A 1,076,216-nucleotide genomic window follows, 5' to 3' on the forward strand; every position below is an offset into this window, starting at 1 on the left:
TTCTCACTAACTCAGAGTCACCCGGAAAGCCTCAGCTGAAGTCTCCATGCCTGGGAGCCCTGGGAAGATCCTGGGCTGAACCAGGCCCTGGAGTCTGCAAATCCAAGTTCAGAATGGAAGACATAACCAAAGCATGACTTCCCTGCTGCCTTCACCTGGGGACAATCAGAAGATGAGGGGGGTGTGAAGTTTAAGTTTTAAAACAAGATACAAGAGGTGTGCTCCATGGTTTAGAAGACGGCCAGTATAAGGGTGAAGACACACGACTTCTCAGCTGCCCCATTTAAACAAAGAAGGAATGACCAACCCAGTCCAACTTTCTAAGAAGGGACTTACTCCAGCTGTGACTTTGTCCCTTAACTTCTAATGTGGCTTCCTTTTCCTTCAACCCCACCTCTGCTCTCCCAGCTCTGACACCCTGCAACTCCAGACCAGCTGAGTTATCATCTGAAAAAGGACCAAATTATCCAGATTCCACTGGATCATCCAAGCATTACTGCTGGAGATGTGAGAGAATATCTCTTCCAACATTTTTATTTTATGGATAAGGGAAAAAAAGGCCAAAGGTCTCAAGTCACATGCCCGGAGTCACTGAACTGAGACATGAACCCATGTATTATGACCCCTAGCATGTCACTCCATTCTACACCAACATGCTAACTCTCAAAGGGGGTCAGCCCCTCTCCCAGGCCACCACCTCAACCTTTGTTCCTCTTCCACAAACATCTCAAAATGTAGAAAAGCCACAGTGTTAACTTGCCTGGAACAGACAGGGATGAAAGATATGAGAATCACTTCAGTGAACTAGCTGGTCACCTTTGAATGGAGTAATCAGTGGCCACAAATATTTTCTCAGAAGAACAGGATAATCCAGAGCTTGCTGTACTTTGCAGAGTATACTTGGGCCCCAGGGTCATAATCAGGGTGTCCACAGCTGGACTGTAAGGATGGGCAGGGTAAGGTCCAGAAACTAGGTTGGAGGATGAGGACTGGAGTCCAGAATCTGCAAAGATAAACTACTATGCCTAGTGGCGGTAGGGTGACAAGAAAAATGCTGCCCAGAGAGCCTGCTGAGTAAGAGGAAAACATGGCATCACAATGAAATGGAGTTTATGAGATATATTCCTATGCCAAGCAGAAAGCCTGGTCTTCTTATGGTAACCCCTGGGCCATCTGGTCTACTTCCCTAAAGCGGGGTACCGACCTCTCTCTTCTTCCCAAACATTCGCCAGGAAGTTGATTTTCAAAAGAGAATCTTGACGTCCATCTCCTTTTAACTAGCTGTGTTTAATCCACACCAGCTCTCCTTCTTATAGTTTAACTAGCAGTACCTCCTCTCTTACCTTCTCCCAACATTTATTCCACCACGACATCCAGGGCTTTAGAACACAATAGAATCAGATGGATGTCCGTTCAAACCCCAATTTGGCTACTAGCTGGCTGTGTGACATGTGCAATGACTTTATCTTTCAGAGCCTCAGCTGTAAAATGGAGATAATCAATAATAGCTATCTCATTGCCGTGTGAGGAGAACCTATATCAAGTGCTTACTTAGCCCAGTGCCCGGCATATCATAAGTATTCAATAAACAGTGGCTGTCTTTGTTATTGTTGCTATCATCACTGAAGCCAGCTACAGTTCCACGTGTGGAATTAAGTCTCAGAGGGCGGAAACAGGCCATCCAAGGTCGCACAAGGGAGTTAGGGAGGGATCCCAGATTTCCTAACCCCGGAAGCCTTTGCCAACCATCAGCTCCTACACAAATGTCATCGCCTAATGACCTAGAAATCTGGGTCTCTGATCATATCCAAGGACCACAGCTGATGATTTAATAGGTACTCACTGTGTGCTAGATACTGGGCCGGCTATATGAAAGTTTTAAGTCATCTCCTTGTTTGTAGCAGGCAAAAACACAATTACAAAACAAAAGTCTGGAGTCACTGCTTATGTTGCCCAGTGGTGACAATATTTCTTGTCCACGGTTGTTTTAAGATGGGAGATGAAAGTAAGACCAATGCCCTGGCTGCCTTCTTTCTGGTTTTAGAAAGCCTTTTTCAACTGGGAATGGGGGGGGGGGGGTCCTAGGGACTGGAGACTAAGTGGGGTCTGGCCAAGGACAGCTGTGGAAAAGAAGATGGGAGCTGGCAGTGGCCTAAAAATGGGTCCCCATCATTGCTCCAAAGAACAGCAGTTATTTTCTGCAAGGTGGACCTCTTGCTGTACTAGACCTGTCCCTACACTGACTGTGCAAACAATGAAACCAGGGTGCCCCAGGAAGCACATTTTATCTTGAAGCATGAATCACCCCTTGGAAGTCCAGAAAAGAACCCTTTCTTTGTGGTCCTTCAATCTCCTTCTTGGCCAGCATCCCTAGTTCCTCAGGGGTGTCAAGGCCTTAGGAAAACTCTGAGTGAGTGACCTTTTTGATGGAAACAGACCATTCCAGAAGCTCATGTGACAGGAGTGCCTCTTAAAAACTGAAAGGAAACAATGAATGAATGAACCAGCCAGAAGGCCTTGGTCATTCAAGTCCAACTGCGAAGGCAGCTAGAAATGGCTAATCCAGTATGTCCTAATGCAGGGCTTCTGAAGAGGAAAAGAATGGCAGAGAGAGCCCTCTCCAATCATGCCCTTGATCTGTGAGATCTCCTTACGGTAACTTAGGATTTGACAATGCAATTGCAGGTCATGCCTTTTTTTTTAACTGCCATGCTTCTAGAGGGTGGAGCAGCAGAAAGGCACCATCTGAGGACCCAGGTCCTGCCCACGTCAACTGTTGGCCATAATTCCAAGGATGCTGTCCCTTGTACAATACCAGCCACACTGGGAGCCAAAAACCCTGAGAGGATATCAAACTCCCTGTTGAGGAGTCAGCAGAGTAAAGGACAACGGGGAGCTGGATGTTCAGAAAGAGGAACTGGCAATGACTTTAGTTACCCCTCAAATTGCCAGATTGGATTGTGACCGGCCCCAAAGGTGTGAGCACCAACATTGGCAGAGGGTGGAAAGTTCCCTTTCAGAACCATCCTCTGAGGGAGCAGTGGGCCAGTATCATTCTGTGACCCCACTACATTTATAAGGGAACTGATGTTAAAATGAACATGGAGGACAGACTTAGGGCAGAGGAGGGCAGGAGTCCACACCTGCAGGGAGGATGTGAGCAAAGGAAAGGGAGAAGGCGCTCCTTTTCACCTGGGAATGTGATAGATTCCTTATCCAGCCTCAGTTCTATCTATGGATGTCAGCTGCAGGGGTGAAAACCATGTCCCTCTCCTTGACTCACAGCAGCATGGCACGTCCCACAGCTCAAAGCCTCAGGTAAACGTACATTTGAAATTAAATCCATGGGTACCCTATCTATCAGTGCATCTTTATCACACAATGAAAAAGTGTAACCAGTGTGTCTCCTCCGGTACTGAAGTCTAAGCAGTCTTAAATCCTAGGAAAGGAAAACTTCCTCTGCACAGACATTCAGGCATCCCACAGCCAGTGTGTTAATCCTCAGTGTGACTGTTTCCTTCAGTGGAAACCACAGTCAAAAATGCCACCTCCTAGCCCTTCCCCCAAATCAGCTTACGCTTTACTTTTTAAATACAAAGTCTCTGATTTCTGAGAGGTGGGGATGGAGTGGAAGCCAAAGACCAGGCCAGCAAGGCTGAGTTTCTTCCTGCTCAGACGATCAGACTCCCTTCTTACACTCCCTCCTTAGCCAGGTGTTGCCACAAAGGATAGCTCAGAGTTTGCCAAGTCAGAAATTACCCACATCTTAAAAGGAATGTTCCTGGAATAAAAAAAAAAAAACAATAAAACCCACACTGCCTTGTCTGTAAATCCGGGGTAGGGGAGGAGGGCAGAGGAAAGTAAAGAGATACAAGTTTGAAAGCAGCCAGGCTATGCCAGGGTTAGATCTCCCTTCCCTCAAGGACAGCCAGATCTGATGGTGCTGATGATAAAGTCGTGCGGCTTCACTTTACTGCCCCTACCCAGGTCTCAGCCTGTAACATCAGCATCCCCAGCACCATCAGAGACCCTGCTCAGAGCTCAGAGGGTGACTGCCACTGACATCCAGGCTGTGACACTGCCTACCAGGAAACATCCTACTAGGAAGGAGCTGTAAGGCATCTGGAGAGCAAAGGCAGACAGAAAACACCTGCTGCCAGTACGCTGTCCCAAGTGCCCTTCTGATTAAAAACTACACTTTTAAAACCAACACTGAGCTTCCCTGATGACAAATGCTGAAATGTAGCCCTTTCCTGCAAAAAGACACCTTTCCCTTTAGAAACGATACGTGAATCTGATACGAGGAAAATAAACACAGTATAAGGCTGCCTAACTCATTTAACATCTTTCATTCAAGAACCTGAGGCACTTAAGTCACTTTATAAATGTAAAAATTCATGCCTCATCACTTTAAAAGAGGGAGTCAGAGGGAGTATCATGTTCCCATCTTAGGAACAGTCAACCGAAAAGCCCCTCTCTCACCAGTGGAGGTGGGGCGGTCAGACCTTCATACCATTATCCTCAGCTCTGAACAGCTTGGGATAAACCCAAAGGAGGACTGAGCCATAATCAGCCCTGTCTATTTAAAGGGGAAAGGGCCCTAGAAGTGGGACTGGTGGTGCTCTCTAGCCTAGCGCCTGCATCCGACTTCGGCCACAAGTTCCAGAACCATATAGATTTATAGCTCAGGAGACTTCATTTTCTCCCACTATCCCTTACTGGTCCTGGAACCTCCCTCCCTCCTGTAACTTTAAGTAGCCAAAGTCAACACTAAATTAGCTTGTCATTTCCCTCCAAGGACCAGATAAAAAAAGTTGATTCTGCCTCTACTATCTGCCCAGTTACCACTCATTTCTGACCCCAGATATAAAGCCCTGGGGAGGAGGCCAAGCCTCATCTCAGCCCACCCCTCCATGCCTTGAGGGCAAGGTGTCCTGGCAGGCCCACCTCTGACCTAACTACTCATATCATTAATTCATTCACAGGAACAGACAGGAGTCACCCAGCAGTCCAGCCCCCACCGCCACCCAGTGCCTTCTGTCTCCACAGGCAAGCAGCTGTAGCTCTGCCTTGCAACCAGGGGGAACCCCTACTCTCAAAGGGCTGTCCTTTCTAAGAGGAAGAAAGGCAATGGGCAGTCCTGCCACAGGATGGAAATCAGTGGTCACATGCAAGCTGGCTCAGAGCTGGAGGCACCTTGTTCCTGGAGACATAAGGTCGGGGAGTGGGTACCTGGAAACTGGCGCCTTTTGTTTTCTAGAGAGAAAGAAACTGTATCCTGCTCCCCCCTCCGCCTGCCCAAGGAAGGCCATTCAACCCTAGCCTTGACCCCTCTTCCTGGTTAGAGCAAAGAGAAAAACCCGGGCCTCCTGATGACCCAAGTCTGAAGGCCAGAGTAACAGCTCATTTGTTACTGGCTGCTGAGAACGCAGGAGAATTGGTGAGTAGAGCCCCCAAGGTTACACTAGCACAGCTCCCCGGGGTCCTGCTCTCTTCCTCCTAGGAGGGCTTGAAGTGGCATCAGAACAGCCTGCCACCCTAAGCTCTGTACCTGAGGCAACCAAACAAACATACCCCCAAGGAGACTGTGGAGACAGAGGGAGACATAGTCCAGAAAAGGAAAGGAAGGGGATCAGTTTCTGACTGGGCACAGAAAGAGAGAAAGGAAGATACCTGGGAAAGAGGCCAGTATCTCCCTGCCCTTGCGGTAATGGTCCCCATCCCAGCCCCGCATCTGTCACAGTGCACGGGAGAAAAGGGTGGGCAGATGGAAAGCTAGCAGCCAGGGGGTTGGGCTGGGCCCCAGGGCACGGATCTGGGGAGGAGAGGACGCCTAGGTGTGCAGTCCACCATCACCTAGTTTTTCCATGCACCCTGGAGAGAGGGTTCGTCTGGCACGGTTCCCTCCCCTTCAGAAAAGTCCTCAGCCTCAAACTCAGGAGGATCCGTGGTTCCCACTTCCAAGCTCTGGCTCTCTAGCTTCCACCCAGACTGACGCCCCCTCCACCCTCCCGAGGCGGCTTCGGGGATGCTCTCCGCCCGCCCGGAGGAAGAGGGGGTGTCAACCTTCCGCTGCCGGAGATCCGCGGCTGGCCCCTTCCCCTCACATCTCCCCGATACCCTTTTGTTTCAGGCGGGGAAAGTTGCCAACCTGCACCCCTTTCCCAACACGCCCCCCTGTGCGCCCATCCCCCGCAGGGAATCCAAGCCCGAGAGCACCATCTAATCTGCGGCTCGCTCTCTAGCCGAGGCAGCCGCTTTGAAACCGAAAGCAAAGAGGAAGCGGGATCCGGCTGCGCCCCTAGCCCGGCTGCCGGGTAGCCGGATCTTCCCCATCACCGCACCGTCGCCCGCGCCCCCCGCACTCGGCGCTGCCCGCCCCGCGCGGCCACCTTCCCCGGCGGCGGAAAGGCCTCCCTGCGGACATCGGGGGCACCTACCGGTGCGGGGCCGCGGCCGCGAGCAGGGGCAAGGCAGGGCCGGCAGCCTGCCGGGCGCAGGTGCGGCCAGGAGCGCGGTCTCCCCGGCTCGCTCCCGCTCCTCCTCCCGCGCCGGGACTCGGGGCGCTCTCCTGCGCCGCCTGCTCCCCGCCCCCACGCCCGGCGCTCGGGCTCCCCCCGCGCCGAGTTGCGGGCCGTGCCTCCCCCACGCCGCCGGCCCTCCCGCGCCGCACCTAGTCCCGCATTGTGTGTCGGCGCCCGCCGCGGCGGCGCGGGGGTCCGGGGGCTGCGGCCGCCGCTGCCCGGGCCGAACGGAGCCCCCGGCGGCGGCGGCGGCGGCGGCACTCACCCATAGTATGGATGCGCTGCAAACTGCACATGCTCGCGTCTGACAGGCGCCCTGCCTCCGGCCCCACTTAACTCCTTGCTCGCCCGCTCGCACGCAGGGCCGCTGCCCCGCCGACCCCCACGTCTCCCGCCGCCGGGGGTCGGCCGCGCCCGGGGCGCCTGGAAGCGCGCCTTCGGCTGGGGCCTCGGCGCAGGTGGCTGCAGTGCAGAGCTCCTCGGTCCTCCTGGCCCCCGCCACCTCTCCTGCGTTTGAGGGGTCTGCAGAAACCCGGAGGAGAGGACTGGCCAGGATCCCTCACCTCCCAGCTCGTAGGACTTGAGGGGACTGCTTGTACAGCACCCAATGTGGGTACTCTGTAGGTCCCAGCTACCCAAGGGCCATAGTCCACACGGTGTTGCAGACCCACTATGTGCCAGCATTGGGTTCCGTGCTGTCTGTTCATTGAAACGGGCCTGCAAGATCGTTTTCATTATCCCCATTTTCAAGATGGAAAAACTGAGTGAGGCCTATGGAAGTTAAGGAATCTGCCTAAGGCCAAGCCTGAACCTTCAAGGTGCACAATTTGGTTTATACCACAAAGATTAAACAGAAGATGTTCTTTCTGAAGTCAATGTAGATTCTACTATTGGAAAGTGGAAAAGAACAGATGTCATCTAGAAAGCCTGGAGACTCTGGTATGAGGAACTGTGGAAAATCGGTGACAGACAGAGGGCTCTGACTTGAAACAGGCCCCTCAGGCGGGTCCCAGGTCCTGCAGAAAGGCTGAACCGGGAGTAGGAATGTATTCCAACCCTTATTCCCACGCCAAGCCTGGGTCCCAGCACTGGACACTGCAGCCAAGAGGAAAGGACAGTTTTACAAATTTAAAACGCCTCCTGAGGGTGTCTTTTTGTAAATAATCCGTCCAGAGGGGGCGCCCTTTTCTAACTCGCACACCCACTCTGTGTGTCTAGGCCTGACCTGAGAGGTCTGATGGCTGATTACCTCCAACCTTCTCCCTCTTTTTATAAACACGCCAGTGACAGAGAGCTATCAGAGGTCTAAGGCAGCACAGAGTCTTCTAAGAAAAGGAACCTGAGGTTCATCCAGCTGGTCTTGCCTCACTCTGGGTGAGAAATTGAACTGCTATCCTACTGTCTGAACCTAATCTGATCCTAAGTCTTCCCCTAATTGCCTGATAGAGTCATGCATTTTCCATCAACTTACTGGCCAGGATTTTCAAAGATCAGCAGAGGGATGGGCAATGTGGACAGCGAGTTCTAGGTCCATCGCATGCACATGCGTTCTTGGGCTGGCTGATAGTTTTTTCCACAAGGAGGGCACTGGGGTTTGATAAGGGCAGAAGCAGTTATGTGGGATTTCTCAAACCAGTATAGAAAGTACACAGCCATGTGGTGCCAATGGCAAGAGCTCTTGGCTTCCCTGAGTTAATTTCTTCCTCTATGATGGAGATAATATCGCCTCCTTCATAAGTATATTGTGATGACCCAATAACATAATGCATGTAGAGTCCTCAGTACAGTAGCCTTCAATAACAGGTAAGTGTTTTCTCCTGGGGGTAAATCAGGGATGAGGGAGAAGCAGGGCTACAGTGAAGCATGTGGGCCATCCTAGAACACTGTCGGAGACGAAGGAAACAGCTTCCTCTCAGGAACACCTTGGCAAAAGAGGCATCAGTAAGTCTGGCAGTAAAACCCACCTGCTGAAGAAAAGACCTCCCTGGCACCCCCTTGCCTCAGAGGCCCAGTTCTCCTGCTGGGGCTCTCAGTCTGTGCCTGGCAGCTGATTCCGCTCCCTTCCGGCTCTGGGAGGCAGCATTGCACAGAGGAAAGCATAATGGGCTATTAAGGCAGGAGATCTGAATTTGGGATGACTTATAGTGTGCTATACCACAATATTTTTAGGGCCCATGAAAATGTTTGAGTTTCCTTTAAAATCAGAGGCAAAAAAAATGAACTTTGAGGTCAAAGAAAATGTATACACGTATAATTTTAGTATAGAAGCCATAGTATATAGAAGCCAAGATGCCAGTTACAGAATCCAAAAGAAGGAAGAGTTAGGAACTAAGGCACAAGACGTGGCATCAGCCAATATCTACTTTATCCAGCTCTCTCATGGACTTCTCTCCATCATCTGGGTCTTCCTCATTCTAAATTAAGAATCATTTCTTCCCAACAAAAATTTATATAATGCGTTACAATTGCTTTCTCTTTGGGTAAGGGAGCTATTTTTAATCCTCATTTTATAAATGAGAAAGTCAAAGCTCAGAGAGATTTGTGGTTTGGTCAAGGTTATATTGCTAGTGAAGGCAGAATGCAGTTCAAACTCAGGTCTTTTGGCACCCCATCCAAGGTCCTTTCCATCTGCACCTAGATTTCAAATAAGACCAGGTGTGTACAGGGCAACGCTGTCTGCTGCAGAAGCATACCTAAAAATGGTTTCTGTAGCAACGAGTGGGTCCCTGGCTTTTTACCCAAAGAATACTGAGACATGCATACAGTGTTGGGGGATGGGTGGCCCTGGGTGAAGGTAGGCACAGTGATAGCACAGTGATCGTGGTTCTAGTGATTCAAGTACAGATTCAAGGTGAAGAGCTCTGGGACAAACCAAACCCCACTGCACTAACACACACCAAAGATGCCAGCCCTGCCTTTGACTTCTTGTCTTATCAAAGCAACCATGATCTGAGTTCAGACTCCACATCCTAGCCAGAAGGCAGTGTATTTAAATTCCCTGAGCCTATTTCCTCATCTGCAAGGTGCAAATGGCAGTAATAGTCAACCTCCTGGCTGTTGTAAGCATAAATAAGATGATGCATAGAGGTACTTAGTATAGTGCCAGGCACATATACAGAGTTTGAGGTCCCTGTCACCATAGGGATTTAATATTCGTTCTTTTCACATCTCTCTTCTATCACCAGGTGGGGGGAAAAGAGAGTCTTTTAAGTGTCTTTGTAGTCTCTAAAGTGCCTGAAATGTGTTAGGTTCTTAACCATATTTTCTGAGAGACAGGAACTTTTCTGCCCTTCAACAAAGTAAACCACCCATAAAGCAGTAGCTCTTGTCCACCATAAGTAATTTTCTCAATGACTTTCAAGGGGAACCAGAAAGACTTCCTTATAATCGGTAGAGAGGATCGGTTCCCTGGGGGCTGCCCTCTGACCACAAGTCAGGAGAGATGTTGCTCAAGAGGGTGATTTCGGTGGAGGGACTGGGCCAGCAGCCAGAGCAGGAAGGACCTGAGAGGGAGCTGGAGCATGGAAGTTGGAAGCCAACAAAGAATTATGTACAGTCTGTCACAGATGCTGGGATAAGAAAGAGAGAAGTGAGGTGAGGGGCAGAGGAAGCATTGAAGTCAAAGGCAATCTTGAGTTTGGAATTACTTGGACCAGCTTTAGAGGAAAATAAGACAGGTGAGAAAGAACTGGGGGAACCCCCATGGAACCAGTCCTCCCTGACAAGTATACAGAAATCCCTCTGTTCCCTTTGAAAGTCAGCATGAAAGCTACTTATGGTGGACAAGATCTACCACTTTATGGATGGTGTGCTTAGTAGGAGGGCAGAAAAGTTCTTGTCTTCCAGAAAATACAAACGTGGTATTGGCTGTAAGAAAGGAGATCAAGGTTATCTGCTGGAGTTTGAAAATGGGGAGTCTCTCTGTACCATCCTTTTCTGGAAATAGGAAGAAAAGAGGCATAAAGAGTTTAAGGACTATGAACCTGCATCATTTAGGATTCTTTGGCTGCAAGCAACAGAAACCAACTTTACTATCTTAAGTGTAAAAGGACAGTATTGACAGGGTATGATCAGGTGGCTCACGGATTTGGAGGGGATGCTGGCAAAACAGACTTGAAAAGGCTGGGACCAGGATGGCTTTGGGAGACCAGGAAATGGGAAGTAACTGAGAGTCTCCTTAGGGTTCTGCTGCCAGAACAATGGGACTTAATCTTATCACTTCTGCTCAAGTGTAAGAGTCAAATTTGCCTAAATTGATTATGCATCCACCTCTTGGCCAGGGAAGAGCCAGCAGGATACCCTGATGTAAACTCCACAACTGAGAAGAAAGCAGTGACAGAGAAATCAAAATGCTGTTACCCAAAGGAAGAGAAAGGCTCCTAGGTGGCCCCTGAAAAGTGAGTGTCCATGGCACCAGGGAGGCAAGCAGCACAGAGAATGAACACCTGACTCAGAGCCCCCTAAGGTTCTTGGCTATAAGAGGAGGTGAAAGGAGAATCACAGAAGCTTCCAGAAAGTAGCAGGAAGCTCTGAAAAGTACCGGGACAGGAAGGCATAGATTGCTGTATAAAAATCACTGCTAGTGCTGGGGTGGGCATAGAACTGGAGACAGGCTAACTTTTTAGGGACTTCGCACTGCTATGAGCTGTGCTCAGGAATGGGTGAGCTGTGCTCAGGAAAGGGTGATCTGTGATAAGGGAAGCAGGTGCAAAAGGTTACTGAGGATGCCCTCGACTGTTTATGAAGTGCCTCGGAGGGGTAGAAAGGGGTACCAGCAGAGAGAGAAGAGGCATCAGGCCCCAGGGAAATGGTCAAGTTGACTGCAGGTTTATCAGAAGCTTTGCTATCCATACGTACCTTCACAGAGCTCTCAAAATAATATATGTTCCTACTTTGGGGATATTTAAGAGTCATGTCCTCTCTCCTTTTTTTAGTCATCAGAAGAAAACGCAGTGGGTAAGAACTATGCAGTATTCATGAACACCTTGAGCATGAAAATGAGGAACTCACCATTCTGTGATAATGTGAATTCATCCATAAAGCATTAAGACATTAATGTGTGTGCACGAAGACAGCCTGGAAAATGAGATGCATGCAGGTTCATGAGACTAGCAGTAAATTAAGGGGCAGTGGGGAGGTCAAGGCTAAAAGAAGTCAAAGTGAAAATTTGAACAGACATTGAAACTACACAGGTTCATAGTTGTACATGTGAGTTTAACCGTGAAAGCTGTAAATTTGGGGTTGTGGAGGGGATAGAATTGATTATAAAACTTGGGAATCATGAGGAGAACCATCCCCATCCCCAGCTGCTCTCATTTCCGACTCAGCAGTCAGCCCAGGTGCTGGGCAAATTTGAAAGAATTTCTGCCCTGGAGATTAGAAACCAAACTCCAAGCTGGTCACCTCCCCTCTGTGCCTCCCTTTGCCAGGATACAAGGAGCTTAGTCGTTTGAGGAGGGACAAAGGAGTATTGTTAAGGTGAGCCTGGGTATGAGAAGGCTTTGCAACTAAAAGCTTTTATGCTGCTATCTAAGTAAGCCATTGCCTGGGGGGACACTGTGTGCCTGTCCCAAGTTCATATATTGGTTCAAAGAGAAATTTCAGCCAGACACGGTGATTGCAGAAGGATATCTTGGGACTTGGCAACATTAATTGGTTAAGAATTTTGATCATAACATCTCATCCAAGACCCAATTGCTGGCCCCACTAGGTCCTGGGATGGGTTAGAGTGGGAAAAATCTATCTCTTTGTAGATCTGAGTCAAAAGGTTTCTCCCGTAGGAGCTGGCTGAGAGGCAGCACAGCTTAGGGGTGGGAGTGGGCTTGGGTTGGGTAGGGTGAGTGTCCAGATTGTATCACCAAGGATCGGCTAAAATCTGTTTCAGTTCTTTACCCTTTGTCCTGGCTCTTCTAGGAGAACTCTGCCCCCTTCAGGAAAAGCTGCATAAGTCTGAGAGGTCAGTGATCTCAGGGACCCCATCTTGTCTGGGGATTTAGTTTAGTTGAAGTGTCCTAGAAGTCTCAGGTGCTAGCTAATTAATGTTAAGTATTTAAATGTCTTCTCTCCCCTACTACTGTGCTGTTGTGAGGACTGGACTCCTGACTTCAAGGAAGTTATTATTCAATTCAACAATCATTAATGTACCATCCACTGTGCTAAGGATTAGGGTCATGGAGGTAACAAGATTGTGACCTACACATGTGGGTATGGGAACAATACCCAACAGTCTCTGACAAAGGATTACCCCTGCTCCTCATGACTGCAGTTTTGTACCTCCCGTGCCGTGGAAGGTCTGTGATTATTTGTGTTCTCAGATGGAGCAGTTACCATGCTAGGCTTTATCTCGACCACACTTGATTTTTAAAGTAAACTCTCAGGCACTGGCTCAAAATTGACTAGTATTTGCAAATTGACACACTCCTTCCTGTCAAAAGGCTCTTTGCCCCTCTTTCCTGCCCACGGCTTAGGTCAAGGTTTGCTTTCTCTTATGCCCTTCAACAAGATGCAGACTTAGGAATCCATCTTTGGTGGATTCTTTCATATCTGTGAGCAGTAATGCCAGGTATAGAGGGGTGACCTCCCCAGGGAAGGTAGCAGAGGGGTCTAGGAACAGGGAAGGAAGAAGAGTGGGGTTCCCGATGACACAAAGGAAGACCACAGAGAGGATGAGTGCATTGTCCTGGGACTGCAAGTCTGTTCAGAGTGCACAGGCTGAGAAGGGGCCTGGTTGCTCTGGGGCCTCATCTTGACCTGTTAAGTGCCCTTATGGGCATTTGTATGATGGGAGATTAACACTACATCATATCCTGGAGCTTTTACTATTTAAATCCAAATTCATGTTGTAGGAAGACACTGGGTCCATTGGGTCCCACCCCGTGTCCCAACTGCTACTGTTCACTAGGCTGAATGAAGCTGGCTGTTGGCCCCAAACTCTCGAATGTCAAAGGAAGGGCCACGAGGGTCTCTGGTGCTACAGTCAAGATGTGTGGATGAATGTGGGTGGGTGTAGAGGAGTGAGAAGGGGTAGAGGGAAGGAAGGGGGAGGAGGTGGAGGGGCTCCAAACTTTCTCCTTGAAATCACCCACCAAGCTGCTCCCGCCCAGAACTTCACAAACTCAAGCCTCTGGACTATACCGAACTAGCATCACATTTCTTCTTTCCTCAACTAGAGACCATGGCTGAATATGTCATTTCCCTTGCAGGATGTAAAATGGGCTTGGATTAGAACTAGACCCAACTTAACTCTGTCCCCAGACTTGTGTCTGCTCCTTCAAGACCTGGACAGCTACCAGACCACAAGGACACAGTATATAATAGGAATCCAGTAATGCCGTTGTGGTCTGAGCTCAGTTGCTCTGAAGAGGTAACAGGATCCAGGAAATATCCAAAGAATGTGAGTCCCCTCTGATCTCAGCATTGGTCCCCAGCTCCCCACTTGCTATATCCCTGCCCACGATCTTCACCAATTGGAGGCAGTGAGATGGCATTAAACTTGAAGGATGGGAGGTCATGAGGGCAAATTCTGCCTCTTTGGCAGATTGTGGCTTTATTGAGTTAGTTGTTGACTTCCCCACATCTCAGCTTTCTACTTTACTGATGAGATCAATATTTTAAAAACATTTTAATAGCTTTATTAGAAAAATGATTCATACTCCTTTTAAAACATTCACATAATATAGAAAAGAACAAAGCAGAAACTAAAACATTATACCAAATTTCTACAGCCAAAGATATCACCATTTATGTATAGGGAAAAGAATCTACCTATATTTATATACATAGATATATATAGTTATGTAGTTGCACATAAAGTAAACCCTGTTATACATACTTTTCTAGAAATTGTTTCATTTGACATTAAGTAATGAATATCTTTCCATGTCAATAAAAATAACTCTTCACCATAAATTTAATAGCTGCATAGTACTTTATTTTCTAGATGAATCATAATAATTTATATTCCAGGTCCCAATTGATGGGCATTTAGGTTGTATCTTTTTAAAATTTGTTATTACTGCTGCTGGAAATGTTGGGGGCCATACAGTCACTTCAACCATCCTACTCCTAATGAGAAAAATACTGAATGATGTAGCTCAAGGAAAGGCACGAGAATCATGAAAGCCTGTCAGTGAGAACAGCAATTTGGAGTGGAGGAAAAGGTCCTAGGAAATTTTTAGTGATCCTCACCTCTGTAAATGGTTTCCAATCTTAGATACATTACTACATAGTGTACATAATGTATATTACTCTTCTACTGGCTTGAGTGGCAAGTATACTTAGGGAAATTTCTCATTCTGAATAGTCAGAATGAATATTTTGCTTCCCAAAAGAACCATGAGTGTCTTTGTTCAAGGGATCCTGGGTCCACAGAAGCACAACGCCCTGGGCCCTGCAGGGAAATTCCTGCTTTCAGGGTCAGGCCATTCCTGAAGCCATCTGAATGTTTCCCCAGTGGCCAGTGGGGCAACACGTATCTTGAAGGAGCAGCAGTCACGTATCACCCCCACAGCAATGCCTGTTTGTTTCCCATCCTAGGAATAGGTGCGTTCTGCTCCATCGCTGACCTCCCCTCACATACAAGACCTGTCTGTTGGTTCTACCTGATTCCTTTGGGTGGACCCCACTCTGTAAGAGGGAAAGGGCTAGCGCTCCCTCTTCCTGACCTGGACCGGGAAACTCAGAACCTGGAAATGTGGATACTCCTTTCTGGAAAGGTGCACTGTCCATACAACCTCTCTGAAAACTCCAGAGCTCGCTTCTGCATGAGGAGAGCTCCCAGAACATGGGTTCCCTCAGCGCTCTGAGCGCAGCAGTCTGGTTCCAGCTCCGTGTCCCATCAGTTTCTCTGATGATTCTTAATCCTCGACCTGGACTTTGTGCAGAAGGGACTCTTCCTTGCCCTGCTCTGATGGCACGGCTGGGTGAGAGGTGCCTGGGGTAAGTGCCAAGGTGATGGTCTGTGCACTGCTGGAGCCAAGCATTCACAGCTGGGTGGGGGAGAATGTTCTTTCCATCTTTCCTTACTTCACCTAGTCTTTTAACTCTCCACTAAATTCTCCAATTCCCTTCCCTGAAACTATGTAGAGTTGAATAGGGACAAAAGACACAGAGTTTAAAGTCTCCACTTTAGGCAGAGCTTAAAGCCTCATTAATTACCACTTTTCAAAATGACCAAAGCCTGTAGTGGTCAGATCAGAAGAAAACGGATCAGGTCTGAGGTGCAGCTGGGAGTAGGAATGGGGGGCACCGGACCCTTTAGGAAGACATGCCATGCCCACCACCAGATGGCGCTGAGAGAAAGCCTGCGACGCCCTAGCAGGTCCTGGGTCATGCACAGGACTTTGAGAGGGAAGGCAGGCTTTGTCATCTGGACTAATCCTCCTTCACAGAAGGGAGCTGGCAACAGGAGCTCCCAGTAGGATATAGGTCCTGACACTCGTAAAAACCCGAACCTGAGCATGACGACCAGAAGCATAAGGAGGCAAAGTTCTGACTGATCAAAGGAGGCCTACTGATTTCATTCTAAACCACCGGGGGTTGAAGAAAGAGCTGCAATGGCTGTCTTCTCATTCCTTCAGGTATTTCACGCCTTCCCTTCTCTGTGAATTCTGGGGCGCTTGTGGGCCCACTCTTACAGCAGCCACACCCTGGAAGGCGGCCTGCAGGGGAATGCGGTATCCTTGAAGCAGAGGGTACTCCCAGCCCTTTGTGTGGGTCCCCACCCACCCAGTCCCTAGGCCCCTTCCGGGCAGAAGAAGCATCTGCTCAGAGGGGAAGCCAAGGGGCTCCTCAGACTGCTGGAGCAACTGCCACCTGCTTGGAGCTGGTCCCCTGTCTAGCTCCCCCTGCCCCTTGATGTGAGCAGCCATTTTTTTCACCTGTGATGGAAGCTGATGGAGACATAAGACAGCTGGTTTCAAACCATGATGTTGCAAGTTCTCAAATGATCTAGAATCCCAGTGAGATGACTGGGTTTACCAGGTTCTCATTCCCTGAGCTCCGTCAGCTCCCAACTCAGCTTCCCTTCCTCCATCCCTGCCATCTCCTCTCCCGCCGGCTCTCTCTTGCTTAGGGAGCCCACAGCTGCACTGGACAGATCATTTTGCATTGACATATGTTGTCATTACATCAGTTCTACCCCGTGTTCCCCTCTGGGGCTATTGTGGAGTGTTGGCATATGATGCATCACAAACCAGTCAATACCAGGCACCCAACGGGTCCTAAGAAGCAGGAAAATACAGACCCCTGAGCCTGCCACTCCCAATGCCCAGGGCCTGAATGCATATTTTTAATAAGCACCCCCAGGATTTTGTGATGTGAGGCTAGATGGGGAATCACTGCCTACCTTCTCATTGGAATCCTTCTCCTCCAGGCCCTCCTTTTATCTATTCCTCTTAATAGTTAGTTTCCAGGTCCCTAGTCTTTGCACGTCTTCCTAGTCCTTTATCCCTTTATACCTTCAAGTTCCCTTAACAACACTTACTAGGTGCCCATCATATACCTTTATCTCCACCTTTGCAAGCACCCTCAAAGATAAGCATTCTGATCTCTGTTTTCCAAATGCAGAGCCCCTCCCCTCCCCGGCTTTCTCTGGCTCTGGAGCCCACAGCTGCACTGGACACATCATTTGTGGGGATACAGGTGGTAACTGCATCAGTTCTTCCCCATGTTCCCCACAGGGAAGAGGCTGGGTTCGACGGTAGGTATGTCTGGTTCTGAAGCCTGTGCCCTGAGTTCATCCGTCACACTTGCCACATTTTGTTTCCTCGCACAGTGCCTGTAAAATAGGAAGTGCTCCATAAATATTTGTTGGTGAGTAGCTGAGTGAATAAATGAAAGAAAGATCCATGCTCAAGGTTAGAACATCCCCCACCTCACTGCCCTTCCAGTCCCACCTGGATGATGACTGAGCCTCTGTGACTCCCACCCATGAGATTCAGCAGCAGAAATAGCCTCCTGACTTCTCTGTAACAAAAGAGCTACCAAGCTCTGCCCTGGCTCCTGAGGCAGAAGGCTGCCCCCACCCCCCCACCCCGGACTGGCCCCAGGGCTCCTGGAATCTGAGGCCCCTCCCCCTTCTCCTCCCTGCTCTCCTTCCCCTTTACCCTCCTTCCAACAGCAACTGAGAACCAGACCCTGAAGGCAGAAGAAGGGCTGCTTTGATTTGGGAGGGTTTCATGAAGCAGGAGGGATCTCTTTGGAGCCCAGACCCCCACTCAGGGAAAACAAGTTAGGTTGGGAAGTGAGGTCTCCAGAAGGCCCAGGCCATAGGTAAGATGAACCCTCAAACATTTCACCAGTTCTCCTAGAGTTATTGCCGTCTCTCAAGCCAGCTTGCTAAATGATTGCAATCTTGCAACAAAGAGAACTCCTTGGGAGCAGAAACCACGTCTGGACCCAGCAGAGAAGATGCTGAGGGAGGGACACGGGAGAGTGTATGGTAAACATTAGACCTCCAACAAGTACTTGTTCAAAGAATGAATAATAAAAGGTCCCATTTATACAGCTCTTGTTAAGTGCCAGATACCATACTATCTCATTTAACCCTCTCACCAAGCCTAGGATGCAAGAATTATTATCACCATTTTACAAACGAGGTGTTAACTCAGCAGGCTTAAGCAATCACCCCAAGGTTACATCAGCACATATATGGTAAAGCTGAGACTTGAACTGCGGGGTCTGTTCAGTTCTGAGGTCCCAATTCTTTCCCACAGTGCTGCCCAGAGAACCAGGCACACAGCAGGATGCTGTTATATTGGCTCTGGAGGTTATTTATTTATTTATCTATTAATTTATCTTTTTTTTTTTGGAGAGAGGAGGAGGTAATTAGGTTTATCTATTTACATATACATTTTTTTTTAATTGAAGTATAGTCAGTTCACAATGTTGTGTCAATTTCTGGGGTACAGCACGTTTCAGCCGTACATGAATATACATATATTTGTTTTCATATTCTTTTTCGCCGTAAGCTACTCCAAGATGTCAAATATAGTTCTCTGTGCTATACAGTATAAACTTGTTTATCTATTTAATATATACCAGTCTGTATCTGTAAATCTCAAACTCCCAGTTTATCCCTTCCCACTCCCTTCCCTCCTGGTAACCATAAGTTTGTTTTGTCTGTGAGTCTGTTTCTGTTTTATACATAAGTTCAATTGTCTTTTTTTTTTTTTTTAGATTCCACATATGAGTGATATCATATGGTATTTTTCTTTCTCTTTCTGGCTTACTTCACTTAGAATGACATTCTCCAGGGCCATCCATGTTGCTGCAAATGGCATTATTTTATTTTATTTTTTATGGCTGAGTAGTATATACTGCAACTTCTTTATCCAGTCATCTGTTGATGGACATTTAGGTTGTTTCCATGTCTTGGCTATTGTAAATAGTGCTGCTATGAACATTGGGGAACAGGTGTCTTTTTGAATTAATGATCCCTCTGGATATATGCCCAGGAGTGGGATTGCTGGATCATATGGTAAGTCTATTTTTAGTTCTTTGATGAATCTCCATACTGTTTTCCACAATGGCTGCACCAAACTGCATTCCCACCAACATATATATATTTTTTAATGGTGGCACTGGGGATTGAACCCAGGACCTCGTGCACGCACTCCACCACTGAGCTATACCTTCCCCCCTTGGAGGAATTTAGTTCTTAACTATTTCAGTCTAAACTGAGTGGTGTGTGTATTTAAACTGATTTTCCTCTCACCCCTAGAGTGGTTAGTTAGCATCTGAAGTACTCTAATCAGGGATCTGCACTCTGGAGAGTGGTTACATAAACACTTCAAACGCCATCAAAATCTACGCTAGTGGGCTGAATGTGCTTGAGAGATGCCAGAAATCATCTTTCACTGGTGCAGTAAGTGGTTTTCAAAATATGGAGTTGGCTAGAAAGATGATGTGGGCCCTCACATGAATGACAGGTAAGAACCAGACCAGGCCAACTCCCTGGCTCCCCTGAAGCAGGCTGTGGGATTTTGGTGCCTGCTTGTAACTGTTGTATACTTGGCAGATTTTGGTGCCTGCTTGTAACTGTTGTATACTTGGCAGATTTTGTCCCCTCTCCTATTACCTCCTGTAGGTAGGGTATGAAAAACTTGGCTGTTTTTCATACCCTACCTACAGGAGGTAATAGGAGAGGGGACAAAAGGCCACTCATCTCCAGTGGCTACAAATATAGGAACTTGACAAGCACCAAAGGGACAAATTGGTTCAGACCTGTTCACAACAGGTGCCCATCCGTCCTCTCAGAAGATTAAAAGGAGGCCCTCAGCTTCCGTGGCCCAATTGACCCTTCAAAACTGAGCATGTGTTGGCTTCCTCCCCTTCTCTCTGTTGTCAAGCCATTTGCAATAATAAGCTAACATAAACAGAAACGAGCTTTAGGTGTGGTGGGCACCATTTCCCTATGGCTCCTTAGAGAGGTCTGGAGCCCCGGTGCCTTTCCCCTAGACCCAACCTCCCTCCCTTCCCCGTACAGCTCTGGCCCAAGATGGCACCCAGCATGGCATTTTTTCTTTACCTCAGTTTTACAAAGTTCCCCTTCTGCCGGAGTGATTCCCTCATAATCCTGCCTTTCCCCCCAACTCTCCAGGGTAAAGGATAGCTGTGCTGAGGAAATAATTTCCCCACTTTACAGCAGGACGAACTGAGGCAGGAAGCAAGAAGATGGTTTAACCAAGATTACAGGTGTGCAGCTAATGGAGTCCCTGGAACAACTTGAAAGTCAGCTACCATAAATGAGTGAATGAATGAAAGGAAAGGAGGAGGGAAGAAGAGAGGAACATTGGTGTCAACTGATGTTAGCATCTGGATTTGGCAGTGGCCACAGTTTGATTCTGTCTCAGTTCCACAGAGGGCTACATGGAAAGGGCTTTAAGACAGAAAGATCGTGGGAAGAAGATAACATCTCAGACATCACAACCCTTAATCCCAGGGTTAAGTTTGGGGAAGGCCAGCCTGGAGGTCCACAGGAATTCATCCTTGGGGTAGGGCAGCGTGGGGAGCTGTGGTTGAGGGTACCAATGAGGAGCCAGGCTTCACTGGAGCCAGAACAGCTGCCTCTGATGATTGGGGACCAATGGAGGAGGTGGAGGAGACACCAGAAACCCAACCAGAGTTGGGGGAAGGCAGGCAGGACCTTTCTGGGCTGCCAGCATAGGGTGGCTAGAGCCAGGCAGAGGAGGCAACTTCAGCAAAGAAGGCTGGTGGGAGAATCCCTAGCATTAGATGGGAAACTGCTCTGCCTGTGAGCATCCCTGCCGGCTTGTGTATTAATTACCTGTAGCCCCCAAAGAATGCCAGGGTCTAGGGCTGTGGGAGTCACTTTCTCCCTGGAGCGGAAGAGGGGACAGGCTCATTCTCCTCCAGGCATCCATTCACTCTGCTGAGTACTAAGTAGGTACTAATAATAATAAATAGAAGAGCAATAAAAGTGAACGATAAAAAGCATTATTGGGACAATTGGGGAAACTGGAATATGGCGTGTATAGTAGATGATAGTATTGTGTTGATACTAAATTTCCTAAGTGTGTTGATATTAGGAAAACATGCTTGTTCTTAGGAGGAATATGCTGAACTGTTCAGGGGTAAAAGGTCATGACGTTACAACTAACTCTTAAATGAAAAAAATATATCTATATACGCATATACATAGAGAGAAAGAGAGAGAAGAGAAAGTAAATACAGCAATAAGTTAACAATTGGTAAATCTAGGAGAAGAGTTTACAGGTGCTTAATGTACTGTTTTTTGCAACTTCTATAGGTTTGACATTTTCAAAATAAAAAGTTGGGGGGCAGGGAATTTGAGGGAAGAAGAATAGTTGTCACTTATTGAACAATGATCGGATCCCCAAATTTATGTAACCCTATTATCTGATTTAATTCTCAAACCAACTCCAGAGGGAGACATTCTGATTCCCATATTAAAGATAAGGAAACTGAGTCCCAGAGAGGCTAAGGAACTCATCTGGGTTTACAGAGCTGGATTGAAACAGAGCCCAAAGCAAGGGGGAGGTCACGCAGAGGAGTGCAGTTGGGAGACCATAGGCTAACACTTTGTTGAGCCTTTCTGTGTGTCGGCAGTACTTTAAAATCATCCATGCATTTAACTCATTTCATCCTCCCTTTCTAAAAGCTTTCTACTTTGTGATAAATCATTTCATCGACACCAGTGGGAGGGAAAAAGGGGCACTGGAACCCACTGACAGAAGTGTGGGTTGGTGAGTCTCCTTTGAGGGCAATTTGGCAGCATCTATTGAAATTTAAAATTCACATTGTATTTACACCCAGCAATTTCACTTTTAAGTACTAGACCTTAAAGACAGTCATATATATGGACCAAGAAGTATGTCCAGAAATATTCATTGCAGCAAGGTAAGTAATAGCCAAGGAAGGATTGGAAACATCCTAAATATTCGTCATTAGGAACACTAGGGAACCATTGTAAAAAGTAAGGCAAATGAACAAACAGAACAAAACAGAAACAGAGCTATAGATACAGAGAACAAACAGGTGGTTGCCAGAGGGGAGGAGGGCGGGGGAGGAAAGAAATAGGTGAAGGAGATTAAAAGGTACAAACTTCCAGTTGCAAAACAAATGAGTCACAGGTATGAAATGTACAGCTTGGAGCATATAGTCAATAACTAGTAGTATCTTTTTATGGTGGCGTAGCATAACTAGACTTTTACTGTAGTGATCATTTTGAAATGTGTAGAAATATCGAATCACTGTGTTGTATACTAGGAACTAACATAGTGTTGTAGTTCAGTTATACTTCAAAGACAAACTCATAGAAAAAGAGATCAGATTTGTGGTTATCAGAGGCGGGGGATGGAGGGGACTGGATGAAGGCAGTCAATAGCTACAAACTTCTAGTTATATGAGAAATAAGTACTAGGGATTTACTGCACAACATGATAAATATAATGAACACTGCTGTATGTTATATATCAAAGTTAAGAGAGTAAATCCTGAGTTCTCATCACAAAGAAAAAAATTTTTTCCATTTCTTTAATTTTGTATCTATATGAGAGGAGCTAAATCTTTTGTGGTAATCATTTCATGATGTATGTAAGTCAAATCATTATGTTGCACACCTTAAACTTATACGGTACTATATATCAATTAAATCTCCATAAAACTTGGGCGGGGTAAGTAAGGCATTTCTAAGTATGATGATGTGTCACACTTAGAGTCAACAAATGGCAAAGTCAGGACAAAAAAGTAAGGGATGCTTCCTTAGTGTTGAAATACATATGTACTTATGAATACATGAATACTTACATGTGCATAAAATATCTTGAAGGAATACACACAAAAACTTACCACAGCAGTTGTGTTTGGGGAGGAGTGATCTGGGGGACAAGAAGAGGGGCAGAGACTTAGTTTATTGTTCGCCCTTCTGTATTATTTGAAATTTATACTACATGCATGATTACCTATTCAAAGTGAGTGAATGCATGCATGCATGCATGCATGCAGGAATGGATGAATGAAGGAATCTCCCTTACAAATGCCACAGGCTTCCTTAGGCAACACTTCTGGTGTTGAAGGGGATACCAGAGGCCAGTGTCCCACAGTCTGGGGCTGATCTATCCCGATCGTTAGGAGCTATGAATCCATTTGTAAGTTCAGCCCCTGAAGTCCCGTTGACGCAGTTGAACTTTCACCCTTGGCCTCCTGAACTACCTATTCCAGCTTTTCATAGTCTGGGTTCTCAAAATTGTGCGTGAGAATTACCTGGGGAGCTTATTAGCTGGGCAACTTCACCTGCAGAGAATCAGATTCAAAACTGGGGTGCAGCCAGGGGCTCTTTCACCACCGCCTGGAGTGAGACTTCTAAAGCTCCTTTGGAGAAATGGACCCTGGTGACGTCTGCCTCTCTGTTCAGGCCTACACCGAGAGCCTGCAGGATTGGGGAAGAAAGCTCTGTTTTGAAACGCTGATCCTTCCCTGCAATATTCTCCAGACTCACCTTTACCCCATATCCAGCAAACCAAAAATTAAGTGCTCCAGTCCCCTCTGGGAGTAGGAGTGTCCTGGTGAGCTGACGGACAGTAAGGGTGCCCCGCGAGCTGCCCGCAGGCGGTGTCCTGTTTGCCTTTCTGGCTCCTAGGCAGGCTCCTTTACAATAAGTAATGCATGCATACATACATATATACAGGCATGCATAATACATACATACATACATACGCAAGCAAGTTACCCTCTAGGCTGCGGTGAGGTGTTTTGTTTTTGCTTTTTTTTTTTTTTTTTCCAAATTATAAATTAGAACTTTGGTCTGCCAGTGGACAAGACTCTGAAATAAGAACTGCTCTAAATATCCGGCGTGACGGTTCCTGCACGACAAAATGCTGGACTCCCCTCTGGAGGGGTAGGGTCTGGTCTTGCGCCCCATCCTACGAGGGTCCCAAGCTGGCAGGGAGCTGAGCAGATCCCGGGGCGCCCTGGCCGCCCCTGGCTGCAGCCGATTCGGCCTCCGCAGAGAGCTCGGGGCCGGAGCCCGGGAGAGGCCCCCCCCCCCCGACCCACGGGACCCTGCCGCCCCAGGGACGAGCCGAGCGATGTGGAGAGGTGGGAGGCTGGAGCCTGCTGAGGTCATTTCCTGTGCCTCTCCGCGAGCCGCCCCGGGAGCCGAGCCCCGCGCTCTGCCTTTAAGGAGCGGGCGGGGAGCCGGCAGAGAGGGGGCGCGGCGGAGCGTTGAATGGGGCGCGGCGGAGTCGGCTCGGCTTTGTGCGGCCAGCCCGCGGGCACCCCTCCCGGCCCAGCCGCTCCTGCCCCGCCCACCCCGACCCCTGCTGCCGGGGACCGGAGACCCGGCGGCCGCTTCGGACTCGGGCGAGATCGACGCAAGGTCAGCGGCGGACGCGCACGGGGGCCGCCCGTGTGCCCGGTGCGCGGCGGGGACTCCCGCGAGCTGGCTGGAGGTGAGCGGCCCCCGGCGCCCCGCGGGCAGGGACGGGTGGGGTGGAGGGGGTGCGCAGGCGGGGGTGGGTGTTTGGTGGGGTGGAGAGGATCGGCTGCCTCTGGCCAGAGGGCGATTCCGGAGCAGGTGCCTCCCTACCTGCAAACGAACTCCAGCGGCTGGGAGCGCCGGGAGCCGCGGGTCGGGCTCTGGGGACCCGCGCCGCGAGGCGAGGAGTAGCCTTCCTAGGGAGGATCCGGAATTTGGGACCGGCTCGATCCAGTTGCTCCCGGGAAGGGCCCTCGGAGCGAACTTGCAAGCTTTCCACTGCGTTGCCTGAGCTCTCGCTCGTTCTCCCACCTCCCGCTCCCGTCCCCCCTTGGGTTATCCCTTCTGTGATTTCTGGGTGGCTCTCTTAGGGGTCCTTATGGATTAAGCTTAACTCCTACAGGCAGGTCAGTCAAACAGAAAAGAAAACCAGTTGGGCGCCGAATGACACCAAGAGCTTTGTGTCCTAGGAGCCTTAGAGAGGAATCGGTCACCGGGGCGCAGGCGGCCTTAATAGAGGTGGCAGAGGCAATGAAGTCCCTCATCTGGGAGTAGAATCCGCTCTCTGTTGGATTTGTCCCTGCCAGGGGATGTCTCTTCTATAAACTTTTACTATGAATACACCTCATAAAACTTCCGGACGGAGCCTTAGTTCCAGCTAAAACCTCTGCGTAAAAGATTGCTTGAGTAACAATTTCAATGGAAAAGTCGTTTGTTCCTTCATTAAACTTTTTGGACGGTCTTCTATGCCGCGGACACTGTGTATATGGTAACATCACTTGACATTTTATAGAACATCACTTCCAGCGTTTTGCCCCCATTCTGTGACGGACGAAACTAGGACTGAGAGAAATTGTGATTTGCCCAAGGTCATATAGCTGAAAAGTGGAAGAGGCAAGACTCAAAACAGAAGCCCCCTAAATTCCAAATGTGGGGTGTGATCCACTGTCCACCCACCACCTTCCTTCCCATGAGCTGCTGAGGGAGCCTGCTCAGAGCTGGGCTATGGTGGCTTACACACTGTGGTCCCAAACTCACTGAAACTAACACCGGAGCTGAGAAAATGTGGCTCCCTCTCTGCCCTCTCCAGAAGTCACCAGCTATAGAAGAGGGATTGTACCTCCCACTTTGCTCCTGGGAGGAGCACTCTTTACTATTCCCCTCCCTCTATGAGGTTGTGTTTCTGCGTGTGGAACTCTGCTCCTTGTGGGTTGAAGAGTGCTTTCTACGCACTGATGCTAAGATGCCAGGTTCCCACATGTGACTTCACAGCGGGGTGGCTGCTGAGCCACTGTCCTGCATACTCTGGCCGACCCAGCTGAACCATCTCTCCCTTCTTCAAAAACAAATTCAAAACAGACCTCTGTGACAGGCAAACAGGCACTTGTTGCTGGCTGGAGTGTGAATTAGCCTCAGGGGAGGGCAATTTGGACTATTTGGCCATTTAAAAATCTATATGATCTAGCCCTACAATTCAATTTCTGGGACTTTAGCCTTCAGATAAACTCTGATGTGCATGAAATGATAGCTATTCATTGCAACATTATTTATTTTAGCAAAAGGTTTCAGACAATCCAAAAGTCTGTCAATATGGGCTCAGATGAAATCATGTAATAGCCGCACAATAGAATACATTAAAGCTATTAAAAAGCATGGAGGGAAAATGGGGCAGGTATATATATACATGTATATTTATAACATGTATATATACACATATATATCTGTGTGTATATATACATATATATCTGTGTGTATATATATATACATATATCGATATAAGAAACTCTGAGTTATACTAAGTAGAGCATGCATAGTTGCTACCATTTGTGTGTGATGTATATATGAACACTTGTATGTGCACTGAGCATCTCTGAGAGACACACATCCCTGTAACAGTGGTTGCCTTTGGGGAGAACTATTGTTGGAGTACAGTGTGGGAAGAAGCCTTGCTTTGCACCATATACTCCTTTGTTCAGTATTCAAAAATAAAGAGATAAAATAAGTTTTAAAAATCCCCTGACCTCCTCTGTGAGGTGGATCTGATGGTGAGCGTATCTGTGGGCCACATTTCCTTGTATGCCCAGAACACTGTGGGTTTGCCTTTTGTTTGTTGATAGTAACTGTCATTTATTGAGTGCTTACCGTGTGCCAGGCTTTTATAATATTTCCTTTAATTCTCAAAAAAATCCAACATAGCATGGTCTATGAAATGCCATTTTTGAAGGTCAAAAAAATGGTTAAATGTTGACAGTTTCTTATGGTTCAACCCAAGATTATTGCTCTCCTTTTCAAGTATTACTGCCTTCAATTTCAAAATGGAACCGAGGCTCAGAGAAGTTAAGCAAACGGTTGATGATCACAGGACTAATTAGTGCTTGAGCCAGTGTTCAAAACCAGGCCTGTCTGGCACCAGGATTCTGGATCTTAAGTATACGCTCTGCTGTTTCTCTTTATTGGTTTTGTCTCAAGGGATGCTATTCCTGGTTGTCTCAGCTCCTTCTGGTATTTAGATCCTGGAAGGCTGGAACACGCTCACCTTTTCCTGTCCTCCCCAGCGTGGTGAAATGTGATGCTTACTCAGCCCTCAAAAGAGGTAAAATGCATGCTGTCAGCTTAATCAGGTGACAGTGTGAGATCAGAGGAAGCTGTGCCCCCTGTGTCCCCTCCCCCACCCCCCCGGACTCCATCTTCAGAAAGGAGGCACAGAGCTCTTCCTTGTCTACAGTTGGGCAAGTGGTCAGCCTAGTCGAGCAGAGCACTTTCAGAAGATGGTGGTAGCCTATGATCCGCAAGTGGAAATCACAAAAGGTGCTCATATTCAGGGAGTGAGCCATAGTGAAATGCCATAGGAGAGCCTGGTGGAAATCGTACCCGGAACAAAGTCCCTGTTACCTTCTGATGCCTCCTGTAGCGACCTCAGACCTCTTTCTTTTAGGCACTTGGATTGATTGGCCCCCTCTGCAGGAAAGTTCCAGGATATTCAGAGTGGAGACCTGAGCCTCACAAGCCACAGCCTTGCACTTAACAGAAGTTGGTTGAATTAAATTTAATCTCAGCATTTTGTCGATTTCTAGTCCAATCCCTAAACTTGCCAGAACTATCCCAGGTCAAGTTTGTGTTTTCTCTGAGACAGGAAGTCACCTAATGCCTGCCTGTGCCTTCTTTTCACCACCATCCTACCTACAGCCCTTGCCTCTGAAGCGTATCTTTACTGGCCCTTGTGGCCACGTCAGTCCAGGATGCTGGAGGGCTCAGGGAGTTCCAAAGCAGGTGCCAAGGCCAAGCCAGTCATTTGACTCTTTGTTGCCAAGCAGTTTAGCATGCCAGGCACTAGTGGACATCAAGAGAACTGGCTATGAAGGAAAAAAAAAAAAGAAAAGAGAGAACTGGCTATGAGCTGGTAATCATTGTAGCCAGTGGAGGGCACATGGGGATTTATTGTACTGTTCTCCCTACTAATGTGTGTTTGAAGCTTTCCAGATGAAAAATGAAACCAACAATTGAGCTGGAGTGTGTCCCCAGCTCACATCCTTTTTATCATTTCCCCATCCAACACTACACATCAATGCTGTATCTGTGTTAGGCTAGCCTGGTAGCACCACCATTACTGAAGCATCTAATGGAAAGAGGACAGTTTTAGATGTTGGCAGATCAGGGATCTTGGCCCAGGTCTGACCTCCTTGGTTCTGTTTCTCTAATCAAGTCACAGATGGGACGAGCTTTCTTGTCTGGTCATTGTGAATTATATCACTTGTCCTCAATCTCAGGGATAGTGAGAGGGTAACAAGAGAAATAACACCTGTCAAAGCCATGCTTTGAAAAGTTAAGAACCATTCTGCAAGTTCATTTCTGCTCATTCTTCTACATCTTTATGCGAGGTACAAGTACAAGGTGACTTAGCAGCTGAGGTTCAACCTGCTGGTATCTTCCCTTAATATCCCGTGTCTTACAGCTGCAGCTTCGACCACGTACTTCTGTCAGAAGAGCCTCTGGGCCTTGGCTTGGCAGCAGGCAACTTGCTCCACAGCCCATTTAGAGACATTTTAGCTCCCCTTGCATGCCGATACAAGCCTAGCAGCAGTGCCAGCTCCCTTGCCAGCATCCCCAGGGCAGGGAAAGGATTAAGCAGGGAGATTGATGGGTTCAAAACCGTGATGTCTTGAAGATGCTGGACTTGGGAGAGCACTCCCTGCAGACTAGTATAACCCCAGGTATCACAGCTAGGCAGAGACCAATGACATGCTTTCATTTCCAAAGTCCCTGGAGATTTTGATAATTCGGGTTTCCATTCTCCCCATGGAATCTGAGCCATGGCTTTGACAATCGATACAAGGGAATTAAAATTCACCAAGCTTTTTTAAGGACACAAAAGAATTACGTTTCCCCTACCCTTTGGTTTTACTTGGGTGCTTTTACTGTTCAGTCTTAGCCCTGGGCTAGGTCGCACAACGCAGGTCCTAGCTTTGGATCTGCAAGGAAAGTAAAATCCCCGTAAAGGACAAAGAAAACCAAACATGAAGCCTCTGGGTCCTCTCTGGAGGCCCCACAAGGTTCTGTTTTGTCTTTCCAGCTGTGATCTCAACTCAGAGAAGGTCATGTTTTGTTTTTGTCTTTTGTCTTCCTGCTCGTTCCAGTTGGTCCCAGTCTTTTGAGGTGGGGATTGCTGGGAGGTCACAATGTCAGATTGTTTGAGATGACAGTTCCGGGAGGGAGAGCAGGGCTGAGGTCATGTGCCCAGTGTTCTGAGCAGCCCAGAACCGAAAGACTCCGTCACCAGGCCCATCAGTGGTTTAATTGTTGGGCCTTTCCCTACAGGTCTACTGACCCTGTCTTTTAAACAAAAAGTCAGGACACGTGATAAATGTCTGTACTTATGAAGAGGGTAGAGTGTCAGAATATTTGAGACCACAGTGCCTTGGGAAATCTGGGATATAGGTTCACCTTAGTGCCAAGGATCCTGAGAGATCCTTTACACTATTTCTCTCATTCTTAGCGGTCTGCCTTACTCGCTGTGAAATCATGATTCTTTGCGGTTTTTGGGTAGGTAAGGAATACAGTGACTAGGGACAGGCACCTTGAAATGAGAACCCCAGCCCTACTACTTTCTAGCTACAGAACTCTGTTCCTAGGTATCCTCACCTGAGGGTGTGGACTAGCGCCCACCCCGTTGTCTCATGGGTTGTCATGAAAATTAAAGAAGCCACGTGTGCCTGGCGTATAATAAGGACCCAGTAAGTAATAGCTATTTGTGGTGTATAATGGGAGAAAGAGACTATAAAAGTCAGTGTGGGGTGGGAAGCAGTGTTGGTGGTTAACCCATCAAGGACAGGCTCACTGATGCCCCAGGGTTATAGTTACTGACATATGGGAGGTGGCTGGGTTTTCTGAGGCCATGTGTCTCCTGAAGAAGGGAAAGGAGATTTTTTTTTAATGACAAATTTTTATTATGGGAAATTCCAGCCATATATTTAAGTAGAGAGACCAGTATACCCATCACCTAGCTTCAGAAATTATCAATATTTTGACAAATTTTATGTATCTCCCTCCACCTGATTTCTCACCTCCTACCATGAAGTGTTTTAAAGCAAACTCCAGATACATATGAACTGTAAGCCATATGTATCTCTAACAGAAGATATTAACAATATTGTCAACCTAGAAAATTAATAATCATTCCTTAAAATCACCTGATACTAGGGTGACAATGTGTCATGGTTTGGGGCAGACCATGTTGTTGCCAATGATTATTAAGAGCACCCTAGAAGGGGGATTTTTAAAAGTCCTGCTGATGGGTGTGTCTTCCAGCCCTTCTCTGCTCCGTGCCTCCTCTGTGCCTATATCTCCCCTCACATGCACATTCGTACAACCTTCTTCATTTTCTCATCCCCCACCCAGGTTTTTTTTTTTTTCCTAAAATATGTTCAGGAGACACCTGGGTAAATCCCCCTGGCTGGGGATATGTTAGGTGTCTACTTGATTTGTACTGAATTTGTGTCAAGTGTTTTCGAAAAAAGACTTGTGGTTTTCTCCAGAGGCTACAGCAAAATATCTACCAGTTTTCTGGTTTGCATTTTATAACCTAAAAGAAAAGAGTGAGAATCTGTCCCAAAACAGGGTGATTTGATGAAAACAATTGACAAAATCCCAACTAAATAGAAAATCATCCAGGAAATTCAAGACATTACATTTTTGTTCCATTTTTTTCCCCCATCTAAAATCTGTATAGTTGTGAAGAATCAGTATTTAACTAGGAACCAGGGTTCTGCCTCCTGTGATCTCGGATGAATCTGTTACCCACATTAAGCCTTCCCTAAACACACCCCCACCCCCACCCCCAGCATAGTCCACTCCATTTCCCTGCTTCCATTTATCTGGATATTGATTAGCAATTGTAACTACATTGTAATTTTGCATTTAGATCTTCCTTGAAAAACTCAAAGACAAGGGGACCTCTCTTATTTCCCTCTGTATCTCCAGTGCCTGGAATAGTGTCTGGCACATGAATGTTTGCTGAATGAATAAATATTTGTTAAATGGATAACTGAATGAAAAAACAAATGAGCCCTATTTTTCACTTCTGTAACAGTGAAACTAGGTTATTCTTGTGATTTCTGCAGTTTTGTGATTGGCTGAGGTTGCTCAGCTAATTTACGATGGAACGGGACACACTGAGCTAAGAAAGCCGGCCCTGGGACGGTGGGAGAGTGAGGCTCACTTACCTTCCCCCGCCCTGTTTCCTCTGTGCTCCTTTGGTCTCCTCCTTCTTTCCCCACAGAACACCTCCTTACCCACTTTCTTATCTTTCCCCACCCTGTGTGCTGGTTTTCAGGGCTCCCTGGAATATCCAGAAGTTGATTCCATCATGGCAGAACTCAAGGTGGAGACCCGGGCCAGCGTGGATTGGCAGAAGCGCTGCCTGGCCCTGGAAACCCAGCTTTTCCGATTCCGCCTGCAGGCCAGCAAGATAAGGGAGCTGCTGGCTGACAAGGTGGGTCCTGGGAGCAGGTTGCGCCTAACCTCCCTGATTCTGTCAGAGAGGGAGAGTTGGGGAAGGCGAGCTTTCTTTTTCTTTTTTTTTTTTTTGAGAAGTTTGATTGATTGATTAACTATATTTAACATATAACACTGTGTCATTCAAGATGTACAACATATTAATTCGATACATTTGTATACTGTAATATGATTGCCATTGTAGCCAGAACTAGTACATCTATTATATTATTTAATTATCTTTTTAGTGGTTGGAATAATTAAGCTCTAGTCTCTAAGCAAGTTTGATGATTATAATACAATATTGTTGTCTATATTCAGTATACTGTGCATTAGATCTCTAAGGCTTATTTACTACCTGTTGCAGGAAGGTGAACTTTTAATAAGATGTTTTCTGCACAGGCAAAATGAAACCCAAGGTAGTTTGGTTTTTTGAAGATCAAAATCAAAGCAGTTTACTAATCTGTCATCTTGCATTCTTTCCTGCTTTGCTTCTCCTATGACACACCAAAGAAATGATACTAATCTTCTTGGTCCTGCATCATTTCTGGAGTCATGTGTGGCTACAGTGTGGGCTCTGTTATTCCCTTAACATTTCTTCCTCAGTGCGGGGAAGGAAGGTGTTTTAGGAAAGAAGAATAGAAATCCCCATCCTACTGCTCACCCTCTTTTAAGGGTACTAGCCATGGAAGGCAGCCTGGTTTCCTGGTGACCCACCAGATCCACCTGTTTCTGCCACTAGCCATGTGACCCTGGGCAAGTCTAAGGCAGGGACACAAGTGTCTACCTTTCAGAATTATTTTGAGAACTGTTTTGTATCACATATGTAGAGGTTCTGGCATAAAATAAGTCTTAAATTGGAACAATCTTTACAGGTTTCTGTGGGCTGGTCTGGGAAACTGACCATCATTCATGTTTCCATTTGGAGATACATTCTAAACTGTTTTCTGAGGCATATTAGAGCACAACCCATCTAAAGAGTGGCCACCTGCACTAAAACTATATATCTTAAATGAATCAACCATTCTCTCTATAGTTTTTTTTTTAAACAGTATCCATCTGCTAGCAAAGCCTTCTTTCCTAGTACAAAAGTAAAAGTCAGTCCCCTTCTCTCCAAGTAAGGCCAAAGTCTTGATGAGTCAAGCCCGCATAAATAACCTGTTTTGTTGACAACGCCACAGCCTGGAGTCCAGGGAGACAAGTCATTGGTGTCACCTCTGCCTTTCCACTGCTGAAGGAAGAGGCCTTGGACTGGCTTGGACTGGAACTCGTGAACCCTGGGTCTTTTGGTGCTGCTGTCTCCTAGTTCAGGCTTTGCAGAACAGAGACCAGCAGTCTTCCTATGGGTGTGGTTCAGGTACTGTTAGCAGAAAGGGTCAAATTCACCTGTCTCGGGGAAAGGGAAGCAAGCCTTAAATAGTTGTTCTCAAAGTGTGGTCCCGGGACCCCCTCTACCAGAAAGCTGGAATGCTTGTTAAGCATGTATGTTCCTGGGCCCCACCCTAGTCTTCCTGCTCCAAGTCTCATGCTGCTAAGAATCTGTATGTTTAGGAAGTGCCCGGACCTTGGTTTTGTGCATTATCAAGTTTGAGAACCTTGTCTTGGATATGGCATTAGAGGAGTGCAAGGGAAGGGAGGGGTAAGTAGGGGTTGACTCAGCCAGCTGGTCTAAAGCACATCTCAGAGGCAAGAGACTTCTGTTTCTAGTAATAACCTAAAAATGACCTCTATGAGATACCTAGAAATACTAGATTAAATATTTTAAATATCTTTCTAAGTACAGAGCTAGGTACTAAAAAAATAAGAGGAATCCTCAGGGGTAAAGTGAAGAGGAAACACCAGAGTAGTACCCAACTCCGGCAGCTGAGTTGGGACGGGTGAGTGCCTGGCTTCCCTTTAGTAATGAAAGTTTTGAGGTTGAGTTTTAATATCTGTGGAGACAGAGATGAGGTCTGGCCGATTGGAGGCTGGAGCTGAAACGAAAACTTCCATGTGAAGTCAGGACTATCAAAGGGCTTTGCACTAAATAGAAAGGTGGACGAGAGAAAGAAAGTCATCCACCAGCACAGGTAGCTGACAGAACTGCTTCTCATACTTAGCTCAGGCTCTGGGCAGAAAAAAGAAAAATAAAGAAAATGAAAAGTGTTCCCTGATGATGTTATTGGCTTAGCATTAGAACTTATACTACCTGTGTGGATGAGGAACTCTAAGTTCTGGGCTGGTGATACCCCTGGGAGACCTTGTAGAAGCAGATGCAGAACCTCTTTGGAGGAATAAGACCTTGACCCTGATCACACAGGATCCCCACAGCAGAAAAAAATTCTTAGTGAAGATGAATACATGCTCCAAAAATGACTAAAGACTACACACTTGAGAGAGCAATCCACAGTGAGTGAGAGTCCACATATACAACAAACAACTGGACTCAAATCACCACCCCCCCGTCGAGAACTTCTAATAATAGAACTGTGGGCAAGACAGTATAAAATCAGTGAGTTCAAAACTACTGAAGATGTAATAGAGTTATTGAAACTATGAGACAAGAACAAGACACCATCCAAAAAGATCAGAAAAAGAATCGAATGGAACTGCTAGAAGTGAAAACTGTTTGCATTGAAATTAAATGTTCAGTGGATAGATTAAACATCAGGCTAGGCGCCACGGGAGACGGACTTCATGAACGGAAGGAGAGACCTGAGGACGTCACCCAGAACGCAGGGCTGAGAGGTGAAGACATAGGCCGAGACGTGGATGTCAGAATGACAGGATCCTTCCTGAGATTCCAAAAGTGGAGAGAGTGAAGGAGAGACATTACTTGAAGAGATAATGGCGTCAACGTTTCCAAGCTTGATGAGAGACTTGAAGCCTCAGCTTCAGGAAGCAAGATGAGACTAAGCAGTAGGCGTGGTTAAAAATCCATTCCTTCTCATGTAACGTCCCAGACATACGCAGTCTAGCTCTGTGGGGAGGTCTGCTGCACGTTTGAAGGTGGTTCAGCCTCATGTCTGCATTCCAACCCCTTCTCTTTGAGTGCATGACCCAAAGGTTGCCTTCATTCCTTCTACTCATATCCCATTGGCCAGAACTTATTCACCTGGTTGTACCTAGCTGAAGGGAAGATTGGAAAGTGTAGTCTTTGTTCTGGATTACCATGTACTCTGTTAAAAGTCAGAGGTTCTACTTATATGAGAGAGAAGGGGAGAACAGAAATGGGGAACAAATAGCAGTCTTTAAGTCTAGATTTTAAGTTTAGAATAATAGTAATAACAAATAGAAATAGAGTATATAACTTTCAAAGCAGGAGAGCAGCTATTGGAAATGAGATAAAGTCTATTAGATCCAGGCAAGGAAGAGAAAAAAGAACATAGAAAACAAAGTACAAAATGCAATGGTAGAGGGGGGAGAGTGTAGGTCAGTGGTAGAGCTGGTGCTTAGCATGAATGAGGTCCTGGGTTCAATCCCCAGTATCTCCATCTAAACAAACAAACAAACCTAATTACTGTCCCCCTAAAAACAAAACCCCAAAATGCAATGGTAGAAATAAATCCAAATATATTGATCATAAAAAGACATAGACAAGAAGGTCTGTTATAGCACTGATGTGTGAAAAATTGGAAATATTCTAAATGTCTGTCAGCAGGGGGGATGGATAACCATGTTGAGTGTATTTGTACAATGGAGTACTACATTGCAGTTAAAAATGAGTCAAGGGGGGAAGGTATAGCTCAAGTGGTTGAGTGTGTGCTTAGCATGCACAAGGTCCTAGGTTCAGTCCCCAGTACTTCCGTTAAAAAAATTAATTAAAAAATAAGGTCAATAAATCTCAAAACCCAACATTGAACAACAACAATCAGAAGGATGTCTATACGTAGAACAATAGAGTTTATATAAAGTTTTGAAATCTTCACAAAGCAGTACTCTGTTGTTCAGGAGTATGTACAAATGAGGTAAACACGTAACACAGTCAAATGTAGGGTAAATACAACGGGAAGGGGAAGAGTAACATTGGGGAGAAGTACACTGGAGGCTTCAACTGTCTGTAGTGGTCCATTTCTTAAAAACATCAGAAGCGAATATGATAAAAATTAAGATTTGACAAAGATGAATGATGGATACATGTTTTTAAAAAATTATTCTCTGCATGTTTCTGTTGGCTTGAAATATTCCATAATAAAAAATGTTTTGAAATGCTGCCCTCTCCTATTCCCTAGGGGCCTTAAACACCTTGTAAGTAAGACACCCTCTCTCCCCATAGCCCCTTGGGTCTGGGCAGGTTGAACTTTTATAAATTTAGCTCCTTCTCTTCCAGGCTTTCTTTGTCACCATCAAAGTAACCAGAATGCCCTCCCATAAAAACGCTGGGGACTCAGGGTGTGACTTGGGTAAAGAAAGGAGAAGCATGCAGACACAGGGCAGAAGAGAGTGCGGGTGTGGGAGGAGGAGAGGGAGGAGAAAGAAATCTTGACCGGGAATCATGAGCCAGGAGACTTAGGTAAGAAAGAGGCTGGGACATTAGCCCGACACCGGACCTCTTGGCAGGAAAGCTTAAGGCTATAAACACCATGTTGCTCAATGTCGAGGCTGTGTCTGTCACCTGCTGTCATGCTCAAACCAATAGGCCAGGTTCAGTCATTCATTAGCGATTTTCCCCTAATACATCCAGGTAAGTTTCACAGGAAGAGATGACAGGTTTCTCAGGAGAGCTCCCGCTGGGGCTGGCCCCTGGTCCCCGTCTGTGTCTCTCCTCCCAGAACTTAATTGTTAGTCATCATCAGTCCCACCTGCACCCAGGTGAGCCAAGTCAGCTGGGACCCTCTGGCCAGCCCCCTCACTCATGTGCCCCCTCCACTTTCTGCACAGCTCCCCCACCCACCTGCCTGTGGAGATTGCAGTGCCTGGGCGACTGATGGCCACTCACTCGCTGCTGGCGGTCATGCAGGGAGAGCAAGCCACGCCTGGGTGTTTCCCAGGGGACAGGCCGTGCCTGGGATCAGATACCGTCCACTGGCTGCTAAGGCTTGGAAGCACGCCCTCCTCCTTCCCCACCATACGGCCTGCTCATACCTGACTCCCTCTTGCAAAATTGCTGTTTGAGACAGGAAATAATCTGTGCTATAAAGCAAATTAAAAAAAAAAGAAGTCAAGGCTGCCAGGTACTCACTCACCTAAGGGTGAGAGAGAAGAGGAAGGGCAAGGATAGGAGGCATCCTAGGCCTTGTTCCTGCCGGCACACCTCTCATGGCCTGGTGTGCCATTGCCGGGGCCACCCATTCAGAAGCCAAGCGAGCTGTGGGGTCACTTTCCATCCAGCACAGGAGTCGAGGGAATGGCTTAGGTCTTGGAGTTCCCAACTTGCTCTGTTCCTGGGAGCCGTTTCCCCAGCTCTCTTCTTGGTGTGCTGAAGAAGTCACAGGGGTGGTCAGATCAAGCTAAAACTTGATGCTGTTCTAAGAGCTGGACAGTAAAAGTCCCTTGGACTTTGTTCATTCTTGCTGAGCTTGTGCCTCAGTTATCCCATCAGAAGAGTGGGGATATGCTATCTGTCCTCAAAAGAGCCTCGTAGGAATTATCATGATGAATAATACATGGCATCAATATTAGAACTAAAACAAGCTTAATTTTTTTTACTTATTTGCTGCTTATCTGCTTCCAAAAGGGAGTTGAGTGGATTTATTAAAAAGAAGACGTTATATAATAAAGCACCCCTCAGTTTTGAGCTTGAGTATTTTTAACTGAGGCAGCTCTCCTCAAGCCTGTTCTGGGACTGCGTGCACTTCTTTTCTAGAATCCTGTATTAGTTTCTCCAACCGAGGTTTTAAAACACCATAACTCAGTTTTATATTTATATACCAAGAATTTGTAGTTCAGAACTTTTTTTTTTTTTTGAGGGTATAAATGGCTCAGTTCAGTTCCCTTAAACATTGAAACAATGACTGGTGCTCCTCCCGGCTCAGACCATGGATTATATACAGAGGCGGCGATTCAGTTTCGGCACCCGCTTCACAACGTGTGGACGGAACACAAGGCCCAGGAAAACATATCCTCAAATGCCTCAGAATTTGTGAAAAGGCCAGGTGGTATGAAAGGCGAGTACGAGGGCTGTCAGGTCTAGTTGGAAATAAAGTCTGCATAAAGCCAGCACAGAAACGGCCTTAGCAGACAGATCTGATTTGCTTTGGGAGCAGATGGCTTCTAGAACTTTTATTCACTGTATACGAGTGTGTGCGTACATATGTGTGGGTAGAGAAATTTTTTTATTGTTCTCCGAACTCTCATTTTAATTTTTTTATTAAAAGAAAATTTGTGGGCAGGGGAGATAATTAGGTTGTTTGTTTATTTAAAAGGTGGTACTGGGGATTGAACCCAGGATCTCATTCATGCTAAGCACGTGCCCTACCACTGAGCTGTACCCTCCCCACCCCAAATCCTCATTTTTAATAAGGCCAAGTATAGTATTTATCGCTAGAGCTCTGTACTCCTATAAAGCTCTTCAAGAAGAGGCCAGTGCCTATGGGGGCTTGGCCCTGGGATGCTTACATCCCCAAAGGAGTCAGTTAGCTTTGCTTTGCATTCTGCAGCCAGTCCAGTGTTTTTCAGAGTGTGGTCTGTGGACCACCTGTGTGAGGGTTACCTGGGATTTTCTTTTCAAGCACATTCCTAGGTTCATGCCTCAGACTAGCTAAATAAAAACCTCTCTGGGTCAGGCCCAGGAAACTGCCTGTTACAGGCTCTAGGTGGATCCTTATGACCCAGAAGGTATGAAACCTACTGCCATGAACTTCTGCCGTGGCCATGTCCCAGGGCCACATTCACCTGTCCTAGGGGAAACCTTGAGCCCTGAGAGCCTCAGAGAGGGTTGTGGGCTGGTGGGGAGTCGTGGACCCACAGACAAGACTTGGAGTCCTTTCTTTCCTTTCTTTTCTGCACTGAAGACATTAGGGCAGCCCCATAGTCATGTATTTTACATATTTGTGAATAAGCATATGATTTCAATTGAACTGATACTAAAAAAAAAAAGTTAAACATCATTGTCTTTGATTAAAACAGAATTAGAACCATTTAATAGATTGGGTTACAATCTCAAATGCTTGCAGGCAACTAAACTTAAATACATGAGGCAGGAGGGTTCTGGGGAGGAGTCAAGGGAACAGGCTACAGTTAGAAAAGAAACCAGGTATTGCCACGAGAATATGTAACCCTAACGTGTCCAGATCTCCTGAGTTGTCAGGAGAAGCTGAAAGTCACAAATTAAATGTGGAATCTGTGGAGTCAGATGTGAGGGGCATGGTGGCTAAAGGTATAATAAACTGGAGCCAGTCCTCTGAGTTTGAATCCTGGCTCTGCCTCCTACCTGTGTGACCTTAGGCAAGTTACCTAATCCTTCTGCGTCAGTTTCCTTATCTATACAACAGGGATGATATTAGGACCTGCCTCCTAGCACTGGGATAAAGAGTAAATGAGTTAATACATGTAAAGTGCTTTCACCAGTGCCAGACACACAGCAAGTGGCCTTGTTTAGTTATATCTGTGTCTGCCAAACACCCACAACATGGGTAAGTCTTACGTGATGCCCTGTAGGCTAGTAGTTGGCAACCTCTGGCTTAAAGCTGTTCTTTCTGTGGCTGGATCATAAGTAGGATGACCATATAATTTATCATCTAAACTGGGACACTTTGGAAAGAGAAAGGAAGGCTCCATTACTAATTATTCTGGATGACAGATGAACACCAGACTGTCCCAGACCAACTGGTCTCCCTGGTCCTGCGTGTCATCTTTGTATATGAAAATCCAGCAAGTAGCTTATATCTGTGAACTCTTTAAGTGCCAAGTTGTGCACATGAACTTGATGTGAGGCATCTCGTTTGAGCTTCACAACAACCCTAGGAGGTGGACACATTACTTTTTTTTTTTTTTTTTACCAGTGAAGAAATTGAGGCACAGAGAGTTTAAGGAATTTATCTAAAGCCACAATGTGGTGGAGCCAACTGGATTTCAGAGCCTTGGCACGTATCTATACCATTCTCTCCCATGGGTGCCAAAGCAGTAGTAAGAATGTTGAACCTCTTGTGGAGAAAAGGGAACCCTCCTACACTGTTGGTGGGAATGTAAATTGGTGCAGCCATTATGGAAAAAAATATGGAAATTCCTTAAAAAACTGAAAATAGACCTGCCCTGTGATCCAGCAATCCCACTCCTGGGCATATATCCAGAGGAAACTCTAATCCAAGAAGATACATGCACCTTACTGTTCACAGCAGCACTATTTACAATAGCCAAGACATGGAAGCAACCTAAATGTTCATTGACAGATGATTGGATAAAGAAGTTGTGATATATAGATATATATACACACACATACATATACATACAATGGAATACTACTCAGTCATAAAATAGAATAAAACAATGCCATTTGCAGCAATGTGGATGGGCCTGGAGATTGTCATACTAAGTGAAGTAAGTCAGAAAGAGCAAGAAAAATGCCATGTGATATCACTTATAGTGGAATCTATAAAAAGGACACAAATGAACTTATTTACAAAATAGTAACAGACTCACAGACATAGAAAACAAACTTATAGTTGCCTGCAGCGGAAGGGGGTTGTGCAGAGGGATAAATTGGGAGTTCAGGATTTGCAGATACTAACTTCTATATATAAAATAAATAAACAACAAGGTCCTACTGTATAGCACTGGGAACTGTATTCAATATCTTGTAATAGTCTATAATGAAAAAGAATATGAAAAGGGATATATATGTATAACTGAATCACCATGCTGTACACTAGAGATTAACACAACATTGTAAACCATTTCAATTCAATTAAAAAAAAGAATGTTGAACCCTTTTCGGAGGGACATCTGAGACCCAGCCTGGTGTGGTTCTGGGCTCAGACCACTGCTCAGCCCACAGGACTGTGCCGGGAGTGCAGGAGGGTGCCCTCTGGCTCCTGCTGCCTTGGGGCTGTATTTCACAGCCTCGCCAAGTGTAACAGGGAGCTGTGGAAACGGGGATTAGCTACCAGTTTGGCGCCAAGTGTATTTCATCAGGTCGCTGCAGCCCGTTCTAGGCTGGCTTATGAGTCTCATGTGCGAGTCGCGGCTGGTGAAAGTGGATCCCGCATAAAAGTCAGCCGCCCAGACCTCACACCTCCTTGGCTGGTGTGTCACCCAGACTAAAAGAACAGCTGAGGACATGGTCCTAGGGAACCCTCTGAGAGTAGGAACAGAACCGAAATAGGGGCGGAGGGCCGCCTGTAGCCTCAGCTTTTCAGAGTTCCAGATGTGGCCCCTTTTTCTGAGTGTATGGAACAATCCGCCACCACGAGACCCCTATCATGTGCTGATGCTGGGGTTAAAAGAAGAGCTGGAAAACTCCAAGAATGCCATTCTGATGTAGACACACCTGAGAGTGTCCCAGTGGCAATGGAGAAAATGTACTTCCATATAAATGGAGGGAAACATGATGTTAAAGATACTCTCTTCAAACAAGGACAGCGGGACGTTGGTAATTGTTGGAGCACAGTGATGGATACATGGATGGTCCTTATACTCTTCTCTATTAAAAAACTTCCAGATGTTCCAAATGGTTTCAATGCTCACAAATCTGTTTTAGAAAAAAGAGAATCCTCTAGCATAAAGATGAATACAGAACACTTTGAGTCTGGAGTGTCCTTGCCCGGAAGATAAGAATGGCTGGGGGGTCAGCAGCAGTGAGGTCCACGTGGCAGTCGGGCCAAGGCTGGGAGGGGACACTAGGGTCTGAGGGGTGCCATCCTTTCTCTCTGCTTTGGTGATAGCATACCTTAAAGGATGTCTAATATTAAAGTCTTGAGGGGGAAAATGCTCATCATATTGTCAATAAAATTCTGGCTGTGACTGGTGTCATTAACAACTGTTGACCCAAACGGAAATGCCCAGGTGGGACGTAGGACTCAAATACATTCTCTTCTTCCCTCTTTCCTGGTTTCTCTGTCTGTAAGGTCGTGAATACGAGTGATCATTTCCTATGGAAATTTGATGTCTTCTGAGCTACAGAGTAGATGTTAGATCTAAATGAAGGTTACTCTGGGAAACTTGTCAAGAATCCAAAGCCTTCCCATTCAGTATTTCAGTATATTCTTAAAAATTAAATGCTCCCAATAATTGTATTCGTTAGAGGTGTCCCTGATGTGGGCAGAAACTCCAACTCTGGCTAGCTTAAGCAGACGGGGAATTGACCAGGAGGATCCTGGGACAGCTCACAAAATTGAAGGACCGACCTAACAATCAAGACTTGGTCAAGTTTGGGCACGTTCTCCAATGCCACCCCCTGGCTCTCATCTCTGGTCTCTTGATCCCACATTTCAGGTTCCTGGCGAGAGAGAACCTGACTGGCTCCTAGGGAGAGAGAGTCGGTTCTGGTGCTGAAAAGGGAAGGGTTATATAGTATTAACCTAGTCACTGGAGGCCACCGTGATGTGTCACCCACCCCCCTCCTACCAAGTAGAATTTTTCTGAGTGTGCTAGGAAGCCACCCCTATAACTAGAATGTTGGTTTCTTCTATGCTGTTATCTCCCCTGTAGCTACAGAGGCCCAAGGGCTTTGATTTTGGAAAGGCCATCTGGCTCTAATGGATGCCTGAGTCTGGCCAGAACCAACCTACTCTCTCAGGCTTCAGTCAAGAGGTTGCGTCCTGATTATTAAACCCCAGGGAGGAAGGAAAGAAGAGAGGGAGGCATCCTTGGTCTGAGCACAGGAATGCCTGTCAAAGATGGTCCTGTCCATTGGGGCATTTTTATCCCATGAGTTATGAATCTTGAGTTTTATTTGGGATCCTTGGTCCTTTCAAAGGGAATGTGTACTTGGGCGGGGTGAGGGGGGAGGTAGAGCTCACTGGTAGAGCACATTCCTAGCATGCATGAGGTCTTGAGTTCAACTCCCAGTACCTTCATTAAAAAATAAATAAGTAACACCTCATTCCTCCCCACCCCCCAAAATACAGTGCTGTATGTCAGTTGTATCTCAATTGGAAAAAAACATTGTATCTCAAAAGGAAATTGTATCTCAGAAGGAAAAAAACATTAACAAAAAATTTTTTTTAATTTAAAAATCCAAAGGGAATGTGTACTGAAAACATCTGTCTCTCCCCAACCCCAAGGGGAAAAATGGATGAGGGTGAGGGATGGCGGCCCTGAGAACAGAGGTGCCCCAGGCTATCAAACATGAACTACTTCTGGTAACTCGCCTTTTACTGCCCAGCACCAGGCTGGCGGCTCCTCTTACATCCTTTAATCAAGGAGGGAGAGTGGAATTTCAAGTGAGAAGGTGAGAGATTGGGAAAGAGAGAAGGAATTAATTGCTCAGTTCACTGGGAAATATCAAGCCAGGGTCCAGGCCGAAGCAGCAGGTTGAGTAGCTGGAGAAAAGGCCAAATCTGCAGAGATGAGGAGGGCGAGGGCTGGACTAGAGCCAGGCCGTCCAGCCTCACAGAGGACAAGGCTGGGAGAGGATGCCTTTGATGGGTGTTTGCTGCGTACCTGTTGCCCTGGGGCAGGGCAGGGCAGGGGAAGGAAGCAGTTGCCTCGACTAGGCCACAGCCGCTAGCGTTTGGTAGGAGAGTGGGATGTATGACCCTGCTCAGCCTCCGCAGGGTCTTTGTGTGACGATGACTTGTGGTTTGGGCAGCGCACTCTGAGTCCTGACCAGGGGGAGTCCTGAAACCCAGCCCGCACTCTAGTTGCCAACTCCACTCCACAAGCGAAGCTGCAGCGATGCCGTCAGGGCCGGGCTCGTGAGCTGCTCCTTAGGCTGCAGCTTAGATCAGGTCCCTGATGAGCCTCCGTGTGTAAGAGCGTTGGTCCCTTTGCTTGGGCCAGTTAGTGTGAGATTCCAGAATTGTCGCGTTCCTCGGACCTCTACTGGTGGCAAGATAGAATTTTCTAAAAATGTGTCTTGAGCCTCTATTTCTTTAAGATTAAAGAAATTAAATAAGGTGATACCTGTGAATGCCATTTGCAATCAGAGGCATCCTTGACAGAACAGGGACAGAAGTATTTGTCCCCAACCAGAGAGTTACTCTGGGGTGGGAAGAAACATCCTCTTCCTGATGATGTGATGGAGGCTCCTGTGGGAGCGTGTTCCACGCCAGGCACATGGCGAGTGGTGGCAGGACCCTGCCTGCAGCCCAGTGCTGCGAGGAGAGAGGCCTCGGGAGAGAAACTTGAGGGCAAGACTGAGGGCGAGGATGGCTCAGGCAGAATGACACGGTCCTGCTACCCCTCCCCGTGTGCCCGCCTCACTCAGCAGAGCTGACAGCAGCTCTAGGCTCCTCACCTGCCTCATAAATTCAGGGCAAGGGAGCCAAGGGTTACCATGAACATCTGTACCCTGACATCCTTGAGCCACTTGAGATGAGCAGTGTAAGTCTGTGTGCAGTGTACACGGTTTGCTCGCATTGCCTTGATGCCATGTTCAGAGTAGGGAGACTGCACCTATATTTCCACTTCCTCTCTGGTTGAGCAGATGCAAGAGCTGGAGCAGAGGCTGCTGGAGGCAGAGCAGAGAGCAGAGAACGCAGAGACCCAGGTAACCGGGGGAGGGGAGGGGGTTGGTGGAACTGTGCAGGGGAAATGACTGTTGGCCTTTCCTGCCCCTTCCTGTGGATGCGTTGCACTGATAAGCTCTTTAGATGGATGAGGAAAACCAGCAGTCATATGTAAGACCTTCTAAGCAAAGGAAAATGCCTGGGGCTTTCTATGGGCATGAAGGAATCTTCGGGTAAGGGTCAGTGCAGGGAGCAGGTGAGTGGGTTAGTCCAAATAGGCTGGGTTATGCTGAGGTAACTGGTTAAGTCTGACATGTCAGCAGTTTATCACATTTAGTTCTCATTCACGGTACCTCTCCATTGAGGGTTAGCCAGGGAGTCTGCTTCACATGGTGATTCAGGGATCCAGGCTAATGGAGCTCCCCATCTTCCAGCTGGACCAGCTGGAACACGCAGCCTCCTTGGTTGCCATGGCAGGGGAAGAGAGCTGGGTGCTTGTGCGCCAGCTCTTAAATACTTCGGCCCAGAAATGATGTGTCATTCCACTCAGGCCCATTGGCTGCAGAGAATTCCATGGCCATCTAACTACAAGAGGGCTGGGAAGTTCCAGGAAGTTCATGGACATTCAGTGAGTAGCACATGTCTCTGCCACAGTGAGGTAGAAGCATTTCCTCTCCAGGGCTGTTGGTCCTGCCCAGCTTGTCCCTCCTGGGGCCCCCAGAGTTAGACGGCCTGGCTGTTCCTTCCTTGTCAATTCCTTCTTTGCCCAGATGAGGCTTAATAAATGGTCACTGAATTGGATGCAATTGCCTTGGGTAAGGGCTCTGCCTGGGAGTCAGGGTTGGGGCATCAGGAAGCATCCCATCGCATCCCATGTTAGTGGCCATTTCAAACACTGCACCCCAACTCTATAAGACGATTGGTACTTTTCAGGTGGGTGTGATGGAGGAGAAGGTGAAATTGTCCAACCTGAGGCATGTGGACTCAGCAGGCAGCCTACACCAGAAGTACCAAGAGTTGCTGAAAGCCATGAAGGGCAAAGATGAGCTCATTGGCCGGCTGGAGGCGCAGCTGGAGAAGCAGGTAAGGGCTAACATGGCAGCAGAGTGCCAGTGCCCGCCGCAGCACCTGCGCCAGCTGCCCACAGCTCCTTGAGCAGAGCCCCTCTGCGTGAGCCCTGCAGTGCTGCGGGCTCACTCCCTCGCGAGACTGTTCTTTCACGTGGAGATGTAATTACTGGAAGGTATGTTAGGAGCCTGACAGGGGATGTAGTAGGAAATAGACCTTGGAGGCTGACCAATCTAGGTTGAATCCCACCTTTAGCACCTGCTGCTCTCTGTTCGTGAGTAAATTACTTAAGTTGTTGATTCTCATTTTACACATCTATAAAATAGGAGTTGTAGTATGTCATAGGGCTTATGGGAGAATGAACTCAGGGAATCTGTGTACAGTAGCAAACACGAGTCAGTGGTAAGGAGAGATTTTCCTTCCCCACCCTGGCCTTGTGCCCTACCAGCTTATGGGACATGACACTTGCCAGTAGTATCAGAGGAGCACAGAGCTGGACTGTTGGCCTTGGCCAACGTGTTGGCCAAAGTTTGTCAGTGAACCTGAGTCAGCAGAGACCAAAGTTGCCGCCTCCTCTGAAAAGCACATGGGAGCCCAGGAGACGCCACAGCCCAGCATTCCAGCTGCGGTCAGCACCTTTGCCCTGGAGAGGACATCTGGAATACCCCCTACCAGTGCCCTGTGCCCAGCTTCCCCTTCACAATCTCATTAACTTCGTCCTAATGCTGTCCCTTCCTTCTGCCATTGGTCTTACCTACCCAGCTTTTCCCTAATGCCAGAGCTCCATCGTTTCCAGCAAACAACCTCAAGGCATGGCCAGACGACTTTCAATTTTCCATGTGTGCACCCTCTGTGCAGGTCCAAGCTAACCCTGCTAGTACCTTCCCACTATCACGGGCATGTTCATAATCATTCATCAGCATTCACTGAGCATTTTCTTTGTGGGACATGTCCTACAATGTGTGGGGGCACCATGTGTTCCTGAAAAATCGTAGGGAAATAGAATGTTGACACATGGACTCTCTTGTCAATTTCCCATTGATTTTATTTTTTAATTTATTTTTAAAATTTTATTTTATTTTTAAATTATTTTGGGGGGGAGGTAATTAGGTTTATTTATTTATTTTATCATTATTATTTTTAATGGAGGTATTGGGGAACCCATGACCTCATGCATGCTAAGCACCCACTCTACCACTGAGCTATAGCCTCCCCTGCTGATTTTAGATACCTGCCTTCCCTTTAGAGTGGCTCATTGTTAGAAGTGGCAGCATCTGGGGATTGGTAGGCAAAATGATTCCTGCTAAATCTTAGGTCAGGAAAAAGAAACCATTTTACAATAAAAATAGGTCCAGAACAGAAGAGAAAGAATGCTGTTCTGCAAGTCAGTAGACCTGGTTTTAGTCCAAGCTGCGCCACTGACTGATGAAGGCAAGTCGTTTCACCCTCTGGGCCTCAGCTTCCAGAGCCACATAAAGGTTAGGGTATCAGACTAGGTCAGGGGTTGGCAAACTTTCAATAAAGATCCAGGTAGTAAATATTTTTGGCTTTGCAGGCCACATGATCTCTGTTGCAATCACCAAAGTCTGCCGCAGTCACCTAAGCAGCTCTAGACAATACAGAAATGAATGGTCATGGCTGTTCCTGGAGGGGCCAGATGCAAGGCTAGATTTGGCCTGTGGCCCATTTGCAAACACTTAGATAACCTCTGAAATACTGAGAGTCCAGCATTTTCATATTCTCATCTCACCTCCACAGACTCCCTTGTTTGAAGCTTACCTCCGTGGAGGCAGTTTTCCCTAGAAGTGCAACCAAAGTCATTACTGCTGGGCTCTGGACCACTCAGAATACAGCGTTTGTCTCCATGCTTTTTAGAGGAGGGAGCCAGTATTCGGTCTAGAACTGGCTGATTACCTGTGCCTCGGGTACTGTGCTGTGTACTTTCTCTCAAGTTGTCCTCAAGATGGCCCAGAAGGGAGCGATATCATCGCCCATTTTAGAGATGACATACGAGCCCAGAGGGTTGTGTGGCCTGCCCAGTGTCCCCAAAGCATGTAAGCCTTCAGAGGCAGAGTCAATCCCCAAAGCCTGTATTTTGTTCTTTCCTAGGCTACTGTTCTTTACATACAAACCTCACTTTTCAGTCATTTTACAGCGGTCCCTTGGTATCTGCAGGGAATTGGTTCCACAACGCCCCGCAGCGACCAAGATCCACGGATGCTCAAGTCCCTTATGTAAAAAGGCAGAGTACAGCTGGCCCTCCACATCCATGAAATTTGGCCTGTAGTTGGTTGAATCCGCAGTTGCCAATCCCACCAATAAGGAAGGCCGACTGTACTCCGCTCTTATATAAGGGACTTGAGCGTCTGCGGATTTGGTATTCAGGGGGCATCCTGGAACCAAGCTCCATGGATTATATAAAATAGCAACTTTTATCCTCCATCCCCAATTCTTCATTTCCACTCCTCACCGTTAATCACGTTCATTGTGACCGTTTCTTGTGTATCAGAGCACAGCGTTCCATTTTCATTTTGTTTATTTAGCCAAGCCCTTATTTGTGGACACTTAGGTTATTTCCAGTTTTGAGTTTTTTTGTTTTTGTTGCTTTATCAAATAATTATGGAACTAATGATTCCTAAGCAGTAGGTTTGTTACATCAACAGAATGGATGCCTTAAGTGTTGACAGATACTATCAAGTTGTTCTTCCAAAAGGCTTTGCCAGTTTGTACAAGGGGAGCTGTTTTCCAACATTTTTGACAATTTGGGATAATAACAAACTTTTAAATTGTGTTAGTCTGGTAGAAGAAGATGACGTCTCACCTTTATCTGCATTCTTATAATTAAGACTGCACAGCTTTTCATGGGTTTCTTTCCCCTTCTTCTGTTGTTCATTTCCTGTCCATAGCCTTTCAAATTACCACCTTTATATTTAAGTCATTTGTGTTGCAGATCATCCTCCAATGGGTCTTTTCATTTTGTTTAAGGGAATCTCTTTTTTATTTTGGTCATATAGTAATTTATAGAGATGAGGTAGTCTTTTCCAGAGTGGCTTTTGGGGATTTGTATTATGCTTAGGAAGGCCTTTCCCACATTTTATTTTCTATTTTATTTATTTTTCCCCCCTTCCTCTTTTTTCCCCTTATCTTTGTTATTTATTTATTATGGTCACTTTGAGTTTAGCTTGTTTATTTTTTTTCTTTAGTGGAGGTACTGGGGATTGAACCCAGGACCTCTTGCATGTTAAGTATGCACTCTACCACTGACCTGTTTCCCTCCCACCAAGAATATTTTTCAAATTCATAAATGAATTTATTTTTTTCTATTGGCCCACCCCCATCCCATCCCTTGATATTTCTTCTCAGGGCCTCCCACCTCCAATTATCACTAAACCAGTGATTGCCGTGACTAACTGAAGGCCCTTCTGTCTTGCAGAAACAGATGAGAGCTGAAGAAGCAAAAGTTGTTCAAGAAAAAGCTGCAAAGATCAAGGAATGGGTGACACTGAAGTTAGCAGAGGTGAGTTGAAAGCTCGTCTTGGGAAACCCAGAGGAACCTGGGTGGGGTTGCTCCGTCCCCCTGAGTTTTTCCGCCTCCATCTGTTTGTGGCCCTTGCCTGGCATTCATTTTGTTCACCATTTGTCCCTCATTCAGCTTGAAGGCTTCACTTTTCTCTTACTGTTGTCGTGGTTGGGTTTCCCCAGAGTTCCTGATTGGCTTTGTGTTTGAGAAGAAGGAATGAGTCTCACTTCTGAGAGTCCCATCCGTTCCCATGTGAGGAGCACACACGGCCCTTCCCATCCACTCTCTCCACTTTCCCCTCTGTCCTCTCCATTCTTTTAAACTTTTCTTTGGTGGTAAGTTTATGTGGTAAAACACACATAAACTTACCATTTGAGCTGGTTTTGAAGTGTACAATTCAGTGGCGTTAAGTACATTCACAGTGTTGTGCACGCATCACCACTACTTCCAAAACTTTTCATCACCCCGCACAGAAGCTCCATGCCTATCAGACGCTAACTCCCCGCCGTCTCGCCCTGCGGCCTCTGATAACCTCTGTTCCGCTTTCCACCTCCATCCGTCCATCTTCGTAGTTCATTACTTGCTACAGCTTTTCTTTATTTAGGAAATTTAGTAGGTGCTACAGCGCTACTAGTGAAAAACCAAAGAACAACCTCTTTGTAAACAAAAGAAAAGGGAATTAAAGTTTGGAAAAGGGCGAATACTCATCCAGGCTCCCTCTGTCCTGACACAAGTGGCTTGAACCTGCCCGGGGTGGCGGCTCCTTTTGCCTCCTGTCTCTTCTGTGAACACACATCTCAGGTCGACCTGCTAGATGACAAGTCCTTGAGGACAGAGCTGATGCCTGGTTAACCTCCATCTTCCACAGTCTTGACCTCTTGCTAAAAGGAGCTCAGTGAAAGTGGGCTGGATTTCATTCAGAAAGAATTCAGCCACCCTGAGGCTGGATCCCATGGATAGTATGTTGAGCAAAAGAAGCCAGACATAGAAGTACGTCCTGCATAATTTCACTTATATAAAGTTCTAACGGGCACAACTACACCAACGTGTGTAGGGATGGAGACTTAGACAGTAAAACCCAGAAAGCAACGAAGTGAGTCTCACAGCCTCAGAATAGTGGCTGCCTTAGTGGGGAGGGAGGATTGTGTGGTTGGGAAGGGACAAGTCCGGGTAGTCTGGAGTGCTGGTAAATTCCTTTTTCTTAACTTGGGTGGTGGTCACATGAGTATTCATTTCAGAATCATTTGTTAAGCTGTTCACTGGTGTGGCATGCAGTTTTCTGTGTATGTGTTATAGTTCACCACATTTTAAAAAGGTTGAAAATACCTAGAAAAGAAAGCACAGAGGCTGCCATATGGAATTCTATCCCAACAGAAACCAGTTAGCACAGAGGGAAGGAGGAGGGCAGGGCTCCCGGGAGAGTCAGCAGTGGACTGAGGGGCACCACAGGTTCTTTTTTGAAGATTTGATCTTTACGAAACATTTTACTCTTGTTTTGAATTATATGTCTGAACCTGTAGGTGGAGTAGTCTAAATCTTCATTTTTCTTTTTGCCTAGCTTGAGATGGAGAATCAGCACCTGAAAAGCTGCAATCAGCACCTGGTGGAGCAGGTGGGAGCCCTTCAAGATGCTCTACAAGGTAAGCGGGCCAGCGTGTGCATGTGTTTGAGGTGGGGTGTGTATGTATGTGTGTTTGTAGTGGGGTGTGTGTGTGGTGGGGAGTGGAGATGAGTTGAGGGAGCTCTTAATATGCCTATTTTTCCCCAACCACAGCTCTTCAGATGGCACCTTCAGGGAAGCTGCTGGTAGCCCCCCAGGGACCTGCAGAGCAGGCTTCTGTCCCTTCAGGGCTAGGAGCCCAGCCAGTGGGACAGGACAGTGATCTTCAGGCCCAGGGTGCCCTGAAGGCAGCTATCCCTGCACCTTCTCCAGGTACTCTGCAGAGCAAGGACTCTGTTCCTAAAGCAGGAAGCCCCTTGGAGGATTCTAGTTCCAGCATGGTCCACCCTGGAGAAATATCAGAGGCCAAGACCCTTCCACCTCCTCTGGGAAGACAGGGCTCTCCTGGCCAGCTGTGCCTGAAGTCTCGCACCCCCAGGAATGGTTTGGCTTCCTGGGGTGAGGGCCTGGTCACTGCTCAGGGAGGGACGCTCCCTGCAACAAAGACCTCTGCCAGGGAAGGTGGCCCTGGCTGCAGCCTGACCCTGCCGAAGGTGCGGGCTCCCAGCAACCCCCGGGACAGCATCCAGCTGGCCAAGCGGCACCACAGCCAGCCCCAGGTGGGCCCTGGGCACTTCAACCACGTGGTGAGCATTGAGATTGGGACTCTCTCAGCCCTTCACCCTTCTACCCTTCCCGGAGTGGTGGCCCAAGCTGAGCTCCGGGAGGAACCAGAGAAGATGGAGATGGAGGAGCAACCCCCAGCAGGGAAGAAGGAGGCCTCCAGAGCTGAGCTAGAGGAAGTGGATTTGGAGAACAAACCGCCCACACCCCCCCTGCACCGGTTTCCATCCTGGGTAAGAGGCCCCCTGGGGACTGGGTAGAGGGGCAGATCTGATGACATGAATGCTGTTTGCTGAGCACAGACACACACTGAGCATGGGACAAGGGTGTCACCTTTAGGCCCCTCTGGGAGCAGGTACCCCTGAGCCTGCCTAGACCACCCCACCTGCAGGGGGCCGAGCCAGGATTTGCGATGATTGGACAGTGGCTGGCTGCCATCTCCTGAGCAGGTGCACATTGCAGGCCACATGTCACACTGGATGCTTGGCGCATGTTTTCTCATTTAATTTTCGTGACTCTCCAAGGAGGTGCAGTGTGGTGGCTAAGAGCACAGGTCCCAGGATCAAACCAGGAGGGCTGAATCACTGTGTGAGCTGGGGCAAGCTGCTAAACCTCTGTGCCTCGATTTCCCTCTCTGTAAAATGGGGGTAATAGTATCTGCTTTATAGGGCTGTCGTGAGATTTAAATGTGTTCATGTGTATTTGATGAGTACTTGTTGTAGTGGGTCCCAGTAAGTGGAGAGGTGGAGAGGCTGTTGGAAACGGGGCAAGGGCCAGGGCGGGTTGGAACACCATCAGAACCGTCCCTCCTCTTACTCATTGTGGTCTTGTAAATGCAGATAATCTGGAATTTGAAAGCAGAAATGGGCAGTGTGGGAGCATTCAGCAAGGGGTGTGGCAGGAGGGCTCAGTTCCATGTGGTCCCTGAGACACAATCACTCTGTCACCTTAAGGAACTACACTGACCAGCAACCCAACCTTTCCTCTCAGGTGGGACCAGCTGGGCAGTAACCATGAGGGAAAAATCAAGACTGAGAATTGGGAGGACCTTTCTCAGTCTGAGGGAGTCAGATGGACTTATTTGCCGATGTAGAGTTCCTTTTTCTTTTGATCCTCAAAATAGCCTTGTGACTTAGGCATCAGATAACCTTTTGTAAAACCTAAATCCTTCATTTCCTCTGTAAAGTTGGAGGCCTGTCCTTGGTTGAATTCCACAACCACTATTGGCAGGAATCATCTTTTTTATGCCTAATTTTACTACTTGGACCCAATGTATCTGCCCTATGTAAGCACAACATTCCCTGCCGCACCGCAGTGCCTCCCCCAGGACACCCCTCCTCACTGCCCCCATCTCTTTCCTTCCCACACCTCCAGTTATCTCCAGCCTCATGCCCGCCCTCACCAGCCCCTCCCTTTCTCCTTCAGGTGTCCCAGTGCTGCTGCTTGGCTCTGGGGTGACCCCATTATGTTCTCCCTCCCTTCCAGATGCAGCCCAGCTGCCTCCCCGAGCCAGGCTGGCCTTCCCCAGCCCTTGTGACTCACCTGTACGGGCCTTTGTTGTCCCTTTGCCTTGAGTGGAAAGGAGATATGGAGAAGGCTAGGCGGGGCCTCTAGGTTGTTTGGAAGTGATCGAAACCCTTAGAAAAGCTCCCAGGGCCTCTGGACCTAATTCAGACCCAGGGCCCCCCGAGGGGTGGGGGAAGGGTTGGGTGTTCCCATCGATGTGAGTTCTACAGTGGACTCACAGGTCTGGGTGAGCTAGGGCTTTGAGGTTGGCCGTGAAGCCTAACCATGCGTGATATGACGTTATTACTACAGGGGAAAACATGTGTCCTAGCTTCCAAACAACTGGCTTACAAAAGGGCACACCCTTGCCATGGGGCTCTGAGTTCCTCATTACCAACACCCCAACTTCTAGGGCTGTAAGGTGGGTAAGAGAGAAACAGTTCACTGACCTGAACTTCCTTGCCCCAAGGGAAGGGCTGCAGCCAGAGAGGGAATGAATATCGTCTGCTGGGCCCTGACTGTACTCCAGGTGTTAGATGTTTATGTTAATAATTTCATTTGATTGGCACAACGGCCTGAAAGGTGAATATTATTAACCCCATTTTAAAGCCGAAAGAAATGAGGCCCAGAAATGATGTAACTTACCCAGATCCCTCCCACCCCCACGAGTCACTAGTCGAGCCTGGATGTGGACCCAGGTCTGCCCGCCTCCAAAACTATGTCTTTTCCTCCATGCCGGCAGAGGCAGGGGTGGGCACGGGGGTGGGCTCTGACCCCAGGACCTCGCGTTCCAGGAGAGCCGGATCTACGCTGTGGCCAAGTCAGGCATGCGGCTGTCGGAGGTGTCCGCCAGAAGTAACGCTGCCTGCTGCGGTGAGTCCCGAGTGAGCTGCCCGTGGTCGGCAGGGTGGGCGTGCGGGGAGGAGACTGCGAGCAACGCTCAGGGCCAGGGTCACCTGGCAGCCGGGTGCTCCCCCGCAGCAGGTGAGGTTCAGTTACCTTGGAGAGAAAAGGAAGCTTCGCACGTTCTGCTCATCACGGGCTGGGTGGGAGTGGGCGTGAACAGTGTTGTAGCCAATCACAGAGCTAGAAGGGACTTTAGAGGCGGGGCCCTCCAGCCGGCCGCCCACCCATGGGGCTTCCCTTCTGCAGTGGGTAGGCTGTGGGTGGGAGGAGCCCCCAGTGCCTTGATTTAGATGAACTCCCGAAGGAGCCGCATCTCCACCTGAGTGGGGCTCCTGAGTCATGGGTCACAGTTTTCCACGGTGATGCAAGCGCCCCATAGTCACATGACTTGTAACTCACCTCGTAAGAGTGAGACTGAAGAAGGCCTTGGCCTCGGTCCAGTGATCTGTCACCTGGTCTGTCCCCAGAGTGCTGTTCCAGGGAATGCTATCTGCACGGAGGGCCCTCCTCCTCGCTCTGCTCAGGTCTCTGCCTCCCCCGCAGCCCTTACTGAGTTATGCCACCCGAGTGAATCTTCTTCCTCTTCCCTGCCCCCTCCAGCTTCAAGCCCTCCTGCCCTTGCACCCCCTGGGCCCTTCTCTGGCCTTGTCTACAAGAACGTCACCGTACCTGTCTACACAGCCCTGAAGGGGGTAAGAAGCTGCTGTCCTAGGAATGGGTGTCCTCTTTGGAAAGGCCTCCTGTCTCATCAGGCAGTGGCTGGAGTGGGGCTCTAGCGTCAGGCTTCTGTGCACACGTGGCTCTGGGCAGGGAGCTCTCAGCCCCCATATGTCACTTCATTTTGTTTATCTTCATTAGATTTTTCAAAAAATCTTATTTTAAAATTTTTTTCTTCTAGTTTTATTTAGATGTAATCGACATACAGCACTGTTAAGGTATACAGCTTAAAGGTTTACTTACATGCATCATGATATGTTTCCCACAGTAAGTTTAGTGAGTATCCACCATCTCATATAGTTACAAACCTAAATAGGAAAAAGCTCTTTTCCTTGTGATGAGAACTCTTAGGATTTACTCTTTTAACAACTTTCAGCAGTGTTTAATTATATTAGTCATGTTGTACAGTACCTCCCTAGTGCTTATTTCTCATATAACTAGAAGTGTGTACCTTCTGACCATCTTCATCCAATTCCCTCTCCTCCCCTACTCCAGTAGCCACAAATCTGATCTATTTTTCTATGAGTCTGTCTCTTTGTTTTTGAAGTATAAATGACCTACAACACTATGTTAGTTCCTGGTATACAACATAGTGGTTTGATATTTTTATTAGGTTTTTATGAGAAAAATTCTACATTTACAAAAATTTGATTCAGTATGATTGCGGGCAAATAAAGTTAAAGGTTAAACCAATGCCTCCTCCATCTCTCCTCCCCATCTTTTCACATGTCTATCCCAGAGGCCAGGGGGTGCTCCTTCCAGAATTTTTTTGTATGTGTTCAAATGTATAATCCCATATATGTTCCCAAAACATCTCTGCATGTTTTTAAACAAAAATCAGATATAATTGTAACATGATGTCTTCATATATTTTTTTGTCTGCTTTTGTTACTGGTTTTTGAGATCATAACTTCAATATCGAAGTATTTTTGAGTAATGCTTTGTAAAACTTTTTATGGAAGGGTAAAAAGCTGAAAATGAAATTTCCTCTCATATTGCTTTTCCCTAGTCCCTTAACCCCACAGGCAACTGGTTTGTCGTCATTAATGGTTTGGTGTTTATTCTATTAATCCTTCTGATGCATTTACAAATGCATTTACAAATTTTGTCCCTGTCTCTGTCTGCCTCTTACACACACACGTACACACACGCAAAGAGGATGTTATACATGTCAGTCTACCTTTTGCTTGTTCACCCAACCGTGTGTCAGGTTCTCGTGCCCCACCTCCACACACAGCTCTGTCTCCCCTTTTAAGGCTGAACAGTACTCCTTGGTATAGATGTCCCTTGACTACCTTGATCTGTTCTCCACTAATTGACATTGTAGGTCATGTCTCTATTTTTCTCTAAACTCAGTGTTTTGATAAAGGTCATCATGCAAATATATCTCTGTGGACTTATATATACATATTTCTGTAGGACAGAGTTCTAGAGGTGGAATTTATGAGATGATATGCACGTTTTAAATTTTGACCAGTAATGCCAAATTGCCTTCTAAAAAGGCTTTATTACACTACAGAGTACCCGTTTCCCCACAATTTCACAATTGAGATAACAGTTCTCGTTAAATGCTTGCCAATCCACGAGATCTCTCGTTTCATCATCCCCACCCACTTATAAACCTCCTGCCTCACACTTGGACTGTGGTATGATTTTCTGGCCCCCTAGTGGCAGGGAGCAAGGGTCCCAGTGGCCAAGTGTTCAGCCTGGATGGTGCAGCTCCTTTGGGGAAGAGGATGGTTTGTGGGGGAGGTGGGGACACAGGAGTAAGGTTGTCAGGTCAGGAAGGGACAGTTGTCTTTCGGGTGCCCCGGCCAGGTGATGGCATCTGCATGCTCCAGCCAGCCTGTGTTGGCCACGCCCTGGGCACTTGGAGTACAGGACAAGGGCAGATGGGACAGGGCTTGTTTTGCAGCCTGAGCTGCAGTGGGGGAGGGGGCCTGTCTTGCAGAGAGCCACGCAGATCAGCGCGGTGCCCTTTGTGGATGAGTCCTCTGGGTCGGACGATGACTGCTGCTCCCAAGCGAGCTTCCGAACTTCAGTCACCTGCTCTGAGTCTAGGAAGACCAGCGGAATGGGCAGCCCCCGGGCCATCAAGAGAGGTATGGAGAAGGGGGAAGGGAGGGTTGCAGGGTGACAAGGGGCCCCTCGCCTCCTCCCATGGGCAGTTGTATTGGGGGTCCCTACTTGATCTCTGCCCAAGACCCTCAGCTCCAGACTCAGGGGTCCTCGGCAGGTGAGGAAGGCGCTGCAGCTCCCCGGCTTTGATTCCTCCTCCCTCGGCCAGGTGTCTCCATGTCCTCACTGAGCTCCGAGGGTGACTACGCCATCCCCCCAGACGCCTGCTCCCTGGACAGCGACTACTCGGAACCCGAGCACAAACTACAGCGCACCTCGTCCTACTCCACTGATGGGCTGGGCCTGGGTGGGGTGAGCTGGGAACACGGCCCCAACCCTAATGGGGACCGAAGCAGGGCTGGGTGGGAACTGACCTCCAACAGAAGACACAGGCAGCTGTGTGAGATGCGGGGTCCCCAGGACTGGTGGAAGGAGGGAGGGGGATCTGGGGGCCACCACTGATGTGAGGCCATGGGGAGTGGGCTAGGGGTGTGCAGTCAGGGAGCCAGGCGTGCACAGACCCCGTCGGGGAGGAAGGGGTGGGGGCTGGTGCGTGCCTCGTCAACCTGGGAATGGCCAGTTATAGAGCCTGCTTCAGTCCACGGGGCCCAGGAGGAGTTTACACATTTTACCTCCTTTTAGCTCCACGCAAACCCTGGGATGCTGAGAGCTAGTGATACATTTATAGAGTTCTTGGCGTGCCAGGCACCATGCTCATGGTTTTGCATGCTCTATCCTCACAATCCTCTCAGGCTTGTTACCCCATCTCATGGATGAGAAGCCTGAAGCTCAGAGGTGTGCTGTTATGCGCCAAAGCCAGCAGTAAATCTAGGTGGCTCATTCCCCAGCCCTCGCTCCACACCACCGTGCTGCCCCATCTTCATCTCCCCCTCCATGAACCCTCCACCCCAGCCAGGCTGACATGCCTCGGGCTCCCCAAACCTCTCTGTCCCTTCCCTGCTGCCTGGTATGGCCTTCTTCCTCCTCTGGGCTCATCTTTGAAGGCCTGATTTCCTTCCAAGGCCAGTTCAGATCCAGCTCTTGCCTGAAGCCGTCCCTGGCCAGCCTCTCGTCATGCAGCCCCTGATCTGCCACCTTCCCACGGTCAGGTGCTGTCTTCCACAGCCAGAAGAACCACCCATGCTTTATGAGTCCCCTCTGCACCCTTCGCAGGGCACAGTGCCTTGAAAATACACATTATGCTGTACACCAGAAATTGACACATTGTAAACTGACTATTCTTCAATTTAAGAAGAATGCAAAAAAAAAAAAACACCACACATTATGCTACTCAGTTGTTAATGACAAACCAGTGACTCAGCTGGACCATTTTTACCTGTGTGATGTCCAGAAATCCCAATGCTTTTCCCTTTCTGCCCACGCCAGTCCTCTCCTGCACCCTTCTACTCTGCAGGAGTCACTGGAGAAGTCGGGCTACCTGCTGAAAATGGGAAGCCGGGTGAAGACATGGAAGAGGCGCTGGTTTGTCCTGAGACAGGGACAGATTATGTACTACAAGTCGCCGGTGAGACCCTCCTTCCCCAGGGCAGTGTTCAGAAGGACCCCACCCCAGACCCAGTACTGCATGAGAGGAACTGGAAGCAGGGCAGAGGGCAAAGGTCTGGCAGGTGGGGAGAGGAAGGCAGGCCGGGCACCTGAGGCTTTGAACCACACGTGGGACCGTGGGGCTGGTCACTGGTTCTCACAATGAAGTCAGGCATGAGCAGTCACAGCACCTCTAGATGAGCTGGCTCAGTGATTCCATTTCCCTTCAGAAGCCGAGTTCTCATGCCGGGACTGGTAAATGGACTGTTCCCAGGCTGCCCTCACACTGCCTGGATTTTCTAACAGGCGAGCCCGTTACCCCTTCCACCTCTTTCCTACGCTGTTTGGAATTAGGGAGCCTTGGATATTAGGATGTAGTTTGACAGGACCTCCGTGGGGAATCCATGTTCATGTTTTAACAAAGGCAAAAAGGCCCGTCTCCTGTGCAACTCCAGCTGATTGTTAGGGGCTGGCTTGAACACCATGTTGAGGACTCTGGGCTGTACCACTCGATGAGTAGGCATGCTCTGATTGATCAGTCATGCGGCAGTGGCACTAGAAAGGGCGATAGGGATGTATATGCCACCTGTCTGCCACACTGGGTGTAAAGGATACAGAAGAAAGAATTTTAGGGCTTTGTAGCTCAGTAATAAACTAGTGGCTCCTTACCCAATTTTTAAAGGTTTAATCTATACTTTTTGAAGCCTGGGTCAGAAGGACCCACGTCTCTAATCATTGCACTATTCAGTTAGAACCAGGATCCAGAACAGGTTACCACTCTACCACAGCCCGAGAAAGCTTGGGAATCACTTTGGTCTTTGTCTGTGACCTGGAGTAATATCTGAGGGGAGATGTGCTCTAGGAAGGTCCCAACCTTCTTCCTCCCCATTCCCCTCTTTACAGAGTGACGTCATCCGGAAACCTCAAGGTCAAGTGGAACTGAACTCGCGTTGCCAAATTGTTCGAGGGGAAGGTGCACAGACATTCCAGGTGCACATGCTCCTAGCAGCTGGCGTTTTAGATAGAAGAGGTGCTGGGCTTGGATGTGGCTACAACAGGAACAAAGATGGGGCAAAATGAGCATGTATGAAAGACAGTACATTGACATTGACGTGTGATCCTGATTTGTGAGTATGAGGAAGGAAGGTAGAGGAGGCAGAATGTGAGAGATGGAGTGAAGGTAGGAGAGACAGGGAGAAGAAGATGAGGAGGAAAAGGAGGGAGGGAGTACTGGGGTGGGACGAAGGAAGGCCAGGTGGGCCAGAGATCTGTGCCACCTCAGAGCCAGGCCCCTGTTACTCCATCCTCCTGTCTCCCTGCCCCCGGCCCCCAACCCCTCACTTCTCCACAGCTCATCTCCGAGAAGAAAACCTATTACCTGACGGCTGATTCCCCCAGCCTGCTGGAAGAGTGGATCCGAGTCCTGCAGAGCCTGCTGAAGGTCCAGGCCATTGGGCCTCCAGCCCTGCCCCAGGCTGGCACCAAGCCCACCGTGAAGGGCTGGCTGACTAAGGTATGGGTGGGGTTGGGGGGAGGAATGTGGCCCTCCTGAGAGTCAGGGGAGCTGGGGGGGTGGGGGGTGGGGGTGGGGTCCCCCCGACACACAGCTCCTTTCTCCAGGAAGTTCCTCACACTGATTAGCAGTGGTCTGAACCACACATGGTGATGGTACATGATTCTCTGAAAAAATAGGGGTCAGGGTTGTTAGAACAACAGCTGTTCTCAAGACAGAGGAGGGAAAGGAATGTCTTGGACCCACTTTGAGGTCATTAGGAGCTGCCCCCCACCCCGCACCTTGTACCCAGCACGCCTCAGAATGAATAGTGGGGAGCTGTGACCTCAGCAAGGTAGGTCTATCGTATCTCAGGCTGCCCTAAAGACATTTAATTAGGGTTCTTCTGGTCGCGAGGAGCAGAGAAGCACTTGTTAACCTCAAGAAGAGGGAAGTTAATGAGGACGTGCGTTAACTAGGCCAGAACGCCGTCAGGAGCGATGTGTGAGCCAGCTCAGTGCCCACAGGCTCTCCCTCTGCCTCTCCTTCCCTGTTCAGTCCGTGTTCACGTCCATCTCCTCTGCCCATGTGCAGTTTTCTTACACTTCATGATTGCACTTGCCCAAGGGCTTTAGCCGGTCATGGTCCTTCCCTCCCAACTCCAGCCTCTGATGACTGGCAAGTTCTTCTTGTGATCATATTCCTGGGACAGGATGTCTGGTTGGCCTGGTCAATCTTTTAATGGCAGGTCACAGAAGGATGGCTGGGTTATCACGTAGTACATACCATGGGCCCTAGCTGTGAAAAGGCTGGTTCCATTAGGAGGGAGTCTGGGTGGCATCTGAGTTTGACCTGGTGTTGACCTAAGGATCTGAGATGGACCAGGGGTTTTGAAATCTGCTTCCTTGTGTCTTCTCTTTGCCAGTCCTGGATTTACTTCTGAGGTCACCTGGTTCTAATAATGCTGGTTTGTTTCTGTCTTAACAGGTCAAGCATGGCCACTCCAAGCTGGTCTGGTGTGCTCTTGTTGGGAGAACCTTCTACTACTATCGAAGCCATGAGGACAAGGTACTTCCTGGCCTCCTGACAGCTTCCCCCAGACCAGATTCCTGTGGTTCCATGTCCTGGTGGAAGGCCTCAGCTTTACCCTCTACCCAACCCAGCCCCACAGCAAGTACAAAGCCTGCTGGCTGGACCCTTCTAGAGTGTGTGACCAGTGTGCACAGCCCACAGATTCTGCGTCCATGGTCTCTTTATTCTTCTCCAAGCCCACCTCAGCCAGGGAGCTGTAGTCTCCCCGGCGCCATCCTGTCATCTGTCCACACCCATGATTCCTAGCCCTACAGGGCCCGAGGGTTCAGAGAGAGGAGACTCCTCCGTCCCCCACTGGCCCTCCCATTCACAGAAGGCTCACATCCACAGCGACCCCTGGGCCATCTGCCTGTGCGGGACGCATGCATAGAGGAAGTAGATCGATCCTGTGACTCGGACGAGGACTATGAGGCTGGAGGAACCAGGCAGCTGCTGTCTTCCCACTGCACCCTGGTGATCCACCCACCGGAGCACAGCCCCACCTACCTCCTTATTGGCACCAAGCATGAAAAGGTAAGAGGGGGCTGGGCCTCCACGGCCAAACTTGGACCTGTGGTTCTCATCTTCTTTCTCTCCTGAGCTTCCCCAGATTCAACTTTATTTCCCTCCTGGACATTTTGGCAACTAGTATTTCCTGACTGGGAATATTCTTTGTATTGAATTCATTCCCAATGAACAGCATCTCTTCATTGGGGCCATGAGATGGAAGGAACCACAAGCTTAGGAACTTGGGTTCATGTTCACCAGATCCTGAGTCTTTCCTCTTAGAGACCAGTGGCCCTTGTGTCAACCAAACCAGCTGAACCTCATGCTGGGCTTGGCCCCTTCAAGGAAGCTCCCTTGGAGCTCCTGCCTCTATTCTTCCCCAGCCCAGTCCCATCAGATGACTTTCCATCCTCTTCCAGGATACATGGCTTTACCACCTCACAGTGGCTGCAGGTGGCAGCAGTGCCAAGGTGGGCACTGCCTATGAGCAGCTCATTGGAAAGCTGATGGATGGTGAGGGAGACCCAGGTAAGGCAAGGGTGGCCAGCACCGCTGGGGTGGAGGCTGGTGGCTGGGAAATTGTTGGTCAACAACCCAAAGAAAGCACTACTGTACCCTGAGGCTGCTTTAAAACCGTCTAAGCCGGAGAAGGGCATACCTGTCACAAGCTGCAGGACCCCAGTTTCTGGTGGGATACTAGGGAGACCACTCTGAATCTGGGGGAGTCATCTGGGGAGCAGACTTTCCAGTGACCTGGGTCAATGTTTTACTTCGTTCACTGCAACTCTGTTGGCTGGGCAGAGGGTTGAGGAAAGGTGGCTGGTTAATCTATAGTTAGAGTTTGTTAATAAATGAAGCCTAAACTGGGATCAGGCTAATCTCAGCCTGAGGCATTCTGGGGTCTTTATTTCACTACCGATTCTCAGGACCCTGAGGATGTAAGGGCACCCACCACACACACTGCTTTACTGCTGCTCTGAGGCTTGTTAGTTCCCGGCTGATATACGCTTCTCCATCCAGACCTGATACTGCAGGGACGGAGCCTCCCCTGCACGTGCATGCTTGCACTCACATGTCCACACCTTGCACACTCACCCCTACTGCAGCCCCACGAGCAAAGCAGTAGCTGCCTTGTGTAAGCCATGCTTGTGAGAGTGCTGAACACAGTGCACAACTGCACGCCCCACACTCTATGGGTATACACCCAGCATGGCCCATGTGTCCAGACAGTTGAACCCCCCAACCCCAATCTCCATCTTCCCCACGGATCAAAGTGGGGGTGGGAGTGGGAGTGGGAGGTGAGTCCCCGCCTCGGTGGTAACCGCTGCTGCTGTCTGGTGCTGTGCTCTGGGCAGACTCCCCGCTCTGGAGGCACCCCATGCTGTGCTACAGCAAAGACGGGCTGTACACCTCCCTCACCACCCTGCCCTCCGAGGCCCTGCAGACAGAGGCGCTCAAGCTCTTCAAGGTAAAATGGGAGCAGAGCCCAGGATTGGTGGCGGCACCCTCCCCCTGTGCCCAGGCTCTGCCTGGAGCAGCTCTGCCCATCATGGTGGCCCTGGGGTGAAGGAGACCCATGCAGTTAGGGGGTAGCTCACAGGGGGATCTGAAGAGGAAGGGAAAGACGGTCCCATGGGGTCCCTGCCATGTCCTTTGTGGCGGGGAAGCCAGACACTCTACGACTCCATTCATGGGCCCTTGGGAAGCGCCAGTGAGACAAGGAGCTCCCCTCTTCCTGTTCACTATAGGACCTGAGAGATTCTGACCTATTTTAGAGTGTTCTTTGTTCCCCTCTGAATATTCCATCTCTTAAAAAAAAAGAACATCTTGCTTATGTAATGGAAACAGTCAAAGGAGGAAAGATCCCATCCTGAGTAGCCCTCCCAGTGAGCACAGGTGCTCTCTCTCCAGCAGTAACCGTGCTCCCTCCTAGGAGGGGCTGTCTGCAGCAAACTGGGGCCTCCTTCAGCCCTGGGGGACGGCCCAGTCTGTGCCCTGTCCCAGGGGTCAGTAATCAAGGGACTGTCGGTCCACCTGTGCCCCCGACATTTCCCTGCCAGTGCTGCCAGCTCTTTGTCAATGTGCCCGTGGAAGCCGCCTCAGTGGACTACCACGTGTCCTTGGCGCAGACAGCGCTGCAGGTCTGCCTGGTTCACCCTGAGCTGCAGAGCGAGATCTACTGCCAACTCATGAAGCAGACCAGCTGCCGCCCGCCTCAGAAGTGCTCCCTCGTGCAGGTGGGCATCCCTGGGGTGGAACAGCCGACAGGAGCCGTTGGCAAGGGCTGCCCAGGAGGTGGGAAAGGTGGAAGGAGGTGACCGGGCAGGCATCCTCTGAGCCTGGCAGTCAGCGGGCAGCCTCGGTGCTCAAAGCTGCCTCGGTACCGCTGCCCTCTCCGGGCCCCTTCTGGATGTCTGTGTACAGTCAGGTTGCGTGATTGCTGTTCTGGACAAAGCCTGACTGAGCTGGCCATCCTGGTGCTCACAGAAGGTTGGGGGCTGTGGTTTGGAGAGGGTGCTGACAGCTCTGAGCTCAGGACTGTGATGGCAGCAGCACTGGAGACTCAGCCCTCACTCACCCGACACTTCCTGTTCCCCCGGCAGTGCTGGCAGCTCCTGGCTCTGTGCGCCCCACTGTTCCTGCCTCAGCACCACTTCCTCTGGTACGTCAAACAGCAGCTCCAACGCCATGCAGATCCCAGGTGAGTGAGCCAGTTTCCTCTGCCACTCTAGCACTACTGGCTGGCATGATGGAGAGGGCCGCAGGGGACACCAGGATGGATCAGATCACCCCCGCCCTCTGAGATCTGCACAGTGGTCATGGAGACTTCACCCGTTACTGTGGATACAGATGGGCACGTGGAGATCCGGGCATGCCTGGGCTCCTCTGCACACCAATCCACATACACATGGATGCTTTGTGGTGCTCTCATGAGAAGCTGCAGTGCCCCCAAATCATCCCCAGATTTTCATCCTCTGTTGCCATGTTCTCTGGTTTCTGGAGAAAATATCCGAGCCAGCAACCCGCAGCAAATAGACCCCGAATGACAAATCCATACCCTAGACCAGTCTTCGGGGCTCTTACCACAGCCGGTCCAGCTGCAGGTTTGGTCGTGCAGGTAGCATCTGGGTAGGGAGCCAGGGTGTCGAAGTGGCAAGGAAGAGTAGATTCCTTGTGTTCCCTTCTGCCTTCGCCTGTCTTTTCAGAAATGAAACCGGCCAGTACGCCACGTACTGCCAGCGGGCGGTGGAGCGGACGCTGCAGACTGGGGAGCGGGAGGCCAGGCCGTCGCGCATGGAGGTGGTGTCCATCCTGCTGCGCAATCCCTTCCACCACTCCTTGCCCTTCAGCATCCCCGTGCACTTCGCCAACGGGACCTACCAGGTGAGGAGGCTGCCATGCTCCCTGTCCTGCGTCTTCTCACATCACCTTCCCAGAGGAGAACACCTTTGGGCCAGTGGGTGTTCAGCTTCCTTATGCCAACCAGCCAAAGGACGGGCCTGGGTTTTGGAGGAGCGTGGAGGTAGAAAGGAGCTTGATTCACAAAAGTGCTTCACTATTTGGGGCCTGGGAAGTGGATCTTTTGACCCCACTGCATGAACAGGGACGCTGAGACACTGACCAAGAAAGTGGCATGAGAAAGGGCTTCCAAAGGCGTGCCAGTAAAGGAGGAACAGAGCTTATGTCTGACTCCAGCTTGACAACGGGCAGGCTCCTCCCTTAAGCACTCACCCTCGGCACATGGAAACCAGCTTTCTTTGGCCTTTGTGTTCGCCCTTGCTCCTTTCAGCTCTGCCTTTCCACCTCCCAGACACAGATCCCTCCATTAGCCCCATGAGCCCCTCCCAGGAAGCTCCCTCTCCCGGCAGGTGGTGGGTTTTGATGGCTCCTCTACAGTTGACGAGTTCCTCCAGCGGCTGAACCAGGAGATGGGCATGAGGAAGTCATCCCACTCTGGCTTTGCCCTCTTCACGGATGACCCTTCTGGCAGGGACCTGGAACACTGCCTGCAGGGGAGTGTCAAGGTGATGTCCCCCTCCTGAGCGCCCTGGGCTTTGAGATTCTGTGGGGAAAGAGCCCATCTTCTGGGGGCCTTCCTCAGCCTGTTTGGGGCCGAGCACAAGGTATGCCCCGAGGCCAGCATTTCTGTGCCATCCTAAAATGAGCCCGTGCGGGCAGAGGAAAGCTGTTTGTGCCCGTGTCTCTGGAGAGCACATTTCCATATCCCTCCCTCCCTGGAGAGGCTGTGCAGCTTCCAGGGGAAAAACTGCTTCTCAGCTCAGTGTAGGAAGGGCCAGGAGGCACTTCTCAGCAGCAGCCCCACCCGAGCAGAGCTGGTGCCAGTTACATACACGCACTCGCAGATGGACAGCTGTGTGCCTACACCCCCTGGATGTCATGCTGTACGCTGGCACCTCACTCTTACCCCGTCTGCCAGGGCCTGTGCTGTGCTTACAGGTTCAACCATATTTTAAAGAGGTAGATCCTTATATGACCTCCGTAAGTAAAGGCCCTTGAGTGGGATTTGAGCCCTGTGTTGCAGTAGGGTCTGGGGTGAGAGCCTTGGGGCACTTGGGGTGTCTGGGAATGTGCTGTAGCACTTGGTGGGTGAGTGTTTTAGCTCCAGTGCCCGCTCTCTTTATGTTAACAGGACAAAGGCTTCTATAGTCTTGTACCATTGCCTGGAAAAACTATGCCCCGTACCTTGTTTGTAAAGGTCTGGGCGTCTGTCAGGCTTTGTCTCACAGTAGGTCTCTGGGTGTATTTGTTAAAGAGGAGAAAGGCAGTCAGTGGAATGGAAGTGGAGCAGGTGATAAGAGGCGAGGGTTTTGACTGGGGCCTGCCTAGCCTCTGGGAGGCCTCCTCAGATGTTAAGGCAATGTGGGGATTGTTCCATGGTTTGCTGCTCATCCCATGCCCGGGGCTACACCTCTGTCTGTGAGGAAGTCGCAGGCTCCTTGGGTCCTGGGAACACGAGGCCCCAGGCCAGCCTGCTGATGGAGGACCATCACTCACCTCTGCCCCCCTGCTCTGCCCGAGTCCAGCCCTGATTGGACCTTGTTCCCCTCATCAGGGGCTTTTCTGACATTCCTCTTTTGCCTCTTCAAGATCTGCGATGCCATCTCCAAGTGGGAACAAGCCCTGAAGGAGCTGCACAGCGGAAAGTCTGAGGGTGGCACACGTGTCGTGAAGCTGATGTACAAGAACAGGTCCTGAGCGCTGCCCAAGGAGGGACCACGCATGAGGGCTGTCACTGGCCCCCACCTGGGGGCCTGTCCTGCACAGGCAGGGGGCGCGCAGATATAACACTGCCTGGTGGTCATTAGCTGGGGGCCCAGGCTGGCTCTGCTGGTCTCTGTGAGACCCTGGGCGGCTCAGGTTCTCAGTCCCTATACCGTGTCTGCACACTCACACATGCGTGCACCACACACACACACACATGACACACACAACCTGCCTCCAGAAAAGACAAACCTCTGGGGGTGGCTGCATGTGTTACATTAGGAGAGTGAGATTTTGTCTGAGCACTAGATATTTAAGGCTAAAGAATAAATCGTTCCTATACCAATTCCAGGAAATACAGAAGGAGACATCTTGATTTTATATCAGTTGAATAAGAGAAGTCCATCTCAGATATGTCTCCAGGCAAATAATTTCCATTAGTCTCTTGGAATCTTAACTCATCCAGCTCCCTAATAAGCTCTGACTCCAAGTGCCAGAGTTCCCTCACCAAAGCCAGTAAGTCTAATGGTAAATTCAGAATTAACCACACGCTGCTGTTGCTACGAGATCTGATGGCCCTGCATATGCTCTGTGTCATGCTTGGTTAAGTTTTTCTGGAGGCAATGGAAACTAGGCTCACAAGTTGTATAAAGAATGGTCTCTTTCTTTGAAAATCAAGATAAACAGGTGCCAGGACAGCCTCCTCCGTTTGGGATCCCGGCTGAGTCCTGGCTTCTCCCTCTCCTCCCTGTAGGCTGTACTTCCGGAGTCAAGTCAAAGGGGAGACAGAGCGGGAGCGGCTGCTGCTCGCCTCCCAGACTAGTGGAGAGATAGTGGCAGGGAGGTTTCCTGTCAACAAGGAGCTGGCTCTGGAGATGGCCGCCCTGATGGCCCAGGTAAGGCTCTGTTCAGGAGTCAGGAGGCTCAGGAGACTTGGGCTCGCGGGTGGAATGCGCCACGTAGCTGGAAACGGGAGAGTCTGCAGACCCCGAGGTGCCAGAGAGGGTGGCCCTGCTGCCTGTTTACCTGGCAGAGCACCTCCCTGCAGAGGCAGGCGCCGTGCAGACTCTGGACGTGGAATCCAGAGGCCTGGGTTTGAATGCTAGCCACCTTCCCGCTGTGAGATCTTGGCCAAGTCACTGTACTGGTCTCTGCTTCAGTTTCCTTTTTCATATACTGAAAACAAAAATACCTCCCTGCCTGCCCCTACAGAGTTGTACAAAGTACGATTCTTAGATGACGTATGTCACATAATATTTGTGGTAAAACATGTCCTTACAGCTGTCAAGCATTGTATGTGAGCTAGGAAAGGGAACCCACATTCAGACTTTGACCCTTCTTCCTGTTACCTTTAGGAGTCTGTCTTGCCAGAGGTATCTGGGATTCCTTCATGGTTCCCATGAGAAAGAGTCTGGATCTACATGCTGGAGAGGAAAGGGAAATAAGAGTTGATCTTTAATATAATAGGCATTTATTGAATACTCTATAGAGGGCCCTGTGTTAAACATTTTATATGTATTACCCTATGTAGTTCTCAGCCCCACTTAATAGATTAAGAAGTTGAAGCTCACAGAGTTTGACTTGATCAGGCATACAGAGCTGGTAAATGGCAGAGCCGGGATTTGAGCCAGGTGTCTGACTCCAAAGGCCACATTTGGAACACTCTGCTATCCTGTAGGATCTGTAACATCTTCAATCCTGTATCCCACATTTTTGGACTGGAAGCCAGAATTTCTATATTGTTTTCCCTTGTCTGCCACAAATTAACTGTGTCTTTGGATAAGGCACTTAACCTTAGCTGCAAAACAAAAGTTGATCTGGATAGTCTCCAATATTCTCCGGCCCTAAGGTTGTTTCTCTAGTGTCTGTGAAACTTGAGTTAAAGCATCTGTCTGTTCACAAGACATGTTTTCCCATCCATTCATACCTCACCAAGAAAGGAATGAAATAATGGTTTGTTTCACCTCTCAGCAGCCCCCCACCCCATCCACATCCAGGTTCCTGACTTGTCCCCTGTGTGCTTCCACCGCAGGTAGAGTACGGGGACTTGGAGAGGCCCACACCGCCGGGCTCTGGGGGCACACCCCCCACCAAGGCTCAACATCACCTTCAGCAGGTCCTAGACAGGTTCTACCCAAGGCGCTACAGACATGCGGGCCCCCCTGAACAGCTGAGGTAAGCTGCGAGGTCTTGTGGGGAGGCACGGGCTGCAGATCCGGGGAAACCTCGGAGCCGTGGTGGAAACATGGCACCACTTCTCTCCATCCATCCGAACCAGGCACCTGGCCGATCAGCTGACCACAAAGTGGGCAGCCCTGCAAGGCTGCTCCTCTCCTGAGTGCGTCCGCATCTACCTGACAGTGGCCCGGAAATGGCCCTTCTTTGGTGCTAAGCTCTTTGCTGCTCAGGTGAGTGTAGGTGGTTTCCAGCAGGAGTGGTTACCACACCCTCAGGAACCCCCAAACTTTCTCCTGGATTTGGTGAAGTTTGAGCCAGTTGTCAGCAGTGCCGGCCTGCACACTAGCAACCACCAGGGGTCGCTATCTCTCCACCCATTTCTTGCCTACTCCAGATTTCTATGCTCCGGAGCAGCTGTGATTCATTGCTTTTGGGCCAGCATTATTTCTGGATGACCCCCAACTTTCCTTTATTGACTTCTTTCCCAATCCTACCCATGAAAAAAAAAAGATAGGATCAACTAATTCACATACAGGGTTCAGACTTGATATGTATCCCTCTTAAGAATGCTTTTATTTTAAAAGACGTTTGAACGATAGAACAACATGAAACCTAAATACATCTCTACTGACCTAGCACAGCCACAGGGGAATCTAACTCCTCAGGCAACTGTTAATTTCTCCTGCGTGAAAGCCAAGTGGCCAATAGTAATTTCAGTTGGAACTTTTCTTCACCGGGTATCTGGTGTGCATGAACTCTATATAATCACGGAGAGGACCCTGTCCTCAAAGCTGGAGCATGACCGAGTTCACTGAGGGCACAGATGAGACAACAGACATTCACTCATTCATTCAACAAAGAACTGTCGAGCGCCTGCTATGTCTCAGGCAACGTGCTGGTTGTCTGAGGTTACAAGAGGTGAGCAAATCAGACATGACCTTTGCCTCCATGGAACTTCCCTTCCAGTGGGGGAGATACATATTAATCAATTAATCACACATTCTCTCTCTAAATAGATACATATATTTTACAAGCTGTCACAAGTGCCATGAAAGAAAAGTACAGGGGTGTTATACAAGCATATAACACAGGGACACACTTGGTCTGGGAGGTTGGGAAAAGCCCCTGAAGAAAATGATGTGTCCACCTCTGTCCCCAGCCTTTTGGGTAGGTAGGAGAGATGTAGCTGTGAAAATTAGTCATTCTAGGAATTGTCCACCAAATAGTCACCTTTCTCCCTACTAGCCCTTGAGATTGCATTGTCTTCCTAACTTTTTCACAGTCCCTAGGAAACTGGTTGAAGCAAGATGCGCTTCAGCAGGAGAGCCTGTGGGTGGAATGCTGTCAGTTTCTGAGAGCCAGGAGAAAACAGCCTGTTCTCATTGCCCAGGACAGAGCAGCCAGGACCGGCCTTTGTTCTGCAGCAGGAACAAAGTGTACTGTGTTCTGTACTGTGGCAGGATGGGCTACAGGTACTGCAAGAAAGTGATACTCTCCCTCCTGGGGGTAGTTAGAAGGTGGCCAGAGCCCCAAGCCAGCTGCTGCCTGCCACGAGCAGCCTGTGTACTCTGGCATGCTATACAAATGCCATCTTCTGTGTTTTCCAAAAAGAGAAAAAAGTTAGAAATCACTGCCTAGCAGATCGCTGGATGTGCCTTCTTCCTCAGAAAGCTCTAGTGGTCAGAGTTCCTAGCTGTGGCTACGTCTGATCAGATTTTCCTGTTTCCCCAGCCTGCACAGCTATCTTCCAAGGAGAACGGTCTGGTGTGGATTGCTGTGAATGAGGATGGTGTCAGCATCCTGGACCACAACACTATGGTACAGAAGGATGAGGGCTTGCTCCCTGACCCCTCCTTCTCCTGAACAGTATCTTTTCTTCTCCTGTCTGGACTCAAAAGGCCTGAGCTATGTAACCATGGTCCCCTATCCCCACCCTCTGCTCCAGCGCTGCCGTCCTCTAGACCAGACACACCTTGTACACATTCAAGATGTAGATCTGCAAAGTGTGACCACTTCAGAGTCCTCACTTCGTGGTCTCAAAGAGACCAGAGATGTTGGCTCCTAGCTCAGGAGGCAGGTGGAAAGTTTCCCCAGAACTAACTGCCTCTTTTCCTGCAGCAAGTGCACATCACTTATCCCTACTCTTCGGTGATGACCTTTGGTGGCTGCCGGGATGACTTCATGCTTGTGATTAGATCCACTCTGGACCAGAGCTCTGGAAAAGGACACACTGAGAAGCTGATCTTCCGGATGGCTGCTCCCAAGGTGGGTCTGAGAGCTGCTAAAACATTCTGCTCTGATGGGGTATGATGAGGTGGGCTTGGAGCTTAGACAGGAAACTAGGGCTCTGACAGTGCTCTAGAAAGGCCCTGCCCCAAATGAAACTTTTGGCCTTGTCTATCGCTAGTACTCCAGAGGGCTCCGGTGGGTGGCAGCTCAGCCAGCACTGCTGAGCTGGCCGGTGGAGGGGCTGGCTGGGGAGGGGACGCGCTCTGGTCCGGCTCCTCCCACACCATTCCTGTTGTCTTCTTCCGTTCGGCCAGCTGCAGCACCACGCAGGCTTGAGCCGGGCGCCCACTTGCTCCTTCTTCTTTGCAGCCGGTCCAGGGCCAGGGCAGCTTCCTCTTCAGGGTGCTCTCACCTTACCTTGGGTGCTGCTGTCCCAACACCAGTCACAGAATGGGACAGTCTGCACATGCCCCTCCTTCCCTGTGGTCTTGAAGATGGTCCAAAGACCTGTTTTGCCTTCAGGGCCTTGTTCCTACTCAGCACAGGAAGAGTTGACTGGCAAAGATAACAATTCCAGAGACTCTGAAACTGAAGTTCTCATGTATAGTTTTTGACTTCATTCTAAGTAACTGGAAACCCTGTTGTTTTAATCCTAAAGTTGGAGTTTGGCAAACCTCCCCCTTCTTTCAATACCATCTGTGCCAAGGGAGCAGGTGTACAGATCCCTTCTTCCGGGGAGGCCCCCTGGCTTGGAGACGATCAGATTGGAATGTTGGTCCTCCTGTTCTCAGGAGGTCCTGTGCATCTCAGGACCTCCAGATGCCCATTTGACTAGGTGTTCAAACCTCACAGTAATGATCCCCTTAGGACGTTCTCTCCTGGGTGGGTATTTTAAGAGATGAGCTAAAGCCCAAGAAGGTTGTATACCCAGCGCAACAGCTCGTGAGTGAGAAAGCTAGGATTCAAGCCAGGGCCAGTTCAGTTCCTTTCTCTGTTGTCACTTAGATTGCAGATGTGACCTTTATCATGGCCAGCTACATGAACCACTGCTCCACAGCGGTGAACGCACCCACCCACCCGCCTGCTGCCTGCCAGCCATGGGAACTGGACCGACGACAGTTCTTCACTTCTGCTCCATGTGCTGCCAAGGGGCCAACGTTGCTGTGAATATTTCTCCTACCCCCTTCCTCACCACCACCTAGTGCCTCTGAGATGAGAGAGATGTATCCGGGGGTACGATACTACTGTGATGGGTCTAACCCGCCCCAGTTTGCCCTGTGAAATGTGTGTTTCAGTGTCCACGAAGCCTTTACTGTCTCGGTGCCTTACAGTGCTTCAGGGCTAACCTTTAATGATCCAGACCACTCTTTTTTTCACAAGAATACTGAGCTCTGGATGCCGCCTGATTCTCCACACAGACAGGGACGGCCCACTGTTACTGGTTACTGAGGGCATCAGTGCTGTAAGTCAGCGTTTTCTGCACTGATCCTCTCAGGGAGACTAATTTTTTTATATTGTATATGGCACTTATGTGGGGATTTATACTTGAAGTTTTCCCAACATCCCCGAACAGGAGAGAACTAAAATTTCCAATTCACCTGAACTCTGACAAAAGCCAAGAACTCACTAAAACTGGACTTCCTTTCCCACATGGGAAAGCTGCTTTCGGTAGGGCTGGAGGAAAAGCAGTAGACTTCCTTTGCCCATCCCCTGCTGCACATGAGCAGGCATCGGCGGCGCCCTCTGTGGGCAGCACTTGTCTTTGCAGGACAAGGCGCCGTCTCGGCTGAGACTAAGCTGTTCTCCTCACACTGGACTGTTACTCCAACTGAGTATAAGGGCAGGGGGTAGGTCCAACCTGACCCCTGTCTCATTTTAATGACTGAACAGGGCTCAGTGAAGGCTGTGCTTACTACTGTGGGACAAGGTGGTTGTCACTTGCTTCCTTTTCTTTAAAGACCAAGCAAATGCACTCTGCTTTTTGCTGCTCCGTGAGGCCACCAAAGATGAGTCAGAAACAGAAGACCCCTCCTGTGGGTCTGGATTTGCTCCTCAAGACTTCTGGCAAACTTGCACTGGGAATTATTTTGAGGGCCGAGCACACATGTGATTTCTGTCCTAGCTTAAGAGCATCAGGTGGAAGAAATGGAAACTTTTACCTTTTGCCTTCCTGATGATACCAATATCCTCCAAAACCAAATAAGACCTTCTGTTGAGGGCAGAGATGATCTTTGTCTCCACTCCCCTCAACAGGAAAAAAAAAAAAAAAGACGAAAGAGTTCATTCATACTCTGATTTTTACAACACTGGAGAAACTGAGTTTTTATTTCATAGCTCTAAGGCAGTCTTACCATTTGTCAAGAAAGTGCTGAGCCAACTGTATGGGTTTGGCAGGAGCATTCAGGCACCAAGCCTTTAACCCCAACAAAGTGTGTGTATGTTGCACACTGCAAAAACTGTGAGGCTGGAATTAGTTTTTCTGAACACCTCAGCTGCTGTAAGCTTCCCCTCTCTCGCCCTTTAAACTGACAAGCATGATTTTTTAAAAAAAAAGCACATCAGAGTGTCTCCCTCTTCTAAATGAACTTGACTTTGCCAGGCTGGCAATTTTACAGCTGTCTCCCGTTTCTGTTCCTGCCTTTCTCTCAGGATTTGGGATGTAGCTGAGACATTTCTACCTCGAACAAGTCACACGTCACATGTCCCACAGGCTCCAGAATAAACCCTCTAGGGCTGGTGTAAAAGGCAGAAATTACAGCTTTGGCTTTATAATATCTTGAGTGTCTCTAAGGCAAATAAGGATTTATCACCTACCTGGGAGTTTAAAAAAAAAAAGACCCCAAAGAAAATGTAAGCAAGAACAGAGCTATGTTTGTATTGAATTTGGGGGTCAAGCTATTTCCTGCACCCTGTCTTCTTCCCAACCCTCCAGGAATCCTTCCTTAGTTTATTAACTTTACACAGAAGAAACTGCCTTATAAGCAAAGGCTTCTATACTATGCATGTTTATTCCTCTGTAATGTATCTGGAAACCAAAGTCAAATTTCTGTCTGGCCTTTCATCTCATCCCTCTTGGCAAAAGAAGTTTCTGAAGCCGTAGACAATGCTGAGTTAACAAGAGTATTTATTAATGTGCTTGACACCCATGACTGAAATGCCACGATCATGTCTGTCCATAAAAAGCAGCTGTCTGAACCAAGAAATTATTGTGTATGTTTTAGAAGGAGATCTGTTTATTAAGAGAATCATCATAAGTTAACCCTTTACAGAACACAGGAGCAAGGTGGACAGAGACTACTCTTTTGTAAGACATTTCTTCCTACTAACCAGTACCTGAAGGGCTTGCTTTTTTCCCTTAACTTTTACACAGGGGTACTGTGCAGTTGGAAATTATCTTTCTCACGAGATCTGATGTCAGTTTCCCATTCTTGCTCCACAAATTTCAACAAAAAGTAAACCTGAATGTGCTTAGGGATTTCACACGGTGCTCTTTGTCAACATTACTTCTGACGTACTGTTTCAAGGTCTCTCCTCAGTTGGCAAAGTAAACAAAACCCTACAAGGGGAACATTAAGTACACGTAAATACTTTGCTCAACATCACACAGTAAGTTAGGTTTCCAGTCACCTGCTCCATGACTCGGAGATCCACTGCATCCATACTGGTTCCTCGGACTGTGTGCACGTGATGGGTTAGAACACAGAAAACAAACCAGCCACGTGGCTTCGCAGTCACCTCCCCTGGAAGACAACACTGGTCTTCTGAGTGCTGGGACTCACAGGCTTGTGGAGGGTGCTTTCTGGTGTGCCAGGATCTCCTGGCAGCTCTTGTACACTTCAATCAAGCAGTCCAGCCGGGGCTTGGCACTCTGAATTCCAAAGAGGAGAAGTGCAGAGTCAAGGTGAACGTAAGACAGTGCTTAGTGGTGCTGCACCCATGTGCAGCCTCAACTCCCACCCACATCCGGGGGTCTCAATGGCACCGCTGTGGGCTCAGGGAGGCAGAAGTTCAGGCCTCGTAGCATCATGCTGGGAGGAGTCTCTCACCAGGCCCACAGCCTGGCTGTGAACTGGGGGAAGCAGGAGCTCAAAAGACAGTTTTTAATCTGTCTAAGTTTCACGACCTCCACCTAAGAGCAGGCAAGAGGAATAAGTATCTAGATTCTACTTGACTAGCAGAGGAGATAGACAGTTAAAAACAAGAGAAAATCCTGATAGGTAATACAAGGAAATATGAGAAGTCTCTGTCATTTAAAAAGATACAGAAATATAATAACTCTAAACTCCTTTACCTACATACTGAGCTAAAAACTAGCCAAACCCACTGTTAGCCAAGACTATAGAAAAGCAAGTACAAATTCCCAGAAGTATGGTAAAGTTGCCCAATCTCTGGAGCCGAATCTCAAAAACTGTTAAAATCTATGAAACTATCCATAAGCTTTAATAAAATAATTTTAAACTAGAATGTAAAAGAATTTTAGCTTAGCTGCCTTAAATCCTTTGTGAAAAAGGGTAGTGAGGCAGAGTTAACTGCATAAATACTTTATATGCCTATAAAATAATTTATTATGATCTTGTTTGTATAAGTGGTTTTTTTTTTTGTAAGAGCAAAACAAAAAATAACCTGGACATAATTTTAAAAGCTAGCAAGAGTGGCTAAATAAGCTGATACTCGACATGATGACATAATTATTTAAAATAATAAGTATAATGGCCTTTGCAGATGCATGAAAATATGCAAATTTAAAAAGCAAGACACAAAATAGTGCGTAACAGTATGTGCAAATCAATAACATCTATGTAAAGTCCCACATTGGTAGACTGACAGAATCTAAGTCAATGAATGATGGTGTATAGGTAGTAGTTGCCATATGTTTATTTTTCTTCCTAAAATTTGCATAAATTCATAATATTTCTGAAAGCCTTATTTGCCTCAGAAGGGAACTTCTGAAATAACTAAACTCTCACTAAAAATAGCCCTCAAGAATCCTCAAATACTCCTGACAACAGAAGTTTTATTCCCACTGGACATAAGGAGCAGTGGATGTGCAGAGAGGAGGGGAAAGGTGGAGGTTTTCTTTGGGGAAGGAATTTAAGAAAAGTATTCTGTGCTCACCTGGAAGAGAGGCACTACTTGGGATATTCCATGTGGTTCCACTGGATCCTTCAATAAAATGCAGAGGTAGTAAATCACCTTCTGCTGTGAGAAAGTAAACCAAATAGAGATCTAAGTGAAATTCAGTTTCCTTTTTCTTCAAGGGAAGGAAGGCTCAAAACTTTTTCATAAATGAGATAACACTTGATAGTTTTGAAATGAGGGAGAGGTATATTCTCATTCTTTAATTGAAAAAAAGACAAAATGACAACCCTATCCATGAAAAACTGCTGTCTCTTTAAAAATAAAAGACCTATGTTTTTAATGCAACTTTCACTTTTTATGGTTTATAGACATGCCAGCCAAAAAGAAAACACTGTAAGTACTAGAACAGAGAGTCCTTAAGTTTAATTCTGTGGCATCAGTTACTTTAGGTATTAAGACTCAATTTAGATCCAGGCATACCCCATGCCCTACCTTTACTACTTAAACACTTACCATATAAATAGCCTCATTAATGACAACATCCTTCACCTTGCCCATCTCAATGAAAGTGGTGCTTTCTTTGCCTGACGCATAGGATGAGGTCATCTGGATGCCAAGGGAATCAATGATTAACAGAGTCTCCTGATCAATCTTCACAAAATGGAGGTAACCAAGCAGGCCTAAGAGGGTGATGAAGATGGCAGCAGAGAGGACCATGCTGTTCTGAAGAGAGAGCCAGATACAGGCAGTAAGATTACCAAGTGGTCCTCCACATATATCTCTGCCGTTTAATAAGTCAACTCTAGGCTTTCTTCCAAAGCCTTCATTCGGCTGTGAGTTGAACAGATGGGAGGAACATACATGGAGGAAGAGGAAACTACTTTTATTTGGGCTCTGCAGTGCTAAGAAAGTGAGTGATGAAATACATCCAGACAACAAATGGATAGGTCTAGGGAGGAGAACCTCCATCAGCAAAATCTCCACCATCACACCATTCTTAGATTTTCCCTTCCAAAATGGCAACTTAAGGACTCAGACCTTTTCTCAGACTCCATCAATAAAATATATAGCAAAGTCACAGACTGAATAGTAAGAAAATGCTTAGCACAGTGAGGCAGATAACACTCAACAGCCACTCCTCCTTCCTTATAGAAGTTGGAGTGGATCATGACTGGTTCCCACTCCTGCCAATGACTGGTTTAGAAATGGACACATGACACAACTCTAGCCAATGAGATGTGAGGGAAGGCCTTCTAGAGGGGTTTCTGGAAAACGAAGTTCATCTCAGAAAGAGATCTTAGGAAGAGAAGATCCCTTCATGCTGAGGTTTTGATGCGGAACTACTAAGGCCTCCGCCAAGCCATGTGGAGAGCTAGGCTGAGGACAAGTACAGTCCACCAAGGATGGAAGAGCAGAAAGATGAAAAAGCCAAAATCAACCGAGCCTCTTACACACTCTAGAGCTCTCCTTCATCCTCACTCCTTGTTTTGTTAAATAATAGAGATCTTTCCATTTAGGGCTCTTTTAGTTGTTTTGGGTTGTGAATGACTGATGTGTTAAGGCTGACTAGCTGAAATGACTAACTCATCAGTTAAGGGCCCCCAAATGGTATTTATTTGTTTGATTCAAGTTTACAACCTTTTAATGTTTCTAAAGCTGAAATGTGTTTTTCTATTGAGGTATGTTTCTTTCATTTTCTGGCATGTTTTCTCTTTTTTTTCCCCCCAAAAGCTATTATTTAGAAGGATGGCACACACAAAACAAATCATTGATGACCTAGAATCAAAAGAAATTCAGTAATTTTTGACTGTTATTCCTTGAGGGCATGAAGTGTTCTATTAATCTCTGTTATTGACAAGACATCCTCTTTGGCCTAACTTTAGTCAAAGTCTTCTAAGCGCTGGACCTTGCTGTCCATCTTCATTGGGCCTGCATTGTCCAACAAGCTGTAGCAAGGATCTTTGCTACAAGTTTAGAGAGGACCCTCACCCTTTAATCTGATCATCCTGGAGTACCTTCAGCAAGAAATCTGTCAAATCAGCTTACCCAGAATCCCTCTTTACTCCTGATGTTTCCTTTTAGTAATTTTCCATCCACTGACTGCACCCTACCCACACAAACACACACCAATTTCTGGCTTTAAATTCCCACTGGTCCCTGCTGTATTCAGAACTGAGCCTAATTCGATACTGAGGTTTCTCTTCTCCCACTGCAAAAGTTTCTGAACAAAATCTGTTCTTACCACCCTACTGACCAGCTCTGGTTTTCCTTGAAAGTACCTTTCTACTTCTTTCTACATAACACATAGTTAAGTGTTAGATCAGGGGTCTGCAAACTATTTGGATCTGTGATCCATTTCTGTCTGATCCACCTTGAGTTAAGAATGGTTTTTACATTTTTTAAAGGGTTGGGGTTTTTTTAAAAATATATTTTTATTGAAGTATAGTCAGTTTACAATGTTGTATCAATTTCTTTAAAGGGTTGTTAAAGAGAAAAAAGAAGGAAAAAGAAACAGAAGAATATGAGGCAGAGAACTGTAAAGCCTAAAATATTTACTATTTGGCCTTTCAAAGAAAAAGTTTCCTGACCTCTGTGCTAGGTAATTGTTGATTAACAAATGGAGGATGGAGGATGGAGAAATCTATGCACTGGGTCTCTGATGATTCAGAAATATCTACTTTTGAGTTAATTAAATGTCTAGTATCTAGTACAGTGTCTTGTACATAGTGTGAACTGAATAAGCATTATGGAAGAGTGGAGAGAGCTAAAACTCAGTACTGGCCCTTACAGATTTATTAGAGGCAAGATTAATAGACATAAAATATTTTTGGAGAACACTATGATACCGACCAGAATTGACTAAGAAAGCATTAAAAGAGATAGAGAAAGCAAGAGATAGATTAAAGCACACAGGAATATCGCATGAAGACTTAAAAGGAAGCAGGATTTAATTGGTGCAGAGGAGGTGGTGGTTATTACGAGATATATTTAGCTGTGAAAAGGAAGGGGGGAAGAACATTCCAGGTTGGAATAAGGAAGGGAAAAAAACCCCTAGAATTCTAATAGAACTGTGAATTCAAAAACTGGCAGGAAAGAAGGGATGAAGAACAATATATACTTAGGGGATTTAACCCATATCAGCTTTTTAGTAAAGTAATCCCCACCCAAAACTTCATTACCTGCATTTTTTACGCTTCATTTTTCTTTCTGAAATTCTAATAATTCAATATTCACTTGGGTAGAAGTTAAGCCACACGTTTTAATGAATTCCTTCATCAGATTTCTTCTTATCCTGGCTGAGATCCATTACTCTGATTAATAGTTTTGAATAGGAAGAAAGATAAGAAATTTGGTGGGGGGGTGGTTTAGTTCAGTGCATGCTCAAGGCCCTGGGTTCAATCCCCAGCACCTTCATTAAGTAAATAAATAAACCTAATTAACCCCCCCCCCCAAAAGAAGTTTTGGTACACAGAGCCCTTAAAAAGTGTTGCAGTGGAGTTTAAAGGAAGACGAGGTCTCTGAGCCCTGGGCATTTGATAGGGGAAGTGGGATATACCAGGATAAGACAGAGAAGTACAAAAGGGAGCTGGCATAGAAACAGACTCCTATTTAAAAACTGTGCCTCAGCAAGCCCTCCCCAAGAAGACGTTATAGTATAGTAGTGAAAAAGAAATGGTTTCAGAGTCAAACAGCCCTGGATTTGAAGCCCAGGTATGCCACTTACAGGCTTCATCACTATGCATAAGTTATTACTCTTTCTGAGTCTTGGTTTCCCTCTAAGGCTGAAATGAGGCATTCAGTAAAGCAGCTGGCACTCAGTGGGCATTTAATAACGGATATATATTCCCTCCTCCTCAAATGACTACATGGCCAGAGTTCAGGCTAATATTGAAATTCAGCTGTATTATATATTACATCTTTTTTGGTGGAGTGGGAAGGACTGTCCTGGCAAGTTAACCAATTCAACTGACTTATGAACAAACTTTTAGACACAATTTGGTACAATTAGGGCCGTCTTTATTTTGCATATACTTATACTAAATTACCACGCTGTGAAATATGCTCTGATGGCAAAAAAGCTAATGGATGCAGTATTGGGAACAATACCCAAATTATAGAAGTAAATAGCCCTGCTGTACTTAGCTCTGCCCAGATCACTCCTGGAATAATGTATTCAATTCAGGGCACTGCATATGAAACTAAATTCATCCTGAAAAGGGCAATTAGGATGATTCCTTATATTTGAGGGCTGTCACAAAGCTACTGCATGTGACTCTCACAATATTGCAAAGTTGGCATGGCAGACACAAATTCCATTTTAGAGATGTGAAAACTGAGGCTCAGAAAATAGGAATGCGCCTGGAAACAGCACAAAAACCACCCATCTCCAAAATTTCACAATTCTTTAGAAAACACTTAAAGTCGGGGAAGGGACTGTGAGAAGGCGGGGGTTAGCCTGTCTTGAAAAAGATTAGGAAGAACTATCACATTTGCGTGTGTGAACTGTGGAGGCAAAGAGTTTCTAGAAGGCTGTATAAGGTGCTGTTAGCAGTGACTCCTCCGAGGAGTGGGAGTGATGGATGAGGACGGCCCACTTAGTTCTCTGGACTCTTGGAACTGAACTACATGAGTATGTACCACACGGAGCACATGGAAGTTAAAGTTTTAGGCTGTCGTACAAGGACTAGATACGTGCTGGATGGAACCACGGAGCAGAGCAGCGATCTATGAGAGGGATAAAATACAGGAGCACAAACTTCACTAAACGTAAGGAAAAGAGCTGTCTAGAAGCGGCACGACGCCCCCAGAACCAGCGAGTTTCCGCCCTCCAAGCCCTAGGATTGTAGGCAAGTCTGGCGAGAGGTCTGGGTTCGACGCTAAGACCCTAATGACCCTTCTAAACCCGAGCCCCCGACCCCGACCGAGGGAAGGGGCGGACTGGCCTTACCTCGCAGAGGGTGAAGAGTCCGTAGGCCGCCAGCCACACGGTGCAGGTGACAGCGGTGAGCGAGCGCAGGGAGATCCGAGGGCAGCTGAGGCAGAACTCCCGGCAGGACGGGGAGTAGTAGCGGCGCTGCAGGGCCAGGCGGCCGCCGCAGATATCCGAGAAGCTCTGCTCGTCCTCCATGGCTGGCTCCCCTCAACCCGGCCGCGCCGCGCCGCTCTAGCGCGCCCCCCTGCGTCCTCTCGCCGGCTCTGGACCCACTTCCCGAGAGCAGGGATGGCCACGCCCCTCCCCGCGCCGCGCGCAGCCGCAGTTCCGCGCCGACAACCGGGCCCGGGTTCTAGGGTTACCTGCTGCAGAGTGGTAGAGGGCCAACGTTTCAGCGGACAGATTAAAACCGCAATTAAGTACGTTCTCTCGACAAACTGACTTCTATTTCTAAACCAAAGTACGCCCCAAGGGGACAGTCTGCAGGTATTTATTCCACTCATTCATTCATTCCGGTGCCAGGTAGTTTTAGGTGCTGAGGGCACAGAGGTGAACGATACTGACAACGTCCCTGCCTTCAAGTAGTTTCCTTCCTTTTAAGAGAAAGAATATGGAATAATTTCAGAGTGCTGTTGGCAATAATATGACCTGCAGGGGTGGCTTGGTGACTTTCAATAGGGTAGTCAGGAAAGTCTGTCTGAGGAAAGACCCTGGAGCTGCAAGGAAAAGGAGCCAGACTGGTCTGGGGGAGTTCTGGAGGAGGAACTTGCTGGAAGCAGGACCAGGAAAGACAAAGCCCCCGAGGCTGGAACACGGTTGGTTTATTGGAGGGATCAAAAGGTCGGAGACACACGGAGAAATGTAGTTGGAGGTTGGGGAGGTAGGTAGGGGTCCGATCCAGGAGGGTCTTGTAGGGCCTGGTAAGGAGTTTGGATTTCACTGCCTAAGACTTCTCTCTCCCAAACCACTGCGTGGAGCATTGTGTAGGCAGGCAAGTCCTGGCTGGGAGGTTAGCAAGAGGAGAAGATGCAGAAGGTATGGATAATAAAATTGCTAAATTCCTGAGTAATGGTGGCCTGTGGGTTCCCTTTTTTTACTTGAGATGTGACTCAAGAGTGCCTGTGTGGCCCCGTTAAAAGAGTTATGGTGCCTTAGCTCCGAGGCAGCATCATGTATTGAAGAATTAATCCTTTTGTGTATAAAGATAAATGGCATAAAAGTCTCAACAGCTTTGTCTCCTAATGAAAGTCAGTTTCAGTTCCTCCATCTTCAAACAGGATTTTATTTACCTTTTTCTCCCCCAAAGGGTTTTCATCAAGCATTGTTTTGTTTTTCCGATTTTGTTTCTGTGCCCTGAATCTTACCAAGCAATACACACCTCTTTTCTTGTGACTATCATGTGATGTCTTCTATAATTATAAAAGTGATGTTTGCTTATTGTGGAAAATTTGAAAAATACAGAAAAAAAATTTTAAACCATCCATATTTCAACCATTTAGAGATAAACATGGTTGATAGTTCTGATTATGAATGTAGGCTACAAACCAATTAGTATTGGCAATACTTGTGATTATTGTCACCGATAGAAACCACAGATATTTTCACTTCACAGTAATTCTTATCTCAAAATGTCATTTCCATTCATCACTACTTCAAAATTGCAGTAATTATTAGACCAACTACTAGATGTTGTTATTTAATGTGTCAACAGGGACACATATTACCATAAGACATTTAAAAATTATTCTGGTAACTATATTTTAATTCAGTTGGTTTTCTTTGAAATCCTGTTTTTTTATTCATTTTAAAACATCATGATAAGGAGTCCATTAGGTTTAACCAGACTTACAGAGGGTCCGTGGCACACAAAAAAAGTTAAGAACCTATGCAGGCTCAGAAGTTTCACAACTATAGAGTCATAGATAGAAAAAAGACACCTAAATGTACTTAATTTTTTGAATAGTAAATTATTAGGGATAAATAGTGTGGTGATATAATTCCAAAATCTTTATAACCACTTGGCTCTGTCAGATCACAGCATCATCTTAAATCTCTTATGCAGTTTGGGACCTCAGTAGAAATTGAAATCTATGTATTTGCTGTTTACTTAGATGCCACCTGGGATATGAAGTGACAAGTTCTCATGATTGTGACTGTGTAAAAACAGCAAGGAGTGATTTTTTTAGCTCTCAATGTTGGATTTCAAAGTATTCACAAGCCTCAAAAGTTCAGTAGAACACATAAGCAAGGAAGGGCAGGCTGATGAAAAGAACTTAGACTTAGCACTTGGCAAGTTTCTCTGAGGAGGTTTAATATCTTTTCTGCAAGGTCACTAAAGGGGGTGCCACAGCTAATTCCGTAGTGAATTCAGTTGTGGAGAAGCAGAGAGGAGGCATGAGAAACTCATGTACTCTGTATTTGTCAAGGCAGACTAACTGCTATTAAAATAAAATGTCAGTGGCATAATACAATAAAGGTTTATTTATTGTCTGTCTACAGTTTCACTTAGGTGCTCCTGGTCAGATGACCTGTGATTTCTGACAAGTGGTGATTCAGAGACCCAGGCTCCTTCCATCTAGTGGCTTCACGATCCACTGGGGTCTTCTCAGGGTCCCCTCCATTGGAATCTCTGTATCTCTCCAACAAATGAGGGGTACGAATGGAGAATCATGCATGGGGGGTTTTTATGGCCAAGACTTCAACACACATACCATTGGTCAGAACTATTAAACATGGCTATCATGCCCAGTGGGGAAAGAAAAATGATTTGGTGAACAATTGGCCAGTCTTTGCTACACTTTCCAAAGGGTTCTGGCAACAAGAACCAGGCAATGTATTTGAGAGAATTGAGCATTGTGGTGGCAGTATACAGGATTAATCCGACGTACTTTTGATAAAATGGGTAGTATTTCAACTATTGAAGTTCTTCTTGGAAACTGAGCATCCATGAATATGAATAGTAAGAAAAAAATCTAGCCAAAGAATTCAGTTAACTTTTTATCTATATGGCCCATGCTGGATTCTTAAAAATCTTCTATAGAGCCTTCGTTTAGTATTTGCTTACACTTATGGATTGAGTAGCTTTTCTAAGAATACTGTCTTATACTGAAGTTTTTATTCTATTTACTTTTTTATGATGCAGCATTAATGATTGTTGCTAGTGTATTAACCAAGAGGAGGCCTCCTTCTATTTAGGACCACTTACCCATAGTGGAGAAAAGCTAGAGGCTCATATAAGTGAAAAGAAATTCCAGTAGGGTTTCTAAAAGAGAAATATTGCCAATTATACCTCAGTTTTTAAAAAGCCGGCAAAAAGAATTCTAAAAACTTGTTGTAGTTTCATGAAATGAATCAGTAAAATAGCTTACTTTGCATAAAAATGATAGATATAACACACTTCATCTTTTCTTGTTTAGAATTCCATTTTGACCTATCTACATAGTGTGAGTGTACCCCTTTGTACGACTTTTTAATGGTTGCTCTACATATTACATTATACGTGAAACTGTTTTAGATAAAACTCAGTCTTCTGTGTTTCTCCTTTACTCTCACACTGCTGCCACACTCACAACACTTCAGGCACCAAATGTTGGGGGTGGGGCAGGGTCCCACATCAAGAGCAATAATTCTCTGTGACACCAGCTCAGAGTCCTACAATTTAACTCAGTTCTGACACTGCCTGGAAATAGCGTTAGATCCCACAAGTTAAGGGTTCGGTCCCATGAGACTGCTCCCCACTTGACTACAAATTAGAGGTTCCCATGACCTCCTCTCCCTTGTATTCAGTTATTTGCTAGAACAGCACACAGAACTCAGGGAAACATTTATGTGTACCGGTTTATTATATAATAAAGGATATGATAAAAGATATAGTGAACAGCCAGATGAAGAGATATAGAGGGTGAGGTATGGGATGGTCCTGAGTGCAGGAGCTTCTGTCCCCGTGGAGTTGGGGTACATCACCCTTCCAGTATGTGGAGGCTTCACCAGTCTGGATGCTCTCCAAACCCTATACTTTTAGACTGTTTTTGGAGGCTTCATCATGTAGGCATGACCAATCATTACATCCATTTCCAGCCACTCTTCCCACTCTGAAGAATGGGATGGGGGTAGGGGCTGAAAATCCCAAGCTCCTAATTATGGTTTGGTCTTTGTGGTGACCAGCGCTCATCCAGGAGTCACCTTATTAGCATAAAAGACACTGCTGTCCCCTAGGAAATCCCAAAGGGTTTTAGAAGCTGTGTGCCGGGAACCAGGGGCAGAGACCAACATATGTGTATTTTCTATTACCTCACAACCACTTATCATAGGCTACTGGTATTGGCATTTTACCAGTTCAAGTGAAGTGGAGAAAGCTTACCTCCCTTTACTCTTCCTCATTTATAATTGTCTTAATATTTCCTCTACATTCATTGAGACCCACATCAGATGGCAGCATCATTTTCACTTGAACCATCAAACACAATTGAGAAAACTTAAGAGGAGAAAGTCTATTGTGTTTACTCCTATTTTCGCTCTTTCCATTGTTCTTTCTTCCCTCTTGATGTTCCAAGATTCTTTTAGTGTTTTCTTTTTGCTCAGAAAACTTCCTTTACCCATTCCTTTATGGTACGTCTCTTGGTGACATTCTCCTAGTTTTCCTTCATTCGAAAAATGTCTTGATATCCCCTTCATTCCTGGAAGATATTTTCCCTGGATATAGAATTCTGGGTTGACAGTTTTCTGTCAGCACTTGGAAAATATTGTGCCACTTCCTTCTGGCCTCCATGGTTTCTGATGGGAAATCTGCCATTTGAGTTATTTGTCCCCTTTAGGTAAGGTGTTGTTTCTTCACCACTGCTTTCAAGGTTTTTCCTTTGTCTTTAGTTTCCAGAAGTTTGATTATGATATATCTTAGCATGAATTTCTTTGGGTTAATTCTGTTTTGGGTTTGCTCACCTTCTCGAATCTGTAAGCTTGTGTCTTGCCAAATTTGGGAAATTTTCAGCCATTATTTCTTCACTTTTTTTTTTTTTTAACCTCTCCTTCTGATCAAATGACACGATTGTTAGATTTTTGTTGTTGTTGTTATAGTCCCTCTAAAGCTCTGTTCATTTTTTTTTTCCAGTCTTTTCTCTCTCTGTTGGTCAGATTGGGTGATTTCTATTCTATCTTCCAGTTCACTGATTATTTCCTGTGTCTTCTCCATTTTGCTATTAAGCCCATACATTGAGATTTTAATTTTAGTTATTATATTTTTTAGTTCTAAAATTTCCATTTAGTTCTTCTTGATATTTTCTATTCTTTTTTTTTTTTTGATATTTTCTATTCTTTACTGAGACCCAATTTTTTCATTTGTTTGAAATGTGTTTGTAATTGCTTGTTGAAACATTTTTATGTAGCTGCTTAAAATCCTTGTCAAATAATCCTAACTATGTCATCTTGGTATTGGCATCTGTTGATTGTCTATTTTCATGCAAGCTGAGATTTTTCTGATGAAAAATTTTTTTATTGAAACCTGAGCACTTTTAATATTATGAGATTTTTGGATCTTATTTAAATCTTCTATTCTAGCAGACCTCCTGACATTGCTCCAGCAGAGGAAGAAGGGCACTACCACATTACTAGGAAGAGGCAGAAGTCCAAGTTCCCCACTTGGCCTCTATTGACACCTGGTGGGAGGTGTTCCTTGTAGCTTGTGGGTGGCCATGAAAGGCTGCCCACATGTTCTCCACTGACACCACAGGATGTCACTAGGGGAAGCTATTACCACTCAACAGGGATAAAGTCCCCTCCTTACTCAGCCTTCTCTAACATCACCCCGGCATCAGGGTGGAGCTCCTCTTTACAGGTGGACGTCTATGTTCCCCTTTGTGTTGGCCTTTGTGACAGGGGTGATGTGGCTGCAGTTTTTTCTGTAGTGTTTAGCTGGGGTAAAGTAGTTATCATCTAAAAGTTTTTGTATTCTTAGGCTGCTCTTGACTTTGTCTTTTGGCTAGAGAGAGCAGGTTTCTGTAGGGTGTTTCCCCAATTGCTATCTTCTCCAGCACACAGTCTGTGATATAGGAGGCAAAAAGAAAACCCAGGGAATGCATCACTGTGTCCTTCCAGGGTCCCTGACCCAGGCAGCCTCCTTCTCTCCACCTTTCAGAGTCTTCTTTTGTTGGTTTTATATAAAATGTCCAAGGATTTTAGCTGTTCTTAGTGGGAAGGATGGAGAATGGTATGTGTCTACCTCATCTTTCAGAAGCAGAATTTTCCTTATCTGTCCATTTAGAACAGTGTTTTATTGAGGTGTTATCATCCATGCAGTAAAATGCAGTCTATGCCTTACCTTTTTTTTATTCTTATTTTTTATTGAAGTGTAGTCAATTTACAGTTTTAGTTTCAGGTGTATATGCCTAACCTTTTCATACTCTTAGTGATGTCTTTTGATGAACAGAGTCTAATTTTAATGAAGTCTAATTTATCAGTTTTTTATGGTTAATGCTGTTTTATGTTCTACTTAAGAAACTATGCCTGGCTTAAGTTCATGAAAATATTCCATTACTTTTTTTCCTTAGAAGCTCTATTGTTTTACCTTTCATACTTAGGCCTATGATCCATTTTGAATTACTTTTTGCTTCATATGTGGTAAGGGTCAAGGCTCTTTTTTTTTTTCTCTCCTGAAGCATTTGTTGAAAAGACCATCCTTTCCCCACGGATTGCAATGGTGCCTTTGTTGTAAATCAAGTGACTACATTTGCATTGGTCTGTTTGTAGACTATTATGTTCTGTTGTTCTTGTTTGTCTTTCCTTGTGCCAACATCAACCTGTCTCCTTACCTTACAGTAGGTTTTGGTTTCTCATAGTGTTAAGTCTTCCAACTTTCTTCTTTTACATCAAGACTATGTTAGCTATTCTGAATTCGTTTATTTTCACCAAAAGTTCCTCTTGGATTGCACTGAATCTATCAATCAATTTAGGGAGAATTGACTTCTTTTTTTAATTGAGGTAAAGTTGATTTACAATATATGTTTTGGGGTACAACATAGTGATTCATAATTTTTAAAGATTATATTCCATTTATAGTTTATTATAGAGTATTGGCTATATTCCCCATGCTGTGCAATATATCCTTGTAGCTTATTTATTTTAGACATCTTAATTATGTTGTCTTCCTACCCATGAACCTGGTATAGCTCTCCATTTATTTAGGTCTTCTCTGAGCAATTTTTTGCAGTTGTCTTGTACATCATTAGCCTTATTTCTAGGTTTTTGATGTTTTTTGATACTTTTATAAATAATATATATATATCTTTAACATTGTATTACCTGTCCATTTTTTTTTTAATGGAGGTAGTGGAAATTGAAGCCAGGACCTCATGCATGCTAAGCATACACTCTACCACTAAGCTATTACCCTCTCCCCACCTATCCTTTTAATAAGGTATGTTTATTATTTTCCCAACATCAAATTGAAATTTTATCAAAGAAAATACGTCCATAATCGTGTCACCTAAACAAATCTTCATTTCCCAAGCATTTGCATCCTTTTGTTTTAATGTTTTTGTTGTTGAAAAGTTGATATAATACAGAAAATTTGTAAACGAGAGAAGAAAATTACACAAATTGTAAAGATTTTGCAGTTTTACATATTATTTTCCCATCACTGTCTTGCAAAGCACTTTTAAAAATTACTGTAGTGATAGTATACATACCATTTTGTATTGTTGAAGTATAAACTGAGGCATTTAAAAAATTTTAAGAGTTTATTTGAGGAAAAAAATCAGCTCCCAAATAGGGCAGCACCAAACCAGAAGTGGGTAGGAGCCCAGTCCAGGAGCTAGGGGAAAGACTTTTATAGAGAAAAGGTGGAAGCAAAGTGAGGAAATCCTTTGACTGGGTATAGTTTAAGGTTGCAGTATTTGGAAAGCCTGGTTGGCCATTTGTGATTGGTTGTCCTTAGGCTTAGATTTCCTAACCTTGAGGGCATTTATAGGTTTTTGTCTGCTTATGTAGGCAGCTAAGTTATAGGAATTACCTCAGCATAATGGCCTCCCTGCCTGATTACTTTAACAGTAATTAAAAAATAATGTTTTGACAAACATTTTCCATATTTCTGTAGATTTTATAAATATATTGAAAATAGCTACATAGTGTTCCAGCCTGTTAATCTACCATAATTTACTTCATATTACCCTGTTGTTTTCCTACCCAGCAAAAAAGTAAGAATGACAGTGCAAAAACACAACTGGAGAAGAAAGGAAAAATAGACACACAGAAATAGAAGGAACCTACAGAAACAGATATAGCATATAGAAAACCAAAGTTTTTTTCTTGGAGTCATAACCCCATCTTGTGGCATTTTAGGATAGTAAAGCTTAATGTTTTCAATTTAAATCAAAGAACATACCTGGCTTTTATGTGGAAGGTTTCTCTCCCCTTGTAACATCAAGATACTTGATATCCTTGTACACTGAAGGTTTTTAAATGGAAAACCAAACGTGGGAAAGTTTAGTTAAACCATGGATCTAGTTTGACAGACACAGGTTTGAGAGACAGGTTCAGTTAGACCATTACATTTTCAGCTTAATTTCAAGTGATCAGTAGCAATGGCTTCTTTAAGTGATTTCAATCAAGTCACAACTGTGTAGCCTAGGAAATAAGTTGCCTTTATGTGAAAATGATTCTGAAGATTTAAAAGGAAAAGTGAAAGAACCTTGGTTAAAGAAAGCCTTACTAGTTAAAGTGTGGTGGGTAGACCAGCAGTACGGGGTGTCACCTAGGCGCTTGTTAGAAATGCAGATTTGTGAGTCTCCCTGCAGACCTGCAGGCTCAGAATCTGAGTCTAACAAGATCCCAGGTGATTTGCTTGCACATTAAAACTTGAGAAGCATTGAGAGAGAGAACAATATTGGATCCTATACCTTGACTACATACTAGAACCACGTAGGGAGCTTTTACAACTCTGTTGCCTGGGTCCATCCCTGATAAATAATGGGCAGTAGGGGAAGGAAGATGTGGAATTTTTTCCCCAGCGTTTTAAAAAAAGCTCCCTCGGTCATTTTCAATAGCTGCCAGGGTTGAAAACTGTCGGGAAAAAGTATTTTCCTCTACCATTTTAGGTTCAAATAATTGGGGCTTACGAGTTAACTGACGATAGAGTAACAGGAGAAAAGGGAGTTGCTCAGTAATGAGTAACTCTCTGAATAGCCAGAGTAAAGCTACACACCAACCTAACAAGAGGGGAGAGGGTTAAGGCTTCATACTTCAAAGTATAGAAAGTTCTACTGGGCTTTTTGACACTAATAGGCTGCCGGTTCCCTTTTTTTTTTTTTTTTTTTTTAATTTTTAAAAATTTTTATTTATTTATTTTTTTAAACTTTTTTTATTGAGTTATACTCATTTTACAATGTTGTGTCAAATTCCAGTGTAGAGCACAATTTTTCAGTTGTACATGAACATATATATATATTCATTGTCACATTTTTTTCCACTGTGAGCTACCACAAGATCTTGTATATATTTCCCTGTGCTGTACAGTATAATCTTGTTTATCTATTACACATTTTGAAATCTCAGTCTGTCCCTTCCCACCCCCTGCCCCCTTGGCAACCAGAAGTTTGTATTCTAAGTCTATGAGTCTGTTTCTGTTTTTTGTTTGTTTGTTTTGTTTTGTTTTGTTTTGTTTTGTTTTGTTTTGTTTTAGATTCCACATATGAACGATCTCATATGGTATTTTTCTTTCTCTTTCTGGTTTAGTTCACTTAGAATGACATTCTCCAGGAACATCCATGTTGTTGCAAATGGCTTTATATTGTCGGGTTTTATGGCTGAATAGTATTCCATTGTATAAATATACCACATCTTCTTTATCCAGTCATCTGTTGATGGACATTTAGGCTGTTTCCATGTCTTGGCTATTGTAAATAGTGCTACTGTGAACATTGGGGTGCAGTTGTCATTTTGAAGTAGGGTTCCTTCTCCCTAAAGTGGGTCTCTTGTATGCAGCATATTGAAGGTTCTTGCTTTATTATCCAGTCTGCCACTCTGCATCTTTTGACTGGAGCATTTAGTGCATTAAATTTACAGTAATTAATTATAGATGTGTGTTTATTGCCATTTTGAACTTATTTTTGCAGTTGATTTGGTATTTCCTCTTTGTTCCTTTCTTCTTCCTTTTGTGGTTTGGTAATTTTCTTTCATATTATCTTGGATTTTTATTTAGTTTTTGTGACTCACTTGTAAGATTTTGGCTTGTGGTTACCCTTTTTTGTAAGTCTATTACCCCATTACTATAATTGTTTGTATTAAACAGATAGTAATATAATCTCAAACCCATCCTATGGAGAACACAAACTTAAAAAAAAGAAAAAAACCCCTCTATATTTCCTTGCTTCCCTCTCCCACTCTTAATGATTTAGATGTCTTCTTTCACAATTTTGTGTTTATTCTATTTGTAATTCATGATAGTTATCACCTTTCCAGTTATGAGTTTCTCATTTTTGTAGCATCCTGCTTCTTTTCTGTTTAGAGTAGACCTGTCAATGTTTCTTTTAGCACGGGTTTAGTGTTGCTAAAGTCTTTTAGTTTTTGCTTGCCTGTGAAATTCTTTGTCTCTCCTTCTATTCTAAAGGATAGCCTTGCTGGATAGAGTATCCTAGGCTGCATCTTTTTTTCATTCAGGTCTTTGAATATATCCTGCCACTCCCTTCTGGCCTGTAGTGTTTGTGTAGAGGAATCAGCTGAGAGCCTTATGGGGGTTCCCTTGTCACTCACTCTTTGTTTTTCTCTTGCTGCCTTTAGGATCATTTCTTTATCCTTGACTCTGGCCATCTTCATTATATGTCTTGGTGTGGGTCTGTTTGGGTTCTTCCTGTTTGGGACCCTCTGAGCTTCCTGTACTTGGATATCTGATTCCTTTAGGTTTGGGAAGTTTTCAGTCATGATTTCTTCAAATACCTTTTCAATCCCCTTTGTTCTTTCTTCCCCTTCTGGAACCCCTATTATGTGTAGATTGGCCCACTTTATATTATCCCATAGGTCCCTTATATTGTTTTCATTGTTTTTTATTTGTTTTTCTCTCAGCTGTTCTGTTTGGGTGCTTTCTGTTGTCCTGTCTTCTAGGTCACTTGTATACCTGCTTTGTACAGCCTTTAGATCAGCTCTTATCTCAGCAAATGAGTTTACCAATTCTACCTGGCTCTTCTTTATAGCTTCAATTTCATTTTTGACATATTTTATATCTCTAAACACTACCTCTTTTAGTTCCTTCAGTACTTCGATCACTCCTTTTTTGAAATCTTGATCTAGTAGGCTATCGATGTCTATTTCATTGATTGTTCTTTCAGGGGATTTCTCTTACTCTTAATTGGGAGTGGTTCCTCTGCTTCTTTATATTGCTCATATCTCTCTGGCACTGTGGCTTAAGGAGTATCAGTTATCTATTTTGGTCCTTAAGGAGTTTATTTATTTATCTATCTAAATAAAACTTTAGATATGCAGGAATAAAACTTAAAAAAAAGAGAATTTTAAAAGAATGGAGAAAAAAAGGTTTGAAAATAGTGTATAATCAATAATAGAAGAGCAAGTTGAAGCAGAATAGCAACTGAGTTGAGACGTCTTTTAAAAACCTTTAAAAGAGGAAAAAACAGAAAACAATAATTGAAACCTGTGTATAATCAATAACAGGAGATTGAAACCAAGAGAAATAAAAATGAAATGAGGTGGATTTTTAAAAATAATAAAAATAAAAATATTTTTTAAAAAGTTTAAAGGGATTAAAACTGGAGACATATATAATTGTTTAAAAAGTAAAAATTTTAAAGGTAATAGAAAATAGAACAGATTTTTAAAAATGATACAACAATAGAGAATTTTAAAAGAAAGGAGAAAAAAGGTTTGAAAACTGTATAATCAATAATAGAAGAGCAATTTGAAGCAGAATAGCAATCAAGTTGAGACATCTTTTAAAAACCTTAAAAAAAGGAGAAAATATCAAAAAACAATATTTGAAACCTGTGTATAATCAATAACAGATCAAAACCAAGAGAATTAAAAATGAAATGAGGTGGATTTTTTCAAAATAATAATAATAAAAAGATTTTAAAGGAAAAATTTAAAGGGATTAAAACTGTAGACATATACAATTGTTTAAAAAGTAAAAATTTAAAAGGTAACAGAAAATAGAACAGATATAAAAAAGATTTAAAAAAAAAAAAAAGTGTTCTCCTGAAGACTCTGCCCTCTTAACGATTTTATCGAGAAGTCTTTGTCTTTGCTCTGTTTCGTGAACTCAGCTTGCTGTTTTCCAGAGGCCCTCCGTTGGCACCCTCCGTTGGCGCCCTTGTCTGTGCTGCTCCCAGTGCCTGTCAGCAAGCAGATCGCGCCCCCTCCCAACGCTGCAGTCAGGTGCTGCTCTTCTTCATGATGGGCAGGCATGTCACTCCCCATCCCGATGCCGCAGTCAGATGCTGCATTGGGGCAAAGTAGGCGGGCGGATCGCACCCCCTCCCAGCACCGTGGTCAGGTGCTGCGTTCCTGCCAGGAAGGCTGGTGGCCACCTGCCCTCTCCGGGCGCCGGTTGCTCCACTGCTCTGTGCAGCTACCTGCTCCACCTCGGGTTGGCGCTCCGAAGGCGGGCTCAGAGAAGATCGGGAAACAGCCCTGCCCCAGCTCTTTGCTTGTCTTGGTGGTTCGAGTTCTCTGAGGTACCAGGGCAGAAAGATCCTATCTGCCTCAGGCTGTAAACAAATCTCAGTCCTGCCCAGGAGGTTGCAGAGCCACCAGGTGCGGATTCAGGTCTCGGCCCTGACCCCGCCCAGGCACTGTGCACAGGATATGGCCGCCGCGGCTGCGCCCCACCTCTCTTCTAGGGAGAAGTGCCAGTAATGGCGCCGGGGGTCTGAGGAGACAAAGGCTACGGCGCCCCTCCCCCCAGGGCACACCAGCCGTGTTGCTTTGCTTTTTTTCCGTAATTTATGGGGGGCCCAGGTTGTTCGGCTCCGTATCCCCTCCCAGCCATGGCGCAGCCCCCTGCAGTCCCCCGGGGGCTGCCTCAGTGCAGCCGCCCAAGTCCTCCGCCCGGCTCGGGCCCCCTGCCCCGGCCCCAGCTGCCGGCTCACGTCTCGGGCTGGGTGTTGCAGGGACCCCTTGTGCCGGTTTAACTTAGTTCTGTCGGTCAAGGGCTGCTCCGTACAGATCTGAGCCTCGGAGGCTCCGCTCCGTCCCGGTGGCCTCTCCGTTGGAGAGGGGGAGGTTCAGCAAACGATCGCCAGTCCTCCTTTGCTGCTCCCTCCCCGCGGGACCGGTCCTGCACTGTTTTGGTTTTTCTTCTTTCTTTTTTCCTTTTCTCCTACCAGATTCGTGGCGTCTTTGTCTTTTGAAGAGGGTGATGTTCTGTTGGAGTTCAGCAGGTGCTCTGGTTGGCTGAGTGGGTCCATGGATGTGAGTTTCGGTGTATTTGTGGGAGAGGGTGAGCTACCAGCTTCCTTCTACTCCGCCATCTTGGTCACCTCCCCCTGGTTCCCTTTTTCATCTTAAAGGTCAGTTATTTCCCAATCAGGAAACTCCCTCAATGGTGAGGGGGTAAGTCAATGGCTGCTGTATTTTGAGGAGACTGTGCTTAAATTTTTTTTTAATGTTCCTTTTACAGCTGCTGATCAGATCTTTTTAGTTTAAAGTAATTTTCATACTGCTTTGGTGGGCCATTCATCCCTTTGGAACTCTAGTACCACCATTCTGTTCTCTGTATTACATATATTACTCTAGTACCACCATTCTCCTCCTTACCCAGGCTTAAAATCTCTCCTGTTTCCCTCCCTAATGTGTAGCTAAGTACCATCTATTCTGGCTGTGCAGGACTTTTGTAACTTTTGTACTTCCTGGAATAGAACCCCCACCTGATGTCCTCTGCTTGCCTCTTATCTGTAGAAAACTTTAGTCTCCTAAGGCTTCCCCAAATTACAAAGAGTACATTTAATCAGAGGAGTGAGAAAATACAGAAAGAAAGGAAAACAGTTAAGCAAGACAAAATAATAGTAGTTTATCCATTAAACAAATTCAGGGACATTATTTCCTCCTCAAGTGCTAAAGATAATATTCTGAGCCATATCCTTTAAGCTGTTTTGCAGATACCGAAACCCCCACCAGGTAGAAGTTAACTGTATGCTGCCCACAAGTATGTGGACCCCAGACTGGCTGGAATCAAGAAGGTTGATGAAGTCGACTCCCAGTTACCTCACCACCAGCCAATCAGAAGAACATCCATGAGCCCATCACACACCCCACAACCCTCCTTCTTCACCTTGTCTTTAAAAACCTTTCCCTGAAAGCTTTGGGGAGTTCAGTTCCAGTCTTTTAAGCACTAGCTACTTGGACTCCTTGCTTGGCACCCTACAGTAAACGCTGCACTTTCCTTCACCACAACCTGGTGTCAGTAGATTGGCTTTACTCTGCACGGGCGAGTGAACCCAAGTTTGATTCAGTAACGTTTTTAACATGTCCCTCATATCCTTGACTGCACTAGTTAACGAAGTTCTCCCCCATACATACACTCTACCACATGACCTTATTATATTTATCGCGCATATTTTATTTATCACACGTGTCAGTACCTACAGTTCTCTCCGGGAGAGCTCGGCCTCTGTTTACCACTGTCTTCCCAGATCCTAGAACAACTGTCTTACAAATAGTGGGCACTCAAATATTTAACTCTCTCCCTGCACTTCCATCACTCAAATTCTTGATGCCCCTTAGCTGAAATCACTCTTTTCACCATTCCCCAAACAACCTAGATTCCTCCTGGAAAATCCTTAAGGCTCAGCTTGAATGCCAATTCCATGAAATCTTCCCTGTCCCATATAAAAGCAATAATTCCATCCTCAGAACTTTCATAGCTTAAAGAGATATGACTTCTTTTAAAAGTCACATATGCCATTTGATTCCTGTTCATTCAATACACATTTATTGAACATCCCTCATGTATCAGGCACTGTGTTAAAAGATAGTAAGACACCATTCAGGCTCTTAAAGGAGTTTCTCTCCAGGAGAAAGAGATAATCCTTTAAATAGGCAATTATAAATCAGAGGATTAAGTGAACCATGGGAGGGATAATTAACACCCTAGATCTGACTTGGTTTTGGATTCTGCTTTTGATCAATTACTTTGTGACCTTAAGCACAGATGACTTAGCTTTACCAAGTCTTGGTTACCATATCTTAAATAAAGATAATAACAATGTCTACCTCACTGCCTTGTGATGAGAATTTAAATAACACTTGTGAGTGTTGAGCAGATATCTAGTATATAGTAATCATTCAATAGTATTAGTAAGTACTATTATGTGTAACTCAGCTTTGCAGGGTCTGGAAAAGTTTCCCTGAAGAAGGGTCTTCCAAATAGAAACCTGAAGAATGAGAAGAAATTAAGTAAGATAAGGGAGGAAGGGAGAAAGAAGAAAGTCCCAAGTAGAAAGCACAGGAAGGTGCAAAGGGCTTGAAGCTTGTTTTCAGTTTGGAACCTGAACAAAGAACAAAGTGTTCTGGTGTCCTTTGCAGCCTCAGCCTCTGCTGGCACTAAAACAGATTTCACATCTAAATTTCATTTGGCCCTTGATGGCCACCATTGGTCTGCTTTCACTTCTCCATTAATCACTGATCAAGGCCCACTATAAAAACCCCTCTGTGTTGTGGTGGTGGGTGAGGGGAGTGATGAGTCAGTGAGAGGTTTAGGCACCTGCCTTCACACAAGGCTGCTGCTTGGGCAGGCATTGAAACCAGTCACTTACTCTTACAGCCCTTTCTCTATTCCCCCCACTCCAGCCTTTTTGCTGAACCCAGGAATCCCCATTGCATGGTAAACAGACTCTGTTTTATCCTCCATAGAACTCATCTTTTGTTTCCTTACCTTAACCGTATCCTAGGGTTATGATGTTAATTCTCCCAGCCCCAGGATGGAAAAGCACGAAAGGGATCACATTTTCCCAACTCCCTAATGAAAATTCAGAACCATTAACCCTCTATGTTTGTGTTAAAAATCCTTCCTCTGAAGTTCGAGCTCTTTAATGCTGCCCCTGAGACCTGGCCCCACTTACCAATCTGACCCAAGTCGTCATGCCCCTCTTGCTGTGCACTTTTGGGCTCCACGGGCATTCTTGCTTTTCAGGTTTCAACTTAGGGCTTTGATCTTGCTGTTCATGTGAGCCTGGAAGCCTCTTCTCCCAGGACTTGTTACAGCAGCTCCTTATCATTCAGGTCTTTGGCTCAAATGTCAGTTTGGGGAGGCCTCTCTCTGAAATAGCACGTTGTGTCCCAATACCCTGCATTCTTTTCTCTATAGCATTTACTAAAGTCTGAAATTATTTATCTGCTTGACTGTTTTCCCCGCTAGAATATAAGCACTGGGAGTGATGAAATATTATCTGTCTTCATCTTTATTAACAGCACATAGAACAATGCTTTGCACATTAAATATTGACAATAAATGAATGAATAAATTTTCTAAATGAAAGAGAGGATCTAAACTTTAGAGTCTAAAGGTGTGATTAGTGAGCTCAGCCCTTTCGTACGTAAAAGCAGAAATCCCAAAAGAAATCTTTGGGAATCTCCCTTTACCATGTCAGAGCCATAGACCAAGGACCATGAGTAAGGGCTTCAAAAGAATCTGGAAGGTTTGTTAATTATTTACCAAGCACTGTACTCAGGAAAGGATCAAACGATGTCAGGAAGAGTCACGGTTCCTGCCTTTAAGAACTTGCAGTTTAGTTTTTTCTGAGTTCCCTTGGATTTGCAGTAAACAGTGGTGAGCTGGAACCTGCTTTTAGCCACCTACAAGACCCTATTGTTAAATTCAGGAATTTTGCAAGCCAGTTGTTAAACATAGCCATCATTAAAAATCAAATTATTTAAACTTACAAGTAAATTATATTAAAAACAAAGATAATACACACTCAAAACTTTATGCCTAGTTTACTGTATCTTACTATTTTTTATGCTCTTGAGGTTATTTTTGTTGATTGTATATGTATGGTAGAAATATTATATAATGAGCACCTTTTCCAAGTTCCATATTCAGTGACATCACAATGGTAGCTTGAAATAGTAGCATAGGAGAGTGTTTACCTATGGGAATTGCCCAACACTGTAATCAGGTCTTACCTCCTCACTACCCCCTACCCCCAACACACACTCCCAGCTACCTATCAAGGGACAGAGTGCCTATTGGCAGCCACTAAATTAAAGAGGTAGTCTCTCTAGGTATGGGCCTGAGGAAGGGTTCTAGAACTATGCTGTAACAGAGTACTACAAATTTTAAAATAAATTTCTAAAACTTAACTCATGCTTTTATGTAACTTTAGAATATTATCTTTAATAACTTATTTTGAAAATAAAAGCAGATCAGTTCTTTCAACTTTGGGTTAAAATGAATTATAAACTATTTCAGACATATAAAAGTAGTAATTTAATTTTTTAAAGTATAACAGTAATGTAACAATCTACTGTGCACTCTCCCGGTGTGCAGTGATGGAACTGGTAATTTACCTCTGAGTGAACTATAGGTGATGGAAAACCAGTTGAAAGTGACATGCAGGATTTATGTAGTACTTTCAATCTGTTGACTCACAGTAGGTGCTCAAGAGACAAGAGGTCTTTGTGTAGTCGGGGAAAGCCTGAGGGAATCTGTGTCAGTGTCAACTGCAGAATAATAAGGACAAAAAAATTGGATGTGTTGATGAGCAAGAAAAAAGTACCAAGATAATTCCAAAGATCTGACCAAGCGTGACAGTATCAGTGACTATGAATCCCCGGCCACACCCCCCACTGCTTTCTACAGCCCCTATCCCTGGAGAGCTAGTTAAAGCCTAAACTGCTGGTGCCCTATCCCTAGTTACTGAGCCAATAAGGTTGGGGATTGGGCCTAATAATTTGCGTTTCTGACAAGCATGCAAATACTGAGCTGCTGGTTTGGGACCACACTTTCCAAACCACTGCTTTACAACAATACCCTGCTTATTTTGCTAATGCTTGAAAGACATCTCTTTGCTAAACCAGCAGTGGGAGACAGGTATAATATTTATCTTCTAAAAATAAACTGCCTTGTAATACTAAAACTCCTTGGAGACTTATGAAATATTTCGGAGAGCAGCATGAAAGTTGGTGTCAGATAAAACATTCTCAGATGTTTATATAAAATTTTATTTTTGATAGGACTAACGTCCAGATTCCTGCAAGCTATTCCTTCAAGACACTAGTTATGGTTAAGAACTTGGAATCAGGAATCACATAGCTCCCCCAGTTCCAAGCTATGTGACTTTAGAAAGGTAAATTATCTTCTCTGATCTTACTTCTGCGTCTTTAAAATAGTCCCTACTTTAAGGAATTGTTAGAACGCTAAAAGTTATTAGAACTTTAGTTGGTTGTTATTATTAAAATATCATTATTATTAAAACTTTTAGTAGTTACTTTCAGTTCTTTAATCTCCCTGAAATTTAGAAATAGTCCAGATACGTTGCTGTTTGATTTCTAATAAGCAGTGCTCCCGTTATTCAGAAAGAATTGAAAACGTCTAGAAGGTAATTTTTAAGTCCTAACCTTTCCATCCAAAATACTTAAAATAGGTGGGTTATTATTAACTTGCCTGGGTCAGAGAGCTCGAATCTGTATTTGATCTCCTAGCCTTTGACGCCCAAAGGTGGGATAAGTACGTTTCCTGGACGTTGACCTCTGCGATGAAACCGAGCCGATGGACTGGGCAGCTTGGTGTGGGCAGGGGACTCACATGGGGTCGGGCCAGACTAAGCCCAGCCCAACCCAGCCCTTCGGTAGAACTGGCGTCTGCCAGGCGTGCATTTGTGTGAACAGAACCGCGATCCGCCAGGCTGTGTGTCGGTTCGCGAGTTCCGAGTTCGAGTATTTTACGGGGGCTGGCCGCTTCCCGGACTTCCTTCACAGGACACACCTGCCTGTGACCGCACCCTTATTGGCCAGGTCCCGATCTTGGTCTTGTGGCGTCAGCGGCAGGGGCTTGTCCCTGGCCGGAGAGCCGGGCCCAGATCCGAGTGACATCAGCCAGGGAGCGCAGGGCCCACGAAGGGCGGTGGGCGGGGCCTGCGGGAAGGTGTGCTGGGGGCTGGTTGGGGGCGAGGCGGCGGGCCTGGGCGGGGCCAGGCAGCGGTGACGTCACGGGGCGGCGCGGCGCGGCTCGCTCGCGGGTAGGTAAGCGCGGCCAGCGGCCCCGCTCACTTAAGGCAGCGAGTCCCGCACAGCAGCTGCTTGCTCGGGTACGTGCCGCGCTGCCCATCATGTCCCTGAGGAGCAGCCTCTCGCGTCTCCTCCGGGCGCAAGTGCATTCCGTGCCGAGGAAGTCCGTCCATTCTGTGGCTGTCATTGGAGCCCCATTCTCACAGGGACAGGTGAGAACTGGGACCTGGCATCTTGGGGCAGGATTCCCGCCCCCCCCAGAACCTAGAGAAACCGGGGCTAGTGGGAACGACAGGGAGGCGAGGAGAGGATGGGGAGAAACCGAGAGGGGACGTGGTGGCTGATTCCCGCGATTGGGCACTGGGAGAGCACCGGGATTTTCCCCGGTAGAAGACGGGGAAGGAGGGAGGGGATGGAGGGCACCCTGTTTGCAGTGCGGGCAGGGGCCAGCGGGATGGCAGGTTTCTTCGGCCTCCCCCGGAGAAGCGAGAAAGTGGTGGGTTCCGCTTGGGGTGATGGAGGAAAGGAAAGGAGGGAGAGGATTTCATGGAGAGGCTGCAGGAGGAGAAACCGGCCAGAATCCCCGGTGGAAAATAAGGGAGAAGAAGTTAAAGAAAGCGGCCGAGGATTTAAGGCTTCAGGGTCCATTCTCAGAAGGGGCATTAACTGGAACGGAAATTGGCGCTTGCCTCTCTGGCGGCGGGAAGACGGGAGGAGCTGTTTTGTTCTCTCCTCAATGAAAGAAACCTGCAGTCGTGGAGAGCTCATTGGTGGCGAAGTCCCGGGCTCTGGCCCTGGCCAGAGGCACATAACATCCAACAACCAGATCCTGACCTGGTTCAGCCGCTTTCCCTGTCTTGGCCTCTGCTTTCCCTTCCCACAACGAGGGGCTTGGAAGGTTGGTTCGATTCCAGTGATTGCTGTTTTCTCCTCCTTCCCTGCAAGTGTTTGAGATGACCAGACCTCAGGTGAAAATAATAAAAGGGTTTTCAGAGGGATCTGTTAGGAACTAAGTATAGGATTGCAGATTTCTGTATTTTTGTGAACTGAAGTGGTCTTAATTTTCTATTTTCCCTCACATCTAACTGTGTATACATTACAGAAAAGAAAAGGAGTGGAATATGGTCCTGCTGCTATAAGAGAAGCGGGCTTGATGAAAAGGCTTTCCAATTTGGGTAAGTGACTGGATTTTAGATGTCTGAGGGCTGGTAACAGATCATTTCAGAGTCTTACTCTCTTATATCCAGGGACTGACTGCACAGTGTCTGCTGTGTACTCTCTCATCCTCTTTTAGATTCTACCTGCAGCTTAAGATCTATTGAGGAGTCTTCAGGCTAAGTCTGCTTGCAATAAAGAGAGTGTGTAGAAGGCAAGGAAGTGGAGTGAGGCAGGGCCTGGAACAAGCTGCAGAAGGGTATGCTGGCTCCAGCTCTGACTGCACTCAACCTTTCCCCAAAATTCTAGCTTTCCTAACCCAGTCATGAGGTGCTTATGATTCATCTGTCTAACCAGTTTCCTCTCTTTAAATCATTCATTTCCTCCCTTTATTACTGTAAGCAGCACCTTAGATCTGTGTTTTTTCAAACTTCCCTGATAATGAAAATCACTTGGGTTACTTGTGAAAAATACAGATTCTTCATGGAAGAATCTGGTTTATTGGCTCTGAGGTGGAACTCATACACGTGCGTTTTCACAAGCACCCCCAGGTAATTAAAAGTAAAGTTTCAGTCTTGTAATCAGGATAGCAGTCTAAACTGACAGAACCAGACATAAATCTGACCCAAAGATAGATGCCACTTGTGTAGTAATGGAAAACCCTTCTTTTAGTAACGGGGCACCAAATTCCAATACCTTTTATGGAAGGAAGGTTCTTCGTTACATCTAACCCAAATGTTTCTGGCTACTGTTCAAGGCTATTTCCTCAATTAGGGCCATTCACATATCTTTTCTGGAGCTATAAAGTGCAAAAGGCATGGCAGTAGGGAGCTATAGGTCCTGGAGATAATAGTACAGAATCTAGGTGAACTACGAATCCCTTCCCCATGCTTGCTTTGAAACCTTCTCTGCTAATCATTGAGTCCATTGAGTCCCTGTGGTGAGTCATCACCTCTAAAACACAGAGGAATAATGATGTCACCTTGAGTTGAGGTGTCCTTCATACACCTCTGGCTACATATGTATGTAGTGTCTTGGTTTTAATAGAGACCCTATTGAAGAAGGAACTATAATTAATCACTTTAGTAATTGCCCAAGTTCACCACTAAAGATGAGAGATACATTAAGACTTAATGTGTCATGAGCTACCTAATAGGAAGGGTGTTTTCCCTCTTATAAATGAAGAGTACTGTTCCTTTAAATCAGCTGAACACAATGTCTTTTTCAATAGTGTAATTTTACACTGATGGAAGCAATTTCTGGTAATCACTTCTTTAACTTCTGGATAAACCTGCAGCCCTCTTGATGAATTGAGCCTGGCATTGCTCAAATTGCCTGCTCGCTGCTTGATTCTGCCTTCAGAGACTCCTGACAGGAATCAGTTGCAGCCTCTTACACAGCTGAGGCTGCTGAATGAGGGGGAGGGGCACATTGTAGCCGCTTCTCTTACTCATGCCTTGTAGACCTCCTTTCCCGAAGCAGCTCCTGGTATTTTTCCACTCCAGCCTGGAGAAGCCGTTCTCCCTAAACGTCACCTCTCAAATACTTCCCCTGTAAACCCTCAACCTAAAGTGATGGTGAAGCTTCTGTTTATTTGGTCTCCCCTTTAATTCTTCTCAAATGTTTTTAGTTTTACAATTTATATCCTTAACCCTGTGGCTGATTGGTAGCCCAGTATCACCAGCAGTCTGAAATAGAACCTCATTGCATATTAATAAGATCGTGACACTCAGCAGATTTCTGGCATGTGGTTTTGGCTCATCTCCAGGAATATGTTGGAGAAAAGTACCAAGAGAAGTTTTAATTGCTGTGTTCTGAAACAGTACCAAAATAACTTAAGTCCTTCAAGCACCATCACATAAGCAGCATGGGTCAAATTTCAAGGGAGAGAAGACCCATGGAAAGGTAACTTGTCATAAATCCTTTTGTTCCTCTCCTTCTGCTCTGATGTCACTGGCTGCTGGTGTTGCCATGGCATCAAACTTCCTGTTTTCTTGAATGAATATGTTTGACTTTTTCTGGGTTTGTTTTCCTCTTTCCCTGGGCTTATTAAGGACACTCAATGGTTCCTCTCTCAGGTAATTATTTATTTTAGTGTATTAAGAGACCCTGAGACATTCTAACTGAAGTAAGCCAGAAAGAGAAAGAAAAATACCATATGATATCACTCATATGTGGAATCTAAAAAAAACTCAGACTCACAGAAACTCAGACTCACAGACATAGTAAACGGTCTTATGGTTACTGGAGGAAAGGGGATGGGAAGGGATAAATTCGGGAGCTTGAGACTTGCAAATATTAGCCACTATATAAAAAATATATATAAAAAACATTTCTTCTGTCTAGCACAGGGAACTATATTCAATATTTTGTAATAACCTTTAATGAAAAAAATATGAAAACGAATATATGTATGTATATGCATGACTGGGACATTGTGCTGTACACCAGAAATTGACACATTGTAACTGACTGTTCTTCAATTAAAAAAAAAAAAAAAAAGAGCCTGAGAGAAATGAAGACATAATTGCTCTGGCAAGGCTCAGATGCAGGGGCTCTGCTCCTGATTCTGGTTAGCTCTTGCAGCCATGGTAATTTGTTTGCCCTCTTTCCTTCAGAAGTAGGATGAGTGTTCTGTAAGATAGCTGTAAACTGAGACCAACAGTTTGAGGTGTCTGTCACTGTAGTTTCGGTAACTTGACCCAGCTGTGGTACTGAAGCAGTGACAGCCACTGGAACACCAGGCCAAGGATCCTGGGGTTCAGGAAGCCATTTGGGAGCTATTCTGGTTCCCCTCAACTAGGCTAGGGACACTTACTCTTCCTGTTCATTTGGCACCCCATCAGATAGCAGAGCAGGAATCTCTTTGGTTGAGACCCAATAATCTAGCTGGCTTCAGCAAGAACTCGTAGAGGGCCTGAGGTAGTGTAAGGCTCTGAGGTACGAGAGCTGTTCATTAGGAGCAGATTGGCAGGTGAGTTCAGGGGTCTGTGGTTGGTTGAGAGTGCTAGCCATCACACATTTAGTTGTGTGATAGTGATGCTTCAGCCTGGCTTCCATCCTACCATTCCACTGAAACTGCCTTGAGCAAGCTCACTGACTTGTCAGCCTTTATTTTGCTGGCCTCTCTGCTGCACAACTGACCGCCTTATTCCTGAAATACTCTGTTAGCTGAGACTCAACTCTCTAATGAGCCTCCTCTCCACTGACTGGTCCTTCCTGGACTCCTCTGTGGGATCCTCCTTTTTCCCACCCCTCAAATGTTGACATGTCCCCAGTGTTCCTCCAACTTTGTTCTAAGTAGCCTCCTCTCACTCTCACAGATGGCTCAGACTCAACAGGTTCAAAACAAAATTCATTTTCTTCTTCAAATCTGCTAGTCCTGCTGTCTTCCCACTGTCTGTTTCACACTATCACTCGTTATCTGGTTACTCAAGTCAAACTCTGAGACCATCACAGTTCTTATCTCTTTTCTTTTGTCCCTTACATCTGTTGATCACAAGTCTTGTTGATTTTTTTTTTCCCCTCCTAAATGATTGGAGTCCTTTCCCGTAATGGTACTGCTCTAGTTCTGACCTTCTCGCACATGGCTCTGACTTTCCAGTGGTGCCTCTTGTCCCATTGGCCTGCTTGGTTCCTGTTCTTGACTGCCACCAGAGTGATCATTTTAAGACTGTGTTTCTCCTTTGCTTCGTCTTTCCATGGCTTTTTGCCTGCATCCATGCTTCTCAGTCTTGTCATTCATATATCATCTATGCTAAGTTGTCATATTATTTTGGTGTTCTTTAAATTGGCTTTAAAACTTTATACTTTTAAAACCTACCTGTTCCTATAGTAAACAGTGAAATCTCAGGCTTGTGCTAGATGCATTTTTCTGATACACTTTTAGTTTAAGGTTTACACTTTGGTATTTGACTTACAACCACTAGTGGTATGTGTTCCATACTTAACAACCGGTAAGATAAGCACTGTATAACTTGACCCTCATCTACCTCCACCCACATTCCACCTTGCTTTTGTTGCAGTTGGGGTTGTGGGCACTTGACCTAGGCTCCACTCAAAGAAACACCCATCCTAAACCTTGTCTTGAAATCCCGGAAGGAGGGGCAGTGGTCCCAGCAGTAGCTTCTGCCCAGTGTCAGTGGGGTGACCCGTGAAGCTGCAGTGTGTCCTTTCCCTTGTAGTGGAGGTGCCAGCAGCAAGAGTATCTTCACTGGGCCATCCTGCAGTGGGGTTTGGGGGGCCGTTATTCCTGGCCACGTGGCCTTTAAACCAAATTTTGGTCCCCTAAAAACGATTCTGGGAGTTACCCAAATTGGAAAAATAGCTTTTCTACTGAAATTAGCCAGAACGGTTTCTGTTGCTTGCAGCTTAAAGATCCTGACTAATAAATCAGTTTACAAATTCCAGTGAGAAACAAATTACTGTGTGGACTGGAATAGGCAAAGCCTCTCTCTGCCCGGGCCCTGATAATGAGTTCTTGTTCTTTTGTTTGCTTTCCCCCCCAATACTTGACACAGCCTTCTTGTAGTTAATATGACTCATTAGGTTACACTTTCTCTGGCCTTTATTTCATAGTTCCTTTGGGTTTTAGCAATTCCTTGTTCTCTTGGTGCTCTAACTTTTGAACCATCATATTCTTTAGTACAACTTCTGAAATAGCAGCCTAAAGTTTTAATTAAAGGCATCTTCAAGTTCTAGGCATACCTGACTATAGTAAACAGACCTACCTTAATGTGTTACTGTGACTTATTTCATTTTCAATGTTCTATATCTTGAACATGGTAGCGGTTACAGAACTTTGTATATTTGCCAAAACTCACTGAATTTAAAATGTCAATTAATACAAAGTATGCATCAAAGCTGTTTAAATATCATTTTTAGGTTTATTTTTCTTAGCAGCTTTAGTCACTAAAAACTGTAACAAGTTCATTTATTACCTTGTATATTCAAAAAATGTGAGCACTACTAGGTTTTAGGTACTAGGGATACAATAGTGAACAAGCCAGAAATACCTGTTGTCATGGGACTTTCTAATGAGGGGTGGTTGGAAACAGACATGAGTAAAACATAACAATATGACAGATGCAATAAATGCTATAAAATAAATGAAAGCAAGGATGAGGGTAGGATAAGCACTGTAGATGTAGGTAGGGAGGCCTTACTGAGAAGAGGTCATGTAAGCAGACCTTTGAGAGGTAAGCAAAGACACCACGTGCATATCTGGGAGACAAGCATTTCAGGCAGAGGGTAAGTGCAGTAAATAAAGTTGCCAAGACCCTGAGATGAAAAGGCCTGGAATGTTCAGGGAACAAAAAGCTGTTACTGAGGTCTCACCAGTGGTTGTCATGGGGGAAGGGGAGGGCCTTGCTATACTCATCTCCAGGTTTTCAAATAAAGCCAGAAATCAGGGTTCCTTTCGGAGATTTGTTTTTAAGAAAAAGGTGATATATCCAAAAAATGGAATATTATTGAGCTATAAAAAGGAATGAATTGCTAATTCATGCTACAATGTGGAAGAACTTTGAAAGCATTATACTGAGTGAAAGAAGGCAGATATACAAAAGGCCACATATTATATGACTCCATTTATATGAAATGTCCAGCATAGGCAAATCCAAGGAGAAAGCAGAGTAGTGATTCCCAGGGACTGGGTGGGGAGAGGGAATGGGGAGTGACCACTAATGGGTATTGGTTTTTGTTTGGAGCGTGATAAAGCTCTTCTGGAATTAGTGATTTGCTAATGTCTTGACAAAAGCATACATCACTGACAAACTTGAATATCGGCAAGTCTATTATAGATAACTGGGATTTGGCAAATTTCAATATAACCATATCTTTCCTGTTTAGAAAAAGGCAGCAAAGAATTTAACTCACATCTTATGTAATAAAAGTTGCTTGATACCTAACATCTACTATGGTCTAGGCACTGTGCTAGGCTCTTGCTATTATATGATTCTTAACCATAAAAGCAAATAATGACACCTATTATGATAACACAAAAAAATTAACAAATGTTGGTGAAGATATGGAGAAATCGGAACCCTTGTGCACTGTTGGTAGGAATGTAAAATCATCCAGGTACTGTGGAAAACAGTATGGCATTTCCTGAAAAAGTTAAAAATAGAGTTAACATACGATCTAGAAATTCTACTCCAGGCATATGTCCAAAAGAATTGAAAGTACTATTATGAAGAGATACTTGTACACCCATATCATTGCACACATAGCATTATCCACAATAGCCAAAAGGTGGAAGCAACCCAAGTGTCCGTTGATGGATGAATGGATAAACAAAATGTGGTACCTACATACAATGGAATAATAGCCTTAAAAAGGAAGGAAGTTCTGATATATGCTGTTTACATGGGGGAACCTTGAGAACATTGTGTTAAGTGATATAAACCAGTCACAAAAAGACATATTGTATGATTCCACTTATAAAGTATGCCAGAGTCGTCAAATTTAGAGACAGAGTGGTGGTTCACAGACTGGGGAAAGAGGGAGAGAGGTACAGTTTAATGGGTACAAAATTTCAGTTTTGCAAGATGGAAAGAGTTCTGGAGATGGATGAATGGTAACAGTTACACAACATTGTGAATGTACTTAATACCACTTAAAAATGGCTAAGATGGTTATTGTCATCTGTATTTTACCACAATTTAAAATTTAAAAAGGAAAAAATTTTAAATAGGTTAGAATATGTGTTGAACAAGGAAGGTCACTTGAGGTGGTAGCTTCTCTGTGCTACAGAGAGGGACACCATAATGCTGCATGCTTGAAAAAAATTTTTCAATGTGTCACTTAGCACACTGTTCTATAAATAAAAGTTGAGGATGGAAAAAGTATGGCCTGAAGGTCACACAGTCAGCAGTAGAAGTCGTTGAGAAGCTTATTTCTTGCCATATACAACCTAGCCCCTCAGCTGGTGCAATCCGCAGCCTTCTCCCCTCTTAACGTGGCTGAAGAAACTGAGTAGCACCGTCATAAATGTATGGTCTCCAACTTCTGAAAGTCCTCTGTTCCTCGTGTTTCTGCTCACATTTTCCAAGACAGCTATTTAAAGTCTGTACCCTTAATCCTCCAGGCTCTGTTCTTCCAACACAGATATGAACTCTTAACATACAGCTCTTCTCCCCTACCCCCCAGTTAGTTGTACGGACAGAGATGCTATAGCCTCTCCTGAGAGGATGAGGTATCTGGTCCTCCCTGTGGGAGGTGAGTATGCTTGCACATGATAAGAGCCCAAAATAACAGTGGTTTAAGAAAAATAATTCATTTCAATCTCCAGGAAATAGTCTAGAGAGAAGTCCACAGCTGGTTTGGAGGCTTCGTTCCTTGAAGTTCAGAACTAGATTCTCACCTTGCTGCACTACCAGCAAGGCCTCCATCTAATGGTCCCAGATGGCTGTGGCCTCATTTCTGGCATCAGGATGTAAGAATGAACCAAGAACCGGGCAAAGGGAGAACTTGTGCTTTCCCTTAAGGAAGGTTCCCAAGAAGTTGCTGCAGGACACCACTGCTTATCCTCTTGGCCGCAGTGGGTCACATGGCCACAGCCAGTTAGAAGGGAAGATGGTGAATTTAGTCTCTTTTCTCAGGGGCCATGTTCCGGTAAGTGACCCTCAGCCTCACCATCTCCCTGTGCTCTAGATCCCATCCCCTCCTGCCTTCTGAGTGCCCTTGCTCTGGCACTTATTCCTTCTCTCCCCTTGATTCTCAGTTTCTCTCTACTACCGTGTCCCTTGGATAGTTACCCCCACCTCCTATCCCCTTCTGCCGTATGTAGCCGTAGCTCTCATCTGGTTATTTTGTTAGCCACCATCTCGGCCTCCCCACTGCCTTTCACACTTCGGCTTGCTATAATCTGGGGTCCTGGGCCATCACTGCATCACTGTTGCTGAGCTCTCTGACCTACTTGCTAACACGGTGGCCCCTGCAACTTTTACATTTGACCCTATTAACCATTTCATCCTTATTGAAACTGACACTGTGCTCTTCTGGTTTTAGGTTCCTTTGCTAGATCTTCTGCTTCCTACCCCTTACGTGTTGGTATTCATCAGGGTTCTGCCCTCAATCCTCTTGCTTTATGCTACCTCCGTTGGCAGTCTGTCCATTTCCTGTCACCTGTATGCTGATGCATCCAGAGATTTACCTCCAACACTTTTATATGTCTTCAAAATACAAGAATGCTTTAGAACTTAACTACAATACCATTATCACACCTAAAATAAGTTAATATCAAATACCTAGTATTGGGGAAATATAATTTAAAAAATATTCTCCAAACCAAGAACCTATCCACAAAGGTGGTAGAAAAAGAAAACAGTTTATAGAATAAGCATTAAATCTGGCAATTTACTAAAAGATCCCAAAGATAAACCTTATTCGTTTCTGTAGCCAAGCAGGTGCAACTCATTCCATGTTTTCAAGATTAATGATAACTAGTTCTCCTTTGACAACACTTTTTATCACATGTAACTCACCCTAACTTTATCATGGAAGTTGGAGTGACCACCTGTTAGTTGATTGGCTTTGTCTGGGGGAGCAAATTAACTTCTCATATCTTAATGCAGGAGGTCACTTTTGTTTTGTTTTTTTCAAATTGGAGCAAAGGCCCACCAACCATGCCCCGAAGTTAGCCTCCTAGTCTGCCAGGAGGGCTGGGAGGTGGGAGCCCTAGATGTTTGCATTTCAAAAAGATGGTTCCCAGGTCTTCAAGGAAACATTCTTGGGTTGTGAGGCTTATTTAGTCACTGTAAAGATCACCTACAATTGGGCGGGGGGTGTAGCTCAAGTGGTAGAGCACATGCTTAGCACGCACGAGGTTCTGGGTTCAACCCCTGGCATCTCCTCCAAAAATAAATAAGTAGGTTTAATTACCTCCCCCCACCCGAAAAGAAAAAAAGATTAATTTTTTTAATTACCTACATTTGAAAAGGACAGAGAAAGACATTCTGAAATGATAGGGGAGGCGGGTGAAGTCATTACCCTTCTTTTCAACAAGGATAATTAAGTCAATTTTCAAGTTGTCTCCGTCCTTACACCAGTTAAGTTCACATTGTCCAGTTGGCTTAAACTTTTTGTGTTTATTTTTCAGTTTGAGTTCTGATCCAAGTAAGGTCAGTATTAATTGATATCTCCTCAGTCCTTTATAGGCCCCTCCTCTGTTTTTTTCCTTCTTCCTTGCAGTTGGTCTGTGGAAGGAACTAGGTCACTTGTCTGCAGAATCTCAGCTTGGGTTTTGCAGATCGCATCCCTATGGCATCCTGTGCCACGACCTTCTGTCCTCTCTATTTCCTGTCAACTGGTTATCGGATAGATCCTTGGTGTCATACAGGTTCAATTTTTTTTTTTCTGGTAATACTGCTTCATAGGTAGTGGTGTACACTTCACTGGGAGTGGTGTTATCAGCCATTGAATATTGCCTAGAACTGAGCCATTAACTTGTTTCCATGTATTATCAACCGGATAGTCTCTAACACCCCAGTGCCAACGTATACAAAACTGAACTTACCGTCATCTCCACTCTCTTCCCCTGTGGTCTTTCTCATCTCTGGTGATAGTAGAGCCAGAAAGCCGGAGGGCAAACCCTTTCTCTCTTCTCTACAGCCCCTCTAAGGATTGCTGGAATCTCTTCCATTCTCTCCTGCTGCCTTGTCTTCACAGCCCCCAGGAGCTGCTCTTCTGCAGGCCAGGACCATTTCCCACAAGCCACCTGATCACTAGATCTACCGTGCAGATCTGACTCGTCACTTCCCTACTGCATTTAGGATCTGGCCCAGCGCCGCCTCCTGCCTCATCTCTCTGCAGTCCTCCCGGGTGAACCCTGGGCTCAGGGGGACTGTGCGCTGTTCCGCAGGGCCCGAGGTATCATGTCTCTTCTGCTCAGTAAGCCTTTCCCCTGTCTCCTTTGATTCCTGACTAAAACCTTCAAGATTCAGATATTGACTCTTCTGAGAGGTCCTCCTGGCTCATCCTGGGTCTGAGTCAGCACCTTCCTCGGTTCCTGTCACACTGTGTGCACAGCTGCACCACAGAAGTTCGCACCAGGCTGTGCTTTCCCCATCTGTCTTCTCACTGGGCTGGGAGCTCCTTGAAGGCTGCAGCCAGGCACACAGTCAGCTTCTGTTGAAGGAAAAAAGGAGACAGAGCATCCTAACTTTCTCCTGGAACTTCATTCACATCGTGACCTCTGGGATTCTCCCAGGTCACTATTTCCTTTCTCTCAAAATGGTTTGCTCCTCAGAAGCCACCTGGTTTCCCAGATTTTAAAAATATATGCTTAGTATGCATGAGGCCCTGAGATCAATCCCCGGTACCTCCATTAAAGGAAAAAAACGGATAAAAATGGATAAAATATATGACTCAATGAGTAGCTGTCATATATCAAATAGTTTAACTCATATAAGGTGTTTGGGTACCAGGTGAATTTAGTTGAGCTAAATGTTGGCAAGTGATGACGGCCAGTCTGATGATGCCTGCTTCAAGTAAGGCTGACCTCTAGTTGCTTTAGACAGAAGTGGCGTGATTTCTTCAATACCCAAAATGGCACCATTCAGAGGCCTAGAGCCTAAGGGATTACTGTGGTTGGTTTAAATAATTTAATCCTTGAATACATTTACGTGTCCCTCTCTATTAATGACCAAGCTCTCTTGGTAGTGTGGGTGTGTTTGTACAGCAGGTGTGATAATGGTAAGATCTGAAAAGAAAAACAGCATCTTCCTGGCTCCCTCCTCCACCCTTAGAGACCAGAACCACCGAACAGAAAGAGAAGTAGAAAATTCCTTCCTGTGTGACCTGAAAATTGAGTCACAGCAGGGTGTGGCATTGTGGTGAGGGCTTTCAGAGACCTGGGTGTTCCAAGTGACATTAGCCAGGCCTTTATGCTCTTATAGGGAAGGTAGAAAATTCAAGCTGTGTGAGAATGTTGGACTCTTTAGGAGCCATTTCGGTGGGAAATTAGTGGGCTTGTGTTTGTTTGCTACTTCTTACCAAAAACTCATTCTTATCAAAATGACAGTCATATTACAAAGAGGTTTTGGGAAGTCTTAGATTGATTACAACATCCGTTTTGAGGAAAAGGGTAGGGTGGGGAGAAAAACCACAAAGACGCCTCATCTAGTTGCACTAATGATGTAACCCTTGGTACGTGTAGGCTTTTCCTTGTTATCTCATTTTAATCCTCATTAACTGCATGAGGTGGGACAAACTTGGAGTCTGAATTTGGCTGGACTCTTGACTCCTCTTGGAAGTTGGGGACCAAAGGACAGGGATTGTTTCCTTTGCGTCTGTTGTGGCAAGTTGACCCACCATGACCACTCATCTGCAGTGCACTCTGCTTTCAGCCCAGAATAGTAGGGAATGTGGTCCACCTGTTTGTTGAGGTTCCTTGGGAGGCTCACCAGGATGCTAGCTCAGGTCTGGGGCAGGGAGCTGCACATCAGGACTGTTCATTGGCAGAGCTGTAGTCACTAGTCTGTTGTGTCTGTCTCCCTTTAAATCCTTTCTGGAACAAGGTGGAGCATCAAGAATTTTAAAAAGAAAAAAACCACGTTTTGAAGAGCGATATTTTATCCTGCAGGATTGTCACTGTCTGTTCCTGTGGTTAGGTATTGGAGTAGCTGAAGTTTTGTCAGCATGTTAACAGCAGATGTTTTTTCTAAAGTTTAACCATCCTGTTCTGAATAAATGAGAGAAAATGGTTATGTTGCAGTGACTTACAAAGCCAGAGGAACGCTCCTCTTATCTCCGCCCCTGCCTGGGCTGGAACCAGGCTGCCAAGTGCCATCAGCCGACAGTCTGCCGGAGAAAGCCTGAGCTGGCTCACCGTGATCTAGAGGTGCTTGGAGGGTTGACATGAGTTGGGGTCACAGGGGCATCCCTTACTAAGCCTGTCTTTAGCAGGTGATACACTGCCTTCCTTCAGCCAGAAGGACACATTTAGCTGGTTACCAATTAGCAGGAAACAAATCAATGGTGTATATCAATGGTGTTGCAAGTCATCTCAATTATATGTCTTGAGCCAAACTTTTGAGCTTGTTTTGTATTTGTATTTTTTTTAACTCAGGGATCACATTTATGCAAAGGCATCTATTAACACCATGTCTGTACCAGTTGTTCTTGAGGTTAACTCTGGTATATGTTAGATAGACATGTCTGAAATGACTGGCCTGGATGCCTGGGGTCACTGTCCGTCCTCAAACCCCCAGTGCCACACTCCCTGCCCCTGTCTTTCTTAGCTGTGGTCTTCACTGCCTTTGAGAACACCTCCGGGTGAACAGGAGAACAGGGTGGGGAGGAAGGAGATGTTGAGAGCACTGGTTGGAGCAGTCTTCTGAGGGACTCCGAAGTAGTGAACTAGAACAAATAGTGTTATTTGCGTGATAGGATTTCTTTCCCTAAAGCATCAAACTTATTTTGGAGGATGGGTCTAAGGAAGCAAAGAGCTTATCCTCAGATACCCCCAGGACACGTGGTTCTTGAGGTCGTACAGCCTCTGGGAGTTAAGTGCACTAAATAGAATTCAGACCCCTGCATTTTATTGGTGGTAGCCAAATGAGTTTACCTTGTAAGTCTCTTCAAAGGTTATTACCCAAATCACATTTGGGGGTAAGAGAAATTCTGCTTACTTCAAGTGATCTGAATTAACTCTAGCTTTCTTTTCCTGGTTTAGACTTCCAGTAACATTGCCACTTTGTTTTCAGTATGCTGGTCTTCCAGGTACGACTTTGAGGTTCTAAGAATTAGCAGGTGCATTCCTTTAAAATACCGAGAATTCCCTTTAGGGCAAAATCTGCCATGTCCAATATTTGAGCCTATAACTTTAAGAACCATCAGTATTAGCACCAGATGAGATCTGTCTTTGTTTTTCTGCAGGTTTCCCTGTGTTATTCCCAGTAAGTCATAAACATTCCGTCCTCTTCAGGAACAGTTTGAAAAGAATTGTATGCTAATAGACCCCTAGCTTTTCTCCAAGTCTAATATTCTGCCAGTGGGCTACCTGTGGCTTGGCAGATTCACCCATGTGCCAGCTCACTTCAGAACCCACCTGTCTTGACTTGCTGGGAGCCTTGGGAGCAGCTGGAGCTGCCTGTAAGTAGAACAGCAAGGGGGAAAAGTCAAAAAACGCCTGCCCACTCATATCATTCTTATGTGAGGCTCTAACCAAAGGAGAGTTCAGGCTTGCTCTCAACAGTTGGAGCGATTTAACTTTGCTGAATTTCTTCTGAAGTATGTGGGTAACGATACCAGCAGAGGAAGTGAGGATTAGCAGCTACCACTAAAAACGCATCTAGCACAGTTCCTTTTCCTTCTTTCCTGTCACTGGCACCTTTTCGGGGATTCACTGGTGATGAGGGCCCTGAAATAGAAGTGCTGTCCACAGACATTGCTAAGGTCAGATAGGGCTGTTTTGATTTCTTCCGGTTGCATCATTCTGTTGATGCACTTGTGTTCTCATTCCACTCCGATGGAACCTGAGAGCTTTATCAAGGCCAAAGGTAACTTCCAGGCCTAAAAGATCAGAGTAGTCGTCAGTGTATTTTTATTACCAGCACCAGGGAGAGAAACAATGAGGCTGTGCCAGTATAAACAGAGCTTGACTCTTCCCCCACTGCAAGTGAAAAACGAGAGCCCTTTCAAGTTGATTCCAGATCTATTTGTCATGGACGCTTCCTTGAAGTTTCAGGTTCATTTCGTCCTACAATGCTTTCTAAGAGAAGAAAGAGCAGCAATGAAACATTATGCCTCATCTGATCTAGACTTGCAGATGAGTTGACTTGAGCACAAAAAGCTTGAGAAAGGGACAGCTCCCTCAAGCATGACAGACAGATATTTGATATTACAATGTTTACTCTTTTCGCTGTTATTTCAAAATTCTTTAAAAATTAGTGAGACCCTTTCTTGGGTCTTCTAGACTAGAAGAATTTGCCATACATGGCACTCGGATAAAGTAATAGCTTCATTATTACTCAGTTCATCCTGCTCTTACAGAAGGTCAACCTGCCATCAGCCTCCCTACTTCTCAAGAACTGGCCTGAGTCACAATTCATGTTCTGTACAACCTCATGTCTCATTGCTCCAGTATGCAGACATCTCATTTCTATTAAATAGTTCAACTGTTTCCAAACAAGGCATGTGCATTCCTTCTTTCAGGCCCTTATTTTCTTTTTAGAAACCAATCTTGGGCTCTACTCCGTGAGTCCCTGGGTGCTACAATGCTATCAGTATGGTAGGCATTAGAAGAGAAAGCTGCTAAGAGGCTACATGAGGACGGCGTGGTAAATTTGCCCATTCAGCTCTGTGATGAACTGGAACAGTCTGGTTTATCAAAAGATAGGATCAGCAACATAAGTGTTTGTATTTTGAGTTCTTAATCACTTAAAGGTTATGGCAGTAGAATTTAAAAGTACTCACTGTGACACAGGTTTAACTGTCTGCCGAAGTCCATTCTCATCCTCTTCTGGGTGGAAGGTAGACCTGCGTTTGCTGGCCAGTGCCACGTGAGCAGGGATAATGTGCCACTTGTAGGCCAGGGCCTCTAAATGTAGAGGTGTGCCTTCAATACTTTCTCCCTCTCCTGCGGCCTTGAACCTGGGGAGACTTAACCTTAGCCACACGAGATGGCAAAGCCCAAGGTGTGGCAGAGCCACGAGCCAGGAGCCTGGTCTCTGAATCATATGAACGAAAGCGCTCTGCTGACCTAGAACACAGGGGCATTAAATGAACAAGAAACCAATCTATTGTGTTGAAGCCATTGTTCTGGGGAGGGCTCATTACAGCAGTTTACGCTAACAACCTTATTTTAAAGAATATTATACATTATGTTTATGCATAAAGGTCTGCAAGGACAGAGTAGTCAAGCCTGGGGACTAAGATAGGGGACTTTCACCATTAGACACTTCCTTACCAATTTTACAAAAAAACCTGTATGCCAATAAGGAGAGAACAACAACAAAAATAGCACAACTGTGCTGGTAAAAACTTTACCTGATGTGAGGTGTGTAGGGGTCATTCCTTGGCTACTCTGAGCCTCACTGAATTTCCTTTCGCTCCTTTGGCACTCATTGTCTCCGGTCCTTACCTGGAATTTATTCTGGAAATTAAAGAGCAGTGTTGGGAGTCACATAGAGTGGGCCACTCGGGGAGGACCTCTCGAGGTATTAATCTCTTCAGGGCGTCTGGTCCTCAACTTTGTGGACCCAGGAACTGAAGTTTTGATGTGTGCAGAGCTTATCAGGCCTTCAGACCCAGAGATCATGCTAACCAAATGCCCCTGTGTAATTAGGGTGAGCTGCAGTCCTTCAGCATCCACTGTGTCAGGAAGCCCTCTTGCTGCTATGAGAGCACCTGGGAAACTAGGTGAATAACCAGAAGGCTGACTGGTGGGCAAGGAATCAGAGCAAATGTAGTTAGATATTCTAGGAGAACCCACCATCCAGGCTGTGAATTAACCTGGTGATACACTCCACAGAGTTAACAAGGTCTTTGCAGTTGTAGAAGTGCACCTTCTGGGCAGGATGATCTGTCCGCCAGAGCATGTCAACACCTCTGGTTTCTCTGTGGGCCGCGCCCTAGGGTTGGCCCCGTGCGGGTGCTTCCACTGAGGCTGCGGAGCGCTCTGTGGCTGGTCACTTTGTCAGCGCGTCCAGTGGTTGGTCTAGGTGCTCACTGCGGGGGGTGAACTTGCGGATGGTCCACTGCTGCTTCTGCTCCATTTCTGCCGTCTTGTCGGTTCCTTGGAGAGGACTCATCACTTCTTAAAAGGGTCAGAATCAAGACGGAATCTTTGATATAAAAACTACATGGTCAACAGTACACACTCTGGGGCAGGTGGCCTGGATTTGGATGCTGATTTTGGCACTTAGCAACTGTGTGACCTTCCTTCAGTTCCCTCTATAGAACGGATTCTTCAGTTGCCTGGGACAGGATTGTTTTGAGTCTTAGGTAAGAATTTATGTCGAGCAGTTAGAACTGGGTCTGGGATCTTGTAAGTAATAACTGTTAAAGCATCCTGAAAGTAAAAAATATTTAGGTCCTCAGGTTGGCCTTTTATTTTACTTTTTTAGAAGTTCATAATATGAAAACTTCTATGCATGTTTCTTTGTCCTACATTAACAGAAATCCTGTCGGTTTCTTTAGGTATTTTACTTTCTCTTTATAATCTGGGGATATCTGGGGTCTAATTGCTACCAATTTTGTTGATTGTTAGGTCAAGTTAGTGAACATTTCTGGGCTTAACTTTCCAAAACCCAGCTGCTTTATCTGTAAAATGGTGTTCCTGACAGGATCTACCCCACGGGATTGCTGGGAGGACTAAGATAATCCTACCCCAGTCATGTGATGTTTTGAGTTACAATAATAAAATAAGTATGATGTGTACTTTGCCAGTTGTTATGTGTGATCCAGGTCAGTAAGAGTTGGAATAACATACACAATTAATCTTGTCACCTTTCATTTGTTTCCAGGCTGCCACCTTAAAGACTTCGGAGATTTGAGTTTTACTCCAGTTCCCAAAGATGATCTCTACAACAATCTGATAGTGAATCCTCGCTCAGTGGGCCTTGCCAACCAGGAACTAGCTGAGGTGGTCAGCAGAGCGGTGTCAGGTGGCTACAGCTGCGTCACAGTGGGAGGGGACCACAGGTAAGCTGGGAGCCGGGGGTGGTGGAGGGGCTGGATTGCATGGTGCTTCAGGCTAATCAGTGAGCTTCTTTGTCTCAGTTTTCTCATCTTGAGTAAAATACCCTTCAGAATTTTTAGGGTATGATGTGCATACTATTTTAATGTCTAAGATCACGAGCCACTGGAGGCGTGTGTGGTTTCCTTTGTAGGACACATCACGTAGTGTGAGGACAAGTTCAGACGTAGACTAAGCAAAGTTTAGACAGTGTGTGTCATGCTTATTTCTTGGAAAACTTTCTTAACTGTTTCATGACTTCATATTTGGGAGAATTAGAAAGATCAGTCAACAGGCTGAATATAGGCTTTTTATTTTTTAAGTATTTCTGCTAATAGGTTTCTTAGCAAATTCCCCACTAGGCATGTGAATACATTCTCTACCTCCACAGCATGGCCCCTAGGTGACTAATAACGTAGATTCTGCCTCTCAGGGAATCAGCATGTAGTTGACCGAGCACTGTGCTGATGTGTTCTCTGGTGGTGCTGAGGATTATGGGAAGCTTGTGATTGATTAGGACTAGATGAAATAAATACACATGGAATGAAAAAAAATGGAATTCTATCTCTTAGAGAAGGAAGAGATCAGTCTGGGCTAGAACAGTCAGATTTCATAGGGGAGTGTGATTTGAGCTACGGAATGAAGTTTTTTGGTAGAAAGAAAAAATGGCATTGAAGTACTAGGAGTATCGAGCACTTCATACATATTCCCAGTTAATCCTCTCAAAATAATGCCATGAGAAGATACAACTTTATCTAATTTACTGCTGGGAACACTGAGGAACTAGAGGCTAGATAATTTACCCAAGCTCTAAGGCCAGGAAGTAGCAGACTTGGGATTCAAGTCCATTGTGACCTCTATGGGCAATTAAATTTTCTTGAGATCTAATCTAGCAACATTCCCTGAATTGCTCAGAGAGCTTTTCAGATCACTTAACTGGAAAGGCAGGTAGATTTCCTCATGAGGAATAAAATTTTAGGCAGAATAAGAAAGTGTCAAGGTTCTCTACTGAAACTGGTTAAACAACCCAAGGGTCTTTTGCCTCTTGGCTCAGTTCTCTCTCTCAGTTCATTTATTGTGTCTTCTGGTCGGCTTACTATTTGGTTTGTCTTTTGTCTGCAGCCGTCTAGATCACACCTCTATTACTGCTCCCTGTTTCCTGTCCAGTGCTAAAACCTAGGCTATCTGGAAGATTCTAAAAAGGAAGGGATGGGAATAGTTATTGAATATTCTAAGGAAGTGTCATTTTTAGGTCACTTAGCTCCTTTGAATAGTACAGCATACACTATTGCTTTAATCATCAAACCAACTCTGACTTAACAGAGCCAAGATTATTATAGCCCTATCTTATAGAAAGGGAAACTGAAGACTAGAGAAATTTTCTTATTTCCTACTGTCCAATTTCACAGTTTCTCCTAGAAAAAACCCCAGTATTCCGACTTAATCCAGTGCTTTCAGCACTAGACTGTGCTATCCCTTAAAGGTCCTATGCGGGACACGGCGCACTGAATGCTCTTAGGTTGTACTGACCAGGAAGATCACTGTAGTTGGTTCCTAAGATGCTTACACTGCATTTCCCATCAATGTCAAACTCTTTGGTTCCTGGGAAGCTTGGGCAGCTTTCCAACCATGATTTCATCTGCTATATTCCTACAGCCGACAAAGGACAGTTAACTAATGTAAGCGGCGACCAAGGACAAGGAAAGCAAAACAAACCTTAGTGATACATGAATGCTAATGTATACAAGATAACACACAAATAAACTTCCATCTTATTCAGTGATCTAATGAGATCTTTAACTGGGTTGCCCTGTCTAATGTCTTTAAAAACTCGACTTCTTGTTTTAGGAAGTATCACATATCTTTCTAAAAAGGTTTAATCCTCATTTTTTCCTTAATAAGTTAGTATAACTGATTCTTTGAAAGTAATGATGAGATCTCCCTGATGTCTCATGAGGTATTAGGTAGTATTTGTGAGTTGCTACATATAGGTCATATCCTCTAACAGGATTTCATTTGTTGAACTAATATTTTAGGTTCTTTTCTGGGCCAAGGCTAATGGACCAAATTAAAGGGATTTGGGGGCAGCAATGACACCTATCACACTGCAGGGATAACCAGTCATCAGCTTTGAATCTTTAGAGCCTTCCATTTCTCCCTCTTTCTCAAGGTTCATCTTTGGGAACAACAGCCCAAGGGACTCTGTCTCACCCAAATCCATGCTCAGTGTGGGGCCCTGACTTTGCCCCGAGGACAAAGTGTGAGCCATGTTGGTTGAGGATATTTGTTATTGGTGATGTTTACAAAGTGGAGTGCCTTTAAGATGACTGTATTTGTTCTTTGCAGCTTGGCAATTGGTACCATTAGTGGCCACGCCCGGCACTGCCCAGACCTTTGTGTAATCTGGGTTGATGCCCACGCTGACATCAATACACCCCTCACCACGTCATCTGGAAATCTCCATGGACAGCCAGTTTCATTTCTCCTCAGAGAACTACAGGACAAGGTCAGTGGGCTGAAATGAAGAGAAAGCTGAACAGCTTACAGGTGTTGTCCAGGAGCTTTGACGGTCTAGTTCAGTAAGATTTCTGTGAAGGATGGGTTTACGGTGGTGGTAGAAATGCTTACCACTCCTTCATTTGTTCATTAAACATTATTTTGGACCAGGCAATCTAGGTGCTGGGGCTATGAAGATGAGTAGGACATGGCCCCTGTCTTCTGGGGGGCTCATAATCTCATAATAAAGGAATGTGTTAGTAGGTAAGTAACTCTAGTGGCTGATATACCCATAGCCCCAAGACTTCTTGGTTAGAAGCTCCTAGGACTCACTCTCAGAAATGCTGGTCTAGAAGACAAGCAAAAGTGTGATTACCTCCAGGTGGTATTTTCCCAAGCTGTTCAGAAGACATGGGAGACCATGTTAGGCATAGACTAGAATCTGTATATCCCTCCCCTCAGTGAAGGACCAAGTTAAACCAAGACAGTATGAAGGTTATTCATTAGGCAGAATACATGTTTTGGCTGTCAGCAACTTGAGGTTGCAACTGGGTTATGTTTCAAGAACCAATCTAAACAGTTCAGTAATGTGCAAAGAGGTGGAAATGGGCTAATCAGTACTCCTGCTATTTAGGTAAGTTAATAAGAAGCCAAGACCACCTTAAGAGAAGGTATTTTTTTTTATTCTTCTTGGGAAAGCTATCTGTGTTCTTCAATTGCCCTTCTGAATCATTCCCACTTCTGTTAGTTCTTTTTCCCAGATGAAGTGTGTCTTGTGTGGAGGAGAATGTAAACTGCATACACTGGGAAGCACATAGTGATTATCTTGGTGGGATCAAGAATCTCTGATGAATCCTGTTCATTCCTCTCTTCATAGGTACCACAACTCCCAGGATTTTCCTGGATCAAACCTTGTATCTCTTCCCCAAGTATTGTATATATTGGGCTAAGAGACGTGGACCCTCCTGAACAGTAAGTTGACACATCAGAGTTCAGCTCTGGGCCTGTCCTGGCCACTTATGTTCCATTTGGTAGGTTGTTTTGTCTCGTTAACTTGTTGTAGGTCACTATAAAGACAACCTGCCCTCCCTCCCCCAACACACACACACTTGATTAAAAATGTTCTTTAAACTAAGACTTCTTTCCTTTATATCTCACCAGTTTTATTTTAAAGAATTATGATATTCAGTATTTTTCCATGAGAGACATAGATCGACTTGGTATACAGAAGGTCATGGAACAGACGTTCGATCTGCTGATTGGCAAGTAAGTAACTATAATGGATGTCAACTTCTAGATCCCAAAAGGAATAGGGTAGACTCCCAATGGGCTGTACACTTGAGCCTGTCTCTTGAGGATAATGGCTTTTCTTTTAAAATAAAAGCAAAATATGTACATATAAAAATAATTCAGAAAGGGAGACTATGAAACATAGGTTGTATTTTTCTTCTGGGGTTAGGAGAGAAACTCTCTCTCATGAATTTCTCTTTTGCTTCATTTTTAATGCTTACTTCTTGAGATGAGAAGCGTTCATTGTTCCAACTGTCCTCTTCTTCCCAGTCTCACTATTGCTTCATCTGAAAGTTTTATATTAAGCAAATCTTGGTGGTGTGGAAAGACGGCAGATGAATACTAATCAAATGCTAGTTAAGAACATTTCCCAGTGCTGAGTCTTCATTTCTGGGTGACTGATTTCCACCTGGTAGTATGCCATGCCGTAAGCTGTTAAGAAGTTGAAATACTTTAGATATAGGTGTGTGTTGTATGTTAGCTTCAGCTACTGGGCACGGGAGTGAAACTGAAGTTATTAGAAATGGGAGGTGGTCAGATTGCAGACATAAAATCAGAGTTAAGTTCAGCTGCTGTTTTACTGAGAGAATAACAGCAATGTAACCTAGATCAGTCCAGCTTAAACTAGAATCTGTCAGAACTCAGTGTCATGCGGAAGTGAAGAATTTCCTCTATTGCCAGTTCCTAATGTAAGAGGCTCTAATGCCCAGAGTAAGTCAGAAATAAACAGAAGTTGGAGTTTGTCTGAGGCACATAGAACAAAGGACAAAATTATGAAGTGGTGTGTAGGAAACCAATATACTCAGTAACTTTAGAATAGGAAATCCGTTGTATTAAAGTAGGATTAACAGCAACAAAATCAAAGAGTTGCAACTGTAGGAAGGATGAATGTCCAAGCACAACCCAAATGACTGTTCTCTTATTCTCCTTTCAAGAAGACAAAGGCCAATCCACCTGAGTTTTGATATTGACGCATTTGACCCTACACTGGCTCCAGCCACAGGAACCCCTGTTGTAGGGGGACTGACCTATCGAGAAGGCATGTATGTTACTGAGGAAATACACAATACAGGTAAGCAGTGATCAACCTGTTAACTACGTAAGTAAATACACTGAAGCCTCTTGGCTGCCAGGGGATCTAATCTACTATTACATGTCATTGCACACATTGTTTTTTTTTGTTTAAACTTCTATAGCTAAAAGTCATGTGGTCAGGCTAATGCGGGATAGTTATCTAGAGGCATGTTTGGACCTGGCTAATGACAACATATGCTAAGGCAACACTGAATAAAATTGTTTATGTCTACTTAAACACTTAATGTTATAATAAACACCAAACTGATGTGGTTCTTCACATCTGAATTATCTAAAAATAGGTTAAGATTAAAAGGCAAGGCCAAATAGCTGTGATTTTTACCCTGACGCTGGGAGTTGGGAATGTCGAGTTAAGGCTTCTCTTGAAGATATTTCAAAGCTGGACAGTATCTTGGGTCCTCTGATATAAGTCTTACATACTAGAGCTTGTTTGACAGGGCCTGTAATATGGGGATACTGGAATGCATGGCTGACAGGAAGATTAGTAAGCTGAATGCTAGATCAAGAGTAACTACAAGAGGTTACTGTCCCAAACTCATCCTTGTTTGCAAACAGTCTGTCAGAAAACTTCTGGTCTTAAGGCTAATTTAAATGACCTTTCATTGCAAAATTTAAACAATTGTCACATGATACTTCAATACCATCTCATGAAATTGGGGTCTAAAAGGTACAGACACCCAGACTGAAAGATCCAGGACCATAGGAAACCCTTGACTAGGATAGATATGGAAATTGAGAAATGGTCTCCTTGGCTCCGGAGCCTACTAGAACTTTAGGCACTACAGAAAGGGAAAGAATGCTTGTTTGTCAGCTCTGAGAGGGGCAAAAGTCTCATTCTCAGACCTACAATCTTAGATGTTGTCGATTGTCCTTGGCCAGTGAACCTGGAAGTTCAATTCTCCATTCTGGTTCCCAGTGACACCACTTAGAGCAGGGGTGAGTAACCTCTAGCACTAGACGAGGCAGTGGTCACACCTTGCCCCTCCCTCTCTGGCTGCACTGTTACTATGTTCCAAAAGGCTGACTGTCCTGACACTCAACTAAATGCAGTGGTTTGCTTAAATTAAAGGTGGCAATAATCTGGAAACATGGGTAATACATATTTTTAATAGCACAAACCCTCTTGGTTTACCTCTGGGTTATGCAGAAGGTCCAGGTTTAGTCAGTGGAAATCAAGATACACAAATTATCAGACACAGATGCGTGAGCAGGAACTGGTGGAAATGCTACAGTAACGTGCCTGCTCATAGTGGCTGTGCACAGTGCTCTGAACTATGCATTGCTAGTAAGGGACGGCACACTGACCGATGTAACAGCACTGAACATAACATGTACTATAGTGTAATATCTATAAACCATTAGGTATATTCACCCATGTTTCCAGGCTTTATGGCCACCCTAAATAGTCTCAGATACTTGTATTCTCCAACCCTAGTTTGTTCAGATGACTCTTGAAGAGGTAGATGAACTTCACCCAGAATAACCAACTAAAAGGTTAAATACCCCAGAAGTAGGGGGTGTGTGTATGTATGCGTTGGGGCGGGAGGGAAGGGAGTGGAAGGAAGGTCTGGACAGGTTCTTTTCTGGTCTGATCTTCCCTTCTCAACCCCCTTGGCACAAGTTCTGAAACCCTCACAGAAGGTAACAAGTTCAAATTAAAGTATGACTGAGTCTTCCCATGACCAAGTGCAAGATACTAAGTCAGTCTGCTGAGCCCTAAAAATTGTGTCAGACATGGAACCTGCCCCCAGAGCTCAGGCTTGTAAGGGTGAGAGTAAGATATGCAGTAATAACTACTTCAGGGCATGTGGGGCCTTAAGAGGTACAGATACAGCACCAGAGTTCCAAAGTGGTAACAGAGCTCTGGCTAATGAGAAACGGGAGGTCTCTTCACACAACCACAGGCAGGCGTCTGGGAGGTTCCTAGAAATACTGGAAATGATGCATCTTCCCAGAAAATACGTTGGAAACTCCTAGTACCAAACCACTCCAGCTCTTTTCTTGACCTATCCAGAAAGCCTGTCAGCTAAGCCTGCTGCTATGTTCATTGAACAGAGAGAATTTATTTTATTACCTTAAAGGTTTCTTTCAATCGTATTCTGGTATATCAGTGTTTTCAACTTAAATTCATGCCCAAGAGGATGATATATAAGGGCTTCCTGAGAGTGGATAATTTGATAGAGGAAAATGACTTGTTTTTACCTTGGCTTGTTCTGCTCAGATGGGACAACCCTCACTGCAAGTGGCAGCCAGGAAGTTTTGTGAGGTTTTGTCATATTTTGTTCTTTCAGGGTTGCTCTCAGCACTGGATCTTGTTGAAGTCAATCCTCGGTTGGCCGCTTCAGAGGAAGAGGCCAAGGCTACAGCTGGCCTGGCAGTGGATGTGATTGCTTCAAGTTTTGGTCAGACAAGGGAGGGAGGGCACGTTGTCTATGACCAACTTCCGACTCCCAGTTCACCAGATGAATCAGAAAGTGAAGAACGTGTAAGAATTTAGGAAATACTGTGTCCTGACAATGTCACGATGGGCATTTCAGAGTTGTGAGGCATTTGAGGTGACAGATACTAAATGGTGGTCTGTCTGGGTCAATACTGCCTTAATGAGAACATTTGCGCATTCTCACAATTGTAAAGTTTCCTTCCCCTTCATTTTGGTGACCAATACTACTACTGTAAATGTATTTGGTTTTTTGAAGTTCACAAGGTATTAATATGTTGGATCACTATGTAAATTTACAGAAGTCATAAACAGCATTTATTACCTTGGTATATCATACGGTCTTATTGCTGTTCCTTCACATTTAAGTGGTTTTCCACCTTCCCTCCCTCCTCCCATAGTCTGGCTACACAGTGCATTCTTGAACCGTTAGCTCACAGCAGTAATATGATTTTTCCACATCTCTAACACCATTCACAGAGTCAAAGTTCTGGTCCACAAACCTCTCTCTGTAGGAGGTTCAATGCCTGCGAAAGAATTTGTAGTAGACCAGGCCTCCCAGGATGGCTAGCTCCAGTAAGATAATGATGGAAAGTAGCAGCTTGTTGGTTGTCACTCTGCAAAGAGAAGCAAAGCGGATGTAGTCAGAAGTCTGGGTGACCTTATTTCTTTCCATTCTTAATACTCAGGGGTTTGACCTGGGGCCAAGGCCCGATACTGTGAGGCAGACTGAATTTCTGTTCACACAGACACTCAGCACTTATTTATAAGATTCTTTAGCTGGGAACACCATCTACCTCACAGAAATGTTAGGCCAGGACAACAGATACCAAAGCATAAAACTTTTTAACTCTAAAATGTCTTCAAATAATATTTACTATTTCACTTTAAAAATGGCTTTTCTAGGAGGGACTAGTTAGAAAAATATTAAATATAAATGTGGAAAAGTATACCATTTCTGAAATCAGGTTGAATCATATACTTCAATATAGCAGAAATACATCACTGACCCTAAAGAGCTGCGTTAATCACACACTACAGCTGTGAGCACATACTAGGATGAGGGTTTGCAGCAGACTCTCCCCCAGTGTCCGAGTGGAGCTCAGGGTGGGTTCTAGGTTGGGATAAGTAACTAGAAGCTGGGAAGTGCCTTTCAACCTCTTGTGAACGTCTTAGCCTTTCTTTCTTCCTACTCTTTCTTCCTCTATCAACCCAAATGGGTATCTCTATAAAGGTAGTAAATTTTACTACCTTTTGTTAACACAAAGAATCCCATGTCTGGATCTCATGTTCATTCTAAATTGAACGTTTCCCTCTGTTGCACAAGGAATTTACCACTGTTTAGGAAAATCTCACACTCTTGCTGGTTCCATGGCTCAGTTTTAGTTTTGTTTCAGGCATACTACCCACCCACTTACCCCAAATTCAGCCTCAGTGGCAATACTTCCTCCTTATCCCCCTGGTTTTGTTGTCAGCACTTACCTCAAGAGTTTCTTTTTTTTTTAAGTCAACTTCTTGCTAACAAGACAGAATAAGAGGTTTGACCCCCATGAAGGGCAAAGCAGAGTCAAAAATAAGTACTAAGCAGTAGCAGTGAAATTTTATAATCATGTTTTTACAAACTTATTTCAAGGAATATGAAGCTCTAGTCCCATGTGCTGTCTTCTCTGAGAAATGTCAGCTGGGATTAGAAGTACTTCCAGTGAACAAATTTTCCACTACTCCAACTCAGCAGTACAATAGTTTTAACAAAGGATTTTGTTCTGGGATATTTAACTATACAATATTTATTTCTTCCATTTTATTAAGACCTTTGCAAGTCACTATCTAATGCTTTGACATTCTTGGGTGAAAGACATGAGAATTAAAAAATTAATTTTGTGACTTTATTTTTAAAACTTACTTTCTGGACATTGAACGGAGAATCTTTCGACTTTTGCTCAAGTTTTCACTTGTGTTTACCAGCTGAGAAGAGAAAACAGCGATTATTTCCCGCTTCTTTCAAAAGTACACACTGCAGAATTTGAACATTCCTAAATTGACAGTGGACATTCAGTGGTATTTGTTGAAAAACTCCCAGAAATCAAACCAGTTTAAATGACAACCTCTGACCATAAGTAGAAGAAACTGGAAAGGACAAGACACTTTACTACCTGTCAGGTTGAACAGGAATTATTATATCCCAAGGTTGCTGTTGGGGAGCTCCTGGGACTGAGCTAATCCTTCACCTTGGCTACTCAAAACAAAGTCTTCAAATGCACCTTGCTGGTAAATGAAGTAACTCTGAGCAACTTAGGATTCAGATTTCATCAGCCAAACTCCAGAAGAGCCTCGAATTAATGTTTGCTTTTGTAGGCTGCTGGATTATCACTTTTGGGATCTGGTTCTTTGTCCTTTTTTTCTTTACCCCTTTAAGAGACACTTTCATTTAATTATGAAAAGAATGAAAAAATTTTAAGCCTTTTTCATTCCCTTTTGGTCACCTGTTACTAATCTAGATAGCTGGAGGATATTTCAGTAGGTGCCACCTGTCCTGTCATCTGTTCCCATCTTCCAGTGGCCTTGGTAAGTTAATCGCTCAACTCATTCCTTGGCTTTTAAATGCAGCTAGTCCACCTGGTATGTTAAAAAGTACAAAACCACACAACCTGTAAGCAAGTTGCCTTCTCCACAGCTTACCCTGAATTCAGTACTTTACTGTGAATATTCTCTCAGGAGGGAAGAGCATCATTCTGACTTATTTCAATAACGGAGAATTACAGCTATTAAGCAGTATGAGAAAATGATCCCAAATCCCCATACTGAGCTAAGTCTTGCCCACAGTACCTGTTCTTCAATTTGGATTTGCCTCATGCTCTTAAGAATACAGCATTCCATTGGCAAGTTGCACTATTTTTAAAATTCCTTTGCAGATGTACTGAAAGGAAGAAAGGAGTTGTTTTTCAGAGCGTCTTAGGGTGATGATAGATTAGAGGCCCCAGTATAGTCACCATCTGGCTTAAGTATTTTCTCACAACGATCCAGCTTACCTTTAGGTAACAGTAAAAGAGTCAAGTCCAGGATTGAACCTCTATAAATTGTCAGTGGTACTATTTTATATCATGTGGAAAATAGCCTTGGCTCCAAATGACAGGAAAACTAGGCTCTTTTTAAGTAGATGATGCTTTCATAAGAACAGAATACTCTACTAAGATGTATGAGAAATAAAAATCTGATTCATAATACAGGACCTAAGTAAGACTGCAGCCATTCCATCCTATTGACAATCTTCAATAAAAGCAGAAATTGGGTCTCTGTAGTCTCCCTGGCTCACCGCAAAATGATCTCCAAATCTTAAGGGTAAAATTACTTCCAAGGGAGGGCGATCTTTCAGACAAGCCAACTAAAAACTGAGAGAAGCATAAGAACCTAAAAGGTCCTACCCCGAATTCAGAACTGCTGCAGCCTCTGGCAGTAGCAAGGCATCAGAGTGTAATAGGCTCACCTACTTTCCCCACTCTCGCCCCTTTCTGCTCAGACTTACTCTACTCTTGGTACGTTCCAACTGGTCACGTTGCTCCCCCAGCTCTTCTATGATATCTGAGCCAATCTGGTCAGTCTCTGTGGCAAGCCGATGAGAACGCTCAATACTCTGGGTGGCCCGGTTCAGACTTTCAGTGCCTTGCAGAAGCAATGCCCTTTGAGATTGTAGCCGATTCTGACAGGAGTATGGAAGGGAAATGTTAGACTTCTTCCATTATAAATGAATTTATAAGAAAGGATATAGTGTGCAATAATTTTCATTACTTTTAAGACAACCAAAGATGCTAACGAATGAGACTAAATGAGAACCTGGGATTCAATTCAGGATCACAATACCCCCCACTCTACTGCTTATTACACTTAAGTGAGGCAAGAAAGGAGGATTAAACACATCAGAGCATTTCCCCCCTGATAAATCTGAACTGGTTCATGTGACTTTTGGACTAGCAACTTCTGAAAGGCAATGGCCCAGATCTGGGATGCAGGAGCTACCTAAAGAAGCATTCAGCTTATAACTTTGATAGTACAAACCAAATAAACTCTACAGCCCTAGAAATAATTACTGAAAATTCCCACTGATTGGTACTGAGGATCGAGGGACTGTGAATAAGCTACTTGTTTTCAGCACATATAGGAGTCATTCATATTTTTATTCTTTAATTTTATTTTAAATGGAGGTTCTGGGGATTGAACCCAGGACCTCATGCATGCTAAGCATGCACTCTACCACTGAGCTACACCCACTCCCCAGAAATCATTTAGAAGTGTGAGACACTATCACATTCTGGAAAAAACTTAAGTGTCTACAGTCTTGGTAAGCCCCAGAAGAATTTGACCTCAGGCCAAACACAGAAAACAAAGACTCTATCGTCATTACACTGGTGATTTACTCTCAGGAAAGGAAGTATCTTGGGCCAAGTAAGCTGCCCTAATTTCCCAAGCACCCTATTTCTAAATCCTCACCAAAGATTTACTCCACCTATTATCCTAAGCACAGAAGGCATGAGGACAGAAGTAGCCTTCATCAGGCCAGAAATAACCACTGACAGAAATGAGTGCAGCTCTAAGTTCTCATCTATTCAAAACACACATGCACACACACACTCAAGAAGAGGCCGGCTCACAAGGCCTATTACTGAGCAGGTGACTATTAGCACTAGACACCACCATCAAGCAGCCAAAAGCAGCTTGTTCTCACGTCAGAAGTAACAAGACTTTTCACCTCATATATGGCATATGGACAAGTGGATGAAGAAACCACTAGATGACGCTGAAATAAATCCCAGCTACGTGGGCTTAAGAGCAGAAAAAAAGCTTTTTTAAAAATAAAAGATGGGGATTTTCAAATGATTAGGTTTAAGGAAGAGCAAGAAAAGACACTAAGGTCACATAAATCAACCCCAAATTTGGAACAATAATTCTATTGAAGGTGGTGTGTATATCTAAATTGTTTTTATAATTTCTGAAACCAATAATTTTAAAGCAAAATTATTTTTTGGAATTATCTCCCCCCTTTTTGTTTTCGGGTTCTTCTGGGAGGGAACAAACGGACAAAGTCACTTTATACCTCTTATCTCACTTTAACAAGCTCCACTTGCCTGCCTTTTCTCACTCTCACAGTGAATTTTGAAAATTTCACATCATTCACAAATACTCTAGTTTTGACATCAGCAGTGTCAGGCCAGTATCATTTGAGTATCTCTTAAACTCAAAGTATCATTTGAGTATCTCAAACTCTACTCAGGATGCATCATGAAATAAGATTTGTTTAAAATTGAACCACTAGCCTTTTTACATCGGTGCAGTCTGCACTTGTGGGCCCCCTTCCACTTCTCTCCCACGCTGCCGGCCAGGCCATTTCTACTTTGTGCTGTGGAATATAACCCCAAATGCAACATGCGAAATTTAGTCTTTATCAAGTTTTCTTCCTTTAACTATCTAGCTTCTCTAGACAGTCTGAGAACATAGACTTTCTATTCAGTTAGTCTGATTTTATAAATCGGAATACTTGAGGCTGGAGAGGCAGCCTGGCTCATTTTCCATCACAACAAAGTAAGGTGTTAGCCTCATTCTGAGAAGGATCCTGCCTTCCATACTGTATCTGGGCTACTGGGCCATCTCGATATAAACGTAAAGGAAAGCATGGGTTAACTTTCTAACAATAGTTTGATAAATAAAACCTAACTGAACTTTGGGGGCATGTGTGAGAAAGAAATTGGATCAATGGGTCAGACTACAGAGTCCCAGATGTAATATGAATAGGTGACACTTGTATAACACCACTGCACACCAAGCACTGTTTTATATATAAATGATACACAGAAATCTAAATAAGCTTATGGTTTGGAAAGATCTGTACTAAATACAGAAGAAGAGGGCATCCAAGGGAAGAAGGAGAATTGGATGCAGGAAAAAGGATAAAGTGGGAAAAACAGCTGAAGCTTACCATATGCTCATTCTCTACAGCGTATGTACCATATTTCATGTCTCCACGGCCTCCAGGTGTGGCTGTCAAAGGTGTACTTCTCACTTCCCGATGGAGTTTGGCAAGGTCCTTTCGGTAGGTTCGAAGCTTAGACATCATAGGGTTACGAAAAGATAGGGGTGCATAACGTAGTTCTTCTTCCATCTCTGCCAGCTAGGAAGGCAGAAAGTAGTGAGTAGATGGCCTGGTTCTATTCGTTCATATGAGTATATGCCTAGTTTGGACTAATCAAACCACAGACAACCCCAAATACTCAACCATATGGTCCAGAAGGGCAAGGACCACATGTGACATGTTCACCTTATTACTCTGAGTGCCTGGCACAGCACCTAGCAAGCACAGAACAGGCATTCAAAAAGTATGTGATGAATGAGTAAGAAAACTAACAAGTACCTTATAGCTTATTAAACATCTTTACATGCATTTTCTCGTTTAATCCTCACAACAGATCAATAAGGTTGGACATACTTCTGTTTCATATTAAGACTTGAAGAAACCTGCTCAAGATTACACAATAAGAGAAGTCAGATTCAAAATCTTCAAATTCTCTTTTCAGTACACCATGTTCTTAGCCTGTTATGGCTCAAGTGCTAAGGTGAAGCACTTTGAGATCTACTATACTAAAATGACAGGGGTCTGCCATCAAGGTTCTTCCCTTCCTCCTCCTCTTTCTGAAAATGAATTGTTTGTCTCCATGTCAGGATAACCAGGGGTCCAGATCACTTTAGTAAAATGTAATACCTAGACATGTTCACAAGAGGCCATAAATTATTTTCAGGCTTGGTTAATTTTTCTAAGTTCAGAGAAACAAAGTAAGCACCAAATAAATAAACTGGTATTAGCTAAAAGATATTTTAAATGCTACCAAGATGTTGACGAAAAAAGACGACTGGCTCTTGTAACAGGTATTATGGAGATGCCCACTATAACTGGTATCATGGGTATGCCCAGCTGCACACAGGTATTAGAAAAGTTTCTGGTACTCCCATTATGGAGAGAGTTTCCACAGTCTGGTGGGCTGATCCTTCTTAAAAATAGATGCAGAATAGAGAAAAAGATGCAGATAAGCCTAACTTCTCAGAACGTCATGGGGACAGGGAAGTTGGTCTTCAATAAGCAAGAAAGAGGTTCTCTGGCTTGAAAATAATTTTTCAGTCTATTCTAGGGTACCAAAAACTGTGGGCAACTATTCATTCACCAGGGACCTGGATTTTACCTCCAGACTCCTGAAAGGGTTTGCTGAAGCTATATAGCATAATGATATGGAGACAAAGGACCATTACTTCTAAAAGGTGAGAGCAAACTTTTTTTTTAAAAAAGAAAAGCCACAGATTAGGAGAGAAGAAGTTGTTATACTGCTCATCAACCTGAACTTCTGACAAGCTTTGGGTCCTTACTGGGAACACAGCCTGTCCATGCAGTCCTTGCCCAAGGTATCAAATCCAGCCACTGCACTGTCTTTTGAAACAGAAGGGAATGTGACAAGAACCATCTCTGAGCTCCATTTTCTGTGACAGTTAAGTTTAACAAGGGAGAATAACTGATCTTAATGGCCAGCTTTTAAAATGAGATTTTAAAAGATCACCCAAGTAAAGGTTTGAGAATGTCCTTACTACATCAGCAATGTATTATCAAAGACTCAAGAGCGCCTTCAAGCTTTACCCAATTGTGTCTGTCAAACCCCCTCAACACTCATCCCAATCAACTGGCCTCATGTAGTAAGAAATAATCAGAACCAAGATCAATAGACAGGAGCAGTTAATCTGTGATCAGGTCTATAAGTTTTACTTCTGGAAAAGACCAACAACCAGGAAGAAGAAATAAGGACTTGCTCCTTTTTCTCACCGTTTCATTTGCTTCCTGTTGCTTTTCATCAAAATCTCTGATCAACTTCTTCTTCTCTTCTGGAAAAGGCAGACAAGTTTTAAATGCTCAGTCCTGCTTCCATACATTTGTAGAGACCATACCCTCTGCTTAGAATAAACTCCCCATACCTTTCCTGGGGGCATTACTACAGTACTTAATCACCCCTAAAAGGCATTTAGAAACTTAGGGGAACTAGTTATCACAGCGACTCGGGGGAGGAGAGAGGAACGTATTACCATCAGCATTTAAGGCCCAGGGAACAAGAATATCCATGCTTGGGACAGTCCTGCATAACGATGATCTGGCCCCAGAGGCAAAAGCATCCCTACTAGGAAACACTACAGTTAATCACTGTCCATCTTTTTTCACCCATCCTAACTGAGGGACCAGACACTTTCATGATGATGTTTAACAATATTGGTTCTCTGAAATCCTTGTCCCTACTTTCACTCCCACTGTAAATCACTTCTCTATATTAACCCTTATCTTCCGCTTTTCTGTAAAATTCAAAACCCGCCTACTTTGCTTGCTGGAGAGCCTACATGCTATACAGCACGTTTCGTGGCCATACCCACTGGAAGTGGTATGGGAATTGATGTAAATACCACTGACTCACACAGGGAAAAAGTCACTCCTCGTTCAGTCCCTGCATCATGTCATTTTAGTGTTAGTATGTCTTTACTCCCCAAAACTTACTAATCTCTCCCTTTAACATAAACAGAACAGCCTTCAGCTTCAAAGAAATAACATCTAACTAAAACAGCATTGTTTTGCCTTCACTGTATTTTTTCTGATCATTTCGATAGGCTCTCTAAATTTTCCATTTAAGGTAGTGATTTTAAATTTCCTTTTTAGAAAACTTTATGTACTAAGTACTATTACTTAACTATTTTATTTATATCGACATTCCATGTAAAAAAGTAAATATATTTTACATGGAATGTCGATATAAATAAAATAGTTAAGTAATAACAGTGATTGGACACAGCAAAAATGATGAAGGGAGTACCAGCATGCTGCCACCGGGTAAACATCTATGTGGGGAGACGTGGTGAGTAAAGGGGCTTAGGTTCTGGTCCTAGCTTTGGGCCTGGCTCAACATGTAAGCCTAGATAATTCTCTTCATCTCTTTGGGACCTGGCCTCCTTCCTTAGCTATAAAATGAGGAGGTAGGTCATACCCTCATAACAAGCAAAAATCAGCCCTGTTTATGAGGCCTTTTAAAATGTATACATTCAAATGAATGTTCTCCTTGAAAATCTATACATAATCTACTTATTAACACAAAGTTACCATTGCTTACAATATTTTTTGAACTCATCTTTTGTAACTATCTTCACAATCTGGGGATAGTCTTTTTTTAATTGTGGTAAAATATATATAACATAAAATCTACCATTTTGACCACTTTTAAGTACCCAGTTAAGTGGCATTAAGTACATTCAATGTTGTGCAACCATCACCTCATCCATCTTCAGAAACGTTTCATCATCCCAAGCTGAAACTCTGTACCCATTAAACTAACTCCCCATTTCCACTCCCCTCAGACCCTGGTCACCACCATTCTACTTTCTGGGTCTATGAATGTGACTACTCTAGGTGCCTCATAACAGAGGAATCATACAATATTTGTCCTTTTGTGTTTGGCTCATTTCACTTAGCATTATGTCATCAAGGTTCATCCATGTTGTAGTTATGTATAACGACATGGTCTTTTAAAGCTATCTACTTTTCACTCAGTTTGACTTCTAAATATAAGCCAGCACTTCCATCAACTGAAGAAAGAGCAATCATTTCCAATGCCAAGAAGACAGCTGAGTTGGGGTTATGAAGGGATGGCATATGGGTACTCAATATGCTGTCCTAAGATTTTCTTGGATAATGTTGTTTACCCTGATTTTTATTTCACACTTTGACTTTCAAACGCAATCTCATGTGAAATGTAACATCACCATAATGCTTTATATGGATTTACATTTGTTAATTACAACAGCATCTAGCAAGTCAGCTGTCTGCTGCTTCTTAACTGGTTATGGATCATTTTGGTTGTACACATTCTACATTCTCAACCTGAGATCAAGCTCCCTCTGAAAAGAGAAATCTACTTTTCAGTCCCATAGCTTCTAGAACTCTAAACCCAGTAGAGTGCTCCTTAGGCGTTGCTATTGCCTACAAGAGAAAATGACAACGTGCCCTTTATTATGCCACGTTCATTGTTATGTGACATTCCTTAATAGACACTTCAAGTGAACTATTTCTCACTACACACTGCTCACAAAACCTAGGGTTTGTTTTATATATATATATGAAAGTTCAGCCATGGCAAATAGTCTGCATCTTGACCATCCATAATATAGCTGGAATAAGCGCCAGAGCAGCTGTTACTACCCTTGAGTGGGCAGTGTTTTCAGCCACCAGCAGTGAAATAATATCTGCAATCAAGAGTGGCTACTTCCATGGAGAGGTATCATATTATTTTGTAATAAGCATTCACAAAAGTGCTGAGTGTCATCACTCCTCAAAACAGGCATAGCTCCAAACTCAAGCACACTCACTTCTGATCCAAGCCAGACAGTATGAAGTATCTGACACAAGTGCATTCCCTTCCTAGGTTTTTCTATATTTCTGTTAGTCATAAAGTCTCCTCCTTTATTCTTTCTTTGTTGAAGGATATGAAAATCTGCATTCTTAAGAGGCTAATTCTAGAAAGATTCCAAAAAAGTGGCTACATAAATAAGAGTAGGGGGAAAGAGGGAGCCCACAGAATCTTAATCCTTTCACTAACTTCCCTGCACGACTCTCATTCTCAGTCTTCTTAGAATACTCCACTCTCTACCTGATTTCTTAAGACATACATTCTTCTAGGAATGCTCTGTAGCTTATATACTTTTAAAGGTTCAAAAGAGACTGACCCCTACCCAGCTGAGAGGTATCAGGAGCTGCTTCTGTATGCTTTTGACTCAGAATTGTGAAACCAATGAATGTTAGAGCTGAGATGGACCTAAGAGATCATCTTGTGTAACCTCATTTATAGTTGAGGAAACTAGAGCCTGGAGAAACTGCCTTACCCAAGGTCATAGGAGGAGTAGATGTGGAGCAACACTAGTTCAAGAATGCAAGTCTCCTGAATCCCAATCCAGTGTGTCTGTACATTATAGCATTGAGGGGCATTTTTGTGCTCCCAAGGTATACAGGTAAAATCTGTTCAGACTTCTTAATTTTTTAGGGAGTTAGAACAAAACAGCAGAACTGGTATTAGGTAGAATGGAGACCAGAAACAAGAGCTACTCCAAACAACACTATCCCCAACCCCACAGCCTCTCCAAATCATTCACATGCGACTCGCTTAGAGGCCGACTGGGATAGTGGGTGGATGGCAGCACAATGTCCCGGACATGGAATAAAATGGAAGCAGCTAGCTCTAAAAGAGCTAGAAGAAGCCTACCTTCATATTCAACCAAGGTGGTAGCCTCTCTTTCTTATAGGTGGTTTGGATTACCAGCCCAAGAATGAACTAACCTTGGCCCATTAGAACTGTGGGAAAAACCTGTTTCACCAGGATCTTTAAAATACGTGGTTAATGCTTTTGGCGCCCCACTGTGGCAATTCTAGGACATACACCCCCTTTGCAGACCACATTAGTTGACCTAATCTCACACCACATAGGAAGTAAAAGTATCAGATTCCTCTAAACCCGTTTCCTCAAATATAAATAAGAAATATAACAGTAGTGACCTTGTAAGGTTGTCTGAAAGAGTTAAAAGAGATAACACACATAACAAGCACTTAGCAAATGCCAGGCATATTAAGGGTTCAATAAATAGTAACTACCACTGTTTTTAAAAGTAAATCCTTAGGTAGGAAGAACTAAGCAAAAACAAAATTCACCAAAAAATATGGAGAGTGTTAGAAAAATAAAAATTCTGCAGTCAGTGAGTAATTGTGTCTATCAGCCTACTGCATATGGTCCTCCATAGTGATTATTTTTTCTGGTTTCAAAATAATGGGATCTCATGTATAGACATTGAAATTTAACAGAATTAAAATGAAGAATTTTCAATAATCTTACAATGCTCATTGAGACAAGTGGAGAGATGCCTTTGGTACTACAAAACTAAAACCAGAAACCATGACTACAGATACTTGCTGTATTAACTGGATAAGAATTCAGAGCATTCTGAGGTTTTGGAGAGACCTTTTCAGATGCTGCAAAACTAAGACTACAAATCATGGCTGTAGGTGCTTAATGTAATATTAAATGGATTAATAATTATTACATATGCTAATGGATTGTCACTGCCATATAAACTTCCTAAACTAGGACACACTGTATCTGTTATCATATCTTTTGTTTTAATAGGTATATATATTGATTTTAAAAATGATGAAAATGTGGAAAACCCAGTAGATAGACATACAATCACACTCAGTTTCAATACCCAATCATATATTATTATTTTCTTCCCAACAATTCACAGTATTTATACAAGCATTCAACAAATACCTTTGGAGCACCAAATAAATAAGACAGACAAATGTAGAGCTTATGACAGAAGAGGAGGGAACACTTCCAAAATCTTTTATGAAGCCAGTACTATGCTGATACCAAAACCAGAAAAGAATATCACGAGAAGAAAATTACAGGCCAATATCCCTGATGAACATAGATGCAAAAATTCTCAACAAAATATTACCTAACTGAATGACATTTTCCATAGATACAGAACAAACAACCCAAAAATAGGTACAGAACCACAAAAGACCCTAATTTCAATTTCAATTTGCCAATGAAAAAGAAGAACAAAGCTGGAGGCATGATGCTTTCTGATTTTGAACTACAGTTGACCCTTGAAAAACACAGGTGTGAACTGGGTGGGTCCACTGATACACAGATATTTTTCAATAGTAAATACTATAGTAATAGTACTACATGACCTGCAGTTGGCTGAATACGCAAATACTAAGGAACCTTGGAGAGGAGGGCAAACAAGTTACACACGGATTTTCTGCTGTGCAGAGGGTCAGCGCCCCTAATCCCCATGTAGTTCAAGGGTCAACTGTACATTACAAAGCTATAGTAATGAAAACAGTATGGTACTGGCACAAAAACAGACACAAAGCTCAAGGGAATGGAAAAGACACCCCAGAAATAAATCCACACAAATATGGTCAATTAATTTACAACAAAGACGCCAAGCCTATACAACGGGGAAATGTATTAAGAAAACCCAGTCTTTCCCCCTCTTATGTCTTTCTCTCCTGCAGATGGAAAAACCCAGTCCTTCCTCCTGTGAGTTTCCTTTCTGCGTGAACCCCACACTACTGGGATTTTATGGAGGCTTCCTCACATAAGCATGGTCAGTAATTAACTCCTTTTCCAGCTCCTCTTCCCCTCCAGAGAAGCAGGGAGCAGGGCTGAAATTCTAAGCCCTACTCTAATTATGGGTTGGTCTTTCTGGTGACCAGCCCCCGTGGAGCCACCCAGGAGTCCACCCAGAGTAGCCTCCTTCAACAAAAGATGCTCCCAGTGCTCTTTTCACTTAGGAAATTACAAGGGTTTTAGGAGCTCTGTGCCAGGCAACAAGGGCAGAAATATGCATATATATATTTTTTTCCAGTCATCTCATAGGAAAGGACAGTCTCTTCAATAAATGATAATTGGGAAAAATTTGACAGGCACATGCAAAAGAATGAAACTGGAGGACTATCTTTATATGGCACACAAAAATTAACTTAGAGAATCAGAGACTTGAATGTAAGACCTGAAACCATAAAACTCCTAGGGAAAAATTGGAGGAAAACTCTCTGACATAGGTCTTGGCAATGATTTTTTCATTTGACCCCAGAAGTAAAGGCAACAAAAGCAAAAATAAACAATTGGGAGTACATCAAACTAAAATGCTTCTGGGTAGCAAAGGAAACCATCAACAAAATGAAAACCTACTGAGGGAGGGTACAGCTCAAGTGGTAGAGTGAATGCTTATCACACACAACGTCCTGGGTTCAGTCCCCAGTACCTCCTCCAAAAATAAATAAACCTAACTACCTCCCCCCCAAATACAATAATTAAATAATACAATAATAAATAAAAAATATTAAAAAAAATATTAAAAAAACACGAAACCTACTGAATGGGAGAAAATATTTGTAAATCATATATCTGATAATAACTCACTAAACTGAACAGCAAAAAAACCAAACAATTCAATTAAAAAATGAGCAGAGCCTCTGACTAGATATTCTTCCAAAGAAGCCATACACAAATGGCCAATGGGTACCTGAAAAGGAGCTCAACAGGACTAATCATCAGGGAAACACATGTCAAAACCACAATGAGATATCACCCCACTCCTATTAGAATGGCTATTATCAAAAAGACAAGAAATAACAAGTGTTGGTGAGGATGTGAAGAAAATAAAGAACATGTCTAGCTCAGTGGCCTTCAAACTTGACATGTATCAGAAATCCCAGAGAGGGCTGTTAAAACAGACTGTTAAAATCGTTACTGATTCAGTAAGTCCTGGGTTGGGACCCGAGAAGATGCATTTCTAACGTGTTCCCAGATGATAATGATGCTGCTGGTTCAGAGACTGTACTTTGAAAATCACTGTTTCAGTGAAAGGAATAATACACTATAAATATCATAAATATATAAATTGTCTAGTATGTTAGAAGATAAGTGCACCAGGAAAAAAGAGAAAGTAGAGCAAGGAAAAGGTAGTTATATACACAGCTAGTATTCTTATGTCTTATTTACATAAAATATTCAATTTCTCACATAACCGTGCAAACAGCTAATCACTCTTACTACTGTCAGGTGTATTCTAAGGGCTTTACATATATTAACTCATTTAACCCTCACAAAACTCCTATGAAGTGAATACAATGATTGATGCCCATTTTGCAGGGGAAACCAATTAGGTTAAAGTAAGTTGTCCAAGGTCACAAGGCTATTAAGAGATGATCTAGGATATGAACCCAGGCAGCCTGGCTCTAGAATCCTCACTGTTAAGTATTACACTATACTGCCCCTCAATTCACTTATCTTCTTTATAAATGTTATTATTAATGTTAGGAGAAGAAATATCTGTCAAGCTAGAATGGACATACACTATGTTCTCTATTCTATAAGCACCTTTGATGTTCTCATCCAAAAACCAAACAAGCCTGCTTCTACTCTTGTTATTTCTTATTTAAATTCATCATTCACTCAATTGACCAAGTGAGAAAATGCAAACATCGTTCAATATTTCTCCCTTCTCATGTCCCAATCAGTTAATTTCTGTCTCAGAATCACCTTTTGGATTTGGGATTCTCTGGATTCCCATGTTATGTCAATGACTGTCACAAAGGTTCCTAACTTGGTCCCCAGTGTCCAGTTTCTTGTGCCTCTCTTTCATCCTCTACTCAGCCATCAGCACTCTCCTTCTAAAATAAAATCTGACTGTATTAGTTAGCTATTTAAAATCCTTTGGATTCTCCACATCAAATCTAGATTTCTTAATGTGACACTGAGGTCCCTTAACGGTCAAGCTGTGTCTTACATTCCTCATCTACTACTACTCTCCACATGTATCTTAAGCTCCAGTCATGGCTGGATTTGATTTTTTCTTCCTTTGTTGCCTCTTCCCATTTCCCCTCTGTCTGGCACACTCCCATTCAGCCCTTTATATTCAGTTCGAAGTTCTCTTTTCTGCAAGGTTTCCCTCTCACTTCCCCATACCCATATTAGCCTTTTTTTTTTTTTTTTTATAGTTTCAAGACTATCTTAGGACTCATCAAATACTTTGTTGTAAATCTGCTCCCATTTAAGGCAAGAACTCTTGGAATTCCTCAGGGCCCAGAACACTGGCTGATACATAATTCTCAATAAATGTTTACTGAAAATGATTGAATTCAATTACAGAGCATAAACTAAATGCAAGGGATGTGTTATGTACATTATTCAGTGCTTAATAATTCATGACGGAAAATGTAAAGCGCTGGAAAGCCTATGAAGCAGTCTTATAAAAAAAAATGGATTCAGAGATGACACCCAGTGTGTTTGCATAATTAAATTCAATTTATTCAACAAATATTTATTGAGTAGTGTGAACAAGCAGTGAATAAGGAGACTGAAAGTTGTTGAAATTCTTATTACCTAGGAGTACGTGCATATTGTACTTACTTGCCTATCGAACAACTGTTCACAGCAACTTGCGTTAGGGTATTTGCAAGTGGGCAGAAATTCACGCCTTTCTGCCTGTCCTCTCTGCAGGAATTAGAAGGTTAGGTAGATGACAAAGGTGAATATAACTAACTCAGTTTTCTTTTTTTCAAAAGGGAATCTCCATTCACGTTATTTAGCCTTACAGAAATGGACACTGCAAAATTTAACTCAGCACAAGGCTGAAATGAAAAAACGGTCTATTTTTCAACCATGTAAATCAGATCCCATCACCTCCTGTTCAATATCCTTTAGATGCAAGCCATCGCATTTAAAGAAAGATGCAAATCTTTCACCACAGTCTACAAGGTCCCGCGTGATTTGACCCTTCCTACCTCTTTAAAGCCTCATCTACTACCACAATCTCCTTTACACATTCCACCCCAAACACACTGGCCTTTTTACTCTTCCTAGAACACATCAAGCTCATTTCTGCTTAATAGCACCTCTGCAGTGCTATTCCATCCTCCTGACACTCATTTCTCTCAGATTTTGGCACAGTTTACTCCCTTTCTCCTGCTCAAATGCCACCTCCTCAAAGAGGCCTTTCACAATCACCCAATTTAAAATTACAGCCCCCTCATTCCTTTGCCCTGGTTTATTTTGCTGTATTGCCCTTAACACCACCTCTTAATATTTATATATTATCATCGACCCATTAGAACAGAAATTTTTGACTCTTCACTACAATTTGCAATATTACTAGCATCTAGGACAGTGCCTGGCACAGAGCAGGCTCTCCCAATAAATGTATGTTAAACAAAGGTACGAATTTCATTCTCACCAGAGTCATTCAATTCATATTACTTTGGGTAACTCACAAACACTCAAGCTCTGACACTTAAGTAAAAACAATACAGCAAAGCCTAGTCTTATCTGCCTTGCCATCAAGATCTATTTGTCTTAAGGCAAAGAACTATGGCAGGTCTTCCTATACGGATATAACCGGAAAACTCTAGCTCCTTCAAGCAAAACTTGCAGCAATCTTAATTTTGAAATCGGGGGGAGGGGGGCAGGAATCAGTCTAAGCAGAAAGTTCATAAGAGGACACTTAAAAGATCACAATCTCCATTTTAAAGACCAACCCATCCCCCCCCCCAAAACTGGTTATTTACCAACCCCAAAAGTTACGATTCCTTTGAGTTCTTAACCCTTTTTGTGCTACAGATTCTTTGCCAGTCTGGTGAAAACTATGCACTTCTTTTGAGAATAATACTTTTAAACGTATAAAGCAAAACAGAGAGCTGTAAAAGAAACCAATTCTCCTGAAATACAGAATCTCGGATTGAAGGTCTCCTATGCTTTCCTGCCATAATGAAAATGAGATGAGAAATATCTGAAGGCTATAGGAGGATCGAAAGGGAGATGACACTACGAGGTGCATCCCTGAACACCTAAGCGGCAGCCGGAGACGCAGGGCGCCAGGACCCAGGCAGCCCTAGGGGCGTGTCTGAGAATGAGAAGCGGAAAGAAGAGGGCAAGGGTCTGCGGAGAGGGTGGGGGCTCTTCCTCCCAGAGCTAGCGGGGCCTGGATCCCCTAGTCTTAGCCCGCCCCCGCCTCACCTGTCCCTGCCATCCCCAGGAGCCGCTCCGGCACCCCTCGGAGGTCTTCATGGAGGCCGCGGAAGATCTCATGCAGTTTCTCGAAATGCTCAGAGGAGGCGGCGGAGTTGGCCATGGCGCAGGCCGCTCTCAAGCAGCGGCCGCCGAGACTCTGGTCCCGGGGCCGGCTCCTACTCCGCTGTCAGCCGCCCAGTGCTGCAGGCATCACAGCGACCGCCGCCTCCGCCGCCCTGGACGAGGCGCTTCCGGGCCGCGGCGGGGTCCTTTGGAGCCGGACCGCCCACCCCCTGCATGCCGTCATTGACGGCGCGCCGGGCGCCAAGCCTGACGGAAAGTTGGGCGAGCTGTGCTGCCCCGGCGACTCCCTAGGGGGCGGCGGCGCACCGGGGCGAACGGCTGTCTCGAAACCCCGGAAATACCCAATCCGGGATTGGGGAGAGCGCCACAGCGGAAGGGAGTGTGGGGACCCGCGGACCGGGCGGCCCGGCCGCCTCTCTCCCGGGCCCGCCTTCCGGCGAGAGCGGACGCTGCAGTGCATGCTGGGGGCTGTAGTCCGGCGCGGAAGACGTTCCGACTCGGAAGTCACGCATTACTGGTGGCAGCGGTTCGGCTGTCGCTGCGGCCGCTGGCTTGACACTGACGCGCGGTCGTTTGAAATTAGTAGGCGCCAGGTAGTCATCATTACTGTCATCGCACTGTTTGGCCACCCTGACTTCCTCAGTTCACGTTCTGGCTGTTAGTTTTCATTCCTTGAAAGATACCCAGGCCAGGTTCCTGCCTGCGCTCGAGCACTTTTACTGGGTAATCAAGTGGCCAGCTCTCATGCTTTCAGGAGTGGTCCCGGGCAGTGTGACCCCCGACATACGCAGTCAGCCTCTAGCGGCCCGGCTCGCCTAGTGCATTTATTCACTCAACAGGTATCTGTCAATTTAAGCGTAGTCACTGTGCAGGGATCTGGGCAGGATTTGGTGATTTGTATCTCCTGGACTCTTAAATTTATTAGGCTGAGCTCACTGACCAATGATTCAACAAACTTCTGTTGAGTTCCTAATATTCATTGAGCATAGAGAGACAGCAAAGTCTGCGGTTGTTAGTTGCAGTGTACTGTGATAAGTCCCATAGCGTGTTATAGAAAGCGTAGGTACAAAAAGGAGAGGTAACATATAGAAAACAAACTAATGGTTGCCCGGGGCGCGAGGGGGAAGAGGGTGTGGGGAGGGATAAATTGGGAGTTTGGGATTTGTAGACACTAACTACTATATATGAAATAGATAAACAACAAGGTCCTACTGTATAGCACAGGGAACTGTATTCAGCACCTTGTAATGGCCTATAGTGAAAAAGAACATGAAAAGGAATGAATTACTATGTTGTACACCAGGAATTAACACAACATTGTAAATCGACTATACTTCAATTTAAAAAAAAAAGAATCAAATCAATATAAAAATAAACAGTGGAATATGTTGTGTAAAAGAAAAAAAAAGATGAGAGGTAACAAATAGGCTGGGATGGAAAAAGTGATCTTTGAACAGCATCATAGAAGATTAGTAGAAAATGGGTGGATTAATAATCAAATTATCACACAATTGAAGCTAATGGCATTTGAATTGAAACTGTACCACGGCTAGACTAGACTCTGGAACAAATTATCCTCAGAATGAGAAATGGTTGGGTAACCATAATAACGGGAAGTATTTTCTTCTTTTGACTCTAATATAAGCTTTCATTTAATTGTTTTCTTCTGTTGACGCAAATTAAATTTGTTTAATTCTTAAAGTTTGTATTCTGGTAAATAAAAACATAATCAATAATCAATTTTTATTTGTCATTGACAATTCAGTATAAATTAAGTAAAATATTAATTCAGTTCTACACTAGTATCAAAAGTTTTCCAATTTTTTCATAAAATGACCATGTCTGTATAGTTTACTTGTCCAAACAAGTTCAACAAAAAGATTATTTACAAATATAAGACTGTGGTCCTACAACTCTTGAAACTCCCACCAAAGTGAACATATAATTGTCAGTCTAGGAAAATCACAAACTCTATCAGAAAAATACTCTCCAAACAAGTGATGAACATTGCCAATTCCTGACTTCCTTTGGCAGTATTACCTTTGATAAAAGTTCTCCAAATAAAATGTAGATTTCTAGCCAATACAGTAGACATTTTAATCTTGTCAAGATAATGTAAGGTAATGCCCTGAAAGATTTTTAAATTGACTAATTACCAGTACCAGTCCTTAAGAAATTTTGCTGAGTAAAGAATTGGGGTTTTGTTCTTCCTGACAGGTTGATTTGTGCTTGTTCAGATAGTGCCTTACCAATCTTGTCTGAACTCAGGTGCTCACCCTTAATTCTTCTATTGCTGAATTTTACCATCTTTAGCTTTTTTTTCTTAAGTTTTTAAATCCTTAACTAGTCCCTTCATTGCCATTGCCTGAATTATCTTCTAGGATTCTTCTCTTTTTTGGACTTCTTCCCTGCTACCCATATGCTTCGTGATGGGTAGTAATCAGCATATACAGAGTTCACTTCCCTCTGCGGTTCCACCTATTTGTATAAAAGACTGAATGACACTGGTTTGCTTTGTCTCTGATCAGTTTCCTGCACTAGGGTCCAGTTTAATACTGTTCCTTTGTGGCTATTTTCAATACTCACAACTGCATAAATACACAAGAACACATACAAAGATATACTCAGGGACAATCACCAAATAGCCTTTCCCTTCTCCTGTTTTTCTAAGAGAAACTAAGGCACAAAAAGGAGGCCTCCATGGGTCTGGGGTCAGTAACTGAAGTCAGGTGGCCTATCTTCTTAAACTGTTTTTCACTACCCTCTTGCTGGTTTGAGAAATAGCAGGAAAATGAATGTCGGCTTAAGTTTGATTTTTATTTCTGGTTCCTCCCATTTTCTGCCATCCCCTAAACTCCACCAACTTCTTAGAAAAGGAGGCTCTTCTATGGTCTAGGCATGAGAAAATGTCTTAACAGCAGTGGCTTTAGGTTGTCAGAGATAAAGCCATGCCACAATCCAGATTCAGTTAAGAGTTTCCTGGAAGAATCCAGATATTGGTGCCATAAGACTTTTCTTAAGAGATGAAGGACAACCCTGCTCTTGAGCCAAGCCACTGTGACTCCTGGAGTTTATCTCAGGCTGCAGTATGGCCCCCTTGAAAGTTGTTTGGTTGGGAGGAACTACATTGTGGACAAAGAGGATAGAAATTAATCCAAATTGCCATAAATCAACCCTGCCATAGCTTCGGTTCTACTAGGTAGTAGGTTTCAGGAAGAAAATAGGAGCCTGGAGGTCATATGGGGGTCTTACTCATCCTATATTATCTCTAGTAACTCTGGCAGTAACAGGAGCAAAATAAATCTGGACAAATGCAAGGCATTTAGATGAATCTGGCAGTGTACGCTGGGCTTTTATCAGACATCAAGCAGGCAAGTTTGGAAGATTTGTTTTCTTTGTGCTCAAGGTTTTGACCATCCAGAAGGAGAATCATTTTAGCAGGGAATACTGAGTAGTCTGCTGCAAGCTTCTCTTGAGTCCAACTGCCATCATCTGTCAATCCATAGGGATGCCTAGCAGGTCACAGCTGACATCCCACAGCCGCCTTGCTACTGTCTCATTACGAGCCTGGGCAGAGACCCATGCCACATGGCAGTCACTGGAAGGGAAAAAGAGAGGCTTAAAGCACAGCGTTAGGAATGGAGTCTGCTCTCTGCCTGCCGATAAAGAACACAACATAAATACAACCCAGGGATGACATGTGTTCTGGGCACTTCACAGGACCAGTGTTTGTCCTATCTCATCATTCTCCAATCTTTACCCCAGGGGAAAATGTAATTACCATTTTAGAGCTCACTAGACCATCTCTGAGCAGGATGATTTGTTTGAGATATAATGTATATCATTTAGTCTTATTTATAGTCCCCTTTGCATGTATATATTTAACTGTAATATCAGTGCCTGTCTGACACCTGTCTATGTCCATCTTGTTTAAATATGTCTCTAAGGTCCACTCTATAGGACCTTGTACACTGTCGTGTAGTTGGGATACTGCTGTTTACACTGGTCATAGATGTTTGGAATGATTTAAAAAATATGTCTTATTTCTGGTCTACCTGCAGTTATAACTGTCTTTAAATTCAAAAAAGAAGTAAAGCCAGCTTCATAACCAACAGAAGAAGGAAAAGATGATAGCAGAAAAGAAATGGTAAAAACAAGGTACCACATGTTTTATATACCTTGTCTTCATTGTTGTAATTCCAATTATTTTAAGTTCCCATTAAATGCAGGAGGGCTATCCCAACTCTTTACCACCCAGAAAAGTTTCTCAAGGATAATTCTTTTACTCATTTTTTGGTAGTCTCTGCATCTAGTACACAGCAGGTGTTCAATGAAGGTTTTTTTTGTTTGTTTTTTTAATGATTGAGTAAAGGGATCACAATCTTTGAAGTCACATGAGAAGCAATTTTTATAACTAGACTAGTTCTAGAAAACTGCTTCATGGACCATCTAAACAAATTCTGAAGGTAAAAGGGAGAGTTGACAAGTCTGAAATAACCACATGAAGCAAACTCCTCACACTATGTCCATTATATCAGTGCTACTCAAACTGTGGGCCGTGGACCAGCAGCAGGAGCATCCTCTGGGAACTTGTTAGAAATGCCAATTCTCAGTCCTCACCCCAGACCTGATGAATCAAAATCTTTGGGGTTGAGGCCCAGGAATCCGTTTTCAATCAGTTCCCTAGATGGTTCTTAAACACATACAAGTTTGAAAAAAAAAAAAAACCTCAAAGATACCTTTGCATTTAATAAATAAGCCTTATAAATGTAGTACTTCTGTTTAAGGGAACTCACCAACACAGCCAGCACAACCTGCCATTTCTGAGTGAAGAGACCATCACTGAGGACCAAGGAGCTCTGTCTGACCCTCTGGAAATGACTTGGCTTCAGTAAGCCTTTGCAGCATCCACTGTGTTATGCCTTAAATTCTTCATAAGTTTATGGTCAACAGCAAATGACACAGAGGACATGAAAGTGCCTTTTAAGCTAACAAATGCTATAAAAATTATTCAAATACAAAATTCAAATACTACATACAACAAGAGCTACTTCAGTGTGCTTATGGCATCAGCACAGTCGTGATGCGGACATTTCCAGTGGGCTCTTGGTAAGTACTAGTCAGTATAGGTGAAAGATTGACCAATTTCAAAACTTACCACAAAGCTACAGTCATCAAATTAGTATTATATTGGCATAAGGATAGACACATATGAATGGAATAGAATGAAAAGTGCAGAAGTAAACCCTCGTATTTACGGTCAACTGATTTTTGATAAGACCACTACTATGGACTGATTCATGTCCCCTCAAATCCATATGTTGAAGCTCTAACCCCCACATGACTCTGTTTGGAGATAGGGCCTTTGAGGAGGTATTTAAAGTTAAAAGAGGTCATAAGGGTGGGGCCTTAATCCAATAGGACTAGTGTCCTTACTAAGAGGAAGAGATGCCAGGACTATATGCACACAGAGGAAAGGCCATGTGAGGACACAGCAAGAAGGCAGCCAGCTACAAGACAGGAAGAGAGGCCTCACCAGAAACCAACCCAGCCAGCACCTTGATCTTGAACTACCAGCCTCCAGAACTGTGAGGAAATAAATTTCTGTTGTTTAAGCCATCTAGTTTGTGGTATTCTGTTATGGTAGCCCAAGGTGGACTAATACAGCTGTTAAGACAATTCAGATAAGAAAAGAATCATCTTTTCAACAAAGGTTCTGGGACAATTGGATTTCCACATGCAAGAGAATGAAGCTGGAACCCTACCTCATACCATATACAAAAATTGACCAAAATGGATCATACATCTAAACTAAACGTTAAAACTATAAAACTGTTAAAAGAAAGCAGTAATAAATCTTTGTGACCTTGGGTTAGGCAATAGTTTCTAGGATATGACACCAAAAGCACAAGTGATGAAAGAAAAAATAAAAGTAGACTTCCTTAAAATTAAAAATTTCTGTGCATGAAGAAAGTGAAAAAACAAACCAACAGAATGGGAGAAAATATTTGCAAATCATATATCTGATAAGGAACTTGTATCTAGGTTATATAAAGAACTGTTACAACTAAACAATAAAAAGATGGAAATCCAATTTAAAAATAGGCAAAGGATTTGAATAGACATTGCTCCAACAAAGATACCTCCAGTGGACAATAAGCACATGAAAACATACTCAACATCCTTAGCAGGAAAATGCAAATGAGAACCACAGTGACATACTACTTTATCCTTACTCAGATAGCTAGTATCAAAAGGACAGACAGACAATAACAAGTGTTAACAAAGATGTGGAAAAATTGGAAGCCTCATATACTGCTTGTGGCAATGTAAAATGGTGCAGCCACTTTGGAAAACAATCTGGTAATTCCTCAACAGCTAAAATGGAGTTAATATATGACCCATGTTCCAGTGAAATTCCACTTCTGGGTATATACCCTAGAGAAATGTTCATACAAACTTTGTACATGAATGTTCACAGCAGCATTATTCAAATAACCAAAAAGTGGAAACAATCCAAATGCCCATCAACTGACAAATGGATAAAGAAACATGATATAACCATAAAACGAGATATTTGGCAATAAAAAGGAATGAAGTATTGATATATACTTTGGCATGGATGAACCTTTAACACATTATGCTAAGTGAAATAATACAGTCACAAAAGGCCATATATTATCTAATTCCACTTACATAGGCAAATCCATAAAGACAAAAAGTAGATCAGTAGTTTGGGGCAGAAAAGCACCATCAGTGCAAAGGTCCTATGGCTTCAATAAAGACAGACTTTTATGCTCATGTCTTGACAGTGGCCTAGGTGGTTGCTGTTGGATCTTCAAAATGCCTAAAATTAAGAATCCATGGCACTGGAAAGGCTTTTCAAAAGTCAACTTAACAATTATGGATTTGAGGTTGACTTTATTTAAATCACTAAGACAAAACCAAGAAAAAGTGTTATTTCTTTTCTTAAAATTTCCAGGGAAAAAGAATTCAGTCACTCTTGGAAAATCATCCCAGTGTACTAAACTAAATAATCTATCTTCTTGCACTCAGACCCACATTTCCAACTATCTACTACACAGTTCTACTCATATTTCTTATGAATAACACACTCAACATGTACAAGAGCCACGTTTACTAGATAGTGGGCAATTGTCATTCTTTGGTTGAACGTCCATTCCACATTCTTTTGGCAATAGCTACCTGATTTCTTTCTATGGAATTGCCTATTTCTCTTGGCTAAAGCTTGAAGAGCCTGTTAATCAAGTGCCTGCCTGTCCTCCAGTAGCCAAGGGAGTGGGGGTGAGGGGATAGAGGTGGGAATCAGGCAGAAAGGAGATCCAGTTGTCTCCTGCCTGGACAGTGGATGGTGAGGAACAAAACAGACTGAAGGTAGTTGACGTTCACTCTAGCTGCAGTGTTTTGGCCCGCTGACTGGCCATTCTGACTGTTCTAAACCTGGCTCTTCAGTCTTCCCTTTGGACCTAGGAGTACCCTCATATTTCAATAAATTCTTCTCTTAAGTTAGCCAGAGTCCATTTCCACTGCTTTAGAATCAAAGAACCCTAAGTTATACACATTATTTATCCACACCTGCTGTCTCAGTTAATGTCACCATCAGTCTCCTAATAAGTCAGGCTTGAACCCAGGTCACCAAATCTTCCTTTATTCCCTCACTCAGTTGGGCATCAAGTGGTAAAAATTCTGCCTTTTCAGGGCCTTTCTCACTTAAAACATTCTCTTCATTCCAACTGTCATTACCCTAAATCAGAAGCTCATTATCTCTCATTTGGGGTACTTATTCATTCATCTAACAAAGTCACCAAGGATGTTTTTCTAAAGCACAGACCAGATCGTGTCTCTCTCTGCTGAAACAACTCTGGGGCTCCTCTCTAAGTCTAGCATTATAGGCCTTTCACGATCTGACTGTCTACCTTTCATTTCAATCTTAATTTATTAATAGCCCTTCCTCTAAAATTTTGGGTTATTTCTATAATATCTTGAAGATGGAGGTAAAACATGTTAAAATTTTGATCTTATGTGATATCTAAGATTTTCTTCAAAAAAATATGGGAAGGGGTGGTGGATGAGGATGGGGCAGGACTGGCCATGGATTTAATGGTTATTGAGGCTGATTATGGGTATATGGGGATTCAACATGTTATTTTGTCTACTCCTGTGTACATTCAAACTCCCTACAATAAAAAGTTTAAAAAGTCTTCACTTACTCGAGAATGAGGTCCATTGATACTATTTTAGTCCTGAAGGCAACAGAGAAATACAGATTCAAATTCTTTTTAACGTGAAAAATAGAACTAGGAGTCCAAAAAGGAACAAAGAAAGCTAGACTGACATAAAATGTAGGAAGAAAAGGAACAGCCACAAAGCAGAATCATCTGTATAAGACAGCATAAATAAAATCAAACCTAGCAGTTACCCCCAAAAATGTGAATGGTCAAATTTCCCTATTAAAAGATAAAACTCCTAGAATCCAGAGACAAAAGCTATGTTGGACAATGTATTTTTTTTAAAGGGTATGGTACACCAGACAAATCCATATTATTTCCTGTGAGCAATAAAATTCCATCTTCAAAAACAGATATACTCATACCTGAAGTGGTTTCCATTTAGAATCTCAAGACCTTCCGTTAAGGCACAGTAGAGGCTGGTCTGGGCTCCTTGCTGAGGGGTCTTGAAGAAGAAGGAGAAAAGCAGCCAAAAAAATCTCATGACGGATGAGTGCCGAACCAAGTCAGAGTTGACTGTGCCAGGGTGTACAGAGTACGCTGTAACGCCAGAGCCTGGTGTAGGGGTGTCATACAGAGGGGAAGACAGGATTGATGTTGTCAAATGGCCAAAGAGAGCAGAGGACATGAATAAACATTTGCCCCACGTGGACTCCCTTCCCACAATGCTATCACAAGCACTCCTCACAGAAATTTATACCTCCATATCACAGATTAAGATTAAGGCTCAGAGAGGTTATTAACTGTTAGGAAGCAGCAGAGCCAGGACTTGACCACTTGGAAGCACTTGACATTGTTGACCACTAACTTCCTAAGACTGACTTTTCATTGGCTTCCATGATCATACCTCTTCTAGTTTTTATAACCTTTCTGGATGCTTCCTCCAGTTTCCTGGACCAGTTTAACATCTTCTACTCAAACTTTAAATGTTGGAGTTCTCATGGCTCACTAAACTCACTCTATAACTTTATAGCACTCACATTTTTTACCTATGGTCTAAACTGCTAATTTTAACTCTTGACTGACTATAAAAGGCAGTATAAAGTGGTGGTTAAGGGTATGGACTTTGCAGCAGAGTGCCCAGTTTCAAATTCCAGCTTTACGACTCAGAAGATATGTGACCTTGGGCAAGTTCTTGATGCTGTGACTCAATTTCCTCAGCTGTAAAATGGAAAATGTGATTCAATTTCCTCATCTCTCATAATACCTGCACCTCACAGAGTTGTTCTGAGAATTAAATGAGTTCATATGTAAAAGAGTTTAGAATAGTGCCTGGTGCATGGTAAATGCTAAATGACACTTATGCATATGCTATTTCAGGTCCCTAATTCTCTTAGAAATCTTGGGGTCAGAAAATTTTCCAAGTTGTTTTGATTTCACAAAGGCAATACAATACATACACAGACAGTACATAGATATATGTATCTTCCTACATTTTCTAGGGCAGTCTGATTTTCTTTGTTCCTTTTTGGACTCCTAGTTCTATTTTTTTCACATTTAAAATAGTGTCCATTATCTGTTCTCCCTAGTACAGGTGAGGTCTTGCTGCCAAATGGGTTTTGGTGTAAAGCTTATGAAAAAATCTGAACTTTCAGGCCTTTGTAGAGTTCACAACTGCAGATAGAGGACTGTGGACCTGTGTTACTTTCTACTTGACATCTACTCTAGATGACCCAGAGTAATGCAGACTCAGAGGTCCAAAACTGACTTCATGTATTTAAGGCCAAGCCTGATTCTTGCAGTGTTCCCTGCCCTTTCAACCACGCAGGCACAAGGGACCAGTTCTTAAGGATTTCCCACATCACCATGCGCCTCCAATCAATAAGCCCTGAATATCTCTCAGGAGTGTCCACTACCCTCCACCTCCACCATCCTACTCCAAGCTAGCCTCACTTCCTGCCTCAACCACAGAAATCACCTGCTGTATCTACCCTTGCCCTCATTTTTATTTTGGGGGTTTGTTTGTTTGGGGGGAAGGTAATTAGGTTTACTTATTTATTTATTTTTAGAGGAGGTACTGGGGATTGAACCCAGGACCTTGTGTATGTTAGGCATGCGTTCTACACTTGAGCTATACCCTCCCTCACTGCCCTTGTTTTTAAGAAGGTTTCATTTGAAAGATTTCCCATTGCTCTTAGAATAACCACTAAAATCCTTATCGTGGCCTCTCTGGATTTCACCTCTACCTAGCTTACCAGTCTCAGCTCAGACTGCTTTTCCTCTCGTTTTCTACATTCTAACTATGATGGCTTTACTTCTCAGACTGAGCCCAGACCTTCATGAATTCTCTTCTGCCTGGAATGTTCCTCAGCCCCTTCAGCTGCCTCACTGCACTCACACTGTAACCCATTTAATTTCTAATCATCCTGCAAGGGCTCAGTTTGCAACTCACTCCCCCAGAAAAGTCTTCCCTGATCCCTCAGACTGAAAAAGGTTTCCCCCACCACCCCCGCCAATCCATTATAGGTCCTTGTAATTCCATTTTAGAGCATTTATCACAATTATAATTAAACAATAACAACGAAAAGGAAGCTATTTAGATGTTGTTAAGGAAATGAATAAATAAACTAAGGCACATCTATACTATGAAACACAATGCAGGAACAAAAAGAATGGGATAAATCTCTATGTACTACATGGAAAGATCTCTAAGATATTGTGTTGGATTTTAAGTTCCTGATGTATGATACATACATATGTAAACACACAAGAAAATGACTGAAAAGGTGCACATCATGCACATCAAGTTGCTGACAGTGGTTTCTTAAGAGGAGAAAAGTAGAAGGGGAGAGAGAGAGAGTAAGTAAGGTTTGTTTTTTTTCACCTTTAACTCTTTATATTTCTACATTATTTGAACTTTTACAATGAGAATTTGTATAAATACCTGTTAATCATCTCTCCCCTCCGTTGGACATGAACCACTCCACCCCCAATGCCCTAATTCAGTGTACAGAATAGCATGGGCACTGAATACATGGCTGTTGAGTGGTTGAATGGATGACTCTTCCATCATGCCCAGGTTTCTTCCATTGTACCACAGCTATTTCCCTCCTAATCCTCACTCCTATCGGGTTTCCTTCCTCATGTATCCTCTGCTTTTATCTGATCCTCACAGCTGGGCCCATCTCTCCACCTCCGGGCCACCCTAGCTCCCTGACCAACCCTTTGGATAGTTTTCAACATGAAGTTACCCTGATCCATCCCAAGCTGATAAATAAAGGATGTTATGCCCTGGGCAGACTCTCCTCTCCATCTCACAGCTGTCCACATGGTTTGATGATCCTATTCCAACACTAGGGCTCCTGTGTCTGATTCCTTTAGCCTGAATTCTGCCTGCCTCAACTCCTAAGTAACTCTAACTGGCCACCTTGGATTTCCTTTCTCCTTATTGGAAATCCAGAGTAAACCATGCTAAGGACCTCTGTGTATTTGTGACTGGAGACTCCCCTCCTCAAGCTTACATTTTCCTCTTATTTGACACTCTGTTGTTAGAGAGACACTCCCCCCACCCCACAGTCCCAGCACCTATTTTATCCTAATGGTTGTAGCCAGTTTTGGTCCCTCCCTTCTATCTAGTTTCACTACAAGTCAAAATCCTTGACTTGCTCATGAGGCCTGAATTGATCATGACAATAACAACCTGTGAAGCAGTCCCATTTTCCCTGTTAGGAAATAAGTCTTGAAAAGTTAAGCAACTTGCTGCAGATCATAAAGCTAGCAAGTGCCAAAGCCAAGCCTTCAGACTCAAAGTCAGGACTTCCCATCTCCTGCCAGCCACCTCCAGTAGTCAGCTGTGGGCTGCTTACTAAAACTATACCCAGGTGGAGCCATGGAAGCAGGTCCTGTCCGGGAGATCGGCTCCAGAAAACAGTTCCTATTCCCGTGGCTTTTAGCTATTTCCCATTGACTCATGTCTCCACATTCATTTCTTCAAAGCCTACCTTTTAGTCTCCGGGCCAGTTCCTTGGTAAAGAGAATATTGGCTAACTTGCTGTGACAGTACGCCAGACCTGCATTGTAGAATTTCTCACCCTGCAGGTTATGGAAGTGGATCCTTCCCAGGTGATGTGCTAAGGAAGACACATTCACTACCCTTGATGGGGCTGATTCCTTCAGCTTCTCTAGCAGCAGATGGGTCAGGAGGAAGTGACCTATGAGAAAAACTAGAATTAACAGAGTTCAAGGCCAATGGGGAGTTGAAGGGAGTAGCAGTGAGCAGGGCTCAGATATAGGAGACAGAGAATTCAAGAATAAGACTTTTTGCCTCATTAATTATCAACTATAGAACAAGTTCAGTGAGGGTTTAGGGAAATGGAAACAGCCAAAGACATGAGACATCCTTCTATGAGGTTGGTCTGGATTATGTGAACATGACTATGAAGTCCTGTCTTATTCCAACTTTGATCAGTATCACTCTTTAAGAGTGGATAGCCTCTACTTGATGCTGCCCACAAGGATCACTATAAAGAAAGCAACCAAGTCCACAGTCCAATTAGGTTGTTCAAAAATATACTAATGTAAATTGAATCTGAAGCACAGATTAAAATGTGGGAGGAAACTTGAGCAAGGCTCAAGTTTAGTCCTGAGCTTTCAGGCAGGACCATACTATTTATTATACACTTATGGTCTATTATGGCCCAAAGGTCCAATCACACCACCAAGAAGGCTCATTATGACCCCTAAGTTTTCCAAGGAGAACTTCAGGTTCCCTCTAACTTTGCAGTGGGACTAGATTTCTTACCTAAATGGTTGACTCCCATGTGCATCTCAAAGCCATCTGCTGTCTTGGAGTAGGGACACATCATCACTCCTGCATTGTTGATCAAAATGTGGAGATGCTTTTCCTCTGCAGGGAAGAGGAGATGGAATGTGAAAGTGACCAGCCACAGCTGTTACATCTTAGAAATCGACCCCACACCCAGGCTTTGAAAACGGGCTGCATATTTGCAGTCTTTCCTCCATTTTCCAAGCTACTTACTGTTTTTGGCAAGGGTTCTGTGCAACTCTCCCAACAGAAAGACTTCCCAAGCTGAATGGAAAATTCCAAAGCAAGAGAATAAAGGATGTTCTGTATGCCCCGCTGCCACTACAATTCAGGCCCCTAAAGAAATAAAGGTTTCGCCTCTTTGATGCATCTGCCAACTCTCTCTCATGGTTTATTTCCTCATGTGGTCTGTAATTTCTGACTAAAAGTGTGTATCAGTGGAAGCTGTTTTCCTTGGGAGGCCTAGATCCCTGGGCTATGAGGGAATATGCCTACAGCGTGCTCTTGGATTTGCTTTTGATGTGATACTACAGGTTTTTGTGTTAATTTCTCAGCTCAAGATTCTTGCGCTATTCAGTGGTGTGAATGAATTTCCTTCCATAGATGATGCCAGCTTGAAGCTCTAATGTCTTGCAGATGACTCTTTATCCACTTCCTGAAGAGATGATAAACTTCTTTGTCATGTCCCTGAGCTGATGGCTTGGGTTTTTTCTTTTTTTTTAAGCCCCTGTACCATGGACCAGATGGCTTTTTGTGAGTCTCAACTTTATGTGGAACCTCAGATATAGCAACCTAGCTCTCAACAGCCTGAGGCCTCATCACCTATCCCTGTGTGGGTATTTGGACTCCAGATTTTAAAGCCCATATTGAGTTCTGGTACAACTGTGAGACTTTTGGCTTTAGTTCTTATGCCCTGCTATGACTTTTTGAATTCTCTTTTTGTTTCCACCTCTTGAGGATTTCCCTTTGTTACTGATGAGTTCAGCTATGAATCAGAAGTTTTGGGTTATATTTTGTCTAGCATTTCTGTGTGTCAGAGAAATCTTTTCATTTTGGCTAAGACTGCCAAACATAGTCTCCAGTTCTACACTTACCTGCTAGGAAGCCCTCAGCAAAGGTTCGAATAGATTTCGTATCAGCCAAGTCCAGTTTCCGCGCCAATACCTCCTGGTTCCCTGTCATGGTCTGGATCTCTCTGGCCACCAATTCCCCCTTTTGCACATCCCGACAAGCTAAATATACACGGGCTCCTGTCAAACAATGTATAAAAGAGACAAGCTGTCAGCTCTGCTTTTGAGTGAGCATCATAGACCAACTACAGCTGTTAAGTATTATTTTCTACTGTTTTCTTAAAGAAAGGAGTTTTACTCCCACTTCACGACAGAGGTATCTGATACACAAATCAGGAAAAATAAATAAATCAATAATATTCATTAAGTGCCCATGATATGTAGACCACTGTACTAGTATCAGACCGGCAAATCAGTGTGGCCCCTGAAATGTTCTTGAATTCCAAGACTGGGAGGAAATAATTAGAATGGTCATCACTGTGAGGGGTAAAGGCAGTAGCAGGAGGGAATTAGAAGCTGATGAACTTGCCTCTTTTAGCCAGCTCTTTGGCTGTCTCCTTCCCGATGCCTGTGTTGGCTCCAGTGACCACAGCTACCTTCCCAGGAAGCTGGACGGTTGATGTACACACCCCGCTGGACAGCATTTTCCTGCAGACACAGAAGAGCTCATCAGTTCTTCATTCTCCTTCACTCTCAGCCAGAGGTTCCTGCAACACTCCCATGTCTGTAGATCTCAAGGCTGAGGGTTGCTTTGGTTCCCTCTACTGCTGTACTTTTATAGATTTAGGTTGAAGGAAAGAAAACAAACATTTTCTGTTCTTGCTTAAAGTTTTCTTGTTCAAACTTTTCTGCTCTTGCTTGAGGGCAGAAGGGAGTCTATTATAAGGGCAAACCTTAGAGCTGCTCCCTGCAGTACAAAAACTGGATGAATATTTGTTTAGCCAGGCTCCTGGCCTTGGGTTGAGCTCCTCCTTAGGCTTAGGAAGTCATAGGACTCAGTCTAGAAAAAGACAGAACTGGTCCACTTATGTTAATCTGTCCATAACTGGCACTTTAAGACCTTGATAAAATAGCTAACCCAACACAAAAAGTTAAAATTACGAAAGTTTGTCAATCTGGGGCAAAACAAACAGGAAAAAACCACAAACAGTTACATACATACATGCAGTTAAAAATAAGACAAAGAAGAGATATAAATAAATATAAAGGGGAGCTGAGATCCAAGTCCTGGTTAACTAATTTGAATCTTCCCTAAGCACTATCTATTCTGTTTCTCCAAAGGAATGAATGCACAAACAAGGGTCAGTAGGATTTAGATTGTTCTTTTCTCTACAAATCTTGGGACTCAATTTAAAAGAATCAGTTGAGGGGGGAGGGATAAATTAGGAGCTTGGTATTAACAGATATACATTATTATATATAAAATACACAACAAGGATCTACTATATAGCACAGGGAGCTATATTCAATTTCTTGTAATAGCATAATGGAAAAGAATCTAAATATATATATATATGTATATGTATAACAGAATCACTTTGCTGTACACCTGAAACTAACATTGTAAATCAACTACACTTCAATAAAAAATAAAATTGAAAAAAAAACAAAAGAATCAGTTGACAAGGAGATGAATTTTTAAAGAACATTTAAGCCATTTTCATTGAATTTGGAATTGCAAAGTACACACTTCGAGCCACCAAAGTTCCTGCTTATAACAAACAGACCAGTAAGAAAGCAAACTGACTCAAGGTGCTCACGAACCATATTCCTTCTCAGAACAAGCCTCCCTGCTCAATTTCCCACATCTGTTCAGCTTTAGGTCCAGAAGCTACAACATATCAAGACCTCTACCCAGCTCCTCCTTCTTAACCAGCAGGAAGGAAAGAGACAATCCATTACTAAAGTCCACCTCTGGTCTAGCTCCCATGAACTAGCTAGGTGGTTGGGAATATGACCCTTGGAGAATAACCTTCCTTAGAAAAATCTCTTTGAGGTATGAGCTCTATTTTCAGTTCAGGTTCAGCTTCTCACTGTGATTCTATATGAATAAGAGGATCTTGTGGCAGAAAGAGATAAAAAGCAGCGTTTTCATCCCAATATGGGCACCCACATGTGCCTAGAGGTGGGAGCACTGGGTGTTCACGGGGGAGGAAAAAAACAACTGGACGAGGAGCACGAGGCAAGTGGGGAGGAAAGAAGAGGTGAATATGGTAACAAACGGCAGTGTGATTTAGCGGGCCTTGCAGGTACAATCCGACAGTGATAGCGTCCTCCTACTCCGCCTCCATCACCACCCAGGGAAGGAGTGTGTCTCTTCAGTCACTGGTCCACCGTCACTACTGGTGACTTACTCAGAACCAATCAGCAATCTGCCTCTTGTGCAGCTCACTGCGGATTCTCTGGGGCGCTCAGCGAGCCATTGGCTGATGTGTCACATGGTCAAGAGACCACGACCCTCATTCTCTCCACCCCGCCCCCAACCCCGAAGGCAGGATTCGGAGCCCCGGATAGCCCTACTACGAAGGCAGGATACAGCTCCAGATGAAACCTTTTCGTTTCTCTGCTTTACAACGTCTGCCCAGCGAAAGAGCAAATCTAACAGCAACAAGGGGGCGAGCTGAAGATATCACAATTCACATCGAGGGGAAGTTTCAAAAGGCAAAAAGTCAAGTCGCTCCATTGTACTTCAGAGGTTCGACGGAAGAAGCTAGATAGGTCTAGTTCAAGGCTTGGGAGCTAAGAGTAAAACGATCTTGAGGGCCACATCCCATTTTAGGATCTGAAGCCTCCAGAGATAAAAACTTGTGTTTGAAGTAGCCTTGCCCTCGGGGTCCCTGGAGCCAGAAAGGAGGGCTGCTTAGACGAAAAAAAGGGGCCAGGAGAAACAAAGCAAGGTGCTCCAGACTGCAGCCCCTTCGCACAGCCTGGGGTCTTCTGGTCTCGCCCTCCCCGCACCCAGGACAGCGAGTCCTCTTCCGACCAACCGAACTCCCCTACTTGGAGCCCCATAGTGGGGTTTCCTTCTTCCTTCTTTTGAAGAACAGGGCTTCGATAAAGATTAATGTCCCCCCCCGAAGACTTCTCAAGAGATGGCAATACATTTGCACAGACCTGATTTGGGGTGCAGCGATGTACAGGAGAAAGGGAAGGAAGAGCAGGAGCAGGACCCCAATCATCTTGCAATGAGGCAGGTGAGGCTCGAGCTGAGCGAGATGCCCCAGCGGTGCTCGCGGACTAGCTTCTCTTCCAAGACACGCCCCAGTAAAGTACGACAGCGCGGGGAGTAGAGCCTTCTGGGAAATGTAGTCTAAAGCTGGGCATGGGCTAACAGGCAGTGAGCGTGCTCTTCCTGGATGCGGAGAGAAGTTGAATCTCGCACCAGATACGCAACAAATCCTCAACCAGCTAGGATCGAGGGCCTTTGGGATCATCCGACCAGCTCTCTCACAGCCCTTCTGGCCACCGTGAAATCTCCCAAGTCCTTTCTCTCCCGGTGCCCAAGTCCAGACCCTGGTTCAGTTTTCCCCAATCATGATTAGGCGGTTACCGCATAGTTTCTCCTGGAGGTCAAATATTGGCGTCAGAGAAATATTCTACGGCTGATTACCCAGGAGAGGAGCGGTTGGAGTCTGACAGTTGGAGGGGAGGGGGGAATCCTTCCTCTTTAGGAATTCCTTCCCCCAAAGGAACGGAAGCAATTGGTCCCTGAGGACATTATCAGGAGAGTCACTTCATTCTATCTATTTTGAATTATAATGATAACTAGCATAATTCTTAGTGTTTGAGTGTTAACTGATAATAGAATATAGTTTTCTTGATGACTTGGGTTAGTTATATTAACTCCCAGGGTAGCAATGAATTTCTCAGATTAGCACAGTTCGTTTTGCCTACTCATTAAAGTATTTAATCCTGTCTTGAATTAAGGCCATGGAAATTCTCTGGGAACAAGCAGATTCCCTGGTCAGTCACCCCTTCCAGCTCTGCCATCTGAGACCTATATCTGGTTTCCAGGGGGTGCGGGTGGGGAATATTTTAACAAAATATCTATCTGTGATTCCTGACTGCACACAGTAATGTGTTCTGTTCTTCTGGATATTCATTTCCATTTGAATGAAAGACACAGATCTCAATCTCAATTTGAACCAATATATTTTATAGCAATTGGAAAGGAGGGGATTTCATTCACACAATACAAATTTCTACTGATTAAACATTAGATTATCTAATCATCGGATTTTGTCACATGCTTATTATTGAGTTACTTGATACTTGAGTAGAGTTTTACACCTGTATTAAAAGCCATTCACAGGTTTTGTTCCTTATTCATTCACTTATTTTTTGGACAAATGTTTATGGTATTCCTATAACTTACTAGGCACTGTGCTGAGGTCCAGCAAGGAGCCAGGCAGAAATTACCTCTGCCATCTCAGAGTTTATGGCCTGTTGGGGACCACCTTAAACAACTGATCACTGTGAATTGGCTCTGATGGGCTGGACTGTCTGCTGTGGACAGTTTTCTTCTTCCTGCTGCTTAGTGAACACCCTCCTGTAGGAGATGTAGGCAAACATCTCTTCCAGTTTGGGGTAATTGATGACACATGACTGGGCGTGAGAGCTCTCCCTGTAGGCCAATCCTGACTCCAGTTTTACCTGAGGTTTCTTTAGTTAATTCCACAAACCTGATAACTGAAGACGGGTGAGAAGATGAGTCACTTAGAGAGGCTGTTACAGAAAGTAGAAGGGAGAGCCTTGAGGAGCACTCACATTATGGGACAGGTAGGGGCAGGTAAGCCTGAAAATGGACTGTGAAGAGAGGACAGAGAGGTTGGAGATGTATTAGACTAGGTCCAAGCAGGTTAGAGAAACCACACAGTAATTTGAACAGGGAAATTTTAATATGAAAAATTATTAACCGTAACAGGGGATTGGAATAATGAAGAACTGGCTAGTATAGGGGTGATTAAACTATTCCTGTAAAGAAAAATAAATATTTTAGGCTTTGGGAGCCCTATGGTCTCTGTTGCAATTACTCAACACTGCTGTTGTAGCATGAAAGGAGCCATAGACAGTATGTAAATGAACAAGCATGGCTGTGTTCCAATAAAACTTTTTTTACACAAGCAGGCAGTGGGCTAGATTTGGCCTGTGGGTCATGGTTTTCCAACATGCGGGCTATTAAGAAGTAAAGAAATCTAAAGAGGATAAAATAAAAATATAATAGATACAATTTAAATTTTAGTAGCAGATATAATGTAAATAATACAACACACTGTGATATATAATAGCCACTACTTGGGGCTGAGGCAGAGCTCCAGGAAGAGATCTCTTCCACTCCCAGATTGAGGCCCAGACCCTCTGGAGAGGGACAGGTATAGCACACTGAATGGCAGAGAAGTTGCTATGGTGCTGCACCAGTGGAATTCACTGGAAATCCATGGTGCCATGGAAAGCTGTCCACAGGAAGGTGTCTCACTGGAGGCACTCTGCTAGAAGACTGCTGGGAGAATGCTAATGGAGCTGGGCACTGGAGAAGCTGTATGGACCACAGGAGCCTGGCACTGCAGAAGCCAAGCATGCTGCAGAAGCCTGCAGAGCCAGCGCACCAGAACCAGGACAAACCCCCTTTCTCCTGCAGTGTCTCTCCGGTACTATCTATTGACAAAGCTTAACATCGTGCCAGAAGCCAAAGAAGAAAATATTTAGAGTCTATTTCCACCTTCATTGATCAGGCAAAAAGGATGAATTGGAGCTGAGAGTCAATAAATTGATAACTGGCACCAGAAGAAACCCAAAGAATGTGGTATAATCAATGCATAATAAAGGCATTTAAAGAAGTAGTTTCAACACCAAAAGTATCAAACATAGAAGAACAAATTGATAAGTTAGACTTCATCAAAATTAAAAACGTCTGTTCTTTGAAAAATAAATACTGAGAAAGACTGGGAGAAAATATTTGCAAATCACATGTCTGTTAAAGGATTTGTAGTCAGAATATATATTTTAAAACTTGTCAAACTCAAGATTAAGAAAACAACTCAATTTTTTAAATGATCAAGTGATTTAACAGATACTTCAACAAAGAAGATATGCAGATGGCAAATGAATACTTTTTTTTAATGTTCAGTATCATTAGTCCCTAGGGAAATACAAATTAAAACCACAATAAAATGCCACTATATACTTATTATAATGGCTAAAATAAAAAAGGCTGACCATCTCAAGTATTGATGAGAACGTAGAGCAACTGGAAGTCTCATACACTGCTTTTAAGAATGTAAGTACCTTGGAAAGCAGTTTGGCAATTTCTCAAAAAGTTAAATATATGTTAAACATATATCTATCATATGACTCTCAAGTAATTTCCCAAGAGAAATAGAAGTTTATTTATACAAAGACTTGTATGTGAATGATCATGGAAGCTTTCTGTGCTACAATAAAAAATAGGTAACAACCCAAGTGTCCATTAACAACTGAATGGATAAATAAATTGCAATATAGCCACACAATGAATATTACTCAGCAGTAAGAAGGAATAGACTTCTAATGCACTCAACAGCCTGAATGAATCTTTAAGTAATGATGTTGAGTAAAAGAAACCAGACTAAAATGATTCCATTTATATAAAAATCTTAGAAAATGCAAACTGTAGATTACAGATAGTGATGATAGAAAGCAGACCAGTGGCTTCCTGGGGGTAGGAGTGTGTGGAGAGGGATGGGGGGGTTTGCCATGGGGAATAAGGAAACTTTGGAGGGTTATGGACATGTTCGTTGCCTTGACGGTGCTAGTAGATTGTGATGAGTGTATACTAATGGCAAAACTCATCAAACTGTATACTCTTAACATGTGCAGATTATTTCATATCAATTATACCTCAATAAAGCTGTGAAAAATAGAAGTAGGTGCTGATCAAGTGTGCCATGCTACTGAGAGGTCAGGCAATATAAGAACTGAGACGTGTCCACTAGATTCAGCATCATCAGTCATTGGCGACATTGTGGAGAACAGCTTCAGGGAAGTGGTGGACAGATGCCTGACTGGAGGAGGCTGCAGGGTGAGTGGAAAGTAAGAAAGTGTAGCTGACTTTTTCAAGCTGGGAATAGAAGACAGTTCAATGTCAGGGATAGTAGGAAAATGTTTAAAGAGCACAGAGGAAACAGTTGAAGATAAAGGGGAGATAAGAGATAAATGACAGAGTAAGGTCCCTGAGAAAGCAGGAGAGGATGGACTAGAGAGAAACTCATTTTAGGAGGAAAGGAAGATATGATGAACACGAATTCAAACAGACTTCTAAATTTGCTAGCAGAATATTGGAGAATATTCCTTCTGATGACCCCTATTTGTGTGCATGTGTGTGTGTATGTGTGTGTGCTTTATGAGGTCAGGATATATGCTAATGTTGATGCAAGAAATTTAAGAGAGCTAGTGAAGGTTTGAAATAATCATTGTGGAAATTAGGTTGGTGGAAATTAGGGAGATAAAAAAAGATTGACAATTTTATTGGAGGCCCTGGGTGATGTTGGTGGCTATGTATTTAAAATGGGATCAATATGCAAGGCGATGTGATTTTTCTCTAGCACCTCTCATCAGCCAGCTGCACAAAGAGGACAAGATGCAAGAGTTCATCCAGAGTTGGGGTTTTTCAGGCTCTTATGGCAGAAAGACAAGGGGTCATGAGGCTGAGGATATTGGTAAGAGAATGACTGAAGTGATGAGTATGAAATCTCAGTTGATAAAAAAGGAAGTGATGACAGCAGGGGCTTATAGTGGTCTGGATATTCTCCTGGGGTTCAAAAACTGCTGTGTTGGGATTCATGTCACAAGAGAGCTAGATAAATAGGAGATGCTGTGGGAGGATGGGCGGTCCAAAATGTAGGACTTTAGAGGTGGATGTTCCCAAGTGCTGAAAGACAGGGACAGGGATGAGGCGGAGGAGAGGATTTCTGGTTATGAAGAGGTCAAGGGCATTAGGGTCCAGGGAGTTGCTGGCTCACCTATGAAGATAATGAAGTCACCGGGATGATGGCAATGCTGGGATGAGAAGGCTGAGAACCAGGTCCCAAAGTCATCTGTGAAAGGAGAGACATGGGAGGGAAGTAAATCCAGGACAGGAACAGAGAGGAGCAGCCTCATGACTTGAGTTTTTAAGGAGCAGGTGTTTCATGTCAGGTAGGAGTGAAGGTCTGGAAGCAGGAGTGGGATATGGAGAGGACAGGGAAACCCTCCCCATGGAAGCTGAGGCATGTGGGGTGCAGGAGAATAAGCAGCCTCCACTTCAGACATTGCAGGCCAAGAGGTGTCCTCAGGACAAAGCTGGTTTTCAGTTGAGGCCAGGAAGTGAAGGTGACATTAGGGATACAAAGGCTGAAGCTGTAGGGCTGTTCATTATTCATGTAAAGGAAATTCCAATAAGAAGTTTGGGAGGGAGTGGATTGTAGGCTTGGGTCAGGGAGAAGACGAGTGGGTTTATGTTTGGGAATGGTCACACACTAATCCTGTGTGCAGTGGGCTATGTTTGTTCTTTCAACAGCCAAGAAAACTGTCAGTGTTGATACACTGTGATAAGGGCTATTGTATAAACACACAGGGCATTTGAGAGTACTGAAATGGAGCACCCCTAGGGGAGGCAAACAAAACTCCACATGATGAAGAAAAGGGATAGTCAAGAGGCCAGGAGGAGGGGCAATTGAACCTTGTTAGCCAGTAGATGGGTTGGAGGGGTGATCAAAGCATACCAGGCATGGGTTTGAAGGCACATGGTATGCACATGGTGCTCATAGTGTTCTAGTGGATGCATCTAGATTGAAGGCTGGGTATGGGTGAGGGATGGTAGGTAAGATCAGACAAAGCAACATTCAGATCATGAAGGGCATTGTGTGCCAAGCTAGAGTTAGAACTTCATTCCTGAAATCAAGCCAGTGAAAGGTTTTAGGTGGAGTGAGATAATTGGATTTATGCCCAGCTGCTGTCTTCCAAAGTAAATTATAATGCTCAATAAACCAATTTCTCCTGCTCCAGACCTATATTTCCAGCTACCTGCCAGATCTCTCCTTTGCATGTCCTCATCTTTTTCCATGTGTGCCTTGAACTTGGTGAGTGACACCATCCTTCTTTATGCCTATACCCAATCTCATGGGTACTGTTAGAGAAAACTGTGCTTCTGGGTGGGTTGGTACCAGCACAAATGAATGGTTAACAACAAAGTTGTCTAATTAACATGCACACTCATTAATTTGCTCCATTAACGTGCTCAATCAGTGTTTGGAGATGAATGAAGCTTCACATGACCCAGTCAACATGCTGGGTTCAGGACAGAACTGATCTAGGACATATCATTTTCTTTATCTCTTCCAAGCTTTCATTTAAAAGTTAAATCCACAGATAGGAGATTTCATTAGTAGGGCTATCTATTCCTTTCTATTGCTTAAGGGAATTATTTTGCAAGTAGAGGCTTAGCAACAGTTCTTGAAGACAGTTCTCTGAAGTGATTGAGTTTTCTATGGTTATATAGCAATCCACCCACACACAGGGATTAAATAGCATTTGTTTTTATAATGTTCATGTTTTGTGGGTTCTGAAGGAATTCAGGCAAGGTTCAGGTAGGTGATTCTTGCCCTCGATGTGGAGTTGACAGGGATTACTCCGTGGCGTAATTCCGATGATGTCCTGGTTGGTATGGAGGGACCAAGAAGGCTTCCCCTCACAGGTCTTGAATCTCAAGAGGGATAGCCAGACGCTAAACTCAGCTGGACCACTATCCCTCTCCATATAGTTTCAGGGCCTCTCCATGGTCTTTTCAGCATGCTTGTTTAACTTCTTCCACAATGACAGGACTCAAGGAGTGACATTTAAGAGATAGAAAGTCTCTTAATGTCTGGGCCTGGAAACTGGCCCAGTGTCACTTCTGTGTAGTCAGTTGGCCAAAGAGGTCACATAGCAGTCACACAGAGCCCGCAGGGATTCAAAGGGAGGAGACGGAGCACATAGACCTACCTCTCCATAGTCAAGAGACCGAGAGAATGTATGCCATCTTTCAACTGCCACAACTGTGCTTTTGCTAGGAACCTAGGAGGGTATTTTACAGGTGAAATTATTCTTTGGGTATTTCTATGAAATTACTGAACTTGTTATCATTCAAAATATGTGCTCACATTGGGCATTGTTTTTAAAATGTTTAATGTCAATTAATTAATTTTTCGTTGAGATATAATAGACATACTACAAAATTCATCCTTTTAAAGTATACAGTTCAATGGCTTTTATTATATTCACAAGGCTGTACAATCATTACCACTATCTAATTTCATAACATTTTCATCACCTGCAAAAGAAACTTCATACCCTTTGCCACTCCCTCCCTATCTCCCCTCTCTCCCCAGCTACCGCCAATCACTAATCTATTTTCTCTCTCTATGGATCTGCCTTTAGAGATTTCATAAAAATGGAATCGTACAACATATGGCCTTTTGTGTCTGGCTTCTTCACTTAGCATAATGTTTTAAAGATTCATCCACATTATCATACATATTAGTGTTTTATTTCTTTTTATGTCTGAGTAATATTTTATTGTATGGATATATCATATTTTTTTATCCATTCATCAGCTGATGCACAATTTGGGTTGTTTCCACTTTTTGGCCATTATGATTGATGCTGCCATAAACATTTGTGTACAAGTCTCTGTGTAGATATATGTTTTCATTTATTTTGGAGATGTACCTAGGAATGAAATTGCTAGATCATATGTTAATACTATGTTTAACCTTTTGAGGAACTACCAGACTGTTTTCCAAAGACGCTATTGTACATTCCTATCAGCAGTGTAAGCTGCCAATTTCTCTGCATCCTTGCCAAAACTTGTTATCATCTTTTATTTTAGTCATCCAAGTAGGTATGAAATGGTATCTCTTTGAGGTTTTGATTTGCGTTTCTCTGATGACTAATGATGCTCAGTGTCTTCCCATGTGCTTATTGGCCGTTTTATTTTGGGGAACATTTCCTTGGAGAAATGTCTACTCTGACCCTTTGCCCATTTTTAATGGGGTTAATTATCTCTGTATTGTTGAATTAAGCCAGGATTTTGAACCCAGGAATTCTGCCCCACAGCCTGTGGGCTTAAATCTCATGCTCTCCTGCCTCTTGCTATGCATCATGTTTACAAAGTGGTACAAATTTTGTTTTATTACTATTTACTCTGGGTAAGAAGTAGGATGAAAAGACATTTAAAAGCTGGAAAACATAGTTTCTCTTAGAGGTGATAATTTTCTTGGCTTGGGACAATATGTTTATAACACCTTTAGAATGGGGACAGGTGCCCAAAGGAGACAGTTTAATAAAGGAATAACTAAACTGCCTCGCATGACAAGATAAAGGAATTTAGGGGTTTTGGTGACCAGTCAAAAAGGATCAAAAATAAAGCTCCCTAAAGAAGAGAGTTAATAAGTCATCATGTTGTAATAAAATCTTACAGTTTTGTTAATTATGCCTCAAGAAAACAAGGAAGAAGGAAATGATGGAAGGGGGTGATATTATATTTATATTGTTCTCTATATTCTTTGGTTTACCCCAAATTGAACATAGTTAAGCATTTTTAAGTAGTGTGGAAGGCACTTATTTTCTGTATCTGTTCTCATCCAGGTGTTCAGTGGCCATGACTCTCACTGATGGCTGGGGCACTCAAGTGGGCAGAGGCTCTGGACAGCTGTGCCCGTTCCTCCTTGAGGAACTCATCACAGAGCAGGTCTAAGGCCTGAGCTGTTGGGTCCTCTTTTATTCAAAAGAAAAAAAAATCCCTGAGATTTAATTGCAAAGACCCCTTAGCTTCTTTTCTACATCACATCTCATTTCAGTCTCCAGTGGCCAGGGTATTCATTTTCTAATTATCCTCTACAGGGATGACTCACAATTCACTTCTATTAGAACCAAATCTTTGCAGTACTCACAAAGCAGCAAAGAATTAAACTAAAATATTGTAAAATTTCATAACCAGAGCGAGATTTGCTGTAAATTCAACCATAGTCACCGCTACTTATTGCACTGCTGCTTCATGTAAACCTTGGTTCTAGGTGCTAGACACCTAAAAATGCAGGCTGAGGTCTGTCCCTGAGTTGCAGAGACAAGAATTTGCCTAATAAAGCTACAGTCCAAACTATTATGGCTGCCTTAAGGGAGAGGGAAACACAGTGTATGCGAGCAAGAGCAGGGGATAAAGATTAGGGCAGGTGAAAGCTTCAGGGAAAAGACGGTATTTAAGTTGGACCTTAAAGGCAATCAAGAATTTTTTCTGCTGAAGAAAATTTCCTTGATCAGAAGGTTAAAAAAAAAAGAGTAATATGGCAAAGTATTCCAACTTTTCATTCTGAAATGTTATGTTTCTTGATTCTCCATGACAAGAGGTGTGTTTCCCACATTATAACGTGAAAAAATGTGAACATTCATAAAAGTTGAAGAATTTTATAGGAAACAACCATGTCCATCACCTAGATTATACATTAGCATTTTACTATACTTGTTTTATCACAAAAATAAAACGGGTACAATAAAATGCCTTCTGTCTATCCATCATCCACCTTATTTTATTGATGCATTTCAAAGTAAATTGTAGATATGAATACATTTCCCCTTTAAAAACTTCAGATGTATATAATCAGCTAGAGTTCAATATTTGTCTACAGGTGTTTTCTTTTGATATAAGTTTTGCATATAGTGAAATGTACAAATCTTAAGTGTGTATATACTGAGTTTTGACAAATGCACTCACAGAACCCAAACCCTCTCAAGATGTAGAAGAATATTCTCATCACCCCAGAAAGTTAAGCAGACAGAATTAAGCTGGCAAAAGGCAAAAGGGTTAGGACATGGACTGCATCCCTAAGCCTTGAAAAGGTACTAATAACTGACTGGGGGCAGTAGGCAGGTTAGCTTAGTTAAACTCCGGCTGAATCAAAGGCGTGGAATACAAAGCAAAACATTACTGTGCTCTAATCCTTTGCAATAATACACACACTGAAGTTCTATCATCCTGGACGGCAGTGGTTCTTAAATGGGGTAGTTTTGGCCCCCAGTGGACGGTTGGCAATGTCTGGAGATGTTTTGGTTGTCACAGGGGGAAGACAGAGGCCAGGGGTGCTGCTAAGCATCCTCCAACGTACAGGACCACCCCTTACAAGAATTATCTAGCTCCCAATGTTAATAGTACCTGCTGTAGATAGGGCCACTGACTGATAGGGGGAAAAATCAATAGATGTCACATACTTGAGGAAAGATAAAGGTTTATTTCACCTTTTCAAGAAAAAGGAATAATCACTATTATTGGGTAAAACAAATATAAAAAATATGCTTCCATTTTGGTGAAGTCTGGGGTGGGGACATGGGAAGAGGCAGCAGGTTCCTCTTGTCTGGAAGTAGAAGTATCTATGTGGTGCTGCATAAGCCCTTTTAGGGAGGTTGGGGGCAGTTTGTGGTAGGAAGACCAGATCTTGTCTGCCTAGCTTCCAGAATCTGTGATTTTAAGACTCAGTGAAGGGAGGGAGCAAAGAGAGATTTATAGTTCTTCCCCCTACTCGAAGAGGCTCCTTTTAAGAGTAACCAGGGCAAGGATAACCAGGTGGCCAGTGCAGTATGACCCAATTTGAATTCGGACCAAAGGTCAAATCATGGAGCAGCTTTCCAGCTTCGTATCACATGATCTCTTCATAGCACACCCTCCAAGGATGGTATTACCTTCTGACCTGTGATTTACCAGCGTCAGGAAGAGAGCCCTTCTCAATGGTGTTGCAGGTGATAAATGCTTCCTCACAGATGAATTTCAGGTCTGTTCCCTCACTGGTTCCCCTAATGTTTTTATCTCTTTCTCTCTATCACATATAAGATTGAAGTCTCTAAAAAGCAGTTATCAGATTGGTCCGTGGTCCTTTTGGTGTCAACTGCAATGATGAAGCAGGTCAAGATGATTGTTTTGCTTATACTGCAACACGCATTTAAGAATGTCTCAATACCAGTTTGAGAAGTAGCTTTGTTTAGTAATACTGCAATGGTTAATTTAACAAAAACAATTTAATAAAAATAAAAGTTTTTTCAAAGTGATCTGGGTCATTTTGCTCAAAACTTTAATTTAATTTTAGTAAGCCATAGATTATAAGTTCATAAGATACAAAAGGGTACATTCAGTGAAACGCCTTCTATTCCTGTCCCCTTGTCCTGCGAGAAGCAACCACTGTTGTCCATTTCTTATTATCTTTTCTGAGATAGTCTATACGTATCAAACAAATATATGGGCATATATTCCTTCCATTTTTAAAACAAATGGTAGCATATTATAAACACTGCTCTGCTCCTTGCTTTTTCACCTAATATTTTCAAAGATTGTTCCAGATCCCTATGTTAAAAAAAAGTATTCTTTATTACAGCTGTATAGTGTCCACTGTATGGCTGCACTACTGATGGACATTTAGAAAGTTTCCAGACTTTAGCTATTACACATAGTACTGCAGTGACAACCTTAGAAAAACCAGGAAGTGGAATGTGTAGGTCAAAGGGGATGGGGTTTGTGTAATTCGATGTTATTACGCTTCTCTCTGGAGACTGTGACAGCCAGCTCTCCCACTAGCAGGACATCATTGCTTCTTCACACTCTCGCCAGTGGACTATGTTATAATCTTTTTGATCTTTGCCAATTTGATAAATGAAAGTGGTTCCCAGTATAATTTTAATTTCTCTCTCTTATTATGAGTGATGTTGAAGAACCACTTGTATTTTCTTTTCCGTAAACTGTTACTTCCATGGGGTTGTTTATTCTTTTTCTTAGTGACTTGTAAGAGTTCTTTATATACTAAATAAATTTAACTCTTGTCTGTAATACATGTGTTTCCCTATCTTATTCGAAAGGTTTTAATGCTCTAAAATCATTTAAAAATTTGTCCAATAGTTTTTCTTAAAACTTTAGTGGTTTCACTTTTTGTATTTATATCTTTGATCTATTTGAAATTTTGGATCCAGTTTACTTTTTTCCAACTGGATACCTAGGTATTATAATGCTTTATTAAAGAATCCAGCTCCCCTCTGTCCCCCCACTGATTTGAAATGGTGGTCTTTTAAAAATCGTATCTGAATTTCCATATGTATTTGGGTCTTTCTTGGCTTTCCATTCTGTTCTATTGATTTGTCTGATTATTCACCTGCCTGTACCACATTATTTAAATTATTATAGCTTTGTAATGTACTTTAACATTTGGTAGCTGTTAATCGATGACCTGATGGTGGTCTTTGGATTATATTTAACATATATTTTGAGCAAACTATTTGTGTGTTTCCATAATACTAGATACCTTATATTCTTTCTAATATCTTCTCTATGCTGCTCCAGAGCACTGCATGCTGTTCTTTAGGGCTCTCTGCCTCCCAGACAAACTGAAGCTAAATTGAGTATCATCTCCTCAAGTGCTCGGGATCTTGAAATTTGATTCAGTTGCAATGGGGAGCCTACAAGACTTTTGTACAAAGGTACTCAGATTTGAGGTTATTAAATGTACTTTCTCTCATGTGATATGGCATTGTATCTGTTTCACTGGCTGACCTCAGCCCTGATTACATGGGGTATGGAGGACTCTAAGAAAACATCACCAGATCTTGTTTTCACATGCAATCTATGAGGTGTTGCAGACCCAGTGTCACAGGGTATTGGGAAAAAGGATTCCATCTGTCAGCAAGACCATGTTGGCCCAGCAGACATCAACTTTTAGGAGGCAGGCACTGGGGAGCATCAGCAGCAAGATCTCAGGGGCTTCTGGACTTTGTAGTCTCTGCAGCTGACATTGCTGCAGTGAACTGGAGCCCTAGCAGAAGAAGCAAGAGAGATGGGAGAGGCAACCTGGGAGTCAAGGCAGATTTCCCCTGAGAATCACCTACTACTCCTTGTTCTTTTTGTCAGGTTCTTCTGATTTGCAATGGGCAGGAATGACACCAGAAGTGCTCAGTAAGTGCATTTTAAATGGATGGATGAGTCAACGAAGGAGGGAGTGTGCACCTACCTGCCACAGGAATCTTCTTTCATCACTCGAGTCTTCTTTGAGGCTCTCAGATCTGGGGCGTGACTCTCAGGGTCCTGTCCAGGAGAAGAATGCTCAGTGAGCAGAAGCTGTGGACCTACATATCCTCCTCCCATCCCCTCACACACCTCCAGAGGGCTCTGGGAGTTTCTGCTAGGTTTGTTTCTTGTGTTTTTCCTCATCTTTAATAGCATTCAACAAAAACATCACTGTCATTCATTACCTCTCCTTTTTCTACACCAAACCTTTGAGTAAAGCAAGTGGGAAACAAGGGAGACAGGAATCAGTACAGCTAATCATAACAGTCAACTCTTAATACAGTGCCTACTATGTGCTAGTGTCTGTCTCACATTTTTAACCTATTTAATTAAGTTAATACTTAAAAAGGTAGGTGTATTTTTTTTCATGCTCACTGTGTGAGGGAATTGAGTAACAGAGAGGTTTAGTGACTTGCTCAAGGCCACAGAGCTTGCAAATAGATCAGCTGGGATTTGAACCAGGAACCCACTCTAGAGCCCATGCACTGAAACACTCTACCTTCTCTTTGGCACGTACCTGGGTGTATTAACTTTCTTGAAACAGAACACAAAACACAGTCAAGTGCACAAATCAAATGAATTTTCACAAAGTGAGCACACCTGTGTTAACAGCTCCCACCTCAAAGAACAGAACACTACTAGCCCCTCAGGAGATCCCAACACACCTCACCCCAGTCTCTACCCCTTCCTAACCAAGGGAAACCACTCTCCTGACTTCTCTTACTATTCTTCTGGGGGTTTCTTCCTTGTCTTTCTATTTTAACCACACTTGTATTTCAAATATCATGGGGTCTGTTGCTAAAGTTAAAAATATTCTATTTTGCAGGAGTGGAGGTGGGAGCAGTTAAGAGAACACATTTCCTTGATGAGAGAAAATAAGTGAGGGTGGGAAAGTTAGGGGGCAGTTCTCCATTTTGCCTCTTTCTCTGGCAGTAAGTGTGAGGTTCTGCTCTTTCCTGTGTCCTCCACCCCCAGGACTACATCTCCCAGCAGGCTGTGCTCTGACAGCTCTCGGATTTAAATAGGATTCTGGGCTACGCTTAGAGCCAGGCTGTTGCTGAGCACCCAGGAGAGAGAGAAGCAGCGAGAAACAGCCAAGAGTTGGAGCCAGACCAAGAGAACCCTGAGCAAGAGTTGGAGTCGAAGTTGCTTTTGCTAAAGGAGCAGCAACTAAAGAAGTTAAAATGATGCTGCTTATCTTGGGACTGCTCACCTCCTTCCTTTCTTTCCTGTATTTGACAGCTCCAACCATCAGGTTTGTCTTAATTCAGTAACTCATTCAATAGTTTACAAAGCCTTGGATTGGGAGCCACGGAGCTTGTAAGTAGATGAGTTCTCAGCTGCTGAAAGAAGAGAAAGGGATGGAGGACAAGGGAGAGAAAGTCAGGGCAGAACAGGGAGGAAGGAGGTCGTTATGTATACCTTGGCGGAAAATGAGAAGGAAGCACCTGGGGCTGGGAGAGGAGGGGCTGGTTTGAAGTCTGATGCTAGTAGAAGGCTGAGCGGATGGCTTTATTAAGTAGCTTGACAGACAACTTAGGTGGGAGTTCTTGCTCTTTCACTCTATTCCCTTGGGTTCCTCTGAAGATCTCCCTTTCTTCTCTGTCCCTAGTCAAGGTGGCCCTGCTGCATTATCACAGGTGGTCATTGCCGAGGGACTCATTGTTAAGTACCAGGTATTTAGGGAAGGAAACAAACCCTCTTCCCTTTGAGACCACCCTCCACTAACTTTTTGGGATGGCTCGTTTGCTGTGGCATTTCTGGAGATGTCAAAGAAATGTGTGTTCTGAGTAGAGAATTTTTAAATTGCTGGTGATAAAGAAGGTTAAATGGACATATTAGGGACAGAGTGTTGTGTAGGTCCTGTCATAGATACCTGGGTACAAATTCCAGTTTTTCACCATTAGCAAGTGACTTGAACTTCTTTGAGCCTCAGCTTTCTCCTCTGTAACGTGGGGAAAATAACAGAATGGTTGAGAAAATTAAAATAAATTCCCTGTAGAAAGCACCTAGCCTAGTGCTTGGCAGTTTGATGATGCTCAGGTACTGCTGGTTTTGCCCACCACCCTCGTCCCATCCTGGTTTTGGCAACTTGTCAAGTCAACTCTGTAAAAGGATGCACTCTGCACAGGGGTCTGAACAAGGGAGGTTTTCTCTCTGTGCGCTGGTGGCTAGAATGAAATCTCTAGCAGGATGGCAGAAAGCTTCTGGCTCTCTGAAACTGGAGAGGCAGCCCAAGAGCCATAGCTGTGAGGGACCCCTGGATAGACGCTGTTCATCAGTGGCTCACCATTGATGCTCATTGAAGAGCTAGAGCTCAGGACCACTGATTCCAGTGATGCTCATCCCCTTCATGTTTTTAGTGCAGAGGAAGAAGCTGACCTCAGGGAACCTCTAGAGGTAACAGCGGTATCTTTGTTATCTAACAAGGAAGGTCTCCATTAGCCCTGGCTCAAGAGCACTTATTCTGTTTGCCCAGATGATCATTTATAGCTTCCGGGCACATGACTTTCCCACCTGAGCTGATAAGTAGGAGACTGCCTTGCCCACTGGGAAGACGTTGTCCCCTGAAGATTAGCTTCTTTAGGCTTCTTGACGGCATTGGAAAGAAATCCCTCTTTGAGGCTGGGTGGATTTTATGTATCTCAGTCCGGGACTGGAAAGGATGGCGCATAAATGTTTTGTTTCCCTTGCATATAGGAAGTTCTTTGCTGGCGGGGTTTGCAGAACAAACGTGCAGCTTCCTGGGAAGGTGGTGGTGATCACTGGCGCCAACACGGGCATCGGCAAGGAGACGGCCAGAGAGCTCGCTCGCAGAGGCAAGTCCTTCACTTCCATGTCCACAGGGCAGCACCTCCTGCCTTTCTCACTGGGAGCCTCTACCCCCATTTCCTCGTGTTTCCTCCTGGGCTTGGAGACTCTGGTCAGGAACTCAGAGAACCTGGGATTCAAGTCCAGCTGTGATACCACTTTAGTCTGTGGCCTTAAACAAAACTTCCTTCCGTCTTGCTCCTTCCCTATTATATAAAGTAAGGATAACAATGATGTCTGGATACAATATTGGTCAGTTCAGTTATTCTAAAAGGAGATACTAAGGCACATTAAATATCAGGGTGTAAAAAACCAGGGTTCCCAGGCTGGGGTTAAGCTGAGAGCAAAGAGAATCCTGAAGTGGCAATACAGCCACTCACTGCTTCAGGGATGGCTGGGGAATGCTCTGTCCACCAGCCCTGAGCCCACTTCCTAGACTCTCCTTCAGCCTAGGATCTGAACACGTTGCTCTCTGTTTTGGCCCCAGGAGCCCGAGTATACATTGCCTGCCGAGATGTTCTGAAGGGGGAGTCTGCTGCCAGTGAAATCCGAGCCGATACAAAGAACTCCCAGGTGCTGGTGCGGAAACTGGACCTATCTGATACCAAATCCATCCGAGCCTTTGCTGAGGGCTTTCTGGCAGGTAAGACCCTGGTGGGTAGCCAGGAAGGCAGGAAGCTGGGTGTGGGAGTGGCTGCTCCAGCCTGGCCCATCTCTGACCCAGGCATCAGTACCATCTTGGATCTCACAGAACAGGTTCTGCCACCTGAACCAGCAGGGCAGGGAACTGGTACAGGGATGGCGGGTGGACAGGCTGGGCAGGATCCTTATCATCTTTTTTGCTGCAGCAGTGGGAATGCTGGAGGCATCGGCTGTCTAGGCTTACTCCTTGGCATCAAGGTGTGGACCTGATGCCACATTCTTCTTACAGCCGAGAGTCCACCTTCTGTGGCCACAGGCACCAGAGGAGGTTGTGCTGCTGCCAAAGTTCTTCTGCCTCTTAGAAAATGACCATCTTCTACCAAGGACTATGAAATCCATGGGGGGCAGGGACCACGTCTACCTGGCTTTACCACTGTATGCCCAGTGCCCAGCCTGTCTGAGTCAGTACTGAGTCCACATTTTTTGAATGAATGAATGAATGAATGAATGGTGTCCAAGAAGATATCAGCAACCCAATGACAGTGGTTACTGAACATCACTGAGATAGGGCCAAAGGCAAGGAACAAATACTCAGGACAAAGACAAGCAACTAGCAGACTCCTTGCTGACCACAGGGTCTCCTTGGTTGTGCTCTTTAGAGGAAAAGCAGCTCCACATTCTGATCAACAATGCAGGAGTGATGATGTGTCCATATTCCAAGACAGCTGATGGCTTTGAAACCCACCTGGGAGTCAACCACCTGGGTAAGTTATCTTTGAGTGACTGAAAAGTGAGGCATACACACACCATCATGTTCTCTGTAGGGTGGTGACCCTGTACCACTGCTGAGAATCTCCACCAGTCCTCACGGAGACCAAGATTCCAATGGAGATATTAATGTTGGGTTCACGATCCATCTCCTAATCAAGAAAAAAAGAGAGGTCCTCCTACTCATACCATTAAGAACTCCCCAAACTTGGGAGATATCAGCCAGAAAGAAGAATGTCATCCTTGATTGGGACCGTGGTAGTGTAAGGCCTGCCAAGCAGGGCCGGTGTGGGGGGTGCAGGAGTCTGCGTTTGGCTGGAGGCGGTCACATCTGTAACTGAAGGCCAAGTAAGTCAAGGGTTGGTCCATGGAGGAGGCAGACCTTGAGGATTTGAGGTATGAGAGAGGCTGGGGTTCAGAGTTCAAGGTGATGGCTCTAGTGAGTAGGTCATGGAGTACGTTCTCCAATCTGAGGCAAATGTTATTTTCCCTGACTGTTCCATCCTTCCTTGTGTACATGCCTACAGTTGTGTGATCATGGCCAGAGGGGGATGTCGGAAGCCAGCAGTTGCTCCCAGCTGGGGTAAGGGCAGAGGTACACATAAGTACAGAGTAAGTCTATATTGCCTTACCTGCATTCTAGCTCTGGTCCTTGCCCTGAGGATTCCATTCACTCAAACCGACTGACCATTAGCACTACATTACTCATGGCATCAAAATGCTCACATCCAGAAGATGATGAGCTAATGCTGAAGTCCTGTCTTCAGCTCCCATCCCCTGAACACGAGCTGCCATTCCACTCTCCAGTCTCCCCTGCTGGCTCTCCTCACAGGCCACTTCCTTCTCACTCACTTGCTCCTGGAGCAGCTGAAGAAGTCCGCTCCTGCACGAGTGGTCAACTTGTCATCAGTGGTCCACCACGCTGGCAAGATTCGCTTCCACGACCTCCAGGGTGAGAAGTACTACAACCGGGGTTTTGCTTACTGCCACAGCAAGCTGGCCAATGTGCTCTTTACTCGTGAGCTGGCCAAGAGACTCCAAGGTAAGTCTGGAGAAAGGGCCAAGGGTGAGACAGCAAAAGCAGGGCCTGCAGTCCAGATCAAAGGTTCACAAAAACTTCTGAAGTCAGGATGTCAAACATGCACATTCCAGCAATGGCTCTGTGCACTAAGGAAAATGAGGTCATAAATGAAATAAAAACAGGGTTTTTGCCTTGCCCTTGGGAAGCTTAAAATGGAACAGGAATCTATAAACCTCATGTTTTGTCGCATCTTATATCTACATCTCATCTGATTTTTTACAACCGTCTCTTGCAACAAGCAGAGTAGATATTGTTTTTACTATTTTATGGGTCCCAACTGAGGTCCAAAGAAGTGGCCAGCCCAAGATTATACAACAAGTGAAAGAGTGAGGACTAGAATGTGGGTGCTTTGGTTTAATTCAAGGTGCTTCCCTCTGTATGCCATTTGCTGAGGTTTACACGGTGAGCTGAGCTACAGAGCTGCTGCTCACTGCCTGGAGTCAGGGAGCTGGGGCTGGATTTCAGACACGTAGGGCTGAGCTCTGGCTCTACCATGTAGTAGCCGTGTGTGTACACCAACGTGTCCCTTTACCCTCCCTTGACTTCATCCCCTCCGCTGTAAGATGAGGTGAGGCCACTCTTAATCCTAATGCTTCTGTGCTCCCCTGGAGTTTTCACTGAGCTGCTGGCTTTGACATCTGTGAATCTGGAGGACAATTTGTGAATAAGCCAGAGTTTGGAAAAATGGCATTTACTAGCAGAATACAGAAAGAGGTAGGTGCTATTATTATCCCCTTCCCTACAAAGGAAGAAATAGGCATAGATATATTAAGAAATTTGCCCAAGCAAGACACATTAATTCTTAGCTGAGCCAGGATTCAAATCCAGACAGCCTAACTCAGAAGTCCACGCTCTTTACTCTAAATCAGGGTTCAGACCTTGGTGCTGCAACCTGCTGGGTTGCAGACTTCGACAATTTACTTAACCTGTATGTGCTTAGAAATGTTTCCTCAGCTGTAAACGGGCTTCTTACTTTACCTACCTCATGAACCTCTTTGAGAGTCAAATAAGATAACACATAAAGCATGTAGCACAGCTCTTTCACATAATAAGTACTGAAAACAGTGGAGGCAGCAGGGTATCCTGGGGGCATGTTAACCCGCATCATTTCCATCAACACCCCTCAATCTACACCTCATAACATGTGCTTGTCCAGCAAATGCAGTTCAAAACAAGACCCTAGCCGCCTACCTTCTAACCAGATGGTTACCCTCAAACACCTCCAACAGAAATTCCAAAGAAACCATTTAAGCCACAGAGTAAAGGTGACATTGAAATAGAATAGAAGGACCTTCAACCACGCATTCCTTGTGGAGCACAGGAGGCTGAGAAGGGGATACCTCTTTCCGGAAGAGATCAGTGCATTACCAGTGAGATTCCACGTGGCTAGAAGTGGCACCTTCTGAACACCGGCGATCCATAACCCGAGTCCCTTCTTCCCCCTTGTGCATTTTGCTGCAGGAGGTGAGCGGTTTCCCCGGGCTCGGAGCGTGTCTCTGGTCTAACTGTGCCCTCTCCGCCCTAGGCACTGGGGTCACCACCTATGCGGTGCACCCGGGCGTCGTCCGCTCCGAGCTGGTCCGCCACTCCTTCCTGCTGTGTCTGCTCTGGCAGCTCTTCTCCCCGTTCCTTAAGTCGGCGCGGGAGGGGGCCCAGACCAGCCTGCACTGCGCCCTGGCTGAGGGCCTGGAGCCCCTGAGCGGCAAGTACTTCAGGTGCGTGCAGGCGGCGTGCTGCCCCCGCCACCCGCGTGCGCGTGCGTGGCGAGGGCAGGCATCCCGGGGCTCTGCTGCCCCCAGTGGCCGAGCTTGTGCCTGATGGTGGAATTCGGGGGCAGGTTGGGCCTGTAAACCAAATGTTGTTACTTTTCTAATGAAACTTACAGTTGAAACACGGCAAGAGTTGGTTTTATGGTTCTCTTTTAAGCCCGTAAGCTACATTTCCGAGTAAGCTTTGTAGCTTTCTGAGAGCTGTTAGAGAAGACTGTCCCCGTTGGTTGGCCCTGGAAAGAACATTAGCCGGCCTCTGGAGCCTTCTTCTGTTCCTTGAAGCTTTTGGCTGACGTCCTTCATGTATTCTTTAATACCACTTAGCACAAAGCTTTGGGGCAAAATCTCCTCTCCCCAAGTGTGAACTCTGTCTCTCAGGGCTGCCAAGATTGGAATACAAAAATAGACATTTCAGTGTTGCGATTTATCACAAACTTAATGGCCAGTTTGGGAAGAAAGGGAAGCCCTAGGATTAAATCTTCCCCTTCCACGACTTGATCCAGCCCAGTCTGCTCTTCTGTCCCACTTTGTTCAAGGCTGTTCATTGGTACACCCTTTATTAAGCAAAGCATTGGAAATAACCTCAGCGTCCAGCAATAGGGGAATGGATAAATGATAATAGCTAATGTTGCTTGAGCTCTTACAAAGTGTTTGGGGTGTGAAGGAGGATTTTAACCTCTAGATATTTATAATTGAAAGATCAGTTTTAAAGATCATATATTTATTTATTACTTGTACAGTTAAAATGTACTTTTTTAACAAGAGAAGGCTATCCTCCCCAAACTAGGTACAGTATGATGTCAGTTTTGTATAAAAGAAATAGAGAAAGACTTCATCTCTCTCTCTCTCTATACACACACACACACACACACACACACACACACACACACACAAAGCAAAAAAAAAAATGTGTAAGGAAAAGCAATTAAATAATAGGCTTTTCTTCTTTATCAGTACTGCATTTTCCAAATGCTGTACAGGACTTTTATAATTAGAAAAAATTTTCTACTTAAAGAAAAACACTGTCAGCCCTGTATTCTGCCCCCTTCTCCTCATCTGTCCAATCTCAAGCCCCCAGCTCCCCCTAAAAACAAAACAGGGGTGCTTAGTCAAGGGTTCATAGGGCATAAGTGGGTCTGTGGATGGAATTCAAGGGGGTCTGTGAACTTGAATGGGAAGATAACTTCTTTAATTTCACTAACTCCGTCTGAAATTTGGCATATTCTTCGATTATGAATGTAGGCAGTGAAACGCAGGGGTAGTAGTGATGCCTGTGACTTTGTCGTCAATAAAACTATAATTTCATGTCACATTGCAGTTGTTGCAGATACAGCAGAATGTCACTCCCGCTCGCCAGTACCCTGAAATTTGGTGATGATCAGATCCAGTGCTAGTTCTTGTTATAAAACATGTTAATAAAGAAAGCTGTGTCTTACTATACCACATGTTTGTTTTTTTTTAATATTTTAAAACTGGATTTCAATTTCTTCTCATCCAATGTATTTTATCCATTTAGAACTAGATTCTGAGGAAGAGGCCATAAACTTTTCCAGACTGTCCTTTTTGACTTCTGCATGCTCACCCTCTTTCCCTGCCCTCCAGTGACTGCAGGAGGACTTGTATGTCCCCCAAGGCCAGAAACAACAAAACGTCTGAGCGCTTGTGGACTGTCAGCTGTGAGCTTCTGGGAATCCAGTGGGAGTAGAGCTGGTGAAGGAGCCGCAGCTGCGTCAAGCACAGTCCACGCCACAGGGAAAGCAGCCCGAGGAGAGGGCCCGCCGCGAAGGACTGACCTCCTGGCTGGCTGCTGTTGCGAATCCTGCCCTGCTCTGATTCTCCTGACCCTTCTGGAAACCTTCACACACCCAGCCCTCTTGTGAGACTGACTCATGGCATGAGATGTTCACACCAACAAGGCCTTCTCCAATACTTGCAGAGTCAGCCACCCTTTCGGGACAGAGGACTGGGCAGATGCCAGGCTGGGTACAGGGATGGCAGAATAACCTGGGAAATTGGGTCCATTTCCTCATCAATACCAGAAACGCCAGCCAGCATGCTAGGCTGAGGTGACCGGAGCATTGATGTTCCAGGGACTGTAGACTCCAACTCTTGACTGATCTCTTTCCTCTTTGAAATATTAGTCTGGAATCTGGACCAACTCAGGAAAATCTTGGCTTCACCTTGGCCAACTTTGCTTCCTTCCTCTGAGCATCCTGGAGCCACTGCGTGAAGCTGGACCTTCCTGTTTTCTTTTTCCAGTACGTTTCTAAAAATTAAAAAAAAATTTTTCAGCATTTCTGGGATATAATTGACATATAACATTGTATGAGTTTAGACCTTCCCCTTTTCAATCATGCAGATGTTTTCTTCTTCTAAAGTGTTCCCTCATTTTAATTTTTAGAAAAAATAAAGACTGCACATTCATTTTATTGCCTTATGGATTTTTTCAGGGTGGCACAGGAGAAATGAAACAAAGTTTAGTGAGAAGTATCTCACCCTGCCCACCTACGCATAACCTTCTTATAACATCTGGATGCAAAAGAAGATGGTTCAGCTGGGTATTTTCTCAAGTTTCTCCCAGCTTTCACATTTTATTATCTAAGAAGTGATAGGAGTGATTTACGTTACACAGGTGCTGAGCTTCACTACAGATTAAAGCTAGAGGCAGTAGAGGACTTCGCTTAATTTGATACACAGATGCAGGAAAACTAAGCTCTGATAAACCCTCTACCTAAATCACAGCTCTTCTCTCTTTTGACCTCCCTGGTCTCCTCTGCTTCTTGCCTTAAGTGCTGAAGGTCACCAAGAAGAGGCACAGAAGAGTGCCAAATCCTTTAGCCAATTGACCCAAAAAGTCATCTCATTGCTTCCAGTTCAAAAGCTTCCACAGAGCATATGGTGACAAAACCGCTCTTTCCTTCCATCATAGACTTAAAACAAAACTTTTTACTATGACAATTTTCAAATAGAAGAAAGTCAGACAAATAGTATCACGAATCCCCATGTACCTACCAGCTTCAACAGTGTTAACATTTTGTCCATCTTGTTTCACTATTTCCCTCATGACATTTTTTTAGGGGGAGGGTTGGGTAGGATATTTTAAAGCACACTCCACACATCACATTCACCCATATATACTTTAATGTGAGTATCTAAGAACCGTTGTTTTTTACAAAACCACAATATCATGATCACTCCTAGCAACATTAATAATTCCTGAATATCATCTAATACTTGGAATTTAAGTTCCCCGGTTGTCTCACAAGTGTCTTTTTACTGTTGGTTTGCTCCAATCTGGGAAAGAGAAATTGTCCTTCTGAAAAGAGGAAGTTTTCTCTCCAGAAGCCACAGCAAGCCTGCTTGTGCCTCCTCAGCCTGGGCTCCCTCCTGAACCAATCTCTAGGACTAGGGAATGAACTATGTTAATTGGCTTAAGCTAATCGCTGCCCAATCCTGGACCTGGGGTCCATCCCGCCTACCCCACTCCGTGGGGAAGAGCAGTAGTTTACATAAAGCCCTTGCATTAATTAAGATTAACTATCTTCACAAGAACCCTCTGGGGTAGGTCCTATTGTCATCTTCACATTTTACTGAGGAGACACAGAGAAGTTAAACAGCTTGCCGAAGTTCACACAGCTGTTAAGTGCTAGACTGGGCCCAGGAGTCTGATTCCAGAGCCTGCCCTCCTAACCAGTGAAGGAAGCAACACATTCCCTCAAGGGAAAATCCAGGAACATGAATGGGCAAAGGAGCAGGGCAGAGAATGCTGGGAAAGTAACTAACACACGTTCATTACTGGGACCTACAGTCTGTGCCTCATGCGTCCAGTGGAAAAAGCCTGGAGAAGCATGACGTGAAAAAGGAGCAGAGAGAGAGAAACAACAAGAAGAGGCCACGCGAGGGTGGGAGACAGGGCTGGTGCAGAGCACACAGGGCATTGATGACCCTGGGTGACTCCTCTGGGCTGGAGGAACAAACATAAATCAAAACCTAGGAGCCTGGGATGTGGATGGCAGGCCGGCGCAGGCTGCCTCTGAGCAGCAAGGAGAGTGAGCCGACCATGTGCAGGTGCGAGGGTGAGGATCCACACCTGTGTGCTAATAGACGCAAAAAGCAGTGTCAACATCGAGGCAGTTGGGGTGGGCTTGGGGCCGGGCCCTTGTGCAATGTCAGATGGGGCTGGTTGTCCGGAGAAGCAGCAAAGCCACGTCGGGGCTGCAAGGAGTTGGCTTCAGCTGGCACATACAGGCAACACACTGATATTGGCCTTGGAGGCGTAGGGTTCTTGAGTAAACCCTCTCTCAAGGCTGAGTGCCTCCACTTCCACCCTTATAAATATAGCCATTTTTATGAAATTGGAATCTTGACTCTATAGAACACTTTTTTTCCCCCAGAGAACAGAATGCTAATACATTCAAAAGATTGTCCTTTAAAAATGTGGGAAAAAATAGATGGAATCCTTATACTGTAATTGTTTGGAATCCTCTGGGCTATTACATTTCATACATTTCTCATGTTTGCCAGACTACTTGCTAGTGTGATTGGTTTAATGAAGGTCATCTGAGTTTGACTTGTGTCAAATATCTGAAATCTGAAATTTGGAAACCTCTTTGTATGTTCTCTAAGATACTCAGAAAACTTGGGGCCAATTGCTGGGGGTAGCGGCCAGGGGCAGAGAGCCTCAATCTGGAGTGCAGAGGCTGGGGAATAGCAGGGGAGCAGTGCTAGGACTCAGGCTGAGACAGAAGCTTGACTGTAGGGTCCTCAGGGTCTGTGAATGCTAGAAGAAGCCCAGCTGAGATGAGGAAGCAGGTGAAAGCAATCTGAGTGGGACTCTGGTACCCAAGAGGAGAGGACTTCCCTCCCTGCCAGCCTAATGACCTTAGGAACTTGGTGAGCTGATGGCTGACCTTAAGGTCATGGTGTTTGGTAGAGAAATCTTTCTGCTTGGGCTTTAGGGTGGAGTCTGGGGGAAAGGACATTCCCTGCATTATCACGTAAACTTGGTCCCTGGAAAACACAGACACTGCCCCGATTCTACTTCCCTAATCATAACTTCCATAGTGTAGATCCCTTTCCTTCCTGAAGAACAGCTTTCCTTGAAGTGTGCATCCTTTTCTACCATCCTCGGCAAGTGGTGCAGCTCAGTCAGCTCAAAGTGGTACAGGCTAGTGGGGGGTTGCTTCTAACCACAATCCTACACTGCTTCTCTTTTAGAGAAGTCTGTGAAATATTTGGCCAGGGAAAATATTTGAAATCGGAAGTTTTTTCTCCTCTCAAATTGTTGGATGCATTTAAAAATTTTTTTATTTTATTTAAGTATAGTCAGTTACAATGTGTCAAGTTCTGGTGTACAGCATGATGTCCTGGTCGTGCATATCCATACATATATTCATTTTCATATTCTTTTTCATTAAATGTTATTACAAGATATTGAATATAGCTCCCTGTGCTGTACAGGAGAAATTCATTTTTTTAAAATCAATTTTTATATATGGTGGTTAACCTTTGCAAATGTTGGATGCATTTTTACCTAATGGTAGTGATGCCAACTATGGGAGAGATAAGAAGCAAAGAATGGAAAAAAAAAAAGAGGTGTGGGTATTGATTTCACATGTTGTTGGTATTTTCAGACTATTAAGCAGTAGCTGTTTTCCTTGTTCAGATTCCAGACTCCATCACTGCTCGTGACCTTCAGGTGTTTCCACGAGACTTAGCCTCCTTCAGCATTCACTGCTATTTTGGAATCATCTCGTGCTCAGGCTTCATCCTGTCTCTGTGTTGCTTCATGCCAATACCAAAAATGATGTCTCATCTGCTCAGCCCAGGCAAAGAACAAGTACCAGCCCCGGCCTCTTGTCATGTTTCCGGGAGAGACTTGCCCCGCGTTAACCACCACATAAGGGAAAGGCCTTGGCTCAGCGAAAACAATGCTGGGAATTCCCTGGCTGAGTCACCATTCCACCTTCCTATCTCTGCTCCTTAGATGCTCCCATGACCACAGAGGCCATTTCTCCTCCAGTCTGCTTGTGCTATGGATATGGCTTTCTGCTTGGCCGAGTGCCCCTGAGGATACAGGACACAAAATTGTGGATGGGAAGGGCGCAGGAATGAGAGTCACCCCAGATTTCTCTGCTCCTAGATGCTTCTCTAGCTGCCCTGGGTCACTGCCTTTACTATTTCTGGTTTCTGTTACAGTCTGAGACCCTGAGCTAGTCCAGCCCAGGTGAGGAAAATCTTTCCCTTTGGCTTGACTGAGACTGGCTTCCATTTCTTAAAAATAAAACTTGTCTGGGAAACTAAAGGAAATTAAAGAGACATATGAAAGTCAAGAAGCAAACAGTTTGCAGAGCACAGGTTACCTAAGTGAAGACCGGCTGCCACAGATTACCTTGGCTGGCACCTGGTCCTTGTCCCACTCATTTCTGTACTCTGTGTCACCATGCCTCCGAGCCCTGGACTATCATCTACTTTGTGTCTATGGCCTCTTTTAGTTACAAGATAAGACACCCACTTTGAGCACTCTTAGGCCAAAAAAAAAAAAAAAAAGGAATATTTTGCTCATAAATTCAAGGAAGGGTGGAAGCAAAAGTGGGAAAAGGCAGGGGATATATCTCAGAAATAACTGGAATGCAGGCATCAAGAATCACCATGCTCCTCTCCCTATAGTACGTACCTTTCTCTGGATGTGGGCTTCACTTCAGAGTAAGTGGCAAGACGCTTGGCTGTTGAAAACTCTCAAATGTCACACCTTGTGGTTTCCACCATTGAAGAGGCACCACCGCAATTTTTAATAGTTAAAGATCTCAGGTTTGGCTTGGGTCAGATGCTCACTAGGAAGCATTCAGCTATGGTAAGGAGGGAAGGGTCACACAAGAGTGTGACAGCTGCAGAGGTGACATTTCAAATTAATGAGAAAAACATGGACTGTTCAATAAGTGGTGTTGAACAAACAGCTATCCAAGTGAAAACACAGAGTTAGAGTCCCTATCTCACACCATTCATAGAAACAAGTACTAGATGGATTGAAAAAAAAAAAAAAAGGAAACATACTGGAAGAAAATATAGGAGAATGTCTTTAAGACCTTCGAAGAGTGAAGGCCTTTTTGAGATAAGAAAAGCAAAAATCATTTGGGAAAAGAGGGATACATCTGAAAAACACACGAAAAATTAAGTGATATTGATGAACAGACTTGTAACTGAGGTCAGGTATCTTGTGGAGTAGACTTTGAGATGGACACTTGCAAGAAGTTTGTTGGGAGTACCTACGGGGGAGTGATGGAAGTCAGACTGGGCAAAGGGCGAAGTGGAGCAGTGGTGCAGTCACAACAAGGGCTTAGATGATCCTGACCCCACAGGGAGCTTTGCAGCTGAGTTGTCCTGAATTGAGGAAAGAGGTCTAACCTTATCCCCCACAGTGACTGGTCATTGGATGTGGGCAACCTCCAGGAATCAAGTATGACCTGCTTAGGTTGAGGTGGCTCTTTTTAGTGAGGGCAACTTCTAGAGAGAGACTCAGCTGAGAGCTGTCAGCTACCTGCACTCCCAGCATCTGGGGGAATGGGTGCTTTGTGTCTGAAGTGGGGAATCTGGTTGGCATACCACAGCATCTGCTGCACTGATTTAGGTAAATCAGAGAAAGGAGTAGTACTTTTATAAAGAATTTTTACTTCTCAGTAAGAACAAGACATAGTACCCAACAGAGTACTCTTCAAAAGGTATAAACAAGAAGTTCTCAGAAGAAATAAAAATGGTCAACACACTTTACTATAAATCAAAATAAGATGCCACGATGTCATTCTTCAACGATCAGATTGTCAAAAATTAGAGAGCTCAGCAAATTTTGGCAAAAAGTCTAGAAAATAGATATTTTTATACACTGCTGGTGTGAATGGAAGAAACGGTGAAGCCAATGGTGAAGTGATCTGCTTCTTAGTATCTGCCTTAAAATCAGTATAGGTGCTTAAGGAGGCATTGTTCATACTAGCAAAAAATTGGAAACAACCTAAAAGTCCATTAACTGGGGAAAACTAATAATCTTTGGTATAATGATACAATGCAGTAGTATGCTTGCATCTGGGGTAATTACTCCAAAAATCATTATATTAAGAAAACAACTGCACACACACACACACATATAGTTGGATAAATTGATGAGCTGCAGAATGATGAATGTGTGCAGGTGATAAGATTTATATTTAAGAATTACACACATATAACATGATATCATATATTTTCTATGGGTACATACATAAGTATATAAAAGCACAGAAACAGATCCAAAACTATATACAATGAACACCCAAGAGAGGTTGCCCTGGGGAAGAATTGATGGGAAATAATATTTTAGTTAAAAAAAAGAATATTTTCATATTTTACTTGGAAATTAAAAATTTTATTCTATTATTGGGCAAATTTTAAAAGTCTGGGTGATTCTAACATGCCGCTGGGGCTGTGAACCCAAGGCAATCATGGTGATCACATTGCCCTTGCAAGTGACTGGCTGTGGAAAAACCATGCGCCTCAATCATGGGCCATAGGGTATGGGAGGAGTCTCTCTGGTCGCTTCTGGGAGAGGCTGCCTCACTGACCAAAAAGTGAGTTACAGGAAGAAAGTTTCTGTCTTCTTCTGTTGGACATTGTCATGGCTGAATGGGACACCTGAATCTACCACCATTATCTTGAGTCATGAGTGGAGCTGAACTGGCCCCAAGACCAAGCTCACATGCAGAAGATGGTAGAGGGAAAGACAGAAACAACCTGGGTCACTGATGATAAAGCAGCGAGTCACTGAATTAGACTGGAGCTGCCCTCCCTTGAGACTTCTTGTGATGCAATAAATTGTCATTGTTGAAGTCTATGTCCTGACACAATACTATTATGTTGAACCATATAAAGTTGCTGATATTCTACCATTTTTAACCTACTTTTTTTTGGTACACCATCACTACTGATCTAAGGCAGATGTCTTCCTGACCTGTTTTCATCACCTTCAATTTCCTTATCTGTAAAGTGAAAATTTGACACCTGTTTCATTATATTTTTCTCCACCCTAAAGGTCTGTCATCTTTCATTAATTTCAGTATTCACAGGGATAACTGATCTGATATCCTCACAGTCATCATAGTTCTAGTATACTTCCACAGGTGTGCATCCAAATCTTAATCTATATGTACAATCTGTTTTTCCTATGTACAGATATCTCTTAGCCAAAACAATCGGCTGAGAATATCATAGAACATGAAGAACAACTTGTTCTGATAGGAGGAGTAGATGAACTGCCGTCACAACAATGTTAAATTTTAGTGGTTTAATGCAAAAAAAGTTTATTTCTTGCTCATGTCATTGTCCAACACAGGGAGGAGAGTGAGAGGGTGGCTCTGCTCCACATGGCTTTTATCTCAATAAAGTCATTCATTATGTTGTTACAGTCACCGAGTATTTGGTGTTTTAGTGGCACTCATTATTTAACAAAAGGATTAAAAAACATACAACATGTAATTATATTCAGAGCATATACAATTTAAATATATTTTCATAAAAATGTGTATTAAAGAAATAAAAAATTAATTTTCAATATCAGGTTAATTGTCTTCTAAAATATTTAAATTATTAATCAAAATTAAAAGGCAAAATACATTCTAGCTATGAATATCAATATTTTAAATCAAAATTATTTAAATATAGCTAAGTTTTAAAGTTTTTGAACATTTAATTCTGTGAATTAAAAAAAAATAAAACTATTCACTACTGTAATGTTCAATGTTTATTTAGGTGCCAGTGTAAACAATGGATATTATTCTTCATGCATGTATCCCTCTACACCTACATGTCTATCAGTTTAAAAGTGGTATGAATTCAAAATGCTGGAGAGGGTGTGGAGAAAAGGGAACCCTCCTACACTGTTGGTGGGAATGTAGTTTGGTGCAGCCATTATAGAAAACAGTATGGAGATTCCTCAAATAAACTTACAATCCAGCCATCCCACTCCTGGGCTTATATCTGGAGGGAACTCTAATTTAAAAAGATACATGCACCCCAATGTTCATAGCAGCACTATTTACAATAGCAAAGACATGGAAACAATGTAAATGTCCAGTAACAGATGACTAGATAAAGAAGTTGTGGTATATATTTATATGACAGAATACTACTCAGTCATAAAAAAGAATAAAATAATGCCACTTGCTGCAACATGGATGGACCTGGAGATTGTCATTCTAAGTGAAGTAAGCCAGAAAGAGAAAGAAAAATACCATATATATCACTTTCATATGGAATCTAAAAAAAAAAAAGGACACCAATGATCTTACTTACAAAACGGAAACAGACTCACAGATATAGAAAACAAACTTATGGTTATCGGGGGGAAAGGAGGTGGGAAGGGATAAATTGAGAGTTTGAGGTTTGCAGATACTACTATCTATAAAATAGATAAACAAAAAGTTTTACTGTATAGCACAGGGAACTATATTCAATCTCTTACAGTAACCTACAGTGAAAAAGAATATGAAAACGAATATATGCATGTTTATGTATGACTGAAACATTATGCTGTACACCAGAAATTGACACATTATAAACTGACTATACTTCAATAAAAAGTGTCATAAATTGATTTTTAGCCTCCATTATACAAGTGTGGCAAATACACATATTGGAATATGAAGAGAGACAAGAAAATAGACACTCAGCACTATTGAAAACAATACCCATTTTACTGCAAATATCCATTACAATCTCACTGAGAAAGAATTTGACAAGTTAAGTCTTTTCTCCTCTCCACTTGCTTCCCCTCTTCAAATTCTCCCTATGCTCAGAAGCAGCACCACAGTCTACATACCTTCAGAGCATTTGAATGCAGTCAAGATGTGTTTCCCTGGGGCTTAAACAGTGTTAGTCATGGGAGCCAATGTCTGGGGTATCGGGTTGTGTTATGTCAGAATCGAACGCCAAAGCATAAGTAACAGAGATGTCCACATATTCTTAAGTAAATTTACTCATTTCTTGTGCATTTTTGTGAAATGTAGGGCTTTTCAAAGTGCATGACCAAGGGAAGGAGCCCTTCTTGCTTGGGTCTAAGAGCATTATGGTTCGTGTAGTCCTGACACGGACCCTGGGGTGCCAGCCCTGGGAATTCCCAGAAAAGAGACCCCTTTCTCATGTCTGGGCCCCTGACTACCACGGCGGTTTCACGTCGATCTGGCATGAAAGAAAGATAAGAGTGTTTACTGAGCACAGCGGAGTTTTGCCTCATTAAGTATCTGAGACAGCAAGTATCTCCAGTAGCAACGTGGTACTGTAGGAAGACCAACTGAGCAGTGTGATGGTTGTGGGTATAGATGGGTTACCCAAAGCACCGGTATTTGAAAGTGTGCCGCGTGTCCACTCAGACTCAGTTCCCTGATCTCCTCAACACTGACCTTTTCCTCCACCCCTCTTCATCCCCTGTTCCCATGACAAGGATCTCACCTGGGCGCTGTGTCATGCCATGAATTTGCTGCTCCTCAGGTATCTTAACTTCCAACTTCCCACTCCAACCACAACCTTCTGCTCCTCCAGCTTTCTCCTGTGCCAGTTACCTGTCCCATTATCACCCCGTCTAGCAAATGCCAAGTGTGGAGGAGTCCAGCGCTCTGATCTCTATGTGTCAAGAGTGCTGCTGCAGAAAATCACTCAACCTGGCAGGCTGGAGCCACTAAGCCACTGGTTATCAGCGCCAGCTGGGCTCTCAATGCTGCCTGATCACCTGATCTCTCACAGTCAAGGACGGATCCAGGGAAGCTTATACAATTTGTGGGATCATCTGTCAGAAAAGAATACAAAATTATAGACTCGAAGTTAGGTACAAAAATGGATGTTGATTTACAATGAGAAACTCCCCCCAACCAAAACCACGGGTAATTAGAGCTACGGGAATTTAAGGTCTTCTGAGATCTCTTTAGGCAATTTACTAGCAATGCTTGCCTAAAAATGCCTTCCAGGTTTGTGGGCGAAATAGGATGGGATTTGGGACATGCTAATATTTTTAGGGGCAGGTTAGCCATCTAGGTGAATTCCAGAAAGCAATCAAGAAGTGGATCTAATGTGGACAAAAGTTAAGGGGGACAAATTTGGTTTAGAACTCAGCCAATCAAGATGATTGCTGAAGCCGTGGGATCGTATGGGAGAGTGCAAGAGTGTCAAGAGGGGATAATTAAGACCTTGAAGAATTCAGCCCTTTGGTGGAATGAGGAGGAAATATAGCCAGAGCAGCAGATGAATTTTTAGAAAGGGCACTTGCAATGGGCTTGAAGAAGGGGTTCTGAAAACAGCAGACTGGAGGGTGGGTGTAGCGGAAGGGTTCCAAATAGAAATAACAACATGAAGAAGTAAGAGCAGGAAAACACTCCACCAAAGAAGCAGTTCAGTAACCAGATGTTGAATGTATCTGTTGAACCAGATGTTGAATAAATCTGCTGTAGAAGACCTGGGGATTTCAAAGATGGGTTAGTCAACATTATTACTGTAGAAGAGAAGATGAGGCCCAAAGCAGGCCATTTCCCTCCGGGTTACTGTGACTATTGATATTTGGTTGCTTGAGTATGGAGGGTATGACAGCATTTGATCTCTTTTGCTTGAGCTCCAGCCAAAGGCATCTAGTAAATTCGGAGTGTCTCAGGTTTCTGAAAGTCAGTGTCCTCTATCCTAGATTTAGGTTGGGTGTTCCAGTTTTCCTTGTTGTGACACATCTTTGCGCCAGATCTCAAACAGGTGGTTTTCAGGTTGACTTTCATCACTATTCTTTGTTTCGCTTTTGAAATATTATTTTCCTAAATGAGAAATGATAAGATCATGTTTCTGGGGAAAGGAGGTAATGGCAGCAAGGCTACTGCCCAAGGCTCAGGCATCATACTGCAAACACTCGCTCTAGGAGGGTGGTGAGAAAACAACTTATGCCAAGTTTGAGTTCGACTTTCCCCAAAGACCCTACACCTGGTTTCAGAGAGTCACAATTTGGTTGATATTAAAAAAAAATATGTAGAATTTAAAAAATAACAGCTTTTAAAACAATTTTTGAGTTCCTTTTTCATTCTCAGACCGGCAAAGATCTACAGTTTGGTAACTGTTGAGGCAACGGTGTGGGAAAGCAAGCACTGTCCTACACTGCTGTTGGGAGTTAATTGCTATGAACTCTTCGGAAGGCAATGGGCAATATTTACCCAAAGCAGGTATCTTCTGACCCAGGCTGTTCTAGACAAGATCATTCCTTGCCGCAGTCAGTAGTGGTAAAGATGGCAACAACCTAAAATACCCATCAACAGAGACAGGTTAGATGATTACTGCAGATCTTCACCATGGAATCCTTTAGTCATTACTGCTTGCTTATACATAAAATCGCTCTGGAACTGTATACTAGAAACTGGTCACACTGGTGGCCTCTGGGAGAGGACTGGGTTGAGGGGATGGGGATGGGAGGGACGTTTTGCTTACCTTCTCTATCCGATGAACGTACAGCCTATTTCCACCTACCACTCTGAATGAAGCTGAGAAGTTTTCTGGTGGTAGAGTATACTAATAGTTTTTAATACATAGGAAACTTGAGATAAATCCTAACCAAAGAGTCATGAGTGATGACAGGAATCTTTTAGAGAAGTTGAAGGCCACCTGATCTTTCCCACCCATCTTTCCTCCCCACACAGGACACAGGGCCTAAAGGAAGGGAAGGATAAGAACAGGGCAGCACAAAGGTCATGAAGCCAGCAACTTGTAGGACAGACACTTTATTGTGGCTTGCTTATAGTAAAACATCCAACCCTTCAACATGTACATTAGTTTTCTTGTTTTTCGCTGGAGACCACAGCCTGATGCTCAAAGGCCTTTAGCCTCATCTTATGTCAGTCTAGTCAATGGCTGCCTATTTTTATAGTTCAACTAGTCAGAGGAAAGAGTTAGGAAAATCCGGGCTTAGCATCCCAAATTAAGGGCTGTGAGATTTGTAACCCATTCATATAAAGTGCTTATATTCAGTGCAAAAAGGGCAGACTCAGATGCCAGGGAATGGAGTTTCCTGGGAGACAGATGCATTCTCGGGTTCAGAGAAGGAAAAGCTACTAGTCAAACTTCCCCAGAAAGGGGTCAAGTATTTTCTTTGCAGTCTCTCCCCTCTCTAACAGGACCAAAACTTTGAATCAGACAGATGCTCAGATAGCTGTTTATTTTACTAAAAACTCGGTTCAGAGGGAAATCCACAGGGTTTCTAAGCACCAGAGATACTGACTTTGGCTCCCAGCTCCAGTTTCTCTCGGCAGCAGATGTGAGATCTACAGGCTGAGCTCCGGCTGGTGGGAGGCTCACAGCTGCGGGGCCTTCCTTACGCTCCTCATTTGCAAATCTGAGTCACGGAGTACGGCAGACCTTTCCTAAAATGCTGTCCAATCTCGGTGGGAAGACAGGCCAGTACATATTAAATAAAGGAACACTCCACCGAGCTTCGCACCAACCGGACGTCGCCTATCTCACCATCCCCTCGTTTCCACTTGTCCGCAGGCCCAGCTTCAAAGTGAACCCTTGACTCCCTCTACTAAGACAAAGAAGCACACTGCCTGCTCCATGGCTCTGGGTCCTGCAGATCCATCCTGCCGTCCTGAAGAGACTGAAGGGGAGGAGGAGCGAAGAGGAAGTGATTCCTAACCAATTTAAGGGGCGCAAATAGGGCTGTAACTCAAATAGGCAAAGTCTAGTCATGCAGTCCCAAGATCTTGGCTACTGTTTTTCTCTCCCATTCTCAAAGAGAAAGCTACATTCTCTAACTTTGCAGCAGGAATATTCAAAACAGCCAGTTCTGTGCTTGCAAACCAGCCTCCTGCAATCCTGTTTGGAGAAGTTCACCTTTCTCTCCCTGTGGTAAATGTGATGGTGCCCCTCCTGCCAGTGTGCGGGGCTCCACACCCCATCACGTGCTCAGGCGGCATGGCTTTCAGACACCAGCACCTGAGGACCCTTCTGTTCAGACCACCCTCCAAAGACTCACGGTGACTCTTGTGCTTATGAGAGGAGAGACGCTTCAAAGAGTTTTGTTCCACAGGAAACACCTGCCCCAAAGCCACCTCTGAAGTTTGGGAAGGGGAAGAAGGGAAAAGAGCCAATACTTTTGATGCTGCTCTGTAATTCTCCGTAAAACTCTTCCAGTCACAAGGAGCTACGGGGACGTCTCTACACGGAGGGGACTGTGTACAAACAGGATGAACCCGGGGTTAAGAACCAAAAACGCAGGGAAGGTTTTCAGATGGGCAGAAGTCTAAAGTAAAGTGCCTCTTTTCAGTGGGGGAGAGTTTCATTTGTTCAGAAACGGCTGGGCGTAAACACAAGTGCACGGGAGCGTGCACACACACACACTCACTCTGAGGTAGAAAGAACGGGCCATCTCCAAACACACAGGTCCCACAAGTTTACAGAAACATGGCACTTGCGTGAAAGGTCCTGTCCTTGCTCAAGATGGCAAGTCGGCCCTTTCCAACCTGGGGTGGAGCCAGGAAGTCCCGTCCCACAGGAGGAAAGAGCTGGAAGCATCCCCATCACTCCCATCCCACGGTTCTCAGGCCCCGCGGCCCAGGATCACTTCCTGGAGCTTGAGCTGTGGGCACCCCGGTTATGGCTTGTCAGAAGCCACTGGGAGCAGATGTCTTGCACGACTGCATCCCCACTGCTCTTGGCCGCCTGCTGCACCTGCTGGACGAGGACCGCGGCCCGTGAGTGTTCCTGCTTCACGGCAATCAGGTAGGCAGAACGCAGTTTGCAACATGTCAGGTAGGCCTGAACCTGGGAATTGGGGAGGAGAGCAGGAAGGAAACCATCACTGATGAATCACCAACGGGCACAGGAGTCGTGTCAGAGAGCTTGGGCAGACGAGATACCGCTCCTCGCCTACCAACCAACAACTGGGGTCTTGCCTTTTATTATGTTACAGCAACTCTAAATATTCTGGATGCTAAACTATTACATTGTGTTACTTTATAATGCAAAAAGTTTTACAAATAAGCTAAGGATTTCAAAAAAGGCAGGCAGAGTCTGGCCTCTCTCCACTCTCTCCAAGACCCTCACCACTCTCCCAGGCTGTTCAGTTTCCTCTTGGCCTCACTGCCCACAAACCGTGGTTTTATAGTTATTTGGGTGATTATTTCATTGACTAGACTTTATGCTCCATGAGGGCAGGAATAGTGCCTGCTTTTCTACACCTTGTATTCCTTGTGCCGAGCACAGGGCCTGGCACGTAGGTGCTCAGTAAATACACATGCCATGGATGAATGAATGAATGAATGAGCCATCACAACTGCCCCCTCAACAAAGGCCAATGGAGCCCTTTCCTTTTATTTTTCTGTTTTCAACCTGCTGAATTAAACATCTTTCAACAGGAAATTTGGGGAAGAAAATGCATACACACAATTTGAAAAGGTCTAACCCCAGGTTGATTCGACTTGCTGTTTGGATCAGAGGCAGCTCAGTTTTCTACATTCTGGACACCCTCCATCTCACGAATGCCCAGCTTGGTGGAGACGAGATGCCTGCCCACTCTGAGAACCTCATTCAGTGAGCCAACCTGAAGATGCAAGGGAGGGTCCGCTAGGGCTCGGAGAGCGCACCTCCGCAGAGAGTGGAGCATCAAGAGCAGGCTAGCATGTGTGTGTCGCGGGGATGGAGAAACGGGAAGGTAAAGGCTCATGTAGTCAGTATTCTCATGCTTCCTCCCTGTTCTCTCCCCTCTAAGCCCTGATCTGGGTCCCAGCTCCACAGCTGGACAACAAAGAGTCTGAGATACAGGTTGAACGGAACTGTCATGGGGCGTGAGGGATGAAGGTGAAAAGGCAAGTCACTGCTGTTCAGGATCACATGTGGAGACAATTCCACTCACCTTGTTGTCATCGTTGTGTATCGCCTGGATCAGGCCCTCCAGCTCCTGCGCAGAACAGAGACACAGCAGTTGTGAGAGGGAGGGGTCCCCAGAGTGGGAGCCGGGGCCCACTCCAGTCTCAGCCAGAGCCATTCTGTCCCTGGGTGGGCATGCCTGCCAGACCCTTCTTTACAAACTCAACTCCTGCTCTAAGAGCAAGAGAGGAAACCTAAGGATAACATGAAGCCTGGGAATCTAAGGAGAAAATTGCAAATGAGAGGCCTGTCCTTGCCTTCGTGAATGGATGTGGTTCTGTTCACCCCCCCAGAAAACCCAGGGGGGACAATTTTGTAGCAACATGCTTCAAAGGCCACCTGCAGGCCCACATGGACCTCTTCTACAATCACAGGGAGAAACTCAACTCCGTTGGTCCATAGACACCTCCAGGTGCCAACATTAGACAGCAGGAGGTTGAGGCACAGCTTCTGGATACAGAGGTTATCACCAGGAATTTTCTTTCCAGGGAAGAGCTGATTAGAATGAGGCCATTATTACAGAGGGGTCGGAAAGACGAGGCATCTTGTAGTGTTTCAGGCACATTATGGGGAATAGAAAAATAAAGAGGGAGATGTGAAGACACTGAAATAGATGTAGGCGCCAAGAGGTCTGGGAGTGAGCGCACCTGGGGTGGAATTCTCTTGAACGCTTCCAAGCAGTTGAGGAGGATGGCGTCCCCGTCGCTTTTGGCCGCCATGCCTGACTCACTGACACACTTGAGCAGCTGTCGGATCTCACTGTACTTCTCCCTCTCCACCAACTGCCGGGCGGCTCTGCAGTAGGTCAGGGCAGCATCCAGCTGGAAGTCCTAGAACAGAACGTGGGACGATGGGAGTAGGGAGGCAGGGCCATCAGCAGTGGGAAGGACTGACTGAGGTCACAATAGGAAACATACATAAGAAAAGGAAAAACAAGCTACATGTTCCTCCTTTGGAGTTAGGCAGACATTTAGGAAGTAACCAGAAGAATCGTAACTTTGCTATCTGAACTGGTACATCTCACTTGCTGCCCTGTCACTTTCTGAAAACATTCCAATCAAATTCCCCAGACCAGTTCATCGTCTCTCTAATGAGTCACCTTTCTCTTGGAAAACAGATGTTGGGGGCTGGTATTTGCGGCCCTGGACACTTGGTGCTCTGGTAAGAGGTGCCTTAGTGCTCAGAAACAGACCAATTCACCAAAAGACTGATTTGCCGGAAACTACCAGATAAACACTTCAATCCTGGTCTAGGACAATCACTGCCTTGGGGTCTGGGAGGAGCTGTTGCTCTGTCTGCCGAATGATGGGCCTCAGGGTGTCTGCGTGTCACTGTGTGGTGTGGGGCTGTCTGGAGAGACTCTGCTTCTCGTGGTTTCAGTGCCCTGCTCAGTGTCACAGCTGTGCTGTGTCCTCTTATCACAAGCAACAGAAAATGTACTCCTTGAGCCGGCTCAGGGGGGATGGAGGACGGAAGGGCAGCCCCTCCTGCCGAACAGGCAATGCACCCCCAGCACCCTGCCACCTCCTCCAGCCACGCTCCCAGCAAGGATGAGCAGAGATCCTGCAGGGGAAGAGCTGTGGGGAACCATCCTGGAGGTTTCAGATATTTATTTGATAGCTTTTGATGAATTTGTTATTGGTGCTTGGCTTTGGCAAAGGGGCCTACAGTCTTGAACTTGACCCAGTTCTGTAATAGCCAGCTCATTGAGTTCCTCCTTGATGTATGTATAAATCTGCTTTTCTTGGGATAAAAGTTTTCTGAAGCATAATCTCTCACAGAATTGTGGTCACGTGTGGATTGCCCTCCGTATAATCTCAAGTAATCTCGAGTAATCCAAGTCATACCTGCAGAACACGGAATGCAATACCAAAACCATCTTCTACATTCTTCCCTCCCAGCATGACCTGAAAAAGAGAGGGAAACACATTTAAAGAAGCAGTCATTACTGGAGCAGCCCCTCAATTAGGAGTGAGGCCCTCATTTACTCATTTATTCAACAAATATTTGCTGAGGCTCTACTGAGTGCAGGCACGAGGGATACAAGAGCAATCAAAACGGACTCCATCTCCAGCCTTCCGTGGCTCGCGTCCCACTGGGGAGGCAGCCAGCAAACAAACCAATGAAACAGTAACAGGACGATAACAATTGTGACAGGCATTTCAAGAGGGAGGAGCAGTTGGCTGGAGGTCTGAAATGCCCGTGCATACCTTGCAGGCAACATCCATTTTCATGTGGTTATTTCCAAAAAGGGTTGGGAGAGGCAAGGAGGTGATCTGAGAGGTCCCAGCACTTTCACAGCGATGTAAGAACCTGGTCACTTCCATCTGCAGCTGAAGCGTATTCATGTGCCTACGGTGACAGGAGACACATGGTCTAGCCTCATGAGGGGCTTCAGAGCTGGGTGACAGAGAAATCTTACAAAGATGGCAACAGAAAAGGCAAAAGGAAGGATGTGGAGGGGAAGGAGACACCCCCAAATACCCTCAGAGCAGTTATAACAAGACAAAAACAGGTGGTCTAGTACCCTGCATGGACTCCCAGGAGTTACGGCACTCTGTGGAACCAGAAAAGACCCAGTCCCTGAATCCATAAGTATTTACGGAGACCTGTGTGCTGCTAACAACAGCAGTAGAGAGAGATGTGAACCCTGCCCTCCGGAGTTCAGAGCCCAGAGGAGAGGTGAATAACGAACATTTAAAGTATCTGGTGATCGGGACTATGAAGGAATAGATGGTACAGTGGAGCATTTACTTCAAATGCTGTGTTCTCAGCAGAGGAACTGGCAGGCATAAAGGCCGAGGGGAGGGAAGGACTTGGGGTGCTGAGGAGCCCTGGGAGGCCCGTGTGACTGATGCTCCAGAAGGAAGAAGAGAGCAGTGTGAGGCAAGATGGAGATGCAGGCAGGGGCCAGACCATGCACGGCCTCTTTTGCCAATTGTAACGGTTTGGGGTTTAGTCTGATTGTCACATGTGATCCCAATCCCTGCCCCTCCCCCACTCTCTTCTCCTACAAGCCCCTCTGCAGGCTTGTACCAGACACCATCACCCAGGAATGACTCCTGGTAGGGGTGTGTGTGTGTGTGTGTGAGGCTGTTTTCTTGAGGGCTCAGGGATGGGCAGGGGCAGCTTCATCACCAGCAGACACTTGGGTCCAGCCCTCCTGCCCCACCTAAGTGTTCCCTGCATCCTGAGCTACCTTGACACATCGGCTGCAGTCATCTTCTTTCGGAAGAAGGTGGTTTTCTTCCTTCCAGTGCGGCGGGAGGTTTCTTGGAGGTAGACCTTCAGGTGGTCCTTGGCCTTAAGCAGCCATGAGAGCTTCTCTCCCAGCTCCGTGTACGTCTTGGCGTTGTGACTGAAGAACCGAATACAGGTCATGGCGGCCCGGACTTGGTCCTGGAAGAGGAAAGTGAACGTCTGGGTCAAAGGAGATCAGGGGTACTGGAGGGTGTAGGTGTGAGAATTCTGACCTGATCCTGCCCGTGAAGCCTGGCTGCCAGCACCCCTTCCCATCAGCGGCTGTGCTGCTGCTCTGAACCCCTCACCCTGAGGCCCAAGAGATCCTCAAGTGAACTGACTGGCTCGGGCCCTTGGGTAGGACATTATTCCACCACAGAAGAGATCTTTAAAAAGGTGACTTGTAATTCTCCATTCAACTTGGCTTCGCTCTTACTTTGGCATTGACTAATTCAGCTTCTCTGTGACTTAGTACTGGCCACTCTCAGACAGACTGGGAGAAACATGTTCCCTCTCCCTTCACGCATCTTCCCTAAAAACACTCACTTCTCCGTCATTCCTTATGAATTCTGCATTCACGCCCATGTTTATCTTGAAACTACAGTATCTCTTTTTAACCTTACATTCCTTGAATTCTGAAAAATGTCATTATTGACAAGATTAAAGTTGCCCTTTTAGGATGTTATTTAAGAATGCAAGAGAGTAACATGGATCTGCTCCAGTATTAGTCAAAGAGTAAGGCTGGGGGCCAAATGAAAGTCCGTTCCCTGGTCCTGCGCAGTCTCCCCGCATGGCGGGGCAGCAGCGACAGAGGCAGAAGGCAGGATGGGGCAGCTGTTACCTTCATGAACTGCTGCAGCTCATAGAGAATGTGGTAGTAGTTCTTCTTCTGTAGATGTTGGCAGGCAGCAATCAAGTACTTTCCCCAGCTTTCTAAGGTTGGATCAATGGATTCTAGCAAGTTTTCTAAAACGTGGAGCTTCCCACTTTTATAGCTTGGCTGGAAAATGCCTTCTATGAAGACTTCTGGGGGACTCTCCTGGAGCAGGGCAGAAAAAAAAGTCACAAGTCTTAAGCCTGGTTCTGGCATGGTCAGGGACCCATTCTGTGTTTCCCTCCTCTCACATCCCTTCAGCATCCTTCTGTGGCAGTGCTGCTTAACCTTCTGTGTGTCACAGATTAGACCCCTTTGAGAATCCCACTCTGGTGCCTGCTCCACTTCTCTCCCTCCCTGACAGAAGGGAAGCTCCTGGACAGAGTTATTTACGTGACCTGTCTCCAATCTCTCCTATGATTGTCTTTGTAAAAAAATATTTCTATTTTTTTGTTTTGTGGTAATTAGGTTTGTTTGTTTATTTATTTATTTATTATTTTTTAAATGGAGGTACTGGGGATTGAACCCAGGACCTTGTGCATGGTAGGCACATGCTCTACCACTGAGCTATACTGTCCCTCCTTGTGACTGTCTCTTGAACCTACTCTCATCTAGCTTTTGCACCTACCACTCCAGTGAAATGACCTCTACGTTGTTAAATCTAAAATTCTTAGTCCTTGTTTTCCACCTGCTCTATCAATAGCTTTTGATACAGCTGATGGTCTCCTCCTTGAAAAAAATTTTTTATTTGGCTCCCAGGACATCACCCCGACTAGGCTTGCTTTCTTCTCTGGCTACTCCTTCTCAGTCTCCTTTGCTGATTCCTCCTACTCTCCCCAGGGCTTAGGAGGAAACTGCTCTCTTTTCTTTACTCACACTTTTGATTTCGTAAGTCTCATAGCCATAAATCTATCTATTCGTTGATTATGTCTAAATCCCTATTTCCAGTCTGTTCATTCCTTCTGAATTGTATACCTAACTTATATTCAGCTGCTGATGCAGAAAGTCCTCTTAGGGATCTCGCAAAAAATCTAAAACTGCTGATGACTGTTTCTTCCAAATCTGCTCCTTCTGCAGTCTTCTCTTTCTTGGATGGCAATTTTGTTCTTCTATTTGTTCAGGGCAAAAACTATAGCCGTCATTCCCTCACAGCCCGACAGAAAAGTCATTAGCAAATTTTACTGACTCCACCTCAGAATACATACAGAATCTGTATGTAGCTGACTACCTCTCACCACCTCCATGTACCACCCTGGCCCAAGTCATTACACCACTTGCCTGGATGACTGCAATGGCCTCCTCCCTGGTCCACCACCCTCCACACCTGCCTCTTTTTTGTCTAACACCAACCAATCAACCTGAGTGATTCCATTAAAATGTTAAGTCAGATCATGTTACTTCTCTGCTCAGAATCATCGCATGGTTTTGCTTCTCACTCAGCACAAAGCCCAAGTCCTTATAATGTCTACAAGGCCCTTTATGATCTGGTCCCTGCTAGCTTTCTGACCTTACCTGCTACCACCCTTTCCCCAGCTCACTCTGTTCAAGCCAACTTGGCCTCTGTCCTTGCTACTCACCCAGCCTGGACTGTGCTTCCTCCACAATCCGCACGGTTCACTCCCCACCTACTCTATGTCTTTACTCAGATGTCATCTCTCCTGAGCATCCTGTCAAATTCCACAGTCCGCCCCTTCCCTCTCCCCCTGCTTTATTCTTCTTATTACTCATCACCTACACTACATATTTTACTTATCTTGTTTATTGCCTCTCTCCCTGCTATAACATGCTTTATAAAAGCAGATATTTTTGCCTGTTTTTTGTCCCCACTGTTTTGTATCTCTAGTGCCCAGAACAGTCCTTGACTATTTTAACAACTATTTCTTGATGACAAATAAATGATAAACATCATGGACTAACTCCTTAGGAAAGTGCACACACATACTAATTCCCTCACTTCTGAAGTTCATCTGTGGTTCAGGAACCAAGTCTTAAACCCCCATTCCAAAGTCATAGAAAAGAAAATCATCTGGCCACGAGTACGAGTAAGTGACGGGGAGTGAAGGATGGCTACAAACTCATGGTACTGTAACCATGCCGGCCTTGCAGCCCTGGGCACAAGCTCTGCAGAAGTGGAGAGGATCTGGGCTTTGAGAACGTCCACAGTGGGTGAGGGCTTCTTTCCCAATTCTGGCTTTTCCTAAAAACCCAGACCTAGGAGGGTGGGGAAGAGCTCAGTGGTAGACAACATGCTTAGCATGTGTGAGGTCCTGGATTCAATTCCCAGCACCTCCATAGAAAAAAAAAAAAAAAAAAGAAAAACTACAAAACCCCCCAGATCTAAAAGTTGTAGGACATACTTTAAGAAGCAGGGGCACAACATTGTAAAATGGCTATTACTCAATAAAAAAAATGTTAAAAAAAAAGAAGCAGGGGGATTAGCTGCATTGAAAAGGCAGAATTTCTCAGAAAAGCAACACCTTAAAAACTTCCACTTCATCAATTCATCTAGCCCCTCATTCATTCATTCACAACTGGCACTAGGCCAGGTGCCTGAAGACACCAGGTAAGGTAAATACAGGCCTTCGCAGTCCAGATGGGAAGACACAATTATAAACAAATAGTTGCAATCCACTGGCACAAATGCAATAACAGAGCTACGTTCTAAGTACAGTGGTGGTATATAGGAAGAGGTGAATGCTCAACAGAGAGGGTCTGGAAGGATAAACAGGAGTTTTTCCAAGAAAACAAGGAGGGGCAGGGCATTCTAAGTAGTGAGAACAGCAATGCAGACTCATGGAGGTAAGAAAGTACATGGTACAATCAGGAAATTTAAGTAATTTGGTAAATCTAGAAATACAGAGCACAGACAGGATTCGTGGTGAAAATAAACTGGAGAAATAAGGGGGCCCGGTCCTGCTGGGTCCTGCATTCGTGGTAAGGAATTTGGACTTCATCTTGTGGCCACGGGGATCCACTGAAGGCCTTTTAGAGAGAGGAAGAACATGGACTGTAACATCAATAACACGTGCGAGGTTTCAGAAAGCTCGCTCTGGGGCACTGTGGTAGGTAAGGGGCGAAAGAGCAGGGACTAGGGCAAGAAGCACCACACCTTCCACGCTCCAGGCATTCAGGCGTAGTTTTCACAACGTTTTCTTCTCTGCTGTTCCCCGCCTGCTTGAGCAGTAAGATATTTCAGTTCAAGGGTAGTTGCGATTACAGGAGATAAAAAGAAGGCTTCTTTCCTAGCTCTGACTGATGGAAAGCAGAGGCAATGCCGTCGTCAGCTTATACCCAGATAAGGAAGTAAGCAGCTTAACTCTCCCAGCTGGTCATCAGTTAGAAAAAACAGAACTGGGTGAGGTAAAGCAGCTTTACCCTAAAACTCATTTGGAAACTGAGGAAGAGGAAAGAGGTTAGCAATTAAACACCAAATAATAAAACTTTTACAGTATTCTTGAGACCTGGCTAACAGTTAAGACTCAGTAGCTAAGGCAGTAGTAAAAACATTTCCCTTTCACTGTCCTGTAGGGGTATAGTTACCAGGACTCTGTGTACTGCTAACACAACTTGGAGAAATCCTAGAAGATACGTCTATCTGGAAACTATCATTGGCACCCATTTTGGATGAGGACAGCAGACTGAAATTAAAGTATCCTTTGAGCTCCTTTAGTTTTACATGAGATTTGGTACGAATCGGTCAATTCCTCAGAAAGTTTTCATGGGACATTCAGATAAAAAAGGGAAGACCAGGGGGGTGGGGGACATAGCTCAGTGGTAGAGCGCATGCTTGGTGTGTACAAGGTCCTGAGTTCAATCCCAAGTGCCTCCACTAAGGGGAAAAATTTAAATAAATTAATTAATTAAAAAAAAAAAAGAAAAAAAGAAGACCAGGAAAAAAAAAAGGGCAGGCAGAAGGGTCATGGTGAAACAGAGTCCTGACTGCTTAAGAATGGCTCCAAAGAAACACTGCACTTCAGTGGGGCCTTTGTCTCCTGTGGGAGTGGGCAGAGGATGTCGGAGGGGAAAAGGGAGAGCACACCCTCCTTCAATGAGATACTGGGGACCCAAATATGGGATCAGTGCCATGGGTGCTTCCTGGCCCTTGTGGATGAGCAGCTGGGTCAGCAGTGGGATGTGGTCCCAGGGCAGGAGGAGGTGGGTGGAAACAGAGAGGTTGAGTCATTTGCCTAAGGTCACACCACGTGTACCAAGCATCTCATTCTAGAAACCACATGCTCAGCAATTATGGGCTCTGCTATACGTTTTGGGAGAAGGGCTGAAATCTGTCACTGCCAGTCAGGAGGGCAATCTGGGATCCAGGTTAAGACTTTTGCCCACTCATCGAATCATGATTTGTGCAGACAGAATGTTCCATTTTGACCTGACTCTGCCGGGGATGATCTCTTAGGGCGAACTGGGTGGGCCAAGCCGGGCGGGCCGAGCGGGCAGTGTGTCCCACCTTGTGGCGGAGGTGCAGCAGGGCTTCCCGCAGGCAGCTGTGCCTCACGTAGAAGCTGGCGATGGCCAGGTTGGTGCTGTAGTTATGCAGGTAGAAGAGGCATTCTTGGTAGTAGGTGTTGTTCATGAGCTTCCCTTCAGGAATCACCTCCAGGGAGAGGCTCTGGGTCCGAAGGGTGGCTTCTAGCTCTTTCAAGGTGGCAAAGTAATCATCGTCTTGCTGCCCAGAGAGGAGAGAGTGAGCGGGAACAATGGAACGCAGGGAGTTCTCAGCAGCCTCTGAAAATATTGCTTTCAGAGAATACTTAACAATGTGGAAAAATGCTCACTATACAGCTTTAAGGGTAGAAAACAGGCAAGATATAAAATTCTATATATTATAAACCATTTAACATCAATTTAATTCAAAAACAAAACAGAAAATTCACCAAAACCTAAATCTGCTTAAAGCTGGGTATGGGATTATATGTGGTTTTCATTGCTTTAAAACAGTTTTTTTTTTCTTTAAATTTGACTCTTTATTACTTACTTAACCACATATAACAGAAAGAACAAAATCCAAACCAGACAGCCCTGAGCCAGGACTGCCATTATCAGCTGAACAGAAGCTGATCCTTTCCCCAGCCTGTTACTGCTCTTGGGCTCCCCTGCTGAGCTGACCCTCTGCCCTCTGTGCTCTTACCACGGAGACGAGTGGCCTCGCTGTGGACTCCAGGTACTCGACCACATCCTGTACTAGTCTTGAGCCATGACTCAGCTGATTGAGGTCAAAAGGCGGCTTTAGACAGCGATTGAACTTCTCCCGTGCTGCAGTGAGGTTCCCAGCTTTGAGGCAGGCCATGCCCCAAGCGTGCCACGCCCCAGTGGTATCAAGGCCAGTCTTTGTGGAGACCTGGGGGGAAAAACTGCTCATTTTAGGGAGAGGTACCTATATCTAAGCTTGAGGGTCTGAGGGACCCATTCCATCCCCTTGCTGCCAGTCATCTCCCTCCCCGACCACTCCACCTGCCATTACTCTGTAGTCATGCCCCAGATACTCCCCATGGCCAAGGACAACTGAGGTGGCAATACCTCTCTGCAAGGCTAGGCAAAGGTAACTTATTACAGTGGGGTAGATGCCAGCTTTGTCTTTGCCTTACCTCAACGCCCAGTTGGTAGTACTCAGCTTCCAACAGCTGGTTCCTTAGCCTGGTTACTGCAGCCGGTTGCAAGATCTGATCCAGAGATGGCACGTGGCGATAGGCAGCAGCCACTAAAATATTTAGCACATCTACCTTGCTGATGTAGCTACAGGGAGGAAAAGTGCAAGGCAATGAGGCTCCGCAGGGTCTCACAAAGAACAGTTGCTGTCTAAAGGTTTTCTGTTTCATTTCCAATGTGAAATGTGATGATGTGAATTGAGAGGTACATGGGAGAAAAGGCTCTGGAGTCAGACTCTCTGGATCTCAAATCCATCACTTAGCAGCTCTATGACCCTGGGCGAGTTAATTAACCTTTCTCGGTCTCAATTTACTCATCTGTAAAATGGATATAATAATGGGTAGTTTTAAGGATAAAATGAAATAACCCAAGTTAGGGCTTAGGGTGGCATCTGGAGCTTTGCAGGCACTCCTCTGTCAGATATCAACACATGGAGTAGGGACGCTTGGGACGCTCAGGTTTTCTATTTGAGGCAAGGCCTTTACATTGAATGTTGGAAGCTCACAAGTTATTCACTGCCTTTTGTTTCTTTCGAACCCTGCTTGCTTAGGAGAGCAAGGCTGTATCAATGGCCTCACTCCTGGCCAGTACAAAGGTCACATTACCACCATTCCCTGGAGGTGCTGCGGGGCAGGGGCCTCCTGGCTCTTCACTGGGATTCTAGTGTCCTGGACTTGACATCCTCTTCCAGGGTTAAGGATGGACTCTTGTTACTAGGACGCCACCTTGATCTTACTCCTGACACCTGATGATGGCAAAAACCTTATAATGACAGAGCCCAGAGAGCTGGATCATTCTGTTTAGTGCTGCCTGAAACAGACCTATGCTCAAGGTTCTTGAATCTTGTATCATAATTCTAGCAAAAATCCCTGTGGATCCTGACTTGTCCGCCGATTTCCTTGGAAAGGGATTCAGTATCTCAGTGATTCTCAATCTAGCAGGGATGGGGCAGGGGAGACTACAGTGTGTGAAAATGAAAGCAAATTTGCTATCATGATGTGTCGTACATTTGTAATAGGTGGTGAACTTTGTTTTTAAACATTTATTTATTTATTTAAATGACTATCAGAAGGAAGCATAGGTTAAAAACAGTAGAAAAATACTCTGGAAACCAGGAGTTTTAAACACATGAGATGACTCCACCACCATCAGCAACCGGGCACAAGGGCAGTGATTCCCTAGAGCAGGTATATGGAATCCAGGGTGGAGGAGAAAGAATGTAATTTGAAATCACTGCTGTAAACTGTCAGAGAAGCCACTGGCACTGGGGTGTGTGAGAATCCTACTGAAGTTAGGACTTCCTTAATTTCTGCTCCTTTAGCCTAAAGTGAATATTTCCTCCATCTGTATTAGATTTTGAAGGAAGTATAGGACTTGATGTTAAACTTGCTCCCCCCTCCCCCATCTGAGAATCTTTTTCTCTTAATATGATTTTCTCTCATTTACATTCCTGGTATTTGAGAAATATTTAGATAGATTTTTATTTTTGCCTCAAATTCTACCTTTTTCTATACAGAATTCTATTCTCTCTCTTCTCCATTTTTGGTAAATTAGTAGAGTTTTGGTTCTTTCCATGGTTACTTAAAAATTTTTACTTATGTACCTATTTATTCATTTATCAACTTGAAAAATGATGTAGAATCAGTTGCCTCTTGACACAAAAGAGTGACATTAATTTCTTTGTATTTCCTTCTTCTACTTTCTGCCCCACTTCCTTCTGCCCTTCTCAACCTTCTGTTTTTTTTTTTTCTCTCCTTTTTCAGTTTTATTAGGTAGAATTATTACAGTCTGGCTGCACATACACATTATATGGCATTTAAATATATATATATATACACAAACACAGTATATTGCACGCTTTTTAGTTTACATATATGTACTACTTATTGTTTCTAAGAACAGATTAGAGCTTTAGCTCTCTAAACTTACATAGTTACCAAAGCAATAAAGCCAACTACAAAGTAAGTATGAACAGAATGTGGGAATCCAATCATAAAGGACAGTCAAATGTGCTTACACATATTTAAGAAATCAATCATCTGAGTTATAAATAATAAGTAGTTCATTCAACCTTCTGTTTTTTTAAATGTTTATTGAGTACATGTTATGTTCTAGATGCTGTGTAGTACTTTATATACACATATAAAGTATTTAATATATATATAAAAGTATTATTTTTTAATGGAGGTACTGGGGATTGAACCCAGAACCTCAGTGTGCTAAGCATGCACTCTACCACTGACCTATATCCACATCCACCCCTGGTTTTTGTTAATAAGAATAATTTAACTATCATCTTTGGAGTACACAGGCTCAGTTCTTAGCCCTTTCAATGAATACTCTGATTTTATCCTCATAACAGCCTACAAGATAAGTAGTATTATCCTCCCCATTTTCTAAAGGAGGAAACTCAGGCCCAGAGTGGTTAACAGACTTGTGCAAGGTGACAGAGCTAGGAAGTGGCAAGGCTGAGGTTCATGGCACTCTCTGCTCTCTGGCAAGTTTGTAGGCAAGTACTCTGAGCAGGTGTCTGAAGCACTGCTACTTCAAAGAAAACCAGGCTCTCTGCTCCCAATCTGGCTAAGATGGAGAGCCAGGAACACACAACATGAGCCACACGTCTGTCTGGGTGGGTAAGCCAGGAACTGGGAGTTCTCACCGTCAGGTTAATGAACGGAGGCAGAGCAGGTTGTGCAGGCCCCTGGGGCCTAATCCTCCTTTTTCCACAGATACTTCTACTTTATGACTCAGATTTCTCCCTGGGACACAGGGACAGACTAGTCCCCAGTGTGGTCTGTACATCTGTTATCCATAACTCCCTGAGGCCACAGTCTGAATCTGCTCAAGCCTAGGGCAGAGTTTTGGTCAAGGCTAAGCATTGGACATTCGGGGAGGACACGTTTTCTTTAAAAGCCAGAAAGTTCCACTGAGACTAAAGGTGCTCTCCTAAATTGATTTTAATTACAAATTAACAGAAGTCTTTCTTTCTGGCTAGGTATAGTTAGAGAACCTGCCTTGACGATCCATGCAGGGAAAGAGAAGGACACAGGCTGTCAAAGTAGGGTGAGGAAGACCGCTGTGATCTGGTAGCAGCATTTCATCAACATCAAATGGAGATGGAAGCTAGTTTAGCATGTCTTGTCATAGAGGTTGGGGAGGTGAAAACTCACAATGTGGTCAGAAAAAGAAGCTGGATAGAAATGACCATCTCCACTTACCTGTCACAAAGAGCCAGGTCCTGGCTCCGGCCGGCCTTGACGAACATCATCTTGGCGCTGAAGAGCAGCTGCTTCATGATGTCTGTGAGCAGCCCAGCATCCACCTCTGGGTTTGTGAGCCCCTGGGACAGCCTGCAGCAGTGCTCGATCAGCTGGTGGCCACAGGCAGTGCTGTCCTGGTGCAGGCTGAGGATGGCGATGCACAAGGAAGCGCTGGGGGCCTGGCCGAGGTGGAAGAGGAGAGAAACACGCCATGAGTTCCGGGACCAAAGTGGTCTCCAAATGCAGCTGGGTGGCGGGAATGCTTCTTCCTATTTCTCCAAGATTAAAAAACCCTGGAGGAAGGAGCTAGAAATTGTATAGCAAACCAGAAGTGGAACTAAACACATTTTGGATGTTCTAAGTAGCACTGCCAAAACTCTGGCTGCTAGGTTTTGTCACCTTAATAGGAAGAAGACAGCTGTGTTCATGTGTTACTTACTTTTTGGGAATGTCTGTAGTGCCCCTCTTTTTCTAGTCTATGGTCCCACCAGCATAGGTGCTCCTTAATTCTGGCTTGGATGACAGTCACCTTGCTTGTCTGGCTACCTGGAGGTCTCTGCTTCAAGCCACTGGACACAGTGCTGCTAAATTGATATTCCTAAAGCACACTCTAAAACCTTCCATGGTCCCTGATGCCTACCAAGTACATATATCTTACTGTAGAGTTTAAGGCTCTCTACATAAACAGCCCATTTCAACCCTACCTTTACTCTCTATTAACACCCTATGTGTCCTCCAAATGAAACCGCTTCTAATACCCCAATCATTTTTGACCCTGTGCCTTTGCTTGGATGTTTTAGTTTTGTATCCTTGTCCCTCCCGCTCCTGACTCCCCTCATAACATCCAAACTTCTGCTTGTCAAACTCCTACCACACTTTCAAGGCTCATCTTAAATGCTACCTCTTCCACAAAGCCTTTCCTGATTTCCTCTTGTGCATTTCTCAGGCTTCCTCGCGTTCTCTTTCAACTGATTTCCTTGTCTTATAGCTCCCACGTTACCACACTGTAAGCAAGTGAAGGCCAGGCTGTGTTCGCCCAACTCTGCATTTCCTGCTGCACTACTAGGCATCATAAAGAAACTCAAATGACCATCAAATTTTATTGCTGTTACCTGCTCATAGTAGAATTCACTCCGCACCAGCTCATTTTCCTCCTCATTCAGATCCAAGATCCATTCCACCTCCGCTGCCTTGGGGACTCTTACCACGGCTGAGAATGGAGGGCTCTCGCTCCTGGAGCTGTCCGGTGCTGAGAAGAGAAATGCCGTTCCTGTGTCACTCGTGGGCCGGCAGCCCAGTCTGGGCCAGCCCAGTGAGCTGACGTGAGCTGCAGGCAGACCCTTGCCTGCTGTCTCAGGGCTCTTTCTCTCTTCTTGGTCCTCTTTATTTCCTTTAGGAGGCGGTATTAGGTACCTCAAACCTTCTTCCCCAGCCACAGACCTGGCATGAGTGTTACACTGCTTGTCATACAGTCTTCTTGCTTCACATGAGAAACTCTGCAAGGTACACACTTCCCAAATGGAGGGCCGAGCTATTGGTTCCCCGAAAAACTAACCTGCCCAAAGTATTAATAGCGATTACCCAGGGGAAGGAGGGAGCATGGGGGGACAGGATGACGGTGAAGGGGAACCTATGGGAAAAAAAGAGAAATAAGCTACTAAACGTTAAGGACCAAACTCTTTGGTTGCTGGCCTTCTTGATGCTGGAAGGTCAAGGGCCAGTATGATAGGCTAATATGATGATAAACTTTAAGAGAAACAGCCTGACAGAAATGCCAAGAATTTTCTCTGGCTAACGTGTTAGACTGAGTTGCCATTGAGGGTGTCGGCTGCAGCTGATATGCTGAAGGAAGAGCCAACTTGGGCATTTAAACAAGGAGTCACAGGGAACGTGATTCAGCCTTACCTTCTGGTTGTTCTGGATTCCCCTCTGGCACACTGGAAACAGAGAAAGAAAATGAAAATGCCTGAATCCCTTCTCCTCTTTGTCTTGAGCTTGGCTATACAGCATTGACATTTACTCTGTTACCTGAGTGAGGTATCAGGGAATCATCCCAAACTCTTTTCTCTCCCTCACCTGTCCCAGCCAATCACCTACCATTTCTTGTCCATTCCATGTCTAAAATACCTCTTTAAATGTTCCCATCCCTCTCTTCATCCCTGCCACAAAGAGTGCACTCATCATTTAATGCCAGAGCCTTTGCAATAGTTTTGCAATTGGTCTCCTGGATTCCAAACTATTCTTTAGTTTGTAGCTAGAGCAAGCTTCCAAAAATGCAAATCTGGTCATGTTATGCTTCTGCTTAAAATTCTCTGGTGAAAATATTCTACATTTGCAGTTCAGCAGACAAAGTCCGTTACAGTCTGGCAGTCTCCTGAGACCATCTCCTGCCACCCATAAAAGTGACCTCTGCTCACCCCATAAAAGTCCTCCCCACACTGTCACAGGCTCTGATCAAGTTCAGTTGGTGTCATCAACCACTGAGTCCTGATATCACAAGACAGAGCCCAAGTCTGTCAAGCACCTGCCTGAGGAGACTTCTGGTCAACACCAGCCCATGCTGCCAAAGAGCAAACGCCAAGCCTTTGTGCCATTCCCTAGGTCCTCCCGGCTCAGCTGCCAGCTCTGAGTCCAGAACCTTAGCCCATCACCTACCTACTACACTTCTTCAAATGACCCACATTTTCTCCTTCCCCTACCTTTGCAGTTGTTACTTCCACTTCTGGGCATGCTCTGTTTTGGCTTCTTTTCCTACTAAATTCTCATCCTTTAAGGCTCAGATCAAGTGCCACACCTCTAAGAAACCCTCCTGACCATCAGGCTAAGCTGGGTGTGTCTCCACCACTGCACTCACAGAAGGGCTCTGTGGTCTATTTTTTGGCTGTGTCTCCACTAAAATGTGCGCTCCTTGAGGGCAAAGTGATTACTGCTGAGTATTGAATGAAAGAATCCTCACTGATGCTAACTACTCATATCAAATCTCAGCAGTATGCTACATGGGTAATCTCCCTGTCCCCAACTCGGGGGGAGGCAGTGTATGCCAGGGTCACAGAAATGACAGTGTAAGCATGGCACACCTCCCTTCCTATGAGGTGGTCATTGTGGTAAATAAGGGTAAAAAATGTTCACATTAAAACAAACACAAAAATGCTACTGGGCAGAATGTAAAACCTATGTAAGTGTGTTAGTAAAACATGAGGAGTTCAAAGTAGTTTTGCTGTGGGATAGCTGCTTTGGATCCTATTCCCAGATGCTCTAGGAGTTTTAGTGTCACCCTCCTTTGCTGCTGAAGTAGTAGAAAAAAAATTGAGCGATGCTGGGCTGGCAAGCATGGTCTTGATCTGTCTTGCCAGAGGTGTGAGCAGTTGCTGAAATTGGTTACCAGGTGAACTGTGTGTAGGAATGTGTGTGGACTCTTCTAATTGTGGACATAACAAACCAGGATGATGATGAACTAGATTAGGGCTGATGCATGTACGGCCCAAACATTCAGTAGGTGAACGTGTCCTTGAGTCCAGCTGAGACCAAATGAAGCAAGAGTGGCTGGAAAACAGGTGAGGTTGTTGGCAAACTGAGATCAGTGGCCTCCGTTAGGGGACAGGCCAAAGAACTGAGTGTCCTGATCTCAGAGAGAACATCACGTAAGAGCGCTGACCTCTGCTTCTACACATCTACTTCCTCTCTTAGAGGTTTCTCTGACCAGGGCCAAACGTTACGCTGTAGAGTTAATGGCATCTCGGTGTGAATGGGAAATGAGAACTTTCTGTAACTGCTCAGATTTGAGACGCTCTCCACACTGAGACCCCTAGGAGTGTGAGGACCTGGGGTGGGTGCAGCGATCCACTGCAGTGGCAGCCCTGCTGCAGGACACTCACTCTTTGTTGAAGTAACTATAGCACTGGTCACACACACGAGTAGGGTTCTCTCTGCAGCCTTCCACCACCATTTTCTCCGTGGAGCAGGAGCTGCACACTAGCCGGCCACAGCGGCGACAGTGATGACGCCTGTTAAACTGAGGAGTGTCACCGGGAAGAGAGGGAAGAGGCAGGAAGAGAAGGTGAGACTGCAGGAACTGAGAGCATCCATCCATCCATTTATCCCTGGTATTAGCCACCTGCGACTTACTAGGAATACCAGGTGCTTGGGCTTCTACTGAGAAAGGACACACCAGTTCTTGCCTTCAAGAAGCTGACAGTTCAAGACCCTCAGCTGGGCAAAGATGCCCAAGTCACAGATAGTTTTGCAAGAGCTCCTGACAAGTTCTACCTGTCTGTGGAGGCAACGTGTGAAGACACAGCAAAAAGTAGTGGGGAAAAAGTGACTTTCTCAGCCAATGTGGATCACATTTCTACATGGTATTGATGATGATGAAAAGGTATCCTTTTTAAAGATGCTTTTGCAAATATTGCCTTACTTCATTATAAGAGGTTGATAGACATACGTTTTTATAGATGAAAAAACAGACACAGAGAAATTACGTTATCACCACTTTCATCAGCGCTGAGCTAATGTGCCAGTCACGTACTGTGTCAAGTGTGGTAACACTTCTTATTGTCCTTAGTCCTTATAGCTCCATGAGCCAAAAAATGTATCATCCCAACTTTACAAGTGAGCATCTGAGACTGAAAATGTTAACAGTCACACTGCTAGTAAGAGGCAGAACTGGGATCAGAACTGAGGTCCTCTGTCCCCAGCACGTAAAACCATTACCAGGTCACCTGTCTTATTGTGAAAGACACAGGAGCCAGAAACAAGATGTCCTGACATCTGGTGATTCCTCCTGCAATACCATTCTGCCTCTTTTCATTTATTTCATGAGAATGGCAGAGCTTTTAGAATTTAAGGCTACTTGAGGGTATCTACCATCTGTCTGAATTCAAAAAATACACTGTGGTCAGATCAAAGATAAACACGAAGCCTTAGATTTAGCAGTTCTTCTGAACATACCCATGTCTTCTTGGAAAGAGGAGGTGACGAGAAACTCAGGCTCTTGAACTAGAGCGTTCCTTTAATTTCTCCCGCAGGTAAAGGTGGAGACAGATGCTGCTTACCATGGTGAAGCGCTCCCTGCAGCAGACCATGCAGATGCTCTCACTCTCATCTGGTACCCACTGGTGTCTGGCAGGGGGTGTCGCTGGGGGTACAAACTCCAGGAGCGGCTGACTCTGTGGGAAGCTCCTCTCCCTTGGACTGGGGGAATGTACAATGGAGACACCTGGGAGTCAGAGCCAGAAGTCAGAGTAAAAGGTGATCAGTCGCCTGGCTAGTAAATGAAGAAGGAATTAGAGAATTAGAATTGCATCATTTTACAAACCGCTACAGATATGATAGATCCAGTTAGTGATCATCAATGGCTGACTGCAAACAGAGACAACTGGACACTGCATGTCTCCTGATAGAAGGCACACAACCGCCTACCAAATATACTTCCCCCAAAATACTAAGTGTGAATCAAATCAAGCTTCTAGATCTATCTACCAGTGTACCAGTGTACTGGAAATACAGGAGACGGAGACCCAGATTGCCACAGGCTGGCAGTCAGCAAAATCCAGTATGTGGGAAGCACTACATGACAAATGACCCAGTTTCCTCTACAAATGAAAGAGAGGTAGGGGGGTAAAAAAAGGCAGAGGAACCTATTAATTAAAAGAGATTTAAGAGATAGTTTAGCCAAATGCAATGAATAGACATTATTTAGATCTTGAGTCTAGAAAGATCAATTCTGAAAAAAACAATCTTTGAGACAAATGGGAAATTTGAAATTTGAATCCAATATTGATTGGCTAGTTGATAATAATAAGGAATCATTAGTTTGGTTTTAGGTATGAGAATGATGCCACAGTTTTGTTGTATAAACGTCCTTACCTTTTAGAGATATATACTGACATATTTATAAAGAAAATGATATGATATCTAGGCTTTGCTTCAAAATAATCCCATAGGAGGCCAGGGACATAGATGCAACAAAAACAGTCATCGTGAGATGATAACTATTGCAGCTGGGTAACAGGTTTGTGAGACTTCATCGTACTATTCTCTCTACTTTTGTGTATTGGAAAATTTCTACAATAAATAGCTAACTCCCCCCCCCAAAAAAAGTACATCAAAGCTGCTCAGGCTGCCTTATGCAGATGCATGAAGCTGCTCATATACCTGTAAGTCTGAGCCCTTCTGTCACGTCTACTGCTTACCGTGATGCGTGGCCAATTCTCAAAGCATGTCCAGGAAAAACCACAGTCTTTGCTGCATGGTATTGAAGGAGATTTCCTGCCACCTAGCACAACAATACTGGCAGGTGGTGGAAAAAGGGAACTGAAAAACATAGTGCAGCGCCCGGAACAGAAGCTACTGACCTCTCCCCAGAAGCCTGCTGGCAAGACAAACACTTGTTGAGCTACTTCTGAGTGAAGGCCCAGGGGCAAAGGAAAGGAGACTGCGGGACAAGAGGGGTAGTAAAAGGGGTGACCAAGACATGGCTGCAGCCTTCAAGGCACCTTGCATCCTGCGTGGGTGACAGATATAACTAACTGCAGGACAGGGGCAGAATGAGCAGGAGGACTAAAGAAGTCAGTCTTCCCTATTAGCGGATCTCATATTTGCGAATTTGCCTACTCACTAAAAATTATTTGAAACTTCAAAATCAGGATTTGCAGTGCTTTTGGGGCCATGTGAAGAGTGGTGAATAAGCTGAGTTGCCCAACATGCAGGTTCTCTTCTGGGGTTGATCAAGGTGATGTTCTGCTTTCCTACATCAGCTCTCATACAGAGATGACCCGAGGATGGAGATGGCAGGGCACAGTGCAGTGTAGTGCAGGAAGCTCTGGCTCTGGGACCAGCTGGGCAGGGTTTGAAGTCCAAACACTCATTAGGCAATCATTAATAGTGGCCTCAGGCAAGTCCCTGTAATGCTCTGAATCGCATCTTCTCTTTTGTGAGATCAAGAAAACAGAATGTGCTAGGATGAACTATTTTCAATTTGACATTACAATCTATGTGAAATGTGTATGTGTGTATTATATACATATGTCCACATACATATACACACATACACATGCACATTTTCCCTAGGAGCAATGGTTTGGTATCTGCTAATTCCATGTTTGTGGAGACTTCAGGGATATACTACTGCAAATAACAAGAATCGACTGTATGTTGAATTTTACGGTTATACAAAGCTGGAACGAGCCAGGAAAAACAACTAGTAGGAGTAGTAGGACTGGAAACGAAGAAAGAGGCAAAAGAATCAGAAAATCAGAATAAGGCAAGATTGAACTAAAAACAGCTAACTCTCAGAACCTGTTCTTACCAGGAGAAGCAGCAGAAGAGAACTCGGCTGATGGTGATCTAGACAAGGTCTCGAGGTCTGAAGCCTGACTGACAGCTTCCTGGAGGTGAGTCACAGAATCTGTAGAGAGGAAAAATGTTGACAAAATATCACTCTACCATAAGCATCCTTACTTGTTGTGATAGGCACTTAGTTTCAAAGCCCCACTGGTTTCGCTGACCGTCATCCCATGATTGTACTACATACGAAAAGAATGGCAGAGGTACTTCAAGACAATAGCAAACATGATTCTTAAATGTCTCAAAAAACAAACTATGTTAGGCATACAAAATAAACCAAGTAGACACTAGGATTTCACAAAATAAATCTAAAGATGCCCATTAGGAAGTGTAAGACATTTAAACGATGGTCCTTGAGGGTAGGGAGTAAGGAAAAAAAGCAGCCCACATTGTTTTCATTTTCTTCATTCTAGAAGAGGTTGAGTCAGCTTCCACACTAGTGACATCTGATGTGACCCTGGGAGTAGCGCATACCCTCAACACAAAAAATGACGGCATTTAAGAGCCCTATTGCACCAAAGCTAGACAGAGACCACTCCAGGCATGCTTTGCTTCCTGAACGTATATGTTATTATGCATGTGGTAGTTATCTGCCACCTTTTCATTCTGGTTAGCCTGACACTTCCTGGGAGATCAAGATCTCTCCTATATAATAAACAGCTATCTCTCCTCAAGTGTATTCCTTTCAATCGCCATCAACTCAAAATAGTAAAAGAGTAGAAATTAAAGCAAAGAATGTAGCACAGTATTTCTTTCTCCACGTGGAACCCCCATTGAGGACGCTGGCAGTTACCTGATCGTTTCTCCCTCAGAGGGTATGGGAAGTCCAGGGCTTTCCCCGCGTATCTGGAAAGCAGCGAGTCCACCTCGTCCATGGTGAAGCCAATCTCCTGCCCGGCCAGCAGCTGGTGCAGGGTCTGCACCGCCACCGTGGCCCAATCCACTTTCATGTTCATGAGCAGCTGCTCCAGCATGAGCAGGGGGTTAGAGGACAAGTGGGAGTAGCTGACCCGGTGATGCTCAGGCAGGGTCAGCAGAACCTGCGTGTGTGGAAGAGCCACAGAGTGGAGAAAACAGTACGTGAATTTCAGAAGAAAGCCAAGATTCTTACTGGGAAGGGGCAAGGGTAGCAGGGACCAAATGGCACTTGGCCAAGTACTGCAGCTGGCTAGGAGTTTTTTAGGAAGCAAGGCTGGACTCCTATCTAAATCCTCCAGGCTATAATCAAGACGAGGGGCCTGCAAACTTTTTCTTTAAAGGATCAGATAGTAAATATTTTAGGCTTTATACGACATAAGGTCTTTATGGCAACCAGTCAGCTCATAAATTAATGTACATGCTTGTGTTCCAATGAAGCTTGATTTATAAAAGCAGGCAGAGGACTGGATTTGGCCCACAGATGGTGGTCTCTTGACTCCTGGCCTACACTGCAGGCATACTTTTCCCAACACTGTCTTCTCCTCCTTACCTTGGACCCCATGTACAGTGCCTGTATTTCACGGTGTCGGTCAGCGGTCAGTTCTCCATAGAAGTGGGTGGTGAGGTAGTTGGCCAAGAAGTGAGAAGTGGCCAAGCTAGGGTGCTGGTCGAGGGATTGCTCTGTGACCTCAAGGCACATGGTGGGGTCAGGAATTCTTTGCAGCAGCTGTTGCAGGAGGAGGGCAGAGGAGAAGGGTGAGGCCTGGAGAAGAACTCTTAGTCCAGCCTTGTTTTGTTTGAATCTTTAGGTTTATTCATCTTAGACTAACTTCTCTGCACTCATTTTTTCCACCACACCTACAGCTTCACTAATGATGGCTTTGATAGGACCAGAGTTTAGCAGAATTGAACTCAGCTGCCCACCTGGGACCTAATGCAGGGCTAGGCACCCTCTGATCAAGATGACTGGAACCGGCTCCTGAAGGCCACGGAGGGGCAGACCTGAGATTGAATGCTCTGCATGGCATCCAGCATGAACAGAGCCATCTGATTGGACTAACCTTCTCGTCCCTCCCCAAAAGAAAAATGGGAAGAGTTGGAGGCTTACTTGCAGAGCCTTTTCATGATCTCCTCTTTCTAGAAGGTGGAGAAGATGCCTTTGATGTAGGTTGACTAAATGGTCTCTTGGAATGGGGTACAGGCAGCCCCACTCCTCACACAGCTCATACTCCTGGAAGTAAACACATACACCTTCAGTCCCTTTAAATTGATGACCTTGTCTCTTACCCAGCTCTTGCTTGATTTTTCTCAGCAGTCTTGAATCTGCTAAAGCCCCAGGAAAGTTTGGTAAGTGCTGATGGAAACTGCACTGTGGGATTAAAGTGGGCTCATATACTCAAAGGATCAGAGTGGCAAGGTAAGTTACGACAGCGATCCAAGTAGGCTGACTGTGAATGGTGTCCTTTTCCACTTAGCTCTACTATAAAAAAGAAATAGATGACGTACAGCTACTGACACTTGGTGACAGCCCTGGGAAGATCCTAAGGAAGCAGGGAAGACTGAGAAGACTGTCCAGCGGAGACAGTGCCTACTCAGCTCTGACGGTTGCCATGTGAATGTGCAGGCCCAGTGGTGCCAGACTTAAAAAAATTCCAAAAAAAATTTTTAAATAAAAAATTTCCCTATTTTAACAATGTTGGTGATGAACTCAATATGAAAAACTAAAAATTCTGCAAACCAGTACTGTTTGGGCCAAACAAACATGTTGGGGTTGTATTCCATTGATATCACCCATTATTACTCCCCTCCACCCTCAATTTGTGAATTTTTGGATTAAAATTTCTGAAAGGGGAATTCCCAGAGCTTTGTTCAAGTATTTAATATGGTGGCCTCTGGAATGCCCTTCCCACAACTCTTTCTGGGGCCAACTTCTTCAGGATGCTTCCTTGCTTCTTGGGCCATATTAGGTGCCCTGCCTGTGCTCCCATCACAGCCTGGGCTTACTTCTGTCACTCGGTGTATCGAAATCACCTAGGTCTGTGTCTCACGTTGACCCTCTTCCCAAAATATGAGTTGCACGAGGGCAAGGAGTAAGCTTAATTATCTTTGTTTCACCCCTGTCTAGCACAGTGGTAAATAACAGACAGTCAAGAAAAGTTTCCTGGATGAATGAACACCTGAATAAATACATCTATATTCTGAACTGTGGTCTAGCAGCATCTTAAAGGGTAAATAAAATTCTACTTAGCATTCAAATGTCTAATATATACATGAAAAGATAGTCAAGGTCCTTAATAATCATGGAAAACGTAAACTAAAACAAGAATGAGATACCATCTTATTGGCAAAAAGTAGAAGTGGGGCAATGCCAAAGTCGGTAAGACGATGGAGCAACGGGAACTGGGGGCGGGAGAAGACCCGGGCCAACGGGTCTGAAGAGCAACGTGGTAACTCTTAGTAAAGGTGCGGCTGCTTGTGCCTGATGACACAGCAGTCCCACTGCTGGGTACACATTCTGTACCCAATGCGAGCAGTGTAGAAAATCTCACGCAGGAAAACAAGGGTGATAATGCAGAAGCATCAGCCATACTATTCTCTATGCTCCTCTGTATGTTGGTACAGTTCACACACACACAAAAGGAAAAAAGGAATGTTATGTAATTATTAAAAAAAATGTGAACATTGATACATAGAAAGGGGTCTACATAACCAGCTAAGGAGTTGCAACTCTGAAAAGTAAGGGGAATACTACCCAGGAAAATGGTACCTTTGCTTCTAGAATCATGTTCATGACAGTTGATGGGTCCTCAACACAAGAGTTCCTCAGGGTCTGCCAGCCACACCACACTGGGGTAGCCTGCAAACCTAGAATCTAAGGAAAAACAGGAAAAACTGTCAAACCACGTTGGAGCCTCTCCCTCCAGGAGCAAGTCACTGGGGTTTCCGGGGATGGGCCATGGCCAGGTCTCTGTCTCAAAGTCAGGGTGTCAGAACTTGTCAGGAGAGAGGAGGAATTAGAGCAAATGGGGCAAAGATTGTCTGGAGAGGTGAGTGAACCTATCCGGAAAGTATAATCCGGGAGCAAAGGCTGAGTGGGGAGGCCAGGATTGCAGCCTTTCACTTGGAGGACAATTATCAGAGGCTTTGGAGCTTTGCAGCTTGTTCATTCTTCCAGGGTCACTGGTCCCTTGCTCCTCCATCTCAAAATTCTACGCAGGTTATTCTCCTGGCCTGAATGCTCTGTGGGATCACCTTTCATGCAGCATTTTAGCTCTGCATGAAAACTGCTGAGAAAGAGTGGGAAAAAAATCTTTTTCATCTGCCTTTTCTACTTACTCTACCTGGGCCCTAAACTCTGTTTGGTTCCAAGTACACATGGAAAAATCAGCAAACATTTGATACTTGTTATATAGCTGTATCAACTAAATCTGCCTCCCTGAGCCTCTTGGTCTTGAATATAACACATATCCCACAAGAATCTTTCACTTTTAAAAATGTCAATTTCAGGCATCCTTTCAAAACTGGTCTTGAAATTTAGCTGAGACTTAAAACTATCTTTAAAAAAGACATAATAGAGATTAAACTCTATAAAAACTCTTGAACAAGAACAAGAAGCCATAATTTACATAAAACATACATGAAGCTCAAATACACAGGGATACCTTGGCGATATTGTCGGTTCAATTCCAGACCGCCACAATAAAGTGAATATCACAGTAAAGTGAGTAACACGAATTTTTTGGTTTCCCAGGGCAGATAAAATTATGTCTACAGTACACTGTAGTCTATTAATTGTGCAATAGCATTATGTCTAAGAAAAGTACACGCCTTAATTAAATACTTTATTGCTAAAAAATGATAACCATCACCTGAGCCTTCATCCAGTCATAGTATTTTTGCAATAGCAACGACAAAGTTCACTGATCACAGATCACCGTAACAAATATAATAATAATGGAAAAGTTTGAAATACTGTGAGAATTACTAAAATGTGGCACAGAGACATGGAATAAGTGCTGTCAGAAAAGTGGTGCCAAGAGACTTCTTCGATGCAGGGTTGCCACAAACCGTCATTTGTAAAAATTGTAGTATCTGCGAGTGTAATAAAGCAAAGTGCAGTAAAAGAAGGTCTGCCTGTAGATATGAAGAAGGCTTCGTGGACTGTAAAGCATCACTCCAGTGTTGAACTTGTTATTATTTTTATCTCTGTTTGACATGTATATATTTAAAATTATAGAAGTAAATAAAATAGGAACCAGATGGAAAGCCTCCTTGCTATTCACCTAACAATAGAAGCCAGATATAGAGAAAAAGCCAGTCCCAAATTTTCTGTTTCTTAAAACCCACCATCACAAGAAGATAGGCTGGAGTTGGTAATAGGGTGAGAATATTTCCTTTCTCTTGGTGCCAGAGCCCGTACCTTCTGATATACCCGCAGCTCCGCTAGCTTTCTCTGCAGCTCACACTTCAGACCATCTTGGACCACTGTGTCTGAAATGCAGTAGGCCAGGATCTCCAGGCATGACTCCAGGGGCCACCTGTCCACAAACTGCAGTGTTAGCCGACTTCTCAGAGATGCATCCTTCACAGCAAACAGGTACTGCCAACCTTCTTTGTCTACAAGACAAAAAGATGCTCAGAGGCAGCAAGCTGGATCCTGGAGCTCAAGAGTCCAGGTTACTTCTTAAGAGATGGGCTTTGTTGAGGTTCACAAAACAGGAGCTTGAAGGATCCTGAAGATCCATATGACCCAATTAGTTAATTAGTTTTTACACTTGGAACAACTGTCTGACAAGGAGAAATGCTCTACCCTTGTGGTTCTCTTTATGCAAATGTAATCATAGTCACGGGACTTTCTGAGGAGAGAGACGGAGAAAGGAGAGGAAGAAAGGGGGAAGAAAAGAAGGCAAGAATGAAAGGAGCAAAGGTGCAAGAACAGATGGGGCTCTCCATGTTCGGCATGCTGCTCATACAGCTCCATTTCAGACTCAACCTGTCAGCAGAACTTTTACCTTTCCCTGCAACCTCCACCCTGTGCCACACGTAACGACTTGAAGTTACTTCAGGTAAACTAGCTTCCCTCCCTCACCATTGCCTGTCATTATGACTTAGTAGGTCTCTCTTTCCCACACCCACTTCACAGAGCGGAAAACAGACTCCAAGCCATTAAGACCGCACAGCCAGTCAGCGGATTTCTCCACTTTCTAAGGAGGGATTTTTTTTTCCTTTCCACAGGGTAGCCAGGGCCCCAGGCCAGAAGCCATTCCCCACAGCCTGGCAGGTTCCTGCTCCCCCTGGTGGTGGACTGTAGGTCACTGCTCTCAAATCCAGTTACACATCAGACTCCCAGGGAGCCTTTAAAGCTGCCACATGCACTTATGGTCAATTAATCTATGACAAAGGAGGCAAGAATATACAGTGGAGAAAAGACAGCCTCTTCAAGGAGTGGTGCTGGGAAAATAGGATAGTTACAGGTAAAAGAATGAAATTAGAACATTCTCTGACACCATATACAAAAATAAACTCAAAATGGATTTAAGACCTAAATATAAGACCAGATACTGTAAAACTCCTAGAGGAGAACAGAGGTAGGACATTCTTTGACAGAAATGGCAGCAATATCTTTTTGGACCCGTCTCCCAGAGTAATGGAAACAAAAGCAAAAATAAACAAATGGAAGCTAATTAAACTTAAAAGCTTTTGCACATCAAAGGAAACCATAAACAAAATAAGAAGACAACCTACGGAATAGGGGAAAATATTTGCAAACAATGCGACTGACAAGGGATTAATTTCCAGAATACACAGACAGTTCACACAGTTCAATATAAAAAAAACTCAAACAACCCAATCAAAAAATGGGCAGAAGACCTGAAAAGACACTTCTCCAAAGACATACAGATGGCCAACAGGTACATGAAAAGATGCTCAACATCACTAATTATTAGAAAAATGAAAATAAAATTATGTTAAGGTACCACCTCACATTAGTCAAAATGGCCATCATTAAAAAGTTTACAGTAACAAATGCTGGAGAGGGTGTGGAGTAAAGGGAACTCTCCTACATTGTTGGTGGGAAAATAAATTGGTGCAGCCACTATGGAGAACAGTACAGATACTCCTTAAAAAAACTAAAACTAAAAATAGAGTTGCCATATGTCCAATAATCCCATTTCTGGGCATATATATGGAAAAGGCAAAAACTCTAATTTGAAAAGATACATGCACCCCAGTGTTCATAACAGTATTGTTTACAGTAGCAGAGACATGGAAGCAACCTAAATGTCCACTGACAGATGAATGGAAAAAGATGTGGTATATAGGTATATACACGTATTCACACAATGGAATATTACTCAGCCATAAAAAGAATGAAACAATGCCATTTGCAGTGTAACATGGATGGGTCTAGAGATTGTCATACTAAGTGAAGTAAGCCAGACAGAGGAAGAAAAATACCACATGATATCCACTTATATGTGGACTTTAAAAAAAATGATACAAACGAACTTATTTACAAAACAAACAGTCACGACATAGAAAACAAATGGTTACCAAAAAGGAAAGGGAGAGGAGGGATGAAATTGGAATTTGGGATTAACAGATACATGTTACTATATATAGAACAGATAAACAACAAGGACCTATTATAATAGCACAGGGAACTATATCCAATATCTTGTAATAACCTATAATGGAAAAGAATCTGAAAAAGAATATATATACGTATAACTGAATCACTATGCTGTACACCTGAAACATTGTAAATCAACTATACTTCAATGAAAAAATTAGAATTATTGCCAAACAGGCCCAGAATGTTTTAATGAATAAAGTTTTGCTGGACTACAGCCACGCGCCCTTGTGCATGTCTTGTCTACGGCTGCCTCTCCTGCTGTAACGGCAGAGCTGGGTAGTTGCAATCGAACTTGTATGGCTTACAAAGCCCTTTCCACAAAAAGATTGCTGACTCCTGTTTTAAAGCAAACACTTGCCTGAACCCTATGGCAGACTTCTGGAGGTCGGGCTCAGATATTTGCAGCTCATAGAATCTTTCAGCGATTCTGACAGTGTTGAGAATACTGGTTACAAGTGCCTGTCCTAAAGTTAGACGGACCTGAGTTCTAAGCTCTGCTTCAGCGCTGACTGTCCCAGGCAGTTTCCTACCTCTGAGCCCCTCTCCTCTCAGTATCATGAGATCATGCTGGCACCTTTCTCTAGGGTCACTGTGAGGATCAGAGGCGATGGTCTACTCAGTGAATGTGCAGTATTACTACCACTAGAGGAGGGAGGCATAGCTTTCTGCTCACCACACGCTGCAGCACAGCTCAGGACGGCATCCTGTACGCTGCTCAAGTCATCCATGTCTCGCCCGTACACTTCAGTGAGCCGAAGGGCCCGGGGCCAATCTCTGGCCATCAGGGCTTCCTTGAAGGCCCCAGTGAGCACATCCAGGGCAGCAGGAGAATGCAGGCCCAGGAGGACAGTAGACAGACTGGCTTGGCCACAGAGACTCGCTGCCAGACTCTGTCCCTGCTCAGAGGACCCTCGTAGGGGCTCCCAGGCAGCCAGGAGGGAGGCCTCAAGCATAGGGAATTGCTCCAGGAGGCGCTCACACTCCCGGGCTACCTGCTCTGCCGTCAGAGGTACCTCTCTGCGGCCACGAAGCTCCTTCCATGACAAGCTGGGCTTGCTGACTTTTGACCCCTGGGAGGCCCCCAGACAGGCCACAGTAGCTAGCAGCTTTGAGCGGGACTTAAGGAAGGCCAAGGCAGAGGAGGTGAGGGCAGAGGGTGATGAATCCTTTGGGGACGAGTGGGGCTTCTTCTCCAATGTGGGATTCTCAGTTGGCTTTGGCGTGCTCAGTGTAGAAAGTGGGAGGTCCTCCAGGCGGTGGGAGGTGTGCAGCTGGGCCAGGGTACCCAGGTGGGTCAGAAGGGAGGTTGTCTGCTGGCTTTGCCGGGAAGAGCAGAGGGCAAGGGGCTCGCAGCAGCAGTTGACAATGACCTGTGGCACACTCAAGCTGAGACCGTCCTGGGCCAGAAGGGCTGCAAGCCTGGAGGGAGAGAAGCAGAGGGCATGTAAGGCCTGAGTGCATGGGCACCATCACTAATCTAAGGATTTCTTTATGTTTACACGTGTGAATGTAAATGTAGGCTCTTTAACTGTCCCTCCTACCCTCTCCCTTTTTAATGCAAAAGGTAGCCTATTAGACCCACTGCTCTGCCTCTTGCTGTTTTACTTAATAACATATCTGGGAGATCTGTCCATATTCTTCTACAGGGAGGCCCCTCATGCTTTTCTACAGCTACATAGTGTTCCATTATGTTGGTGACCCAGAATTTACCCAGTCTCTATTAGTAGACAATGGCTATTATATATAAAGCTGTAATTAAATGACTTGGTACATACATCATTTTTCATATGTATAATAAAGCTACAGGATAAATTCCCCAATGTGGATCGTTAAGTCAAAAATGTGGATTGTCATTTTAGTGGATGTGGACAAATTGCCTTCCCAAGGGGCTATACCAATTTATATCCCACCAGCAATCTATGAGAATGCTTGTTTTCCTACAGTCAAGCCAACTAGCGTGTTATCAAATTTTCAGATTTTCGCCTATTCATAAATGAAGTCACTACCTAATTTTGTATTTGCAATATAAATGTTAGAAATGGAGAGAGGTAAAGAAACGAGGCACACTGAATCATAATATAGCTTGTATTAAAGTAAATGCAAATTAAGGGGAAAGTATGGAAGGAATCCTCACTCTCTTTACTGAAATCAACCACCAGCCTCACTGAGCCCATGGATTCCTTGATGAAACAATTAGGAAGGTCCACATCCGACTCCCATGGGGTGGCTCCTACCTGTCTGGGGGAACCTGTCGCTCAAGCAGGAGGTGTGACACCAGCTGGGAAGAGCTCTGTTGCAGGAGAACAAAGGGGTTTCCTACTTTGGCCTCCACGTGTTCTGCAAAGGTAAAGAAAGTGACCTTTGTACCACCGACTGCAACATTCAAACTGCAACTGTTTCCCACAATCAACACAAAAGGACAGTGTCAAAATTGACATGGACAGCCCTTCTGCTGGTATTTTCTAGGTAAGGGGTGTTCTTGACATGGTGCTGACCACAAGTTTTTCTACACTGCTCTGAAGACTTCATCCAACCACAGACAAACTTCAGTGGGCAGGTCTAACCACACACAGCTCATCCTGCTCCCTTCAGCATGACTGAAGGGTGGGCAACACTCGCTCTGTGGACTCAGGTAAGAATCCAGCACTAGTACCAGAGACTTAATTCCTCCATCAGGTCCTCATATCCACAATGACTGAAGGTCTGAGAGAGGCATTTTTGAGTCATTAATGCCATCAAAATGTGCTGAGTACTCCCATATGCTGTACAACTGTACTAGGAGCCAGGTAGACAGATGAATAAAACGCAGACTTGAATAAGAGAAGACCTTATAAATCTAGTGTCCTTGGCTACTGCTGGACTCAGAACCTCTTAATTGAGTGACTTTCTCCTCCCTGTCCTAACACTTGTGGGCTAGTCATGATTCTATTTCCTCTCTCCAGCTACTTACCAGGCTCAGAGCTCAAGCTCCGAAGGAGAACAGCAGCCAGGGCGCTGCAGTACCTGGAGAAGGCACCCAGGTAGTCAGTCTGCCTGCTGCCTGCTGGGTTCTGCCTGCTCAGGTTCTTCCGGAGGAGCTGAGTCTGGATATTCACGGGGTGGGCCTCTGCCTCCAGGGCCTTCTGGGCCGCCTGCTCCACCAGGGAGGACAGTGGAGTACTCCTGGGCTCTGGGAGGAGTTATGAAAGGAGAAGGGATGTAGGCTTGAGTCTGTGCATCTGGCTTTGGGTCAGTTTCCAACACAATGTGTGAACTGGGCCTGTGTGCACCCCCTGGGGCATCCTACAGCCTGCGTGCTCCACTTACAAGGCAGCTATGAAGTCCTAAGTTGGGTGCCTGTACAAGTGACTCTCAACCAGGAAGAGCTTCGAGTCTGGAGAAATCACGGCGGAGAGTTGCGTTTTCACACCAGTGTCTCTGGGGTGGGATGGCTTTATGAAGCCCATAGCAATCTTTTAGGGAAGGGTTGAGCAATGTTTACTGAGTAACTTCTGGGTATATCTCTCATTAGGAATGAGAAAAATGTGCCAGCTAATGGAGTGCTAAGCACCCCTTCACTTAGGAGGTGGGCAAACAGGTGGAATTAGTTGGCTAACGACAGGGCTGGTAGGGCACACTTCTGGAGTCCTAAGCCTCTGCTACAAAGTGTTCCTTCACTCTCTGCTGTTTTCTGTCCCCAGCTCCGCTGTCATCTGCTCCTGCGCAGCAGGGCCTGTACCTGGCAGCTCCAGTGCTTCTCTCAGAGACTGAAGGATCTGCTCCAGCTGCTGGGAGAGCGTGGTGTGGCTGGCAACACAGTCCTCAGAGAGGCTGGGCCAGCACGTCTGAAGCAGCTCAGCAATGCTGCTCCGTGGGGAACCTCCTCCTTTCTCCTCTGCACTCTCTGTGGAAAGCAAATGAGAGACAGACAGTCTGATGCTGACCTAATGTTCCGAGTCCAGGAGATTAAAAAAGAAAAAAGGAAATAAAGCAACTCACCTGATTTAATTTGTCCGGCTGACATAAGTGGGTAATTGAGAATCTTACTGATCTGCTGAAGAACCACCGGGAAACCTCGAATGCCATCAGCGTTGAGGAAACCGTGGTCAAGCCGGCGACCTGGAAATGATGAATCAGAGAAAATGCAGAAAAAAATGAGGTACTTGCAGCGATTGACACTTCGTCCTGTATTTACTTGTGAAGTTTTATCTTCTCCAATGTTAAGGAGAAAATACATGCTGTGCCATTCTGGGTGACAACCAGCACACCTGGCTTATTCCACGCCCAAGGGTCCAGGGCTACCTGTGACAAGATGCCTCAGCTGCCCAGCGCAGCAGACCCGGAAGCTCTGGCATTCCTAGAGAATCGCTGTCCCAAGCCCCTCAGGCACCTCTTGTGGATTTGCCTTGGTATTTCCCTCCACCGAGAACTTGAGCTGGGATCCTGTCTTCTCTAATTGTTTTAGGTGGTATCTTGACACCTTGACTAAACTAGCAACAAACTTTATGGACAGAGATTACTCTTTATATCTCTCCTGCACCCCTATATACTTGGGATAATCTGGAAACAGTAGGTACTAAATTAATTCCTGATTGGCATGAAACCAATCAGCTTGAATACTATTACCAGCTTGAATAATATCTCCATTCATTTTAGAATACAAGTATTAGACGAGGGGATGGGAAATTGTTCAATAAAAACAAAGCTGTGCATGCCACAGTACACTTTCTTAGAAGGACTGTGTGAACATTAAAGGGATTTTATGTCAACAGCTCAGAAGTGACCTGGAAGGGTGTACAGAACAGAGGTAACACAACAGGCCTGAGACTGCTGTCCTCAGAAAGGCCTGTTTGCAAGTTCAGTTCTTGATTGGCATCTTCAGAAGCTGACTGGTAAATGGTTTTCTACACTGATACAGGATAAAACCTTAAGTGATGAGAGTGACTCATTGTGCCTAAACTGTTTGTACAATGTGGCTTATGATGAACACCTGCCTTCCTTCTGAGAGTCTGGAGTTTTGGTACCTGCTAGGCAGAGGGTGCCTCTGTCGCCAGCCCCTCAATAAAAAACCTCAGGCACTGGGTTGCTGATAAGCTTCCAGGAGACCACACTTCACACTTGTTTGTTCTCACAACTCATTGCTGGAGGAGTTAAGCATGTCCTGTGTGACTCCACTGGGAGCGGACTCTTGGAAGCTTGTGCCTGGTTTCCTTCAGACTTTAGCCCACGAGCCTGTTCCCTTTGCTTATTTTGCTTTGTATCCTTTTACTGAAATAAACTGTAGCCATGAGTATGACTATGCTGAGGACTGTGGGCTCTCTCAACCAATCACTGAACTAGGGGGTGGCTATTGATACCATACCTGGTCACCATTCCTCCCTCCACATTACTCAGAGAGAACATTTGTCCCTCACTGGTCAGTCCTTCCAGGGTTTGGTGTGTGCATTAAGGATGGGTGGGGAGCAGAACTTTGCCTAATTCTTTCTTCGCATTCCTCTACCTTCGTTCCTCCAAGAATTCCATATACACACTGTGGGACATTATTAACCTCAAGGTACAATCCTCCTTCCAACTGTGATCCACTGAATTTTCCCTTACACCTACTTTACAAACTGGAGACTCAGGTTTGAGGTTAAGTGGGATTCACTCTGGAGGAGGCATGCAGTTTAACAGCACAAATTCCATCTTCACTATTTTTGAATGTATATTTCTTCCTTGAATTTATATATACAAACCAGAAAAGAATTTCCCCCAAATGATTGCAGAATTCTATGTCTATTAAGAAGGCGAGAGTCTCGATAAACTATCTTTAAGTCACCAGACTGGACATGAGGAAATGAACCAATAGTCCTTTCTCCCTGTCCCTCTTTCCCCAATAATTACTTTCTGCTTGCACCATTACCAAGCATCTCGGAACCCCATCTCCCCGTTTGAGAATTATGGGATAAAGCGAAAAAAATCACACTCACCCCGACTCTCAAGGCTGCTGTTCAGTCGCCGTTCAGCTGTTTCTAAGAGCTGCTTGCCGGTTTTCCAGAGCTGGCACTGAGAGCAAGCTAGGTCAAACGCAGCCATGGCAGGGGGACTGAGGTCTTCCAGAACCTCTCTCAGGGGAGTGGTGGGCTCCATTGGGCTACTGCTTATCCAAAAGTCCTCCTGGAGTATGGGGATGGGGTCTCCAGAGGTGCTGAGCAGTTTGTCGGTCACATCAGAGATGGAGTAAAATACCATCCCTGGACACCCAGCAGTGGAGTAAAAAGTATGAGGTTAAAACAATTCTCACTACCACTTTTATTTTGAAAAGTAACTATTTAATAAATGTCTGAGGTCCTTCTGCACAGGATACCTTCTATGCATATCAGTACCATCACTACAGCCAACGCGTATGGCATCAAGACAACGGCAAGGAAAGGAAGACCAAGAGAAACTCAAAATGGTCAAGAGGAATGAGGGCTTCTCTAAATGGGATCTAAAAGCAGGTTGAGAAAGAGCGAGGCAGATCTGCACGTGCTAATCAGAAAAGATTTCTAAAATACATTGCTAAAAAAGCAAGGCAGAAAACAGAGGACTTGTAAGAGCCCATTTACATTGCAAACAAAAAGGATATGCATATATTCTTTAGAACTGGTATAGAAAATCTCTGGGAGCATGTAGAGGAAGCAACATGTGATGGTAACTTGATATACAGAGCCTAGACCAGCAAGAGATGTGAAAATGTGGGACCAAGATTCCACTTTCAAGAAATAATGAAAGGATGAACCCTTTCTGCAGGGCAGCCAAGGCTGAGAATTGAGACCTGTGACTTCCAGGCCACAGGAGTTAGATATAACTTCTTTACTTTACAGAAAAGTAAAAAAATATCCTTTTCCCTGAATAAGAAAAACTCCTAATCATTTCCCAAAGCCCAAGATAACGGCCCCCAAAACACATGGTGGAAACTGCATTCACACTCTTCAGTTTAAGTCACATAGGATAAGCTTAATGGAGTAGCTTGAGTGGCAGTTCAGTGACCACTGTGCTCAGCGAAGTTGGACACAGTTAGAAAATGACTCAATTGTGTCAGGACTGCTGTTCCTCAAGGCAAGTGTCCTGCTCTGGGTTTCTGCTCACCTTCATGATGAGTCTATCTATGATTTGGGCGGTTCGTCCCCTGATGCCCTCCCCCAGCTGCCTCACCCCCTACGGTGGCAACAGGGGAGCCAGACCTGCGGCTGCAGCGCTGCCAATGGCCTGCAGCGTTGAACGGCCACTGCCTGTCCTTCGGATGGTGCTGCCGCCCCCGTCCGAGTTCTGGTTTTCAATTTTGTGTTCTACTTGGGCCAGTTCCTGGATGACCTCCTGGTAGCGCTCCATGAACGTCAGCTCCCCTGCGCTGGGTGAGGACTTCAGGTTGAACATGAACACCACCTGTGACAGGAGAGAAAAAGGGGCTTGCTCAGCTGGGTAGCGTCTAGAGATGAGATCCTTGCCAGTAGTCAGACTATGGCCCTGAGACATCTGCTTTGTAGGGTCAAAAGAGCACTGGATGTTAGAAGAATAGATCAAATGTAGAAATAACTCATGAAAGTCAGCAAGAAAGCCACTGAAGCCCCAGCAGAAAATAGGCAAAAGATGTGGACAATTTCAAAGAGAAAACACGTATGAATAGTACAGACATGAAAAATGCTTTTCTTTACCAGTAATCCAGGGAATTTAATGTTTATACCACTTCGCATCTATCACAATGACAAAGTGTTAAAAGAAACCCTCAGTGGGTGGTGGTAGAAGGAAATGTCACAATCTTTTTTGAAAAGCAATTTGGCAATCTATAGAGCTTTAAAAACTTTTATATTCTTTGATGGAGATTTTTATGAAAAACTGTCTTAAGGAGATAATTCAGAAGTCTTAATGCCTAACGGTGATAATCTTGGCACTATTTATTACAACTATTACAAGGCTGAAAATAATATAAATGTTGAGTAATGGGAATAGTCAAATGCAGCTACCTAATCAGACTATTGTAAGGTCACTAAAAGCAGATACAAGGTAAATGCTTACATTATAATGTAAAAAAGGCACTGGAGTTTTAGATTCAAAATGATCTTGGCTCTATATGAAAGTCACATATAGCTTGGAAAAATATTGGCAAAAAATATACTTTAATATTGGTTGTTCTGGACAATAAGGTTAAAAGAAATTTTATTTTCTGGTTAATATTTTCTGGCATTTTCTTATACTAAGCAAAACTTGTTCTGTAACCAGGTTTAAAAAAATAAAGCTTTTATTAAAAGAAAGAAAGAAAAGCTCAAAGCCCCAGGAAAGGAAGAGGAACTGAGGACATTTATGGGTCACAATTGACTCCTTGGTTTGGGTGTAAGAAAGGCTGGTGAGGGTCCTATCCTCCCCATGAAGGACTGAATTATCATTATCATTAAAGTACAGGATCTAAAATGATCAGAGGAAGTTAAGCAAAAGTTATTCTATCTCCAGATATCCCCATGATTTATTCCTCAACATGAAAGAAAAATTCTCACCTACATGTTAAGGGACCAGCACAAGAGTCATAAATATATCCAGAGAGTTTTAATAATGAGTGTTGTAGGCTTTTATGCTATTAAATTTTAGCAATAGTAGAGGATTCCTACATTTCTTACAGCTCACACATAATCCTCTTAACATACCAGGAGGCAGAACAAGCAGGTATTACAATTAAGTCCAATTTTCAAATAAGGGTATCAAAGCTCAGAGGGAGTAAGTCCTTCTGATTTCTACTCCCTGCACTTTCCCCTGCACAACATGAACATTCCAGTTTGCTAGCCCCATATACTTCCTGTACATTGAACTGGCATTCTATTTATCATTAAAAATTATCTGCATAGTGATTTTCAACTATATGAAATCACGTATGTGCTCAGAGGATTACAAGGAAAGAAACAAAAATATTGCAATGTTCTGACTGTGGCTGAATATTTTCTTTTATCTTGCTAAAACATTGTTTGTATTAAGAAAACAAACAAATGATCCAACAGCTGAAATCTCCTCCTGGTTGGGTCCTGAAATCCACAGCGCTCAAGATGGCGCTCGATACACAGAAACTCCCTCCTGCTCCTCCTGCTGATGTAGCCCCTCAAGTGCTGCTGAGCGGCTCTGCCTGCACGTGCACCTGGCTTTACCCGAGGCCCAGCGGGTCGCAGGCAGCTGGGGGCTGACTCAGCGTTCTTTACTATGACAGGGTACAGCCTAGCTCCTAACACCTACTGCACAAGTGTTTGTGGGCTCACCTGATGGGCTTCTGCAAAGTTCCCCTGGAGGATGCAGGACGCCAGCAGTGACTCGGGTGGGGAGAACATCATGGGGATGAGGGAACTTTGAGGCTGGGGCTGCAACCGGCCATCCAGCTCATTCCTCCCAGACACAGTGCCCAGACTTCCCTCTGTTGGGACACAAGAATGGGGGGCCAAGGAAGTGACAGAAATTGAGGGAAAATGATCTGTCACCTCTCGTCAAACACCTATCTTCTCAAAGTCCTTCTAGAACTAAAAGGTCTGTAAATGGATCTTGATTTTTCCTCAAATGAAGGAGATACCTATGCTATCACCTTTTTCTTTTTTTTTTCTTTTAATTTAATCATAGTTGATTTGTACTACTGTGTTAGTTTAAGGTGTACAGCAAAGTGATTTGGGTACATATACACATATATGTGTGTTCTTTTCTCAATTCTTTTCCATTATAGGTTATCACAAGATACTGAATATAGTTTCCTGTTCTACACAGTAAATCCTTATTGTTCATCTGTTTTATACATAATAGTGTGTGTCTGTTAATATGGTATCATCTCTGAATACAAGACTTACGTACCAATTACTTTCCTTGGGTATTGACCTCTGTTTCTCTCTACTGATGGGTAACTCAGCTGATAGTGAAATAGCCCTTTCCCCTTTCCTTGCTGAAATCTGTCTATCTTCAGAACCAACCTTCTTGAACACAAGCATGAGCTGCTCAGTCCAGGCTTTTACGCCATGGTGTATGGCAACTCTGTGCCAGGGCAAAGCTGCTGGAAGTTGGCAAGTGGTTGGGAACCCCATACCTGAAGTACTTGTGCTCAGCTCACTGCTTGTACTTTCCAAGGATGGGTTGGAACCTCTGTCCCGGCCATCTAGAGTAGTATTAGGAAGAGGAGAGAAAATCAATCATTATTGCCTTACAGTGTAGAAAGTGGGAAGTTGTCTTGAAAGCTGAGATCTGGGTAGAGTGAGAGGATAATGGGTAGCTTCTATACCAGCTGCTCCTTCTACAGTAAAACACAAGCTCCTACAGACCAAAGTAAAGGGCTGGCTTAATATGGCCCCAGTGCTCAGTTTGGTAGTAGCTTATACCAGTGTTTTCCAATCTCTGGGGTCTCAGAGCCCTGGGAACTTTCAAGTTACTTCTAGGGGTTAGCAACCCCCATCTGCTCACTAAGCACTGTCAATATTCTGGGGGAAAAAAAAAAAAAAGGCACAACTCTTATGACCATGAAGCGGTAAGGTGCAAAAGAGGGTCACAAAATTTTCTTACACAGAGAATGTTGACCTTATACTTAAAAAAGCAGAGAGCCAAAGCATAAGGCCAGACTTGCCAAAGACCATGATACTGAAAGCCCTGGAGAAAAAGCTGCTTCTTATCAACACCTGCTTTCCTGAAGTGCTAAGGCTTTCAAAGGGAATTCACAACGCCTTGACTGATGATTTAAGGGTGATATCAGCCCATGTAAGGGAGCCTCCCTGGCTCACTGCTGGGGAAGGAACAGACCAGTGCAGGAAAGAGAAGGTGGATTGAGCATTCTGGGCTGGATGAGTCAAATGGATGCAAACTATGCCTTTTGACTCAAACCAATTAACTGAGCAGCCTAAGGGCCTCGGCCTTCAAGTTTTCCAGGTTTCTCTTACGGTATCCTCACCCCCAGCCAGTATGCTCTCTGTTATCATCGTCCCTTAGATAAAGCCTACTCATTCTTCTGAGCTTGGTTCAGGAGTCAACTCTTTCATGAAACCTGTGCCCTCCTTTGCAGGCTAAGCTGATCTTCCCTTCTAAGAGATTTCTTCTGCCTTCAGGCAGTGCCTTCGTGCAGTTTAAGCTTTCCATGTATACTGTCTATGCAGGTAAATTATAAATTCTCCGAAGGCAAAGTCCTGGTTTATGTCTCATTCACCTCCCTTAAGAGTTAGCACACAGGAAACTCTTACGAATTCCCCGTTAATTACCTAAAAACCAGCACCAAAAATAGCAATGGAAGTGTGATTATCTAAAAGTTTAATACCCCGGTATAATGCTCCTGTGTTAAACTCCTTAAAGAAAACTCATAATCAAAGTCAAAAGACAAAGAGAGCAAAACCCGTAGCACATAATGACAGAATATTTTCCTTAAGGTATAAAGAGCTTCTTACAGATCAACAAGAAAGATGAACTCAATAGAAAACACAGAACTTAGACCAGAAAATATAAATGGCTAATAACTATGTGAAAAAACATTCAATCTCAAACTAAAAATCAGTATTAAAACAATGATGTCCCATTACTGTAATAATCATATTGGCAAAGATTAAACAAAATCTGATACTATGCATTTTTGATGAATGTCGTGCCAACAGGCATTCATCTACACATGGTGGGAATGTAAACTGGTCCACCTTTCTTGGGGGCAATTTGGTAATATCCGTATTCTATACCCACACAATTTGACCTTCTATTCTACTGCTAGGGACTTATCCTATAGATACACTCACAGAAGTATGCACAGACCTATGTACAAGGTTGTTTACTGCAGCACTGTTTATAACAGCAAAAAACTGGAAACAATTAGAATGCCCACAAAAACATATGACAGTGGAATGCTAAGCAGCCTTTAAAATAAGTGAAGTGAGTTCTCAATATATAGTATGATACATTTATATATATAAAGGGATATAAGTGAAAAAAGAAAGTTGCAGTTCTCTATGCAGTATGATGAATCTGTATACCTAAAATGATACACACACTTGTACTGCATGGAGAACTTCTGGAAGAAAACCCTCAGCAAGGGTTACCTTAGGTGTGTGGGACTAGGATAATCTTAGATCACTTTTGTTCGTACGCTATCTTAAAAAATTGCTTTAAGTTACTTTAAGATCTTTAAGATACTTTATCTTTAGTAATTGCTTTATTGCTTTATATTGAAGAATATTAGACAAGTGGCAATATACCACTTGACAGGTGCATGGGAAGGAGGCATGGGGAGAGCTCTTCAGATCACCTGTCCGGCTCCTTCTTGTCCGACGACCCCGGCGGAGACTGGGGTGCCGTGTGGCAATGTGCCAGTATCTTCGGGAGGGCTGCTCCTCTGCAACAGCAAACCCAATGGGTCATATGGAGAGTGATCAATTTTTTTTTTAATTGAAGTATACTTGCTGTACAATAGAGTGAGTCACAATTTTTAAAGGTCATACTCCATTTACAGTTATTGTAACATACTGGCTATATTCCCTGTGTTGTACAGTATACCCCTGTAGCTTATTTTACACCTAATAGTTTGTACTTCTTACTCCCCTACCCCTACCCTACATTGCTCCTCCCCTCTTCTGAGAGTGATGGGTTTTGACTTGACCCACCTCCTGGGTAACAGGTAGGGGAAGATCCGGACTGGCTGGTGAGACAAGGAGCCATAACCTAGAGTTCTGACCCGGGTTGCTATGGTGATACACCCTGAGTTACTGTGACTCCCATGCACTCCTAGCTCTCTCCCACATTCCTGAGATTTTTCTCCCTCCTCCGTTTCTGTTATCTCCTCTTACCTGAGCCCTGATTGCTGGTCACCACCTTGTACCTCCACTGGGCCTCAGAGAGAACCTTGGAGAACTGGTGCAGGCGGCTCTGCAGTCCGTCTCTGCTGCCCGAGCCGCTCTGGCCTTCAAGCAGCTTTGGCTTGTCAGGAGGCCCGTGGCTGCTGAGCTCATCCAGCTGCTCCTGGAGAAGCCTGAGGAAGGCCCCTATTGCAAACTCGTCAGCCAGGAACCCGCTGATACCGCTAGTAAAGTGCTGAAGGTCCAAAAAGCTGTGCCCATGAGGCCCTGGGGAACCGTCTTTTAGCTCTGCCTTCACACAGCTGGGGATCGTGCAGTCCAGGCTCCTTGGGGCCCCCAGGGGTCCCAGTTCTGACTTCGTCTCAGGCTGTGCTATGTGCTGAGGGCTCTCAGATGGGGACCTCAAACCCACTGGGCCCTTCCCCTCAACGTCATCCTCCTCAGCATAGTCCTCGGGTAGGTGAGGCTCTGGGTGAAGATCGGCAGCGGTGATGAGGAGCAATGAGAAGATGTTTTCTAGAAGTTCCAGGCGCAGAGAGTCAGGAATACTACACAGATACTGTTGACATCTGGCCAGGTATGTTGAGAAGAGATTGGAAGCACCTGAAGAAGCATGCATAAGAGAAGAGGCCAGAGATAGAAAGGAGAAAAGGCAAACATTACAAATAGTACTTGCAGGACTCAAGCATTCTCCCAACTTTAACTCATTTCTTTCTTTGTGATGACTCGGGGAACTGTGGTTAGTCAGAAGAATAAGGAACTACTGACCAATGTCTTTTCATGATTTGTGGAAAGATTTTGCAAACTTGCTAAAAGTATAGCTCACTGAACACTCATTATTTTGCTTCCACTTTTTCAATTTTACATGATTCCTCGTCTCTGAGAAGCACTTCCTATTTCAGTTCCTAGAATGAAGGCAGCAAGGGGACTCCTTACTTCTCAATCTTCCTTTCACTCGTTGTTACACTACAGGTGATCACAGGCTACTTAAGCTGCTTAAGAAATACTCCCTGGCCAAAAGTGACCATGCTCAGAGGTTAAGGTCTATCCCAAAGCTGCAAGGGAGGGATAGCTGACCACTAGTCACAGAATGTAAGTTAAGGAGTTATAAGTTATTAAGAAAAATGAGAAAGAGTAAGATAAAAGGTTCTTTCACACTACAGGCTATGACCAATGACACTGACTTAGACGGCTGCATTTGGAAAAATAATCAGGAGTGTGCTCCTACTGGAAAGGTAAGTATTGCTTCTCAAAACTTATTTCAGTTTACACATCACTTATACACACATACACACAGACTATACACCTAGGTGCAGACTAGCGTGACGTGAAATACCATTTACTGTGGATTGTAGTTTTAAAAAAAGCATTTGGAAAACACTGTATGAGGTGACAAGACTCTGTTAGAACTTACGCAAATCACTTGCTTTCTCATGTCCTTTTGATTCATGGAGGCTGATAAATGGATGAAATTATTCCTGGGCCTAATAAAATCAAGGCCACCGCCCCAATCGTGGTGGAAAAGGGCTCCCACACAAAGAACCTACTGGGACAGGTGTTCCCAACTTATGCCCAGAAAGGGGTGGGTGGTGGTGCTGTACCTGGGGAGGAGCGAGAATCACCCCCTGGCTCTGAAGCCGAGGCCACATCCTCAGAGGGACCGTCTCTGCATTCCCGGCACTGAGAATGCTGGTGTGAGTTCACACAGAGGGCATAGATGGCATACTTCATGGCACAGAAGCTCCGGTAGAGTGTCAGGTTCTGACACTGGCTCAGGTGCGCAGGGACCAGGGCATCAGCTGAATCTGAATTGTAGAGAGAAAACAGCAGAACTTCAGACTCGGTTCTTTCAGGTAGGGGATGCACGTGTGGCTGAAGCAAAGAGATGTTGTGCTGCTAGTCCCCTAAGTGTACTCACTCTCCCTCCTTCCTGTCAGTGTGATTGCCTCCCTTCCAGGCCTTTTCCTCTAGTCCACAGCAACTTTCAGTCATGTGGTTTCCTGTTCTCCACCAACCTCCCTTCTGTATGTCCGTTCAACCTAGGCCTCATGGCTATTTAACGAGTCTTTCCCTTCCATTTCTTAAAATACTTGTTTTCCCCTTTTTAAAAAATTAAAACTTAAAGTAATGCTTAGTTCACTTTTTAAATGTCACGTTATCCAAGAGGCAGGCTTAAAATGTGTTTAGACTGAGAAATGAGAGCAAAGGCAACAAAATTGTTTTTAATTGACATTTTAAAGAAACCCCTAAAGCAGACATCATGGGAAAAAACAGACTCCTTGTACTTGCCTAATAATTTGTAATTTTTCATTAAAAAATTTTCTTTTGAACTTTAGGAGGGAGGGTACCATAATCTTTACAGAAATTCCAAGCATCTTGATCTAGCCCTAATTATTTCCATAACAAAAGTACAACCTGTTCAAAGAGAAAACATTAAATGTAATAAAGCAAAAAGAAGGAAAAAAATATCACCCATAATCCTAACAGCTAAACACAACCACTGCTACATTCTGGTTTAACCCTTTTTTAATAGTTCTGTGTATGTGTGTATGTGTTTGAGTGTCACAACATTTTACATACTATTTAATTTTCCCACTTCTTAAAAATCCTTTACAGCGTAAGCATTTGATTATGTTCCTCTATAAACTAAATCTCTCTGGCTGCATATAGTTCTACTGAATGAATCCCTTGCCTCTGTGTATTCCGCAAGGGTAGGACATTGGAGTAGCTAGGATGCTTTGCTACTATGATGTTGCAACAAGCCTCTTTAAGCATAGGCTTCCTAGAGAACACTTCTAAGAAGCTTGGCCTCACCAAGGTCAGGGTAATAAGAAGAATACGGTCAATACTGTTCTATGGCCTTGACCTCTACATGGCATTACAGCCCAGGGCCAGGACTTACAAGCACCCTGAGAGGGAGTGGCTCCTTACATTTTTGCCCCAGATGCCTCTCTTGCCTCACCCTAGTCCCAAGCCCAATTATCACTCCTCTTTTGCCTTTTCCAAGTTCAAGATCCAAGTGTGTCCTGGTGGGTCACCAGGGTTAGATTTCAAATAGTTCTTTGGAAGCCTTCTGTTTTTGTATGTAGAAAGCAGAGTTCCAGTTCTTTGAGGAAATCTGCTAAACAAGTTGCTGAGCTTTCCAGAAAAAAATACAGACTGTAGTAACAGTAGTTTTACAATTAGTCTTCTTAAAAAGCAAATCAAAGCAATATCTAGGCTGAAAAACAACTACTGTCATGCGAGAATGTCGGTTTCTCTCAAAGGTAAGGTCCCTGGCCTGTATGGTAGGTTGTGACTAAACTATGGTATGATTTTTGAGAGCAAAAAGAAAGAGCTTGCTAATGGGCACTTGAATCTTAAGCAAAGATCTAAGGTTAAAACACCCCTTTGCTGCTTTTTCAGACAATTCTTTCTTCTAAAAGAAAAACTCTAAAAAAACTCTGAAAAAAAATCTTCTAAAAGACTCTTTATCTGTTCAACAGAGTTGGAAGAAGATATGGGGGTGAAGGAAGGCACAAAATGTGCTGTGAGAAAGCTTATGAAGTATGGAGAGAGTCAGCAAGAATTTGCACGAATACCGCCAATAACAATGCTGTGAACTCAGAGGGCAGTTCCCAGTTCTGTTGCAGTGGAATGAGGGATGCCAGCGGTTCCTGAGATGGTTTCATGAGGATAAAGGTACCTATGGGATTGTTCTCACAGGAATCCCCATGCCTCACCAAGACAGGGGAGGATGTCCCTGCATCCCATTATCTGACTGGGCCAAACAGCACTAATTTAGAGGAGACCTGTTGGACCACCCATCTTAATAGATGCTGGCAATCACATCTAGATAAATCTGGTGCTGAAAGAAACATGTGCAAGATTGTCCTAAGAGGGAGCCTTGCCCAGGTCACCCCATGACCAACTCACCATGCTTTTTCTGGTCCTTGGCTGGCACCTTCTGTAGGAGCTCAAGAACAACTTCCTCCCTGAGGGCTGGAAGGTTTGTAAGGTGATGGAGAGAGTAGAGCACTGAGTGGCTGTCTCCACCATGTAAATGACACAAGAGATCTCTCTTTGGTATGGGGTTGCTGAAAGGGAAAGTTGGGAGGATGGAAAGGGAGGCAGTTTATAGAATTGCTTTGAGAAAGTCCAATATCCGTTCCCTCTTATTCTTTCTCTCTGGCCTATAATACCAGGGGTTTCACTCCCCCAAGCACTAAATTTTAGTTGGTCTGTGACAGAGGATAGCATTTATTTACCCTGCAGGAAGGACATCCATCAGGCCAGCTCTACTTGTCTAGAAAGGAGCCAGAAAGGGCCTCTGTGCTCAGGAAGGACTAGGAAGGGCCCACAGATTAAGGTTCCTAATTTCTGTACTCTGCCTCGCTGAGAGCTCACATGAGCTTTTCTGGCCTTCCTTTGATTCAGCGCCCCTTACTACCTTCCCCTCTGCCTTCAGGAAGTGCTGGTGAGGTGGGTGAAGACCAAAACAGAAACCCAGATATAGAAAAGATCCAACACTAAGTTATGAAGGAGACACAGGACCTCACACACAGTTCAAGAGGCAGTGATTGAACAAAACTGTGATCCAGGATGACATGTGGCTAAGAATGTGGACCACATTCACTAGCTGTGTGACTTTGGGCATGTTATTTAACACCCGTGGCCTGCAGTTGCCCCACCTTGAAAATGAGGATAACAATGGTATCTACTTCATAGGATTATTGTTATGCTTAAGTGAAATCACATACATGCATGGTGTATACTAAGTACTCAGGAAATGTGAGCTTTCATTCTTTTTATCACTGTTCTCTAGTTATGATCTAACAGTTGGAACAATAATTAGCTGCTGATCAACACTGTCAGCCCAAAATATTTATGGAGATATCTTGAAAAGGCCACACGTGCAGAGCATGGGGTCAAGTGTGCCCAATGGTGAGAAGGGGGCTGGCTGCACAGGGCCATACCTGCTCTGTTGTACACACCACTCCAGGACCTCCAGGTGAGCCCACAGCCCATCACAGGCATCCCTGAGGAGCTTATCACAGCCTTGGTCCTGTGTTGATATGGGAGAAGAAAGAGAGGCTGACTCAGGCACGTGGGCTCAGAGACCATGACCGACTTCAGGACCCTGCATCCTGCCTCAGCCCAAAGCCCCACTGCACTCACTTCCGGGGCAGCTTGGGCTGCAGAGTGAGAGTTACCTGAGTTCTGTGGAGTGTCTGGAGCAGCCTCTGGGCTGATGCTAGGCTCTGGCAGTGTGTCCAGCCCAGAAGCACAAGCAGTCGACTGAGAGGCCTGAATTCTCTATCCAGCAGGCAGCCAAGACTTGGGAAGTCTTCCTCCTTCAACAGCGTGAGCGCCGTCACCTGTAAGCCAAAGGAGGCTGCTATAGGCAGCTGTGGGGACTTGCTGCTCATCAGGGTAAGAAGCTTTTCAATATAGAAGGGCGATTTCTGACAATGATAGAAGTGATGAGTTGAATAAAAAATGTTCATGAAAACCCTGGACTGAAGCTCCCTGAAGGCAGGGACTGACTTCTGTTGCAACCCCAGATCCTAGCACAGTATACTGCACACAGAATGAGGTTAATAAATATCTCCTGAATTAAACTGAAGCTCAGATGCAATCTGAGCATAATTAAACTCCTCCATCAGCTAGGCAACATATTGCTGCCACTGTCTTTTCTTTCTCACACCCTCCAGAAAGCTTCCACATATCCGACATTTTAGTGCCTACCAAAGGACCCCGGCAGTTCTAATCATGAATGATAGGTTCTCGGAGCCTTCTGGAACTGTGAGATGGACAGAAACCAGATGACTCACCACTAATCCAACTGCTTTGTGCTGGATAAATGAGTGGAAGAGAAAGGATGAAGGAAGAAGCCTGGAGAGAATCCCCGGGTGATGGGAGAATCATTAAGTGTGACGTACCAGGATCTGCTCGAGGAAGTGCTTGCTGTTGCTCAGGCAATAGAAATAGGCCAATTTCCAAGCCTGGGCTGGGTCAGGGTTGGAGAACAGGGCTAGCATTGCCCGCTCAGGATCTGGATGATCTGGTGAGACTGAAAATCAAAGCAGACAGCGTGACTGGGGCACTGGAGCTCTTCCTTCCTAAGCTAAAGCCCATTTGAAAAACCAATTGAAGTGAGAGTTCACCCTTTCAAAAAGTTAAACCAGGTTTCCTACACTTCTATCTTAAAGACTCTTTACTTCTCTCGGTAGCTTCTGAAAAGCTCTTTCCTGCTATTACTACTACTTCATTTCTTCCCCCATCACTTCATCTTAGACTACGAAATCTGTGCTTTTACAAAAGAACATCTTGCCTATTTTTGCTTAGCTCCTTCTGTTAGATTTCCTGATCACCAAGGAAGGCAGCAGGCTGGAGGAACTTCAGAGGGGTCGGGCAGAGTGGAATTACCAACACATAAGGAGAGGCAGTGAGGGGAACACACCTTTTCCCGAGGCTGTGGCTCTAGGTGGCTTTTCTGTGGCCTTCTCCACATAGACATGGCCATACAGGGACACCAGGCCCCGCCCGGCCTCATGCAGCAGGCAGCCGAGCAGCCACTCCTCCTGCAGGGGACTCCCCTCTGTCCTGCAGGCCTCTAGCAGCTCCTCACACAGGACACGCAGCTCAACCCCGAGTGGCTCTGCAGGGCAATGCAGAGTCCGCAGGGCTCCATAGATGGCATCGACCACCCCTGGGGGCCCAGCGGCAGGGCCCCGCAAAGCTTGCAGTGCCTTTCGAATGAGGTCCACCAGCACCTTTTGCAGAGGCCCACCACTGAGTCCAGTGCCATTGTCCTCCCTAAGCAGGAGCTCCAGCAAGGCGTGCGCCGGCTGGGGAGCCCGCCTCAGGAGGTCCCAGAGCAAAGAGACAGCTTCTGAGCTGAGACAAGGGGCCCAGCTCTCCCGCCTCCGATTTCCATCAAGCACAGGGTCTATGGTGTCTTGTGCTAAGATCACATACAGCTCCTAAACAGAGGATGAAGAGAACATGCCCAGAATGTTATCACTTCTATACCATGATGTTTTCCTCTTTTCAATACACACACACACAGGTATTAATAGTAGGAGTAGCAAACACTTCCATAGTAGTTTTTTAAATGTGCCAAGTCCTTTACACAGAAAAATTAATCCTTACAACCTCAGGAAGAGGATGCTACTATTATCTTCATTTTGCGGGCAACCTCAAATCAGGAAGCTGAGGCAAAGAGAGACTTGCCCAAGGCCTCCATGCTCAAGCTAGTCACTTCCACCCCTACTGCCTCTGAAATGTCCACTGTCAATCTAAATTAGGGACTGCAAACTCACAGACTAGGTAACAAATGGGTATATGAGATCTCAAAGCATATACATTAAATTAAATAAAAGAACATCACACACCAGATGAAACCATGCTTTCAGGTACAGGCCATTCTTTATCCTTCTGTGAAAACTTCACCAGTACCTGCAACCCACATAACTCTTCCTCTTCATTGGGCTTTCGATGTTCTTAAAATTAGTACCAGGTGGTTTAGTATATAATTGTGTCATGTGTATATTTCCTTCCTCCCCAACTAGACTGCAGGCTCTTAAAGATAACACCTCTGTAGCCTATAATTTGGTAGGCTATTTCCCACACTTCAGCACCATTCCTGTTCGGTGCTCAGGGATCCTTCTTCATGAACTGCCTCCATGATGGTCACAGGACCATGAGTCCTTGACCTAATACAAGTGAAAGTCCCTACCTCTAAGAATTCTATAATCAGATAAGTTTTCCCTAACTCTAAATAACTCTACCTAGCCTGGTCTTGCCTGAGAACAGAGTACAGCCAACATCCTGGGGACCTGTCTCTGCTGGATCGCTGAAAGTTGAGCTTGTTGAGCGACTAGAACCCTGGTCAGACAGATCCAAGGCATCTCTCACCTTGAGGATGTCCTCTGGAATGTCACCTGGGAGGTCTTCTGATAATAAAAGAAACTCAAGCTTTCTCCGGAAAACAGTTGGGAGTAACTTCTAGAAGAATCACAAGAAGGGAGCATAGAGATTAGGCATCTGCTTTAGCTAACATTGATAAATAAATACTTTTTTCCAGTTAGTCTTATTTCTGCTGTTTTCTCTAAGATAAAGTACTTTTTGATCATTAAATTCCTGGCTATGTTTTCAGACATTTATCTTTATAAACAATAACAGCTAAACTGAACACATACCCCCTCTTAAACACTAGCACTTAAATCCCACATTGATTAGCCTTAAACTCCAAAGCTTGCTCATTCATGTGAAGTTTTTCTCTAACTTGAAGTCTTTCTCTAAGAATCTCCCGTGCAGTGTCCAAGACACCCAGTAATGGGTAAGCGGGGATGGAATGGCCCACACGATCCTCTTTGGGCCTAAACCCGTTTCAGGGATTCATTATCAGTTGGAAAAATAAAAGTAAAAGGGAAGAGATCTAAAGTTTATGAAACACTTGTTCTGTGCCAGGTACTAAGAGCCATATTTTCATGTGTTTTTAAAAACCTCACTTACTAAATCAAACAAACCTACAGCATCAAGATACCTTTAAAAATAATGTTCAGTAAAGATAAAATGGTTAGGAAGTATTTCCCAATCATTTCAAGCATGGAAAGGAAAAAGTGACCCTGATGTCTGTTAATGAGACATGCCGTCAGAGATAACTGATATATAAAGGAAGTGAAAGCTTCTGACTCTTCCTGTACTGGCTTGGTTCATAATAACTTCCCTTTACCTGGTCCTTAAAAGTAAAATGACAGTCTCCCTTTCTCCAGACACAAATACAAGTAAGATGAAAGTCTGAGACTAATTCTGACAAACACTGCTTTAAATTAGAAACACCAGTAAATCATGCAGCTGGTTAGTTTCCTGAAGATGCATTTTATTGACAAGCCTCCTAACTCAAGGCAAGAAGCACCTGCAGGATTGTGTATATGTGAGTAGAAGTTTAGAACGCAAGATCACATTTACTTTATTCGTGTGCCATTCATCACAGCAGAGACTAACGTGATACAGTATGTCCGTGGCCCCAAATCCTTCTTACCACACCCTTCCCTAATGCACCTATGCCATCTGAACGCTTGTATAATGCTCATGATTGGAAAGTGATGGAGAAAATTCATTCTGACAAGTTGAAGGTGAGTGCTTCTATTGAGAATGAAGGGGAAGGAACAGATAAGGCCAGACTGCAAGCTCTTAAAAAGATTTTAGGACTTTCATTAAAATCCTAAAGACTGACCAGCTAGTATTTTTTTTTTTTTTACTGGTGAAATTACGTTATGCATATACAGGGTCATAAACAACCAATATTTCTAAAACAGGTAAGAATTTGCTCAATGTTTCTGAGCACAGATCTCCTTACTATAACAGCAATGCATATTCAACACAGAAAAATCAGAATATACAAACAGGCAAATGAAAAGAGCCCCCCACCCCATCTTTCCATTGGAGAACTACTATTACTATAGTGTTATAAGGGTATTCAGACCATTTTCTATACATGCATCTATATATGCATTGCATGCAAACCACACATTCTGTTTTCTGAACTGTTTTTTTTCCATACAGCAGAATATGAGCATCCCCTTACATCACTGAAAATTCATTTACCACTGATTTTTAATAGTGGCATGGTATTTTACAAATATATTAATCAGTCCAGTATTGTGGCCATGGCAATTATTTCTAACTTTTCCTCTATTAGAAGCAGCATGGGTAAAATGACTATAACTCAACAAAAAATGTTAAAAAAAAAAAAAAAAGCAGCAGCAGCAGCAGCAGCAGCAGCATGGCACTGAACATCTCTGCAGCTAAATCTCTGCACACATGTTTACACCTGTAGAGATAAATCACTACAAGATAAAAAGGCAGAAGGCAGAAAATGGATGAAGAAAAGGGAAAATGGAATCACTGTTTTCAATGAATAATTAAAAAGGTGTTTTTGGCAGCAGGTGGGAGACTGGAAAAGGAGTAGCAGCAAGTCCCTCGAAGATGAAGGTCAGTCCAGGATAATTACTGGCCTTGTAGAACTACTTCAAGAATGCATGTGAAGTCTTTGTCCTCATATAAAATTTTAAAATTCTCTGAGGTCCTTGTATAAAGTGTCCACCATTCCCACAACTGTTTAAATAACTGAGGTAGTGGAGCTTCAAGGACCAAATGGTCTTCAACGCTGGGAAAAAACAACTCAGTCTGTGAAAAGGAGTCAGGGAAGTGAAATCCACCGCCTGATCTGGTTGAGTAACTGGAAAATAAGCAACCACCAATCAGCCATGAAATAACAAATACGCTCTTCTGAGGCAAAAGTTCAACTGGTTTGACAAATTTCATGTTTGTACTAAAAAGATCTTTAGTCAGTACCTAACTCTAAGACATTTTTCCTTTTCTCTGAAAATACTATCGGATATTTTGGCTGAAGATTTCTCTTCCAGATTTGAACCTATAGCCAGCTCTTAATCGCCTTGGGTTGTTTATTTTTCAATTTTGCTTCCCTTTCTTCCCTCTCCTGCAGATCTCATTTGCTTTGCTGCACCATTACCAAAAGCCTGGATAAGAGGTGCATTTAGATTAGTAACTTCTGTTACTTTTTGACAACTATGTGAATAGGGGTAAATGTTAGGCAAGACCAGAACTAAAGACAAAATTCATTCTGATGACTGAGAGGAGTGAAGAAGAAACTTAGGCTAAATTACAGACATTTACAAAATAGAATTTATGGTTCCTTACTTTTTAAAGTCCATGTAGGTTAATGTTGAGGTGGAAAAGTAGTGGACTGAGGATAGAAGTTAGAAGACGTTGGTTCCAGATCCATTTCTGCCAACTAACTTTATGGTTAACTAACTTGGGCCAGTCATCGCTCTTCTGAGTCAGAGGTTCCTCACTTAACTCTTTAAGTCTGAAGTTTAATATAAAATTGCTTCATTGAAATTTCCTTAATGGGCATCAATTTCTGATAATTGATACATACTTCTAAAACAGTTTGAATGCCAATTTTTCTTAAAAAAAAAAATCCAAACCCAATCATTTCCTTAAAAGTTTCTTTCACGATTAATTCGCTCACTTTGTTTTCATATTTGGTAACTTTTAGTTCAATTCACATGAGTTATTAAATTATTAATGAGATTTAAATCTATAAGATTTCATTGCACTGGACTACTTAAAATAAGATTTTTGAATGAACTACCAACTTTCAGCTCAGCCCATTCTCCATTACTTGAGTATATGAGGATTAAACTTTACTCACTATCTTGTCATTTTCATTGAGTTCTGCAAAGTTCTGTTCAGGCACAAGACTCACAGTGGTATTTATCAAAATGGTATCACCTCAAATGGTATTACATGCCAATGTAGGTTAGTGAATTAATAACTGAATTTAGGTAAGGAGACAGTGATAAACATTTAAGCCATTCTCACTGCCAATACTGAGAGAGGAGTATGACAAACCTCAAAATACAGGAAGTAACAGAAGGGAAATTTCATAATTCCTTCCAAAGTCTTTTCAATCCTGGCCTCAAGAGGAAATCTGAAATATAAAACTATTTACCTTTTCCAGGGCCAACCATTTTTCCAGTACAAGAAGCCAGACCCAGGCTAATCTTGGAGGGTTGATGTCCTGTCCACATCTGAAAAATGTAAAAAGAAAAAATTTCTAAACAAAGGGTTTGTTTCTATTGACCTTTTTCTCTTTTGTAATCCAAGATTTAGATTTCACTGCTCAGTCTGTTTTAAACCTGAATAGGGAAGACATAGCCCTAATGAGAAATTTTTGAATGTATATGACAGATCAATAAACTAGAACCAGAACAGAACTAGTAGCTTTCACTTAAAAAAAAAAAAAAAAGGAAAAAAAGGTCTCAATTCTACCTCCATCTCCCTATTTAGTCTTTACTATTTTTAAACAAAATTATATCATCCAGAAAACTATAAAAGCAAAGCTATCTAAAGTATATTTTTGAAAACAGAAACTGAATCAAGTAGTCTTAAAGAAAACAAGGAACTTCATAAAAATTTATTTTTAACTCTATGCTAAAAACAGGGTAACAGGATTAATAGCCTTTCTATGAAGTTAGTAATTTAGACAGTAACTGTCTGGAACCCAAACTTAAGGGATAAAAAGAAAGGAAGAAAAGAAATCACCTAAATCTACATTTTATATGCGCAAATACAGTACTTAAATAGTATAACATAACTTTCAGAGTAAAGAAAAGTGACTTAACGGTTAACTCCTGTACCACTAATTGTTAATAGCACTGCCAGGAAGAACTTCATTCAAAATTTAGATAGAGAACATTGGTTGCCAGGGGACAAGGAGGGATCAAAGTACAAAGAGGTATTCCCAGGGAGTGAGGGAATTCTTTCGTGGTGATGAAAGTGTTCTGTATCTCGATTATAATGGTAGTTATATGAACCTAAAAATGGATAAAGTTGCATAGAACTACACTCATGAAAAATGAATGCAGATTAAAAAAATGGTGAAACTTGAATAATATCTGTAGTAACAGTAACGTATCAACATCAATTTCCCGGTTTGATATTGCACTATAGCTATTTAAGATGTCACAACTAGGGGAAGCTGAGGAAAGGGTACTCTTTGTATTACTTTTGCACTTCTTATGAGTCTATGACTATTTCAAAATAAAAAGCTTTAAGTGATTTCACTTCCAGTCCTTTGTTAAAGCTACAACAATAGCTTCAATATGACAAGCAAGAAGGGAGCAGGGTTTGCTCTTTTGGAAGCAAAGAAAATGCTTTTCAATGTAGTTACAGCATTTACTTTAATGATAATAAACAAGAAATGGTGGTTTTGGGTATAATTTGCTGGCCAAGTTTAAATGCAGTTCCAGGTGATAATTCCCAGCCAAGCTGATGAAGTAATAAACAGTCATATATTATGGAGGTAAAATTTCAGAACATGTGTAATACACTCTGCCTTTGTTAATTCTTCAGAGAGTAGTTGAATGAGGCACATGGACAAGAGCTCAAATACCGAACCTTTTATTTCCCGCCCTGTTACTGCCTGGCGGGAAGAGAGATCCCTTACCTCAGCTGATTTGGACATATGACCAGCGCCTGAAGTATATTTTCCACCTTCATTGGGATATCCCCTTCTGCCTCGTGTAGCTGAGGTACACATGCCTGTGCCAGCTCCCATTCTCCTCTCCGCAGGCACTCACAGAAAAATCCAAAAAGCTGTTTCTGGGAAGCAGTTTCCTCGTTTCCAAATGGGTGACGCATTTTCCCAGCACAGAGTGCAGGGAGATAGAAAGAGATGAATTACGCAAAACACATTGTCAGTCTTCTCATCCGTGGAGTACCTACTAGAAAGAACACACACCCGAAAGGGAAGAAAAGGAAGAAACTATATTTAGACAAACCAGCCACTACTAGCCGCACTGGGAAAGGCGGGGCTTACTTTTCTAATTATCGTGGTAAATTTGATTTGACATGTTACTATCTCTTTTTGAGAAGTTCCAACTTTCCCCAAGGGTGGATCCCATCTCTCTATGCGCGTCCAGTATTTAATTAATATTAATCGTCATAGCCTACGGCGCAGACCCAAAACTCCACTTCCGTATTTCCTCCAGAACTTTACGACCAGTCGGCTTCAAATCCCCAGGTGGTCGCCTCCTTAAGGATAAGAAGTCATCAGGAACCTCCCTAGTTTGAGCCCTTTTTTAAGGCAAAGGGTTGAAGATCAGGAGAGGAATCTGTGTCAGAACTGGAGGGCGGTGGGGATTGGGGCGCCAGGACGCTCCCCACAGGGGTCGTGGAGAACGCCCCCGCCTTCTCTGGGGCTCCTTACGCTTACCTGCTCCCGGCCCCCAAAGCAATACAGCTTCCAGCGCAGCCATGTTTGAGCCGAGTCAGGTGACAAAACCCGTCTGGGAGGCTGCGGGGGAAGGGGGGCGGGGGCGGGGCAGGGAGGAGGGGGCGGGGATGACGATTGACTGAAACTACTCTCATTGGTCAATGGCGGGAAGATGGAAATAAAGCGCCATATCTGGGACACGTGACGCCATCCTTTTAGATCAGAGGAAGCTACGAAACTCGGAAAGAGGTTTTAGCTACCTGGCTTAGGATCATCCCTCACAGTTTTGACATCTCCTCTGCTCGCTACCTTCCGTTCTGAACCAAGTGGCAGGAATAGCTGTGTACTTTGACTTTTTTTCCTTCCATTCTCTTTTCTCTCTAGTTTGAAGTCAGCGTTTATTAAGCGCCAACCAGTGACAGTGCTTTGCCACGCCCAGGGGATGCCCAGAGCAAGAAGACCTGGGTCCTCCTCCATTATCATTCCTTCCATTTGTACTCATAATCCCGGAACCCTAAATCCTGAGTTCCCATTTTCTTGTGCTTAACTCAATTCATTTATTTGCTCATTTACTCGACAGCCGTTAATCGAACTATGTTCTAGGTTGGTCCTACTTTAGAAGCTGAATAAAGATGCATCTCTGCCCTCTAGGAGCTCATAGTCTAGTGAGGGGTGCAGGTCAATAATTAGGATGCAGTGAGCTGAATTATAAGATATAGGTATGAACAGGGAGATGAGAGCAAAGAATGAGCACAAAATTTTCTCAAATATAATAATAAGAAACCAAGTCTTAAGGCAACGGTTTACCGGGTTTCCTCATCACGGTTGCTTCTGCACTGAATCTTCTATTTGGTTCCTTCAATTTCTTCTTCAATTGTAGACGCTCATGTTTCCCCATTGTGTGTTTTTGGTTTGAGTAATTTCACTCAGCATTTCCCAAACGATTTCGCCAAGGTTTTTTCTGGCTTCATAGTCTCCTTGCTATTGTTCCTCCCTTGGATTTTGAGAATCATTATATTGAGAAATTGGGACTCAGACTTTATTAGATTGTGAACTACAATTCCCAGGAAGCAGCGGAGCCGACCTGGGCCTGTGTCTACTTTTGATTGGACATTTCGCCGGGGTGACGACTTAACCAGCGCTTCGGTTGTTGCTTTGCGTCGCTTCCCGCGGGGAACTGTTTGAAGGGTAGGGGAAACTTTGAAAGTTGGAAGCTGCAGACCCGGTACAGGAAAGTTTCATGTGGGGGGCTGTTTGGGGAAGTGGGGTGCGCTTATTTTTCCTGCTCCCTTTTTGGGCCCGGGGTGTTGATATCGGGGGAGCGGAGAGTCATTCTTGGGTGCAGAGCACGCCCCCTTAGGTCCGTAGGGATGACTTGAGCCCCGCCGCGGATCTGAGGGCGTCTGGCCTTTTGTGGGGGATGTGCTTGGAAGCTGCACCTTGTTGGGAGAAGTCCTTTTTAGGGGATTCTGGGGTTGATGTTTTTGTCTTCTGATGTCCACCCACCTTCCCACTTGCAGGCAGTTTGAGGTCTAGGCAGGGGAACCCGCCGTTAAGGGAAGTTTAGGGTCTGCTCCTTTTCAGGTGGTGTTGAAGAAGAGGCATGTTAACAGTATGGAATATGGAGTCAGATCCCTGAATAAGAATGCGGAGCCCCACCCTGTGCTAGCTCTTGAGCTTTACTCAAGTTTTTCAACTCAGTGCCTCAGTATTAATCTGTAAAACGGAGCAAAACATCCAAAAGCTCTTAGAACAGTGGCGTGATAAGGGCTCAAGGAGTATTAGCTATTATTGTTAAATCACAGTTTTCATTGACCATCTAACATGAGGATTTTTCTTTTCTTGGTGAGGAGACGATTCAGTTTCCAGGGTTGAGTATCTTCCCTCACCCTCTCGTTAACATGCGCGTGCACACACACACATGCAAAGCAGGAATTTACTGTTTCCCAGAAGAAACAAAGGAGCAAGCCATAACGATATGTTAATAAGATTATGGAACAGATGTGTATGCAGTGTGATGAGAACATTGGTGAGGAAGAGACTAAATTATGGGAAGTCTTTGGAGGAAAGTCAGGGAGGCAGGTTGGCACCTGTGTAAACTACCAGTGTTATGGCTGGAGAGCAGGTCATGCGAGGCAGCAAATGATGTTTTGCTGAATGAATTGATAGTAATTTTTAACCTTGAATTCTGTGTGCCAGGCAACATCCACATCCTTTAACCTTCATTGCATTCCTATGAAGTAGATATTTGAGGTACACTTGTTTTTCAGATGCAGAAACCAAGACACTGGGAGGCAGGTGACTTTGCCAGAAAGGCCAGGATCTGGGCCTTGCAATCTGATACATGAATGAGAGGGAAGTGAGGGACCAGTTTATGAAGAGTCTTTAGTCCATCATAGGAAGTGTGGAATTTATCTTGTGGTCTCATGGTCCAAAGGGCAGTTTTAAAGGCTGAGAGTGACAGGATTGGAGCACATTTTTAGGAAGCTCCCTCTGACAGGATTGTGACTTGTGGGTCAGTTTGGTGCTTCTTCCTCTCTGCTTCCATAGCACTTTAGATTCTAGCGACAATTCTTACTGCATGACTGTAATTATTTCTGTGTGAATCTCTTCATCTTTTACTGTGAGTTCCCAAAGGAGAGGAAATATACTTAAATGATTCGGTACCCCAGACCTCAGCAGAATGTGTGCTTAAGAAGCATCTGCAGAAGGAACAAATGAATGGATTGGGGGTGGGGGTGTGGAGCAGGGAGTGACCGGAATCTGTATATAATAGTCTAGGCAAGTGATGGGAGCGGCTCTAATAAGGCAGAGACAGCAGAGTTGGTCGTTGTTAAAGTCCAGGTAGTTTGGGGTTTACAATTTTCCTTTCTGATTGGATTTTTCAGTTTAAGTGATGTCTTTGCACAGAGCTGCCTGATTGGTAAAGACACTAGGTAATGATATGTCAGATGTCACTTTGTAACATTTCTGTTTGGGAAACAGAAATCAATACTGGCAAATTCCCTTTGAGAGAAATGAGAGGGATGCATTTTGTGTTTGTGGGAGAGGTGTGTGTGCATGCGTGAGAGAGAGAGAGGGAGTGTTCACCTGATCAGAGAATATAGATGTTAAGTAGACATTTGGGCTATGGTACTGGAAATAAATACATTCTCAGTATACATTTTTTTCCCCAAAATGTTACTCTTTTTCTGATAATTGTATTGTTTTATCCCTTGGAACAGTGAAGAGTTCCTGTTTCTATTGTATATTTGCCATCTGAATGAGACACACAGCTTCTCCTTTGCATGCATTATTGTGGGAATCACAGTGATTCTAACTCTCTGCTGGCAAATATTTCGAGTGTCATTTAGCCCTTGTAGATTTCAACAAGAGTGAAGTTTAATTGCATGTAGAAATGTGAGCAGATAGTACAATAAAAAAACAATTTCAATTTGTAAATAACACCTGAAATAATAAAATCTCTTTTGATTCAGAAGGTGTCTGACTAATAGAAAAATGAGAGTTTAAATATGATTATGGACTTGTAGTAGGGTGTAATGGTTAAGAGGATTGGCCTCAGAGTCAGACTTCTGGGTCCAGATTCTAGATCTTTTTCTGGTAACAATGGAATAGCTAACCTTTCCAGGCTTTACTTTTTGCATATGTAAAAATGGAATCAGTAATCAACTCTCCTTATAAGGCTATTGAGAAGCTTGAATGTGATAATTTGTGTAAAGTTTTAGAACAGTGCCTGGTATATAGTAGGTGGTCAATAAATTTATTATTGTTATAGTGCAATGAAGGTAAAGACTTTCTGAGAGTGCTGTTTGGTAATATGCCCTGAAGGTTAATTACATATCCAAATAAAGTTTATAAATGCATTGAAAATCTTAAGATGCTATACAAATGTGAAACGGTGTTATTATATCCATGTAATAAGTATTAAAGAATTATGTGAAGTGCACATTCTTATATTGTCTTCTTTCTGTGTGTGCATGTTTGACAAACAGTTGTCTCTCCTATTTAAAATATTTAGAAAGAGTCTACGGCCTTCCTTTGTTTTTGTCAGTAATATTTTAAATACTATACATCTCATTTTGTATATAGAGATGCTTGGAGAATTTTTTATTTTGTGGAGTGTTCTGGATACTCCATCTACTATTGCTTATGCTATTTTCTGATGTTTTTTCAAGGTTCTTTTTCTTACTGCATCTGAAGGTATGGGTAGCAAGAAACTGAGACGAGTGGGTTTATCACAAGAGCTGTGTGATCGTCTGAACAGACATCAGATTGTTACCTGTCAGGTAAAATTTATTTAATTTTTCTCAGTGAGAAATTTTAAGTACAAAATAATCTTAAGGATACCTTAATAACTCTTAATTTCACCTGGAATATGAAAATTTGGTTTACCAAAAAAAAAAAAAAAAGATGAATGATGGTGCTTTTAATTTTAAATAACAAGCCACTTAGGTTGTATTTCCAAATGTGATTTCATTTATCCAGATTAAAGACTGTTGCATTTTGGGTGGGGGGAGGGTGGGGAGAATGCTCAAGGCAGAAGGTGAAGTGCACCTGTGCCACTTATTTGAGATTCTAGAGAGGTTTTTATTTGAGATTCTAGAGAAGTTTTGTCCCCTTAAAATAAATTTTGTAGATACACGAGAACTATAACTCAAAGAAGGAGACAATGTTCAATATGACAATTTCTCTTGAAAGCAAGAATAATTAATAGGATTATTTTTCTATCAATGGATTTAAGAGAAATGTATAAAGCAGGTGTTGCATTTTTAAGCACAAGAGTGAAATAAAATCCCTCTTAAGAGGTTAAATAAGATTTAAGGTTTTATGTTAGGATTCAATCCTTACTTAGACCTTCAGAGCATACTGCAGTTTTGTTTTTAAAAATTGCTTTGTGTGCTGATGGTATCTTTGCTTCCTCTGTTATACATTTAATAATCCTTATGTTCACACTTTGAAATACTCTTAAAAGTATGAAATTTAACATTTCATTCATAGCCAGTTTTATTCTCTCTCAGTTGTTTCATACTTCCTCTGAATGGTCTCATAGCTTTGGAAGAAACTTGTTTCAAAAGAAACTCATTTCAGCCTGATCCATTCTGGGCATCTGCTTGTGTCCAAACTCTTTTAGGCACAAGTACAATGCACATATACACCTGGGTTGGATTCTGCTAGGTGATGTTGCTTGGTGTGTCCTTTGGTATATGCTAACTAAGTTAGGTAATTAGAAGATGAGATTATCTCATCATATCTTTTAGTTAAGGCACATTTGGGGGAAAATACTATAAGAAACATATAATCTTTGATCTGCAATAAATTATGCTATTATTTACATATGGACAATGTTGACTGAAAGTTTCCTTTTAATTCCAGGATCTTTGTTGCACATATATGTTTAAAATATTCTCTTTATATCTTTTAGGACTTTCTATGTCTTTCTCCAATGGAGCTTATGAAGATGACTGGCCTTAGTTATCAAGGTGTCCAGGAACTTTTGTGTGTGGTGAGCAGGGCCTGTGCCCCACGGATGCAAACGGTATACATATTTTTGAAGTTATGGTTTGATTATAATTTTTATTTTGAAATGATTCCTTATCTCATTTAAAATATTTTGGGGGATTAGGCAAAAGCAAAGATAGAGATGAGCACCTTCAAAATATCAACTCTACATGGTCCTGCTGTATAGCACAGGGAACTATATTCAATACCTTGTGATGCCTATGGTGGAAAAGAATATGAAAAGGAATATATGTATATGTATAAATGAATCACTGTGCTGTACCCCAGAAATGAACACAACATTGTTAATCAACTGTACTTCAATAAAAAGAAATTTGACTCTTCATACCATGGAGTTCGTCCTCTAATGAGAATACATTTAAGAAATTTATGTAGTTGATAAGCTGATGAGAGACAGTCTGAACTACAGGAATAGGGAGGCAACAGGACGTTTTTTTTCTCTGTAGCTGGTAGTAATACTTCAAAAGGTCATCTTTCTCTTTTGTTTGTTTTGTCTCAGTAGGATTTGTGGATCTCATGGTTAAAGAATAATGTAGTCAATTTTAGAATGCCCCTGTCTCTGCAACACTCACTTTTAGTGTCATCGCTTACTCTACATCATAAAGCACACATATTGGACTTGTATTTGCTTATTGAGTGCATGAATAATACTTGAAAACTCATCCTCCCTCTTGAGAAAAGTTAAAGTCTTCTGTAACAAGCCCTCTTCAACTTGTACTATTATTTCATACTTTCCGTCTCACGACTTTAGCTTTTCAAAATGTAGGTTTAGTGCGTGGCAGAAAAATCTTGTTTTCCCAGAGTTGCCTAAAAGTCTATTTGGTGCCTTGCAAATTCATTTATTTAATGTGGATTGCAAATTACTTCCTTTACTACCTTATATTGAAATTGGTAACCACTGAGCATTAAAGTAGGGTCCAAATCTATGAAGTAGAAAGTAAGGAATATTAGTGTCATTTGAAACTCTGAAAACAATGAACAGATTAAGTATTTTCTTTTGTTCATATTTAGCTTGTGATCTAAGGAAAATACCTTAAAGGCAGAAGAGTCAGAAGTAGAATTGGAGTTAGAGACTGGCAGTAGTCTCAGGTTTGTCATTGATCTGGCAGCTTTGAACAGCTCACTTTGTTTTGTGGGAGAAGTTAGAGACTGAAAATAGTATGCAGTGATTCTGTGATGAGATTCAAGTTAACCCGTCTCTATTTTGAAGGTTGTAAGGCACCAAGAGAACCTTTTAATTTGATATCTGTCATTCTATTTGGTCAATGTCTATGGCATATTCCTAGCTAGATAATTAAGTAGGAGATCATGGGCAGGCAATTCAACTCTCATCTCCAATTCCATCACTATTTTCCGCTGTGATATCAAAGCCATTCCAAATGCCAATTCAAGGGGCCATCTTTCTCCTTTGTTGTACTCTTGTAGCATCCTTTAGGTTTGCGTCCTACCTTAAATACTGGCTTAACTTAGTTTATTCCTTCACAAAGATTTTTTTGTTAATTTACTTATTCAATTATTTGTTCCTTAACCAATATTTGAGTGCCAGCCATGTATCTGTCAGATATCTGGGGATATTGTAGTGAAGATGATTGATAAATTTCCTGCCCTCAAGTAGCTTATAGTCTAGTGGGAAAAGTCAGACATTAAACAAATAATTGTATAAATGATAAATTGATTGTAGTAACGAAAAGTCCTATGAAAGAAAAGTACAAAGAGCTTAGAAACTGAGTAACAGGGGACATTACTTAGTTTAGGGGTCACGAAGGACTCCCTCAAGGAAGTGATACTTCAGCTAAAACCTGAAGGATGAACAGGAGAGAGGCAGGCAAAGGAGTTGGGGAGGAGTTCCCAAAGCAGGGTGGAGTCTGTAAGCAGTAGGGCTGGGAAGTGCAAAGGCCCTGGGAAGGGCAGGAGAATGGGGCTTATGTGGTAAGAAAGTCAAGCCAGTGTGAATGAACACAGCAGCAAGGAAGAGAGCGGCAAGAGATGAAGTCAGAGAAGCAAGAAGCGGTCAGATCACTGGGGCCTGCAGACCACATTAAGGGTTTTGGACTTTATTCTGAGAACAATAAAAGGACGTAATCTCGTGTGTGTGTTTTTAAAACTCAGTCTTTCAACATAGACAAGTGATTGAAAAGGAGCAGGGAGATATATATGAAGAATAGCTAAGTGTCTGTGGCTGTATTCCAGACAGAAAGTGACGGTGACATAGACTACTAGTGTGGTATTGATGCAGATGGTATGATGTCAGTTATTATGAGAGTCTCTTAGGAGGTAGAATGAGTGGAACATGGTGATTATTTGCCTGTGGGTGGTGATGAGGTACAGGAAAGCGTCAGACATGATTCCTTGAGTTTGCTTTGAGAAGCTGGGTGGTACCATTTGCAGTGATAAGGACTGTCAGAAGAGAGCGGATCAGATTTGAGGGAGGCAGATCATGGATTCAGTTTACTGCTTGTTGAATTTTAGGTGCTTGTGAAATACTGAGTGGAGATGTGAAGTAGGCAGTTAAATATATGGACCTAGAGCTTGAAGGAGAGTTCTGCACTAGAAGTGTGCACTGGGGAGTCACGGGTGTAAATATGATAGTCAAAGACATGAAAATGGATGAGAGATTGCCTAGGAAGTATGTAGAGTAAGAATGTAAGTGTGCGCAAGACCAAGTCCCGAGTGCAGCTGACATTTAATGATCAGGTTAGACAGTGATGAGTCTTGAGAAGCGGCCACCAAAGTAGAAGGAAAACTGGTGGCATGGCGTGTCAGTATCAGTGTTCCTATGTCTCGTCTATGTATACACTATTATTTCTGAAACCTTGTTACATTCATTTTATTATGTTTTTGAGTCACCAAATCTATTATTCTAGTAATTACACATACAGACTTACAGTTGCAAAGGAAGTACTTTAATGTTAACAAATTGGGCTGCCTGTACCCCCCCCCCCCACCTATGTTGCCTAATAGATTGTAGACAGTTTTTAGGTATTTCTAAATCAGATGCAAAGCACACACCTTTTACCGTAGCCTTTCTAGTTATTTTACGTGCCTGGATGTAGCCTTTAATAAAATCTGTGGTAATCCATGGTTTACCTGATTTTAGAATTCAGTAGGTAAGATTAGATAAGAGTGGGTACACTTATGGCTCATAAATATTAATGTGCTGGTTTTCCTACATCCTCACAGAGGCAGAAGAGCCTTGGATTTGAGACCTAGATTTATTGAATTGTAAACCTTAAGTTTATTTATTTTTATATATTAACAGAGGTACTGGGGATTGAACCCAGGACCTTGTGCATGCTAAGCACACGCTCTACCACTAAGTTATATACCCACTTAAATTGTAAATTTTAAGTGGGTAGAAACTGTGTCTGTTTGGTTTACTATTCCCTTCCTGGAGCTTATCATAGTGTATGGCATGCAGGAAGCACGGAATTAATATTTATTGAATGGGAATGAATGAGTGAATGAATGAATGATTACAGTTCTGTGGCTTGACCTCCGTTTATTTGGGCAACTTAATAAAACAGTAACGATTTTTAATATTAGAGAGTGCCGAGAGGCAAGTGTTCTTACACACTGCTGGTAGGTATGCAGGCACGCTAGCCACAACTGCAAAGACCCTTTTTCCAAATAAGGTAATGCTGACAGGTTCCTAGGATTTGATGTGGATATCCTCTGGGGGGACATTTCTTAGTCTACCCCACCTACCTTCAAGCTATTCTTCACAAACTAACCTCGGTTTGAAATGGTGCCTTGATCCTATCACTCCTTGTTGCTCTCTTTATAAATTCCACACTTCAACAAGACTTTTCCTGATTTGGCCCCTACTTGTATCTCCAGCCTCATCGCTTGCTACACCATGACCACACTCCACCTTTCACCCATTCTAAGTAAACCCTTTGTGTTTTTGTAGTTTTCGTTAGTTTCCATTTCCTTTCTTTCTTGCTTCTTGACCTTTCTTCATACTTTCTTGTCTCTTTGGCAGGAACATGCACATTTCTTTTGCCCAACAGCCATTTCAGGTTTTAGCTTAGATATCCAGATTTTGCATGAAGCCTTCCTTGGATCACAAAATCCAGATCAGGTATACTGTGTCTATGTCTCCACTTTCTCTATTACGATATCTCTTATTTAATTGTATTGTAATTGCCCAGTTTCCAGTCCTAATTTCATAGTTCCTAGTTGACTGTAAATACTGGGAGGGCAGGGCCTCTATTACATCATATCCCCCAAATCTAGCACAGTCCTTGGCACACAGTAAATATTTGTTGAACAATGTTTCCTCTAAATAATAGAGGGAAAAAGGTGGATTGGGGTTCCAGCTGCTAAAATTTAACTTTGCAGTTGGTTTATGTTTATGAATAAATATGGAAGTTGAAAATAACTTAATCTCGTTGCAATGTAGTTTCATCAGTTGTAACAAATATCCCACCCTGATTGGGGAATGTTGACAATGGGGGAAGGTGGTGCACATTCAGGGGCAGGAGGTATATGGGAAATCTGTACATTTTGTTCAGTTTTGCTGTAAACATAAAACTGCTCAAAAAATAATAAAGCCTATTAAGGAAAAAAAAAAAGAACTTAATCTTTTTCTTATTCAGGCTTATGAGATGAAGACACAGAGGTCTGCTGCTCCCTCGCCGGCATTCTTATCTACAACCCTTTCTGCTTTGGATGCAGCCCTGCATGGTGGTGTGGCTTGTGGCTCCCTCACGGAGGTAAAGGAGAAAATTTCCAGACTTCTTCCATTGACCTATAACCTTCAGAGCCATGGGAAGAGTTTAATTTAAAAACATAAAGTATTTCATGAATATTCATCTAGATTAAATTACAAGTACCTCAAGGGTGTGATTCTCCACTCAGTCCCTAGTATAATGTTTTTTTTTTTTTGAGTGAATGAACACATAAGAATGGAACTTCCTTCTGCCTCCAAAGGACCTCATCCCACCCCTAGGCTATATTCTGAGGCCTAGATTTTTACCTGCTCTCCTAGCATCCCAGGCCAGGCCGTCTGCCACAGTGAGGCACACACCAGTACTAGAACAGTACATCAAAAGGAAGATGTTCCAAAAATTCCTTACTGACTCACTGAAGTCTACCTGGGTTACTGTTTCTTTGAGTTGGAAGCTGTTGAATATTATGAAATAATATAAAACAACTTGGGGGAATTAGAAAAGGATCACTGTTAGTGTATTAGGAAGGAAAAATTTGAATTTTATTAACATGTTGGGCAAATTATAGTATTAAACTGAATTGAGATATTTTTACTTTCTGTAATAGATGAAATTTGGTTCTAGGAAGTAATAGGTTGTTGTATTAGTCACATATTGCTGCATAACAAATTACTCAAAACTAAGTGGCTTAAACAACAATGGATATTGGTTCCTGTTTTTTGGGGAGTGGCTCAGCTCAGAGATATTGATGAGGGATGTAAGGGGGCAGGTTGGTGCTGGTTGTTGCAGGAGGTCACAGTTCCTCCCCAGAGGCCGTCCACAGCTGCTTGAGGCTCCTCATGGCACAATGACGTCCCCAGGGTTAGGGATCCAAAAAGCACAATGGGAATGGTGAGTCCTTTGATGATTTAGCTTTGAAAGTTACACACTGTTATTTCTGCTACTTCCTCTTCATTAGAAGTGAGTCATTAAGTTCAACTCAAAGGGAAATTAGACTTTGCCTTTTGAAAGAAGTGTCAAGAATTTGGGGATATTTCAAAGCCACACCAGTTCTTTTCCTTAAAAACTGCATTGGTGTACTTACTGTCCTGATATATTAACTCGATAGACTATGTTTACCAATATACTCCTGAGAGAATTCTTGCCTGAGAGTTCTAGGGAGTGCAGATACTTTAAACAAATGTTTAACAAGAGTAGACACTTACTTTCTGATAGGCATAAATTTAACTGTAGATATTTTTCCTTGAAAATAGGGAACCTGTTTTAGGGACTATCTATATTTTATTTCTTGTCTTCCAAGAAAGATTTAAAAATGTGTGTGTGCTATGCCTAGTAGATGCCTACTAGATACTAGGTAAATGAATGAATGAATACATTAATCTTAAAAAGAAATTAGAACCTGCTGTTGCAGAGCACTGCCACCAGGTGGTGACAGAATTCTATCTTACGTAATCTTTTTGCAATCCAGTTGGATCTTTGCTGTAATAAGTTTATTTAAAAAAAAAAAAGGTTAAATCAGTAGTGATCCACAGTTATAAACTTAATATATTTAAATAGCAAAAAATTGAACTTCAGGAAGATTAACTGACAGCAACTCTTTTTTTATTTTTTATGTTTTAGAATAGTTTTTAATGCTTTTTCACCTAGCTTTTATCAATCCTTTCTGAATCCAAGAGGTAGTTACAGGCCATTAGATGTTTTGTTGTGATCTACTTGGCTGACTTGTAATATAAGTACCCTGATTGCTTATTAGTGGCAAGTTCTCTACTCTCTGTTTTAGCTGCAGGTAGCTCTGCAGCCTTTTTGGGATTTTTCAGCGGGGTACCAGGAATAATTCTGTTTACCTTTTATTAAAAAACAAGAATTTAATATATATTTTATGTATATAAAATTAAATGTATCTTGCATGTGTAAGTTACGAACACTGTGTGTCTGTGAGCCATGTAAGGACCAGGACAACAGATCATGGGCACAGATACCTCTTGCTCCATACCCTCTTGCCTTGGTATTATTTGACTTCTTAATTTCCACCCATCTTTGTGATCTTAGTTTTTATTTTTGTGATTATTAATGAGCCTGAATCTCTTTTCATAAATCATTTGGCTATTTAAAAATAATTTTATTAAGGTATGACTTAAGTGCTACAAAATTCAACCATGGTAACTTATAATTCAACTATATTAGTAAATTAGGACTAGGCCCGGAGATGACTTGAGGGAGTAAGAATAAATCTGGAAACTTTCTGCTGTCACTTTTATAGCTGCTCTTTCCTGACTCTAACTGTAAAACACCCTAATTTATTTATCATCAGTTTTGATTTATGTGAACTGCATTGAATCTGTGTGTGTTCAGTTACAGCACCAAGATTAAAAGTAGAATTAGAGAAGTGCTGCTCATGCCAGAAGCAGAAGCAGCAGAGCAGAAATCAAAGAGAAACCAACTCTGCTGAATCATTCATGGAAGTGAGCTCCAGGGCTTTGTCTCATTCCCAGAGAGCGTCAGGTTCCTTACTTATGGAATATATAAGCAGACAGTTCTACATCTGTTATAACTGAGTATTGGTAGTTTAAACTTTAAATGTTTATGTTAGGCGGAGATCAGACCGTGTAATGGTAGTCTTCTCATATGAGATAATATAGATCAGGTCAGTGTATCGCAATCCTTTTTTTCATTATTACCCCCTAAAGAGCTTTGTAGACTTCCCCCCCTAATAACCACTCCTGCCACCGTGAGATTTTTAATACCACAGATATAGTATCTTTCTGTTTATATCCTGTAGATGTATCTGTGCTTTATATGGGAAAAGAGTAGAATCGCTCTTCCTCGATCAAAACCAAGTTTTACCCTTGGGGTCAGTGTCACCCCTGCTGAGGATACATGGTAAAGATGCTGATGTGATTAGGTAAAATTAAAGCTGTATTTAAAGGGATCATTAAAAAAGGTATTTTCTTATTGTAATCCAGAGGTTACAAGACTAGAGAACTGGTCCAAACTCATGTCAACGAAAAGAGATGTAACATCTGCGTATCTTGGTTGAAGAGTGCCTCTGGAAGGGTAAACCTGTGAAGCACTGCCAACTCTTTACAGTGTTTAAGAGTAATGATTATCCCCAGATCCATGCTGTAAATAATAAGAAACAGTGTAGTACATGTCTACATTATTTGTGTTTCCTGAGCCACTTCTATGCTTTGTTCATGATTTAAGGAGACCAGGTGTTCTCCTTGAGTGGGGCAGTTTTGCTTTGGAAGTGACTATCCTACTGTCCCAAAAAGGTAGAGGCAGGATGCCAGAATCCTATTTTGGCTTCCTCATTTTTCCTCAGAACAGTTAAATATTTCAGTTCTGCTTCTTTCTAGTTGGCAGGATGGATTGTGGTCTAAAGATCACAGGAGATACTAAGTCAGGGCTTGTAAACTCAAATGTCCACAAAGGTCTTGGCATTATAGAAATGCATAACCAGTGACGTGTAAGACATAAATGCTTTATCAGTCAGTTCTGGCTGCTTACTCTGCTTACAACAGCAGCAAACATTAATTTTTCTTGCTCACGGGTCTGCAGGTCAGCCAGGGTGGCTCTCATCCCCTTCAAGCTGCAGTCAGTTCAGGTCTGCTCCATGTGTAGCAACACCAGTAGGAAAACTAGGGAGAGATTTCTAATTGGGGTTCCTTGAACGTAGTCCATTGACATGATTTGTTTATCCTGCCCAGTGTTTTGAAAGGCAAGATAACCAGACCTCTGTCCTAACATACGAGTTTAGCATATGCAGCGGTTTGAATCATTGTTCCTAATTCGCCTTCTAACTTACTTCCTGATTTAGAAATGAACATCTTTCTCCATAAAGATTTCATAGAGTTTTTTATACGCCATATGTTCTATGATTGTTAAATGAATGATTATATCCCTTGACACTTCGATTTTTTCTTTTTCTTAATGTGAAGCTTGGGGTACTTGTCATTTCCATGTCCTCTTGCTTTTTTCTGTTCTGTTCCCCTCCCTTTTTCCCCCCTCCCTTCCCATTTACTTCAAAAAACAGCAGTTGTCAGTATGGAGTAAGAGGCAGTGGGGCAGAGAATCCAAGGTATGAAACCTTCCACGTGTTGATGTCAAGTTACTTAGAATCAAGGTTTCCTTCACAAAGCAGAGTTACCTGGCCTTTCTGAGACTGTTTGCTCTTTGTTTGTTTTAATATTCAGAGAGTTATTTTTTTTAAAAAATTCTATAGGTCTGAAGCCCTAATCGTATTGCTACATAATTGTAGAGCACATGGAGATAGGTAGGTGGATGCTGGGGGAAGGGGGTCATTACAAAGATGATATGAAGCTTCCACATGCTCTTTTCTCAGATCAGAAGCAAGCAGTCCTTAAATTTTCTCTGCACAGTTTGGCTTGGCAGCTTGCCCCGTCCTGTTGCCTCCATCTTGAACATGGGGAAGAGTTACTTGATAAGATAACAGGTCCAGGTTTCACATTCATCTCAACCATTGAATCTCTTTTAAGATTAAAATGACTAGACTTCGTTTTTACTTTAGTACAATTAGATTTTCTTTTCTTGGTAATACTTTTCTCTCCTTTTTAAACCAATTATTAATACTTGCTTCCCTGTTGATATCCTAGTGATCTTCACTGTTGATTGTTTTCTTTCTGTTCCTTTAGCTTTCTCAGACAGGATTGCTGAAACGCAGGCTCTAACTATATGAAGCTAATTGTGTTAACTGGTATCTTCTGTGTGTAAATGCTGTATTCACTCTAAGTTTCCAAGAAGCAAATCACTTAGACTGTTCTGGTTTGGCGTGTACTCTCGTTTCTAACCACCATTGGAGCTGAACCTGGGAACTGAACACAACTTGAAATTTTGTGGTTTGGCTGCTAGAATTCAGAGCTAAACTATCTGAAGCTAAAAATTATTAATGTTGAAATGTTTTAACCCACTAAGTAAACCTGAAAAAATAATGAAATTTAACTCCAGCCAGCCCCCCAGAATTGCATATAGCTTATTTTTTCTTGAGGCTAGAAAGAGACAAAAAAATGTGAAGAGGCTCTGAGCTTGCTAAAGCATTAGAAATCAGTAGTTTAAAGAAAATGTTAATATCCAAATTCTAATGCAAAGTAAAGCAAGCATACAGAAAGCAAATGAACCCAGAAATTTTGCTTTTTACGTGATGTTCTGCTTTTCTCAAGCCTATGGTGAATCAGTACATAAAAATAATGGAGGTAAAATGCCAGTTACACTTTTTAACTTCAGATTTTTTTCATGTTTTCTTTGAAGATGCAATAGTAAGATAATACCTTACATTTTCATGGTATTTGATACTTTACTGAATATTTTCATAGATAACACACAATAAAAATTTAAAATAAAATAAAATAAATATATAATACATTTTTTTTTTTTTAAATTGAGGGCTTGTTTCACTTTTCCCCTAAAAATCACAAAGCATTTCATGGGTTTAAGCTCATTAAATCTTAGAACATATCTAAAAGCTGGCATGTAGTTAGCATGTAGAGAAAGGCAGTCCTCTGTTCCTCAAGTTAGCACTATGAAGAGTCATCATTTCTCATATTCAGGATCCACTTTCAACTTTCATTGATAGAAGTTTCCTTTGCTCTGATATCTGGTAATTAATTTGATCTGTGTTGCCTTTGATAGTGATAAAAGGTCCATGAAAAGTGTTTTGGCCTCTTCAAAACTACCAGTCTCCAAAGGAGAGTATGTAAGACAGCCCATGAGGTTGTGGGAAGAAGACATTAGAAGTTTTCTTGGTATTTCAATCTAAAACATGAAATAAACCTTAATTGATATTTAATACATGGATTGACACTGGCATCCCCAGTTGGTCTGTGTGTTAGACTGTCATGTGTCAGGTGTAGTCCACCTGGAAAGGATACAGAAGGTCAACAGAGGCACCTTTACTTTCAACATATTGGGATGAATTGTAGTTCTACGTGTACCAGGTAAGGTGGATTCATGGATATAACTAAATCAAATCTCACAAAATGGACAGATGGCATAAAAAGATTTCTGCCAAGAAATTGTATTTTGAAGGTAGTACTAATAATGTGAGCAGAGGTGAGCCACATGCATATAAAAGTCAGAGCTGATGATTCTCCTATGACTAATGAAGTAAAAATCAGTGACATTCTGATCTTATCTGAAGATGTCCAAAGAATTTGAAATTATAAAGAAGATAGTCTGATAGAAGTTTTCTTTGCTCTGATACCTGGTGATTAATTTGATCCATGTAGTCTTTGATAATGATAAAAGATCCATGAAAAGTGTTTTGGGCAGTTTGATATCTTTTTTAGAATTTCAAATTTTTTGGATGTCTTCACAGATGAGATTAAAATGTCATGATACATGAAATTATTTCCATTATTGTTAACAATGAAACTTTCTCTGTTATTTTGTCCCTTGAAATACTGGCTGATGGTAGTAAGAAGCCAACGTAATTAAGAAACACACATCACAGAAAGATAAGCTTCCACAAGTTTTTCAGTGACTTTTAAAGTCATGTAATACATATTCAAATAACGAGAAAAATTTCACTAAAATTAATGGTAGGTATTTAAAAGCCTCTTTTGGGTCTTCTTAACAGCAAAAGACCAAATGCAATACATTGCTAATAACAGGGGTACCCTTGTTCTTGTTTCAGTAAAACAGATGAAATAAGACATAGGAAACAACATAACAACAATATAAATGGATTCTTTTATGAGTAAATACTTTCAGATAGAAATTACTGCAGATGGTTTGAAGCATCAAGGATTAAAACAAGTTATTCATTGTGGAGGGATGCTGTAGAACTAAAGTACGGAAGTGTCCAGCATGGCCTAGGTTATAGAATTAGTTAGTTTCTGTTTCAGTATTGAAATACATGAGCTAAATTATTTTTGGGCCACAAAAGTAAAGGTGTATTAAGGAAGATATGTTGGATATGGATATGTATCTATCATATATCTTATTATTATTTTCTCTTTAAGTAAATAGGTAAAAGATTTAGACTCATGGCTCATCCCTTCTTATTTCTTCCTATTTCCTGATATATCTAGACAATTTCTTCAGCTCTGTAGAGTGTCTCAGTCTTAGCTCAAATTTTTTTTATCTCTACTCAAGATTTTCTTCTCTCCTTCTTTCCTTCTCCCTATTGTAAAAAATTGTACATTAGTGTTATTCTCACAGAGGGTATAGCGTTTTGGTGGTTAAAATTTGGATGCTGCAGGCAGTATGACAAATAGCATGTTAAAAGGGGATATTTTTAACATTTTCAAATTAATTTTTGTTAACTACTTTGTGTCGGACTCAAATATGCATGTGATTAATTTCCTATTCTTTTCCATCAATACCTTCTTGATTTTAAATTTTGTAATCTCAAAATAGCTTTCTAGCAAGTAAAATTTCAAAATATACACTTCAAAGTATGAATCACCTAGATTCAGCAATTGCTGAATTATGTTTCATTTGCTTTGTTTCTCTTCTACAGACATATACACTTTTTTTGCTGAACCATTTGAAATTAAATTGTATATATCAATAACTTTTATTCCTACTTTTTTTTTTCATTGTGTCAATTTCTGGTGTACAGCATAATGTTTCAGTCATACATGTACATACATATATTCATTTTCATATTCTTTTTCATTATAGGTTAGTACAAGATATTGAATATAGTTCCCTGTGTTATGCAGTCCAGAAACTTGTTATTTAATCTACCTCATATATAGTTGTTAGCATCTGCAAATCTCACACTCTCAATTTATCTCTTCCCACTCCCTTCCCCTGTAGTAATTTTTTTTTTTTGGTTCCACATATAAGTGATATCATATAGTATTTTTCTTTTTCTTTCTGGCTTAATTCGCTTAGAATGATGATTTCCAAGTCCATCCATGTTGCAGAAAATGGCATTATTTTATTCTTTTTAATGGCTGAGGAGTATTCCATTATATAAATAAATCACAGCTTCTTTATCCAATCATCTATCGATGGACATTTAGGTTGTTTCCATATCTTTGCTATTGTAAATCGTGCTGCTATGAACATTGGGGTGCATGTATCTTTTCAAATTAGAGTTCCTTCCAGATATATGCCCAGGAGTGGGATTGCTGGATCATATGGCAAGTCTACTTTTAGTTTTTTGAGGAATCTCCATACTGTTTTACATAATGGCTGCACCAAACTACATTCCCACCAACAGTGTAAGCGGGTTCCTTTTTCTCCATGTGCTCTCCAGCATTTATTTACTTGTGGACTTTTTAATAATGGCCATTTCTGACTGGTGTGAGGTGATACCTCACTGCAGTTTTGATTTGTATTTCTCTGATAATTAGTGATAGTGAGCATTGTTTTCATGTGCCTATTGGCTATTTGTATATCTTCACTAGAGAATTGCTTATTTAGACCTTCTGCCCATTTTTTGATTGGGTTTTTTTTTTGTTGTTGTTGTTGTTATTAAGTTGTATGAGCTATTTGTATATTCTGGAAACTAATCCCTTGTCAGTCACATCATTTGCAAATATTTTCTCCCATTCGATAGGTTGCTGTTTTATTTTGCTTATAGTTTCCTTTGCTGTGCAAAAGCTTATACGTTTAATTAGGCCCCATTTGTTTATTTTTGCTTTTATTTCTATTGCCTGGGTAGACTGCCCTAGGAGAACATTGCTAAGATTTATGTCAGATAATGTTTTGCCTATGTTTTCTTCTAGGAAGTTTATTGTGTCTTGTCTTATGTTTAAGTCTTTAAGCCATTTGAGTTTATTTTTGTGTATGGTGTGAAGGTGTGTTCTAACTTCATTGATTTACATGCAGGTGTCCAGCTTTCCCAGCACTACTTGCTGAAGAGACTGTCTTTTATCCATTGTATATTCTTTCCTTCTTTCTGGAAGATTAATTGACCATAAGTGTGTGGGTTTATTTCTGCATGCTCTCTATTCTGTTCCACTGATACATATGTCAGTTTTTGTGCCAATACCACACTGTTTTGATTACTGTAACTCTGTAGTATTGTCTGAAGTCTGGGAGGGTTATTCCTCCAGCTTCATTCTTTTTCCTCAGTATTGTTTTGGCAATTCTGGGTCTTTTGTGATTCCACATAAATTTTAGGATTATTTGTTAATACTTTACCTTAAGAATAAAGATCAAAGTACCTTTTAATGGACTAGTACAAATTTGTCTTGAAAGGCCAATTCATAACAAATGCCAAACCAAGTGTTAAACCATCTTAAATATTTTCAGAATCTTTCTATAAATGTCTTAATGAGGAGAGGGTATAGAACTGTAAGTTGTAAATGTATAAATGAATCCTCCAGCCTTTCTCAATCAAAATTTTTCATCTGAACTACAGAACACAGAGGGTGATTTGAGGGACTGTTCTCGATTCTCCCAAGAATGACACATAACTAGTACCAATCCAGGTGCATAGGGGAGAAGTTAATTTATTGCACACAATGAATGTATTAGAATGTTCTCTAGGAACCCTGGTTAGTTGGACTGTGTATGTGGCAAGTTCTTAAAAAGGATTTTGCTTTGACTAAATTATGATGTTTATACAAACAACAGTATATTTTTTTAGATTACAGGCCCACCAGGTTGTGGAAAAACTCAGTTCTGTATAATGATGAGCATTTTGGCAACATTACCTACCAACATGGGAGGATTAGAAGGAGCTGTTGTGTACATTGACACAGAGTCAGCATTCAGTGCTGAAAGGTAGGTGATTTTATTATTTTCCATTATAATGCTTTGTTTTGTAACTTATATACAGCATATAACATTTACAAACGGGTTAATATTTACCTTTCTTTTTGAGGACACAGAATGCTAGATACTGTTTTGAAGGAATTTAAAAAAAAATTGATAGTTTCTTTTTGTCTTTTGTATCCCTTCTTATTGATTTAAGTGGGGTTGGGGGATAAGCTGTGTTTTGCAGAATGTCAAGAAGAAACAAGTTCAAGAAGCAGGGAGTAATGTAGGTAGAAAATGGGGAAGAAGGGAAATTAATAAAAAAGACAAAAGGTGAGCTGCTTTGTGAGTACTTTCTAGTTGGAAATAAAATATTAGTGAATGGAAAAACTACCATTTTCAAAACATTTTTTGATTGAGAAGTATTTTGCTTTAATCTTTGAAATAATGTGGCATTAAATGCAAGAAACACACTGATAGTAAGTATATGCATGCTTGGAAAGAAAAGATTTCCTTAGTTTGGCAAGGACCTTTAACATTCTGTGAGAGAGGCATTCAGTCGTTTGTGTAATTCTGTACACCTGAGGATGTCTCGTCTGCTCTTCCTCTGCTGTAATTGACATTTGTAAGCAAGGATGCTTTATACATCTGGAGACTGATTCAACTCTGTTTTCTTAGCCAAAGTGTCGTATAGGGAGAGTCCTTGGAGTCTTTCTCTAATTATGCAGCAATGAATCTTCCTTATTTCTCTCTAAGAGTACAAAAAAGGTCAAAGTGTATTACCTGACCAGATAAATTCCAAATGGCTTGTTTTGTCTAGAGGTTATTTGTTTTGTTCTACATCTCTTGATTATATTCTTTCTAAGTATATGTCGCTGGATTGTCAGCTTTTTGAGTTTGTGTTTTATCTTTGTATCTTCAAAGCCAGATCCAATGACTGACACATACTAACTATTCAGACAATGATAAATGAAGGAATTGACAGGTGTTACTCCTCAGATCATGAAATCCAGATACCATTTCCTACTGAAAGGAATGAGGGTTCCATGGAGAAATGGCTGACTGTAGCTCTGGAGCAAGAAATTTTTAAGTTGAGTCTAAAACATCTTAGCAGATAGCAAGAAAGCTATCAAAGACTCCTTAATGGAGTGACAGAAGGATTCAGGGTCAACCTGAAGAGCTCCCACCGGCCAAAAGTGAAACAAATTGAGCACGAATAGAATAACAATGGAATGAAATATGTTTAAATCCACATGTCTATAAAACTAGGGAATGAAAAGTAACAAATTGATCACCATTGGAGAACTCTGCAGAAGCAACTTATTATTTTGAAAATGAGTTAAAAAAATGAAGCATTTATTCTCCTCTTTCTATATGAATAATATAACTAAGTAACAAATAGATCTTTTTTTATAGAAATATTCCAATAATAAATGAAGAAGGAATGATAGAATATCACCATATTATAAACTTTAATAATCTAATGAATCTAGCCACTGAATTTTGTGATAAAATAAAAAATATGTATTTTGTCATCATCATGGTTCCCAGCAAAAGAATTTCTAAAAGCTTTGGAATTTCCTCAGTAGTAAAACTGAGAAGAGTATTACTTGTTGTTCATAATTAGCCATACCTCAGTTTATGCTAATGAGATGGCTCTTGGTAGGCCCCTAGATAGCATCAGTTGGGGGCTGGTTGCTAGAGGAACCATTCATGTGATTATTAGTGTGGACTTTCAGCCTCACTTCTGCAACCTCTGAGGAGGGAAGAGGGACTAGAAATGGCTCAATTACATTTCCATTTAGTCAGTCTCCACAAAAACCTCTAACTGATAGGGTGTGGAGAGCTTCCGGGTTGGCGAACACACTGAGTTGCTGGGAGGGTGGTGCTCCCAATTTATAGCTGGTTGGTCTGAAATAACAGAGGCCTGGGACTTGCAATTTGTTTGAAGTGAGGGCGGTCTTGTTGGTCTGAGCCTTTAACCTGGGGGGTCTCAGTTAATTCCTGGTAGGTAGTGTCAGAATTGAATTCACTTGTGGGACACCCAGTTGGTGTCTACAGGGAATTGGAGAATGTCTCAGTGTGGAAAACCTACACATTTGGTGTCAGAAGTGTTAAAAATAAAAACAGTTCGTAAATAGAAAAGGCTTCTAGCATCACAAAAAGATCATCAGTCATTGTGGTATTTCCTGATGGAAGAATAATCCAACCTGAAAGTGGTCAAGACTTCAGATCCAACAACCAGTTGACAACGTATACAGAGAAGAGAAGGAAAAGTGAAACTACACAGACGAATGCAATCAGAAAACCCGAACTGTGGGAAACGACAGAACAAACAACAGTCAATTTTTAGGATAAAAAAAGTTAGAGGAGGATGCTTTGGATTAAAAGAGAGTTAAAAGATGTATTGCTCTCGTCACATGGTACACCTTAGACTTACACAATGTTATATGTCAATTATATCTCAATAAAGCTGAGAAAAAAGACATTGATTAATTGCAGTGTGATAAACTTATTTACATGTTAAATAAATAGTAAAAAAAAAAAAAAAGAGGAGAAGCATAAACATGTGAGAGCACTGGAAATCTGAACAATGAATATATTTGATACTAAAGCTGGAAAAGACACTGGAAATTTGAACACAGATATATCTGATGCTAAAGCTGGTAAAGATACTGGTTTACTCAGGTTGTCCAAGTGAAAGATACTCTTTAATATGCCAATGACTAGCTTTCAACTGATAAGCCAAGAAGATATTAAATAGATAATAAATAGCTAATGTATAAATAGCTCTCACAAAGGTCCTGAGGAATTTGCTTGAAGAATTGAAAGATTAAGGTTATTGTGATAACAGCAGTTTAGTTCACTGTAATTAGATTCTTGCTTTTTTTGTGCCACATACAAAACTGAGTTTAGTGTATCTTCTCAAACTATTGCATTATTTCATTCTTAACAGCATTACAGTTCAGAGTAGGTTAAAAACTGTGTCAGTGAATTAGGTAAAATCCAGTAGCAGGTGACTAATCTACATTTTCCAGATTAATTTGTGGACATTTTTGTTTGTTTTTCTTTGTCTTTGCATATAGCCTAATTGTCTACTTTTTGCATCCTTCACATTTACTTATTCTCCTTCATTATTTTTTCCTGCCTATGTGCATATTACTTAGTACTTGCATCATAGGCAGCCTGGAAAATGGAGTGGTAAAATTTTAGTTCCTTTTGTTGGAATTATGTTGCATAATTATAAGGAACTCTTATGAAGAAGGTCATTTGAAGATAGGAGTGCAAATTTATATTGTTTTTACTTTTCTAGTCTGTTTTCCTCAAAGCTTGGAAAATGTGGTCATCTGATGCTAGGGTCAGATGGAGTCAAAAGTACCTGTGCTCTTTGGTTTAGATGCCAGACTCCGTGTTCTTATCTTGCCTTCTGGAGTTTGTCATGGCGAGTCACAGAGTGGAGCTGGCTCTGTACTGCCTGGTCACATTTCATTTGTACTGTTCCAAGACTTCATGATCTCTATTTGGAGTTATTGGGGAAGGTTGGTCAATCAGCTAGGAAAGCTTTCTCCTGCAAGCAACTGAAGACCCAGAGAACAGTGGCTTAAATAGCTAGAGGTTTATTTTTGACCCTGTAACAAGAAGACCTGAGTAGGTGGTTGCTGGTACTGGTCCTGTCTCTCAGTGATGATGGAGACCTAGGGCTGGTACATTTTAGGTATTATATCCATTCTGTGCTCAAGTTAATGTGAAGAGAAAGAGCAAATTATATCTTTTTTTTTCACAGTAGCTGCCTCCTCCTCTGTGCCAATTTTCTTTTCATGCTCTGAAAGCCTTCTACAGGTTTCTCACTTGGTCACTCTACATGCAAGAGAGGATGGAAAAGTGAGGGGAAAAGATTGTTGTAACAAGCATGATGGGGCTAACAGTACTGCCTGAGTAAAACTGTGGTTCCCATAGCAAGGAAGAAGTGGGAGTGGATATTGGTAGGTAATTAAGAACGTCTGATACAAGTGGAATAGTTTCTGGACTTAGAGAAGAGATAAAGTAGGAAATATGGGACTCAGAAAGGAGTGTGTTTCAGCTCTCTGTATGTGTCTCCACGTAGCATTGTGTCCATTTTGTGCTTACAAGCAAGCTGTCTGAAAAGCACAAATGAGAAAGTGAATTGAAGGATTAATGAGGGAAGAGTAAAGGATTCAGATTAGAGAATTTAGGGTAAGTGATAAAAAGTGGAAAATAATTTGTCAATATATTGCTAGTTTTCTCTTTAAAAAGAAGGATATGCTTGTACATACCTTGAGAATATGGAGATAGATTAGTGACGTGTCTATGGAAATATTTTGGCAGCCATGAAAATTCCAGTATACATGAATAAATACTATAATATCCCTATTGGAGATAATTAGAGAAACATGAAACTGGAGGATAAGAATAAAAAAGGAAGGTAATATATAAATACTAACAGAGGTTTTCAAAATAAAACTTTGGGAGAAATAAAATGGATAAAGGAAAATAAAGTGAGTCTTAGAACTTCAAGTGTGTGAGGAAGAGTGGGGGATCTGGGGAAGCAGGAGATGTGACCCAGGACCCTGGAAGGTGGGGACTCAGGGAGGTGGGATATAGAATTGGAATTCAGGAGGTAGAAGTGGACATTCCTGAGTTGTCATGAAATCAGAAGAACTTTGAAAACTGGGAAGAAAAATGTAGTCCAACAGGGGAGGGAGACATTAACCAAATAATCACAAAAGTATAAAATTGTAACTATTAATAACCAAGTATACAAAGGAAGGAGATATGCTGTATTGGTTCCATGTGGAAGCAATAGCCAAGCTTAGATCTGAAGGAAGTTTTGTGCTTGGTATGCATGTCGCTTTGGAGAGTGCCAAGTACCCCACAGCCAGCACCCTCTAATTCCTACTCAACTTCCTGGAGTGTCACTCTTTCTGAACCAGTGTACCAGAGAGCCTGTAGCAGTAGTGGCCAGCATGCCTTTGGCTGATTTCGAAGGCAGTACCAGTCTGGTCTTATGACCATGTGCATACTTGCTAGCTGGTACATACCCAGGATCTTTGACCCAGGGGTAAACAATAAGAGAGATACATTCCCTTTTGCCATTTTTGAGATGGTTTCTTGAGTCTGAGTGGATTTCCCTTAGTTCAGTTCCAGCTGCCTTATCATTTGAGAATGAGGTGAATTAGTGGTGAGGGAGATTCTGAGGAGTTTCTAGGATAGAAAATGGAAATTAGTCATAAGTATTTATTATTACTCAAACAAAAATGTGGAATATTCTTGGAATCTGTAAGGGACTAATAAATTCATGTTATTTAGTAATACCACAGTGCTGAGCAAGTACGCATTGCATTAATGAACAGCCGAGTATTACAAGAAGCTCTGAGAAACCATGAACTTGTATTTCAGCACATTTATGATGCTGTATTTCAACTAGAATTTTGGACAACTTTTTTTTTTTTTACATTAAGCATATGTTTTATTTCAAGTTGGCATGTAGTCACTAATGTGAAGCTTTTAACTTTCCTTTTATGCAAGAACTGTGAAGTAATGGGGGAACTAATAACAAAAACCTTGATCTGAGTGCAGTCTTTTCCGCTTCAATGGATGGTAATTCCATTCTTCCAGATACTGTCCAGTTAGTCAAGAAATCCTTTTGACCCCCTGGAACTATATCTTGAGTATAGTTCCTTCTAATCACTTGAGCTGTTCTCTGGGTCAAGGCAGCATCTCTTATCTGGGCTACTGCACTGGCTGATCTTGCTGTCACCCTTCTCCCTCCATAGCCTCTTCTCCATTTGGTAGCTAGAGTGATTCTTGAAAAAAAAGAAGGAAGTCAGATCATATTAGTCCTGATCGTAGGTTTCCCATTTTACTAAATAAAATCTAAACAAAATACCCCAGACCTAAAGTTCTTGTGTGATCTTAGCCTCTGGCTAGCCCCTTGACCTTAATTCCTTTTATTCTGCCTCTTGATTCCTGCATTCCAGCTACTACAGTGGCCTTCTTGTTGCTCCTCAGACGCACCAGGCCTCTTCCCACGTTTGGGCTTTTGCACTTGCTGTAATTCTCTCTTCCTGTGTACTATTTCACTGGATAGCCACCTGGTTCATTTTCTCATCTCCCTTCAACCTTTGCTCAAATGTCACCTTATTAAAGAGGCTTTCCCAGAGCACCCTCCATAAAATAGCACTTATTTCTGTCCATTGCAGTCTGCTCCCTAATCCTAATTCACTTTTCTTTAAAGCACTTGTTATCTGACATACGATATATATTTATTTGTTCGTCTTTCTCAGTAGAATGTAAGTTCCACGAAGGAAGGATTTTTTGTTTTGTTATTGTGCATTGCCGTATCCTTAGCACCTAGAGTGGTGCCTGGCATGTAGTCCTCGCATATGGGTCCTTAAATATTTGTTGAATGAGTGGATCTTAAATGCATCTTTTTAAAGGAATACTTTTATATAAGAAAGATGTCCACTAGATGGCATTGATATCAAATTTTATATAACTAATGTCTGGGAGCAAAAGATGGGATCTTTTCTTTTGCTTTTTCTAACCAAAAAAGATCTTTGTGTTGAAAACTGTCACAAGAAATTGCTCAGATTAATGTGAGGCATATAGAATAGTACATTTATATTTCGTTTTTGACTTCTATATTTTAAGATATCTTTTCTAAAATAAAAAAAAAATTCAGAGAAACTTAGAAAATGACCACACATTGGTATGTAAATAACCATTTGATACAGGTATCTAGCATGGTGACTGTAAGTAAGGTTAGTTCCTGTCCAAACATTGACCACCTTCCTTCTGAGGGGCCTTAATGGAATGAGAGAGCAGTAATACGTTCCAGAGCCTTTCACCACTCAAGCTACCAGTTGAAATCCAGCCTAGGGTTGGAGGCAGAAAATTATTGTCTGTCAGCTGTTCAGTTGTTGTTGCCAATGAGTTAGGTACTCTCAGTCTGGTTCCAGATCAGCGGGGTATCTTCCATGTTTCTGGGAGATGGTGCCATACCTATCCTATTAAAAAATCAGTGGGTTCCAAGTGTCAGAGCTTTCTTGCTGATTTCTCCGACTAGAGTTAAACTCAGCAAATAGTTGCCCTAATTAAGAAATTTGCACATTTTCCACAAACTCTCAAGATTTGCCTGCTCTGCCTTTGCCAGTGTCATCTCATTTCTTCTTGCTGTCATCATTTACCTCATTTCCTCCTTTCTTTAGTCCCTGTGCCTCTCAAGTACTTCCCCTCAATGGCCATGCGATCCATTTTGTTCTCACTCTTTACACAACCATTGGTACTGCTCCTTCCTCCTAATGTAATTTTTTTCCTCTTTCTGTTCAACCTAATGTTGCTTTTTCTTTTCAGATTGTTCAAAATATACTTTTTAAAAGGAATGTTATTAACTAGTTTTATTTCTCTCTTTTCCTGTTTTAGATTTTTCTCTTTCATTTCTGATTATAGCATATGTGAGGAACTTATTTCTTTAACAGACTCAGCCTCTTTTTGGAACTCACTAATGATTTAGAAGTAAAACCGCTATTCTTAAATATTTTTGTGTTGTTAAATAGAATACACAATATAGAGTGGCTTTAGCATTTACAGCCCTTCCTTCCAGTCACCCTTGGATAGTTAACTGCCGGGCTGATAAAGTATCACTTAAAATGATGCTACACTCAGGGATTTACATTGTTAACCAGAAATATTTGAAATTCCTAGTACTGCTCCATGTCTTGTACTGTTAGTGATGGTAGTTGCCTGTTTGAACTTGGCCGTCTCTAGTGCTCAACCTACCCCATGTGTTAGATCTAGTTTTGAGGTCAGAATTCAGTGTTTAGAAAATAACTTTTTGTTTACTAAGGAAATATTGGATAGCATCTGTTCGTTTAGAAAACAGTTTCCTGTTTACTGAGGAACTATTGGATAGCATTTATTTTGTATGTATTAAGTTTTAATTGTGAAAGCACATTTTTCTGGTCTCTGAGTCATGGACACTTACTGATATCTGATTATTAGAGTGATAATATTCTGTGTTTGTTCAAATATATATATTTCATTTGTGAAAGTGAAGAGTTTTTTATTTCTAAACATGTCTTATAGTCAGATTGTCATTTATTAAAAAACATACATTTTTATGTTAAACCTCAGAGACATTGCTTGCTTAGTATTAGATGAGCTCTAAAAGCCCTTGCTGGGCTCAGGCTCTGACTGTTCATCTCTCTTTGTGCTTATAAAGGAGGGCTTACATTGCAAAATTGTATATTAAGCCATTTTGCTTAAACCTGCTCTATTGATAAAGCTTTTCTCCTGGTGTTGCTTATGGCTTATGAGTTTCTTAACTAAAATTCATTAGAAGATCAGAAATGTGGCCTTAAATTTTGACTGTTTTTGCTTGTGCTATTTTTTCCCCCCACAGACTGGTTGAAATAGCAGAATCTCGTTTTCCCAGATACTTTAATAATGAAGAAAAATTACTTTTGACAAGCAGTAAAGTTCATCTTTATCGGGAACTCACTTGTGATGAAGTTCTACAAAGGTATGCCATTTTAGATTTTGGTATTTTAGTAATGCTTTGGAGTTTTTTTTTTTTTTTTCCTTCATGTTTTTAGCTTCTGAGTGAAAAAAGTTCCTACCTATTAGGATTATGAGAAATAATTATTTCAGTGTTCCTCTTTATTGACTACAGCCTATTGGTTGAAGTATTTCTTTAAAAATGAAAAAAAATGACTATAATGTTTTAGATTTAATTAATTAAGTGGTATATTAATTATCTATTGTCCCATTAACAAATTACCCCAAAGTTTAGCAGCTTAAAACAGCAAATATCCATTATCTCACATAGCTTTTGAGGGTTAGGTATCTGGGAATGGCTTAGCTGGGTATTTCTGGCTCAAGGTTGCTCAAAAGCTTGCAGTTAAGCTGTTGGCCAGGGCTGTCATCTCAAGGTCACTTGAGGCTGGAGAATCTTGGAGAATTCCAGGATCACTCATGTAGTTGCTGGAAGGCCTCCCTTCTTTCCTGGATGTTAGCCAGAGACCTCTATTTCTCACCAAGTAGGCCTCTCTGTAGGGCTGCTGACAACATGGTATCTTGCCCCACGCAGAGTGAGTGCTCTGAGAGAGAGTGAGACAGAGCCCAAGGTGGAAGCTGCAGTCTTTTACAGCCTATTCTCAGAAATGATGTCATTTTGTCACAAGCTGTTGGTCTACAGACCAACCCTGGTACAACATGGGAAGAGACTCCACAAGGGTGTAAACGCCAGGAGGTGGGAGTAAATGGGGGCCATTTTGGCTACCACAAGTAGTTTTGCTCTAATATTGGAGCTTTATCAGTATCATAGGAGAACCAAGAAATAAAATTAAATGAAAACATTTTTGGTCTATTTCCAAAAGAGTGCAATATGTATAGGAGAGTTGAAAATAAGTTACGTTTATTGAATACTTGCAATCTTTACTGTAACTTAGGAAAGAACAATTTGTTGTTTTTAAGCTGGTTAACATTTGCAGTGCCCCTCCCCCCCTTTTATTATGCCTTAAATTTATCTACTATTTTATAAATTCTGCTTTTACAGGATTCAATCCTTGGAAGAAGAAATTATTTCAAAAGGAGTTAAACTTGTGATTATTGATTCTGTTGCTTCTGTGGTAAGAAAAGAGTTTGATACACAACTTCAGGGCAACTTGAGAGAAAGGAACAAGTTTTTGGCAAGAGAAGCAGCCTCTTTGAAGTATTTGGCTGAGGAATTTTCAATCCCAGTAAGTTTTTCTTTCTCTCTTTTTTCCTTAAACTTTCTTTTTTTCCCCCTTTTTATATTAAGTTCACTGGCTTATAATATCAAGTAATTAGAAGGAAATGTAAAAGAAAGGAAGGAAGGAAATGTAAAACATGATTTTTTAAGGTAGTATACAGTCTAATTGCTATAGCAAATATCACCGTCTTCTGAAATTTGTTCATCTGTTGAGATTATTTTATCTTTTTCACAATTTAAACTTGGAACAGATTTAAGTATTGTTTTTAAAAGTTCCAGTTCCTATAGTCACTCCTTTTCTTCTCTCTCATTGTTTACTCTTCGTGTATGTTTTTGTATTTTTGTCACATTGGGATAAGTATTACGTGTTAAAACTCCATGAAATTGCCTATGTCTGTTTCTATACATTTTTTTAAAATGGCAGTGGTTGTCAGTTTTATAAGTATTTGAGGTTTAGATATTGTTACTGTGTTCAGTGATTTGTACGCTGTAGGATTTGATTTGCTTCAGATAGTCAGAGGTTGACTATTTGGGTGTGTTTGGAAGGACAGTAATGAAAGTAAGTAAGGAAACCTTGAAAAATTACTGTTGGCATGACTCTCAGTAGTGGGGATTGTGGTCAGGAAATCTGAAGGTGAGGTACATTGCAAAGGTTTATGGTGGGTAAGCTACAAGACATAAGTGAGTGTCTTACATCCCCATTAGCAGTGTGTGGGAGAGTGCAGCTTGTTCTGAAGCCTCACCAACGTTTAGTATTGTCAGACTTTTCAATTTTAGCCATGTAGTCATCTCAATAGAAGACAGGAAAATTCCTTAAACTGAGATAAAATTTAGTGATTTTATAATTTTTAGACTTGTTTGGAAAATGAAAATCTTGGATCTTTGTAGCACTAGTGTAAACTGACATATGGCCTTTTTGATTTATAATCCTAATCAAGAAATCGAGGGAGAAAATGTGGTTTTCAAAAAATTCTATATATTTTTATGGCTTTTCAGTTTGTATTTTGGATCACATGATACAATTCCTGGTGAAATCAAGTGCTGTAGTTTATCTTGGATGATGCTTATCTTTTAAATTTTATTATATTTGCTTAAAAGGACAAATTCAAATCCATGTTTTCCCTGATCAAGGAGAATAAGGGAATTTTAAAATACTTTATAGAGTTACTTGCTTGAGTGGAAAATTTAAGAATGTATGTTTATTTTATTAACTCATACTGTTGCTGGACTTAATTTTGTGTAAAATATGAAAATTCACTTTTTAAAAGTTGTATTTGTTTGTCTTTCAGTAGTAATTATAGTCTAATGCATTTCAGTTTTTTCTGAGGTGATTATTTTCCTGAGTGAGAAAGGGGCTCTGCCTTTCCGTGTTTGTTTTTGTTTTTTTTTTTTTTTGGTGGGGGGGACGAGGTAATTAGGTTTTTTATTTATTTATTTTTAATGGAGGCACCGGGAATTGAACCCAGTACCTTGTGCCTTCTAGGCACACACTCTACTAATAAGCTATACCTCCCCCACTTCCTTGTTTTTAATAGAGCCCTCTGAAAGAATAGGTACTTAGTACCCCGTGTCCTTCTGTCTTTGCCTTTGTTTTTCTATTCAGAGGTAAATCAAAATATAATATGTACTTATGTAATACAGATAGTATCAGTTTTTCTGACAAGTCAGTATTGGTTTTAGAAGGCTTTGGAAAAATACTGCCTTAGGAAGTGTCAGAATTTTCCTGGCCTAATTACCTCATTTAAATGGCAAATCATAACCTTTTAAACTTTTATACTATACTTTGAGTAGGTGGCTTCATATGGAACTAAATGTCAAATAAAAGTATGTTGTTTTCTGGTTCATGATGCCTTTCAAATTAGCAAACCTTATGCCTCCTTGTACTTACTCAAACATGCCAACAAACATTCCTGCCTCAAGAAGTCCTCAGCCTGAATATTCCTTCTCTACATCCATATGATTTATTCTCTCCTGTAATCATCTTACTAGTGAGGACTTCCCTGACCATAGAAGTGTCCCTGCCTCCCCATCTCTCTTATTATGCTCTATGTTCCTCCATCATAGTTTTCACCTTCTGGCATTATATGTTTATTGTTTGTGTGTCCCTGCCACCCATGGTGTGGTTACGGGAACTGTGTCTACTTTGTTCATGGCTTTTTTCTCAGTACCGGGAATAGTAACTAACACACAGTAGGCAGTAAATATTTTTGAATATATGAATTTAGATTCAGCTTCTCTTCTTGGACTTGAATTAATCTTACATATATTTATACTGAACTTAAATTTTATTATTTGCTTTTAACTCTATTTTGATCCTATGTTTAATATTGTTTACTATTTCTAATTGTAGTAAAATATAACTTTAGATGGCAGAATCTTCTCATATAGGAGCTGTACTCAGTTTACACTGACATCTTATAGGAAGAAAAAGAATTCTTAAGATTCTTAAATTTGGAAAAGGCTTTAGAGATGTAGATAGTGTCAGAGAGCCAGGAATTAGAAGAGATTTATCCCAGTTTAGTAAAACCATGATAAGTGAATGTCTGATGGCCTCTGAAGACAAGGCAGAAAGCCAAGCATTCCAGCCTGTTTTTTTGGCTGTGGATCTGAGATGGTGGATAGAACCAGGATGCCTGCATACCAGGATGAACTCTAGATATCTTTCCATTCAAATGAGAGTAAAGAGTAAAACCACCATGGGTAGTGGGTTGAGTACTTCATTGAATTTAAACATTTCTCTACAGTGAACTTTCAATGCTTTTAAAATGTGGGGGGGGGGGAAGCTTAACATATAATTTGTATTTAATTTTGATTGTCACATTGTGTATATGTTTATGTATGGTATGTACAGTTGTCCCTCAGTGTCTGCAAGGGTTTGCTTCCAGGACCCCTGTAGGTACCAAAATCTGCGATGCTTAAGTCCATTATGTAAAATGACAGTTCTCCTTATCCGTGAATTTTACATCGAGGTATTGAACTAACTGAAGATTATTGATCTGTGGTTGGTTGAATCTGCAGACGCTAAACCTGTGGATGTGGAGGACGATTGTACGTATGTTTGTATGCAAGCATGCCTACGTACATGGAGATTTCAACTTCCTCTCTCAGTAATTGATAGAATTAATAGAAAGTCAGAAGGCTTGAATAACATAATCAGTCAACTTGATCTAATGGATATTTACAAAACATTCCACTCAAATGCCTGCAGAAAACATACTCCTTTCAGGAACACATGAGATAGTCACCAAGATAGACCGAACTTTGAACCATAAAATAAATCTCAAAATATTTAAAATATTAAAATAGTACAAAGTATGTTTTTTTACCACAAGGGAATTAAACTAGAAATTGGTAACAGAAACATGTCTGAAAAATCCACAGATACTGGAAATTAAACAAAAACACTTCTAAATAACCTGTGTGTCAAGGAATAAATCACAAGAGAACTTAGAAAGTATCTTGAAGTAAATAAAAGGATAAGAGAGCAGTCTGCTTGTAAAGCAGTGTTTTATTAAACTAGCTTAAGGCATCGAGCCCTTTTAAATGCAAGTAATATTCTCATGAACCGCTGCTGCTGACTTCAGACTTATTATAATATCACAGCAACATATAGAATTATGAAACTAGCTAATAACTTCATATTAAATCATAGGAAACTATAAAGGTGGGTTGTATTTACAGCAATCACAGTACTAGTCATATTAATTATTCTAATGTTATAGAAGATAATTTTCTAAATTAAATTATTGCTTACAATATAAACAAACTATGGCACAGCTTGTTTTGAAATATATATATATGTGTATGTATATCTATATATCTATATGTATATGTCTCCTGTAGTTCATATGATGACTCAACTTTCCCACCTCTTTTTTTCTGTCTGAACTACTACAAAGCCTTCTGTTTGGGAAGGGTGACATCATTTGGCCCTCACCTGGGCATGAATGCCTTTATGTTTGAATTCTGCCATTGCTCTTTTCTCATTCGTGTCTGACAATTAAAGTGGTACTACTTGGCATCACTTGATTGAAAACACGCATTAACATCTTGTGGCAGCTCTCAGTTATAAAATGCCTATCCTGATATTTTGAGGTCATCATTGAAATGGAAATATAAAATTAAAAAATTCTCGGAGATAATTTATAGACCTTTGAATATGTTCACAGATTGTCGTTTGAGAAACACAGGTTTACGAGTTTTGTAGAATCTTTTTTCCTGAATTTTATGGGGGAAGTTTAAGGGACACTATTACTGGGATGTAAGATGCAAAACCTTTGTCTTTTTAAAGTACGTCCCTGCTAGTTTTGGAAGAAACAGTAGGCTCTGAAACTGTTTATAGATAATCAATGAGAACAACATAAAAGAAGAATTTAAATATTGCCTGTATAAAATAAATTGTGGTTATGGTTATTTATGTTGCCTGTTTATCATTGCCATCTAATACCGTACAGAACAGATATTATGCATATTGTTAATTATGTATCAGATTAAAATAATAGGATTTTCTTGCCAAAAAAGACCTTAAAGTTCATTTAGATTAGCCCCTTCATTTTATAGATGACACTAAGGCCGAAAGGTGACCTGAATTGTTCTCCTGTATTTAGCATAGAAGACAGGTAGTGGGTAGAATGCAAGATCTTTTCGAAGCCAGTTGTGAGATTTTTTTTTTTCTATAGTAGAATTAGTTTTTTTCTTAGATCTGCAGAATGATGGTGGACTGTAAACATCTTAAGAACAGAATTATGTCTTCTGTTTTTCTGATTTCCAGGGCTTAGTCCTATGGATGAGTAATATTTAGGAAGTAACAGCTAATAAATGACAATTATTGAATCATAATGTTGTACATCTGAAACTGACGTAATGTTTTATGTTCTAGCTCAGTTTTTTTAAAAAAGCATATATGAAACCCTGAAATAACAGATAGTTATATATTAACTTCGACATCTGCAAAGAACTGAAAGTTAACGTTTTCTCTCTTGAGCTGAATAAGGACAGTAATTTGTTAAATGATGGTAAATAATAGGTATGGCTTAGTGGCACATTTAATGCCTAAGTAAGAGGGACCTCATTTTGAGTGTTGTGAAGGGATATGAAAAGTTTAAAAAATTACAGTTAAGGCCTATAAAAATATACTTACAATACATGTCATATTAACATCCATTTAAACATTTTTCTTTGTCTTTTCAAACAGTTTGAATTTTTATGCTAACTGGTGAAATTCTTGTTTTCATATTGATTTTTGTAGTATGCCATGTTAGCTGTATTCTTTTTGTTTGCTTTGTTTTCTATCTTAGAGCTTTAAAAGCTATTTTTAAAAAAAGGAGGGTAAAAATACATTACTTAGATAAAAAGACTAACTTCCAAGATGCTTCTTTGAAAATGCTTCAAATGTATTTTGAACAGGCCAATACAAATACAAAAAAAAATGCACAAAATGCCAAGATCTAAATTTTTACTGTTTCACAGAATTCAAGTTAATTTCAGTTGTTGGCATTATGAGTACCATTGAAGTTTGTCTTTCCCCTCTATCTTCTTTTACCTTCATCTCTTGATATTGTGCAAATATTTTCTAGTGTGAGGGAACTAGTACCAGTTACCAGTATTTAGAAAAGTGGTATATCAAGAAAAATTTGAATATACTATTTAAACATTCTAAGAAGGAAAAGTCTTATTTTCATTGAGGGTTGTTAAAATCCAGATTATTTTACTGAGATGTGATTATGACCAATTTTTCTGTTGTTGCCATCAGTGTTGTCGATTGTGTATTTTTTGAGAATATGCATTGTTCTAATGTATTGCATAATGTGTGATTTCTTTTGAAATATTAATGCTCATAAAATGTTTAAAGGTATTTAGAAAAATGAACTAAAGTGTGTATTCCCAATTTTCATATTTTTAGGACATAAGATTTTAAAATCATTAACAAGTGGAAACTGTTTTTGTTTTAAGCAAGGCAAATATTGTAAGGTTAAACTTTTTATTATTATTTGACAAAAACATAAAATATTTTTATCTCAGTTTAATGGTAGATTTCATATGGGCCGGGAGTTCTTTTCCTTTTAGCTGTCCCATCATACAAAGTGGGTTTAGTCTTGTGGGAATATAACTTACCTTAGATACTAATAAATATTGAAAATGAAAAATATAGGAAACGAAGCCAATATATTTAAAGCAATTAAGGTTTTGTTAATTACAAATTAACTGGAATACTATGTTTATGGAATACTATGTTTATGACCTGTGAGAGGGAGGAAAAGGCATGTATGTTCCCAATTTTGACGTTTATTATTATCGTAAACATAAAAATTCAGGACTTGTATTTCTGTGAAAGTCTAATGAAGTTTCTCTGATTATGAAATAGGAATCCTAGACTCAAGATATATGTAAATAGGCCATCAAAACTCTAGAGCTATATTTTGCTGTTGTGTAATGTTGTATGATTGTCCAGAAATGATATAATTTTTGGTTTACTTTGATTATTTTCCTATTAATTACTGAAAACAAACACTATGGGAATTCTGTTAACACTTTTTCTTCTTTTTCATAAGTGCCTTTTGTTTGCCTACTCACATTTGAAGTCAGATTATTCTTAAAGCTACCCTGTATTCATTCAGGTAGCTGAAACAGTCTGGACTGAACCTTTATTCACCAGTCAGTGATAACAATTCTAGAAAAATTATAACTTTTCCTTTGTGTAGCTCTTTATCATTTATAAAACCTGTTTTTATTGTTGACCAGAACAAAAAGCTACAAGCAATTTCAGATTAATGAGTAGGTGATTGGCTAAATTAGTGGTGGTATGTCCATATAACAGAAGACTGTGCCATTGTTAAAATGAATGAGATAACCCAGAAATGCATTCCCAGATTGTGTAGGAAAGGATTAACTCAGCTGGTGTGGGTTGCTCAAAGTCCGCACATTCCCAAAAAAGGTCTCTCTTCAGGACTGCTGGTTCCTGGGAGATGAACCCTGACTGAGCCTTTGGAACATTCTGCTTAGTAAGAGTGTTTTTGTATGCCTGGTGCCTTGGACCACACAATACCAGTTGGATCAGATAGTTTATGTGAACAGTGTGATTTATGGTGAGCACCTATTTTGCTCTAGGGACTGGAATCTGAATAGGCCCTGCATGTCTTGAGTCTGACGCCCAATAAAAACTGGACACCAGAGCTTGGACAAGCTTTCCTGGCTGACATCACTTCATATGTATTGTCACACGTCATTGCTGGGAGAATTAAACGTATCCATATATCTCCGCTGTGGGATGGCACCTGGAAGCTCCTTCCTGGTTTTTCCTGAGCTTTGCTCATGCTCCTTCTCTCTTTGTTTATTTCAGTCTGTATCCTTTTGCTGTGATTAAGCCATAACTGTGAGTGTAACAGCTTTTCTGAGCCCTGTGAGTCCTTTCAGTGAATCATTGAGCCAAAAAGTGGTCTTAGGGACCCCTGACAAACAGCGGCATCAATAGATATCTGTAGGAATTTCTGTGGCAGTTTCATTTGTAACTGCTCAAAACTGGCAAAATTTAGTTACTAGTATTGCATCAATCTTAATTTATTGGTTTTGATCATTGTACTATGGTTAAGCATATAGGAACTCTCTGTACTCTTTTCACAACTGTTTGGTGATTCTAACATTACTTCAAAATAAAAAGTTAAAGGAGAGTGGGTTGCGGTGCTTTTATATGCATAAATTGGTTCTGGAAGCTCATAAGGAAACTCCGTTGATTGCTTCTAGAGAAGGAAGGTAGGGACTAGAAGGAGACTTACTTTTGGTGCACTGGTTCTCATCCATTTATTCATATGGTCCTATAGGTATTACTTAATATCTCTTCAATTTAAACACTGCTGTTCATCTTTTAGCAAATCTAGCTGGCTCCATTTCCAATATATATTTAGTACCTGATTAATTTCCATCATTTTCAGAACTCTCACCCTGGTTCTGGGTGGTTAAGAGTACTGGCTTTGGAGTTAGATGTTGGTTTGAATCATAGCCTCACTGTTTGCTAATTTTATAAGCTTGAGTAAGTTATTCATCTTAGTTCCAACTCTTAGTCTCCCATTTGAAAAATGGGGATAATAATATCTGACTCATGGAGTGTGAGGATTAAGTGAGATAATGTCTGTAATGTCCTTTGCACGATGTTTGACACATTCAGTAAAAGGTAGCTATTAATTATTAATTTTAGTAGTTACCTCACTCCAGATGCTTGGTATATTTTCTCTCTTACCTCCTAATATTTTTTTCCAGGAGGCTGCAATGCCTCAAAAGGAAAAATCATGTCTTTCTCACTGCTGTGTCCTCTTCCAGCTGCTTTGTTGATGGATGCAGTTACTGCCTGATCCTCCTATACCTGGCTCATTCACTTATTTTTGGCTCTCAGACTCTCCTCTTGTTTTCCTTTCTTAACTCCACCCTCAGCAATTGTGTACAGCTCTTTGCTAGGCACTATGAGATCATAACAATAAATAAAACATAGTCTTTGCCCTAAGGGCTTCTATAAATTAGTTAATTGTAGGAGACAAATAGCTTTCTGTGGTATAATGGAAAATGAAACAAGTACCTTGTCTACAATTCTTTTTCTGTTTTAACAGATACATAAATAGCTTGGTGCCCCCTTCTCTACCCTTTACTTGGGGCTATAGATTACACAGAGAGAAATAAAGGGAGGTAGCAGAGATCTCATAGGCTGTAGCCAAATTCTGTCGTGTCTAACCTTGACCTTCACTGTCCATTCTTATTCACAAAGAGAGTGCTCTTTGGGAGACAGATAGTGGTTTAACTGATGAAGAATAAGCATAATTCCAAAGTTGTGTTGCTAAGAAAAAGTTAGGAATGAAAGTAAGTTGCAGCTCTTAGTCTTTAGTGTTATTTTACGTATATTACACAGTGCCTTGATATGTTTATGGAATTTCCAGTTGAAGATCTTAAGGTTGTGGCTGAGTGGCAAACTTCAATTCTTGAGAACAGGGAGGCGGAGAAATGAAGTGTTTTATCTGAGGCTGCTCAAGAAGTATTTGTCTAACTGAATGCCATCACTTGCTACTTCTCTCCGGGATTATTATTGCAGTGTTTTAATTGGTCTGCTCTCTTTTCTGTAAGGGTACATAGCATAGCTACATAATTTTCCCAAAGTATATCTTGGATCACATCCTCTACTCAGAAGCATTGCATGGCATCATAGTTTTTATAGGATAAATCTATTGGACTGTTATCACTATGAGGGCAGATAACTTACCTGTTTTGTTCACACCTGTATTCTTTGCATTTTGGATAGTGCATTGCACAGAATAGTTGCTCCAGTTAGTATTTGTTGAATGATTAAGTCTGTATTCCTGATATGATATTCAAAGTTCCCTTCCATCTAGTTCCATCCTACTCCACTTGCCTTTTCTTTTCTCTTCAGTGCAGGCTGCTAGTCCACTCTGTCACTCTGTTTAGTCTAGCTGTGGATGTCCTTCTCTTTCATCTCCCTTCCTAAAGTTTACTCTTTTTTCATGTCTGAGCTCACAGGTTTTCTCTCTTCCCTGAGATTTTTGTACCGCTTGATTTTAGCTCCAGTTGATTCTACCTTCCTCTGTAGTACACACAGGTTTTTAGCTCCAATCAATTCTATCTTCTTTTGTAGTACACGTGGTCTTAACTTCTTAAGTAGAACTTTAATCATTTATTACTTTGCAGTGTCATTTACATTTTTATATGTCCGTGTCTGTGCTCCTTAGTTATATTAGAAAACGCCCAGAAAACAGAGCTATCTTCTATGTATCTGCCATAGCTGCCTATATTGAATAGTGCCCTATATTGAGTAGGTGTCCAATATATATTTCTAGAGTGACTGTATCACTTTTTTTGGTCATGCAATATATGAAATGTATTTAAGTGCATACTTCAATTCTTACAATACTTAAAGAGGAAACATTCTAACATTCATTACAAAAAGTGAAAAGATCAAACTTCTAAGCTTTTGCACAGCAAAGGAAACCATAAACAAAATGAAAAGACAACCTACAGACTCTGAGAAAATATTTGCAAACAACGAGACCCACAAGGGCTTAGTTTCCAAAATATACAAACAGCTCATACAACTCAATAACAAAAAAACAAACAACCCAATCAAAAATAGGCAGAAGACCTAAATAAACATTTCTTCAAAGAAGACATACAGATGGCCCATAAACACATGAAAAGATACTCAGCATCGCTAATTATTAGAGAAATGCAAATCAAAACTACAATGAGGTATCAACTTACACCAGTCAGAATGACCAGCAGTATAAAGCCCACAAATGATAAATGCTGGAGAGGGTGTAGAGTAAAGGGAACCCTCCTACGCTGTTGGTGGGAATGTAGTTTGGTGCATCCATTATGGAAAACAATATGGAGATTCCTCAAGAAACTAAAAATAGACTTACTGTATGATTTAGCAATCCCACTCCTGGGCATATATCCAGAGGGAACTCTAATTTGAAAAGATACAAACCCCCCAATGTTCATGGCAGCACTATTTATAATAGCCAAGACATGGAAGCAACCTAAATGTCCATTAACAGATGACTGGATAAAGAAGTTGTGAGATATATATATATATATATACATGTACACGCACACAGAAGGGAATACTACTCAGCCATAAAAAAGAATGAAGTAATGCCAGTTTGCAGCAACATGGAAACCTAGAGATTATCGTACTAAGTGAAGTAACTCAGAGAAAAATAAATACCATATGATAAAACTTATGTATGGAATCTAAAATGTGACATAAATGAACATATTTACAAAACAGAAATATAGTCATAGACATAGAAAACAAATTATGGTTACCAAAGAAGAAAGGAGGTTGGGATTAGCAGATACAAGCTATTATATATAAAACAGATAAACAACAAGGTCTTACTGTATAGCACAGGGAAGTATATTCAATATCCTGTAATAAACTATAATGGAAAAGAATATGTATATATATGTATAACTGGACCATTTGGCTGTACTCCAGAAGCTGATACAACATTGTAAATTGACTATACTTCAATTTAAAAAAAAAAAGATCAATTTGTGGTTACCTGAGGTAGAGGGTAGGGGATGGGGGATTTGGGGGAAGACAGTGAAAAGTACAAACTTTCAGTTAAAAGATAGATAAGTATTAGGAATGTAATGAACAACATGATTAAGATAATTAATACCGCTGTATGTTATACATGAAAGTTGTGAAGAAAGTACATTCTAAGAGTTCTTATCACAAGAAAAACATTTTCCTGTTTCTTTAATTTAGTGTCTGTAAGATGATAGATGTTCACTAAGTTTATCATGATAATCATTTCATGATATATGCAAGTCAGATCATTATGCTGTACAGCTTAAACTTACACAGTGCTCTGTGTCAATTATATCTCAATAAAACTGGAAAAAAAAAGAAGATTCTTGAGAGCTAAACTGTGGTGTCTCTCCCCCATCCCTTTCCTTCTTTGAAACTAATTTGCTGATAGAAAGCTCTGTACCTTTAATTTAATATAATGCATGAACTTCTGTGAGACATCATCAATCAAGATTTTATACAAAGAGCTGTGATTGTCAAGGTGGGAATTTAACATGAGTGCTCTGTATATACTATTACTATAATGCCTTGTTTAGAAATTTGGATGATATTCTATTTTATGATTTTTAACTTATGAGAGAAAATCATTGTAGAGAAATTGGATCCTGTGTTGACAGCTCACTAATTAAATTTAAATAAACAGTATGAAATACAATCTTTGCTGTATGAGAGGTTGGTCAAAGGATACTGTCTTGTGTTTTTCAAGGATAAAAATTATTTCTTTGGCTCATATTGTTGTATGTCCTTTGTCTTTTTGAATGTGTACATTGAGTTAATATACTTACCTTCAAAGTACATATATGTTGATATGTTGTCAGTATTTTAATTTTATACTTTTAAAACCTTTGTCTTTAAAAATTAAAAATAAAATTTTTTGAGCTTAATTCCTTGAGGAGCTCAATTCCTTGACATTTTAAATCTTTTTGGACGCTTCTGGTTTTATGTCTGTTTTTCATCAGTTTATTACATCAGTGACTTTATTTCTCAGATAATTTATAATTTTAGTAGAGTTTGAAGTCCAGGCAAAATTTTAGTTTTAAAACAGAAAACAATTTTAATTATTGCTATTTTCCTTTATTAAGTATAAGAATTAAAGTAGGCATTTAATTAACTTTATAAGAGTTAAGAAAATTTTCTAAACATTTAAGAGTATGTAAACATACAACAGCTGTAGTTTAAAGGTTTTATCTGCCTTCTATTAGAAATAGAAGATATTAAAAGTTAGGTATTTCTTATTTGAACAATTTTTCCTTCCCTATTTTTTGCCTTCTGTTTTTCTATGATATTGAACAATTTCAATTTTACATTTTCCTATTTGTTTTGATTTTTACTATTAATTCAGTTTCTGCTGGGAAATGTCTTATTAAAAGTAAAACATTAAATCAAATATAGCTCTTTAATTCTAAGAGTATTTTGTTTGTTACCGGAGAGAAAAATGTGTGGGGGTAGAAAGAGAACAAAAGCTCTTGTTCTTACCAACAATGGTTTGAAAAATTAAGCCTCTTTTAAAATTGAATTTTGATCGTGTGTTTGGGTTTTAAAGTCCCTTTTAAGATCAAGCACCTTATACAGTATCTCAGAGTTTGTGTTAAATGGTATACTGGCAAAAGTAAGTAGTTGTTGAAATTGTTCTAGTTTGTTTAAATCATCTTGAAAGGCTGTTTATTATAAATAACTGCACCCATTGAGTACTTATTTTTGTTCTAGGTTATTCTAGTGAGTACATTTCAAACATTATTTAATACTTTAAATAATTTTATGAGAAAACTTTATATTATTCCTGTTTTATAGTTAAGTAATTGAGGCTTACAAGGGTTAAATAACTTCCCCAGAATCACATGGCTGGTAAGGGGAAGGGGTAGGACTTGGACTCAGACTGATTGGCAGATGTACTTATTCATGGTGGAGCACTGCTTCATAATGTAGTAGTTAAGTTTATTCTGCTCCTTTGCTTTTTATTATAATACTAATGCTGTTCAATACTCAGAATTCTTTCTTCCAAGCCGTTTTCAATGGGGAGTCTCACACTTTGCTTAATGCTTTGATTGTTGTTTAGAAGTGTAACTGTAGAGATGCTTCTGTTAGTTGTATTACTATTTCAAGTAAGAGAAATACCTGAATACTTGCAGCTTTGAATGCTTTTTCACCGACATATAAATCAAACATGTATATTGAGAATAAATAATGCCTTTATCTGTTAGTGAATGTGCTAAAGACTTGTTGGGTTTCTCTATTCTCAAGCTGGAATTGACCAACTCATAGCTTAAGTCCTATGATGATTATGCTATCTTAGGAAAATAATTCCTAAACACTTGTACTCCTCTCGTGGAGAACATCAGAAGTACAGACAGCCTCCTAAGATTTTGCGTTGAGGTTTAATGAAGACTTAATATGTGCTGTGACTGGATGGGAGACATTTTAGTTTCATGGCATTGCCAGATGTGTCCAGTAAATTTGGCTGTTCATGAATTTAATTAAAAGTTCCCAGGAACTTACAACTTAAGGTAGTTTTTATAAGCATCATGACTCAAAAGATCTTTAGTGTATATATTTGAGGGAGGGACAGTTTTGACTTGAACTGGAATAGAGTGATGTTTGTTGTTACAGGAACCAAGATGCAGTATTTTAAAGAAATACTGAAAATGTTAACAATGTGAAAAGGTCTTTTTTAATGCTCCGAGCTTAAAATTCCTGAAGTTGATTTCATTTCTTAGACTATGTTGTAATGAATCTGTTTTGTTTTCCTCTGGGATTTTTAGCTTATCTTACTGTTGTTCAGTAACATGGGATTGGCCTGTTCTACAGCCTTAGAAACGACAGCTCTCTGTTCAATAGTAGACTTCTCCTTTCACTTTTCTCCTCCATTCTTTGGGAATCATACTTGGAAGGGTTAACATTTTATAGGAACAGCATGATGCAGTAGAAAGTACCCTAGAATTTCCAGTCAGAAAATATGACTTTAAGTACCAAATGTATTTCAACTAGCTCTGTGATCGTGGACCAGTCATTTCTCCTTCCTGAGCCTCAGTATCCTTATCTGTAGAAAGGGCATAAAAGTTTCTGCCTCATAAGGATTAGTATTATTATTACTGATAATAGTAGTAGTATTACTAGTACTAATTATAACTAGTAGATGAGTGATAGTAAATATATATTGCTAAATTACTAACCTTTATAGAGGTTTTTACAGTTAACAAAGCACTTTCATATACAATAATTTATAGGAAAAAATACAGATGTGTATATATGTATGAAAGGACTTTGTAAATTCTGAAACACTGTGGGTGTTAGCTGATATTTTCATAATCAGCTGAAGTGGCTATTTTCAACTTTAGTTATTTGAATGGTGAATTCAGGGTTTTCTAAATTCTGATAATACATTTCTGCTTAGCTAAAATAAGAGTTTTAGAACGTTTTCTGACTAGTGTTAAGATTTATTTTTAAGTTACATTGTAATGACATCTGATGTCTATATTATTGTCTGTATTATTGACAGAAACAGAAATAGCGGCTCAGTAAAAATCGTGAGTAGTCAGGAGTACTTGGGGGCTATTGTCATTTCCGGGAGCTACAGTAAGGTTCTTATTTCACTAAGAGTAAGCTTATCATTAATTGATAAGTCAGTGTGATTATTTAAAAATAAATATTTAGCACTTTATGTTTACAAAGTACCCTGCAATGGTTAATTAGCCTACATCAGTGTGGCTGGGCTGATCCTATTGGTCAGCTGTGTGGAGGGTTTCCAGACACCATTGTGATGACTCATTCTGGCTCTGGGGTCAGTTGCTATTTGTCTGTGTACTGCAGGGCACCATCAGAGCTTATTAATTTGTTCAGTTGCACCAGCATTTTCCTACAGAAATTGTTCTGAAAAAAACTCCAGAAAAAAATTATAAAACCTTTTCTGTGCATTTGTTTCAGAACCTCACAGTTTCTAAGGACTAGAAGTTCTTTCTAAAGTGCAATCTAAATATTTGTCTTCAGTTAAATAGCCAATGTTTTTAAGGTAACCACCATTTAAGGCATTTTGTAATGAAATAGTCTTTGCCTTCAAGACTCATATTCTACTAGTAGATGTAGGACGTATTTTAAGGAAAGATCAACATGATACAAGGTAGTAGGTAGTAAGTATTTAGTAAGTGGTTGTGGCAGGTACTGTTAGTTGCTTACCCTGTGCCCATTTCTGTCTTGCCATTGTTAATAGAACCCTCATTGTCTTTCGGTGGCAGTGTACTCACCTTAGCTAAGTTCATGGCAGTCATATTCCCTGATTTCCCAGCTGGAGGTGCAGCTGAAGGTGGCCATGTGTCCTAGTTCTGGCTAATCATATCCGCTTTAGTTCTTTATTGCTGCTTAATAAATTATTCCAAAATGTACTGACTTAAAACAACAAATATCATTTGTTATGTCTCCTGTGGGTCAGGAAGTCAGATAAAGCCAATGGGGACCACTTGTCTCTGCTCCATGATGGAGCAGAGGCTGCAGCTAGAAGACTCAAAGACTGGGGGCTGAAATTGTATGAAGGCTCCTTCGTGCTGTTTGGCACTTAATGCTTATGTATGCTGGGGGCCCAGCTGGAACATTCACATGTGGTCTCAATGTGGTTACTGGGTTCTGAGAGCTTCTGGGGAGAGAAAGAGAGAGAGATCCCCAGATGGAAACTGTATTCTTTTTATGACCGTGCCTTAAAACTCACATGGCATCACTTCTGCTGTACTCTGCTGGTCAAAACTATTACAAGTCCCCTCCCAGATTCCAAGAGAGAGACTATGACTTGTTGGTTGGAGAAGTCTCTGTCACATTGTAAAAAGAATATGTGGGCTGGGATATGTTGGTGTGGCCATCTTTGGAAAATACAGTTTGCCACAACATTTAAGCTAAGGCTTATTAGTAGAGAAGAGGAAGCTTCTAAGAAAGTGTTTACTTTCCAGATAAAAGGGAGGTGATATTTCTGGCATGGTCCTTTGTTGCTTATCTCTTCTTCCTGCCTTGAAGGAGTGGCAACCATCTTGTGCTTACAATGTGATAAGCCAATATGAGAAGGATGTACATCATTGGATGTTAGCCCTGGTCTATCTGCTTTTGGACTTCTGATATGAGGCAAATAAACACCTATTTGCTTGAATTACTATAGAGAGATTTTTAGCTTTTTATAGCCAGTCATAATCCCCAAATCTCATGGCTGTCAACATTGAGCATGCATAGAAATCACCTGGAAGGATTGTTAGGGCTGACAAAGGGAGAGAGAACTTGGGCTAGATAGGTAAGATTTGGAGAGTTAGGACTGGGGAAGAAATTCAAGTATTACAAATGCAATGAGCAAACACATTAAAGCAGAAAATGTAAGAAAAATGGTTTTTGACTTCTGTAAGTTAATTAGCTTACTTGGAGCAGAAGTTTGTATTGAGGATGTGAAATTAGGTTAAAGAAGAAGTAATAACCCAGATGAAGGATGCTCGGAGGCCAGAGAGAGATGCTTCTTTTTCATTTTGTAGATAGATTCTCAGAGCTCATTCATCTTACAACTGAAGGCTTGTACTCTTTGATCAACGTTTGCTCATTTCCCCCATCCCAGCCGCTGCTAACCACCATTCTTCTCTGTTTCTCTGAGTTTGACCTTTATTTTTCCTTTTTTTAAGATTTCACATATAAGTGAGATCATACCATATTTGTCTTTCTCTGTTTGACTTACTTCACTTAGCATGAACCTCCAGATTCATCTATGTTATCACAAATGGCAAAATTTCCTTCTTTCTTATGACTGAATAGTATTTATTCATCAGGGTGACACTTAGGTTGTTTCTATATCTTAGCTTTTGTGAATAATAATGCCCTTAAATATTTTCCCTGCAAAAAAAATTTTTTTTCCATTTCCCTAGATTGGTGTAGTACCAGATTTATGTGGTGGCTTGAGTTAGATAGCAATTAGAATTCAAGTTAAATAGCATTGACACATGTCTGAAGATTGCCTTGTATAATAATTTATATTGTACATTGTAGGTCTGATTTTGAAATAATAATTCTTCCTTTATAATGTAAGTGCAGAATAAAAGATAGGATCCTTTATACAGTAGTGAGCCCAACCTGTAAAATGATCACATTCCTTTAGCATTAATAGTTTTAAAAAAGGTCTCATCTGTTTTTCTTAGGAGCAACTGTTGTGCAAGCTTTGAGCCCACAGAGTTGACTCCAGCTTTTGCGTTCTGTTTACCAGCAAAGAGTGTTTCTTCCAGAGAGAATTACATTTCCTGAGTCTGGAAGTTCTGTGAGATAGAGCAACACTGAGAATCAGATCACACAGCCCACAGTTTTGATATTGCATTCAGGGGCCTCTGCTACCGTTTTTGTGATCCTGATTTTTGTTTAAACTAAGTAGTAGATGTTTGGCATTTGTGACATATGAGGCTAAGTCTTTTTTAGATAGTTTTCTCCACAAGTTGTTGCTATGTATTATTAGAGGGAAATGTGTTTTCTTTTTAGCAGCTTTATTGAGGTATAAGTTACATAGCATATAATTTACCCTAGGAGGAAGTCTTGCTTCCATGGAAAGATTGATAGATTCAAGACCAAAGCCCACATTTTTTTTTTTATCCATTTATATATCCCACATGAATTTATTTCCACTTTACTGCTAGGCTACTATATATTCTGTTGCCATTATTATTCTTATGCTATAATTTAATACATTCTAAGGTAATAAACTTCTTTGTCACTTTAGATTGACAAGTATTTTGAAATAACTTTTATACTTATACTCTAATATAAATTCTAATAGATGAAGGAGCTTAGAAAGCCATCTTACAAAATGCTGTGAAGATTTTAAAGATGTCGCAATGTGATAAAATTTCTAAAAGCTGGAAAAGTTGATGCAATGGATTCAGAACCCAATGATAGCAATGGTGGGATGATGGAGGAAAATATTTATTTATATTAAATGTTGTTTAAGCATCTGTTCCTCTTCCTTCCTTCCTAATGGGCCCATGATTTTTTTTTAAGATCCCTCTACTTCTATGTAACCAGTAAGCATCAGGAAAATTGATTCCACCCTCAGTTTGGGGGTGGACCTCATTGGTCCAAGGGTTACCCAAGGCCCTTTGCCGCTTGGTGGTTTAGGGATGACCACATGACCTAATCCTGGCAAACAGGATACAAGGAAAGGTTTTTAAGTTTTTGAGACTGTTCTTCCTTGCTCTTACAAGAGATCCATGGGAAGTCATTCTGTATCTTCTGTGGGACATGACCAAGGAAGCATGTAGCCCTGATTACTATTATTAACCGTACTGTACCAGAAGATGGAGCCAACCTTAGGATGCAGCTGACATTTTGGATGGCACTGCAGAGAGGAAAGCTATGGGTTCTTGATGATGTTACTGAACAGTCTTATCTTTGGGTTTCCAAGTATGTTAATCTATGTATTTCTTTCTTTTCTTTTTTTAAAGTATAGTTGATTTACAGTGTTGTGTTAGTTTCTGGTAATCTATGTGTTTCTTTATGGTTTAAGTCTCTGGTATGGAAATTACGGTCCAGGGACCAGCAGCATCAGCATCACCTGTGAGTTTGTTGGAAATGAAGAATTTCAGACCCTACCCTACTCCTGCTGAATCAGAATCTCCATTTTAATAAGCTCTCCAGATGATTCATATGCACGTAAAAGCTGGAGAAGTGTTATTTTAAGCCAGTCTGAATTGAGTTTTTATTTACTTACAAATGAAAGCATCCTACTGTGACATCCTAGTGTTTTTCTTGATGGGGTTACAACCTCCTCCAAGCATGCCTTATAGAAATAATTGGGGCGGGGGTGGGTGGGTAGGGCACTATTTCTCACTGTATTAGAAGCAGCATTTATTTGCTCATGAATTTACAAAATTCTCATCACACTTGGACTGATGTATGGCTTTTTGGGGGTTGTTTTTTATAGTTATTTTTAGGTGAAACCTAAAACTATATCGTCCTTACTACTTGTGGTCAAAAAGACCCTAATGTTATTTTTGGCAAGTCAGGAGATGTGAGCTTAGCTGTGCTGGCTGAAAGGCAGCTTTGAGAGTTGCATTTTACCTCCCTTAGGATTACCCCTTCCCATTCTCCCCTCAGTCCCACTCCTATTTCAGCTGGTTAGAGTTCTGTGCTGCACTTTTATTCCAGAACCATTAACCCATTGATCTCTGGGGAGTGACTCTTGCCAACTGCTGCCTTTTAGACCAGATGTGTGTTTCAGTTACATGAATAGAGAAAATAATTTTGTTCCCCTGCTGTAAATTGTAAATTATCTGTGTATATAAGGGTTAAAGATAACATGAGTAAATTAAATTCACTAGAAAATTCGGGAATTTTATTTGAGAACTTTTTTTCTTCCACTTTTTATGCAAAATTAGATTCAGCATTTCAAAAAAGCAAGACAGATTATAAAATTATGCTACTTCTTTGTCCATTTTTCTAGAGGCCTTAATGAGCCTGTGGCAGGATAAATTGGATGATTCAATTCACAAATTAGATGATCATTTCTATAATTAATTGAGAATGAATGGTATCTTGTATGTTTTACAGTGAGAATTACCAGAGGTCTGTATGCACTCAGAAAGGTCTTAGCTCTAAAAGGAGTATCTTTAATGGAAATACCACTATGCCGATTGATTTTGTTATTGTTATTTGCTGAGTTTTTAGTATGTGTTAGGCATTATGTTACTTATGATGAAAATTTATCTGTGATCCTTATGGTTATCCTAAAAGGTAGATCATTTTATCCCCATTTTGGACACAATAAAATTGAGGCTAGAGAGATTACGTAACACTCCTAAGATTGTATAGTTACAGCCAGGACTGGTGCTCCCAAGCTCATTCAGGCCCTCACGGAGTTTAATTTCTACTGAATGGGAGACTGACATGTAAATAGCACACTGTAATACACTGAGAGATGAGGTAAGATTTTAAAATGAAGTAAAATTTAAAACTAGAGATACAAGTAACATTTAATGAGTGCGTAGAGGAAGAGGGGATTAATTCTAATCAGGAAGATCAGAAAAAAATAATTCATCTTCCTTCTTGTTTCCCTAATTTCTTAATAGGCTCCTCCTGACTTCTCACATTCTCTTAATTATCATCACCATTTTTTTCAATAATCAAGACTTAAAACCTTTGACGTTTTGATTTTCTTCATATTTTAGTTAAGTTCTTAATAAAGTTTCTTGCTATTTCCTACTGTTCACTTGCACTGCTATAATCCTAGTTTTATCTATTACTATATCATCTAGGCCAGTAGTTATCAACCTTAAGTGCACCTAAGATTCATCTAGTGGTGCTTGTACAAAGAGTTTTGATTCACTAATGTGAGGTCACAGGGGATTCTGATGCACATCGAAGTTGAGAACTACTTACCTAGGGCAGTGGTCCTCAAAATTTGGTTAAGGGCACCCCCGAGTTGGGTGAGTGCCTGGGAATCTTTCAGGAGTGTGCAAAGTCATAAATGTTTCCTAGTCCTACTAAAATGTTATTTGCCTTTTTCACGGTCTTAACTAAAGATGAAAAAAACAAGGACAAGTAAACTTGTGCTTTACTCAAATTAAGGCAGTGGTGCCAAAATGTATTAGTAATCATTGCATTCTTCACTGCAACATACTTGTGGAAAAAATTCTAGTTTTGCTTAAGAATGTCCTTAATGAATTAGTGAAAATTATTCATTTCCTTAAATCTTGCCCCTTGAGTACATGTTTTCTTATTACTCTATTTGACAGTGTAGTAAATACTTAGCAGTCACTTGTGCATTCTCATATACGATGGTTGTCTCGAGGAGCGGCACTTTTGCAGTTGTTGGAGTTGAGAGAGAAACCAGTTCTTTTCGTGGAACACCATTTTAAAAAAATGACTGGTAGACAAACTGGTTTTTCAAGATTTTGATATTTGGTGGAAGATTTCCAAAAAATGAACAAACAGAATTCTGTCCTTGCTATTATTAAGCAAAAATCAAAATGTGGAAAACTTCCCAATACTTGAAGACTTTTCTAATGAGATTGACGGTGTTTGAAATGTGTTGACATTGGGAAGATAACCAACATTTTCCGCATGACCAATGCTTGGTGTGATAAAATCATTCAAAGTGCAAGGTGAACAATGGATTCTAATGTACTGGAGTGCAAAAAGTTCATTGATATAGTTCAATAGCAGCTATTCTTTAAAAGTATCAACTGTCCTCTTCTTTGCATCTTTGCTGGCATTTGTTATTTGTGTTCTTTTTGATGACAGCCATTCTGACAGGTGTGAGGTGATAGCACATCGAGGTTTTGATTTGCCTTTAGAAAATGACCTCTTGTTGAGTTTTGGTGTACTATTCAGGAAGAATATCTATAGTTATCTGAAAAAGCTATTGACACACTTCTCCTTTTTCCAACTACATGTCTGTGTGAGGTCAGATTACCTTCAGATACTTCAACCAAAACTACATTATAACAGCTTGTAGAAGCAGATGTGAGAATCTAGCCCCCTTTGATTGTGATTTACAGACATAAAACAGTGCCACTCTTCACAAATTTTTTTGGAAAATACAGTTATTATTCATAAAAAATGTTGAAGTTAAAATCCAATGAGTTTATTATTATCTTAAAATAAATGAGTAGATAATACTTAAGCACTTAATTAGTTTTAATCCTAATATGGTAAATATCAACATGTAAAAAAGCTTTTTTGGGAAACTTTGGGAAAGCTTTTATTGGGAACCTCAATACTTTTTTCCATTTTTTAATTGTTTATTTTATTTATTTTTATTTACTTTTTTTTTTAATGGAAGTACTGAGGGTTAAACCCAGAACCTTATGCATGCTATCTAAGCTCTACCACTGAGCTATACCCACCACCACCCACCTCAATAATTTTTAAGAGTGTAAAGGGGTCTGTAGTGGGTTGAACCCCAAAAGATATATATATTCAAGTCATAATACCTGATCCTTTATTTGAAGACAGAATCTTGGCAGATGTATTTAAGTTAAAATGAGGTCATAGTGGATTAGCGTGAGCCCTGAATCCAATTCACTGGCATCTTTATAAGAGAAGGAAGAAGGATATTTGAATATAGAGCCACAGAGGAGATACGTAGGGAAGAGTTCCATGTGAAGACAGAGGCAGAGATTGGAGTGCTACAGCTACAAGCCAAGGATACCAAGGATTGCCTAGAACCACCAGAAGCTAGGAAGACGTAAGGAACGATTCTTCTTTAGAACCTTCAAAGGGAGTGTGGCCCTGCCAATACCTTGATTTCAGACTTCTAGCCTCCAGAATTGTAAGAAAATACATTTCTGTTGTGTTAAGTTACCCCATTCGTGGTACTTCGTTACGATAGCCTAGAAAACTAATGCAGGGCCTTGAAACCAAAAAGTTTGAGAATCCCTAACCTAGCCTACCCATCCCTCTTTCTTCCAGATTTTGTCCTGTCAGAATATGCAACTCACGACTGCCAGATTACTCATCCTAAAACAATTTTTATGCTTTTCTTATTGAAAAAATATTTTTCACTTTCTTATTAAGTGATTCTTCTAGATTATCAAATAAAGTTCAATCTTTAAATTTGTGTTCAAAGCCACCTGTAATCTGGCCCTAACAAACTTTTCCAAATGTGTGTCTCACATTTTCCTAAGATACCATACCCTTTGGAATATTTGTTTGAGTGTGCATTCAGTTACGCACACATTTATTTATTCAGCAGAAGAAAATACCTGTTCTCACTGAGTTTTTATTCTAATAGTATATTGTCTAATATGGTAAGCACCAGCCACAGGTGGGCTATTCATTTTGCGTTAAATAGACTTAAATAAAACTAAACATTCAGTTCTTAGTCTCAGTGGCTGCATTTCAAGTGTTCAGTAGCCACATGTGACTAGTGGCTACTGTGTGGGACAGCATAGTTACAGAACATGTCACACTGTGGAAAGTGTTTTTAGATAGTGCTATTCTTATAAATAGTCTCCTCTATTCACCTTGCCCCCAGATCACCTTGCCTTCTGCTTCCTCTTCAGCACTCCTGATATGCCCTTCCCTGCACTGGCTCTCCCCACCACACACCCCACCCCTTCCCTCCAACTCCCTGGCATACTTTCTTTCCTATTACTTATCAAAATCAACTTTTGGTTCTGACTCAAATACTTCTTTTAAAATTACTTGAGCTGGATATGATCCCTTATTTCTATTTCTGTAACACTAATTTTACTCTGTGATATATTTGTCCTGACCTGTATTTGTCACCTGGCATGTAGGATGGAGAGTTATGGTATCTCTCCTACCAAGCTCACTGAGGGTAGGAACCTTGTCTAGTGGCCTGGGGCACACTGATCATCATATTGTAAGTAGAAGAAAAGAAAGAAAGAAGAAAAAAACCAGACAGAGAAAGCAAGTGTTCAGTGAATATATTAACTTTAAGATCTTTATTTATACTAAAAAAAATCCTCTCAGGTACCTCTGTAAGGTGGTTAGAATGCCTTAGGAATAAGAATTATACTTCTGTAGTGTTTGTTTTTTCCTTTGTTTTATTTTTTGTTTTTATTTTTTGTCTCCTGTTTCAGAACCAATCCTATTGCCTGGTAGGTCTGTCTTGTATGTCTCATAGGCTCTTTAAATTCTTTGTGTCTAAAACTGAACTTCAAATGCATGAGTGACTCCTAAAGCCCAAAGTTAAGAAAATTTGAGTCTCAGATAAACTCCAAAAGAACCTACACAATTGATTGAAACAGATTTGATACATAGGAATCATACATATCATAGTGATAAAAAGAAATATCCAGCATCTCAGTGGGAACCATTGAAGAAACTAGGGCACTAATTCCTTAGTCTGAAAATTGGTAATTGAAAGGAAAGAATTCAGCATTTACCCTGTCTTCTGTTTTAACTGTACTTCAGGGACGTCAAGTCATCCTTCACAGAAGAATCCCAGCTAATAAATATGGGGAAAAAATGACAGAAATAGAAGATCATCATTTTGCAACCCCTAGAAAAAAATTATTGAGTTAAGCAATAATCATTGAGATGAGTTTTGAATGAAAGTTAATTATGTGTGTTTTGTTTCTTTACCTAAATATGCATGATGCTACTTTACCTAAATATGCACCTAAATAGTAGAATGTGCTTCAGTTTGAGTTTTCTCGTGGTTAGATATAGGATATGATCTTTTTGACAAGAGTACTGCAGAAGGAATGTATGTTCTCTTCAGGGTATCATACCAGGATATGCATGATTTTGATTTGTCTCATTAATGTTAATGTTAACTTTAATCACTTTGTTCAGGAAGTATCTGCCAGGTATTCTACTGTAAAGTTACTATTTTCCCCTTTGGAATTAAAGTGTCTTATAAGGAGATATTTTGAGACTGTAAATATTCTATTACTTCTCAGACTTTCACCATTTTAGCATCCATTAATTCTTCTTTCCTGAATGCGTTATTACTCTGCTGGTTGTCATATGGTGATTTTCTAATACTGTCATTTTATCTACACTGATTAACTGATTTTCTACTGTAAGGAAGAGGTTTTCTTTTTGTCCATTTATTTATTTATTTTTATAAGCGTGAACTCATGGATTTTTAAATTAGGTGGTCTGTAAACCATTATTATCATTTATTTCGATTCTGAAATTATCCCAAATTTGGGGACCCCATTCAATGTCCTTTTGATGAATCCTCATCATTCGTTGAGTACTTTCTTTCTAACATTAAATGATGTTTCATTTTTTATCTTGTACCTTCCCAGTGTTAGGTGTAGAATCAGTTCTTGTTCCTTTTAGTAGAAAATAGTATTTAGAAACCAAAATCTAGGCACTTGGCATGCTCTTTGATTCTGGGTCTTTTAAGCACATAGAACTAGGGGGCTGTATTCTGTTTCATGGTCTGTCTATTCATGTGCTGACACTCACATATTTACGGAGATTTTACTTTATGTTTATGTTATATATATTTATAGCGATTTTACTTTATGTTCTAATGATTGGTAGGTCTAATTCCCTGTCATAGCTTTTCTTTTTTAGGGTTTTCCTAGCTATTTTTATATGTTCATTTTTCCATATGAATTTTAATATCAAGTAGTCTAGCTCCCCAAAAAAGGTTATTAGTATTTTTATCAGGATTGCATTAGATGTATAAGTTAATTCAAGAACTTACAATTTTATGATACTGAGTCATCCTATACAAGAACTCCAGATAACTTTTCATTTGTTCAGGTCTATTTTTGTATCTTTCAAGTATCTTAAAATTCCCCACATACAAGTGTTGCTCGTTTCTTGTTAATTTATCCCTAGTATTTTATCTTATTTATTGCTTTATTAAGTAGAATTTCCTCTTCCTTTAACTGTTTAGTATGCTTGTATATGAAGGCTTTTTCTATATTTTAATTTTATATCTTGATATTAAATCTTTGATTCTCTAGGGTTTTCCATGTACCCTATTATATCACCTGAAAATAGAGGTGATTTTATTTTTTTCCCCAGTTTATAAGCCTCTTGACATTTAATTGGCTAATACTTTCAGTTTAGTGTTGAATAGTAGTGGAGTTAGTGGGTATCCTTGCCTTGCAAATTTGATCTTATTGGGTACATCCCTAGTGTTTCTTTATTAAATAAGATGCTGGCTTTAGGTCTAAGGTATATATTATTTTATCAAGTCAATGAATGATGCTTTAATTTTGATATAGTAAAACAAGCAGAATTTCTCCCTTAGTGCTGAGAAGATCTTGGCATCTAAGTAGAGGGAGGGAATGGTGTTGAAATGGACAGAGGTAGGAAGCAAATGAGAAAGGAAAAGTCTTTGGAATGGTCAGTAAAACTGCTCAACAGGAAGGAGGATGCTGTTTTTAATGCTACTGCATTTCACTGTGAACTTTAAGACTGAATGTCTGTTTGCAGAATATAGTAGTAGAAGTAATTCTAGAAATATTGTATCTACTCTGCTTCTACTATCTTCCTGGACTTTGCCAGCAGCATGAGTGAGTAAAATAGTTACTTACATGGTTTTAACTCTGAAAATTGATCTTTGTCTCATTTCTGAACTTCCAGTTTTTCCGGAAATCAAGTACTATTTGCAGTGCTTCCTACAGCAGCTGTAAATGTTTGTTGAACGCCTTATATTACGATTATTGGTAAATGCCTCGTATTAGACACACAAACTAGTCTGGGAGTAGTCTACTTCACGTAAGATTTAATCCGGAGGGCTCCAGTGATTTCACCACGACTCAGTCTTCTTTCTCTTGATCTTTCTGTTCTATGTTCTTCAGTGTTACCCTCATCCTCAGGGTCTACTTTTGGCAAAACAGCTTTAAATCTATGTTGTCTCTTCTTTGTAGTTCCTGTACAAATCCCGGGGTTCCTACTGACCAGACTAACCCCAACATATGCCCACTGTGGCTGGGGGTTTGTTTCTCCTGCTGGACCTGAATTGAATACTCCACCCCTACTGCAGGGGATTCAGCCTCCCCCAAAACACATAGTCTGAGAGTCTGGAGGGGTAGTTTTCCAAAAGGTGGGGCATACTTACCAGAAGGGGGGAGTAGATGCCAGTCAGTCCAAAACAGCAACTGTTTGCTGCAATGCCTGAGTAAGCTTTGCTGGATGGACATGAGTTGAATAGTGAATGAAAAAATTATGATACTTTGGAGAAAGGAAAGTGCCTGAATGAATTCTTTGGGAATAGACTCCTTACTGCTTGCTTTCTCCTCTACTTTGGCAAGAGCTTACTATTTTTTTTCCAGAACTGGTTCCTCTAGCGTTATTGGCTTCTACCATCCTTACTGCAGGGAAATGACATCAGGTAAGTAGCAAATGTGAAAATAAGCATAAGGGTTCTGTTTTCCTGCAGCTTTAGTCCTGCCTCCCAGACCTACTGCCAAAGACACATAAAAGGCCTCATCCCAACTTTCCTCTTGACTTCAGGGGGTGAAATGTGTCATTCTTACATAACACAGAGAATATTTATCCATTTCCATACTTGTACCACACTATTGATTCTCTTTGTTAGTTTGTCTAAAATTACAACATGTATGTCTCTCTCCTTACTTTCTAAGCCTGCTCACACAGAAAAATAATATTTCCTTTTGGAGCCTGAAGCTTTTTTTCCTCCCGAGCTCTTATTTAAAGAGAATATGCAATTTAGACATTTGAATAGGACTAGAGGAAGTAGCCAAAAACTTTTCAATAGTCCAGTTAAAATACATAATAGCTTGTGTTTAAAGTAAATCTTTGGAGGAGGGATTGGAAAATCCTGGTTGAAGTCATACCACATGTACCTCAAAGGCATGCCTTGCTAATAAGGAAGAGTGGGAGAGAGCAGTATACATCCTACCAGGGGCTCGGAGAGTCTTACTTACTTGTTTTTCCTGGCAACCTTGTTCCCATCTAGGTAGTTGAAGGGCTCAAAGAAATTTCCAGTCTTACTTAATCTGCTCACTTTTGTGTGGAGTTAAATGCCATCACTTCTAAAGCCTCACACATTTGCATAAACACTTTCCCTCAGAATTTATACAAAGGAATATATTTTTTCCTTTGTTAGAAATATAAGAAAAAACCCATAAAACGTGGAAGTCTATGGAGAATCCACTTCAATTTAATCATAGATATGGATGAGGGAAAGTCTAACTTAAACATGTGGACTTTGGCACAAGGCCAACATGGTTTTTAACCAGGTTTTTCATGTTTTGGATGTGGGTCCTTAGACAAGTTAATCTCTGCAGGCCTCACTTCTCTTATATGTAGAAGTTATTCGTCGATTCATTCATTCATTCAACACATTTATTATTAATCCCTCTTCTATGTGTTGGGGATGCATCAGTAAACGAAACAGTGAGGTTCTCTTCCTTTGTGCAGCTTACATTCTAGTGGGAGGAGAAGCAATAAAGAGAAACTGTGTGTTAAAAATAGTAATTGTTGTAAGAAGAGAGAAAGTAGAACAGGGTCTTGGAGAAATGGATTAAGGAAGAGAGCAGGTGCAGAATTAGGGTAGCCAGGGTTGGCATCATTGAGAAGCTGATGTTTGAGCAAAGCTTTAAATGAGATTTCAAAAGGCTCACTCTGGTTGCTGTCTTGAGGACAGATTCTAGGAGGTTAAAGAAAAATGGAGAGAGAATTGTTAGGAGGCTTTCATAGTAACCTAGGTGAGAGATGATGGTGACTTAAAGAAGCAGTGCTAGAGATGGTGAGGAACGGTTGAATTCTGTATATATTTTTGAGGTTCAGCCAATAGGATTTTCTGATGGTTTAGATATGTGTGTGGAAGAAAAAGAGGAGCATAGGGTTTGACCTTAAGAACTGCATAGATAGAATTGTTATTAACTGACAAGAGGAAGACAATTTTAGCAGTGAGATCAGGAGTTCAGTTCCACATACATTGAGTTTGAGATGTCTGTTTGGCATCCACATAGGGATAAGGACATCTACCTCTGGGTTGGTTGTGATGATTGGATAATGGTGGATATAAATCACTTAGCACAGTACCCGGCATAATTATCTCTGTGAGATCAGAGAATATATTGGTACATAAAACAAGAATAAGAAGTTGCAAAAGGGAGATTCAGGGGAAAATAGCTTGTAGAATATAACAGCAGAACTTTTAACAATAATAGATTGGAAGGCTGAGGAAATCTTCTAGAAAATAAGAGTCAAAGAGATGTAAAAATATTAGAAAAATATTAAAAAACTTAGAGATCTATCTCGGAGGCCTACCTCCTTTCAGAGAGACAGACCAAAGAAAATAAAGGGAGGAAATTATCAGTGAAACAATACAAGAAAAATTTCCAAAACTGAGGGACATGAGTTTCTAAATGGAAAGTGCTTACTTAGCACTAGGAATGGGAGGAAAAAGATGTTACCAGGACTGAGAGAGACGTTACTCCGAGCTCCAGAGAGAAAAAACAAGGCACAAAGAAAGGAATAGAAATTTGCAGAATGTCAGACTTTTCAAAAGTAACACAAGAAGCAAGTAGACAATGGAACAATGCCTTCAAAGTTCTGAGGGAAAACGATCACAAACAATAGATTTCTATGTCCAGCCAGACAGTAAGTCAATTATGAGGATAAAATAAAAATATTTTCTAATGTGAAAGGTCTCAAAAAATTTATCTCCTATACATACTTCCTTAGGAAATTATCGAAGGATCAGAAAGAGAGGTAAGACATGAAAGAGAAAAGAAGACATGAAATCCAGGAAAACGGGATATAATGCTAGAGAGAGAGAAAGGAAATTCCTAGAATGATGGTGAAAGAAAGTCCAGGATGCCAGCTGAGTAGCAGGTCTAGTGATGACCAGTTCAGATTGTGGCAGGAGGATGTAAGATCCAGGAAAGTTGTCTCTAAGAAGATTGAACTGGTATATGTTGCGTTTGACCATTCTGAAAGAGTTTCATGGTTCTTTCAGAGAGTTAGGGAATAAATTTCCCACCCTAAAGGAGTTTATACTGTAGTGTGGGGCACACACAAGTAAGTGGGCTATTACAGTATTCTGTGAAGGTTTGGAAAGCTTCATACTCTGTTCTGAGACCACCCATAGTTGGAATGGAAGTTTAGAAATCTAGTATTTAGCTCCTTGAGCATCTGTAATTGAACTGTCAAACCAACAGCGTGGGGCTGACTGTTGGTTTAGCCAAAGAATAATTCCTACCACACTCTAGAAAAGAAAACTTTTTCTTTTTCTCTTTTTCAGGGGATGGGCAGGGAAAAACCGTTGTTTAGTATCAGCTGAAAGAATTTAAAGTATATGTATATATATTTACAAGCATTTATCTGTTTTTATTTTAGTGTATATGGCACTGTATGTTTATAAGAACATCTTATTTTTAAAATGACTGTGGAATAGTGCAAGGGGAAAAAAACTTTCAGTTGTTAACTTTAGGTATAGAAAGCAACTGAATTTTCTATATAATAATTTATTTTTTCCTTCCGAGATGACCTGTGCCCCATTGACTTATGCCAATAAAGTAATCTTCTCCCAATATAATAATGAATTTTTGTATGTATGGGATTTTTTACTAAAATATGATTTTGTAGGTGGAGGGTATGGCTCAAGTGATAGAGCGCATGCTTAGCATGCATGAGGTCCTGGGTTCAATCCCCAGTACCTCCTCTAAAAATAAATAAACCTAATTATCTCCCTCCCCCCCTCCCCCCCCCAAAAAAAACTTAAAAAAAGTAATTTTGTAGTTAGTAGTTGATTAAAAGCAAATTCAAATTTTACTGTTCAAAAAATTCTGCCTAATTAGTTATAAACCTATTTGATCTAAACTTTACATTTTTTTCTTTTGTACACTTTGGCTGTAATATAAAATGTAGCAGTTTTGTGTCACATCAGTATTTCTCATGTAAATATGCAATATGTCTCATCTAATTTCTCACTTCTCAGTTAGCATATGTACAAATAAATGGAGTGAGTATATAAAAAAACTGCAAGGGGAGAAAAAGATCATCTAAATGAAGATGATCACTTTAAAGTTTTAACAGTATATAAGATTTTATGGTAGTTAAGTTCCTATAATATATGGCCATCCAGAAGTCTGGGAACATTAGTTAATCCACTGACCAAATGTTGATAGGACACCTGCCATCTGTCAGGCTCTGTGCCAGGTCCTGGAAATATAGGACAAGTTAGGACATTATTCCTGCCCTTTAATAATTGTTATTCCTACAGAAAAAGTTTGACACACAACTTTCCTCTGTGTGTGTGTGTGTGGATAAATGTTTATTTTGTTGTTATTAAAACAGTAGAGGCCAGCATAAAACTTTAGGAAGTTCCCAGTGCAGGCTAGAGCTGTGACTCAGGCTCCTTGTGGTCCAACTCAGAGATACTGTGTTCCTTTTCCCTTTTCAAGATCTAGGTCCTCTCTGTTGGCAGCAGAATATGGGAATGGGGGAATTAGTTTTCAGAGTGGTTCCTTGGAGGGCAGTGTCCTAAATCGTCTAGTTCTTCTAGATACCAGCATTCTCCACCAGTGTGTGATCTTAGTATAGATGATTATTTCTTTAAGGTAATGTCCAACTTCATCCAGACCCCTTGTATCAGCTAGGACCCCCCACAGGGAAGTGAAACCATAGCTTCCCCCTACTGGTTCTTTCTTCACAGGGTGAGTGTATCCCTGGGCATCCTCTTTTCCTCTTCTTTTACTTCATGCTTCTGCACCTACAGCCATTGGAGCCAGTAATGCCCCAGTCCTTTTCTTAACAGGCAAGCTATATATTATACAGCTTTTTTGAGGGGGTGGGGTTGGGCTTTGGGCATGGACTACTGGTAGCTAGTCCTCTTCTTTTAAAAATCTTCAGACTGTTGGCTACATATATCTCTCTGTTCAGGTGCTTGTAGGTTCTGCAGCTCAGCAAACAGCCCACTTGTGACCAAACAGCCAGTCTCTCCTTCTTGCAGACATCTTCACCTCCCAGTCTGAATAGCCAGTTCTGTTGCAGTGCCACTTAGTTGATGATGCAGGACCCCACCCAATGAGGCCAGCATTCCAGGCTCTCCCTTGCCTTGCCTTAGTTCTGCCTTTGGGAAGGTTGGTTGAATACACCAGCCGGTTTTGTTACTTCTTGGCAAATCTTGGGGTAGATATCTAGATATAACTTTCAGTGCTTTCCCTGATTTGGGCATTTACTGCCTCTTGCTCTCGGCTGTGTCACTGATTCAGGGAGAATAGGACAAATGCCACTTAACATCTTGTTGGATTATGATCAGGTAAGTTTAGGAATCATTATTGCGGGTAAAGGAAGATATAATCAGATTTTTATTTGTGGTGTTTTAAGTGTAAATTAAATAAAAGATCTCAAAGGAATTATACCTTTATTAATTCTTCTAGAATTGAAGTAACGATTTGTCTGCTTTAGGGTGAGAAATGAAGTCAATATATGTATGACTATGAATCTTTGTATTTTCAACATCAGTAACTTCTGACAGCTTAATTGTAGATATAAAGTCTTGAGTTCAGTGTATCTGGTGCTGCCAGAAGACCAGTCTGGCTCAACAAAGGAACTGGAATTCATTTATGTTTCTTAGTTAACTTTGGGTTTTCCAGCTTCATTTTGAGTACCTTTTGGATAAAGGGAGCTTAGACCACTAGGTGGTGCTTCATAATTGGAAAATGCACAAGTGCCCTCTTGCTACCACTCGGATCAATCTAGCAAAGTGGCGGCCAGTGAGAACAGCTGCTGGAAGTCCTAGGACATAGGTTTAAAGTAAGACAGAAAGGACGAAAGGAAGAGATAACAATAAAATGGGAGTAAAGAAGTAGGAGGGCAACAAGAGAGAAAAGGAGAAAGTAAACAGGAAGTGAAGGAGAAAGTAAACAATAGTGAGGGCGATTGTCAGATGCCGTCAGTCGTTACCTCAGGAAAGTGGGTCTCATGCTGTTTGTTGCTGGTTTATTTCTTTGGTTGTTCGTTTATTTGATATGTGTTTAATAAGATAAGAGTCAGGGAATCTAGCTGAGGATTCCACGATGGACAATATGTTCTCCCTGCCTCTGAGAGTGCATAGGTAAAGGGGGCTTAAAATATCTGAACTTAAAATCTTCGCTCTTTTTTTTTTTTTTTGTAGAGGATGTTAAATAATAGAAAAAAGAATAAGTTTTAATTTTAATTTAGTTTGTTTCATATCCTCTATTTCATTCCCCTCCCAGAGAAACCTTTTCTGAAATTTCAAAAATAGCATTCTTATTAACATATTTGAAAATTAGCTCCCCAAGGGCTGATTTTTCAGGAATCCAGAGCACTCAGTTCATTGTTTGGCTCTCAATGTGTTAAATGAATGATAGGATCAGGTAGAGACTCAGCAAGCCATCTCCTGATTAGAGTCTGTAGCCATCCTGACTCTGCAGAATTCAGGCTTCTGACGTTTTGAACGCTTTCCTGACAGCACCACACTCCCTCATCAGCTCTAGCACGCTGCTGCCATTGCCTGTTTACAAGGCATTCTGTGTCTCTCCAGAACAGTGAATTCTTTTATGGTAGAGTCAGTGTCGAATTTAATTCATGTATGTAACCCCAGTGTTTGGCAGGTGTGAGTGCTCAATAAATTTTGGCTGAAAGGATGAATAAATCTTATTAGTTATAGTGTACTTGGTATAAGATAGGTTCCTATAGGGAATCTTTTCTGAAAGAGTAAATTTTTGGATATACCAGAAAGACCTTCCTCTAACACTTTTCACATCCATGAGAGAGTCTGTAGACAATGACTTTGAAGTATAAGATAGAATACACTTTCAGATATAACCAGATGATAGCTGAGGCATAAGACAGAGACGGATTTGTAATGCCAGTTCTGTAAACGCAGCTCTTAAATTTTAATATTGGATTCTGTTGCTTCACCTTGAATACATAGCCCAGCTGTAAATTTCTGATTTTTATTTCTAAAATAATAGGGACTGATGACACCTACTATTAAGTACTTTATGCTTTATGGTCTACTGAAGACTTCAGTTCATAAAGATGCGCGTTGAAACTAAAAGTCAAGGTTGAGCAGAGGAATAAACGATGGGAAGATGGATTTCACTGCAGGTGAATTCACTATCCCAGAAGTTAGTGTCAGTGGATCAACATCTATTGAATGCCAGAACTTTTGTATTCAAGAATACATATCACAAAATAGACATGTCATTATGGATCTTAAAATGCTTGCTGTTTTATAAAGAACACATTACAAAAAGCCTTCAAATAACAGAAATGTTTTTAAACAGCTTTGTTGAGATACAATTCACATAACATGCAATTCACCCTTTTAAAGTAGATAATTGTGTGTTTTTTTTTTTAGCATAGTCACAGACTTGTGTAACTGTCAGCACTATCTAATTCCAAAACATTTTCATCACCCCCAAATGAAACCCCATACCTAGTAATAGTCACTCTCCATTTCCACCTCTCCAAGTCCCTCGCAACTGCGTTGTTTTCTGTCTCTATGAATTTGCCTATGCTGGAAATTTCATAAAAATGGAGTCATGTAATATATGGTCTTTGTGACTGGCTTCTTTTCTTTATAATATTTTCAAAGTTTATCCACGTTGTAGCATGTTTTCAATACTTCATTCCTTTTCATAGCCAAATAATATGCCAGTGTATGGATAGACCTCATTTTGTTTATCCATTCATCAGTTGATGGACATTTGGTTTGTTTCCAGTTTTTGAATATTAAAAATAATGCGGTTATGAGAATTCATGTGTAAGTTTTTGTGTGTACATATGTTTTCTTTTCTCTTGGTTATATACCTAGGAGTAGAATTGCAGGGCGATATGGTAACTCTGTGTTTAACATTTATGGAGCCAAACTATTTTTCGAAGTATCTTTACCGTGCTGCAGTCTCATCAGCAGTCAACGAGGGTTCTGGTTTCTCTGTGTCCTTGTCAACCTTTATCTTTAAAAATTTTTTTTATTTATAGCCACCCTAGAAGTGGGTTTGAAGTGGTATCTCATTTTAGTTTTGATTTGCATTTCCCTGATGGCTAAAAGAAACTGAGAATCTTTTCATGTGCTCATTAACCATTTGTATATCTTTTTTTGAGAAATGTCTACTGAAATCCTTTGCATGTTTTAAATTGACTTGTTTGTCTTTTTAGTATTGACTTAAAAATTCATTATATATTCTGGATATAAATCCATTATCAGATACTTGATTTTCAAATATTTTCTTCCATTATGTCTTTTTACGTTCTTGTTTCTTTGAAGCATACGTTTATATACATATAAATGTAATATTTACAAGATGATGAGATAAGATGGTTTAGATTTATTGCAGTGTGTGTTGTGTGTGCTTCGTTGTATTGGGGAGGTTACCATGAAGGGGATGAACAGGATGTTAATAGTTGTCTTTTATTGATACTTAAGGCTGTTCCCTAAATCAGTATGAAATGCAATTGTAGGAAGCCAAAGAAGAGCTAAACCACTGAGAGTGAAACATAGTGTCCTCTAGCATATAACATACCTTACTCCTACTGTCCTTGTGTCATCTTGGTTAAAACTAGTAGAGAAATGCTAGAGGTTGGGATAGTGAGAAAAGAATAGTTGTTTCCCTCTTTTGTGGTTCAGGCAATGTTTGCTTTTAGAGATATAGCTAAAAAGAAAAACCAACAAAAACAATCAAGTGCCGGTTGGTTCCAGCAGAGATGACAGTAATTCTGTTTTAGTCAAATCACTATCAGAGAAATGTCCTCAATATATCAGCATCAGAGTGCTCCAAGCTGTTGTCTTTCTTTAACTTTTGGTAGAGTGAGAGTTACCTTTTGGCTACAGAACTCCTACTTAGTTGGTGCATGGGAGGTGAGCGGAGAATGGAGTGTCTATCATGCTTCTCTACTAGTAATTGGGCAGGTGGACTGCTCTAATGAACATGGAGTGACACTGAGATGGTTGTGATCACTTGCCCATCTTTTTGGCAGTCTCTCCCAGTGGTCCATTCAAGAGCATTCTTGGTCCCCTTACCAAACCTTCAGCTTGATATCACAGTGCAGTGGTAACAGTAAAGACATTTTTAAATTTGACTGAGATAAATTAAGAAATGGTCATGTGTGGCAAATGATAGACACAGATGAGTGATTTTTTTTTTTTTGTATTAAGTGTTTGAAATAGAATACTGTGAGCCTTCTGAAGATGATGTTCACCATCCCAACATTTTTTGCTGGAATGACCTGTCAAAATCATTGTGGATTCTTGACCAAGACTTCTTCGCTATATTTTATGAAAAGGATTGGGTTTTGTAAAGTAGCCTGGCACATGCTACAGTGCTTTGTAATTTTTAAAAATTTTCATTTTTTACAGTATGAGAACTAATTCCAGACTATAGATAACACTTATTTATGTGAATAGTTCCCCAAACTTTTCTTCCTGAAGTGTAACTCTTAAATCTTTTGGAATAACAGTGCAATTGTTTCTTTAGAAAGATCCTTTAGATTGGTATCTTATGAGCTTAAGTTTTCCTGGCACATTCTCTCTTGACTCCTCTCCACACCCAGAAAAATATTTTGGATCTTCTTAATCTTAATCTTGTGATTTGTTCAGAATGAAGATATGAATCAGTGTTCTAAGATAGTGTTCTAACACTAATACTTTTAGGGGAGGTCGCACAGTATGATTTTGAATCCGAAATGGCATTAACTGTCACTTTTGCTCTTCCAGTCTGATGGGCAAGTGTGTAATCAAGCAAATTGCATAATGGTAACATAGTTGAAGGTGTAGGCTTATCCTTTAGAACACAGACCCCAAGACATTTGTGTTCTGTACTTAACCTTTAAGGTGGTTATGAAACTCTGCTGTCAGTAGCAGGATCTTCTCCATCAATTTGTGTATAGTCTGCTTTGTAGATGACGGTATCCTTGAGTAGAAAACAGTTGATGCCTTTACGTCTTTTTGGCACCTCTGGGTAAGTGTAGGTCAAATACTATTTAATTAAACTTTCGTGTGTGATAATGTGCTCCTCCAGACTGAGCCAGCACTCTGTGACTTAGAGGAAATAGTCTCATTTGACAATTTCAATACCACTTAAGATTTTACCTAGTGTGTGGTGAGATGATGGAGTGACTAGTCTGTTGATTTGAAGTTTAAGGAGATAATTGATACACTTGGTCCTGGGTTCCTGGGGATAGGATATCTGTTATGGAAGAAAGGTAATGATCAAAGGAGCAATATTTATGGTTGTTGACCGGCTCTGACTGTGAAACATTTAAGGCATTTGGGCTCTAATTTAAAAGATTAGTAGAAAAATAATTATTTAACACATTCTGTGCCTATCACTTTGCTAGGTACTGGGAAGTCAGAGATAAAATTCCTAATCTTGAGGTACTTAAATTTGAGGGAAGATAGACATACAGGCAGATAGTTTTTTTTTTTTTTTTTAATACATCGAGGTAAGGACTTTACTCTTTTTTTTTTCTCCCCAGTGTGGAAGTATACACAAATACACTTGAACATTCCACTTGGGTAAAAACTATTTTTACAAAAGGCAGGAATAAAATAAATGTTCTGAATTGTGAACATGATGACCACTGGGAGGGAGGCAGAAAGATGGGGATTGGGAAGGGCCCATATATAACTTCATGGCGATTGGGAATATTCTAATTCATAAATTGGGTGATGGGTTCATAGGTATATATTTTATCATTATGTTTCATAACTTCTGTAGTATGCATATTCTTTTATATCTATTAAATGTTACATCACTTTAAAAAATCAAGATATTTCAGTAAACATTTTCCAATCCTAATTTATTAAAAGCTTTTATTTAAGCTAAATTGTGGGAGGAAAACTGGACTCAGTTAGGCAAACTATTTCTCTGTCTACAATCTATTCATCTATCCATCTATTTTTTACTTTAATTTTTTGAAATACAGTAACAGTAATGTAGAATTCTTTTCGCATGACCTGAATGCCCTGTTTTCCTACCCCCTAAGGTGCCATGTACTCTGTCTAGAACCCAGTTTATGGGTCAAAAGGATTCTGTCTGGACTGGCCAGCCAGACATTTAAGTATTCATTACCTCTGTGTGTGTGTGTGTGTGTGTGTGTGTGTGTGTGTGTGTGTGTATGTGTTTAATGATGTTTGTTCATGGCTTAGCTAGGGATTTTGAAATATTTGTAGGATTTTCCTGTTTGCTGGGTGGCTTTAGAATTGAGAGCCATCAGTAGAAAAAAAACAAAGAAAAATAGTATTTCTTCTTTCATCTATGTCCCACATTATACAAGTGTTCACTGAAAACAGCACCAATTTTCTGGGAAAGGTCATGACTGAGACTTTTCTCACCCTTTACCCTTACTCTCCAATTCATGTTTTCTTCTTACAACTTGGTCATGTGCTTGCCCAAGTCTGACTTATGAACCGTGTAGAATATTTGTGCAGTTTTGTTTTTTAAGCCCTACACTGTGCACATGATGCAGTATTTAATTTGGAATGGGCTCTGAGTTTAGTCACACGTGCTTTTTGTGGTGTTTATCTTGGAATCCACAAGTAGGAGGGAAGTATTTTTGCATTTTATACATCTGGACATTGTTCATGGTCCTCTGGTGACTTGGGAATTCTGTGTGGGGCAAAATCCAAAGAACAGTATTAAAAATAACATGGAGTTATAATGACATCTGAGTAAAACCCCTTGAGACTACCCTTCTGATCCCAGCAGAGTTTGATTTTGATGGTGAGCTTTTTCGGTTGTGTGCTTCACTGTTGGCCAGAGTATTTTGCTGGAATTATGGTTACATGACACTCCTGCATGTAGGCAAATAGGCTGCTGGACTTCCTGAAAGTCTATGGCAGATCTTGCTTTCCTGGGGGAAGGTTTTGTCTCGATTGTACGTGGGGTAAGATGGGCGAAGTAAACTCTGCTAACTGCTACTGAGCCTCTGCCACTCTGTTGCTCCAAAAGCATCTTAAGATGATGACCTGTAAAGGTCTTTCCATTCATTCCCTTGATCCTGCCTCATTCCATCCAGTTTAGAGCTAAAGGTTGGTTCTGAGAACACCTCACGGGCTGTGTCAGGACTGAGGGAGAGGGCCATCTTTCCCCTGGTTACATATGAGAAGTTGTTGATTTAGACAGGACTGGATGTGGTATGGTGCAGCCCCTCCTCCTTTTGGCTGGGGTTCTGCTAGAATGGAAAAAGTGAGAAGGGATGTATGGAAGCCTTGCTGCTCTTTGAGTGAGTTTGCATATGGACAGTATTGCTTTTTGGCTCCAATCTAGTTTTCTTTCATTCCCTTGTCTCATCTTTTATGCAGCTGCAGAGAGCAGACTGGGAAAGCAGAGTGAAAGCTTCAGACAGATTTGCACTTGAATAAAAGAAAGAGTGATTTCTCTTGGTCAGAGTACAGACCGGTTTGAGGAGAAAGCTGTTTGCCTTTTCACTTTCTGAGTAAGGACTGTTTGCTTTTTTCTCTTCAAATGGAATAAAGAGGGGAAAAAGCTAATAAAGTAGTTGGACCTGCTAGTTATAATTCATATGGAATTTTCAGTTGTGCTTAATAAAATTTCTCATATGATTATAAAAGAAGTAAATAATTGGTGGGAAAACGTCAAAATTCTGTTGAGGTTTTAGAATCAGTTGAATATGAAACGATTTGAGTGCTTGGATAAGACAACTCAAGCAGGAGCTGTTTCTCTTTGCTGGTTTCTTTGGCCTTTCCTTTGGGAACTTTTTCCCCTTTACTTTCGTAATGCATTTTGCAACTTTCAGTTAAAAAATATCCATCAAAGGTTAAACTTTTAGCAAATAAACACATCCTTGTCCTGTGATGGGAATCACAACATAGCAGAGAAAGGCTTAACTTCAGCTGGAGAGAGGTTAATAGTAGGAACCCCAAGGGTTGATACCAAGATCATGCTTGTTTAATGTTTTAATGATTCCAAAAGGAAATGGTGAAATCTGCTGATGACACCAGATTGTTTTTGCTGATCCAAACAAGGATTTCTGGGAAGCTTCTTCAGAGTGTTTGGAAGAGTGGGAGAATTGGGCAATGTGGTAGCAGTCACACCAAACTTGAAGTGAAGGTTTATGTGAAGTGACAGGAGTAATGAAAATATACTGAAGTTATAAATGCTGCCAGGTCCTCCAAGAGGAAGACTGTGCAGTCCCTATAAAGGACTTGGCTTTGATTCCTCTCATGAAAGGAAGATTTAGGGCAAAGAACACTTTTATATATAGAAAATGAAAACTACTATGGTAATAGTTGTAATTATAAAGTGTAGTGATTTAAAGTTCTGGTGTCTGTGTTTCTTTCTTTACTAATGCCAGCAGTTAGTATAACCAAATACATGCTTTTCCCTCAAAACGGTTAGGGAAGATTATATACTCATTTTATGCATGCTCCTTTTTGGGGGAAATAGCTCCTGGTACATTGTTTTGATTGTTTTCTGTGATGGTAGGTCTTCATTTTTTAGATTGTTTTTGATTTTCGATCTAGCCAACAGTCATTTAGAACCAAGTATGATGAATGAGTGATCAAACTAGATAAATTTTAAATATAAATTCACTATAAAGTAGGGAAACTAATTTTCTTTTATTGCTTCAAAATTTTCTGGAGAAAAGTATCTGTGTAATAGTAGTAGTAGAATACAGGTTTTTTTTTTTTTTTTTTTCCATCTTTAGATGAGCTGCTTGGGTTTTTTTTCCCCACAGCTTTATTGAAGTATATTTGACAAATAAAATTGTATATATTTAAGGTGTACAGTGTGATGATTTGATATACATATACTTTGTGAAATGATTATCACAATCAAGTTAATTAACACGCTCATTATTTCACATAGTTACTATTTTTTTTGTATTGAGAACATAAAATTTACTCTCTTAGTGAATTTCAAGTATATAGTACAGTGTCATTAACTATAGTCATCATGCTGTACATTAAATTCCCAGAAGTCATTCATCTTATAAGTGAAATTTGTACCCTTTGACCAGCATCTCCCCGTTTCCCCAACCCAGCCCCAGCTAACCACTGTTCTACCCTCTGTTTCTGTGAGTTAGATTTTTTGATTCCACATATGAGTGAGATCATAGTGTCATTCTCTGTCTAGTGTATGTCACTTAGCATCATGCCTTCCAGGTTCATCCATGTTGTTGCAAATGGCAGGATTTCCTTTCGAGTAAGTTCTTACTTATTTCAGAAATGTCACTCATTTAGATATGTAAGTTATAAAGGGTTGTTAAAAAACTTGTTTTGTTACATTATAGATATACCACGTTTATAAGTGACCTTCTCTTTTAAGAATTGTGAGAGCTCCATGTCCCCAAGTGTGCTCTTAGGGAGGAATCAGGAGGTGGTGTAGTAACTGGAGATTCACTTGATGCATTGATATTTTCTCACTAAAACCTCCATCTATATGATGAAAAAGACTCTTTTGATTAATAAATAAGATAGTCACTGTCACAGGAGCTGTGGGCTGGCTCTCTTTATCCATCCATCCATCCATCCATCCATCCACTTCAGAATGACGAAGACTCACAGCCCCTTACCTTGAGATCCCCCCCGCCCCCAGCATGGTGGTACATCCATGTGAAACAAACAGCAGTTAGTTGCACTAGTGTCAGTGGAGTAAGTCAGTGGTTTTCAAACTTTGTCTGTGGAAACTTTATTTTGATGAAGTGAGGGCAGAATGACAATGGTACTGAATTTTTGTCTTCTCTTTTCTTCCTCGATGAGAATCCCTGAAGTAGCTTTTGAAAACCACTGGTACAGAGAATACGTTATCTGGAAGGTCAGAAAAGAGTTTGTGTTCAGAAGCAGCAAGGGAGGCTTATACCTCAATCTTTCCTTATTCTTCTGAGATTATTAAAACAAAATCAAGAATTTCCATTTCCCAGTCCTATGCTTCGCTATCTTGAAAGTCAATATAAACACAAAATCCCTCCACATGTTTAAATTTATGGCAGAGTTTTGCCCTTATAGTTCTCTGTACTTAAACTCTTAAAATAAGAGAAAAGTCAGAAGAACTTCTAATCTAAGAGTAGATGGATAGCTTAAGAATAAAATGTGTCTTAAAGCTCCATGGTTCTAAATGCTGGGCCCCAGATTGTCTGTGTCAGAGTCACTGGCCGAAACATATTAAGAACAAAGCTTTCAAATTCCAGCTGAGACATACTGAATCAGAATCTCTGGAGTAGGGCCCAGGTATTTTAACAAGTTCTTCTTTGTGTAAAAATAATACCTCCAAAAATATAGATGTATATATACACAGAAAAGCCTAAGGATAGAATGATGTTAGAATGTATTGTAATAAAGCATGACATAGAGTTTGTCCTGTGGAGTTCTGTAAATAGAGATAATACTAATGACACCTTTCTCAAAGGGTTACTGTGAAGATTACATGAGACATTGAATGAAAACCACTTAAAACACTATTTGGCATACAGGAAGCCCTCAGTTAAAATTTGCTATATTATTAGTTGTCCCTCTAATACTTAAGAGTAATTATTTTTTGTCCTTATTGTGATCTTGTAATGAATTCAGGCCTACTTGAGAAGTAAGTGAATAGAAAGCAGGAAAAATGCTCAAATACGAGTGTGTGTGTGTGTGTGTGTGTGTGTGTGTAGGTAGGTAAGATACGCATTTGCTCCTAAGTATATTGTATAAAAATATATAATGGAGAAAAAGCATATCCTCTTTAACTTCTTTGGAATAGGATTTTAAAGTAACAGATTCTTAATTTACTACATTTTGCATTTCCGCAGCACTCTGTGATAAAATGAACAAAAGTGATGTGATCTTAGCAGACACAGTAGATGGCGCTTTAGACTTAGTTTTTAAAGAAACCAGCATTAGAGGGAAAAAGAAAACTGAAGTACATTTTAATGGGCTTTTGAAAATTTTTCACCACCAAGACGATTTCATCTTAGAGTACATGTCTCTAAGAAATAAGGATTTTTTAAAAAACAAAGCTGGATAATAATTTTAGTAGAAATAAATCTCCCAGTTGCTATGTTTGTGCCAGACCTGTCACTTGGAAAATGTTAGTTGTATTTTAAGCCACAAATATATAAGGAAGTTATTTTCTTTCAAAACATTGCTTTATTTATGAGTTTTCCCCTTTCTTTGTCTCTGTGTTTAATATGTCTGTTCCTAGGGTGTTTTTTTGGGGGGGGCCCTTTGTTACTATTATTTATTTATTTTATAAAAAGTCATACAATTAATCTGAATCACATCAGTTTATAATGTAGTTATATAAAAAAAATTCAGCCATATTCATTCTATTGGGCCTCAAAATGTAAGTCTCCATTAAAGGATAATTATAATACTTTTGTTACTACCATGCTGTGCTTTATGTACTTAATCTTATTTAATCTTAACAATACTCTATGAGGATTGTTATTCCCCCTTTTTAAGTAAATAAACTGTCTCAGAGATGTTTAGTAACTTGCCAGCCTCACATGCTTCCTGGTTGAACTAGTAGCTGCTTCAGGAGTTTCATCAATGCACTGATGTTGTATTTTTTAGGCAGCTACTATGTGTCAGGCATGCTAAGCACTGGACATCATATAGCGACCAAAAGTGACTGGGGTTCTGCCTTTAAGAACCTTACAGATTGTTAGATGTTTGATAGCATCTCTTTGAAATCTACAAGTTTGGGAGTATTTCATGGAGATGCAAAGATGTATTTCAGAGTCACTGTGCTTAATAAGATAGATCAGGGAGCCCTTTCACCAAAGAGAAAGAATCATGCCTAGTTTGAAGGTATTGCTGTATTAAAATATTTATTTAGGTGTACTCCTTGTAGCCAAGGGAAGAGCAAGACCTCCCTTCCCTCTCCACCTCTTGACAGTTAAATCATAAAATCAACAATGAAAACAACATAAGCTAAACTGTCTTCCCGATAAGGATCAGGAAGAGTAAGGAAAATATGAATATACTAGAATGTCAGAATTTTCCATTGGCTAAATGGTATTAAAATGTCTAAAAGCAAGAAATTGTCAGTGGGAGTCTGAGAGAATAATGTGGTTTGTGCACAGTAAGACCACAATAACTTCTACATGGCTTCACATGTGCCATTTGGTAAAACTGTTTGGTGTACAACCAGGCTAGGGTTACCCTAAATTGTCAAGTACTCCTTTCATCTTGGAGCATTTAACATTTTTCTTTTAATTGATTTTTTTTAAAAAAAGTTTCAGTCTATTAATTTTCACATATGGCCTCAAGCTCCTATGTTAGGGAAAGGTATGTAATTGATGAGGAAACACAGAGCAAGAGTTTTGAATTGAGGTGCATACCGGGCTTCAGTAAGTGTATAGAACTCCTGAAATTGTATAAGATTTTATGTGTATGTACTTAGGAACACTACTCTTGGAAGAAACTCCATAGCCTTCACAAGATAATTAAAGAGTTCTTAAAAAGTTAAGGATTGTTGTAATTAGGAATTTACCTAAAGGGGTCTGCTAAATTCACTCCAGCTCAGGGTCATGAAAAGAGAGGCTGTCTTCCCAGATAGCATCTTGGAGAAGGAGGGGCTGTTTTGTTCCTTTTAGGGATCACAGTTTTAGATTCTGAGTGAATTTGGGATTTGAAGGGACGTGTTTAACAGTGGAGTTTTAGGACTCTCATCTCTCAGTAGGGCATCCTGATTTCAATTGAGGGATACCTTTTAGGGAATTTGAATATACTTCTTTCCAATATAATCTTTCAGTCCAATGAATGGTTGTTTTTAGAAAATGAAATACAGAGTAGGAAAGGGAAAAAATTGTTAAATTTTCTTGGTTGAATAAGTAGCTAAATAAATTAATTCTTAAATCTTAAATTTTATCATAGATTAAAGGAGTTCCTTTAGACCAGACTGAAGTCTCTGGTATCAGTTGTGTGGTAATACTAATTGACTTTTTTTTTTGACACAGGTTTAAGGGGGGAGGAGATGTGTATATTTCTTCTCTTTTCGCTCTTACCTGTCTTGTCCTAACCCTTGTGTATACTCTGCTGAAGAGCAGGTAACTTAACTTACATTTATATATTTCTGATTAAACTGTTATTTATGGTTCTGGATTGAAGAATCAAAAAGTAAAATTGAATTTCTTAAGTTGATATATTTTAAGTCCTTTATTTTGATCTAATTATTTTTTGATCAAACAGTGATCTCTTAATAATAGCAGAGTCACACATAATAATAGTAGCTACCAAATAGGATGTGGTAAGGATTAGACTAAATAATAAATGCAGGATTTAGCATAGTTTCTGGAACTTAATCAATGCGTAATAAGTATTAGTTATTCAATGCTTAATAAGTATTAGTTATTGCTGTCTTCATCTCATCATTATTAGTGACATATATATTGTATATCCCCATGACTGAATCTGCAGAATAAAATCACCCCAAGACATAAAGGGATGGGAAGTTTAAGTTAATTAGCCTCTTATTTAGGGGAACAGATATTCTAGGGGTTCAAAGAGTGCTTCCTGCAAGGCATGTTTATGTTTTATTCATGGATTGATGGCAATATGGTAGCTCTTTTGATGTGAGAAATATAAAATATAATGTCAAATCAATTATAAGCTTCATGAGGGCAGGGACGGTGTTTTATTTGCCTGTACCCTTAACTCTCATGTTAGGGTCCAGCCCATGGTTGGTGTTGCATTAATTGTCTTCATGTGTCTGTGTTTTCTTTGTTTTGCTTTGAGTTACCAAAAATATTTACTGTTTCCATATTCAGAATTTCTTACCAGTCACATCAGTAATGTGACTTTTAGAATTATTGGTTAAACTATAGATCTTTTTTGGAATGAGGATGTTTTGTTTGAAGCAAATTACTTGGGAGAGAAGACTTAATTCAACTTAAGGACATTCAGGCTTAAGACTTTTTGATAGAAAAGCAAATATTTGGTCCTAATAAACAAAAAACTTTATCTTCATTTGTGTATGTATCAGATCATCACTGATGTTTAACACTTCAGGTACCTTATGTGTTGGTGGAGATACAATAATGGGTGAATCTACTGCCTAAAAAGCAGTGTCTTCAATAAGATACTTAAGAAACACTCTTTATTCTCCTATTTTAGACAACTTGACACAGCTCAGCAAACATTTGTAACTACAGGAAACATGATATTTCTCAGAAATGAATACTGATCATAAATAAGTATGGCTACTGTGACAAAATTAGGTAAATAGTTCTATCTGTTAACTCTATCTTTTGGAATTATATTTAAATTAAGTAGTAAATTGGACGTATAGGTTTGTATTCCTATTGCATACTGAAGTCCAGCTATATATGGGCCCAGAGTAATATGTTACTGTTTATAAGAACATTGTAGATATGACCCTTTTGAAAAACAGACTCTCATGAGGCTTTGTCGGTTCTGGAATCATATAGGGGACATTTTACTTCTTTGGTCATGGGAGTGTTGTCTCTCTACTTCCTATAAATAGATGATAAGCTCTGGATGCTTTCTGGGACAGAGTAGAAATGGTACATATCTCTTGTAATAGGAATTGGGGTCTGGGGATAAATGATGCTCAACATGCAGTGTTTTATAGTATTTTTGTTTTGGTAGCAAATTTGCTTACAGTATTATATAATTGGTAGCCTGTGGTTTGGTATCCATTGAAATATACTATTACTCATTTGATCTGGAGTTGGGTGAGGTTTGTAATAACAATATCAGCTGGTGGCCAGAAGGCTTTTGGTCTTTTTCTTTCTTCTATGGTAGTGTGCTATTGTTAAGTGAAATTTTTATTGACCGTTTTTAGAAGAAAAGAAATCGAACAATTATTTACTATCAAAATAAGGCAACTACCTTTAGCTCTTAATGTAGCATCAATTTTTTTCCTAAAGCTTGTTGTCCTCTTGGTTTAAAAGGTTTAGACAAAGAGGAGTAAGTGGTCAAAAGTTTTGAAATTGGAAAGTTGGAGCCTGTTTTCCCGTGATCAAATGATCACGAGAATCATGAAAGAGTGGGCCTCTTTATCAATAGGTTCAGTGAGAGTTCAACATTATCTGAATTTAGAAAATTAAATTATATTTTAACCACAGTAGCATGTTTTTTAACTTATGTAAGTCATAATTGACTTTATACCATTCTGTTGTTTTGTGAGGTGATCTCTTGTGGCTGCAAAGTTGTTTATAGTTAACCCTAAAGATACCTCATGTTCATAAGGGCACCTCCTCTAGCTTAGTGTTTATTTGCAAAATAAACCACATTTTCCCCCTGTCTTATTAAAATGCTGGAACCATTTTCTAGGCATCTGGAAACATTTCTGCCCCTCATGTTCTTTTGAGCAAATAACCCCATGTGATTTACAAATGTTGGTAAAAGCAATAGATATTTCCAAATGCTGTTAGAATGGTCAAACTAACATACAGGTATTTAAAAAAAGTTCTTCACTGGGATAAATGAAGGCCAGAATGAATAAAGTATTAGTCACTCTTTCCAGTGTTTTAATTCCAGAATGTCTTTCTTTCTTAGAATTACTTTAAATTTTGTTGCTACTTTAATTTTTATTGATACTGTAATAACAGTATTATCACAGAAGATTCAACAGTGTCCTCAACAGATCAAATATTGCCCAAACCGAACGTAGAAAATTCTCCCTGGCTTCATTTGTAGAGAAAATCATAACTGGAAATTTTAAAAAGTTGTCCAAACTTTTGAAAGTATCATTTTAAAATAGCATTGTCAAAACAAAATACATAACAGTGTGAGATTTTAAACATATAAAATCTGTGCATGGAAGAATGAATGAAGTGTTTCTGTGATATTAATGAATGATCAGACATATGGGGAAAAGTAATATTAAACTTTGTCCCACATTCTGACTGTACATGAACAGAGCCAGAGCGCTCATAAAAAATAGTAACATATCACTGCAAGAAGATGTGGTCTAAACTTGTTCTGGAATGACATCTTGAGGTTTAGCCCTGGTGAAAAACATTTTCTGAGGAAGGGCAGATGTATAGCTGCTGTCTTCAAGGAAAAAGAAAAAGTGACATCACAACCTTATATTAAACTTAATGAGATGAAGTAAAGATGTTCTCTGAAAAATTGGTAAGAAGGAAGAGGAGGAGGTGAGGAGGTGGAAGAAGGAAAGAAGTTTTTCAAGAAATTGAAATAGTTGAAGATATTAGGGTGTCCAGGACTGTCGGGAACACTGCGTATAATGAGATTTTTGGCAGACTGCAACTTCAGAGTTCTTTGAGGATTCTAAAAGCAAAAATTGTTTTTTCAACACAGAAGTATTTCTAAATCAGATATTCTTTGGCATCTTAAACTGAGCATCTGTAATTTCCTTAGTTGTTTTGTGAGATTTCATTAATTCAATACATATTCTAGACCCATCTACTATAGGATACTATGTTTCTATGTTCATTAGCGTTATTGGCCTATAGTTAGAAAGAACAAGATGGTTAAGATATTGTTTCTGTCTCAGAGAACTTCTTTTAAAAGAGAGAACATAGATATACAAAAATCTATAGAACCAAGCAGAATGAGCCAGCCGAGAGGGCTCTGTAGACAAGATAGATTCCACCCTTTTGTCAAGATGGATGCTTCATGAAGGAGGACATGTGGGCTAGATGTTGTTGTATGTGTAGAATTTGGAAGTTCAAGATGGGACTGGGGTAAGAGTTAGGCTTTTGGCAAAGAAAGAAGCATGAGCAAAGATGGAGCAGAGGTGAAGATGTGGGACATATTTAGGAACAAGTTGTAGCTGAGGTGGGGTGAAACATAGATTGTATGGAAGAGAGTGGTGGGAGATAAAATGGGAAGTAAAGCTTGGAGTCAGGGTATGGAAGGTTTTCAAAGTGAACTGAAGAATTTTGGACTTTATTTTCTAGACAGTGGGGAGCCCATGAAAACTTTTTAGCAGCTACAGGATAGGAGCTAATAGCTGTGTTTTAGGATAATTAACTGGAAGGGTACAGTGAAAGAGGGAAAAAGTAGAACTAAGAATTGAAATTAAGAGGCCATCACAGAGGCTCAGATGAAAAATAATAAAGGGAAAGAAAGACACATTTGGTAGGTAGAATCAGCAGAACTGAGCCATGATTGTGTGTGGAAAGTAAAGGGAAAGAATTGAAGGAAGATTCCCGCCTGGGTAACTTGGGTAGTGGTGTTGCCATTAAAGAGGAATATTAGGTGGAGGAGCTGGTTTGCATAATAAAGACGATGAGTTAAGAGACTGACTGAGGAGAAAAAAAGATCAGTTAAATGCTTGAAATGCTTCTGTGCTAGGGGCACAGAAGAAAGGTAAAGAAAAGAAAGAAACAGGACGAGAAGATTGAAGGCAAGGCCTTAAGAAATACTTACCTTTTCGGGTTTGAACAGAAGAAGTTCGTAAGAGGCGTTAAAGAGGGTAGGGAGAAATCAGGACGCTGTGCTATTTAAAGACCCCTCTAGTGCTGTGTGATCCTGATTTACTGCAGTCACTGCAGTTTTACTGCCCCTGTGGTCCCTACTGTACTTCCCCAAAGACTTTTCACTGTGCAATAAGTGGCTTTTCTGCCAAAGAAGAACCTACAGAATTTCTGAGAAATCAGTTACAGTAGCCCTCTAACTCAACTTGATTCCATTGTTCTTTTTATTTAAACATCACAGGAGCTGTTGTGACTGATAATCAACAGGGTGGTACAAGGAATCAGAGGCTTACATTCTCAGTGCCAAGATTGTATACCTTTTCTGAGCTCACCTGATAAGTGAGACTCTATGTGCTTAATTCCCCACTTGGGATGGACTCAGTGTGAGTCTGTTGTTTCCTTTCCTTTCCTGTATCTTATGAGTGAGAGAAATGATGGTAGGTATTTTGCAGGTGTAGATGCTGGTTCTCATGTTTGTTCTCTAGATCAGCATGTAACTTGGGAACCAAAAGTGAAGGAATTTTAATGAGAGTTTAGTCAGTAGTGTCATATACTCTACAGAAGAGGAGCTAGATGAGGATTAAGACAATACCACTAGGTTTAGTGGTTTTGAGGTCACTGATGACCTTCGGGAAGATAGTTTTAATACAATGATATGGGTGGAAGAGTTCAGGAAGTTAAAGAATTAGTACATCATAAAGAATGAACTTAACTGTTGAAAACTACTCTTTCAGGAGATGAATTGAAATAAAGAGATAGGAACACTAGGATGAAAGAAAGGCTTTTTTCTTGTCTTTTTTTTTTTTTTTTTTTTTGAATGGGAAAATGATTATTTGTAGGCAGAGGTAAGGGGGTCTTTGGAGAAGGAGAGAGAGAAGGTACTGGAGAGTAGAGGGTTCATTACTGACTAACAGGTCTTGGAGGAGTCTGGAAAGGAGATCAAGAGAGAGTATGGGTTGAGGAATTGACATTGGGAGGGAATATTTTGAGATCAGAAGAGAAAGGACAAAAGATGATGAAGGTAGGGGAACTCCTGATTGAGAGGACAGATGCTGAGGGAAGATATGCGATGGGACCGCAGACATATTAAAGACAGTAAGGCCATTTGCCAGGAGATAGGAGAAAAGATGTAGAGTTGTTGCCGTGAAAAATAGTTAAAATGAGATAAGTTATTGAGTTTCAGTGAGGGCACAATTGAGGACAGATAGTCCATCTTATTTCTTGCCTTTCTTTGGTAAGATTTGTGGGGTTTTTTTGTTTTTTATTTTTGCTTAAAAGGACATAAGAAAGTTCCATGAAAGTCTACACTCAGAAATGTGAAGAATTTTGTTGTCGGCTAATTCACACGGATACACATAACTTGGATCCAGAAATATGGATGATGATGTACTGTTACTGCTTATGGCTGGATCACAAAAAAGGAATATACACTTAGGACTTGATGGTTCTTTCAAGTGTTATAAGAAAACATTTTCTTCAGGGACTTGCTCTAGGAATGTAGCTTGGGATTTTGCCAAGTATATCTTTTCTGTCACTCAGTGGCATAGTTTTGGAAGACACAGTGTCTGACTCCTCTTCTTTCTGATTTCTTCTGTTTCATGTGAGAGAGATTTCTCTAGGTTTGGAAATACATTAAATCAAGAAATAGCCTAATGTGTAAAAGATGTTAGACTCAATCCAAGAAGATTTTTAATTTTCAGAATTTGTGATGACAAAAATTGAAATATTTACATATAGGTATTGCTGATAGTTCAGAAAAGTGAGACATTAAATTCTATGTGGCTTACATTAATTGTGTTTAATGAACTTGACAAACATCTGTAGAACAAAGCAGAATTGAACCATCAGAGAAGACTCTGTGGATAAGCAGACCTCATTCTTTTTTGTCAAAGTGAATGCTTCCTGAAGGAGGGGCACATGAGCCAGACAATGTAGTACGTGTAGAATTTGGACAGATGAAGGTGGGATTGAGGTAAGAGGCTTTTGGCAAAGAAAATATCGTGAGCAAAGACAGAACAGAGGTGGAGATGTAGGACATATTAAGGAACTTTCTTTCCTTAGTTTTTTTCCTGAAAGTAAAGACTTTAGGTAGCTGCTCGTGGAGGACACTCAGTCCACATAACGTAACATCTTTCTTTGTCTTGTTTTAGTTTAATGGTGGTTGTCTGTTTATTTTTTATTTAAAAAAATTTTTTTTAGAATTACTTGCAATTCTTAAGCTGGAAAGAAAATAAAAGAAACATCAAATTCTTTACATTTTAGCAGTTGCTGTCTCCATTCATTTCAACTGAACAGTGTTTTAAATAAGATGATGACGAACAAGATAAAATTCCTTCCCTCAAAACATGCACACTCTTGTAAGAGAAATTTCATCTCAGAAATTTTAATTACTTGAGCAAACTGTGCTTTAATATTCAATATACTAATACTATAAGCAAGTCATGCATATTTATATTCCCGTTGTGATTCTAGAGCTACATTGCCCAATATATTCACCACTAGCCACATGTGGCTATTAAAGTGAATGAAAATTAAATAAAATTAAAAATTCAGTGACATAGTTACATTTCAAGTGCTTAGCAGCCACATGTGACTAGTGACTATTATACTAGACAGTGCAGATATTGCACTGTTCTAGAAAGCTCTGTTGGGCAGTGCTGCTCTAGAAATATATAGAGCATACTTCAATTGTTTTCATCAAGTGATTGGTTTAGTCATTCATCTCTGCAATAAACCTTCATGAAATACCTACCATGTTCTAGGTGTTGTGCTAGAGGTAGGTGATAAAGAAAGGTCCTAGTTCCTGCCCATGGGGGCTTTTCAGTCTTGTGGAGGATAGAGGTAAGTGAAGAGGTGAATAAAATAGGATGTGATAAGTGCTACTATGGGAGGAGAAATCCAAGAGGCTGTGAATATATGTAAAGAAAAGTACAGAAGCAAAACTCAAGGTTTACCTCTGGGGAAAGGTCAGTAGATCTTGGCTTGGTTAAGTTGGAGAGAGTGAGTGAGAGGATGATCTTAGCAGAATAAAGCTCCTGGATGTAAAAGAACATGGCACATAGGAGGGACTGAAATCTGTTCACTGTGGCTGGAGCCCACATAATTTTTAAGGTTTCTTAATTCAGTCTTTCTTTTTATGATATATTTAAACTATTTAAAAAACAGGCTCCTTTTTTTTTTTTTTTTTGAAAAGGGAAAAGGGTCCCTGGTTTCTCCCACTGTTTGGGAAGCTTCTTATATCTAGTCTATATCTATAGACCCTACAGTTAGAGGAGGACAAGAAAAGGTGAAAAGAAATTAGAGAAAAGAAGGAACAAAGAGATGAAGATGATCAGAACAAGTTTCAGAGAAATAGAACAGGGAATATTTGATGAGGAATGACAGTACCATTTATAACATTCAGGTTCCCTGCCTCAAATCAAAAGTTCAGGTCAATCATTTCAAAAGTTCTTGTCCCCAGATGGTTAACTTGGTATCATGAAATGTATTCATGTGAGAATATTTTTAATAAGGTATCTAAAAATTGAATTTCCATTCTGATTGACTTCATTAGAAATCATAGTGGAGTTTTCTATACTCTTATTTTCATGAGTCTGTGCACTTATAGTGTATGCAACCTGGAAAGAATTTAAATGCTATTATTTTGTTTTTATAGGGCAACAAATAGTCACCATAAGATCAAAACATAAGCTTACACAAGGAGTCTGAGATGGAGTAGGATCAGGACACAAAAGAATTGTATCTTTACTCAACTCTCACCAATCCCAGAGATTATTCTATGTATTATACAAAATACATTTCACGTAATAAATCTCTCACATTTTGTAAATATTTAGCTGTTGTTGATTTATTTCTGCCCTACTGGCAGCCATCATGTCTCTGTTCTACATTGTGAAAGTCTATTTATGTGTCTGTGTCGACATCATCTACCCTAGCGTGGAGGCTTCTGGAAGACAGGGATCATGTCTATTTATTTTGCATAATGCTTAGCATAAGAGCTCTGTATGTGAAGCTTTATTTCTATTTGATGATGATGATTTTCCTTATGTATTTCTTTCCTTTCCTGTCCTCAGATGGGCCAAATCTGAGTAATTAATCCAGTAGGAGACAGAGGTAGAATTAACTGTTGAATGCCTAGTCAGGCTGGGCAGCAGAATGTCTTACACAGCTGTATGAGGTCTTGTGCCACCACAAAGAGGTGCCCTCTTGTAAAGAGATGAAAAGTACAGAGAAGCCACCCACGGTGGTTTTCACGAAGGAAAAATTTGGTGTCTAGTTTTACCACCAAGTGCTTGTTAAATAAATGTGGTATGAAGTCAAGACTGAATACAGGAAACAGAATTCAGATAAAAGCTGCAGTGAAAAAATAATTCCTCTTTATTTTCATCCCTATTCTTATTTGGGACAGGCTTCTGGAATAGAGTTGGAGAGTTGAATGTAAGTTTGATGAAACGTTGCTGGAGCCAGTTGAATAACATCTCAGTACTTCCTGAAGATCCTCCAACTCCTATTTTAGTCAAAACAAATTTTACTAGTGTATCTTCCTTCAAATTGTCCACCTTTTTTTTTTTTAAACTTGCATTGCTAAATGATAAAACTGGGCATCAAAAGGCATTAATTATGTGGGCACAATTATTTAGTTTAGTTTTGTTAGAATGTTCCAGACAGTAAAAAGAAACTACCTAGACTCTTAAGGTAGCTTTTAAGTATTTCCTTGAAAACCTTTCCATTCCCCATACTTTGCCTTTTCTGCCTTTTCCCTGGCTTTATCATGATTTTTTCTTTTATATTTCAAGGAAGCTTTTAGGGTTACTTGCTACATCTTTTATTGTAGTCAGTTTTTCATGTAACATCTTGTTGGTGTTGTTGTTAACCTTTTATAAGTGACATTTCTTGTATTATTTGATTTCTAGATTCTTTACTTTTATGTTTTATTCTATAGTCTGTTGAAGTTTATATGTGTAAAATAGGAATCAATTGCCGATGTTATTCATCTTGTAAGTTAGATTATGATTTTTAGACTTTCAGAATGTGTCTGTTTAATTCCCCTGGGTTCCTTTGGTCAATATGTCCTTTTGAAATTTATGTTAGCATTAAAAAATAAAGATAGGCCAGGCATAAACATGCTTATATATCTGTAAGTGTTATTAGATAATTAATGATTCATTTATTAAACAGTCAAGTTATCATGCTGTATCTTCTTTCTAGTATATGTATTTTTTTGACAACTAAAACTTTGCTTTATCAACTGTATGTTTGTCTGTTCCTACCAAGAGTAACTTTCTTTGCAAAATCACTTTAAAAACTTTATAGAAATATATAAATATAAAATTAATATTCTGTATGAAGTATATAAATATTCTGTTCATTTACTGAGCAGATGAAGAATCAAGTTCAAAGAAGTTAAATGGCTTATTAAAAGTCACACAGCTTGGTAGGAGCTGAGACTAAAATTCAGAAATGGTTTGCTCCCACTTCACTTGATCTTCCTAAAAAAAACCTCAAACCTTTTATGATTGATTTCTAAAAATAGCATTTGTTTTATTGTTTGTTTTTCTTCCTTTGTGATGGGGAGGTAATTAGGTCTATTTACTTTAAAAAAATTTTATCTTTAGAGAAGGCACTGGGGCTTGAACCCAGGACCTTGTGCATGCTAAGCATACACTCTGCTACTTGAGCTATATCCTCCCTAACATTTGTTTTCTTAATCATCAGTGAAGGTTCTTGTTTTCTTCAGCTCAACATTTCAGAAGAGCCTATAGTTAGGCTTTTGTTCCAGGGCCCTGTCCCAAGATTTTAGGAATTTAAAAGCATCAGAGTGAGTATCGGTATATCAGTATACTCACACAATATCTAAGAGGAAGTACATTTAAGAGAAATATATTTTCAAGAACACTGGATGGAGCCTGGACGTATTAATCAACAATTTGCCAAACTCTGAAAGGAATTTCCTTCTTTAGATGCAGTTTGATGGAGAAATTATCTGAGTTCTATACTTGCTTACCCTCTGAAACAGAACAAGATCGGTCAGGAAGAAAGAAGGAGAAGTTTTGGCTCACATGTGCTGTGTATCTCTATCTGAGACACAGATCACACGTGCTGGTAACCAGAATGCCGACACAGATTACTTCCCTATTTTTCAAAGACTACAACTGCATGAAGCTAGAGGAAGAATATTCTTCTTGGGAAGTTGTACATTTTGGATCGTTGACATAAAGATGTCTAGTCCTTAGCTGAATACTTCAATTCTCTTAAAACTTATAGCTATTTAAGTTATAGTTGTGTAAGCTGTATATATACATGTGTCTATCAATATCTGTATACAAGTAGTAGATATGTTCATTGTGAAAAAAATTTAGGAAATACAGATAGCCAAAAAGGAAAAAAATCACTGACTATATCAGAAAGCTATTAAAATTTTGGTCTATAGCCTTTTGGGCTTTCATAGTACATGTATATATACACATACACATAGAATCACACATAATATACATATACAAATAATAAATAAACTTTACAGATGCCCTCATATTGATGAAAATGAGATTTTAGAACTAAAGAAACTAATTGAGGACTAGAACAACACCCTTAAAAAACTAATAAGTGATGTAGAACCAGTAAGAAATAGAATAGAGATGTCTGAAAATTGAATGGTTTGGAGCAAAAGCTTGAAACAATCACAGTAAAAACAGGGGTAAAAGAATAATGCAAATTTGTTAACAATGAAAGATATGACCCAAAGATGAGTCAAGGAAAAGATTACTGGTGTCTGTGAGGAAGAGGACCCGACAAACGGAACTTAAAAAAGTATTTAGAGAATTGAGACAGTAAAACTTCACTGAAATGAAAAACTGAAACTGCAGATCAAAAAAATACATTGCACTGAAATTGGTAGAGAAGAATCAGTATCTACTCATATCCTGGTTGTTCCTAAAGAACGTCTTCTTCAGGCATTCACAGGAAAGTGAGTCATCTGCCAGGGAGGAAATCAGACCCCCCTCAGACTTCTCCAGAGTGAAGTGCAGCGCTAGAGGGGCAATGTCAGCAAGGCTCAGATACAACAAAATACGACCAAGAACACTGTATCTAGCCAAGTTGCTGAAGAGTAAAAGCGACAGGCATATAATCCTCCAATGTGAAAGAGTCCAGAGAATACAGCATCTGTCAGATCTTTCTGGAAAACCCGCTTTAAAATTTAGCCAACCGAGAGCCGAATCAAAATAAAAACTGGTTTTGAATATTTAATACATTTATAAATAAAGCTAAGATTTAGGAATTGTAGAAACTGTGGTGGCAGAACAGAATATAAACATTATACATCATGGTAAAATAAAACAAAAATGGGGAGGTAGGTGGAAGGAAATGGAAATTATTAATCTTTTATCTTTTATAGCAATAGTTCAGTCAATATAGTCTAAAATTTAAAATAGTTTTAAAGTAATACTAATTTCCTAGTAATACTAATAACTAATAATACTATGGTTTTTATAATTTTTCTTACACTTGGAATTTTTACAATTAAGGTTTTTTGAGTGAAGAAGCATTTATCTAAGTTTTAAAATTTTTTTCAGTTTCATTTTAGCTTCTGTTACTTGCAAGTAAAATTAAAGCTGATATATTTTTATTTTTCAAAGTGAGTATACTCTTATCCCAGGAATTATAAATTTATTTTTGTTCACCCATCTATCCATCCACATATGTGAATAGTTGTCTGGAGTGATAATCATTGAATTTTAATACTGCGTATTTCTCAGTGGTGAGATTTTTGGATCATTTGTTGCATTTTTCATTGTGTATTTGTATTATTTGAATACTGATAGTGAGAATGTTTTAGTGAAAAGTGATACAGTGAATTTATTACCCTGAAAAATGGATTTGTACCTATACACAGTTTTTCAAATACCCAGTTTAATATCCTCATTAAAAAGAAATTTATCAGGACCCTTTTTTTCTTGCCATATTTAACAGCTCACAGTATTTTATGGATGTGTTACATTTCTTCTTCTAATCCCAATCTCAGTTTTTTCATCTGTAAAGACAGAGTTGGATTAGGTTAGTAGTTTGCAATCTTTTAAACTGTAGAAACTTTCCAATAAATAAAACAATTTATAACTCTTGGAACATACTTTCAAAGCTGTACAGACTAAGTAATTTCTGAGGTTTATAGCATTTTACCACAAAAATTAGTTTTTTTCTTAGTTTTTTTTTTTTTTTGAGTGACTGCTTTTCTTGTGTTAAAAAAAGAAAAATCAAGTAGTAGCCATGATCTTAAGAATCAAAATTTTAAAGTGAAAGGGAGGGGCCTTTAAAAGCCATCTCATCTGTTCCCTTAACTTTTAGATATAAGGAAACCAAATTTAAGTTGCTTAACTAACATTACATAGCCCACTGAAGTGTATGAGACTTAAGCCAGATTTTCTGACTTCCTATGCTGTTCTTTTCCCTACAGTACATGTGAATACATATATATATATATTAAATACATATATATATATATGTATTTAAATGATGGGCAGGAAAGATACAATTTTATCTTAACCTATTTCACATGTGGGGTAACTTGTAAATGTCAGGAAATATACTTAATTTATAGTGTATTTATTTTCTTCCTCTTGAAAAAAGATGAGTAGTGCAGGCATTTGTTGAACTCTTAAGTTCCAGGAGTTAGAAAGGAAAGTGAGTGGGATTTTGGTGAGGAAGAAAGCATTTACTTGTCAAAGATTTGGAATTTACTGTGGTTACTGAGATTAAAATAAAACTAAAACTTGACTTGGCAGGGGATGAAAAACAAAGCAGCTCCAAAGTGTGTGCACATCATGGAGAAGATGCCATTTTCCCTTCAGGCTTCCAAGGGGGGAGGGAATATTGTTTCTTTGTGTTGCTGGAGCTGATTTATTTAGTTATGATTTCAACATGCCTACAAGGCAAACCCCACAAAACATTGCACAACATTAACCAGAACAAATGGTGTTTTTTTTTCTATATCCCCCCTTAAGATTTTCCAAATAAAACAGCAGTGTTTTTTTGTTTTTTGTTTTTTGTTTTAAATTGTTTAAATGGCTCTGATTATGTTTGACTATTGGGTGTGGCAGGTTTTAGAATCTTAAGTGGTAGTACAGGTTCCTGAACAAGAAAGAGAATTAAGGTGATGTGACTTGATTATTGGAATGTGTAGAATGTAGAGTCGTGAGAGGTATTATGGTCTGCCGCAGGCTGCTCTAAGTAATAGACAGAATTCTTGTTAAAAGCCCTATTATTATTGGAAATTTATTTTGGAAATGGCTAAAGAAGAGATTTGACAGAAAAGTAAAACAAACCACCTTGTCTCATATTTCCTTTCCACACAGGGACTTTGAAGAGATATCTTAAATACTGTCAGGTCTCAATTATCCTGGGATAGGTTAGCATTATCTCCATGCTCACAAACTTGGATTAAACGCACATGGCATTGCACTAGGTGCAGCACAGAGACAATTAGCAAACGAGATCCGTATCCTTTTGGAGCTTACTAAGGGTTGATATCCTAGCATGTAGTTCATTTTTCCACACACGCTCTATAAACACCCCTCCCTTCCTGTATTCTCTGTCTTCTTTAATGTCTCCCCATCCTCTCAGCTGCAAACCTCACATCCATCTTGAGTCCTTATGTTCTCTTAGGCTTCACAACCAATCTGTCAACAAGTCCTGCCTCTTCTCTCTCCAGAATTGCTTTGGAATATGTTTGTTTCCTTTTTCTCCATTCTCATGGCCATTGCCCTGTTTAGGCCCTTTTCATCTTTCATTTCAGCCCTTAGAAGACCTGCTTATCTACTTTCAGGCTTTCCATTTTCCAGTTCATCCTCCATACTGCTGTCAAACCTCCTTCTTTAAAGACAGATCTAATCATACCATTCTTTGCCTTAAAAACCTTTGATGGGCCCCCATTATGTTCAAGGGATAAAGCCCAAACTTCTTAGATTGTCATGCAAGGGTTTCATAGTCTGGCACCAATCTACTTACTCTCGGCTCATTTTCTGCTACATTTCCCCCAACCCCTACCCCCACTCTCTGTTGCCAAACATACATATACATTTACTCTTGTCCCACCAGCTTCCTCGTGGTTTCCAGAGCTTGCCATCTCCTTGTACTTTTGATCATACTGTTCCTTGCTCCATACACACAAAACACCAAGATTTTACAAAGAGTACTCTTGACGCAATCAGACAAAAGAAGCATGAGTGCAGAACTGGACAATAGAGGCAAGCATTAAAGCAGAGTTCAGGTCGGTAGCTCCAGAATACTTGCTCCTGAGGCCAGCCAGGAGGAAGGGCTTGATTTGAGGAGGTACTGGAGCACAGCAGTGATGGAACTGGTTTGTAACAGTATTAATGAATGCCTCCTTCCCATTAACACAGCCTCGAGCCAGCTCTTATTTTTACAGCTGGAGGATAGAGGAAAAGACCTATAGTAGATTCCTGGTATAGTAGTTAACTTCAATAATTAAGAGGAAACCCATTATCCTCATCTACGTATTACTTCTGCCTTATCTCACTTTACAAGAGAGTAAAGAATGGATAGGAAACCATGGGACTGAAAGCCTTCACACTGATGAATTGTTAAGAGCCAACAATATAGTGACAGAGATGGTGGGTTTAAGGAGTGAATGGAATGAAGGAAAATAGCAGCTCTTTCCTTAGAGTTCATGAGGAAGCAGAGGCCTTTCTCATGCTTGTGCCTAGGCATCCTTCTACCTGACTTTTGCATATTTCTGATTAACTTTTGTGGTTTTTTTGTACACCTCTGATCTTTTTTAAAGATTATTTTTTATTAAGTAATTAAAATGTTAATATATTCAAAACATTCAGAGTATCTGTGAAGGCTACTTTGACTTCCCCTCATGACCATCTTCCCTAACTCTGGTCGCCTCCCTCCCCATCAACACTAGAAAATGATGGCCATTTTCAGTTTGGTATCTGTCCTTCAAACCAAACCCTTTTCTCTACATTGACACAGAGATAGATGTATGGGGTAGATAAGTAGGCTAATGAAAGACATATGGTGCTGTGTGTGTGTGTGTACGTGTGTGTGTGCATGTGCACGTGGGCTTGCTTTCCCCACAAAAACAGTATCATACGTATTACCTCACATGGGGCAAACTTGCTTTTTAGATTCCACAATGTATCTTGGAGATCTTTTCATAGTACATAATAGATGATTTAACCACATTTTTTCAGCTTCTACCACATAGTGTCATTGTTAGGGCTAGCTGAAATTTTCCTCTTGGTAATCTCATATGGACAATTAGAACGTAAAAAAGAAAAAAAATTATAGCAAGCAAATGTAGATTCTGATGCCAGTTAAACAAGGAGAAGTTTGCAGTTGTTGGCTAGGGGAAGGAATGTTTTCTTTAAAAATTACGCTGTCTTAGAAACACTGCTGGACCCAGTTCAAAGGATAACACCGACATTAACACCCTCTTCTCTCTCCCTTCTCGCTACCCAGCTCCTCCAGCTATTGGCATTAAATGTAACCCAGGCTCTTTGTGGTATGTATACATCTGATTTTCCCTTCTCCATATGCTGAAATCCTCCTTCCTCAATTGCTTCTGTTTAGCACTTAATTTAAATTCCCAAATTAATCTAAGAAGCAAATTTGAAATCTGTACATTGAAGGGGTTTGATGATTTTTTTAGGTCTTTTATAGCTCTAGGATTCTTTTAAGTTACAGACAACTTTATTTCAGAGAATGTATTCTGATAAAATAGAACATTTCTGTGTTTGATTTAGGTTGTAGTTAACTGTGAATATAAATATTTTAGTAATAGTAAAATAGATAAAACTTGTACTATTTATTTGTCACTCTGCCTTGAAGAATATTTATAATGATTACTTAATGTTCAAAGTAAACCACTCAAATACTTAACTGTCAAGTATTATTATTACCACCAAATTGTAGACTTAACTAGATTGGATTATTAATATCTATTTTTTTCTCTATATAAAGTTAAGAAATGTAGGACTAAGTCAAGTCAAAATGAATGAGAGATTCTGGGAAAGTATTTGTCAAATGTTTGCACTTACTATATGCTTTTGAGTGTTTAAAGATTTAGAGATACCACTATATACCAGGAGCAAAAGCTGTAAAAGATCTAAAAAATCACCAAGCCCCTTCTAACCGGGCGCAAAGGGTTAGGAGTCAGGAATGCGAATCTACCCTAGCCCATCACAGATTCACCTCGTGATTGCAGGTCACTTCTTGCTCTTAAAATTTCCTCTGTGGAACATGTAGTGGGTGATTTCTGACTCTTAACTTACCCAGGGATGTTTTTTGAAATAGTAAAGAGAACCATTGCCAGTTATTTCGTGCTCCTCAGTAAAGATTTTACATAAATTAATGGCAGCACTAGGGTGGTTATTGCATTATTTAAGAACGTTCTTGTGGGGAGGGTATAGCTCAGTGGTAGTGTTGCGGAAAAATGTGTTACAGCTCAGTTGTGACAGCAACCTGGATCCGGGCGACAGACCAAGCAGCAGAGAGTTGGAGAACTCAGGTTTATTATGCCAGCAGGACCAGAGGAGTTAACACTCCAAGCTCTGGACCCCGTCTGTAGGTTTACACCGGCTTTTGTAAGCTGCCAGTTTACACTTTGCAACATCATATGTAAATGAGGTATAAGGAAAGTTGACAAATTAAGAACAAGCTTTGCAGAAATGGACCAATCAGGAGGGAGAGAAATAACCAATCAGGAGTGAGGGAAGTGGACCAATCAGAGTGAGCTCCATGCAAATGAAGTACTACAAATGGACCAATCAGAAGTTAGGGAAATGAACCAATCAGGAGTTAGGGAAATAAACAATCAGGAGTGATGGAAATAACCAATCAGAAGTGAGCTCAGGAATCCAATAGAATTTTAGGGGTAAGTAAGCCCTTTCAGAGGCAAAAAATGAGATAGAGCTTCTGGGCCAGGAACCAGATGGTGCTGGCAGGAGAGTACTGGCCCTGCCTGTCTTTTTATGGGGCTTCCTGCCTCAGTAGAGTGTGTGCTTAGCATGCACCAGGTCCTGTGTTCAATCTCCAGTATCTCCATTAAAAAGTAAATAAATAAATAAACTTAATTACCCCCGCAAAAAACAAATAAAAAGAACGTTCTTGAAAGTGAGAGAAGTACTCAGAATTGGTCACCTAAAGTTTTTGTCATTTCTTTTAGACTGATGAAAAGTTTTCTATGTTAGCTATAGCAATGCTGAAAACTAATATAAGAATAAAGCTTTGTAACATTGCACATGCTGATCTTGATGTAACTTTCCAACTAATGTTCTCAGTCATTTGCTGCCTTTTACAAAAGTTAGTGACCCAACTTTCAGTTTTTTTCTGTTTGTATTTTTATACTTTTTGAAATATTCTCCATGAGTTCTGTCATTTAGATAACCTTAGAATATAAAGTCATATGTAAAATTTGCCACTTTACTTGAATTCTGATCCTTTCTATGGAGTTATTGTGTAGTTTTTTCTAAAGTCCACTTTTTACCTTCTTGTGATTGGTTGTTTTCAAGAAACTCTTAATCTCCTTGAAAAATACCTGTTTTTTGGTGGATGCAAAACACCAATAAACTTTCTCTTTAAAGAAAAAAAAAAACAATTGTAGACAAAAGTAGATATTTACTTGAGGAAAGAGTTTTAAAAAATGTGTTCTTTTCTCATTGTACTTCTTTCCAAATTGATATAACACTAGGAGGGGTGAAAATTCTTTCAAAGCTTAGCATTCAACCAGTGAACAAAAGCGACACTTGATTGCATGAAGTCCAGAGTGTTTGCTGTGTATTTTCTGCATCTGGAGACTATTCTGTTCTGATGTTAAAAATTAAGATTACAAATTTTAAAGTATATATTTCACAATCAAAGTGTTTATAAACACATACGAAACTTGTTCTACATGTAACCTATGCTGAAATGGTCATGTTTATAGCTCAGTTAGGTAAACTACTCTGGAATGCTTCAGACCAGTCTCAGCTGAAGCAAGGCATTCTGAACTAATATTGTAAGGAAGGGTCTGTTTCCTTATTCAGCACTTTAACATGAATTTAAAAAGATGGCTGGTTAGTTCCAAACTTAAGTTTGCTGTACTTTTGCCAGTAGAACGTGTTTTCTTTCTGTCTGTAGATTTAGTAGAGCTGGTCTTGGAATATGGCTTTGCAGATTGAAAAAAAAAGTTTACTTTTTTGATTCTTCTTGAACTTTAGAATTCAAACCAGTCAAGTAACCAAGAAGGGCAGTTAGGATACTGATGATCTGCTTTGTGTCTCTGGTGTTTTTCCTTTCTTTGCCTACAAACTTAAACTGAATCGCAGTTTCGTAGTTTAAAAATAAATTGCTATTGAACTAAAGGCAGTTTAATAGCATTATAGAAAACTTGAAAAATGGAGAGAAGGAAATGAAGTGTAAATGCATTGCAAGTGCTCAAGGCCTGGCAGGTTCACCTGGGATGCAGGCAAACTGAAGAACACTCTCAGAGCTGTAGGTATCCCTGACATGCCTTTATCACGGAGGAGTACACAGGAGATAATGGCGGCAGTGGCGAAAAATCCCGTCCGCCTTATATATCAAGGCAAATGAAGCCAGCATCTAGCCAGCTGTTACCTAGGAGCTAATCAGTGCGCTTGCGTAGTGCAAATCATGCTTACATAACACTGCATGGGGACTGCGCATGCGGGATAACATAGCTGAGCCATCGGGCACCGGATGCCTGGCGGGGGAGCCTGAGTGACTCCATTTTCCCTACAGCAATAGATAGGATTTGAGGTGAGTCTTAAAGAATACATAGCTCTTGATATATTCCAGACTGTACCTTGGACATTTTTTTTTTTTTACATCTGTGTGACTGTTGTATATGTTGTATGACTGTGTTGATCATCCTGCCTTGCTGGAAAGGGTTGGATATTTATTCTCTAACTACTGTATGATCTTAACATGCACTTGGATGAGTCACATCGCTCTGTCTTGCCTTAATTTCTCCGTCTGTAAAATGATAATAGCTATATAACTTGTTTTTTTTATTCAGCGGAGGCAAACATTTTAGGGTTGTAGAAATGACTTTCATGGTGAGCGAATTTAAGATAGAAGATAGCATTGCCTCATTAGCACATTCTTCTACATTTAAGAATGGAACCACTTTTTTTTTTTTTTTGGCATGAAAGTAAAGATCAGGCTCCCAAGATAGTTTGAGTGCCTTATGCATGTTCTAGCTGGCAATAGTCTTAACTGTTTTGTATTCAGCATCTGGTTTATACATGAGACCCCTATAATTAGAAGTAGTACTTGTCCGCCTTGTCTTTCGGGAAGATTGATAGTGTACCTCAGGTGGTGTCAGATAACAGGCAGAAGACTGAATGGCTGACTCTCTTAATTTAGAAAAAGTGTGTATCCCTGATACTAATATTGTTAAAATATGATTTAAAAAAATCGTTTTCCCTCTTCATGTGAGATGATAGATCACTTTACTGTCTGAACAACCTAAGAAGCTTAAGCGTCTTGGGTGTGGTTTTAGAGTCTTAGGAGAGCTGGGAAGAACCTAAGCTTTAGAGGGGATAGGCTTGCGGTGTGTTCTGGAGTGTTATGCAAGGAAGAATTATTAGGCCAGGTGCTTTTCATGTCTGTATCTGCCAGAGAAAAAAAATTGCAGAGGCAAGAGTTTGTCTCAGTAAAAGTTTTCGTATGTTCTCTTCTCAGGTCAAAATGGCTTTTTAATACACGCAGGAGTTCAAATACTTCATGGGTAATCAATCTCAAAAAAGGGCAAGTTTGTTTTCTGATTGGTTATCAAATTGATACACACTTCTATTGCTATGTTCTACTTAAACCATAATATCAGAGAAACTTTGTTAAACAGGATTTTCTGAAATGAGACCTGTTAATTACATAAGACCTCTTGGTTTTATATGGAGCTGTTATCATGGCATGAATTGAGAGTTGATTGTGCAACCTACCCATTTGGAAAATTCTTCACCTCAAATTTTGCTTCAAATCCATGACTTCTAATGAAAAGGGCATGATGAGAGGGAACACTACATTTCTAAGCCTAACTCTTTTCCTTAAAAATCTTTCAGTGATCAAATTGCCTCGAATGAGTGGATCCCAACAAGTGTTTGGGACTGGTTAGTTTCAAGACATTTTATCTAAACATTCTTTTAGGGACAGGTCTATGCTGGCTACACCCATAGAAATCAAAATTATCAACATAGTGATGACAATGTAATTAGCCACATCTATCAGCAGTGTGTAATCAGCCATATGTGAGGCTGCTGAAAGGTCCTCTGGTAAAAATTCTGGCTCTACCCTGGACTCTTATTTTGGACTGAACTCTGTAAGTGGCCTTGAATCTAACCTGGAATCTACTTTGTACGTCAAGGTAAATAGTGTGCAAAGGTAGGAAACTAGATAAAAACAAAACTCACTTTACAGCTAGAATAAATTTTGATGGAATGAGAAATTGGCAGTAAGATGTGTTAGTGAATAGGACCCTCAAAGAAAGCTGAAATGAATGCCTGTTGCATTCAGATTAAAAAAAAAAAAAACTTTGAACTGTTAAAGTAGATTTTATGTAAATTGTTCATGTTAAATATTTGCATTATATATTCCTATTCCTTTGTACTTACCATTTGATGAAGTTTTCAAACTGTGGTTTGCTGGAGGGGGAATAAAGCCCAAACCCAAACCGCATTGGACAAATTGAATTACAAACCTGGTGTGGTCCTTTAACTCAATTACATCTAATTTGTGTTATTTTAGTCATCCTGGGTGGCAGCTGTTCTGCGTGATTGCCCACAAACATTTTCAGTGTAAGAATTTGTCCTGATTATAACTCCTTAAGATTGGTAGTAGCGTATTTGTATTTTAAGGGGCAACGTTATAGATTAATTTTGTGTTATCAGGACCATTTTAAAATTTAAAAATTTAGTTGGTTTGTTCTTTAAGTTGACTTAAAAAGTAAGGATCTAATGTTTATTTTAAATGTTAAAATTTTCATTTCTTATTTTTTTGCTTCTACTTACATTTCTTCTAAAAATAGCCTCTTAATTACTTCATTTAGGCAATTATCAATTTGAATTGGGAGCTATATGGAGTTTTAGGTATATACCTAAATAAATATTTTGGCATTCTAAACCAACATTTGGAATGATCTACGAAGAGAGACAGGAAAGAATATGGATTTAGGATTGTTCAGTATAATTGAGATGGAGGTTTCAGTTAGAATTGAGTTAGGATTGAGTCTAAAGTACAGTTGAATTTGCAGAAATGAAGAATTCGTAAATTCTTCAGAATTTAAAGAAATTGAAACCTAAGTGACTCATGCAAAAACTGACACAAGAACCACATATATGAATGGTGTCTAACAATTGATACTAACTTGTCCTTCACTCATCTTTCTGTTTTTAGTGATTGTATTTTATTTTCTGGGGATTCATCTTAGCAAAATACTCAGCTTAAGTTACTGAGTATTACTAACTTGGATTGGAAAAGGGCACTTAAATGTCTTTTTAATATTAGGGGTGAAATCTGCAGAATACATAGATGCAGAGGAGAACATGCATGATAGAAGGACCTTGACTCATTTTCTAGGGTGGACAAATGGGACAGTGCTAAGTAGGGAATTACAGTGAAGAGACACTATCCCAACAGAGACAGAAATGGAAGAAAAATCTTAATTCCTCAAAAATGATATATGAGTATGTTTGGAAAGGCACTGTCTTTCTACTACATTTAGTAACTGCTATAGATTAGGTATTATTCTAGGTACAAGGCTTCAAAGATCCATAAGCTACTTTAGAGGTATTTACATGTAGAAGAGATGGCAAACATGTAAATAACAGTTTATAGCACCAAGTGGTAGGTAATGAGATAGAGGTTTGAATAAATTCAAAGCTTCTTATTTTGTTATGGGGAAAGTATAGGGCTGAAGTTTGGATGTTAGATCAAAATGGAAGTGTATTTAAAAATATACTATAAATTGGCTTTATTCCTTTGATAACTATGTAAGTTTAAAAAGCTAAAGCTCCAATTTGTTCTTAGAAACGATAATCAGTACATATATGTAAACAAAAAAAATGTGCAGTAAACTGTATATATGTATTTACATGCAATATAATGTGTATGGGCAGTTGAACTATAATAATTCTACCTAATAAAACTGAAAAAGGAAAAAAAATCCTACTATATGTGAGACGTATACCTTTCACTAGCTATTTAAGCAGTTACTAGCTGACCCATACACTGGAAATATAAATTAAGTTTGTGGTGTCTGTCAGCTGCCTGCACTACTTCCCTGTCATTCTCTTCTTAAGGAGGACAGTAACAATTTGATCACCATTTATTTCAATCATTTTCTTGTAGATTACCTCATTTTAATTAGTTGTGAGCTATAAGAAATTCCATAACATTTAAGAAAATCTTTCATCATCTGTATTTTTTTACTTCTGACCCTCTCTACCTATCTACGGCTTGAAATTCCCTGCTCTCGGTTTTCAAATGGCAGTATGTTCTTTTGATTTCCCTCCTGCCTTTCTAACCTGACTTGAGGTCCCCTTTGCTGGCTTCACTTCTAGATGAGTTATCTATTACTATAACAAATTACTCTAAAATTTAGTGGCTTAAAGCAACGAATGTTCCTTTATCTCACTGTTCCTGTGAGCCAGTAATACCATATCTGTCTTACTTACATGCACATGATAAACATTCAGACATTCAGCAAATATTGTTGAATGCTTCAAAAGTGGATACTATCATTCTATTTGAAGTTCTCATTGCGTCGTACCTAAATGACTCTACCAACTTCTTTGCTGGCTTCCAGTCTTTACCCACATGTTGCTGTTAAATTGCCCATTCTAAAGAAATTCACACTGTTGCTTCTCTGATCAGTAACCAGTTGTGATTCTCATTGGACTGACTTTAAATTTATATTGGTGTTCTTGGCATTCACAGCATTCCATATACCAGCTCACTCTATTTGTTCAACTGTGTTTCTTACCCAACACCTACTTTAGTTAAGCTGGTTATTTTTACCTTACATCAACCCCCAACCCCAATCCCTAATGCTATGTTCAATTTTACTTTTTTCTTGCCTTCATTACTTCATTACTGACCTTCTCCCCACCTGTAATGCTTACTCTCCTTTTTTTTTTTTCTTCAAATCTTGATTCTCTCTCTCAAATCTAATTATGTTCCTTTCACCTTTTCCATAAAATCACTCAGGACTTTTCTGGCCCACTGTATTTTTAATCTTTGAAATTCTATTAATTAATGCTCAATTCCAAACAGTGCATTTCTTTAACTTTAGTTTATTTAATTTCCCTTCCCAGCTAGAATTTCAATTACCTGAGAGCAAAATTCTTTCACTTCTTGTATCTCTATTGTACTGCATCTGTAATTATATGTTGGTTGACTAAGAATTGGAAAACTTGACTCACCTGTAAAAAATTCTCTTTGCAATGCTGCTGAATGAATTTTAACTTCCAGAGCCATAATTGAAGATGAAGTGGGACTTTGGGTCAATTTGGAACTGCATTTCATCATTTTCCTGAAGAAGCATTGCTATATGAGTGATTAATTTAAAAAAATGTTCTCTCTGGCCAACAATCAAAACTGGCTTTTAGTCTTAAACTATCAGTTGCCTGGAACAGAACAGGTATTAAGTAGAAGCAGTTCAAGGTCTCTTATCCCAAGCCTGCTTCAGCTATGGGCTGGCTGAGCCCTTTGGCATAGATAAGTCGAACAAGGAATTTACTTTTATCTTCTCTCTCTTGAAACTTCATGGATTTGATTCACAAAGAAAGGGTAACGTCAGCAGCTTCTCATTCACCTAGAAAAGTTAAATTTTGATAATAATTTAAATCAAAATATAAGAACATATATGGCCTGAAAATATTGTTGGGGCTACTTGTGTTCCATAATATTTGTTATAGTTTTGCACCAGTCCTGGAGAATGAGGCCTGAGAGCTGTTTAGTAGCTTTAAGTTCAGTTCTGTGCTTTTGCTAAGGTAGAATTCTATTCACATTGTGACTTTCTACCAATATTCCCTGGTATCCTCATATTTTTTAATCTCCCTCTTCCTCTACCTTTCTATTTCTCTTCATTACTTCCCCCCAAAGCCACAGGTTGGATATTTGGTCATGGTTCGAATATCAGAGGAACATTAAAATTTTCATTATGGCCATTTCAATTTCTTTTTAGGTTTATATTTTAGGATTATTTATAATACCCAGTTTGACTTAGGTTATTATTTGCATATTTTCGGTTTCCCTGTGTCTAAATGACTAGTGTTTATACAAAACCTTTTTTCCCTTGTGATTTGTTCATGTAGGTGTTTCAGCTAAGATTCCTGTCTTTAGCACTGGAATATTTGAATTAGAGAAATTAAGGAAGTTGAAAAGGTCAAAGCTCTTGATTTTTGCCCTTTATCCTTTTAGCCAATGACTTGGATATGTTTCCTGGAGAAGATAAAGAATATCAGTTGTGAATATATCTGGTTACTGCCCAGATCACCTCAACTCCAGAGACACCCTGCCTCTACATTCCTTCCTCTAGTTTTCCTGCACCTCTCAGGACCTCTTCATAAATGCCAACCCAGTAATAATAGCTCTATTACATCTTTTAGTTTGCTTCTTTTCTCATCCTGTAGTCCTTCTCTGCCTAGTGCACAACCTCCAGCTATGCTTAAAGGTAAAAGAGACAAGGAAGTAGGAGGAGAGAGTAAGGGAGGGGCAGAGACACACATGAAAAGTGTCAGGAAGAAATATGAATCTAGTCCTCAGAGGACTCACTGCCTTCTATAACTGTTGCCCTTCTCTGCCTTGTTCCTGCTGCCACTACTTTAATATTTCTAAAAGGAGTTTAAAACAAAAATTAAACAAATTTGTTTGAAGTTCAGTTCTCAATACTCAAATAAAAGTGCTTTTTTGAAAATCACCAGTGATGTCCTTAAATCTCATGGTTTTTGCTTAGTCTCTATCTTCCTTGATTACTCTGCTGCATTTTATACAAATTTGAACATTCCCTTCTTGCAGAAAGGAGAAGACTTACTGAATACAACCTTTGCCACATGAAACCTTGTCTAATCAGCCTCATTTGAAAGTGCACATTTCATTTGATGGCATTTGCAAATTATCCACCTCCCCCTGCCCCGGAACTGGCAATATGAAAATGTTTCCATATGCTAAAAGCTAGTCTACTCATTTTGCTGAAGGAGGAAAAAAGAAAAATGTACTTTACTGACTTGCTGTCTTATAAACATGAAGCTACAGTGTGGGCACATTTGGCGATGGCAGTCTCCCAGAGTTCACTGTCAACAACTCTGCACCCCTGAGACCTCACTACTGTTCAAGATGAGTGTGGAGTTGTTTTTGCTCCACAAAACAAAAGTAAATTGTTAAAAAAAGGCAATTGTGATTTATATATGGTTCTAAAATATTTAAATACAGTTAAATATAATATTAGACTCTGATTTCTAGTAGATTTAGACAATTTAAATAATTGAATACTTTTGCTTTCAGACTCTGTGAATCTCAAGGCATTTATTTCAATAGCCACTACTATGGTCTGGGTCTCCAAAACCACATGCGTGGATTATAGCAGTAGTCTGCTCTCTGCACTCCCTAATGTTAGTCACTCTCCCTTTTAACCTATCCTACCTGGTGCTATAGGATAATCTTTCTTCAATAGCTTTATGCCTTTTCCTGTCAACTGATCTCATTTATATTAATCTTACCAATGTTTTTCCCAAAACCTGATTTATAATTTCCTATGGAATCTTCCTAACAATCCCATCTGCCCTGTTTTTTCCGTAATACTTTTCAGTCAAACTCCTGCACTACTATATTTAGTTGACTTATTGAACTTTTTTTTCTTTTTTCAATTGTGTGTTCTTTCGTTCCCAAGTGGGTATCAGTGTGATAGAAATACTGTCTTCTAGTTCTTTTGACTGGATTCTAATATACTTCTGAGTAAATAATGGATATTTTGTGTGTGTATATATATATGACATAATATATATAGGTATTCTGTTACTCCAGGTTTTCGGAAATAGTTAGAAATAGTTAGAAATAGTGGCTCTTTGTTTAAATTGCATAAGTTATCAAGTAGAAGAGCAGAATGATGGTATCTGCACAATGCTTAATGTATATTAGAGACTGCAAAATAAATCCTACTAAAGTCTGTACTTTATCTTCTTTAAAGATTTATTGCTTGGCTTTCAGAATTGATAGTTTTATCTCTTAAATAAAGAAATAGGTTGGGGTTCTTGTGGTTATGAGTAGAAATTCTGTTATTTCATTTTTATCACTATAGTATCTTATACCCCCAAAATATTTTAAAGAACAACTTTGAAAAAGGAGATAAACTTAGAGGACTAACACTACCTGATTTCAAGACTTAGAAACCAAGAACAATTAAGACAATGTGTTATTGGCATAAAGATAGAGAAATAAAGCAATGGAACAGATCTGCACACAATTGAACAACTGAGTTTTGACAGAAGTGTAAAGGTAATTAACTGGAGAAAGGCCAATCTTTTAAAAAGATGGTGCTAAAACATTTGAATATCATATTAAAAAATGATTCATATCATACCATGTAAAGTATTAACTCAAAGTGGATCATTGACTTAACATGTAAAACTTAATACATATAAACAGAGAGAGAAAACATAGAGAGAAATCTAAGGGAAAACCCAGTGAGAAAACCTTTTTAGGCAAAGGTTTCTTATACACAATTCTGAAAGCACAGTCCATTAAAGAACAAATTGATAAATTGGGCTTCATCAAAATAAAAAAATTCTGCTCTTCAGAAGAGAGTGAAAGACAGCCATAGATCAGGAGATAATATTTTCAGGACGTGTATATGAAAAAGGACATATACTTAGAAAATATAAAGAACTCTCAAAACTCAATAATAAGAAAACAAATAGCCTTACCAAAAATAAATAAATAAATAAATAAATAAATAAATAAATAAATAAATAAATAAATGGAAATGATGAGAGGCCGCAGGCTAAGAGAAAAAAAAAATGAAAGAAAGAAAGAAAGAAAGGAAAGAAAGAAAGAAAGAAAGAAAGAAAGCAAACAACCTGACAAAAAATGAGACAAAAGATTTGAACAGATATTTTACCAAAGAAGATATATGGATGACAAATAACATGAAAAGAAGCTCAACATCACTGATTATTAGAGAAACAAAAATTAAAACAACCTATTGGTATGGCTAAAATTTAAAAGATTGACCATACCCAGTGTTGGTGAAGATGTGGAGGAACTAGCACTCACATGCCCTGCTGGTGGGAACATAATACCGTAAAACCACTTTGAAAAACAGCTTGGCACTTTCTTTTTCTTTTTTCCAGCTTTATTGAGATATAATTGACATCTAACATTGTGTAAATTTAAGGTGTACATGTTGATTTGATACATTTATATATTGTGAAATTGTTACCACCATAACATCAGCTAACACCTCCAGCCTGTCACATAATTACCAATTCTTTTTTTGTGGTGAGAACATTTAATATCTACTCTCAGCAACTTTCAAATATATAACACAGTATAATTAGCTGTAATCACCATGCTGTACATTAGATCTTGTTAACCTTGTAACTGGAAGTTTGTACCTTTGACCACTGTCTCCTCATTTCCCCCACCCCTCAGCCCCTGGTAACTGCCACTCCACTCTCTGGCAGTTTCTTAAATGTTAAACACACACCAACCATTTAATCCATTCATTCTACTTATCTTTTTATCCAAGAGAATTAAAAGCATATTTTGCATACAAAGACTTGTACATGAATATCATAGCAAATAGCCCCAAACTGGAAATCACCCAAATGTCCATCAACAAGTGAATAGTTAAAAAAAAAACAACAACAAACTGTAATATATCTATACAAGGGAATATTACTCAGCAATAAAAAGAAATTAATTATTGCACATGCAACATGTATAGCTCTCAAAATAATTATGCTGAATGAAAGAAGCCAGAACTACCCTCTCTCCTCAAAAGCAAATGTATATACTGTATTATTTCACTTGTTTAAAATTCTGTCCTGATACAACATAGACACTAAATAAATATTCAGTGAATGAACAGCAACAACAAAAATTCTGGAAAATGAAAACTAATCTATGTTGACAGCAGGTCACTGGCTGCCTAGGAATGAGGGGCAGGGGGACAGGAAGGATTACAGAGAGGAATAAGGAAACTTTTGTGGGTTGTAGGCATTTTCATGATCATAATTGTAGTAATGGTTTTGCAGGGTGTGTGTATGATTCAAAGTTTATCAAATTGTACCCTTTAATATTTTATAGGTCAATAAAATTATACCTCAGTGTAAAAAAGGAAAAATATTGTAAAGAGGTATTAAATGTGCAGTTTAGCAGCAAAAGCAACATCATGTAACATCATTTATAGCATACTATAAATAATATATAAACAAATATAATGTACATATTTAAAAACATAAATATAACACATATACATGATTGAAGAGACTCACATGTCACTTTATAGAGGTGCTAGAATGTTATCAAAGAAGACCATTTTATAAAGGAAATTACACCCTGGTCATTCAGTACTCTGAATCTTTCATTCTGCATAGAAGTTCTGTACAGCTGCAATGATAACAATTAAAAAAGAGACACCAAGCTTTATTTTTTAATTCTGGTGAGCCATCTCAATTTTTATTTAAATGTCAATATTTCCTTCTTTCACTTTCTTGGTAAAGTCTTATATTTTGCTACTGCTTCTCAGTGTGTTCTCTTAAACCAACTTACTACTAAGATAGGGAATGGATTCAGAGAGACCATGGAGAACTATTATATGGTATTGGTTAAGCAACTAATTTATAAAATAATTTAGAGAGGGAAATTATTGCATTTTATCACAAGTGAGAAATGAGAACCAAACAACATATTGGTTAAAATAAGAGTCTGAATCAAGCAGAGTGTTAAGATTCTGTTTTTATTTCATATATTAGGCTTAATTTTTCAATTATGAAAGTGAGATCAGATCTCATTGGTGTTTTTATTTAAAAAAATAAAAAAGGAACTCTATGTGGGTCACCTTGTACCAACATCAGTCTGAGTAAAATAATGAGTTTCTGCTAAGGTTCCGTGACACTTGGCAGCTCTGCTCTAATGTGTAACAAAGTACAAGGTATACACAGATTTATTAGTATTTTCTTACTGTAAACTATCACCAGATTACAAAGGAGTAGACACTAGGGATGGGTGATTTTTACTTTCTGTATATAATGTTGTTTAAGAGACACAAACTTGATTTTAAATCTCTGCAATGATTTGTCTAAGATAAGCCTCCAGAGCTATTAGTGCTTAGTTTTTTTTTTTTTTTTAAGTTTTCATTTATAGTAATAAGTATATAATATCAACTATTTGATTTTTTAACATTTTGGAGGAAAGAGTGTGACCGACTAACAATTTGGATTTGAAATAACAATAGCAGAATAAGTGGCCTGTGCTGAAAATTGTTAGGTGTATCTTGATGGAAAATCACCTTGATGGATGGAAAACAACTTAGGTCTACAGTTACATAGAGCTAGGCAGAGCTAGGTTTTTTATTAAGGATTTAGTTTGGTTCTTAGAAGGTATGGCTAAGTCCTGATGACTAGTTTAATGATGACTTATGTATCTTCCTGAATTAATTCTGCAAAACATTTCCAGGTATTAATTATTATAAAAATTATTGGTTTCAAGATACCTTCTTATTCTAAACACAAGTTTTTCTTTACCTGTGTGTTTTGTTCCTCCTTGATTTTATATTCAACACCTTCCACAATCCATCAAGTTCCCTTTTAACCCTTTGTGTCACTGCTCCTCTGTACGAATTGCCGAAGTTTCTATGATTTCTTTGCCTTTTGTCTGTCTTTGTTCAGCCTGGACCCTCTGCTTTTCTCTCCTGTTTAGTATTTACCCCTTTATGCCCTACAGTGCTTCAGATGCCACGTAACTCAAACCTTTTCTAACATTCTAGCCATATGTGCTATATACGCCTCTTTTGTGCTTAGTGTTGTCTGTGCTGTCACCAAGGTAGGGGTAGGTACAAAGGGTGCCCAGGATGCTGCTCCACTGTGGTGCAGGAAGGAAATATTACAACTTTACAAATATTTTTTATCTCATTCTGGTTAATCTTTTGTGTGTATTTGTTTTATAATGTACATGATAAACTGGTATCCAGGTAGAAAACATAAAATAATTAAAATACATATATTGAGGGAGTGCATGCCAAAAATGTTTCACTGTTGGAGTACAGACCAAAAAGTTAAGGGACCACTGATCTATACTAGTAATCGTGTATCTCGAATTGTTAGGTTTTTCTTCATTTGTAAAATTAGGTCTAGGATTGAATTAGATAATTTCTAAGGTGTTTTTGCCTTAAATGTTCATTGAGTTAAAAAATTTATTTTGAAAAAGTTTCAAGCATACAGAAACGTTACAAGCATGGTATAATGAACTCCCATTTACAAAGTTTTATCCACTGTTACCATCATGCTACATTTCCTCTTACTCTTTTAAATACATATATACATACATATCATTATACTTTTGTTCGGAACCATTTGCTAGCAAATTGCAGAGGTTGTGACCATTCACCCTAGATACTTTAGCATGTGTCTGTTAAGAACAAAGACACTCAATAACACAATCATAGTATGTTGATCAAATTCAATACTGGATTATTACCTAGTATGTAGTCCAAATTCAGATTTTTTGGTATTATCCTAGTGTCACCTTTATAAGCTGTTTTCCCTCCAATCCAAGGATTTTTTTGTTATGTCTCTTTCATTTTCTTTACTAGAGCAGTCCTTTAGCTTTTCTTTGTCTTTCATGACACTGACATTTTAAAAATTTTATAGACTCAAATTTTACAGACTGTCTCATTTGGCTTTGCATTGTTTCACTGTACCTTTTTTCTTTGTTGTAGTTTAGTTCTTTCTGTGTGTGTACACTTGTGCTATGTGCTTATGTGTGAGTCTTTTTTTTCCAAACTAGATTGTAAGTTTCTTGTAGACCACAATGATTCATCCTGTTGATATTTATTCCTCACACTTCCAAGCACATATAATACTTTGTCTATAATAAAAGTTAAAAATATTCATAAGCCAGAAGTTCTTATATATTCTGTAGGTTAAAAGGATGCTTTAAAACATACAAAGAAGGATATATCAGATTAATTAACTCTCAGTAATTAAAGATGTCAGAGAATGCCATGGTAACAATAGAGGCACTGTGTTTTATTTTATTGAGTCTTGAAGGAAATTGGCTGCTACAAAGTGTAATATAATATGGGGCATGCTCAGAACACTGTGAATCCTGTATTAATTGATGTATTTCTTTTAATCATTCCTCTGAGGAAACCTTTTGCAATAATTTTTGACCTCTTTTCCATATACAGAGTTTCAAACTAACATTTGCATCTGATCTGGTATTTCAGTGGGCAATGAGATTAGGATGAAAGGTCTTAGACATAAAAAAAGTATTTCACAAGATTGGAAATATATAAGATTGTCGGGAAAAGATGTTTTATTATACTTTCATTATCAACTAAGCTAAGTTATAAGAAAGTGACTCATCCAAAGTTTTAAGGGCAAGCCCAAGTGGAAAGTTTTCCACTTTGAAGTCAGGATCTGAAAAGATGCATTGTAGCCTTTGAGGCTCTGATTTCCCTAACACCCATCAATTATTTTGTAAAGGTCCATAGTAAGCTTGAATTTCTTATTTAGGATTTTTAAACCTGTAGGCTTTTCACGAAGTCTTAGAACATTGTCTTCTCTTATTTTGATGAGTAGCATTTAATACACTGATTTTCTTAGTATTGACTTTTATAACTATCGTCCAGGGCCATTATTATTTCATTTGATTGTTTATCTCTGAAGGCCTATTCTAACTCTACATTTATCTGAACTTACTACATAACTCCTCATTACTCAGCACATACTTTAGTGAAGATATTCTTAGGAGTAACGGCTGACATTCTCCATATTGTGGTTTGTCTGTGTGTATGTGCCTGTGGATAACTCGGCAATCACTTCCTCGGTGAAATAACAGTCAGTGTGGTTCAGCCAAAGTTTAGAGGAATGACATGACTGAAGTGGGAGTTTTTGTATAATGCCAAGTGACACTATCCTTGGTTCTTTCTTATTGATTTGCTCAGGTAGTAGTAGGTGGTGTTTCATTGCCTTGAAAGGTATTAAAAATACAACGATTCAAAGCAAACAAAGAAAACCCAACAACAACCAACGAAGAGGAAATACCAGGTAATTCAGATGCTCTAGTTTCTTGTCAGTGTGAAGCCAAGAACCTTTCCTGTAACTGAAAAATGTATGCTTAGATCAGAATCTGATTTAGAGAGTGAAAAACAACATCTTATCTATTTTTTCCAGGATCAAGTTTAATAGAAAACTGGTGATGCACTAATCTTTTCATAGACATGATTTAGGAATATTTTGTATGTTTGTCAACTTTTTAAAAATAGAACTTTTTGAGGCTTATTTCTACTGCAGCAGGAAGAGACACTGTTATTCACTGAATTGTATGAATTAAAGGCCTGATCAAGGAACAGGCCATTGAAAATGATGGCCCCTGCAGGATTAAAAGTGCTTTGATCTTCTGCTTTGACATGATGAGTTTATCTTTAATTATATGTGATGACATTTGATTACTGTACACTTAGACCATTATAATGTGGTTTGTAAAATGTAGTTTGTACTATATAATAACTTAAGCACCCGTTTCTCTGTAGTTATGAGTTTGCAGAGATGTGTTTTAGTTTTGTTTAAGTGAAAACTATCGGATTTCTGAATTAGTAGACACTTAAAATGTAAAGTATTTGGCTGCCAGGCAGTGTCTTTCCTGTGCAGTGAGGATTATCAGTGTGCTTTATTGGACCCAGTGTCTTATTTTATAGAGGTAACAGAATTATGTATGGTTATTATTTCTCGATCTATCCACTAACTGGCTGCTTGACTTTTAGGCAAATCATGTAAGTTCTCTGGATCTTTGAAAAAGGAAAGCTTAGCCTGGTTGATAGCCCAGGTTTTAGCTCTGAAATTTTGTAATTCTACTATTGTAGTGATGTCCATGATAAACATAATGAAGAATAAAATAGAAATTCCTGACACATTTTCTAAAATAAAGATGTTTATGAAATATTGCAAGAGTTAGTGATTTTTGACCTTGCATTTTGATGTGGAAATGAGATACTTACAGGAAAAAAACCCAAAACAACCCCCCTCCCCCCCCAACACACAAGGACTTTTTCATTTTACTGAGAAGGGGCAGTGAATTGGTGGGCAACCCCACTATAAGGCCACAATTGTCCAGAGAACTTTCATTTGGAATTTCCTGTGTTATGCCATCACCTTAGCCTTGCGGGTATGAGGTCTTTCTTTGAAATTGCCTGCTTTGTCTTCTTGCATTGACATGCTGAGCCCTGGATTATTCCCAATTTAGACAGTTATATGCCCTGCCTAGGAAATGTCCTTAAGAATTTGAACTGGATTCTAACTCTCCAGAGGAAATTATAAAATGATTCTTTCTTTTCAAGTGATAGCCAGGTATCGTGATTTGATTCTTAACACTATTTAATCAGTTTTGCCAGTGTTCCTACTGGAACAGTCAGGCAACAACCAAAAGTGAAATGAATAAACAAACAAAATCTTTCAAGTCCAGTGGCTATTTATATAACATAATTAGGAAGTGTAATATTACATCTGTTTTTATCCTGAATTTTGTTTATCTTTGTCATATGACCAGTTCTTTACTTGCTTAAAAGATGTTTTCTATTTTAAGAAACTTTTCCTTAACTATGATTAGGACCCTCTAGAAACATGCATAGTGATAGGTGCATAGTAGAAATTCAATAAATATTTAAGTGAATTTCAATTTCAGAAACATTTTCCAAACATAAACATGAAATATTTAAAAGACTGAATTAATACTTGAAGTTACGAAGCTTTAAAAAATATGCTTCAGTAATCTTTGTAGGACAAATGAATTGTATTTTTTCTTCATTTTAAATTGACTGTAAGATTCATTATTTTGAGTTCTGATTTGTCACAGTTTATTGGGTATGATTATTTACTGCCTAAGAACTAACCATTGATACTGTGACTTGAGTTTTCTACTAAAGAATCATAGTATGTTTGATCTGTAAGTACCAGGAATTTTTTAAGCTAAAGTCTATGAATACGTACAATTTGTAGTAAGTAGGTGACAGAGTGAAAAGCAAAATCAGAAAGGTGTAATTGTACAGCTGCATCTCATGCTACTTTCTGCTTTGCTCACAGACTTGCTGTGTTAAGATTTTAGCATCCGTTTCTTTTTAGAGAGTGTGAAAAGGTGAAGTCTTAATATAAACCATTTCAAGATAGTTAACTCTATACCATATACTTAGATAGGTCAAAGCAGTAGATAAGGATTGCTCCTCTTTATTGGTATAAAGAGCATGGGAAAGGCAGTTGGGAACTGGAGCTGAGTGGGCACTTTTTCTGGAAACCCCATTGTTGGTGTCTTTTTTCACCGCCATCTGCAGCTTGGTCAAGATCCCTTGAGATGGAGCTTTAGGCAGAAGGATGAGGGGGGAAAGAGATAGGACAGATCACTGAGACTAAGGAAACACCTCTGTAGGTGCTCTACCTTTCTCATTGCCTCCAGCTAGTGAATCTGACATGAATCCTCAGTAAAATTCCAGGTTAGATGATTTAGCAGGTCAATATTCCGAAGGAAAAGTGTTGATCGCTAAGGAGCCAGCCCAGGTTTTTGAAAAAATGTTAGATCAACCTAATTTCATTCTTCTTTAGAAGGTTGTTAGATTGGCAATCACACAATACAAGTGTCTGAATTTTGTGCAGCTTTTTGGCATGGTCCATCATGATATCCTGATGGGCAAGATGGTTGAGAATGCTATGATATGATAATACACTTATGTTGATATGTAACTGGTTGAACAGTTATCTGAAGGAGTGTTAACATGAAAGGAAGACTCTGGAATACTACAGAATCTGTCTTTAGCTTCAAACAAAGAGTTAAGAGAAAGTATAGCTGGTATACTGATCAAATCTGTAGATAACAGACAACTGGGGAAGGATGGCTACAATTATTAGGTGATAGGGGTCAAAAAGGTCTAAACATACTGGGATGGTGGGCTTAACCAAGAAAGTAAAACTTACTGACAACAAATTTATAATGTAATATGAAATACTGTGTATTACTGAAGGGGGAGAAATGGCTTAGATGCAAGGGTAGAAAACAAAGATTTGACATCCTTAAGTTAACTGAAAACTCCATATGAAAAACTGTAGTATGTTCCCTAACAAAAAATACAGTATGATCTTAGGCTACATTAATAGAATGTCTAGGATAGGGTTGGTGACCATCCTGCTTTATTCTTAGTGCATCAGACTTTTCTTTTTTAAAGAGTATCACACTGTAAGAGTGACAAGATTCAAGCACACCCAGGAGAAAGTGACTAAAATAAAAAGAGGATTTTTTTATACAAGCCATCTAAGGGACAAAAGGATGTTGGCCTATAAGGGGTCATAATAGCCATCTCCTAATCTTTGATAGGCAATCCTATAGAAGAGAGGTTAGAATGAGACTGTGAGGCTCTACAACATAAAACGACAACCAGTGGTTACATATTGTATGGAGGTAGACTTTGGCTCCATGTCAAGAAGTTTTCTGGTCCTTAGAGGTGTCCAAAAGAACGGCGTTGGCTGCACTGGGAACTGAGCAGTGAATTTTCCAGGGTGCTGCCTAATTATTTCCTGGGCCTTTGGTAACAGAATAAATTTATTCATCAGATAGGGAATAAAACTAGTTGATTTCTAAGATACAGCCTGACTTTTATTGTTGGTGTGTTCCCTATCTGTTTATAACCAGTCTTACTTCCTGTCATTTGGCTAAGAAGCAGAGAATGTCTTAGACCATATATTGAGAAGCAGGAATCATCTGTATATGTTATTATCAAAACATGCCTGTTGCTTTTGCAAGGAGCTTTATTCTTGTCTACTCACTCCTAAAATATCTTTCTGAAATTGAAAGGACTTAACATAAAAGTTTAGAAGGGAAAATAATGTTTCCAATAAACATTATTTGTGTATTTAATGCATTTTTATTAGCACCAAGACCAAGATGATCTATGGCAGCTATTAGAAGACAGCATATGAAATGAATACACGCAGACACATCAGAATAACTAAGTTCATTGGCTTCTTTACTCACTTGTTATTTTACTCATTCATTCACTTATAAATATTTTTTGAGTACCTGGTAAGTGCTGGGCACTCTGCTAGGTGATAGGAAGTTGATATATGCTAGTCTCTCCCAACAAAAATCTGTTAATAGGCTCCGTTTCTTATAACTTGCCAAGAAACACTTTTATTTAAAGTAATAAACAAGTATCACTTTTTATTTTTTGATGATATAAACTACAAAGAAAAGTATAAAAGAAACCCTGGAAAATCCTGAGTTTAACTCTTTATGTTAACTTTTTAATGTATTCATGCAAAAATCACAACTTTGTGTGTATCATCAGTATTAACGTTGCTTTGAAACTGCATTCTCAGATGGAACTTGGTTTTTTAGAGTTTTCTTCATTTAATATCAGCATTTTAAACATTTTCTTCTTTTACCTCTTTGGACTGTTAATATCCATGTTGTTCTTTGAAGGGGAAAAATTAAATATTGTATAAGGGGTTAAAAATACATACTAGCTACTATTTTTGGAGGGAAAAAGCCTTTCTTGCTCTCTTGACTAAGTGTTTTTAAATAGTTTTAATTTCAATGTGCATTATTGCTAAGTAGGCAAGAATGATCTTGAAAAAAGAAAGCTTTTGAAATGTTAAGCCAGCAAAGGCATTGCCTGCAGGGTAAGTTAATAGTTGAACATATTCACTGGTTACGCTGCCAAGTTTTATCTTTAATTTATTTTAATATAAGATGGTTACTCTCTGTCTTTCATCTTAAAAATATACCTATTAATATTAGCTTATAAATCATTATCACACCCAGGTAGGGTAGATTAGTAGTGTCTAGTTTTATGATTAGAAATATAAAATGAGAAGCAAGTCCTCTATGTGACTATAGCCAAGCAGTGTTTAAGGCAGAGAGGGGTCCCTACTGGTTGATCCTCAAGTTATCTATGCATGTCTAAGACTGCTGCTACTGCCGTGTTGTCTTTCTCTGAAGTTTTCCAGGATTCTTTGGTGAAATATTAGCTCCCATCCCCAACTTATGGTCTTCCTTAACATTTGCCATAATCATCTCAAGATTACGAAGAAATAGAAAAGATATTTGTACATTCATATTCATAGCATAGCAGCATTGTTTGCAATAGTCAAAAGATGGAATCAATCCAAATGTCCATCAGTGGATGAATGGGTAAACAAAATAATGTATACATGCAATGGAACATTATTCAGCCTTAAAAAGGAAGAAAATTCTGACACATACTACAATATGGTTGAGCCTTGGGGACACTATGCTGAGTGTAATAAGCCAGATGTAAAGACAAATAGTATATGATTCCACTTATCTCAGGTGTCTAGAGTAGTCAAACTCATAATAGAGACAGAAAGTAGAATGGTGGTTGCCAAGGGTTGGGGGAGGTGGAAATGGAAAGTTCTTTAATGGATACAAAGTTTCAGTTTTACAAGATGACAAAGTTCTAGAGATTGGTTATACAACAATGTGAATATACCTAATACTGCTAAACTGTATACTTGGTTATGATGATAAAATTTTTTATAATATATACTTTACCACAATTTTAAGAAGAACTTTCAAAAATACTTCAAAAGGCTAGTTAAATAGAAGTGTTCCCTTTACAATAAAAAAAAAAAAGGTTGCAAAAAAATGGGAAAACAAAAATAAAAAATGGCCTCCACCAAAACAGACCAATTACTAGAGTAAGAGTTTCTGTCTTTGCTCTTGAGGATTTGGACTGTAAGACAAACTCACTAAAGGACATAACTAAGTCATCTACTCTGCATGTCCATGACTGAACGTAGCATCTTCTTGTCACAAATTTGTTCTTGCTGCCTCTTTCCCAAGTTAAACATATGAATGTCAACTCACACTTCTTTTTTCCCCTTTGTCCTCCAAATACTACTGATGGCTAAATCTTGCTAATTATATATTCTTCACCTTTCTCTTATCTGCCTTCTCTACATCACTGATACAATTAATTTATTCATTCAAGGAATACTTTGTTAGCAGTATTCTGTGCCAGACTCTGCTCTACTTGATTGAGATATATCAATGAACAACAGCAACAAAATCCCTGCCTTCATGAAGCTTGAAGGGAAGACAGACAATAAAAGTAGATCTGAGAGTTAAATACATTGTATATTATTTTAGAAGGTGTTGATACCAAAAAAAAAAAAAAAGTAGGGTAGGATACAGGTTTGGGAGTGTGGGGGTGTGGAAGAGTTGTAACTTAAAAATTGGTGGTCTGTATAGACCTCATTGTGAAGATGAAATTTGATCAAAAACCTGAAGGCGATAAGGGAATGCCATATCTGGGGAAAAGCTTTCTGGGTAGAGGGAATAAGCTGTTGCAAAGGCTGTAAGATGAGAGCATGCCTGGTGAGTTCAAGGAGCACCAAAGAAGGCAGTACATCTGGAGTACATCTGGAGTATGAGAATAAGGGAAGAGCCATAAATGAGATTATAGATCTATCAGGGGTCAGCTTGTGTAGGACCTTTGTGGGGCATTGGATAGATGGATGCGTTGAGCAGAGGAGAGGCACCTGATTTATATTTTAAAAGAGTCACTTTTGTTGCTGGGCTGAGAATGGATTGTGTGAGCAAGGGTTGAAACAGAGAGACCAGTTAGGAGGCTGCTGGAATATTTCAATCAAGAAATGAAGGGAGCTTGGACAGAGTGCTTAGTGGTAGTGGAAGTGGTGAGATGAAGTTGGATTCTGGATATTTAGAAGATAGAGCCAACAGGAGTTTCTAATAGATTAGATATTGAGTATAACAGAAAGAGTCAAGATAAATCTAAGTTTTTATTGTTTGTTTGTTTTGTCCTAAGTAACTGTGTTTCCCATCAGTGGAAATGGGAAGGCTCTGGGTGGAACAGGTTTAGAAGGGAACAGTAGGGCTTGAGTTGTTGTACTTCTTAACTTTGAGATGTCTATTTGACATCCAAGTGCAGGTATTGAGCAGACAGTCAGATATGTGAGTTCAGAATTCCAGTGGAAATAAATTTGAGAGTCAGATGCAAATATGTAGTATTAAAAACCAGAGACTATATGAAATCCCTAAAAGAATGAGTAGATAGGAAAAAGGGACAAGAACCAAGCACAGTGCACAGTGCACTTAAACACTAAGAAATTTAGCTTGGGGTGAGGTGGGGGAAGAAAAGGAATTGACAAAGGAGACTGAGAAGTGAGCAGTGAGAGAAGGGAGAAATCAAGTGTGGTGTCCTGGAAGGCAAAGTGAAGGAAGCATATCAGGGGGAGAAAGTGATTGATCATTGCCTTAGTTTGGGTTTTCTTAGTCATTTCCAAAGTTATATAGTATCCTCTGTATGTATATGTTGTACAGTATCCTTGTCTCCAGTCCTGTTACCAACTGTTTCCACATACCCTATCCTTTTCCTACTATCTCTGCTATCAAAGTGCTCTTTAAAACAAACAGAACTACAAAAACACGAAAACACGAAGAAGATGCCATTCTGCAATTAAAAATTTATCAGTTACTCCTGGTTGTCTCTGAAATCCACACTCCTTTTCATGACACAGATTTTTATGATGTAGCATCTCTATTTCTGTAGTCTCATCTCTACTCCCTTCCTGTCTTTTGTTTCGTCCTTACTGAATTATTTACTGACTCTCACACTATCTCATGCCTCTTCTCTTTCTGGACTACATTGTGTTTTCCTGCCTTCATCCCCAGATTCACTTATCAAAAATCTATACAGCTTTCAAATCTCAAGTCTGGCATCACCTTTGGGTGAAGGCTTTTCAGTAGCACTTATCTCCAAGCAGAAATGACCATTTCCTTCCTTGCCCCTAATAGCTAGTACATACTTTCTCAAAAACTCTTACTATATGTTATTTCATATATGTAAACATATTTGTTTCTCTTTCTCCCTCATAAGCTTCTTGAGGGCAAATATTTCTAGTTCATCTGTATATCCCCAGACTCTAGAATAACGTGTGATACATAGTAGTACCAAAGAGGTGCTTGTTAAAAGGTGACTTTTTGCTTTAAACAGTCTTTGAAGGAATTAAAGAGATAAAGAAAAAAGTCTTTTCTATTTACCTTAACATTAAATACTAATATTTAAATTTAATTTATTTTATACATTTATTAAATTAATTTATAAATAATATTTAATATTTTATAAAGATGGTTTAATATTTATTAGTAAATAGTAAGTATTAAAACTAAATATTAATAATAAGTGCCACATACTTACTACTTCTAGTATTCTTTGTTCCTTTGTGTAGATCCAGGTTTTCATCTGACATTTAACTTCATCCTAAAGACTATTCTTTAACATTTCTTATACTGCAGATATGCTTGCAATAAATTCTCTCTGGAAAAAAAAAATCTTTACCTTTATTTTTAAAGGATATTTTTACTAGATGTAGATTTCTAAGTTGACGATATTTTGTGTTTTTTTCTTCTAGCACTGGAGTTGTCATTCCACTGTGTTCTGGCTTGCATTGTTTCTGATGAGAATTCAGTGAAATTCTTACATTTGTTCTGTGTAATGTGTGTAATTTTCTACTGCTTAAAATTTTTTTCTGTTTATAACTTTTCGCATTTTGATAATGATGTGCTTTTGTGTGGTTTTCTTATCTTGCTTGTCATTTGTTGAGTTGCTTTTATCTATTTTTTTTTAAATCAAATATGGTAACTTTTTGGCCATTGTTTTTTCAAATACTGTTCTGCCCCCCTCACTCCATCCATTGTACTTTAATTACATATATGTTGATATTGTTCCACTGATAGTGAGCCTTTGTTAATTTTATCTTTTTTTCTCTTTATGCCTCAGTTTGAATAATTTCTATTGTGCTTCAAGGTCAGTGATCTTTTCTTGTGTCTAATCTGTGATTAATTCTACCCACTGAAATTTTCACTTCAGATATTGTGTTTTTCATTTTTAGCAGCTCTGATTACTTTTGTTTTTTTCTTTGTTTTTGCTTATTTGTGTACCTTTCATTTCTCTCTGTCTCTTTTTTTGTTTGTTTGTTTTGGCGGGCAAAGGTAGTTAGGTTCTTTTATTTATCTTTATTTTAATGGAGGTTGGAGGTACTGGGGATTGAACCCAGTACCCTGTGCATGCTAAGCATGCGCTCTACCACTGAGCTATACCCTCCCCTTCTCTCCCTATTTTTAATGTTTTCCTTTACATCCACAAAATAAATAATTTAGTTCTTTTACAGTCTTTATCCGGTATCTCTGTATCTTTGTCATTTACATAGCTGTTTTATTTACTAATTTTTCTTTTGTTTATGGGTCCCATTTTCTTCTTTGCATGTCTGATAATTTTTAATCAGATGCTGGATATCATGCATATCATACATATTATGTTGTTAAATGTTAAATGCAGAATTTTATTGTCTTCCTATAAAGAGTACTAGGCGTAATTATAGCAAGCTGTTTGAGGTAATCGTGGATCAGTTCTTTTGAACTGCCTAGGATTGTCTTTCCTCAAGGGCAGTGGTCTTCAGAATCTGATACCTGGACCAACAGCATCAGTGCCATGTGGGAACTTGTTAGAAATGTGAAGTCTAGACCTCTGCTCCAGAATCACTAAGTCAAAAACTGCAGGAGTGATGCTTAGTAGTCTTTGTTTTAACAGACCCTCCAAGTAGTTCTGATGCACTCTAACTTTTCAGAACTACTACTCTAGAGTTAGTTTAGCCTTGCAACTAGGGTGTGACCCTTCTGGAGGCTCTGTGTAATGCTTTAGATATTCATCGAGGTCTCTCCTTTAGCTGGGCAAAATATCTCACAGCCTTGTATGAATTCTGGATATGGTTTAGATTACTAGTCATTCAACTTGGCTTGGCTTTGTGACATACACTCTATGCATGTGCAGCTTAGTTTTCATCCACAGTCTCAAGAGAAGACCCCTTGATTTCTTGAGCTCTTCTCTGCAAAGCTGACTCCTCTTCAGTACTCTGTCCTGCAGATTCCATCCCTTTCCTCCTCTTTAAATGCTGAACTCTCTTCACCCCCAATGCAACAAGACATCTGTACTCTGTTTGGGTTACCATTCCCTGTGTTGCATTCCAGAAAATGCTTCCAGACAGACATCCGGGGTAATTTAGAGGCTTACCTTGTTCCTTCCCTTTGCTTAGGGATCACGGTTCTCTACTGAGTTTTGTCCAAGGTGTAACAATAATTCTTTTGTATATTTTGTCCAGTTTTCTCGTTGCTTATAATAGAAGGACAACTCTGGTCCTACTTAGTGTTATGGCTGGAAGCCAGGTACTTATTTTTTATGGTCAGGAGGTTACATGAGAGCAAATTATATGAGGAAAGTGAACATTGTATTAATTTCTTCATATTTTTTTTTCTAGCATTACTAGAGTGCTGTATGTACTACGTTTTGGATACTGTGCCAGGACAGGAGGATTCAAACCTAAGAAGGATAGGGCCTCTACCTTCCAAGCTCTCATAACCTGTGAGAGTGGACTTACATGTAAATGACTCATTATAAGTCAGCCTATGATAAAGGCTATAATGGAGGCAGCATGAAATTGTACAAAGACCATGGACTTTGAAATCAGATAAGTTCATTTAAATCTCAACTCCGTGACTCGTTATTGTAGTGTGTAACCTCTCATAGCCTTAGTGTCCCTTTCTGCAGAATGGATATCATAGCACTTTGTAGGACTGTTGGGAAGATTAAGATGAAATTCTTTCATAGAGCACTTGGCATGTAGTAGAGGCTCACTAAGTGGTAGTTTCTTTCTCTGTAGAATAAATGTAGGATGCAAGAACAGAAATTATTACTGTAGAATTTGTGAGGGAGGAAATGGCATTTAAATTGTGCCTGGAAAGTCAAGTAGGATTTTGATATATGTTAAATGTCTTCCAAGAACTGAGTGAGCAAGGACTCAAAGGTGTAAAAGGTGGGGAAGCTTGCAGATATGCTTATGAAAGTTAGCATAGTCCAGAGCCTTAAGAAAAACAGTTTGGATCTTGGGGAAAAAAAAAAAAAATCCTAGTAATAGGAAAGTAAAAACAAGGAAAAAAGAACAAACAGAAAACCTAACCCGTAGTGAAAGTATACTTCCTTAGACCATTTCTATTTACTGCCATGACTAATAAATTTGGGAAGGCCTGTGGAAAATTCCTGTGGACTGATATTTTCCTAACCACTACTCAAAACTACTTTAAGTTGATATTCTAAGCTGATCATTTTATTAATATTAAGCTCCAGCTAATGCCCCCAAGTTTCCAAGTTTGCTGAATTGTTTTTCTCTGTTATCTGTTTCCTTGGGTTACTTCCATTTTTTTCTTTCTCATCCTGCAAAATTGCTTCTTGAGGTTTTCTAAGTGATTGATAATGTGAAAGTACTAAAAAGATCTTTCTTAGATTGTTTCTGTGTTCACATTTATTAGAAATACTGAAAGGCTTTGTAAACTGTATACATAATATTCTTTCTACATTTCTACTGGTGGGGGATTATAAACATAAACTCAAGTTTAAAGAGGATTTTAAACTTTATTTCATTGAGGTTAAGATTTGTCCTAATGAGGTTTTTGTTTGTTCTAAATTAAATTATTTTTATACTTTCTGTTAAGAATCAGATGGCTTCCCAGACTGAGTTTGCTTCATTTCTCCACTGGGTAACTTTTATCTGACCTTTATGTATTTATTCTAATATTGTTTGGTTTGGTTTCTGAAGTTCTGGAATGTTTTAGAAACAAGGCTTATGGAGAAGAGCTGTTATCCCTGAAAATGATAAGATTGGAAACAGGAAAAACAAAAATCAAATACTGCCCTTGAAATCTTGATTTCCATTTTTAAAAAGTCCTTGCCTCTGTCTCTGATACCAGTCATTTGGAAATCTGTCCCTCTCTTTCTCTGTGATGTGTTCTCACAAAAAAATTGTCTTGTATTTGTACTAGGATTACACTGAGTTCTTAACTTAAATGAAAATAATTGACATATTTATAATAGTAAGTTTTCTCACTCATGAAAATATTTTTTTCTCTATTTATTCAGGCCTTCTTCGATAATATAGAGTTTTATCTCCAAAAGCCTTATATATCCTTTATTAGATTTATTCTAATAGAAGTTTTTAATGGTTTTTTAAAAATGGCAGTTATGCACAGTCAAATTGGTTGTTGCCTCAGAAAATTGATTTTACATACCGATTTTAAATCCAGCAAACTTAGCTTTAGTTTTTTATTATAATGGTTTGTAGATTTTCTTGGATTTTCCAAGGAGAGAATCATATCCTATGCAATGGCAATTTTTCTTTAACTTTCCAAATCTCATACTTCTTTATTCTTGAATAGAAATGGGGACAGTGGGACCTTGTTTTGTTCCAGATTTAAAGATACTTCTAAGTATCATTTTTCGTGTTAGAAAATTTCTTTTTGTTGCTGAATTGGTAGACATTTTTAAAAGTAGTGAAGCGATATAGAATTTTACAATTTTTTTTCTGTGTCTACTGAGATAAATCACGTGAATTTTCTCTTTTATTTTATTAATATAGTAAAATATGTTAATAGAGTTTCTAGTTTTAAACCATTCTTACATTCCCAAACTCTATTTTATTATATTAAAATAATGTATTGCTAAGTTTCTTTTGTTAATATTTTGTTAAGGAATACCCTGGGATTTTTCTTTCTAGTATTATACCCACCTTCTAGATCATAGAGTAAGCTTGGTAGCTTTTCCTCATTTTCTGTTATCTGTAAAAAATTATATAGCATAGAATTTGTTTCTTCCATGAAGGTATAGTAGAACTTATTTACATAAGGTGTGGGTACATCCTTTGTACCTGGTGGAGTCTTTTAGGTGGGAGGTTTGTTTTGTTTTATAGATTTTAAAGAATTAGAGTATAACATACATATGGAAAAGTACATAAATCATAAATGTGTATAGCTCAGTGAATTTTTGCAAACTGAACAAATGCATGTAACCAGAATCCTGATTAAGAAACTAAAGATACCATCACCCCAGAAATCCTCATTGTGTGCTCTTTCAACCATTGCCCCCCAGGAGTAACCACTACCCCAATTTCTAAACATAGATTAGGATTCTTTTGTTTGGTTGGTTTTTGAACTGTATGTAAAATTGGATCGTACAAGATGAATTCTTTTGTATATGGCTTCTTTTACTCAACAGTGTATTTGTGAGATTCATCATGTTGTCTTATATAATTTTAGTTTATTTATTCTGTTTCCTGTGTAGTATTCTACTTTGTGATTATTCATGCAATAGAATGCACTACATTTGTTTATCTATTTTACTACCAATGGATTTTTAAGTACTTTACAATTTTTGCCTAATATGAATAGGGCTGTCAGGGATGTTTTTATACATGTCTCTTGGTGAACATATTTACATGTTCTCTTTAACCTAGAAGTTAAATTATTGGATCATAGGGTTTGCATTTGTTTAGCTTTAGTGGTGGTGTGCAACAATTAAGTTGCTGAACTAACTTACATTCTTACTAACAGTGTTTGAATTCTGATTGCTCCACATTCTTGTTAGGGCTTGATATTTAATTAGTTTATTTTAGCCATTCTAGTGGGTGTGTTGAGTATCATAGTATTCTTTTAGTTTTCCTTTTCTTGATGATTAAGTACACTAAGCACCTTCTTTATTTAAAAATTAAAAAAAAATTTTTTTAAGTTGGATAAGCACCTTCTTTATATGCATATTGACCATTTGTATGGCCTCTTTGAAGTGCCTATTTAAGTTTTTGTCCATTTGGATTGTCTGCCTTTTTTCTTACTGATTTGTAGTTCTTTATATATTGTAGATACCAATCCTTTGTTGGATTTCTGCGCTGTAAATAGCTTCTCTTATGGGTAGTTTTTAAATTAGTTTTAAAATTTTCTAATAGTTATTCAAGTTTTCTATTTCCTTTTGAAATTCTCTTAATAACTTTTCTAGCAAGTTGTTGATTTATCTGTTTTTAAATTTACTGATATAAAGTTGTTTCATTTATTCTAGAAAATTATTAGGTGTTATCTTTTTGAAGTATAGTCAGTTACAATGTCTCAATTTCTGGTTTACAGCATAATGTTTCAGTCATACATATACATACATATATTCTTTTTCATTATGGGTTACTCTAAGATATTGAATATAGTTCCCTGTGCTATACAGAAGAAATTTGTTTTTTTAATCTGTTTTATATATAGTAGTTAATATTAGCAATTCTTGAACTTCCAATTTATCCCTTCCCCCCTTCTTTCCACCTGGTAACCATAGGTTTGTTTACTATGTCTGTGAGTCTGTTTCTGTTTTGTAGATAAGTTCATTAGTGTCTTCTTTTTTCATTATCTTTGTAAGTATTGCATATACAAGCATATGTGAGTATGTGTGTGTGTTTTTAACGTAACTGGTAGCATGCTTTAAATACTTTATGTACCTTGTTTTCTTAACAATATTTCTTGGAAATCTGCTTTTAAATATATAGAGAGCTCCTAATTTTTGAAAATAGCTTCATAATATTTAATAATATTATACAATAATTTATTTACCCAGGTTCTTATTGATGGGCATTTGAATTATTTTTAGTCTTTTGCTGTAACAAGCACAGCTGCAATGATGATTAGTTCATAAAGTGGGATTTCTGGTCTCATAAACTCTTGGGCTGATACAGTATTAACTTTTATATTTATTGTTCTGTTTTTAACTTTAATATCTTTGACAATTGAGATATAATTCACAATAATATAGTACAATACAACTCACCACTTTAAAGGGTTTAATTCAGTGGACTTTTTAAAGTATATTCACAGAGTTGTGCAACCATTACCACTATCTAATTCCAGGACATTTTCATCATCCCAAAAATAAACGTTGTAGCCATTAGCCATCTCCTGCCTTCTCCCAGCCCCGGCAGCCACTAATCTACTTTCTGTCTCTGTGTTTGCCTACTCTGGACATTTCATATAAATGGAATCATACATAATGTGGTCTTTTGTGTCTGTCTTCTTTTACTTAGTATAATGTTTCAGTGTTTCAAAGGCTTATCTATATGTAGCATGTATTGGTACTTCATTCCATTTATGGCCAAATGACATTGTATGGATATACCATTTTTAAATTTATGGACATTTTGGCTTGTTTCTATTTATTGGCTATTATGAATAATGTTCCTTTGAATATTTGTGTGCAGGTTTTTCTATAGACATATGCTTTCAATTCTCTTGAGTCTATTATACTTGGGAGTGGAATTTCTGGGTTATTTAGTAAGTCTATATTTAACTATTTGAGGAACTATCAAACTCTTATCAACTGTACCATTTAACATTCCCACCACAATGTATGTTCCAATTTCCCCACATCTTTGTCAACACTTATTATTTTCCTTTTTTAAAAAAAAATTATAACTGCTCTTTTAATGAATTAGAAGTGATATCTCATGGTTTTGATTTGCATTTTCCAGTGACTAATGATATTGAACATCTTTTTGTTGCTTATTGGCTATTTGTGTATCTTCCTTGGAGAAAGGTCTATTCAGATTCTTTGCCCATTTTTAATTGAGTAATTTGTCTTTTTATTGTTGAGTTGAAAGATATTCTGGATACTAGACCTCTATCAGGTATATGATTTGCCATTATTTTCTCCCATTCTGTGGATTTTCACTTTTTAGATATTGTCCTTTGAAGCAAACATTTAAAATTTTTTTAATGAATTCTACTTTATTTTTTTCTTCTGTTGTTTGTGTTTTTGGTATCATATTTACGAATCCACTGCCAAAGCTGAGGTCACAAAGATTTACTCTGTATTTATTACTGTAGCTTTTACATTTAGGTCTTTGATCCATTTTGAGATAGTTTTTGTATATGGTATCAGGTAAGGGTCCAATTTTATTCTTTTGCATGTGGAAATACAATCTCAGAATTATTTGTTGAAAAGACTATTTTTTCCTAATTAAATGGTCTTGGCATTCTTGTTGAAAATCAGTTGACCATAGATCTATGTGTTTACTTCTGGACTCTTAAATACATTCCTTTGATCGATAATCCTGTTCTTATATCAGCATCACTCTGTCTATATGTATCATCCCCCTGTAAAGAATGCCCCCAAAGGAAAAATACCCTATTAGAAGTAACAAGTGAGTTCTCTAAGGCTGTATGCTACAAGATCAATATACCCAGATCAGTTGTGTTTCTATACACTAGCAATGAAATGTGAAAATGGAATTAAGAAAATAATTCCACTTATAATAGAAAGAAAAAGAATAAAATACTTAGGAATAAATTTAACCAAGGAAGTCAGCTCTCCCGTCTATGGGTTTCACTTCTGTGGGTTCAACCAACCACAGATCAGATTTTCCATTTGCAGGTTTCTGGTAGCAGGGATTCCTCCTGCAACCAATCTCCCATTAGTACTGAGGGACAGGGATGGCTGTATTGTTGTGCTCTGATTTCCAATTTTAACCCCTTGCATTTGGAGATTTCCCTGTATTCATCTGAAATTCATCTATTTTTTTAAAAACAAAGTTCTCTGTGTATCTTATCTAATATTCTTATATATTTGGAGAGAAGAGAGAGTAACTGTGTATCTGTGTAAGTGGTTGGAGAGTTCTAGGTTAGATCTTTCCCTCATATTGCTGGAATTTTATCAGTAGATTTTCTAGGTGTAGATAGTTTTTGGTAGTTCCAACTCAATTTTAAGAGAAAGATATTAAGGACTTTTCAAGCATAAATTAAATGGAGCATATTAATAACAAAGTGATGATAAATGACTACATGAAAAATTTTAACATATACACAGTAGAAAAACTTTAAAGGATAACAACAAAGAGGTAGAAATATTTGTAACATATATGTTGATAAAGGGCAAATATATCTCTATATAAAGTGTTCTTTAATATGAGTGAGAGAAAAAATGTTAGCCCCTAATAGAAAATGGCCAAATAATATTTTTTAAAAAAGAATTCACAGAAGGAATACAATTGGCTAATAGAAAAAAAAAAAATAGCTTCATTGATGAAATACATGCAAATTAGAATAGTGACATGTTACCTTTTTTGCCTTGCATATTTTCAAAAATTACATGTTTTGTGGGCAGGTATGGAATGGAAATGCTCAGATAACTCAGTAGCAAAAGTGTAAATTGGCATTACCTTGTGGAGGACGTTTGACAACACATAAACTCTGGTATAATATATCTGTATAATTTAAACCAGTAGTTTTACTGCTTGGAATTTATCCTAAGAAAATAATCATTTTTAATATAGAAGAAATACAATGATGTTCATCCCAGCATCATGTTTAGTGGCATGAATTTGGAATCAACAATAGAGAAATATTTAATTACACACAGTAAACTATTTTAACATCATTAAAATTAATATTTTTAAATGTAGGCAAATTGCTCTTCATGTAATGTGAATGCTAAGTGAAAAAGGGCAGTATACCAGGCTATGTAAAAAGTGTGATAATGGTTCCATAAAAAATAACAATCATGCCCACAACAACTGTTAAACAAGTACATGCATATACATATAGAAAAATAAAAACTTCTTTATATTAGAAATAAATACCCCCATCTTATCGACAGCAATTATCTTTGGGTGGTATTTGCTTGTTTATATAGTTCTGAATTTTCCAGATTTTTCAAGAATAAATATGTATTGCTTTTTAATTAGGAGAAAAGTACAATAATTATGAATAAGATGTTTTCACACAGATTAAGCAGATTATTATGGTGTGGTGGGAATTTTATCCATATGGCCCTGGGATTTTCTTCTTTCAGTTTATGAGCTGAAGTGCTGACAGTTGTGAACTGGTTTGCTAAGTGATAAGAAGCAGCCTTGAAATTTGAAGTATTCTAAATCTTAAGGATTTACAATGAAGAAAATACTTGGGCAAATAGTGTCAATAAGCCTGATATGTATTGTTGACTTGTCACCAGTTCAGTTAACATCTGTGTGATGATAACGTTATTCCTTCCCCATTTGTTACAGTCTCCCGTCCCACCCTTCACCCAGCCCATGCAAGTAGTTCTGTGTTGCAGTAATAAGCACTAGGCCCATTTGAGTAGTTCTCTCTCACTCTAGCCCCCTTCCAAAACCTATCACGTTCACTTTAACTGTTATATTTATTGCTGCGAATTTGTTAATGGGATTTCCCTAAATAAGGACAACCATCCTCCTGGTTTTAGGATCATGGTCTCTTTAATTATAATGGAGTTGTCATATTATGTCTCAAGTGGAAATCTGAGTTAATTCAACCTTATTTTGCATCTCCTGTGTGCCACTGTACTAATATTAGGCATATAGTAAGGAATGGACTGTATGTAATCTCTGCCATTCTGTAGTTTCCAGTGGAGACTTTATAGTATAGAGGGGAGAGAATGGTGGAGTAATTTAAAAAATGAGCTACTTTATGGGCTTGAATGCCTGGTTTATAATTTAGCAGCTTGTTATTTAACCTCTCAGTATCCTGACCTCTAAAGTAGAAATAAAAGTACTTTCTTTTATCACTCTATATTTCCTTATACTTTCCCCTTTTCTTCATTGAACTTTTCACTTCTAAGACATTATGGTTTTTGTTCATTTAGTCACAATAATGTAAAATCCTGGAGGACAATCGCTTTGTCTGGTTCACTAACATCTTTCTAGTATCTAGTATAGGATCTACTGCATAATAGCTCTCAGTACATTGCTGTTCCTTCTCCTGGGAGCATTCTTCCTACATATCTGCACACAGCTCAACTTCATGCTTTATTTAGTTCCCTGGTCAAGTATCACCACAATGGGGAGGCCGGAGGCCTTGCTAGACAACCTCTTCTACGAAATAGCATCCTCCATTATACTCTAGTTTATCCTGCTTTATTTTTCACCATAACACTTAACACTACTGATGTTATGTGTCTATCTATTTTCTTGCTTGTTGTCTATATTTTCCACTAGAATATAAGATCTCTGAATGCGAGGACTTTGTTCACTTCTTTATCCTCAGTTTCTTACCAGGCACATTAGGCTCTCAAATGTTTGCTGAATGAATAAATGAATAAAACTGTTGAATATATGGATGAATAGGTAAAGGAATAGTACTTACTTTATAGGGTTGCTATGAAAATGAAATGAAAAGATTGACATGTTGCACTTCCATGATGACTGACACAAGTAGATGCTTAATAAATGTTAGCCATAATATAGTGTTGCTCAGAATTTCTAATTCTTAAGAACAAATTTGCAAAATTAGTTTTTGTTTTTTTGGGGTTTTTTGGTTTGTTTTTACTATTTTATAGGAGAGAAAATTGAGGTCAAGATATGTTCAAGGTGTAGTAAGTTCTGGTTAGTAAGGGCTAGTTCTGGGATTCAAACTTTAACCTGTCTTGTTCTTCAACTGTGGCGTGTTTTACTTTGCTGTGTTGCTTTCAAAAAAAAATTAAAGTAGGCTCATGGGGAAGGTAACATTTGAACTGGCTTTGAAAGATGAATGAGAATTTGCTTGGCATACAGTGAGGGAAGGGCATTCTAAGCAGAGGGAACACCGAGAGCAATGACAGAAACTGTGGTTATGCAGGTGCACTTGTGGGAACTAGCTCCCTACTCTGAAAAGCAGCAGCAGAACTTTTATAATTGAGATGGTATGGGCACTCTGGCTGCCAGCCTTGTCATTGGATTTTACAAATCTTAATGGATAACTCTCTGGCACACAAGCAGTAGACCTGAGTTGTCCAGAATGGTAGCCAGTGGACATCTGTGGCCATTTCAATTTAGATTGAGATTAAAATAAAAAATTAGTTCTTCAGATGCACTAGCTGAATTACAAATGCTCAACAGCCACAGGTGGCCAGTGGACTATTATATTGCATAGTAACGATATGGAACATATCCATTGCAGAAAGTTCTGTTGTACAGCACTGTTATAGACAGTTAACACATGGTTAGGTAGAGGACACCATCAGAACATTTACGTAGAAGAGTAGAATAGTGAATAAAAAAGAGCCTAAAGTTTCCCAAACTACAGATCTTTTTAAAAACAGAGTGGGGAGCAGTGAATGGAAATTCTAATCTAATCAAGCTCTAAAAGGCCAGTTAGGCTTTTGTTTTTCTTTATAGATGAAAACTTCAATGTATTTGGCTTGGATAGAGATACAAAGTCAAAAGCTTCAAGAGTTCTGGGACATTACTCCATGGATGTAGATTAAAAATCATCGAATGTGCTTCCCTACGCCGCCTCGTTACCCTGGCATGCCAAAACAAATGGAGTCAGAACCTTGGAATAGCCAGTCCCTGATTTAGACTCTGAACTGTTTAGACTGATTACTCATTAGGTAAAGAATTGACTTTACTTAATATGGATCTATAATCATCTTCATATTTACAGAAGTTTATATTCCTGGCTCTTGTCACTTCACAAAAACTTCACATAAATCCTCAAAATAACCCCATTGGTTTGGCTCTGGTTCTTCAGATGGAGAAACAAGCGTGCAGGTGAACTTGTCCAATATCATATAACCAGGAGATGGTAGAGCCAGTAGGCAATCTCACATTTTCTGACTCATTCTCTCACATTTTCTGTTCCTCAAACCACCTTTACAATAGGGATACATCTCTTTAACCTGGGTAAAAAGAAAAGTAAAAGTCTTATGACCAAAATGAGAAGAGCTCAGATGAAAGGTAGGATGAGAGTGCTTAAAAAAGTGACTGTTTTGGGAGCAACAGGTTGATCCTCAGAATCAGTGGAAGCCACCAAAGTCCTTTCCGTTAGAGTAGTGAGCGAGTTGCTTGATGAGAACAGTCTGATAACACTTGGTAATTCACTTGACTTGCTCTACTGAGGAGCGGCTGAGTGAGACAGCATGTTTGATGCTGGGAGTCTACTGAAGTATTACAGGTGAAAGATGACCTGTGCTTGGACTTTGTAGAAAGAGATTTAAGGGGGGTGAATTTAGATACATTAAAAAAAAGTTTATTTTATTGAGTTATAGTCAGTTTACAATGTTGTGTCAATTTCCAGTGTAGAGCACAATTTTTCAGTTATATGAACACACATATGTTCACTGTCACATTCTTTTTCACCGTGAGCTACCACAAGATCTTGTATGTATTTCCCTGTGCTACACAGTATAATCTTGTTTATCTATTCTTTATATACCTGTCAGTATCTACAAATTTCGAACTCCCAGTCTGTCCCTTTAGATACATTTTGAAGAAAGAATACACATCATTTGGCATAAGGATCATTAGTCTAACTAGTTACTGAGGCTTAAAATGTTGATCTTCCCAATTCTACCCAGGATTGATTGTGTCATCCATCTTCTGGACTATGATAACATGTTGTTTACACCTATTTTATAATATTCATTACGATCAAACTTCATGTTCATGATTTTCAAGTACCTTGAACAAAGTAGGGTCTCCATAAATGTTTGCTGAGCTGAAACTAATCATCTTTGACCATTCTTTCTTATTCTCATACTTAATAAATTACCAATTTGTGACCATTTTCAAGCTTCCTCTAGTCTGTCTGTTTCTATACCCACTTCTTCTTTCTCTGCCACCATTCTCATTTAGGCACCAGATATTTATTTTGTGGTCAATTGAATCGTTTCTTAATTTTGTTTTGTTTTTTCTTCCAGTCCTTTAATCCTCTAATCCAACCTACATATGACATCTAGATTACCCTTCTTCATATATTGCTATTACAATTTCACTCTTTTTTCAGTGGCTTGTCATGATCTCTGAATTAAGTACACATCTGTAACTTGATATTCAAATCTTTTTGTATCTAATTGGAACCTAGCTTTCCACAGTGCTAAGGAAAGTTTTAAAGGAAGTGAGTTAGTTCTCCAGAATTGCTTGTTGATGTGTTTAGATGGCTTTGAGATTCAAAATAGTTTAAAGACATAAAGCAACATAAGACATGACTTGAAAACAATACAAATCAATATATAACCAACTGCTCTACCATGTGATTAGTCCACAGATGCTATAGAAGTTCAGAGCAAAAGATCGTTGAAACCTTGGGTCATCAGACATATAACTTCATTGGAGAAGCTGAGAGTTGTTTGGGATCCTGTATCATTTATTCATTTTATTTATTCAAACCAGATTTCTGCCTGTTTTTCTAACAAATATATAAGGTTTTAGAGTAATAGGCTCTGTTTTGTCAATATAAAAATATTTCCTCTGTCAGAAGAATTCAGATGCTTATGAATAGATGCTTGTGCTTAAATGTCATTATTTTAATTGTTACTGGATCCCTTCCCAGAACTTTGGAAAAAAATATATATATATACCCCCGTATACCTGAGCTGTTTCTTCTGATCAGCTTCTACTATAGACAATTGGTTTGAAATCATGTTGGAATAATTTGAGGAAAAGTAGTATTTGGCCAATATAGCATTTGAGTATCATAAAATTTAGGTTTCAGATAGGGTATGGCATTGTTTAAGCTCAACTTATGATATATAGAATTAGTCAATTATGTAGTAATATAGACTCAAAAGTACTATTTTAATGGATGATAAGTTTTTCTGCATGGTTAGCTGCTCTATTTTGTTTTTACTTAGGGTCTTAATACAAGGAAATTTGTATTTCTTTGTATTTTGAATGAAAGAAATGTAAAACGTCATCCACATTAGTAGAAATACCAGATGCCTTGAAATAATACTTCTAATTTTTTAGAGATTTTCAAAACTGGAGGGTGTAAATTGGCTAGCTGTACCTTTTTGGTGACTGGGTTGGTTACTTTTCTTGATGACTGTGTTAACTAATTAATTCAGCAAGATAACTTGTTTCTATTACCATGACGTGGACACCACCTTACCTACTAGTGTTTAACTCGTATCTGTTCTTAGTCTTTAAAACGGCTATAAGCCTATACTTATTATTTTTTATTTACTTAAACTTTATTTACTTTTGCATTCCTAAGCAAAATGAATAAAAATTTTTATACATATGATTTCATTTCCTTACTCCACTACTCATTCCAGTTTCTAAGGGCCTTCTGGTTTACAGGCTCTTAAAAATCTTTCTCTTTCCAATTTGAGTTTAAATAATTAGCTTCTTCCTAATTTGGAACCTCAACTTGAAAACTAGTATGTTTGATTTGGCATTAGATTGGGCATCTTATTTTAGATGAGACTATATAACTTTGGTTTTAGGTGCTCATTGAAGTGTTTGTCAAGCAGCATCTTTGTAGCTTTGAAGAAACTGGAAAATAGCTTTTCTACTAAGATTATGATTCTCCTTGACAGTCATTTTCACTGCAGTTAGGTCCTGGCTGTACCAATTCCAGTTTAAACAACTGGACTCTGAACCTGTTTTTGTTCTGAATAAGAAGTTTATTTATATGTTCGGGAGTACAGAGGCACAACCTGTTAACAGCTGTAAATTTGGTTGATTAAGCTGTGTGTGGACAAATTTACTAGGAGGAACTGTTCCCTAAAAATTCCAGTTCGCTTACATATGAACATAGTCTGGCTGTTTCTCACTAGTTTCCATCATTTCCTGCCAAGAATAATAAACATTTTCTTGCAAGGGATCAACACTAAAGGTTAGAAGTGTTCAGTGTTTTATCAATCACACTGGGCTGTCGTGAATCTCAGTAAACAAACACAGAGATATCTGTGTAGATGCCTAGGGAAGCAGTTGGACCCTAGAGAGATCATTTCTGTCAGACTGTCTTCCAGACCTTTTAAATGTAGGTGAGTATCAATTATGAGTAGACATTTATTGTAATGGAAATTATGGATGTTTGGGTCTACATTTTCACTTACCAACAGTTCAGGGAAGCTTGTGGTTTTAGTGGATAATAATAGGCTGGGGCCAGAAACAGTGTTTTCTTAATTTAGTGTAACTGTAGATACGATTATAAGTATTACAATAAAAATGAGTTTATTAATTTAAACTTATAGTATTCAGCATTTCCCTGTTGTGGCCTGTTGGGCAAACTATGGCCTGGGGGCCAGACTGTAGAATGTTTTTGTGGTAAGTGCAAGCTAAGAATGGTTTTACATTTTTAAAAGTCTGTAACAAACAAATAAAGAAGAATATGCATCAAAGACTACATATAGCCTTCAAAGACTAAAATTTTCATTATCTGGCCGTTTAAGAAAAAGTTGGCCAACTCCTGCTAATACAGATTAGCAATAGTCATGATGATGGTCCAGTACAAGGATCCAGTAAGTAAATGCCATCTGAATCAACGAAGCAAGATGAAAATATGGAAAATATGTTTTTCAGAGTTTTAGTTTTAGGGTATTTTATTTCTGATTTGCACATGATATATAAAAGAGATAATACCAGTATTCTTATGGGGCTATTACGAGCATTGAATCATGGCTCCTTGCAGTACCTTACACATGGGAGATAACTGTTAGCTGTTGCTGTTGTTATCATAATGTGTTGGATAACTGACAGTTGTTTCTTTGTTTTATGAGTCTCCCTTCTATTTTATCTGTGCTCTGTTTGCTTTGTGTTTAATTTTGTAAGCCACTTTAAAATCTTTTTGAATTTAGTGAAATGCAAATCTTAAGTGCAGCAGTTTTATTGTTCCTATTCCTATGGCTATGTAACAAATTACCCCCAAATTCAATGGCAAAGAATGATCAGTTATTATGCCCCCAGATTCTGTGGATCAGGAGTTTGGACAAGCCACAGCAGGGATGGCTTCTCTCTGTTCCACAATGTCTGAAGCTGGAAAACTCAAAGGCTGGGAACTGGAATCATCTGAAGGCTCATTCATTATGGCAGTTGTTGCTGGCTATTGGCTGAGAAGACTCCCTTCCTTTCCACATGGGTCTCTCCTTGTGATCTCTCCAAATAGATTGTTTGAGCTTCCTTATGTGGGCTATCTGGGTTTGCTGGAGCATGCATTCCAAAAAGAGAGAGCCAGGCTGAAGCTGCATCCTTTCTCTGACATATCCTTGGAAATCACATAACATCATTTCTTTCCTACTCTGTTGGTCAGAATAGTCACAAGTCTACCATGTTCAAGGGGAGAAGAAAAAAACACCGTTTGATGGGGAGTGGCGAGGTTCTGGAAAAGCACTGAGACTTGCAGTGTAGCTGAGGACATTTTTTGGAAATATAGTTTACTATAATTATATAATTTTTATTTATATATAGTTTTATTTATTAAACACATATGATTTAATCAATATTCTAGGTACTATTCTAAGTACTTTACAAATATTAATTCATTTAATCCGTAACAGACTTATTTTTACAGATGAAGAAACTGAATCAGAATATTGGATTAACTGGAATACAACTTTCTCTTGATGGATAATGAAGTTACTGTGATTTGTTTAACTTGCATATTATGTATTTATTTAAACATTAAAAATATTTCAAATGCATATTTCTATTTCTTGTATTAGAATGGATTTAAGAGAAGCACAGTTTCTAATAAGTAATTCCTTAAATGAGTGCAGTGGTCAAACCTCCAAGATTCCATCCTTACATATTCTTAGAGCTGGGGCATGGTAAATAAGTTGGGATTTCTTCATGAAGCAGTTTATAAATGAATCAATAAGTTATGAATAATAGTCTGTTTGACAACAATTTTGGACTAACTTACCAAACCTGATTGACAGATTGATTCTGTGTCCTTTGGTGAAAATAAATACAGTATCTTGTTCTAGGTGTGGAAATCTTACCCAGTTGGTATCTTTTCCTTCATTGGTATTGAAGTCACAACTTTTTGTTGGTAAGGTCAGGGGTCTTTCAGCCTCTATTAGCATGCAGTTGTTTTATCAGGAACAAAGATCTCCCCCTCCCTTTTTCTTCTTTTTTTCATTAACAGTATGAATGTATATTGGACACATTTCAGGCCCTGAGAGTGAGTTAATTAATAAATTAATTAATTAATCAAGCATTCATTCATTTATTTTTAACATCTGTTGATTCTGCTTTGGAGATTTAGTAGTTTCTGACCATGTTGTTTATAGCTTTTCAATTTTCTCTGTCCGTCAGAATTCAGTAGTGCTATTTTAAGGATGGGCCAAAGTGACTTTCACTCTGGTACATTTGTGATACAGTTATGCTATATCTCCTGGTCTCTGTATGTATAAATGTATATATGTGTATATGTGTATATGTGTGTGTGTGTGTGTGTGTGTGTGTATATATCAAGTATAAAGTATGCAGATAAGAAAAGGGTACCCTTGTTAGATTATCAAAGCTCAAATGAAATCTTTTTTTGAATATTTAAATACTTTTCTTTCTAATTGGAAAATTTGAGGTGTCCTTTTAAAAGAGATATTTGATTGAGAGTAGAAATTTGCATAATCAAAACTTGCCAAATCTCACTTTGTTTTTTTTTTTAAATTTAGAGATCCAAGAGAGCAGTACTACTCTGAATGTGAATGAACTGAGTACATTGATTGGAATGCATAATTTAGAAGCATGCTTTTTTCTTCTTTTTAACTTGGAAATAGTGTAAGAACGAATGCAAAAAGAAGGAGCCAGTGGATTCAGTCCTGTCCTGTCCTGCTGCTCACTCACTCATTTGTTTGAGAGGTGGAATGGTGAAGTGCCAAAGAGCAGGGGCTTTAGAGTTAGACTGACTGCGTTTACATTCCAGCTCTACTCCCATCTGTGTGATCTCGTTCTAGTTACCTAAACATTTTGTGACTCACTTTCATTGTGCAATGGCTGAATTCTCTCATTGGTAAAAACAGCATCTATCTCATAGTGTTGTCCAAATTAGATGATTTAATATATGTAAAGTGCTTAGGACAGTGCTTAGTGCATTGTAAGCTCATAAATGCAAGCTCTTTTTCATTAATCCATCCTGCCACTCACTCAGTCACTCATTAAAGAAACAACATATATTGAACACCTACTGTGATGGGGATACAAAGATAAAGGTCTGCTCTGGAGTTATGAGTAGCATAGTGGGGCAGAGGTGTATAATAGTCTTTATAACATAGGATGAGGGCAGTGACATGTTGCAAAGCAGATATATGTAAGTGCTGTGAAACAAAGAGGATGGAATTTCTGATAGCCTTAAACAATCATTTTACTTTTCCATGACACTATTTATTTATCTGAAAATGTTCTTTTTTGTGGATGTTTTAAAAGTTTTCAGGGCAAAACCTCTCCTTTCTTTGCATCCCTGTATTGTTTTATCTTACGGTATTTATCATTTTTTTTATCTTGTTAAATCATTATTTGTTCATATCTTATCTTCTTTGCTTGAAGACTTTAAATTTCTGTATCACTGACAGCCACTCAACACAGTTCAAAAATACTTGATAAACATTTACCAAAGTGGCTCAAGTAGTAAAACTGATTAAAGTGCTTAGATGTCAGTCTCTGCTTCCATCTTTCTGAAGGCTTTTTAAAGGCATGTCGAGGTAGAAAAATACACAGTTTGAGGGTGAAATGAACAGGGTACACGTACGCCTCACCATCTGAATAATCAGGCTAATTCTCTAGATTTTCTGTGGAGGTAAAAAGCCTCATTTGTATCATTTTGCAATTTCCATGGTATGAATACTTTCCCTGTGGTCAAATTCATGCTCCTGGTATGACATCACTGAATGCTGAGTTGGGAAGGGATATGTAGTAGAATACTGTTACATAGTAGTATTCCTGCCATATACATACAGTAGATGTAAATAACTGAGCAAAGATAGGAGTAAAATCTAGTAACACAATTAACAAATGATGAATTTGAGTATTATTTTTATTTTAATAAAATTTAATCATATTTAATTTTTAATGATGTCTGTCTTTAACACCTGGCTTAGAATATCCCTGAAAATTTAACAATGAGAACTGGTGAACGTGTACAAGCTGACTCGACCACATCTCTTTACCCAGGTCCTGCTGTTTACTGATTGTATGACTTCACCGCTAGAAGCTATGCTAAGGGTATTATCTGTGAATCAGAAAAAGCACAAAGATGTTCATCATAGCATTATGAATATAACAAAAAGCAGCCTAATTGTTTAAAGTGAATTGTGGTTAAGTAAATTTATTGGAATGTTTCCTGAAATTAAAAGTGATTCTTTGAAGATTTTATAACAACATGGGAAAATGCTATATGTTTAAGTGAAAAAGAAAAGAAAGATGCTAAATATCTAATTTATATAGAATGATCAAAAATTTTTATAAATATAAAACATGCTAATGAGAAGGAAGTGTTAGTGGTGAGGACATGGCTGTGTTCTTTTCTGTATCCTTTTCTTCATTTTACAAATTTCCAGTAGTGAGTGTATTTTGTACTTACTATGAAAACATCGTATCATTTCTGTCACAAAACCAAATTCTAAATAACACCTCTAATTTTTGTCAGATTAAAAGGCACTATCAAGATAGATATTTTCTGTTTTAGAAATTGAATATTTTCTTCTAAAAACCAATAAAATATACAAATTGAATTTCCTTTTTATAGATCAATACTGGATTTGTTTTTTCCCCAGAGACTTTAAGTATAGGCTATCACAGATTTCCATGGAAGATTTTGAATTTTTGTAAAAGTATCCTACATTAAACATTTTAACTCCAGAATTACCTACTTTAAATAACTGCTTAGTAGTTAAGTAGCTATCACTTTAAAAAAAACTGAAGATATATTGTTCCAAAATTGATGCTGGGTCCTGTGTGTCCCACATTCCTGCCTAACTTAGACATTGTTAAAATTTTATTTGATCATTTATAGCTCTTCTTTTGTGAAAGAAGTTTTCAGACCTTTTCAAATTATCTTTAAAATATAAGCAGATAATCTAATTTCACACTATTTTCTGGAATAGTTTTAACTCTTTTTCCCTGTCCCTTTTTAGTTAATAACTGGTTAGCTTTAGTAGACAATTTAGAAAAGCTAAGCTTTTGTGTAATTTTTCCCCCTAAAGATTAAGATGTGATGAAACAAATCACCTGTGGCATACCTTGTAGTAGGAAAATGCTTTTTGGGTGACTTTTTAAAAGTACTAATTTAAACATCAAAGCAAGTTCTATTAAGGTCTACCTTTGTTCCAAGGTTGTAATGTCTCTTGCCACTTTATTTACTTGGTTTGGATGCGTTTCAACAAGGATTTGGTTTAATGTAATTCTCTATATATTTATGAGGGAAGAATTGAAGCATTTCATTATTTCTTGAACCCAGTGATCTCTCCCTCCTAGGAACTTCTAGTACTTATTATTTCTGTGTTTTTGTCATGTGCTTTTTGAATTACTCAGCTTTTTGTTTGTCTGGATTGCCTTTCTAAAATACCATAAACTCCTTGATGTAGAGATGTGTGGGCCATGGGGTATGATAAGCAGTGAACCTTTGAGTAAGTACATCTAAGTTTTCCGCTTAGCAGCTATGAGACCTGGGGTAATTATTCTTTGGGCCTCAAGCCTCGTATCTCCAAAGTGAATATAATAATCTTTAGCTTGTGTGGTTACTAAGAGGATTAAAGGTAAAGTATGTAATGTTCCTGGCATATAGTAGGCATTCAACAAATGATTATTTTTTAAGTATCCAGTAGTAATTGAGTGAATGACTGTGTATTAGTCTACTTCAGCTGCTGTAACAAAATAGCACAGACTTGGTGCTTAAACAGCAGAAATTTATTTTCTCACAGTTCTGGAGGCTCAAAAATCTGAGATCAAGGTGCCAGCCAATTCAGTTCCTTTTCCTGGCTAGCATTCAGTTCCATTTCCTTGGAGGAGAGCAGGAGAGAGAGAGGGATACGAAGTAAGCTCTGTGGTGTCTCTTACATGGCACTAATTCCATCTTGAAGGCCTCGCCTTCATGACCTCATCTAACATAATTACTTCTCACAGGCCAATCACATAGGGGTCCAGGATTAAGGCTTCAGCATATAAATTTTACAGGGACACGGTTAAATCCATAGCAGACTTTTTCAGGGAAATTTTGATTACTGAAACAGTCATTAAGCACATACAAAATTTTAATCATAGTCAAAACAAAGTTCAGAGAAGTTGACAACAAGATTGTAAAGGAGCTAAGGGGGAAAAGAGATGGGAGCAAAATCTACAAAGTATTGGTTCAATGCAGAAAATACTTTCAGAAAGCTGGCATGGTTGACAATGGCAGATTCTATACAAAATTCTAGCGGGAGGGAAGTTGAGAATCGGTCATCTTTGTGTTTGGTCATCTTTATTATTTATCAGTTTCTATTGGTATTCTTTTTATGGCCATTGACGACAAAGGCATGGGACTGAGTATAAGACATGTAGAAGGAAAGTGATTTAGAAGGCAATTGTATCATTTAAGATTAGGCTGACTGCATATAACAAAAAAAGAGATGTCTATCTTATTGCTCCCTCGTCCCTAGCGTGCCTCCTCATGGTCCAAGAGGGCTGCTAGAGTTTCAGCCATGGAGTCAGTATTACAGCTAGCAAGGAGAGAATGTGCCCCTTCCCTGCAAAGGCACTTCTAGGAAGGTGCACATAGCACTTCCTCTTTGGCTGAAATTTAGTTTCATGGTCGTAGCTGCAAGAGCAGTGACAGGAAATACTGTCTTTTGGTTGGGCATCAATGTATCCAGCTAAGGACTGGGATTCTTATTATTAGGAAGAAGCGGAAAATGGGCCACGGGGGGCAATTAGCTTTCTGTGCAGCAGTTATTTTTATTTTCAATTGCTGTAATATTTAATAGGTAATTGATAATACATTGACATTTTTCAGAAAATAATTATTTTTCAATTATAAAAATATGTATTTCTAAAAAATACATAGAAAATTTGAGTTGTTTGAGATCACTCACGGAATATATTTTAGTGACTAGTCCAGACCTAAAGAAGGCAGTGAGCATGGCCTCTAATCCTGTTTTTCTTTTCTTTTTCAATGTGTGAACTATCAGTGTCTTTTAAAAAAAGTCATTAAGAATTACTTTTAAAAAGTACACTAGAAATGCAGTTCCTTTTAGAGAACAACCAGAAAATACGGAGGACTGAAAAGTAGAAAATAATAGCCACTTACTAACATTTTTGGTCTACACTCGTTCAGGCTTTTTCTGTGTTCATATAAAAAAATTCATTGTTTTCATGTAATGGTTACAGAATTTAAGTTTGAGAAGATGAAAAAGTTTGGGAGATGAATGGAAATGATGATTGCACAACAATGTGAATGTATTTAATGTCACTGAACTGTACACTTGAAAATGATTGAAATGGTAAGTTTTATGTTATGCGTATTTTACCACAATTTTAAAAAACATTGATTGTTTGCAAAAATGAGATCATACTCAATATCTTATTTTATAACCTACTTTTTATATTCAACAATGAAAAGAGAACACCTTGCCACATAAGTAAATATGTTTTTGCACTGTGATTTTTGTGGCTGAATATTTATTTTATCCTTTGGATATACCACCTTTTATTGAGGGCCGTGTTAAAGCAAATAAAAAGGAGTGTTAGCCCTTTCGTTTTTAAGTGGATTCACAGAGAGCTTTGTGATGCATGGCAGAGGACCTGGGGAAATAACCAGATGGTGGAAACTGAAACCCCCCCTGGGTCCTTAAACTGTGTCTGCCTTGTTCAAATGACTCTCTAAATAAACTACTTTACTGTTCTGATGTCAACATGGCAGCTTTGCTTTTTTTTTTTTTTCCAAGTATAATTTTTTTTTTATTTGTCTAAAAGGATGTTTATTCCAGACTAGTGGTTCTCTTGGATTTCTGCCCTACTATGTTAATGTCATATTAGAGGAATCAGGGCAAAAGAGAAGCATAGACGGAGAATATCACACCCTGAGAACTGGTTCCTTCACACAAGGATCGGATGCCAGTGGTGGCAGGCATGTCTGAAATTTCAGCATTGGTAAGCCACCCGGAGGAAGGTTTTCTCCTGACTTGAGGTCTGGCTCTCCCTTGAAATGCTGTTTTTCCTACAGCTCTTCTGAGAGAATGCTTGTCATTTTCCCACACCTTCACTGTCATGGGGTCATTGTCTTCCCGAGTCCCCCCCCCCCCCCTTCAGACCACCATTTCTTCACCTGCTGTAAAATACTCTGCTTCTTTGAGGATGCTTTTGCTACTTAGCTAAACCAGCTGTACTGTCAGTGTCCCCCACCCCCTTCCTTCACTCCCTGTCTTCGTGCACCTCCATTTCCCCCACTCTTCTTCCAGTACCTTTGTCTTTTCATCTTTTTTAAACTGCATCTTTGGTACCCTTTTCTTCCTCTCTTCTGAAATTCAGATATTTTCCTCTCTGGCCATAATTTCCTTATTTTTCCAGCTTATAGACCAAATCTTCAGCCTGATGGGGACTTGCAGTTATATGAGACTAATTCTTCACTCTCCTTTCTCTTCACTTTAGATTCCATGGACCATAACTCTAACTTACCTCTTGTCAACTTACTGAACTCTTTGCCCCCATTATCAGTCATATCTACTTGATAAATTCCCAACTGTGAGTGACTCTGAGCTTTTTCTGCATTTGCTCCTGAGCTGCTGAGTTCAGTTCAGAAAAATGCAGTGAGGCAGATTAATGTCGCCATAAATACATGGCCCTCACCTCATCTGTCCTCTCAGCGTTACCTAGCAATCTTGTTTCATTCCCTCAGTAACTCTGTCCTCCATTCTCCACGACAGTGTTTCTCCTGGGGCTCCTCCTGATCTCAGCTTGTATCCACAGCCTCACACAAAACTTCCCCTGAGCACCTCGTATAAAGTTGTTCTCCCCACACTCCCTCCGTCCTGTCACCCTGCTTACTTTCCTCCGTTAGAGTATCACGATGTGAAATGACCTTGTTTACTTGTTTATTTTATGTGTTCTCCCACATAAACAATGATCATGTGAACAGGAAGGTTATTTATTTATTTTTTTTACTACTATGACCCAACCCCAGTGCCTAGAATAGTACCCAGCGCATTATGGGTGCTCAAAAAAAAATTTGTTCAGTGAAAGAATAACAACTTCAGTTATTTTCTACTTCTTTCAAACATCTTACTCATTGACTCCTGTCTGGATACTCAGCCAATAACTACTTCCAAGTCAATAGGAAAGATAGAAATCTTCAGATGGATACTCCTTCCTCATCTGCCATCAAAAGTGTAAACCTTCTCACATGGTTATTTGTCCTCTGGCCCTTCTGTTATGAAAAATGGTTTCCCTCATTTCCTAAAGGCTGGATCCCCTCCTTTTCCACCTCAGAGGGGTCTTGATTTTTCTCTAATCCTGTCTGTCTCCCAGATTCTGTGTAGAGTATGATGATTATGAACGTAGGCTTTGTAATCAGACATGGATTCAAATTTGAGGTCTGTTGCTGTGAAATCTTGTGCAAATTATATATCGCAGCCTTAGTTTTCTCATTTGTTAGTTGGGGATAATACTTATGTCCTAGGGTGGTTGTGAAGATTAAAAAAGATAGTATCTTTAAAGTGCTAAGCTTTATAGTTGGTACTAAGTAAGCTCTCAGAAGAAAGGTCTTTGTATCATTATTATCTCCCCTTCTACTCGCTCCTAAATTTATTGAGTTCACCTTTAAAAATTATTCTATTTCAGCTACATATTTAGCATTCTATTTTCTCTTCCCCAACACACTTCTCCAGTTTTTACCTTCTACTCATTTTGGAACCCACTTCAGTCTGTCTTCACAAACATTTCAAATTTTATTCCCAGTCCTAATCCTAAACTCACTACTTTCCCACCCATCCCTCTCCAAGCCCGTTCTGCCTCCAGTAACTTGATCTCCCAGTGGTTTAAGTCAGAAACCTGGGAGGTAGTCTTTTCCCCTACTTCTTCCTTCCCTGCATTTCATCACCAAGCAGAATTCTGATAATCACACCTCCTAAATATTTCCTAAAGTTTTCTGCACCTCTCTTTCTTTAGATGCCGCCATTTCAGAGCAAAGAGCTATCATCTCTCCTGTGCCACACTTGCTTCATACTCCACACTGCAGATAGTGAGATCTTCTAAAAAGTGCAAAGCTGACAGCATCATTCCCCTTCCTAAACATTCCAGTGATTTCTTACTATCTTAAGGGCAGAGCCCTTCTCGATCATGTCCTGCTTACCTCTTCAGTTTTACCTTGCATCATTGTTCCCCTTGCCCATGCCCTGGCTCTATTGAATTTAATTTTTTTACACTTTGTTCAGCTCTTTCTTGCCTCTGAGCTTTCGCATTCTGTTCCACTGACTGTTTCATCATCCCTCTTTCCTCTTGTTCCCAACCTAAATTTTACTTCCTCAAATGGGCCTTCCCGCAGGGTTGCTGCCCCTGTGGTCAGTTCCGTAATTACCCCATCATCGCAGTGTTTGTTACATGTGATAGTTCCTTGTCTCCTCTCCAGACCCCAGAAGGCAGGAGCCACATCCTGTGGGTTGGTCAGTGTATTCCCTAGTATAGAGCCTGGCCTACAGTAGATGCTCAACAAAATTGTCTTAAATGTTGTTGTTAAATGATTAAGCGAGGAGAAAAACCATCTTATGTCACAACATTTGTTAGGGCTAGAGCTACATATGGTCTTCCTGTATTTAGCTTTAGTGACTATATCTTTAAACATAAGTAAATATGAAAAATAATAAGACTGCTTTTCAACACATGCTCTTATTTTTTCTGTCTTCACACATTTCCCTTATTTTAAAATCTTTTCATGTTTGTTTTTATGCTGCACTACAAACACCAATTTTTTCCCCCATTTGGATGCTTCTGAGTGTAAATGCCACTTAACATCAGCACGTCTGCCAACTTGCATTCAGTCTTCCAGCTATATTTGGATGACATGTCCATGGACAATTTTGTGAAGTTTTTCAATGAAAAGTTGAGTTTAAATCATGCGGTGCATTCTGAAAAATAGCGGCATCCACCGAACTGCCTTGTTTTCCAGCAAGCTGAACAGAAAGCGTCAGGAGAGAGGAGGGCTGTGGCCTAGGCTCTTTGGGCCCCTTCACAGCCCCTCCGGCAGCTTGTTGCACACTTGGAGACTGTGGAGGGGAAAGCTGGTGATGGATTAATGATCCTCTCCTTCCTGGTCCACAGTGGGTCTAAGTAGGCTCTGAGCTGAATCATCCCTGGCAGGGAAAAATGAATGCTCTGGAAAGACCTGGGTGAATAGAGCCTGCTAGCTAAGAATGCATTTTCCTCAGGGTTATTTAGGAGAACTTCATTATGGAAGGTAGTTGATACTGACTGTGTTGTTGTTGGTCCTAAGGAAGAAGTCTTTTTTTTTAACCTGAGATACAAACGGATCACTATACATTAGTGTTCCTTGCCTTGCTGATATGACCACCAACTGTTTGACTCTTTGATAATGCAGTTTGGGGAGCTTTTGTTCATTTTTCAGTGCATGTTAGATCAAAAATGTAATTAGAAAAATTTTACAAGGAAATATTCCTAATCTTGCAATTATTGGGCCTTTCATAGCATTGGAAGATAGGATTTGTCAGAACTCTCTCCTGACCCAGAACAGATTAGACTTGTTTTTAGATCAGTAAGGATTATTTGTTTATAGTTTATTTATATAACCCCATCTGATACAAAAGTATCATTAACTAAAGTCAGTTTAACAGATGTCCCCTGTGCATACTTTCAGGCAGACCTAGATACCACTCTTAAGAAAAAAAGGTAAATCTGTTGCTTTAAGATCCCTCAGAGGAAGGTTAGGCTAGTTAATTATAAAAAAGTCCTTTAGGAAGAAAGAGCAGGCTGTTCCAATTTTTTTTTTTAAATCTGCTCTGGCAGTTTGTCTATACCCAGAATACCTGGAGGGCTCCTCTGAAGAGTCTGGGATTCCTAATGTTGCAAGTTAGGCAAATTCACCCCATGCGTCTTGGATTTCAAGCAGAAGCGAAGAGAGGATATGACGAAAGGAATTAAATCGGGCCTCCAACGTTAAACATAGCCGAAATTCACACTGGGGATAGGTCTGCTTCCTGGTTGCAATATGATCTCTGATTTTTTTTGGACTCTGATAATTTAATTTACCCAGTCTTTTTCCTTTATATAAACTGTGAAGAATTTATATTCATGGATTTCATCATTTTATCTCTTATTTCTGGGGTCTTTTTTTCCCCCTCTTTTTCCCTTATCTTTAAAAAAATAACTTGTGTTTGTCTTTTAGGAAGGTTGGCAGGATGTCTGGTTTTCAAGTGCTCAAAAAATGAGCTGTTTTTATTTTGTGCACATGCTCAGATACTCTCTGAAAATATCAAGTAATACAGGGAAAATTAATGCACGTCTTTAAAAAGTGAAGAATTACTTTCTCACAAATTAACAGATTCTGAGTTATATGCTTGGGTAGGATACAAAAATTAAAAAATACAACATTAATCTCCTCTTGTTGAGTACTAGTATGCAAGAAAGACTCACCTCATTACTACTCCAACACTCCGGAAGGTGGGTTCTGGCTGCCATTTATAAAGTTAACTCCATTTCTATGGGAAAAATAAATCCAGAGTTAGATATGGAAGAGCAGTCAGAACAGTTTTCCCCCTCTCATCACTTGCTTTTGCTTGATTGTAGTAGGAAGTTGGGGAAGCAGAACTGCTACTGATTTTCTAGACATTGAGAGGGCCATGCCTTCCTCTGGGAGAGCAGAGGATGCTCTACTACCCTTTGAAGCAATTTGGACTTGGGCTTAAATCCCTATTCTGTAGTTTTCTTGCTATTTAGTCTTCAGGAAACCACATTTTCTGATGCTCAGAGAGATTAAATGAGCTTAATACTGAGAGTGAGTAAAAATATGACATTTTATGTTTATGATCTGATTCACCTGGTCGAGTTGTGCCTCCTCTTTCAGAGCACAAAAAGGTAGGCACAGTCTCCAAAGTCTGTCACTATTATTGCCCTCTTGTTACTGACCATGATACCAATTTATTACTGTCATAGACTAAGATTTATAACAAAACATAACACCACATTCAGATATCCTTGTAATACAAACAAAATAACAGAATTAGTTACCGCTAGAAGTTAAAAGTTATCTACCACTTTTTCCTAGATGCTCATAATGATTAAAGGTTGGTTATATGGTAGATTTCAAACCCTAAGAACAAACACAGATTATGTCAAGATGTAGAATTTTTGCTAAGATTATTTATATACTTAGTCTCTTCTTTTTTACTCTGTGATATAATGTGATTTCATTTCACATTATAAATCTCCAAATGCTGCTCTCTTGTTATATAATGTTAGTAAGTATCTGGCATTTGAAATGTGTGGCTATTGTGAATTGAACTTCTGGGGGAAAAAAAGTAAACTGTTGCCATCACTATATGACCAATAGTTAAAACATAGAAATTATGTGCGTGGAGATGTTAGAAGATTCAATTGAAACCATTGTGCCCCAGTACCTTCATAACTTAAATGCAAATACTGGCGTATATCCAGAAAGTGAGGTTCAATTAAGTGCAATTGTTTCAAAATCTTACAAAATCATTTTCCTACCAAGAAATCTTGGTAGCCATATTGCTGACTTCTCATGAGAGAGGCAGATAGGACTAAAATGAGACCTGAAATCTTTTTTTTCCACTAACTTTCTAATTCCTCATTTTTTTAATGTCAGGAGGAGCCAGGCCTAGAAATCAAGCACCCTGATTTTCCCTCTGGTTTTCCAATCATAAGTTTAATTATTCTAGCTGTCTCTTACCTGTTCAGATACTATAATTTGTGGTGATGGCATACATGGTTGTAACAAAAGTGGAAATTGGGTGTGATCTAGCTGGTAGCTTATGGGCTTAGTTTCAAAGACCATTTTTACCTGGAAAATAAATAAGAAGAGTTAGGCATTTTCTGGTGATCGGTGGTTTATCTGTCCCCTGTGTTGCACCTTGACTTAGCAGTGGTCTCTCAGGAACCCCCAAAACTTTTCCTGCCTATGTCAGAATTCATCTTTTTCCTGAAGAGAGCAAAGCTTCTATGGGCGTTATTTATTATATATAGTCTCACAGTATTCTAGGGAGCTAAGTAGAGTTTGCGTGGCTCTGTCTTTACTTTTAAAGTCAAGCAAGGAACAGATAGATCTCTTCACTAAGGTTATAAAATGAGGCTGTGGTAAAGGCAGAAAAAGACTCCTTAGTCAGAAACATCTCCTAATTCTGGCCCTTATGCCTAAGATGCAATAGATTGTTTGGCATTTCTCTAAACAGGCCTTTGACACTTAGAGCGTGTGGAAAGTATGTGCTTCCGTCAAAGAGTTTTGCTGTTTAGTTATTCTTTGCCTGTTAAAGTAATGACTAGAGGACTGAAGGAAATAGAAGGGACATCCAAAACTTATTTCAGCCTCTGCTTTTAGTTCATGGGAGCTTTGAACAGAGAATGCTTTTATTTCCCTGGGATTACTTTTCTGTCTTTATACTCAACTGAGAAAGAATTTTTCTTCAGGGCACTGCTGATATTGAGAAATTTGAAGGACATTATTACTGTTATTTTTATTAAAGCTTTATGTGTGAAAATTAGACTTTTGAAATAATGTATATTCCAATCCTAGACCACACTGAAAGAGAAGATTTGGGGAGTTAACTGCAAAATTCTACATTTTAAGATGTAGGTTTAGTGCCTTTTTTCCCTTTTTTCTTTTTTACCTGAAAGTCATTGCAAAACTGGATTATATTTAAACATTACCCTACTCAGCAATTTATATTACTATACATTAAAGTTTTAAAAAATGAAATTGTATGCTTTATAATATTCTGTTAAAATAATTTTTCAACTATGTTTTTGTTTGAATATTTATCACTCAATGGTTATTAAATTTATTATTTTAATTGTTTTACTCCTCACACTTTTTTTTTTTAAGTATCCATAATGCTTATTTGGAATTTTTAACATAAGACAGGAATTGTTTTTCTTCTTTCCCCTTCTTTAAGGGCTGCTTCGCAAATTAACCTGCATGCTTAAACCTGCATTATAATTCAGAAGGAACAGTGGAATCTGCTGCATTCAGTCTTTTTTGTAAAGCCAGGCTAGCACCACTGTCCTCCTGATCTCTTAAACATTGCAATTTTTGTAAACTCTTCCATGTGCCTCCAGCATCTCCAATTTGTGAACGAGTCTCACTATATTTATCCCTATTGTGTACGTCCACATGTTTGTTTTGCAGTGTAATAACACTTGACAGTTATAAATTTTTCCATATGCTCCATCTTGCAGAGATAAACAGTGTGCTGTACATTTCCCTCAGCTTTGAAGATTTACTTTTGAAATAAACAATTCCATAGGATATTATAGTCGGTTTTGGAAAGTCATTTACACAAGCACACTCTCTGTGAAAGGGAAGGTAGTCCATTCACCCTTTTAATGTGAAAACTCACCCCTTTAATGTGAAACTGGTTAATTGAACTTTTCTAAGGGATTGAGAGCTACTTAACTGCTTTTAGTTTTTCAGAGATTTACCAGGCAGTGCAGACCTATTTTTGAGAGTCTTTAAAAGTGCTAGTTAACATCATAAATGACAATTTTGTGGAATAAGTTCTCTCATTCTCTCAATGGTTTACTTTGGCTAGAGGGATTAGTGAAATAATTTTGGATTCCCTTATAATTTTCCCTTTTATCTTTTACAAATTGAAAAGTTGGTATTGGCATGCAATGATGGCATCTAAAGCATTTATATCTTGGTGGCTTTTTTGTCTATAGAAAGACTCATTAAGCAGCTATTTCTTTTATTTTTGGTTCCTGTAGGAAATCGTCTTTCTGACTAGTTTTATATGTGAAAATTGATGCAAAATCTTTATTCTTAGCTTGATTTTTTTTTTTTTACTGAAACAAATGTCTTTTGCTTACATTTCTTTCCCCCAAGATGCAGAGCTGCTTTTATTAGTTGATTCCTAAAAGCTCTGGTGTATAAATGTTTCATATGTTTTCTATTGTTAACTACAAACTTGACTACATAAAAAAATACAAATTGCCATATTGCAATTTTAATTTATTTTTGTTGTTGTTGTCTCTTTAACACACGAAATTTATCATCTTTCTCCAAGAGATTATTAATTTAGAAAATTGAAAAGTAATATGTAAATCTGGTGGTATTAGCAACAATGTATGTGGTGTGGTTCGAGGCCAGTGATGTGCTGGAGCCAGCCCCTACTAGTTCTTGAGAACCAGTTATTAAATTTTCAGAAACTTTCTGAGCTGGTTATCTTTAAAAATAACTATATAAACTTACAATTAAAATACGTTATATTAAAAACAAAACAAGACTCAAAACTCATCACTTCGTAATTTTACTACATTTTACTATTACTAATGCTCTTGAAGTTATTTGTGCCTATTTTATCTGAATTGGAAATACAATGTAATGGTGTATATACTGAGCATCTCTTCCATTTGTGTTCACTGACGTCACGTTGGTAAATCAGTCACAGTAGAAGTATGGACACCGTGGAAACCGGCAAACACAACACATCAGGACTTGATTTATTGTTTTGTTAATTGTCTAGGCTTAAGAAAGTGGTAGAGAAAAATGTTAGTAATATAGATCAAACTTGAAAGTATGTCATGTCCATATTCACTATATTATGAATAGCACTAAAAAACTTGAGAAAATATTTTTCCAGTACTTGAAACTATTTCTGATTCAGCAAAGTGGCTCACGTCATGGACAAATGAAATGAGTGAAGTTCTGACGTATGTCTGTGTTCACTTTCCTTTTCCTCATTAACGTGAACAAAACCATCACCAACTAAGCAGAATTGTAAGAATGATATGCTGCTCCAGGTGTACCAGACATCAGGTGCTAAGAACACCAGGAAGCCTTTTATAGTTCACTTTTGCAAACCGTGCTACTCAAGCATGCTGCCTTTTTCCCAACTCATATATGACTTTAGACTTCCTCTCTGCTCTAAAGGTTATTGTTAAAGGGTATGACAAATTCCTTTGTAAAGTATTCAGTCACTCACATCCGTCCCTTTGACCACAGATTACTTTAGAATGGTGTTATAAAACATTTGTGGGAAAAGACAAACATCATCATACTGGTTTATGAAATCATAGCTTTCCTTCCTTGGAGGCATAATTCTGTTTAGCCCACTGCTGGAAGGTAGATTAATTTACATATCTGAGGGGAAACTGGCTTTATTCAACGTGAGTTGTTTCCCTAAGCCTTGTGGATAGTTTGATGACCCACGTTAGTATGTGCAGTTTACACAAGTAAGTGTGGGTACGAATAAAATTCAGTTAAAGTTTGTTTTCTAAGCCTTGAGTGACCAGAAGGCTTTGAAATACATTCACACCTCTGTTATACACCTGCTCCTTATGAGGGGTTAATCTGATGAAGCCCCTGCCTTCAGAAATAATAACCCCATGTTAATTGACGTTCCTCAAATTTTAGTCAGTTGAGTATCACCGTCATTTTTGTCATACCCAGGTACCTCTTATACTTTTATTTACTTATTAACTTTTAAAATTGACTTTTTCCTTTTAACATAGATTTATCTTAAATGATAATGCCCATGAAATCTTGAGTTAAGGTAATAGTTTTTTTTTTCCTAGTACCTGTTAAAATATTGCTCAACAATTATAATTTTTAAAAGTTTGTCCTTGTACCACCAATGGTATGTGTATCACACTTTGGGAAAAGATGTACCTGTGATGGCACTAGGCCAAATAGTTTTGTTTATTCTCATGTCAACTTTATGAGGTAGACATTGCTATCTCTATTTAGTAAGTGAGGAAACTGAGGAATTAGAGATGTTAACTAACCTTGTCCAGGGTCATGAATTGAGCCAAAATTGACCTCACAACCATACTAACCCTTGCTCCTCACTGTACGACTTGTCGACCAGCAGTATCAGCATCACCTGGGAGCTTACTGTAACTGCAAAACCTCTGGCCTCCCTCCAGACCTAGTTAATCAGAATCTGAGGTTTAACAAGATTCCCAGGTGAGTCTCATGGACAGGAAGGTTTGCGAGACTGTGATCCAGCCTCCAGTGCTGTCTGCCTCCCGTAAGAAGACGGATGCCTTGCTCACTGATTTGGCTGATCTCCTTTTCTCTCTGCAGTGTTATTTCCTTCATGCCCTGCTGCTCTGAGATACAACTATTTTTAAGAAACTTGGTGTTGATGGCCAGGTAGAAGATAATATTCTCAATCATTTTGGTTATTTTTCTCTCCTAAAGTCATCTTTTGTTTGCTTTCTTTTTACCTTAATTGAAGTATCAACGCTAAGTTGAGACGTCTACATTTTTAACTCTTTTCTCTCCTCGTTTCCTTCCATCACCCACAGATCAAGTCCTTGCCCTTTGGAATGGCCAGTCATCCTTTTTCTACCGACCTCAGACTTACCTAGATAGGCCCTGAGAACTGTCTGCACAGCTGCAACTGGTGTTCCATTCTTCGTGGATGGTTTTAATAGTATGTGTAGCATCCTGACTCTTGACTTCTTTCCTTCTGCCTCCAGCTTTCTGCCACTCACCGATTTTATTGCTTACTTTTCTTTTCACCGAGGGGTGCCTACCTCCACACCCACGAGGCTGTTTCTGTTCTGCCATGCGCCCCACTCTTGCTGTTGCTGTCACAGTTGAAAGTTTAATACAAGCAGCAGCCTCACGAGACCCAATAAGGACAATCTTGTGGAAGTGGTCAAATTGTTGGGAATTTGATGGTTGTTAGCTCTGGGGATGTCAGGAATGACTGTGACTGATGAGCATAACTGGCTATAAATTTTGAAGTATTCCAGTGCATCATCAGCATTTCATCAGCATATTGTCTTTGTGGGTTTTTTCCATAGAATTTCCCTGTGAAGCCTATGCCTGAAGGAGTCTGCTGGGTTTCCAGACACCGCACCCAGTTTGTACAGTTATAGGTCCTCTGTCTCGGTGTTTCTGTAATTGTTTATTCAGTCTCCAAGATAACTAGTTATTTGAGATGAGTAGAATTTGGATCTATTCATGAGATCAGACCTTGCCTTCTTGCTCACTGGTGGCCAGATACAGGTCATAATAGTATTTCATTTTCTTAACTTTGAATAGTGTTAAAAGGGAGTTGACTCATTTGAATTATAAGAGGTACTGTAAGAAAACCATATTATTCATTACATAATATAAGAGAGAAACAAAGAGAAATAGTTGTTTCTTACCATAGTAATTTCAGACTCTGAAAGATTTGTTTATCAGCCAATTGTAGACACACCTGTCCCAACCCAGATTTTTTTTTTTAATGGTTTTCAGCTTTGCCATCATTTAGAATTGAGGGTTTTTTTTTTTCTCCTTTCTGCCACATTTTTTGGGTACACACCCTTCCTCCCTCCCCTTTGTCATTCTCTTTTTTCCTTGAGAAAAAGAGAGTCCCTCTTCTAGTGTAGAGTAAACATTTCTTTGTGAAGTGTGACTTATTTATGCTTCAGGGGTTGTCAGTGTATACACAATAGGGAAGGTGATGGAGGCTCCCAGACACGCCAAGTCAGCACTTTGTGCGTGTTAAGGCCTAAGAACCCTTTAAGCAAGCTGAAAAAAATTTAACAAGTCAGAACATTTTACAATTTCCATATTTATCAAACATGTCAGGGGATGGGATCACAAAGCCTTTCAGGGATTAACTGCCTCTAGGCCTTGAACTGTTTTATGAAGATGGAGGAAGCCAAGTTCTCAACACCCATGATTTGCTCTAATAACCACAAGAGTCAGAATGTAGGTGATCCCTCCTGAATGAAAGTAATCCTGAGGCTAAAATGCTCCTTGAATGGAAAAAAAAAAAAAATCCTCTCTCAACAGATGAACTGTGTGTGAATCTATCTGACAGAGCTTTGGAGTTTGAAGTTTATTTACCTAGAGCTTCAGTTTTATTAATTCTCTGGTTGGTGGTTCTTGACCTTTGACCCCTAAGAGCTTAGAGTATGAAGCCTAAGTAGATGTTCAGAAACATGCAGACATTCCCAAAGAGGGATGGCCATTGGCTTTTGGGGGCTTGGCATAGCATCCTAGAGTTATTATTTGTTTTCAAACGTTTGGAGTTTGGCAGATCCTAAGATGTATTTTGCCAAGCACTTTCCTTTGAATTTTGGTAGAGGGATATCTTGAGTGGAATTTAATTGCTTTATTGGTGATTCATTTGCATTATACTCATCAGAATGCTGCTTTGGAAAAAATATTTGATGACTGATAAATATTAGGAAATTTACAGTTTTTTGGTACCAGTTTTTTCTTAGATGAGGATAGAAATGGAATTCAAGCCCCAAATATTTTCAATAAGATTTGGAACTTGGAATCTTTAAGTAGTAGTTTCCAAATTTGTCTATCACTTTTTCCACAAAAGCAAACCAGACTATGCCTCCCTGGCTTGACCAGCAGATCTTTGGAAAGGTTGCAGAGCTAACGTGCAACCTGGGGCCAACTCTTAATTTGAAAATTAATGTTTAAAAAAAAAGATTTTCAACAATTCAGTAGAGAGAACAAGCCTCTTTGGGAGAAGTAAGCTGGAATTAACACAACAGCAACCCAGGGAGACTAAGCATAGGGAAGGTTTTTGGTTCTAAAGCCAAATTACCAGGAATGACAAAACCCCCGAGAGGACTAAAGTTATATAAGGTGCCATGAGGTAGCTTTTCCATTACAGTTTGTAGAAAAGCTTGTAAAAGAAGGAAGCATGCTGAGACTTACAAATGAGGACTAAGCCATAAACTTTTTTAAGAACAGGGAAAGGACATGGCTAAATATGGCACTGAACTTCTTATTGCCCATCAGGTTGCAGCAAAGCGTAATGATAAAAGCAAGTTTCTTATTGTCTGTTGCCAGCTTCCTATCTCTTGTAATTGGCCCAGAAACAGCAGTGCCAGCAAGTTGAATGACTGACTACTCATTGTCTCCAATGCAGTGGAGACAGTGCAGAACAACAATGCAAATAATCATCTACCAGGAGAGGCAGAAGGCATTTTAAACAAATTGAACGTGGATGTCTTCCTGTTCCAATTATTTTGAAACCAACTGGTAGGAAATATTGGGAAATTCTAGTTATGAATTCTGCCAACTGGTGTTAGGAGAAGACAGGATGATATAGACTCTCTTATTTGTTTCAAATGGTGGGTACAGGAGGCAATGGACATGCCATTGAACTAGCGTTGATAGATTTCTTCTCTCCCTTAATCCTGCTTGAAATGCCAAAGAAGCAAGAAGATGTCTTGTATCCTTGATTTATCCTGGCACTGGTTTACCTGGTGAGATTATTAGGTGGTCTGTAGAGAACCACACTGATGTAGGTCTACAGTTTTTTATTTGGGCTGACTTTAAATAATTCTAAGTGTTCTTTTCGGTATAAGTAAAAATTCATGGTTTTCTTCTTAAACTTTGGTCCCGACGACCTTAAAGAAGTTAATTTGGTACAGACAACCTTGTCTTTTTTCTTATATGATAGAACTGAATCAAGGAATCAGTAACCTGAACATTTTGTTAGCTGACAGGGCTGCTACTCAGTCCCTTGGCCAGGCAGACACTTCCCTCATAAATGTTGGGACTTATCAGAGTGCCCAGAGACCACCCTGGCGCTTGCTCCAGAATGCCTATCCAATTAAGCACCCCTGTTCTTCTGCCAACACCCAAGCCTCTCCATCTTTCCTTCTCAGAGTCACTCCTTGCCTTTTCCTTCACTTTCTCCATTACAAACAACTCAGCATTTCCCAGATCCAAGTCATCTATAGGTCCTGGGGCCCAAGGTCTCCTTGGAATTGCTATTAAGACTTCGAGATTATATAGCAAGAATTTCCAAATAATCCTTTAGAGTATCTCTTGGGTTTGCCCCTGTGTACCTATCATTGTAGCCAAGATAATACTCCAGACCTTCATGACTGCAACAGCTTCCGAATCAGCCCTTTCGCTTCTTCCCTCACTAGTTACCCTCTTACATACCATCTCCAGATTTGTCTTTATAGAATATTTCTCTCCTGTCATTCTTCTGCTCAAGAATGCCTTGAGCATCAAGCCTAAATTTCTCAGCTTGTCCTTCAAGGCCCTCTGTGATCTGGCCATCCCCTACGGTGCACTTTTATTTCCCATTTCCATATGAAACTTCTTTGCGGTTCACAGGTGTGCATGTTAGCCTGTATCCCCTTGATTGTATTTCTTCCCATAGGTCTAGAAAATCCTTACTACATTTAGGAATTTATCCAAATCTTATCCTGAAGTTCTATTTGTTTTATTAAGTGTTTGCTAATTCAGTTTACCTAAGTGTTCCCGTTCTCTGTACTTCCCTGTAGGCAGTATCATACAGATGAAATCATGTCATTATGGAAGTTATTTTTCTCTGACTAGATTATATAAACTTCTTCTTCAGTAAAATCATAATAAAAACTGAATGCTGTTTTCTTTTCTTGATTATCATGGTAAAGCACGTACCCTTCAAAAACTTACTCCTTTTTGTTTTTTTTGTCTTTTCTTCTCCAGCTTTGTCCTCATCACCTCTCCTTGATAATCAAAATCATTGGACTGTTAATCTCCTCTCCCTTCCATTAAATTTCTCTTTATTCTTTTGAAAGCCTCATCAATACACTAGCATACTCTAGTGTGTATTATGTTTTAGTCTATAGTGAAAAGAGCTTATTTTTTCTTACATAATATTATGTAAAACATTTTTGAGCCCTACATAAAAAGAACCTGAAATCCAATCACCATAAGAAGTCTACCGTGAACATTTTGGTGACTATCTTTTCAGGCACTTCTGTTCATACGCACATTGACCCAAGTGCCATGCTGCTCTTCATGAGTACTTTTCAAAATGCATATTTTTTTGGAGAAGGAAGTTTATCTTTTCCCCCTCTTCTTACCTTCTCTTTAGGCATCTGTGTTAACAAGCTGTATGTCTAAGCATTCATCAAACTCACCTAATCCTATACAGATACATTATGTATAATGATGTATATATGGAGGGAATATAATGGTATATGTGGAGGAGTGCTTTTGCCAAAATGGGATCATATTATATATAGTTGTTGGTATTTTGCTTTTTTCCTTTAACTATACATTAAGAAAATCCTTCCAGGAGAATTGCTTTATGTCCAACTCTAGAAGAAATATTAACAAGGAATTTGAATTAATAAGGGAAAAATCTGATTAGATGGCTAGATACTAAAAATGTATATCTCAATATCTTTTCTCTATACCATTAAATAACTAGCTAAAAAAAAAAAAAGAAAAAGTAACTGTTCTATTCATAGCAGTATCAAAAATCTTTAAAATTCTCAAGGATAAACTGAAAGGGAAAGTTACCAGATTCTTGGAATCCTGGTTTTCTTTAAAAATGGGTAAAATAATCTTAATGTTTAATGGAAAAACTGTTTGAAAAGAACCAATAAGTTTGTGAAAAAGATGAACTACTTTAAAAATTTTAAGTATAAATGTATTTTAAACATCTTTCTATGCTAAGTTCTTAAACATGACTTTTAATGGCTGCATAGTATATCAACATATGAATGTGCTATCATTTTTTACCTAGTCTAATTTAAATTTAGGTTATTTCTCTGTTTTGAATTTTTTTTAACTATTGCTATTATAAATATGTCATAAGGAGCATCCTTATGGATAAATTCTTGTGCACAACCCTGGTTGTTTCTATGAAATAAAAACCTAGATGTAAAATCGCTAGATGAATTTTTACATTTTTAATGCCTTTGCCACAGGGGTGCCCATTATTGTGCTATTAACAGTAGATTTTGCTAATCTAATTCCCAATGGAATCTTTATTTACTAGAGAAACTGAACATTTTTTCCCCACATTTGACATTTATATTTGACAAGTATATTTTTCTTTCTTGATAACTGTTTTTAGGAGAACTGTAAAGGGATCAACCCACTAGCTTTCAAAGCTAGGAAGAAAACTTAATTGAGGTTTAAGGCATTTTGAGATGTAAATGGTACACAAATTATACTCATACTACAGACGACAACTTTGTTGAACATGACAGAAAGATCTGGTTTTTCTGCATCTCACTCTGTTTCAGCCTCGATGGCATTTAGGATGTTAATATCTTGAGGAAATAAATGATAAGTGCACTGTGACATCTGGGGAATTCTGTACCAGCAGCCTCTTAAATTTTCTTCTTAGGTCCACCTTGGGTAACATCATCAAGGTGTATTTCTTCAGCTTCTGCTGTTAATTAATTAACAATAATAGTAATTAATATTTCATATATCCAGCATTTACTGTGTGCCAAGCACTGTGCAGTGTACCTGAGGTGGAATTTAAATATTTTGTTTCTTTTTACTGATGGGGAAGTTTATACCATTAGGAGGTATTAACTAACTTGCCATCAAATGAGAGGACAGAACCCTGCAGTTGGCCTCATTACCACTATGATCACTCCCCCCATTCAGCCTTTTCTGTCCTTACTCCTAACTCTGCTTCGTCGCTCTTAGTCATTTCGAGATTCCTTTACTATTTTTTCCTCTTGGTGTTTTCCTTTTATCTGTCTCACTTTCCTGCCTCTCTATCATATGTACATCAAACTGTGCCTTTTTCTACTTTTTTTTTTCCTGTGTCTTATCACGCAGTCGTTTCGCAGGTAGCCATATTTACTTTAACTTAACTGTAAGGTTGATCTTCGTCCGTAGAAAAAGAGAGTAGACCTACTGCCCATTCAGTTGGAAAGAATGTTTATTTACCTTGTTGTTTAATTGAGCTGTGGGTGCTTCCATTTAAATATTGATTGGTTTTCTAACTAACAGTCCTTTCAGAGTTGAGAAGCCGGAGTTCTTTTGTTTTAGACCTTTAGAATGTAGTTTTGGTGGGGGCGGTGGGGGGGGGCAGGAAGGGTTACTTTCCCTTGAATGGTTCTGAAAGGCTGAGTTACATTTGAAAAAATGGGCTCTTGAAATGTGTTCTGGAACTGTAGGAGTGTAGATCAACTTACTGAGGAATGCCTAGGTGAATCTTTGAATGAATAACTTGTCCATCTGTCTCTGCTTTGTTCTTTGGAATGAAAGAATATATGAATCAGGCTGACCTACCTTTTTGAGATACCTCTTATACCCTATCTCTGACTTCTATGTTTTTGGGTCACCAGAATGTTTGCATAGGACCTGACATGAAGTAAGTGTTCAGTAAGTATGAATTACCTGGGTAGATAATGGAATGAATGAGTTAATTAATTATGGAGACTGAGAATGAGGAGATAGAATGGTTGTTGTAGAAGTGGTTGCTTCCCTCCAGGTAAGACTCATTTGATTCTGGGCTGTACCATCAGTAGTCCTTGGATACCGAAGTCAGACCTTTCTGATCGAGAGGGAAGAACCTTTTGAATAAAGAATAATTTTATTCCTAATTTCCCATGGGTACCTGAATCTATTATCTTGAGTAATTCTAATTAGGGTCCCTAGACCCCTCCGATTGTTTAAAATCCTTAGTTTTCTCCAAGAGTTAACTCCATATGGTATGGGGAAGTACCATAGTATAGTCATGCTGAGATCAGGCTGATGCATGTGTGCTGTGGGTAGTATCAGTAGTTAGGCTGGTAGATTGTTCACATGCACATATATCAAAGACAGGAAAAATGTTTTTGTAGAATAGAAACTATTGTTCCCCCTTTCGGTGGTCCATACGTCTGTGTGTGGGACATATTTGTAATCATGGGAGAAGGGTGTAGAAATTTGATTTGTAATGAGATTCTAAGCTCTATTCCTTCTCTCTAACTTCAGCATTTTATAACTTGAGTGAGATTCATCTGTTGAGCAAATATTAATTGGATACCAGCACTGTGCCAGGTTCTAGGCATTAAGTTGACAACAGTGAATAGGACTTTTTATTTTGACGTATCACAGTAAAATCAGAAAAATATTGCAAAGAATTCTAGTATAGTACCCTTCACTTGAATTCTCCAGATGTTAATGTTTACCACAGTTGCTTTACACACACATAAGCACACGTGCACACACTCACCTTTATTTTTCTAAACTGTTTTGGAACTGAAGACATGTCCCTTTATCCTTAAATGTGTCCATGTGTGCTTCCTAAATACAAGGACAGTCTCTTATATAACCATGATATAAGTATATAAAAATCAGGAAATAAACACTGATATACTACTATTATCTAGTCTATAGATCTTATTCAGATTCTTCCAGTTGTTTCAATAATAGACTTTATGGCAAATAAAAATTCCTGATCATGTGTTGCATTCAAAGAAGGCATTGGTCTAGATGATCTCTAATGTCCTTTTCATCTTGAGTATATAAAAAAAAATCTGAACCTGTGATTTGAAGACATGAGCATATTTTAAACCTCTTTTTTAAAAGATTAAGATGTAACATATATAACATTGTATTAGTTTTATTTGTTTGGGTTTTTTGGGAGGGGGATTAGGTTTGTTTGTTTGTTTGTTTGTGGAGGTGTTGGAGATTGAACCCAGGAGCTCATGCATGCTAAGCAGGCACTCTACCACTGAGCTATACCTTCCCCCCACATTGTGTTATTTTTAGGTGTGCAATGTAATGGTTTGATAATACGTATACATTGCAATATGATTACCACAGGAAGTTTAGTTAAAATCCATCACCACACATAGTTACTCTTTTTTTTTTTCTTGTAAGGAGAAACATGAGGTATAATTGACATATATAATATTAGTTTCAGGGGTATAGAGTAATGATTTGATATTTGTATATAGTGTGAAATGGTAACCATAATAAGTCTAGTTAACATCCATCAACAGACATAGTGACACAATTTTTCTCTTGTGATGAAAATTTTTAAGATTTATTCTCTTAGCAACTTTAAAATATACAGTATAATATTGTTAACTGTGGTCACCATGCTGTATATTATATCCCCAGGACTTATTCATCTTATAACTGGAAATTTGTGCTTTTTGACCACCTTCACCCATTTTGCTCATTCCCCAACCACCTGCCTTGTGCAGTCACCAGTCTGTTCTCTGTATCTATGAGTTCCATGTTTTTTGTTTTTAGATTTCACAAATAAGTAATATGATACAGTATATGTCTTTTTTTGTTTGACTTATTTTACTTAGTATAATAATTACCTCAAAGTCATCCATGTTGTTGCAAATGGAAGGATTTCCTTTTTTATGGCCGAATAATATTCTGTTATATATATGTGTGTGTGTGTATCTCTATCTACCTATTACTTTTTTTTAATCTGTTTATGAATTGGTGGACAGTCTCAACTATGTAAACAATTCTGCAATGAACATGGGGGTGCAGCTGTTTCTTTGAGATAGTGATTTCATTTCCTTAAGATAAATACCCAGAAATAGAATTGCTGAATCTTATGGTGGTTCTACTTTAATTTTTTGGAGAACCTCCATACTACTACCAGCAGTGCATGAGGGTACCCTTTCTCCACATTCTTGTCAACCCTTATTATTTCTTTTCTTTTCTTTCTTTTTTTTTTTTTTTATAATAGTGGCTATTCTGACAGGTGTGAGGTTTTATCTCATTGTGGTTTTGATTTGCATTTCCGTGATGATTAATGATGTTGAAGAGCTTTTCATGTATATAGTGGCTGTTTATGTATCTTTTTCAGATCCTCTGCCTATTTTTAATCGGATTTTTTCAAATTAAGTTAACTTTTTATATAAAATTATATATTTATATTTTCTGGATGTTAGCCCCTTGGCAAATAAAGGATTTGCCAACATTTTCTCTCATTCAGTAGGTTGCCTTTTCATTTCATTGGTGGTTTATTTTGCTGTACGAAATTAGTTTGATGTAGTCCCACTTGTTTATTTTTGCTTTTGTTTCGTTTCCTTTTGGTGTCAAATCCAAAAAATTATTACCACGATATTAAGAAGCTTACCCCCTATGTTTTCTTCTAGGAGTTTTATGGTTTCAGGTCTTATTTTCAAGTCTCTAATCCATCTTGAGTTAATTTTTGTGTATTACTTTAGATAGTGGTCCAGTGGTCCAGGTTCATTCTTTTGCATGTGACTATCTAGTTTTCCTAGTACCATTTATTGAAGAGACTGTCCTTTCCCCATTGTATATTCTTGGCTCCATTGTTGTAAATTAATTGACCATATATGCATGGGTTACTTCTGGGCTCTCTATTCTGTTCTGTTGATCTGTGTTTCTGTTTTTATGACAATACCATACTGTTTTGATTACTATAGCTTTGTAATATAGTATGAAATCAGGAAGCATGATGCCTCCAGCTTTGTTGTTTTTTCTAAAGATTGCTTTGGCTATTTGGGTCTTCTATAGTTCCATACAAATTTTAGGATTGTTTCTTCTATTTTTTTGAGTGCCATTGCAATTTTGGTAGGGATTGCATTGAATCTGTAGTTTGCTTTGGGTAGTATGGACATTTTAACAATTTTAATTCTAATAATCCATGAGTATAGACTATCTTTCCATTTATTTATTTTGTTTGTGTCATCTTCAGTTTCTTTCTTCAGTGTCTTACAGTTTTCTGTGTACAGATCTCTCACCTCTTTGGTTAAATTTATTCATAGGTGATGCAGTTGTAAATGGGAGTGTTTGTCTTAATTTCTTCCATCTAATAGTTCATTATAAGTGTATAGAAATGCAGCTGATTTTTATATATTGATTTTTGTATCCTGCAACTTTTCTGAGTTTGTTGATAGTTCTAACAGTTTTTTGGTGGAGTCTTTGGGGTTTTCTATATATAATATCATGTCATCTGCAGATAGAGGCAGTTTTATTTTTTCCTTTTCAATTTGGATATATTTTATTTCTTTTTCTTGCCCGATTGCTCTGACCAGGATTTCCAGTACTATGTTGAATAAAAGTGGCAAGAGTGGGCATCCTTGTCTTGTTTCTGATTTTAGAGGAAAAGCTTTCAGTTTTAGTATAATGTTAGCTGTAGGCTTGTCATATATGGTCTTTATTATGTTGAGGTACCTTCCCTCTGTACCCACTTTCTAGAAAGTTTTTACCATGACTGGATGTTAAATTTTGTGGAAACCTTTTTTTGCATCTATTGTGATGATCTTATGATTTGTATCCTTAATTTTGTTATTGTGGTGTATCACATTGATTTGTGGATGTTGAACCAACCATCCTTGAATCCCTGGAAGAACTTCCACTTGATCATGGTATGTGACTAGTGTATTGTTGATTTCAGTTTGCTAATATTTTGTTGAGGATTTTTGTGGGTAGTTCATTAGGAATATTGGCCTGCAATTTTCTTTCTTTTTTTTTCTAATGGAGGTATTAGGGATTGAACCCAGGACCTTGTGCATGCTAAGCATGTGCTCTATCACAAATAGCTCAATTTCCCTCCCTGATCTGCAATTTTCTTTTCTTTTAGTGTCCTTGTTTGCTCTTGGTATCAGGGTAATGTTGGCCATGTAAAATGTTTTGAAAGTGTTCACTTCTTAATAAATCCCTTGAGGGATGAGTTATTATTGATTTCCTTATGTATTCATATATGGTATGATTATTCAAGAATTCTGATATATGTGCTGATGTGCAGATAAATAGTATTAGTTTATATTCTTTACTACCTATATTAAGAGAGAAATTCTTTATTATCAAAGACAAAAATTCTCTTTTAAAAATGATTCAGAAAAGAGGTTAAAATAACAAATTTGATAGCCTAGAAGAAATGAATAAATTCCTAGAAACATAACCTACCATGAATCATGAAGAAATAGAAAATCTGAGCAGACCAATTACTAGTAAGAAGACTGAATCTGCAATCAAAAACTTCCCAACAAACAAAAGTCCAGGACCAGATGGCTTCACTACCTCATGGAATCCTTCCATGTGAGATGGAGAGCAATCATGTGATAACAGCATCCAAAGATATTCAATAAGCTATGCTTGATGTATTTTTAAATATTCAACAAGATTTCTATAAGATTATCATCTTATATCTTTATAGAATATAAGATTATCATCTTATCTTTATAAAAATATAGACAAAAATATCACACAGACACACTTTCTGGATATTTATATCTATTAGAATTGGGTTACAGTATTATCATTTGCCAGTAGATGCCACTATCTGATGTGATATCCTCTTAACAACAGGATAGTCTATCCTTACATTCCAGGTCTCAAGTACTCTTAAAGTAGTTCCTTCCACTATCTATTTTTTAAAAATTGAAAGTCTATAAATCAAGTTTGTTGAAAATGAAGTTCATTTCAGTTGTCTTGAAAATTTTAACATTACAAAAGCTTGCTTTCTTCTGCTTTCTTTTCTCCTTTCTTACAAGATATGGTCCCTGCCCTCAGTATTTGTAATCACTCTGCCCAGTAGACTGTTTATTATTTAGTAGGTCATCTTGCTTAGGTTTCACTTTGGGAGGATTAACCTACCGACTATGTTGAAAGGCCCCACATAAACTCAAAAAAGTTTCAAGTTGAATGTTAAAATACTTGCTTTTTCTAGATATCCACACATGTAATATTTGTGTAGGACCATCTTAAAAGAGTATCATAAGCTCAGACTCCAAAAACACAAGCAAAACTCCCAATCTCTTCACATCAAGCAAACAAAAAGTTATGAATTGTATATCTTACATTGCTAGAAATGTATCATATTAAAATGTGTGTGTGTTTTTGTATATACATGAGGAGCAAGATTATGGATGTTTTAAGTGTCTTGTGAGCTACTCAGTACCCTAGGTATGTCACGTATATAACATAACATCCACATGATATGTGGATATTATGTGAAGAATTATGCATACTAATTATTTCTAATCTTTATATTCATTGTTTTAAGAGTGTGTGTTTATTTCAGTTGAATGACTAAGAATATTGTATTGTTTCCTCTCTGTGTTTAAGCAGCATTTAGGTTTGCAGTGTTTGAAGGGTATGGTTTACATTCAGCTCTTATTCTTTCTACTAGTAGAACAGTTTATCAACATAAAATGACAAAGTAAAAATAGTGACATATGTGTTAGATTCTGAGCCTTAGCCTTTTTTTCCTTCCTAAATAAAGATGATGAAGGTTTTCTAGGTGGAATGTCATATTAAAACATTATAAAGATAATTAGTAGCTGACTTAGCAAATTGTTTGGATGTTTCCAAAAGATCAACTTTAGCTATGATGCAAGAGATACTTGATTTCCACTTGAATAGGCCACTGGTTTTATCAAGGCCCTATATTTAACTATAACTTGGTCTGTTGAAAATCCTGGGTTTATTTTAAATGGCTCTCCTAATTTTCATGGTTCAAAGGAGTTAAACTACACCTTGTTCTTTGGGAATCTGTTGTGGTCTTAGAACTTAGTTGACTTTGCCATGGATAATTCTTAGAGACTATTTTTTTCTAAATACTAATTTTCTCTTTTAGAGTCTAGTGTGCATTTTAATAAGTTGTTTCACATTGCTCATGTATTGTTAACTTTCCACTCTGCCAGTACGATTTCAGGAAAGGAGCACTTAAGAGCATATGTTCAATTAAAGCTTCTGCAGGTAAATTATTACTTTCCCTACTTTTTAAGTTTTGTGTGGCCTTGGCAAATTATGCCTAAATTTTAGTCAAAATATACTTAGAAACTTATGGTCCCATTGATTTTTTAAAAAGTAATATTTGTGGCTATTTTTAAAAATGTGTGTCAATCCCACAGAGATCTTAAGGTTTACTTGACAGCAGTGTTTATCATTTAGTTCTGCCTGAACTCTGATATGTTCAAGAAAGCGGAGGATACCACAGTAGTATTTTCCTTTCCATTATTAGTTGTAGCACAGAAATTACTAGCAGTGTAAGTAAATACTTTAGAATTAGACTGAGCCTGCCTACCTCAATGAAATCTAAATCTTTTAGTTGATTTTTAGTTTGTCACTGATGCACCCAGTGTTATATGAATATTTAGTCAAATTGCATTAAAAATATAAATGGCAAACAGACAAAAGTTTTTTTTAGTGTGTATGTTTTTTCTCACTGTCCATGACATTAGGCTACATCTATACCATCTATTTTAAAGTGAATTTTATTCATCCCTTTCTGTTTCCAAAAAGATTTCAGGTGTGTTTCTCTTTCCCCTCCTCCTCTCCTCCACCCCCCCGCCCCGACCCTCCCCACACGCCTGGAAATCTAAGGATCATATCTTTTCTCCCTTTCTCCCCCGTTCTTTTACACCTGGCTAAAATTATATTCTGTATGCATGAAAGTGATACTTGTAAATTACCTGTTGGTTATAAGGTAATTTACAAATTTCCTGAAGGTCAGATAGGAAAACCCAGTGGGGTCCTTCTGTGATAAGGAAAAATTAGAATAGTAGAGTTACGGCATCAGGTGACTCAGCCTGAGTGTTCTCACTCAGTCATTCTGTAAACCTGTACCTTTTTTTTCTCCACATTATTACTTTTCTGCTTCATGCCTGATTTTCCTATTTGCAAAATGAGAATGAAAACATTGCTTCCCATTTACTTCATAGAGAATTTAAGGAATGGGCTTGTGTTCCTTCCCCAGATGGATCAACTTAATCTTATTTGTGTATTTTCTGTTGATACTTCTATTCCATAATGTCCAGTTGTATATATTTTTTCCATTCTTTTATTTACATTCTTTTCTTTCTCTGGGATTTTTCAAAATCAAAGCATGTTAGTCACATTTCATAATGCACTTAGTACTCAGGGTATTTTTTAGATATGGGCAAATGTTTGAATAGCTGCGTTTGTTTTGGAGTGTCTGTCAAAACCCAGGCCCCAGACTACTGAAGGGTATTACAAGCGAGGTGTCCCCAGTCTGAAGTGCTGGTCAGTTTCAAGGTGACTGTTTTAGCTTTTTGTGAGAGCCCCTCTCTTGTCTACTCAGATGCCTTCTTTTCTTTTAACCTAGATGATCATTTTGTAAAACAGTAACATGGTTGAGGGTTGAGTTTGATGTTCTCTTCAAGAGTATTAACGGTAAAAATTTAATTTCTCATCTGAAGAGCAGATATTTTACTACAGTCCTTAACACACATGTGCTTGGTCTGCTTGAGAAAAAGAAAAATAGTTTAGTAGTCAATATCTGGTGTCACTTTCACTTACAGACACACTATTTTAACAGTTGAATTTTAACCTAATTATAATTTTTAAAAAAGAGGGCATTGAAACTTAGACACAAACTATTAACTGATGGAATTTCACTGAAGGTTAGAGCCAGAGTGATGCCTAATCATTTATAAGGCTACACAAAAATCCTGGCCCTGATATGCGTTATGAAGTCCAATGTGAGCAAATACCTATTTGAGGACCCCAAATTTTTAGCACTAACATGACCCAGAAAAAATGATCTTGTCCTGGTAGATTTTGAAGTCAAGAGTTAACAATTGTAAGTCTTTATCACTTAACTATGGCTCTTACAGATTTTTAAACATTTTGTCCTGTAAAGAGATGCCTAAAGGATGTCCTTATTTAGTACTATTTGAGTACAGAAGAGTGTCTTCCACAGATCATAGGTTTTGGGTGGCATAATTGATACTGATTTTCTTTTTCTTCTGTTAGAAGATGCCAAAGATTCAAATGCTCCTTGAGCCTGCTCCTAGAATGTGTGGGCAGGATTATGACCCCAACTCCATAAAGCATCCTCTACTTTCGTTTAGCTGTGGGCCTGGAACTGTGTCCAGGTCACACAGGCACATCATGAAATGATACAGGTGTTTTTTAGAAGAAAAGGAGCTAGGGCAGAATTCTATTTACTTATTTATTTTTGACAGTTAAATTTGACCAGCTGTGTCAAAATTGGTTTCTCTATTTATGTGTGTTTCCTAAGGATAGATAAATTAGGCAAAAACATCTCGTTTCTCCCCTTTTTCATAACTAAGAAAAAGAACTTTTATCAGTAATCACTAATTAAAATTTAATGATGCCTCTTTTTATTGCAAGTACTATATTGATCTGAAGAGAAAGTTACTGAGGAAAAAGCTACCCATAGAGGTTTTCTTTTTTTTTTTTTAACTTTATTACTGTTTTGTTTGGAGCTCTTACCAGTGCCATGTTAATGGAATGATGAGATACACATACTGACCTCCACATGAACAGAATTTATTGTTTTAGAGAGTGATAAGTAATTATTTTTTCCCCTGATGAGCAATTCTGCGTTGTGTTGACAAATAAGATTCTTTTAAAAAAATTTCAGTTTTGTTTATTTTCAAATAGGAAATACATTCACCTTGTTCAAAACTCCAGAGGTACACAGCAGTATATAGCAAGAAGCCATTTGCCCATTCTTTTCCCCAAACCACCACGCTAGCCTCCCTGAAACACAGGTCCTGTTACTAGTTTCCTTGATTTCTTTCCATAAATGTTTTATGCATACAGTAGATATGTGTATGTGTGTATATATGTTTATATATAACAAAATAATTTTTCTTTTCACATAAATGCTTACTACTATTCCACATCTTGCTTATTTTCACTTAACAACATATCTTGAAAATCATTTCATGTTGGTTCATAAAAAGCTTTCTTGTTCATGTGGTCTCATGGTATCTATTGTATGGATGAATCGTAGTTTTTTTTTTTTTTTTTTTTTTTAATACCTAAGCCCCTACTAGTGGACATTTAGGTTGTTGCCAATCTTTTATTTTCATTAATAATTATTAATGTTGCTTTCTGCTCGTTTTTCATTCTCGAATTCCTTTCCTGCTTTGTCAGGGCCTAGATATTAGCACCAAGAGATATTAGCACCAAGAACTGAGAGCTGTTGATTCCATTCTGACACCTTGGGTGTTTGTGTATAAATATCCGGGTACATGTGCACAGTGCTAAACTATCTAGATGTAGTGTCTTTCCCCGGGGTACTCACCTAATGTAAATCCTATTGATTGGAATCATTATGCTGTACAATTTCTGGGTCACAGCTCCTATTGGCAAACTAGAAAGTTCCAGTTACTAATCTGTGATTTCCATTGCTATGACATACTCCATGTTCCAGTTAGAGGGGACAGTCTTTAGTTGATGAGACTCAAATAGTGTTAACGAAAGCTGCATCACTGATGAGATAGGATTAGGAAAATGGGAACCATCTAAGCTCTTAGAGTACAGAAAATCAGAGTAGTTTTACTGTTTGATTTCAAGGTCTCTGTATATTATTTCAGCCTACATCAGATAGTTCTGTTGATATTTTGGACTGGATAATTCCTTGTTGTGTGGGCCTATTCTGTACATTGTAGAATGTTTAGCAGCATCTCTGGCTTCAACTAGCAAATCCCCTGACCCCCTGCCCCAGAGGGCAAAGTTGTCCCTGAGAATCACTACTATAGACATACATGTTGATTCTACACAGCAGGTTTAAAAGTGAATCCCAGACAGTATTCAACAGTCTGGTGCACTGCCCCAGTATTTGTGGTCTGGAGCAGCAAGCAACACAAAGACACAATTTGGGGGCAGTATACATATTTTTCCTAAGAACACCACCCAGTTTTGGGGGAGATTTTCAAGAAACATTAAAGCAAGCTCTTGGGTTCTGAATTGGTTGGTCAATTGAATTGATTCATTAACTCAACAAAAAAATATTGAGCCCCTGCTATATGCCACTCTCAGTGTTGGTGACGTGTGTTGATGTGTGGATGTTGTGGCCATATGTAATGAAGTAGTGGGTAGTAAGCCTGCAGGCAGACCACTTAAGAAGCTACTGGGTATAATATAGGTGGAAAGTGATGTGTTTGCCTGGATTTGGATTGTGACAATGGGATGATGAGAAGAGATTTTTTAAAATTTGCTTTCTTTTTTATTGAAGTATAGTCAGTTTACAATGTTGTGTCAATCTCTGATGTACAGCATAATGTTTCAGTCATACATATACATACATATATTTGTTTTCATATTCTTTTTCATTATAGGTTACTATAAGGTATTGAATATAGTTCCCTGTGCTATAGAGTATAAACTTGCTTATCTATTTTGTATATATAGTAGTTAGTATCTGCAAATCTCAAACTCCCAGTTTATCCCTTCCCACCTTGTTTACCCTCTGGTAACCATAATTTTTGTTTTCTATGTCTCTGAGTCTGTTTCTGTTTTATAAATAAGTTAATTTGTGTCTTTTAAAAAACATTTTGCATGTAAGCAATATTATATGGTATTTTAATTTCTTTTTCAGGCTTACTTCACTTAGTGTGACAATCTCCAGGTCCATCCATATTACTACAAATGGCATTATTTTATTCTTTTTTATGGCTGAGTAGTATTCCATTGTGTGTGTGTGTGTGTGTGTGTGTGTGTGTGTGTGTGTGTGTGTATTACATTGAGAAAAGATTTTATACAGAGATATTTAGGGGGGAATAACATTAGGATTTGGTGATTCTTTGGAGAAAGGGAGGAGTCAAGAATAATTCCCAGGTTTCTGGCTATGTTAAAAGGGTGAAGAGTGGTGACTTCATTAAAAAGAGGAATAGAGGATAAGCTTTAGGGGGACCAGATGTTGGTTTTAGCTTTTGACACTTTCAGTTGAAAGTGCCTTTGAGACATCCAAGAGGATGAGCTAGACAATGAACTTGAGAATTGTTTTGTTCCTTGTTGTATCCTCCATTCTTTGGATGGCGTCTACATTTCTAGGGATGGAGGCAGGTTTAGTATAGATGTATAGATCTGATATTCTTCAGAGAATAACTGATGTGATTAAAATCAAGGAAGCAGATGAAATTGTCCAAGGAGACAGCCTATAGTGAGAAGCAACATTCTGGGAGGTGTGTTTGCTCAAGGAACTGAAGAGGAGGGGCTGGAGAAGTACGAGAAAAATCAGGAGTGTATGGTTTATGGAGGCCAAGGGATGAGAACACTTCCCAAAAAAGGGAGTGTTTAATAGTTTTGAATTCAACTGAGAGGTCAAGTAAGATGAAGACTGAGAATACCATTGGGTTTTACAACTGCAAAGCATTAGTGACTTTTTGAGAAACCTGGTAGACTGGTGGTTGCAAGAGTTGAATAAATTTGGTTAAAGAGAAAGTGGGAGTAAGTAGGTGGAATCAGCAGATACAGGTCATACTTTGATATATTTTGGCTGTAAAGAAGAGAGAGACTGCAGATAGTATATGAAAGGAGGTGAGGATGGGGGAGGGCATGTAAGCTTAAGCATATTTAAATGCTAATAGGAAGGAGACAGTGGAGACAGAGGTTGATAAAGGAGAGGAAAAAATGGAGATGGGAGCAACTTGCGATGGAATGGGTCCAGACCTCAGGGAGAAGGGCTAATCTTAGATAGGGATATGCTTCAAAGTGGAGGGATGTTGGTAGTGATCAAGAAAGTTCATATTCTGCTGGGATTAGCTTCCAGTCGAGGGGACCTTTCCAGGCTCAAAGTGACAGAGGCATTAAGAGACTCCTGGCCAAGTCCATGCCATTTCTAAATTCCCTAGGGTACCTTAATCCCCAGAGGTTCCAATCATTTAATAACTCTTTGCTTTGGGTAACAGGCATGTTCTAGAACTGGACTCTGAACCTATGGTTTACATTAGGGCTTGGTGTCCAATCCTAGTCTAAGTAATCAGAGTAGCAGGGTATTCTGAGTACTTCTGAAGACTTATCTAGGTGTTGAAGTACAGCCTGGAGATCACCTGCAACTAGTCTACCTTAATTAGCAAATACGTCATTCTTGTTATGACTCTTCATTATTGCTGTTGTATATGATGGACTGTTGACTGTAGGAAACTCTGGGTTATTGTAGTATTAAGCTTAAAAAAATGATGCTGTTCAAATGTGAAAGGGTTTATTATAGCTCTCTTTCTCCTGTGGTTTAATAGAAAGAGGGTAGGCTTTGGATCTAGGAAAAATTGGGTTCAAATCTTGATTCCATCATTGACTAAACTTACGTGGCCTTGAGAAAGTTATTTGCTCTGTAGTATCTTTAAGAAAGTAATACCTGGTAATGTCTAACTTGCATCAAGGTTAATTAGAGGACATGCATATATACCAGCACATTGTTTATATTAAATAAATAGGAGCTGATATTATTTTTAATTATTTAAAAATTATTTACTATTACAGTACCCTTAGCAAGCACACTCTGAATTTATTGTTAGAATTCCAAATCAAAATCAAGAATCTTATTTTTCCATGGGTTTAAGAGAGATAAATAATGATGTCCTTGGTCTAAGCTTTGGTGGGACAGAGATTAAAGAAGTAATCCTGAGCCAACTGAAAATATCTTTGACTGGCCTGTGTGACATCATAGTAAATAAAGAGAAAAGACGTAAAATTCTAGATTTTACAAGTATATGGAAGTAAATCAAATTTTTATTGGCTCCCTGTTATTTTTATTAATGTATCTATTAGATTTTTAAAAAACATTTAGTCCCTTCAACCCCTCTTTTCCTCTGTTTAGTAACTCCCTTCCCTTTCTTTTTCCTCTTCTTCTTTTCCTCAGATTATTGGGAACTTTCTCATGTTGCAGCATCTGCTGCTATCAGTCATGCCAGGAAAGCTTCCTGTGCATCGGAAATGCTGTGAGATGTTTCCATGCAAGAGCGATGGCGATGGTGGGTCGGGGGGTGGGGGGAGGTGGAGGAAGGAAAGGAGAGAAATGGTGTCTAGGGTCATTGTGCTGGTGTGTATTCCTCCTTGAGAGAAGCCTCAGATACCTCTGGCTCTGGCTCAGTTGCTCTATGGGCGTAACTGAAGAAGGGGGGTGTGGAGGGGGAGAAGGCAATTAAAACCTTGAACACTGTAAAGGCTCTTCTAATTAAGTGGTGAGGATGGAAAAATAAAATTCTTTCTTAGGCTTTATTTCTGTTCTCCCTTGAGAAAGGGATCAGAGTTCATGTCCCTTAGAAAAGATGAAGTTCAAAATAACAACTCTGGAAACAAAAAGGTTTTATGCGTTTTTCAGATAAAGCCATCTTTATTTGATTTCCCTGGGCCCCCTCACCTGTGTCCTCCTCCCCTCCCTCACCGTCACTCCAGACTGAAGCACCCAATTCTCTGGAGTATTAAAGGAGACAGTTCAAGTATCTAACTGCTCCATTTCCTTTGTTCAGGTTGCTTTTGGTCCTTGGTGGGAAATGCTCTGAAAACTGAACCAGCCACGGAACACAAAAGCCGACCGGTGTTGTCCCTCCCGGTAACGCACTGTGTCATTTGTTCCCATTCCTGTTCATGACTCATTAGTCCCTCAGTACAGAAAAGGTTGCTCCTTGGGATAAAAGGAATGGTCCCAGCTCGGAGTCCTTTTTCGCCTTTTCCTGTGTTTTATTTGGGTGCACTCACAGTGCCCCCCTTCATTAGTGACCTGGCGAGGGGCTGGCACAGTGCTGACACTAGCTTTTGCTGGTTCCCTGGGGTGTATCGGAGATCTCAGAACTCAATACCCTACTATAAAAATAAAATACTGTGCTTCAAATGACCTTTGGATGGAACAAAGCCATACGCCCCAATCTGTCTGGGCCTCTCAAGTTGCCACCCTTGCCAAGAGCCTGTCTTGCATTTTGCACAAGCCCTCCCACCTGCCCTTCTCCAGCTTTCCCTGCTTCCTCTGAATGTGCTTCTTCAGATAGCCTCTGTATCAGGTAAATGTTGACATGTGTGTGAAAATATAGGCTTTGGGCAAAGACCTTTTGTATTTAAACCATAGTTCAGGATAGTAGTTTCCTGTGAGTGCTGTAGGCAGCAGATATTTGAGGGCTTTTATGCACCAAGTGGTATCATTTCAGATTTATATTGCAAGTTGGGGAAAGTATGTGGAAACTTAGAGATGCCACAGAAAACTGAGTTCCATGTTTGTAATTCAGATTGTTTTTCCTCATTTTCCAGGGTGACCAAATTATTGCTTTATTTAAATCCCAGTCACTTGGAGAATGTTCTGTGATTCCAGAGCCACATGTGCACGTAAACTTTGTAAGAAAGTGCGACACTAACATGAACAGTGTCCATCAAACCTTTCTTTAAAGTACTTGGAGTACTCAGAGCTTGTGACTTGTTAAACTTCCAGCATTTCTATGCTATAATTCTTGGAAACTAATTACTGTACTTATTTTAAGGCAGAGTGGGAAAATAAAAATAGGAAGCTTTTGTTATTAAATGACTAGTATCACCTTGGAAAACTCAACTTTCTTATCCTTTGATTGTTATCACATCATCACTGCAATAACAGGGTAAGATTTACAGTTCTAATAAATTGTTCTAAATTCTTTAAATCTCAAAGTGCACTGTTCTTCCATTTAGACTGTGTGAGATATTTAGAGCCTTTGAGTGTAGAGAGTATTCAGTAATTTAAGAAAAATTCCTTTTGAGTCTGTAAGAAAATAATATACATTTGCAAAAGTGAGACGCTATTTTTGTTTTGTACTTCAGGCTTGCAGACATGCTCTATAGAAAAAAAGTGTATAACAGACTCTTGGTTTAAAATTTTTTATAGAAATAAGAGGTACATATTTTCATAGTCTGGATCTACACAATTTTATACTGCATAAAAAAGAAATGGAGTGTCTCTTTGTTCCTTCTGCCACTCACAGTGGTGTAGGAACATCTTTGGACTCTCCAGGGTATGCACTTAGGAGCAGGATTGCAGGGTCATCGGGAACACACATCCTGAACATTACTAAGTGCTGCCAGATTGCTTCCCGGAAAGGCTACACCAGTCTGTATCCATCCCACTAACAGGAGATGAATGCTCCTGCTTCCCCACATCCTTGCCAAGATTGGCTGTTTAGACTTTCTCATTTTTCCAAACTGATGGGTGTACAAAGTGATATTTCATTTTAATTTGCATTTCTCTGATTACTAATGAAGTTGAGCCTTTTTTCATATACTAGTTAGTTATTTGGCTTTTTACTACCATGACTTGATTTAAGGTTTCATGTTGTTGTAGACCTTAATTTTGAGTTTGTCAAATATATAAAAAATTATATATATTTTAACTTTATAGTTTATGCTTTTAGGATCCAGGACTGCAGGGTTATTTTCTGACACTTTTTTTTTCCTGTTAGCCACATTTACTTTTAAGCTTTAATTCATCTAGAGGTCACTTTTGGATATAGCAGCATTGTTTGAGGTAACAGATTCATACTTTGGAATAGAACACAACAGTTTGGTATGAACTAAAGGGCGTCAATAGAACACAACAGTTTGGTATGAACTAAAGGGCGTCATGGATGAAGTTTGAAGAGAGAATTTAGTGAAAAACAAAGGCAGGCTGTGGATACATAGTACATTACCACTTAGGAAAAGTTTTAAACATGTATGTACACAAGACAACATGTTTTATTTTTCAAATAAACAATCCATATCCAAAGACAGACACCAGACGATTAAATGTTTGCTTATTTAGGAGTAGGAGAGAATGGGGATTGGAGATAAAGGGGAGAAAAACAGTAAGTTAAAATAGACCAGGAGAGGGGCCTTGCATAGGCTGATAGTAATAGTATATTCTGGACTGAGAAGTGTGATTAACCTGGTGGTTTGGGGATAGGGTGAATGTAATTTAGGAGAGGTGACCAGAAAATAGATTAGATGACCAGCCAATAAAAGGTTAATTGAAGGAAAATAAAAAGAAAATATTTTAAGTGTTATGATTCATAAGTAAGATCCCTGTAAGGAAGAAAAATGTTCCTAAATAACTGTATTATCTGGGCGTGGGTTTTTTTTTTCCTTTTTTTTTTTTTTTTGGCTTTCAAAGCTTGTGTGGAAGAAACAAGAATTTCTCTTTTTCCCCCCCTTAGGTGAAGATATCTGTAAGAAAGAAAGCAGATGTTTTCGTTTCAAGTGCATGTGTACACCTGCCATAAGACAAAATGAGTAGTTACTATTGAGAACAGGCTCTGGTTATTTTTTATGTTGCTTGTTAAATTAAAATTTTAGGTTGTATAGGTTTATAATTAAGTCATTTATCATAAGTGTTCTTTTGGCTGCATCTTAAATTTGATGATATACAGAAGTGATACATAGATGGTTACTTAGAAATTAGATGAATGAGTTATTTTATTGGCCTTTATTTAATGTATAGATTCTTCCTATTTATAACAAGCATGGGACACTGACTATATGCAACCGAAGGAAGTAAAAATGCTGTCTGTTTAGCACTGTTTTCTCATTTTTTTCAACCCACTAACACTCTTGAGGAATATGCTACATTCCCATTAAAAGAAGTAGTCTCTTTTGGCCCATCCTCAAGTGTGTTACAGTATAAAGAAGTCTTCCTTTGCCAGATATGGATTCCATATTTCCCTCCCCTCAATGTCATGTATACTATTTTTTTTGCTATATTAATTCTGTTGATACTCTGCCCCACGCCCCCTCATTTATTTTATGCCCACATACTCAACACTGTACTAGCACTTTATTTTTTTTACCTCATTTATACCTCATTACAACCTGCATATTATAGATAAAGGAAACAGATAGAGAAAGACTGATTTTTCTAGGGTCATATAGCAATAAGTAACAGAACTAGAATTTGAAGCCAAGTGTAACTTCAAAGCTCATCTTTTTTCTGCCTGACTGCATTGTTACTTTTCGTGGGCCATTTTCTACAAAATCTGTATTTGTATAGAGTGTGATATCTTCATTAGGCTCCTTCATTTTGAAAGAGAACTTTAATCCTACCCTCTGCTCCCACTGTTGCTAAAAGAAGTGGACATCACTCTTCTAAGCTGCATCAGTGAACATCTGCATTCAGGTTCCTTTTAGAGATTAGAACTTGGAACTCTCTGCTGTCCTGTTGCTCAAAAATCTGCTTGAAGAAGATTGGTGTTAAATCACTGGCCTTCAGTGATGGATGTTGCAGCAAACAGCTGGATGAAATTGTCTGTTCTGTCAGTGATAGAGTTTTTGAGGAGGTCACTGAGTACACCACACCCCATCATCTTTAAGAGGACCTGGAGATGAAATTCCTCTCAGATCTCAGGATCAGGAAACACTGATTCATTTTCTAAAAAAACCTCTCAGGGCATTATGAATCTTACATTTGATTTTATTTTCTTTATGTTGGTGAGAGCCAAAATTTCAGGCCATTTCTAATAGCTGTGGAGGAATAAGCAATATTTGTGTGGTAATCTTACTCCCAGCATTGTTATGCTGTGTTCTTCTTTGATCTTGTGTTTCTTATTTTTTTGTATTGAATGTGTTTTCATAAATTGCCACAAACCATTTCACTGGTACGGAACATGAATGTACAAATATTGTGTGTGAGGTTTAAATCCCCTTTCTGCTGGGAATGTCATGTGTACATGTTCATCCTTCTCATTTGTTTCCTCCATTCTTTCATCTCCTTCTTATTTTCCATTGTTTATTACGGATTTCTTCCTTGACTCTAAAAGATGAGCAGAATTTCGGTGGTGCTTTTTATTGTTGAGTGTCAGCATAAAGATTTATTTTCTAGAAAAATTAACCTTATAATTTGTATTTCTTTAACTTCATGTTTTTAGTAAAGGTATACATTTATATGAAAAGAAAGAAATTTAATGAATTTGATTGTTTTCATCTGAGGATAAGAGTAGGGAAATTTGGAGTCTCAGAGAAGTGCCATTATAGAAGGTTTCAAGAGTTTATTATATAGAAGAGAATGATTTTTTCAGCTTGTTCTCATGAGGGCCAGAAAGTCCCGGTCTGCTGCCTACTGGACATCTCTGGATGTTGAACCTCTACTTCAGATTGTCTGAAACTTCACAAATAATCTCCCTCCCCAATAAAGTTGCCTCCACCATTTCTCCCTCCCACTCCCCCTCTCTATTTCCTAATTTGGTGACTGGCACTACTCTGTACCTAGTCACCCAAATCATACACATGGCAGTCATATTAGAGTCCTAATCAGTCACCCAGTTCTTTGTGTTTACCTGCTTCAGAGATTTTAAGCTGGCCCGTTTCCAGTCCTGTTGCTTTTTACCTCTTCCAGTGCCTTGCATGTAGCCTTGCGTAAGAAGTCACTTCAGATTTTTGGTTCAGGAAATGAAAAATGGATGAATGAATGCAGGAGTGAATTGTCTTCATTTCATTGCTTCTGTCTGGACTATGGCAGGAGCCTATCTTCTTGCCTCTATCCTGACTGCTATTGGCATCATGTTCCTAAAATGCACGTCAGATCCTGTCACTCTTCTGCTTGAAGCCGTCAGTGACTCCTTCCAGCTCCCAGGATTAGGTTTAGTTTAGTATCCAGGCCCGTCATGCTAAGTCCCCTGCATCTTTCTTGTCTTACCTCCTGCCATTTCTCTCTGCTGACCTTGTAGTTTCATCATCTTGGCTGCATGTTCCATCTCCTCCCGCATGCAGTTCATTCTACAGAACGGGACTGGCCCTGCCAATCTGAGTTGTATGCCTTTTCTCATTGCCCTCGTACTCCTCTGTGCACAACACATGGCACATCCCATATTAAACTGTTACCATGACTTCCTTATCTAGGAACCTTTTCTTAACCATTGTCTTTAGTCCTAGACAGTGTCCAGCATTTAGTGAACAACCAGTAATTGTTTATTGACTGACTAAATACAGAATATAATAAGTCTATAATCCATAATCCAGTCTAACCATTTATTTAACAGTTATTTATTGAGTACTTACTACATGTCAGATATTGTTGGAGAGGCTGGGGATACTGCAGTGAACAGTTCCTGCACAGACTGTTACACAGTAAGCAAACAGATACACAGTGTTGGGTAGGGTTAAGTGTTATAAGGAAAATGAAGAGGGAAAAGGAGATGCTAGAGCTCATGGTCAAGCAAGGCATGTCTAGAGAGGAAACCTTTGAGCAGAGACCTGAATGAATGAGAGAGGAGCCATGTGGCCCTGGTGGAGAAGGGGTGGGGTGGGAAGGGGTGGTTCTAGGCAGAGAGAATAACATTCTTTAGCCCCTGTTATATAGCAGGCCCTGTCCTAGGGGCTCTGGGGACAGCAATGAGCAACACTGTTAAACATTAGCATTGTTTATTGTTTAACTGCGCAGTCTGTTCTTTTTCAATATTATATGTCATACCTTCCTTTAATTGCTTGATTCTCTGAAATTCAAAAAATCCCACCATGGGAAAGTCCCTTTGTTCTCCCTAATTGCTTGTCACTTCCTACTCTTTTCTCCAGGAGGAGAACCCATAGTTCTGTATTATTTAGGAGCTCCTAACACAGTAGGATACTGATCCGGGGACAGATCCCCAGCTGAGCCATATTTAATCATGTTGTTCAGGGACATGTGAAATAAAGTGTCTTCGGTTTTTATGTCTTTGAATTGACATGAGTTGTGGGTGTATGTAAAATTTCCTTACCTTAACTAGATATAGATATGTTTCCTTTTCCCAGGCCCCCAACCTAGCCCACAACCCTGGTTAAAACTTCAGACCCTTTTGCATCACTAAGACAAGAAATCACAATTAAAAAAAATTGTAGTATAGTTGATTTATAATATCATGTTAGTTTCAAGTTTGTAACATAGTGATTCAATACTTTTCTAGATTATACTCCATTTAAAGTTATTACCAAATACTGGCTGTATTCCCTGTGCTGTACAATGTATCCTTGTTGCTTATTTATTTTATACACAGTAGTCAGTGTTTCTTAATCCACTACCTTATCCCACCACTCCTCCTTCCCTCTCCTTACTGGTAACCACTAGTTTGTTCTCTATATCTAAGAAATCACAACTTTGGAATCTATTCCTTGCTGTGTCACCTGCTTACTGAGTAAGCTAAGTCCGTTCTGTGGCAATTTCCCATTTGTAAACAGGGTACCCTTCCAGTTAAGTTGTAAAAAGTCTCTGTTGAAATAAGCCCCCATGCTCTTGAAGAATAGGGGCTGCAGAAACAGAGTCCAAAGAGAAAAAAAAAAAAAGAAAGAACATTCCTAAGGAAACTGTGTAAATTTGCAAATTCGTTGTCCCCTGGTGGCAGCTGACAGGTGGAGTGACAACCCAACCAAATAACACTAGGGCCATTGTGATAGGAGGGAACTTAATATTGTTATTGTTCCGCTTAGATGAAATTTGTGTGAGGCCACGCCAGCTCTTGTATTGAGAACACCCAATCGAGCGGAAGACTTTTTGGTTTCTGCATTTAGAGCTGCCCAGCAACTGAGGAAAACCGATTAAATCTGGAAGGTGGCAGCTCACTCGGCAGGCTTCTCCAGGCACCCTTGAGAAGAATCAAAGATAAATAAATACCATGTTTTATGAGAGGAGTATGGGGTGAGAGGGAGTGCCTGGACAGGAGCTAAAATTTCAAAGGATGAGGGAAGTTCTCGCTGACTTTCTTCCTCATCACCCTCCTGTCTTATGATAACCTCGTGCATGCTCGGATTAGAGCCGGCCCTTGTAAACATGTGTGAGTTTGATAGGAAAGAAAGGAGACAGAGGTGCATTTCCAACGACCTCAACTGTAGAGGGAAACGATCAAATACAGATTGCTTTGTTTAAAAAAAAGGCTTTTAAAGCTATTTTATAAATCATATTGGATGCTAATTTGCCTGTGGAATGTGTAAAAACTCTGGCTGGTTACACAGAGGTTTAATTTTGAGGGTCTGTAATTTTTTTCAGCAAAAATTTGTGGGCTTTCAGGATGGCCCCTGTTCCAAGTTCAGTAAACCACCTGGAGGTCGGGTGGGACTGAGTTCCTCTAGTGACTGGGTTTGAACCCTGTCCCTCGTCCCTCCATTGTGCCTTACTTATTTTTTTTAATCTTAATAAATACTTTTTACTTGAGTTTGACCTACTTCAGAGGCTCTATGGACATTTAACTGACTAAAAATAATTCATTACTTTCATGGATTTATAGAGCCTTGGAGATCACTTGGCCCACCCTTGCCATTTTGTAAAAAGGAGACGGAAGCCCAAAGAAGTCAAGTTTCTTGCTTGGGGACAATCAGCTCGTGAACAGATATGCAGAGACTCCACCCAGATCCGGGCCCCAAAGCTCTTTTTCTCCCCTATGTTGATGCATGTCTTTTGAGCTACTTATGGTTTATTATTACATACAGTGGAGAGAACTGTAGCAGTTCATTGATTTATAAAGAATAATTAATGAAAGAATTAAATGAATTCTGGTATAATTCAAAGCCTTATAATTCAATCTCTTTTTTCCATTAAACCTTTTATGAGAGCATCTAGGAAATAAATGACCACACTGTGTTTCATTGTGTTGTGTTTTTCTTCCTGCTGTGGAGAATACGGTAATTAAAAAAATAAAATGAAATAGCACGAAGTTAGGCAACCAACAGGTGAAGAACAAAAACCAAAGTTATTAATTACATTATTAAGTGCCAGTAAATGAGATTCAAAACTGTTACTCCTGTGAGTATAGTTCAGATTGCTGTGATTTTTGTTTCAATATTCTGTGTCTGTCTCCCCAGTGTACAGTACTTTCTCATTCTTTTTCCCAGTGTGCAAAGTTAATTTAATATGTTAGTTCAAATAGAGGAAGGAAAGCTTTTCAAGTTTTCCTTGGAGGATAGACTGAAAAGGAATGGTCCTTGCCCTGACTAGATTACAGGAGAAAAAATTTATTTTATTATTATTATTATTATTATTATTATTATTATTATTATTATTATTATTATTATTATTATTATTTGCTGATACCTGGGATGGAAGAAGAAAATGTATTATTGACTACTTCTGACAGACCACTTCAGACAGGGAGCAAAAAATTTTTAAAAATTAATTTAAAAAAGGCATTAGCATCAATAATTCCTTAAAAGAAAGATGCTTTATGGATGAAAAATATAGTTAATTGTTTCTGTAAAAATGCAGGGAATTTTGCAGGCTTAGTATATTTCATTCCCAATTAGAAGCGACAGTTGGCATTTGTCAGTATTAGTTGTGGCTTGCCTGTCCTATTCTCCTTCTGTCTTTGTTTTGGGGAATAGAACTCACCCAGTGACAGTTTTCAGAAGGGCTGAGGTAACCTCCTTCAATGTGACAATAGTACCGTTTATGTTGGAGACGAATCCCAGAAACGCAAGGTAACAACACACACAGAGTGAGAGAGCATATCCAGGAGATTTTCATTTGGCATTTTTACTGCTAACAATCTACAGAAGTTTTAGTATTTAGTGCCAGGTCAGGCTTAAGGGGCAGTTTCTATTTCTGTATGATTTTGAAAGGCATAAAGAATCAGCAAAAAGATTATATAATAGATAATAGAGCTTGGAGATCCTGGCTTCTCTAGAAACTTGCAAAGATATGAGGGACGGCAAACAGCTGCTTCTGTTTTGTTCTTGTTGATGTTTTAATTATAAGAACTCAAAAAGCACAGTTTATATTTTGATTCTTGGAGCAAGGCCTTTGTTTGCAGAAATCTCAGAAATCTGTGCCCCTCCAAAAACCTATAAATACTTTTGTGACCGATTGAAAAAGCAAGGAAACTGAGAAACAAAGCACTTAGAAGGTAGGCCCAGGGTCACGTGGTGTGAGCAGAATTCTGTGTCTTAAAACTCGGTTATCTAATCTGCCCACTCTATTGCATAGTCTACTAGCAGTCACTCAGTGAAGTGCTTTTCAACACTGCAGAGTCTTGCTATAAACACAGTGGCTTTGGAGCAGGGTTATCTCTAGACTGTTGACATCCTGTCTCTGCTCACATACCAATTGGGTGAATATTGGCCCACATGATTCTTCTAAGTGGATTACAAGGAATCCATGATAGATTTCATTCACTTCTGATGAAACCAAGAACTTGGCCTCTTGAGCTTCTTAACGAGATATCGTTATTTATTTATTACTCAGGGTACAGGTAGGGGCTTGTTAGCTCTCTGAATTCTTAGGCGTTCAACCGAGAAAGTCAAATCCATCATTTTACTGTGCTTGTGCAGGAGTTAGCTGAATTCAGGAGGTTTACGCTTTAGTTTTACTTGTTTACTTAGGACTACTGACGTGAATAGGGCTGTTGAGTCTGCCTGGGAGGCGTAACTGTTGTTAAATGAAATCCCCCTGATGGAGTGGAAGGTTGAAACAGTGGGAGAGACTGTGTGTGTACCTCCTTCACTTTAAACTTTAGGAATTTTTTCTTCCTCATGCGAGAAGGATGTTCTAGTAGGAAATAGTAGTAACTTTAAAATTATGCAAGGAGCAAAATACCAGAGCTTCCAAGTGCTAAGAGTTAGGAATAACTAACTTGGGCAAGTTACCTAATTAACTGAGTGTCAGTTTCCTGAACTCTAAAATAAGGAGACTGGTAAACGCTCTTCAAAGTTGCTTCAAGCTCCTAGGTTCTCTAATTACTGTGTTAGAGTCTCACACTGATAATAAAAAAAAATTAGATATGTGCATAATTTTATTTTGTAATAAAGAAGATGGTTTATATTTGTCAATACTAGACTTAAAATTTCTTTTTTGTATGTATGACTGGTTATACTTAGCTGATGCATGGAAAATTTCAGGTTGTTAATAAGAAACAGTTAACAGTGGTTTCTTTTGGGGAGTAGAACTATGGATTTGTGGGTAAGAGAGGAAGAATTTTACATTCATTTTATGCTTTTGTTTGCTTTTTTTTTTTTTTACTATTAAAAACTGGTTTTATTGTTTTTAAAAGGACAAAAGGAAGACTTGCAAATCATTAAAGAATGCATACCAGGATAACAATATCTGGAATTTAGTTTCAGACTCCAAATATATTATTTAACCTTCAAGTATTATTTGAAATTATAAGTAAATTTTTTGCTTTTATTATAGTTAGAAAAGTCATTTAAATCCTATGTAACAGTGAGAGCAGCTACTCTTGTTTGATACAATAAGCAGCCTTTTAAAAGTACAGAAGCAAGGTTTAGCAATATTAATGACAGGATTATATGGCTTCTATTTATTTGGTCCTCTGAAGGTCTTATTATTTCTTTACCCTATCTGTAACAGTTTCTAGAATCATCTTCCCTTGATTTCCAGCTATGGGAGTGAAATAGAGGTGGGGAAAAAATTGATTTTAAAGCCAATTAGTTAGTAATCATGAGTTTAGAGTGTGTCACAGTCTTACTGCCATGTCTTAAATGCAAAACAGTAGCTCTCTCTTAATCCTTTTAGAAGATAAAACTACAGGAAATGAAAAAGCAGTCTGTTGAAACATTAGAAGGCGTTTTTAGAGGCTGCATATGGCAACTGGACTTGAATTTTGATTTGAGCATTGATTTTTGTCCTTTTCTCCTATTTTTCCAGATGCTTCTATGAAGTTTTGAAAAACCATAAGAACCCAGAAACTAGATGTGTCTAGCCTGGCATATTTGTGGGGTTCTTTTTCTTTATGTCTTTTCTACTTTTTTCTTTTTGAAAAAAATGTACTTTATAGAAAATGAGAACCAAAGAATATTCCATTCTACTTTTAAAAATTGGAGTACCTTCTTAACACTATTAATATATTTATATTATTAAAATCAGTATAATGTAGACATGGTAGGTTTTTTATTTTCCATTGTTCTGTCAAACCTTGAACATTTCCCACTATCTGGATCAATGTTTTCTAGCCTGACCCAGATTCAACAATAGCAAGTACAGTAGTTCCTTTGTATCCAAGGGGGATTGGTTCCAGGACCCCTACAGATATCGAAATCCAAAGATGCGCCAGTCTCATATATAGAATGGCATAGTATTTGCATATAACCTATGCATATCTTCCCATATACTTTAAATAATTTCTAGATTACTTGTAATACTTAATACAATGTGAATGCTATTATATACTTACAAATACAGTGTATATACTATGTGAATAGTTGCCAGCACTTGGCAAATTCAAGTTTTGCTTTTTGGAACTTTCTGGATTTTCTTTCGAATAATTTTGATCCCCAGTTGAATCCAAGGATACAGAACTTTGGATGCAAAACCCGCTGATGGTGAGGGCTAACTGTTAAGCATAAGTTGATTTAAAGATGAACTGCCACATTGGAGTTGTTTACTTTTGTTCTTACCAGATTTGCATTGCTTCTGGCTAAATTTATTTGTATTTTCACTTCATTCAGGTTATGGTACCCTTATAATTTGGTTTGCTTAGTATTTCATTGGCGCATTAAGTTACTTTTGCTAATGTTGATAACTTCATGGTAATGATGATGATGATAATAACTACTGCTGCTATGTATTAAGCCCTTATTTTTGCTAGGTATTACATTAGACATTTTGTTAATTCATTTAGCAAATATTTTGAGTGCTTTCTGTGCCTCAAGGCTTTGATCTTTAGAGGCTAATGATATAATAGTGAATAAGACCAAAAAAAAGCTCCTAAGAAGCTAATGTTTCATATATTATTTTTAATCTACATAAAACTGTACAAGGTAGATAGATATTGCCTTAATTTTATAAATGAGAAAGCTGAGGCTAGAGAAAGAAAACAAAATTTCCAGCATTCTATATCCTATAAGCGACCAAGTTTTAGTTTGAACCTGCCTTATTTGATTCCAGTCTGCATTCTGCTGCGTTACTGCCTCATGATAATCAGTACTATTTCCTTCTTTATTAAAGATGTTTTATAAACATCCAGCATTGGTCTGAACATGCTTGATTATGGATATAATTGTTCCTTTTGAACCTTGGTGCTTCAAGAAAGCTAGAAGATACACTCAAACCTAATACTTTAAGCATCAAAATAACACAATACGTAGGAATAAAATTAACCAAAAAAGTTGCAAGATTTTTTTACACTGAAAACTGTAAAACATTGCTGAAAGAAATTAAAGAAGCCTAAATAATGGAAAGAGATCTCATGTTTATGGATCAGAAGACTCAATATTGTTAAGGTGGAAATATTCTCCAAATTGATCTGCAGATTCAGTACAGTCCCTGTCAAAACCCTAGCTGATCCTAAAATTCATTTTGACTCAGACTATCCAAAACAATTTTAAAAAGAAGAACAAAGTTTGGAGGACTCAACTTCTCAACTTCAGAACTTACTGCAAAGCTACAGTAATCCAGATAATGTAGTGCCAGCATAGGATAGAAACATAGATGAATGGATTAGAACTGAGAGTCCAGAAAATAGATTAGTGAGTGCCAGGGTCTAGATGGAAGGAAAAATGGGGAGCGACTACTAATGAGTTTCATTTGGGGATAATGAGAATATTTTAGATTAGATATTGATGATGGTTACATAGCTCTGTGAGTATGTTAAAAAACGCTGACTTGTAAGAGAGTGAGTTTTATAGTATGTGAGTTATTTCTCAATAAAACTTTATTTAATCTTTATTTTTATCTGTCTTTCGCCTTTACTTTATACCAGCTTGCCTTATTACATATGGGCAAAGACTGATACAGACAATATGATGTCATTTTTGTTTATACTTCCTTCTTGATCCCCTTTTAAAAAACCTTAATGTTATATTAATTTTCAAACCAAGAGTGGCATATTGTTGTAATTACATCACTTGGAAACATGTTTATTTTCAAGGGTATGGATTTGATTTAGAAAGTGCTCTTTTCCTGTATTCTCTCTTACTCATGGCACTTGATGGCCACACACTTGAATTGCTCCCTGGCCAGAGCACAGGAGTCTTGGGGGGTCAGTGTAGAAACGATTCATGGTTTGATAAAATGCAGGCAGGTGGAATATGACTTTTATAACGTGGCTGTGAGCCCAGCTTATGGTATGAATTTGTCCATGTCTCTTCCTTTTGTAAACATGGAATTGAAGTAGGTTTTATTTCTTGAGTGTTCTGGCATGGTGCTAGTGAGAAGTGTGTGTCCTACCCAGAGCATTCTATAACAGGAAGCAAAGTTTTCTGAGAGAAGTAAGGAGCTTGATAGAAAGAGAAGATGAGAATCTTTGCTGGGGGTGAGGCAGGGGATGTAGTTACTTTCCATTGACATTCCCAGTGCATTTCCCCAGGGTGTGTCTGGGGATCCTCTGCTGTAGTTACTAGACAATATTTCCTCTTATGCAGGGTGATTGGATAAAGAAACCAGTTATTTGGGGCCTGGAGTGTAGACAGCAAGGAGCCATGGTTCTGACTGTGGTGTCTGGCCCAGGCATACTTGTTCTGGTGACGGTAATAGAAGCTGGACGGGAAAGAGTGGGCGGCAGTACTTGATAACATAAGGCACTGGCATCACCAGTTGCATTTCTGGTCTTCCCTTTTAGGATAGATTGTTTTAACCTCTTGTCAAATTGAATGCTGAGTAACCCTGTAGCCATTGCCTGCCTGCCAAGTCATTGGTGTACATGGAGATAATTCTGTACGGCAGCTTCCATTTCCAGCCACATTTGAATTGTTAATTTTAATCAACTCTTTCATGCATTGGTCCTACTCATCAGAAACTTTCTCTCTTTGCTTTTTAGTATTTTTTTTGCCCAATTCAACTTCCAAATTTAGCTCCCTTAATCCCCAACTAAGCTTATAGTTGTTGCTTTCAGCAGTCCTTTGAACAGTTGGCATATTTTTAAAAATTTTTTATTTTTTATTCTTCAAAGCAGTTTTGAACCTAGATTAATAAGTGATCCATCTTACTAAAACTAGAATAAATTATTCAACTTTTAAAGGTGGCAGGAGTGGGTTCCTTTAAATAATGGCTATTTGTTAACCTGAATTTCTTTAAAAAAAATGGTTTCATGCTAGAAACACATTTTAATTATCATACAATCTTGAAGTTAAGTGAACTCTTGAGATATCTTGAGATATTCATCACTCTCTTCTTCCTAAACATCCTTTAACTAAATAAAAGCATTCTAAGAAATTAACAATCTTAAATTTAAAAACCTCTTAAAAGAGATAGCTCATTTCACAGTTTACTAGTTTTCACAATCAGGGAAATTGTGCTTTAAAAATTTTTTTAATTGATTTCCTCAAGTAAGGTTAATACAGTTTTTTCATTTATTTTTCCCTGTTATCATAGCAAGTAGATTTTGAATACATTCACCCTCAATCTGAAATAAGTCATTCTTCTCTCCTTTACATGAAATATTTCTCCCTCAAATAGGGAAAATACAATGTTGTGTTAGTTTCAGGTGTACAGCAAAGTGATTCAGTTGTGTGTGTATGTGTGTGTGTGTATTCTTTTTCAGATCCTTTTCCATTATAGGTTATTATAAGATATCAAATATAGTTCTCTGTGCTATACAGTAGATCCTAGTTATTTATCTATTTTATATATAGTAGTGTGTAAATGTTAATCCCAGACTCCCAACTTATCCACCCCCCTCCACCCCTGCTTTCCCCCTTGGTAACCATAATTTGTCTTCTATGTCTGTGAGTCTATTTCTGTTTTGTAAATAAGTTCATTTGTATCACTTTTATTTTAGATTCTATATATAAATGACATCATATCTTTCTCTTTCTCTCAAAGGACCAAACTGCATTTTCTTTCTTATCTCTGCCTCAAGTTGTTCCTTACTTTGAATGGGAGGGAAGGAGGAGGGAGCAAAGCAGCATTACTTATTTTAATTTCTTTTTTTTTAGGGCTTGGGTTGCCAAAGTCTTGTTGGTCAGTTTAGGTTTTCATAAGCAAATGTAGGGATAATAATTATTACCATTTATTGAACACAAGAATTATGCCAAGCACTTTAAGTAATCTCTACAGCTCTGTTATATGTGCATCTCTTTATAAGTTAATGACTCTAAAGCATTTAGAATAGTGCCTGAAATAGAGCAAGAGCTCAATAAATGTTAATACCCATTTTGAAGATAAGAGAAGTGTCTTAGAGGAGCATTGGTAGAATTTGAAGCTATTAAACTCTAAAGCTCATAGTCTAAACTACCGTGCACTGTTGTGTCTCTATCCTTCAAGAGCTAAGCATCCTTTACAAAATCTTTCCTAATATTCTCTTGTACATACATTTTAAGATCATACTTGTTTTTTAATTCTGTATTCTGACTTGTTCCAGTTTGTGAATTCTAAGTTCTTTTTTGCCCCCCTGCACTTACCCCTAGGGAAGTTCATTCTTCAAATTATCAGGATCTGGACCAAATTTATTTAGTGAGAATGTTGAATTTTCCTTACAAGATTTTAAAAGGACAAGTAAGATAATTATATGAAAGGATCTGTTTAGGTTCTTTTGCATGGTAGGGGGTGGACCAAATAACCTTTGGATCACTTCCACTTGTCTAATTCACCATTTCGGCAGGACAGCAACATTTCAGGCCAAAGTTCAACGTTTTTTTTTTATTATTAAATTCTTTTATCGTCGCCAGGAAACTAGAGAAAATGAATTCTTCACAGTATGCTTGTGCATGCAACTTGAAACGGTTTGCACACTAAATGAAATTAAATGAAAGACAGCTGTTTGGGAAAGAGCTGTCAGAAACTGATTGGTTTCTATTAGAGGAGAACAGAGGCTTGGAATAAGTTTTCAGAAACAGGATATCAGTGGTTTAAAAAGCAAGCAAATTTGCATACACAAAAGCTCTCACGTGGTCGTGCTGTTGCATGTCTTTTCAGTTCATCCATCGTAAATTATTGTTTGCTCTTAGTGAGTAGGTGTCTGCTTTCAAGGCTTCTTTTCACATCTCAAATGTACTGGAGGTTTTTCTTTTGAGAAGTAAATGCAGCACACCCCCACGACAATGCCATTCTAAGTACTTTGGTTTTGGTTAAACTGCAAACCCAATAATGTTCACCAAACCACTTCCTTTACCCAGTACCTCACTGTTCCTGCCAAAATGCAAAAGGGGAAGGACCATGTTGGGCAGGTTGCCAGAGGTGCCACCAGGGTCTCCTGAAATGGCTGCTGGCAAGAAAGGAGCAATTACATCCCGTAACAGACTCAAAGCAGATGGTCACCCGTGGTGATAAGCATTATGATGTTACTAAGCCTTTGATTTATGATCTTACTTTGTACTTTCCAGGCATTCACGTTATATTACCTGTGTGATGCTCCTCCTTGCCCCGCAAGACCTCATTGCTCATTGTTTGGGTCTGTGTTCCCAAATCTTACCCTAAAACCCCGCTACTGCTGAAAAGTTTCACTCTGCTGTCTTCCAACCCTCCTGCTAGTTGGCAGCTCCTAGTAGGATCTCTGCTGGGCCCTCCAGCAACAGATACAGTGCTTTTTCATGGAACTACGTTTAAAGGAATTTTTTTTAAGCGTCTGGGGTTTTACTGTTGAAGCATAAGCTATCCAGAGCATACTCACAGGGGAAGTTGAGTTTGCACTCAAAGGGAGGAGTCCCAGCATAACGTTGCACTCCTACATCCTTAGTCTCTGGGGCCTCTGCTAACACTGAACTTCTGTGTTTTTGACTCTTTTTCACAGTGGCCCTCCATAACTTATGGCGGTCCCATCTCTGCTGCCTTCCTTTGAGATCTTGCTTGCTTTCCCCTCAGCACCTTACTTATTTTTTATGATTCAGAATACATATCCACAGTCTCTCCCTTGGCTGAGGTTAAGGAATCACATGATTCATAGAATGCACATCTACCACTCTCCCTCTACATCTACCTGCCTTACCACGGTGTGGATCCTATTACCGCTCCGGGAGTATCTGAACCCAGGTCTCCGGGAGACTAGCAAACGGTACCATATCTGGTCTCGCCAGCCAAGCACATGGCCACATTTTCAAACTGAGTCACAAGGACATCCTGGGGATCCCATAGTTTTCCATTTATAAAGCCATATTTGGAAATAAGAACAAAAGATTAAAATGCCAGTAATCACTACTTTATTTATATATTGTAATTGAAGTATAGTTGATATACAAGTTACAGGTGTACAATACAGTGATTCACAGTTTTTAAAGGTTACGCTTGATTTATAGTTGTTACAAAATATTGGCTGTATTTCCTGTGTTTTACAATATGTCATTGTAGCTTATTTTATATATAATAGTTTGTACCTCTTAATCTCCTACCCCTATACTGCCCTTCCCCACTTCCCTCTCCTCACTGGTAACCACTAATTTGTTTTCTATGTCTGTGAGTCTATTTATTTTTTGTTGTATTCACTAGTTTGTCATATTTTTTAGATTCCATATGTAAGTGATATCTTACAGTATGTCTCTCTCTGACTTATTTCACTTAGCGTAATGCCTTCCAAGTCCATCCTTGTTGTTGCAAATGGCAAAACTTCATTCTTTTTTATGGCTGAGTAGTATTCTATTGTGTGTATATATTCTCTCTCTCTGTATATACACATGTATATATTATGTGTGTATATATATATGTATATATACCACATCTCCTTTATCCAGTCATCTGCTCATGGACACTTAGGTTGTTCCGTATCTTGGCAATTGTATATAACGCTGCTATGAACATTAGGGTGCATATATCTTTTCAAATTAGTGGGTTTTATTTCTTTCTTATATGTACCCAGGAGTGGAATTGCTGGGTCATATGGTATTTCTATTTTTAGTTTTCTGAGAAACCTCCATACTGTCTTCCATGGTGGTTGCAGAATTTACATTTTTACCAACAGTGTATGAGGGTTCCTTTTTCTCCCCATCCTTGCCAACATTGGTTATTTGTGTTCTTCTTTGATGATAGCCATTCTGACAGACGGTAGCCACTACTTTAGACTCAGCATTTTCTCTGACTGGGAGAACAGTGCTAGCAAAATTAGTACTTCTTGATTATTTTTCCCATTTCTCTGATATAAGTCCAGTGATCACAACTCCCACACTCAGTATAACTTCGACAAAGTAAAGTTCAAAGGCACTAGCAAAATTCCCCATCTTTGCAAAGACATTTCCTGAATCAGACGTCATTACTGAAGGTAAGCCATGGGCTTACCAGTGAATTTGTTGGTGAGAATATTTGCTTCTTAGTTCTAGAACTGCTTCTGTTAACTCCTCTGAATGCTTTCTTCTTTTTCTCTTGGTTAAGCTCCAGAGTAGATACGAAAAATATTCCTCTTTTTGAACAGGAAGGTCTTGAGCACTTACTCTGTGCATGCTCAGAGGGACAGTATTTGGAAATTAGAATATTCTCCCTCTTACTTTCTCTGTCACATAAAGAATTAAATCATCAGACTTGCCCCATTGTTACCTAGTTAGGGGAGATTTAACTATTTGAATGACTTACTATATGTATTCTGCTCCTGTGTCCTTTCTCATTCATTCAGAAAACATTTATTGAGCACCTGCTGTGTGCTCAGCACTGTGCTAGGACTGATGTCAGGAAAAATTGGTGAACCATGTCTCCTGCCCTTGAGAGTTTATAGTCTAGTGATCTGTGAAAAAGTTGTTTTTCTGAGGTTGATATGGTGATTCCTTGCTGTTAACGACATTTATGTCACTAATAGTTCTTCATTTAACCAACATAATGTTTATTCCCCTCCACAAGATACGATCAGCCCTTTTGTCTACCTGATCTCAGATGAGATGACAAAGTGTGCATAGGGATACATGATGACACAGCCACAAACATAATTCTTTATTATGCAGATAGTCTTTCTGAATTCTTGGCAAATTTTAATTTGTAATGTTGTGAGTCTTAGCTGTAGTAATTTAGATTTAATCATCACATGATCAAGCTGGAGTGATTGCTTCTAGTGCAGCCATAGGAATCAAAGCTGACAGCTGGGCTGCAGCTGTGTCTCAGCCAGTTCTGTTGAGCTGTATTCAGAGGGAAAAGTGGTGGCGGCTCCCCAGCTCCAGGAGGTGGTCTTCTTCAGTCATCCAAGGCAATCCCTGCCAGATGTTTTTGAAGCCAGTGCAATTAACACTCAGGAAGTGAGACTTCAGGAAAAGATAGTACGAATATAGTGCAGGTTTAGTGGGAATGTCATCATCATTTTCTTCCTTCCAGATTTAACCAACTCAGGACATAAAGAATACTCACCGTATATAATTAGGCAGTATTTTTCCTAAATTACAAAGATGTGCTTTTAAGGTTGGTTGTCTTAAAGTCCTCTAAACTCTCATATGATTTTGACCTATGAAGTCAATTTTTGCCTGAAAGTTATAGATTCTGTTAGGTAGAGTAGCATACTTATGTTTAAAAGATATTCAGTTGGCTTACTGATTTTGTTAGTTCTCACTAGAATTTGCATTAGTTACTTTTAGCTTTCTTGGAGGCAAGCCATTATTTGTAACTTAGATTAATCAGTATTGTAAATGAGACTATAATGAAAGCTGGAATAAAGTATTTGCAGTGCATAACAAGTGAGTGGTTTAGTATCTATAATATATTCAGAACTCTATAAATCAATTAAAGAAAACTCACAAGAAAAATAGGAGTGTTGAACAAGTACCTCGTAGATGAAGAACTACAATTTGCTAATGACGTCAACAGTACTTTAAAAAATGCAAATTTTAGTACTTTCTACAGGAAGACTCCTAATGCATTACACTGTCAACAGAAAGGTGTGATACTCAGCAAGACTGGTACTAATTAGGAAAGATTTCTTCAACTGGGCATCAGGCATCATTAGAGGTTCCCTCGGGAATGAATTTGCTCTTGAACAGATATGAGCAACTTTTTGTTGGAGGCTTTCTCACATATAACATATTCATAGGGCTCCCTGCAGCACTGAGTCTCTGTTATTATTAGATCTGATTGCTGTGAGAAGGTGTGATCACTTTCAAAAAACATTTTCTCTCAGGTGTGGCTGCTCCGATGCATATTAGAACAGACACCTGGCCATCAGGGTAACTGGGTGGGGAGCCCTTAACACAGTCACTGCAAGGATAGGCTTTATTTTAAGGATGAGCTTCCTGAGGTTTCTTTACCTTTGACCTGTTAGTGAAGGCTTCCTCACAGTTAGTTCATACACAAGTTTTTTGCCTGTATGGGATTAAATGGTGCAGTTGAAGTTGTGATTTCCTAGCAAAAGGTTTCCCACAGATGCTCCATGCATGAGGTTTCCCTGCAGTGTGAATCTTCTGATGAGCAGTTGACTCTGACCTCTGTCTGTAGACCTGCCAACATTCAGTACGTAGTTTCTCTCCAGTAAGAATTTTCTGGTATGAAAGAAGTCTTAATCTTTTGGTGAGAGCTTTTCCACAATCAGTATATATATATGTGTATATATACATATAGTTTTTCTTCTATGTGATCTCACTGATGACCCAGGAGTTACCACATCCACGCTTATTTTACTATTTTATTGTAAATGTTTGTGATCATTGTCCATGACAGCCGTCCAGTCCTGAGTCATGGCGAACCTTTCAGCCTCACGGAACCATATGCATTTTACCAAATCGGATTTTTTTGTTTTATATCTGAACTTAATAAAGTGAAGTTGAACTATCCTCTGTTACATAATAGAAATTGTTCCGTCTTACAATATTGGAAGACCTTTGTTTTATTCTGACCCATTTGTACAGATTGCATACTGATTTGCCATAACACTAAGCCTTCTGTTGTTCAGTCTGAGTGTAATACAACTGAATGACAGTACTTTTTAATCTACCTACTTAGTATGATAGTCACTCTTTCAGTGAAAGCTTTTGAGGGATATTCATAGCTTTTGTCATTAAATTTCGGCACTTACATATGATGACTTCTGTGTTATATTTCATAATATATCAATGTGTTAAAATTGTTGCATCAAGAGTATTTTCTTCATCTTGTTACTCTCATTGTGATGAGCTTCTTTTTAAAAATATGGGCTAAATATTAACTTGTGTTTCATTGTCACAGGTTTAATGTACAAGTAGAAATATTGGTATTTCCCTAACACTTCCATAAAGTCATTTTTACTGGGCATCAACTGATTTGTCAGAATTAATTATTATTAATTACGTATTTTTGTCAGTACTATTACTGAGTCTTATTTCATAGATACTGTGTAGAATATTTCATGTACTATCTCATTTAATCATCTGAGTAATTTTTAGTATGATACTGTGTTTTCAAATGAGTAATCATTTCAGACTGGGTAAGTAGGACACAAGTAGTGGTGATTGAAGGAATTCATTGAGAAGATGTGTAAAACTAGGGCAACAGAGGCTAAATGACTTCAGTCTTGTTCAGATAATAAAATTTTCTTTTAATCTTCATAGGATTCTGCCCTTTGAATAGTGAGAAATTATGGTCTTCTGTTTAAACAGGATGTGAGAGTCTTGAGATTATGTTGTGACGTTTTAATTTTTACTATCTAACTCTGTAAATCATTGTATTTCTCTTATAATCCCCAATTGGAAGTGTTGAATGCATGTGCTTAACTATTACTAAGGTGCATTTTGTACATTCATAGGTTTAGAGCATCTGTGACTACCGATTGGTTTTTGGTTAGTTGTGTTTGTTTCTGGTTCTGCATCCTATTGAATTGCATTTTGCTTATATAAAGAAATGTCTATAAAGCCACAGGCAAGTGGAGGTGGAATTTCTTCCTTGGGGAAATCTGGGGTGTAGAGTTATAAGCAAATATCAAGGTTCAAAGCAGGCAATATAATGAGCACATTCAAGGAATTAGTAAGTATTTATGTTAACACTTCATGTTTTCAAAATGTTTTACAGTCATATTCATTAATTTACTTAAGTCCCCTGGAAGGTAACAATGTTATTACATCTGTTTTATAAGCAAGATGGGCAAAATATAGACAAATTAAGTGGCAAAAAGGAAGAGAAATTAGGACATTGATTCTAAGGCTTGGGCCTGTATCCTATACCATGTTACTTCATTAGGGAAATAAAGAAATAAACTGCTTCTGTTTTATTATACAGACTTGGGCATAGTGCCTATTTGGATCATTTATGTATGTATATAATTTTATATATTTTATTTTTTGGTTATGTGGCTCAGAGTTCTTCCAACACAAATTCTAATGAATCAAAATCTGTGCTTATTAAATCATGGATAAGATCCTCAGTTATAAATTTATAAATTCTTCATAGAATGATGCATATATCATGACCAACAGATTGGTGAGTATGTCCAGGGGAGGCTCAGTGTTGACCTAGAATACAGTGTGAGGCCAACAGAGGTATGACCAGGGGAGTTGACCTTGCTGACCACACACTGCCTGTACATCTCTCTCTCTCTCTTTCTCTGTATTTCTCTGTGTATTTTCCTTTCCCCTCCAAAGACTAGCAGATTTCTACTAAAGAGCAATAAATTTTCTCATAACCTCAAAAAGGTAAAATGAGAAGAACTTCCATAAACAAAAGAGATTTAAAAAAATCACTCAGACTCTTGCATTAGAAAGCAGGAGACATGATAAATTATTGCATTCAATTAACTTTTCTTTCACTTCCTAAGTGCACAGAAACTGCTTTAACACCCTGAGGTATGACTGTAAGGTAATGAAGAGTGATTTTTTAGAATAAATATACCATAAGGCATACTGTTTAAATGAATGCTATTCTTCAGTGTAGCCACTCTTTACATTAATCCAACAATGCTGTCATTGCAAAAAACGACATTTTTAGAACTATTTTTAGAACTCGTCCTTTTGAATTGCCATTAGAAGCCATTTATGAGCTGTAAAAGAAAAGTCTCATATTTTCTTAAAGTCACACCATGTTTTTTTAATCAACCCCTCCTCTACAAAGAAATTTATTACCCAGATAGATTACTGACCTTTTCACCAGCCTTTGTTCTGCACTAATTTTTCTCTTCTTTCTTGTTTTCAAAATCAGTTCTATACTGTAATAAAATAAAGATTTGCCATCAGTAAGGATATTTATTTTTTAACTTTTTATTTTGAAATAATTTAAACCTATAAAGTTATAAAAATAGAACAGAGGGTTCCCATTCTCCTTCAGCTGGCTTTCCCTATTGTTAACATCTAACTCAAGCATAGTACGGTTATCAAAATCAGGGGATTTACATTGATAATATACTGTTTGCTAATCTACAGACACTGTTTACATTTCTGCAGTTTTCCTCACTAATACACTTTTTCTGCTTAAAGATACAATCCAGGATCCCACACTACATTTAGTTGTCATGTCTCCTTAGTCTCTTGTAACCTGTGACAGTTCCCAACTGGTCTATTTAAAAGAAAGTACTTCCCCCCAAAAGAAGAAAGAGCCGTAGACTCTGGATATTCAGATTTTGAAAATCTCTTGTCACTGTCTTATCAATTCTTTCTTTCATTTATTTGATTTGTTGCAACCTCCCCTGTGTAAAATTTGTGCTAATTTTAGCACAATCATAGAAGAGTAAGACATGCTTGGGTGCAAAGGAGCTCACAGTGCATGAAAGCAACAGACCTGTGCATTATTACCGTGGTGCCAGGTGCAGATCGAGTTTGGTGGATTTTTTCATGATGCTCAGAGTCTCTTGCATTCTTGCCTTTTCATTTCCTCTGCTGTCACCTTAGTTCAGACTCTCACTACCTCATGCCTTATCTATTGCAATCGTTTTCTAACTGGTCTCTTTAACTATAATTCCTTTTTCCCTTCCAGTCATCTAAAATACCTCTTATATGTATCATCACTCTGTTCAGTAACTCTTTGTTTAATTTCTTAATAATTTCCTGATTTCTTAACTTGGCAGCTCTAATGTTTCTGTTCATCACTGGACCTACTGTCATAGCTTCCTTTTCGGTTTCCCTTATCTGCTCTTGTACCCTCATATTGCACAGAGTCATCTTTTCAAAATACAAATCTGACCACATCATGCTTCTGTAACCCTTTCAGTGGCTTCTCATTGTTCTTAGGATACCACCCAAAATCTTTAACAAGACCTATTAGTCCTTGTATGATCTGATCATATTATTGCCTCATGGGGTTTTTGGAAGGATTAGGTAGTTAGAACTTATAAAGTGCTTAGAAATGTAGTAAGGAGTGGAGTAAGCAGTCAATAAAAATACAAATTGTTATTTAATTAAGAATGGTGAATTTTATAGAATGCCTTTCATCATATATAGACATGGTAATATAATTTTTCTCTTTTAATGTTCTAATATGGTAAATTATATTAATAGATTCCCTAATAGTGAACTATCCTTGTATTTCTAGTGTGAACTCCATTTGGTCATAGTGATTGTTCTTTCAAGGTACTGCTGGCTGGATTCTTTTTGCTAATATTTTATTTAGAATTTTGTACCCATATGACTAAGATTTGTCTGTAATACTCTTTTTATGCTATTCCTCATTCTCCAGTCCTTTTGTTAGATATTTTGTTTCCATTTTATAGTACTTTCTGCTACTGTAATTGTCCAGTTACTCATTTGATGTCTTTTTCCTGCTAAAATATAAATACTCTGAAGGCAAGAACCAAGTCTGTTTTGATCACCACTGTATCCCTAGCACCCAGTACAATTCTGAGAGCACAGTAGATGCTCAACAAATATATATTTATTGAATAAATGAGTGAATTAATTAGTAATGACACAAGGGAATAAATACTTTTTTTGTGGTGCTACAGTTGAATTTAGCTTCTTCTAGAATAATAAGGGGCTATGTCAATACTGTACAAGTGCTTTAAAGTTAACCAATTCCAAGCAGGAAAATTTTAAACAAATAGTGGTTCTTTTCTCTGTTTCCTCTGGTCTCATAAATATTTGAGATTTAATACAGAATCAGAATAATTGTAAAAGAGAAGTTATTGTATAGTTTGTTACCTGTCATACTTCCAGTTAGGCTGTAATTCTTATTTAAATAAGAAACACTGTATTTATGAAGGAAAATGGAGCCAGGGCTAAAAATATCACCCTTTGTCATATGTTCTCAAGACTGACCATTTAGAACTTCTTTAGCTTTTGTTTTTCCTAACACTTAACTTTTCAAGGGAAAAATTGACTGTTACGGAATAACCCACCACTAGCAAACTTCATATTGAAGAGGGAGAACCTGATTGGCTCACGTCTGTTTTTGTGTTGGTTAGAGGGCACTGACTGACCTGTGGATTGTGGATCCTTAGGTCAAGATAGTACCTTTCATCCACTTGACTGGTACATGTGGGTAGTCATGTGGTATAAACCATGTCTGCTGCCCCTCAACTAATAACATCTCTTAGAAGCATGTGGGTAGGCAGGTGCCATAGTACGTGTCCACTACAACTTCTTAAAGTTTCATGAATACTCTAGCTTTCAGTGTCTTTACTGTTTTTTCTCCCCCCACATCATTTGTTAGTTTAATTCCAGGTACTTTTGTGGTTTTGTTGCTGTTACAAATGGTATTTTTCAGATGCTTAGTACTTGTGTATTTGCAATTGATTTTTGATATACTGATGTCATGTCCAGCAACCCACATATGTTCTTTTTTAAAAAATAGACTTTTTTTAAGAGCAATTGAGCAGAAAATATAGAGTTCACACATACCCCTCCCCACCCACACATATATACTCCCCTACCCTCAACATCCTTCATCAGTGTGGCATATTTGGTACAATCGATGAAACAACATGAACACATTATTATCAACCAAAGTCTATAGTTTACATTAGGGCTCATTCTTGATATTGTACATTCTATGGGCTTTGACAAATGCATAATGACATGCAGCCACCACTATAATATCATATAGAGTAATTTCATTGCCCTAAAAATCCCTTGTGCTCCATCTGTTCATCCCTCCTTTGCTTCCTCTCCCCAAACCCCTAGAAACTACAATCTTTTTATTGTTTCTGTGCTGTGCCTTTTCCAGAATGTCATTTAGTTGGAATCGTACAGTGTGTAGCCTTTTCAGACTGGCTCTTTCATTTAGTAATATGTCTTTTAAGTTTCTTCCATGTCTTCCATGGCTTGATAGCCCTTTTTTTTCACTGCACATACGTTTTTTAATTTACATACATGTACTGTTCATTGTTTCTAAGAACATTTAGAGCTTTAGCTTTTTAAACTTACATAGTTATCAAAGGAATAAAGCCAATCACAAAATAAAAATTAATTCAAAATATACATACACCTTGCTATTAACAGCAACGCTACTTTTAAAATAAGGCTAATAAAGCACGGTTGCAAAGCTAATAGAATGATTAGACATAATATATGTAAAATACCTGGCGTGCAATTGTACTTAGTAAGTTATAGCTAGGGTTATTTATCTATGAGATAGCAATAAAAAGTCTAATTTGAAACACACAAAAGAAATCTATAACTTCCATGGGGGTAAAGAGATAATTTCCTGAACTCAGAGACACTAACTTTATTATAACCCACTTTCCAATCAGTTTTTACATTATACCACTTTTAAATAAATGGTTTTAGAGAATTCTACTTCTAGCAATATGATAGGAAATTAACACATTACACCTAAAAACTCCAGTTAAGATATAAATCTATCTTTTTAAAGTATAGTTCAGCTGGTGATAAAAAGAAATAACTGTAGGCCAGAAATGACTGGGAAAAAAATCATTTTTCAGAAGGGAAAAACTCGGGAGGATTTTCTCCTGAGAGCAATTACCAATTCTTAGTGAACTAGAGCCTAGGTTCCAATGACCACGTGACTCACTCAGAGTTGGGGGCATAGAAAACAAAGCTGGAGCTCAAGCAGGGTAGAAGGTTAAATGGGGGACCCTCTCTTAGACCTGAGTCTCCCTAAGTTAGGTAATACTCTCAGTGGGTAGACTAGAAAAATCTCAACCTGAAGCAGGAGACCTACCCTTCTCAGCCATGGCTCTGGATGGTTCAAGAAAAAGCAGATGAGGGGAGATTTCCCATTCATTCATTCATTCATTTATTTATTCATCCTTCATTCAACAAATATTTGAGTGCCTATTCTGTCCAGGCACCATTCTAGACACTAGGCAACAAAGATCTCTGCCCTTGTGAGGATTTCTAACTAAAATCTGGCTAATGTGGGTTTAGGGCTAGAAATTTGAACTGTTTATATGGCCTGGAAACTTGCAGATTAAAATTGATCTGAAGAAGTACTGGTTTGATTTTGTCCCTGGACTGGCAGTCTTCACAAGCATCTGGGATGTGAATGCTTATTACATTCTAGGCACTTTTCTAAGTACTTTATGAGTTCTAATATATAATTCTTACAAAGACCCTATGAGGCAATAATATTATCTTTAAAAGCACAAAGAGTTTGAGTAACTTACTCAAGGTCACATAGTTTATATGTAGAAGAATTTAATTTCAGAATTTGTGCTTTTAACTGCTATGCTATGTTGTCTTTCATGGAAAGATAGTTTTTTTCATGTATGTACGTATATATCTCATTTGAGAGGTCAATATCTTGCTTAATAGGGACATACTAAAGGCATTTCCATAAAGGTATTAAGACAATGAATACTTCTATCCCATCACTTAATATTATTGTAGAGATACTAGCCAAAGTAGTCTTACAAGGAAAACAAATTAGAAGTAAAAAAAAAAATTAGGAAGGAGGAGTATTAACCATACTTTCTAGCTAATATGATTGTGTGTCTGGAAAACACAAGTGACAACTAAAAAGCTTACAAAAATAAGAATGCGTCATGACATATTATGAGAAAGAAGAATATTGAGGTGAAACTAGTCCAGGTTTTTAATAAAAAATATTGAACTATAAAGACTGTGGTGCTGATAAAAATGGAAAAGCCTGGGACATTTTCAAAAAGTAAGTGTGGGATAAATATACATATGTGGAAATTACACATATGATAGAGTTGGCATTGTATATCAAAAAGGAAAAGGTGGAATATTCCCAAAATGCTAACTTTCTGTAAAGAAATAAAGTTAGATCCTTACCTTATGCCTTACCTCAAAATAAATCCCTAGTTAAACACAATTTAAATGTAAAAGATAAAATGAGAAAAATATTAGAAGAAAACATTGGAAATCATCGAAGATACCTCTGCATGAGAAAATCTTTTCCAGGTGTAATACAGAACCCAGGAGCCCTGAAAAAAATGATATATTTACATACTTAAAAATAAAATTTATATGTAAACTGAAACAATTCTACCTAATAAAACTGAAAAAATGGAAAAAAATGAGCAGAAGTTTTGAAAATACACTTCACAAGAGAAGATATTTAGATAGCAAATAAGCACATTAAAACATGCACAACATTATTAGTTAATAGGGAAATAGAAATTAAACCCATGATGAGCTACCACTATATACCTCTTGGATTGTCAAAAAACTCAACAATGCTAAGTGCTGGCTAGAATGTAGAGCAAATGGAACTCTCACAGGTTGCCTGTGGAAATGCAAGATGGTACAGCCACTCTGGAAAAGTAAGTATTTAGCAGTTTCCTGTAAAATAAAGCATACCCAATCATGCATCATGATCGAGCCATTCCACTCCTTGATATTGATCTGCACATATATCCACATAAAGACTTCTATATAAATGTCAATAACAGCTTTATTTGTTATAGCCCGGAGCTGGAAAGAACCCAAATATCCATCAACAGGATAATGGATAAACAAATTGTGGTATATCCATACAATGGACTACTACTCAGGCAATAAGATACTATTGATTCATACAACATGAATCTCAAAAGAATTATGCCCAGTGAAAAAAGTCTGATTAAATGGTTCCTAATGTACATTTCCATTTATATAAAATTCTAGAAAATGCAAACTAACCTATTAAGACTGAAATCAGATCATTAGTTGCCTGAGGATAGTTGTGTGGGAAATATGGATGACAGGGAGGGATTACAATGGGGCACAAAGAATATTTGGGGGATGATAAATATGTTCATTATCTTTATGGTGATAGTTTCATGTGTGTGTAGCTATGTCAAAATTTGTCAACTTGTAATGTCAGTCATCTGCAGTGTATTGTATATCAACTATTCTGTTATAAAGCTGTTAAAAATAAAAACATAAAAAATAAACTTTATGCATTAAAAAGAATCTATCACATGCAAAATCAAATAATCAATGGAAACCTGGAGAAAATAAATATCACAGACCAAGACTATTTTCTTTATTGAATAAAGAGCATCTATAAATAAGTACAAAAACAGTAACTTACTATCTGGTAGAAAAATGGATAAAGGACAAACACAGAGAAGTAAACACAAGTGATCTTTAAAGTTTAAAAAAGTGTCCAACTTTACTCATAAAGATTAAGTTAAATAACATCAGCTTGTTGAAGATAAAGAAGTTTGATCAAAACTGGACTGTCAAAGGTTTGAGAAAGCAGTCGGTCTCATACTTCTGGTGGAATGAAAAATTGATACAATTTCTGTTAAGGGCAATCTATAAACAACTTAAATTGATGTATCTTTTGACTAAGCAATTCCACTCTTAGGGATTTTCCTACACTTGTACTTTCATTTGAGCAAAATGACTGACCTAAGCATAGTTATTCCATTTGTAATTCCAGAGGATGGGAAACAAATGTCCAGCAGTAGGCGACTGATGAAATATATTATGGTACACCATGGAATATACTTACTATGCAACTTTTTGAAAGAATGAGGAAGTTCTACAGTGGTAAGGGAATAAAATTCAAGATACATTATTAAGAAAGCAAAGTGAGAACAGTACCTCTAATATGCTACCATCTGTATAAATTACACACATGCATAGCTTATCTTTTTAAGGTTGTTACTAGGGAAGGAATTAATGCTTGGGAAACAGAGAAAAGAGAGAGATGTTCTTTTCACTGCAGATCCCTTTATATTTTGTATCATGTTTAGGCTTTGCGTGTTCCATAAAAATAAAATTAACCACATGTCAGGAAATTAATCTTTTTAAAAGTGAGGTACCAATTCATGGTTGCATTTCAGACTGTTGTTGAAAAGACCTGTATGCCCAGGAAACTGCATGGAATTTCATTTGTCTGTCTTAGAAGGCTAGAAGCTTGGTTGGCCCTGCTCTGATTTGACTCTTATGTTTCTGTAGGAGCTAAGTGTTCCAACGTGATGCATTAGCTTCCTGGGCTCTGTGATTAGTGGTCTGAAGGTCAGAGACCTATAATGTGCTATCTAAATCATCTGGCAAGTAGATGTTTCAGGGGTGGAACTCTTTCCCCATTTTTTAAAAAGAGATTTAATTTTGTGTTGGGAGCACATTGTGTGAGAAGCACATATGAAGATTGGAGCCATCATTTTGGAACTGTCCTTAAACAGAAGGAGGGAATGTAAACCCATAATCACATCCAACAGTGCAGATCCAGCCTTATTTTTCCATTCCTACAAGGGAGCTGCTGGGTAACCCTGAGTAAGCAGTTTTATCCAATTTGACCTCAAGCCTTTGTATTCCTAATGCAGGAGCAATCATATTGGTGTCTTTCTTATTCAGAAGGTGGCAGATTAATGAGGCTTTGGGTAGTTTCAAGCATCTAGCTAGACACAAAGAACTTTTCTCTACAAGGTAGTGTGATTTTGCTCTTAGATATTTTATTACGACATCTCTGTTCTTTGAGGCCATGTAAGAGTTTTTCCTAAGGTAAATCAGTGAACTTAGCACCTTGATGTCACTGAGTTTGCAGACTGTTTCTGTCCATTTTGAATAATGAATTGGCCTCACAGGTTAATAATAAAAAGAAGACGGATTTTCTTATTCTCATTTTAACGATGAGGTAAAGATACAGTTGAAAGAGATTATATAACTCTCTCAAGCTCTCATGAGAAACATGTGACAAAAGCTAAATTTTCCCACATAATGTCATATTGGATGAGAAATGTGTCCTAATTTAAAATATTACATCAGTGAGTCATAAGCTTTATGGAGCACTCACTCCTGCCAGCGGTAACATTACTGAGCACTATACTAGGCACGTGGCTAAGAGGTCTGAAAATTGGATGGGGCTCTAGCAGCCATTTGTACAGCATTCAAAACAAAATTAATTTAGAGTCAGGGGAGTGGAACTGCAGAATTTAAGGGAGTGAAAAATGAATTGTCTGTGAGTTCACTTTTTAGAAAAAAAAATCCTCTCGTTTTCTTTAGTTGACGTTCTTCTCAGGTGCCAGAGACCAGTCATGGCTGCCAGGTGGCTGGGCTTTGCTGGCTCATCGCGGGGCTGCGGCAGTGCTTGTTTCCAGGGGAGCTGGGAGGAAGGATGCAGTGGAAAAAGCACACGCAGTCATCTGTGAGTAGCTGCCTGTGTACTTCACAGTGCCCCGCGTTCCACAAAATGTGAACTTCGTCTGATAACTCTTGGAACTGGGGCTTCATGAATACAAATCACAGGGCCTGCAAGCTGAGCTTAAATACGAGCCGTGGCAGAGCATGCTGGTTAACATGTACACACCCAGGTTTGCAAGGATGATCTGTGCCGTTTGACTTTGGTCAGTTTGATGGCCAAGAGGGTTGGATATGCGTGGGGAAAGAAAAGGGCCTCATTTCTGGAACTGTGGTAACCATTTAGATATTTAAGAGATGTAGTTTTTAAAGATAAACCCCTTTTTTGGGTGATCAGTTGATCTTAACTATCATGTAATGTGCCATGATATTTGATGGTAGGCTTTGTTCTGAGAACTGGAGTTCCATCGAAGCCCATTCTCATGGTGCCATTTAGAAGTGCATTAAATATAATAAGGTGTCAGGGTCCCGCAGGATCACATAAAAACAGAGTTTATAAAGGAGTTACTGAAATAATACCTGTGAAGTTGAAGCAAGACATCCCCTTACCTGATCTTCAAAATGACTATCAGCATTTATGTTGGTGGGAGCTCTAATTCAACCTGGTGTTTTCCCATGGTTTCTCTGGTACTTGATCTGACACGAATAACTTGGCTGCTATAACTGTCATGAAATTGAGATTGAATTATATACATCTGTGTCTTACCACCATGCAGTTTCTTTGGGCTAATAATGTTTTTTCTTTTTTCACATAGTAACAACAAAAAAATCATTGTTTTTATTAGTTTTTAAATATTCCTAATTAGCTCTTAGTTTGTATGGTCTAATTTCCTAATTGCTTCCACTACCTTGGTTCTATCATTGTGCATATCGTTTTTCTGGGGGAGCCATTTAGTTCTTGTGTGTGCCAAAAACATCTCGGACCCAAGGTGCAAAATTACTTTGCTTCTTTATGAATCATTCTGTTTTTGAGTCTTCTGGTCCTAAGTCACTGCCAGCAAAGATTAGAAGCAGCAGTCAGTATTACTGTACTCCTTTGAACAACTCTGTAAAGCTGCATCTACCTCCCCACCCTCGAATGGGTTTTGCATTGTGACACCTCTGATCAGTATGAGGTTGCTGCTGAGCTGGAGAAGAGGCTGTGCATGGACCCCCTTGACAGCAGAGGAGCCTTTTACTTCCTTCGAGCCTGAACTGCACTGTCTGTTCTGTACTCAGAAGCGAACAGCTTGTTTTCCAATCAAATTGGATTCTTCTGCAATTTGACCTTTTTTTGGAAATTAGGTACACTTTCCAACGTATATGTTTTGAGGCCCTTGGGTATTTGAACCATTTCCTAGTCTACTTTCCCAGACATAAAAGATACCATGTGTGAAATATGTGGAATGAGAATGTCAAGGTGTTTGGGTGGATTCTTTCTACAGAAAATAAATTTGCTTATTGCAGTTTCTCTGTAAAGACTTTAAAGTAAGTAAGGGAAAATCTAAAAGCACATCTTCAGAACTAAAACCATTCATGTCTCCTGGTATAAATAGAACCTTTTAGAGTATAAGCCCATGAACCACCACAAATACCACCTCCTTTATGAAGCCTTCTTCAATGCCCTCCTGAAAAGAAAGCCATCTTCCATGTTTCCTTTTCCAAAGCACTTTCCACTTCCAAAAGAGTGCTTATCTTTTATCTTGATTTGCTTCTAATTGAATTTTTTCATTTCTCTCCCCATCCATCATTGAAATCAGGGTAAAGATTTTGTCTTACTCATTTTCGTATTCCTCCAACCGCAACACGCAGACTCTTGAATGTAGCCATAAATGAAGCACCCGCCCCAACCCTTCTGATTTCTTCCTCTAAGAAGGTCTGCTCACTCCCTCCTTTCTGCCAAGATTATTGCTCTTAAAGCACTAGTCACGCACTATTCCAATGACTTGTCTGTGTAGCTGTTTTTTCTACTAGATTGCATACTCCATGGGGGCATGACTATGCCCTCCGTCTGTATTTGTTTCCCCAGGGCCTAGCATAGTGCTGGGAGGCAGAGAGTACTCTTACATTTCTACTGAGTGAATGTTGCACTGATTCAGTGAACAGTGGCCTTGAGCTATATGCATGAGAAAGAGAGGGGCACATTTTCCAAAGTTAGCTGTACTGCATAATAATAAGGCATTAATAACAATTGCACATTACAGTATATATACATGCTTCAGTACTTTTATCCCCGGAGAATTGTAAATACCCAAGATGTATTCTGCTTATGTTCATATCATCATGACAAGGATACATTGCTTTCAATTCATACTTTAAAACCCAGAAATGATTATCTATCATCTCATAGAAAGTTAACTAGAATAGATTGTTTTGGTCTGATCTATAACCAGATTTAGTCTTGCATTTTTTGAGTTTTCATTGTATCTGTCGATGGAATTGCCTGTTGATTACCTCTCTCAAGGATGTACACTCCCTCAGTGCGCTGATCATGCTTCTTATCCCCAGGTTCCCAGCAGAGCCTGGAAGGGATGGTGGATCATCAATAAATATCCATTAAATTTTATGTAAAATGAATATGACCCAATTAGAAATCTCTATACAAATTCTTTATCTTAATTTTCAAGTGAAGATTCTTTTGATTACTTGGGAAGCATAAGTGGACCAAATGGCTTTTAAATTAAATGTTGAAACTTTGCAGAGATGGTGGTATTTGGGTCTAAAGCTAAAATTTGGGTCTGGTGTTGATTGTTTCTGGATTCTTCCTTTAGAAGATTCAGCTTCATTCCTTTAGAAACTTAATCCTATTTGTTTCCCTGTTACTGTCTTAGGTTCTCACCCAGAGAAATAGACTTTCAGAAAAGGTAATGTGAGAAATCAATTAGACCACCAGAGTATAGTTTCTTAGCAATCATATTTTCTGTACTTTTCAGATTGTATCTAACAAAAGTGCAGGTTTCATGAATAAAGGTCTTATAAATCCTGCTCTGTGTCTCTCTTCTCATGTGAAATGAACTTGATATTAAATATACAACTCTTAATAAGTTATTCCCTCATTCTTAAAGTGGCATGGAGTAATTATAATTTAAACTCTCAACTTGATTTTGGTAACCCTCTAATTTTAAAAGTTAACACACTGTTGAAATTAATTTTTCCTTCCTCCCAAAGATAACTTCCTAGGGACGGAAAGGCATCTGGTCTTTCCCACTTCTTGTGAGGTATTATGTAAACGCAACCACTTGCAGTATCACTTTCTGCTTTGTATCTTTTATCATCAAGGGCACTGGACTTGCTTCTGGAGGCATGCACTGTGAATGACAAAGCCACACAATGGTTTAGCTGCAGCAGGCCTTAGAGATCATCCATTTGGAACTCTTCTTTTTACAGATGAGGAAACAAAGGCTCTGGGATGTTAAGTGACTTGCTTAAGATTACACAGCTAGTCCGTGGTAGAGCCTAAGCTGAATCCTGAGTCTTTTGACAGCACGTCCGAGGCACTTTGTACTGTGCCTTATGGGTTTTCCTTATCTAGTGAGGCAAGATGCTCATTTCCATGCCCTCATTGTTGAAACTGACTATCAGAGTTGTGTGAGTTGAAAGCTTTGGGTGGCTAAAATGTAAAACACACATTCAAGATGTAAAGATTTAAATACACTACATTATTCTTTAACTAGAGAGCTAGACACTAGGTACAATGTAGATGCCACAGGGAAACAACTATGAGGTGCCTCTCAGTTAATGAGGAAAGTGAGGTTTTTGCTTAGAGAGTTAAACAAGAAATCAGTATCCACAGGGTCACAGTGGATATTTACAAAGGAGTCTTAAACAGTATGATGCCAAAGGAAAAAAGATGACTCTAAAACTAAACAGCATGTATTAACATTCCAAAGAAAGAGTGTATCAGTCAGAAAAAGTGTTGGCCTACTATTCAGGCATAGGCAAGGTCGAATCACCAGGTAAAGTTTGCCTGCGCCTTCAGCATTGTGTACTTCAGCGGTTCTCAAACTGTAGTGTGTTCAGAATTAGCTGAAGGGCTTGTTGAAATAGATTGTTGGGCCCTACCCTGAAAATTCTTATGGCCCCAGAATTTGCATTTCTAACAAATTCCCAGATGATACTTATGCTACTTGGGGAACTCCATTTTGAAAATCACTGGTCTGTAGGTGTATTTGTTTTCTACTGCTGTGTAACAAATTACTAAACTGTAACAAACCAGGCACCTTAAAACAACACCTATCTATTAGTTCACAGTCCTGTAGGTCAGAAATCTGGGACAGCATTGGTGAGTTCTCTATTCAGGCTGAACTCAAGGTGTTGGCTAACAACATTTTCATCTGGAGTTCAGGGTCTTTTTTCCAAGCTCATTCCTGTTATTGGCAGAAATCATTCCCTGAAGTTCTGCTTTCTTGTTCTCAACTCTAGCCAGAGTTGAGGATTGCTCTCACCTCCTAGTGCTCACTCTCAGATCCAAGATGATGCCTTCAAGGGAGAAAGTTTGCTAGGCTGCTGACTCAAATGTTCCTGGTCTACATAGTAACTGAATTTCTCTCAGGAGATTAATACATCAGTATCCTAATTATATCTGTCAGTTCCTGTGAAGTTATTTAATGTGAATCTCCTCTTAGTATAAGGTCCTATTTTTGCTGTGTTTAATAGATTGGGCTTTGAGACTGATTAGCTGAAATTCAGATCTTGGATGAAAATAAACTCACCAAAATGAAAACCAGTGTTGGGGAGCAGACTTGGCAGCCAGCCTACTTTCCTAGGCATCATTGCTCTCTATTGCTTTACAGTGGTACTTATTCTTAAAACTTTTTATTAAGTAGTGTATCCTAGATTAAAGCCATGGTTAAAATTAAAGTGGAAAAGTCCTCAGAAATTCAGACAAAATTTCCACTGATTTTTCTTTAGCCAGTGTCTCTAATATCTCTTTGTGTGGGAATTGATTCTTGTACTAGAGCCTTGAGATCTCAGAGCAATACAAAATTTCTGAACTGAAGTGCGATGCTGAAAATAAAATTATAAAAGGTGAAACAGTGGCAACTTCAGTTCACTTCCCCTCCCCTGGAAATTCCTGTAAACATCCAGGAAGAGTACATGGCAGTAGCAAATAGTTGAGAGTTAACAAATAAGACTTTGGATCTACTGATTTTTAATGCCTGTTATATATGCCTGATGGTATGTGTGTGTGTGTTTTACTTCTATTTTCCTAGTTTTGTTTCTTCATCCCTTATGAAAAGGGATATCAGTGGCCCAGTGGTCCTTTAAGACAGATTTAGTTAGCTGCTTTTTAAAATACAACTCAAATATCCAAGTATGTCTTTACTGAATCCTTTAGTAAAGACTGATAATCAGGATTATTCTTAGCTCATTCCTGTGTTAAATCAGGATAGTCTCACACTGACAGAGAAGAAGACTCAGTCTCTATTTAAGTTTTTTCCTAAAGTCAGTGACAACCATGTCAGAGCATTGGTGATGGTAAACCTTTGCAGACTGAACTGAAATGAACCACATAAACCCAACAAGCTGAGATGTTACTTAAAATTTAAAAAGTAGTTATATAATTCAGGACAGGAAATTTTTATTTTATAGAAGTTAGTATGAAAAAGACGTAAAATTCTAGTTGCCCTTAAACTCAAAGTCTGCCATTCATCTCATATGCTTGTGACATGGACTCTGTAGCTACATTTACATAAGCATGTGGATCAAAGATGGACATATTACTCCTATCTCTGCTCCGGTCAGGCCATGTCTTGTTTGACTGTTTGGAAGTACTTTGACAAATGAGTTTACTTAGTTAGGAAGGAATCATTCAGATAAGAGACTGGAAATCAAGTTACCCAAGGTAGTATGTTCAACAAACTGGAATTACTTGGTCTGGAAAAGAGAACTTTTGGGGTATGTTTAAGTTAGGATTCTTTGTTTGTATAAACTAAGTAGTTACCTTAAACCATAACATACTTCATTGGAAGAATATTAAGTTTATAGACTTTAAGAGAAAGTGGAGAAATCAGGCTTAGAAGAAATGGGGGCCACAGCAGAGGTCTCAGTGAACCTGGTGGTCGTATTCTTCAAGGCTTCGTTGCCAGAGAGACCATGCTCCACTTTCAACATTTTTGACAAGATTCAGGCTAAAGAGTCTAGCTTAGGCGTGTGCTCACTCTTTGGCTAAAGGAAGGCGGGGTGCTTTGACTCACAGTCCCTCCAGGGTACATTCAGTAGGGGAGAGGTGATTTCCTATAAAACTTGGGGTGCTGTTACTGAAATAATAAGAGAAACATATGCTGTTCAGTCAAACAGCAGCAGATGTCCACAACAGGTTCTGTGACCGTGACCTCTGAATATTTGGAAAAGAGATGAGACTTGGTACAGATCTAGGGCAATGGTTGGAATTTTAAGGGGGGCTTACTATGTTTCAACTTGAGGAAGAACATTCTAACAGCTAGAGGTGTTAACAGGCTGCATTGAGAGGTTACAGACCTCTCATTTTTATTAGGATTCTCTTGGTTGCGTGTGGCAGAAATTTGACTTGTACTGGCTTGGTAAAAAGCGAAAATTATTAGAAAAATTCTAGGAATATCTCATGTGAACAAGGGAAGGATTCACTAGCCAAACTGTGGGAAGGGCAGACATCCCACTGGGTCTCAGAAATAGCTAGAACCAAGGACTCAAACGCAGCTGGCCCTGTTTCTGTTTCTCCCATCTCTGCTTTCTCTGTGAGTATTGGCTTCATTTTCTTTCTCTGCAGACTCTCTCACATGTACATTGTGTGAAACATGGTTTCTAAGAGGGCTTGAGTTTCACATCTTACAACACTGCAGAGAAACTCTGTTTTTCTAGCATATTTAGTGAGAAAAATCTTGCATAAAGGATCTGGTCCAGCTTGGGCAGATGTCCAACTGGGCAAATCAGCTAAGGTTAAGGGGCAGGGCACTCAGTTTGGTTCTGGTACTTTTCTCTGGATTGAACTGGGGTATGGGAGAAGCTTGGCTCTTGGTAGAACCATAGTTGAGTAAAGCAATTCACAGAAGAAAAAGGGATGCTTTTGTCAAAAGGGAATGTGGTGGGCAGATAAAACAGCAAGTGTCCATTGCTCTGTCATTGTCTGTTTCAAACAAAAGTTGGATCAGTCAGAGATATTATATAAAGGATTCTTATGTTAGTGGAAATTTGAACTGGGAGACCCCTAAGTTCTTTCCAACATAGAGATGCAAAGATTCCAGCTGCCTTCTAAATAAGGCAGATACATATTAGTTTGGGGTTGTATCTGAAATTTTGTTTTTCTGTGTATTTCAACCCAAGGGTTATTCTGGTTGGAAACCAGGAAGTATTTACCCAACTATTTTTTTGAGTTTGAGAGTGGAAGAAAAAACTTTATTATTCAAAGATGGATGTCCAGTGGAGAAGTCATGTATACATTAAAAAAAAAAAACTTAGGGACTTCAAATCACATACACATAAATTACCTTCAAAGGGATAGAACACTCTTGAATCTGAATGATTTAAGATGATTTTTTAAAAACTTTTTATTTTGAAATAATTAGAGATTCACAGGAAGGTGCAAAGAAATGTCCAGGGAAGTCTCTTGTGTCCTTCACCCAGCCTTCCCTACTATTAACAATCCAAAATGTTAACAGTATCAAAACCAGGAGACTTGCATTGGTACAATCCATAATAGAACTTAGTTTTCACCACTTATGTATGTACTTGTGTGTGTGTATATGTGTGTATATAATTCTGCAGTTATATCACATGTGTAGCTTTGTGTAACTACAGCCACCATCAAAATACTTAGCTGTACCTTTACCATAAAGCTCTCTGTAGGCACACCCACACCATCCCCCATTCCCTAACCTCTGGCAACCACTAATCTGTTCTCCACATGAATAATTGTTATTTCAGAAGTGTTAGATAAATGGAATCATGCTGTATGTGTCCTTTTGAGGTTGACTTTTTCCACTCAGCATGATTTTGTTAAGGTTCATCCAAGTTGTTGCGTGGATGTACAATTCATTCCTTTTTATTGCTGAGTATTATTCTGTGGTATGGATGTGCCATAGTTTGTCTAACTATTCACCCTTTTAAAGATATTTGGATAGTTTCCAGTTTGGGGCTAATATGAATAAAGCCACTGGGAACATTCCTGTATGTTTCCAAATGAAATTAAGTTTGCATTTCTCTAGGATATGTGGCTAAGAGTGTAATCCCACGTTGTATAATAAATCTATTTTTAGCTTTAAAAGGTGCCGTCAAACTATTTCCAGTGGCTATTCCATTTTGCATTCCCACTGGCAGTGTGTGAATCTCCTAGTTTCTTCATGTCCTCCTCAGCAGTTAGTCTTATCACAGATGTTTATTTTAGCCATTTTGATAGGTAGGTAGTGAGTTTTCCTTGTGGTTTTGATTTACATTTTTCTGATGGCTAATGATACTGAACATCTTCTCACATGCATACTTGCCATCTGCGTGTCTTCTTTGCTGGAATGTCTGTGCATATCTTTTTGCTCATTTTCTAACTGAATTGTTTGTTTTTTAAATATTGAATTCTGAGAGTTATCTTCAGAGTCTAGAGACAAGTTCTTTATTGAATATGTGGTTTACAGATATTGTCTCCCAGGCTGTAAATTGTTTTTTCATCCTCTTGACATGGTCTTTTGCAGAGCACAAGTTTTACATTTTGATGAAGATGGCTAATTCTATTTTAAGTAATGAGTGAATAGATTTTGCATATTTGTGATTGACTGACAGAATTTTAAATTATCAAATTACCTGCTTCACCTTCTCCTTTTTCAACTGAGACATGGTTAAATTTAAAATGAATAAAATCATTTAGTTTACAGTGTTCAAATGTGGAATGCCTGTGTTTGACTCTATCCTAACGCCTATTTTTTTTTAGTGATATCTTAATTAATGAAGAAAAAGAAAATTCAGCTCTTTTAAGAAGGTAGTTTCATTTTGAGTTTCAGCAAGATTTTATTACAGACTGGAAAGAATCTACTTGTACTACTGACTTTGTGAATAAAGACACCTCACATTACTAACAGTTTCCTCTCCACACAATCCCCAACACAGCAGTCAGTGCAGCCATATTCCATGTTGCTTTGTGTATACACATTTGGCCTTTTCCTTTTCCTTTGGGCCGTCTATTTGTTCATTCTGAAATACTGCCACACCTACCAGTGTGTCAGGATGGTGCTAGGTTCAGGGTTATAACGGGCAGCAGGATAGACAGGTGCTGCCCTTGTGGTGCTTACATTTCGTTCTTTTTTTTAATTATTATTATAGCCTTGCATTGCTTGACAATGTTTCATTGATTCAGTTAAACATCCTTATTTCCCATTTCTTGTTACAGAATCTTTCTCACTCATCCAAAGTACAGTGTGTCCAAATCTCAGTGAATGGTTTTAATGCTTTGGGAGTGGCTGCATTCCGTTAAAATGAAAACCAAGCCAAGCAAGTAATAGTTACAAGCATACACATGAAAATATGTTATGAGGAGGATAATCCTCATATTTAGTTACTTTCTTGCCAATTGAGGAAAATTTTGGCAGAGCCTTAAGTTACCTTAAGAGTGATTGAGGATTCTAAATATGAGCTCTCATAGGCTCCCATCCACCGTATTCTATAAAACGAAGCCCAGCCATCTGAATGAACCAGTTAATCAAATACCGTTTGTATAGGCCATGGTTCTAAAAATCTTGGTCTTGTATCATTTATAATAACTGTGATTCCATATTTATTTTATTGTACAAATGAGATACATTTCCTGTCTGTAAACTGGCTGTAAACTACAAATACTCCTCTTTGTAGTCTGGCTTAAATGTAACTTTGCCTAAACATAGAGGAAATTCCAAAATGAGTTCTAAAATGTGTTAGTTAAAAATCAAAATTAGTTAAGAAACATACTGAGTTGAAAATTTAATTCTGAGTTAAAGTCTTTGTTACCTAATATTCTTTAATATTTTGTTTGTTGTGAGCAGGTTCACATATGACAGATTGCAGGTAGACCAGCTGTATTTTAAAATTTTATTGTAACAAACACATACTGTTTACTCTATACTGGGCATGGTTTATGTTCATTACAAATGTTAACTTTTATTTAAATTAAGTTAGCGATTAAGTTCTCAAGCCTATAAGATAGATGATATTATTAGCCTCATTTTATAGATGATGAGACTGAGGCACAGGGCTAATATTATGCTTAAAAGTCCCCAAATCATACAGTGAATAAGCAGCAGAGATAGGACTGAAAACCAGTCCATCTGGCTCTGGAGGCTGTCCTCTTAATTTTTTCCTTCCATTTTTATTGAGATATAAAAGACATACAGCACTGTATACTTTTTTTGGAGGGGGGTAATTAGGGTTTATATATTTATTTGCTTATTTTAATGGCGGTGCTAGGGATTGAACCCAGGACCTGATGCTCACTAGGCACACACTCTACCACTGAGCTGTACCCCGCCCCCAGAGGCTGTGTTCTTAACCATTGCAGAATGGTCCCATACTGTGCTTAATCAGGTATTTTTCCATATAATACAATAAAAGCATTGAACCGAGATGTTTGAGAAAACAGTATGGAAAAGGAAATAATATATAAAAGTTTTGGGTAGAAGGAAAGCTGGACCTAGAATCAGAAGATGTGGGTTCTGACATTACCAGTGCAGGTTGGGCAACTTTGAGAAAGACTACTTACTATGTTAGTTTCCTATTGCTACGGTATCAAATTACCACAAACCTAGTGGCATAAAACAACACAAATTTATTCTCTTACAATTCTGGAGGTGAGAAGTTTCAGGTCAAGATGCTGGCAGGGCTGCATTCCTTCTGGAAGCTTCAGGAGAGAATCCATTTCTTTGCCTTTTCCAGTTTCTGGACACCACCTGCATTCCTTTGCTCCTGGCCTCTTTTTCCATTTTCAGAGTGCATTACTCCAATATGTGGTTCCGTTGTTAAATCTTTTTGTGTCTTTTACCCTCTTGCCTCCTTCTAATAAGTTCCTTTGTAACTACATTGGGTCCACTCAAATAATTCAAGATACTTTTCTCAAAATCCTTAATTTAAACACATAACTCAAAATCCCTTTTGCCATGGAGAGTGACATATTCATAGGTTCTGGGTATTAGGGCATGAATATGTCTGCAGGACCATTATTCTGTTTACCACAGTTATTTTATTTCTATGGACCTCAGTTTTTTCAGTTGTAAATGAAGGGACTGAATCAGGTGATCTTTGAGAATCCTTCCAGTTTTGAGAACTATGAAATTTCTAATCCTATACTTGAATTCTTACTGCATTCATCAAAAGGAGATCTTTCACTATTGAAACCTTTTTTGCAGACGCAAAACATCTTTTCATACTGCATTTTAAACTTAACTTTCTCAGATGAAACAGTGATAGGGTAAATAGAAATTAATAACAGGGAGAAAAAAACTAGGATGCTCATATTGGGGAGAGACGATATTCTTTAGGATTGTTCTAGCCAAACTTTGGGATCGACATCAAAGTGGAGAGTCCTTGTATAGATTTGTAGCAGTACATTGACTGATTAGAACTTTTTTATTAGAAAGTAATATAAAAATATAAATGAAACTCTATTATTAGGTTGCATTTGGCTATAAGTTACAAAACTTCAACATCAGATGATTTAACAAAAGGAAATTTATCATCTTGTTATCGCATATAATGGGGTGACAGAGTTGGTGACAATTCAACAGCTCAGTGATTTCACTAAGAACTCATATTCCATCCATTACTCTACTCTTCCATCTTTAGTGGATAGGCTCTGCTCTTAGCCTGGCCCCCCTCATGTTCACAAGATGGCTGCGGTATTTCCAACACATTCTAAACCAGCATTATCCAAAGACAGCAGAGAGACCTCTTGTACAACTTTTTTAGGAGTAAGGAAACCTTCCCCAAAAGCCACTTGACAGACTTCCTCATGTGTTTCATTGACAAGAATTCTATTACATGCCCATTTTAAAAATCAGTTTCAGGCAGAGAGGGAGATTGCCATGTTTGACTAGATTTCACACTGTCCAGTGGAACTTTCTGCAGTGATGGAAATCTTCTATATTTGTGGTATCCAGTATAGTAGTCACCAACCACACATGGCAGTTATTGAGCACTTAAAATATGGCTAGTGCAACTGAGGAACTGAATTTTAAAAATTAGTTTAAATTTAACCACATATTGCTAGGGGATACGATATTGGACCACATGGGACTTGATCAGTCATTTGGGATGGAATGGATATTGGGTAGTCAACTGCCATGTTTAATAAACAACTGTATCTTTAAATAAAATACTGAACAAGTGGTGCATTTGCTTTTAGATTTTCAGTCTAATTACTGTCCACCAGGGAGGCTCTTTTGGAGACACACAAACCAAATAAATAAAACCAGTGCAGGCACTTGCCAGGGCTAACAGTGGCGGCATCTCCTAGGTGAAGAGGTTAGCTGGGGGAGCGTGATATGCCGGCATGTGGCGTGGTGCGACTAATAATGGAAGTTGGGTTGGGTTATGGTTGGCTAGGAACTGTGCTGGTGAGAGACAGGCTGCTATTCTCCATTAGGAAGCTGGGGTTTTTGATTTTGTTTTGGTTTTTGGCTTTTGTTTTTTGTTTTCGTAGTTTTGTATTAATATATAATGCCTGCTTGCTTTGAAGGTTGTACAGCCAGGGAAATACATAGATGGCATCTAGGAGGATCCATCCATTCAGTAATTCTTTATAAATCACTTGCTATGTTCCAGGTATTACTCTAACTACTGAAAAAATATTAAACAGGACTAAGACTAGCAAATCAGTTCCTGCCATCATGGAACTTAGTTGTTACAAAACAAGTAAGTAATCTATTTCAAACTGTAGTAAGTGTTAAGAAGGAAAAATAAAAAGCTATATAATAGGTAGAATGAATGTAGTTAAGTCTTAACAAATTCCTAGATCTTGACTTTGTCAGCAGCTTAGGAGTTTTAAGTTTTTCCTCTGGGAAAAGGCCATTTGATTTATAGGTTTATTTAGTTTCACAGCAAACAAATAAACAAAAAAGGTCTCTGGATTAGCTATTTACCAAAAGAAAGAAAAATTAAATTAGTTCCCCAGAAGGCAGTTTATTTCTCTGCCGTTTTAAAATTAAGGTTTTCCTGAGACATTATGATTAGCCTTGCATGGCCCGATGAAGTTTATTTCTAGCTTGATCATGTTCTTCAATATCCTTTGCTTTATCTGGAGAACTTTGGCTATCTTATGTAAACTTCTGGGCTTCAGCATTCTCAATGATAAAATGGGATTATTATTATTAATAATAGTTAATCTCATGGGTTCTGGAAAGATTGGCTATTATCTGAATAATTATGAAATGTTTTATAAAGTTGTAGGCCAAAGGAAACAAGCATTTTTCATTAAAATTGAGCAAGTCATTTAACCTCTCTGGGTCTTAGATTTTCCAGTGTTGAAACAAAGTAGTTATAATATTGTCAAAATGTTAGGAAACAGGTCCTGTCTTTGGGTGCTGGTAGAAATGGGAATTGATATAACCTTTTTGGAGAGCCAATTTGCAGAGAAATTTCAGGTTCTTTAAAATGTACACATCTTTTTGCCCCATGAAACACAGTTCCAACAAGTGTTCAAAGTTGTGTGTTTATGACTTTATCATAGTATTGTTTATAATGGCAAAAGCATAGTAAATGAATGTTGAACAATTGGAATTTTGTTCAATTACGGTGCATTCCATGTGAATTCTATGCAGCTACTAATGATGCTGATAGTATTAATAGGTATTAGCAGAATTGGAAGGAAGTTCACAGTGTACTAGCATTTGTGATAATCTGCCTCTTCACTTTGGCCTGCTGCAATCAGGGTTAGTAATTATGATCACTTAAAAAAAATCTAGCAATAATGGCAGGTAGTTATTGAGCACTCCAATATCCTGGGTACCTTGCTAAGCTCTGTTCATATGTTATGTCATTGAAGTTTCATATTCAATCTACAATTTGGAACCTAATTTTGTAGATGAAGAAACCAAGGCTAAGAGGAATAAAGTAATGTGTCCAAGGCCTTAAATTCGGAAGTGACAAAGTCAGAATTTGTAACCTAGTCATTTAACTCCAGAGCCTGCGTTCTGAAACCATGGGCTAGATTGCCTCTCTGTAAACTACCCCTAGGTCCTAGATGGGGTAGCTATCACAGGTATATTGTGGAAACTCCTTCACATCTTTTCCTATAACTGCACCCTTATTGGAGAGTACTCTGGCCCAGGTATGTGGCAGAGGAAGGAGTGGTCCACTCTTTAATACAGGGGTCGGCAAACTAAGGCCAGTGGGCCAGTGCAGCCGGTTGCCTGTTTTTGTAAATCACGTGTTATTGCAACCCAGCCACACTTACTCATTTAGGAATTGTCTATGGCTCTTTTTGCACTACAGGGGAAGAAATGAGTGTTTCAGTAGAGACCACATGGCCATTTGTATTATCTTGTTCTTTGCAGAAGGACGTTTGCCGTCCCCTGCCTTAATGCATTAGACATCTGGAAGGATTTGCCCTATTACAGTGACTATTTTTCTTTCCTTAAAGAAGGTACCTTAAAAGACAAAACAGAGCAGTTTTCGGGTTACTGTCCTGCACAGGCCACAGGCATATAGGCAGTCACTGCAGGGTTTTCTGAGGAGGTGAACAAGGGCAGTCTATTTCAGGACAACTGAAGGCCCTCTGTGCACGGCTGACTGGCATTCTCTAACTGGGACTTCTTCATTGCTTTGAAACTCTGCCTGTTGCTGCTCCTCCGAGATGGAATGTGTATTCACAAATGAGGCACTCCATTAGTCATGGTGCATTTCCTGGGCCCTGGAGACAGGGCATGACATCACCAGGGGCCAATGAGAAAGGATCCTCTGTCGCACAAGCCCTGGAACCTCTTTAGAGGACTGTGTAGAGCAGTGTTCTGTTCCTAGCCCTCAGGGTGTGATTTGAGACTGCCTTCCTCATCCAGCCTTATTCTGGGCACAAACGTCTAGCTTCCAGATCCGAGAGGCCAGGACAAGTTTGAAAATCTGCAGAGCTAGAGGCAGATTCCCATTTAGTATGTTTTTCCAGGGCTCGGGTTTTTAGTCCCACAGTTTTCCACTCTTAATGACGTTGTTACTTCATGTGGTGAAGGGTGGGTGGTGAAGGACGCAGTCTGCGTTAGATAAAAGACACTTGGCAGCTGGAATTGCTGGGTAAGTATAGGTTGGTACCACAACAAAATCAGAAACATATTTTGCCGTTTTGTTACATTGCTTTTGTGTGTAGTTTAACATAATAAAACAACATCTTTTAACAGCAAAGGCTCCTAGCAGAATTAGTGTGGCTTAGAATAGGCCAATTACCAAAGGAACTTTACTGAGGGGATTAGTAACTCATTAGATCTTTTATCTTCAAGAAGAAAAGGAACTTTTGTTTTCAATCCTCTTTTCTTAGAATTTAAGTATTTTAGATATACCCTCCCCTCTACCAGCTCCCCCTTCCTAATTTATATATTTATTTATTTATGGAAAATAATTTATGGAATTTAGTCTCAAGGATAACTGTTAATTCTGTGTATCGGAAAGTTTATTGAAAAACTTGTTTTCTAACTGGTAGTAAATAGCTCAATCTCTTGCTAACAAGCCATAGTTGTAATATTTCCCCTTTAAAAATTATTCAAGGAAACTGAGAGTCAAGACCCAATGTGAAAATACATAGACTGTTATAGTTTAATTCAGGAATTGAATCCAAAACTTGTGTTTTCCAATCTTCATAGGCAATCTATGGTTGAAGGAGAAAGAGTCCTTTAGTATTTTTTCATGCTTGAATCCTTTTTGATGAAGTCTAAGAGAGATTATGAGACACAGCTGTTTTTGTCAGTATATTATCTGTGGCTGCTGTAAACTGCAAATGATGCCACCCCACTGTTAGAGGGAAAGAAAATCCTTCTTGTTTCTTAAAAAATGGAGATGATGACTTTTTTTGTTAATTATAGAGGCTTTTTATTTTTAAAAAATCACTTGAAAGCATATGAATTTGATCCTATTTCCTAAGAACAAATATACCAGTAATTAAAGGAATTCCCTCTAGAACTGGGCAATATACTGTATAAGAGGCACTTTTTAGCACTTCAGAGATCCTCCCTCAAAGATCTTTGTGCAGTTTAAGGCATTAATTATTAAATTTCAAAACATTTCTGGTATTTTTAAATAATACATACATACACACACACACACATACATATATATATTTAGCCTTTATAGATGAGAAAACTGAGTTATAGAAAGGTTGAATCTTCTACCTTGTGTCTTTCATAGAAGCAGACATTGAATGCATAAATCATTCTTATCAAAGTCCTCAAGAGGACATTCTTCTATGTCTTTCCATGAAGTTGTTCTTGTTTTCCTTTGATAGCTTCAAGCTTTGCCTCATTGACAACAACACTTGTTTTTCACAGCCCTTTGACTGGGACAGAAGAGCAGGGGAGCCTGGGCAGAGAACTGGAGTAGGCCCGGGGAGGGCCAGGTGCCACTGGGGTAAAAGGTGTGGGGCTGGGGCTCCTGCTGCCTGGCTCTTGGCAGAGGACTGAATTCTCCTCCACCCCATCCCCCAGTTTCTCACACCTGAACTAATATTTTGCCACCTCTCTGAGGGTTGTCATGAACACTGATGAGTTTAATGTTGAAAAAATGTGTCTAGCCTTTTGGAAAAAAAGGTCTGTCTTATATAAGCACACAATTAGTATTGGCCGCCATACCAGTCACAAGTTTCTTGAGTGGGCAGGAGGCACCCTCGGATTAGGTTAACCAGATCCTCATTTTGGTGAAGACAGACTCTGGAATGAGGTCTGCTGCTGCCTTGAGAGCACACATCTGGTTTGAAATGTTGAAAGCCAGGTGATCCTTAAAGCAGCTACACAGTCATGTCTCTTCACTGCTTCTGTTTTCTGCTAGTTTGGGGAGCAGTGGATGCCTCCCTCAGGATCCCTCCCAGAGTGTTGGCTTGCCGTGCTGATCATCTCAGTAAGCCCTAAAGTTTTTCCTGCAGAGGAAAACTCTCGAAAGGCTAGTTCAGAATATGATAGTGAGAGGTCATGGCAGATAGTTGAATTGGTTTGTGAAAAGTTCAGAATGAGTCATGTCACTCCTAAAGGCACTGGCATCAATTTATTACACCAAACCAAACACTGAAGGAAGAAAGCCTTTAGTCTCATTAAGGAACCCAGACAAAAATCCCACTTAATCCATCTTGCTTTTCCTTTTCCTCTAACTCAGCTGGTATGCAGGTGTAGGGCAGCTTGGCAGAAGCTTTGAACATTTGGAAAAGGGAGTCATTACTGAAAGTCACTGACACACACTTCCCTTGGAATGCTGCTGATGTCATGGAAAAATGGGACCTTAGCAATAACCCCTAACAACCAGAGCTACAGTAAACAGTAAATGTTACCTCCACCAAGGCATTGGTTTTTAAAGAGTTTTAACAGGCTAGGGCTTGCCAGCCACAACTCATAAAAATGTTCTTATAATTTTACCCTACTCTCTAAAAGCGCTGGATGACTGCGGAGGTTTCTCTGCCACTTGGATATGCAAAGCCAAATTCACGTCAGTTTCAAGGTTCACTATTCAGAATTTACAACACTTCTTTTCCAGTCCTCTTTGTACCCCCTGCCACGCTCACAGGGGCAGGCCTGGTAGATTTCATACTTTTTCAAAGAAGTCTCTTGTCTTACTGACTTGCCTCCATTTCTGTGATGGGATGAATCTATGTGCTAGGTTTTGCCTGGTGTTTCATTAGCCTAGCAGTTAACCCAACCTGGTGAATTCATAGTCCTTCAATTTGAAACAGTTGGGCAAAGTGGCATCCTACAGTTCAAAATCTGACCTAGGTGCAGAGCCAGAGGACAAGCTGCACGTGCTGTCCCACAGAGCTGTCAAGAATGGTGGCCGTCATCAGTTGTTGTCAACTTAAGAAAGGAAAAGATGGCTCAGAGACCAAGAGATCAGGGGGAATATTTCCCCGTGGTTGGCTTTCTTTTAGGAGAAGAGGTTGGAGGAATATTACTGTGTAAACCAAACTCAGCATGGCTTCTTTTAGACCTGTCCACACGGTGGGAAGAAACGGGATGCTAGCATTGCTTGTCCAAGAATTGTCAAGGGAACCATATAACTTGTCATCCAAACTGGATGCTTTTGAGAGTGAAGGGGCTCTACTAATAACTTCTCTGGGAAAATAGGAGTAAACCTGGACTGTCCCAAGCAAAGCAGGCACAGGGTCACCTTCATTGCTGTGCCAGGGCCCACGCAGCCCAAGCCCTTTGAGAAGGCAGTCTTCATAATGCCAGAGAGAGTGGACTTATTCATGCAGCCTGAGTTGTCTCAGTTACAGGAAAACAAGTTCACTCCTAGAATTAGTGGACTTGATAAGAACTCTGTTATTAAATTAAAACCTCAAGTAAAATAAGCTTGAATTCATAGTCTTAATTTACCCAGTTTTGAATGTTACTTTTATTGGTATAGACCAGTGATTCTTGCAGCTGTGGTCTGAGATCCCTGAGGGTCCCCAGCGATCCTTTCAGGGGGTCTATGAGGTTGAACTATTTTCATCATAATATTAAGGCATTATTTGCCTTTTTCATCCTCATTTTTTCATAGATGTACAGTGGACTTTTCTAGAGGACCTGTGATGTACGATATTGTAATGAAGAGCCAGATAAATAAGGACCTATTAAGCCAAACATTAAAGAGATTTGCAAGACAGTAAAATAATGCCACTCTTCTCACTAAACTTTTTCATTTTAGAAAATAGTTATTTTAATAAAAATATTTATGTTAAGAGGTTATGGGTTTATTAGTGTTACTTTTAAATGAATGAACAAATGCTTTAAAAATTCATCACCTTAAATTTCTAATGTGGTGAACATATCCCTCATAAATAAAAGCTCTAAGAGTCCTTAATAGTTTTTAAGCATATGAATAGGTCCCAGGACCAAAAGGTTTGAGAACCCTTTTTGTAGACCTTTCTCTCTTCTGAAGGAACATGTTGGTAAATTGAGATGATAAATTCTCTGCGAGAGAGACCAGCTTTATTCATTATCACATTTACTACAGCACCTAGCAAAATGCCTTGCACACAGTGCTCTATATAAATATGCATAGACGAAGCTCTTGTGACAACTCTGAAATTTACCATGTTCTCTCATGTTTGGGTTTTACATTAACAGTATTGTTTGATTTGTTTTAAGCCTTGGTCTTTTGATATTTAGTGTGTTCTAAGACTCTTTGTTAAATAATCATATTTTGACATAATAATAATGTCATTTTTTTCCTTTAAAAGTTTTATATCATAGATCAAATTCTCATATCAAACAAGTATAGTAGATTTAAAAAAACATAAAAAATAATAGAAAATGACTTACTAATTTTATTTTTTAACCAGGCTAATTCTTGTCTTTCATCTCAAGTGTCACTGTCTTCAGTTGGCCTTCCTGTACCTTCCCTGGCTAGTACCCCTCCCATGTGCTTCCTACGTATCCTTTATCACTGGAAGTACTCCTCTGGGTCATTCCATTCACATTTTGGTTTCCCCCAGTTAACTTTGAAGGCCTTTACATCAGAAGTACTGTCTTTAATCTCCTTATTCCCAGAATTGAATAGTACTTGGTAAGGGTATTAGAATATCTGTTAAATGAAAAGATACAGAAGGAAGGAGAAATTAGCTTAATTTAACTAGTTAGTGAAGCCTCTACCACCCCTAACCCCCCAAATTAATAGAGGGCATTTATTGCATCTTTAAAATATCACACATAGGTCTTAGAAATTATCTAGCATCTTGATTCCGTAACTGGACAACTTTTAGATCTTACTTATCAGGCTGCTGAACAATTCCTTTCTCAAAGACATAGGTATCATCCAGAATTTTCCTGATATTCTTCTTTTTAACTATCATGATTTGCTAAGTCAAAGCAGCTGAATTTGAGGCAAGTTTCGTGTTATTTCCTTCAGGAATTAAGTCATCTTTCTGGGCTTACGATACCCTGTGGGTGTTTTTTTCACTGAGAAAATTTTGGAATTCAACAAGAGACCTGTTCTCCCGAATAAGGATGCTGATGGGGAGGTGAGCAGACACAGACTTCATCTTGTAAGGGTCTCCCAGTGTGAGGCCCTTGTCGTGTTCTGTATATGACCACAGACAGTGCCAGCCGTTGCCAGCCCATTCTGTTTCCCCACCAGTGGTCAACACAGAGCCGCTTCTTTTTCTTACCAAGGAAACTGGGATCCACATTGATGGAGCTGAAGTCTCTCTGTAGGGTTCCTCTGGGGTTGTTCACGATAACTGTGCATCCCTTCAGGGTGATGTCCACGTATTCTGGAATGCGGACAGTCTGATGGTTGAGAATGGCCTTCATTCTCACAGTAGATGCAGCAAAGAGAGGTGAACTATTTTTTGTTTTTGTTTTTTAATGTCATGCTATAACATGGTTTCCATAGTACTGAAAAAAATATTTTTAGCAGAAGAAATCACAATTTGAGAAAAGAAGATAGATTAACTTTGTTGTGACCTTACGTGTAAACTGAAATACAGTCTGCGCTGCATATCCACAATGTGGAACCCATGGATACGGAAGGCTGACTGCACTGGGCCATGTTATGTGAGGGCCTTGAGCATCTGAAGATTTTGGTGTCTGTGTGGGAGGTCCTGGAACCAGTCCCCTGTGGATGCCAAGGGGTCTTATTTCTACTCGCAAACTCCTTTTCAGAATCTTTTAAGCCTTTAAAGGTTAGTTACCTGTTTCTGAGAATGTGATTTTTCTCAATATCATAAATTATTTCTATTGGCAAAAAAGGAAAAATCATGAAATTTTTATAATACAGATTAAATTTTTTATCATAAGTAGCATTGCATTCTTATTCATAGTTTTAAAATTTAGTTTCAAGTGAAGACATTCTGAGTTTTAAATTTTTTCTTTGAGTTAGAAATACTATTTTTTTAAAAATATCTGCTTTGATAGGGAGGGGCGAGATAGGTAAAGGGGATTAGAGGTACAAACTATTAGGTATAAAATAAATAAGATACGAAGACATAATGTACATACAGCATAGGGAATATAACCAATATTTTATAATGACTTTTTATGGAGTACAGTCTATAGAAATATTGAATCACCATGTTGTATAGCTGAAACTAGTATAATATTGTAAATCAACTATACTTCAATAATTTTTTAAAAAACTGCTTAATTTAATTTAAAAAAATTCTCCAAGGCCTGAAATTAACCTGCTACTTTGTAAATCAACATGGCAGGGTAAACTGAGTCCACAGTGTATTTGAGTAGCAGCATTTTCCTCATGATTTAATAATAGTGACAATTGTATATGATATGTGAAAGTCCAAAGTTTACAAAGCTAGTTTTTAGTGACATGCATTCTACTTGGTTTTATTTTGATCTTTTCTCTGAGGGCCATTAGTTATTGAAGTCTCCAGGTTTCTTTCTGTTGAGATGTAACATTCTGGATAATTACTTAACAAACTTATGTGTGAATTTTATCAGAAAACAGAAAGAAAATGTATTGCAATTCTTATCAAGTCCTCATTTTAAAAGGGCATGGTCGGGGGAGATGAGTATTTTGTCTGAGATCGAGGACTAAAGGAACACTGATTTTTGTGGACAGGGCACTGGCCAGTTGGGGATGGGAGAGCTGGATTTTGTCCTGACTTTACAACTTTCTAAATACTAGTGTGATGTCAGCAAATCACCCTACTTCTCTTAGCTACTATTCATGTCCCCATGTGTAAAATGAGGCTGGATTTGATGGTTTCAAAGGCCCCTTGCAGATCATCTAATTCTATAGTTTGTCTTGGACTCTATCAGGATTTCACGTTCTCGAAGCCTTTAGTTGACAAATAAGGTGTGGGAGGAAGAGACACAGTCTTGAATAACCAAAATGAACGGTTTCGTCCACACATACGTGCTAATCCCCAAAGAAGAAGAAAATGCGAATGAGCCAGGGGCCGAACGTGAAAATGGTGGCAGTGAGGAGAACATAGAAACAGCCGGCTGAAAGCTTCATGTCCTGGCCTGCCTGCCCTGAGAAAGGCGGAGACGGCCAAAGCTTCCAGGCAGTCGAGGCCAGAACCCCGGCTGGCGCTCATCCCCACCCCCTGTACCACACACACAAGCCACACAAGAAAATTGTCTCTCTCCCTTCATATTTGTGCATTTTGGCTACACTGCTCTTTATGCCAAGTCCTCACCTAATCCGCTTCCTTCCCGCTGTCACTGTATTCTGCCCGTTGCTTTCTGGGGCTTTGGAAGGCAGCTGCAGTCTTCAGCAGAGGCCTGGGGCAGTGGCCTGGGCGGTGTGGACTCTATCGGAACCAACAGTCACTTTTACCCGGTTCATAGGCAGTTTGAACAGTGTTCCCACTCCCCTTCCTTGGCAGATGTCAGAACTGATGGCTTTAATTTTTACCCCTCTTCTCTCCTCTTTGGGGAGTTTTCCCCTCTGCATTCCTCAGCCTTTTTGTCTGCGAATATCCTGTGGAAGATTTGCCTTGTCTTAGGTTCTTCTGCCAGGCTGCTCATCTTCTTCTTTTTTCCCCCAACATAAAACATATTTATCTATTGAGAGAGCTTAAGATGGATAACCAGAGCTTACAAGCCTAGAAATTTGACCCCTCCTCATCTCAGACAGAAGATCCCAAACCTTTGTCTCCCAAGGCCTGGAGCGCTCTTGGCCGCCTGCTGTCCATCCAGCCCCAGCTGTTGGAGAGCTAGTTTTGGTGTCCTTTCACCTCTGGCCTGTGACGTGTTCTCACGGAACCTGTCTGCATACATCTAGTCTCAGCTCTCAGTGATGGCAGCTGAGCAGAGAGACACTTGGTTCTCATCAGCTTAGAAAACTGAACAGGAATCAGGAAATTCAACTGAAGAATCTTGGCTGAATATAAGAAGCTATGTATTATGAAGGTTTTAAATCATTCCACTATTCACAGACTGACATGGCTAGCCTGGATATTGAAAGTAAACCAAAACGAAAACCCCACACAGTCATTGTCTTTTGTTGATAAACAGAGCTTTTTGGGGGCACGTTGGGTGCTTCTTGGCCACTCTTTCTGGAAACTCCATTGACTGTCTTGCTCTCTACCTGGCAGCACCAACCCATACTTCTGTGTCTTTAAGAGGGGCCCCGTCCTGGGCATATATCCAGAAGGAACCCTACTTCAAAAAGACACCTGCACCCCAATGTTCATAGCAGCACTATTTACAATAGCCAAGACATGGAAACAGCCTAAATGTTCATCAACAGATGACTGGATAAAGATGTGGTATATTTATACAATGGAATACTATTCAGCCATAAAAAATGACAACACAATGCCATTTGCAGCAACATGGATGTCCCTGGAGAATGCCATTCTAAGTGAAGTAAGCCAGAAAGAGAAAGGAAAATACCATATGAGATCGCTCATATGTGTAATCTAAAAAAAAAGAACATAAATACAAAACAGAAACAGACTCATAGACATAGAATACAAACTTGTGGTTGCCAAGGGGGAGGGGTGTGGGAAGGGACAGACTGGGAGTTCAAAATTTGTAGATACTGACAGGCATATGCAGGATAATAAACAAGATTATACTGTATAGCACAGGGAAATATATACAAGATCTTGTGGTAGCTCACAGCGAAAAAAAATGTGACAATGAATATATGTATGTTCATGTGTAACTGAAAAATCATGCTCTATACTGGAATTTGACACAACATTCTAAAATGACTATAACTCAATAAAAAATGTTAAAAAAAAAAAGAGAAGCCCCACATAGTTTTCAGAGCTTTGTGGAAAAAAATAAAACTAAAAGTGTGCCTGTATTTGGGTTTGCCTGATGGTTTCTCACGTCTGTATGTATTTTGTATTTTATTTCAAAGAATTTAAATATTAGTTGACGTTAAGTTCAAATAGGAGGGTCTATCTGATAAAATTCTTTGGTGATAGTGTCTTGTTTAACTTCATAGGTTCTATATGAAGTTTTTAAAATTCCTGTTGGGAATATAATACTACAAAACCATTTTTCTTTCGTTTCTGCCTGTTTTTGTCAATCCTGAACTTCCTTAGCTATTTAATTTCTAATGCTCAGTTAACCCTTCTTTCACTCATCCTTTCTGCCTAGGTCACATTTTTTGTGTTGTCTATAATTCATAGAATCATAGTTTGATAAAGCATTAGTGCTGGAAGGGCCCTTAGACGTTAACTACCCACACTTCATTCTATAGATGAGAAAAATCCTACAAAAGGAACAGAATTAGGCCAACATCACATACCTGCCAGAGCCTAGAATCACAAGTGTTTTTCCACTATATTACTCCAGATTCCATGTGTCAGGAATTTTCCAAAGCACTAGGCTAGTAATAACTACTTCAGCAGACAGGGAGTGCATCCTACTAGAAAGGGCAGAGATTTTGGAGCCAGATTTGGGTTTGAATATCTCATTCTGCCGTGTACTGGCAAGGTAAATTGGGCAAGCAACTAAACTTTTAGAGACTCTTATTTCTTCCTCTGTAATATGGGAATAATAATAATACATTAGGGTTATTGTGATATTGTATAATCTGTATAGTGTGCCTGTTATACACATTGTGTTCAACAAATTATTATTATAAAGATCTACAGATCATAGGAAAATGTTACATCATATGTATAAATAATAATTTTAAGTAGTTATCTATAATTGGCTATTGTGAGCCTTCTTATTCAATAGTATTCTCCTAAATTTAGCATTAAAGTATGAATGGACTGAGTTGTCTGGAAATGAATTCCTGAAAGTTATTTATACCATGACAGTGAATCATGTATTTCCCTTTTCTTTATGACTTTCATCTGTACTTAGCTGCAGTGTATCTTGTCTAAAAATTTTTATACAAATTGAACTAACCCTAGGGAGACATCTGCAGTGTCCTTGAGTTTGCCCTCTGGTTTTAATTTAGTAAACACTAGGATATAAATCTGAAATATAATCTATATAAAATATTATATTCATATTTTTGAGAAGCTTGAGATATTTAGTGTTGTTCTGAAACATTCAACTGTGTAATGAACAACTTCAGTGTGAAATTATATGTACCTGTTCAGAGTATAGGGTGAAGTTATCTTATGTTCAGCGTAGAGTGGCCCAAGATGATTCTGTTAAAAGGAAGTAGGACCGCATTGTTGAACCCAGCAGTGTGGGAGGAGGAATGAGTTAGGAAACAAAAGCTAAGATTGAATTAGCAAAGTCCGGAAGCAACAAAAGAAAGTTTGGAAGCTTCAGAAGAGGTGATTCAGGGGAATTTTAGTTGAGGGCCTCTCAGACTGCATACATGTCGTTGGCTGACTGGAATGCACTTAAGCTTGAAGTGGATGGAAGGACCTTGAGAAACTAGATGGAAAGAATTTCGTGTCTCTAAAGAGAGGGCTTGGGAGAAAGAGTTTGTCTTAGATTTTAGACAGAAGTTAAGTGCAACTAGAAAGAGGCATTATATTGCTTTCCTCCTTATGGAACCCTTAATTGCAAAGGCACTTTCAAGTTCATATAATTTGGTCCGTAACTATGGTTAGCTATGTAAAGCTGTAAACACTTGTCTTGATCACTTTTTCAGTAGGGGAAAGTGAGAGTGTAGCAGTGATGGAGAATGGAATGTATGTCCATTCCATTAAGAATGTTATATATTCGATTAAGAGCCTTAAGCCAGCAGTTTCTTGAAGATAAAAGTAGGCATGATTTTGGAGGAATATTCAACAATCAAATATGACCAGGAAGTAGAAGGTGCTATTTTGCCATATTTTGGGTTAGTCCAGATGGGATCAAACCAGAGGAATTTGGCAAGCATTTGGACTCACCACTTGAACCACACTGAAATAGTTGTGGTAGCAAAAGAATTTCTCCAGGAGTCTTATTTCACTTGAGGCATAACAGCCAGATTCCTGGCCCTTGAGTGGAGAGTGCCAAAGTTGATAAATTTTAAAATAATCAACTGAAGTCTATAAACTCAGGAGAAATACTTCAATTAGATGATACAGGGACTATATCATTTTCATAATTTTCATAAGAGGACATATTGAGAGTATATGTGTCCCGTATTCTACTGATTAGAATTGACTCTTCTCTAATAACAGGTCCTTCTGTTGAGTTTAATATATTGCAGTTTAATAAATGAAAAAATTATAAATGAATTGAACTTTAAGAACTTGTGTTTGGCTTCTTCTGTATTCTTCTTGAAATTCTGACATATTAACCGTGCCATTTTTTAAAGCTTTCTGGCGAGAATTCCTCATGACCTAAAATTTACCTTCCTGTTTAGTCATTCTAGGAGCCTTTTTATACTCCAGCAAAGTTAACTATACTTGCCACTTCACTTCATCATCATCAGTATCACTTATCCCTTGTAATCTGACATCTGTCCCTGTACTGTCCAATTGTATCCCCTTCAAGTGCCCAGTCCACTGACTTACATACATTAGGTTTTCATTAAATATTTTTTATTTAATGATGAATGAGGAGATAGTTCTTTATATTTTAAACAACTGACTATTATGGAAAATACAACACAACAGAAAGGAATTACTGTGACTAAAGAGTCAAACATAAGACCAAAAATGGGAGTTTAACATTTTTAATAGCTTTGCTGAGTCATAATTGACATCTATAAATAGCATGTAATTAGTACAATTTGATATGTTTTAAGATATACCACAATCAGTATAATGAACGTATCCATCATCCCCAAAAGCTTCCATATGGCTGTTATAATCTCTCTCTCCCATCCTTCCCCACCTTACCCTCTTGAAGCAAACCACTGATCTGTTTTTGTCACTACAAATTAGTTCGCATTTTCTAGAGTCTTATATAAATAGTATACAGTATAAACTTTTTTTGGCCTTTTTCACTCAGCTTATTTATTTTGAGATTCATTTATGATATATCGTTGTTCCATTTTATTGTTAAGTATGTGTGTGTGTGTGTATATATATATTCCATTGTATGCATATATACAGTTTGCTTATTAAGTCACCCCTTGATGGACATTTTAGGTTCTTTCCAGTTCGTGGATATTATAAATAAAGCTACTGTAAACATTTGACTACAAATCATTGAGTAGAGGTATGCTTTCTTTTCTAATGGATAAATCTCTGGGAACAGAATGGCTAGGTCATGGGATAGTGTATGTTTACAGCTTTGTAAGAAGCTGACAAACTGTGTTCCAAAGTGGCTGTACCATTTTGCATTTCCACAAGCAATGAAATAGAGTTCCTATTGCCCCACATCCCTGCTATCTTCTACAAGTTTTGAGTTTTGTATCTTATATTTAGTTCTATTATCCATTTTGAGTTAATTTTTGTGAAGAGTGTAAGGCTAGTGTCTAGATTCTTTTTTTTGAATGTGGGTGTCCAGTTATTCCAGCATCATTTGTTGAAAAGATGATCCTTTTACACTGAATTGCCTTTGCTCCTTTGTCAGAATTCAATTAGCTGTATTTATGTGAGCCAGTTAACTGTATTTGTGTGATTATTTAGGAGCTCTCTTTTCTTTTCCATTGATCTAGTTACCTAATCTTCCACTGATACCACACTTTCTAGATTACTGTATTTTTATAGTGAGTTTTGAAGTCAGGTAGTTTCAGTCCTCCAACTTTGTTTTTCTTCATTATTGTGTTGGCTGCTGTGGGTCTTTTGCCTTTCCATATAAACTTTGAAATCAGTTTGTCCATGTATATAAAGTAACTTGTTCAGATTTGATTGGGATTGCACTGAATCTATAATTTGAGTTGGGAAGAATCCGCATTTTGAGAATGTTGTATTTTCCTCCCCATGGACTATCTCTCTGTGTATTTAGATCTTCTTTGATTTTTTTCATCAGAATTTTACAGTTTCCTCATATAGATCTTATATATACTTTGTTAGGTTTATACCTAAGTTATCTCCCTTTTTTTAGTGCCAGTATAAATGATGCTTTATTTCTAATTTCAAATTCCAGTTGTTCATTGTTGGTATGTAAGGAAGCAGTTGGCTTTTGTACGTTAATCTTGTACCCTGTCTTCTTTTGGATTAAGTCTTTTTTATCATTGCATTTTATAGCCTTATTAGCTAGTTGTCTTATTAGCTATTTGTCTTATTAGCTATAACTTTTTATTTAGTTGGGTTTTTTTGGTTGCTTTAGAATTTATTGTATACACCTTTAACTTATCACAGTCTGTCTAATTGATATGATGCCACTTCACATATAGTGTAAGAATGATACAGTAGCCTTATAGTAGTTGTCGTACATTTTACTTATTCATGTTATATGTAAGTTATAAATCACACAATAAAGTTTTGTTTAAGCAGTTAATTGTCTTTAAAAATATCTAAATAACAAAATACCTTATACGTTGACCCAGTAGGTATTATTTTCATCATTCTGTATTCTTTTATATAGATTCAGATTTCCATCTGATGTTATTTTCCTCTTGCCTGAAGGAGTTGCTTTATTATTTCTTGTAGGTCAGCTGGTGATGAAGTTTTTCAGCTTTGTGTGTCTAAAGAGATCTTTATTTTACCTCTGTTTTTGGAAGATAGTTTTGCTGGGAATAGAATTCTAAGTTGACAGTTTTTTGAAGTTGTTGCACCACTGTATTTTTACTTTCATTGTTTCCAACTAGAAATTGCACTTATCTCTGTTTCTCTGTATTTAACATGTCTTTTTTCTCTTGTACTTTTTAAGTTTTTCTGTTTTCATTGATTTTGAGCAATTTAATAATGATGTATCTTCATGTAACTTTCTTCATGTTTTATATGCTTGGGGTTTGTTGAGCTTTTTGTAGAGTTGTAGTTTTCATCAAATTTGGGGAAATCTTGGCCATTGATTTTTTTCAAAAAAATTTTTTTTTCTCTTTTTACCTCTCCTTTTTGGGGCTTCTATTGCATATGTAGTAAGTCACCTGGAGTTGTCCCATAGCTCATTGATGCTCTTTTCATTTTTGTTGATTTTTTTTTTACTGTGCTTCATTTGGATTGTTTCTATTGTTATAGCTTCAAGTTCACTAATTGTTATTGTCTATTTCTAATTACTGATTTCTACTGTTGTATCTTCAAGTTCTTCAGTGTGTAATCTACCGTTAATCCTATCCAGTGTATTTGTCATGTCATACATTGTAGTTTTTATCTCTAAAAGCTTGATTTTGGGTCCTTTTGTTATCTTTATTTAACTTTTCAAACATAAGGAATATAGTTAATAGTAACTATTTTAATGTCCTTGTATACTCTAGCAACTATGCTCTGTTCTAGCAACTGAGTCCATTTCAATGGTTGATTTTTCTCCTTTTTATGGGTTTTACTTTCCTACTTCTTCGTATGTTTGGTTATATTTGATTAAATGCCAGACATTGTGAATTCTACCTTCTTGGGTGCTATATATTTTTGTATTCCTATAAATATTGAACTTTGTTTTGGGACGCAGTTTAATTACTTGGAAACAGTTTGAGCCTTTTGTATCTTGCTTTCAAAGTTTTTTCCAGCAGGACCGGAACCATTTGGTTTAAGACTAATTGTTCTCCACTACCAAGGCAAGATCCTTTTGCATACTCTATTTAGTGCTCTATGATTTATGAAATTTCCAGTCTGGTTTTTGGAAATAGCATTACTCCTGGCTCTGTGTGGGTACCAGACACTCTTTTCTCTACTCCTATCAAATCTTTCTTTCTCCAGCCTCAGCAGTTTCTTTAAATGCATGTACTAAGCAGTACTCTGCTAAATATTTGAGGGGGGTTTTCCCCAAATTCTCTTGTGAACTCTAGCTGCCTTGTTCTTCCCAGGTCCTCAGCCCTACCTCCTCAACTTGAGTCATCTGCTGCACTCCATCTGGGTTCCCTCTCCCTGCATCACAGTCTAGAAATCATTTCAAGGCAATAAGGTTAGGTAGTCATAGAGCTCTTTTCATTTTTCCATCTCTAAGGGATCATTGTCTTTCACTGCATGATTTCCAGTGTCTTAGGGGAAAAAAGTTGTTTCATATATGTTTTGTTTTAAAATTTTTTTTGGTTGTTTTAGGTGGTAGAGTAAATCTGGTCCCTGTTACTTGATCTTGATCAGAAGCAAAAAAGCTTTAAGTTTTTGATGGGAGTTACAGAAATGACCAATAGCAAGACATGTAATCTCTAACTGAAACATTCATGATGTTTCCTTATAAATCAAGAATTTGGAAAGAGAATTAATCTCAGAATTACCATTATCTATTTTTTCTCCAACTCACATCCACCACAAACATTTACATAACAAAATTCCTTGTATGGTCGACCACATCAATGGTTAGATTATTGAATTTGTTGAGGAAAGACATACATAAGCCACTAGAGTTATAAGTTTCATAGAACATATTATGTAAAAAAGGAAATGATACCAAGTGAATTGGGTTAGTATCATAGTACAGTATTATTTTAATTTCTTTTTATCAGTATGTAGCTGTGAGATTTTCTTGTCTGCTTGCTTGTTTTGTTACTTGTGCTTCACTGGGAAGCCAAGTGATTTTTGGCAAGAAAAGAAGCAGAAAAAAAAAATACCAAAATGCTAGAGAAATGTAGGTTATCTGCTTTCTGTTCTTACAGCCCCTATAATGTCAGCCAAGTCAATAAATGTTTGCAAAAGTCCAACTAGAATGTGATAAGATAGTTGCTGCAAGTGCTTTTTCCTTTTATAGATTGAAAAGTAGGAAAATTCATGGATAAACAGTAGTAATTAGAATTCAATTGTGAATCTAGGGTGCAATTTGGAAATGTGAGTTTCAGATTGACTAGGCCCTTAGAGCAGAGAGACCTTTCTAAGACTAGAAACATTCAAAGACTTAAGAGTTCACAAAGACTTGGAGTTCATCTGCCCAGTTTGTGTGGCTAATTGGCACTTAGAGTTTCTTCATTAAGGGCTAGTGAAGTAAGAACTAGATAATATCTTGCAAGATTTTTTTCTTTCTTTCTTACACTTCTTAAAAGGGGGGCTTGGACTCTTCAATTGGAATAGAACAATTAAACAGACTTTAAACTGAAGCCCTGACATGCTGGCTGCTTGCCTGCTCTGTTGGGGCAGCTCTGGTTCCAGGGAGAGAGAATGCTTTTTTTGTTTATTTGTTTGTTTCCAGACAATTTCCTGCGTCATCACATTTTTTTGTGAGCCAAGTGTTTGAGGTTGGTGATGCTGATAGAGCTCTTGGAGAATAGAAGGAGTTCATCTCTACAGAGAAAGGCTTTTGTATTTCATATTTTAAAATTGCAGAATATTTTTCTATTACATTGTTATTGTTAGTTTTTTATGACTCTTTGTGAGGGAAGTCTGGTCTCCCCTTTCTCTAATTATCAGATTTTTAGGTGGATTCCTCTTCTAAGTCAAGAAAGCACTTTAGAAAAACTATTTCTCTGGGCATTTATGAAACTCACAACAGCACATTTGTTCCACTTGGGTCTTAGTTTGGCAAGTTGTGCATATAATATTCCCAGAAGGCTTAGGGGTTTTTTTAATTATAAATTCTATGTTTATTCATATTTAATTTCCCTATAATGGGAGTCATTGCATACTAAGTGACATTTTCTCATGAAGTATTTGGAAAAATATAAAATGTTTGAACTATAAATAATTATGATGATTTTCATTTATTTACAGATTTCTTTTTATTAATGATGTACCCAAGGCTATTCTTGATAGTTTGAAAACAGAAACTTTGTTATATATTTTTTTACTGGTAAGATTTGGAATTCTTTTACATAAGGGTATAAACTCTTACTCAGAATTGAGTCCTAAGTCTGGTTCCATAGCATCTCTGATTCAAAGAGGGTGTTGCAGTTTATAAAAGACTTACTTGCTTTTGAAAGTAGATGTGGTGATTTGGGGTAAATGGGGTTAGAGGGGGAGGCATTAGGTACACAAATATTTAACCAGCATCTGATATGTGCTAGGTACTGGGCTAGACATCTGTATGTTATCCTTGTATAAACTGCCATTTCTGAATTTCAGAAAACTACCTCACTGATTAGGTGGGATTTAGAGAAAAACTAGAAAATTTTCTTATTGTTACTTTTTAAACTTATACCTATGAAAGACCATGATTAAGAACTTAATATGAATTTAATTTGAGTGTGTCTTTTTCTCTGCTCCGGATTTAAACTATTTTTCCATAAGCTAATTAATAGAGAGATCGTTAACATTTTTAAAGCATGTTATAGTAAAGGGGTGGCATTATGAAAAATGGGGACACTACATAGAGGTAATGGTATAACATGTATGGAATTAGGTATTTTAAGAATTTAAGAACTAAAAATACTCTTAGAAATCACTTGGACCATGTATGTCATCTGACAGATGAGAAAACTGCTATCCTCAAGCATATCAGCCTTGTGCAACAGTGCTAGTTACTGCGGATATAAGAGGGAAACCTAGGTGGCTCAACTGCCAGTGTCAGCGAGTCCGACCTTGTTCTGCTCACTGCACAACAGGCTAATAAATCAGGAGATGGGGTGTTAGGGCAAGGAATAACAACTTTATTCTGAAAGTCAGCAGACCAAGAAGATGGGAGATTAATGTCCTAGAGAGCCATCTTTCCCAAGTCAGAACTTAGGCTCCTTTTATACTAAAAAGGGAAGGGGGTGTGGTTTGGTTGTTGCAAATGTCTTGGTGTCAGAATCCTCTGTTCTTGCAGCTGTTCAGGTGGGTCAGGTCATGCATGATGTTCCTATAAACCTCCAATGAGACCAATGTTATTCTCTGTTCTGCAACTTTTAAAATCTTTATTTGAATGGGAAAGTGTTAGACCCTTAATGGTCAGAGCCTTGAGAATAGGCTCTCTTCTATATTTCAGGTTATAGGCAACATTGTTTTACAAAAGGTGCAGAACCAGCATGACTAAGCACAGGAAACAGAGCACAGGGTTAGAGCCAAAGAAACAGATCTAATATGGAGTCAGATTTGCTCTTCCCTGCTACACCAGTTCACTATCCTTTCTATTATTTCCTAATTCTGTTTTCTGCTTTATATTAGAAGCAGCCTTCCACATGAGCTCTACATCCTGAATAAAAATAATAACAGCAATAGCAAATTATTATGTTAAAAATATAATTTAAACTTATCACTTGGTTGGTTTATATTTGGCTTGTAAAAAAGCCTTAGGGAGCCATGTGTTGGGTAGATCATGGCCTCTACTATTACTTTCAAATTTGTAGAGAAATAATTGAAGAAGAATCCCCTTCTCATATAAACTTTTAAACTATTCAACTGAATGATTAAGTAGTTGTGATCTATGCTGTGATGGTCCTAGAAGACATTGCTTAGACCATAACCAGCTCTTCTTGAGACCGTAGACAGAGAGCCTCTGCCCTGATGTATCCCGTGAGATGAATAATAGGCAACATTTAAGGAAACCTAGCTCATGGCAGACTATGCTCAACACACCCTTCCCACAGCATTTTTCTTTTTTCCTTTCCCCACGCCCCATCCCAACCTGCTGTGACCAAACTCAATGAACAGGAACCTTTGTATGAATCGGAAGGAAAGTGTCTTAAATATATGAAGTTATAATGACTTGGTAAGTGCTATAAAAATACTCTGTAACTGAGTTGGAAGTTGCATCATCCATGCCTGTGGCACTGTGGACTGGGCCTAAATGGTATAATGCTCTAGTGTAATACTGAAGTAATGTTTGCATCTGCCAAGTAAATATGTTAGATTTCAAACCTATGAAGTGGCAAGCTGTAATTGTTCAGTTCCAGTGAACCATAGGGTATTTAATTTCCTTCCTTCTTGCTATCATCTTTAGGCAGGCTGTGCCAACTAAATAAGGATTGTGCTCTTGTGTGAATCTACAAGGTGAACTTTAAAGTCACTCAATATATTTGAATGCCTACATATTATATAGCACTGATCTTTTACATGTACAAACTCCTTATGAAATAAAAATCCATTTTATTTAGAGAAAACTGTTATTTTCATCTACATAAATTGTGGTAATGATAGAAGTGGCACAACATAATGATAGAACATGGGGAGTCAGAAAATATAGATTTATTTTTGTTCCTACTGTTGATTCTTCATTTGACCTGGCTTGAATCATTTCCTTTTTCCTTAGTTGCTGTATCTGCTGAAGGTGAATAATAATACTTTCATTTGCCATACAGAGGTGCTGGGAAAATGAAAGATAAATTCTTCCAAAACACTTGGAGCTGCTTAAAAAAAGATTTATTTGAATAAAAGTTGATTCCATTTTCTACCTTTTTATTTCTTATGTTCAAAGACTATATTAAATGTTAGAAGAGCCTCAAATTGGTTATTTTTCATAACTTCATTTGTGGATAAGGAGGTGAGTTTAATTGCCTGCATTTTATAAACAAGGAAACTAAAGTCCCAAAAGATTTGATTATTTTGGGGCTAAAAATGAATAGTCCTTTATGAGAATTGGGGGAAATTAGTGAGAGTATAGCCAATAACATTGGCCATGAGTTGATAATTATTGAAGCTGTTAATGGGTGTGTGGGGGACCATTATACTATTCTGTACACCTTGTCTCTGTTTGAAATTTTGCATGATAAAAAGTTTTAAAATATTGACTTAAAAAATAATAGCCCTTGTTTTTATTTGTAAAGTCCTTTAAAAGGCTACTGAGTCCCTTTATCTCTTAGGCACGGAGACTTCATTTCTTAGGGCTCAACAAGAAACTGGAAAAAAAATTTGCGTGAGTGGACCAGAGCACAGACATTTTAGTTTTTCATATCTGTTTTCTATATTTTATTTCCAGTGCTTTCTGAGTCACTTGCTACTTTTATTACTTTTAACTTATTATTTCTAAAGAATTAGTAGTTTACTTTTTTCTCTTACTCCTGTTTCAGATACTTGACACCTTCTCTTTGTCATTGTTGTTTTTAGATTTTCATTTTCCTATTTCTGGAAATTGTTGGGAATTATGAGCAGTCATTTATTAACTCAATTAGTTTATGCTTCAGTGGACTTGTCAGTGGGTGGCCATGTGAATTATTTCAGCTTTTAGAGACACAGATCAACCATGCTACCCTATACGTGCAGTGGAAAGCTGCCAACCTCCCCTGTAAGATTATAGGATCTTATAATCGAATGGCATTTGAAACATTTGAGGGCACTCATATTAAACAAACAAAAATCACCCTCAACCTGGGTTATTCTCACTGGTAGACTTGAATGGTTAAAGCTTGTCATTTCATAAGCTCCTAGATTACACAAATGCTGAACTGGAAATACAACATACTTGATATTTGTTTGTTTTTAGACATCAAAGGAAATTAAATTTAGAATGTAATCATAGAACTTTAGAGGAAAGAAAGATCTTAATAATCACTTGGTATAACCCTTTTGGTTTATGTGTGAAAAAACTAAAGATCAGAAAGGCCAAGTGATTTGTTCAGTTACATAACTTAGTACTGGCAGAGCTGGAACTTAAACTCGAGTTCCTTAGTTTTCAACTCAGAGTTCTTAACTTGATTGCCTCTCAAGAGCATTTAGGTCCTTGATGTTTTTTTGTGAACACTAGAAATGTCTCTGCTTCTTACAGCTTAGAAATGCTATTATTTTGGAATACCAAGCTGAGCCATATTGGAGCCTGAGGCAAAAGGAAAAATCAGTGATATTGACCCCGCCTTTACTTAAAATTCTGATATTTTCTTCGTCATGATTTTTGGCATTAATTTTGATTTTTTTAAAATTGTACATTAAAATATTACCTTGATTACTGAGTTTTTGGCAGCCCCTAATTTTGCATCTGAGATACATACTTCATTCAGTTCACTCTAGTCCCAGCCTTGCTATTTTGATTTAATCCACTAATTCTGTAATTCCCTTCTTTAAGCCTTCTGGCAGTTAAAAAAAAAAGAAAAAATCAAGCTATGGGGCCTTTATACTCAAAGCAAACCCTTACTTTTGGCCACCTAAAACTGATGGCAACAAAGAAAACAAACCAGAATTTGTATGTGCTATTCATTGACTTCATAGTAGGTAACTTGAAGCATAGGTATACATTTTTGGCTCCATGAATTTAAGCTCTCTTAGAAAATCTACCAGTTTATTGAAAAGGGCTCAAAGCCAAGTCATGAGTTCTGCTGTCTGATCCTTCACTGTATTGTGTTTTGAGGTCTTACATAATTGTGTTTGTTTTGATTTTTATAAATTGAGAACTAGGGGAAGGAAGCTCTTCATAGGTTTATTGTGTTCATTATTTTACTTGGTCTTTTCAACAATTGTTTGAGATAGGTACTTTATAGGTTAGGACTCTTTTGGTTCCAAGTGATAAAACCCAACTCAACCCTGACTTAAGTTACAATAAAAGGGAATTCATTAGCTAACATAACTGAAAAATCTAAGGAGTAGGTCTGACCTCAGGTATTACACACCATTGCTTCAGAGCTTGGTCTCTACATTTCTTGAATCTGTTTTCCACTGGGTTGGCTTTTCCCACACAGATGCCCCAGGCTTATGGTCCTGCTGGCTTAGCAACTTCAGCAGAAAGGGAATTAATCTTTCTGGATTTCTCCTGCAAAAAGCCTCAGAATTGAGTGTAATTGGCCCATCATGGGTCACATGCCCATCTTTGAACCACTAATTAAGGCCTGGGGGATACAGTTATTTCATTGGCTAAGTCTGCTTCACGAGCTCGACCCTGGAGCAGGGTATAGACTGAGAGGGGTAAGTTGTTCCCCTTAACGGAAGAGAGGATTTCTTAACCCCTTTCCCCCCAAAAGGGATGCTGGAGGGTGAAGACAGGTCTTTAGGAGGGTATTGTTATTCCCATTTCATTAAAGAGGAAGTTGAGGCTTAATTAAGTTAATTATCACAAGGCTACACATCTAACGAGTGATCGAGTCTTCATTTTGATCCTAACCTGCCTACCTCTAAAGCCCACCCTCCTTTCTTCACTATGCTCCTCCTAAATGAAACTGTGATAGTTGCCATTCCTTTATAGCAGTCATTTTCAGCTAGGGTGATTTTGCCTCCAGGGGAAATTTGGCAGTATCTGGAGGTGTTTTTCAGTTATCAGAACTGTGCAGGGAGGTTGAAGGGGTACTACTGGGTAGAAACCAGGGGTGCTGCTTAACATCCTGCAGTGCACAGGACAGCCCCTCACAAAAGAATGACCCAGCCTAAAATGCTGTCATTGCTAAAGTTAAGAAACCCTGCTTTATAGGTTCCAATTCCAGGCTATTACTGTTAACAAAAAAATTTGAAAGAAATGTAATACAGAGCAAGATTGAAAGAATTCAAGCATCTAAGTACAATTAAGTAACCTTTCAGTTCAGGGAAATTTTGTTTTATTTTCATAACAGCCAATATGAGAATACTGAATTCTCTTGTTTAGTAGATAAATTGAAATAATACATACATTCATTTAAAAAATGTTTTATATAGACTTTAGCTAACTTCCCAGGCATAATTTTTTTTTATTCCAATGCCATATAAAATTTCTTCATATATAAATCTAGAGATATTTTAAACCAAAAACTGAATGCTTTTATTTAAATTTTTTTCCCACAGTATGTGTCTCCATTTATTTAGTCTTTGATTTCTTTCATCAGTTTTGGGTAGTTTCCAGCATATAAGTGCTGTACGTGTTTTGTTTGATTTATACCTGTTTCATTTATTTTGGTGATTACATATAGTATTGTATTTTTTTCTAGTTTTATTGAGGTATAATTGACAAATAAAATTGTATGCATTTAAAATTTACCATATACTGATTTGATATATGTATACATTGTGAAAGGGTTACCATAATTAAATTAACACATCCATCACCTCGCATAGTTAACCTTTTCTGTGTGCGTGCTGAGAAAGCTAAAAATCTATTCTCAGTAAATTTTAAGTGTACAGTACATTATTGATAACTCTAGTCACTGCATCGTACATTAGATTCCCAGAGCTTAATTCAGCTTGTAAGTGAAAGTTTGTACCCTTTGACCGACACCTCCCCACTTTCTCCACCTGCCCTCACTACAGGCATCACTATTCGACCCTCTGCTTCTCTGAGTTTGACTTTTTTTTTTAATTCCACATATTGGTGAGATCATACAGTACTGATTTTTTTCTGCCTGGCTTATTTCACTTAGCATAATGTCCTCCAGTTTCATCCATGTTGTCGCAAATGGCAGGAATTTCTTCGTTTTTTTTTTTATGGCTAAATGTGTGTGTGTATATTTTCTTTATTCTCAACCTTCAGGTTGTTTCTGTATCTTGGCTATTGTAAATAATGCTGCTGTAACATGGGAGTACAGATATCTCTTCCAGAAACTGATTTTGTTTCCTTCAGATATATATTTAGAAGTGGGATTGCTGGGTTATATAGAGGTCTATTTTTAATTTCAGTGTCCCTGTGTTCATGCTAGTATATAGAAATACATTGATTTTTGTAAGTTTATCTTGTATCCTCTGACCTTGCTGAACTCACTTATTAGTTCTAAGAGGGTTTGGTGGGTTTTGGGTATATTTCTCAGGATTTTTTTTCAATTGAAGTATAGTTGATATACAATATTGTGGGAATTTCAGGTGTACAGTATAGTGATTTAACATGTAAATACATTATGAAGTGATCGATACGATAAGTCTAGTAACCATCTGTCCCCATACAAAGTTTTTATAGTATTATTAATGATATTCCTATGCTGTATATTACACCCCTGTGACTTATTTATTTTGTAACTAGAAGTTTGTCCCTCTTAATTCCCATCACTTATTTCACCCATCTCCCTGCCCCCTCCCCTCTGGCAGCCACTCATTTGTTCTCTGTACCTGTGAGTCTGTTTTTGTTTTTTGTTTACTTGTTTGTTTTGTTTCTTAGATTCCACATATAAGTGAGATCATATTTCCACATATAAGTGATCTGACTTATTTCATTTAGCATAATACCCTCTAGATTCATCCATGTTGTTGCAATGGCAAGATTTCATTCTTTTTGATGGCTGAGTAATATTCTGTTGTGTAGATGTGTGTATATGTGTATACACCACATCTTCTTTCCATTCATCTATAAAGGGACATTTAGGTTGCTTCCATGAATACTGAGTGCTTTTAAAACAAATATGTATGTTTATCTCGGAAGCTGTTTAAACATTTCAAATAGAACATTCCATACCAGAGGAAATAATTTTTTTTTAAACTTCAGCCAAAGCATTTTTGAAACTTCAGCCAAAGCATTTTTGAAAATCTGATGATAATAGGAGATATAATATAAAATGTACAGAATTTTTTTCTCTAATCACGTGCTTTGTGAAAGAGTAATGAAGGCACATGAGGGCATTTAATATATTATAGCTGCTAGTTACAGCATTTGACACTTGAGAGAAATCAACCTTCTTGTTTAATGATATGAAAATTGTTTAAGCCGTCCACCTCCTTAAAGATTGCAAGTGGTTTCTGGATTATGCAAACCCGGATAATCGTGGGAAAGCTGAGCTTCTCTAGTCACACCACAGATGGTATTCCAGTAGAATGATGGAATGATTAGAGGGATACTGCAGATGGCATTGACATGAGAAATCTTTCACAATCCAGCAAATCAAATTTATTATTGGAGTTGGAAGATTTGGGACTTAGCATTTTCTAATTTTGCCAGATTTACACACATAATTTTTCAGTATTAAGTTCCAGATCCGTCATTATTCTGCACGCATGATATTACAAATCCGTTTCTCTTTCTCTGGTTCTTTTCAACTTCACTGGACCCAAACCAAATCAACAATATTTCCTCTGATTTCAACCAAATAATATCTACTTGCCTTGATCTCTCACTTGGAAGACCCTCCTCCTATCTCTCTTAATCACTTGACGTTCCTTCAGCTCATGCCTGTCATCCTCACTGGCTTGGCTTCATTCTTGCCCTGACCATACTACCTAATATGGGAAACACTCGTTGCTTTTTCTGTTTCTTCTATTTTTCTTTGGTTTCACTTCCCTCCCCTGTATTATATTTCCTCCATGCATATTACTCCTACCTCCTTCTGTTTCCCAAGCTTTATTTATTGGTTCCATATCCTTAGACTTCCCCATTTCTTAGCTCATGTCCTCACCTACTGGGGTGTCTGATGTCTACCCACCTTGCATATTTTCATAAGGTATGTGTGTACAGGCAGGCCATCTATTTATTTTTAGCAAAATCCAATTGCAGTTTCCTTGAAAATAAGACAGCTGCTGATCTTCAAACCACCCAAGGTCTTCGTCTCTAGAATGCAAGTTCCTTTTGTCATGTTAGAAGGAGTAATAATATATGTCTACAGAAAATTTTGAGAAAATACCTTGATAAATGATGCTGGGTAAAGTGTTATAATTTATTATTAATATAGTCCTACTATTTTCCTTGAGAAGTATTCTTGGAAATTTGGAATTTCTTCTCTCTCAGTTTACAAGCATTACAATGACAAGTGCTGTTAGAAGTTTACTCCCCCCCACAGGTTTGTCATATAGGTTGGTATTCTCTGCTATGTAGAGGAGAGAGAGATGAGATGTCACGTGACTCAACAAGTCACCTGACTTGTTTAGACTTTCACAGCATGCTAATTGCAGAGCCCTTGAGTTTCCTGTCTTTTAGCTCTCATGACATAAATATAAAATGATTTATTTTGCATAGCTTGTTTATATGAATGTCTTAGAGCATTTCCTTTCCTTTCATAAAATTGTGAAAACTCTTACCTGGTAAAGAAATTGTTAGGATAGAAAAGAAATGAACTATGCACAATGTAGCTGAATGTGATTACTGCCTTTTCAACTGATTAGTAATAAAGGATGTTGGTTCCTAGGTTCTCCTTTTGAATTGTGAAAACTATACTCACTTTGTTCTACATTAGTGATGTTCCTTGAAGTCCTTTGAGAAAAGCAAGACAAAACAGAAAACTTAAAGTACAAAGTGTTATTATTGATTAACTTAAAATGGCCCTTGTTTGTTTGCAAAGCTCCCGTGTTGCTGGGGCAGGTGCTCCCATTAGTGAGCATTGTGTAGTGTGGTGGGAACCAGCCAGGTCTCCGTAATTTCTTTTGAATCTCTAGAACTATTTTTCTGTTTGATTGAAGTGGGGAAACAACTTGTAGAACTGCTTTTGGTGCTGCCATGAATGTGTTTGGGAAGAAAGGGTACATTCCGATGGTTTGTTAGGGGGATGTTAGCTGTTCAGGAAAAATAACCCTTACCAAAGTTAATGGCTCCCACTAGCATTTTCAGTAACATGTACCAGATGTGGGTAGTTAATTATTCTCAGATCTGATAAGTACCTGCCAGCCAAGGCTAATTTTATTTTCAGTAAACAGTGGCCAAAGGTCCTAGCTGTTCATTTGATAGGATAGGGCCTGTTTGCACTTATCTATTAATAAAAGCACAACACTCCTTTAGTTTTCCTTTCCCAGGGCCAGATAAAACATTTCAGACACTCAACGTATTTGTCTTAGTAAATCAGACAAAGTAAACAAATCTGGTGGATTAACTTGGTAAACAGAGAGTGGTTAAGTGTTACCTTTGGAGTTTAGCTCAATGCCATATAAATAGCATTAATCGCATGGTATTTTCAATAACCTTTATAGAGCAAGACAGAAGTGTTTTTTTTTCTTTCTTTCAACCATTAGGGATAGAGTGTGTTCCTTAAGTACTTTCAGATGTCCTTCTGTAGGGAGATTTGAAAACCACTTTAGAATGAAATTTATTCTTTTGTCCCATTAGTAACGCATTGGGAACCTTGCACCAGTTAACACTGTGTATGAACCTCTGTGGTTCATCTCAGCAAGAAAGTAAGACTGCACAGTGGCATGCAGGCCCTGCCAGAGAGATAACGACCATCTAGAGGTTATTGATTTGGATGGAGCAGTGAGAAAGGGGTCAGCTTTTATGGTGGAGAGATGGGTAGATAGGTGGAAATTCAGGCTTTATTCATCCAGATTTTTTTCTCTTGGGCAGAGTTTTATTAGGGTCAGAAGTGCTATTTATTTTGTGATGTAGATACTTGTCTTGTGAGAACTGGCATGAAACAGACCAGTTATTTCACACTAGCCAACAAAGCTATTATATTAAAGTAATTTCCAGTCACACCAGACCCGGACTGGATTTGTACTGGTGACCTGCTGGTGTAGGGCTCCAGTTCTCGTGCCAGCTCTCAGTATCATCTTGTCTCCCTCATTAAACTTTCTTTTTGAGTAATGAACAAAACCAACTCTCTTTACCAAGATATACTATCTTTTGTATTGGCCTTATACTTGAGGTTGCAAGTACTTTATAAAATTCTTTTTAGTTTTGCATGCTATGTAATAATCTACTTAATTTGGTAACATGGTATATAAAAGAAACAGCTGAAAGGCTTTAGAGAAGATTCCCTACTCATACCTCCATCCCCAGCCCTCCAATAATCTCTGAATTAAATATCTTATTCTATAAAACAATGGCCTGGCAAGTGCCATGAATGTAGTGCCAGCTACCCAATGGTAACATCCTACAGGTGACTGATGTTGACGATAGAGTAGAAGAGAGAGGGAAAGCCAGGAGTTGGGTGATCTGTATTGTTTCCAGCTTCACTTTATTGACCTACTCGGAGACCCCAGGCACATTGTTTCTACTCTTTATATTTTAGTTTCTCCAGCTGTACCATGAAGATAAAAGTCCTGGTCCATTTGCCTACCTGACAGCCATGTTGTTAAAACTAATGAGAGAAAGTATAAAGTTTTTATAGTCTGAATGACAAAAGGTTCTATGACCAATGGGTAGAAAATAGTATTACTTATACAGTTCAGAAGAGTATGCCTTTGGAGTAAGCTTTTTTTGTATTATATTTTTTGGCCTTGAATTTAACAATCATTTGCCATATTTAATGGTTTTTCTTTTCTAATTAGACCCAGAGTATAACAAATCCATGGCATGACTTTCAGAAGGAGTTATTTTGTTATCTGTACTAACTCTTCAATCAAATAATATGTTTTTAGCTATAAATCAAGTTGCGTCTTAAAAGTGTTTTTGATTTTAAATACGCTGAGAATATTTATCTGGTAGTATTGGCCAAGTAAAGTAGTAGCAGAGAGTGTTAGAAAAGTTTATGCCCCTTCTTTCCATCCCCCTTACTGTCTCAGACTCCTGCTCTTCTGTCACTGGATGACTGTCGTCTTCCTGCCACAAGAGTTACCCAGTTGCATCTACTCTCACACAATTTCCAGATTAACTTCCCCAAAATCCAAGTCATGAAGTGTTATTTTCTCACTTAAAAAAAAAAAAATTGGTAGTGCCTTCTTGTGCCCCTATAAGATAAGATTTAAGCTCCTTGTAATGATGATTGAGGTCTTAATGATCTTTACCTTGTTTCTGGTTTTGAATCCTCTTGTGACTGTGCTTCAGCCACACTGAAAGTTTGTGGGTTCCTCAAAATACATGTTGTTGAATACTCTACACTCTCTCCATCCACTTCTTTGACTGGCAAACACCTGTTGATTTTTTAAACCCCAATTCTAACGTAAAGTCTCTTGTGACTCAAATGGAATTGATGATTTCTCTCTTGCTTTTATCCCATCATACTCTGTGCATAGTTCTTACATATTCCCTGTGAACTCTATGGCACTTATTTTGTATATGCCTTTTTCTTCCTACTTGATTACTGAAGAGATTATATCTTGTCCAATTTTGTATTTTCATGTCTAGCTCAGTGGTTGGCACAGAGGGTAGGACCTGATAGATGGATGGATGGATGGATGGACAGTTGAATGTACTAATTGATGGATGGATGAAGTAAAGTCCTATGACCATATCTCCATACTCAAATTCTACTCCCTTTTCAATATGTCATTGAAATGGCCTTAAAAATTACACAGATTCATATTTGACAGGTAGACTCAGTCTTTATTGGTATGATTGAAGGATCAAGAAAAATGCTCCTATAACCCCTATACCTACCCAGAGATTTCATAGACAGTCCGAAATTTCACCTTGAAGACTCATTTGTCAGTGTTCTGATAGTCCACCTACACTGTCTACCCTCTTTAGAACTTTATATGTAGTTACAAAGTCCTCTCATAAGCATTGTCTTGCTTACTTTTGAAAACAACCTTATGAGATAGATTTTTATCATATATACTTTAGAGGTGAATAAATGTAACTTCAAAGCAACTCACTGATCTGCCTAAAGGCATTCCATTATCATGGTGGGGCTAGGGCTGAGCCTAGGTTCCCCTGACTCTAGCATCCTCTTTTCCTCAGCCCCTTGCCTTAGAAGGAGACACAAACTTATTAGCTATTAAATACATTAGTGTATATGGTGTATATTAATCAAACAGACTTACCAAATATACCACATTTATATTTCTTAATTCACTACTGTATCTTTGGTAAACTACATTTTAACTTTAATAAAAGGTACATAGAAGTTTCCGTCATCATTATGTTGATGATCATCCAGATCTTTTCAAAGTATAAGATGCTGAATATTAAAAATCATATCCTTAATATGCTCAGAAGTGTTCTTTAAGAATCTTTAATATAATTGTTTCATTGGGAAACGCTATTTTTATGACATAGGTAACACTGGTGGGATTATGATTTGTTCCTTGTCTTTCATGTTGGAGGCTTTCTTTTAAAAGTCTGATGTTCTTTGCCAGTCCTTTCATATTGAAGAGTAAAAGGTGCATGCCAAGGTGCACACACACACACACACACACACACACACACACACACACACACACACAAACATCGCTGCTCTAGGTGTATGGGCAGTTTTGTTGATTGGTGCCTTCATTAGAAGGTTTTTGGCACCGATCCCACTGTTTAGTGGGTGGGCTTCCAGATGTCTGCTACTGTATGTCTTTTCTCTACAGCTCATCTTTTTGCCCACTGAGGAATATTCTAATTTTATTTTTGAAGGTTAAACAGCTAGTTTCCAGAGTTAGGGAACTGAAGGAAGGAAAGAGGCTAGAAGTAGAGATGTTGTCTCTCCCAGGATGTAGACTCTTACTTAATCTTCCATTTCAGTTCAATTCAATTACCTCCTGCAGCCCCACCCTCTGTCTTTGTATCCAGAACCACTTTACATCCATTTGTCCAGGGAATAGACCTCTGAAGTTTGGGTAAGGTATCACAGCTGAGCTGATAAAGCATGGGGAAGATCTGAACACAAGAAGATCAGGAAACCTTTTTGCAAGAGGAATAATACAAGCAAAGACATGAATTTGGAGGAAAAAATAGAGTGAATGGGAAATAGCCAATATTCACTTCACCTAGAGTGAAGATCTGTATTGGAGGAGAAATAAAAGTAGGAGCAGAGACTGGAGCTTCAAAGACTAAGAAGCTAGACTTCCTTCTGGGGTGTTATAGAGCCAGACTGTGCATACTCATTCATTAATTTATTAATAAGGTTCTGGAGTGCATGGCAGATGACAAGCAGGGGCTTAAAAATGAGTTAGACTGGGCTGCTGCTCTGTGACTTTGACACAATTCACTATTTTTCAGTTGAGGTGCCAACATGGGAAGACTTCATATTTCATCTGTATTTCATGTGGAGTTCATAGCCCCTAAGAAGGTTACCATGCTTGAGAGACTTGATGTTGTCTTCTGTGATCTGCGCCTCTTCGACAATGAAGCCATTTTATTAGAATGTGAGAGCCTGGAAATGTCTTTCATCATCTTGGCAGTGAATGGTATTAGTTACAGCACAGGTTTCACTCCTTGAGGTGGGCCACCTAGTCATGGGACCAGAGACACTCAGATGGCAAGAGGCTTGAAGGAACACTATCACGGAATTAACTTTAATATTTAATAGAAATGGACTTCTAGGATTATATACCATCTAACCAGGATCAAAACAGAGAACAAAGCTTTTGTGTATTGCCTAGCGTGGTGCAAAGGCCTTTTATGCTTTTGATGATGATCAGGGTGAAAATTTAGAAGTAGTTTTTGCCCACAAATGTATGCTGTGGTAAAGTAGTTTTCTTCCTTAGCAATCTAGGAAGAACATTATTTTTATAGACCTCAGCTACAGAGTTTCTCCTTCAGTCTGTTCGCCTGAGCCTTAAAAATATGGCATGATTACCCAAGCACTCTGGAATTTAGATTAAACAGCATTCAATTTGAAAATCTAATCGTATCATCTAAATATCATTAAGTTATAATAGGCTGATTGATAGGGACCAATGCTGTTTTTGCCTGGTGCTGCATGCCTTTCACTCAGCCAGCCTTTTCCAAATAAGATGTTGATAAAGGCGACTATAAATCTTAATAGCTGGAGACAGTTTAAAAGCAGTTCACTGGGTAAAGGTCACACCCACTTAAGTGACCTATTTTGTATACTTTTCAAAAATAGGTTAATTAACTTAATAGAAATAATAGGACTCGCGTATTGATGTGCAATTACTACTAAAACAAGTTTTTTTTTCTTTCCAAGTGAATGTGATGTTCGTGAAGTTGAGGGCATAATAGCCATGACAAGAAGCAGGCTTAGCAAGGCAGGTCATGTTCAGTGAGTTCATTTCGGACTTGCCCTTTGAAACCCGCTTTTATTCCAGTCCCTGGACACAGGCATACCTCCACCGGAGCATTTCATTCCTGGCACTCTCCTGTTTCAGTTTTCAGGAGGGATTATTCTAGCTGTAGTTACTTTCCTAATCACCTAATCACAGCGGTGCATGTAGCCCCTGTTCCCTGAAGATTCCAGCTTGCATCAGATGCTCAATGAATTTTGGTCTCTGGTTTTTTTCATCTGAGGCTGTTTTCTTCATTCTTCTAACAGATGGTTCATTTGGTACCCTGGGAGAAGCACGGTTTCAGAGGAGGCAGCAGTGAAGGGACGGGAGGGAAGTGTCCAGGCCAGTGTCATATTTTGGACAAGTTATATTATCCTAAAATAGCCTGCTTTCATTTCATTTTTAGTGCCCAATTACAATTTTCTGGTCCCAGAGCATTTTACCCTACTCTTAAACCTCTTGTTCATGGTTATAACCTTTTTATTGTATTATCAGTCACTAACTTTACATAATTTGATTTTTTTCCTTTCATCTATTCCTCAAAATATACCTTATTAATATAAGTCAAGTACATGGATGTTTATTATATTATTCTTCAGAACTTTTAAATATGTTTAAAATAGCATCTTACGTTTTAAGAAGTTATTCCCCTCTCTCAGTGTGGTATCTTGTATCGCAAACAGCTCTCTGTGTGGATACTGCTGAATCTTCATGGCTTGAGTTCCCTTGTGGCCCAGGTGGCCTGAGGGGTCATTAGTGATACACATTCACAGGAGGGCAGGTTCTTGCAAGTTAGTCATAATGGATGCATTTTGAACTGATGGGCACATTTTGAACTGGAGACCTAAGGGGACTCCTAGTTCACCTTATAGCAATGCCATTTCTCCACTTGTTTACCCTGCCCTGCCAGGGCAGCCTTTCTCAATGGAAACAAGTCTTGTTTGTATGAAAACAGCAGACAGTATTGTCTGGGAAGTCTTACCTGTGGTAGAAAGAACGTTTTAACCATCTCCCCGCCTTAGGTTCTTCATTAGGAAAATGCCTTTCTTACAAAAGGTTGCAATGATCATGAAGTTCAGATTTCTTGGTTAGAGCAAAGGCAGGTGAGAGAACTCTCTGATTTTATGCTGAGCAATGGAATGGTTCACTCTCCAGGGCAGGATGGAACCCACCCTCTTGAATACGCCATATTCCTCTATTTTCTACGTTAATGTTAGTGGTTTTCCCTCCCAACCGTTCTCTCTAGAGTTTAGCAGCATCCATTTCTTGAAAGCAAAGACCTCATTTCCTATTTCTTTCATATCCTCTAATTTGCCTAGTACAGGGTCCAATTCAGAGCAGGCATTCATTAAAAACATTTTAGTTAATTAGCTACAAAACGTCTGGCTTGAGTTTAGGAGAGAATGAGAGAGATTGGGCAGCAGAAGTACTGGCACACAGGAGAATTGAAATCAAGAGGGTATCTTTTTTGTTACTATTTTCTTTATAGTGAAAGTACTATGTATACCTTGTATGTATAAAATTTGGGAACACAAAAATGTTTTAAAAATCACCCATTTGCTTCTGGGTATATGCCTAAGATAATTGAAAATAAGTTGTACACAAATGTTCATAGCATCATTATTTGTAATATCCAGGAAGTAGAAACACCTTAAATATCCACCAGTGGTCAAATGAGTAAACAAAATGTGGCATGTCCATACAATGGAATAGTACCTGATGATAAAAAGGAATGAAGTACTGATACATGTTACATCAAGGAACCTTGGAAATACTATGCTAAGTGAAAGAAGCCATTCACCAAAGACCACACATTAATGTGATTCCATCTATATGAAATGTCCAGAACAGGGTAATCTATAGAGATAGAAATTAGGTTAGTGGTTGTTTAGGGTGGGCTTATAGGTAATAACTAAATGGTTCAGGATCCCTTTCTGAAGTGATAAAAATATTCTAAAATTGATTGTAATAATGGTTGCACAACTATGTGAATATATTAAAAACCATTGAAATTTTTTTCAGTGGGTAAATTGTATAGTGTGTGAATTGTATCTCAATAAAGCTACTATAAAAAATTAATCATCTAAAACCCCACCTTGAAATGTCTACTGTTAATAACATTTTTGTTATATTTCCTTCATCTTATTTTATATAAATTAAAATTTTTACATAGTTTACCTTATATTTTACATACAGTTTTATATAGTATTTTTCACTTACCATTTTGTCATGAACGTTTTCTCATCTTACTAAAAATTTTTTTGTAAATTTCTAATGGCCGCATAGTAATTTCTCTCACAATTGTAGCAATTTCCATAACCATTCTTCTAGATGTTGTACATTTAGGTTGTGTCCATTTTTCACAATTATAAACAGCAAGTTGCATTTTGGAAAGACTATGAAAAAACTTATTCTCATTTGTGGGCATAAAAGGTTTAACTAAAAGAAAAAAAAATGGGCAGAGAATAATACCTTCATTGAGTTTTAGACCAAGGCTTCCCAGAATAAGAGCTTTGTGTCTTGGTTTGAGCCTTTGGGTGGAATAGAGTGGATGTTGTTCATCAGGAGTCATTAAAAGAGGAAGCCTCTCCTGCCCAGGGAGAGTTTTAGGTCAGCAGACAGATTAGCTTCTCCTCCACAACCCAGCAAGTAGCAGGTCTCTTGCTTTTCCGTGTGAGCAGGTGGACAGGTTCTCAGCCTGAGTTGTTGTCTTTATATAACAGGTTCTCTTTTTCTTCAGAAGGTTCTACCTCATTTGATCCTTCATCATTTTCTCTTATTAGTAGCTCTGGAGCCTGGAAGTATGAAAGGGAAATAAGATATTTCTACAGTAGAATCTTCTCTGGAGAAAAAGATTAAAGTTTTCTTTCACTAGAAAGTTTTATGTCATTATTTTCTAAAGAAAAAAATTAAATGCAGTGTTTTAGGCAGTGGTTGCCTTTCATCTTACTCACCTTATTTCATATTCTTATTTTAGGCCAATGGAAATATTGAAAACTTTAACACCTCTGTATCATGGCCCCATTTAAATTTATGCATCCACCAGTAGTTTTAACATACTTTTTTCCATTACATTCTGTTTGGTGTGCATTTGAACAACACCTCCCCTAATTTCAGTTTGTTCTTTTCCTTCTCCCTTAAATCAGCCAGTTCTCATTTAGAAGGGGTAAGGAATTCCTTTGTCAGTTGTTGAGAGGAGGATGTGGATCCTGTATGTTCTTCTGTCATTACATTCTTAACCTATTACATGTCTGTTTGTCCTTTCCTTACTGACTTGACCTCTGATCACATTGCAAAGTACAAACATATTACTTAAGGAAAGGAGAGCCAGGCGCTAATGGGCTTGTCCCTTCATTAGCCAGGGTCCAGTTCATAATTTCTGTTTTCTAACGTGGGAGAATAAGAAGCTTAGCCAGATTAAGAGACTTGTGTAAGTCACAGAGCAGGAAGCTGAGAACAAGATCGAGAGCTTTTGCCAAACTCTTCCATAAGAATTCATAAACTTATGGGAGCTCATTCATACAATATTTAAGAGATTGTGTAGATAAGAGAAATAATTGAATCTCATGTATCCAGGTTGAACTGATCTCTCAAATTTTAAGTGAAGAAAGATCCTTAAAGGAAGAATTTAAGAGAATTAAGATGATGTGACCTGAACCATGGTTCCTTTCTCATTCAATTATTTCCTTTTAACCACTGATGGCTTTTTGTGCTTGGCTGGGTATGTTTCCAGCTAGTCAAGCCTATGCTATGAAAAAGAAATAAGACACTTAATCCTGTGAATGATTAACCTGCATTGGCCTCCCTCCCCAGTAGCTTGCCCTTCCTGTATTGTAGTCTGTTTACTCATTTCTGAGCCAGATCGCCAAGGTCTCTTATTACTAAGTGTGGGGACATCTGGATCACAGGGAGTTGGGCCTTTGTTTTATTCTGAAGGTGATGTGACTGATTTTACAGCTCTCGGCATTTGCATTTTTCAAAGGCATTTTTAAGTTTATTGCTTGTGAAAACCCAGTTATAGTAAAAAATCATATTAAAAAAAAATTTGAGGAAGTTGCAGTCAGGGAAGTTTTGGCTTGCCGGAAGTTCCACAACAGATCAGTGGCATAATTCAAATGGGTGTACTCTCTTGTATACTTAGTTCAGCGTCTAACTCACTGAGGCATATTTTTGTTTCTTATTTATAAAGCCAAGTAGGGCTGGCTTGAGTCATTTATAGTTAGTGAATTTCTGTGTTTGATCTGTTGCCACTGAAGCCCAGGTCAGACTAAAGATAGAGTTATAGCCTCTGCATTCTTTGTGAAGAGCTGATTGCTGTCTTGCCATACTGTGTGGGAGAACACTGGTCTCTGAACTGAGACGGGCTCCTCCAAGACAGCAGCCAGGAGGTGCGGTGATACCTGGAGGATAACTTCTGGGCTGTAGGTTTTCCTTATGTGAACAGGGAGACCTAATCGGGATCTCTGAGGTGACAAGAACACAGTGATTACTCATTGACTTAGCTTCTGAAGTTTAGGCACCTTCTGTGGGGTAAGAGTCACATGGAGTATGAGCAATTTTGTGTAAAGATCTCCAGAACTTGGTCCAGGGGCTTAGACTGTCTCAGTTCCTTAGTAGAGGGAACTTAAGAGGAGAAATGACTTTCACAGCATCATACCCAAGAGCAGTAGCAGAATATGGGGTAATGTCCATGTTTCCTGGCTTCTTTCCTTGGGCTGTAACCACTAGACTGCATAGATAAATATTTACTCAAGGAAGAATGCATACCACTGAAAGAGTGAAGTCTTAAGATGGGTAAAATACACAAAATACCCCTGCATAGGTCATTATATTGACATCTGTGGCCACATATTGGTCCATGGAGGGGAAAGTCCTAGCCACTGAAACCTCAACCACTAGAAACCTACTCTGCAGGGCGTCTTTGTAATTACGGCACTGACTAGCCCACGACGGGTTATTCCATCTTGATGTTTCCAGTTTAGCACTGACTACATCTGTGATTAGCAGCTTCCTATTAAATCCTGCTCCTCCCCTTATCTTCCTAATGACCCTTCCAGGGTTTGCTGTCTGTTATTACTCTGCATGTTCACACTGTGGTGGGGGTGCTGGTAGGTTCTACTTTCTGGTAGATTTTTGAGTCCAGGATAGTTAGGAAATAAAGAACAATGGTGGGAAAGAGAAAAACATCATTTTGACTAAGACAAGGATATAACCTTGATGGGCCTCAGTGGCCCCAGGCTAAGATTAGAGCAACTTGGATTTAGTGTTTTTAGCCCTTTAATGAAAGTGTTTAAAAATAAGGCCGATGAGAGAAGACAGGCTATGCTGGAAATATGGAACAATGCTGGAGTAAAGCCAAGAACATGTAGGGAGACTCCATCCAGTGGGGCCAAGATGAGGGGCATTGGGTTGGATCAAGACTAGTGACTAAACTGCTCTTTTCCCTGATACACACATGACTGACTCCCTGACCCCCTCCAAGGCTTTACTTAAATTCTCCTTCTTAATGAGACCTACAGATCTATTCTGACCCATCTATTTAAACTTGCAGTGAATAGAATGAGTTAATTAAACCTCATGTTGATTAATCCTGCATTACACAAGAAAATTTAATGCTATAGATGGTGAGCTCAGTGGTATTATAATCCACATCGTAGTTTTTAGTGGAATGCTCCTTGCAAGTACTGGTTTCAGTTAGTGTAAATATTAATAGTATCTGCCCATGAGAAAGGAACAGAATGTCTTCTTTCTCCAGCCATTCTTTGAAATCTGATTTGATCAGGATTTTCCTGATGGATTAAACTAAAAATGAAATAATGCAATAGATTGGTTTAGTTGAAATATCTGATCTTTCTATACACTAACATACTACATTTCGTCATTTCACTTGTTGCTTCCTCATGGCTTTTTTTTTTTTTTTACCCTCTTCAAGGGAAGCTTACAACTTCACACTCTTTTTTTCATTCTTTTACTGTCAGTAGTGAGGGAAGGAGTTCAAGATGCTTTTGCTGAACTTGAAGATAGTTTATAATAAAAGTAAAGCATACTAAACAGGCACAGTATTTGAGTTTTCATCAGTCATGCAGGGTAATTTCAGTATTAAATGTGTCAGACTGATTATTTCCACTTTATTCATGGGAAGCATAGCTTATAAAGACTTGGTAGGTGTACTTGTCCATGGCCCTCCCACCCATGTTTGGGATGAGCTCATCATACCTCACAAACATAGCTGAGGGGAGACAGTCTGTACTTGGAAAATAACTAAGAAACACCTATTTTGGGTTGTATAGGATGAGCTATTACTGACTCACTCTGTGATGCTTTTCTGTCTAAATCAGTACGGGACCATAATATTAAGTGTGCCAGTGCCTCATCTGTCGGACCAGGGTTCTATTGTGGTTCCCATACCAAATTCAAGTTCTGGAATTTATGGTGTCTGTTTAAATTCCAGGTGGCTGAGATAAGTTCTCAGTTAACATTTACACATTGGATCATCATCTAGTAGATTCATGGTATTAGTAGAAAATGTGTGGGTCAGTCTGACCTGGATTCAAATCTTTCTACCACTTCTTGTTGTATAAATTCTGTTGAGTGAACCTCTTTGTGCCTCTACTTCCTCATCTGAAAATCTGACGGTTCAAAGACAATGGCGTGATTTCTCGACTACATGTTCATTTCTTAGAATAGTTGCAAGGAATTTGCAATGTTTGTCATTGAGGTGTTGCCTGTTTTTCTTCCCCTTGCTCTTCTATCACGGTAACTGATACAGCAGCTGGCTTAGTGCAGCCATCAGAAAATCAGTTGGCTGACTCCTCCTGCTGAGCTGGGACTCCATCTGGGGGCCGTGTTCTATTAGCTAAGTTCTCAGAGTGTATGCTGGCCTCTCTAATCCTTAAAACATCTTTAGGAGATAAGGAGGAGACGGATTTTGTGTCTTAGCTATATGCATCTTGGGAAACACACCAACTCACACCTATCTGCTTTTCTGGGGCTTTGCATGAAGGATGGAAAGTGAGACATGAGAGGTTAAGTCACTCAACCAAGAGCCACAACAATAAATAGTGGAAATGGAATTCAAACACAGGTTCAACTAGTTCCAAAATCTTAAATCAAATGCTATTCTCAAAGAGTTAGCTCTCAAATCCTTTGTCATTTCTAAAAATAAGGTAATACAATCTAGTGCTGAAATAGTGAATCAGGAAATTCAGATTTCACTTCTCACCTTCACCACTGACTTTACCTCAGGCAACTCAATCATCCTTGGATGATTTCTCCATGAGGATAGTGAGAATTGTGATGCCTGTCACTCAGGGGTGGAATAAGCATTGAAAACTAAAACAAAACAGCGTTAGAAAAGACTTTTGGCCTCCAGAGAGGATGAACATTGCTTGAATTTACAGTGCTATTAATTCATATTGAAGACTTCTGAACACATTTATTTTAAATACGAAAAGGTAAACTTTGGACCATGAATATCCAGATTCTGAGAATCAAATGGTAACCAATTTGAAATAGTTACAACAGTGCCAAAAGAGGGCAGGATAACAGAACAGTATCACCCAGGTAACTTCCAGAGAAGGCTGCTGGATTGTTTCAATTAGCTGCATGAGTATGTACCTCACAGGCCCAGAGCATATTAATCAACTGCACTATGCCAAGGCTGAGCTCTATGTTTTACTGGAGATCTGTTCTAAATCACTTTGTTCATAAGGTTGTCGTCAAGCTGGCTATCTTCAATTGAGGCACGTCACAAAGCGAGCAAAGGAGCTTTTCCCCCAAGGTCTAACTTCCAAAATGAGCTAAGAAAGATAATATTGAGGATTTTGTTTTGATTTTGTTTTTTTTTAATTGAAGTATAATCTTTACAACGAATGTTGTGTCAGTTTCTGGTGTACAGCGTAATGTGTCAGTCATAAATATACATACATATATTCCTTTTCATATTCTTTTTCATTATAGGTTACTACAAGATATTAAATATAGTTCCCTGTGCTATATAGTAGAAACTTTTTATCTATTTTATGTATAGTAGTTAGTACCCACAAATCTTAAACTGCCAACTTATTCCTTCCCACCCCCTTTCCCCTCTGGTAACCATAAGTTTATTTTCTGTGTCTGTGAGTCTGTTTCTGTTGTGTAAATAAGTTCATTTGAACCATTTTTTTTAGATTCCACATATGAGTGATCTCATATGGTATTTTTCTTTCTCATTCTGTCTTACTTCACTTAGAATGATGATCTCCAGGTCTATCCATGTTGCTACAAATTGCATTATTTTATTGTTTTTTTATGGCTGAGTAGTATTCCATTGTATAAATATACCACAACTTTTTTATCCAGTCATCTGTCGATGGACATTTAAGCTGTTTTCATGTCTTGGCCATTGTAATTAGTGCTGCTATGAACATTGGGGTGCATGTATCTTTGAATTAAGATTTCCTCTGGATATATGCTCAGGAGTGAGATTGCTGGATCATAATATTGAGGATTAAGACTTGCTTATGTAAAAGGTTCTTCTTTCAGATACTGGAATGCCACTGAGTGTACCTTGCCACCTCAACTTTCAAGGGCAAACAGCACATTATTCTGTACACAAACATACTCAGTGATGTTTCTCCTGAAAACTTTTAAAAGTGCAGTCATTTTCTGGGTGCCAGAAAGGCACTCAGCCCACCAGCAACTGCCTTTGTTTTTGTGTATGTGTGTGTGTTTGTGTGTGTGTGTGAGTGTGTACATAAAGATACCTAGGTTCTTGTCTTTATAGAATGATCTTACATTTTTAGAATGATCTTGTTTTTCAGAATGATTCTTGCTGCTGGCCAGTACCAGAGTAATCTAATTACGTATGCTTTACTGATTCTCATCCACCAAAATCCATTTTTTCAAGTTTAACTAGGTTTCCTCAATAGACTTTTCCTTAAAAACATGCAGTCAGTCATATGTGGTTATCTTTTCTCTGACCAAGATAGAGCTGAAGTCCGTTCATAAGGAGAAAATACATAAAATCATTTTAATTTTGGCATTATCATTGACGTTTCTCCAAGCAACTCTAAGTTTATTTGAGAGAGAAGAGAAAGAGAGAGTAAGGGGTGGTGGTGCCGGGGGTAGGATAGGGGATGAAGTAAGAGAAAGAAGAAATGGAAATAAAAAGCAATTAAGCTTAAAAAAAGAAAATCAGCTGAAACTCCTAGCAACACATATAAATAAGTTTGCTTTGAGAAAACCTTTCAAGGGTTAAAAGAATTTAACTCTCCAGCCAAGAGGTTCAAATCCTCTGACCTTCGACTAACCTTTCACCTGGTCCTATTATTCCTTGAGTCACTGTTGAGATGACCAGATGTCCAGGTGCTGAGTATACTTTAAAGAAAGTTACCTTGCTAGAAAACATTATCCTACTCAGGTATCTTAAACAGCTCGGGGCACATGACCTTGGCATTACCTGAAAGGAGGCAGCTTGTCCAGGTAGGTAGAACACCAGGTCAACTCAGCACTGCTTTCATTCATAATGCCCTTTTCTGACGCTGAGCTGGGGACCGAGCTGCCTTCTTCATTTTGCAGTAATCAGGATCTTCTCCTTCCTTTCTCACCCTCTGTCCCTGTCCTGAGGCTGTTTTGACAACAGCGAGTATAAACCGGAAACCCGTATCTCTTTGCAAAGCAAAGACTTAGAATTAATTAATTGATAAGTAGCTTTTTTAAGTATTTAACCTTTGGACTCATTTATCAAAATTCTAAATAAAATTCTTTCCTGGTGACCCAATTAATTGCAATGTGCTTTCTGAAGCTGTAGGAGAGATGGTTATTATTTTACATGCTTTACTGTTGGTTTAGTTGTATGCCACGTTCCGTCTTGCAGCGTGCTTTGTGGACTTCCTCCTTTCTGCCATCTTCCCCAGCCCTGCCTCTGCTTTCTGTCTCATGAATGAAGAAATAAGGTTAGTGCTTGGCTGTAACCACATGAGGAGCTAGCACTGGAGATTGGATTAAGACTTCGATCATCCAATTAGGCTACACACAACTTACTTAATCACATTCCTTTGCAAATCCTTCTTTGTTAAAAGTTTGAAGATCAGGCCTTTTGATTTTCTCTTATTCCTTTAAGTCAACAAAGGAATTTTTAAGCTGCGTCTAGAGGGTTGTGACTGCCCGTAACTGGCATATTGGAAATTGGCGAACGTAGGTTCAAGAGAGAAGGGAGTTCTCAGTACAGCACCATTAAAACTCCCTCCATACGAACCATTTCATTGCCCCTGTTTTGTGTGGCTGGCGACTGATGTTGTTTGGGTTGTAAAAAAAATCATCTTGCCCCACTTTTTAAGGCAGACTCAAGAAGACAGGATTCTTTGAGGTCAGAACTGGAGCAAAGCATTTGGTTTTGTTGAAGGAGCTGAAATAGAAACACTGAGTGAGATGCGTAGATAAAAACGTTGCTCTGGTCTGAATCAGAGCTAATGCCAAGTGTTTGGGTGCCGAAGTATTGTGGGAGTGTGTTTCTCTATTGGCGTTTTGACATGGACCTGCCTGCAGAGTACACTAAAACCCCTACTTCCTTCATTAATATTTTTCCTTTGAAGATAAAGGGGCTGCTTCCAGTAGGTGCTGGCATTCCTTTTACCGTTAAATTACTGTTTATTGCTACATGATTTCCTTGCTGCACTAGAATGTGGTAGATATTCTTCATATGTAATCCTTGGATTACAGGCTTTGTTTTTAGGATGAGGCTCTGTTACCTTTCTTCTTTCTTGGCGAGAATCTCTTCAGGGACTAGACACATTTCATCCAGCAAATTAAAAATAAATATTTAAATTCACTTTTTTTCCTTTACCTAAAAAGTTCAAAGCACTTACAGCTGTTATTACCCTCAGTACAATCCTCTGAGGTGATTGTACTTATTTTGTTTCTGACCTACAGATAGGAAATCAAAGTGTAGAATAGTAAAGGCATAATATCATGTGACTTGTCCTTACTAGGGTCTCACTAAATGGTTGGAGCTTATTGAATGGTAGGTTTCTTTCTGATGTTACTCTAGAGTGATGCTCACAACTTTTCTATGTTATGGTACACATAGAAATTGATACTCTGTACTCTCTGGTACATAGGACATTATTTTCAGAAGACATCTCTAGTAATAACTAATTTAGAGAGGTCTACACCTTGAAAAATGTTATGCTACATTGTTACTGTATGTACTGGGAGTAATACTGCCAAGGAACTCCTGTGTTAGAGTGCTAGCCTGTGCCATGGATAAACAGTGCATCCTTCACACCATGGGAGTGTTATGCTAACATCACGCTGGAGATACCAATGATACTTATAAGGAGCCACAAAAACTAGGACTCTAGCCAGTTCAGGTCTTACATCAAGACAACTGGCTCTTGTGCAAATGGTGAGAAGTGTGTATGTGTGTTTGTTGGAGGTGGGTCGTGCGCCACACTTCACCCTTTATTCCTGCCTGGCATTCTGTGACTAGAGCTGGGCCTCTGGCACCAACAGTTTTTCAGTCCTGAAGAACGTGTATAGAGCTGTGCATTGCCTGGCTCAAATAGTCATCCTAACAGCCAGGGGAAGACGTTTCATCACCTGTCAAGTTAAAATACTCCAGCTTTGGGTAAATTTTGAACCATAGCCTACATTTTTAGAGCATTTAGTTTGATGGAGGACAGAGTGTTTTGAGAGCGCTCCATCTCATTCATCTTTATTTTGCCCTTGTGTAATATTTTGCCCAAACTTGTTTATCCTACAGCATGCTTACAAACACCTCCATTTGCCTTGCTAGTTGTGCTTTGGTGGTGGGAGGTCATCCTGCCCACTGACAGATGAGGTGGTACTGTTAGAGAGGCCCAGTTAGAGGAATTTTTTTTTTTTAAGAATGTACTCAACCTTGGTAATGGAAGTATATCGTCATGATCATCATCATGCTTTACAACATTTCAGGCACTATTTCAAGATTATATATTTGATCTTTACAATAATTCTGTGAGAAGGCTACCATCATTATCCTCATTTTACAAAAAAGGAAACTGAACAGACATAGAAAACGAACTATGGTTACCAAAGGGGAAAGGAATGAGGGGAGGGATATATTAGGAGTTTGAGATTAACAGATACACACTACTATATATAAAATAAATAAGCAACAAGGACCTACTCTATAGTCCAGGGAACTGTATTCAATATCTTGTAATAACCTAGAATGGAAAAGAATCTGAAAAAGTATGTATGTATGTGTGTAACGGAAACACTTTGCTGTACGCCTGAAACTAACCCAACATTGTAAATCAATTATACTTCAATTTTTTAAAAAAGATAAAAAAGTAACAGCAACAACAAAAAATCCCAAACAGGCAAAAAGGAAACTGCGGCAGAGGGAGGCTAAGTAACTTTTCCAAGGTTATACAGGTCATGAATTGCAGAGCCAGAATGCGAAAGTGGAATGTTTAGCTCCAAAGCCCATGGCCTTATGCTCTGCTGCTTCCTTAAGTAGCTGGAGGTGGGGAGAGACATCTGAGGGAGCAGATGCATAGAATAATACAGTAATCATAGGGGCTGGGTGAGCCCTTATGCTGACTTATACTTCAAGACGTACAGAAAAGAGGTGAGGAAATGTGGAAAGACAGAAAGGATTTTCCTGGTGAGAGCAGTCATACTGGCCACCATGGTGAGGTTGGCTCCTGTCTGGTGGCTGCAGCAAGACTTCCTCTCTGTATGGGTTGGGAGCAGTAAGATGTGGAGCATCACCTCCATGAGGCCGGGGAGGAAAGGGAGGCAAACCGTGGAGGCATGGGGTGTTCTGTATTTAGGTGAGCACACAGCCTAATGTGAAAACTCCCTCATTAGTTACGTCAACATTTGGCTGTTCTTTGAAAGGCTTCTGGGAGAGGTATGAGAAGGATTTTGAGGGTGGGTTTTGGTCTTGACCCTATGCCACAGCAAACAAAATGAAACTCTCCTTGAGCTAAAGGTAATCAAGATGAAAGCGTGTTTACATAGATGAGCAGTGGGATTTCTCCAGCGACTCTGCAAGGTAATCCCAGGGTTCAGCGCTCCGTGAATACCATGCCGTGTTCCTAAGCTGGTAAATTACCGGGAGCTTTTATGAGAATGGATTGTGGGAAGCATCTAGATGAAATTCAGCCTGTTTCACCTCGAGTCCAGGGCCCACTAATGCACTCCAGGTGTGCAGGCTGCCCAGGCCTTCTGCCTTGGAAGCCTCAAAGAAGAACTTTCATCCCCAAAGGGAAGCTTTGAAGAATACCAAGGGCCTTTCTATCTATCCTTGTTTTTTGTATTCTTTCTGCCCACATTTGGTAATTGGAGATATTTGTGGTGTTAAAGCCAGACTTGTTCCTTCTCAGCCTGCTCCTCCAACAGTGAAATTTTAAGCCTGTGGCTTCGATTGTGCACAACAGTGATTTCTCTGCAGTGTCCCTCAGATGTAAAAGGAGAACGGCTGAAATACTAGAAAGGGGAATATAGGGAATCGCCAAACAACAATTTTCCACGTCTATAGATCCTTTCATCTGAGGGCAAAAGAAACTGGAAAGGGTGCCTCCAAAAGGCTTGGCGGGGGGCCCCACAATTTAAAACTCTGGTTATGGGCTAAGGAACTAAAGATCAAAGGGCTGTGTCCTCAGAATTACACAGTGAGTCACTGGAAAAACTCTGAGTAAAAGTCAGGCATCCTGTTCTCCAATCTTATATGGCTAATAAGTACAATTGGCTTTCAACAGTACCTTTATTTATTTATTTTTCTTTTAGATCCAGTATTATCCTAAAGAATATAATTAGATGTGCATTATAGATTAAGAATTTCAAGCCCTAGAGCAGAATGAGGTATTCTGCTGTGATGATACAGTGGTGGAAGTGAAAAGAGACTTGAGAAGCTGGCATGTCTATTGTGTGGTCCCTGTGCTCCCATGGGGTATCAACCTCCCTTACAAACCACTGCCATTATTCAGGCCATCTTGTGGCTTCCATTTAGAAGTTCTCCTTTAACAGAGATTGTTCCAAAGCTAAAATTAACAGCTAGGAAGTATACTGGGTAAGTCTGTGATTTACTTTTTCCAATTTTGACTGCTGTAAGCATTTTAGTCTGTTGCCCACTAGTTCAGATCAGCCTCTTGGTTTTTAACTGTATCTCCAAAATGTAGTGCTTTAACATATTATAGCAAATGGTTTTGAAGATTTGAGGGCAGCAGGGTTTGCTTGAAGAGGGAATGTGTAAGTTCTATAAATGTTTTAATATCCCATTTAATTTGGATGCTTTTTCATATGTCCTCTTGATATATGCCAGTTTCTGATGATAGATGATCTGACTTGAAGGTCAAGTGACTTGAAGTGCAGGTGCTTAACGTGTGTGTGAATGCACGTGTGCGCACATGAGTAATGCGCGTTGTAAGAAACATCCACTGCAGAGAGAATTCTAAGTATCTTCCCCAAGCATATTCTAAGAGGTCACCTCAGGGAAAATTTTGAGATCTCCACCTCTTTGTTTCTTAGAGATTTAAGGAGCACTGATTCTCTGACTGCAACTAGATTGGTGAGACATGGGGCAGTCACCTTTGGGGCCATCCAAGAAGTGCGTTAGGGTCAGGGAGACTTTTGCAAATCTCTTGGGATGTGTGCAAATATAAAAGTAGCAAGGATATGGTGAAAAGAACATGAGCTTTGCAGTCAGACAGATTAGGGCTTAATGCTGGCCCCACCACTTCCTAGAGGTATAACTTGAGGTTGATTACTTAATTGCTATGATCCTCAGTTTCTTCTTTTGTAAAAATGAGATAGTAATAACTACACACAGATTTGTTGTGAGGATTAACTAAGAATATATATGTGAAAGCTTCTAGGATATAGTACGCTTTCAATTAACTCTCCCTGCGTCTGAGCCATCTTCTCACGCTATCCTCACATGGCCAGCAGGAAGAGAAGAAGGCTCTCTTGTGTCTCTTCTTATAAGGACTCTAATCCCATCATGTGGGCTCTACCCTCATGACCCAGTTACCTTCCAAAGGCCCCATCTCCAAATACCATCACATTGGGAATTAGAGTTTCAATAAACATATAATTGAGAACACCTTCCCTCCCTTCCTTTTGCATATCTGATTTGGAAAATTGATATGCTCTAATTTATTTTAATTATATTTTTCCCACCATAAACTACTATCAAAGTCTTTTCAAAACTTGAGTGGATATTTGGATTTTGTTGGATCTTTTCATGATTTGCTTATAACACATGTACAATTACACATCTGTCATTTGATTCTTTTAACCTATGTGAAATTCAGAGTAAGAATTCACTGATGGAAAGTAATTCAGCATGCTGTTGGCATTTGCCTATCAAAGCCTGGTCAGCAGTTAATGGCCCTAGATTGAGGAAGACAGGCTGATCCATGACTGTCAGAGTCTGGCCTTGCCCACATGGCCTGATTGATTTGTCACCTGTCAGGGAGCTGACTTAACTAGTTTTATGACACTCGTTGTTGGAATACATAAACCCCCAAATCTCGGTGACTTAATAAAATTTATTTCTTGCTGACATCAAATTTAATTAGATGTTCTTGATTAGTGGGAGGCTCCTCTCCAAGCAGAAATTCCTTCCAGTTTCATAGCTCAACCATTTTCAACAGATGACTTCCAAGGTCACTCTGGAAGAAGAAAGAGCATGAAGGATTGCAAATGGAAGGTTTTTAGGGGCCAAGCCTGGAAGTGTCTCAGATCATTCCCATCCACGTTACATTAGCTAGGACTTACATGGCCATACTGAAGTATAAGGACAACTAGAATATGTGATGTAGCTATGTGTCCAGGAAGAAGAGGAAGCAGATTTTGTGATCAACCAGTGAGCTCTAACAAATGTATTTGTTGGTTCAGCCTTGTATTTCTTTCCTTGATTGACCCTTGTTCCAACTTATGACATCAGTTTGTGACTTTGGTTCTAGTTTGGTTAACACCTTATTTAAGGGGAATTTTGACTTACTTAACTTGCCCTCATCTGATAACCTTTTGACTCAGATTCTTGACCCTGCCCTCTGGCCATTTTTCATTCAGAGAAGATTAGAATTGTTTCAGAGTTAAAGAGAATTTTAGAAATCTTTGAATCCAACAATTGCTTTTATACTAGAGTTGCTTATTTCCAAAAAACCATGGGCAAGTTTGCTTAGTACATGGGAACAAAATATGAACATACCAGAATCTGTGTTTTTGAAAGCTTTCTTCTTTATAATGCTTCCCATTTTGAAAGAGGAACAGGTCAGTTGGCAGGAAGGAACTTCCTGATGGGATGGAAATTGTTCATGGGTCTTAGCCCTAGCTTCAACTCTCATTAGCCATGTGAACATTTTCTCATTTTTAAATGTGCGTAATAGGATACAGAGAAGAAATATTGGAAACCTGTACAACCAAGTAGTAATAATGTTATGTCTGGTGGTAAGACTATGAATGAGTCTTTGGTTTGATTCTGATTTTTTTTTTAATTTTTATTTTTTCTCCAAATTTTATGTACTGGGAATGCATTGCTTTTCTATTTACTGCCCCTTTCAAGTTCAATATCTCTTCGCATGTAAAAATCAAGAAGAAAAAAAAAAAAAGGAGATAATTTCCAGCTCCAACTATCTCACAGAGTAACGAGAATCACATGAAACAGTGCATAAGAATGCGCTTTGAAAAATAAAGAGTAACTATGTAATCAGGTATTGCTGGCAGATTATTGCCAGGTTAGACTTAGCCTTAAAACTAGAAACTCTTGAATTATTTTTGTTGTAATATGTTGAAGTAAAAGTTCAATATAATTAAATATTATTTTGGCTTTATTTTCATTATTATACTATTAAAATGTATTGTTTGTTACCTAAAAAAAAAAAAAAAAAAAATTCAGGGTTTCTGTGCAGGGGGAGTAGAATGCATGCTGACATCTTGAATCTCTCCAGTTCACCAGTTCAGTTGATTGCTCCCCCAAGAGGAGGAAATTCCATGGGCACAGAATGAGTATTTGTTTCTCCCAGAGACAGAAACTAAAGATTGTCTGATGCTCGTACTGGCTGACAGTAAATTAATCAGTATTAAAACCATCATTTAAAAATCTACAGGGAAAAAATGATCTTAGCAAGGCGTTACACCATGTTCTTGAGTAAAGTAGGGAGGAGACAAGAAGTCCGACAGATGAGGCTCGCCTGCTAATCTGAAAACCCTGCTTTGATGTGTTATGTTGACCACTTAGAAACGTGGCCAACCTGCTTGTTAGTGGTGGCTCTCACATGGAAGGGCTTAGTTCGCTTAAGCTGCTTCCCTCCGCCCTTGTGATGATAGGCCACCACTGAAAGATTTTATTCAAATCAAATTGATCCTTCATGGGTTTTTCTGTTTGTAAAAGTAATACATACCCACCAAATTCAGACCTTTAAGAAATGTTATGGAGAAAAAGTCTCCCATTATCTTAAACTTAACTGCTGTTAGCAGATTTGTATATAGTCCTTCACATTTTTTCAATCCATATATGAATGTATTTACTATGGATTTTCTGAACAAAAATGTGTATCTGTGTTACATACTGTTTTGCACATTTTTCTTGTATTAATCTTGGACATATTTCATAGGAGGATTTTTGATACAAGTTTCCTTACTTTTCTCATATTCCTTCAGAGCCCCTTAGACCCTAAGTTGGATGGTAAATACCTTACAGAGGGAAGAGGAAGAGAGCTGGAGGGTGATTTAAAAAAAAACAAACAAACCTTTTTTACAGCAAGAGCTTTTCAGGTTTGGCCATGGCTCTGCATTCATATCGGCTAACCTACTACTTGTGATTGTTGTACTGGTAGTGTGAATCATGAATTAATGACTTCAGAAGAGCAGTTTTTCCCCTATCCTGGCATTCCTTCCAGCAATGGGCTTGTGAAAATTATTTGGATTTAGGGGTGATGTTGATCTGCCCTGGAAAGGCAGAATGAGCTTTCCACCTAGAAATAGATCTGATCCAGCCATGCTAATATTTAAAAACATCTCTCAACTTCTCCTCTAGGCTAGAATCCAAATTCGTTAGCTTGATATGTCATGTTTTCTTGGCCCACCTCTCCAGCCTCAGCTCCTAATACCCCATTCCCTGTACATGTGCTTCAGACACTGCATTTCTTGTCATCTCTTACCTTGGTGTTTTTGCATTGACTTACCCTCTGCTAGGATGAGTTTTGCTAGCTTCTTTGCTTGGTCAAGCTTGTGTGTTCTTTATGTCTTTGGTGAGGCTCTGCTAGACCGCCTAGTCAGAGTAAGGAACTCCTCCACTCTTCTCTGCTTCTGGTTCTGATGCTGGAGTATAATTTACGTTACCTGTCTTAATCCTTTCTTGTAAGTTTTTGTTTGTTTGTTTGTTTTGCATGGTATAATTTACTTACAATAAAGTGCACAAATCTTAAGTATACAGTTGATGAATTGGTCATGTCTGAATTCATACCTGAACTGTGAGCCTTCAGAATTTAGGAACTGTAGTTTATTCATTCTTGTATCTCCAGAGATAGTGAGTGCTTGAGTGAATGAGTGACAGCTGTAATTTCCTCAGTCCATCTAGTGTTGATCTCTTTATGAGAAGGGGACCTTAAAGGGATTTTTTTTTTTAGATAAGACTGAGAAACCAAGTGTATTTGTTTACTTCCCTGTCACTAGCCTCAAAAGTTAAGAGATACAACCTAAAACAGTATTGATTTCCTCAGTGGGGATTATGGATCCATGAACAAAAACAAATTTAATCCATTTATGTCCCCATTTGATAAAATTTTACTAGAAGCTATAACTCTTTAAGACTGGAGGTATTAGCAGAGAGATGTGGTTAGGATCAAACTGCCTTTCCCTTATTATTTATCTTGTAGTAAAAAGCAACAAACCCTTCCCTTAAATTCCTAAATCTAGGTTTAGATTGCTTAAGAAATGGAATGATGTTTAATTTCAAAATTATTTCTCTCGTTAAGAGTTGCTGACATATTAAAGGAGGTGGTATTTATACATTTTTTTTTTAAGCTGAGTGAGTGTCACCAAACTTGCTGAGAGTAATTTGATATAACAAAAGGGTTTAGCAGTCTTCCTTGAAAAATGATCCTGAAATCAGTTCCTTTAATTTACATTAGGCTCTCCAAGGAAATAAACACACTTCTCTATTTAAAATGAGGCTGGCCCAGGTACCTTTTCTGTGCTAGAAAAATCCAGGCTAAAATAATATTTTGCACTGATTCAGATTATAAACTCTTCTTTGGAAAGTATATTTAGAAACAGGCAAATAATAGCACCCATTGGGCATGTTTTTCAATTAGCCTTACTGAGCAAGCTGACTTTCTCCCTTCTCAGCTTGTCTTGACTTTATTATACAATTACCCTTCTTCCATTAATTAACTGAGTAATCAGTCAGCTCATTCATTCACATATTCAGGCATTGTTGAAGCTTATTTTATATACAGAGTACTCTATACTCTGGGGACATAAAAATGACAAGTTCAGATTAAAACTTTATTTATCTCAACTCGCTATTTTTAAAAAAATTAGTTTTTACTTCCTGTGGTTAATTGTCTCAACTTAACGAGAATCCATTTAGGATCTGTTCTGTGCTCAGGAATGTTTAAGATCAGAATCCATAATCTCGTTGGGAGCTAGCAATTTATCCCATTAATTTAAATAATGTCTAATGAATTGTAAGTTTTTTGTGTGGTTAATGTTATAAATTTCATTAGTAATAATGAAATGAAAGATTCAAGCAAACTCTTCTTTCCTGGGAAATATGTATCTTCTTAGTTCTCACTATTGTTCAAATAATTTTAGTTAATGCTATATTACTGCAGGCCTTTTAAAATATATAAAAAGAATGTATCTGTATTAGATAAATGTTATTGTTCATTTTTAGAGGGATTGAATGGTTCGTTGGCAGAGCTGGGAGTAGAAATCTGATTGCTTAAATCTGAAATTGCATTAAGATGTGAACTAGTGATAAACAGACAAAAATTAATCATATGTGCCTTGATTATAGTTTTCTAGAGGTCACAGATCTGCTTTATGGAAACTTGAGTTTCCGTGTAATGGGGTTTGAAATCATATGGTGATCAGGCCACGTAATAGGACAACCCAATAAAAAGTAATTCGAGGTCCTTTGATAAGAAACTGTCTAAAAAGTAAGCAATATGATTACTTACAACTGAAATGAGAAAAGTGAGGCTCTCCTTTAGTTTTCATCTGTTATGGACAGGAGGGAAATAGTTCTTAAATCAGGTCCTGAAACCTGTCTAACTGAGACTGGGGGGACACTGGCAGCTTCTCAGTGCATATTTTCTAGGAAAAAAGATAATGGAAGACTCTTTCTTCTTGTCTTCTTTAGTCTCTCTTTTAAGAGCCCAGGTCTTACTCAGGCACAGATTCTCGTACTCAGAGAAAACTCAGATTGCTTTGGTCTTAACCTATAAATCCAGAGGTAAAGCCTTTTTCTGTTCTGCTTGAGAGTTCTGCCCTCAGTAAAGGGTGGAGAAAGAGCTCATGTCATTAATCACTCAAGAATTGTTTACCACGTTAATCTGGAGGGCACTTGCCCATGGCAGGCAGTAAAGTTACCTTGGTTGTTTAAGAATAACCTGAGTGGTTCATTCAGACTGTTCACAAATGTTTGGACATTATTCAAGGGCTGTCCGAGACTGACCAATTACCTTTATTTTTCACTGCTCTTCTCAGATTCACCCTTACACCATCCAATCACATTGAGAGGAGCAAGGGTTCCTGAAATTGCAACATTACTGACTTTGCAGCCATGTGATATAGCTTTTCAGACACTGAGTTAAATTTCAACCCAGACATCTCTCTTCAATTCAGGTCACCTACAGGCCAGACAAAACCAAGGTCATGTGTTGAACCAATATAAGGAGTCTTGTTGGTTGCAATAACTATAATGTTATTCACTGTTGGAAATACTATACTCTGGTTAGTCATAAGTTGCAGCTGTTATGTCCTTTTATTTATGAGCCCTTCATCAAGAGGACACAGCAAGGGCCGCTGTCTGAAAGGAGCCTTTCATGAGGTCTTCCTCTGGATGCTCCTTCCTCTTTCATTGTGAGAAGAGGAGGAGTTCATGTTGACTTGCAAAAGCTATTGACTATTGTATGTTGGCCTATTTTGCTATTCCTATTACAACCTTTGTGTTTCAGCTAATGCCCCACAGAAACACTAAGCCAGTCCTCTCTCCAGACAATTCATTTGGTCCCAAACTTGATGAGTTCTTAAATGTCAACCGCCAAGTTGTATGTTGCCTCTCTGAAAACAGATTTTGCTACCCAGAATTCAGGTTGTCTGTTTTAACCATATATTTCCACTGACAGTAGTGTAAACAGTTAGAGCAGATCTCTCTGGGTACTTCTTTTTTACTGCCCCCCAACTTCCTGATGGATAAGACCTTAAAAGTCAGCATCTCTCTCTCTCTCTCTCTTTAGCTTTTGTGTCCTACCTTATTTTATGAGAATTCATCTTGTGAGTTACTTTTGTTAAAAGAGGGGGTCATATCCAGGAATTCGGAGAGGATTATTTTACGAATAAATTTTAGAGTAGATTATTTATGTGAATGGATTTTTTAAATCTAAGAATTTACTAATATGTTTACTAATTTACTAATAGGTTATGTTTTCAGATTTGTTGATTTGTCAGCTGCATCCTAAACTAGATATGGAATACCAAAGTGGGTGCAGCTGCTTTTGTCTTTGAGGCACTCAACATGTTTCCAAACTTTGAAGTCATTTATTTTTTACTGAGAGCTTTTTTGTAGATATCATTCACATGAACCTTTATTCTTCACTTAGTGATCCCTGGTGAACCCCCTGCTCCAACCGCATTGGTTTCATGTGGTTCCTTGAGTACAGCATGTACTTACATACCTGTATGGCTTGGATTATGATGTTACTGCAGACAGGTGTTCTCTTATCTTCTATACTTGACATCCTTCAAGGCAAGGCTCCCGTACTCCTTCCATCATTCAATTCTGTCCCCTGCTATTTTCCACTTGGACTTAAATGCTGCTTGTTGCATTACTTTATGTGACCTGTTACTAAAGCACTTATTTCATTCGACTTTGTGCTTTCTTCTTCTCCAAGAGGCAGGCTTATTGAAGACTAGGACTACATCTTCAAGCCGAGTCCATATGATTGGCTTGGCACAAAGTTGTGTGCATCTCCTGTTTTCCTTATCCATGTATGGAAACAATGATATTTCAATTGCTCAGAACTACAGTGAGGAAGGGCTACAAGAGTAAAACACTTGATCAAGTTCAAAATTCCCTTTAAAGTAGTATTGTTCTTAGGATGAATGCCCCAAGTTTTCAGTGACAGAAAACTGGAGAGCACTGGCTTAGTGTTTCTGTTGGTCATCGTGTGATATAACAGATTTGCATGTTTCTAAGATACCTAAAAATCAAGATGGATAGTTGACTAGAGCAAAAAGTGATACCTGCCTCTGGTCTGTTCTGCCCAAGTCAGGTTGTGGCAGGGGTGCTGGGGATGCTCTTTTCTGACCAATCATGTTTGTTTTCTGCCTCCTTCAAGTTTCTTAACCCTGGGCTTCCTCTCTGCTTGTATCCACCTTTTCCGTGCTCTTTTTGTATGGGATGGCATGTTAGCCGTAAGAGATAATAGGGATCATATTCATTGCCCCAACAATAGTCTGTCTTGTGTGATCACACACACTGGATGGATTACTCCAGGGACTCAAGAGGAAACAGGGTGGGACATTAAAACAAACAAACAAGCGAAGAGGGCTGTCTGGGACCAAAGGAACAGTTACTGGATTTGTTTAAAGAATTAAGCTTGTGAGTTACACTTTCCCCCTTTACAGCACAGATACAAATCTTTACTTGAGGGACATTTCAACATCACAGCTGCAAGTCTAACTTACAATGGAAAATGTTTTTCATTTTGGAAAGAGGCAGTTGCTGTTTGGTAATGGAAGACTAGGACGGTTGGAGATAAAACTCGCGTGCAAGACCAGCACCGCCTGCTGAAGGGAGCAGAGCCTAGTTCGACAACCTCTGAAGCAAGAGATCTCCGTTTTAATCTTACTGGTAGTCCAGTCAAGAAATACTAAGTGTCTTCATGTTCAGTACTGCCAAGTGTCGTGGACAGTACAGTAAAAGTAAAAGATGTCGTGTCCGCACCTGAGGGAGAGGACATATCATAGGCAGCTCATACGCACCGAGGGTAACAAATTATGATGTTAGGCAGGGTGTCGTCAAAGTGCCACATGGCTGTCTACAAACCAGAAAGCAAGGAAGGGGTTACTGTGGCTTCTGCTGCTAGGTGGCTTTAGATTTCTTGGATATTCTCCATGACTCATTTCTTTTCTTTTTTAAATAAGTTTCTGGGTTAAAACATTTGTTTTTAAGTTGGGGGAGGTAATTAAGTTTATTTATTTATTTAAATTTTTTTTTAAATGAAGTTACTGGGGATTGAACCCAGGACCTCTTGCATGCTAAGCATGCACTCTACCACTGAGCGGTACCCTTCCCTCCATGACTCATTTGTTTTCTTTTAAACTGAGGCTTGTACCTGCCCTCTCCCAAGCATGTGGGAATAATCTAAGTAATGCTGAGACTGTGAATTTAGACCTTTGGGTCTCCTGCACGTCTGTAAGCAGAATGAAGAGATAACGGCAGTGAGGTAGAAGAGGACTTTTGATAATTTGTTAGTACCCTGCAGTAAAAGGAGTAAGAGTGCTTTCCTAGTATGATTACAGGTAAAGAGATTTTTCTTTCAGTTTTATAGAATGTGACTTTTTAGAAATAATTGGAAGTTTATTAGAAAAATCTATACCAAGTTGATTTGCTCTTCCTCGGCTTTAAGAAACACAGGACATTTCATTTTCCCATAAGACTTTTTTTTTGTTTTTATTTTCCTCCTTTCATGAACTCAGCACGTAATTACTGAGCATGTACTACTTGGCAGGAATACAGAGTTGAAGAAGACACGGGCCCATCTCTAACAAATTTGTAAAGAGCCTGAAGAAAGCAAGGGTGGGTGGGGCAAGGGGAGTTTTTACTGTTTTGAGTAGTTAGGATAGATTTTTTTCCTACAGTTAAGTTTAAAGAAATGACAAATGTTAGCCAGGTTTACTGTGCCATCTTCATTTCCTCGTTTGTTCACTTAATCATTCATTCATTTTTTCAAGTTAATAGGTATTAGGAACCTCAGTCATTCTTGACACCTACCTTGCCCTCGAAATACAGTCACCAAGCCCTTTTGATGTCTGTCTCCAGCATATGTATTGAATCTGTCCACTTTTCAACATACTTCCCCTCTTGACAACTCTGTTCACCTCCTAACTGGTCTCCCAGTTTCTGCTCTTAATTCCCTCTTATTAGAGGCTGTCCAACTATTTTGACTGTGATGCACAATAAAAAATACATTCCTGACGCCCCCAGTACACATACGTGTACGTACTGTGTTTCTGTAAGTAACTCTGAAACAAAAGAGTCATAAAATAATACTTACCTTTTACTCTGTATGTTTAAAAATTCTATTTTTTTTGTCTTTTTTCCCCACTGGGGATGATCAACTAAATTCATTCCATGATCCACTAATGGGTTGAAATACACTATTCTAATCCTTTTCAACACAGCAGCCAACGTGATGGCTTTGTACCATTTCCCTGCTGAAAATCTTTCATTGGCTTCCAGTTGCACTTAGGATTATATCTGGAAATAACAATGTGGTCTGCGAGGTTCTGCATGGTCCTACCTCTGCTTCCCCTCACCCTGTCCCATCTCTCAGCACCTTTCCATGTGTTCTTCTCTCTCCCTGGAGGTCTTCCTTCCCCTAGTCTTTACCTGGCCACCTCCTCTTCTCTTTCGTACTCACTCCCTTAAGAAAGTTAGATTTCCCCCTGTAATCCCTCGTCTTGCTCTTCACTTTTTGTTCGTTGTATCTGTTACAGTTCTACATTTGTATGACTTTTTGTTTGATATTGATGGCTCACTCCAGATTATACATTCTGTGCAGCTAAGACCAGGCCTGTTTTGTTTACTGCTCTATCCAGGGCGCCTAGTACAGTCCCCAGCAGCGTTAGCAAGTATTTTTGAGCGCCTTCTTGGTTCAAGCTCTGTGCTTGGCCCCAAATGCAAAGGTGAATAAGTCATAGACCCTACTCTCAAGGGTGTGGCTTTTTTGGCATGTGGTGTGTCTGAAGACAACCTATCTGGAAAGCAGAATAGGAGAAAAACATATTAGAAAGGGTATTAGACTGCTAGAATTCCCCCCAAGAATGGTTTCTTTAGTTTAGACTCTAACTGGAGCATGGTGTTCCTTATTTACTCATAATACAAACTCGAGAAACTATAGTGGCATTGTGGAATGACTGTGAATAAGCTTCCCACTGATATATAGAAGAATTTAAGCAAATGATAAGTGCCTTTTCTTTTTAATGTTATTTACGTCTCATTATGTAGTTCTCAGGCTCAGAATGTTAAAGTTTGAAAGACTCTAACAAGGCGTTGGGACCAGTCTCCCACTGAATGCTGGAATCCTCAAAGATAACATCCCTGACAGGTGCTCATTAGATTTTGAGCCCTTTCAGCGATGGAGAAGTAATTCATGCACAAAACAGCCTATTCCATTTTGGAATAGTTTGAATTATTAGGAAATGCTTTATTACACTGGGTTATTTTTCTGTCCATTTGTCTGCCCTTTGGCGTCATGGAGGTAGGTTTGCTCTTTCTTCCACAGAGCGATCCTCCAGCTATTTGCAGATAACCCACCTGCCCACAATGTTCTTTTTGCCCCAACTTGAAAAATTTTGGTTTCTCTAGTTATTCCTCATGTGACATGATTTCCATACCCTTTTTCTTCCTGTAACACCCTTGACATGTTCCAGGTTATTCTGTGCGTGCTTTAAAGCTCGGCACCCAGGATGGAGGCAGCACTGCAGCCGTGTCTGGACCAGAGCAGCACGGGGGGGGAGGCTATTTTATGTTTCTTATTCTGAACCCTGTGCTTCTGCTAATCTGGCCTTAGATTGTACTGGATTCTTCAGCAGCCGAGTCACACTGTTGGCTCACATAATGTTCACAGTCAACTAAAACCCCTGGATCTTTTTCCACATGAACTCCTTTTCAGCCTGGTCACTCTCCCATCCTGAATTTAGGCCTGTAATAGTTTTCTTTCTTGTATCAGTGTAATAGAGTTTTACATTTATTCCCATTCAGTCTTATCTTATTAACTTCAGACCAACATTCTCTCCAGTCACTTGTGGAGTCTGCAGGCTTGGCAAAAGGGGGATAAAAAAAAAGACTGCAACTCCAGTGAATACCACAAACAGTTATTTGCTTTAAGTTTAGGAAATGAAAAGTTATGCTGGTTTTAAGTTTCTCAATTTGCCTCCCTTCTCCATTCCACCCCTTCCCCCAACTCCCTTCAGTGTTTTGGTCTGAGGCCCAGTGCAGGATGTCTGCAATTAGACTCTCCTTGGAGGGGGGGCCTGCTCTCATCCTTTACACACCACCATTCAGTACTAGCTGGGGTCTGTCTGAGCTAAACCAAGGGAACATCTTCTAGCTTTGCTGAGAAAACCTCTGCTGCCTAGTGACATGAAACATGCCACCTACTTACCCTGTAGCATTGGGGGGCAGAGCTGGCCCATTGTCTCCCAGAGGAAATGGAAAGTAACGTCTTTCCCCCGTACACCCCACCCCCAATCTCTTTTGTCCCCACAGTCCAGCTCTGGAAAATATCTGAAGGCCACAGAAGTGGGAGTACCCTTTGATGTTTATATTGGCTGGCTCCTTTTCCTTTTTCTTTCTTTCTTTTTTTTTTTTTTTAATAATCAGAGTAGTAGAAAATGTGGAGAATTAACCGCATGACAGCAGCAGAGGAATTCATTAGAAAAACTGAGATGAATTCTGCTCAGATTTCAGACTCTCAGGCAGGAACTACAAAGGAATAATCGTCTTCTAGTTGTTTTTAATCATTTCTTTTGTGGCACTTTCCTTGTCCATGAAACCAATCTCAGTGTCTGGCATGAGGGAGCCTGAGAACCCAGGTCGTCGGAATGGAGGCTTTGATTTGGGGATTACTACAGCGATATTAACTACTTCCTTCTAACCGCCCTTTGGCAAGATTGAACTTGTCCATCTTGGAGAGGGCCATGGACGATGCTATGTCATTGCTTTTATTTCAAGCGTTATCCATTAAAATTTTGCTCTAAAATTGTAAATAATGTGCATAAAACTTCACTACAGCATATTCTTAAGTTGACAAAAAAATGCTGAGAAACATAATTTTGCAAGTGTGATTTCTAACTTAATCCTTAGAGGCCCTTCCTTTTACGAGCCTCAGAGGCAGTTCTGGTGATGACTTTGCCTATGACTTAGTTAATTTATGCTTAAAATTTTACCTGAAGGAACTTGGTAAAATAAAACAATGACTTTCTCTATAAATGTATAAAGACAGCAACTGGATTTCCAGAAGCTGTGGCACTAGGTATTAGTCTCAGGACTTTACTCCAAAGTAGTCCTGGCTGCTTTGCTTAAATACTCGATCTTCACTGCTATTCTGTTTACTCGGGAATCTGTTTTTAAAATGTAATCATATCAGGAAGTTTCATATTGAAACCATTTAAGAGAAAAAATCTTTTCTCAAGCACTTTCATATACTTCAAGAAGTTCCTATTAACATATAATGTATTGATCTTATAAATATAAGTCATTTGCATTTATTAATTAAAGCAGGTTCTATAAAGCCTCCTCTTAGTTAGCACAGTTCTAATAAAGCAGATCTACTTGAAAGCAATGAAAAGGACAGCTCTTGAATCTTGGTGATAGTTTTGGAAAGAGAATTCATTAACCTGAAGCACTCATGCATATAATTAGTTTATAAGCCATTTGGTTTTAACTTTAAGCTAACCCAGTCAGCATGTGCTTTCACCAGACATTTGGAACCTAAAAGGACAGGTTTAGGATCACAGAAAATTTCCCAGGGAACTCTCTTTTCAGGGCTCATCTTAGGGCACAAAGTCAGATTCAGAGACTCAGAACCAGACCATTGGCAAGTCAGTTACCTTTTCACGTCCCGTTTCTCCTACCTGCCAAGTGGAGATGCAGGTACTTGTCACCTGCTTGTCAATGATAGAACATACATCCCATTTTTCTGTGTTGGTGGTTAGCAGAAATGGGTGATAACTGTGGCCTGCGGTATTTACAGGGAAGGCCTTATGGAAGACGGGACACTTGAGCAAGGCCTGGAAGAATAAACATGATGTTAGTCATTCTAAGACCATTTTTCGAGGACTTCTGGTACACGGACATTTAAGATATGTTGCAGGCTCCTCGTTTGGATTGGCACAGAGGAGGCATGGAGGCAGCATGAGAAAGGGAGTGAAAGCATAAGAGTGAAAAACCTCATAGTGTGTTTTGTATTCATTAAGCAGTGGAAGATATGATTCAATTAAGGTTTTTAAAAAAACCAGTCATTTGTCCTAAGGAAATCATTAAGAAATGGGTACAAATATGTATGTGTAAATATTTTTTTGTGCTATTTATAAGAATGAAAAATTAGGGGGAAAAAACCCCTCAAAGAACCGATTAAGTTTAGACTGGAATGCTATTATTGCTATTTTTATACAACATGATATTAAAAATCATGTTGTATAAAAATATTTATTCAAATAGGGAAATATAATACAAGGAGGAGTGGAAAATGTAGGTTATAAAATAGAATGTGCAGTATGCTCCCAATTTTGCAGTGTTTATTATGTTGGGAAAAAATCAGAGGATATTCAGCAAACTGTTAGCTGTAGTTATATGTATGTTCTGAGACTATGAATTATTTTGACCTCTTTCTTTGGGTTCTTTGATGTTTCCAACTTTCTTCTACTATCAAACTGCAATTAAATTTTTCTCTAAGTCAGGCTAAGAATTTCAGCACTTATTGGTTGATTGATTTATTCATTTATTTTAGGCAATATAGAGTCTATTGTGAAAATTTGAGCAGATGAGTGACAGAATAAAAATAATATCGTTGGGAGACAGATATGATAAATATGTGTAAGATGTTTCAGAGTGAGAGAGCCTAGGGTTGGGGTGATGAGTCTGCAGATTGCAGGGATACCTGATTGTAAAATGGTAGATGTTTGCAATGAGATGGTCGTTGTAGGAATTCAAAAGACGGGAGAGATTGTGAAATGTGAAGGGTGAATAGGCAATATCTGGTGAAATGGCTCTGAGAGGTGGGGGAGGGAAGAACCTCCAGGGCAAATGGAGTATTTCAAGCTTGCTTGGGAGAATAAAGTTGATACTAGACAGAGACCGCTGTCTCAGAAGTGGAGATAAATGGTTTCAATCCAGGTTGGTTGGTTGGGTTGTTTGGTTTATGTGTTTTGCTTTTTTGCTTTTTATTTGGAAGTGCAGAAAAGTTGCCAAATAAAAATGGTACACTCAAATTCCTTTACCCAGATTTAGCTATTGCTAATATTTTACCACATTTGTTTTATAATTTATTCTACTTATCTATCAATTGTCTAACTGTGTACATATACATAATATTTTTGTGACTTCTGTGAGGGTCAGTTACATTCATCTTGATCCTTTACCCCTAAATACTTGAAGTGTGTATTTCAAAGAAAGTGGATATTCTTCTACATGACCGTTGCAGAGAGTTACCAACTTTAGTAAATTTGGTTACTTTTACCTACACAACCATTGGTATTCCAGTTTTGTCCGTTAACCTGGTAATATCATGGTGTCCATCATAGCATTTTTTTTCCCTCTAGCACGGGATCCAGTCTAGGTTTAGGTGTTGCAATCAGTTGTCATTCCTCTTAAATCTTCTTTAATCTGGAACTGGAACATATTCATAGCCTGTCTTTATCTTTTATGGCTGACATTTTTGCAGAATAGGTCTATCTGTCTTCCCCTCCCCCTTCCCCCACCCAACCCATACTTTTTAAAAAAATTTGTCTGATGTTTCCTCATGATTAGATTCAGCTTATGCCTTGTCAGCCAGTTGATGTTTTATTCTCTCAGGTTATCATATCTGGAGACACATAATGTCCATCTGCCCCTCATTGGTGATATAAATTTTGATCACAGGTCAAGATATTATTAAATTTTCCTCTATTAAGGAACTATTTTCTCCTTGTAGCACTAAGCACTTAGTGGGAAAAAAATATCTTGCTCCTCATTGTTCACCCAGATTTAGTATCCATTGGTGATTCCTACATAATCCAAGCTTTGTAAGATAGTTGCAAAATCATGATTTTCCAACTCTAGCATTCCTTTCACATTTACAGTCATCACTAGACATTTTCCTATGAGCAAGAGCGCTCTCTCTTCTCCTCATCTGTTTATCCATCCATCCATTTCCTCATCTATCTATCCATCCATCCATTCATTCATCCATTCATCTATCCATCCCTCCATCCATCCCTTACCAATTGTATTTATGGATTTGGGTTTTTTTTTTTTTTTTGGTGGTTAATACCATACTGAATTACTTTGGTGCTCAGAGTGTCCCAGACTTAGCTAATCTTTTCTTGTGTCATATTCCCAACATTCCTTTCCTTTCCTTTCCTTTCCTTTCCTTTCCTTTCCTTTCCTTTCCTTTCCTTTCCTTTCCTTTCCTTTCCTTTCCTTTCTTCTCCTGTTTTTTTTTTTTTAAACATTTACTCTCTTACTTTTTGGCATAATAAATTTTCTTAGGCTCATTTTGTACCTATCCTTTCCTAGTCCTCAAATTACCCATAACTCAAGGAATTCCCAGTTCTTTTTTAGTGGAAATGGCATTAGGGACCAAATTCTTGGAATAGATGTGCTCATTGCTATTAGAGTCTCTTTGCTTCATGGCCCTTTCAGTGGACAGAGCTGAGAAATACATACATGTACACACACCACCTCCAACACACACACACACACACACACACACACATATACATACATATACATATTTAGAAATTGTGAATTCACCTTGATGCTTCCAATTTTAGTCTATTCTCACAGGGTTCTTTCTTTCTTGATGCAACTTTATATGGCTTCCAGTTTGAAATAACGAGAAGGCACAATGGTAAAGACATCCAGCATGCGGTGTTGGAGACAGAACATTGAAACTCACTTGAAGGGTCAAGTTTAGTGTTTAAGGTTAGGATATTGTCCACACAGAGTAAGGCATGTGTAGAGCTTGCCAAATCCAAAGGTGAAACTGTGAGAGAAAGATAGTAAAAGGAGCAGAGAATGGCCACTGAATTTTGAGATCTATGAAGAAGTTATAGTAGGAGAAGGAGCCGAATTAGAATAGCTCAGGGAAGGAGATGGCGAAAATGAAATCAAAAAGAGGGCAGAGAAGCTGATACTATGTAGAGCCATGGTGATCAAGATGGAAAGATTTTCAGTGGTCAGATACTTCGAAGTGGCCAGAGAAAACTGAAGACTGAGACTGGACCTTTGGATCTGACATTTGATTACCAAAGATTTTAAAAACTGGAGCTCGCTTGAGATTCTTTGAGAATATGACTTTAAAGTAGCAGCATAGCTTGTGCTAATTAATATTTGACTAATATTTGGGGGCCCTTTACTTTTAGTTTTTCTCAACCATTTAGATATGTTCACCAAATATTATTTTGTTTCTAATTACATGCTAAGCAAGTATGTTCTGTGTATAAAGTGACCAAATCTAAGAGGCATTGTAGACAGGCTATTTTTAGGGAACTCATGTTTTTCTTTAAAAGCTCAGTTAGCATTTGGAATTGATATACAGTATAATATTTAAAAGAAAAACAACATATTTCCTCATCCCTCAAGAGGTTTCTTAAAATAGCATGTAATCTTACCTACAGTGAGAAAAGTCTCAAATTTTATAAATTGGGTTGAATCTTAACTCAGATTACCTGACCAGGACAGCCCCCAAGAAAAACAAGGTGTGGTAAAGTTTATAGTAATGGTAATTAAGGAATTTGTGTTGTGCATGCTGGGCCTCCCTCACCAAAGGCAGTGACCCAGCCTGTGGCTGCTGGCACCATTTCTACTGCTGAGACATGTTGTCTTTTTAGAGAGAAGTCCAAACCAAATCTTTGCCCGCTTTGAAAGCCAAAATATTCTTCTCATTCCTTTCAGCCACAGAAAGGGCTGAGCTTTTGCTTATGGGATCCATGTCTTTGTGACCCGTTGATGCACCAACCTGTTTTCTTCTGCAGCATATAAGCAATAAGGGGGTTAACTTTAGTTGTTTTTCTTCACAGAGTCATAGAGTGTTAGAAGTGCTAGAAGCCAGGAGGGGTCTTTGAGGTCAACTGCTTTAAGCCTCTCACTTTCCAGATGAAAACACTAAGGCTCAGAGAGGTGAAGTAATGTGTCCGTGGCCCCACAGCTGGAAAGCAGTAGAGGTTGAACTCAGGCCCATTGACCTTCCACCCAGGCCTGCAGCTGTACCATACGTCATAGCATCTCTATTCAACATCAAAACCTCTTTGGGGTTATTCATTATTCTCTAGGTTTTGTGTGTCAAGTCTGTGTGATGCCAGGCTGTCCTGTAATAGAGTTGTACTGTGCTCGGCAGCAGATTGGCAGGGAGCAGCCACAAGCAAACCTTGCGGGCAGTCTGAAAGTCAACTCTTTTCTGAGTTGAATGGCATCTGTGGAGATCTTCGCTAGACTTGCCTTGGGGCGGAGTTCTTTTCTGTTGAGTGGTTGAAGATACTCTCTAGGTTGTAGCACTCTGTGGAAGCCCTTTCCTCATTTGTGATGGCTGATCCAGTCGGGGGACTCTGGTGGGAGCAGGAGGATTTTCTTATCCTTCATGTTACAAGACTCAAAAGACATTAGATTCAAAAAAGTATCTTTCTTCTTTCTTCCAATAGAGAACAATTCTGCTCTCGTATGCTGATGTCTAACACTTTGTTTCCACTTTATTTGATTTCGGTCAACAAGTGTTTACAGAGCACTGTGTGGGCCAGGCAGCGCGCTAGGCCCCGTGAGGTGAACAAGGGCGTTTGAGAACTGCTCCTCATCCTTCCTAAGTTCAGGGCAGGGAAGCAGCAGCCGTTGCTGACCATCTCTGCTGTGGCCTTTAATGGGTGACCTCTCTGGTTCCCAAGGCTCTGAATACTCCCTCAGGGCGAGTTGTCCCTCCCACTAAGATTCCCTTCAAAAAGATGAGGTTTTCTAAGAGAATTTTAACATTTTCTGTGTTTTATTCATTTCCTTTTTCTTCATTTGAAAGAGCCAAAGTGAGGGCAGGGAGAAAGGAGATTATTTAGTTCTGAAAAATATAAAAGTCCCCTTTAAATCTACTTTTGAGAAAATGGTTGAAAAATATTCAGTATTCCCGGGGACTGACTGCCCTTGGGATCCCCATGCCTCAACTACCATCATGTTAGAAGATGTGTGTTTAGGCTTCAAAGAAAGGAATTGTCCCAGGAACTTTTAGCATTGACTCTTTCACTGTAACCTTGGCTTTCTTCCTCCTGCTAATCTTTTTAAATGGGTATTGCAGGAAGCCCTTGCCAGGCTGTCCTACACCTGCAGGGAAGGCAGCACACGATCTTTCTCCTTACTTGGCACTGAAATTTCATCAGACTGTGTTAATCTGAGTGAAACACACTCGAGGAATATCTGGAGAGAAGTTCTATAGTTAGGAACGTTGAGACCAGGTAACAGAGGAACCACAGTTTTTATATGCTATGCCTGAAGCAAATCAAAGTGATCAGTATTTGTGTCACAGTATCAGATACACCAGGGCCCAGTAGATAGGACTACCTGAAAAACATCCTTGTCCACGTGAGTTTTATTTTAAAGATGCTATGAGTGATAACTCAACATAGTGTACGTAGACAAGAATCACTGCAGAAACGGGGCTTGCTTGTTTGGATGACTAGGCCTGGGGCAAACTAAGGGTAGTGGAGTGATCACTGTGTGTGTCTTGGTCGCCTTTGGTGAGGTCTGAGTGGACTGTGGTATCAGAGAGAAAAAATCCATGGGGGTTGGATATAGCTCTGTGGTAGAGTGCATGCTTAGCATGCACAAGGTCCTGGGTTCAATCCTCCTCCATACACACACAAAAAGAATAATAAAATAAAATAAGTAAGTAAGAATAATAATAAAATAAATAAATAAATAAAATTATTAAAAAAAAACCAAACCCAAAACCCTGAACTTAAAGCAATGTTCTTACCTATATAACAAAACAGAGAATAATCTCCACCTCTCAGAATTTGTGTGAAGGTTGAATGAGAAAATATTTGGGAAAGTGCTTTGTAATCTCTGTAGCACTCTGCAGAAGCAGGGAGGTGTGCTTGTCATCATTATCACAATGACGTGGAGTGAGTTATTCCCCAGATACTGGCGATAGGATCGTCAGAAAAAAGTAGGTAGGTCACCTGACCCAACAGGATTTCTGTATGTATTACACAAACTACCAGTTTGAGTCACAGAGTGAAATGAAAGGCAATGAGAAGTGTGTTTCATTTAAAATGTTACTGCATTTTCACATTCCCTTCTCTACCAGCAAACTCATTTCGTTTGTTTCCAGTCACTTTCACTTTCAAGTTCTCGAGGCTCGGTTGAGAGTCAGTGATGTTCCCACACTTAAAAATTTGCAGTCTTCCTCGATCTTCTCTCTGAAAAGTCTGTTTATCTGACTAATGCACTGTGGTCAGAAAGAGAGCATTGCTCATGGTGCATTTCCTAGGTAGGAATGTTTAAAATCAACAAGTGACCTAGCCCAGAACATTCTCTATGACCCTTCCTCCTACCCTCCCCACCCAATGCCTAGAGACTCTGATTTGTTTGCTTATCTGGCTACTCCCATTTTCAGTTCAGGGGCCAGACTGCCTGTGCACAGGACTCTTTCCATGTACTGTGGTTTGGAGCCCCTATTAGTGTGTGGCTACCTGCTTTCTTCTATAAGTGAGAGTGTTATAACGAGGCAGTGAACCCTTCCATGGCAGACTCTTGAGGAGCCACAGTGTTCTGGCTCAATCTTAGGAATCAGAGTCTAGAAGATATGCATAGTATGTGTCTTTCTGTTGTCTTTCAGCATCCTTCTCATAAACCCTAGAAAATATTTAGCCCAGAAGAGAAGCCAAGCAAGTAGTGTTATGCTTTGTTTAGTATCAAAGCTGGTGTGAGGCTTCTGAGCGTCTAAGAGGAAGCAGAATGAGATGTGTCTTTTGGAGCCCAAGAGCTAGAATCAAGGCCATGAACAGAAGCTATACAGAGACAGATTTTAACTTAATAATATGAAGCTTGTTCTAACAGAGCTGTCCAAAGATGGAGTGAATTGCCTCAAAAGTCTGTGAGTGTCCATTGCTGGAGGTATTCAAGAGTCAATTACACAACCAGTGAAGGTAAACTGTAGAGAAGATTTATATTACTTGGACTAGGTAACTTTTATTTTATTTTTAAACTGTGTTGGGGTTTTTAACCATGAAAGTAACACACGCATTTTAGAACAAATAAAATAACACAGAGTTATAGAAAGGCTAAGTTAATAATCCTTTTTCTTTCTCTTCTCTCTGATCACATTGCCCGTCCTCTCTCCCCTTTCCCCAGGGAAACCAGTGATTGGAGAAGAGAGAAAAAAGAACATTTCAAATCCTATTTCTGGTAGATATATGTTTAAGAGATTTAAAAAAGAAAATGAGAAAGATAGTAGAAGAGCACCTAGCTGTCTTAAGTGAGTCAAAGGTCTTAGGCCAGAGCTAATTATATTATAGAACATAGATTGGATGTGGGGGTTGCTCAAGAACTTGGTTGGGATGTAAATTTATATATATATATACATATGTACATATGTATATATATATGTATATATAATATAAAATATGTATATAGCTATCAAAGAATGGATCAGCACATAGTTATAGAAAGTCACCTAAAGAGAGTGATGACCCCCGGGCCAAAGACTGGCATAAACATAAGTAAAGCATAGATGTGTCAGAAACGGAGCTAGTTGACATCAGAAACACCCAAAGTGAACCCTGGTTGTGCCTGTGCCCACAGTAACTGTCCAGAGGAGCGAGAATGTGGCAGGCTTCAAAGTTTCAGTTCCCCTGGCAGGAGTCTTCCTCTGTGGGAAATTCAGTTCTTCATTCAAGTCCTATAACAAACTCCTCTTCCTGATACCTTGTGATTACAGTTTGCCTTTATAGGTAGAACTGTCTGAAGGGGAAACTGCTCGGGGCAGAATGTCATCAGTATCTAGTCTGTGTGATAGATACTACTGTAAATCCGTCAGTTGGCATTGTGGTTTGTTTATTGTGAACTTGGTTAGGGTGAGGCACCAGGTTTAAGCCTAGAATGCTCTGGGAGACTGACAATGTCACGTTTCTGGGCCTGCAAGGCTGGAACTGGACCTCAGCTGTATAGTTTATATAGGGTGACACTTAGTACAAAGGAGGATAATATGCACTTGGATAGAAGTTTGGTCTCTAGAATCTAATTGACCTGTGTCTGAAAACTAGATCAGCTGTAACTGTGTGAACTAAATCTGTCTCCTTCTCTGTAAAAAGGGAGGCAGATAATCATAATCCCAACCTAAAGGGTTGTTTTGAGGATCAAATTAGATAATCTACGTAAAATGCTTGACTCAGAGCCTCACATATCTGTGCTCTCAACACCACCACCAAGGCGGATGCCACCTTGTGATGGTTATTAAGAGCCAGTACGCGCTCCCTGAAGCAGAGCATTCCTGTTTCCTTCTTTCGCAGTTCATCGGATTGGTTATGGGAACGTCACAGAGTAGATTTTTATTTCTGGGAGAAGTTTGGCAGAGATTTTTATTATACTCTTGCTCTCTAGTTGGGTTGATTAAGTAGCCTCGTAGCTACTGGTTGAACAAATGTAACCAAGTGGTTTTGAGCTGATTGATGATGGATTGCCATCCATCTGGAAGGAGGTCATCATGGTAAACCTCAGGAATCTGTTGGCTGACACTGTTCTGTCCAGTTTTCTCATTTAAAATTTTTGATGAAAGCACGAAATACGTGCTTGTATAACATATGGTTGGCTCAGAGTTGAGGAGATGGCTAACACATCCAATAAGAGAGACAGGATTTGAAAAGATCTGTATAGGCTGATGGGATGGGTTTGCTAATAACAACCACAGATGCATTTATCGAGCACTTAAATAACTATGTACCAGGCAGAATGCTAAATGTGTTACATGGATTCCCTCATTTAATCCTCACAATGACCTTCTATACTGTTAATATTCCATTTGATAGGTAGATATAGAAGCACAGGGATGCTGAGTTATTTGCTCAAGTCCTACAACCAGTAAGAGGCACAGCTGCAACCGAGACCAGTTGTCTAACACCAAAGCCCATGCTGTTAACCACTGTAATAAGTCATCAGAGCCAGTGAGTCAGAATTTTACAGAGGTCAATATAAAGCTCCACACTTAGCAAAATATTACGGTAAGTCCTAAAAGGAAGGCAAGAGCTTGGTTTAATAGTAAGTAATGAGGAAAAGTTTTAGGGATGTTTATTGACGGGAGACTCAGTGGGAGTCTATGCTGTCAGGTACTTGCTTAAAAAAAAAAAAAAAAAAAAAAGAACAGTGTCTTTCATACTTCGACTGGGAGAGAAGGGAGCTTATTTCATATCTGCCCGAAAATCCTTCTCAGAATCCTTGGAGAGGACTGCAAAAAAACCCCAGAATGTTACTCCAGCAGGAGGCCCCTGAGGGAAGCGTTAGGGCAGGGGAACTGTGTTAGCCCCACTACTGGTCATCTCTAGCCCCAGGGGCAACTAAGCCAGCGAGGTACTCTTGTCCCTGAACTACCCAGCCTCTGCATGGGATTGTGTGAAAAAGACTGCCAGCAATGGAAGGTGGGGGGGCTCGATGACTTCTAGGGTCCCCCTCCCTAAGATTCTCTGAGGTCAGTTAAGACACAAATTGAACAACAACTCTGAGTTAAGCAAGTCAGTGGCTTAAGGGCTGAGGTTAAGCAATGAGAGATGGTCGATGCTCTGAATGTTACGGCCGGTCATGTTTTGGACGTGGCTTTGCTCCAACTGTTTGTTCACCAGTGTTTTGAGTTAAAGGGAATGACAGTCTAGAAATTCATGCACATGGCACTTCACAGAATAGAAGAGGCCAACTTCTAGTCTCTAATACCCACATGCAACAAATATAACTTGTTTCCTTCCCCCAGGACTCAATTTGTAAGCCTCTTTATTGCATTGTGCTGTAGTAACAATTTCCCAGTTTTGTGGGCAATCTGTGAAACCATCTTTCCCTTTATTTCAACTCTGTTGTTGTTATTTTGCATTTATACTATGAATTAGATGAACCCTTAGGGGTTCCAAATATATTACGGAAAAAAGACCTTGGAGTTCTGAGAACCTGAAGAACACTTTGTTTTTCTCAGCTGCATATTTAGGACCTTTAGGTCTTAGTTATCGCTTTCAAAAAAATTCACAAAGGTTCATCATCGCTGTCACCTCAAATGGCAGAGGTAGTTTATTCAGTTCTCTCTTGAGTTATCCTCATAATAACCCCATACTCTTATATGGTCTTTTACATTTTACAAAAGGCTATTTTACACGTGCTAATCATCACAAACAGTCCTGTTTGGAAGGTAGAACAGAGGAGACAAGACAGGTTTTATTGCCCCATTTCAGAAACCGAGAGCATGAAACTGAGATTGGTGGTGGTTAACAGTGAGACGTTTTCTGAGCATCAACTCTGTGCCAACCACCTGCAGTAGTTCATTTCATTACTGTAATAATAGTTCTGTAAATTAGGTATTATTATCTCCATTTCGAGATAAGGAAGTGGTGGCTTAGAGAGTAACTTGCCCAAGGTCACACAGTAGTAAGCAGAAGATCCAGAATCAAACGTAGGGCATTTTGGTTCGAAATCCAAGCTTCAATCGATAGATTATTACCACCAGAGAGGTTAGGAACCTGTCCAGGGCTACCTGGCTGCCCAGAATCAGGCCAGAATCTGTGTCTTTGGACAGCTCAACACATTTTCTACTCTATATATACTGCAGCTGCTTCACAGGTTTTCATTAGCATTGGTTCTTTTCAATGTGTAAAGAGGAAACAAAGGAAAGCTGAGAAAAATTTTGCCCTTATACTGTAGAGGAACTCAGTCAGAACCAAAGAATCTCAGGCTCTTCTGGGATTTTTAAGTGCCTCGTGTTCCCTTCATGGTCTGTTACTCCTCACCACCGCTGCCACCACCACCACCATCGTTTAATGCAGGTGGCCCTTGTCTGACAGTGATTCACCTGTGTTCCTGTGCCAGGCACGTCTATTTTACTGTGTTTGGCATTTATAGAGGCAGTGTGTTTTTCAACCAATTTGAGGGAAATAAGTTTTGATATTAACTCCAGTAGAAAAACAAATAGAAGAGACAAGAGTTGCAGCAGAAACAGCTCAGACTGACCTTTGGTAACAGTCTTAACAGAGTTAAAAATCCCAGCTCAGCCTCTTCCAAAAGGAGGCACCTTAAATAAGTTACAGAATTGCACTAACAATTTATTTTGCAGTTTAAAAAGGAGATAACCCTTGACTCATGGGTTTGTTATGAAGAACAAATGAAAAAGGTAATTAAATGTTTACTAGGCAAGTACTCTGGGGTAGGTGCTAGGTTTGAATCATTTAATTTTTTTTTTTTTACATGTTTACATCCTTTAATCCTCAGGACAGCCCGAGGAGATAGGTATTATTAGGTTTTATCCCACTTCTAACCACTTGACAGATAAGAGAACTGCATCTTAAGGAGATTTTATAACTTTCCCAAGGTGAATTGTATTGTAGCGCTTTAGAAAAGTTTGAGAGGGCATCAAATCAAACATACTATTTCAGTTTCCCAAAATCCGTGAAGTAGCTTTAAGACTCCCCAAAATGTTTCCTGAATTAAGATTGTCAAAGTCTTCGTTAAGAATTCCATCTAATTTCCATTATCCTAGCTGTTTCTTCACCCTTTTGTTTGTTGCCATAAAGTTCAATTTAAAATTGCATAGAAAAAATTGTAAATGTATATCATATTCCTCTGTTGTATCACCTCCTCTATTATCAGGAACAAGAGAGGTATGTATACTTGGATAAGATCCCACTTCACTGGACTTCCTCATCCCCATCAACAGAGGTCAAGGGGACCCAGATAACCATCCCTCTCTGACCCCACTCTCAGCCTTGTCACCAACCTCTGCCTCCAATAATGCAGATCTAATCGCATCGTGCTTTGATCACTGTTTGGATGTCAGCACGAGAAGCCCAACTTGTAGGAAACCTTTTACCTCCCAAACTGGTTCCTCTCTTCCAAGCTGTCTTCTTCTGCACCCTAACCCCCAGCCAAGTCCTGTGTCCCTAGAATTCAGAATCTGGCATCAGCAAAATACCCTATATTCTCAACCTCTTCTTGGAACATTCCTTTCACTTTCTAACTCTAGCAGACATTTGTCTCATGTCTCTAAGCACGCTGCCCTCTTCAGTGGTGGCGGTTATTTCCGAGTCTCCTTCCCTAGGCCTGGACGTAGGGTAGGTATCATCCTTTTCCTCATTGCTGCTTTCAAATCATTCTTCATTCCTCCTTCCTAAAAACCTCCAGCTTTGACTCTCATGTTATCAGTAATAGAGATTTCAGAGAGCTTAATCCTGCACAGTGTAGAGGCAGATCATTTATGGTTGATTAATATGGAGGCTGTGGCTCTTTTACAAAACAGGATCCTTTGTAAAAGACCCCCTGATCAAGAACATGACTGCTGTTTCAGTGAGTCAGTCAGTTATATGACAGAGCAGGGGATGGACAGGGGAAGCGGGTGTAGCTTCCATCAGACTGACTGGGAGTTGGCACCGTACCCCCTAAGAGTGCAAGAACTGCTGTGCTCACGGGCGGACACACTGTCTGAGTGTGCTGCTGGGATCTGTTCTGAAAGTTCAAAATATAAAGCCCCTGCCCTAGAGCAATATTCACAAGATTTTTTAACTTGCTGGAACTACGTGGCTCTGGGCTAAATTAATTTTGACAGAAACATCATTTTCATGGTCTTTGTGGAGGAATGGGAGCTGCAAAATGTGGTGCAGAGTTGGCCACTCAGGCAGGAGAGTGTTTTTCTAAAACAGAGGAAGTCATGGAAGACTCAGGATCTGGAGTCTAAAGAAGTGTTTGTCTATCTAATTTTGAAAGGACAACTTTGTATAAATTAGCAAAGCCTTCTTGTTGAAGGTTGGTCTCAAAAAGTCAGAGGGCCTTGTTGGATTTCTTCATAATTCTCAGCAGTTCCCGGAGGTCACAACTACTCCTTATCTGTAAGTGGCAGGTCTTCAGATTACAGACCTAATGGGGATATAACTTTAATGTTGTACAGTTAAGCCAACTTCACACAATTTACAAGACATGTCATACAATGCTGAAAACAAGAAATTAGAGTATGTGGAAACTATGCTACTAAAATTAAGCAGCGAAAGGAAAATGAATATAACCCTGTAAGTCACAGCTTGACTTCTGTCTCAGGAGCTGACCCAGAGGTGATGGAGCCAAAACAATTTTAAGACCTGTTCTGTTCTGACTTAGAAAGATTATTCGATGTAGTTCCCCCAACCCCCACCTCACTTCCAAGTTAGTACTTGGGGTTAGGGAAAAGACTGTAAAATTTCCTGATTCGTTTCTTGTCTAACTTTGATTCTGGCTTCAGTAAGGTGAGATATCTACTCTTCGTTAAGTATAGTTGACAGTTAGCAGCACATTTCATAATAGTTTATATGGCTGATAGGAATATTTGTGGTACCCTGAGGATGGGCACTAGGGAAATAAATGCCTATTGGAAAGTGTGCCAGTTTGCAAGTGTTGACTTAATTTTGCCTCGTACCTGAACGTGAGTGCTACTGATGTCGCACTGACGTTGACTTTATATCTGTTTAATCAAGAGACAGAAATTTCAAATGGATAATTATGACATCAGTATATTGGTCTTTCTTTAGAGACAAAAAGCGCATGGTTAAGAACTGTGAAAAGTTGCCCAGATTATATCAGAAAATTCATACTTACCACATAATAGTTTACCACATAATTCAAAAGCTTGAATTTGTGGGTTTTCAGTATGAAAATTAGATGTATCAGACAATGGGCTATGTACCTGTATTATCACGACACAACTTGGAATATCAGTATTCCAACCTGGCACCGCTGGGCACGGTAGTTTCCACAATTGTCGTGGCTAGTGGCCTGGAAGCAGGAGTGGTTCAGTGAAGCACAAAGTCTGGCGACAGGGCAACGGGAAAATTCTTACAGTCTGGTTAGCTGGATGGAAGGCTGACAGCAAAGACACTTTCAGAATTACAGCGAAATGACAAAACTCTAGAAGGATTAATAAAGAGAAAGGGAACTTCTAAGTCGCTAAAACTCCCAGTACGGGAGTGTTGTTGACAGAGCACCTAAATCTTGTCTATCAGATCTGAGTTCATTTGGATCAGGAGAATTTGATAATTTTTCCTCGAATAAGGGTAACTTACAAAGAAAACCAATAGGAAATTGGAATTATTCTAAAGAAATTTACTTTCACGTAAACTGGACTTCATCTAGTCTGGGAACATGTTTGTCCCACTCAGTTACCTTGAAATGGAAAGGGTATCCTTTAGAGTAGCATGATGATAGGTTCACAAATGTAGTTTGAAGACATTCTCAAAGTCCTGAAGCCTCTGCCCTTGTTTGAGAGACCTTCAGAGGCGGTGGAGAGCCCACATCCTCTTTTAGCAATCTTGCCCTTTGTTACGCTCTTACTCCAAGGGGTCTCTTTCTTGTGTCTGTCCTGAGTCCCTTATGGTATCTTTTGAGCCCTCTTTTTCTGCTCTGTCTTCAGAGGAGATGAAAAGCAGCTGGTTACTATTCTCTGCTTAAGAATCCTTATATACTTGAAGAAACGGTTACTAAATCACTCCCTTTGACTTCGGACTTTATCATTCCCATGTCTTTAGCATTCCATTCAAGTCTTATTTTCCAAGTCTAATCAACTTTGTGGCTGTCCTGTAAACCATCTGGCTCCCAGAACTTGATGCTGTAGTCCACAGGGTCTGGCCAGTTCTTTAATAAGAAGAACACTGTTTTGTGATTCCAAAGTATTTCTTCTGATGAGTCTCATAGCCTACTTGATTTTTTAATGTGAAATTTTTAATTAAGCTATAATTTAACATATCATAAAATCCACCCATTTTAAGCACACAATTCAGTGGCTTTTTAGTATGTTCACTGGATTGAACAACTGTTACTCCTCTCAAATTCTAGAACATTTTCATCATTTCAAAAAAAAAAAAAAAACCCAACCCAGTACCCATTAGCAGCCATTCCCCCTCCGCCCTCCCCCCAGCTTCTGGCAATCACTCACCCATTTTCTGTGTCTGGATGTGCAAATTCTGGACATTTCATATAAATGGAGTCATATAGTGTATGTTGTCTTTTTTGTATCTGGCTTCTTTCTTTTAACGTAACGTTTTCAAGGTTCATACATGTTATAGCATGAATCAAAACTTCATTCCTTTTATGGCTGAATAATGTTCCATTGCATGGATGCACCACAGTTTGTTTATTCTTGCTTGGTTGTTAAACTCAGAGTTATGTGAATGCCAAATGATCTACTCTGTTCCTTCCCCAGGACACTCTGTCAGATTTGAGTTTCATTTAGCTTTTCTAGTCATTATTCTTAAATTGAATACGATTTCTTTGAATCCCTAATTTTACTGCCCAACACAGGATTATTTACAAACTGAAGAAACAACCCAAGGCCAACCCACAAAACCTGCATCAAACATTATTTGTTTCATTTTTTAAATAGATATTTGTTCATTATGTAATGGATACAACAACCCCTTTTCATTTATCAGTTTTTCATTCTTCAAAACTTTGGACATTCACTGAATAGTCTTAGAGAGGAGTACTTCTCAAAGTATGCCAACCTGGTAGTCTGGGGAGTAGGCAGAGGTGGGTGAGGGTGTTTGATGGTAGATCCTCGGTTATTACAAAACCTTCCTCCTATCACTGATGGTGGTCAGTTGTTCCCTCTTCATGAGGAGTAGACATACAAAGATGGCAGAAGGACTTTTAAAAGAGCATGGATTTTGTGGTTGCCAACGGGGAGGCGGGTGGGAAGGGACAGACTGGGAGTTCAAAATTTATAGATACTGACAGACATATGCAGAATAGATAAACAAGATTATACTGTATAGCACAGGGAAATGTATACAAGATCTTGTGGTAGCTCACAGCGAAAAAAAATGTGACAATGAATGTATGTATGTTCCTGTATAACTGAAAAATTGTGCTGTACACTGAAATTTGACACAGCATTGTAAAATGACTATAACTCAATAAAAAAAGTTAAAAAAAAAAAAAGAACTTAAAAAAAAAAAAGAGCATGGATTTACTCCTGTGAACATGAGACAAATTTGGGTTTGTATCTTGGCTATGCTGTTTGCCATCAGTTGTACCTTAATTGTTGCATCTATGAAATGGAATAGTAAAACCAACCTTGTAGTGATGTTTAAATGAAATCACATCTGTAAAGCCCTTACAGGTAATGCCTGGATGTGCTCAAGAAGTGATAGTTATCATTCTCATGTAGAGTCTTGAGAATTTAAAACAGCAATACATGATACAGTGGCCTCTGATCACAAGGAGCTTAGTATTCTAACAGCAGAGACAAAATTGACAACTGGTAATCCTAGATTTAAGAACAAAATAAAAAACTTAGGAAAATGTACTGAGAAGGCATAGAAAGTATTAAATAATATTTTCAATTTTACTTTAGTAAATTTTGGGGGTGAAGGCAGGTGAGGTACCACTGGTATCAAGAAAAATTTACTTACTCAAATACTTGTACAATTAATCTCCTTGAGGGCTGGAACTCCATTTTCTTCACTTCTGTGCCTGGAGTACCTCATAAAACGATTACACACAGAGGCTACCCGAGGGGTGTTTAGTGAATGGCTGTCTTACAGCATTCTAGTTACCAACCTTGGTTCTCATCACACTGAGTGTTTCCCCAGACAGTCTCCCATTTATGCTTACGGAATCCACCCCTACTCCCACCCCCACCAATCTTAGGTCCTTCCCTCTAACCAAGACTTCTCTCCTAAGCTCCAGGTTCATGTGTCCTAGTATTTGCAGGAAATCTCCTAAAAGACTTTTTGTAGTTACTAGCAACTCAGAATGCCCTTGTATGAACTGTTAGCCTTTCCTTCTAACATGACCCTCTCTCATATTTTCCTATTTTTATTATTGGAAGATAATTGCCTAAGTCGCAGTTTGAGGGCATAGGAGCTTTCCCTCTCCCCCCTACCACCCACATCCAATCGAATGTGTTTACATTTTCTTCTTCGTTCCGGTTTGGGATCCCCTCCAAGACAGGGTCCCTTTCTCATTACTATTAGCCCAGCCTAGCCCAAGGCCTGATCCAGAATGTACATGTTTTTAATAAATGTCTAATGAATAGGCATTTTTTCTATAACTTTTCATTTTTTATTGAGAGGACACACACTGACTAATGTGTGTGCCTGTGAGCACATACATGTGGTATCCACACAAGTCCTCCAAGTTCAACTCCCATCCAGCCCTTAAACTCCCTCAGTTTACTGATGAGATTCTTATGCAGCACAAACCAACAGGCACGTGTAATTGTAAAGGGGATATGGGTTGAGAATTCTGCCATGATAAACTCAAAATTCTTTCTAGCTAGTTTTATACCATGCACTCCATTCTGCCAAAACATTCTCAGAGATTTCTCAACCATTTTTCTTCTCTTTTGTTAACAAATTTTCAAAATAAGAAAGAAAGAAAGGAAGGAAAGAAAGGAAAGGAAAAAAGAAAAGAGAAAAAGAACAGAAAAGCGTACCCTAAAAAACTGTCTTGGCCTTGATGAGAATATAGTTTGGATTCCCAGTTGACCATTTTCCATTCTGTCACGGAGATGTATTTGAAGAATAAATAATAATAAATAACCCCCAGGCCTTGCCATTGTTTCTTTATGGTGTATGTTTCATGCTCTGCTACTTAGCCGGCAGGGAGGGAGGCTGAACTGACAAACCCAATTTCTGTAGCTGTGCTGATATCATCCATGATTCAAAGCCACAGTGAAAAATTACAAATCAACCTCAGCCACATTTTTTGTTGTTGTTCTTCTTGCTGAGAAAGACACACGCACAGACAAAGGAGTCCCATGTTTGCCAAGTGGGACCAAATGATCCCAGAGTGGAATGAAGAAAAATTGTGAAACCGTAGCAGGTGAAATTATTTAAACCATAAAAAGGAAATGACTTTGTTTCCCTGGATTGCCTGGCCCCTTAAACCGCCTCCTCGTACAGTCTCCATCGTGCACTAAGTCTGTTGTGTTTATTAGTTGTTTACTAACTAACTGAGATTGCACTGAAATGGCATGACTGTGTGAACAGTACTTGGGTGACTTCTCAGGAATGGCTTTAGTTGAAAAACTAATTGTAAAAATAGCATCTCTCCAGAATCCAATTCTGTTCTTTCCCAATGACTTCCTTGGCCAACATCTCATTAGCTGTATCAGTGATGCTGTTCTGCCTTCCTTTGTGCGTTGTTAGTTCTGCTTGGCGTACGTCCCTTCAGCTTGAGTGTCAGTCGAAATCCTCCTCATTCCTCAATGTCCAACTTAAATGTCATCTCGTCTGGAAAACTTTCCCAGTTTCTACTGTGCTTTGTTCATATTCTGTCCCACTCTCTTGAGTACCTCGTGTGTGCATAGTAGGTATCTGATAAATATTCATTAAGTTGATGTTAATATGTGGCTCAGGAAATTGCTATTTTTATACTACCATGATCTTAATTCTTTATATAAACAACCAAAAGACATCTTTAAAAAGTTATTTTCTTTTTGAGCCTCAATAGCACATATGGAAAACATAGGTGGAAAGTATGTTTGTTAAAGAAACTTGAGACATACTGTTGTGCCATTTAGAAAAAATTTTTTTTCTAAAATACTGTGAATTTAGAAAAACTGTGTGAAGAAACAGAAGACACTGTAGGAATGATACATAATAAGTAAACTGTGCTTTGGTGACTCATTACTCAGATACCATTGAATTATCTGTACTAATGTCAAGAGTGATACACAAAACCCAGATCTACTTGCATTTTTATTTGATACCCATTTGAGGATTCCTGTTCTGCTAATTTATTTTCTTACTTATGTTTTACCTGGATTCTTCTTAAAGTTGGTTCTCCCTAATTGCTTGGAGGAGAAATAGTTAGAAACATGCTGAGTTGGGAGATGCCAGTTCAAGTTTAAGTTTGCTAAGGAGAAGCTGCAAATAATCTAATTTCAGTCTAAATTAGGGTACTATCGTTTAAAAACCAAAGCATGATCTTACAAAGCTAACTCATGGAACCATCCTGTAGGAATTGTGACATAATCAGCTTGCGGGTCAACATTCAGAACCATCCTAGGAACCTGTGCCCAGGTCTGTGATTTGTAATCGGTGGGGAGGGGTTGAGTCTAGAGGGGGCTGAGAGTTCAGCCACCAAGGTGATTAAAGGATTGGGAAAGGAGAACTATGAGGGAATTTAAAGAAACTGGGATTAGTCAGCTTGTAAGAAAAGGAGGATAAAGGGCAATTTAATAGCAGTCTTTGCATACATAAACACACTTAGCAGAACGTATTGACCTGTTTTTTCCGTCTCACCTGAGGATAACACAAGAGACTTAAACTGCAGTCTGAAGGATTTGGGATAGACATAAGGCAGTATCTACTGACAAGCAAAATTGGAGTAGGCTACTGAGAAATATGCTAGAATTTTCATTTCTGAGGGTTAAAAAACATATTCTATTCTTTGTAGGTGTCTTAAGATGAGTCTTGCTCAAAGACAGTGGCATGGGTTTGATAGCTTCCTCGAATCCCATCAACCACTGGCATTAGTTTCAAAATCTTTATGGATAGTGGAAGAGAAGCAAGTGCACCAGTCAAGTCAGGAATTAGGCTGAGAGTGGAGGGAACTTGATTTGTTGTCTTAAGTGTACTAAAATTAATAGGGTAATCTTGAACTTGCCACTTAACTTCTCCACGCTTTAGTTTTCTCATACGTAAGCTGAGGGAGCCAAATAAATGACTTAGAATGGGTTTTAAAAGATGGAAAGTGTCATGTTCAGCAAACATCAGTTAAAAGCCTCTTCTGGTCCAGCCATTGAGCAAGACTCCTTTAGATATTAGCTCTTTCATAGATCATCTTATCCAGCCCATTTTACAGATGAGCCAAGTGAGGGCCAGAGAGAGTAAGTGACTTACCAGTTTTATGCGTTTGTTTTTGGAGCTAGGTGGAACCCAAATCTCCTGACTCCCAGGCCAGTGGTTCTTTTACTGAGCTAGGCCTCTGGTAACCATGCTCTGATAAAGCCTTTGAGAACCTTTTCTAGTTTTTCTTAACCTTCACATTCCTTTTTCCTTCCACAATTGTTTATTGTGCCCTAATAATATGGTAGGCACTGTGCTAGGTGCTGGCCATACAGAATGGAACTCTGATGAAGTCTTCAAGGATCTGTATTTCAAAGAGAAAGTATTACGGGTAGTGAAAGAAGCTTTTGGATTTTTCCAGGCATATAGATACCTTTAATGGTACCATAATACCTCCTTGTCCCAAGAAGCCAGGGCTTCTGGCTTTGACTAAGAAGGCAGTAGTGCTCTCCTGCTTTGGTTCAGACAGTCCCTTCCCCCTTATTTCTCTCCTCGCAGACCCTCCAATGTGGACCTCAGCATGGCCAAGACGTAGGTAGAATCTTCCCAACTCCGAGGACCAGAATCTGGAGCTCCAGGGTGTACCTTTCCTTCTGTTGAGGCCCAGGGCTGTAGCCAATGGTTCAGTCCAAAGATTCCCTAGATTTAAATCAGAATTTTGAAACCCGGTTCTCCCTAGTCTCAAAGCCCAAAGTCCATGATATTTTTCACCAAAGCTCCTTTTTTGCCATCCTAGGCAAGACTAGAATTCTCACCTCTGGGTCAAGAAGAGAGGTCATACTGGTTTCTAGGCCTTACTTACTAGCCTAGTGAAGATGTTCCCTATTGCTGGCAAAACAATTCACATACTGATTAATTGAGGTTGAATCATTACTGTTTTTAGGATTGCACAACATTATTTCATCTTTGTTCTCAATTCTCTTGCCTTACCACAGTGTGACAATGTACTAAAATACTGGGAGGCACTTTAGAAAGCAACTTTTTTTGGATTTTTTAAAAAGGAACTTAATTCTAATTATCATTTGATGCCTACATATAACAGCTCTTGGCATATCAGGTGTGTTTCATAAATTGGTGTTGAATGGGATGCATGAATAAATGAGAATTTAGTACCTTTGTTTTAAAGCATTTGATATAGTGAATCAGGGTCTGGATTTGAGGCAGATCATCTGTGCTCTGGATTAGTAACTGCTTCTTGACTGGCCCACACATGAACTTTGACCTTTTGCAAAATGATGGAATTTAATCTAAACAATCACTCAAGTCCCTTCCAAGTCTCAACTCTTGTAGCTTTCTGTAGACTGTGAGCATGGAAATAAAGTATGGTTTTTTTTTCAGTGATTCGTTTGGAATCTCAGAAACTGGCAGATTTGGGAAGAAAACCTAATGTTCTCTAAAAATACTACAGAAATTCTTTACTTACAAACAGCCAAGTTCCAAAAGTCTACTTGTTCCTAAGCCCCGAAAGATACTATTCACGTAACAGCTAATAACATTTTTTTGCTAATGAGCAAAGTTGACTGATGTATAGGTTTATGTTTTGTTGAAAGTTCACAAATTGAAAGTTCATTTGTAAGTAAATGCCTGTAGACATCTGAGAAGTAATTATTTTCTCTTACATTATATTTAAATCTTTTATATTAACTTATAGTTGGCATGCGGGTCTAGTTAACATGTTTTAGTGGCTGAGAGCTGGAGATCCTAATCACTATTGGCCTAATTGTATTCTTGGCTCACCTATGAAATTCTTGGCATTTAGGGTTTCTTATTAAACTCTTTCCTGGAGGGGCCTTTGTAGAGAAGATGAGTAATGCATTGCATTTTGGAATAGTATGTGATAAGAACCCAGATGGTGAAGTAATGTTGAGACTTCTGGACAATTCTCGGTGTAGGTAAAACTGTGACATTATATAGGATGCCTCTGGTTTACTCATCTCCACTGTGGCAGGAATTGCCATTTTCAAAGTCCTATATGTTGCAGGCTGAGAAAGAAATGACCCTCAGGAGTAGACAGCTGCAATAAAATCTGGGTTAATCTGCTTACAGTTAGTTTTAGACTAGAGCATTCTCCTGAGTGTTGGGAGTAACTAGGCCCCAGCCTCCAGCCCTAGACTCAGCCACATTCTTAAAAGGCCCTTGGCATGTGCTGGACAGTGCTGCCTCTTCAGCTGGTCAGTCAGCCTGTCTCCAGACAGAGAGGCTGGCCCTGACAGCTACAACCAACAGGGCAAGTATCCCAGCTCCAGTGTAGGGCTTACCATGCCTTTTTGGTTAGACAAGCCTTCAGTTTGGGGCCAGGATCAGAGCTGTGCTGTAGATCTGTGTCTTTGTATTACCTCTCACCCCCCACCCCACCCCCTGAGCTCTCTAGATTGTTTCATCTCTAAATTAACACTTAGGGTTTGACAGAATGGTTGTGATCAGTTTCTGGTGCCATCATGGGTCAGGCTACAGCTTCCTCTCGTATTACAATTTCAACTTCTTGCCTAGGCTGAAGCAACTCATCTCATTTCCTGCATGTCACTGCATTCTACCCCTGCTCTTCAGAACAACTTGAACTCTTTCAACTGGGTATCCCGGACTGAGGAGGCACAGAGAACAGGCCTGTGGCCGGTTGAGAGGTTACAAAAGGCATCAAATTGTAGGGCAGTCGTACACAGATGACTTTGATTCAATTAATGTAGATTGTGTTAGTTGAGATTTTTTGATTATAAGCAACAGAAGCTAGCTCTGGCTAACTTAAAGGGAAACATTTATGAATGAATATGGAGTAGGTCATAGAATTGAAGGAAAAACAGAGGAAATAAATTTCCAGAGCAGGACAGCTCCAGAAATACAGGAGATTGAAACTAATAGACTGTCACATCATGGTACGACTTCCTGGGTGAATCTGTTCCAGGTTATATTCTGATCTCTGTTGTTCAGCTAGTTATTCAGATTCCCAGGAGAGTGTCTGATTGGCTCGTTTGGGTTGTAAGCCTACCCCTTAGCTAGGGGAATCCCCTGCACCTGGAATGACAGTCCCACCATCACCGCATACAGCAGAGGTCAGGATAGTTCCCCAGATCATGGTGTTTCTGCCGAAAGAAGGTGGGCGGCGGGGCCTCAGAGACAACAGGTGTCCATTACAAATCTGTTCCACAGGGATCTACCGAGCAGGAATAGATTCAGCCTTACGGTCAAAGAAATGGGCAGCTCTGCAGGGATTTCTGTTTCTTAGGAGTTGTCATTATGACACCCAGCTTAGGAGTGCTTGGCCAAAATTTTCATGTCCTTTTGTCAGTGTACTTTTAGAATTTAAGTCAGTAATAGCAAGAGGCATCTTTGGTCATTGTAGTTGCCTGGAGCAAACTGAATTTTAAAAATTCTTTGCGATAAAAATCACCATCAGCGTCATTATGACATATGGAAGGCCAACATTAAGGCCAGTTATTAGGAGTAAACTCTGAGAAGACCATCCCAGTTAGCTATTTTCTCACTTTCGGGTTGTGTCGATTGACAGGATTTGAGTCTTTGGAGGGCTTTGATGAGAGTGACTGACTTCAAAAGCATCAGCAGGACAGATGTTTCTGTTTCTATAGGCTGAGGGATTTCTAACAAGCAGCCATATTGTGGAGAGTAGATTATAATAACAAAGGGGATTTTAAAATGGGATGACACATTGACTTGGAATGTTTTCTCATCTGTATTTACTTATTCCTAAATATTTTCCTTCATGCTTTCGTTTTTCAAGTGGGTGACCAGCTGCCTGCCACCTTTTTCTTTCTCCTTGCCTGTGTTCCTGATTTCTTTCTTTTCTTTACCCTCTCCACTTTCCGGCCCCTAAGCTTGTGTTTTTCTCTCTAAATCTTCTTTTCTCGAATCCTATTTCATCCCTCCCTTTCTTTTCCTTATTTGGTCTTACAGTTCATAACTTCTGTTCCTTTTCCTGAAATTCCCTTCTTTTCTCCTTCTCTAAATCAACATTCTGGTGCCCTACTCCCAAGCTTCTTATCTCTTTGCTGTTAATCCCTAATGTGTTTACTGATCCGTGGGCCAAAAGGCAAAATCCCTGGGGCCCTCGCTCCATGCCAGTGCAGTGAAAAGCAGCATTGCTCAACAAGTGCCTTGTGAACCATGAAGCAGTGGATGAGAACCCTGTCAGGGAAAGTTTACATACACACTCTTGTATGTGTGTGTGTATATATATATGTATATATATGATGTGTGACAGTGTTCAGCTTGTTTGCCGAATGGAGAGGTACTTGGATTTTCTTCTGGCAGAAAAGAGTTAAGCAGAAAGCTTTGCCTAAATTTCTTTCTTTACTAAGTAAATGGATGAGGTCTTCAGAAGTTATATAAGGAAAACAGATGATATTACAGAGAGATACAAGAGAGGACAAGAGACCGGTAAACAGCCAGGCGTTAGTATATCCTGCTGACATGTTTTCGATAGCAGGCACAAAGAATGCATTATGGATGCACTGATAGAACGGAAAGCAGAACCAGGAAAGAGATGGCAATAAATAGTAATAAAATCCAAGTGACTTGTATGTTTCAGTGAAAAAAAGAAGAAAGCAGGCAGTGTACATAATGTGAAAGGGCAGGAAAATGGAAGTGCAGATATAGTGGTGGAGACAAACAGATCAGAAATTTGAGAAGCTCTTCTTGCATCAGTAAAACATGACATGGTAAACAACAAGCAGGGAGAAGTGCAATGTCGGTGGTACCTTTGGGAAATAAAAGCCAGACAATATTAAAGTAGCATCTTAAAAAAATGTAACTTCAGAAATCAAGTCACTTATAAAAGTAAGGATCGGAAGAGGTGGACAGTGGCATGTGATACAAATCTTAAGCAGAAAAAGTGATTTTAAATTGTATAACCAGGTTAACAATTGTCAGAAAAGGAAAGCAGGATGGTCCCACATACCCTGAGTGTTAGGAGACCAACTCAGCCTAAAAAAAGAGTAGACCCACCTAGTGTTTGCCAAGTACTGAGCCAGATGCTTTACGTACACTTCTGATTTAAGCCTCACTAGACACAAAAGTGAAGCCAAGAACTGAGAACGATATCCATTGGGAGGAAAAAGCAGAGGGAATTTTCTGAGCCAGTTCCAAAGTCATAAGGCTCGGGGGGGAATAACTTTGGTTTTGTCAAGTCAGAGTGAACAGCCAAAGGCAGCAGACGTAGGATATTGTCAGAGGTAAATCACCCGGCTAAGTCTGCTCTGTCTTGACTGCAAGGTCAGAGGACCGCAGCAAGCCGGCCAAATGTTTTCAGCCATGGAAATCCCCTAACTTTCCAATGGCTGCAGCCCCACAGCTCCGAGGTTTTACTCACAGGATGGCTCTCTTCCAGCTTTCAGATCCCTCCAAGTTGATTAATCATTTTCTTCTTCTGACTCATTCAAACCTCTAGAAAATAGCTGTAGGTACTGGAGGGGCTGTGTCGATCAAGGAGGTCGGATAAATTGGCTTGACACTGGTCTATAGAAAAACCTAGAAGATATTGCCAAAAGCGTTTAACTATCTGTCCTCACTTGCTAGTATGTTGGCTATGGCCACAGACCATTGGCTCATCCATGTGTTTGAAGCAGGGTATTTTCATTTGCATTAGGAAACTTGGGTATGTGGGGGTATTTTAGTTTCTTAATGTAAGGTTAGGTAGTGTAGGCCACTTACTTAGACAGTAGAATTCCATTATGACAGCTTACTTTTATATCAATTTAGATGGACTATGGGTCAGATCTTAACCCCATAATAATTAAAAAAAAAAAAAAACAGCAAACACATACAGTGCTTGTTATTTGTCGGGTACTCTACTAATTGTTTTCCCCGAAGAGACCATATTCCCAGAACTGAAAGGTCAGTCTGACTGTCTAAGCCAAGGTCATGTATGTTGATGACATTATTTTGTCTGGCTAATATTCCCCATCATGAAGTTTATTTTAGAAGAAATGTTCATTTTTAGATTCATGATTATACTTTTAAGTTACCCTGGAAAGACTACTTCTCTTGCTTTTGTAATGCTTTAATCTCCTGGTTTAGTTATTCAGTTTGTGGACATTTATTAAGCGCGGAGTTTACTAGTCACTGGAGATACAGTTGTGAATAAGACATCACCTCAGACCTGAAGTGATACATCATGTCAGTGCTTTGCGATTGGTATAAACAAAATACTTGGGAAAGCACAGAAGCAGCAGCAAATATTCTGCAAAGGTAACCTTTGAGTCAGAACTTTAAGAATGCATAGAAATTTTTCAGGCTGGCAGAGGTGGGAGGAGCATCACCAGCAGAGGGAACAGCATGTGTGAAAGAGCATAGCGTGTCTAGGGTAGAAGACATTTTAAAAATGGGGTTGTGACCAAAAAAATGAGCCTAAGTAGATTAAGTTGGAGTAAGATTCTGATGGACCGTGTGCAGCATTCGAAGGCATTCTCCTGTAAGCCCTGGAGGGGCTTATGGAGGTTTTTAAGAAAGGGTAACTTCATTTGATTGTGGGTTATTGTTTTGTTTTTCCAGTAAGAGAATATTGATGATAGTGTGAGGTGGGAAAAAAGGGTCACAAAAAGGGACCAGTTAGAAAGCTGTTGCCTAGTCTAGAAGTGGTAGTAGTCAGGGCAGAGTGAGGGGATAGATTTAAGATGCATCTCGAAGTCCAGTGGGCAGCCTATAATGAATGACTGGTTGGATACAGAAGTTGATGTTTGGATGATCCCCCAGATTAGGTACTTAGGTCTCTAGGTGGATCAGAATGCTTTCAACAAGAAATTAGGAGGAAAACGAGCCTTGGGGAGTGATGAGGTTGCTTTGTGACATGCTAAGAGTTGAAATGAAGGTGCTAGTAAGAGGAAACATTCAGGTGGAGAAGCCCAGGAGGTGGTCGTAGTGTGGGTGGAGATGGAGATCTGTTGAGAGGTACCTGAAGCCCTTGAAGCTGATGAGATAAATGAAGCCGAAGGGGAAGAGGGCCGAGGACAGCAGAGAGTAAATTCTGTTTAGATTGTGGATCAGAAATCTATTCATGCTGTGTAGACAGTTTTAGGAATCACTAACTGGGTGTTTTGCAACCATGTTAGTTGTTTCTATGGCAGAACACACTTTGGATTGTGTTATTTTCCTACACGTGACCAATAAATTTTTAATGAGGTTGGGCACCTCGGTCAAAGGCTAGCTGGACACTGACCCCTTATAGACCATTATCTGTGTGTGCCGCTTTGGGAAGGAGATGGGGAGTCGTCCTCAGAGACATAGAAGCATATGTTTGCCCTCAGCTTTCCCTGGCTAACCTGGATTTCAAATGACTACTGGCCTTATAGAGATTTGCAGACCTCCACACTAAAGGAGTGTCATTCGTATGCAGCCCCCGAAGTAATTGTAACAATCTGTTTCTTAAGTCTCTGAGAGAGCACACAGATTGATTCTCCAGTCTTTGTCCATTTGCAAGGACACCCGTATGACCCTTCATCACATCAGCTGACCCCTCCCCCTTTTATCCGCCTGCTGTTTCAATTATGTGAGCCGTGATGGCTCTGCCTTAAAACTCCCTGTCCTGGGAAATTTCTTCAGAAGAAAATTATTGGAAAAAAAATTTCTGCTTTTGAGCCAGCTCGGGGATTTAAATCTCTTCCAGCCTACGGAGCACCTGGATTCAAGTGTCTATTCCCTTCTGACGCTGGGAGAATAAGCTGCATCTTGAAGTGAAGCTCATAAGCACATGGAGAAACTATGAGTCTGTTTCCTCCTGCAGTTCACTGAGGCAATGAAAAAGTAAACGAATTCAGTTAGTCCAGAGCCAGTTTTAAGTATCACAAGCCAGGGCCCAGCAGTGTACTGGCACTGAGGAGCCTGGTTTGAATGCCACATGAATAACTGTCATGCAGGATTCTGGACCACCTGCCTCATAGATGCCACACTTTCTGTTTGTGATGATGACTGACTGACCAGAACATACACTCTTGTTTCCCGCTGCCCTAACTTCCAGTGCCTTACACCTAAGAGATCTATGATAAATGTCTGTCAACTGGTTGAATTTTCCAAGTTGTGGAGGTTACTTAATATATAAAGGTTTCTGAGCTCCTTGAATGCAATCAATTTTGCTAACAGCAAAGGAAGGTGCATGTATTGATGGAAGGTCACGAGCTGGCAATCATGGGATCCTCGGGTCCACAGACACTGTTTACTTAACTCTCTCAATGATGTCTTTAAGAAAATACAAATTCAGTGTCAGTATTAACAAATTGAGAGGTATCATCATATAAAAAGCCAGGTTTCTGACTTCTCTTGAAAATTTGAAGATCGGGCAACCTTGGGCTACATTCTTGTAGGCTGGCAATTGATTAGACCTGCATGGCTGCTGCCCGCTTTAGAGCAGGCATGCCTCTCCCATTTGCCACGGTCCCCACCACTGCCTATTTTTGTTACACTTGACGCATTTCACTCATGTATGTTTCATGCCTTGCCTCTATGTAGGCTTTTCTTTGTAGGCTCTACCAGCACAATTACTTAGAAAACTTGGAAGTTAGCAGGGTGTTTCAAAAACACTTTAAACATCTTTATTGAGATATAGTTCACATACCATAAAATTCATCCACTTAAAGCGTACTATTAAGTGTTTTTTGGTTTATAGTTGTGCAACTGTTGCCACTATCGAATTTTAGAACTTTTTCATCCTCAGAGGAGATTCTGTACCCATTAGCAGTCACTTCCTATTCCTTACCCCCCTCCCCTAAGCAACCACTAATCTACTTCCTGTCTCTAGGGCTTTGGGTTGGTTCTACTTTTTAACCACTATAAATAATGGGGCTAATGAACATTTGTATGCAAGTTTTTGCAAGGACGTATGTTTTCATTTCTCTTGGGAATATACCTAGAAGTGGAAATGTAGAGTCTTATGTTCACTCTGTGTTTTAACTTTTGGAGGACCCGCCACATTGTTTTCCAAAGTGACTGCACCATTTTACATCCCCATCATCAACGTATGAGGGCTCTGGTTTCTCCACATCCTCACCAGCACTTTTTATTATTCATCTTGTAGCCATCCTAGTTGTTGTGATGTGGTATTTCATAGTGATTTTGATTTTTTAAAAATTCTTTTACAAAATAGAATTTATTCATTTTTATGAGGAAATGTTGCCAATAGATCATGCTACCCTTCCTCACACCACATCGTGTAATGCAGTGCGTCTCTGGGTTGCGATCTGTGGAGCCTTCATGAATGGGATTAGTGCTTATATTAAGGAGACCCCAGAAAGCACTCTTGCTCTTTCCACCATGTGAGGATGCAATGAGAAGACGGCAGCCTGCATTCCGGAAAAGAGCCCTCACCCTTGACCATGCCAGTATCCTGATCTTGGATTTCCCAGCCTCCAGAGCTGTGAGAAATAAATTTCTGTTGTAAGTCAACCAGTTAATGTACTTTGTGACAGCAGCCCTGAAAGACTACGAGGCTGACCTTCTAAGGAAAGAAGCAGTGAGCCTGCTCCAGACCCAAGGTGTCTCTTTCCCCAAGAAGCTATGCTTCTCCATAGTCCTTTTGTTTCTTCTTTTCCCCCACTGAGCCCCACGATGACTCTGGTGTCTTGAGTTTGATGTTGTCTTTAACCCACTACTCTCCTTTTGTTCACCGCTCTCTCTCCTCGTTCACTCTTTCTCACTTTCACCGCCTGTCCCATCAGCCCGGCCCGGCGGTCCTGATCCAGTTCTGAGAGTCTGGAGCCTCCTTTGTGTCACCACCGGCTAACAGAACCACATGAGGCCTCTTTGTCCAGCATTATCTGATCTATTTATCAGGTGTTCCAACAGTCTCATTTCAAATATTCTGTTCTATTGTTGCCTATAATATAATTTACTGTCATGGATTTTAGTGGAGAAAATTTGGCACCCTAAATGTAATGCAATATCTGAGTTTAAAAAAAAAAAAGAAAGATCTTCAGTTGGATGTGAAAAAGCTACATTAGCCACTTTGTTCCAGTTCACAGCTATCCGTATTTTTACTTAGTCTACCCAGAAGGCCACAGTCTGACCACGAGAACACCAACATAGGCATCTGGAGCAAAGAGACCCTTTCACTAAGTGTGACACTGAAATTGTCCAGGAGCCCCTGGCCCCTCCTTATCAGCAGCAGTGGTTTTTATAGGGCACCCTTATTACCCGGGGTGTTATATCTACAATAATAAAGGCTGCCTCGGATCTTTAGCTTCCTTCATCTCAGAACAGACCTCATTGTATATATTTAGAGCCACAGCCCATGCCTGTTACATCTGTAATGAGTGTGATGACTTAAAACAGCACCTTTCACTCCAGAATCTGGAAGTCCTTAACAGCCTCAACTCCACACTTCCATACCCAAGCACTTTAGGGATGGGCAGACAATAAACAGGAACTTCTGGGGATTGTCCTGTCAGGGAGAGTGGAGAGAAAAAGATGGTACGTGCGGGCAGCATAAGCCTTTCTTCTTTAGCAGCTATGACTTGGAGCTCATGTGAGTGTCCAGTGTACTTTTTTCTACCTGTATAATCAATACTTTGGACTTACCTAATCTTCCTTTAGAAGTGCTTTTCTCATCAATTGCTAGGAGGGAATATGATGATAAAGGATGATTATCTCTGTAACCAAAGCACAGGAACTTGCTCTTTATGGTGAGTCACTAATGGACTAAGATAAAGTGTCCGGAGTACAAACGGCCTCTTGTTTTCACGAGGCCTGATATTTGTTCGTATCCCTGCTTCACTGACTTCTCAAGGAAACAGGCTGTTTTCCCACACCCTGCCCAGCTCACTCATACGCAGCGCCGGAACTCCAGCGCTTTCATCCGGAGAAACTCGCCTTGATGTTTTTCTTCCTGAAGATTCGTGGAATTATTTTCTATTTCTCCAACTTAAGCTATCAGAGAAAGCAACGTTATCATAGCTTTTCGTTGGCTAGGATGGGAAGCCGAGGAGGAAAAGGAAAGGAACTAGCATTTGCTTGGCCTCAGGCACTGTGCTGGTCACTTTACATGTATTATCTCATTAAACTAAAATAAAACCCAATTCATATGTGATGTGGCTGCTGGGAAAAGCAACTCTGATGAGCTTGCCATCTTTGCATGTTTATCGTTTGTTCTGTTGGCCAGTAGCTGTTTGTATGTTAAATCATGGCTTTAATTCTGGATACCCACCAGGACCCATTCTATGATATCTTGTCTCTCCTTCTGAAATGTGGCTCTGGTCCATTAACAAACCCCAATTGCACATTCTTCCCTCTTGTAAGCTGCTTTTCAAAGTCATTAAACAATCTTTTACTCTCTCTTTTTGAATCACTCTTCTTTCTTCCTGTTGTGAGAAAAAACATATTTATGTTCTTCTTAAATTGTCAATCATAATGTCATCAGATAATCTGGTTTCATCATTTTGGCTAAATCTAATAAATATAGGTTCCATTTAAATTTACATTCTTTTGGTTCTCAAGTTTTATTTTTTAGAAACTTGTAGTTTCTGTCTGCCTGTCTCCCTACCCCACCCCCAGACAGTCCAGCCCGTGTGTTTTTTTTTTCCTGCCATTCGAAAGGGCACTACATGATTCTCCTGCCCAGTCATGTCTCTCTCTTCATGAATGCTGGAGTCTGACTTGGCTCAGTCCATCCTGTTTCCCAGGATGAGTTCCTTTTCCCATCTATGCTCATCAGAAATCCCATTGCCCTTCAAGGTCCCTCCATAGCCACCCTAACTGGGGAGCGATTAGGAGTGACTTCCAACCTCTGAACCCTGGGTAGTCTGTGCTTCCATGGCGCTTGTCACAGATTGCCTAGACAATGAAGGTGATTAACACAACTTTTTTCCCCTTCTAGATTGTAAGCCCCATGAAGGTGGGAAGTCTGCTTCTCTTTACAGGTCGGTTTTTAATAAATATTTGTTGAACAGATAAAGTCCCCTTTGTTACCTTTTTGTCTCCTCAGTTTGAACTGATAGTTTCCTCTACTGTTCAAAAAGAGAAAGGCGGAGTATATATGCAGGCAGGATTTTGCCCTTCTTCACCAGCACACACTTTCTGAGTAATTGCTAAATGTTAGAAACTGTGCTAATTGCTGGGGGTAAAAATAATGACAGCTACAGTTTACTGAGCCCTTCCTAGATGTGAGGCTTTGTAAGTACCATGCTAAGTAAGTACTTTTCATATTATCTCACTTAGCACTCATGATAACTTTATGAGGAAGCTATTTTCAGTGTATTATCTTGTAAGCTATAGGTCAGAGAGGTTAGTAACTTGCTCAGGGTCACCCGGCTAGTTGAGGGTAGAGTCAGGATTTGAACCCAGGTCGTCTGCCCCTAAACCCGTGCTCTTAACTTGATACAATAGAGTTCTATCTTTTGAGTTAGTAAGTGTCCAGTAGTGAAGATTGTGAACTGGTCCATACCTTCTTCTCCGACTTTATCTCCTAACACTGCCCTTCAATCTCATGGCCTTCCTGCTGTCTCTTCAGCATGCCAGGCTTGTTCCTGCCTCAGGACCCTTGCACCTGCAACAATCCAAACATGTGCCTCAGTGCTCTTGCCCCTGACCTTCACATAGCTGGCATAGCTCATCAGTTCTTGGCTGGAAAGTCATCTTCTAGGGAGACTTCCCTGAACTCCCCAGTGAAAGTAGCACTCACCCCCTCCATGCATGCTCTATTCCAATTACCCTGTTTTATTTTCTTCTGGACACTTATCACTGTCTGAATTGATCACATGTACTTGTTTGTATATTTATTGTTTTCCTCTCCTAGAACTGAAGCCCAGCAAGAGTAGAGATTTATTCATCACTGAATCTCTAGTATCTAGAACAGGGCCTGGCAAATAATAGGTACTTAATAAATATTTATTGTATGTTGAAATGAACCAATGAATTTTTGAGTACCTAACTGTTTCAGGTTGGATTCTGCAAAAGCAGACACTGAAGTAGACCTGAGGGTGCAAGATGCTGTAGGGAATCAACACGTACAAAAGGAAGGGAAAGGAGCAGGACTGAGCAGAGGGAGGAATTGAGCCACGATACAGATCCAACAGAGCTTCAGCCAACCCTGCGGCAAGTTTTAGAGTGAATAAAAATTTAAAATCTCCCCACTAGATGAATGAAGAACTAGCCTTATAATTAAAAATCAGATTTACTCTAGAACTTGCTATGGCCTTTATACTCACTCCCTCCCTGACTTTGCCTCTTGGTGAAGGGATGTGATCCACTCCTGGAAGGGCATGACCTCAAGCAAGGAATCCCTCTCAAGCTGAGGCGGATCTTGAAGGAGCTGATGTTGGATGCAGTTTGCTGACCATACTGCCCAGAGCCAGACAGCGAGTCCTTCCTTAAGGAGGCCTTTGGGCAGTGAGTTTTAGTATCTACCAACCAATGATAGTACCATAAGTGGTGTGTACCATATGCATTATTATCACTGTTATTGATTTAAGATGTGGCCTTCAGAATTCATTTACATCTAAAAGCTGGGACTATTTATATCAGAAAATTTAGAGCGAATCAGTACTTGTTGCCTTCAAATCACTCGTGGCTTTGATTCACACGTGATATTCCTTTCTCTCTCTCCTCTGTCTTTCTCTTTCTCCTCTGTCTCTCTCTCTCTCTTTCAACACAAAATTTGGCATTATAATTTTTGGAAATGCCTAGAATTATCATGCCTATTTTGTAGTTAGTAACATTATCTTCTAAGTGATTACATTTTTAACCTTTGTTAAGTTCTAGTAGGTTGAAGTTTCTTTTTTCTTTGGGTAAAGCATTGTTCATTTTTCTGATTATAAATTCCCCTATATTATGCAAACCTTTAGGCAAAAAGCAACTTTCTACATATTATTTCATATTTCATGTTTTTAATAGTTTGTTTTTTTGGTTAGATCATCTAGCATGTAAGTATTGAGCAACATCACTATTCAATTGTCACAGTTGGTGTTATTTTGTATTTTCTGACGTCTGGTGCTTGCTGATTTTTTTGATCTGGCCTTTTTCTTCCTTGGGGAATTGAGTTTCCCTTTGTTCACTTATTTATAGCTCTGCAGTGGGCATGGTTTGGAGCCTCGGTTTTTATTGCTTCAATTGCTCTACAGTAATTGACAACACGATACACATTCCAGGTCCCATGTTGCATTTACATATGGACACACACTACTCGATGACTCAAATAGACCATAATGAATCCCCTTTATTCTGGGGTATCTTTGAGATTCTGGCTTACTGTGTTGGTCTGTTCTCCTTAAACATGGGACTGACAGCACTGACTATTGGAAACAACTGCCCTTTTATTTCTGTTGGCATTTCATCACCGTGGGTGCATCCCAATCTAATTATATGTTGATTTGTAATCAACAGAGGCTTCCTCTCATTTAATTTTCTGCTGACTTTATTTTCCCCCAGCTTGAAAACCTCCAGGATTATTATATCAATTTCAATTTCTTAAACAGGTTTCCTTTCACAATGGCCTGCTTCCAATCTATCACTTTGCTATTCCGTTACTCTGTCAACCCATGTTATCTGTTTGAAAAAACAAAAAACAGAACAAAACAAAATGCTGGTATCTTGGTGGGCTCTGTACTGCCATTTAAAATGTTATGGAAAGAACTATTTATGTTGTTATGATGCTGTTATGAATTAGTTCAGTGGCCCACATCTCTTTGTACATAAGATGCGCTTGACCTTAGAAGAAGAAAAAAATCTGAACCAGAATCCTCACTGAAGTTGGATTTGGCAACAATAAGAATCCATCAAAAACATAGAAGCTGCATTTCCTAGGAAATGGAGGCTTTTTCCTGTATTTGGGAGTGGTAAAGGATACGCCCAAGAACTTGGAACAGTTACAGCTTTGGCAGACAAACAAAAGATCTGCAGGGCAGAACTTCCTTTTTATTCCCTGAGCTCTCTCTCCCATTGTCTAGGAGACGATGAGGCAAATACCCAGGCAGAAGCTGCTTCAGTATTGTCTTTTATTGATAGGCTGTTTGTGTTCAGTGATTCTTCTGGCCCATAGTGTCTGCTGGACAGTTGGAGGCTTTTTGAAGCCATTGTATTGTTAGAGAATAATTAGGGTGAATGAAGCAGGGGGTAGGGGTTAACAACAATTCTTTGTTGCAAGCAATTGCTAGTCTTGGCATCAGTATTGGTAACAAGGCCAATCTACTGGAAGGGATCGAGACAAAAGATGGAAAGGTTGCGGTTGGTTTGTCTAATCCATCCAGCAAATCCACCCATGCATGGCCATTGTGCCCTGTGAGCTCTCTGGAAATGCCTTTGGTCACACTGCATTCCAAGCCACTGGGTGGGTGATCTCCAGGCAGTCTTGTACATGGATTTCCTAGAATGCTTCCCACAGCAAAAAAGGGGATGCACAGGTGTTGCCTTGGCAATTAATCGGCATACTTCATAAAGAAAATAATCTTCAAACATTTGGTTAGATGAATGACGGTAGTATGAAAGGCTCATGATCCTTGCCTTCGGAGGAGCAGTTAAGGAATGTCTTAACACAAAAGAGCTGAGATGTGTCGAGACACCAAGGTGAAAACACCTAGGCAAAACCATGACCTGTGTCCTGATCTCCTCCAGCCTCTCTAGGCCAGTCAGGGCCTGTCCTGGTTGTAGGAGCCTTAATCCCACTCGTATTGTGACCAGGGTGGGGTCCAGCCAACTGGGGCAGCTATAAATTTAATGCTTCTAAGAAAGCTGTTCTTACTGGAAGTCTTCACAAACTGGTTACCTGTCTCCCCTCGCCCATCTGGGGAACTGGAGCTGCGCTGAGTGCTGAGTCAAGAATACTTCCAGCTGCGTTGGGTCAGATTCTTGATATATTAATAATATGTGGCGGGGTGCCTTACTTGGGGGACCTGGGTTCCTCCTTGGAGCCCATCCTTCAGATTTGAGAGCATTAGTGTGATTTGTGTGTGATGCTTCTTACCTCCTTCTCCCAAATCAGCTTCCCGCCGGGGGTTCCCAAGCACAGAAAGGTGCACCTCAAATAGTTGATTCAAATTTTGCAACAAATCTACCCCATATATCTCTTCCTATTGCTTCTCAAAAAGTACAGAGACACAGAGGCAATTTGGAGGTAGAGGTAGGCATCTCCCCAAGGAGATTTTTGTCCTTAGACACATATCCCCAAAAGGTGAGTTTCTGCTCTTGTGTATTAAATAGGGCTTTCATTCCCACAATCGGCTTTAGGCCAATGATGACTTAATTTGATATCTCAAGACAGGAACATTCAAGATTGATATTAAACTCTGAGCGATGGGGCAGAAATGGTCTTCACCTCCGTGTTTTCTGAGAGTGTATCTGACTCTCCCGGGTCTGTGTATGTGAGAAGTGGAGGTTGTCAGGGACTGGGACCAGGGAGTGGGGAGGGCAGGATCGGGAGGCGGGTAGGGGGAGCTCAGGAGAGGGGACAGCAGCGTGCTTATTTTCAGTTTGTCAGCTGTTATGGAAAACTGCCAAAGTGAATGAGATACAAGCCTTCAGAGTTGGTGTAAGCCAAGGAGAGGCTAGGCCCCTGCTTTTAAAAGGCTCTGTGGAATTTAGACTTAACATTTCATGTGTATTTGGTTTGGGGCAAATGTGAAATCCCTGAACTTTCCCCAGGAAAACATTAGTTCCCAGGAACACACAGTGGGTCCTAACTCTCTGGACAGAAGTGTGTCTGGAGGGAGGAAAAAGAATCCGGCACCTTTCTGTTGAGCCTCCTGGCTCTGTTTGGCCAGCAGGGAAAGATTGATGAGAACCCTGATTAGATCTGTCTCCATGGCCTCCAGCAGATTATTGGAAAGGCCTGAAAAAATCCTTTTGATACAGGAGGTGGAAGTTCCAGTGGGTGGGGGAAGGGTAGGGACTAAATCTTCCTGGCCCAAATGTGCCAGCATGTATACAAACACAGCAGCCTGGGAGATTGAGCAGAGCTGAGCATTTTTGTAAGACTGGGCACCGACATCATCCTAAGGGAGAGGGAAGCTGGGCCATTTAAAGTAAGGCGACTTCCCTCGGGGAAGAAGAGCTTGTAAACCTAGCGTGGTGCTGATTTTCTGAAAGAGAAGTCAGCAGCCGGGTTTTTGTAGGCATCAGTCATGTCCTTCATTGGCAATCACGTTCTAAGTCTGATCCCTCTGCCGTGTGACTTTAGTCTGACGTTCACATCGTGAAAACTCCAGGCTGTTTTTGCTGTCCTCCCTGGTAATGTTGACATTGGTAGGGAGAGAGGAAATCTGGATAAATGGAACTCTTTTCTTGGCGTTCTTAAAAATATTACTAAAAAGAGCAAAGGGTGTTTTCAGAGCTAAATGGAAGCAGAGTCTTTGGAATTTTGAAAGTCCAGGTAGGTGGCTGGGTAAGCATTTTCTAGCAGCCTGTTTGTTTTAGCTCACAGTGGTTTCTGAGCAGCTCTCAGAGATCCTGATAGAAAGCACAGACACACCCAGTCTACAGCCACCCTCTCCCCGCAGGCTGGCCTTTGTAGCCTGCGACTGAAAACTTACACAGCTTTGAGGACTTTTCTGAAGGTTGCATTATAGCTGGTGTACCGTGAGCTTTGAATTTTTGTGGACTTTCACTATCAAAAGCAGAAGAATAGCTTCTCATCATTGAACTGGAAGGAGTGGCTTAGTTTGCCCCTTACTTTTTGCACATTCTGAAACCGAAATTGAGAACATTCAACAACTTGCCCAAAGTTACACAGTTTAGTTAGTACAGGAACAGAAATAAAAAACTCTTCAAGTGTCCTGATGCCTGCCTGGTTCATGATCACAATGTAAGCTCTGCCCACAGGAAGGAAAGTTCAGTGCAGGTTCTCTGTAACTTTAAGAACATGGATGAATATCTCAATTTTAGTAGAAACAGTTAATCAAGATAACCTTATCATTCTCCAGGGAACATAATTTTAAGGAGATAACATTTGGAATAACCTGATTTTAAACTGTAATGCTAATCCTTCATTAGTCTAGTGGGGAGATATTTTCCTGTGATGCACAAAATATTTGAACATGTTCTTTTGTAATATTTCTTTTAACCATTAAAGCACTGATTTGAGAATAAACACAGGCACTTGAGGACTACCTACATGGAAGCGATGCCGTGACCCAAAGAAGGGGTGACAGAGTGAGGAAAGGTCTGCCTAGCTCTTTAGAGCTGAAAAATGCCTTCGTATACATGATCAGACTGACCCTCAGGACAATTTTGTGCAAGTGGGAAGAACAGACATTAAGTACAGCTGTTTTCCAGAAAACAAAACCAAACTCAGCGATGCCGAGTGACTCACTCAGCACCGCTGGGTGCTGAACTGGGACTCGAACCCAGGCCTCTATTTCAAGCCCATGACTCATTTTGTTCCTACCTCCTGATGCTTTAGTTACCCAGGTGATAATGCCTTCCGTATCAACCCGTTTTCTCTGTTTATGTCTTCCTCTCTTCTCTAAGGCAGAAACTGCAGTGGCTACATTTTCCCTGCCCAGTTCCAGGTGGTTTCACTTCGTGGTGTGTAATTTTTCTCTCTGTGGTATTTACCTTACATAGATGGACTGGGCCTCTTAAAAAATCGTTAAAGTGAGTTTTTGAGATTATACTCATTTCTCCTTCACAGCCTAAACTTTCAGACCTAATGCTCCCTGGCTTTCCATTCAAATGAGAAAAGGACTTTTGTGATGGCTTGCAATCCCTCCCCAGGATGCCAGCATGAATGAGAGATGTTCTTTTTAAAAAAGAAAGAAAATGCAGTTTAGCAATGCTCTTGATTCTCTTTTTACTCTTTTAACCCTGCATCTGTTTCTAAAGATGTTGTCTGTTTGTTTTCGCGTGTAACACTAGGTGGCAGGGTAGCTACACCGCAAAGCATGGTATCCTTTGTTTCTTGCTACTCGCTGAGCAGGGACCTGAATAAGGGAGGCATAAACCATCTGTGGCTACATGAGATTGGACCAACCAACCTGGCCAATATTTCCTTGACAGGGAGCTGGCTGCAGTGATTCTGAAACATATGCTTCCAAGATACTGTCTGTAAGGTTTTCCTCTTTCCCTTTTTTCCCAGCTCCACAGTATTTGAATTTTTCTGCCCCATTGCATTCATGTAGACCAGGCCTGCAGGCAGCCACTTTGAAATGGCAGATTGGGATGGATATACCCAGTGGCGCAGGCACTTCTGCCCTTGTGCCAGTGGGTCATGGAGGGTCTGGGGAAAAGGCACCTGAGCCCTTGTCCTGCGTGGTGTCAGCGGCTGTGGCACTGGAGCAGCAGTGGCCCAGCTGGGCCAGCTTTAAGATGCTGCCCTCAGATAAATCAGAACTTTTCTTTTCGTTTGTTTTTATGAACAGCAGCCTGGTCTTGGTTACAGAAATACTTCTTTGGATTTTTGCTGAAAAAGAAAAGAATAGCATTAAAACACAATGACATATCTAAGTCTCGTGATAATACTCTCAGTATACTTGGCGTTAAGGAACTCCAATAAAACCAAGTCTGGATGTATAAAATTGATCAAACAGCAGGGTTTTAGCTTAATCATAAAAGCATTCTTGACAACTGGAACCACAATCGAATTTCATTGTATAGCAGTTTCCCTATGTGAGTTGTAAATAATTCCGTTTACAAAAATGAAAATAAAAGAAGTATCGGATCTACACCTTGACTTTACAGGAACCCACTTGTCGCATCAAACAGTACAACTGGGGTGATTTACCCACGAATTGATGTCACACCCTGCTCTACTTTCCAACTGGGAATCTCGGAGTATTTTTTTTTAGTTTATAGCTGAGGGTGTTGGTAATATCCGAATTTTACAGAGAACGCACTGGTTACATGAAGATTCCTTGTTGAAGCAACCCAGGTGTGTCACAGTAACCAGGATAAGCCTGTAGGTTAGGGATGTGGGGGTTTTGTTTATTTATCTGCCTACCAGATCCATTCTTTCATAAAGAATAAACTATATGCCTTTTGAGAGTACCTGAAACAACATATAGAAATCAGACCAAGGATCTCAATCCCAGGCCACCACCATAGGGATGCTTTGAAGCTCCATGAGGGTTGTGAGACCTTCTTGTTTGTTAAGAATGAAATGTCATAAAAATTCCAAAGCAGGACTCAAATTTCCAGGGGGAAGGGACCTCTTTATTGTTTCCTCTAATAGCTGCTTTGGTGCTTTAGTGAATAAATGTGTTGCTCAAAATAAGCTTAGATGCACTCTTGGAACTGTAGCCTGGCTTTGCTCCCACTTTTGTATTGAGCATCCATTCTGAATTATTTATTTATGATACTTTTGCTGTTTTTGTCACTCCTCGCTCCCTCCTCTCCCCTCCCCCATTTGTCCTCTCTTTATTGTCACATCCTCCAATTAATTGATACCCTCTGCTCTGAGGGCTGCAGCACATGTGTCTGTGCGCGGTGATGTGCGTCCTCACTAAGCAGGCCGTGCTTTTAAGTGTCTGGAATAGAACGATGGTAAAGATGCGTCACGGTTTGTTTCCATTGTTGTTTCTGAGTCAGGGAACTTAATTTTCTCACTATAAGGCTCAAGGTATAGAGCTATAGAGTCTGCTTTTAAGGGAAATAATCAAAATTTAGTCAGTTCCTTTAATTAGATGTTTTCAAATCTTACAGAATTCTCTGGGTGTGTACTTCCAAAAGGAAAAAAAAAAAAAACACAGTGGTCATGGTTTCGTTATTTTTATCCATAGGGAGGAAAACCTTACCCCAAATAGGCCAAATCTTCTCCCAGAATCTCTGAGGACAGGCCTTTGGGGTTGTTGCCCAAGGCTGCTTATAACCTTAGGATGACCAGCATTCACTGAGGCTGGGGTCTTACAGTAAGAAAATAAGAGTAGAGCTGAGGAGTCAGGGGCATTCACAGGAGAGGAGAGAATACTGATAAAAGCAGATGGCAGAAGTGAGCGGGGGGCTCAGCCCCAGCACAGTGAGCTGTACTATAGCGAAGGGTGACCAGAAGTTCCGGCACCTCCACCCTTGTGGACACAAGCTACAGATACCAGTTTGCCTGAGTTTTCAGCATTAAAAAAAACCAGCCAGTGTTCTTGAGTGTCAGTTTATTGAGCTCTCCAGTGCAGCCTCATAACTTATATTAATTGGAAGGAAAATGCTTCCAGAGAAAAGAGAGATGCTGGACAAAACAAGTTTGTCTTTCACTAGTTGTCATGACCCTGCTGTTTGGAGTCATTGGCAAGTCCTTAGTTCTTGTATGACAGACCCTGAGAAAAAGAAGTGATTCATCTTCTCTGTTGCTTCTTTCAAGGAGGACATTTTTTTTCTTTCTTAAAGACAGATTTTGTTTATGGACTTCCTATCGCTGGCAGTGGCCAGTGGGCTCGGAATCTTTGCAAGGTATAATTTACTATTGTGCGCCTCCCTCCTAAGTTTGTGCACCTCGAGACACTCCATCCCATTAAAATTCCTTCTTAAAAGCGTAAGGTGAAAGAGCCGAGCATGTGTTGTTTTTTCAGAGGGGAGTGTAGCCTCGGAAGGGGAGAGGGCCCCGGCTTTTTCTCTTTTAAATGCTAGTGAATAGCTTAAAACTTGTTGAAGCTTTTGGAGGAATGTGGAGGAGCTGTCATTTGACTCTGATGTTTAGGGAAACAAAGTGAAGGAAATAATTTTAAGAAGAGATTTTTCCCATGATGGGCTCTGTTCTCTGACATGTCCTGTAAGTGTCACATCTGTCCCTCTGTGTACACAAGCTAAGTTAAGTTACCTCCGTGTCTGCTGGGCCCACTGTCCTACTGAATGTTTTTCGGACTTCAGTTCTGTACTTTTCCAGCTCAGCCCTTACACAAGTGTGAAACACTGTTTTGGACAGTGAGAAAGAGCAACGTTGTTTAAAGATGAAATGCTAATACATTCATGTACAAATTCTCTGTTTTCTAATGTTATCGGAAAAACACCAGCATCTGCTGTGACAGAACCCAGCTCTCACTCAGCCATGTGATCTCACTCATGCACCTAAAGTCTGACCTGCCTTCCGTTTGGGGGAGACTTCATAACCTGGAAGGTGCAGGAAGGAAATGTTTTTTTTTTTTTTTACTGAGAATTTAAAAGGAGTGTCTTTCATAGCCAATAGCCTTCCTTTTTGAGTCCCTTATTTCTAAAGGGTTTTTTGCAGCTTCTGTAAAAGAGAAAGAGCTCAGATTCTTCTTTTTCACTCCTACAGCCTGAAGGGATTGTGTGTACTTGTAGCCAAGCACCTAAAATGTGAAAATAGCGCAAAAAAAAAAAATAAATAAAATAAAAGTAAAAAAATACTTAATTGTATTGTAGCTGTGGAAATTTTGAGCTTCAATATGATTCGGTGCTAGTTTTCTTGGAAACTGTCTATATAGGGACTCAAATGTAGGTCTTGAGAAATGATATGGATGAAGGATGGAGAAGTAGAAGCCCTTTAAAATAAGGTGACTCTAGCTTGGTGATGTACTTCTGAATTTACATTTAAGTGTGGTCCTATCTTAGATCCTGGAAGTTCAGTGACCCCCTCAGGACTTAATCTATTCTATTTCTCTTCACCACCCTTCCTTCCATCTCTCTGTCTTTCTCTCTCTCTCTCTCTCTCTCTCTCAAACACACACACACACACACATATCTTTTGGCAAATAATGGCAAAATATACACAGTGTTTTTAATGGGGGTCGTACTTAAACGGTTTTGCAACTTGTTTCTTTTTATGTAAAAACTTTGTGGAAAAATAAACTTCATCCTTTTTTTTTCATCTTCCCTTAACGGAGGCTCTGGGGATTGAACCCAGGACCTCATGCATACCAAGCATGGGCTGGCTCTACCACTGAGCTGTACCTCCCACCCCCTACTTCATTCTCTTTTAACAGTTGCTTATAAAGTCATTTGAATATATGCACACATATTATGTATGTTTTAACCCATTTGTTATTGATGGACATTTAGATGGCTCCTAATTTTTCGCTGTTTCAAGCAATGCTGCAGTGTTTTGTTCTTTTTCTTTTAAAAATGAATGTTTCTCATTGTACAAATACTCCATTCACAAAGGCAGAAAAATATAAAGAAGAAAATAAAAATCACTTATAATCCTCTCTCCAGAGATACCTCTAACATTCTGGTATATTTACTTCCATGCTCTTTTCATTGTATTTGTGTGGATATTTATAAAATTGATAGGATGCTATGTGTAGTTTTGGTCCATTTAACAATTTAGGTATTTTCTTGCATCATTAAATCTTCCTTTAAACAAATTTTCTACCTGTTGTATTCTATCTTTTGTGAGTTGTCTGTTAAGTCTTTTGTTCATATTTCTTTCTATAGGAATGTTGACGTACGTTTTTATATTGATTTATAAGAACTCTTTATAGTAAGGCCATTAATCTTTTGTCTCTCTCATTTGTTTCAGTTATTTTCCTTAGTTTTTCATTTACCTTTAAATTTTGTTTATGGAACCATTGATATATAAAAGTCTTAAGTTTTTGTGTTATACAAATATGTCAGTATTTTCCTTTATAGTTTCCTTTAGGCTTAAAAAGACCTTAGAAGAAGCTGTAGTAACAATAATAGACACATTTATTTAGCACTTAGCTACCATGTCAACAGTTTTATACATATAAACTTCTATATATTTACTCTTTACTACCAATGAGGTAGGTGATGTTATTTCTGTTTCACTGATGAGAAATTAAGGCACAGAAAGTCATATAGGAAGACGTGGCATCAACCCAGGCAGTCTGGCCTGGGAGTCCACACTCTTCTCAACGTCATTATATCACCGTATGTTTCAAAGGATGTATTTTTTAGCCTCAAGTACTATGCTCAGTCCTGCTTCATCTCAACAATCACTAAAAACAAAGAAGAAAAACACCTGTTTTCTCCTAGTGTTTTGAATAGTTTTAATTAGATTTAATTGTAGTTTGTCCAGATCTTACCTTGCTGCGTAGTATGAACTGGGTCTCATATTTAATTTTTTCCATTAGTTAATGTCCCCAGTACATTAGCACTTCTTTAAGAATTTGGAAAGGACTTGCCTTTTCCAAGAAGCCTTTATAATTAGTGCCACTTCATGCTGTTTTTTCAGTTACATTTCTTCAACATTTCTTCAGAATTGTTGGTTTCCTCAGCAACCCTGGTCTGCATAATTTTGTGGAATCTCACGTTGCTGCTAAATTAAAAGTTTCATAAAACAAAAGAGACTAACTCTTCTAGTTGTTTTTACTCTTTATATAAGAATAGGGTAAGAAATTCTTATCCTAGGGTCAGTGGACCCTCTCACCCACCGAATTCAGGGTATCCATGAACTTGGATAAGAAAAAATATTACATCTTTATTTTCATTAACCTTTAACTGACATTGAGCATTTCCTTCAATTTTGAATTAAACAAACCACAGTCATATTAGCAGTACTGTGATTTTAAACTACAGATACTTAATATTACATTTCAGTTGTTCCAGATATTTTGAAATATTCTTTACACTTACCACAACTTTGACATTATAATGGTTATATTAGACCCACCACTAGATTTTGCTACTGAATGGATTAAGAAGCATATTTATTAACATTTTCCATATTCAAAATTATTTTGAAAACTGGATTTCTATAAAATTGATTTCCTTTTTTATCTTATGTGTTTTATTTTATGGACTTAGAACCATTTTTCTGAGAAGGGGTCCATAGGTTTCATCAAACCACCAAAGGGATCATATACATAAATATTGTAGAGAGCTGTCGTCTATTTGAATGCAAGGTGCACCATTGGGCTTTATAAGTACTCATCAGGTACTGAGTAATCAAGGGGTGATTTGGGAGGAAGACTGTCCAGCATATCACTTTCTAATGCCTTGATTCTCTCCCTTCTGGGAATGTTCTCTTTATTGTCCTGAATAGAATTGCTTCTTCTCTCCCCTCCACCATCCCCTTTCATCCTCCCCCTTTCCACTTAGGACCTCTCATTTCTTCCCCACTGTCCTTTTTTTTTTTTTCATTTCATTCTTTTTCTCTTCCTCCTTCACTTGGCTCCACCTCCCTTTCTTTTTCTTCCTTTTCCTCTCTCTTCTCTCTAAAAATACTAATATCTGAAGGAGTTTATGTTCCAACTGTTTTCAAAAAATATTTCCTCTTTTTGATCTAAAAATGAATTCAGAGGGAAAAACAAAGGGGCTGATAGAAAGAGTTAGTAACATCAACAAGAAGTTGAAAGCAAGATTTGCCAAAGATAAGTGTGAGGTAATTACCTGGAAATAATTAAGAATTGACCTTAAAGGGCACTTACCTGGTCTGTTTGGCCCCAGGAAAGGGCTTTGGTTCTGGCCCCATAATTCCTAGTCTGCTTTCATATCTGATTTATCCAACTCCTTTTATAAACTGTTTGCCTCATAAGACAATCATTCACTCTTAATTTTCAAAGTACCCACAGGGAGAGTAGTCTGTTTTGAAAGACTGAGACCATTAGACTGGATTATTGATTTGCAGTCATTTCTTTGGGATCATTTCAAAAGTATACATATTTATGGGCAAAAGTTATCACACAATTTTCTCGCTTAAAGTGTAACTTCTGATGCCTGGAATAAGTTAGTATTTAGTTTCTGAGATGCTTATGCCATGGTCTCACCTCTCTGCTGAAATGTACTAGTGATTCATCTTAGCCATTGGTCATGGGTACCTACTGATACAATCTGTATGGCTATGGAATTTTTCCTCTTAAAGTAAGTTCTGTCTGGGATAATGCCATTTTTCTACACTAAAAACATTAGCTCGTCTTACAGCTAACATAAGCTGAAAATTAGAGGTGCCTAGGGGAGGGAAATGAGGCAGATGGATTGTTTACATGAGTGCTATAGTTTCACTTTTTATGCACCGGTCACCTTGGAAGAATTAATGGTCTGTAAGTTTGCCAATCAGATTGCTCCAGTCATCTCTAAACATTCCATTTGGTTTATTAGAATAATAAATACTGTGCAAAGAAAGTTCATCTGGATCCAGGACATTATACTGTGGTCAACCAAATAAATATGTGCTACACCTTACCTCTGACTAGACTCCGTCAGGTGGCACAATGAGTTTGACAAGTGGATACAGGTTTACCCTACTTGGGCATTGAATTTGAAGACAGATCACTGGAGTTACAGCTCGTATAACTGGAGTTACAGCATCTTTATTACCTGTCCTGGCCAGTGTTGGTGGCAGTTTTGCTGGCCATTTTTGTCACGTAACCTCACCATCTGATGTCTGCTAAATGTTCTCTGTGGAAAGGAGTAAGAAGTTTCTCTTCATCCTGCTGGGTAGATTTGGGTATCTGAAGCCACCCGCAGAAAAGACTTATCAAAAAGTCCGTTTAAATGTTTCGTCTGATTCGATGACCATGGCTCTGAGTTAATTTCAGTTTTGGAAGTCTTAGTTATTATGTCTGGCTTTCAAATCCTTCCATGATAATGTCTCTTCTCCTCTTATTCAGGCTTGTTACAGCTGTTCCCCAGCGATCCCTCTACTGCTCTCAGGGAAATAGCTCTGAGTACGCTCTTCACCCTGATACTTCAGTATTTTCTCTCAAGCTGTCTTCCTTATCTGTAGTGTTTCTCTTTTCTGAGGTCGGTTGACTATCCTACTGTGTTTCCAAGGCCTGGATCAAATTGCACCTCCTTCATTCCTTCATGAGCCTTTCTTTTCTCAGTGTCTTAATCCATCACCAAACTCTCTTGCTGCTAAACTTCTACAGATCTGATGGTACAAAAAAAAAAAAAAAATCTTTGGGCACAGGAAGCAGTCAAATAGAATCAGATAAATACTAAAGGCATCGATATAAAAGCTGGCTTTATTCAAATAAGATATATTAAAGAGATCATAAGTAATCAGTATTTCTAAGAACAAAGTTCATATTTTAGCATTTTATTGCTGGGGATATAGGTTCTAGAGAAAAGTAATAAGGTCTGAAATTTAAAAAAAATTACAGAATGACCAAAGCGCTAAACAAATGCATTGCATTATTTGCAGCCTTATTTATACAGGGAGAAACACCCTCAGTGTCTAACAATGGAAGGATGACTGGTTCCCTTAATACACTACGCTTATATTAATTGATAACAATTTTAAATTTAATGATGATTTTGAAGACTTTTGCACTGATAAAAATTTTTATAAAATGGTAGGCAATAAAAGCAGATTATAAAAGTAAAAAATGTATATACTGGATCAGGATGGAGCATGGATAAATGAAAACAGTTGATTTGTTAGTGTTAAGGTGGTGTGATTGGTAGTTTTTTTAATTGAAAGATTTCCATCAAAACAGTGTCAAAAGTCCTAAAGTTTATTACATGAATACATTAGACTTCTAAGTGCTGTTTTTGGTGAAAATTTTTAGCATCCTAACTCCATTGTAAGCTCCATAAAAGTGGATTCTGTGTCTTTTATTTCTACCATACTCTATCCTTTTAAAAGAGTATATTCACAACACTCAAAACCTATGGGACACAGTAAAGGCAGTGCTAAGAGGGAAGTTTATAGCGATACAGGCCTTCCTCAAAAAAGAAGAACAATCTCAAATAAACAATTTAACCCACCACCTGAATGAATTAGAAAAAGAAGAACAAAAAGCCCCAAAAAGCAGCAGAAGGAAGGAAATAATAAAGATCAGAGAGGAATTAAATACAATAGAGATTAACAAGACCATAGAAAAAATCAACCAAACCAAAAGCTGGTTTTTTGAAAAAGTAAATAAAATCAACAAACCTCTGGCCAAACTCACAAAGAAGAAAAAAGAGAGAGCACAAATTAGCAAAATAAGAAAGGCAAATGGAGAAATTACAACAAACAAAATAGAAATACAGAATATCATACGAGAATATTATGAAAAACTATATGGAACCAAACTGGATAACCTAGAGGAGATGGACAAGTTTCTGGAAACATACTGTCCACCAAAACTGAATCAAGAAGAATCTGAACACTTGAACAATCCGATCACTAGAAAGGAAATAGAAATAGCAATTAAAAACCTCCCTACAAATAAAAGTCCAGGACCGGACGGCTTCACCGGGGAATTCTACCAAACATACAAAGAAGAACTCATACCAGTCCTTCTCAAACTCTTCCAGACGATTGAAAAGGAGGGATTACTCCCAAACTCATTCTACGAAGCCACCATCACCCTGATACCAAAACCAGGCAAAGACACTACAAAAAAAGAGAATTATAGGCCAATATCACTGATGAACATAGACGCCAAAATCCTCACCAAAATTTTAGCAAATAGAATCCAACAACACATAAAAAAGATTATACATCATGACCAAGTGGGGTTCATCCCAGGGACACAAGGCTGGTTCAACATACGCAAATCAATCAGTGTAATACATCACATCAACAAGAGAAAGGACAAAAACCACATGATCATCTCAATCAATGCAGAAAAAGCATTTGATAAAATTCAACACCCATTTATGATAAAAACTCTCGCCAAAGTGGGTATAGAGGGAACATATCTCAACATAATAAAAGCTATATATGACAAACCTACAGCCAGCATAGTACTCAATGGTGAAAAACTCAAAAGCTTCCCACTAAAATCTGGGACAAGACAAGGATGCCCACTATCACCACTCCTATTCAACATAGTCCTGGAAGTCCTAGCCACAGCAGTCAGGCAAGAGAAAGAAATAAAAGGGATCCAAATTGGAAAAGAAGAGGTAAAAGTGTCATTATATGCTGATGACATGTTACTATATATAGAAAACCCTAAAAGGTCCACACAAAAGCTACTAGAGCTGATTGAAGAATTCAGCAAGGTAGCAGGTTACAAAATTAACGTTCAAAAATCAGTTGCATTTCTTTACACTAACGATAAGTCAACAGAAGAAGAAAGTAAAGAAACAATCCCCTTTAAAATAGCACCCAAAGTAATAAAATATCTGGGAATAAATCTAACCAAGGAGGTGAAAGAATTATACACAGAAAACTATAAACCATTGATGAAGGAAATTAAAGAAGACTTTAAAAAATGGAAAGATATTCCATGCTCTTGGATTGGAAGAATCAATATTGTTAAAATGGTCACACTGCCCAAGGCAATCTACAGATTTAATGCAATCCCTATCCAATTACCCAGGACATATTTCACAGAACTAGAAAAAATCATAATAAAATTCATATGGAACCATCAAAGACCTAGAATTGCCAAAGCATTACTGAAGAGAAAGAAAGAGGCTGGAGGAATAACTCTCCCAGACTTCAGACAATACTATAGAGCTACAGTCATCAAGACAGCATGGTATTGGTACCAAAACAGACATATAGACCAATGGAACAGAATAGAGAGCCCAGAAATGAACCCACAAACTTTTGGTCAACTCATCTTTGACAAAGGAGGCAAGAATATACATTGGAATAAAGACAGTCTCTTCAGCAAATGGTGTTGGGAAAACTGGACAGCAGCATGTAAAACAATGAAGCTAGAACACTCCCTTACACCATATACAAAAATCAACTCAAAATGGATTAAAGACTTAAACATAAGACAAGATACAATAAACCTCCTAGAGGAAAACATAGGCAAAACATTATCTGACATACATTTTAAAAATTTTCTCCTAGAAGAAATAAAAGCAAGAATAAACAAATGGGACCTAATGAAACTTACAAGCTTCTGCACAGCAAAGGAAACCAGAAATAAAACAAGAAGAAAACCTACGGAATGGAAGAAAATTTTTGCAAGTGAAACCGACAAAGGCTTGATCTCCAGAATATATAGCAGCTCACACGACTCAATAAGAAAAAAATAAACAACCCAATCCAAAAATGGGCAGAAGACCTAAACAAGCAATTCTCCAAGGAAGACATACAAATGATCAAAAAGCACATGAAAAAATGCTCAATCACTAATTATCAGAGAAATGCAAATCAAAACTACAATGAGGTATCACCTCACACCAGTCAGAATGGCCGTCATTCAAAAATCCACAACTGACAAAGGCTGGAGAGGCTGTGGAGAAAGGGGAACCCTCCTACACTGCTGGTGGGAATGCAGTTGGGTGCAGCCACTATGGAAAACAGTGTGGAGATTCCTCAAAAGACTAGGAATAGACTTACCATATGACCCAGGAATCCCACTCCTGGGCTTGTATCCAGAAGGAAATCTACTTCAGGATGACACCTGCACCCCAATGTTCATAGCAGCACTATTTACAATAGCCAAAACATGGAAACAGCCTAAATGTCCATCAACAGGTGACTGGATAAAGAAGAGGTGGTATATTTATACAATGGAATACTACTCAGCCATAAAAACTGACAACATAACGCCATTTGCAGCAACATGGATGCTCCTGGAGAATGTCATTCTAAGTGAAGTAAGCCAGAAAGAGAAAGAAAAATACCATATGAGATCGCTCATATGTGGAATCTAACAAACAAAAACAAAAACAAACAAACAAACAAAAACAAAGCATAAATAAAGGACAGAAATAGACTCACAGACAGAGAATACAGACTTGTGGTTACCAGGGGGGTGGAGGGTGGGAAGGGATAGACTGGGATTTCAAAATTGTAGAATAGACTACACTGTATAGCACAGGGAAATATACACAAAATGTTATGATAACTCACAGAGAAAAAAATGTGACAATGAGTGTGTATATGTCCATGAATAACTGAAAAATTGTGCTGAACACTGGAATTTGACACAACATTGTAAAATGATTATAAATCAATAAAAAATGTTAAAAAAAAAAAAAAGAGTATATTGGTGCAACCACTGTGGAAAAAACAGTATAGAGGTTCCTCAGAAGACTAAAAATAGAATTATCATATGATCCAGCAATTCCATTTCTGGGTACTTATCTGATGAAAATAAAAACACTACCTTGAAAAGATATACAGACCCCCACGTTCATTGCAGCACTATTTATAATAGCCAAGATATGGAAACAACCTAAATGTCCATATATGGATGAATGGGTAAAGAAATTGTGGTGTGTGTGTGTGTATTACGTAAATAAAATTATATATATAAATATACAATGAAATATAATTCAGCCATAAAAAAGAATGAAATCTTGCCATTGGTGACAACATAGATGGACCTTGAGGGCATTATGCTAAGTGACAGAAAAAGACAAATACTATACGATCTCTTATATGTGGAATTAAAAAAAAAATAGATACAGAGAACAGATTGGTGGTTACCAGAGATGAGGGTCAGAGGGTGGAAGAAATTGGCAGTAGGAGTCAAAGATGAAAAGAAAAAACTTTTTTAAATAAAACCTCCTTTAAAAAAGTACAAAAAAAAAAAAAAGAAAAAGAAAAAGAAAACAAAACAGATACTATCTGTCCAAAGAATTATTTTGTAGTCAAGAATTAACAACAAATGAAGTACAATTTAACTTTGTGAGCAAGAAAGATTTAATCTCTTCTTTAGGAATATATGCATTATTTTAGGTGTATGTATATATTTTAAAAAAGGAAATGTCTTCTCTATCACCTGGAAAAGCAGAAAATCAAAAAGTAATCAAATCAATTATCTCCTGGTTTATGCAGTGAGCACTTAATATGCAGCAATATCTGGAGGTGTGTAATGTTTGTAAAAAAGAAAAATAAAACAGTGCTTTTAAAATAAAAGAAGAATAGTTAATGCTTTTGATTAATGGATTGATTTAGTATGAGGAATGTAAGAACATTCAAACTAAAGGATGAAAAATGATTTTTTTGAATACTTTTTATGTGCCAGACATGATGCTAAATGTTTAGTATAGCTTGTTTCATTTAAATAGCTATAAAACCTTGAGAGGAAGTTATTACTACTCACCTTTTAATGGTGAGGTATCTGAGATCCAGAAACATGAATTGTGTGAGATGACATGGGTATAAGATTTGAAACCAGTTGTTGTTTTTTTCTTATCCCAGAAACATATCTCTTTAGTCAGTAATAAAATTATTGTGACCCTGGAAAGTTCCCATGGGCTGTGTGTCTTGTCTTAATAAAACTGAAAAGCTTTAGGCTTGCCGATTAATAAAACAGCCCGTGTATGTAAGTGTATGTGTACGTGTTACTAATAGTTATTTCTGTAGTGCCTTCAAAATAGAACTTACTTTATAAAACTATGTCATCTCAAGGATAGAGTCCACAATGTAGACCGTGTGTGTGTGTGTGTGTGTGTGTGTGGTGTTAAACAACGAATGCACCTTTCCGAACATATTCTCAGTCAAGACTTTCCCACAAGTTGCCTATTTTTAGGGCAATTCATGACCATGAGATATTTACTGGAGAGCATTATTCTCCCTCTTCATACTGGCGCCATTTGAATTAGACTTTCGTGGTTGTGAGGAATAAAAATCCACTCAAGCTAGCGCAAATGAGAAAAAGCTTTACTGCAAAGAAAGAAGAATCTCCTGGAAATTCAAGAACTGGAGCCACGGCAGCATGGAGCTTCCTGCAGGCCAGTACTGAAAGGTGGACTTCAGCAGCGGGAATCCGTGGAGCCTCATTCACTGATGTGTCTCAGCAGCAGTCCGAGAAGCTTCTTCCAGACCCACCGCCCACTGTCAAATTCTCGCCTCACTTCTTGCCCTTGACTCAGTTGCTTAACTCTGCTCTAGTCAGCTTTGACTGGGAATGGGTCTGAACCCTGGTCTGAAAAATGACCAACAAAGCCAGTGACAGCAGTGGCTCTAAAATTTTACGTAGGAGGCCATAGGTGCAGCAGCATGGTTGGGGGAAGGACAGGAAGGATGTCACTTGATGCTACATTTGCAGAAAAATTTACCAAAAAATTTCATTTGTCTATATAAGGGAATGTGAGGGAGGGGGAAGGGGGTGTGCCTTGTACCAGCACTGCAGAAGGGACTGTGGCTAGGTGGGCTCCTGTGGAAGGAGGCATGGTTGTGGTGGACCAAGATTAAAGTGTCTTGCACAGGAACATGAAACAGATTATTGTTACTTATTTAGGCACTTGAGATTTGTTTTTAGTTACTGATACCCAGACCCATATTTAGACTCTTGAATTCACTCAGAGGCAAGAGTTAGGTTCTAATTAGAGATGGGAAAAAAATAGAGAACCTGAACTGGAGGAAATCAGACCTATGAAATAGCAATTTCTAACCATAGTCATTGATCAACTTCCTGATGTCTGCTAGCCTCTGACTCCCTTTCTTTCCACGTTATGTTTATAGTCATTCTTGGTGGCCTTATTACCCTAGTAGATAATCTGTTCAACATTCTAGCTTCTCAAGGTGACTCCTCGCACCCTGCCCCCACCCCCCCACAAGGATCTTTCCTTCCATCCCGTTCAACAACCCATTCTGATGGGCTTACTTTACACCTGATGTTACCAATCACACCATCCCCTCTCCTAAAGTTGCAACTTCAAGTATCCTTTCTCTGACCACCACCTCCAATATTTACAGCTCATTTATTCTATTATCCCCACTCCAGAAACACTTTGACCACTTGAAGATCCCCAGACTGAGTCCATGGTCCATTGTGATAGTCACAACTTTGTATGTACCCTCAACTTCTTTTCCTTTCTTTGCCTTTCATCATTCTCATACACTTAGGAAGACCTCTATGCTAATTAAATCTAACTCTTTGTCTACTTTCTGCTTTCACTGAAGGAAAACATATGGTCTAAATTTAATGTTCACAATCTTCCCTTGAATGCCCTTAGTCCTGCCTGGAAGTTCTAATATCCCCTCTCTGAAATAACCATTTCACATCTTCTACTTTCTCTGAATTCTAATATTTCCTCTCTGCTCTTCCCTGATGATCTTTTCTCTTATCTCACTGAGAAAATGCAAGCAATCAGCGTAATTATTTCCCATCCTCCTACTAACAACTCTGGCAGCTCTGTCCACGCCTGTACTCTCTCTCGTCCTACCTAAGGGCAGCCCTCAACTTGTACACTGGGTCCTATGCGCTCCATCTCCTCAAACACCTCACACCTTTCTTTCCTCCTTTATTTCTCTGTCTCCACTTCCTTTCTGCATTAAAGCTGGAATAACTCTCAACTTTAAAATCTACCCTAGAGTTCACATCTTCCCTACAGAAACCCTTTGTTTCATCCAACTCAAAACGTGTATCTAAATCCTCAGTCACTGTCTTCACTTCACCATCCATTCTCTTCTCAGCCCACTTTGATTAGGCTTTTTTTCCCACCCTCCCATGGAAACCAATCTTGCCAAGGTTACCAACAGCCTTTGCTTTGTTGATTCCAATGGCCAGTTCTCAGTTTTCATCTTAGACATGTTCTCAGTAGCATTTGACACAGTCGAACCTTGATTCTTTTTTTTTTTTTACTTGGCTTGGCTTCTGGAACATCATACTTCTTTTTTCCCCAATGTCATCTTCTCTATTTCTCCTTTACTGGCTCCTCCATCTCCTCCAAGCTCAGAGTACATCAGGGCTTAGACCGTCATTCTTCACTTTTCTTTCTTTCTTTCTTTCTTTCTTTCTTTCTTTCTTTCTTTCTTTCTTTCTTTCTTTCTTTCTTTCTTTCTTTCTTTCTTTCTTTCTTTCTTTCCTTCTTTCCTTCTTTCCTTCTTTCCTTCTTTCCTTCTTTCCTTCTTTCTTTCTTTCTTTCTCTTTCTTTCTCTCTTTCTCTCTTTCTCTCTCTCTCTCTTTCTTTCTTTCTTTCTTTCTTTCTCTTTCTTTTTGCAGATATGTATATATGTATATATATATATATATATCTCTTACTTATTTGAACAGATATGATTTGAAAATGTTTTCTCCTATTCAGTATGCTGCCTTTTCATTTTGTTGATAGTTTCCTTTGTTCTGTGGAGGCTTTTTAGTTTGCTGTAGTCCTACTTGTTTATTTTCGTGTTTGTTGCCTTTGCTTTTGGTGTCAAATCCAAAAAAATCATTGTCAAGACTGATGTCAGGGAGCTTACTGCATATGCTTTATGGTTTCAGGTCTTACATTCAAGTCTTTAACCCATTTTCAGTTAATTTTTTTGTGTATAGTATAAGATAGGGGTCAAGTTAATGGCACACCATTTATCCAGTTGCCCAGGCCAAGAACCTTCAAGTCATTCATGATTGCATTTTTCCTCACTCTCACATTGAATCCATCAGCAAGTTTGTCAGCTCTACTTTCAGAATAAGCCCTGAGCCCATCCTCTTCTCACCCCTTCCACCTCTACCACGCTAACCCAAGTCACCATCGTTAGTGATCCAAGCAATTTGTAATAGCTTGGATTCCCTGTTCTACTTTTGCCCTCTTAAATCTATTCCCCATAGAGCAGCCAGGGTGGTCTTTCTAAACATAAGTCATGTCCTGTCACTCTGCTGCTCAAAATCCTCCAGTGGATTTTCATCTGTCTCAGAATATAATACACAGCCTTTACAATGACCCCTAAGGTTTCAGATGGAATCCCATCGTTCTGGCCGATTTCCCCCTTGACTACAGCTGCACTTGCCTACTGTCCTCCCTCCAACCTACTCACCAACACAACGCACCCTACTCAATGTCAGCTCCACAAGGGCAGGGACTTTGTTTTGGCCACTGCTATACTCTCAACCCCTAAAACCAAGTCTGTCGCACAGAAGGTGCTCTGTAAATATTTGGTGAATGGAATGAATTGAATTACATTGGAATCTCTTTTCAAAAAAGAGAGGGGTAGAAAGTGTTAAAAGAACATCCTCTCGAGCTGTCATTGGTGAATACAAGATATTCCTTCAAAGTATGGGAGTTTTCCTTCACTTCTCTTTACATCTACCACTCCTTACTAAAATTCTTGATTTTCTCAAGTAAATCAAAATCAAGGGACTGTTGCTTTTAGATGCATGTGAATGAATTGGTAAACGTTGGGGGTCCCAGGGAGAGGAAGCATCAGGACTTCAGGAAGTGGTGGAGGTGCAGCGCCATCAGCATACTGGGCATTTCCACTCAGCCTTTATTCCCATCGGGCTGGTCTGCTCTCTTGCTATTTTGAAAAAAACAAACAAAATGCAAAGAAAGGAGGTTGATATAAAAACTCTCAGAGAACAAATAGAATGCTTTAAAGGCCTTTGCCGGAGTCATCACATGTGACTTAACAAAAAGGCATTTGCCTTTTTTGAGGGACGGGAGAAGAACTGGCGAGGATAAGCCTACAATGCCAGTTGTAATCTGACAATGTCGTTATAAGTGGCCATAGTTTCATATGATTCCAAAGCAAGATGAATAATGAACTGAGGGTAGGCACAGGTCAGTGGTGGATACATGCATGGAGCACCCACTTATTTATTTTTTTTACATTAGCTCAAGTCTATTCAAAGAAACTGGCAACACATTTTATGAAGTAAATTCTCTTAGTCATCCTAGAAGATTTTGGTACGCAGCCAGTGACTGCATTTATTTTAGTCTTTTTAATTTCCAGTTAGATATTTTCCAGTGGATATTTGTACCAAACATTTCTGGAAAATCAACGATACGGCGCAAAACTGGTGTCATTATTTCTATGCCATCTGGAGAAGAAATTGCCTTCTGGGATCTATAGCTTTCCTGAATTACATCCTTTGTTTGTTTTTAATTTGGAAGTTTATGTAGTTTTCACCAGAAACAGTGGATTTGGAAAACTCATTTGATGTGTGGTTTTCTGTCTCACAAAGATGGGTTATGGGTTATCTTGATCAAGGAAATGGTTGTAGGGAAATAAAAAAGGGACTGGCTGCTGAATCTTAAGTTTGGGTTCCAGTCTTAACGTGTCCTCTTCGTGTTCTTTATCACATCTTTCTGAGCTCCAAGCTTTTCATGTGTAAAAACAAGGAGAAAATTGAATTTCCGCCCTACATGGTTATTATAAGAGTTAAATTCCCATGTAACTGGGATAACACGTTAGAAGATACTGGGGGGAATATTTCTTTGTTCCCCGTTCATCATTATTTGTTACTGTCATGCTATTGTATCCTTGGTTCTCTAGTTAACTATTCAATGTCTTTCATAGCTCAGATTATAGGGGACACATAAATGTGTTGTGACTGGTTCCCTCAACCTTCTGCGTATTATCTTCTAAGTAGACTGTTTGTTACAGTAATAAGTGATTCTCAAAGTGAGCACTCTCTGGACCTCTTCTGGTACTTCCAGTCATCCTTGTATGTTTATCTGTGTGTCTTGTGTCTCCCCCTGTAAAGATGTTGGGGCTGAACCCACCAGCACTTTCTTATGTCAGTGTGCTCTGCGCAATGACCTTTGTGCAGCATCCAGTCCACGGTGTGCTCTGCTGCATTTCATTTCAACAGATACTGTGAAAGGAAGTGGGTGTATTCTGTTGGTCAAGGAAGAAAGCAACACGAGTCTAATGGTTATGCCATAACCATGCTTGCTTCCCCTAGAGAACTGTAAATTGGAACCCTATGCTCTTACTGAGTCTGGCCCAGCCAGGTAGACAGAGCCTGGGTTTCAGTTCATGGTATAAAGACAAGGTTCTATTGAGATCTCAGACAGGGATATACCTGATACTCCTCGTAGGTGATGGTCCTGTATCTCTGATACCTCTCCCCTCTTTTCAGGAAGCACAGAGGGAGAGTGGTATGTCGAGAAGCCTCAAACCAACCAATTCTATGGTAATTCTTGGCTATGTGTAACTTTAGTCTCACAGGTTGATCTCTCAAAGCTCTGTTTTCCCTCTTCCTAGTGCTTAAGGTAGCAGGCCGAGTAGGCCTGGTGCCCTGATCATGCTGCTGTGGTCCATAGCTTTATGGCTATTTTGCCTGAGCATCATTTATTCTCTTATCAGATATTTATTGGCACCTACACTGAGCCAGGCATATACTAGGCATTGAGAAGAGAGTGGTGAGCAAGACAGAAGTTCTGTTCTCAAGGAGCTTACGTTCATTCCGATGGAGGGATTCAGACAATAGGCAAAATAACAAGTATATGAGAATCTTTCATATAGTGACAAACGTGACAAGGTAGATAACACCAGAGCAGGTGATGATGGGGAGATGGTATGTATATGTATGTGTATGTGGAGAGGTTGGCTGCTATAAGATGGGTGGTTAGAGAGGGCCTTTCTGAGGAGACAACCTGAGCTGAGACCTAAATGATGAGAGGGATCCAGTCATGGGGAGAATGGAGAACAGAATCAAGACGGAAGAAAATAGCTGGTGTAAAGGCCCTGGGGCAGGAGTAAGCTTGAGTGGCCGAGCCATTGTTTATGTGTATCGAATGCACGTGGGGAGGAGGAAGAAGTGGGAGGCAAGGAGGTTAATAATATAAGCGAGTCTTATTTTCTCACATTTTCGAGAACATTCAACACGAACGTAAACAGTTACTGACACTGTATTTAAAGGTGTACTTGGAGAATGAGTTCTTTAAAAACCATAAGCACTTTTGGAAAAATTATTCATCTTCTGGTAATCCTTAAGTGTCTCAGGTAGAATTTGTTTTACCCCACACTTCAGCTCGAATGCCCTAATTCATTCTGCCTAGTTTTTTAGAATTGATTTTCTCTTAAGGCTGGTGCATCCCTCAGAGACCCGAGGCCAGCTGCTCACGAAGACCCTTGCATTCCCTCAAAGGCTGCGTGTTGTGGGTGTTGCAGCTCCAGGAAGCATTCTGAACCTGGGCATCTTTCACAGCCTCATATAGAAGTTACTGCCTGCAGTTCTTAAGGCTTTCTCTTTCAGAAAATCTTCTTTTGTTCCTGCCACAAGGCAAAAACAGGAAAAGAGTTCTGTGAAAGAATGCTCCCCTTTTCTTTTGTGGTGATTGTGTATCTTAAGAGAAGGCCTCAAAGGTTCCCGGAGCTGTCTGTCTTTTCATGTAAATGGAGCCCTTAAGCCTATTTAGAAGTGTGCAAAAAGCCTGTGGGAGTTGGGGTGAAAGATACAGTGGTAGCATCAGTGTCCCAGTTAATTTATTCAAGTTCAACTTTATGCTCTCCTTCTTGTACATAATGAAAAATACTGCAGAATTGTATTTTGCACTTGTAATTTTAATAATATGCTATGCATATAACTACATACACATATTACTGTGCAGGGTTGTAACTGCAAAACCATATATTTTTTTTTTTTTACCGGGATGTTTAAGGGATTTTCCAGGGTAATTTTGACTATGTAAATTGTACCTTACACACCAACTCTAGAGGGCAATCCCTGGGTAAAATATGGCCCTCTGTGGTAGATATTTTTAAACCCCTGCTTATCCCAAAGCAAAGGAATGGGCATAAGTGGGACTCATATTCACCTCTCACCTCAGAACTAGTAGCAGGTATAGGACTGATGTCGGGCTTTGTCAGTAGAAAAGGGATGAGGCAGAAGGAACTTAGGGCATTCAAATAGAAAAGAGAGCAGAGCAGGGGAATCTGAGGGCAGAGACCTTGGGCCAGGGATTCCAAGGTCAGGCAGGGAAAGGGGCTGATGGATGAGACTTTCCTCTAGTGAATGCAGGGCTCAAAGCCATCCTAGCTGTGCGCAGTAACCCCTGCTGGGTGACATTACTCCTTTTCCCTCAAAGCCCTTCACCTTGTGATAACACTTACATGTGCGTTATTCCATGTGAGTGTTGCCGTGTGTGTGTGTGTGTGTGTGTGTGTGTGTGTGTGTGTGTGTGTGTGTGTGTATTCATGTGTGTATTTGTGTCCTTACAGGCAGAGTGGGAAGAAGCAGCAGCACTGTGGGAAAGAAGAGACAGGGAGGCATTAGGATTTAGGGTCCGAGGTTTTAGGAGCCAGTTCTGCCTTTCATTGTTCCATGGCAGTTCCGTGGCAGTGTTTGAGGGGAGGACCTGAGATACAGTGGACGGAGCACAGTGAAGCTCAAACTTGTGTGACCCTGGCCGTCCCTATGCCAGGCTGCCCTGGAGCCCCACTCCCCGCTCTTCCCAACCCTCCCCAACCCTAAGGCAACTGTTTATTAAGATGCAGAAAGCTTTCAGATTTGGTAAACTGAGGAAAGGTAAACAACCTACGCCTCCCGCCACCCTGCCCCCGTACACCACTTAAAACTTTTTCCTAAGTGCAGGTGAAATTTCTATTCATGGACCCCTGCTATGGGATTTTCACGTGCCCCCTCACCCAGCTCCTTTAAGAAGTCAACAGAATTCTGTCTTATCAGCCTGTGTTGGCATCCTCCCCAGGACTCTTCGCCATTCGATTCTGAGCTAGTCGCTGAGCTTCACTTGTGAGGGATGAAGGGAACAGCCTGCAAGTACTTTCCCAGTTTTTCACAGAATACCTATAAAACAAACTGCCCTACTGAGAGAGTTTGAACACAGAAAATTCTAATCCATAATACAACAGTGTAGTCAAGACTCTTTGTTGCAAGCGATAAAAATCCAAATCTAATCTGTTTGCCCTCAAAAAAGTGGAATTTCTTGTTTCGTAGAAGCCAGGGAAGACAAAGAAGTGAAAAGAGCAAGGAAGCCAAGAGTCACGTAGACGGGCGGGAACGAAATGAGGGCTCACAGGGCAGGCGGTCCCAGTGATGTTAACGACGTAATTTCAACCAAAATTTAAATAATGTTTTTGAACTTCAATCTTACAATATTCATTATGAGTACTTAGTTCTAATTTTACATTTTAGATTTATTGAGTTAACGTTGGTTATATGAACAGTAAAGATGAATGTACTTCACATGCTTTTTTTTTTTCCTGATGCTAGTTCTTATTTGAACACAGAAAACTACATTTTACTGTAAGCAAAAAAGAATATGTCAGGCTTTCAGTTCGGAAACCTGAGTCAAATCTGCAGTCTCCTGGAGGAGGAAAGTTGTAAGGCCTACGTTCTTTCATAACGGGTCTAGCCCTTCCCCCTCATCTGACATTTTCTTGTGGAAAACATCTGGTTCAAATGAGCACTAATGGCAGCCTTGATCATCAGAAACCAGAAAGCAAAAAATCATAAACAATGTGTAATAGGTAAAAGGGTTGCCAGAAAGCATTGTGCAGAGACGTCAGCAGAAATTTATTTTATATGTAAATTTCACCTTTGGGGTGCTTGTCTTCTCAGTGACTTCTCTTCCGGGAACACCAAGGCCCCCAAAACACAGGGTGGGCCTTTGTCCCACTTTGCCAAACCCTTGAGATGGCTCTGTAGAGACACCCTCTAATTCATGACCTTCCTCTCCACCTTATCCAAATTCACTGAAAACAGTGGGGAGAGCTCTAGAAACCAGGGCATGTTGCTTAGAGTAGGGGTGAGGATGGTGTTTATCCGGGACTACAGCTCCTAAATGAGTAGGACTATTTTGACTAGCTGTGTTCTCCTGGTAATCAGTGGTAGGGTTGTCATATTGGGCAATATGCCTAGCCCCTTTGGGACCACCCTAAAGGAAATCTGAATGCTTAAAAGGTTCCTAGTCCTCTAGGAGTTCTGTGACTAGGGATGACTTATAGGCAGGGATGGAACCAGACTTCTGACATATATCAGAGGTTTATAGGCTTAGAGATGGAATTTACCAGAGAGGAAAAGCAGAGTTTCTGAGTAGGTCGTAGTTTGGATGGCCAGGGGTTTGTGAGAAGATTTTGGATGAGCCAGTAAGAGATACTGTGGAATGCCAGGGACCTGACCCCTTTGTGGGGAATGCCAGAGGCACAGGGGGCATCTCATGGGGCATCTCACAGGTTATCTACCTTTTCAGGGGCTAGGAAAGAGAGGAAAGGGCAAGTGGATGCAAGTTGGTTTGGGGAACTTTTATGGGTCCTTAAGACGGTTATCAGGGGCAGGAGGCTGAGGCCAGGTATTAGTTCAGGCAGAGAAGAGGTTAGTCGAATCAGTTTGGCGGGGATTGCAGAGTACTGAATCAGATGTCAGAAGCCTTCATGATCCAAAGAAAGTGGATGGCAGGAAGCGAGAGAAAGAGCGGTTAGCCTTGTGTTAACCTCCTTTACCACATCTCACCTGCCTTGTCTGGATATTACTTATCCCAAATGGAAGATACATGCATGGGGGCTCAATAGTGGGCAAAACATAGAATGTGGAGTCTGAAGACCTTCATCTCTCTGCAGTATACCTCTGCAATAGCATGTATTTACCACAGGGTTTGGTGTGAAGTACATGGGGTCATCTAGGCCAAGGGGATTTGGTGGAACACTGGCCAAGTGACCCGACGTCTTGGAAGAAGTGGCATAGTCTTGGATTTCAGCTTCCTATCCTGTATGCAGCTCACTTTACTGATAGGGCTCCCTATCACCCTGATGTCTGGAGTGAATGAACCCTTAAGAACTAGACACCTATGATAACTTTTGGGGCAGGGGAGGGAAGGGGGATTAGGTTTATTTATTTCTTTATTTAGTTTTAGAGGATTGAACGCAGGAGCTTGTGCATGCTAAGCACGTGCTCTACCAATTGAGCTATACCTTCCCCCACCATGATAACTTTTATCAGTGATTAAAACAGAATTCCTAAACTGCATTGGGAGGTAGGATTTTAACGGTAGAGTTACTGTGTCTTTGGGACAGTGATTTGGCCTTAATAAAATTTGGTCTGTTAGGATTTATCACCTCTTTATAGCTCAGAATATGACAAATACTTGTTAGGTCCCATAGTGAGTCTTCAGCAGTCGTTTCCTCTGGATCTGCCATATAATCAGGTGCTGTGCCAGTGGCACAGAGATGAATGAGACATGGTCCTTGTTTTTAAGGTGTTCCCAGACCAGTGGGACAGACTGGTATGAAAATAATTAACTGTGTAGTATAAGATAGTAAATGCTATTCTATTGGCGTGAATCAGGTAGCACAGAGAAAGAAAACAGCGCCCTCTGGAAGATCAGGGAAGTTCTCCTAGAGGAGGGAGTGGACGGCTAGTGTTCTGAGGGATGAATATGATTATACTCAGCAAATACGGACTATAAATATATTGACGTTGCAAATGCACAGTGAGTGAGATGTAATGCCACCAGGTGGGATAAAGCATCTGTCCTGGGTTTGTAGATGGTGGATGGATGCTCTCATCACGTGTGTGCTTTATCTCTCTCCCAACTCGTGAGGAAGTCCTCGTCTAGCAAAGTGATCAGTGTTTGCACTCTTGGAAATAGGTGTTAGATACTTCCTTCTCTGGGAGGGGGATGGCTTTTCGATGGCTTTTTGATCTAAGCGAAGTTATCAGAGACCATGTAGAGACCAGTAGAGGACAGGCTATGAAACAAAATTCTGACTCCACCACTTAACAGCTGAGTATCTTGTGACAAATTACCTATATTTCTGGTGACTTTGATATCTCTATGAAATAGGATTAATAATAGCCCCGACTTCACAAGGTTGTTGCCTCAAGCACACTAACAAATATGAAAGCACTTTGTAAAGTGCTGTGAGAATGTGTAAAGGTTACTGTTTTATCAAAAACATCAGCACACCATTTATGTATGTAGTTCTGGGTATGGGGCAGAGCTGCCGAGATAGAGGACCCAGCTTCTTGGAATACAGAATCAGAATTCCGAATCAGCTCCAAAGCAGGAGACCAAAGCCTTGAGTTCTCACTCCATTACTCTTAGCCTGAGAAGCAGACTTACGAGTTGGCCTCGGTGTGTTGTCTCCGGTGACCCTGTATGCTCTTTAGAGGGGTAAAGACAGTTTGGAAAGGGGAAATATATTGTGCTCTCAGGAAAGACATTACTTTTTTTTGCTCTTTGGAAATGTTTGCTCTTTTAGTTTTGAGCTCTGAATGTGAACAGTCCAGCTGATTCAGATCCCCAGAGTAGCCCTAATCATAGTAACGTGGTGACAACCACAGATATTAAAAACATACCTCAATTTAGGCAACCAAGGTAAGACAAATACATGTGGTGTTATACAAAAAAAATTCCCCTATGCAAACCTAGAATGTCATTGCATTTAACCTCAAAGACATGATGACAAAGAGAGCATGTTTACCCCTAGAAGATTCAAAGGAGATAATTAGTCTTCTGGATAAAGGCAGTAGAAAGAGAATAATAAGGAGCAATAATTTCTCTTGTTGATGGAAAGTAAAATTGAGAGATTATATTAGCATCCAATCTAAAAATTTTTATTTCCATACAATAAAATGTATAGTTTGGTGAGTTTTGGCAAATATGTACCCCTAATATCCACATTTCCGTCACCTCCCAGAATTCCCTCATGTTCCCTGGCCATCAGTCCCCTCCCCAGGCCTCAGGCAAATGCTGATTTGCCTTCTGATGCTATAGTTCTGCTAAAATTTAACTCTCATTTATATTTTGCTGGTTAATGATGATATTTTGCAGAAATGATGTCTGTTGGACATTGTCAAAATTTCGGATTAGAATCCTGCCTCCTTTAGAAAGTGCAATTCCAGTAACTTCTCTGAGCCTTAGCTTCATTGTATTAATAAGCATAATAACAGACTTGTGGTTACCAGGGGGGTGGAGGGTGGGAAGGGATAGACTGGGATTTCAAAATTGTAGAATAGACTACACTGTATAGCACAGGGAAATATACACAAAATGTTATGATAACTCACAGAGAAAAAAATGTGACAATGAGTGTGTATATGTCCATGAATAACTGAAAAATTGTGCTGAACACTGAATTTGACACAACATTGTAAAATGATTATAAATCAATAAAAAATGTTAAAAAAAATAAGCATAATAACAACTTTTCTCTCCACCTCAGAAGGTTGCTGTAAAAATCTAAGGAGATAATGGATGAGAATTAAGTATTTAAGGATTTGACGGATTATTTAGCAAATATTAATGTTAATGAAAAGGATGGCACTTATAGATATGAGCTGTTTTATAGAGGGATTTCTATGCCAGAGCTCCTGTGGTGTGTGTACACAAGGACAGTCCTCCCTACGGTCGTACAGGAGTTGTCTTTAAAATAGTTGGCCCATCGGCCTAGAAGTCAATCTCATGTCTCTCTAGTTGATAATAGGATTATAATCTATTCAGCTGCTGTATCTTAGTTAACATCAGATTAATCATACTTATCACGTTGGGCATGAATTATGAATATAATATTGAAATATTCATGTTTTTGCTGTTTTCACAGTGCTTCATCATAATAAATGAAACCGTTTATTCCATGCGCGCCCTCCCACTGCCCTGACTCCGAGGCGTGTCAGTTTCACAGTTCCCGTTTTACACAGATAAAACTGAATGTTTCAGACGTCAAGTCACATGCCAGAGGCTTCAGTGCAGACTGTCAGCTGCTGCTGTAAATCACTGTTGTTTTAAACAAGTGACCTAAATGCCATTTTTATTGAAATTGTTTGAGTGAGAGTAGATACTAACACATACGATAAATCCTCTGATTGGGTTCTAACATTTCTCCTTGGGCAGCAAGAAGAGAACTACACTTCCTGCTGGTGGGAGAAACCAGGCCAGTTTTACCTTCCCTCCCTGGGAGATACCACTTTAGACACTGTAGAAATATTCAGGTCTTGCATATTTTTCTTGGATGAGCCGTCAGAATGCGTATGTGTGAGTGGGCACGCACCCTCCCTCACAGCTGCACACACCATTCCGCCGTTTGCCTCCGTGTATGCACATATATCATGGGTAGATTGTGCGTTTTCGAAAAAGACGAATGATCACCAGCTGGTCACTCTCACTTCCTCCGCGTACATTTTGTAGCTTCCCCAGAGGGAAGCGAAACTGATGGTGGGTTGGAAGAGATTGAATTTGCTGAAGTGGGTTTGGCCAAGTGGCTGTTGATGGATGACCTTTGTCTTCTTGGGGGCAATAGCAGGAGGAGTGACAGATTCTGGCAGAATGTCTGATCACATCTCATTACAATGACAACGATAAACTGTGGGCCTTGTGAGTTTGTTCACCTGAGACAGTGATGAACCAGGAATCCAAAGACCTGGGTTTGAGCTCTGCCTTTAAATATCTACATACATGCGAAGGTAGCTCAGTACCACCTCTTCTTTCCAGTCTCCCCTAGGAGACTTTCAAATCCTCAAAGGCACACTGCATCTGTAATTTACACGATATTCACTTTTTCATCTTTTTCTGTTCCTACCCTGCATTTGGAAAAGCTGTAATGTGGACTTGCTGGCTGATAGCGTGGGACCACATCCTGCCTTGGATGCACTGGAATCTTTGAAAGTGTTTCCAGCTACGGACGTTCTGCTTCAGCGCTGTTGCTGCTGCTGAGGTTCTTCTGGAACAATGTCATCAGTTACCTTCTCCCCTCAGGTCTCACCTTCTGGCCCCCCGAGAAGATGGGGCTGTGAGAACACTCCCCTGGCTCCAATCTAGACCCTTAATGGGTCTTTCTCCTCCTGCGCTGTGTTTTTTGAGATCTTGTGTTTCAGTCCCTATACCTCTCTCAACTCTTAACAGCCTGGAGAAGAGGTGCCTAAGTGGATATTTTTCCTTCCTCCCTTCCTTCCTTCCTTCGTTCCTTCGTTCCTTCCTTCCTTCTTTCCTCCTTCCCTCCCTCACAAGAGGATTGAACCCGCGTGAATATTTTAAGTAGGTTTTACAGAACACAAAATATATAACTTCACAAGGAGGGGGTTGAATGTTGGAGTTAATTCCTCAGAATCAGCATACTTTAAAACATAAACCAGATCGCGTCAGTCTCCTACTTTAAACCCACCAGTGGCCTCCCACCACCCTTAAGTCCAAGCCCAAAGCCTTTGTGCTGGCCTCTAAGACACCACCCGAGTCAGCCTTGTCCACCTGTCTGACCTCTCTCCTCCCTCACTCACCAGCCACAGGTCTTCTTTGGTTTCTCAGAGCACCCTAAGCGTGTTTCTGCCTCTGGACCTTCACGCTCATCTCGTCTGCCTGGGGCTCTGCACCCTGAATTCTGTGCCACCCTAGAGTGGTCACTCAGATCTCAGCCTAGATGCCCTCTCTCAGGCAGGCCTTCCTGACCAGCCGTCAGTAGCCCCACACACAAGAGTTTATTCCCATCATATCTGAAATTGCCTGGCTGGTCTCCTGGTTTCCTTGTGTGCTGTTGGACCCTGACTAGTGTGTGCACTCCGTCCACAAGGCAGACGAAGGCTGCATTAGTCCTGCTCTCCGTTACCGCTCCTAGAACAATGCCCACCACCCAGCGGTGCTCAGTGAACCTGGGACTTGGTGAGGGTAGAATCCGAAGTTATTTCCCTCTCTCGGCTCTTCCTTCTCTTGCTCTGTGTTTCTCTCTCATGTATTTTGCAGAACCTGCATCATAAAAGGCAGTGTGATCTCATGCCTGGAGCACAGGTCTTGGATCAGGGCCCTGGGTTTAGCTGCTCACTTGATCTGAAGCTTCTGGTCACGCACAGCTGCCAGTTGGAACAGCTGTTAGAGAACTACTCTCTTTTTCCATTGGTCAACAAGGAAATCAAAATGAGAAATAAATTTCAAAGAGTCTGTAAGACTTTACTAACTTTAAGGCTGGTAATAACTATTCAGTCCTAACTTCCATTACCAAAATGCTTCTTCATTTCCCCTGCTTGCTAGATGCCCTGTGACCTCGCCCAGTGTGGGAGATGATACAGGATGCGTATTACTGTATCCCCAGATTTGGCCAAAGAAAAGTGCTTGTGAACCGGAAGGGGAAGGTGGTTCAACCATTCACACAGGAGGCCAAATACCAAAATTTAGTGCCTCCATTTTACTCTTTCTTACTAGAAATTCTGGAATAGAAGCATGGTGTCTTAGGATTTTCTACTAGAGGAATTCTTTTTTATTTGGATTAATAGATTATCTCTGTAACTTCCCACAGACATAGGCTGAACTCCCAGGTGACCCTAGCCATGTAATTAGCTCCCACGATGGAACGTTCTAGGCTTTGTGTACTCATGGAAAGGGTAATGTGGCTTGTCTCGTTGGTTTCTCTGGAGACATCACATTTAGGTCGCAGGGGTTCAGCTAGTCTTTGGCTGCTGGGCAGAGCGGTTTTATGGGAATAGTTGTATAACGCTGACCTCCGTAGACCGAGAGCTTGACAAAGACAGCACCCAGATTGCCAGGGGAAGCCGCTCACTTTGGGAGCTAATTCTTGGTAGGTAAAATGTCTAGCCCCAATTTTGCCCCCAGCCTATGCACAGCCACTCAGCCTTATCGCTTCCATCTGTAACAATGGGTGAGCTGTGTGCATGTTTTCTTGTCACTTTGCATTGTGGATCTTCGGCAAGTTAGGGGGCAAAACAAAGGTCCTTGGCCTTTTAAGGTTTCTGCTTCTTTGGTATTTTTCACGTGAGATAAGATGTGAAAGGGCTAGAGGATTTCTCTTTAAAGATTTCTAGTGAGGAGGTAGAGAACTGACTGATACCCACATGTCTGCTGCCCTCATCCCCTTCAAGTCCATAGTTCTCCTTTTCCATGAAGCCTCTCTCACCCACTCTGTTAACAATCACAACCTTTTCCCACACCTTTTACTAAATCCTTTTTATTCTAGTTTGTCTCCCGTAGAAATGGTCACTTTTTGATGTGCTATATCACTTACCTCTTACTGTGTTTATTTTCTGTGTCTCATTGCCAGAATGTAAACTCCACAGGGGCAAGGATTTCTAGCTGTTTTGTTCACACTGCATCCTGAGTGCCTGGTGTATAGTTAAACCCTTGATACATACGCCTTGAATGAATGAGCCGACATCCCGGTGAAAGGAGTAATAATGTAGTGTCGTGATGAGCTTGGGCTTTGGTGTCAAATGATCCTGGATTTGAACCCGAGCTTTGCCACTTACATTGCCACTTCAGCAAGTGATTTAACCTCTCCAAGCCTCAGTTTTCCCATGTGTAAAATGAGGAGTATAGCATTAACCTTGGAGGTGTGTTGTACAGATCAGAAGAGACATGACATGATGGTTAAGAGGCAAAGGCTTTGCGTTCCAGCAGATCTGGGGTCTGGGCTTTGCCGTCAAGTTCTGGCTCTCCCAATACCTTGTGCAAGTTTAGTAAACCCTCAAAGCTCGCTCTCTTCACCTGTCAAATGGATGTAATACTCTGGCCTACCTCATAGGATAGTGGTCAGGATGAAAGGAGTTAATCCACGTGAAGTTCACAGTAAGGGCTCCATTGACTTGAGCTATTTGAAGGACAGTGATGATACTGTGTGTGAAGTTAGCCTCACTGCTTGCGCAAAGTAACTGCTCAATAAATGATAGGCTTGAGAAAGGAACACTATTGTTAGAACCTTGGGACCCTCCTAAATTGATGGCACCATTTTCTTTGCATTCCCCTCCTCCAAGAAATGTGAAGCAAATGCCTGTTATCTTTGTGTGGTACTAGTTTCAACTTAAAAATGGAACAGAGGACAATTTTTATATTCTATACTTCTTTCTTTGTCCTGTAATCAATTGTGATGTCAGGGTTTGTTCCTTTTTTTTTTTTTTTTTTTAACAGAGGTACTGAGGATTGAACCCAGGACCTCGTGCATGCTGTGCGTGCTAAGCATGCCCTTTACCACTGAGCTATACACCCCCTCCCCCACCTCAGGGGTTACTTTAAAATGTTTGGATTGAGTTGCCACAGGGCCTCTGCTCCACCAGGTGAGCACTGGGGGCACTTTATATAACTTGAGTATTGAGTCAGCTCATTCAGTACCTGTGGCTTGGGGAGGTCATGATATCCCCAGGGTTCCCTTGGCTTTCAGTGGCTTGTATGAGAGATGCCTCTTCCCAGCTCTGGTCTTCCTTTGCAGTGTGAGTGTCAGCAGGATGCTTGACCTCAGACCCGCTAACTATGTGGCCTAGATGTGAGTCCATGCTTCATCTTGCCATGTGACCATGGCCAAATTCTTTCACCTCACTGTGTCTCATTCTCCACCATTATAAATAAATAAATGGAAATAAAAAGAGAGTGTTTTTACACCACAGGGGTTTGTGAGGATTGAATGAGCTGCTACATGTAAGGGCATTTTAAAAGTGCCCAATGTACCATGATCGTGTTTCTTTCCTTCCTTCCTCCTCCCCACCCTCCCTCCCTTTATGTGTTTTTAATTTTGTCTCTGGAACGTATTTCCCCACCCACCATCCCTCTTTAAATTGATAAGGGCATTTGAAACTATAACCACCACCCCTAGAAAAATGAACAATTCATTCATACCCTCTATTACCCAGCCTGTATTCAAATTCCCCTGATTGTCTCAAAGATGTCCTTTCGTAGTTGGTTAGTTTGAATAAGGATCTAACTAAGGTCCACCAATTGTATTTGATTATTATAATTCCTTTTCTTTTAATCCATAACCTCAACACACCTGCACTCTGCCACCATCCCTCTACCCCACTTTATTTGTGACATTGATTCATTAGAGATATTGGATGTAGAATGTCGCACATTCCAGTGATTGGCTGATGGCTTCCTCATGGTGTAGTTTAACTTGTTCTTCCATATCCCATAAACTAGTGCTAGTAGATTAGGATTTAGATTTTGGGGGGCAAAGATATTCTATAAGTGGTGCTGTGTGGTTCCTATTGTATCATGTCATAAGGCAATACTGTCTACTTGTTACCACCTTTAATGGCGATTCAGTTGATCAGTGGGTTCAGTTGATGGTAGCCTGATCATTCCATTGCCAAGTTCCCTGTCAACTTTTCACCTAATGGTTCACCTAATGATCATCTGTTGATGATTATTTCCTAGATCCATTATTTTATGGGGCACAGAGCCTGACCTTCATTATGTGACTCTTCTTTGAGCCACTAAGTGCTGATTACCTAGTTTAACCCTAGAGGGTCATCTCATTCTCCTTGTTTCCAACTCTGGGTTGGGGTTGGGGGACTCCTCTCTGACCCCCATGTGCTACCAAATAACTGACTAAATTTACATGAAAGCAATATGTTTGTATGTTGTATTGATTAATGTTTTAATTTGAACCTTAGATTGTTGGCTTAGAAAACATAAACAGAAAAGTGGGAAACTTTCTGGTTAGTCATGTTGAAAAGTAACTGGCAGGTAACAAAATAGATTTTTTTTGTTTTTAAGAACTGGAACAAATCAGAGGACTCTGCTTTGGCTCATAGTGCCTTCCTTCCCCCGGGCAGGACAACTCTGAAATGTCACGGGGGTCTCCTCTGTCTGTGAGGGAACTGGAGGGAAACTACCACGATGGGCTCTGATGACACACAGTCATCTGAGGACTTTGGGTTGTTGTTTTGTTTTAGTTACTACTCCACTGGTTTGCTAAGAAGTCTTTCATAAAGATTTTTCCTAAACCCTGTTGCATATGAATTAGGGCTTTTCCTTTCCTCTGTAAGGGGGCCTGACACCCTTTGATGTGTTTTAGCAGAATTTAGCTTCTAAATACAGTTTGAAACTTAGCTCTACATTTTGAAACATAAATGCGTGTGCGCACACATGCCCTTGACTCTCTCAACTGACAAACTGTATTATGTTTTTACTGTAAGAACCTGTCCTGGAGGAACCAGCTTCAGTGGTAGGATGGGACTGTGGGGACACCTTGCATCTCCTACCTGAAAGATCAGGATATGCAACCATGAGAAGCTCCCTGAAGAGGAGCTTGGTCTCTTGGCTGGGGGACCTGTTTCGAAGACCTCCTATTAAAGACATGAATTTCTGATATAAATGTCTGGTCTGTTATTGTAGAAAGATGTAGATTGATTACCTTTTAAGTGACTTTTAGTATTCCAGAGTTTAAGGGCCTCCTCTGAAATACTCTGCAGATCCAAATTCTTATAATATTGGGGCCTTTTCTGCCCTTTGGAATGACCTTTCACATAACTTTCAGTGACCAAGTGGTGCCCTTCTTTCAAGGTCCAGATCAAATGACACTTTCCCTGAGTCCCCCAGTGAGGAGTCCTCCCTCCCCACCTTCTAGATGCCCGTGGTTCTCTCTTTTCATCCTTCATATGACGAGGAGTATTTACTTGCTCCCTTTCGTTATAGTTTGTTCACATACTCATGTTACTTCTTTCTAACAGGAAAATATCGATCTGATCTTTGCTTTGTTTTGATCATAGTTAAAACAACTGTATAAAATAACTTTTATTAACATTTTAAAATTTAATAATTAAATAAATTACTTGATTAATCTTATTTTGTCAGCTACTCAGCTTATATTTCACCTATGCTTCAGCCCTATCTGTAGGGGAATCCAGCAGTCAGATGGAGAGCCAGATTTCCTCTTTCAGAAGAGAGAGGAGAAGAACGTATAGAGGAATTAACATGGAACTTGGAGATTCAAGAGCCACCTGTACCACTTCAGAGTCATTGCTTTAGAGCAATTGGTATGTCACTAGGGACCCTACCTGGTGACATAAAGATCTGTAGCAAAAGTCACCTTAGACTTTTATTTAAGATTTAGTTCATTGGAAAGAGGGGAGACAGGACTGCATAGATTTATGAGCAGTGGTAGATGGCACAGGGATGGAGTTTTGAGTCTCTAAGCCCTTCAAAGTAGCACAGGCTAGAGAAAGGTCTGGGAAGGGTTCCACGTTGACTGTGCTGGGAAGGATGAGTGTGCAGAGTGCGGGGGGTACTTCAGACAGAGAGAAGGTGGAGGGGTTTGGGGTGAGAAGCCCTAATTATATTCTTTATTCCTTAATCTTGCCGTTTTGCCCTGAGCTTACCTAGTTCCAAATACGGCTTTCTCTTGCTTCTTGCTTCCACTGTCCTCTCTTGGGAACTCCTCGGCTTAATGAATGGGACCACTTCTCATAAACCATAACCAGCACTTACAGTGAGCCTCACATTAGTAATGGGGGACTACCCTCAAAGAGAGCATAGAGGGTCTAACACTACTGATAGCCACCACTGTAGAGAAAAGAAGTGAAACCAAGATCCCGTTGCATTGGACATCACAACTTCATGAGCACCTCGTGCTTGTCTCAGAAAGACTTTGAGACCCAGCTGTCTCATGGTTGTTACTCCTTTACCATCAATCTGCCTCTCTGTGCCAGGCGCGCCCCCCAGTAGGATCAAGGAGTATAAAGAGCATGGAATCTGGAGTCAGTAGACCTGAGTTTGGGTCCATTGTTACGCTGTCAACTTTAGGCTCCTCACTTTTCCTCTCCGATATGGAAAGAGATTTAATACTGACCTTATCACTAGATGGTAAGAAGGTTCAGAGGAGAGTTTATAAAGAATTCTTCCCTATTAACAAGCTCTCTCTTGCCACGGGTAAGAATCAAAGCCATGTTATGGTCTAATGGCTCTTCTGTTCACTGGTGTAAGCAACTCCCTACGCCTCTTGGCCCCAGGCTTCCCTCCCTGGTGAAATGGGCAAGAATGCTAGTTGTCTAGAGAAGGAACTTACCTGGAATCGGAAATGTGCAAGGTGGACATAGGCCTGGTGAGTGGCCACTGTGCTCTTTCCAGTACTACCTATTTCATTTCTTATAGCGAGAGTTAGGATGCTCCAGTAGTTTCCTTGTGCCCTGCTGGAACCTGGTGTATCTGATTGAAAGAGCGATTCTGGAGTCACATAGGTGCAGCTTCTTGCTGCCTGCTAGGCATGTTACCAAGAAACATTTATCCTTAAAGTGGAAGAATAATGCCACGTACCTCGCAGCATTGTAACGGGGACTGAAGGAGGTTATGGAAATAAGGCACTGAGCTCTGTGTCTGGCACCCAGTGGGTGCTCAGTAAGTTCGTTTTCCTCCCCTAGCTTATAAATTGCTCTTCAGTTTTTACCCTCATCAAAGAGCATTTATTAAAAATTCCAAATAAGGCACGGTTCTAGGTGCTTTTCCTTTAAGTAGTAGGGCGCTAAGGGAAGGGCAGGTGGGGGAGAAGGGCTGAGTTATACTGGTTTGTTTGCCTGATTATAAACAGTAGTAACATCTCATCTCCGGCCTCCGGTCCTGAGCGTGCTGAGTCACCATCCCAGCCCCTCGGCCCATGGTCTCTGGCTGTGTCTATGGAATACAGCAAAACCCACAAGAAACCAGCGCTAATAACTGGCAGATCATTTTGAGGGATTTTTGTTTGCGTTCCTGTGCTTGCTCTCCTGGAGAGATAGGAAGCCTTTAATAAGACTTTTCCTAAATGACGCTACGTGTGAAATGCAGATTTTTTTTTTTTTAACCTCTGTTCTCCCAACAAATGACCATTTCATGAGGTTTCTTTTTATTTTTTTATTTTTTCCATCTTCTTTCCTGCTTCTCAGTACATTCCACAAAGAGCTTATTCCTCCACTGGTTACTGATTGATGGTTCTACTCTGTGTGTCCTTTAATTTTGCAATAAACCAACAAGGAGTCGAGACCACAAACTTAAAGAGGATTGACTTATTTATTTGACTGCATTCACTGGAGCGACCGGCAAATTTAGTCCTTTCAGTGTGGTCCTGGGGAGGGCAGGAGGAGGAGTCCATGAGAAAGAACACTGTGTTGTAAATAACCAGACAGAAAACAGCTCGCTGACCTCCCATTCCAGAGCAGCCAGCACCCATGCTCAGCAGCGATCCCTTTCCAGGCCTTGGTGGGAGCAGGAAGTCTTCCATAGGACTTGCCTACAGCAACAGAATTCTGAATTCAGGGCAACTTTAGATATGTAGAAATGGACAGCCACCACCCACAGGTCCCGTGTCCCTTCTTTTCAAAGGGATCATGATGCACCTTAAAGGATTGCAGGAGTAGTCACAAACCTGCAGAGGTCAGGCCTAGCCCCTTGGCTGGATGACTTCAAAGACCCAGAGCACACCTCCACCCCTTCCACCTCCATCCCAGCTGCATCCTCACTGTAAAACAGGCCTCCATCAGGGTGCAGAGCCACTAATGCACTTCATGAATCGATTACCAAACAGTTTAAGAATCAGTTCATTGTTTCTTACTTAGCATCACCATTGTATGGAGTAACCAGTCTGAAAATAAAGGCAAACATTATTTCCAGTAGGAAAATAAGAGCAGACTTCTAGAATGACTCACACCAATCCTAAGTAAACCGAAGACAGCCCTGATAGGGAGTTTAAATACATGGATATTGTTGTCATTTAGCTTAAGGTTGCTCCAGACCCAGAGCGACTCTCTGTGAGTTGAAGTGAAGCTGGAGAGACAAATGCCCAAATGGAATTTGTCCCAGCTGTGAACTCCTGTTCCAGATCCCGGTGTTGTCTGTGGCTCTACCACATTTAACCAGCTGACTACCTGTCCATACTCCGCTCTCCTGTGGCAGCCTTTCTCCGAAACTCTTGCCGTCACATTTTAGCAGAAGTGAAAATATTAGCAAGGTGGCCAAGACAGAAATAGACTCCAGAAGTCGGTGCCCTTTCTCTTGCCATACCTGCTAGAGCATGGTTCCGCCCTGGCCTGAAGACTCAGTGTTTCCAGCTCTACCAGAAAGCATCCTAACAGTCCCCTGGTCTCTTTGGGCTACTGAAAGTTCATCTGATTCTTAAACGTTCTATACTGTTTTCCTTTATGTGTTATTTTTGCATTAGACAACGTGGAACGCGGTCGATCTGCTGATAGCAAATGCGTGGTGCTGAGGAAGTTAATCAGTGAAGATCCATAAGGCTGTAAGTTTTCATGTCGAGAGCCTTTTATGTGGTAGAACCAGCGTAGGCTCGAGGGCCAGACAGACCTGGTTTGAATCTGACTCTTCCATGTGCTGGCTATTTGGGCTCAGAAAACTGCTTAGCTTCTCTGAACCTCAGTCAGTTTCCTCATCTTCAAAACTGGGATAATGACGATTACTTCACTGAGCTGTGAGGATGAAATGAGCTTATGTATGTAAAGTACTTGGTACAGGGTCTGTCTGAGCCATAGGAAGTCCCCCCTCCTCCCTTCCTGCCTTTAGAATGAGAACAGGGATGCAGAAACACGTAAAATCTCGTAATATTTACACTGTAGGTAGAGAAGAAAGAAGAACATACATGACATAATTAGAGAAAAATTCTTGTACTGAATTACTCAGTACTGATTCTAAAGTGGGAATGTTAAGAACTGAGCGATGAGTTGCAGCTAGCATAGCTGGGAAAGATTTCATGGAAGAGGTAGGATCTGACCTGGTCCTGGAAAGGTGGAAAGAAGAGCGAAGGCGGACCTGGGCACTTGGGGTGCGGATGCTAGCCAGAGTGAGTGAAGCACGAGAATGAGAGAGAGAGAGAATACGGAGGTCGCCAGCCGCAGTTTCTTCCCTGGAAAACTGAAGTGAACAGAATCAGTAAAACCCTAGTATTTGTTACAGGCACCTGCTTGGAACTAGGCACTGCCTTTTTTTTTTTTTTTTTAAGAACTAAATTTTATTCACAAGATTAACAAACTTTTAGTTAGAAGGTTTTTATTTATAAGGACATCACCCCATTCAATTCTAATAGGAAACCTTTTAACAGCTGCAATAAGAACCAGCAGTTTTTATCACAGAAACCAGATGAAGAGGTAAATTATTTAAAAAGGCATACGTACCTTAACTATGATATTAGGCACTGTCTTAAGTGCTTTATATGCCAACTCATTTATCCTCACAGTAGATGTGATTGTTATCCCAGGTACACAGTTGAGGAAAGTGAGGCCAGAGAGATGAAGGCTCTTCCCTGAAACTACACGGCCAGTAGGTGGTGAACTGAGAAGGAAACCGGAAGATCTGACTGCAGAGCCCACTGCTCTACCGCACGACAGCTGCCTTGGTTGTTTTTCAACTTTCCTCACAAGATAGTGAGGATGAGCTAAGACCATCTGGGAACATACTCTAAAAATCAAGTATATTTGTGAAAAATGGCGTGATTATTCTTGTTCATGACATCCGATGAGAGGTGAACAAGATGATAGATGAACAACTGAAAACGAGGAAGGAACAATGGCAGGGTAGCCCTCATGTGCAGTGACGTGGGCGAGTCCAGCAGCACAGGCGCCTCATCGTCCTCTCTAGCGGCTCGGCAGTCTGACGCCAGCTCACACGTCCTCTTGGGTCAGTGTTCCACGTGGCCATTCCCAAGCCACCAGAGTGGGGACTGGAGACTGGAAACCTGTTTGTCATCTGGTGTTAGGTCTTGTGCTTTTGAGTGTGATCTGCCCTTGGCCAGGACATCATTTAACGAGCCTATAGCCTGTGATTGGTAGTTAGCTTGTGAGTGGCCAGGAAGGAAGATCTCCACTCCAAGGGCCTTGGCATGGAAGGAAGCCCGCTCCTACTCACCATGTAAATATTTAGCCATTTTAATGTATTTGTTCTGGGCCTAGTCGTCTTGTGTCTCTCCTATGTTGACTCGGTTTAATTGCAGTTGATTATTGTTTGCCTTTATTGACATCACGTATTTAAATGTAGATACAGACAGCATTGCTTCGGCTCCCAACCTCTCCTCCCCCTCCTTGTTTTTAAATAACACCTTACACAATATCCCTTCCTTGAGGACATCAAATAAATAGTTTCTGTTCAAGAGCATATCTGATGAGGCTGCTGCTTTGGAAATTTGTTCCCAGGCAGACCTTTTGACCTCCTTTTGAACAGATAGTGAGCGACCTTTGCTCCCATTTTATGCCACAGATTCACTCCTTAGATAGAGTTGGTTGCACACATCCAGTTGAAGAGCCCTTGGTTAGGCTGCCATTTGCCTCAGTGGAAGAGAGAAACAAAGAGTCAGACCAGTGTTGGCTTATCTCCTTTGGAATTTTCTTGGAGGCCCCTCTAGGCTTCAGCTCCCTGCTCCTCAAGCCACTGTAAGTGTGGCAGGGGCTGGAGAGTAGCCAGCTTGGTGTTTATCAGGTTGGACTCCCCCAAGAACCGTATTTTCAGACCTCCAGGGAGCAAGTGACTCAACAGAACTGTTTTCTTGGTCTCAGATGAGTCTGAGGAGGGGAAATCAGTTGATAGCAGCTGTCTGTGATGGACTGATCACAAAGCTGTGTCTTTCTAAGCCTCTTTGCAAATCAAAGGGAGGGGAATCCCCAGAGCCCAGGCCTACACGTGAATAGAAAGCACCATCAAGTAACAAAAACACCTCAAAAGGCCAGCAGGAACCCAGGGGGCTGCTGGAAATTCACCTCCCCTGCCTTTCTGTGGGGCTCAGTGGGCAGTCAAGAGTGTGGGTGAAGACAGCCAAACAAACTTCACGCAGAAGCCACTCAGCCACGGGAGATGAACATTGCAATGGGGGCTAGTAGGAAGGTTTCCTCCACATCCGTGAACCTCAGAGTCATCTGACAGTTGGCCTTGTTCTTTGCCAAGCCCTGGCTGACCAGAGGCTGTTTTTGCTCCCGTGCTGACTGCAGAATTGCAGACACTTGGCGTCTGCACCATTTGAAGCCACCGAGAATGCACTCTTGCAGTTCACCGATGGTGCGTGTTGTTTCCTGTAGTGGGCCCCAGATCACTGACAGGATGCCGCCAAGGCTGGGCTGAAGGTGGAAACAGCACACCAGTCTGCTGTTTGTGGCCTCATTACAACTGTCGCCCCACCTGAGACCCGGAACCAACACGTGTTAACCTCAGCCCCACTGGGGCCAGTGGAACAGAGCCGGCAGTGCAACCAGAACACTTCACGCCTACGTCTGCGGCACAGTGGCTGCGACCCAGGGTTTCCACTGCACACTCTTGCATGTGCACCCCAGGAGAAGTAGGCCACGGAGGAAGCCGCCCTATGGTGCCGCACTGTTTGCTTGTGTGTTTATTTTGGCCGGATGGCAGACATAGTTATACATACCTCAGTGCATTTTCTCTGAACTCAGTGGTCGAGGCAGTGGCTTCAATGAGGTTGAAGCCGTGTTATCATCAATCCCTTTGTGACTGAGTGAGTGTGTACTTGTGCAAAGCCAAGGAGAGTCTTTTCCCATCCTCCCTCTATACTGCCTCATGCTGAGCAAGTATGTGCTTTAAGGACTCTCTTACTAGCTTTGCCTGTGAATTTCACAGTGAAATCTACAATAGGAATTTTTCTTCCAGGTCCATTATAAGAGGTGTGGATTTTATCAAAATTGAAAGTATTCTCAGCAAAAACACAAGATTTTTTTAAGTTGTCTCCCTTATTCTTTTTTTTTTCCCCTCCTCTCTTTCTCAGGCAATCCAGTTGGTTCTATGTAGGATGGATTTCCTAAGATTAGACGTGATGAGAGTCAGTGATAATGGTGGAATTTTAAGTACAGCACTAAGCTCATGTGGATTGAAATGTGTAACATTCTTCATGGCCGTCTGCTTTCTTTAGTCGTAATACATTCATTTTCTTCATGTCTTTTGTGGACTCAACACTTTTAGGTATGGAGAGGTTGGGAACACTTCCCAAAATTGCACAGCAGGTTAGTGACAGAGCCAGAAATAAAAGACAGGCTGCCTGACTCCCACAATAGTGTTTTCTTCAAGCCAAACTGAAGTTTGGTCCTTTTACCACAAATATTTCAAAAGGAAAATCCCCTATAGCTTTTCAGATTTTTCCCAGAAAACAACTGCCACGCAGAACCTCAAGATGGAAACAGCAGGCTGGAATACTAAAGCCCTGTCAGTTCTTTATTCTAGAACTGACAGTTGATATTCTCTGGGCTGAAGCTAAAGAAAAGTTATTTTTTTTCATAACAGAATGATTTATACTTTTCCAGAACTTGACAAAACGAAACCAGTAAATAGTAAAACCAGATTTGTGACGCTCAAACTCCAAAATATTTGGTCTGCCTTTTCCTCAAATATTGGATATCTCTTTTCAAAGCTGGAAGTGACGGGAAGGGGGTGGGATGGGGAATCGTCAGGGGAGAGGCATGAGTCTGCGAGTGTGGCTTTCTAGACCTGCTGTGGGGGGACTCACCCTGTTCCCACACTGTACCCAGAGGACCCCTCTCAGCCTTCTTGGCTTTCTCCCCTTGGCCTCTTGCCCTCCCCTGCTTTTCTCCCCGCCGCCCCACCCTCCATTTCCCTCTTACTCCCAGCTCCTACTCAGCAGACGGGTTGGGGCAGACACCGTCATGGTTGGGAAGCAAGAGGAAAGGTTGGTGAAAACCACTCCAGGGCCTTTCTCTCAAGCCTTGGTGATGAAAGGACTCAGTGAACCTTAACAATTTCTCACAGGAAAATTCCTGCCTCTGTCTCCTTAAAAACAAGGCATTCAGCAACCCTTAACAGAGCCAGGATTAAAATTCAAAATTTCTGACTTATTCAAGGCCTATGTTTAGATAGAAAGGCTCCATCACTATCGTATCTGGCAATTAGGGTCACTTTAGATACCAAAAGTAACATTTTAAAAAAAGCATACTTTCAGACATAGTAAACAAACTTATGGTTACCAGGGGAAAGGGGTGGGAAGGGATAAATTAGAAGTTTGAGATACGCAAATACTACTATATCTAAAATAGATAAAAAAACAAATTTCTTATGTGTAGCACAGGAAACTATGTTCAGTATCTTATAATAATCTATAATGAAAAAGAATCTGAAGCATATATACATATATGAAAACGAATATTTGTATGCTTATGTATGACTGAAACTGAAACATTACGCTGTATGACAGAAATTGACACATTGTAATTGACTATACTTCAATTAAAAATTTTTTTTAATTAAAAAAGCATACCTTTCCATGAATAACTGAAAAATTGTGCTGAACACTGGAATTTGACACAAATTTTTAAAAATTAAAAAGAAGAGAAAAAATAAGAAATTTAAAAAAAAAAGCATACCTTAAGCTGATGGATCGTTTTTAAGATAAAAGTAATAGTAATAGTGATGTCTTCAAAACCTGTAAAAAGCAGAACTCTGTCATTTTTTTCATATTTGGAGGAAGGTTTGGTTAGAGAACTTTTTTAATTGAAGTATTGTTGATTCACAATATTGCGTTAGTTTCCGGTGTATAGTGAAGTGGTTTGAGATGTATATGTATATGCACACATACATGTATTCTTTTTTCCCGCTTCTATTCCGTTATAGTTTGGAGACCTGCCATTTTGACTGTACTGGATCTGGTAGTAGGCAGGCAGTTTGGGAGCAGATTCAGCCCCAAAGTCTTTGTCACTCAGATGATGCCCTGTCTCGCTGGCTAGGTTATCCAGCCTGTTTACTTGGGAGCTGTTGAGTCTCAGGGCAATCACTGTGCCTAGCCCTTCAGGCCTAGTTAGAGTGATCTTGAAACTTCTCTGATTCTCTGGGTTAGGCTGTAGCAGGTTTCTGGTAGAGTGGGCAGGAGGAGGAAGCGGGTGTTCTTGCGGGCATGGAAATGCCCCCGAGATACCTGAGGTTGCCTCATGATTCCTCTAACCTCGAATCCTTAACTCAGTTGCTCCAGGACATGAGTTCCATAAAGAGCTTTAGTTTTTCAAGCCTCCTATGGGTTTCAGAAATGACAAGCCATAGGCATTAAGCCACTGAGAGCCACCAAAAAGCCTGGCAGAATTCAGCTAGGATTGCCTCAAACGCTGGGTGCTTTTTTAGAGGCTGAAGCTATGTGGTTTATGGTTATTAATTAACGCCAGAATCTGAAAGGACTCTTGTCATAAGATTTGGCTTGTAACAGTGTAGCATTTTCATTAATCTTTTAATGTATTTCCTGGCGTTAGATCCCTTTGTTCATTGCTTTTATTAAATCAGATTGTGGAGACCAGGACATCAAGGCCTGGACCTGTCTGTGGCGCTGGGCTGAGAGTCCGTCTCTCTCCTCTCCTCGGCCTAGTGCTTGCTCTCTTAGGAGGGAGAGTGGGCAGGGAGGCCTTTTCTTCTCTGAGCTGTTACTCTCAGGCAGATGACTCTTGTGCACTCTGTGGAAGGTGGGGATTATAAAATTTGCCTCTCACCTGCCTCCACAGAAAGCTGAGTGAGGGCATGTACCATATTCTTAGGTTCTTAAAAGAATCTTGACTTATACATACTGAGTTATGGTTTTGCTGGCCATGAATCTCTCTTCTGCTGACCAGACAGAGCCAGATACCCCATTCCAACCTATTCTATTCCTGGCTAACCGCAAACTCCCTGTTTGTCACCTTCCAAGAGTCTAATTAAAGGAGCTTCTTTGTCAAAGGCTGTACCTTTAGTTCTGACAGCTGTCCACTCTGATGTGTCCAGGGCTGTTCCACTTTCTCTTCTGTCCACCATTTTCCAGTGCTCACTGTGGGTGGAATATACCAAGTGGCTGCTCATGGAGGTCCTAACAAAGACGCTTCGTTAATACTTCAGTGTAAGGTAGATAAGACTAGACACACACAGAGGCCCCGTAAGGGAGAATTTATTCTGGATCAGGAACAGGAGGCATGAGTGGGATGTGGGTAGAGCCTAGATTAGCCTAGTCCTAGTGTAGCTGAAGAAAGATGAGCCAACACATCAGACACAGACTAGAGGAGAGTCAGGCTCGATTGGTCAGTGGACTTCAGCTCACTGGGCCCCTGACCCTTGGGGCTGATGGTTCTTCTGACCTGCTTATCCTGCCCCTACCCTCTTCTCTCTAGATATTTGCCTCCAGAACTACCTTTTTGATACTTAGTGGAAAGGAATCATATCTTTGTTCGTGTGTTGATGGGTTTTTCATGCCCAGGACCTTCTGTCTTGTGACCAAAATGACCTTCATTCCCAGCCATCTGCCTTCCTGGTTCATCAGGTCTTTAACTCGTTCCTGTTTCTCCACCTCTTTTCTCTAGCTTGTAAGTTCTGTGTTCCGTGAAGGCAGGGTCTACTGGGTTATTTATGAGTCTGTACTCTGAAGTTTCTTCTTTAGAGAGCTTCATTGTTCCCTCAAATTGAGCCTATGTGTTGAACTACAGTACACAGAAAGGTCAAGCAGGATGCATTTAGAGAAGTTGGATGATGCAAGGGAAACTTGGACTCCAGGGGAATGGTCTTTGAAAGGAGAAATCTCCGTGCCCCTCCCCATTTTGCCTTGAGGGGAGCACTAAAAATGAGACTGAAGGTCTATATGACATGATATGAGGAGTCATTTCTTACTCACGTGTACCTGAAGCATCCTACAACCAAGAGGGCATCGCAGGGAAGCCCTGGGAGTAAGCCCTGGGTCTCTCCGTATGTAAAGCTGAGTGGAGATACTACTTTCTGCAACTAATAGGGCTGCCTATTTCCCCCAGTAGGTGGATGGTGTTCTCTTGCCTGAAGGGTAAACTTTAAGCTGGATTCCATTTGCTCCTGGCTTCAGATGTAATCACAACCGTCCAAAACAAAAACAAACTTCCCCTTAGTCCAAGAATCTCACTCCGGCCTTTGGATTTGTAATTAATGGTAGTGGGGAGGAGGGGGGTCATATGTTTTAAGAAGTCATACTTTTAGAGAAATGGCAGAAATAGCAGATGCACTTTCAATTAAATTTTTATTGCTTTTTGAGCATATCACCAGCAAATATTTGTTCTGTGTCATCAGTGCACTATATGTTGTACAAAAGGGAATCAGGTGTGGGTTTTCTGTCTAAACAAGCAAGGTATGTATAAATCAGCAAAGGATAAATAAAGACGAGGATGGGGGTTAACATTTAAGTGTTTACCATTGGTCAGGCACTATGCTCGGGACTATATATGCATTATCCAGTTTAATCCTCAGAATCCTGTGAGTTAAGAATTACACCCAGAGAGGTTGTGAAACTTACCCAGCATCACACAGTAAGTGTTGGAACCCAGGATGTGAACTCAGGTCTGTCTGACTCCAAAGCCCTCAGCCTAATCAGTGTGCACCTGCTCTTACACAAATTTAGTACCAAGCTTCAGAAGCCTTAATCTTTCCAGTGGAGCAGAGCAGCAGCAAAGCCACTCTGAGGTGACAGTCAGAACTCATTTTCGGAAAGCAGATAGTGTTAAGACTCTGTTTATAATGTGTAAAAGTATTTGATCGGTTATTTTAGGAGTGCAGTTTTCAAGGCCCCAGGATGCCTCAGAGGACAACACACCTATAGGCTTCTGCCCAAGTCATGGCTATTTGTAATCGATGCTATTTGGAAATGTTTCCATTCTATCACTTTGTTGAACACAGATTTAGAAAATCACAGCACTTCGATGAGAGCAACCCCCTGAGTTTGGTTGCTATGTGTCCCTTCAGTGATTTGGCTTTCGGACTCATAATAAAAAGGGAGTGGATTATTAGCAGAACCACTTAGGAGCTTGTTTTTTTTTTGCCATTGGAGACTGAAAATGTTTTCTTCTCCATCTCCTCTTCCACTGAAGTGGCACTGGGGTTGGGTATCTTTGGAAGCACATCTGTGATTTGGTTTTGGGCTCTGTAGGGTATCATTTTATTAGTTATGTACAATAAAACCATCATCTCAGTACAATCTTCCATTATAGGGTCAGTGAAATAATAATGCAATTGAGAAAAAGTGCTCTGGATATCTTAGTAAATATTTGTCTTTAACTTGCAAGTTTCTAGAGAGGACACACAGAGCCTTCACCTCCATATTCTCCCCTCTGTATATGGGGACGTGCTTTGCATGGTAGGTGTTCAGTACTGTTTTTCTCATTACTGTTACCGTATCATTAATGTTCTACTCCTTTTCACCAAGCCACCTTTTAGAAGAATTCCCCTAAAAGATAGAGCTTATACATCTAGATCTCTCAGAAGCTTCACATTTTTTTCAAACCGTGAGACGGATACATTATTTTCTTTATTGGTGGAAAAATCACATCGTATCCTCAGAACACTGCAAGGTTCTTACTGGCCTTGCTTTAAATAATTACTATCTTTTTCTTAACTGAGATTTTTACACAGATTCTTTGCAGTTAAGTAAAACTCAGGAAGGACTGTGATTGGTAGGAATGATCAGGTACTGAAGTATGTATTCTGATGTCAAAAATTGTGATTTCATGTTGAGTTACTAGATTCAATTGTCTGAAGCATGTTGTATGTTCTGTATTTATAATTCATGAACCTATATAACATCCTTCTGAAGGAAATAATGGCAACAACAATGGCTTCCATTTATTGGATATTTACCATGTGCGAGACACTATATTAAATACCTTACGTCGATGATCTTATTCAATTCTCGTAACAATTCTGTAAGATAGGAATGGATGACACTCAAAGGTTTAAGTAACTTTCCCAAGGTGTTCGTAGTGTCAGGAGTCAGAATTTGAATTCAGTTTTATTGAACTCCAAAGCCCATACCCTATATAATAAAGAGGAAAATGAACATAATTCCTTATTCATGCTCCTGAATATGAATATCTGTTTCTTAAAGGAACAGGCTATTATTTGGCCATTTCCAGCCATTTTAACTGACATATCATATGTGGTTCTTACTAGTCCAGATGAAAATGAGGCATAAGATGAGCACATACTCAGTGGAGTACTGTGATATGTGGCCATCACTGCAGAGTAGCTGGAGACTCACAAAGACCTTGGACAGGCCATTGCTAATAAAGGACTTCATTTCTTTACCTGACCTTGCCATTCCTGTGCCCCTCTCTGCCCTCAATTAAGCTGCCATTGATACAGGATTTATAACGTGTCATTGGTCCATTCAAGAGACAGTGACAGAGGTGTGGCTGAAAAGCTGGACAATAAAGAATGGAGATGATTTCCACTTCTGCTTAAATCAGGGTGGCAACAAAACCATAGCTGACCCTAGGACAGACCAAGACGGTCTAGCTAGATGCACATTCCAGGTACTAAATGCCTAGTTCTTCAGAAGTTACGGTTCCTCTGAGGGACCAAGATGACTCTCCAAGATGCCCATGATGGGAATGCCCAGACCTTGGGAAATGATTGTGGTCTTAGTCATGCTGCAGTTTTCCGAGAGAAATTCCATGTTTCATTCTTCCTTGAGGTTTCTAAACAATAGAGTAAATCTTATAAATGAGGATTTTTAAGGAATAGTTTCTTGATGGGACCAAATTAAGAAATATAATGGGGAAATTAAAAACCATGTGAATTAAATACTCTTTAGAGTCCTTTCTAGGAATTTTAAATGTTGTGAACTTTATTTTGTATAGATGGGATTCTATTAATTTGTGTTTTAATTTCATAATGAGACTTTGGAATTCTTTTGTTAGAATTCATTTTATTAGAAGGAAGAGTGCTGTTCCTTTAGAGATGAATTTTGTTCCAATTTCACAAATTTGGAAATAAAACTCTGAAGTTTTGTGTTAACAAGGGAACTTGCCCCAGGCATCCAAATGTTAAATTATTACTTTCTTCAGCACTAGTAATATTGTATGTTCTGAACATAATCTTAAAAATACGAATGCATCTTAAGTCTCTGATTAAGCCATCTATATTATTCACCTAATATGGCAACACCTCTCAGTCCCCATGTACTCAGCATTTAGAAAGAATTGAATAGTGGTTTAAGCTCTGAAAACAGTCAGTCTGTTTCCTCAGTTTTCTGCGATTTGAATGACTTCGAGGCTTTGCCAGATATTCTGGCCTAAAGATAAACTTGATGAAAGTCAGAGCTGGGGTTTTCCTACCTGAGTACTTATCAGTCTTCCCCTAAACCACAGTCTGCCTTTTATAGCTCTAATAATTAATTTGGGCTTCTCTCTTCTCCCTTCCCTCTGCCTTCTCCTTGTCTGTTCACAGGTTATCTTGACGAATCAAATTACAACCCATCTGAGCGGAGCCCTAGCTTCTCAGGCAGACCTGGTGTCTCCAGCTGATGATTTGTCCCCTTCTAAAGGTAAGGGATCTGTCCTAGAGGGGCTGAAACTTGACACTGACATACAGCCCCACCGCCTCTCTGCCTCCTGTTGAGAGCAGAGACACACAGCTAATAGGCCCTGGCCAGTGAACCCAGCCGGAGCCTGGAGATGTAGGCTTGGCCACCTTTCCCGGCATCTGATCCCTTGTATTTGGAGTCTCTTGCCCTGTCTCTGTAAGTGAGCTTCCTTTTTCGCCTGAGTGAGTCATCTTCCCAGGCATCCATCACCTCCACCTGAGGCTTGTCACTCCTCTGTAGGTTGTTCTCGGTCCTGAGTATGAGGACTGGCAAACTGCTAAAGGACTTTGTTTTTGAGACTGACGCTCAGATGTTGGCTTTACCCAACAGCAGATTAGCCTTTTGTTTGTGCCGGCTACTTGTGGACTGGCTAGAAGTGTGCGCCAGGATCATGTGCTGGGGATGTGGAGTACCCAGTCAGCTTTACAGAAAGATTAAAAAAAAACTCTCCACGTAGGTAAATCTGCAAAATTTTCTCCACCCTCCCATGCTAGCAAAGGTCAGACAGGCTCTGGTTTACGTAGCTAGGGGAATTACACCACTAAGCCAGTGGGTGGTTTCTAGTTTTATTGAAAGTTCTCACTTGACATTTCTGAGTTCTGCTAGCTGTAGTTTAATTTCTTTCAGGGCAGAATGCTGTGGGCCTGGGTAGATGAGCACAGCTGTTCCGGGCCCCTCTGCACTTTCCATTTTCTGAGAATTATTCATGATGGACTATGTGGGAGCTCTAGGCCTAGCAAGGCTCCTGACTGCCCTGGCAGATTTCCACAGATTAACATTGGTTTATGGTGTCAGAAATTGAAAGGACCACATCCCTGCTTCTCAGTGGTGTTTTTCAGTGAAAACAAATTATTTATTTATGAAAACTGTAGAGTGCCCTGTGTACCCTATTTCTACATTCAGTGATGCACTGTCATTCCCCATCACCTGGGCTGAAAACCTGTATCATCTGTTACCTCTCTCTCCACACTTTTTGTCATCAAGTCTGCTTGGTTCTTCTTTCCAAATATATCTTTCCTCTGGCCTCTCTTTTTTTCAAATTGTATTGTAAAACTCACAATCATATTATTTTAATAAATTCCCAAATGGCCCTCCCAACTCCAGCGTCTACCATGTACATTCTGCCACTACCAAATTCAGCTTCCCCATTTCTGGCTTCCTTTTCCTGTGTCACTCTCCTACTCAGAAATCTTGAAATTGTTTTAACTCATTTACTGAGAATGGACTAAAGTCAATAAGCTGATTTAAAAATACTCAGGAATTTGTGGTTTGTTAGGCTGAAATCAGTCAGGGTGGAAGTATTTACACAATGGAAATCAGCAAAGACTAAAAATTTACTTTACTTTTGTGTGGATCTGTTTCTCAGAAAAGCACTAGATCAAGTTGATGCTTCTTCACTCTTCATAGTCTGCCCTTTCCTTCCTTTTCACCCTCCTTGAAGCTCCTCCACCAAGCCTGCCGACTCTCTGCCTGCCCTTCCGACCCCTGCCACCCTGCCTCTGCAGAGACAGCTCACCCTTCTAGAATAGCATTCCCCTTTTCACTTGTACTGCTGCTTTTCTTCTCAAATCCCCCCGCTCCTTCCAGGTTTATTTAAAGACCAGCTCTCCGACTAGTCCTCCTCGCCTGGTCCAGTCGGCCTCGGTCTCACTCTTCCTCCTCTGTGATCCTTCTGCCGGATCACCAATAGAAAGAAAAGATCTCAAAAAATAATTTAACTTTTCATGGTTAAATGGGTTGGCAGATTTTTTGAAGGACACAGGCTGTCTTGTATTCTTTTTGTATGTCTGTTGTGCCTGAGTGACCAGCCAAGTTCTAGGCACATCGTAGGCAGTAAATAAATGCTGAACCAATACTATAGTAAATGCTTTATAAGAACAGTTAGCTATGAGAGTCACATAAAGCACCTATCAATGTGGGTAAAAATTGTTCTTGTACTTATTACACATGCACATTTATTCAGTTCTGAGGAGGGGACTGGTAGAGAATAGCTTGTTTCCCTGTCTGAAAACCAGTAAGAGTGTGTTTCCTTGTCCTGGCTTCCTGGTTTATCCCAAGCAAAGAATAGGAGCAAAACAGATACAAAGGGAATTGCTTTGGGCTCCAGTGTAACGGCTTCAAGAAAATGGTTAAGTCATGTTCACGGCAAAGGGAGTCTGACCAGCTTGTCCTTAGGCAGCTTTTTTTTATTATGAAATCCAAGTGAGAATGGAAGAAAGTGATATTTCTAGATCTTTTCCTTGCATAGCTAAGCAGGTAGAGGCTATAGAAATATTTTTTTCCTGAAGTCTGTGATGAAGTTTCTTACCAGTGAATGAAAATGAGTGAATTTCTTAGAACATTTATACCTATTCAAATGTATTGCAACGGTTGTTAATGTCACCCTGATTAAAATGCATAAATTGCCTTTGTCATTGTTTTAAGCGTTTGTCGGATGGACTTTGCCACTGTGTTATTAGCTCTGTGATCTTGGCCATGTCTCTTCATCACTTTGGGCCTCAGTTTTTTTTGTTTAATGACAGATTAGATGAACATAAGATGGCTAAAGCCTTTTCTAGCTCTAACACTATAAGATCGTGATGCGGGTCTGAAGATCAGGAGCGTTCACTCATTGATGGGGTTTTAAATTTCTGATTTACAGAGTGAGAAGAGTGACCTTGTGGTCCTAGATTATACATGATAGAAAACACCGTCAGAAATCTTCTCTTTGATACCGTGGCGTGCCTGTAGCAGCCTCCTCTCCCCCTATTGCTGCCCTGTCTCACTCTGTAAATGCTTCTGCTCTTGTCTGCCTCTTGTCCCTTGCTCTCTCTGCCTCTCTCCCACACAAACGTGCACACAAGAAGTGTGTGCAAGCCGGTGAGAGTGAGCAACACACTGTGAGATGGTCTGAGCCTGAGGTGCACCCTGTCCTGTAGTAGATTTCAGCTGCAGAGCAGAGGGCACTGCTTAACCAGTGCTCCCTTGGAAACAGCTGTGGGGTGAGAACAAGCGCCTGAGAGCAGCCCGTGATCAAGTGATCTGCGGTGACCTGAGAGAAGTCCCCAGCAGGGGCTGAGTCAGGGAAATGAAGTCCCTTCTTCTCTGACGCAGAACAGGGACTACAAGTGACCTGGCCCAACTGAGAGATCTCTTCCACCCCAGCGGATCCTGTACTATTAATATCTGCCAGCTGCAGGCCCAGAGCATCCCCCTGCTGAGATCAAAAGAGCTCCTGTCTTAGCTGGAACAAGGTCATCTGCACAGGGCTGTAGAAGCAAGCCGGGCCGGCTGCAGGGACCTCTCCGCGGGAGAGGGTGTCGGGAGCTGGGGAGGTGTTCTCTCACGCTCCTTTCATCTCGGCTGACCAGCTGTTGCCCTCCCAGTGTTTGTAAAGTTGAGTGCTCTTTGTTTTTGTGTTGCAGGGGCTTTTTTCCCTTATTAAATCTATGGCTGGGTTGTTGCTTGGATCGTGTAGACCCATGTTCACTGCTCGGGTCCATGGTTTGATTCCCTTTGAGGATTCATTCCGCTGGTGAATTATCCAGCCCCCAGGTGGGAGAGCCAAAGAAGGGAGTCGTGGACCCCAAAGAACTCTCCTGCCGTTCTCCTGCCCCACAGCTTTGTGCCTGGAGCAGGAACAAGAGGGCACGTTGAATTTGTCCTATTTAGTTAAAATAACTCCTCATAGGTGCAGTATGCTTGTCCATTTTCAGCCTGCCTTTCACAAACATTATTCATTCTGGTGGGAGAATGGAACGGTCGAGACTTAATGCAAATTGACCAGAGTTATATTGTGAACCCGAGGGCAGTAATCAGGACTTTGGACTTGATGATCTACATTGTTCTCGACCAGGCACTTAGAGTCAAAGTATTTTCTGCTGCAGTTTTTTGTTCTGTTGACAGGTTATGGAGTTCAGGGACTGATTACTCACTAGGTTATTGTGGCTGTTCTGTGGCCACAGACGTGTTTCTTAGGTGCCCTTGGCAGTTCTTCCTGGTGGTCATCGAAGACACTAAGGATGATTGGATCTTGGTCATAGAGAACATCTCTTTGCCCCTGATGATCAGTAGAGAAGGGTCTAACAGTCCAGCTGGCCTCAGACACCATACCCTATTCGGAAGTCACCTGGGATTTGAGCAGAAGGTCTGGCTGAGCCCCTGTCCACCCCGGCACAGTTGATAGGTGAGGATGACATATGGTGACAGTAGGCCCTGAGCAAGACTGAAGCTCTGCTCAACCTCAGCCATTGGCTTTCTTTCCTCTGATGATTTATTGGGATAGCAGTTACTTAAGTGCAGGGACACTGCTCATTTTAGGATCCTCTTATCTGTATCAATAGTTTTTGGTGGAAAATAGCCTTAAAAACTAAAAATGAAAAGTGCCTGGATGGGTCATGGGAAGAACACAAGAGAAAAAGTTGTATTTACTAGAACCAAGAACGGTTTCTTGTTTTAGTATTGGAAACTTTTCTATTCTGGTTGAACTGATGGCTGATTTCATGTGTAAAAGAAAATATTTTGGGTTTCATATTTCCTAACAAACCATCCTTGCAAAAAGCTGGAGTCCATTTGAAAGATTATACGCAAGTGCGTGGCTTGTGTCTCTTTTAAAATAAATTCAGCCAGCAGAAACAGCTCAGAATGGTGGGGACGAATCAGGGACTCATGGTTGTGAAGAGGGCAGACTTCAAAGCATGGTATGAATTTTCAAGTTTTATTTCCACTCTTGCTTTCCAGCTGGATCTGCTCTGGATTTACTGCAGGATGTTTGAAAATGTGGCTCCCTGCTAATCTCAGACAGTTGCTATGATCAATGGTTTCTTTCATTTGCAGTAAAAAACATGGGTCTTTCTGCTTCAATTGTGTGTACTTTCAACTTTATTATTGTAGTTATAATTTATTGTCCAGCATTACCCAAATTTGTAATCCATTAACCACAAACTTTGGGGGATTGGTCAAGTTAGCAGAATTCTGTCCACACTTTGGCTCCAAGGCCCTCCACAGCCCAACCCTAGACTAAATGTTCATTGGTTTGGGTAGGACCGTGTACCAGTGCATATGGGTGGGGCAGCTGCAAAAATTCACCTCTCAGGGGCATGGGTGCAGGGTGCTTATAATTAGTGCTTTGAAAACAAGAAGTGTCACCACATGACTGCAAGGTTAATATTAACAACAATGATCAACACTGTTAACATTAGCATTTCCATAGTATTTTAAAATGTCTTAATAGGATGAATCATTTAATCCATCTCAAGCAACTGAAGCGTGAAGGCGAGAAGGGAGTTGCCCAAAGGCCACACAGTGAGTGAGAGGTGGCGATGCCAGGAACAGAAGTCAGAGCCCCTCCCCTGAAATCCCAGATTTGCACACTGCTGCCTCTTAAGAGGGAGTTGGGGATAAACAAATTTGTGTCCTGGTGACCTTTCAGTTTTGATTCCCAAGCCACAGACATGTATCAACACACACAACTTCACATGCTTCTTTTCACAAGGGGACACGCACCTACCCGTGCTCTACTCCCCCTAGTATTCAAGAATCCAGAGCCCTTCCAGCAACTTGTTCAGATACCATGAAAGGCCTAATTTATAGCAAAGGATGAGACATTCAGAATACCCTCCCTCCCCAAACCCTGTGGCATTTAGCTAAAGAAAGTCTAAATACTATGTGAGGTAGGGGCTTCTAAAGTTGAGAAGGGCCAGGCACAGCCAACAGACATCAGAAAAGCCGTCAGGCTCACAAGGGAGAGGAACTTGCTGAGGACTTTCAGCAGGGAGGCCAGGGGGCAATAGAAGCACAGCTGAGAGATCAGAAGGGAAAGGGAACAACAGTGAAGTCAGCCACCAGGAAGCCCTCCTTGTCGGGAGCTCTGTTTTGCCAGTGAGAGTTTGCCAAAAAGAGACACATTTGAAGCATGAGGTGCATTAAGATCAAATTAGGTGAGAGCCAGAAGCTTTCTTTGGGAAGCAGTCTTTGAGGTGGCTCGTGGGGGAGCTGGGCTAGATGTTTTGAAAGCCTTTTTCTCTCACCCTCAGACCTCAGCACTATTTAGGATATGCTGGCTCATTTCCCAGATCTACACATGTTCCTGTTCACGTCTCAGGGTCATGAAGGCAGAAGGGACGAGAACACCAAAGGCAGTTTTGCCAATTTCTTCAGCCACAGAGATGACGGGCCAAAAGCCCAGAGAACGGGATGCCAAGAGGGGATGTGATCCCGGAGCGCTTCCAATCAGAAGGATTCTCTGAGAGGAGAGCCTTGTTTACCATCATCGAAGAGAATTCTGCAGCAAAGATGAGAGGCGTCCTGGTCAGCGATCATAAAGAAGAAAAGAATGCTGGTTTCTAGGAGTGGTACCAGGGGATAACTTAGTTTGTGTTGTCATGTGGCACGAGAAAACTTTCAGAATTCACTGGGGATGCTGACTAGGATTTGGGGAGAATCGTAACCAGGTCTGGCCCAAGGAAAGTCCAGCTGAGCTGTAACCTAGCTTCGGATCTCTCCAGGGGCTTTGCTTTTCTTTGTTTTTCTGATAAGCCACTCAGTAAATACTAGTTGGATTAAGCTGTATCTCCTGTGCATTAGCTGCACTCCTGCATATATTAGCATAGTTTTAGAGCTCTGGTTCCTCCAAGAAAAAAAAAACAAAACCTTTTTGGCTAGATGAAGAGACCTTTAAGTGCCTTCTGACCTGATGATTTCATGAGTTGTAGAACCCCTCCTGTATGCACTACATTAATGTCACAGGAAATCCAGAAACATGCAAGATATGGCCCTGCCCTCAAGATATTGACAGTGTAGTTTGAGAATAATTCTAAAGGAGAACTGCATTCAGTAGAATGTGGGCAGTGTTTTAGACAAGAATGGTAGGCACCACAGGCTCCAGGGTTTAGGGGATGGAAACATCTCTTTCAGCAGAGAGGGACTCTGAAGGGTCCAGGAAGGAAGATGTAAGCGATGGGCCTCGAGGGGTGGTTAGGATTTCAACAGGCAGAGGAAAGATCAGGAAACGCTGTGAGCTAAGGCATTAAGTTCAAAATAGGCCTTGTCTGCCCTTATCTCCCTTAATTCTCCCCCTCTCAGAACCTGTTCTAGCCCCACAGCCCACTGTCTTTATCCTCAGACTCTGGGCTTCCATTGCCTGGAGAGCTTGTCCAGATCCTCCCTTGGCCTGTTTCCTCACTACCTTCAGTCTCACTCAAGTGTCATCTTCTCAGAGAGGTCTTCCTTTACCTCTCTATCTAAGGTGAAACTGCTACTCCCATCCCATCCTTCTCATCCTTCACTTCTCTTCATTGCCCTTATCCCTACCTGACCTTGTCAGTTTATTTATGAGTTTATGGTCTGCCTCCTTTGGTTTCATGTAATATTCTCAAGGGAAGGGACTCTCAATCACTCCTGTGTCCTTTAGTTTCTGGAGGGCACCAGGATCTGTGTTGTAGGGAAGTGTAGGGTATGTTGGGAAGGGGACAGAGGAGCCCCATTTGCCTGGGACTGAGGGTAAATGTAGGAGGTCATGTGCAATAAATTTAGAAGTAGGTTGGGGCCAGAGTTTGAATGCCAGGCTGAATTTAGGTTTTATGATAAAATGATCATAACTATATACTCTGGAGACTATCAAGAAGAGATGTGTAAGATGGCTTAGGGATAGGGAGATTGGAGGTAAGGAGATAATGAACTCATCAGATACTAAGGGAAATGGGACACCCATTATGCACTAGGAACTATACTTCATGCTAAGGATACAGAGATGGAAGAATGATGTTCAAGATAGAGGGTAGATCATTACCAAAGTTACGGTGGCAAGCGCAAGGTCATTTGAAGAACTGCTGATCATTCCTTGCGACTGGGGATGCAGAGGGCAGGTAGGAGAATGCAAGGGATGAGAAGTGAGAAGTAGGCAGTGTGGATCGTGGACATCTGGCATGCGATGTTGGGGAGATTGTGATTTTTCCTGAAGCTTCTGTGAGAAGAATGTGACGATAGTCCATTGGCAAGAATGTGAGGAGAGTCTGTTTGTTTTTAACTTGATCAACGTGATTGATGAGACTTATTTGACTGGCTAAGAACACTTCTCCTTCCTCCCTTATGTGCATCCATGTTCCATGTCCATCCCTTCTTAAGCCACATGCTCAAAAATGAATGATTTCTCCAGGTAGAGTAGGGCTGGTCTTCGGTCAAGGATGTGGAGTGGTAGTGTTTCCCCAGTAGAACCTTCGTTCCAGTGGCTCTCAGACTTTAGCATCAGAATCAACTGGAGGGTTATTAATGCACACATCGCTGAGCTCCCACTCAGAGTTTCAGCCAGTCTTTGTGGGGGCGGGGGGAGGCGAGAATTTGCATTTCTAACCAATTCTCAGGAATTGTTAATACTGCTGTTCTAGGGACCATATTTTGAGAATCACTCTTTATCCATTGAGGCTCTTATCTGTGTTAGGCACAGGAATACCAAGATGAATGCATCTCCATCCAAGCTCTCAAAGAGACAGTCTCCTAAAAGAAGATACAGACATGCAGAAGGGATACCATCAGGACTCATGGTAGCCACATGCCTCCCCAGTGGTGTTTTCTGCAGGCTTTGTCACAGGTCTAGGAGAGAGTATTTACTAGACTGCGTTAGGGCTCTTTTATAGGAAGAAACTAAGCCACTCAAGTTTGCTTTTAAAAAAGTCAGGCCTATTAATACTGTAGCTAACATTCATGGGCCGTATATTGTGTGCCTGGCTTTGTACATCCATTATCACATTTAATCCTCACAACCACCCTGTGAGGCAGACTGTAATCACTATCCCAGTTTATAGATGAAGGAACTGAGTCCTAGAAAGCACAATTACTGGCAGAGACTGGATTCTAACCGAGGGAGTCTGGCTCCAGAACTTACATTTTTATCTCCTAAGTTCTTCTGTAAGGTTCCAGTTGGCATTTTCATGGCTGTGTGCAAACAGGAAGTACAGGACAGCCAGATTACATGGAAATTGGAAAGGTTGAAACTGAGGTCATTCTCTTTATTTTTCTCATATCTGCCTCAGCTTTCCACAGCACTGAGTCTTCACCTTACGAGCTGATCGGCCCAATTTCCCTTTTCATACCTGGTAATTCTGTGGCTGGATTGTCTTTTGGTCCAGTCAGCCATGGCCAGCAAGTCGTGTGGTAAAGAACCTGGCCAGTACACCTATCCTTTCAGTATGGTGCATGGGTAAGGGACATTTTCCCCTTATAAGGGGTTATATATGAAGGGCAGATTCCTTCAGAAGGGAGTACCTCTGGAGTGAGTCCCCCAGCCTAACATCTAGTTAAACAACTGTGTCCAACTGAGCAGATTTTTTTTTGTAAGTTTGCTTATAAGCACAGAGGTCTGGGCATTTCTGTTGATCCCTTCAGCCCCATCCGTTCTCAGAATCCTCTTCTAGATCAGATTTTTGGTATTACTTACCTATTGCTAGTTCATGCCTTTAAGGCAATGGTACTGTTTTTCTTTTTAAACATTTGACAACATTTTCTTTCCAGTTCCAGATAACCATCTGGCTCTTCTTTGATCTAATTTTCTTCATGCCCATGGTCAGCCCTAGAGTTTCTTTCAGGGGATAGAGAGGTCACATCTGTTTATTCAGAAGTCACTACCTCCTCTACATAATTGTTATCTGATGAGATATGAGGCCTAAGCTTACCTGTGTGTAAGTCACCTCCTCTCTGGGGACATATGGCAGGCACGTGAGTACAGACTGTGTCCTGTGGTCAGCCATCATTTACCTCTGCTTCAGGCAGGATAAACCAAGACGGCAGCTGGATAACTCAAGTGTGCAGCAGCAGAGAATTCTGTGTCTGTAAGTTACATCCTTTCCAAAATTTACAATATGTATAAATTTACAAAATTGCTCCATACCTTCAGGAGAGGGTCTGAGCTTTATGGATCAAATGCAAGTATGTGTGTGTATGTTGGAGAGGTGTTCCTGTGTTTTAATAGAAGACTTTGAGGTCTTTTTAGATTCTGAGGTTGATTTTTCTTAACCAGGGTTCTATCTAACAGACCCATAAAAGCAGCTATAAGATTCTGAGAGTCCCAGGAGTGTCACGTTCAGCTGTAGAGGATGGATGATGCTCCAGTGGGCCAGGGATTAAGGAGACAAACTTCGTTTTGTTTTTAACTATAATGTATAGATTATTATATAGAAATAATAGACACTAGAAAAGGACCAAAATAAATTGCTTCTGAGTTGAGTGACAGAGAGAACATGCCCCCAGGAGAGCTCTAGAGAGAGAACAAATCATTGAAATCTTTAAAGGCAGAGCTCAGGAAATCAACATCAGTGAATAAGTGGCTGCCAGAGCCCAGCCAGGAAGAATCTTCTCGCTCCTTCAGGGACCAAACTGGAACGAAGGGAAATAGCTTGCACTTTGATGTGATAGCCCCAGTCAGTAAGAAAAGCCCGTCTTAAGGTCATTAGAACGTAAGTTCCCTGAGGAGAGCTTGTCTCTTCTATTCTGTGCTGCATTTCCAGAACCTGGAATGGTGCCTGGTGATAGTCGTTCCTCCATGAGAATTTGATGAATGAACAAGGCACCTCCAGCTATAAGAGGGACAGTCAAAGAACTATTTGAAGCTTTTGACCTAGACTCCCCTAAAAGAGGCATGAAACTGCCATTGGGGTTTTTCTCACCAATATATCACATATGCTCCAAAATTCCTACCAAGAGCAGCTGGCTTTAACCACTTGCCTGCGCTGCCTGGGCCGACGAGTAGCCCCAGGCAGTGCGGGAACAGTGTGGGGGAGGCAAGAACAGGAGCCCTCTGGGGGCCCTGCTTTGGAAAGAGAGATCTCTCATCTTCACACAAGCATAGAGACTGAGTTACAATAAGGATATCTATTTGGTGCCTGCTCTCCACTGGGCCCTGGGCTAGGCAGATGGTGGGGATACAGAGACAGAAGCCGCAGCCCCTGGTGGTTGGGGAATCGTGATGCACGAATGTGTGCTGTGCTGGCTCTCGGGTCCGGCTTTTGCTGGGGAAGCGCGGAGGAGTCCCCGTTTGGGGGTGGGAGTCCTCTAGGAAGGCTTTCCAGTGAGGAGACCCTTGAGCTGGGTCTTGAAGGATCAGTAGCAGTTCCCAAGAGGAGAAAGAAGAGGGGAAGGTCCTCCTGGCCGAGGGAAAAGCCCATGTAATGGACAAGAGGTCACGTGCCGTGGGAGGCCTGCGGGAGGTGATTACGGCTGGCATGGTAGGGAGTGGTGAGAGGTTGGTCTGTAGAGACAGGCAGGGGCCAGATGGTGGAAGGTCTTATTCTGACCCTAGTCAGTTTGAATTCTTTCCTGAGGGCAATGGGGAGCCATCAAAACAGGGAAGCAACAGGGTCATTTTGTGGTTCAAAGAGACTTCTCAGGCAGCAATTTACAGGTTCAAGAAGATGAAGATGAAATGAGAGAACTTTTGGGTGGGGCTAGCCTTAGGTTTCTTAAGGCAATGCGAACGTTATGTGCTTTAACTATTCTTAAGTCTGGGTTGGGTGGCCAGGTCTGGTGTAGATTTCTTCGACCTGGAAGAGATACCTTTCTTGTGTTATCTTCTGGGTACCATCACACAAGCCCTCATTTGTCAGGATGCCTTGTTGCTAGAAGTGGCTAGTTGTGCTTCTTTGCTAGGTGGTGAGAGAAAATGGCACATGATTTAAAGTGCTAAATGGCACTGTGGAAATAAATGCATGTTTTATACTCCTTTTGCTAGTGATTTACTACTATTGAGTGTCTGTTCTGTGTCAGATACTGTACTAAGCATGAAAAATCTTAGCATTTTTGTGGATTCAGTTATTACTCCCATTTTACAAACAAAGAAACAGAAGCACAGAGCATTTACATAACTTGCTGATGATCCCCTAACTAGTTGGCATTGTAACCTAGAAGGTCCATGCTCTCACGCAGTACACCATACTCTCATGCCAGGGCTCTTCACTGTCCCAAGAAGAGTGAGACTGAACCCACATCTTGAGCATCAGTCCAGTCTTTCAGTCGTGCATTCATCCAAGGATGGAGTGTCTATGATATGAACTGTTTGGTTAACAAGAACAGTATCAGGTCTGGCCTCTGCCCTCTAGAACATAAAGGCTAATTCTAATTTTGACAGCCTTACCTGGTTGGAACCCTAGAATTCCTACATGCTGCAATGAGCTGAACTTTACATCTAAACTGGCCATGTGTGTTGTACTACGGTAGATAGCACAAGAAAAGATAGGAAAGGCCAGAATGTGCAACCGATGTACGAAACAGTTAAAAGTCACACTGCAGCCCAGCACCTAGGGAATTGCCAGGTTCAGGGAGACAGATTTTTAATGTCAGAGGCACTCAAGGAAAGGGGAGATGGTCATGATCTTGTGGTGGCTTGGGCCACTGTCTTAACATATCAGGGCATAAAGAAGACGGACTCCCTGATCAATCTGAGCTGAATCACAGATTCAGGAGGGCCCTGCGTATCAGCCAGCAGCCAACCTCCATCACTGGGTTAGGCCCTCTCACAAAGTGGCAGACTGTTTACCAGCCCCACGTCTCACTGAGCGCTTGCTGGGCTGGCCAAGGCAGCTCAGTGCAGCTTAGCACCTGTGGTGGGTGGCTCTTCTCCCGGCCAGCTGTTTAATGAGCACCAGATCAGATAAACTGCACTTGGTTCCTATGTTCTCTCCAGACATAAACAATTAAGCACATCCTGCTGGAATGGTCATGTTAGGGGACCTGGCTTTCCTGTGCTGATCATCTGGTTTTCCTGCCCCTTGGGGCTAGAGTTTGGAGAAGCTGTGGAAACAACCTTAAGAGAACTGTTAACCCTTTAAAGTTTAGCTCTTTATCACCAAATATATTAAAAATGGTTTGTAGACAAAGCCTTACTATCTGTGGCAGTTTCAAATAATTACAAAAATCGTGACTTAGTTAATTTTGCCCTCTTCTCAGGGTTGGCTTAGAGAAATGGGAGGTGACAATTCATGGGCCCTTTTCTGGTTTTGTAACCAGCCTGCACTCTCAATTGAGGTATTCCCTTTGCCCATCTTAGTTTATTCATGTGTGACCTGGGGTGAAGCTGCCTGTGCCTCATCTGATTGGGTTTCAAATTTTGTGAGAAATCACTTCTCTTCATGAGAATGCCCAGGTCAGCTGAGACTAGCATGATTGATTCCAGGCATGAATTAGAACAAGCCCGAGCCCAGTGGCTCTCCCAGGAGAAGGCATCCAAAATGGGTTTGTAGGACCCAGTGTGGCCTTGGACCAGCTGGCATCAGAAACCACGATGGGCATGGAAGATCTGTAATCTTGATCTTTTGCCCTACTGATATTGCCATTAAGTGTCCCTGGAGTTTATGTGAACTGTGTATTCAGGAAATCTTTAAAAACACCTAAGTCAGTAATGTTCTCTCTTTGGGAGGATGCACTTGCATGTCCTCAAAGACCCCAAGAAGATTCCAGAGGGAGGGTCCTGGCAGAGCAGGAGCAGCAGAGTGTATGTTGATCACTGGAGGACAGACAACAGTGTGCCAGGCCATGGATTTTGCCAGCAGGAAAAGAATCTAGAAAAGTGAGGAGGCTCATGAGAAAGGAGGTGACTTCTGTTGACAGGTCACCGTTGTACAGACTCAGTGGGGATGAGAAAGGAAATCCAGAAACTACGTGACAGCTTCTCGTGGACTGGACGCAAATATTGATTTTTTTTTTCCTAGCTGGAATTTGCCAGGGTCAGTTCACGTCTGGGTTTTCAGCGCTTAATACAGGGCCCTTTTGTCTTGGGAGGCGGCTGGACTGGTTTTTCCTCCAGGCAGGTGCACAGAGGGCGTTTATTGTAGCCTGAAACACAAACACCAGCCCCTAGGCCCTGATCCACACGCTCTCCAGCGTGGCTCAAGGAAGTAGAGGGAACAATGTCTCTTGCAACAGGCGAGCACTGTAAATACCACTCCTGAATGAAATATTTCTTAAAACTTTGTATCTGTAACTTGATCGTCTCTTAAAACTTAATTATATGTCAGGGGAAAAGGAAGCTATTGGCTCCTCCAGCTGTCCAGGTTGAACAAGAGCGCACAATGGAGCGTATCCGATTCATGGCCTTGCTTAAGTAATCAGATTAATATCTCCTGAATTGAATCCACCCTTTTGATACGGAGTCTTTCAGCTGCCTTGTTTCACATCTCAAATTCTGACAAAGCTGTGCGGCCTTGGAGTAATTTCCCTGAAATCTATATGCGGGAAGCCTGTGCTCTTTTGAGCACTTTTTGGGACTTGTACCAATTAAATCTGTTTCTGGCACACTTTTAATGGCATACTTTCCCCTGAGTCCACAACGGCTCCAAAATCTGAGGTCATTTGTTTAATTTAAAAGCGAAGGTTATGAAACAACCATTTCAGGCTTCACCAGCCAAGCCCCTGTGGCTTTGAAAGGGGTGATGAGACAGGGGAAAGGCTAATAAACTGGACTTCTTGCACACAAAATAAATTAATTACCGTGTTTCTGTTCAATCAGTATCAAGCCAGGTTTGTCCACACCCTCCCTGCCAACCTTGCAGCCCCGTTCTCTTCAAACACATGCCCTCTTTCGGGGACTCTCGTAGTTGGGACTGAAGTTCACCCTCTTGCTGTTGTTCTTGCACAACCAACATCTGGACTGGATTTTTGTCAGCTGGAGCTGAGCGAGGACTGTAAATGATGCGGTGATTTTTTTTTTTTTTTGTCCTTATTAAATTTATTTATAGCCAGTCTGAAGCCAGGAAAAATGTTTTTAAATGGCTAGGGCCCTTGATTGGAGGTTCTCGAGGAACATACAGTGGATGGTATCTTTTCCTCCTTCCATTTGCTGAATAATACAGGGGTAGAATTACATAATTCACCATTTGGGAGGGTTTTTTTTTTTTTTCCCCTGAAGGACCCTATATTAGGACATCCTGTGCATCAGAATTCTTCCATTGTATTGGCTTATCCAATATGCCACCCTCACTGTCAGTGAGAGACAAGAGGATGTAAGTGGCAGGGTGTTACTCATAACTGCAGTGATGGAGAATGAGTTTCTGGTTGTCGGAGACACGAACCAGTAGCACAGGTATTTTCTTTTGCCAAAAAAACACAGCTTGGATTCTGTTCCTTCCTTATCCACTCAACAACCTCTGAAATCCTAAAAGCCGCCACATCTTAAAGAATCTCATTCATTTTCTCATTATTTAAGATAATAAAAGGCCCTCCAAGGTGCTTACACAAATAATTTATAAAATACTTTGCTGTGCCCTTAGACCTGATTAAATCCCAATGCCTTGGGGTTTAGATAATTACTGAAGGAACAAAACCTTCTAGAGGAGGCTGAGTTAGATGATGATTTTTTGAGGTCCCTTCCAGTTCTGCGATTTGAGATGATTCTTTGATTTTTCTTTTGCTATCAAAAAGGGGCAAAAAAAAAAAAAGCTGTTTGGGAATGAGGTTTGCTACCCACAGGCGCTTTCTTCTCCAGAGAAAAGGCTGCTCTGCTTCCTGCCACCCAAGCACGTCATCCTCAGCCTGCACAATGCAGCTTCGTGTTCTCCGTCTTGCTAAGGGGCGATCTCTGTTGTTATGAAAGTGAATTGGAACCAAATGCACTTTCTGTTGGAAAAGCTGCCGCTGATCTCAGCTCAGAGACAGCACTGAGACGGAAGGCACACGTAGAACCGAGGGAAAAGTCCTTGCTGCTACATCCCAGCGCCACTCACTTCACTGTCAGGCCTGTGAACATTTCTTGGATGCAACGTCTCTGTTTTATGATGTTCCTGTGCCACTTGATGACTGGTGTTCCATATTTAGTTCTTAGAAATGTTGACAGGTTGTTTAGTGAACGGTCCAGCTAAAGGACTGGGAAAGCTGTTCTTACAGCAAGACCCTTCATTAACATAAAAGACAGCTCGTTCTCCACCAAGAAAGGCAGCCCTGTTTCATTTGCCTGATGGGGAAGTATTTGAGGCAGAGCAGCCTCATCAAACGTGGTGTCCGCTGCCCACTTTCCAGGCATTAAAAGTAGAAACCAAGTGATGGGCACTGGTACTGGCAGTGAAATGAGCCACAGAGAGGTCACCACTCATCACCAGCGTCACGACTCGGGGCTGCGGAGCAGACAGTGGCAGGCCCGAGGGTAAAGAGCATTTGTTTTCAAGCAGAGAGAGGAGAATCCCAGCAAAGCAGAGAGAGGTGAAGAGCAAAAGATGAATACAGCTGGGTATTAAGCAACCGTGTATCTTCCAAGATCATAAAGCCAAACAGTCCCTGCTAGATTTAACTTTTATTATGTTTGGAGATGAAAATCAGAGGGTGGATAAAGGGGCCTGGAGATTTGCTGCCTGAGGCCACTGCATGCTAGGGGTGTGGAGTTCTCAGTCTGCACTTGGAACATTCCACAATATTTTCCTAACAACAACAGCAACAATATTAATAAAGATAGGAATCACTTTTATTAAAGCCTGCTAAAGAGGTATCTTTCAATGCCATATTGAAAGCAAATTGTGGAGTCAGGATCTCTGCTGGAGACGTGGTGAGGGGGGTGACCAGAGCCACTGTATTAGACACTAACAGAGTTAGTTCCTCCAGTGGAAGGAAATAGATGATCACAGAAAATAGTTATTCTAGCCGTGATGCTTAGAGAATTTTAATAGAATGTGATGACATTGTATAAGGAGTATTTTTAGCTACACCAGGATTATGTATGTCAATCAACTTGACTATCATGGGGAAGCATAATTCAATGAATATGTAAGGTTTTTTGCAAGGTGTTATTGGATTCTGCTGTATTTCATGTTAGTTTGGAGCCATTGTCAGGCATGGATATTCTTTCATTTATATTCCTGTTTTCTATAATTCAAAACCATAAAAATAAATTAGTTTTGAATCAGCTACTTGCCTCATAGATGGCTCCTGGGGAGACTGGGAAAGCCTCAGGAGGATGTCCACACCTCTCCTGCGTACAATTCTTCCTCTGGCAACTTCCATTGGATACAAGTAGGATCAGGTACCCTGTTCATTCTAGGACAGAAAGGATTATGTTAAAACGTTGTGGGCTATTTCCCCCTCAGGCACCCAAACCTGATTTCCTTTTATGACTTGATGAATTTTTAACTGTTCTACTTTTTCATCCTCTGTTCTTGTCCTTTTTATGAAGCCACAAAGCTCAAAAACTACATGACAGGTAGAACCCCAACAATGCTGGGGGAGACCGCCACGCTGTTGTCGGGACTGAGGTAGGTCTGAGTACTGGAGGAGGGACCAGTCAGGCTGAATGTGAGGGGAGAGAGCAGTCTTTCGAAAAAGCAGATCACCTTTCTCTCTGAGGGAAGCTAGTTTGTCTGAAACAAAAATAAACTCTTTAGAGTGGTGGACAGCCTTGCTTATTTGAACCAGGTTCCACTCTTTTCTCTTGTTTTTTTTCACCTAACCCCACTGTGAGCCATTTCACTTCCTCCCTCACAGACTCTCCTAAGCCACTCTTGTCATGACGCAGTCTCCTCTGAGGAGACGCTTGCGGCCATGTTGTTCTCCCAACAGGGAGCCCCTGTCCCTCATCAGACAGTGAACTGGAGACAAACTAGTTTAGGGAGTGGCCTTTCTTACCTCCTCGACCCCCACTTTTCCAGCCCTGTATACTTCATCTTTGCATGGATGAGACTCATTCTCTCCTGGAGGTTCCTGTCAGTGGAAGGGTGCGGAGTTGAGTGCTGGTGCCATGTCTCCTTTGTTAACACAGCTGAGCGTGTAATCTCAGAAAAAAAGAAAGACATCCAACAAAATCAATTTTAACAGACTACCCATGCACAGTTGTTTTCTAAAGAGCAAATAATGGCAAATTTTTTTTTAAATGAGACAATAAATTGGCCATTTGGGAAGCAGGCAATGACAGTTTGAAAGGCTGGAGGCTCTAACATATGTGTATGCCTTTTTTTCCTCATCTCTTGCAAATAGATAATGGTTTACGTCAAGAGAAAATTCAGGGGAAAAAAAAGCCTTTTTTTATTTCCAGGAAATCTGGTCACTGTTCTGCAGCCAGTGATAAATGACAATGCCACCAGCCATGACCTAGGACATCCTGAATTCTTGCTCATATGAAGAGCTTGCATTCTCTTTTCAAAGGGTATCCTGTTCCTATTGCAGTTCTTCTGCTATCTCAGCTACAGATCATCTTCCCTCCACCCCCCACCCCTCGTTACTGTACTTAAAATAGCACCAGTGCTGTTTAAAAGACTCCACACATAGATGTTGATGTCATCTGGAGGGATGGCAGGATGAAAAAAGAAAGTAACTGGATATTGACCCAAACATTATAATCCAGCTAGTCAACCTACCGAAACTTAGTTCTGTTACTTCCACTCATGTTGCATAAATCAAATAAATATTATTTTGTCCATTAGTGGGAGTAATAACTAAGTGCTGTTCATCCACAAAGATACAGAATAGTAGCATCATGGAAGAGAACTGTGGTGTTTAAAAAACAAAAAAGAGCTGTTGAAAGGTGTTGTACCCAAGGGTGAGTTGTAAACAGAGCAGTCGTTTCTGATTATGAGGACTGATGTGCTTAGTCTGCACTGATGCTACCTAAATAAGTGGGAGGAGCAAAATCCAGTTCCCTGAAGCCTCTGAGTTGCTTTGTATCCCTGCAAGTTTAAAGCAGAATATAGAACTAATCCATTGCTCTGCTTCCCTGCTGTCTTCCAGTTTAAAACATGTTGCAGATGAACGTCCAGCGGGAGAAGACTCTTGCTCTGTCTCTGCCTCAACCAGCTGTCAAGGCAAGGCTGGTAGGAAGGATCAGTCTCCACAGATGGTGCAGATCCTTCAGTCTTAAACCTGTTGTCTGGTGGCTGGGGCATCAGGTACACCCTTCTTTTCCCTGAACCATGCAGCTGGATTTTCAGGAAAAGCAAAAATCCCAACTCTAGAAAAATAATTCTCAAAGCCCAATTAAACTAGAATGGCTTGTTAGCAGTTCCTTTCCACAGTTTGTGGGTTTTCCTGGCATCATTATCAAACTTTTTACTGTTTCTCTTTTCCACTGTCTTGTTTGTTTGATTCACCTGGTGAAGTGATAGCCTTTCTACCTGAAGAATTAGTGGAAGATGAAATATTGCTAAAAGCAATTCGTTCAGATCAGTTTCCAAGCCTATATTTCTCCTTCAGGTCTTATTTTGGTTTTGTTTTGTTTTGTTTTGTCTTACTTGTTTTTTAATGGAGGTACTGGGGTCTGAACCAGGACCTTGTATATGCTACGCATGTGCTCCACCCCTGAGCTACACCTATCCCCTCCTTGCTAAAAACAATTTGGATAGTGCTGAAAATATTAGGAAAGAAATGGAGGAAGTAGCCACTGTTAACAGAATAGCCTGATGATAGGCACGAAGGTTGGAAGAGAAGAATTAAGGCCATTTGGGCTATCTCTGCAAAATACCTTTGTTTTACCAACCACAGAAAAAGCCCTTGCTTGGGGTGTCTTGAGGAGTCAGGACCTGGGGTGGTTCCAAGATTTCCAGCGCTGTGTCTTCATCAACCACCAAATGGCTATAACTTTCAAAGTTGAGAGGGAAAGGAGAAGCTATGAGTTTTGTGGGGTTTGCTGATTTCTTAAGCAAAACAGTACTTCAGTTCCAAGCAGCCGATTATCATTGTGATTGCTTATATCTGGTGAATTCTAATATTCTGTATGGAAACTGCACTGCGTGTTTGTGGGGGCCTCCCCATCTGCCTCCTTTGTGAATCTCTTCTCCTTTCAGTGCCTCCAAATTTGGGCCCCAGAAAGGAGGACAGCAGCTGCATGTCAAGCTCTTGGGCCTTGGCCCGGACGTGCATCTTTCTGGAAGGGAGACTGAGTCCTGTTCTTACGTCTAAAGTTCCTCTTGATTAGCAGCTCCTTTTGTCTACTGTTTTTAAGGCATCTCTGTCTTTCATGGGTAGCTCACAGGGATGTGTTTGAGAGCCCCTTCCAGCTGGGAAGCTGCCCAACTCCCACCAGCTGAGTCGGGGGTTGACTTCCCTTTAGTTCCGCTGCTGCCTGTGGACTACGAGGACCCCACTTCCAGCCCTGGCCACAGTGGCCCTTGTCTGCTGTGCAAACTTGGCTCTGTTCTCTGGGCTTTCATTCTCTAGCCATCTGGGCATTTTGAGCACCCTTCTTATCTTGGTACCTTGGCACTCAGGACTCCGTGCCATCCTATCATAGAGATGAAAACAAAGGCATCCTTCACTTCTGGCCTGCAGTGTCCCTGGGACCATCGTAGGCTGTGTGACAGTTAGCAAGATTGTAGGGGCCAGGGCTAGGTCTGGAGTGATGTAAACGGTTTCGCTGATAGAAAGCATACGGAACGGTGTGACAATAGCTAGGATTGTTCAGTACCAGGATTCCTAGACACTGGTTTTCTCCTTCTCCCCTTGGCTGTTTTGAAATCAAAGAGTGAGGAGCATAAAGACCCCTGTGGCCTCTGATCGCTGTAGCCTCTCCAGGCCTGGCAGCCAGAGATTAGAATCTAGCAAATGCTGTGTGCCAGACGAGTGGATCGAGCTTCCGACTAAGGATTCCGTGTACATCACCAGCTTTTAAAATTCCTCCTTCCACCTCCTTAACTGCTGATTTGGGGAGAGTTTGGTCAGAGTCCTTCCCTCTTCAAAGAAGTGTCTGGAGAGATTAGTCCAAGAGTGCTGACAGCAAGTTCCTTATAATCATTCTTCCTAGAGAAGAATAAGCATTTGACCAAAGGCCAGTTCCACGGCCCAGCTTCCTCCTACTCTGTTGTGTCCTCTCTATTCCTCCCCACCCTCTGACCCCTGTGCCCTCATTCAGATCCCTCACCCTGTGCAGACCTCTCTCGGCCAACGAGGCATTGGCCAGCCAAAGAAAATGCTGCCAAAGAATGTTAAGTCACTTCCATTTAGACCCTGATAGTTGGGTGTGGCTGCAGCTTCTTGAAAGACAGACCTAAAATGCCTGCCTCTTTTCAGAGAATCTAATTTCACATTTGGCTGCTGATCATTTTGTTACTGGCATCCATTCATATATTGGAAGCCCAAAGCTTCCACACACTTGATTCTACAGAGCAGTGTAACATTAACAAGACACATCTTGATTATGGAGCCAAAAAGGTGATGCAGGCTCATTTCACACCAAAGCAGGTGGGTATATTTACTTGTGTGTTAATAGTTGAGGCAGCAGAGACACAGGGAGGGTCAGAAATTCATTCAGGATTATCCAGTGAGTCCAAGTTTTAGTCCTCTGGTCCCTGAACAGGCAGTAGTGGTCACTTTCCTGTACAGCATGTGACCAGTGTAACTGGAGTCATGGGTTCTAAATATGACTCCTTCTCCCTGCCCATTGCCACTATAATCCAGTTGCTAGAACCCCACTGGTTTTCTGTAAATCGCCAGCAAATGGTGTGGGTTCCATCAGGTTTTTCAGTCTTTGTCTTACTTTATGTGTTAACATCTCAACTAAAAAGATAACTCTTCGCATATAAAATTAACTCCCTCTAGTTTTCGCAGTTTCTTTCCAAGAATCACCCACTGTCAGTCCCTAGTCCTCTGTCTGGCAAATTTAGAAGAAACAATGGACTGCAGGCTGACCGTGGCTCCCATTGTATATGAATGACCCACTGACCTTGCGTGTATCTGTAATGAGTGGAGAAGGAATGCATATTCCCTGGCATAAGCTGGTTCTACCACATGGTTTGAAGAAAATACCATTTTATACCCGATTAGGAAGAGAGACTTGGAGCAGCTTGGCGGCAGATCTGTGGCTGGGTGATTAATCTAAGAACTATAGCTTTCTTCCACATAGGAGATTACATACAGTCTTTGGTCAGATCAGAGCGGGCCTCTTGGATGATCTGATCTTTGCAAAAGGCACCACGATGGGCCAGCACAGCAGTCTTTCCATGTATTGCTCCCTATGTTTAAAAAAGAGAGACCATTTGAGTGTGTTTCAATAATTAGGTCCGCCAGCATCTGTAGCTCTTTCGACCCACAGTAAAACTTTAGTGACTTTCTTCTACTAACACAAGTCACTGCCTCTCAGAGTTTGAAGAAAAGTGAATGTTCACTGGGGCTTTTCTGAATGAGAACAGCAACATTTCTCTTTGGGTAGGATTACAATAAATAATGTCTTAGACGAATCTGCCATTTTCTTTAGGACATTAACAAACAGAGTTTATGTATTCCCTCATTCATCTTCTTGGTACTTCACTGAGACAGTTTGGGTACTGGTGCTATATTCTCCATCTGTAAAATGGAAAGAACCAGAGTATTAAGTTCAACTTAGATGGATTACAAGAAAGAATGCAGACATCCATGTGATCTGTGTTTGCCAAGTTGCTGCCCAGAACTTTTAAATTTTGTTAAGTGCTTCATTTCGCCTACCTGAGGGGGTCTGAGCAGTGTTTGATCTAGGCCAGGGTGCAACAGGCTTATGGCCAGGTGGAACTGGACAAATAAATGGAACTGGTTCCAGTTTACCAACCTGGCACTCATTATGTGCTGGTCAAGGAAGTGTTTTTCAAATTACAGGGCGCCTCTAGTGAAAATCCATTGGTGCTTTGATGGTGGCCTTTTGGAGATACTGCTATAATTTGAAACCATTCCCATGGCAGGCCCAGGGAGAGGTCTTAACTTCAGCCAACATGCAACATTAGGCAGAAGAAACAGGGCCTTTCTGGCTGAGTTGACCCGTGGGTGGGCCCTCGTCCACATGTTTCTAATTAGGGATGCAAGAGAGAGTAGATATTCCATGGCGACTCTCCTTTCCTTCTCGGCTGTGAGATAGAACAACAGCGCCTTTGTGGTGACCTCTACAGAGCTGTTTACACTTGGTGACCTGCCTGAGCTCCCCTGCCAGCGTGGATGCACCTCCTGGCTAACAAGGAACAGCCACGCTATCTGTTACCATGGTAGACCCTGGAGGTCAAAAGGAAAAAGAAGATGTTTTTCCTGTTGTGGCATAGTCTAAGTTCATTTTCTTCACGGATTTATTGAGGCATAATTTACATACCATAAATCTACCCATCGTAAGTATACAATTCAGTGTTTTTTAGTGAATTTAGAGAATTATATCACCATCACCACAGTCCAGGTTTAGAACTTCAGTTGGACTTATTTTGAAAATACCAAATAATGATCATAATTGGAATGCAGGTCATGCTGAAGTACAAAAATAAATTGTTGAAGCTATCTTGGGCTAAGGAAGAGGGCTATCCAGGAAGTCATTTGAGACAACTAAGTCTCAAGTTTCTCAAAGTACATGAAGCCTTGAGATTAGTATTTATATTTAGAAAGGGTTTCCATATTTTTGGTCATCAGATGGTATGACCGACTTGAAAGAACCGAGAAACTGTTTGCTACAGAACCTACCTCACATGTCAACATCAATTAATCTTTCTTGATTATAAAGAGAAGGTGCAGAGGATGTGAATGTGTGTACCCCCCACCAAGAGCTTATAATCCACTTTGAACATCTCATTAAATATTTATTTACCTAAAGACTACTTTGAAAGCCCCCTTATCTTCAGGTATTGTGTTAGGCACTGCAGACTCACAGATGAGTGAAACAAGTTCCCTACCTTAAGAACTGGCAGTCCAGTGGCTCATATGTAAACAGATAATTTCAATATAAGGTCATGAGTTCTGTGATAGAGAAGAGTGCTGTGCAGTATCAGAAAGGTCATCGGCAGAGGTTTTCTAGAGAAGATGTTACTAAGATATCAAAGACATGGTTAACAATTGCATCAATCCTGCCGACATAGATTGAGTACCTGCCCTCTGCTCCACTGGAACAAGGCTGGGTGAGACCTGGTCCCTGCCTTCAGGTGGCATTTTAACTGGTGGGAGAAACAAGTCCATCACTACTTCCAATCAGATGGTAATGACTGCATAGAAGTGGGAAGAACAGAACACACTAGGAACTTAGAGGCAAAAGAGAGACCATTTCAGGGAAGCCTTCCTAAAAGAAGTAGCCTAAATGCTACTTTGAAAGCTCAGAAGGACCCAAACCTGAATTTTGACCAGTAAATGGAATTTCAGCAGGCATGGGTGAGAGATGGGAAGCAGTCCGGAAGAAAGATGCTAGCAATGGCTCAGGGGCCCACGAGCTTAGGATGTTCGGTGAACAGGGAGCAGTCCAACATGGACTGATACGTATGTCATACAGTTTGAACTATCTCTATATATCTATGAGAGAAACAGGGAAATCAGGTGAATTAGAGGCTGTGACTTCCCTTGACTACTTCAAGGCGGGCTTCCTAGAGAAAGCAGCAGTTCATTTCACTCTGTCTCTTATATAAGCTTTATGCCAAGAGGATATGATAATTTATTTTCTTCTTCAGTTTCTTCTTTCACGATTCATCACGTGGTCACCACCTACTGGGCCACCATCAAAGCACCAGTGGATTTTCACCAGTGGTCCCTAAGATTTAGGAAATACTTCTTGACTGGTACATTTTGGTGCCGGGTTGGTGAGCACAGGCCAGTTCCATGTGTTTGTCCCGTGCCACCTGGCCATAGGCCCTCTTGCACCCTGGCCCAGGAGGTTCATGCAGTACTTTCAAGAAGATTAAAAAAACAACTCCTGGAAACATTGGCTCCTAACCTTTGCAGGAGTAACTGCTATACCTGAGCAGACTTAGTAAGTAGATTGGAGGTCTGAGAAGAAAACATGAAGAAAAAAAACGAGGAAGAATGGTATTATTTGCTTAAAATTCCCAGGGCTCCACAGGGTAAACCTCTTTCTAAATTTAAGTTGCTAAGGACCTTGAACCTAAGGTTGTTTGGGGATATTTTGCAAAGTGAGGAATATTGTTGGCTTTCAATCAGGAAGGAAAGAACTCAGTTGGCTTTGATATAACCAAGGAAGAGGGAGTTTTGTATTTGTTTGTTTGCATGGATGGTCCACCTACTGTGTGGCCTTGTTCGCGACATGGCCGACCTCTCTCGGGGGTCAGTGTGAACAGCCAGGCTGCAGCTGTAGCTGAAGACAATGGCCAGCGCTGTTAGGCAGTGCCCTTTGGGCCCCAGAGGCTAATTTCATAGTATTTTGTGGCATTGAACCTGCCAAAGAAAATGCTTCATTTGGGGAAATATAATTTCTGTATGTGTATGGTTTTTTCATGAAAAATAGAGAAGAGAGATTTTTGGAAGGACATAACTTACCCTATTGGCCACTCTTTCTAGAAAAGCTGAAAAGCAAGAGGTCAGCACTCTTACAAGTGTCATGTCTTAAACGTCAGTTGACCAATAATTATTCTCATATCATCACAGGGGAAGTCCTCTCTCATTGTTTTTTTTTTTTTTCCTCTAGATTGTGATGCTTTTTTTAAAAAAAAAAAAAATCCCTGGGTGGGGAAATGATATTTTAAAAAGTCTGTAAATTTAGTACTGTATTTGCTGAGAAGTAACAGCCCTTGAAACTCTGGGGTTTTTAGGTTTTGGTTTTGGGGTTTTTCTTCTTCTTCTTCTTCTTCTTTTTTTTTTTTTTTTTTTTTTTTGGTATTTTCCAATGCAGTACTAATTATGGATGGGAGGTAACTTTGCTTTGCCAGTCTTCAGGTTAATCAAAGGGCAAATTCTTGGCCACTGTTTAGGGTTGCCAGATAAACCGCAGGATGTCCAGTTAAATTCACAGTTTAGATAAACAACAAATAATTTTTTAGTGTAAGTACATTCCAAATATTGTACTGGGATGTACTTAGACCAAACAAATTCATTGTTTATCAGAAATCTAAATTTAACTGGGCATCCCGTATTTTTATTTGCTAGAGCTGGCAACTCTACTTCACTTCTGCAATAAAAATGCCCCCAAGGTGACTGGGAGCTTTTATGGTTAGCTGAAAGGTGCTATCTGTTTTGAACCCAAACAGAACAATATATGAGATAAAACTGAAAAATAGAATCAGGTCAGTCATACAAAGGTGAAGGGAATCCTTTCTCATTGCTTTATCTTTGTGTAGCTAACTCTGAGGACCCATTTCATTTGGGGGTGGCCCTCCTAGGTCTGCTCTAGCTCGGAGTCATACTTTGTAGGCCACCTGGGTGGCTTCTTTGTTCTGGCTTTAGCTCAGGTGATCAAATCAGTACTGGAGCTCCCTTTTAAATCCAGAGTGCTTGCCCTTCTGAGGGCAGCTCTGGGCTTTCTTGACTTTTTTGGCTTCTGTAAAATTCCTACTAGGCCTAGTGAAGTGGGGTCCAACTAGACATGCGTCTGAGAATAATAACAGCTATCAATTACTAAGATCCCGTAGGTGCCACTGCTTTACCTACATTACCACTATCTACCTGTGTGAGTCTATCTTGCCTCCTACCAGCCCTATGAGATGGGTACTGTTAGCTCCATTTTACAAATGAGGGAACGAAGGCCCAAAGAGATGGAAATAACGTGCCACTGAAAGGCAGAGCTGGGGTTAGCATTCAGGACAGTCTGACTCTGAAACCCTTTGCTTAACCACTGTGCTACTACACGTGGTACCCTTAGATCCCCATCCTTCCCTCCCTAGTCCCCAGCTTGACTTGATGTTGGAAAATCATCCCTTTCTCTCCTTGTTCCTAACTAGCTGGAATTGGCCCTAAATACTCTTTGTCCATGTGTGTCGGGCAGCAGTGGGAAAGACGCAGACACGTGGGCACTGGAACATGTTACTTTGGATGCTTCCTATTTTCCATGAAAATGATTAAACCAATGGCGGGGGAAAAAAAGCCCAGGAACTTTATTACAACATTTTAAAATGTGTCATCATTTTAGTATCTTTAAAGAGTCTGAAGAGACTTTCAAGCGTTAGACTGTAAATAGCTAACAGCTCCAAGACGAGCTTACATAGGAATCACATGATGGTTCCTAAACGGCCATTTGTCTAAGCTCTGTGGAGTGCTGTCATGCTCAGCCAGCTCTCCTGCCAAAGGCAGAGGCCTCTGTTCCCCAGCCGCTCGCTCCTCCCCGCTCTCCTCTTGGTAAAGAAATAGCAAAACTATACTGCCCGACACCATTTTCTTTTTGAACCAACATATGCTTTTCCTGGTTAACTCCTTATATGAAATGATTGGTCAGCATTTTGAGCTCATCAAGGAAAAAGTTTTACTTGTTCCAGCTGGGAAAGTCCATGAAGTTAGCCATTCGGTTCCCATCATCTGGCGCAGTTGTTACGTGTAAAGTATCTCTGTGGGTGGGGCCGACCCGATAGCATTCCTCAAACTGCGGGTTATGGACCCCAGGGCCTGGAAGAATTTCTTTCACAGGGTCACGCTCCAGCACTGATTCTTTCTGGTGAAAAGCTGTCCCAGACTTTGTCCTCTGACTCTCAGACTGTCTCTCATCCTTCTTTCCCCCTGGGGTAGTGTAACAGGCCTCCTCTCTTCTTTCCCTCTGCCCTCTCTTCACCTGTCTCCTTTCCCCACTGTGCTAGATTTCTCCTCGTCCCATTTCCTTTCACCACTAACTCCTCCCAGTTTTAAAAACTAAGTCCATCTAATTCTCAAAGGAAACTTAAAACAAAAAATGGAACACTAGGAAAACAGCAGAGGTGAGGGGTGTAAGGTTAGTCTTCATCCTTAGCCCTCTGCATCTGAGAAAAATACCCTGTTCTCTTCTCCATGGAGACTAAGGATGACCCCCGCCACCCCTTCCTCCTCCATCCTCCCTCCTCACATTCCTCTGTTCTTTCGTAAGCTCCCCCCACCCCAATTCAGGTGTCACTTAGTCAGCTGATACAGTTGGTAAACTTGCAGACATTTCATTTCTCTCCTTTTGGGTGATGGAATTCTGGTGCCATGGGGGCTTTCAGGAACAACTCAGTAAGTGATAGTCTTAGAGGATTTCAAAAGAAGCTCTAGGAAGACATTCCTGATTCGTCTCTGTCCTTGCTATTTGATTTGCCTCTCTGCGCGGCTCAGCAAACAGAAGCCTTTGGTTCGCCATCTGCTTTTCCTTGGGAAGCAAGAGAGACGGCAGAGGTACAGACTGAGCAAGTCTCTTAGACTCTGTATGTTTGTTTCCTTAACTGAAGAAAGGACAAAATAATGATTCTGACTTCATGGCATTGCTGTGAGTGTTCACTGAATTGATATTTAATAAATCCTTTAAAATAAGGCTTAGCATATAGTAGTCACTATATTAAATAAGTAAATATAACAAGGCAGAAAGTAATAATAATGTCCTTCTTTTGATTCGTGCCTGAATAGCTGCAGCCAGCTCCCGTACAGTCCCTTAGAGATCTCACATCAATCAAGGTGGCAGCTGGCAAGGACTGCAACGAGTCATGGTTTCACTCAAAGGACTTTGACAGTCTGGTCTTAATGTACCTCTTCTCACTGTATTTTGACCAGACTGATTGACTGATTATTTCCTATTCCAACTTCCCCTTCAGATTTCCTTCCCCAGCCCCACCACGTGTATCCAGCTCCCTTGCTGTCTTCACCTCCTGTTGGCTTTCAGCATGTGTGGCCCAGAATTACTGGGTGTCTATTTCAGTGCAAAGCCTTTCTTCTCTTCTAGATCATGAGCTTCTTTTGAGGGGGAAGGGCCACATTTCTGATGATTGAGTATCATTCATCATGCCTTGTACATAAATGGTGCTCTATAAGTGTGTCTTGATTGGCTGACTTGAGCTTTTGCAGATGAGGAAACTGTCGGCTTAGAGCTAAGCGGTACCTAGCGGAACCTTACCTCTAGGCTTCACGGATGTGTTCTTCTGGAAGGCCAGTGCCTCCCTACTTTGTGTTAGGACAATGGAGCCTCCAGTGTGGGCCAGGGCAGACGGAGCCACTGTGAAGTTGGGGTGTGGTGGGAGTGTGCTGGGATTCGAATGTGGGATGGAGCAGAGGAGGAGGGCCTGCAAGCAGATGGCTAAAGGCTTTGGCTTTGCACAATTACCATAAACGCTTTTAATTAGCACCTTGAAAAAGTTTGGGTAAAAAGAGACAGTTAAAATACATTTTTTAGAATGCAATGGGCTGCCTCCGAAAACATTCCAATTTTGCAGGCCTAGCGGGAAAAGGACTAAACAGAGTCAAAAAAAAAAAATCACAATACCACTGCTAAAAGGTGTGTAGGTTGAGCAAAAAAGGAGAGGTTGGCGTGTCTGTTGGTGGCAGTCTGAAAAAATAAACCGTGGGGTGCTACTACTTGTATCCTGTGTAATTTTTGGTGGGTGGATAAATAAAATTGTATGAGAAAAACTGTTCTCTAACAGTAAATTCTGCCACTCCAGCACAACGGTGTGTATGTCCACACTTTTATAAATATATTTGCATGAACCCACATGGCCATGTAGCTCTCACATGAGAGAGAGAGATGGAAGAATTAAATGCTATGTGTTTTTCCCCCATCTGTAGGCAGTGTTTGATAATTGTTGATGCATGGTTCTAATAACCTTGACCAGTAGATATGGCGACTGTGAGAATTTCCAGAAGGGAAACAAGACTACAGAGAGGAAGACATCTCTTGTTTCTAGGGGGCAGTCTTCCCAGCAGCCCTCAGCCTAGAAGCTGTTTTTCCTTCAAGGAGAGTCCCGGGACAAGATAAATAGGCTTCCTGACCCAAAGACAGGAACACTCAGGGAGACCAGGGGTCGGGGAGTGGAGCAGACGAGAGGGGTGAAGTGTTCAGAGGGAGACTGGTCCTGACCAAGGAGCTGGCCCGTCATTCAGTCTGGGGCAGCTGAGCATTGCTGCCCACGCAGCCGAGGGCGGGGTCCCTTTGAGACCCAACGATGTGAACTTGCCTTCATTTGTGTCTTCGTTCTTCAGCAAACTTTTACTGAGTTCTTACTATGTGCCAGATGCTGGGCTGAGCCCCAACATGTGACCTCACTGGGCACTGAGTCCGAAGCTTTGGCAGCTCAGGGTGACGTTCCTTAGAGAACTGGGAGGTCTGCCAGAGAGGAGGAACAGTACAAACAAGGCACTGGAGAACCCATCAGAGGAAGTGATGCACAGATGCTCAACGCGGGAGAGCAGAAGCAGGAGCAGAGACGTTCTTCTGAGACTTCAAGCTTGACTTCTGACTGAAATATAGAGATACGAAGAGCACGTGCAGAAGTTCAGAGACCCTTCTGACTCGGGTATGCCCTTGTGGGTCTTTGGAAGCTACAAAGACAACCGGGAGTGGCAGGAGACGAAGCTGAGAAAAGGAGCGAGCACAGGCACCTCCAGGCACTGGTGGCCGGAAGAGTTTACTAACCTCTTTCAGGGCCATAAACCAAAACACACCCACAGTTGTACATACTGTAATTCATTTTATAAGTGCCCAACATAGTAATTGTATGTTGCTTACTTGCAGTGCTCTTTTGATGGTTCTCAGATCATCTCTTGTTTTATGTTCTAAAGTCCACTCAGATAGTGTTAGAATGGACCGTCTGCTCCCCACCCGCATGTCTGGGCAGGGATGACTCCTGTCAACCTTCCAGGCCTCATCTTATAGGCTCTTTGTCCACCTCCCTGTTATCATGGGGCATCACAAAGTTTTTATAGTAAATTGCAAAGCAGTTTGGTTTTCTCAGCAGATGGTATGTCCCTTGAGAGTAGGTACCCTATTCTGTTCATCTCTTTATCTCTGGCAGCTGGCACAGAGCCTGGCACAGAGTGAGACCCCAAACTAGGACGGGTCCATTTTGGATGCACGGGTCTCATACATTCCCAAGCTGACACTGGGCTCTCCGTATACAGACTCCATCCGGAACCTTCCTGCTGCCAAGTGGTATCTTCCAATGACATTAAAAAAAAAAACAACAACAAAAAACCCTCTTTATAATGTTTTCCTTTCGTATCATGCAAATAACATATTTAAGATGGAAACTTCTGTGCTTCATGTTATAGATTAATAATGAACATACTTTCTCTTTCTAGAGTGTGACTGTCTTTTTTAACCAGTTGCTTTTCATTGTCATTCCTTCCAGTAATTTTTTCAGATGCTCTGAATTCCTGTTCAAGTTTCCTTTTCCCTTGAAGCTTCCGTCTCCCCTCAGGCTGCTCTCGGCCCACCCGCGCAGTGCTTTCCCTCCCTGGCTCTCATGCTCTCCCCAGTTATTCATCGCCTGTGCTGCCTGGGTTATTCATGTAAATGAGGCATTAGGCCCACCCCCTTTCCCGGCACTCGTGCCTTCAGGGCAAACTGTTCTGTGCCTCTCTGCCCCTCCCATAGCAACTAACACCGTGCCTCTCACTCCAGAGATGCCCAGCAAATGAGTGCTGATGAAGTTCCATCAGTGAGATGAGGTAGTCAGCAGTAGGTGTACGCTCGTTGGTGCGGGAGCAGGGCAGACTAGTGCTAGCATTTGAGGGGGGCTGCCTGGCTTCTAATCTTGGTTCCTAACTACTTTTAGGGCTTGGAACAATCTGCCAAACCTCCCTGTATCTCAGCTTCTTCATCTTTAAAATGAGGATAATAGCAGTGCCTGCCGGGTGAAGGTGTAGTAAGGGCTGGGTCAAGGCAAGCACCACGTTTAGCACAGAGCCCCGCCCATGGGGAGAGCGCTGATCCTCACCAGCCACCAGCGCCATAGGTATCCATTATCACGAGCTGGGTTTGGGTGAAGATGTGAGGTCTGGCCTGGAATGCGCCTTCTTAGATTCCTCTTGGAGCACCCTGTGCCCTGGGCTTTTTCTGCACAGGGAATGTGTCTGCTTCAGGAATTGTATGGACCATCTTGACTGAGAGTATTTTTTTCCACCTTTAGCTGTTGCCCTGTATTTATGTGTTGGTGTTGGCACAGGTGTTTTGCTTTCACCAGATTCTCGAAGGGGGGCGTCCATGACCCCAGATAGGGAGACACGGATGATGTTCTGTTAAAAGTGGAAGGAACTTGTGCACATGGTAGAAACATACACTAAGGACACACGAGTGAGTGTGGCTCCCCATAGGCTTACCAGCCTACTGTCCCTTAGAGCTGAACACACTGATTCATCTCCACATGTGTCTTCGGGGGCCCCCGCTGCGTGTCAGGCTCTGTGTTAGGTTTGGGGACCAGAAACATGACTGAGACTTGGTTCATGCTGTTGAGGTGCTTGGAGTTCTAGCAGTTTCTTTTCATCTTTTATTAGACACCGATTGAATAATTTTATTACTTGTTATTAAGTAAGGCTTATCTCCCCGAGTGGACTTACTGTGTGCTTACTGTCCTGGACACTACTACAGACAGTGCTGTCAGCCCCACCACTGCCCGATGGAAAGAAGGAAGGGTGACAGGCAGTAAGGACCAGGTCGGGATTTGGAGACAACAGGGAGGAGGCAGCCGGGTCATGTCATTGTGCTAAAAGCCAAGCAGCCTTCGTTCCTGCACTCTGTGTCTATGTCTAGATCACGGGTAGGGGACTAAAGGCATCTTTGGTCATAAACCTTCCTATGCCTAAGCTTGGCCTGCACTCAGCTCTAATAAAAATACTAGTAAATGTTAGGACTAGAAATAAAATGAGGCACAGACTGCTATTAGAACTTTTTCTACAACTGAATTACTTTTTCTTCAACCAAATACATTACGTATTGTATCAGCCAGGATCCCATCAAGAGATGACTTTAATTAGGATCATTCAGGATACTTGAGTAATAAAAGGAATACTTTTAGTGGAGCAGACAGGGTGCAGGGAAGCCAGCAGGGCTTCTGCAGGTATCCAGGGCTAATACTAGAGCGGCTCCATCGGTACCCCTAGGCCTGAGAGAGTGAGGGGTGGGTGGGATTCTGGAAATAGGAGACAGAGAAGGCTGCCTGGCAGGATCTGAGACCTCCAGGAGGCTCGGGCAATCTCACAGCCCAAGGCCACTCTGTCCCCTCCTGTCTCCTGCTGGCGCTCCCCTGTGGCCAGACCCAGGACAGAGCCCTGTTGATGTGGTTCACACAGGTCAGGTTCCAATGCAGAGCGCAGGGTGGAGAAGCATGGAGAGTAGATCTGGAGGGACACACAGGAAGGTATCTGGCAATCATGTTTTCATGTTTGATTTTAGAGGTAAGCGTGTGTATTTCAATTTCATCTGTTCTGGCCAGCTAAATTTTTAATAGGTTATAAAATATTTCTACCATAGTTATTACACCATCAGTTTCATGATCTCAGTTATTTTTTTCAATGTCTTATTAGTTTAGCTGCCCCCCCCCCACTTTTTTTTAGGGAGAGTTATATATAAATTAGCCTGTTTTCTTCCAGAGCACACAGAGAATAAAAAAGCGATTTTTCAGAGATTTTTCTCTTTACAAAGAAGGTTGTTCCATTTCCCCTTTCTATTTCTCTCTACTACTTTCTTCTTCTATGCTTAGGCCAAGAGTTTATTACATTTGGAGACATCCAGCCTGGTGCTTCCCAAAGCTTCCTCAGCCAAAGACTCCTTTGGGACTCCAACTAAATTTCCTGGTTCTCTTTTGCTTTTAATACCAATGCCCATATTACCCAATGAGGTTATTTTTTATTACTTACAAATATTTTTATAATTAACTTAAGACTCAATAAGGAACCAAAGCTAAACAGACCATAATTATTTCAAGTTCTAACCACTAGGAGTGGATATTAATCTTTGAGGAGGTATTATTAAAACGTAGTATAAAATAGTTACAAATATCAAGTCATAATTGCAAAAGAATATCTGTGACTATAAAAGCAAAATAAACTAAATTTAGAAGTTAATTGTGGAGCTGTAGCAAATGTAATTGTGGCACATTTCAGCACTGTATTAGAGTAGGATCTTATCTCCGAATTATTCACTGATAGATATTCATTTTACTGTGATATTCACAGGAAACCCTGTTACATCACTTTCAAAGGGTAGGTAATTTCCTAGAACAGCTCTCCTGCCTCTACCTAGGGCCTCAGAGGCACCCACTTCCCTATGGAGTCCTCTCTTTCTTCCTCCCTTCTCAGATCTCTCATACATCTGTATCCAGCTTGTTTCTGTGGCCACTCTATTTTACTGAGCTGACCTATAAATCACTGCAAAATTTTGATCAGAATTTCACTGAACCAGGGATCAAAGAAATGCATAAGTAATTCTCATTATAGGCTTTAAGTATATGCTGCTTCTTCGATCCATGGGAGCAATTTCTCTAATTCTTGGGTTGCCCTTTCTGAAATCAACACAGAAAGGACTATATCTTCTCAACCCCTTTCCCTTCACCCCCCCATCCAAACCATCCCAACTCAGCGAGCATTCTCTGTTGTGCATTGCTAAGCCATGCTCCCTAAGTGTTTGAGGTCTTGTGCTCCTTATGAGCCAGTAATCACAAAGTGGCCAGGCTGCTCGCCAGTGGATTCATTCTTTAAGCCTTTACTGATTCTGTACTCTATGTCACAGACCATGCCATTTGTGGACTCCCAGAAAACCATGAGGAGACTCTAAAAGGCTATGAACAGAGGAGTGTTGTGTTCTCCCTCTGCCAAGCTTCCCTTCCCCCTTCTTTTGGAAACAGCACCTTGGTTTTCCTTTGGGAAACTACCCCGCCCTCAGCTCCATCTGTGTGGTCCACATGAGGCCGATGCCACCCTCCAGCTCTAGAGGTTGGCTCTGAACTTGGATCAGACCAACCGGAGTTTTGATGACTGGTTTAGGAAAAAATATGGACCCAAGCTGAGGACGTGAGAGTTTCCCACAAGTTTGGCTGGGACCACCAGAAGAGAGGAGCCCCTTCTCCCTGCTGGGCTCCCTTGGCTGGTAGAATGTCAGCCTGCCACCATGGAGGGGGAGCCTGCCTAAGGATGCGACACACTGGAAGGCAGAGCTGGGAGACGGAGAAAGACAGCTTCCCATCGTTTAAGCACTGGGTCCAGCTGCTTTCACAATGGGACCCATGAATATGTCCTACCTGTTGTTTTGCCCATGATGACAATTTGAGAGGGCATTGTATCATTTATAACGTGGACTCCAGAGTAAAACCTCCACACATCTGAGACCTCGACACTCTCTGGGAACCTACAGCCCCCATGGAGGCCACAAGCTACTAAAAAGATAGGACCGTAAGCTCGAGCTATAGATCCCAGAGGACTACACAGAGTACGGTTTCCTTTCCTTTGGGTCCAGGGAACATGATGATATGCATTTGAAATTTGGGAATTCCAGGAGGAGACTTGGGACTGGCAATAAGGTTGTTACCAGCTGTGTGCTCCACCAGCGATTAAATATGTTAAAATCCTGTGAGGACTCGGTTTTACCTTAGGAAAAACTCATTCTAAATGATTTGAGGGCTTTTCACTTTTAAACAAGTTACCGTTAAAAATATTTTTTTGATGACATAGTTAAAGACGTCAAAGTAAAGAATCAATTACGTATATATATTTTTAAAGCACACTTTAAAATCTAACGTGATGCTCAGCCATGAAAAAGTGAGTCACCATATTCAGCACTAATGAGACACTTAGTGGCAAAGCCCTCATTCAAGTACCTTGCCCAGCTTGGGCTTCTGCATTTTGAGAGGATGTGGAAAGCAATTGAAATGATTAAAAGCATGGAAAATCAGATCTCTGAAGAACGATGAAAGTGGGCTATTTAACCTAAAGAAAAGAAGATTGAAGGGAGAAAATAAATGGTATTTGAGTAGAGAAAGAGTTCTTTAAAAAAAAAAAAGTGGCAGATGTTTTCTTCTTCCACTGAGTATATTAAAATTGCCTTAGACATTTTATTTGTACAAAAGAAGGATTTTTCAAGCAGATAGGATTCCTGAACAGGCTGAGAGGTTGGACTAGATGAACTTTCATATTCCTCTTCACTAAGATTCTGTGATTCCTAGATGAAGGATTTGCTTATCCAAAAAATTGTGAAACCAGTTGGTGCCGATCTTCAAAGGTAACATAATCAACACTGGCTGGTTTGGTGTAGGTGTAGTTCTGCCCAGGAGTCGCTTCTAATGCTTATAACACGTCTAAAAAGAAGAAATTGTTGTACATGGACAAACAGCACATCAGGGAGAAAAAAAAAAAACCCAGTGTCAAGTAATGATAAAACTGAGAGTTCTCTTTTCTACTCGTTCATTTTCACTGTTAGAAAACAAATGATCATTCATTTCTGCAATAACGATATAAATGAGACAAATCATGGGATCGCTTAGCACTGGTGCCAGTATTTTTGGAGGGATGGAATTAAGTATAACAGGTTCCATATTGAGTCAGGAGCATTTAACGTTGGCTCTGGTAGGTCTCTGGCTTATTTCCTACTGTAACTTTTCTAGTCTAATTTGAGGTCCAGAGACTTTCAAACCAAGACTCAGGAAAATGGATTTTACTTAGGGAAACAGTTCTGGTTTTATATATGGAAAAGCTATTCTAAAGAACAATAACCCTGGCAGTATTACTGCTTTGATGACTATAGACTTATTTTAAAAGTTAAGATTAAAAAAAAAAGTAAAGGCCATATGTTGCTCTACTTTCTTCTATGGTGTTTGGGTCATTGTATTAAGTTCTACTCTGTGGCGACTTGGGATGCTACGTGCAAGTTTGAGCTCTTTCTGACTATACTCTTTATGCATCCACCTTATCTTCTACTTGACTCTACTGTTGGTTCTGCAGTTTCTTTGGCCCCATTGCTTAGAGGATACAGTCTTTGCACAATACACACCAGCAGTCATTTCAGCTTCATGGAGCCCACATGGTCACTTAAAAGTCACTTATCCAGGAGGCTTTACAATCTTTAAGTGAATCTGTTAATAAGAAGAGGTTGGCTGATTTCACAGTTATTGTAAATACATCCAAATGATAATTGCTAGACCTGTAGTTTTCAAGTTACAGAGAATAACTGGGAAGAGAGAAGAGCAAGGCTGCAAACCTGTTGTCTAAAGGATTGGGGGAAGAATTTGCTGAAGACGGTGATTTTGATGGAAAGGGACCTCACAACCTCCACTCACAATTCATTTCCCCATTGAATCATGCAGGAGGAATCAACTGAGAAACAAAACCAGACGAGCAAACACACCAAACACCTCCAAACAACAGCAGTAATGAAACCTAGCTTCCAAAAGAAGTTCACATTATAGGCGACCTTTTAAAAAGCTGATTTCAAAACAAGAAGCTAGTTTCTAAGTTTATTTCCATGCTCTGCCCTCTGACCTCTGTCTCGTTGAAAGAGTCAAGGTATGAGATTCTCTCCCATCATCTCCTTTCAACAGAACTTACTGTATCACCCCCGGCCCCCTAAATATGGATGGCTAGAACAGCTGGCTCTTTCACTCTGGATATGCACACACAAACACACGTAGAACATACATCTCTGCATATATAAACACACACTTTACTCATTTATTTTTTTAACAGAATAAAGGCCATTAATCAAAATACAATTCATTTTAGCAGTCAAAGCTTGACACGAGATCATTATTTCAAGAAAACCCAAAGAGACTAAGCGCCCTTTCATAGCATTGTTTTCTTTCTAAAGCTCCATAGGGTGCGTGGCTCTTCTCCACTGAGAAAGTCGGGGCAGCGCCGTGAAGCAGCCTCGTGGCCCAAGTGTTAAAAGATCTAAGTTCTCTCGGAGATGGTGCTTCTGCCACATACTCACTCACCTCACAGAGGAGAAGACTGTGCATCTGTTGTGTGTCTAACACTAGGCTGTCTCTAGTTAGCCCCAGGGCCAAGAAAACAGAAAATATTTCCTCCGGTTTCTCAGAGGTGCAGAGAAATAAAGCTAAATACCTTTAAAATTCCATTTGTAAAATTCCATTTCAGTTTAGTTTCATCTGCTCTTTTTCTTTAAACGTTTTGGAAGCTGTGAAGAAACATTTGGAGATCATCTCATCTAGGTGAAACCTGTCTTTAGAAAGCTTAAGAGACTCCAGACTTTTTCTTCTTCATTACATAGGAGGGAATGAAAAGGCTGGTGTCGATTTCTCCTTCCTACTGCCTAGGAAATAGGGGTGTAAAGTAACACAGTGACGAGGTCAGTGGCCAGGCAAATGAAAAAGAACCAAAGAGCCCTGTCCACAGCCTGCCCAGCCATATGAATAACTTGTTAGCTGCCTCCTGAACAGAATAACCTCACTCCTTCTGCTGTTGGATGCAGACCCTGCTATGAAGCCTGCCCCTAGATGGGGTGGCCCCCTTGCCTAATCAGGGTCAACCAGTGGCTTCCAAACTAGCCTATAACCTGTGACCCTCTAGGCTTAAGAAATTGGGCATATTCATATTCTATAACTAAGAAAATGACAAGCCAATAGAAAAATGGGCAAAGGCTACAAACACAATTTTTAGAAGAACGCTGAGTGTTTAACTTTATAAGTCATTAAGGAAATAGAATTAATACAAAAATGAGATGCCAGTCTTACCCATCAGTTTGGCAAAGAACAAACCAAAAACCCCACCAAAACCAAGACCACAAATAAAACTAAAAACTCCTAAATGTTGGTGAGCATGTGAGGATAGGATACAGCTCCCATTGCTGATAGGAGAGTGAACTGGTATAGTCACTTTGAGGAACAATCTGGTAGCATCTAGTTACACATGAAAAGGCACACACACTGCAACCCAATAAATCCAATTCTAGATTTGTGCCTTAAAGATGATCTATGCTTCATGGATAAGATTATGTACCAAAAAAAGACTATACTTACTTTTAGAAGACTAGAGGGATGAATATCAAATTCTTGATGATGGGTGTCACCTGGAAAAAGAAAAGCGATTATGGTACTTCAGCTTAATCTATTTTTTAATGTACAAGACAAAAAAGAAAAAAACTGAAGAAAATACAGGAACAGTGTTATATTTTTCTCTGTAAGTTTCTGTATTTAAATTTTTTTCAAAGTTAAAAAAGATAGCCATCCATGCATTGATTGGGCTAGTACAATCAGAATATTTCAGTCCTTCCATAATTTTTTCTGATTTGCGTCTTTCCAGTCCTGAAGCATGTCAACTTTCCTTTATGACACCAGCAGGTTTCATCACAACTTATTTATCTGCCTAGAGCTGGTTGTAAGCTCTGTGAAGGCAGTGCTGTTAAGGCATGCCAACATGGGTTGTTGCAGAAGAGACCTAGAATCTTTTTCTTTTTTCCATAGCATTTTGTAGTGCTGAAAAATAGCCCCAAGGATCACCTAATATGATTCTTTTATTTAAATGAGGAAATGGAGGCCTTGAGAGTCTGGTTCAAATTCACCAGCTAATTAAAGTAGAGTAGGGACCAGCATCTGATGCTACTGATTTTCCAGTTAACAAAAGTTTGACAAGATTGTACTGTATAGCACAGGGAAGTATATACAAGATCTGGTGGTAGCTTACGGTGAAAGAGAATGCGACAATGAATATATGTATGTTCATGTATAGCTGAAAAATTGTGCTCTACACTGGAAATTGACACAACATTGTAAACTGACTATAACTCAATAAAAAAAAAAAGTTTGACATATGAGAATTAAGGAAAGCTTTACAGATCCTTTCTACGGAGCCTTCACAGTGGGCAAGCAGGTACCCACCGCGGGTTTGGTATTATGGAAATGGCCAGTAGGCCGGCAATACTTGAAGAGACTGGCAGGAGAAAGGGGAAAGCCTGTGTGGTCACTGCCGTCTATGAAGCAGTGTGGTACAGAGGTCAAGGAAGTTACGGTTTCTGGGCTGTGTATCCTGGTTCTGTCACTTCCAGCTGTTTTAACCTCAGCTGTTAGTAGGTAAGCTCTCTGTGCCACTGTACATGTGAGCATAATAACAGAACTTAGTTCAGGGGCTATACTGAGGGTTAAAGGAGTTAATAATGTAATATGTGAGAATGGTGTCCGACGTATGTGTTCAACAAATGTTAGCAATTATTATTACATCATTTGTAGAACAAACGATTGAGGAAACTAAATATTTAATTAAGGTTCTGCCATCTTTTGCCTTAAACCACATACCTAACTCTAAAAGCTGTCATTAGTATCTTCCTTTGTATATGACTTGGAGAAGTCTCAGTTCTGTAGTTAAGAAAGCAGAATTCAAAAAGGTAAGATCGTTTATTTGTCCAGAACGATGTCATGAAGGAGTGGAAGTGATTCTATTTTCTTTTCATTGTATTTCATTCAACACTTACTCTTCCCTTTTGGCTCTCAGGGGGCCACAGGTTGGGGGTCCTAAGCAACGAAGTAGACCATAGTAGAGGGTTCATTCCTTGAGGGGTCTTCCGCCCAATCCCCTGATTATCATGGTGCTGTCCGACCAATGAGCTGCAGATTCTTGAGGTTTCTCAAGAAGGAAAACCCCCCAAATTCCAACAGTCACTTTCACAGAAGTGCCTTGAACTTTAAGGTAAGATGATGAGAGAGCTCTGCTCGCTGCCAAACTTGTATCTTATTATACAGAGGACGTTTCCAAGAGCTAAATCAGATTCTCTTTCTCCGTATCAGTTTATTGAAACTCCTGTTGTATGTTAATCCTGATGTGCCTTTCAGACCACCAGTCCACTCACTGATGGAGAGTTCGTTCCCAGGGTTTGCAAGAAAGCTAACCATATCTTCATTTGTTACAGGGTCTCTTAACCAGTGCCTTTTAACCAAATAATGTAGTTCTTAAAAGGTGCATTTTTATCGAGTGGAATATTATAAAAGTTTTTATAGTTGTTGGAAAAAAATTTACAAATAGTACAGTAATCTTTCTCAACTATCTCAGGAAAGATCTACTCTGTAAACCTGAGATGAATTCCTTTGTCAAAGTTATAAGACGGTGATTTCATTTGTAGTTTTACTTACTAATTTATTCCATAATTTGGGTGTTAATCTTGCTGTCAGATGAATACAATCAACTTTTGGACACAGTTTCTTCCTGTGCAGGGGAGAATTTCTATACCAAATTCCCACTTAATTGCCTCTTTTACACACACCCACATCTTATTTTCATTTGTGCTTGGTCTCACCCATCACAACCTATAATTGCCTAGCTAAATAATGGTTTTTTTTTGTTTTTTTTTTTTTTAAGATTTGATGCTTCCAGATACCAAAATGATTTAGATTTAAAGCTGCAGGGTATAGTTGATTTTTATGTGAATCAAACCTGAAATACTTTGGCTCCTTGAAACCTTAAACCCCTTCATGACAGATGACTGAATTTGACTGCAGTTTGTTCAGCGTAGAAGTATGTGCTAAGATGAGTCATGTACAACATGCAGCTTTGTGGCAGTGGTATGCATGCTTGCATCCTATGGTTAGTCCTTCCCTTTTTGCCATTGTTATCTTAGTCTGGAATATCCTTTTCCTTTTGATGCCCAGCTTTCTGCTGTGTACTGGTTGCCATTCCATGAACCGTAGTTCTCAGGTTGAGCTTTTTAAAATTTCACCTGCCTGGGTTCTATCCCAGACCGGCTAAATCAGACCTGCTGGCGGTGGTGGGAAGGGGAGAGGACAGGGGTATTTGGGTTTTTAAAAACCTCTTTTGGACATTCTGATGCTTGACCCAAGTTGAGAATCCCTGTCTTGTTGCCTAGGTTAGAAATCTTTTGTTTATAAATAATTGAAACCCACACAAACTGTCATAACAAAAAAGAGACACTTAACCACAAGAAAGCAGGAGAATCTTGCAGAACCCAAGGGCATGAGATTTGTCTGGGCTTCTTAAGAGATCAGAGTGTGGAACTAAAGCACTGACAAGGACCCAAGGAAGCTAGTCCCTGTTCCCCAGGTGCATCCTTCTGTTTACCTAGCTCACTGAAGAACCTTAAAGACTCACAGCCCTGCTTCTCTGTCTCTCTGCTTCTTCCTTTCTCTCTCAGCGATGTAAGCGCATGTCTGAACATGGTAGCCTCCTCAGTACCCAGGTTTCCATGTCCTCAGTTCAGCTGACCAGTCCAAGCTGACTGGCCTCTCTCAATCTAAATTCCTATGAGAAGATCAGATTGGTCTAGCGCAATGTGTGATGTGTCTCCCCTTACGCCGATCAGATAACGTGGCTCAGACATGGCTGCCAAGGGGCCACCCCATGTGAGTTCAGCTAAAGGCTTTTCAGGTATCTCAAAATATTTCTCTAGACTTGCCATATTTTTACTCTCCATCCTACCTCAGGGTTTATTTTTTATTTCAGCTTTACTATCAGTATTTTCACAGTTAAGGAAGTTGAGACACAACAATTTCCACGTATTGAAGTGATTTAACTTTGCAGATGCCACTAAGGCAAACATTGAATGTGCTGTCCTCTGTTCCTCACTCTCCATCTTATGAATATGCATCAGTTTAAATGTTGAGACAATTAGAGTCTTGGGAAATCTGCTACTCCCAAGTAGTAACAGTTGAAAAGTAGTAGAGTAAGATAACAACCGAATGGCCCAGTCATTTTCTATAATATATATAATTTTCATCATGAAAGTAAAGAATGTTTAAAGCCAATTGGAGTAGTTTATCACAGACAGTGCTAGGCTATGGCCTTATAATAATCTGTTACAGAAGAGGCTCCTACTTTTTCTTTGTCTACACAAGGGTTAAAAAAAAAAGAGGAAATGCTTTTAGGAGGAATATAACGTAGTGCCTGGCACAGAGTTGGTATTCAATAGTATTTTGCCAATAGTATTTACTTAGAAATATGTATTAGAAATAACTTCCAGGTAGTATTGAAACAGTAGAATGAGCTACCAAGGAAAATGGGTAAGCTTTTGTTCTTTCCTCTTTTTATCATCTTACCACCGTCTTACATACATGGGATAGCCAAAGATGCCCATGATACTTAGCTCTCTAAGAGAACAGAATTCAGTAAGGGAAGTAAAATACAAAAGCAGTAGGGAACATTCCTACCTTTGATGTCTTGAGCATCTCCTCGTGCTCTCACATGTCCCATTTTATTTTTACAAGATAAGAACAAAGAAATAGGGTTCACTATCTCTTTTACTGCAGGGTAAACAGAGGGTCAGCCATTCCTACAATTAAAAGTTCTAATTTTGCTGATATCTTCACCTTCAAGGAGGGTGGGAAGCAACAATTTCCACATATCATGGTGAGTTAATCATACAGGTGACACTAAGATGAACTAAGCAGGTAGATTGTTAAGATGCAGCACAATATTAATGACTCAATTAGAACTGAAAATGAATTTGGTCTCTTTAAAGGTCAACAAGAACCAAGGTGACTGTATTTCAGTAAATTGTAGTGCAAGAAAATTCATAGTGGATCAAATAAATCATAGAAACTTGTATTCATGAAGGTTGAGCGATAAGTGTGATATAACAGGAAAAATGAAAACTGAAACTGATAGTTGATAAATGTTACTGTGTCAGGGTAGCTTCATCATTAGAGGACACTGTGTCATAGGGTAACTGGCAATTTCTGGAACATATCCAACAGCATTAAAGCAGTAAGTGTCTTCACAAAGCTTTGTGGAAGTCTCAACCTGAACATCTTCAGTCCAAGGCACAATAAAAACTATCTACAAGCAAAGTTTCCAAGTAATTTGTAAGCTTACGATAAATACTGTGTTACCAGCAGTTCTTGGTTGTAAGTAGCAGATCCAGTGGAATCTATTGGGCAATGGAATTGGGAAATCTAAGGGGTGGGTCTACCTAGGTTTCCAATGATGTCATCATTGTTTCTAGTGATATTTCCTTCTCTCTGTTCTGCCTTTCTCCTGATGGGTTTGTTCTCAGCAGTTTTGTCACGTGATGACCAAGCAGCTTCCCTGGCCCTTATCACTCAGGATCTCAAAGGGCATGAGGTCCTTTTTCTTTCTGCCTTTAAGTCAACACCCTCCAAAAGAATCCAGTTGGCCCACTAGATCACTTGCCTCCCCCAGGTGTCAGGAAGGCAAGGACCCTAGAGGTGGGGCTGGACAGTTCGCTGAAGGAAGAGAAGAAGGCATCTGTTACCAGAGAAGGGGGAGGGTGTTGAGTAGGCAGAAAGAACAGATGTCCACCCATACATTGCACAATTGCATGCCAGGCACTTTCACATCCTTGGCAAAAAAAAAAAAGAAAAGAAAAGCCTTCACTAATGAAAAATAACTGACAGCTTGAAATATTATAAGTAGAGAAAGAAAAAAAATTGAAGTGTTTTTTAATATTCTCTCTAGTCCCTCAAGGTTACAATTAGTTATTACTGACTCTTTGCTTCTAAATATTTTGCTTAGCCGTCTGCTCTGTCACTTGGTTATCTTCTACAGAGCTACCTTCCTGAAATAGGGTGTGGACATTTGAAGAAAGAACTTTGTCTTTTATCTCTTTATCTCCAGTGCCTAGTTCAGTGCCTGGGACACAGAAGCCACCTGATGCTCACTGAATGGAGCTGGAGTCTAGCCTATGTACTGCTTACATTAGGAAAATAGTAATAATAAAAACATTTGCTACACTAGGGCATTGGGGAAAAGTTCTTGTTCTCCATGAAGGAGAGTTTTCCTTGAGCCACACTCTTGGCCTCTCCCTTTTTCCTCATCACTCCTCCCCAGGGCAAATGGAATGGCTCATCCCATTGGTGAGTCTGGGATAAGGAAGGAGTCACATTCAGGTGTGGGCCACCCATGGCCACAGAGGCATGGGGGCCACTGCCTGATCCATCCTGGGGGAAGCTCACAGTTGTTGTGCACCCAAACCGAGTGTTTCACCTCCTCTGTTTCTTTTGATGGGCTCAGAATTCAGGTGTGGGAAAAGTGTAATTTAATGGTTCCCTCAAATGTCACAAAAGAGTTTAGAAAGATCCTATGTTTGTCTTTAGATATGTGTAAAAAAAATGGGTTAAAAAAATAAGTATCTTAGTATTTTACATATTAAATATTTGTATCCTCTCTGTTTCCAAAACAAGGTGGCTTTATCTTTGATACAGTAATCTAATCCAAGACATTCAAAAGCCACAGGACAGAAAAGGAATTTTCCAAGACACCCTGAAGCACAACTTCATTTGATATGATTTCCTAGCCTAGATTATAATCAAGAAGACACTGATTCCTTTTGTTGTTATTTCTAAGCAAAAAAGGTCCTATTCCTCCTCCTCTATTCCTTCTATTGGTGAAGAGCTCTACCAGCTTTACCATCACCAAACCAACCACCTGGAATTTACCATTACCAGACCAAAAACCTGGAATCAACTTAGATTTCCTTTCCTCTCTGCTGCCCGTTTCCTGGAACATCCACCCAGTCATCAAGCTTTCCCTCTTGATATCTTTCTTATCTAGCCCTCCATCCCATGTCTAAACTCACTCCTTGAATTTTCTCTCCTGGATCAGCATTCCGCCTCTTTTTCCATACTGCGGCCAAAGCATTCCTTCTAACGCAGTGTGATTGTATTACTGCTGTGTCTGAAATCCCTCAGCATGTCTTTACTGCCTCTAGGATTTATTCCAAACTCCTTAGCATACATACAGGGACCTCAAGGATCTGGCAGCTGCCATATCTCTCTGAATAGCTTCTCTCTTGGCCTCATTTCTCCATCACCCCTCCTCCCCCACAACACATACACTAGAGCCATTGTGGAGTACTCAGAGTACCTCTTATGGGCTAGGCTCTTTCACATTTGGGGGTTGCTTTTGCTCCTCTTCTGCCTATAATTTACCCCTTCCAGCCTCCCCCTGCCTCCAAACCAGCTCAGCTTTCAAGACGCAACCAAAGAGCCACTTCCTCTATGAAGTCTTTTTGACAACTCATCCTCAGGGTAAATCAAGCACTCTCTTCCATGTCTCCCCTTCTGTGTCTTGTAGTCATCAACACTTTTTTTTTCTTTCCATAAATTGTCTGCAAGAGTTTGCCTCCCATGGACTGAAAAGATCCTGGGGACTAAACCCAAGTCATGATCCTTCTGCTGTCTGACACTTGAGCAGTGTTCCGTAAATGTTTGTTGACTAAATGCATGTTTATATGCATGAAAGAATAGACGCTCAGGAATTTTTATTAGCAGTATTCCTTTACTTCCTGAAACTTTGAGACTATAGAATTAGCTGCTCCCACAAAATGGTTGCGGTGGTTGGGGGGGTGGTTGCTGTATTGGAAAGATTTGGCTTTAAGAAGCAGGCTTGTGAAAGGCAGCAGGCTCTGCCTACAGTAATTTCAGCTACTGATGTTAGCAGCCTTTGTTCCTTGTAGGGTTCAGAGGGCTGCTGGCCACTTTTGGTCTTTATCTTACAAACACCCACGCAAAGAAAGATTGCATGGGAATCCAAGCAGAGGATATCTGTGTGGATTGAGAGAGGACTTTAAAGCTTTAGAGAGCCTCATCTTTCTGGAGTAGTTTAAATATGCATCTCCCCAGAGCAGGGATGGAATAAATGAATTGGCTCAATATTCTGTCCAGGCTCTGAAAACCAACAGCAGGGCAAGAGAGAAATGAAGAAGCAAAAGCTGCTGGGAAAGTCAGCAAGGATTTACTAAGTGATCATTGCATGCCTCGTGCTGTGGGAGGGCACAGACAAAAGTTAAGTAAAAAGAGCATTCCTCAAAGAGTTTACAGTCCAAAGTTATTAATGTCACTAACACGAATATACCTCTGTGAGAGGTTCTGATAGGAAATGTAGGCTTCTTTTATTTTTTTAACTGTATAAAAATATGCAACACCTTGCAAAGCACAGACTGTTTTCTTACAGTTAGTAGTGGTTGGAAAGTGTAGAGTCCAAGATATGCTCATGTTCTAAATCAGAGGTTGCAAGCTGGTGCCCACTGGGCCAGAGTCATACAGTATTTTCAAACTCAAGAAATTTTTAATAAAAATGAATTTCTTACTTGTGGTTTCTTGGGGGGAAAACTGTACAAAGGGTTTCAACTTTGCGTAAGTGGATTCTTGTCGAAACACAAAGAATATTTAGCTTACTTGTGAGTTCCTAGGCCTAATGCATAGGTTTGTTTAAAAACAAACCGCCCCCAAAAGCAATTGGTGATTAATATTGCCTTTGTTTCATAGCTCAGATCTGGAATCGACAAGGAAAGGGCTGGATGATATAAAATTTAGGCTTTTCATTGCAGATTATATGGTCTTTGTTGCAGCTACTCAACGCTGCATTGCACTGTGAAGGCAGCCGTCGACAATCCATGAACAAATGGACATGGCTGTGTCCCAATAAAACTTTAATCATGAACACTGACATTGGAATTTCATATAATTTTCATGTCACAAAATATTGTTTTTCTTCTGTCTTTTTTCCCAACTATTTAAAAACATAAAAATGATCCCTAGCTCATGGGCCATGCAAAAACAGGAGGCAGACATCATCTGGGCCATCGGCCAAATGGACGTTGGATGGTTACCATTACATAATCTTGGACTTGGGCTTCTTAGACCTGACCAGCCCAAGAGGAACAAGCTCGAATGTTCTATCCTCTTCTGTGCAGGTCAAGGGGCTTCTCCGTTCCTCACTTTTCATATTCAGAAGGAGTTGGGTTGATGTCCCACTTGAACATGGAAGAGCCGAGTTGCTCACCTTGCACCTCCCAAAGCCTCAGAGGTTAATCTACATTTCAGACAGCCCAGGTGATGAGTGAGCCTTGTGTTTTCCATGAGGAACTCTATCCCTGAAGCATCTGTATCCCAGTCACACTTATGCATGGAAAAGGCTAAGTAAAATCTACTAATATCCCAGCTAGAAAGAGAACTATAAAATTACACATATATGCAAGCTGGTGTGTATTCTGCAGTTCAAAGTGTAGTCAGCAAAAACAGCACGCATGCTGTTGCACTGGGAGGAAATCGGTGTCTTTGAAATCAAATACCCTGCCATTGGCATATCCAGGCTTGAAACCCGGCTGCAGCTTTTAGCTTCCACCACATGTTTACATTGGAAATCTCTCTGTGCGCATATAGAGTTTGTTCTCTTATGAAATCATGTCTCTAGGGAAGGATAATTTAAAGCCATTTCCGTTTGTTATGTCTGAGCTGAACTAGACTATTAGGGCTTGTTAACGCTGGATAAACTTGAGCCCTATAACTGCCTTCATCTGCAGATTATAGAATCTGTCCAACAAATTGCATTCTGATGTTTGCAGATGAAGGCTAAGCAAGCAAGGGCCTTTTAATTTATATTCTATCACCATGGTTGTCTGAGGAATCACGGTTTTGACTTTCAGGCCTGCTTGGTGTAGCATAGATGCTAGAAGTCTTGAATGGGCCAAATCCAGAAGTAACTGAGACCCTGAGCTGCATTGGCCCGCCGCGCAGCCAAGCAAGCAAGGCTGGCAGTCAGAAAACTGCTGGCTAAGCATCTTTCCTTGGAGGCTGTCCCTTCCCCCAGTCTTAGCATAAGTCAGTGTTAGGTCCACTGAAATATCGTGTGTGGTCTGCAGTTAGAAACTTCATTTGAAAATTATATCGTGGCAACCATGAGACAGACGGATAAAGTGAAACAAGTTTTCTTTAGGCTCCTGTTAAGTAAATAGAATTACGTGAAGATAGCCGGCTTCCCCGACCTGGGGAAAGGGAGGTGATGGCTGCCCCAGGGCGCTAACTCCCTCCGTCTCCGTTCACCAGGCCCACTGAGCACACTGCCTGTAACGCTTACATTTAGCTATGTGGCTTATTACCGTTCTCCATTTTAGATAGCGGGATCCTAGAAGGTAGGAATTGTATCTGTTTGACTTCTTTTTTCAAAAAGTCTAGCAGAACTGCCAGTACAGCTGCAGGAAGGTCTTAAATAGGATGGCACTGAGCAGCAGGGTGACCGTGCAGCATACTGTCCACCAGCTCTCAAAGAGGAATCCTTCCTTCTGGGCTCCAACCTTACTAACACTGTCTCCACTGCGTTCAGTTATTTTCAGTAAGGCACTGTCCTAAATCCAGAGGTTGGTGACGGGGTGGTAATGGGATAAAGAGACAAGTAAGACATGGACCCTCTCAAAGGGTGAGTGTGTATATAAATCACCCTAGTCAGGACTAGATTCAAAGAATGCCAGAAATGAAGGGCAGATACAGGGCAGTGATATTTAAACTGGGCTTTGAGTAAGGAATCAGGTTTTAACTAGCAGGAAGGAGAATCTGCTAGGCCAAGGGAACGGTGTGAATAAAATTCCAAAAGTGGAAAAGTTCAGAATGTGTTCAAGGAGTGTGGGAGGAAGGCCTTCCTGTGCTTCCTTTCTTCTGTCTTTCCTTTATTCCGTAATTATTTGGTGAATGCCTGCAATAAACCAGACATGGCCCCTGTCTGCACAAAGCTTACTGTCTAGAGGAGGAGACAGCCATGAATCAACGAAGTCCAAAGTCAGTGGCAGATTACAGCTGTGATCCTTACCTCCAGGAAGAGGGCTGCCCTGGCCAAGAGAGAGCATTACAGGAGAGTAATTCAACATACTTTTCAGGGCTTTGCTGAAGAGATATCCTGCATCTTGAAGAAAGAGTAGGCACTGATTGGAGGAGAGCATGGCTCAAAGATGGGTCAGAGTGCACTCAGCACGTGCAAGAGATTGTGAGAGTGAGGACATGTGTGGTGTTGGACGTGGCCACTGGAGAGTCAGGGAGCAGAGCAGAGTGGGGTCTTTGTCTTTGTTTTAAGAGCAAAGGGAAACCATTGATTTGTATCAAGCGATGAGTGGGAGGAGGTGATGAGAAATGCTTTTGGGAAAGATGACTCCGGCCGCAGTGTGGAGGATGATTTAGAGGTGTAGAGATGGGGCAGGGTGCCCTGCTGGGAGGCAGATGCAGTTTTCCTGGGGAGAGTGTTGGCACCGGGGTAATGGTGGTGAGATGAAGACAAGGGAATGGATTCGAGGGCTGATGATGAGCTTGGCCCTGGGGATGTTGAGTTTGAGGTGCCTATAAGACACTGAGAAGATAGACCAGGAAGACAAAGGAGTCTGGAGCTCAGTGAAAAGGTCTGGGCTGGGGAGAAGCCATTGAGAATCATCTCCCTGTAGATGGTGACTGAACCATGAGTGTGGATAAATAAATGTGAGTGAGTGAATGAATTGGAGGATGAATTAATGAATGAGACTAGGTGAGGAGCAGGCACAGAGTAAGAAGAGGGCCTCTTTTGGGTTGTAAAACACTGTTCCCCAAGAAGCACCTAGCCTCCTGGGCTGATGCCATCCATGACCCTAATTGACCAGGGTCCTTTCTATGAGACATAGTGCTCACTAGGACCTTGGGATACCAGGACAGAGTTCCCTCACTGCTGCCTTGGACACGCACCCAGGGACTCTTCCCTCCTCTCCTCCCGTCCCACCCACCAGGCACTGACAGACAGGACTGTCCACCTTTTTGTCCCCAAGAGGGGTTTGGGGCTTCAGAGAAGAAAATCCAGGGCTTCTGGGACACCTACCAGCTCAAGCTCCCTGAGGCATTTCTAAGTCTGCACGTGAATCCATTCACCCCTTTTTTATCTTTTCTGACGACCCCAAGGATTGGCCTGCCTGTGTCCCTGGCTTTTACTGCCAGCAGGTAGGAATCTGGTGGGGTCAGGGGACATAATGGAGAAGGGTATAATGGAGAAGGGGACAGGCAGTGTTTCTCCCCATGTTTAGCCTGTGGAGTACAGTCATAAGACCGCCTCATCCTTCCAGTTCCTGAAGCAAGCACACAAGTCTTTGGGAGTTTCTGGGGCTTTTATTCCTAGCACTGTCAGAAGGCAGGTGAGGAGCAGAGCGGCCCCCTCCGGCTCCATCCCGAGCCGCTCCCTATTTTGTGTTGTTTTCTTAAACACATATCCCAGTTTCTGGGGTCAGTCTTGGTCTATGTCAGGTGTCTTGGCATAATTGCCAGTAGCACCTCCTTTCCTTTTAAAAAGTTTAGAAGATAAAGCATGGCCACCCTAGTTAACCCCATAGAGAAAGATAAAGTGATGTACTGATGGTAATGGATTTAGAAAGGATCGAGATCGTCTTTATCTGCATTTTAGTGAACCAGCAGAGTAGCTTTCTGGATATTTTGTCCCAGGAGCTGGACTGAGCCTCAAGTGTGTAGGTGTGGGGGATGGGGTAGTGGAGGGGAGGATGCATATGAGGTGCTGGAACCCAGGTTAGAGTGCTGCCGCAAAGATGTTATTACTTAACATTTTTCTGAAAAGTTTCCACGTTGGGGAAATGTTTCAGGAAGACTTTCCCCATGTCCGCAGAGCTATGCTTCAGCTAGGAGGTTTCTGGGCGGCTCAGGCCACCCAACTGGAGTAACCACGTGGGGTCACCCAAGCCCGAGGGTCTCTAAGAGATGTACTCAGATGTACTCAAATCACGTGTACTCGATATTAGAACCACCAGTGATGTTTGACAAACAAACAAACGTGGGATCCTTTCTCATCACCACTTCCATGAAACAAACAAACAAAAAATTTAGAATTGTTGACTATAGTGGTAATGTTTTCTTGACAAAGAGATCACTTGTAAAGTAAGAACATTAGAAAAAGGGGCCACAGTCACCACTATTTTTGGTGCTACATAGGAGATCTGCCTATTATAAGAACTTTTGCATCTTCCAATAATGCTTTAAACTAGAAAGATGAAGTTTGTTGCTCCTGGGCACTCAGAAGCCTGGAAGCCTGAGAACCTTATGCTGTCTGGTAGGGAAGATGAATCAGGTTATTCCTTGGGAAGCTACAGGCTTGCCTCTGGAATCACTCATGATTTGAGGAAGAAAAATAAATAGTGGATTCGGGACTGAATTTTGACTCTGGAGCCTCACATCAAGCTCTGAGGGCCTGAATGCTTTTGGGCAAGCCACGTGGTCTCAGTGTGACTCAGTTTCCTTTTCTGTGAAGGGAGAAGATAATCCCAGTATTAGAGTTAGTATCGCAGTACCTTTCAGCATGTAGGAAAAATTCCAGGGAAGGGAGTAGTGAGCTCTCTGACCGTGGAGGGAACCGTATCGTACAGCGAAGAGGACTCTGTCTCATCGTCGTCAGATTCACACCAGGCAGCCGCACAGTGGACCCTGCTCAGCAACAGCAGAGGCAGTGCTCCTGCTTAGGTGAGACTAGCGCAAATATGTTCTTACATCACATTTCTTACTTTGCCTATTTTTGGAAACACAACTTTTTTTTTTTTTGGTTTAACTCTTTCATTGCCTAAAGAAAACATCAGTACAAATCTTACTGAGTGGTAGTTTAGCGTCCATATCCTCCAAGTCAGTTGAGCCTCCATGAATAAAGAACGACACTATTATTCAGAGTGACTACATATAATATTCCATTAAATAGCTGTGCCATGACCCATTTATGCATTTCCCAAATGTTGGTCATTTAGGTTTTTTCTAGTTTTCTATTATCATAAAAAAAAAAAAAAACATTGTACTGAACATCACTTTGCATACAGATTTCCAAACTTGTCTAACCATCTCCTTAAGGTATATTCCTGAAGTGATACTGTTGGATCATGTTTCTATTTTTGTTTTGTTTGGGGGGGTAATTAAGTTTACTTATTTATTTTTAATGGAGATACTGGGATTGAACCCAGGACCTCATGCATGCTAACTTTACCACTGATCTATACCCTCCCCATTTCTATTTTTATATGAATTGCCAGACTCCCCGTGAGGAAGGTATCATTTTGCATACTTACACTGGGGATTGTATTTTTTTCAGTCTTTGTGAATCTCTTATATGAAAATGATATCTTGCTGTTGATTATATTTGCTTTACTTTGAATGCTAGAGAGATTGAGCATCTTTTGTATGTTTATTGCCTGATTGTATTTTTCCTATTGTGACTGGATTGTTTAGTTCAGTCTGGAAACTCTGGGAGGGTCATGGTCTGGTTGGTCCTTGGAATGCAGGATGTGGGCTATAAATTATTCTGCAGTTCAACTGCATGATATGAAAGCCTATGGTAAAGAAATTTTTTAAAACCATTCGAATGGTATTTTAAGACTATCCTATTTTATGATTAACTGCCATGGAGTTTAAGTAGCCTTAACAAAAGGAGAAAGTCACAATGCTAACCGGAGACACCAATCCTAGAGAAGGTGGGACAGGGCTGTGCCCCTCAGCTGCAGTCCGGCAAGCAGTGGCGGAAACCTCTCCAAACTCACACCACCTGGCAGAGGAGCCCCTGCAACCGCCCGGTGTGCTCCACCTGCTCGCAGATGCCACGGGCCTGCCTCTCCAAGTTTTATGACGCATCCAAAATGAAAGTTTACTGCCTCCTCCCTCCAACTCACAAAAAACCATGGGGGGAAGGAAAGAAAAACAGAACCCACCAAGAGGAACAGGCAGACCTGTCCGAGGGTGGGGAATTGGCTACTCCAGGGGGCAGCGGGAGAGTGAGCTACAAAAGACATAAAGCACACCTCGCTTTAATCCCTTCCATCCGCCCAGCGCCCCCATAAAGCTCATAAAGTCTCCCTTTCTGGCTGATTGGATTCCTTTAGCTCTTGGGCAGGCAGGGTGTTTTTGTTGTTTGGGGAGAGGGCCAGGCGGGGGAGGAGGTAGTGGGGGAAAAGAATGGCCATCCCTGGGGGAGAAGGAAACCCAAGTCCCCTCTCTTGCTTCAAGGTGGTATGAGTGGTAAACACAGACAGCTGCTGCCTGCAAACGCACGGGGGCTGGGCATCCAGGCCCGTCCGTTGCCCGGAGCAGGACCCAGCGGTTCCTAGCGGCAGTCACTTCCCATAGAAGCCACGCACATCTGTGCTGGGTTTTTTTCACCTTTTGCAGGCTCCTCTTAGCGAACTCAAAGAAATCATTTTGAATGCTGCTGGCAAAAATGTTGCTGAAAGTTGTGTGTGGTGGGTGGCGTGTTTTTTCTCTAAGAAGAGTAGCTGTTCTTCTCTGCCAGTATTTGGAAGCTGGAACTGTCTGTTCTTTTTGTTTGGAGCAGAGACTTTAGAGACCAATCCTGTCAGAGACTAGAAGGAAGAGAAAGAAAGAAAAAAAATCCTCTGGTTTGCCTTTGGCCTGGATACTTTCTGCCTGTTTCTTTTTGACCTTTCTCTATGTTTGTAGGCTACCGGGAACCCTGGTCAGCCTGGGTCTCGAACAACAAACACTCAAACCATCCAAAAGGAAAATTCTTTGGCAATTAAAAGAATCTTTGAAATTGTGTCCAGTCTTGCTCATTTTCAAACTCCTGGTGACGGCGGAAGAGAAAATGCCCTTACTCATTCTCCATCCCGTGGCCCAGCCTCCCTTCTAGTCCTTCTCTTACTGCTCCTCACGCCTCCCCGCAAAACACACTCCTAAACTGAGCTGCCTCTGGGGCTTCTCCACCTTTGCAGGTGCCACTCCCTCTCCTGGAACGCGTTCTCCCCACCCTTCCCTGGTGGAGGCCTCCTGGCGGTACCAGGCTGCCCTAGATGCACGGAGCCTGCCTTCCAGGTCCCTGAAAGCAGGGCCCAGCCGTAGGTGTCTAGCACGATGCCTGTAGTGCCTGTGGCAGCAGCCTGTTCATATTAGCAGCAGCAGCAGTGGTGACAGTAATCCTTGCTCTTTACTGGGCACTTCTCACATGCGTTGTCTCTAATCCCCCCCATAACCCTACATCAGAGGTGGCATCATCTTCATTTTATAGCTGAGGAAATTGAGGCTTAGAGAAGTGAAGAAACTCAGCTAGGGTCACGTGGCTAACAAATGCCTGAACCTAAGTTGGAATCCAGATCTTAACTGATTTCCACTCTATTTCAGGGCCTCTTACTAGATGCTCAATATGTAGCTATTGAGTGAACACAGAGCCCTGAAATTGTTTTCCCAGCTGGGGGAAATCTTCCCGGGGATTTTAAGAGCCACAGCTTTCACAGTTGGTCCCTCATACTGGGTTCCCTTGACGTTGTCTCTCTCCTTCTCCACCCAATATCATCTCATCCCTTGTTCTTCACGGAAGAATCCTACCCTCTCTTCATGTTTTAGCTCTAGAGGGTGGAGACGGGGCAAAGGGGTACCTCCTGGCCCTTGTCTCCTGTATCTTCTCTCCTTGAGCTGGTCTTTGTTCTCCTGAAGTCGTTCTCACCACCTCAAGAAACTTAGGCTAAGTTAAATGAAGCTCAAAAACAGTTGAAGATCGGCCATATCGTATGGTTCGAACTCACACAGTGCCTCTGTCACAGGCCTTAAGAAGATGTTCACAAACTTCCCTCGGGATTGTTGTAAGAATTACATACACGTAATACCTATAAAGGGCTCCTAGTGCCTGGCACATGGTGAGTTCTCAAAAATACATAAATGTTAGCTCTTGTCATTATTTTGATTAATTCTTGACTGAGGTACCAAAATTCCTGAAAGGGAGTGAGACAAGGGAAATACATTAATTAATATCAGTAATTATTAGAGCAATTAATACTTATCACTATGCATTAAGTGCTTTTTAAATGACCTTTCATATATTAACTCATTTAATTCTCATGACAGTCTGCTGGCGTAGGTGCCATCACTGGCTCTTTTTATAGGGAAGGAGGTGGAGACAACAGAGAGGGGAAGTTGGGGAGCTCAGGGTCAAGTTTCTGGGTCTAGAGTCTACTCTTTCAAAGTCATTACTACTCTGAAAAAGCAGGCCTAAAAGAAACACAGTGGAAGTGTGATATATTTAATTCCTTCTCATTCCTTTCTCAAATGTGTATTTTCGGGGGAATGAGCGTGAGAGGCCAGGCCGCTGGTGTTTTTACCTGGTCCCTGGCACCACCAGGAGGAGGGCGGGCAACCCGGAGTCGTCCGTGCTCCTGATCAACAACTCAAAACGGGCAGAACCTTGTGCGCCAAACCCAACCTCTGTTATGTCCCAGTTGCCAGCTTGGCACAGAACCCCACATGACCACAGCTGAGGCTGTTTTGGAGGGAAGATTTTATTTATACAAAATTGGTTTTCATATTCACTCTTTTCCTCTTGAGACTGTAAAACACCATATCCCCCCGTTTCTAGAAGCCAAAGCAAATTCTGTGGATGAGGACAATTTTTGCAGCTCTCTTCCAGAAACTGGTCCTGTGCAGAGAGTATAATTAACCCAGGGGTTGAAACAGTAAAAAGCAATGTATACACCTGAATGCTACATATTTGCATAGCAAATACACGCCTATATAAAGGGAACTTCATATATAAACTATACATTTTTGTGTATATGTGTGTGTTAATATATATTTTTTAATCTTTCTGCTTATCTGTGTTTTCTGAATTTTCATCAGTGTAGAGACAGAGCATGTTCAAGGTTGCAGGCTGTGACTCGGGGCGCCCCGGCTGCAGTGTGCTGGGCTCTCCTCATCTGTGCCAGCTCCTGGCCTCCTGCCTCATTTGGCTCATCCCACTGTGGGTACCATCTCTCTGTGATTCAAGCAATGGGCCAGGGGCCGAGGGCCAGGGCTGGTGTCATCCCCTGAATGTTAAAGAAGATGCTCTAGCACAGTGTTTCTACCAGCCTTGTAACCCACCGGGGAGAGCTGGAAACAGGCTGGGGCTGCTGGCGGTGTGTGGTGTTTGTGTGTGTGTGTGTGTGTGTGTTTGTGTGTGTGTGTGTGTGTGTTTGTGTTGAAGGCAGAGGCTCCAACTTAGTAAGACTCAGAGCCCGCCCCTCACTGTGGTGCTTCTGTGTGCCCACGTGTAAGATGGAAATCGCAGAGATTCCGAAAGAAGAGGTGAAATCGATGCTGTGTTAGCATCTTCGAAAGAGGAGAGAGCGCTGTGCTGTGCGGAGGCAGGCTTCTGGCCGCCTGCTTTTATGTGCATGCCCTGAGCAGGTGATGATGCTGTGGGCTTTCCTCTGGGCCCCGGAGTGTGTGGCAGAGTAAATGTCCGTTCCGTGTTTACTTTGGCTTTGCCTCACCATCACGCTCATCCTGACTCGTCGTCCTCCCCTGCCATCATCTTCCCTCTCAGGACGGCACTTGTTCGCTGTCCCCTCGCCCTCCTTCCCGCCCCCCCTCTGCCACCACTTGCTCCTCGTGCGCCGCAGAAGAGCCCTCTCTTGACTCAAGGCACCCATTAAACAGACTGAGACACTAACAGTCAGCGGGCACTTTGTGAGGAGGGCCAATTAGAGGCCGGATTGACCAGGGCGAGCAGCGGGACATCCAGAAAGACGCTTTGCTTCTGGGGAATGGGAGCCTAATCCCGTTACTGGCTGGATGGAGACTCCTGGGGCCCACGAGCCTCAGTCCTGCTGTGCCTGGAGGGATATCATTGGAGGACAGCCGGGCCAAGGAGGGCTCCTCTTGCCAGCAGCCCCCCTTCCTCCCCCGGCCCCCTCGCCTCTCTTTTCTTTCTCAGTGACACACACTGCAGTGCCTCTGAGGTCATTTGTTTCCCACAGCCTCACAGGGCGCTGTGGCAACAAGGGGGACAATGCTCTCTCACAGGAATGATGGGAGGCCTTGTTTTGCCTTAAATAAGCCCCTTCAAGGGAGCAGTAAGGTCTGTTGTGTGTGCGGTTGGTTTTTTCAGAAAATCCTCTTGCACGTAGTTCCAGTGTGAAGTCCTCAAGGCAACTTCAATGGAAGACATAAAGAATCTTACGTGCGTCTGTGCATTAGGGTTTAATTTTATTTTTATTGGTGTTTTGAGACCAGGATCATGTTTTCCCTTCTGCCAGTTACCTTTTTCCCACTCACGCTCCCTAGACCCCAGCGTTCTTTGGATAGTTTTAGGCAGAAATTGGCAGGTGTCGGGGACAGAGGTGCCCGTGTCTCCGTGCTGTCCTCTGACTGCCCTCGGCTGTGGCCAGGCTGCCCCGGGGTGAGTGCCCCGGGGATGAAGTGCTCCGGCACACGGCTCATGCTATCCTGGGCCCGCAGAAAGTGCTTAGGTCTGGATAGCTGGGGCTGGAGTTCGCAGCAAAGTGAAGGTGAGGTGGGAGGACAGGGTACTTTGCCGGCCACCTCTGAACAGACCACCAGCTTTAACGCTAGAGCTTCAGGGGAATATGTGGAAAGAAAAAGGCCTGTGTGTGAAACGTGGAATAAAGAGAAGTCAGGTTCTGTGCCTGATTTAGCTGTTTAGTGAGGAAAGATGTGCGGTTATGTCTACCCACACCCTGACAACACCGCTAGGAAACAAGGGACAGTCCTATTTGTCTTATGCCTTCCGGTGTTTTAGGTCTTCAGACTGCTGAGGGTAGCCTGTCCTTAGATCTTGCACACGTACGCAGTATTACTTGGTGAATTGTGCTACGTCATATAATCTAGATTTTCCATCTGGAGAAACTGAGGTTAGGCAGATTAAAGTCTTTCCCAAACCACATGATGAATTCATTTCAAAGCCTAAGATTAAAACCCAGGTCTTTTAGTTTCCAGATCATTAACTAATCAGTGTGATCTACAAATTCTTTCTCCTTGTTCCAAAAGAAAAAAGAAAAAAAGGCAATCAAGACATTCTCTCATCTGAGCTGTGTGTGTTATCAGAAACTGTATGACTGTCTAAATTATATTTTAAGATTATCTTTTCTTCCTTTACTTTTTTTTTTAATTGAAGTAGTCAGCTTACAATGTTGTGTCAATTTCTGGTGTACAGCATAATGTTTGTTGTACATCCACATACATAAATTCATTTTCATATTCTTTTTCATTATAGGTTACTACAAGATATTGAATATAGTTCTTCCTTTACTTTGTGTAAGTCATATTTCCAGCTGTTTACAAAATTTTATCACCTCTTTGACATATCAGGCTCAAAACCTGTTGGCCTTATGACTGGGCCATTAGAAGAATATAATATTTTTCCCTTACCTTTTTATTTCCTGAGTCTTTTCCAGTGATAATTTTGATATATTTGTGAAATACTCAGGCAAGAAGAAGAGTTTGCCAGATGTTTTTGTTGATTGCTCTATTGCAAACAGAACAATTCAAAGACTGGTATCACTTTTTGGTAAATTGAAGAATCATATTTTCTGATAACTAGTTATCCTTGAGGTTAATAAGCATTCCTAAGATTAACTCTTAACAACCCTAGTGTCATTTTAATTGTTCACAAATTCTAAAGTGGGAGTCCTAGAAGTTCTGATAAATGGATTGACATATTGTCTTATTTCTTTGGACCATCTGTTAAATGCTTATTCTCGACTGTTCATTAGCTTCAAATAACAAACACACCAGAGTCAATTCCCAACAGATAGCGAACATCTCTCTCACTTACGGTAATAGGACATTGGCCAGACCATCTTTTCTCTGGCCATGATGGAAGTGTTCCAATCTTAGCTAAAACTAGACCAACTCATGGTTTAGTATTCATTATAAAGGAAGCAACACAAATACATAAAAGTCACTAATATAAGGTCTGTGGCAGACGATGAATGGCAAAAGAACACCCGTGATCCAAGGTCCTTAACAAGCTACCTTTGGAAATGTTTGACTCTAGGGAAATGCACATTGTTCCTGGTCTGCACTCAAGCACCCTTCCCTCTGGGCTCATATGAACATTTCCCTAGAGATTCTTTGCCTCTTGGTAAATCCCACTGTGTCTTCCAGATGCTCAGAAGATGAATTTGATTAAGTCCAGAATGGTAACCCAAAATGCTGAATAGCTAGAAACTGGCAGTGGTGGCTTCAGGAGCTGGTAAATAAATAACAGACTTGTTGTCCCACACCCTAGTTTAATGCTCTCAAGAGGTTCTTATGTCGCTCGCATTAGTGGGCATGTAAATGAAACCCCTGTTGGCCTTGGCAGATATTGGCCTCTTCTGTGACCTTGTTTGACTGAAACAAAAAGTCATTGGTGGAACAAAATTTCAGAGGTCTGAACTTAGTTGAAAGAAAAGGGCAATTCTCTGAATTGGGTAATTGGATCACCCTCCCAAGTGCCCTAGGGCTTATATCAAACATATAAGAAGGGAATTAATAACTTCAGTGTATAAATGAGCTTCAGGCAGCTTCCAACTGTACCATTTCACTCTCAGGAGCTTTAGGATATAAAAACAGATTTTTTTCCAGAGCATTTTGAAGTGCTCTTTATAGAATGCAGGAAGGGACTGCAGACTACTGTGGAATCCTTGTAATTGCGGATGGTCCAGTCTGACGGATGGGTAACTGAAAGCCTCTACAAATGGCCACTTAGTAAAACTGTTCATGAGATGTATTATTGGAACTAAGAGGGGATGACAATAATGTTTTTTCAAATTGTGCTTGGTGTTCATTCCCTTGGTCATCATTTTATTATCTAGATTAAATTTGATGTATCCGTAAAATGGAAAACTCACTGGCTTCCTATTTCTTACAGTTAATTCAGTGAATTCTAAGACTTACCCTAGACTTGTATGCTTTTGTGTGAGTTGTAAAGAGCCATTTGAGAAGCTAAAAACTTTGAAAAATAAATTTGTTCATTTGTTAATTTGCTTACTCAGTATTTATTTAATACTAGGCTTGAGAATATAAAAAAGCATCAAGTAGAGCAAGAGCCATGAACAGGTATTTGAAATACAGGTTCATAAGGATCGGAGGAACACACGGGAAGGGAGCCGTTACGTGTCAGGAATGGAGAGGTCCAGAAAGGGGATGAGAGGTGATTCCAGGAGGTGGAAAAATGGAGAAGCGTAGGCTAGGCAGAGGGTTCAGCCCTAAAAAAGGTGATGCACAAAGGCCAAGTTGGTGAGTGATCTAGCCCAGATTAAAGGTCTAGGCCAAAATTGCCATTTCTCTCTTGGAGGAGAAGGATCAAGAGGGGTCCTGGTGGGTCCTAAAGAAGTCAGATTATTAGTGATGGAGGCACACTTTTGGGATCACAACTTGGGTAGAAAGGGGGAAAGAAGTGAAAACTTCTGAAAAATATATTGTTTTGAAATATATCTTTAAGGGTATGGACATCCTGAGACTTCTGGCAACCACGTAGAAGCACTCACGGGAGAACATTCTAGAATTGATTCTTATCTTAATGGCTATAGATCTGTCTGGATGCCAGGAGTTCACAGAATCCTGCTAGTTATTTATTGCTAATTCAATATAAGGTTTTGTTTGTTTGTTTGTTTTTTTAACTGAGGAAATACTACCAAAGCTGGGTAAAGTTGCTTCTAAGAACTAGAATACCAGAAAGCTAATCAGAAAAGGAACTACCTTTAATCATGACCCAAGTGTTTATTTTCACTTTTTTTCTATAGCTTGACTAGGAACCTATGAGGCAAGTTGTATCTACATCGTCACAAATGAGTAAATAGCTTCAGAGAAGTTAAATAAGTAATTCCACAGCCAGTATGTGGCAAAGCCCATGTCCTCCTCGTTACCCCTACTCCTGCCCCTCATAGCTCAATCTTCAGGCTTACATCCACCTACAGGATAAAAGGCAAAATATTTGAATTCTCTCCTATTTGTTTTGGTTTTTGTCACAGACCATGTTTTTCTCCCTATAAAATGAGTTTGTTTCATTCTTCCTTTTTTCCCCTATATTACTTGGGTGCTTCCAGCCAGAGGTAGCAAATAGGTTCTATCTTCCATTCACCTCCAGAAGATCAACAGTAGCTGATCAGACTGCTGTACTGTAAGAGCTTAGCAGCAGCTCTGTAGTGGAGAAGTGTACGTGGGCTGCATCTATGTTATTAAGGCTGCTTTGCTAGCATCTTTACCCCTAAAGTGGTAAATGAGATAAATCATCTAAAGTCACAGTATAAAAAAGCCATGCCTACCTCCCAAAGTAGGAAATACTCTGCTTCTGCATGAAGAAATGAAAAAAGAACAGTGAATTTATAAGATTTGCAGTCTAAGAATTGGAAGGGAAAGTCTGCAGAAGGCTAGATGAAGTAGATTATAAACATCTGAAGTGTGGCTGCAGAATCAAGTTGGGATTTTCATTTTCAGGGTAACTGCTAGAATCTGTTTGTTGTTTTCTTTTCTTTTTTTAGAGTTATTGTATTTTTATTCCTTCTCTGCACAGTGAGATAGCAACCACAAAAGGCAACAGCCTCCTGAGTCCCTTGGCTGTACAGTTTAGCCAGTACCCAGCTCTCCTCCCTGCAGCCAGCACTGGCTTGTCCTGAAGAGGCCAGTGATTCATCCCTCTTGGGAGATGAGACATGGCTCCATATTGATATCACCCATCAGGCTCATTGCTTGAATCCCCAGATTGTTCATGTGTTTGTTGACTTTTCATCTAAAAATAAAAGTCACTTAAGGCAAACAGCCTAGTGCCAATGGGTTTGGCTATCTGTAAAATTTAGAAACCCATTTAGGAAACCACCATCAAGATTTTCGTGGCATTGTTTCAGATTTGCCGTGTTGCATTTTAGTACACCAGCCCTTGCACAGATTGAGGCCAGTGAGCTGAGATATGGGAAACCTCTCCAAGAAAATGAGAACACACAGGAGGCAGTATTGCCGATCCACAAAGCATTGCTATGTCCACTAAAGTTCTCTCTGGGTCATACCATCGTTCCTTCTCGGGTAGAATGTGAAATTGGGATTCTCCCCTTTTCAAGGGAAAAAGTGCTAGCTGCTTGGCTTTGGAATTTTGGTGCGACTCACTCAATGACTTTCCTCTTCCATAAACTCCTCCTATTCTTTCAAATGGGTGCCACATCCTTCATCTTCCCTCCCAAGTCATTGCACATTATTTCTGGCTGCTAGATTCCATTCCAGAGCCTACTGCATTTAAGTGATGGATGGAATAATCATAACGACTAGCTCAGTACAAGTTGGCGAGTTGGAAACTGCAGCCTAGTCATTCTTCTGGGTCACACAGAAGTCACCTAGGACAAAAAGTGCTGCATACAACATATATTTTTAAAAAATGATCTTTCTTCTACTGTGTGCTGCAAAAACAAACTTTGAGGGGATCGTTCTCCCACAGGATATGGAAATGGCCTTGGACTCTGTCCAAGGTTAGTGACACAGCTGCTGTTTCCTGCAAGGGACATCCCACATCCAGAAAGGGAAAAAGACAAAGTTAAATATATAGCAGGAGGGTAGTGACTGAACCTATTAACAAGAATGAAAGGATCTGCCTGTTACACAATCTGTTTGTAATAATACACAGCCATTGGCAGGACTTACAGTTTATGTTTAGGAGACATATTTAAAACTCTCCACCACAGGGCAACCAATCCAATAATAACCATTGCATCAACAACATTGTCTACTTATGGCACCTAATAATTTTAAAGTTCCTTTTGGTATCTAGTTTTATCGTCACAACAACCTGGTGAAGCTGGTAAGTTGGATAGAGAGGTGAGCACAGGCAAGCACGTATGTAAAACAAGGTAGGGAGTTTGGATTTTAATCTCAGCATGTGACAGACTTGACGTGACTTACATTTTAGAAAGATCCAGGTTGCTATATGGAATATACACTATAAGGGAGCCAGAATAGAAGCCGGGAGACTGGTCAGGAAACATGACACTAATCCAGGTAAGAAATGATGTGCCTTGGACTGGTGTGGTGGTGGTGAAGGGGATGGTTAGATTCAGGATAAATTTTGAAGAAACTGCTTACAAGACCTGCAAATAGATTGGAGGTGAAGTGTGACTATGAAAAAAAAAAAAGATCAAGAATTATCTCTGGATTTGGAGGCCTAGATAACTTGGAGAATGCTGTTATTTTTTTTCTATGAAGTTCCATGATGTTACTTAGGCCAAAAAAAATCTGGAAGGCTAGGGGAAAGAGCAGATTGGTGCAGAGGGGAGCAGGGTGGGGATTTCTGTCCTGGAAAAGTTGAGTTTGAAATGTCTGTTAAACACGCAAGTGGAGATGTCCAGTAGGCAGCTGACTATAGGAGTCTGGAGCTCAGGGAAATGGGCTGAACTGGAGAAGGGAAGAGGCCTAAAGACTGATCTCGGAGGTACAGTGACATTTGAAAGTGGAGAAGAGGAGAAATCCATAAGGGAGACTGGGAGAGAAAGGAAGGGAAGGTGGGAAGAATGCATGTGAGTATGACTTTTGTGGAAGCCAAGTGAAGCAAGTATTTCAAAAAGGAAGGAGGCAGACCCAGTGCTGCTGAGAGACTGAGTAAGACGATGTCTGGGAATTGACCCTTGGATTTGGCAGAATACAGTCAGTGGTGATCCTGACAAGAGTCGTGTCAGTGGAATGCAGGGGACATAAGCCTGACTAGAGCAGGTTTAGAATCAGAAGGAAGTAAAAATGGCACAGGCAACTTTTTAAAGGTGTTTTGCTACCAATAGAAACAAGGAAATGGAGTGGTGGCTGGAGAAGTCAAAAGCATTTCTATTTTATATTTTTGTGTTGATGTACATGATTAGTAGAAAGGGGAAATGTGATAATGCTGGGCAGAAAAAAGGATCGCCACTAGGAGTACGAAGACCTGGAGGATGTAAGAAGGGATGGGATGCAGGCCCAAGTGGATGGACTGGCCTTAGGTTGAGGCAGGACCACTTACCCACTGGAACAGAGAAGAAGGACGGCTACATGAGTGTAAATGCAAGCACAGAAGTAGATTTGGTGACATGAGGATGAGGTCGTTCTCTCCTTATGGCTCCACTTTTCTCTGTGAGATAAGACATGAGATGGTCAACAGAAAGTGGAGGAAGGAAAGGGAATGTCAGAGACTAGAGAAGACATGAAATGGATAAGCTCTATACTTCGCCACCACTGCCTTTGATTCCTTAATGATTTCATGAGAAAGTACATACCAGGACTAGACTTGTTAATTTACACATCAGGGAAAGAGCTCAGAAAAAAAGATATGACTCCCTCGGTGGTTGCCAGCAGTGTCAGCTAGAGGAAGTGGGATTTATAAAGGCTAAAATGTTGGTGGTCAAGTCAACCTCCTCTGAGGACTCTTCTGTCCCAGTAGGGTCTGCGGAGAGGGGAGACTACCGGAGCCTTTGCCTCCTTCCTAGCTGCCCAACTTGGCTGACGTTGTGGGGCTAAAGCCATGTTTCTCAGCTCTCCCAGGGGCAAGGCTGACTCAATTCATTCTGTCCCTTATTGAGTTGCTTAGCGTCACTTACCAAACAAACTAAGTAAATTATCATTCAACAGTCACATTACGCCTCTTTCATATTTCTGGAAAAGCTCTTAACTCATGTCTGCATGTACTACAGACCCAACAGTGGGTGTTTAGGGAAGGAGAATATTGACTAGAGGACTTTCCTGACGCTGTATGTCTAGTATATTCCCTGGCAGATAATTGAGTTTGACTCAAATGCTGTCTCTATGCTGAGGTTAATTAGAAATCCTACATTCTGAGATTCTTGCTTGGTGTTCTGATAACTAGAAGGTAAAAAGGCTGGGCTGGTGAATGATGAAGTTCTGGAGCTCCTGAAGGAATGGCAACACAAGACCCAAACAGAACTTTCCTTCCTCTTAAAATTGGTGATATTACCTTTTTATGGCACTTTTTACTGCTTCTCCCCAGGAGTCCTGCTGTGATGTACTACATTCTTATGGTTAGTGATATGTTCTTTTCATCTGTATTTTTATTCCTCCATGAATAAATGAAGTAAATGAAGAAAAGTACATACAAATCATGCTATAGTAATTAAATCAAACCAGTTCCTTGGAGACTGACCGTGTGTGTGTGTTTGTGTGTGTGTGTGTGTTTCTTCATTGCTTGCTAATCACCCAGTTATTCGCCATGGCTTATTGATTAACCTAGGTTTGTTACATTTATCGTATTATTTAATCCTCAAAACTGCTCTGTCATTTGCCATTTTAAAGTTAAGGACAAAGAGGCCCAGAGAGGTTTAAATTGTCTGTTTAAGACCACATATCCAGGAATTGGGAGAGTCAAGAATTTAACGCTGGTGTCTCTGTTTCCAAAGCCAGAGATCTTTCCATTCCACCACATTGCTTATTACATGGTCAGTGATAATCATGGCTTGGTCATTTGTATTTGTGAAACATCTTTTTTTGAAACTCTGTAAACATTATTGTTTTCTTTGGGATTTGGAGGAAGGAAGGAAAGAACCAACACTTTTTGGACACTTTATATGTGTCAGGTGTAATTTTAGGCACTTTCACATGCTGGGCAGGTTATGCTCTCTTCATTTAACAGAGGAGGAAACGGAACTCCACAAATTAAGTTACCTGGTGCCACAGGTCACAAAGGAGTTAAGAGTCAATCGTGGCACTTTCCTCAGCAAATGCTAAGCTCCTTCATGCAGGGAGCGAGTCTGATTTTAGTCACTATTAATCCCCCTAGTGTCTAGTACAGGGTCTGACTCTGGCACATTGTAGATGCTCAAGAAAAATTTATTGAATGAATAGTGATTGAACCTGGTACAATCTGCAGTTAGAACTCATCAAGCCTTGTCTCGTGCTTCCTGGGGTCTTCCAGTGAGTGTTGATGTGATACGGTGAGAAGGTTCTGAAAGTGAATCAGTGAATTCAGGCATGTTTCTGATAGCAGAACCCTTGCTTTTCTCACAGCTGTGCAAGCTCAGTGATGGAATTGCTTTTCTATCGCTGGGAAAACTCCGGCACAGAAGTCACCTTGGCAAAGATCTTGCAAGTCAGTGGGACAATTTGTGGCACAACTGAAATCTTGAGCTTCTCACCTTTACAAAAGCCCCAACCACTAAATGACCCTGTGGTCCTGGTGGGGTTATAGCTTTCCATAAATCTGGTACTTAATCATTTAAAGAGATGGCAATTTATCTTAAATACACACCTTGTTATGGATGTGACACACTTAGCACAGATGGTCTCAGAAGTTTTTCCTGGCCTCCCCTACCCTCACAGTATCTAGTACGTTAACGTCAATATTAGCTTTACTGTTTTAGGTCACTTTGGTATGCTTCTCATTAGCTGGAACCGTAAAGAGCTCAGTTTTACCTGCGCTGAGGGATCGCTAAATTCCTATTGGCATCTGAGTGTACAGTCCCACGTTGAAAGTGAGGTCATGTTTCTCCTGGATTGTGCCTGTATCTGATGAGCCTGGGCTGGCGTGAATCCGAGACAATGAAATAATCACACCCATTAGCTCACCAGGGCCCTCTTAAGATGTGGCCTGGCTTTCTATCCATTTCTCCTGCTTGGAAAAACTGACACGGTCATGGTTTGTAAAGGTTAGCGGAGATGGAACCGCTGCGACAGCAGAAACTTTGCACTGCGCTCTTTAGGCTTGGGACCCGTCTGCTGCTTGACCGCGGGAAATGGCACTTCAGAACCTGGGATGCAAGGATCTTCTTTCATCTTCTTGTGTGTGGTGATAAAGTTGCACTTTCCGACCATTCTTTTTCCCCCCAAGCCAGCTTCCGTGGCTGGTGGGGAACCTCACTCTGGAGCAGGGGTTCCCAAACTCTTCGCTATTTATTACATTTCTCTCTACTGACTCTACTTTTTGAAGGTTTAGGTCTAGTAAACAAACCACAAGGCTTTAATGATTCCATTGTTGACGCCTAGCATTACTGTGCTGCATGCATTCTTTTCTGCCTCCAACCTCCCTCCCATGGTGCTCTCTTAGGGATGCTCTCTCAGATCCTGTGACTGCTCCTGGGTTGCGGCCTCCGGCTATACGTGGCCCACAGAGTACACTTGACCTCACCCACAGAGCTCTTTTCCCAATTACAACTAACTAATTATTTGTGTAGCTATTTGCTTGTCTGGGCTGTAGGCACCACGAGTGCAGGGACCACACCTGTCTTGTTTGGACCACGCTTGTCTTGTTCACAGCTATTTCCCCGCTGCGTAAGTCTTTACTTGACACACAGTGGACACTCGAGAAACGTTTGCTGAGGGGATCAATGAATTCGCTGATTTAATTCCCATGAAAAATAAAAGAAATGTGTCCCTCATACTGGCTTGGGAAAACTTATCCTGGGTAAATTTGATAGGATTTTTGAAGTGTTGACAATAGCTTGAATGAAAATCACCAAGGTTAAAGATTAACTCTGGGTGGGAGAAAAGGTGGTGCCACTGGGGAAGATTCCACAAGAGGCTTGTAGACTATTGATCAGGTTCTGTTTCTTCAGCTAGAGGGCTCAGGGACTCAAGGACCCCAGACTCACTCCTGAAGTAGGGGGACATGCCAAAGAAGCCACTTGCAATTTATTCCATGCATAACCAAGGCAGAGTCATCAGGACCACCTGAGGATTTTGTGAAAAGTGAGAGTGTTATTAAAGTAGCCTTATTACTTTACAGTTCTTTTTATTGTTCACCTAACTGCCTTGAAAACTAGCTGCTTTTCCCTGCTCACATCTCTGGAGACACGCACAGCCGCTGCAGACAAGCTCCCCTGTCTCTCCTTTTGTATCTGCTACCTCTTGGGCCCATCACGCTTGCCTAAACCACCCACTGAAACGAAACCAAATTAAAAACAAGGACCTAGAGATAATCATACTAAGTGAAGTAAGTCAGACAGAGAAAGACAAATCTCATATGACATCACTTATATGTAGAACCTAAAAAAAATGACGCAAATGAACTTATTTACAAAACAGAAACAGACTCACAGACATAGAAAACAAACGTAGGGTTACCAAAGGGGAGAGGCTGGGGGAGGGGTAAGTTAGGAGTTGGGATTAGCAGGTACAAACTACTATATATTGAACAGGTGAACAACAAGGTCCTACTGTATAGCACAGGGAACTATATTCAGTAACTTGTAATAACCTATAATGAAAAAGAATATGAAAAAGAATATATATATACACATATATACATATAATTGAATCACTATGCTGTACACCAGAAACTAACACAGCATTGTAAGTTAAATCAACTATACTTCAATTAAAGAAAAAAGACTTGGGGATAAGTGCTAGAAAAAAATGGATGAAAGATTTGAAAGTGATTCTTCCTGGGGAAGGGAAAATGGACAAGAGCAAGGCAGGGGGCTGGGGACTGCTCTTTGTCTTACTGTCAAAAAATAGTTGACTCTTTAAACTAGGTGCATATATGACTAATAAAAGAAATTAAGTAAAAAAAAAAATTTAAACCAAAACAACCAATCACCCAGCAATGGTCAGTTGAGCACCTACTGTGTGCTTTGTATTATAAGCTGTGATCAGAATGCCTTGAGTCTTGTCCTGAGCTTCCTGGGGTCTTGTAGTGGATATCATCATGCAAGAATGAGAAAGTTATCAGAGAATGGCCTGATGTCAGGGCAAGTTTTTTAGTCTTTCCTGATGATCTGATACCTTCTTATGTGAGTCACAATCCTTGGAACTATCCTAGATATCTTGGAAAAGTCACAGCACCTGCCATCATAGTTGGGCAGAGACCCAAGTGGGATGACCAAGTGCAGCGTTGCTCCATGGTATTCAGAGACCACGTGATACCAGAAGCTTGTTAGGCCCAGCTCCAGGGGAGTGTCAAGGGAGCAGGCCCAGTCAGCCCTCTCATGGGACTGCAATCAGAAGTTATTTGATAAATCAGTAAGGCTGAACATATTCTTGGCAGTTTAAACAGGCAGAAGTAAGAACATGCTTTCTGTAGTTACAATGAGTTCATTATGCAAATGCCGGAAGTGACCCAAATCATTGATTGGCTAATTATACATAAGTCAAGGGCCATGGTGCTTCAGTCTTTATGTGGGAATATTCATAAATCCCTTGAGTTCAACTCCAATAAGGAGGAGGAATGCACCCAGGGAAATTGCAGGCTGAAGTCTGGAATGCAGATAGTATAGGATGTTACTGGTCTGAAATGGAAAGCCTTAATGTATTATTGAGTTTTACAAACCAATTCTTGGAAAACAGATTCCCTACGTCTTTCCCAGCTTTCAGATGGGATGTAAAACTAGAAGCCTTAACCTTTACTTGTGGTTGTCTAAAAATCTACCCTATTTTTCTTAGGAAGGGAAGCAGTTGCCTTAACACCTTGGCCAGATTCCCAACATGCACAGGGTGGCCCATTTAAAATAGGCCCATGGATGCTTCAGAGTGAGGAAAGGGGTTTGTTGTAAAGCACCATGTGTATGTGGGTGTTTAATGAATATGAGCTGATTAAATTGGCCACCCTGAATTATAACCTCATACCTTCTGCAGTTCCTCTCCGGTTTTTAGCTTGAGACGATGTTCTTCCTACTTTTCTGCCCAAACTTGTTAGGCAGAAATGCTACCACTATTAAAACTGCTTGCACTTTCCATCCAAGGTTTCTTTGTTTCAGTGGTGAGCAAAAGAATCTCTCCTTGGAAAGAGCTCTCTTATAAATGGCTCGCCCAGCTGCAGTGATGTTCTGCATCAGCCACACCCACATCACCTCCCCTTCAAACCTTCTCGCCTCTATCTGCTTCCCTGTCTCTGGGCTAACACAATGCCAGTATCTGTCTGGAGCAGATAGTGAGCTCTGCCACAAACAGAGGAGGCCTTGTCTAAAGAAGGAAAAAGCTCTGCTCTAGAAATCAGGTGACCTGGGCTTCTGGCTTGCTTTTGCTAATAGCCATCTGTGTGGTTTAAGGGACTCACTTTGTCTTTCACAGGCCTGAGCTCCTTCATCCATAAAAAAAGAAAGAGTGAGACAAAAATCAGTATTTCTCAAAATCATGGGCTGTGGATACTTGGTGCCTCCAACTTTTTTTTTTTTAAGATTCTTTTTCATTATAAAGACAATGCTTTGCAATTAAAAGACATTTTCAAAAAATAAATTTTAAGTTTTGTAAGTTGATGATCCTGGAACTCAGCCTAAGGTCTCCTAGAAGTTTTTAAATGTGTTTGGGGCATCTCAGATAATTGTTCCCCCTTAAAAGTGGTCCGTATATCATTACAGTTTGAGAAACACTGGATGATTTCCATATCTTCATAAACTGGATACAGAGGTGGGACAGAATATTAGCTTTAACTTTCTTATCCTCATCTTCCTCGACCTAGTGACTTTTGGACCACCCCAATATGTTTGAGCCTGTGAGCAAATAGGTTGATTTGATTTTCATAACTGAAATAGCCCCTGTTTTCAATCCCTATATATTAATTTATAAAGGGCATGTTTCTTCCAATAGCCACTGCTCTTTCCATTTAAAAGACTCAGACTCAGATGAATCTGAATCTACTGGTGACTGACCTGGTCGAGACCACCTTCCTCTCTAAAGGCTTCTGTGTTGATTGAAGTGAAGAAATGAGCTCCTCTCATGTGTAACTTCAAGCCTGAGCAATCACAGCACAAGTTTAGGTACGCCTTCCGCCTGCACGGTGTACACAGGGCCTTCTTTCAGGTACCTTATCTCGTGAGTCTCAGTGCAACCTCGTTTTGTAAATAAACAAGTAGAACAAGAGCCCCATGTTACTGATGAAGGCACTCGGGTCCAGAGAGTCGTATCTTCTGAGTTTACTTGTTCTTCACAACAATGCTTCTTCATCCAGGAACAGCACCCGAGTTATACTGTGTAGCTATTGTTTGCCATGTTGTGCTGTTCCACTGTGGTTTGTTCCGGGAAATCCTAAGTGGAGCTTCTCATTCAAGGATAGACTAATATTGCCAGGTTTATTCAGCCTGACATAAGTCACATGACATTATTTACTAAAAGACCTAGCTGGTCTCACCCAACCCAGTTCCTGGTACATAGAAATTACTCAATAAGTATTTATTGGATGATGAGTGAATAGATGAATAAATCTTTAAAAAAAATCATCCTTTCAATAAAAATTTATACATAGGGGATATTTTTTTGCTGCCGAGATCTTTGCCAACATTTTTTCAAGTTCTGAGTCAATAGGATTTGCTCGAAGACTGCCAAGTGCTCTAAAGGGAGAAGGACAAGGAATTACTGAGAGAGAGGTGGCCTGGTAGGTCAGCAGAGGAAATATGCTTTCTGGCTTTATCACCCTTCCTGTCTGTGATCGGTCTCCTAGGCCTCAGGGTGAATATGGGAGATGGTGTCCCTTCATCTGCCTGGAGGTGACTAAAATTCTCACTCCCACCATCGGGAGAGGAGAGAAATGATAGAGGTGTGTGTGAAGAGTACATGGAAAGGCAGATAAATGTAACCAAGTTAGAAGGTTAGGGTGCAGAGCAGAAAAGTTGGTGGGAAGACAACTTCTGTGGTCAGGCAATGTCCAAATGGAAAGGGGAGACGTGTTTTGTCTGCTTCTTCCATAGTGTGGTTTGGCTGCCTTCCCTTCACTTCCCAGGAGAACTGTTAGTGACCAGGGACATCACGTTTCAATCAAGGCAGCCCTTGCTGGGCTGGGAAGCTAGGCTCCCACGGGTGTGGTGAAGTTACAGCAGGCTGAGGAGGGAGGCTGCTGGTCACAGAGGGATCCGCTCGCCCTCTTCTGCCGATGGCGGCTGCCGTGGTGTCTATAAATGTCTAGTGTGTACTCACACACTCATAAATGCCAGTTATTGTACGATTGCATTGTCTGTGAAAGTGGATTGCCTGGAAATGTGATTCCACTTCATTTTTTATATACTCATTGTTCCTGGAACCACTTCCTGAAATTCCAGGCTTTTATTTTGCTCTCATTCTCTTAAATTGCCCCTTTCTTAAAGCCCCAGGGTTCTGGAGATGTTCTTGTGCTGAAGTATGCTTCTAAGTAGCTGCTGGGAACTAGGCAGAATTGTCTGGCTCTGGTTGGCCAATGAGGAGGTGACTTTCCCTCCCAGTTACCCCTCTCTGACTGGGGTTGTGGGTCGTATTGAAAAGCTAAGGATGTGAGGGGACCAAAGGGAAACTGCAGAGCGTATCCACCAGCCAAACTGAAACACACATGATTAACTGACCACACACATGGTCTTGGAATGACATCTCACTTGGGGAGTCAAAGCCAAGGATTGTGGTTGGTGCCCCAGCAGGCCCCAGATGGTAAGAGTTAATACACACCTATGCTTTCTGCCAGGTAGTTTTCATCAGTTTCCTCAGGATGTCAGTGTGTGTGTATAATTAAGAGTATTTAGTCATATTATAATTCCCTGCAGAGAGCTGGAGTGGAGGATGGAGTAGGGAATCATTGGCTTTTACAGTCTCTGCGAGAGTCGTCAATTGAAAAAGAAACTGAGAAAAGCCAAGTCTCTGGGCAGTGTCTGCGTTGTAACTCACCCGGATTCAGGCTGGCACCACCATCTCGTGTCATGTCAGTGAAAACATAATCCCAAACCTTTTGTTGCCATCTCAGGGTTTTGGTGTTAGGTTAAAATACTTGGATTGCAGGAGGAAAACTGTGTTCTAATCCTCCCTCCACCAAGGCCACGTTCATGGAAACCCACAGGCAGCAACTTTCAGTTTGAGAGAGTAGTGAGTCCAGTCTTGTGAAAATAAATGAGGTGGGCATGTCAGTTATTGTAAGTTAGGTCTGATCAACAGAGTGAGATTAGCCAGCATCTATTGTTAGGCTTCTAAATTAAAAGAGCAGAACCTAAGCCATGAAGTCATTTTTAGGTTTATTTAAAATCCCTCTTTTTCCAGTTTCCCTTTATATTCTCTTTCCTTCATTCTGTCAATCACCAGGTTTAGATGCTAGGCGTGATTTCTTATTTTGAATGAGGAAACCCAGTCCCATTGATGGTAAGTGACTGTTAGGATCACGCAGCCAGTTAGCTAGTTAGAATCTGGCCCCCCAGAATTCTAGTCTTCCCGCTTTACCAGAGAATCACCCCTGGGAAATAGATTTTTACATATTCCTTAGAAGAATTGTGCCAATGTGAGCTTCTCATAAAACAATACTGATTTATTTCCTAATTCTCTTAAACTGATCATCATGAATCCCTGTTTAAATGCCATAAACTAGAGTTTTCCTATAATCAGTTTTGAAAACCATTTCTTCATTCACTCACTGAATGGATAGCTATCGCAGATGACACTTTGTCAGGTACTCTGCAAAGTCCAGTCCCACAAGGACTCAGAACTTACCCTTTAAATGCTACTCAGTATAGTTGATTTGCTCACCACTGGGAATGAAATTGAGATTTCGAGGTTGTATTCCTCTATCTGGCTTTCACTTGGACCAGCCATCTCACTGAGGATGGACTAGCATGAATATATCCTGGTTATTGGTTCGGTATGTTGATAGCTTCCCAGGATGTGAAGGTGCCATGGTTAAAGCTTAAAAGGACTCCTGGGGACAAGTGGAAGCAACAGCAGCAACCACCACCACCTCTTGTTGCATCACTGGCGTGACGTCACGCGTCTGCTTCAGCCCAGCCCTGATGGTCTGCAGACGCAGACCACTGTGCTTTCTGATACCAGTGGCCTTGTTCATATGCATTATACTCCTTTCGTTTACTCCAATCCTTCTTTCTAGATAAGAAACCAACTGGAAAAAAGAATCAATTAATTCTTAATTTGCTCTTAAATTTCTCCTCATTGGAAGCAATCGGTGCCTCTTATCTTTTGGTGATGATTCTTCTTCAGTATTTTAGTCTCTCTGGATGCTTATGAGTTGGATTCTTACTAAGTAAGATAAAAATGTATATTACAAGCTAATTGTTTAACTTTTCGAAGCCGTGAGATTATAATGTCTCCCATTCAAGCTTTTTCAGAATTTTTAGCTCTACCATGTGTACCGATGTACCAGTTGTTCACAGCCCCGGGTGAGGTTGCCACCCGAGGGGACATTTGGCAGCATCTAAAGTCATCTTGTTTATAACAACTAGAGGGGGGTGCTTCTGCAGGAGACTAAACACCCCACAGTGCACAAGACAGCCCCCACAGCCGGTACTTACCCTGCCCAAGATGTCAGCAGCACTGAGGCTTCAGAGACGGAGAAACCCTGTAGCATACAGTGTGGGAAGCGTAACTGAACTGCGTGCTGATCACTCACCAGTTTCACTTCTTCAGGGTATCCTCCTCTTTTTACAAGGGTGTTGTGTCTCGTTACTTCCCGTAAAAGATAGCTGACCCTTAGGGTTGGAAAGTGTGTTCCACAATGAAGTTCCACTTCTAAAAAGGTTGCATTTGGTTCCCTCAGAGTGTTACTCTCCGTACCCACTGTTCAAGGTCTCCACCAGCATATTTTGCTGCCCATAATCATCAGGCGAATGATCAAGGGTAGAATATAAATATTTCCTTGGACATCCTTTGGTCTACAGTTGACCCTGCTGGCTGGTAAGCTGTAGATCCTTACAGCCAATCACTTTTACTGTTTCACCCAAGACCCTGTTCTAAGAAGACAGAGGTGAGCGGGTAGCCCCCAGAAGGTCATGGGTGGGGAGGTTTGTGGTATGGGTGAGAGTGAGGAGTGTACTTCTGCTTACAGGCTTCTTTCTCAGTGTCCCTGTGTAGGTATATGGCCTATGAATAATTCAGTGACTGCTTAAGTTTCTTCTCACGAGTCAGCTTTTCACTTTGCAAAAGCAAAACCCATTTGCATCAATGAAGTTTAAATACTTTTTTTCAGTTGCTTGTTACCTTATTGAATGGAATAAATACAAGAAATAGGTAGAATAGGAGGGAGGCAGGGGGAACATTTACAAAAATGAGTAAGTCAATTTTTTTTTAAGCTTCTTTTTCTTTCTGAAGATCTTCTGTTGTTTACATTTTGGAATTTTATTATTAAAGACATCATGATTAAAAGGAACCAATTTTCAAAAGTCTGAGGCAGGGTTTTCCAAGATGGCTCTGTCCCGGCTGGCCACAGCGCCAGGTGAGCCTCTGAGCAGCTGGCACAGTAATACCACCTGGGAACCGTGACGGTGGAAAGAGAAGCAGAAAAAAAAACCAAAACCGGAAAAGAGGTCAGGAGTGGTAAATAACTTGTAAAGCAGTTGTTTGCCTCCCAAAGCGGCAAGGCTGGTCTGTCTGGTCTAAGCATGCACGGGCATCATTTGTCACATGTGATACGTGCTTATGAAGGAAACTGTTCCACAGTCTATAGTTCTAACCAAAGGAAACTTATTTTGGGGTCAGAATAAAAGTTCCCTTTTCTTGTTTTCATCCCCAGGTTGTAAGTTATACCCTATTTTAGCATTCTTGTCTGTGGGTTATGGTCCTATTTAGAAAGCAGTGTTCCAGCTTTTCTCCATGCAGTATGGTTTCACTGTGGCCATGATCTTCCGAGGTAGACAGAGAGGGCTGGGCACGGTTAGGCAGCGTGAGGACAGAGGAGAGGCTAGTGGGAGCGCACTGCAGACAGAGATGGGAGAGTTAAGTCACTGCCATCGCCATCTGTCTCTGTTTTGCCAACTCATTAGCTCGGACACCACATTGTGTTAATCCCCACTTACCCTGGCGATGAGCTTGATCCAGGTCTCCAGGGAATAGTGGGACTGCCCAGCCGGACTCACCTGTCAGCTGGGCCTCCGCCTCCTGCCGTAGGCAGCTTGCCAAGCCTGCCGCCCTTTTCTGCTCCATCACATCGAGGTGAAGCCTTCCCTCAGCCCCCACAACAGAAAAGGAGGTTTCTGGACTTAGCTCATTCTTCCAAAAGACTCTTCCAGCCAGTGGGATCGATTTTGGCCTTTCCTCCACCAGCACCCCTTCCCTCCTAGCACCCTCTCAAGGCAACTCTAATTTCAGGCTGCCCACCTTGGAAGCTTGACGGCACTGTGTGCCATCAGCCAAATGCTCTTGCATCCTTTCGGAAAATGCTGATGGCACAAGAGCCCATCAGGCAGCTGAGAACGGGTGAGTCCTAATTTGTTCCCCAGGACAATAGTCAGGAGGCCACGTCTTACATCTGGTCCTAATCTAGCATTAAGAACATCCAATGATGACACATAGGGCATTTTCTGAGAATAGTTGTTGAGGAATGTCGTTGTCTCTGCTGACAAGCTGGTTGGGATATGCAAATCATTTCTATTGACTTATTTTGACCACTCTGGCCCTTGGTTTTCTCATCTGTGAAAGGGGTTTTTGTGAAGTCTTTTCCAGCTCTAAAAATGGAAGTATGCTGTACAGTTTACTAATATTGCTTGATAGTGTTCTAGGCATTTAACATACATGAACTCATTTAATGGTATCTGTGAGATGGATATCATTGCTGTCTCTGCTTTACAGATGAGGAAACCGAGGCACTGAGATGAAATAGTTTGTCCAAAGGGAAGCAGCTAATAAGTGGCAGAGCTAGAATTGAAGCCCAGAGAGTGGCTCCAGAGTCTGTGCTTTTAGCCATTTCCTGTGGTCACTTAATGTGGTCCCTTCACCCCTTCATCTGCTCTATTTCCTCAGCACTCCTTCCAGAATTTGCAAGTTCTTCAGCTGTGCTCTCTTCAAAAACCTAGGGCATTATACCTTGAAAGTTACTGTTGCCCCCTTTTTTAAAAAAATGGAAACTGAGATAAAAGCAGGGGCTTACATTAAGGCCACACATAAGCTACTGGCAGAAACCAGGAGTCCCGCTCTCCTGCCGGGGGCTCCATCTGCTAAGTATCTCTCCCACTCATCACGTGCAGAAAATTCGAATATTGGAAGTTAAGTGTTCTTTGACCTGCTTAACCCTTTCAGCCAGGGCCAATCAGGAACAGCTCCGTAGACAATTGGGTTAAGTTCCCAACTCGAATGATGAATGATCTATGCAGGATATAAAGCATTTACAAGTCTATGACTCATACAGATGGAGCAACAGCATACCATTCCCCATTCCTCTCCTTGGCGTAAGCCACCCGCTAAATATCTCACACCTCTCTGGATGGCAGGAGGTACAGCTAATTCTGCAGCCTTCCTCCCACGTTCAATCCACGCGGGGCCCATCTAGGAATTTTAACAGCAGGAGATGACGGAGAGCTTGCTCTTTTGGGTCCTCTTTGCTCTGATGGTGCCTAGCACTCCTTTGGCCATTACTGTCTCCTCCAGACTCCCTGAACTGCATGTGCCTTTAGCATTAGAGGTTTTGAAAGCCAATCCAGAACGCCTCTTCATGGAATTCTCTCTCTTCTCATCCCAGAAGGGATTTCCTATCAAGCAGTGGGAAGGTGATTGTTTTTGCCTCTCATTTAGTGCTGCCTTTCCAACTTGCTGGCACTAATTGCCTGCACTGACATCCCAGGGACAGGGACCACGTTTGCAACTTAGGATGCCCAGAGACTGGTTCATGACGTGGAAAAATTGGAATCAAGATGAAACTGTACATTCACTGATAGCTTCTCTCCTGTTCAGGTCTGGACCTATAGCAGAATGGAAAACAATACTGAAATACCAAATATATTTATGGCATTTAAATCACAAAGCAATTTAAGCGCTAGTAATCAGGGATGGCTACTGCTTTTTCCTCAGTGAATTTAAACTATTGACCCATTCCCCGCAAACTCCTGTTCCGCGTTTAACTGAAGACACACAGAAATAAATGTGTGTTGGCAGGAAGACAAACCCTGAGATGAAGCAGGAGGTATGTTGGCTGATAAAAAGGCTGTTATTTTCATTTCTTTTACATTGCAGCAGTCCCAGATGGGTGGTATCCAGGTAACTCGTAGCGCCTGCACCTTACTAAACTCCTGTTTGATTCACAGTTTACAGGTAAAATGCACCTGGAATACTTCAAGCTGGAATTAGACTTTGGTTCATTTGTTCTCAAAAGAGATGTACAAATTGATTGTGCAACCTACAGCAAGTAACAGAAAAACTTTCAGAATCGAATTTTTGTTAATAACTTTGTTTCCTGATTTACAAATTCAGTAATGCTGATTTAGTGTCAACTAGTTGACAGAAATTGTGCCTCTAAAGCAGGATGCACCCCTGGGCATGTTTTTCCTAGATTTATCTCTGTTAGTTAGGACTCTCTTTACTGCATGTGACAGAAACCATACTTGAAATAGCTGAAGCAGAAAGTGGAAATTATCATAAGGATACTGGCATATCTATAGAAGCTAAAGACTAGGACATTAGCTGATTTCAGGAACAGATGGAACCAGTGTTAAACACCATCAAGTCAGTCTCTCTCTCTCTCTCTCAAGCATTCTTACACGCACACACACACACACACCCCCCTGTTCATGTTTTCTAAAAGAACTTCCACCAAATGGATATCCCTCTAGAACTGCACTGTTGATAAATACTCACTAGATATGTGTGGCTATTAAGCACTTGAAATATGCTGTGAGTATAAAATACACACTGGGCTTCAAAGACTTATTATCAAGAAAAATAATGTAAAAAATGTTAATTTTCATATTGATTACATGTTGAAATGATAGTGTTTCGGATGTGTTGTGCTAAGTAAAATATATTGTTGACATTAATTTTACCTTTTTCTTTTCTTTTTTTTTTTTAATGTGGCTACTAGAAAATTTTAAAGTACATTTGTGGGCCGCATTATATTTTTATTGGACAGTGCTCTTCTGAATGGCTTTACCAAAAGTCTACAGCAATACAAATCTCTCTGTTGTTTAGTTAGCCTGACTTGGCTTACTTGAGATCCCTGAAGGGACAACCAGAGACACAAATCACTAAATACATATCATCCTACTCCGTCTTTTTCCTTTCCCTTTACCATTCATGGTAAATTCTACTTGAGCTGTAACAGTTTCTTCTTTTTGAAAGTAAATTTATACACTCACTCACTTCAAAAATATTTATTGAGCTTCTGTTCTCTGCCAGGACTTGCATTAGGCACTGGGGATACGAGGTCCTGACCTTCACAGAGCCTCTCCTCTAGCAAATTTTTAGCCACTTTTCCCTTGTTTTCGTGAATACAAGCTCAGTTCAGGAAGGGCACCTCCCAGTGTGGCTGCATCTGGTCCAGGCTGATTCATCAGGCCTTCTAGTGAGCCTGAGTCAAATGCAAACCTGGATTTCCAGAGTCACCATTAATACGGTGTGGTCAAGGGAGATGCGAGCGACACTGATAGACACAAATCAGGACCTTCGTGATGTGAATTTGTGTTTCTCTTCCGGCTTTCACAGAATCAGGTTCTAGAGCCCCTTTCTCAGAGATGGAGCTGAGGGGATACTTGGAGTCTCCTCCTTGTGGTCGCCACTACCCAAAGGAGATGACTGTATACCTGGAAGTGCAGTTTGATATACCCCTCCGCCACCCCAAAAATAGTAGTCGTTTCTTTAGACTTTTTGACAGTATATGTGAGGAGGCGCATGGATGAACGTTTGGTTTGGTTTGGTTTGATTTTTATTTAAGTAACTTTAAAAATGAAGTATAACACAAACAAAAAAGTATACACATCAGAAGTGTACAACTCTGTGAACTTTCTCAGCGAACACACGTGTATAACCAGCACCCAGATTAAGAAATATTAATGTACCCTCCTCGTTTCTGTCCCTACCCTATCCGCCTCAGCTTCCCCCTGCCCCAAACATAGACTAGTGTTGCCTATATTTAAACTTTATATAAATGGAATCATATCGTAGGTTTTCTTTGGTAATGCTTTATTTTGCTCAACTTTTCATGTATAAAATTTATCCATGTTGCTGTATGTACCAATATAAAATATAGAGAGCCAAAAGAGAAAATAAAAATAATGCATTCCAGTAAGATAGTGTAAAAGATATCAGTGTTTATAATTGTCCACTTTTCTGTGCATATACATACTTAACTAAATTTTTTTTCAAAAATTAGACCATAATGCACAGACTACTTTGAGAGTTGCTTTTCTGTTTAATATGTCTAATCTACCGAAGTCTTCTGAATGTTGGTCTATCTTAAGGAGGCTGCATTCTGAATTGACCTGAAAGGTAATATAGAAAGATGAAAACTTTCTTTTTAAAACAAGTCAGGAACACACACTGTTATCTGTATTAGTCATTTGGAGAGATCTAGATTTGGTCCCTCCTGATCAGGCTTCCAGAAAACTTTTGAATAAAAGATAGTCAGCAGATGGAGCAGTGAGGTATCAGGGAAATCTGATACTCAAGCCTGAGTTGGGCCTCTTGTTTCTTATTGAATCTTCTAGATTTCTCTCTACTATTTAAAACCTAGATGTTTTGAAAATGTGTAACCCATTGGGAACCCCAATAATCCTGTGAGTGGCTTGCTGGTGTCTCCCCGTTCAAGTTCTAGCTTACTCTATTTCCTGAGACAAGTCTATGAAACGTTCTTTATTTCTCAAATGGAGAACCTCATTGCCACATCTGTTTGGGATCATAAGAAATAATACTTACATAACATTTTGGAGTCCTTGAATGAAAAGTTCCTTGGAGTTGCTGACTAGTCTTAAAATGGAAACCCATTGTCATGGAGATAGTTGCTGAGCTGGGTCATAAACTAGACTGCAAATCTCGGGTTGTAGAAACATCGGAGCCTTGCAGTTCTAGTCATTTATTATAAAAGCTACCTACTTAGTTCCTAGATGTTCACACTGAGAGCTTCCCCCATGGTAGTTCTGGTTTGCACAATACATCTCCACATCTGGGTCTGCATCCTTACCCATTTTAGATTGTATCTGTTGGCATATGCCAGTGGGTTTTCCTAAGTGAGGTCACCTGGAACACGAGTATTCAATTGACTGTAACTTTCCTCTGCAGGAGTGAAGAGAAGTAAATATTCCTGTTGGCCAGTAAAGCTTGAATTCATGACCTGAGACTCCTCAGACACTTCTTAGGGACCCCTAGGGATCAGCAGCGGATAAAACTTAAAAGATAGAAAATATACTGTGGTTGGAGGAAATGCCGGAGCCAGCCTATGCAGAGATGCAGTAGTAGTGGGGCATTACAAGAGATGGAAGAGATGTTAGAGGCCCTCTAATCCTACTCCTTCCTTTTTCAAGTGGGGAAACTGAGGCCTAAGGAGATCACAGAATGAGTTACTCATAGAACTGAATTGGAACCTTGCTTTGATGTTCTGTTAATGACCCAGATGTCTGACCTGTTTAGGAGATACAGGGAAAGACAGGATCAGAGAAGTGATTAGGGTGACCTCTAGACTACATTCAGCTAGTGCAGTCCTGGGTGGGATCTAAAGTCTTAACGCTTCTCTGGGCTCCTCAACAATAAACTGAGAATATTGATTCATTCTTCCTCTTTCCTCACCTCGGGATTATAATGGTGAGAGGAATTTGGCATTTTATCTGATCAGCATTGGAAACTTGGCCTTCTGCAGGAGAATTCAAAAGTTCAGTTCAGAAGAGAAGGTGTTGAGAAAATGCCTTCCTCCAGAATCAGGTGGTGGAGACCAATTATTATGAAATTTATGAAGCTTCCTTTTTCTCTTTCTCTTCCCTCCCTCCCTCCCTTCCAGTTCATTTTTAAATTTGTTTCTGATGACCTCTTTAATTCTTGCTTTTCAAGTTCAATTACATTTCTGCTGTCACAGATACAGCGGTTATTGAGTCTTTAGTGTGCAGACATGTTGAACTTGCCCTTCTGAAATTCTTCCGGTGTCAATTTGCCTCATGGTCTGGGTCCAGGAAATTAGAATATTTCCAACTCATTAGGGACCATCTTGGCCTTGAGCAGAAGTGGGGTCTGAATCATTACCTAAGAGAGCTTTGTAGATTGTCACAGTTGGCAGCTCTGGGACTTGAGCTAATCCTGGAAATTCTTTAACTTCCCAGAAAGAAGGTTCCACAAGGTCAGGCAGAGGTCCTCAGAGAGAGCAGATGGAATAAAGCTTGCAACTAGTCACTTTTACAGCTGGATTTGAAGACAAATAAAATTATACCCCTTTTTTGGGGGGGGATCATCAAGCCTTTGACTTTCATTTGTTCCTACTCCTTTCTCCCTGTATGTGGAGGGGGAAAAAAAGAATGCACTGTAATCACTGAAATAAAAGCAAGCAAACTTGTTGACTCAGTTCCCATGGTGAATGCAAGGAAGGCCAGGCCAATAGAAACAACTGAGATATTACAAAAATGTGTTTCATTCTGGCGGCTGCACAGTCAGTCCTTTATATCCAGTCATTGTAATCAGCCCATCACCCTAAACTCTTTCCAAGGTCATTATTCTGGTTGCGGGGGCTGCTTCTCCTGCAAACAAATGTTGATTTTACTAAATGTCCTCTCCCTCCAACTCTCTTTGTGGCAAACAAAGAGCATCAAAGCATTATTCAGGAAAAGAAAGTGTAAAAGATCAGAGAGATAAAAATACTGCAGGTTTTCTAAAGGCTTAGGCATATCTGGCTCAAGCAACACAAATTATAAACTGTGAAGCCACCTGTAAAATCCTGTTTTAATTAACTTGAAGGCACATCAATGTTATTTCATTAAAATGAAATTCTGTTTAAATGGAAAACCACCACTACAGGGTACATTGGGGCATTGTTCACGTGGGTTTCAGGGTTGGCAAGGGAATCCAGTATTTAGAAAAGCCAAAGCCAGCACTGCATCTTTGGAGCCTTCTTAACTTTGAAGGACTTGTCGTAGGTGACTTTGAATGTAAGGAGTGTCCCTGAGTAGGGCCAGTCGTGGCTCAGAGTGTCATTTGCCAGTTCTTTTTATGACCCTTCCAGTCTTCTATCTTTCTGTTCCCTGCTTCCCTCCATCTCTTTAGTCCTTGGCCTTGATGCCCCAGGTCCACCTCTCCCATTTACCACCTCGCACTGACTGATTTGATCCCCTCCATCCTTTGGGTGGACAATGGATGACACAGAGCATCCTATAAAGAGACAAGGATGCTATTTCAGGCTTACAAGCAAAATGGAGCCCAGATTGTCACAAGGGGCTGGAGAAAAATAGAACCCCTCTTTTGAAACTCTCACTTCACGAATTATCTAAGAGCTGAAGGGACCTTGAAGATCCTCTAATGGAAACCCCTCCTTTTCCTGAAGAGGACACTGAGACTCAGGTGAAGTGACTTGTCTGAACGAGTCAAGGCCACTCGGCGGGGCTTCTCCATCTTGACCCCTGCCCATTCCTGTTCAGCCAGTGCCCCTATTCCGTGGACCTGTTGATTACAACACAGGCCACAGCTAGAGAATCCTGCCCTGTCAGCAGAGCGGTTTTACAAGCTGACATGGGACATGTGCACATTTAGAGTCAGGAGGATGGCTGAGTTTTACTTCCACTTTTGCCTCTGCTTTGTTGGCTGAAACGAGTCACTTCTTCCTTTGTCTATTTCCCCTATTGGTAAGGAGAAGATAATGAACCTTTCCACCTATCAGGCTCGCTTGAGTGTTATAAAGAATAATGAGGTGATATTTGTAAAGTGCTTTGAGCGGCTGGGAAAGAGGAGGGGTGAGCTCAGTAGAAAGCATTATTAGCTGCAAGCACTTATCAATTGAGCTGTTTAACAATAGTGGAGAATGAGAATACTCAGAAATGAATTCCAGGGACTAACCCTGCTTTGAATTTAGGAGGAGGATTAGTGGGGACCTAATAGGTATTCCACTTGTCCAGTTTCTTTAGTGTACCATCAAACTAGGAAAGGTAATTGCATTCTTCTCTGTCGGATTCAGCCTGGAGTTTCAATTGGGATGTCAAAGTGTACTTGTCTTCTGTTCTCATACGAGGCTGTGTTCTGCTATAATGGTTAAAGCCTTGGGCATCTTCTATCCCTGGGGGTAATTCCACTTAGGAGCTATACAAAGTAATTTCTATGCAGTGGCTGGGCTGCTGTTTATAAGGTTGATTAGTGGAGCTTCTAAATCTAAAAGCACCCGGGGAGCAATTTGGATGAAGCATGGAAATAAAAAGGCAAGGTCTTCATCATGGTTGATCTTTTTTGCTACGCTGCTCCATGGGAATTTTCTCAGTAACTCGGATGTACTGAGTGCAAAACCGGTGGCTTGATGGCCTTTGTGGAATCCTCTTTCCTTGGGAAACAGAGACCCAGTCCAGGTGAAGGTGAACTTGCCAGGTCACTAAATGTATTGAGAGCCACCTTTTAACTTCTTACTCCCACTGAGGGTCAGATGAGGGAGGTTCATGGGGACCTGAGACATGTGGGAATGTTTCCAAATGATGATTCTGATCTGTTTCTCCAAAACCATGCCCCACTGTCTCAAGACCCTCGGCCCTGAGTTCAGTTCTCTTTCATTTTCCGGGTCAGGGAAGAAGAGAGAAAGCAAATCAAAACCAGAGAACTGTTTCGAGTTTGTGCAGCTCTCTGTGGGCCAGCTGGATGGTGAGCCAGAAGGCACGTGACTCCCTCCTCACTGGGCAGGCGTGGGGCTGAATTTTATCATCATCCTCTCGAGAATGTAAGGAGAGTTCAAGAGGTCATTTGGAACAGTTATTTTCTTCATCAAAGTTATGTTAAGGAAATTACACTGATGCGTCTCTGTCCCCTGAAGTTTGGGCCACTTTGTAATTGCTGCTCTCGCAAATCCTTACCCCTCTTAATCCATTCTCCAGGCCTCCGTCTGTGGGGGCTGACTGCCGGCTCTCTCCTCCCAGGAGGCCAGAGGTGCCTGGACCAGTGTCACTCTGTGGTGACTTATGAGTCTCCAGTAACATCCTCCAGTGATGAGCCCGTGAGTAGTTCCACCCGGATGCCCGCTGTGCACACACGCGTGAACACACGTGAACACACCCTGGGCGCCAGCAGCCCCTCGGCCCCTCCTGCCATCCCATCATGTCCAGCAAAGCCCCGTTTGGAATCTGGCACCTCTTTGGGGCTGACTCAGAGCTCTGGACTCCTTCCTGAGTCTGCCACCAGCTCATACTGTGTTTCCTCAGCATATCACTTCTCTGCCCTGAGACTCCATGAAATAATACGGGGTTTACTTGGCAGGATTCTCTGACCTCTTTCAAAGGCCTAAATTTCTTTGTTTATTGTAGTTTGACTGTTTCAATCCTCTCAAAGCATTTGGAATATTTTCTTCATTTCCCTCTCCCAAGGTATCTATTTTGTCCCAGACGTGCCTCCCCCAGGGTGTTTGGGGATGGGGGGGGTGGTAGGATGCTGAGCCGTGGGGCCCCAGCTGCTGTCCTTTCCTTCACCTCTGCCAGGGCCAAGCCCAGTGCTGGGCTGACCTTTCCCGGCCGGGCCAGAAGAGAAGGCTGTGGAAGTGCTCACGCCGCCACTGTCCTGCCCTCTGTGGCCACAGCTGCTGGCCCTCCTCCCCACCCACCCCTGCCTGCGCTTTTTCTCAGTGAGCCTCAGTGCCAGTGCCCCAGCCAGCCGCTGGGAACAGAGGTCTGTCCCCTGCACTGGCCTCGGCTCCCCACACTAGAACAGTCAGGCATCAATGGGAAACAGCAAGATCTGTCAGCATCGGCCCTTTCTTCGGGGCTTTGAGGACCACATTCTCCACGGCCATCTGTTCCCTTTCACCTCTCTGGACAATGTTGCTTTTTAAAGCCAGCGATTCTCCCTCTTTTATCCCCTGCTCTCCCGCCCCCCCTTCTTCTGCGTTCCCACCCTTTCCCCCTCAACTCCCTCTTCCCCCAACCCTATGAAATCAGCCGCTCTTAAGAGAAAACTTGCCCCTTCTCCCACACAAAGCAGTTTTACAACCACTATGGGGTTTTGAGGGTTTTTTTTTTTAAGAAGAAAATTTTTTTGAAGTGAGAGTTAGCTACTTTTAAACTTTGAGATTGTCTTGAGGGGGTATTCTTTTGATAGGGGTGGGAGTTGGGAGGATAGAAAAACTTTCCAGTCATGCAGAAAGAAAATACAGAATAAAGAGTTTTAAGTTCCTGCTGGCAGGCCCTTGCCTCTTTCAAGAAGGAATCCTCCCTTTCCTTCCCTCGATGATCAGTTTAAGGACATTTTTATACCCTAGAGGTCTTTCCGCCATTTATTTTATTCTTATTTTGTTGTTGCTGCTAATATTGTTGCCATTGTGCCGTTTTTGATTTAGAGGTAGGGTTGCTGTGAGGTGGGTGCAGTGATCTTTCTGGACTTGCATGGAGCTGTGTAGTTAGTTACAGGGACACCTGATTGGGCGGGAAGCCATGGTGTCGTCTAAGAGACGCAGTAGGTCCTGAGGTTCCGGGAGTGTACGTAAAGGGGTGTTTGTTCTAGTCTTGACCTGTGACGAAGTGTGTGACCGTAGGCATGTCACCTAAGAACAATGATAAGATCTTCCAATGATGATAAAATCTTTTACTTAAAAAAACGCTAAATACATGACTCTTCTGTTTGTACCATTACTGTGTTTTCATAAACAAGATGAGTTTCTGGTAATGTCATGAAAACTTTACGGGCCGTGCTTGGCTACGGCTGTTTGGATAATCCACCGCTGGGGTCAGACTCAGCCGCTGACATGGGAAGTCATCTAGAACAAGGACTCCCAGCCCTGGTTGCTTGCCGGAATCCTGGAGAAGGCTGGAACACAGGCCAGACTGTCAGGGTTTGAATCCTGCCTCCACCACTTACTAGCTGTACCAACATGGGCAAAGTTTCATCATCTGTAAAATGAGGGCAATTACAGTATCTGACTTTGTATTGTGGTTGAAATGATTGAGAGATTTTTATCATGTAAAGTGGCTGGAGTCATATCTGGCACATAGTAGGTCCCCGTAAATATTAACTGTGGTTATCGCCTCCCTTCGCATCCCACAGCCACAGCACAGACGAGAAGACGGGCTGACAGGCTTCCCAGGGGGGTCTTCTCACTCTCACATTTACCTTCTGCTGCTTGATTTTTCACTATGGAGAACATGATACAAGAACTAATGCAATTATCAGTGGGGTTATAATGATGATTACCAGAGCGATTCCACTTAGAAATGTCATAAACTGTAGAAACATCCTAAGATATAAAAATGATAGAGAATCATGTCCATCTGGCAAAGAAGGTGAACCAGATGTGGAGATTACAGTCACAGAAAGCAAGCCAGCCATGATTTTGGCAACTAAGGTCATTTTACATATTTTCAGTTGAAAAGCTACAGAATCTGGAGATTTATTTTTCTTTGGTATCAATTTCTAGAAACCTGTCATATGACTAAGACCTTCCCAACAATGAGGGAGAGAACACTATTAAAATGTGCCTTTCTAGACAGGCATCGGTGTCTCTGAATAAGCAACTGAATATTACAATTTAATGAGAAAAAGGAAATGAGTGGAGTATCTAGAAAATGGGGCTAGTGGGCGCCGTGAATTTTCCCTCCCAGGGAGGGAAATGAGTGTTCATTCTTCTAATATTTTTCGAATGGCTGAAAGAAGTGACTCGTCAGATTGCTAGGTTCAAATCCTTGCTCTGCCACTTGCGGAGTAACCTTGAGCCATCACTTACCTGCTCTCGAGCTCAACTTCTTTCCCTAGAAAATTGGTGGGCCAATGGCATCTCCCTCACTGAGATAACGTGTGTAAGATATTGAGCTTAGTGCCCGCAACATTTTGGGTAATTATCCCAAAATGTTACCCCATAATTCCCTACTTTCTCGTATCAGCTGACATCTGAGATGGGAGACAGGTTACACCAAGTTGGAAGTCTTGGTCCCTTTGCTGAATCTTGTCATTTTCAGTAACCCCGTAGTTCTCTCCTGTAGCTAAACAATGGCCTTCAAAGAAGAAGGAAATTGCTTGCTTAAGAACTTGTATTTTGAAGATGTGGACTGACTGCCTGCTGCCACCAAAGCCAGTTCCCCCAATTAAAATAACTCTGTAGGCATCAGCACATTTGGGTCGCCAGTTCCCTCTCCCGCCATGAGGCTGCTGCCTGAAAGTACTTGACCGTACCACCAGGGATTGGGACACTCTCTTGAAGGAACACTTGTGGAAGTTAAAGCAAGGTCATGTCCATTGCCTAAGATCCCACACACCCCGGCAGTCTGCACATCGTTTGGACCTTACAACTTGTGATCCGGGGGCCACTTTGAATTCCTGTGAAAACTGACAAACGGAGTTTGCCCTTCCTCTGTGGCCCCAATCTATGTTGAGCCTTCTGTTGGCATCATGGCCATGGGGCTAGCCGTCATGCACACGTGTGTGTGTGTGTGTGCGCGCGCACATGGGTGCATGTGCACACCCCTAAAAGGGAGAAGTGCAGCTGCTTCTGTTGTAGCCTTGACTCGGGAAGCCCAGCTTCAGATGTCAAGAAAACACAGACTGAACTGAGGGGACTCTGCAGCCAGGCTGAATTCACCAGTGTGGGAAAACAAACTCAAAGAACCTTTGGGTTCTTGCCTAAAACTCAGGATGCTGAGGGTGCTGGGATGGCCTCAGCGGCTTTCCACAGTCCACATCTTCCCCCTACCCCTTTTCAGAGCCTTCAGGGCAGCAAACATACGTGATGCCAGCATTCCATTCCTTCCCACACATGAAAATATCCTGATTCCAGTCATGATCATTCTGCTTCCCAAAGGGGTGCTTGAGACAGGCTGAAGGAAAGCACAACACTAAATCTTCGCGCTCTGGGCAAGGTGAGAATTAAAAGCATTCTCCACAGTGGTGCGCTCTCTGGTGCCAAAGGGGAGGCAGCTGGAAGAGCAGAAAGTCACAGGATGCCTGGGCTCAGGCCCCAGCCCTGCCTCTGACTAGGTGGCTTTCAGTAATCAGGTCACTTCTTTGTCTGTGAAATGGGAGGAATGATTATATCCGCATTGTGAGTTTGAGGGAAGCAGTGTTTATTAACGCACTTTAACTTGAATTCACTGGCTGCTCTTACATACTCTGGAGTTTTCAAAGCACCTCAGGGCTTCTGTCCCCTGTCCTGCTATATTCTCTTTACTTTCTGTTCCTGTTCTTGCTGAAGAAACAAAGGGAAGCTTGAACTCTGAAGGCGGAGCTATTTGGTGTCTAGAAGAAATGCTGGTCAAGGAGTCTGACTGGGGACCTTAATGAAGGTCTCTGCCTGAGTGGGGGACCTGGGCCCCATCACTAGCCCTGTCCTGTTTCCTGCCGCAGGCCGTCAGCTGCCCCTCCTCCACTTTGTGAATTAGGGTTTTGGGTGGCTCCTCTGACAACCACTCCAACCAGATGAAGTATGGCTTTTCTAAAGAGCATTTACGTCGCTTCTCTATTTCCCTTGGGAAATCAGCCAAAGGGCATTCACCAGAATGATGTCTTCCATGATGAAAAGGATGCTAAGCTACATCACAAGATACTAGGTGGAGATTTTCTAATGCAGATGCATCTGTGACATCCATTGCATGCACTTTTCATGGGCTCTGAAAAGCCTGCCATTACAAGCAAAAAACAAATGCCTAATACGATTTTTCTTTTCAAACTTTAATGTATAAACAGATCATCTGGAAGAGCGTGTTGAAATGCAGACTTCTGGGCATCACCACTCAGAGATCCTGATTCGTTAGCTTTGGTATGAGAACGAGGATTCTGAATTGTTAAAAGTGGTTTACCTGGTTTAGGTGATTCTGATGCACAAACACACATATGAACAGTGCCCCAGTAATTTCTCAAGAGATCCAGTTCTGTGTTCTGATTTTGTATCATTGAGCTAAGTCATCTCTTAGAATAGGTCAATCTATACTTTCACACTAATTTTTTTTTTTAGAAAAAAAGTTTAAATCTTCAGAAAAGTTCCAAGGAAAGTACAGTGAACCCCTACACACTCTTCCCCTAAATTGTTAGCATTTTGCCACATTTATTTTATCACTCTCATATAATTGTGTCAATTTATTTTGTTTTCTGAGGGGGAGATGTAATTAAGTTTGTTTGTTTGTTTAATGGAGGTACTAGGCACATGCTGGGTACACACTCGACCACTGAGGCATACCCTCCTCCCTATTTTTTTTATAATATTTGTTTGTTCTAGTCATCTTTGCTGATAAGTTGTAGACATCATGACCCTTTAAACCCAAATATTTCAACATTTATCTCCTAAGAACAAGAACTTCTCTTACATAACCACAATACAATGATCTCACCCAGGAAATTAGTGTTGATATAATACCATTATCCAATATACCAGCCACATTCATACTTTGCCAGGTGTCCTAATAGTGTCCTTTATGGCTTTTATTCCCCCTCATCCAAGAGTCAGTCCAGGATTAGACATTATATTTAGTTGGAATGTCTTTCTGCATTAACTATTTTTTAAGCCACTGTTGTTTTTACAGAAATACTTTTGGAGAACATATTTCCTGATAACCAACAGCATTCTTTTTTCCCTTGTGTCCTTATTACTTGCAAAGAGCCAGTGATCCAGTGTCAGCCTGAAGTGAAGGCAGAACCTGGGCCTGATTCTGCATCAGCAAGGCCTTGGGGAAGAGCCCTGTCTGCGGGTCCTGGGTTTGCCTTGTGAGCTGAGTTCCCAACGGCAAACCCTGTGACTGTTAGTGTGTCCCTTTGCTCTTTACTCAGGTGGGCTGTCACCTGGCTCACTCATTGTCCAATTAATTCCTTATGTAAAGCTACCAGATACTACTTCGCTATAGTTTCAGTCTCCCCAGGAAGAGTGACAGATAAAAGATATTCCACTTTAAAAACAAACAAAATAAATAAGTAAATAAAAAATAAAAATAGTTGAAAAATATATAAATTCCAAACAATGTTTAAAAAAAAAAAAGAATATGCCACTTTTTGCCCTTCCCAGCTTTATCCAAAGACAATGCACACACTTGAGGGTGATTTTTTTTCCCCCAGCAGCCAGGACTATAAACAATCTGAAATCAGGGTAAGTGGCTGTATGGCTGTATTCCTTTTGCTTCAGCCAGGGAAGAAAAAAAAAAAAAAAAGTGACCTAGAAAAAAAAAATCAAATGGTCAAAAAGTGAGATGATGACCAGCAAAGTGAGATGATGACCAGCTATAATACACAAGACTTACTAGAATCTATCTCTGGTATCCTCTTGCTGCCTCAGATTCTACAATGAGAGTGGAAGAGCAAAGCAAAGCTCACACCCAGGTGGCCGACTGGCACGATTAGAGAAATCCACTGATTTACAGTGAGCAGGTAGGATGCATTGTTGTGGAAGAAAACCTGTTTCACATAAGCATCTTCCTGGCTTATATTGAATGAAGCCTAAATTAGAAAGAAAATGCTTCAGTTTTCCTTAAATGTTGGGTTTTTGTTTTCTTTGTTTTATTTTGCTAGCATTTCCTTAAGGATAGTTTGTTTTCTCTAGTGACTGAATTCATTTATTTTGTTAGTTTCTGGTGTACAGCAAAATGATTCATACACACACACACACACATATAATTTATTTTTAATTAAAGAGTTCTTTTCAAAGGATCAGGAGACTTAGCTACAGGTCACCATTCACCATTTTTTTTCCTTAAATGGAGAGTAGCAGGAGGAAAGCTGGGTTATTAGAGAAAGGGTTCAGGGCATGGGCTTCCGGGCAGTGCTGGAAGCGGAGCTGGGTCGGGGGAGATTATTCCTTTCAGTTCTGACACCCTAGTTCTATTCTTCCCAAGCCTGTGTTTTCCTACCTGTCTCTGAGGACCTTCATGGTTGTTACTGTGGACTTAGCAGAGAAGTCCTATGCAGTGTGCCCTGTAGAACTTTTGCTGCAAATGAGATGGGTTCTAGAATGACCAATTCTTTGTAGGGTGAGCATCCTCATCCCAACTCTGAACATTTTTCCTACAAGATATCTCTGTAGGGTCACCATACATCTTGGTTTGCCCAGAACAGTCCTGATTTATCTCTGTTATCCTGCTATTCTTCTTAAGATATCCTTGTTTCATTTTCAAAGGTGTCCTGGTTGAAAAGATAACTTACATGAGCACTCTAAAGCGATGGGAAACTTACAGCATTTTCTCCCCACACAAAAACTAGCAGAGTCATTTGAGTGGTTTGTGCTGATGCCTGCCAGTCTTTATCCTAGCGATTAACTAACTCTATTTCTGCTTTCTGCTGTGGAGGATTAATACATCCCTAATTCTTGCATTCCAAAGGTTCTGATCACCCCACCTTTTCTTGTCTTCTTCTCGCTTCTTACCTTCCTCAGTAATGAGTTTACTGTAACTTGGATCAGCCTAGGTGTGTTGTGCAAGTAAAGATTCTGGACCGCATTCACCTCTTTCACCTCCAGCCAACAGACATTGGAAAGGAAATCTTGTGCTATACTGAAATGGAGTAGACTTATTCTTCACTCAAGCCGAATGCCTTCCTCAGTGGGCAGATTCTGTTGAGGCAGTTACTGTGTGGTTTTATGCCTCGGATCCTTTATTTGTAAATCTGAAAGAAGACTAATAGCTTTTAAGTATTTTAAGAATCTCAAAGCTCAGAAGATTATAAATAACAAAAGATATTTTTTTCTCATCTAAAATGGCAGCTCAGATACTGTGGTTACTTACTTAATAGATAGCGTGTGGTCCCTGGGCCATTTGCAGCTGATAGGTTTTTTCCAGTGCTCTATTTATAGAGCTAGGTCAGAAATATCACTTCCGTTGGAACTTGACCTACAGACTATTGTCAATTTCAAAGACCTGAGGAAGTGGAGTACACCCTCAGTACAGCTGGTTCACAGGTTCAGTTAGTGAACCACAAGCCCCCAAGGAAATTAATTTGTTGGAGAATAGATGTCTGAGCCTGCCTCAATCTCTTTTATATGGTATCTTTGCCCTGTGGCCTTGTGGAGCTTGGAGGTCATCTTGAATCCTTATTCTACAAATGGCCTATCCTAGGCTTTTACCCATCTTCATCCTCTTCAGTGTTGGTTGCTGAAATTCTGGCTTTCTGCCTCAAATAGAAAAAGAGCTGATGCTCCACTAGCAGAAGTAACTCAGGCTGCTCTGGGAAACTTGGGGAAAAGCAGATCTAAGTATTTCCCCACTTCGTCTTTCTATTGGGACTGAACAAGATTCTCAGTCACTTCCTCCGTTCAAATGAATGACCCAATAAAAAACATACGCTGAAGCTCAGCAACTTCCCTGGGCCTGGTCTGAAACAGGAGAACCTGAATTTAATGAATGATAATCCCCTTCTAATCCCTGCTCTCTCACTTAGACTCGCATCTTTAAGCTCTATTATTATGAAGTTGGGTTGCCTGGGGCTTGGCCACTGGCCAGTATGTGTTTACCCATCATAAGGTTTTAGTAGGTAGGATAGGCTAAGAAAAAATCCCTAGTCTGGAGAGAAATCTGCGCTTAGAAGGACCACAAGTCTGCACTCTCTTCAGACTTAAATGGGTGCTGGGTAGGGCACAGACATTCAAAGACAGCACATGGAGTAGAGCATTCTCAAACTTCCTGGAAAAAGTGAGGTCCGGAATGAGGAACTAATTTCTTGCCATTAAAATGCCATAGATTCAAAGTTCTCAGTATAGGTGGGGACTCTTGGGATCATTTTGAACAACCCCTTCCTGCCATGGATGAGAAAATTGAGGCTCAGAGAAGTGAAGTAGCTGGTCATTACCAAGGCCTGCTCTGATGTACTTTGTTACTTCACTCTCTTCTCCCACCTGGTCTCATTAAAAGCCCACAGCTAAGTGAGAAACCGAACTCCAGGGTCCTGTCTCCTAGCCAGCAGCAGATCATATGCATTATATAGAACATGCTTCAGGATGTGAGGATAAGACATAGGAAAGAGAATGTCAACTCCAATGGTAACATACCTTCTCCTTCCTCAAACTCATTTCAGTACTGAAAAAATTTGTGAGTATTTTAATTCTTTTTTTTTTTTTTAATTTCCTCTTTCTAGCCTTAATAAGTTACCTTTCATCTAAAGGAGCAGGAGGGATGAAATGTTCAGAAAATCCAGCCCTCTTAGTCCATGAACTTTTCCTCTCCCTCTCTTCCTATTCTGGGAGTCGCTGCTTTGTTTATACTTTTTTTTTTTTTTAAACATGGAAAAGTCTATTCTTTTAAAGTTGACCCTTTTGCTACAGGGCACACTTTCATGTTAGGTACTGGAGACTCAGTTTGACCTCTCAGAAATGCTTAGCACGGGAGTCATGAATTGAAATGTTTTCAGAGAAGGAGTTTCCTCATTGAAAGCTCCCCAACGGGCCCTTTCTGAATACTGACACCAGTTGGTACCAGAGGCCCATCATTACCTTTCTGGAAATCAAGGCTACATAGCAACCTGATCATCCTCCTCCAGCCTGATTGCACGAGGACTACACCCTGTGTACAGAGTAGAGAGAGGGCCCCTTGCCTTGTGAGACATTTGTCTTCATAATCAACTCCCACTCCAGAGGAGTGCAGAATTGGATCCAAAAGATAATAGTCATGAAAGATAATCCAGAATCCAAATCCTGTTGTTTTAACCACTTCATTACTGAGCTGTACTAGTGTGCCTCATTATTAGAAGAATAAAAAATATAGAAAGTGATGAATAAACTTCATTTCTCCCTAGAATTTCATCTTCAGGGTTTTATCATCAGTGTTCTTGTCATTTATACGTATCAAATATCTCCTTCTAAGGGTCACCAAGAGCCTTTGGTTCCCTAGAGGCAAGGATGATTATTCGCATTTTACAGATGGGTGAGCAGTCACAGAAAGAGAGCATGCTTTGACTCGCCTAGCAGTGTCTCTGAGAGAGTAGAGCATGAATGTTCCCCCAGTCCTTTTTTACAGAGACCTGACTTCAGTGTAAATAAATTAGATTTTCTCTATGTAGCTTACCCAGATACTTCTGCAAGCTCAATCCTGGGATTGTGAAAAATCCCCAATAATGAAAATGTTTTCAAAACCTAGTTCACTTATTTGATTTTTTAAAAATTTGTATTGGAATCAACCAAATTCTAGTACAATGAAGTCATACTGGTTTGGCAGGCCTAAATACCACAGTCATCAAAAAGGAGAGAGAGAGAGAGAAAATGTCCCAATTTTTAAACTTCTGCTTAAATTGAGCATAAAGAAGATTTACTTATCTGTTTCCTGACCAATTAGGTCATTGGGCAGGAAATCACCTTTTCTGAAAAGCCAGTAAGCAAATTCCTTCTACCTTAAATTTCCCATAACAGCATTAATGATCATTTATGTCAGCCCTTGCATAGGAGTGCCTGAAAGTCAAACAACATTAGAGACCACTGAGTTTTCTAGTTGAAAATAAAGTTACAAATTTATAGTACCTGACAGCTTCCCCTCTCCCTTTCTTAAGCCATCCCACCACCTATAAACACCCTTCAATTATTTCTCCCTATTTGAAGCCCTATTAAGTGAAATAACTTTTCAATCCTGACCAGATTTTTAAGCCTCCCACCAGAGAGGGTCAGTTTCAGGCCACCTGATTTGCATGAATCCAGCTGCTGGGCCAGTTGAGCAAGGTTAAATAACTTGCCAAGCCAGGGCATGCATAATCCTCTTTCTGGAAACCCCTTGCCCCAGGTTATCGCTGTACATCAGAACAAAGGAAACCGAGTGTAGAGCCTGAGTGACACACGGAGTTCAGATGATTTGATAACATGCTCACAGGATACTTCCATCAGTGTCTTTCTAGAGATGAGCCTCTGGGCTCTTCAAGCCCTTCCCGGCCACCCCCACCCCCCACCCCACCCCGGGCTGCAGAATAGCAGGCTTTTTGACATAAGGAGCCTGGAGAAGGCTAATTGGAATAGTTGGTTAAGACTCAGTCAGCTTTGGTCTCAAACCCGGCTTTGTCATTAACCATACACGTGACCTTGGGAGAATTACTTAATCTCTTATAGCCTTAGTCTGTCAATAGAGCTGATGATATTACCTGTCTCATAGGGTGGTTGTGAGGATCAAGAAAGATGCAGCTGAGATATGGAGCTCAAACAAGATGTCAGCCCTCCTGATATAAAGGGCTTACCTGGTGCCAAGCGTATAGAACTTTAGAACTTTAAAAATATTGTTTCTCTTTATCATTAACTTTCAGGGGCCTGCTGTTACTGCTTTTATGGTGGCTTAATGTTTGTAAGCACTCCTGAGACTTATATCTCCTCAAGTTTATTCACTCAAGGTTTCTGTTGGAAATTTTTCATGGTCATTTTTGCTCATGGCCCTTGGTAAGGACCCGAGCTTACCTGTCCGGAAAGCAGCCAAGTGTGTTTTTTTTAATACCATTTTCATTGGTTTAGAGACATGGAGTTCTTTAAATAGTCACCACTGGTCAGCTGTGGCTCTGACTCCTGAAAACATCATCCAGACCTGGGAAGCACCTATAGTTTTATTACCAAAAACACTTTTTGAGTGCTTATCTAGTTAGCAGCTCCTGGTTATTCACGTGTAGCTGTTCCTTGGCAAACTTTAAAGTTCAGGCTCACTTTACCCTGTCACCTAGCGGGCATCTAAGAAACAAGCTTCTAGAGTTTGCTTAAAAAATGTAAACCTATTAATTTTGGCTTAAGTAAGAAAGAATTAAGAATGTAAATCTGCTACTAAAACAAATATATAACATGATTCAAAGTTTAGTAGAAATAACTTATTGACTATTTAATGATTATTTATTAAGCATTCTCTGGGTCTCGGACCTTGTGGTTCAGGCATTCTAGCATAAATCAGCCATAGATTTGGCCCTCTTAAAATATATATCAGAGGTGGTAAGAAAAGTGCATAAGTAACATACGACAGGATAGAAAATGCCAGTAACATGAGAGTAAAATCAAGGATTATGGGAGTTTAGAGGATGAAGACATTATTTCTGTGATGATCAGGGAAGTGGCATGTAGGAAGTGGTATTGAAGACCACCTGTGGACATAGAGGCATCCAGGTGTGGAGGGGACGTGGGGACGAAGTGATTAAGTTGGAGCAGACTCTTTATGAAGTGGAATGGAGGGAAGAGGTGTGGAGAGGCAGGTTGGACACAGGCTGCAAGAGCTTTGAATGCCAATCTGAGGAATTTAGAACTCTTTAAAGGCACTTGGGAGCCACTGAAAGTTTTTGAGCAGCTGATCATAAGTGGCAGGGTAGCCTGCTTAGATGTGTTCTTGGAGAGATTAATCAGGCAGGAAGAAGAGAGGATGCTTTAGTAGGGAGAAATGGAGAGCAGCGTGGAAGCGGTTAGGAAGTTAGGAAGCGACAGCAGCCATCCCCTGGTGAAAGCTGCTGTTGGTCTGATCTCGGTTAGGGTAGGAGGAATGGATTGTAAGGAATGGACGTCGGTGAGTCTCTATAGTTAAATCAATAAGACTTCACAGTTTATTGGAGTTGAGAAGCATGGGAGATGGAGAAACTTCATAATGGAACTGAGGTTTCAAAACAGATTAACTACAAGGCCAAAGAAAGGGACAAAGAAAGAGAAGGAAGTTGATATGGGAAGCTATGAGCTTGATTTGAAGATACTGAATTTATGGTACCAGAATTCATTATGTCAGGCATGCTGATCTTGTGGTTGAAAATGGAGGACAGATGCTGGGGCAAGTGAGAGGTTGAGACAAAGGCTTAGAAATCATCCATGTAAGGGTGGCATCCTTGTTGATGGTGTGGACACGCCATTTGGAGCAGACATTGCAAACTTGGTGGCAATGAGTCATACGTGGCTCATAAGCATGTTTATTTATGCATTTCTTAAAAATTTTTTAAATTCAGCCAACCTTTTACAATCAGGAGATTGTATTTTAAAATATTGATTTTCAAAATTAAAAGATCAAAAGATGTGGCTAACCATGAACTCATTGCCATATGGACATATGCCATATGTCCAGAGCCGCTGGACCTGGATAGGAGTTATCCCCTGGAGATCATGGATGAATTCTCTAACTGACCCACCTCCACTACTCCCCATCACCTCCTAACACTTCATATTAAACAAAAAGTAGACTAATGATTGCCTAGGGCTGCAGGGCCAGAAAGAGGGACTGGAGGCTTATGGCTCAGGGGGATGGGGTTTCTTCTTGGGATGACGAAATGTTTTAAAGTTGATTGTCGTGATGGTCGAGCAACTCTGAATATAGTAAAAAACCATCGAACTGTACACTTTAAATGAGGGGGCTGTATGATGTGTGAATTATCTCAACAAAGCTGTTTTGTAAAAATGCAAGAAAAAGGAACATCAGTCGCCATTGCCCCTGTGGTGTTGGTTTTCTTATAGCAGGAAAAAAAATTTCTCTGTTAGTGTGTCTCTATCAAAAAGGAACAAATGGCAGATAGACTGAGAGGGTTGTGTGTTTCAAGAAAAATGGAAGACAGTACATCTCTCTGTGGTAGTGAAGAGCTACTACATGTTAAGATGAAGACACTTGGCCTCTTTATTAATGTATATTGCCTTCCTAGCCACTGATGCATGTGGCTATTTGAGAGGAAGAAATTTGGTCATGGCCAGCTCCCTGAGGTCCAGCCACAACTCAGAAGAGAGGGAGAGGAAAAGCAGAGAAGGAAAAGGAGTAATCAGCATGGTTGGTACAAGGAGAAGCAGAAGAGGCCGGTATATTGGATTCCAGAAGAGGGGGAAGCTTTATCAACTGCTGACGAGAGATGAAGGAGAATGGGGACAGAGAAGTCAGAAGGGTGCGGGACCGTCCACGGGGAGAGCTTAGAGAAATGCGGCCAGAGACAGATGCAGATGCAGATCACAACGTGCCCAGATCGCCTTGTTCAGCAGTTAGTCTTTTATCCTCAAGCACAAGGACTGCCAAAGGATTTTCAGTAAGGGAGCGGGATGATCAGATCAGCACAGTCTAGATTCTTTGTTTTCAAATTAATTTGTGTGTGTTTTGAATTGTGTGCATGATGAACCAAGGTCACCCTAAATTTCCTTCTTTCCTACCCTGAGTTCTCCCTCATTCTGAAATCCTCAGGCTTGTTGAGGCCCCCGTTGTTGATTCCATCTAATTCATTTCCATGCCTGCTTGAACCAGAGAAAATAGATCCTTGTTTTTTCTAACCCATGGGTTCCCAACCTCGGCACTGTAATGCCCGGGGCTGGATTCTTTGTTGTGGGGGCTATCCTGTGCATCAGAGGGTGTTTAGCAACATCACTGGCCTCTGCCCTCTGGATACCACAGCGCTCCCTTAGACGCTGCCAGCAAAATCACCTCCAACCTAGAACCACTGAACCACATTCATCTGTGACTGTATTTGAGCCCAGGAGCTTAAGGCCATGCAGAATTGAGAGACCACCCTGAGAGATGTCTGGCCCAGAAAAGAGGACCAGTTCCTATTCCATACGGAGAGGGTGAAAAATCAGATGATGCCGTGAGCAGGCAACAAATGAGAAACTCAAGGCCTCATTTTGTTTTAGCTGATTCAATGGATTTCAGCCTCTCTGTATTTAGTTTCTCCACTGGAAAGAGGTGGCATCTTTCCATCTCTTTCCAATATATATAAGGATATAAGGCAAACTAAAAGTCCCACTGTATCCCCTTACACTAGGCCTCCTCCCATGGCTGAGGCCAAAGTAGGCACAGGAGTTTGGAAGAGACCTCTGGATGTGCCGGCTATGATAGTAGGGGGCTGGCTTCTAAGTGGCTGGACTTGCAAGCCTGCCTCTAACGAGCAAGAAGAGGAGGAGCACAGGGATGTCTCCTCCTGGTGATGTCAGGGTGGATCACTGCAGCTCAGAAGGTGTAAGATAGTAGCTGAAATGCAACTTGGTGTAGACCAGAAGCTCAGATAGTTTACTTCACATCCTCCCCCTTATAGGAAAGTCTTAGAAGGTAAAAGAATGTTGCTCTGGGATAAGAATGTCTAATACAGATTAGATAGGAAATGGTGAGATCTTCCAGATTCCTCTTCTGGGTGTGTGTATGTGCCAGGGTTAGAAAGGCATAGGAATTTTATATACATATGCTACCATTTCTATATTGATAAGGAAAATCGAATTAAGACTCTTATCAAGCTGAAAGTCTTACAACTCTATTAAACTAAGACTGTTTCATAACTGGCTCTTATTCTATATAGTAGCATTGTGCCTTTCTGCCATGCATCTTGAATGGCTTGATTTATTATTAGCAATGGCTCCAAGCTGCCTTGCAATGCAATGTCTCATTGATATATAACTCTGTTATCTTTGGGCCCAGAGGTGGTCACTTTCCCCGAGGCTGAAGGAAACTCATGCTGCTTTCTTTTTTAAGTCTCATATTCCTTAACCCCCACCTCCTTCTTCTCTAATTCATCAAATTCTGTGTAGTGAACCAGTCTGCCAGGTACTGTCTGAGCAATGAGCAGTGAATGGACTTTTGTTTGTGTGAAACACCGTGTGAGAGAGGGTGTCCGTAATCATGGTTTTGCCCTGTTTCATTTCAGGCACTTCTGGGTCCAGTTGTGTGACAGCTGCACTAGGAAACACCTGGAGTCACTGTGTGAACACCCGGCTGATTCTCCAGGACCTTGGTTCAGAGCGAAGACAGGTGAGGGCTTGGACAATGTTCTCTGGCTGTCAAGGGCAGAGGGCAAGATGTACCAGCAAACTGAGTGTTCATCTTCTGAAAGATGGCCACGCTGTCTGTCCTGGGCCAACACTGTCAATGGGTGGGTAAAGAAACCAGCATCCCTGCCTGCCTCAGTAGTGGTTATTATAACGTGGGGAGACAAGTCACATAGAGGAGAGAAAATATAAAAATAGACCCCAGAGAGTTAGCTTGCCCCCTGATATTTGCCAATAGATTGTAAGTGACCATAGTCCACACCTCTAGGGATCTCAAACTCTCTACCTCTAAAGGGTGAATGAATGATCATTTAACCTTAGCTGGTATTTGTTGAGGGCTAGATAATTTGTGTATAAATCAAATAAGGATGATGCCTTTTTTTGAGGTTAGTTTGTTTTGAAATCCTCAGGTCACACAGATCCTGCTAAGTGAATAAACTATTCCTCAGATCTGGGTACTTATGCATTAACTCATAAGCTGGTGGTTCAGAGTACTGAATGATGCCAGAGATTATCCAAAAGGATCATGACTCTTTCTGAGCTCTCTATCTACACTTTATATCCCAGACTCAAGTGAGACTCGCCCCCTCCTTTCATCCAGAAAGGTTAGAAAGGTTACTTTCTACATCTTTCTTAGTCTTCCCTTCCATTCCAAAGAAAGGAACAGCACAGTCTGACCCCTTTGGTAAAATGTTTCATAATTAGGAAATTTATTTTTCTCTGATGTCTAACTTCACATTTACCGTGCTGTGTGGACCAGGTTCCATCACGACCTCTCCTGTAAGAAGACAGGATGTTTATTCTGATTTGTTAGATGGGGCTGAATTCAGAACCCAGATTTGCCCATCTTGCTAAATACATCACAAATCCAAGTTGTTAATTAGAGAGGCATGAAATATCACCCTGGTGGTCTTTCTGGAGAAGGTGGTGGGAAGGGAGTTGTTGCCCATTGCCTGCATTAGGTAAACTGGCTCTTTTTCAAGGACTCAGGAATCATCAAAAACAGACATGAACCTTTGCCTGTTCCAGACATAACTTTCTGAGTGCACTTGGTTACAGACCAGAGGATTCTTAGTTTGCTTGGGACTATGTAAATAACATTCCAGCTTGATGATTGAGTCAGCCATGTTCTGAGAGGATGGAGCTGCTTGTTTTCCTTTAGGGAAACATTCTTGAGTTCTCAGGCCCTGGCGTGCTCATTACCTCAGTGGTACCTTTTCCCCGGTGATTCAAGTATCGTGGGTTCTAAACCCATTACTTCTCTTTCGGTGGAATGCATCCAAAAATGTTCCTGAGGAACTGAATGACCTTTGGTTTGTACCCTAAGTTAGAAAGCATGTTAAATAAGCCCTGTTTGTAGCTGCAAGGGAGATAATTAAGGATTGTCGAGCACTACTACCTAAACTCTAATTTGGGGAAGCAAAACTCCTTGTGAATTCAGTCATTGTCATGGATCCTTAACCCCACTCCTTGAAAACTTGTAGTTAAGCTCTGTATTAGATTTTAGGTGGCACACACTGATTTTATGATTCAGCTTATTATGTACGGCGTCATGGATTCCAGGTTCCCAGACCCTCATCTTACTAATTCTAGTTAGCAATTATTAGGAAATAAAGAAGTTAGAGCCACATTTTTCTTTTTCTTTTGTTTTAATCAATTAACCAGTCCTTTCCATTTTGTCAGTGTCAACAGGAAGTGTGGCTGGTATGACCAATGCTATTATTTTGTATCTCCTTGGTGACTGGAGGCTTTTGGTGGCTTTGGGTTCTTGGCTGATAAGGTCAAATGCAGGCCACTGGTCACGAGAAGAACCAAGAGCAAAGCATGGATAGATCAGTGACAGTCTATCAACTCATATCCTATTAGATGGGTCAGTGGTGTTATCTTAATCTACAAAGGACAGCTTGTTACTATCATTACCAATCAATCAAGAGCAGCGTTAAATGCCATTGAATTGTGTTTTCAAACAATAATTAGAAATTAAAGTAAAATATGACCAGTGGCCAACCAATTAATCTATAGAAATTTAATTAAGTACTCTATAGAAAGGTGCTTGCCTCTTGGACCGGTTGTTAAATTTGTGGCCTAATAACCAGGATAAAGTTTGATATAGAAAACACGTCTCTATCTGATGACCTTATCTCACCGTAGCAGAGGGTGCCTAGTGATTCACTGAGCCCTTCCTGTGGTCTTGCTTCATGACCAAGTACAGAAGCCATATGAAGAGAAACCTTTTCTGGGATCTGTGCAAAGAACAATACTTTAAAGCTAGCTTTTAAGGTAATTGCACCGATGAATACTTCCTTTTAACACAATTTAGAGGAAAAACTTGCCTGGATCATTCTGGGGTAATAACGCAGACCCGTGGAACACCAGCCACTTGGAGAATATACCAGGATGGGGTTTTTTTTGTTTGTTTGTTTGTTTTTCCTTAATGCACAGGCAGAGGCCACTGCACCAAAAGATCAAGGTTATGGACTAAGGATTACGTTTTATCCCCTTTCTGTGACATTGAGCTCTACACCAGGGCTCTTGGATGTGAGGCTTAGTCTGAGACCACAGGGCTGGAAGGGGGTCAGGTCAAGCTGAGCAGATCTGCGAGCCGATTAACCCAAGAGCTGAATTGTATGGTCCAAGGCAAGGAGTCCTCCCTGGGTGATTATTTTCTTTACACCCTGGAAACTTTGTAAAATTATATAACCAAGAAAGAAATCTCCTTATCAGGGCACAAGCCAAGTTAATTCTCTTGTTTATTCTGCATCAGTGTTTGCAAAAACCCTCTTAAGAAGCTGGGAAACATTTTCTTTTGGACTAATTTAGCTTTTTTTTCCATTTGACTTTTATTTACTCTTTTCCTCCTCTGCTTCAATCCTGCCCCACCCTTTTTGCAGCAGTTTTATTCTTACCAAGGACATATCTTAGAGTAGAGTTAAAATGGCTTCTATTATGTGTTTTGCTTTTAGTTTTTAATCATCAAATATGTCTTTGGGCTCACCACATGCATGGCGTGCATGCAAATAAGCAGAAGACACAGTTCCTGCCTTCAGGGCTCTTCTGGTCTAAGGATGGGAGGTGAACCCAAATGCAGTGTGTGAATTAAAGAACAAACAAATATTAAGGTATTGTCACAGGCAGCGTTTGATTTGTGATCTCATAGGTGGTTGAAACAGTTACTACTTTGAAGCCAGAGGAAGGTAAACTCATCAGAGGCGCAGTCGCCTTTTCAGGAGAAGATGAGACTGGAGTATCACTTTAAATCAGTGTCTTTCAGGCCTGGCTGCACTCCCCCCTCACAAGAGGAGCAGTTACAAAATACCAACACCAGGGCCCCCTCCCCCAACCAAGTAAACCCAAATCCCTGCTGGTGGGGCCAGGCAGTAGTGTTTATTTTATTTGTAAACTGCCCCCAGTGATTCTACTGTGCAATCAAGGTTGAAAACCTCTGCCTCAAATAGATCAAACTAGGTGAGGGAGAGAGCAAAGGGAAGATGTGGGGGTGAGGACGAACAGCAGAAGAAGAGAAACAGGGGGGCAAGTCACGTGGTCAGAAGACGCAGGCTGGCTTTGCCTTCTAACAAGAGCAGGGGTGTGTGTGCACGCATTCATTCGACGAACATTTACGTAATCACCTCCTCTCTGCAAGTTACCGTGTAAGATGCTAGAGATTCAGAACATGAGTAGGTTGATGGCCTGTGGTTGTTCACAGTCCACTTGGGGAAATAGGTAGTCATGTGAACAGTACATGCTGTACCAGCATCTCACATCCCTCAAGCGTAGAGGAGACGGGGCAGGGGGGTGGGGATGTTGCTGCAGAGGGATTCTGTGGTGGTCAATGAGGCAGCAACGACACTGGCTGAGGACTCCCCTGGGGAAGCTCTCACAGTGACCAGGTGCCTTGTAACATGGGACTGGAAAACTTAGAATGAGGGTGTTTATACTTGAAAGAATGGTGAAAAAACTTGATGAAATATTCATACTGTTTCTCATCAAATCCTCCTGAAGTCAGTTCGTACAAACCACATGTGGGATTATATAAAATTTTAAGTGCCCTGGAAGGAGTAATGAAGTAAATTAATCCCAACTAAGCTTCACACCTCCTAGATGAAATAAATATTATGACTCTCTTACTTCAACAAATTGGAAAGAGGTGACGTTTTCATATAAGAGGTTTATTTAAATGGACCTTATAATAATAATTTCATCTTCTATTTAGAAGGCACCCTGCAGTTACAGAACACTTTGGAGGAAGAGCCTAAAGTACCCAGTAAATTGTTGACAAGACCAAGACCGATTGCTCAAGCTCTTGATTCTTACTTGAATTCTTAGGCTTTTCTCAAAGCCCCAGGTTGTTTTGCATCTTGGAAGTATTTAGTGTTTCCTTTCTAGCGACATGATTCTTCTCTGAGTATCTGTTTTGTATTTTAAAAGCCTCAACCACCATCACCACGAAGACTTCTAACACCACCGCCCTCATCAGCCCCTCTTCTCTCAGACTTGCCCGCAGTTGAACCCAGCCCTCCTCTCTAGTCTTGCGAGTGTGAGCCCCTTCAAGGCTGTGATCAAGTCTTATCTGTGCATCCTCAGAGGCAAGGAAGATGCTGGGCACTTACACATTCAATGCATATATTTTGAAAAAGAGAAAGAAAAAAGAAACATTAGTTCCTTGCATCTGCATGTGAACCCAGTCTTGAGAAAGAAGGACATACCTCTTACTTAGAATCCTTCTCCCCCATAGGAATTGAGTTGTGCAGTGTGAAAGTTCCTTCAAAGTACTAGGAATTGTCAGTTTAAAAGGTCGGCATCAAACCCTGTAATTCAAGCAGATACTTAACATAGAAATACTCTAAGAATCCTGAATATGGGAATACCTTTTTGCAGAACCGGCCTGCTGGGAGTGGTGGGGGAGTGGGAGCCAGGCTTCCCTTGAAATCCTAGTTGGAATTCCTTTATGTAAGCAAGCCAGAGGCCTCCACACAGACCCAGGCGGAGTGAGGGAGGGGTCCTGCCGCTGCCTGCAGGGACCCGGCAGCTTGGGGACTTAGGCCGATGGGGAAGGATAAGAAATCTTTGTTGCTATCTTCCACAAGTCTCAAGTTCTCCTCTCTGTGGTTGGAAAGGCTTAATGAAGGACTGAATAACTAAAGAAAAGACGATAAATCTTTTCTCCCAGATAAGTTGAAGGGCAGATTTGGGGCAAGAATGTTAGACATGTCTCCATATGCACCCCAACAAAGATGGACATGGGAGGCCATGTTTTACCTGATGGAAGTCATAGTTTTATGCTCCCCTCTACCTTTGTAAAATGGCCCCACGTCGTGGTGTTTGTCCTCTTCTTTTCTACCCCAGCTCATCTGCTTTTCTTAGGCAAAGAGATTTTTTTGTTGTTTGTGTGTGTGTGTGACTGGATCCTGCCAGAGGAGAAGTTTGGCTGTGCTGCAGGGGTGGGAGAAATTTCTTTTTAAGCATAAATATCTGCAGAAATAGCAAAGGGAACAGAGACTCCCAGCCAAGTACATTGCCTTGGGTATAAACGTTCCCTCCCTTTTCAGAGCTGCTCAAGTGTGAAATCTAACCCGCTGCCCCGCTCTTTCATCAGAAGTGCTCTACCAGGTATTGAGAGACTGGGAAAATGTATAAAAGGGGAGCCCAGAATGGAGACTTTTAAAAGGATTCTTTTTTCAGGTCACCAGGCAAATGTATTAAAATCTGAGGAAACCCTACCTGAAAGTACACAGAACAGCAAATGAATACAGCGAGCTAGGACTCACAGATCATCAAGACAGGCTCGGACTGAGAAAGGGCAACTCACAGACCCAAGTGCACACTTCCTGTTTCTGCCTTCGTATTTGAAATAAGAATATTAATATCTTCCCCACCACTTACCAAAAAACCCCCAAACACCGTGGGGCTCCTTTTGAAAAAGGTCAAGGTGCTCCCCCAAATCACCACTTCTGAATGGGCTCAAGCAGAGAAAACTTTCCCTTGAAGATGTTCCATTGGAAACTGATGATTAAAAATGCATGGCCATCACTGCTCCAGTGCTGCTGATGGGGGAGCCCCTTTTAGATGCTTTGGCTGCGATAGACCATGTACCTCCGCTGGGAGAGAGAGAGAGTGAGAGGACACGTTTTCCTAGGAGATTTTCGGCCACATGAGGTCAATAAAAGTTCAAATAAAAATCAAACCAAAACAAGGGCTGGGGAACCTCCATGGGGTTTTAAATGTCATTTTTTTTTTAATCAAGTAAAGTTGTAAAACTGATTGTTTTACTATCATTTCAAAAAGGAAAAGGTAATTTAATACCATAAAGTAAAAAGGATATATCCGTGAATAAAGAATATTTATTTTTGAATACATTTGTTTTTATGGAAGACTTGGTACTTGTCCCTATTTCTCTCTTTGAGGATCTTAGCCTCTGACCATCAGGGGCTGGATGGTGGTCCACTCACGGAGAGTTCAGGTGACTTCCCCTGTAACAAACCACTCATTTCACCAGTATTTTATCACCTCCATCATTCTCCTCCAGCTCTGACTAGTTTTATTTTTACAGACTGTCTGGTACCAAACCCCCTTATACAGTGACCCACTCAGTTAACCAGGGCAAATACATGGATGAGAGATTTCTAGAGAAATCTCAGCTGTTGCAGGAAGTAGAAGAAACGCAGGGCTTTGGAACCAAACTGAAGACTTCACTGTTGGGCGAGGGAAACGACATAGGAAATCCAAGTACAAGAGCTCTTGAACAAGGCACTGACCTGGGAGTCAGGGACACTGAAATTTATTTGGCTCATTTGAAAAATGAAGGTTGGACAGGATGTTGTGTTTTAGCCTTGGTTAGTTAGCTAGGAGTGAGAAGAAAATGAGGCAATATCTTTGGTTAGAAAAAGCAAAGGGGAGGGAAAGATTCAACATGTACATAAACTATGAACTGATTTACAAGCGAACCAGCACTTCCATTAGGACAAACGCATTTAGAATCAGTGTCCTGTCTGAGAGGTCCTCTGGGGATCGTCTTTTCCAGTGATTTGTCAACTGCAGTGGACTTAAGAATCACAGGTGTTTGTTAACAATGAAGATTCCCAGGTCCTGCCCCCAACCACCGGGCAGGGAGGGCAAGCACTTCCGCTGATTCCTACAGGAGTGGTCACTCTATTCTAGCCCCTTCGTTCCGGGGTGAGCAGTTGAGGGTGACTTAGTCAGGGTCACACAACTAGCACACAATAGAAATGGAATTGGAATTAAATTCTCCCAATTTCTGATCTGTTGCTCTTTTCACTTTACTTCGCTGACTTTTAGTAGGAAAATTCTAGGCCAAAAAGTCCCCAACCCAGTCAAATTACTAGGTTTGCAGGAGATGCGATATTTATATTCCCTCTGACTTTCTGTGGTTCATAAAAAGGTTCTACAGAACTCTGCAGAAAAATATTTTTAAAAGGCACCAACTCACCCCACATTGCAATGAATTACCAGATAAAAGTCAGCATTTTAAATTCTTGGACCCAGACATGTGAATAAGTGACTTTTTCCAAGCTGAACTTCACCATGAGCCTGGACTTCCCAGTCAAATGGCTTACAGACGGCATCCTGCACACAGGGCTGACTCCTCTGCCCCGCTCCTGCAAAGGGTTAGTTGTGTTCCTGGACAGTCACCCTTAAATCTTCAACTGCCTGTTGCCTATTTTCATAGACTAAGGGTGTGATGGTTTGGGAAAACTGGAATTCTCTGATGTTTTGTTTGTCCGGTCATCTCAGCATGGGTGAAGCTTTGTGGTTATCATATTTTTTAGTCTTTGCTTCTTTATTTTGAAAAGTCAGAGTGGGACAGAGAGAGGAAAGGATGCAGGAGGTAGCTCTTGTGGGGACCTGTTTCCTGCCATCCTGGGGTCCCATTGTTTGGTAGCAAAAACCATCCTTTCTCCCCCTCAGTGCTCCAGGCAACACTAATTGAAGGCCTTTTTAATTTCCAGGAATGGAAGGGAGTTAGTCTTTATCGAGTACCTACCTTTGTGGGTATTATATTTGATAATTCCAGGCGCATTTTTTCCATTAACCCCCACAACAACTCTTGAGCATAGATCTCGCCATCTACTTTTTTACAAATAGGAAAACTGGGCTACGAGGATAAATAACGTGTATCGTATCGCAGCAGTGGTATTGAGATTTGAAACCAAGTTTGTGTAACTCTAGAGCTTAAGTGTTTTTTCACTTTGTTTTTGGCTCTACCATGTTCTCTGAGATGTAGGAATTTATTTTTCATTTAGGAATAAAATGAGGTACTGGAAAACAAAGCCTCGACTTAGTGATGATTCTTTTTGCTTGCAATGAATGGTCCTTATTATCTTTTGGGGTTTTTTTTTTTTTCCTTATTCTAGAACGTTGTCTCTGATTTTTCCCCAGGGATGGCTGGATCTAGAATGTCATTTAGCTTACCTCCAAAGCTTACTGAGCTACGTGTTAGGACAGCACCTCCCACTCTGGCGCAGGGGCATCAGGAAGGAAATGATGAGTGGCTGCTTGCTTTTTTTCTCTTGCTCTTGCCATTATTTGCCTCGTGACTCCTGACACGGGACTGACTCAGAATGCTCCTTGCCCCATTTGTGTGCACGATTTGAAACACACAGCTTGTCGCACATGGGACGTACTCAGGTCCAAGCTGGAGAATGTGTGGTCTCGTTGCTGTTGCTGGGGCCGAATGCCTGCCCCAGGTAGTGCACTGCCTGGGGTCTGCTCCGGCTGTGAGGGTCACAGCGTGGTGCATTGCTGGTTTACGTTTCAGCCTAATTGGGGCAGTGCAGGGCCTGGGCCTCCAGGCCCTTCCAAAATCTTAATGGCTTATGAAATTAGGTGTAGGGGCCTGGGAAGCAGACAGACACAGCATTTACATGATGGAGGTGTGAGGGAAAATGAATCAAATATGTCTCTAGCATTCAGTTTCAATGTACGTAAGTCTTCTTATGTTACCATAACATTTTATGATACACTAAACATTATCCAATGCGTGATTGGTTGTCAACTGCAATAAAACTCATTGAGCTGTCCTGATTTCTGCTGCTCTAAATAATTTAGAATTCTCAGTTACCATAGAGTTGACATACTTGCTCCTTCCTTCCCTCAACGCTCCTCTTACCTTGCTGCTCCTCTCTCCACACCCACCCGTCTGGTCACCTCCCCTGAATTTTTAAATCAGTCACTGGCTCCTGGCAACTGCCTTACAGTTCAAACGCTTGAAGCAGAGATTTTTCCACAGAGGGTCTCTTTCTGAAAATTTCCTTTCTTGGCTTGGCAGAGCTTAAGAGTTCTGGCATCTAGGACAAAGAACATGTGTGCCTGAGTCTTGGACCCTTGTTTTATTGTTACCAAAGGGCCTGTGATTTGGAGAACACCTTTGGAGAGCCAAGCTACAGTGAGTGGCTCTACCCACTGCCTATTTTCTGAAGCCTTGACCCAGAATTAGCAGTGAGAGACTGAGAAGGGATTATGAGCCATGACTCTAACAGAATTCTCTGAGTGTCAAGCCTCCAGAAAGAGGTACGTCATTATAAACCTTTAAACGTTAGAACTGAGGCATCTGGTATATCTGGGAAAGATTGAGCACAAATTGCCCAAAGCCCCCAAGGCCCTGGCTTTCTGGTTGCTTTGCTCTGTCTACCCAACTATTTATTCCATTTATTGAGAGTTTCCTTTGTGCCAGTTACTCTGCTGCGTGCTTTGTGGGCATTTTCTTGTTCAAGCCTCACAACTACCCAATGAGAAAGATATTACTGGGTACTCTTTAAAGATGAATGGGTTGAGGTTTACAAAGCTTTTAAAAACTGCTCTGAATCACACGGCCTCTAAGGGCTCCCCTCCATACACATACACTCCCCTACATCCCTTGGTTCTTTTTTTTTTCCCATTATAGTATTTTTTATTCTTGACTGGCAGTCTGAAATACTTCACAATAAAAAATATATTTAAAGGAAAAAGAGTTTAGCCTCTATCCTGTCCTGGAGAGCTGGGGGAGGGGTGAAGACCATGTTCTTTCTACTGCTACTCCTAGCTCCTGTTCCTAAACCCAGGCCCATCCTCAAGCTGAGGCCTTGAATTCTGACTGAAGTTCTGAGGACAGTGGAGACCTGCACCCCAGATCACTGTGCTAGTTGTCCACTGTGCTAGTTGTCCCCTATGTCCAATCTCCCTCTCCTACTCAGTAATGGAACCCTGATTTTTATCAGAATTTAATTCCCAGAGAATAGAGACTACATTTCCCAGGATCCTTTGCAGCTGTATGTGGTCATGTGTCTAAGTTCTGGCCAATGGGCTTTAAGTGGTTGTGTCCTTGCCACACCCAGGAAATGCCCTCCAGTGGAAGGGTAGCTCTCTTCTCCTACCCTTCTTCCTAACACCTGCGGGACTGCAAACTTGATAGCTGGAGCCTCGGCAGATGCAGGGGCAGAGGGACCTGACAGACACTGTGGCACAGCCATGCTAACCCAGGACTGTCTAGTGCAGATTCTTTATTGGAGAGGGAGGAGAATGCTGTTTCTCTTGTTTAGGCTACTGGGCCCTTCTGACAGATACACATCTTTCGGTTCTTAACCATTAACCTATACTGAGCCCCATGTTAACATAAGATTATTCATGTGTGCTGCTTGGAATTAACTGCAGGACTTTTCTCCATTCAGCCACTGTGGTGTGGCCACCTTCAGTGGTTGTACTAGAAAGGATGCTCCCTTCAAAGAGTGGGTGAGTCATTGCCTCGAGAGAGCTTTGTCTATCTCTGTTAAATAGTCATTAGTTATTTCCTATAACCATGTGGCTCTGGGTGGCAGCAGAACACCCTTGAGGAAGAATGAGCTCCACAGGACATGGTCCTCTGAATCTTGCCATCCAGTCATGCCTTTGCCATCCAGTCTAGCCCTTTCTCTGCTTCCAAGTTCTGGCCTTTCCAGCCAGTGTCTTTTCCACATTCTGGTTTGGCTTCAGTGTTCTGCCATGTATCATTAAAGCAGAAAGAGAGAGTCTCTGTGGAGTCTTGCCCACAGTGGGGACAGATCTGTGCCCACCTGTTTGTGGTCTCCTCCAGTGAGAACCTGCAGGGCCAAGAGGTACAGTGGGGAGGTGTTCCTTCTCTCATGGATGACACAGAATGACATAGAAGCAGTATCTGCCTCTTTACTCTTTCCCTGCAAAGTCACTTTCCCCACAGAGTAGTCAGTTCCATGGTCTGCCTTTAAATCCTTTCTGAGTTGTCAGTGATTCTCTAAAAGTATTGTCCCAGCACCTAATCAGGATTCAGTCACTGTCTAGTAAAATGAAGAAACTCTTGGCAGTTCTGTGTTCTCTTACAGGTGCCTCCTTAAAACACAAGTTCAGTGGATCCAACATGGCCTCTACCCCTTCAACAGCCTTTCTTATTTATACCAAGCTATTCTCTCTTGTTTGTAGCTGTTCACACCGTTTTCTTTCCAGGCATACTGCCCTGTACCGGCCATGCATTGCAGTGTTCAGCTTTTCTGTGTGACTGATCTCTGTTTTCTCCTTGTGACTCCACTCTGGCACCAGCCTTACCTTTTAATACCCCTCTCTCTCCCTTTCTCATTTAGATCTCACTCTGAGATCCCTGTGATTGCTTCTGCAAAGAGTGTGTCAGCATTTGATTGTCCTATCGCCTTGAGAAGGCTAGTTCTTCTCAAGAGCCAGCCTATAGCCTATCACACAGCAGACATTTCTACCAAAGGCTTCATTTGTCTTTGGGACCCCTGTGCCTAGGGGTCTCATTATGTGTTGTGGTTGTCCAAAGGCCAAGAATTTTCAAAGAAAACCCACTGAGACAAGTTGGCTGAGCGACTGCCATAGCATCTGTGAAATCTTGGTCACTTTTTTCCTCTTCTAAAAAAATCTTATATTTGTCCTCAGTGAAGAAACGAGATACATTACAGTTTAAAATCTTTAGCAGTATATCTTCTAGAGACTGTAATTGTAATAATAGTCCTTTGTGTGTGCTCTAACCGTGGACGTGGATCCTATTATAGCTTGCTATTTTTATCTAGACTAGACCATTAGGTTTTCTTTGTGTTTGACCCTCCCTTTTCCTTCCATCCTTCCCTCCCTCCCTCCATCCCTCCCTCCCTCCTCTTTTACTACCTTCAGATCTTTGCTGGGTAGATACGTGTGCCAAATGCTGGGAATGTGAAGTCAAATAAAGCCTGATTTCCTGCCCTGAAGACCTGTGCTAGCAGAAGGGAAACACATAGTAGAGGGTGACAGACATAAATACACACAGGAAGGAATGGAGGAAACTGCAACAGAGGACAGTGTGGGCATCAGTGCTGGACGGGTCAGAACTCTCGGCAGGGAGGGTGTGGTCAGGGAAGGATTCAGAGGGAGGGTATCATATTTAAGGTAAGACTTGAAAGGCGTATCCGTACTTGCCAGGTAGTTGCTGAGGAAGCTATATGAACAAAGACTCCGAGATGGGAGGTGCAAATGGTCCTTCTTTAGTGATACTGGGGAGGGCATGTGGGAAATGGGGCCCGTATATAAAGATAAAATAAGGGCAGGTAGGGCAAATGAGACTTGACCCTGAAGGCTCTGAGGAGCCCCGCTGAGAGACTTCCAGTAGGGCGGCGACAAGAAAGGAGTTCACCATACAGATTTGGAAGAATTTGAAATAAGATGCAAAGAAGTGAGGGCCTGAAACGAAGCAGTCACCATTGAGATGGAGAAGAAAGAAGAGAGATGAGATGGTCAGGAGGCAGGAACAAGAGCATTTAAGTGCAGACACTGGATCTGGAAAGAGGTTAGAAGGAGGGGTGGTTTCTGATGTAAGTAAGTGAGTAGGTGAGGTTATGCGTCACTGAATGGGTTAGGACCGGAGAGCAAGCAGGCCTGGGAGGGAGACAAGAGCTGGCCTCGCTCAGGACACGCACGGTTCCCTGCTTCTGTGACAGCCCAGCTGCCTCCCTCTTCCCCCAAGGACTGGATGACAATGACTGCCATCAGGAATTAGCTTGGAGACCAGAAGGGATTTCCTAGAATTGTGCAGAATCTGAGTCAAAGTGTTCTCCCCCGACCCGGCCCCCATCATTGCTTCCGGCCCGGCATTCCCTCCTTCTCTGCCCTCAGTGCCATTTCTTTTTTTTTAGAACCCCGGCTTCCATAAGGAGACAGTCGTCATCAGAATGTGTGGGAAATGGCATTGGTAACACCTGCCAGGGAAAGTGAGCGAAACTACTCACAGTCAAGCCCCTGAGCTCAGGGAGGAGAGGGCCTATGGATCCTGTGTCTCCCTCTCCGGTGAATTCTGGCCACCTTCAAGTCCAGGGGTGTGGAATCAGTAGCTGATTTGGAGAACTACCAGTTTAGGCTTCAACATTTGTTTTTTTGTTTTGTTTTGTTTTTTTAAAAAAAGAAAGACACCTGCGTGCCAGGTGGGAATCAGGAATCCCTGCTTCAATGGGCTTTGCCAGTCAACGGCTTTGTTGCTCTCCAACCCGCTCCCTGCCTTTCCACCGATCCGCTTGGTACCACAGGGAACTCACCACGTGAGCTGCATTTCCCAGGCTCCCTTTCCATTGATTCTGCTAAGTTTGGGGCCCTTGGGGGAGGATGAAGAGCAGATGTATGTGAGAAGCTGTGTATTTCTGCCTCCCTCTCTCTGCTTCCAGGGGTGCCTCAGGCAGTAACACCAGTTCCTCCTCCATGATCCCTTTGTGGTCCCAGCTGCACGAAGAGCTGGAGCTGGGCAGCTCCCTCCTGTGGGCTCTAGTAACAGCACCTCTTCCTTTGTTCCTCCAGCCCTAGGGATTGTGGTGTCTTCTTACTGGTGCTGGTCTCTGGGTTATCTCGCTGTCCCCTGTTTTCCTTTCAGCTCTTCCAACACGTTTGTTACTAGTTTCCAACATTAAGTTCTCTCTCTTAAACTACCCGGGGTGAGTCCTGTTTCTCTGATGGACCTTGACTGACGTGGTCTGCGTAAGCCCTCAGATTGTTACTTGGTTAATATGAAACCCCAGATATTCTCCACTGGCCCTGTTTCCTAAAGGGCTTCTCTGTCTACCATGATTCTCCAGCCCTGAGAGTTGGGTTCCTGGACTGGGCTGTCTTGGAGGGCAAACATTTTGTGCAGTACTTCCTGAATGGCATGAGAAAAGGAGCTCTCTTGGCCCAGTCCCCTTCCTGTGGGATTTTCCAAAACTTTCCAGATGTATCTAAGCTCAGGAAACATTTTAATGGCTGGAAATAATGCCTCGTGGGGCTTGGAGGTTTGAAACCAACTGAACCTTCTCTGAAAGAGGTGTGTTGAAATATTTCAGGGTCTGTATACACACATCCAGACCTTGCCCCTCCCTTGCTGAAAGAGTGGCAGGCTCCCTTCCTTTAATGGGTTCACGTCGTGGAAGAGGAATTGGCATCCTCTGAATGCGCTGATGCCATCGAACAGAGGAGCAGCTCTGAAGGCCAAAATTCTCTCCAGGAGGGACAGGATGGTTAAGTGATTAACTGTGTATTTGGATTCTAATTGAGATTCCACGTTAGATTTTGCAAGGAGAATCCTGTAATCCATTTCTATGGCCAATAATAATGGCTGTAAAATTGATCTAAATCATAATCAATCTTTTCTAAGGCCATTGTCACCGACTTACTGAATTGGAGCATTCTGAGATTCTTATGAGGACAGGCATCATTCAACTGCAGATTGAACTGAAGATTACTGTTGTATTAAAGCATTCATCAAAGAAAAATAGAAGTAGGGGAGCTGTACTTGTGTGCCTCCCCAGATCCTTCAGTCTTGGACCAAGAAGTAGAGTAATCATTTCTAGTCTGGGGGGGCAAACCCCTAGACATTGCTAAGAGGCTCTTACATGCTCCACCACTACAGGGAATGGCTGAAACTCCATCCTTTGGAATGTTTCTGAGTCCGACCCCATATTGATTCATCTGGGCTGTGTCCAGGAAGTTCCCAAATTCTCTAACACAGTAACCACTAACCGGGATACTCGTGCGGTTATTTGATGACGCACAGAACTTTATAGCCCTCGGGGTCAGGTATATGTTTTATATTAGAAGGGCGGGATTTTAATGAAAAGGAAGCAGGTGGTGTGCACTAATATGACTATGGTTTCTGGTGCCTCTGAAATGTCCAGCATTGTGTGGTATTGTTCCTTCTTCCTTCTAACCAAGTTTCTTCCATTAGCCAACAAGGGAGCTGATGGAATGAATAGCAGCCCCAGAAATAGTATGGGAGAACTTTTCCATTTGAATGCATCAAAAAGCTAGGATAATTTTTTTGTCACAGCAATTAAAATTAATTCATGGATCCTAGCATATAACATATTATATAAGCCCACTGTCTTCATCTCTAGAGACCTAGAAAAAAGATTCTCCACTGTTAAAAAAAAAAAAAAAGGACAGTGACATTTTAGAATTAAGTTCTAGCTTTGTCTCTAATTAGATGTGATCTTGGGCAAATGATCCTGAGTCATAGGTTACTTTTCTATAAAATAGATCTAGAAAAAGCAGCAACGCCATGCTATACCTCATTTACTATTTGGACAATGGGAATATTCTTCATTATTTATGGTAGGACTTGCCACCCTGTTTGTTTGTGCTAAACCATGGGATACAACCCTAGCACTCTGTTCACTTATTTATTTGGCTGATGACTTCCTCTTGTGATATTTCTTGACCAGTGATCAGAGGAATACCTCTTGGAATCCACCAGCATCAATGGTTAAAAATTCAGATTCCTAGGCCCTCCCAGACAAAATCAGCAGCACTGGGGGTAGGCCTAGATATCTGCGTTTTTATACATTGCCCAGATGATTCTTAGGTACACGGGAACCTAAGAACGACTGTCAGCTGACAGCACATGGTGTTCCCTGTGGTGTGAATGACTTTCACTTTCTTTACCCGTTGCATCCAATCTGCAGGGTCTTAGCTCTGGGCCTACCACTGACTGGATGATTTGGTCACACTTTTTCATCTCTCTAGGGCCATTTTCTTGTTTATAAAATGTGGGGGCTGGAATTTCAATCTCTAAAGAATTCTTCAATTCTAACAGTCTGTCACGGTAGTTCTCTAGTGACTTGTAAGAGTTCCTGAATCGACCTTAACAAATCCTATTTCTTGGGTGCCTACTATGTGCTGGCCCCATTGTGCAACTTTGACATATGCTTCATTTATTCTTTACAGTAACCTGTGACATTAGTACTATCATTATTCACACTTGACACTTAGGAAACTGAGGCTTGGAGAAGTGAAGTAACTTGGCCAAGTCTACTGAGTTAACTAGTGGAGCTGCAGTGGAGTGGGGTTAAACTGGGGTCATAAACACATTAATAATTGCCTGGGTTGCTCTGCCCCCGAGGCTTCGAAGAGCCTGGGGCTTGTCCAGTGTGCTCTCATTCACCCTGTGTTCCACTGTCCCAGCAAAGGAGCCTGGTTTTGGTTTCCTTAGATGTTTACTTGGCCTCTTGCTTAAACGTTTGCCTTTCCTACTCAATAACAGTGAAAGGACCCTCCCCCCCCCCCAAAAGAAATCCCAAGGCTGGAAACATTTTGTTTCCTACAAAAAGAATATCTTGCAGCCAGCTCTGTGGTCGAAAGTATTTTTCCTGTGGTCTAGGGATGGGTTGGATCCCATCTCTTCTTGGCCAGTGTCTGAGAACTTAGCCTGTGGCTTCCCATCACGTCAGCACACAGTACGCTGTGTTTTTTAAATGAGTGTCTAGTGATGTTGAGTGTGTGCAGAGTGGACGGATAGGTCTGTTTGGGTGTATAAGAATGTGTACATGTACCTCTGGCCTTTCCAGGGCAGAGAGAACCTACGAGTGGTTTTCCACATGCTGCACATATCAACATAGCTTTTAAGTTTTCATCACTCACACGACAACCAAACAAATTCAGATGCTGACGAAATGAGAGGAGAGTGATATGTGAGCCTTATGTGGATTTGCAAGTAATCAGAAAGCCGAGGGAATCTGAGATTTTAACCTGTCACATTTCTTTCCATTTTCAAATATTTAAAGCCAAGATACGGGGTTGGTTTTATTAGATGGCAGGGTGGTCTAATAGTGATGGCAGAAAACGGGAATTCTAAGGTCTGCCTCCAGCCTGGCCACTTGCAGAGTTCAGGACACTGACCTTTGCCCAGCCTTACATAAGTTACGTCTTCTCACGGACTGCATTTTCCTGTCTGAAAACATAAATTAAAAAAAAAAAAAAGACGTATGCTTCAAAAAACAAAAGCTCTTCTAGTGAGAGATGCATTCTGAACATTCCAACAGAATTCACAGATAAGAAGTGTTCCTAGTGTGAGGTGCATTTTCTTTACTCATAATTTAGGTACTTTCAGTAAGACTGCAGTGTGTGGTGGTGCCTAGAGATTCCTAGCCTTACTTCCATTGCTCATGCTGTGTGACCCACTTGGAAGGCCCTCCACGTGAAGAAATCTTACTTTTCCTTTATGCTGTTGCCTGAATGATACCATTTCGTTACATGCTTCTCACCACCCATGAAAAAGTAGCTCTCTGGCTCCCCACTGCTCGTGGTTTTAGGTGCTGCTTCCCTGCCACATTTAGGTGTTCAGCTAAAGTAGAAGGCAGGGCTGACTCACTCCTAAAAGTCCCAGCATAGTGCAGTGCAGAGCAGATGCTCACCATGTATTTGTTGACTTAAATGAAATAAACCTCTCCAAAGATGACAAGCTCCTATTAGTAACCTCAGAATTCTCCTGTATAAGTCTTCTATGTAGCTTTCCATCTGGGGACATTTTTAGACCTCAACACATCATGGCATCCAGGGAGAGAAGTTGTAGCTGCTGGATTTGGGGGCACCATTTGAAGAAACAAGCAAATCCCAATCAGTGGTAGAAGGAGTTATGAATCCTTTCATTTTTACATTTTAGGGGGAAAAGATGCTAGGGAAGATTTGAAAGGCTATTGGAGTAGAAATGAAGCCATCCTGAGTACTTCATTTTAGAGGGGCAGGGATTGACATAGAGGTATACCCCAGGCCCAGATTCAGAATTAGTGGCATTGGCTACAGGGCTGTACCTTCCCTGGGATGCAGGAACTGGCCCATCCAAGTCAGCCCGTGGGAAAGGATGGCCTCAGAGAGATCAGGGTTCACCAGGGGGAAAAGCTGGCATTTGCTCCATTTCGTCACATAAAGCAGTGGAGCTATTCTCACGGTAGGGTTTGGGGTGGGGTTGGGGTAGTGGTGGTGATTTAGTAAACCAGTTTTCCGATGACAAGGATGTTTCTGTTTTTACCCCTTAACACTGAGACAACAACCCAAAAAACAGATCCCGCAGTACATTGAAATGCCAAGGCTAAATGAACTGGTGGAACTTTGTGGCTTTGGCTCTTGGCTTACAGGCGTATCCATGCATTAGGGCCATGGCTTGGCAGTAGACAAAGCAGCTATGTGGGTCCTTAGGGAGCTCTCTGGCTCTGTGGCTTTCTTTGATATGTAGTTGAACTTTGGCAAATTTTTCCTCTCAAGTCTCTGTTTATGAGGTTCAGAGGTAGGCAGAGACTCTCATGGAGCCCAAAGACGACAGCAAATTAGAACTGCAGGATGTCCCCCCACATTCACACTCTGCGTTCAGGCTAAAGAGCTGGCCCACCAGGCTTACAACAAAGGGACAAGTGATGGAAAGAGACCGCTGAATTCTCTTCCCAGCTCCACACAGCTCCAAACCTGTAAGCTTGTCTAGACCTCTTAAATTTTCTTTCTTTCAAAGTGAAAAGATCTCTTACTTGTCAAAGGAGCAGTAAGGTCACCGGTTTTCTGGTTTCCGACGTAGTCATGCTTCACAAAAACAGCTGACATTTACCAAGTGCTTAACCATTGACCATGATACATGTTTTTATCCATTAAATCATCACTTCTTTGCAAGGAAGATACTATTATGCCCATTTTCCAGATGAGGGAACTAAGACAAAGAGGTTAAGTCATTGACTAGTTGTTGTTGTTCTTAATTATTCTTCACTAAGTTAAGGTACAACTCTGCAGATGTATCTTAAAATCAGCTGGCTTTCCTGTATCCCTACCTCCTTGGTATCACTGGGCCAGAGATAATAAAATTATTGGAATTAGTATAGTTAGCATTCTTTTTTCTAAATTGAAGTTTAGTTGATTTACAATATTGTGTTACTTTCGGGTGTCCAGAAAAGTGATTTGGTTATATATATGCATATACATCTGTATTCTTTTTAAAAAGTCTTTTCCACTATTGTTTATTATAAGATATTGAATATAGTTCCCTGTGCTATACAATAACTCCGTGTCACTTATTAGTTAGCATTCTTAATTGCTGACTCACCATAAATTATAAGTAGGCATTGGCCATTTTCAAGTTATATCGTTCTTATATTGAGAAACCTAGAATTAAGACTTCCAAAGTCTTGAACAGGTATATAGAAAGTGGTTGATTTGGTGAACAAGTGGGATTACCCATTCTACTGAACCCATACAGTAAAGGGAGAACAAATGTGGTGTTGAGCTAAGAAGAGTTTAAGAAATTGGAGGCAGGGATTTTGCTCAAGTACCAAGATCAAGCCAGTGGACTCCGAGGAGCTGCACAGTGAGGCTGTACACTGTGGTCTGCATATAGGTGATGGCTGTGCACCTCTTTCCTACTCATTTCTGTAGGAAAGAGCCTTTGTGGGGTAGCCTTTATGTTTTCTCTAGCTGCCCCAGGAAATGCTGATGATAACATTAATAGCTGCCATTTTTGTAAGAGGCATATGATAAGACCTATACAAATATTATCTTTAGAATACACTGTGAGGTGGGTTTTTACAATAACACTATGAAATGGGTATTATTATCCTGATTTCATAGTTGGGGAAACAGAGACGTTTAAAAATGTTCTGAAGCTCAAACAACTAGAAAGTCGTTTGAAAGAGGAGTCAAACTCAGGTCTGTCTAACTCTGAAGTGACTATGAGCCCTTGTTTTCTTATAAGGGAACACCCCTCTTCAGTTTTCAGGCTGTGTTGTACCCACTGGCTAGAGGTCTGACCAGTGGGAGGATCACATGCCTTTTCCATAGACATGGTTTGCAGTAGTCAGTTTAGAGTCAACCCTGGACTTTGTTGAAACAATCAGACTTGCTAAGTTGGTAGAATGTAAGCCTGGAGCTCTTGGTGGCCATCTTTGCCACTGTCCAGAGGGAACCCACTTGAGAATGACAACGAAGTCAACCCAGAGAGAAACAAAACCACGAGATTCCATGGAGGGAGAAGGGGAAGTTCTGAGGTCAGTATTTGAGGCCCTGGATCCAACTGTGTCTGAGGTCAGTTAACCCTGAACTTTCCAGTTATGAGCCAGTAAATTTCCTTTTTTTGTTTAGTCTCAGTTGCATTTCTGTGACTTGCAACAGAAAGAATACTGAATAATACATGCATTAGATGCTCATAGTTACATACAAATGTGAGGCCAGAAAATTCTAGTAATGAGAACCTTTATTATTAGATTGGTGTTTATATCCTCCCATTAGGTAGAGACCAGTTCTGATTATTCAGGCCCACCTTCCTCATTTCTAGATGATTCCATTCCTATGCATCTCCTCTTCCTCCTTGTACCTCTGCTCTTCCTCTCCCTGGTTTCCTTTTGACCTTTTCCTTCTTCACCTCCACTACGATAGAGAGGGAGAAAAAAAGCATGAAGCGCATTTTAAACGGCTTTTCTGGTTTATAAGTCTCTTTGAAAAGTTTCAGATAAAGAGTAAGTTAAAAATAATGACTTAAAAGTGATTAAAAAATGATTTGGAGTTTTAGTTAGCCACGGCTTCTTTGCCACATGTTAAGCTTTATGAAAGTACTTGATGTCATTTCTTCCACAATAAAAATACAACATTTTCTGGTTCAGTCTCACTAAATCATTAACGATGGGCTGTAAAATATTCTTTCCAGTTCAAAAGTGGCATCAAGTAAGTAACTGAGATGAAATTAGTAATAATTTTGGAAATGTGGTCATTTAGCAAGCTGGCATTTACTGAACATCTACTGTGTACTGGACTAGGCTCTGGAAAAAGCAAAGACGAATAAAACATAATTTTCAAAATCTAGCTGGATCGGCAAGTCTAGGAACCACTGACCATAATGTAGTGTGATGGGCTGGAGGACAGTAAAAACCTTTCACAACTGGTCCTGCATAGGAAAGGACCAGGCAGGACCAATGCCAACCATGGGGGAAGGGGGTCCGGGAGCACCTCTTCCACTGTGCCAGGCATTAACCCTTAGTTACTGGATCCTGTAGGAGGGTCCTGGGGTCAGTGAAATAGTGGGGCCTTTGGGGCCTTAGGAACAGCAAACCTTTGCCAAATGGCATGGCAGTATTTCAGTATTTTAACAACTGACAGGCCCGAGTAAAATCCTGGGAGTTGTTCTGTAATCAAGGCCTCTTGAAGTAGAGGGGAGGGAGGAACAACAGTCCTCCTGAGGCAGAGAGAGAGGGGAAGGATGGCTTTACAGAGGAGGTGACTTTTGAGCTGGGCTTTAATGAAATTTATTCAAAGAAGAGAGAAGAGCCTGAGGTAGGGCATCCCTGATGTCTTTAATCAGCAGAGTCAGGTTTGGGAGTGATCAGGAGGGGAGGAGGGGAGAGGGGAGACTGGGGCAATGAGTTGGCCCAGGTTGAGAAGGACCTGACAAAGAGTTTGAAAAGTAGATACTAGAGAGCCAAGAATGGTTTTTCAGAAATTAAAAATGTGACAGTTCAATGATGAGGACTTTTGGTTTATATACAAGGAGTCTTGCTTATCTGATGGAGAGAGAAAATTCACTTTATGTTAGATATACGATCCATATGCTCTACATGGACCCCTGTTTTATAGATTGATCTGATTCGTCTGGGAAAGCTAGAAGTATGGGCATTTAAGCCACGAAAGCCTCAGACTGCTGTTCACCCTAAGGCAAGGAGCCGGGAAATGAATGTTTTTCCACACGTGTCATCTTCTGGATTCCCGAGGCCTTCTGGGTTACTTCAAAGCTGACCATTTAGCTTCTTATGGGCAAGGACCTCATCATATTCATCTTTGTTTTCCCCGATGTCTAGCTTAGTACCTAAGGCATAGGAGGTACTCAGTAAATATTTGTTGAATTAGTGTAACATTAAATAAGTCATTCAGTTCTAAGTAACCGTTGCTAATGCTTATTTTAAATATGGTTTTATATAATTGCAAAGTGTCTGCCCTTTTTAGGTCCTGTATTTTCATTCTGGCGTGATCTACTTTCAGTGGCATTCGGCTAGAGTCTATGCCTACTCAATAGGAAATTTCTGGCGGCAATAAATCACGTATCCTGGCTAGATGGCTGACTGAGTATGGCAGAACACTCACCCGCTCTTTACTTGACTTTCCCTACCTGTGTAAGGGCGAGGATGTTTTTGCTTATTTATTCTGAAATGGAAAGCATAAAAAAAAATCCTTGTTTGTGGGGGGAAAAAAAAAGCAATATAGAATAATACAGAGTAGGAAGGGAAATCTTCCAGAGGTGGATAACCTTCTAGGCTTCTATGCATATGTTAAAATATTTGTGTGCTCTGGATATACAGTGTTCTGTAACCTGCTTTTTAAATCATCCATACATCATGGATAATCTTTCCACGTAGATATAGTTACTAACCTTTTTTCACAACAGCATGGGATTCCATGGTAGGTATACACAGAAATGTAGTCAAGAGGATGATGACATTAAAATGAATGAAATGTTGTGTTCCTTAAAGTAAAAAAAAAGTCCGCATTTTTGTTTTTAATTATCTAAACAAAATAAATGACTTTGCTGTAAGGCAGAGAAGTAGCAGCCAATCACTTCACTTCAGAAACAGCTGACTTGGTCTATTAATATTTGTAGCTATGCTTTGCTTCGTTGTTAACCTTGTCTAACCCCTTCTCTCTAGAAACTCCAAAGAGCACATAGTAAATGTTATACAAATACTCCATAAAAGTTGTTCTGTACTGATCTGGACTAAAATGGATCTTTAAATATAGTTGTTGTTTTGTAATGTCTTTTAATAGGGCTCTCCTTAATTGGTCCTCTCTCTTGATCCTGATTTTAAAAGGGGAAGATGGCTCAGAAAACTGCTCCAGGTCACCAAATAAATCCAAGCTCAGAACAATAAGATTCCTTTAGGCCCATCCCCCAAGCTGTCCCCCTCAGTCACGCTCCCCTGTCAGAAGACTTCTCCGAGTCTGAGATTCTGCAGCTGTGCAGAAGGGGACTGAGGTCTCTCTGCTCGGATGTTGCTGAACCTGGCTTCTCTTTTTGTTTTTTTGCTTCCATCCTCTTTTTTCTTGCCTTTCTTCCTCTTTGTTGTCTCAGTTTTTATAAAGTCCTGGCTGGCTCCCCTTGGGATGAATCTGCCTGCCTGTGTATATAGGAATCCGCAGTGTCATTAGGGTAGTTACCTCTAATCATTCTTCCTCGTTGCTATTAGAAGAACTCTGTCTGAGCACTAAGAAAACTTCAATGTGTGGGCTCTTGTCTTTGCGATGAAAGCTTTTGTCCCATAGTAATGAGGCAGAGCCCTCGTTTACTTCTGACACATGATTAACTCCTTGGGAAGGAGGGAAAAAAATGGAGAGTTGTTATTTAAGATGAGTACCCTGGGGAAACAAAGGAGAGGCTTTTCACATTGTTGTGCTTCCTAATTGGGCCAAGCCAGGGTTGCTGTGTACCATTCCAGAAGGCAGTTCCCTGCGTGGTGGGGGAATGGGAGCAGAGGGGTGACAGATTGAAGCTGACGTTGGAAAAACGTGGGACCAGAAAGAGTTTTGGAATTTTTAAGGCCAGATCTTCTGGACTTGCCTCCTATCCCATCTCCAAAGGCTCCCGGGGGGAGAAGGGAGCTTAGACCCCCACACTCTGCTCTGTAGTCCCTGACATCAAGAGTTCCCTCAGCCAGAATGGCTGGGAAGGAGCTGGTTTGCTTTATTCCTCACAACTGTATATTGCTTGAATTGTTTATAGTGAACATGTGTTATTTATATAATCAGAGAAACATAAAGCTATATTCAGAGTGTGGGCAGGGGAAAAGGGAGAGAAAGCGAACTGTTTGGTGGCTCTGGCAAATAATGCTATATGCAGTCCAGTCAATGTAAGGACAAAAAGCGTGGGATTAGGATACTATAAAAGGCACCTGAAGATTCTGAGCAGAGCGGCTTCTTAGCACGATGACAGAAGAGGAAGACTTTGACACCCCCACCTCCTTCCTTTAGGGGCTCAGTGCCAGGCCCTGCTGGACCGCACAAAGGACCTGGCCAGATTTCCTAGCCCAGGGAACATCTATATTAGACAGTTTTCTGTGCCTTTGATGGTCAGTATTCATCTGTACTCTCAGCTTTAGGATCCTGCATTTTAGGCAAGATTATCTTACTGACTGATTCTGAAGAAGGTTCTCTGCCTGCTGGTCCACGTATGTGGTAACCAGGGAGATGGCCTGAAGACACAGATTTAGTCCAAATATATGATTCTAATGAGAATTTCAGACTCTAACAAGTCAGTGAGAGAGGGAAAATTTTGGCTAGGGACCTTTGGCAACCCCTCAAATCAGATCCCGTGAGTGGCTGCCTAGGGAACTCACTTGTGCTCGGGATTCTATAAATAAACGTTTTCGGCATGAGCGCGGGCCGCCAGATAATCCCCTCTATTGATCAGTAGAGTTGTCTGACCTGTACCTCAATTTTTTCATTGGTAAAGTGGGGATAATAATAGTATTTATTTCATACAGTTAATACGAGGATAGCCCGTCTTAGAACAGTGCCTGGCACATAACAAAAACCTAATAAAAGTTAGCGCTTTTATCACTGTCAGACCCAAGTCTGCCAAGAGTCCTGATGTTGGACGTAGGCCCCAAATGGACATCGAGTAGGTTCCCAAAGAGGCAGGAGAGTTTTTAGACTCCTGACAAATCCAGTCTGGTTGCTGTGAAGCTCTTCTCACCAAGTTCTTTCTAAAGTCCTTCTCCTGCAAGATCCCCATTTCTTGAATTATTTCAGTCTATGAGCCCATTTCTCTGGCTTAAAGATGCCTTGATTTTCCAACAGTATGCAATAAATGAGATAACTCTGTATCTAGGGTAAGATTTAGACACAGTCACATTATAAATATTAAAAGTACAAAAGACTAAACCAACAGGTCCCAGTTATGCCCTGACAACACCAGAGAGAGTTACTGTATGAAGTTCCAGCTTCCCTCCGTCTTACCGAGCTTGTTGCAAAGACTGCTTCAAACTAGACTGAGCTCCAGCCCTAAAGGAAAGAATAGGAAAGGTACTCTAGTTGTCTCTCTGTTATTCCCCTAAGTCATCTGAAACCCTGTCTTGTATTTCCTCCTTGTCCTTTGTCCTTTCTTTTTCCACTGGAGGAAGGCTTTAGGGAAATAGTAAGAATGCTGCGGTAACAGAGGGAATTAATTGGACCACGTTCTGAAGAGTGTGTTGATTCCCACTAGCAATAGTTTCTCCACCCAGCAGAGCAGGGCCAGGGATGTGGTACATTACACAAACCGGTCCCACTTGACCAGCTGTTTTTGGAGATTTCAAGCCCAGAGTTCAGCTTCTTTACATAGAAACACGTTGCCTTCCTCGAATCAATGCCTGTGAGACTAAAGAAAATCCCATGTGGCCCAAGCATGATGTAACAGGGATGTGTGCTTCAGAATTCAAGACACACCCTCTGAGTTTCTGGCATCTTTTTTACCATAATAATTGCACGGCCACAGCCTTTCTTCTGTGACCCTTGCAGGCCAGAGTTGCCTCGCCTTGGCTGTGGTTCTTAGCGGGCCTGGACGGCAAGGTCCAGCTCTGCTTCCTGTGCGTCTGTGGATGGTGCTGGGAAGTCAGGCCTGTCTCACTGGATGCTCAGAGAACTTAGAATTTACATCTGGATAGAGTTCCTGTGCATCTTGTTTTTCTGGTCATTTTTATACTCTTGATTTATGGCAGAGAAAAGGAATAGGTTTTTGTCACTTGAAATTGCCTGTAACGGTATTTAGTTGCTTTAGTTGGAGCTAGATTGAAATCTCCAAATTTGAATGACAATGTAACCAACACATACTTATGTATACTTACTTGAAAGTTAAAATCAATAATACTTAAAATAGCTTTTGATTTAAAACAAAGAAAAAGAAAGTTTAAATGTGATATTTGATGGCCGTGAACTTACTAGTGCTATCACCAGTTCTTTCTTTAGCAGCACTCAATGGTAATATTAACACATGGTAACACTGACAGTTTCAGTAATAGTTAGAAATACCATTTGAAACCTAAATATACAGTGCTATGGCCTGTATATGAAATTGTGCTTTGGCCTTACACACACAGCACTCTCACATGGGCAGCAAGCAAAAGCAAGTAGATCATGGAACTAACTCGATAGCCTTCAAGACAGAGAAACTCACTAACTTTCCTGCATTTTTAACCTGCTCCCCCCGCCACCGTGGAAAGAAACATATTTCTTACATTCTCATGATGTGCTACGTTTTTCATTAATTTCATTCACGTTGCTAATTTACACAATAAGCCTGTGAAGCTGGTATTTTTGTGCTCATTTTGGAGATGAAGAAAGTAAAGCTTAGAGAGGTTAGAGTGTCCAAAACCATAAGCCTGGATCTGAAGCCATGACTGACTAAATTCAAAGCATCTTACATTGTGTAATAATGATGATCATACTTGGCCCCAAGCCACTTTTTTTCAGTCGCCTGTAAGAAAGATTTGAGGATAGTTAAAAATTATATCAAGCACTCTCAAGAGGAGCTTTTTGGTGTGTAGTACTAATATATATGGTGTGTGTGTATGTAACTGACCCTCAAAACTGGTATTATGATAATACCACCAAATCACTGCCAAATTAGAGATAGAAAAAATAAAGCTCACAAAGAGGGCCTCCTCTTTAGTGTGGAAGTTTGACCACTTATGTTCATCTCTACTCTTTCTCATGATCTATCTGAAATTATTTCAGTTTAATAATAATTTTAAAATATTAACCAAAAAGTCAAAGAGATTAGATCTCTTTGAGACATCAACAAGTTTCAACAAGATATTGGAAGACAGGAAGTGACAGAAGATTGACCAGGCATAATGGAGGAAACTGCAAACCGAACTGTTTTCAACGTAATGTAACAGTAGAACACTTAAGAGATTTCCCGAGACTTGGAAGCACCAGATATTGCAGAAGATAGAGAAGATGAAAACACTGCTGTTGAAAACTGGTTGAAAATTGTACGTGAAATATAGGAAATAATTGGACCTCCTTTCTCACCCTGGAGAGCCAGGTGACCAATCTCCAACCCAGGTTGAAGGCCAAGGTTTATCTTTGGAGAAAGTGAATTAGAGAAGTTTCAGACTTGGAACTTCAAACAAAGCAGAGGACAAAGGGAGGAATTTGGCTAAAACAATGGATTACATCTGCCAAATGGTGAATGGTGAATCTGAAACCAAATGGTGAATCTGAAACCCCTTTCTCTGCCCTGCTTCTGGAGTGTAGGAACAGGACAAGAAATTGGAAAACTCTTCTCTGTAAATACCAATCCACCTCTGAGAAGATATCTCCATGTATTGACATTCATCAGTCTCCAGTGGATCCCACCAATTTACAAGTATTGTCCTTATACACAAAATTTCCAATTATATTTTTAGAATAAAGCATATTTCCTATCACAGAATCTAAATATGACTGAACAACCAAGGATCACCAGACTTCAGAAAATGCCTCCCACATCAAAAAGGAAACAAAACAAACAATAAGAGCCATGAAGAATTAGAGATAATGTAAGATTTAGGGGGGAAGAAACCTTAAACTGTAATTAATATCCTCAAAGAGCTAAAGATGATATAAGAACAAGAATAAGATGTGATGAATTAGAAATAGAAGACAAGAAAAAGCTCCTGGAAGTTAAAAATATGATAGCTAACATAAGTTCAGTTAAAGGGGTGGATGATAATACCAAGTGATATTATTTGAATTATGTGTAAACATTAAGTTGATTAGAAACAAGACAATTTTCTAGAACTTTGAAAATATTTAAAACAGAAAAAAGAAGAGTTCAGGGTTGAATAGGGAGAGAGAACACAGATGGATATTGAATCAGAATGTTTAAAAATTTACCTTCAGATACCCAACTCAGAATGGTGGAGTAAGGCATTCAAACAACTTGCATCTCCTCAAAAGCAACAAGAATGCTGACAAAAATTATCAAAATCAACTTTTCCGAACTCTGGAAATTAACTAAAGGCTTAGAAAATCTGGTGAATCTCAGTAAGAACATCAAGATTTGTGGCATTTTAACTTTTGCTAATCCCATCATTCTTTCCCTGGCTCTCCAGTAACCTTAAAAGCCAACCATCTTGCAACTGTGATAGCCTTGTATTGTAGTTTGGAAAGGTTTGGAGCTCCCCAAAAGTCCCATCCAAGAGAATGTCACTATTTGGCCTGACTCAGAGCTGGTCTGTTTGAACAGTCCTACCCAGAGGGTGTTTGTTGAAAATAATCAGTGGCAGTTATACACCATCATGGCTGCGTGTGGTCTTATTACCAAATAGAGCTAACAAAAGGCTGACCAAAAAAATTTAAAAGGAAAAACTGGGGAGTGAGATGTCCACCAAGAGCTTTGTAAAGGTTCTGCATATACCAGGGAATCTAGAAGGCTACACACATGCCCAGAGCTTCGCTCAACGCCCAGGAAAAACCTAAGAACTTAAGCTCTCACCTTGACTTTGAGGCTCTGTATAAGCAGGAAGTGAAGGTTAAGACAAAGTTTTTAATTTCCTGAAAGCATGACCCAACACAAATACAGAGACCCATGGCAAAGGCTGGGAGACTTACTGGTTCAAGGCATTTAGGGAAATCTGTTCAATCAAATCTTGTTCAATCATTAATCATTAAGTGACTTTATGTACAAGGGAGCCTCAATAAAATTATAGGCTGACTTCTCATCAGCAACCAAGGAGGCCAGAAGGCAATGGAATGATATATTCATATTGCTGAAAGGAAGACTGCCAGCCAAGGATTGTACATCCAGCAAAACTGTCCTTTAAAAATGAAGAAGAAATTAAGACATGCTTAGAAATACAGAATCTGATAATTTGTCGCTAGTACATGTACTCTCCATACAAGATACTAAAAGGAGTCCTTCAAGCTGAAATGAAAAGACACTAAAGGGTAACCTGAATCCACATGCAAAAATAGAGAGCACTAGTAAATGTAAATATATAGGTAGATATAAAAGACAGTGTGAATGTGAAGGGTTTTGTAATTCTTCTTTTCTCCTATATGATTTAGAAGACAACTACATAAAGCAATAAATATAAAACTATGTTGATTGACTTACAATGTATAAAAGATGTAATTTGCATAACAATAGTAGTGCAAAGAAGGAGAAGAGAATGGAGCTATATTGGGGCAAAGGTTTTGTAAACAATTTAAATTAAGGTAGTATCAATCTGAACTAGGTTGGTTTAAGTTAAAATCTTAATAGTAATCCCCAAAGCAACCTATAAGAAAATAACTCAAAAATGAGTAGTAAAAGAAACAAGAGAATTAAAATGGTAAACCAGAAAAATATCTAACACAAAGAAATCAGTAATAGAAAAACAGAGGAACATAAACCATAAGGTACACAGAAAAACACATAGCAAAGTGGCAGACGTATATCTTGTCTTATCAATAATTACATTAAAAGTAAATGGACTCAAAACTCCAGTCAAAAGGCTGATTTTGGCAGAATGAGTAAAAACAAAACAAACAAACAAAAATCCATGATCCAACTATGTTTTCTATAAGAGACACACTTCAGAGTCAGACACAAATCAGTTGAAAGTAAAAGAATGGAAATTATATACCAATGCAAACTGCAATATTGTGATTTATGAGAAATATATATATTTGATCATTAAGATGACCAAAATATATTTCTCATGTATATTTGGTCTTCATCCATAGTTCCTGGCTCACAGATTCCCAAACCCTTGGAATTTTCTGAGTGATAAGAGCAATAGGAGCATCTTTTGTTATAGTATTTAGTCTCTTGTTCTTAGTTTCTGAAAATACTTCAGAGCCATAAAAGTGAAATGGGTGTCTTGTTATTTATAACAAGCCTTTTCCACTACAGCTGGGTTTATATTAACGAAGATGACTTTTGTAAAGCACTTAAGGATGGGTACTAGTTGCCAGGGGAACCAACCATGAATAGACCGTTGGAACTTTCAGTCCCACCCCTGATTTCTGGGGAGGGCAGGTGGGCTAGAATTAATCAACAGTGGACAATGAGTTAATCAGTTATGCCTATGTAATAATGAAGCCTCCATAAAAAACCCAAAGGCGGGGGGGTGGTTTAGGGAGCTTCCACATTAGAGAACCAAAACACTTCCACATGCCACCATGCTGGGCCTCAAGCTCCACTAGCACAGAAGCTCTTTTGTTTGGGACCTCACCCTATATATCTCTTCATCTGTTTGTTGATTTGTATCATTTAATATCCTTTATAATAAATTGGTAGCCTAGTTAATAAATGGGTTTCCCTGAGTTCTGTGAGCCATTCTGGCAAATTAATTGAATCCAAGAAGGGGGTCATGGGAACCTCCCATTTGTAGCCAATCAGTCAGAAGCACAGGTAGCAGCCTGGGCTTGTGACTGGCATCTGAAGTGGAGGGTAGGCTTGTGGGACTGAGCCTTTTACCTGTATAATATGAGTCTGTCTCTGGGAAGATAATGTCAGGAGCAGAGTTGAATTTTCAGACACCCTGCCACCCTGCTGGTGTCTGAGAATTGCTTGTTGGTGTTGGAAAGTCTCCACATTGGAACTGGGTTTAGGAACCCTTTTACAAATAGTAACCAAAAGAGGGCTACAGTGGCTATACAAATATCAGACAAAATAGACTTTAAGACAAAAATTATTACTGCAAACATAAAAGGACATTTTATAATAAAAAAGGGCAAATCCATCAGGAAGACATAACAATGTTAAACATATATGCCTGTAACAACTGAGCCACAAAATACATGAAGCAAAAACTGAACAGAATTGAAGGGAGAAATAGACAATTCAACAACAATAGTTAGAGACTCCAATATCCACTTTCAATAACGGATAGAACAACTAGGCAGAGAATCAACAAGGAAATAGAAGACCTGAACAACACTATAAACCCACTATACTTTCAATAATGGATAGAACAACTAGGCAGAGATTCAACAAGGAAATAGAAGACCTGAACAACACTATAAACCCACTATACCTAATAGCTATCTGTAGAACACTCTACCAAACTATAGCAGATACACATTCTTCTCAAGTGTACATGGAATTGCCTCCTGGATAGACCATAGATTAGGCCACAGACCAAGCCTCAATTAATTTAAAAGGATGAAACCATGCAAACTAATTACAATGGAATAAAATTACTCATCAATATCAAAGGGAAATTTGGGCAATTCTCAAATGTGTGCAAATTAAACATACACTCAACATACTCACTCCTATATAAGCAGCAAGTCAAAGAATACGTAACGAGGGAAATTAGAAAATACTTGAGAAAATGAAAGCAAAAATACAGCATACTGAAACTTTTGAGATGTGGCTAAAGCGATGCTTGGAGGAAAATGTATAGCCTAAACACCTATGTTAAAAAAGAATTTTATTATATGTAAGTTTATCTCAATAAAGCTGATATTTAATAAAGAATTGATGATCCATGTTCTTTGACTATATTAATTTGCATACTACCATGTATGTGTAGGCACTAAATTCTCTCTGATTTTAGCACAATTTGGGAAAAAATCACTAACCTTTTCATTAACTAAGCTTATAGTTAATTATATGCACACTTAAGTATTTAGAGGAAAGTGCACTGATGTTTGCAATTTACTTTGAAATGCAACGATAAAAAAATAAGATGGGTTGGTAGATGGATAGATAAGTGATAAAAACAAGTATAATAAAATGTTACTGGTAGGATCTACTTGATACATTTATGTGTATTCACTATGAAATTCTTCTAACTTTGCTGCATGTTTGAAATTTTTCATAATACAACGATGGGAAAAATAATAAACTCAAAATACCACTCTGACCCTGAACTAGTACTGTCCCACAGTTTACTAAGTTAATAGCCTATTGATCTGAAGAATTAACGTTTTCTTTTAGGAGAAAGCTCTTTTAGTTTATAAACTTTGGGAATCTAATGTATTATATAAACATTTTAAAACAACCACCTCACTCAGAGAGATGTTATAAAAGAGCATAATGATACTCTGCAGGGGAAGAAGATCTTGTAGCCTCAGGGCCAAGCTTTCTAGGAGAATCTTCCCAAGGTCTAGAATTATATTTTACAAGGGATTCAGATCAACCTCAGATTTCTGCCCCCAATTTCTGTAGGAAAATTGTGAAATAGGCCACATGTAGATAAATTAATAAGTTCATGGCTGCTCAAATACAGTTCATTTTTCCACCCCGTCATTTTCCAGTGCTGCATTACTTCTACAGTTCTTGCTCCCCTATTTTGAGAAGGCAGTTTAGACACCATTAAACTCATTTTCTACTCTCCCCTCATAATCTTGCAAAGCTGTTGGTACTGAGGCTTCAGTGTTCCATGGAGAGTGATTTTCCAAGTGATGAAGCAGATTCTAATCAGTATACAATGCAGATATGGATGGGAGCTGGACCTCTGCCACCTTTCCCTCCAGCTCTCTTAACACAATGACTAGGGAATTCCTTTGAGGATCACTGAGTGCACTTCAAGCCCCCCTGATCCTGTGGCCTCCTTCCAGCCTCAGAGATCTTCCTGTCTGGAGCATTTCCGGCCTTTCTGTCCCTTGGCTTGGAGAGTTCAGCTCAACCTGGGGAAGGGACAGAAGACTTGGGGTTATCAAAAGCCCGTTGAAGTATCTGATGCAAGACTGGCTGGCTTGTTTGCTTCCCTGGCTCTCTTCCTGGGCTCCAAAGCAGCTGAGAAAACAACCTTTTTCTAAGTCTTGGACAAGGAGGAAAATCTCTGGCATGAAGGATTTCTGTCGCAGACACTTGGCACGGCTAGAGGAAAAGGTTTGGTTAGCTTAGCAATGGGTTTTATTAGCCCAGGCTTCCAGTTGAAATGAGATAATAGAGTCCCTGTTGAAGGACATTTTACAGTCAGTGGGTTTGCTCCCTTGCTTCTCAGCAGGACCCTTACATACAGACGTATAAAAAAGTATTGGATGTATTCAACAAGGACATTGCTGGTGAGTTCAACAACCTTAGAATCTTGCTGATCATGGGAGAGACTGAGATAGAGTTAAAAAATTAGCAAGCTAGGAAATTGTGGCTGGATGCAAAGTCCTCTTTCTGAGCTATCTATCTCAACTGCTTCTCACCCCAGTTTTCTTGGCTGAACACATTTTCATTATCTTTGAGCCCCACATTTTGTAGATAGAAAGCAAAGGAAAGAAAGAAAGCCAGGCCTACCACCTGCCCCACAGGAAGAAAGTCTGCTTACACTTTCCCTCTGCCAGCTCATTTCACTCTGCCCTTTGCCCCCAACCAATATGAGATTTGGGGTAGTGGGTGGGAAGGGGAAGGAAATAAAAGAGAGGAAGGATTCATTAGCAGTGTTAAAGGAAGCCTGCCTGGCACGGGAATTAGAGAAGGGAAAGTGGAAGAATCAGTGCCAGCTTATCCTCAGCACATGGCTGCCTATTCATGTCTGCTTCCCTGGACCACAAAGGCAAAATTCACTTTTTCCTAAAGTTGGGCTCTTTTGCAGAAACTCATATACCCTGCCAGGAGCAGAACGCTATAAAAGCAGCCTCCAGGAGAGACTGTACCCAAGGTTCCTGACATCTTTGTGCTATCTTCTCCACACTGGCCTTCCTGGCCACCCATGGAGGAGAAGGGCTAGGCTGGGTTGCTCCAGATCAGGGTCACACCTATACTTTAAAAGGACACAGGCGCTATCCCTAGAAGGTGTCACCAGCCTGAAGGAGGCCAGAGGTTCCTATGCCCAGGACTTTCTGTTCTGTGGCTCCTTTTCCACTTTCTGAGCCTCTTGGAAGTAGGATCAAGCCAGGAAAAAAGTGTGGTGCTATAGCAAATTGAAACCAAAGATTTGACTTTGGTCCTGCCCAGGCTGAGAATCTTGGCAGTGATTGACTTGGCAGCCTGCTCTTTTCTATGACATCTATCAGTCCCCCAACTTTGGGGATGGGGTGCCAGATAAGTCCTCAAAATGGGTATGAGTCAGAGCTTCTGAGGGTCACCAGTTTTTTGTATTCCACAATTGAGCTTCTGTTAGGTATACAGCACCACACTGTAGGTTGGTGGGACTAGGAGAAGCAGCAGTGATGATGATGGTCTCTACCTTCAAATACGTGATAGGAAATTCAGGTCACATCCACTGTAAAATGGTGGAGAAAGCAGGAAGTACTGTTAGAGAGGACAGATAAAGTATGATGCGATTAGAGAGAGGTTACCTCAGGCTGGAGAAGGCTTTTTGGAGAAGGTAGCATTGTTATGGGGTTCAAACAATTGGTAGGATTTGGATATTCAGAAATGAAGGGCAGAAGGAAGATTGTCGATGTGGGAGCTTGTGAACAGTTGAGTCCACCCACACGGATGTCCTGTCCAGATCCCTTCTTTGTCTTGAATTGTGCAATATCCATGCTGCAGGGGAAAAAAAAGCCCTTATTTGTTCATTTGATATATTTGATGTATTATCCCATGGAAGTGGATGTATCTGTGCATGACGAATTGGGGTCTACCATCATGGTGGTTAAAAGCACGGACTATAGAACCAGTTGGCTCGGGCTGGAATCCAGTCTTCAGCACTTAAGAGCTACCTACCTCAAAGCACTGTTGTGGGGAATAATGTCTGTTGGGTATTGTTTCCATCATTGTCATTACCGTGGGAACCCCCACCCACCCCAGTCCTATAGGACTTTCCACCAATTTAGATCCATTACTCTCTTCTGAGAGTCTTATATTAAAATGCAAACACCAGAAAGGGTAACACAAGAAGGTTTAAACCGGCTGTTGCTTTAGAGCTAAGAGAATCAGCTGACAACTTATTTGCTCAGAGCAAAATATGTACCTGGGAGGAGGGACATAAAAGGAGAAGAGGTTCTGTAAGAGGAGGCCAGTGAGCTCCGAAAGCAAGCCGACATCTCCGCCCATGTTTTATTTAGGGTAGGCCTCTGGGTTTTCACTTGTAAACTGGGAGAGACCTTCACACATACAGCACAGGGATAAAGTGAAGAACAGTGAAGAAAATGCCCATCACTCACTTTAGGAACTAGTACATGCAAAGCACTGGGCTGGGCCCTACAGAATGGAAGGGTATGGGATCAAAGAAAATACCCCTGGTCTTTGCAATCCCATCGAGAATTCAGAACATACATCTCAGAAATAAAAAGTCAGGTAGAAACAGATGGTAGTCTTTTTCTTTTTTCTTTTCCATCTTAAAGGTAGAAGTTTAATTAATGGTCTACTCTATGATTGTGTGTGTGGCTATTTTTTTCCTTTTTTCTTTTATTTTTTATACAATTTTAAAAGTTACTTTCCATTTACAGTTATTACAGAATATTGGCTTTATTCCCCTTGTTGTACAATACATCCTTGAGCCAGTCTTACACCCAGTGGTTTGAACCTCTGATTCTCTTACCCCTATAATGCCCCTCCCCACCACCCCACTGGTAACCACTAGTTTGTTCTCTGTATCTGTGGGTCTCAGATGGCAGTCTTTTAAAAAGTGCCAATTCACACAGTGCAAATTGAATCTGCCTGACCCATAGTAGGTACTCATTAAATGTTTGCTGATGGATGGACTGAATGAATGAATGAGTGCCCAAGAGTGAAGGGCTCAGAGCAGAAGGTCAAAGTGAAAAAAGCCTAAAGGCTTAAAGGCTTCCCTGTGTTGTCTTTCTTCTACCAGCAGAATGTCAGCTCCATGAGAGCAGGGACCTCATCTGTCTTGCCACATGCTGTGTCCCCTGCACCTAGAACAGTGCCTGCCTAGCACAAGGGAAAGAGCCCAGTAAATGTTTGTGGACTGAACAAGTATCTGCATAGGGGGATGGTACAATCATGGAAATGACTTCCAGACAGTAGTGGGATTTGGGACCCAACCCCTGGTACATGGTAGGTATGCCTTAAATGTTCCTCAACTAATTAAAATTTGGTGTGAACACTTTCCTTGCAAGAATAGGTAAAGAGAGGAGAAAATATATCCATTAGAGTGTAGCTAAAGTCAAGCTTGTCTGATAGGAAGGAAACATTCAAGGAAAAACAACCTGGGTATTTGCAGGAGGCGGGATTAATGGCTCCCCATACCACACAACTGTCGTGTGGATGGAGCGAAGGGTTTTTGGAACCACAGGTGTCCACATTCATGCTTGCCCAACTATGTATGTCCATGAGCCAACTTCACACATTGCACACAGAGTTGAGTGTGATAAAATTTTTTCACTAAGGCCCCGGAGTTTTATTAAGCAGCCAGGCCCTCCCTGCAGGGCATCATGCATTGAAGAAGACAGAACAACACTTGGCAACAGCACAAGTCAGACTATGATTAGAACACCCCAAATTTATGGGCTGACCAAACATCTGAAACAGAGAAGCTGAAGTTATCTATTAAGGAGGGCTGTTTGCTTTACAAGAGGGTAATTTATTGTTTGGAAGGCAGAAAGGCACAAGGGCATAGGGTATTTATTCAAGTCTAAAAAAGGCAAGAGTCTACATGTATTCACGAAGATACATGGCATGCGTCACTTTTTTTCTGAAATCTGTTGGGCTAGAAAGCCAATTTACACTTCCCCTCTCTACCCTGTAACAATACAGAAACTCCAGGTCAGAAGACTCATATTAAAAGGAATATGCACCTTCACCCCAGGCCTCTTACCATCATGTTTGCATTGAAGTGTTTGGGTGTCTAACCACCTTGATGGTTCTCCTCCAGTTATTCTTCTGTTTATCAGTTTCCCTGTAGGAACTTGGGCTCCAATCCAAACACGTTACATCCAGCATGATTTGCTGAATGAGAAGAGCAGGGCCATCACTTCCCTTGTTCTAGGTATTATGCCTCCACTAACAGAACCTGAGATCACACTAGATTTTTACAATCCACATCTTACAGCCGACTGGTATGGAACAATAAATAGTGAACTAATAACTCGTTCTCTGAATGTTAAATCTCACCTTCCCCATTCTGTAACCAATAGTTGGTCCTCTGTTCTTAAGGACAAGGCTATTTATATATATTTCAAAAAAAAAAATTGTGTCCTAAAAGATTGTAGGATTTGTCCCAACATTCTAACCAGATTGAGATTTGTTTTGATACTATGATTGTCTAACCTAATGCATTAACTCTTCCTCTGAATTTTTTGTCTTCTGTTACCATACTCAGCATCCCATCAATGGATTTGGTTACATGATCCACAGATCCAAATGCCACCTTTTCAGTGAAGTATTCTCTTACTGCTCTATTTTAAATTGACCCCTTCCTTGATCCAATACATTTCCTGTATACTCTCTGCTTTTCTTTGTTCTCCGTAGCACATATAATCATCTAACATACCATATATTTTGCTTATTCATTTTGTTTATTATCTTTTGCCTCCTTTAGAATGTAAGCTCCATTAGGGTAGCAGTTTTTGTCAGTTCTATACCCTGTTGGACCCCCAGTGTGTCATATGAATGTGGCTGAATACATCAGTGTCCTCTTCCAGATCAGTAAGAATGTTGACTATAATAGGACCAAGGATAGAATCCAGTGCAATCTCCTAGAGGCTGTTACCCCCACCAGACTGGTATTGATTTGTTGGTTATTTCAAATACACTTAATGGTATTAGCATCCGACCCAACTTGTCTTCACTTTATCCAGAAGGCTGTCGAGAATATGTTACATTTTTTGCTGAAAATCAGATACTTCATGCTGGTGGTAGCCTCTGATCTGTCAATTTGGAAGTTCTTTCTCAAAAAAGGAAGTGGGAGTCATATGACATAACTTCCTCTTTCTAACTGCGTACAATCATCCTTTTGATAACCCATTTTCAACCCTGCTTGGGAGGGAAAGGGCATTAATCAATGACCTGTCCAAGCCCCTCGATTCCCTGGAAGAGAGGTACTTCCAGGTGTGAGGTCGCTCCATGCCAGGTACTTCTGGCCGGGCCTCTGGGCTTGTTCACAGAGTGGACATGTGCTCCCTAGGAGAGGAAGCCTTCAGATGATGGAGGTAGTGCCACTGAGCTGAAAGGTCAGATGTCACAGGTTGCATTGGAATCTCTCATGGTTTTTTCCTGAGTCTCAGATTTTTGTGGTCTATAAAATAAATTTTCAAAAATATAGTTTAGTACTTTACTGAATAATGTTTATTTATAAGCTTTTGGATTTATGTCCAGTTTTTTCATGCAAGCAATAAAGATTTGAGGTTTTGGACATGTTTATTTCTATTGCTCTTTGATCTAGAGGATTTATATTTCTCTTCTCCATTTCCTCTTCCCCCATTTTTTTCTGACATATCTGTGGTTTAGGCTCTTGTCATCTCATCCCTGAATTATCACAGTAGCTTCCTAACTGACTCTAGGACTTTCGTCTCTTGCTTCTCCATCTTAGACTCTTCAACCAGGCTAATTTCCTGAACTCGGCCATTCAAAATGTGGTCTATGGACCACAGCATCAGCATCTCCTTGGAGCTTGCTAGAAATGCAGACTCTCCGGCCCCACTCAAAACCTACTGAACCAGAATCGACCTGTCAACAGGACATGTAGGTGTTTCAGACCAACATAAAGCTTGAGAAGCACTGTCCTCTCTTCCCCCATGCCATGCCTCACATTGAACCGTCCCTAAACTACCTCTGTCAGAAGAGTGCCATTTTAGTTTTCAGGTGAGATGTTTTTGACATGAAGATGTAAATGCTCACCCATACCATCTACTAACTGGTTCTGAGAATGATGAACAATTTTATCTAGATAACTTTAGAGCAGTTGTAGAAACTGAGATGCAACTTGAGCAGAAACCTTCTGATAAAAGCAAAATATATTGGTTTTTGATGAGTGAAAGTTAAGGAGTACTTGGGAAATATATGGGGTGAGTTGGTTGGAAATGTTCATGTTAGTTTGACATAGTGACAGGCACTTTGCATACTTAATTTAATCCTCAAAAATAATCTCATTCAGGTGGGTATTGTTATCCCACTTTTACATGTAAAGAAACTGAGACTCAAAACTGAGACTCAAACAGGTAAGATTGTCCAGAGCCACAGTATTAGTTAGAATTTAGGCTATGTTTTGGTGACAAAGATATCTGAAATGCAGTGGTTCGAGACAAGGGGCCCTGTACTGAGGTGGGCAGGGGGCCCCAGATGGAGGCTTTGATGATTTACAAGGTCACCCAGCTTCCTTCTCCCGTGTTGCTTCGTCATCCTGGTTGGAGCTGGCTCCCGCCCTTGGGAAGAGGGAAAGAGAAAGTGAAGAGCCCATAATTTTCTTATAATCCAGACGTTCTGCCTGTCACTTGTACTCACATTGTGTTAATCAAAGCTTAGCACATAGTCATATCTAGCTGCAAAAGAGGCAGGAAAATGTTGAAACCTGGAGAGTTATTAGCTCAAAGGAAGAAGAAGGGTTGCTACAAGGGAAAAATCTCAGGCCTTCCATAGGCACACAGCTGATCCATGCAAGAGCCCAGATTCAAACTCCAGGACTCCAGCCTGTGATCTTTCCACTGCACTGTTCCACCATTTCTTATACTTGACAGTCAGTAAGTGCTGGTTCCATTGAGAGAGACTGAGCTATTCCATGTAAGCCTTTTGGTTATTTGAAATTATTTCTTTCTTCTGTCTTAACCTCCCTGATTACCTACATGGCTCTGTGCCAAACTGTTCCTATTTTTTGATGATGTTAATTTGTAAAGCAGGAAACTGATATACATCTTCTTTCATAAGAAATGTTATAATACAACCATCCCCCAGTCCTTAGAGGTTCTGTGGAACCATATCAAGTGTGATAATTGGTGTAAATGATAGTAATTTTTTTAGTGACCAAATGACTATCCCCTTTAAACTAGGTGTCTTCTTAGGAGAATGCCATTGCTCAAAATATTGTTGATATTTTGTGTTGGGTTGGTTGTATCAGTCAACTCTCACTGCGATAATGCTTTGTGACAACAACAGCAGAATCTCAGAGGCAGACACAGAGTCATGAGCATTTAATGTGTATGTGGGTCTCCTGGGGGTCAGCTATTTAGACTGGGCCTGGCTGGCCAGCTCTGCGTCAGGCACCTCCCAATCTCCTTCTGAGATTACACATTAGCTTGAACGTATTTTTCTCTGGCAGTAGCAGAAGCGTAAGAGAACAAGTGGAGTTACGTGAGGCTTCTTGAGGCCTAGGCTAAGAACTGGCAACTTGTTACTCAAAGCAAGCTATGTGGCCAAACCCACAGTCAAGGGCCATGGGAAGTACTGCACACCTCAAGTGAGAGGGCATGTCATCATGTGGTAAAGGGTATGAATACAGACTTGGTGAAGAGCTGGGGCCAACAAAGACATCTACCATGGCTCTGCCTTTAGCAAGTTATCTTGAATATTTGCAATGATGGTAAAGCTTTATCTTTTAAGGGTAGGTTTGAACTTTTTTTTTTTTTTTTTTTTTTGGTGAAATAGCTGTGTATGAATAAAATGAGAGAATTGGGTTAGGTTTCTCTTTAGGCAGAAAGGTAGCTGTTTAAGCATGAGGTGTATAATAATGAAACTTATTTCTAGAACTGGTTCAAGAATATGGCATTCAGTGGTAGAAGAGTCAGAATCAAGGAGATCAGTTGATTGAAGGAATAACTCTCATTTGGTTGGAAAATAATAAATAAATACACCTCACAGTTGGTGTCACATGGTCCCACTCTGTCTCAGAGTTAGAAGAGGAGTGAAGAGACACTCATCTCTGGTATTTCCTTTGAATAACCCTGAGCAAATATGCTTTCTGTGCAGATCCTCATCGCCAAGTCCCCTGTGGCTCCCTTCACCACATTTGTCTACACCATCGAGAAGGAAGGCCTGGTTCTTCAAGGTAAGATCCTTGGAGTAAGCCGTTTCTGCAGGCTGATTATGCTCAGTGCTGCCCACGGCGGGTGGCAGTTACTGCCGTGCTCCTGGTAGATGCTCCTTCAGCACAGAATCATTGGCCAATGATATTTATCCTGCTTAAAGAGATTGGCAGTTGTGGCCAGAATGTGACTGAGGTGGAGGTGGAGCTGAGGGAGAAATACAGAATTTCCTAACAGAGCGAGACAACCAAAGAATGAGGGGCCAGCCGAGCAGGCCAGGAACTGCAGCCACCCCAGTCCTTTGCAGACCCTGTGGGGTGAGGGACCAGGTGGTAAGGCTCTGACACCAGCGTGGACAACCCAGCACTGCCTTGGGGCCCCCACACTTAGCAGGCTGAAGAACCGTCTGGGCACCTGGGCACGGCTCCATGACGCTACTTCCTCAGCCTCCTTCTGGTCGCTCCATTTCCTCCCCTTGTGCTCAAGTTCTGCCCAGGGACCAGGCCTTGCAGACCTGCCCTCTGTGATGTGGGCCTGAGTTCTGCCTCATGGTAGAGTCCCCCTCCCCCCAGGCCACAGGCTAGAACTAACTCAGCAAATGGGGAGAATGTGGATCTAGGGTCATCATTCCCAGATGTTAGATCTTCGGGTGGTTAGGAAAGGCGTCTGATGGCGGGTGTATAGAAAACAATAAACATGAGGGGGTAGATTCAAACCCCATTGAACTTAGCCCACAGGGTCAGACGTCCAAAACTGCTTTGTAGATTAAGAAGGGTCCCCACAGAAGTGCCCAGGAGCCACGTCTGTCCCTCACCGTCGGGCAGGAGGCCCGACCCGCGGAGATGCGTAGGTGCACATCTGGCCCGGACCACAGAGGAGCATATTGTCATTGCTATCCGTGGGAGGAATGTCTGCGAGTTAGGATTTTGTAAGCTGAGTATTTTTCCCAAGTTTGTGAAGCAGGGCAAGTCTTTACAACATCCCCACAGAGGCAAGTTGAATTGCAAAGATCTAACAGGAATTTTGTGGAGTAGGCTGTGTGGTTCATACTTCGGACTGAGGAGCAGGCTGTAGCCTTCCCTTCCCTTTCCTTTGAAAATGTCCCCTTCTGAAGGACCCGGAAAGCAGCGTGTTTGTTTGGTGCAGCTGAGCTCCACAGCAGGGACTCGGGTCTAGGGAAATTTGGAGTAAGAACTACTGACCTTTGGCTCTTAGCCTTTGACTTATGCTATCCAAGTTCCTTGGTAAATATTTTTTTTACAATTGCAAATATTGTTTTCTGACAAAGAAGCAGAGATTTTAAGACGAGATTAAGCAAAGCAAACAGCAGGCCCCTTTGTTACAGACTCTCTAAGGGTGTATAAGTAATAAGCAATCAGAAAGCTGGACTTGTGTTTACCCAGTGCACAGTGTGCCCTTTGGCTCTTCATTTTTGGAGCCTTTCTTCAAAGATTAGAGGTCTAGCAAATAGCAAATTTAGATGAAGATTTCAAGAAATTCTATGGAAGATTACAAGATAATTTCAGGAGGAAAAATCCAGTTCTGTCCAGATGGCTTGTGTGCAAAGCCTTGATATGGTGCCTGTGTCTTGATCACTGGGCATTTTGGTAAATAGCATTTGGAAATCTGGTCTAATTTGGATAACTTATAGGATAATATTTGTGGGAACAAGATTCACAGAGTTGTCTCTCAGGCTTTCATTGCTAAGATCATGATTTTGACAGGAAAGAGAAAGTTGTTTAGGGAGTGTAGAAACTGGAAATACAATGAATTGCTAGAGGTTAAAAAACTGCAAAGAAAGACTATTAGAAACAGTTGGAAAAGAGGGGGAAAAGTGGATTACTAAAGGAGGCTGACGTGGACCTGTGTGTCCAGGAAAGAGAAACATTCGGGAAAGTATTGGATGGTGCAAGAATCCCAACCAGTAAATAAAAGTGTCTGGGAGATCTTAGAGCCTCACCTGTTGATTTTGGAAGCTACACCTTCCTCTCTGAGGTTTTTTCCGGAGGCAGCAGAACCCTTCTGCCCCTATCAGTAATGCCACTTAATGCAAACCTCTGGCTATGGGTGCCCAAGACTTTCAGAAAACAAAAAGGAGCTCTGATCCTCAGAAAAGTGGGGGCCCCTCCTTTATTAGAGAGACTCCCTTGGATTTCTAATCCAGCTCTGGTGTGTTCTTGAGAAAATCTCTGGCACCTTAGTTTTGTCAGCTTGAAAAAGACGATGTTGATGTTGATTCAGGGCTTTGCAAACTGTTTTGTGACTCATTGATGGGTCATGAAATAAAATGAAGAAATCATAACCAGCATTAAAAAAAAAGAAATAGAGGAGAATAGACAATAACAGATTATATCTGCATATTGTGCTGTTTCATGAACTATTTCTTGTGTGATTGTGTACATGTGTCCACGCATTGTGAGTTTGTGAACGGAGGTTGCAGTGCAAAATGTTTGTCTTATTTGGATTGCAGTCATCGGCCTGGGTGATCTCTGCAGGCCTTCCCACTTCAGCTTTATCTGATCCCCCTGGGAGATGCTGTTCTTATCATTCACTTAGCTCAGAAGAGTTGTACCCTTGAGAACTCCACAAACCGGAACATAAAAGCTTATTTTTACCTCCAGTCTTACCAGATGACTGAACTAAAACACACCTGCACAATTCCCCAGGCTTAAAGCAAAGAAACCTTTGATCCCTGGGTGGTAACCTTGGAATGGTCCCAGAAGTCGAGGCCAAGAAGTGTTCCTTGTGTGAGGGGTTGCTCTGGCAGGACAGTGCTGAGGCGGCGTGGAGGTTGGTACCTGCAGCTCTGAGGTGGTGGGGTATACAAGCCCGGCCTGAGAGACGTGAAGACAGAGAGGGGAAGGGCTGGAGAGTAAGGGCAGCTTTTGTACCAACTAGACAGGAAACTGCCAGCCCTGCTACCTGTGGCACAACGTCCAGTCTTTGTAATGGAGCCAGCCTGGAGTGACAGGAAAGAGCAATCCAAACAGGCTACCCTGTTTTGGGGCGGGGGTGGGGGACAGGGCTGTTAGTGAGTGTGGGAATGATCGCTGGGTGCCTTTTATCCCCTTAGCAAGCCCCAAGATTCCTACTGGCCTGCCAACCAGGTTTTATAATACCTGAAGAGCTCCTGAGCGCAGAGGCAGAGGGAGGGAATAAAAGGTGAGGCCAAAATTCGATTTACTGGCTCCACAGGCCATTGCCCTCACCGGTTCTCAAGGATTAGGATGCTAAGAACAGCCCGCAACTGGGGGTCTTATGTCCTTCCCGCCCCTTTGTTCACTGGGACGAGAGGGACAATAAAACGGCAGGCTGAAGAGATGGAGGGGCTTGGTTAGAGATTTCTCAGGCTGCTTTTTGAAACACTTGAAGGAGCCGGTCCATGCTATTGTTGTAGTAAAATAGAGAGCGGAACTATTCTCCTTTGGCAAAAAAAAAAAAAAAAGAAAGAAAGAAAGAAACCCTCCCAGCATCTTCAGGAGGCCGCCTGGCTCAGGCTATTACCATGGTAATACCGTGCTGTTTGCATCTTCTTTGTCTGGCTCGCACTCGTCCGGGATCCTGGCCTCTCCTGGTTGGGCCCAAGACCCTGGAAATACTTGGGCCCCAAAGGAGAGGGATCTCATGGCCCCCAGCTTCTTGATGGTTCAGACTCTGAGAGGGGCCTGGTCCCAGCAGAACGGGAGTTCAGCTATTTTGTGCAACTGAAGTGGGAAAGGTGGAGGGGGGTGGGGGCAGATCCCATTAATCCATTTTTCCTTTTGTCCCCAGAGTTTACCATGAAATCCCATTGCTCACTGAGTGGGAAAGCTCAGAGGTCTGACTAGCCCAGAGTGAGGCCCAGGGATGCCAGGACCTAGTGGAGAGGGAGAACGGGGCTTGGCCTTGGGAATCACCTTTCATGGAGTGGGCCCACAGAACTGCATGGCTGCAGAAGGGAAGGAAGCGTTGACAGTGAACTCCAGCCCGACCCACATCTGTTCTGGTCGTGTCCTTTGCTTCCCCAGAAAGCCCCAAATGTTGTGCCACCCAGAACACGGCTGGGGCCTCTGGGCCTCTGTGTCAAGGCCTCGAATAAAGATTCTGTAGTTGAAAGCAGCCAGGCAGTTGCTGATGCTACAGGAGGCCTAAGGAAAGCCCAGGGCCTGGTTTCCCCAGAGCCATCCTGGCTTTCATGGGGCTCTTGGCAATCAAGGCCTGCCGACTTGGTAAAGAGGCAGATGCTCTAGGAGGGGCTGGCTAGAGAAAAGGAAGAGGTGCACTCAGGGGGCACCTCGTTGTCCACTCTTCCTTTGCCTTGTTTATGCTCTCCTTCCCCTCAGGAATCTAGGGAGCACTTGAAAGACAAAAGCCAAGTGGTTTTGAACAGGACAGAGGACAATGGCTTTGTTTCTTAGGAGGACAGAATTGTGTGCTTTTATATTGTTTGTGTGTGTGTTTTTTTAATCAAGATCAGGTAAAACAGGTCAAATCTGGATTCTGGTGGTGTTCTCTACTAGCTTAGGTTTGAATGAGCAGCATAAACCTTGGGATGAGGCTGGGGTATGTCCGGGGAGCCTAGGGCACCCTGAGATAATAGGTCCAGAGAAGGTTCTGGAAGCAAAGCTAGTTTTCTGGTTTTTTCCAACCAGCTAGTATAGGGACTCAGAGGAAACCAGAAAACAAACAATAATTTTTTTAAGAGCTGGAAAGCTATGTGCCTCAACTTTCTTGTAAATTCAAGAATGGTTGTTTGATCACCTTTCAGAGCATGTTGGGAAAGGCATTCATCTCCTCTGTTTGTTTGCTTGTCACAAAGCTGGGTTAGATTCTTCCACCCCATTTTCTTAGTCACTGAGCCAACTGGATGATTCATTGAAAAATTCTTCCCCCCACCACCCCCAAATACCACCGTCTGAGTTCATCAGATTTCAGTTAGAGTCAGTAACCCATCTAAATATTTCTGCCTGGTGGACTCAAAGTGACCCAGAAGATTCTCAGTCTGTTTCCATCCAGGCATGGAGGTGTCTGCTTGGTAAATATCACCCACACACCTGGCACACCCTGGCATTCTTGTGGGAGCCTGGGCAGAGAGCCCGGGGATCCAGTGGAGCAGAGGGAGCTCACTCCCAGAGGTCACAGAGGAGAGAGCCAAGCGGGCCTGTCACGCGCTGTCCTTTGCTGCTTCTGCCTACAGGACTCCCATCCAGAATAAAGTACCCAGAATAAAGTAAACCCAGGAATCTAACACCCAGAATTAAGAAATGTTCAAGTTTTGTCATATTTGTTTCAATTTTTTTTTAATTATATGAATAAAACTTGACAAAATCCCAAACTCCTTTGTCCCTATCCCTAGTCCAGCCCCCCATTCCCTCTCTACCCTGTACTCCTCCACAGAAGTAAAAAGCTCTCCAAGGTTTGATATATATCCTTCCCCCCATTCTGGAAAACTACATATATGTGAATCCAAATATAATATTTATTTTGCATGCATCCTAAATTTGCACAAGTGGTTTATTGTACACATCATTCCACAACTTGCTTTTTTCACTTAGCATTATGTTTTTGCAACAGATCTGTGTTGACATACAGAGATCATGTTCTTTCACTTTAAGCTGAGGTAGCCATATCCATTGCAATGAATGTATCACATGGTATCCGTTCCCCTATTAATGGAAATTTGGACTATTTGTTAACTTAATGAATTCTATTGCACATGTTTCTGGGTATGCAGGTGTGAGAGTTTCTCTAGGTATATATCAGAAAGTGGAGTGGCTAGTCAGGGGATGCACATTTTTGTCTTTACTATATATTCCCAAATTGCTCTCCAAAGAGGTTTACCAATGTATACTTCCTCTGGAGGTAGTAGACCAATTCCTGTGCAGCTGTGTATAATTATAAGTTAGTTGTCATGTTTCCCTGGGTGATCCTCTTGTGTATTCTGTATGGATGCCTTTTATCTCTGCCATTGGGAGTGTAAGCTTTCCATAGCTTCTAGAGGGATCTTCTGTACAGTGCATGTGGTTCATGCATAGACATATGATGAACTGACAACAATTACTCTATTCTTCCTAAAGTTAACTGTATACCCTTCCCAGAAAGGGATCTTTTCGTCCCATTTATCATCCTCATTTTCAGGTGAGGGAACTGAGTTCCAGAAAGGTGAAGTGATGTCCGCTGCCTCAGAATTGGGTTTGTAGCCCTTTCCAAGTGCTCAGTCTGGGCGCCTAAGATTTTATAAAATCAGAAATGAGCTTGGGCCCCTTTGTCTTCCACCTTGGTCGCCCCTTGGCAGCTTATCTCTCAGGCTTCACCAGCCTCTGTTGGCTACTCTAGGCCCATCCTGAATCTTGAATCTTTAAATTCTAGGGTGGATCAGTCACATGGATATAGTGATCCCTTAAGAAACTTCCTAAAAATAGTTGAGTTATGGTTTGGCTGAGTGGAACCACAACCTGGATTCACAGTAGGGTACAAGATGGAGGTGGACTGCTTTCTTACACAGCATCATGGAGAAGGGATGCAGCTTGTCCCCACGTGTTGGTCCAGACACCCAGGCTCTTAGCTTGTTGCTCCATCATACTTAGGATGTTGCCCTTGTCATAGTCCAAAATGGCTCAATATCATGTCTTCCATCCAGGTAGCAGGAGTTGTATGGAATAGGGGTTTGGTGGGAGGAAAGGGCAAACCCCTTCTTTAAGGCTATTAACCAGAAGTTACACACATTATTTCTTCCAATCCACAGATATATGGAAAGAAAAGCTGGAAAGTGTAGTTGCTAATCTGGGTGGTCATATGCCCAGCTCAGCTTTGGGAGTTCCATTATCCTAAGAGAGAAGGGGAGATGACTATTCGGAGATACATCTTTTTCAGGGGAGCCCAGTTGCAGAGAGCCGGCCCCAGGGTACAATGGTACAGACCCTCGGGCTGGGCTAATGTTGAAATGCAACATAAATATTGTATGTTTAAAATGCTGTCAGGACCTTCTTTGGTAAAGTCCAAAGCAGAGAAGTGGAGTATCACATTCAGTAATGCCACCAATGATCTGCACCCCAAACAGAACCCAAAACAGAACCTCTGTCAAGCAGAAACTTCAGTATGTGTTTTGCTGTGGTGCACTGTGCAAGGAGGATCCTTGAACAAGGGCTGCCAGTGCCTATAGCACAAGGCAGGGTATGGATTTGGTTCCAAAGTCATAGACTAAACACATTTTTTTTTCCAAAATTTTTTTTTCCTGGCTCCATTTTTTTTTTTTAAACATGGAATGAAATATTAGTTGGAATAAGGTTATAGAGAAAAACCTTATTCCAAGGCCTGGACTACAGTTAGCCTAGAGCCACACTCCTCTTAGAACCGGGAAGCCATTTGGCTATCTTTGCATAGCTAACAATCTGCGTTTGTGAAAATGCCCAGGTAATAATACCAAAAGATGTTAAATCAATTCAGGTTGTTGATTTTCTTTGAAAAGCTCTTCCAAAAGGACTTGGAGTTCTCTCTGGAATGTGACTTAAGCTCCATTTCAGTGAGTTCAGTTAAGCAGGTATTTCTTGAACATCTATTGCTTGTGAATCATGGTGCTCAGGGGATATAGGCTGGAAAAAAAAGAAGTCCCCACCCCCCTTTTTTTTAGTAGCTCAAAAACAAAGTAAGTTTCATCAAAAGCAAACTGTCACACCTACTATCAAGGTTCAAACAATGGAATTTGAAAGGATAGAGGAAATTGACTCATTCCATCTAGGATGACTGAGGAAGGTCCCTGAGAGTGCATGGGACTCAAACTGGATGTCAGCTCCCAAATCCTGACAAAAATGGCATTCCATTGTCTCTTGACAGAGGCCAGTTTCTTTAGCTGTTTGAGGATAGATTTGGGCACACTAGGGAATGCTGATTAGTGCCATGTGACTAATGTTGAATCATGCTGACTAATGTGTCCTGAATGGATTGATTCAACAATAAAGGGGACATTGAGAATCAAGAGTTCAGATCCTGAATTTTATCATGTGATGAAGCGTAAGTCACTTATCCTCAGTACTTCATTTTTTGGTCAATTAAAATGTGCTCCTGATGAGAATCCAACAAATCACCTTGACTAGAAAGTGCTTTACAGACCTCAGGGATAACAGAAACGCTTAACGACAATTCCCAGGACAGGCTTATGCAACCTTGGGTTATTCATAGTACGTGCAGCACCAGACCATCCATCACATGCTGCGCCCTGGCCATGTGAAACTTCTATTTCCTCACACATGCCATGAGAACTGACAAACAGTGCACTGCACTCACAAAAACTGACAAACAGAGGAGCTTTTGAAAAATCTTCCTATCTACCTACTGGGGTGTCTGTGTTTTTCTGCAACAAATGTCGCCACAGAACTAAGAGCTTGCCTTGCACACACAGCTCTTTCTCTTTTGACATCTCCCCAGCTAGACTGCTTGAGAACCTGGCCTTCCGTGTCCAGATGTTTACTGAATTCTGAAGGCCCCCCAAAGGGCCCAAGTTCTTTTGTTGCCATCCAAATCACTTCCCACAGAGACTGACCGATGTCCTGAAGGAGGCCTTCAATAGGGAGGATAAATGGAGGCAGATGAAGACATGACCCCCTGAGGCTCACCCACGTCCACGCTAACAAAGGGTCTGAGGCACAACCTTGTAAGGAGCATTTTGGTCAGCAGCGTCCCCTTGAGAGGCCAAGTCTCCCCCACAGGGCTGCTTTCAATGGCTACCATTGCATCCTAAGGGCTGGGCATTTGTTAAGGGCTGGGGTGTGCTAGGTGTTGCACAAAACATCTAAATCATGGCCCCCAGTCTTTGTGAGGGCTTCCTGACTACAGATGGCAGCTGGCTTTCTCAGGGGAAACCTGGGGGTGGTGGAAGAAGCTGAAGAGGGGCTCCTGCATCTCTGGATGACCTCTTCCCACCCAGCCCAGAAAGGCTTCCCTTTGTCTGTAGCTGTCGGCAGTCCAGCCAGGGCTGTGAGGCCCTAGCCTACACCTGTGCTGGGTTTCTGGGTGTCTCTGGTTTGCCAGTCCATGGGCTCCCTGGGTAATAGGTATGTGTATAAGAGGACTGCCATCAGAAGGAGAGTCGTATTTAGGCTTCTAGTGAAAAGTTAGTGCATTTCATGACAGCCACAGGTTTTTTTTGTGTTTTTTTTTGTTTTTTCCAAACATTCTTTCTCTCCCTCCCTCTCTCTCTTTCTCTCTCTTTTTCCCTTTAGACCAACAGAGGCCTTAGGGATGCCATGACCTTTGTCTAGAGCTGATGGGGGCGTGATCTGTGAGATGAAACAGGACCACGCTGTTTGGAAGAAGGAAACGGAAGCCAACATAATGGGGATTAATTAGTTGATTGCTGTTGAGATGGTAACCGATTTGTGCCCCCCACCCCTCCCACCATTGAGCCAGCCATCTCAGACGTAGCAGGGAAGGTGAAGATGAAGAAGCCTTTGTTCAGGTCTCTAGATGCGTGGGGCTGAGGGCTGTGCCGCCGAGGGATGTCAGCAGCCATAATAATAATAATTTGCACTTATATAGCACCTTTCAACCAGGCACCTCAAAGCAGTTTAACCACATTAATTAATTAAAGCCTACAATCCCCCTGGGGAGAGGAGGAGGATGACTAACAGGATTTGTAATTACAGGAGGGAACATTTCCGAATAAAGTATTGTCCACCAAATAAAAAGAGGAGGTGTAAAGGAATTGGGGTCTCCAAAGAGTAACTGATTCAGAAATGAAATCATGGAAAGATGGGGGATGCTGGGGGCGGGCATGGGCGTGGGGGTCTGCTCTTGTGCCAGAGGGAGGTCAGTGGGCTCAGAATTCACTGACAGGTTCGGATCCAACTGAGAAGCGGAACATGTATGGTATTAGTGGCATTTGGAAGGTCATTAGTGGTACAACTATTGTGGTGTAAATTCGAGTTTCACTGGTATATTGTGTATGGCCCTGTAGAACAAAAAGTGAGATTCATGCAGTATTTAATAAAGGATGAAATGATTTCTTTAGATTTAAAGCCCAAGGCTGGGCCAGTCAATTAGCAAATAAATCAATTGGTGACCCATAGGATAATTTAGTTTCCAGCAGAACACCCAGCCTACCCCTCCTGCTGCCAGGAGGTTTCCAACCGAAGATTCAAGGCTGGGTTTAATGCAAGGCCTGGAGGCTTCAGCCCCTTCAAAGCTAGGCATCAAGTCTTCCCATCCTTCGGCACTGGGACCTCCTTTATCCAAGTTGTAAGTGACCCTCAAGCTGTCCTCTAGAGAATTGCTTTGTACCTGCTCCCCCTTCAGAGGTTTTTAAATGCCTTGGAGGCTAGAATCAAGTCTCATTTTATCTCGTGTCTACTATCAGTGCCCAACCAAGTGCTGTGCACCACGTAAGTACCGATCGGTGAAGAATGGTTGAATGGCAAAGTCCTTTAACAACTCAGTATTTGTGGAGCACAGACCAAATACTAAGGCAAAGCTCAAAAAAAAAAAAAATAAGCTATATGTATTACACGGAATGGGAAAGACTCGTGTACTCCTACCTATAATATCAAGCAGAATAAAATTAAGTTGACATTATAGTTGTCTGCCCAAGCCACATGCTGCAAGGGCCTTTAAAAGAAGGAACATTTCATTCAGCTGGAGTGAATCAGGGAAGGTATTCCTGGAGAGCAAACAATCCTCTGGGCACTGGAGGACGAGAAAGATTTTGATGGACCTGGAAGAGGTGGGGGATACAGTTTCCAGACTGTGGTTGTCTCCCTCTGAGTGAGGTGCCTTTTGAGAGCTTGTGGTCTTCAATGGAACATTTGTGAAAACCAAGCTGAGTTTTTGCAGCTGATTAAATGTCCATTTCATATGAATTCTTGACTATGAATTGGCTGATTTTACCCAGCAAGGGACTATTCGAGAAGTTGAGAAAAATATTTTGTTCTCTGTAATGATGCATTTGGTCTCTCTCCACTTTCCCTGTCCACCAAGAAAGAAAAGCTAAGCAGTTAAAACAGGGCACGCAGGGGTGTCTGAGAGAGGTACAAAGAAAACATATCCCAGTCCCAAATGTGAAAGATTAAATGGCTTCCTACTTGAGACCTTTTTTTTTTTTAAACCCAGGAAACAGTAAGACAAATCAGTCCCTGCTCCAGGGCCCACCAGGCCTTTCACCACAAGCCATGCTGCTGGGACAGGACCCAGGCACTGTCTTTGTATTGTGTCAACATTTAGTGTCGCTGGTATATCTCACACACACTGTATGTACATCAGCTTATCTGGTCCTCCTCGCAGTCTCACAAGGTAGGACTCTTCAAGGTAGGTATCAGTTCTTCACAGATGAGGAACGAGGCAAGGAAAGTTCAGTCTCTCGCTAGAAAGTGATAGAATGTGGATTTAAACCCAGGCAGCCATGCTCCTTCCTCTCTCCCTCTCACCCCTATAGTACTTCTGTTCATGTGTATCACAGCCTCTTAGTCATCCTCACTCAGCTGCTCAGCACAATACTATACACATATTAGGAGCTCAGCGATTATTTTCCAAATAGACGAATCATCAGAGCAGATGCTGGTGGTCTGATCTTCCAGTGGGAGAAGTAGCTGCAGAGAATATAATAGAGACGCCATCACTGCCTTCTTTTCTTTTCACCATTATTAAAAATTAGGAGACGCACACAGGAAAGGCGCCCCAGGGAATGTTCGCAAGAAGGAAAACACAGGCGGCATTCATGAGCTGAAAATTGGCCAAACTGATACCACCCATGAAATGCTAGTGAGGTGTCTTGTATTGTGAATTACTTTTATTGAACTTGGATGTGATGCAGTGATTTCTTTCCTCAGTGTGTGTGTGTACCTATACATATATATGGCAAAGTCCAGCGTTTGTCTCCCTAATTGTACTGGCATGCTAGTTACTCTGTTGACGTGCTGCAGTCTTGGTGACGATTCAGAAGTGTGTGCTTCCTATCAGCCGACGGAGTGAGCACCTCTGGATTAACCCAGAAGTGCTCAACTCTGTGCCTGGTGTCTTTTAGTTGTATGTTGTAAGCAAAGAGACTGCTCAGAGACAGGATTGAAGAAGTTTGTCTGGCAGAACCAGAATTGCCAAATGAGAATTCTGGAGGTGGGCAATGAGGATTAAGTTATGGAGGCAAGAGGAAGCACAGAATATCAGACTCTGACATAAAAATCATGGTCTTAGAGCCACTTGGGAATGTCATTTTTTCCCAAGCTCTGGACTTAATGTCATTACCATCACTTTTGTCCTGTGGCTGTGAAAGGACTTTCTTTATTCCACTACAGAATTCACCAGAGGCTGCTTTTGTTTAAATGGAAGGAAGCAGTCCATCACACTTCTCAGATGAATATTCCCAGTGCAAGAGAAAGCACATGGCCTGCGTCTCTGAATTTCAGTGAGGGCGGGACTCACATGCAGCACAAGTTCTCTTGAACTCCAACCAGAACTGGAAGGAGAGAAGGCTAAAAAAGAGTGGGCATAAGTCAGGACAGATTTGGTTTTGCTGCCTAAGCAAACAAGCCCCTGAAGTCTCAGTGACTTAAAGCCAGGTCTCTGCATGTCTGAGAGCCCCTCTGGGAGGCTGTCCTCTGTGTGATGATTCAATACTTCATTTCAGGATCAGCATGTTCTTCTTCACTTGCCGTCGTAGTGGAGAGAGAGAGAGAGAGAGAGGTTGTGGATTGGCAATTAAGTGCTTCTTCCAAGAAATGACACACATCACTCTTCCCATGGCCAAGCAGTCACGCATCCACTCCCAAGTCCAAGGAGTTGGGACCGCCCCCCCACCCCACCCCGGTATTGGGAAGGGAAGGAGAACTGTGTATTGGTGAACACTTGTAATGTCTGCTCCATACTGCCAGACCCAGTCAGCTGGCAGACATCTCCTTTCACGTCCACCCCTCATACCTTTCGCTCAGATTACTGGGCACTTATCAAAGACTTATGAGGTAGTGTGGAGGGCTGAAGACCAAATCGTTTTGCAGCCCATTTTAGTCCACAGGCAACCTTTTGGAAAAAGTGGACTAGCCAGGGAAAACCAGTTCACTCTGGGCACTTTTCCCTTGAAGCTATCAGATACTCATAGCTCTGGGAAAGGACAGTGGGTGAAAGGGAGCCATGGCCTGATTTCAGTAACACATCTAAGGTGGAACAACTCACTTTAAGTTGCCCAGAAAAGACTTCTGGAAATGTGCCCTTCTGCCTCCACTCCCTCCCTTGTTACCAGACATGATTCAAATTCCCTCTAAGACGTTTTCAGAAAGCAGCTTTCCCAGCAGCAGAGAGAAAAGAAGAAGAAAAAACTTTCCCTTATTATTCTTCCAATAATGAATTCCTGCTCGGAGCGGGCCGCTTCCATGTGTTTTCAGTCAAGCGCTGATGGCAGCCTTGCCGGGGGACATTTCCAGGATGCTGTGGACATAATGGATGAGGTCTCGTATTGACAGGAGCTACTCTCGGTTTTCCTTCCAGCTTAGCCCTCCTGAGCCCTGAAATCAGACATGAGAAATGACTCACGAGATCCTGCTTGTGCACCAGCATGGCCGCCACACCTCTCTGCTCCTTTTAACTAGGTCAGAAGTCACGGTGTTAAAGCTTCCCTCTGCGAGACTTGTAGACCTGGATCTCAGTAACTTAAAAGGGACTTAACTTTCTCTGACCAGACCAATTCTTTATAGATACCAAGATCTCTCTTCAGGACTGAAGCATAGTCTTGGTCTGCCCTGACATCATAAGAACAAAGGGAGAAATTAGGTCACACGATTTCCTGCCTAACACCTGATCTCAAGTACCCAAGATGCTTCCAAGTAGGCAGCGGTGGTAGGTCACGTTTGCTAAGGGGACCAGCCTACTCATTCTCCCCAAAGCAAATGTCTTTGGATGATAATTCAGTTTCAACTTACCTACACAGAACTTGTGCAGACTATTACTTACAGTTGGGCTCTTACCATTGAGAAGAATGTCAGTTACCTCGGGTAAAAGGGGACAGGTGTTGATAAGGATACAGGTGGTCTGGAATTGGAAAGCCTTAAGGAGCCAAGACAACCCTGGGGTTCATTACCTTCGAGTCCCTGCTTCTCTCCGCAAGTCGTCCAAGGCTCTTCTCTCTCCCAGCAGACATGCCCTATGTACTATAATTCTGTTCACTCAGAGCTTCAGCTCGCCCATGGCTCATCCTGGGCTCTTGAGCTTCTGTCTGTATACCTCAGCTTTTCAACTGCAAGCCCATTGGCTTTCTTCCTGGGTATTTCCTAATTAAAATTCCTAAGAGAGAATATGATTGGCGTGGGCTCGTCGTATTGTTTTGTCTCAGATAACATCATTGGTCGCTAGCCAGCCAGTTGGTTGTGGGCTGAGGGAGGAGCTGATAGAATGGCTGCTCAAGCTACAGCAGGCATGGGCAAGGGCGCTTCTCTTAGGGGCCCTGAGAGGTGAGACCAGGACGGCGAGCTCCAGTGCACTTTTTGCTCCTCAGCCGGATTGCTGCACAGATCCTCACTCTGTCTCTTGCTTCTTCTTCCCCTGCTCATCACTGTAGACCTGGCCCCCCGTTACTGCTCATCCCCAAGCCCCTGACTCCAGTGTCCCACTTCTCACCCTGTTAAAGTACCCAGTCACCGAGGTGCATGACTAGTGAGTGGGAAGGAAGACGTCTTAATATGTATTTGAGAATATAAGGAAGATTGGGGAAGGTGTGATATAGAAGAAGGAATGGAAATACAATCCTTCCTTAGCTAAAGAAAATCTTGCTTCCACCAGGACCGAGTACCTTTCCCCTTTCTCCCAATCCCCCACAGCAGGTTCCCTTTCCCCAAGACATCACCAGAAGCAAGAGAAACTTCCACTGAGGAACCCTGACCAAGCAAACAGGGAAGGTATTCTAGCTCCACTAATCCCCAAGACCTTCTTCTCACCCCTGTGAGGATTCCTAGTCCCCATCCCAGACCCTTGCCTTTCCCTGGCCCCCACTCTCAGGCCTCAGGGAGCCATGGCTCTGGATCCTTGAAGAACAAGGTCCAAACAATCTACTTTCAAACTGAAGTTTAGAATACAAGCAAAAGACTGTGTTTAGATAAGGTCTTTGCCAACTGTGTTCTCCCAAGATGTGCAAAGCTCTTCATTAGCAGTGTTCACAAATCATGTTGTTTTTGGAGGACTGGTCATTTATGGTGTTGCGCTATTTCAACTGAGTCAGAGAAATTGTGCTTTGTCTGAATTCACACATCACCCAGAGGACTAGGGGGGAAACTGAATTATGATACTGAGCTTAGCCTCTTACTCATCAAAGACCACTGCCTTTATACCTCATCAGATGGTAAAAGCCCAACGCAAACCATTCACATTCAAATTTCAGGATTTCCGTATTCCTTTCAGTGAATACGAGGCTAGAAATGCATTAAAGGCAAATCTAAACAACCCCGTATTTTCGTGCCCTTCCCTGAGCTCTGAGTGTGTCGGTGGTGATTAAATCATTGGACAAACCTTATCCTGTGACTGACACTTTCATCTACTGACTGAAATTGCAAAGTTTCCCTAGGAGCCGAAGACGGCAGAAAAGGCCGTTCTGATGGTGTTTCTAATCCTGCTGCTGTGGGATTCTAGAGCCAGTTCCTCTGGACCACTTCCAGATCTCTGCTCATTCTGCTTAGAATCTGGGGTAGAAGCCTCTTACCCCTGGCTGTCCCCTGGGATCTGAGAACCCATCTGGGGTTTGTCTGATCTCTCCCTCCAACACCACATCCCTCCTCCACAGTTATTACCACTATAACAGCTTGAAAGTTGATGCAAAGATGGAGCAGAAGCCAGTTTGGCTTTCTCCCAGTTTTCTAAGCCCCTCTGGGGTTAATCAGCAACCACATGTCTTTGTGTTAATAATGTAAGTCTCTCTAAGTAGAACACCTGGAGGAAACCCATAGGAAGGCTTATGACAAAGACAATTTTGCAGTAATTATTTTGACCATCACTTTCTTTAAGCTGGACTCAGACTCTCCAGACAAACACAGCTTACTAAACCCAAGCAACTAGCAACCTGTAACTCTTAATGTTCCTTAAGCCACCTTGAGTTTTGCTAATACTTTCGATGCCCACATCTCAGCTCCAAAGTCACCTCATGCTGTGGACTTCAGGCGACATCTCCCCATTTCAGGTTTAGCAAAATATCCTGAGTGCATCTCCCTGATAGAATTCTTTGGTGCCATCTTCCCAGCCCTTTCTCCACCCTCCCAGACCATCTGACAGTGGTATTCACACCTCTGGAGAAATAGCAGACCTTAACTGGGACTGCTTACCACTTCTCTTAGTAACTAACCTAAATGCCCTTAGGTGTTAGGTGATTTCCTGTGCAGAGGAGAGGAGTCAGGAGCTGGGGAGGTGGAAAGAGTATGCAGGAGACACATGGAAAACTATTCACTGTTCTACTTGTCTGATAAGGCTTCCGTAACAGAATACTATAGAGGAGCTTAAACAACAGAAATTTATTTTCTTCTACTTCTGGAAGCTAGAAGTCCAAGATCAAGGTGCTGGCAGCTTTGGTTTCTCCTGAGACATCTCTCCTTGGTTTCCAGATGGACACCTTCATGCTGTGTCCTCACATGGTCTTTCCTTTGGGTGCCTCTTCTTGTAAGGACACCAGTCTTATTGGATGAGGGTCCTTCTCTTATGACCTCATTTAACTTTATTATCTCCTTTTAAAGGCCCTATCTCTGTATACAGTCATAGCAGGGATAAGGGCTTCAATATATGAATTTGGGGGTAGGGGACACAATTCAGTCCATAACGCCTGCCACAGTGCTGTTTCCCTCAGTCATCGTCATCTTCCATCCTCGGATGGTGCTCATCTAATCCTGAGTGGGAGCAAAGTAGGTATTAGTCAAGAAATGTGACTTTGTGCAGTCAATTTGAGAATGGCTAAGCTAGATAGGGCACCGGAGACAGAGTGAAAAGGTGGATGGGTGAAGAGCTACATGAAGGCATGGCTGGCTGGATAGACAGATAGATGAATAAATGACTTAGTGTGTTGATAGCACCAGGGCAGACATTACCTCTTATTAGCCCTACTTCTTTGGAGCTGTAGTTTTTTACAGGCAGGGGTTGCAAAATCAAATGCTCATGCTAAACAGGTAACAGAGTGGCAAAAAGAGGCCAGGTGCAATGATACGGGATAGTGAGGACTGTGACAAATTGGAAAGAGTGTGCCCTGTCTAAAGGGGCAGCGTGTACCCAGCTCCAGCCAATTGTTACTTCGTGGAATGCGAGCAAAGTAATGTTGCCAGAACTTCTGATTTTTCAAGGGAAGCCAGAAATCTCTATTTTCAGATGAAATTTTTCTTTAAATAAGTCTTTAAGTTATAGTAACTAATTCCAAAAATTATAAAATACTGTGTAAGCCAAATAAACACAGTTATATTCTGAATGAACTCTGGAGGCTACCAGATTTCCACTCTTGGAACACTAGGAAGACATCTGTAATGTCATCACATGAGGACGTAGGTGTTGAAGAGCTCAGGGTCACAAGTACACTGCCAGGTTCATATTCCAGCCCACCACTTGAGCTTTGTAATCTTGGGCGAGTAATACGTGTAACTCAGAGCTGTTATAAGGATGAAATTAGTTAACACACAGACATGCCTAGAATGATGCCTGCTGCCTAATAAGAAAGCAAAAACTGAGCCAGTATTATTAGGTAGTATCTCTAAACCTCTTAGTTTCCTCATCTGTAAAATGGGGACATTTTTCTTATCTGTCCCCCGAAGGAAGAGAAAAATACACAGGACAGGGCTTGCAAAAGTGTGCACATTGCTAAGAAATACACCATGCACCACTCTTGTTACTCTGCCTGTAGACGAGGCTCAGCCTTGCCCCATGCAGGCACGGGAATCCCGAGCAGGAGGACAGTGGTGACTAGAGCCGGTCCTTTTGCGTCCAAAGGTCACTTGGCTGTATTGCTATTCTTAGAATTTGCTAAGTTTTTATTTTATTATGAAAGTTTTAAATATTCAGAAAAGTAGAGGAAACAATATAATGAGCGCCCAAGTAGCCTTATCTAGATTTAATCACTGTTAACATTCATCTTGGTGCGTGTTCCTGGCAGAGATGTAGGAATGGAATGTAGGAAAGAGAGGCAGTAAGGAAATGGGGACGGACTGAGGCTTAGTGGTACTGACTGGGAGAGCTGAGAGCTTTAACTACTCAGAGTTCAGAAACGCCTCACTTTTGCAAGAATGCAAGACCCAATCAGATGTAGGTGGTTCCCTTTTGGATAGGACCTCAAAGAAGAAGTTTTTGTGCAGGATGATTTGTTATAGATGATAACATTAGTACCATTTCAACGAAAGTGGCATTATAAGCTGACACAGAAATTTCTCTTATTATGTTTTCAACTATTGTTATTTTTAAGGTTTTAATTTTTTTGCAAAGAGAATGTGCTCATGGATTGCTCGTGCCATTGAAAATTAAGAATGTCTAAAGAGACTTTCAGTGTGGAAATGTCTCTGTCATAAAAAAAATTCAGGAAATGAAACTGGTGGATCTGTGAGAAGCCCAGTAAAATCACGGCAGTAAAAAGAAATGTTGATCACTAAAAATGAAAGGTTTGAGGAGCAGAAACACTCTGATTCAAAGAAAGTATATGCCAATTATAAAAGGCTCTTTTCTGTTGAAGCATTTAAAAGGCTAAGACATATTGCCCCATTTCTCAACATCAGCTATTACCGCATGTAAATGCGAAGCCTTCTCCCCTGGAAAGGATGCCTTACAACGTGAAAGCAACTAAACCCTGCTTTAAAATTCTATTATTCAGACCCTTCATTAATTTAAGCTGACATTCCTCCTCAATTGAGGCAAATCATCAAAGCTTTATTGTATTGAGAACCTTGAATTCAGCAACAAAGAGCATGGGGTTTGGAGGGAAATGGGGGGAGGGGGAGGGCTGAGCGCTCTGAGGCCCAAAGAACTGGAGGGAAAGGAGGGGTAGAGGGCTAGAGTCTTGAGAGGCGAGGGGGAGAGAGGAGGAGTTAGAAGAACAGAGGTAAACTGTGGGGTGGGAAGGGGGGGTGGTAGATGGAAGGAGAGAGGGACTTAGCCCTTTGCTGTAAAGCTGTCCCTGGAACCTCTGTTGTTAATCAGCATGGTAGAAAGCAAAACCAGCCCGCCACTTTGCCTTCACAGATATTTCTCCAGAGTCAGGATAAGGAGGGAGATAGGGAATAGGGGAAGAGAGAACATTCCCCTTTCTTCCCTCATTCAGGCGCCCCTTGAACCTCCTGCCTGTGGTTCCCTGCCCAAAAGCACCATGTCTGCAGGAAGCCGACAGGCCCCTGGAGCCTGGACCCCCAGCCCGGGTCACCAGCCACATCTGGCCCAGTCGCACCTCCACCCCAGGCTGCCAGCAGGCCCCTCTCTTCCTTTCTGGCGTGATTTACGGCAGGATGTATGATGTACTAGGTGGAACATGTTGGATGCATTGTTGAGGCATCAGGCAAGAAAGGATCTTTGAAATGTGAGGATGTCACCCATCGACTTTTATTAAGCATCTACAATTTATAACTAGAAGAAAGTAAGATTTGTAAGGTGAACTTTAAAGCCTAAGTAAGGGAAAAGTGAGTTTTTCGATGTGTAACTTAATTAAATAAAATACTAATTTCAAAAAGCAAGGTATAGTAGTCCCCCCTTATCCATGGTTATAGTTACCCACGGTCTGCCATGGCCCAAAAGTATTAAATGGAAAATTCCAGAAATAAACAATTTGTAAGTTTTAAATTGCATGCCATTCTGAGTAGCGTGATGAACTCTTGCACTGTCCCTCTACATCCAGCCCCAGACTCGAATCCCCTCTTTGTCCAGCATATCCATGCTGTGTATGCTATCTGCCCACTAGTCTCTTAGTAACTTTCTGGGTTATCAGATTGACTGTATCACAGTGCTTGTGTTCAAGTAGCCCTTATTTTACTTAATAATCACCCCGATGCGCAAGAGTAGTGATGCTGGCAGTTCGGATGTGCCAAAGAAAAGCTGTAAAGTGCTCTTTTCAAGTGAAAGGGTGAAAGTCCTCGACTTAATAAGGAAAGGAAAAAATATACTATATATAGGGTTCAGTACTATCCATGGTTTAGGTACTGAGGGTCTTGAAACGTAGACCCCGCAGATTAGGAGGAATGACTGTAGTCCCAGAGGGTTTTTTCTCTGCACCAAAAAAGTCCTGACGGACACAAGAATCTCACAAGGACACTGTGGAGCAGACAGCTCCTGGTACCCAGCAACCTGCCAAGACCAATTCAGGGAGGCTACAGGACTTGTTTCCAGACAGCCACCTTCCAGCCCTGTGACCTCAGCGAACCCCTGTGACCTCCCTGAGTCACAAGTTTCCCAATGTGTAAAATGGGAATAGAAATAATATGTCCAGTCTTTACCCCAAGGGACCCAGGAGGGTGACCCGGTAGATGAATGGATGGTTTTTCAACCATCACTCACAGCCTGAACCTGGGCTACTGCATTGACCCATTCTCTAGTTTTAAGGCAAATCAGATCATGCTATTCCTCTGCTCAGAACTCTGAAGTGACTCCCTTTTCACTCAGACTGAAAGCAAAGTCCATCCCCTGTCCTTAAAACCTGCATGCCTAGCAGCCCCCGCTGCCCCATCTCATGACTCCCGCCTTGCTCACCTGCTGCAGTCACCCAGGTCCCACCCCTTTCCCCACTGCCCCCGTCACCAGGCATCCTCCCCCTCAGCGCCTCTGCGCTTCTGAACCATTTGTTGGACTGCTTTTCCCAGAACAGTCCCATAACTGATGCCCACACCTCCTTCCCCAGATATTAGCCTGACCCCCTCACCACTAAGTTTTCGCTAAAGTGTCACCTTCTCCATGAGACCTACCCAGTTTAAAAAGCAGCCCACTCTCCTTGCCCCCATCCTGCACTACTTTTACTTTCCCTCAGCACTCATCACCGTGCAGCGTAATAAAGAACTCACTGCGTTTACCGTTCGCTGTGTGGCTTCCCTGCTACGGTACAATCTCGAGCACAGGCATCTTTGATTTCCCACTGATGTGCCGTAAGCACCTTGAACAGTGTCAGGCACACCAAGGACCCTCGATAAATAGCTTGGATCTTTTTTAGAGGTCTAGGATTTAAAACGGGTCAAAGAAGGGCTACTCCAATTGAAGAGAGCAAGAGCTCAAATTCTGCCCCCCATCCCTGCAGGCTCTCCCTGGAAGAACTCTTTCTCTGACGAGGAAGTTTGAAAACAGCTGGTGTTTTCCTTCTACGTAAAAGCAGAGTTGAAGATATAAAGTGCTGTGTAAGGGCAGGCCCAAAGGCCTGGCACAGTGGTTGGTAAAAGCAGGTGCCTGGTTGGTAGAGCTTATAAAGAGGTTGAGGTAGGGTAGGGGGGACAAGGATCCCAGGACTGGATCTTTGCTGTCATTCAGGTCTAAACTTAACCCTGACCACTCAGCCAAGCCTTACCTGTCTATGCTTTCTTTGTTCCATACAGCATAACTGTAATGATTTTAGACTGGAGAATTGGAAGGATGTTCGCTGATAGTTACCATATGCTGGGCAGTGTCTGCACTCAGCTCGATACATAAGCGACCTCACAAAACTGTCATCCCTCCCACCACTGCCTCTGTGGTACCTCGTACCAGACCAGGCACATAAAGCTACAATTCCCCCCAAGGACCCCACACCCAGTTTCCACTCTGACCACTAAGGAAAAGCTCCAATCATGTCATCTCTTTACGTAAACAGAAATCATTTATACCTGGTGTGTTCACTGCGCTCTCCATATACCCACTCTTTGCTGAGTTTTTCTTTCCCAACCATTGCTGACGTGTAGCATGCCAGCTATTAGTAAAAGGCTAGAGTAGTTCTTCATTTGTGTGGGACTGTCCTGTGTCCTGGAGGACATTTGTTCTTCCTGTCTTATCCACAAAATGCCAGGTGTATCCCCCAGTAACTGTAAGAACCAGATGTGCCTGCAGGCAATATTCCAAGTACTCCTAGTCGAAGGCACCAGTGATTGTATCTCTGAAAGATGGTGCACCAGAGGCAGATACCACTAGGTTCTGCCACTGATGAGGGAGTCTGTCTAACCCCAGGGTCACCTCCTCTCCCCGTGTAAGTTGCTTCCTACCCTTGGTCTTTTTTTTTTTTTTTTTGAAGTATAGACAATGTTGTATCAATTTCTGGTGTACAGCACAATACTTCAGTCATATAGGAACATACATATATTCATTTTCATATTCTTTTTCACCATAAGTTACTACAAGATATTGAATATACAATATAAACTTATTGTTTATCTATTTTGTATATATTAGTTAGTATCTGCAAATCTCAAACTCCCAATTTATGCCTTCCCACCTACTCCCCCCACCGTAACCATAAGTTTGTTTTCTATGTCTGTGAGTCTGTTTCTGTTTTGTAAATAAGTTCGTTTGTCTTTGTTTTTTTAGATTCCATATTTAAGTGTTATCATATGGTATTTTTCTTTCTCTTTCTGGCTTATTTCACTTAGAATGACAATCTCCAAGTCTATCTATGTTGCTGCAAATGGCATTATTTTATTATTTTTTATGGCTGAGTAGTATTCCATTGTATGAATATACCACAGCTTCTTCATCCAGTCATCTGTCAATGGACATTTAGGTTGTTTCCATCTATCCTTGGTCTTGATGAACATTTCTTTTCATCTCTGATTTCCTCTTTATAAAAACATAGGCAGTGGGAAGGAGAGAAGAAAATACTGAAAATTTCCCTGGACCTATATCCTTCTAAGAAGGGTCCTGTTCTCTGGAATGACTTTGGACTCTTTTTCAAGTTAATGATTGAGCGAGTTTACTAGATGTAAGTTACCATGCCCAGCAATCAGAGTCTAGGGTAAAAGAGAGAAACAGGGACAGAAACAAATGGATTCATTAGGACCCAAATATTGGGCTGCAGCCCGTGGGGCTTCCCCACTTGGACCCCCACATCAGTCCTAACTTGCTCGTGGATCCCTGAGTATCACTCCTCTCCTGCCCACAGGACATGACGAGTTCTCTCTAATTTCTAAAAATATCAACATTCTCTGCAAGGTGAATGGCCAGAATCGGGATCTTCTAGTAGAGCAGGGATTCTGTAACTCCCTAGACCCTGGAAAAGTGTGACTATCTATCAAGAGCCATCCAGAGAGGCTGTCAGATGAACCAGCATGTCTGTTCTTCTTGCCCTGCTTCTTGTTTCTCTGGGGCACGATTCACACATGCCAGCGCCCCAGCTCACGGGCCGTCTAGTCCAGCCCTGCATCCCACCCGCCCATCTTACTGGGGCAGTCCTCTGTGCAGAACTCAGCACATCCTGTTTGTTCAGTCCCCTTTGTCTCCCACTGGAGCAATAGGGAGAGAGGATTCCTCTGAGCCCCTTTGCTGTGAGCTTTGAAATCAGATCCTGGCACACCTGATTACACTCAATAGCTGGAAATGGTAAGGATGTCCGATGGGCAGCAGGCTCTTGTTTTAAGCTCTGCACACCAGGAAGGCAGGGGCTGGGTCTCCTCCTTGGGGCTGCACTGGAGGGGGCAGGATGCTCCTGCAGGAAAAGCAAACAGTGTAACTGAAGGGAAATTCACTTGAAAAAGAACTCAGAGCAGGACCATCAAGCAGCATATAAACTGTCCCCGAGGACACAAAGTGGAGCTTAGGTTCACTCCTCTCTCCTCATACATCCTTGGCTGGGAAATATTCAATTCCAGTAACCATCTGCTCAAGGGCCAAGAGGGTCAAACCTCTGTGTCCTTCCTTTTCTGTACAAGTGTTGCCACTGAGACCTTGGCAAAGGGAATAAAAACATAGCGACTTACATGCCACACAGTGGGAAGCTCAGCAGGCATTGGAACATTAAAGGGCAGCTCTTGTGCTTCCAGGAGCTCCTCAGCCTCCATGCACTGCAAGCTTTCCAACAGAGATGCTCCCCTAATGCACTAGTCCAGTGGCTTGAAAAGTCATTAGGAAAACTTCACACATACAAAAAGGCATAAAGAGCCACCTTGACCCACACCCAGCTTAAGAAAGGAAATCTTACTGATCCAGTTAAAGCCTCCAGTGCCCTCCCTGAACCCACCTTCCTCCCCACCTCCCCGGCAGTAACCGTTCAGCCATTCCGGGCATTTCGTTATACCCTGTACATTCCAGTGATGTGCGCAGCCCTCTTTGGGGTAATCACTTAACCTTTCGGAGCCTCACTGTTTTCATCTCCATAAAGGGGCTATTGAGAGGATTAAAGAAAATGATTTATGATAAATATTTGGCTGTTAAAAGTCAGCATAAAGAATTGGGTTAAATGCAAGGCCCTTCCTAGCCTGGCCCTGGACTTGCCTGGACAGCCTCCCCTCCTCTCTACAGCCCTCCCCAGCCTTCCACATGCCATGTTCCCCAGACAGGCCACTTGCTTTCATGGCCAGCGTGGTTGGTGAGCTTATCTGCCTGAAATGCTCATCCCCTGTTTCAATCTTCCTTCACTTGAGGCTTAGATGTCAGCAACTCTGGGAGGCCTTTGCCATCACCCCAGGCAATGATTCATGGTGCTCCCACGGCACTCTGCCTCAGTCTGAGCACTTGCAGTGTGCCCGCCCCACTCTCTCACTGAGCTGTACTAGCCCACTGCCTGCTGGCCCAGGGCAGGCCCATGCTGAGTGTGTGAGTGCATGAGTGAATGAGTGACAGTTCAGGCATCAGACTTAGGACTTTCTGTCCTGTTTAACACAAAGTCCCCATGCCCCCAGTACTTCTTATAGGCAATTTTCTCCTCTAAGTCACAAATCTTCTCTGTTCTGGAAGCACAGAACTAAAAGATCTCTTTGTATTTCTCAAAGGTGGAGCTAATATAATTGGAAACATGGACTTTCTACCTTCATAATTTCAACAGTTTCAAAAAGAACCCTGGACCGGTTTTGTGGAGGCCTTAAACATATTTTTAGCATGTTTTAAGTGTCTTGCCACTTGTGTTCTGTTTCTTCTTACAAGCCTGTAGAAATTCTTAAAGACAGAGAAATGTATAAACCCATTCATCTTGCTTAGAAAATCCACTCTACCGTCACAAACCCAAACTCTGGAAAATGACAACCTGGCTATTAGTGTGTTCTCACCCACACCCATTGTTTTCTGCTGAAATGTTTGGTTGCCACTGGGTAGACTCAGCTTTAGTCATGGAGTTTTAGAGGCTGTGTCTCAGAAGTGGGATCAAGAGCAAGCCTGACAGTAATCTGCACCATAAGCCGATTCGGCGCCCTGGCAAAGAAAATGGGCACACAGTTCTGCCCAGGAGGGAAATATGCCTGGAACACAAAGGTCAGTTTAGGGGGGGTTAACGTTTCTTTCATTTTTATTTTTTATCAAGGTGAAATTTACAAAGCATAACCATTTTTAAGTGAACAATTAAGTACATTCACAGTGTTGTGTGCAACTACCACCTCTATCTGGTTCCCAAACATTTTCATCGCCCTGAAAGGAAACCCTCTACCCATGAGGCAGTGCTCCCCAAGCACCCTTCCTCTCACCTCTTAGAAACCACCAACCTGTGTTCTGTCTCTCTGAATTTACCTATTTCCAATATTTCATATGTATAGAATCTTACAGGGTGTGAACTTTTGGGTCTGGCTCCTTTCACTAGCATGTTTTTGAGATTCATCCACATTATAGTGGGTATCGGTATTTCCTTCCTTTTTATGGCTGAGTAGTACCCCATTGTATGGACATACCACCTTTTGTTTAACCATTCATCCACTGATGGACATTTGGGCTGTTTCCACCTTTTGGCTATTGTGAATAGTGCTGCTATGAATGTCTGTGTACATGTATTTATTTGAATACCTGTTTTCAACTCTTTGGGGTTTACACCTAGGAGTAGAATTGCTGGATCATGTAATGATTCTGTATTTAACTTTTTCAGGAACTGTCACACTGTTTTCCATAGTGGCTGAACCCTTTTACATTCCCACCTGTAATGTGCATGCACAGGTCAGATGTTATCCTTCTGAGGGTCACATTCTAAGGTGGCACAAGGCCCTTCTAGGTCTAAAGGGCCATTTTCCATGTACATGAAATTGGAAGTCTATATGTAAAGATACAAATTTTGTACAAACATGACGATAGGGAGAGGGGAGAAAGTGGAGTCCTCTGTAGAGCTGAAGTTGAAGGATGGTTTAACCATCTCCTTGCCCGATTCTCCTTAGCTAAGTAAGCAACCACACTGAAGAATTTCATTGTCTATCATGTCTTCTTTCCAGTTTGTCTTCACTCCTACTTTATTCTCAAAACTGTAGGGTTGCAGTGAGTGACTTTTCCATCCTTGGCCAGATTCCAGTAAACATGTGGGGCTCTGTTAGCACATGATCCGGCATTTAGAGGCCCCCATTTGTGAATGCTAAATGCTGAAAGCAACACATGCCACTCATCAACATCTGCAAGCCAGAAATAGGAGGGACACCTTTAAAGAGAAAGCTGCAAAAGCAAAGTTATTAATAGTAGCTGTTGAGGAGAAAGGCAAGGCCATCAGAGCCCTGCTGAGTTGAACTCTTCAGAGGGAAAGGGCACAGGACTGATTTCTTTCTTGAAACTGCCTACAAGGAGCCAAGGCCTAGGTTAAATCTACATATCAGTATTTTTGATTGGAAGAAAAAAATACTCTTGTATTATAATCTTCCTTTCCTTCCTTCAGTCTGGCAGCTGAAGTCTCAGCAGTCCAGGGAGAAGGCCTTCCTGAGAGGGGCCGGGAAGCCCCTGGGACAATGCTCTTTCCGTTAGACACAGATTTTTATGGTTGAACGAGGGTCTGAAAGAAGACACGGAACAGAGGGTTGGGGAGCAAGGCCAGAGGAGGCCTCTGAGAAAGGGGGTGGGTCTCCCGGGTGTTCTCAGTGAGTGTGGGGCCTCAGGAGGCTGGCAAGGAGAGAATGGGAAGGGTCTGAGCACTGGGAGAATGAGTGCTTCCTGTGGGGCTTGGCAGGAAGGAGACTCACCATTTGGAAGTAGGTCTTCACAGCTCATCCATAAGCCTCAGAGGCACAAATCACTTGGAAAGCACAATGTATCTGGCTTAGAACAGGAGGCGCAGCTCTGAACTGAGCCCTGTCCCTGGACACAGGGACATGGCAGTTTTTCACAGGGCAGGAGGAACTTGTCCACACTACCGGCCGGTAAATAGAGAATGAGCAGCCAGATTATCTTTTGAGATGGACCACACTCCCTTTGGGGAGCCATGTGGAGAACCAGTGATGTCAGCCTGGAGGGGAGTGAGCCTCCTCCCCAACCCCGGGTAAGAGCTCTTGTCTTAATCCAATGGAACATTTTGCAGGGTTAATGGGTGTGGTGGGCTAAATGGTACCCCCCCCAATATGTCTACACCCTAATCTCTGGAACCTGTGACGGTGAACTTTAGAAAAAAGGTCTTTGCAGATATAATTAAGTGAAGGATCTTGAGATGAGATCATCCTGGATTACCCAGGTGGGCTCTAAATCCAATAACAAGTATCCTTTTAAGAGGGGAGAGACACGAAGAAGAGCAGGCCACATGACCATGGAGGCAGCGGCTGGAGCGATGCTGTCACAAGCCAAGAAACTTCTGGAGCCACCGGAAGCTGGCAGAGGCCAGGACATATCATCCCCTAGAGCCTTCAGGGGGCCCACAGCCCTGCCGACACCTTGATTTTGGATGTCTGGCCTCCACAACTGTGAAAGAACGAATTTCTGTTGTTTAAGCCACCAGGCTTGTGATACGATGTGGCAGCAGCCCTGGGAAGCTAACACAGAGGTGCACAGAGAGAGGAAGGGACTGGAGTGCGGGAGAATCTGGAGGTCTAGAAAACCAAGTTCAGGCTAGATTTGCTGCTGGCGTCTCGGGTGAACTTTGTGAACTTCGTGCAGCAGGTCTGTTTCCGCCTGTGTTCCTCATGTGCTTGCTCCTCAGGACTGAGAGTGGGGCTCCTGGCTCACTCAGAATCCGAGGAGGTCGGATCAGACATGGTGGTAACAGTAATGATCACACTCTTTCTAGAACGTTTAACATATGCTAGATGCGTTTACCTACATTCTGTCATTTGATCCTCAGAATAATCTTACAAGGTTAGTATTTGCATCCCCACCTTACGGATGAGGAAACTGAGTTTCTGAGAGGGCCTGTAGCCTGTTCAGCGTCAATCAGCGAATGAGCCCAGGTCTCCCTATGCTGGATCCACTGCATTACAAAAGGCTTAAGCCCCACAAAGACAGTAGGTCCAGAGTCCCACGGTGTCCCACAGGGCCCAGCTGGATGATGAAACAGGATTTGTTTATTTTCTGAATATTAGCAACGCTGGCATTACAGTTGGTGTGGATTGACTGAGATTAAGGTTGCTGAGAGAACCTGGTTAGACCCTGCGAACAACAAAATATCCACATTTGGGGAAAATCTAGTCACACCTGAGACCGATCAAGGTCCTCTCAGCCCCACGGCCCCCTGAAGCTTTCTCCTCTCTCACCATGTTGGAGGAAGAGAGAAAACCCCCACCGAAGTAGCCCCTGCCGAATAAAAGCTGGACAGTCCGCAAAGAAGACACATCCGAGTAGCTCCCCTCCGCAGCCAGGACCAAGAAGGGAGGAAACTGGCTGAGAGAAGGGCTCTGGAAAGGCCTGTCCTGAGCAGCCTGGCACATCTGGGGCCCCCTCTTGTCCAGCTGGACTCAGGCTCTGAGTCCCTGTGCCTTTCACTGGGTCCCCATCAGAGTTTTAGGAGATCTGGGCTGACCCCCACTGGCCGGGGCTTTGGCTGGGCCGTGGCTAACATGGCAGCTGCTACCCCATCCTTCCAGTGTTCCGTGTTGGAGGCAGACCTGGAGCAGGGAGACGACCCAAGGACCTGCCAGATTTCCTCCCATGCAGACCTCTGTGCGAGATAAAGTCAGGCAAGGCTGTGCCCCGGGACAGCAACATAATAAATTCCCTCTGGCCTCCTCCCGGGCTCATTGTTCTATGGCAGGAGTTGTTTTGAGTACGATCAAAAGGAAGGAAGAGCACTGTGCTATCAGGCTGGGGAAGAAGGATGCTCTCCTGACCGCTCCTGTTGCCCTTGGCCACCCTCACGTTAAATATGAGGAAACTGAAGGACCATGTGCAGCCTAACCCCGTCCGCCTGGCAAAGCACGTGGCCCTCTGGGGATGCAGCACCCCCATCCCCAACCTGCTGGCAGGCGCCGTGGTGGTCCAGCCCAGGTCCCTTCACCCAGGCCAGGGCGCTGGGTGGTCCGAGCGCGGGGCAGCAGCAGTGCGGGGTGGGAGCCTGAAGCGGGCCCTGGAGTGGCTGCATGAGCTGTTGTGTACCCCATGGTCTGAGAACTGAGGCTGTGAAGCCACAACCCTTGGAAATAATAGGCCAGAAAAGGAACTTCCCGAGTTTGGCTGGCCTAGTGCCTGCGGCTCAAGACAGTGAATAGCTCAAGTTCTTGGGAAATGTAGTTGACTTCAGGGTTTGCAGCCTTTCGTTGCTCTGCCCAGGTTCATGGGGCGGTGTGCGCCGTGGGGCCCCATGGCTGGATTCCTGCAGGGAACTGGAGCAGAAAGCATCGCCTTCCTTCAGCCCCGGACTGCTGAGGCAGGAAGGGCGGAGCTGAGGGTTCCTCCTGACAGACTCGCAGGCTCAGGGAGTCCTTTGCCTCCCAGACGTCTGCCCTGCCCGATGCCCTGAGTCTGATTCACCAGGTGCCTGGCTGCAGCGGCTTGGTCACCTTTGTCTGGGCTGGAGGCCGTTTCTGAGCCATCAAAGGAGCCTCAGTGGTAGGGGATGTCAATGTGCTTCCTCAACCAGAAAGGTGGTTTGAGTTCGGCCAAAGCGGCCCAAGCAAACAGGCAAAAGCCTATCAATGGAAAGATGGGGGCTGCTGGGAGATCACACGACAACAAAATGAGAACCATTATCAGTCTCGTCCCAGCCCGAAGGAGGGAGAGCCTTTGAAGCCACAGACAGGCTGAACAGAACTTTCCACCTGAGAGACGCTGGAGATGGGAGGTCAGGCTGCCTTCAGCCCCCACGAAACCTGATCAAAGCCCGAGGCAGAAGGGAGGGGCCCACAGCTGCAGCCCCGCTCCCCCCACGGGGCCACCCAGGGCTTTCCGTAGACAAGCGGGCTGCCTTTGCAGGGGCCTGTGGGAAAACCCAGCGCAGATGCACAGTGCAGCCGAGGCCCCAAGCACTGCTGGGAGAGGGGAAAGTCAACCCCTCAGTGGTCCTGAAAAGAAGAGGAAGGGAATCAAAGCACACAGAAAATGAAAAGACCACCCACCTGATGAGCGCCTACCTTACGGAAACAAATAACTGCTGGCTTCCCAGGCCCACTTCTAAAAGGATAAACAGGCTGAACACGCCACCTCAGAGCTCCATGCACCAGGGGATTTGTGGGAATCCTGGCCCCTTCTAAGCATCAGAAGCTTAATTTAAAGTGTGTTGGCCTCTGCAGTGCCTATTCGAGGGTTTCTTTGCATCCGCTCTCCTCCCTGGCAACCTGAGAAACAGCAAGGAGCTTCATTCAGGGAGGGACAGGGCCCCACGTGGACACCTTTAGCGTGCTTCTCTCAGGCTGGATGGCGGTGTCTGCCCGGGAACATTCTAGAGGCATGTTCTATGCTGGATGCTGGAACTGAGGGCACCTGTGCTGGTCCTGCCTGGACTGTCTGTCTGGGACAGTCTCAGCCCACCCTGCCTGGCCTCACGCCTCTTCCTTGCTGCCTGAAGCTCGCCTTCATGGAGCCCACAGGTTGGTCTTTTCTGAAGTGGGTGCAACAGAGCAAAGCCATTTCCACTGTGTTCTCCTTCTCAAAACACTGAAAAGCTTCTTTTCTTCTTCTTGGGAATAGTTTAGGAAAGAAGGTTGGGGGGGTACTAGTGTGGCGGCCTTGGAGGTACCTGGGGGAAGGAGGGAGTAACTGGAGGAAGCAGGTTGCCCTGGAGCGCTGGGGGAAACTGAGATGAGAAAGTTCCAGGGCCTTTGGTTGAACCAGCTGGCATTCTTTCCAAAATGGATAAACAAGGACTAGACAGAGGGCCTCAGGGAGGAGAAACAGAATAAAGGAAGCGGTATCTTCTCCCCTCTCTTCTCCAGAGGCCGGATCCTAAAGGAGGGAGACAGCTGGGAACCCCCACCCACTCGTCGCTATGAGATCTACACCTTTTTACTACTTTGCCCATGAGATGGATGTGACTACCTCCATTTTACAGGTAGCAGAACAGAGATTCCAAGAGGTGACCAAGGCTCTCCTAGGACATACCTGGCGCTGTCAAGATGGAACTCAACCTTGGTGGCCTGGCTCCAAAGTTCATAACCTTCCCCACTGTTTCCAGTCCTGCCCTGCCTCTCAGGGCTAGGCTTCTGTTCGTAGACTTTCTGTAAATATTTGTTAAGTTGAACTGAACTGAGTAGCTGAACTTCTTTCACCCTGACCAAGAGGAATCCTTTAAGGGTCCAGGTTATGGGAAGACATTCTCCGAGGCACCAAATAAAATCCTGCTCTGAGGTGCAAGGAAGCCTTTATTGAAATTAATACCCAATAAAGTCTACGTGGACCCCCAAAAAGAAAAACAGAAGGGAACTGGATCAACAAAAAGCTAAGTAGGTAGATAGTAAAATTTCACAGTGTTGTCTTTCTTCCAGGAAGCACAATGTGTTCACAAGCTCTAATGACACCTTCATCCCCATGGCCCTGTCTGAAGGTGATAGACATGTGTACCCCGCATTTTAGGCATGGACGGATTGGAGTCCCAAAAGCTTCAGCAGTTCTCACCAAGGCAAACAGAGCACAGAGCCCAACTGGAAGCACAGCCTTCTTCCCCAGACCTGTGTGGGGTGCTACCTCTAGCCGTGTTTCCTGACTCAGCAATTAAACGTTCTTTGATTTAGACTTGCATTCATTTGTGTACATCATTGGGGGCTCACCGTCACGAGGGCACAGAGGCCTGGGCTGGGCCGCTCACTTCAGATGGTGCTGCACCAGACAGTAATCACCTCTGACGAAGGTGGGACAGCGGTGTCAGACTGGCCCTCATCCAGGAGGACCTGGATGGAAACTGCTGGTGGACATAGGGGACGCTGAGGCTCAGACAGCTGGAGACGGGGAAGGGGACTCAATTGCAGAAGAGTAATCCTTTTTTTGCTGGTTCATGTCCAATCATGTCATTTCTTGGCTTTAATAATAATATAATAATAACTGCACATGCCTTTTTAATAGTTCTCCACTGCCAGATAGCATAGGCACAAATTCCTTCACTAGACCCCAGAGCCCTGTCACAGTGTGACTCCCTCCAGGACTCTAGTCTTATTTCTTTCTCCTCTCCTAATTTCTGTGCAGTGATTCCCAATTTGTGGGCTGCGGACCATGGAATTTCAGCAAGGGGTCCCTAGCCAAATATGGGCTTCAAAGACATGGAAACAACCTAAATGTCCATCAACAGATGACTGGATAAAGAAGGTGTGGTATATTTATACAATGGAATACTACTCAGCCATAAAAAATAATAAAATAATGCCTTTTGAAGCAACATGGATGGACCTGGAGATCGTCATTCTAAGTGAAATAAGCCAGAAAGAGAAAGAAAAATATCATATGATGTCACTTATATATGGAACCTAAAAAAAAGACAAATGAACTTACTTATGAAACAGAAACACTCAGACATAGAAAACAAACTTATGGTTACTGCTTTTATCACTTTTGCATACTGTGCTTTCCAGTAAGATGTTATTTGAAGAAAGGACTCTGCTGGGGAAGAGAGTGGGGTGGAATTTACAAACAAGGGCTGAGGACAAAGTACACGCACTTCTAGCCAGCCCCTCGCCACTGTTCAGTGGAGCACCGTGGGAAATCTGTCACAGCCCCGGTTGTGCAAACCATAAATAAAGTGAGATGTGTGACTGATGCAACAGCAGGCATCCCCTCCATTCAGGCCCAAACTACAAGCAGCCTGGGTTTGTTAGTTTTTTAGATGCATGAAGTCCATTGGGCTCTTGGAAATTAAAAACTGAACTTCTACGTTAGTGCGTCCTACTGTCAATGCAAAGAGAGCATCCCCTTTGTGTACATAGTGCAACATTTACTGGTGCTGGGGCAGGGGTGGGGAAGTCCAGCTCTTCGCCTGCCCCAAAGTTCCCAGAAGGGTACTGGTCACTTGGGGCCTGTTTTCATCTCCAAATTAGTCTGCTCATTTGGCTGATGCCTTCTACCCAAGCCCTCGGGGACACAGTTTACCCTTAAGCAGCCTGGATCTAGAATAATGGGAGTAATAAGAGGTGGCAAAACAGGACCCTGAGATGGGATTTGGGGAAATTCTTCAGCTGAGCCTCCACCCTCCCAGCCTGGTTCCAGACAGGGCAGCAAATAAAGAAATCTCCCCTAAACAATCCAGAACACTGTTTATGAACATGTGAAACTCAGAGAGGAGGTCGGAAGAGATGACTTTTTGTCCCTGCTTTTTGCTCTACAGCCACATGTACTTTGAAAAAGCCACCTTTGCAGCATTCAGGCTCAGGGTAAATGCTATGGAATGGATGGCAAACCTCTCTGTTACATGAACGTCCCATTAGAGGCAAATGAGAAACAAAGGCAAGTGGCCCCAGGCCTGTCAAGTCTATGACTGAGCCAGTTGGAATGTGGTGTATGTGTGTGTGTGTGTGTGTGTGTGTGTGTGTGTGTGTGTGTGTATACACATGGGAATATAAACATACTTGGCGCTGAGTTCCTATGTGCTGGGGGTATGCTGAGTGGGCAAAAAGTTCCGTGTGTGTTTGGGAGGGTGACGGCGAATGCCCACACGCCTAGATGCTCAAATTTCTAGCTGGGGGGTGGGGGGAACCAAGGGGAAGTTTTGAGAATGGGAGTGTTTCTGTGTCTGAGCACCTAGCTCTGTTCACGTGTGCTGGGGGAAACTGGGGGGAAATTTTGCATTGGGGTGTGTGTGCATTCAAGTGTGCCAAGGAGAAGCTGAGAGAAAGTTCTGAGAGTCTGTGAAAATTCTCAGTTAGAAAAAAAAATCTGGCAGCTCCCCATACCACAGGTTGGTACACATTCAATGCTTGTGGAGCTCATTTCCTGTGTTAGTTACCAGCCCTTGTTTATACAGGACACAAAATACGATGTAGAGAGAAGGCTCCAGGTGTCAGAGGTGAGTCGACGGACAGTGTATTTCGCGAGGGCGGAAGGAGGACTGCAGAGGGGTGGGGTCGCTGCCCGGTGCCGTTTGAAGGAGCAGTGAAATCCATTTTCAGGTTTAATCCACAGTTCCCACCCTTATATGCTTGAAAGGGAGAGAAGACAGAGCTCTAGTCTTAAAATTCATTCTGTCCTCCTTTGTTGCTCTGAAGCCGTTTTAGCGCCCAGTCGGCTTAGCCAATAGCAGCTGGACGTTCTTGTGTGTTTATGTGTTTTTAAGCTTGTCTGGCTGGCTTCACTCTGAGCTTTAGTCTGTGAGCCCAGCCCCAGAAAGTGTTTATGAGCTTTTTCACTATGTTTGATTCTGACTCTCCTTTGTTTGGTGGCACAGAGGGGAGGGCTTGACTTAAGCACTCTGCATGTTCTCTGCATGGTGGCCCCAGATCACACAGGGTCCTCGGGCTGGTGTCCACAGCCAAGGTGGGGAGTTTGACCAACACCCTGTGGTGTGCACATGGGCAGGCACTTCTGAATGCCTCAATGTGGGGAGAAACCGCACTCTACAAACTCCTTGGCGTGTGACCTTCGCAGAGTCTGTCTTGCCAGTGTGTTCATCCATGTGGCACCCAGCCTATAATAAACTCTCAGTGGCTGCTAATTAACCGTGGTGTGTTCCATTCCATTTATGGGCCAGGAGGCCATTACCACACTGACGGAGCCAACGTTGCTGTTCAGCCCAGCTCAGGACCTTACTGGATCAGGTGTTCTTGAACACCTGCAGGGGGTCCTGATGCACCTGTGTGAGAGTCAGGAGCCTCTGTCCTTCCTCTAGTCTGGACTCAGGGAAACAGAAGCAAAAATCTCCTGGCTATTGGAGCAGACGGCCCCACCCTATCAGGAAACCAAGTCTAGGCAAAACAGAGCTTTGAGGATTACACCCACCGTGCTAGGTGCTGGTGGAAGCAAAGAGCACTAACCAGGGAGTATGCTAGGAGGCTCCCTGGGAGACAGAAGCCAGAGGAGCCATACCTTGTCCTCTTTCAGGCCAAGGTCTAAGCCCTGCTTAAGGCTGTTTCTGAGCACAGAGTCCCTATGGTAGCGGGACCCAAAGATGCTGAAGGGGGCATTTCCCAGGCTTTGCCCTGGTCCAGCGCAGACGTCAGTTGTTTGTAATAGTAGGAGTTTGCTTTATACTTCATCCCTGCTCAGTTGGAGTCCCTCTGTCACCCTCAGGCAATTCACAATCTCTAGTCACTGGGAGACCTCTGAATATTAGCAGGACTCAAGATTGGGACCCATGACTCCACTGAACTGCTTTGAGGCACTGCCTAAAGTTCAGGGAGAAGCTTGTCAAGACAAAGAGACCTGGGGCAGTGGTGGAGATGGAGACAGTGAGGTACAGACCATCACCCTTTATAGGAACTCTCTCAGCTCCTGTTTGCTGGGGGTCTGTACGTAGTAGAGTTAACATTCTGTTCAAGCTAACGTGGCACTCGGTTGAGCTGTGATTCTGTTCAAGGCCGAACATAACCACCTCCCAGAGTGTTCCAGGCCACTGCTGTTGCAGCCTGGGGAGATGTCCTTCCCTGGCTGGAAGGATCTCTACCTGGATCCCGGGCCTGGCCCTGGAGGAAATAGTTTCCCAGGCAGCAGCTTTCTTAGTGTCATCCATTTCCCACCAAGACGAGTCCCCTGGGAGATGCTGATTTCTCAGGCTTCCCTGCCTGTCCCCACAATGATCCCAGCAATGGGTTTACCCTCACAGCCTCGGAAGGGGGCCTGATTGCATTTCCAGCCTTTTTAAAATTCTAAATAAATATTATTTTAAAAAAATTTACATATATGTACTGTTTGTTGTTTCTAAGAACAGCTTAGAGCTTTAGCTGTTTAAACTTACATAGTTATCAAAGGAATAAAGCCAACCACAAAATAAGAATCAACAGAATGCAGTAATCCAATCATAAAGGACAGTCACATGTGCTTACACATACTCAAGGAATCCAGCCAGTAGCATTTGCATCAGAGGCTCTTCATTCAGGTTTCCTTACAAAGGGGTTTGCTTTCAGGGAAGGGTGGGTTACTCTCCTCTGTCCTCCCCAAGCCCCACGCTCCCATGTACCCCTTATCACTGTGGCTGTCATGGAAACAAAAGCCTCCCCTTCCTGGTGTCTCCCCCTGATAGCCTGCAAATCCCTGAAGGCCAAGGGCTGTCTTAGAGGCACACTGGAGAATGGGGGCAGCCTGGGGTCCTGACTGATTGAGGGTCACCTCCAGCCCGGGAGGCCTGAGTACCCACAGCACCCACTAGCCACGGGGCCTTGGATAAAGGTGCTTTTCAAGGGGGTGTGGTCTGGCCTATCTGATTCTCATCCCCATCCGTGGATACTCAGTGCTACATTTCTTTGCCTAAAAAATGGAGAGATATTACCCCAAGCCCTGTCACTGGATTACTTATAGACACATATGTGAAAAAGGCTTTGTAATGGCTTTTTCACGGCCGGTGCAATGCACGTAAGGGAGTGGTGTTATGTTAAAGCCTCTCAGCAACCTTCATTCCCGTCATCTGATGAATGAAGATCTTTCTATGATTCAGAGGCCCAGCTCTTTCTGACTGTGCTGCCTGTTTCCCATGTGACCTTCCTGAGTTGCCTTATCTCGGTGATTCCATCCCTCCATCTGTGAAATGGGAGTGTAGGGTTGTCAAGGCAAATATTTTGAACCCTTAACTGAGTGGCAAGATTGCTGGCACTGTTCTCTGTTGCCGTTGGTGAACTGAGCCTAAAGACACTTCCCTAAAGAGTGATGTTTGGAAGGAACCTAGCGTTTGGTATGATGTGGGACTGAGTGGATGTTAAATCTGTCCTTTCTTGTCACGTGAGTGGAATGGCTGCCCAGCAGTTCTCCAGCTGAGGGGACAGCAAACTCTTACTAGAAAGAGCACATAGTAAATATTTTCAGCTTTGCAGGACATAGCATTCCTGCCTACAACCACTAAAGCAGCCATAGAATATATGTGAACAAGTGGCTGTCTTCCAATAAAACTTTATTTACACAATCAGGCTGTGGACCTGATTTGGCCCATGGGCTGTGGTTTGCTGGCTCCTACTCTAGCTCATGAAATTAATTTGCTAAGGAGAGATAAATAGAGACCTCCTTGTTCATCCAGATCTTTGCTTTTTAACTGTTTTTCACAGGCCCAGGTTCTGTGTTCCTGCCATGGGGGTCACAGCAGCAGGACCCTCACTACCTCTTCCCTCCCCTCCCCCAGCTTTGAGAGCTCACAGGCTCCTTCAAGCTCACCCGCTTAATGGAGAGCAGAGTTTCTGTCCTTCCAGGATCTGTTCCCCTCCCTACCCGGGGCCTTTCCTTTCCATCCCGTTTGTGGGACACACAATTTGTAATCTCCTTAAAACCCAAGAAGCGAGGGCTCTGATTCATGTAGATTAAAATCAGCTGCAACCTATTAATGGCCCAGAGCCCAAGACAGATTTTAGGAAACAAAAACACTGGACCAAATTAGACCGAACTGGCCTCTGTCTCCAGAGGAGGGAGGTGGAATAGGATGCTGGGGGGGGGGGGGTGGCCATGTGGTTTTAATTAATTTGGATTCTCTTCCTGAAGCTAATTCACCCAACACAAAGCATGTGTACCATCGTGGAAGCGGGCAGCCTGGGAGCTGGGCTCTCCCTGGTGCAGCCCCGGGTCTTGTTGAGGGGACTGGGGCTGGCTGTGTGTCTGTAATTAACAGGTTTCAAAGTGGTTATTTTGGAAAAGAAAATTTCAGTGGCACGTTAAAATCCTTTCATCAGCCATCAGCCAGCGTCCTGAGGCCTTCAGCAAGGCCCTGGCCACTTACGGCTTCAGAGAGCTTTGAATTCCCAGGGTCTTGTTTGAGAATGTGAAGGCTTTTGCCGTGGGTTTTATTAGGCTGATGGTTACCATGATTTTCATTATGTTGTTTGGTTACTGGGACCATAAAAATGTTTCTGTCTTCCTAGAGTACCTAAGAACATTAAAAAGAAAAGAAAAAGAAGAGCCCCTGCCTTTACAGAAGTTGCATAACATAAGCCGTGACTCCCTCGTGGGAAAGAGCTGGCTCTGCCTCTGGACGGGTGGGGGCGTGTAGGGGGATCACGAGGCTGGAAGAGGCAGGGCACCTGGCCAGCACCCCGCCCTGACCTCACATCTAAGGAAACTGAGGCCCCGAGAGATGCCTCCTGCTGGACTCCTGCTCTCAGACTCTCGGTCCAGTGTTCTTTTTCCTCCTGGTGCATCCTGGCTGTGAACAGAGTTGCAAAGGTAGAGAAGGAGTCTGAATTCTTTTGGACTGGTGCTTTGGGACACTGCTAAGAGGGGAAGGAAATTCACATGCAGCTTAAAATAAAGCGCTGCGATGGCAGGGAACGGAGTCCGGCTGGTGCCGGGCGTTCTGATGGTGCATCTGGGAGGCAGCTCTCCTCGGACGCTGGAACAGCTCCACTGAGGCTCTGAGAGGAGGATAGGAGAGGCGCTGGAGCCTTCACTTGGCACCCACAGCCCTGAGCTGCGGAAAGGAGGGAAATAGGTACCAAATCCCACAAGCCACAGAGATGATTTCTTACCACTCTGAGTACAAAACCTCTGAAACCTGGTCAAGCTCCCAGAGTCACCATATGGGGCAACAGGAGCTTTGGTTACGCCTGTGTTGTCTGATAAATGGAACCCTGGGCTGGCTTTACTTCCTATTTGATGGCTACCTTCCAGAACCTTCTTTCATGGAGGACACGAAAACTATTCTGGGAGAATTGCTATTAAGTAACCTCTGGTGCTTAAAAACAATGAGTGGTCTCCCAAGCAGCAGGCCTGGTTTCAGTAGGACACAAATAAGACCTAGTCCACAGTAAAGCTCTGAAGGCATGTTCAGAGAATTAGAGTGTCAGAGCTGGGAGGGAAATGCGAGTCCAGCCAGTCCAGGACTTCATTTTACAGACAGGGAAACTGAGGCCTGGAGCAAGAGTAGGGGGTCCAACCCATGGTTTCTGACTATCAGGCTTTGTTCAGCTATACCATTTCTCCCCAGACCACAGTTTCCCTTTGCCTAAACACTTTTGTTCATCCATTCAGTATCTGTTGATCATGTGTCCGACACTTCCAGGTGCTGCTGGTTTTGTTTTTTGAATTATCTGAGATGGAATAAAAGAGGTACATTGCTGTAGAACACATTAAAGAAGGAAAGGAAAATTTTCTCCCAAATCCAGGTTTTAGGGAAACTTTGTGAGCCTGGGCATCCTTGGGAAACGCCTGCTATTCCGAGTGTGCCTTTCAGATGGCCTAATGATATCATTGTCACGCAGGGATGGGACTTACCTAAGCTGCCTCCACTTGCAGTTGCCACCTCACTCCCGACAGCTGCCAACAGCCCTGGGCAGCCTGGCCCAAAGGATTCTGGGAGTGACGGTCGTCAGGGATTCTCTGGATGCAAGTTTGAGCAAGTGCTATTGGGAAGCCAGGCCAGTTGAAGTAGCACAGATTGTAAGGGTCCCTCAGTCTGTTTCCCATCATTCTCCTGCAGTTCACTTGCCAGCCCTTTGCTCTTGTTTACCTCTGTGTAAATAATTCCTCGATTATAAATCAGAGAACTTGGCACTGAGTTTTGGATTATCTGTGATCTTTAACTTTCCCAAGGCAAAAGAAATTAAACCAACAAATCTCTTTGTTTCTCATGGTGTAGTATCCAAATCATGGACATGCTGATCTGTGTAGAGCAAGCCAAGCCTGAGCCTACCCACCCCCCTCCCTGCTTTGTACTCATTGTAAGCATTCACGCATGCATTCATTCATTGATTCATTCAACAAATATTCAGTGAGCAACTATGTGCCAGACTCTAATCTAGACACTGGAGACACAGAGTGAAAAAAGATAATGTCCCGCCTTACCCTGTTTATATCTTAGTTGGGGTGACTGACAATTAGCAAGCAAACCAACCAAATGTATACATACACACACACACACACACATGTATATGCATGCATATATGAACTGGTGATAAGTGCCTTGAAAAAAGTAAAGCAGGATAAAGAGATGGGGTGAGGGGACACTATTTACACACAATGGAGTCAGGAAGACCTCTCTGAAGAGGTGACATCTGGACAGGGGCTGAGTGAGAGCGTTCCAGGCAGAAAGCACAATCAGTGCAAAGGCCTGAGACAGAGACCAGTCTGATGAGTTGGCGAACAGCAAGGAAGTCAGGACTGCGGCAGAGCGAGCGATGGGGACAAGAGCAGCTCAGGGAAGGAAGATTTCAGCTTTCGTTCTGAGCATCCCCGGATGTCTTTGGAGGCTTTGGAGCAGAGGAGTGATGCAGCAGAGATGCACATTGGAGGGCTGTAGAGATGCTAACAAAACGATGAAGGTCCAGCTCGGATTAAACATTTGCACTCGGACCCGGGGCAGGTGGTAGCTGCACCTCATGGGCGGTGTACAAGGTGGAAAGCTCTGAGGGCTACATGTTTCAACAGGGTGAGGCTGGGCCTGGGAGCTCACCAGCTCTCTGCCAATTAGTCTTAAGACCAAAAAAAGGAAATGCTGCTGTTTAAATAGCAGGGTTGGGACCCATGAGTCATAGAGCCCTCAATCAACCAGGTCACCACTGGTAGGTTCTGGGAAATTGCTGATACAGGGTCTCAAGCCCCCGGTGGGGAGTTTGTCTGTCAGGGCCTCCGCTGAGGCCTCTAGATGCCTTCAGGGGAAGCAGCTCAAATTCAGACCTGGCCTTTAGGGGGTCTGGCTTTATTTTGGGCTGACTGTATGCTGTCTAGTTGGTTTCATTCCCAGGCCTTTCACTTTGCAAAATGCAGGCCACTTCACTGGCTGGCAGAGGGGAAAAAGAAAAGGCATGGGCTTTGGATTCAATCAGCCCTGGGAGGCAACCCTTGCCTCACTGCTTAGCAAGCTTCTGGAAGTGTTACCGCACCTCCTAGAACTGCCCTGTCCAGTAGAGTAGCCACTAGCCACATGTGGCGGTTTACATTTAAATCAATTAAAATGGAATAAAATTAAAAATTCAGTTCCACAGTCCCACTTGGCACACTTCAAGTGCTCAATGCCACATGGAGCTGGTGACCATTATGGTATTGGACAGTGCAGACATAGAACATTTCCATCTCAGCAGGAAGTTTTATTGGACAGTGTCCCTTTCTTAAAAAGGAAGTAATCCATGAGAAATGAACATGTTAACATGGACAAAGCACAGGGCACTTCTCCTGTCTCATTATAGGTGCCCAGCAAATGACAATCACCACGATTTATCCTACGGGTCTCTGCCCTGGCTCTGCTGCTGGCCAGCTGTGGGGCCACTCAACCTCTCTGAGCCTCAGCTTTCTGATCTTTAAAATGGGGGTAATAAGTAATGCTGAGTGAATTCCTCACAGCATAACATGATCCTTATTTTTCTCAGTTCTCCCGGGACTTGTGAGAACATCCTCACCAACCCTCCACTGACTTATCTTGACCCGAGTTTGAAACCTCCAGTCCTGCCATGCTTAGCAGGAGGCATGACTTAGCTCATGGCTAAGTAATGGACTCTGGAGATTTTAGCCATCTTGAAGGATGGTTAATGGTATGAAGTTCTAATGAAACAAGTAGGCAAGTCTGCTCAAGAAATAAATTCATTTTGACTCAAGTTAGATGTTCTGAAAGCACTCATGTCCGGGGTCCCCCAGTCCTGGCTGGGCCCCTGCTTCCTTGCCCGAATGCCCCTTCTCGGGGTGCAGCCCTCAGGGAGAGGCTCTCCTGCCGCCCTTCTGGTATCTTGGTCTCCAATCAGTCTTCCTTTTTCTCCTTGGGGGCTTTGTTGTTGTTTAACATTTATTAACTGCAGGTATTTGGTGGGTGGAATTTAAATTTGCCTGGGGCTGGAAGGAAGTTATTTGCCAAGCCAGGATAAGGTGCGGTTTAAGAGTTGAAGCTGGAATCCCCTTCACCTGCTTAATGCATTTCAGGGGAGATTTGTTTTCAACTCCCAAATTACCTGCTAGGATTTCTAGACCTGAGATCCTATCTCCCCTGGCTGTTTTCTTTCATTTCCGAGAAGAAAGACAAAGAAAAAGAGTGAGAGGCTCAAGAATAACATCCTCTCGCTCTTTTAAATAAAACTGCGCACAGTAAGTGATTTTCTTCACTGTCTTCTGCAAAGCAGGCCGGAGCAGGGCCTGTACAAGTCGTCAGAAGCACTGATCCTGGGGACCAGGGAAAGCAGATGCAGCTGGGGTTTTACAGAAAATTCTAGGAACAGCGTGGACTGAATATCTCCAGTGGAGCTTTCTAAATCTCCCTCTTCCAAACTGGTCCACCTGCAACTTTCTCTTCTCAAGTGATAGCAACTCCAACCCTTAGGCCATTTAGACCCGAAACTTAAATAGAGTCATGCTTGATCCCCAGCTTTCTCTCACACCCCACTTCCAAGGTGCTGGAGAATCCTATTGGCTCCAATTTCAAAACCTATCCAGAATCCAACCAATTCTCACCATCCCCTCTGCCAGCATCCTGGTCCAGGCCATCACTATCCCTTCCCCGGTCAACTGTGATCACCTCCTACCAGGCTCCCTCTTTCCACTTTCCACTAACTGGTCCCCCTACTTTTACTTGCCCTACACCATATTCTCAACATACTCTGCCTCACACGCCCAAATGGCTCAAAATGACCCCCATCTCATTCAGAGTAAAAAGCCCACATCCTTACAGTGGCCGCCAAGGCCCTGAGGATCTCGCCCCTGTGAATGCCAGCCTCCCCACCCTCTCCTCTCCCCTGGCTCCTTCATCTGACATCATCTGCCTCATTGCTTTCTTCAAACACACCAGCCACGTGTCCACATTGCTTCCTTTGCTGCAGCTGTTTCGCACTTTTTCAAGTCTTCACAAAAATGTCACCTTTTCACCGAGGCTCCCCCTAATCACCTCACTGACCTCCAGCTCTCCCCACACCCCCTTGCACTCCCACTCCCCTTGACCTGACTCTGCCTTTTCCCCGCTTAATACTTAGCACTTTCTAACACACTACAGTCGCCCCTCTGTATCCACGGAGGTTGGCTCCAGGACTCCTCAGTGGATACCAAAATCACAAATCTACTGGTTTCACCTCCACAGAGGACCAACTATACATAATTTGTGTATTGGTTGTGTTTATTGTTTCCCTCTCCTCTCACTTCTAGAATTGTAATCTCCTGGAGGGCAGGGAGCCTGGTCTGTTTAGTTCACTGCTCTCTCTCCAGCACCTCCAGGCACTTGGCTCAGAGCTGCTCTTCTTTGCTCACCAGTGACCCAAGTTTGCCTGCCAGTGACCCCCTCTCGGAGACATGAGCTGATCAGGGAGCCTGATCTGAGAAGGACTAGAGCTGAAGTGAGCCCCGAGCATTGCCAGGCCAAACCTCCAACAGGCCAAGGCTACAGGGAGGGTTAAACTCATAAGGGGGCCTCCGATAAGTTCAAGTTCAGAAGAAACAGCGCTAGAAGGAACTGTCCTCAAGCTCATGGAGGGTGAGCAAGAAGTTGCCTAAATGATGGTGTGACTATGAGCAATGAGACAAAAGAAGAAGAATAAGAGGAGGAGGAAGAAGAAGGGGGGGGGAGGAAGAGGAGGAGAAGGCGAAGGAGAAGGAGAAAGAGAAGAAGAGAAAGAAGCAGCAGCAGCAGCAGCAGCAAAGCCCCCTTACCCTTTTAAGATGTGGATCAGTTCCTTCAAGGCTACCAGCTCTCACATGTTTTGGTCTTAAAGACTCTCATGCAGAAAGAGTCTTAAAATTTGTTGAAGACCCCCCAAAACCTTTGTTTATGTGGGTTGTATCTATTGATAAATCCTGGGGTAGCCGGCCTCCAGCATATCCGCCAGTGACCCTTTCCTCCCAGCGTGCATGCCCTTGTGTGTTGAATAAGGGCTGCTCTATGTGCCACTAGAAAAAGGCAGAAGTGAGGATGTGGGATTTCGGAGGCTAGGCCATAAAAGGGACTACAGGTTTCTACTTGGTCTCTGCTATTTGTTCTCTCTAGGAAAGCCAGTCACCATGGTTTGAGTGCACTGGGAGAGAACTTCATGAAAAGGGACTGGGGCCCCCCAGGAGCCAGCCACAACTGGGCCAGGCTTGTAAGTGAGCCACCTTGAGAGCAGATCCTCCAGCCCCAGTCAAGCCTCAGTGCTACAACCTCATGAGAATCCCTGAGCCGGGACAGCCCAGCCAACCCCCTCCTGAACTCTTGATCCATGGCAACTCTGAAGGGTAACAAATGGCAGTCATTGTTTTAAGCCACTAGGTTTTGGAGTATTTTGCCATGCGGTTTAAATGATCATTTAAATCATTTACCATATTAAAAATTAAAACCGAAAAATATTTACTATTTATTTGTTAATCCATTTAATATATGCTTATATTAAATTCATATTAATTCATAAAAATTGATAAACTTGTCAATCTGTTAAAAGGTTTAGAATAACACAATCTTACTGTAAAAAGAACTGTGTTTCTCAAAGCAAAACAACAAAATCGAGTGAGAAGAATGACAATATTCTAGATTTTTGCAAATCTCTTTAATGTCTGGCTTAATAGAAGACAGCTGGATGCTCATATCTCCTTCTGCATTCAATCAGCTGTGATAATGTTGTTTTGGTTAAAGTATACGGAGGAAACCCAACCTCACACAGATACGTAGCTGGAAAAGGGAGGAATATTTGTAATAGCCTTTTCAGATAATTGTGGATATTCTTCTTTGACATTACACCAGAACTCGACAAATGGTATTTTTTAAAAGGTTAGTTGCAGTGTGGAATCTGAAACTGTATCAATGAACTCTTTGTACTCCGCTACATGAAAATCTGTTTGCCCTGTCTTGTACTTTGAATGGATCTTTTGCCCATGCATGATTTTGTAATACCATGCATGGTCATTTGGAAAATATTGCTTCACTAAGTTATGCAGATCTGAACTTGATCTATTTCATGATGAAAACAAAAAATTCCCATTTGTTAATATTACCCTTGATCTCACCAGAAATGACTCTAAGTACTGAGAAGATGTTTAGCTCAGTGCGGCAGATACAAGTTTTCAGAAATTCTAATTTTTGCTTCAGAACTTTTATTTTGGCAACAAGTACTGTCGATTATCTTTCTTAAAGTGATAAGTTCAGATTGTTCATTTTGGAGAAAATGTCTGTCGGATAACCAAGTCTGAATAACCGTGGCAATTTTGGTCCTTTGGAGTAAACATGTGTTTCATGAAAGTAGCTGGTTTGGCTCCCAACTCAGACATTCTCACGAGTGCGTTTTCTCCAAACAACCGTTGTACTTTGGGATGCACCGGAAGTACTTTTTGCTTACTTTCCAGTTCGCCACACACAATTGTAAAAAGGTAAAAGGTGTGGACTTTGGGCAAGATTTCATAAAATGGGTAATTTTTACTGCTCATCTTCATAATGCTTGAGTGAAACTGGTTTCCTCTTTTTCTTTCTTTCTTTTTTTCTTTTTTTTTTTTTGTCCTACAACTTTGTGGTAGTAAAGAATATGACTGTCAGTATGGTGTCTGGCATCAGCAATTTTACCCAAATGCCAACACAATGAAGAAGGCAAATAACATCTTGGTGTTATTAGGAAAATGGTTTTGATCTTGCAGATACCCTTTTAGGGTCTCAGGGACCCTGGGGGTCCATAGACCTCACTTTGAGACCCATTGCTGTAGGGAAATGGGTGCCGTTCCATCACATCCAGATAGATATGTTTGTAGATAAATGTGCTACATGTTGAGACAGGCACGTACCAGGTCTTTGTGTCAGGTTGTAATGGCCTTTTGCTGTGTAAGCTGGAAACCCTGGCTTATGAAACACTGGCTTATTCTTGTGGATGGACTAGAGATGAGACAGATTCTTTATATAGGAAGGTTAGAGTATTTCTATACTTTTGTGTGCCCCACTTGTGAAACGTATGTGGATGTTGGGAGGAGGCGAGGCTCTGAGAAATTCCTCTGCTGATCAGGGTTGAATAATTAAGGTAAGCGCGAAAGCTAACACCTGTACCCCTTCCTTTGTAATACTTTTCTTCTCTCCCCTTCCTCCAATGAGTAAAAGCTCAGTGGACTCCAGCGGGCATCCTTTTCAGAGAACCAGGATCCTTCAAGCTTAAGCTTGGAGTAGGCAGAGGTCTCACCCACACCAGCAGGCCCAAGAGGCTGCATTTGTTCAGACAGTCATGGCATCTGTGAGGATTTTATCACTGTGGAAGAACCGCCGGCCTTGCCTCTCTTGAAGTCCCTCGGCATTCCTGCAAAGTGGACTTAGAGCTAGATAGGCAGGGATGGGGTTATTTTTCACTCATTTCAGTTGAGCTCACACATCCTTTCTGCTGCAAACATGCGGAGTAGGTTGGAACTTGCACCTGTCTGGGCTCGGCTCTTTGGTGAGTGACTGTGTAGCTGTTCTGTCTGTGATCGCAGGCCCTGTCTGCGAGTGAGAAACAACAACCAGTTGTGTCCGGAGTCCTGGGAACTAGAGACCTTTCCACATCGTTCACCTGGTCGGGGGCAGGAGGAAATCACCAAAACCTTCCAACATGGGGCCGGAGCCGGGAGACAAAGGGGAAGCCTTAAGCCGCTGGCGACCCCGGGTCATATGACCACCCCGTGGTCCTCCCCAAACCCCTTTCATCCCTTCAGGTCCCCAACACTCAGCCTTTTCATCATCCTCCAGGTCAGCAGGATCAGGTTCATGTGAGTCAACCAGAAGGCTTATCAAACGAAGGCCGAAGCAGGTGTTTGCAAACCTCCTCCCTGCTGAAAGCTGGGTTGAACAGGGTTGATGGTGTGGCCGGAGCCAGCATCCCACACTAATTGCATTTTCTTTCTGGAGCTCTTTCTCCCTTTACTCTCTTTCTGCTTTGCAACCCCTGGAGGTCTCTGGGAACCAGTCCCTAAAACCATTCAAACAGCTAAGGATTTAGGGGGAAAAAAAAAAAAACACTAAGGGATGTGACATCATGGGCTGAACAGTGGCCCTTCTGCGCCAGAGCCCAGAAATCATCATTCAGAGACCTCCAGAGGCTCCCACACAGTTGTGTGCTTGAACCAGTTCTATGAGCTTGTAAGGATTGATTGCACACACCTTTTCCCATCTTCAAAGGCACAATGTCGTGTTGGTAGCTTGAACTGACCATGGTGGGGATGTTTACATCACAGAAATCAGCAAGCTACAACCCAGACTTTCTCCCCTCTGAAACTAGTTGTTAAACATTTACCAGCACACCAGTGCCTTCGCTATAGAGGTTGTTGCTCAAAATATGATTCTCAGACCAATTATATCTGAATTCCCCAGGGAAAAAAGAAGGTGGGGGTGGAGGTGTTGTGATTTAAAATGCAGATCTCCTGGCCAACCTGAACTAACTGAATCAGAGTCTCTGGAGGGGGAGCCTTGGGAAATGCGTTTTTAGCAAGGTTATTAATAAATTCGATAAAGTTTGAGACTTTGGGCTTAGGGAGTGGGAGAGAAGAGTGGGTGTACATCTGGCTTTTGGCATCTGGAAAGAACAGCTGGCTTCAGTCCCAGTTGGCCTGAGCACGGACAGCTGTTTTCCCTCGAGATATAAACTTCATGGCAGGAAAAGGAGGTGGGAACTGTGGGGTCCCGTCCACCCACTTGACAGCATGATTGGTTCTGCCTTGGCTCTCAGGATGTCTTTCTAACCTTGAAACTTGGACCCAAGACAACGTGAGCAAATGCCCAGACATATGCATTAATGTGAAAAAAGTCACCACCATTCATACCATCAATGGGGCTGGTAGTCGCCCAGGCAGGGCCCACAGTCGGGTTCCACATTAGATTGCCTCGGACAGCATTTTTCTTTCAGATTTGCAGGCATTAGCAAGAGCTTTCACAACCAGATATAATTTATAAAGCAAAGACCTTGTTTACTTTAGCCCACTGGGCCTGGAAGAGAACATCCTTTAAAGCAGAAAGAAAAAAAGAAGAAAAGAAGAGGAATCTTTCTTTCCTCAGATGAGAAACAGCTAGTTTGTAGAGAGCCCAACTCTGCTTTTGACTTGTTTTGCATCTACTTGAGGCAGCAGTTCAAATTAGTATTTCCTGAGAACTTGACTGCATTTCTTAACAGTCCAGGAAGGTAGGTACTGATGAAAAAGCAAAGGCCATGGCAGGTTACATGAAAACAGAGCTGGTAAGTGGAAGAGCTGGAGTTTGGACCCCAATTCTTATGGCCAGAAAAACCAGTGCATTTTCTTCCCAAGCACAATGCAGCATTTTGTCTGCATGTGGTTGGAGCCCAGAAGAGTCCTTAATAAGCGACTAAGACAGTGACATTGGACATCTGAGCTCAAAGTATTGTGAATTCCTAAACTATCAGAGCTCCTTTTATCCTGAAGCAAATTCAGAAACATAATCCAAAGTCACATGTAAAACTTTTAAGATTATAAACTATTAAATTACAAACTATTAGATTATTGGCTATTAGATTATCCACTGGAATGGATAATTGAGAGTCAACCATGTTGAAGAATATAATTTGTGCACTCCCCACATCAGACATTTAGGCCTGCAGTAGGTCAGCAGGTTCATGATCAGAGCCTACATGTTTGTTCTAACTGTTCAGGGCTTTTATTAAACATGAAACTTCATCAGGTGGGAGGGGGAAGTGACCAAAAGGCCTACTTCAGGAAAACAAGATGTGATCTCAAGTATTTTTTGCTAGGTTTCGTGGCCTTCTTGCACCTAGAAATGCTCTCCCAAGGCCTCATCTCCAGTTTGAAATCATTCATTCATTCAGCAACTGTTTAGTGAGGACCTACTATGTGTCAAGCTCCGGGCTGGGTACAGGGAAGAACAGGAGGCAGAGAGACCTCATCTCTCATCCTCATGAAGTTTCCAGTCTACTGGGGAGACAGTATACAAAAAAGTATAAAATAAGTGATTATATGCTGTCTTAAGTGCTATGAAAAAAGGACATGCTACAAAGAGAAAGGGCGACAGTTTTGAATGTCATGTACAGTGAGAACATTTACATGGGGACCTTATTCATGGGATTTTTTTGTTCTTATTATTTTTGGTTGCATGGAGTCGGTAAGAGGTTGTTGAGAGTCCTGTTGGGGACACTTGAAAGGGAGATGTCAAGGAGGCAACGAATATCCAGATCAAGAGAGAAGCTGGCTTGGGAGTCAGCAACACGGAAGCAGACTGGCACCCTCATCAGAAGGCCTAGATGAGATACTTTAGGGATGATATGTGAAAGAGGAGGCAGGAGTCCTGGAGGCTATATGGAAAGGGCAGTCAGTTGCACTTAGGAGTAGTCAATATGCAAACACAAAAGTCAGAAAAGCAATTCAGGGCCCCCTCGGACACATGACTCCCACCTCCTCTTCTCCCATAAGCCAGGCAGGTTGTCTGTGGGCCTACAAATGGATTGATCTGGTGCTCTCAGAATGTGAACAGCTGGCCTTGTCTCAGGCAGTGCTTCAGGACTCTGTTATTTTCTCTTTCTTCCTGGGTCCCAAGCTCCTTGGCCCCTCGGAGTTGCTAAGTGTGCAGGTGTGAGGAAGAAAGCAAGTAAACCAGTTCATGCTGATGTGTGAGTGCTGCGTAACCAGCTAGTCCTCACTGAGACACATTGTTGAAAAAAGGCACAACTAAATCTCTGATCTGTGGAGTTTCAGTAAACCTAGAATGTTTAAGGAGATGCCCTTGGGAGGGAAGACACTTTGGTGTGGGGGAGGCTGTCACTCTGCTCCCCATCCAGCCTCCTTCCATTGTTTCTGCAGCAACTTCTTTTCTTCCTCCATTTCTGCGTCTGTAGAGTCTGGAAAGTCTCCACCGTTGTCAGAGTGGGCCCTCTGGCATCACAGCCACGCCCCTGACAATTATGTTAGCTCATGGCAGCTGGCATTCATTGAGCGCTCCCTCTGTGCAGGTCCTATACCAAGCGCTTTACACGGGTGACCTCATTGCACGTCACAGCAACCCTGTGAGATTGGGCCAGTCATCGTTCTCACGTGTGAGCCAGCTGCCTGTGAACGCACAGCTAGTGGGCTGAGATAGGAAACAGGGTCTGGCTCCCCAGTCCACACTTGGGGGGTGGGGTATGGCTGGCAGGTAAGCCTGAGACCCCATGTTTGGGTTTGCTGTCCTGAGAGTACAGAAGTGAATCCCAGTCTGGTTCTCTGAGGGGCTCTTCTACACCCTGCTCAATTTGGCCCCGTCCTGAGGTTTCACAGGAGAGCCCAGGCCAAGCCCATAATTGCTGAGTACAAACAAGATGGGAGTTACGTGGGGTGTCAGCTTCTGTCTCGTAAGAGGACCAGAAGATGTCTCCTGAATTTCCTAGGATGAGATTGAGGGCACAGTCTTTTCAGACCAAACCTCTTGGGGGAGAGCTTGCAGTGACGGCAGAAGAATATGGAAGCCTCCTATACCATTTCTGAGATGTTCAAATTCTTCTCTCCCTGGAACAAAGCCTTTGGAAGGTTCCACAGTCCTCCCTCTCCCTGCTCAGAGGCCCAGCTAGCTACACTTTATAAAACCACCCAGGGCCATCTGATTTGAAGCATGTACTGGCTCGTGTGTGCAAGACAGTAATTACCTCCAATTCCAGTTAGGAAAGCTGAAACCTGCCTTTTTCATGCCTCAAATAATTATGGAAGCGCCTTTTGAAGCTCTGGATAGAATAGAAAAGCAAAACAAACCAGAGCCAATTAGAGCCCAGGATTTGAGGATGGCTTAGTTTTGTGCAGCAGGACTCAGGAGGAACTGTGGGAGAGGGTCAGGGGTCACCCCAAACCGCCAGCTGCCAACCGATTTTGCCTGTGCCAAAAGAACCATTATTTTGTATTTCCAATCAAGGCCCTTCTCCCTGGCTCAGGAGCCATCTGCAGGAGTGGCCCGCTGCATCAGTGCGAAGAAGCCTCCCTGATTAGATAAGGCCTGGAATGTGTTTGATGTCGAGCAAAGCCCTTCCCTGACAGCTTTCCCTATGTACCATTAGAATGTTTTCCCCTCAGCTAAAACTTGGCGAGATAAACTGAATCCTCGGGGACTCTTTTGTTTTGGGGTGCATATCTAAGGAATTTATGGGGCCGGTGTGCTGTCTGGAGGTACGGCCCTCCGGCCCTGAAGCTCCACTGGGCTTGGTGGTGGAACCTGGCATCTGGAGGCAGGCTGCACGACTACTTTTAGGAGAGTGGAAAGCAACTACCAGGCAGGTCAGAGGTCAGAGGTCAGCAAGCGGCCCTGGGATGGGGGGGAAGCCTCAGCACTCCTGCTTCTTTGGAGAAGCCAAGGACAGTTCTTGGTGTTCATCACTGTGCCACAGAGCGCAAGGATTGGAGTGGAGCTGGGGCGTGGAGGTTCGAAGCCAGGTTAGAATCGTCTTGGCCAAGATCTGTTCATGAGAAAGACTGTCCATGTGGCCTTTTGAATTAGTAGTATTGGGCTGAGCATTAGGACAGCAATGACACTGTCTCAGGAGGCTCCCCTTTTGAGTTTGGATTAGGAGAAACTGTGGGCACCAGAGAGCCCCAAGAGAAGCCCCTCTGCTGTGTTCATGCTCCCACCCCAAGCTGACGAGAGGAGCTTTCTCTTGGTCTTGCCGTAGGTACTCGGCTCTCCCTCAGCCCGTCGCTTACCCACCTGACAGTGGGCCTTCATCTCTCCCCTTGACTATGAAAAACAGCCCTTATGGGAACCTTATTCCTGTAGAGCCAAACAAAAAGGGACTTTGCTTGGGAATGTCTGCTGCAGTCAAGATGGGGTGAATATCCACATTCTGGAGATATCAAAATGGCCAGCTCTGTAGCTAGAAAAGAAGAGGTTCATGTCTTACTAGATTTTTTGATAATGATAACAGCCAGGGTGTGCCACAGCTTTACCAAGCACCGTGCACTGTTCTAAGCTCATCTACTCCTCACCCCAGCCCTGTGGGCAGGTGCTGTTACCATCCTCATGACGCAGATGAGGAAACTGCGAGATGTCACGTGACCTGCCCCAGATCACACAGGGAATCAGCACTGCTCATAATGGGCCAACAGAAAAGGCTTAGGATCCCACAGTGGCTTAGAAGCACTGAAAAATTAAATAGTAATAAGAAGAAGATGCTTAAAATTTAAAAATCCAACCTTTTCAGCCTGGACAGACTAAAAGTATATGGCTAGGGTAAACCCTGAGGCAGTAACCCAATAGAGTGTTGGAATTAGAGACCTCACTCCTGTACACTCCTGAACAAGCTGTTTCAAGACCAAGAAATATAAGCACATTGCAAACACTAGGCTCATACCCTAGACAGTAGACTTGTCCACAGGCTCTCGCTGGTGTTGAATAAAGTGTGCCTAACAGATCCAAACACATGATCAAGAAATGTTCTGCATACGCACTTTCGAGATTTTAGGGCTGAGCTAATCATGGAGAATGCTCCCGTTCTCCTACAAACTGTCTCTTGTGGTCATTGTTCAGGAGGATTCCTGGCTGCCTGTATCATTGATTTGACCCCATGGGGTGGTTCTTTTTCGAAGTTCTGACAGGGAGCAAAAATATTGACGCTGTAGACTTATAGGTGTCCAAGTCTTCTCAAGAAGACGGGTGCATCTGTAGCTCTTTAAGCACCGTCCATGTGATTTCCCAACCTTTCCTCTGAAGCAGTGCCCCAGTGATTTTTCTCCAGCCTGCAGCAGAGACTGCCAGCTGCACAGCGGCTCTCAGTTGGGCTATGAATGCCCGTGATGCGGGTTCTCATCCTTCCCATTTGGGGTCTGTGGTTGGCAGAATAATGGCCTCCCGAAGATGTTCATGTCCTAATCCCTGAAACCTGTGGATATGTAATATTACATGGCAAGGGAGAATTAAGGAAGCACATGAAACAAAGGTTACTTAATCAGTTGACTCAAATAGGAATAGCATCCTGGATTATACAGGTGGGCCCAATGTCATCACAGGGTCCTTAACAGTGGAAGAGGGACGCAGAAGATTCAGCGTCAGCATGATGTGATATGAGAAAGATTCTGGCTTTGAAGGTAGAAGGGGGCCATCCACTAAGAAATGTGGGCAGCCTCAAGAAGCTGGAAAAGGAAGAAAATGAATTTTCCCCTAGAACTTCTAAAAAGGAATGCAGCCCTTCCAACACCTTGATTTTAGCCCAGGGAGACCTATGTCAGACTTTAGACCTGCAAACTCTAAGATAATAAATGTGTATTGCTTTAAGCCACTACATGTGTGGCTCTCTGTTACCACAGCCATAGAAAACTAGTCCAGGGCGTGGTAGACAGTGCAACACAGAAGGCAACAACCTCCTCCAGGTCCCAAGACCTGGGGCTGGAAAACCATGACGGCCACCTCAGCATTTTCCCGATGATCGTCTGGAAACGCTCACTGCCCCTCTGGCCAAGCTCTGTCTAAGTGTGCTCACTCCAGCCATCTGAGTTTTCCCTGGAGGGGGCCTCTTCTCCACGAGGGATGTTCCACTTCCCGGCAACATTGCCTGGGCCTCTCCCTAGTGTGGCCTGTGCCCCCAGTGGCTTTTACACCCATCCAAAATGCCAAACACTCCCAGACCAACACAAGTTTTGGGGGATTTTTTTTCCCTCCTCTTCCATATAACCAACCACAACACTGAAATCTAGAATGTGGAATTAACATGACAGAACCTTGACATGCTAAGTGTTGGGAGACAATGTGAGCCATCCTTGGGTTTGAGAAGCCATGTGTTAGAAAATTTGTGATTTTTTCCAACCTTCCACTCTTCCTCTCATGTGAACATCCAAGTCAAATTTGTTTTTTAAGTGAAATTAAGTTTACTCAGGGAGATACACACTCCATGGACAGAGTACAGGCTGTCTCAGAAGGCAAGAGAGGCCGTAGGAGATACACATTCCATAGACAGAATGGGGTCCTTCTCACTCAGATGGGAGAGTGTTCCCAAGGTGTGGGAGGTGGTTAGCTTTTATGCGCGGGGTTATTTCACATGCTAACAAGTGGGAGGATTATTCCAATTGTTTTCACAGGAAGGGGCAGGGATTTCCAGGAACTGGGGCCCCGCCCACTTTCTGGCCTTTTACAGTCAGCCTGGAAACTGTCGTGGCACCTGTGGGTGTGTCATTTACCATGCTAATGTATTACAATGAGCACGTAATGAGGCTCAAGGTCTATTGGAAGTCGAATCTTCTGCCATCTTGGTTCTAACCAGTTTATGTCCTGTTCTCAATTGCTGTGTCACTCCTTCAATGGTTGGTTGTACCCTGCCCTCTTCCCTCCCAAGTCAAACTTTTGATCTGGGTTAAGAAGCTAGAATTCCTGTAGTTATGACTCAGCTGCTCACTAGCTCTTACATTGAGCAGCTTATTTAAACTCATTGTGCTTCAGTTTTCTCACCTGTGAAATGGGGACAATACATTAGTCAATATAAGTAAAGTGCTGAGATTACTGCCCGGCACATACTCAGTGCTATTTAAGTGTTATTTGTTATTGTTGCTGATGCTGTTCTGGTTGTTATTATTAAATGGCCCCAAACCTCCGGGGCAAGTTTCTTGGCACATCAGGAAAACCAGCTTTTTTGTGGTTTGCCATGTATTTAGACATCCAGCAATTGAAACAAAGGACCATCATAGAGTGTTGAAGTTCAGGTGTGGAACACCCTCTTTTAAAACTTTTTTCCCACAAACATCTCCTTCAGGAAGCAGGCTCTGGTATGCCAGGGTCAGATGAGCAATTGTTGGGAAAGACAAAACCTTGTGCTTAGAGTTATGCAAATGTAGTGGAGAGAGGGCATCTTGCTTGCTGACTCACACCCACTGGCAACCCAGCCAGGTCCGTGCAGACTGCTCAGAGTTCTCGACTTGGAGGAGCTTGGCTCCCTGTGTGGCCAACTAGGAACCATGACATTTAGGCCTCTTGCTTCTTCAACATTTAGTTCCTAGATCTCCAAAAGTAGTGATGGAGAAGGGAGAAGATTGGCCAGTTTTCAGCCAGGAGGCACCTCTGGTGCCTGGGACACTGCTTGCATTGGCCAGAGGCCACTCACAACAGGCTGCCCCTTCTGTCCTGACCAGGTAGCCTGTGTCTGTGCAGAGGGAGTAGGCTTGTGGCTACTTGGAGGCTGCTGTAGGATGCTTGTTTGTGATTCACTCAGGAGAGAAGTTTCTAGGTAGATAAGGGGGCTCAAGAGAGAAAAAAGTTTCATCCCCACAAAGCTTCAATTACCAACCGCAGTAGTAACAACAACAAATGAAAGTGCTCCATGCTCTTCGGTATCGTGGAGACTGAAAACAGAGCAGGATTCTTAACTTTCTCTTATGTTGATCCCATAAAAGGTGTTTGAATTACAGTATTTCATCTGGGCAAAACCCATCAGAATAGCTGCTTGAGCTAACCTGGGACCTGAGACAGGTCAGCTTCTTGACTCCAGCACCTAGGGGAAAGGGAGGAAGGAAGAGAGTAGGGAAAGAGTGAGCTCCTTCGGCTTTCTGTGCTGCTCACTGGGGGCCCAGGAGCCGGCTGAGCTGATGTCAGACCCAGGCACCCCTGCTCCCAGGCGTCCCAGGCAAGCAACAGGAGCCAGGGAGATAGATGCCTGGGTCTCAGAGAGGCAGCGTCTGGTAGGAGAAAGAGGAAAGACTACACAGCCCGGTCAGCCACACCCGCCTCTGTGTTCTTGCTCCTCCTCTTACTGGGAGTGATCTAGATGGTTACATGACCTCTCTGTAAACACGAAAAACTGCCTTGTACCTGCTGGTATTAGAAGGACTGTAAATACCAGTACAGTGTCTGGAGCCCATTAGGCATTCACAAGGTGTGCGGTAGCTATTTTTATACCACTTGGGCCAAAGGCCATCCAATTTATAATCATCTAACTAGAAGAAAAACCTCAAGAAGTCAGCTAATACATGTATGCATAGAAAAACATTTGGAAGGAAATGGATTAAAGTTTTACTGAGTGTTTCTAGGCGATGGGATTATGAAAATATTTTTATTCTCTTCTTTATATTCTTATATTTTCCAAATTTTGGCCATCTATATGTATTTGTTAGTATTCTTAATTGAAGTAATACTGTAAATATCCTTGACAGGAAGCAGATCTCCCAGAGCTCCCCCCATCCCTCCCGTGAGCAATAAGATGCCCCGTTCCTGCCGCACCTGGATTTTCATCATGGATGTGTTCAGTTGTGCTGCTCAGGAAGCAGGTGAGGCCTGGGAACACAGGCCTTCTTTCCCTGCAATTGGCATTCCTTTCCTGCAATTGGAATTCCTTCCCTGCAATTGGCATGCCTCAATTTCAAGCATTTTGTATGTAGCCCAATAAGCCCCATCTCCAGTTACCCAGTTGCCACCCACCCTGAATGCTGCTGTCACTCAGAACTCAGAATTATTGTTTAAAAAGTCCATCAATCTCAGTTTCCTGGCTCCAGTCATATTTGCACTGAGCCATCCAAGTCCAGAGTTGTTTAACCTCTTACTAAAGCCACAGGGATAGACTCTACCTCCCACTTATAAAGAATTCCTTCTTCCACACCAGGTACCCTGCATGGAACTTAACCCCCAAATTGTTTTTAGCTCATCATAACCTCGCTAAACTATTTAAGAGAAAATTTTAGCCATTGGGAATTATGTCACCCATCATATTTCTTCTCTTTTGCCTTCAGCTGCCAAGAAGCCTTGAACAAATTTAATGCTCAATTACAGTAACGATTAGCTCAGATTTTTGGCATAATTACTTCCCCTTCCCCCTCTATCGTTCAAATTTCTCTTTTTCTTATTCATCTAACTTGTTGAATGTGTGTATTTTATTGAAAACTGTCTCAATACTTTGAAAGTCGGTTATAAATCATGAAGTACAAACAAAATGAATGAAATTTTACCTGCTCTGTTGTAAGAACCTATGATCAGCCTGTTCAAATTCATATTACTAAGCATCTTGATCAGTAAGTACCAGGAGGGTTGCACAAAGAGTACTAAGGAGAAAGTCTCTGAGTCAAGGTCCTGTATTTAGTGGAAAAAAAATTCTGATTATAGATAAGGATTTGTTTGAAACTAACCATTCACCTTTTAAAATGGTTGTGTGATAATCATTCAGATGCATACTGTGAGCATCTGCTGGGTGCCAGACACTTTGAAAATTTATCCCATCAATCTTGTGAAATAGGTATTATCGTTTCTACTTGAAGAATGAGAAAGCTGAGGCTTAAACAGGTTAGATAACTTCCCCCCAATCTTCTAGCTAGTAAGTGATGGGTCTGTGGTTGACACCTGGTCTGTCCAATAACTCCCAACTCTATTCTGCTTCAGCAAATGAAGCTGATCTTTTTCTAGCTGAATTAATGTTGAAATTGTGAACAAGGCTTAAGCTGCAGTGGCTGTTTCAAATCCAAAAGCAGGACAAGAATCTCCTGGGGAGTAAGAGGGACTAAATTGCTCCAAGCATGGTAGATGGCTGGAGTTAGGCTCATCCCTTAAAATTAAACACCGATCTAGGACTTTCTCATTAGGGAAATGAGGTGGGAAAAAAAGATGCTGATGATACTACCTAGACTTCTTCTATAGAACTGTAAGCCTTTGGACAAAGGAGGAAGTAGTCCCAGCTCAGCAACCAGAAACCAGTATGCTTCCACTACTCAGGGAGAGGTCACTAGTACTATGTCTAGGCAGGATCCCAAGCCATCACTTGGTTCTGAACCAGAGACCTTGATAAAACATCTAGGATAGAAAAGATGAGAAGAAGGAAAATAAAAGGATACCCCACTCAAACTGGTATCCAAGCAAAGATATCCAACACTAAGAAAAGCAGTCAACAAACTTAACATTTGTGAGGTGAATATTGCCCAAAAGAAATTAGTAGAAAAATCTGACAAAGACTTTAAATTCAGTGTGTTTAAATATTCAAAGAGGAATAACATTTATTTTTAAAAGGAAATTGTAAAATAAAGCAAGCACAAATGAAACAATAACTAGTAAATATGAAAAAGAACCAATTAGAAAGGCAAAAGCCTTTAGATAGAGTGAACTCTAGACAGGGCATGGATGAAGAGGGGATTAGTGAATGGGAAGGCAGTATTTGAGAAGTCACCCAAAATAAAGCCCAGAGTCAGAGTTAATGGCACAGAAGATAGATAGAGAAGCTGCAATTCATGTCTAGTAAAAGTTCTGAAAGAAACTTGAGGGCATAGTGAAGCAGGAACATTTGAAAAGATATTAACTGAAAAATATACTTTGAGTGCTGAGCAGAAGAAATAAAAATAAATGCACATTTATATATTTTGCAGTGAATCTCAAGGATAAAAATAAGATAACATTGAAAGTTGTCAGAAAAGAAAGAGAGGTTACTTGTAAAGGAATGGCGATTGCATTGATATTGGACACCTCAATAGTGGCAGTAGATTCCAGAAGACAGTGGGGTGATATTTTCTAAGATCTGAGGAGGAAAAATGGTTGATCTAGAGTTTTATACCTAGCTAAGCCAGTATTTTAAAGTGAGTTAAAAATAAAGTAATTTTTAGAAATTAAAAACAAAATGAAGTTTATCAGCCTTGGATCTTCACTAAAAGTACCATTAAAGGATGTATTATAACAAGAAGAAAACTGAGTCCTGAGTAGGGTATACAAATCAAGACTCTATAGTGGGCACAGAAATAAATAGATTAAAATGTGCTTCAACTGATTATAAAAATAACTAAATCTGGAGTTTAAAATAAAGGTTAAAACAAAATATTAATCAAGATAATATGATGAGAGAAGGCGTGTCCATTAGATAGTTAAAATGCGCTAAGACTTCTGCCTCTTCAAGAGGAGGATAAGATACTGAAAATCTTTACCCTTCAAAACATTTGCAGTTAAATGTGTATGGTAAAACCTTAGGGTAATCATGAACTGAAAAGAACTTCAATCTATAGCTTCCAAATCAACAAAGAGGAAAATGTGGAATATAGAACACCTTATCAACTTAAGAGAAGGCAACAGAAAATTAAAAATGGAGAAACAAAGAAGGAAGGTACATAGAATAAATAAAATGGAAGAAATAAGGCAAAGAGAATACAGGCAAAACAGACCACAATAAGTGTAAGTGGAAAAATTGTATCTACTAAACATCAGAGATTATCAGATAAGAATTTTTGAAGTATTCAGCTGTAGGCTGTTTTCAAAAGACACATCTAGGCCAAACCACACAGAAACTTAGAAATAAAGAGATGGCAAACATACCAAGAAATACTAACCAAAAGAAAGGTAGTGTCAGCAATAGCAGACAAATAGAATATAGGGCAATATATATTAAAGAGCATAAAGAGAAACTTACAATGACGAAAGGAATTCTCCACCAGGAAGACATAATAATCATGAACCTGCATGCCTCTAAAAACATAACCTTGAAACTTTGAAATATATAAAATCAAAACAGAGAATTACAAGTGTATAATCATGATAGGAGATTTAAACTCATTTTTACAAAGACATTAAGAACTTAAAAGATATCATTGTAAACTGACCCTTTACTCAAAATCCAACAATAAAAGACACATTCTTTTTTAAGAAAACATTGAACATTTACATAAATTGACATAACAGGCCCCTACAAATTTTTAAGAATTTATAACAATTAAATAAGAAAAAATAAATTAAAAATAGTTTAAAATATGTGTGCAAACCAATCTCCTAAGTAACTCATATGTTAAAAAAGAAACAATGTAGTTATATATCAAAGCTTGAGGACATAGCTAAAGCACTGCTTAAGGGAAAAATTTATGATCTTAAAATTCATTAACCAAAAAATAGAGTGAATATAAGGGAGTTAAGTGTTTAAATCTAGAAGCAAGGAAAACAATAAGTTAAATTAAAAAAAAAAAGCAGAGAACAAAATAATAAAGTTCAGAAATTAAGAAACAAAGAAACAAACAAAAAAATTGAATTAACAAATCCAGAAGTTGATTTTTTGAAACTACTAGTGAAATAGATAAAACTTAATAAGACTGCTTAAGAAACTAAGAAAAAAACATAATAAATAATATTAAGAATTAACAAGAGACCATGACTCATTACTGCAGGTATAGTTGGAATAAAAAAATCACAACAAAATAGGATGAGCAACTTTATGAACAACTCCATAAACAACTTAGTGCCAATGGATGGAATCAATACTTTTTAAAAGAATAAATTTTCAAAATTGAATTAATGATAATTCTTTGGAAATTTTAAATCAATTAAATACCCATGGAGGAACCAAATCACTATTCAAAATTTTCCACTCAGATGACATTGGGCCTAGTGGTTTGGCAGGAATGTTCTACCCACCCACCAAGGAACTGCTAACCCCTATGTAGAAAAAGAGGAAAATTACCCAATTTATGAGGCTAGTATAAACTTGATATGAAATCTAAGACTATATAATTATAGACTAGTCTGTTACAAATATAGATGAAAAATTCCTAAATAAAATATTATCAGCCATGATGATGATGGGGGTGTGTATGTGTTTATTTTTAAATTCTTCTGTTGAAATTTACATAAAAAATGCAAGGATGACCCAATATCAAAAGCTACTAATGTACTACACCACTGTAATAAATTAAAATAGAAAGGGTTTATGATCCTCTATAGATGCAGTAAAGTCATTTGATAGAATCCAAAATTTCTTCCTATAAAAATTCAGTAAACTAAGAATAGGAGGGAACTTCCTTAACTTGATAAAGAATATATAACAAATACCTTTATAAACATCACACTCAATGGTAAAACCTTAACTGTATTCTCTTTAAAATCAGAAAAAAAGATGATGATATGTACTATCACCCCTATTATTCAGTGTCATTCTGAAAGTCCTACCAGTGCAGTAGGAAAAGAAATAAGATAAGAATTGTAAAGGGAACAGACAAATCAATCTTCCTTTAAAAGATATGACTGTTTACACAGCAAATCCATAGTATGGAAAAATTATTTTAAATAATAAGAGAGTTCAGCAAGTTTGCATACATCAGTGTAGAAATTGCCAGAGGCTGTGGGGGAAGAGAGGAATGAGTAGGCAGAGCACATAGGATTTTTAGGGCAGTGAAACTGTCCCATACGATACTATAATGATGTAAATATGTCATTATGCGTTTGTCTAAACCCCAACTATAATGTATTTGTATACAGCAAAGTGAATCCTAGTGTGAACAATGGACTTTGAGTGATAATGATGTGTCAATGTGGGTTCATCAGCTGTAGCAAATGGAGCACTCTGGCAGAGGATTTGATAATGTGGGAGGCTATGCATGCATGGAGGCAGGGAAATATATCTTCTGATCAATTTTGATGTGAACCTAAAACTGCTCTAAAAATAAAGTCTATTTTTTTAAGTCAATAGCATTTGTACATACTAGGTAAAACTAATTAGAAGGTAGACAGAGAATAGGATGGTAGCTGGAATAGAATGTTGTATCAAAGGAGGATTTTTAAAAATGAGAGATATCTGGGCACTTTGTTGCTGATACTAATGGAATGATTCCCTGATTGTGCCGATAAGAGAGGGAAATGATCTCAGGAACAAAGTCCTTAAGATATGAACAGAAGATGGGCTCCAAAACACAAGTGTGTGTTTCGGGTGGGGGTGACTTTAACAGGAAGAGGGACACTTCTGTTGCAATGGGAGGGAAGACAGATACTACACTGTACTTTTGCAGATGTCATTATGGGGAGATGAGAGAGTTTCCGTCTGATTATTTCTAATCTCTCGATGAGACAAAAGTTGAGATCATCAGGTGAAAGGAGATGATCATTGGAGGGTTGAGAAAGAGAAGAGATATAAGTAGATATAATGATCTTGGAAAAATCAGAAGGAAACTTACTAGGGAAGCAATGTCAGATTTCTGGGCAGTATCGAGTACTCATTCGAGAACTGCAGTAGGCATGGATTTAAAGTATGGTCAGTCAATTCAGTGTATTCTTTTCTACATTAATCTTACACTGCCTCAGGGCCATTGCAGCCTAAGCCAGTAGCTGGGTTTAACTAGCTTGTGCTAGGCAAGTTTGGCATGAGGAGAGAAGGGCAAAGGAGTAGAGGATATTTGTAGTATTTGTAGGCAGTGCTTATAATAATGGGCCATAAAATTGATGATGGGTAAAGAGAAAAAGAAGGACATGAGAGAAGGTGATAAATAGAACAAAACAGAACAAAACAAACAAACAAAAATAAACAAGCAAGTGAGCTTAATTGATTAGAGGAGAAATGCTAGAGAAAGTTGACTGGAAAAATGAAATTGGTGGTTGGAGCTAGACTTGAAAGGCAGTGATGACAATGTCAAGGCTCTGGCCATTTTAAAGTAGCTGAGGAAGGTGGAAGAACAGGTCACTGGAAGTGAGGAGGCCAAGGAACTCAGAGACTGAGGATGTTGAAGTCATGGAGAATGATGACAGACTATTTCTGAATAGGGGTGAAAAGGAGGAGGGTAAGCTGGGTGCTCCAGTGTCCAACAAAGGAGTAATGGAGAGGTTGTTGATGACAGCAGCCAAATGGGAGATGGGTTACATAGCTATGGTTTTCATAGGATAAGGAGGGGAAAGGGTACGGAAGTAGCAATGGGAATCAAGGAAGCCTTCTCTATCTTCAGGCTCTGGGACATGTGGACAGTGAGAGAAAAAGCAGAACCCACTTTTGAGTGCAATGGGAAAAAAAAAAAAAACACAACCTCAGGACCAAACAGGTTTCAATTAAGGCACCAGGATGAACAGAATATTTAAAGTAGAGGATAAGGATTTAAAGGAGCTCCAGAAAGCTTAGTGGAATAGGTAGGTGGGTATTGGGATAAAATAATTAGGTCAGATATTAATAATAGCACCAATATTGTTTACTATCTCTCTTCTCACTCCCACTCACACTAGCATGTAAACTTCTTGAAGGTAGGGATCTTTGTCTGTGTTATTCACTCATATACCCCAAGGACCAGAACACTACCTGGAACATAATAGATGCTCAATAAATATTTGTTGAATGAATAATAGTAGGTAATATCTTTTGAGCACTAATGTGCCAGAGTATTGCCAAGTGACTTATATGTATCATTATTATCACTCCCATTTTATAGATCAGGACTTCGAGGCACAGAGAAGTTAAATAACTTGCCTAACTAAGGTCATAGGGCTAACGGGTGATAAGGCTGAAGTTCAAATACACTCTAGCTGTACTGTGACCCCAGAGCCCCTGTGTTCTTAACTTCTAAATTACCCTACCTTCCTGCGGTTGGTGGATGTACAGAACAACACCAAGATAAGAACCCCAGTGGTGGTAAATGATTGGAAGAGCAATGAGGTTAAAAGTTAAGCAATAAATATTGCTACTGATTTCAAAAGCTAGTCTAAAAGTTAATGTAGGGATCTGCTGTCCCTGATGTCATACACTCTTGCTCATCTCTCACTGTGACCTAAGCACTTTCTGCTATCAGTTCCTAGTTCTTTTCATTTCCTTCCTCCATATCTACCCCCAACCCCCCTCACCCCCCCGCCCCGCTGACACACACACACACACACACACACACACACACACTTATCTCCCTTCTTCCGTATTTTTTGTTCCACCTGACAAAACCTTGGCCTTTTTCATCAACTTTGTTCAAGGGCAGTCAGGCTCATTGGAACCTAGTTTCTGAGCATGTGATATTGACACATCGATCTCACAGCAGGCCTGAGGCTCACCAGGCTGACTCACTGTCATACTGATTCCAACTACATACTCATTCTGGGAGTGCCCTGTGAAGTGCTGAGAGTCTGCTGGCCATTTTATGAATAGCTCATATTTTGGAGTGAAAAACTAAATGAACATTCCAACATTTCAGGAAAACCAAGAAAGAAACCGAATATATGTAACTGGGTAGAAGTAACCTGGGATAGTGCCACTGTTTCTGTGGTAAGCCTCTGCATCACATCCTTCAGTGAGATATACACTCCTTGAGGTCAAGGTATACGGATGGTCTTAATAAACACTTGGCCAATTGGACTGCAGGTCAGTACCCACAGTGCGTTGGTGCTATTGTGTCTAAGGTTCTTTGGTTGCATACAGCAGAAGCATCTCTGGCTAAAGATGAGTTTGCCAAAGGGGGTTTAAAAGAAGGATGTCAGGGGCCTACAGGTTTAAAGGAAGACTGGAGAACCAGTCCCAGAAATGGACAAGAAGCAATCAAGCTCCAGAATCTAGGAAGTAAGGACCACAACAAGGGTCACAGAAGTCTGGTCAGGACACTCCATTTGGATGGGATGACATTCCTAATGTTTCCATTCTCTTTATCCCTCTGCTCAAAACTCATATTCCATTGAGGAAGCACCTGATTGGCCTAACTTGGATCCCAAACCTCCTGATTACCAGCTCTCCATGTAGACTGTATCCTTCGGGAAAGGGATTGTCCTCCAAGAAGAAAACGGTGTTGTTAGGCAGGGGAAATGGGGACTGGGTGCATTCTAACACAATAAACCCCCACAATTCACAACCCCTTCATGGATATTTAAGAAGATACAAAAACTTAACTCCTCTCAAAATCTTATCTCCTCTCTGGCTGGACTTTCAGAGTCAGTCCTGGCTTGGTCTAAATAGAAAGGTATCTTTTAGTATCAGGCCAGGCTTGTTTTGACATGATTATCAATATCAAACAATATTTCTTTGGATGGAACTCTTAAATTTACCGTCACACAAATGTTTCCTGGTATACCAAGTTACCCTTTGTGCAATTTTGTCTCCTTCTGTGGTTTGAAGTTATTTTCCCTTAAGTCTTTAAAAATAAAATTCCTGATTTGTTATTGATTTAGATCCTTATGGAAATTTTAATATTTCCTTCCTCTTTTAAATGGTCTTTTCCCTTTGCCACTTTTCCCATTAGTTTTCTTTCATTAAAAGTCAAACCCAACATTTCTGGAATAGCATCATAATAACAGCACATGTGTCCCTAAAAAGAGCTCTTGCTTTAAAGTTAATTAAAAAGTTGCTATGTTTTGGGAAATAAGCCGTGAATCACTAAAATCCACAGGGCTTTTGGTTTGGTTTGGTTTGGTTTCCTTCTGCAATAGCCTTTAAAATCAGTGTGATAAGAGACTCATCCTGAGGAATTGTTGGAAAAGAGGTTGGATCCTCAATGAAAAGTACTATCATTTCAATTCTTATTGACTTAGCCCATATGTTGGGATAAAATAGATTTTTAATGAACTATTTTATGTTTGTTAGACCTTTGTAAAATCTGTTCCTTTGATAAAATTTGTATCTGTGGCAGTTATTATTTTATTTTGGGGGAGGGGATTAGGTTTTTTTGTTTGTTTATTTATTTATGTACACATGTATGGATATATGTATTTTTAACGGATTTACTGGGAATTGAACCCAGGACCTCACGCATGCTAGGCATGCCCTCTACCACTGAAGTATGCCCTCCCCCAGTTATTATTTCTTAATCATTCTTTTTACTTCTTTATTTAAGTATTATTTTAAAAATATTTTCACTACATAATCTCACTTTATTTCTCAAATGATTTGGTTAGAAGAGGTGATTCATCAAAAGACTATGATCTACCCAAAGTCACATAGCTACTTAGTCATAGAATCAGGCCGAGAATCAAGATGTCTTTACTCCCAGGCATTTGATTATTTAAGTCAGGGATCTCAAATTGTTGCTAGCACCACTTTTAGATCCTGGTAAGGGGAGGACCCCACACTTTAAAGGGCCTGCCTCACTCTGATCCTTGTGTAACCCCATGGACCAAAAAGATGTGACCACCCTGAGCCCATGCTTTTCCTTTTAGACCGCACTCTGGGTCTCCAAGCACGTTTGGGTCTGTCCTCCCAAGGACAGACTGCACCCTTGATGTGGGCATCACTAAGCCAAAGGGAGAGCCAAAGGGGTAGGGTGTCGTTTGAGGGGTGGGGGTATAGCCAGAGCTTGGGCTTGTGGGCTGGAGTGTCTGCACAGGTGTGCGAGGCCCCTACAAGGCAGGATGGAGCCTGTGGTGGGAAGAGAGGGGCTGGGGACCAAGAGGCAGTTCTCCCCCTGCTGCCCCGTTCCTGTAAAGACCTCCAAGGTGTCCTAGAATTCTGAATTCACACCTGGCTTCCAGATCATTAGGAGGGCAGATTTTTTTCATTGTAGGCAGACAGAGCCTATTTTAACAGTTAGTGAGCTTGATTTACATCTTTTCAATATTTAGACATGTGGTACGTGGGCCTCTATTTGTACTCCTACCCTAGGCCCTGAGAATGTGCGGGGTGGGTTTGCCTATGCCAACATATTTGGTTTAGCTAGCACCCTGGGTCTTTTTTTTTTAACATCTTGAATTAGTTTCCAACATTAACAACTGCGAGGTTCCATATAAGAATAGAGATTTCTGGTTTCTCTTTTTAACAAACACAGAAAATTATGTCCTTCGGGGCCTGTCTACCTGTATGGCAGAAAGGGGCTGGGCTGCGTGGCAGTGGCCTGCTCTGGGTGGAGCAGAGGTCTCCTCATTGGCCACGGCTTCCACCTGTCTCCCTTCACTCATTTTGGTGACCTCTCTGGCCCCTGGGGGCATCAGAGTTTGCCACTTCTGATTCAAGTCCTTCAGTAGATATGTCCTTTCTTTATAAAGCCACCATGTTTACCCATTTAATACATTTTGGGCCTCTTTTCTCCAACTTCCCTCAAAGAAAGTTGTTTTTGTTGTTGTTTTGTTAGCTAAGTGCAATTCTGTAAATTTCAATATGGATAAATCCTATAATTTGGGCCTCCCATTCCCTAGCTTCTGAATCTTGGGGAATCATTAAAACAACAGCTAGGAATTTCAAGAGAGCAGTCTCTCGGTGGGATCCCCCAACTTTCACCACTGTGAACTGGAAACCAAATGGAATAGATTTTCTCACTTTGACCCTAGTGAGGGAGGGAGATTTTCGATAACTGACAAAGAGCCTTTGTTCAGGTTTGCGTCAGGATAGATCAGCTCGCCCCGCTGCTTGGCCCCTTACTTCTTCCAGGCTCATCTTCCCTTTCTGCCTCAGAAAGAGCCCCCTGCCCGCCCTCCCCGTGCGTGGGGGCCACAGCCCTCAGTGCCTCTGGGTCTCGAGCGCTCTGCCCCCTCCTCCACCCCGCCTCTCAGTCTGGAAAACAGCTTTGCAAGTTAACCTCCAGGGGCATTCACTGGGTCTCCAGCGGGGTCCCCAGCCCCACAGGCCGCCAAAATAGGCTCTTTACATTCCATAGACGGGAGAGAAAAATCTGCTTGTTCGGTTGCAACTGTCAAGCAGAGGACGCACTGAGCTCAGATAGAAATAGCAGCAGGGTCAGGGCAGGGCAAGGCCCCAGCATTTCATTAGCTCGGCCCGCTAAGGGTGATTCAGTGCACACAGTGGCCCATGAATGGGGCCATGGAGGGCAGCCACGCAGCGCAGCACAGAAAAATCATTCTTTGGCCGCTGTCAACTGGCTGAATGGGACTTAATTATCAGGATAATGAGAACTGATTTTCATTGTTTTAATTTTAGGGAAGGGGTGAGAAAGGAGGGACTTTTTTTCCCTCTCTGGGTGAAAGGATGCTAACTATGGCCTCCAACAGGGCCCCACATCTTCTAGGCTTCTGTGAGCTAAGCCGCCTACATTTGCTGTTCTTTGTGGATGCAGTAAGAAAGGGTGTCAGGCTTATCTTCTATGTCGGCATTTCCTTTAGGCCCTATAACCCAGGCAGGATGTGTCCTCGTAAGAGCGCGTCTGTGCTGGCATCCATCCCCAGCAGCTGTACCGAAGTGACACAGACAGAGAGAGTCCGCTGGACAGATCTGTCTGTTCTCAGCCCCTTCCAAGTGCTTCCAGGTCATGAGTGAATCCCATCTTGTTCCTTTTTTGTTTTGCTTTGTTTTTAATACAAGATCTAGAGAATTCAAAAAATCTTCTGAGGTCAAACAGAGGAGAATTCTGAGTTCTCTGTGCTCATTTTGAGGCTCAAGGACCGAGGGGTCCACTGCAGACCAAAGTGGGGGTCATCAGAACTCCTTAAAAGTCAGAAATCCTTGACAATTGAGATAAGCCCTGACCCCAGGAATCATTAAAGTCATTAATCCATCTCCCTCTTACTCAGTTTAATTCACCTGCCACCCTCCCAAGATCTTGCTCTTCATATGGAAAGGAGAGGGTTCTTTATTCTCCAGCTTGATGATTCTTTTCTCTAAATGACACGTACTATTAACTGCATGGTCAAATAATAAGTATTTGTAAACTTGGGTTTAGCAGGGCTCTAGGTGCTGTTGAAATATATTCGCCAAGAAAGTCAGCTGGGAAGACCCCAAATGATTAGAGAAACACACAAGGTGGCCATCACTGGATGTGAAACTCTGACTAACCAAAAGGAGGAGAGAGTGGGTTTAAGAGCAGTGAGGGAAGCTTTATGAAGCTGATGGAGGCTTGCAAGACCTCCAAGTTAAGTAGAATTTCAACCAAGAGCAAAGGGTGGAGTGGGATGGTGTGTTTGAGAGAAGGAAACATATTATTCGAATGAAGAATCCACCTGGGGCACAAGATTTAAGATTTTGCAGAGCAGGGCCAGATGATGTAGTGTTGTTGAAATCCAGAGTGGGCTCTTTTTTTCCTTCCTAACTCCATCTTTGGCCATAGAAAGTGGTGGCCGTTGCATTAGTCTTGTTTTTATTTTCATTCCCCCCTACCCCAAGTGCTTTAAAGAGAAAGGCAGAAAGGAAGAGGGCGTGCCCTTCTCCATGGAGCACAGAGAAGGAAACTCTTTGATGTTTTAAGGTCTTTAGGTTTAGGCTCAAGACCAGTGCTGCTTCCTGCTCAGGGACTGCCTGGCCCATATTCCCCATGGAGTTCCTTATCCTGCCCAATTCAATTTAGCCTCTTCTTTTCTTGAAGACTTGACAGGATGTAGGTTAAGTTCTTCAAATCTAGCAACTCAGTTCTTTGTGGCAAGGAATAGGTGGTTAAGGAGCCCTGACTGTTATCAGTAAATACCTGGCCCCTTTTCAAGGAGAAATGCCACAGTCCTTCCCAGAAGCCACATCCTACATGCAGAGTCTTGATAGAATGTGTCTGCTCATCAGAATTAATTACTCATGCCTGTCAGCAGTGGGAATGGCCTCTCTGGCTGAAGCAGTGGTGATGTCCCTTGTGACTGAAGAATCTTTGCCTTGGAAACCCCTAGAGGTCAGAGAGGAAAGTTGGGTCTGGATAGTATGCAGTATTCTTAGGGTACGTTTCCTCATCTCTGAAACCTGCTCTGTGCCTTTATGTCACCCAACTTTGGTCCTTGCAAAGCTATATGGTTGGTGCAACCCTGTGTGACCTTGCTTGGGCTTAACACTGTTCATTTCTGAAAGAAGAGAGAGCTGGCAGAGTGGATTACAGTTCTTAGTATTTACACCTTTTGTTTCAAGACCTCCAAGCACTTAAAAAAGGCTGGGAGTAGCCGCTCTTCCACATGGCTTTCCCTCACCAATCTGTTTTCCACATGGCAACCTGTACCGTCTTTCTCCCAAACAAACCTAATCCCGTCTCTTCTTTATTGATTCTCTATTCTCTATAGAAAGAATCTGCAAACTTTTTTGATTGAGCCCTCTAAGAGTGAATGATTTTTGAGTAGGTATTCTCAATACACGTATTTTTATTTTTTACACCACATACATGTATTACTTTACTAATATGCTGTGCATATTATAAAACATACAAAAAGTTAGATTTTTTAAGGGCTGAAATAAAGATGAAGTAAGCAAAGCTTAAAATATCCTGCTAATTGTGATGGTTTCTTCGTACTACCATTAGCTAGTATCACAAAACACAATAAACACATCAGGCAAAGTTCATCATAAATGATGGTGAATGTAAATTTATGTGTCTAATAGTTCTTTTGGAATTTTCTAATTGTTTTGGCTCAACTTTGGAAAGTTTGGTCATTGTTTTCAGCTAGAATATGGCTGAAGAGAACTTGTTCTAAGAGAAGTATCCGTACTACTATTCTTATTACTTTCCTGTACTTATACTACTAGTATTATCTTTGATCTTGTTCCTATGCAGGAATATTTTTAGCCCCCTTGTCCATTTGTTAGGTTAAACTAGATAATATCCACAATCCAATGAACCAAGAACATGTAAACTGCTGTGGCTCATATTTTGTTAAATAGCAGAAGAATAAGGACTGAGGTAACCACCACTGACCCCTCTGCACTATGCAAGTCCTAATCTTGCCAAAGGATGCTTCAGCTCATGAACCACCCGTGTCATGTGGCCATATGCCATGGATAGAGTGAGGACCCCATTGTCAGCATGTATATTAAATATTTTAAAGCCAACTTCTTATTTCTTAGACAAAAGTAAAGTTTAAATTCTAATAATTTCTGCCTGAATTCTAGTGAATCATCTTGTTTAACTCTGGATGTATATTCCATTTGGAGACCAAAAGTCTACAGGATTAATTTTAAACACATTAGCATTGACTCAAAAGATCCTTCTCTGTCCAACCTCAGCATCTTTTGAAATTCATCTCCCATTGTTCCCTGTCATGTACCATTGAGAGTTCCCATTTCTTTTTTTAAAAAAAAATTTTTTTTTTTGTTTTGGAGGGGGAGGTAATTAGGTTTATTTATTTATTTATTTAAATGGAGGCACTGGGGATTGAAGCCAGAACCTTGTGCATGCTCACTGTGCACTCTGCCACTGAGCTAAACCCTCCCCTACATTTCTCCTTAAACGTGAAATGCCCTTTAATAGCTCCACTCCTTTGTACTTGCTGTGCCAGCCGACTGGAATGCCTTTCTTCTGTTCCCCACTTGGCTAATTCCTATTCAACTTTGAGAACCCAAGTTAAGCCTTCAAGACCTGATTCCCTTAGACCAGAGGTCAGCAAACTTTTTCTGTAGAAGGCCAGATAGGAAATATTTAAGTTTTGCAGACCGTACTGTTTCTGCCACAGCTACTCGATTCTGCCACTGTAGTACAAAAGCAGCTATAGATAATACTTGTGTAAACAGATGAGCATGGCTGTGTTCCAACAAAATCTTCTTTACAAAAATAGGCAGAGGACTGAATTTGGCCCTCAGGCTGTAGCTTGCCAACCCCTTCCCTAGAGAGCTTGTCATTCTTCTACGTCCCCCTTCTCGCTTTTTCTCCATGATTGTCTGTTTAGAGGTGCATCTTCCCCCAAAGACAGAATTCCTTGAACTCAAAGATTTATATCCCTCTTCCCTGGAAGCCAGAAGTCTGGGACCTAGAAGCCATTCAGTAAAGTATATAAGCACATTATTGATTATCAAGCATTACCAGGATGTTCTTGATGGAAAAATGGAGCAAATTCTTCTGTTGGGTACAAGAATGAATGGCTTGCTTCTCAGACTTATCCCAAATAAAAGGTATATAAAAATCCTAATTAATGAGATTAAAGGTTTGGTTTATGTAGGAACTAGGCTTTCTAACAGGCCAGTTACAGAACCTCCCTGTATTTATATATTGCTTTATAGTTTTCAAAGCATGTAGCACAATTCCCATTTGTAGATGAGGCGCATATTAAATGAGTTGCCCACTGAAGGATATAGCTGGGACTTTGACCCTGGTCTTCTGATTCCCAATCTAGGCTCTTTTATTATACCAGACAGCGTCTCAGGTAATCAGAACAAAATGACACAGTGTAAAGTCAATTCAAAGAATAGGTTAATCCCATTTGAAATTCCAAAGAGATTTGGGACAATGTATGTGAGAATTTCAATAGTATTTTGTGGTGTTGGCCCAATGGAAGTATAGACACACTGCCAACTTTGCACAAGATACATAAATCTCCAAATTGATTTAACTAACCTTCATTTATCTTGGAAACACAAAAATTTAGACTAGAACTTGGCTCGAATGAAGAGATTCACACCAAGCCTGCATCCCTGCTACCCTTGTAAAATGTTTCACGAACCCCAGTGTTGAAGACCTCACTGTTTTGTTTGACGGTGAAGGCCGCCTACACATTCTGGCTGCCAGTGGAAGGTTAATACTGACTCAGAAGCAAGAAGGCCACTGACTGAATCACCACCACTTACTACAGTCCTTTGCTCTGCGTTCCTTGGAAACCTGCCTCAGTTTGGGTTTGACCCAACCCACTTAGAAGGAGCGAGAGCAATTTTATAGCCCCGCGTGGAGTGATTCCAAGCCAATCGTATCTATTTCCAAATGATCTGACGCAGCAAGTGGGTCATATTTCCTTTGGAGGCTTGGCTGAGGCCAGTTGGGTTGGCGACATTGAACCCAAGTGAATAAAATACAGCTGTCAAGAAAAAAAAATCTGCAATGGTCCCTAAGGAGGTAGAACTAATGAAATGCTCAGGTCAGGGGTGGGGTGCTTTCTGGGGAGATTAAGAAAAGAAAGGAGGATGAGGTGTGAAATTCAAGTGAATCAACAGTGATTGAGGAAAGCCAGGCAGATTGGCACATGACCAGTACCTTTCTGAGAGCAGTCACTAAGCCTGAAAAAATTCAGAAATTTTACCTCTTATTTTTATTCTTACCTTTTATCAGATTTTTTATTGGAATTTTTATGCTTGATTCCCTGTCCACTTTCCCCATTCCCCACCCCTATCCTGCCAAAGGAGCCAGGGATTCTGCCAAAGACCCACAGACCCCTGTGTGCAAGTACTCTGGTCTTAGGGAATAACAATTAGGGAGTTCCAAGAATGGGATGTGGGAACAGCAGAGAAGATAGGTTTCATCTAAGGTCCTTGGAAAGAAACAAGTACCCTAGTTGCTAGGATGGAAATGGAGCTGGTTCTTCACACTTCCTGAAGGGATAAGCTGAGCTCTGGAACCAACTCACAACCCAGGGGAGTTTCTGTTCACATGGATACAGGCAAATCTTTGAGCACAAGTTTCCATGGGCACATACCTGCTTCATTGTTCTATGCTTTGGTTGTGCAAAAATACTTTCAAAGACAGAGACACAGTGACAGCGTTGGGCTCTTTTAAGCTGTTCCTTGAGCAAGAGGAGGTGTGTGCCTCTGGCTGTCCACTTGGCAGTGGATGTCTTCACACTGCTTCTTTCCATCCAAATATTTTGGCCACCAAGCTGTAGCAGGAAACAGTCTAAAAAGGACAACAATCATTTCCCTTTGCTCCATGCTCTTCACAGTCGTTTCAGCTGGCATGTTTTGGGCACCCACTGGGTGGGAGGCATTTTTTTCAGAATGGAACAAGACCACGCTTGCCCTCAATGCCGAAGCAGTCTAGCAGGAGAGACAGTCAAATGTTACAAGTCCCTGGGGCAGAAGCAGTGTGAGAAACACTATGAAACTCAGGGGAAGGAGCTGTTGTAAAGAAGCTTCACCAAAGAGCAGACATGAGAAAGGGGAGAGGGCATGACTGTAAAGGGAACCGTATCCATCATTCATGCATCTGCACATTCACTCCCCAGACATTTAGTACCTGCTTTAGTACCAGGAACAAAGGGCTTGGGATTCAAAGATAAATAGGATATGGAACGTAGGGTGGAGGGAAGTAGGGAGGGAGGAGGTGATGGAAGAGGAGCTGAAAAAAGATTGGGCCAGCTTAGCAAGAGCCTTGCATGCCAAGCTGAGGAGTTTGAACTTTGTTCTGTAAGTATAGACCTTCGAAGGTCTTTATGTGTGTGGTGGTGCAGATATTCACCCCACCCCTCATTTCCTACCTCAGCCCCTGATTCATTCCTCTCAGAGCACTTACTGCAACTTACAAGTATTTTATTCACTCGTGAGGATTGTGCTTTTCCCATCTGGCTCCCCAGCTGAGATGGGAGCCTCATGAGGACAGGGATCCTGCTGGTCATATTTATCGCTGTTTGCCCAGTTCTGGGCACAAGGTGGGCTCTCAGCAAATATTTATTGAATGTGAACCGTGTTTAGATAGTCGTCTCCTATTTTTAAAGTTGAAGGAGATCCAAGATGGGGAGATCCTGAAGGAGGGGTCGTAGTAGCAGAGAGACACTAAGGGCCTAATCTGGGACCATCGTGGCACAGAGGGAAGGGAGAGGGATTTCATGGACTCCTCGGATTAACGCTGACAGACCTTGCTGAGGGAGAGCGAGGGGTCAGAGGTGACGCCAAGGTTTCCACTGGGATATCTGAGTGGCTGGTGATGTCACTGAGAAAGAAAGGATAGGGGAGGGCATCGAGGAGGGGCTTGTCGTGGGAAGCAGGGGAGCGTAGATAATGAGATCGGTCTTGGACATGTGTGATTTGAGACAACTGTCGAATATCCAACTGGAGATGTTCAGGAGACGGTTGGAAATATATGTGGCAGTTCAGGAGATGGCTGGGGCGAGGTCACAGGTTTTCAGTGATGAATGAAGCCAGCAGAGAATAAGGTCACTCAAAGAGAGCAGAGTTTGAAGAGAAAACAGAAGCCCAAACCTGGAGGAAACATAATTTAAGGGGAGGGTGGGAAAGAGGAGCCAGTGGAGGAGACAGAAGGCAAGGTCTAAGAGATAGCAGGAGAGAGAGGAGGGACTCCTGGCCACTGTTGAGAAATAGGGGCCCCACCTAGGACAGAGCAAAGGGAAAGGAGCTGCCATCTTGGGGGACTAACTCTGCCCGTTCCTTACAATGTCACTGATGAAGGGGGGCTCTTCAGTAGTTTATCAGTGTTTTCTCATTATAGCAGAGCCTGAGGGCAGGGCCAGACTTAGACCTGGGCTGCACTGTGTGCCTGTTTAAAGATCCTCAGCTTGGAGCTGCGACTCCAACACTGGCACATCCTGCCTCTTATCACCTCCTACCAAGCATGGCTCATGGGCACTAGATGGTTGCTTAACAAGTGGTCCCCACTTCGGGGTCTGGGTTCAAGGTCCAGCAGGGTGGTTGCAGGTGGCGGCTGGTTCCAGTCTCCCAGGGAGATGTTTTTCCCCTGGGAGCTGGTTCATATGTTAGTGCTGGTCTTGAGCTCCCCTCAGTGTTAACCTCAGCATCCTCTGCCACATCCCACCCTGTTTCTACAGACCCTCATTCAGCCTTCCTTCCTTTCAGCGACCATGTACTACTACCTTCCACTTCTGCCTACCGGTACCAGTCCGTGATTTCTAGACTTCTTTTAAACACTGAAAATGCTGTGGAAAAGAAATCAAAACTTAAAGAGAAGCCCAGGACACAGAGCAGACCCAAGCAGAGATGCTCTGGCTGCAGGGAGGAGCATAGAGGAGTCCAGGAGTCCCACTCACTCAGAGTCTTAAGGCACCAGGAATCTTCCCTGAGCCCCAGGGTGGGAGAATCGGCCTCATCTTTGAGTCTGTGCACCCAGATCTCTTAGCCCATCTCTTCCCCTCTCTCTGGTGTTTTTAGGTCCCTCCCAGCTCTGAAATTCTCTAAAATAACATCTGCAAAGTTATGAGTCTCCACTCCCTTGTCCTGAGCATTTTCCCTCCCAGGGAAAGAACAGGCCAGGCTGGGACAGAGTGTTGGGACACCGTGACACAGAACACACTCTCATCATTCTCCTCTTGGTCTCTCCCGGAACTCCATCTCCCAGACTTTCAGGCCCTTTTTATGAATGGAGTCATTTAGTCTGCTTGGATGACCAGAGCATCCCTGGAAAAGGCTGCTTGGGGGAAGGGAACTCACAGACATAGGTGTCCCATTGTAATGGTTCAAAGCCAGGATCCCGTGAAGGACCCCCTCCCCCAATACACACACACACACACACACACACACACACACACACACACACACACACACACCCCTTAAAGGATCCTGTCTTAGAGGCCTCAACAGTTTCCTCTTAGGGAAGGAGGCAGAAGGAGGAAAGGGAGATGCTTCCTAAAGTTAGCATTGTGTCCTCATATTCTATTCATCCATCTATCTATCTATGCATCCATCCATCCACCTACCTCTATCTTTATCTCTCTATCTCTACCTGTCCCCTTCCCTCTGTTAATTGCTCCATCTCTCCCTTTTTGTAGAAGACTGACATTGCTAGGGCTTCCGCGGCCCTCTCCCACCTCCCTTTAGTGCCCAGTGAGTCCTGTCCATCACCCTGCCTGGGACCTCACCGCTCTCCCGCAGCAGCTCACCCTGGTGCCCAGCCCAGCCCCAGCCCAGCCCAGCCCTGCCGCATACTTCTACTCAGCTCATGCGTCACAGCTATTCATCCCATTTAGTGCTCGGCTTGGCTGCAGATGCTGTAAATATGGTAATTTTAGACTCCCTGATTGGAAAGCGTTGTGGGGTGGAATGGGGGGAGGGTGGGGAGGAGGATTTGGTTTACTCTGTTGGAGTTGGTTCCTAGCTGGCCCTGCCACCCTCTGTGCCACACTCTTCTTCCCCAAGCTGTAGCCCCATCAGGGTCCCTCTCCCCTTGTGTTCAGCCCCAACTTCTCCAGCCTGGGCAGGAAGGAGAGGAGCAGAGGGGAATGTGTCTGGGTTCTGAGCCCAGCCTGAAGAATTGCGGGTTAGCACGGAGCACCGCGGGCCAAAAGTGCAGCCAGTGACACATGGGCTGGGAGTCCTGACCCTGCCAAGACAATGCTGAGGGCGAGCGCTGGGGATGAGCCCCTACCCAGGGCCGTGTTTGGGGGCACACTGGAGATGAAGTGGGGGCCACCAGAGGCCTCCGACTCCTCCGGAGAGCTCTCCCTTCCCTGTTCTTTCCCTCCTGACCTCCCGCTGTGGGGGGCTGTCACTCCCAAGGGCCTCAGGCCATGCTCCCAGGGTTGTCAGCTAATCCCTCCTCCCACCCCTTTAGTGCTTAAAGACGTAATTTGCATTTGATTACAGGCCCCCTGAACAGTCCCTCAGAGGATTCAAATCCCTGGGGAGCTGGGACTGGGAGGCTGACACTTCAGGCACCGGGAGGGAGTTGGGGTCGGAGCTGAGAGAGCTTTGAGCCCAGGGCCATGTCAGGTCCTTCAAAAGCCACCAGATACGCTTCCAGCCGTCTGTCCCATGTCTTCAGAAGGACAATGCTAATTCCAAGGTTTTGAGTCGCACTTGGAGCGGTCCCAAGTTTTGTGCCTACAAGTCATAGAATGTTCAGCGCAGGAGCCGACTCAGATTTCCTTGAGCCTAAATCCCTATCTGACTGAGGCAAAGTGACCTGCGCCAAGTCACGGGGCCGGTAACCACAGGATCCTTAGCCCATATCTGGAGCTCCGTCCCTGCCTCGGCCACATTTTTATAGAAGGCTCTGGAGGAAAGAAAGAAAGGTCTGCTAGGTATTTCTTTGTTACCGAGGAAGCCGCAGCACAGTCCTGCCCAAGTTCTTGCTGAGAGATTCTGAGCTGATGTTTGATCACCCCTGGCGACGGGAAACTCACCATCTAGGAGGCAGCCTGTAAGAATGTCGGTCAGCTCTGACTGCTGTCTGATAACTACCACTGCATCTGCTTCACGGGGTGGGGTGGGACCTGGGAGGGGAATTAGTGGCCATAGGCTGCCCTGCTTCGGGCAAAGAACTAGCCAGACTTGAACGTCTCCTGAGGGCGCAGCACAGAGAGACCCCCTCGGTTCTCATCTCTGGCCCTGCTCCCTTCCTGTGTACACGCTGCACCTCTCCCTTCTGGCCCATCTGGTGTCTGGGCCACCACATACTCGGCGTTTGTTGACTTTGCCTCCTAAAAATATGGACACAAAGGCATTTTACACACTTCAGAATAAGGGGTCCTTTCCTTAAGGTGTGTGACCCCCACCAACAGTTGTGCAGCATTTATGAGGCAGGGGTATTAAATGATTGTTCATGGAATGTTTCATGCTAAAGATGCATTGCAGTGAAACTACACTGGTTTGGACTAATTATGGTCTGGAGAGTCCCAGGCATCACACATCCCCAGCCAGATAGTCATTACTCTCCATCCTGTCGAATAAATCAGAATCACAGCTAACAAAATCTTCCCTAGGAGAGGGGTGGCCTGCTCTCCTTTGAAAAGTAGGTGGGCCTTGTGGATAAACAGCATTTTGCCTATTGGATGATGAATGTGTTTGAGTGCTTGGAAACAAACAGTTTGTTCTTTTAGTGGATTACCAATTTCCCCCTGAAAAAACATCGTTTCACAGAATTTACCAAGCATACTCTTCCTTTGTATGCAGTATGGGATTTTATATCAGCTGGCCCTGATGGGTCAAAGCTCTGGAAGCTTTGCTGCACCTAAGCCATCAATCCTAGCAGTGATCTGTGTTCTAGAGAAGTGGCGGGTGAGAGGGAATAGGTACGGGCTTTCTGGAGAGATTTGAAAATAACAGCACATTAGCAAGAGGAGTTGCTTCCAACTTTTCAACAATATTAAGGAGAAGGCCTGCACAGCCACAAGGCCTGGTCCATGGAGAAGACAGACATGCTAGTGGAGGGGAGGGAAGGAGAGCCGGGGGAGCACGGAGGTGGGACCAGACAAGAGTTTAAAACTCTTTTCCCTATGTAAAATCCCCATTACCCCCGGGCAGTCAGCATTCCCCACCACCTCCCAGATTTCGTCCTTCCAGAGACCTGTTAAAGAAAGCATCCCTCACAGGGGCTCCCCGCTCGTTCCCACGGGGGCCTCTCCACAAGTCAGCTGCCTGCCCTCCCCTTCCCCTCCATCCTGTGCTCACCGACCTCTGATGACCGCTCCTACACGTCACTTCCTTGCCTCACCCCCACCAACAAAAGAGATGCTCTGCCGTGCCCTGGCCTGGCAGTCAGTGCCCCAAGCCCCGGCCCCGGGGCACCTCTCCCATCTCTTGCCTTATCCCCCATATGTATGAGGTCAAAGGAGCATACCTACCGCCCCATGGAGTACTTAGAGAGTGCATGGGCAAGCACTCAGCTAGTGTTATGATTTAATCCTCCCTCCTCTGCTTGGGCTGCACCCCCCCCTCTTTCTGGGTGGACTCTGACCCCCACCCATCCCCCTTCACAAGAAGTGCCCCCCTCTGGCCTCCTGTAACTGACTGATGTTGGACACATTCTTCTACCTGACCGGCTTCCAATATTTACATCCAGGATCTCTCTCTTTCCAGACTTGAAAACACCTCTAGGTCAAGGACTGTTTCTTATACACATTGATAAGTCCTCAGCACCTAGCACAGTGTGCTGTGCACAGTAGGTGCTTATTTTAGACTGTGATATCCTTAATAATAATAATAATCACTCTACTTTATTAAGCATCCCCCATGTGTAAGGTGATGAGGACTTCTGCCCGGATTAATCTTCATAACAGACCGAGTGTTCCCGTTAGTTCCGTTTTATGGAGTAGGGAAGTGAGGTTCGGAGGATGTTTACTTGCCTGACATCGTAGGTAGTGAATGACAGAGCTGCAATTTGAACCCAGGTTTGTCTACTCTCGAACTTGAACTTGAACTCACAAGGGCTCTGTTATACTCTCATGAAGACAGGGACTGTGTCTTTCCCTAAGACAGGGTTGCAAATTGGCAACCTGAGGCCCAAATCTGGCCCACAGATGTGTTTTGTTTGGCCCACACAGTGTTTTTTAAAAATCAGGAAATTTTACATCATCATCTACACTTCGGGCTTTGCTGGAAAACATGGGTGATCCAGTAACCCTAAATCTCAGCGCAGTGATGCTGGGCTGTTGCCGAGAAGTCCCCTCCTTTCTCTCTGTCCCTCCCGGACACTGCCTGCATCAACTGTCCAGTTCTGTTCTTCTCCCCGGGGGTGTGGACACAAGGGGTAGGTCAATTCTTGGTTTCACAGGACTGTCCCACACACTGTAGAACGTTTAGCATCCCTGGGCCTCACCCACTAAATCAGTAGCACTCTTCCTTCAATCATTTTGACAATCAAAAACACCCCCAAACACTTCCAAAGCCCCTGGTGAGGGATGCCACACCATCCCCTGTTGAGAACCCCTGACAGACAACCCCTTGCCCCACCAGTGCTGGCACACAGTAGGGCCTCAGGTAAACAGATTAAATAGATGTAAAATGAAATAGCCATAACTGAATGGTTTCACATGTTAAAAGTTCCCATGAAAACAGAGGCAGAAAAATGAAGTAATCAAAGTATTTTAAAAAGTAAATTATCTGAAGCAAATTTAGCACATTCCCCTAAACACCTGTCCCACAATGGAAAAAAAAAAATTAGTAATAACACGTTCCCGTTGAGGCGTTTTCGTTCTGCATGCCTCGGTTCCCGCTGTAATGGTAATTGGTTATGGTTTTCTTTGCTTCTAGTCCTTACATGTAACGAGAGTTACTGTGCAGCTGTCAACCAGACACCACCCAGGAAAGGCTGCATTTAAAAGGAAAGAACTGAGTTGCATGCAGCTTTCCTTGGGAGAAATGTCATTAAGACTTTTTTTGCCTTTTGTTCTAATTATAAAAATTCTATATGTTTACAGTAGAAATTTCAGAATATAGCAAAATACTAAGAGAAAGTACAAGACACTCGTAGTCCCATCACCTGAAGATAATCACTGTTTATATTTTTGTGTATTTCCTTTCAGTCTTTTTTTCCCTATGCACATATTTGTGTTTGTTGTTGATGATTTTTTTGGTGGGGGGAGCTCTTAAAAAAATTGGGATCTTACTGCTGATAAAGTTTTTCTTGCCATCTCATGGCTAATCAATTTAACCAATCCCCTTTTGTTGGACATAGAGGTGCTTCCTAGTTTTTACTATTATAAACAGTATAGCAATCAACCCCCTCATTTATAAATCCTTTTAGGTCACTCCGATTATTTGTATAGAATGTGTGATATGGTCACCACCCCAAGAAGATGTTATCCCCTCCACTGGGAGATGGTGTTGGCTCTGGATCTAGAGAAGATGGGAAAGTAAAGGGTAGACTGAGGTCTGGTAAGGAATGTCCAGGCAGGGAAGAGCCTATGTTGTTGAATTTTCACCTCTTAGTGTGGTCAAAGCCAGGGCATCGGCTGAGAACAAGGGGAGTGGACGTGGGGCTGGGGACTTGGGTTTGGAGCTGTCACCGCAGGAAGAAAACAAAGGCTTAACCAAGGGATGAAAACTATTTGGCAGCACTGAGAGCCCAGCTGAGGTCACACCATGGGAACTGGTAATAGAGGGTGTTGGCTCAGACCCACAACTCCCTCCAGTGAGGCTGGAAGACAGAAGTTGAGGTGGGATAGGGTAAGAGGGCGGGGAGGAAGGATTATCTCAGATTTGGGAAATGGCCTGACAGATCAGCCAGAGAGCCTCATGAAGTCTTTTCCCACCCCAAATAGTAAGATTACTGTAACACCTAAGTAGAAATAGTCTTTGCAACCTAGCAAACAGAACTAAGAAATTATCTTTGCCTATTAAAATGGCTTTACAGACCCAACATGAGCTGGATAAAAACCCCCAAGTTGTTTTATGGTATAATAATAGCAATAAACAAATTCTATAGCACATCACAGTTTACAGAGTGCTTTATACAATATTTTAATTAGCCCAATCTCTTGGGGTGAACGTTATTAAACGCAAGCCCCACTTTGCAAAAGAGAAAACAGGTTCAGAGACTGTGGTTTGTCTAAGCAGACAGGTCACAGCAGTAGAACTGGGCTGCAGACCAGCTTGAAGGACAGAGTTATGATAAATCATCCATTCTTTTGGGACCATCTCTTCTGTCCTGTAGAGATGACTTTTGTTGGAAAACAAATATGTCCTACACTTGTGACTTTGACCTCCTTAGAGAGATGAATTAACCAAGTGAGCTACCAGGAAAAGCCAGCTCTCTCCAGGTTTAAAGTCTACCTACTGGGCTAGCCTCCTTGTTGTGCCTTGAGCAGATCAAGCACATTCCTGCCGCAGGACTGTACCCTCTGCAGGTAGTTCCTACAACTGGAGTCTTCTCCCCCAGATGTCTCCAGGGCTCATTCCCTAACCTCTTCAAATCTTGTATAAATATCACCTTCTCAGTGGTGTCTTCCCTGACCACCTTACTTTAAATTGCGACCCTCCCACCACCAATCCCCACTGCTGGCACTTCCTGTCTTCCTCCCCTGTTTGATTTTTCTCCATAGCATTGATCACCTTCTACTATCTTATACATGCTGTTCAGCTTCTTGTTTATTGATCATTTTCTCTACTAGAATGTAAGTATGATGAGGACAGGATTTTTGTCTGTTTTCTTCCCTGCTGTTTCCCCAAGTCTAAGAACATGCTTGGAACATAGTAGGTGCTCAAAAAGGAATTGTTAAATAAATAGCAGTAGAGGCATTAGAATAAATAAGGACTTCTTAAGAGCACTAGCACACTGACTAGTTCATAGTACGCATGGAGTGATTTATTTGTTTTTGTTTTGTTTTATTTGGGGGGGGTAAGTAGGTTTTTTTATTTGTTTATTTTTAATGGCAGTATTGAGGATTGAACCCAGGGCCTCGTGCATGCTAAGCACACCTTTACCACTGAGCTCTACCCCACCCCCCGCAGTTCTAACAGGGAATCACTATGTGTTGGGTCCCTTTCTCTTCTTCCCATCTCCTCTGTTAAATGCTGTCTGCTCAGCACAGTCATCTTTTAACATTAAAACATTTCTGGAAGAGATAACACATTAAGCCTTGACATCCAGTCCATGAAGCAGATATTGCAGGAAAGAAAAAAAAAAACACAACTCACACTGGCCCTCAAGAGAAGTGGGACAGTCATAACCTAAATCTGTGAAAGTCTCCTTGTCCATCTAATGAGGGATGAGATGTGTGGTCTCAGAGGACATTTTCAGTGCTGTCTGATTCCACCTGTTCACCTGTGAATCAGTGCAGGGGAAACGGGAGACAGGAAGCGGGGACCCAAGGGAGTAAGGAGTCCCCGCCTTCACGGACGGCTGTGCAGGTGGGTCTTGGGATGTCTGCTCGCTGACCCGTGTAGGGGAGGAAAACGCTCTCCTGGGCCCTCTCAGGGTCCCTGGCTGGGTCTGAAAATGAAACTGCCAAAGGCAGATTAGCAGGAGAGAAGCGGGCACATTTATTTAATGTAAGTTTTCTGTGACACCAGAGCCTTCATACGGAAAGGGAGACCCAACCTGATATTTTTACGTTAGGTTTGATGAAGAGTGGGCAGTCGTGGATGAATACGATAGCATAAGGAAAATGAAGTAAGTGTGGTAAACTGCGGGAATTTTGCAAGGCCTGTTTGCTAGGATTCTTCTCAGTGTCCCTTTGTCTCCAGAGATAAGGTATACCTCCAGGTACAAGAAGGGCACCTTCAAGTGAAGGTTTCATGGCCTGTTTCAGGGGAAGAGGGTCAGGGCGACAGTCAGAGTGACCTTCCTGCTTCTCCTGTATTCTCAGACTCCTTCAGCTTAAAAGATTTAATATGTCAAGTCACCATATTTGGGGGTAGCATTGCAGAGGGTCCCTCCTCTTTGGTGGGGGCACTGCTGAGTTATTCCTTTACCCACTCATCCCTTCACCCCGACTTCACTTACTTGGTGTACTGAGTATCCACCATGTATCTGGAGCTGTCTGGGGCCTGGAGAAGCCATGCTGATTGGAACAGACACAAACTCGTGGCCCCCGTTCAGGTAAAGGGGACAGACCTCAAACAGGAAAGACCCACCTTGGATCTGACTTTCCCATCCCCCTTCCGAGGTCTCTTCCTTCCCAGGGCCTTGCTCAGGCAGGAACCAGTGGCCTCCTAGCCGGCCTCCTGTCTGCATCCTCTTTGCACTCCCACCCTCCCTGAAGAGCAGCTTCCTTCCCAGATTGTTCCTAAAAGCCAGAGCCAGATGGAGAACTGTAGCCCCGGGATAGCCAGAGGGCTGGTCATGGGGAGAAAATCAGGCCCCACTGAGGACGCCTCTAATTCCCAAAGGAGAAGCCCACCTGTCCCGGATGAACGCAGGGGCCAGGTGAGGAGGGAAGGTCAGAGGAGGAGGGGGTGGAGGGAGCCCACAGCAGGGAGAGAATGCCCAGGGTAGCGGTGGGGCCATCTGGGAGGGGAGGTGGCCAGAAAGAGCAAGAGGGACAGGGAAAGGCTGATTCTAGTGGGGGAAACTGGAGGAGAAAACATTCCAGGAAGTTTAAGGGAAGGTTTACTCTGAAGTGCATGTTGGAACCACCTCCCGGCATGGGCTCAAGGAAACCTGCGTCGGAGCCCACATCAGGCCTGATAGGCGTTTCCCTGAGCACGAGTCCACCCGGAGGCCACCTTCTGGGGAGGACCAGCCTGTTGATGCTGGTTCTGGGCACAGTTTCAGGCTATCCCTCTCCATCTCCCACAAGCCTCAGCCAGGACCTTGAGACCCTGCTACCCACCCCAGGAAGGCCTCTGCTCATCTCTGTAGCTTTGTTTCCTGTCCCTCCTGGCCTTCTCTGCACACCCCAGCTTTCTCACCATCCCCTGAGGAGCCATGTGCCTTCCTACCTCTCTCACCCCCACTCTAGGCCATTCTCAGGAGCTCCGGCATCTTCGGAATGCATCCCTGCTTCTCCCCAAGTTCCCAAACCCTACCTAGTCATCACACCCTGCCCAGAGCCTTCTTCACCTCTCCCAAGAAGCCTTTCTGGCTGCCGGCAAGCATCTTCCATTCCTCCCCTCCACACACCAGCAACCTCTCCTTGGACGTTTCCCATAAGCCCCTTTGTATGGAGTCATTATCTTGATGTACATGACTTAGCTGTTGCGCCATCTAGATTCTGAACTCCTTAAAGATGAGGGCTAAGGATTAAAATTTCTTTTATCCTGCACGGCTTAGTGCCATGCCATGTACCTGGAGCCCCTTACATCACTGCTGATTGAATCAACTTCCCAGGGCCAGCCCAGGAGAGGCTGCCCATGGAGGGGGTTGGTAGTGGAGGCAGTCAGCAGCCCAAACGGGCCTGCTGCCTTGCCTTTGGGTCTGGTCCCTAGAAACAACTCCAGTGGCCTTGAAGAATTAATACTGCTGTCAGAGTAGTTGCCCTTCAAAGGGTCCTGATAGTTCTTGTTATATGCAAAGTCGAAAAGGTAAGGGGACTGTTCTTGGCATTTCCTGCCTCTCAATTGAGTGAGGACAGACGAATGATTTATTGGGCATTTCCTAGCCTCTCCTTCACCATAGGAAATCAGTCTGAAAAAAAGGTGCAAATTTTAAAAAGATGTGTGGCTGTTTTGAGGGGGTGGGGAGAATTCCCGTGTACCACTAAAGTGAAAAGAGAAAACTCTCTAACAGCAGGAACTCTGATCTAGAAGCATACTGACCATAAATTTCCACCACCCTCTGAGAGCTTAAAGCTCTCAGAAAAGCTGTCCTGGTGCCGAAAAGGAGTGCGGCCAGGAGAGAAAGGCTGTGAAGTGTCATCCTCTCTCAGCTCCCCGCTTCCAGATGGCCAAGTTGGTCTTCGAGTGGTGGCCATGTGCCCTGAGCCATCAGCCGTCGCCACAGAGGAGGGTGGAGGGGGGCTTCATAACCTGTCAGATGTTGGTTTCAGTTGCAAACAGTTAAATATCTCCACCCTACCCCTTCCCCTGAGAGGAAGAGAGCGCCAAAGAAAGGGAATGAGGGTTGGGGGGTGAGGGGAGGGGGTGGGGTGAGGGGGGTGGGGTGAGGGGGGTGACTCAGCAGATGCAGAAGCCTGACACAAAGGGCTTTTTTTTTTGCTTCCTTTTCACTCTGCAGTGGGAGTCGCGCATTAGGTTCCTAGGGCTGCCCGAGCAAAGTACCACGCACTGGTGCTTAACTGGGCAGCTTCGAACCCCAGAAGTGTATTCTCTCAGTTCTGGAGGTTGGAAGTCTGAAATCCAGGTGTCTCCAGGGCCATGCGCCCCTGAAGGCTCCAGGGAAGGAGCCTTCCTTGCTTCTTCCTAGCCTCAGGTGGTTGCTGGCAGTCCTTGTAGTGCCTCGGCTTGTACACGCTTCCCTCCAGCATCTGCCTCCGTCTCTTGGTGGCTGTCTTCCCTGTGGGTCTGGGTCTTCTCTCTGTGTATGTCTGTCTCTGTCTCTGCTTTTCTTATAAAGACACCAGTCATATTGGAATCAGGGCCCACCCTACTCCAGAATGAGCTCAGTGTAATGTACATCTTAGTTCCAGCTGCAGAGACCCTGTTTACAAACAAAGTCATATTCACAGGTTATGACCTCAATATATCTTTCTGGGGACACAATTCAACCCACAAGAGGAGTCAACTGTTTATTGTCTATGGTTTCATTGGGAAGCCTTAGGTAACAACCAGTAACTGTGTGTGTGTGATGTCTTTATATATAGTGCCATATGTATAGACACACACACACAAATACCTATATATGTGTGTATATATACTAATACCTATAATAGGTATTATATACACCTATAATATAATAGATATTTATAATACGTGTATGAATATCCTTGATTTGTATTTAATAGTGTCTCATATATATATATGAGACACTATATAAATGACATTATATAAACACAAATGACAGCTATTTGTGATTTGTATATGTGCTGTATGACACAATATAAATAAATGTATGCATGACTTTCTATATATGCCACTACATAAATACAAACCATAGGAGCAGTTCTGAGAAATGCTCTAATTTTATGAATCTAAAGAAGAAGACCGCAGAGCTGCTCTTAGTCCATTTCCTGTGGTTTTCCCACTAAAGAGATGGTGGGAAAGGTCTGTGTTTGTCCAGGCTGGACTCTGAGCAGGACTCAAGCCTGCAGAATGGACAAAGGCACCATGTGTCTGCACAGGTGGCCCCAGGGCCACAGCCACTCTGCTGGCTGCCCAGCATTCTTCCCTGCTCAACCCAGAAAACCCAGACTCTGAGATACAAAGGGGCTCATCCAAGTCCCCACGGGCACGAACAGTTCCGGAATTAGAAGTTGTGCCTCCACACATCCAAAGGCCCCCCGCATCCATGTCACCTCCCTTCTCTATCTCCTACTTGTCCCACTGTTCTGACTAAGAGTCAGATTTTCACTTGAGTTACTTCCACTGAGCATGCCCAGAGGTTATAGGTGGTCACAAAAATAGCACTATTTTCCCTTCAAATGAGCTGAGAAATGATTTTCATGGAGGTCCTACCACATGCCAAGTTTAAAATACTTTGTGTTCAGTTGTTTGTGAGTTGAGGAAAAACTCTTCCTTTTCCAATTTTATAAAGGCTTTCTGGGGTTTTTTTTGCTTTTGTTTTTTGTTTTTTCCATTTTCTCAAACTCCAACTGACTGACCAAAAGCTTAATGTCATTTTCTGGACGCAGTGACCTGCCCAGGATATCTTTCATGATTGAGCTGGGGACTCAGGGTCTCTCGGGGGCTGCTTCTCTCCCAAGGCTCTTGGAAGGTGCCCTTCCGCTGCCTTGGAACGACTCACCCTTGTGCTCTCCTCTGCCCCAGGGGGCCCAGCGGGGTCCCCACCCACTCTCCCCTCTTCCCTGGCTGCCTGGCTTCCCTTCTGAAAGCCCTGGGGCCTGATTTGCTCTCCATCCTGCTTGCTGGGATCATCCAGCAGGAAATGGCCAGAATCAGGAATGCCTTTTAAAATGGGGTTCTGGAGCCATGCTGCTTGGAACCTTTGCTGGGGAATTTGGGGCCAGGGCCTTCGCCTCTTCAGGACTTCCAAAGGGGCTGGCAGAGATACCGCACAGCCTCCTACACCTCCCACCGCCCCTCCTCACTTCCTCTCGCCCCAGCCTCCCACCTGAGAACACCCGTGCCTGGGCCCAGATGAACCCTGCGGTCTCGGCGCAGGGCGCGCTCTGCAGCCTCTGAAGGACAAGAGGCAGAGCTCAGCGTGGCACTGCCTGGGTCCTGTGTGGCTGCGTCGGGCTCATGGACAGCACATCCTGAATCGTCAGGAGCCTAAATAGTGGGTCTCAAACTTTAGGGAGCGTCAGCATTCCTTGGGGAGCTTGTTACAAATGCAGGTGTCCAGCCCCACTTCTGAGAATCTCACAGTCTCTGGCAGAGCCTGAGACTCTGCATTCTTGAAGCCCCACCCTGGAGGATACCAGGGCCAGTAGTCTAGCGGCCACCGTGGGAGAAGTGCAGCTCAACCCCTTACTTGAGGCCTCTAGTCTGCAAAGCACATCCCAGGGCACTTAGGGGAGGTGACAAGGAAGAAGTAAAGACCAGAAGTGTGAGGCCCAAACAGAAACCAGGTGGGCGTGGGCTTGGGCTGGGGAGCTGGGTGGAGGAAGAGCAGCTTCCAGTGTGACCAGCGCTGCAGGGCTATATGTGGAAACGCTATTGGGACAGTGACTGGAGAGACCCCGTGACCTTCTGCTGCCAGTGCAGGTGCCAGGAGAACCTCCTCCTGGGTGTGGGGCAGGCCGTCGAGCCAGGTGAAGGAACGTCTCCTAATTGCCACGTGGTGAGGAGGGAGCGCCTGCCACTTCTCCCCAGGGGCGGCCCAGCGTGGAGAACACCGGCTTTGGAATCACCCTGCCTGAATGACTGTCACATGTCCAGTCTCTCCGGGTGAACCCGAGCAAGCTACATACTCTCTCTGTGCCTCTGTCTCCTCCTCTGGAACAGGAGGACAATAGCACCCACCTCTGTCGGTTATTAAGAGGATTAAATAAGATAATATGTGTAAAGTACTCAACAGTCCTAGGGGTAGCGAGGAGTCCATGAATGTGGGCTGTCGCGTTTGTTCTCACAGCTGCCCCTGCCACCCCAGCCTCGCAGCACATCTCCAAAGCTGCCTTTTGCAGAATCAAATCGCATGAATGATTTGGATAGTCCATGAATGTCTTTGTCCCCTGTTCCCAGAAAGCCTCAGGCTCTCCCCTCTTCTCCCTCCAGAAGCCCCTGACACCTTGTAAGTGCCAGTTTGGAATAGGCAACTCTTACAGCGACATCCCCCTTCCTCTCCAAGTGACCCACCTCGAGGGACATTTTCACCCCTTCCAGTGATATTGAAGGAAGTGCTCAACAGATGGGGGCCAGAATGTTGCAACCGAAAACGCCAGTTTTGAATTCCCACCCTCTGCCCGACGAAGGCTGTGTGATCTACAAGGTGCGATGGGGAGTTCAAGGCTGGAATCAAAGACTCCCGAGCAGATGGAGGAAGGAAATGCACAGACAGCACCCGATTAATCCCCCTGCACCTTTGCCACGTCGGCCTCGGGGGCTGGCTCTGCCTCGGTTTCCCCCGGCAGGGTGGAGCAAGCTCCCACAGGCGTGTTGTGGCGCATGGTGAACTAACTCCCTCTGGAGTTAGTACTGGGGGTGCTGTGAGTATTGGCTCTCTGTCCTAGTGATCAGCCCTGAGGACCTAAGCACGTAAGAGTTGTATGACTTTATAATAGAAGGTCCCAATTTGTCAGGATAGCCAGTGGTTCCCCTACAAACCAGCCCTCCTCCTGCACCCTCATCAGCAGTGTGTATCTCAAGGTTATCATGAGGGGAGAGCGGTGCTGTTTTGTCCTCATCTGGTGTATGGCATGGACGTCCCAAGGGGAGTATCCCTGAGCCAGAAAAGTGAAAAAGGATGAGGCAAAATCTCTGCAAGACAAGAGACTCCAACCCTTTGAGCATTTTCTAGATGAAAACCCTTGCCGCCATGTCCAGGCACTGGCTATGGGTCGCTGCCAAGGAAGACCCTCCTCCTGTGCTCTGGGGGAGGACCTGGGTCCTGCAGGGCTCGTGACAGGGTCCCGTGGGGCCGACCCTCTCACCCTGATGGCTCCCTGGCCAGTGGGAAGGCGAGGCTGGGAGAAGAGTCACAGGGCGCTTTGTTGATTCTGTTGAGTTCAGAGAGGGCTTCCCATTTGACTTGGCGAAGCAGAAAAGTTCTTTATTTCCCCCAGCCTCAGGGCCTGCCAGCCCCACGGCTGAGGGAGCAGAGTTTCCTCCCTTCCCTGACTCCCACACCGTGACTTGCAGAGTTCAATGAAAAGCTCCATCCAGAGCGGGCCGGCCAGGTCGGCGACGCGCCTGTTTGATCCCCAGAACATGCTCATTCTTCCCCTCCAGCGCAGCCGGGCTGGCCCTCCCCGTGATCCTCCCAAGCTGGCTTTTCTTTTTTCTTTCTTTTTTTTCCCCCTAAGACCAGAGCCCAGTTATTTACCCAAAGAAAACAGGGAAGTGACAAGGTAACAGAGTACACATGTTGTGAAAATATGCAGGCTGAGGCCGAAGAAAAGAAAACATTCTTCCATAAGTAGCTGCCTTGTTAATTCATTTTTTTTCTCCAGATTAGAACCAGCCATTTCTTGTGCTCCTTCAAGCACCTTCTGTGGTTTCCTGACAGCTGCCTGCAAGGGGTGAGATTTGGCTTGAAAAATGGGCCATCGGTCATGCTTCAGGGGCAAGGCAGAAACCAAAATTCCCAGATTGCTCACATTCACTGCTCCCTTTCTAGAGGGGAATGAAAGAGGGCGAGGTGGTGGGGAGAAGATTGTATAAATTCAGAGGCGTCACCTGATTTTCCATAAGAAACGACAGCTTGGTAATGAACAGTCCTTGGGACTGGCTTTTTTACCTCCTCTGAAGTTGGTTTCCGATCCCTGGCCAGCCCGTGCTTTGCAGCCTTGAGCGATAGCCACAAGCTGATTCTCGGCAATTAAAAATAATATTGGCCCTGATAGAGGACTTTGGGGTCCCCCCCGACCCCCCTACACACACCCTTTTCATTCTGTGCCAAAGATCACTTTCCCAAACCTGTTCAGAACAGCTGGCCGCGACCAAGGAGCATTTTCTAGAGTGGATCAGGGAGCCACTGGGGGTATTAATAGCATTTGCTCCACCTGGAGTTTGGGGCAGGAAGGGGGCGATCTACACTTTTGCAGGGAAGTTGTGCATAATCAGTTTGGGGCCCGATTTTTCTTCACTGGATCCTTTAAACCTCAGGGCCGACAGAATGGCTGAGAAAGCCTGCAGACAGGCTCTCTGCGGCCGGTATCCCTCTGGTACAGATCTCAGTACTTCCCGTTTTTTTCCCTCCTCAATGTTCCCGGTCTCCTTTTCGGCCCGTGGGTGTTGGCCCATGGCTTGGCCTGGCTCTTCTCAGGAAAGGTCACACCGCAGAGGCCTGGACGGCCTCTGTTAGCATTACTGTGGCACTTTCCGTGAACTGGAGGCCTCTGGAACCAGCCAATCCATCTCTGCACGGGGCAGGCCTGTGAGAAAGAGAATGACGTGTTCCCCTTTCCCAGAGAGGAGGCGGGTGCAGGCCTGAGGGGAGCCGGGGTTGGAGGGGCCTCCTCACCCCTTTCTTATGGCCACAGAGTTCGTCAGCTCCCCCCGCCAGCACCCAGCAGCCTTAACCTCGGAATGGGTGGAAGTCCTTCGGTCTCCCCACCCGGTTTGCCACCACCACAGGGCACCTTCCCAAGAGCCCAGGAGAGGGCTGAAGTCCAGCCCTCTTGATTATCAGGTTGGGTTCGAGGGGAAGTGGTATGCCTGGAGACAGAGGCGGTTTCTGGGTCTGAGGATAAAGTCTGACCTCCAGGTGGACCTCTCCCATTGAGAGAGCTGGTAGGCAGGGGGCACGTCCCCTCAACGCCTGCGGCCTGGTTGGCGGAGGGAATTGCAAAGCACCAGTTTGGGGGGCGGAGGCTGGGAAAGCCCAGCCATGCCTCTGGTGAGCCTCCTTGACGTGGGTCACCAGGTTCCCACTGGGTGAACACAGCCTCTCCCCAAACTGGGCCGGACTCCAGCCTCTGGCCATAGGTGAAAGATTCTATTTCCGACGATTGTTTTCAGATATTCTACATCCAGTGAGTGAAAACACAATAGTGACAGGAAAAATTCAGCACACACACACACACACACACACCACAAAGGTGGTCCCATCTCTCACTAAGAGGAGGTCCAAGACCCTTTTCTCATTTCAGTCCTTGATGTGGGTCTGAGGGAAGCAGGGCCTTTGAACTCGGCAGCACCCACCACAGGCCCAGCCACGAGGGTGTGGACGGGGAGCCAGGCAGGACAAGCTGCCTTATCAGGGGCCAATCTCAGGCCCTCCCGTGAGGACCAGGCTTCCTCTAGCAGAAGGTGATTTACAGCCGTTTATTCAATCAGCCGAGGAGGCTGAGGAGGGCCTGGGGGCAGCTGGGATCTGACTCAGCCAGAGCCAGTCCTTTCTGTTCTCAAATTTCTGCACAGCCCTAAGAGCAAACCTCACTGTGTTCTAATCCCGGCAAGTCTCTCCCTTCACGTTCTCTCCTCTCCATTTTGGGCATCCTTAAAGTGCCTCCAGGCAACAGGAATGACTGCTAAGCCCTCGGTGATGAAGAGCTGGCAGGGAATGAATTCTGACGACATTCGGTTTTAAGAAACAGCCTTCGCTAATCCCAAACTCCTAGTTTATCCCTCCCTGGCCCTTTCTCTTTTGGTAACCATAAATTTGTTTTCTATGTCTGTGAGTCTGTTTCTGTTTTGTAACTAAGTTCATTTGTATCATTTTTTTAGATTCTATATATAAGTGCTGTCATATGATATTTATCTTTCTCTGTCTGACTGACTTCACTTAGTATGATAATCTCTAGGTCCATCCATGGTGCTGCAAATGGCAACATTTCGTTCTTTTTTATGGCTGAGTAGTATTCCATTATATGTATATACCACATCTTCTTTATCCATTCATCTGTCAATGGACATTTAGGTTGCTTCCATGTCTTGGCTATTGTAAGTAGTACAAACTACTATATATAAAATAGATAAACAAAAAGAACCTACAGTATAGCACTAGAAACTATTCAATAGCTTGTAATAGCCTATAATGAAAAAGAATATGAAAAAGAATATATATATAAACTGAATCACTTTGCTGTACACCAGAAACTAACACAACATTGTAAATCAACTATATTTCAGTAAAAACAAACCAAAAAAGAATCAGCCTTTGGGCTCCTACGATTGTTGCTGAAAGATTTTTCTCTGGGTTCTAGGTGAGGCTGGCCCTCAGATTCCTCCTCCTACCTCTCAGATCTCTGCCTTCCTTTACCAGAACCTGAGATTTGAAGCAGGTGGTCAGGTTCTGATTGGTCATGGAATCCAGCATCCCTGTTCCAACAGGTGACCATCCTGGGGTTTGAATTCTTCTATGAAGGGAAGCAAACCACTTCATAAAGACATCTGAGCCATTGTTTGAAAGTTTTCAACCTCAGGAAGTTTTCTCTTATATTGAGGTGGACTCTGCCACTCTGTGACTAGTTTTATAATAATTCTTAAGGGCTGGGGAGCAGTATAGCCAGGCCTCCACACCCGGCAGAGCAGACACATAAAGGAGGCCAACACCCACCCCCTCCACCCCTGCTTCTCCCTGCATCTCATGCCTGATTATTCATATTTTGATTAAATATTTGACAGACTCTTGTTTTCCCCCCAATGTGTTTTCATGATGGGCTTAACATCTTCATGTCAATATTATTTTTTAAGATCTTGCTGAAAAGTTGCTATTTTTGGAGAATGCTCAGAGGAAGCAACTGCTCCCTTGCATGTCTCACTCCATCCCATTATCCTGATGCAGCCAGGAGAGGATCTGGACCACTTCTCTCCAGGGATGCTTCCCCTCACCCACCTTTTCCTAGTATTGCTGTGACCATAAGCCACCCTTGCTGAGCGAGGTACATCTGCCTGCATCTCATGCGAATGTTGGGGTGAAAATTTTGAGGATTGTTTTTCTAGAACAAGGTAAACTTGTTCCCTTTTCATGGGGCCAAGCCCTCACATTCCCCTGGTTTTTGTCACCCTTGTCTCCTGGCTTCTCCAGCTTCAACAGTTCCAGGAGCCACCCTTCTCTACAGCTGATGAGAAGCTAACTTTACATAGCTTCGTACTAGAATGTTAGCTCTGGGAGGGCAGGGAGTTTGTCCAGTCTGTTTGTTTTGGGTTTTGAGGTTTTTTGTTTTGTTCTGTTTTGTTTATGTCCTTAGAGTCTATAACTATTTGTTCAATGACTGGCTCCCAAGATGCAACTTATAAAGAAAACCACATCTTCCTCTCTTATACTCTGTACTAAAAACCCGGAGAATAAGCAAGAAGGCAAATGTGGCCCATTGTGCACAGAACTGTCTTACTTACTGTCCCTGTTGGGTATCAGGAAAGCAACATTAAGGCCACACTTCAAACAGCAAGTCCGCAGTGCAACCAGGCCAGCCCCTCAGGCTTAGGGATTCTCGTCTCACATATTATGCCAGCTTCACTCATAATGTGATCTTGATCCATTTCTAGAAAACTCAGTCTCAGGGTAGCTCTGTAGGATCTTACCTGCTGCCACCAGATCAACCGTGCTCTTCCCTAGCTCCATTCATAGTCAGGGATCAGGGCATATACCTGCTGAGCAGGGAGAAACTCCTGGTGCCTTGATGACTGGGAGACTGTTCTAGACTCTCTTCTAATACTCATCAAACTCTGCTTCTACAGCTGGAATATTTGTTGTATCACTTCTCAGCTCTAAAACCTAAGGCCCTCTTGTTCTCCAAAATCAAGTCTCAGCTTCTCTGCTTGGCTTTCAAGATTCTTCATCATCTGGCCCCACCTTGCCTACTCAACCTAAGTTCTCCTTACTCCTCACTGCACACCCCCTTCCACCCTCTATGGTCAGGCCATGTTGTTCATTGTCTTCCCTGGGTGTTTTGTTGGTTCTTTTTTCAACATACTGGAAAATGGGCTCATATGTTTAAAAAAATTTTTTTTAATTAAATAGATTTTTTTAAGTGCAGTTTAAGACTCACAGCAAAACTGAAGAGAAAGTACAGAGATTTCTTATAGACACCCCCCCGTCCTCCACTACCACATCCCCCCAGCATCCCCTACCACAGTGGTGCATTTGTTAACATCAGTGAACCTCCTATTGACACCTCATTGTCACCCAAAGTTCCTGGTTTATATTAGGGTTCACTCTTGGTGGTGTACGTTTTATGGATTTTGACAGATGTATGATGACATATACCCACCATTACAGTATCATACAGAACAGTTTCACTGCCCTAAAAATCCTCCGTGCTCTGCAAACCTTTTCATAGTCCTATTTTTGTCATCATGGATAGTGCAAGTTCTCCTTCCTTCACAAAGCCTTTCCCAATGGCTGTAGTCCACACAGATCTGTCCTCTCCCAGGACTCCTGCTCCACCAACAGGTAGGGCCACCCTTGACCATGCTCTTATTGCATCCTTCCATATTAGTTCTGTCTCTGTAATTGGAGTGTAAGCTCCTAGTACTTGGACTCCCACCACTGTGCCCAGCCTATGATAGGAGTTCCACAAGCAGGGCCACCATATTGAATAGCTCTGGGGGCCCTTTTTACATTATATTCCATGTGAATGGGGTCCCTAGAGTTATGTAGTACTGTAGCCCTATTCACAAGTCCTTGGATGATTCATAAAACCCAGTCTAGTACCTGAAAAAGAAATAATTATCCTTATCATGATTCAGTTCAATTCTTTGGGTAGTTATTCAATACCTAACTACCAACAGTACCAAAATTAATAAATCAGTGATCCTACCCTTAAAGGAATTATAGTCTTGTGGCAGAAAAGTAAGCAAACAGATCGTGATAACACAATGTGAATAGTGCTAAGAGATGAATATGTATAAAGAATATAGCACTAAATATTTAGCTTGAAGAATCAGCAGGAATTTGTCAGGTAGGTGAGTGGGTGGAGGGCATTCCAGAAGGAAGATGGAAAAATGAAAGTGCAGGGCATATTTAGAGCCTTGCAAGTGGTACAGTTTAGTTCCTGATGATAAAATCAGAAGCACGGTGATTGAACGATTGCTTGCGCTCCCCAAGTAAACTTACACCAGATCATTGGCACAAAAGGACCATGTACTCTGGTTCCTGGGTGGGATAAGCCCCAGAGCCCCAGTGTATTCTTTTCATTTGCACTGTCCTTTGTTGTGCTGTGCACAATATGGTGCCCCATCCAAGTGGTGGGGTTGGGTCCTCCAGAGTCCTCAATGGACAGCCTGAAGAATGGGCCACAGTTCTCTACAGGCTTTCTTTGGCAGCTTGCACTGTTTTGGCCTACCTCATGAATTTCTTCTTCCTCTTCCTCCACCTTCCTTTTCTTTCTCATCTTCTGATATTTTTTGTGTATTAGAAGTCTGGTTAATCGGCTAAGAAAAAAAAAGCCATTGCAGGCAAATGTAGAGTGGTTTCTGCCCCTTACATGGCTTCCTTTCCCCGGTCCCATTCTAGGTGGTCAGTCATTGGCCGCCACGTTGGAGCTTGGGCGTGACTGGGCTTCCGCAATGCACAGCCCAGTCCCAGAGCATGAAAAGAGTGCGAGGTCTAGCTGGATGAAGGGGCTGAGGCCCCGTGCTGTGATTCTGGGCACCTCTAATTTCCCCTCTCTCTGTTTCTGCTGTGCAGCAGCAGCAGGAGTTTGTTTAAGGCTTCCAGAGCGCCTCTTTGTTTCACCTGGGAAAGTCCCTACGGGGAGAGCTGAGAGCTCCCCAGAGGAATGGCTGGAGGCCTGACCTCTGTCACCTGAATTGTTTGGATGAAGAAGCCCCCATAGGGGTTAGGAGAGTGATCAATTGGCAACTTAAGGAGTGAAGACCTCTCTCTCCCTCTCCTCCCTCTGCTTATTGTGCTCGGAAGGGCAGCGGGGTCAGCGGCAGCAAACTGAAGGGCCAACTAGCCGTGCCTTGAAAGGGGCTCGTTTTGTGTTTCAGTAATGAGCACTCTTTCTCCCCTTGGATGCACTCAGATTTCACGAGTTACAGGGAACCCGTCAACTGCTGTTTTCATTGTATGGGACTCACAGGGAACTTGGATATAGGGCAAGCCTGTTTCAAAGGAAACAGGGGAGAGACAGTCCTGAATAGATGCAGTGGGCTGTCATATGCAGATCATAGCCCCAGTTGCTATGGGACACCTCTGCCCGCCCAGAGGGCAAGCTGCTGAAGTCCTGTTCTGACCTGGCTGCCTCCTTGGAGATGGGGATGCCACTGCTGAAAGGGCACAGCCAGCAGCCGGCGCTGCCCTGGACTCCCCGCTTTGCCATGGAGGTCAGCTTAACAGCAACTTGAATCCCAGAAGCCTCTGCCCTCTACGGGCTGCTCAGTCAGGAGACTCTCATCCAGGAGCTGAGGGAACAAGCCAAGTAATCCTGGCAAAGTGAAGAGAGGCAAGTCGAAAGGGGTTTCTGCTTACGGGCCACCAGGCCTCTCCTCACTGAGGGGCCACCAGGGCCCATGATCTGGAACTGGGGCCTGATGTTAGAGACAGGTTTTTACCTTGTTTGTTTGCCATGCCCTGGGAGAACACTTGGCAATAACATTACTTTCCTGATGGGCTCATTTTGTAGCCAACAGATATTGTTTTCTTTCCCCCGTTTACCTAATGTGACCCAGAGTATCAGGATGGGCCATGCCCACAAGAGGAAAGAGCAAGCCTGCCCTGGTGGCCCTGGCTCCCCAGCCCCAGGCCCCTCTGCCCTGCAGCTCCCTGTCCTGCACCCACCTGTGGGAACAAGAAATAGCCAGGGGGCTGTCTGGCCTGGAGCAGAGCCCAGGGCATGACCTGTGGTAGAGCCTAAGATTAGGGGAGGGCCCAGAATTAAGATTCTCTCCAAAGGGTCCTTCAAGTGAAGAAGGCATCTGGAGTTCATGGTAAGAACCAGAGGAGGATACTGAGAAATGTTCCCAACAACTGGTTACTAAATACCCTAGTCTACTTAAAAGGGCAAAAGCATGGCCCTGTCACCAGGGAGTCTGGGTCTGGGGACTGGGGCTAAGCCGGGAGGTGGAGCCAGGGCCCTCAGGCAACCTTCTGTGACCTTCCAACCCTCTTGTTTTCACTCTTGTGGCCATTTTTGCCACAGCTAAGCTTCTCCCTCTGAGGGTGTCCAAGAACAATACTTAAGTCCAGAACCCCGCCCTCTGGCATATGAAGAGGGTAACTTTTGCTTATATGGATCCGTCACGTAGGATGCTTTGTAAGCCTGAAAGCTCCGTGCAGATGTAAGATACAGTGACCCTTCCGGGAAGAATCTCAAACACTGGCAGAGGGGAGAGGCAGGGATGGCTGAAGAGAAACAAGATTCCCTGGCTGGCTGGAGCTCAGGACAGATGACGCTGTGAACTAAGGCTGCAGCAGCAGGCTGAGGGCCACACGTGCTGCAGCACCGGGCTTGACCGTGCAGAAGAGAGAGAGCGTTTGGCTGGTTGGCATGGTCATTTTCCATTGCTGCTGTAACACGTCTCCACAAATTTAGTGGCTTCAGCAATACAACTCATTCTCTTACAGCACTGGAGCTCAGACGTCTGACATGGGTCTCACTGGGCTAAAATCAGGATGTTGTCAGGGCGGTGCTCCTCTCTGGAGGCTTCAGGGGTGACTCTGTTCTCTTGCCTTTTCCTGCTTCTAGAGGCCACCCACTTCCCTTGGCCCATGGCCTCTTCCTCCATCTGCGAAGCCAGCAATGGAAGGTCGAGTCCTTCCCACGTCTCATCACTCTGACCGCCTCTTCTGCCTCCCTCTTCCATTTTTAAGGACCCTCATGATTACCTTTGGCCCACCTGGATAATCTAGAACCATATGCCTATTTTAAGGCCAGCCAATTAGTAACCGTAATTCCCCTTTGCCTTGGAAGGTAACATGTTCGTAGGTTCCAAGAATTAGGACATTGACATCCTTAAGGAACCATTTTTCTGCCGTTGGTTAGTTGGTTGGTTGTTCATGGGTCAGTTACTAGTTGTTTGATTGTTGGTTGGCTGTTTGTTGAGACTTTCCCCCCCACCCCACCCTCACCCTTACCCAAGAGCTGGATAATCACACTTATTAGAAGAAGGGAAAAATAAGAGTGTGCAGTCTCTAAGGGGAGGAAGGGGCTGCTGGAGGCAGGCACAGGAAGTGAACATCATTTCTTCTCATTGCCTATCAGAATGACTCTGTAAAGCACAGTCCCAAGAACTAGAAGACAGACCATTCTGGAGAAGTTTGTTAGCCCACACCCCCCCTCCTCAGATCCCGGTGCATAGCTGGGTCATGTTTCATACAAAAATTTGGCTTCAAGTACTTGGTTTCTGTCCCATGTCTTCTGGCTTAGAAGCAGGGATGTTTGAAACTCATTTAAAAATGTCTGGTCAAACATTTGAGATACTGTCTCTAATCCAAATACACTAGTGGGTTTCACTAAGGGGCTAGTAGTCCCCCAGAGCCTCTCAGTCCTGCCGTGGGTTTCAATCTCTCTCCCACACATCAGCCCCAACCCAGCTCCTGAACCCTGCCCAGCTGCCTCCTCGACTTGACAGCTTGCAAGCTGGACTGTGTCACCAGCTGCCCTGCTTCCTACCTTGTTGGAAGCTGAAGGTTGGTCTTTAGGAAGTCCATCAAAACCCTTGAAATCAAATGTGAGCACTGGTCACTTGCTCTTGAGCTGTTCTTGCAGCTGGGTATTTCCTCACTCAGGTCTCATGAAAAGCGCCTTCCCAGAACCCAGCTCCTATTTCCCAGTTTCTTTGCCTGGAGCTCCTGATCCCAGTTAGCCACCCAGATAACTCCTAGGATGCCCTCCACCGCCCACCTGTGGACTGTCACCTGGCCTCTGGAGCTGGGCTGTCCACTCATCCTTGACTCACTGTTTATCCTGACCTCCCAGTGAGTCCCGGCTTCAGTGACTGACCTTCCAGTCGAGGGCTTCAATCTTGATACCCCTTTGCCCGTGGAGATCTTGACTCCCACTCTCCAAACAGCATCAGCAGCAGTGTAATAATGGCTAATATTTGAGCTCTTACTGCGTATCAGTCCCTGTGCAGGTACTACCTCGTTTAATCCCCACAACAACTCCAGGAAGAGCCCTGTGAAGAATAAGTACCAGTCCATTTCACAGGTGAGGAGACAGAGGCACGGAGAGATTAAATAGTTTACCCAAGGTGATACAGGTCGCATGGGGTGGAGTCAGGATTCATGGGCCATGGAGCACCAACTGCTATAGTCACCCTCTTTCCACTTGACTCTGCTTACCGTCCACTCCCAAAAGCCAGGGCGATCCATGTACATTAGATCATGTCCCTGATCTTCTCAAGAACCTTCCAGTGGCTCCCATCTTACTCAGTAAAAGCCAGTGGCTCACAGTGGCCTACAGGCCTGCATGATCTAGCCCTGCTTCTTCTCTGCCCACACCCCTGCCATCTCCCCATTCCTCTCTCTTCCTTTCCTTGCTGTTCCTCAAGGAAACCAGGCTCCTGCCTGCCTCGGGGCCTTTGTACTTGCTAGTCCTTCTCCCCCACACCCATATTTTGGCTTGTTCCCTTCTCAAAGGAACAGTCCACATAAAGAATAGAAACACCCTATCTTTGCTAGCACCCCTGCCCAAAGGCTCCCTATCCCCCTTACCTGGCTCATTTTTCTCCATCAGATTGTTACCAAATAACACATGAGACATGTCTATGTTGTTTATTATCTGTCTCTCCCACTGGGAACAAAGCTCCAGCCTGTACTTGTGGAATGAATGGATGGAGCTCCAGGACTCCCCTCGGGAACCTGATGTTCAGGGGGGCTCCAGCCACCCTCCAGCTCCCAGGTCCCCACCTATGCCTGTTCCTGGGCCCCCAGGTGGAAGACCTTCCATTCAACTCACAGAGGAAGATTTAGCTTCATTCTGGTGCTCAAGTGCCCTCCACGAAGCCTGGCAAACAAGAATATGCAGCACACATTTTGGGCCTAAGATCAGTTTTTCATTCTCATTGACCGCTGGGGGTTTCTTTGGCGGGGAGGGACTCACTCACCTGTTGAAGGGAATTCAAATTGTGTCTCTCTACCCTCACCCTCACCCCAGCCAGCCGGGGTGACAAGCAGCTATGTCTTCAACTGCTGGCCGTGTGGGCCTAGCCCTCAGCCCTCAAAACCCTGTCCCGCCCCCTAAACACGATTTAAAATAATGAGACTGAGACATGGCTGTCTATCTCTCTCCAGAGACAGCTCCTGTCCCCCCAGCCAGTGGCTCAGCAGCCCGTGTAGGTGACACTGGAGGGCTGCCTGAGTGAGTCCAGGGTCCAGGGGCCTCCATGTTGAACCCCCTGGGCCTCCCGAATGAGACAGGAGGGAGCCTGGTCAGTGGATCCTGGGCCGGGGAAACAGGAGTGTTACTGAAGTGGTCCTGTGGTTTGAGAGCCCCGCAGTAACAGGTTCTGGGCATGTGTCCCCCATGACTGTTCTCTAACAGAGAGTAGTTCATTTTTATTTTTATTTTTATTTTTTTTTTTTATGGCCAGTGGCAAGGCAGCACCTGTGGTAACCTCATTAGTCTGTTCCAGAACTCCTCAGAGAGAGGTGAGAGCCTGCCAATTTAGTCAGGGGTTTTTTGGTCTTAGGCTCCTGGGTGTGGGGGGATTGGGGAAACAGGCCAAGGGGTAAAAGAGGCGGGGGGTGGGAGGGGAGTAAGTGGAGTCTTTTCATCCAAACCCACTCCGAGGTTAGAGAAGAGGAAAATGTGTCTTTGACTGGCTTTCTGATTCCCTTAATAAGTCTTCTGACTAAAAAGACCTTAGCTTCCAAGAAGCTTCTCAAGAATGCCTATTTCTCTAATGGGAAGCCATAGGGATGGGCTTAGATCACAAGTGATACCATTTACTTAGTGTCTGCCTTGTGCCAGGCGTTGTGGCGAGCCCTTTCAATGCCTCTCCTTACTGGGAGCTGCTCAGCCAGAGGTATCTGGTCAAAACCCCTGAATCAGCAATGCTATGAGGATGTGGTTTTTAATCCCCAACTGGAAGATGAAGGAACGGAGTTACATGACTTGCCCAAGTTCATGTAGCTTCTAAATATTTGGGCCAGAGTCTGAACTGACGTCTGTCTGATCCCAAAGCTCATACAGCAAGGCCCTGCCTCCTGGTTCTCTGCGGGTCACCAGACTGCATTATTCTCCAGGCTAAGAACCTACAGATTTTGGGGTCCAGTTGGTTCAGAGTGGGTGCTTTTTGGGTCTTGGTAAGTTGAAACTGACCATTGACTCCCACCCCCCAGCCTGGTAGACTCCAGAACATAGATTCTGTCCTTTTCTCTATAACCTCTCCGTGGATCTTCAGGCTTCGGGGAATGAGATGTCAAGCCCTTCACAGGAAGATTGAGGAGGCCTAAGCTTAAGACCCCTTGTTCCAAGGCAAATCTCTTGGCATCCTCCCCATGGCACCTGGTCATGAGGCGTGAGTCTTACTTTCTAAAGAGATGTAAAAGCAGTGGGCATGACCAGTCCTGAGGGGCGCAGGGAAACACCCTCAGGGAGTGACCCAGGCCTCGGTACTTCAGAGCATCCAGGGTAGGAGACGACCTTGCCGCCTAGCAAGCAGATCAGTATTAATCTTCGGAACTCTATCGTTGGATTGCCTGTGCTGGAGGCCAGATCTGGTGTGGACTTTGATCTGGGACAGGGGCGCTGTGTAAGGTCAGCAGGGGGTCAGAGGTGGGCCTGAGCTCTGATTCTGATGATTCAGAATCCATGCTCTTTTCTGAGCTCACCGCTGCCTCAGTTCAGCAGATTCCAGGGTGCACATGTTTCAAGAGCAAGAGAAAATGTTCAATTTTCCTTTATTTAGAAACAAGGCTCGATGAAGGAGGAATAAACAGGGTCATTCTGTCTGTGGTTTGTTGAGATCCCCAGTGCCCTCTCCAAAACGTGTGCAAACAGAAGGAGCTTAAAAGCTGACAGAGAGTTATGGAGAGGGAAGCAGAATTTCCAGTTTGATTCCAAGTCTTTTCAGGCCTTGACCTTTAGCCTAAAAGCCAGAGAGCCCAGCTGATCTCCATGACGACTGTAACTCAAGAGGAGACACCGTGGGGCCGGGAGAGAGGGGGGCAGGACCAGGTTTGCACGTTCCAGGGTCATGGGCACCCAAGGAACTTCCTCCCCTCTGCAGGATAATAAGGTGAAGCCCCTGGTCCCTACTTGTCCCAAGACCTTATCATGGCCTTGTCCGTGATTTTAATCATTTTGAAAATGAAGGCCCAGCCTCAAGAAGGAACAACCAAAGGCGAATCCTCTCTCCTTTAGTGCAGATGTTTCCGCAGTGAAATGGAAACTTGTTATTCTTGTAATTCTACTCATTGTTCTTCTGATTTTTACTTTAAAAGAATTTAGAAACTTGAATCCCGGACTGGTCATTGCTACAGGGTTCTAAATCCCAGGCCATGAGCCCAAATTCCTACTGTTCGCTCTTCTTACCTTCCTCATCCCTCACCCCTCAGCAGCTTCTGCCTCCCTGGGCCTGGTCTCAGCCCTTCTGCCCACCAGCCATCCTGCCTGTGGTGATTCCTTCCCTGCCCTCGGCCTGTATTTCCTCCCAGAATGGAAGGGTGAGGCTGGTCCCAGGGTGCACCTCTAAAAGGAGCATGTTGGGCCGCACCCTCCCTGGTCCCCTGTGGCTGAGGTCAGCCTCTTCGCTAGCAGAGTGGCCAGTTCAGTTCTTCTGCCCGCCTTTCTGGCTCTGTGCTTGGACCATCTCCATGCCTTCCTCCATTTCTTGCTGCACCTGGAGACTAGAATGTGTTCTTGCCGAGAGTCAGGTTCTCCCAAGACACATGACTCTTAGTAAGGGAGCTGCTCCCCACGTCATAAAAATAAATCTCCTCCTTGTTTTACCTTCAGTACAGCTATTTCTAGAAGCTGGACTCAGGCCTAGAGGGACTGTGTGTCATCCATGCTTTTTCTGAAATCTATCCTCCTGTCTGTATCTGGGCAGGCCTGGATATAGGACAGGTATCCTAAAATCACAGATGAGCGTTCCCGTCCTAATGGGTACCATTTATTGATGGTTTGTTACTTGCAGGCACAGTGCTAACTAAGCTCCTTGGTGATAACTTGGTTCAGTCACGTGCCCCAGTTGGGTCCGGATCAGCCCGACAGCAGAGCCCACTCCCTGAGCAACTGCATTGAAAGTTTCCCCTCTGTCTTCTCTCCTCTCATCTGCGTGGACCCTTCCCTACAGCACCCGCCCACCCAAGCATAGCCAGTGTCTTGGGATCTACTTCAGTAGACATTGCTTAGTCTACACCTCTGGTTCACAAGGGCCCAGAGCCTGTCACCAGCACACGATCATCTCCACCCCAAGTCTCCTACCCATGTAGTCTGCCTTTCATGCCCTCACAGGGTCTCCTACTGTGTACACCTTAAGTCTAGTTGCCTGCTTTGCTAGGTGGAACCTCCATGGGAGGGACACCAAGATCTGCCCATCTCCCTGAATACCCCCTCCAGGCCCAGAAGAACCAGTGTGCAACCCGTCTCGGAGCCATCACTCACTCCCAAGCCTCTTCTTGACTCAGAAAATTTGCACCTGAAAAGAACCCTTTGCCGTGGGTGACCTGACTCACCACCAGATTCTGCAAGTGGCTCTTCAGTGCTGCAGAGACAGACTTCAGGGCTCCACCCTCAGATCTTGTCTCTCCTCTGTCTTCATTCACTCCCTACATGATCTCATGCTGTCTCATAGCTTTATATGACATCCAGCTGCTGATGGCTCCCAAGTTGAGTATCTAGCCTGGACCTCTCCCTTAGATTCCAGAATTGCATAGCTAACTGCCTCCTTGACATCTCCACTGGGATATAGCTCTTGGGCATGTTCAGGTTAACATATCCAGAATCAAAGTCCTGATTCTCATCATCCCCACAGCCTGCTCCTCCCTCGGTCTCCTCGCATCTATAAAGGGCAATTCCAGTCTTCTAATTTTTTAGGCCAAAATTTTTTCAGTCATCCTTGCCTCCTCGGGGAATTTCACACCCAGCATCTAAGCCATCGGGAAATCCTGTCGGCAGTTTCTTCAAAATAAACCCGGAATCCAACAACCTCTTACCTCAACTGCTGCTTTGCTAGTCAAAGATAACATCATCTCTTGCCTGGATTATTGCAGAAGACTCCTGCTGGTCTCTGTTTCCAGTCTCCCATGCCTCCCTTCAATCTATTCTCAACACTACAGCTAGGGATTATTTTAAAACATAAGCAATCAGGTCACACCTCTGCTCAAAACTCTCCAGGGCCTTCCAGCCTCACTCAGAGTAAAGGCCAGTGTGCTCACCATGGCCTACGAGGCCCTGCCTGATAGGTCCCTCCTCCTCTGCTGCCTCCTCTGCTTCTCCCCTTGCTCTTTCTGCCCTGGGCACGCGGGCCTCTGTGCTGTTCCTCCAACAGATGAGCATGGTCCCACCTCAGGACCCTGGTCCCTGCTGATCCGTCTGCCTAGAATGCTTTGGCCCCTAAATCCTCATGGCTAGTTCCTCATTTCAGGTTTCCAAAACATCACTTTATCAGAAAAGTCTCCTGTCACCTCCCCGTAGAAAAGAACATCCTCGTCACCTCCTGAACACTCTTTGCCCCACTTCCCTGCTTTAATTTTTCTCTATAGCACTATTGTTACCAGACATCTTGTGTTGGCTTATTAGCCATCTCCCACTTAACATACACACACACACACACACACACACACACACACACACACACACACAAAAGAGAATAAGGGGAGGGACTTTGTCCATTTTCTCCAAGCCTATATCACAAACACTTTGAATAGCGCCTTCCATGTAGCAGGTGCTCCATAGGTATTTACTGAATGAATGAGTAAATGAATGAAGACAGACACGTCCTCAGGGGTAGGTTCAAAGCTGAGGGAATGTTGGCAGTGTCTTCTCTGTGGGACTTACAGCTGGCCTAATGGGTTATTTCCATCAGGCAATCTCCTGAAAAGCACCCTGACCTCTGTGATGCTCTGGTAAGTGTGTGTCATCGGCACATTGTCAGGCAACAGAATGTGGCGATGGCTGTTAGAACTCATTTCTACTGGAAGTGAAAGCAAAGAGAGCAAAGATGAAGAGAGCCATGCGCCCCCCAGGGAGAACGTGGCAGGGCAGGCTTCACAGTGTTTTCAGAATCTACCAGCCCACCTCCTGCATAACCTGCTACACAATTAGTTAAAAACAAACAGAGCATAATATCTGAGCCCCAGGTCCTGCATATCCTTTGATAACCTTTCTCCTTGAAGAATAGATCAACTTGTAAGGAAAGGTCCTTGATAAAGAACTTCCGAGGCCAAGATGGAAAGAGTAGGGCACAAGGTCATGAGGACCAAAATCCAGAAGGAAGTTCAGGGAAGCTGATCTGGATTTAGATACAGCGCCCAACACGTGTGCCTTCCAACACAAGGCAAATCAAAGGGTGACAAGAGAAAGGAGAGGAGGATGCACTGGAGGAACCGCTCATAGGTTTGTGTGTCACCCAAACCCAGCTCTTGGGAAGTATTGGATATTCAGCAATCTGCGTTGCAGGCTTAGCCTCCCTCCCGTGAGACCACCTCCAATTTCCCTTTGTGACCTGGCCTCACTCACCTCAGAAACTCAAGGGTCTGAAGGCAAGTCACTTCAGAACCTCTCAAGCAAGAAAGCAGCCCCTAGTCTTCTGTTTCAAGACCATAGTCCACCTGCTTCCAAACTGCCAAGTTCCCCATCTGCCTCACTCCAGCTGCCACCCACAGAGATCTAGGCCCCCGCCAGAGTAGGCTGGAGGAGGGACCTCTCAACTCAGCACTTGAGCGTCTCAGACAATCAGCCAAGGCAGCTCAGAGATTTCTTTTATTCTGAGAGCGCCAGGACTTCAGCAGGTCCGCTAGATCAAAGGCCCGGCACTGGCCTGGGCTTCTCTTGAACTGAGTCTTGGGAGCCAGACTAGGGGTTTGTATTGCAGGGTAGCATTGCCAGATTTTACAAATGAAGATAGAGGACACCCATTTAAATTTGGGTTTCAGATAAACAGGGAATGATTTTTTCAGTATAAAAGTATGTTCCATAAAAATATTGGGGATATACTTATGCTGAAAAATCATTCCTTGTTTTCTGACATCCCAGTAGCATTTGGCATTCTCTGTTTTATCTGGCAACCCTATCTGCACAGTGCCCAGACACAGCAGCAATGCCCAAATCAGCCTGGCTAGCGCTGGGTCTGCTGTGTGGGACGCAGCTCCCAGCCCCAAGTCCTGTTCTCCACAGGCCTCCCTCCCAAGGGGGCTGGCCGGTCCTCTGTCAGAGCAGCCAGGAAAGAAAATGCACGTTGTACGTGTGAATTTTATATACTGTTATAAATCAACATTGCCTCAATTTATGAATGAATGAATGAATGAAAAAGAAAATGCAAGGAAGAAAATACTTGTGGTATGTGCCTCCTGCAGTCAAGGGCACAGGGATGTTTGGAGGGTCTTGTTCAGACCATTTGCCCAGGAGGAGGAGGAGGTGGCCCGGGACAAGATGGCGACAGGGAGTAGAAGCAGGAGAGAGAGACAGGGTCTTGCAGGGCCAACGTGGAGCTCTGAAGGCAGCTTCTGGAAGGTGCCACCCCAGGAGGCACTGATTCGCCGCTTGCCTTGCCCTCCCTGAGGCCTCTGCTGGCTCCACTATCCCAGGACAACAGAGAGCCTGGGCTCCCCCTAGGGACCTCTCATTTCCCCTTTTGATTCGCCCTTCTCCTCCCACAGCCCCCTCAGTGTTCTGGATGTGGCAGAGCCCTCACCACCCTGCCCCACATCCTCACGTCCTGCTCACAGACCAGCTGTGGTCTCCCAGGCTGAAAACCCCATCCCTGCCTCATCCCAACTGTGTGATCTGGGAATATTTAGCACTCTGCCCATCTGTTTCCATCTGCAAATGAGGACTCTTGTTGGAATAAAATGAGTTAATACGTGGGAAGCACGTAGAACAGTGACCAGCACGGAAAAGACACTGTTACATCCGGGGGCTGTTTTTCATCCCTGCTGCTCCTGAAGGGCCCCCTCAATCACTCCCGATGGTTTTGTTCTGGGTTTTCAACCCTCTGCTGCCCCTGACACGCAGCTCCCGCTGACTTCGCTCGTGGTGTGCCTGACGCTGGCCTGCCACATTCTTCTCCCACTTTGACATCTCGGCTTCCTTATCACGGTCATTTGCCTCTCTCGGTCCCTTCTAACCAGGCCCATTTCGCCAAGGTTCTTCCCTAGCTCTGTTCTCATCTCTTGGTCCCCTTCCCTTGGAGAGCTCCAAGTAGGAGACTCAAAAGGGAATGAGAGGCTTTGGTGCCTGGGAGAAAATTTCAGGGCTCTGATGGAGGCAGAGTACATGATGGGAGCGGGTACTGAGGCGAGCCAAGGAGATTTTGCAGGTTCTCAAAATCACCCGGGGGCCTCCCTAGAAGGCAGGCCCTGCATGCCCACACAGGATCCCTAGCTAAATGGGCGATCGAGGCCAGAGGACACACCTGGGAGAGTGTGGGGCCTTCTGGGCGCCTGGACTCTGTGTCACGATGCCTCCTGAAACTGGCTGCATGGAGATGAGGTGATTTGCCCAGGCAGGAGTTCCATTGAGTTTGCCCAGCAGGTTTGCCTAAGACACCTGCAGGCCTGCCAGGAGGGGATACGCTCTTCCCAGACCAGGTGACCCTTAATAGCGTCGTAAGTTGGAGGAGAGGCTGTGAAATGGGTTAGAAAATGTAGACCTACCCCCTAACATTTGGGGGCTCCAGGCAAGAGACAGTGGAGGCCAGCTCCCACGTGTCTAAATATTTGAAAGTAGCAAATCAAGCTAACAAACTATTAAATATAGTAAGTTCGCTCTTACCTTGACAAATACACCTTCATGACATCCTGAAGGCCAAGTTTGCCCTTATAATGTGTGGACTCCTTGGTGTTCCCTACTATAACGTGGTGGCCTGAGCAGAGCTGGCCCTGGGCTGGCTTCATACCCTGGCTCCATCTGGCACCAGGAAGAGCGTTGAGTGCACGTGTGTGGTCACTCAGGCCACATGTCCAAGCTCCAGATACACACGCACCCCCAAAAGTCACCCCTCGGCCACCCCCCAGGCTCATAGATATGTACACCATGGCATGGCCAGTCCACCCATGTTGGCAGGACAGACTTAGGCTAACAGCCCACACTGGCCTTGGGATTAAGCTCCGGGAATTGGGCAGGAACCCCGAGATCTGAGTACCTGAAGCAAGATCCAGCCACAGGGCACATGTGGGCTGGATGCTTGGCCCATGGCTGCTGGACTGTGGCTGGAGGAGAGCCATGCAGACCCCTAACTCATGGGCCACAGCAAGGGCCACTCTTGTCCCTAGACCAGGGCCAGCGCCCAGTGAGAGTGACAGTAGCCAACAAGGAGGAGCCTCAGAGGTTTCCTAGAAGAGTCGTCCGTCTGCCCAGGCGCCTCCTTGTCCTGGACTGGGCGTCTGCCCGATACCTCGTGCCTCAAGGTCATGCAGGTGTCACCGTCTCACGCTCCCGACACAGTGGGGACCTTGTTTTCCTCCTCTCATACTCCCTGACTCTAATCCCCACCAGTCTGTGCCATTTGGCTGGCCTCCTTGGCAGAAAGGTGACAAAAGGCCGTGTCTCTGAAGAGTCCAAACCCTCAAGCAGAACCCAAAGCCTCCTTGAGTCTGTATGAGCTGATAGCCAAGGGTCCTGACCTCCAGGTCCAGACTCTGGCGTCCTCTCACCTCCCACTGCTGGGGTGCTGGAGGGAGTCACTTGAAGCAGGTTCATGGATCCGAGAAGCAGAGCTGTCACACTGCTTACAGCAAGCCTCTTTCCTCCCCTCCTGCACTCATGCTACTCCCCCACTGCCTACACCAGCCTTCTCCATCAAGCCCCACCTCCCAGTGTTTCTCAACATCTACCTCGACTCCGGCCAGCTCACCTCCTCCCCCAGGCTCTTCCTCTGCTCCCAACATCCGCTCATCTGCCCCTGACTCAACTTTCTCCTTATGTCTGTCCACATTACTTTCATCCTTCAAGGTACACTTTAAATTTCACCTCCATGAAAGATGCCCAGTGCTTTCATTAATCCTTCTCCTGGTGTATCACCTGTATTGTTTACCACCTGGACTCCACGTTTGGCCCATGAATTACATTCGTGTAGTACTTACACCATATGGCATTAGTGTTCTTTCCTTGTTACACAGAAATCATAGGACTAGAAGAGATCTTAAAGACCATCTAGTCTAACCCTCATTTTCTGAAACCAAAAGAGAAAGGTTTCATGACTTACCCAAGCTGAAACTGCTAAAATTACACTCAGCTCTTTTAACCCAACCTAGGACTTGCCCCACAGCCTCTTGCTGCCTCTCTACACCGTGTCACCCACAGGATGGGGCCGTCATGAGGTGCAATCACGTGATATACTCAGCTGGGCAAATGGTGCCCGTGTTTGCTGGCGGGAGAGAGTGCAGAGCTGCAGTCCCCTTCTGTAGACCTAAGTTTTTCAAGTTCCTTGCTATTGGTTTTAATAAACACCCAGCAAAAAAGTGGTTACCAGAGGTCACCCAGATTTTCTCAGACCAGCTCTGATTTCCTGCTGTACCTCTTTTAATTCAAAAAGAATAAGCCCAATTCCTACTCCACCATGGCAGAGGGCCAGCTCCTCTGACTGCCAATTCCATAATCCCTTACAGTTTCACTTTGGAAGCCCAGAGAGCATCTTAGCAAGCCTCCCCTCCGACCTTCACAGGGGCTGACGAGAAGCCCCAGGCGGGAGGCTAGTGGGCCACAGCGGGAAAGGGGCCGAGCGCGCAGCCAAGGAGTAACCGAGTAGAGGGGCCCGGCTTTAACAGAGGATGAGTGCAAGGAAAAAACAGACTGGGGACAGAAGAGCAGGGAGTACTGGGGACATGGTGACCTGCCCAAAATAAGGCCCCTAAACTCCAAGTAAACTCCCCAATTCAAAAGCAGCTGGAATAGGGCAGAGCAAACACTTTTCTCTTCTCCCCCCCTCTCTGGTTGCTCTGCTCACTGCAAGGAAGTATAATAGAATAATGAGCCACGTTGTGTCACCCGAGCAGCTCCGGAAGAACGTGGGCAGACGCCTGGCTGGGTGGCTGACTTTCTCTGTTTCTGGTAGAGATTTTATAAATATTCGGGGAGTTTGATCTGAGGCTGGTGGTGGGGAGGCGAGGGGAGCAGCAGAGGGGGGAGATAACTCAGCCCACAGGGTTCTTGGACCTCTCTGAGGTCTGCTTTTAATTAGCGTCACCAAGGCAACAGCTCATCTGCTACAGATCCCCTCGCTCCCTGCAAAGCATCCTCAACGCATTATGCCTTTCCTTTAATAGTGAATCTGCTGCCATCAGCCTTCCTCCAAATCCCCTCCCCTCAGCCCCACACCTCCTAGCCTTGGGGAAAGAAGATAATTAGTGGGGAGACTAACTCAGTCTAACTCTCTCAGGCTAGCATAGAGAGACAGAGCCACAATCATCCTGTTCCAAGGGTGGTGATTGATCCCGGGACCATTGAAGGCTAGGTGGTAATGAGTTTGGGGTAACCAGGCTGCAGCAGCAACCCAGTTCCAGTTCCTCCTCCGTTTTGCACACCCAGCCTTGACTCTTGTCTCCTCTCTGCCTGACCTGACCTTTCCCCTCCACATACACACACTTATTCTTGACCAAGGCAAACATTTGCAGAGTTCCCAAGGAATGACCTTGCCAGTCACCGTGCTGATAAGTTCCAGATGCCCAGTGAAGCACAGGCCCGTGTGTGTCTCTGGTTTTCACCAAGGTGTCCAGGGGGTTCTAAAAGGGTAGTGTCGGGGAGGTGGAAGCTGGCCAGGGGAGAAAGGGAGGCCCACGAATGCAAGGCAGTGTGAGAGTGGGCAAGTTCACCCAAAGAGGTGACAGTTTCACCTTGGGGAGGAGAGAGCCAAGCTGTATGATCAGCACGGCTGGGTAGGGAATGAGCCCCCAGAGCCTGTCACCCCAGCACTGCAGATGCTTCAGCGGTTACTGCATAGAACTCCACTTATCTGCTTAAAAATTGGCTCCCTTTAGCTGTGAGCTCCGTGGGGCCACAGCCAGGGAATCTTGGTCTCTGCCGCATGCCAGCGTCAGCCCAGCACCTCCGTGCAGGAGGCCCTTGGTGATGTCTGTTGAAAGAGAGTTGTCAGGGGATGGATGGCAGGGGCTGGGTTTTCTGGGATGTCTTTGTGCTCCTAAGCAGACCTGAGCCCCAGCCTCTCCTTTCTGTGGAATGCAGGTCACCCTAGCCCTCCTTAGAGATCGTACTCAAAGCTAAAACTAAACTAAAAAGCCAGAGAAAGCCCTCCCCAGCTACAAATGGAGCTGAACCAGGAACCCAAGGCATGTGGGCTCAGACAAAGCTCTCCCCTCCTTCGTGCTGGTGTTCCTTTTCCCACCAAGTTTGGCCCTGGAGGAGCAAACTGAGTTCCTCTGCTGGTCTGAGCAGGAAATTCCTGTCAGCTCATGGGAGAGGCCAACTGGGGGAGATTTCATCACATAGATCCCCCCCCATGCCAAGATACAGAGTCGTATCAAAGTCTTATCCTGGCCCTGGGGGGCAGCTGGGCTCCACCGTCATCCACTCTGTGCCTCACTCAAGGACCTGCCAGCCTTTCTCACCCGAAGCTGATGGGGGTTTTTTCAACAGTCAGTCAAGGAACAAGGGAGGAGTGAGACGATTGACAATCATTAAGCACAGCTGACTGGGCTGCACGGGTGGTTTTCTGGTCCACTCTGGTGGCAGAGTCATCGAAGAGGCAGAGAAGTGCCAGGCCCAACAGCACAGATAAGTGTGGGTTAAGGAAGGCAGCAGGATGTGGATCTTCACTCCTCAAAGTGTGGTCCGGGGCCTGCAGCCTGGCCATCACCCGCAGCTGGTTCCAGAGGCAGAATCTCAGGCCCCTATTGGATCAGGGAACGTGTTATAACACAACGGTCAGGTGATTGGAGGCACATTTGAGTCTGAGACACACTGGAGCACAGGAAGGAACAGAGGAATGCTTCCATCTCCAACCTCGTGGATTCTAATTCCAGCTCTGACCCTCAGTTACTGTGTGATGTTAGGTAAATTAAGCCCTCTCTTTGAGCTTGTTTCCTCACTTTAAAGCAGAGGTGGTGTTGTCTATCATAAAAGCACCAGCAGGCCAACCCCAGTAAAAATTAGCAGCACAGAGTTGCTTGCTCAGAGAGCATTAGTATCCACGGCTTCCCCAGGCCAGCTGCCCAGGACGTGGGGTTTGCCATTTCACGTCTGTGTTTTCAGCAAGGGTGGGGGGTGGGTTGCGGATTTATAGATCCCTGATCATGAACTCTGAAGCCAACAGCCATAGCTTTTCATCTCCACCTACCCCACAAGCGAAATAAGGGTGGTGAGTGCCCTCGGGGAAGGATGGAGAGCTGTGTGGGAAGGTGCTGAATGAATGTGGACAGGCAGGGCCAGGCGGAGAGGCGGGGCTTCTAGGAAGAGGAGACACAGCATCTGACTTTGGTAATGGAACCTCATAAATGGCACTCTGACCATTTCCCACAAGCAAGTAGTATAGAGTCTGGATTTCATTTCTTTTACCCTCTCTGCATTTCCTGGAGAGAAGATAGGATTCCGTCGTGGTTGGGGAAGTGGGTGGGGTGGGGGATACTAACTCACTCCCCAGTCTCCCGTGTTGGTGTGTTCTGTAGCTAGAGTTCCCTGCACTTTCCTGGGCTAATGTAACGGGGCCTGCTGGGACCTTGAGGTCTCCATGAATGGTTCATTTTGCAGAGCTGCTTCCCAGCGGTGCTTGGCTGAAGTTGCTTTTCAAATTAGTTTTGGGGAGAAGCAAGAAGGCCAGCCCCTGGGTGTTCCCTGGAATGTGCTGGCTGATGACCTGGGTGAGTCACTGAAACTTGCTAAGCCTCAGTTTCCTCCTGGGATGATAATATTAAGACAAGAAACTCCCTGAAGATGCCATGAAGGTCTCTACCCATTCTGGGACGATGGGATGGCTGGGGGATTAAATGAGGTGATATTGATAAGGAACGTGGTGCAGAGAGAGGTGTATGGTCCATGTTCGTTAGCTGCGGTTCTTGGGGCCATTAGAAGACGTGGGTCTTAGACAGGGGATCTTGGACAGGGGGCCTTGGCCGAAAATCACACATAAGAGAGGGGCCTCCATTTGCAAGGCCAGCCTCCCCACTCCTGTGCAGGTCAGCGACGGGCCCTTCCCCTCCCCCGCCCTTCATCTTTCTTTCTTTAGCCTCAGAAGTCAAGACCTGAGACTCTCCAGGTGACCCCAGTGAGTTTAAAGCTCAGAAATAAATACGTGCTGTCCCGTACCCACCCCCAGGACTGCCGCAGGCCCCTCCCAACCTGGGGACGGGCTCTTCCTCCCTCTCCCTCGGGCTTCCTCTCCTGCTGGAAGCCAGGCCTGCGCGGCGCCCTCGGGAAGGTACCTCCTCCGCATGTCTGCTGGTCCCGGGGGCCCCGCATGGGCGGGTGAGCCTCGTCCTGGTCCAGCACAGACTCTCCTCTTCCTGGGTTTGTTAGGAGCCTGACCGGGCCCCGAGTCTCATGACTTCCACAGATGTTTCTGCTTAAGCAGCCCTGGCATGTTTACGGCCTGTTTTTTCCATCCTCGCTTCTCCTCTGTCCCAGCAGCCCTGAACGCAGTTTGGACTTCATTTTCTTTCTAATGGTTACAGGGATAGAAAGGACTATTTTTTTTCTTTTTTTTTTTTTCCTTTTTCTTTTGCTCTTCGAGTCACACACACACACACAAACACACACACTCACACACACACACTCACACACTCACTCCATATGCACACAAATCTGTGCTCATGGTATGTATTTGTCAAAGTTGCACTGACATTTCTTTTTGCTTCAGAATGAGCCCCAGTTCAAAGCCTCCCTCCCTGCCTCCAGTCACACCTCATGTTCATCCCCTGCTTGTCCCCACACAGGTCACCCCAGGGCAACTGATTAGTGTGTCCTCCCAGATCCGGATTCTGAAAGCTAGCGCTGGCCTCAGCCTCAGGCCTGTCCCTCCAGCAAGACACGCGGAGCCTCATGTCCATCAGGACCTGTGGGTCTGGGAAGGTTTCGCTGCCTGATGGAGGGAGAGCTGGGACCGCAGTCAGCCCACATCTCGTCAAACTGCCCGGCCAGCTGGCATGCCCCAGGCTCAGGTGGGGCCAAGGTGACAGCTGTTAAAAAATGGAACGAGTTCTCCACGGGTAGGTGACAAGCTTGAAACCAGTCTGGCCACTCCTCACATCGACACCTGTAATTCCACCTGGCTGCCGGCATGCGGGTGTTCCCAGCCCCTGCCCTGCAGGGCTTGGGGTCACTGTCTCAGAGTCTGGTTCCCAGAACAAAGCAAGCCTAGAGATGTCGGGTCTTCGGCTGAAGGAAGACCTGCTGCCTTATGTGGGTTGCCCATTTCCTGGGAGGGCCATCCAGTCTTAATTCCTCCATGTCCCTGCAGCCTTCTACCTGACTGTCTGACGATACAGACTCACCTCTCAGGGTATGTCTAATGCTGAGCTAACCACCAACTACTGCAGACCACCGTGGGCGACCTGACGCTGACCGTGACCATGGCAGTAGGGGGCAGGGAGGCTTCAGGATGTCCCATCTTCAACACCCTCATCATGATGGGCCTTTCCAGAGGGACGATGGGTGGGTGGCTGAGCTCAGCCACACCTAAGGAGGTCAAGGCAGCCACTGTCCCCTCTCCCTCCATTGTGCTAGTGTCACCAGCTGCAATGTACCCAGAGCCCTGTCTTCTCTCCTGCCTACTGAAACAAGTTAAAGCCCTGCCTCTTGTCTGTTCATGTTCTGGAGGCTGAGTTGTGACACTTTCCCCACAATGGATTAAGGGAGGCTGCTAGACGAAGTCAGCCACAGTGGGATGAGCTTGGGTTCCAACAACAGGTGACACGTGTGAGGACTGTGGGGAGTGGAGGCTGGAAGAAGACTGGAAAGCACGAGCGAGAGAACAATGGTCCCCTGTGCCGGGCTCACCAAGCTGGGCATGCTGAACGGCAGCCGCCACGCAGAGTCTTGAGAATGTCCCCTTCTGTATGCCTCACTTGTCACACACGCACCAACAAAGAGGAAGAGGGGAGCCGTCCCCTTGGCTTTTCTATTCCTAAGTCCCTCCAGAACCCTCCTCCAACATGGACACTTCTCCAGAAACAACTATATGGTGACATCACAACCAGCAATCCTTCTGATGGTTAAAATCAATTCAACATCAACAGCCCTGTGACTCTGACGCTCTGCTTCCCTGGGGTTTGCCCCTTTGTGTGTATGTGAGGGGCAAGGAGGTGAGTGGGGGAGATGCAGTTGCTGGTTTCATCCTGCTGCTCCCCAGGGTTTCCCACAACAAGTATCTGCAAGAGCATCTCTCCCCTCGTTGCTCAGATGTGCCCGGTTCCTGCTACCATGTGAGGCTCTGGCTTTGCTTGGGGAGAACTTTACGGATCCCGAATGGTCATCGGACTTGCAGTCTTGAGCCCTGGGGAGGTGGAAGTGATCGGCCAGCCAGGTGCCCAACACAGTTCTCCTGTCACCTCCCTTTTCTCCTGTCACTAGTGGATCCCACTGTAGGAATGGAGCCTGGAAACTAGAACGGTGCGGAGCCTGGCAGAGTGGGCTGCTAGCGACTTTCAGATGGTCAAAGGGAAGCCCACTCTCCCTGTTCTCCAAAGGTCCCCATCCCTGAGGGGCCTGGCCCAGCCTTCTTTCCAGATGGCTGTGATGTCGCGTCCCCTCCTTATAAGGAGGGAGGAAGTGGATATTTTCCAGGACCTCAAGGACCAAACCCCCTCCCTATCTCAGGAGGCCCTGCTTTCATGGGCTGATAGGGGAACAGCAAAACCCCAGAGGCCTAAACTGCACCATAAATGTGAGGGCAGAGGTGCAGTGGAGGGGGGAGGGGTGTGTGTGTGTTCAAGGGAAGGGAGGGAGGAGGAAGCAGGTCTTCCTTGAATTCAAAGGGAGGACTCTGTCACAAGAAGAGGACTGAGTGGCCCCAAATGCTTTAAACATATGTATCCCAATTTTCAAATAATCACAGTAGTAAAACTAATGATTTTTTGGCTCTCGTTCAGGGAAATCTTCCTCTGTGCTAGACACTTAGCATATATTTATCTCATTTAATTCTGTGAGGATCTATGGGGTACAAGTATTATGTAATTTTTCATGTGGATTTGCCATGTGCTAGATACTGTTCAAAGTGCCTGACATCGATTCACAACATTCTATTTGCTGTTATCTCATTGTACAGATGAGGAAACTGAGGCACTGAGCATTTTGACATTGATTTCCTTTGGCAAATGTAAATCAAACACCTCTTGTGCGTTAGGCACTGCACTAGTGGCTCCATGTGGGACCCAGGGTTGAATCAGACATCGATCTTATCCTCTGGGTATCAACAAGGTCCACGGCCAGGACCAGCAGAATGGGCTCAGGGTGGGATTCCAGAACTTGAAATGGGGAATGATGAAAATAGGGCCTCCTAAGGTATCCCAGAGAGATGGGCACACCAGGAGGTCTCCCAAGCAGGAACCCAAGCACAGGACCAAGACAGAACCTGTTGTCAGACTGAGGAGCAGCAGCAGGACAGACAGAACCAGGTCCATTTTATTCTGCCTGCAGTAGGGCCTGAAGAGCAGAGACTGCAGGTCGGGGCCAAGTCGTCTCAGTGGTAGAGAGAAGGAAACTGTAGAAGAGACCAAACAGGGCCCGTCCTTGTGGGCTTCAATGAGGAAAAGAGATAAGATCTGATGAGACAGGGAGGAAATTCATGTCCTTAGTGTAACAGGCTGGCAAATGGGCATTGGGCTCCTCCTCCTCAGTTACAAGAAGCCAAGATGCAGCTGCCTGGCACCAGGGCTGGTTGGAAGTGGGGGACTTCTCTGGGCTGGTTGAGAATGGCCCCACTACTGTCCAATTATGGACGTGAAGAGAGGCTCCCACTGCCGTTGCACACATCGCCATCACCCAGGATGGGAATATTGATCTGTTCCCAGCCCCCTCGCTATAAACTTCCTAAACTTCCCCAACATCGGTCTCCAGCGTGGAAGAAAGACGGGGGTAACCAGGGGAGGTGGTGGAAGATAGCCATGTTCTGTTGCAGTAAATCTTTCCCAGAAGCCCTGCCTGTTTTCCTAGAAGAGGAGACAGCTGAGCTCATCAGCCTGGGCTGGAACGGCCCAGAAAGAATCCTTCCCAACCCCCAGAAGACCCCTGAGCAGCTTGGGAAAGGAAAGGCTCCCTGGGGTGCTTTGTTTGTGGACGTGGGACTGTCAGACTGGGCAGGGATGTCTGGTGACACAGGCGAGCAGCTGAGAGGGAAGGAGGGCCCTTGGAGGTAGGACGAACATGTTTGCCTAAGGGGGATCTTGTGATCTGCCCAGCCCCCCACCCCCACTCTCTTTAAAGAGCTGACTTCAGGGTTTTTATACGCACTGGAGACTACAATTTCCTCTCCCAGAAACCCCAGTAAACTGTGAGTGAGTGTGCTTGTGCACGCGTGTGCGGTGCATGCACGCGTCAGTGTTCTTCCCCACCTATTTTTAATTTCTCCTACTTTGCACATTTTAGCCACCATATGCATTCCCATGACACTTCCCTTTAACTCTTCCTCTCCGTGAAGTCTTCCTCTACAGGCCTCTTTTGGAAGCCTCAGGGCCTCAGAGGATTGGCAAGAGGGTCTTAGACTTTGCCCTGAAACGAGAATTTCTTCCTTCGAGATCTCATCATTTAACGGCCGGTGCTGAAGATGTGGGCAGGGCTGCTGAGATGGGAAGGGGGCAACGGCACAGGAGGTGACCACTGATCTGCCCCCCACTGACCCAGCCTTCTAGGTGTGCAGCACGTACCCCTCCACCTCGGAGACGTCCTCTCTGGCTTCCTCTGGGCTGAAGTCCCAGCACTATGGAAACTGGAGGTGTCTAGGCACACCCCCATGTGGCAGCTTGAGTTTCCTGAAGTCAGGTTGAACTGGGAACCAGTGACCTAGATTTTGCCCCAGATTCTCAGCTGGGAGTTTGCTCAGTGCTCTCCTCTGACTAGGCCAAACCCAGTGTTTGGGTAAACTCCTTGTCGTGCTGGGAGCCTGAGCCTTTGCACTATTCCCCTCGTGACTAGCTATCTAACGGAGCAGAACAGCGACACCGACAATACTAAACATGGAAGATGATTCAAAATGATGGGTGATTCAGTCCAGAATGCATGCTTCCCGCTGCCTTTACTGACTTAGCCTTGCTAATTACAAGCTTCCCCAGCTATTACAATGATCTCACCTCTCCTGTCAAAAAGATGACCAGGTCTATGGGGAACCAGGTAAGGGACCCCGTTTTGTCTCATATAAGACATCTGTGAAGAAATAAGTTGCATACAGCTATCTTTTTACATTAATGAATGTTTCTGCACAATTGAGAGAACTTTCAGGACTGCTCAAGCTTGAGTAGATTATTTATCCTTGTGTTTTGAGCAAGGATTTTCAGGGGAGGGAGTCAACTGCGATGCAGTTTCTCTGGCCAACAAATGGCCGATAGCTTTTGAAGAAGGACCAAGTGACTTGTGACCAGGACAATGAAGCAGCCTGAGTTAGTTTCCCCAGTGTGTACAAATTGTTATCTACAATAGCAAAAAAAAAAAAAGAGGGGCACAACCTAAATGTTTACCCATAGGGTATTAGTTGAAGGAACATCTGTATGATGGAAGACTAAGCAGTCATTAGAATTATGTGCTAGAAGAAGGCTTATCTCACGGGAAAATGTTCATAACATATCATTAAAGGGAAAAGCAGATTACAAGGCAGTATATACAGAATGTAGCAGTTCTGCAAGAAAAAAAAACACACATTTTTTAACTGGAAGAATATGAATAAAAACATTAACAGTGCTGCCTCTGGGTATTAAGATTTGGCTTGATTTTTGTTTTCTTTCTTGGATTTGTCTCTATCTTTCAGAGTTTCTCCCATGAACATATATTATTCCAAAATCAGGAAAAAATTATATTTAAAAAATGATTATCTGAGGGATCAACAGATGTGTTTCCTGTTTCTTATCCCATGTCTATTCTCCATTTTATTTTGGAGATTCGAATTCCTCAGCCCTTCCCACAACAGATACCGATGGGGCAAGAAGCCTAGAATAGCCCATGTCCTAAACAACAGTGCCAAGGGGTCACTGACAGTAACAGCTACGGAAAGGGTTCGTGTCTGCCTGGCACTGGGAATAAATCATTTTTTTTCCTCATCAGGAATAAGCTTCTCAGGGGGGAGGGCCATAGCTCAGTGGTAGATCACATGCTTAGCATGCATGAGGTCCTGGGTCCAATCCCCAGTACCTCCATTAAAAAAAAAAAAAATCTTCTCCAAGGGATCTTTAATTAAGTGTATAGGGGCTCCCAGAGGACAATTATAAACCTCAACAGCTGTTCCGTGGGTTTTCATCCCTTCTCCTGGGCCATTTGACAGCATCCTGTCCCTTGGAGTTTTGAAACCTGCTGTGGCAGTGAGATGGGAAGGAGCTGGAAGAGCCATGGCCCTTCTTCTCTTAAGGAAGGATGATGAAGGGACTTGGAGAGACCAAAACTAAGGGACTAGGACAACCTGGCTTTACGTGTCTAGTTCCAAGGAAGGTGTCCCATGTAGAGAGGAGACGAAGGGAGTAAGAAATGAGTTCATAGAAGGGAACAGTTGGACTATGGTAAAGTATGCTGCAGAACAGAGACAGGCCTGAGTGGACACCATTTCTGTCACAGACTTTAAAGAACCTTTCTAGCTTTTAGCTGTACCATATCACCACCGCCGTCCTAAGCAAATCGGTCTAGATCGTCGCCCTCCTCCCCACAGGAAACTGCACTCCAAGTGTTCCCCCTGTCCTGAAGTCACCACTCCTGTAGGTCGCAGATCTTACAGTAGGGGGAGCACTGCTGTCCTACCAGGCCACTATTTCAGCTGCCAACTCTGCCACTCTAGGGGTGCCACGTTACCCTACTGGTGCATAGTCAGATGGTGGCTTTTCTCAGTCAGCCTGTCCTTGGAAAATTCATTCCTCTATTGTATTGGAAAATTCCTCTTGTGTCTGTCATCGCAAACATCAGGAGACCAAGCTTTCCATTTTCTCAGAAGTAATTAACCAGCTACTGTCATTGAGACCGACACTGTTCCTGGAATTTTTTATTCCTCCTTTGAAAGCTGCAATCCAACCCCAAGAGATGAGATCTTAGGCAGGGGCCTGAGTTCTCCCAAAGCAGAGAAATAAGCTGAGGCTGGGCTAGTCTGGGGTCTGTACCCTCTCAGCCCCACCACTGAAATAATTTCCTGTCCTCTGCTCTTGATCGCCTAGGGACACCTGAGCATGGCAGAATAGAGACTGTGGAAGGAAGGGCCAGTCGAGGTGCACTTCCCTGTAGAATAAGGCTTCCACCAGACTGGCCCTTGATAAGGTGCCTCAATATAGGTAGATAGATAGATAGATAGATAGATAGATAGATAGATAGATAGATAGATCGATCGATCTATATCTGTATCTGTATCTATATCTATATCTATATCTATCTATATATAAATAAGGCAATAGACCTAGACTAACTCCAGTTGGAATGAAGTCTTGCCAGATCACAAGGTGGGGAGATGTTCACTTTTCAGATGATTGACACAGAAATATAAAGTACTGTATTCAGGGGGCACAAACCCAACAGATTAAACAGAGGATCCTCACAGTTTCAGTTCCCGGGATTTGCTAAAGCAGGGAAGTCAGCGTGAAAAAAGTAGACAAGGGTCCCCTTTTTCCCTCGAGTGCCATGGTGGGCTCAGTGATTTCAAATCTAAATTCTCAAAAAAAAGAAAAATCTAAATTCTCAAGAGCAAGTAGCTTCTGGGGAAGAGAGATCTACTTGTGCACAAAATGGTGCTACCAGTAGGAAACCCTTAGAACCTTGTTTTATTATCAAAGCTGATGATGAAGGTGAAGCTTTCAGCTGATGTCATGTTTAGACTATGTGAAACAAACCAACTCAAACCTCATTCATTCATTCCTGTGTCTGTTTAACAAACATCAGTTGAACACCTTGTACGAACATGAACCAAATACTATACATTGCCCATCATCCCTTCCAAGAGCTCACAGCCCAGGTGAAGGGCATTCAGGGAAACTGAGAAATTACAATAGATTATGGTTAGAGCCTAAAGCAAGAACGAACCCCAGAGCACAAAGACGAGGGGTGCTCACTCTCCCCATGACTTCCGGGGCTCTTCGCAGTACAGAAGACTTGTAAGTTGGGGTTGACCATGAGCAGGAATTTTCCAGGCAATTGAGCTGATGTTTTCATTGTAGACAAGAGTATGTTTCACTCTGCATCTGCACTCCAGGGAGTCAGGACACAGTGACTGTGACAGTGGGTGACAGCCTTCTGGAGAACATAGATACCACCACCCATCAGGAGCCATGACCACTCTTCGGTAGTGAACCCAGGGGGCTGGTGGCCCAAAGCAAGCCTTCATGTTTGAGGCAGCCAGAAGATATCTCAGACCAGAGTCCTGAAGCCAGCAGCATGTTCAGAGACAGCTCTTTCTCAGGAAAAGGAGGGTCCAGCTCTACTCAAGCATGTAGGCAAATATGCCTGGACAAAGATTAGAAAGGGCTTGCACAAGGGTAGGTCCAAACTGGCCATGGGTCTCAGTCCTGTGGTTATGCCCCGCACTCCCTCTGCCTGCCAAATCTACCCCCTTCGCCCCCCAAGCGACTGATGAGCATGCACTCATGGTAAGAAGAGTTTCCCAGCATTCCTAGAGCAAACCTCTAGGTTTACCTCACCCCACCCTTGGCTCAGGTGCCATCTTACCTGGATCCGAAGTCACAGCATTCATTTACTTACATGTCTCCCTGAGGGCACCATCTCTGCAACCCCAGTGCCTACCTGAGTGCCTGGTGAACTTTTATTGAATGGATGCAGGCTTGCACTTGTGTAGTGAGCATGCCTTGGAGTCTTCTAACAGAGCAGAAGATATTCTACTGCCAAGTCCTTCCTGATAAAAATCATACAGTGTCTAATACCCCTGTTTCACATATAAAGAAACTGAAGTGTGACGGGAAGCCAGTCCAGCATTTAGTTTGTAGCAGATCCAGGGATGTAAATCCCAACCAGGATCAGGCTGGGACCAGAATTCCTAGGAGCCCCTGGGCCACTCCAAATCAGAGGAAATTCTAAACAAGCCAGAGCCTCACGAAGCAGTTCCACGGTGCTGGGCTCCAGAGTTCTGGAAGGTTCTCCTGGGCTGTGGGGCCGGGAGAAGCCCCACAGGCCCAGTGCAGTGTCAGGTTCCCCCTTTTCTGTCAGCAGGCAGGGAAGCAGGCCTTTAAGAAAATGGAGTCTTATTATTTGTTTGTTTTTACAGTGACTCATCTGTCATAACTGGGTTAAAGTCCACTTAGAGAAAAGGAGAACAAAAGACCTCCTGTTAGTGCTGGAAGTTTGCCTCTTAAGATATCACTGAGAGGAACTGGGAAGAAAAAAAGCCCAGCAGGGCAGAGGAAGCTGCGGGCCTTCAGGAACACAGCGGCACTTTGGAAAGGCAAACACGGCGGCGCTCACCTCCAGAGCCCTGTCTGCGCAGCCGCTCCCTCAGCTGCTGTGTTGGGGGAGACCCACAGCGGGCCAGGGCTCTATCCCCACACTCTCTGAACACAGGGAGGCTGCCAGGAGCTGTGGCAGTGTGGGCCAGACTCCATAGCCAACCAAAACTCCAGGCCAAGAAGGATGGTGATGATATGGGACTGAAATAGAGAACTTGAGTGCCCGACTCTTCGGACATTATATACCGTAACTCATTTCATACACACCCAGGAGGCTGGCACGCTAGCTCCCCAGGTGCAGCAGGAGGAGGTGCCATGAGGCAGAAGCCTGGCCCCGCCCCCTTTGGGAAACCCGCTGGCCTCAGTGCTGCTAGAGAAACCACGAGGCTTGTAGGCTCCCAAGTGGAGCGGGACCCGATTTCCAAGGGGCATCTTCCAGGGTGCAGACTCAGGCCATCTGACTCCAAGACCCGAGGACTCACCCTTTAGTCTCTGCAAATGGATAAAGAAAGTTGGAGAAAGACAAGACTTTACAGTTCTTTTCCCACAGCCCTCCATCCGAGCAGCCCCGCTGACGTTCAGCCTGTACTGTGACCTTTACCAATCAGCTCTTTATCAGCCACTCAGACCATGGGTGGGCCCTCTTCACCTTTATTGTAAGAAGCTGGAATTTCTCTGTTCCATGGCTATGAAAGAGGGATAAAAGAAAAAGAAGACAGAAATTCCCCAAAAGTCGCAAGTCGTTGCTCTATTCAGAAGCTCTTCACGTCACCCTCTTCCTTCCCAGGGGCCTGCTGGTCCCCTGGAGATTCGGCCTTGGCTGTGGGTCCCAGGCCTCTGCCCTGCAGGTGCCTGGGCCTTCTGGATCTCCCAATTCAAATAGTCCACCCTAATCATTCTATTTCCCGAACGACATGTTTTTGGTAATTTCTGACCAAACACCAAGGATTCTTCAACAGAAACCTCACAATGAAAGTGTTATTGTGCTAAGCTGCCTGTCTTTCCTCATGAATATCCTCGTTCCTTGGCCTGGGACAGACGGGTGTGGGAAACCGCCTGCATGCTGTGGTAGGCGCCATAGTTAAGCTGATCCTATGCAGGGCTGGTCCTCCAGTTTTCTGTACGCTGCTCTGTGACTTTGAGGGGATTAGTCCCACTAACAAGCAAGGCCCCCACAAACAATGGGTGGAGGGGAAACTCAAAAGAAGCGGATCCAATGGTCTTTAGGACGCTTCTCACTTTGGCTGGCCTCACGGGGATCAGGCCCCTGGTGAAATCACTAGAGATTTGGGGCTTAATTAAACCCTGGCTTTGGGCCAACATGCCGGTGGCCCCTTGAATTTCCCAGGTCCACCCAAGTGGTATAAACACCAGACTGAGAATGTGAACCACTTAGCTGATCCTGCAAGAGCCAGTCCTCATTAGCTAAGAGCCTGAGCAGTGCCAGCTCATAGGCCCAATCCCGGAAGCACAGCGTGACTTTAAGTTAATGGTCCCTACATCTGCACTCTTGGGGGATGCAGCTGGGGGGCTTTGCAGACCACCTCCACCTTTGTGGTCTTTGGGATTCCCTTCTTTTCCTGGCCTGATAAAGCCCAAACTCACCACCAGAGGTGACCAGATCATCCTTTTAGTGGGCTGTCCTTGATTACTCTTTGCACTTGGAGATCATTTTGCTTCTGAACAATGGTTGGAAATTGCACTGCCTGAAGCATAAGGATTGGAGATATTTCCTTACTTGAAGGTGCTTGGGAATTTCTTTTTTTTTTTTTAACTGGGAATTTCTTGTGTGAGGGAACCTACAAAATAAACAGGACAACTGCTTGCTTTCTTGAGTTTGGTGGTTTTGTTGATGCTTAGACCCAGCATTTGCTTATGACCCTTAAGGATGCAGCAGAGGAAGCTGCTCAGGCCCCCACATGGTCCAGGACTGAGCAAACAAAAGATCCATTCCTGAGCCCCACAGCCGGCGGGCCGTCAGATCCGTTTGGGTTTATCCTGCAACCACCCCTGAAGCATCGGACCCTGTAGTTGGTCTCATAGTTTCACCAGCAACTTGGGGGGCCTGGCAAGATGTGAGTCCTTTAGGAATGGCCTAGCCGCGGAAGGGGCGGGGCCACATACAACACCTCCCACCCCGGCTAGCTTTGTGACCTTGGCGGGCAGCATTATTCTCATCTTGGCCACAGGATCTGTGCCTGTAAACATTATGATAATAACTGCCACCAATTTTTCCCTAAAGGAGGCTGCAAGAGTGAATTAATTAATGTTTATTGAGCACTTGGAGTTCTTTGGAGAAAGGCCTTTATAAATATAAGGCATGATTAGAGGATATCAGTTTGCCAACTCTCAGAGGAAGTACTTAATGGGATCAGGGCTGAATATCTTGATGATTGAGTTTCATTCTTTATTCAAATATGCATCAGGCTCTCATCACTCAACTCTGCTGTCCACTCATGTTATTATCCTGGCTTTTAATTTCCATATATCATAGGAGAGTACAACAAATGCTACCCACCTACCCTACTTACCCACTGCCTCCCTCCCTTACACCAGCCTCTGTCCTCTCCACTGAGGTTACCAAGACCACCTAATTGTCAAGCCCAATGGCTTTTTCTCATTCTTTATTTTCCTTGCCCTTTCTAAAGCATGATACTGGTCATTACCCCTTCCTCACCCTTGAAAGTCTTACCCTGCAGTGTCTTCAACCCCAACAAGTCTAAGCTGAAGTCATCATCATCCCCAACCAATGCGATTTTAGGGCCTCACTTATGAAATTATGAATTATCATGCCAGTCTGTTTTCACTTTTATGTTTAAGGTACAGATATTAAGAGATATGTTCATACTCAGGAAGGGTATATACACCCCAGAACACTGACTGTGGTCTCCAGGGGTGGGATTGTGGGTGGCTTCTATTTGATTTTTCATCCTTTTCAGTGGCTTTCAACATGTCCTCTGTGACCATGTGTTACTTTTATAACCATGAAAAACAGGACCTGTTTTCTCTTTCATCTTTTCATTTATGAGTATGAGGAGATTGGGGTTCCACTCTTTACCCTTTCTGGGGGCCCCCAGTATACCCCTTAGGCTTTGAAAAGAAGGCATTCTGGGACGTCCTTGTAAAAATCCATGAGGTCATAGAAGGTAAAGTGAACTGCAAACGGTGATTCTGTTTTAATTATGTACAAGTGTCAGGTAACATGGAACTTTTAATAAAGGCCTTCGGAGAGTTGATGATTACGGCTGTTGTTAAACTGTTGTCAAGTCGGAGCAGGGAACCCAGGTACCTAGTCTGGCCTCGAGCCACTGCTCCAGTCCAGCCCTGTCGCCTGTCAACATGTTGTCAAGCTGAGCCTGGGCCGGAGGATCACCACCCAGCCATGGGGGAAGCGACTGTTCCTTGAACTTTGCTTCAGACCCGCCTGCCGGGGTCTCGGGAGGGAAGCGCTCACCTCTAGCCCAAATGAACTGGAGTTTCAGAAAAACCACAGTCTCAGGGCCTGAACTTTGTATTTCTTGGACTGCCAGAATCCCTGGTTGCAAGGGCCATGGGAGTCCCCAAAATGTGAAGGGGAAACCAGCCAGCCAGAGGAACTCAGAGATCTTGTGGCTGGAGTGTCTGTCTGAGAGTGCCTTTGGATGTATGGCCCAATGTGCGGGGAGCATGTGAAGGTGGGTGATCCAGAACGAGGAGGCCAGGCCCCCTCTGAGGCTGCCATTCCAAGAAACTCCCCTGCACCAGACTGAATGTGTGAAATCCCTCTCGTTCTGGACACGATCCTGAGCCAATTGCTGGGGTTTCCAGGGTGATATTTGATAAGTGCAAATGGGCTGAAAATATTCTCGGGTTTGGACAATTAGTGGTGGCCGCCAAGGCTCATCTCACCGCCTCCAGATCCCGCCAGTGGTTGCAGTGGCCAGGCCAGGCCAGTGCTGGTCCTGGACCACTTCGGCCCTGCTGTAATGTCTGCAGAGGAAAGCAGGGTCTGGATCCATGTCCTCATGGGAACACGTTTCCTGCAGCCCTTCCTCGGCCCTGTCCAGGCAGAGAGACAGCAGTGTCCCCCAAATGCCCCATGGCCGCACCATGGCCCCCAGCCAGGCTGCCCTCTTTGCCCTTTTAATTACCACAGGTCTGAGCTGGAAGAAATCTTAGTGTTCATGGACCCAGCCTTCAAGATCCCTGAGGACAGGGCAGGGCTGGCTCTGGTCTCTGTACCTTCTTCTCAGAGCCCAGCACACTGTAGGACTCCATAAGTCGGTGGAGAGTGAGTGAACTGACTCCTTTGTTCTTGTGTTAGACCTGCAAAGAGTGATGCTTTGCACAAGTCACAGCTTCCTCTGTCCCCTCAGTTTTTCAGTAGGATAAGCCCACTGCTGTGTGTTCCCTTCCTGACTCTCAGTTTCCTTGGCAGCCACACCCTACAGCTCCCCAGATGCCCCAGAGTGGCTGGTGCAGAGGCCACAGTCCCTGTCACCAGTGTTTCAGGAGAAGCGTCTACAGCTAGGCTTTACTGACATCAGCCTCTGTTCGGTATCTGTAACAGTATCACGAACTTATAGAGCTTGGCTTAAAACAACAGACATTTATTCTCCCATAGCTCTAAAGCCTAGAAGTCTGAAAGCAAGGTGTGGGCAGGGTTAGTTCCTTCTGAAGGCTCTTAAGGATCTGTTCCAGGCCTCTCTCCCAGCTTCGGGTGGTCACCAGCCATCCTTGGTCTCCAGCTGCATCATCAGTCTGATCTCTGCCTCTGTTGTCGCATGGTCTCTTCCCTGTGTGTCTCTCCTCTTCTTACAAGGACAGCAGTCATATTGTATTAGGGGCTCACCCTGCTCCGGTATGACCTCATCTTAATTAATTTTACCTGCAATGACCCTATTTGCAAATAAATTCATGGTCTGAGATTCCAAGAAGAACATGAATTTTAGGGGGACACTTTCCAACCCAGAATGTCTTCCTGCCCCTTCCCAGCAAAGTTCTGTCTTGCTCTCCACTCCACGTCCCACAACCTCACTGCCCTTTCTTTTAGTTAGGGGCACAGGCTTCTAGAATACAGTCTCATCTGCCCACTAGTCTAAGCAGCAGTTGGAAGGTAGAGGGGAGGGAGCTGTCTGTCCGTCACTGTTTCCCCTCCTTGGACATAAACACTCTGGGGTTCCCTGAACTCCCAAGTCTGAAACATCATAAGTCAGTGTACTCAGCCCACACCGTACATCAGAATCACCCAGGAAGGTCTTCAAAGCCATGGAGTACTGACCACACGCCCAGGACTCTGGCTTACTCAGTCAGGGCGGGACCTGGCCTAGGTGTGTTTCAAAAGCTCATCAGGCGACAATGTGAAGCTTGGGATGAGAACAGCTCTCTCCTTAGGAAAGGGAACGCAGCCCCCTCACACCCACCCCAACCCTCCTACATTTAATAGCAATATAGGTTTCTGCAGCTCACTGCCTGGTGGTCCTCGAACCCCCATTAGAAAACTCTCCTACCCACTACCCAAGAGACAGGAGAGAGTAAATATGCTCATACTTTGGGGAGGGGGTACCTAAAACAGATAGCAAGGACAAAACACCCCTGAAGTTTCCTGTTTGAAAGTTTGAATTTTGCATCCTCTTCTACAGTCTAACCATTTTATTTTTACAATTTTTTAAATTTGATTTTTTTCCTCCAGAAATATCCAATGCAGAAATGAAGATGTGCTGTGTTTTAAACTGTCGCTTTATAAACTCCTTGACACATTATTAGTTTCCCCTGAGTTTCCAGACTTTTGAAAAGCCCAGCCACAGAGTCAGAGGGGACAGTAGTTGATCTGTTTAAACTTTGGAAGGAATTGCAGCTTACAGAGGAAAGCCTGCGCCCAGAGAGATTAGGTATCTCACCCAAGATCACACAGTTTGTTATTAACTGAGTGGGAACTATACCTCAGGACCCACCTTTTCCACTGCACTGACCTAGGTCAACTGCTCGCTGTGTGACCTTGGGTAGATCTCTTTACCTCTCTGTGTCCGTTTTCCTGCCCATAAAATGCTGATGCTGTCTGTTCCACCTCAGATGAGAGTGTCTGTGTGGAAGCACTTCAAAATTACACGTAAAGGCAAAGCGCTGTAATTGTGGTGATTACAGCCGAATGCTTCTAGGCGAGGTGTGAAGATTCTAGCAAGAGCGACCCCTCCAGGGTCCTGCCTAGCAGGCCACTGTCCAAGGGAAGACAGCGTGGCACAGCCCACCCCTTTGAGCCAGCTGAGAGCCCCAGGTGAACTCCCAATGCTCCAGTCCCAGGGAAGGCTGAGGCCAGGGAGCTCACGCCCACACTGCATTTTGTGCCCCACTTTACATCTATATGATCAGCTCCAGCCTCAGCCCAAGGAACAAGCTAAGCATTTCCTGCCCAATCCTGAGGGTGTCTTTTAAAAAGGGTAAGTCATGGAAGAACGGGTGGCAAACAAGAGCAGTGCCAGCGTCTTCTCTCTCCTTTAACGAGGCCACAGAGACCCTCCCCCACAACCATCCCTTCCAGAGGAAGTGGGCGGCCAGCTGCTCCAGACCCCTCCCTCGCTGTCCCTGTCCCGGTCCAGGCCTGAGCAAGGCTCCTCAGCCCACGTCCGCCCTTTTCTGTTTATACTGAGAGATGAGCTTCTGCTGAGCTTAAGTGCAGTTCTGGCCCTTTTGTTTGTTTTTAAGTCGAGTTACAACTTTGCTTCTGGATTTATTGCACATTCCATTTATCTTCTTCTGCCCAAGGTCTCTGCACAAATCCTTTAGAGCGGTCCTCCCCCGTTGCGGACATATAGCCAGCGGCACGGGGAAGGGATGAGGAACACATAGACAATGGACAGACAGACACATGGGAGGATGCTCCCAAGAAGGGCCAGAGGCTGTCCCCTATGGCGCTGGGGAAAAAGAGCGAGGCTGGCAACACAGGATTGGCCGCAGGTCGCCAGGGAGGGCTAGGCCACAGGAAGGCCTGACCGACATCCTGCTCTCTTCCTGTAAAGTCTTCCATAGGGAGGAAGAGTGAAGCTAAAAGGCAAAGAAATCCCAGGCCTTGGTGGAGGGAATAAAGGAAAGGTTGGTTCTGACTTGGAGGGAGGGGGCCCATGGCGATTTCCCACAGAGGTGGTATGAGCTCAGCAGCTCCAAGGACCTGGAAGGACCGCACAGGGCCGTCCCGCGAGGGCTGTGAGCCTGAGGGCTGGCTGTGGACACGGGCCCACGGGTCCCACGCGGGCACGTGGAGGCCGAGTGGGAGGGCCCAGGGCCCCGCTGGGCACCAGCACAGCAGCTGAGAGTTGCCTGCCCTCTTCTTTCCTCCCCCGACACCACCGGCTCCACAAACTACTGATGAAGAGCAAACAACCACAAGCCGAAGCTCACCAGGGAGAGAAAGAGAATCAAACCAAACAACCGTGAGCCGGGTGTCCAGCCGTGCTGCCGGCCTGTCCTCCCAAGGCAGGAAGTGCTGACGGCTGGTCCTCGAAGATCCCCTTGTCTCAGGATGGGTACAGGGACACTCACCAGCTTCAAAATGGGCCTCGCAGTTTAGAGGGTTGTGGGGGGCGATCCCAAGGGCTGGGAAAGCGAGACCTGCTGAAACCTTGGCACCTAAGGGCTTGACCTCCAAATGATTTAACCTTCCCTGGTCTGGGAGAGCGGCTACAGGTGGCGGGTGACCTTAGAGTGCCCTTGAGCAGGCTGCAGCGGGGTGGGGCAGCGGGGCAGCTGCCCCAGGGTTCCCCTCTCATGCCCTCCCCTTCCTATCACAGACTAAAGGCATAAAACTCAGACCTCAGTATCCCAGCCCGTGACCCTGCTGAAAGAGCCTCAGGAAGTAGGGGTTGAGAGAACGAGAACAGGGCCAGCCTCTCTGCCTCCAGGAGCCTCCCTGGCCTCCAAACAGGTGCTGTCGCGAATGAGCGGAAGGACTTTCCCCAGGGTTTCCACAGGCCAGGGCCTGGGCTCTACCCCTTCCAGTGCCGCTGGGCCCTTCTCTCTCTCAGCACGCATAGATCTGCCACCAGACCAGCCTCCCCCTCCTCTGTGCTGGGGCCCCTCCTCATCTCTATGGCCTCCACTCTGCTCCATCTCAGCCATGTACCTGCCTGGCCCCTTTAGGCATCCCCAATTGCGCCTCTGAGAACTTCTCCGCTGATGGCTCTCGGACCCCAGCTTCCCCCTCCCACATCTTTCCTCTAACTCTCCCCTCTCCCCCTGTCTCTTGCGCCCCTACCCGGCCCCATGTCCCTTTAGGAGCTGGCCTTCCCACCAAGCTCTCATCTGCACCCTTAGGCCTCTTAGCCCCTCACCTGTCCCAGGCCCACCGGCCCATTCTGCAGCTTCCAGACCCTGCAGCGGGTGTGGGGAGCACAGCCGCCACCCCGGCTGCACAACTTACCCGAGTCCTGCTCTGCTCTCAGGCCAGCAAGTCAGCCAGACCACTGTCGCTGAGGCTTTTGCTCTCCTCAGACCCCCAGCCCCCATTTCTACCTTCTGTGTGCATGCTCTCTTGCTGCCCAGCTGACTGAGAAGGTCCAGGCCTTTCCTCAGGGACCCCCTGACTCTCCTTCCCCTACCTCACAGTTCCCTCCCTCATTCAGAGGGCAGCTGACATCCCCGCCTCTTTTGCAAAGTTAACTTCCTTCCCTGGTCCAACATGCCATCATCAGCCCCTGTCTCTTCAGGCCGTGCTGTCCCCTGTCCTCACTCCTGGATCGGAAGCTGCGTGTTAACAGGATTCCCTGTAATCCGAATGCACATTCACGTGTGAGAAGCATGCCCACGTCTTCCTTATCCTAAAATAACTCCCCTTGGCCCTGCTGTCTCTCAGTTCACCATCTTTTTGCTCTTGCTCCTTTATTACAAACTCCTTTACAGGGCCCATTACGCCCTCTGCTTCTACTTCCTCTCCTTAGGCCTTGGCAACTGGCTGCTGCTTCAGGGCCATTTTCACTGGCCTTCCTAACGACAGTGGCCCAGGAGCCACCCACCGCCCCCTCCTCACAGCGTGGCCCTCCTTCCACCACTACTCCTGGTTACTTCCTGCTGGGCTCCTGTTTTCCTCTCCCTCCTGGTGCTCTTTACCCCTGCTCCTCTGCCTGCCGGCCTCTCCTCGCAGCACACCCCCCACCGTCCATCTCACCATGTCCACATTTTTGACCAAGACTTCCATCAGCCCCAGATCTCTGGCTACTGAAATTTCCCCTTTTCCACCTGCCTACTGGCCATATATAACTCCCTGTAGACATCTCAAAATCTTTCTGCACAAAATGAAACTGATCATCTCCTCCAAAATCCATCTCTTCTCGAGATTACTTGTCTCTGTTTATGAATCTCCACCCTCCTCATTGCTCAGGCTCAAAACCCTCAAAATTGTCCTCATCTCCTTCCTCTCCCTCTCATCACACTTCTGATCAGCCTCTTGAAATCTTGCAGGAAAGCCTGCAGAATCTTCTTTGGCACTGTGTTTTATATCCCTCCTCCCCTCCACGTGGCTATCTAAATTCAGGTTGTTATCAAGTCTCTCCGGGACCTTTTCTCTCAGGCTCTGGGCTCCCCTCTCATGGTCCACCTGTGCTTGAACACAGACCTCACCATAGTGGTCTATCTCCCTTTCAGAAACCCATACGGACTCCACGCTGCTCACGGCCCCCCAGCTGGGAGAGGTCCTGGCCTGCCCTTCCAGCCCAGTCGTCGCTGCCATCACCTCTTGGCAGACAGTGACTAAAGACCTATGTGATGTGCATCTGCACTCTGATCATAGCCACATACTCTCTACTCTCAGAACCTGCCACCCTGTGCTCACCCAGTTTCCTGGCTTTTTTTTTTTTCCACTTGTTTTTCTGCCGGAGATGCCTCACCTTCTTTGGCCCCATTATTAGCACCTTATTTAACCCTACTCAAGGCTGAGCTCATAGCCCACCTCCTCCAAGAAGCCTATAGGATTCCAGAGCTAGGCTCAACCTCTCCCCTTCCCCATTCTCCCTTACAGTAGAGTTTGTTTCCCATTACGGCTGCGTCTGAGCGCATGTGTGCGTGTCTCATCTCCCTGGTTGTGTGGCCAAAGAACAGTACTTACTCAAATTTGTAGCTTACACATACTTAATAAGAGTTTCTTTTGCATTTGAATCTGGTCCTATTCTTTCATTTCCTAGATGATAAACCTGTGGCCAGAGTGGTCCCAAATCTTAGATGCTAGTCAGCGGCGGAAACACATCCTGGCCCCAATCTCCCGGTTTGGTACTTAGGAAATAAGGAATCCCAGGCTCAGTTGCCCAATGTCTGATTACACGTGCCCTCCACAGATGAACCCAACTGGCCTCAATTCTTCTCTTCCACCTGTAAACTGGGTAGACCAGAAGCAGAATAGAAAGAACTCGGACAAGTAGTCAAGGAGCAGCCAGGGGTCACCCAGCCTATTTTTCCAGCACCCCCAGGTCTACACTGAATATCCAACAGTGAGTATAAAACCCTGTTTCCTGAACCTCCAGGGCAACTGCTTTCTCATCTTTTTCAGCAAAGGGTGTAATCGTCTAACAATATCTCCAGTGAAAAATCTCTCTTCTCTTCTCTAAATCTTCCTCCTCTCTCTCCAACACTGACGCTCACAATAAATCTTTCCTCCAGCTGGGTCTTCTGCAGAGGTAGGAAGAGCTTCTCCTGCCTTCCTGACAGCGTCATCCTTACTGCAGGAGGACTTCTGAAGCTTGCTAGGCTAATGACTGAGGAAGAAATGCACTATCTAAAAATAAACAAATTAGCATGTTTAGTGAAAGTCAGGTAGGATACCACCTATCTGTGTGACCGTCCAAACTGGGCAGTCACACAGGAGATCTCACGGGGAACCTGGGGAAGCTAAGCTTTTTCACTTGACAAAGGTTTACATAGCTTTGTGCCTGGGCACCCCCACGTGGCTTGCACCCAGCCGGCCTCCAGATCTGGCCTGGACATCAGAGTGCCTGTGAGATTCACCTTCATTTTCCAGTCTCCTTGTTACCAGTCTGTCTGTGGCCTTACCTCAAATCCAGCAAAAGATTCTCATTTTCAGTAATAAGGAATTGGTTCATCCATCTTCACGAAAGCTGGTGGCAGGCTCTTGCGTGAGACTCATATCTTTGCAGTGGATTTCAAAGAACTGGCTGAGTAAATACAACAGTCGTGCCAATCTTCCAGGGCATGGATTGATTTAACTGCTGCTAGTCCCAGCAGAGGACATTTTGAAAGCCCTCTGCGCTGCATTGTACATAACATGGAACAGAAAAATAGTCACTTCCCTGAAGGAGCTTATGTTCTCCTTCAAGGTAAGTGGGAGCAGGCTGACCCGGGAAAGGGCACTCACAGCTGAACGCTTTTACTTGCGTGGAAAGTCCAGCTGTCTCGATGGGGCCCAGCAGACAGACTGACGAGGGGAGAATGTCTGTGTTTGGGATTGGGTTTGAAAAGTCTCCTGTTTGTAACACCCGATTTACGGAAGAGCAGACGGAATTTCCAGCTGTTGTCGCAGAGAGAGAGCCGTCCTGATTCTGACCCAGGTTGTTTTTGTGCTCTGGTCTCTCCTATCATTTTTCCTAGGCTGGTTACCCACTCAAACACCCAGGCCTATGGGCCAGCACTGGAACCAGATGACATTTTGCCATCAAGAAATTTAAATTGGCGGAGGGTATAGCTCAGTGGTAGAGCATGTGCTTAATAGCATGCATTAGGTCCTGGGTTCAATCCCCAGTACCTCCATTAAAAAAAAAAAGAAGAAATTTAAGTTGTAAAAAGACAAATGCTGTATGATTCTACTTATATAAGGTACCTAGAGTAGTCTAATTCATAGAGACAGAAAGTAGAATGGTGATTGCCAGGGCCTGGTCAAGGAGGAATGGGAAGCTCATGTTTAATGGATATACAGTTTCATTTTGGGAAGATGAAAAAGTTCTGGAGGTGGGTGGTGAAAAATGTGAGGGTATTTAATGTCACAGAATTGTTTACTTAAACTGGTTATGTTATGTATATTTGCCACAATAACGTAAGAAAAAAGAATTACAAGTGGGGACTCAGCCCTGGTCACAATACTGCTGAGAGAAGGCAGCCAAGTGACAGAATTCCCAGCCCTAAAGGGATGTGTGTGTGTGTGCATGTTGTGGGTGGGTGCGGCCCTGCAGGGGTGAAAACGGATGCACAAACAGCACGGTCAAGGAGGTGAGCACACTCGACCAAGCCATGTAACCTCTGGGCTCCCCACGACCAGTTTGGAAGTCATTCTGCATGATGCAAACCAGCAGCAAATTCTCAGTGGAAGCTGTTGTTTAAATGCCAAAAAGCCTGCATGATATCCTCGGAGGCTGGATGGGAGGCCTTTTCTCCATGACCTGTTCAAAAATGAATTTTGGTTGTTCTAAGAAAGGTTAGATTTTTGGATGGGGCTAGAGTTCAGGGCCTGCTGCGGTGTGGCCAGTTGTCATGTCTAATTTAGATGTAAGTGCCAAAGATCAAAAGGGTGGTAAATATGAAAATGCTTTTTGTAAACAGCAAAGTACCTCAGCATCATCTTTCATCCTTTCAGTGGAGCCTGGCTGTGGGAGCAAGTTAGCAATGGATTTTAAAGGACTCATACTGCGGGAAAGTTAGCACAGACCCTAAATACACGCTCACCTGCGCTGCCTGTTCAGGGTTCTTCTGGCTTTGAAGCAGCCCAGTAACAACCACGGCTGAGACGAAAATCAAAAGTCCTAGGAGCTAGACTTTTTGAGAAAATAGATTCTGTAGCCTTTGGGGAGAGGGGCCGAGTTAAATCAGGTATTCCTGAAAAGAGTAACACGTAAAGGCTTTATCAGTATCAACACTGGCGCATAAAGTCATTTCTGTCAGATCCTTATTCTTTTAAATTCACATATCATAAAACCCATCACTTTAAAAAGTGTATAACACAGTCGTTTTTAATATATTCACAAGATTGTGTAACGATCACTAGTATTTAATACAGACTATTTTCATCACCCCAGAAAGAAATACCATATCCATTAGCGGTCACTCCCCATTCCTCCCTCCCTCCCACAGTCCCTGGTAACCACTGATCTGCTGTCTGCCTCTATGGATTTACCTGTTCTTTACATTTCATATAAAGGGAATTATACAATATATGACCTTTTGTGTCTGGCCTCTTTCATTTACCATAATGTTTTCAAAATTCATCCAAGTTGCAGCATGTATGAGAATTTCATTCCTTTCTATGGCCGAATAAGGCTCTATTATATGGAGACACCACGTTTTGTTTATCAATTCATCTCTTGCACATTTTGGTTGCTTCTAATTGTTGGCTAATGTGAATAATGCTGCTATGAACATTTCATGGACAAGTGGGTGTAGAGATGTATTTTTTGTTCTCTTGGGTACATATCTAGGAGTGGAATTGCTGGGTCATATGGTTACTTCATGTTTAACTTTTAGAGGAACTGTCAAATTGCTTTCCAAAGCAGTCGTACCATTTTATATTCTCACCAGTAATATGTGAGAGTTCTAATCTCTTCACGTTCTTATAACACTTATTATTGTCTGTCTTTTTTATCATAGACATGCTAGGATGCGTGAAATGGTATCTCATTGTGATTTGTCTTGCATTTTCCTAATGACTAAAAATATTGTGCATCTTTTAATGTACTTATTGACCATTTGTACATCTTCTTTGGAGAAATGTCTATTCAAATCCTTTGCCTATTTTTAAAATGTGGGATGTTTGTCATTTTATTGTTGCAATGTCAGAGTTCTTTGTATGTTTTGGGTACATTTATCATATATGCGCTTTGCAAATATTTTTCCCATTTGATGAGTTGTCTTTTCACTTGATAGTATCCTTTGATGCACAAATGTTTTTAATTTTGATGAAGTCCAATTATTTTTTCTTTGTTTGTATTTTTGGGGTCATAGCTAAGAAACCACTGGCTAATCCGAGGTCACAAGATTTACACCTATATTTTCCTAAGAGTTTTATATTTTTAGCTCTTACATTTAGGTCTTTGATCTATTTTAAGTTAATTTTTGTATATAGTGTGAGGTATGGGTCCAACTTCTTTCTTTTCCATATGGACATCCATTTGTCTCAACACTATTTGTTGAAAAGAGTATTCTGTCCCCATTGAGTTGTCTTGATAAGCATGTCAAAAATGGATCTTTCTTTTCTGTTGTTGTTTTTTTTGGGGGGGGTTGTATTGGGTTTATTTGTTTATGCTTAGGTGAATTTTATGTTATCTGAATTAGATCTCAGTTTTTTTTTTAATGTTAAGATGATTGCATAGGTAAGAAAAAAATTTGACAATTGTAACTTGATTGGAGTAGCAACAGTTTTTGAGGGACTATAAGAAGATAATCCAGATTGTGTTGTTGGGTGCATGATTCAATAAATTAACTTACAATCATTGAATCCTACACTTAAAATATAAATTTTATAGTATGTAAATTGTACCTCAATAGATATATTTTTAATAAAATTTTTTAAAATTCCATTGAAACTCTGCTTTACAGAGTTTCTGCATCATATAAACTGATACATTATGCCTTCGTTTTCATTCATTAAAAAATAATTTTAAATTAGTTTTACATTGTCTTCTTTGACCCATGAGTTATTAAAAATATGTTTAACTTCCAAATATTTGAGTATTTTTCAAACACCTTTCTGTTTTTTATTTCTAATTGAATTATTTTGCGATGAGATTTCAAATTTTAAAAATTTGTTTAGTCTTTTTTCTTTTATGTCCCCAGTTGTAGACTATCTTGCTGAATGCCCCACAGGAAATTGAAATACGTATTGTTTCTGTTGAGTGGAGTTTTCTATAAATGTCAGTTAGGTCAAGTCGGTTGATGGTATTGTTCAGGTATTTATTTTTTCTGCCTAGTTGTTCTATCAGTTCCTGAGAGAGAAATGATGAAACATCAAACTATAATTGTGGATTTTTCTATTTCTTCCTTCAATTTGGTCAGTTTTGTTTCTTGTTTTAATGAAGCTCTATCAGTGGGGACACTGACACATTTAGGACTGTTATGTCTTCTTAAAAAACTTTTCTTTTTATCATCATGAAATTGTCCCTGTTGATAAAGTGGTCACATTTCTTGTCCTCAAATCTTTTTTGTTATTAACATAGTTATCCAGTTTCCTGATAAGTATTGCATGGTATATCTTTTTTTCATTCTTTTTCTTTTAAGCTATTTATGTTTTTACATTTAAAATTGGTTTCATTTAACAGGCTTTTTAAAATCCATTTTGATGATCTCTGCCCCTTAAATTGAAATATCTGGACAATTTGCATTTACTTACAAATACATGTAATGTACTCATAATATGTTTGGTTTAGGTCTGCCATCTTACTATTTGTTTTTTATTAGTCCCATCTGTTCTTTGTTCTCTTTTTCATCTTCCTTGCCTTCTTTTGGATTGGCAGTTCTTTTTATGATGTAATTTCAACATTGGCTTATCAGCTATACTTTCATGCCCTTTATGCTATTCTTTTATAAATTTTACTTATACGTGTGTTCTGAACTCCATAGTACTTTATTATTTTTTATTTAATATTTTAAAGAGATTCTTGAATGAACAAAAATTCTTTTATATTTATATTACTCATGTTTACCATTTCTGATATTCTTCATTCTTTTGTGTGAGTCCAAGTATTTTTCTTCTGCCTGAAGAACTTTCTTTAAGGCAGATCTGCTGGTGCTGAATTCTCTTAAGATTTTATTTGTCTCAGAAAGTCTTTATTTTGCCTTCACTTTTAAAGGGTATTACCACTGGATACACAATTCTAGATCAATTTCTTTTTTCTTTCAGCACATTGAAGATACCATTCCATTGTCTCCTGGATTGTACAGTTTGATCAGAAATCTGCAGCATTTTTTTTATTTGTTCCTCTATAAAATATATCTTTATCTCAGGCTCATTTTAAGATTTTTTTCTTTATTGCTAATTTTTAGCAATTTGATTATAATGTGCCTTGGTTGTGGTTTTCTTACATCCTCCTTGGGCTTTGCTATGATTCTTGGATCTATGGTATTTATAATTTTTACTAAATTTGAAAATGTTTTGGCCATCATTTCATCAAAAATTTGTTTTTTTCCCTTTTCTGCTTTATAGTTACATATATGTTAGCCCACTGGATATTGTCTCACAGGCTACTAAGATTCTCTTCATTTTTTTCCTCTTTCTTTTTTTTTTTTTTTTTTTGTCTTTTTCTTCTCTGTGCTTCCTTTCAGATAGTTTCTATCACTGTGTTTCCAATTTCACTGATTTTTTTCTGTAGTGTCCAGTTTGCTTTGAATTCCATCTACTGACTTTTAACTTCAGATATCATATTTTTTCACTGTTAGAAATTACATTTGGTGTATATATATATATACACACACACACACACACACACATCTTCCCTTCTTTCTTCATTCTATTCATGTTTTTTCTTAGATCCTTGAGCACATTTTGCATATTTATAATAGCTGTTTTAATGTGCCTGTCTGATCATTCTATCAACTCTGTCATTTTCAAGTCTGTTTCTATTGTCTGACTTTTCTCTTGGTTATAGGTCACATTTGCCTGCTATCTGGTGAGTCTAGTGCTTTTTTTAATTGGATGTTGGATATTTTTAAAATTACTTTGTGAGTTGTCTATGTTTTGTTATCTTCCTTTAAATAGGACTGTGGGACTTTTAGGATAAAATTTGGACTTTTATCTGGCAGAAAGTTAGTTTACTTATGGATAAGATTGATCCTTAGGAGATTGTTTTAAGCTTTGTTAGAGTGAGTCTAAAGTTCCTTTTTCTCTAGGAGTAGATACTTTAATCCTTCTGGTTGGGCCCTTATGGGGTCTCTACTAAATGCCCTGGGTGATCAAGCCAGTTGCATCTGAACATTTTGCAGTCCCACGTGAACTCTGAGAATTATCAGCTTATAGCTCCAGGTCATTCTTTGCTTAGCCTTATGGAGCTTCCTTCTGTGTGTATATTTTAGGATTAAGCAAATACTCAAGAGGACCCTGATTCTGGTTTCTGGAGCTTTTTCTACATAGTCCTCTCTTTTCTAGAACTCTGCCCCATAATTTCCATCCAAAGTCTTCTTGACCTTCCTCTTCTGTCTTTTCAACTCAGCAAAACCACTGTACTCTGCTTAGGATTCCTTCCCTACTGTATAATCCAGAAATTGTGTCTCCAATCATAGGGCTCACCTCATTTATTTCCTTAATTCCAGGGATCACAGTCCTGTACTGCCTGTTGTTCAGTATCAGAAGCCATCAGTATATTTATTTTGTCTAGTTTTCTAGTTGTATACGGTGGAAGATAAGGTCTGGATCCTGATGCTCTATTGTGGCCAGAAGCAGAAATCGTAAGAACTGATTTTGATAAAGAAATAATAGTGAGAGAGGGCAGGCCCCAAAACTAGACACTGATGACTCGGCTCAACAGAAAGGAGCTTCTTTTCTTTCCTGACACACACTTCCTGGAAAAGACTTCTTTTTTCATTTTTAACTAGAAAGACAGATGAATAGCATGAGTAAAGAAAAATGTTCAAAGTTCAGGATTTTAAATAATAAAGAGGGAAAAGTCATGAGTCTTAAAAGGTTAGTGTTATGTAAAGGTGGTCTGTCCATAAAGCAATCAAGTTCAAAGAAGCAAATTTGACAGAGCTGGGCCCTGCAACCTTCCCCAGGCTGAAGCAGATTTAGAAATGGATGCCAAAGACATGGTAGAAGGAAGCCTTGAGCACGAGGAGCCAGCGTTGAGGGTAATCTACCCTGAAAGACTTTCAGCCACAGTAAAGACCCTAGAAGTGAACACACAGCCTCTCGGGCAGGCATGCCAGCTCCCTGTCCTGGGAGAGGGAAGATGAAGCAGCCTTCCACCCTTCTGTGAAAACCTACTAAGCCCACTTGCCTTCCTGGGGAGGTTATTTCTGCACAGTGCACCTTTTGTGTCTTCCCTTTGATCAAAGGAACACTTAAGACCCCTTTGAGGCATCTAACATGACAAACCTATTCACTCTCCAGGGTTGACATTTTTCTGAGAGTTTCACTTGACCCTTGCCCCAAATACAATATACCTTTCCCAGCCCATGTTGGGACTCAGTGCCAAAGCCTCAGGGGCCACTGCTCCTGGGTCAGTCCCTCTCTCTTTCCTCTAAGGCTGCTTCCAAGATTTCAGGTAAGGTTTACACTGCTTTGGGAATGAGACCTCCTCATCCCTACACTTACAGAGCCGTGAACATGACACTGCATCCTTTTCAGAGAAAAAGCCAGTGTTTTCCTATTATCTATGGACATTAAAGGCAACCCAGACTTACCTGAGAATGCACCCAGGCGGGTTGTTGGACTGGGTCCACCCAGGAGCCCTGGGACTCCCGAGTGAGTCTGTAGGACCCTGATGTAACAGGGCCCTTAGAATGGCACCCCTTCCTTCCGTATAGCCTTTACTGGGCACCCCTTCTGACCTGCCCCCTCCACCTAGCTGTTGTCATCTGACTCACAGTGTCCCTCTGTGCAGCTCTGGTTTCTGATAAGGACCTTCCCTGAAAGAAGGCTCACTCACCCAGCCGCCCACACTATTGGTTCAAGGTTTGGAGGGTGTAACCCTTTGACCCCTAACCCTTGACCCTGATCCTAATGAACCATTCCCACTGGGCCTTCCCTGGGAATAAGCCTATACTTAACATTTCTTACTGAAGGGAGAGAAGAGACAATCCACTCAATGATTGGCTATTGTTAGAGTAATTAATACTCTAAATCCCCGAGTAGGAGTGACTGAAAGGCTTAAAGCTCTTTAACTCTTCCTATTCCCCAACTAATCTGGAGCTTACTTTCCCCGCCTCCTCTAATCGTATTTCAGGCCCTCACCTGTCTGTCCACAGCCTCATTCGCTTGGTCTGGGAAGGGATTTGGCGAAAGTAGACACAATGCCTGCTGTTGACCAGTGGCAGCTCTGGAATTTCCGTCAAGGAGGACCCGGACCTGGAATCTGGGTGATACATAGTCTGGGAGGTTTTTCTTCAGGCTGTTTGTACAGTAAACACTATTTTTCAGTTACATTGCATGTTTGTTTAGGACAGAGATTGGAGGGAGGGGAGAGGGCTCTCTCAACCACCCCTTGGCATTAACATTGTAGCTGACAGTCCCTACCAAATATGGTTTCACTCTTTCATTGGATTCCCTCATTCTGACTCTTATTTCTTCCCCTTTTCACTCACTTAATCTCTGGCAAATCCTATCCCACTGGTCTTTGCTCTGTTCATCCATCCTTCCATCCATCCAACCATCCATGATGGAGCACCTTCTCGATGGAAGTGAAGCCCCTTAGCAGAGAGAGACCCTAATTTTTTCACCCAGGCCTGTGGGGTCATCCCACCTTGGCTTCACATCCCTTGGCTTCACGCCCAAGGCTGCTGACAGTGTCACTTCCCTTCTCCATAGACGCCTTTCTCCTCTTCTCTTTCCCTCCCCTGCCCTCCTCTTCTACTCTCAAGGTCCTTTTCTGTCTTCTCCCCTTTTCCCCTCTCCTTTTTTTTTTCTTCCACTCCCTGTGGAAGCCAAGGCAGCCCTATGGATATTTTATAGCTGCTGAGCCCCGTTCTGGAGGAGCTGATAGCTCCGGCTCACAGGTCCTCTCCCCTCAGCCACCCCAAGTCTGCCCAGGGCTGAATTCAGCCACCTTCTCCTCACTGGCCACCAGAGTCTGGATTTCGAGGCTTCTCTGGGGTGCTCAGGGCATGTAGCCTCTGTGTAGGGGCGCTGAGCTGGTTATAGCCCACCAACAGGAGAAAAAATAAGTTCCCAACATGGAGGAAACTGCCTTTCCTCCTGTTGCCATAGACAACAGAACAGAGTCAAGATGGCCTAGCAAGAATAAAACAGTGCTGTTCGCAACCAGGGCCCAGATAATCTCCTTCCAGTGGTGACCTGGGCTCTGTGCGCAGTGACAACGAGTGTAACCAGACCCAGAGCTCTGAGGTGCAGGAGGCAGGCCAACAGCCACCGCACCCCCATCCTACCCACCCCTCCCCCACTCCATCTCATCCTGCAAACCCATTGGTGGTCACATAGCAGACGGTCAGCATCAGGCCCACAGAGAATTCTTCTTCAGAGCTAAACTCTCTGTTCTTACTGTTATTTCTTTCCTAAAGAGGACTCAGAACCAGAGCCTGGGCACCTGGGATGGTTGTGCAAGCATGCTTCTTACCTAGCCTGCAACCCATGCTCTGATTAACCCTTTACTGTCCAGGCCTCCAAAGCCCCAAGTGTCTTAGAATTGCTGGCTTTAGCAATCATCTTGTCCTGGCCCTCTCAGGAGCACAGCAATCTCTGCTTGGGATTCGAGCCCCTATGGGAGCTGGATTTTCCTAAACAATAGCAACACAGGAGAGGGACACATTCTGACTTCCAGTACACTCAGTGGGAACAAATGGATTCAATCAACCCACATTACTTGGGGCCACATTTAGCTTGGATTGGTGCAGATGTATTCTGCTAAATGTAGACATAGTCCCTTCCCTCCCTCCTTAAGCTGTCTAGTGGGGAAAACAGAAATGCATCAAGTACAATGCTGTCTACCAAAAAGGAATCTACACAGGGGGTCCCAAGTCTGGGGAAAGGGTGGTTAGGAACGGCCTTCCAGAGGAGATGACATTTAAACAGAAGGCAGGAGAATATTTTTCTTATTCTCCTCTTCACCCAGACCTTAGCACAGAGCTGGCACATGGTAGATACTCAGTAAATGTTTGTTGAATGAGTGGACGAGGAAACGAACAAACATCTCCATGTTTCTTGAGAGCCTTTGGTTACTTATAGGGTTTGGTGCTGGGTCTATTCATATATCCATTTACAGAGCAATCTAAGTGAACTTGAAGTCACGAGTCCTCATGAGGTCTACTCATGTTATGGACGTGCTGCGTGCCATCCATTCTGTTTTAGAGGTGAATGTGCTGGCTCACAGCTGGGGAAGATGATACCCCTGAGATTCCACAGGAAGTCTTCCGGACTCACCCCCTCCCCTACAGATCACACCATGGAGAACTCCGTAAATGGACTCGTCAAAGCAGGGAAGGCCAGCCCCTCAACAGGTGATTGGATTTAGATCTGAAAGCAGAGATGGGTTATAACTCCCCATGCCCAGATGTCCTAACCACAGACCAAAGCTCAAGAGAAGGCAAAGAGAGGCTAGCCCCTCCAGCCTTCTCTCTCTTTCTCAGAAGAGGGAAAAGGGTTCCTGGAAATTACCATAAAGCATCCAAATGAGAAAATCCAGGACTGTTGGCTGTCAGGTTTCCCAGCAGGATTATGGGCAGACTGGCCAGCTGTTAGATCCCCCAGGTCTATCTTAACTACAGAGACTGGGTTTTCTGTCCCAGGAAAAGTAGATCCTACTATGAAATGGCCTGAAACTCTCCCAGACCTCAAAACACGCCCACATTAAGGTGTTGCTCTTGGGCCTCCGGAAACCTGGCTCTAACATATAGCAACAAGCATCCTCTTCCCCCTTCCTCTCAAGCAAAAACCTCTCCAAGAAGAGAAACTGGAGCTCGTGACATTGGGTGGAGGCAAGATCACCATGTACAGTGGTGCAGACTGTTCACTGCACAAGAAGGTGAGTGGGGACTGAAATCCAGTCCTCACTTTGCTTGTCAAGTTGTGCCCCCTGGCATGGCTACAACCACCTAGAGGAAGGGGTGGCTTTTTCTAATTTGCACATAGGTGCCATGTGGGCAAGCAGTGACCCTGGGTGGAGAGCCCAAAGAATTACACCTGAGGAAGGAAATAAGCCAATCCTTCCCTTGCCACCACCTAAATAGTCTAACCAGGTGATCCTCAAGTGATTAGATATGCTAATAGGGCAGACTTCTTAGATGGTAATAGAACATGATGAATAAACAGTAGGTCCAGTAAGGCTTTATGTTTTGTTTTTCTATGTCCTGAGTTTGGATGCCAGTGAAAATGAACTATTGAGCTTTACTAAAGAAGGATCAAATGTCTCCTTTCTGTTAAACTACTTTAAGGAAAGTAAAGATTTACAGTAAGTATAACCTCTCTGTGTTGGAAACACCAGGGTTTTGGAATCTTTCCCAGACACTGGGCTCTAGCTTCACTTACTTTGAGCCTGTTGGTCAGGAAGTAGGCCCCTGAAAGATGAGGTAAAGTGGGCATTTTCTCAGGAAAAAGACCCTCCCCATGGATAGCCAGGCTTCTCACCAGAGGATATACTCCATACTAGGAATGATTTGCTGACAGTGCCATCTGAACAGGGGCATAACGTGATGCACTGCTTGGAAAAGGAACTGTGATTCTAGCACGTGCTTGATGGATGCAGACGAAAGGGCAGGGGTCCCCCTCTCCCGCTTGCTTTACATTGTGGAGACATTGGGCAGCTTCCCCCTCTCAGAAAGGCCTTCTCAGCATGATCTCCTTGGGTATCTGCCCATCTGTCCAGCCTTCCTGCAGGTCAAAAACCCAGCTATGGGCTGGAGAAGCTGAGAGGAAAGACCGGCAAGGAGCAGGGCCTGCAAGTCACAGTGCTCCTGAGTGCCTCAATGTGTCCATAAGCTGGAGTTTGAAATGAGGACAAGGGGTGGAACTAAAATGCTCCCTGAGGCTCTGGGGGCCCCCAACCTCAGTTCCCTGCCCTCATGGCCTCAAGTTCTCTATGGCTCCTGGGCCAGGCAATCACCTGTGAATGACCCCTGGGGGGACTGGAAGGCAAGCCTAGCCCAGGTTTCAGGAAGAGAAGCCTGTGTTCCCAGGGTCGTGTGAAACTCACAGTGCACAGGGGCCATCCATGGAGTTGGGGACACATGTGAACATCCTGACCAGGAAAGTCAGGCCAATGTTGTATGGGTCCTGCATGCTTCTCTCAGGAAGCAGCCGACCGGAGCAGCCAGGACCCTGGGCAACCTCATTCCCAGGCAAGACACCCTCCTCTTCCCTCACTATCCCTTTTGCATTTTTCTAAGCAAAAGCTACTCGTGCTCCCTCAGTCAGGACCCTGCCAACAACTTCACAGCCAGAGCCTTCCCGTCCCATACCCTGTGGGCAGCATAGGCAATAGGAGACAACAATTCCTGAGCACCTACAGGCGCCAGGGAGGGACCAGGAAGCCATCGAATCCGCATCCAACCCTGAGATGAAGCACTGTTACTATTCTTACTTTTACTGATGAGGCACTAGATGTTCAGAGAGGTTAAGCAACTTGCCCACAATCACACAGCCACTAAGTGGTGAAATCGGGACTCGAACCTAGATGGTGTGGCTTTAGTGCCCACACTCATTACCATCTCATAGCACCGGAACTTCCAGGTCTTTTATGGAGTTGGAAGGCTGAGCTATAACAAGGAAGACCACAGCTCCTCTGACTCTCTTCATCAGCCAAGCTCTGCCCACATAGGTGACAAGCGTATTTGAGATACAACTCTCCCAGAAAGCGTTTAACCTGGGCACAGGGACCTTGCCTTATTCCCTACGGCATCCCAGTGCCTGAAGCTAGGCCAGGCTCACAGAAGAATGTTTATTGAAAGGATGAAGGAATGCCTCCTTGCTGCCCTTGCCCGGCCTTTCTCCTCCCTCTCTCCCAAGCTCTGAGTGTGCACTGGGCTCAGCAGGATCCCTGAGCAGACACCAGGTTCTACACGAGCTGCCTGCACCTCCACCACTGACCCTGGCGCAGCTTAAACACACCTGTCCACAGGTGAGCATGGGGAGGCCTTGAACACGTGGGATCCCCACTAATTAGTCCTGAGGGCTTGCATCCTTGTGGAGTTTTCTCTCATCCACATAGTTGTAGCCTCCCTTTGCCTTCCAGGACTATCATGTATGTTCACTCCCTGGTTCCAAAGCCTCCAGAGGGACAAATGTAAGCAGGAGATTTTTCAACTGCACCCTTGAACTTGAGCTCCTGCCCTTGAGTGACCACCGTGTTGGTGGGGTTCAGACTCCCCCATGGTGTGGATGGCTTCCAGGTGGGCCCAGGTAGCCATGATATAAGACATCAGCTATCAAACATCAAAAATCAGAAGTCAAGCCACTGAAGCACCTTGAGAGGCTGTTCCAGCTGTGATTCTCCAGATTAATTAGAACAGCTTGATAAATCTGCTAGTGCTGGGGAAGGTAGGACTCTAAGAAGATCTTACCCTCAGGATGTCATCGCCCTGAGGAGACAAACAATTAGTAACAGTATAAGGTCTGTGTGTTGTGTGCCACGCATAGCTCAGAAAGGAGGGGTGCCAGTGGGGAGACAGAAAAGACTGAGAAATAGCGCCCCTCAAAGTGACTGAGCCATCATGAGTTCCTCTCTTCTCTTCACCCACCCTCCATCCAGCTTTTCCCATTCAATTATCTATTTCTACATAACAGACCACTCTCTAAATTTAGTGGCTTAAAACAATTTATTGCTGTCTCTTACTCCTCTGCTGCCTGGGCTCCGCTAGTTGGTTCTCACTCAGGATCTCTTGCAGCTAGAGTCAAATGTGGCCCCTGCTGGAGTCATCTGATGGCTCTACTGAGCTGGACAGCCAAGCGGACATCACTCATTCACAAATCTGGCAGGATGTGAATGTTGGGGAGAGCTTAGCTAGGATTCTAGACAAGAACACCTATTTCTAGCCTTTCTGTGTGGCTTGGACTTCTTACAGGATGGTGGCTGGTTTCTAGAGCGAGTGTCCTAGGGGTGAAGGTTCTAAGAGATGCAGACAGATATCACAAGTCTTCTCATAACCAAACCTTAACAGTTCTAGAATGTCGCCCCCCTCATATTCTGTCAGTCAAGCAAGTCTCTACAGCCAGCCCAGATTCAAGAGGTAAGAAGCAGCGCACAAACACTAGGAGGGAATGACTGAGGGCTGCCATTTTGGAACCTGTTGGAAACTGTCTACCACAACGTCCTTTATATAAAGATAACATTCCGTTACTGAGCTGGGAGAGGGAGAGGAAATGAGCTATGGGCTAAGGAAGTCGAGAGGAAAGAGACTTTGTCCTTGTGTCTAGAAGATACTTCTCCAAGTCCCTCCCACCACTGTTCTCTTACCTCACATCCCAAGACATATTCTTAGACTATATCCTAGGCCCAGAATGTAGAAGAGAGTGGAAAAAAACGACTTACATCATCCCAACCAACCAGCTTCATTTGAGAATGAGTTTGCTACGTGACTGTTGCCGCAAAATTGTTTATCTGTCCTTGCTGCAGTGTGGCCTTTAAGGGACACGATCTGCTGCCAGTGACATCCCAGCAGTGGTTGCCCTGGAGATCTGGAGGTCAAGGATGGTAAGGAAACTTGTTGCCAAGATGACCTCACCTAGAAATCTCTTGCTTTCTCATGACCACCTGGTAACTGAGCCACGAAGGAAAAAGAACCATAAACTTCTCAGAGGTATGTCTTCAGAGGTGTGTCCCCCAGCCTCTGCCTGTCACTCCTTCATTACATATGGGGTTGGGGGGTGGGAGGGCAATCATTGCCGGGATAAAGCAGGATGGGGCACTTTGCACATCCCCTCCCCCACCAAAGTCACTCCTAATCTATCCCACTTGAGAGATCTCTTCAATATCTTCCCCTCAAACAACAAAATGTTCCGTAACTACTATCTTTCTCTCTCTCTCTCTTAGAAACTCTAGTGCATAGATTGGATGAATTTTATTCCTTGGTTTCATGACCACGTCTTATCTTTGTACCATGCACACTACACTTCTATTTAGTTATTTTAAATAAATAAATAAACATCGTCCAACCCACAAACCCAAACAAAAGTGAGGGCCTTGACAATAACCAACATACCTTTCAAATCCCAAATGACAGTAAACAGGAAAGTAAAACAGCCAGTCACCCACCAGACACAAGACAGAAGAAACTAGCCCTTTAAAAAGGCTTCACCAACGTCCGAAGAAGGCGTCTTTTCGAAATGCCTCGATTTTTACACCGCCCAAGTGTCCCATTAAATCCCGGTCATTTAAAATCTGGGTTCCCAATTGGTATATCATCTTATTTTAATGATCTGTGCTTCCTATAGAAACATGGAAAATGACTATTTCTTTTTTCAATTAAACATGTAACGGCCAGCAGATGAAAGCCAGCCTCTCTTGCCTCCTGCCCCGGGGAGCGGCCCAGGAAGGGGTTAACGAAGGTCCCGCGGAGCCGGGGTGGAAAACGCTCGGTAACCCGAGCGCGGCCCGGCCCGCCCAGCCGCGCGCATGCGCCCGGGCAGCCCTTCGCAAGCCCGCCCGCGGCTCCGCGCTCCCGGCTGCCTCGCTGCACAAAGGCCTGCTTTGTTCCCTCGGCTCTGTTTTAAATATCTGACGGCTATTCCCCCCATCCTTGCGCCAAATCCCCGGCCCTGGCTGCGGGCGCGGCACAAGGGCGCATTGTGGGGCCGAGCGAGGGGTGAAGGGGGCTGGGGGGCGGCTGCCCCGTTGGGGACGCTCCTTTTTCGCCAAGTTGACTCATCCATTTGGGTCACCCGGGCTGAGTCGTGGGGGTGGGTGCAGAGGAAGAGGTAGGGGGTCCTTGTCGTCTCCCCCCCGCCCCCCAGTCCCAGGCGTAAAGCTTGGAACTTGGGGACCCTGGGAGTGAGCATAATCGTTTCCAAAGCAGGCCCGGGAGGAGGGACTGAGGTTTGCAGCCGAGCACCGGGGTGGGGGCTGGCCCAGCCAGAGCCCCGGGCTGGCAGGGGACCGCGAACTTTCCAAGCCAGACGCTGGGTTTCTTATCACTCCATCGCTGTACATATTTAGAAAGTGCCGACCGCTCAGACACTTTGAAAAGCGTGGCATTCCAGCGCAAACCAACCCGAACAGGGGGGAGGGGGGGAGGATCCTTTCTTCCTCCAAGTTCAGAGCCCTAGAAGCGCTGCAGAAAGGGCATCACCCACAGCTTTCAGGGCCTCAAGGTGCCCCCGCTCCGTCTGAGCTTTTAGGAATACCCCTCAGGGAAATCACACCCTCCGTGGTGTGGCCCCTCCCTCCCAAGAGTAGGTAGCGAAGGCTGGGAAGGGGTTCAAACAAAAGTAGGCTCTCAGCCTGCTGGAGAGCTGGCCCTGCCCCCCCTCCCCGCCCCTCCCCTGTCTTGCTGGCATTCCCTTGCAGACTACCAAGTAGCTTTCCTCCCCAGCTCAGGTGTGTGTTTACCTGCTGAGAAGGAGGAGGAGTTCTTGCACACTGGGGAGGTTTGCCAAAAGACCATGACAAAACCTACCCCTCTTTCCCATTTTCTTCTTTAAAAGTAGGGAAAACACTGCCTTTCAGAACAGATCTTGGAAACTTCAAGCAAAACACAAAATGTGGGCCTTAGCAATTCTGAAAAGTGTGCTTGGCCTTAAGTTAAATCAAAAGGGTTTTGTATCCCAACTTGTAAGGTGGGTGAAGGAGAAGGAACTGGATGGGAAGGATTCGATTCCGAAGCAAAGGGCTTTATAGTTCTGTTGTGGCTATCCCAGGCCTGATTGGGAGCCCCCCAGTCCTCTCTCATGGCTTGTTATGAATCTCAGGGTCGGGCTCACATTGCCTTGGTCACATTTCTCAGCTGTGAAGACCATAAATATTTCCTGAGATATATATATATTTTAAACCATGATGCTTTGTAATTTTCACATGTTACACGTTGTCTCACTTCACCAATACTCTGAGTGTTTAAGCCCAGCGCTCAGACAGACCAGCCCTTTTATTTTGCAAATGAGGGCACTTGCCCAGGGCCACTGAGAGAGACAAGGCAGAGGCAAGCCTGGACGGCCAGGATTGGGCTCTTTCCGCTCTAAGATGCTAGTTAGTAGTCGTGGACCCAAAGACCAGGTTTTCACCTACTGTTTCCTCATAAAATCCTTTCTGAATAAATTATTCTGTCTCAAGAATAAGAAGCTTTGAGGAAAGATTCTTTGGTATTTCAGGCAGCTTTGAGGAGAGACTTAAGAGTCGCTTCTCAGTAGACCTCCTGGAACTGCTGACTTTGCAAGGACCACACTAGCTATGAACGAGCTTAGAGACGTAAGTCATAAGTCACGTTCTGCTGCCAGGGTTGCTAAGTGGCAGAGAAATCCTGGGTGTCTGTTTCCAGGCACTCTTCAGTCTCCTGAGGAATTTCTTCAAGCAACACTAAGTGTCCTTTCACCACTCTGTTGGCCAGTAAGCCCCCTATCGTTGGAGGTGATAGCAGCCCCCCAGCCCCAGCCCCGCTGCCAGCAGATCCGCCTCCCGAGAGTTGTATGAAAAAGTATTCCCTAGAACTTGACTCCTCCCTGTGATGAGTGTGCACAATCTCCCCAGCTGTAAAATTGGATAGAGGTCCCTACAAACCCCCCTCCTCTCACACACCTGCAGACTAGAGAGGTGGGAAGGTTTACCGGAGCCTGTCTGTGACACTATATGAACTACTTGGAGGAAGGCCATCACCAGCTTCATTGCGAAGCAGTGCCTGCCCATTTAGGCAAGAGGTGGCAGGATTTATATCCAACCGAGCTTCAGAGGGTGGGATCATTCTAGATGACCCTCAGCTTATACTTTTGACTTTAGCACAGCCCTCTTTTTTTTTTTTTCTACATTGACCTATACCACCCCTCCCACTGCCACCTCCTTGAACCAACCGCTGGTTTCAAGCTGTCCCAGGTTGTCCGATGAACTAAGGTTTCAAGCCATCGCAGGGGAAGGCAGCCTGGTGGCCAAGAGTTCAGTTTCCGCAGTGTCACTTTTTGACCATTCAGCAGTGTGTGTGCAAATATTTGAATACTTTATTGCATTTTGACCTTATTATTTTATACGAATGAGTGGAAAACGGGAAAATGAAGTGCTGATGATAGTGATAAGAAGGGCAGGTCTCATAAACTGAATATAATTGAGACAAAGATGGAAATCATTAGGCATGCCGAACATGGGGAATATTTAGCCTCCATCAAGTGTTCACTGGATGTAAGCCAGTCAACTGTGTGTTCAGTTGTAAAGGGAAAGAACACAACTAAAGTGTATATATGAAATCCTGGACATGCACGGTCAAAGATTCAGTCTAAAGTTGGAGTGTGATGAGCGATTTACCATATTTCTTCAATTCTAAAGCTGCATTGATTTAATAGGGCAGATTTTCCAAGGCTGGGGTGAGGGAGATGCCATGAGACTGGAAACCCAGAAAATATAGTGATAATATGGTTCAGCTTCCTGGGAACAGAACCTTCCCTTAGACCGTGCAAGCCGGCTACTTGCCTCTTGCATGTCAGACCAGTGGATTTTCAGGAAAGCGTTAGGTATGAAAGGAGAGGGCAGCCTATAGACAGTCTCCGAGGGGCTCAACCCAGCACCAAAGCCAGGGGCCAGACCTTGAATTAATGCGCCAGAATGGATGGAACTCAGCTCACCCGAGGCCCTCCTGCCAAGAGGTTTTCACAGCCCGCGTTCGCCCGGCTGTTAGAAAATCATGAGAGTCAAAAGCAAAGAATGTGGGGCTGGCCTCTCCCTCTTTGGGCACCGGCTCCTTCGCAGTCATTGTCCCAGCTGTCCCTGGGGTTAGGGAGGGGGCATGCTTCCTCTCCCAGCGTGTGCACAGCCCGTGCCCTCTGCCTGGATTAGCTGTCCTTCCTCCTGGGATGCCTGGCTGACTCCCGGATCTTCCTTGAAGACTCAGCTAAGGCTTCTGCTGTTGCTGCCCTCCCACTGCACACTCTCTGTTCACCCTCTGTTCTTGCTTTTCCACCCCAGGGCACCATCACTGGCTTGCCCACCAAAGCTCTGAGGCCAAGGAGATCCTCCCAGCCTCAGCATCCAGGCTCAGCGGCCCTCAGGAAGTGTCTGCTAAGTGGCGGAGGGGCTGAAGGACCAGTAGATTCTTGGGGAGACCTCTCCGGCACCAGACTGTTGACGGGTGCTTGCAGGGGCAACCTAGCACCGCTACTTTGAACTTCTTAGACCCTAAAAAACCCTTTCTATCTCCTCCAGATGCCAACCCATTTGTCTTTAAATTCCTCTCTCTTTGCCTCAAGTTCCCCTCATCTGCAGACCTTCTCGTCCACACTGCTGTCTTCAGTCCCGCCCTGTCACACTGCCCCTCACACCCCTGGATGGTTCTTTCCAAATACTTGTATTAAGTAAATCCACTGACTTTTCCTCCAACCATAGGATTCTTGCTGAATTCTTACCACTTTCCTCAGGCAAAAACAACCCAGAGATGCTGTCTGATCCAAAGCATTTCCCAGGGAGGGCGGCCAAGTGAGTGCAAGAAACTCTCGGCCGTCTGGGACTGTGATGTGATGTCTGAACAGCCTCTTTAGAAACACTCCAGCCTTTTCCAGGGATGCCATCCAGACGGGGACGCTCCAGGTCAGCCCTTCGTAGTTGTCAGGGGTCCTGGGGGTAGATCGGAGGGCACTTGATCAGGGAACTTAGCTGACTGGCGTCACTGGGTCAGCTGTACATGAGAAGGGGGTCTGAGCTCCAGTTTGCACCCCTCCACCCACTGACTCTTCTTGGCCTAAAACACCCTGCCCTGCTGCCCTTGCTGGGCCGATGGGACGTAACTGTCTAAAAAGCCAGGGGTGGGTTGGGTTTGGGGAGCTCAGAGGAGCCCACCACTGGCCCACCTCCCATCCCACCCAGCATGGTGCCCAACAGGCCGTCTTAGCCGGCTGGCTAAACTGCTCTCAGCACTGGTTAATCTCACTTACTCTTTAGATCCTTGGAGTTTGAGCTCTCTGGGGCGGTGCCCAGAGTCCACTTGATAGAAAGCTGATTCTTTTCCTGTGGGGCAAACAGCTCTGATCAGGACACATCAGTCAGGGGGGGCGACTTGGCAGAGCTACAATGCCAAGGCTCGGATGCATCTTTTCTGTGTGATTTCCCAAATTCAGGCAGGAAAACATGCCTCCCCCTGAGCGCCTGGCTCCCCCCACCGACATTTGCATCCCCTTAACGATCTATAAAAGGAGCCAGTCGCCGGCCCCCAGCGAGGACAAGGCTGTGATTCAGCCCCGCTCCAGTGACATCCCAACCCTGAGAGTGCAGCTGGGACAGTTTATGAACAGTGCTGGGTCCCAGGGGGAAGTCGGCCCTGTCCTCTAGCCCACAAGCGTCTATTGTTCACTTTCTTGTTTTTCTCCAAATGTTTAGATGTGCTCAGAGCACAGAAAAGCCCCAAACCGAGGCCATCAGCCAGGACCAGGCTAAGGCAGGGAAGCCTGTGGCTGGAGCTCTATGGGCCTCCTCTCCCCGCACAGTTGTTCCCACCTCTTCCTAAGATACAAAACTGCTTGGGGAGGGGGGCGGCCTCTTCTCAGCCAGGGCTGTTTGGACAACAGTGGGCTCAGGCTGTACCACCAGTCAAGGTGTGAGACCACAGCCCTGGCTTACGTAGTTGGCAGACTGGCACAACTGCCTGTTGTCTTGGGCAGTTCATGATGTGGATAGGAGAGTATCTTCTGATTGCTTGTCACTGACCATGGTGGTGTGACAAGAACAGTTGTGTGTTGGGTCCTGTCTGCATCAAGAATTTGGGCTCCAAAATTCAGCCTCGTGGGTTTGACTCCTGGCTCTAACTCTTACTAGCTGTGCAATCTTGGACAAGTGACTTAGCCTCTCTGAGCTTCAGTTTCCTCCTTGGTAAAATGACACCTCCCTCATAGAAATCTCGTGGCTTTGAGGAGACAATCGAGGTCAGCAGAGGCACAAAATGAGCCCTCTGTAAACGCTGGTGACTCTCTGCATTATTCTTATTCATATCTGTAACCACTATCATGCCATCCTGAAGCCACTCCCCCTGCTTCAAGCACCGGCCGTTTGTACCTAAATCGAATGCCTTTGACAACCTCCAGTTGGGGGTCAGAAAACAGCTGTGTGAGACCGGCAGTGCCAGAGGAATGAGGGATGAGGTGCCTTGTGACGTAGGGGAGGCGAGAACGTGCTGGAAAGCCCGTCTCCTCCACCTCCCCCGCCCCTCAGCCCCAGATCGCTTTCTCGGGGCTCATATTACCTACCCTCCCCCACCACTGACCATTCTCAGCCCTGCACGTGGCCAGGGGTTCCAGCAGGCCCACCAAAACCCCCACCCTTGCCAGGAAAGCACATGTTGCCCATGTACACACCTTGGCGGCCACCAATGGCCAGTGCTGGGGGGAGAGGGTGGGATGCACAAAGGTGGAGTCTCTGGAAATTTTGCCAGATCGAGAGGGTGTGGACAGCCAGCGGTTTAGAGATTGGAATCCATTTCCTGCAGGGCTTTTTGTAAAGCAGGTTGGGGGTTGGGGGGTGGGGGTGGACAAGAGTTGGGGAAGGAGGAAACCCAGAGAAGGCAAGAGAGGGTTCTGAGTGCTAGTCCTCCCTGCCTGGGGTCAGTTAGTTCCCACTCCTATTGGGGGCTTTGGAGTTACCACCTCCTCAAAACAGAACCGAGATGATCCCCCTTTGGATTCATTAATCCTTCCAAGAATAAAGCCCTGGGAGCCTCCTGACAGGGCCATATGGTTTCTTTATCTTCCTTATCTCCCAGCACTCACCTTCCATTCGGAATGTTTATCCCAAGATAAAGATCAGATTCCACTTAGGGTGATTGAATGGGGGCCTCCTCCGAGCATTTCCCCCACAATTGCAAATGAATGGACAATCCAATCCAATAAGAAATGAGCTAGACCAGCTGTGATAATGGATAGGACTCCCCCCACACTCCTAGTCCTCCTCCATGTACTCCCATCTCCCCCATCTTCCACCTGGGCAGTTCCACTTTTACCTGCTTTGTATAGTGGAGTTCTGCATATGATTCCCAGTGGACGTTGCGTAACTGCCTTAAGTGATGCTTAAAAACCAGAGAGATCTGATAGTAGACCAGGGTTTTTTAGTAGACGTAATGCAAGCCACAAACACAAGCCCATATGCTATTTTATGTTTTCTAATTGCTACATGAAAAAGGTGAAAATGAGCAGGTGAAATTAGCTTTAAGACTACATTTCATTTATAATTATGATTACTCATATACTATTTATTTATTATAATTAATATAAAAATACATTTTATTGAGCCCTAAAATATCATTTCAACATGTAGTCAGTATAAAAATGATTCGTGAGGTATTTCACATTTGCTCTTTTGTACTTAGTCTTCAAAATCAGGTGTGCATTTTATGCTTACAGTATATGTCGATTCAGACTAGCCACATTCCAGGCGGTCCATAGCCCCTGTGGCTAGTGGCTGTTGCATTGGACAGGGAGGATCTAGAGAGACTACGCTAAGACAGCAGGGGCGAGAACAGACTGTAATGGGGGGCACAGCCATCACCCTTGAGCTGGCTGCCAGCGAGAGGCTCTGGGAGGAGATGTGCCATCCACAAATTTGTTCCCAGTCAAACCAAGATCCAGACTCCATCTTTCTACACATCCTGGCCACCCCTCTCCCCTGACCCAGGAAGGTAAACATACACATACGTCACAAATTTTTTAAATGGTAGCACTTTCTACTGCTGCTAATTTACTGTTAGTCATTTCATCTACCAGTAGACTTCTTCACTGGGGCCTCTATCCCTGAGTACTTGTCCTCTGAGCTGTTTCAAAGTGAAGACAGTGCTGATTGGCATCAAGCATCCATGCAGTAGGCTCCACTGTGCTTTGTCGGAACAGGGGGAGGCCTGACTGAAGTAGACAGAGCCAGACTGGGGTCACCAATGCCAACAGATTCCCGGAAGGAGGAGTTTTGACACAATTCAGACGTTGACAGGACACACGGACAGATCTGCCACTAGTTGCTCAGACACCATATTTAAATGACCAGTTATGTTCTGGACAGGGAAGTGGAGGAGGACCGGGTCCGTGCTTTGTGATTTGTGTGTGGTGTGTGTGAGTGGTTCCTTCCTCCTACAGTGATTCTCTAATGAGTTAATAATGCGGCAGGTCTCCTGCTGCAGCTGAGTTATGCCTAGTACCTCCCCTGCTCTTAGAATCAACATAAACATGATACAAAGAGAAGGATGGGAGGGGAGGCCCCTGGCAAAGCAGAGGGGATGTTAAACATGCAAACAGTGAGCATCAAGGGGAGAAAAGGTGGGGAGCAGGTCCCAAACCCGAACCTCTGTGTAAGAGTTTCTCCCCTCCCGCTCTCTCTGCTTCATTTTTTTTTTCACAGTCCCTACCATTCTCAACATGCTATTATATTTTTCCTTGTTGACTGTTGATCCTCAGTTTGGTTTCTTGCCCTACTCCAGTGCCTAGGAGAGTGCCTGTCACTCTTAGTAAACATTTGCTGACTGAATAAATTGTTCCCGGAGGTTGTGGCAGGAATACTGAGTGGGGCCCCGAAAAGCTGTGGTCTCAGGAAGAGCAAGAGAAGGAGAGCAAGGCCTTGGGAAAGGCAGAGTGGGGTGGGATAGGGGCGGGGAGGGGGGTGAAGATGCGGAGAGAGATGGTGGTCTGTGTGTGTGACTCCCCGAGTAATGGGAGACAGAAGAATTTGAGAAAGTGGAGGAATGTGATTGCAGCACAAAGGCAGAGAGATTATTTTGTCAGCAACATTTGGATCCCATTGGTGATGAGAGACATGTGGGCCCGGCAAGGAGACAATTGTGGTAGTCAAGACAGGATGTGAATAAGACATAAAGAAGTGTTTCATCAGTGGGGATGGAAAAGAACCAGGGCCGCGGTAGCCAAGTCAAGGAGTAGGAAGTGTTGGCCCCAGCGTTCTCACACACCCGCAGTGTGCCACACACGCGCACAGGCACAGACACACGCACACACCTGCACACACACCCACAGGTACACCGGGACCCACTAGGTTGCCCGCGAGGACCTTTCATTCAAAGGCCCCCATCATGCATTCTAGCACCACTGCAAAGGCCACTTTCTGCTTCAACCTTTGGTCTTTGTCTTCTGTTTGCTTCTTCCCTGAAGGCAGCCTCATGGGGAAAGGGAACGGCAGAACCCAGACACTCTGGAAGAGACGGTATCCCCCATGAACAAGGTTTGCTTCTGGCTTCTCTGGAAGGGAAGAGGCATTGAAGAAGGTGGCAAGGTCCCCAGAACAGAAAGGAATGAAAAGCCCCAGCGAAGGATGGCCTGGAAGAGGAGAGAAATCCATGTTTGAACTGGCCAGGAAGGGCAACTGTTTGCTGACATCCAAACATGCGTTCACACATGTGTGGGCCACCTGAGGGGTCTGTAATTGAGACTGGGGACCCAGAGGAGGCGAATGAGCTTGTTAGGAGTGGGTGTGGACGTGCGTGGGGATCCAGCTGAAACAGGACTTTATTTTTAAAGAGCCTTAGATTGATGTCTCTGCTAGCCTAAATATAACTGAGCAGCCAACTTCTTCCCAGCCTGGCCAGGCCTCCAAGCAAGCTCCAAGGCCCTGTGTTTAAAAAAAAAAAAAAGGAAGGGAGAGAGAGGAATCCACAGATGCAAAAGGTCACACAGTTAGCCCTTTGAGTGCACTGGGAGGAGGAAGATGGATGAGCTGGCTGTGTACACTCTGCAACCCCCAGCCTCAGCCTCCAGCTGGAAAGATGGAGGGTTGTTGGGGGAATGGGGAGGGGAGCGGTCACCCACCTTGTACCTGGGCTCTGCCTGGCCTGAAGGGGACCGTGGAGACCCAGGCTTGTGCTCAGGGAGCCAACAGTCCAGTGTAGGGAGGAGGCAGGTAGAGAGGGCTGAGCAGGTAGGCACACGGTGTTGCAGTGCAGGCGACTGCAACGAGGATGGGTCCCAGGCGAGAGGCAAGCAGAGGGCTGGGAGCATCCAGGGAGGAACTTCCCATATGGCTGGAGGGCCCAAGAAGCCCATTGTGGAGAAAGAAGGATTTTAAATGGGAGGATTTTGACAAAGATGGAGAGAGAACAAGAAGAAGCAGAGACTAGAGTGGACAGGATACATTTGGGCAGTTCTGAGCGGTTTGGATTTGACCAGAGCACAGGAAAAGGAGAGTAAATGGTGGGGTGGGGCTTGGAGCTTGAGACTCCATGCCTTTCCCAGAAGCTTGTCCTTGAGCCTGCAGACAAAGGTGAACCATTGAAGACTTGGGAGGAAGGCAGCGACACGACCCAGATAGACTGAAGGAAGGTTGCTTTGGCAATGAGATGTAGGGTGGAGCATAATGGGGAGCCTCTGGGGCTGGGGATAGCCCAGGGACACAAAGGTCAGTGAGGGCTCAGTTCCCTGAGGCGAGCTAGCTGCTGCAACAGACCCCCGAACCTCAGAGACACCATAGAAGCTGATTTCTCATTCCTGTGAAGCTAACTTGGCACAGGGCTGAGGGGTGGGGCTCCGCTCCTGTAGGAATTCAAGGATCCTGGCTGAGGGAGGCTTTGCCTTCTTCAGCCTGTGGCGCTGAGAGTCACCCTGCAGTTGACATCCACCTGGCACTGGAGAATGTGGAGGGTTCACAGGTTTGTACGGACCAGGCATTCTGCTGGCCAGACCTCAGTCACGCGGCCCCAGCCACATGCAGGGGGCCTGACGAGAAGTCCCTAGCTGGCTATGTGTCCAGAGGCATGACCGTCTGGAGGTCATCTTGGTCTCAAGGACAGCAAGAGGGACTCAGATCTGAAGGAGCATGTCAGCAACAGAACTGAAACTGAGGGAAGCAGGCAGGAGAGTCGATATTTAGGAGCTAGGAAGAGGAGGAGCCAGAGAAGGAAAACAAAGGGAGGCAGCTTGAGGGCAAAGCGAGGGAAGGGGTCAGTACCAATGAGACTTCAAGGAAGGGGATGCTGAGGAAATGCCCTGGGATTTGGCTCCGGTGAGGCCTGGGGGAAGGTGGGGTAGAGCCAGCGTTCAAGGCTGGAGGAAGCAGCTGCCAGTGATTCCCTAGGACTTTCCATAAGCACATGCCTGAACTAGATGTGTGTGACCCCTTGATAGGACATGAACGTCACGTAATGACTCACTGTGGAGCTGGAGCGGGAATATGGGCTTTGGAGTCAGAAGCTCTGGGTTTGCATCTCTGCACAGCTATCTTCACTTGAGCAAACAACTTAAACTCTCTGAGCCTCAGTTTCCTCACCTATTACCTACTTTTCAAGCCTGTTGCCAGGCTTGGAAGTAATCTCTGTTATGTAAAGCGCTTCACTCAGTGCCAGTTTTTGGTAATTTGTGCAGCAAACATTTATTGTGCACATAATGTGGGCCAGGCACCTCATTAGGTGTTAAGTATTTAAAGGACCCAGACAAAATTCCTGCCCTCAAGACGCTTATACTCTGGTAGGGCCGATGGCCACAGAAGCAGTTCCTTAAAATACAGCATGGTAAATGCAGTGATGGAGGTATTCCCGGACGGGGAGACCCAGCCCTGGCTTGCTGGAGGAGGTGACCGGCTGAGTCTTAGTAGAGAAGAGTTCACAGTGGTGAGCGTGCCCTGGGCACCACTAGCATCCTAATTCATGCAACAAACATTTACCTGTTCATCGTAATTCAGGCAGTGAGCACCTACAGTGCACAGACGGGAAGGTTGCCCCTAAGTTCTCGGGGACTGGGGAGGGTTGTGCAGGGCTGTGGTGTTTGCCCCCACCTGGTGCCAGGCTGTGCCCTAGGAGCCCTGCCATAGGGCCTGTTCTGGCCACCGAGCTACAGGAACCACCTTTTTCTGCCTCTTCTCTAAGGAGCCCTGGAGTCCTTCTCTGTGAGTCCATCTAAGAACCGTCTGCAGCACATCTTCTTGGAGGTCTCGATGCCTTCCTGAGGCCCTACATGGAAACAGGGCCCAGATTTCTGCTGCTATTTTTTGAAGCCCACAAACCACCCTGAGGGCTGTCCTCCTTCATAAACCTCTGCCTCAAGAGCAGGGATAAGTCAGAAGAGGCGTCACCTCTCCATCACCTCGGAGGGTCATTTGTCTGACCCCTCCTAGATATGACATCAGACGTCAGTGGTACAGGTTTGGACCATACCCTGGTTTGTTTGGGTTTTATTTTATTTTCTTAGTTAGCTCTAACCACCCCCTCAAAGTTTTCTGTGCTCATGCTAAGGACTTTAGAAAAAAATAAAACTATATAGAGAAGAGAATAAAAGTAGTAGCATCAGGGGAAGCCACTAGTGACATCTTGTGTTCTATCTACATGAGATCATAACTTTGACTTCACTTGTTTTAAATTTTTTTATTGGAGTAAAATCCACAGAAAAATCAGCACCTGAACCATCTTTAAGTGTATAGTGTAAGTACACTCACACAGTTGTGCGACCATCACTACCATCCATCTCCAGAACTCTTCACCTTGCAAAACTGAAACTCTGTCCCCATTAAACAGGGGACACTGCCCCTCCCCCCAGACCCTGGCAACCATCATTCTACTTTCTGTCTCCATGATTTTGGCTACTCTAAGTGTCTCATAGAAATGATATCATGTAATATTTGTTTTTTTGTAACTGGCTTATTTCACTTAGTGGAAGGTCCTCGAGTCTCATTCATGTGGTAGCATGTATCAGAATTTCGTTCCTTTTTAAGGTTGAATAATATTCCATGGCAAGTGTATACCGCATTTTGCTTCTCTGTTCATCCGTCAATAGGCACTTGGGCTTCTGCTACGTTTTAGCTATTATGAATAATGCTGCTATCAACGTGGGTGTGCAAATGATCTCTTTGAGACCCTGCTTTCAATTCTTTGGGGTATATGCCCAGAAGTGGAGTTGCTGGTTCATATATTAGTTCTATTATTAATTTTTTGAGGAACTGCCATACTGTTTTCCACAGTGGCTGTACTTTTCACATTCCCACCAGCAGTGCACAAGGGTTCCCATTTCTTCCTCACATCCTCCCTAACACTTGTTATTCTCTGCTTTCTTTTAGGTTTACCTTCTATTGTAAGTACTGTCATTAAAAACTTCTGACACAGAACCCTCTCCCATTCTCCTTCTGATGGAAATTTAGGAATCTTCTTCTTTCAATATTTTTGCTATTATAAACAAAATTGTAACAAAGATTTGTACATAAATCTTCACAGCTTTTTGGATTATTTTCATAAGGAAGGACTGACAGATAAAATACAAGATTTGCAGTTATATTTGATTTCAGATAAACAATGATTCATTTTTTAGTATAAGTTTTAGTATAAGTTGCCAAGGACAAACTTATTCTTAAAAAGCATTTGTTGTATACCTGAAATTCACATTTAACTGGGTGTTCTCTATTTTTATTTGCTAAATCTAGCAACGTTGCCATCCGTGGAATTCACAGGAATGGAATTAGTGGATCAAAGTTGATGACATTTTCAAGGTTCTGGCTGCCTATAGCCAAAAGTTCTCTCCAGTAAGGCAGTGTTGGTTTTCTCACCCTTAACAGTGAATGAGAATGCCTGTTTCCCACAAAATTGGCTGCTTTGTGTAATTTCATTTAAAAAGAAGCAAAACGTTACGTCTTTGATAGGTAGAAAATGATCATTCACAAAGCGTTGATTATCAGTGAAGCTGGCCCTTCCTTTCCAAAGGCTGGGCGTCTGCACTTTCTTTTAAATAAACCATGTGTTCCTGCCTTTGCTCTTTTATCTTTTGGTTTTTCTTGTCAAACTATATGAACTCTTAAAAGATAACAACCTCATGTCTCTCACATTTTGTTGCAAATATTTCTCCCAGCTTGTTTGCCTTTTAATTATGGTTCTATTATTTCCAGAGAAAAGGAATTTAAACATTTGATGCAGTCACATCTCTAGTTTTTTCTTGATTTTTCTGTTGCTTTGAGTCTAGAGTCCCTTCTCATCTAGAGATGAGGTATATTCTCTTCTAGAAGTCTGTGGGGGTTCTTTTTATAGATTGTTTTTTTCTAGAAGTCTGTGTGGGTTCTTACTGATTTTTCTTCTAGAAGTCTATGTGGGTTCTTTTTACTTTTTTTTTTTTAACATTTAACTTTTTAATTCATTTGGAATTTATTTGGAAATGATGTGCAGTGAGTTTCTAAATTAATTTTTCCCTCAAATCTCTAATTTGTTCCAGCACTATTCGCTGAATAAAATCCTTCCCTTCTCAATGATGTGTGATACCTCAGTCTTACACATAAAGAAAAAATCATTTTTTTCTTAAAAGTGACCTTATTCATGTCATTTAATCATTCATATATTCAACAAATATTTTTTGAGCACCTCCAGCTGGTCAGGAACATATTTAAGATTTCTTCCAGCATTAAAATTCTAAATAGAACAGAACTTCTATCTATTTCTTCTCAGATCATTGGAGGAAATTGACATAATTTGCTTCACTTGTTGGTTTTTATTTATGTGTCTTATATTAGTCCATTTTACTGAAGCTTAATTTTATTCATCTCCTTTCCAGGAGTTTTGCCTCTTATTGCTGTAACATGTCTCATTGCATTGGAAGAAGCTTCAAAATGATCGATACGTAATAAAACTGTATAGTAAAGGTGATAGCTGACGTCCTTATTTTATCTCCACGTTTAATGAGAATGTCTCTAATGTTGTGCCATTAAGAATAGCCTTGGCTTTTGTCTTAAGATAAGAAGCATTTTTATGTTAAGAAAGTAATTGTCTCTTCTTATTTTCCCAAGAGTTTTTTTCCTAAGAAAAATCAGAAATGATTGATTAATTTTATTTGGTGTATTTGGTAGAACTAATTAAGGTTATTGTGCCTTTTTTTGTTTTTATTGTTTTCCACTTGAAATGCAAATACTGCTGATTTAGTGGAATTGCATAAAGCAGAATTGGGAGGAATACACAAAATCCCCACCACATTTTATCATATGGTGCTTTCGTGAACAGCATTCTGAATTTGAACTGTGTGTTAAAGTCTTGATTGCACATGCCTATTAATTAAAAAAATAGAGAGCCCCCGAATGCATATATATATAAATATATTTGTGGTGTTTTACAATCTATTATAGTAAATATGCACATACTTTATATGTATATATGTGCATATTTACTATAATATATACATTATGAAACACAACAAATTTAAAAAGTTTTAATAAGCATTCTAATCTCTTCCCCTTACCCCAATAAATCAGCTTGCACATACCCTACTTTGGAAGCCAGTCATATAAAAGATGAGTATTATTGGGGGTACATTCTACCCTGGGCACATGCAGAGTCCTGCGGAACACTTGCACACGCATTTCTGTCACTGAGGATAGCAAATAATGTGTTTGCAGTCAAATGCTCTACCCCTGTGCTATACCCCCACAGATATTGTGTGCTTAAATTTGAATATGCACAACTCAAAATGCCCTCTGAAGCTGGAAGGATTTTTTTTTTTAACTAGTGGGATTAAGCTCAGTGATGACAAAAACGCACACACAGGGGGAAAAGCAAGTTATTCCACTCCGCCTGACCTTGTGCAAGTTATGTAGCCTCTTTGGGACTCAGTTTCCTCATTACTAAAATGACAGGGTTAGTTTAGTCTAGATAACCGCCAAGCCCCTTCCTGCACTGACATTTTGTAACTGGGATGACCCTGGGGGGTATCGGGTTAAGGGAGAAGCTGGTCAGCACGTCAGTCAGCCAGACAGCTCTGTTGTTAGGAAATCAAGTGGAGTGCAGTCCTAAGGTGGAGATGACCAGGAGCTCAGTGTGCACTGAAATCAATCTTGGCCATCTCCAGGGGCCGCCCTGACACCAGTCAAAGCAATGGGATGTGAAGAATTTGAAAATCTTTAGGAGGGATCAGAGAAAGACAACATACGGATTAAAGTCTTGGAAAATGGGTCCTCTGAGGAAAAGTTAAAGAGGTGGAATTCCTTAGGTTCAAGAAGGGCATATGAAGATGGATCTAGCCTCCAGCTCCTGGCATTTGCGCAAGTGTTTTGAAGTCTTAGAGGAAGCATTTTCTGTTTCAAAGAAGAGACCTACTCTAGCTAGATCACAGAAACCCCCAGCCAGGAACACGGGTTTTTGTGACCAGGACTCCCAGGAACAGAAAGCTTTGAGGAGCTGGGCCAGCTCTCCCTTAGCAACAACGTGTTCTGCGTGTTCTCCAAACCTTTCTCTGCTCGCCGCTTCTTACCCCAACTTTGCACTTCAGCGTAGGAAGGTCGGCTTACAGCCGGACATCATGGCCCCTGTTCCATAGCTACATTTTCAATGTCAGGGTCCAGTGCCCATCGGCTCAATCTTTCCACTTCCAGTTCTTGATTCCCCTGAAAGAATTTGTTTATCCTGGCTCATCTTTTTGAGCCAGGCCACTTCAATCATTGGTCATCATTGGTGGGTCACCAATAACTGGATGCCCACCCCAGGTCCAGTCACGTGAGGAAGAGAGGCAGCTCATGTGCTCTAGAACATGGCTATTTAGGGCAGATTTCCTCAGGTCAGCACATGGGCAGACTGGCCATGAGGAACATCTTCAGCAAAGGGACCAACTGTCTTAATCTGACATCGATAGGGGAATAAAATAAGTCTGACCCTGAGTTCTTACACCAGAGGAGATGTGATAGCCCTTCCCAGGACACCCTTCAAAATATTGTGAGCCTCCTCCTGCCTCGAGGCATGCTGACAGAGCGATGCCTTGGGACAGTGGTCTGGCCTGCAGGGCCTCTGAGATTCCCCTTTGGCCTGTCGGCCTGGGAGAACAGAAAGTCACTTCCCTGGTGGAGCCTAATTTCTCCGTCTGCAATGTCTGAGCTTTGCTGATGGGAGAGCAGCTATTTGAGGACTTTACAAAGCACCAAATCTGAAGAACCACAGAAAGAGTTTCGCTATTTAACCAGAAGATACCAGAAACAACCCAAGGACTTTTAGGCCCTCCCAGGTTGGCCTGGCCTGTCTTCATCCATTTTGAATATCCAGTTTCTACCTGAAACCAGCATACCACCAATTCCTTCAAGTCACTGTCCTCCCATTCTTTGATGCTACATGTGGCTCTTTGGCTCAACATCCTGCCCAGAAATCCCCATCATCTTCCAGCAGAGAGAAGATGAGACAATCATGAACAAGTGGGCAGGGTCATTGTTTATGGTCTTTTTCCTGTGCTGGCTTTAATCACACAACCAGTCACACATATAGGCAGGCCAAAAAAAAAAAAAAAAAAAAAAAAATTCTATTGACCTCAAATGCAAAGGCCTTGAGAACACAGAGTTCAAATGAAAGTAAGGCTTCATCTGCCCAAAAGACAACTACCCAGACACCTCACTATCTAAAATCAGACCAGAACCTGGAGATGAGCCAAGTGACATCTAAGTAGCCAAAATTATCTGCCTAGGCTCATATTGGTTTATTTAAAGTAGCATATAATTCAAAGCAACTGTCCCCAGAGAACTAGATGAACTCTTACCCTCTAAGAAAGACTGGATGAATTTTATAGGAATAGAAAAGGCTAAATTCCTCACTCATACTCTATTTACTTTTTGTTTACACAGAATTTTGTAAACACAGAAAACACAAGTTTGCCTGTGTGTTTTCCCAACCCAGGACAGGCTAAAAGAAGTTGGGTCATGGGCTCATTACAGGTAAAGGGGCAGGCTCCCTGATAAAAAGTAGACCCAGGAACCCCCAAATCACAGCAATATGAAGCAACTTGGGAAAGAGACAGATGGCCACACATATCTCAAAGGTCTTGGACCTCCTGGAATAACAACATGGTGACTGAAGTTTATAAAAACTACTCTAAGCAGGTCAACAATATAAAATTAAAATCAGACTTATGTATTTTAAAACCTGGGAAGTATGTGCCTTTTTTTTTTTTCAGGAAAGATTTCCATCCCAAATGATTACATTTAATTTTTTTAAATTTTATTTAAGTATAGTCAGTAACAATGTGTCAGTTTCTGGTGTACAGCACAATGTCCCAGTCATGCATATACATACATGTATTCATTTTCACATCCAAATGATTACATTTTTAAATGTAATGTTTCAAAGGGCAAACCTTTAGCCAGCTAGAAAACTCCACTATCCAGAACAATCAGTTTCTTTCCGGATAACTGAGGTTTTCCCATAGCTTGGTTTGAACCCTCCAGACTTTTTCCTAAAGGACAGTAGGGCACCTCGTCAGCCAGGGAAATGCTGTTGCTTTGACGTATATGCTATTTGGAATAAAGCAACAGGGGCTTAAGAAGGTTTTACTGTATTTGGTTTGCAGGCTTCGTTTGGCACCATCCCTTTAAAAGGCTGCCTGCCTTTGAACTAATCCTCTATTTATAATCCAGCTGGAGAAAGGCCTCGGCAATATATACAAATTCCTAGGATTTACAGAGTGCTGCTCACGTAGCTCTGAGCCCTCATGCAGAGCCCCTGCCTCGGCCTTCACTCTCCAAGAAACCCCCTGCAGCCTCGCCGATGCACCTCGGTGCTGAGGCTGACGGGCTGCCTGGCATGACCAGGAAGGCACCCGTGTTCTTGGTGGGGAGCACAGGGCCCATCTGGGACAAGGGCATGGGCTAGATTAGGCTTGATAAACACCATCGCTCACTCTTGACAGCCCGCACTGTTCAGACGCCCTTTCCTAAAGGCTCAGGGCTGAGGCTTCGTGCGCTGCTCTCCCCTATCAAGCCATTCTTGTCTTATAACTCATTCCTTCCCCGAAACGACGCCAACTTCACATTTTCCTTCCCTCCTCCCTACACACAAATTATTGCAAGTCATGGCATCTAAATATAGCCCCCGGTCTGTTTTCCAGATGCTGAGGCCTCGACATTTTCCTGATGTCTCTCCAGCTGCCTCTTTGCTCTTGCTCTCCTTTCTCCTTCTTTCTCACCTTTTTTCCTCCCCAATACTCCTGCCCTCTGCTTCCCAGTCTCCTCTATCTTTCCTGCTTTCCCAGTTCAAAGGAAAGTTCTAGAAGCAAGGCCTGAACCCTGGACGGCCCTTTCCCCAGCTCTCCAACACTGCTGGCAGTGGAGTTGGGACATAATCAAAGGAAGAAGCAAGAAACAGCATCCCCAGGACCCCCAGCAATGTGCTTCCATGAGTCCTTGTCATCCCTTCACTTACTTGCTGTGTTCAGGAGCCATTTAACCTCCATCCCTTCCCATACCCTCACTGGCTTCTTCTTCTTGGGTCCCAGGTGCCAGAGAGTGGCTGGTCACTTCCTCCATTTAGGAACTTCCTCTGTTACTGAAAAATAGTCACTGGAACTCACTTCCGCCATCCCTTCCCTGAGGTTAAATGATATCAATTTCTTTGCCTTTCTTCATCAGGCCTAGACATCCAGAGCTTAAGTCATTTTCACAGATTCTGTCTGAACCATATCCTGGTAGGACACGAAGCCGGGCCTTGAGTCCTCTGCCCTAAAAAGGGCTGACTCCTGCCATGTGCGGCTATTGGAGGAATTCATCTGATCCTTCTCCATCTAAGTAAAAAAGAGGTGTTACAGTGGAGATCTGTGTTCGTGCCTAACTTGACATCCACTCTAATAGTATAATATTGGTCCTTTTTCTTCCTGAAAGCAAATTTTGATTCAAGTACATATTTTTTCCATCCTTCCCAACATTCTTGCTCACCCTTAGTCAACTTAATCTAAAGTTCTAATTAGCAGTCTCAAAGTGACCCACATGCTACAAATAGACAGTATATAAAACTATTAGTCAGTCTGTTCATTTATTTATTCAAAAAATAGTTATCAGACACCTCTTTAGGCCACACACTGCAGATAGAAAGATACAAATAAGAATTCACCTCAAGAGACACATATTCTAGTACAGAGCGTCTCAAACTTGACACTGTTTTTTTTTAATTGAAGTGTAGTTGATTTACAATGTTGTATTAGTCTCTGGTGTAGAGCATAGTGATTCAGCTATACATATATATTCTTTTTCATATTCTTTTTCATTCTAGGTTATTATAAGATATTGAATATAGTTCCCTGTGCTGTATGGCAGGACCTAGTTGTTTATCCATTTTACACACAGTAGTTTGTACCTGCTAATCCCAAACTCCTAGTTTATCCCTCCCCTCCTTATCCCCTTTGGTAATCATAAGTTTGTTTTCTATGTCTGTGAGTCTCTTTCTGGTTTGTAAATAAGTTTATTTGTATCACTTTTTTTTTAAGATTCTACATGTAAGTGATATCATATGATATATGTCTTTCTCTGTCTGACTTACTTCAATTACTTCACTTAGTATGATCATCTCTAGGTGTATCCATGTTGCTACAAATGCATCATTTCATTCTTTCTTTGGCTGAATAGTATTTCATTGTATATATATAGCCACATCTCCTCTATCCAGTCATCTGTCAATGGGCATTTAGTCAGCCTCAGCACTATTAATATTTGGGGCTGGTTAACTCTTTGTTGAGGGGCCTGTCCTGTGCACGATAGTATGTTTAGCAGCATCGTTGGCCTCTACTCATTAGATGCCGGTAGCAGTCCTCTCCAAAGCTGTGACAATCAAATATGTCTCTAGGCATAACTAAGTGTCCCATGGAGGCAAAATCATCACCTCCGGGGGGATAGACAAATACGTAAATGAGGGTTATAGTTCAGAGAAACCTTACAATAGAGGCATGAACATCAGACTGTGCATGGAGTCAGAGGGCATTTGGGCTGTGTTCTAAAGAATGGATACAGGTTTTCTGGTTGGAGACAAAGTTAGAGGGAGGATATTCTGGGCAGAGGGAACGGCATGTGCAAAGGCACAGGGACATCAGAGAACAGTTCAGTGTGCCTAATGTGATGGGTTCCTGGGAAAGAACAACTGCAGATGAGGACAAATTGGGCTGGCCTCAGTTTGTAAGGGGCCTCGTGTGACTAGGATGCTTCCACTTGATCCTGGGGATGAGGGAAAACAAGGAGATTTTTAAGCTGGGGAGCATGATGAACAGATGCATTTTTGGCATGATGGGATGAGCTTGAATTAAGGCAGTAGTGCTCAGAAAGGGAAGGAAGGGCAGGATTTGAGAGCTCTCTCTGGGACAAAACACACAGGACTCACATGCGATGGATGGGGGACAAAGCAAGAGAAAAGAGTTGGACGTGACCCCAGTGATTCAGAGTAGATGGAATCCTTCTGCATCAGTCTTGGAGTTGAAGCTTTTTTGTATCCTAGAAACACTGGAGTTTGTGCAGCTCGCCTTGCAAGGGAAGATGAGGCTTTGGATATACGTTTACATTGGACAGTGTTTACATTAATCCTTCTTCCTCGCCTGCCTTTAGCCCAGGCTCGTGGGAGGCATCTGGTGGAAAGAACCCAACCTTCAGGAACTGGGTTAAGGGACTGAGCTTCTAGTATTGTCACCCACAGCGCCTGGCAGCCAGGTGGCTCTGAGCCTCGGTTTGTCCATTTGTGATGGAAGGAGACGCCCCCGCCTCACCAGGATGTGGTGAGTGTGAATAGGGCAGTTTCTGTGGGTGGTTCGGACCCCTGTAGGTACTTGGCACTTCATGCCTGCAGTTGGCCAGGATCATGAGTGGTTGTAATCAGGCCTGATGGAAAGGCCCCTGACTCCACCGCGGCCTTGAGCGGCTGCCAACTCCGTGACCGGCCTGCTTTGAGACTTGCCTGCAAAGTCTTTTTTTCAGGGTGTCTGGTTCCTGCAAACCGGCTTCCCCAAACCTTCTCAGGCTCCACGAAGCCCCTTAACTGTACATCCCACTGTCTCTCACGGTCCCCCATCTCCATGGGAAGCTGAGACAATCCCACTCCATTTGGCTTTGTGCAAACCTTCCCCTCCAGCCCCGCTCCCTGCCTTCCTAATGAAGTTAGAGGGAAAGGGAAGAGCAGGAGACTGGGCTGGAGTTGACTTAGAGAGAGGCTGGCCCAGCTAGCCAGTCAGGATGGACTCAGCCCACTACGTGACACCTCTCCCCAGCACCGACTCTGCTGAACAAGGTGGGCGGATGGCAGCGGGAGGCAAATGTGTGGTACGTGTGTGCCTGTGAGTGTGAGTGTGTGTGAGCTCACTGCCCCTCACTCCCAGGAGCCCCGGCACTGATGGTGATCTCTCTCAACCCATGAACAACGGGCCCCATTGTTAGCCTGCCCGTCTCTTGGTTTCTGATTCACCCCAGGCCACTGCAGCCTGAGCAGGTTTGCAGCTGCTCAGGGATATACTTTCCAGCACATTTAGGACTTGGAAAAGCCCCAGGTTTCAGGAACACATGGTGAGGGGGGAGGGAGGGAGCTCGAATAGACTCGGAAGGGGGGAAGTGAACTGCTTCTTTCTTTCTTCAAGACGAATCTCCATTTTCATCATCTGATAGCAGGAACAGCATCTGAGGACGGCAGATGAATTGCAAACTTGTGCAGGTCGGGGGAGAGGGCAGGCAAGTGGGGGGAGATGGGCAGATTTATTTCATCCTGGCTGAGGTCTTCTTGTGCAGCCCCGTCCCCTCTGACACGCAGCTCTTGCTCCAGTTACACAGTCTCCGCCCAGCCTTGGGCCCGCCGGGAGCCCACGGGGCGCTACCCACACCGGAAGTCCGCCCCGGGAGCCAGATTCTGGCTTCCCACTGCCAAAGCCAAGGGGCAGAAGACGAGATCTGGAGCCCAATGTGCCCGTAGGCCTGGTGGTACAAATGAATGGTATCTCTTCTCTCCATCCTGGTGCCTTGTTAAGGAGGGAATAGAGACGATGCTGAACAAAGACGGGGTGCTTTCCCAGCTCTGGCATCAGCTCTGTTTCTCCCAGGCAGGTAACTGCCTCACAGCAGACCGGAGCCGGGTGACACTGCTGTCCTTGCATTCAGCTATATTCAACCTCAGCCATTCATCCATCCATCTAATGTCTGTTCAGGGCCTTCTTAGTGCAAGGAACAGAACAAGGTCCCTGCTAGACTGGGAGCCCCAGTTAACTGAGAACCCAAAGGAAGAGGACCATGCGAACAGCACGGAGTGAAGGGGCTCGGGTGGGGCAAGTCCAGATCTGAGCACCCTCAGTTCCTCTGAGAGGCCTGGCAACCTGCTCCCTGGGCTCTGGGCAGCCCCCTCCTCTGCCACCATGTAGCTGGGTGACCCAGGTGTGTTTCCCTGTGCCCATAAGTCATCTCCGTCTGCCAGAGGAGATGATCGTAGGGGCCCCACCTGCCTCCCAGGTGGCTGTGAGATGCCAGTGAGACTGCGCACACAAGCCCCCGGCAAAGCATGCAGCTTTGTCTAATTCTAAGTCTTCATCTCCCCTTTTCCCCGTAGGGTAACTGAGGGTGACGGCCAGTCACCCACAAGCCGGTGTGAGAACGGGAGGCTGATGTGTGACACTGAAACTCACCGCCCCTCCCCGGCCCCGATCTCTCGGGGCAGTGCTGCACAGGGCTGGCCTCTGTGCAGGGCTCGGAGCCGCTCCCAGGCTCCCAGACAGAGCCCCTTTCTCCTGCACTTCTGCACAAAACTCACTCACAGGGTCTATTCAGAGGGCTGAGTGGTTGAAAGGGCAACCTTTGGGCCTGCCTCAGTGGGTGAGGGAGACAGGCCCCACAGCTCGCAGCCCTGAAGGGATCAGCCAGGCCTTGATTCTGCACAGACGCAGCAAGGAAGGTGCAGAGGGGCCTGGAGGACAGGGCTGAGTTCCCGGTCCCTGGCCCCTCTGCTCTGCAGGTCACCCATTCCTTCCCAGAGTAGGTGAATAATTACCACCCTCGGGACAGGCAAGGTGGGCAGGGAAAGGATATAAGGCATGGGTATTTGGAGAATAGCTGAGTTTGTGGCTGAATAAAATGGTTTAAATGGCATGGCTAAAAGGGTAGAGTGCAGCCCAGTCACAGCACTGCCCAATAGATCTTTCTGTAACGATGGAAGTTTCCATGTGTGCCCTGTCTGCCTGAGAGCCGCCAGCTACGCGTGGCTGTTCAACATTGAAACGTACCTAGGGTGACAGAGGACCTGAGCATTTTGTTCAGTTGAATTAATCAAGTGAACTGTGGCTGCCCCTGAGGATAGGGACATCCCTATTGGACAGTGCTGTTCTAGGGGAGAGGGGACACTGAGGCTCTGAAGCCACACAGACTCCGGTTCACGTCCTGACTGTAACTTACACTGTGTGACTAAGGCGTGTTGTTTGACCTCCCAGGCTCAATTTCCCCATTATCAAATATACGGTTGAATAATGATACTAGGTAAGCCCCTTGTGGGCCAAGCTTCTGTGCAACCTGGCACCGACCCCAGGGGTCCAGCTCACAGGAGCAGACAAGCTGGTAGCTGCCTCAGCCAGGGCGCATCCCTGTACTTCCTCCCAGAGAGGTCAGCTGGCGGCTTTAGGCGTCCAAGTTTGAGAGGAGGAGACCTTCTCCTTCCTAGGTCTGTACTTCACTGAGGGAGGCCTAGGCATAGGAGAAGGTCACCTCTCCACGAGGCATGAAGTTTTGACAGGGCAGGTCTGGGAGCCTTGGGACAGGTCACCAGCCTAGGCCTTCTGCTCCATGTCTGCCAGCTTAATCCTCCACGAACAAATGTCCCTGGACTCAGTCGGTGAGTCTGCTGCACCCAAGCTGGACAGTGGTGAGGCTAGGAGGAAGTTTCCTGCCCTGGTCCTCTGCTGCCCACAGCTTTCCTCCTAAGCCATGACCCCATGCCAACTTTTCTTCTTCCTATACCTGACTCAAAACCAACCTGTCCCATGTGCCATCTTGCTAAGAATTTTCCAAACAACTGCTTTGACCTGATCCCAGACACTGATGTGTTCCTAAGATCTGGCCCTGGACTTTCCAAGAAGCCCATGGCCACTGTAGGACTCCAAGGGAGGGAGTATCAGGCACTGTGGAAAAGGAGAGAGGTCGTGGGCCAGGAGGGAGCCAACAGACATGAAGAGAAATGGCCTTTACAGAGCCAAGAATGCTGAAGCTCGGTTTCCCCATTGCCCCTTCATCTCAGGTGCATCAGGAGTATCTGCTCGGCCCCACTTCACCATCCAGCTCCGTCTACAAAGTGGAGGGGGAAGAACTCAACTCCACCTACAGAGGAGAAGATGGAGGTTCCAAAAGTCACCTAGAGACTAAAATTCAGTTTTCTCTCTCCCTCCCACCCCGCACCCCATTGGGTCATCACCACCACCATCACCACTTACTAAGCATTTATGAAGTGCCAAGTTTTGTGTGGAACATGCTTTCGTATATTGTTCCATCCTGTGTGAAGCAGGTACCATTATCCCTGTTTCACAGATGGAGAAACTGAGGATCAGAGAAGTTACTAAATTATCCCAAACCGCACAGCTCCTTTGAGGCAGGAGGTGGGGGCTGTGCAGCCCAGACTGACAGTCGAGCGCTGCGTGAGAGAGAAACACAAGGGAGGAAAGCTGGTAGGATGGTCTCTCCTCCATCATGTGTCACAGAGCCTGGAACAAAGGGTCTGCAGCCAGTGAACGGGACCATGCTTCCTGGAGTACGTGAGGGCAGAGAGTGGAGAGCAGGCAGGAAAAACACTGCAGAAGCAGAAGTCTGCCGGTCTTCAGCCTGTTCCACTGGAAAAACAACCTCCCCTGCCTGGGGACTTGGGGCCGGCTGGGCCACCTTCTGGTCTGTCTTCATTCAGATCCCATTTCTCTCATCCCCAGGAGGCGGGGGAGGGAGTCACGCTGGGGAGGGCGAGGGTGAGGCTGAAGTTTTCATCTGTCCCCCTTTAAGCCAAGCAAAGAAAAATAGCCCTTTGCCAAGATCTTTCATCTCAGTCATTTACTCTCGCAGATGTTTTCTGCAATATAAACAAGGAGCAAAGAATGTTGGGGAGGAGAGGCGGGTGGAGGAGAAGGAAAAGTGAATCGACAGCTTTGAAATCTGGGCCTGCGGAGGGCAGGAAGCGGGCCCTCGGCAGGGTCCCTACTGCCCTCAGAGCGTGGGCAACCGCAGGTCATCGCACTGGGCCAAGTGGAGGGTCACTTCCCAGGGTGTCTTTGAAAAGAGGTTCTAGAGAAGTGGCCCTTTGAGTGGGTGGTCCCCCTATCCAGCCTTTCTTCCCCCACCCCCACCCCAGGGACCTGACACATGAGGAACAGCTGCAGGGGCCTCTGGGCGCAACCTGGAGCTGGCCCCGCTGGGGCACACACCTGCCCACCTAGTGCTGCCTGCCAGCTGGGCGAGGTCCTGGGGCAGGGACGCTCAGCCTGCTGCCAGCAACTCCGTCAGCAAGACCGACGGGGGGCGGGGGGGCCGTGATGGGAATTAGGATTGGGTTGCGCTCAGAGAAGAAAGAATCTTGAGCTGGGTTGGGCTGGAGGAGTACATCCTTCAGCAGATCAGGAAATAAACCCAGGAAGTCAGATGTCTCTAAACTCAAAATGCCATAGGATTCTTATGGATGTCAGGAGCTCTTAAATTAAACTCTTAAACTAACCTCAGATGCCTAAAGGGGCTGACAGTAACCCAAGGGAAGGACGCTGGGTGGATGGCCGTGATCTGGAGAAGGTCCGTCTAAAGGGAGCAGCCACAACACAGTGTCACCTGAATATTTAAGAGAGCCCAGAAACTCAGAGTAAATCTCCGGGGTTTTAAAAAATATATATTTGCAGTAGTTTAAAACAAAACAACAACAAAACCCCACTGTCAGCCACATAAGGCATGCCTGTGGGCTTTTTTAGTTTGTAAATCACGGGTTTGAGATATTTGCAAAATACTGGTTGAATGAATCCATGAATGCTAACTTGCTGCTTACTCCTCCCGCTCTTGACGTAAAGAGATGCATAAGAGGAAGCTTGAAAAGGAACCAAGCAGCAAGCTGTTATCAGGAGCCTACTGTCTCTCCCAGATGCCTCTAAACATCGTGATGGATTCAGAAAATCAGAAGACCTGGTCCCAGCCCTCAAGGGTTTACACTGAGGTTGGGGAGACAGAGTGACCCTGAAAATGAGACCAGCCCTTAACATTGCTTGCTCCTGTGGTACAGAATGTTCAGAGAATGGGGAGAAACCAGACAACACTTCCCAGAGGAGGCAGGGGTTGGGCTGAACCTTGACAAATGTTCAGGCTGATCGTGAATTCTGAAACTGGAAGGCTCCTCGCCCCACCCAGGATGTTAAGCACTCTAAGACTCAGGACCCAGGAACACAGGACAGGGGTGCCCTGCCTGCTAAGAGAGAGTGGCTGCCTTACTACACCCACCGACCTCCCCACTGCACTCGCCCACCCTTATGGCCACAAAAATGTAGGTAGGGTCTCTGTGGAAAAGTTAGTGGGTGGGGCAAGGGTGCTGACCCCAGCACAGGCCTTTGGGGGCGGCACGGGCCCTTTAGGAAGGCATGGCAGGCAGGCCTGCTGCTCCACAACCTTTGAGAAGGAAAGAGTGGGGCAGATTTCACATAAGGGCCCACCGGGTTTCTGGGTACCCATGGTTTCCTGCCAATGCGCACAGCTTTGAGCTCCTTGCAAGGAAGAAAACAAAAAGGGAACCAACTCTGGGTTGAGCCTAGGCTCCGCCCATACTAGTCCCTGCACCCCACGGTGTAGGGCAGTTGTAGTTGCTCCCATTTCACAGAGCAGGAGACAGGCATGGGGCAGCAGGCTCCCTGAGCACAGGAACAGCATCTGTCCTCTGCTCACCTGCGCCAGGCCTGCACCCAGGAGCTGAGTGAGACTGGGTGCCCAGTGACTTGTCTGAGGTCGCCCAGCTACACGAGGCCAAGAGGAGACTCAAACCCAGGTTGGCCTGACCCCGAAGTCTAGGCTCTTTCAACTCTACTGAGGAAACCTGCATTCCCCAAGGTTCTCAAATAGTTACTGGGTGTGCTCTGTCATCAGTGACCAGGCGGATGGACTGTCAGTGGGAAGGAAGTATGGTATGCAAACATTACTCATGTGGCCAGGCATTCAGATTCAACAGAGATCCTTTGAAATAATAGGAGCCTTCTTCTCACTTGGTGCCTCAGTGTCCTCTGCAGCAGCGCTTGGCCGGAACTCCTCTAGGGAGAGAGACTCACAACCTCACGGCCGCTCTGACCACCAGCAGGTTGAGCTCCCATCAGCCTCTCTTTGGGTGCTGCCCACTGAGCACGGTGCTTGCTTTCTGCACAACACGGACAAGGCACCTGGAAGACCTCTCTCCCGTTCGCCCTCTCTCTTATTTGTCTCTCCTTTTCTTTCACCTGTTCCTCATGTGACACGCTTTCCCACCTCTATGCCTCCTCCCAAATGCAGTACAATTTCAGCCTCCCCCACCTCTATGCCTCCTCCCAAATGCAGTACAATTTCTTTGTGTTTCTCCTTTAAAAGTGACGCCCACTGTGGCCTTCGGATGAGACAGACTAGTAAAGAGTCCAGCAAGAGAAATACTCCCTGTCGTCAATGTTTTTCTTCAGTTAATGTCACCTAAAATCAAAACAATTTCTTGGTAATCATACCAGTTGACACATGTCACGTTTACCATCCACACAAACCCCCAAGCCGTTCGCGTCCCCCCATCCGAGACAATGTGCAGTTCCATTTGTTTTGGCCCCCAAGGTTCCAGATGTGTATTTAACCCTGTTATATTTCATCACGCCATATTCAGCCAGAATTCATTCAAACTGTCAGGATTTGAAGGGATTCTAATTCTGTTATCCAAGGTATGGACTACTCCTAGCCACAAGTGGGTAAGCCTGACCTCTGATGGTTCTTCGTGGTCTCTAATGGAACTGCTGAAATGTGAGGGCTACAGGAGAGCTCTGGGACACTGATGGGACCATTAGTCCAGGCGACATTCATCTATTTATGAATGTCTTAGAGCCAGTCACTCAGCACACCCCTGGCCACTCCATTTATGCTGTCTTCCAGCCCTCGTTGTCCTCAAGAGTGCCATAAGATAACTGCTCTGTTGCCTACTGCAATGCCATGAGCTTCCAACTTAAGAATCCCATGGCCCCCAAAAAGTGCAACTGGTAGACCATCTCTTTTCTTGGTGACTCCATGCTGATTTGCAATGGCCAGCATTTTCTTTCTTAAGAGTCTAGAAGACATCCCTTTACTTGTAGATGAAAGAGATTATCCCTGAACCCTGAAGCAGAAGCTGCCCTAAGACAGCCCCACTTGTTAACTCTGTGCTGAGCATGTCCATTTGCTCCTCCAGAGCCCCTCCCCATCCTTCTCCCACTGCTCTGTGCCCCGGGAGGCTGACTTTGAGGCGCCCTTACCCTCTGGCTTCAATTGGGTTCAGCCAATTGGAGGCACCAAGAGAGAGAAGGGTCAGGCAGGGGCAGGGAATATATTCCCCTGGTTCCTCTCTATTAGCCCCTACTTGGCTGTGTCCCTCTACTGTCCCTCTACCTGAGGCCATGGCGCCTCTTGGATGACTCTCTACTAAGGCATTTCTTCTTCCCATACAGGCTCTTACTCCTACTATCCCTGGAGGGCTTCCCCATGCCTTGTTAGTTTCCTTTAACCTTACTCATAACCTGTAAGATCTCCCATTTCTAAATGCTCATCAATTACCACTTTGGACCATGCCATCTCTCTCCTGCCAGGATGCTGATGGATGCACTCATATTTTGAATCATGTTGCCTAAAGACAGAACAACAGTGCTCAGGCGTGAGGAGAGTGGTGTGGATGTTGGTGAGAACAGCATAGTGGTTAAGTGCCCAAGACTTTGTGGTCTAACTAATTGGGGTTGAATTCCATGTCAACTATTTTCTAGTTTTCTGACTATTTAACTTCATGAGCCTCTGCTTTTTCTTCTGTAAAATGGGAGAAGCAATCCCTCCTCACAAGTTCATTGCAAAGACTTGATGAAATTATATTTGTAAAACACTGAGTTTAGCATCAAGTTATAATGCACCACTTTGTCAATGAGGGTTATCCCAGATTGTTATTAAGAGAAAATCCAACCATTGAGGGTGTTGCTTTAGCACTAGGATCAGCTAGCAACATGTCACAAGGTTTTACTAGTTCTAGCTGTCATGAAGTTTGGATCTCAGGTCATTTGCCTACTACAGGAGAAAGAAAACAGGCATTATTGTTGGTATTTCAGGAGCTGGGGTCGATTCTATTACTTACTTTCAAGAGAAGTTTTAGCAAAAAATATTCTGGGAGGCTGCTTTTTATATTCTATCGAAACCCCTTTCTTATTCTCTTTGGGCATGAGCTTAAAGTCCCCCAACCACAAAGTATGATTCCTACATGTTGAGGCTACAGAAGTGTGGTGCCTTTTTGCCTGCCCTTGGAGAGCATCCTCCCATCCCATCCTCCCCCGAATGATGTTCTTACCAAAATAAGGATCAGAAGAGACTCTCTTAACTCTGTCCAAAAGCTAAACCCAAAAGAAGTCAAAGGTTCTCTGGTCAGTCACATTTCACCCAACTATTTTTAGCTGGTGTAAGATGAAACAAGGTTCCCCAAAGATCTGGGCCCTATGAAAGTTGGAAATTCTGCCAGGATGGAGGAATATAGCTCTCCCCATTGGAAGAGAGAGAACAATTCCTTCCTTCATCACCCCAGGGTATCTATTTGCTGCCAAGGAATCTTCCACCTGCTCTATCTTGCTTGCATTTGACCACATGGGGTTAGTCTGCTTATTTGCTGTCCCAAACCCAGCCTTTACTACTGAGTCTTTCCTACTGAACTGTCAGTGTGTCAACTCAGCCTGAGGACCATTTCATGCCACGTTATCCTACAGCTCCTGTGTTGGAAGCTTGGTGGGTTTCTGGATATCTATCTTGACGGAAATGTACGCAAGATGTCCTGGGTTCTCAACCTGAACACACTTCTTTTCCCTGCCAGTGCTCCTCACTCTTGGTTTCTCTCTCCTGAGAGCTCCAAGCTCTGCCATGGTCCTCTGTCCTTTCAGCCCCATCCTCCCCCTACTCACACGGATGCATCAAGGGCAAGCATCTTCCTGCCCAGAGATCTCTTCCCTTTCACAGTCTCCTACATGACCTTCCACTCTCCAACCTCTGTTGTTGGAATCCCTTGAGTTTGAAAACCAGAGATGTTTCCATGACTTTTAAGGCTTGGATTGGCAAGACAGCAAGGAGAAGGGAGTGAGGGACCAAGCTCAGAGTTTCTAACTGACCCCAGATTGCTGCTGAGGGCAATGCCATGGGAAGGTGACCTCCCCGCAGGCCTGGGGGCTATCCCACTGGGATGATACCATTGGAGACTCAATGTCAGCTCTTCTGTTGCTCCATTCCTCAGGCAAGATCCTGGGCAGATGGAAACTGAGTTTTAAGTTAAAGGATGTGGATAGAGTTCCATTCAGTGATTTATGGTCTAGGCCAGGGTTTTCAAAACTGTATAAAGAACTGTTCCTGGCCAAGTTCCTTATTAGTCATATGTGTGAAATGGAAACATCGCTTTGTCAGAAATATACTCCCCCCACCTCTTCCCCAACGATGTCTATAATCAGGTTCTAGAAATAGAGCTGGTTGTTGGGAAAGGGACTTAAGGGAAGAACACTTTACTAATAGAACTTGCATCACCCTGGCCGTGGCCACTGGACCAAGCACTGATGGAAAGAGATCCCGGGCAATCAAAAACAGGTAAACCAGCTTCATGTTGGCACTGCCCCCAGAGGTGCTTTTCCACAAATAGATTATGAATGTTTAAGTTTTCTCATTTGTTACTTTAACTATTCACATCCACCCCCTCTTCTGGTGCCCATGCCCCATTTTCTTCTTGCGGAATCGCACATTGTCCTCTGTTCTTGGTCCATGAGATTCCAGTGAAGCCAACACTACCCCCAGCTCAGGATGAAGCACAAGACCCAGCCCTAAGCCAGTCAGTGCAGTCCATTCTCCTGGGCATACTGATTGGTTTAGGAACTGGCCTCTCATCCATCAGATTCAATAAGATACCTTGAGGTTGTCCCTAGGATTTCTGGGAAACAGACTCTTTTCCCTTGAGCCTCACATGGGAAAGGTATGAGCCCTGGAACTGCTGTTATTTTTCTGTTATATGAAAATTGAGTCTGAAGCCAACAGCAGAGAGCAGAGTTAAGAGATGGAAAGTAACCACATTCTGACAGCTTATTATTTTGTCTGATGCTAGCCCTGATTCTGGCTCTTTCAGTTGCATGGACCATTAGATCTCCCTTTTGCTAAAGCAGTTTGAGACAGTTTTTCTGTCCCTGGCCTGCTGACAGTTGCTGTTTAAAAGCACATATATGGTTTAAATGGAACTAAGAGAAAAAGAGACAGTGCCAGCACTAGGCCTGTAATTTGCAAGCACAGTCTGTGGCTCAGGTGCACAGACAGAGGCTTATCACACACTTTAATGTGAGAAGAGCACACCAGGATGTACCCAGACAGGAAGAGGAAAAGCCCCAGACAGGAAGTTCCCCCAGCAACACCACCTCTTTAGAACTGAAATTACTAAAACACCAGACCATTTCTGTTGAGTTGAGTCTTTGTTACACCCCACTTTGTATATTTAAGGCAATAGTAAATACTATGGCTTCAATGAAGTCCCCCCATTTTTACCACCACAGCTTGTAGTTCCCTCTAATTTACTCCTTTTTCTTATGAATTAATAAAAATGTCTATTAATTATGAAATGTCTTCTAATTTAATGTGCCCTCTCCCTAATTAGAGTTCTTCAGAGAAACAGAACCAGTAGGAGGTATAGATATAGATGTAGATGTAGATATAAGACAAGAGAAAAATTGAGAAAGAGAGATTTTTTTTTAATTGGTCTGGTATTGCAGGCCTACTGAGTCTGAATTCAGCTGGGCAGCAGATACCTTGGATTCAGGGAAGAGTTTATGCTGCTGTCTTGAGTCCAAAGTCTGGACACTCAGGCAGAATTTCTATGCTGCAATTTGGAGACAGAGTTCCTTCTTCGTCAGGAAATCTCAACCTTTGCGCTTAAGACCTTCAACTGATTAGGTGAGGCCCACCCACCATATGGCAGGACATCTGCTTTACTTAAAATCAACTAATTGTAAATGTTAATCACATCTGAAAAATACCTTCACAGAAACGTCTAACTAATATTAGGCCAGATAACCGGGTACCATAGCCTAGCCACGCTGACACATAAAATTAACTACACACTCAGCGTGAGCCAATATTCCCACAGGCTCATCCACATATTAGTGAGGGTTCTCAAGCCAATACCAAGGTGGACACTACAAATAACATCCCCTTGACAAGGCTCTGTTAGTTCCCAGCACAGAGGAAAATCCATGATGTTCACTCAATTCAGTCTGGACTGAATGGTTTATTTCTGCTGCTGTTAATGTATGTAAGTCAGCTCTTATTTATTATATCTCCTTTGGTTTATTTTTCACGGTTTGCAGAATTCTACTCCTAACCACCATCCCAGAAAAACACTTGAGCCCTGCCCATGGCCCCACAGTAGCCGAGGATGTAACCACTGTGTCCTAGTTGAAGGTAACCCAGCCTTGGGGTGGTGGGGTGAGGCATCTCCAGCAGAAGAAAGCATTTGCCCCTTGAGTTCTGCCTGTAGGAGGGCTTCATCTGAAACAGACATGAGGAAGACATTTCACCTGGCCTGGGTCTGCTAGGGAAACCGACTTGTGGACCCTCCCCATCAGCACAAGTTACTACCAATCCCTGTGCGGTCAACTGAAGGACCTCAACCTGCCTTCTGAAGACCTGGGATACATCTGCTTGCATAATAACCCAGGTGGGCTTTCCTGACAAGGCTTTATAGCTTTGAGTTCCGTTAGAAGGAAAGAAAGAAAGGACTTCAGGTCCTAAACCGTATGGAACCCCTTCCATTTTAGTTTAAGATATCCTTGCTGGCATCCAAAAACAGAGTCTTATCTGTTGAGAATTCATGCAACTTAAAGTTCCTTCATTACAGAAAGCCTACCAGGCCTGCCACGCCGTGTGGCCCATGAATGTGGGTGGGACTGCTTGGTATTTTCCTACTGTTGGAAACAGTGGCCTTGTTGATCTCAGAGAGTCCCAGATTAAGCTGATTTCGCTATTTTTAATCTCTCCGGAAATAAGCAAAGAAGAGAGGCCTAATTGCAAACAGACTGAACTTTACATAGGAAATATGTAGGTCTCCCGAGGCACTTAGAAAGTGCCTGAAACCCTAACAGCCTCTCCTCCTCCCCAGCTCCACGGTTCCCCTCTCCAGAGCACGTAGGCCCTGCACCCAGGGCGGCCCGGGGCGGGCAGGGGGGGCGGACAGGAGGGATTGTAATCAGGAGTTCAGTTCTGGCCTTGGACTGGCCAAACCAGCCCAGTCAGCCCCTTGGGCCTGGGGGCAGGGGCTATGCATGAGAAACAGGAAGATATTTTACCCACAGCCTGAACCATGGCTTTGGGAAAGCTCTTTCTTCTCTTGCCCCCATTATTTTGGGTTTTCTGGTCCTTCTCTACTCTGCTCGCTTGTCAAATTCCAGGCCTGGGGAGGATTCCAAGCACCACCATGAAGCCTGCAACACACAAACACACAAACATCCCCATTGCAATCCCATTTGCAACACAGCCCTGGGATTTGTGGCCAAGTGTGGCCCAGTAAGAGCTTTCTAACAGTTCACATGGCCCCCAGCCTTGCCCACACACTCCAGTGCTAAAGTCCCAGCCAGGACCCTGGGCCTTGCTGGCAGCTGTGCGGCTAGGTCGCTGTGGGGGGCAGGGCAAGGCCCTGTAGCCTGCTGTGCCTCAGTTTCCCCGCCTGTCATTTTGGACAACCATGACCACAACTAATTATGAATTGTCTGCCTGCTGGTGGGACCAAGCACTGGAGGGGGTTCAGATTTATGGCACGGAAGTCCCAGAATGAATCAAAGAAGAGAGAGACCAAAATAGATCAGAGCCGAGGGCCCAGAAAGGCAGCCAGAGAAGATTAGACACGCTGCAGAGAGAACCACTCCGATGACTCTATTGAGGGGTCTTGCTCATAAACAGCCAGTGTGTTATTTTCACTTCCACGGACTAGGCCGATCCTTGCCTGTGATGGAAAGTTTGGAGTTGGAGGCGTCCGTGGGCCTTGCTGCTGCCGAGATCACCCCGGGAGCTGAGGCTCTTCCAAAGGAAACCAGCATGGGGCTCTGGGGCTTGGCGAAATGGCTGGACAGATGGACAGCCTTTGAGTGAGAAAGTCATGGTTACGAGCCAGGGAGGAGTGGCAAGTTTCCCCGCTGCTGGACCTCTGCTGGTGGGAGTAAGTCTTTGTTTATGGGGTGTTTCTACTGAAAAGCCCTTCTTCCCCTACTTTTGCTTCTTGGTCTCATGAATCAGTGTAGAAGGCAGTAGGCCAGGAGCCGTGGAAAGGGCCCAAGAACTGCTACCATAGTTCCCATCCCTGGGAGCCCCCAGTCCTCAGCCATCCCCAGCAATGACTTCCCTCTCACATCCTAACCCCTCACATCCTCTGTCTCATTACAGGGTCCGCCTGGCCCTCCTGGCCATTTGCTCCTTTTAATCTCCCCTTTCACATGGAGAGCAGCACTGGCAGGTATATTCCACCCTCATCTTCCCTTAAAGTGCTTCAGGCGACAATAATGCTTGATTCAAGTTTGCCAGCAGCATTGTTCAAGGCCACCTCTTGCCCTTTTGTAGATAGGGGTTCACAAATATCTCATTTCAGCTCTGAAGACCCTTTCTTCCCTCCCACTGTCTGCTCTCAGTCAGTCACCCATTTCCCACTCCTCTCGACCGGAAATGCTCCCAGCCAAGGCAAGGCAAGCCAAGCCAAGCAGCTGCCTGTGGGCTCACAGACCCTCCAAGGATGAGGGTCTCTTCTGTGGCTACCAGATTGCACCCCAATGCCAGCCAGCTCCTGGCATCTACCACTGGCCCTCCCAAGATGGTAGCCTGTGGAGACACAGCCCAAATCCTCGATCTAGCCCTTTCCCTTTCCAGCTTTGTTGGCAAAAATGAAACTCCCTGCAGAAGCAAAGCCAGTCTGGACTGCCCATGAGGCATCTATGATAAGCAGGCAAAACACTTGTTCTGGGCTGGTCAGTACTTGGGGGTTTACTAGTGGGCCAGTACGAGGAAGGAGGTAGAAGGAAGAAGTCCAGGGCAAGTGTCAGATTTGGGGATGAGCCATTCATGGCTGGAAACACACCTTTATCTGGAAAAAAGCACATGCAGGAAACTTAGGGTAGAAAAGAAGTTTTTAAAGCCCTTCATGATGTAACCCCCTCCCACCACTGCTCCAGTCTGCTCTGCCATGCCTTCCCCTATGTGAATTTCATCTTGGCCAGACCTACAAACCCACTCTGGACCTTGCTCATTCTTGTTCTTTGTCCTAGCTCCATCCATTTAATTTGCTCACAATATGTATACCCAGATTTTGCCCATCTTCTGAGACCTGGCTCCAACCCTGGCCTCCCTGCAAACCCCAACCCTGGGTCAAACCTCTGGGAAGACTGGAGACTGCATCCCCACTCCTTCTCCACTCACGGCACTTTCGGTCCACTCTATACAGTTTATTTCTTGATTGATGGCCATCTCGTATGTTATCTCTTTCACATGTGTTGGCCTTCATCTCCTTAAGTCTGTGTGTCCCCAATCTTGTCCCAGAATTCTTGCCCCAAGGACGCCTCTTCAATGTTCTGAATGCTGTAGGGCCTTAGACAATACTTATAGATTTCATTGGTTACCCAAGAAGGAATTGAAGTGATCAGAAAGATGCACGACCTAGAAAACTGATGGAATGTTCAGTGAAACTGTGAGTGTAGGCCCAGGTAGTTTCTGCTTAAGGGCAGTGGTATAATAGATTTTCCTTCCCAGGCTGGCCTTGGATAGTCCTAGAATCCCACAGAAGGTGGTAGTTGGGCGAACAGTATTCTGCAACCAAAGGAGATCATAAATGCAAAGCAGAGAGTGAAACAATGCTAGCTTTCCAACTCCAGGTGATGAGAATGGTATTTATAGACTCAATGACATGTTTGAAGTAGTGAGTCCCAGAGGCTAGTATTTTAAGCTGGACATCCTGAGACCCTGACATTCTGTTTTTATTCTCCTCCCCATCCCTCCCTCCTGTAGCCCCTGGAACTTTCCATGCAATTTGGACAAGAGCATGAAACCTCTATTGTTTCTCAATCCTTACTAGTGCTAGGGAAGGATTTAAAAACGGCTTTGTGGAAGGATGACTGGTGATGAGTGGAAAACATTCCGAGGCCTCAAAATGACATTTGCCATTACACCGAAACTTCCATCAGAGAATTTCAAAATTCTAGGCAGAGAGGAAGGCCTATCTGCCCTCAGAGAACGCCAGGGCAACGGGGCTGGGAGTAGAAACAGGAAGTCCTTGTTTGCAGACGGACCTACCTGGGCCCGGAGGGTCTGGAGACTCTGGAGCCACCTACTGAAGAATTTGCTTTCTCTTCAGCCCATTTTTATATTGGATAAAATTTCCTGAGGAAAATCCATGAACAGAGGGTGGGAACCTAAAACTACTATTTATGTGGCCCAGAATACAAATGGAGAAATCGGTGTTTTCCCTCAGAGCAATCTAGAAAGTACTAGCCAGAGAACAAATTACAAACAGCTTCACAAGCATTAGGAAGTCCCACAGATCACAGGGGATGGAAAATAACCGTGAGCTCATCATGCTCATCTCCCCAGGGGCCTGGAGAGCCAGGATGCAGCTTCCCAGTCCCCCTTCTGAGAGTGTTTCACCTTTCTCTGGCTTTGGACTGTGAACAGAGTTCCAGATTAATCTTCCATACATCCCCCCCCACCCCCACCCCTAGACAGGCAGTGCCTACAAAACAGAGCTCCTCGTGCATGGAAATTAAGTGCAGAACATTCTCTACTGTGTGGTTTTGCCGTTGTTTGTAAACAACACTGGATGCTCACCCCCATGCTGACCAGTCCTATGGACCAGACAGATCTGGCCAGTTTGAAACATCAAATCCTGCAGTAACTTCAGGGTCTAAGTCTGACTTTCAGAAGTTATCTTACTGGAAAAAAATTGTACCTGTTTTCATGCCAAGAAAAGCAGATACCCTGCAACATGATAAATGTATAACACTATTGTATGTCATATATGAAAGTTGTTAAGAGAGTAAATCCTAATGGTTCTCATCACAAGGAAAAAAATTTTTTTCTTTTTTTCTTTTTTTGGTATCTATATGAGATGATGGATATCCACTAAACTTATTGTGATAATCATTTCATGATGTATGGAAGTCAAATTGTCGGGCTGTACACCTTAAACTTTGTGTCAATTATATCTGAATACAACTGGAAGAAAAAGAGCTAGTTTTAACACTTATCCTCCAAATTTAGGTCAGTTAAAGGGTAAAAATGGATTTACTGGCGATGATGCTGGAGAGATAAGAAGCAAATGAGTTCTGCTTTCTTCTCTTTTAAATGAAAAAAAAATGTACAATGGCCAAAATAAACAAAAGCCACACAAACAAAGAAACAAACAAAAAATATTATATAAGGGTGAGCAGAAAAAGACAAGCAAATACCCTGTACCAGGAAAACAAACAAAAACAATGATCTGCAAATAACTTGAAAAATTTTGTTTTCACCAAAGTGAAACACACACACACACACAAACATATGTGCACACAGTTTTTTTTTTCTCCTAATTACAAAAATAATAAATGCCCAATGCAAAAGACACAGCTGGAAAACTACTGACAGTGTTTTGTTGTATTGAATTTCAGTATTTATGAAAAGTCATCTATGTACTAATGCATAGTGTATATTATATAATACATACTATATATTATGCTATATTGTATACTACAGTATATGTAATTATATATATGAAGAGGGATAGAGAATTCTTCACATCTAAAATATTCATACATTCAAATATACTTACTTACATTTATGTAAAATTTCACATCAAATGTTAGAAAATCCTCAATTTTGTCTTTCTATTTTTACTGTAAGGTAACATATTAAATGCAGAAAGTCAGAAATATGCTGGAGCTACAAGAAACAGGTGCAACAATGCCTATTCCCCTCATCCAGGAAAGACCACTTTCATGCGCGGTGCGCCCTTCCCATTTATTTTAAATATACACTCCCAAGTATGAAATGACATGTCAGATGATGAAGAAGTAGCCTCAAATTTTATTTCGTAGGTATGCCGGGGCAGTACCAATGAACATCCTACACGGCTGTATTTTCCTTTCCCTTGTGAGCCCTCTGATGCCGTGGCTTCTTCCTGCGGAGGGGACACCACCAAGTGACCACGGGCCACCGCTGGGCCTCGCGGGTCCACGCGGAGGCCGGAGTTGCCAGGGACTTTATCGAAAGAGGATGCCGCCATTGTAAAGTCCTGCTTTTCCCTAACAAGAGCAGAGCCAGGAAGTCCGGCGACGAGACTTACCTGCAAGCTCCAGTGCAGAAAAGACAGTAAGCAGCCCGAGGAAAGCTCCCGCAGGTGGGAGGGGACGGTAGAAAGCGCTTCCCGGTCAGGAGGACAAGGGAGGGGGAGGGGCGGCAGTCAAACAAGCCAGGCCTTTCCTGGCCCCCCTTCCTCGAGGTATCTTGAGGACTGGGGTGTTTTTAACATCTAGAGGGAGTTGGGGGTGGGAGGACCTAAAAACATCTGGCTTGGGGGTTTGCTTTCCTGAGATGTCGTTTGAGGAGATTTCCAGTCTCCTGGGTCCCCCTGGCACAGCGCCACGGGGCCACTGGATGAGTTGGACAAGACAGAGGGAGGTAGGGCAGCGCCCGGGCGCATGCGCATGAGACAGCACCCCCACCCCAAGTCTCAGCGCTCTATTGGGTGTCTAGGGGATTCCGAGCTCACGCGTGGGCCCAGCACAGTAACAGAAGCACTAAGATAAGATAAGGGGTTGGGACCAGGAGGCCACAGTTAGCTTCAACCGCCCGCTCTAAGTCAAGGGAGGAGATGTGGTTAATATACTAACTTTCAATGCAGTTCAATTCAGAGGCCGTTTATTGAGTTCCCACGGTGTACAAGGAAAGCATATGCTTTATCTCACTCAGGATTGGCAGTGACCCGGTGGAGGAGCCAGGCATGCTGTGTGCCAGGCTCCTAGTGTCACGAATGAGCAGCGTGAGGCTCGAGGTCAAAGCTAGAAAATGACATCTCAGGAACCTCAAATGAAATCTGGCCCCTGCACCATATTGTCTTCATATATGTATCTTCACACATACCATACTGCCCATGACTTTTAAAACACCAAGCAGAACAGGGACTTTCGGGTCTAAATTGACCTGGCCCTGGGAACCAGTTCAGGGGGCAGACTGTTCACCGAGTGACTGATGCATGAGCCCTGACTAGATGCTGGATAAACTTGTGGCTCCCTCAGGCACCCCCAGCTGCCCTGCTTCCCTGCCTAGTCCTCTTCCCACTGGACTTGACTCATCCCTACATGCCACTTCCTATCTTTGATGTCTGTCTCCTGCCCCTCCACCACACCCCCTCCCTTCGATGGCCCCTGAGTACCCGCCCATAATGAAACCACGACTGATTTGTGGTAGGAAAATAAGGCTTCCTTCTCCATTTGCCCTATTGCTCCTCATCATCACCCTCCCTATTGTTCTAAACACTGTTGTCCTCAACTCTGAGCATCTCCCAAATCCTTGTGTCCTTTATTCTTAGGTATAGCTTCTCCTTGGTATCCTCCCCCTTAGACACTTTCCTACATGCTCAGGTGCCTTTGCAGTTATTCTGCCCAAGAAGAGAAGGCTGTGTTATATACCATACATACGTGAAGCCACTGGAGTCACTCCAGCAGGCTCTGGGTCCAGCGAGGCTGTGATGATGACAGCACCAGGTCCTCCCAGGTCAGTGTCATTGCTCCCAAGCCCATTTGCGTGGTTCCCACGCCAGCCTGGTCAGGTGTTGTCTCTGTCTACAGAAACTGAGGTCTTCAGCATGTTTGGCTTTTCCTCGCCGCCCCAGCAGTGCTCTTCTACCCTGACCGAGTCCCCCTTCCACCTTGGCCTCCTTCACAACATGACCAATACTGGCCCCTTTCCCCCAGCCAGGCTCTGTCCTGGGCACTCACCATGCTTTACCTCATTAATCCATGCCACAACCTATGAATCTTATTATCCACATTTTACAGATAAATGAGAGACAGAGAGAGAAAATAACTCTTCCAAGGCGACGTAACTAATAAGCGATAGGGGCTGGATTTGAACCACCATATTCTCAACCACTGAGAGCCATCACTCCATTCAGGCCCTGCGGGCCAGTCAGCGGAGCATCCTCAACGTCTCTTGTTTCTTCGAGGAGCTCTGCCTTGGGGCCTTTGACAGCACACTCTGCGACCGTGGTTCGTACTTGGGAGGGCTGAGCCTGAGCTGAGCCCACTGAACTTAATCAAACAATGGGTTGTTCTTTGAACTAGAAAAATGGGGAGTGGGGTGATGACCAAGATGATTTTGCTTTCTTCTTTGAGTAACTATTTACTGAGAGGACTCTGTATTCCTTGGCACTATTTGAGGTCCCAAATGAAATTAAAATAAAAAGAGAATCTGCTCTTGTGGGGTGTACAGTCTTGTAAATGACATAGCATGGCATAGGGGCATTGGGTGTTGGGTGCTAAGAAGAAAGAGAAATCCATGGAGGAAGAGCGGGAGTCCTGTCGGGGTGGTGGGCTGCCTCTCTGCCCATGGAGATGAAGAATGGTCCAGGGCCTCTGCATCCTGTGGGCTGGGTCCTGCCCCAATGACAGTGTGGTGGTAAGGCAGTGAGTGTTTTAAAGGATAGAGGGGAAAGAAGTGGGGCCTCCTCATTTCTGCCAGTGGTGAGCAGGAGGCCTCGATCTGGAAAGGACTAGTGCGTGTGGAGCTCTGGTTCCTGTTGCACAGACTGGTCTTGCTGAACATGGCAACATGTATGGTTTCTCTCCAGTGAGTGAAGCAGCACTTTATGAAATCTGAATCCCAAACTAGCTGTCTTCTGGCCCATCTCCCCTCTCCTCCCTACCCCTGCCTCTACTTCCTCGAATTGGTTTGGCCTAAAGCCATGCAGGCTAATTTTACCTAAACCTAAAAATATATACATAACTACAAAAGTAATTAGGTTAGCCAAAAGAGTTACTGCATTTCAAAATCAAATAGAAATAATTTTCAAATATCATGGTGGTGGGAAGAAGGAAATTGTCTCCTCAGTTCCAGGTCCTTCACATGCATTATCTCATTAAACTAACCCTCGCTGCAGACTTGCGAGTGTGGCATTCTTGTCCCCTTTTGGTAAGTTAAAAACAAAAAAACAAAACTTAAAAAGGTAAAGTAACTTTACCAAAGTTACATAAGTGACAAGGTTGGGTTTTTAACCCAGGCAAGTCTGACGCCAAAGTCTGTGCTATTTCTCTTCCTCCGTCAAGTACCAGCTTAGCCATTTATGTGGAAAGAGAAACCTTGAACCAGTAACTTAACCACCCATAGTCTCAGTCTCCCATCTGTAAAATGGGTATGATCTGATAACTAATTGACCCATCTACCTCGCAGTTCTGTTCCCGTGGTCATATGCGTTCATGCATAAGAAAGGCCTTTAGAACATTAAGACACTGTAAGCATATTAATCCTCACCTTGAATTAGGAAATTAATATGGCTTTTCTATACTCTAACCTGGCTGGTATCCAGTGGTACATTTCCACTTAGCCTATCAGGTTTATTTTCCACATTCTTGTTCTGATGGGCTGGTCTCTGCTGCTGACTCTAAATTATATCTGTGTTGTTCTCTTCCCAGCAGTTAGTATCGCCCCTTCCACAGCTGTCTCTCAGACATGCCCCTTATTGCTGAGTTGTGAGTATTCCACAACAATCTTCTTTTCGGGAGCAAGCAGTCCATATACACTCCTTTCTAGCAGTGTGATGGTCAGTATTTAAAAATCAGCTTCCCATGTGTAGAACTGACATGAATGTTGGTCGATAACTGCATTTACAACAATGAGTCAGAAGTGAAACAACAAAGATGTATTTCAGAACTTCACTCATTTGTCAATGACAGGAGCGACTTCTTTGCTGAGTTGGATAATTGTTTTTGAATACAGGAAAATATCTCGATTTGTTGTGTCATCCACAACGTCATTACCACAGTTACAGCACACTTAGATGTTTACCTTATTAACATTTTCTCTATCACTTTCTTAAGTCTAGACAATCACCAACACATTAAATCAAGCCTGGAGCTGTAGAATTTGCCAATGTCTGTGGTGTAAATGTTCTCACTATGGTTGATTTCCAACTACCCAGCACGGCACTACTGAGTATGGAACCGGGAAGAGAAGCATAGAATGTAGCACTATGTAGTATTCCCACCGTGTCGATGTAACAGCAGATCACCCAAGAGCATAGGTAATAGCAAATGACAGCAAAATAATTAGGATGTGATCTGTTTTTAGTACTGATTACTTTTGTTTTTAATATCATTTATTTAATTATAAGTTTATATAATTTAATTTGCCAGAATGTCTATGTTTAACAACCGACTCGCAGAATTCCTGAAAATTTAATAATCGGCCATTGCAAGCCAGCTCCAGCACGCCACTGCCCCTTCCCTTCTTCCTGTTAGCCCCCAGGGCCCTCACGCCATCTGATGGCCACACCCTTCGTTAAATAGCTCCAGCCAGCCCAGGTCCACACAAATCAAGAGAACGTTATTCAATGCTCAGCTTCTCCAAATAAGCAATGTCGACGGCTTCAGTCCAGTGGAGTGACTTAATGATCTGTTTCCTTCAATAAAATGTGATTCCTGAACTTAATTCAGATACCTGAACATCGCTGTAAGCTGAGAGCGAGGCCTGAAGGCGTTCATGATGTAATATACTAGGTTTAAACTTGGCAAGCGGATGACATTGTGAGAAATGGGTTTTCTTAGGCCGATGTTAGGAGGCTGGGGTGTTTTTTTAAAGAGTTAAGCCAAGGCAAAAAATAACCCTTGCGACACATCACTTCACAGCTGGTCAGCCTGGGAGAAACTATTCTCGGATATCCAAGCGAAGGTGCCTCTTCAAACTCTAGGCAAGCTGGAATCAGGATGTGGGGTTTCTATTCCTGTCCGTGTCAAGGACTTGCTATGAAATCCCTGGCCAGTGAGTTCGCTGGCTGGTGCCTCAGTTTACCATTTGGTGAAATCAAGTCAACTGCCTTTGCCGAGGACATTAGACCTGAACCACAGAAGGTGAAAAAGAGAGTTGTTACAGTTTCTGGACAGTTTGGAGCGTCCACCTGAGGGGTTCTTGATCAGTGGAGACTCCAGGAGGAGCTAAGTTGTAGATGAAATCTTGTCAGAAACAACAAATGAGTAAGGTCTAATAGACAGTAATGGGCAGTAAAGGAGGAGGTGGGCATTCAAACAACATAGAGGGAAACTATTGGGCTGGGGCTAGAGTAACCTGTGTCCCATGTTCACTTGTCTAGGACAGAATCCGTGCAAGGGATGAGTTAGTTACAGAGGAAACAGCAGACAAGATGGAGTTAGCAGTGCCTTGTGTCTGGGTTTGAGTCGACAGTTTCCTGAGTAGGAAAGGAATCTCATCAAAGTTATGATTCTGAGACCCGCGTGGAAGGTGTCTGGGGAGTTGAAGGCAATACTATCCTAGAAAACATCCCTGTAATATTGTGTCCTGGGCTGCTGTATATATAACCTCTCTCCTGTTCATCACGTGGCACTGTAGTTCCCAGAGAATAAGGCTCTCTCCTCTCGAAAGCTTGAGCTGGCCCTTTGGATGAAGAAGCACTAGGAGTGACCACTGCCCAGTTCCCCTCATGCCTGGGGCATCTCCCATCTCACTTTTCTTACCAGCAGTGTAGAGAAGGGACACCATCCTAATTTTAACATAGGAGCAATTAAGTCTTAGAGAAATTAAGTGACTTGCTCCAGATCACAACTGAAGCTCAACCCAGCACTTGACCACAAATCTTGTACCTCATCTACACCGAACTGTCTCTCTAAAACCTGACTAGCTAGTCATTTTTTCCCATCCATAAGCCAGACGTATTTTGAAACAAAAGGCTGACTGATCTCTCAAAAAACTGAAAAACCAGTTCCAGTGGTCGAATACTACAAACTAGAAAGAGTTATTCCAAAAGTTCTACGGGAAGCTGGAGGATTCTGAATTCCAAAGCTGGCCAAATTTGGATTTACTCTCTAAAGAAATCATCCCTCCCTGTTAAGAACATACCCTTCCCCATTAAGCTAGTTCCATGTTTTTTAATAACTTTTGCTGACACCACAAAATTGTCATAGATTATGGAAACACAAAGGCCTTGGAAAAAGAAAAAAAATGTCCCGAGGCCCCTGGAAGTCATTATTCCTTCCTTTAGCAATTGCTGAGTTAAGCACCAAAAATATGGTTTCCATCCCCCCACCACACACACACACTCATATACACACATGATCTGCTGGACATATGTTCAGTAGAAAGCAGAGACGTGGGGCTGGGAGAAGATTCACATGTCGTGAGTCAAGAGTTTGAACATTTGAAAAGAAAAAGTGGAAGAGGGCGGGGAGTTTGCAGCCCTGGAAATGGAATAGCCAAACGATTTATTGCCTTTGAGTATCTCACAAGGCATTTTTTTTTAATAAAAATCTGTAACTTATGGCTTTTTTTTTTTTTTTTTTTTTTTGTATAGGGCAGTAAACAAGAGCTCTGAAAGGGGAAGGAAGCCAGGAGAAAGCCAGCTCCATTAGTCACGCAGCTGCATATCCTGTCACAAAGGACCCCAGTTGAGTAATCGCCCAAAATATGCCTGTTATTTTTTTTTTCTGTCAGAAAAAAATGGGGCCTGCCAAAATGTACTGTAAAAAAGAAAAAAATCTGGTCTCTCAGCTCCAGAGGGGGAAAGGAAAAGAAAAAAGAAACAGGCGTAACTTCTCAGCCTAACGAACCCTTCTAACCCTCTCCCCAACTTATCTTTAAAAGAAAAAGCCTTTGGACTCTTCATGGCTTAAGAAAAGTCCATGAGATGGTCCAGGTCTCAAAGGTCTTGCAGTTACGTGGTGCTTAGAAAGAAGAGGGACGGTGGGAGAGGGGAGAAGGAGGAAGGCCCTGGGGGAGAGGAAAAATGAACAGAAAAAGGACAGGGAGATGGAACAAGGCCTGGGATGGACTCAGTGGGTGAGCTAATTGTCCCACAAGGAAACTGCGGTGGCCCACACCAGTTTCGTGAGCATCTCATGGGCCCCAGCTAGTGGCCAGGCAGGCTTCATAAGCTTTCCTGGTGGCCTCAGCGAAACCACCACTGTCTCAGGCCTCCATCAGGCCCTGGGCTGTTTGGGCCACAGGATGGATAACAGGAATTTGGGTGGCGGGACGTCTGACTCTGGGGAAGGACCAGAGCTGCCTGCAATCTCAGGGATTTTCCTAGATTGGCTTTTCAGAATCCCTGGCTGCCAGGCTCCTGGCGGGGAAACTGAGGCATAGCAGACAAAGATGTCGTAAAGCCTGGTTTGGTGGCGCCTCTGTGCCACTTTCTCAGTTCCCTGGCTTCTAGGACCAGGACACAAAGGATGGTCAGTCCAAGCACAATGAACCCTTGGAAAGCCACAATGTCCCTCCTGCTCACATTCTGATCATCAGAGTTGTCCTTGGGGAAGGCAGCTTTCTGAACCCAGTTGACAAAAAAAAAAAAAAGCAGGAAGCCGCCTCCTCAAGAAAGGGAACAGAGCCCTGCAGGGGAGGAACAGGCAGATCGCCGCTTCTGCTCTGGGCTCTCTAGAGCCTGTCTTAGAGACAAGAGCCTGGTCCTGCCTCAGCTCCACCAGGCCAGGCTGGGAGAAGACCTTTTCCCCCTTTCCAGGAGCATATCTAATGATCTGAGTCCTAACATTTGGCTGCTTGGCAGTTTGGGGCCAAGGAAACTCCAGCCCTAAGGACCAAGTCAATCCCCATGCCAACTGCTGTCGGAACGTCCAGTTTTACCAAAATGAAGGGCCTCCCGACTCTTCCAGACCGTTGAGCCCTGCCCATCCTGTCTGAAGCACCATCTCTGAGCTCCGAGATCCAGCCCTGGCCCTTCCACTTCCCTTGGGAGAGCTAATTGACACCTAAAGTCATCCAAAGGATGCTGAAAAAACAAGCCGGCAGCTTCCTGCCGAGAATGGGCCTGCAAGGTGAGAGAGCAGATTCTCCTCCCGGCCTCTGCTGACTTGCTGTGGAATTTCAGGCAACGCAAGTGAACTCTGTGCCTATTTTCCCCTCCCTTAGAGATTGTTATTCAGAGCCACTCTGTGCCTGCCACATGCAAGGACCTGGGAACTCAGTGGTGGAGAACACAGATCTGGTCCCTTTCTTCATGTGACACCTAGGGAATCTTTTCTGTATCTGCGGCAGCATATGATTTCTTGAGTTTCCTGAAACCAGCTCTGTGGGTGGGTGAGTCCAGGGGGTTGAGGATAAAGATGGGAGCAAATACAACAAAAAATAAAATGCATTGCAATATTTGAAAAAAGAAACAAAGACAACCAAATGCTAATACTAGCATTTCCAAACACTTCTAGATAGAGGACAGTCCCTTAGCAACCTGATGGTAATGAAAATTCTACATTTTGGGTATTTGGCATTCCCTCCATTAGACATTCTAGCTTGTTGAGAAATGGAAAGGATGCACAAACTATATTGATATTAATGCCCAATGTCTAGCTCCTATCAAACCCCAGTTGCTGGATTGACCCGTGGGGAGAAGTACCTGAGGGCTATTGTCTTCCTCAGGGCTCAGCCCCTTCTTGAAGCTGGGTCCTTGCATAAACCAAGAGTTAAACACAGAAACGTCAACACAGGCCCATGGACTAAGGTTCCAGGGCTGCCAGGCCTGGCACATGAGCACAGGGGTGATGTTCTCACCCCCTGAACTGCAGGTAAACGAGGCCTCTGGAGGCGCCCACCCCCACACAGGTTTCCCTTTGTGGTGGCAGTGACATCTGAGTCACTGAGCATGGGGCCTCTATGTAGCTTCACCAACCCCCCTCCCCTCTCTGTGCCCCGGAATGGGGCTGGGGGCAGGTCCTCACAGCAGAGAAGCCTCCACTTCCTCAGGTCCTCACAGCAGAGAAGCCTCCACTTCCTCCAAGTTCCCGACCGAGCTTCTCAGCCGTGTCAGGCCTTGAAAGCCTGCGGTTGACAGGCACCCAGGTGATGAGGTCCTTCTCAGCCTGTTCTTCTTTTATTAACCCTTTGATGTTGCTCAGCTGACAAGTCAGCATCTTCTAGGCCGCGGGGAACATGTTTGCCAGGTGCACCTTCCAAGCAGCTGATTAAGATGCCAGGCGGTCTCTGGTCGGAGGAGAGTCTGAGGGGCTACTGAAAGGGCTCACCCGCTCAGCCCCTGTCCTTCGGGGAACTCTATCCTGTCAGTAAAAGACCTTCAAGGGAGGATGCAGTTGGAGAGCTGAAAGGGAAAAGCTCTACGTGCCGCCTAAAAACACATCTCGAGTGAGGTGAGCGATGGTGGGCGCCTTTTTCACCTGCCAGGGTCCCGGGGTCCTGTGCTCCGGGCTCCACTTAGGAACCAAGCCCAGCAATGTTGGTGCATCATGCTGGTGAGAGGCGAGCCGAGGGGGAGACTCACAAGGCCCCCAGAGGCCGCTCGCCAGCCTCTTCCTTGGTGCCCTCGGCTCTGATGCTGGGGATGACGTAACAAGAATCTTCGCGTGTGTGAAGAGTCGGTGCCTGACAAAGCACTTACTGACCAAAGGAAAATTAACTTCAGGTGCAGCAGGAAAGGTCTGGTACCAAGAATGTCTGGGGTTTTGAGACACTGGAAAAGATTACCTAATACTGTCATGGGCTCCCTTCCCTGGAAATATCTGAAAATAGGATAAGTGCTCTCCAATTTTGGATGGGCCAGCATTGCCTTGAGGTAAGGGGATGGTTACATCGACCCATAGAGAGAGTTTGCCAGGAACTCTGAGTCTTTGAGATGGTACATTTTCATACAAAAAAAAAAGTCTTTGTTGTGGTAAAGTATACATAACATTAAATTTACCATTTTAAACGTTTAAAAATATACAGTTCAGTGGCATCGAGCACATTCACATCATCATGCAACAGTCACCACCAGCCACCTACGGAACTATTTCATCTTCCCAAATGGAAGCTCTATACCTATTAAATACTAACCCCTCATTCCTCTCGCCCCAGCCCCTGGCAGCCACCACTCTACTTTCTGCCTCTATGAATTTGACTATTCCAGGTACCTCATATTGGTAGAATCATACAATATTTGTCCTTTTTGTTTATTTCACTAGGCATAATATCTTCAAGGTACATCCATGTCACGGCATTTGTGAGAATTACATTCCTTTTGGAGGATGAATAATATTCCATGGCATGCATATACCGCCTTTTGTCTATTCCCCTGTGATGGATATTTGGGTTGTTCTCACCTTTTGACTATTGCAAATAAGGCTACTATGAACCTGGGTGTACAAATATCTGTTCACTTTCCCTGCTTTCAGTTCTTTGAGGTACATACCTAGAAGTGGAATTGCATAAAGAAAAAATCTTAAAAGATGAAGGAGAGAAGATGTCAATATGCTCATATCATAATCCTGCATGGAGAACAGACACTGTAAAAAATGGAGCTACAATCAGGCTTGGGTAAGAGGGCTAAGCAAGCATTGAGGAGAGAGCCAGTGTATTCCTGGATCAATCAGGGAAGGCTTCATGGAGGAGATGAAATTTGAGCTGGATTCTGACAGATGACTAACAGTTTGCCTGGAAGAAAAAATGAAGAAGGGCAGAATAAACAACCTTTTTTAAAAAAGAGTAGACAAAATGCTACAAGAACACATGTTAAATGAACAAGTCCTTTGGCTCTGCCATGTAATGGTAAGAATTTCCCTGAAGATATACTCACACACATACACCAAAGGCATGTGTCCAAAGATCCTCACGGCAGCAATGTTTGTAAGACTATAAACTGGAAGCAGCCTCCAAGCCCATCACTAGGACACTGCTTAAATAAACTATGGTCCAGCCATCTCACCAATTAATATGCAACCATCACAAAGAACAAAGGAGGTCTCCACATGCTGATATGGCAGGAATTCCAGATTTATTTTTAATTAAAAAAAGAAGATGTCAGTATACATCCAAATTCTTTCCCGGAAGGATACATAAGAAACTGTTAGCAATCATTACCTTTGGGAGAAGCAACTGTGGTTTAAAGGGAGAGAAACTGAAGTTTCATGATATACCTTCCTAGGCTTTTTTTTAAAAGCCGTGTTCATGTCCTGCATTAAAAGAAATGTTAACAGGACTCCCAGGTGATAGGATTATGGGCACTTTTATATCCTGTATGTTTTCTTTATTTAAAATATTTAAAGAGGAAGCAGCTATTTTTCTAGAATGGTTTAGTCCCACTGGCTCCTAATACAAAAGGATGGAACAGATGCTTAGAGGGCTCGCCTTCTGAGGAGTTTCTCTTAGAACTTTGCAAGGATTCCTTTCAAGACAGAATGATGTCCTTGTATTCTGGAGAGAAGAACTGAGGGGCAATGATAAGAGGAACAGGCCAAAACTCTAGGGCAAGGGAAGTGCAGAGTCAGGGGAGCTCCCAGAACATCTGTTCGTCCATCTAGGGAGCCTAGGGGACTCCACCTCTTCTGGACATTCTGCATCCCTCATGGGTACCCACGTCTCCAGGATGGAGACCTAGCCACACAGGGTTAACCTGAATGCTTTGCTTCACTGAACTGGTGGGAGGAGGAGTGCTGGGGGATGAGCAGAGGGGCCCAGCCCATCCCGCTCCAGGCAGCATTAATAAAATGCAGGTGTTTTTACAGTTGCATCACAGAGCAGGGAAGAAAGAGTCTCAACTGCAGTAAGCATATAGAAGTAGAGAAACAAGAGTGAGTGTGGTAGGGGGAAGTGTGCCTGCAAATAATGAGAGAGCATTTTGGAAAGAGGGCTGGCGTTGGGGTTAAGAGGAATGCAGCAGTTTCTGGCCTAGGCCTACCCTATAGCTGTGTGTGTGTGTGTGTGTGTGTGTGTGTGTGTGTGTACAGGCTCCTGTTCTACTGCACATGCAAAGGCACACACACCCCTCCGCCACCACCATCACAGATCCTTTCCCAGCAACACTCCAGACACTGCGAGTTTGGCCTTCACTCACTTTGCTCCAGGATTGGTTCTGGCACTCCTGGACCAATGCAGCTGCCTTTACTCTGCTGCCTCCCTCTCTCTGCACCCTGCATCCAAGCCCCTCCACCTTTTCCCACCATCATCTTTTTTTCTGGGGCCTTTGGTGGACTGTGTCTCATTTGTCCTGCCCCCATTTCTTCACCCCCTCCTTTCTGCATCCGAGCAGGCATTTTATGAGCCTGACTCCACACCCCCTTTTCCAAGACCCACCTTCTCTGAAATGGGGGAGAAAGGGACAAAGAACAAAATGGAGCATCTGCCCTGGGCTTCTAGAAGGCCAGGGAGCTGGGTTGGTGTTGAAACCCAGCCCTGATGAAATGCCCCTCGTTTAATTTAATTAATGCAGAACCTAAACTTGCGAGAGGTGGGATGGAGCAGGCACAGGGCAGCCTCCCTCCTCCTGACCACCCTGAGGACAGATAGGGACTAGAGGTGGCAGCTGCTCTATGGGGAGCTGGGCCCCTGAGGCCCTCTGCCCCTCCTCTCTCACCCACCCCCAGTGGGTGGGGGGTGGCAGACCAGAAGTCACTGACTTGCCCGTGCCTTCCGGGGGCCCTCAGCTTGCCCTGAGTTAAAAGAGCTTGAAGGGAGGTAGTTCTGTCATTTGTTTCGTTGACCCCTTGTCTGAGATTCCCGAGGCGTACAGTCATAAGCATATTGTCCTGACACAGGAAGAGGCTTCGGGAGGTCCAGGCAGGTCCCTGAGGCCCTGCTTGGCCCAAGGTGGGCTGGCGTCTGAGCAGGAGGCACGGGTTGGGTGAGGCTCCCCTAGATGGACATGGGTCCAGATTCCCAATGGCAGGGAGGGGTGAGGGAGATGTGTAAGGGGCCCAGGAAAGGCCCCTGTCACTGTCGGCTAAGCTTACCCGAGTTTCTGTGGATGTGACCCCTGACCCACTGAGCCAGGACCTGTGCAGGGCAGAAAGCCAGACCAGCTGCACGTAAATGCGTTCCCTAGAATTCAACACCCTGAGCAAGGTCAGAGCAGAGCCAGGGTGTGGCAAGAGCTTGTCAGCTGTCCTCTGCCCTGGCCTGTCTCAAACAGAGCACCCAGCTCTAGAGGGTCAAGTTCCCAGCTCCCATCCTCCACCCCCACCTACCTCCCCATCAAAAAGAAAGCAAAACAAAAACCAGATCCTGCCAAGCAGGGTGGACAGGCAGCAACCAAATCGTCACCCAGCTCACCTCTACCCAGAGCCCACCAGCAAGCCGCGCGGCTGTTTGGAGAAAGTAGGACCAGCTGTCAGCTGTGGGGACCACATTCAGGTGCTCTAGGGAATCCTATAACAGAGGACAGGGGCTGCTTGTCCCAGGCCTCGAAATGAAACATTCTTCCTGACAAGACCTGGACTTGTCGCTTGCAGGGGTAACAGTGGGAACTATCCTGAAATCCAGGTTACAGCGTTACCCCACCAGCACCAAGTGGCCTTGGGGCCTCTTGTGTCTCCACATGCAGCCTTGCCCTCCTAGAAATGGGATAGGGGAATCCCAGTTTCCCATCTGAAAATCGCCCTTAAGCATTATTCCTCCGCCATCCCATGCCCCGTATAGAGGAGTTCCGGGAGGAGCAGATGTTTCCGATGAAGGATCCAGACTAGGGCCCCGCAGGGGAACAGGCAAGCCGTGCCGCCCCCGGGGGCCCCTGAAAGCAGGAGCTGCCCAGTGAATGGGACACACACTCACTTGAATTCTCAGCTCCTTTCAGGAAATTGCCAAGTTGGCCCTTGGCTTTCTCCTTCCCAGAGCCCCAGCTCTGTTTCCATAGCAACCGCCTCCCCATCCTTGGGAGCCTCTCTTGGGTCCTGCCCGCCCCTCCTCCCCACCGCCCTCTGCATCTCATCTGTCTGGGTGGGAACCGGAATTAGGGTTGTCAGGGCCCAACATGCTTTTCCCAGGGCCGCTGTGCCTTCGTGATCCTTTTGCGCTGCCCGGCCCCTGCCCCAGGCTTTTCAAGTGCCCAGACTTAATGACTGGCCCTAGGTTTCCTCCTCTTCCCTTTCTCTGCCTCCAATAAAACTGGAGAATTAACCTAGGTTTTAAGTGCCCCGTTTCCAAGCTGCATATCAAAGGGGGCTTCCCCAAGCTGCTTCTGCATTTCAAAGGGGCTGATTTATCGCTTTCACTTAAACCAGCACATTTTGGGGGAAGAGTTTTACCCAGAGGTCAAACCCTGGAAAAACAAATGGATCCCTGTTCACCCCCTCCTGGGGTGCTGTGGGCTATTAGTATATAAACTGCTGGGGAGACAGAGACAGGCGGGGAGACGGTGTTGGCAGCTTGGGGCCCGGATCCTGCAGGGGACTAGCCTGAGCCCCAAATCCCTCGGATCTCCCAGGGCTGTGATGTAAGGAACGGGGAATGCACAGAACCATTCCTGGCACCAGCCAGTCCTAATGTCAGTTTCCTGCATCCTCAGCCTTTTCTGGGGGCCCTAACCTGGGTCCTGAGCTGCCCTTGGGCCTGAGTTAGAGATTCCAAGCAGAGGGTGCTCACTGCCTCACTGACTCTGCCTCTCCTATTATGAGCCTGGCCCCTGTGCTCCCCTGATTCATTTCCTTTCTCCAGCTCTCACTGCAAACTTTTGCAGGCACTTACTGTTCAGTGGCTGTCACCCGCACTCCCGCCCCCTCCTACCCTCACAGTTGCACCTTGCTCACACCCTTCCTTCCCACATCTGCCCACACACACATTCACTCACTCTCTCCCCCAGCCCTGCCACTTTCCCCGGGCCCCCTCCCACCCAATCTCAACTCCGTAAATTGTCCTTATTATTTCCAAAGCTGGAACCTTTCTTTCCTGTCTATTCACACTGCCCTCTGAGCAGACTCTCTCTAGTCTCGCTGGAGAGTGTGAGGTCCTTCCTCAGACTGAGTCCAGACCTGATTCCTAGGTTTCTCAGGTTCTAAGTCTCCACCAAATGTGCAAGTCCTTCACTGGACTGACCAGAAAAGCCACAGGTGAACAGCAGTGTGGAGATCCTTGGAGGAGGCTGGGCAGGTGGCGCTGCATCTTGAAGGACGTCTTAGCACTGAGGACAGGAGAAGGAGGAGCAGCGCCCAAAAGTGACCTCTGGAGAGCACATCCTGAATCAGGTTCCCAGAGGGAGCTTTCCCCTTAGTCTACATCACTGTTTCCTTTTCTCATTCGTGTATTCATTCACTCACATGGTCTTTATGGAGTGCCTGCTATGTGCCAGATGCAGCGGGTGCTCCTGAGGGGGTGACTCAGGAGCAGGGGAACCAGACAGTAGGGCCAACAATTAACTACAGTTCGATTAGATTAACCCTCTCTTTCATAAAGAGGCTGGCAACTCGCACTGAGGTCGCCTAACTCTCTCTGGTGGTCCAGGGAAGACTCCAGATGGGGGGCTCTGGTTTGAGTCTGATAGCTGAATGGGAGCTTATCAGAGAAACAAGGATATTCCAGGCAGAGGGAACAGAGAGTGCAAAGGCATGGAGGCAGCCCAGCCCACTACAGGTGCTGGCATTAGGCAGATCAGTGTAGCCGAGACAGAGAATGTGGAGGGCAGTGTGGGGAGGTGAGCCTGGGAGGCAGGTGCGAGGTTGGGATCGACATCCCAAGCCATTTGGCAGTTGTGGCCGAGCTTCAGAGCACATAAAACCCGAAGGGAAGACTGAAGAAGACAGGGATGCTGTATCTAGCCCATCAACCCCCACCCCACCGCACCCTCCCCATAACCCTCACCGCTAGCTGCTTTGTATGGCAGCACGGGCTCAGGTCCTGCCTTTGTTTACCCTACCTGACCCGAGCAGGGAGATGGGCTCTTCTCCTGGAGGCCTTGAGGCAGAAAGCACTCATCATTCCATCCTGAGCTGGGGAGCATCAGCAGAACATGTGGGTGGAAACTTCTCTCTCCCTGGAAAGAAGCTAGGGAGACTGGGAATGTTCGGAGCGAACTACACAGGGCCTGGCAGAGTGTGCAAACAAGGTGGGGAGGGGGTGGGGGCAGCGAGAGTGAAAACACTGCCAATTCCCCAGGCCCCCACAGAGTAGTCTTTGGAATTTTATAGAAGGAATTCCTGGGAGGGGGTTGGACTAAGGTCTCTAAGCCCCTTCCAGGGCCATGTTTTGTGATACCAGGGCTGGTGCCACAGAGCAGGGAAGCCCACCCAGTCATCATTTTCACTTCCTGTTGCAAATGCAGCAAACTGCCAGCCCAAGCCGTACGCAAGCCACGCGCAGCAGGACTCCGATTTCTGCAGCCCGAGGCATCTAGAAGTCCAGGCTGTGCAGCGCGCATCGTCCTGGGCATGGGACTGCTGAAGTCACCAGAGATGGGGAACAAAGTGAAAAGCAGGGCAGGGTCCTGAACCCTCATCTTTGTGATCTTCCTCAAGACCCAGGAGTTGAATAACCTGCCATTCATACAATTTCACATGAAAACCATAGACTTCATGCAATAGATAGATTCCCCCAAAGCTGTTAAAATGATGCAATTTAAGCAATAATTTTAGGTGTCTCAGGAGGAGTCAATCTTTGTACAGTGTGTTCACACAATGTGGGTAACTTGGATAACTGTCATGTTTAAGGGGTTTGCTTAAAGCCAGGCGCCATCCTGAACCATAACCTGAGCACTGACTGTGTGGCCTGGTGCCTCCCACTTGGACCCTCACAGTTTGTCAAAAGTCCCTCTTAGTCCTGGCCTCCCCACGGGCATCTCCCACCCTTGGTGACTGCCCTGGAATCACCCTCCCAGAATCTTCCCCCAGAACCTCTTTTGGGCTTTTTCTCCCAGATGAGCATCTGCTTACTCTGCCCAAAGCTCAGGATGTGCTGAGGGTGTAAGGAATGAAGGAAGGAAGGGAGGGCAGGCAGGAGGGAGGAGTCCACCCTGGCCTCAGGGAGATTCCCCTGGAGGCGGGACTCCCTGGTCTGCTCTGGGCGGGGATGGGGGTGTTCAGCATGCCCTTGGGCCCTGGCCCCACCTGGTCAGATCTCGCTCAGGGGCATTTATGAGGCAGCTGCAAAGCAAGCAGCAAGCACAGGCCTTTCCAAAGGCTGCCTTGATCCTGAGGCTCTTCCCGGTTTTGCTCTTCCTCCATCCAGCTCCTGAGGAAGCGCAGAGAGGGAGAGAAAAGAGAAATTCAGTCTTGCTCAAGAATGGTATTTTCTGCCGTACAGCAAAGGGAACGACATTCAATATCTTGTAATAACCTATAATGAGAAAGAACATGAAAAACAACATGTATGTATAACTGAATCACTATGCTGTACACCAGAAATTAACACAACATTGTAAACCGACTATATTTCAATTTAAAAAAAAAAAATCTGGCTTTGAAAGTGAAGAGAGGGACCCACAAGCCAAGGACTGTGACAGCTTCCAGAAGCTGGGAATGGCCCTCAGCTGACAGTAAGAAATGGAAGCTTTATTCCCACAACCATAATGAAGTCAATTCTGCCAAGAAACTGAATGGGATTGTCCCCTACAGCTTCCAGAAGGGAACAGAGCTTGGGGACATTTTAATTTCAGTTTGGTGAGACCTATACCAGACTGTTCATCTACAGAATTGTATGATAATAAATTTGTGTTATTAAAAAAAAAAAAAGAATCACGTTTTCTATCTTTCCCTCTGAACTTTCTTGGCTTCAACCAGAACACCCTTATCTCTCCGTGGGTTCAGTATCTACGCCTGTCACCTGGACCAGCCCTCCTCCTCCCGCTTTGACCCGCCAGCCCTTGCCTACAGTAACAGCATCTCCTCAACACCTCCTCTTTCTGTAACTGACCTCGGGCCCGTGGTAAGTTCACAGCTCTACAGTGCCAACCAGAGCCCACATCCCTGATTCAGCGACTGAGGCAGGTGTTTAGAGGAGTCTGGGTGAGGTCCAATGGAAGCCAGAGGAAATAACATTGGTCTGATTCGAGGCCTTCAGGAGTGAGTCACCCCCTAGCCCAACAACCATTACGTTACACAATATTGCACCCACATTATTCATGAGTGATCATCTTCGGTTTACTAGACAGCAGAGCCCAACCAGGACTTTGGGAGCCTGAGCCTGACTTATCTGTCTGCTGTGAACTCAACATCAAGTACACGCCTTACCTCCATCCAAAAAATGGAGTGTGGCAGCCCCGAGTCAAGGAGGCTCATCCTTGGAGTAGCTTCCTTAGGACTCAAGTTCCAGCTCTGCCAGGTACCAGCTCAGCAAATGACATCGCCTCTCTGAGCCTGGGTTTCCTCACTTACAAAATGGGAGGAATAATAATGACAACCTTGCAGAACTGTTGTTCTACCGAGTTTTGAATGACATTGTGTTCATAACTGCCCAGCACATAGTAACTGCTCCCTGAAAGGTCCTGCCATCGTGCTGTATCATTATCGCTGTTACATTACCACGAGCACCACCATTCTCCCTAGGCCAAAGTCTTCTATCACACAAGGAGTCTTGTCTTATTTATTTATGCATCCTCAGCCCCAGGCACACAGTAAGACACAGTAAATGGTGGTTAAATTAAACTTCAGAAGGTGAGGAGCCTCCAAGAGAAGGTTTAGCATGTGCAAAGACCCGGTGTTGGGAAGGTATATGGCACATTTGAAGAAAATGTTGTAGTAAAGAATACATAGGGGCTAAACAGACAACCCAACCAACCCTCCCACCCTGTAACTTGCAACACAATATCACTGAAGCCTGGGGCCTTGATGCCTGTTTAGGGCCTTCTGCTCTTCTCCCTGAATAGGAAACTTCCAATGACAGAAATGCCTAAAGTGATCTGAACCCCGAAGGACCCAGGGGAATGGAAATATACCGGGAAAGGATGCTGACGCCTTTTGTGTTTAGTTGCCATAAAGAAATAATACCCCAAACCTGTCTGGGCAATTTGTACTTGGAATTGGATAATTAGGAGACAGAGGAGGAAAGGGGAGGCAGAGGAAGCCGAGGAGGCAGGGGCTGTGGTTGCCAGGTGGGGAGGGAGGACTTTGTATACAAAGCCAAAGGCAGTGACTGGGGGAGGCAGGGGGAACTTCTTTCCTTGTAGCCCCCAGCGTACCAATAATTCAAGGGTACAGCCCAGTGTTACCAGCCACACTGAAGGCTATCCTCCACCCCCACCCTTCCTCCCTCCCACCCCTCTCACCCCCCTGCAATCTGCAGGAGCCTCCCTCAACTTCACCTATTCACTCTCCCAGGGGTAATTGCGTTTAATAAAAAGAAGGGTCTCAATATGCCAAAGGAAGGGCTGATTAACAGTTCCCTTTCTGGCCCTCAAAACATGAGGAGCAAGATTTCTGTCAGAGCTTCCTGGGGCTCTCAGGGACGGGATGGGTTCTGAGGAGGCAGAAAGGCGAACAGGAACCAGGCCCAAGGTAAGCCTCCCCAACTCTCAATCCTAGAACCTCGTCGCACTGTGCCCTTTTAAACTCAGGTTTATTACAGTATAATTTACATACAGTAAAACCTATCCATTTTAAGATACAGTTCTATGAGTTTTGATAAATGTATGCCATCATGTAACCAACAGCACAGCTAAGATACAGGACAATTCCATCACCCCTCATAATTCTCCAGTACTCTTTGTAGTCAACCTCTGCCCAGCCCCAGCGCCTGAAAACCACCGTCTGTTTTTCCCCGTAGTTTTGTCTTTTCCAAAATGGAATCCTACAGTACGGAACCCCCAAGGTCTGGCTTCTTTCCCTTGGCCCAGGGCACCTGCGATGTGTCCGTGCTATTTCACGCACCAACAGTTCATTTCCATTGCTCAGAAACAAGCGTCCTCTATGTGAGGCGTGACAGTGTGTCTAGCCGTTCAGAAATCCGAGGATATTTGGGTTGTTTCCAGTTTTGAGTCGTTATGAATAATGTTACTATAAACATTTGCATACAGGTTTTTGTGTGGACTTAAGTTTTCATTTCTCAAGTAGGATTCCTTGGTATTTACCAAGAATAGGATTGCTGGGTCATGAGTAGATGGTTAAACCACCAAATGTCTTCCAGTGTGGCTGGACCATTTTGCACCCCAGCCGGTAATGAATGAGTTCCAGTTGTTCCACATCTTCCCCAGTACTTGGTATTGTCAGTTTCTTGTTTTAATGTTTTTTTTTTTTATTGTAGCCCTTCTAAAAGGTGTGTAGTGGTTTCTCATTATGATTTTAATTTAGTGATTAATGATGCTAAACATCTTTTCATGTGTTTATTTGCCATTTATATTTCTTCTGTGGTGAAGTGTATGTTCAAATACTTGCCCATTTAAAAGATTGAATTGTTTTCTTATTATTGAGTTTCAAGAGTTTTTTTTAATATATTCTAGATTCAAGCCCTCTGTCAGATATAGGTTTGAAAAACATTTTCTCCCAGTCTGGGGCTTGTCTTTTCATTTTCTCAACAGTGCCTTTGGGGAAAAAAAAAAAGAAAGAAAGAAAAAGTTTTTAATCTTGAGAAGTTCAATTTGTCAACTTTTTCTTTTATGGGTTGTGTTTTGTGCCATATCTAAGAAATCCTATCCTAACCCAAGTCACAAAGATTCTCTCCTTTATTTTCTTCTTTTATACTAATAGCTTTTTTTTCTTTTATACTTTTGCTCATGTTTCTGTCTTTTTTATATTTTAATGTTTTACATTTAGGTCTATGATTCATGTTGAGTTATAGGCCACATTTTATTTTCTTTTTGCATATGGATGTCCAAATTTTCCATCACCATTTTTTTAAGGCTGTCCTTTCTCCACTGAATTCCCTTTGCACTGACCACATGTGTGGATACACTTCTGCATTTCTGCACTCTCTGTTGTGTTCCATTGTTATAAATGTCCATCCTTTCATCAGTTCTACTGTCTTGATGACTCTAGCCTGATGGTGATTCTTAAAATCAGGGAGTGTGAGTCCCGCCCAGTTGCACTGTTCTCCAAGGCCCTCCTCTTTCCTGTGGTCCAGGAGGCAGAAGCTGGACAAAGGGCTGAGGTCCTAATGTGGCCTTGCAGGCCCTTGTGATGCAAACCCCACTGGCTCCTCTGCTATCACGCTGCCTGTCGGAATGCTGACGTGCTTCTGTTCTCTGCTTTTACCCTGCAACGACAACCCTTCCAGCCTCTGCCTACTCTTCCTGGAAGGCCATGCCTCCGCCCCGCCCCTCCATTTCTTCTCCTGGTTAACTTGGATCCTCTTTCAAGGCTCAGCTAAGGCATACACACCTTCAGGACACCTTCCCTGACTTCCCAGGCTGGCCGAGTGCCCGGCTCCCTGCTTCCCTGCTTCCGCCCCCTCTATCTCAGCATCTGCCACATTCAGTCAGTAGACACAGACGTGGCTGTCTCTTCCTCTACCGCCAGCACCCCTGGGCACATAACGTGTCTACTTTAGAAGGTAGCGGGCCCCTCCCCGGGCCCAGCCCAGAGCCTGGCACAACGCTGGTGCCAACACGTAGCTCTTGAATGAAGAGAATCGACGGCACTTTCCTCAGGGCCCACGTCAGCGGCAGTGGGAAGACGCCATGCTCACAGCCCAGTCTGGAGAGGTGATCAAATTTCCACCACTTTCTCCTCCTCTCTCCTGGTGCTCTTGTCAGGAGCCTCTGGAGCCTCAGCTGGTAGGGAAGGATGTTCCGGAAGTTCTGGCTCCTGAGGGAAAAGGAACTTCTCCTAAAGAATAGGGCTGTCCTCAGGAGCACCCAGGGCAACCAGGATGGCCTCCTCCACAGGCTCCCACGGAAGCAGCTTGGCACAGTGGCCGGAGTGTGGGCTGGAGCCAGCTGCCCAAGCCTGAATCCAGAGGACTCGAACCCACTGCTGCCTTACTACTGGGGCACGTTCCTCTTCTTCTCTGTGCCTCAGTTTCCTCATCTGTAAAATGGGAACAAAGTGCTGCTTCTTTGGGTTGCTGTAGGGATAAAATGAGTCAATATATGCATAAATAAATATATGTACATACTTAAATATATGCTTACTATAAATATGTAGAACAAATACCCAATAAAGTTGAGTTGTTACCATTATTTGGGGACTGAGACACCCTTGACGTCCACTGCTGTCGAGGAAACACGTGAGCCCAGCTTTGTCCTCCCCAGGTCACCCCCGAAGGGGGCAGGGGTCAAGGCAATCAGCTTCTCAGGGCAGCACTGCTGCTCCCAGGATCCATGTGCTGGGGAACAAGCCATAGCAGCCCTGGGAACAGACCACCCCTGCCTCAGTATCCCTGTGTGCCACTCCAGAGCCCGACACTGTGGGAATCTGTGCCCAGTGGGGCCTGGGTGAGGGTTCAGACCTGGATGCCCTGGAGTTCTCAGACAGCAATGTGTCAGCTTCAAGGCCAGTACAATGGGACCTCTGCTAGACAGGGCAGGGGGAGCTCATTTGCAAGGGGACCCCGGGAAGCAGAGCCCTGTTTGCCCAGGAGGTTAGGTTTCCCTAAAGGAGGGGATCAAAAGAGCACCACTGACTATTCCAGGACAGAGCACAGAAGACAATCTAAAGGTGAGAGACACTGAGGTCTAGAGGAAGGGCAGGGGGAGTTCATGGAGGCCAAAGAGGGGTTCAAGCCCCAGCTCCCTTTTCCTTTGTGAGTTATTTAACCTCCCTGAACCTCAGGCTCCTTAGAGGGTAATGGCACCTGCCCCTGCGACAGGGTGCCCATGCTGTAAGGAGCAAATGAGAGAGCAGGAGAGAACCCTGGTGTGTCCAGCCTTCCCCCGCAGATCTCAGGTCGCACACCTGGCTGTGTGTTCTACCCAGGGTGGGACAGAACATTCCTGGGAAACTCAGTCAGTGCAAAGGGGCCCAGAAGAAGAAAACAGCCCCTCGTTCTTGGAGTGCCTGCCCGCCTCCCGCAGCCCCTCACACCTGGGCCGCTGGTCGTGGGCCTGATTGGTAGCCCCACGAGGGAAGGGACAACCTCTTTCTTGCCCCATTGGTCCTGGCTGGACTTCTTGGTTCCTCGGGCCCCTCTCCTCCCAGCACCTCTCCCAGCCCCGGGCTGCTGAGGAGGGCAGCACGGATCAGGCTGCTGCCAGGCGGGGGAACCTCGCAGGGAGGAGTGGGTGGACAGCGCTTTTGCCAGAGCTTCGGGGAGGAGGGCAGGGCATTCTTTCGAGTCCATTCAGCCGCTCAGCTATTTCCTGTCCTGCTCCAGCACCCGGCATGCTCCACCTGCTCTTACTTAACCATTTCCTGTTTACCGCCTGCCTCCTGCAGCCTCCAAGTTCCACAGCAGCAGCCAGCAGCCCAGCCAGAGCCCCCCGGATAGACGGGTGGACTCCTGGACAGACGAGGCCAGATGGCTACTCTCTGGGTTGGCGGGGGGTGAGGGGCACCCTGGTCCTTCCTTTCAGGCAGTGCAATCAACCGCAGGGCTGGAAAGCACAGCTCGGCTTCCCCAGGGTTAGGACATTGGTCCGAGAGGAAAAAGAGGACACTTCCCGGGCCCCGGCTGACTCATGGCAGTGTTAGTCACCCCTCACAAGAATCAGCCATGTCCTCTAGTAGCCTCCTCTTTCCTAGGGGCCCCCTTCCCCGTGGCTGCCTGCCTGAAGCTTGTCTCCCAGCCTCCCCCACCCACAGCCGCACAGTTCAGACAGACATGAGAGCCCCCATGGGCCTTTCCACCTACAAGGTTCCTCTGTGACACCGACTTCCTGCAGGAGAAATCTTCGGGAGTGCTTAATTACAGATTTGGGGGCAAAGACTTGGTACCAATCTCAATATCACCCCTTTCTCTCTCTCTAGCTTGGGCAAATTAAGTACCCATTTGGACCCCAGCTGGGTTTTTTTTTTTTCCCCAGGGAGTAATACTATTACCTATCTCTTAGGACTATTGTGACAATGCTGTCATATCATGTATGTGAAAGTTTCTGGGACTCATGGTATTGACTACTATGATTATAAAGAGATAAAAGAAAAAAAATTTCTTTATATATAGCATTTTTTGAAAAACGGTGAGAAATCCTTTGCTTCCTTGCCCCTAAGGGCTGACATGGAACAAAATAAAAGAAAGTGAGAGGTCTTCTCATCATACAGTATCCACTGGCTGTAGAAATTGTCCCCCAGCCCCAAATATGGAGGCATGGATGGGGTGGACAGGGAGGAGCAGGACCACTGCAGCAAGAACCGTGGCTCCATGTGAGGACGTGAAAAGGCTAGAAAGCTGCAGTTATACCCTGAGAACGCATCATCCCTGGACACATGGAAGCCCACTTGAGGCCACCTCTCAAACACAGATCCCCACACCCCCACTGGCCCCAGCCTCTTCTCTCTTCTTTTTCTCAACTCTGGCACTGTTGACACTTCAGCCAGGATAATCTCTTGATATGGGGCCATTCTGTGCATTGGAAGATGTTTAGCAGCATCTCCAAGTGAGACACGCTAAATGCCAGTAACATTCCCCTCCCCCTGACAGTTATGACAACCAAAAATTACTCCAGATATTGCCAAATGCCCCAGGTTGGGGAAAGGGACAGGACTCACCTCCCTGCCTCCAGGGAGAACCGCTGCTCTAAAGAAAGGCTATGGGCAGTAGAGAGGAGCCCCTTGGTCCTCCACAGGGCCATCCTCCATCTCCCTGAATGCTCCTGGGCCTTCCTCCCCACCTCCCCACCACCCCAGGCCTGACTGGGGATGTCCCCCTCAACATTCATTGGAAGAATCAATGCCAGTTCCCCGGCAAATGACCACTCGAAGTCAGCCTCCAAGTGCAGGCAGCCCGCTGCATCTCGGGAAGGCAGCCTGGCCCAGCTGGTGGCAATTAGCGGATGGGCTGACTCAGTAAGAAAGACCAGTGCTGGGCCAGGGAGTGATCAGTGGAGGAGTCTGGGGGCTGAAAGAGGAAGCCAGTGCCTCAGAGATGAGCCAGGGATGGCGGGCGCAAGGCAGAGGCAAGGCCGCAGGTGGTGTGCGTGGGCACTGACCTGGGCACTTTCTGCTTGGTCAGCAGCCCACCCCTGGGAGGCCATCAAGAGCTGAAAGGGAGCTCAGAGCCCCAGCTGTTAGATACTGACTCCCAAGGACTCTGAAAGTCCAGCCTGGCCAGACACCCAACATCCAGTGGACCCAGGCTGGTCACCTTTGGAGCCTCACACAGGGCTGGGGGCTTGGGGCATGAAGCTTCCAGTGCAACGGGTTCTATAAGTTCCAGCAAAGGGATGGAGGAGAGGCCTAAGAAGAAGGTGTGGAGGGGGAATAGGCAGGCTTCACAAAGGAGGTGTCTTTGGAGCCAGTTTTGTCAGATGAGGAGTTCTCCAGGCAAACCAAAGGAGGAAGGGCCTTCAGGGAAAGGGTGTACAGTCCATGCACAGGCTAGGACTGCCCAAAGAACAGGGAAGGCCGTAGCTCCACGGGGCTGGTGTCAGGCCCCTGGTGGGCGTCACGGTCTAGACCTTTAGCCATGGGAAGGGGTGGGATGAGTCTGTGAGTTTCTCCTGTAGGAGAGTGGCTGATGACCATGCAGAGGATGGGCAGTTTGACTTTGCCTCCCTCCTCGCCTACCTCACCACTGAAGTTCACATCACCTTGATGCCTAAGTCAAGCTATCCTGGTGTGAACAAGCTGGCCATGTTCCAGCAAGAAATGAACCCAAGTATACCTTGGCCCTGGCCAGTTCCTTGGGATAGACACTGAGGCGCCCCCTTGCCCTGCCCAGCAAGAGGATGAGGTAGCAGTCACCTGGCCAAGACCTGAGGCAGGAGATGGGAAATAAGAGTGTTTGAGACAGGGGCTGAACACCTTACTTTCACTGAGTACAGATCACTCCTTGTGATTGGTGATGGGGGTTAATCTTCTCCATCCTCACTTATGCACTGGCCCCCTGGGGCCAAACCTCTCCTCCAGCCGTTCGGGAAAGTCACCAGCCCTCAATCACCCCAGGTCAGGGAGAAGATCAGAGAAAGCCAGAGTACCCAGGGCCCAGCCCCTGCCGGAGGAGCCTCCTCCCTCCTGCCCTACCCCCATGGGTCTGTCCTGTACCACCCAGTCCCAGGAAAGGGCTGGAACAGTTTCCATTTCCAGCATGTCTGGGCCTCTCCTTTCTTGCCCAGGTAGGACTTCTGGGAAAACCTAGAACAGCTGGGCGGGCTTTTCGGGACTGGCAATCTCATGCACGGCTGAGGTACTTTTCTTCAGAGGACCGCAAAGCCTTTTTACAAGAAATAGGGGTTGTGCCAGCTGCGCAAGGACCCAAAGAAGAAGGGTCACATACCAAGGTGGTGGCAGCTTTGTTAGTGGAATAGATATTTCCCTCCAAGGGAAGCAAAACAACAGAATCCAAAAGCTGAAATTGCATCCCTAATAAAAATTATTTGAGGTTAAAACAGGAGTTACCTTTCTATGGAAATCTATACAAACCTAGTAAGTACACAGTAAGAGGGGTGTGTGTGTGTGTGTGTTTGTGTGTGTTGCAGAGAGCGGGTGGAATAGAACAAGATGCGACACTCACTGTCCCTCCATCTGTTTTCTACGGTGACAGACTGCTGACAGTGCCTCCAACATGAAAATCATCCCCCTAAGACTCTGCACCTTCTCCTCCTCTGTGCTCAGCAAGACCCAGATCCCCCACTTGATAGGAAACAGCCACTTTATGCCACCTATCCTCTTGATGGATACCTATCCTTTTGATAGACACCTTTATATCTTATCTAAAAGACGAGGTTGGGGGAGGGGGAGGGTATAGCTCAGTGGTAGAGTGCATGCTTAGCATGCACAAAGTCCTAGGTTCAGTCCCCAGTACCTCCATTAAATAAATAAATAGGCAAACCTAATAAGTAACTCCCTCCTCCAAAATAAAAAAAAAAATTTGGGATGTCCTTCTGGTCACCCTTCCTTTCCCACAGACCCTTACCACCTCAATGCTTTGCTCCCTTTCCCACTGACTATTCCCACCCATATTACATGCCATCATCATCACCAGATTAACCTTCCTAAAATACTGCTTCAATTGTTCACCCATCCTTGTCCAAAGCACATTGTCCAAAACCCCTACCAAAGCACTCAGGACCCTCCACAAACTGATCTTCCACCTCTGGTCCTTCCCAGCATGAAACCTCCTCTAGAAATTTCACTGTCTGCTCCTCATTGCCTTGTGTGCCTCGAGCCTTCCTCCCTCTCTACACTTCCAGATCCTTCCCCTCTATCCTTAGGAACCAGCTCTGCCAGGAAGCCTTCCCATCATCAGCCCCCGTGCAGTGAGTCTGTTACCTAGGAGATCATGTTACCTCCTTGAGTTTAAATCCAGAACTCTCCCTTCTCCAAAGGCCTCATTATCTGTACTTCTCATTCTCACTCTGTCCTTATTCACACATTGCCTGGGCTGAGAGCTGTCTCCCCAAAGAAATTGGGTTGCCAGATTTAGCAAATAAAAATACAGGATTCCCATTTAAATTTGAATTTTAAATAAGCAGTAACAAAAAAGTTTTAGTTTAAGTGTATCCCATGTAATATTAGAACATACTTACACTAAACATGTACTTGCTATTTATCTGAAATTCATATTTAACTGGGCATCCTGTGTTTTCTCTGGCAACTCAACAAAGAAAGCATAAGCCCTTGTTTGGTGCTTTCCCTTGGGGTCTGACACTCAGAGGCATTCTTCAGGACCTGTGTTGTTGATTGATTCCTTTTATATTCAGTAGCGAATCACCAGATTTGATCTACTGTGGGCCCCAAGACCCAGAGTCCATTTAAATACCTTTGGTCCAGTCTGAACATCTGTAATAAGCACAAAGCAGGCCACCTGTGAGAATGCCTCTTCCTCTACTTCCTCGTTTTCCCTTTAAACGTTTGTCCTCAAAACTGCACTGGCAGCAGATGGGTTTTAGATAATAAAACTGAGTGTTCCTTGCTAACCAATGGATGCAGAAGCCCTGAAGCCAACCTGCCTGATTTCCAAGCTAAATCAACTGCATCGTGGCTGGGAGACCTCGAGCAATGATTTAGCATTTCCAGGCTTCAATTTCCCCATCTGTAAATTGGGGATAATCATGTTGTCTACCTTAGAGGGTTACAGTGGGAATTAAATGAGATAGTGCACAGAAATTGGTGAACACACCAACTCTTACATAGAAGGCACTCAGTAAGCGTGTGCAGACATTGTAATGATTATCTAAGTCTGTGTGTGGCTGTTGGCATCAGCACCATCTCCTCTGGGGGCTCTTTCTGTAGCTGCTAAGCTATCAAGGTGAAGCCCACAATGGTGGCCAGTATGTGAATGTGCAGAAGCCACAGAGCTGTGGTCATCACAGAGGAGGGTCATCCAGGGGAGAAAAGAGGTTTTTGCTGGGGATGTCCTATCTTACGTTGGGGGGTGGGGATTACAGTGGCTTCCTTCCACTAAAAGTGCAGGCTGGCCCCACTTCTTCAATTACGTTGCAAACCATTACTGTCCTTTTTGAGGCTTCCTAAAGAATGGGTCTCACATCTTTAAAAGAATGGTAAGAGCTTCTATCTTCTGTAAGAAAAAGGCTGCCAGGCTCAAGACACCACCGGATGTGGACAGAGGAAGAGCTACCACTGCTTAGGATTCCAAGGGGAAACTCAGGGTTTCCGAGGAGACACCTCCCACACCCAGATCTTTCCACAGCCTGTGACCCAGCCTCCTAGACCTCCAGCTCTCCTGAACCGCAGCACGGCTGGGGTACCATGGGCCTTTTGAAGGGACTCTAGGTCAACTTGACAGAAGTCGAACCCCTAAAGGATCAATTTGTTGAGTGCTAACTCTTTGAATTCACTAAATTCACTAATTTCACCAAAACTTCTTGAATACTTGAGTATATGTTGAATATATTTTTCTAAACAGCAATTTAAGAAATATTCAATTTGTCAAGAGCTCAGAGACCTGAAATGATTTAGTGTTTTTATAAATATGTTCATGAATATATTTATAAGAAATACATTTGTAAAGAATGTATAAAATTGAATAGAATATATTCTTAATGCAGTTACTAACACATTCAGGCAGAGCACAAGCAGGTGTTCATGAAGAACATATTCACTGAGTATATTTCAGAAAATTATTGTTTTAAACAATTTTGGTAAATTGACAAATTTGGTAAATTCAAAGAACGGGTGAACTAATTCCTGAGGACCTTGGCTTTCAGAGAACCAGCCTGCTTCTCATGAGAGATAATCACCTTCTCCCTTCTTGTCATTTATTTACAATTTGATTCTGAAGACTTTTAAAACAGTGGTTCTCAAACATGAATGTGCATTAGAATCACTTTACAGCTTGGCTGGACTGCTGATTCTTGGATTACTGTCCTGGGAATTCTGATTCTAGGTGGGATGGGACCCAGGAATCAGATGGTCCCAAGGTCACTCAGATGCCAGTGGACCCTACACCTCACTTTGAGAATCAGTTTTAGGGTGTTGGGGAAATGGCTGATCATGAAGAGTTACTGTGATATTCTTAGGATTTTGTTTCTTTTTTTAGAGTGCTTTACAATTACACCTAACATTAACAGTAAATTTGTAAAATAATAAAATCAGTTGTATCCCACCATTCTAACACAATTATCTTTTTTCAAACAGCCTTCAGTATGAATGTATACTTTACAGATTGCCAGAATATATATACTTATTTATATTCTACATTCCCCATTTACTACCAGGGAAGAAACATTTCCCACCATTCTGCCGAGGCATTATCACCGTCATTTCTAATGGATGTCTCATATACCACGTACAGATTTGCTATCATTTGCTCAGCCAGTCCTCTAATCTTTTACATCTCCTATGTGCTAAGTTGTTTCCAATTTTTAGCAGCAGCGAACATCTTCAAACATACCGGGTTTTGTTTCTGTCAAATAATCTCCTTAGAATTCATGTCCAGGACTGGTGTTAGTGGTGTGGTGGGAATCTATAGTCATTCCCTGCAGTGAGAACAGAATAGAAATAAGGTCCAAAGGCCATTCCTAGGATGGTACAAAAAGTGAATATTGTCATCCTCCATCAAGTCGTTCTTGTAGATTCCTAGGAATTAAGCATTACAGTTAGTTTTACAGATCAATTTAAGGTCAGGTCATTGAAGAAGTTGGACAGGTAAGGGTTCTTAGCTTCTTCGAGCATTATGGTCTCAGTGCAGCACGTACTGGGAAGTCCTGAGACACCATAGGTACTTAATGAGCCCCAGTATTCGATGCATAGTAAAGATACAGCACTTAGCTCATTAGCAGCCTGGCATAATTGAATTGCATAATTAACACTCCTTGCCACACCACCCAAAGCGTCTAGGTAATATCCAGAGAAATCCCACTGAGTTCCAAAACATTGGGAATGGTGGAGCCAACTCCCCCAGCCCTCATTCTGCCCTGTCCCCAGCTATTCCGCCAGCAGAAGATGAAAGTGGAGGTCAGGGTGTGACGGAGACCATTAGCCAAGTCTCACTTCCTATTTAGAGCTGCTTTTGTAACTGTGTGCTGAGAACAGGGGAAACCGGGAGGAACAATCTGGTTGACCTCCAGATGTGCAACATAAAGTGGTTATTCTGATTTCGCTTCCATGAACACAGGATCTTTGTCTGCCACAAATAGTTGTCTATTGAGTAAATGAATAGATGGCCTTTGCCTAGCCTCATAGACCCCTCAGGCTCCCTGTCTCCCAGGCTGTCTCTCCCTGATGTGCTCTGTAGGGGGCACTCTCACTATGGCCTTTGCTGCACCCAACCCCTGGGATATGGGCACTGCTGACCTTGGATTTATTTATCTCCTTGATCTGACCCCTTGTAAGCTGTCAATAGGGCTCACTCTCCGCATGTTTTGGGGGCCTGACAAAAGGCAGGTAGATGAGTGCATCAAGCACAAACTGTGCAGTCTGTTTAGCTGGTTGCCCACTATAGCAGCTCTGGAGTCTCCTTTTGTGAAGCATCATGGGAGCATCTTCTGCCTGGAAACTGGAGCCCAGGTTCTTCTTCCCCGGCTTTCTCCATCTCCCTCTAGCCTACTTGAGTTTTTCCTCCCTGACTGCCCAAGCAGCATCTCTCTGCAGGTCTCCTCTTCTGTGATCTGGCTACCCCAGCTAGGAAGTCAGCTTGTAAACTCAAAACCAAGGGCATGCTTCCTTTCCCTGTCCTCTGCCTCCTCCCAGGCCTAGGATCTCTATGAGCCTTACGTGGGACACCTAAAGCCCCCAATCAGGAATCTGTTCAACAGATGTTAAAGGCGGAGCCCTGGTCCCACCAACCGCAGACCATTCATTCAAGTGGGGAACACGGCTGGCTGGGAGGCCACCTGCATTCCACCCTGCACCTCCCCTTCCTGGAATTCTGAATCTCAGGTAAAAAGTAGAGAGGAGTGCTTCCTGTCCCAGCCCAGCTGTCAAGAGATGAGCTGGAGAAGGCTGCCTGGATCCAGTCGGCCCAGCTGGAGGCCCAGACACTCAGACACCTCCTAGTTCCCACGCTCAGGCAGCAGGCCTAAAGCAGAACTGGTTTCATAATCTCAACTCTGCCAGTGCTTTTTGCATAATGATCTGCTACTTGGTTCCCACATCACAATCATAGTATTTATCTATGCAAAACAGCACCTTGTTAAAAAAAAAAAAAGAAAGAAAGAAAGAAAGAAGAAAACACACCACCGTTGGCCCAACCCTTCATTAGAGTATAATGCACCAGCCCGGGGCACACCCAGGGTGGAACCAGTGCCCAGGCTGGTCGGGTGTTAGGCTTCTGGCCTCCCTGGTGCTCGTCACACTAGCTCTGTCCCCACGCCCCCTGAGTGAGCTGTGCTGCTCCCCCAGTCTGTGCAGTGGGAGATGACAGAGGAGCCCTTTGGGACCAAGAGGTGGGTCCATGGCGGCGGAGTGGGGGGGGTCCCTACCTCCAAGAGACCTTCTCCTAGCGCAATATTATCTCTAAACCCCTTCCTATTGTTTTCAGCCTAATCTGTATAGTGCTTGCTGACTACTGACCTATTTTTACTTTTGTTTCTCATTACAGTCAAATCTCCAGGAGAGAAAGAACCATGTTACTTCTTTTTTTTTTTTCTTTTTTTTTTAGGATTTAAACCAGTGCTTGACACACAGTAGGCCCTCACTGATTTGGCCCTCATTTATTTCCGGAATGCCTGATTTCATTTTTTACTTCATAATAGTAAATTCCATGCTTGTTTTTCTGCCAGACTATTCCCGCACACCACCCCCTTTTGTTTCCTTAAACAATCCTTTCAATCCCTAATCCCCCAGGTTTTAGAAATCATAGTTAAAATGCCTTCATTTTGAACAATAATGTAATTGTTTTTGTATTGTTCAAATGATCTCAATTTAGTGTGTACTATTTAAGATATACAGAAAGGAAATAAAGAAAAACACAACAGTCCTGTCCTCACCAATCAACCCCTCCTCAAAGTATCACTTTTACAGTTGAAGCCCCCAGGCTATCCTGACACCATTGGCCACTCCTCCCTCCTCCTCTTCAGAGGACCCTACATCCCAAATTTGGCAACAATCTGAAATTTTTACAGTCTGTATATTAGGTTTGCCATCGGATAAAGGTTAACATTATTTTCCTTCTGAAGCTATTTTTTTTTCTTACTGTTTGAGTTTAGGGGACAACGTGTACAGAACAGGACACAGGACACCCTGCAAGCCGAGGTCAGACCTTTGTTCTCAGCCTCAGCTCCACCCGTGTGCCACACCAGCTCTGTGCCCCAGTTTCTGTACGTGTAAAATGGCACTAATAATATCTGTCTCTTCCCCACTCCTCAGAGTGTGCAGATGAGTGAGATAAATGTAAAGTGCTCAGAGCATCAATCAAGGAAGAGAGGCAAATGATGGGAGGCAGGATAGTCAGAGGTCAGAGGCCATACACTGAGGTTTGCCCAAGATACCCACACTTGACTGACCAGTGGAGGCCTCCCAGGTCAGGTGATGGTGTGGTGGAAGACAGTGGCAGCCAGGTAGATAAAAGAATTTACTAACACAGATGTTATCTGTGATGCAGAAGATGTCACTGTCATCGGAAAATATTCCCACATGTGCTAAGTGCTTTCAGCACTCAAGCGAGACAGGTGATTCAGCAGACTGATGATGCCGACAAGAGCAGCTTATGGGAGCAGATGTGGCTCCCATCCTGGAACCTCTGGGATTCACTGCAAATTCCAGACACCCATCCTGTGGCTAGTATTATTCCAGACAGTAGCCCTAGAGAAATCCCCAAGAGGTGGGCTGAAGGGAGAACTGGAGGCTTGGAATTCCAACATGGGGTGCCACGATTTGCTGGGGCTAGAACTGGAAAACAAGGCCATTACTGGGGACTTTCCTGGGGGAGAAGAAGGAATCCCTGGCTCACAAAGGCTGAGAGGGCTGAGTTCTAGACTGAGCTCAGCCTCTTACTATCCATGTGACTTTGACTGAGCCATTTCATCTCTCAGGGCCTCAGTTTCCTCATTTGTAACACAAGGAGTTGGGTTGAATTACCTCTAAGATCCCATCACATTTACATCCTGAAGACAGTATCAGAGGTCAGGGAAGAGACCAACATCGGAATATTCTTAAATGTAATGCTCAAAGCCACCTGAACACAATAGAGTGTGGATGAGAACTTGTGTTGGGGAACTATCAGAACAAGCTGTCCAGCCCTGCTTCCCATAGCCGCACACAGCATCCTGACCTCAATGCCCTGACGGTCAGAGTATGAGCCAGTGAAGTCCAAGTTGGGCAACTCGATTCTTGGTCTAGTGCTTCTGCTGGCTGTAACTTCAGGCAAGGCAGTTATCTTTTTGCCTTGCCTGTGTCTTCATAGCTAATCATCTTTGCCTCCTCCTTGCCCCACGAGGAAGCTGTGAGAATTCACTGAGTAATGTGCATAAAGCACTTAGCTTGCAAGGAGTGAAGAGTCCCACATAAACAGAAGATGATGATGCTTGTTGTGACAGCTGTTTGATTCCCTTTGCTCTTCCCCAGCCCTTCATTTGCTGCTGCCGGAAACCAACCTGTCGTGAGTCACCACTGTCTTGCTCTCAAGGTCGGTTCAGAGAATTCCCCTTGAGCATCGAGTTCATGTCTAGCCTCATGGCCAGATGGCAAGACATCAGAGAACAAGGCTGAGAAAACATGATGCCAAACTTCCCTAACACCTGATTTCATTTTGCTTTTTACCCACTAGACTGTGGGTTTCATAAAGGCAGGGGCATCTGGACTACCATGCTGCCCAAGCTGAGGGGGCACCATTGGCCAGCATTCAGTTGGCACTCAGTAAACATTGGTTGAATAATGAATGAAGGAAAGGCACAAACTGCCCAGATGAGAGTTGGGTGAAAGGAAGGAAACTAATATTTTTTTAATGTGCACCCTGTGCCAAGAGTGTTTTATATTTTTATTTCATTTGTTCCTCTCCGCAGCCTGTGGAATCAAAATTATTCTCTCACTTTATGGTTGGGCAAACTGAGGCTCAAACATGAAGTAGTTCACCAAGGTCTCACGCTATGTCTGTAGTAGATGTTGCATTTGAACCTCCAGGACTGTCTGGCCAAATTCCAGCCACAGTGCCTTGAATGGGCGTGGGATGCAGGCAACCCCTTGCACCAAGATAAGCTGAGACACTTTCTTCAACAGGTGTTTGATCTGGACCAGCCAAGCAAACAAGTACAAATGGCCCAGACGGGCCCAGATGGCCCTGGTTCCTATAGGACTTGGCTTGGCTTGTCACGGATCAGCAGGGTAGCAGCGTGGGAAGGGTGCTGCCTGTGAGCAAGAGGAAGGCCTTATCAAAGCAGCCTCTTGGGCAGCACATGCTGGCTGAGAAAGAACTCATGTTTCAGGAGGTTCTCAAACCTCTCGGGGGAGCCAGTGGAGCCTGGGCTGTCCTTTCTCCCTTCCTTTTTGCCTATTTTTACTCCCTACACTCCCATCACATACGAACACCCCAAACCCCTGATACAAGGTTTCCCTGGCAAATACACAGACACACAGTGTATTTCTCCTTTACCAGTGAAACTCCTTGCTACTAACAAGCAAGAACACGGGCAATACGAATGACTGAAGAACACTGGGCCTTCACTCACCACTCCCTGCTGGGGCGTTTTCCTGGCGTGTGCAGCCCTGGCCTGGCTGCCCAGCCCTGCAGACTGACCAGGCTCAGCCCGTCCGTTTCTCAGCTTTGTTGACTTTCATTAGTCCCTTGATACAGGAGCAATAATCTCTGGTCTGATATCAGAAGGGACTTGTGCTTTTAAACACCTGCAAGGGGCCTGTTTGAGTGCGTGGTCCTTAGAAAAGCCCGTGAGGAGCAGTGCGTATTTTCTCAGGCTGACAGCACTTGTAAAGGAATTACTGGTGGTTGAGAGACACTTCCAGCTGCATGTCTCTCCCAAGGTATGATGACTCCCCTCAATGGGGCCCCATAACTGCCAGGTGCCCTGTCAATTGGCTAACTGCTCAAGGCTTCCCTAACCGCTGCTCAGAATAGGGTGATGGGGCTGGGTGAGCCCACAGAACCCTCTTGCTCTCTCCAGAGACCCATCTTAGTCAGCCCTTCTGACCCCTAAGAGACGGTGTCTTGATTAGAATTCGCCCGGAGCTTTGCTCACTAAGACCTCCAGAATAACTTCACTAATCAGGGAGCCCAGGACCCAGACTTGTTCTTAAATGTGTGCGGCCGCATCCCAGCTCTGCCAGCTCCGACCGTATCCATGAGATAGGGCTGCCCTAACAAAATCCCACAGAATTGAATATATTTACATATTTATACAGGCCTGTGGACCTTGCAAAGGAATTATTGACTGGTAGCAATAATCTGGGTGGCTTAAACAACAGAAATGTATTTCCTCACAGCCTGGAAGCTGGAAGTCCAAGATCAAGGTGTCAGCAAGTTTCTTCTGAGGCCTCTCTCCTGGGCTTGAAGATGCTTGACTTCTTGCTGTGGCTTTTTCTCCGTGTCCCCACCATCCCAGATCTTTCTGTATGTCCAAATTTCCTTTTCCTATAAAGACACCAGTGAGTTTGGATTACGGCCCACCCTAATGGCCTCATTTTAACTAAATTACCTCTTTAAAGGCCCTGTCTCCAAATACAGTTGCATTCTGAGGTATTGGGTGGGGGGGGGGGGGTAGTTAGGACCTCAACACACAAATTTTGGACACACTTCAGCCCATAATACTTGCCGTGGCCAAATCATGTTCCCATTCTGGACCTTTATTTTCCTCACTTTGAACCCATTTCCAGGCCAGTAGGCTTTCTGAGGAAGACAGGACAGTTGTATGCCTTAAGGAGGAACTGCGTAATGAATGTCAAGGACGGAGTGGGAAGCAGTAAAGAGCTCGCCGTGTCCTTGAGGAGCCAGCTGCACCTGCAGAAGAACAGACCCAGCTCCAGACCGTCCTCTCTGGAATTCTCTCTCCTTACTTCCAAAGGCATTGTTTGTAGCTTTTGATTTAAACAGTTCCAAATGAACTCAGGCCTCTGTCAGTTAAAAATAAAAAGACAAATTTCTGTCTCTTTAAAATATCTGATACTTCTATTATTTTATTATTAATTTTTTTCAAGGCCTCAGGGGTAAAGACTTGAGTTAATCACACTATTCTTTTCATGGTGTCACCATGCTCCCTGCTTCCTCCCCCTACTCCAATAGCTACTACACTAATGTGTTTCTAGACAGACTTTGATGTTTACATCCTTATAAAATACATGATATATCTTGTGGGGAGTTGTGTTTAATTTACAAATGGCATGCTCTAAATAGCATTTGGCTACCTGCTTTTTTTCCCCCACTCTAAGATAATTGTCATATTATAATATGTGCATGTAGTTCCCTACTCCTAAGAGCTATGAGTATCCCATAGTACGTGCCCACCACAGGTAACTTATCCATTCACTTGGTGATGGACAACTAGGCTGCCACAAACAAGGCTTAAGTGAATAACCTAATGGCTTGTGCAAGAATTGCTCTCAGTGAGAATCCCAGGAAGGGTTTCTGTGCCCCAGGTAGACAACCCTCAGTGTACTAAGCCATTCCAGACTGCTATCTGGGATGGCTGGACCAACCAGATCTATATATTAAGGCACTCAGTATAGGGCTATTAACAAAAGAATTCTATGCAGGGACATGAGGGTTTAACCCAGCTTTGCCACAGGTTGGCTGTGAGTCTTACACAGGTCACATCACGTGTCTGAGTCTCAGGGTCCTCTTCTGCCAAATGAATGTCCCAGACAAAGTCCTCTCTGAAACCAAGTCTACTCTCTAGTGGGACTATATCTGAGGACAGAGCAGTAAAATGGAGAAGGAACAACACTGAGCCCTAAGTCCTGGCTTTGGAAACCTCAGCAAATTTCTGAAGAAGACAGTTTCCTCATCTTTAATTTGGGAATGCATCTGTGATAGGAGTTCTCTGACAATTAAGTGAAATGCTGCACACAGAGTACTTGGCACTTTGAGAAGATGTTCAAGCAAATTAGCTCTCTTCTTAACCCACGCCTCTTCCCCTGTTTTGTTTTGGTTTGGTTTTAGTTGAAGATTTCACCTTTACTGTTCACTCCCCCTTTTTTTTGAGCTGTAAATACACAGAGAAGAGTGCACCAATCTTATTTTAATAACAGCTTTATTGAAATACAATTCACATGCCATAAAATTCACCCTTTTAACGTATGCAATTCAGTAGTTTCTACTATATCCACAGAATTGTGCAACCATCACCACTATTTAAGAACCTTTTCATTCCCCCCAAATACTGTACCCATTAGTCATCACTCCCCATTGCCTCCTCCCCCTAACTCCTGTCAGCTATTAATCTACTTTCCATCTACTATTCCGGACACCTCATATAAATGAGAATCAGTCAACATGTGGCCTTTGTGACCAGCTTCTTTCACTTTACGTGTTTTCAAGTTTCATACACGTTGTAGAGTGTATCAGCACTTTACTCCCTTTTATTGTTGAATAATCCTCTTTATAGACAGACCACATTTTGTTTATCCATTCATAAGTTGATGAACATTTGGGTTGTAACCACTTTTTGGCTACCATGAATAAAGCTGCTATGAACATTTATGTACAGATTTTTATGTGGACATATGTTTCCAATTCTCTTGGGTACATACCTAGGCGTAGAATCGCTGGCCATATGGTAACTCTATGTTTAACTTTGTGAGGAACTGCCAGACTGTTTTCTTAAAAACCTCTTTATAATCCCAGCAAACATGCTCGAAGACTCCAGTTCCCCTCATCCTCACCACCCCTTGTTGTTGCCTTTTTTGTGTTAGCCTTCCTGGTGGTAGGAAATGAAGTGGTATCTCACTGTAGTTTTGAAGTGCACTCATCTTAAATTAACAGCTTGATGGATTTTTGCAAATGTATACACCTATGAAATCACCACCCAGACTGAGACATAGAACATTTCCACCTCACAGTCACTATCCCCCTACCCAAAGTAATCACAGTTCTGCATCATCATGGATTCCTTTTCCTGTTCTTTAACTTCATGTCATGGAATCATGACGTATATACTCTTTTGAGTCTGGCTTCTTTCATTCAAAAAAAAAGTTGTGGTATGAGTTGTTTCAATTGTTTGTTCTTTTTTATTTCTGCGTACTATTCCATTACATGACTATGCTACAACCTATTTATTTATTCTCCCTATTAGTGGGCATTTTGTTGGTTCCTGTTTGGGGTTATTATGAGTAAGATTTCAAAAAGAGTCTTGCTCATCTCTTTTGGAAGACATATGAGCTCATTTCTCTTAGTATATCCCTAGGAGTGGGATTGCTGGATCCTGGGATAGTTTTAGCTTTGGTAGATGTTGACAAACAGTTTTCCAAAGTGGTTGTACCAACTTACAGTCCCATCAGCAATGCATGAGAGTTCCAAGTTGCTCTCCATCCTCACCTCACTTGAATACGTCAGTCTTTTTAAGTTGTAGCCATTCTGATGGTTGTGCAATGGTATCTCCCAGTGGTTTTAGTTTGCACCCCTCCGGTGACTAATCACATTGAGCACCATGGTTCATTGCCCTTAGTCTGAAATTTAGCTGAAAGGAGAACTTGAAAGAGTCAGTTATTTTTCAAAGACAGTTTACTCTGTCTTCAAGTTGGGTAGGAATTTCAGGAAATTCCTTAGGATAGTCATCTCATCCAGGCTCCATGAGAAGGATCTGGAATTGTAGGGGATCAGGAGGATGCTGAGAAAACTGCTGAGGCAGTTGGTAAAAGGACCAGACCAACTCCAAACAATTTCTGTGGCATCCATCACCCAGGACTGGGGTAAGATGCCCAGGCCCTTTGGGTGGAGGAATTTCAGAGACTCCCAGTGCTGTGAGACAAGATATGGAGTTCCTGATCCCTCCGCAAAAGGTCCCATGTAAACAAGACCTTCCTATCCAGCAGTAAACTCCCATATCCTCTGCCTGACAAATGGCACTGATGTATTTATGTCTTGTTAAGCCATGGGGCAAAGGAATAAGCCCCACATTAAAGCAAACAGGGCAGAAATCATCCCACAACCTTTATCAAATACTAAAACAATTTTGGAAGTGGAAAATTTCTTCTTAATAGGGAAATGGAAAATTACAGATATAGAATCATATAATCTTAGAGCTGGAGGGCACCTCAGAGGTCATCGGTTGAACCTTACGCCTACTTCTGGAATTCACATTACAACATCCCTGCTGTCTGTCCTCTGTTTGCCCGGTCCTGAGACAGAACCCTTTCTCAGCACCTCTGAGGAAGCTTTCCATTCATTGCTGGATGATTGTCAGATAGTCGTTCTTATATGGAACCAAAATACTCCTTCTGGAAACTTCCAACCTTCAGTCATAGTTTGAACAAATCTATTTCCTCTTCTCCATGAGAGCCCTTTGGGTATTTTAAGGCTGTAACCCTGATCCCCTCTGAGAGTATTTTCCCCCAGGCTAAGCATTCCCAGTTCCTCCAAACAATCCATTATCAAACACAGCCAAAAGCAGGCCTCAGATTCACTGGAGTGGAGTCTTCCTAATGTTTCTTTCCCTTGTCTTGAAAACCAGATCTTCATTCAGGGGCTGGGGCAGGGAACCCACTCTTGGTGATTTGCCCAAGGGTACAGACAGTGCTTCTGAGAAACGTAAGGTATGCACTATGCTATCGGAGGATTCTACTTAAAAAAAAAAAAAAAAAAAAAGTTTTTACCAAGTATGGGTATTTTTAGGAAATAAATGTGACCCTGTTGACCCTAATCTGGAACAAGCCCAAGTGGTTTTCCCAGGAGAAAGGTGGGCTCGTGCTAATCAGTCACATACTCAGGCTCACTCAGCTATTCTCCAGGTACCTATGTGGCTAGAAGGATGGCTCTTTCAGGAGACTGCTGGATCTCGAGCCTCCTTAGTCATTTTTTTTTTTTATCCACCTGGGCAAAGTGGCCCAGACCAGGGCAGGAGAGGAAGAGGCTGTGGATACCTCAGAGCAAGAGCCAGGTGGAAACAGTCTGTGTTCAAGCCTTACCTGATATGGAGGTAAACTAACTGCTTCACCATCTCGTCCCCCACAACCTGGATGCTGGTGAGCATGTGCACAAGTGTGTTTAGACACACATACGCTCACACTCACAAGCACACACGCACGTGACCCCAAGGCCTTTCCTATCAGCACCCCACTTGTATTCAACTATCCATCAGGGCCAGGAAATAAAAGCCAGATCTTTTCAAGAAGAATCTTGGCCTCTCCTTAGAGCGGAATGATTTTATGATAGAGGCAATTTTGAGCAGCCAGCAAAACAAGACAAAGGTCTTATTTGGTTTATCAAGCCCAGGTTACACCCATTGTTCAGTGGGCCAAGCAGCGTTAATCAGTACCCAGACCTTTGAATAGAATCTTTACCAAATAAATCTGTGTAGATAGTCTTGCTACCTAATGATAAAAGTACTATTCTGGTGAGGAAGCAAAATCGCTAAGATTTTAAGGCAATAATCTTTCCTTGCCTATAAAATAGAAAGGAATGCCTGCCCCAGAGATATAAAGGAAGGGAAATCTATAACTTGTGATAAAACCGACTGCCAAAATAATGCTAAATGGGGCTTTCTGGAAAGAAGGCACTATGAGTAAAAACCCTAGGGGAACCCTCTCTCCCCAATTCCTTTTTACATTCCCATGCAAATGCATAAAGGGGGAAATTGCATGATCTTGAAACCAAAGTATCCTATTTAAAAAATCATATGTCAGAATTCGAGAATGCAAAAGAATGCTAATTACAACACCCAGAGGAATGGTTATGAAATACCAATAATGGTTGATAAATGCTCAACCTATTTAATGAAATACATAAACAAACCTTTGACCAGAAGCATGGACATTAGCAGGTCACCCTCAGGGTGAGAGGAGCCTCTGAACACACCTCTGACAAGGGTGAAGGCAGTTAGAGAGCCGTGTGTCTCCCTTTGATAACTGCTGCTCTCGGAGAAGCCCAGCTTCAGAGGGAGCTGGAAATAATCAACCGTTGCTTCGGAAAGGGCTCTCCTAGGTCCTCTTAGGTTATCATGCAGCCCATTCTATGGGCCTCCCATCTTCCCTCCTGCTTGTCAAAACAAGTCTGTGGGAGAGGCGTTCTCAGGAATGTACGATGCTCTGTTTAATGTGGAAAATGGTCTTCCCAAGGCCTGGGAAGAAATGAAGAAGCTGATTTCCTGTGCAACCTTCACAATACAAACCCCAAGTGAAGGGACCATTTAACAGGGTGCCTGAGAAAGATCTGGAATCGGTGGTTCCTTCAGAGAGTTGCCTCTCCGCTTAATTGGAGGCATCTAAAAGGTTAAGTCAACACTATGGATGATGGTTCAGTCCAAGTGTTCCTTCTCCTTCCCTTCTTTTACTGGGCTTGTGAGCAGTGGGGACTGCTTATCCACTGCTTAGAGAGGAAGCACGGGAGGAAAGCACTGCCCTCAATGGGGGCTGCTGAATTTTTAAAGGATTAGCATCCGATGAAACATGTTGCACCTAACTAGACTTAGTTCTGACTCTCAGCCTTCAGACTTACTAGCTGTGTGTTCTTAATACCCCTGAATCTCCATTTCCTCCTCTACAAAATGGGGCTAGAATCTGTGTTGCAAGGATCAAATTAATTAAGTTAAAATGTCATCCCTGTCCTTGCCACATGGCATCCAGGAAACAGTAACTATTATTACAATCAACTTTTCATTGCTGATTCATTCATAGGCTCTAGAAATTTTGTGCTAAAGAATCAATATTGTGAAAATCAATAATTGTGTAGGGGAGCAATGCTAGATGTCAGACTGCAGAGAAATCATTTAGTAACAAAGTGCTTAAATCCATGTGGTTCTTGCTCCTGAGATTCTGAACAGATATATTCCTGCAAGACCCAACTGGGAAATTTCTGCTGTGATATAATGGAAGGGCCTGGGTTGTATGCCAGGCAAATATGAATTCCAGTTCCAGCAACGCTACCTTCTAGCTATGTAATCATGGCACAGTCATTCAGAAACTAGCATGAGAAGTTTATAAAGCATTTGCATGTTTTGATAACTTTATAATGCCATGTTTTCTTTTTATAGTCATTTTAATAGCAAGACCTTGCACTTTTTTAAAAAATGGAAATTTAATCACTCTTTCAATGTTTTTGTTTTCTTTTTAAATGAGAGAACTACAGTGCATAATGCCTGGAAAGCAGGAAAGAGGAATAAAAATCATACCTCTACCCTCCTAACACGGCCTCCATCCCCATCGTGGATTCTCTTACAACGAAAGCACTGTCAAAACCACAGTATGACCTTTCTTACCTGCCTTCCCTCCTTCATTCTCTCAACTGTTTCACTGGCTTGTTATCAGACTAACATACATACACAATATGGAAAAGGACAAAAGATATAGACTTCAAGGATTCTATCAAGCAGACCTATGCCATCTTACGGTCCTTATCAACCTTATATTTGCTCAACAGACATTTGGTTTTTACTATTGTGGGCATTAGCAGAAAGGGAACTGAGAAAACCTCAGAGAATCTTATCCTGCCAGTATTTAATCCCCTTGGGTCTTCACATCTGGATGGCTGGTACTAATGGATATTATCCATTCAGAAGTCTCTCGCAAAAGTCCTGAGGAGGAGTGACCAGAGAGATAGAAAGGACATAAAAAATCAGCCATGGAAAAAATTGGGTGATGTGCCTGGCACTCTCCTGTTGAAAAGCCAAATGTGAACATGGACCCCTATAGCATTGAAGAGAAAATAAACTCAGCAAAGATAACGCCATTTTCTGAAATATCTGAAAAGAGACACTTAGTGAGGGGAGGTGGAGACAACTCAGGATACTGCTTCACACAGAAGACGATAAACTTGAAACCCTGCCCTGAGTGGTATTGCTTACTGACAGGAAATAAACATAAATTCAAAAAGATTTAGGTGTAGGGGGCTGGAAGGCAGGTTTACCAGATAAAATACAGGACACCCAGATACAGGTACCCAATAAATAATTTTTTAGCATAAGTATGTCCCATATATTCTTTGGGATATACTTAGACTAAAAAAAATTATTTGTTGTTTATCTGAAATTAAAATTTATCTGAGGGAGAGGGATTGAAAAATCCTTCTTATTTTTTTCTTATCTTCATTAAAAATCCTTATTTTCAGGATGATTTCAGTCATTAAATTAAGTTACTCATATGCACACACTAAACTTTATATAACGTCTCATAGTGAAATTTTATGTTAACTTGTTCACTAATTATGTAATAAAATTGCTGGAATAATTATCCAATGCATATTTTATTAATACTTAATTAAAGATATAGCTTAAGCAACAGTGGCATATTGCAGCACTAGCGAACCAGAAAGTTATCATAAACAAAACAATGACAGGGAAATTTTTTTAATTTACCTGAGGGCCTTGTATTTTGATTTGCCAAGTCCAGCAATTCTACTTGGGGAGGGGAAGCTAGGCAGAAGGAAAAAGAGGCAGAAATTGAACAATAAGATGAAGTAAAGCGAGAGCAAAATATTAAAGATAAAAAAGGCTTAGGACCCATTTATAAAGAACAGAGTCATTGATGTGTACCACAGAGAACTTGAAAGCTTTCTGGATCGAACCTCTAAAATTTAGAATGTTTCCTATCAGAGATGGCAACTGTGTCTCCCTGTCACGTCCCCTGGGTGTCAAAACCCAAGCCCTGCAGATCGCGGTGAATGTTAGAATTCAACGGCCGTGTTCTTCATCCTCCCTGTCCCCACTCTGCCCTCTCAGAGGTCATCTCCAGAGCCTGTGCAACCTGGTCCCATCCTCAATCCACAGAAACCTACTCAACACCAGCACCACACAAACAAGGACTCAAGTACCAGTTCCCCACGAAAGTGTTCAGTTTATGTATTTGTTGAATGAATGCCTGAATCAACCTATTCCCTTCAAAGCCCGTCCCCAGCATTCCTCTATCATCTCGGTTTTCCTTATAAAAACTCCCAAGCTTCCCTCCACCTTGAACTCATAAATGCCTGCACCTTGATCCATATGAATTAATGAATGAATTCATGGCCATATGGACAGGGGTGGGAATTTTGTTCATGGACCTGCCTGACTCTGCATGTCCTTCATGGGCAACAATCATGTCCCACTTGTCTTTAAATGCTTCTGGCCTCCCTGTACATATGAGAGTGGCTTCTGTTACTTAGAGGGTAAATTTTTCCCCCTGGTAGTTCCGTGTGAAAAGTCATCTTTAATAAGTAATCCTGTACAGACAGGTGAATAGGGAATATGACCAGCATACACCCTGACTTGGTCCAATATAAGTTTAGGCATCTGATAAGTGTTTGGTCCTGTCCAGGAAGCAGCTGGACCATGAAATCAGATATGGGGAGGAAGTTTGTCAATGGGAGGGGCCCCCTGACAACAGAGTCTATGAGGACCAGGGGACACAGGAATGCTAGCTAGGCTGAGGGGCTGTGCAAGCATGGACTGCCCAAGGGAGCCTTAGCAGAATTCAACTCCCTCCACCTCTGCTTGGGTGCCACTGTGAGTCCCGTCAAAGCTTGTTGAATCACTTTGTCCATTTTAAGGAGCGAGGCGCCCTGGGAGTGTCTTGATTCATTAGTTCTCAATGTTTTAGTTCTCCCACTGGAAATGTATCAACTTACTGAACAAGACACATCAGTTAGCACGTTGATTTCAGAAAATCTCCACTGACAGCCATGCAGTCACAGGACAGATGCAAACACAGGACAGTGAGATGATACAATCCTTTTCTTCACAGGGACTTTTTAAAACTCTAATTTGTTTTCTATCCCCCTTGATGCCGTGTTCATGATAGATACTTAGCAAATATTGGTTGAAGACTGAATTAATAAATGAATGAGTGAAGGATGCACATTCCAATCTTCTTAGATGCAAGAGAACGGAACGTGAGTCCAGGCTACACGCCACAGTGGGAAAAGCCCCAGAGCAGTCAGAGCTTGACTACAGACTAGTCTTGTGATCAAGGCAAGCCGCTTAAACTCCACAATCATCTGCTTCTGAGGCTGCAAATGAGAATAATCTCGTGTTTCAATAGTAGTTTTGAGAATCAACTGAGATTTCATTTCTGAAAGCAGCTGTCATATAAATCTAAGATCATCCGATAGGATTCAAAATCCAATTCTCCTACTATATGACCCAGCAATTCTACCCCTGGTATATAGCAAAAACAAAAACAAAAAACAAAAAAACACGAGTTTGAAAAGATACATGCATCTCAATGTTCAGAGCAGTATTATTTACAATTGCCAAGATATAGAAGCAGCCTAAGTGCCCATCAACAGATGAATGGATAAAGATATGGTATATATATGCAATGAAAGACTACTTAGCCGTCTGCAGCAACGTGGATGGACTTGGAGGGCATTATGCTAAGTGAAATAAGTCAGACAGAGAAAGGTAAATAGTGTATGATACCACGAATATGTGGAATCTAAAAAATACAACAGACTAGTGAATATAACAAAAAAGAAGGAGACTCAAGATACAAAGAACAAGCTAGTGGTTACCAGTGAAGGGGAAGGAGGAGCAGTATTGAGGTGGGAGATTAAGAGGTACAAACTGCTGGGTGTAAGGTACGCTTAAGGATCTATTATACAACCCAAGGAATATAGCCAATATTTTATAGTAACCACAAGTGAAAAGTAGCCTTTAAAATTATATAAATTTGTTTAAAATTTTAAAAATAATCATTATAAAAATTTTAACTATGCTTCAAAATAATAGAAGAAAATCAAGCTGAAAAAAATAAAAATAAAATAGTAGATTTAAAAAAAAACTCTCCATTTTCAGCTAAGAGATCTTGCCTAAGTTAGTTAACATACACAGGCCTTGGTATTCTCATCTACAAATGGGGATAATAATCACACCAACTTCCCTGAATTGTCATAAAACTAAAATGAGATTATATATACACAAGAGGGCTCCAAAGGTGAACTCATGTTAGTTTCTCTTCTCTGAGTTCCCATTCTCTGTATATTTTCCAAATAGATGGCCATTTGGCATCGCCCAGACTTGTTCTCTGCCAATCCACCAGTCAGTAAGTAAATTAATTAGGTGATAAGGGATTCCGTGACCTTTTTATTATTATTATCATTATTATTTTGATGATGATTACTAGAGCAGGTGGCCATCTGATTGGCCAGAGGTCACACATGCAAAGCACCTATAGTGGTATCTCGGGATTGTTTCCTGATGCAGGACCTGCCCCCCAGGTGTTTCCTCATCTGAGGGCCCACCCTTGAGGTTTCCTCAAATTGTGTCCTTCAGATGAGACCCACCCACCGGAGCTGAGCTTTGAAGGACCTGACCCTGATGTGCCCGAGGAAGTACTTCACTGATGACGGCCCTAGCCACTCTCTAAGGAAAACACGGCGACCTGTCCCCTGACCCTCTGGACCCCCAGATCTTCAGGCAAAAGCAAAAGAATCAAGCAAGCCTTTGGCCAGGAGCAGTCATGACCCCAGTTCTCACTGTTTCCAAGAACTGCCGGGCTATGCCAGATAGGGGTTTGCCTTTTGTTTTTGTTTTTTTGTTTTTCACAAATCATTTTAAGAGTCCTGAACAGTGTACTGCTTTATACTATTCATCTCTCTTCTTAAGCCACCAGATCACTTTACTGAGTCCGCTTGTTCCAGATGCCACACTTTTGAGGGCATCATAAATTGCTTTCTGTCAGTGCCAGGTTGCGAGTCCTCACGACCTAAGACCCCAGAGGGTTACACCAGCATTCTCATGCACATCTGTGCTAGTGACAACATGCTGGCACCTCTCATCCAAAGTCCTGGGTCAAGGTCCCCCAGCCCTTATCACTTGTTTTCACTGAGGCTAAACGCATCTGTTTGGTATGTGTATAGATTTTTTAACTCCTTTCACAAAGCCTAGTGCTTGAGACAAAGTCAGCCCAGGTTCTGCACTTTGTCCATATTTCAGCAACCCTCTGGCTTGATATTAAAAATAGCTTTGTCTCGTCCATTGAGATCAGACCCAGGAGACAGGCGCCTGCTATTCTAATCTCTGCTTCACAAATAGCTCTCTATGAGCTGGAGCATCTATCAACACTTCCAGGGGTCTCCAGTTACAGAGCAGGGCCAGGCCTTGGTACCTATAAAGGTAGGCTCTGCTGAACTCTCCTGAGCCGTCGGTGAAGTGAATGTGAGGCCTACAAGGTCCCATTCCCACTGTGGACCACCAGCTGTGGCTCAAAACTGGGAAGGGTTAAGAACATCCCCCACACTTAGGGTATCCTGTATTTCCCAATTTCCCAGGCCAGAACCTACAAAAGCTTCCCTTAAATGGGCGGCACTGGTAAACAGGCTGCCCATCCCCCCTCCGCCTCACTGCCCCCCACCCCCCACCCCAAGCCCATCTTATACTCCATGAAAGACCATAGCCCCTGTGGTTGCCAAGGGAACCAAGCCTTTTATTCCATCCCAGTGACTGGCTGGTTGGGGCTGAGGAGCGGGGTAACAACTGGTGCCCGGGCTTTTGGAAGCCCCCCATCAGACCCCCCATTTTCTCAAAGCAGGGGGGAAGTGGGCTGCACCCTCGTTGCCTTTTCACCCAACCCCAGCTGGGTGGCAGGGAGCCCTTGGGCTCTCAGGAGCTCCCTGCCTGCTGCTCGGGGAGATCAGTGCTCCCCAGGCCCTCCTCTGGCCCTGGCCTTTTCCAGAGGACAAAGCCTCCATGCAAGGGAAAATTCCATTGCCCAGGGTTCAAGTCTCCAAGGAGTTGCTGGGGCCTCTGTTGAGCCTGGAGTGGGCTCTAAGGAGCTGCTGCAGCTGCCTGGCTTGTTCCCCACCTCGCTGTGTTTTATTTTTAACCCCTGAGCTGCCAAGGATTGCTTTTCCCCAGTCAATGCCTGGGAATGGAGAGGAAAGAAATAAGGCTTTGTTCCCCTTGGGGAATTAATTGGGAAAGACAGGCTCTGTGAGGCTCCCACCCCTGCACATATCTTCCCTGCAGCCTGCACCCAGGAGGCTGGGAGTAGGGGGTGCTCCAGGGCTGTGGCTGAGGCCCAGGGGTGAGCGGAGAAGCAGGTACCACTTCCGGATGGCGAAGCAGCCAAGAGCTATTTTCTGAGGCTCAGAAGACATTTAGGAATTTAGACATTTAGACAATTAGGGATGTTGGGACCTAGAAATGTCTACTCTTCCCCATTTAAAACCCCCAAACCGACTCCTGCTTTTTTCCCTCTACTGTTCCTTCCCAGATCTGCATAAAGAATTCTGGAAGGAAAGCAAGGAAACTCATAGTAAAAAATAGGAAAATCAAGACAAAATGTGTTTAACTGTATACAAATAGCTAAACAACAAGGACCTACTGTATAGCACAGGGGAATGTATTCAATATCTTGCAATAACCTAAAATGGAAAAGAATCTGAAAAAGAATATATATCTGTCTGTGTATAACTGAATCACTTTGCTGTACACCTGAAATTAACACAATGGTGTAAATCAATTATACTTCCATTTTTTTAAAAAGAAAAAAATTATTTATTAATGAAAGACTCAATGCAGTTAAATACTAGGTTAGTAGATGGGAAGTACCGTGCAGTCTTGCTTTTAAGTTTACCACAGCATATTTTTCACTCAAGAATTTAATTCCATCACAAATCATCTAGAAATCAATGAAAAGTTTGGCCCACTATCATTTTAAGATTGAATGACCCCCAGGTAAAGAATCATAAAAGAATTTAAGGATTATTTTGATCCCATTTAGAAACAGCAAAATTTCTTTTTCTTTTCTTTCCCCTTGGGTAGTAATTGTATTTACTGAATGCCTGCTATGTGCCGCATGTGTCCTATTTTTTTCCAGTTTTATTGAGAAATGCTTGACATCAGAGCAAATTTCTAAGAAACCATCAGCCCCCTCCGCTTGCAGCAAGCCAACCAGCTGTGGCAGATGTCCACCCGAGTGCATCCAAGTAAGGATTGTTGGTTTCTCCATCAAGAATGATGGAGAAAGAAAATGCTCTTGTCACTCAGCAGACAACAATAATGCAAATGAACACAAGCCGGGCCTACGTACTGACAGGATGCAGTGGATGGTCTGCAAAGAGTGTCTCTGTTCCTGGGCACACCTGCTTTGCTCCCTGAAAGAGTGTCCCTGATCCTGGTGTGTAGGCAGTTGGGGAAGAGGAAGACGTGGGCTGACAAAATCAAAGGTTCGTGCTCACAGTGGAAGACCGCAGATTGGTACATAAGGCATGGACGTGTGCAATAAAAAGAAGTTGTATGAAAAGTTCGGCCCTGTTAATTGTTCACGCATTCACTGTGGCTCTGGCTCTGGCTCCCTCTCTATGAAATCCTGCTGACACAGAGTCCCACGCTGCATATGGTCCATCCTTCCTCTGGTGTGGCAAGACTACAATTTCAGGAAGTTGTCAGGCAGAATGAGGCAACTCAAAGCTCTGAAGAAGTGTCTACATGCCTTTTAGGGTTGGGGTTTCCTCCCCCCAGCCAGGAATTTCCCAGCATGCAGACAGAGGCTTTGAGAGAGCACACGGCAGATGGAAGGGTGAGTCAAACCAGGACTCAGCACCCTTGAGCCTGGCCATGGCTCCCCTCATGTCATTCCACACTCCCTCTCTGCATCTGGTCCAGGTACCTGGAGCCCCAGCTCCTGCTCCTCCATCTTTTCTCCCCATCACAGTATCAGGTGCCAAGGCAGACTCGACACTGGGCCTGAGGTCTCTGGGAACTGGGCACTGCTGACAGCCCTGAACCAGGCCCTCTCCGAGGTGGGCTCCGAGCCACACAGCCCAGCCCCCACCAGCGCTGACTGTGCATTGGACCATCTATATTCCTTTTCTCAGCTTTTCTTAAGACAAACTGCTGGCCATTGGGAGACTGGCCAGGGTTAAGGTGGAGCTTCAATGTGGCCATTTTCACAGCCCCAGCAAAGGCCGCAGTTGGTGCCAACTTCTTGTTGAATAGAATGGAGGAAAGCTGACCAACCCATCAGAATAATAATAGCTAACATTTACAAAGGGATCACACACCAAGACTGTACTAAAAGTTTTCTGGGCATTAATGTATTTTCACCTCGTGATAATCCTGTAAGATAAGAACTGTTATTTTTCTATTTTACAGATGAGGAAACCAAAGCAGGCAATCCCAAGGGCCACAGCTCCTGCCTCCCCAAGGAAGCGCAGTCCGGAAGCTTGGATTGTTTGTCCAGGGCCCTCTCCCGGCAACCACATGTCCACACTGCAGCACCACATTATGTGCTATAAGAAGAAAGATGCAGGGGACCCCTCCAGAAGCTGAAGGAGGTAGGCATGTGGTTTAATTGGGCAAATGTCGCTTGAGATCAGGAGACCTGGATTCCCATTCTGGCTCGGCATTTATCCATGTCAGTTCTGCCAACTGTTCCAGTGCCTAAGCTCCACTCCCCTCCTTGGTCAACCACCAAGACCTCCCAGGTCCCTAGTCATCCTCAGATTCTATAAAGAACAGTGACAGGCCACACGAATTGGCACAGGGACAAAACCCAGACAAGGCCAGTCTGACAAATCACTGCTCACTCCACACATGAGCCTTAGTACGCACGTTTCAGTGTTTGGGGAACTATGTAATCTTTTGAAATGTGTCTGTTTGGGTCATGAGTAAGTATTGGGGGAGCGGGGACGGGTGCCTTTTTCCAGTTAATGAAGTGAAGCTTCATGGAGGAAGATTTTCTTAGTCACATTTCCTGTTTCACACTGACCTTTCAAAAGGAAACCCACAAGTAAACCAGTGCCAAGGCCTCTTATAAGATCTACCCACAGGTATAATAAAGATGATCTAAATAAAACCACAGTGGGCCAAGCCTAACCTGAATCAGTGGAAATAGTAAGACACTTAGAAGGTCTGATGGACTAAGGTAAAGGGGATGGTAACACTCCGTGAACTGCAAAATGCAATGGCAAATAAGAGATTTGAATGCTGCCTCAACAGGGATGCGGGCAGAGAGGCAGAGAGAAACCGTGTTGGGATCTCCTCATTGCTCTCGAGGTACTTAGGGCTTTGCCTCTCAAAAAACGGAGGCTCTAAAAATGAAGAGACATGCTCAGAGTGATTTCAGGAGTGATGACTGGGTTGTAGAATTAGTCGTAGGAATCGAGGGTACTTAGTCTGAGGAGGAAAGGACCAAGAGATGTCAGAAGAACCAGAAAGTAGGTGAGGATCGGTTATTTGATGAACAATGGCTGAGGTGCATTTCCACAGCTGTGCCCACAGAATGGGAGGCCCACTCAAGACAGGGACAGGGAATGTTCAAGGATGCGCTGAAGATGACGGGAGAGGGGAGCAGGTTGCCCAGGCCAGGGACAGCCTCACCTTTGCCAAGAGAGTTAGACAATCAGGTTTCAGAGCCTAAGTTCTGTGAGATGAAGGGGACCAAGAATTTAGGTTGGAAAGCTTTGTTAATTTTAAACCAGGAGGCCTGGAACTGGACTGAGGTTTAAAAAAAAAAAATTAAGGCAAAGGAAGCAATGATAATGTGAGCAAAAAAAGGAGCAGGACATAGGGGTAGGCGATCAGAGGCAATGACCCCAAGAGCACCTGAGAGTTAGGGGGTTTGGTTTTGTTTTGTTATGTTTGTTTGTTTGTCAACAGTAGAAAAGGATTTTTTTTGATAAGTAAAACAATCCACAGCCATAAATAAAAATTTAGGAAGTGATAAATAATGTCTCACTCCTTCCCCCATCTGTCCAGTTCTTATGTCCATATACCCACCTTTATTAATGTCTTCCATAGCTTTCCAGAATCTCTTTCTGTAATACAAGCAAATATGATTATAGATATTTGCCTTTCCATTCTTTTTGTGTGCAAAGGTGGCATACTATCCTATATATATAGTATTGTGCCCCAGATATTTTTCACCCACACAAACATTCTAGAATTCTTACCCTATCAGCAGGTAGGGAGTTTCTTGATGCCTTTTTGCACAGAGAGAAAGAGGGAGAGAGAGTGAGAGAGAGAGGACCCTGAGGTGGTTCCTGACCAGAACACCTCCAGGGCTCTTCCTAGCCAGCTTCCATGTTTCTCTCCCATCCAACTCCATACCTAAAACTCCCACCCAAACCCAGAGTTATTTTCAGATCCCCTTCAACCCCTTCTGTCCACCCCAGGAGATTCCATACTCAGACACCATATCCAGCAAGGTCCCTGAGGAATTTACAGCAGCCCATTTCACAGATGAGAAAGTAATGTTGCAGAGAGAGAGAGAGCACGGTCAGGCCTCAGCATTTTGGAGAAAGAAATGCTCCTTCCTTCCCAGAGAGCACCTGGCGCTTTGGGAGCCAGGAAGGGGCAGGACCCAAGCTGCAGGCTTCCCTCCTCACCCTGGGGCTCTAGGCAGCAATAGGCAGTGGTGCCCAGGGCAGCCCCACCACCCCGGTGTTCCCTCAGCCACCCCAGCCCTCCTCAGCTCCGTCAGACCTGGCTGTCCTCCTCCTGGGCCAGGGCTCCCTCCTGGAACTGAGGCCTCAGTTCCTGCCCTCCTCCAGCCCGAGTGGCCTGGAAGCTGAGCGGGGAGGATGTGGTCTGGGGGACTCAAAGGCACCTCTCTGCCAAGTCACAGATGGGGTGAGGCCTGAGAGCTGGTCAAAGGGTGTCCATATTCTCCTCGGCAGGGCCTGGGTGGGAAGTGGGGAAGGCATGGTGGGCACCTCTGCCGGGCCACCACCCGATATTTCGAGCCGTCTCTGAAGTTATGTCTTGACCCAGACTGCTCAGGACCCCCCTCCCCAACAATGTCATGTTCCCAGGGGGTCTCCACCTGCTGTTCTGAGACTTCCCTGAAATAACATTTTGAAAGGTAGTCTGTGTGGTAGTAATGAGCACTGGTTTAGAGTCAAGCAGTTGTGTGTTTGTGTCCTGGCTTCGCCCCAACAAGTCGTATGGCCTGGGTCAACCCCTTAACTGACCTCCCAGAGTCTCAGTTTCCTTGTCTACAAAATGGGAATAATACTTATTTGGGGGATGATTACGAGAATTAAATTAAGGTGATGCTATTAAAAGCCGCAGTCTGTTGTAATCCAATGCTCCAAGAGTGGCCACAGTTGTCTCTCTGCCACTGCCCTGCAGAGCCCAGCACCTGAGCACTAGTAACAGGTGGGGCCTGGCCAGGGGCCACCCGTGCACAGGCCGGCTCTGCAGAGCCTCTTGCAGGTGGCAGCCATGGGTGAGGATGGGCATCAGTCAAGCTAGCAGGCTCAGTGCGGGTCTCTCCCTCTAAATTTCAGGGCACATGAAAGACTTTCCTCCTTCCCGCTCAGAGTTTCCCAAAGCATCTTCAGCTCATGACCCTAAAAAACAAATCCACAGGGCCCAGGATGTAGTTTAGAGGGAACTCTCTTTCCATACACAGCCACTGCCAGCTGAGCTGTCTAGTTTCTAGTTTTTTCCTGCAGCCCTGGTATGTAGGCCTAGAGGAGGACTGAGTCTGGCTGCAGCATGGCCCCCCAATAAACTCTGAGAGGGAGCTAGAGGCCAGGCCGGGCCCAGGCTGTGCTGCACTGACACCCATGAAACCCCCTCTGCCGAGCCACCCGGAGGCCACATGCTGGCAGGGTCCTCGCCCTTCCCAGGCCCTGCACCCAGACCAGACCCTGCAGGAAAAGAAGTGTCCCCAGTGCCCACATCTCACAGGCTCAGGCACGTAGCCTCAGGAATTCACCACCGTCCGGGGTCCGCCCCATTCCAGTCTTTTCAGGAGCCTCTTGAACCAGGTGAGACGGGGATCCATGATCACACAACCCAGGCGCGCTGCCAGGGAAACCATTCACCAGGGGAAGGAGTCAGGAGGACCCCCAGTCCAGCGGTCTTTCCATGGGATCACTCCGACGTGCTGTGTGTCCAGTGCTATAGGTGGACTGAACGTGAACAGAATAAATTCCCAAGAAACCCAGCCATTTTTGTCCTTGGGTCCCTGGGTTGTATGTTTAGAAGCTGTCTTGCCTTAACTAGTTCCGTTCAGTTTTAGGATCTGCAAGGATTGCTAACCCAAGATGATAAAAGGCGAATCCACTAGACTCCCGAGCTCCCAAAGGCAAGGATGCGGGATAACCTGACCCCAGGGTCCCAGCACCTTTTTAACAACTTCCTGCCATGGCCCCTGAGACCCAGTCTGACATGATCCTGCCCATGGACCAGTCTCATCTTGAGTCACTCCCCATGTCTCTGTGTTTCACCCACAGACCGTCCCTCCATCACTCCAAAACCAGTTTCCCATCTTGCCCAGCTGTTCCCTCTTGCCTGGGATAATCAACCCCTCCCTTCGCCTGACTAACCCCTACTTGCCCCTGTTTTTCTACATTTGAATTCTAAACCCTAAGTGCAGGATTTAGGGTCATCTTAGCCAGTTGAGGTCTTTCACGATGCTGACTCCATCCCTCCGTGTCCTGCCTCCCTATCGCAATGTGTGACATCCACAAATCCCAAAGAATCCTTCCAGCGTTTGGATTGTTGCTGCTGCTAGGGCTCCCTGTAAGTCTTCCTCATCAGAGGGGTTGGATAGTAATGGGTCCTAAAGCCGGCTGTGAGAGACTCCCCTCCTGGAAGCTGACACTAATCTACCCATCTCCAGGCTAGAGAAAGATGGATAGTTATCATTTGCTATGGATCAAGCCAGCTCAAACTTGGTGATGTAAAGCACCAACCATTTTATCATGCTCTCAGATTCTGTGAGTCAGGAATTTGGACAGAGCACAGCACGGACAGCTTCTCTCTGCTTCACCGTGTCTAGGGCTTCCGCTAGGGAAAGTACACAACAGGGAAAGGGTGGGTCACCTGAACAATGGGGACTGGAATTATCTAGAGGTTTCTCCATTCACGTGTCTGGCATCCACGTTGAGATGACTCAAAAGTGAGCTCAGGTGGGGCTGCCCCACTTAGACCCACACGTGGCTTCTCTGTGTGGCTCGTGTGGCTCACAGCCCGGCAGCTGGGCTCCAAGTGAATATTCCAGAAGGTAGAAGCCATGGAGCTGCTTATGACCAAGCCTTGGGTCACAGAGCACCAATTTCTCCATGCTCTTCCAATCAAAGCAGTCGCCAGACTGTCAGATTCAAGGGGAGGAACATATCCCGCCTCTGCTTGGAAGGAAGAAGAATGTCACAGAATTTCGGAACCTCCACAGCAGCACTGGAGGCCGATACCAGCTGTACGCGCACTTAGACTTGGGGGTCCCTCACCAAGTCAGGGTGAGTGTCCCAGCTAGAAGGCTGCTCAGTGGTGATAAGTAATTGAGGAGAAGCGATATTGAGAGGCCTCCAACATTCCTGCAGAGTGGAGTATAGGCCAGGCTACCATGATAAAGACCCTCTAAAAGAACAGAGATTCCAGGTGGGTATGGGTCTCTTTAAAAGGCAGAAGCCCAGTTACTCCAGCTGGAGCACGCTTGGGATCAGACCAGCAGCTTGGGAAAGGATGCCACCACACAGGTTTAGCTGAACACCTTCTATCCTCCTCCTGAGAGCCCGTTGAGAGTTTACATAAGCCTGTGCTGAAATTTAAAACTATTATGTCTACGGCATATTTCTGACCTGACAATTCAGATATTCTAGCAAACAAAGGAAGGGGAACATTCACTTCTGAAGTCACTTAGAAATTAGCAACATTCCTCCACCCCATACGGTAAGATTATTTCATACATTTGGAACACAGTTAGATTATTTTGTCACAGCCTGCATTCCATCCTGGGATCCCTCAATGTCCTAAATGATTTTTGAAATTTGCATACATTAAAAAAATACTGTCAGCAGTTATTTATCTCTCGAAGTGCCCCAGCTTGACTCCAGTGCAAGCTAACATACTTGTCCACAAACCCTCCCTAAGTCAGCAGGGACTGAAATGATGCTGCTTGGATTTGAGACTAGGAAGTTTTTGCTGTATTTTCCTTAAGAAGATGCTTAGTCTCACATAAGAATAAGTGAAATGACTTTCAGAATTTTATAAAAAATATGTTATGGTAAAGTTGACATCCCTGTCCTGTCCCTGGAATTGATTTCCTTTCTCAAGCTTTCTTTAGATACTTGGCTGAGTTTGGCTCCTGGTCCCCAGTCCATTCCTTCCTTACTTTGTCACCACCTTGATTTTTGCCTTAACCTTTTATTTTATGTCATACTAAAACTACTTAACACCAAAAAAAAAAAAAAAAAAAAGGAGGGTGCCAAGGGTTGTTCCTGGTGAACCCATGCCAGCTTGTAATGATCACCATGCCTTTCAAATGCACGTAGACCATCCTTACCATCTTGGCTGAGACCAGTGTGGATGTCTACAGCTTTGGAAAGGGAGTAGCAAGCAAATACACACAGATCGAGAAGGATATAAGAGAAAGCAGGGAGGAGGTCTTCAGAAGTAGTCCTAAATTCCTCCGGAGATGCGAGAGGAAAGGAATCCCAGGGCCCAAGGGTCCTAAGTGGTCCCAGCCTGCCAGCAGGCTGGCTGTCAGCTCATCATCAACGTCCTGCGTCAAGGCAGGCCCCATTTCTTTCAGAAATCAAAACATTTGCACAGATGTAAGATCCCATGAAGGCCATTTTACCTCCCAGGCTGGAGTATTTGGGACTTGGGAGCTCATGGAGGAGCAGCAGAGGGGCGAGAGCTCAGAGGTGGATCTGGGGAAAAGTGAGGAAAGTGACATTCATTGGGCAGGGGTGGTGGTGGCAGTGTACAGCGCTTCCTGTGGAAGCCATGTGTAGGAACCCCCAGCAATTTCACCCTCCAGATCTCAGGCTGACGCACTCCTAGAAGCCCAGAGCCTGGTGATACCTGCTCTGAGATGGCCTAATCCAAACCTCCCATCAGAGCGATGAGGAAACCTTGGCAGAGTCCATGGTCCTCACTGAATATCCAGTGCTGCCCCTGCATTTCCCAGTCCTCCTTGCAGTTTGGTAGGGACCATGTGGTTCATTCTGGCCAACAGACTACTAAGTGACCTGTCACTTCCAGGCCCAAACAGTTAAGCAATGAGGGCCTCCTCTCTCTCTCTCTTCCCCTGCTGTGGTGGACTTAGAGCCCACATGCTTTAACAACATGGCTACAAGATGGAAAAGCTTCTATCCATCCTCATCAGAGCAAGAAATAAAGCTTGATCAAGTTAAGCGACTAACACGTGGGGCTCACTTATCACTGCAGCATGGCCGGGTTTAGCCTGACTAATACAGAAATTGAGGCCTAGAGAAGGAAGTACGCATGCTGAGTAAACCTGAATGATGCCTATCAGACCCCCACCTCTATCAGGAAAGCAGGATCAGGACAGGTACCATGCAGGACTTCGTGCTCAGACGTGATCAGACAGCATTGATCCTCTTGCTGTTATGTGGTTCTTTATAATTTACAAAGTACGTTCATGGACCCCATCTGCTTAGTCCTCCCAGCAACCTTAGAGGGAATATCTTCATTTGTGTTTTGTCAGGACTTTAAGAGACATGTCCAAAGTCATACAGCGAGGAAATGATGGCGCTGAGACTAGAATCCAGGCCTTCTGCCACACATCACTTAATTGCATCTTTAAAAACTATTGTAAGTCTCTTTCCTCCTCCCCTGTTCAAAAAAACACTGGTTGGTCTAGGCTTCTTTTTTTTTTTTTTTTTTTCTATAGGTCCATTTTTGCAGTCAGTTTATTTCAAATTTGAATTTTGCCTTGAGGAGATTCTGGTAGCCCTGGAGATAATTGGAGGCACCCCCAAGGAGTCACAGAGCCAGGGCTGGGAAACTCCACTCTTAGGGGTCCCTGGCTGAGAGAGTCCCCTTGGCCAGTCCCTGAGGAGGCACAGCCACTGTGGTCCCTGTCGGACCAGCAAATGAAGAAGCTGGGATGGACCACATCAAAGCAAGATTTCTTCAAAAACTCCAAATCAGAGCCAGGTTCCTCTTCTTCACACCACAGAGAGCAAGTCAAGTAAGAGGGACCTTCTGGGGCCGCTTCCTCTTTTAGCAGAAAGGGGAATGGCTACAGGCCTGAGGATGACCATGTATGTCTGGTAGCAGGGGACAAGCTAAAGGCCAAGATTAGGAACACTGGTTCTCTGGGGCCCTGTGTTGTCCAAATTACAGCCTTGGCCACAGGGAGCCTGAGAGGCCCAACCCCCTGAGGGTGAGCATCCTGAGGACCCACCTGGGTCCCGTCTGCTCTGGATGTCACTTCAGACCCTCACCTGCCCTTCCCTCCTTGTCAACACCTAGATGGTTAACCCAGGCCTGTGGTCCCACTTCCCCTCCAGTTTTTTCCTCTAAGGACCTCCACAGTCTGACTTCCATTTTCACCTTGATTCTACAACTGTTCCCACAAGTGCTGTCACTAAGATGCTATTGTGCAAACAGGAAGACCATAGTTTCAAACCAGGCCCCATCACTTACAAGTTTGTGACATTGGGTAAGCTGTTTACCGTCTCTGGTCTCAGTTTCCTCACCTGCAAAATGGGGATAATAATAGGACCTGGTTCGTAGGCTTGCTGTGAGGCTGAAATGAGGAAATGTGGAGGAAGCACCTGGCAAAATGCCTAGTTCTCATTCATAGCCTACCATGTAATGAACACAGGCTATCAATCCTCCATCCAAAACACCCGGGGCCAGAGAACATAACTTTTCTTTTTTTCAGTTGAGATATAATTGACATATAATATTGTACTAGCTTTAGGTGTACAACTTAATGATTTGATATCTGTATATATCATGAAATGATCACTATAATGAAGTTTAGTTAACATCCATCCCCTGCATAGTTACAAAGTTGTTTTCTCTTGTGATGAGTGTTTTTAAGATTTACTCTCTTAGCAACTTTCAAATACACAACACAGTGTTGTTAACTATAGTCACTATGCTGTACACTACATCCCCAGGACTTATTTATCTTTTAGCTGGAAGCTTGTACCTTTTGACCCCCTTCACCCACTTCGCCTGCCCTCCACACCCCACCTCTGGCAACCATCATCTGTTCTCTGTATCTGTGAGTCTGGTATTTTTCTTTCTTTTTTTTTTTTCAAGAGTCCACATATAAGTAAAATCATACGGTATTTGTCTTTCTTTGTTGGACTTATTGCACCACATTTTTCTTATTTGGGGAGGTAATATGGTACCTGACCATCTCTTAACATACCTCCCTTGGTGAGTGTCAGGACAGTGCCCCACAGTCAGACACATTCGTGATTCTGCAGCAGATATGTCACTATTCACTCAGAGGGGCTTAAGTAAAGACAGCAAAGAGCCTCCAGGTCAGGTCAAGTTTTGCTGCCAGCTAAGATTCGGCAACAAATTAACAACAAACCAAAAACTGTTTTTGTCGTTGAGATATTTGGATTTCAGCCTTGCCGACAAGGGACTGTGACTTGGTATTAACATCATTCATATATTCACATGTACATTATTTGTGTATTAATATTATTCATATTTACATATTTGAATTTTTCTGTCACCCATAATGTAGTATGTGCTCAGTGCCTCCTTTCCAGGAAGCCTTGGCTCCACAAGTCTCCCCTGCCATCTTCCCCCCACCTTAACTCACCCCCTTTGTATTCCACAGCCCATGGGGGTCGGTGGTGTATAATCTGAGATCATTTAATATTGGTGTTTCCTGCGTGGCCCCACGAACCTAAGTCAACTTTCTGAGGGCAAGAAGAGTGTTTTCTAATTCTCTGCTATCCTTCATGACAAGTATAGGGTTGAGTAGACAGTTAGCGATTAACAAATGTCTCCTGTGTGAATTCTTCTGCCCACTCTATAATTCTTCTTCCAATGTGGGCTCGCTTGGCGCTAGAAGAGACCCCGTGGTGTCAGGAAACCATGGCTTCGGTGTTCACTCAGGCCTGGGTTTGCAGCCTGCTCAGGCACCTCACCGGCTCCCTGGGTTTCTTTCTGTCTCTAAGGCTCAGTTTTGCACCTATGAAATGAGTGGGGTAACCCACCCAGCATGGCACCAGGTGTTCACTGGAGAAATGGTCATCTCAACAGGATCACGGTGAGAATTAAATGAATTAAAGCATATGGGGGCTTAGGAAAGATTTTAGTACATTAAACATGCTCAACACATTTTGAGATTTTTTTTGCCATATTTGAGAGTTATAATTTTTTTATCTTTTATTGTGGTAAAACATACATAACATAAAATTTACCATTTTCTCCACTTTAATTATATAATTCAGTGACATTAAGTACATGCACACTGTTGTGCAACCATCACCACTGTCTGTTTTCAGAACTTTCCATCTTGCCCAGCTGAAACTTTCTATTAAAGAATAACTCCCCATTCCTCCCTCCCCTAGCCCATGGTAACCTCTGATCTACTCCGTCTCAATGACTTTGACTATTCTAGATATTTCATATAAATGGAATTGTGTAATATTTAATATTTATCTTTTTGTGTCACCTTAACATTTTTAAGGTTCATCCATGTTGTAGCATGTGTCAGAATTTCCTTCCTCTTTATGGATGAATAGTATTTCTGCTGTTTGTATGTCTATACCATATTTTGTTTGTCCATTCATCTGATGATGGACACTTGGGTTGTTTCCACCTCTTGGCTATTGTGAGTAACGACCATGGGTGTACAAATATCTGTTCAAGTCCCTGTTTCAGTGCTTTAGGATATGCATATACTGGGAGATGGAATTGCTGGATCCTATGGTAACTCTGTGTTTAATTTTTTGAGAAATTGCCAAATTATTTTCACAGTGGCTTCGATACATATCAGTTATCACTTTTTCATCTGCTCATTCATCGAACAAATCATTAGTGAGTGTCATCAATATGCAGCCACTGTGCTAGGTTCTGGGACCCATGGGGAGGCTGCAATGTGGCAGCAATGGTGCAAATGCACAGCTGGGGCTTCTTCTGTTTCCAGTGGCTCATCTCCCCATCTACCTCCCCTCACCTCCAGCTCCGCATCCCTGATGACTCTTTCTCAAAACCATCCTCATTTCATGATCGTCTCCCACTCCCCTCCATAGTGCAAAACCCTTTTCATGCACCTGCAGACTTAGAGAAGCCACTTCCAGACTCCCCTCCCTCCCACCTTTCTACCTTCCTTAAGATCATCTTCCCTGAAGCTCATGGACGCTCTCGGCCATATTAACTCTCACTTTGCCAATCATGAATTTTCAGCTTCTCTCCCACCACTTTGGTCTTCATTACTGCCGGTACCCTAGGCAAAACCCTCCCCCTACAAGCATCCTCACACGTCCCTCGCCATCTCTCCATTCCTCCATCCTGGTGGCCCCCCAGCTGTCCTGGGGTCCCTGCCAGGCCTAGCCTGCCTTCAAAGTGTAGCGAAAGTTGGATTTCCTATCCAGAAATATGAAACCAAATCACCTTCTTTTGTGAGGCCTTTCCAGAAAAACCCCACCCTGGAGCTTCAGGACACTCCTTATTTTACCAGATCAATTTGGTTTTAACAAATTTCTGTATCTCTCACCACCTATTTCCATTATAAACTGGAAGATGGGTTTGAAAGAAAGTGAGCTCACGGGAGGCCTCCCAGCATTCTGCATTCTCCATGGGTTCCCATCCCAAGGACCTGGAAGACCTTAGTCCACAATGTTCGACGGGAAACCACCACGACCTTTCGCCTTCACTCCATCTTGGCGCCCTTTCTGCGGGGGGGGGGGGGGGGGGGGCTTCATTAGGACTCAAGCTCAGCCTCCCAGCAAAGAACTGAGCCCCTGCCTTGACGTGAGCAGGTCCCTCCTCTTCTGCTACCCTGTGACTGGCAAGATTTTCCCAATGGGCAGCTTGCTGCTGTCAGGCCTTTTGGAGCCAACTTGCCTCTGGATGGTTATCATATAGATCCCCTTCTGATGTCCCCTGACGTCTCCAGTGCACATCAAATGACATGGTTTCCTAAATCCCAGTTTTCTCAAACTAGAACAATGGGGAACTCCAGTTTTCCCTTCTCCCCACCTCCCACTCAGTTCTCACAGCTTCCCAGTAGCTCCCCCCACCCCCACCCCCGACCCAGAACTGGCTGGGAATTCATGCTCAACCAACCTGAAACATTAGCATTCCTAAAACCCACATTTACATTTTATTACTTTGTAGGAAGACGACTTACAATACAACCCACAATAAATTGGAGAAAAGAATTGACACAAGTTCTCCCGGGCGGAGGTGGTGGGGGTGCACACCTATATACTATTTTTAAGACTTTCTTGAAATGAGAAAGTGGTTAATGAAGTAGCCAGGCCTGTGGTATGCCGGGTGTGTTATACCACTGGTGTTTCTGCTTCATTTACCCAATTCTTTTTTTTTAACCAGAGGAATTTTTCCCTAATGGGGAATCCCCTGATGTTGCATTCAAAGCTCTCCAAATTTAGTTCCTCCCCTCTTCTTGTTTGTGTGTTGTGTCAAACACAGCCAGACTGAGAAAGTACACTTTGAAGCGCTGGGGTGGAACATTTCTTAAGTTCTTTTGTGGGCTATGCATTTCTTAAGTTCAAACTTGATAAAGGGTAAATCACCCCAGGGCACCGATTGGCCAATTTTATGCATTAGGAACTCTAAGATAAGTTTAAGTAAACTTGCTGAAATTCAGTTTCACAGCCATCTTGTTTGTCCATTGACATGACAGCAGGGATTCCCAAGCCTTGGAGAAAACTCCCCTTAGTTACTGCAGCTAACCCTCTCCTACTTACTCAGCTCATAGCTCCCAGGACCACATCCACTGCTGCCATGTGCCCACCGCCGCCATCAGCGCCTCTCCTCCCAGCCTGCACCATCAGCAGAGGCTGGTGATACCTGGGGACAGAATATCAGGAGATGCCCTTCAGCCCTCGCAGTGTCCAGAGAAGGACGCTGCCTCCTGCTCTTAGTGGTTCTACTAAGATTGCAGTGGTATGAAGGGGAAATCAAACCATCCGGAGAGGCTGCTCAGGGACCTGCCGTTGAAAGATGCTCAAGGGAGGCTGGACGGGGCAGCGGCTGGCAGCCTACCCTGTCTAAGGCCAGCCCTCTGCTCCACCTGGACTCCAACCCCTCCTGTTGCTCAGGGGTGTCACTCTGCACTGCGTGCACTCTCGCTGCCCAGTTTCTCCTCTACTGAGGCATTCCCATCAGTGTACATGCATGTTTTACTATCTCCCATCTTGAAAAAAAAAAAATCCCCTGTAACTAGGTCACTCTTCAGCTACTACCCTATTTTTCTTCTCACTTTTAGAGTAAAATTCCTCAGAAGAATTGACTTTTACCCTCACCATATCCTCTCCTCCCATTTTTTCTTGAACACTTTACAACTGGGCTTTGCTCCCCACCCCTCCCCTGAAACTGCTCTTGCCAAGGGTTACAAGCAATGGTAGCTACTGGTCCATTCTCAGTCCTCATCCTCCCCACCTTTCAGTGCCACTGGGCCAGCACACCACCCTCTCCTTCTGGAAACACTTCCTTCCATGTCTTCCCGCCTGTTTCTACCTCCCTCACTGTTTTCAGTCCACCTGGCTAGGTCATCCTTAACTCCAGGCTCCATCCGAGGGTTTCACCTTTTCTCAGGCTGTGCTCACTCCCAGGGTGACCGCATCCCATCCCTGCTTTGAGAAGTGTCCCTATGCTGATAAGTGTGCATCCTGGCTCTGACCTTTCCTTAGCTGGGTGACCTTAGACAAGTCATGTAACCTCTCTGTGCCTGGATCTCACTTTAAAACGAGGAGTACAATAGTACCCCGTTCACAGGGTTGTTATGACGATTAAGCGAGCTGGTATCTATAAAGCACTAAAACATGCCTGGTCGGTTTATTAAGTAAATGCTCTTCCCACCCATCACCTGGCCAACCTCAGCTCGTACTTGAGGTCTCAGTGTAAATGTCACTGCTAGATTTATGTGCACCTTCTTCTCCTTGTCACATTTATAAAATTGTGATGGATGCATTACTTCTGTGGCTGTTGGCTTTAGCTATTTCCCTGCTACCTGGTTAGCCCCTGGGGAGCAAGGAAGGTGCTTCCCTTTGCTACTACTCTATCTCCAACCCCCAGAGTGATGGGAGGCTGGGGGCGGGGGAGGTGCCCTCAATGAAGAGTCACTGGATGAATGAATGACTGGATATATAAATGAATGGACTCTTAAGTGGCTGCTGTGGCCATGGGGCTTAATTAGGGGGTGGACTTCTCCTAAGAAATGGGCTGCAGAAGGATCTTGATCAGGACACACTGAAGAGCCTGGGCATGGAGAAGGCCATGAACACATATCACCATGACCACCACAGAGGCTCCTTTGTCCCTCTGTGTCCAGCTCCTGTGCCCTGGGTGACAAGGCTTTATCTAGTATCAGTGGTTGGTACTTCTGAGTCATCTCACTTCTGTGGCTGAACGAAGTCCAAGCTAACCTACAAGGTGCAGCAGCCAGGAACTAGGTTTACACTGGGAATTGAGCCTCAGTAATGAGCTGGCATTTCTGAAATGGACTTACTGGGGCCAGCCTGACACCATAGAGGCAGTGAGTGAGACAAGAACGTGGCTGCAGTCAGGTAAACCTGGGTAAATGCTGGCTCTGCCCCAGGTCACCTGTGTGAGCCTAAGAAGAAATGGTTGAAACTCTGAGTCTTCAGCTATAAAATAATATACTCCTAGTGCTGTTGGGGGCATAAAATGAGGTGCTCTGCTTAGCACGTGGTGGAAATGCATATTTTTACTTCCCTCCTCCAACATGGAATAGAAGTTTTCCACAGGTAATGAAAATGGTAGAAATTAAAAAGCTCCAGGAAGGAGCAAAGTGTTTACCCCATCATGAATTCCGCATGTCTGACCTTGGGTAGGGGAATACAAGCATGACTCAATTCAATTCAACTCAATGAAAAACTATTTGTAAGGAGCCTACTGTGGGCACAGCTATGTGATACAGCCTAAGGAGAAGGGAGCAAAATTCCTGTTTCACATCTCTTTTTGTTTCTCTAGAAATCTGTGCTTAAAGCTCTAAAGGACTTTTTAAAGTCTTTAAGGTGTTGCTCTGTTAGTCCCATGATTCAGATGGAACGAGCTTATAATGGAGGGAGGAAATTAATATTTCTTAAGTATCAGCATGGCTGGATGCCTTCATGTGCTTTCTGGGAAACATCCCACCCCAAAGCCCCTCCACCCTGTGAGGTAGGTATTCTGAACACTGAAATGAAGCCCCATCTCTAAAGCCCCAGCGGGCAGGGACTCCATGAAGGTCTAGAAAATCCCCGAGCCTCAGAGCGCAGTTACTCATTCTGCCATGACTTGGGGTTGGGGGAGAGACCGGAGGAGCTAGTTTCAGAGCTGCAGAAGTCCTAAGTCCTAAACACAGCACCATCTGCCAGTGATTCAACATAAAGACACTACATATTCATAAAATGCAGAATCTGCAGGTATGCTGAAGTTAAAATTGCTTCTTTCTAGATGTTTCCAAACACAATATTCTGGATAACTTTGCCAAAGCTGCATTTTTTTGCTTATTGCCTTGGATCCCCCAACTTGCTGGTACCCTAACGAGGCCTGTTGGGTTGGGGAACAGCCAGAGTCTGCTGGGTCCTCACAAGACCTGGAGTGAATGAGCTTAGGCAAGGCCAGCTATGTCCAAAGCCTCCCCCACTGCTAAGAAGTTATCAGCTCTAAGCATTTCATAGGGGCGCCCCTTATAAGCACTATTTAGAGAAGCAGGAACACTGATGAGGCCCAGGAGATAACCAGATAGAGAGATAATTCGACAACTGTTTCAAGGTCAGTGGGTTTGTTCGTTTGCTCAGACTCATCACTTCTTTCTTCCCCTCTCACATGAAAAGAAAGACAGATGTGTAGCTTTTCCATGGGTCAGTGCAAGATCTGGGTTCAGGTAGAAAATCCTGATCCCCCTTAAATAACTCCCAGCGCTTAGAGGATTCCTTGGGAAATCTGTTGACAATTTCCCGTAATCCTGGACCCAGATGCTACTCTCCAACAGGCCTTGATTTTAAGTATCTCTCGGAAGACATTGAAAGAATACAGTCTCAGAATAATACTCAGACTCAGCTTCCTAATGAATGCATGTCAAAAATGGCCCAATACCCCCCAAAAAAGAAAAACGCCTAATACCCATTGTTCGCAAAGATGTGGGGAAACAGGAATTTTCATAAACTGTTGGAGGGGAATGTAAAATGATACAATTTCTTTGAAAAGCAATTTATAAAACCTATCAAAATTTTAAATGTGTAAATATCATCCTTGACTCAGTTATTTTATGTCTGGAATTTTATCCTGCAGAAATCCCTTCACACAAATACTCACCAACATATGAGCAAAGATATTCATTGCAGCCATTTTTATCATATTTTTAAAACTGGAAATAACCTAAATGTCCATTAATGAAGGAATAGTTAAATAATGTATGGTATATCTGTTTTATGGTATACTATACACAGTTTAACAAAATAGGATTAAGATTTATCTATATAATGTGACATGGAAAGAAGCCCACAATTATTCATTAAGTTAGAAACACAAGTTTTCAAATAATGTGAACCAAATCATGTTTTTTTTTTAAAGTATGTATATATATTTGTACAAGCATAGGAAATATCAGGCAGCTATGAAGTCATTTGAGGGAGGGGCTCTGGATGATGAGGTAGAGAATGTGGGACTTTTATTGGTTGTTTTTCTATATCAAATTTATCATTTTTCATATAAGAAACACATGTGACTTTCACATTAAGGTTGTTTCCTTTTTTCAAGACTATACGGAGGCCTTTGGTGATAGGTGATGATGGTGTTTTGTCAGCAAACACATGCCACCACCAGAGTCAAGGCCACCTCTCCTCCATGAGCCCTGTTTTCAGCTCCACACTCCAAAGCTTTCAGAGAGAGACTCGTGCTCACCTGCTGCCAGGGGAAAGGAAGTGCTCACCCCTCCGTCTGCTTGTTGCAGACAGAAAGAACTTTGTAAATTACACGGTGCCTTCCCTACATTATCTCCCAACAGCCTGGGAGACAGACAGGACAGGAATTTTGACTTCCATTTCTACAAGGAAGACTTGGGGAGGTTACTGAACCAGCCCCGGGTCATGTGATGGAAAGTCAGCGAGCCGCACCTGGATCTGGTCAGAAGCAAGTTAAGGTGCTGGGCTGTCTCCCAGAGACAGGGATAGGTACTTAGGTATCACCAGGACCAGACAGGAGGTGCCGCTGGGCCAAAGCAGGCTCTCCCTGGCCCACATTGTCCCTGACTTTTCGTGTTCAAGCTGACACAGTCAAATCTGACTGTTAATTCTGATGAGGCAGGGACCCATTCTGACTCTGCACAGGGTGTCCTTGCACTGCTCTCTCTTCTGCCATCTGTTGCTTAGCAATGCATCGGTAGGGACTGAATTGTATGCCCTCCAAGTTCATATGTTGAGATCCTGACCCCTCAGTACCTCAGAAGGTGATTGAATTTGGAGATAAGCATCTTTACAGAGGTAATTCAGTTAAAATGAGGTCATTAGGGTAGGTGCTAACTCAGTAAGACTGATGTCCTTATAAGAAGAGGGTTTTTAAACACAAACAAGGTGGGTGGGTATAGCTCAGTGGCAGAGCACATGCTTAGCATGTATGATGTCCTGTGTTCAATCCCCAGTACCTCTGCTAGGAAACTTTTTTTAATTTTAAAAAATTTTTAAACAAACACACACACACACACACACACACACACACACACACACACATACACACAACAGAAGGAAGACGATGTGGAGACACAGGGAGAAGATAGCCACGCACAAGCCGAGGAAAGAGACCTGGAACAGATCCTTCCCTCACCAGCCCTCAGAAGGAACCAACCCTGCTGACACCTTGATCTCAGACTTCCAGCCTCCAGAACAGAGACCACACATTTCTTTTTGTTTAAGTCACCCAGTCTGTGGCTTAAACAGAAAGTACCCAGCTGGTACTTTCTTATGGCAGCCTTATCAAATTAACACATGCATCTCTCAGAGAACGGTTTTGTATTCCTTATCTCTAATTTTTTGAGAGAGGACCTTGCTATCCTATACAAATCGTAGTATCACCTAAAAAATTCTCTGCATTAAGATGGTCCAGCTCTACAAAAGAATTGGCCCTTCTATCCCTGGCTAAGAATTCTTTAGATGGAATCTCTTACAATGGCTGAGGGGGACAAATGAGGGTAACTCTGGCTTGGCAAACGTCTGTAAGTGAAGCCCGGTGGTGAGCGCACCTCCAGAGGGGTCTTCGTCTGAAGATGCAGAACACAGCATTGCTTTGCTACAGGGTCCTCGGGTTGTTTACAGATAACATGAAACCCCTTAGCATATGAATCACAGGAAATAGGAAGCCCTTTAATTTGGTCCAAGGAATACAATTTCTCTTTTGAAAGTAAAGATTTATGTGTTTTTATGATAAAATAATACTCACTTTTATAAATTTTGGAAAAAATAGAAAATGTAGAGAAAAGAAAAAAAATCACTATAACCCTACCACCCTGAGACCGCCTTTGTTTACATTTTTGTATACTTTTGCTTCATTTTACATAGTTGTATTTCATAATTGGATACAGAGTTATATATACAATTTTACATACTTTTTTTTACTTATAAAGCATTCCTGCATGTTATTATAATCTCTCTGTAAACATCATTTCAAACATCCCATGAAGTTGATCAGTTTTCTCAAATGTGAACTGCAGAACATCTGCATCAGAATTATATGGGGAATGTTAAAAATGCAGATGTCTGGATCTCATCCCAAATCCATTAAGTCAGTCTCTGGGAATCCTCATCTTAATAAGCTTCTCAAGCAACTCATAAAGTTACAAAAACTTGAAAACCACTGAAATCGACATAACCATAGTTTTATATCACCTTACCCCAAATGATGCACATTTTAGTTGTTGGCCATTTTTTCTTTTATAAGTAACTGTGCAAAGAACATCTTTGTGCACAGATGATATTGCAAATTTTATAGCATTACCTTAGAATGGTTTCTCAGAAGTGAGATTATTTTGAAAGATATGAACCTCTTAAAGATTCTTGATAACACACGAAACACCTGTACAGACATTTAAGCATATAGTCTACTTGGTTTCCGGGAGAAGTCAGTTGTCAATTACTTATCTGTATTCCTGGTTTCTACTAGCTTTTATTCTCCAGCTCTCTGTTCAATAGTGTTCTATCTTTATTACTGAAAATGCTAAGTTGGATCACAATAAAGTAGCCCAGGAATGAACAGTCGATAAAATGACAGTCATTGATACATAAGTGATTCTGGCTTAACCTTGTGGTAAACGAGGGCAGCAGATACCCACAGGCACTCCAGGGACTCCAGATGGCATAACCAGAACTCCAAATGGACACAGCAGCACCCCAATGTACCCCTACCCCACGTAGCACAAGAACGGTGCTCTCCCGAATTCAAGGTGATGCCCAGAACTTGAAGGCAGATGTACAGCGAGAAAGGGCATAGTTAGGACTGAGTTCACCTTCCCAGATGAGGAGGAAACATCTTTCAAAGAAAACAAAGCAGGACTTGGGGATCCCAATGAGGACAACTGGCTCTCAGAGCCATGGTGCACTCAGGGCAAGGCAGCTTGCAGGCTGCCAAGGGGTGAGGGAGAGACATGAAATGGAATGTCCAGTGCATAGCCAGCATGCTGTTTGTAGAACGTGTTTTGAAATGGCTCGGGGAGAGGGGCAGGGTAGGGTGGAAGGAAATGATATAGAGATAAGAGCAGCCTAAAGCAGCCCACTCTGCTGCTAGATCGGGGCAATGAGAACTTATTCATTTGTCTAGCTGGCTTTTATACAGCATTTACCACATGCTAGGCATGGATCTCAAAGCTTCACAAAAGCCAACTTGTTCAATCCCCACAGTTAGGCCTGTAAGGTATCATTACCCTCATTCTACAGTTGAGGAAACTGAGACACAGAGAGGTTAAGTAACTTGCCAAAAGTCACACAGCTAAGGAGAGGAGTCAATATTTAAATACAAGCAGTCTGGCTCCAGAGTCCATCCTTTTGGCTCCTACTCTATTCTGCCTTGGAAGAAAGGACTAGGAAGCACTGGGAACCCAGTGTACAGAAGGAAATTTTAGAAAAATCAGGTTGTTCATCACAAACCAGTATTCCAGTACCAGTCTTCTCCCACTGCCCCCACCTCCACCCTGAGTCACCCTGCCTGCTGGCTTCAGAAAGGCGCCTAAGCCCCTGCAGTGCCCTCTCCCTAGCACAATAACTCCTCCCCTTAGGGACCACCTCTGTATTTTATATGAAGGACTGCAAAATCCATCATCAGAACCCCTCATCCCTTGCCTCCAAGGCCTTCCACCGCTGCAACTAATTATGTGCGCTGCAAACTCCCATGTGGAAACAATCTACAGGATTTCCCAGCAAACCTGGCTGGCGGGCCTCTCACACGCCTGGACTGAAGCAAGCCTGCCTCCCCTTTTAAACAAACACATTAAGTTAATAATAACACCGACTGTGTTTGACAGCCACGTTTACTAATTAATTCTCATTTGTTCCTTCTGTTGGGAAGGGGGTCTAGGACTTGCCCAATTTACAGAGGAACTGAGGCTACAAACCAAGTTCTCTTAAGGTGGCACCAAAAAGTTCCTGGAGAGTTTAACTGAGAACCTTCCTTCCTGTTAAGCCTTGCCCACTGAGCTGGTGGCCCAACAAACCCTCGATCTAAGCTTCCTGAAGGCCATATTTGGGATGGGGAAGATCCTAAAATCACCTTCTGCTCACCTGCCTTTTCCGGGTGGCGACCAGCCCATGAGCGTAGGCTGCTCCTCCAAACCACCCTTCCATGGTGATGTCATTCCATCCTCCTAGCCACTCCTAAGGTGGCTTGGTTATGACCCCATCACAGATGAGCACCCGTGGATGTGCCAGGTCAAATGACACGCTCAAGGTCACATGGCTTGGAAGCAACAAGACCTATTGTCTGCAGCCTCACTCTTTGCCCAGAGATGATTGGTTGAGAAATTTGTTCCGGGTGATGTAACAGCTTCTAGGAGAATAGAAGCCTCTATGCCCACCCAACTTTGGGCTCTGACCACAGAACTCGCCCTCTCGCCCCACAGCTGCCCCCAAAGACCTCTGGACTCTGGACATTCAAGAGCTGAACTGTTTGCTGGCTCTGGAGGAAAGAGGGAGGATCCCTCTGGGGAGCTTCTCCTACTCCACAACCTCTGGCCCCTTAATCCCCAATAAGTTTATCCAAAGGACACTTTTGCCTGGTTCAGACACCCCCGGACTGATGTCTTCAGCCATGTCATTGTTGGATGTGCACCCCATGCTGTTTTCAGTTCATGGCATCCCAAGATTAGGAAATGCTCTCTCTCCTCTTATCTTAACCTCACCGTCTATCTTCTCTCCCTTCTGTAATGTTTACTGCGTATTTTGACGTGCCAAATGTTCCACTATGACCATTAATATTCTAGATCATGTTTTGTTCTTGCAACAACCACACAAGGCACATGTCATTGTGGTGCTGGTTTTTACAGATGTCAAAACTGAGGCACAGAGAGCTTCGTGTGTGACAAAGGTCACATGGTTGGTGTGCAGCCAGCCAGGATCTGCCTTCAGACTCCAGGTTTCAGTCACTGGTCTCCAGCTGCTAGGCGACACCTTTCACAAGATCCCCCACCTCCCACCCTCCCATCGCAGAGGCTGCTGAACTCTCGGGGCCAATGACCCCACAGTCACATTTTTCAGGTGATAGCCTGTGGGGCTGGTAGCAGCCATGTGTCATCTCCCAGAAGGACTCAGGGGCTCTGATGCAGAAACCAATACCACCCTCACCTCTATCCTGGCTGTTAAGCAAGGGTATCAGCTGACTCCTCAAAAACCTGGGACTGAGAGCCCCAAGTTTTTGAGGTTGTGCTCAGAAAAAAAAAAAGGGAATGCACTTGGCTTCCTGCTCCGTCTGGGCCTGGCTAACCACGTCCTGCCTGGCATCAGGGCGGTGGCCAGGACTTAATGAGTAATAACACCATCAGGCTTTTCTGGAACCTCAAACCTCCAGATTTTCCCAGGACCTCACTAAGGACCCATGGCTCTGTGACAAACAGGACCTCATGTATCCTCATGATACCCTCCTGAGCCAAAGGGAGAGGGGTGGCCCAAGTGACCCTTCTCCTTCTTTCAAAGGTGGAGACACCAAGTCACAGAAGGGACACTGGGTTTGCCAGATTTGAGTAGCAAGAACTGAAACTTGGGTCCCATTATCTGTCAGGAGGCCAGAGCCACAAGACCTCTCCACTCCTCACCCGGATCCAAAAAAGAATGATGAGCTTCTGGGTCTCCCAAGGCAGCTGGACTAGAGATGGCTCCTGGGTACTTATACAAAGAAATGCCGTGGCCCTGATGGGAGAGAGCCCAGACAGCTGGAGTGAACCGTTTGGCCATTATCTGCAGGCCTGCGTGCCTCCCCCTCCCCCTTGACTGCCCTGCCCCGAGATAACACACAGGGACTGCTCTGGACACCACTGGCTGCCTATGGACCCCGCCTTTCCTCCATGCCGGCATCCAAACACCAGAGAGCAAAGATACTGTTTGCCCCGAAAGCTTAGCTTTAATCCCACGCTAGCCTGGCTGTGCTGGCCTCCACAGCAGGGTCCAGCTATGGGGGTTCTCTCCTCCTCGCCTGCCTTAGACAGAGCTGCTCAGCAGAGAGCTGGCCAGGTAAGCCTTTGAGGCAAGGGGGCCTGTCTCACTGAGCACGGGTCATGTTGCTACCTCCAGTCTCCTCAGAGGGTCTCCACAGAGACCCTGGATCTGGGCCTTAAGACCTCTTTTGAGACGGCCTAGGAGGATGAGCAAGGCTTGAGAGGGCAGCCAGGCCCTCTGATTCACTCTTCACAACCCTCAACTCTCAGCTCAGCTCTTCCAGGCCCTCTTCCCTGACTCCTGCCTCTCGGCTGGCTTCTGTGTCCCCCCTGCTTACCCACTCGGTCCCCTCACTCAGACCACCCAGGCAAACCCCTAGGCTGCACTTTCCTACCAGTCTTCCTGGCCCACCCCTGGTGAATGATTTCTGCAGAGGACACCGGAGCTGGAAGGACCTCAAAGAGCACCCCCAGGATTTTACATTTAAGGCAATCGTGACCCAGAGAGGCTAAGCGACAGGTGTAGGGCCACCGTTTGGCAATAGCAGAGCCAGACTAGTGTCCAGGAGCTCAAGAAACATTTGCTCCACCAACCTGCACATAGAAAGTCAAGTTAAGGTGATTGGGATGGTTGGTGGGGGGAGGTGGAGAACAAGTTTCATCCATTTACAGAAGAAGAAACTGAGCCCCTGAGAGGTATAAGGGCTTCCCAGGGCCCCATGTTCACAGTTAGTGTGATCTCTTAGATCCAGACTAAATGGATGAGAGGCCCTTAATCTTCTTGGTGACAGCTGATGTCCAGACAGCATGATTTTATAACCTCAATTAGTCACCTATTAGCAAGCAGCTCTGAAAATCCTTCGGCAGGGCTGCTGTAAATCCCTCTGGCTACAGGGTACTGTATATACCTCTCTTCCCAGGAAAGCTTCTCCCCGTTGGGATTCAGCTCCCAAGTCAGCAAAGAAGCCGATGAATCAGAAAAGGGATAGAGGACAGACAGTACTTTTTATTTTTTAACTGAAGAAAGTTCTAAATTATTCAAGTAGCCAAATCACTATTTGCCTGGTGAACTCCTACTCACCCCTTGTTGCGGGTACCCTGGCACTAGAAAGCCTGGCTTTGCCTTTTTTTTTTTTTTAATTGAAATATAGTTGATTAGAAGGCCTGCTGACTTTACATTCCAGCTCAGTAGCCATGTGACTTTGGTCAAATTCCTCAGCCCCTTTAAGCCTCAGTTTTCTCATCTGCCAAATAGGAATATTATCTCCCTTTCTGCCTCTGTGTTAGATTGAAATCAGAAAATGGATGTACTACCCCTGGGTCTATATCTAGAGAAAAGTCTAATTTGAAAAGATACATGCACCCCAATGTCCATAGCAGCACTATTTACAATAGCCAAGACATGGAAGTAACCTAAATGTCCACCAACAGATGACTGGATAAAAATAAAGATACACAAAATGGAATATTACTCAGCCATAAAAAGAATAAAATAATGCCATTTGCAGCAACATGGATAGACCCAGAGATTATCACACTAAGTGAAAGAACTCAGACAGGGAAAGGCAAATATCATATATCACTTACATGTGAAATCTAAAAAAATTGATAAAAATGAACTTATTTACAAAACAGAGACTACAGACATAGAAAACAAACTTACGGTTACCAAAGGGGAAAGGCAGGGAGGGATAAATTACGGGTTTGGGATTAGCAGATACAGACAACTGTGTGTAAAATAGATAAACAACAAGGTCCTACTGTAGAGCACAGGGAACTACGGTCAACATCTTGTAATAACTTATAATGAAAAAGAATATATATATAACTGAATCACTGCTGTACACCAGAAACTAACCCAACACTGTAAATCAACTATACTTAAAGAAAATGTATGTAAATGAATGGTGAGATTTGGAGTGTTCTAAAGACACAAGCAATTACTCATTATTAACACAATATTCTTTCTGGTATTTGACAAAGGCCCTTTAGGGGGAGAGTGGAGGGATATTTCGGTAACTCAGCCAGGTTCCTCCCACCACCCTGATTTCATGACCCCCCCGTCTTAGACATCGAAGCGCCTCTCTCATTGTGCCTGGCTTGTTCCACCAGATCTTTCTGAACTCTACAATCCCCAGCTCACCCACCCACACATCCCACAGCCTCTCTCCTCAGTAGTCGTCAGTCCATCCTGACCACAGAGGATGGAGCCCCCAGGGGGTCTCAGGAAAAGTTTCCCCCTCAGCTTCTCCCACCCCCAGCTCCCCTCCAATGGGCCAGCAGACTGGGTGACCTGGGGAAGCTGGTGAGGCCCCTCCTTTCCCTGCAGAGGCGGCAGAGTGAACCAGACGTGGGCTGACCTCCAGTCTTTGAAGTAGAGCCTCTCAGGTTGCTTAGGGGCTTCCTGTGGGAGGGCTGGAGGTGGCCTTGGGCCAGGCTGGGGACCGCATCCCTGGCACCTCCCATTTTCTGAACCCCACACTAAATCAGAGGGAGGGGTGGGGAGCCAGCATTTACCAATCCTCTATTATGTACCTGCATTAGTGCTACTTCCCATAACCCGCAGAGGGTGTTGTTATCTCTGTTTAACAGATGAGGAGAAACAGGTCCCAGGATGCTTAAAAAAATCTACAGTCACACAAGACAGAAGGGATGGAACAGAAATATAAGTCCAGGGTTCTCACCTCTCAGCTTTGGTGTGGGGGTGGACGGCATATACCACGGTCATTTCCTGAGTCTATATATAGCAGGTTTACTGGAGCAGATGAAAAGAAAAGAAAGCATAAATTTCCATGGACTTCTGGATTTTTTTTACTATGATTTCACAACAAATACTAGAAAGTGAATATAAAGAGTAAAAATAGTTGCTGTTGGAGTAGATATCCTTAATATTGTTGTATTACCTTCTTAGTTTAAAAAAAAATCAGAAAGATTCCTTCCTAACAATTTCCTGCTCCCAGAGTGAGCAGCTGAGGTATATAAACAGTAGTGACTACTGTTCACTGACCGCTCACTATGCACAAAGCTTTATACAGGAACACTCTCCTTTAACCCAACAGCTATGCAATGTTATGTTACCTGTTTTACAGCTGAGGAAACTGAGGTGCAAGAGTGATTGCCCCCAGGTCACTGAGTTAGTTAGAAAATTTGAATCCCAATAGTCTGATATTGGAGTCTGTACCCTGACCCATTAAACCTAATATTACCAGCTCTGGGACTTCCTGGACCAAGGATGGAGCTTGAGCCAATGAAGTTACCTGCTGTGTGCTAGTGCCAGAGTCAGTAAGCACTCAGTAACCATTAAATGGAATGGAAGGAAGGAACAGATGACTAGAGAGCAGATGAATGACTTTCTGGGGGGTCTTGAGGGTAACTCATACACATGGAAGGGTTGAGCTGGCCATCAGCAACTGAATCCTTCTAACTGCCACTCTATGAGGTAAGATGGAGCAGGCAGGCAGCTGCAGACAGCTTCAAGAGACTCAAGCCCTACCTGGATAAGGTACAGCTCAACCCTCAATCTGGATCTCGCCCATCCTGTTTTGGACATGCTGACCACCCGAGACAATGTCACCCTCCTGGTGTCATCTCCAAACCATCCAAGGCTGGGCTAAGGGACCAGAGAGATGCCTGCCACAGATGAGGCTGAGGCCAAGGAACACCCATAGGAGGGAGCCCCAACCCACAAGCGTTTGCTGAGCTGACACTGGGAGGCAACCAAGTGAGGCTGATGAGATTTCTGCCCCAGGAGTTGCCACCTAAGACTATCTCAGGGTTGACTGTGGTTCCCATTTCTCCATGGAAGAAAGTATTCTGGAGTTCTCCCTATCCCATCCCAGTCTACCATTGCTCCTGTTTTCCCTCCCTCCAGGTCCCCGTTCCTATTCCTATCTGCGCCCCATGATCCAGCCCCTGCCTGCCTCAGCAGCCCCACCGTTCACCACTGCTTCCTTCTCCCTCGGAGTCTCACGGAACACCACTACTTTCTTTCTGTCCCAAATACCCAACTCTCTTTCACTTCCTCAGTGCTTTCATCTGCAGTACGGCCTCTGCCTGGAGGCTCTTTCTCTGTACTTCTCTGGATTATCTAGACAATCCTGCTCACGCTTCAGAAAGTCTTCCCTGACCACCCGGAAGGTTAGGTCCCTGCCATGGGCTTCCATAGCACGTCCTGCCTTGGCCCGTGATTCATATAACTTTTTGAAAAATTTTTTTTAATTTTTACAGTGGTACTGTACTGGGGATTGAACCCAGGACCTTGTGCATGCTAAGCATGAGCTCTACCACTGAGCTATACATAACTCCCATCCCCACTTAATTGCTTCTGATCTCCATGAGGGTATGGACTGTGTCTATTTCGTCCATTACTCTATCCCTACTCCCTAGCACAGCATCTGGCACATAGCAATTGCTCTTTGATAGCTTTTAGCTCCTCAGATACAGAACAGTCCAGACTCACTTTCCTTCAGGGAGGCTGAGTAATGCAATACAGAAAAAAGTAAGGCAGGAAATCCTTGTCTTAGCTTAAGCATGTTACCATGAGGCTCTATGGTGGCTGGAAGTCCTTTCCCAGATACCCAGGAGGCCAGGTGAGAGGCAGAGCTGCCATACCTGCTGCTTTGGGGTGCAAAGCCCCACTCCAAGGTGAAGCCTGACAGCTGGGCTCAAGCCCTTGCCTTGCTGGCTTTCTGCAGGACATCTGGGGAAGGGTGGGAGGTAAGGGGGAGATCTATAAGCCACCCAGGCCTTGGCCTGCTGAAAGCAAGCCTGGGTCCAGAAACCTCACACTGCCCTCCGCCCACATAGCTCCTCCACCCTCATCCACCCCCAGGGACCAGCGGCTAGAACCCAAGCTTGTGTAAACAAGGCCACAGGAAAGCCAGCACCCTTATCTGTTATCAGTTCTCTTTCTCCAGCTCAGCCACTTGGCTGGAACAGCAGCCAGGAGGTGGGAGCTAGCCAGACTCCTCCCCTTTTCTCCTTTATCTTTTCTCCCTGGCCAGCTCCTCCTCCCCTGTGCCTTGAGCTCCCTCGGGTCACTGCTCCCGCCAGCTGGAGAAGGGAGGCGGTCCTATCTTAACAACCCAACAAAGTCAAGGCCAAGTCTCTGATTGTCTGCACTGGGGAGGCTCCCTCCTCCCTCCTTCCTTCCCTCCCGCTCCCTCAGGATGGGGTTGCAGATGTGTTTATCTTGTTGGAGGGGATGGGGAGGGGTGGTGGGCAGCAGTCTGGAAGTCTGATGAAGGATGTGGAGTGCCCAAGGGGCCTTAAGCTCTGACTTTGACACCTAGGACGAGAGGGTTGCGTTTTGGTCCTCATGATGTTCAAATATCCAGTTGGAACCAGATGGACGAGAGTTCATTAGGTGCAAGGTCTCTTTGTGTTCTAAACTTCTGTAATGACCAGCTAAAATGCTGCGGGGGAAGGCTGTTGGCTGGAGTGAGTCTGACTGTCTGCCTGTCTCCTCTTGGACTTCTAATTACATAAGTCTGGTACTGACCCAGAAAGAGGGGGTGGCCGGCTAATACTCTCCAGACTGTCATATTACACCAGAGGCATTCCAGCCTGAAAAAAAAAATCTGTGAATCTGAGGCATCAGGTTCCATGAAATGAAAATAGCTGAGCCACATCCCTAAGAAAATAGATCTCTCTACTTCTCAGATCAGCTGAACCCTGAGGGGAGATGTGAGCTCCTCCCGCCTCACTCAGCCACATGCCCTTCTCTTTCCCTATCACCCAGGGACTTCTTGGAGAAGTCAATCAGGGTGTGTGGACTCAGGCCCCAAAGCGAGACAGATGGAGGTACCCTTAGAGTGGAGCACCTGAGACTTACACCAGCACAGTGAGACCCCAAACCTAGCCAGGCCAGACAAGTTTGGGAATGGACGTGACCTAGAGGAAACTAAACCAAAGCAGAAAATAAACACTCCCAGCAGATGTCAGGAGGTCTCGAAGCCACAATAGTGTGGCACTTCATTTTACGGAAATGAGAATGATAAGTGTATGACCCTAACAGGGTCCCTCAAAAAGGACACTGGGGGAGGCAAGAACTTCAGGATCCAACCCTGTGGCTAGACTAGGGGTAGCCAACTATGACCCACCAGCCCATTCTGGCCCTCTTCCTGTCTTTGCAAATAAAGTCTTATTGGAACATAGCCACCCTCACTGATCACTTACAATGATCACTTCTTTTTTTTATTTTGCACTACAACAGACTTGCACTAGAAACAGTAGTTGTGATAGGGACCACATGATACATACGGCCTGCCGAGCCTAAAATATTTACTCTCTGCCCTTCACAGAAAAAGTTTGCTGATTCCTGGGCTGAATCAAAACAGGGGCTGAAAACAGCATCCTAAGACAGAAGGTAAAGTCCCCACTCCTCTGGTTCCATGAGAGAGCTACAACTTCTCTGAGTGTGTCCATCTCCACACCCAACGATATCAGAGCATGGGACACAGATACTCCTTGGCTGAGGCAGGAAGGGTCAAATTGCATCTTAAACCCATTTATAATTCATTCAGCAACAAATATATGTTGAAGGGCATATTCTTGGCTCTTGGAGTACAGCAGTGAACAAAACAGACCAAGACTCAACCCTTGTGGAGCTTATGTTCCTGTGACTGGCTTATAACTCCCTCCCAAGACAGTTGTCCACCGCTGGATGCTGAGGGCCCTACACCTCACAAGAACTGGTAAGGCTGGACCCCAACTGGCTTAAAGCAGACCTGGCTCTAAGGACCTAGATGGGGAAGGCTTGTTTATTGCTTATCAGAGGAGGATTATATTTCCCTCTCCCAGGGTAGTTCAGTCTTGGCCATGTGACTTGCTTTGGCCAATGAAATATGAATAAGTGACAGGTGTCACTTCCAAACAGAAGTTGTAAGGATCAGGTAGTGATTCATCATATCAGTCTCTTTTCCCTCTGCTATGAAACCATCAGTGTCCCAGACCAAGGAGTCCCAGTGTCCCTCCAGCAGCCCAGGAGTGAAAACCACTGAGCAGACCTACAGCTGAGACACCACAGACATGTGGTACAAATGAAAATTAACCTTAGTTATTGTGAGCCACCGAGATTTTGTGGTAGCGACCACAGCATCACCACCCACACTCTGACTTCATTTTTGTACACTAGAAGCATCCCAGGAAAGCTGACTGTATGTTATTTTCAACATCCCCACTGACTCTGATTGGGAAAATGCTCAGCTGATTCCAGTCGATGACATTCGTTTTTCCATAAGCTACATGGACCCTTCATCACTCTTCCTGCACAGTATGGGCCTCCCCAGATGACTTTTTATTATGCTTGATTGGTATAATCACAGTTCCTCATACCTCCTTCTTGTGGCCCCTAAAGGACAATGTCTGCTGGATCCGTGTTGTAATCTCACATTTTTTAATAGGTGGAACCATCTAACACACACTTACAGAGCCTCACCTGGAGACTGTAGTGAGTCTACTGGCTCTAAAATATATCCATGTCCTCATGTATCAGTCTTTTTAGTTCAGGGTCATATACATCAAATGTATTTGTGTATTATCTGCAAATTGGTGCCCAGATGACTTTTCCTCACCCTACCCTCTAAGTCCAGAGTGTTTCTTGTTAGCCCACTCTGTCCCATCTCTACATGAGAAGCCGTTTTACCCTGTTCTGTGAACAATTCACAGAGAACCAGTCTTGTTCTTGAGTGCATGCCCCGGTTTCCTTAGGGAAAACATTTGTCTTCTGGACTTCTGCACACCTTTCTTCTGCCTCTGTCACTTCCTTGGCCCCCAGTCTGCCGGTGTTGGCTGGAGTTTCCGAATCTAGAGTCCTCAAGTAGGAAAGACTGGTCTGCTCGTGGGGAAAGACCTGAGCATTTATCCAGGCCAGGACTGGGGCTGCCATCTGGGCCATCTGGCAGGAAGGAAGCTGAGACCTGAGTCGGTGTGGGAGACAGTACTGACCTTTGCCTCATGAGGCTGATGGACCTGCAGAGCCCCTGGCAGAGCAAGACGGAAAGCCATGGATGGATGTGGTAGGTAAGACAGGTGAGGAAATAAACAGGGGTTACTGTGAGGTCATAAAGGTACCAGGAGCTCTGGTCCCCCTCCTAGCTTAGAGCACCTCTGGCTGGGAGTCACAGGAGGAGGGGGTCTGGGAAGGAGAGGGGAGCAGGATTAAGGGAAGGAAGAGGGGTTGCCGGGAGGAACCCCCTCCCAGAGCCATAGCCCCTCCTCTCACCCTGCACAAAAGCCGTGCATGGCAGCACATCCGGTAAGGTCTGTCTCAGAAACAGGGAGGAGAGGTGTGGGAGGGTCAGGGTTAAGGCCCTCCTGGGAGAACACGGGGTGGAGGCAACTGAATTCCTCAGTCCTCTCCCAGCTCATGAGCTAATAGATGTGAAAGCCCTTTGTAAACTATGAAACATCATAGAAATGCAAAGTACTGCTGCTGCTCTTGTTTCTACATCATCATTATCATCATCATCATCATCATCATCATCATCATCATCATCATCATCATCATCACAGAACAGAGAAAAAGGGCTTCTCGTGTAGCGATGGGACAGAGTGGCCCCAGAAAACACTCTGGACTTAGAAAGTAGGGTGAGGAAACGTCCTCTGGGCACCGATGTGCAGATAATACACAAATACATTTGATATATAGAACTTTCTCTCTCTCATTTGCCCCAGAGGTCAGCCTGGGTTCTGTCAGCCCCAGGGCATAATTTCTTCTTAAGGATGCAGGATCTGGCCACATCCCCAGGCTTGCAGGAAGCCCCATGGTCCATGGCATTTTGAGTATCTTGTCTCCCGATGCACCCCATGCACCCCATGCTCCTACTGGCCAGGGAGCTCATTTTTTGGGTCTCACGCACCCACTTCCCCATCTCTCCTGATGCCACATCTCATTCATGTTTCCACCCAACTAGAGGTCAACAGAGTCCTACCCGGTCTGAACCTCTCACTGACACAAAGAGGAGGACCACGTGGGGGATTCCAGGCATGGTTCTCAACAAAGCTCTGAGTAAGCTAATTGTTTCCTTTGTCCCAATGCCTCTTCTCTCCACCCCAGCCCTTCCTCCACAGGCTACTACGTTCTCTGGCTGTTCCAGCTCAGAGCTCCATCGCCCTGCCCCCAATGTGGACCCCACCTTCCTTAGGCTACACCCCAAACCCCCAGCCCTTACTGGCTTCTTCAAAACCTACAAGCCCCATGGCACATTTTCTCAAGCTCTCTTCTCCCCTTAGTGGCAGCCACCTAAGTATTATAAGTCCTCAGTAGATGCTTACTAAGCACGCAGCACTGCGGTAAGCGACGCGTGGATCTCAATGGGACATGGGCCTCACCTTCAAGGGAGTTAAAGAAATAAACACGTACCTGGAGACAGATACTCATTCAAGACATTCAAGGCCACGAGTTTCTCTCTGTTCATGTAATTCTGTGGAGTTCTATGCAGCTCAGAAGCGGGGCCCATTCCTTCCTGGAAGACAGATTTCATCTAGGAAGAGAGGACAGGGTATGCCTTGCTGCCCTAACACATTCCAGAGAGATGAAACTCCATCCTGTTTGTGAGAGACCTCTAGGGCTAGAGGTTTCACTGCAGCCCAACAAGCTGGCGGCCTCTTTTCCCTTTGGCCTCTCTCAGACATGGCTGTCCACTGCGGCCAAAGCTCCCCAGGAGATGGAGAACAGCTGGTCACCAGCCTCAGTGTGGTCACCGTAGTGGACAAGAAGACAGGCAGTGAATGTCACTGAGAACCGAGAAAACCAGCCCAGATGGGCCTTTAGGAAAAGGACTGAATATACAGCCCTCTCCAGTCATCCAATATCTGGTTTCCATGATTGATAGACACTTAATTAACCACCGTTCCAACAAGGGGGTGGGAGACGGCTGAGGATATGCCGGAGACAAGAGATTCCCAAGTGTTCCGGGTTAGTGAGGATGGTTAGGAAGGGAGGCATGGGCAGGTGGTGGCAGGATGTGGCCCCACAGTCCCAGAGCCAGGGAGCTTTTGCTTCCAAACTGACAAGGCTGAGAAATTAGTGTTTGGTCGTGGCTGGGGCACATGGACCCACCCAGAGTGACTGATGGCACCACTGATGTGGGCAAAGGAGCAGAGAGGATGCCACTGGGAGGGCTGGACCATGAGGGGAGCAGCACCTGCCTGGCTTGGGGGCCTGCTCCTTGCCCCTGGACCCGGCTTCCTGACAGAAACACAGAAAGATTCAGATGGGAAAGGATGTCATGTTCCTGTTCTTCCCCCACCCCCAACCACAGCCCACCATAATGGCCAGTAGTTACTGAGCACCTACCATGGGCTCCTCATCTTGCTGAGACCCCATTGACCTGTCCAAAACTCATGGCAATTCTTTAAAATGGGTCAGGTATGTCCCCTGACTCCACCACCACTGCAGACATGAGCAAAGCTCCAGAGGTTTGGTAATTTGCCCAGAATCACACAGCACAAAATGGCCCAGAAGCCCCCACACAGACTCCTGCTCCATGTTCCTCACCCTCCAACTACTCATAAACTCATGTAATTCACATAACCTCTCCATGACATCATACGTTATTATTATTATTCCCATTTCACAGATAAGGATACTGAGGCTCAACGACGTCAAGTGCCTTCCCCGAGGTTGTGCAAGGAGCAAAGGAGCAAAGTCAGACTTGAACACCAGGCTTTCTGACGTCAGAGCTCACACTTGGGCTCACCAATCTCTGCTGCCCTCCTTCCCGTCCCCCCACAGGAGGAGCAGTGTGGGTGTCAGCCTGTTTCTTCCAAAATGAGTTACCTTCTCCAAGAGTAATGTGATCTGTAACGTGAAAACGCACATGAGGAAACACACCCCCGTGTGAAGACAGGCTCTGCAGGGCCGCAAAACGATGCTGTAGACGCAGGTGTGAACATGGGAGGTGTAAAGACTTGGGGCCATGCCAGGCATCACCTCACCCTCCACTGTCAGGTGGACTTGGCATTTCAGCTGCTCATCCTACACCCTCTAATAGTAAAAACAATTCCTTTTTTAATGTCATCTGTACATAGAGTATCTTCAGGTAGGATATCATTATGCTGTCTTTTTTATTGCTTATTATCAATTCGTTGTTCCTGGGTGGGGAGAAAAGGTGCCTCTCAGTAAAATGTAAAGGCACACCTGTCAAGAGACTGTGTCTCCAAACATCAACACTGTCACAGCAGACAACATGCTGTAGGAGAAACTCACTTCATACAAAGGGAAGGGGAGGGGAGCCACAGGAACGCACCCACACCTCTAAGGAAGCAAGAAGGATCCTTCTGCTGGGGTTTGGGGGACCTCACTTTCTGATTTGCCAGCCTCACGCTACCCAAACTCTGTCTTCAACCAGGGAGATCAACCTGACTCAACTGAGGAGGAATCTTAGAAGAGGAGTCAGCAGAGGATAGGGTAGCCATGTGGCAAAGGACCAACTCCTATCCAAACCCCCGACCCCACAAAGGATTTCAGTGCCTGCCTTGCTCCCTGACATCCTACACTCCCTCCCTTGCAAGTCCCCAGCAGGCCAGGAGGGCATGAGTGAGGAAACTGACAAGTTGGCATTGAGGCTTGGCTTTGTGGTCCCATGGAGACAGGTCTGGTGGTGCTTCGGCTCTGCGCCCAAGCAGCAGATGCAGAGATGCAGCTAGGCTACAGTGGGGAAGAACAGCTGGGACACATGGAGCATCTTTACAACAGCAGATGGTAAACTCGATCTGGGCCCCTCCTCAATCCTCCACCTGGTGGAGGTGGAGAAAAACTCAGGCCTTCTCGGAAGCCCCTCACCTGCAAGTCTGAACTAGAGGCCCTCACTGCCCACCGTTTCTTTCAAGTGGACAAGTGCTGCATTCCTCATTCTGTGATTTCTTGTACCTTGGTCTCTAATAAGACTTTATTGCCTGTATTGTCATTTAACTTTTCATGCCTATTAGTCCTGTTTCTGAGGGGGGAACTGTGTTGTTTCTGGACTGGATTTATAGCTGCATCCCCCATGATACCCACAGGTACATAGTAGGTCTCAACAATTCCTTGTTCAGCAAGTGCCTGAGCAGGGAAAGGCAGGAGCCATCCGCCCCATGTTCCCTGCTCCTCCCCGACGCCACTACCACAGCACGCGTCCTCCATCACCTTCTCTCTTGGTTCATCTCTCTGCTTCTGCACAGAGTCTGGAGATAGAACTCTTACCCACCCCTTGCCCAGCACAGTGTCTGGCACACAACTGCTATTGGTATTTATTCACTTAACACTTATTCCATGCCTTCTGCCATTTATGTCTCATAGGCTGTATACACACTCTTTGATTTTTAAACTAAAGTTCCATAACAGTCCCTAAGGTGGGTATTCTCCTGTTTTACAGATGGAAAAACTGAGGCTCAGAGAACTTAACCGAGGACATCCAGCTTGTAAGAGGCAGAGGTGAGATTCAGACCCAGGCTTGTCTGCTGCCCAAAGCCAAGCTCTCTCTTGCAGGCCCACTGCCACCTCAGCCTCAAAGCAACAGCCTCTCTCGTCAAACCCCTCTAGGCCTGTGGGATACAGAGGTGGCTTCGCCCCAGTAGGAAGCCTGCTTCTTCTGGAATCCAGGGAGAGGTCTCGGAGCTCAAACCTGGAGCTTTCCACCACCATGCTGGGAGCATGGGAAGCGGGTGTTTTTCTTCCTTGCGGCCTCATGGCTGTTTCCTACAACGTATCCGCCCTGGAGAATGCCCGGAAGAGATGGTTTCCGGCTGGCACAGGGAGGAGCTGGTCTCTTCCCACCCCACAGAGAAGGGTTTTCAGTCCAAAGCAGCAGCTGCCTGTGCCTTGCCCTTGGACAGGCAGCACAGGCAGCATGGGCAGGTTTGGGTGCAGGGTCTGGATTCTTCCCCCTGCCTGTTCAGACCAATTAACAGTTACTGAGCATCTCCTAGGTACAAGGGGCTGCCTGAGATGGACTCCTGGCTTTGCCACCTGCCAGCTGTGTGATCTTGGGAAAGGTACTCAATTGTGCTGAGGCTATTTCCCCATCTGAAAACGGGAGCACAATACTTATCTCATTGAGTTACTGGAACATTAATAAGAAAATATAAGCCAGGGGCTTAGAACAATACTTGGCACATAGTGAGTATTCAGCATACGTTCAAAAGCCATATGTTCAAAAGCATGTGAGAGATACAACAGATACTACCATTCGTGTCAGTTTTCTCATCTATAAATTGCTCCCAATTTGCCAGGGAGAAAGCTGACACCAAGAATAATTGCTCCCAATTTACAGATGGGAAAACTGACACAGATAATAGGAATGAATCTGGGACTTGAATCTAGAGGGCCTGGTTCCAAATCCTCCACTATTCACAGCACTCTGCACTCCTTTGTGGCTTTCACTATGAAGAACTCATGAAGCTGGTTAAGAGGCAAAGCCAAGATTTCATCCCAACCCTGTAGAATCAGAATTAGGAAGTGAAGAGTTGGGGGTATATATTATACTCACTTTTAATATAATGTATTTAATTATCAGTTTGTATAACTTACTATTTAATAATGACTGTGTTTCACAACCAGTTCTCAATATTCCTGGAAATTTAGCAATCAGCTCTCATGAACCAATATCATACAATTACCTCTCGGGGCTCTTGTAAAACTGAAGGAAGTCATGTCTGTCAACCATCAATATGCTGGAGCCAGCCATGGGACCCTGGGCAAGCTTCTTAACCACCATCGTGTGCTTCAGATTTTCCCCATCTGTAAAATAAGACTGTTGTGAAGTTTACATGAGAAAATGCATGCAAAGAATGAAGCCAGGGCAGAACCAAGGTGAGGTAAGCAAAGAAACAACGATGCAAAAAATTCAACGAGGCGCTCTCTCAGGGTCTCCTGAGTGCAGGGTCGGCACCAGAGCGTGCCTTAAATTCTGTCTGCTAAGTACCTCACTTGCCCCAGTCCCAGCCAGCCCTACTTCTGGATCGCAGTAAGTACTTGCTGTTATTACGACAGGAGCTTCAAGGAGGGTGTAACCTAACAGGGTAGATAAGACATAAAGAAAAGGTTCCCAACAATACGTGAGAAAAACAACAGCATGGTACATTGTCCTGGGGCATATGGTAGATACCCAAGAGCTTTCCAGATAATGGGGGTTAGATTTCCACAGTAATCGCCACAGCCTGTGGAGGAGACTGAGCCTCCTCTAGGAGGTCCAGGGCTGTCACTGGAAACAGCTATTGCAAGCAAGAAGTTCTTTGCATTCATCTGAAAGATAAAGAACACTAGTCCTCAAAGTGTACTTTCTATTATATGTAATTTCTCCCCCAAGAACTTTTCCAGTGAAGCTGACACCAGGGGAAGATGGGCCTGTTGACCTGCGGTTTTCCAAGCTCCTGACACCCACTGGGCACCAACCACTTATAGGGGTGATGGTGGTGAGGGCTGTGTTCTGTCAGAAGAAGGAAAGAGCTGTGTGGGCTGAGGGCAATGAGGTTTCTCGTGTTGAGGAACAGGGAAAGGGAACGGGGGCTGTATTAGGGTACTCCAGAGAAACAGAACCAAGAGGATATATAGAGATATATAAGAAAGAAATTTACAGTGAGGGGTTGACCAGGTGATTATGGAGACTGAGAAGTCCCACGATCTGCCGTCTGCAAGCACGAGGTCCAGGAAAGCTGGAGGTGTACCTCCAGGCCAAACTCAAAGGCCTGAGAACCAGCGGGGCTGACAGTGTCAATCCCAGTCCAGGTCCAAAAGCCTAAGAACTTGGGAGGGGTAGGGGGCCCAATGATGCAAATCTGAGCCTGAATTCGAAGGCCTTAGAACCCGGAAGACCAAGAGAAGATGGATATCCCAGCTTAAGCAAAGAGCAAATTTGTCCTTCACCCACCTTTTTATTTTATTCATCCCTCAATGAATTGGAGGATGCCCCCCTGCATTGGTGAGGGCGATCTTCTTTACTCTTTAATCAGTCTACTGATCCAAATGCTAATCTCTTCTGGAGACACCCTCACAGACACATTTCACTGGATATCTGGGCATCCTTTAGCCCAGTCAGGTTGACATATAAAATTAACCATTACAGTTTTGATACCTTGAAAATTCCCAAAGTGTGTAACATTTTGAAGGAAGACAACTCTCAAATCTCTAAATCATTTCTCTTCAATGCATATTTGAGCAAATTCCAGACTAACAGTGAGATATTGTAACAACAGCATTGGATTTGGAATTAAAAGACTTGGTTTTGCAGAAAGCTGATTGACAGTTGCTTAGGTTGGGGAGGGTTTGAGGGAAATGAGGGGTGTTGACTAAGGGTTGTGGGACTTCTTTGGTGCTAATGATGAAAATGTTCTAAAATTGACTATGGTGATGGTTGCATGTCTCTGTGAATATATTAAAAACCATTGAATTATGTATATTAAATGGGTGCATTATATGGCATGTGAATTATATCTTAAAAAATGATTTTAACGGTTTTTATTAAATTATTTTATGTGGTATTGTCATAAAAAATAGAAAATAAAAAATAACTTTTTAGAAAAATTAAAAATAAATAAATCTCTTAATACCTCCATAACCTTGGGCAGATCATTTGACCTCTAGAAGCCTCAATTTCTCCATCTGTAAAATGGGGGCCATGGGGAGAAGCCAGTGAAATGAGAACCCTTCAAGGTGAAGAGCTTCTACATGAACAGTCACAATGGCTATGGGTTGGTTGACTATCTAAAGATACTCAGTCAAAGATACCAAAAGTCAAGAAGAAGGCCCCTTTGGCTTCCAAGAGGCATGGTGAGCCCTGCAGTGAGGGTCACTCACAGAGATCACTCCTGACCCCTGGATCTTTGAACTCTGCATGCTCAGTTCACATCCAGCTAGTCCTATGTAGAGATACTGCAATAATGTTTCTGCTTCCTGGGTTGGAAGGAGGAGCTTCCATTACAATAACTGCAAACTTGATGTCTTAAGATCAAAGGTGTTCTGCACATCTCAGCAAGACCAAACCACCAGGGAACGGGGGTGGGGCCAGAGCCTCGCAGCCTTTCTTCACATAGAAGTTTAGCTCCTGAACTCTGGGAGGATCTCCTAGCTCTGAAGGAGGATTGGCCTTGGTGGTCTCTCTCCTCCCTGCCCAGCGTGGCTCTGTAAACCCAGACCATGGGAAGAAATACCTCGACTTGCTCTCTTCTGAGCCTGATGGTGCTGTAAGAGCACAGCGGGCTTCTACATGGCAGTGCAGGTCACTTAGGAAGAACAGTGTGGAGAAGGACAAAGGCCAGGGACCTGCAGGAGGCATTTGAACACAAACTGTATGCTGGTGGGGAGGAGGGTGACCCAAAGGTGAAGGTGTGACCTCAGACAGCCCAAGAAACATGCCACGTGTAAGCACTTGCTCCCCAACTCATGTCTTGACAAGAACTGTCACCCACCCAAGGTAAACAGCAGGGCTGCACTATACACTGTTTCACAGCTCTCTGGCTAGCTTTTTGTCAGTGCAGTTCTTCTGGGTTTTATGTAGGGAAGTGAATTAATACCTCTTGGTGATGCTGTCTATATTTGAAGTGGCAGCCAAATTTCCTTAAGCACAAAAGTAAACTTTCTTTAATGTTTGATAAACCAAGGGAAGCAGTAACATCCAGTATAATCCATTCACCTGTTTTTTTCGATAAAAAATGTCTTCTATTAAGCAAAAAAATTGCTTATGAGCTAAGCAAGTATAGGGCTTTAAAAAAAGTAAGCCACTAAAAAAAAAAAGTAAACCACTAAATACAAATTGTGGGTCCTTCACTCAACTTCACTGTTACAACATGTCCCCATCCAACCCTGGATGCTCTTCAGAGAAAAATAACAAATTTTGTACTTGGTCCTTTTACTCTGGGATCTGTGACTGTGCTTCTTGTCTCCCCTGCAGCCACCACTCCCTTTCCACCAGGGCATTCCAGATACTGGTGTCTGCTCCAGGGCTCCAGACCGGAAGCACACAGCATCCCTGGGTCTGCTTATCAGCCTCTCTCTCAGACTGTTAACCCTCGGTTCTCCAATCGGCTTCTTAAAGGACAAACTATCTTCTGAAATTCTATGTTGTAAAAAAAAAAAAAAAAAAGAATAAACTATCACAAGCTTTTACCAAGTTTTCTTTACAGTTCCCAGTGGAGCCAGCATCAGGCAAAAATAGTAAAATAGAACCAATTTCTTCTTTCAGCTAACCTCCTCCACTCTTTCTATGTGCGTCCCTCTCCATGCCCACCATACAAGTTAGGGCTCTGAGCTGCAAGCAACAGAAATAAAGTCTAGCTGATTCAAGCAAAACAGAAATTCATTTAGAAAGATACTGCATAGTTCACACAATGTCTGGGAGAGCTAGAGAACCAAATTTGGGACCCTGCTGCCAGAAATAACTTCCCAAAACACACCACAGACTTGTCTAGTGAGAACACCACTGCCACGGGCACTGGTCACCATGGCCTGTGCCACCAGCACACTCCTCCTGGACACTAGACTCAGCCTCTATCCAGCCCCACAGCCACCACTGCCCCAGGAATTCAGACCACCTCCAGAGAGAGTTTACTGATCCCACTTCTTCCTGTCACCAGCTCCTATTCTGAGTCCAGACACAGCCAGGTCTGATCAGCAGAGCCTGGGTCATACTCCCACGCCCTGGCTGCCAAAAGAGGCTGGGGAAGGGCAGGCATAGTCCTTTCACCTTCTAAAGAGGCAGGCTCTGCTGCCACCCATCAGAACTCGGAAGGCAGGAATTCCCTAAGCACGAGGCAAAAGATTCAGACGCTGGCTAAAGAGGAAGGTGCACGTGCACTACATCTCTTTTCTCCAAAGCCACTCAGCTCTTCCCTGCTCTCCTTACGCACGCAGAATCACTGCCTTGGTAACTAGAGACACGATGTGCTATCCCTCAGAAATAATTGCTTTCTTACAGATGGCCAAAGGAAAGGACAATGGTTAACAGAAAGCACCACTGGAGAAGATATTGTAGGACACAGACATTCCCACACTTGACACAGACAGCTTCTGACTCCAACTATGTCTAAAAGAGCAGAGCACACACCGATTTTGATGGCCCACCAGAACACAAGGCCTTGAGGCATGGGACATGTCGTGGATGATTTGTAAAAGTGACTGCAAATATTCCTCTTCCTGTACATATTCTCCTACGTATGACTTTTCAGCTCCTCCCCTCAAGAGGGTGAGTCTATTTCCCCACCCCTTGTATCTGCACAGGCCTGATGACTTGCTTTGGCCAGCAGACTGTGGAGGAAGTGATGTTGTGCCAGTTCCAAGCCCAGGCCTCCAGAGCACCTGCCTGCATCTGCTCGTTCTCGTAGGGAGCTGCTGCTGCCGTACGAACAGGCCCCAGCCAGACTGCTGGAGGATGAGAGACCATGCGGAGCAGATAAACTGTCCCAGCGAGGCCATCTTAGACCAGACGGCCTCCAGTCCACCTGCCAGCCAGCCGCAGATGCGTGAGTGAGCCCAACTGAGACCAGAACTACCCAGCTAAGCCCAACCCAAATTGCCCATCCACCGATTTGAGAGCTTATTAAATGGTTCTCATTTTAAGCCACTAACTTTTCAGGACATCTGTTATATAGCAAAAGCTATTGCTCTAGGACAGTCAGAGTACTTCTGCAAAGCACCCTGGGCTCCAGACATGATGCTCAGCCTGGACAGAAGGGGGCTGCAGGTGTAGTTGGTGCCCCCGACACCCGCACACTCCCTCACCATTTCAGTACATGCTTGTCTAACTGCCAACTGCCAACACCTGGGTCACTGCCCAGGGGCTCTCTCTCGTCACCAGACCCCACTTTTCCACCTTCACAGCAGGCCAAGAGTGCCAAGTGCCCTTCAACCCATGACTGAGGAGTGGGTGTATAAGTACCCCAGTTCCCTTGCCCCTTGGGTATGCTCTCTCTGCAGCATGTGTCCTTTCCTGGCTCCCAGATTGTCCCAGCAGGATCAAGGTCCAGCTACCCCTGAGGATAATTAACCCAGTAACAAACCTTTTATTGGCTGCCTTCCCTTCTCTGATTCACTTCTCCACTCTCCTATTGGCGCTTCCTGGGATCACCTCTCAAACTACTTGCACTCAAATCTTCATCTCAGGATTTGCATTCAAGCAAACAGGCACTGAGATGGGGCTTCCACACAGAACCACTACTGTCGTCAGCCCCCCATCTCTGTGTTCCACTGCCACCCCCACTCCAGTCAGGGAGCCAGCTGCATAGACACTGCCCACTATCCCACCCCACTGTCTTTGAGCACAGAGACCCCAGGACAGCCCTTCACAAGGCTTAATGGCTTGAAGGACCACTTCCTCCACCATCTGGCTTTGTCCACAGTTGTTTCTTTTCCTTCACTCTCCAGTCTGCCAACTGTCTCATCTCATGGTCTGGAGGGTAAAGGTGGTGGAGGAGGAAAGACTTAGAAAATAGGAGAGCCACACTTAGAACCAAAAATCTGGAGTCAGCTAGGCTGTCCCCACCTGTCCCCGCCTGTCCCTCTGATCGGAGCCACCAACAGGACAGTGTACTCAGAGGAACAAGTTCAGTAAACACAGCTCTGGCCCCCCAGGGCTCAGGGGCCCCCTGCCCAGTGCATACATTCAAAGATATTTACCAGGCACCTGTTAGGTGCTGAGTACCGCTCTGGGTGCTAGGATACAGCACGCATACACACCCCAAGCCAGGGCATGTGTCCCAGAGCCTCACAGCACAGAGGAAGCATAAGTGGGAACGGGTTCTGGGGTCAGGCAGACCTGTATTCAAATGCTGTCTCCACCCTCAAGTAGCTGTGTGACTTCGAACATGTTGATTAATCCTTCTGTCTGTTTCCTCTGTGAGACAGAGATAAATAGCAGTAACTGCCTTGCAGGGTTGTTGGGAAGGGTTTAACCTCATCTATTAGAACTAGCTTTCTTAAGGTGGTGCCTCTCTGTTATGTAACCTGCCATGTTTTCCACAAACTCCACTGGGTCCTGCAGGAATGTACATGAGAGAGGGTGAGCGGGCTAAATTCCCTCAATATAGCCACCTTTGTTTGCATGTTTCTCACTTCTAAGAAGAATAGGCTTTTTCCTATAGCTGTTTTTTTTAAACACACAGCCCTATTGGGCTTTTGTTTTTCTCATTCTTGATATGAGTACAGAGGAATATTTCTCTATCACTGGGGTAAAAAACCTCACACAGTCCTGGGGACTTATACGGAGTGGTGGGGATTAGGGCAGGCTGCAGAGCACAAGCCCCATCTTAAAAGAAACTGATGCTACTTAGATCCACATGACTGATGCCGTGGCTGATGCCACGACTGTTGCCACAACTGTTGCCAAAGGGGAATTTGAGTCTTACGTGGCCAGATAGCCCAGTGTTTCAAGAGATGCCAGACAACATAATTGGTAGTTTAAAAAATCTCTTGATTTTTAAGTGTTGGCTCAAAGTATTTAGAAATATTATGTAGAGAACAGTACATTTTGATGTATCTGTGAGCTGACTCAAAGCCGTGGGCAGTGACCTTGGGGTCTTTCCATCCTTGCCTCATCTCTAGGTCTCTGCAGTCGGGGCCACCACCATACACAGACTCAGTGAGCACCATTCACATTCAGTTCCTGGAGACCAATGGCTCAGAGCAGTAGCAGGGGACCTCCCATAGCCCAGAGCCAGGCCAGTGTGGAGCTGCAACCAAGCCTTCCTCCAGAGGCTGGCCATCACCAATCTCTCCCTATTCTGACTCGTTGGCTCTAAATGTACCATCCAATTAGCAGAGTCTCACAAGCTACTGTCCTCTAATTGTCTCAGGCTAGTCTCTTATTGTATCAGTGTATGTGTATATGTATATGTGTGTGTGTGTGTGTGTGTGTGTGTGTGTGTGTGTGTGTGTATATTCCTATCAAAGTAGCAAAGCCAGTCTTGTTAACTGATGCTTTCATTAGTGTATGTCCTGTCTCCCCAACTCAAATGTAAACTTTAGGAATAGAGATCACACTTGATGTCTTTTTGAACCTCACAGCCCCTTTATACAGCACCCAATACCTATCTACACATTGACTGATGCATCACAGGGGTGATTTTGAATTTGTTGCTACAGTGGTGGCATTTGGATAACATTTTAGGATACAGAAGAAATTTTTTTCCAGGAACGTGAAGAAATTGGAATATGTAGGGGGCAGCACTAAATTCCTCTAATACACACACACAATTCCCCATCTCTTGGCCCATCTCCATCATCAAGTGGCGACCATAAAGCACAACCCTGCAGCAGGGGGTTGTTTTAATGTTTTCATTCAGAGGAGCTTAGCTTTCATTTTCTCACCAGTAAAGTGGACCCATCCAGATTTACTAGCCGTCTCCTCGAGAGGCCAGAGAGAAGAAAGAATGTATACAACATCTCCATTTATAAAATATATTTGAAATCAGAATATCGGGTGTGTTGCAGCTGAGTGCGCTGTGAGGCGGCTAAAGTATATCAGGAAAAGAATCCTCAGTTGCTAACTTACACCTGAGTTGAACTACCTAAATTTAACCTGGCGATTATCTAATCAAACAGTCCATTCCCTTGGGGTCTCCCTGTAGTCCTGGTAATTTGTTAGGCAGAATAAAACAATCCATTTGCCCTTGTATTTACTCTTCACTTCTCAAGGCTACTTAATTTTTTTTCTGTTTTAATAAACCTAGAACCCCTAATAAAAGAGAGCTGAACAAACAATTTTGAGAACAGAGAAGTGAGTGCAAACACAGAGTACTTGAATCACAAGGTAGGTCAGCTGGAAAGAGTCTTAAAGATCACTGAATCCAACTCTCTTCTGCAGATGAAGCAACCCAGAAAGGTTGGGTGACTCACCCGAAGGATCCACAGCCGGTGAGGGAGACTATACACATTCCATTCCCAGTGCTGGGTCCACTCTCATTAACCTGGGACACCAGGGTTCCTTCAAACCTCCCCAGCCAGGATCCTGAAGGGGCCTAATTCCACAGGACAGTGGGCTGGTAGAACTGGGAGGGATAAAGCCTAAACCAATAGCCACTCCGTATTTGTGGAGTGTCTGCTAAATGCCAGGAGATGGGACACTGGAGATAGAACGGTGGACAAGGGCCCAGGCGCCTGCATTGCCAGATTTACCTCCAGGTTTAGTGGGGCGACGGCCAATGAATAAATAAATAAATGAACGTAACGCTTTCAGAGAGTGCTAAGTATTAAATATCAAACCAGGGTGGTATGACAGAGGGAGGAGGAGGGGGCTGCTTTGGACAGGGTGTCGGGGAATCACTCTGCAATGTCGCTGACTGGAGGGGAAGGAGAACATGGTGCGCGGGCCAGGGGCCCAGGTCAGCACTCAGATATGGTTTGAACATTACCAACAACAGGAAGTTCACCGTCTCCAAAGGCCAGCTCAGCTTGTTAAAAGATTCTTTCCTGGACTAAGCTGCAATCTACCTCCCTGGGATTCGAATTTTAGTAACTCATTCTCTGAGCAGCACAGAAACTCATCAGCTAGGAGATTTTCATCAGCGTGTTCAAATGCAAAACACTATTCTCAAATTAAGACAATTGTTTCAATGTTTTAATTTAAAACAGTGTGTTTGGGAAAATACAACATACCAAGGAGATGACTTTCATGTTCTCAGTCAACTACCAGTTCATAAAAGTCTTTCAAACCACGACTTCAAAGGAGGTCCAGATAGTCAACATCTAGACTCCTGGACCAGTCCATGTGAGTCACCTGACATGGTCAACAAAACACACCAACTCCCTTCCGCTTATAGCATCAACACTGCTGCCTCCATTGCCCCAATGTTCAAGATGGCAAAGGAAAGTTGGTTCTGTGCATTTTGCTTTCTAAGATATTCGTGGAATCAGAGAATGAAGAACTCATCTGGCCCAACCCCCTTATTTCATGGTTGAGGAAATGGAAGCCTGGAACTAAGAAGTGACCACGCAGGTCTATCAGCAAGTACATCCAGGGCAGGACTTGTCCTCCCCAGCCCCCAAGCCAGGCTGGGCATGGTTAGTGCAACTGCCAAGTTTGCTTGCTCGTTGGGAGGGACTTCCAACCCTCCAGCGATTCCTAGTGCATGTTTAAGAAAAAGCCCAGCTCCCTAACTCCCTTTTTAAGTGACTCTGCTGCCCAGAGATCTTCTGAACATCTGGCTACACCCTGAAGGGGCCGGGGACAGGCATTGCTTGGTTTGCAGGGGGTCCTCCACCGTGCAGGGGGATCAGCGCCTGCTCCAAACCAAACCAAAAAATGCGGGATGTAGGGAGAGAAGCGTTGTTCCAGCTTCTACCGGAGTCAAAAAAATCTGATGGAACCACTCCCTGCCTGGCTGCCCAAAATGCCTTGGAGGGGGGGTGCTATAGGTTGGGCTATAAGATGGTCAGTAACACAGGAAGGAAGAGGCCTGAGGAGACAGGACTTCTTGAGCCTGTCGATGAAGTGCCTGACCCTTGCCCTCCTTCCCCCAGCTTGAGGCAAGCAGGGGAGGATTTGAGCAGTGGTGTGGCTGATTGGCAGGGCTGCCTTCCTCTGCCCTTGCTGGCTTCTGCCGCTGGCTGGAGCTCTGAGAAAGTAACATTTTTCTCCCTCTGACCCCCGCATTAGCAGGAATAAATGACTTCCTCGGGTGGAGGGGGAATGCTGGAATGCAATTCAATAATATGGGCAGCATCTCTCAGAAAAGAAAGCACCAAAAGAAAGGACACCAACTCCAGCAACCAGCCCGTGCCTTACAGAGCAGGCCCCAAGGTCCCGAGTATCAGGTAGCCAGGAAGGCTGGTGGCTGATTAGCCCTTGGGAGGCTCCTGCGTTCCCCAGGGTCTTTTCATCGCTCTTCAGGCAGGATGGCACCCCTCTGCGTTGTACAGTATTATCCCTCCACCACTAGCCAGGCAGCAGCCCAGCAGAGGCAGGGACCTGGTTTTCAGTGCAGCTGCTGCACCTGAGGGTGAGCCCGCGCTGTCGCCGTCAGCATACTCTACCTCAGATTCCCCTTTGGTAAGAGAGGCAGAAAACAAGCCTGCCTTCTGCTCACCACCCGAACTCCCTGGGCTGCAGAGACGGTGACCAGATGGGATGGAGATATCCATCCCAAGGAGGGATGGCCTGGGAGGAGACAAATTCTCCTCCATGACTGTGGGTCCCCAAAGGAGAGTGAATATCAGAACCCAGACCTGCTGAGTGACCCCAATACCATCTGACATCTGTCTCCTAGGTTGAGTGTGGGGGCTGAGAGCATGGGTGTTGGGATCATACGGACACTGGGATCCCAGCTTGGTCATGTATGACTACAGGATTGAGAATGGTGGCTTTTGCCTGAGCCTGACTTTCCCCATCTGTAAAATGGGTCTAATTATGGTACTTACTCATAGGTACTATCAAATGAGACCGCGTTAGTTTCTGGTATACAGCATAGTGATTCAGTTATGCATATATATGTATTTTTTTCCATATTCTTTTTTAATATAGCTTATTACAAGATATTGAATATAGTTCCCTGTGCTATACAGTAGGACCTTGTTGTTTGTTTATTTACTATATAGTAGTCAGTATCTGCAAATCCTGAGCTCTCAATCAACTATGCTTCAATTTTATTTTAAAAGTCAGAAAAAAAAAAAATGAGACCATGTGACAGAGGGCTGGGCCTAGCACCCAGCATGCATGGTAATTCTCCACAGTTGCTGAATTGTGTGTTTTTATTTTGTAAATTTTAAAGAATCACCTACAACTTACACATCACACATGAGTTTGAGGTAGGAAATCCAGAGTGTGGGCCAAGGCTGCAAAACGTGCCAGGTGATGACACTAAAACACCTCTGGAGAAGGGCGCTGTCACCCTGTGGCTTACAGTCTGCTCCCACACTCTCAATGCCACCTTTGTCCAGGGTCTTTTCACTCCCAAAGGTCCTTCCCCTCCGTCTCATCTGATCCTCGCCACAGCCCTATAAGGTGGCCAAGGTGAGCACGCCTCCTGTGCCTGTGCTCACAGGAGGAAAACAAGTCTCAGAGAGGTTAAGTGACTTACCCGAGGTCACACAGCTGATCAGTTGCTGAGCAGAGTCACAAAACCAGGTACCTGCTTAACAGGGCCGGAATGAGAGGGAAGCAAAGTGAGGTACAACGGTGTAAAATGTAAGGAGGCGCTGACTGGCACACTGGAGTGAGCATCTCCTTCAATTCTTCCCTGCTGCCTGACCCCAAGCCCTGGCCCCTCCCAGAGCACGAGGCTGCTGCCCCCACACACTGCACTTGCGAGTCAGCCCTGCAAGAACCAGCCTCCCAGATCCTTGGGATGGCCACATCTACTGACTGAGCTGGTGTCTTCCTCTGTCAGGATTCAAGAACTTTTCCCCAGATCCCTGCTGCTAGAACCACTTCCCAAAGAGTGGAAGGGAAAGGAGGGTGGAGATGGTGGCTTCCCACAATGGCTGAATGAGGCTTCCGTTGCACCCTTGAGCCAGAGGGCCTGGGAAGACAGGCTGGACCGGGCCCCTCTGAGGCCTCACAGCCCCCACCAGCCTTAGGGAGAGATAAGCAGGGACAGGCAGGCCACATGGGCAACTCCCAGGACAGTGGCTCCTCGATGCTGGCCCGCCCAGCCAAGCTCTTCTCTCCCCAGGCCCTCAGAGCCCAGGTGGGCCTCAGCTTGGCCTCCCTCGACCTCACACAAAGTGTAGGAGGCACCAACCAGCTACCAGAGATTTATTTTCAATCTGCAAAGAGAAAAACTCTTTTCTAAAGTGCAGATGATCACATTTTCTAATTAGCCAGCTTGCCTGAGTCTGGATTACTGTACAGTTTTTCTAAAGAAGTCACACCTGTGCACCAAGGGGCAGTATGGGGTCAGGGGCAGCTGTGCAGGCTTGAGAGCTGAACTGCTGGGATTCAAATCCCACTTTACCTGGGCAAGTTACTCGCCTGCTCTGAGCCCAGTCCCTCCTTCTATAAAAAGGGTACAGGAACAGCACCACCACCATCTTCAGGTTGTTGCTATTACAAAAACCAGCCACACTCTGTTCAGTGCCTATAACCGGCCAGGTACTGAATTTCTCTTTTTTTCTTACACATATTATTTAATACTCATAGCAACTCTGTCTTTATTTTTTGAGGAATAACTTCCATATAGTGAAGTGTATAAACCTTCAGCATGCAGCTCAATGACCTTTTACATGTCTATATCTTCTAATCAAGTCTCTATCAGTGTAGGTCAGTCTTGCCTGCTTCTGAACTTCATATCCGTGAACTCATATAATACGTGCTCTTTTGTGGCAGGCTTCTTTCACTCAGCTTTCCATTTTTGTAAGTTATCCATGTTGCTGTGTATATAAGTCATTTGTTCTTTTATACAGCTGTATAGTATTCCATTGTATGACTATGCTACAGTCTGTTTGTCCATTAAATTAGGCATTTGTCATCACCATCAACCCATTTTGCAAATAAGGATGAGGAAACTGGGGCCCTGAGCTGCTTACTAAATTTTCAGCCTGAGGTCTCAGAGTGAGGTTGACTCTGAGCAGGAAGCTGTATCCAGGTCCCTGACTCCAAAACCAGCCAGTTACCTGGGTGACAGAGCCTCTCTTTCCCCCGCAGGGCTGGAGTGGGAAGATTTGAACTCTGTCCCATGTGCATCAGCTCCTTCCCCCTGAGGTAAAACAGGGAGTCAGGGGCAGCTACCTGACTGGCTTCGGGTAGTGAGAAAATTACCTCAGGTTTGGTCATGGCCAATATTTGTTTTTCATTGTCCCCTTGATAGCGCAGAAACGGTCGTCACTCACAGCCCTGTACCTTGAGACTCGGCCTTTGCCAATATGTTGAAACAACAGCAAACAGCCTAAATGCGGTGGAGGCATCCTCGTCCCCTGATCAGCAGCTGGCTCTCCTGGCAGCCCCTGCCCTGGCTCCGCAGAGACTAGTTTCCCACGATGCTAACTCAGATGTAACCCTTGGGGGCTCCTGCAAAAGACATTGTATGCCCTTGGGCCAGAAGGTTTCTCTGTAAGCCAACCTTTACCCACAAAGAGGTGGGTCACCACAGGGCCCCCTAGTGCTGACCTGACCTTAATAAAAGGCCAAGATTTCACCCTGCTTCCCAACTCTCTGAATCCCTGCTCGCTGCCTAGCAGGCCAGAGACCGGCCTGAGGAGGGCCGTCGGCAAGGGGGCAAGGGGGTGGTGAGGAACCTGGCTGGTCTCCCCTGCCCCACCTCCAACCTCAGGTAGCGTTCCAGTTGGTCCAGTCAGATGTGATTAAGTGCTTGGCTACGTGCAGAGAGGGAGACCCCGGGGGAAGAAGGCACAGGGCCAACTCTCGAGGCGGCCCTAGGGCACCCTTTGCTCCATCAATCATTAACAGAAACCACCCCATGGCAGGAAGAGAAGGGGAAAGTCCAAGGGGGTGGCCTGCCCCTCCTTTCAGGCACTGTCCTCCAAACACACCAATCCAGGGCCGCGTGAGAATGAGATCATGACACTCAGCGGAGGGGGTGTGTGCAGAGTCATCTAATCCAACTGGCCCAAGGGAGACAGGAACTAACTCCGGTCGACGTGCAGTTACTATGTGCTAGTGACTGTGCCAAATGCACTCAGTGTGCCAGGCTAGGACATGGTAGGGAAATGCAGGCATGGAGCGAGCCTGCCTGGGTTCGAATCCTGCCACTTCTGTGTGACAAATTCTCTGCACCCCCGTTTCTCCCGAGGTAAAATGGTGGTAGTACAGACCTTCCCCTGAGGGATCGTTCTGAACGTTTAATGAGTTGACACACAGAGTTCTGACTCCCCAGCACTTATGAAGGGCTGTCATTGCTATGGTTCACTTGATCGTCAGTTACCCCTCAGGATATAGATGAAAAATCCAAGGTTGAATCATTGGCCCAAGGCACAAGCTGACATAAAGGGAGCTGGGATTTGAACCCAGGTTGAAGGGCTCTAGCCTCCATGTTGTGGAAACTTCCTCCTACCATGTCCCTCTCTACCCAGTAACCGGTGTGTGTGAGCTAGTTGGCTGCAAAACCCACCTCAGGTCTGCCTCCGCATTCTCCCAAAGGTCCTCCTCTTACCAGTGTGTCACTGAGGTACAGCAAGCTCCCAACCCTCCTCCTCCTGAAAATGAGGCTTCCAAGCCTCAAGGGGTAAATCATTGCTGAGGGGCCAAAAGAGCTCCTGTCTTTGAGCGGCTCCAAGGGAAGAACTTTAGCCAAAGGCCAGGCCATGGGTCACAGGGCCAAGAGCCATGGAGGCCCTGCCCAGCCAGCCCAGACCTTGTTAAGGCCCCCAAAACAGAGACGACCCAAGGTCCAGGGCAGGAAGCCTGCTGACAAAGGCCGGCCTGGCCTTTCCTGCCCCACTTCCCCCTGTGGAGGCCTTACTTCCAGCTCTCTCTGCATGGTTCCCTACCAGCTGGGCTCACACTTCCCTGGACGCCCTGCCAGCCTACAGTTCAGGACTAGGGCTGCTGCTGAGGCCCTTCATCTCCTAATATCCTGGAAAAAGAAGGAGCCTGAAAGGATTCTGCTATTTTGTTTCCCAAGTAGCTTTGGACCTTGGTATCTCCTCCAACTTTAAGATCTATATGGTAGAAAATCAGGTTCTTATGGTGACCATGCGTGGGTGTGGGTGGCCCAAATCCCAGCCATGAGAGTTTCCTGTGGAGATGCTTAGGTAGGGTGAAGGGTCAAGTCCTGGTGACAGAAAGCTTCCCCAGGCCATAGGGAGTCTCCTTGCCTTTACAGCCAGTCCCTATACTCCAAGGCCTCTGGGAATCAGTGCCTCCATCTTTGTTGTCACTCAGGGGACTGACTCCAGTGGAGGAAATTCTGGGCTGGCCAGTGGGTATGCTCAGCCCCCTTGGAACCCAACCAGTGTCTCCACGAGCTGGGGAGTTAAAAGGATATCTTATCTGCCCTATGCTCATCTACGCCTACAGAAAATGAGCTCAAGATGCATGATTATATAAGTGTCTTTTTGCTTTTAGTCAGAGAGGAAGATCACTTGTCCTCACCACCACAATCACCACACATACACATACACACACGCACTCATTCCCTTCTTAAGTGACAGGAGGCCTACCTAGGTTCACTCCAGACCCAAGCTTTTCCCCTTCTTCCATCACCAGCCCCTGCCCTGAAAAATGTAATAGTCCCCTTTTCCCACCTCACACCCCTGCCCTACAGCAGACACTTGCTGGCCAGGGAAAGAAGAGTCAACAGGGTACCTAAGGTAGGTCTCCCCCAGCCTCAAGGTCAGCCCTGGCCCAGCTGATGTCTGTTGCAGACCTGCCTACTTTGGGAGAGGCCAGGTGGAGTTCAAGTGGAAATTCAGATTACCCTCAAAACCTGCTGAATGCAAGGAACTGAAGACAGCCATACCTCAAATTACAATATCCATCCCTACCTCCCCCCAAAAATCTTCCCAAGAACCAGACTCAGGGGTTTCAGGATCCAACCTCTCGATGGCAGGCAAAACACCCCCTCTAAGTAATCATCCGGCCTTGGCTGGGGGTCCTTACCCTCCGCAAGATGACAGGCTGTCTTGCATGGCATCGGAGGTGCAACAAGCATTAAGGGGTGGGAACTGTTGACTTCCTGTTATGCTGGCCATTTTAATACCCTTCCCCTTAACAGCCCTCCAAGTACAGCATATGTTAGAGCCAAGTGAAACCACCCCTGCCCCCAGTGCCCTGTGATTGGGCCCCTCACCACCCTGGAAGCTCCTGAGCCTGCAGTGGTTCATCATACCCACCCCAGATAGGTGTTAAGCAGCTAGGGCTTCAGGTCAGTTTCCTGTGTGGGTAAAAAAAGAGCCTGGAAACACCCAAGTAAAAGAATGCACTGGAGATTCACTGGAATGCCATGTGCCACATTCCCCTCTTCACCATTCCAGCACCTCAAACACCACCCAAAAGAACTAAGCCCACAGGCTGGGCAGAGATTGGAAGCCCCCATGCCTAAGCTCTCCGGGAGACCCTCTGAGGCTGCACAGGTAGGTGAGGCTGGCTCCTTGTCAACAACTAACACACTGGGCAGACAACAGAAATACAGGCTGCTTTGCGATACACCTCCACCCCATCCCCTCTAAGTTCAGCAGCCTTCCAGCCTCAACGAAAGGAACCAGCCACTGGTTTAGCTCTAAGGATGAGAAGAAATCAACCCATGCCCTCCTCCTCCTCTTCCCAGCACCTACCTTGTCTACAAACGACAAGCCCGCAGGTAGAGTAGAACACAAACCAAGTAAGACCAGCTTCACCATCAATGTTTCTTGTAAAAACGGGGTTTATTGATTTTTAAACTGCAAATAGTCGTTACAAAAAGTTTTTTTTTCTTTTAAATAAATTCACACAAAGAAAGAGAAATAGAAAGCAACGGTAGTGACCAGCAAGAGGAATAATAATTACATTCATCTTAACGTGTGTGTGCCAGTTGTTTGCATTAACATTGGAAAACTCCAAAACCTGGAATCCAGAACCTCAAATCTGCAATCGGAATGTCTTGAGATGGGCACGTGGAAGTCAAAGGGTTTCTTTTTTTTTTTTCCCTTTTAGAAGCAATACATAAAAAGTTGTTTTCCTTCTGTACTGTCACAGGACTTCTACATACATTCTCAGTCCTAGTTGTGAAAGGCCTAAAGAGAAAGAAACTCAATTTGCAGTCCAACACAAAGGGGGGAAATTTCTAAAATAAATAATCCAACAGTTTTTTGCATTTTTTTAAATTAATTTTTCATTTTTTTAAAATAAAATAACCAAAAAAAGTGTAAAGTTACAAAAAAATGTCGTTGAAGAATAATATATTAAAACTGTGGAAAAAAAGGAAAGACACGTCACAAAATTTTAAGATTAATATGAAGATCATAATTTAACATAAAAGAATATATTCTATGGATTTGTCATCCCGATAAATATGAACAAAATTAACAAAAAAAAGCATAGTTTGGCAATAAATACGTTTTGATAAGTTAAATAAGCTTTTTTATATTGATGTGCAGTGACAAGCAAAATTTTTGCTCTCCAATTTCTGAAAGTTATATGAAGTTTAAAACCCAGGGAAAAAAGCATGGCGTGAGTGCTCTAACGATAGACCTACGGTATTCTAGAGCAAAAACCATTAAAGCTACTTCTACGGGAAATCGTTTTACACAGATATTGTATGTGGAATGAATACCATTAACTGCTCACCCCTTACATGTTTTTTTTAAGCTTTTCTCTCATTTTTTTTGTTGTTATTTTTTTTTAAGATGTCACATATGAACTGGGGACTTTAGCACCAAAATCAAGTCTCTCATAGTCCATCTAGCTTCCCCTTCCTCCCCACTTAAAAAAAAAAGAAAAAAATTAAATCACAAAGTCCCACTTATGTCACAATCTTCGTTCACGTTTGCAGTCTTCCTTCCTGTAGACCTACACGAACCCAGGCAAGATTAGTCAACAGAGGTTCAGGTCGGGAAGAAAAGGTTTTGAATGTCAAGATAGGTTTCCCCAAAAACCCAAGTCTGGCAACAGCTCTCCCAAGGGGGGTGCAGGGGCTACTGGGGAGAGGGGAGGAGGAAGTGTGTGGGAGACCGAAACAAGGGAAGGTGCAATTGTGTTGCCAGTGGAGGGAGCTGCTGGTTCTGGGTTCCCCCCCCACCTCCCCCTCCCCCTGGGCAGAGGCTCCGGGAGGCCCACGGGTGCCCTCTGGCGCTGAAGAGGTAATGTAGTCACAGTGACAAAGTTAGATTACAAGGCACTAAGTTGCTTCTGTAAACTGTTACTGCTTTTTCTTTTGTGATTTGGCACTTAAGGCTTAAGCCGGAAAAAAGGCATCTACTGACAAATATGGAACTTGTCTGTTATGCATGGTAAGTGGGCTATAAAATCGAGGGGAGGGAGTTTCAAGCCAGAGGAAGCTACTGACAAATTGACTTGTCCTTATGTTAGGGGGGTTTAAAAGAGGGGGAGGGAGGGGGCATTCCAAGGTTCTAGGGGACAGGGGTTGAGCTTAACCTTATTAATGTAGGGGTTTGTCAGGAATCAGATGGGTAGGGAGGTGAGGGTAGAGGATTTGGGTGCGGGGTGGGGGTGGGGATGGAGTAGGCAGGGGGTCCCTCCCTACCCTGGTTTAGTCATCTGAGATGGAAAGTCTGCTGAAAATGGGCAGGCGTCTTGAGTTGTCCAAAGTAGGGGAGTCTGAGCCACTGTGGCTGCTGCTGGAGCTGCTCAGGTAGCCCTCCTGGTCCGAGAGAGAATCCTGAGGGCTTGGGGGAGAGTCAAACATGTGAGGGGACTCAGACATGGGCCGGAAGAGGAAGGTGGTCGGGGAGCCACCCCCAGGCAGCCCCATGCTAGGGGCAAAGAGGCTCGCCAGCTCCTGGCTGGAGAAGGCGAAGGGGTTATTGGTGCCATCGGGCAGGGTGGGTGAGCCCAGGAGGTCATCAGCGCTCAGGATGGGGGGTGGGGTGATGGACGTGGGGCTGTCCAGCAGCCCCGTGGCAGCGGCGGTGGCAGCGGCACTGGGAAACCCAGCAAAGCTAAAGCTATGCTGGAGGCGGGGACGGTCAGCGGAGAGGTCCCGGGCCCCGGCCAGGGCACGGCGCTCCTCGGCGTTGTGGATGAAGTGGCAGCGGGGCCCATACGGGCAGAAGCCGATGGTGTGGAAGGTGCGGCACAGCTCCGTCTTGTACTTGGGGTGGCGGGTCAGACTTCGGAGCTCGTGGATGCCGTGTGCGAACTGGCACTTGTCCCCGTACTTACAGGCGCCGTTCTCCTCGAAGGGGCGGCACAGCTCCGTCTTGTAGCGGCTGGAGTTGACCTGGCCGCTCCCTGGCTGCTTCTGGGTGGGCAGCAGCCGCTCGCCGCCTTCTGAGAAAGAGCGGTCTCGGAAGCGGCTGTCGCGAGAGCTCAGAGCTGGAGCTGGCTCGCCCTTGAGGGTGCTGAGGAGCTGGTTCTGGTGGAACTTGGAGCTGGGCAGGGTGACGGAGTGCCTCCGGGGGAAGCCCCCACCGGCAGGGGTGCCCACCGCCTTCCTGTCCAGCAGGCAGCCCCCGGCACTGGGTGTACTGTAGTTGAGCATCTTGTTACCCTGGAGGGGAGAGAGAGAAGAGAGACCATGATTAGTGAAAAGGCCATCCACCAGGCCCAAGAAGGCTTACCTACTAAGGGCAGCTCCCTCCACAATGAGAAATGCTCCCTCTCTCTCAGAGGAACTGTCCCCACCTATGCCCTGGCAAGCCCCGCTACCCCCCTCTTTCTCCCATTGACCAGCAACAAGGGTTTACTTTGGCCCCACGCATAAGAAACTACAAAAATCCTGGCCTGTGTAAGAAACTCTTACACATGCACCTACTCCGTGCGGATCCCTGGAATGCACCCTCATATCCTGTCCCCAATGCTACCACTTTTATCCATAAAATCCAACTTCTTTACCTCCCAAATAGATTCCTCAGTTTAAAATATCTCACACAACTCACAAACTCTAGTATCCCACCCCCCTAACAAAAACAGGTAAACCTCAGGAGACCGACTATGAGCTAGGTCTCTTTTTAATCAGTCCCTGCTTAATTGACCACCCCCCACCTCACGCCCCACGACTTGGCCTAAGACTCTCAACTTCCTCCTTCAGAAGTGTTCCCCTCCTTTGGCAACAGGTTTCCAGACTGCCTTTGGTTTACCTTGCTGAGAAGGGGAGAGGGAGGGCCAGGAGGAGAAATCCCTGGTGGGGGTGGGAGGTGATTCCCAAATGTAACTCACTGCCCCATGCTCCCAGAAGGGATGCCTTCTACAATGATCTCTCCCACTATTCACCACCCACCCCACCCCCCTCCGCTGGGAAGATGCCTTTGCAGTTAGTCTCCTGGCTGCGAGGGCAGACTTGGATAAGAGCGCCAGTGTTTAATCTTTAACGCAAAGCTGCAGGTGGGAAGGAAAAGAAAAGCACCACATCCCCTCTCCCACCTCCCAGTCAGTAATGGATTTGGGGGAGGGAAGCAGAGCCACCGCAGGCAGGTTTGTCTTCCAATGGGACCTTGCTCACCTGCCCAAACTGTACTCAAGATTTGGAAAGGGTGTGAGCAGGGGACCTGGGAGTTGGCCCCTAGCCTAAGTGGGTGTCATTGTGCAGATTCTAAAGCTGGTCCCTTAGGATCAGCTGCGGGGGATCGGGAATCTGTAACAGCAACCACCCCACGGAGCGGATTACAGGAACCAAGTTGAGAGCCTGTTCCCAACAATGAGGTTCATTTAAAAAGTCCTGCAGGGGGAGAGGGGGAAAGAGAGAAACAGATCAAAGAGCAGGAGAGCCGGCAAGAGAGGGAAGAAGTGCTGGAGAGTTCAGGCAGCCGCCAGGGCGACTGGAGTTTGGGAAAGCGCAGGGATGGAAGGAAGCTGAAATTCACACTTTTTTGATGTTACTCTTTAGCTCCAGGGTGTCCCTGCACCCCAACCCTGCAGCCCTGGGGCCCTGGCAGCTGCACCGACTGGAGAAGCAAGCTGGGAAAAGAGAGCAACATGACCCGACGTGTTTAAAAGAAGGCAAAACACTTTGGCAATTAAAAGTAGCCTAGCAGCTTCCCTCTTTCAAATTGGGGAGAGGGGGCGAAAAAATTTTAACATCCACAGGCCTTTTGTTCAGTACACGTAAACCGCACTCCTGGAACATCCCAGATTTAAAACTTGCTAATTTCCACACCGGCTAGCAAGCTAAACGTCTTAAGCAGGCCCCCATTAAACCCTTCCTCCTCGAGAACCTTGTGCTCAGACCAGTATTTTGTCGTCGTGTCCCCCCATCCCCTCCGTATCGACGAGTAGAGGTGCCTCGAAAAACAAGTACAGAGGTGAACCCGAGTTTCATTTTCACCCCAAAGTTTGCATCACGATCGGCTATTACAGGAGGAAGTCTGGCCGGGCTGGGGCGAACTGAAGTCCCACTGCAGACTCCTTTGAATCACAACTCATGGCCTTTTTCTCGCAGATCCCAGCCTCTCCAAAACAGAGGGGGAAACCTACCAAAACGTCGTCCTGAGACTCGCTTTCCCGAGGGACACCCACCTCCCGACCCACAGTCGGGCAATGTGGTTGGAGAGACTCGAACCCTTCCCGGCAGCGGCGACACCCAGAGCGCGCCCAGGGAAACCGAGCCGACTAGCGAAAATGGGCTCAAAAGCAGCACGTTACGGACGAAAGAATGAAAGAAAAACTGCCCCAATCACGGTCAATGCCCTGCGTCCCCCGGGAAGCCCCACGCAAACTTTGTCCCCCCAAACTTCCAAACTCTGGTCTCCAGATTCCCATGTAATCCCTGCCAGGAACTGCTGAAACTCGAAGGGTGGGGAGGAGAGCCAAATTCCTTCAAACTGGGGTAGGGGGTGGAAAATGCGGCGGAGAAAACAACCATCTCACTTCTCCTCTTACCCCTGCCTTCCCAGACCTAAACTTTTGAGGGTTCTTTTTGAGGACAAAAGAAAAAAGAAAAAGACTTTGAAAAGCAAACGCTCCGCCCAACTTTACCTTGCATAAAACTTCGCTCAAGTCGAAGATGGTGGCAGACACGAGGGTGGTGGTCATTCTGGGCGCTCACACAGGGCAGGGACGAGGATCTGGCGTGCCGTGAAGGTCCCGGTGCGGGGAAGGCGCAGCCTCCGGCTCTGCGGTCTGGAGTCCCACACGCCTGCTCCCTGCGCCCCTCGCCTTTCTGACTCCCGGGTTGGGGCGCGCGAAGCCCAATTTATATAAGTTTCAGATTTGGTGGGCTGGAGGGGGAGGAGGAGCTTTAAACTTATTTAAATAAGGAAGAGGAGGAAAAAAAGTTGATTGACACTCAAGTTGAATCAGCCATGCGGTCAAACTCGGGAGAAAAAAAAAAAGAAACTTTCAAAAGGAAGAAGGGGGAGGGGAGACGAGGAAAGAAGGCGAAGAAAAAAAAAAAAAAAAAACCCCACTGAGAGTCGCGCACAACTTTTTTTTCTTAAAGAGGAAAAGTTTCGAGTCCGCTCGCTTGGCTACCCCGCGCTGGAAGCGCCCCTCTCTGGGGCCGCTCGCTACGGGGGGGGGGGGACACCCCCCCTTTGTCAGCCTGCTACCGCGGCTGTGTGACATCACTCATTCCACCCTCTTCGGGGTTCTTGTTGTTGTGTTGTTGTTTTTTCGTCGGGCAGGAAGGCGGGCTCGACTTTCTCTTTTTGCAAGCAGGAGCAGAAGCCCGTCCTTAGCGCCCGGGCTGCGGTTTCCATCTTGAGCAGATCTCCCTTGAAACTTCCCCAAGTGGCCGCACAACTTACTCTTTTCCTGAGTTCCCTTCCGCACTCAGCCCCCTCCGCAAACCCCGCGGGGAGAAAAGATTGGAAATTTGGGGCACACAGAGCGTTTAACTCTAGGGTTTTGTTGTTTTTCTTTCCAGGGGCCGGGGGGAGCGTTGTGGGGGAAGGAGTAGGGAGACTTCCCCCTACTCGGTAAGATCTGGCCTGGCGGGGGCGAGCAGAGTGATTAAGCTCGCCGCACGCGTCTACACTCCCGCTCGCTTTGCAGCGAAGACCGTCCGAGTGTGGGCCAGAGAGGGGGTGTCGCGAAAAAGACCACCGCCCGGGAGGATTGTTTGTTTTAACAGGCCTGGGAGTGGTATTTATTTCCCGCATCAATCTTTAAACATTTTTGTTAAGAAAACCTGACTGCTCATGAACGCCCCTTCACTGCCCCCCCCCCAAGAAAACCCACCCAGCGACGCACAACTTTCCCCGCCTGCTCTGAACCCTGGGCTGCGTCGAAACTCCCCCTACCAATATTCACACCCCTAGACGCTTAAACAATTTTTTAAAGTTACTTTGGTAAGAATGAAGGTAAAGAGATGGGGGAGGCGACGCTTAACTTATTGTTGTTTCTCCCCCGCCCCCGCAGGAACGGAACATATGGCTTGTCACACTGCGCTGTTTTGGCGGCATGGGGGCGGAAGGTACGGGATCCTCTAAACAGAAAGGCCCCCAACTGATTATCACTCCTTTGAAAACTGGAAAGTATATATTTATTTACTCATTGGTTCGGATGCCCCTCCACCTACCCACATATAAAGTTGTTAACGCGTCTACAACCGCCTCCTCAGCCTCCGCTGAGGTGCTGGAGTGGAGACCGCGACGGAAATCGCGAGGCTTCAGTTCTTTCCTATTTCCCCGCGTGCCCGACCGCCTCCTCGGCCCTCGCACGTTTCTTCCCAGCACTCGAGGCCGCCGGGTCTGTTATGAAACCCTGTGCGCTGAATGGTTCAGAGCGGGTTCCATTGCGATGTAATTAGGTCACCCCATTATGAGCACGTTTCTTTGGAAAGGACGCGGCGAGCCGAGCAGAGCGCATGAGTAGCACTCTCGAGACAGACAGACAGACAGACAGACACACACACACACACACACACACACACACACACACTTCACTGCCGGTCTTATTTATTCGACACGCACACGCTCTTCACTGCATGTCTTATTTATTCGTCAGCCTCTGAGCAAATCCGGAAAACTTCCAAATCACAACTGTTTTAGGAACCTGTTGTTTTTCATCTTCGCCAAACACAAAATTTTTGCTGCAGCACAAACCTACGTGATCCCCCTTCCGGCCTGCTTTTATTTGTCCCCTCTGACTTAAATTGATGGCCCCCATTTTTAACCAGCCGCTGTCCCTTGCTTTTTCTTCTTTTGCTGTCCAGCCGCCTGTTGCTTCCCTCCCCCGCTCCCATTTTTCAGCTTTTCTTGAAATCTGGCAAGCGCCAGAAAGGGAAATAACTTCCATCCACCTTAATTTAAATCATTCAAATGTAAGTTTTTTTCTTAAAGGGATGTTTGCTCACTCTCTTCCCCACTCCCAAGACGGAGTTGGGGGGAGCGTTTAGTGCAGTTTGTTAGTGATGAGGTAATGAGTTCCAGATTTCAGGACAGAGTAGGGTGCGCGTTAAAACCACAAGGTTAGTTTGCGTCCTGATGTGAAGCTACTTCGGTTTTTGATTCCCTCACTACCCACCCCTCCCACCAAAGGACCCGTTGGTCTTTAAATCTAGAGGGTTCGCGAAGCTCTGCTGGGGGGAACGGGGGAGGGGCGAAGAAACGGGGATGGAACGCGAGGGGGATGGAGGAAGGGGACCCTGAGCGGGCGGGGCCCAGGGCCAACCCGGACCCGCACCCGATGTGCCCCTCTCTCGGTGACGCCGCTTTTCCTCTGCGACTGCGGGACCGGCCTAAAGCATCATCATAGGGCCTGGGCGTCCCAGACTGGCTAAAAAGACTCCCCCCAAAGAGAACGCCGATTCCTCGAATTTCCTCCGCTTCTCCAACTCCCGGAGGGCGCTCCCCTCCCCCGCTCCCGGGGCCGCGGGCTCAGCGGGCGGTGTCCAGCCTGTCCCGCTCGCTCAAGAGTTGTTTACCGGCCCCACCGACCGACCGGGTTTGTTCCAGCTCCCAGAGCCTGTCTCTATAATTAAACTCTTTTTTTAATTGTCGGGTTGCTACGTCATTTCGGGGACTTTCCAAGGGTAAGGGAGCCGGCCTCCTTAACCCTTCGCTGACCTGGCATCCGCGCCCCAGCGGGCCGGGGAACAGAGTCCAGCCGGCCAAGGAAGCCCAGAGCCCTCCTGCCCCCGCCTGGACGTTCTCGGCAGGTGCCCGGTGGTGGCGGGAACAGCAGCGAACCAAGACCCGGGCAGGAAGCCTGAGGGGAGGCGCGCGCGACCCTCCCCCGCCTCCTGCGCTCTGCGCTCAGCCTTTGGCTTCCTCGTTCGCGCGGGGCCCGGAGAGGCCGCCCCTTCACCTGCATTGCTTCTTCCGACCGGGAGGAGATGGGCCAGGTCCGCCGTCCCAGGCCCGACTTCCGGGCCCTCCCCGCTCGCACGGAGCCGATCCCCTTTCGAGAAGGGGCTAGCCAGGTATTTTTGGCTTAGGGGTGTTAGGTTTTGTGAAAGGGGGAAAGTGAAAGTCCTCGGAATTAGGGAAGCGCGACAGATAAATTCATCGGCCAGTCTGGGCGCACCTCGCGGCAGGTGAGCATGTGGAGCATCGGGCCGCTGACCCCTTGATGGCCAGGCCTTGTCACCAATGCCGTCCAAGGCACTCCCTCTCCAGAGCCCCCTTCTGGCCCTGGTTGCAGCACAGGACCTGCCATGTTGCACTTCCTCCCTGGCTTCAGGTTATTTGCAAAAAAGACCCAGATTCTTCTGATGCGGCCCCCTCCTTTCTTCCAACCTCTGCTACCTGAGACTCTGAGACAATGGCCAGGTTCCTGGATTAGAAAAATAGGGAGGAAGGGCCAAGTGCTGCCCTGAACCAGGAGAGTTACTTGGTTCATATTTACCTGCAGTGCTTATGGAATGCAGATTCCTCAGCTTGGATCCAGGCCCAGTGAATCGGATGCTTTGAGGTGGGACCAGGAATCTACATTCTTAGTAAGTGTCCTCTTAGTGACTCAAACATTGTTTGAGAATCAGTGGTCCAGGACTTTGAAGTTGCGCCATTTGGGATGGCTCTGCCATTTTCTAGCTGTGTGACTTTTCAAGACCTTGGCCAAAGCCTCAGCTTCCTCACCTCTAAAATAGCAATAATAATACTACCTAAAATTGGCCAATAAAGTGCCTAGTTTCATGCCTAGCAGAACCCTTGTATATTCCTTGCCATTGCATATAAACTAAACCATTCTTGGGGCCTTATTACAGTACAAAATGAATTCTGGGAGTATTCTCTTTAAGAAATTCTTCACTATAGAGATCCATGAAATGGTCAACCGACAGCTTTGATCTGGATCACTCTCTGACCCCAGCCCCAGCCCTCGACAAGGCAGGCCCTGAGGCCTGGAAAATGGGAGAGGGCACTGGGGAAGAGCAAGGTGAGTCAGGATGAGGTAGTGCAAACCTGCTGTCCGAGTGAAAAATACCTGATTGTTGTCACAAATATTTCTGAAAACTAGATCACCAGGGCCCTGTTGATAGCCAGTGAAAGCCAGATCTTTCTATCTCTCCATGTCCACAAGCCCCTCACAGTGCTTAGTGGGCCCAGTTCAGTGGCCAGTATCCCCTGAACCAGGCAGAGGCTTCAAGAGAGGGCAGTTGAGGGTCTACTGTAAATGCAGCTCTGCACAGTGTCTGGAACCTCGGGGGTATAGCTCAGGGAGCCCACCACCTCCTGCTAAGGCTGAGGATCCAACCCCAGGAATAGCTCGGCCCTGGGGGAGTCTCATCGCTTTGCAGTGGGATATCTAAACCCTTATTCTTAGGTCAGTTTAACACTTTCCCTACAGAGATGCCCCACTGTTCCATTAAGTTCCCAGGCTAGCCCACAGCTGTACCACCCTCCTACAGCCCGCCTTGCCAGAGCCTGCCTAGAAACAAAGGATAGGACAGCCCAGGAGTTTTGAGCCACCTAGACTTTGAAGGGAAGCCCCAACTCTGCCAATTGGTCACAAGTTGCACAACTTCCAGCAGGTCACTTAGCCTCTGGGGTGGTCAGGAAGGTGAAGCCCTTTACAGACAGTGCTTAGGTCAGATGGCCGTTTTCCCTGCAGTAATTCCAAGCTGCTAGCAGTTGCTGATGGCTGCTGCACACCCCTCCCTGGGGCTTCCTTTTGCTGGGGCAGCTTCCTAGCAGGCAAAATGCCTCTCTCCTATTGGTGCCACAGCAGCCTGCAGCACTCCAGCATTTTATGGAAATTACTTGTTTGCTCCCCACTTGACTATAAACTCCCAAAGGCCAGGCCTCTCTATTACCTGGGCCTCCGGAGTAAGTCCAGTGTAGGTGCTCAGTACGTTTTTTCAGTTTTCACTGAACCCTTGCTGTTGAACCCATTAGGACACTTTGGTCACCAGGAATCTAACAGCAGGAGTAGGAGAAGAAACAGGCAAGAGTTCCAGGGATGGCAGGGAGGGAAGGCTTGGGCTCTGCAGCCTTAACACTGGGATGTTCAGAAGGTAACTCAGGGAGACTGGGCTTCCACAGTCTGCCCAGGACATGTTCTGTGCAGCTGTTAAGAGGCAACACGGTTCAGTGGAATGAGCACCCAGCTAAGAGTTGGGAATTGGATTCCAGAGCTACTCTGTTCCAGTTCAGTGGATCATTCTCTACTCTAGGCTTCAGTGTTCTGAGCTATAGATGGAGAAGGTTGGACTAGGCTGGTGGTGCTCAAACATCACTCTGAGCTTTTAAAAATGTGCAGATGCTCGTTGCCAGGCCCCACCCTGTCTCCAAAGATATTGCTTCAGTTGGTCTGGGGTGAGGCCCAGCATTTGTATTTTCTAAGCTGCCTAGATGACTCTTATGAAGCCAGAAACACTGGATTTGGTTGCTTTAGAGCAGTGGTTCTCAACCAGGGGTGATTTTGCCCTGCAGTGAGCATTTGGCAATGTCTGGAGATATTTTAAGCTATCACAGCTGGAGGGGTAAAGGTCAGTGCTACTGGCATCTAGAAGGTAGAGACCAGGAATGCTGCTAAACATCCTGCAATGCACAGGCCAACCTCCCACACACCCCCACAACAAAAAATTATCTGGCCCAAAGTATCAACAGTACCAAGACTGAGAAACTCTATTTTAGAAGTTATTTCTAACTCCAAGATTCCTGTGTACCCTGCAAACCCTCTCTTACAGCAGTCCAAGTAATTTTTTTCAAAACCTAGATCTGATCTTGTGTTACAATTGCCTAAAACCCTTGCTACTACCCCTTTTAAAATAAAAACAAAAAATAAAAAAGAAGAAAATGAATATATGTGTGTATACGCATGACTGGGACATTTTGCTGCACGTCAGAAATTGACACATAATTGACTGTACTTCAATAAAAAAAATTAAAAAATAAAATAAAATAAAACCCTTAGTCTAGCATAATCAGACTCTTTTACTGCTCCAGTCTTGACTTTCATACCCCTCCTCTTCCCACCACCACCTTTTCTACCCCCCCTCAGGCACTCCCTGTACTCTAGTCAGTTTCAGATGAAAATGAACCACCCTTCCTCCTGCCCCAGGGCCTTGACACATGCCATTTCTTCTATCTGAATTGACTTTCCTTTGGCCCAAGTAAATTCTAAATCATTCTTTAGAACCCAGCTCAAGCATCACTTCCTCAATCATTCTTGGCACCCCCTGCCCCCTCAGGGCAAGGTGTCTGACCTCTCTCTTCTGTCCTTATGGAATGTTCACTTCCTTCAAAGTAGTTATTTCAATTTGTGACTATTTGTTCATTCCTGAACTTTTGTTTTACTATTTAACTTAACATACAATAAAACTGACCTTTATTTGGTGTACAATTCTATGAATTTTAACACGTGAATAGGTTCATGTAATCACCACCTCAATCAGGAAACAGAACAATTCCATCACCCTAAAAAACTCCCTCATGCTCTCGCTTTATAGTCAGACCCTCCCCCATCTCTTACTCTAGCAACTGCTGATCTGTTCTCTATACTGTCATTTTGTCTTTTCCAGAATGCCATACAACTAGAATCATACAGTCTGTATGATTTCACAGAGCATAATGCCTTTGGGATTTATCCATGTTGTTGCAGGTAGCAATAGTTCATTCGTTTTAATTGAAGAATAGTATTTCACTATATAGGTGCACCACCACTTATACACATAAGTGGTGTATATACTTGTATACACAAGCAGTCACGTGTTAAAGAACATTGGATTATTTCCAGTTTAGGGCTATTGTGAATATAGCTGCAGTAAGCACTGTGTACAGATTTTTGTGTGAACATAAGTTCTTATTTCTCTAGGGTAAGTAAGTAGGACTGGGATTGCTGGGTCATATGGTAAGTGTATATTGAAGTTTATTTTTTTAAAAACCTGCCAGATCATATTTGAGAGTGGATATACCATTTTGTATCTCCAACAGCAATATGTGAGAGTTTCCAGTTGCTCTGAATCCCTAGCAGCCCTTATAATTGTCAGTATTTTTTATTTTATTCACTCTAACAGATGTGTAGTTGTATCTCATTGTGGTTTTAATTTGCATTTCTCTAACGGGTAATGATGTTAAACAACTTTTAGTGTGCCTATCTGCCACCTGTATTTCCTCTTTGGTGAAATATGGGTTCAAGTCTTTTGCCCATTTTTAATCTGGTTGCTTGTTTTTTTACTGGTGAGGTTTGGGGGTTCTTTATATATTCTGGATGTAGGCTTTTGTTGAATAAGTGATTTGCAAATGTTTTCTCCAGTCTGTACCTTATCTTCTCACTCTCTGAACAAAGTATCTTTCACAGAGTGAAGTTTTTAATTTTGATGAAGTCTAACTTATCAGTTTTATCTTTTATGCATCATGCTTTTGGTGACACATCTAAGGACTCTTTACCTAACCCTAGGTCATTTATTTTTCTTCTAACAGTTTTATAGTTTTGTGTTTTACACTTCGATGAATTTGGAGTTAGTTTTTATATAAAATGGGAGGTTCTGATGAAGCCCAATTTTATTGCCTATAGAAGTCCAATCCCAACACTGTTTATTGAACAGAGTGTCATTTTTCTATTGAATTGCTTTTGTACCTATCCAAAATTCAGTTGGCCATATTTGTATGAGTCTATTCTGTTCCGTTGATCTGTGTGCCATTCCTTCACCAATACCACACTGTCTTGATTATGGTAACATTATAGTTAAATCTTGAAATCAGGTGGTACAATTCCTCCAACTTTATTCTTAATTTTCAGAATTGTTTTAGCTAATCTAGTTCCTTTGCCTTTTCATGTAAATTTCAGATTCAGCTTGTCTATAACAACAAAAAAATCCTGCTGTGATTTTTATTGGAATTGCATTAAGTCCATAAATCAGTTCAGGAAGTAACATCTTTATGCTGTGTCTTCTAATCCATGAACATGATATGTCTATTTATTTAGGTCTTCTTTGATTTCTTCAGTGTTTTATAGTTTTTAGCACACAGATCTTAGATTTGTTTTGTTAGATTTATACCTAATGTCCACCCCCTCCCCTTTTTTGGAACAACAGTTGGTCCTTGAACAACGCAAAGGTTAGGGACACTGACCTTCCTCACATTCAAAAATCCACATATAACTTATAGTTGGCCCTCTGGAATATGCACAGTTCCTCATATCTGCGATTCCGCATCTGCAAATTCAACCAACCTTGGATCACGTAGTACTGTAGTATTTACTATTGAAAAAAATAAGTGGACCTGCACAGTTCAAACCAGCATTGTTCAAGGGCCATCAGTATTGTAATTTTTTCTTAATTTCAGTTTTCAATTTCTCATTGCTAGTTTATAGACATACTGTTGATTTTTGTGTATTGACCTTGTATCCTGTCATCTTACAAAAGTCTCTTTAATTTTGAGAAGGTTTTTTGGTGGATTCCTTGAGTTTTGTTATTGGATTTTTTTTTAACCTAGACAATCATGTTGTCTGTGAACAGGAATAGTTTAATTACTTCCTTTCCACTCTTGTGCATTGAATTTCTTTTTCTTGCCTTATTGCCGTGTCTGGGACTTCCAGTATGATGTTGAATAGCGTGGCAAGAGTGGACACGCTCACCTGGACCCCATCCTTAAGGAAAACCATTCAGTCTCTCACTACTAATTATGATATTAGTTGCCAGTTTTTTGTAGTCATCTAACTTTTTGACATCCCTCTTCCCACCAGGATGGACAGTCCATGAGAGCAAGCTCTCTCTGCTCTCAGCTCAACCCCCAGTACCTGGCACAGTGCCTAGCTCACAGTAGGCCCTCAATAAGTAACTCTCTACTTTGGTAGCGTAACCAGCCACAACCACTGTCCTGTACAACAGACCACAGAGGGAATTGGCTGAACATGCACAGACATCTCGAAGAATAATGTTACAATAAATATTCCAATGGATCCAACTAGGCAGTGGCCCCATAGAGTTGACTGTTTTAAGCTGTAGAGCATCTGTAGATTGGCTAGAAACTGTGTCAAAGCATTTATCTGTGAGGAATAGATGATTGCAGTAAAATAACTAATTTAGATCGAGAGCATTCCATTCCCAAAGGGAATTTAAACAAAAAGCTCTCAGCTCTGAAAAACAGGGGCTTTCAGGGTAAAAAGTCCCACTGCTCTGAAATCTTAGGCCCTCAGACGGGTGGGGTTGTTTCACTAAATTTATTTCAGCCGCTTATAGAAACAGAAGAGGGAAGAGGGGGGAGGCTGCCTGCGCACCAGCCCCAGCTCTGGAGTATTAATATCTGCCGGGTCAGGCTTTTATTTGGGTTTTGTTTTACCTTTTGGGGGTGGGGAGGCAGGCCGGCAGCAGGAGTATCTGGCAGCTGCACGGCTCTGAGCTGTGCTTTCTAACTTTCTTTCCACACATTTCCCTGCAAGCCAAACCCAGCCCGCCCCGCCCCGCCCCTGCCTCACCTTGGGATGGCCCTCTACCCACTGAGTACCAAGCACTGTGCCGGGCCTTTCGCCTTTGACACCAGCTTTTCTCCCAGTCCCAGGAGTCTGAGCTCAGAGAGGGAGAGACTGAATCTACTTGTCTGCTTCCTGGCACAAGTGTGAGCGTAGGAAGAGACTGGGGCCTTTGTCCCTGGCCCCCACCAGAACCCCCTACCCGTTCCTATACCTGCACCCCCAGTGGCTGCACTACTTGATAAAATCCAGGCTTTGTTACCCCTGTCTTCCTCCTCCTCAGCCTCCCCAAGCACCAAACACACATTCTTCTTAGTACCTGATACCTGAACAGTCTCTCTGTCACACACATCCCCATATGTAGAAAAGAGAGTCAAATGAAACCACCCTGTTTCCTTTTAAAACTTGTTTTTGTGCTGCATTTGGGATGCTCTGTGGTGCACAGATTAATTACCTCCCTCAGACATGGGGGAAACCGAGGCACAGGAGGGGAGGCGGCAGCACACCCAGTGCAGGCAGGTGAGATCAGTGTCCACCGGCTGGCTCTTGGAGGTGTCCTGACTTCAAAAGGACCAGAGGACAGGGCTGTGTGAGAGCTCGCTGCTACAGGGTCGTGACTGTCTGAGGGCAGGAAACGGAAACACACACAAGGAAGCTAAAAAATCTGCTGGGCTTAAGACTTGAATAATTACATGAGAATATGGGGAAGTACCTCGCACAGGGACGGGCCTGTGGGAGCCCAACAAATGGCAGTTTGAGTCCTTGGCAAATTCCTGCTTGCTGGGTCACCAAGGAAGATGGAGAAAGAGGCATCTGTCCTCTCCACTCCTCAGCCCCCAGGTAGAAAGACTGAACCAGGACTGGTGGGAGGGAGGATGGCCTGGAGCAGGACTTGGGAAGAGGTCCGATATGAAGATTCTCCGGCTCTAAAGTGGAGGATCTGCTTCAGGGAGGATCAAGGGTACAGCACTTACTTGTAAACTGTAAAGTGCTTGCAAGTACACTAAGTTCTGATTTTGTCCTAGCACCAGCCAGCTTGCTCTAATGATCCTCCAGGCTTCTCTAGCAAAACCCAGCCCAGAGAGGGGCAGACCCCACCATGGGGAGCTTTTCCTTTGAGAAGCAGGACCCACCACCCCAGCCAGAGCAAGGATCAGACAGTTCTTGGAGGGTCGCCAAGTAGGCAGCCGGCAGAGGAGAGCATGGATCTTTGCCACAGCCCTGTGACTTCTTTAGAGTTGAGTTTCTCCCGCCAACTGCACCCTCCACCCTAGAGGGAGACCGCGGGCCCCCAAACTGGGGCCTGCCCTTGTCTGACCAAAGGCAACCAGATCTGCTGCAGCTGTTCAGTAAGAGAACAAGCTCTCCCAGAGACCAGGGAAGCAGCTGGAGAAAGATTCCTGCCAGCCCGGGGGTGTAAATATTTATACAACGTGGTGCGTGGGAAGGGGGAGGGCAGAGGGAAGCGGCAGGAACGAGGCAGCACTGAGACCGCAGATTGAAGGAGCGTGTGCTTTGCGCTCAGGTGGGAAGGGCGAGAGGCTGCCAGATCCTAATCTCCACCTGAATTCCTACATCAAAGAGGCTGAGTCCTGCCCCCCAACCCCTGCTCTCCTCCAGAGTGGAATGGAGAACTTGGAAGAAAATCCAACAGCCAGCCCCTAATGGTTCCCCTGTCTAGGCTCGCCCTCTGTGCAGAAAAGGAAGGAGGCTCTGCCATGAACCAGAGAAACCAAGTCCACAGGGCCCAGGATTAAGGGCCTGGGGACTCCTGAGGCTTGTGGTTCTAGGGGTCTTAAAGGATGCTGGACCCAAGAGTAGGACTCTAGGACTGGAGGCTTAAGAAATGTAAGCATACGATAAGCAAAATATAAAACAGGCAAAGGTTTGTCTCAAGCTTTGATATAAAGCAACAGTTTTCTCTAAAGTGGCAGAGAACATTGTGCATCGATGATGATGAGGAGCAGATAGGACCTGGCAAGGACGCAAGACATGGAGAAAGCCCAGGGCCCTGGTAGTGCTTCCAGAGAAGCATGCGGCCGCCGAGGAAAAGACAAGCAGCTCAGTGCGCGTCCACCTGGTGCTCAGGGGCCCCTCCACCCTAGAATGCAACTCAGCCCCAGGTGTGCCCTGGCAGAGCACTGCTGCATCCGCCCCTCAGCTGGGCCTGCTAAGGACTCAACCTGCACCCAATGGCATTGATGGCCCAGGGTGGGACACCAGCCTGGACTGGGGAGGACAGCCAGATGGACTCCAGTCGATTTGCCTCAGACAGCTGGGGAGCAGAGCCCGGACGCTCCTCACCCACCTCCCCCATCACTCCAGACAAGGAGGGGTGAGGCTGCAACTTCTAGGATTTCTCTGCCACCGCCCCCACCAAGAAGTGCCACCTGCTTCTCCCAGTACCGAGGCTGACCCTCAAGGCCTCCCACAGGTGGCATTTGTGTTGCTCCCAGTGGCCAAGAGCCTTTAAGACACCTCCCAATTAGCAGCCTCTTCTTGCATTCTCCTTGTGCCCTCAGAACTCCCACAGGCCTGGGCTAGGGGGTGTTGGGAAGGAAAGACCTTCAGCGGGGAAATTGCCTCGGTCCCCCCAGCAGACAGCTCCAGACGCCCAGGCCGGTTTCAGGCCGAGAACAATGATCAAAGGATACCAGACTCCTCGAAGAAACAACCTCCATGCTGCAACTCCTCCCACCCTCAGCACAGAGCTTTGCAAGTGATACATTCCCCATGGGTGCACCTCCCCTGAGCCTCAGCCTTTCTGGGCAGAAGCTGATGAGTCCTCCACCCGTTCACTGAGAAGGATTGATTCCATCTCCTCCCTGAGCAACGGGGCCCAGGCCCACACACCGTGGAGGAAACACCATCTGCCCCCTACCCTCATCCTGGGCCTGGCAGGCGACGTCAACCCTCACAGGGGCAGGGCAGCACTGTCCCAGCCCCCTCTCCAGAAGGAAGTTCCTCTTCCAAGGATATTGGGGCTAGGGGAGAATCTTCAGACACCCAGGTCCTCTTCTGCCACCGTGGCTCTGCCTGCCAGCTGTGGCCTCCTTCTTGCCAGCACTGCTTAAACAGATGAACAAGAATAAAAGCCTGTGTGGCCCAAAGAAAGCTTTAGGGGAAAGACCTGAAGTCGAAGGAAAAGGAATAACAACCAAAAAAAAAAAAAAAAAAAAAAAAAAACCTATAAGAAATGGGAGAAGAGGGAAATTCAGGAAACAGACAAAATAAACCGTCCAGGAATCCAGATGTAGAACAAGGAATGCCAAAAGGAAAAAAAATTATGCTAAGAAGGCAGAGTGGAGTGGGAAGAGGAATGAAAAAGAAGAGGGGCCAGATATTCTGAAAAGAGAGACAAATGTGAAAGCAAACAACACCAGAAAAAATTAAAAATAAAGAGAGACCCAGGAGAGAAAAAGAGGCAGCAGTGAATGCAGAACAACTGCCTTCGCCCTGACCAGCCACACTCGGGGTGTTCTGAGTCTGACTGCTTTTTGTGAATTTCAGACTCTTCCAAACACCTCAGTCTTAGAAAAGCAAGCTTTCCTTCTTGCTCTTGTTTTTCCCACAGTCCTCCCAACTCACCCCCACCATTGGTCTTCTGCAGAGTGAGGGCTGACCTTCCTGGGACAAGACTGAAAACGAGTCTAGTCCACGCAGAATCTGGCGGTTTCCAACATGGTGCATCGGGGGGCTCACTGGAGAATCTGAAAAGGAGAAGCGTGAGGTATGATGGAGCGTGAGATATGATGGTTACCAGCTTTGCATCTTCTAGGGAGGCTTATTCCAGGCACCTGTCTGTGGACCAGGGCTGACCCAACGCACAGACACACCATTCCTGGAACAGCACGGGTTCAAGGAAGAATGGTATGACCAACTCTACACAAAGCTAGAGGAGTCCCAGCACATGCAGCTTTTGGGAACAATCTAGGTGATTTAAATTTATCTCCAGGCATTCCCAAGGGGACCCAATGATAGCCACAGCCTTCCCATTGCCACGAAGGGCAAACAGCTTCTTGAAGTTCACCTTCACTGTCTTGTGTCCATAAACCCCACGAACGCTCTCAGGACAAAATGCTCCTGGTTCCTCTCCCTCTGTCTGCTTGGCCTCTTGATTCAGCCTTCTGTCCTCTGTGTCTGCTTCAGCGTTTCCATTTCCCTTAGTTAATCAAACCACCTCTACCCGCTCTTCCATTTCTCCAGAGCAGCAGGACTTGGGAGAAAGTTGAAGCAAACCAAGGCAAAATCAAGAAGCAAAGCAAGTAACATGCGAGTGAGTTTGGCTTAGTGCCCAGCTTTTGTGCCCAGGCTGTCCATGGTGGGCGAAGCAGGTTCCCCGTGGACAGTGGTCGAGCCTAACTAGGCCACCTAAAACTGCTCCTGCAAATTTCAGTCAAAGGAAAAGCAGACGGACTGACTGACTGGGACAAAGAAAACTGCCCGCACCGCCCTTCTCCCTCCGAGAATTCTTAAGTACTTGACCCTGATTCTGTACATTCCAAAAGTCACATTCTTCTTCTATCAAAAACTGAGAGATGTGACAAAATGTACTGAAGGGATAATGTCTAGGTTGTGGCCTTAGATACCCAGCCTAGTTTCTTCCCATCCTTCCTAACCTTCAAACCTGTCACAGTCATGTAATCTATGACTCAAACTATTATTTAACCATGAAAAAGACAAACCAGGAAATTAGAGGCTGAATGACCTAAAATGTATTCCATTCAACTGAGCTAATCTGCTAATAAGGGTGTGTATAATAATAAGTCATGCTATATCTGTTCTGGAAGATGTGAACATGGCAGGGAACAGTGCGTGGTGACTGCAGATCCCAACTTGTCGAGCTTTGTCCTCAAAAGGATAAATGCCTGGTCCTAGGCCAAGTTGCCTAGCAGTTTGCTAAACGAGTCTTAACATTTGGGAACCCATGTGTTGTGACGGAGAGTGCCCAGTGTTCAGAGTGACCACGTTCAAATCCTGGCACTGCCACTTCCTAAGCCAGCAAGGCACTCACCTGCCCTCCCCTAGTCTGGTCTGCTGTGAAATGGCAGTGACAGCAATACCCATCTCCTGGGGCTGCCGTGAGGACAGATGAGCAAAGCACTTGGCATCAGGGAGCAGCTCCCTCCCTAAACCACCCCCATTTAACTGTTGCTGTACGTTAAGCAGCAAATTGGCAAGACCAAGACGGCTGGAGGCCCCACAAAGTGGGGTTCCACGGAGTCACTGGAAAATAGTCAAGCATCCCGAGCCAGAGAGAGAAGAGGGTCCCCTAGGAGGCCCAGGCAGCTGGTGGGTGGAGCACTGCACTGCAAGCCAAGGACAGCCACTCAGAGTGTGGGTGGGAGGACACAGGGGGCTGCACTCCAGTCTTCCTGCATTAGCTCAACGTGCTGCATCCCCACCCTCCCTGTGTTCATCCTCACGTGAAACTCAGCACACGCTGACCTGGCACCCACTACATGCACGACCCCGGCCAAGTGGAGAGCTGTAGCGGGAGCGAGTTTAAGAAGTGATTGTTGGCCTTAGAGAATTGATAACCAGACATTTCTGCCCAGATTCAGAAATCTGTCCTTTTAGAAGCTATTGTAAGGATATGACCAAATGCTGAGAAATTCTTATTTCAGGGCTGTGGTTTGTTTTTTGTTTTTTGTTTTTTTTTAAGTAGAGAGGCAAAGAGTTCAAAAAATGTTCTGGAAATGTGAATGCCCACTGAATCTTGGTAATATGTAGGGGGCATGATTAATTTTTAAGCGAAATGAGGACAGTGCGGGTAAATGTAAAAAGTCCATTATTTTGTGAGATACATACTGAAATATTGACAGATGAAGTGGTATGACCTGATATATCAGACTTACTTCAAAATTATATGGGAGGTGGGGAAGCAGATGATGATTTAAACAGACAGGATTGGCCAGGAGTTGGTGGTGCTGGTGAGGGGCACACGGGGGTTCATCATACCACTCTGTCTCCTGTGTATGTTTGAAATTTTGCATAATAAAATGTTTCCATAAAAGCTGAAAAAAAGTTTAACTCAGGGATTCTCATCTTATTGGTTCTTGCAACATGATATTTACTTCCTAAGGACATGTTTTCTTGGACAAGCGATGAGGCTGTGGGGAGACCTGCCTGGAGCTGGGGAGGGCTTGAGAACAGACAGGAAGACCAACTCCCAGCAGAATCAGGAAAGTGCCTCCAACTTTCCTCCCCACACATGCTGAGGACCAGGTGTGGTGTCCTGCCCCTCAGGGTCTCCCAGGATGGGAAAAAAACATTCAGAGGGATTGTTATCCGTTTTGCACTGCTTTTGAACTCAGGGGGGAAATTTTTTTAATTGGTTTTGTTGTATTTTAAACCAAAAGGAAATTTTTTTTTCTAGCAGACAGCCATTATAGCAGAGTGGGCAAGTTCTTCAACTGGAAAATGGGTAGAATCACAAGTACCCCATTTTCCAGAGTGTAGAGTAAATGAGATTAATGGTCTCAAAGTGCCCTAGCACTCGTAAGCACTGATAAAGCGTCCAATTGCTGGGAGTTTTGGCAAATGGCCGTTAGCCTCTCAGAACCACAGTGGAGCCGCCCCATCTTGGGCAGTCTGTTTGATTTGTAGATGCTTCACTTAAACATCTAAATTAAATAAGAGTCAAGGCATACATTCTCTGAGACCTCTTTGGGCCAGGCATCCTGCCGAGTGTTGGCCTCTTTGGGTATCACAGAGAAGCCACTGCCGTCCTCATCCCTCCCCAGAGGAGCCACCCCTGCTCTGGGAAGAACAGGACGCTTGGGGTGACTTGGGATGGAGCCCCCAGAGCTTTCTCTCTAGTCGAAGATTGAGTTAGAAAATGAGGAATAGGGTACTGCCCACTCTGGGCCATGGCTTTGAATGGCAAAGAGCATCCTAAGAAAGCAGACCTTCAGCAGATTGGCTCACTCCCAAAGATGAAGGCAAGGTGTTCATGGTGCACAGACAGACCAGGCCCTGTGCTCAGCAGCACCCCCCGCAGGGAGCTTCTGGAGCTCTAAGCAGCTGAGCTGTCATGATGGCCTCCAGACACCAGGGGGCAGCACGACACACCCTCCGGCTCAGAGGGAGCCACCAAAGGTGACCTGGCAACAGACACACTTCCAAGAACAAGTCTAAGTAGCTGGGTAGGCAGAGGAAGGAATCCCACAGAGGCAGATGGCCCACACAGCCAGTTCATAAGTCATTGTCACTTGCCCCCAGGCGACTGGTGAGTGGTTTCCTGCAAGACAAGCTTCAGCAAGAAGAAGGTGTTTGTGACATCAGGTGAGGGACCCAGAGTCTCCAGAGCTGGCAGGGACAAGGAGGGAAATGTAAGCAGAAGGTAGTCTGGTGCCTAAGAGAGCAGCCACCCCAAGTCTTTGGGTTCTTGCTCTAGAACCTCCTGCCCAGCAGGTGAAAGATTTGTCCCATCCTAACCTCCTCCACAACCTCTCATTCCACTGCCCACTGGGCCCCACTGCATGGTCTCTGTGCCTTCATCACAAGGAAGAAATAGAAAGGAGGGAGGAGAGCCCAAGACAAAGTTTGAACGTTCTCGAAACCTCTTGGGCTTTGGGGTCTTTGAAATACATTCATGGGATTATTCTAAGCTCTCAGAAAGCCCCTTGGCCCCAGAGAAGAAAGCAGTCTGCAGTGCGACCTCGAGTGCAGGGCTAAGAGCACAGGCTTTGGGGCCACAATGCTTGGGTCCAGATCCCAGCTCTGCTATTTACCAGCCCTGTAACTGTGGGCAGGTACTTAACCCTCTGAGCCTCCGCTTCCTGCTCTGTAAAATGAGGATAACAACGACCCTGTAGGGTCATTGCTTATAACAGTGGCTGCTTACTGCAAGGGAAAGCACTTGAAGAAAGAGTGATGTTTTCACAGAGAGCAGCTCAGAGACAGGCACAGAGTACTGCTCTCAGCACAGACCAGCTGCTCAGAGCTCAAAGGATCTCCAAACACCCCTGAGCTTCTTTCCATCAGAATGCAGTTCCCGGAGACCAGCAGGCTGTGGAGGCTGCCTGGAGCAGAGGCCCTGACTCTGGTGTAGGAATGGGTTTACCTGATGTTTCCCAGGGAGGGCTGGAGACGGAAGGAGGTACCGAGTGCAGCCCTCCTGTGCCCACTCTGGGTTTTGTGCAGGACAAGCGGAAGACATCGCTCAAATCTAAGCTGGGCGATTAAACTCATGAGCCAGAGGCTGAGAGGCAGGCTGGTGCCCTGTGGGGGCCAGGCCCACGTGGGTAGGCTTGGCTTGGGGGGAGCCAGCCTTGCAAAGGCCAGGCCTGCATCCGAGGGTGTGAGGAGCCCGCCGGCCTTAAAGCAGGGTTGGGCTTCCCTGGGTTGGAGAGGAAAGGGGAGGAAAGAGTTAAGGCGACTCTGGGCTCCAGAGGGCGGCTCTGCAGCTATAAACAGTGAGCCAAGGGAGGGAGGGAGGGAGCTGACACAGGATGTGGCCGGGGCTCGAGCTGTCTGATTATTAACTTCACTTTTATTTGGAGGGGGGATTCGATTCTCTGTTTTACTTCCCATCAAGGAAGTGAAAGCCCAGGTCTCGGAGGGGCCTGGTTTCAAATTGTTTTGTCACAGCTCATTTATTTTTCCTCTTAAATAAATAAACAAAACCACCTCTTTGTTTTTCCCTTAATGAGCGTTCAGCAAATCATCTGTGGGTGAGGCATGAAAGGGGTTTTCTGGAGTCCTTCATGGGGGCACCAGGGCTTTTTCTTTCAAAAGGGAAAAGAAAGGATTCTTCCTTTAGCTTTAGCCTTCTGCACGACTCTCAACGCACTTTCTCTTCTGCCTCATCCTGAGATCTCAGCCTGAAATCATGACCCCAAGCTCAGTCAGATGCACAGACCTTCCTCCGATGGTCCTCAGGCCTGACCTGCCGCCTGCCTTCCCATGTCACGGGCTCTGACCCCAAGGCACACAGAGAAAGCAACACTGGGCTCAGAGCCCTCTCGGTTGAGCTCAGACCCATGGTTTTTGTTCCTAAGGCACCCTGACGTTTCCACTAAAAATAACAAAGCAATTAAACACACAAAAGGATTCCATTACAGGGCTTAAGAAAACACTATTACAGGTTCCTTTGCTCAAGGTTCGAAATGTTTGGGAATTTGTTTGCAACACCAAAACTCATTCGACAACTTCATGATTCTCTTGCAACAACCCTTTCCTGAATGACCTACATGAGCAATGCACCATGGGGGACACAGAGACCACAGTCACAGGGTCCCAACCCTCAGGGACCCTGGCAGTGCCCACAGTCCAGTGGGGGAGGATGCAGAGAGGAGAGCAGGAGAGCCCTAGAGCAGAGGCCATGGGCACTACAGGTGGGCAGGAAGGGAAAAGACAGGCTCTGCTGAAAACCGAGGTGGGGTGGGAAATGGAGGAAGGCTTCCTGATGGAGCTGACACTTAAGCTGGACCTTGAAGGGCTGATGATATTAAGAAGAAAGAATACTCTAGAAGCTGAAAAGTACCCAAATAACAGAGACAATATCAATGTGTGAACCAGATCAGATATAAGACAACAGGAGTGGTGTGGCCTGGAGGGCCTACGGCTCCTCAAATGGCTTTCAGAATGCCAGTTAAAGTCCTCATGGTGGAGAAGGGCTGAAAGGAGGCGGCCACTGCGGTTCAGCTCCAGGCTGCCAGTCCTTGGCTTGGCTCGGAGACTGGCGTGCCTGTGAGGAGACTGCACTTCACGCTGTGAGCAACAAGATACAACACTTGGATACACGCCTGTCAGGGATCCAGATGCTCAGTGAGCCCCAAACACCTGATGACCACTAGGAGCGACTTCTGCTGCCTCTGGCTTTCTGCTCTTGGAATCTGGGGCAAGAAGAAAGGAGGGGGCTGGAACAAATCCAGTTCACTTTAAAAAGCTCGGACTTCTGATGCTAAGGAGTTGTGATTCCCAAACACCCCTGGCGGAGCTGCCAGGGTCCAGGGTTTTCTCTGAAATTTCTCCCCATCCCCACGGCCTCGCAGCTTCCGACCCCAAGCCCCCCTCGCCGGCTGGGCCGAGGGCCGTGGCCACGAGGGGGTTAAGGCGCCGCCAAGATGGCCGCCTTGTTTTGCACTTCGGAGGGGGTCACGCGGGAGGCTGCCCTTTGCCTCTGGGGAGGCGGTCAAGGTCCCGCCGCCGCCCTCCCTGGCGCTCTGCCTCAGCAGCCTGACGGCATCTCCTCCCAGGCGCGTCCTGCGCTCCGGGGCCTCCGAACTTTCCAGGCCCAAGACGAGCCAACTCCGAACCTTCCAGGCACCAGGCCGGGCCTCGGAGGGGCGAGGCAGGGAGGCCCCCTCGGAGATACCCGGGCCCGGGTTGTGCGCCGGCGGGGTCCCTTCGGCCTCTGAGGATGGCTGGGGCCCAAGACCCGAGGCCAGTGCCTGGGCCGTGTTTCCTCTGTTTCTTCGCTCCTGGCTGAAGCCGCCCAGCCGTCTTCCTGGGCAGGCCTCCGAGGGCTGCTCCCGCCTGCAGCCCGGGCACGGGCGCGATGGACGTGGTCGCACTGCCCTCCAGTGGCCAGCCCGCCGAACAGCACGTTGGGCCGGGTGCGGGGGTCCGGGTGATGGCCCAGGGTCCAAGCACTCGGCCCGCCCCTCCCTAGAGAAGGAATGCCCTTTGCTGCTTTTGAAGACGCGGCCTTGCTCATCCCCAGTGCCTTTTATAGGCGGCCCAGGCAGCCTTTTGCCACAGTGGACACTGATCCGATAGCAGGGCATCTGCTTCCTCCAGTGGTTGGCAAACTTTTGGGTGCACCTGAATCCCAGTGCCCAGTTGGTTCAAACCCAGATTGCTGGGTCCCACACCCAAAATCAGAGAATTTACATTCCTATCTAACAAGTTCCCAGGTACTGCTGCTTGTGGTCCTGGGTCTACACTTATAGAACCACTGGCTCAGTGGCTCATCCTGTCCTGGGGATTCTGTCATTCACTCATCAGGTATATAATACGCCCTGCAGGGCACTGAGGACCAGAAGTGACCACCACCAAGTTCCCATCCTCATGGGGCCTACTCTTACAGAGGAGACAGACTTGTTTAAACAGATACTCTCATAAGTGTAAGATCCCATTTGAAAAAGTTTTCAAATTCCTATGAAAGGAAAGAACAAGGTGCTCAAAGAACATATATACACGAAAAACTAATTTAGATTTGGGACGGGGAGGCTGTTGCTCCCTCCCTGAGGGAACACTTAAGTTGAGGCGGGAAGGAGGAGGGAAGAGACCCTGGGGAAGTGGGAGAAGGGACCAAGGCTGCAGGCAGAGCAGGTGAGATGCTGTAGAAGCAAAGGCTGGCGGGGCAGAGCTGGAGGAGGGGCAGAGGGGCAGGCCCAAAGACCGGCGTCTTCAGAAGGGGCAACATTCAGAGGAGAGGAGTAGAGAAGTTGGATACTGAGCACTTAGCACCCTCCTCAGTGCCCAAGAATGGTGTCTCACCTGCAGGAACCTCAGCCAAGTGCCCATGGCCCATGAACTTGCTGCTCCCTGAACCACATTTGTTCAGGCTCCTTCCCAAAAGGAGAGCCACGTCTGATGGATCCAGATTCACTGCGCAATGGTGTGAAGACACGGTGTATCATCTACCCACCCGTGCGTTGGGTGTTTTATCTCCTCCCTACTGAGGGTTCCGGATACAGACATTTCTCTAATGAGCTTTTTAAAATATCTACCGTGTATCTGCACTGAAGCCACTACAGTGACATACGAAGCGTGCCACAGAGTGAGGCCTGCCCTGGACTCTCCTGCAGGGCAGGTAGGTGGAGGAAACCATCCCTGCCCCCAGTCTCAGTTCCCAGCCTGCTGTCCCACCCAGATGTCCCCGGGGCCGCTCTTTCCGGGGGGTGGAGTGGTCAGGTACAGGATGGTGAGTGGAAACCAGGAACTCTGTTGTGAGGATACTTGTTACTTGGTATCAAAGCCAGTTTGATGGGAGCAGGTGGGGTGATCACCAGCCATTCCACTGCCTCTATTCCTCATGCTTTGGTGAGGAGGCACACTCCCACAGGAGGCCTGTGACAGGCCTGTCACCTTGCACAGTCACTTACTTCCCTAGTTTTCTCGTCTGAAAAATGGAAGTAGGGTAAGTTGTATTAGAAGATCCCCCAGGTGTTTGGGTCCAGGCCTAGCCCAGCAGGGCACTGCTGGAGGGATGGATGAAAAAAAGGCTCAGTGACCCGACAACTATGCAAAGTAAGGCCTTGGGGCTAATCACCTCCAGGTTGTGGGGAGGGAGGGGAGAGCATCTGGAAAACTATTGCAGCTTTAGAGTCAAACCAGTCCAGTTCAAATACTGCCTCTGCGCCTGACTCACTGTGTGATCTCTAGCAAGTAGCTCAACCTCTCTGAGCCACAGCCTCCTTATCTGAGAAATGAGGGAAGCATAGTACCTACCTCATAAGCTTGTTCTGACAATTAATAATAATAGCTACCACTTATCAAGCGCTTATTCTATGCGAGGCCCTGCGCTAAGGGCTTCTCGTGAATTACATGAGGTCACCCACAAAGCACTGGCCCGCTGCCCGCAAGGAGTGAGTTGGATAATAGGGGCCTTGGTTGTTATCACTTCACAACCGCCCCCAGTGCTTTGCACATGTGGGTACATTCCACAGACAGAAGGAGCTTAGCAAGCCCTTGGCAGAGAGTAAGCACTCAATAAATGCTGGCCTTCACTGTGGGCCAGAGAGGAGGGATCCTTGTGAAGAGGTCCTGCAGCAAACAGAAGTGTGGAGGGGTAAATGGGCCGAGAGGATGGCGCACCCCCTTCTCCCCAGGAGGACCAGCCCCATGTGTGGTTAGCCAGTGCCCAGGCTGGGACATCAGCTCTTACTCACTCTTCCCAGAGAGCAGCTAATTAGCCTCCTCACAGCCAGAAGCTCCCCAGATGAAAGGTGCCTGATACAAATGCAAGGCGTGACCCCCATATTTATAACCAAGGTTCCCTTGGGTGAGGAAGGCCTCGGGGGTGGAGAGACAGGCCAGATCAGGGCCTCGCCTTCTTTATGACACAGGTTCTCAGGGAAGGGAGCTGCGCTGGGGTGGTTGCAAGCCTGAGAAAAAGGCTCCAGGGCAGTGGGTGTGGCGCACCCTGGTTCTGGGAGTGGGAGGAGCTGGGTGGCTGAGGGGGCAGAACGCTCCAGGCCCCAGGCCGCCTCCCTGACCAGGGGCTCCGAGGCCAGGAGGCAGCCGAGGGTGAGGTGGGTGGAGATTCCTTCCCCAAGGTGGCCGTTCCACGGCCCACAGTCTTCGCTTCCTCAGCTGCACAGTGGGGACGGTGACAGGCCTGACCTCACAGCACTCAGTACAGTAGGACCTGGCGCGCTCGCGCATTTCTTCTTTCAACAGACGTTTACTCAGCACCTACTCTATGCCAGGCGCTAGGTGCTAGAAATACCATCGTGGACAAAACAGATCCAGTGTTTCCCCACGTGGAACTTGCATTCTGTGTGGAAGACAGACAATTAACACAAGAAAGAGAGAGGTTCCTAACACACTGCCCGGCAGTGGGCTGTGCTGCACAGAAGACAGGGCCCGAGGTACAGGGGTGCAACGGGGCTGATGCATCAGACACAGTGCTCACATGCACTGTCCAAGGCAGGTCGAGGCAGGTCTGGGCAGATTAAAAAACAGAGCAGGGTTGAAGGGTCAGCCTAAAGCTGCCCAGCAGATCCAAGGCTGAAGCCTGGATCTGCAGCACAGGAACCATGACCCACAGCTGGCGAGGCAGCCACAGAAGTCCCCTTCACCTCTGGCTCAGGGAGGTACCAGCCTAAGCCTCCTGCCTTCATCTCCGCCTCGGCCCAGGCACCAGACCAGCATCTGGGGTGGAAGGAGGAGGGGTTATGGCCACCAGTTAACGCAGCTTCCATTCCCGGCGTCCCCCAGGGCCTCACATCTTTCCCTGTTCTCCCAACTGCCTGGCAGGTCAGTAGCAACCCCTTAGTTTTTACTGAGGTGAGATTCTCATAACAGAAAAGGAACCATTTTCAAGTGAACATGTCTATGGCATTTAGCACATGTGCAGTGTTGCACAACCCCCACCTGTACAAAGCTGCAAACCATTTCATCAGCCCAGAAGGAAACTCCGTTAAGCAGTTGCTCCCCAATCCCCCTCCCCGCTGGAAGCCACCCGTCATCTCCTTGGATTTGCCTATCCCGGATGCCTCATGTATCCAGACCTTTTGTGTCTGGCTTCTATCATCACGGCCTCTTTTCAAGGTTCACCAGCATCACAGCGTAGATCAGTGTTCTGTTTCTGTTTATGGCTGAACACTGTTCCATTGTATGTAAGCATCTCCATTTTACAGATGAGGAAACACATTCTGGCAAACAAGCAACACTCAAAGGTCACGGCCAGTTCGTGGCAGAGCAGGATTTGCTCCCAGCCTAAGTCCACACCATGGAAATGTGGCCATGCAGGCCGGCTCCCCAGAGGGCCCCAGCCTGGCGCTGCCGTCCCCGGGGGAGGGCTGGCTCCACGGGTGGATGCTTGCTCCCCCGGGTGTGGCCAGGTCTCTCCTCAGCACAGGTGTGGGCGAGGTGGCCTCCCAGTCACCCTGCTCCAGGCCAGGTCAGAGCGCGGCTGAGGCGGCGGCCTCCTCAGGTGGAATTCCAGGTCCTGGCCAGGCACAGGCCAGGGCACTCCTGGGCCTCAAAACCTCTCTCTCAAATGGGTCATGAGACTGGGAGGTACCTCAGCCCTGGGGCAGCCTGATGGGCCAGCCAGGTCAGGAGGATTGTCCCCAGCCAGCTGACAGCCCTGGGCAGAACTGCCCGCCCACCCAGCAAGTGGATATGTCAATACCCAGGAGTTTATTAAGCACCCAGTCTATGCTGGGTACATGGGGTCCCGCTTTTAAGATGCTTCCTCTATGAGGAGAGCACCAGCCCTCCCCCCAAAAAAGTGGGTGCTGAGACCAAGGAGCCGGACATAGGGAATCCCTGAACTCGGTCAAGAAGGCTGCACACCAGCAGGGCCTGCTGGCCTCCCGCCTCAGTGCAGGTGGAGGGCACAGGGCAGGCCGTGCACAGAGCTCTGGGACACCTGGGCTGCCCACCTGGGCTCCCTTGATGCCCAAGCAGGACACAGCATCCCCTGTCGGTGTACCTGGTCCGGACCATGTGCCTGCCTGGCGTCCATTCATTTATTTATCTCATTCAGTCAGCACTAGTCACACTCTTGGCAATGAGGGTACAAAGGTTAAAAAAAAAGAGGCCATGTCTTTTAGGAGTTTAAAACTGAGTGGACTAAGCAAACTAATAATGACCACATGGCGGGGGCGAGGAGCCCAGAGGCAGGGCCCCAACCCCGTGGGCAGCTGGAGCTAGAGCGTGGGTGTAGGCAGCCCACACGGCCCAAAGCTGAGCGTCTCTCGACATAACCTCCCCCCAGCCCAAGGCAGCTTCACTTGGGAAATCAGGCTGAAAACATGGGCCTGGGTCTTTGGGCTCCTTAGCCACTACCCCTACCTGCACCCCTATTCAGGATTCAGAATTTCCCCAGCAAGGAAATGCCCCCAAAAATGTTCCCTTAAGGACCAGCAGAGGGGAAGGATCCCCTAGAGCCCCAAAAGGCCTCCATCTTGTCTCTCCTAGAGGCTGCCATGGGTGTGCCGGGCTGAGATGAATGGCCAAGGGACTCCCCCAGGCTGGTACTGCCCACAGCGGCAGCCCGGTGACAGAGCGCTTACTGGATGCCGTGCACATGCTCAGCACATCATTCTTAAACCGCTAAGATTTTTACCAGTGACTTGCCCAAGGTGCCAAGGTGAGTGGAGAATTTGCATTCTGGTCTGACCCACTCCAAAGTCCACACACACAGCTCTCCACATTTCCCTCACCCCAGCCAAGGCCAGCACACAACGTTCCCCCACATACTGTGCAGCCTCCTAACCAGATTGTCGAGGGGAGAGGGAAGACATCCCTCAACCCAGAGCCCTACCCCAACCATGCTTCTGCCCCCTCCCCTCCCCTCCCCCCCAGCCGACCCTCCCTGCAGCCCTACTGCATCAGGAAGCACCCTCTGCCCCACAAAAGCCCCCAGAGCAGCTGGATGGAATGGTTGCCCTGGGCCTGTGCAAAGAAGGGAATGGGTGGGGACTGACAGGTCCTGGCCATGTACAGGCCTCAGATGGGAGGGCAGATGATCCCCTTGGGAGCTCAGCAGCCTCCACAGCT

General features: G+C 43.0%; 9 protein-coding genes, 7 long non-coding RNA genes, 2 other non-coding genes and 1 pseudogene across 40 annotated transcripts; 8 read left to right on the forward strand and 11 right to left on the reverse strand.

Moving 5' to 3' along the window:
- Window positions 1-16,261: 16,261 nt before the first annotated feature.
- On the reverse strand, window positions 16,262-24,677 carry LOC116153568 (uncharacterized). The gene is made up of 3 exons (XR_010381004.1): window positions 24,595-24,677; window positions 22,857-22,885; window positions 16,262-17,301 (listed from the first exon to the last, which is right to left on the reverse strand). It is a non-coding gene; the product is annotated as an uncharacterized LOC116153568 (long non-coding RNA).
- On the forward strand, window positions 24,332-74,935 carry PLEKHH1 (pleckstrin homology, MyTH4 and FERM domain containing H1). 2 transcript variants are annotated; one of them, XM_031453903.2, is made up of 30 exons: window positions 24,332-24,457; window positions 31,313-31,471; window positions 43,979-44,041; window positions 44,551-44,628; window positions 44,934-45,083; window positions 48,502-48,585; window positions 50,147-50,228; window positions 50,363-51,105; window positions 53,173-53,251; window positions 53,885-53,976; window positions 55,953-56,103; window positions 56,289-56,431; window positions 57,534-57,644; window positions 58,568-58,654; window positions 59,016-59,177; window positions 60,144-60,224; window positions 60,579-60,761; window positions 61,154-61,262; window positions 62,090-62,202; window positions 62,795-62,971; window positions 63,338-63,435; window positions 63,941-64,118; window positions 64,604-64,759; window positions 65,844-65,944; window positions 66,712-66,853; window positions 67,990-68,132; window positions 68,236-68,365; window positions 69,867-69,953; window positions 70,254-70,400; window positions 71,370-74,935. In XM_031453903.2, exons 2-30 carry the CDS (start codon window positions 31,346-31,348, stop codon window positions 71,529-71,531), a joined length of 4,158 nt encoding a protein of 1,385 aa, XP_031309763.1. In that variant the 5' UTR covers window positions 24,332-24,457; window positions 31,313-31,345; the 3' UTR covers window positions 71,532-74,935. The 2 variants fall into 2 exon arrangements, with proteins under 2 accessions (XP_031309763.1, XP_031309764.1); XM_031453904.2 differs by lacking the exon at window positions 44,551-44,628 and having other exon boundaries at window positions 24,333-24,457.
- On the reverse strand, window positions 73,472-80,655 carry PIGH (phosphatidylinositol glycan anchor biosynthesis class H). Its single transcript, XM_010976612.3, has 4 exons — window positions 80,392-80,655; window positions 75,957-76,166; window positions 75,480-75,563; window positions 73,472-74,232 (listed from the first exon to the last, which is right to left on the reverse strand). The coding sequence occupies exons 1-4, from the start codon at window positions 80,569-80,571 to the stop codon at window positions 74,140-74,142; spliced, it is 567 nt and encodes a 188-aa protein (XP_010974914.1). The 5' UTR covers window positions 80,572-80,655; the 3' UTR covers window positions 73,472-74,139.
- Window positions 80,656-99,558: 18,903 nt separating this feature from the next.
- ARG2 (arginase 2) lies at window positions 99,559-125,023 on the forward strand. Its single transcript, XM_010976608.3, has 8 exons — window positions 99,559-99,749; window positions 100,640-100,712; window positions 117,162-117,339; window positions 119,720-119,879; window positions 120,747-120,841; window positions 121,031-121,135; window positions 122,095-122,231; window positions 124,546-125,023. The coding sequence occupies exons 1-8, from the start codon at window positions 99,639-99,641 to the stop codon at window positions 124,749-124,751; spliced, it is 1,065 nt and encodes a 354-aa protein (XP_010974910.1). The 5' UTR covers window positions 99,559-99,638; the 3' UTR covers window positions 124,752-125,023.
- VTI1B (vesicle transport through interaction with t-SNAREs 1B) lies at window positions 105,557-142,717 on the reverse strand. Of its 8 annotated transcripts, none has more exons than XR_010381006.1 (8): window positions 142,334-142,717; window positions 132,544-132,602; window positions 130,660-130,851; window positions 128,215-128,388; window positions 126,595-126,656; window positions 125,195-125,308; window positions 115,684-115,789; window positions 105,557-115,287 (listed from the first exon to the last, which is right to left on the reverse strand). XR_010381006.1 is itself a non-coding variant. In XM_010976610.3 (7 exons), the coding sequence occupies exons 1-6, from the start codon at window positions 142,446-142,448 to the stop codon at window positions 125,212-125,214; spliced, it is 699 nt and encodes a 232-aa protein (XP_010974912.1). In that variant the 5' UTR covers window positions 142,449-142,717; the 3' UTR covers window positions 105,557-115,789; window positions 125,195-125,211. The 8 variants fall into 8 exon arrangements, 4 of the variants coding, with proteins under 4 accessions (XP_010974912.1, XP_064342125.1, XP_031309769.1 ...); XR_010381008.1 differs by having other exon boundaries at window positions 105,557-110,820; window positions 115,111-115,789; XR_010381005.1 differs by having other exon boundaries at window positions 105,557-110,820; window positions 112,098-115,789.
- Window positions 142,718-144,137: 1,420 nt separating this feature from the next.
- On the reverse strand, window positions 144,138-159,824 carry RDH11 (retinol dehydrogenase 11). The gene is made up of 7 exons (XM_010976607.3): window positions 159,610-159,824; window positions 157,025-157,143; window positions 156,520-156,675; window positions 155,402-155,506; window positions 154,602-154,811; window positions 151,026-151,215; window positions 144,138-146,009 (listed from the first exon to the last, which is right to left on the reverse strand). The coding sequence occupies exons 1-7, from the start codon at window positions 159,672-159,674 to the stop codon at window positions 145,907-145,909; spliced, it is 948 nt and encodes a 315-aa protein (XP_010974909.3). The 5' UTR covers window positions 159,675-159,824; the 3' UTR covers window positions 144,138-145,906.
- Window positions 159,825-173,601: 13,777 nt separating this feature from the next.
- On the forward strand, window positions 173,602-182,077 carry RDH12 (retinol dehydrogenase 12). 2 transcript variants are annotated; one of them, XM_010976606.3, is made up of 7 exons: window positions 173,602-173,837; window positions 175,283-175,401; window positions 175,881-176,036; window positions 176,695-176,799; window positions 177,636-177,845; window positions 179,410-179,599; window positions 181,256-182,077. In XM_010976606.3, the coding sequence occupies exons 1-7, from the start codon at window positions 173,767-173,769 to the stop codon at window positions 181,356-181,358; spliced, it is 954 nt and encodes a 317-aa protein (XP_010974908.1). In that variant the 5' UTR covers window positions 173,602-173,766; the 3' UTR covers window positions 181,359-182,077. The 2 variants fall into 2 exon arrangements, with proteins under 2 accessions (XP_010974908.1, XP_031309770.1); XM_031453910.2 differs by lacking the exon at window positions 181,256-182,077 and adding an exon at window positions 180,972-181,068.
- An 11,323-nt stretch (window positions 182,078-193,400) lies between these two features.
- ZFYVE26 (zinc finger FYVE-type containing 26) lies at window positions 193,401-251,119 on the reverse strand. 4 transcript variants are annotated; one of them, XM_031453912.2, is made up of 42 exons: window positions 251,058-251,119; window positions 250,290-250,566; window positions 248,793-248,871; window positions 245,165-245,254; window positions 243,708-244,230; window positions 243,187-243,317; window positions 242,458-242,622; window positions 242,221-242,309; window positions 241,181-241,341; window positions 238,867-239,070; window positions 237,257-237,868; window positions 236,719-236,805; window positions 234,535-234,603; window positions 233,729-233,880; window positions 231,674-231,875; window positions 230,438-230,701; window positions 228,468-228,587; window positions 228,208-228,372; window positions 227,440-227,658; window positions 226,724-226,826; window positions 225,163-225,908; window positions 222,273-222,469; window positions 220,620-220,724; window positions 218,961-219,083; window positions 218,403-218,579; window positions 217,728-217,974; window positions 216,897-216,995; window positions 214,642-214,805; window positions 213,466-213,602; window positions 211,496-211,527; window positions 210,703-210,839; window positions 209,549-209,769; window positions 206,270-206,417; window positions 205,813-206,022; window positions 205,132-205,350; window positions 200,640-200,837; window positions 199,758-199,957; window positions 198,769-198,910; window positions 198,406-198,465; window positions 197,206-197,388; window positions 196,545-196,589; window positions 193,401-195,454 (listed from the first exon to the last, which is right to left on the reverse strand). In XM_031453912.2, the coding sequence occupies exons 2-42, from the start codon at window positions 250,481-250,483 to the stop codon at window positions 195,251-195,253; spliced, it is 7,623 nt and encodes a 2,540-aa protein (XP_031309772.2). In that variant the 5' UTR covers window positions 250,484-250,566; window positions 251,058-251,119; the 3' UTR covers window positions 193,401-195,250. The 4 variants fall into 4 exon arrangements, with proteins under 4 accessions (XP_031309772.2, XP_031309771.2, XP_031309775.2 ...); XM_031453911.2 differs by having other exon boundaries at window positions 250,290-250,563; window positions 251,058-251,111; XM_031453915.2 differs by lacking the exons at window positions 193,401-195,454; window positions 196,545-196,589; window positions 197,206-197,388; ... (1 more) ...; window positions 198,769-198,910; window positions 199,758-199,957 and adding an exon at window positions 203,782-203,843 and having other exon boundaries at window positions 200,664-200,837.
- On the reverse strand, window positions 201,178-201,254 carry TRNAG-ACC (transfer RNA glycine (anticodon ACC)). The gene has a single exon. It is a non-coding gene; the product is annotated as a tRNA-Gly (tRNA).
- Window positions 246,111-248,282, reverse strand: LOC135321316 (uncharacterized). Its single transcript, XR_010381009.1, has 2 exons — window positions 247,976-248,282; window positions 246,111-247,493 (listed from the first exon to the last, which is right to left on the reverse strand). It is a non-coding gene; the product is annotated as an uncharacterized LOC135321316 (long non-coding RNA).
- Window positions 251,120-252,196: 1,077 nt separating the features above from the next.
- Window positions 252,197-949,377, forward strand: RAD51B (RAD51 paralog B). 6 transcript variants are annotated; one of them, XR_010381010.1, is made up of 12 exons: window positions 252,197-252,282; window positions 255,233-255,343; window positions 256,480-256,593; window positions 261,176-261,292; window positions 270,810-270,946; window positions 279,342-279,461; window positions 280,497-280,680; window positions 612,767-612,863; window positions 713,036-713,139; window positions 754,096-754,174; window positions 868,647-868,919; window positions 877,103-879,115. XR_010381010.1 is itself a non-coding variant. In XM_064486060.1 (11 exons), exons 2-11 carry the CDS (start codon window positions 255,260-255,262, stop codon window positions 948,425-948,427), a joined length of 1,044 nt encoding a protein of 347 aa, XP_064342130.1. In that variant the 5' UTR covers window positions 252,197-252,282; window positions 255,233-255,259; the 3' UTR covers window positions 948,428-949,377. The 6 variants fall into 6 exon arrangements, 5 of the variants coding, with proteins under 5 accessions (XP_064342130.1, XP_010974906.2, XP_031309785.1 ...); XM_064486060.1 differs by lacking the exons at window positions 868,647-868,919; window positions 877,103-879,115 and adding an exon at window positions 948,420-949,377; XM_010976604.3 differs by lacking the exon at window positions 877,103-879,115 and having other exon boundaries at window positions 868,647-873,611.
- On the reverse strand, window positions 471,878-472,424 carry LOC105086161 (large ribosomal subunit protein uL6-like; annotated as a pseudogene).
- On the reverse strand, window positions 629,769-634,911 carry LOC135321317 (uncharacterized). Its single transcript, XR_010381011.1, has 4 exons — window positions 634,687-634,911; window positions 632,299-632,414; window positions 630,471-630,616; window positions 629,769-629,885 (listed from the first exon to the last, which is right to left on the reverse strand). It is a non-coding gene; the product is annotated as an uncharacterized LOC135321317 (long non-coding RNA).
- On the forward strand, window positions 888,929-889,004 carry TRNAI-AAU (transfer RNA isoleucine (anticodon AAU)). Its single transcript is given in 2 exon segments — window positions 888,929-888,965; window positions 888,969-889,004. It is a non-coding gene; the product is annotated as a tRNA-Ile (tRNA).
- An 11,927-nt stretch (window positions 949,378-961,304) lies between the features above and the next one.
- Window positions 961,305-972,223, reverse strand: LOC135321318 (uncharacterized). 2 transcript variants are annotated; one of them, XR_010381012.1, is made up of 3 exons: window positions 971,648-972,223; window positions 963,874-964,047; window positions 961,305-963,763 (listed from the first exon to the last, which is right to left on the reverse strand). It is a non-coding gene; the product is annotated as an uncharacterized LOC135321318 (long non-coding RNA). The 2 variants fall into 2 exon arrangements; XR_010381013.1 differs by lacking the exon at window positions 971,648-972,223 and adding an exon at window positions 964,723-965,570.
- A 1,145-nt stretch (window positions 972,224-973,368) lies between these two features.
- LOC135321319 (uncharacterized) lies at window positions 973,369-978,256 on the forward strand. 3 transcript variants are annotated; one of them, XR_010381014.1, is made up of 3 exons: window positions 973,369-973,640; window positions 974,403-977,755; window positions 978,019-978,256. It is a non-coding gene; the product is annotated as an uncharacterized LOC135321319 (long non-coding RNA). The 3 variants fall into 3 exon arrangements; XR_010381015.1 differs by lacking the exon at window positions 973,369-973,640 and having other exon boundaries at window positions 973,710-977,169; window positions 977,629-977,755; XR_010381016.1 differs by lacking the exon at window positions 973,369-973,640 and having other exon boundaries at window positions 973,710-974,513; window positions 975,760-977,755.
- Window positions 978,257-991,744: 13,488 nt separating this feature from the next.
- On the forward strand, window positions 991,745-1,030,201 carry LOC135321320 (uncharacterized). 3 transcript variants are annotated; one of them, XR_010381018.1, is made up of 4 exons: window positions 991,745-991,874; window positions 992,364-992,545; window positions 1,021,077-1,021,141; window positions 1,027,134-1,030,201. It is a non-coding gene; the product is annotated as an uncharacterized LOC135321320 (long non-coding RNA). The 3 variants fall into 3 exon arrangements; XR_010381017.1 differs by lacking the exon at window positions 1,027,134-1,030,201 and having other exon boundaries at window positions 1,021,077-1,021,255; XR_010381019.1 differs by lacking the exons at window positions 1,021,077-1,021,141; window positions 1,027,134-1,030,201 and adding an exon at window positions 999,676-999,766.
- Window positions 1,030,202-1,044,984: 14,783 nt separating this feature from the next.
- On the reverse strand, window positions 1,044,985-1,050,428 carry ZFP36L1 (ZFP36 ring finger protein like 1). The gene is made up of 2 exons (XM_010976602.3): window positions 1,050,210-1,050,428; window positions 1,044,985-1,047,786 (listed from the first exon to the last, which is right to left on the reverse strand). Exons 1-2 carry the CDS (start codon window positions 1,050,264-1,050,266, stop codon window positions 1,046,827-1,046,829), a joined length of 1,017 nt encoding a protein of 338 aa, XP_010974904.1. The 5' UTR covers window positions 1,050,267-1,050,428; the 3' UTR covers window positions 1,044,985-1,046,826.
- Window positions 1,050,429-1,053,249: 2,821 nt separating this feature from the next.
- Window positions 1,053,250-1,066,342, forward strand: LOC116153572 (uncharacterized). The gene is made up of 3 exons (XR_004137422.2): window positions 1,053,250-1,053,597; window positions 1,054,029-1,054,113; window positions 1,063,603-1,066,342. It is a non-coding gene; the product is annotated as an uncharacterized LOC116153572 (long non-coding RNA).
- Window positions 1,066,343-1,076,216: the final 9,874 nt, after the last annotated feature.

The sequence above is a fragment of the Camelus dromedarius genome, chromosome 5, assembly GCF_036321535.1.
Source record: "Camelus dromedarius isolate mCamDro1 chromosome 5, mCamDro1.pat, whole genome shotgun sequence".
NCBI classification, from domain to species: domain Eukaryota; kingdom Metazoa; phylum Chordata; class Mammalia; order Artiodactyla; family Camelidae; genus Camelus; species Camelus dromedarius.

Bases quoted from the DNA above. Each gene is read 5' to 3' on its own strand.
- VTI1B (XM_010976610.3), bottom strand. From the start codon at position 142,448: ATGGCCAACTCCGCCGCCTCCTCTGAGCATTTCGAGAAACTGCATGAG. The intron at 132,603-142,333 runs GTGAGGCGGGGG...TGCCTTTTCCAG, and splicing joins CCTGGGGATGGCAGGGACAG to AAGAGAAGAAGAAGTTGATC. The intron at 128,389-130,659 runs GTAAGCTTCAGC...TACTCCTGTCAG, and splicing joins CTGTAGAGAATGAGCATATG to AATCGGCTACAATCTCAAAG.
- ZFYVE26 (XM_031453912.2), bottom strand. From the start codon at position 250,483: ATGCGTCACCCATTTGGAAACGAGGAAACTGCTTCCCAGAAACAGCTT. The intron at 222,470-225,162 runs GTGAGCAGAAAG...TTTGTCTTGTAG, and splicing joins GAGCTGTGCTGCAGCGTGTG to ACAAAGAAGGTTGGCAGTAC. The intron at 197,389-198,405 runs GTATGACTTGGA...GTTCTGTTCTAG, and splicing joins TTGCATTCCGTGTTCTGCAG to GACTTCCAGCTGGATGCTGC.
- ZFP36L1 (XM_010976602.3), bottom strand. From the start codon at position 1,050,266: ATGACCACCACCCTCGTGTCTGCCACCATCTTCGACTTGAGCGAAGTT. The intron at 1,047,787-1,050,209 runs GTAAAGTTGGGC...TCTCCCCTCCAG, and splicing joins TGAGCGAAGTTTTATGCAAG to GGTAACAAGATGCTCAACTA.
- PLEKHH1 (XM_031453903.2), top strand. From the start codon at position 31,346: ATGGCAGAACTCAAGGTGGAGACCCGGGCCAGCGTGGATTGGCAGAAG. The intron at 50,229-50,362 runs GTAAGCGGGCCA...CCCCAACCACAG, and splicing joins CCTTCAAGATGCTCTACAAG to CTCTTCAGATGGCACCTTCA. The intron at 60,762-61,153 runs GTAAGAGGGGGC...ATCCTCTTCCAG, and splicing joins TTGGCACCAAGCATGAAAAG to GATACATGGCTTTACCACCT.
- ARG2 (XM_010976608.3), top strand. From the start codon at position 99,639: ATGTCCCTGAGGAGCAGCCTCTCGCGTCTCCTCCGGGCGCAAGTGCAT. The intron at 100,713-117,161 runs GTAAGTGACTGG...ATTTGTTTCCAG, and splicing joins GAAAAGGCTTTCCAATTTGG to GCTGCCACCTTAAAGACTTC. The intron at 117,340-119,719 runs GTAAGCTGGGAG...TGTTCTTTGCAG, and splicing joins ACAGTGGGAGGGGACCACAG to CTTGGCAATTGGTACCATTA.
- RDH12 (XM_010976606.3), top strand. From the start codon at position 173,767: ATGATGCTGCTTATCTTGGGACTGCTCACCTCCTTCCTTTCTTTCCTG. The intron at 176,037-176,694 runs GTAAGACCCTGG...TGTGCTCTTTAG, and splicing joins TGCTGAGGGCTTTCTGGCAG to AGGAAAAGCAGCTCCACATT. The intron at 179,600-181,255 runs GTGCGTGCAGGC...CCTGCCCTCCAG, and splicing joins CTGAGCGGCAAGTACTTCAG to TGACTGCAGGAGGACTTGTA.
- RAD51B (XM_010976604.3), top strand. From the start codon at position 255,260: ATGGGTAGCAAGAAACTGAGACGAGTGGGTTTATCACAAGAGCTGTGT. The intron at 255,344-256,479 runs GTAAAATTTATT...TATATCTTTTAG, and splicing joins ATCAGATTGTTACCTGTCAG to GACTTTCTATGTCTTTCTCC. The intron at 256,594-261,175 runs GTATACATATTT...TTTCTTATTCAG, and splicing joins GTGCCCCACGGATGCAAACG to GCTTATGAGATGAAGACACA.
- PIGH (XM_010976612.3), bottom strand. From the start codon at position 80,571: ATGGAGGACGAGCAGAGCTTCTCGGATATCTGCGGCGGCCGCCTGGCC. The intron at 75,564-75,956 runs GTAAGTGTTTAA...ACTTTCTCACAG, and splicing joins TTAATGAGGCTATTTATATG to CAGAAGGTGATTTACTACCT. The intron at 74,233-75,479 runs GTGAGCACAGAA...TTTGGAATTCAG, and splicing joins AAGTAGTGCCTCTCTTCCAG to AGTGCCAAGCCCCGGCTGGA.
- RDH11 (XM_010976607.3), bottom strand. From the start codon at position 159,674: ATGATTGGGGTCCTGCTCCTGCTCTTCCTTCCCTTTCTCCTGTACATC. The intron at 156,676-157,024 runs GCAAGTTCATCA...ATTGTTTGACAG, and splicing joins CAAAGAGCTGGCTAAAAGAG to GAGCCCGTGTATATTTAGCT. The intron at 155,507-156,519 runs GTAAGTGTAGAA...TCTTCCCTGCAG, and splicing joins TGCTGAGGGCTTCCTAGCAG to AGGAAAAGCATCTCCACATT.